The sequence below is a fragment of the Podarcis tiliguerta genome, assembly GCF_965153285.1.
Source record: "Podarcis tiliguerta genome assembly, chromosome: 2".
Taxonomy (NCBI): Eukaryota; Metazoa; Chordata; class Lepidosauria; order Squamata; family Lacertidae; genus Podarcis; species Podarcis tiliguerta.
The window spans coordinates 73,725,808-74,693,074 of NC_139535.1; the positions used below are offsets into that span (position 1 = coordinate 73,725,808).

The window sequence follows — 967,267 nt, forward strand, 5'->3', positions numbered from 1 at the left end:
ATCTCCTACACTACAGTATCCTTATCATAGCGAGGCAACCAGAACTGTACACAGTATTCCAACTGTGGTCGTTGCACAATAGATTTGTTATAATGGCCTTATATCAGCAGCTTTGCTTTCAGTTCCTTTCCTAATGGTCTCTAGCATGGAATTTACCTCGTTCACAGCTGCTGCACAATGAATCAGCATATTCATCTGGCTATCTACCACAACCACAAGATCTCATTCCTAGCCAGCTACTGTCAGCTCAGATCCCATGTATGTATATGTGAAATTAAGATTATTTTGCCTCTACATGCATTACTCGACACAGGTGAACCTGTCCCTTGGACCTACCATTTCAAGCTGCAGTCAGGGACTCACATGACTGAATGTTCTTTTATATATACTCACACAAAAAACTGAACATGTGAGGGAGAAGAGTAGACTAGAACCCTTTCCCCTAACATCTAGTTTTGCAGGTGTACAGATTTTTTTTATTTTTTGTATGGAGGATTGAATCCTGTGCACTCTCACTGACCGGATGGAATGGTACAGGCCAGAGACAAGTCTACTGCACCAATCTGCAGACATAGCTGAATAGCTGCAAAAGACTGCTATGAATGTGGACTGGAAACAAGCTTTTGAGGAATGGTTCCTCTGATTCTGATTAATTCAGTGTCAAGGGATAATGCCTGCTATCTTTAATCCTAGACTGTTTTAATTAAAATTGAATTTAGGGATTAAGTTGGCACACAAAAGTTCATTAAATAATGTTTCCCGGAGCAGCCTCTTAAAATATATTTGGACAAATATAAAGAGAGATTTCAGTAATATTTCACACATACTTTAGGGAGCCAAACTTGCTTTATAAGTATTCAGTGGTACCATGAATTAAAATGCTTTTGGCATTTGTAGTTACAAATTGGGCACCACCAGTGTGGGTGAGCTGAAGATACAAGCATCTTTCTTAATTAAACCAAATTTCTGCATCCATACTATTGAGACTGAGATTTTAAATTAATGGCTTTTCTAATTCTGTAATTGGCAATAACAGTCTTCCTCCCAGAGCATTTAGAAATACTTGGTTGTTTTTATACAACATGATTTTTAATGCAATTCTCAAATTACATTTATGTAGTGCAGGGATTTTGTTTTCATATCATTTTGTCATATTAATTACAGCACCAAAACCTGTCATAACCAAAGGCTCTGTAGCCTCAAGTGATTCTGCAAAATTAGCTGTTTACAGAAAGGGAGCTCTGAGTTCTTTTTCAGAGATGAAAAAAAATCAGTTCATGTTGCATCATGTTGAACACACAGTTTCAGTCAATCATCATTTGGACAGGTGACTCTGTGACTCCATATAACAAATGCAGTTCTTGTGTGGAGGATCATTCATCCGTCAAAGCTTTTAAAAGAAAGAAGAAAGCTTATTCTGATGGATGCTGCATAGAACAAAACTGAGTAAATCTGCCAGGATATCAATGAATGAAGAGATGTGTTTTCAGGAGTCTACAATTTTTGACTGGCCTTGTTGGCCAAGCCAAAGGCTACAGTCACCAGCTACCACCCCCACCCACTGGTAATGAGTGCCTTAAAACAACGGTGTCCTACCCTCTCATCCCTACCTTTCCTACTCAGGAGTAGGAAAGGCAAGTGAAGAATGCTGCCAGTTTGGCCAAGGCTCTCCAGGCACCTTGGTCACACAGATGCCAAACAACCTCCAGCCCTCCTCCCAACTATGGAGCAGGGGACGAAAAAGGGGTGGCTGCATAACTGCCTGGGCGATCTCTTCCTACCTCGGCACCTTCAGAATGGGAGGAAGGTTAGTTGCTCATCACACTTGAGTGTGTTAAGCAGAATTGTTGAAACCTATGTGTCTTGCCTTTCTCAGCTCCTCCACAGAGTGTCAACTGTCTTCACTAAAACCCTCATCCTGCTGAATTATGCACCCTTGCCTATCTTTCAGCATGCCTTTTCCCATTGAAGTTGTACCCTAAGAGACTTAACTCCCCACCTTCCTTCTCATATTTTGTCTCCTTTTAACGGATTCTAAATCCTTGATTTGCCACCATTTTGATGTGTGACATACCTGATGGATGGCCCTACCAGCAGAGGCTCAATATAGGAGAAGCATGTGGCGGCTATTTTGAAGATTCAGGACAGATAAAAGACAATTGCTTCTTCACACAGTGCTTGCTTAAACTATGAAACTCACTCTCACGGGAGGCAGAGATGGCCACCAATATGGATGGCTTTAAAAGAGGACTGGACAAATTCATGGAGAATAAGCCCATCAAAGGCTACTGGCAATCATGGCGATGCTCTCCCTTCACGACTGGAGGGAGTGATGCTTCTGCAGGTGCTAGAAACTGCAGGAGGGGAAGATTCTCTCATGCCCAGGTCCTGGTTGTGGGTTTCTCACAGGCATCTGGTTGGCCACTGTGAGAACAGGAGGCTGGACTAGATGGGCCACTGGCCTGTTCCAACAGGCTCTTATGTTCTTCTAGTACTGTAGATCTGGTGTAATTATCTGGCCAGCATTGGTGACGTCATTCCTATTTTGATTTAACACACAATGAACTTCATGCTGCAGTTGCGGATATTTCTCAAATCAAGCAGATTCAGGTATAACATTGCATTAAGATCGGCATGTGGGAGCAAGAAAGCTGGAGTCAAGTATCTGGCATGGCATTAGTAGGCAAGCTTGCCTAAGGTATTTTGGCATTGTTTTTAAACTCCCACATGATTTCTCAGAAACACTTCCCAGGGGTATCATCACTCAAGCTCATTATAATTGTTAGGCAAGGTTGGTTTTGTTATCACTTGTGTAACTGCATCGGCTGGCCAAACATGCCAATTGGTTTATACTACTGGCCCTTTTGGGACGTGGGTGGCACTGTGGGTTAAACCACAGAGCCTAGGACTTGCTGATCAGAAGGTTGGCGGTTCGAATCCCTGCGACGGGGTGAGCTCCCGTTGCTTGGTCCCTGCTCCTGCCAACCTAGCAGTTCGAAAGCACCTCAAAGTGCAAGTATATAAATAGGTGGGAAGGTAAATGGTGTTTCCGTGCGCTGCGCTGGTTCGCCAGAAGCGGCTTAGTCATGCTGGCCACATGACCCGGAAGCTGTATGCCAGCTCCCTCGGCCAATAAAGCGAGATGAGCGCCGCAACCCCAGAGTCGGCCACGACTGGACCTAATGGTCAGGAGTCCCTTTACCTTTACTGGCCCTTTTATTTTATGCTCTTCTCCTTCCACCTCCACACAAAAAATGGTAAGTAAAATCTTTCTAGCCGAAAAAGGCCTTTTCAAACTGAGCAGCCATCAGCTGGGCCTTTTCAGATGCTGATGTGTTCTTGTTGCTGCTGCTGCTGCTGCCATTTGGGGCACCATGGGATGGCAGAACTGGTTCTGTTTCTGAGGAGGCACTGTTGTTTCTAATTCACCTACATATGTTGATGGCTCATAATAAGACGTAATATAGCAAAATATTTTAATTGCATCATTTTAAAGTTTGCAAACTGAAGATAGTACTGAGTTTGAGACATCCATGTTTTGTACAAATAAAATTTAATCAGCTCAGAGTCTTTTGGATACATAATGAAATGCGTAAGAGAAAGTGTCTGTCATGGAGGCCACAGGGAGGAAGAGCACCTTAATGGGCAGCAAGTTACCAGCCTGGGCTGCAAAGAAGGGCCTTCAACCACTTGTGACTCAAGAAAACATATGATGATTAAGAACAAATGCACATGGTTCTGTTAAAATAGGAATCTGGTCGGCCACTGTGAGACAGGATGCTGGACAATATGGGCCTTCGGCCTGATCCAGAAGGCTCTTCTTGCATTCTTGAACTATTTCTTGTTCAGTTCTTCTGACCTGCTCATTACTGAAACAGAGCATTACAAAGTACCTTAAGTAGCTCACAAATACTCCTAAGACATGGCCTTTACTTGGTTTCAGGTAGTGGCAGTGTGGTGTAGTGGTTAAAAGCGGTAGTCACGTAATCTGGGTAACTGGGTTCGCGTCTCCGCTCCTCCACATGCAGCTGCTGGGTGACCTTGGGCCAGTCACAATCTCTCAGCCCCACTCACCTCACAGAGTGTTTGTTGTGGGGGAGGAAGGGAAAGGAGAATGTTAGCCGCTTTGAGACTCCTTAAAGGGAGTGAAAGGCGGGATATCAAATCCAAACTCTTCTTCTTCTTCTTCTTCTTCTTCTTTCAGATTCTGTTAGCAGATATTCTCTTTCCTCTTCAGTTAACAGTTAGCAATATGTATGTCAGCTGGAGATAATGAAGCAACAGTATGCTTCCGTGTTCTTCTTTTTTCAAGTGCTAGGCAGTTTGGGGATAGACTTCACATGGTTAAGGCTACAGTCCTAGCTGGAAGTAAGTCCCATGAAGTTTAGTGGGATGTTTCAGCAGGTATACTTTGGATTGGGCTCTTTGGGGAGGAGAGTAAATGGGGAAATTGTGGTGCCTATGTAATAGTCTTTTTTACAAGCATACAGGCTGAGAAGGCACCAAAGGAATGCAGCAGCAAGCATATAGGTTGGCTGGCTGTGCAAGTCCCACAGCATTCTTAGCAAGCAAGCGTGCACACGCACACACACACCGGGGCACAAACAGCTTCCATAACAAGAGAGTGGGGCTCACCACAGCAGGCTTCCTCAAACTCGGCCCTCCAGCTGTTTTGTGTCTACAATTCCCACCATCCCTGACCACTGCTCCTGCTAGCTAGGGACTGTGGGAGTTGTAGGCCAAAAACATCTGGAGGGCCGAGTTTGAGGAAGCTTGCACCACAGTATGCTAAGCCAGGTACTGCATAGTTATGTATTTGGGCTTCAACAGTAACTTGTACTTACATTTGAGCACATATGCAAATTGGGGAGGGGGGGTTCTCTTGTTGTGAGCAGCAGACAGGAGTGCAGCCGGGATATGTGAACAACCGAAATAACAAAAAGACAAAGCACCAAATGACACCCCCCCAAAAAAGCAAAGCTTTTTAAATGCCAAACTGTGCTATGTAATCTCAGTGAAAATTTAATAATTTCTTATTTGAAAAGTTAGGAAAATATCCTTAAATCTGCACTAGGCGTAAGTTTTAATCTTTTTTGTCAGTATACATTTAATCTTTTAAATTAAGAGGATTAGTCCATTTCAACTAATTTGGAAGTCTGAATTCATCAGTGGTATTGTTGTCATTTCCCCCTCTCCTGTGCCTGCCCCCGGATTAGTGTCAGTGACTCAGTTGTGTCATCTGATTCTGCTGAGTGGGAGGCAACCATTAAGCGCATGAATTCAGAGAAGGCTACTGAATCTGTTAGCTGGATAGTGGTGAAGATATTTATAGTATTAGCCTAAAATGAATGTAATTAAGACAAACACATTTTTTTAATTGATCTAAGTAAGTGATGCACAGTAGTGCTTTATTCTTTCAAGCTGAATGCAACTATTAATGCAGTTAAGGGACAAATGCTACACATGCACCATTTTATGGTGGAAGGAAGCCACCTGAATGGAAGCCACAGGGTGCTATCTGAATATTCATTTGCCAAAGCCAGAATCGTGCTTGCGCAACTACATATTCCAGAAGCTCCAGGCCTTGCTCGGAGTTTAGCATTGTTAAGGTTTATCCTCATCTTTCAGGGTTGCGGGCCGTTTGCTTTCTTCCCATCACGATTATAAAATTATCACTTGTCTCTTCAACTCTAAAAATGTCAGTGATCTGGGCCTCAGGGGAAATGCTATAAGGTTAGTTGCTCAAACAAGTGTTTAATTGCCATTGGCATCAGACAGAGGTCAGTCACTCTCAGGCTGGATGAGCGACCCTCAAACCTGGCCCTCCAGATGTTTTTGGCCTACAACTCCCATGATCCCTAGCTAGCAGGACCAGTGGTCAGGGCTGATAAGAACTGTAGTCTCAAAACATCTGGAGGGCAGAGTTTGAGGAAGCCTGACCTGGAGGTCTGGCAAACAGTGGTCCCTGCCTTCTTATCTTACTTTTCCCTATTCCAACCTTCCTCTTTCCTCAGTAAATATTTCAGTTCCGTTTTAAAATGGCAATGTGAGTCCTGGATGATAAAGCGATGTGAGATAAGCTTCATTTGAGTTATGAAAGATCTGTGGCCAACAGCAGATAGTTCAAACACTGACGGCCATTTATTTTCTTCCTATGACCCTGTTCTGTGTAGAGAGATGTATGGAGAAATTTCAGTGTCAGCCAGGCTGGGTTGCTCCAGTGAAGTGCTTGAGCCAATACTTCCAAGGGGGAGTGGATGATGAAGTGCATAGTTCATGGCTGAACCTTCCCACACCCTGCATTTTATTTGCAATTTTATGACTGCTTGCAAATTTCACAGTTGCTAAAGTGGCACTGGAAGGTAAAGAAAGTTGCCTGATTATCTCAGTGGGGTGTGACCAAACAGCACATGTCTTCCAGCCTAATCAAGCAATTCTTAAAACTTGTCCCGTGAGCTGCTGAAAAGATAGTAAGAGTCACCCAGGCAACTGGCACTATATACTACTGCTGTGCTGCCAGGAAGCAGGGTGAATAAAAATAAATGATTCTTTAAAAATATTTTTTTTTAAATGGATCTTTTTTATTTAAATCAGATTTTTTTTATTTAAATCAGATTTTTTAAATTTAAATTGGATTTTTAAAATAAAATGCTTTTGGGAGAAAAATCTTTCTAAAGGTAGTTTTCTGTTTAAGTTACATTATAGTCCAAAGGCTATTCATCAGGAAATAAGGATTTGTTTACAGTTTTTCATGTGTGCTAAAACTCAGTCTAAGGTTGTTGTTTTTTAATTTAAAAAATTAAAAATAAATAAAGTACAAAAATAAATAAAGTTCCAATAAAGTACAGCAGAAAAGTTGTCCAAATATAAACAATAATTTCATATTTATCTGTCTACGTATTTCTGATTGTATAACCAAATCAGCAATTTTTGATGTAAGTGTAAAAACTACTCTGAAAATTTATTATTCCAAAAATGAAACCTTCCTCTGGTTGTAAATATTAAGAGAATGCCAGCAAGGTTAAACCTTTCTGTAAAAATGATGTAAATCAAGTCTTACTTACTAGTGATTCGATTTGATTTAAATCAAATCCACCCTGCCAGGAAGACAGGGATAATTTGTCTGTTTGCCCAGAAATGTGGGAACACTTCCCAGTATTCTGATGCTGTGCTGTAAGAGAAGAGGAAGAAAGGCATGGGATTGCCACATGCTACCCAGGCAACTCGTGCTCCACTGTGTTTTGACTCAATTTCGGTGGCATTCCCTCAATAGATGGCTGCTGTACACCATATTCGTTTGCAGCCCCAGTGTGTAGCTAGTTCACTCCAAGGTTTTCCTGCATGTGATTTGCATATAGGTGAGGAAAATAATCAGCTCACCTGAGTGAACTAGTCCTTATTCGCATCTTATGTACCTCATGCCATTATTCATCGCCATCCTGAAACAACCAAGTCTGCAGAGGTTGCCACTTTGCATCTCCTGTCTTTCCTCTCAATAATCCCTGTGGAATCATGATCCACACTTCGGGGCACATCCTCACCTTTGGCTGTTTATAGCTGTTAATTTAAGACGGACTCCTCCCATGTTTGAGAAACACTGCACTAAGCACTTGAGACTACAGCACTGAGACTGCACTGTGCTGCCTAGTCAAGTAGATCTTAACATTTGTTCAAAGCATGACCACATAAATCTGCAAAGCATTTCAATCGGCCCCATACAACTCATGATACAACAAGCCAGACAAGTAACAATGAAATATTATGGGCTGCCAGATGGCTGATTCCGCCCCGACCTCACCCCCCTGCCCCCCCCCCCCGTTCCAGGCAGGCAGAAACAGCTTCCCCAAACCTTTAGTGAGCCTCGGTCAATGCTCAAATATGCGCCACAAATTGTGCAAGCCTGCTGCAAATGATCCCAAATTATAAGCACGTGTATGTGTACACAGCGATAACAGAGTCGGCCTATATGGGCTCAAGTCCCATTTCCGCCCCCTGGTTCTGCCAGCCTCAGAAGCGCATATATGGAATGGGTACAACAGTGACTGGCTAAAAGAAGTACGGTAAATTGAATTTGGATATACAACTGAAATTATTTGATTATGCATGCTGAGCTCTTAAGTTTTAATACTGTATAGGTCACATGGCAAGCAACGCAGGCCGTTCGGCATAAAGTTAAACGGGACTGCTCTGCGAGAGAGCTCGCAACGCCTGCCAAGTCGCAAGGTTGTTAGGTCACTTACTCCCGAGTAAGCCCGCTTAAGGTGAGCTAAAAGCACATGTCTCTCTTAATAAGGCCTCGCCGGGGGCAGGGGGGGCTGAAGGCACCCAAAGAGATTCGCTTTTACTTTTTATCCAAAGTTGATAGCACTTCCGCGCCTCCCGTCCCCACCGCCGCCTCAAAAGACCACCGAGGCCGCTGCCGCCCCCGCGTCTTTTTGCTTCCCGCCCGGACAGGGAGAGAACCTCCCTGCTCAGGTCTCTCAGCAGGCGGGCCGAGGCGGGCGTCACAAGAGGCCTGACCGGAGCCTTGGGCCGCTCTCTGCAAGGTCGCTGAGCTGGCGGCCGAGAGGGGCGGCGACCTCGCAGGGCGCGGGCGGGACCTCCCTCCCTCTCTCCTCCTCCTCCTTCCCCGGGCCGCTCGCTGGCAGGAACTCCGAGCAAGTCCCGCCGCCGCTTCTTGGAAGCGAGGAGGCCGCCGCGAGCTGAGCTGAGGCTCCCGCGTGGAGAGGAGCGCAGAGAGAGGAAAGGCGGCTGGAGGGGGCGGAAGAAGAGCGCTCTTGAAGCGTGTGCGTTTCTCCTCGGAGGGTATCTCGGTTGGGAAGGGGCGGTCTCGGGGCAGCAGGAGACAACTCGGGGGTCGTGTCTTCTTGCTTGAAAGGATCTTCTTGCGCATCCACAGCCCACCCTCTCCGCGGGCTGAGTTTGGTGAGGGTCTTCTGAGCACTTTTGGGAGGCTTTGGAGTAAGATAGCCTGCTGCCTCGTCTTCTTTGCTTCGCTTCATATTCGTCTAAAAACTCGGGAGTGCTCCAGTCGTAACAAAGCATCTTTCTATTCAGCTGCTGCTGTTTAAACCGAATTTATGCAGTTAAAACACTTAGCACCCTTGGCCTTCATTATTGTCGTTGTGTTTTTGGCGGTTCTCCTCCCTCAGTAGAGAGAGTTTGAGTGGCTAACGTTTAATAGTATTTATTTATTTTATTTAAGAAATTTATATACTGCTTATTGTGTGTGTGTGTATACTGTGTATGTATGTGTATATATATATATATATATATATATATATATATATATATATTTAAAAGGCTAAAAGGGAACCTGATTGTGAAGGAAAAGGTTTTGAAATATCTGTTTGGGTCTATCATCCATTCAGAACTGGAATAACACACCCACTTCACTGGAATGTTTGCCCTGTATAATCTCTCACACCCTCCAAAAGTAAGCTCAGGTAAATCAATAGTGCTTCTTTCCCCACCCTCTCTAATATATAGTGTTCAAAGTGGGATTCAGAGTCACACATCTCACCTGTAGCGGGGCAAGAATGATCACAGATTTCCCAATCTGGATGTCAAGGTAGGAAGTGGGGCAAAAAGCATCAGCCACAGAAGTTGCTGCTTTTCCCATTTCCTTGTAAATGTTTGAAACAAGTCATGAAATTGCAATACATGCACAATTCAGTAATGGGAGAGAAAGATAAAGGTTTCAAGTAGATTCTCAAGGCAGACAAGAAGGAACATTTCAGAAATTGGATTGAGATTGATGTGACCTTTGTGCAGGGGGAAAGAACGGCTGTGGAAGGTACAGTACTGATAATTTTCAAGATCTGTTTGAATATAAAATAGTTGAGCATCTTTTAAACAGGAGTGACAAGTTTGGAATCTAATCCTATAATACATGGGACTCTGAAGGAAAGTTTGGATAACATCACCCCAGAGGATGCATACTTTTTTAAATAATAAAAGTGTGGTTTTAGTTATCATATGACGTGTAGTGGAAGCCAAGGGCCTGGTCTGGCGAAAAAAGAATGGACCTGTTGTAACTTACTGCTACCTTCTGGAATGTGTGATTTACCTGTGAACATTTGCTTCTGATCACAGTGTTAGTCTTCTTTCTCTTCTTGTGGAGAGAGTGATTCACAGAGTCTTTGGAAGAAGATGTTAAGCTTCAGTTATAAACATGGGTATTTGGATATGTGTGATCACCCATTATTATATCCAGGTGTTTTTACATCCAACATTTTAGGGTTGATTCATAAAGTCAGTTTTCTCCATACAAAAGCAGTCACTGTCCAGCCTTGGAATGCAGCTTGTGTGGATAAATATTTGTACATGGATCGGACTGCAGCAATTTCCATAAGCATCGTGGTTGCAACAAATACTGTGGTCACAGAAAAAGAACTGCAGCTCACTGCATTCTGTGTATAGCCCTATTCATGCTAACTTTTTCCATGCATAATTTCAGGCACATGATGCCCAAGGCAGACTATGAATGCTTGTATTAAGGGAAATTGACTTAGTAAGCCAAGCCTTTGTTATCAAATCTGAAATACATATTTTGGAAGCTTTGCTATTTATTTCTGAAGGTCCTAAGAACTGAGGAAGGTCTCTGTATAGGTAGGTAAGAATAAAAGGTAGATCCTGCCTGCAGGGTTGCAGTCTAAAAGAGGAAGGGAAGAACAATAACATTTACCCTGAAAAAGCCAAGGTACATGTGGGTCTTTTAGTGAGGAAGTGTTGTAGGAATAATAAAATAAAAGAGATCAAACTAATGTCAGAAAAAGAGGATTTCCAGTGTTAGCAGAAGATCAAAAGTAAAGGGATGCAGTCAAGCACAGAGGTTTAGTTAATAGGAGGTATGGAACCCTAGTGTTAAATCTATAGGAATCTTTGTCTTATTTCTATGGGCTTGTGTTGCTGTTTGATTTAACACCTGGTGTCACTGGTGATATGGTCATAATCGTAAACATTAATCTGGCAGTCAGGTACAAATGTAGATTCATTCACTCATGAACTTGTTGAATGGTCATAGGCAAGCCATGAATTCTGGGGTCCAAACTACATGTTATGAGGACACTAAAGGCTATCACATTTCTCCATGGTAGTTTACAGTAAAAGAATAAATGTGTGACATGACATTGTGTTAGCTTTTATACAGTAACTATCAGTAGCCTCCTCCTGCAGAAAGCAGGGCTTGAACTGTAGTGACCAGCTGATTGACATTGACTTCAAGCGTCACATTAATCTTTCTTTGCAGTGTGGCTTGAATTCAAGCAATAGAAAAATGGGATTTCTGACATCATTGCCCTGTCCACCTGTCATAGTAGTCCAGTTTGGGGCAGCAGAGCCAGGGTCCAGTTCAGTAGCTGGAAGAGATTCCCCACCCTGATACAGAGCTATCCCTCAAAATGAGCTGGAAATGGTTCAGAAAAGGTAACCAAAATGATTAAGGGCCTGGAGCAATTCCCCTATAAAGAAAGGTTACAACATTTAGGGCTTTTCATATGGATACAAGGCCAGTTGTTGGGGGATATGATACAGGTGTTTAAAATTACATATAGCATTGAGAAATTAGTTAGAGATAAGTTTTTATCCCTGTCTCGTAATGTTAGAATAAAGCTGAATGTTGAAAGATTCAGGGCAGGCAAAAGAAAGTGCTTATTCACTAAGTGCATAGTTTAAACTATGGGGATAACTCCCATGAGATGTAGTGATGATGGCCATCAACTTGGATAACTTTAAAAGATTGGACAAAGTCATGGAAGATAAGGCTGTCAATGAGGTCTGTGAGTAAAGATGCCTGTGTACTGCCTCCGGTATTAAATTCAATATGCTTCTGAATACCAATTCTTGGGGAATAAAAAATGGGGAGCGGGCTGTTGCTTTCATGTCCTGCTTGCAGGTTTCCCGTGGGCATCTAGTTGGCCACTGTGAGAACAGGATGCTGAACTAAATGGGTATTTAATCTGATACAACAGGGTTGCTCTCATGCTTTTTGATTGCTCCCCTGTACTTTCTATTCATCTCATGCAGCAGCATTTTTTAATCAGCCAAAAGTAGGTAACACCTAGAATTACCGTATTTTTCGCTCTGTAAGACGCACCAGACCACAAGACGCACCTAGTTTTTGGAGGAGGAAAACAAGGAAAAAAATATTCTGAATCTCAGAAGCCAGAACAGCAAGAGGGATCGCTGTGCAGTGAAAGCAGCAATCCCTCTTGCTGTTCTGGCTTCTGTGAAAGCTGTGAAGACTGCATTCGCTCCATAAGACGCACACACATTTCCCCTTACTTTTTAGGAGGAAAAAAGTGAGTCTTATAGACCAAAAAATACGGTACATAAACTTGCACAAATATCCTTGGAGCAGTGCTCATGTGTGAAGCAGGAAGTTGCACATTTCCACTATGCTTGTGATTCAGATGTGGGATGTCCCACATATCTTTGTCAGGTAGTACGCAACACTGAGGCTGTCTCTGCAATATAACTGTCACAGATGAGAGAAGCCCTAGCTAGGCTGTTTGTGAAGGTCATATGCTTTCCTTCAACTAGGCCTTGATCTGAACATGAAAATTGGTCCAGGTAGCTGCTTATGTGAACTTGGCCCTCTGCTTTGAATAGTTACCAGGTCAGTGGATCCGTTAGACCAGGGGTGTCAAACTCAAATTCATCGGGGGCCGCATCAGCAGTTTGGTCACCCTCAAAGGGCCAGTTGTATCTGTAGGACTATGTGTCCGCCGCCGCTCCTCGGCTTCCTCCGGCTAAGCTTCCCCTGGTGCACGGGTTTTGCTTTCGTGCTCTCTTTATTTATTTTTTTGCAGCAGCGACCCGTCGCGCGTGGGTTTCTTGGAGGGGGGCGCGCACAGAGCGACCCGCGCGGCTTTCCGAGCCAACCCTCCTCCAGCCCACCTTAACAAGGGCCTAGGCTTGCTAACTTTGCGGCTAGACCTCGGTGTTTGTACACACAGCAGAAAATGTGCAGCACTTTAAAGGTGCAGCGACCCTCCCGCATCCAGCCTGCCTTTCTGGGAGGAGAGGAGGAGGAGGAGGCGGCGGCGGGGGCGGGGGCGGGCGAGTCACCCATGCAGGAGGGAAGAGCGAGCAATGGCCCGGGATCAGGCCTCTCCGATCAGGGCCAAAGGTGAACTGAGGGAGGGAGAGAGAGAAGGATCCCTAGCCTCGTGTGCAGCGGCGGTTCTTACGCGCGCGGACCCCGTGATGGCGCAGCCGGTGTCGTGTGCTTTGCTCCGTCCAAGCGGGCAAAGCGAGGGCGGAGAGCCGGGAAGCAGTCCACATTTCCCAGAAGCAAGCGCCGCAATGGGTACTGCGAGCCAGACAGGCCTTGACAGCGGAGGGCGGTCTCGATTCGGGGCTCGGCGAGGAGAGGGAGAAATCCGAAAGGGCACCGCGCGGCTGAGTTGGGTTGCAAATCAAGTGCGTGAAAGAGTTGCCTTTTGCAGAGCTGGACAGGCTTGGAAGGAGCGTTCCTGCCTTTGTCATTGATAAAAGGGCTTGCGGGGGAAGGGGGGCGGCCCTTACGGACACCAGGAATTGCTGGCTACACGGGCCACATGACGAGGTCTGGCGGGCCGGATTTGGCCCGCGGGCCTTGTGTTTGACACCCGTGCGTTAGACCTTTTAGTGTTATTTTGACCCAGACTCAAGGAGCTGGAGGAGGAGGAGAGGACAGAGGGTGAAGAAAGAGCTATGAGTGGAGGGTGCCCCTATCCCCATCCTTTGGACTCTCTGGGAAGCGCAGCAAACCTGCTGCACCTGGAACTGGCCGGGTATGGAGAATGCAGTTAAATGAGACACAGCTGTAGGCAGCCTGAGGAATTACCATCCACCTTGGGCTTGCCCATAAAAACAAGTCTAGAGTGAGAGACTAGGGTGATTCCCCCTGTTTCCAGGAACTCTTCTCATTGTGAGACTTTTGTGGCTGAGCTGAGAGTTTGTTGGACCCTGGGTGAGAACCCAGAGACTAAGAGGGAAGATGTGTTAGAAGGAAAATGAATTTCTATTTATTTATATACATTTGTAACCTTGTATCAATTAGCATTTTTGTATGTAATCATGTGTGTGTTTTGTAATATTTTTGTTTAAGTTGTCTTTTGCTGCTTCAGTTTTCAGTACACTGCTTAGAGATATTTTCAAATATATCAAGCGGTGTAGAAATTAAATAATCAGATTATGCTTCAGATGAGTAATCTTGAACTGACTGTGTTCATTCAGTCCTCTTACAAGTGCAGGTGAACTGGGACAATAGTACACATTGAAACAGGAGGTTTGTGATTGTGCTCCAATAGAAAAAGACATTGTATAAACCGAAAGAAACAGAAATAGCCTTTAAAAAGAAATGGAACATAGATATGCAGCATATTTAGCTACTAACTAAAGAGCAAATTGTATTAGAGTGGATTTCCGGTGGCATTGGGCAAATGGAAATCTCACAAAACTGAGGAAAGAGGTGATGGTAGATGCTCACATTGTAAGAGAGAGAAAGGAAAATTTATACATTTGTGGTGGGAATGTGAAAAAAAATGGAACTTTTTGGTCTAGGGTCACTAAAGCCCTTAAACAAATCTACAGAAATGAAATAACATTACTTTTTTTTTCTTGTTGCCTTATGCTTTTTAAAAAAGTATTCTGTATTCCAGATACCTAAATTGATGAAAATGAAAAATAAACAATGGCCATTTTAAGAATGAGTAGTGGTTTTTCAAAAAGCTTTCTCGCATTTAGGCAAAATGATGCCCTTTCTTGGGAAAAAGCACTTCCAGGTGAGGTTCTTGACTCATCACATGGACATCTTAGTCCTGGTGTTTTCCTGCTAACATTGCTCAGGCTACTCAGGGCAAATTTTAAGGGTGAAAATTTTAGCTAAACTTAACATATCTTTAGGAATTAAAAGTTACCGACAAAAGCTGTAAGATAGTTTGTATACCGTAGAGAAAGTACAGTTATAAACTATAACTGCTTGTGCAAAAAAAATACTTTCTCCTCTACAAAATGAAAGTGTACTGGTACATACTGAAGTGTAATATGAGCAAGCCAACTTCATTGCCAGGCAGCTTTCTCACAAGCCTTTCCGCCCCCCCCCCCTTAGGACAGAAGTCTGTTACTGCAGTCTAGACACTCTTCAACATTTGTTGGATGAATATACAGCTGTTTTGCTGTATGTGCATTCAAGGACACTAAGCTAGAATAAAGGCTCTTTAATACAGGCACTCTGGTTGGAATTAATCATAGCTTCCAGGCTGTCTGAGAAGCCACACTGACGATTACTTCATATTTAAAGAGGTCTTCGAATATGAATGCCCATGTTAGTGAGCTTCCTAAATGTAACATATATGATTTACTGCTAAACATATTGTGGAGATGTGGAGTCAGATCCAGAGGTTTGAATCAATAATGCTAGAGATCACTTTTGGAAGCACCACTGTGCATTCAGAGTGTACCACATTACCTCTGGATTGGGAGAGCTGAAGTGTTTAGAGTGCTGAACTATGACCAAGGGAGACTTGGGTTCAAATCCCCACTCTTCTGTGAAGTTCATTGGGCCAGTAACTAAATTCTCAGCCTACCTCACAGGGTTGTTGTAAGGGGGAAATGGGAGGGGGGAGAAGTTGTACACCATCTTGAATGCCTTTCAGTAAAGGTGGAATATAAATGTAACTGATAACGGTCATACAGTGGACTATATGCTCCTTATTCTTAAGGAAACTTTAGAAGCAGCCTTTGACAAAACGCAAGGATCTGCTGCAGGGAAAGGAAAGTGGGAAGACACTCATTTACCTGTATCTGATTTGGCCAGTACTATACATTTTCAGTTTACTTTGACTCTCTTCCATCCTGGACATGAGGGCTTTTTAAAGCCTTTGGGTGACTCACATATCACAATATAAGAGCATTGGTAAGACATGACTTAGTGCAAATATTGCAAAGAACGTCTGCAAATAGTTCCAAAGTTCAGTCTTCCTTTTACTCTCACTCTGCTACTATTCCTTTAATATTCTTTCTTAAAATGGTGTTTTCTTGAGGTCTTTTGTCATGTCATTTGGTCTTGCTGAGCAGGGCAGTGAGCAAAAGTGGTTATGAAGGATGCTTGAGAAGCTGGCCACTAACTTCATCTTCTTGACCCAGTGAGAACTGAGTCAAGGCTCATACCTTTCAGCCCCCTGATATTTGTCTCAGTGACTTGTTCTTTCTTACTCCCCCTCCACAGCCCCTGAAATATAGGGCTTTATACTGAAGCTACCCTATTCCCTTTGGTGTGTGAAGTGGCTCAAATGTCCTTTGAGCTGAGCTGTAGCCTATACTATAGCTTTTCTTTTCTAACAGAGAGGTGTATGGGTAAGGAAAGAGAAGGACAGGGAACAAGCTAGGTAGGAAAAAATGACCATGGAGACAGGGCAGGTATGTTCGACACTGGTTTTGGGATTGTGAACTCTTTTACAAAGCTGGATTTAAGGTGTCAGTCATAACCTTTAAAGCCAATACAAATCTTGTTTTAAAGTCGTTTAATTTCAGCTGCATAAATTGATTGGGGGGTTTTCTTCTTCCTACCAGTGTTGCATAGTGTTCGTTTTGGAAACCCAAAACTTGGCTCTGTTTCTGAATGGCTTTGGAACAATCAGTGGCTCTTGGCCTAACCTACCTCATTTGAGGATCAAAATGAGAGTATTCTATGTATGCTAGCCTGAACTCCATAGAAGCAAGAGACAAAACTGACAAGGTGGGATATAAATGCAATAAATAAGCTATTCTGCTTACCTGCTTAAGAAAGCTGGAAGGGCCAGCTAGATAGAGATGTCAGTCACCAATCTGGGATGCAGAGATCTCCATGTGGTTGCAATTGGACCTGCACCAGTTGCAAAATGTGCCTGGCACCTGGGGAATTTCTAACACTAGATGTCTCTATTGCTGCCTTCGCCCACTGTACCCATGTACCTGGCCCCAGCACTGAAGTCAGTGGCAAAGTCTGCTTCCATAGGAGACTCTCATGTCTCCTGTGTATCAATGGAACTGTTTAGGCTTAGAGCTGCTGCTTCTGCTTCTGACGCAGGCTAGGGTGTTGTTGCTTTTCTTTGGTAAGTTGTTAGTTTTTTCAGATAACTTGTTGTGTTTGCTTTAATAAGTTTGAAATCTGTATGCCGGTTCAAAAAATAATTCTGTCTTCTTTTCCTTCTGTTTCCCCACCATTCTAGTGAGCCCTGAAGATGGCAGCAGAAGCCAATCATGTCCACTCAGGGTTTGAGATGGCAGAAGTAAATGATGGCCCACCAAACAGCCGTCGCACGATCTGCCTAGAACGTATAGAAAAGAGCACAGACATCAAGGCACACGTGCTGAAGAAAGTGAAGAAAAAATGCACCTGCACCCCAGCTACTGCCAAAGACCTGCTCTTCAGCTTCCTCCCAGTGCTGAAATGGCTCCCCAAGTACAACCTGAAAGAGAACATCTTGGGAGATTTAATGTCTGGCTTGGTCGTGGGGATCTTGCTGGTTCCGCAGTCCATTGCCTATTCTCTGCTGGCTGGCCAAGAACCTATCTATGGCCTTTATACGTCGTTCTTTGCAAGCCTCATTTATTTCCTGTTTGGAACTTCCCGTCACATCTCTGTTGGCATTTTCGGTGTACTGTGCCTGATGATAGGAGAAGTAGTGGACCGTGAAGTACAGAGAGCTGGGTATGATTTGGCACCAAATGTTCCTAGTAGTTATAACTCAGACATGCATCTTTCCGTAAATAACAGCACACTGGGGCCTTTGACTGTGAATGAGACATCACATTTGTTATGTGACAGAAGTTGCTATGCAATTAGCGTTGGAGCCACAGTGACTTTCATTGCTGGCATTTACCAGGTAAGAGGTGACAATCCAAAGGGCACCTGTTTTATAGGCTTCTTGTAGTTTTCCTCTCATTGCCTTCCAAGACGAGATTGGTGACAGACTGGTAACAAAGTTTCAATGCAGCCTTGTAATTAAGCATATACATGGTGATTTGGAATTTTGTTTTTGCAAGAAAATGGTTAGATTCCAATCCCCATTTAGCCCATTACCTTGATGAGTTGGTTCAGATGTAATGCTGAACTGTAGTTGATGGGAAATGAAAAGTTGCTACTTTGGGGCTTAAATACTGCCCCCACCTGTGACTGAGAAGAGGAGCTTGAAAGATTTTCTTCCATTTTTAGTTTAGCTGGAGGTTACTGTGTTGTATGAACTAAACAAACTGACAAATTTTAATTATGGTTTGTTGAAACACAGTGTGGTGTAGTGGTTAAGAGCGGTAGTCTCGTAATCTGGGGAACCGGGTTCACATCTCCGCTCCTCCACATGCAGCTGCTGGGTGACCTTGGGCTAGTCACACTTCTTTGAAGTCTCTCAGCCCCACTCACCTCACAGAGTGTTTGTTGTGGGGGAGGAAGGGAAAGGAGAATGTTAGCCGCTTTGAGACTCCTGAAGGGGAGTGAAAGGCGGGATATAAAATCCAAACTCTTCTTCTTCTTCTATAGTTAAGAAGCTGACGTGTTTCAACAAACCAAATTTAAGATTAACCACAGTTTAGGATTTGGCTGTAATGTTTAGCAGTGGTTATCCTAAAAAGGAAGCATATACCCCCAACCAACCCACTTACCCAGACTATTTCATTACATTGGTTAACCACCACAAATCCCCAGGTCTAACACAGGCTTAATCCAGCCAACTCATCACAAGAGTCAAAACTTTGTTGTGGCATCAGACAACTCAGATAAATATTTAATAACACTGTAAAGACACACATAGCTAAATAATATAAAATGCATTCCTTATAAGAAAATCATCAGCCCCAATTTAATATGTACATGTGTATACCTATATGTGCACACTTGCCCCATATACATGGTGCTGTTTTGAAATTTTTAAATAAAATATTGGAGAGAGGAAAACCTTCAAATCCAAAAAGGTTAATAAACAAAAGCCAAAAAAAAAAGAAAGAAATTCTGTAAAGAACTTGAAACAAACACAAACTGATTTTAACTGGTCCCCCACCATGACTGATAGTTATGAACTGATACTTTCAACTGAAATAATGTTTGCATTGTCTAGTCATACTCTTCCATCCTGTGTTGCAAAATTGTCTTCTGATCTTTTGTCCATTTCTTTTCAGGTTGCCATGGGCTTCTTCCAAGTGGGCTTTGTCTCTGTGTACCTCTCTGATTCCTTGCTCAGCGGATTTGTTACAGGTGCTTCCTTCACCATTCTTACCTCACAAGCCAAATATCTCTTGGGCTTAGACATTCCTCGTAGCAACGGCATTGGTTCCTTGATAACCACTTGGATGAACATATTCAGAAACATCCACAAGACCAACTTCTGCGATCTCATCACCAGCTGCTTGTGCCTTCTTGTTCTTATCCCAACTAAAGAGCTGAATGAGCGATACAAATCCAAACTTAAGGCGCCCATGCCCACTGAGTTGGTGGTGTTGGTGGTAGCCACACTGGCATCTCATTTTGGGAAGCTAAAAGAGAAATATGGCTCCAGTGTTTCTGGGCATATTCCTACTGGGTTTTTGCCACCGCAATCGCCAGACTGGAGTCTGATTCCCAGTGTGGCTCTGGATGCAGTGGCCATAGCCATTATTGGCTTTGCCATCACAGTTTCTCTCTCTGAGATGTTTGCCAAGAAGCATGGCTACACAGTTAAACCCAACCAGGAAATGTATGCCATTGGTTTCTGCAACATCATCCCTTCTTTCTTCCATTGTTTCACTACTAGCGCAGCCCTTGCCAAGACACTTGTCAAAGAGTCGACAGGCTGCAGGACTCAGATCTCCGGTGTGGTGACTGCCTTGGTCATCTTGTTAGTCCTCCTTGTGATTGCTCCCCTGTTCTATTCCCTCCAGAAATGTGTGCTAGGGGTCATTACCATTGTCAATCTCAGAGGAGCCTTGCGGAAATTCAGTGACCTGCCCAAAATGTGGCGGTTAAGCAAAGTGGACACATTGATCTGGTTCGTCACCATGTTATCTTCCGCACTGATAAGTACTGAACTTGGCCTTCTGATTGGGGTCTGCTTTTCAATGCTGTGTGTCATTGTGAGGACGCAGAGACCAGAAGGGCACTTACTGGGCTGGGTGCCAGAATCTGAAGTCTATGAACCCCTTCCTGAATATAGGAACCTTCAGATGAAACCAGGGATCAGGGTTTTCCGTTTTGAAGCGCCCATCTACTACGCTAACAAAGAAAGCTTCAAGTCCATGCTGTACAAGCAGACTGGAGTCAACCCTCTGTGGGAGTTGGCAGCAAAGAGAAAAGCGGAAAAGCGAAAGCTTAGTGAGAAAATGGTCAATGCCAATGGAAACCAGGCAGAGGTCTCAGTACAGCTTGTTGCTCACCCACTGGAGTTTCACACTATAGTGATTGACTGCTGTGCGGTGCAGTTCTTAGATACAGCAGGGATCCACACGCTCAAGGAGGTTCACAAGGATTATGGGGAAATTGGCATCCAAGTGCTGCTGGCTCAGTGCAGTCCCTCTGTGAGGGAATCCCTAGACCGAGGGGAGTACCTTAAAAAGGGGGAGGAACAATTCCTCTTCCATAGTGTGCACCAAGCTGTGGAATACGCATTGTGTGCTCACGGGAAGCATGGGCTCTGTGCCTCCGAAACCTAATTTCACTAAAGAGTGAATGGTGAATATTAGCCAAATTCAGGTAATGGCAGACTTGTGTGTGAGAGAGATAATGCTGGGCATACACTCGCACAGAAGTAAAGGGCTAATTATTTTATTCATATGGTGTGGGATCATACAAGTTTTGATGCTTTAATTTTGCTATGTTGGACACAACATTAAGAAGGTGAGAGGCAAGGTGGATTATTATGTCTACAAGCTCTCGTGACAGACAACAGAACAAAAACTCTTTAACACCAGATGTGCCTCATAGTCACACCCCCTTCTCCTTTTAGTGTTTTCATGTCCCCAATTTTTCACCTCGCCTTAAAGCCCACTTTGGTGTATGAAAATAGTGCCGCCTTTCTGGGTGGTCTCCCCCCCCCCCCCCCGCCTTGAAATAATAAATATGGTTTGGATCCTAAATGACAGGAAGTTAATGGAAGGAAGGTTTTCTGTCCTGTTTTGCTTATTGGGTCCCTTAAAAAAAAGAATCTACAGAGGGTCAGGAGCCCCTTATGAACAAAGTGGATGAGGTACTGAGGGCTGCTGGGGAAGGAGAGAATATTTTAAGATTGAGTGGATATCTGCCCAATATGAGGTGATTCTCCCCTCCCTCAGCAGGCTCTCACATTATTCAGGAGGATCCCCAGATACTGTGAAGAGGCTTTTTAGGGGGCCCAGGCAGTAGCAAGGCGGAAGATGGAATAGGGAACTTTCGTTCCATTCACTTACCTTAAGACCTAAGCTTGTGCCATTTGATCAAATTTGTAGTTTCAACTAATCATTCTGCACAATTCAGGGGAGAGGAGTTGCTTGCTGACTTACCCCTTGATCTGTCTGATAAGTTACTGGAAAAAAAATATGTGTCCTGTTCTAACCTGTTGATAAGAAAATGGTCAAAACTTTCTGCTGTTTAAAGCCAATCATAAGTTCCTTTACTAGGACTGTAAACAATGGAAAGAACATGTTGTTAGCTGTTTCATAACTGAGGGTTCTGGTTGTGTCATTCATAGTGTATGAAACAACCTGGATACTTAATCAACTTCTCAGACATTCCTTTGGTAAATAAAGCAGTGGCCCTTCTGTTAAGAAAACCAATGGATGATGGCTGCAGGGTAATCAGAGCAGGTTACAGGACATTTTGTAAGTAGTCTTTTTTCTTTGTCAGTTAACTGCTATTACATAATGCATAAAGTAAACAATTCTACAAGGATAGAGTTTCTTTGCACTTTTTATTGTTCATGACCCAAATGTCTTTGCAGAAATAAAATCAGTTGGTTGTTTCCAAGTTCTTGTAGGTTAGGTATGTAAAGTATAAGCAAATGAGAATGAGATAAAAAAAACTTTCCCCACCACTTTTAAATTAAATATTTATTTCCATCACTTGTTAGTGGTGGTGGAGCTGTTTAAATACTGGATTGGGAATATGCATGTTCAATTGCAATGAGGGCTTTTGTTTTGTTTTGGAGGAAATAATCTTGCATAATTAATAAAAAAGGGGGGATTCGTGAGACTGAGGAAAGGGAAAGCTGAACATAGTCAGCTATTCTGATTTCTACTAGTATAGAGAAATACCAGGTACAATCCCATGGACAGAACATATTGGAGGAGAAGAAAATTTTAGAAGAGAGATATTGAAGGTACAATTAGGCGGCATTCCAGTGAGCAAGAAAATAGGTAGGGAGACGTGTTCCCCTTCTTCAAAAGGGGTAAAAATAGTTCTAGGTTGCACTATTCTGCTTTGCCCAGACATTACCTGGAATACGGTGTCTCGTTCTGGGCACCGCAATTTAGGGATATTGACAAATGAACATGTCCAGAGAAGGGTGGCAAAGATGGTGAAGGGCCTGGAGACCAAGTCCTATGCAGAGAGATTGATAGAGTTTGGTGTCTTTGTCTGGAAAAGAGAGGTTTAAGCGGTTATATGATAGCCACTTTCAGATACATGAAGGGCTGCCGTGTAGATAATGGAGCAGACTTCTTCCTCCAGAGGGTAGGACCTGAAGCAAGAAGTTCAAATTTCAAGAAAAAGGATGTAGATGAAACATTAGGAAGAACTTCTTGATGGTATGAGCTCTTCAGTAGGGGAATAGACTGTATTGATGGATTCTCATGAGAGCTTTTTAAGCAGAAGCTGGGTAGCCAACTGGCTTAATTCCCCTGAGATAAAAAGGGCTAAAGTGGCAAGCCATCTGTGGATGCTGACAGTTCCTTCTTGTGACACCATTTCCTTTTCTTCATAGGAATATAATTTCCGTTAACTTGGTGAGGGAAACAGCAGTTATTCGATCTCTGTGTCATAGGGGCTCCCCCTTCAGGAGGTTTTGTAATAAAAAGAAGTAACACATACACAACATATAACCCTTGCTGTAGTTTCCCACCATGTTTACCAAATTCATACAGAAGTTTGATGTTTAAGGTAGGATAGTGACCTTTTCCCAACAGTGGAGTTGTGCTTTTATGGCTGCACTGCAGACAGGAATTCCAAAGTTTCCCTCCAAGGGATGTGAGCGTATTTTGCCAGTCACTTTGTGGAAACAGGCATACATATGTACGGCTCTTTCCCATGCTTTGTATTGAAGTATGAGAATCGTATGCAGGAGTGCACCAGTAACTTCTGAAACTTAAGATGAGAAGTAGTTTCAAGGCAGTAGTGCATCTGTCTTCCATAAATCAGGACTGGACTTTGGTAATATGGCACCCTGAGTGAGGGCAAAATGTAGCACCCCACTAAATTGCTCCCCCCCCCTCACAACTCAGTCGCCCGTCTGACCAGGGTCTAACTTTGTGTAGATATCTGTAAAATTGAGTTGGTGTTGTTGTTGCTCTCCCCTTGGCTTGGTGTCCTATGCAGGGGAACTGCCTGCCCCACCCTAAATCCAGCACTGCATAAAGGTGCTCTGCAGGTTTACATACTGCATTCAGGAGTAAAGAAGTCCAGCAGAACAGTTGATGGATTTCATTTAACGCTCACCATTAATTCCATTAAAATTTGTGGAATTTCTTTCTTTCTTTCTTTCTTTCTTTCTTTCTTTCTTTCAATGTAATTTTTTTAAATGCCAGGTAAATACATCAATACCAAACCATGCATAAAGAATAATATAAAGAAAGAAAAAATAGAGAAGAAAAAGAAAAAGAAATGCAAAGAAAAGTAGTCAGTAAAAGAATAAAGAAAAGTATAATATTTCAATACAATAAACACTATTTTACAAAATAATATTAATAATAGACTTCCATCACTCTCACAACACTTCCTTTCACATTTTATATTTTATCTGTATTTCAGTATTATTTCCATCTTAATATGTAGATATTTGTATTTCCCCTTTTCCATTCATGAGGTCATTCTAGACACAGCCAATTTTTTACATTAGAACCTTGTCTTTCATTCAAGTACTTCCTTTCCTTCTTGACTGTATTACTTTTATTATGATGATCCACATGTCCCAGTTAAGTGTGCTGCATGTCCTGGTTTGATTTGGGTTAAAAAAAAAAATCTAGGAGACCACCATATATTGGAATTAACACAGCTACAAAAATGAACGGCTTGACAGGCTCTTCACTTCCCCTCAAATCTGCAGTGTTGCTGAACTCAATTTGTTTTGCTATCAATCTGCATGTAGCATCATGGTTTAGTCTCAAAGAGTTGGCGTAGAGGTAACCTTTCCCATCCCAAGATAGAGAGGGCTGCTTTTCCTATTTCAAAGTTTAGCTCCTGCTTCTGGGCCAAACTAATGTGGCTTTGTTGACGTAAATCGGAGCTGTTGATCCTGACTTCATGGCCTTGTTTCGCATGTGAGTTCTACTTGATGCGGCAATACCCTTTACAGAGCCAGATTTTGTGTATGAGATTGTACAATCTGCTCAACAATATGCAAGTTTTCATCAAGCAGAAGAACTTTTAATTGAACAATACAGATTTCTCCCGCTGAGATTTCAGCCTTTTTAATGCCAAAAGGTCCTATTATGGTCTTTGCCAGCTGGAGTGACAAGAAGTATTACATTTTTAGCACTTTTCTGTATTTTAACAGCAGGGCATTATGGAAATTAATATCCACAGAGCTTCACTTATAAACTTAAAATATCTCTTAATTTAGCTTTTCTCATATTACAGCTGTTGTTTATAGCAGTTTCTGTTGCTCTTAATGTATCTAATGTACCATAAGTGCTGGCATTTAATAACTTAACAGATTTTACTTCTTGAACTATGTGTGCAATTTCAGTAAGTTACTGTGGTGTTAATTTTAATCGGGCATTTACAAGACTCTAAGCATAAATACTTAGAAGCGTGCATGCAACTGTTCCTGATCGAAAAACTTCCTCTTTTTAATCACATAAACAGAATTTTTAGTTACATTGTGTGTCTTATGCCATTTTATGTTTGCTTTATTGGCAAAAACAACAGCAGGTAGCATATTACCAAAAAAGGCATGATATGTGACAGTAAATGGAGCCGTTATGTCTTTCTATGTTTAATATATCTTTTTATTTGGGGACAGTTCAAAGCACTTTTAAAGGGGCATGCTCTGTGACTTAATTCATGCTATACAAATCGATGATGCTATATTATATTACTTTGTATTCTGCTACATACAACGTATTGCACAAAGCGGTGTGTGCTTCCTGCCCCAAGTGATGGCTGCTTAAGAACCACCTTGACCTGAGAGGAAGGGAGAGAAGGCAGAACAGCTTAGCAAGCTGCTCATTTCAGGTGGTTCCAGTTGACAGCATTCCCCTCCCCTGGTGGTTCTTCTTCACCTTGCTCGCTGGGCTCTGGGGATGCTCTCTCTGAGATGCTATTGCGGGGTCATCTGAATTCCCATGGGATTTTGTGAGAGCCTCCCAGAGCCCCATAAGCAAGACTGAGAGTTGAAAACCTCTTTCTGTTCCGAGAAAAGCTTGCGCAAGAAGGAGCTCTCTGTCTTCCTTGCATATCATTTGTGTGATTTCAACCGCGTAAAGTTGAAGTTGCACATTTTAAAACGTGCATAAGTTGCGATCATAGTATATATTTTTCTGGAACTAAAAGATTAGGAGCGGCTACCTTTCTGTGCTTCTTTATCCCTTCTGTCCCATAACACAATTGGCCTCTTTCATGTGCCACAATGAGCCAGGGTTTAACATTGACTAGTAATCATGGCTTAAGTGGGAGATTAACAAACAGCGATCTTTGGTTTGGACATACCAGGTTTTCCTGCTTTTTCTCTTACTTCTGCCAAGTGGCAACAACTGGGCAGCATGTGCCAACACACTGCTCATTCACAATAAACCAGATGTTACCAACGCAGCACCTGTCAGTCCAAATGTGCCCACAGAGGCTTTCCATGGCACCCACAGGGCCTCCTCCCCCTGCTGATATTTGGCTTGGAAGAAGCATTCTGTTGCATCCAGTGGAATAAGTTGCAGCGCATGCTTGGTTGTGGTGTGAGAGTGGTGTCTGGGACAGTTTCTCCAGTTTGTAAATGTGCCCACAGGCCTTAAAAGCTTGCCAAACCCTGCAAGAAACCATGATAAGTAATAAAAAAAAAAGGGGGGGGGGGGTTCCCACTCATTGTAACATGTAAATGTGGCCAATGTGTGATGTGAGTTTCCTTACGCAGAGAGATGATGTGATGTCACATTGTGTTAAACTACACATTCTCAGGAAGAGGAAACATTAGGAAGCAGCAGCTCTGTTTCCCTTGTGAGTTCCAGGATTGGCCCTTAGGGATGCTTTAGAATTTTCTCATTTTGAGTGCTTAGTGTTTTACAGTGTGGAAGATTGCCAGTGGCGTGCTTTGCTTTTGCTTTACAATACATTGTTGTTAAGGGCCCGGAATGCCCTATTACTATGAAGCGCTAAGCCTCTTAAGTAGTGTGAAATTAAATCTCACTTCAAAATAATAGATGATCATTTTAAGCCTTAGGACCTGGATGTTTCTGTGCTTTTGAGAATAGTAATCAAGCTTATGCACCAAAGTAACCCAAACGGCACCATTAAATACTAAATTTTGTAACCTGTATAAATCTTGCAGCCATGCAAATATATTAAAAATTGCTTTATTTTTCATGTTTTATGTGCTAGTCACACAAAGGGGAAAAGGCTAAGTAGGGCCCTAAACAGTGAAGAAACTTGATCAGGGCTTTCTTTGGGTTCTGAGATTTCATCAGACTTTGCCTGAATTGCAGCCATAGATAGATCTCTCTTTTGAACAAAAATAAAAATTTGATTTTATGGGGTGCCAGTTCTACAGAATATCCACAGCACTGCCAAGTTCTTCTTCACAAATATAATGATCCTCCTGGGCAATAGTTACTGAAAATCCTCAGTGGTCTTCCATAACAATTGTACAAAGTGTTCTATAAGATTCTAGCAGTTGCTCAGTTGTTTGCATTGATAATCGAAATGAAATCAAAAGAGATACTATGCAGTACTCAAGTTCTCAGTCCTCAGTTCAAACATAGCAAGGACAATGGTTTGCTACTGCTAGTCTCTCTCCTTTAACACTTGGCTCAATTTGTTATTTCCTAGTTTGTGGCAAATCATAGTTTGTTGTTACATGTTATCAGGCAAACTACGGTATATTGCCCGTGAGCTTGAGTTTTGGTCGTGTAATACAAAACTCTGGTTTAGTGTTACATGTGAACCAATCCAAAGTCTATTTGCTATGTTGACATAAGACCAACATAACGCTTCCCCATGGACTTGTGACATTTACTGGCTACTTCCCGGTAGGCCTCAGAGATCTAAGTTATCAGTATGCAACAGACTGTTTAACCACCATGTGTTCAGCAAACTAGTGTCCTTTCTGAAATATAGTAGATGTGTTGATTGGACCCCCTCAGAAATTTTCTTATGGAATATCTCTGCTCACTGAAACAGGGAAGTATTCATCCCAATCCACCATTAGAAGATAATTAGCCAATCATAATTCAAATGTTACTCTAAGGTGAAAACCGACAAATTACTGGCTTAGTATCCATAATGTGAAATGTTATAATGATCTGTATTAAGCAGTCACAGCTTTCTGAAATGAATGTCCCAAGACTTTCCTTTAAAAGAAACACCACAATGAAAATGAATATAGAATTGATCAGCCTTCCAACACTTACGGGCCTATTCACTTACATGCCATAGGATACCTTGAGTTAAAAGGTCTAGCAGAAAAAAATCTTTTGTTTTCTCAGGGTACATGGCAGAGATTTGTGTGTGCATGTGTCATTTTAGAAGAACAGTTGTGAGCTATGCAAATATTTGCTCTGAAATTTCCAGCGGCTTAGTATTGTGTGTGTGACATTATCTTCATGCTATCAAAGATAAAGGGATTTTGATATTTTCCCCTCTAAACTGAAGAGTTGTATGTGAAATATTTATGAAACGAAAATATTAAGGATATTTTTATGGAGAGGCATTATTGCACAATATAGATTTCTTTCTCAATATCTGATTTGATTGTGAATGTGTTTTTGAAAAAGGAAAGAGACTGGTGAGAGAGTTTCTTTTTCTTGTTCCTGACATGCGTGCAGCTTAGCTTAGCAAACACTTTTCCTGTTTGCTCTTCATCAGCCATTATTTATTATGACACTCCAAGAAAAATGGCTGGTGGTTCTTCTGGCATTGCTCCAGTAGATCAAATGGAGCCAGCCTGTGTTGTCGTCGTCCCCCCCCCCCCGCTGCCGCCGCCCTAGGAGTATATGAACAAGTTGTCTCAGGAAGAGATCTTCAAATTAGAGGGAGCTCTTGGTGAAATCCACAAGCCCCACCCCAACTCCATCCATTGTTCGCCAAGTCACTTAATTACAAAAGGAGACACCTGCCTCAAATTTCAAGCACTGATTCCAAACCAAAGAAAAAACATAATAAGGCCAATCTCAAAAAGCATGATGGGAACTGGATCTTTCTACTTTACAAAATTGTTATGAAATGCAATCTTCTATGAACCAAATGTTTACTACTTTTATTACATAGTTACAGTCTTATCACTTTGCTACTCTAACAAATAACTGGGACACACACAGACACTATATGACCTACATATCAAGTATAGAGGAATGATCCCCCATGAGTTTGAAAGAGATCTCCTTTACTTGAATGTTATATTTTCCTTGAGCATCGTTCGAGAAATCGTCATTGTTTTGAGGCCTTGAGCGTTTGTTTCTATACATACAAAAATCACTTAAGTGCACCTCTATTACATCCTTCTCTTTTGACTACCGGTAGCTCCTGGCTATAAATACAGGCGGAAGTATTTTCCCCTCTTCACTGATGTCTTTAATTAGTTAGGTAGAACTATGCATATGGTTGCTTATACCATGAGAAGGAGCTGGGCTTGCCGGCATCTGAAAATGCCCCTCTTTCTTTACTTCTGCTACACAAATGAGCCACCAGAAAGTAACAGGCATTTGTGAGCACAAATAGCAAATAGGAAGACAATGGGAGAGATATTAACTTGGTCTCCTGCATTCTTGTCCATCTGGACAAACCCTAAGTCACATTCACCACACTATCACAGAGCTGCAAGGATTACGGTGGGAGGGCTGTCAGAGTACACCCCCCCCCATACCCACCATGTGAATTAAATGCAATATCAAAGTGTTATTATTCTTGGTTACATCTCTTCGCTATGTTATCCAGAAAATACTAAGTTGGAACGTCTTGTGGAATTTAAAGAACCAAATTTGCTATTGATGTAGCATTGTGACCAAATACGGCTTTGTGAAATGGCTGCTTTTTATTGGTAGCTCTTTATGGTTTTTTTATATGAGAAAGACTTATCAAAGTACAAAAATGCAAAACAAAGCAATAATCACAAAGTGTGTACAAGCATGTTTCCTATAATGTTAAGCTCCAGCTGCTAAGATACAGTACTAGCGTCTTTTGTTAAAAGTCTCGAGCAGGACAATGAATTTTGTATCTATTTTCATAAGATCGCTTTGTAAATATTTTTGCTATTAAAATATATTTTATAACTCTGTTAATGTGTTTTTGTACTTCTCAATTGGCTGTCTGTTCTATTGAGTATATCAAGAACTCAGTAACTGCATAACCTCCATAGTGACATGACCAATTTTGATATGCAGCTCAAATACAGAACAGAATAAGGGTGTGCACATTTAGGCTGCTTCAGACAAGCCTGAATTGTTTGCAGAGAGATTAGATGGCAAACACCCAGTCTTTGGAGGAGGGAGCCAGTTTGTTTCACAAGAGCTCCAAATCATCACCATCATCATCATCGTTGTTGTTGTTACTACTACTACTACTATTATTATTTGCCTGCCCTTCACTATCGGGTTCCCAGGTGAGGTTGCAACATCAAAAACAATTGAAAACCAATCCTCAACCATAAAAATAATGGTGCAGCCTGAATTTGCTAGGATGTGATGGAATCCCACCCCCAAATAGTGGCAATCTGGAAGCACCCTTCGTCTATAATATTCTTAGACACAGAATTTATGCACAGTTAATTAGTAACATTATTCCCTAGTGGGCATTAGAACTAATTCATATATACTGACTCCCCAAATTTCTTCAAATTAATCTCTGTGACATCACAAATCCCATATTAGGTGTTTAATAATATGGACAATATTGCTTTTGCACACACACAGGCTTTCTAGATGCTTTGTACACTTAAATATATATAGGTAGGTAAAACTAAGGGTAAAGGACCCCTGGACAGTTAAGTCCAGTCAAAGGCAGCTATGGGTGCAGTGTTCATCTCACTTTTCAGACTGAGGGAGCTGGCATTTCTCCACAGAGAGCTTTCCAGGTCATGTGACCAGCCAGAGCGCACAGAAACACCATTTACCTTCCCGCTGCAGCAGTACCTGCTTATCTACTTGCACTGGTATGCTTGCGAATTGCTAGGTTGGCAGAAGCTGATAGAGCAACGGGAGCTCACCATGTTGCACAGAATTGAACTGCCAACCTTACAATCAGCAATCCCAAGAGGCTCGGTTGTTTAGACCACAGCGGCATCCGTGTCCCTTAAATATATGTAAAATCCTCTAGGAAAGGCCCTTTCCCTTTCCTTTGCATACCTGGATAATTTTCCACATAAAAACCCCACTTTGGGCAAATACAAAGTATTATTTTTCTTTATTATTAAATTTCTATACCTCACTTCTGTTGGAAGAATGCCCTGGGGGTGCCTTCAAGCACCCTCTGAGCGTCCTCCGGTACGTGCAGCTCTGGAAGAGGCATCTCCCTCCTCTTCCAGTGTGCTTGCTAGCAACATATACCAGCTGGTATATGTACACTAGTCTTCTGGCATAACACAGCAAGAAGAGTGAGACATCATAGAGCTAATCTACTATTTATTTACACTGTACAGACAAAAGCATAATGGCGTCTGTTCTCTCCAGCTCCAAGAGAACAAACAGAAATAAAAAAGCGAAAGTACAGTGTAATAGTACCCGCAGCGGAAGAGATAATACTGTCTTCCTTTCCCAGACTCATTGCAGACAGGCATGTGATTTACAACAATCTCATCTGTAGCATCGGAGGAGTGAAATTGCTAACACCTTCATCAGGTTTACAATATAAAAACACAAAAATACATACCATAGAACAAAGAAAGACAATAACACTCTCTGGTTTAAAAGGCCAGAGATTGCTCAATTAGCCAACAAAAGCATGAGAGAAGAGGAATGTTTTTGCCTGGCGCCTAAAGATATGTAATGAAGGTGCCAGGTGAGCCTGCCTGGGGAGAGCATTCCACAAACGAGGAGCCACCACAGAAAAGGCCTATTCTCATGGTGACACCCTTCGGACCTCTTGTGGATGAGGCACATAAAGAAGGGCCTCTGATGATGATTCATAGGGGAAGATGTGGTCCCTGAGGTATTGCACTCCTGAGCTATATGGTTTTCTAGAGATGATGTTTTCTACAGACAGGCTTTAGGATAAGCTTCCGTTTCAGTCTCTCACCATTCCAGCTTCCTTGTTTTTTTAGACTGTGAATCCCTTGAACAGTTGGCCAGTCACATGACAAACACTCTGTCTGGATGAAGGCTCCTGCTGCAGAATTATACACTTTGTAAAAAGCTGAGGGGAGGGGGACAATGCAAAGGATTAATGTACACTTTTTGTTTATTAATTTCCAAAACCATTACTTACATGTGCTTGGACCATGTTTATTTATGAGGTAGATATCACTCCATGGAGCAATGGTGGTTTTAGTTATCTGTTTGTATAAGTCAGTGGTTCTCAATTAGGGATCCAGGAACCCCTGGAGTTCTGGGGAACACACCCAGGAGGTCTGTGGCATCATCACCTGCCAGGGGACTCACTTATCTTGTTGATTAAATTTTTTTCTCTCCCCCCCCCCCCAAAAAAAAAACCTTTGTCATTTTTTCATGGTAATATAAATTTTATGTTCTGTTTTTTAGTATACCTAAAATCCTTTGCTTATTAGGGTCTACCCCACATTTTATTCAAAAAATTGCTTTGCACAGACAACTCCCATAGAGTTATCAACATTTTCAAAAGTAGGGGATCCCTGGCTTGGCTTTTGAAAAATAGGGGGTCCTCAGTAATTAGCTAATTGGGAACCACTGGTGTAAGTCCTTGTAGTCAGGTGGGCAAGATGGGTGGTTGCCCAGGGAGTGCGGGAAGCGCCAAGCAGAGCTCAATGGCCGTGATTTTTTTTAATCTATTGTCCACATTGAGCCAGGGTGGCAAACAGGAAGTGTCTGTACTGAGCTGAGCTGCCCCAGGCCTTCACAAAGTAAGAATCTTGTGCGTACCAATAACCACCCAAGGTGAATGAAAGCCACCTAAGATTTCTGGAGAATAATTTCCCATGGCAGTTGCCACAGGCAAAGGTGTAGGAGTAATGTGAAGCCAGGTCTTAAGGGAAGAATCATTACTGAGTGAGTAGTGGAGAAGGCCAGCAGCAGGCCACAAGCAGAAGAAGAGGAAAGACAAAGAAGTTCTGCCAGAAGGGGGTTGGAATCTGGAGGAGGTGCACAGGAGAGATATAACCCGGTCCCTATTTCCTTATCTCCATGTAAGAAAAAAAATGAAGCACATCATATATTGGCTTCAAGGCCCCCAGCTTGATATACACACACACATGCATGGCTCCTTGTAGAGGGCAGCAGCAGGGTCCTCAACATCACAGCAGTGCCAGGCCCCATAAACCCTCTAGTTGGCTTTGCAAAGCTGACCACAGGGCCCCTCCTAGGCTTTTATTTATCCTGGGGCCAGCCCTGTTTGTAGTAGTATGGATCAACATAGTACTATTTTTACTATAAGCAGCCTATATGAGCTTTACCCCTTAATTACAAAACAGACTATATTGAGACAGCTTTGTTGATGCCACCCTTACCTTAAGATGCCTTTTAACTTGAGTTACCTTCACTCTCGATTACCTTTACTCTAAGTTTGACATCTGGCATCCCCAATGGGTTTTTGTGGCTATAAAGGTAAAGGTAAATGGACCCCTGACCATTAGGTGCAGTCATGACCAACTCTGGGGTTGCGGCGCTCATCTCGCTTTATTGGCCGAGGGAGCCGGCGTACAGGTTCCGGGTCATGTGGCCAGCATGACTAAGCCACTTCTGGCAAAACAGAGCAGCACACTGAAACGCCATTTACCTTCCCGCCGGAGTGGTACCTATTTATCTACTTGCACTTTGATGTGCTTTCGAACTACTAGGTTGGCATGAGCAGGGACAGAGCAACAGGAGCTCACCCCGTTATGGGGATTCGAACCGCCAACCTTCTGATCGGCAAGTCCTAGGCTCTGTGGTTTAACTTACAGCGCCACCCGCGTCCCTTTTTGTGGCTATACGGGAACTTGTGCTAAATGGGGAACTTCAGCTTTGTGTCCCATTTTCTGTACAATGGTGTGGGCTGGAGAAAAAAGGGCTAGTCCCAGGTTCAAATTATATGTCTAGATAAAATGGATATAAGGACCAAGGGGAGAACTTCATTGCTTTTAATTGGGGAGAGATACCAAAGATACAGAGATATTTTGCCCATGAGGCCATTTACCTAATCATGACCACCTACCCCATACTTGACATAATATGTGACATCAGGTGTGGGGCAGGTGGAGAAATGGCTGGATCGACAATGATGTTGGCATATAGGGTCGGAGACAGATAACTAGCTAGCTTGCCAGGCCAAAAAAGTTCACCATGATATGCATGTTTCATGATGGTAAAAGTGGTGGTTTTAAATTAAGTTCCAGAAATAACTTGTCAGTCTTCAACAGGGGAAGTATGTTAGATGTGCACCTGCCCTGTCTCCTGTTATCTAAGTATGTTGGTGTTCCTTTGTGGACAGGGATAGCTTAACTACTGTTATCTATGCGCTGGTAACTTCAAGGTTAGATTACTGCAATGCGTTATACATAGGGCTGCCTCTGAAGATGGTTCAGAGACTTCAGCTAGTGCAGAATTCAGCGGTCAGATAGCTCACTGGAGGAAGACGGTTTGAGCATATTACACCAATCCTGGTCCGACTGTACTGGCTACCAATTAGTTTCTGGACCCAATTAAAAGTGCTGGTTTTGACCTATAAAGCCTTTAACAGCTCAGGACTGCAATACCTCAAGGACCGCCTCTTTCCATATGAACCTACCCAGACCTTAAGATTACCTTCTTAGGCCCTTCTTCATGTGCCTCCTCCTCGAGAGGTCTGGAGGGTAGCAACACGAGAACAGACCTTCTCTGCAGTGGCTCCCCATCTGTGGAATGCTGTCCCCAAGGAAGTTCACATAGTACAGTGGTACCTCGCAAGACGAATGCCTCAGAAGACGAAAAACTCGCAAGACGAAAGAGTTTTTCATTTTCTGAGTTGCTTCGCAAGACGGATTTCCCTATGGGCTTGCTTCACAAAAAAAAACTTCTTGAGCCTTTTTTTTTAAACCGCCAATGCATTCCTATGGGAAACCGTCAATACACAGTGGTGCTTCGCAAGATGAAAAAATTCACAAGACGAAAAAACTCGCAGAACGAATTAATTTCGTCTTGCGAGGCACCACTGTACCTTCATTATACACCTTTAGGCACCAGGCAAAACGTTCCTTTTTAATCAGGTCTTTGGTTGATTTGATTGACATCCTATGCCCTTTTAAAATGTGGGGTTTTTTGGCGGCGGCGAGAATTATTGGGTTATTGTTTTTATTTTGATTATATCTTTCGTGGTTGTATATTTTGGTTTTGTTCTGTGAACTGCTCTGCGACCTCCGGGTATAGGACATTATATAAATTCAATAAATAATAATAATAATAAATTTGTCCTCATCACTACCCAACCCAGGGAGCAAAAGCATTAATGGGCTGAGTCACCTGCTTGTTCTAAATATATTTCCAAACATACCACTGAAGAAGACACTTTGTCAAGTGAGTCCTATCTTTCACCTTGTCATGCTCAAGTTGGTACCAGTTTCTTTGCTGCACAAACTTGTTTCAGAACGGAAACCTACATCGTTTAGCAAGTTTATACTGGTTACACCGAAGCAGTATTTTAAAAGACTGCCCTGAAAACAAACATTTCCCTGATGACAGATAACTCTGGTGACCTTTGACTAGCTTTTGTAAAGTTAAATCTATTGCACTGGTCTTCAACTGGTAGATCAGGAACCGCAAGTAGGTCCTGGCCTGATCCAAGGTGGGCCACCACAGGAGCACTACCATCATGCAAATCTATTGTAAAAGATTAAGAAATGGGTCCTCAAAAGCATGGTTGAGTTAAAAGAGGGTCCTGGGTCTGAAAAAAGGCTGAAGACACCTGATCAATTGGATCAGGTATGTGTGAAAACCCTGTGTGGGAACCCTGTTATATTAAAAAAAACATATTTATTATTGTACATTTTATGGAGTTATCTGTGACATGTGGCTTCTGTTGGCCAATAGTTCTGATGTGCCAGACATTCTTGAGCCTAACCTTAGGAAACTGAAATAAATAAATAAATTTTAAAAAATGTCCAGCAGCACCTTAGAGACCAACTAAGTTTATTCTGGGTATAAGCTTTTGTGTGCATGCACACTTCGAAGTATCTGAAGAAGTGTGCATGCACAGGAAAGCTTATACCAAGAACAAACGTAGTTGGTCTCTAAGGTGCTACTGCACAATTTTTTAATTCGTTTATTTGTTTCGACTGCATCAAACCAACACGGCTACCTACCTGAACTTAGGAAACTGAGACCATCTTGCTTTGTGCAAATGATGTGAGTAGGCATGTCAGAGGTCAGCAACTGGGGGTGGGGCTGGTTGAAAGTTGTCTCTGTTTGAGTGTTTGCCAGCTTGCCCCTCCTCTGAGATGGATTTAGGGGAACACGACCGGTTCAGTTGCACTAGGCGTGGAGCCTTGGCATCGCACCTACACACTTGCACATCCCTCTATGGATGAAGTCATGGAAAATTCAGAGCCCCACGTACAATCCTGGTTCTACAAAGAACCACTTCTAAAACCTTAGTTTGCCCTATGTGATTCATTTATTTGCCATCAGTGTGTGTGGAGCTACCCCATGAAACTTACAACTAATATTTTGACATGGGGGAAACAAGGGAGGAAAAGGGAGGTAGTATGTTGCTATTTCATGCTTTAAGCTTGGCTACAGGTCAAGTTACAGTATGACATGGGTGGGGAGCCTGAGGGGCCCCCCCCATATTATTGGGCTACAGCTTCTTTCGCCGTGGACTATTGGCCATGTTGGCCGAGGCTGATGGGAATTGAAGTCCCAGCAGTATCTGAAGGACCACAAGTTCCCTGTTCCTGCAGCTGAGTCGTCTAAAGGGCCGTGAATCCACACCCTTGCACATTTGCACTAAACCATGGTTTGGCTTAGCACTGATTGCAGATTGAGTCCGTGTGTGCTGGCTAGTGGATCAGCTTATCAATATCCCTTACCTAGTCCCTTGGTGAAGAGATACAATAAGGTGCATGGGAAGTGACGCCTGAGCACAAGCAATTCCCTTTTGTTTAGCCAACAAGCTCAGGAGAGCATGGCAGTCCTATCATCCACCACTGTTTAAACTTTTGAAATCATAAATGATAGGTATAGTTCAGGTTCCCATAAAAAAATATTCTATTTAAGTGGTGTTTGTTTTCAAAATATACCTCTGGAGTGGCTGGGCAGGAGTTGCAATAAAAGGGCGAATGAAGGGGATCCAATTCTACTTGTCTTCTTGTGCTGGAATTGGGGATCAGTCCGAGAGGAGGAGGAAGCAAACACTGCAGGTTTGGAGATTGTATAGGTTTGAGTGCTTCATTTCCCCCACCAGGACAAGATAGCTTGTGGGCTTGAAGGTTAGAGGTGATTTGAGAAGAAAGGTATAACCGACTACTTACCAGAGGCACTGCCTGATTTCTGGTACCTGTCCTGGTAAAACACTGTCCTCAATTTTGTCCCTATTTTTGTCTTTGGGGAAGGTGGTTTGTGTGTGTGTAGATGTTTTACCTGCTGTTTTGAGAGAGGGGTTCTGAGCACTGCCAGCTTTTCTTCTGTGAAATGTGTATTTTGTTGAGCCAAAGAGATTCTTACATTTCCAGATGTGTCTCCCGACTCAGCAGGGTTGGGAATCTGTGAATTATACCAATAATACTTACCATGTGTATAGTACTTTCCAATCCACCCACTCTTTAAAAGTCTCTCCTCCCCCAGTATATACTGTATACACTGCTGTCCACTATAATGGTGGCTCCAAGTGAGTGACAAAAGAGATATTTTTTTATTGCAGCAGACAGTAGAAGTTTAAACATTTTATTTTTAGAAAGTGTGTCTTAGTGATTCTGTTTTATTAGAAAGACCTTAAGATCAGGGATGAGTAGTATTATATGCTTTGATGAAGTAAGCATCCAAAGTGATATTTCTTGAACTTAAAAAAAAAAAAGGTTTGCAAGTTTTCTATATAGCTATGCAAGAAAAACTGTGCACAAGTGCCAACTTCTTTAACCATAAATTATGATTTTTGCATATTTATTATTCACAAGTAATCCAAGATCTAACAATTACAAAAAGGTCCACCAAGACTATGAATATTTACAGAAGACAGATTATTAGCAACTATTTACTTATCATTGTTTGCAAATCTCATCATTCCAAGAGACAAAAAATAATAATAATCTGATAAAAATGGGCCAAATGGTTTTACTGAAACTTTTCAACATACAATGTAATAAAAACTAATAAAAATAAAAATAAAAAAGAAGAAAGAAAAGAAAAGGAGAAAAAGGGAATAAAATAAAATATAAAGCTGTCTCCCAGAGCTAGATATTAACGCTTGTCTCATGTAGAAAAGGGTGGACCCTCCCAGCTCTCACTGGGAGCTTCCCTTTCTTATCCCAGTCTCCCACCCTGGGAGATCTTCCCTTCCCTCCCTCTCCCACAGGGTCTTTCACCTGCCAACCATCACCTTCCTGTGGGTACCTTCATTAACCCAGAATAGAGGACATCAAAAAACAAAATGTAAGCAAAAGCATAGCAAAGGAAAAAGAGAAAAGACAGGAAGAGAAAGATCATAAAAAAGAAAAAGAGAGAAGCGAGAAATAAATAAATAGGATTTCTGATTCTCTATCAACAATGTAAAGATTATTCAATATACCGTATTTTTTGCTCTATAAGACTCACTTTTCCCCTCCTAAAAAGTAAGGGGAAATGTGTGTGTGTCTTATGGAGCGAATGCAGGCTGCGCAGCTATCCCAGAAGCCAGAACAGCAAGAGGGATTGCTGCTTTCATTGCGCAGCAAATCCTCTTGCTGTTCTGGCTTCTGAGATTCAGAATATTTTTTTTCTTGTTTTCCTCCTCCAAAAACTAGGTGCATCTTGTGGTCTGGTGCATCTTATAGAGTGAAAAATACGGTAATTATTCAATATAAAGATTATTCAAAATATTCAGTGTGTTCACTCCAGGATGGTATCCAGCAGTATTCCAAGGTAATATCCAGCTGTTCCTCATTCTGCTAGGCAACATTTTCCCAGTCTTCAACCCCAGACATCCCAAGTTAATTCATTCCCCTTTCCACACAAAAGTTCCAAAAGGGGCTTTCCAGTTGTTATTATCACTAAATGTCAAGAATAGTCTTCCTTCAGTCTGGCATGTCAGTTCACATTCCAGGTGTTTCTGACTGATAAAGCAAAATGAGAGTTTTAGATTATTTAAAAGCCTGTTTCATATTATCCTCCAACCACTTGTGTAGCACAAGATGAGCTGGTGTCGTACATAGTCATTGTGAATATATCTGGCCAGTATTTTTGTATAATGGCATAATGTTTGCAGTTGCAGAGGCCCTTCACTTATAATTAATGGCTCAACAATTAATGGCTTTTATGATTGGACTACTATGCACCAAAGGTTTATCAGTGCTGGTTCCTTTTATGGTCGTGCCTGAGCTGTGATTGTAATCTTGCTCAGTATGAAACAGTGCATCATTAGCTGGATAAGAATTCATTTGCAATCATGCATGAGTGGAGTACCTTCAGTTAATAGTGCACATGCTGCCCTCTTTCAGCTGCCTTGGAGCCATGGAGAATGGCACTGCTACCCAGATGCCTAAGCAGAGCATTGATATGCCAAGCATGCCACCACCAGAGTCATCTTCTCATTATGTGCCTGTCAAGCTTGAAGAACATGAACCTCCGGGTCTCAGTGTCAAGAAGCTCATCAAGAAAGCCAGGGAGAATTCTGGGTGCAACCGACGAAGTGTCCTTGGTGTCTTCGTTAAGCTGTTTCCTGTTGTAGAGTGGCTTCCCCGCTACAGTATCAAGGAACAACTGCTTGGGGACATCATCTCCGGCCTCCTGGTTGGAATAGTTGGCATCCCTCAGTCCATCTCCTACTCCCTCCTTGCAAGTCAGGATCCCATTTACGGACTCTACACAAACTTCTTCTCTGTCATTATCTACTTTGCCATGGCTACCTCACGCCACAATTGCATTGGGACTTTCGGAGTCCTTTGCCTGATGATTGGGGAATCAGTAAACCGGCAACTGACGTTAGCAGGATACCAGTTAGAGACTGAGTTACCGGTGAATGCCACGTTGAGTGGGACAGTTGTCTGTGACAAAAGTTGCTATGCTATCACTGTGGCAACTGCTTTAACCTTTTTGGTTGGGCTTTACCAGGTAAGATAACTTCCTTACAACACAAGTGCTCTCTTAATGTTTAGGGTGCTTAAACGCTATATTCAGACTAACACAGTTATTGCTGCAGCTGCAAAAGGAGCAAGCGAAAAAGAGAAGCTGTGCTACTGTCATGGCTAATGGTGAGCCTGACCCCTGAGAAACTGTTGGAGAATTCCTTCATCTCTTGAAGAAGTTTGGTGAAATGATCCTATCACTCCCCCCTCCCTCCGATTTCTGTGGCTGAGAGAGGCCACTTGCATGCAACTCTAGTTTGAATTAGATATGAAGTTACAAAGAGAATGGCTTCCTTGAGAGCCAATGTGGTGTAGTGGTTAAGAGCGGTAGTCTCGTAATCTGGGGAACCGGGTTCGCGTCTCCGCTCCTCCACATGCAGCTGCTGGGTGACCTTGGGCTAGTCACTTCTTTGAAGTCTCTCAGTCCCACTCACCTCACAGAGTGTTTGTTGTGGGGGAGGAAGGGAAAGGAAAATGTTAGCCGCTTTGAGACTCCTTCGGGTAGTGATAAAGCGGGATATCATATCCAAACTCTTCCTCCTCCTCCTCCTCTTCCTTTATTAAAGTTTCTGAGTGATCACAGATGTGGATCTAGTTCACACATGGCAATGGCATCAGGTGATAACTTTCCTGTAAGAGAGATCAAACACCACAGGCCGAGTGGGCACATCAGCTCGCATTACTCTAAGTTCAAGTGCTTTACAATGGGGTCACTTCACACATTAAGCTGGGGCAGGTGTTAAGCATGCAAGTGTTTTACATGTATATGCATGAACCAGAATACAAGAACAGGAGATTTTTCCTCACAACAAGCAGAGAGTAGCAGAGAACAAATGCAAGTGCTGATATTTGCTTCTTGCACCTTCACCCAGTCAGATTAATCAATACAACTTGCTTTCCCTTTCAGATCCTTCTAGGGGTCTTCCAGCTGGGCTTCATATCCGTATATCTTTCGGAACCTCTCCTGAGTGGCTTTGTGACTGGATCCTCCCTTACCATCCTCACTTCCCAAATGAGTCTTCTGCTGGGACTGAAAATCCCTCGCCATGATGGAGTGGGCTCTCTTATCTTCACGTGGGTTGACATATTCAGATATATTGGCAACACCAACATCTGTGACCTAGTCACCAGCCTGATTGCTCTGGTCCTCATTGTGCCAGTGAAGGAGATCAACAACTACTTTAGAGACAAAATGAAGGCTCCTTTCCCCATGGAGCTTCTGGTGGTCATTGCGGCGACCCTGCTTTCGTATTTCTTCAACTTCAACAAGAGATACAAATCTAAAATATGTGGCTCCATTCCCACTGGTTTCAAGCAACCTGCTGTACCGGATCTGAGCCTTCTTTCAAACCTGGCAGTTGATGCTCTGCCCATTGCCATCATCGGCTTTGCCATGACTATCTCGCTGGCAGAAATATTTGGCAAGAAGCATGGCTACCCAGTTCGGGCCAACCAAGAAATGATTGCCATTGGCATGGCGAACCTCATACCATCTTTCTTCTGCTGCTTTGTCTCTAGCGCAGCCTTGACAAAGACCCTGCTGAAGGAATCCACCGGGTGCTGTACCCAGATCTCAAGCCTGGTATCTGCCTTTGTGCTGCTCCTGGTGTTGTTGTGGATTGCCCCTCTCTTCTACTCACTGCAAACCTGCATCCTGGGGGTGATCACCATCGTCAACCTCAGGGGGGCCTTGCGGAAATTTGCCGACACCCCGAAGATGTGGCGGATCAGCAAGATAGACACCGTGATCTGGTGGGTCACCATGCTGTCCTCATTACTCATCACTACAGAGCTGGGCCTCCTCATAGGCGTCTGCTTCTCTCTCCTCTGCATCATATTCCGCACCCAGAGGCCCCGAGCCACACTCCTCGGCAAGGTGAACGACTCTGAAATCTACGAGGACCAATTCACTTACAAAGAGATCAGCAGCATTGCAAATATCAAGATCTTCCGTTTCGACACCTCCCTTTACTACGCAAACAAGGACTACTTCAAAAGTTCACTTTTCCAGAAAACAGGAGTGAATCCTTCGCTGGTTGCTGCCCTGCGGCGAAAGGCTGAAGCGAAAGCAAACTTGGGCAAGAACGAAAGCTGCTTTTCTACGAAGTTTAACTGCCTGAAAGGCACCAAGAGAGACGCTGCCAAGGTTTCGGTTTCAGATGCTCCTGGCCCAGCCATAGACATGCACACGTTAATCCTTGACTGTGGCGCCATGCAGTTTGTAGACAGCGTGGGCCTCAGTGTGCTGAAGGAGACTCGCCAGGACTACCAGAAGATTGGCATCCAGGTCCTGCTGGCCAACTGCAACCCATCCGTGCGGCATCTACTCCAGGCAGGTGGTTGGCTTACTGGGATGGAGGATACGGAGCTGCTGTCCTTCCACAGTATACATGCCGCTGTGCAGTTTGCAGAGAAACAGCACCAAACTCAGCAGATGGGCAGCAAAGTGACAGGGGATGCTTTCCTTAGTCCTGAAGAAGGCAATGATACCTCAATAACACCCAGTCTGGAGGGGCAACTGTAGGCCTGGATGGAGCAGAATGTGCAAAGACTGGGAAATGGTTTCATACTTATTATTATTGGTGCACATGCCCAATAGCTGTGAATGACCTAAAAAGGACATTGACATTCAGTTTCTTGCAGCAGGCCAAGAGGCTTTCAAGAGGACTGTTAAAACTCAGGATGGTAGGAACATTATAATGCTGTAGTTTTCTCAAAGGTTTCAGTCCCTCTTTATTTACTATTACTCATTTCAACAATTTATATACCACTTAACTTTGCATGGCGATGGCATAAGGGTTTCCACTAGCATAATCAGGGACAACAATTTTACTCCCTTTGGATGCTATGTGGATCTGGTGGATCTAAAGAGTGAAAGAAGGAAACATGTTTGAAATGATTTTCTGTTTCATATGTAGAGTTTTGTTTTAGGTTGTTTGGGCCCTTTTCATCTCTCCCATTTTTGTTAGGTCTCAGTGTCTGGGCTTGCCTCACACAGGCTTTGCAAATAAACAGTTTGGCTTTGCAAATAAACAGAGTTCAAGATGGAAGGCCTACTACCCAACAGTGGATGCATTGCAGGAAGCAGGGTCAGTTTATATGCCTTTCTTTAGTGGAATCGGCTACCCTACAGATTGTCAAGTCTGCCATGCAGATCATGCAGGCTATCCTGGGAATTGGTAGCAGTTGCTTGTTGCCTAACAAAAGCATCAGTGCAGGAAAAGAGCATCAGAGATTGGCTGGGGGTAGATACTAAAAGAAAAAGGAGCAAGGTATGGAGACATGCAAGAGAGCACTAATGGAGTGACATTGGTGTGTGTGGAAGGGCAAAGGGTGATGATTTTCCAGGGAGAGTGATCAGTCTTAAATTAAGAGCACATGGTGAATCTTGGCATTACAAAGCCACACCAGAAGGCTTTAGCAATCTGATGTGTCTATCTGAATCCTGGAGGAATTCCTTTACTTTCTAAAAAAGACATTCCAATTTATCTTTTGACATCTATTTCCCTGGCAGTACTTCACTTCCTTTTCTCATGCACTAATGAAATCAAAAACAAGACCAAAAAAAAACCTTGTCTGTATATTTCATGTTATTTATTTATTGCATTTATATGTTACCCTTCTGTTCAAAGAATTGCATTGGCCACCAATTACCTACCAGGGTAAGTTCAAGGTGCAGGTTTTCATGTGTAAAACCCTCTACAGTTTGGGATCAGCATGACGGAAAGATTGCCTCAGGCTTCATATAGCTAGTTGATCACTGTGCTCTGCATGTGAGGGCCTCCTACAGATATCATGTTATCAGGAGTTCCATTCCACACAAAATAGAAACCGGGTGTTTAGTGTTGTGGCACCTACGCATCGGAATTCCCTCCCCTTAAATATTGGACAGGTGCCACCTCTGTTGTCTTTTTGGTGCCTACAGAATACTTTCCTCTTCCAACAGGCCTTCGAAGCTGAGATCTTTCGCAGTCTGCACCTCTACAGTGGTACCTCAGGTTACATACACTTCAGGTTACACACTCTGCTAACCCAGAAATAGTGCTTCAGATTAAGAACTTTGCTTCAGGATAAGAACAGAAATTGTGCTCTGGTGCTGCTGCAGCAGCATAAGGCCCCATTAGCTAAAGTGGTGCTTCAGGTTAAGAACAGTTTCAGGTTAAGAACAGACCTCCAGAACGAATTAAGTACTTAACCCGAGGTACCAGTGTATTGGAATTGTTTTAAAGATCTTTTAAACACCTTTTTAAAATTGTTATATCACTTGTTCTTTACACCCCTGGGCTTCTTTTGGAAGGAATGGTGGGATGGAAATTTAACAAATAATAGGAATTAATAATAATATATATGCCACCTTTCCTCCAAGTAGTGCAGGCACTTCTTCATTTATTCTTTCAACAACCTTGTGTTGGCTAAGAGTGACTGGCTTTTACCCAAAGAGCTTCTTTGCTGAGGGAGGATTTGATTTTCTGGTGGATGTGAGGGGGAGAAGAGATATATGCCACCCAAATACCCTGGAGGACGGGCAGAATATGGATATTTTCGAAGTAATACATAACTATCTGATGCATCAATAATATTACCTTACACTGACCACCAGAGGGCAAGAGTATGTCACAAAAACGCAATCTATAGCACTAATAGAGCGACTGTTGAAGGAAGTGATCTTTTTTGGGATAAAATCTAGAGCAAGTGACAGTGAGGACTTTGTTCCAAGCAGCAATCTTAGGGCATATTAAACTTCATAAAAACAGTTATTGTTTAGCCTTCATTGAGATTTATTTCTTTGCAAACACACAGAGATAGGACCTTTGCTGTATATTTCTGCCACAATCTGAACATGATTTATTTCCCAAGGGAGAATAGCACAAGTGATAAAGTACGTTCACCTCAAAGTGCTAATTTCCATCAGTTAAAAAGGGAATTATACTGAGACTGAATATATGAATATTAATATAGACGACAACACCTTAGCATTGTCACAGAAGAACATGATTGCAAGCTGTTCACTATTTTTGATTCACTGAGATTATGCCTGCTCAAGTGACATCTTCACAGTGGCACTTGTGTCACACAAGGAATGTAAAACATGACATTTTCCCACCCCCAATAGACCCCCATTTTGTTGTTCCCAAGATGTGTAGGTTTGCACTAAAGCCAAGCTAATGGTGGCGATTGTATGTTACTAAAACAATAACTGCTGGACTGGTGGGATGAGAAGGGGGTATTTTAACTTTTTTCTCTTTCCCTGCCATTGATCCCCCCAAACAAAAATATATCTATGAAGCTGTTAGCATTTGTGGGGATGCTCCAGCCCACAGGCCAAATTCAGCCCACCAAGGGGGCCAGTTTTGCCTGTGAGGCCATTTCCCCCAAACCACACCTGCCTATCCATTAACTGACTCACAGGAATAGAGGCTTCCTTTGAAATGTATATAACAGCTTCAGAGAGGTGGCCTTTTGTACCTATGATACTGAGAGGAAGAGTTCGATGAACTCATCCCTTTCTAGAGTCCTGAAGCTGCTCAGCCATCTTCCCAGTGGCTGCTCTCTCTCTCTCTCTCTCCATATATATATATATATATATGAGAATTAATTGCACCCACACAAATGTCATGCCCAGTTGGGCCTAGGTTCTGCTTCCTTTGTTACTTTCACAATGCAAGCCTATGCTGTTACACAGATCAGTGCACAAAACAGTTTACCAGTTAAATCTACCGTAATTTTGGCCTCAAGATCAGCACAGTACTGTATCTTATCCTTCCATGCTTCCATATCAGAAAATAGTCACCCTCCTGATGTAGTTAGAAGCATACAACATAGGCTGCATATTCACCATTTGTTTAAAGTACCATCGCCAACAAATCCTAGGAACTGTTGTTTATCCCACACAATTCCTACATAGCAACCTCAAACTACAGTTCACAGTATTCTTCAGCTTGAGGGATGTGCTATAGGCCTATCAACGACTAATCCGCTCCACTTCCCAGTGGGGAGGAGTTGTGGTGGACTGTGTGGCCACCCACTCCCCACCCTGGGGAGGGGGACTTTGTCCCCCGTTGCCTGGGGGATCCCGGCCACATCAGAGCCCGGCCAGCCAATCCGCTGGCCGGGGGGGGGGGGGGGCATGGCCGGGTCTGTTTAAATCGGAGGAGTGAGCCGGAGGGCTTCCTCTTTGGCTCGCTTCCTCAATCACCTGCCCTCCCTCCCTATTTTGTAGATTTTAGGCACTGGCCTTGCTATGGACCGTGGTTGGTCGCTGTTGAGGGGCCTGGTAGGAATTTTTCCACTTGGCAAATTGCCACTGGCCATTTGGTTTTCACCTGCCTCGTAGCAATCGTCACAACTTTGTTAGGGTTACGGTTAGGCATTGTTTGACCTTGTGTGGGGAAGGGGAGGTTTGACCATCACCTGCCCCTCCAAGCTTAAGGGTATTCCATTAAAGGAATCCGGGGGTGTTGATCTTGTCTGAAGCCCAGGTCGGGGGCTAGGGCCGTGACACGACCCCGACGGAAACACCAGGGGGAGCTCAAGTTGGTCTGCATTGACAGGGCTCCCCCTTCCAGTGGTTTACCCTCACCGGACTTCCTGCGCAGTGGGCAGGAGTCAGATATAGTCAGGTCCAATCAATGCCTAAGCCAATACCGCTCACATTCTGTAATTTTATTAAAGTTGTGGCCAAATTTGACCAATAACATAAACCTAATATCCGTGTCCTTGTGTGTGTTATTTCCCAACGAAGGGGTGGCTGCGGGGTCTCGACACGCAAGTAGCTCTACCTCCACAGAGGCCTGAATGCTTCTGAATACCGGTTGCTGGACGTCACAGGAGGTGAGAGGGCTCTTTGCATGGGTCCTGCTTGCAGGTTTTCCGCAGGCATCTGGCTGACCACTGTGAGAACAGGATGAGGGGCAGATGGGGCTTTCTCATGTTCTTATTAAAGGCACAAATTGCCTGCCTGGAGGGAAGGAGCTGAAGAATTGTCATTCTTAGGAAACTGGAGTTGGTAATAGCTCTGCAACAGAAATTGGATCGACAGCATTTGTTGCCTTGTCTTCTTTGAGTTTTCCCAAGACCCATGTTCTACTGCTGCTCACTTTTCCCCTATTCTTCCCCCTCCCTTGGCTGCCATAGAAGCTTCCTTCTCTCCTTACTGTAAAACCCTAAATCCTCCATCATTCACTGAGATTTATAGGCTGGCTTATTGCAAGAGTGCAGTACCTTAGAGAAGATCATGAGCTCTACAAGTGGCGGCAGATTGTACAGCAGCTGTTACTTCTGTTTAGGAAGCAGCTGGGTAGATTTAAATCCTTGGAAACTTTAAAAAGTTTTGTCTCTCCCCCCCCCCCACTTTCCCAGCTGTCAGATAGAGGGTTTCAGGGGCAATATTGAGTGTGAATGTTTTAAACAACTTTAAAAATGGGATTCCTTTTTTTAAAAAAAAGACAACCCTGGATAAAATATTGCTAAAAACATGCTGATTTTGGGCTGTATGAATTGTGTAAGGAAGTAGAGAAAATGAAATATTATCCTTTGCTTGGATTGTGATGCACACAGCCCTAGAGAGCTGGTGGCACAGGGACAGCATTATCCTTTCCAGTGTACCATGTACCACACAATTGCCTTTGGTCTTTATAATCCTTAGGGAAAGGAAACCAATAAATAGGTCTGCCTCAAAACATTTGCAGGCGCAAACAGCATTCAAAGCAGCATTGCATCTAACTTGTGATACCACCATTAGCACAAATCATCAGGACATCACCATATAAAGGACGTCTGGAGGGGCTCTGTGTGATGGGTCAACCTGCTCATATCTTGCCAGATATATGATGGCTACCTCCGCTCCTGTGTCTTTAACAGCACCAGCCCTTTAAATAAGCAGGTGCAGCTTCTTCTTAGCCTTCATCTTCATCTTAGGAAAGGTTCAGATAACAAGGTGTTAACCCTACCCAGGTAGACTGAGGCTCCTATAATTGTTGAATAAAAAAAGGGAAATTTGTTGTGTTATCCTGTGTGGTTGTTTTGACTATGTTGGTTGCAGTAGAGCAAATAATACTTGTTTCTTGGGAAGGAATTATCACCTTGTTCTTAAATGTGCTCAAGGATTCATGTGTGTGTGTGTCCCTACATAATATTACCCATTAGAAGAAATGTTAAGGTTGTGCTGCCTTTTCTCTTCTTGCATTCTATCCACCAACTTGTAAATATATTATTTTGCCACTGTGTTTCCTGACCACCATTTTGCAGTGTGACACTTGAGGACGGGGGGGAGGAATTCAGTTTGATTTACATTTTAAAGCAAGCCTACCCAATTCTTACTCCAAGAAACAAAATACAGGTATCTTTTCAAATTTGCACTTACCTGGATTTGGTGATGCAGTTCTCCAACCAACCAATGTGTACAAAAATGCATATATTTGGAGAAAGTATGAAAAAAATGCATATATTTGAAAAAAAAATGAACATGCAAAATCGCTTATAGAAATGTGTCCATTATAAAATGCTGATGATTTTTCATGATGACTTTTTAAATTTTTTAAAAATAACAAAATTATGTGGAAATGTGACAAACTGTACTTAAGGTTGTAAAAATGAGAAATGGAGAGAAAGCAAAATGGACAGATCCATCCATCCATCCATCCCCATTGAAAGGTAAGCTGGAAAAGGATATGGTCATGGTACTTTTCCATCCTATGACGTATCCACTTGATTTTTAATCTCTGCTACCAGCCTTTCCTTCCTCAGGAAGCGCTTCTGTATCTTGAAAGGGCGAATTACAGCTGCTGCATCATATTGCCCAGGCAATGATTGCAACGTCGTGCTCATGTTAGTCACACTAGTGTCTGTGATTAACCTTAAACACAAGACAAAGTGTTCCACAAAGGAGCCTTGCTCAGCATTCGATCTTCAGTTTTGTTCAGCTGGCAGCATCACAATGTGCTTCCTGCCTCAGTGTTAGCTATATCGAGTTGTGTGGACAGATGAGCTCAAGGGTGTTTGGATATGGTAATACAATGTTATCTGTAATGCGATGCATTCAAGGCTGCCTTTGATAAGTCTCTGGGAATATAATTTGGTTCAGAATGCAACATTATAGGAGAAAGGAAACACGTTTATACCTTGGTGGGTATAATGGAACAAAAGCAATCACACAATCTTAGAAGTTCTTATGTGTTAAGTTGTATTAAGTGAAGGATGCACTTTTTTTAAAAAAAATCATTTATCACATTGATTGAATATAAATTGATGTTCTTTGCTGTTTTTCTTTTTCTTGAGGCAACTGCCACACAATCTAATAGCTGAATGCTTCATGATTAAGTTAGCTGTTTGTTCAAGGGAGATATTGACTAGATTGCAACCTCACTCAACACTGGGCAAAAGATGGGTTGCTATCACAGGAGCAAAATCATAATTATTTTTTTTCTGAAGTGAATTGTGTGTGAGCATGTCAGAGATCTGTGATGGGCTGTATTTCAAAGCCTAAAAGCAGCAAGAAGGAGTACAGTTTAGTTCACAGGGAGACGGTAGGCAACTTTGGAGGAAAGGCCATTTCAATTTCAGGAATGGTATGGGGAAGAATGAAATGCCATTCCCCAAACATCACTGACAACCCCCCCCCCCAACAATTTGGCATTCCCCTTGCACCTATTTTTTGGCTTTAAAAAGGTTTAGCCTTAGTTTGATGCTATTAGCAGCAAACCAATTAATGGGAACTACGAAGGCAAAAATGTCCTGTTCTAGACGTTGGGGAAATGTCAGGATTTTTCCCCTTTTAAACCAAGCATCACATTGCAAATGTTGCTTTACTGAAAGCATACATGTGATGTACAGCTTTTGTTGAGGAGGGTAAAAGGCAAGGCTCTTTTTACAAGCCCCTTGTAAATCCCTTTACAAGTTTGTAAGATGTAGCAGGATTGCCAATGGGATTTACACCCAAGGTTCCCAGAGATCTTCATTTCATTTTCAGCTCAGTGCGGTGTGCATTTAGTCAAAGTTAAGCCCTGCAAAGTTCAACGGAGCTTACTCCTATGTAAGTGTAAACAGCTAGGGAAGCTCATGCCAGATGGCATCCTTATCTAAGCCTCCACTTCTTGGAATTTTGTTATGGGGAGGTCATATCAATGAGCTTCTGATTCCTGCACATTTTTTCTTACAAGGCTGATGCTTGAAACAAAAGCTGAAGGGAGCTGTTGTATTACAATTTTATTATTATTATTATTCCTAACTGGGACTCAAGGTGGCTTATGGATAAATATAGGAACAGCTAAAAGCATAGAAAAAATAATTAAAAACAATTAAACACTGATAGAATTAAAACTATTAAAAACATAGAGATAGTGCCAATAAAAAATACCACAGCACCAGTTCCTTTAATTAAAAGCAATCACCTACCAGAAAACAGTTTATTGTGTTTTCCTGACCTTTCCCAAACTGTTAATTTCTGCATTATTTTTGAGCTTCCACACAATAGGAAAGTCCACTTCCAGAAATAGTGGAATATAGTGCAAGGCCACATTTTCAAAACAAGGTGCGACAAGACAAGAGGGAATAGTTTCTCCTCATCCTAGAAATATGTTTCTTTCTTTTCTTTTCTTTTTTGCTGTATATACAGCTGGAGAGCATTGGAAGAAATTCAGGCAAGGTAAGCGAAGCAGAGAGACTGTCAAGACAGATTCTTATAGGGCATTTGTCAAGGAAGGAGTTGCAGTTGTTTTCCCCTGACTAATAGCACAATTCTGCACATGTCTACTCTGTGTTTCAGCACTTTCTCAAGCTGCCACACCCGTGGGAATTGCTGCCATGCGGTTTTGCTTCTGTCAGTGAATAGAACAGACGACAGGCTAGATTCTGTGTCTAATTTAACACCGCAGATTGCCAGGGTGCAGCATGTGGAAGAAATGTGTGAGCTACCTGTCACTTGAGTGGACTACCACAAGATGGCATCATGACTTCACAATGATATTAACTGGAAAGGCCCAGCTGTCATAGACAAGGAGCATTTTCCGAAAAGCCAAGACTTCTAAGTCTCTGTGTAGTTAGCTATGGAGTTTTTGCATCATGGGAGGAAAAAAACTTCTCAACTTGTTAGTTCATGGTTGGCAGTTTATTGTTCTGTCATGCCTGCCTGGCTATCAAAGTGACTCTACAGAAAGTGTCAGGGACTGATCTCAGTGGTTATTTATTCACAAGAGAAACTGCATACTTTGAACCGTGATGATCACAATCCTTAATTTAAGAATTCCATAAACTCACTACTTTACTTTATAAGCTTGATGTGATATTATGTAAATATCACACATTCACCCAGATGCCTGACTAATATGTGCATTGTTACTCTTTCTTTTTTCATGGGAAGAAAGCTACAAAACAAACAAACAAACAAACAAACCTCCACAAAAACATACTTTACTAGGTTAAATAATTTCCTTCCTGGAGTATTTTCCTATACTTTTTCCTTATACCTGAGAAGAATTTCTAGTCTCTTGTGAACTGAAATCAAGGAGGGAATTGGTTGATACCGAGGGTTGCCACACTTTTTTTTCTGGCAGAGCTCCTATGTTTCCTTACAAGTGTGAAATGGGCATTACATGGCACCTGTAACATTGCCAGTTCCACAGACGGAGGCAGTTTTTTCAGCCAGAACTCACTGGAACTCAGTTCTGGCACCTCTCAGGTGGGCACCATTGCCATTATAAGAGAACAAGGGAGGCATTTATGGTGAGTTCGGGCACCTCTTTTTCTAGAAAAACAGCATTGGTTAAGGTGATCCTGCCGGTAGACTAATCCCAAGTCATTAAGGGCTTTATATGTTAATAGTAGCACCTTGAATTTGGCCCAGTACGTAGAAATCAATGGAAAACCCTAGAAGCATGTGGTGTCTGCACAAAGGGGGGCCAGAGCAAGCTGTGATTTGAAATGGCCACCATGTGACATATCTGAGAGTTGTGTGAACCAAGTTCCCTGCAGCCAGTAATACCAAAAAGACAAACAACATACATAATAATCTTGTGACACATGGCATTGGAGAGCTTTTTTTTGTTTAGTTTAGTTTTTTAAGAATTAAATGTTGTATAGGCACAGAGAAGGCAGCGTTTTTGTGAGCTCTACCACCTGGTTTATCATTAGACTCACAGACGCGGAAGTCCATTTCTTGCATTCGATGGTGGAGGGCCGGCAACACAAAAGGTCTTGTCTTCACAGCCCAATTAGTCTCTCTGGGTACCATTCCACTATTTTGCTTCCTAGGGAGGATGTAATACTTTTTGAGAGACAGATTGAGCAGTCGAGAGAGAGTCTGAACAATGCTGGTTATTTTCCAGGAAGAAGCTTGCAGGAGGTCATGCATACTGCCAGAAGATAAAGCTTCCAGTTTGTCTCCTATTCAAACAATGCTCAGTTCTCCTAGTCTGAATAAGTGATCTGCATGCCAGGTTTTTTCAATAATGCCTAAGTAACTGGAATGTTCTAAACTTAGATAGATAGATTCAGAATCTCTTTCAGTGACTTTTCACCCAACTGAATTACATGTTTGCTGGGAAAGGTCCCAATAGGCTAGGAATAATTTTCTTAGTCAGCAATGGAGTTGATTGAAGTTGTAAACCTTAACCCCTTGCTCCCGGAAGCATGTAAGTAGGAAGCTGACGGTGTTAGTCTTTTTGCAAGTGAGTTCCTTCTTTCTTTAGTGTCTTTCTCTGAACATCAAACTGAAAAAGGTATTTGAGAGCTGAGCTACAAGTTCCCCTGGCTAACCCTGAGCTTCAGGTAGTGAGTGATGTGTCATGTAATACATGATGAACACATTCACTTTCCGGTCCAGAGGAAATTATTTTTGGATGTCAAGTAGACGATATTATGGAAATACACTAGAGCAGGCATAGGCAACTTTCGGCCCTCCAGATGTTTTGGCCTACAATTCCCATCATCCCTGACCACTGGTCCTGTTAGCTGGGGATGGTGGGAGTTGTAGGCCAAAACATCTGGAGGGCTGAAGGTTTCCTATGCCTGCACTAGAGATAGAAAGCAGGGCTATTCCACCATCTCTACTGAAATATTAGTTCCATTGAGCTTGCCTTGTCTTCAGTGGTCAGCAGGCATGCCATCGGATTGCCACAGAGGGAGTGTTAGGAAGCAGGGCTACTCTGTCCACTCTGCTGAGGGTCTAGCTAACTTTGTCTCTTCCTGAATGGTTTGTTACAGCTTGATACAGTTTTTAGATGTAACATTTAAGAGCAAGTGCCTGAGATTGTATGCTTACTTCTTCTCTCCTCATCTCTTTTTATGTCCTGTCTCTTCAATTATAAGCCTGTAGGCAGGAACTGTCTTATTGATCTTATATAAGTTGTTCCAGGGTCTGTAGCAGTTGAATCTCTGAATGAATGGATATACCTTGTCCTGCAAATTTATATGCATGAGCACTAAGGTAGCAAGCAGTGTGCCTGTCATTTCACATGCTGCAGTTGCCAAGGTCTGTTTTAAACCAGAGGTAGTCAATGTCATGCCCTCCAGATCCCAACTCCCATCATTCCTGACCACTGAGCTTGATGGGAGTTGTAGCTCACAACAACTGAATGGTAGCATATTGGCTACCCCTTCCAATGCAAGAAGCAACTTTATACTAAATTAGGCCAATCGTCCAGCAATTATCCAGTAATGTTAGCTAGTCTCAGTTCTTCACAGAATGTTCAGGCTATTAAGTTAATACATGAAGAAGTGGGAGGTCTTTTCCAGCCCAAGAAGCTTCAAAATGCAAGCCAGATGGAAGCCAAGACCATAACATGCAAAATATACAGTAGGCCCTGCCACTAAGGCGAACCCTTGAAGAACCCAAGACTTTTGAAAGATTGGTGATGAAAATCAGGGAGGCAAAGCTGAGTTCGAGTCTCTATGATGGCTTGCAGGCCCATGAAAACTGAAAGGGTGATTTAAAGAAACATTTTCATATATCTTGCTTGACTGTGCAATAGGAGAACAGGAAGCAAGCCATGCTGGTGTTATTTGGTGCAGGCATCACCATTTCAATTCTTGGGCAAATGTGGGTATTGTGTTATAGATATCTGCCCAGGATGAAAAGGCTCCTGGAAATGGACGGTTGTTCACAAGCAGCTGCTGGGAATGCTGAGAAATCTGTGATGTGGAATTCAGATAGTAGAGCCCCATGACAAAGGAAAACAACAAATCTTTTGCTATAAGAAGTTAGTACTAGGTGAGGCAATCTCCAGCTTGGGCACTCAAAGTTTCCTGTTTATCCCCAGGCACACTCTTCTTTCCTCAGTGCCCCAATTAGTTTTCTGTGTCTTCTCTGATGCTTTTGTGTCAACTGATTTCACCAAGAGCACTTTGTGCTTGGGTGTGCATTAGGTCTTTATAGGGGCCAAATAATGGGGTAAATATGACTTGGGAAGACAGGCGAACTAATGTCAGTGTAGTGAAAGAAGCAAAGATCACCAGTGTTGAAGCAGTGATTCTTCAACATCAACTTTGTTGGACTGGTTGTATTTTTGAGATGCCTGATTATCATCTTCCAAGGCAACTACTCTATTCTGAACTTAAAAATTGAAAGCGTAATGCTGGTGGTCAACAAGAGAGGTTTAAAGACTCTCAAGGCAAATCTTTAAAAATGTAGTATGAACATCAACAATTGGGAAACATTGGCCTGCGAGCACTCCAATTGGAGAGCAGCCTTTACCAAAGGTGTCATGGACTTTGAAGACGTTTGAACTCAAGACGGAAGGGAGAAACGTGCTAAGAGGAAGGCACGCTTGGCAAACCCTCACCATGATCACCTCCCCCCCAGAAACCTATGTCCCCACTGTGGAAAGGTATGTGGATCCAGAACTGACCTCCACCATCACTTACGGACTCACTGTTAAGACCGTGTTCATGGAAGACAATCTTAGTCAGCTACAAGTGATCGCCAAAGAAGAAAAAGAAGAAATCAGGAAGATTTGAGGGTTCCCTCCCTTGAGTCAAAATATGATATACGGTAAATAAACATCCAAGCCAGATTAAGTCCCTGCACAAAGCCTTGTGTCACTGTTCTTTCTCTTTCTTTCTTTCTTTCTTTCTTTCTTTCTTTCTTTCTACACCAGATTCTGCTTCTTTTTCCTGCATCTCTCTCTGTTTGCAATAAGTGAGGCTGTCCAAAATGTGGCCTGCGGAGGACAGGAGAGGTCTGGATTTTATTTTATTAGTTAAAAGCTTGATTCAAGGGGTGTTTGTTTGTTTTCTTAATCCTGTATCATTCTGCTTTAAGGATGTCTAGTTGCATCCTTACTTTGTTACTTGGTGCTGTCAATGGATATTACATTAGTCACCAATACAGAGAGGAAACCACACTGGAAGCCTGGAATTCTTGGCATGGGCCTTTAAGTTCAAATTTCTGCAAATTCAGTATGCAGGAACAGCTTAGTCACCAGTCTTATGTATTTGTACTTGCATGTTAATAGTAGGGTTGCTCAGAGAGGAATCTTCTCAGTGCTGCTCTTGAAACAACAGGCTGTGTTTGATATTGTGCACACTGTGAACAGCCAATGGAAACAGGAAAACCGCTGGAATTGTTAAAACTCAATAGCCAACTAGATGAATGGGGCTGGGCAGCGAAGGGACATCTTGTAAACTGAAGGCAATTTGACCAGGTAACCAAATTTAGTTTAAATTTGCTAATCTGCAGGGCAGGTAATGCGCTACAGAAATACATATATTGCATCTGCCAATGTGCATTTTAAAATTGAATTGTGATAAAGGGTGGCTGCAACTTCTGAAAACAAATAGTGTGTCTGTGTGTGCCAAAACCCTGCACAAAGGAAAACCAAAGAGGGAGGTTTTAGGGAATTACTACAGCTCTGGCTTGTCATAACATGCTCCCAAGTGCCCTATTGGAAGGTAGATTGAGATCTCTGGATCTGGTACATCTGTTTCCCATGCTCCATCCCAGTGGTTTGAAATACTCCATCTGGAACTATAAGGAGCTCTGTTGGAGCAAAAATCAAGTGTCTTGTTTCTGCAGGGTTTGGATATTTTTACCCCTACCACAAAGGACAAGAAACATTTACCATATTTATTCCTGAAATAAGATACTAGTAGCTGAGATATTTTGGGCAGGATTGACCTAACAAGCCCCATCGGCAGAAGCCCTGCACAGGGACTTCTGCTTATACAATGGGGCTTCCCACCCCCTCCCTCCCTCCCTCTGTACACCCTCAACCCCCTGAAATTGGCATGGGGGTGGGGTTTGGAGAACCCACAGAACAGAGCAGGGGGCAGGCAAGGAAAGGAGGGATTGTTCTATTGGAACATTCCCTGATGGAATTCCCTGTTGGAACATGGAATGTTCGTCATAGCACGACATTGAATTCTGCACATTTGGCGGCGGCGGCGGGGGGGGATCTTATTCTGCTTCATTAGAGCAAGAAGTCAACACAGAAAAGGTGTTTTAAGTTACATCTCACTCCCAAGTTATGGTGCCCTGGGGTGATGGAACACAAGATTTCAGGCAAAGCTCACAGCACTTGTAATAAGTTTGACAGCACTTCTCTCCTTATTTTAGTGTTGCAAATTGTTCTTATGCTTTTTTGGGGTGGGGGCAGCAGTCCTTACTTAATGGTGAAAGGAGGCACTGGTATGCCTTAATCCCATTAGCACTGGGATTGCCCCTTTGGAGTTGATTGGCCAGTCACTGTAATAAAGGGGTCCTGCCACATTTACTCAATGTGCCACTTACAGTAACAGCATCACAGCAGCGAAACTGGAGAAACAGGAATGGGCTGGTTAACTTTTACTTACACTTAGGGAGAACAAATTGTGCCTTTAATCAGTTGCTGCTCAGAGCAGTCAGGAAAGGAAGAAAAACCAGAGAATAATCTGTAAACTGCCGTAATCGCGAAACTCCCATCGTATCAGTTATGAAATGCAAACAAAGACAGGCGCTTGCAAATATACTTATTGAATATACTTAAATGTACACATGCAAATATTTCTGCTTACATCAGCAGTCCTACACCTGTGCTTAGATTGAAATGTATTTCTAAGCATTGATGAGGCTGGATCTTTAAAAGCCTTAGTCCCGATGATGTATGAATGCACTGGAGGCGGGGAGAATAGAAGACTTTTAAGTTTCTTCTCTGTTACTGATTTAGTTGAAGTAAGTACATGGTTGTAATGTATACCATCCTGGAGTGTGAGCAATAGGGCAAAAGTCACCCAGTTAAACCTGGTTCCCAGATTTTCTGGATGGGGCTCTGGCAAATGAGATAAACTTTTTGCAATGTATGATCTTGCCTTAGGTGGCTCGAGAAGTCACTGTGAGCCATTATCTGTGGTTGTTCCATACCTAGGCCTACTGAACCTTGAAGTGCATAATTTTTCATAGCTACTATAAGAACTTTGTTGGGAGTGGTGGTGGGGGTTTTTACTGAGCAGGGATGGCTTTCCAGGTGTTGACTTCCACCAGGCAGGTCCATGATCAAGGCTGATGGCAGTTGTAGTCCAGCAACACCTGGAGCTTTAGAGCAGGGGTCAGCAAGGTTTATCTTGCCTGGGCCAGATCAGTCACACGGAGATCCCTCCATGGGCTGGATTGTGCACATGTGTGAGCACACCTGCGCACGATTTTCGGCGTCTGCGTAGATGCGATTTTCAGTGCCGCGGAAGTGAGTACCCACGCTGTGCTGTGCCAGTTTAGTGCAGCGTGTGAGTGGGCAGCTCGGTTGGGGGCGGCTTGTGGGCCAGTCAAATGACCTGCGTGGGCTGCTTCCGGCCCATGGGCCTTAGGTTGCTGACCCCTACTTTAGAGAGTAGTTTACCAAACTGTTCTCTGAATTGCTTCCTGCCCTCCTTTAAATGCTACTCCAGTAACAACTGATAGAGGGGGGGCAGATGTTTCAAGAACTGTGTGTCAAACCACTCTCTGAAGCACCTCCCAGCCTTCTACTCCTACTTCTACTCCAGCTATGTTTAGCAGGGAGATGGGGCCTCAGAAAGTGGTTTGGCAAACTGCTTTCTGCAGTGCCGACTCCCCTCCCTCGGACGTTGTTCTTTCCTCAGCATCTTGCCTGGGCTGCCCACAACCTGCCCACCTGCTGTTCTGTTGTTTCTCTGTAGTTGGTGTGTCACTTGCCTTCAGCCATGCAAGCTGCAGTGTGACCATTTTTCTTACCCAGACACACTATAGAAAGGGAAATGTCTTTAAAGAGAGTGTTTAAAGAGAGTGCTCACTTGATGTTACTCAGTAGGGTTTGGAAAATATCTTTGGTTTCAAGGTATTTTCTGTGAATATCATAATAATGGCTGGCTCCCCAGGGCCATTTTTTTTTTAAATGTCCACAACTCTGACATTCCTGTAATGGATTTCTTTTCCTTTTTTGGGTGGCAGTTGTAAAAATGTATTTAAAAATCATACTGTTAAGTTCACCAGACAAAGAGCAGAAGCAAAAGCTTATCTTACTCAATGCCACCAAGAGTGACACCAATAAAGATGCATATCACACATTGCGTGTGGACCTTCCAGGAGCTGAGATAATATTTAACATATCAGAACATTACTTGCCCATCTGGTGGCTTTTCAGATTTGCATGGTGCTATACATGCATCCACAATTATACATTATGAGTTCCGATCACTGCCTAAGCTTCCATGCCAATATTTTCATAATGTTTCTTGGCTACTGTTAGGGAAAGGGTCTGGCCTGGCAGTTTATGTGTGAATGTTATTTGAATAGTGGCGTACAAACTGATCGGTCTGATAGAGCTATGGAGATGTGAGCTTAAATTCCCTATTCCCAATTAAGTGGAAGCAATTTGAGCCACCGCAGTCTTGCATTCTTCAAAGTAGCAGTTTCTTAACTATGCTTATTTAGAAGCAAGTCCTATTTATTTTAGTAAGACACAGCCTCAATCTATAAATTTTGGCCTATTACTTTTTTTCTTTTCAAAGAAGATTTATTGAATATTTCAATATCAAAAAGCAAGATATATATGGCTACAAGCTGTAATGGTTCTAGGGGTTGCTCGTGCGTAAGCTTGTCCCAACCTCTGGCTGGGTTACCTTAGTGAACCTTTCCTGTCCGGGCAGCCACTCGCCTGTGACTGTCTCAATCGCTGGCAGAATCCGTCAGTGGGCGTTTCTAAAACTTCTTCCAGCAAAGAAGCTCTTTGACGCCAAGTCTTCGCCTACCCTCCCTGCGCGCAAGGAGGGCGTAGGCAGCGGAGGACCCTTCCTCTCCCCGCTGGTCCCCAGCAAGGAATCATGGGACCGCCTCGCCGATTCCCCCATCTGCCCCCCTTCTCCACTGGAGCTACGTTGATTCTCTTCCCCAGAAGATGGGCTGCCTCTACCACTCCCAGGACGCTCTCTGGGAACCCTTTGGAGCTTGCTCTCTCCCTCGGACACTGATGGCAGTTCCCTGACACAAGCTATAAACAGTGAGATGAACTGATTATAGCAAACTTTTGGAACCACTCTACAGTGTTAATTTGGGGAGAGTGCTGTGTGCAACAGTTACAACATAGCACAAAATTAGACAGTGCAGACATAGTAAAGCTTTCCCCATAATTGTATTTCCATACTAGAAAAGTTTTAACCTGTTGAATTGCCCACCCTCTGACACACTACTTGGATTCTTGGCTTGAGGAAACACAAAGGGTTTTTTAAAGAAATTAGTACACTGTCTCATCATCACTTCAAAGTATAAGATACACAAATGTGTGTCCACAAGCAGAAGTCTAAGGATACAGGGCTAGGCATGATCTAAGATGTTGTCCCAACATTTGGCACACCCCTCCCACACCAGTTTTTTTCAGGTGGCACCAAACCCCATAAGTCACCTACTCCCTCTCCTGGGTCAGCCTCTTGGCCCCCTGCTTCTGCCACACACTTGCCAGAGCACTGCCAATCCCTGACACTTTTTGGGGTTCCTTGATGGACAAGTTGATGTGTATCCTGAAGGCAGAAAGCTTAGCACTTTAATACAGCAGAACTGCACCTAAGTAACCTTCTTTAACAAAGATGTTTTCTTATTATTTTCCTAGCAGGCAGGTCTAGTTTCTATGCAAAAATGTGCAACACTTAAGCAAACCCCATCAATCTTCTTCCAGTATTCTATTACCACCTTTACCTCAGACCAGGAAACCACAGACAGTTGCTCTGTTTAATATGTTTATATTCAGACTGTGGCTTTTTAAAAAACAAGAAAACAGCTGAGGTAGATAAGCAAGAGGATGCAAGGTCAACTTTTCTGGCAGTCAGCTGTGCATATTTTCTTTTAATATCTCTCTCTCTCTCAATTCCAAGAAATAGCCCAGTATTTCTCTTCTTGAAAGCGAGCAAGCTTTTGAATAGCACCAAATTGTTCCATTCCTGCTTCCTTGTATAAGAGCTGAAATAGATGTGCGTACAGAGGGCAGACTTTGCTAGAGTTTCCTATAGAAATGACATGGCACACAAAACATCCCTCAATTTTGATCGCAGAGCTCTTCAGGCTAAAATCAAAAAGCATTCTGAGCAGATGGATCCAATTGTGACTGCCCAGCCCTGATTCATAGCCAGCCTTGGAGGGAGCACTGTCAGCTCAAAAATGAAAAGACCACCCCTCCACCCCCACCACCCCTTCACTGATCCTGTCCCACGAAGTGCTTCTTACAAGAGATTTTTCTTTTACATGTAGCATCGCTTCAGTTTAAACACATTTCTTGTGCCATCTTATGAGTGGGAAGAGGAAGGCAGAACAGTTTGTCCTCAGCAGATCTTGTTTTCCCAACTGCATTATACATGTGTTAAGAAATGTGCAAGATTCCTTCCCGTTCCATCATCTACCTGCCTAGCAAACACCCTCTAGCTTATTTTAAATTCTTACTTTGTTTAGCTGGTCAGTGATGAGAACACTTTTGTTGTTCTAGTATTCCTGCATGTTTGCCTCTCATCAGCTGCATTAGGCTAGTGTTTTATCTTTAGACTTTACCAGCAATTGACTGCTGGAACCACAAGTTAAATTCAGTTGACAAAGTAACATGATACTTGAGTTACACCAGATGAGAGCCAATTGAAGTTGGTGGAGACCCCACTATGCCAGGAGAAAGTGAGATACATTGCCATCAATATGAAATATACACTGGCAGGACACCCCAGGGTTTCCCACACACTTTCTCCCACTCCCAAATGAAACACTATTCATTTATCCAAGCTGATTCAGTTAAATGAGAGGGCTGTTTCCATTTTCTGATTTTTTATTTTTTAAATTTTCATTCTTCTTTGACTCTCCAAGAATTGCCTCCTCCTTCTCCTTGACAGCTCCGTTGTTAGAGCATGAGGCTCTCAGTTTCATAGATTTGAGCCCCATGTTGGGTAAAAGATTCCTGCACTGCAGGGGGTTGGACTAGATGAACCTTGGGGTCCCTTCAAACTCTACAATTCTGTGATTCTTCTTCTTCTTTTTCATTTCTACTACAAGGTCATTCCTAGTTCTCCTATCTCTCTTAGTCACTACACAATATTCTCTCCTTTAGATGCTGCTTCCTTATGATCCCCCACAATCCAGATCAACTAAGTTTCCTCTAGCACAGGGATGGAGGACTTTTAATCAGAAGTTGCTCAACTACAACTCCCACCATGCCTGACCATTAACTATTCTCACTTGGACTGATGGGAGTTGTAGTCCACCAACATCTGGAGGGCCAAAGCAGACTTACATTAGGCAGGCACTTTCTCTGTTCTGTTTTCAGCACCTGCTAAAAAAAAATATCTCTGTTTAGGCAAGGCTACCCAGATAGGTAAAGCTGACCTATATTTTAACACGTGGTTTTCTTTTATAATGTCTATTTTTAACAGCAGTTTTCATTTATTTATATTTTGCATATTTTAGGGTTATGGTTTACATAAGAACAGAAGAAGAGCCTGTTGGATGAGGCCAATGGCTCATCTTAGTCCAATATCCTGTTCTCACAGTAGCCAACCAGCAAGCAGGATTTGAACACAAGAGCCCCCTCACCTCCTGCCATTTCCAGCAACTGAATGAGCTTTATATTTAAGAGAATACAAATTCTGCTAAAGAAAATAATAATAATAATAATAATAATAATAATAATAATAATAATGGCAGCACAAAAGAGTCAAATTGTTGAGAACATTCCTGAAAGAGAAGGAAATTTCCTTTGACACACATAGGAGATGCAAGTTTCTCATAATCATAATCTCTATTCACGATGAGAGGGGGCTGATGGACATGATGGCAGCAGCAGGAAGGGAAGATGACTAGGCAAGACTTTGCATGCCAGGTCCCACTCATCTGGTCCCAAATCCCACGCTTTACGCAAACAAGCAATTTCTGAAATGAAGCCCTTGGTGCTGCAGGAGGACAAAGACAAAACAAATTCTGCCGAAGTCTTTCATGACTAATCAAAGCTATTATCAAACCTTCCCGGCCAAAGTGGAGGACCAAGCAGACATCCAAAGAGACCCCTTTCATTTTACTGCATGACTCAGAAAATCCAGCAAACAGGCTGGTTAACAAGCTAGCAGCTGAAAGGGTATAATGAGTGTGGGCTGTCAATTTCTCCCTTTTTCCTTTTTCTTTAGTGCATATAGCATATTTTCTTTTTGTTGCTGTTGCTCCATGTGGTGGTGCTCAAGAAGGGCTGGTGATGGTTTGGCAAAGCATCGGGTATCTTGTGTCTGTGCACTTCAACTTCCTTCCTTTGCCCCTTCTGTCAGCTATGACTGGTAAAAGCAAAAACTCATGAGCTGACTCTTCAAAACTATGCATGCACACACACACCTGGTGTCAGCTCTCGGCATCACTGGGCAAATGCCTGGACTCTGAGGACCCAGCAAGGCCTACCAATGCTAGTGCCAAGTGTATTATTCCAGCCTCCTTATTGTTACTATTCCTTTACCTGGGGTTTGTAGGTAGATATGTAAGGACACAGGCTGCCCTTCAAGTGCCCTAAGCTGTAATGTGCTTGAGCAGAGAAAGGAGATGAATTGGTCTGGAAATAGATTGAGATCCAGTGCCATTGGCATAGCCCGGCATAAAATGACTATAACACCCAGTTCCAGTTACCCTAAGGGAGGGGTGAGAAGAGTTCCCTCCTTCTGGCTACTCCATAATCTAACTTTGCATTTGTCTTGAAAAGGGCAGGCAGGCCACGTTCTGTCATATTTTCCCAGGCAATGCAATGCAAGAAGGGAATTGTGCACATTGACAGTGATTGGTGTTACTTAAGCAACTCCAAGTTCTTAATAAAACTCTTGGGACATTTTGACTTGCGCAGCCATATAGCACTGCATGTTTGCGCTCTTGCTCTCATTTGCTTGATTTCTCTGCTCCCTTGGGCATAGAATAAATGAACACCACCAACAAAGCTATTTTTAGTCTTACTCAAGTTTAAGGTGCCTTCTTAGGATTAATGGTGGCTACCGTACAAGGAAAAAGTGATGTTAAGTATTTGCCAGCCAAATAATAGATAAAAGCATATGAATTCTGCGTTCTTTCATTGTCTGAACTTACTGAAATGTGTGTCATGCAAATCTTATTTAACTGCATGCATTGGTAGCTCAATAAGTACAACATTTTTGTAGTAATGGACCAACAGATTAGAGCAAATGTACATTTGCACATAGGCACATAGTTAGAACTGCTCTGTGTTCTGTTTTATACAGAGTAATGTTTGTGCAGCAAAGTGTCTCTTCCATGCTGCCAGACCTGTATTGATGTAACATACATTGTTATTTTTAATAATCTTTCTTTCACTTGTATTTCTCAGATACCACAAAACTCCCTCATTTTGCAACAAATGGATATCTAGAGCTTTCTCATTCTAATGGTGATCATCTGCTTCCTTTAAAAAAATGGGGGTGGAAAAGAAGAGAAGGGAGATGAAAAGCTTGTGCAAATGGCTTGTCACATCAAAATAAAATTCTTGGGGCATTCCCAACAGTTGCTGCGCCAAATGAATTTCAGCAGGAAGCACCTCACGGAATATGTTTCTACTATCCTTGTCTTGGCACAGTGATAACTTTGCAGCTACAATAATCATTCTTTTGTACTGGCAGAGCTTGACACGGGAAGCAGCATCCTTACCTGCAGATTGAAAATGATCAGAGGTGCTGATAATCCCTGACAGACTAGATGCCTCTGGGAAGCCCACAAGCAGGGCTTTAAGACAGCAGGCCTTTTCCACTATTTTCCCCCAGTAGCTGGCATTCAGAGGATGCTTCTGCAGGTAGCAAATAACCATCATGGCTAGTAGCCATGGATAGCCTTACCCTTCTACATATTTGTCTAAAATCCTTAGACTAGGGATGTCTAAAATCCTTAGACATAGGAAACCTATGCCTTTCCAGGTGTGTCGGACTACATTATCCCTCATCATTGGCCATGTTGGTTGGGGCTGATGGGAGTTGGAGTCCACCAACATTGGGGGAGCGGCACAGATTTCCTATCCCTAAGATTCTTTACATTGCTCAATCTTATCATAGAATTGTAGAGTAGGAAGGGACCTCTGGGGACCATTGAGTTCAACCCCCTTTAATGCAGGAATCTCAATGAAAGCATCCATGGCAGATAGCCATCCAACTTCTGCTTAAAAACCTCCAATGAAGGAGAGTCCACAACATCCCAAGGGAGTCCATTCCACACTCAAACAGCTCTTACTGTCACAATGCCGTTCCCAGTGTTTAGTCAGAATTTCCTTTCTTGTAACTTGAATCCTTTGGTTCGGGTCCTAGTCTCTAGAGCAGGAGAAAACAACTTTGCTCCATCTTCCATGTGACAGCCCTTTAGATATTTGATGGTGGCTATCATATATCCTCTTAGTCTCCTCTTATCAAGGCTAAATACACCCAACTCCCTGAACCGTTCCTCATAAGGCTTGGTTTCCAGATACTTTATCATTTTAGGCATGCTTGCTTGCTTACTTGAAAATAAGTACCATTGAATTTAAAGGGGCTTATTCTGAATAAGTGATTGTGGGACTGCAGCCTCAGATAAGGTTAAGTCAAGATCTCTTAAGTAAGAATAATGTAAAATCAGTGTAAACATAATGGAGATGAAACAGTGGTACATATGGATTTTGCTCATGGTTGGGTAATGCCAAGAATATATTACTGTATTTTCTGTGCACTGATGTAAGTGGCACACCAGCTTCCAGAGCCATTGTAGAGAGCCAGTCAATATATTGTTGTAGTGGGGTCCCTTCTAATTCCTGGATCCCGAAAGGATTAAAATGTAACGAAGGATTCCATTGCTGGAATAGCCAGTCCAGCTTCATGGTAATAGCCTCCTAACTATGAGTCCTTAAGATAACAAAGGAAGTGGCTCTGTGCCAGAGCACAAATGGGTGGGTCCCCCACCCTCAACTGTCTGTTAGTGGGAAGGACAAAGCCAAGAGTCAAGGTGTACGTGTGTGTGTGTATGAGACAGAGCTAGTAGCTAGAAGCAGGCTAGGCAGCTGAATGACAGAACCAAGCCTGATTTCTGCTGGGATCCAAGGCTGTGGCTATGGGAGAAGCAGGACCTTCTTGGGGTGTTAATGATGTGAGCACCTCCATCGTAGGCTCAGGTTGTATATATGTGGAAATAAACCATCATAAAGACACCACAGTCTCCGCTGTCCCTCATTTTGAGAAAACCAGACTCTGGGTAAGCGCCTGGGACCCCTGGAATCTTCCACTGCTCAGAGATTGGGGTGGCATGAAACCATATATATTTTTCCTGAATAGGGCAGGGGTAAGATAGAGAAATGGAGAATGCTCTGGTGCGATTTCCCTCTCCTTGCACTTTAGTGGTATGTGTGGGAAAGTGCACAATGAGAACTAGCTCTGCTTGCAATCGGCTATATATCATGTGAGTGTTGGACCTTCTGCTGATCATTCTTCCTGGTTCCGCATTTTGGCTCATCTCATTTCCTGTTCAGAAAACACCTTCCAAATTATATGTACTACAGTAATTAATAATTAACAACCAATTAACGGTGCTGCTGCTTTTAAGAGGTAGCTATAAAAGATTAATGAGTGACTTAATAGAGATTTCATATTTTTGTAAGTCTGCCACTGCAGCTTCCTGGGAAGTCCTTTAACGATAATTCACTGGTGTATGTATCACCTTTGACAAAACCATCTGTAATGTATTTTACTACAACATACTGTGATTAATAGCTGTGTATAACTGGGAAGGCTCTATAAATAAACATAATCTTGTATTATGTCTCTGTATCAGTACATTTGCCTGACTTCATTCAAGGATCTATAAAGTGCTTTAGAGAAATTATGAACGTGGATGTGGATCGTATTTTATTTTGCTGTTTTCCCTGAGTAACAGTTTATATAATCAGGAGAATCAAATGTTATGCATTGACTAGACTATTATTTTAGTGTGCAGCTTGTATGCAAATATGTTGAAGCACTAGAGTCTAGGCCCTATAGCATAAAGTGTGGCACTCCAGGAAAACTTTGTCACATGGTTCTGATGATATTTAAAGTGACCTAAGAGGAAAGGAAGGGAGTGGCCTTTGCTATTTCTTCCAAGGTTCTGATTCTAATTTGAGCTCCCTTTCTCTTAGAGCCTTGTCCCAGCTCCAGCTATGAGCCAAAACAAGGAAGGGTTAAAAAGTTTCCCCTTTCTCACCCTTTCAGTGTCTTAGACAGAAGAGCGAATAATAAAGTCAATAATAAATTAAGAGCACTTTCTTCAGTTGGTTAGAGTGTGTTGTTGACAATGCCAAGGTTGCAGGTTCAATCCCTGTATGGGGCAGCATTGCAGGGGGTTGGACTAGATGATCCTCAGGGTCCCTTCCAACTCTATGATTCTGTGATTCTCCTGTCATCAATTCTGTACCTACTATTAAGGCATCTGATAGAACATTGATGTCTTTTTCTTCTGGCCTTTTATGCTCATCCCATGTAAAAGACACTGGAGGGTTATGCATGTTTGTTACCCATCTGGCAGATAGTGAAATTCAGCTAATTAAAACCTGTCAGAGTCTCAGAAGTCAACTGGAGCAGCCTTCACTGTTGGCCTTTCAACTTCCATTTCAAATGAATTCGGACAGTTGAACTGACTGTTTTGCTAGCACAACCAGAGACTCTTGCCCTGATCTCTTTGGGATTTTCTGGCTGACAGCTGGTGGCTTGAGACATATACAAAAACTCGGCTTTGAGATTCCCTACCTCTAAATGGCCTAGATACAGCACAGTGCTGCCAGATGGCTGACATGTTGATTGAAGACTGGCCGTTTTGAGTCAAGAGCCAATGTTGTGGCTCCAGTACAAGGGCTGCCCGCTTGTCGGTCATGGGCAGCATGTGCCCCCAATGAGGTTTATTTCTGGCAGACTATCTTATCTTTTATTTTTACTTATGTTCCCATGATTGCAAAAACAATTTTCATTGGCAGCAGTCAAAAAGTATCAGTGCCAAACCAGTTGCTCAGCTTGCTCATCGGGTCAGAATATTCAGTTCCACACTTTTTAGGGCATATCCGTGTTCCTACTGAATTTAAAACCTGAAAGTTCTGGACTGCCTGATTCCTTATGTTTCTGCCCAATCATGGAGAGATTCAAGGGAGTCACTGCTAGTGGTCCCCCATTGCTTGAATGCACAACTCATATCAACCAGGAGTCATGCATTCAGTATCGTGGGCCCAATTTTATAGAACTCCCTTCCAGCTGAGGTCAGAAAGATCTTGTCCATGTTGAACTTCCAACACCTACTGAACTTAAAAAACACCAGCAGGCATTTAAACTGAATACTGATATTATGGTTTCAACTGCTTTGTTGTTTATTGCATTGTTTTTTCACTTGTACACTGTTTAGAAATGATTGTAATTAAATAGTATATACATACATTGCTGAAATAAAAAGTATATGTTAATCACTTTGGAAATGAATATATGTAAACACTAAGGTCTGATGCTTCCAAAGCAAATATTGCACGCGCACACACACACATATCACTACACTACATATCAATATAGGATGATGATGATGATGAATTAAATTTCCATACCTCCCTTCAACTGAAGATCACAGGGCAGTATACAATATAAAAACACCAAAATACATACCACAATAACAAACAAAAGCAATACCCCCAGCCATTTTAAAAGGCTATAGATTGTTTAATTAGCCAAAGGCTTGGGAGAAGAGGAATGCTTTTGCTTGGCACCTAAAGATATGTAATGAAGGCACCAGGTGAGCCTCCCTGGGGAGAGGAGTCCACAAGCAAGGAGCCACCACAGAAAAGGCCTGTTCTTGTGTTGCCGCCCTCCAGACCTCTCTCAGAGGAGGCATATGAAGAAGGGCCTCATGATGATGATCGCAGGGTCAAGATTGGTTTATATGGGGAGAGGCAGTCCTTGAGGTATTGCAGTCTAATATGGGGATGGTATAAAGATCTCCATTTACAAGGCCTGTTGCAAGAGAAATATCTTTAGCAGGAACCAAAAGGACAATAGAGACTATTACAGTAGTTTTATATAGATACAATGCTTTGTACTCAAAGCATGCACCAACTCTGTAATCTGTAGGCAAAGTATCTGTAGGCAAATATTGTGTATGACTGAAGTGGGATTTGATTCAAGGACATCCTGGTTCCCGTTCCCATCCTCTTAAGTGCAACATTAGCTCTTGCCTGACACAAATCAGGCAGCTCAGATTAATATCCCATTCAGAATATTCCCTCTAGACAACATTTTGCAGCCAAAATGCCAGTGGAGATGCTTTCCCTTCCTCATTCCTATACTTTCCCAAACCACATGTGCTCAATTGGGTCAGCTTTAACAGGCATCAATTGCTTTTTAGTTGCCTGAAATAGTAGCCTGATTAAACAAGTTGATTTTATCAACTTTTATGTTTCTGCGCCCATAACCTTAAAAAACAGATTGCATAGTACATCTTTGTAAAAAACCTATCAGTAAGAACAAATGAAGTATCTAGCTGGGTCAGACCAAAGATCCAGCACCCTGCTTCCCATGAGGGCCAACAAGATGTCTCTGGGAAGCCCACAATAGTTGGATCAGGTGAAATAGGAAGTCTGTATCACAAAAGTGGCAAGCACACACCGATACAAATGTATTCACTCAAATAAACAGTGAAAGGAAGCCACAAGCATCTCTTATGCATTGAGTGCCCAGAAATGGCATTCTCTTTGATCAACCACTGCAACTACAACCAACAAGCAACTTAGGGTGCAATTTGGTATCTGCAGGCTGAGTGGCTGTACGATCTGGGAGAAGCTCTGCTATATGGGCAAAACTTATGATATGCTGTCAACATCAGCAGAACTCCCCCAATAGACCAGCAGAGCAGCCAAAATGGGGTGCAGAGTTGGGTGGGGTAGGTGGCATGGAGGAGTACACTTATGCCAAATCCTGTGCACCTTCAATCCTTTGCCACCCACCATTGATGGCAGAACTTTACACCCATCCTCAACCTGGTGCAAGGAATTCCTCTCCCACTGATTTCAATGGAAGAGGCGGGGAAATTAAGTAGTCTCAGATCACATCCTACCCCGTCCCCCTTGGCAGTGCTTAAGATAGGACAGAACTCAACACACAATCACAGCACAGCACCACCAGTATATCAGGAAGCGAGATGACAGGGTGTGAGGCACAGGGGCAATATCAGATGGAGTAGAGATGCTATGGTGTTGTCTTGCATGCTCTCTCTCCCCCCCCTCTGTGTGTGTGTGTGTGTGTGCAGTGCTGCTACGTGTGTGCTGGGGACATTTTCCCATTGCAGTGAGGTCACTGGCTACGTCTTTTTTGGGTGTTTGTGATGACATGTAGAAACTATGTATAACAATGCAAGTTCATGCACAACAGCTACACCAGTGTCCTGGCCTATAAGGTTCCTCTTAACAGACATTCTGCTACCCATTTAGTTCCCATGTCATTCAGATAAGGCTGCATTCTGATTGCTAACCTGACTGTATCCTAGAATGATTATTTACATGTCACCAAAGAAAGATGGCAAAAGGTAGCACAGATGTGAATAAAACCTTTGTGCTAATTTATATTGTTACATGCCACCTGCAAGCTCTGCTGAGCGGTAGCAAGATTCCAGGGGGTTCCAGGCACTCACCAGGGTTGTGTTTTGGTTGGGGAAATCAAGGCACAGTGGAGAATAGTTACTTTAAGAAATATGGTTTATTTTACATATACTTACGCCTAAGGCCTTCAGTGGAAGGGGTACAGAACATTATACCCCAAAGCTGAAAATTGAAGTGTACTTATCAGAAAATAAGTCTTATTTAAATGGATTGTCTTCCAGGTAAATTTGGCTAGGATCATGATGTAGGAAAGACTCCTAGCAGAATATTGGCTTGCGGTGAGCCACAAATACTGAGAACACACCAGAGTTTCTAATCCACCAGATAATTTGCCTCAGTTCTGGAGATCATGTAGAGCAGGGACAGGGAACCAGTGGGTCTACATATGACTACAGCTATCATCCTTGACTACAGCTATCATCTTTGACCATTTGCCTTGTTGGCTGGGGCAGATGGGAGCTGAGTCCAGCAATAGCTGGAAGGCTACAAGTTTCTGTTCCTGATGTAGAGGCAGAAGCTTGTGACCAAAGAGTCTCCCAGGGTGCTACCATTATAAAATTGGGTAGGTGCATCAACAAGCAGAAACAAGGAGCCTGCAAGCGTGGGTGCATGTGGTCCAAAAGGACAAGAGAGTCAACACCCTTAGAAGAAGGAACTGAGTAATGCAAAATTATAGTGATGTGCTCAGTGAATTGAGATATAAAGGCAGAGTTCCAAGCTGTACATATTTATACCTTGGCAGGGAGCCACTGCTCTATACAGCAGGTGTCAAAGCACGTGTCTCTCTTCGAACATGTGTCTTGGAGGTGCTTCTTCTTGCTTAAGGAGATAACTGTGCATCTTCTTAGGAGCAGAGTGTGCCCTGCCAAGATGCCCATGTTACACCAAACCATGCAAATCATGGCTGTTAACCGGAGAGCTTTATCTCAGAAAACAGACATGAAAAAGCCATTATAATCTGAACTCTCCTTTTGTTTAATTGTTGGTTGGGACACAGTTTGCTATAGCCCTTGGCTTTCAGTTAAGGAAAAAAACTTTCCATGACAACACCATTACCATATATAATTCCTATGGCAAAATAATATTAATCCCAGCAGGTACGTATGTGAGCTGCCAAATCCTGACCTCCCATGCTATTCTTTTGTCTCCTTTAGGCCCGATGGCGATTCTGAACCCCTCCAGATATTGTTGGGCTCCAACTTCCATCAGCACCAGCCAGCATGGCCAAAAGGAACATGGGGAGCTGCATCAGACTGAGACAGACCATTGCTCGATTTAGCTCGGTATTGTCTACACTGATGGATAGATGCTCTCTGACCTTTCAGGAAGTGGCCTGTCGCCAGGAGACACTTGAGGTTGGACATGGGACCTGTTTTGCATGTGCAGCAGGTGCTCTTCCATTGAGCTACAGGCCAGGAACGTCTGGAAGACCGCAGATCCCCCAACCTATTTTAGGCTGTAGCCTAAAGAGCCCCTTGTTGCTGGCATCTGTCTGTCTCAAAAGCAGTACTGTAGCTATGGGGGCGGCTAGCTGGCTTTTTTGCCCCGGATGAAGCCTCCAGAGGGGTGCCATAGAGGCTCCTGGGTGAAATAAAACCTAGTTTTGCCCTTCTCAAAAGACAATGGAGTGCACCTCTGGGGTGAAATCAAACCGCTGTGTTAGCAGCAGCAAAGTCAGCTTCCTGGGGCACAAGCCTGGGCAGTGTGTATGGAGGTCCTGGGCTGCCCAGGGACAAGACTTCCCTCTTGGGCTCACTGATGTGGTCCAAAGGAAAGCAGAGCAATACGCTTGGCACCAGCTTGGCTACTGGAGTTGACAAGAGGCATACAAGGTGCCATCCAACCACTTTAGGGACTCCACTCCGGATTGTGTTGGGTTTACTCCCTAGTCCTTCCTTGTCCTGAAGATTACTTTGCGGGCACACCTGCAGGGCAGGAAAAAGTTCGGCTTTCTCTGGGCTCGCAGTACCGCGCTGCTGAGAGAAGCAGCCCCTCCTGCTGCCTGTCCTCCGGCTCTGCAGCCAATTAAAGCGCCCCAGCCTGGGACCGAGAAGCAACTCCCGGCTGGAGGGACTCGGCGGCCAGGTGTCTGCGGTTGACCGGAAAGCGCGCGCATTCCCACGCCGGCCGCCGCTTGGGAAGCCCTAGGCGAGATCAGCAGCACCTGTTGCCGCGGACGGTTTGACTCGCGGCGTGCGGAGGAGGCAGAGGCGCTTCCACGAGACTTGCCTGCGCGATCGCCCGCGTGCTTCCACGAGGGCGAAGGGAAACGCAGAAAACTCCGCGGAGTCCTTTCTTGCGCCGCAGGTGGGGCAGCTACCTCGCTCCCCCGCCTCCGCATCGTGATATAAAGAGAAGAGAGGCTTCCGAACAGGCGCCTTTTCCTTCCCTCCAGAGAGAGAGCGCTCGCTCGCGCGCGCGCAACACTGCAAGGTACCGTAGCGCAAGCCGGGGAAGCGCCTGGTTTCCCTCGCGGCCGAATTGCTCTGCGGCTCCCCACGGATTATTCTTCCTTCCCCCTCTGGAGCGGAGGAAGGCGCCCGGCGGGGAGCGCGCTCTGATTGGCTGCCACTGACTGGCCCGGCGCAAAGCAGGCAGCGCGCTTCCTACCTAAGAAAGGCAGCTGGAGGGAAAGCGGGAGAAGCCGGCTGCCTCAGAGAGAGGAGAGGAGGCAGCCCGTCCGTGAAGGAGCTTGAAGGTCTGCTCTGCGCGGGCTTTCCCTTCGCTTCATCCCAGGACAGCAACTTCCCTGAAGCGGCGGAGGGGCGCGCAAAGTGTTAGCAGGCAGCAGCCGCGGCGGCTGAGCGGCTTTGACTTGCCTCCGCGGCGCCGGATAGTGAGTGAAAGAAGCGGGACGGAGCGAATGGTCGAGGGGGCGCGCTCCTTCCCCGCCGTGCGAGACGCCCGCCGCGCCTCTACCCGGAGGAGACGACGGCGCGAAGAGCCGCCGCGGAGCAGATGCAGCCGACCACGTGAGCAGCGGGGCAGCTGGACCATGGTGGGGGCGTCCGGGCTGCTCTCCCTGCAATGGTGAGACATCGCTCCTGCTGGGCTGCCCTTGCGCGCGCGCGCCGGCTTGCACGCGTCCCAGTCTCCCCAGTTGCTTTATTTCCGATCGCTGCTTTCTTTTATCTCTGGACCTCTTTTCCAACAAGGAAAGTAAGCCAGAGTTGCCTCTCCACCCCCCTCATGCGGACAGGCTCTGCCAGGCTGCCTAGGGATGATGAGGTCTTCTGCATATGTTCAGAGGCACTCTTGCGTCTACTAATACCGGTTTGCAGGGCTAAAAGCAATCCCCCATTGGCATGCACGCTGCTGATAGGTTTCCCGGAAGTTGCTACGGAGAATCTAGCTTTCGAAGGCATGTTCGTACACGCACTATCGTGTGGTTCTGGGTCGCCTGCCTCCAGATAGTGCCTCGAAGTAATTTGCTAGAGTAGAGGACTCTTAAAAAGAAGGCAGCCTTCCTGCTGGAAAATATAACAATACCTGGGAAGCAGCCCAACCTAAATAATCCGGATCAGAAGAAATATAACCTTGGTCTGAAAGAGGGTGTCAAAAACAAAAGTTTCCTGCCTCTCCAAATGCGTCCACCGAATTAATAGCTAGGTGATGCTAGAGAGTTTATACATTGTGCTAGAGGTAGGTAAAGGAACGTGGCAGAACTTTGAACTTTGCTTTATTATTGCTTTGTTTTGCTCCATAATTTCTTACCTGGTCAGAGAGGGAAGTTCTGTATTGGCAACCCGCCCCCCCCCCCCCCCGTGATGTAATAGATATCTTCTGAAGTAACGGTACATTAGCAAGGTTTTTTTTTTTTCCCTTCGGAAGGAATAATAAAAGGCATGGCTATCAAAAGCAAAAGTTTCCTGCCAGTGGAAATGCATACTGACCAAGTTACTAGGTGATGTTGTAGTATCTACGGTGTGTGTTAGTTATGTAAAGAGGAACGTGAAAAAGAGGAACCCGAGGAAACGTTGAACTGTGTTTGATTAGTGCTTTGGTTTGCTCTGTAATTACTTATAAGGAAGTTGTGTATTGGCAAGGGGCTGCCCCAGGTAATAATAGATAGCCTCTGATGTAAGTTAGAAACCTTTACTTCACTACTACTGAATACTGGGCATGGTGCAAACAGATGGAGGGTAGGCAACAAAGCACAAGTATCCTTTAAGAGGTAGAAAGTGAGGGGAGGAGGTGGGCAGGAACGAAGCTGGGGTTGGGGTTGGGATGGTGAGTGTCCTGTATGCTTTTATGGTAGTGAGGTTCACAGCATTGTGGAAGATGTTTCTTTTACTTAACAGAACAGTGGATGGAAGAAAGAGCAGTGTATGTTAATGGAGAAGGTCTGCAGTTTCTTGGAGCTACCTAGGATTAAACTGCAGCAAAGTAAATAACTCATTGCAGTCAGTTTTGCCTTGCTATTAAGCACAGAAAAGTGTGTGTGTGTGTGAACATAATATATAGGGAGGGGGAGCCAGTTCATGAATGCGAGAAAAGACACACAAATGAACTGAACTTAAAAATTCAACATAGAATACATTGGATTCAATAATATGCTGTACCACACAGCGACGCAAGAAGTAGTCTTAGGTTTCCATTTATTAAGGGAGCAACTTTACCACCACAGGATTTGAGAGCCATAGCTGTCATACTTTTCATGTTACAAGTATAGGATCATATCGCAAATGCAAATATGAATTTATGTAATTGAAATTGCTTTGCTATTTCAAATCATTTTCAGTAAAAAAGATTATTTGCATTTTTTAAACATGTAGTTTTCTATCTGTGAATATTGATATAGTCACATAAGTGAAGGGATTATTTATTTTAAGGCCAGGTGCACACATCACATTCAAATGGCTTGTTTTTCCACCGTGCCATTATTGCAGGTGTCCAGCTACACACATACACATTCAGTTACAAAATTTTTCAAGAACAATTTTTGTGTTTATTTGCACTCACTTTTTAAACTCCTTTTATTGATGCTTTCCTATAGTAATGACTCTGCTAACAATACAGCATGATCCTGTGCATGTCTGCTCTGCAATAAGATCCACCGAATTCAATGGTCCTTTCTCATTAGTAAGTATAGGTTTGTCACTTAAGTGACATTTTGATGATGCTTGGACAAGCGAAACAGCTTTTTTTCTCTACTGAACTGCCAATCAGCAGTAGAGAAAAGTGGAACTGGAAGAACATTTCTGGATATGTGCCAGCAAGGAATTTTCTGCTGAGCTCTGTTTGAACTGGTATATTTCTGTGGATTGGTAGATGCTTGAAGGCTTAAGCATTTCGTATGTATAACAATTTCATTTTCTTTGGCTGCTGCTAATGATGAGTAGATCTCTCCAGAATTTCCAGACTTGCATATCTAAGAGCAAGGTGTCAGAGCCTTTCCTCAAACTACTTGCAGCTTAATGCTCAAATCAGCACATAGTTAGACCATAGGACTTTAGCTGCTGTTTTATCTGACTTGTCTGCTCCTTTAAGTAGCTGCTGAATTAATATAAAACACTGTTCCTTCACTGCATAGGATTTTCCTATGACAAGGGGTATACTCAGTTGTTCTTTTAGCTTGCTGGCAAGAAAACTTGCTTCCCTCCCTGCATATCTGAAGAATTTCTTGAAAACTTCAAAAGTTGCAGTTTCCCCCCCACACCATAACTAAGCAATAGGATGCAAATATGATAAATAAATAAATCTCTGTAGTTACGTCATTATTGATTCCATTTTATAGACTGGGTTCACTGAAGCCCAGAGTAATTTAACTGAGGCTATCTTCTGAACTTGTGGCTGAATGGAGAGGTTTGAACTCGGAACCCATGGTTCCCAAGTCAGTGCACCAATGACCAATGTACACTTATGCAAAGAGTCAGATGAAAAAATAGGCTGACTTTTTGTGATAGCATGGGATGTCCAATCGGTGGGAGAAAAGACAAGGGATGACACAAAGAGATGAACCTAGTACAAAGATAAGCACCATGGTGGCATACAAGGAATATCTGTCTTCACAATTTTGTGAGGACACTTACACTTCTTCAGGTTGGGGCAGTTATCGCAGTGATGCCTCTGCTTGTTTGATGTTTTTTCAGTGAAAACTAACCACAGAGAAAGTCAGCTTAAAAGTGACACCAGTTTACTATGCTATTAGCTCATATTCAGTGTGGACAATACTAAGCTAGAAAAACCAGTGGCCTGACTTAAAATAAGGCACCTTCCTGTGGCACTTCCTAGGCACATGAGTAGTTAACGGAGAACACTCTGTGAATGCTGCCTGTCTGTAGACTGAGCAGTGAAAGTGTATTCTGCTAATGGATCTTTCATTAGAGTTTGAATTATTGGAGCACTGGGGGGGGGGGGGATCTGGAAAGTCTTATTAGTATCTTTCTTCGGAGGCATCTTAAATAACCCTCCTGCAATGCAACGAAATAGAACTCGGAGTCACTGAAAAAAAGCGAATGCCTGGGTATTGCAGCTGCTGTTCTGTAGCCATCATTAGATAAACCCCTCCTCATTTCTTTAGACCTTGGTACCCAAACTAGGTCCACTGGAAAGGTAGAAGAAACCGGCTTGAAGCATATGATGCCACTTGCTTTAGAAACAAAGTTATTTAAAACGCTCTACGTCCTCTGGTTTGTGAGTGAGCCGGAGAGAGCTGTATCCCATCTTCTGTGTACTGTTACTGTTATTTTTAACCCTCCTTTTACTCTAAGGTTACAAATGTAAAACACAAAATTTAAAAGAATTTAAAGTAGCTAACAGCAGCACAGGTGCTTAGTATTTCATATGTGGAATCGCCAATTAAACTGTGTGTGTTTGTGTGTTTGTTCAGAAGTAGCAGCTTCACCTTCTGTTTACCTGCTGGAAATTTCTGCAGGTTATCCATAAGGCAAAGGTGCGGCTCACCATTTGGCAATGGCTGGGATAACAGTGACTCTTGCTCCTTGGGAAACATGGAGGCCATTTTCCTTGGTAAGGTTCCTGGGGCAGATGGAAAGGCTCCAAAGCTCCTTCATGGAATTGGCTATAGTTGCATCTCTGATGGGAAAGCTTGTTGGAGTTAGTCTCTAATATAAAAAGCTTTGCATTCTGCAGGAAGCTGTGAAATACCAAGGGACAAGAAGGGAGTACAAATTGTAAAACATCTTAGTGATGGAACTAGGCAGCTGTTGGCTAATATTATACACACCATTTTTCAAGGTGAAAATACCAGGTAGAGATATCATCTCTCTCACACACCCTTGGTGTTCTCTCCTGAAAGGAAAATCATGCTGTTTGTTCTCTCTCTCTCTCTCTCTCTCGCAGGATAGTCTTATAGCGAGATTGTTGCCATGACGTTTGGTCGAAAAAGGGAAGCAATTTTTCAATGTTTTACCGGGTGTTGGAATAAATACTTGTTTACATTGCAATTTCTTTATGGAGTTTTCAGTGTGTGAATGTTTGTGTGCATACACAATATAAATCCTGGTTTTCATAACTTTATGAAATAACTATACTACTGGGAATAGGAATTTCCCCTTTCCTTTCAATTGTAAATGGACTTATTATTTCTGAGCTTTTCATACATTTTTTTACAGGTGGTTGTTGTTGGTGGAAATAGGGCTTTTTCTGTGGGATTTTTTTTTTGGGGGGGGGGAATGGAAATGCTTCCTTGCAAGACTTCCACTATGCCACCTGAACTTCCCTACAGTGTTCCCCCTCCTCCCCTACTTGCAATCATCCATCCCCACAATTTACCTTCCAATAGCAGTTGCAGAAGCTATACATACCCATGTGTATGAGGCTGCTCCACTGCCCTTCAGTAGACCCCAATGTTTTACCCACAGAAAGTACCCAGTGCAAAGAATCATAGGGTCTTTGTTTGTTTGTTGGAATTGTGGTTTACCAGGGCTTCCAGGTCCTTAGTAAGGATTGAGGATTTGTGCACCACTTCATAAGTATTGGAGGAAGGGGAAGGCAGTGGGCCAGCTTGGAATGGGCCAAAGTTATTTCGGAGCTGAGCTGAAATTGAATGAGGTTTCGGCTCGGATACTAAGGAACTTGAATCTCAAACTTTGGAAGTTTCCATTTTAGAATCTGAGTTGGAAGAGACTTCTAGGTGATCTAGTCTAGCCCTCTTGCTGCTGTTGCTGTAGGAAACCCTCCAGTTCTGCAACTCAGCGACATTATGCTGCTTCTAATGGTGCCATGAGCTGTAGCTATGGTTTGTAACAACATTCTTACTTCCCACTCCAATCACTCTAATCTCATTGTTTTCAATATTCATCAAATATTCTGATCCTTTCTTTTCTCAGAATCTGTTTTGGTAACTGGTCTGAAATATAGTTCCAACCTACTACATGAATAATGGTTGCTTGCTTGCTCATTTATGGATTTGCAAGCTGTGGCTGAAATCCCTTACCTTGACCATGATTTTATTGAACGGCCTTGGGCAAGTCACTACTGGTAGCCAAACCTACCTCACATACTTACTATGGAGCTAAAATGCTCCCCGTTTTTTAGGAAAAGCAGGAGGGGGATAAAAATTTAAGAAAACAAAACCACACTCTTGCTTTCCCTCTTTATTTTTGTCCATTCTAGAAGACACTTTGTAACCTGGGATAGACCCAGGATTTATGTTTGTGTGTAGGGGAGCGGGGACAGAGCCTCAGTTTGTTAAGTCTTTTTAATTATTTACTTAGGGGGGCAGCTGCCCCCCTTGGCTACACCCATGGAAAGACCACTTGGGGAAGGAAGAGGGGAAAACTGGATTAGATTGCTTTCCCCCCAAAGCAGCTGGTTCTGATTTGTTCACGTTATGCAATTCTATTAGCCTTATTGTTATACCAAATAATTTCATTTTAAAGGAGAAAATATCCCTAAATGAATAAAAGTGGTTGCAGACACACGAGTAACAATGGGAGACGCATCCACTAATGTACACCGAAAAGCAAATTAATTTGAAAGAAGACAAATTAGGCTAAGCCAGTTTTATATAATTAGGTGAACAATTATTGAAAATAATGGAAAATGTAATCAGCACTCAGCTTGCACTGTGATTAGGTGTTGAGGTAAGGAGGGGGGTGCCTATTAAACAGTTCAGCACTGCAGAATCTTAATGTGTGCCACAATGTTTCTGGTGCATATTTGAAGCATGCAACAAAATTCATCGCATTACTAGGAGACAAGTTGGGCTTACTCCTGGGACAGTTGGTTTAAGATTTATAGTCTTAAAACATGGAGGGGGGGTAGGGAAATTAAACTCCTAGGTACTAACCCAGGGTTGTTGTTTTTAAGTGCTGGCCCTCAATAGATATATTTCAGATTCCAGGTGTGGGGCTTATTTCACCCATGCTGAAACTCTAAACTTAAACCACACATGGGTCAAGAGATTGATCAAAAAGTTAGCTTACATCTCTTCTTTGCTAGTTAAAACCTTGAGGTGCAAACTGACCTGGACCCTGCACTTTTTATCGGAGGCGCTTTTGTATGTTTTCCCCGCTCCCAGCAAGGTTCAGAGGGTGGCAACAAAAGAACGGGCCTCTTCTGTGGTGGCTCCTCGATTGCAGAATACTGCCCCCAGAAAGCCTCGCCTGGCACCATTATTATGTGTCTTTAGATGCCAGGCAAAAAAATCCTCTTTATCCAGGCCTATGGCTATTAAATATTTTATGGACTGTAAAAGTGTGGACAGTTATTATGATTACAGTGGTACCTCAGGTTAAGAACTTAATTCGTTCTGGAGGTCCTTTCGTAACCTGAAACTGTTCTTAACCTGAGATACCATTTGGGGCCTCCTGCTGCCGCTGCGCCGCCACTGCATGATTTCTGTTTTCATCCTGAAGCAAAATTCTTAACCCAAGGTACTATTTCTGGGTTAGTGGAGTCTGTAACCTGAAATGTCTGTAACCTGAAGCGTCTGTAACCCGAGGTACCACTGTATTTTACTATTGGGCTGTCTGCCAGTAAGCTTTTGGCTTTGTTTTTATCATTGGACTTTTGCAGTAGTTGGGAGTGGGCAATAGCAGAATTTGCCATGATAATGCCATGGCACCAGGAGAGTGTTGATACTTGGCCCCTAAAGAGCTTTAGCCTGCTTTCAGGTGTGTGGTGTTAACTCTTGCTCTCAACACCCCCTCTCCCTCGGTCAAGGGCCCCAGTAACCTAGCAGAGACTGCATGGTGCCTGTATGTGGGCCCCTCTTTGATATGCCCCCTTGAAGCAGCATAAATATAATGTTTCAGCTGGTAGGAACAAAGCTGTGGCTCTTGTATAACTATCAGTCGTGCTATAGCAGTGGTGGGGAACCTCTGGCTTTATACTACAACCACCACCATTCCTGAATGGTGGTCTTGTTGGTGGGTGCTTTTGGGGAGTACAGTGGTACCTCAGGTTAGAAACACCTCGGGTTACAAACACTTCAGGTTACAGACTCCGCCAACCCAGAAGTAGTACCTCAGGTTAAGAACTTTGCCCCAGGATGAGAACAGAAATTCTGTGGTGGTGGCGGGAGGCCCCATTAGCTAAAGTGGTACCTCAGGTTAAGAACGGTTTTAGGTTAAGAATGGAGAATTAAGTTCGTAACCAGAGGTACCACTTATCTGGAGGGCCTCAGGTTTCCCATCATTCTGCTGTAGCAACAGCTACAGAAAGAGCTAGAATTTATACCCGCTTCTGCAAATCAACAGGATGAATAATTCATGCTTGGGGGTTTTTTTGGATGGGTTTTTTTTTTATGGCCACCAGCCCTGATGGCTGTTCTGCCTCTCCACTGTTGGAGGTGGAATGCCTCTGAATGCCAGCTGCTGGGAAACACAAGTGAGGAGGTTGCAGCTGTGCCTGGGTCCTGCCCACAGGCTCCCCGTGGGCATCTGGCTTGACCACTATGAGAACAGTGTTGGTCTGGGCTGATCCAGCAGGGCTTTTCTTTTGTTTTATGCAAGTCCACCCTGAGCAAGGAGTAAGAAAGTGTATTTTTTCACGCTAGCTGCTGCGGCAGTGTCCACTCATTTGCACTGCAGAGTTCACTCCCATTAGCTTTCATGTTTTATGATGGTTGGCCCCATTAAATTCTGAATGGAAATAGGTTTGATGTACTTAAATTTGTGTGTGTGTGTGTGTGTGTGTGTGTGTAAGAGAAGCCCTTCTGTTTCTATTCAGAGCTGCCTTTCTGCCTCGACGTAATTTGGTCCTTGGAGTGCAGGATGGAGATGAACCTGATGTACTGCATTATTACTGGAGGTGAAGAATCCTAACTCCTGCCATTGAAGTCCCTGCTCCAACACTGGCAGGTTCTTACTGGCCATGTACATAAAATCCTGAGTTGTTACTAGGAATGAGGGACAGATTTGATTCAAGAGAGGGTCAGTGACTGGAAAGAAGTCAGGAAAGAGAGATGGAGGAGAAGGATGGAAAGAAGAGAAAGTGAAGGATGGAGAGGGAAGAACGAAGATTGAAAGGATAAAAAGGAAGGGTGAGATGGAGGCAACAAGGAAGTGAATGGAGCTAAGGGGCTAAGGAAGAGACATGGGAAGTAAACCTGACAAGGCATGGATGGATGAAAACAAAGAGGAAGAATAGAGGGAAATGGAGGAGGAGTATGTTGTGCTTTGGCAACCCCAGAAATCCTTCTCACGTGGCCTGGCCTACTGCTGCTGCAGGGTCTGTGCAGGTAAACCATAATGATCAGTATTACCATTACCACCATCAATATAGCCTCAGTGAATATAAATAAAGCTTTAATATTCACTGTGGGATAAACTCCCTCCCTACTTTTTAGGTCCCTTCCCCTACTTTTAGGCTGGTGATGGGCCTGATATAGGTTGCAGTCCTAACCCCAGTTACCTTGGAGTAAGCCTGTTGAATTCAGTGGAATTTACTTTTGAGTAGACGTGATTAGGATTATATCCTTAATTATTTATACAGGATATAGGTCACATATGTTCTTTTGCAGATATGGAACTGAAGCTGGATATGCGACTTGCACAGTATTGCAGTTAGATCTATAATAGGATTCCTCAACCTCAGCCCTCCAGATGTTTTTGGCCTACAACTCCCATGATCCCTAGCTAGCAGGACCAGTGGTCAGGGATGATGGGAATTGTAGTCTCAAAACATCTGGAGGGCCAAGGTTGAGGAAGCCTGATCTATAAGCAAGCAACAACGTTAAACTCATGTTTTCAAGTCAAAGCCCAGGATTGTTCCTATGTCTCTAAGTAAAAACCCCAAAATAAAACCACTAATGTTGTACGAAAAGGAGACTGAAGCTGCAAGGGCTACATGCCTGGAAATGTTTGCATGTTCAGCTTTTTTCTTGGACAGCAAATTGCATTGACATTTGTGGAGAAGGTTTATTGAGCGGGCATTATAATGATCAGTCCTTGGGTTGCTTCATGCAGTAGCATGAAACAGCCCAGTTAGATTTCATATGGATTCGATAAATGTTAAATGTTAGAGTAAATGCTTATTGAAGTGTCCTGAATCAAAAGCTGTTTTTACTGCCACGGTGGTTCTTGTCATAAAAACCTTAAGGGGGTTCTGACGCATGTGGTTTCATGATACCGCAGGAATGGGGTTTTCTGGTAGTTGCTTGTGTCTTGTTAGTGCCATTATTTTCGGTTTCTTGCTTTTGGCTTTGCACAAATTGGAATCTATGATACAACATCTGTAACAAAAAGATATTCTGTAGAGCTTGCTAAAACTAGTTTAAATTGTCCTAACTTCTTTGGTTTAAGGGAGCAGGGTGGGCATGTGAGGCCAGGTGGATTTTGAATCTTATGCTTGGTGAGCATTTCAAGTATAACCAAGACTAATCACATAATTAAATATTTAACTTTCCCCTCAAAGACAGAATCTCTTTGAGCACTGAAAGTTCATGTACATGTGTGAAAGAATGGTAATTCCTGCGCTTTGTGTTTTGTTCAGTTATAAAATGGTTGCTTTTGGGTCCACAGATGTTATACTCCAGCTTCCCATCCTCTCTGCTAATTGGCTCTGCTGGCTGGGGGTTGATGATGGTTTTAGTCTAGCATCATCTGGATGGCCACAAATCCCCCCCCCCATACCTGTTTTAGAAGCTCTCCTGAAGAAGAGGGACTGGAAGAGTTCATAAAAGCTTAAAGGTGCAAAGTTCTGCATGGAAGGGTGAAAAGTCTTTCCAGGAATGTTTGGCTTGCATACAACATGGACAGAGGTTCATTCTAGGTACCTTGCAGCTAAGGGGAGACAACAATTTAACATGTACCCACCCATTCTAATTGGCTAAACACTTCAGAGGGGAACTGAAAATTATAGGGCCCCTGGCATGACTCTGTGTTAAGAATGAGTCACCTGGATTGCATTATTCCATTATAATGAGAAACTGAGGTTTCAACAGACAGACTTGAAACTTGGCAGTGTAGGAGAGGTGAACTTGAGCATGCTCCATGCTGTATTTGGGATGTAAAAAAGAAAAGAAAAGACTTGCTTTGGAAGAGTTAAAGGTGTAGTGAGCAACTTCAGGAAGCTGACAGATGTTGTGAGCTTTTATTCAACGACTTTGGGGTGTTTCAGAGAGAAATGTTTTGTTTTTGTTGGTTTATGGGGAGTAATCCAGTATGTGCCATTACGTGAGTTCTGTAACATGCTTGTAGTGTTTTTTTAAAATAAAAACGACAATCAGGGTTAGTATTGAGTTTAAAGCTGCAGTCTCAGCAGTATTTTTCTCCTGAAACAGGTTTGTTTTGTTGTTTTTTTAATGGGATTTATGCAATATATCATTCTTAGCATTTACAATATAGTAGAGGAAAACCACTCATATCCCATGAGGATAATCTTTCACATTCTGCATACGCATGCAGTCCATACTCTGGGGCCAACACTATAACTATAAATGCTACTGTTAACCATAAAGTATTAGGTTCTTAACACTGATGCATTTTCATTATTGCTGCTAGCCAGTGGCATGTGATCATTGGACTAGGGAGACTAGTTTAGTCCCCTAAATGTTCCCCTGGCACCTCCATCTCAAAGCCTGGGAAGCTTCTGCCTGGCTTAGCGAGAGATATGTGATTCTCACACATGTGACACCAGGATGTCACAACCCTGCCCCCCAATTGCTCTCACAAGCTAGCGCCTCTGGCCCTAACTGTTCCCCTATGAAAAATTTCACTGAACATTGCTGCTGCTAGGGGTATATCAGGGATATCAAAGGATGAGAAGTGTATCAATGAAATCACCCAAAACCATAGTCCTTTAATCCTGCAGAAGTCACAGCTTCTGTCTGAGCAGCAGCTGTATTTTCTGTGGAGAAATGTACAGAAGTCATCTGAATCTGTGGAAAGTTCTTCATTCCTAAAACCTTTGTTTCACTAATGTGAAGCATTTGTCAGGCACCATCCCACTCATGTGAAATTCTTTGACATTTTATTATCTCAGGGGATTAAAAATGAACAGCAAATGACCTGTAATTGACGTAAGTGTAGTGCCATGAAGATTGAGATGTGATAATGAGCCAGGATATGCTCCAAGATGCTGCTCCTGGAAGCCAAATCTAGAAGACTGTTGTCTGCCCAGAAGAGAGAACTTTAAGAGTGGTGGCTGGATATTTGCAATGTGACATTAATCAGGCTTATCAAGGGAGATGGAATAGTCAGAAAACATTCATTTGTTTCCCATATTTTCCATGATCTTTGTGTTTGCTGTCTAGACCTGCATTATATATAGAAGGGAAAGCAAAGTAGGGAGATGACTTTCTGATACTGAATGAGTCACGTAAATTTTATGCCCTTCTACTTAAATGAGGTAGTTCCTCTGACTTGGTGGGTAACAGACATGGTGGTAAAACAGATAAAAGGCCAGCAACATGTGCTAAGTCCTAGAGTCTGTCAGTGGCATAGCGTGGGTTGTCAGCACCCGGGGCAAGGCAAGTAATTTGCGCCCCCTAACCCGTGGATTTTAGCATGCCCCCCCCAGCGTGCCCCCCCAGATGTTGCGCCTGGTGTGGCTGGCCCCCCCTGCACCCCCCACGCTACGCCACTGGAGTCTGTTGACTGTTTATGGCAACATTTGTGCTACATTTAGAACCATATTCATTTGCTCAGGTTTTAAGAAATGTTTGAAATCAGCATTGACGGAAAACTATGTGTGTCTTCTTCAGCTTTTGAAAAAGCAATAGCTTGGCAATTCTTTTTGTTAAAGATCTTTGAACCAAGTGGAACCTGGAAGAATATGGTTTTAAGCATGATTGGACAGAAGCTGCACTAGAGCACAGTTCCCATGTGGCCTAGGTGCTAATGCACCATAACATCTCTACTGTACCTATCTTAGAACTATATGCTCAGCCTTGAAATTAATGAATGCATGCAAGGATGCCTGAACATTCAAGTACAGCTTGAGCATCCTTTGTTTACTTTGACTCTCAGAGGCTTTGTTTTCTGTGTGGATGCCCCTAATGGCTGGGCGCTGCTTGCTCAATCCCTCCTCCCATTTCTTTGCTTGACATTTTATAAGGTCTCAATAGATAGAGAATCGCAGATTGCTCAGGTTTTGCAGCTGATTGGAGGCAAATAACCAATTAAATCCTAGGTAAGAATAGCTTCGCAGCACAGCTGCTTGATTCTGTTCTGGTGCCCTCTGGCTACATGCTGTGCACACAGTTAGACAAAGGGAACATTGAGAAGAGCAATAAACTAATTTCAAGTTGGTGCCAGTATTTAACTGCTTGTGCACTATAGTGAGAGAGAAGAAAGCCAGCTGACAGAAAGCACATTGCTGCAGCAAATACCAGCTTTGGTCCTTTATTCATCAGCCTTCAGTGACTGTACTAAACTCCTTACACCCTCCTGCTGAAGTTCATGCATAAGCAGCACTTTGCTAGATGATACCCCTAAGCAAGGTAGGTAATTTGCATCGCGTTCGTACAGGCTTAGGACGTTCAACTCTATCTTGCTTTCCTCTGGGACACACTAAGCAAATTCAGTTTATTTTTACTAGTGCTGTAGGAAATATACTTGCATATTCTAAAAAGAGGGGTTTTTGTGTGTTTTTAGTGTCACTGAGAATTTCATCTTAATAGGATAAAAAATCTAATTTGACATCTTGATGCTTTCTGTTTAGTCTCTCCAGTCAGTTAAATTTTCATGACATGACTGTGTTTTTCCATTAGACAATTTTCAATCACTTAAATGTTAAGATACATTATTTTGAGAATTTTCACATGAATTCCAGTTTTGAAACAGTATTTTGGGATATATCAAAAACACAGGTGCTAAATGGGTGAACTAATGTTCATCTTGCCCTTGGATCTAATCCTGGGGTAGCACTTGCATTGAAATTTGGTTAGTTGTTGGCATTCCCATGTGGTCACCAATGTTGATGCTTGGAGTGCTGGTGACACAGTGTATTTTGGTATATTTTGGTGCAGGGTTGGGGTACCTTGGGACTCTGCCCAGGCCATAACCCTCACTGGTCCTCCTGGAGTGTTTATGCCTGACTGTAACACATCACTGAACTGTGATAATACCTTTTGCTTGCCTGGATGGAGAAATATGCATAATACAGAGACTTGGTTCCTTTAGTGGGATTTCCTACTGTGTGCACATGTCATCTGTGCTGAAGGAACTGCACAGGCTGTTGGCTAGCTACTGAACCAAGTTTAATGTGGTAGTTCTGGTCTATGAAGCCATAAGCAGATTGGAACCAGGATATCAGAGGGGCTGCGTTCTCCTGTATAGACTGCTTAGGTTGCTGTGGCCTGTGGATAAGGCCTTCTTGACTGTACCACAACCTACAGCTCATTGGATGAGGGTCCAGAAGAGGGCCTTCTCCATTGTGGAGTGCTTTCCTTGTTGATACCAGGTGGGCACTGACCATGGGTTTCTGTCATAAATTGAAGGCATACCTGTTACCTTGGAGTTTCCATGACTGTTGGTACTAGTCCCTAGTGTCATTAATTACCGTAATGTTTTTGCTGATGACTCTTGATATTTAAAATTATTATTATCATTCAGCATTGCTATGTGAGATGTGCACTGCTTTAGTGTTTCCTTTATAGATGAAAAGTGGTATGGAGATATTTTAAATATAGTGGTATGTGATGAAACCTTTTGTTTCCTGTGCGGTTGTTGCTCCACTCCCTTTTGTTTCCTGAGCAAAACTAAAACTGGCATGTGGGCCCTGGCTGTCAACTCAGAAATGTGTGTCTGCACCTGAGAAAGGCTTGTCACCCTTGGTCCAGTGGGACACAGCTGTTGAATAATAACCAGGGCAGACTGAGAAATCCAGATTTAGGACAATGCTAGTCCTAAAGGAAGTAAACATTTATAGCGCCTCTAACTTAAGTTTGAGATGAAAACTGCTATGCCAGAGCAAAATCATTGGTTACCAAGGTAATCTTCTAGTCTATTGTCAGGCCTCACAGTATGGGGCAAGCTTGCTTCACTGTGTGTTTGTGTGTGTGTGTGTTTTGGGAGGTGGAGTAGAAACCACAATCTTTCATTACAGCAGCAGCTACAAAGCATGGTGGTAGATATAGTTAATGCATGTGAAGCGCTTTGAACAATTGAAAGTGCTATACAAATCATTATCTTGTTGTAATCCTTACAACCCTGTATGGTGAGAAAATATTATCGCCCATATTACAGCTGGGGAGGGCTGAGAGGGGGAAAGTGGTTTGCCCAAGTCCCCCTAGTGAATTCATGGTTGAGGTGAGTTTAAAACCAGGGCCTTCCTGACATGTCTCTTAGTCTCCTCAGCTGAGAAACTGACATATTTTGAACAAATTGGCATTTTGAACAAATATGAAATTATTTCTGTTCAAATTCAAACTCAGCAAGGAATTACTGGGTGAGATAGCTAAAAAATATCTACATCAATACACCATGTTGGAATGTTTATCTGGTTTTGGACTTAGTTGCTTGTTATATTTATGTGTGTTATGAGTTTATTACTTGAAAAAATGCTTTGAAAACTTCTGCTGAAAAACAAATCAATCTTTTTTAAAGGTGTGCTCATTTTTCTTCAGATCACTTTTGTTAGTTGTTAAACTATAAGTGCAAAGTTGCTGAACTATTTCCCTGGTACTGTGAAACTGAGAAGGACATGGGAGTTCAATTTAATGTAATGTAACCTCCAGCAGATACCTGTTCTCAGTACAAGATGTGTGGTTTTCTTAAAGAAGGTATACTGCATGCTATTGACATTAATAACAAAACAAAACTTGCTTTCCAATCCCATATGTAGCTCAAAATACCCCAGGGTTGTTGTCAAATTGGATTTACTAGCATGTAATATATAAACAGTCTTAAAAGGACAATGCCATCTTCTTAAGAATGCAATTGCTTCATAGATTCATAAGGTATCAGGTGCCTTCAGGAAAACACAGTATCCATTTGTACTTCTGTTCTGATTGTTGATGGTTCATTCACTTATCATTGAGATAATATGTGCTAGAGGAAGAAAAAAATGGAAATGGGAAAGTGGAGAAGTCACCCTTGCTGTTGTGATGGACAAATCATCAAAACTGTTTTGTTGGGGAAAGTACTATATTAGAACTGAAGATCTGGAAGGAGTATGTGCTTTGAAAAAGCCTGTATTTTGGATAAAGTCGTCATAGCACACAGGATAGCTAAGATGTGAGGGAGAAAACTAGACTGGCTTTTGAATTAAGGGGTTGCTGTCCTATCCAGAGAATTCAGTGTAATGAAATTACTGGTTGAGCAGAGGAGCATTGCCTGGATAGCCTGTATGTGTTGTCAGCTCCCACAGGTTCAGCACAGGTTGTGGAGAAGATTAATGCATTTTTAAATCGGGAATGGCATTTGGGTTGTGATTGAAGTGTGCTGAACAGTAGATGAATGGAGTACCTGGAAGAGTGTAGGTTGCTCAGTTTGGCTGGCAGGCGCAGACATCTTCATGCTCTCAGATGCAACTATTGCTGTTGTATAAGATGAACATCAGAACCTGGGACAGGGCACGGCTGCTAAAGCTAACTAGCAGGGTCCAGGTCAAAGCATAGTAATGAAATGTTGGTACAGCATTAATCAGAATCCAACAACATTGTTCTGAAGTATTGCCTACCATGGAAGAGAGCACCTTTCTGTGACAATGTTCTTGAATCTGAGAGATCCACTTCTGTAGCTTCTGGGTCTATTCTGACAGTGAATGAGCTAAAGTTGACTCTGTGGCGGAATCCTCTGTATCTGAGGATTTGGGGAATTGGGGAATGGGAAATTCTCAGGAGCATGGGATGGAGGAAGCATATTCCTTTCAGCATTTTTATATGCAGAGCTCTCTGAAGGGGTTTGTTTTGGTGGTTGTTTTCCTAGATGTTCCAGGAAATGAAGGTCTTTCCCTTTAATGTTTTAGTTCACCAGTTTCTGAGGATTATTAATTCCTAGTACTTGGGCAGGTATAGTATTGGCAGCATAGGCACCAACAGCATGGAACACCCCACGCTGCTGCATTTAAATTGTAGGATAGGTGAGAATTGGGGGGACATGAAGGATGAAGAAATATTGTCTATGATGCATCACAATTAAGGGACACAATGATAAGATACAATCCTGGTTTAAGACAGTTATTGCACGTTTCAATTCTCTTTGAGGTTTTTCCTTCACCGGAATAATTTTGCATAGCCCATGTTGAAATTACAGGCCTAACCATGAAACTCTGGGAATTGTAGTTCTGTGGTGGGACAACTCTCAGCACTCTTAACAAACCTTACTTCCCAGGATTCTTTGGGAGAAAGCAATGGCTATTTAAAGTGGTATGGCACTGCTTTAAATGCGTAGTGCAGAAGGGCTTCAGTTTCCCTGGGAACAAAGTATGTGTAACAGCAAGAGAGATCAATTGTTCTGAAAAAGCAAGAGGGGAAAATGACCAGTAACCATCTTTTAGTACTGTCTTTCTCAGTTCGCAAATGTTCATAGAGGTTTCATAAGATTTTTGTTACACTTTTGATGTCCTGAATATACTGTTCATGTATCCAATAAGCCCTGAGGCACAAAGCATTCTTGTTGTGTTTGTGACCAAAAAATGTGAACTGTTGTGTGTAGAAAGGCTATGACCCCTACAGCACAGATCTGCTACATTTTCTCATGGTATCATTTCTCCTCTACCTTCATCTCTGTTATGGCTTATGTTAAAAATTACCTTTCAGTGTCAACAGTCCTGTTTACATGTAATGAAATAAAACATCAGCAATTACTAGGGCCATAATTAAAACAAGAGACAAGGAAACAGACAGGAATCTGGAGTCTGTCTCTTTCCTTGAGCAAGCCCGTTTGCTTAATTTTGGGTTTTTACCTACACAGCATGCAAACATATGCAAGTATAATGATGTCATATTATTAAGGCCGGGGGGAGTTAGCCAATAGATGAGTATATGGATATTGATGAAGTCAGTAAAGATGAGTGCAAAATAAATGTTACCAAGCTTACTATTTATATCACTGTTTTAACTCTTAAGCCGTTTAGAAAGAGGATCAAGGAAGGAATACTAATGGACACCTCAAGCAATTCCTAGTATCCTCACATGGCACTTGCACAGTGATATATTGTAATGTAAATGTAATAGCGGTTGTGACAAAAAGAGGTTAACCTTGTTCCTCCCCTGAGATTTACGTGGTAATGTTGATGGTTCATACTGGGCAGTCTCTGAAGGGAAATTGGCTTGGGGGGGCGTATAGAGATTATGTGAATGCATTAATATTTTTATGGTATGAGTTCTAGATTCATGATATTATTATTTTATTTTATTTTATTATTATTATTATTAATGTATGGGGGTTCAGGGATGAGTAGTACCTCTGGTGGGGACACATCGTGCTCCTTCTGGGGTCCCCACCCTGCACTCAGCTCTCAGCTGTGGCTCCTAGAAGCTGTCAGCATGCGACAGCGGCCACACCCCAGGAATGGCTTCAACTGGCTGTCTAAACCAGGTGTAGGTAGCCGATGGCTTTCAAACCCTCAGTGAGTTAGGGACTTCACTCTGCATGTGAAAACACACTCTGGTGGATTGAGCAGACGAGACCAATAGTGAGTCCAAAGGCCAAGAAGGCAGTTTCTGCATGTGCTGTGGAGGGAATTGAGAAGCAGATGAGGCTCATCAAACTGGAAGGTAGCCCATTTGGGAGAAGGAAAACTCTGATCCTAAACCTCTGCTGCCTTGCAGTGATATTCATTTGTGAGAGAGGCTTTTAAAAACTTTTTAAAAACAGGTCAACAAGCTTGTCATCAGATTGCTGATGTGAGAATGATCACTGGTCATTAGATTTAAGCAGTGCTGAAAGGCATGTGCAAAACAATGATTAGAATTACATATCAATTCACGGTATTTGTATTTATGGATTTAAAATCAGGTTGTTCACAGTTAAAATAATTGCTTGTGTGTGACATTGCAGTGTTCATTGTTTGCAAAACCATACATTAAAAAAGATGAATGAAATAATAAAAATGTAATGATCTCAGACAGGCAAGCAACCCTCGATAAGAATTAATGACTCTCCGGCAGTTTATGGTACTTTTATTTACAAAAACACATTGAGAGTGTGGCTTCTAGCCTGCTCCCATCGAAGGAGTTGTTCAGTCTGAATCTCCACCCCTCTCACAACAGGAAGGACACCAGATTCCTGCCCTCCCCCTCTTGCCCTTCCATTGCACTCTGACCTTGTCCAGTCTCCGAGAACAGGGGCTGAGAGGTTGGACTTCCCCCTCCCCACTTCCACTAGACAGACTTCATCCTCTGCCTCTCTGCTGGTTGCCTAGTAACCCTCTGACTGCCTCCTAACTCTCCCCCTGCTTGAGAGCTATCTGTGTCTGTGACTTCTTCGTGAAGGGGAGCTTGACCCCCCCTTCCCATCTCTGTCAGTTTTCATCTGCAGAGCCAGCCTCTGTCTCACTTGGTTCAATTTCTGAGTCTGACTCTTCCCCTGCACTCAGTTGAAAAAGAAAAGAGCAGAAAATAACAAATAAAAAGTAAGTGTATTTTTAAATTTGAATACGCTAATTTAATTTTGTCCCAGAAGTTTATTGCATGACAATATTGAGTGGGTGTTATGAACCTCCCACTTCCTAGGTTTCCCACTTCCTAGGTTTGAATGTGTCCTTAATATCCAGTTAGACTAGTCTCCTCATAGTAGTAGTAAACCAACCAGCCTAATTAATGTAAAATTGAAGGAAGAATTGACACCCCCACCCCCAATGCTAATGACTGGAGGGAGAGTTCCTGAAAGTTCCTGCACAGCTTTATAGCTGAAACTAGATAAATAAAGATAACCACAATGGCCTTGTGTTACAAGCAGGTGGTAAACTGGAATTCAGAATTTGAACTAGTAAGCAGTACAGATGGCTGTTTGGTTGACCTTCTATTTATTTGTCATAATATCTAAAGAATTAAAGTTAAACCTTCGAAACTGTCAAAATAAGCAACATTATTCCATAGACCATTGTATTAAACCTTTCCATCTTCAGGGCATAACATTAGTTGTGTGACATTAGCACAGTCTGGTTCTACACGTTTGCTTTTATTTTATTTGAATCCTATTCAGCATTGCCAAAGTGGTTCCAGGGCAGATCACAACAATAAAAGTATGCAGTAACATCAGTTTGAAACTTTTAAAGCCAGCATGGCAATGCATAATTCACTTCAACACTTACTGTATCTTTTTCGTGTATAACACGCCCACATGTATAAGACAAGCGCTATTTTTTGGGACTGCAACAAAAAATATTCTGAGGGAAATTGATCAAAGTTGTACAACTTTTTTGGGAGGGAGGTTGCCCAGAGTTGCCAGTCGCTCTACAGACTGCAAAGGCAAATCGCCTGCCCCCCTGCTATCCATGTATAGGATGACCTGCAATTTTGGCTAATTCTTTCTTAAGAAAATATATCATCTTATACATGGAAAAATACTGTATTTCCCAAGATGATACAAGTGGCTCTGGGTGGCTACATGCATCCCTCCCTATATGGATATAAACTGGGTGTAATCGTATTAGGGACGCGGGTGGCGCTGTGGGTTAAAGCCTCAGTGCCTAGGGCTTGCCAATCGAAAGGTCGGCGGTTCGAATCCCCGCGGCGGGGTGCGCTCCCGCTGTTCGGTCCCAGCGCCTGCCAACCTAGCAGTTCGAAAGCACTCCCAGGTGCAAGTAGATAAATAGGGACCGCTTACTAGCGGGAAGGTAAATGGCGTTTCCGTGTGCGGCTCTGGCTCGCCAGAGCAGCGATGTCATGCTGGCCACGTGACCCGGAAGTGTCTTCGGACAGCGCTGGCCCTTGGCCTCTTTGAGTGAGATGGGCGCACAACCCTAGAGTCTGTCAAGACTGGCCTTTTAATCGTATTCCTTTGCATCCCCTTTTCACCATTATGTGCAGAAGTTGTATAGACACTTCTGACTGGTATTTTAAGCAATGAGTGACTTCAAACAATTAATGCTTAAATAAGAAGTCTTATATCTCTGTTGTGAAGCCAAGTTACAATGGCAAGGTATTATCCTAAAGACTTATAAAATGGCTGGACAAAAAAATCTGTGGGTCAAGGGATAACTGCTGTAAAATGCACCAGGAAATTAATAATGCATTGTGTTTTAAAATGTATGGATTTAAACCTGAGGCATCCTACAAGCATTGGAAGTTGTACAAATTCTGCACTTGGGTTTTAATTCACATGCATAAATAGCTTTTCTTCCTTTTTGGCAAGAGGCCAGAAATGTACACACACAGAGATTATAGCTACACAAACACACAGCCCTCTGCTGAATTTATCATCCAACTCAGGGATGGGTAATATGTGGCTTTCTAAACAGAGGCTGCAGCTCAGGACTGAGTTGAGTTTGGTGATTTCTTACTGTTGTGTTTTTTCCATGCAGTTGTTTTTCCTGCTAAAGAGCACTAAGAGGCTTCTGTATAGGAGTAACATTATGACTCTTAATGATTTTTTTCTCCCATGTAGATTTCAGTGCTACTAATTTCAGCAGTTGCAAAAGCTGCCTCCATCTCTTCTGCAGAATATGAAATTCAAAGTTAGTTTCTCTCTAGTTTAAACCTGTGTTCTCTTTTAGCAACTAAAAACAACATAAATTGCCTTTTAGAGTATTTTGTCTGAAAATCGTGGGCTTTTTAATGAAAGTGATTAAAAACAAACAAACCACAACCATTCCAGCTCTCAAAGAGTAGTATTAAAGCAGCAAGTATACATAGTTAATTAATTATACTTAAGTCCAGGTAACTTATTAGATTGTTTATATAATTTGTTCAGTGATGTACTTCTGCAATTGCTGACATCCATTTCAGCAAACATGTAGACTTAGCTTGAGTGTTCTGTAAATGTCCTTGTGTATTACCTCAGTGATTTGAGTTCTTCTGATCTTTATTTAGTATTCTAACTGACTCAAATATTTTTGTTCCAGAATTATCAAAACAACTAGCCAACAGAAACACATGTTCAATGTCATTGCTATGGAATATGTCCAGGTTTTTTTTTTTTTTAATTAAGCTGTGATGATATCATTGCTTTACATTGGATAAAATCATTAACACTGCATCAACATTTTTCTTCTCAGAAGTAATAGAATTAACCCTAAACATTTCCTTTGAACTGGAAGTTGTGTAAAAGTGCTTTGAGAAGCTGAGGTTTGTCTTAAAGTTTTGTACAGCAAAAGGCCATGACCCACTTCTGGATCCAGATCCACTAGTTGAAGACCAGTGATATAGATAATATAACTATTGAAAGATGGCAATGTTTTGTGTATTTCTGTATATATAGGCACTGGGTGACATATCCAAAACCAGTTTGAAGTTCACATCGTGATAATTGTTTCATAAAATTTGAGCCAGCAATATATTGAGAATCACAATGTGTGTAAGGGTAAGGCAATATCTGGTTTTCAACATTGCAATAACTCACCAGCTAAACATTGCAATGTTATCACCAGTTAAAGCTAGCAAAATCATCAGCTAAACACAGCAATCTGCCACAATGTCTGAAATATGGATTTAACTATACAGAGGTGAGCAGGACAATGTCCTGGCAACTGCTACTACTTAGGGGTCTAAAACAGATAAATAACAATATTATCAATCAACACACACTCAGTTTTATCAGCAGGCAAGCCAAAATGCATCCCAACAGGACTTTTGGGTTTGGGCTTGGCTACCAAATGGTGGTATTCAGGACAATCCAAAGTATGGTGATAAGTCATAGTGAATACAATTAATGTGTGACTGCCGGACTGCAAGCAGGCCTGCTAGGAGGCAGAAGCAGCAGTGGCAGAAAAAGTTTGCCACGAACCGTGGTATGTGTCGGCAGTAGCAGTGACAACCTGCAAGGCCTGGTGGTGGTGGCGGCACAATCAGCGGTGGCTTGCGAGTCCTCGTAGCAGCGACGGGAAGGGGCAGAAGTAGCAGCGGCAGCCTGCAAGGTCTCATGGGAGCAGAAAAAGCAGTGGTGGCCTGCGAGGTAGTGATGGGAGCTGAGCTGAACTACAAGTACATACAATATACAAATCCAGCATATATCTACTTCTGGTAATCTTATTTGAACTACAGAATGAGCTTTTTTAAAAGGTACAGTTCACCTTTCAACACTCCTGCCTGATATAACAGTTCCTTGACTACTATGCTTTGACTAGGGACAAGTGTTTGAGACAGTCTTCTGTAGAGTTCTTAAAATAACTTGGCAAATATCTAATAATAGGCTCCTTAAGTGTTACATTTTAAAGCCAGCGTGTCTCAGTAGTTGTCTGCGTACAGGAAGAAGCACTTGTAATTTGTTTAAGGGTACTTGGTTTTGTTACCCCTCCCCTGTTCACTTAAGTTTTAGCTATCTTTTAAAGTCATCTAACTAGTCATCTCTTTAGCAAGCTGCAAAGCATTTCATAATCCCTAGGACATTCTATCTCTTGTTTATTATTATTATTCATTAGAAATCAGGCAGAGGAGCCTAAAATAAGAAAACCCAAGGGAGACGCCAATGGCTTGACTCAGAAGAACATGTTTAGGTAAAGTCACACCAAGCAAAAACACACCAAGCAACTAAGGGTCCTCCCAGACGAAAAATGACAAACACCAGGCACATTGATTATCATTCTTCATGGAAGTTGAAAGATGAAGCAAAAAATAGTATCATGTACAGGATGCTCTGCAATATTGTTGGTACTGAATCAAATGGAAGAACATTTCTGAGACATATTCCGGGCAGTAGCTAGTGAGTCAGAGGCATTGTGCCAGAAGCATCTGGTTCCAGTGACAGTGATAGAGGGATGATATGACACCCAGCAAGATCAGTCTCCCCCCCTCTGTCCTTCGCTGCTGGATAGAGGAGGACTGTTCCTATGCAGCAGGCTCCTTGTATTGTGTATCTAGCTGTGTAGGAAATAGACCTTTTACAACTCGGCGTTCAGCTGCATCTCTCCAACCAAGGTTCCCAAATCTAATCCAGTGTGGCGTAATGGTTAGAGTGTTGGACCTAGGACCTGGGAGAACAGGGTTCAAATCCCCACTCAGCCATGAAGCTGAGAAACATTGCCTTTCCCCCCCTATGAAAATGTCAATCCCCCCCCCTTCTTACCATGCATACAACTGGTCAACAGTTAATCCAAGCAAAGTATATATATATATATTGTCCATTAAGTTTAGCCATAACTTTTGAATAGTTTGCATTGAACATGCGATCTTTGCCATAAAATCTTATCTGCGTCTTCAGCAAAAAGCATATTTGGTAGCAGCACTAGGAAAGATAATGACTAGGAGAACCAATTAGTCAATTAGTGTAGGAAGTACGCAGTTACTTGAAACTCATGCTGGTCACCTGAATTGTTAGTTTTTGGGTAAAGGGACTCTTTCTCACACCTTACTTACACAGGGGAGAAACCATTTAAATATATGGAGTGTGGGAAATGCTTCAGTCATAGGGGAATGCTAAGAATACACCAACAAACTCTTGCAGGGAAGAAGCTATGTTGAGATTCCTACATTGCAGGGCGTTGAACTGAATGACAGATGGTGGTCCCTCCCAACTCTCCAGTTCTATGATTCTAACGCAAAACCTTGCAAGTTCCATTGATACATTTTACAAATGTGTCCATCTGTCTCTTTCCTCAACAACATGATATAAAGCTTTTGCCAAGCTGTATGTCTCCCCCGGCTCCACAACCTAGTAAGCTTACTGAAGTATAAGAAAATTGCTTCCATGTGAGTTGTAAGGAGTCCGGTTGTTTCTACAGCATAAATTCCTTATAGCAAAGTTAACTGATGACATACTTACTGACACTAGTGTATAATACATGCCACTTGATAGTGGCATATTTTCTACACTTGTGAACGTAGGATGTCATAGTTCCTTTTTAGATCCCTTGCCATTGAGCAATTTGATTGCACATTCTCTAGAACAGGTGTGAGGAACCTTTGGTCCTCCAGGTGTTGCTGAACTACAGTTCCTGTCAGCCCCAGAAGCATGTGGAGGACCAAAGCTTCCCTACACCTGTTCTAGAAGGACTGTTTTAATTCAAAAGAAAAATGGCTGCACATTAGTTGGACTGTTTCATGTACTTTACCACTAGCTCTGGTCCATGGGGTCACGAAGAGTCGGACACGACTAAACGACAGCAACGACATAATGCAATTGCAGCCAAATTGTGGTTTCCCAAACTCTCCAGCTGTTTTTGGACTACACCTACCATCATCCCTAGCTAGCAGAACCAGTGGTCAGGGATGATGGGAACTGTAGTCCAAAAACACCTGGAGACCCAAGTTTGGGAAACTTTGAGCCAAATTAATGAAATACTAACACAGAACGCAGCATTCTTTGTCATTGTTCTTTCACAACTCCAGTCTACCTTTGAACAACCTTTCAAACTGCAGTACTAGGAAATACTTGTTTAGATAATCTTTTATAGCACTAAGAATGGTTTTTGAGATAGTGTTTTCTTTTTTTAGTTCCTCGAAAATGGGCATATGGTGATCACATAACAGCTTTCACTATCAGTGATACACCTTTGCCAACCAGTAAGGAATGTTTTAATAAGGAAGGTTGCACGATTTCTTAGGTGTTCTCTTGAGTGGGCAGATCAGCAGGGTGTTCAGTCATGAGAAGTAAAAAAATAAAAAAGTGACCATTGCCAAACAGCTGCAGTGGTGTTTATTAACTTATTTTTTTTAATGGGCCATTGTCGTACCTTCTGTATAGGCCATATGCTCCTCAACAATTTATTTTATGGTGACAGAAGATTTATAGGGCCCTTGAATTACTGTAACTTCTAGAAGTGAAGAATGGACCTTTGTTATTTTAAAGGCAACTAAGTTGTAAAATGAATTAGAAAGGTGTGTTGTTTATCTGACCCGCTTGATAACATATTCAAGCTGCTGAATATGTGAAGCACGAGGACAATGCAGTGGGCCCCGCCACTCACACGAGGGTTTGGTTCTGGGGGTCTGTGTGCAAAGCCGAAATTGTGCAAAGTCAGGAGCCATCAGAACCATATGCAAGGCAGAAGGCTGCTTATCAGGCTCTGGGAGGGTTGTGGGAGGGTCCTGGAATGCCCTCTCACGCCTCCTTGCCTCCTTCCCAGAGCCCTGGTAAAGGTAAAGGTAAAGGTAAAGGTACCCCTGCCTGTACGGGCCAGTCTTGCCAGACTCTAGGCTTGTGCGCTCATCTCACTCTAATGGCCAGGAGCCAGCGCTGTCTGAAGACACTTCCGGGTCACGTGGCCAGCGTGACAAGCTGCATCTGGCGAGCCAGCGCAGCACACGGAACGCCGTTTACCTTCCCGCTGGTAAGCGGTCCCTATTTATCTACTTGCACCCGTGGGTGTTTTTGAACTGCTAGGTTGGCAGGCGCTGGGACCGAACGACGGGAGCGCACCCCGCCGCAGGGATTCGAACCGCCGACCTTTCAATAGGCAAGTCCTAGGTGCTGAGGCTTTAACCCACAGCGCCACCCACGTCCCTAGAGCCCTGATAAGCAAGGAAAAAATGGGTGGGGAAAAATAAATAAATGGGAAGGTGGGATTGGGGTTTTACCTTCTTTCTTTCTTTCTTTCTTTCTTTCTTTCTTTCTTTCTTTCTTTCTTTCTTTCTTTCTTGCACCACCACCAGCATAAGGTTGTGAGTAGATACATAAAGTGAGTGCAAGTTGTAATTGCTTAAGTGATGAGCAATGCCTGCCAAGAAATATTGTATACCTGTTCCATATACTCATTTGCACAAATAATACCTAAATGTTTGAAAAGGACAAAACATTGTGGGAGGGGAGAATTGATAAACATAAAAGGTTTGTTAACTTTTTTGAATAACCCAGACATTTTGCTAGCTAAGATGTTGCTCACATATAGAATGTCATGATGACATCTGAGATGGGAGCAGGGTTAATGGTGAATCTGGAAAAGTGAGGTAATAGGTTGTCATCTGCAGGGAGTAAATAAAACACAACTGTTTCTCCTGCTTCCCTGATAACCATATTTGTAAGTCAGTTTGTTACATTGACAGTGATGGTTTGTTGATGATACTGAAAATGCTCAGTTTGGCCTATGTTCCTAACAAGCTGTCCCAAAGAAGCCTGAGAATGGGATTGGGGGAGGGGTGGAGGAAGAGGTGTGAATACTTAATTTGTCTCTTTATTATGGCTGGCTGTTTGGGGTTTTGGAGTTGGAGTTAGGCCCATTGTAACTGGATTACGTTAATCCAACACATATTTAAGAACACCAAGTTAAATATTTTAGGAATCAAATGTGATTTGGATCATTCCCAAGTTAAATTTAGCTTCACAAATTAATTACTGGAAAACTTCACAGATTTTCCTGTTAAATAAAATGTTCCTGCACGTTTATCCACTGAGAGGCAAGCAAACAGTGTTCTCTGTTTGAGGATTTAGGATCTGGTGTGGACATGACATTTGCTGCAAGGACCTGGCATGTCATCTCCTTCCATGGCAGTCACCAGCATAAAGAAACCTGCTATGAGAGAACCCTAAATCTCATAACAGGTCATATTCCTGGGGCATGCGTGGAATTCATTGTATGGAGCCAGTATTGTCTGTCTGAACTACCTCACTTTCACTGAGGAGGGAGCATTAAAATTTTCTCATTAAGATAAAAGATAATTCCATCTTGATGGAGACTTCTAACCATTTTACATTGACCATAAGAATGTCAAGTTTTCAGATCTGAATTGAGCTTTGCCCGTTCCTCTGTCCTGAGATCTGTGCAGCTCAAAACCTAGCCACCTTTGACTTTTTAGCTAAAACACTTGGTACTTTACCTTTTGAGTTCTCACGAGGAAAGTGAAGATGCAGCGAGTATTGTTTTGTTCTTTCTAATGGATTTTTAAGCAGAAGGACTGGATTTTTATTTTTATTTTACTAGATTTGTCAATTGGATTCATTTGAATTATGAAGTAAACAAATAATGAATCGGGATGCTAGACTGAAAGCCCATAATGCACTTATAATATTGCAGTTAATATTGCAGGCAATACACCATCTAATCCTTTTTGTTGATCAAAAGACCAATAATTACATTGTCCTTTGCAATGCCTGTGGTTTTTTTGTGGGTTTTTTTTTGTGGGGGGAGGCGGAGATTTGGTTTCTCAACCCTTCCAGCACACTTTGATCTCTAGGTTTAGTTCCACCGTCCTCTGACCCATCTCAACTGCTCCCTGGTCCTTATTGTTGTTGTCACCATTTTTGAATTGCTTATGCTCTACATATAATGCGTACACACGATGCATTAATGTAGCTGTTTTAAAGAAAATAAATATGGTAGCAGCTATGTCTGAAAATTGCAATGGCAAATGCAAAGGAAAAGGAAATGTGGAGGCAGCGGAGTATAAGTTTGGCAATTTGAATGAATAACTCAAACTGGCCTGCATGTGGTCCTGCTCTGTGCACTTTGGAGTAAATTCCACTGCAGTCAATGAACTTGTTCCCTAACAAGTGTACATAGCTTTGAAGTTTAGTTGTTATGCTATTTACATGGTATGCGCTGAATCTAAAAATTGAGTGAAGATGCAATTTTTGCTACTTTAGAGAGGTGTGTGAGAGAGGTTTATAGGAATCGAAAAACAAAATGAGAATATGAAAAAGCAAAATGTAAAAGACTAATGCAAGAGAGCAATTAAATGCAGATGGCCTAAAATTCTATACATCTGAGCATAATGGAAGAAAAGCTGCTGAACCCTTCTAGAAAAAATGGATTCTGTTGGGGGGGGGTTGCTTCTGGCAGTTGCCTCCTGCCTTAAAATACAATTCAGATGAGTTCCATGCATGTAAGGCAAGTGCTTGTTCTGAATCATATAATTACAAAACTTGGCAGCATTACCCAGTCATCACTAGAGCAGACTGGGTATCTGTTGCAGAATTAGCTATGCGTTTCCTGAAACATCCAAGTGCCATTACTTCAGTTTTTAGCAGCAACTGTCCAGGTGAAGGTGCTAGATCAGGAGTAAAGGTAAAGGTATAGGACCCCGACAGATAAGTCCAGTTGCGAATGACTCTGGGGTTGCGGCGCTCATCTTGCTTTACTGGCCGAGGGAGCCGACATTTGTCCACAGACAGTTTTTCTGGGTCATGTGGCCAGCCTGACTAAGCCGCTTCTGGTGAAACCAGAGCAGCACATGGAAACGCCATTTGCCTTCCTGCTGGAATGGTACCTATTTATCTACTTGCACTTTGATGTGCTTTCGAACTGCTAGGTTGGCAGGAGCTGGGACTAAACAACGGGAGCTCACCCCGTCACGGGGGTTCGAACCTCCAACCTTCCTATCCGCAATTCCAAGGCTCAGTGGTTTATACCACAGCCCCACCCATGCCCCCAGACCAGGAGTAGGGGACTTGTAATCTTCTAGACTTTCATTGGACTCCCACTTCTATCAACAACAGCCAACATGACCAATGATCAGGATTAATGGGAAGTAATCCTGAAACATCAGGTAGGGCATATATTCCTCACCCCTGCTCAAGATTTTAATGGTTGTCAGACAGGGGCATGGGGGGCAAAACACAAGCAGCTGTGTTTGTTCATGGGTTTATTTTGTTTCTGGGTACCCTTTCACAACCAGTATTTTTCTTTGTGGATACATTGTCCTTAAAGAAAAAGCTGTGTAAGTTGCCCTCCGTGAATGCCTTGACATTCGTGTTTTACTTTACAATCCATATATACTGTTTTCCTTATAGGTACACTATCTCTGTGAAGGGAAACATACTGTGTGAAGCAGCTTTTGGTCTCTGCTGAATGCTTGTAGGGGAATACAAGCACAGGATTTTCATGTCCATTACTTCTTCACCTTGTGTTCAAGCCCCACTTTTTGGAACCATTATAGAATATCTGCAATGGCATGCTCCCTTTGCTTCTCGGGGAAAGGACACTGGAGAAGTTTGTGGAACAGCTGAGTGACTCCTGATGTCTGCCTCATGAGACCAGACTTTACGGACTTGTCTGAAAGACGTGTGCTACCACGTGTGCACTTAACTCTGTACCGAGTTGACAACACAGACTTATGAAGAAAAACAGAATACAGCTTTCAGCAATGTAAGCAACTCAGTTGAACTAAGTGCAGTTGCCAAAATGAAATTTGCTGCAGCTATTTTTCTTCCAGAACATCAAGAATAAAATTATCATGGGGCTTATTAGAAATTCCCTATAAAATCATATTGCGTCCGAGATCACATACTAAAAACTTTATTAAATCAAGCTAGCTTAGTGCTTAAAATCTAAAAGCATTTTAATAGATCTTCACTCTGGCCTCTTTGTTATATGCAGTGAAATAAATTCTAAAGTGTTTTAAGGCATCTGAATTTGAGAACAGTTTTGTACAGGAAGACTCGAAAATAAGTGAAGAGTGAGTCAACAAATTACTTGCCCTCCATTAACTAGTTTTCTGTTGTCTTATCTCAAGTTTTCTCTCTCTTATGATGATTATGTTGTGACAAAAGTAGGTTCTTCCCTCTTCCTCTTTACTCCTACATTGTAAAACAAACCAGTTCTGATCCAGGGTACCATCAGCTTTGGTGGAATCCAACCTTTCCTTGGGTTTTAGAAATTTGCAACTGCTCTACTAGATGGCATGTCAGAATACCATTGTCCTATGAAGAGCTTATAAAGGCCTGTCTAAACAATCAAAGTGCTTTGTAGTTGGTTATTTCTAAATGGGAATTGGATGATCTTCAGGGCCTTTCTAAAACATTTTGATGTCTGAGTCAAAGGACAAGGTGGCAACCCCTGTCCCCACAATGTACAGAACCCCAGCTAGATTTGCAATTGAATTTTACTTCAACAGTGGCAATGGGAAAACATCGTTCACCATATCTTGGGGAGTGGCTGGGGAAACCCAGCCAGATGGGCGGGGTATGTAGAAATAAATAAATACATACATACATACATACATACATACATACATATTATTTATTAATAATTTGTTATCTTAGGGCAGTAAGTTAGCTTAGGGTGATGCACAGAGTAGGCCACATGGCTTTCACAGCTCTGACTTCCCCCAATCCCTTGTCCCCATCCCTTGGCTGTCCCAGGCTCAGCCATCTTACCTTGCATAATGGTGGGCTAGGCCTGGGAATATTCATATGGAATGTGTGTGGCACTCATGCTTGGTGCCAAGATGTTTTCCAAACACCTTTCGGTCCCTTGTCTTCATATCTTATCACTGGTCCTGGTTCACCTATATATATATATATATATATATATATATATATATATATATTCAGAACTATTTTGTTAAACCTGTTTTGTTTTCATGCTCTGCAGTGAGCATACATTGTGCCATGGCAACAAAGGCAAGCTGCGGTAATTGTTGCCTAGTGCATATGGCCTTTACAACATGAAATCACCCAGGGAAGAAAGGAATTTTATGAGTAGGAAATAATTCATTAAGATAATGCATCACTAGGCTTATAATGCCTGCTTGGAAATGGAGTGTGAGAGGCGGCAATATTGTTCTGTTAACTTCTGTGGGAACTTTCTAACTGATTTGTGTGTAGAGATGAATGAAATTTGTTTTGGTCCACATTTTAAAATGATCCCAGACTTGTCTTCAGGTTGTACTGATAAGCAGGTACTATTATGTGTATTGTATGGAAGATTCCATATAAAATGCATGCAATTTAACTGTAAATACTTTGAGGGGTTTTTTAAAAAAAAACCCAAAGAAATGGGAATGGATTTGTGAGTGTGTGCATGCAAAGCTCTCATGGAATGGAAGGACACTGATTTGTCAATCCATACTTACTTGGGACATGAATTGTTTGTAGCTAAATAATTTTCATTTAAACATTTAAGGCACATTTGGGGGACTGGGCATAAAACCAAGTTTCCATTTGAAACAACACAGACTTGATTTTTTTCCATACATCCAGTTTATTGAATAAAAACTTATATTCTTGCCCCCTCTTGGGATAAATGGGAGAGTCTTTTGTGTAATAGCTATGAAGATCTAGGACACTTCTAGACATTACCTATTTTGCAATGGGATTCAGGCTGCATCTACATAGCTATAAGAAAAAACACTCTGAAAATACAGTACTCTGAAAAAAAGTTTCAAAGCTCACAATGAAAAATTTAATAGCCTTCCAATTTCAGCTCTACAGCACCATCTGGTGTCACAATGTTATAATGCATTTTTATTTCTAAATAATATTTTTACCAATGTAGCTGAGTCCCCAGTCACATATTGGCAAATCCGGGCTCAGCAATTATAGTAGCTTGGTGGCACAACAAACCCACTTCCCCAAAAGACTGGACTTTTTATGATATGGAAGGTGTTGGGAAAATGCAATGGAGGATGTGGGATAACACTTGCTTTGTCATCTAACATCCTTGCAAACAAATTGGAATAAATGCTCATTAAATAGCAGTTATCTATGTCCCTGCAAACAAATCAGGACAAATAGCCAATAAGCAGGTTGGCTGAAAGCACCCCTCATTTTCTTTGTGGTGTGCTCTATACAGTATTTATTGATTTCTAGAACTTTATATCCTACCCATCAGTGTTATTGGAAATCTTTGAGTAGCTTACAGGAAAGACTGAAAATACCACAATAAACACAGTAACATAGCACAGCAGAAAACTATTTCAGAATAGTTTAAGCATTAAAAACTTCATAGATTAAACTAGGCATATGAATGTCCTCATACTATATACATGTACTGCCTCTTTTTAAAATGCTGAAGACCCTCTACTGCTTACCATCATACTATTTGCAAGGAAAAATACGAATCAATATCTCATTTTCAGTGAGTATGTAATAAGTTATGTGAGCATAACTCCAGTTATGGCATCCCATTTATACAAGACACAAAGGGTTTGTTTTCCATTTTTTTTATGAAACATAACGAAGCAATGATTTTGTGTATTGTATTTGGTAGCTGGATTTGTTTGATGCTGCTTATCAGTGGGAAGCAAGTTACTGTGAGTGTAAAATTCTGAATCCAACCCCTGGTTTTAATGAAAGATCCCTACAGCTCCAAAGCTTTGGTGCATGGCCAATTACAAACTGTAAATATTGCAGGGAGAGAAGCGGATGCTATTTTACTCTTATTGAAAGAACAACAGTAGGGTTAGACAAACAGTAATTAGCAAGAGGTCACACTGTAATTAGACTTGATTTGCAGCTGGCTATTTTTTGCCAATGTACTGCCAGTGTGAAATCCTCAAATATGGTGAGGATGTTTGCATAAGAAACAAAACCTAAGATCAGGCTGAGGAAAACTGAAAGATGCTTCTCCCCTTGTCTTTATTCAGGCAACAACATTATAACAAGATTTTGAAGTGGTACTTGATTGATTCTTTCTTGTATGTATGAAACATTGAACAAAAGCTCCAAAGTGCTTTCTCAAAAGAATAAAGCACATTTTCAAAAGTGTTTCAGGATTTTTTTTTTAGTTTCAACAAAGAGATAGTCTTCCCTTTCTTTCTTTCTTAAATCAGTTACAGGAGGAAGGGGGAAAGCCATCACTATTATTCATCCATACTGGTGTGTAATTTGCATACTTCTTTAGATTTATTATTTGATAAACTGCTTTTTCACAATTTTGTTCTGAAAGCCAAGGATTATTGTTTCTTAAAAGGGTAAGGGCAAGCTATTGCAACAGCAACAAGGATGTGGCAGATAATTTTTTGGGGGGTGGGGTGTCATTCATAAATGTGTACTGCTTATTCCTAACTCCAGCTCACCTATGGAAACCTTTTAAATAGTGCTTGTTCAATATAGATCCCACTGCTTGCTTCCCCACTTCCATTGCGTAAAAAAATTAAAAATAACACCTTTAAACCGATGGTAAAGGTAAAGGGACCCCTGACCGTTAGGTCCAGTTACGGACGACTCTAGGGTTGCTGCATTCATCTCACTTTATTGGCCGAGGGAGCTGGCGTACAGCTTTCGGGTCATGTGGCCAGCATGACTAAGCCGCTTCTGGCGAACCAGAGCAGCACATGGAAACACCCTTTACCTTCCCACCAGAACGGTACCTATTTATCTACTTATACTTGGTGTGCTTTCAAATTGCTAGGTTGGCAGGAGCAGGGACCGAGCAATGGGAGCTCACCCCATCGCGAGGATTTGAACCGCCGACCCTCGGATCGGCAAGCCCTAGGCTCTCTGGTTTAGACCACAGAACCACCCGCATAGGAATGATCACTTACTAGTCCAAAAAGTGTAGTTTTGGTGCTTGGAAAAAGAAGAGCAGTTGTGAAGGCAGTTTGTTGAAAGCTTAGTAGGATGAAACAGACTGAATAGCCCTTGGCCTTGTATGTGCTGCCATTCCTCCTATATATTGTTTCTTGGTTCAGACACTTATCTTACAGTGGGTGGAGTTGTGGCGCCTCTGTTGCTTTGCCTCACCACTATGCTGCTGTGTGGAAAGCCAACAGGAGTGTTATTTCTGCCTTTCTATTTTGCAGTATAATTGCATGTCACTCACAAGCACCTTGTATTTTTCAAATGTTTTCGATGTGTCCATTGTAATTCAAATGTTTTGCGTTTTGTTGCTAGACCTTTTTTTGTTTGTTCCTGTTGACTTTTGTAGTTCATTATTTTCACTTTGTGTAGCAATTCCCTGCAGAGCTAAAATAGGCAGCTTCATTGACAGGCACCTGATTCACTAGTAACAGGAAAAAGATGCCCCTCTCATACTTTCTGAATGCTGTCACCTTGGTAGCACTTAAGGCTTGAAGGACATATCAGTCTAGACAAGAACTTTTACTGTCTTAAGCAAGGCAAAAAGGTAATAGGAAATCCCTAACTCCACCCAAATATAACAAAGACCAGTGTACCTTGTGACTCCAAATCCATTGTGTTTCCACTTCTGTTGCTTGAGGCACATGATGTTAGCAATAATCCATATAGCCCGTAGTTTCTTGAGAAATACTGCTGTTTGATGCATTTCCACTCGGACCAGCTTCTATCTGATTTAAAAACGTAAGCTGCAGTTCAGCCGAGGTGTATACATTTAAGACAGCCACTGCGCATGCACAGAAGACAGCTTCATTTAACAAGAGTTTTGTGCAGGGAAATAAATTGACTTTCATTTTCTTACTGGGAATGTTATGTAGAATGACTGGCTAGAACACTGAAGTAGATTTGTAAAGGAATCAACAAAACCACTTCAGTTGCTGTAAATGCAGGATCTTGCAAAGAAATATATATTTTGAATAATACTACTTTCAGAATATATCACTTGCACTTGCTAGGCAATAATCATTTTAATCCATGTAAGATAGTTAACTCAATCCCACTGAAACAGCTGTTGAGCTTAGTTCAATTTACTGGTATATCACTGAAATCTGTGGGAGTAAGGTCAACAGAGGTATCCAACTGAGAGATTTCCATGAGTGCAATGGAACTTCCCCTCCCTCTCCGGAGAGTTGAGGAACACCCAGAGCAGCTTTGTAGGGGGAGAAGGATGGGGTGTTTTGTTCAACTTGTGGAAGTTATTATGTGCATGCAATGATTTAGTTGGATGCAACCCGTATCGCATCTTATTGCACTTGATCTTATTATGTAGGCCAGTATCTCTGGTGCTGTGCGCTGCTTCTTGGCCCATTCAGCATTTAGTGCCTTGGAGAGATTTTCATTAAGAACTTCCACTCAGGTCATCACTACTTGTCTCTAATCTATGTTTACATCCCTTGTTGTTTTCACTTATATGTGTTCTCAGCAATCATGTCAAAGACTTGGCATAGTCAATTTGCTGAATCAGGGAAATGGCATTTAAGAATGACTTGTAAACAATGATGGGTTGATGGGATATAAGCACCATTAGCTGTATATTTAATGCTGCCTTTTAAGACATGCCTTGGATAAGTGTGGCTGTTCTGCCAAGAGTATATTTAGCATTGTTTATGCCTCAGTATTAGTATTGTTGGAATCTATATTCATATTTATAAAAGTATAAATTTATTTATATTTATTTTTAAATAATGAAATATTCAGCAAAGTCTAGCATGGAAATGTAGGCTGCTAGACCTTTAAAATATGTCCTTGTGAGTGCCAAAACTTCTCTCTTCCCTTAGCATAGAAAATGACCATGTTTTGTAAATCAGAAATGGTTTACTTACAAACTCTCCAAAGATCAAATTCATTCACTTTTCCATGTAGCATTCAGAAAAAAAGTTTCATGGGCAATGAAACTTAGAGTCTTGAAAGTTCCTTAATTATTGGTATAGGAACACAAGAATGGCTTGTAACAGTCATGCAGTCTGTTCTGTAGCAGCCAGCTCAAAACCTCTACACATGTTGAGCTTCTCTGATTAACTGAGGTACAGCAATCGGCTTGGTTACCTTCCTTCCAAGGTGAGGGGGAGTGACCTAGCTATGCCTGGCAAGACATGCCTTACCCCATGACATTAGCCCCTTCATGCATTAATTAGACTTAAGCATGTTGGCTATATGAGGCTGGTTAGCCCACAATATCATAGCTTCATTTCATGTAACAATTTCAACTCCATTTCAGGCTTTTGCATGTTCAAAAGTTCTATTAATTTACAGGCACCCTGTAGATTATACCCCCCCCCCCACCAAGAATCTCAAAAAAATAAAACTATCAATGAGTTTTATTGACTGTTCAGCTCCTGTTCTTAACAAAATGAACAAGCAGAACAGGTTTGTTAAAACAGGCTTACCTGATTTCCTCTTGATATGGGAATGCCACATTCTTTAGCACATAAATCCATGCAAAGCAGCTAAGTTGGTTTGTTTCATCATGTTTAATGTAAGACAGAGGGAGTATGCATATCTTTTAAAACAAGAAAACCTGTAGGGCAATGGTTTTCCACTGGTGTGACGTGGCACCCTGGGGTGCCTTGAATGATGGTCAAGAGTGCCTTGGGCAATACTGACCTCTGTCCCTCTTTCCATCTTTCTTTCCTTCTTTCTTTCTTTCTTTCTTTCTTTCTTTCTTTCTTTCTTTCCCTCCCTCCTCTGATGCCCTCTTGCATTTCTGCCTCCTAAGGCTTGCACAGCTGTTTGTTTCAGCAGCCCTTGCTACAAGCTTCTCAGGTGAATGGTGACTCTGGAGCTGGCTTGGGGGGGTGATTCCCAGGCCCATGTGGGGCAGTGTGAGGAGGCACCTCTTTTGGGGGTAGGGGGCAACTCAGAGACCAAGGGCAGCAGCTATGGCTGCCCAGAGGACTCCCAAGGAGGGGGGGAGAGGAGAGGAGGCTGAGGGAATATTCCACAAGGGAGGGTGTTCAAAAACGGGTGAGGGGCTGCCAGCTCTGCAGGCAAAGGGTGAGGCAACTGGACTCCTGAGCCCCACAGAGGTAGTTTGTCTGCCCTTTGCTGTAGGGCAATTTTGCCAGTCATGTGGGAGAGCGCACAATACGAAGAATGTTCTTGCTCTTTCAAGCAAATCAAGCTTTGCAAATTGCTTACCAATGATTTTTTTCCCCCTGCAATGACTGAAGCCTCAGGCACTTTGTTTGACATGTCTTTTTTCCATTGAACTACAGCCCTCATAATTATAACTTAAAATATTGTTATTAAATGTGTGGTTGCTGCCAATTTATGATGTTGAAACAAAAGAAAATGTGAGGCCACGTTTCATTCATCATTCCAGTTTACTTACAGCTGACAAAAAATACAGGTGCTCCATTCTCCTGTAGCCTTCAAGTACTGAGTTTATCTAAAAGTCATTTTCAGTTAAGAAACTTTGCCCAGCTCCTACAATAATGCATTTTGTGATGATTTTAGGCTTCAGGCCTATGCTTGCACAGTTGGAAGTAAGTTCTAATAAAATAACTGTGGCATAGTTCACAGTAAACATGCATAGAATTTGTCTATCAAAAACACATTTGAATTGGTGATCGGGTGGGTACCTGTGGCTCTCCAGATGTCGTCACACTCCAACTCTCATCAGTTCCAGCGAGCATGATCAATGGTAAGGAATGGCAGGAGCTGCAGACCAGCCACAAGGAGGACAAGGCTATGTTTGCCCTCCATTACTGGATGCATCAATGCCTCTGAATGCCACTTGTTGGGAATCACAATTGGGGAGGGTGCTGTTGCACTCGGGTTCTGCTTCTGGGCTTCTCAAAAGCATCTGGTAACAGGATGCTGGACTAGATGGGCCTTTGGCCTGATTCAGCAGGGCTCTTAAACCATCTGGAGGGCCACAAATTATCCATTCCTGCTTTAAGTTAAATCTTTTTACTTTGTCCTCTTCAGTTTCCCTGGAACTAGGTTAATTATACAGTGGTACCTCGGGTTACAGACGCTTCAGGTTACAGATGCTTCAGGTTACAGACTCCACTAACCCAGAAATAGTACCTTGGGTTAAGAACTTTGCTTCAGGATGAGAACAGAAATTGTGCGGTGGCAGTGGGAGGCCCCATTAGCTAAAGTGGTACCTCAAGGTTAAGAACAGTCTCAGGTTAAGAACGGCAGAATGAATTAAGTTCTTAACCCAAGGTACCACTTTACCAAAGAGTGGTGCAGTAGCATTGCATTAAAATTGGGTTCAAAGTGGCAATTAGTCATGAAATTTACAGGGTGTCTTGGACTAGGCACATTCTCCCAACTTCAAAGCATGGTTGTTTGTGTGGCAGGGAGGGAGGTCCATGTATGCCTGCCCTTGAAGGATCAGAAAGATAATAAATTAAGACTATTTACAAATCTCAGCTCAAACAGTAATATTGCAGTTGTTTCATCTGCTAACAAATTTTGCAGTTCTAGTAGCTTCTGGCTCTTGCATCTTGAAATGGGCTTTTTCAGACAGGTCTAATTTGGACTACAGCAACACACTGTATGTTGTACAGCTTTTGAAGAGTGTTTGGAAACTACAGCTGGTCCAGAATGCTTCAGCCAGACTACTTGCCAGGGCCAGTTACAGGAAGCATGTAACTCCCATGATAAAACAGCTTTGCTCCCTATCAGTTTATTTGAAGGCACAATTCAAAGTGTTGCTGATAACCTTTGCAGCCCTAAACAGATTAGTACCAGGTTACTTCAGAACAAGCTGCCTGAGTTTCAGTATTTTTGAATGAGACATTTCTCTCTGTCTTTCCAGTGTTGTCTTTAAGATTTCCAAGGCCCTTGCAATAATGGTAAAAAACATAAGTGCACTGAGGGTTGTAATGAAGCAAAGTTGCATATTTTGAAGGAGGCTTCATTGTCCTGTTCAACGGTGCCAGTGAAGATAGCCGTCACACCTGCTTTCGCCATTGGCATGAAGTACAAATCTTTCCTGAGTGCTCAAGGTGCAAACTAACTGTAAGCTTCCCACAAGGCACTGCAGAGCCTCTGTCCCTATATCAATAATGAACAGGCTGGGGATTCCTTCAGGGTAAGCAAACAATTGTGACTCATTATTCTTCCTGAGAACAATCTACCCTTGCTACAGTACCTCCATTAATTTCAATGGAGTGCACATGTGACAGTTTTATAAAGAAGATGCTGGTAGCCAACTTCAGCAAAAACGAAAAGGAGGCAAAAAGGCTTTCATAGTATAAGTTTCATCTACTGCTGGATTCTTTACAATTATTCTCCCCCACCGCCTGTTGTAAACCAATACATTGAGACAAAGAAAGCTGTTGAACACTACAGTGGGATTTGTGTGACCCTTTATGCATTTCCAAAGCAGAAGAGATGCTTGTATTTGCAAAGCAGTAGATCAAACTATCGCTATCCCATAAAATCGCCATCTGTCTTTTTCCACCCTGTCCTGAGCATGGTTAGTCATTTTACTAGTTTGCTCTAAATTTTAAAGCCCTCGCCATTTCAGTCTTGTGTTTAGAAATGTTCTGTTTGTGTACAACTGCAGAAAGGATAGTATTCTCCCACCTCACTTTTCTGCTTGCACTAACAAAGATAGTTTGCCTTTCCATTTTAACATAAAATGCCCAGGTTGCTAGCAGAGAGAAATAACATTATTGCTCATGCTTAGGTTTTGGTTTTCCATTCCTAAAGAGGCCAACTCCACATCCTCTTTGATCACCATCTGCCTTTTTTTGTATGAAACTTAACTGATTTTATTATGTCTTTCATATAAGGTGGTTAATAACTGTGGCCACATGACCCGGAAACTGTACGCCGGCTCCCTCGGCCAGTAAAGCGACATGAGCGCCGCAACCCCAGAGTCGGCCACGACTGGACCTAATGGTCAGGGGTCCCTTTACCTTTTTAACTGAAGCATAAAAAAAAAGTTAAGAAGCAAACTAAGAAATCAAAACAAAATACTGTACTGAACTCTTGATGGTTGGAGTATTCAAATATTTAAAATATAAGCCAGTGTTTACTGTTAGGTACAGAAAGGTGGGAGATCGCAACACAATTAACATTGCAAATAAAGTAAGAGTACCTTCCAAAATGAGAAGCACATAGTCAAATTCTTACAAAGTTGAAAGCCTGCCTGAACTGCTGTTTCTGTGCATAGGTGCTCAAAATCAAAAGAATAAAAATGATTTCATTTTCATAAAAGGCTTTGTTTCTATGCACTCTCCAATTCTTTCTTTCTTCTTTTCCCAAACTCTTATTTGGTTGTGGGTATTTCCTCCTTTAGCCAAAAGTATCTCACGTTGGCACTAAGTAAGAGATTTACAAATAGCTATCTTGGCTTAATTATAAAATGTCTCCACAATTTTATCTGTCTGGCTCTCTTGTTATTCAGAGGAAAGAGGTTGGCATGGCCAGAGTTATTTTTTAGGTCAGCATTTTATTTTATTTTTGAGTGTGTGGGCCACAAAGTTGATGAGGAACCAAGGAAGTAGTAATACTAAGATGTCCCTTTATGATGTATCCTTATAAACATTGGGAAAGGATGACTCATTTACAGCCTGCACAATAAAATCTTTTGTGAATATTTTTTTTACTGCTAAAGGTGCAGTAGTATTCTGTGGGTAGATTCAGCATATGGCGTGGCTAATTCAACTGCATTTAAAACCACTTTGTCCATGTGAGCTGGTTATGTTTTTAAGCGGCCCTATAGAAAGTTCATGAATGGCTACCACATTAAGATGATATTCAGGGCAAATATTTTTTCCTTCATAAAATTTTTATTTCCAATAAAATATCCAAATATGTGTACAAGTGATAGCATCCAGTATTTTCAGCACAGAGCCATAATGAGACTAAGGTAAGGTTACATATTATCCAAATGAGAAATGTATCCACAGGCTTGTAAATAGTTTTGGTATTGGTCTCTTGTCATTGTAAAAACAAAGTTCCACCATTTGTGCAAATGTTTCTTTTCCTTTTCCTTTGGCATTACACAATTTTGACAAAGTTTTTATAAAGGGCAATTCTCCAAATTTATACCATCTTGCCACAGTAGTATCACAGTCATTCCAAATTCTGTCTACAAGTGGTCAGTAAATATCCAGCCAATGTTGTTGGCAACAGGATTAATAAATATCATCTACTTTTCTTTACCAAGGGCATGGTGACCTGTGGCTCCATTTGTTCAGTAAGAAGGGATCAAATAAACCACACATTAACCACTATCATTAAGAGTTGAGCAGTACTATATTTCTATAGCATAAATTTTAAATAAATATTAATCCAAGTATTATTTTTTACAGTTATATACATCGTTACATGTATCTGCATATATGCTAGCTATATTAGGAAATCTGAAGTGTAAATATATGTATAATATGCAATAAATTTTTCTTTAGACGAACCACACACACACACTTGTTGATCAAGTAGTAAAATAAGAATAAGGAAAAAATTCAATGCCTTCTTTAACTGAAATGTCAGGGGATGAACTCACCTAGAAAGCTTTTCCTTGACATATTAGCTATCCATAAATAGAGAGAAAGCCTCCAATCATGTGATCCCACTTGTATTATGTAGTAATACACTCTGAGAAAGGTGTACCAGGGTCTTTTCCTGAATAATTTGCATTGGCTTCTTTTCATTATAGAAATGGTGAATAGCTCCATTGTAATTATCAGTGTTGCACAATAAGACTGCTGGCTGAAACTGATGGGAGCTGGAGGATTGCAGATTCTCCATCCCTGAAGTACTCCCCCCACCCCCACTTTATATAGCAGAGCAAAAAATATACAGGACAGAGCTGATGTGTAATAACAGAATTTGTAGCTATATATAAACCCCACTGCTGACGAGGTTAGTGATTTTTCACTCTACTGTTTTTTTCCCCCTTGCAATTTCAGCTCTTCATTTTTAGGCACCATTTTTAGTGAACCTTTTCCCTTTGCTCTTTGGACTCTTTCCTTGTTCTGTGTCACACAGTCCACATGTGCACAAAGGCCAACCACCCTTTCCGCATTTTCGCTCTCTTAATTTATGTCTGCCATTATTTTTCCAACTCGACCTGAGTACCATTGCCTCTTCAAGCCTAGCCTGGGCATGGGGCTAGGTCTGCAAGAAGTATGTGAGAGTTCTGCTGGACAACTAGTGGTTACAATTCCAAAGCCCGTTTGGCAGAAGGCCATTGTGTGGAAGGCATGACATGGGTAGGAAAAGAAAATGAAGTGTGTGAGTGGCCATGTGAAAAGGGGATGGGCTAGGAAATAGATGTGTATGACTATGATGGTGCCTGAGTGGTTAAAGGGCTAGACTGCCTCCAGGATATCCACCTATACTGGGCCAGCTATAAGAACAGTGCACATATTTTGTATGGTTTATGACTCCTTAAACATCTTTCAAAAGCCATTAGTGTATATAAAACAAGTCTGTGCTGCTGTGTAGAAGAAACTAATTAACCATGTTCTTTTGCAGATGAGATTAAAATCTGTATTGCATGGGAAATAGGGGTTCTTTTCAGTATTCTGTTAAAACATTTCAAGTCAATATTTTATTTGAATTAAATATAAAACTATAAAACCATGAGCTCAATTGCTTTCCCGTTTGAGATATAACAGCAGTGTATGTGGAAGACATTAGAGTAATTTCTAGAATTCAGATTGAAAACGTTGATCTATGCATGAGAAGCTTTTGTTTTGTGTCTGCCTTTGAGAGCACGGCAGTGCATCCATTGTTAATTCTGGACTTGTATTAGCCTTGAAGACTTTAATTTTTTTTTGAAGATGTCTAGGATTTCATGTCCCCTTCCTTTGCTGACCTGTATCAGAAAACTGACATTAGTTCTGAAACTACTGAGACATTAAATGGTTACACAAATAATGCTAGGCAATTTATTTTTTAAAGGGCATAACAATTTAGTGGCAAAAACACAGGGAACTAACATTTACTGACAAACATATGCCAGACTTTTTTGTGCATGCTTTTTTAAAAAGTGAAAACGAAATGCTTTCACTCACTTTGTATATAAACAAGGTAACAATATGTTGTGACTTTCATTTTCTGACTGTTTCCTAGTTTCTGATCTTCAGATAGTGTTGCATAATCTAGGTTCACGGGGAAGGGCTGAGTTGCAGTTGGCCAGCCTTAAGCATTGCTACTGAGAATCAATTAGCCAGCTCAGGCTCCATAAATCTCATAAGCAGCAGCATGGCTGAATAGCTCAGACAGGAAGTTTGGATTTTTGGTGCAAAAGAGTAAAGTTCTAATCAAAGTTATGCAGCATTTAGCTGAACTGTTGTTGTATAACTGTTGTCTAATGTGACTGTAGAGCCTTCCAGATGTTGTGCAGTTTTCTGGGGAGGGCAGGGGACTCCAGCAGGAATGGGGAGGGTGCATAATCCTATTGTATCAAAGGAACTCCGTTCATTAAACTGTAATTATTAGCATTGGAATCTAAGCCTTTATCTAAGGTACTTTAATGTGTAATTTCCCTCCCCTGAACTAAATTAAGTACATTGGCTTTTTAGATCTTTCCACTTACCATAAGTGAAGTGCTGACTCTTTGTTCCTTTCTGCTGAAATGTTTCAAATTCGGCTTGCTTGTGAATTCCCACTCCTTCCAATTATTGCACTACATATTTGCAGCTATGCCCCCTTTTTATAAGGAACTATGTTTTATAAGGATACTTCCTTTTATAAGGAAGTATGTTTTATTTTAGTCTCCTATAATATGCTAAGGGACGTGGGTGGCACTGTGGGTTAAACCACAGAGCCTAGGACTTGCCGATCAGAAGGTTGGCGGTTCGAATCCCTGCGACGGGGTGAGCTCCCGTTACTTGGTCCCCGCTCCTGCCAACCTAGCAGTTCTAAAGCAGGTCAAAGTGCAAGTAGCTAAATAGGTACTGCTCCGGCGGGAAGGGAAATGGCATTTCCGTGCACTGCTCTGGTTCGCCAGAAGTGGCTTAGTCATGCTGGCCACATGACTCGGAAGCTGTATGCCAGCTCCCTCGGCCAATAAAGTGAGATGAGCGCCGCAACCCCAGAGTTGGTCACAACTGGACCTAATGGTCAGGGATCCCTTTACCTTTAATATGCTAGCCTTCCTGATCATATTTCTTTACTCTTTCAAAAAGTAATCCTTGTTTCTATGTACTCTGTTCATGCTGTATTATAATTAAATGGAAATCAATGTGTCTTTAATTTTTGTTTCAAATGGTGGTGATTCACATTCTTTGATGTACATAAATCCTAGCAAAACTAACTGTAAAGATGACATGTGCCTGTATGCATTTGGTTCCCAGTGATATAAAGAAAAAAAGAAAAAAAGTTGGAATGATGTGGGAATTGGCTTGATCTGGAATTGAAGTAATAACTCTGAAAACATGCTGTGGGATTGTTGTTGTTTAGTTGTTTAGTAGTGTCCGACTCTTCGTGACTCCATGGACCAGAGCACACCAGGCACTCCTGTCTTCCACTGCCTCCCGCAGCTTGGTCAAACTCATGCTGGTAGCTTCGAGAACAGTGTCCAACCATCTCGTCCTCTGTCGTTCCCTTCTCCTTGTGCCCTCAATCTTTCCCAACATCAGGGTCTTTTCCAGTGAGTCTTCTCTTCTCATGAGGTAGCCAAAGTATTGGAGCCTCAGCTTCAGGATCTGTCCTTCCAGTGAGCACTCAGGGCTGATTTCCTTAAGAATGGGTAGCTTGGATCTTCTTGCAGTCCATGGGACTCCTCCAGCACCATAATTCAAAAGCATCAATTCTTCAGCGATCAGCCTTCTTTATGGTCCAGCTCTCACTTCCATACTTTATGGTCCATTCTTTTATGGTCCAGTTCTCACTACTGGGAAAACCATAGCTTTAACTATACGGACCTTTGTTGGCAAGGTGATGTCTCTGCTTTTTAAGATGCTGTCTAGGTTTGTCATTGCTTTTCTCCCAAGAAGCAGGCGTATTTTAATTTCATGATGGCTGTCACCATCTGCAGTGATCATGGAACCCAAGAAAGTAAAATCTCTCACTGCCTCCATTTCTTCCCCTTCTATTTGCCGGGAGGTGATGGAACCAGTGGCCATGATCTTAGTTTTTTAGATGTTGAGCTTCAGACCATATTTTGCGCTCTCCTCTTTCACCCTCATTAAAAGGTGCTTTAATTCCTCCTCACTTTCTGCCATCAAGGTTGTGTCATCTGCATATCTGAGGTTGCTGATATTTCTTCCAGCAATCTTAATTCCTGCTTAGGTTTCATCCAGCTCAGCCTTTCACATGATGAATTCTGCATATAAGTTAAATAAGCAGGGAAACAATATACAGCCTTGTCGTACTCCTTTTCCAATTTTGAACCAATCAGTTGTTCCATATCCAGTTCTAACTGTAGCTTCTTGTCCCACATAGAGATTTCTCAGGAGACAGGCACTCCCATCTCTTTAAGAACTTGCCATAGTTTGCTGTGGTTGACACAGTCAAAGGTTTTTGCATAGTCAATGAAGCAGAAGTAGATGTTTTTCTGGAACTCTCTAGCTTTCTCCATAATCCAGCTCATGTTTGCAATTTGGTCTCTGGTTCTCCTGCCTTTTCGAAATCCAGCTTGCACTTCTGGGAGTTCTCGGCCCACATACTGCTTAAGCCTGCCGTGTAGAATTTTAAGCATAACCTTGCTAGCGTGTGAAATGAGTGCAATTGTGCGGTAGTTGGAGAATTCTTTGGCACTGCCCTTCTTTGGGATTGGGATGTAGACTGATCTTCTCCAGGCCTCTGGCCAGTGCTGAGTTTTCCAAACTTGCTGGCATATTAACAGCATAATCTTTTAAAATATTAACTTGCTGGCACCTTAACAGCATAATCTTTTAAAATTTTAAATAGTTCAGCTGGAATATCATCACTTCCACTGGCCTTGTTATTAGCACTGCTTTCTAGGGCCCATTTGATTCACTCTCCAGGATGTCTGGCTCAAGATCAGCAGCCACACTACCTGGGATGTACGAGACCTCCACATCTTTCTGGTATAATTCCTCTGTGTTTTCTTGCCACCTCTTCTTAGTGTCTTCTGCTTCTCTTAGGTCTTTATCACTTTTGTCCTTTATTATGGTAATCTTTGTACAAAATGTTCCTTTCATATCTCCAATTTTCTTGAACAGATCTCTGGTTTTTCCCAATCTGTTGTTTTCCTCTATTTCTTTGCATTGCTCATTTAAGAAGGTCCTCTTGTCTCTCTTTTTTGGAAATTTGCATTCCATTTCCTGTATCTTTCACTATCTCCCTCGCATTTTGCTTGCCTTCTCTCCCCCGCTATTTCCAAGACCTCATTGGACAGCCACTTTGCTTTCTTGCATTTCCTTTTCATTGGGATGGTTTTCATTGCTGCCTCCTGTATAATGTTAGTGTATAGTTCTTCAGGCACTCTGTCCACCAAATCTAAATCCTTAAACCCATTCCTCACTTCCACTGTGTATTCATAAGGGATTTGATTTAGATTGTGTCTTTTACTGGCCCAGTGTTTTTTCCTACTTTCTTCAGTTTAAGCTGGAATTTTGCTATAAGAAGCTGATGATCTGAGCCACAGTCAGCTCCAGGTCTTGTTTTTTCTGACTGTATAGAGCTTCTCCATCTTTGGCTGTGGGATAGGATTCTGTATTTCGAGCAGCTTTATTTAAAGAGCAAGAGAGAGTCGTGACCAAGTAAAATGTACCTACTTTACAAGTGATAAAGCTGTGTCTGAAAGATTAGGGCCTTTCCATTAGCTAAACCCTGGACATCATTTGTTTGTAATGCTCCTCTCACATTAATCATGGTCCCAGTAGCACTGCTACAATACATTGCCTCCACATAATGGACAGAGTATGATATTTTTTTCTGTGGGTAGCTGTACTATTATTTTTCCTTTCAAAAAATTATAGTAGAAGTGTCAAAGTGTAAATAATGCTCAGCCTTCAAATGAAGAGTGGTGGGGGAAAACACCTTCTACAATATGTTCATAAAATAGCATGTAAAATTGCTGTGTGAAGAAGTAACTTTGCTGGGTTTTACCAGTTTCAAGGGCTTGAATGGAAGAGTACAGGAGCACTTTGCCTCTGATGAAAAAGAAGAACTGTATCTCTACTGACGTTGAATGCTCCCCAAATTAAAATTAAATCTCCTAGCACACACAAAACTAGCATTTTAGGCATACATGGTCAATACTATCAAATTTGAGAAGGGTGGCTGCAGAGGTTTTCCTGCAAGAACCAACCTTTACAGTTTTGGGGTTTTTAAGAAGCTAATTCCTACCTGCACCTCTCTGCATGATGAAATCAGCAGTTGGGTCTATATTGCAGGGTCAAATAGTTCCTTTTAAATATACAAGGTCTCCTGGTACAGTTGTTAATTTCTATGGGCAGTACCCAACTCACATTGTTATTACCAGTACAAGGATTTGCCTACACAACAGAACTTTCCCCGTCTCTTCTCCCCAGCTCTACTCTGGAGCTTTGAAGGAAACCCCAGAACAGATTGGAGAGGGGGGAGCAGGGAAGTGCCATTGTGCAAGCATAAATCCTTCTATGTGTGGAACCAGTGTGGTGTAGTGGTTAAGAGGGGTGGACTCGTAATCTGGTGAACCAGGTTCGCGTCCCCACTCCTCCACATGCAGCTGCTGGGCTAGTCACACTTCTCTGAAGTCTCTCAGCCTCACTCACATCACAGAGTGTTTGTTGTGGGGAAGGAAGGAAAAGGAGATTGTTAGTCGCTTTAAGACTCCTTAAAGGTACCCCTGCCCGTACGGGCCAGTCTTGACAGACTCTAGGGTTGTGCGCCCATCTCACTTAAAGAGGCCGGGGGCCAGCGCTGTCCGAAGACACTTCCGGGTCACGTGGCCAACGTGACATCGCTGCTCTGGCGAGCCAGAGCCGCACACGGAAACGCCGTTTACCTTCCCGCTAGTAAGCGGTCCCTATTTATCTACTTGCACCCGAGAGTGCTTTCGAACTGCTAGGTTGGCCGGCGCTGGGACCGAACAATGGGAGCGCACCCCGCCGCGGGGATTCGAACCGCCGACCTTTCGATCGGCAAGCCCTAGGCGCTGAGGCTTTAACCCACAGTGCCACCCGCGTCCCATAAGACTCCTTAAGGTAGTGATAAAGCAGGATATTAAATCCAAACTCCTCCTCCTCCTCTTTTTCTTCTCCTCCTCCTTCTCCTATTTGGGGCGTGCAGCATTCCATCTCTAAGGTATGTGTGAAATAAGCACTACTTGACCTGAGCAGGCCAATAACATCTCTGCCTCCCCTACCCTAGTAATATCTGAGTTTGATTATTTGTGAGAAAAGTAACTAAAATGACTTCTTTTTAAGTAAGATACTTGTTTGGTCAACACATGTCAAATGATCAAGGTAAAGAATCTAGGAAGCCAGAAACCAAGGTATAGGTTTTCAGTAATTTGATGCAGGGCTTCTGCTGTCAGCATCTATCTTAGCAGGAACAGAAAACAGACCTTGATAAGCTTTGTGTGGGCGGGGAGAAAATAGGATGCTCCGTATAGCAATGTGTCACTCAGTCAGTGGCTCCTTTGAGAAATGTGCAGAACCATTTACTGGACTATGACTCTCTTCTTGAGTGGGAGAGATTCCTCTCACATACAGATCTGTATTTCAAAGTTGCAGTTGTACACAGGAGCTAAAGTCCACCAAATCAAGCTACTTGATCAGACAGGTCAGGTAAGAGATTCTCAGTTATCAACATCTTTCACCCTCTGGGTGTCGTAACGTTTAACAGTCAGAAGAAAAAGACATAGGATTGCATTAAGGTGCAAGAAGATCAAACACATCCATTCTTAAGGAAATCAGCCCTGAGTGCTCACTGGAAGGACAGATCATGAAGCTGAGGCTCCAATACTTTGGCCACCTCATAAGAAGAGAAGACTCCCTGGAAAAGACCCTGATGTTGGGAAAGGTTGAGGGCACAAGGAGAAGGGGACGACAGAGGACAAGATGGTTGGAAAGTGTTCTCGAAGCTACAAACATGAGTCTGACCAAACTGCGGGAGGCAGTGGAAAACAGGAGTGCCTGGCGTGCTCTGGTCCATGGGGTCACGAAGAGTCGGACACGACTAAATGTCTAAACAACAAAAGGTGCTTTATCTTTTGCATGCTCTGAAAACAGAGGTGCTTCTGTATTTAGTTAACTGGATTGACATATTCCTTCCCCCCCAGATGGTTCAGCCATTAAGGAAGCAAGGATTTGAGGAAGAATATTTGTCACCATCAGTGGCGTAGCGTGGGGGGTGCAGGGGGGCCCGGCCGCACCGGGCGCAACATCTGGGGGTTAGGGTTAGGGGGCGCAAATCCACGGGTTAGGGGGTGCAAATTACTTGCCTTGCCCCGGGTGCTGACAACCCACGCTACGCCACTGGTCACCATCATTTCCTTGGTGGAAAGGCTATAAAGGAAAGCTTAAACAGCACAAGCAAAGTACAATTTGAGGGTGCTGTGAAATATTGAATAGGTGGAACTTGTTTACTATGGAGATTGCTGTGTATTATCTGATTTACTTGACACTTGTGGCTCTTTTTTGCCTCCCATTTCAGCCCCAATATATTCCTAATGATAAAATATTTCTTTTCCTTCAAAAGGAGCTATTTTTTAAAGACTGAATCACAGCAAAGAACAACGATCTGCCAATAGACATGAGAATGAATTTCTTTCCATTTACTTGTAAACCTTTTTTATATTCAACATACAGATTTATTTCTTTTTAGGGGGGACTGATAAAAAAGAGCCCCTCATGAAGTATGTCTAAAACAGTAGGCATCTCAGTCAGAATCTGGAGCTGATGTTATGACACTGAAGTCCTACTTTATCACTTAAATATGTTGAGGCTGCAAGGAAGTTTGGCAGAACCACACAAAACAGCAACTTTGTATTTTGTCCCAAAGAGGGCTCTCTGAGGAACCATCAGCTGTTCTATTCATAGCATGCAGGGACAGAATGCAAAGCCACAGAAATAACTCTCTGTGGGATCCCAGGGTCACAGAATTCAATGCTATGCATCATATTCCCTCTCCTCCCCAATACCGCTCATGTTTAAAAGAGCAATATTAAGCAGAACATTTTTTTAAATAATTATTTAAGATTAATTCAACTCTATATATGTATGAGAGAAACATAGAATAATAGAAGTGTAGAGTTGGATGGGACCATAAGAGTCATCTAGTCTAACCCCCTGCAGTGCAGGAACCTTTTGTCCAATGTGGGGCTCAAACACCATCATGTAAAATGAACTTCAATATAAGACCCAATTTTAGAAAGACTGTTAGGTTAGAGTAGTCCTTTAGTTTAAAGACAAAGAACCTTAAGAATGGAAGGTCCCTGAGCTGGCTTACAGCTCACCTAATCGGTCTTACCCACTCTAATACTTTTCTATTTAAATTACGGTAACTATTTTCAAATGTGCATTTTCTCTTTCTTTGTTGTAAATTGCAAGTCCTTCCAGTTGCAGCAGTAATGGGACCCATAAGAAAGTACTGTACTTAAAAACCTCTTTGCCGACCACATTCAAGAGATTCAAACTGGGATCCTAATCAATGCAGTCCATACCCATTAAGATATTGACCCATTTTCACTCTTGCAAACAATAGTGATGAAATAATATTTTGTTTTTAAAATCTGGTGAATTTTGGTGAATTTATAGGATCAATGGCATCTCAGGAGAGATTGGCCTGGTTTTCTGGAGCCATAAATGAATCTTTGGCTATTTTTATTAAGGCAAAACAAATGAATTAGAAGAAGAATGTGTGCATCAAGAACATCATTTTATGGGTCAAATAAATCCCTGAGGAACAGTATGCTTTAATTGAGATTCCTGCATTGCAGGGAGCTGGACTTGATGAACTCTTGGGATCCCTTTTAACTCTACGATTTGATGCTTCTGTGATAATACAGTTATGTGAGACTGATAGAAACACTGTTCATCTAAATCTTGAAAGATCCCTTAATTTATTGAGGCAGAAACATTTTAAGTTAGCCCATTTTTCAATCTTTTAAGTTAGAAAAGGAAAGGAAATGGATCCCTTTTTCAAAAGTAAAGGTAAACGGACCCCTGACCGTTAGGTCCAGTCGCGGACAACTCTGGGGTTGTAGCGCTCATCTCGCTTTATTGGCCGAGGGAGCCGGCATACAGCTTCTGGGTCATGTGGCCAGCATGACTAAGCCACTTCTGGTGAACCAGAGCAGCACACGGAAATGCCATTTACCTTCCCGCTGGAGCGGTACCTATTTTTCTACTTGCACTTTGACGTGCTTTCGAACTGCTAGGTTGGCAGGAGCAGGGACCGAGCAACGGGAGCTCACCCCATCGCAGGGATTCGAACCGCCGACCTTCTGATCGGCAAGCCCTAGGCTCTGTGGTTTAACCCACAGCGTCACCTGCGTCCCTTTTCAAAAGTAGTAATCAGTGAAATCATCAGGTGGGAAATGCCCATTAGTTCATGCTCTTTCATAAAAATCCATATGCAGATTATACACCTGGCACATTTAGTAAATGAATTTGATTATCATTTGAATATTTGGAAGCATAGTATAATGTCTCTTATCCCCCTGACTAAACAAAATGTTTCCTGCTGACACATTTTGATGTTGCAAATGCTCAACAGACCATGATAATTTTATTAATTTCTAATGGAAGTCTAATTATCACCAGTCTCTGGTATTGAATATTGTGCTTCAAATTATGGTAGTTAATAGGTTGGATCTGTTTGTTTTGTTTAATCATATTGAAGATAATTGTCAACTATTAGATTGCTCATTCCAAAACCTTTTCTTTAGCTATTATGCCTCTCCAGCACTGGGAATTGACAACTGTATTTAAAGTCAAAGAAAGATGGTTTAAAAAGTACTTCAGAATGCATATCACATCTTTTTGCCTATTTTGGCAATCCTGCCATATTTGAAGGTAGACCAGTTGAAAGCAGTGGACACAGTTTCAATCTATTGATTTCCTTGGAGCTGTTCAGAGGATGGCTAATATTGGATTATCACCAAATACCTTAAACAGTGTTGATGGTGGAAAAGTAGTCAATATTCGTCTCTTACTGGCATGTGAATTATACCTGTATAAATATAGAGAGGAATATATTGCAATTTTATTTATTTTTTAAAGTAAGTTTTCTCTTTTATATAAGAATTACTTGGAAGCACTAATTACAACTGAGGAAGTGGGATTTGTAATTAGAAAGTATGCATAGCAATCTTTCTCTGAAACAGTTGGCTTAACACCAGAGTAATCTATAAAACATTTATTGACAATTTAGCAAAGCATTAACCAACATTAGTAATGAATCGTCATGATTAGGGAAAGTGGATTCATTACAGACCCATATCTTAAATCAGAACTGTAAAATATTGACTCAGTAACTGTAGCCTGATTGAATGATTCAATATCAACATAAATGAATTCAAATCAAGTGGGATTTATTCCGAAAAGAAAGTATTTACCCCCTGCCACATGCTTATCTATGTAAAAAGGAAAAGTCAACAAATCCTCTTTACCCTTTTCAACATCAATAATCATATGACAGTCAGTATTTGTGATGCTTCTACAACAGTAATCTTTAATCTTTGCAGTCCAGGAACCACTCCCCCCCCCACCTGCTATGCAATGCCCCCCTTTGTTCCACTTTCTCTCTTCCCCTTCCTCCATCACCTTGAGCAATAAGAAAAATCTTGCTGGAGCCAGTGGTGTAGCTTTGGTTGCTGGTGCTCAGGGCAAGTGTGAACCCAGCCCTTGCCACCAACGCCGCTGGAGTGATGACCCCACCAGAGTAAAGCAGGGCTATTCTGAGCCATCTGGGCACGCAATGGGGACCCTGGTTGGCTGGCACAGTCCTTGGTGGGTAGAGAGGAGCACTGGGCTGGGCAGTGCTGGGGGCTCCTGGTTCACGCCCCCTCAAAAATTGTGTACCTGGGGCCACAGCCACCCTGGCACCCCACACACTATGCCCTTGGCTGGAGCAAACCAAAAGCCCATCTAGTTCAGCATCCAGCAATAGTGTGCCCTCTCTCTGTTGCTTCTCAACAATTTGTGTACAGTGGCACACAGCCTCTGAATATGAAATGGTCCTTGCAGTCAAGTACGCCCCACCCTAGGTTCGATTGTGACCAGTGCTTTTATATATATTTATAAAAAGTTGCTGGTGCTCACCATGAAGTTGGTATAGTGTCACATGTTTAACTTTTTTTGGGGGGGGGGAGGTACCAGTGCTGCGTACCCTTGAGTACCCCCAGAAAACCCCCCACTTTGTGACCTAGTTTTGGGTCCTTACCCACCAAGCGAAGACCAATGATCTAGAATAGTAAGCGGCAGAGGGGAAATGCCTTTGTGGTAAACTACTGCTATATAAAACAAATGTATTTAATCTTATATCAATACTTATAGCCTCATTTCATGCTTAGAGAAATACTTACACCCTCCCACATTCCCAAACCTGACGTCTTACATTTCGGACCTTCTGTTTTCCAGGATGTAATAGATTTTGGGAGCATCTAAATTTAGGGAAGTTATTATTAGTTTTGCTGCATTTTTTCTTTCTTTCCCCAACACACTGAAGTCTGTGCCCTTGACACTTGGGAATCCAGAAACTGAGAAAGCTTTCATGTTAAGTTGGAAATATTGATAGTTTTGGGAGATGCCCCTGTGGTTATGAAACCATAACAAATGTGTTTTTCTTGGAGAGGAGGTGGGTGACATTGGGAGCTGCTTCTGTAATTTTGTCTTTCAAGTTCCTTTTCTTCAGAACATATAGTCATACCAAAGATCAGGTACTGCATTTTCTTGTATGGCTATGGCGGCTTCTCCCAACAGCACACTTAACTTTCTAAAGTAGACTGGGACATGGCCAGTGCCGGATTTCCGTATAAGCTAAACAAGCTATAGCTTAGAGCCATACTCTCTTGGGGGCCCCCAAAAAAATTAAAGGAAAAAAACAACTGGAGGTACATTTCCGCAATATAAGATAAAAAAACAAATAAAATAAAACCTACATACAGCAACAGTGTTTTGTGTTGTGTAGGCTCTTATGATGTAAGTAATGGGCTGCACCTGCTAGCCTGCTCCCTAAAATATCACTGGTTTACTCATTTCTATATATAGGGTGCCTACATTCTGCATGGACTGGTTGCATGGCAACATGTGCAATTGGCTTTAGATACCTATTAGGTCCATAAATTACCATATAGCATATATTCAACACAAAAAACAGCAACAATTTGTTGTTGACAAAGAGCAGCTGGACATATAAAGGGCCTCATCAAACCTAAATCCAGCCCTGGACATGGTCCCGAGTAACATTCTGAAGTTGAGGCCTTCTACTCCTAGAGGGTGTTGGAGCAGATGGAAATGTAAAATTGAAAATGCTTTAATTGAATTTGGAACAAGCAGGTGCAATTAGCCATCATCTTCTGTGCATTGCTTCCTCTCTGAAGTATACATTCACTGGCAACAGTGCTAAATGTTAATGTTTGCATTAGGCTCATGTGTTCTTAATGCCAAGGTTTATCATAAGAAAGCCAGCACATACACATTTTTGGCTTGAATAGTTTGATCCCCACACACAACCTGTTCAGTAAAAAATAAAATAAAACCATGCAACTTTTAGGTGTGTGTATTCAGCTTAAATTCTATAAAGTTCCATCTTAAATTGGCAGATGCTTTATCCTCTGTTCTTTAGGGTAATATAAATGTGGTATGCTGATTGCCATGCTAGTCTTAGTTGAGATCTGTGTTTCTCAAGATGGAAGCTCTAACTATTGGATGAAATGAAACATTATTGGCTAGTATGATGTATAGCTGTAAGGCGCTAATACTTATTACAGTACTTGACTTTTTATATAGTTCTTAGTATCTAGGTACTGAAGGAGGGTTAGGGTTAAACTAATAATATTTATGGCTGATATGGATTTTGCGTAACCATGCTGTTCCTACTCCTTTCATTAGCGTATGCATCTGAGATTTTTGCACCTGGCTTTGGTAGTTTCCACCAGTATGTATTTTGGAAAAAGGTCTCAATTATCCCTCTTGGCACTGTACACCTGCCAGTGCTTCATTAACTGCAAAGAGGAAACAGCTCAAAGAAGATACCTCAGGTTACAGACGCTTCAGGTTACAGACTCCGCTAACCCAGAAATAGTACCTTGGGTTAAGAACTTTGCTTCAGGATGAGAACAGAAATCACGCGGCAGCAGCGGGAGGCCCCATTAGCTAAAGTGGTACCTCAGGTTAAGAACAGTTTCAGGTTAAGAACGGACCTCCGGAACGAATTAAGTTCTTAACCCAAGGTACCACTGTATTGGCAATCAAATCATTTAGTTGCCTGTTGCTCTTCCAACCAATTAATTGTGTTTGCATAACAGCCTCAGCAGCAATTGGAATCTGTGCAGGAGGTTGGACTAGATGACCCTCATGGTCCCTTCCAACTCTATGATTCTATGACTGCATTTGAATGGAAATCTCTCTGGAAGGATGTTCACCTTGTGACACAAGGGGGCACTAGCTATATTTTACTACACTTAACAGCATTAGTGTATTCTCATATTTTACTTCAATGGGACATGAACATGCCTAGCTCTTTGCTGAATTTACTGTTTTGTGTCTTTATCTTGTATTTTTATGCTGTAAACCGCCCTGAGATACATGAATGAAAGGTGGTATATAGATTTAATAAAAATAATTATAAATAAAATAGTGCAGCTACTCAAGTTCTCAAGTCATGAAATAGGTACATTGGTGTAGAATATGTCTAATTCCAATCCTGGCAACATTAGCAATACTTTACTGGTGCTCCTTGTTGGAATGTCAATGTTTGTTTTCAGGCATACTGGAACACTTACTTAAAAAACAAATCTCTTACCTAATCTCCAACTACTACGCTGGGGTGCAATCTCAAAATAACTAATAATGATTGTATTCATATACATAAATCGATAGAAGAAGAACTTGTGTAACTATTAGTTACAGTTTTCTGGAAAATATACTGGTACTTTAAAAAATGACAGCAAGAGTGGTGATTCTTTCTATAGCTGTTTATTGAATAATTCTTGACAACACAGTGAACTCTAAAATTCAGGAGAAATACCTATTATGTTTACTTATTAGGCATGAGAAAGAATTCAAATTGCCAGGGGCTGCCAAGTAGATATGCATGTGTATTATGCAAATAATAAGAGAAACAGGTTCTAATGAATTTCATTGTGCACTTGGAAATGCTAGCCCATTTCTTGAGTCTACATAGGCAGAATTATTACCAGGCAAGTAATATTATCTCAAGTACATCATAAAACAGCAGACATAATTGTTACCATAAATAAGCAGTGTAATGTTTTTATTCCTGTAGCAATACCACTGTCGCTTATAGTTCTTCCGAACTTTACAAGGGTATTCATGTCAGTTTAAACTGTTGGCACAGCCAGAGTTTTCAGAGCCCTGCCATGAGAAAACCCGCTATCCAGAATTTGGGGAAGGGCACAAACAACTGTTTAGTTCCTTCACTAGCAGCTGGTGTGAAAGGGGGCCATTGTGTAAAACTAAATTTGGGACCCAAAAAGTGGAGTGTCTCCCACATTACCATCCTGTCTGTATCCTAAGATCACCAGAGGATGATGTCCTCTACTGGAAGAGCTATTGTGTTGTGATGAGAGATGTTGCTTCCAAGTGGAACTGGTGCGCCTCATGCATCCAAGTTTTTTGCATTGTCCATGCAACATTATTAGCATCAAAATGCAAGCTAATGTTCCCCCCATCACCATTTAATATGGGTTTACCATTTCCAGGAGAAATCCAACATGTAACATGTACCTGATTCCAGTGACGTGCTTGGAGTGTCTGAATGACCAGTTTTCAGTACTGAGCACCTTACTGGAAGTATAGAGAGTCTTCTCTACAGTGATGCCCCATCTATGGACTGTCCTCCCCTTAGAAATATGCATGGCAACAACACTTTTGGCATTCTGGTACCAATGACCATTTAGTAACGCAAACATGTTTAAGGGTGTAGAGTTGAATAGTGATGTCCTGTTTCACAATTACAGAGGTGGCTTTAGATGCTCCTATTGTTTTTACGGAGTTTATATTTTATTGTGATGCTATGATAGCATTTAAGGTAGTTGCACCCCAGCCTGGGATCTTTGGGATGAAGGATTGGTTGTAAGCAGTCAAAACAAATATTTAAGTTCTCAGTGAAGGAAGGAAATAAACTGGCACAAAACCATATCACTTTAAAAGCCAAGAGCTGATATTTTCCCTTCTGGGCTTTCTTCCTAAAACCTCTGTGTTAAATGCAAATTAGGTGTTTTACTCTTGGCTAGCTATCTCTGTTTCTCGCAGATTATTAGGGAAATAGATCACAAACTTGGAGGTAGAAGATACAAGAATTAAGGTGATACGAAAGTCTTTTGAAACTGTAAATGATGTTTGTGGGGGGACAGGAGATTGGGTAAGGGAAATAGTTGGCTCAGTCTTTTGCAGACTCCCTTAATATACTGATAACCTGCAACAGTAAAAGATTAATGTTTAAAGTGCCACCTCTCACTGTGCTAGTGAATTGGAGAGGGAGTGGGGAGGGAGCTAATAGATTTGTTATTTTCAGTTGGGCTACTGGGATGAGGTAAATTGTGGAAGAGAGAGGTAACATGGAATAGTCCCTCTCTCTCTCTCTCTCTCTCTCTCTCTCTCTCTCTCTGTGTGTGTGTGTGTGTGTGTGTGTTATAAGTAATTTATTTGCTTTGTAGTCTGAGGCTTGCATCACCTGCTTTTATCACCGCCAACCATCTGCTTGCATGTACTTGTAGTTTTTATATTTTATGCTTGTGGCACATTTTAAAGTCCAGATTGTGTTGGTCCTACTACAGTGGTACCTTGGGTTAAGAACTTAATTTGTTCTGGAGGTTGGTTCTTAACCTGAAACTGTTCTTAACCTGAAGCATCACTTAAGCTAATGGGGCCTCCTGCTACCGCTGCGCCGCTGCTCCACGATTTCTGTTCTCATCCTGAAGCAAAGTTCTTAACCCAAGGTAATATTTCTGGGTTAGCAGAGTCTGTAACCTGAAGCGTATGTAACCTGAAGCGTATGTAACCCGAGGTACCACTGTATTTCTGTCAGGTCACACTTACTTCTAGCCAGTGCTTTTTTTCCTTAAAAAATGTTTAGGGGTACTCCCATTTTGACATAAGAAAACCACCATTTTATAGTTCAAATCAGGAAAAATAAATACAGTAAATGGACAAAAGTACAAAGTTTCACAAAATGTTAAGGGGTATGCATACCCCTGCGTACCCCCAGAAAAAAGCTCTGTTTCTAGCTCCATCCACTTATGCCTAGGAGTGACCCTGTTTCATCAAGGAAAGCTGCAAAAGTATCTCAAAGCCGAAATTACTTAGTAATTACTTAGGTAAGTAGCTCAGTGTTTAAGTATGCTTTGCATGCCGAAGGTGTGAAGAACCACTCACTGGCGGAGGAAGAGGAGTGGGGGGGGAGCGCCCCGCCCCTGGCAGCGCAATCCCGGCGGGGTGCCATCACAGCTGGGTGCCACGCCCTCAGGATGTATGCCAGCCCCACCCCCGCCTGCTCTCCACCCCCCGATGCAGGAGCATGAAGCTCCGCCACTGGAGCCACTGTGAGTCAGCCTAGCCCTAGACAACACTGAGCTAGAGGTCCAGTGCTGTGACTTGGTAAAGGTCAGATTCCTAGGTGGTGGGAGTGTCTCATTCAGACAGATGGTTTTGTATCAAGCTGATTCATCAGCTGTCAGCTGCAGGAAACTATGCACTGCCCACCTGAAGTGCATGCACAAAAAGGAGCATTATTCACAAATTTGGGGAAAAGTCTGGTGGGGGTGCGCGGGCTCATGACATGAATGTGTTCAAATACTGAAGATTAATTCCCAAAGCAAATCTGAGCGCCGTAGAACAGGAAACCGACGCAGTCATTCTTCCTCCTAACAAGACACCACAGGCCCTCTTCATTATTTTTTTTCTATTTAATTTTATCTTGTACAAATGAGATTGCAGAGACCAATGTGCTCAGACAACACCATTAAGCAGTAATGGGATTTGTGTAACTAAGTGTTGTTGTTTTCTGGCACCACAAACATGAATAAAAGTTAAGGGCCTGAATTTCACCTAAGAGACAAATTGAAAATCTTAGATTCTGAACTACTATTTTCCATTTCAGCCAGGTGGTAGTGATTGTTCTCAGAACCTAGTTTTGCTCTTACCAAGCGATGCGAATCATGTTATTTTCCTGCATAGTTGAATAAATGTCCTTGATAACACAGCAGTTATACTCTCCTGAAGGTATTCACAGAGCAGCCTCCAGAAATACTTTACTGTTTGGTGGTTTTGGAACATGTATTAAGGTGCCTATGGTCTTAAGTATACTTCTGTGCCACAGTGCATGATCTCCGCAGCATACAAGACACATGGAACCTCTCGTTCTGCCTTTACACAGGCACATACATAGCGACTGTCCATTGTGAGAGTTGGGCTGCTTCAAGAGCTGGGCTTGAAGGAACAAGGAATGAAGGGGTGTAGCCAACTACAGGGGGGCAGTGGAACAGCACAAACTAGAAGGGTAACTTTGATGGAGGCCTTTTGCATCAACACAGTAAAACATTTGTTGTTGGCTTACAACAGTTCCTAGCTTTGCTCCATAATACAAGGAATAATATATTTTTCTCCATAGCTCTGCAATGTGGCAGTTGGGTTTTGTTCACCCCTTATTCCCAGTTGGTTGAAAAGAATGATATTCAAAGCCTCCGCCACCACAAAGATATTGGAAGGAAATTGGGCAATTTGCCAAATATCAATACAAGGATGAACACAGTATTATAGCCCACATTTTTATGGTAACAACTAACGCTGGAGTTTTTCTCTTTGAGAGAAATATATGACAAAAAGGCCCACTCCCTGGGAAAGACTTATCACAGACGGTTGGAACCAATCTTTTATAGATAATGGCATGGCATTTTTAGTTAAAGACCACATGCCATTCACTGGACCTGGTGTCTCAAAAATGGACAAGAGGGAGCTATGCCAGGGTCAGTGTGCACTGAGAGACTATTGCACTCATTTAATTACTTCATTTTAAATCATTAGTACTTCTGCAATACTGAAGGATTGTTGCCCTGTTACTATGACTATCCAAAGAGCAAATATTTCTGTTTGTTTTTCATAAACTGTTGCTGAATTAAATAAATATGATTATTGGTGTGATCCAACATATGAGTAAATCTAATAAAAGCAGGTGTTTGTGGGGAAATGAGCATGGGAAACAGAAATCAATTAGCCTCATTTGCCTTTACACAGAGGGAAATCAGACTGATGCATAAACTAAAAGCTCATGATTTTATGCAGCTTCTGGGCATGATTAGTTGAAAAGGAAGTAGAATAATACTGCCGCTGATTAGGTCTTTCCATATCGCTTTCATATGATACTCCTGCTGTTATTTCTATCTGTTTTGTAGACTCTGGGTCCTAACCTATAAATTCACTGAGGATAGAACTATGCGAAATTTGCAATCCTGTATTTACCAGTTGCTGGGTTGGGTCAATGAAAATTGTCAGCTTTAAGTGGCAGAATGTTAAATTGTTTGAAAGTTAACAATGAACATTGAACTATATGGTGGCAAAAATGTTGACTAATTTTATCTTAAGGAATAGGTATTAATGAAGCAGTGTCTCATACTATGTATACTTATCCTCTCATCAGATTGTCTATGTGCCATATACCATTTTTTGTGTGTATAACATGCCCCCATGTATGAGGCAATCCCCCTATAGGGGGGGGGATGCCCAGAGTTGTTGAGCTTTTTTGGAGGGGATTGGCTAGCACCAATTGCCCGTCGTCCCCCCCTCTGCACGATCCATGTAGACGATCCCCAATTTTCAACATTTTTTAATAATAAAAAAACCTCGTCTTATACACGGAAAAATATGGTAGCTTTGCATGAGGAAAATGATAGATGTATCCCTTAGTTCTGATGTTAGAATTATGGCTGCTATTCCCAGCACTCTAGACTACATGCACGAGCTTCCTGCAGTACATTTCTCCAAAGAAGATGAAGCTCACTGCACACACATATTTATTTGCCATTTATTTTATAAAATGTCTGGATTGGTGCTCATCACATTGTGACCCCCAAAGCAGTTTTCAGCACGATAAAACCAGCACAACAATCAAAACAGAATGCAATCAAAATCCACAGGCAGCATAACACAAATGATCCTCACTTCCAAATTCAACTTAGCCAGATCTTCCAAAAGTCTGGGAGAACAAATGAGCTTTACCAAGGAGAATGAATCTCATCAAAGATGAAGCCATCTCTGTGTGTGGCTTCATCTCGCAGTTGGGGTGCAATTAGTGAGAAGGCCCTGTCCCTCATCCTGATACTGTGAGCAGGACTCGCTGGTGGCACACGAATAAGAGCCCTCTCTGCCAATCAAAGGGCCTGGGTTGCCTGATATGGCGAAAGGCACTCCTTTATATGGCCTGGAGAGAAAACTGCAAGGAATAGCTTAAATTCTGAATTTTCAATTTGTATGAGTGGCTTTTAAATGAACCAGTACCTGAGAATACTGGGTGATTAAGCCTAAAACAGCTGAGAGATGAGAAGTGGGCCATCTGTGCTCTGTGTGATAGAAGGAATTGTATTATTTTCAAGCATTTGCTAAAAACTGCTCCCCCCCCCCTTTTCAAGCAGATTGTCTCTACAAGAATTTTAGAGAAAAACACATTGAATGAATTATATGAAATGCCAAGTGCCTTAATAATCATTGTCCCTTTTAACTGTTTTCAATTCAGGACCACTTATGGATGCTGAACTCCCAGTTTTCCATGCCTGTTGCCTGTGATGGATGTGAGGTAGGAAATATTTATGCAGTAACTTTGATGCTTTTTGAGCCCTAGGAGGCCAATACTAATTTATGTTTGCGAAGTCTGTGTGGTTTCTCCCCGATACCTCTGTTTGTCTGTAATATGAACTAAGGGGACATTCATAGCAAAGCACAAAGAGGGAGCTGCTTTCCAGACATCCCCACAGTGTTATGAGAGAGGGCAAGGTAAGAAGTCCTAAGTATGACCATTGCGGAGGAGCCAAGCAATTGAGTACCTCCCTGCAAATGTGGAAGCCCTGCAAAAGGCAGAGGCAATGGACAGCCTTGTAAATAAGCCCACAGTGATTCCTTGCCTTGCTCTCCTGGCTTCCCAACAGTGCAGGTTGCTGCTGCTTATGGCAAGGGTGGTGTCTGGCAGCATTGGATTGGCTTCACCACCCCACCTTGCAGTCATCTCCCTGTTTGTCTCCCTCTCAGTAAGCAGCAGTAGCCATCTATGGAATTGGGAAGCCAGGAGAACGACAGAACTTCACCCATGCTATTCTACTGGTTGCTTCTGCTAAGGTAGTGGGTGGTGGATAGAAATGTGAGATGGCAGCATGCTCAAGTCACCTCATTTGATATGTTGTATAATATGATGTTCCATACACTGATAGTAAACTCATTATTGTATTGTGGATCAACACTCCTCATGCACAGAGAAAATGTATTGGTAAACTTGGGAAACAAAGTATTTTGATTCCCCTCCTGGGGAAGGTCAATGAAGACTGAGCATGCTCAATAGGCACTGAATGCTGATTGGCTCTTGGTGGGGAGGAGAAGTAGAAAATGGTAGAGTAATGGAATGGAGTTCCCTAGACAAGGCCATAGCTGCTTCTCTGGAACCCTGAATAGAAGTACTCCACACAGCAACATTAGTGTGTGTGTGTGTGCGCGTGTGCGTAAGTGTACACCCCCACCCCTGTATTGGTAATGGGTTCTCTTGAATTATTTTTCAATTATAATGCTCTAAAACTGAATGAGCCTTAATTGCTTTAACTGCTTACTTAACAACCATAAGGACACACTCTTGAAATGCATTGGTTACACTGTGGCAGCAGAACAGGTGTTTGTGAAAAACAAATCAGGACTGATACTTAGGTTTTGTATTAATGGCATCTACGCAGATTTGATGCTAAAATAAAATACACAGGAAAGCTGAGCTGAAAAGCAGAGAGAGCAGGCTAGTTTTGATTTAGTTTTGATTTATATACCATTATGAACTTTTGTAAAAGCTATATAAAGATAGCTAGGAACTGGAGCAAAATATATTGATGCTAACTGGCTGAAAACATCCAGCCATTCAGCTTTTAGCATTTCTCTTGAGAACTGCCCTCAATAGTTGCAAAAGCAACCCAGACCAGCAAAAATGCCTCATCTATTTGGCCTGGCTGAAGGTTCAGTTAGTGCCTCCAGAGGTTGGGGGCGGGTATGGGTGTCGTAGAACCTTAAGCCTGTGGACAGCCCATGGTCCTTTTTGGCCCCAAACTCTCTAGATATACAAATTATAAAGATGAGACTGAAACTCCTTTAAATGAAATAAAATGGTTCAAGTAAGAACATGTGTTTCGTCATGAGCTCTGAATCACACTATTATTTATATGTAAAAACAAATATCTACTTGAAAAGTGAGAAGCAAGCCAGTTTTAGATCTAACTTTTAAAAATGGATATCATAATGATATCACAAATGATTTTGGATACCGAATATGTAAAACATGGGTTACTAATCAGAGCTATGCCAGGACTACAATTAATTATAAACTGCAATGTTTCCAGTCTAGACACTGTACTGGAAACACTACAAGTCTGGGTAATATTGGCAATTTTCTCTGTGTCTAGGAGACAAATTGAGGCCCTGTTAGTACAGATGGGTGTGTTAGCAGGGATGAGCAAATCTGTCCATTTGGATTTCTCTCGCTCATTTTTTCAGTCTTAAATTCAGTTCTCCACAATTTTACAAGTTTGTGATTTATTTAAAAAAAAAACACCCTCAAGAAAATTCATGAGCCTTTAGTGCAGATTTTCCCCTATATTCACATTTTTCTTTGCAATTTTGCCTAATGTACACATTTTTCCAAAGCATTTTTCCTAATACAGTGCATTTTGTATGTTATTTTCAATAATATATGCATTTTAATGCACATTTTTCCTGGATATAATTCATTTTTGTACACATGATTTGCCTGGTAAACTGCAGTGCCACATTCAAAGAAGTGTGAATTCTGAAGTATGAATGTGTTCTGGTTTACATATTGTTTCAGAAAGTGTGAAAACTGTAAATCCAAATGGAACTGAATTTCTTTTCTGATACCTATGTGGAAGTCATCATATATTTTTTTAATCTAAAAAAATAAATTTCAGCTTCACAAAGGTTTCATTTAATGACTCACGCGAGGGAAACTTAAATATGCAAGTTTGCAATCTGGAGATAACACAAGCAGAGATTTCATAGTTTAATCACAGGAAAGTTTTTTCTCCAGCTGTGTCATACAACAGATTTTCATGAACTGGGTGAACCCAGTCCTGCTTCCTCTTATATTCTTTCCAGTAAATGTAGTTCCAATGAACAAATGAATAGCATTGGTATTCTGTTTATTTAGACTGAAATGCATCAGATTAGATTTGCTTTAAGGAAACAACTGTTTGAAGATCTTCCTGATATGGTGCTGTTTTTCTGCAATTACTCTGAGTGACAATTATTCATTAAAAAAAGACATGACTGCTGAATCTTTCTAAATAATGAGTACAAATTTTACCAACAGGTAAGTGCTCTCAAATCTTAAAAGAAATTCAGATCTTATAAAAAAGGGAGAAAATAATAACCTCTTACCTCTCTATAGTGCAGTTCTTAGTCCAAGGTGTTTGCTACACATAGGGCAAAAGCCAGCATCACTCTAACAGATAATAGAAGTTCCCATCTTTTCTCCCTCCCCATGATTTCACAAAATCTGATCTGGAGGATATCCTGCCCTCAATAGCAGATTTGGGGGGGGGGGTGCGTGCTGCAAGAAGAGGAGAGTAAGGGGAAGCCCCATTTGCACAAGTGGAAGACCATTGTAGAAACAGGATACCACAATTGGGCACTACCCATAGTGATTTGATGTCTGTATAAAGTAAAATATAGGACACTAAAATTCTACTCCCACTGTTTTGTTAGCTTCAACATCATCTTGACAATAGGGTTTATTTCTTCTCTGTCCTTTGCAAATGTGTTCAAAAATCTGTTTTGAACATATAAGTAATTTGTAACTGAAAAAGTAATATGTCCAGCTGTACATAATTAATTTAGAGTTTGCTGTGCCAGGAATATTAGACAATCCTGTTAGATTACTGTGAGATCTCTGCGGGAGTAGTTTGTTTATTGGACTGGCACAGGTAGACAGCTCCCTTTTCATATCTTGTTCCTTTTCTGTTCTATAGAACAGGAGGGAAAAGCGGTCTCCAGTTTTAATGACTATGGGGGTCGTGAAGAATATTTCTATTAACATGATTTCCCTCTCCTTATCTATCTTACTGGGTTTCTGGAAATTAAAAAATAATAATTGCAGTTAATATATGTAAATACTCTTTTGTGTCAGGCTAGATCTATTTAGTCTGCTAACAAGATTAATTTTTTGTTACATTTTTTGGTAGCATTGCTGTATTAGTGATTACAAAAGCATGGTATACTTGGTTAATTGAAACAAGCCATGATCAAACTGTGGCTTATCCTGACTTATTTCAATAAACCATATTTTAAACCACCCAGAGTTCTCAGTTCAGATGAAACAACAAACTATGATTGGTTGAAAACAGAATGCAGATACTCCAAAGGCCTGTCTTGGACATGATGCTAAATTATAATTTAGTATTACATGGCCAAGCTTTGGGTTTATATTCTGGCTGCCTACTATGTGCCTCTTACCTTATTAAAAACATTCACCAGAGTTGCTCAGTTGTCAAGAATGATGGTAAGACAGAAATATAATGTTCCTAGTGTTTGAGTGGTGTTAAACTTGCATAGATGTAGTCTGTATACATTTGCCTTTCTCTAACTTAAAACAAGATACTTGTAAAATCTATAGGGCAGATTAAAACATTTGTGAAAACAGCTTTTCCATATCTTAAACATCTTCACAAAACAGAATTTTAAACGAGAGAGTTAAACATAAAGGAGCCCAAAATAGCATTAATAGCTTACAAGTACAAATAAATGGAGATTAATATGACATTAAGAGGGACAAAAGAAGAAAATTTATGAACCAACTTGATGATTTTTAGACAATTTAATATGCCTTTGTGTTTACCACATCTGTGTGCATTTGTGACATTTTAGAATCCAGTGTGGATCTGTCTGCATGTAAATTGGGCAGCTGGTTTACAGAATGAGCAATTAGACTGAAGCACCCTTATTGTGCACGTGCAGAAATGAGCGACAGCTCTGATGATAGGATCCAGTGCACTTAGGCAAAAGCATCCCAACACCACACTGGGTTTTAACTAATCATTAGAAAATGAAATGCGCAGCATTGCCAGATATGGCGAGAAAGCATTTTTGTTCACATGCCCTGTTTCCATAGGCTTTCAGGTGTTTCACTTTGCTGAATCCCAGACATTACTCTAGTAATCTTAACAGAGCTGTGGAAAAGCATTACGAACAGTGGAAAGTTTATATAGTCAGGTGACATCCAAACAAAGAGCTCCTGAAAAGATTAAGATGCTGGACATCCTATATTGCTAATGGAGAATGTTCCCCAACTACTTTGAGTGTTTTCCTAGTAACTCAGAGCTACCATTTTACCTGAAGGTGATGTATCACAGGACTGGTCACAAAGGGCAAATGTACAAGCTGTCCATTGATATGAGCAGTGCTTTTTTTCTGGGGGGATGCAGGGCTACGCATACCCCTAAACATTTTGTGAACCTAAGTTTGGCCTCATTGAGGGGCAGTATTTCAATATGAGTAGGAAAATGAGAATACCCCTAGACATTTTTATTTTAGAAAAAAAGCACTGGATATGAGAGACCGTCCTCTAATGGGATAGTGAAGAACCTCCACTGTTCACTCCACTTGTTCAGGCAACTGTCTGTCATTTGTATCATTTGAAACACCCTCAAAGGACCATCCCACAAGATCTTCAGTTCTCAAGTCCATAATGGCCTGGACATCCCAGATCCTCTCTTGATGCTCCTGAGTTGTATTCCTTCTCCCTGCCAGTCCCATTTCACTTGGATGCACCAGTCCAGGATTGTGATGCTACTTCAAATACCAGGTATACCTTCCTTCAGCACAGTACCTGCCACCTCTGTCTTTTTTGAGATGGCACCTGTTCACTTTGGGAACCCGTGACTTATTCTCTCCTCAAAATCCACAGGAGACAGAAAACATGATTGATGGACAGGCAAAATTAAGACCCTCGGTGAGAAAAGCGTAAGGGAGATTTGTCTCTTTCTGCACTTTTATCTCTGACGTGGTAGACCAAATATCCCCACCCCCCCTTTATACATCTTTCAGTCACTTCAGTATGTTTCAAGTTATGCTGTGACATCTTTTGGGGGTGGAGGGAGGTTTCTTGGAGCATTATTTTTTTAAAGTCTAGTCTTCATTGCCCTTCAGTGCACTTTTCACCACTTCATTCAGTAATGTCAGTAAGTAAAATGTCCCATTACTCATCCCACATATTCTTTGTCCCGTAAGGAACAGCTCCTTAGGAACGCAGAAGTGGTGAAATTATTGCTATTATCATTACAGACCGATAACAGCAAGCAACTAGTGAAAACACCAGCAGAAAAAAGTGCTAAATTGAACTGCATTAATATGTCTTTAATGGGATCCTAGGAAAACCAGATAATTTAGAAGGAATGAAGCAGGGGCTTTGATCAGAGACTCTTTCAAGGAGGTCAGAAAATAGTAATGAACTATAGACTGCTATGTGTCAAGTAATGTAGAGTTTAGTATAAATCATTAAATGGCAAGAGGTTTTGTAATTACATAAAACGTAAGTACCACCTACAGTGATAAATGAGAGTGCCATATTAGCACAAGAAATAGACCAGTGACACTGACATCACTGAAATTAGTATTTCAGTTTTGGAGGGGGCTGGTGAATTAAATAGAAGACTGTGTCAATGGTGAAGGAAGATGTAAATCTTGCAGATCACTTGAGGCATCTGTGAATATTAAAGTAGTTTGAACATGTGCATCCCTAATTTAGCGGAGCTGTTTGGTGTACAAGCTGGGTTCAATTTAGGGCTAATTGTGGCAAGAGCCCCCAGTCTAAATTGTTTTTCAGTTGTTTCATTTGTCTAGTACACATTCAGTTTACAGAGTAGTGCAGTACAGATATTGTAGATATGATTTTTATACACTTAGAATAGAGAAGCTTCATGTGAAGAGTACCCGCATAGGTTAAATAACCCTGTCTTAACCCTGAAAATCCACGTGGTACCACTTCTCTTGCTTCCTTCAAATATGTCCTCCAAACCTACTGTATCCATTAAGCCTTTGTAATAATTCCTTAATACCCACCATTACCTACTGTAACCAAATGCAAATTTAGAACTGAAACAAGCTCACTCTTTTCTCTCTCTCCCCTTTGTTGAGTTGCAGATAACTGGTCTTGTACTCTTGAAAGACCATGCCCACTGATAACACGGTATAAAAAAGTGTTTAGCCCACTAGAGGTGTTTTGGGGCATTGTGTAGGAAGGGTGTGTTCATTGGGTTCACTGATCTTCAGATCCCATCTAGATTTACAATTCTCATAGCTTCAGCAGTCCTTCATTTAGCCTCAAAATGGACTACTTGTTGCTTAGCAACTCAGCATAATAGCAGTGCACGCTACAAGGCTTTGTTCTTTTTTACATGTATTGATGTACTTTATAATAAAGAATGTGAGGTATGAAAGGGAGAGGAAATATTATGTCTGATGTGGAATTGGAGGATCCCTACAGAACAAAAGAACATTTGCTACTTGAAGTAGTATATCAGAAAAGAATGCCCTTTTGTCTATTGTGACACAAGTAAAAAAAAAAAAAAGCCCAGTAATACAGTTTTTTATTACAATAAATACTCTTTATAGCATTCCACTTCATCAATGAGGTGCTCTAATGTTTACTACAACCAACTCCTGAGTACCTGGGTTGCTGGGTTCTTCTGTGGAACAATGCTAAGACTTGCAGGCAAGATATCATGCATGTTCAATGAGCTTTATTCATAAGTAGGTCCATTTTAGATTTTCAGCCCAAGATATTAACTTCAAACTGGGTAGATGTTATTAAATGGCTTTTTTCCAGATAAGATTTAGTAAAACCTATTGCTATATCATTTCCAGCCAGAATAAAATGGAGTTTCCACTGGAACTATATAAAGGTAGTATCAAAATGCCAGGGACAAATACTAAGGATGAACTTTAAAAATTAGATTATCTCAAAATTCCAATGATGCTTTAATAAAAAGCAACAGTTGTAATTATGCTTATTTGTACTGTATTTGATTTTACAAGCTATCCATCTCACCCAGTTCAATAATTTCTGTAAACCTGAGCCTGTGGTTGAGGGCTTTTTTGGTTAAGATTTGTTTCCATGTGTATGTTTTGGTAGATATACATTGTTGCATAGACCAGTGTTTGCCAAACCACTTGTGAGTTGCAACTGGTTAATTTAGGTTAAGCTTTTGCCCTGTGTTGCCTGCATATTCCTATACCATGTGTTGCAGGAATTGGAGCAAAAGCCAACATGCCTTTCAGAATGTAAGTCTTTAAATAGGAGTGATTAAGAGGAGTGATTATATGCTTTTAAAAATAATGTGTGGGATGTGCTAATAACAATATCTTTGCTTGCTTGGTACAGGAGCTTCAACTTAGCATCCGCCTTATGCTCACCTGGCAATTTTCCCCAGTTTATTATCTGCAAGGGGGGGAAGTATTAATGTTTGGTGTGGGCCTTGGAAACAGAATTTTATTTCACATTATTGTTAATTTGCAACTCAGACAGTTAAGTTGCAGCAAGCTTGGGTCTCCTAAGCTAGGCAGTATTTCCACTTGCAAAAACTGAAATATGTTCCTGTTGATTGGCGCTAACCAAGGTGACATTCAGATCTGAGCCTGGAAACAAATCTGGAATGCCCCACAGTGCATTTTAGTATATTTATGTAGCAAGCATAATTCAAATGATTAACCCACTTCTAATTGAATTTTATCCTAATGATTAGATTGTTTATACACATCAGTATGACGGAAAAGGACATGTCCAATAATAAAGTTTTGGATCAATTTGAGGAGGGATCTGAATGACTTGAAAACAGTAATAATAATTTTATTATTTATACCCTGCCCACCTGGTTGGTGGCTTCCAACACTCTCTAGTTCAGGCATGGCCAAACTTGACCCTCCGGATGTTTTGGGACTACAATCGCATCATCCCTGACCACTGGTCCCGTTAGCTAGGAGTGATGGGAGTTGTAGTCCCAAAACATCTGGAGGGCCAAGTTTGGCCATGCCTACTCTAGTTTATGCTACACAGTGTTCTACTGTGCGTTGACGTGCAAGGCCTTGCAGTATGCCAGGGTTCTGAATTTTTATCAAGTGCTCCTGCAATGTTGTGAAAATTTTATAGTGCAGGGGACTGTACAAAGCCTTGTGATCTGGTGCTCAAGAGAAGGGTGGGCAAAGTCTTCTCTTCATGGCTAGCTACAACTGTTGCTAGAACACTGCCATTGGTAAGTGGGATGACAGAATGGCAGGAAAAGGAGGGAAGGCATTTAGGGTATTGGATGATGGGAGCTGAGATTTTTCTTCTCCTCAGATTAAAATCCAAGTTTGAGAAGAATTAAGGAGCAGTAATACATGCCTCATAGCACTTTAGAGAGTGTATGTCTGGGCCAGTGTGTATGGAATTGGCAATGTTTTTTGATATAACAGACATTTTTAACTCGGGCAGGGAATCAGTAGTCCTCCAGATGTTGCTGGGACTACAACGTGCACCATCCTTGACCATTGGGCATTGTGTGTTGGAAGTGACACGCTGGACTGGGCAAACCTCTGGGTCTATTGCAGGAGACAGTTATGTGCAAATCACTGAAATTTTCTGCCTAACTGTGCTGTTTTTGTCTTAAATGTCAATGTATGTTGTAGTGAAATATAATGATACCTTTGGCATGTGATTTCTATAAAGATTGAGAGCATTTTAGGATGGTGTTCTTAGGTGTGCATTGGGAAATTCAAATCACAAGGAACTGAGTTTCCAGATTACAGATCAGTCTTTAAAAACCTGTTCTTAGAATTGTAGCACAGCAGGCTGCACACTGCCAAATTCTAAAATATTGCAGCAAGGTATTCAAGAACAACTCTGAACTAATGAATCCACACCATGTCTCTTAACTGCAGAGCAAAACACAATCAGTGGTATTATTTCTTCATAACTTTATTCTCCTCACAAGCATCCCCCACATACAGTTTGGGTGGGGGGTGGGGGAAAGAAGTTAACATCTATTAATCATTATTTCCTAGTGTGATAACAATGGCTAATGGGCACACTACAGTTAAACAAGTTCTGGTGTGGAGGTGTCGTTATTATCTTCCCTCCTTCATTACAAAAGTGAAAATTCTGCCAACCCACACATTCCAGATTGTATCAGATCACAGCAGAACTCCCCACTGTTGCTTTAGAAAGTGTATCAGCTATGCCCAAATCAGACAAATTCTTCACAGGGGATGTTGAACAAATAAGCAAGCAGTCTTATATGTTTGTTGATTTGGCTAGCAAGAGATCTGTTATGTGTACTTTTCTCATTAACAGTTTTGGTGTGGGACAAACACAGATAGCTGTATCCAACTTTTAATGTTTCCTGGATGAATTCCCAGACTTGAGTTATGGGGAACAAAACTGGTTCTCACTTCCACTGTTGCTAATGGAAGACTTGGCAAGAGCATGGCAACCTGCTGATTTTGGGAGTATCTCTGTGAGGCATACAACTGGGTACTTGTTCACTTGGAAGTTGGTTTAGAAACCAACTATTTTGTATTGTCCAACTGTATTGTTCATCAGAATATAGTACAGGTTGAACACAGTTCTGTCTGCCTCTCCATGGTGATATACTAACACAGAGCCGTGTGTCACTACCTGATATCCAGGATTATTGCGACAATTGCGAAAAGGCTACAATTGCTTCGCCCCTAAGGCTTACTTAATTTGCATCTTATTTAGGAAGCATGACATCTGTTCCTGTTCAGAAGTCACTGTAGAAGAGGTTTGGGGGTTGGTGTAGGGCATTTTCCTTCCGACCTGGTAACCTCCCAATGGGCTATAACTATAGCAGCTTCAGGCTTCCCCACCTTCGCTCCCTTGATAATGTGGTTGTGCACCCCACTCAAAGGTGAGCGGGTAGGGCCTATTCTTTGACCTTGCTGTGGATATATTTGGTCACTGTATTCAGGGCTAGGGGGGAATTTGCCTTCAAATTAATTGGTCCTGTCTATGGGTTTTGCCTACCTTATAGAAATTGTCACAGCTGGTTGGTGGATAAGACATTGTATTGCATCCTTAGTCTAGGCATAAGGGGTAGGCCGAAGCCCCTACTTCATTTCCTGCTTCAAAGAACTAGGGTATCATGTTAAAGGGATCCAGTGGAGGTGCCTCTGTCCAAATATCTAAATAGGGGTGGACAGTGGACAGTCCCCAAACCCTTCACCAGCAGTGTCCTGAAGGGACCGCCTCTATTTGATGTGTGTCATGGGACAGTCCTTAGCCTGGAATCAATCCTGTAGGAACAATCAACCAGCAGACTGGGTTGGTTGATTCAGGAGACACACCCAGTGCCTAAGCCAAGACCATACTATGTCTGTAATAAATGAAGTTGTGGCCTACCAAACTCCAAATTGGCTTGTTTAAATTGGCCTTTATTACTTCCTTCCATCTTTCCCTCCAGCCATGACATTTGCAGGCTTACTGCACCTCTGCTAAGTACCAGGGAAAAGCACATAGTAAGAGAAAGATTGTTGCATTTGCCTCATGAAGCAGAGTGTTGGGGTGATGATTTTGACTGGTCTCTGTTGGGATCATAATATTTACAGTTGGCCTCTTCTTCAATACAGCTCATTTTAGTCCATTATTCTTTGAAGGATCATCATCCTAAAGCCTCTTGTTTCTCTCTGAAATAGGTTGTTACCCAAATATGGCTTTCACTTTAGTTAACATAGACTGCATACACATCATACATATAAAACACACACACACACACACCAAAAATTCTGGGATTTGTAGTTTGCTGTGAGAGGTCCACCACAGTTCCCAGGATTCTCTGGATGAGAAATGTGCTTTAAATGTATAGTGTTTATATAGCCATGGAGGTTGATTATGATGAGCAAGCTTAGGGTTTAATAGAAAAATAACATGGATTGTTCCAAAGTAGTAATCCCTTTTCAAGATTAAGATAAATTGATCCATATTATGATTTAGGCTCCTCACTGCTCCATATCATGAAATGTACATAGAGACACACATTAAAATTAACATGCAGTATCTGCCCCATTCAAAGTCTTTTTTCAATTTTTCTGCAATAATTTAGGCTCCCATCTGAAAAAAAAAATGTTTTCAATAGATATGTATTTTTATAATTGGAATGTTCAGTGGTTTATCGCCCATATAATTAAAAATGAGGGTTTTTGTGACACGAAAAGGTAGAATTGGTAGAAATGGATCACTGAAATTTTGCCTCCATCTGATAAAATCTCACTGTTTGTGCACAAGCTTGTTATTGGGTTTTACAATTCTTTTAATTAAGTGTTCGTGGAGTTGTTTGGAAAGATGCTGTCTGTGATGAATATATTGCTATAAAGTGCTTCCTTAGAAACAGAGCAGAGAGTTCAACAATACACAGAGTAACTAGGCTGATAACATTGTCATTGTCACTTAGTACCACTGAGTTTCTGAAATACATTCTTTGCTGACAGAATTGTATACATACATACATACATACATACATTTTAGGCCTCTGTACATAGGTTCAAGAGGGACGCAGGTGGTGCTGTGGGTTAAACCACAGAGCCTAGGACTTGCCGATCAGAAGGTCGGCGGTTCGAATCCCCGCAACAGGGTGAGCTCCCGTTGCTCGGTCCCTGCTCCTGCCAACCTAGCAGTTTGAAAGCACATAAAAGTATAAGTAGATAAATAGGTACCACTCTGGCGGGAAAGTAAATGGCGTTTCCGTGCGCTGCTCTGGTTCGCCAGAAGTGGTTTAGTCATGCTGACCACATGAACCGGAAGCTGTACGCCAGATCCCTCGGCCAATAAAGTGAGATGAGCGCCGCAACCCCAGAGTCGGTCACGACTGGACCTAATGGTCAGGGGTCCCTTTACTTCCCTTTACCTTACATAGGTTCAATACAGCAGTTCCATATTTGTATTTGTTCACAGGTGGTATTTATGCCTTTCCCTTCCTCTGAGGATCTCAGGGTGATATACTTGGTTCTGCACCACCCTTCCTCATAGTCATCATGTGACATAGGGTAGGCTGACAGACAATGACTGGCCCAAGGTTCCCTGGGGAACTTCATGGCAAAGTGTGGATTTGGACCTGGTTCTGACCAACTCAATTTAACTCTCTCACCACTGCACGGGGGGGTTGCCAATCTTTTGGAGCGAGTGGACACATCTGGAAATTTGAGAGTATGTCATAGACAACAGTCATAAAATGCTTTCTCTGGGGTGTGGTATACCACAAAACGGCTGCCACAGTGATGTTGCATAACTGATTCCACATCTAAAAGGGCAGAAAAACAGACAAGACCATGAAATGCTGTGAGTCTTTCCCCCATCAGCCACCGCATGGGGTGTGCGGCACCTAAATCAGTCATTGCTATGGTTTCCCACATAGAGAAGCATTTTGCACCTCTCCTCTATTCAGAACTGATGGGAGAGTGGGCATCCAGTTAAATGCAGGCAGGTTTAATACGGCATGCTCAATGTAGGAGAGGCAGCCCAAGCAGGAACAGAAAACAGTTTCTTGGGAATTGTAGATTTTTGAGAGAATGTTTACTGAGACATCTTATGGGCACCATAGGTGGTACTTGCAGGCACACTAGCAGGCTCCATCACCATCCTGACTCTGGATCTCCAGTGTTGGTTCTCCTCAAAGGCATGGTCTGGTGCTTTGATTAAGTTATCTTACTTATTTGCTAGGTTTGTTATTGAGGCTTCTTTGTGCAGTGTCCTTTTTCTCAGAAAGAACAGGAAAGAATGAAAGGCAGGCAGCCTGGTTTTATAAGGTGGGCAAGGAAATGCCAGGCAGCTTCAGTTCACAAGAAAGCTTTGACAAGTGCGCCACTTGGCATGGACCAAGGGGCTCATCCAAGCTGGAGTTTAATGTGGATTTGAAGTTGCTTGTGTGTGTCTCCTTTTGCTGTTTCCATATGACATCTTCCTCATCCCAGGTGGCAGTCCAGTCTTTCTCTCAGCTATATTTAGTTTTTCCCAATCTGCAGATAATCTGATAAGGGAAGCAAATCCATTATAAAACTGCATGTTATCCAAATGATGGTACACTGAAGGGTGTTGTGTGAGTTTCGAGCTGTGTGGTGGGTGGCATTTTGCCACATACCCTACTTCCACTTTGTTTCCATCAGCCCAAAGGAAAGGATGCAGCCTGCCCTTTTCCACAGGTTGTTGCTGAAGGCACATTTACAGTATCTTTAAAACAGCTCTTCGGTAAAGAACTGCTCTTGCCCAAAGAGCTCAAAGAGCTGTATTAAAAATAGAATGTGCCCTTGCAGGGGTAGGAGGCAGGACAAAAGGTGGGAAAGGAAGCGGCAGCATTTTCATGAGACTGCAAATTGTCTAGCTTGGAGCGATGCACACACTTTTTGACTGCTCTTTGGTGCATATCTGGGATATTGTAAAAATAAAAAATAAAAATAAAGGTGTGTGCACAGCTAAATAAATATCTGTGCATGTCCCCACCATAGACCTTAAGGTTTCTGGAACCTACATTGGGTAGGGAGGTACTAATTGAGGGGAGCACTGCATAAAGCACTGCATAGTACAGTACTGCGGAGTAAAGTCACTGAGAGATTTCAGAAGCACAAAATTGAAAGCCCTTATATGTATACATGGAAACAGTGACCCTCATCCACATGAATGCCCACATGTGAGCACAGCTCAGAGGTTAAGTTGGGTTAGGACAGATCTCTGTGAATAGCAGCAGAGTGATTATGGGACATGATGGGATATGATGGTTAAATCTTATTGAGATGCATAGAAAATAAGGAATGGGCCAATAGTGCAAAACAGTTGGCTATGGCAAATGCATATTTGTGAGAGTAAAGAAAGCAATTCGGTAAGACAATGAGTGGGAAGGAGATGCTAAACTAAGAGTTCCGAGAGCTGAAGCAGTTTGGGGAGGATTTTCCCCAAGTTGTCGAAGTGTGACAAAGTTGACCAAGTTTTCTTGGTCAAAGTGAGATTTTCTTTCTCTCTCTCTCTTGGTGGGTGGAGTGAGAGAGTATACCGTACGCATTAATGAAGAGAAGCTGTATATCATCTCAGTATCAAATGGAGATAGAACTACAAATTGTAAAATAAAAGACTATCTCGTTCTGTTAGCAGCCTGTACTGCAGTTTTCCCCAAGCTGGAGCCCTCCAGATGTCTGGAACTACAAAGCCCATCATCCCTGACTTATTGGCCATGCTAGCTGGGACAGATGGGATTTGGAGACCAAAACATCTGGAGGACACCAGGTTGGCGACAGCAGCTCTACTGCATTATGACATTTTGTTTGTTTAATGTATTCTGCTTAGGTTCTTTGTAAGGATTTTGATGTCTGGTGTTCCTTGCACCTTCCCAAGAAATTGTTTATTAGGGATTACCATGTAATTCCCATGACTGTTTATGCATGCATGACTGTCTGGTCTGTATTTTGCTCCCTACCTGTCCCATGAATTCATGACTCAGCTGCTCCCTTCTTCCATCTTCACCTTGGGAAACTTGTCTTCACAGTTACTGCAGTAGTGACAATGTCTGCCTCACCAGCTGCAACTGGAAGCAAATAGTGCAGATGAACTTATGAACTGCTTGCAAAATGCAGACAACCTTTCCTGTCTGTGCTAGTAAAAGAGGGCAGGCCCTGAATTCTAGGCATTACTCAAGGGATGAGTCCTTTCTGGTTGGAATTGGTTTGCCTAAGGATATTTTGAAAGTTTGTGCTGCTAACAATCAGTCTCTCCTTTCTTCTCAATTTCATTACCCAGCTGGTGTGTTCAGTTCCACCTTTACACAGCTATTTTCTCGTAACAGTATGTAAATAGCCATGTGTGAACAATATGAGAACACCATGCTTATATCACTAGAATGATGCACATATACTGATTGCTTCAAGCATAACAGCTATCATCCAACTAGGATTGCAGATTTCCAGGAGTGAGGCAGCTGTTTGCTTGACATTAATGCATATAACTTCTATTAGTTCACCTAATTCACCTAATTCACATTGTAGTTTATTTATTGTTGCTATTGTTGCTGTTGTGACCATCATGGTCATATCAACCACAGAACACACTCACACCCACACACACCCCTAATTTGCATTGGAGGCATCCAACTATACTTTATTTTAGGTGGGAGAAAACAGGAAATAGGGGACTTACACTATGACACTTTTTGCCCTCCTTTGTTATGAGTGGTGGAACTGAATAAGAATCTTTGTTCAAATGTATCCTGTTTAAGTATAAATGTTAGCACTATTTGCCTGGTATTTCAAAATAAAAATGCAATTATTCATTGTTATCTACTTATTGTAAACCTATCTTCAGATCGCCTAGTGAAATATGATATATGTATATATATTCATGTGCCCTGTGCAAATGGGTATGATTCTGCCCTTATCTCCCAGAGTCCCAATTTGTGCAGTATTTGTATAAATTTAGCTATGTTAGTTGTTTATGCAGTGTAGAAACAAAGCATGGAGGAGCAAGATTGAGCCCACTAGCCTTGTTCCCAACATTTAAGCCTTGTGAACAGGCTTGAGCAATGCATGGAAGGTGCAAGCGTGATTTCGCTCCCTCTCTGTGCATTAATTTCTAGATGACAATATATCCACATAATTTTAAGCTTTTGAATCCTCTTTCTATCTGGTGGCATGATTTGTCCTTTTTCACAAGTTTAGATTAATAGCAGCACCATAGTCTGTTCTCCTTTGATGAAATGCCTTGAGGTCAACCAGAAGCACAATATTTTCTTGACAGTTTCTTCTACCACCATCTGCCAGTTCAATCCTTCTAATTTTATTTTAATCATCCTTTGCACTAACAGTTCTTGTGGTGCCTCAGTGATTTATTCTCCAGAAGGAATGCAGCTAAAGACAGATAGTAACACCCTCTGTCTTATTTCTGTTTGATATGGTAAACCTGTATATAAGTTGCACTGTTGCAGGCTAGGGCTCATATGAATGTATGGTTTTCCATACAAAAGAAAATATTTTCACATTCTATTGGATAGGAAACCTAGCTGTGGTCCACCTTCCTGACACCTCATTTTCTGTATGGAAGGTTTTATATATGTGTGTGTGGAGGAGCATTCAACTATGTGAGCCCCCTAGCCTGACATGGCACAGCTGAGACCAAGGTTTACCATCTCAGGCCTCAGAATCTAAACTAGATGTGATCTCCAACTAAGAGGGTAGACCCGCTGAAATAATGGACTTAGATGAGAAGGAAAGCGAGATCATTCTACCTGGCAAGCTGAAAAGTTTGCTCTGACAGAACAGTTGCCATAACTCAACATTGAATACCTTGCATAAGTGTTTATAAATGAGTCTGAAAATGATAATATTTATGTAGCAAGAATCAGCAGGCTGACATCCAGATCACATAATGAAACCATTTCTCCTTGCTTTCAATCAAACACAAAACTGGTCAAACTGACTCCTGTTTAGATACCTTCACCTAACTTCTTGGCATTGAAATAAGATTAATGACTATGTCATATCCCTTAACAGTACTTGAATTTCTCACAGTGTTCTAAGCAAGCAATTAACTGATAAAACACTGTTTTTGGGTTAAGAAAAATAACTTAATGTTACCCTGTAATTCAGACATTGCAGGAAGTGGATTTTAAATGAATGGGAACGGCCCTTGCAATCCAGGCAGTACTCTCCTTTATTTGTTTAGTAAGTGGAATTCGTTTTGCACAAGTGAGTATAAACAATGCTGTGCTTAATAAAACAACAACCCCAAACCCTACAATTTATATTATTGTTTTATTTTAGTATTTCCTTCTCTCTTTGGCTGTTGCTATTATACCTGTGATTCTTCCTCTTACTGCGGATGTTTCCCTTCTCTTTTGAAATAGTTCCTTGATGCCTTGCCATCCTTCTAAATAGTTTATTGATGCCTTGTAGATCTTTAAAATTTTGTTCTCCATTGTCAACAGTGTAAATCTTTTATTGATCTCCTTTCCTCTGTCGCTACGGGGGTGGGGATGGTCAGGATTTCATGCAGAACTCACTTTTTGTTTTCTCAAACTTTAAAATGGATGGCACAAGAGGATATAACTATGTTAACTTGATTTCCACTTAGACTGAGTTTTCTGTACTTGTCAGTGCGGTTGATCCTGTCTAGAAAAATAGATATCAGCTGGGAAAAGATATTGAATGCTTTACAATGTGCTAGATAACAAAAATGTCCACCATTGGGTAGTATACTGATCAAACTCAGACAGGGAAATTAAATTATGTGATGCTATGCTTGTGACTCCATGCAGTCTGAGAGCCTGTGGTGGTTTGAGGCCGTTCTTGGCAATTATCAAAATATCAGTTATTCATAAAGCATTGATGCTCTCTACTGACTAGTTCAAGTCAGGCCTCCCTTTAAGGGTTTTGGAAAATATTTTGAATCAACCTTATTTCAGCAAGTTACCTTTGAAACGTAAAGGTAAAGGTACCCCAGACCGTTAGGTCCAGTCGTGACTGACTCTGGGGTTGCGGCGCTCATCTCGCTATATTGGCCAAGGGAGCTGGCGTACAGCTTCCGGGTCATGTGGCCAGCATGACTAAGCCACTTCTGGCGAACCAGAGCAGCACACGAAACGCCGTTTACCTTCCCACCAGAGTGGTACCTATTTATCTACATGCTTTCGAACTGCTAGGTTGGCAGGAGCAGGGACCAAGCAACGGGAGCTCACCCCGTCGCAGGGATTCGAACCGCTGACCTTCTGATCAGCAAGCCCAAGAGGCTCTGTGGTTTAGACCACAGCACCACCCGCGTTGAACATAATTGAATCCAATTCCCTTTCTCCTGTTTTAACGATCTGGCAAACTCACTCCTATAGTTTATCCTCTGATGCTCCTTGTAAGAACACAAGAGTCCTGCTGGGTCAGACCAATGGCTTATCCGTCCAGCATTCTGTTTTCCCCAGCATCCAACCAGATGCCTCCAAGAAGCCCACAAACAGAATATGAGGGCAATAGACCCTCCTGCTGTTGTTCCCCAGTGAGTGGTATTCCAAGATGTCCTGCTTCACAGTGATGATCAACATGAAGCATGAAATTTTGTTTCACAAATGAATATTGCTAGTGTGCTCCATTTTCTCAAATTGGAACATCAGATCACTGCAGTCTTTGATTCTGGCTGCTTTTAAATCTCTTACGGAGAACAAACCTGTAGTCACAAGACCAGTTTTTAAAAGGACCACCCCCTCCTTTTTATCATTTTAGCAAAACTGGCACCATCACACTTCCACCCCCCTCAACTTGTGTGTTTGGCAAGTACCTAACCTTCCCCAGCTGTGCAGCAGCCATCTGCAGAGCTATCACGAACAATAAGTGGAAGAATTCTTTGAATTTCCAAAAAGGAAAATTGCCGTACCTTGTGCCCTTTAGCTCTGAGTAATTCACATCTGATGCGATCTAAATCGACATTGTTTTCTTCTTCCTTTTCAGTGAGCTGTTGTAATGCAGATTAAGTTATCATGATACCAGTTCCTCCGCTACTGAGTACAGATGACATCAGTGTTATGATAACTAGAAATATACACTACAAAATCAAAACTAGAAACTCCAGAAAATTGGGCTGAGGATGTAATTGGTTTCAATACCTTCCTTTTTCTCCAGGCTAGACACTGAGTAATATTTCACTATTATTGGGTCTTTGTTTTACAATAAGATCACAAGGATTGCCCTGCTAGTTAAAACCAGTATTTTTTTTTTGCCAGTGTTTAGATATTTGAGACTGTGGGGGGGGACCCCGTTCAGATGAAATGCTAAGCTAAACCATGACTTTTGGGGAGCACCCATGTATGTGCTAAGAGGATCATGACCACATTTTTATTTTATTTTATTTATTAGAATTTATATACTGCCCTATACCCAGAGGTCTCAGAGAGGTGCTGCTCCTCTGGTCCTGCTGCCACCATATTATAGTAGTTAATCCTGCAGCATAGTTGAGAGGCATAAGGATGGTGATAGAACATAATTCTGGTTTATTTTCCTACTTTGTTAGCTGACATATAATACAAAACAGGATCTTCACACTGAAGTTGGTGTGTAATGGGAGAGGAGTGAGGAGTGAGGAGTACCTGGCCCTGCCTGATTCTCATTGCCAGCTTCATAAACCATGCATTATGAAGCCAGGAATGATTTATGAACCTGCCCATTATGTTCCTCTCCCCAAGTGCTGAAAACCTCTCCCCAAGCTTCCTTCCAGTTTCTAAGAAATTGAATAGATATACTTCCCGTATACTTTGCAATTATTTTCTGAATTAATATGAAAAAAATGAATGCCTTCTTTGCCTAAGTAAAAAAAAGGTAAAGTAAAAGTGTGGATCACAGCTTTTTTCATTTGGTGTGGTTTGTGCAGAGACATAAGAAATCTAGTAACAGGTTGAAGCTTTGAAGGAGTGATTCTGAGTTTGTAGTTACAGTCAAACCTTGGTTCCTGAACGGCTCCGTTTTGGAACGTTTCAGCTCCCGAACGCCAAAAACCCGGAAGTAATGTTCCGGTTTTCTAACGTTTTTCAGAATTTGAATGTCCGATGCGGCTACCGCTTGAGTGCAGGAAGCTCCTTCAACCAATCGGAAACCGCGCCTCGGTTGTCGAACATTTCAGAAGCCGAACGGGCTTCCGGAACGGATTACGTTCGACAACTGAGGTTTGACTGTATTGTAAAATGTGTCCAGTTTAGTTATAAACAGGACTGGAATGACTAGCTGTTCTGGTCATGTTTCTAAGATAACACTGGAGGAAAAAATGGTTGAGGTAAATGTAGCCACTGAATTATGCCCAAGTCAAGTTAATGTATTTGCCAAAAACAGACCCACTTGTTTCATTAGCTGACCAAGAGGCAGTGACCCGAAGCTAAGCTTTTCAGCGAGTGTCAAAAAGTTGGACTTGGAACCACTAATGCTTGTCAGCAGCTCTGACTGAAACAGACAACTTGCCACAAGGTTGCAGCCTGATCAGCCACTAGTGTATTACTTGCTGAAGCTGTAATTACTCTCGCTGAAGTTGTACCATGGTCAGTAGACAGATCTGCCTAATTAAGTACACTTTTTTTCCCCCAGAAGGGAACCCTTCCTCATTATTTTCATTGCTGAAGTTTTGACACTGGCTTACCTGTAGGATGTTTGAAGCTGGAGCCTCTAATAGAGAAAATGTTTGTGCTGTTTTCTTTGCAATAATAATGGATGTTGAAATGCACAAAGAGATTTTGTGGTGGTGGTGCAGGCTGGCGGAGTTACAAAGAGGGAGAACCTCAGCTCTGAGGCTGGAGCGGAATGAAAACGGCCTTTGGACACTTTCCATCCTATTTGTAGGTGGTTATATGGGGAAGCATTTTCCAAAGGTACCATTTGGCATGTATGTGAAATTATCCAACAGGTTCTTGGGAGCACAGGAGCGGCATTATAGCCGTGGTGAAGAATATTCAGACAATATTTGGCTAAATTGCTCTTTTGTGGTGATGGGGGAACGTTCTTAAATTCTGAATTTTTTGGCTTGGCTCTAGATGAGTTGGCTAGAACATGAGAGGGGGCGTAGACAAACAAGCCTTGGTATGGGTGGCTGGCCTAGTAAAGGGAGAAGGAGTGGGTATGAGAAAAAAATATTTCAGTACAATTTTTTCTTTAGTGCCTGAACAAATATAATAAAAGTGTAACATGAGGGCTTGGCCCAACAATAGTGGAATCTTGGTTAATATAATCAAGGGGGGAAATGTGTTGGCAACTTTTATTGGGAGTTCCACATTATAAAATCTGTACCAAGGATTTATTTATTTTTAAATCATAATTTAACCTTGTTAACTTTTCTTTAGCAAGAGCCTTGTACTATAAGAATTAATTAATGGGCAGAAAATTCATCTGCTAACCCATCATGTAGATATAGGGATGTATAAAGTGGCAACTGTTCGTCTTCTGTTACCTGTTAAAGCAGTGGCTTTTGGGGCTCTCAAATTTCTGCAGTGCCCTGTGCAACGTTAAAATTCGGCACCCACCCCCTGCCTCTCTTGCTCAGTTCTACAGAATTGTGGTGGCGCCCCCTGCAGCTAAGTGCCTAATGCAGCCAAACTGGTCATGCTACCCTAAAACCAGCCATTGTGTTAAAGACTCAATGAGATCCTGATAGAAAAATTCCCTGATTTGCCCATTCTTTGTGGACTGTTTCACTTAGGCCCTGCTGAACACTTATGCCAGGGAACATGATCCTGCTACCTTTGAGCAGAAGTAAGCCTGGTCTGCCAGCCTTCTTATACAATTTGATAGCAGTGTTGGCAAAAATCTGTGATGGCACATCTTCTGCCTTTTGCATGTTACCATTGCAAGCAGGTCAGAACACTCAGTGAATCCTTCCTGGTTTAGGAGCACCCTGGCCTGCTTGCAGTGGCAGTGTGCAAGAGGAGGGAGAGATTAGTAGGCATCTTGGGGGTACACTCCTCTCCATCATAGCACTGGGTGGAGAGGAATCCCACTCAGTGCTGAGCTGCAGTGTGTGTGAAATAGATGTCTGTGCTCCCTCTGATTGGCAGAAGAAAAGTGTGGGGGTGCATTCATCTCTCTCTCTCTCTCTGTGTGTGTGTCTGTGTGACTGACTGACTGCAGGGTCCATCTTTGTTTTGGCCAATCCCTCTGCTGATGGATATCAGCCATTAAATGCAAATGTATGTTAGGCAGCATAGATACAAGACGTATTGTGTATTAGTTACCAAATTAACTAAACTGTTATCCAATTATTAGAGAATTAATAAAATTACACTTCTGAATTACTACTTTGAGGGGTTAGTAGCTACAATTACTTGGTTGTTCACTGTAAATTCACCTTTATATTCTGTGAACTGGAAAAGTTGTGCATTTTCCATCATCCTTGTATAAAATAAATCCTTGTGTGCAGATCAGAATAATTTGAATACTCCAATATAGATTGAAAACATACACATTTTCAGTTCCCATGAGGTCCTAACAGGGATGGTTATTGAATTTGGCTCTCTGGGGTCCAAAGTCTGTATTGTCAGGCACACTACACTAGCCTTTTGCAGTGTGGTAGGCTTTTGTTCTGCATTTAAACTCCCAGGATATTACCGTATTTTTCGCCCTATAGGACGCACTTTTTCCCCTCCAAAAATGAAGGGGAAATGTGTGTGCGTCCTATGGGGCGAATGCAGGCTTTCGCGGAAGCCTGGAGAGTGAGAGGCGTCGGTGCGCACCGACACCTCTTGCTCTCCAGGCTCCAGGAAGCTATCCGCAAGCCTTGCGCACCTGGGGGGAGTTCCCCTGGGCGCGCAAGGCTTGCGGGCGGCAGCCTGCAGCGCGGGACACGGGGCGCCCTTCGGAGGACTCCCCGTGCTTCCCGCAAGTGTCGGCAAGCCTCGCGCACCGGGGGAGAACTCCCCCCCGGCGCGCAAGGCTTGCGGGCGGCAGCCTGCAGCGCGGAACACGGGGCGCCCTTCGGAGGACTCCCCGTGCTTCGCGCAAGTGTCGGCAAGCCTCGCGCACCGGGGGAGAACTCCCCCCCGGCGCGCGAGGCTTGCGGGCGGCAGCCTGCAGCGCGGAACACGGGGCGCCCTTCGGAGGACTCCCCGTGCTTCGCGCAAGTGCCGGCAAGCCTCGCGCACCGGGGGAGAACTCCCCCCCGGCGCGCGAGGCTTGCGGGCGGCAGCCTGCAGCGCGGAACACGGGGCGCCCTTCGGAGGACTCCCCGTGCTTCGTGCAAGTGCCGGCAAGCCTCGCGCACCGGGGGAGAACTCCCCCCCGGCGCGCGAGGCTTGCGGGCGGCAGCCTGCAGCGCGGAACACGGGGCGCCCTTCGGAGGACGCCCCGTGCTTCGCGCAAGTGTCCGCAAGCCTTCCGCACCGGGGGAGAACTCCCCCCCGGCGCGCGAGGCTTGCGGGCGGCAGCCTGCAGCGCGGAACACGGGGCGCCCTTCGGAGGACGCCCCGTGCTTCGCGCAAGTGCCGGCAAGCCTCGCGCACCGGGGGAGAACTCCCCCCCCCGGCGCGCGAGGCTTGCGGGCGGCAGCCTGCAGCGCGGAACACGGGGCGCCCTTTGGAGGACGCCCCGTGCTTCGCGCAAGTGTCAGCAAGCCTTGCGCACCGGGGGAGAACTCCCCCCGGCGCGCAAGGCTTGCGGGCGGCAGCCTGCCGCCCGGCGCATGGGGCGCCCTGCAGCAGAGCGCCCTGGCACCAGGCAGACATCGGCCAGCCCCACAAGGTCGGGGGACAGCGGGGAGGCGCAGCGCCGCCATCCCACTGTTCCCCGACCTGGTTTTGGGGGGGAAATAAAGGGAAAAAAATTTTTCCTTTATTTCCCCCCCAAAAAAGTAGGTGCGTCCTATGGGACGGAGCGTCCTATGGGACGAAAAATACGGTAATCTAAGCTATCGTATGGACCTTAACTGCCTTTCTGTCTGGAAAATTATCCTGTTACACTGCAGTGTTGCATAGGTTGCTTGCCAGTATGAGTCAGGCTGCCTGTTGAAGAGACCCCCAAAAATAAATAACCTGTTACGTAATTATGTCCTATAGATGAAGTGATAGAAATATTGGAGTATGTTGTAAAGTTATTTTTTCTTCAGTCCACTTTAAATGAAATGGACTTTACATTAATGGAGCATTGTGAGCAAATATAATAGGTTATATCCAATGAAGTTATCCTGTAAGTTCAAGGACTTCAGGAGTTTCTCTCCGTCTCCTCTCCCCATGCCCTCCAAATCTGCTCCAGAGGGTTGGGACAACTCCTAGTACAGATTGGAGTGGGCATGCAAAGAGTGGGAGAACTCCTTGCACTGATGGGATGATTTCGTTGTATACAACCCATTGATTCTCAGAATGTTAGCTAGCGCTGCTGTTGTGAAAGCCTGCTCATAATCTGCTTATGAACGGCTCACTGAGCAATTTGGCATCTATGAACATTTTGAGAAGAAGGAGGAAGCGGAGAAGCAAGAGTCATTAAAAACATCTCAAGGATTATTTTTTATTAGCCTTATGGAATCTAATTCAGATATATCATTTATCAGCCATATTTATAGCTGGCCCTTCATCCACAATAAATCCTAGAGCGCAGATGCACATATGCATTTTCTTCAACGTATAAAGCAAAAGTCATCATTTTCTAACTGTTCCAAACCTTTCCTATTAAATTCAGTGTTGATTAATAATTTAGCAACACCTACCCTGCCTTTATGGATTAATATCTCCCAGTTTCCTCCTAGTGAAGGAGATCTGGTATTTGATATAATTCTGGTGCAAGGTAGCAGACCTTGAATAGGGTTTCCATCTCCTTTCACAGGATCAGGTGGCATTCTGTGTTGCATTTCTCCCTCTTCTTCCTTGTCAAGGTGACTTTATTCCTGCAGCATGCGCCGTCTCTTGCTCTCTTCCTCTCCTGCTTACCCAAGCAAGCAATATTAGATCGCCTAGAAGTAGCGAGCACAGTTTGAATTAAGTTTCTCCTTGACTGTGAGAGACCAGAAGGCTATCAACTCCAGCCCCTTGCCTCAAGAATTTCTGCTCACTAACTCTCTGGACAGAATGTTTTGGAGTATCTCAGGCTCCAATGTGCCACAAAGCAGAAAGCAGCTGAACTGCAAAGAATGTGCCTGCAGGGCAAGTTGTCTAGACAATCCAATTTAAGAGTACTTTCCCACGTAAGACGTAAAGTGGTGCTTGCTTCAGATGGATTGTGATATAAATGTGAAATGTATATTGACCAGGCTACCTGCGTGAATTCTAAATTCCTCTCTTCTGCTTTCTTTTCTGCATTCATGTTAGCAACGGATGCATATTAGCAGAGGGTGGGGGGAGCTTGAAGACTGTAGTTAGTCAGGAATGGTAGGGCTCTTAAGTATACAACATCACAGAGAAAGTAAAATTGTATGAGATGAAGTTCCTTCCTGGCTTTCAGGTATGACAAGCAAACTCTGAGCAAATTCTACCCATTAAATCTTATTTTTTGAAACCATTTTTGCACTGCAACTGCTGCCATCTTAGCTATGTTGTCTCCAACTTAGTCTCAAATTATTTATCATGTTTGAATCCCTGACTTTCTGCCTTTCTCTAGAGAGCTCAGGTTGACTCCTCTGCGTTTAGCTCATTTTATCCCTGTAACAAAAGTGTGAGGCTGCCCATGGCCATTTAAGTGAACTTTGTGTGTCAGAGACCTGAACCACGGCTCCAAGTCCAGCATTCTGCCTGCAGCAGTACATTGGCTCAGTATGTATATTGGTTTCTGATGCTGCCGAAGAGAGGAGAAAAAGCTAGGAGCATAAATAAAGGGGAAATGACTATTTTCATTTCTTGGGCCTTGTACATGACCCCCACAATCCATATTGTAACTGTCTGTCTAATCCCCAGGCTTCAACTTTTTTCCTTTGCCAAGCCAAAGTGGTTGCTGTGTGTGTATACTACAGAAATAAATTGTGGTGGCATATGAGTCTTCTAAAAGTAGCTTCCAACTTATATGTCTAGTTCCTTTCCCAAAAGTTGTAGCTTTGGGACAACAAAAATTGTATCAATTAAAAGCAAGCTGGATTGAGAAAGATTCAGAATTTGATAGATCCATTTTATATGCTATATGGTTTAATATCTAAATACAGTGGTACCTCTGTTTACGAACTTAATCCATTCCGGAAGTCTGTTTTTAAACTGAAACCGTTCTTAAATCAAGGCACGCTTTCCCTAATGAGGTCTCCTGCCGCCGGTGCCCTTTTACCATTCGGATTCTGTTCTTAGACTGAGGTAAAGTTTGCAAACACTACTTCCGGTATTGCAGAGTTCATAAACTGAATAGTTCATAAACAGGGCTGTTCTTAAACTGAGGTACCACTGTATATCAATGCTCCCCAATGTTTTCCACCCACAGTCCATAGTACTTCTATTGCACCCACCCTAAAATGGTAAAATCTGTCCTTGCAGGACATGGCAGTTGCCATTCGGAAATTTGGCTGTGCCTGCAAGTTGCCACTGAGTCTGGCAGAAAATTGGAGCCTTAAAAAAAATAAAAATCAAATTTAACCTTCCATGGAAATTCCTGGATGTATTTGCCTACAATTCGGCAGACTTAATCCACTGTGGAGGAGCTGCTATGCCTGCAAATTTCACCCACTTCTGCAAAAATGGGGTATTAGATGAGATTGATCAGTTTTTAGATTCCCCATTATAGTGAATGGGAAGAATACAGAGCTTTGTTTTTCAACAGATATAATTTAACACTAAATAGTGGGTCAAATTGGAAAGACACAGGGTGGCTCTGGAACAGATCAGGCTGCTTCCCAAAGTTACAGCTGCAAGTCTAATATTGTGGCCAGTGTACACCCTGTCACATACATAGATTGGTCCTGAGCTGTTGAGTTATAATCTACAGTATTCCCATTGTTGAAGGGAAGGGTCAGTAAATGAGTTAAGGCTGCTGTGGGCTGGAAAATGGAATTTGACATATGGATTCAAAATAACCAAGTTAGTCTCAAGCAGCCAGTCTTCTATTTTCGAGAAGTACACCATATTTTTTTCTTTATAGCTCAACTGAGGGATTTGGCGTGGCAGAGAAGATTGCACTGCTCACCTTTATTTCTGCTGTTATTCTTATGGCTATCCTGGGAAATCTTCTGGTGATGGTGGCTGTATGCAGAGACAGGCAACTCAGGTGAGTCCATCCATATGTTACTATCAATCTCTTTGGCAGAATGAGCTTTTCAAGGGTGGAATATTTGAATCTCCAGGGCAAAGAGACAAATGTGAAAATAGCTGTGAACATAAACAATGTGGTAAAAGAACATTCTCACTGCTTTTCCCCCAGACAAGCTTATTAGTGTAATGTCAAACTTTTGATTGCCTGTAGTGTCAAAGTTAGAATTTATATTGCAGCTGATTAATCATTTTATTATCTAGTGCCTGCATTTCTAGAATTTGCATCATCAAAACACATAAATCACCAAATAATTCCAAAGTGACTAACACTGCACTTTGAGGGCAGAAGCTACATGTAACAAGAGACAAGGAAACACTGCCAAAAATAGCAATTTCTTGCCAGGTTTTCTTTCTCCTTGATGTGCACTAAAAAACTACATCATGTCCTGATTGTAATGACATTGTGGATTTCCCAGCTCCAGTGAGCAGAGCAGATGATGGAGAACAGACATGGGTAACAGACTGTGCAATTATGCCAGGAATGAATATTAGACATGGAATGGATTCAGGACTTCTGCCCTGAAAGGACAGTGCTTTGGGTTTATTTGACAAAGAAAAGTATGATTAATTGGAAAAAGATTAAATGCTACATTTAAGCAGTGTATCCACTCACATTTCACAATCAATTTCCACATCTCTAAATGTATAGTTTGCCAGATATGTCACATTTTTTATTTTAGGCTTATTTGGCCATATATCAGGAAGTTGTAGATATTAATGTCAATCTGACTGTGTAAATTGTTGAGGAGGCACAACCTGTTATTTAAAGGCCTTTTATGACATTAATGAATCAGTATGATACGAGCATAATTGGTCATACATGCTTATGTGACCTTTGTTTTCTGCCTCTACGTGTGAGCATCATTTTGCCTACAGTGTTGATTTATATCTTAATGTTAACATGTATTATGGTCAGTATACTGTAGGTTTTTTAAATATATACATATATTACTGCAGAAGCTATAATGAAGTAAGGGCTTCTTTAAAGTAGCGGCTTTTATCTTATGCTGGCCTATGACTGTAATAAAGATTTGGATTGGATTGGAAGGAGCTGCAGAATTTTTAAGTCCACATCCTTAAACCTAAATGAAAGATGTGTTGTGCATGCATGGGGGGGGGGAACTACATTCCCAGCAAGAGCTTTGTTTGTTGTTTTTCTATGCAGTAGTTCCTACTGCGTCAAAAAGACAAGGCACTTTTCTAACTGAGCAGCTGCTTGTCTCTTCAGTGGAAACAGCTCGAAAGAAAACATCAAATCAACTTCTGGCAGCATCCCTGCTAAGGTCCCTCACCACTGAAGCATCACATGTCCAATATGTATGCATGTTAATGGCTTTGAAAGAGAGTTGCTCACCATGAGTGATAGCGAACCAACAAATGCAGGTGGGAATTTTAATTGCTAATGAAAGGCTACTACTGGTACTTTGTGAATTTGAGATCTATATGTGGATAAAGAGGCTGGTGCACACATTCGACTATCTCCTGGACTATCTTCTGTCTGAAGAATTTACATAATCAACATGGGCACTTGATTTACAGAGTGATAAAATAACAAGGGATGGATGTTTTAAAATGCAGAAGGCAACACTGTCCTACAAATTGTCATCTTGGTGATGTCTTTCTGAATCAATACATTTGTGTTCCTTGCAGGAAAATCAAGACCAATTATTTCATAGTCTCACTTGCCTTTGCTGACTTGCTGGTGTCAGTTCTGGTGATGCCATTTGGAGCCATTGAGCTGGTTCAAGATAACTGGATTTATGGAAGAACGTTCTGTTTAGTCCGCACTTCTCTTGATGTCCTCCTCACAACAGCATCAATTTTCCACCTCTGCTGTATCTCATTAGACAGGTAGGATAAAAAAGGTACATAAAATAAAATGCTGCTGTTTTCAAGTTTATCTGGTTAAATTCCATGTGTTCCTTCAGGAAAACCATTGAATTAAAGGCATGTGAATATATCCTATATACAAGGATTCATGTGTGCCAGGGCTTATCTCAAATATCTATTTTCAAGTATCTAGAACAAAGCTGGGGAATCTTTCTTTGGCTAATTACTGGACATCTCCAGTGGAAAGATGTTAAAGGTTGGATTTTAGATCAGTGTATGAGCAGGACACACCTATTCAATGCCTTTAATTTCAAAAATGCACTTGGATCCCAAAAATTGTATGCACAAAGTTTCAAAATTTATAGATACTCTTTGCATTATTTGCAAGGAACACATGTTTATGTCAGTCAATCCATCTTCATTACTACGATCACAGATCAGCCACTAAGTTACAGGTTTATGTCTCTGCTAAAACATACCCCACCCCACTTTGATTTTATTGCAGAGGAAGGCATCATTTCCTCTTTGGCTGCTCTCTGCTGAACAGCTGGTGGATGGGAGGAAACCCAGAAAAGCAGATGGAATCTGGCTGTGGGCCATATCTGGCCTGCAGACTGGGGATTCCCCTCTTGAATATATTATGTAAGAATGGATGTGTATATTTCCTTCACCAAAGAGTGACTATCTTAGCACTAAATTGTGATTTATCAATACATACTAAGAGGACTACCTAGGCAGTTATCTTTCTACAAGGGCCAGCATTGATGCCAAAATCCAGTGTTGCCTGAGCTCTGTGAGTGTGGCTTTCTTCCGATTGAAGTGCAGAGTGTTTGAGGACCAGGACATTCGCAGGGAAACCAAAATCCTTGTTTACAAAGCTATTATACTATCAACCTTACTATATGCTTGTGAAACATGGTCCACTTATAAACGCCATCTCCAACTCCTCAAAAGATTCCATCACACTAATATCAGTGTACTGGCAGAAGCAAAGATCACAAGTGTCGAAGCAATGATTCTTCAACATCAACTTCATTGGACTGGTCATGTTGTGCGGATGCCTGATGATCGTCTTCCAAAGCAATTACTCTATTCCAAACTTAAAAATGGAAAGCATAATGCTGGTGGTCAACAAAAGAGGTTTAAAGACTGTCTCAAGGCAAATCTAAAAAAATGTAGTATAAACACTGACAACTGGGAATCACTGGCCTGCGAGCGCTCCAGTTGGAGAACAGCCTTTACCAAAGATGTCATGGGCTTTGAGGACACTTGAACTCAGGACGCAAGGGAGAAACGTGCTAGGAGGAAGGCACACTTGGCAAATCCACACTATGATCAACTCCCGCCCGGAAACCAATGTCCCCACTGTGGAAGGACGTGTGGGTCCAGAATTGACCTCCACAGTCACTTTCAGACTCATTGTTAAAACCATGTTTATGGAAGACAATCTTACTTGGCTACAAGTGATCACCAAAGAAGACGACGACTAAGAGGACCAATCTGAGCAAAGCATCAGCCTTTAATGCTCCCCTCTTCCCCTTTCTTCTTATGCAGCTGAAAGGATTTGACCGGAGTTTACTTTCACATTTGAAGAATCCTGAATTGTCATTGCATTTGAAGCAGCGATTCTTTAATTTCTTAACAAGTTAACTTGAAACATATGCTGATACAAAGCTGGCTTATTAAAATAACCATTGTTTACTTTAAACCAGAATTGATACTTTGAACAGCATGACAAGCCGGGATTCTTTAATAGTAAAACTAAATTATTATTCATCACATTGCGCGTAGTTAAAATACGGAACTCACTCCCACAGGAAGCAATGATGATCACCAACTTAGATGGCTTTAAAAAGAGAACTAGATCAATTCACAGCGGAGAGGGCTGTCAGTGGCCTTTAGCCATGATGGCTATGCTCTGCCTCCACAGCTTCTGAAAACCAGTTGCAGGAAACTGCAGGAAGGATGAGGACTCTTGCTTGCAGGTTTGCCACAAGCAACTGGTTGGTCACTTTGAGAACAGGATGCTGGACTAGATGGGCCATTGGCCTGATCCAGCAGGGTCTTCCTATGTTCTTAAATTTACTTCCTCCCCCCCACCCCCACTCACTTTAAGAAATGTTGCTTGTGATCTAACGTGGCTGGATTGTAAAAGTTTTCTTTTATAATTATCAGTAACGTCAGTTACAGATGATAAGCAATTTAAACTGGTAATCGAGCTCATCTTAGCCACTGAGCTATGTAATTGAAATTCATGGTTCTTATTTGTTAAGGGTACCAAGACAACTCTGGTGGTGTCCTTCCTACTTGTACCCTGGAACGTGTGATCATTTCTGCTTATTCATTCTTCAAATAAAAGTGTGTATTATGGGGGGTGTCTTTCTGTTTTGGTCTTCATGTTTCTTGTACCAGTCTGGTTTTTTGGTTTTTTAATATAGACTTCAATCATATTTAATGGCTTTGAGTAAAACTATTTGCTCGGCTCACCACCTTCCAAAGTGCTTCCTCTCTCCCAGTGAAGTTATCTTTGTTCCTAACATTAACTCTTTAGTAATGAAACTGTTCTTTTAAAAATATTTTTTATTGAAGTAAGTCAAATCAATAGAATAAAAAGAAGTACAAATAAAAAAGTGCAGTATAATAAAAAAGTTCTAAAATAAATAAATCGTAAAATAGATCTAAAATCCACAGCATAAGATAATAAGAGGCTGCACCAAGTTTCTTTTGTGGCTCTGTTGCTAAAGCAGTACTGGAATTAGTATGTTGTTTCCTATAGTCACATATACATTTATTCTGTTGTCCTTAGATCTAGCAGCAAGGGGCAGAGGAATCCCTCTGTAATTTTTTTCAGTAAAGATACACACACACACACCCTTCATTTCTGTACAAGGTGGAACAAATGAGACACGATGCCTGAGGTCCTTGATAGAATCACTCAAAACTCTATGGATGGTGCTAGAATCCACAAAGTATATGCTCTGTGGAACGTCACGCAGCAAAGACAGAATAGTTACATGGATAAAACCTGAAAATAACTACAACAGATCAAAGGTAACACTGCCAATGGAGCATTGCAGGCAGTAATACAAAAGCAGCTGTCAGTACAAGTCATGTTACATGACTGTTCTTCCTAGGTACCTGTGAAATATTTTTCCCCCCTTTGAATGTTTTGTAACCGTTATAATCTGATAGGATCCTTTGGTAATTCAATAAATGCCCCATACTCTGGACAATCTAGATGGTAACTTCTGTTTAGCACTGTAAACATAAGCATATTAAACATTCTGAGTCCATTTGTCCCCCATATAGGGAATATTGGATTCATGATAATCAGGGCAGAAGTCATTACTCCATTAGACTGTGTGATTAACTGATTAATGGCTTACCTCTTAAATTATAGAGAGCTTCATTTCATTAGTGCTGGCCATCTGGGCTCTCACACATCCACTGACAGGAGCTGACCTGATGGCTTCTATTACTGGCAGAATCTCCCATCATTTTCTGCTGATGGAAGAGACTTAATGGATGGTGAGGACCTAAGATACATACTAGGCCAGTAAATGGGGTAGGAATTAAAGGAAAGTGTCTCTGCCAAAAGTTTGTCCTTTTACTTTCTGCTCCTGTTTACTTGTCCTAGCCCTTTTAATTTACATGCTGGGTTAGGGAGGTCCCAAGCAGAAGAAACCCTGGACCTCAGAGTAAGGTGGCTTCTCCCTACATGTTTGAAAGTTCTTAGCATTGAAATGTCAGAAGAGCAGAGTTTCCCAGACTTCATGAAAGATGATGGAAGAAATAATTGTTGGGACACCTTGGGATTTTCTTTTGCCATCAAAGAGCTTAGAGCACTAATTAGTGTTGCTTGAAATAATTCTGTTATATTTATTTAATGCTAACTCTGACAATGGCTGGATTATTTGTGCTTGTGACTGGACCATTGGTATTTTGCATTATTTTTTTAAAACAGTCAATTCTGAAAGCTTTAGACAATATTGCCCTAACATCTGTGTTCTGTTCACACTACTTAGTCAGATGCAGATATTTGTGGCAAATTTTGAACTACTAGGTCCTAGAATTTCTGCCAGTCTCCCTAGCTTTGATTAGGAAGAGTCATAATCAAGCATCTCCTTTAAAAAATAAACAAAAAAAGTCATCATATGGTGCAGTGTGGACTGAAAGAGCCTGTTCAATTTAATGTCCAGTCCTGCATAAGTTTTGCAGCAGTGAGGACCTTATCAAGATGAGACGTAATGCTTGCTGCTCTCTGTGTAGATTGGTTCAACTGCCACCATTCTGCAAAAAGGAAACTATTAAAAACCAAGACAGTTTGCTTGCGTTAAAATTAAAATACAACAGTTTACTTTTTGTATGCATCCCTGCATCCTGAAATACCATGTGTGTTGCCACACCTCAAAAAGGATATAGTAGAGATGGAAAAGGTTTTTTGGCTATGGCACATTCCGGGGTGGAGTAGATGATGCATAGAAGATCAGCAGTGTGAAAAAAATGTGGTGTTGGTTTTGTAGGTTTCCTGGTCTATTCTAAACAAGACACTGTTTTTTGCTTCTTGTCCTTCTTATAAGACTAATTCGTATTTCAGCTGCTGCCTCACCTGAGCAGCCTGCTTCATTCCTCCACTAGCTGCAGCCTGGAGGGCTTTTGCAAAGGCAGGAATGAGCACAGATAAAATATATTATCATAAATCAACACCTCCTGCCTATATCTAAAGACACAAACAGAACCCCCCCTCCTTTTCCCAAAGAGAATGCTAACATTTAGACATTGTGAGTTCTGCAGAAAGATATGCGTTCCTGTAAAATAATTTGAAAAGACAGGATCTCAGATGAGAACTCTTGATGGCAGAAGCCTGCAAGGGAACAAGTGTTAGCATGGCAGAAAGGGTAAAGTGTAGAAGCTCTTCTGTCGAGAGGATCCCCAGGAGACAACAGGTTCCATGTGACACCTGGTCGCAGCTTCTGCTCATGCAGAACTTTGCTGTCAGGTCTAGTGCAGTGCCAGTGATATCTGTGTCTTAGATGCCTGGGTGAATCATACTTGGTTGTGCAGGGGAAAAAACTTCCCTTGTGTTGTGCTACTCTCACCACCCCTGCATGCCCGATGAAGCCACAGTTGTTAAGTTGTGGGTGAACATATCAGACGACACAGCAATTCTTCAAACAGCTCTTGTTTATTCACAGGCCAGAACAGAACTAAACTGAAGGGTTCAGCCAGCCTGCTAATATAGAGCTCCACTAGAAAGCAACAGTAACCATTTTCTGTAACTATCCAATCACTGAACGTCACTTTCGATCTCTTATTTGCATATGTGGACCTGAACTATCTACAGTATCCCCCTGCTGGCCCAGGGTGAGAACTTCAGTACATAACAGCAGTCATGTCTGAAAAGGGGTTATGATTGCCAGGTTGGGTAGACTGAAGGAGATGGTGAAGTAAGTGTAGAAGAAGGAGCTCAAATTAATGAACTTTGGAAACACTGTCCTAAGTGTGGCAGGGCAAACCGCTCACTTGCCTAACTGGGTCACCCACTCATTCAGACCCCAGGCTTCCATTACCCTGTTGTGTGTGCAAACAAACAGGCGGGAGATGGAGGCAATGGCAACATGGGAAGTCCTGCCTGGGCCACCTGCCTGCCCATTTGCTTTCTTGCTCTTGTGCCACTAGCCTGGTCTGCCTGCTTTCCTCACTGTACCTGCTGCTGTCATGTTACAGTTTGCGTGGCCATGTTGTTGGCTGCCACATGAACTGCAATGTGACAGCTTATTTTTCTTACAAAAACGTAACATAGGAACATTATTACTGCCATCTATGAATGCTTATGCATCACTTTTACAAGAAGAGTTGGAGATCCTTAGGCCTCTGGTTAGTCCGGGGGGGGGGGGGGTAACAAGATACTGGACTAGATAGGCCTTTGGTCTGATCCAGCAGAGATGTTCTTACGTTCATATGGCTGATTGTGAGGTTTGTGAGGATTGTGAACCAACTACTTTGGTTGTGAGGTTCAAAAGCATTCTGCATAAACTCAGTACTGTCTTTTCTAAGTCATACACACACCATGCAGTTAAAGCACTTTTATACCACTTTAATAGTGATGACTTCCTCCCAAGAATCCTGGAAACTGTAGTAAGTTGAGGGTGCTGACCTCACAGAACTACAATTTCCAGCACTCTTCAGCTATTGCTGTTCCCAGAGTTCTCCATGACTGTTAAGGTGGCATATGTGTGCTTTAAGTATATGGTGTGGGTATGACCCTAATTTATCAGGTGAGGAAATACCTTCATTAGTTTTGTAGGGTGCTATTGCCTTTTATATCTCAGATGCAGAGCTGGGGTATAATGATCTAGAGTACTTAGAACTGCAATCCGAGCTAGGTTTCACCTAGTTGTGAAGGGAGATGTTATTACGTATTCATTTAACTCAGTTCCACAGATGTCCACTTGCATCTTTTGCCTTCCCCTTGTCACATTAGGTGCTGGGATCCTTTTATCTCTACTGTCTCTTGAATTAACCCTAAGATTGCCTGTCAAATTTGTACATAATCAAACTTTTCATTTTCTACTTTCATATTTATCCCTATTTTTGCAACAATAAACTCTGACATTCTTAGGTTCTATCTTTTGGTGTGTTATTGGTATTGTTGTTAGATATATGGAAACATTGCATCAGGGCATTCCAGGCAATAGGGAGTCTGTGTGTGTTTTACATATTCCCATTTAGAGCAGACTTCCCTTCAACACACAGTGGGGATTACTCAAGATGCAGAGTTTGGAAAATGGGAGGTACTTGACTACCTCCAAGTCTACAGACTGCCTTGATGCCACTGCTCATGTGCTTACTGATGCTGTGAAAACAGCAGAGAGAAAACTGCTCTGTCTTTGAGAGAATCCCCCACTGACTTCTATGAGTGCATAAATGGAAATATGGGAAGCACACAGAGACTCCCTGTTGCCTGGATTGCCCCGATGCAATGTGTCCACACAAAGAGGAGGGTCTGATGAGACATCTGAAGAGCTATTTGCACATGAGTCTTATGTCTTGAATAGGGAATGATCAGGCCCAAAATATTCAGAAGTGACTCTAATGTTTGAGATAGTGAACTTAGAAAGACAGTGCATGTATTTCTTAGTAGTAGGCAACTTTCAAACTACCAATGAATGTAATTGCAAAACAGAGATTTCTTAACACTGTACAGTATAGCCTTTGCAACACCACAAGAATCATTCTTTTTTAAGGATTGGCTTTGCAACTGTGTTAATCAGTCCCTGCTTGCTGCTCCTCCTTCGATTCTGGGCAATCCTGCTAAAGCTCTGTGCAAATGAAAAAGAACCAAGAAGGCTTTTCAGAGGCTGGAATTAAAACAGATAAAATGTGACGAAGCGTCCTGTTAATGCTCAGTTCTCTACGCAGCCGCAAATAAACTCAATTCCCCTTAAAACATGCCTGTTCAGAGGTAATGAAGGAGAACTGTTGAAGAAAAGGAAGCAAGAGCTTTTGAGGAAAGAAGTGGGATTGAGACCAAAGTGGCTAAATGTAACCTGTTCATGCAGATAATAAATGCAGTATGATGCTTTAGAAGCCTTCCTCTGTAGTGCTCAAGACTACAATGCAAAATATCTTGGATTTATAGAAAGTAGACCTAATGCGTTGATTGCTGAGCTTGTGAACTGGAAAATAAAACCACACAAGAATAAACAACAGAACAGATGGCTGAGGCATAATCTGAGGCATGCAAGGCACGTTATGCATCTTTATTTCTTTTTTTAAGTATTTGAAATGTGTGTTCTTTCCCTTTTCTATTTGCTACTATTGCCGCCACCTTCTCCAAAGTCTTCGCGGAACTCTTACTTTGTTTGTTTTCACTTGGCAGTATATTTATTTGTATTCCTCGTTAGACTAATTTAGCTCTGTTGAGCAGTTTCATCTGAAATAGATCTTGTTAGAAGAATGGGTGTGGGGCACTGTCTTTAGTTAATTAGGAGTATTAGTAGTTGCTTTTATTTGGGACATTGTTAAGAACATAATTGAGCAACCTGCTTCCCAGATGCCTCCAGGGAGCCAACAAGCAGAGTTTGAGGGCAGTAGAACTCTTTTCCATTGTTGTGCCCCAGTAACTGGTATTCAGAGAGATGCTTTCTCTGATCCTGAAGATGGCGTGTAGCTATCCAGCATGACTTGTAACTGTCAATAGCCTTTTCCTCCAAGAATTTGTCCAATCTCCTTTCTTGCTAGTATATGGGGAGACAGGAAACGTGGGTTTATGGCAGGGATAGCCATTGTGGTGTCCTCCAGATATTTTTAGACTACAGCTCCCATTATCCCTGACCATTGGCCATGCTGTGTGTTTAATAGGATAGCTGTTGGGGTTTGTGGAAGCTCCCAGGCTAAAGGCAGGGCAGGTGAGGGTGTGGATGCTGTGAGATTTTGACCAGCTTCGGCCCATCTGAAGCTGATACAGGCTCGTCTTATCTTGAGCCCAAGCAGAGCGTCGTCACACAGCAGAAGGATAAGCAGGTAATGTGCCACATGCTGACTTTATTTACAAGCTATGCTGAGAGCATACAAACATGCATCCTGCCTCTGTAAGAGCAGAGAAGCAACTGTCTCTCTAACAAAGAAACCGAGAGAACACTGAAAAACAGGAAACCAGTGTAAGTCACATCCAGTCTCCCATTCCCGTGGGAACCCAACAGTAACATGGACTGTGGAATGCAAAACAATGTCTTGTGACATGCATTCGCTGCTCAGTGAGGAAGCAGAAACCAACATGTGTGTTCATGCATGCAGGCTTAAGGCTGAGACAGACCTGAAGGTACCATCTATCTCTGGTGATCTGATGGGGATGTAGTAAACCTGCTGCCTGGTAGGAGTGCATCCTACTTGCCTCTACTTGTATATTTGTAAATAAAGCAAGCGTTTTAAAGTGCCATAAATATTCAGTGCACTCCCCTACAGAGGAAGCTAAAATCTGGAATGTGCTGCCATTGGAATTTCTTGCTTCTTGTAAATGGGCAGCATGTGATAATATAGAAGCATGTTTGATCCTTTGGGGTAAAATATATTTCTTGGAATCTTTCACTTTATTTATATTATTTATATATCTCCCTTTCCATATGGCATAAGGCAGTTTTACAAAATCAAATAAGGATATATAAAATTCATAAAATGGTGTAATTCTTAAAACAACAGCTTATCAACTTTCTTTTAAAAAATCAATAGAGAGCAATTAGTAATAGCAGCAGTATGGTTCAATAACTTGTCTGAACATGATTTTTTAATGTGGACATTAATTTTTAACTTTTCCCAGGTATTTGCAGGAAATTTATTAAACCATTCCAGATAGAAATATAGGGAGCTCCTTGGTGCTCCAATTAGCTTGTGTAAACCTAGTGCAGCCTGGGGCTATATTCAGTGCTGCAAGAGTTGACTTCTGCTTGTGCATTGACACTTTCCTCTTATCTCCTAACCCTCTGGAGTAGATTTAAAGAGTGTATGATAGGGATGGAGAAATCCTATTGCAGTCCTTTCCATCCTGGTTCTGAATGTGGATGTCTTAAAGTATGTACAGTTATGCAGCAAATGACACACATAGATGCTGCCCCAAGCAGATTTGCAGTGTTAAAATTAGAAGAAGAAAAATAGAGTAAGCCTTCAGATCATCTCATAAGTACCATGGTCTAACCAGCTGTCAGAAAGGTTTAGTTCACAGATCTGTGGTCCATTCTATGGACTGGTTCAGTGGAACAGATTGGGGCCTCTGTGTGTGGGGGGGGTGGCATTTATTACCATAAATGCAATGAAATCTTCTGACATTCCTAGTGTGCATGGCAGGGAGTGTTGCAAGGCAGGGGTGAGGAGGAGACCAGATTCTGTGGCTGGAAGTCTGTTCTTGATGTGTGCGAGTGTGCATGTTGTAGGTTTGTGAATAAGGATAGAATTGTGAATGAATGGAGACATACAAATATTGAAATTTAATCAGCAAGAAAGTTCAAATCTCAAGATGTCCCTTTCATAGAATTAACTATTGCTTAATAGTTTGTTTAACCAAAAGTGATACTGTCAGCTGCAAATGATAGAAATTGATAAACCTGTGCAGCAGAACTGCCTGGCTGAACTGTCTCCTTCATTGTGGTTAATTGAATATCATCTGGAAATATTCCCATATCATTTTGCTACTTCTGATTCAATGCGTTAATTGCCAGGGGAATTTGCAGTCCTTTCATTTCTCTTTCTATATCTAATCATGTTCCTTTCCTCTCTTGATGCAGAGAGAAAACACACTATATTCTGCATAAATATTCTCTGCAAAATGCCCATTTCCTGCTAGCACAGCAGCCAGCCTTATCCAGCACTCTCCAGTAGGGGTCTCTTCAGACGTGGGGAAAAATTAACTATTGGAAAAAATTAACTATTCTTATAAAGGGGAGATTCACCAATGAGGATTGGAAGAATGATTGAGAAACAGTTTTGGCAATAAGCAAAAATAAATGTTCCATAAAAATGTTCAACATTCTGTTAGAATATGTATGTGCGTTTGAACAAGTTAAAATAATCTATAATTTATAGATATTAGAAAAAGCTATTTTAAGATATTTCAAGATGGCATAGTATTCCTTGTGTTTTAAATGAAATAGCATAGAAATTAATTATTGTAAAAATTGGTAAAAAGGTAAAAAAGAGAAGCGTTACTTTCTTCCCACTTAAAAGTTAGTTTGATACATTAAGGTTTTTGCTGGCTCCCTGCTAAAAAGGCTACTCAGCTTTATCTGCTTTTCCTATCGATCCATAAATGCTAAGAAGCTGTGCTTATTGTTGGATATAGTCTACTAGTACGTGACCACCTGTGCAGACCTTTCAGCCCATTAGCATAAATATCAGCAGGAGGGGAAATCTGTGTCAGATGCAAGGGTCATTAGAATCTTCCTCAGAATCTTGCTTTCCTGTTCTTCAGATAACGACAGCTGTTTTTCAGTTTACCAAATATTAACAGTTTTAATGCTAAGCAATCTTCTCTACATAGGTTGGCTATATGTGAGCTTTAGCTTTTACATCACTTTTATTGCACAGTGCAGTGTACACTGATGATACTGTATTCATAATAATACGAATAGCCAGGATTGTACAATTTCACATATTTCTGCACAGATGAGAGAAGCATTAGACTTGCTCCCCTATGCTTCTCAGCAAATTGCTGGAAGCCAATGCTTAAATTTCACAGATTTGAAAAGATGGGACTGGTTGAAGAATGTTTGGTTCCTTGTTTCCATTAATTCTTTTTTCTTTCGTCTTTCAGGTACTATGCTATCTGCTGCCAGCCGCTGGTTTATAGGAATAAGATGACACCACTGCGCATTGCTGTAATGCTGGGTGGCTGCTGGGTAATCCCAATGTTTATTTCTTTTCTCCCTATAATGCAAGGATGGAATAGCATTGGCATCATGGACTTGGTGAGTAGACCCTAGTTGTCTGGTGTGAAGTTAAATTTTGTATGAGCAGGTCTTGTATTGACCAAAATCCCTCATCTCTTTAAATAGCGTGCAGTTTCACCCAAGAAGATTGAAAGAGAAGTTCAAAATTGCTTCCAGACCATTTATATTACCAAACTTAGGGTCAGAAAGGCAATTTCACTTCTGTCATAGTGTTGGCTGCTGTGCCTAGGAATTTATCACCTTCCCTTGGAAATCTGAACCCCACCTGCCACTTTATTTTACTGAAATGACTCTGACCTTTGTGCACACTCTAGAACTCATCACTATTCTTTTCCATTTGTAATCTGAATATTTTATCATTCACTCGATTCACTTGTTCCACTCGTTGCTAAAGTTGACAGAGTTGGTTCTAGATAGCCTCCAAAAATATCCTGTGATTCTATGAAATATCATTACTGTGAATTTAAAGAGAATGAAGTCTTGCTCATGGAATCCTAGAAATGGAAGTTCCTGTAAAGTTGCAGTTCATCCAGAGTCCCTTGCACCGAGTCATTACAAAGTGATTGACGATCTGTAGTTCATTCACAACTTTTTAGGGCTGAAATAAATATTGCATGAATCTAGCATAGCAAAACCCTGATGGACCACTTTTGTTTGTTAGTTAGAAGTAGTTTTGAGAGCAAGCAATTGGAAGCAGCTAAGTGCTATAGGGAGGGAATGCGTAACCCTTCTTCTGATCATCACTTTTCTATAGTGCAGCGGTTCTCAACCTGTGAGTCCCCAGATGTTGTTGGACTACAACTCCCATCATCCCTGAGCTCTGGCCTTGCTAGCTAGGGGTGATGGCAGTTGTAGTTCAGCAATATCTGGGGACCCACAGGTTGAGAAAAGCTGCTATAGTGGCTCCCTCTGAATCACTTCTACATACATATGGTGCTATGTGGAATTCCAGGTGTGTGCTTGCAAAGGTAAACACCTGTCTCGAATTCATGAGGAAGAAGCATATCTGCAGGACAGTTACTTCAGAAAAGCAGTAGAAAGGCTAGTCAGCACTTTCTCCTCCCCTTTATCTTCCAAATTTCTGCTTTTCAAAGTGGCATTTTAGTAAGAAAAGCAGCCACCCAGATCTTTATTTACACCCACATTTTGTTTAGTATTACCCTGATTTTCAAAAGATAGATTTAAGTCTACCCTAACAGATATATCTCCCTTATCTGGAAGCATAATCTGGAATCCTCTCATAACCTTGGATTATCTCAGCCCAGTGGGTCAGGTCCACAAAGGCAACTGGGAGAATTGGTCATGTTGCCAAAGTACATAATGTCTGGATTTAGAAGCTTTTTATTGGGCTGTGGGACATAAAGTTGGACATTCTGAACCATTAGGAAGAAGGTAAAGCAAATATTTAAATGTGTAGTGAGAGCAGCAATTTGCATGCTATGATTTAGGCCAAACAGTGGAAGGGACCCTGACTAGATGATCCCTGGGGTCCCTCCCAACTCTACAATTCCATGAAAGTCCTTGAAGGAGACATTAATGATTACACGCTCACTCTGAATATCTGCTGTGGTCTGACAGGGATACTGAGTGACTGACAGATCACAGTGACATCCATGATACCTTCAGAACTCATTGGCTAACATGTTGTGAAAGAACCTTTTCTACTTCTATCTATTTCCCCCTCCCTTCCATTGACTTCCTTCCAGTGAATGTTGTTTTCACTTCTGTGCATTGACAACATGCCACCTTTCACAATAACAGTTCTTTAAATTGATCCTCCTTACCATCTAGTAAGCTTGCTGTCAGCCTAGCATGAGGGACAGTTGGCAACTCTTTCCATGAGACTCAGACCTGATACTTTCTGAAAACTGCTTTCAGTTCATGCTCCATTTAATTTACAACCATGAACTACTACAACTGTCAAGAAAGAGATGGGGTTTTTCATCACCCTGCCTTTCACAATCAGTACTAGCAGGTAATGATGGGCAGGCAGAGGAATGTTCTATGCAGTCAAGCAGTCACAACCATTGCAATAGGCTTGGTGCCACATTTCTGTAAGATTCCACTGATGGAATTATTTTCTTTAGCAGCCTATGAGTAATTAACATTCCTTCGTTCCTCTACTATGCTTCTATACACACATGTGCAATATAGTATCTGCAGTATGGGCATTGATTCAGCAATAACAAGAAGATTTGGGCATTGTGTAATCGTCCATCCCAAAAAAGGTTCCATTACATTTTGAATTGCAACTCATCCTGATATTTAAATGTCAGAGAATAAACATTTTCTTCACTGCATGATAAACATAAAACATTCAAGGAAGATAATAGAAATGGAGAGAAAAATATTCAATAGGTCAATTCATAACTATATTTATTAATTTTATTTCCCAATATTTATTTACCATTTGATTTATAGAAGTGGTTTACAAACAGAATAAAGAAATAAAATGACCAGTAAAAAAAATTAAAAACAAGTACTTTAAACATTCAAAAATATTTAAAATCAATTATTAAAACACACACCTACATTTTACATGTCTGGATAGGCTTGCCTAAACAAAAATGTTTTTAGCAGGTACTGAAATGAGTACAGTTAGGGTGCCTGCCTGGTGTCAATAGGCAGGGAGTTCCGAAATGTGGGTTCTGCCGGTTACGCAAAAGACACGGAATAACTGGGAAATGGTACAAGGGTTGGTGGGGAAAGTTCCAGATTCTCAGCTGTGTTGTTTTTCATTCCACACATGGGCAAATGAAGCAAAGAGAAGACAATTAATGATCAGAGAAGCTATAATATGTCCTTGTCTTTCTTTGCTTTTTTTGTTCATCTCCCTCAGGTAGAGAAAAAGCAATTCAACAGTATGTCCAACTCAACTTACTGCATATTTATGGTCAACAAGCCCTATGCTATCACCTGCTCTGTGGTTGCCTTCTACATTCCGTTTCTGCTAATGGTGCTAGCCTACTACCGGATATACATTACAGCCAGGGAGCATGCTCATCAGATACAGAGTCTTCAGCGTGCAGGGGCCCCAACAGATGGGAGGCCACACCACCCTGACCAGCACAGCACTCACCGTATGAAGACTGAAACTAAAGCAGCCAAGACCCTCTGTATAATCATGGGGTGTTTCTGCTTATGCTGGGCACCATTCTTCATCACAAATGTAATAGACCCTTTCATAGATTACGCAGTTCCTGCAAAGATATGGACTGCTTTTTTGTGGCTGGGATACATCAATTCAGGATTGAATCCCTTCCTTTATGCATTCTTGAACAAGTCTTTCAGACGTGCCTTCCTCATCATCCTGTGTTGTGGTGATGAACGATACCGAAGGCCTTCCATCTTAGGGCAAACAGTCCCTTGTTCCACTACTACTATAAATGGATCTACACATGTGCTAAGGTGAGTGGTTGTTCAAAACTGGGTTGAGAAAAAAGCAAGGATAATTCTGTTTTCATCCACTATATGGGAAAACGGGGATGGATTTTTTTGTACTGAAGTAGCCAGGGCTATGGCTTGATTTAGAAGAGCTGGCATGTGCACAGTTCAGTGGGTTAGCCATGGGCCTCCCCTCACTCAAATCTTCCTTGCTGCTCTCAGTATGGCAACAGGTATGAAAGAGGTATCCTGCGAAGGGGATCTATAAATGGAGCTTCATGGTGGAGCACAAGAGGAAAGGGGGAACATATGAGTGCAGAGGAGTATTGTGAAAAGAGAAGGTGTCAAGGGAAAGGAATGTCTCCACAGATACCAGAGATATCTCATCTAGTAGCATGGTTCACCTGGATGTACTTGACAAATGTGCATTTTGTTAATACTAAAGTTGATTGTCCTGCCAAGATTAAATTCCTTGCAAATTCCTTTGGCACCTATCAGAGACATGGTGCAGTGCCACTGTCTAGTCTCAGCACGGGCTAATATGTATGTCACACTGGGATTCCAAAGGAATCAATCAAAATGTTTTGATCCTAAGGAATTATTTTACAGATATCAATTTAAATCATTTACTTTGTAAGCACCAAGTCAGTATTTTTTCTGGCTGAAGTGTTACTATAGGATGCATAACAATGTTTTTGTGGAGACAATGAGTAAGACGTGGTCTATTATTAACAGGCCTTTTGTTTAAAGCTCACATCAAGTTGAACAGGTATTGAACAATACTGAAAGTTTTACTAGTTATTGTTTATTTGTTACTGGTATCTGTCTATCTCGAGAGACAATGGAGTGCACCATCAGGGGTGAAGTCAAACTGCTGGAGAATCACAGCACGTGCTGTGGCTGCAGGGACTGGTAATAGCTGCTGCCTCCCACATTGTTTTTGCTGTGTTAGCAACAGCGAAGGAGCCTCTCCAGGACACAAGCCTGGGCAATGTAAATTCAGGTCCTGTACTGCCCAGATGACAAGATCCCCCTCTTGGTCTTGCTGATGTGGTCCAAAGGAAAGCAGAACAATACGTTTGGCAGCAGGAGTTGCTAGAAGGAGACATACAAGATGCCATCCAACCGTCTTACAAAATCCACTCTGGATTTCTGTAGGGTTTACTCCTTAGCCTTTGATTCTCTCAAATATATTCTGCAAGGCAGTGGAGGTTTAGGGTCAGAGTTTTCCTTTTTCCAGATGGGCTACCTTCCCAGGTTGATGAGCCCCACCTGCCCCTCACTTCCCTCTACAGCCACGCAGAAACCACCTTCAGCTGTTGGACCCATTATTGCTCTCATCCACTTAATCCACCAGAGCCTGTCTTTGCATGCAAGGAAAGTCCATAACTCATTGAGAGTTTGAGACCCATTGGCTACCGTCACATGTATAGCCCACCTTTTCTACATCCATTGTTAAACATGACTCAGTGACCATAAGAAGCAACACATCACCTAAAAGTCCAGTACAGTTTCCCAGAAGAAACAGTAAAGAACAGATCAATCAGATGCTCAGAAGAACCAAACAGTTTTTACCATGTATAAAATATATGTTAGTAGGCATCAGTCTTATGTCCAGGATATGGGATCCAGAAACATCCAAACAGAAAACCAGTTCAAGTAAAAATCAAAGAAAAATGACTCAGTTCCATGACTCAGTGCTCTAAGTCTAGTCTTTTCTAAATTAGTTAATTTGTATAAGTTAATTTGTTTTTAAGGGGAGAGGGACAGGGCTGCCCTGGGAGTGGGCCCTAGCCAACGGAATGGCTGGGGCAGCTTCTATGGGGGGGATTCATTGGGACACCTGATCTCAGTGATCATGGGCATGGGGATTTCTTATTGTTGCTGAGATAACAAAAGGATTTTTCCTGGTTTGTAGGGTTACCTACAGATTGTCAACCTTCCGGCAAATACAGTGGTACCTCGGGTTAAGAACTTAATTCATTCTGGAGGTCTGTTCTTAACCTGAAACTGTTCTTAACCTGAAGCACCACTTTAGCTAATGGGGCCTCCTGCTGCTGCCGTGCCGCTGGAGCACGATTTCTGTTCTCATCCTGAAGCAAAGTTTTTAACCTGAGGTACTATTTCTGGGTCAGCGGAGTCTGTAACCTGAAGCATATGTAACCCGAGGTATCATTGTATTTGAGCTCATGACCTTAAATATTTTACTTAGCATTAGTTGCTATGATGACTGAGGCATAAAACTTTCAAAGGAACAGAGGAGATTGTGTTTCTTCGGCCTGTTTATATAAAATTGGGAAATGCTGAGGCACTAAGATTAAACTCCACTGAACAGCGGAAAAGCTTGCTTCATCATGCAGGCTTCCATCCATCCTCCTCCCAGCTGGAGATTCTTTAACGATCGAACATAGCCTCTCAGGAATGCCTGCTGTGCACACTGCTTCATCAGAGAGCAATTATGTTTTGGTTTTCTCAGCTTCCTGAACTGATGAAGAAGGTGTTTGTTAGGTCCCTATGTGGTTGTAAATTTTACTTGGGGTTTGATAATAGAGACTGGTCTAATGGTGATCTGTGGTCCACTCTGCTTACCTAAAACTGTGGGGGCGGGGTTAGAGCTGGGGCAAGTGGGGGCGGGGAGTTAAATTGCAGAATACATTTATATTTTTATTTTTAAAAAGGTGTCAGTGGAATAAGACAAGAAGCAAGTCTTGGAGCAAAAGCATGGATCCCCCCTTTCCTCGAGGGCTCATCATAATGTGTCCAAACTGTGTGTTGAAGTTTAAAATTGCATGTGTTATGACTTCCAGTGCTTGTGGCCACCTGGAAGTCATGCTGATGAGTCACAAGTGGGGGAGAGACATCATTAAGGAATTGGCAAAAATGTAAAGGTCTCTCCAGCTATGCTGATCTCTGTGTCAAAAAAACAACAGGGTATTGTTTGGAGACACTTTCATGCTCTCAGGGCTCATGAAAGACTTTCCAAAGAAGCAAAACCAAGTCTTTTTATCCAGGGGTCAAATGTAGTCAGTGACTGCCTATGCCTTTTTGTGTCTGACGAAAAAACTCGGCCACCAATCAGCTATATAAGATGAGTTTGTTGGATCGGGCCAATGACCTGTCCAGGCCAATGTCTTGTTCTCACAGTGGCCAATCAGATACCTGTGGGGGCACCTGCAAGCGGGATCCAAGCACAGGAGCACTCTCCCCTGCTGCAGTTTCCAGCAACTGGTATTCGGAAGCATTAATGCCTCCGACCGTGAAATATAGATTTATTCCAGTAAGCAGTAATTTATTCTTTGATATCTGCTGTTTTCAAAACAAATTTCATCCACAGCTACAGAAGAGGATTTGCAGTGAGAAGAATGATACATCTGTGCAAACTGGGAAATCTGTGCAGCCATTTTAAATTTATTATATATAAATATTTGGACATTTAAATCATAAGCAGCACTATGCTGAAGGGCATGATTGAATGCATTCCATACAGTACAGAATTTAAGTATTCATCTTAGTTTAGATTGATTCCTGTATTTTACAATTACTAATGATAGGTTTAGGTTTCAGTTCCTTCCAGCTCTAAGCAGCAGGTTTGTGAAGCAATGAGTGTAATGAAACATGAGTTTTCATCGCACTCAAGTCAAGATGCATCAATTTAAACACACCATTTCTTTTATCTGAACAACAAGAAAGCTTTTGATACAGACTTTACTAAATTTTGCAGGATTTCTTTCTCTAGGAACAACAACAAGAAACCAAGCTGAAATAGTTAAATATAAGAATTATAATGCTATCTAGTATATGTATACTTGCACGGCAAATGACTCTACAGGTGCTGGCAAACGTCTTTAGCTTCAGTCTCAGATGTCATTAAAACTTGATTCAAAGGGAGGAATGCAAGCTCCTGAATTCTTCTGCTTAGATTCAATTCCAGTCTGGAGAATTGCAAGCATCCACTCACCCCTAAACCCACAAAAGAGAAACTGCCAGTTGTCAAGAGTAACTTCTTCTAGCTGTGCAAAATCATCAAAAGCAAGATTCCTACAATCCGATGAGACAGGGAGATCTTTGCTGCTCCTTCCTTGTGAGTAGAGCACATAATGCCAGTGAATTTTTCCTACAGACTGGAAGGACAATGGAATTCCATATGTAGCTGGACCTATTCTGTAGTGTGAAAATGGATTAATAATGCATGGAACACCTTGTCTGAAGGTTCAATTACGCCAGGTATGGGGAACCTAGAAAACTTCAGGTGTTACTGGATTACAGCTCTCATTGTACTTGACCATTAGTCCTTGATGAGTGGGACTGATGGGAGTTGTAGTCCAACAATACATGGAGGGCCACAGGTTCCTCACAGTCCAATAGTGCCTGATTATTTGCGAATGTTGGCAAATTTCTCCAGTGCTGAGAGGCTTATTGCCTCTGAACCTGGAGATTTAATCAAGCCAACATGTCTTACATTTGTTAAGACCTACCCATTGTATCTCTCTTAAAAGCCACCTTTTCAATGTTTCAATGCTAGTTACTTTATTCCACATGCAATTGGCACACAAAACAACTTTCAAATCTGCACTACGTTAGAATATTATCAGGAATATGCTGGGTTTGTGTGTGTTGAGGGCAAGAGTGTCAGTCTCTTATGGCCCCTGGCAGGTGATGCTAAGTCCAGGGTCTCCACAGAGGAAAAAGATGCTACAGGGATTGGACTCAGGGGTTGACTGATAGCAAACATGCCAACCCAGAGAAGCAATAGAAAGTACCTAGTAACCATATCCATTTACTATGACACGGAATTCTTTAAATCTTGTGTTTATATGAAGATGTGCTTTCTTTTCTCTCTCCTGCTGGCTGATTTAATGTGATCAGAGCTAAGAAAGCCCTTGCTAAGTTTTATTGCAGGGTACCTTAACCCACTCAGTGCAAGACTCAGCCTGAAGCAAAGCATTAAATGTAGCAACGTAAAGCAGCATCACAAAACAAACTAGGGGAATAGACAAGCGTTGCTGTGAGGGGTGTGTGACAAAACAAGACCACTTGGTGTCAATCTGGTGCCCCACTGTTTTTAAAGTGACCTTTAAAAAGCTCTATGTGAGTCAGAGCCATAATTTTCTTGACTGCTATGATTTTAGGTTCCTTTGTATTAGCTTTGCCTCCTACGTAAATGGCAGAAAGTAGCTTGGCCTTCAAAATACATTTTATGATAGCATCCTATAATGAAACAGATTTCAGACCAATATTCTTTCCTGCTGCCTGTCTCTGACTTTGGGTAATTCTGCTAAAATCCTGTTTTCCTCCATATTTCCTTCTTTGAAGGCAATGCCAAGGTTTAAACATTCACGACAAAGCAGGGTTTACCTGCACAAAAATATTGGGGTAATTAAGAGAAAAAACATGGGATGTGGGTGGCGCTGTGGGTAAAACCTCAGTGCCTAGGACTTGCCGATCGTAAGGTCGGCAGTTCAAATCCCTGCGGTGGGGTGAGCTCCCGTCGTTCGGTCCCAGCTCCTGCCTACCTAGCAGTTCGAAAGCACCCCTAAGTGCAAGTACCGCTTTATAGCGGGAAGGTAAACGGTGTTTCCGTGTGCTGCGCTGGTGCTGGCTCGCCAGCTGTAGCTTCGTCACGCTGGCCACGTGACCCGGATGTGTCTTCGGACAGCGCTGGCTCCCGGCCTCTTAAGCGAGATGTGTGTGCAACCCTAGAGTCGGACACGACTGGCCCGTACGGGCAGGGGTACCTTTACCTTTACCTTTTTAAGAGAAAAAACAGTGTGCAACAGACAAGCATTTCTTGTTTTCACTTTGTAAATTCTCACCAATACAGTTTTCACCATCAAATCAGACAAAGTAAAAACGTGAGGCTGAGATGTATATTGATATCCTTATAATTTTTTTGTTGCGATTTTATACATCTATTACTGATGTCATTTGATGACATGGGGCAATCAGCTCTAAAATATGTCCTCCTGTTGCTCTCTGATGTAATTGACTAGCTTCTTTCAAGGACTACAGTTCACCAGAAATACCTTGTTCTCTTCATATGACTTTCCTTTAATCTTCTCTCCAGTTTTTACATTTCTCCCCCCACCCCCCACATTAAGCAGAGCCCTGGAGAAGAAAGTCTCCAGAGACAGAATAAAATCATTCATTATATTTTCAGGAAAAAATTTCCTAACCATCAAAAAATAATTGAGCACTGTACAGGAGGAAGGGAGCTTATCAGTTCAGCTAAGGATACCTTGCACTCACCCTAAATTGTCTTTTCTAGTACTGGACAGTATTTCAAAGGCAGCTCTTTCATTTCCCATTTCCTTGGATTTCCAATTTGCTGACCCTCAAAGCTGCCACACTAGTCATTTATCACAAACTTTCAATGTGTTTGTAGCTATTAAGGAAGGTAGATATATTTCTCAAATGATGTTACTCTGTTGTTCGCAGCCTGCATCTTGCTTAACTTATGTGTCTCCCAGAATGCCAGTGATAGTGGAAGTGTGTTCTTGGTTTACATAGCTAGAAAGGGCAGCTGATGGGTGGATTGTCGAGGTGAACAAACTAAACCTGCTTGTTCAGGGAAGTTTTTAATGTGTGACATCTTAGTGTATTTTGGTCTTTGTGGAAGCGGCTCAGAGTGGCTGGGGAAACCCAGCCGGATGGGCAGGGTACAAATAATATATTATTATTATTATTATTATTATTATTATTATTATTATTATTATTAAACCTGGACAGAGCCCAGTGGATAACCATGGGACATACAGCCACTTCCTTTCTGAGTAAAGAGACTGTGTACAATGGACTTGGGACCTGCACTTGTTGTGTAAGCCTTTCTGTTGTTCTTCTGTTGTTCTGTTGTTCTGGGAGTAAGCAATTAATTATATAGCAGATAAAACAGCTGAAAACAGTTTCTGTAACAATGCTACACTGTTTATGCCAAAAAGCCAATGCCAACATTTTTAATGAAGCATTTTTAATGAGGGAAGTTCTTCCTCTCATGCAGAGCTATTTAGTGCACAATGTTGAGGTATCTCAGAAATAAAAGTGAAGGCTAGTTGAAACATCACACCATGCACACGGGTACACAGATTCTGTGCAGTGATATACTAAGCAAATCACCACCACCACCTCCCATATGAACTTGCCTTCGCCTCTAAAATGTGCGTTTGGAAGCACTCCTTTAGATGCTATTCTCCGTGGTGGTTGAAGACCACAGATAATACTTTTTCAGTGATGGTTCCACATTTCTGGAATTTCCTCCCCAGTTGGTTTGCAAGGAACCAACATTCAGGCTTGATATTAATAATTTTTCATTTTGTTTTCACTTATGACTGGAGCGATCTGTAATTTAGCTGCTACTTTTTGTGATCTATTTGTTCTTAACTACTTTGGGATTGTTCCAGTTGCAGATGTCTATGGATTTATTAATGCACTTTTGATAGTTCATAATAGAAAAGCTGGATATAAATATTTTAAATATGTAAAAAAACAACAAAAAGCATAACATTTGAATCCTGCTTTCCACAGGGCTGTAGTGACTTATTAGTGTTGCCAGAGTGGGTGTGGTGGTCTACATACATGCATCCCAGCATAGAGAAAGGAGTTATCTCTAGCTTCCAATGCCTTAAGTTACAAGCTTCAGTTTTCATCAAACTATAATGCATACAGTTTAGGAGTGACAGGAAAATGATGCAACTGGCTTCCATCTTTGCGAGGAATCAAAGGTCATGGGTATGTTTCCTTTCGTATATCCTAATGGTGAACATCTCTGTATAATAGAAAACAGCTTGCCTAATTTCCTCAGTTTGGACATAGAAGAGTTTCTTTAGAGGATTGAAAACATTAGAAGTTTCAAGTTCTTAATTAAATTTATGTATTTTGCTTAGATGTAACATTCATATATTTGTCAAAGCAGTGGCATTTGCATTCATTTGCTACATTTATTGTAGAACCTTTTTTCTCAACTCTTCTTCATATCCTTGCCTGCAAATATCATTATGCGTTGCTTTTTTGTGTATGCTTTTTATTACTCTCCCTCTCTCTGAAGAGCTTTTAAATTGATACTTTGATGGGGAAGACTTCATTACATTTAACAGAATGTCGTTCTTAAAAGAATCCTGAGTAGCCTGTAGCTATATTAGTCCTGTTGGATTTTGCTCTCCACCTAAGTAAAAAAACAAACTCTAGGCTGGTAGCTCTCAAACCTCTTTTTTTGTAGACCATTTGGTGGACCAGTTAATAAAGGTTTGTTTGTTTACATATCAAAGCACATACATAACTCATATTTTTAATTCTTAATTAGTATCATCACCCAAACAGTACCACATTATGAAAATTGTGGGCTTTAAATCACATCCTTTAAGTGGTAAAGTCAGTGCGTTTTTTCCTAGAAGTACCCAACGGTACCACCACCTTTTTGCGAGGAAGGGGGGCGCTCTTGGACCCTGTTAGAGCATCACACCTTTCCCCCCAAGCTCGGGAAGTATTTGCCCAGCTTAGGGAAGGAGGAGCACTGCTGACAGGATCTTGGAGCCCTGCTGCCTTCTTCCCAAAGCTGGGCACAGGAGGCCTCTTCACCTGGCCGGCAAAGCCACAGTAGGTGGGTAAGTGAGGGAGCATCGAGCAGCCAACTGGCCCTCCCCATCCAGCCCTGGCATTAGGCCACTCCCCTCTCCCCATATAGCAACTAATAAAAAAGCTAAGCACATATACACACTCTGCACGTCCCCATGTTATATTCAGTTCATTATGTGTAAAATAGATATGATGTTGGTTGTTAAGCCAACTCAGCCAGATGTGGAACCGGCTAGGGTCCTTGGGTAGTAGGCTATGGTGGAGATGGTGGGGGTCTCAGGTGTACTGCCAGGGGTATGGTGGATGTTGACTCCAAATAACCTGCCCAGGGGCCATTGATGAGGAACTTACACACATCACTCTTGATAATCAGGAGGTCCATTCCCACTCAATAAAGTCCAATGCGAGCCTGTCCCCCTGGAGTGGCAAGTCGTGTCCAGTTTGTTCACCTTCATGGGTTAGGCCTTGCTTCCTGGGGGAGAGGTCACTGCAAGTGGGTCCACAATGACTCTGCCTTACATATAATAGTCATTTGGTTTATAGATAGTACTAGAGGAGGAAAGCCTTTGGTATTTTCATATTTCTGAGTTCTCCGCCCAGGACTGTGGAAAACATGTTCTTTCACTGTTGACAGAAGTGGGTCCTGGTCTTTAGTGATGTCAGTGTCTTAAATTTACTGCAGAATAAGGGGAAAAAATGTAAAACTGGCATTGAAAGAAACCCTCTTTTGTTCAGCTACAGATAACTGGAATTAATTGCTAGCAGGGGGGAATGCTCACAGTTTGACCCTGATTTGTACCTTAACAGGAGAAGGAGCTAGACATAAAAACATTAATCTTTGTGCCACAGATATGTTGTGTGTGGATTTAAGCTAAAACTCCAGTACACAACAAACATATACATACAATGCATGCCATCCTAATATTTTTTACACAACCAAAAACTCACAAGCAATAGCTAGAATATGTATTAAGTAAATCAATACATGAAACAGTATGTGTTGTCCTTTTCCAGTCCATATTTTCATTGCAACTATTTGGTAACAAAGTACCTGACTTATGTTTCCAAAATACTTCTCTAATTTTTAGCTGTTTATACAATTCTTCCCCTGAGGTTTGTACTCATTCTATACAGCAAAATTGTGGGGATTCCTTGTCATGCTTACATGCAAGAAAGGAATTTTACTAATACAGCCTGTGATTTATTTGTTCTTATGTGACGCTCATGTTCACAAATATGTGTTTTAATTTTTCTTGTAGTCAATACCGACATAAAATATTGGGCAATGGCAGCACACTGAACACAGGAAATACACATGAAGGAATAATCTTTCCCCTGGGGAGAGATGCATGGCAATCTGAACCCAACATTTGGTTAGCAGCATGCAACAAACTATTTTCATCAAGGCAAATGCTGCCATGGGCAGACAAACTTGCATGCTGAGTGCTGATTGTCCCATTCAAGGCAGAAGAAATGCCTTTGCTTCAACCAAAATTCAGCTTCCATGTTGACTTTCCACTGTGGCAACTGAAAGTAATTTCATGGCCCTTTTGCTGAAAAAGCAAGAACTTCAAAAGAGAGGCTGAGGTGGAGGCAGGTGATGAAAGAGGCTAAAAGCGGTATGGGTAGTATCTACAGATTAATGGAAACATATTGTACAGATATTTCTCAGCAAATGCTGTTATGATAAAGGGAAGGAAGAATTCACTTTTCGCAGCACCACAAGCTACCTGCTTTCTTAATTATCCATCTTAATTTCAAAATGAATCGGTATAAAGGCCCACTTACTTAGAATTTAACCTTCATTAACTTCTACTTTGAAAATGCATTTTAAAATCCCAGAACTGAACTTCAGAGATAATTAAACAAGACATCATAAGAAATGAAAAGAAAGCTGGAATTTCTATAATGAGCTGTCTTGCACTTTTGCTTTTGTTTTGACAAGGTGTTTTGCCAGTATTGGTTGGCATCTCCAGGATACTGGGCATCTTGCTGTATTTTGTGCCTTGGCTTCACAGCTGTCAGCAACTCCAACCAGTCATAGACGATACCTAGGGCCAGGAGAAATCCTCCATTTCTGAGCCAAAATGAAGTTATCTTTTTGAAATTTACATTCCAAATTTTATGATGCAATTCCCCAACCAAAACATGTGTATATTAGGGGAAAGTATGTGTGTAAATGCATATGTTAGTGAAAATAACATACAGAAATGCATAGTATTGTGAAAACTGCAAAAATGTATATATTGGAGAAAATATGTACTAAATCCTGGTGAAATTTTAAAGGACTTTTTTTAAAAATTGCAAAGTTGATTGATGATTTTTTTAAAAAAAAAATAGAAACTCAAAATACTGTGATACACTAAGCTTTTGTGGAACCATGCCTGGATGCATAAAGTGTCCTTATTTGTAAGATATGTACATTGGTACATGAGGGGGAAAGATGGCAACCTGTAGTTTATGGTGAAGGAAACATGGTTTGGGTTTGTGGCCACTCCAGACTCCTGGTTAGGGTTCACATGATTGGATTTTCTTCCATTAAAAATAAACACCCATGCATGTATAAAGTGTGCTGGAAATATCAGGCTAGAACTCCTGTCCTTGCAAGGTAGTCAGCTATGTGCTGGTCTAGAAGAATGTTCAGTGGTGTGAGCAACCAACTGCTGTCTGAAGTTGAGAAACAGCTATACCATTTCTGGTATTTAAGACCTAGTCCAGAATATCTTTGGAATGGAACATTGACAGAAAAACATTACTCAATGAGCTTGAACTGACCATTTATTTGTTTCGGTGCGGCAATCCATTTACAATAGTTCACTATTGCTTTGCCTTTGACAGATGAACAGTTAGAATACAGAGACGCCTTAAGAGCGTTGTCAACACTCCTACAAAGAGTGTTTGTGCATTTTCAAAAGCTGTAAAGCTTAAAGTCCAGGCAGCTCTAAAGGTATAAACATCTAATATGTCACCCTTCTCTTGCTGAAATATATGTGAACTGCCTGCTGTAGAGGTGATTTTATCATCATTGCTCCTACCCACCATCCTGAGGTTTCTCAAGCAGCAGGTGTCCTTGTCAGGGAAGTGAACCCTGAGTGGTTCCCCCCCCCCAACCACTAGGAGGGGGAAAATGTAAATAGAGGCAGATGAGAAAGCACACAGCAGGACATAAAAGGCTAGTGGAGAACCTGTCTGACTGCCTTAGCAATGATCTCTGTCTCTTTCCCTTTCATGTTTGCTGTTGTTTTTAATATCTGGCCCTCTTTCTTAGTATTTTCAGAAATGCCCTCACTGTCAAGCATTGTGTTAGTCTTCCAAACCCTTCTGCTTTACATTTAAAGATCAGGCATCTTGGATATCTAATCCAGCATGAATGTTACAGATACAACAGTCAAGCATGCTATTGTGGCTGCTGGATCGATAGGAGACATGAAGCCTGAATTCTCATTATATAAGCACCATCAAGCCGCATCGCATTGATGACAGATCATTAACCCAAATGGTATGTGCTGCTGTTTTAAGTCCTGCCATTACAGGGCAAAGGCCAGTAGCGTCTACAGGAATCAGTGTCTAGGTGCAGAATCAAAGCAGGAAAAATTGACTGAGTTGTTTAATTGCACTAAAGCTGAATACCTTCAATGTCTAAAATACATCCAGTTTCTCTTTAATTATTTGTTGAGTATAAAAGACTGTTGCAGTTACTGAGGCAAAAAATAATCACAAGAGTACAAGTACTTTGGCTCTGTCTGGAAGTTTAGCGAATTTAATTGTGGTATCCCCTGCCCCATTATCCATGGCTATGGCATCTTGCTGTCCTTATGATAATTGTGTTAAAGTTGTTTTTAGAAATGGTTTAACAATGAAGTATTATGTGTAGGGTTTTAATCTTAACACCTTTGATCCTTCCAGTATTTGGAATGTCTATTAACATATTAATGATCCTTACTAAATCTTCTTATATGAAGCTACTGTGATAATTGCATTTGCTGAGTAGGTGTGATATACTCACCAATCTCTCTGTTAGCTTTTCCCATGTAACTTTTGAGTATGTGGGGAATGTTCTGGAATGATTTCCTTAGAGGCGCAATCATGAAATTGCTCTTGTGTACAGGGCTGATTCCAGGTTTGACGATGCCCTTTATGGGCCCATCCAATTGCAAATGAATTTGGGGGAAAATCAAATGTTTTGAAATGCACTGGAGCGGCACTGTGTTGGGCGCTCTGAGATATTGCAGGGATTTTGACATGGTAGCTCTTAACTGACAGGACAGGAATAAGTGCTGGGGAGCCTTGTGGCAGGTGCTGATGCTGACCCTGCTTCATGTGAATATTACAGGAAGAACAAGTGACCAGCAGGAAGTAGGACCTGACAATATCTTAAGATTTCCACATAGGCCAGTGGTCCAGCATCCTGTTCTCACAGTGGCCAACCAGATATATTCTAGCTGTGTACAGTGGTACCTCGGGTTAAGTACTTAATTCATTCTGGAGGTCCATTCTTAACCTGAAACTGTTCTTAACCTGAAGCAACACTTTAGCTAATGGGGCCTCCTGCTGCTGCTGCGCCGCCGCTGCATGATTTCTGTTCTCATCCTGAAGCAAAGTTCTTAACCCGAGGTACTATTTCTGGGTTAGAGGAGTCTGTAACCTGAGGCGTATGTAACCTGAAGTGTATGTAACCCGAAGTACCACTGTATTAGTACATGTTGTAGCTGCAATCATAATATGCTCTGGCATGATGAATGAATCCACACTTCTTAACAAAGCTTCTTTCTGTTGCATTTAGCAGTCTATGTTCCTTTTAGTGCCTGGAGTAATATCCGCAATGTGTACCATTTACAAAATAGACCCATCTGTATCTGACAGTTCCTATGTATTTGGATGCTCTGACAGTGTGGATAATCAGGCTCCTGTGAGCATCCCAACCTATGGCTGCAGGGCACTAACGTTCAGTGTTGCACAGTGTTCTGAATAGGGCTGCAGTTACCCAGCTTTGAAAGTTTCAGTAGCAAGAGTTATAAATCCTGCAAAGGAGAGAACCTCTTATAGTTGTACTGAATAAAATCAAGATGTTTATCTTCTACAATGGGAGAATGTAGAAGGATGGGTAGCAAATGGGAGTTAGAGCTTCAAAATACCAACAGTAAGTAAAATGTATTCTAATAGGAGTCTACACTGGAAGAGAGAGATAACATTGAATGCTGAAACCTTTTGTTATAAGATTTGAGATAAAGCCATCCTTGTGTGTGGTGTTGACTCTGGAGATGAATATATTTACACCCAGGACACCTTGAGCCTGGAAGCCACTGGCATGCTGATGCATTCAACTTTATTTTAAATTGTTATTGCCATGCTGGGATATAAGCAGCATGAAAGAGCTGTCGGTGTCTGAGCCAGGTATAGCCTGGAAGCCTAAGAAAGAGAGTGCTGGAATGGTCTGTGGGGCAAACCACAACAAACCAGAAGCCAAGGCTTAGCACAGATCCGTAACATAATTATTCGCACACTCAAAGAATCCTGGAACTTAGTTTGCTAAGAGTGCTGGGTATTATAGCTCTGTTATGAGGAAACTACAGCTGCCATGATTCTTTGGGAGAAGTCATGTAACTTGAAATGTGTGCTGTGGATCTTCCCTTGGTAGATTTAGCAAGCAGTAGTGCAGGTATGAGCTGAACTTAAGAGTCAAGTCAGTATCAGAGACTGTGAACCAATCTGCATTTTAGGAACTGCCTTTGGCATGACAATTTCTCCCAGGTGTATTGTGGGCTCTTTTATATAGAGCTGACCAAACTGGAGGCGGAGTTTGCTTGGAAACAGAAAAGATACATATCTTTAGAGTAAGGCTGTTCTTGTGGTTCTCCAGCTGGAGGCTGAAGTGCTGAAATTCAGATGCCAACAATTCAAGACCCTCACCCCACCATAGCTTGACAATTTAATGTTTGGTGCTTAATATTTTGTTTTCATATTTGTCATGGGTCGCTTATTAGTAATATATTGTTTTTAAAAACTGAGAGAAGAAAAAAAGTGTGCAACTCAATTAATAACCTGCCTCTACAATTTTGACAGATGCCACTGTTGTTTTAGTTGGGAAAATAGCATGTATAAATTGGATTGCCAAGGCACAGCTGCAAGCTCTGCCCTGTACCTTTGAAATCCACTACCACCATCCTGGTCATATTTCCCCTGTGCCACCCTACCTTCTTCTTCTTTGGCGATCACTCGTAGCCGAGTAAGATTGTCTTCCATAGACACGGTTTTAATAATGAGTCCATAAGTGACTGTGGAGGCCAATTCTGGACCCACACGTCCTTCCACAGTGGGGACATTGGTTTCCGGGTGGGAGTTGATCATGGTGTGGATTTGCCAAGCGTGCCTTCCTCTTAGCACATTTCCCCCTTGCGTCCTGAGTTTGAGTGTCTTCAAAGCCCATGACACCTTTGGTAAAGGCTATTCTCCAACTGGAGCACTTGCAGGCCACTGTTTCCCAGTTGCCACCCTACCTACAGTAACAGGACTCTGGGTATGCCACACCAAGGGCCAGTGTGAGGAGTAAAGGTGGATCTATGTCTTCCTTCTCTCGCAATGTATCACAGCCATAGCATATCTCTTTAGGTCTTCCAAAACAGAGTCATTGTTTTGAAGGATAATGAAAAACAATGACCTTGCTGCTTAAGGTTGCACCGGATGTCCACAATTTGGTTTCAGTGTAATTGTCAGTCCTATGACATTGTATTTCTGACTTGAGTATGCATGCTAAGTAACTTAAATTAAATATTGTTTCAGCAAATTAAATATCTGTGCTGTTTCATATGCATGACTGTTTCCTATTTCAATATGCTTTGCCCAACCAGCTTGCATAATGAATTAATTTTTGCATTGTGCAGTTTGGGAGCATTGGCATATAATAGGAATATAATGTCCTTATGGGTCACTGAAGCCCATTGGCAACAATTTCCCAGGTGTTCCATTAATGCTTCTCTCACAGATGAGATGCAGGCAGCTATGCTTGCTCCCAGTGGCTTGCCTGCATCCATATTTGACAGTTACTAGTCATCTCTATTTTGCTTTCCCAGTTCACAAAATCCTTCAGGGTGGGTTGTGATTCTTCTGTCATTTTCTTTTCCCTTTCCTAAGGAAGCCCTGCTGCCTCAGGCCAAAGGCCTATCTAGTCCATCATCATCTCACTGTGGCCAACTGGATAACTCTGGAAATCCCACAAGCAGGTTATAGGAGCAAAAGCCCTCTCTCACTGGTGTACCTGGCTCTGATTCTGGATGTATTATGTAGCTATCATGACTAATAGCTTTTTATAGTCTTGGTGTTCATGAATTTTCTTTAAGAGCGTAACAGAATGTTCTTCCAATCACTGAAGTGTAAGAATAGCTATGATGGTATGAGATGAAGCATGAAGCACTTCTGTCAGCAGAAACATTGCCTCCTTATCAGGTATCACATTTGCATTCTCCTGGACTGGCAATAATGGTAATAACCCTTATTCAATGTCTGCTACCTTGAATCGAATTTTTTAATTAGCAAGAAGTCTTTGCTGATAAATTAAAACTTTATCTGTGTTTTCAGGATTTCTAATCTGATTGCATCTGAATGCTTTTTAGCCACCAGCATAGCCACTGCTTGGTATAAAATCCATCCTTGCTTTTCCCCACATGGCCTTTCATTTGAGTAACAGTTATATTTGTTTTCCATTATTCATGGCATTCACGTCTTCGTATCTCAGAGGTCTTAGCACAAAATTTGTACAATGTTAGTTTAGTACCATGAGAATCTGGAGAACGAGAATGAAAGACAGATTGATCACTGTTAGGTGAAGAGCTTCATACAGTGTTTCAGACAAAGTGGGGACCTTGCTCTTAGGTGCTCAGAGCTTCTTTCTACTGCTTGTCCAATTTGGTTGGCTTCGGACATCAAAGGGATAACCTTTCTGTCTAACATGCAAGATCAATATTTGTTCATGTTGAATGTTAGAAACCTGTTCAGACTTTCCCTCTGTTCCTACTGTTCTCCTGTGTAATGAAGAGATGCACCAACCAACCTCACCTTATGTTCAAGCCGCTTAATTAGATAAAGGAAAGTATTATTTGTGTAGTAGTTACATCAGATGTCATGCCACCTGGAAAATCCGTTGGGGTTGCAAATATTGAACCATTATCATAGCATGATAGGTAATGTTTGACTTTTCAAATACCCTTGGATTTTCCATGGCAGTCGCTCTTGACTGAGGAAGGCAGGTCAAGCGTATAATAGCTGCTCTTCCCAGCATTATCAGGTGCCACCATGATTAAATTTGAGAACCTTGTGAGTTGGACTGGAGTTCTGGGCGCAACCCAGGGCCTGATAGTCAGAGGAGGAACTAAAGGTAATTCCAACTGAGATATGCATGCCACAGCCCTTAATACTCCTGGTCTAGGAAGTCATACAACAGTAGAGGGCCAACCCAGGGTCGCTGACTGATTCACAGCTCCCAAATCTGCTGCCTTTCTTAAATCTGGCCATTCTGTCACAAATGGAGGCCACCAAGTTTCCTCTGCACCAGCAGCCTGTCTGATTTCTACCTGTCAGCTGATCAAGAAACTGTCTCCTCTCTGGCCTGAACCCCCCTGATAAGACCCTCCTCCCCACAAAAAGTGATAGCCAAAAGGCCATGGAATAATGGCGTGGATTTCTATGCAGAGGAAGATTTGCATAGTACTAACCTGGCCATTTCATAGTAGCAGTCACTGGTGATGCTATTTTTTAAAATGTCATCATTCAATTGAATGAGTATCTCAGCTTGTAGTAGATGGTTAAGGCATAAACCCTACACAAATCCAGAGTGGAGTCAAGAAGACGGTTGGACTGCATCTTGTGCTGCATCTTCCAGCAAGTCCTGCAGCTAAGCTGGTGCCAAATGTCATTTGCTCCTGAAACTGATTCTCTGTGTCTGCTTTCCCTTGGACCACAGTAGCAAGCGAGGCCGAGACGGCGGGGGACAGGTCTTGTTATCTAGGCAGCCAAGGGCCGTCATATGCACTGCCCAGGTGTGAGCCCCAGGGAGGTCACTTTGGTGGGAGGCATCAGTTATGAGTTTCCGGTCTCCACAGCCACAGCAAGCACTGTGATTCTCCAGCAGCTTGACTTCAGCCCTGGAGGTGCACACCATTGTCTCTCGAGACAGGTGACAACAACAAAAAATAGATGGCAGCAGAAGACAAAAGAGGCATACAGTTTTTATTAGTCCTAGTGCCACAGGCAACCAGCTATATTGTGAATGTAGTTTAGTTATTTATTGAGGAACACACAATAGAAATCTGTATCCAGCAACCTCAGGATAAATCCAAGCTTGGGCAATGGGAAGCAATTACTCAATCCAGAACGGGAAGGTATATTCTCCAGCCTAGATTCTTTCAGGTCAGCAGTTTACCTTGAGAAGTGCAGCAAGCCAAAGGTTGATCAAGTGAAGAGTTTCCTTATTTGCTATTTATATCGAGTCTGATTAGTACAGTGTATTCATTTTGCCTACCAATCCCTGACAGGAGCAGTCCATGGTAGCTCTTGACATTCTTGGTGCAAGCCTCTAAGTCTCCATCACAGAATAGAAACCGTGGGCAGGGAGGGAGGGAGAAAGACTAGAATGAGAGAGATAGTTTTAGTGTTGCTGTATGATTTAGTGCAGGCGGGGTGTCAGAGAGAACAACACTTTGAGAACTTTTGTTTTCTCGCTGGGATTGTTAACATCAATAAGGAACAGTAATCAGAAAGCAACAAAGACTCTGTGTTCAGTAAGGCTTTGCTACAAGATAATTTTCTGATGAGGGAACACAAAATGACTCATTAGTTATTCCACAGCTGCAGAAAAAATTGGAGCGAAGTGGTGTTAAATGTTTCCTTTTCAGGATCCCAAAGGTCAGAAATGGCATCCTAGTTGCAAAGCTGTGGCTGGCCTGTAGAACAAATTCTGTCACTGCCCAGTGCATGTTGTTGGGGGAGCATCTTGGTGGTTCGTCTTCCTGATTTAATGTGGTAGTTCATCCTGTTAAACAAATTGGGAGCTGAAGGGATTGGTGATGTCTGGAAAGTCAGTTCAAGAAGATTCACACTGATTCTCTGTTTTCTTCCTTAATGACCTTTGTCTCTCTGAATATTTAAAGGTCCCCCCCCCCCCGAAAGAAACTTACTATTCAATACTATGGAGCACTATCACAATGCAGCATCTCATAGGACTAGGTTACCTGAAGAAACTATTTTCAGGAACTTGCTTTTCCCGTCCTACAGAACACAAACTGTTTTGCTTCATTCAAAGTCTATTTTTAAATATCTGGTGGACTATGCCTGTATTCAGTCTACGACCTTTTCTACTTCTGAGCCTTTTCTGACATAGCAGAGCTCTTGACAATGTACATATCCCCCCCCCCCAATCAAAAAGCTGGCAAATGCTTTCAGCAATTGCTTTCAGCAGCTGCTTTTACAATGAGATGGTTGCGTAATTTCACATAAAGGGCTCATCCATTTTCATTCTCATCTCTCAAGCTGTTACGAAAGCTGCTTACAAACACAGTGTTACCAAGTGTCTTTTGGTTCCTTCCCCAGAGTTTTCTGAAAAGAAATTTGGGCAGATTCTTGATGAAGTGCTATTTTTAATATATGTATTTGTGGTCTGTTTTTAAATAAATATAACAGCAATATAAAATAACAACAAGAAAAAATACCAACCCACTCCCAAATAGCAACCCCCACTAATACTAGTTACTTCATTAAATTATGAACATTGATTTTATAAATTTCCCAATCTATGGGGTTTGCCTTGCACTTTATTGCACCACTATGTGATGAAAAGGCTCAATTTTCCAGCAAAGTGATTGTAAAACTTTCTACCCTCTTTTGCTAATATCATTTTTAAATGACCATCTTCCCCAACCACGATATATTTACTTGTGCCCAATGATTTAAGTTCATTTCTAACTTTATGTAATCATTTCCTGTGATTATATTTTGATAAGTTACTCAGATTTTGCATTATCCATATGCCCAGATATTTGACTGCAGAACATTTCTGGGGGGAATTATATTTCTTTCTTCTTCTATTTATGTCTCTTGGGTGAAACAGGCAACTTATTGAATTGCATACCTCTGTTGATAATTTTAGGAAGCTTCATAGTCTTGGGTTGGCATAGTTAAAGCAGTTAGTTTCTGTAGAGTGAACCATGCAGGTGTAAAATCTGTCCATCTTTATTCCAATAGGTCAGTTTGGATCTGCCATTAGACAAAATGTGAGTTGCCTTAAACACTCCTCCAAGTACATGAAAACAGAGGTGCATTTTTTCCAGTGTTGTGAAACCGCTGTCCTATGCAACACTTTATTACAACTAAATACCACTACATTTAAGTGACTTCTTATATAGGGGAGTGTCACCCAGAGAAGGAATTAAGAGAGAAAACAGAAGTGAAAAGGGGACATCCTGGTAGTTCTTGCTACATCTTTCCCTCATTTAAAAGGCTCAACTTCTACAGAAGCAATTATGGGATTTATCTTGTATTTTTTAAACAAGAAAGCAGCCCACACATTGTGTGAGCAATATACCCATATCTGCTTTGTAGCTCCTCACATATCTCCCTTGCCTGAAATATCTTTTATGGTCTTCTGTTGCAGACAGGACTCTGTACAAGATGAGTAAGTTTCTGACCTCATCCTCTGTTTCTCTTTTATCCTCCTACATTAGTACAGTTGCCTCTAACTTCAAATGAGGGACGGAGTCTAATCTCTATGCCATCAGACTCCATAATTGTGGGAGATAGAATGCCATTTATGGGGGAATTTCTCTTCTCTGTGCTGCATATTAGGCAGTTTATTGTAACTTGCCATCATGTGGTGTCTGCTGTCAAAATGAGTTCAAGGCTTTTCTTGTCTGCTGCAGTTTGCACACCACAGAATAATGTGTATCTCTGCTCTGTTGCTTCAGAAATCACCCGCTGGCTTTCCTTAATCTGAAAACATTATCAAAAATATCACAGATTAGTATTTATATTTAGAGCTTATTTGTTTGACACTGGGGTTTGCTGAAGCAGCTCAGTCGGTCAGTTTTCCTCACCTCCGCATGCTGACCTCATAAAATTTAAAACCAAAAATAATATTAAAACAGCTTAAAAAATGAAACACCATTAACAGCAGAAATGCCAGACATGATGAGAATTCAAAAGAATTTCCTTTTGGCTTTACCAGTGTATTTTTGACTGAGTCCTTATCATGTCTTAAATTGGAAGTGATTTTTGATTTCGTATTTATTTACTTAGAGCTAGCGTAACTTGATCAAGTGAAAGGAAAGGACTGGGTGGGGATATGAAGGGCACACACCGTGTCCCTCTCCTATTCTTTGTAATGAGCTAGCATGGAATGCATGTGCAATCACTAAAATAAGGAGGGGGGGAGGAAGCAAACAGTTTTGGTTCACCCCCATGAAAGTCTCTGTACATGTGAACACTTTCCCTGTACGCAAAAGAATTGAGGCTGTAGCTCAGTGGTGGAGCACATGTTTGTATGCAAAAGGTCCCAGGTTCAATTGCTGGAATTTCGAAGTAAGGATGGAAAAGTCTTTCTTCTGAAACCCTGAAGGGGGTACGGCAATTTGTATAGATTTTGGGGGATGAATGTGTGGCCTTCAAAATCTTCTTGGATTCCAGTTTCCATCAGCCCCAGGCAGCACAGTCAGGGATGCAGGCAGTTAGAGGCCAGCATCTGGAGAACTACACTACTGGTGTAGACCATACTGAGCTAGATCGACTAAACACCATGAATCCTATTTGAAAAATATCCATCAATTATCTTAAAGGTGGGTTCCAGGTATCCAGAAGCAACTGCGTGGTGTGGATTTCATTCATTGTTGTACTTAGGTAATGTGAACAATTACACTGGAGCATTCTTATATCTCTTAAATGACCTTACCATATCACCCAAAAGCAAATCCAAATTAGGGATCAGATATGGAGTTTGGTGATGATAGTCAGACATGAGCTCCTACAGAAGACAAAATACACAAGCATTATTTGAATGACGTAAGGTGTTAACAGTAATGAACCAGATGGCACATTGTATTAAATAACATTATTAATGTTTCTGTTCTAAGGTAGATGCATTGGCATAGTGCTGGCAGTACTTACATCTTTCACATTGCTTAGGCATGTTTAATTAGGAATTTAATTGATGGGTAACGGTGATAATTTGTGTTTTTCTTCCCTTTCTTCCCTTGTCCCACTGTGTCTGTCCTTCCCTCCCTCCTGCACTAAAAGTGGCTGTTCCACTATCTCCAAGTTCCTCCTGCTGTTCTGCAATAGACCAGTTCCTGTCTAACCCTGAACATATTCTGTAAGTCTTTTATTTTATTACATGTTTCTGTGTTCATGTGTGTCCGTGTGTGTATGTGTGTATTCATTCATTTTAATGGACGTCCTAGAACTTCCCCTTGTTCAACGGCTTGTTCAGTAGTTACAGGACTGAGAAGCCCTAAACAAGGGGCACTACAGTGACCACTCCAAGCCCCCCGGTTGGTCCCCAGCAATTTTATTAGGGGGGCAAGGGATTGGGAGATGGGGCTTCAGTGGCAGGCATGGGCCTGGGTCCTGAGGCATTCTGGAGAAATGCTAGAATGGGTAAATAAAGGTGGTGGTGGCTGCCTCACCTGGCACTTTTCTTAAGAATGCTGGTCCCTAAACAGTGGGGGTGTTAAGAAAGTTAATAGAAAGGGAGGCTCAGTGCAAGGAATTTGCAGTTGATTATGAAGTGTGCCATTTTCTTGTAGCCCAAAGGACAGGTGGCACATTTTATACTGAGTGTTCTGAGCTGGCTATTATTGTTGCCAAGTACAGTGATAGGGATCAAATATTATTGTGCATGGTGGTCTATAGATGTGCAAAAGAAGATTTTAAAAGAATTTTATCACAAAGCAGAACAAATGGTTAGGACACCACAGAATGTCATCCTTCTCTTAATATCTTGCTTGTCAACCCATGTCTTAGGGAATGGATCTGGTAGTTAAGACTCACAAAATATTATTTAAATGTTGCTGCCAGAAGTAGTACCTGCCTTATATTTAGAAAAAAATACAGTACTGTAGTCTTCATTCTGAAATCTAAAATGCAGAGTATGGAATACATGCCCCCCCCCCAAATGCTTGCCTGCTTATATTATGAACACCCCCTTTTTTGTTAAGAATCCTAAAACTCAGTATTTCAAGAAGGGTACTGAAAAAAATATTTTGGAAGGAATTAAATCATGGGACCACTCTGATATTGTCCTCAGTTTTGCATATTCCTCCTAGACAAGGCTTCAAGGAGTTCCCTGAACCCATTTGCACTTACCTCCTGATGAGTTCCCACCCACTTTCTTAGTCTTGACTTTACAAACAAGGACTGAAGCATAACAAAAGGCTACAAGAAGGTCCAGGAATTCTGAGCTCAAGATAATGCAAGTGAGCACAGAATCTAAGTCTGGTAAAATGACTAAGGGTCATGTACATGGGTAAAAATGTTCATTGGCAAACATCAACCCAGCTCCTTGTAGAAGAAAGCTATTTTTATTTGATCCTGATGTTTAAGAAAATCTTAACAGCCCATGCTGTGTGACAAAGAGCACTTAAATAAAAAGTTTACTGGAAAAAGACAAACTCATTAAGGAGGAAGATGGAAAGCACTTAACAGACATTCTCAATACAAGATTTCCTATTATGGGGTCAGCTTTGTCCACATAATACCTTGGGTGTTTTTAAAGCAACATTTTCTCAGGCTGGAGTAAACTGTCCAAAATGACTCAAGAGGGAAAGATATCTCTAAGCAAGCAGGGAAATGCACTATTGTTTCTTTTCATCCCAAGCTGCCACTATACTGTATCTGCATGTCTCATTTTGTAGTTTAAATGTTACTGTTTTCAGAGGCTTTAAAGATAAGCTACAAAAATTTATGCTACCTGACACCCATTGAGCAGTGCATGTTAAAATAAATTACGGAAAAATGCAAAATTCATGCATTTTTTGTGTGAAAGATCCATGCAGAGCTAAGTGGGCAGTGAGCAAGTGTCTTCTTTATGGTTTCTTCCTGAAACCAAAAACAATAGTTTTTGAAGCTATCTGATGATGGTTTGAACTCATGATTTGAACGCCAGTTAAAAGCAGCAAAATCCCAGAGGTACCCAACGTGATCTTTGACCACTGGCCATCCTGGCTAGGGCTGTTGGGGAGAAGGGCATGGCATTGGCTGCCTATGATATGAGTGAATATTTCTTTAGCAGGTAGCCACCAATGAGTTATTATGCTACAAAGCTGTAAGATAAGGTGTGTGAAATTCCATTTTAGGTATGCCAACAACAAGGAATTTAAGCCCAGGGCTTTGCATTGACATAGCATTAACAGATGGTGAACAGCAGTCAAAAGATGTTCCGTTTATAACAACTAAAACTATCTCCAATTTCAGAAGGCATTTCTTTCTTTCACTTGAAACTCTGTGACCTTGTAGCTGCCATAACCCTGCCAGACGTGTTGTGCTCATCTACTTGTTATTTTCCTGTTGAAACATCTTAGTGGGAAGCTAAGAGTTCAACCAAGAACATAGTCTGCAATTTGCCAATGACAAGGACAGACCATATTTGTCAAGTCTTCAGTCGCAGCTTTGATTAGACTCCAACGTAAAAATACGTTCATGTTGCTAAGGCAATATTAGAAATGAGTGATTCATCTTAGAAGGGAATTAACTGTACTGAGGTACCAATTGTGATGAAATGATTAACTCTGACAGGCTGGAAAGCGGGAAGTTGTGGTCTGCAAAATGTTAGGTTATTTTGCAGGTACAGGTTGCAAAAATGACTATGAGGACTAGCTTGACTATGATTCTGCTGAGCAATTCATTAAAGTTCATCAAGCCCACTCACTGCAGATAAGATAAATCAAAGTCTGCAAGGAACTAATGTTATTTATTTATAAACAAAACACATCATTTAGTTTGATCTTCTTGGATATTTATTATTATTATTTTGCGTATGTTCAAAATCTCCATCAAACTGGTCTGAAGGGAAAATAAAATATGAGGGGACTTGAGGTTCATTTTATAAGGCCATATGAAAATAATATTGCAGCATGTACTTTAGTGCAAACAGGTGGCAGGGGGTGCACAGGAAACAATTTTTAATGTTATCTCAGTAACTTTCCTAGGTTATTGGGAGGGCTTCCAAGATGAGGATCATGTGGCTCTACCCCAGAATTTCCTGTAGCAAATGAATTGACTATTCCGCTATTTACAGAGCAATCCAAGATCCCCTTATGCCACACTTTGGGTGGTGGAGGGGTCAAGGTGCTGGATTGAGTGGTGTCCCTTCCTCTGCAAGCATCACTCTAGTACTGATCACAATCTTCCGCCTCCAAAAGGGGCAGGCAGGAGACATGCTGCCAGGCTCTTCACTAGCAGAGGAAGAGGAGGGGGCGGTGCTGAGCTGGTCTGGGATCCACTGAACTCTGAGTCGGTCTCACTTGGAGCTGGCTACCCTCTCCATTCCCCACCCTGAGCAGATGGACCGTGGGTTTTTATTTATTTATTGCATTTATGTCCCACCTTTCCCCTCATCCCAGTTATGTGCCATTAGGACAGCCTCACATTGGCTCCTCAGTGGTATTTGGAGGCATTTACTTATTTTTAATTATCTCCCTTGGCTCAAATCAAGCCCAGATCCAAGGGGGGAAATGTGTCACTGATGAATGGCCTGAAACAAGCTGAAATTCTGCACATTTATTTCAGTAATGGTTGTGGGCATCTATAATGTGTCAAAAGAAGAGCATTTTTCTGTTCTCTCCTCTTTCGTGCATTTTCTGGTGTGTCCATTAAGGCCAAGGCTGTGTATATTCCATGAATCATTCTGCTTTAGCATTGAAAAGTGCAAAATTAGGTAAGTGAGCACAGAACTCAGCATCCTGAGGCCACAGCTTTTTAAAAAAGGGGGGCATAAGAGGTAACTTACTGCGTAATATGGCTGGACTGCTGAAAGTGTCTGATTTAAATCTCAGAAGAATCAGGGAGGGAGACTTAATAGAATTTCCATTCCTAATAGAATTAATTAATAGAATTTCCATTCCTAAGAGCCAGGCTTTGGTGTGCCATGCATTGCTCTCTGTTCTTCTTCATGGAACAAATAAATTGTTCTAAATAAAATGCATGCAAAGTATGTATCACTTTTGCAGCATATATATGCTATGCAGAATCCAACTTTGCTTACTTCAGGATTTAAATGGCATTTTTTCAGCTTGAAGCACACATAGCTAGCCCAACTCAACCACTGTGACTATTTTAGGAAAGAAAGTTTTCTTGTTGCTAGCCTCTTCTTATATACGGATGCATTTCATCTGGAATTCACATAGCCAAGGAAAGAAGCCCTTGTTCTGGGAGATTTGGCGGTACACCAGTACAAAGAATAACTAGGATGTTGTTACCACCAGTGACATTGGTTCTACATGGCAATGCTTGTGGATTCAAGGCCCAACAATGCCTCCCTGCCTGTTAACAAGCAGCCACATGGCACAGCATACAATGTAACACAAAGAATGAAAGCAAATGATTATTTCTTTGTTTGTTTTACTACCATCCTTCACCCTAAAGTGCCAGGGTGGGGTACAACAATTAAAACACAATGTTAAAAAAATTTACAATCTCAAAGACAAAATGGGTGCTAAAAATATACATCTCAGGTGTCAAAAGCCAGAGCAAAGAGGGGCATCTTGAGGAGATACTGAAGTGGAGAAGCACAGGAATGCTTTTGTGAATCATTGTCCAATGTGTATGCTGGCCAAACATTGTCATGAAAATTGAGTGTTTTACACTGCACTGCAGCAGAGAAGACTGCAAACAGGACATCATACAAGCAAATATTCTTTTCCTCTTCTGTTGTGATGCATCTGAAAAGAGAAGAAGAACTTGTTCCACCTCTGAGAAGCTTCTTACTGGCTAAATGGTGGCAAAAGGTGGTGTATGAGAAATTATTGACTACTGGGATATCCCATGTGACCAACAAAATAGAATTTTCTCCAGCTGCTAATAATACAAATTTGGAAAATGAACTTTCTCACAGAGTTGGAAGCTAGAAGGTTTTCTGTCCAATCCATGTTGTGCTTGTTTTGTTTTCAGTCCAGTTCCCGGGGTGATAGCTACAAACTTAGCATGCTAGATCGGCAGACCAAACGACTGTCCACCTGTTGAACTCTGCCTTCCTGGTGAATCATGGTGCAGATGGCAGCGCCATTTTCAGAGCTATAAACAGTATAATTGTCATAGCTCTTTGAATGGTACTGCCATATGTACCAGAAAAGCAGCATTTAGATGTGTAAGGGCTTTGGGTCAACTGAACTGCCTTTGTAAATTACTGTATATGGAATTCTAAAGTGAGCTTGAATGCTATGTTAAGCTTTAGAGGATATGCTCCAAGAATGTTCTCACCTGCAATAAATCCAAGTATATGTCAACAAACTGATCATGCAGACAAGACATTGAGCAGCAGCTCAATGACAAAATGACTAAAATCAAAACAAATAACCAGCAGGTTGTTTGCTTGAATGAATGGTGTATTTCTACAGTGATGTATGTTTAGCATGCACATGTGCAGGTGTTTAATGGATCTCTTTCCAATAAAGCTACAGAGCAAATCTGCTTTTCGGTATGACTTTAAATATTTCCTTCAATATCTGCATGCACTGGTGGACAGAATAGTACCCATAATTTGTGCTGTAAATGCAGAAAAATAACACGATGAAAGACTGTAGTAATGAAAAAGGGAATGATACAGAGAACATGGTGAAACAAAGACCACTTTCCCCTAAGACTCCTCTAACTTGGTGTGGAGGGCCTGTTGCTTAGTGCTAATGTGCCTGTTTTACATGAAGATGGTTCCAGGTTCAATTCCTGGCATCTCCAGTTTTATGACAATCTGGTTTTAATGGTAGATGCAAAAGACCTGTGCTTTTGACTCTTAAGATCCATTGTTTGTAATAGGCAAATTGAGTTGGAATAAGTTTTCTTCCTTTCCTCCAACCTGTGACTCCTTGCATTCTGTGCTGTTGGTTGTGACTGGCATGGTTGGCTGTTTGACCTATCATATTGTACATCCGAGAGTATGCAGAGCAAACTTTTTTCTGCTCCTCTCCAGGTCACTCTCTCTTATTCAGCATCAGGCATAATTCTCTGTTCATCTATCATGTCGCCCTCTTTAGTCACTTGTATACGCATTACATTTCCTGATCAAATGGGGGAAAAAGATGTTTAAGTAACATACATATAAAACAGACATTTTCTTTATTTATTTGTATACAGTGGTACCTCTGGTCACGTACTCCGGCTGCGCTGCCGGAGCACGATTCCTGTTCTCATCCTGAATCAAAGTTCTTAACCTGAGGTACTATTTCTGGGTTAGCAGAGTCTGTAACCTGAAGTGTATGTAACCTAAAGCGTATGTAACCGGAGGTACCACTGTATAAGAGTTTCACATCTCCAGGGGATAAAATGCAGTAGGTGATTTCAAACCTCCTTTAGTTCTTTATGGCAATTTTGACTCGCCCTTTTCAATTGAGAGCCAATTCTGTTTTTGTGTTTGGCCAGTCTCTTGGGCCTTTTCCTACTACTTGTTTTCTTACCTTTTCCATTCTTTTAGTGTGTGATCAAAAATCTTTAGCCCTCTCAAAAATACAAGAGTACAGCAATCTGTGCCAAAGCAGCCATTGTAGTGCTGACCCTGTTTACGTCAATAATTACCTGAGCATTGCCTCAAGGCATTAATCAAGTGGTGCAGTTTCCAGCTTAATGTCATCCTGCAGCATCTGTAACAGCTGCAGGCAGATATATGTCAGTTGGCTCTTCTTGCATTTGTTCTGTAATTGACAGTCTGCTCCTGCCAGGCCTAATTATGATCAAGCCTGTTTTACTGTGAGTTCTCTACAAGAAAAGGCTTCACCTAGACTAATTTTAACTATTAAGATGGATACATTGGTGAGGATGTTGTACCTAAAATGTAGCGATTATCATCTAATGCTGTGGTAGTCCGTTGTTGGTAGTGTGCACTTAACATTCGCCAAAGTGTCAGAGATAGCAGTGAGGTGGTCTAATGTCAATGAAGTTACACCATATTTTCACCAGTACAAATTGATCTAGAATGTGTTTCCTCTGACACAGATAGAAGCTCTTGCACAGAATGTGTGTTTTATCTTACCCCTGCAATGAGGGAGTATTTATTATTAGATTATTAGCTTGACTCGCCATGCTTGTTCTGTATACACACATCTCAAATTTGTGCTCTTTGAGAATAGCCTGTTTGGGTAAATCTGGCTTATGTGCATTGGGTTTTGTTTCTGTTTTACTCTCAAGTCATTAGCTTCAATAAAATTAGTGAACATGGTCATTTTTACAGAATAAGAAGAGTAATAAATTGGTCGTTCTTGTAGGATTCAATAGTGATGGTTTCATGAATGTGTGAGGATGAAGTCCTTACAACATGGATGCAATTTGTATGTATGTCTTATGTTAGTGGGTGGAATCCACTGAGATGAAAGTTCCATCAGTGCAAGGATTTCTGCTAGCACAATGGAATATTCTCTCCCCCCCCCCCTTTCCTTGTGAACCCCTAGATCTGCTCTAGATTTTCCCTCAACCATCTGCAGCAGGTTTGAGAGTGGATGGTATGGAGGGCATGGGAGGGAAGTCTTGTTGTACAAACAGAATTTATTGTGCTGATGGGAATCATTAGAGAATACATACCTGGACCCGCATGTCATTGGCTGTGTTCACGCAGCACTTCATTCCATTTCTCTGATGTTACCCTAACTGTGATTTCAACATTATATTTACAGTTTCACATACAGTGGTATCTCAGGTTAAGAACTTAATTCATTCTGGAGGTCCATTCTTAAACTGAAACTGTTCTTAACCTGAGGCACCACTTTAGCTAATGGGGCCTTTTGCTGCTGCTGCATGATTTCTGTTCTCATCCTGAAGCAAAGTTCTTGACCTGAGGTACTATTTCTGGGTTAGCAGAGTCTGTAACCTGAAGCATCTGTAACCTGAAGCGTCTGTGACCAGAAGCGTCTATAACCTGAGGTACCACTGTAATGCAAAAGCCACTTTAATAAAACCGATGGAATGTGGTGCATTTTAAGTGTTCATTTCCATGTTATTTGATTCCAGGGGAGGGGGGATGCTGCCACCTTAACTCAGAAAACCAAGTGGGGTTTTCTGTTGTTTTTATACAGGAATCAAAGGGGAAACAGAAGCAGCCTGCATAGCTCAGTTGGTTATAGTGTGGTGCTGATAACGCCAAGGTTGCAGGTTTAATCTCCATATGGGACAGCTGCATATTGCTACACTGCAAGGGGTGGGACTAGATAATCTAACCTGAGGGTCTCTTCCAACTCTACAGTTCTATGATTCTATGTGTGGAAAGGGTAGGAGAGCGATGATGTTGTCCAGTATTGATTGTTGTGTCACAGCATTCCCACTGATGTGAATGAAATTTAGTGTGACATGTCAGTATACCTGTCAAAAATCCACAATTCCATAACACAAGCGCTGCAATGTGAAGGGAACACTGGAAAATGAGGCAGAAGTGCCAGTGTCACAGTGAGAAAACTAAAGCCATATTCCCCACATCTTAATGCATCTGTATCTGTATAAATATTTTTTGTATGAAGGACAATTAATTATTATTAATTACTTGAAACTGACAGGAGGGCAGAGGTTCCTATCATGTCCTTCTGTATACCCTGCAGGCCAATTAACCCCTTTAGCTACTGGATTAAAATACTGTGAAAAGTGCTGATCCTAAGGATAGCACAATGTGTTACTACAATTAAATGAAGAAAATGACTGAGATCAAGAAACTGCCTGAAGCACTTAATTGGAACTAATTAGGCGAAGTGATTTACAACAGAGGATGGAAGTGAGCAGTGCAGATGGCTCTCATTGGCTCAAAGATACAGCTGTGACAAACTGATTCATAAAGATGCATATCTGGAACAGTCTGTTCAGTAACACACACATTCTCTCCCTCAAGTTCTCTGAATAAATTTTCATGAAAATATCCAAATTAGAGGCTGTTAACTTTCTCAGCATGAAAGTTGCCAATGAAATGATGGATTGGGCGGGGGAGGGGCTGGTCTGAAATTAAGAGGAATTCACAGTTGTACTTCAATACCATGTTGGTTAAAAGCACAATAAAATATGGAGCGAGGGAAGCATAAGGTATATTTATATAAGGCAGGGGAAAGTGTAGCCACTTTGGTGATTACCACTGGCCATGCTGGTTGGAACTGATGGCAGTAGGAGTCCTACACCTGCAGAGCCACAGGTTTCCCAGCCCTGATGTGAGACATGTGCATACTCAGCATGGTTTAAACCAGGTTTCCTGAACTTGGTGCCTTCCAGATGTTTTGGACTACAAGTCCCATCAGACCCAACCAACATGGTCAGGGATGATGGGAGCTGTAGTACAGCAACCACTGAAAAATATATCTCATGGCCATAATTTTCCTTTTAACTGCCAAAGGCCATGCAAAATGAATTTTGCAACCTCTTTCACATTCCTTTGTGGTACTTGTTTCTGAGTTCACTTGGGAGCCATTCCCAAATGTTTGAGAATTATTTTGCTCATCACAAAGAGGGAGTATGGAGCAGGCCTTGATCTGATGACAATAGTCAGTGTATGCTACGGTAGTATTGTAAGGAGCTAGCAGATAGTTAATGAAGCTTTATATCACTTGTGAAGTCATTGGCGTGTTATATTGTGGCAGACCATATTATATCTGGGCTCAAAGGAAGTTCGCTGATTGGAGGAACTTTCAGAGTCACACAGGGCGCTACTGAAATTTGAGATCCCAAGGTCCGCCACTCATCAGGTCTGCCTAATTGTTTGTTGGTCTCCCTAATTGTTATCTTACATGCAGTTCTAGAGAAAAATACAACATGACTCAAGTATCCCAGAGCAGACATCGAAGGAGAGAGAGAAAGAGAGAGAAAACCTCACTTCATTTCTGCATTAGAATTCTAGAGGCTTCAGAGACATAGCTTTGTTATATATATATTTTATCTCTCTAGAGGGTCTTCTGCAGTTCAGTGAAAGTACTCGTTAGTTGCTGTCTGATGCACTTTTGCCTGCATGGAAGCTAATTTTGTCTAGGAAATTGTTCTCATGTACATGCCAGCTCTTTGCTGCTGTGTTTAATCATCAACTACACCGAGAAAGCTTTGGTGACAGTAAATGTTGTGTGAAGTACCTAAGGGGTATTTATTCTAAAAGCATTGACTACTGAACCTTGGAAAACTTCTACCTCATACAAAAAAAGATGCAGTGAACTGAAGGCAGCCTGGTGTGCAGCAATGTCACACCATCAGAGACGCTGTCACACTGTCAGAGAGCACACCTGTTAAATGCAGTGTGCACGGTGCACAACATATCAGGCTTCACCATACAAGCCCCTCTGAGCATGCTGTTTTGCCAGGCAAATACTCTGCCTGCTTTTGAAGAAATTGTATTGTACTGATGTTTACTATAGGTTTCATGTAAAGAACATCATGGGAATTTAGCAACACTTTGGTTTATTCTATCTTTCTGCTCTTTTCACATTTAATGCACAGGCACAGTTTCCTTTCAAAGGCAAGAAGTATTGGATGTAGCTTGCCCTTCTGCTATGAGAAGATGGCATTTAGACAAGGTCATGCTGATATTGACCTTGGAGATATTGTACATCCCCAAGGGACAAAATGGGCCAGATTCAACTAACTTGTCCCACTAGCAGAAGCCCATGTAAGGACTTGCACTGGGGCTTTCCGCCTCCCCAAAATCCACTCTGAAGTGTCAGGAGAACCCCCAGAACTGCACATGAGAAGAGCAGAGGGGAGATTGTACCAGCAAGCAATCAGAAATGCTTTTGTTGGTGGAATGTTTGCAGCATCACAACATTCAGTTCTTCCCAGTATTTCAATGTATTCTGGAGTACAGGTGAGTAGAAGTTAAATTGGGTTCTGCTGGCAGGTTGCTGTATGATTTGTAGAAGAGCGACTGTGCTCTCTGAGCCACTGTTTTGCACTTGGCTCTTCCCACTTCCCTGGCCCCAAGATACATATGCAGTCGTACCTTGGAAGTTGAACGGAATCCATTCTGGAAATCCATTCGACTTCCAAAACGTTTGGAAGCCAAAGCACGGCTTCTGATTGGCTGCAGGAAGCTCCTGCAGCCAATCAGAAGCCGCAGAAGCTCCATCAGATGTTTGTGTTCCAAAGAACATTCACAAACAGGAACCCTCACTTCTGGGTTTGCGGCGTTTGGAAGCCAAAACGTCCGAGTACCAAGGCTTTTGGGATCCAAGGTATGACACCTCTGTATACTTAGGCAGTGATTGCTCTTGATAATTAGATACCTAATGTGGATGAATATATGTGCAATGATTGTACTGAGAGTGAATATCTAGGCAAGGAAATTGAAACACTGCTCCTGACCACTGGGATTCCTGCTCTTCCTTCTTTTCCAGTCATGTTTTTGTCCCACTTTCAATCCAAGGAACTTAAAATGGGCTACCTGTATTGATCCTGTTCTGTCTTAGTGATGACCCTGTTTGGTAGTTTAGGCTAAGAGATGTACTGCTTGCTGTCATGTAGTGCTAAGGACTTAGTCCTTATGAGCAAACATTCAGTCTCCTGGAAAGATCACAGGTACTTTGCTCCTCCCCTGCTGTTTTGCTGCTGAGCTAGAATAAGCCATGGCTTGGCTTAGCATGTCGTCCAACTCTGTTTTAAAAGAAAATAAGTTAAACTGAGGCAGCTGACTTACTGATTATTTTTTTCTTTATATAAGTATTATGATTATTCATAAGCACAACAGTAAAAAAAACAAATAGAGGAGGGCCTGCCATCGAGGAGCTTATAGCCTAAAATAAAAGGATGAAAAATATTGCATTAATACAGATAGTGGTCAGACTGACTTTAAGAGCCCCAGTTACACAGTAGCTTATGCCATATTTCCAGCTGATCCACAGGTTACTACTTCATGGTTTCTTATTGGAATTAAATGAGAATTTGCTTAAAACTGCAGCAATTAATCATGGTATGGTCTTGAATAATGTTTTTAAATGCTTTTAAATTTTGAGAAATTTCTCTCTTCTTTTTTTGTCTGGCTGGGTTGATACTTTAAGTATGCACATCTGATGGCTTAAATAAATGATCAAACATAATAAAAGCCTTTGATTTTGACATTTGAACTGCCCCTTGATAGTAAAAATATTCAGGAGTATATGATTAAATTGGCTCAAGCCATTGGAAACTCTTGTTTATCATTATGGCAGACTGTTCTATTGATGGCTATGAAGATTTTATGATTACATACAGTTATTATCTCACAAAGCTAAGTGCTATGGCATGGAAAAGACCCTCCAGAGATATCTACAGAACAAGGGATTAATGTGCAATTCTAAACCATTTGAAGATGGAACAGTAAGGCAGCCACAGAGATAATAAAGTTTAAATTGCTCATGTAAATCTTTGAATGTTGGAATTTAATCACATCAAAGATCAAATGAATTGGCTAATAGCTCCCCTGATAGGAACAGAAGGCCCAAATGATTTACTGTTTTTCAAGATGGCTGATCACAATAATAATTCATTGGTTCTTTTTTCTTAGCTGTTAACAAAAGATGACTTTGCATTTGAAACAATAGTTTATTACAGGCATAGGCAAACTTCGGCCCTCCAGATGTTTGGGACTACAATTCCCATCATCCCTGACCACTGGTCCTGTTAGCTAGGGATGATGGGAATTGTAGTCCCAAACATCTGGAGGGCCGGAGTTTGCCTATGCCTGGTTTATTAGGTAGGTAGCATTAAGAAATAAACAGGTCCACTGTGGGGCATTTGTCAAATGTCACAAGAGGTTAACACCCAACTGTGTGATGCTAGTAGTGCTTGAGAACGAAATGAACTCTGCTGTTCTGAGGGCCCCTAAATGTGGGGAAGCAGAGCTACACATATAAATAAATAAGTGTGCATCACCTGTCCTTTCCTTTAGACTTTTCTTTGCCCATGAAAATCAAATTCAAGTAATAGCTGCAGTATCTCACAGTGCTTTATTAATGGCTTTTCCTTCCTATTATGCAACAAAATGGTGAGATCTCTATGTCACACATGGATCCCTAACACAGGAGATTCATTTAGGAGATTCTTTATTCCTTCCATTTCCAAACTGAGCTTTTCAACTGCCAATTGAGGGACTTGCAATCTGAGTTTGATTCTCATGCCTGGTGGAAAATGCTTTATAACTAAAGGAAAAGGTGAAAAATATCAAAACTAGGATTGCTGCCATGATGGGAAGAAACCCAAATATTAGTTTAAAGGTCACATATATTCCAGCACATGCTGAGTCCTGACATATTCCAATAAATCTTATGTTGAGACTTTGAAAAGATCAGCAAAGATTAGTTTTAGTGAAGTATTTAGATGAATGTACAATGCAGTGAAGCAACAAGGGGGTGTCAGGGATGGAATTATTCATTATCTGGGAGGATGGAAAAATCACCACACGAAGAAACTGGCATGTCCAAAAAGGCTTCATTTCAGCATAGGCCACGTTCCCATTTATTTCTTATTTTCAAAAGGTTATAAACACGACATAAGATTTAGACTGAGCATCCCATTCTCCACATCCCCACCCTGAAAATATGTTTTGCTGTTCAGAAGAACTGTATGTTATAATCACACTTCAAGTGGTACAAATTGTACCTCCTACATGATCTTTCTCTGCATATTTATTTATTTATTCCATTCCATTATATTATATTTGTTAGTCGCTTATCTCTCCCAAAGCAACTTACATCAAAAGCAATTAAAAACAGCCAAGTAAGAAACCCAAAAACAAAGCTGTACAAGTAAAAGACAGGGCTAATATAAACATGGCCCAGTAAAAGAGGACTCATTGCTGCCCTTCAAAAATTAAGAGAAAAGTCTTTGCTTCTATAGCTGGGTGGCTCTATCTAGTTTTCTCAACAAGCACAATGAACGTGTTCCTTTAAATTACTTAGAATTCCAGTCTCTCAAACAAAAGAGCCCCACAACAAATTAAGTGACATGTCTTCTACAGGCACTTTCTGAAACGTTTCAAGGCTTTCCCTGTGTGAATGCTCCTAAAAGCAGTTGGAATGTGTTTGTCCCACAATAGCTTACCGTGCTGTAAAAATGAAACCAATTGAATCTAAGATTCTGTATTTCATCTTCAAAGTTCTTAGATTTGGGGCAGTGGAGAAGATTTGAAAACTTGTCTATGATCCTTGAAGAGGCAGAAAGTTGAAAGGAATCTCTGAAATGGTAAACTTATGAGTGCAAGGTGTTTTTATTATTATTAAAGGAAACTGTTGAGGCTGGATTCAGCTAACTAGTTCCACTAGCAGATGTGCATGTAAGGAATTCCAGTAGCGTAGTGGGACTCCCCCCCCATCCTCACCCTCATGCATGCCTGCCCCCCTCAGATTGGCTTGGGGGACCAGGAGAACCTCCAGAACACCTTGTGGAGGGAGGAGAGATGATTCAGCCATGCATGCAGAAATCCTTGCACTCACAGAACAATCACCTTAGCACTACATTGGATTTGTTCCTCTGTGATTTCAGGAAATGTACGGTAGTTTCCTGTTTATTACCTGAGAGCTTCTCTCAAAAATTAAAGCTAGCAGCTATTTTGACACAATGTTATTCTTGTAGTTTGGGGTATGCTTTTTTACACATACATCTTTGAAAACTTGAAATGGTTGTATGGTTCATTTTAAATTTCCTGGTTTTTAAATGGAAGTCTGTGTTATCAACTCCTAAAATTACACATTAGAGTTTATGGGGGCTATTATGGGGGCTACATCAGCTGTGACTTACGATTTCATCAGACCCGGCTGTTGTTATCTTCCCAAGTGAAGTTCTTATTACTAAAAAGAAAAAAAGGAGAAAATCAAGGCTACAGGAATCCATGCCCTGGGAACATCTCACTAGACTACTGCAATGTATTTGGTGTGGAACGAACTTTGAAAATTATCCAGAAACTACAACTGGTGCAAAATGCAACTGGCTGAAGCATCACAGACCATAGTTTGCCAGATCTTCAAGAACCCATGCTGGATGCCAGTTTGTTTTGGGGCACAATTCAGAATGTTGTTTGGGACTAGAGTGCCTGAATAATAGCTGTCTCCCATTTGAAATCTACTGATGGTTAAAACCACAGTAGTGTCCGCCCTGTTGAATGCCCTCCCACCAGATGTCAAAGAAATAAACAACTATCTGACTTTTAGAAGACATCTGAAGGCAGCCCTGTTTAGGGAAGCTTTTCATATTTGACAAATTATTGTGTTTTAATATTTTACTGGAAGCCGCCCAGAGTGGCTGAGGAAACCCAGACAGATGGGTTGGGTAGAAATAATAATAATAATTATTAGTTATTATCTTCAGAGCCATGCTCAAAATGCCGTCACTATGTGAAATAAAGCAAGTGGCAGCGTGGATCAAAGTGCCTCATCCCCTAAAAAAAACTCCTCCCTCTGCTCATTTGCTAGATCCTATCCCTTCTATCTTATAGAAAGCTTAAAGTTACTAAAAGTTACAACATAACTTGACCACAAACTGAGTTGTGTGACTTAAAGAAATTGTCTAAGCTATTGTGTAGCAGTTTTCCATCAAACAAACTTTTTGTTTCATAGGTTGTTGTAATTGCAGCTCAGCAAATTGCAGAATGGTCCATAATGGAAGTCCCAAGTCTGTATTGGGATTCCTCATTCTCAGGAAACCCTTCAGATGCTACCAGATTTGCAAAGTATATGATTCATTTGGTAGCTATCCAAGTGTAGCTTGGAATAAATGCTTAATACATCTTCTGCGTGAAAGGATGCTATACAAACCTATCCTCTAGTACTTTTTTAAAAATCCACCTAGCATTATATCAGTCTCAGGCACTTTTGGAATGTGTGAGCATCTTGATTGTGAATGCAACCATGGCAACTGGGTTTTAAAAAGATTAGCTGGGTATCTGGCTGCTCCTTATTGTGTTCATTGGAGGGGAGACTTATTTTCGTTTAAAATGCTTATATGTATTAACAATATAGCCCTTAGGTTAAAGTCTAAGTTGCTCAAAGCCATTGCCCAAAAGCTTAGTAAATAATAATAATAATAATAATAATAATAATACCACTGGCTGTCTTGGAATGGGTCACTGAGTTTTTATTTGCACCACTGGGCTAATAATCATAATTTGTATTGATGTAATAAACACAGTCTCATCTGCTTCAATTACAGGAGGCTGTTGAAGTAGCATTTCTTAATTAAAGGGTTCAGCTCACCTTCAGCTTCTGTTTGTTTTGACAACCGTAGTACTGAACAACTCGATGCACCCATGAGCTTGAGGAACACTGTAGCTTAGATCTAGGTTTGCTATGTTATTACCATCTGCTTGTTGGACTCTGAGGGCACTTAAGGGTCAGACACCTGTAATTTCTGGCTATGTGCTGATTTGGATGTCTACCAGGAAACTGTGTGTTGAAAATAACAACAGCCCTACAAATATTTCAATAGGTGCATGGAAAAGAATAATAATTTGCCATCACACTTGCTCGCAACCCTACGCTAACTCAGCTACTCTCACCCAAGCAACATACATCAATATTGGCATGAACCATGTCAGAGATGTTGCAAGTTAGACCTATAAGAAAATGTTGACATGCGGCCTGCTTCTGGTTAGGTTTTCAGCTGCTCCTAACCTCCATGGTCAGACACAGGATATTGCCATCGAGCCTTGCTTGCTTATATAATTGCCCAGTTTTTAAGGCAGAGTGCTGTAGCAGTGATCTGGTATAGCAAAAACCCTTGTTCTTTGTGATTACCAGTAGCAGAAAGATCCAGGAAACACTTTACAAAACAAGTTTTAATTTTCAGGAAATGAAAAGCTTAGTTATGACAGTTTTATAATACTTTTTATTGTTGAGGTTGTTTATTTACCCTGGTTGCATTCTTTGATAACATGTAGTATTTACAGAATTAAACCAGCTTGCTTTAGCTTAACTAAACATATTGTGAGATTATTCCACATTACATATGTGGGTAGCGGTAAATTCCTCCTCCTGGGAAAGGGTGTAATTTCTAAGGCAGTAGAAGGCTGCACAAAACCTATTATTACTCTCCTAATTAGGCTTGTTATGAATCTGTATTTTATTTCACTTCTGGCAGCGAGGCCTGTGACAATGGTTGGCGGTGTGATATTACGGAATGACTGTGAACAATCAGTATGTGATGAACAAAGTTGTCAGCAACAAAACACAACGCAGCTTCTGAGAGAAGGGGTAGGTGTTGGTTTGGCATTAAAACCTCATGCAGATACAAAACGATAAGGGCAGGAAAGCTGTCTAGGGTTAGGAACTAGGGCTGTATTTAAAATGATCAGGGAACAAAGTTTTGAACTGAGTTTCTTTGCGGGGGAAGGAGGTTGCTTCAGTACTCCTGAACTTTCTGCACTGTTAAAAAAAGTAACAATAACAGAACTTATTACAATGGATTCTCTTTATAGACAAACTGTTGGAGACAGAATCCTTAACATTGTGCCATTTAAAAAATCATAATTTCATAGCCTTGGATGAAATGCTTTCCACTCAAGGCTTTCACTCCACAACAGCCATGCTTGGTCCACTCACATTTTGCAGGACATCCACAATGTGCACCCAGTTGTGGACCATCTGTGTTTTCTCTGTGGCTCTTCCATCTTTTCGCAGACCAGAGTGTCCAACTTTTAAAAAAGAGTCAGGGTAGCACTCTTTCCGCAGGTGTATGTGTTCAGTTGCCTCCTAACCTGAGAATGTTGATTTCCACAGGGAAGGGGCATTGAAGTCAGACAGCTGCCATAGACATTGTATCTTGGTAGGTGCCATTAAAAGGATTGCAGAGGGGGAGAATCAGGGTAACAGTTTTCCACACTGCACTGGAAAGAATAGGAGCTGTGCACAAACAGCATACGCTGCAGCTCAGTAGCCTTCTTGAAGATGCAGAAGGCAGTGCTGGAGTGCCAGAACCACTCCACAAAAATGTAGCTTTAAGGAAGTGCAAAAGACAGAGTGGAAGATCCCTGCTTCATCTCTATGTGAGAGAGCAGGTGGGGGTCCAGAGAAATCTCTTTTCCCTTCATGCTTAAACTGCCCGGCTCAAATAATGATTACTGTGATGGATGCAGTGAGAGCAGCAAGTTCCTGACCTCTACTAAGCAACTTAAATGAGCTTCCAGAGCCATGTCCCTCAGCAGACACACAAGTACTAGGGTCTGTGGTTTTTATGCTTAGACATGAGCAGCATCCAAACTAGACAAGTGGGATTCATATTCCATTCAGGGCAGTTGCCTCCCAAGGAGGAAAAACCCATTACTAGCCTAAAAGGAGAGTTGGCCATGAATTTCTCTTTCTCTTCTCTCCTGTATTTCCCCCTGTCTCCAAAGATTTTTCTGACTTAACTCAATTCTCCGGTTGATCTTACTAGACTATATTTTTGGTCCATTCTTTGGATCCTAGAAGATTATTCAGGGGGTGACGAGTTTGGCGGGGTGGGAGGATATCTCTGAAATGTCTGAGAGGGAGCTGTCAGCTATCTTGCTTAGCCTTATAATATGGCAAAGTGATTTCCTTCACCTCCACCATGCTTTTTTTTGGTCTTAATTTAAAAAGGTTCCACTCTGTGTACAGGGCTCTCTTTCTGCTGGCCACACTTCCTGGCAGGCCACAATATGTTAAGGGGCAACTAGGCCCAGAAAAATTCAGAGAAATTTCTCTCCTACCCCCCCCCCCCAAGAAAGAAACAGAATATCTCTCATTGTCCTTATTTTGAGGAAGCTGGTGTGTGGAGGAGGGGTTGTCAAGTCCTGCTAGATACACGTGTTCGAAAAATTACTTGTCAGTGTTATCTTTAATGTTCCTTTTCTTAGAATAAATTAGGAAATAAAATAATAATATATAAAACTGGGAAATAATCTAGAAAGACTCTGTAAATTTATGGAAGATCAGGAGGCTGAGTGCTGTTGGCCAAGATGGAAAGTTAGATTGACCACAATGAGCAAGTTCAAATCTAATGCTGGAATCACCAACATTGATAAAAACCTACAAATGAAATGTGAGCTACTGAGACAGATTTTCTCTTGAGGGTATTTTCCTGAGGAACAAAGACTGTGGCACTTTTAAATCCCATCAGGTGATGGTATACTTTCACTCAGCAAGCAAAACAATCAAAATGGCTATTTCCCCCAGGAATATAAACGTGTGTTCTTTCCCACCCACCCACTTTTTGAGTGGGTAAGCCACTACGAAAGCAGTTTTTCTTTTCTTCCCGCTTGTCAGCAAATATGCAAAGAGCTGGTTTTTAACACATTCTGAAAGAGCTGGCTATCCGCCCTCTCTTCATAGCCTCCTGAAGCATCTGGGCGCTTTCACTGTGCCCTTTTCAGCAGACACCTTGTGTCATTGGAAATGCCTAGTTCCAGCCTAAGACTGCAAATGTTAGGGTGGGCTTGATTATTTGGTTCACATAAGCATATGAGTTTTGAACATTTCTTTTTCTGAGCAAGTCAGTATCTTCACTTTGTACTTATGGCCTCATCCTCCCACACCCAAAGAGGTGAGATCCAACCTGTTTGTCTGTTGGAGTAAAAAGAGTTATGAATGTATTCTTGAAAAACACAGCTGTTCCTCACAGGAACTTAACTAGGACGGTGCCAGTTGGGTGCTTGTGAATGACTCTGAATCTAATCTCTGGGGACAGGACTGGCCCAATACATTTTGACACCTGAGGCAAACCACAAAATGGCATCCCCCTCTGCCAGGGAAGAAGTGGTGGGTGAAAACCTACATCAGGAAGAAGGGTGGGAAGAAACCAGCAGCACCTCCTATTCACCAAGAGGCCACTGTAGAGCCGCCAGGGGTGGGGGGCAACGAGGAAGTGGCAGATTCAGCCGCCAAGGAGTGTGCTACAGCTGTTGTGGCAGCAACAGAAGCAGGCAATGCATTCCTTGGAGCCTACATCTGCTGCCTCCCATGGATCCTGCCACCTGAGGCAGTTGCCTCACATTACCTCATGGCAGGGCCAGCCCTTTCTGGGAAAGACACTGGTATCAATTGAAGCACATCGTCAAGAGGTTCTAAAGAATTAGATCAGGGATAGCCAGCATAGTGCTCTTCCAGTTGTTGTTGGGCTCCATTTCCCATCTGCTCCACCCAGCTTGGCCCATGATCAGGGAGAATGAGAGTTATAGCTGAACAATAACTGGAGGGCACTATGTTGACTACTTTTGGACTAGTTCCTGTTCACAGCCTGCTGCTATATAACAGCCGGGAGTTGCCTTGAGCACAAGGGGAAATGTGCTGTTGGGTGACTCAGCACCAGAACCACAAACTAGTAATTACTGGTGATCAGTGGAAACTTCCCCCCCACTGAACTCTGTAGAGACGTGGGTGGGTTGTGCACCATTAAGGGACTGCAGACTCACAGAATGTCCTCCATCTTATTGCTTTGATGGAGTTAAGTGAGCACAAGAAATAACAGAAACCAGAAGTGGTAGTCGTCAGAGCTTGATCGTGTTGCTATTTCCCAAAGAGAGCTTTCTGTGATGATTCATGCTCAACAGGAGGTTGTGAGCTCTGAGAAATTCTCATAAAAACTTCTGTATTTGAAATCAGCTTCATGCTATAACTAATACTGCATCAAACTATCTGTGATGACACAAAGTATGTGGAATTGACAGAAGTGTATTCTAATGCTTATGGGGTTTTGTTATGCTGCAGCAATTTAGAGCTATGGGAAGATTGTCTCATTTTTAAAATAAAGCAACTCCGGAAAGAACTATTTCTATTGTCGATTGCTGAAATGTCTCAAGACTGTAGAGTAACAGCCGTAATTCCATAGCTATTTCCGTTTCTGGGATAAAGTAAGGCAAGATAAACTACCAAGTAATCTCTGACCCTCGGAAAAGCAGATTTAATGACTGCATTAGGTAATGGGGAAAAAGTAGATGAATAAAAGACCACGCAAAATAGCCCTTTGAACCATCACAGTTTTGACTGTGTCCTGTATGTGATGCTAAAGTTACTGCTTCCTAAAATTCTATCTTGGTACTACTTCTTAGAATTGTGAGCAAGACTTTAAAAAAAGCTGAATTTAGCTAACTTTCCCTGTAATTATTGGCTCCTGGCTTTATTTTTAAATCTAAAAAAATAGATTGTACTTTGTTTTTAAAAAATTACCTGACTCTATGTCCCATGGATCTGAGTACTCCTCCCTTCTAGTCTTCTCCCTCAACATCCTATTATCAATAATGCATCATTATGTCTGAATCCTGGATTTCAATCTCAAGTCTGAGGTCAACTGTGGTCATGCATACAGAGATTTGCTTCCCTGTGCATACACACAGCTTTTTAATTTTTGGGGTGGAGAGGCCTTATGCCTAAGACTGAGCTAGAGAAGAAACTGTGAGAGGAAGCTGTTGCAGAATGATTCTTCACGCTTCTCTTTTGTCCAGTTTTTAAAGCCCATGTGGCTAAATTATTTCTGACAATTTTTGAAAGTTGTTCTTAGTCTCCTATGAGTCACATACTTCAGCAGGTCCACACATTCCACAGTACACTGTGCAAAAAACACTAGTCTCAGGCTGCTCTGGTTCAAAAGGAGGAGGGGGGAGAGAGAGATTTATTAAAAGCAGTACATTTTTATTTCCTCTACTCTGTCACAACAAAGTAAGACTTAATATTAATTATGTCTGTTCTTCTGCTTCCTTTTTTTCTGCCAAAGGTTTACTGAAAGGTTCAGTAAACTTTCAGCAGCGGAAGAAGATGAGGATATTTAATAAAGGTTTGCTTTCTTATAACAGAGCAGAGGAAGTCAAAGCGTACATTTTCTTTTCATAATAAATGTGTCTTTCTCTTCTCCAAAACCTCGTACATCATAGAACTTGGGACTACAGGTAAAAAGAGAGCTCTCAGATAACTTGGCAGCGGAGGGTTGAGATTAGGTTAAAACATCCTGGAATTCAGTTTTTAAAAGATTAAAGCATGATTGAACCTGAGATCTTCTGCACACAAAGCACATGGGTAGTTCCCTTTTATGCTTCTTCCTGCTTGGATGGCTGTCTCCAGAGGGTACTTGGGGTTGTTCGGCTCCATGCTGCTTTCAATGTGGGGTTGCCACAGGGCTCAGTGCTGTTCAACATTTACATGAAGCCACTATAGGGCTTTGTTGTGCATTTTTTTACCCTTCTAATTGTATTGCTGTGTTTTTAGGCTTCTATTGTTTTTAATTTTGTTTTAATGTGAGTCACTTCAAGTTATTTGGTAAGAAAAGCACCATCAGCATCAGCATAAAAATAATTGTTAGCAGTATGTTAAGGATATGTGGCTCTGTTTCTCCTTTACACCTGCAGTTGTGGCACTGGATATGCTAGGCCATGCATAGGCAAACTCAGCCCTCTGGATGTTTTGAGACTACAATTCCCATCATCCCTTACCACTGGTTCTGTTAGCTAGGGATGGTGGGAGTTGTAGTCCCAAAACATCTGGAGGACTGAGTTTGCCTATGCCTGTGCTAGGCCAATGTTTGGCATCGGTAATGAACTGGATGAGAGCCAATAAACTGAATCCTTATCCGGATAAGACTGAGGTGCTGTTAGTGGGTGATTCCCTTGGATGGGGTTAGACTCCCTCTGAAGGAGCAGATGAGCCATGTTCCTGGATGTACTGTACAAGTCTTAAAGTGCCTGATGTTCACTAACTAATGATTGTGTCAAATCAGCTGCTTCCAGCAACTACTTCTACATATAAACCTTCCAGTGTGATCTACTGACTGGTCATAAAAAACAGAGGCTATTCTCAACAGGGCTTGCTTCCCACCTGTGCCCTAAAATGATAGAGAAACAGATGCTTCACAGCATGCAATAACAAACATAGTCATCCTAATCTCTCTGCTTTGTGTTCTTATGATGCAATTGTGAATTATGTTGTTTGCATTTGTAATTATAGAGCTGAACAGATGGTGGAAGGCTTATTTCAAGGCAACACATCTACTAAAATAGCCTAGTCTGGGCTCCTAAGCAATTGCTAACTGTAAGCCTGAATCATTAGAATTGGGGATTATTTACTTTCTCTTTTTCATATAACCAAGGGAAAGAGGGTTTAGCGAGATGGGAAGTGTGAAAAACAGTGGATGTTATTTAAAATTGCAGCAGCCAGGTGGAACTGATTTCTACAGTTGTATATTTGTACCTTAAGAAAATGTGAGCCAAGAAGATTATCGAGCCATAATACTTGACACCAACTTTTTTCTAGATTTCTTTTTTAAATTATACCTTGCACCTTCTGTCCCATAAGTTTCCCCAGGGCCCCAGTTCGAATTCAGAAGTGGGGTAGGAGACTATCTAGTTAAAACTTGAAGTATCCTTAGTTAAGTTTTTACCTACAGGTTAGCAGAAAGTACCCATATGCCTTTAAGCCATTCCCTTCCTCTCTTGTTTAACTCATAAGTGATGTAGCTGTGTGACCTGTCCTGTTTGGATGCTTTTCTCTACAACCACCCAAAAATAGAGGATCAACACTGCACTGCTTCCATCTTGGTTTGTGTACTGATAGCAGAAAGAGGTGTCTAAATTAAGCCTGATGGCTACCTCCTTCCCAATAGAAAATCAGCATGTGATGATGTGTTGGGGCAGTTGTAGGACTCTGGGCTTAATTTGAGCCTCTTTGCACAACAAATGGCCATCATATTTCAGTACTGCCCCAGCCAGACTGGGCAGTGCACCAGAGAGCTTGTATCAGCCTCCCAAAATGTGGCATACCAAGCAGTATGGCCTGTAAAAGGTGCTGCTACTAGATTTTGGAACTGACCAGGTTGCAAGGACAATATTATTAAGGTGGGTTCCCTTATGCAACCTGGTCAGTTCCAAAATCTAGTAGCAGCACCTTTTACAGGCCAACTCGGTTCCAAGTTGTCTATATAGGAGAGAGTGGAAATTTGTGTTTGTACTAAATAGGATAAAGATTTTTGCTAATCTGTACAGCTAACTGCGTCTGATAATTGTGTATCCAAATGATGCAGGAAATAGAAATAGTTGGCTTTCCTTTTAGTCACTACATTTCAAATTAAAGCATTCTCCACAGCCAAGTAGTTTAGTGCACATGTTCTTAGGTCACATCCACATGATACATTTAAAGCACTCTTATATCCTTTTAACCAGTCATGGCTCCCCCCCCCAAAAAAGTAACTTATTAAGAGACACCCTGCTTAGGCATTTCAGAAAGGCTCTCCCCGCCCCTGGCATTCCTTGCACTTGTTCTAATGTGGTCTTTCCCTCCCTCCCTCCTTTTCTGTAGGTATACAGTCTTGTACAATGGGCAGCCCCAGGAACATGACAAGCTTCCGATCCATAATGACCCAGAATCCCAAGAGTCCTGCTTCTGACTAAGGTCCCAGAATGTGATCTGCCATGCAGGACAGTTGCAAGATGATGGTGCACCAGGAACCTATTGCCAGATCAATGTTGTCTGCATTGCCATAGTGCTCTCCTGTACTGATTTGACATCAGCAGCAACAGCAAGGATGTGCTCACCAACCGGAAGGATTAGGCAGTCTGCAGAGAGGAGGAAGGAGGTCCTTTTTTTGTTGCTGCAGAGTGATGCCTGGAAAAGTCATAGTGCTTTGCATGTGATGCGCAAACAGTAAGCAACATGCTTGATGGTTCTTGCATTTGCTTCAACAGATGTGTCCGTACACATCTCTCCGTCTCTGTCTCTCTTTTGTATTGCTATGTGGCAACAATATGAATCTTCTCCCAGAATTTGACTTGAAGTGCTAATATCAAACCACACTTTTGCTTAACCAAAAAGAAACAAGGAATTGATACTATTTTTCTCAGCTGTTTTTAATTGTGAGCTTTTACTCAAGAAATGTACTCCCCCAGCTGTGCAAGAAGAAAAGTGGCAGTCACGCTATGCATGTTCCCCCACCCTGGTATGTCTCCTGGCCAAAATATGTTGAGGAGCACGATTAGCCCAAAGAGAACTACGTTGTGGCCTAGGGATATGGAACTGATTGTGGTATGAAGTCCTGCAGCTCCCACCAAACTGATCTACGATGAACAGTCACAGATTCTATCACTAAGATGTCTCCATCTTCCCCCTCGCACGTTGTCAATGAGATCTTCATCTGGACAAACTTTGGGCAGTGCTGCTACAAAGAAAGAATGGGCCAGGAGGCAGAACCCTTAAGAAAGGAATAACTCACCTGTAATAGTTCACTAAGTGCCATCTTGACGTGCGTGTACATTCGACCACCCTTTATAGCTGAAGAATGTGTTTGGAAAACTGATTGTCTCATTTACTTGCCCCATTTTGCCAAAAGCTGGCTCTGTGGCTCAGGGACTGTGTGTGATGGACCAGTAGCTACTTGTGTGTCTTAGGGTTTATCAGTATTTGCTGATGACCCCAGGCAGTAACAGGAGCAGAGCCCTCAATTAGGGAATAGGCAGGCACCCAGGTGCATGATGTAAGACAGGGAAGAAGGCACTAGAGGCAGTTGCAGTGCCAACAGCTCCTGCTTATGTGAGAAGGGTGGAACAAGTAAATATGCCTTCTGGAATGGCCATCTTGGTAGGAGACAGGTTGTTCAGAATGATGAGGAAGTCCCAGGACTAAGGCTCTATTGAGCTAGGCAAAGATTCATTGGCTCCCTAGGCTGGGACAGCTGCCTGAGTGCTGTGTCAGCTGGTGGGACCTGTAATGCTGTTTATGTGGTACCCACAACTCCTTCAGTAGAGATGCTGCCTTGGTAGCAAGATGTTGGAGCCTGCTGGAGGTCCTGGTTTGAGACCCCTAGCACCTTTGCAGGGTTTTTTTCTTTTCTAATGCTTTATTGGAACTTCAGATATTTTCCCTGTCCCTCAAAAGGATGTCAGCCATGCTTATGTCAGCAGTTTCCTGCATGCAGATGTTACTGCCTTCCTTATTAGTGGTAGCTCCGCTTTTCTTTGCATGTTATGTTTATCAGCTTTGCTGTAGACCGAAGGACTCTGGGAGTTTGATTTTCACATCATGAGAAATGTGCAGATCCAAGCATGGATCTGTATTCTCCTTCACTGAAGATCTAACCTAAAGATGACAACCTTGCTCTGGACAACAGGTATTTTGTTACATTGTGTAATTATGTACAGATTTTTTTTTTAAAGTGTATAGGAGAAAAACATTATTTATTATTATTTTAAGGGGATTTTTATTTTCCCATGGACGTCTTCTGAGTTTAGGAGCTAAAACATTTTCATTAGTCTTTTGTTTTTGTTTTTTTATTTAAAAAACAGTTTTATTTTTCTGTTGCCATGTGACAGCTATTCACTGTTTTAAAAGAAGAAGGAAAAGACAGATTTTATAACAAAACAAATGCAATTCAAAGGACATTTCATTAGTCTACTCTTGTTGAGAGGATGAGTCTATGGCTTTTTACCCTGGTGTTGCTCTGCAGACTCTTGTTGCTTGTGCAGCTGGCCCCAAACTATGGGGATTTAGAGTGCTATTTTAGTGTGCCCAGTCTCTGCTGTACACATGTGCAAAGCTTACTTCATTCTGCTGGGTAGGCTCTAACTAGCCTGTGCAACTAGCTTTACAGATTAGCGTAACCCAGCTGGGGGTGGGGAGAAATCCTTTGGATATTTTGCATGCTCGCTGTTGTGCGCTGCCATACCCAAAGGGAAGTGAGCAGGGGCATGAGCTTTATGAACCCTGGAGAAAACTAGACTGCATGATCTCACCAGTGTTGTAAAGCCAGAGGAGCTAAAATGGGCCACCCGTGTGGCCCTGTGTTGAGACTGAGTGATTCACTTCTTTCATACTTGTCCTGCTCCGCAGAAACTAGAGAACCTGGAACAGTGACATATCAGCTGCCAAATTTACATTTTAACCTTCCTCTCCACACCCCACACCCCACAAGGCCAGCCCATGCTGTTTTGTTTTTGAGGGGAAGCTGCCACTACCACCACATTACACATCATCCTTTGCCTGCCCCTCCACCTCTATGGGCAATTCTGGAAGTTGTCCTTTATTCTGCAGCCCTGCACCCTGTCTGTGTCAGATGACAGCCAGCAGATTGCTTTCATCAGGAAATCCAGTCATCCTCACCTTTCATTGAAATATTCTTCCTCCTCCCAACCACATGGGAGCCACTTATTCACAAGAAGCTCCTATGTGACTGGGGTAATGTTGAAATGACCAAACCATGTGAAGAGGCGATACTCGCTTGCATCTTTCTCATGGAATGAGCACCATTCCAGGAGCAGGTATAGATTCCAGGAGAAAGACCTACCCAAGCAGCCCTGCTTGGGGATAATGCAGCTCTTACATGGCTGCATGCAGTGCTTTTTTCTGGGGGTACACAGACCCCTAAACATTTTGTGAATCTAAGTTTGGCCTCATTGAGGGGCAGTATTTCAATATGAGTAGGAAAATGAGAGTCCCCTAAACATTTTTTTAAGGAAAAAGGCAATGGCTGGATGAATGTCTAAAAACTACCTATATGGTTTTTTTTAAATGTATACCATGTCCAATAATCTGAAAACCAGATTTCATTAAAAATTGGGTGGGTCTGGGATTTGTGCCACTGAGAGCTCATATGTAAGCTTGGCTGAATTATATTATTGTGAACAAGTGCAGACTCCTTTATCTGACATATTTGGAGGACATGATTTCCTGTTGAATAAAACAGTGTTTTATTGACAAGTGTTGGTCATTCTTCAAAACTCTTCCCAGCTATAGCAACTGTTCAGGGTGACCTGTTTCTTCTCATGGTCCATTCTCTGTAGGGCATAAACTGAAAAACAATGAATCCCAATGAAAAAGCAAATATGTTGGATGCTGTGGTGATAAACTGAAGTGCCAGCACTGATTTTTGCAGGAGTTTGTAACAATGCCTCCTAGATTTTATGTTCCTACGTGTGATCTGTGACAAACACCCTAGCTCTTCATTTCATGGAAATAACAGGTACCTGTTAAGATACTGTACAGAAGCACTGACTGCACCATTCTCAGTAAGCTCTGTTCATTTCTAAATCATGGTAAAAGGAAATCTAATAAATGCATTTCACAGACAGAAGACTGATGCATATAAAGCAGAAGATCTGAACAGGAGTGCAGAGGAGAGGTCAGACACTTCAATTAGAAGTTGATCAGCCCTGTCTAGAAGATGCAAAGCAATAAATGGATATGTGCTTCTCAAATGCCAGGGGTACAAGCTGATAGAGATTGCCTGGCTTATGTGAGAGTTTCAGCTAAGTGACTGCCACAGTTTTTGTGCACCAGGCGGTCAGTCTAATGGTGTGCCATAAAGCAGAATCTTTTTTTGAACTAGTATTTAGGAAGGAAAAGATGAGTAATATAATTCAGTGTTGAAATGCATGCTTTCAAAGCTATTCCTTTTGAAGGGGAATCATATACTTAAAACCTGGCACACTGTACAATTGTCAGAAGTCATATAGAACACAGTTCCAGCAATGTTAACCATATGAAGTCCCAATGTGTGTTGATGTTGATTTTAAAGGTTCTCTGCAAATGTTTGCACTCACTCCACAATTGGAGGTGTTGCTGCCTAACCAACCCCCTGCTGTTTGTGCCTTAGATCGTGGTGGTGATGGTTAGCTTGTCTTTGGGATCTGGTATCCATCCTTATACTTTGTTGAAATAGAGGGGTTCCATTTCTCTCTCAATATTAATGGTTGATCATTTAGCATGAACTTGTGTGGGTTGGGATTTTTTGTACACTATCAAAGCTAGAGCCATCCTGTGGTAATACATTGCATGAGTTAATTAAGCAATGTACTAAGAGCTTTCTTTTATCAACCTGGAGCTCATTGCCAATTAATTTCATTGAGAGAGCTAAAACGTGTAGCCTTAAGAGAAAGCCCATTCAGTCTATCCACTTCCCATCACTATTGATGATTGTTTTCTTCCTTTTAGTTGTCTTTTTCTAAACTGAAAGTACCAACCTCTTTGGCTCTTCTTCATAAGGGTGGTGTCCTCACCGGTGGTAAGTCTAGTCATGGTTTTTTGCATTTCTCTAGTTACAGTTTGTATGCTAGAAGATCATACAAATACATGATCCAGCAAAGGAGACAGATACAGACACAAAACCAATATGTAAGTTTCTCTAGAGCTAGGACAAAATGTCACTTAAGTTTGGAATACTGTTAACCCTGAGAAACAGGATTGCCAGAGAGGTTCTTGTAGTTAATTTAGAATGAAACGTTACGTCTGGTGCTTATTATTATTTATTTCTTTGAATTACCTCTTGCTTACTGCAGAGTAGACTCTAGTTATAATGCATGAATGAGCCCAAGGCTATTGATAAAATGTCTGATCAGGCAAAGGCTTTTGATGTGTCCTCCCTCACCCCAAATGGAACTGCTTAACTGTAAGGTGTTGGCTGAAGTGATCAAGGGATAGCACTATGTTTTTTTATGTACTAGGCACAATAAGCATATTTTTTAATGCTGCAAGCACAATCCATAAAACAGAACTGTGACAGCAATCAGGTGTTGGAAAAATTTAGCAGATGCATGGCATTTGTTGAACATGATTACAATAGAGATAGCAGAAAGCCAAAGATGGCTACAGAATCTTCTAGTGCTTGTAAATAGTCATTCTGTAGGAATCTGTGAAAGTGTTTTGACCTGTCAACTTCGCTTAATATTTAGATGAGTCTTTAGCTCATTGACTGTTCCCTTCCTCAACTGATAATTTCCAGGCAGAGTTTAGGGAAGATCACACATTTGTCTTCTTAATCCTGAAAAGGACTATTTTTAGTTTCTCCACTGCAAACCAGAAGAATTACAGGAAGACTGACCAGCCTGAAGGCGGAATACTGGTCATGTTAGCCCCATTAGGGGCATAGATCTGAGTCTCGCACATGTAGCTCAGGGCTCAGACAACTGCCAGACAGGTGGCAGCTGTGAAGAACACACGGCCGCAAGCTGTGGCATGCTAGGAAGTGCCAAATATGCACCCAACCACACTTTTTATTTAATGGTCAAAACTTACTGTGAGTATGATGAGACTGGCAGTATGTACATCCACTTTGGCTTCACAATCCCAAAGGTAGTACTTAGGGGGACTGTGGAGCATATAGCAGGTAGACCTCTTGCTATCTGAGTGTCTTCATTCGTCCCACATCCCTAAAGTTGCCATTTTAGTAGCTGCGCTCACTTCTACTCTCATTTTCAGAAAATATTTAAAATGGCAATGGGCTTCTGCATACTTGCTGCTGGCAGGCACCTTCCCTTGCTGTTCACCTGCTCCAGCTAGCAGACCAGCTACCCACTACACACAGTAGTGATGGGAGTGGTGATATGGCAGGGGTGGCACTGGCATTTGGGTGAAGATCAACCCCACAACCCTCCTCAAAAGGTAAGAAAGGAAAAAGAAATGGGATGATGATGGCCATTAGAAGATGAGAGGTAACAACCAGAAAAAGAACAGCTGTAGCAGCATCCACTAAAAGTAAAAGTTATTGGGGGGGGGTCGTACCAGAAGTGCCAAGGTGGTAGTGCCCCCCCCCCCCAGGTATTTAATCAGGGGCCTCCTAAAATCTGGCACTGCCTCTGAGACCAAATAATGCAACTTTCATTTTTGTTCCGTTTGCTTTCCAGGCACATAGTAAGCAAGTTTCATGTCTGGCCTCTGTGGCCCAGGAAGTTGTGGCTGCAGTCTTGCTACAGAATGAAAGAAGGGAAGGCACCCGCACAGAACAAAGACCTCAAAAGGTACAGTGCTAACAATGGAAAGGCCCAACATGTCCACAGGGCAACTGAGCGTGTTAGAACAATTCTGTGGACACTGGGTTAAGAGTCTTCTCAGATCACCTTTGAAGTCTGCTGTATTTCAAATCTTCATGTTCTTAGTTTGTTATCCCTTACTTCCAGCAGCATGAGCCTAACAATATTATGTGTACAGTCAGGAGCCTAGGAAGCTGCATTGCACCAGATATTTGTTTTTCTAGCCCAGTACAGTAATACCTCCGCAAACGTCCACCTCGTCTAGCGTCCAATCTGGCGAACGTCCACGGCAAACCCAGAAGTACTGGAACAGGTTACTTCCGGGTTTGCTGCTCGTGCATGCGCAGAAGCGCAAACTGCTCCCCGCACATGTGCAGACATGGCGCTTTGCCCTGCGTCCTTTTCGGCTAGCGGCCAGGGCTCCAGAAAAGATCCCTGCCACAAAACAAGGTACGACTGTACTGTCTGCTCTTAACTGGTAGCAGTTTTCTGGGGGCTTAGACAGGGGTCATTCCCATCACTTGCTATCTGATTTTTTAATTTGTATAGTGAGGGCCTGTCTAAATAAGGCAGTTTTCAGAAGATGTCTAAAGGAAGTCAGGGAGTATTCCTGCTGAACCTCTACTGGTAGGTATTTCCATAGAACAGGGCCTGCCATACCAAAGGCTCAGCCCCCAGTGAAGTCCAGCCATATGACAGGTGACCACCAGAAGTTTCCCATCAGCAGATATCAGGGCTTGTTCACACTTCTGCTTATCCCATGTATAGAAAGCATTGGTCCGAGAGGTTTTTCATTTGCCCCGTGCTTTCTAGACATGGTTGAGCTCTAAGTGATAAAGGTGAAGCATAAGGAGTCAGGTGGAACTTTAAGGAGCCTTGGCGCTGAGACTCTTAATACTGGTCACCTGCCCTGCAACTTCTAACAGCCCCATGCTTCTCTTTGAACCACAAGAGCCAGCTTGGGGACATTCAAAGAGCAGTATAGGGCTGTTTGCAAAAGGGCTTTTAAACAGCCCAGCGCTTTGAAGTCCAAGGGGTTTCAAAGCACAGCAGATCTGTCAGATTTGGTCCTCCAGGGCTGGGGAGATAAGGATCTAGAAAAAGTTTCCCACTACCATCAGATGTACTGTGATGGGTAGTAGATTTTGGGTGGCATTGAATGGAGACAAGATGTCAATTACTGAATGTACTGAAAATCTTTTGCAGTGTGGGAGGAGGACATTGCAAATGAAAGGGTTTGTTTGCTCCTTCTACCCACCCTCTTTGGTTCCAGGAAGCTGGGGCCACCCCTTTGAACACTGGGCCTGCCATGTGAAGAGCTGCCATGTGAAGTTGGAAGGAAACTGAGCTGGGAGCATATGAATGGGAGGGATGCCTAATGGCACACAATCTCCTCCCAGGCCAATTCCCTCTCCCTCTGTAATGCCATAATCTGCTGTGCGTGTTGCTGCTACAGCTAAATGGACCACTGGAAGGCAAACAGACTGGAAAGATGGACCTCTGAGGCCAGTTCATAAATCCTTGCTGTCTGCCTTTCAGTCACTCCGCATTTGAGAGTTTAGAGTTAGAGGTTTCACAATCAATCAGTGGTGGAAAAGACTGGCTGATAACACCACAGCTCTGCCAGCCTTGCTGTGATTTTCCTAATAACGGTTTCTGGAGAGATGGGGAATTTTAGGCTGTACTTTTCCCCAAATGCAGGATTTATCTTACCTGCCCACTCAGCTCTCTGATGACACATCTCCTACCAGTGACGTGGTTCTGCTGCGCTTACCCATGAACATTATTTGGTAGATAACAGATTTGATGCAATAGCTACAGCACACTGTCCAGGAAGTATAATACAAGACACCAAAGCATGTTTACTAACCAAGCTTTCAGCTGCAAAGCATGAAACTGAAAATATAATCTCTCTCCACCTAAGCTCTGAGAGTCATGAGTGTGACAGAGAACCAAAGCAAAATCAAATTTAATACTTCAGCACGGGCTTCCTTGCCTACTTATTTTCACTCCGTGAATGCTTGGCAGTTAGGGTTTTTATATGAATTCACAGGAGTTACTCCCATTAATGGACCCAGCAAATAAATAGTGTATAGGTTCCAACAATCATCTTTCAGGCACGCACACACACACACACACACACACAAATGCCCCAAACCTACTAGTAAGCATTTGAAAGAACCTAGACATATATGTATGTACACGCTACATTCTTACTAAAGGTATTAGTCCTAACCCTATTTACCTAGCAATAAGGTCCACTGAATTCAATAGGACTTACTTCTGAGCAAATTGGTCAGGATTACAGCATTACAGGCAAGCATCTTTGACAAAATAAAAATAAAGTGTTTTTCTGGTACGGCTCCAGGAAAAAAATGTGATCCTGTAGCTAACTTTAGTATTCTGTGATTTTTGTTCAGTTTTATATATTTTAAAACCGAAAAGCCAATGCAGGTAAGTGATTTAAGTTTTGTAATGCAGCTACATCTAGGGGTGGAACAGGGCAATGCAGTGACAGCTGGATTTTTTTATAATTTATTTTGTCTGGATACCAAGATGAGTTTCTGGCTACTTTTGAGACTTCTTATGCAACTGGACAAAAATATGAAACCCTTTATGTTTATTCTTGGAGATCCATTAGTTTTAATAAAGTTATGTACCAGGGAGAGATCTGTAATGATAAAACTTTCAATCACGTCAGGAATGTTTTGCAGATATCCCTGTTGTAGTTGGAATGCAGGATTCTGCTCTCTCGCAACATATTTATGAAGAGTTTTAAACAAACAGAAGATTAAAGGGTAAATCAAGCAGACTGCATTCTTAGTTTACTGAGGCTTGAATTCCATTCACAATTTGAAAGGGAATAGATTATGCAGACAGATAACTCTCAGAAATGTTCAAGTTCGTTACCTCTAATGCTCATATATGATCTTCTTCAGCTATTGGGGGTTATATTTAGAAGCTATACTCCCAAAATAGGGATGGACATCATCAAAGCCTGATATCAAACTTATTTGCAGATGTTTTCTAATTTATATCTCAGAAATGCAGGTTTTTGTGTGTGTTTTTGCCAGTTCCACTAAAAATACAATCTTCACATATTGTATGTATTATTATAGGTGTACTATTATTATAGGTGTACTATTATAGGTGTACTATTACATGTAGTTCACATGTAGGTGAACTACATGTGCGCAGTTCAGGCTTCTAAAAGTAACCAGCGCATAAAAAGATAGTGTTATATGCATTGTGTTATACATAAAAATACTTACACATTAATACTGTTGCATGCCACCCCCACTCTCCCGAGTGGTGCAAAATTGCTGGGGTCCCAGCACTTTCCCAGGGTTTGTGTTTCCTTTGGAATGAGGCACACCAGAGAATGTGGTATCTTTGTAGACAGCTCAGTTGGCAAAGCACACAACTCTTAATGTCAGGGTCACGATTCCTGCATTGCAGGGGTTTGGACTAGAAATAGGTGACCCTCAAGGTCCTTCCAACTATGCAATTCTATTATTCTATTTACACATATATACCATCTGAGCCTACAAGTGAGGGCATCACAGCAACAACACCCCAATAGGGTCTCCCATAGCTGCAGCCTTGAATTCAAACAGAAACCAAGCATCACTTTGTCTCTCTGCCGTCTCAGCCAGCTGCTTCCAGCTTCTAGCTCACGTCACTCAACTCTCAACTCTGGCCTTTGTCTTTCTAACTACCAGTGAGCTGAGGAACCTGAGCATCAACATGGCTTCTTAAAATGTAAGTTCTCTCTCACTAACCTTTTTGAGTTCTTAAGTGTGTCAATAGGTATGTCAATAGGCATAATGTGGTAGACCTGGGAAGCATTGTATTTGAAGATATAAAAAGGCTCTTTCCGGGTAGAAGGACAGTACCTAATAAATCTGTATCTATTTATTGCTGTGCAGATAAACATGAAATTCCTGTGAAGATTGGAGAGACATCAGTCTAAACATAACTGTAAATGTGTACCAAGTGTTCAGGTAAGCATCTTTTTAGTCTCTCTCAGTTTGGTCAGTGTGTCCATCCACTGCAATCAGTGGTTAAGAGTGTAGATTTCTAGCCCTTAATTTTTGTCAGCTTGTTGTCAGTTCAGCCTATCAAAGCCGGATGTGAGAGCTACCACATCCCCGGAATCTTCCCTCTTTGGCAGAAATGTTAAGACTCTGAATTCTAAGTTAATTTTAGCCTTCAACCCAGAATTGAGAAACCATCAAGCAGTTGCACACCATATGTACCAAATGATTATCTGAATAGACCCATCCTCACCATGTCCTTTGCATGTTGTCTCATCAACACCCAGTGGGTCTGGAAAACTAATTGCTGTTGTATAGCCTCACAGTGTCTGGAACATATTTTGGCTTTAAGAGTTGATTTCCACTGAACTTGTAAATATAGGTTGATCTAGTTCTTTATTCCTCAACACAGTGTCAGCCCAACAGGCCTGTACAGTACAGGAAATCTGCTGGCTTTAGGAGTGACTCAACAAATTCCATCAGAAATGTGCAAAGTTGTTTCATATGTGCAGGTGCACAAATCTTGCAAACCGAGTGATTTAATCTGCCAGTAGATTTGTAGCAGAATATATGCAGCTTAAAGATCCTCAACAGTTAGGAACTAACAGAATTGATTCACTCTAATTGATTCACTCTCTCGTCTCATTCGAATTGATGGAACTCTTGATTCAAAGCTCCCGCACTAGTTGCGCCGGGGGAGGGGGGGGGGGAGTCCTCAGGTAAGTAGAGACCAAAAGTCAGTAGCTATTAAAGTTCTAAATCTTTAGAACTTGATGATTACTTTCAAAGCCTTAAACAGAACTGTCTTCACCTATATGTTCAGCTCTGTACTAGAGGACCCAATGAGATGCCCAGCAGGAAAATCTATTTGGGTGCTTGGTCCATGAAAGGGGGTCATCTTTGTGATGGCTCCTTTCTGATAGAATTCCATCCTGGGGAAAAGTTAGGCCGACACTCTCGATGATCTTCTTTAAATAAGCTTTGAAAATATCCTTTCATAATGGTTCCTGGAGTTCAAATTGGTATTGCAGGCAATGGGAGCTATTCTCCAAGGCCAATTTTATTGTTTAAATGTAATGAGGTTAATATTGTTGCATTAACTCTTTTAATTATTTAATTTTATGGACTGCATCCCACTTTGTCCCTCTATCCAGCTCTACTATTTCCCATTGGATGCAAACCCTCTTTCTATCTGCTGGTGTGATCTCCGCTGCTAGGAGCCAGTGCAAAGCCTTAAACTGGATGTCCTGAGGGAGTTGGGGCAATATGACTGCTGCCCGATTGTCCTGCCCCACACCTTCTGCTGTAGTTGCCATAAGAAGCAGGGCTGAAGGTGTGGCTCTGCAAGCCCTGTTAGGAAGTTGTAATTTGAGAATGAATGCTTCTCATTCTCAAAATTGCAGTGGGGTGAAGGTCTTCTAAATATGAATGCATGCACCAAGAAAATAAAATCCATGGAAGTGAGAGATTTTCAGGGTGCTGAATTCTGTGCTTCCAAATAACACACAACCTTGTACGGCCTTTCCTCTTGCATTTCATATCCATTCACTCAGAGACATTAATTAATGCACAAAACACAGCTTTCAGCAAAATGCAGGGAGATAAGCTCTCTAGAGATGCACGAAACAGAAGAAATAAGATTAGATTCCAGCCATTTGCTGAACAGGAAATGTGTTCATATCCAATTACTACTAAACGGCTGGATCTTTTACTTCAACCTTGATTATATAACCTTCCTGTGTCAATAAATAACTCCACATAACTGCCAATCTTATTTATGCAAATACCCAGAATGCTCGCATAATCTGGTATCTCAAGGCTACTGAGACAAAAGATGATGCACTGCTCTGTAATTTCCATCTTCAGGGTTTACGATATTCGGAGTTTTTTATTCACAGAATAGCATATCAACAATGGGATTGGAAGGTGAGTGCCCTCTCTTTTCTTGCCATTCTATACAATAAAAACCTAGCCAATATTTTTTTATCAAGTGTATTTGCATCTTTTTAGAAAGGCAGTGTATCCTGGAGGAGGAAACTGCAACAGAAACCATTTTTTAATGCATTGCTTTATCTTGCACTCTGGCCCACAAACTTTCTGAAATAAGATAAAGTTCTCAGTTTGTGTGTCTGCGTTTAATCTGACTGTTTTCTTTAGGTCATGCCCTGCCCACTTCTGTCACTCTTTAACTGGCTTAGCGCCGCTGATTTAGTTCCCAGTGAAAAATGCATGCGACTCAAAGACTGTTCAACAGATTTACTCAGAATGGATTCTTAAGGATACTCAAGAGGAAAAAAAGGCACAGATTAAAAGAATCCTGTGACTCCCAAACGTAGCATATGGAAAGTTGCCCATGGCAAACAAAAAATACTGCTATGAATAAAATGAGCTAAAAAAAATTCAAACTTTTCTCCCTTGCCATAATTAGTTGCCTTCATTAAAATGGAACTTTAAATTACATTTCTTAATATAAACATATGAAATAAAGTCAACTTCAGCAAGATTTTTTTTTCTACGTAGAGTCCTCAGTGTACAATGCAACTTCTCATTATACATTTGCTACAAACTCTGTCCCAGTAGGCATTGGGGCAACTGTGAAGCACACAAGTTCCAAGACCTCTCAGTGCACTAAGGTAAGTGGAAGGAATCCACTTGCTTTCTTTGCCGGCGACATCAGTCCAAAGGAAGGAAGGGCTAGTAGGCTGCAGCCTGATCCCGTCAGATGTAATCATCCTCTACGGGCTCCCCATTGACATCACAGTAATGGATGAAAATGGCCACCACCCTCTGGAAGACACCTTTCTTCATTTGACGGTGCTCAGAGATCTCTTCGCCTATGGTTTCCATGCAGATGTCAGCTGATAGCTGTCCTTTCCTTCGGGGAGCATAAATAGTAGCTAAAAATAGAGAGAAAGAAAAAGAAAATAGAAGCAAAAGGAATTAACCATGGAATTTATACTCGCTTTTAAATAGCAAGGAGTATTTTCTCAGCCATAAGCATCAAACATTCAAACTGAAGTGTAAGCAATACAAAGAAATGGGGGGGGGGGGGGAATATGTAGCTATTCCATTCAGCCTAATAGTGCACAGAGGTCACCATCTTTTTGGAGAAAACTGGAAAAAGCATTGTGGACACCAGAGCCTCTTCTGCTGGGTACAACAGAGTGCTTCTTTCGAGCCAAGTTTCGGTGGGGAAGGGGAGAGAGGGAACCTTGCTGCCATGAACACCATGCTGGTGACCCTGGTCCACAACATCGACTTTAACATAAACTTTCCCCTCATTTGAAGCAACTGCTGTCAACAGGGCATTTGTGACTGTCCTCTCTTTTCACCCAAGCACACTCTGCGACACTTTTTAACCTGCTTTCTCGCATGGCTGAGTTTCATTGTTTTAGTGTTGTTTGCCACAGAATTGGAGAACAATAAGAACTAGAAAGGACCTCGAGGTCGTCTAACCTCGTCAGTCCTCCTTGCATGTTTTCTGCCTAGCTGGAATGTGTCCTTGAGCTCTAATTGACTCTTGCTTGCATGGATGGAGCACAGGGAACAGTATGTATAAAACAAGTCTACTGTACAATGATAAGATTTACATTAACTATTCTGTCCACTTTGGCCCCACCCACCACTGGTATGTGGCCCATGGAAGGTTGCCTAGAAATATGGCCCTCCATATGAAAAAGGTTCCCCACCCTTGCCGTATATAACCTTACCTCAGCAGTTAGGAAATATCCTTCTAAATAAAATTGTCTTCACCTGATGCTGACAACTTGCCTTCCATACCTTAGTGCATTCCAGAGCCTGCCGTGAGCCCTAGCAGAATGTAACTGCTGACTTGCTGGAATACAGAGCAAAGCTTCACTCCCGAATCTGAATGAATAAGGAACTCAAGGCCTTCTCTCAGAAAGCCACTAATTTCAATGAAGCTTTACTGCATGTCAAAGGTGGGCACTGCTTTGGGTATGTTTTGAGCAGATGGGCAGCACAAATGTTCTACATCAGTAAAGATATTTGCATTCACTTACTTTTTTCATCATCCTCAAAGTCATATCTGGCATAGCCATTAGGCTCAGCTGTTCTGAGTGACCTCAACCAGGGGAAATCCGTTATCATAGAGTACGGGGCGCCATCCACAACACCTATGGCAAAGGCAATTGGAAAGAAGGTAAGGACATTTTCATGCTGTTTCGTCAGCTGTAATCCCCTCTGTTCAACCTACAACTGCCTTTAAGGCCAGCCTAGGGAACAAGGTGTGTGCATGTATTTGATCAGTGGTAAGATGTGTGCATTGAGGTGGACAGACTGAGTGCACCCACTGGGCCTGCCACCTCTGTACACACCTGACCATCACACATGAGATGATGTAGAAATTGGGGGGTATAACCTGCTCAAAAGGAATAGATTAAACAGGAAGGGAGGAAGAGGAGCATTATATGTAAAGGATGTGTCCACTTGTGAAGAAATCCATTGGAGCACGGAAGGCAGATTGAGAGTATATGGGATAAACATGGTAGGAGAGAGAGCAGTCACCTTACTGCTACAGACACCCAAGGACTTGGATGGTGCCTTCCTAGAGCAGATTACCAAACATTCAAAAAGGAGAGATACAATAGCCAAAATGGAAAATAAGCAGTAGCAATTATAAGCTTTAAAACAATTGCCTATCTGGTGTATTTTTTACTTCTTCATGCAACAAATACAATGCTATCCTAGTTTATGGGGTTTTCATGCCAAAGAGTGCACAGAATTTTTGCTGTTCTGCCAATTTAGGTACTTGATTCACAGCACTGACTGAGCTGATTGTGCATCCTACTTGAGTGTAATGCAGGTTTGGATAAAGTTACTCAATCCATCTTATGTAAAAGTCTGAGTGACAGGTGCATTGTTACATATCTTTAGGTACCAGGCAAAAGCATTCTTCTTCTTCAAGGCCTTTGGCTAATTTAACCTTTTAGGTACCAGGCAAAAGCATTCTTCTTCTTCAAGGCCTTTGGCTAATTTAACCTATGGCCTTTTAAGCTGCATCGGGGGATGTCATAGTTTTTGTTCATTATGATGTAATGCATTTTGTGTTTTTATATTGCAAACTGCCCTGTGATTCTTGCATGAAGGGTGGAATAGAAATTTAAAAATAATAAATAAATATAGTCATGGCATGGGAGACTTCAACTACCCTGATATCTGTTGGAACTCAAAGAAGTATTTTCTTGAGAAACAGAATATAAATGTCTCTATAATGCTCACCTTCTAGCGTGTACATGTCTCTCCCCCAGGGGTACTTTGTATATTTTTTCAGGTCATCTTCTGTTCGTGTGGCTTCAGGAAAGAACTCATATTTAATAAGTTCTCTAGAGGGGGAAAACAAGAACAGCAAATATGAGTAAGCATGAAATTCTATATGAGAAATATGGAATATCTGAAACATGGAATTCTGTCTGAGAAAGAGACGTTATAATTCAGTTTTGTTTTTAACCACTTGGCTGGTCACCATAGATGACCAGGAATTTCAGTCGGGGGAGGGTACCAAAAAAGAGATTAACTCCGCCTCTGGCAGCCCACTGCATTTCTATGCTGTGTGTGGAGGAGGGTACTTTGCATCCTCCCCACCTGTAAATCTGGGATCTATTAGGCCCAAGGAACCACTGAATTCTGAGAGCCCCACAGCAGTAAAAATCAAGCAAGACAGATGACAGCAGTGGAAAAGTCTAGGCTCAGTGTAACTTGTTTGGAAGTCTAACTGGCTGTTGACATCAAAGAGACTTATTTTGTTGATGCAGAGAGTGACTCCCCAATTGTTATTTGTTGGTAACAGGGACACTTTGGTAAGAGGCGGAAAAACGTCTGTGACATGGCGAATAACGAATTCTTTACAACCTTGGAGATGGTGGAATGTGCTTACAAAGGCATAAGAAGATGAAGAGACATTGGTGACACTTTACAGCAGAAGAACTGTGGGGCACCCATAAAAGACTGAATAATCTACAAATCCACTTGCTGACTCCGTACCCAAAATTACATAAATGATGAAGAAAGTTGACCCAATCTCTATTCAGACTGACTTCCAGAATGCCTTACATTTCACCCCATTTCATTTATTTGTTTTTATTTCCTAGCTTTATTCCCTGCTTCCTGTCTTGCCTCCTTTTTGCTGTTCCAGTTCACAAAAAGGATATTTTATTCACCCTCTCCTCCCCTGTACCCACAGCACTGCATTGTTGGTTATGGACTTTACTCTGCAACACGGAGTTTTTCAATGCTCAGGAAACTTAGAAGGGTTTTGAAAAAACAAATACATCAATCTGAGCTGCAAGGAGTTATAGGCTTAGGATGCCTTTCAAATTGCTCTGATTGCTTTGTCAATGCCGTTATTATGCTGGTTCATATTAAGTTCCTATCTCTGATTCTCATACTGCCTGAATTCATGTTTTGTTATTTCTGTACTGCAGACCTGCAATGTTAATTCTCTACTGTTCCCGTGTTGAACATTTTGGATCAATAAACCATTTAATTTGCTTCTGCTACAATCTTGAGCCTCTGGTCCTTCTCGCTAGTTACACTTTACTCACTGGGGTGCAAGCGGGAACACAGATTAATACTGCCCTGTGGAGAAACCAAGCAGGATGCTGGTGGAAGCACTTCATCTCCCTCCGGCCCCAGAAAGTGACGCTCCCTCCTGAATATCCCAGCACAGAAAGCAAGAGAGCTGGTAGCAGAGGACAGAGCGTGCCTTCCTTCTGCTGCCAGTATTCTGTATTTCTTTGCTAGACACTCAGCAGACAAACCTCCTGCACACCTAGAAAAAAAATATAGTAAGCCAGTGGCAAACGCAAAAGCCATTCTCTAACTCCTCTGCTTGGTTCCTACACTAGATGAGCAGGACACCCCCACCACATGTCCAGCATAGAAACACAGGGAGACGGCGGAGAAGGGACAAAGCAGTATGTGCTTTGCCTTTAGCATGCTTGGTTTTTATGTGTTGGGTATGCAGTAGGTGAAGCTCTTTTCTGTGTGATGGAGATAGAACCCAAATAGGCTTGTGGAGGAGGGAGGAATCACTCATTTCTAGCCTTCATAGCCTTCAGAATGTTTCCCATGCCTGCTTTTCACCCACAAGAGAGGCAGACAAAGGAGCGATAGAATGTTCTGTACATCCAAATGCAGCCCCTCCTAAGAGTAAAAAACAGGCTAGTACCTGGGGTGTGGGGGGTGTGGAGTAGCTTACAAGGCTGTGATAATATAATGAGGACAACAGTTATTGGACTTGAACCTACTCTCATTCCACTGGCTCATAAGGAAGACCCCTTATAGCTATGAGGATTAGACAGAATAAAACTTAAGATGAATCACTGCATTCACACAAGAAAAATACAATGAATACGCCGATGTTTCAAACTACCACCAGCTTTTAAACGATTCCCAAAAAGGAATGATGTCTACATCACACTAAGCTGGGGAGGGGAACCTGCAGTTCTTGCTTGAATAAAACTCCCATAAATCTCTGGCTGTTGGTTATGTTGGCTGTGGCTGATGGAAGCTGGAATCCAACAACATCCTTGGGGTGGTGGTGGGAGAGAAGCATAGGACCTTTCTGACTCACAGATATATATTTATCCATTACAGTTCTATTCAGAGAGAGACTTACTGATTAATGTTTGCTATTGTGTCCATCCAGCTTCGAATGCGCACTTTGTTACGAACATTTGGAGGGTTACTAAATTCATGAATTACACAGATGTGGTATGGGTAGGGACCACTAAATATCTTCTGTTCTAGAGTCAGTGTGTCAACCTGTGGGAAAAAAGGTACAACATGGAATATAACCAAAATAAAAGAACAAAGTACAGTGACATAATCTACAAGCTGTGTCCTATCATCACCCCTAGTTTCCTGATAAAATATGCCATACTTCTCTTTTGAGAAAGCTGCAAGGAACAAAAAAGCATGCATATGATGAAGAGATTCTGTACATGTTTTCCAACGAAGCTCTGCCAACACTTACAAAAAGCACACTTACCAGGGCACCTGATTTTCATTTATCCCCAAAACTTCTGCACCTTATCCCATTCGGTTCTGAAGTTCTCAGGAGCAGCTTTATTTGGGTGCCATTGGAAGCTTATCAGAGTAGTGAGGATTAAGAAAAACCTGATGCAGAATTGTTTTCTGATAATGCAGCACCACTGCATACAACCCACTTAGACATGCAAATTTCTCATTTAAAAAAAGGGGGGGGGGGATGGACAAGACTCAGATGTTGAGGAATACAAACAGTTTTGAGTAAATGAAATCCATCTGACTACCTGCTGCATTGGACGAAGGTAAATGATCCGGTTTCTCTCTGGTGGTATCCGCAGTATCTGATCCAGTACCTGATCCATATTTAATTTCTTGCACTGAGCATAGTCAAATCGATTGACAATCGGTGCGTTCTCTACCTTCAAGTGCTTAAGTACACGGCATCTGGTGGCTACATATTCCAGGACAAGAAAATTGTGAAGACCATAAGATAATGTATGTAGGTATTTAGGTTTAGGGTATGGCCTATGGCCACAGACAACCTACCACCTTACAAATGTTGGAAAGGCTGTGTTGTCTTATTGCCAATTTGTATGCATTTAGGAACAATAAAATCTTAATTTGCATTTATTTGCTCTCCTAGGGTAAAATTAGGAAATGAAAACTAAAAGCATAAAAAGTGAGAAGTATGACTATGTCTATGCCTTATGTCTTCACTGCTGTCTTATCTTTTTCACCTCCCTGTTCTATCATTATGCAGAAAAATTCTGATAGCCCAGAAAAAAGGAAAAGAAAGAACACCCTTTAGCCCATTAAGTTGGGAAATGAAGCTGCCAGGAATCTAGAAGCACTGACAACTCCTCCTATCCCAAAATTATAACCCTATCTGGAATGTGAAAGCTTAACAGCAGTCATTACTTAAGCATTTATTTTCTTTTTTAAAAATTACATTCATTAAAAATATCAGAGACGATTACAACAATCATACACAAAACCATACACTAAAAACCCTATCAAAAAGTAAAAATCAGAAATCAGCTCACTATTGTGGAAAGATGTATTCTTAATTGCCTGCATAAGCCTGGTGGAATAGAAAGGTTTTCAGCAGGCATTTATAAGTTGGCACAGAAGGCACCTGCTGAATCTCTGCTGGCAGAGGATGCCACAATACCAGGCCAATGACACTACAGGCAGAGTTTCTTCTTGTTGTCAAATGAGCGTCACCAAATGGGGGAATGATCAACAAGGCTCCTGCTGATGATTTCAGTGACTGAGCTAAGATATAATGGTTCAGGTGATCCATGAGGTAGCTTTGACCAGAGTTGCCCCGGGCTTTGTAAATTAATACAAGGACCTTAAGCCTGGCTCTGTAGCAGATGGGCAGCAGGTGCAACTGTTTTAACAATGATGTCATATATTGTTGGCCAGATGCTCCCTTGCTGCATTCAGCACCAGTTGGAGCTTCCAAACCTGGTCCGAGAGCAACCCCACATCGCAAGTGTTACAGTAACCCGACTTCATGATTACCAACACGTGGGTTACAGCATGGAGTATAGCTGGTGAAATGGATAGGGTTGTATCCAACTATCTCCTCTTGGTTTGTGAAAGGCTCTTTGCTCCAGGGGAGGGATGTGGTTGTTGCACTTTCCCCTTTCTCCCACTGCATTACCACCCATGCTATTTGAGAGTTCCCCAACCCACTGGATCAGACTTTTCCCCTCAAGGGAGAGCAGAAGGAAGGAAACAAACAATGAAAATATCTCTTCCATTCATAGAAGCCTCTGCTAGATTGAAGAGCCTTCTGTGAGCAGAGGGACACAATGGCTAGGATCCATTATGTTCAGAAAATTAAACAAGGAAACCCTGTGGTGCATCTGGAGATGTCCCAAGTCTGATGAAAATGCATACAAGTTTCCCAGGCATCAACAATTACAATTAAAGTATACATACCGTGAATAAACATCATTTTAGGGCAGTCTTTCAGCACCAGATCTGTTATGCCACAATTTGTCAAAGTGATCCCAACAAGGTTTTTGGATTTCAGTGTAAGAACCTGGAGAAATTAATTTTCAAAATTAAAGACCACTACATGAACCACACACACACAGACAAACAAAACATTTACCAATGGTGGTGAAATCGGGGCAACTAGCATCTTCTGCAGAGTGTGAGCAACATCATAACATAACGATGTGGAAATATTTGACGGGACTCAAGCAGGATGGTTAAAGGGATCGACTGACATACCATTCTACTAGAGGAACTTCTTTCTCCTTGCCTAGCACCAAAGATACTCAGACTACAAGCCAGATATGCACTGCACACAAAGAACTTACAGTAAATTCTGTTGAAACCGAAGAATTTGCTTGCTATCCCCTTAAGACAGAATGTGATTTTTCAGTTTGACAGTGCCCTTTTTAAAAAATACAGTCAATTGCGGAGTAGACCTTGAACCAAAACATTTTCTGCAGCATTTAGGGGCATTCATCCATCTAGGCTGTCAGCAAGATGGCACAGGTTTCCAGCTTGGGGCTCAAAAAGGCCTTACCTGGATATGGTCATCCTCAATCACAGGATCGCTGGTGCTTGTGGACTTGTCGGCCGTCCGTTTTCGCTTCACTGAATGCCTGGGCTTTGGTTTGGTCGCTTCTGGGAACAAAAACAAATGAATAAAAGATTGGACATTTCTTATTTGTGAGCAGCTGTAACAAGAATTGCAGAGTCATTGTGAATGGTTTCTTAGATTAATGAGGGTCTTGGAAGTAGCTGGCCTGCAGTGTTTAGTAACTGTTGTTATTTTCAGTTTATACTGAATACATTTTGCTACACTTATATATTATAGTGTGTGTGTGTGTGTGTATACACATACACACACACACAAACAAAATCCAAATAAGCATATGTTCAACTATCTAAGTTTGATAAAGAGGTCCTGGAGCACCCAAAAACTTGCACAGTACTTCATGTCATTTGGGCTGAACTAATGAACGCCTTGCCCTCATGTAGATTTTGGAATTGCTCTAGGACTGTAACCTGAAGCATATTTACCAGAAAAAAGCCTTACTGGGCTCAGTGGAACTTACACCAAAGTGAAACATGGTGAGGTTCAGGTGGTGGTAGGACTTACAACAGCGCAAAGAAATAGTGTTAAACCCTTAAGGTTGGGTTGAGATCTGCCCCTCTGGGAACAAAGGCTCATTTTAAAGGATCCCCCAAGTATCCAGAACAGTTTCTGGGGGGCAAGGAATAAGAGCCCTCAGAACAAAGATGCCTCCCACCCTACTGCCAGTGGAAGCATCTTGCTAAATGAATTCCACTTATCTAAACTCTAGCTCCAGCCTCTAGCTTTGAATCATCTACCTATATAAGTCTGAAACTACTTCTACCACTGCAGGAAAATACAAAGCCTTAGTAGTCCAGCGGATTACAAAAATAAAATATTTGTCTAAATAGTGGTTTAGAAGAAGACATGAAAAGACTTAGTTCCTCGTGGTATTTTTTTCAGATATTGTTGAAAGGTTATAAAAAACCATTAAAACAAAATATAAACAACCAATGTGGTTGGATGGTGTGAAAGGTGCACAGCTGAGAAGGGAAAGTTCGGTATTGGGACCTATGCGCTCTTTCTGTTTAGATTCGCGTCCAATGCATATTTACCCTGGGTCTGCACACCTGCAGGGAAGTGACATTTACAAGAGCTCTGCTCACTGAAGCAGACAAGAGAAGGGGACATGCGGAATAAATATCATCTCCCTGCCTGCATACAGCAAGGAAGAAGAAAAAGGGTTTGAGAACTGCAGTGCTTGGAGAAGTCATTGTACTTTTAGCACCCCAGGAGGGGGGGGGGGGGGAGATGGACTACGCTACTTAAAAATAACAACCACAGAAACACAGTCCATTGAAGAAATAATTAATTTAGGATTCCTAATTTCCTTAGAATTACAATACATCCTTCCTTTGGGTAATAAGGAAGCACATAGGAAATATACTTGGGCACTAATTTTGCTGAGTAACTTTTGATAAGTGTGTCTTCAATAGGAAAACTTGGGCATGGGACACAGCTGATGATATGTTGTGCATCATGTCTCCCTTTTTCCTCTTTTATTGTACAACAGGATATTTTAATGCCACCACCGTCACAGATGTGTCTGTGGAGGGGATATATTGATTGAAAATGTATTGTAACTTTTGAATAAATGTTTATTTATTTTAAAAAGTCTATTTCTCAGTTCGCCTTTGGCTCAGCCTTGTTGAAGTCTGCAGGGCCCCTGCAGAACAAGGTCAGTAGGCACCACACTCAGATGGCCGCCAGAAAATGTCAGTAAAAAAAGCACAGTGGTTACAGATACACACCATTCAAAAACAAGTCTTATAATTGGGATATTACATGAAACAAGTTCAATAGGTGAAAAAGAAAAAGAGTTGCTTAGAGGAATACAGCCACTTTTATCTAGATTTTATACAGCTTTGAATGATAAGGGTTGTTTTACTTAATATGTGATGGAGAAGAAAAAAACAACATTTTGATGGATTCTGTCCAAAGAGATCTCAAAAAGGCAACTAGATTGTTTTAGCGAATATTTAATTCACTAAAATACAGCCATCAGCAACCTCAGTTTTTACAGTCTTCATTTGCTAAATATTTCTTTTTTCTCTCTCCAAATAATCTTTATTAGTTTTCCAGTTACATACTCCACATACACATAATGTGTTGCATTTTACATTTATACTTACTCCTAAGCACTGACTTCCTTCCTTCCTTCTGGTTTTTTTTATATCACATATAATTTTATCACATTATTTTCATCCATTTTGTACATTGTTATTCATTTTCCATATTTGTCCATAGTATATCCATAAACAAATAAATTCTCCTGTTTATACAATTCTTGTTGTCTGTCTGTATTCATTTACAACTACTGTTAGTTGTATTAATCTCCTTATACATTTTGCTTATTATTTTCATTATCCATCACTTTTCTTAATCTTTCCCGTTATGAGGTTTATTTCCAATTCTACTGGTTTCACTATTTCATCTTATCTTTCCTATATACGGCATAATTTTTTCCCATTCTTTTTGAAATGTTTCCTTTCCCTGTTGTCTAATTTTCCCTGTTATATGCAGGGAATAAGCAGAAATAGCCATTTGCTAAATATTTCAATAAATGTTAAATTAAAAGAAGTGCAGAATAATATCAAAGCATGAATTTCCTTTGCATTTCTTTTTTTTTAAAAAAAAAACAACCCACCTAAATACAGCACCCTCCAGATGTTGGGGGACTCTCACCTCCCCCCATCAACCACAATCATCAAAGCTAATGGGAGCTGGGGCCCAACAACATTTGGAGGGAACAATGTTGGCTCTCTCAGAATTACAGACAAGATGTAAGAAGTTATTTTGATTTGCGAAACCTCTAGCTTAGGTTGCAATAAAATTAATAGACCTTAACCATTAAATAACAAACAATCACTAAATAGTCACTAAACCAAGTGAGGTTTAGTGACTATTGTTTTTCAGTTTTAATAACCAATATTTTTCTTCAGGTTACCATCACCCTTTTCCTCCCACCATATAAAACAGCAGTGATCCTTTCAACACTCCGAGAAAAGGAGCAAATCTCAATATTTCAGGTATCGATGCTGAACAAAATTAATTATTTTAACTACTATAATTCAAAGTACTTAAAGCAAAGAATACGAAACTGATAATTTCTGAAATATGTGTGTGTGTGTGTGTGTGTGTGTGTGTGTTCTTGGTATAAGCTTTCGTGTGCAAATTCTTCCCACTCCCCCAAAGTAATTTTACTCTTGGAAAACAAACCAAAGACCTGCGAAAGCAAGACGTGCCTCACCAAATAAGCACTTGAATTTTGGAGGGTAAAATGAAGGGAAGCCTTAGACTATGGAGGCAGAATGAACATGAGTACACATGTGCTTACGCTGTTACTTTCAAACAAAACATGCAGTAGGATTGCCATATTACATGTTGTCAACAACAACGGGAAACTCCACCCATCAATCATTCAAAGTGGGTAGACAAAATGCATTACAGGATAATTAATTCACATTAGGAAACGTGCACTATCGCTTAAAGGTACACATATGTAGTTGCATGTTGGTATGGCAGAATGTGCCCCAAAGGTCAACAGAATGTTAACTTGGGATGAATGTAGGCCCTATTGCTGCAGTGAGCAGAAGCAGAAATGCAACATGATCTTCCTAACTGCTTTGCACACACATGAACATCAATATGACCAGGGCCAACAAGTTACAATTTGAGGCCACTTGGACACCCTAAGGGGCAGCATCTTGCTCCCAAACGTAAGCTGCATCTCTGAAAAGTAGCATGAGATCTGGCACAAACCAAAGCTGGTGATGGGTAGTGGAAGTGTGTTAGCTTTCCCTGCCTTTTTGCCTGCTGGGTCATGACAACGTACCTTCCCCCATTCCTCTTCTACTCAGAGCTGTATGGAGCAACAAAAGCTTGTCTCGGCCTCTACCAGGTAGCTGGAACCTCAGGGCAGCTCTAAGGGACAAGCTTTCCCTATGCCCTTCCAGCTCAGTCTCTGCCTGCTGGGTGGCTGAAGCTCCACCTCCTCAACAGGCGCAGAGAAAAAGCAACCATGCCTATGTCACAGCGGGAGCCATCCTCTGAGCCAATCTGATTGATAGCATCACTCGACTGGTGTCTTGCGAAAGAGTCTTTCTGGGTGAAAGACTCTGACTTTAGTTGATGATCTCCCAAACCAGAAAGAATCACCTTGAATTGGAAGTCATTATCTGGTCTTGCTATGTTTAAGGGAAACTGCTCTGAGAACAAGTATGCAGCAAGAAAAATGTCTCTTCTGATAGGAACGACTGAAAATGAATGATTTCCTGGAATCTAACGGGTTTTTGACAAGCACACATTTAGGAGCGAGTCTGAATCAGTCCTGCCTTTAATCAGGTTAAGGAATGGAGATCCTTTTGATTTAATTTTGCTTGGAGTTATATTACCTTGTGATTATAGGATAAATGGAATAGAGAGAGAAGTAATTTTTTTTTTATAAAACTGTTCTAGAATATATGACTTTTGCACTGCTCTCATTAAATATGTTCCTAAATTTCTTGCAATTATTTTAACCATGTTTTATGTAAATATATATTTTTGTAATGGGAGCTGGGTAACAAGTCTGCTGAACCTACCATTTATGTGCCAAACAAAGCCTCAGCAGAAGGTTGCTCCCTCTCATGGGTGAAATACCAGTTAAGCCCCGATTCCTGGAAATAACTCCTAACTGGGAGGTATTCATAAAAACTTCCTGAAAGCAGCTATAAATGTAGCATCTGCACCGATCTAATGCAGTTCCAAGCCAGAAGTTTCTTTTTGCTCTCTGCTTACACTCAGCAACGCTCCCAGTCTCCAGCTCAAGAACTGGAAGGAAGACTTGGACTTGTTCTGCATCCCAGAGCCTGGCTGGGCCATCACCTAAGATGGCTGCACCCAGCAGAGAACTGCTCTACGCTTTGAAAAAACATATACCAGAAACAATATGATTTAGGTGCGGTGAGAAGTTTCAAAGGCTTATGTGATCACAGAATCCAGTCAATATTCACCAAGTAGCTATCAGTAAGCTTATGTTTTCATTTTGAAAGCAGGCTTCAAATCAGTTTATAAGTATTTGTATTTCAAGGAATCTCCCCCCACAAAAAAAAAAAAAACTCTCTCAAAGAGCCAGTGCTCAATTATCAACACCCAAAACAAACCAACACAAGAACAACAGAGAGAAAATGGCATTTCTGCTCTGACATTACGACAATGTGGCTAGTCCTCGCCCTTCTTTGACAATAATGCACTGCTTTGATGCAAAACTTGGATAAATGAAACCATACCTGACTGAGACACCAGAGGCACATGGGAAAGTCTGCTTCTGGCTCTCGTGAGAGGCCTGCGAGGGTAATCTTCATTATATTCCATTTCGTATCTCCCTTGCTGTGAAGGAGGGCTCCGTTCCTCATTAGCAGTCCCACAGACTCTCTCATTAGTCCTCCCATTGCTGGCCTCTCCTGAAGAGCCACAGTTTGGTAATGTTCTTAGGGAGAATTCCGCCCCTCTCACATTTGGCCCATTCATACCACAAGCTCCACTGGTAGATGGGCATTCGCCACCCGAGTCGCCATTAGTCCTCCTTTGCTGGTTCTGGGGCATATAGCAGGAACACCTGGAGCACAATGGCTTCTCCTCACTGTCCCTCTCGCTGGAGCTTTCACTCTTGCAGAGACACTTCCCAGAGTCCTCTGTTGCTGCGGAGGGAGCGTCGCTGCCGCCATCAGCCGTTTTCATACCATCTGGGCTTGGAGACGCTGCAGTGTCCGAGGCCCCCGGAGGCCCAGTGCCGCCGCCACAACTAGGGTAACAATCCTTGCTTTTGTTCCTTTCCGCTGTCACGTCACTGGCCGCTTTCATATCTGCTTTAATTTGCTCACTGGTAACCTGACAGCCTTTCTCGCAGCTGCTCTCCTCAGAAAGAAACAGTTTCACCCGGCTGGCATTGCACCTCTTCCGCAGCGGAGCTTTGCCTTTACCGCTCACTGCAACAACAACAGGGACAAAAGGGAAGAGAGCTACGATGTGATAGAAAGTCATGCAAACGCACCCTGTTAGTTATCAACACACCCCAGACAACCTGGTGAGACACCTGCTGCGACTGTTGCAACGTTATTCCAAGCAGGAAAAGATATTGTGCAGATATGTTGAGTTACTTCACTTACTAGAGGTTCAAGCCTTGAATCAGTATGTTTAAACATACTGGGAGGAATTCAACGTAGCACTAAGCAGACTGCTCTGTCAGCACAAGCATTTCTACTTGTCTGATGGAGTGATCTGCCCTCTTCTCCCCCTGCCTATGGTTCTGGGGGTTCCTTCCCTGCCCAGGGCTAACTGGAGGCAGGGTGGGAGGAATGCGGAAGTCTTTTGTGCTAGCGGAAGTCCTTGTGCACACTTCCACCGGTGGCACTAGTTAGTTGAATCTGACCCACTGTACTGCACACAGTCAAGCTGCTCAACAGGCTCAAATTAGTTGTTGCACCTAATTTCTTCTTACGGTAGCTACCTAGTTAACAAGGAACATTTACAGCCCTGCCATTTATTCATGAGAATCTTAGTTTTCAAATAATTTCCTTTCTTCCTGGACTAAGTTGTTCAAAAGATATGTTGATAGCGCCCCCACCCACCCCTGATGCACTTACCCCTCAAGTTTACATTGGCATACTTTTTGACCAGAAGGTACAGCTTGTGGAACAGTAAAATGTCTACAGTATCCTGGCCTCCTGCCTCATATTTTGCTGATGTGCTTTGTCCCCACTTTAGGTTGCAGGGAGGCTGTGCAAGAAAGACACAAGCCGTGAAGAAATAAAGGTAACTGGGATCAAATCCCTCAGGAATCTGCTAGAGAAATAGATTACAGATGCTTAGCCTGTCGAATCTTAGCAAAGCATGTGGAAGTTTTCATCCAAAGCCTTTGAAGTCATTCAGTCAATTCTGAATGAGCCTACATGCAAAAAGGATTGCAATTCACTTTAGAATTCAATTCCTCATTATATATGAACTTGGGGGACTGCGGTATAGTCCAACCACAGAACACAAACCAGAATCAAACTGTTGCACAATTTGGAAGTACAAACTGAACCGCAATCCAGTTGATGGAAACCACCCAATAACTGTGATCAAAGGGACTATGAATACCAAGTAGCCTATTTCAGTTACAGCAGAGCTACCTCACACAAGTGGTTTTGGTGGCAACTACACCACCACTGTCATGTAAGAAGGCATCACTCTTGCAGCTGATCTGCAGAAATATGGAAAGAACAACAGAAATGGACATGAGGGAAATCTATCTATCTTTCTAAAGCTGGACCACAACCACTGCGAACCACATTCCACAGAAAACTTATTTCTGCATTTTGTGCTTTGTAACACAATAAGGAATATTTTTACGACATGTATGAAGAAGCAAAAATTCTCACCTGAGGGCTCCCGGATTTCCACTGAATCTCTGACTCTCTCCTCTCCATCTGAGTAATTTTGTGCAATGCTATTTGTAATACAGGATCTTGAGGTGGCTGTATTCTCATCCTCATCTTCACTGTCTGAGTCGTGGACAGTAATAGGTGCTAGCTTTACATTTGGCTGAAGGCCACTGGGCCCTGGAAAAGAAAAGAAAGTTCAGCAACCAACTAGCATGCTTTCCAGAGATCAGGGTGCTTTAATTCACCTGACTGAGCAACTTACTCCTTCGAAACATGCATACAAAGTAGTTGGTTTTTACATGGCTAGTTGGCATACCTAAGGACCTTCTGCACTCATACACCTGGCTAGGTCTCGCTTCACAGTTGCCCTCAAACACCAACAACGCACAACACAGTAGAAAAGAACGAACAAAACACAACACGTACTGCATTGTGTTTGGATCTGGAGTTATTCTTAGTGTTACGCTGTGATCTTCTCCTCTTACTTTATTAACTCCTTCCCCACCAATTTGATCAGCCCACCTCACAATCCACCAATCTGCACTGCAATTAGAAAGCACAATGTGCTTTATAAATTGCAGGCACTGTACTGATATTAGGGATGAAATCCAACAGTACATCTGCCAGCCAAATTGACACAATTGACAAAAAAATTCCCTGCCCCCTGCAATCCTTCTACACTCCCCCTCTAAATCTGCTCTAGAATGTTAGAAGACCCTCAGGAGCAGATGAATATTTGTATGTGTGGGTGGCAGAAGGGCCATTCAATGTTGGCTATTGCCCTACGTGCTTATTGTTTCTTGCACAAACATGGAAAAAGCAAAGAAAAATTAAAGCCACAAGGTATCTCACAGCAGCAAAGATGTTTACAATTAGAGGTGGGCTTCAAGACTTCTCTAAGGGTGAAAAACAACCACCTCTCCTTGGTTAAGGAGCCACATGTGTACAGGCATCTCTGTACAGCATAGGGCCCTCAAGAAGCCGGGGGGGAGAGAATTATGTAGATCAAAGGTAAAAACTGAGGAGAAATTATATGTAACAAAATGAAGCAAAGGAGAAGGATCTGGACACAGCCTGAATCAAAACTGAAGCAATTTGAAGCACGCACACAACTGTGTGCTCAGACGCTGAATTTTATCTAGCTGTACAAACATCAGGATGATGGCAAGAACTCAGTTTTAGAATTTCTTATTCCCTAAACTGGAAATAGATCTGGGAAATATTGACAGTGTGGTGATGTATGAAGAGGTAGCTCTGAAGCTGGTGATACTAATTTCCGCACTGTTGATATTGGGCAGCAAAATGGAACCATCTCCAACTTCTTGAGAAAAAGCAGGTTAGCGAATTAAAGTAAGGATGAATTTGTAGGAGAACGGCAAACAAATGAGGTACCCAATCTCATTTATATCCCCTTAGCATTTACCGAACAGAGAAGCACTGGGTGGAAGTAAGCCCATGGCCTACTGTGGGATCAAACTGACATTCTCCTACCTAGCAAATATAGCTGCTTATGATTAGAACGCACACTGCAAATGGAACTTTTTAAGAACAAGAAATTAACCACACATCTTAGAGACTTTCAGGGCCAAACCAGAAGCAGCATGGAAGCATACAAACTGTTTCACAACTATTCTTGGTTTGACTTTAATGCATCTGTGAAGAGCTCCAAATCAGACTGGAGCACAGGAAGCACTGCTTAACACTTTATTCACAGGATATTACCGTGATCAAAACCCTGCCCCCTTCTCGCTACTCTTCCCCCTGCAGGGGAAACCATACTAGGTCATCATCAGTTTGGCCCTGAAGGAAAAACAGCTACTGACACGGTGGAGGTGCAATTCTGATTCAGTAAACACCCTAGATGGAAGAGAATGAGCCGCTCCCCCGCCCTAATTAAATGCATGAGTTGAAAACAGAAACTGTTTGGCGACATGCCGCAAGTCTCCCACATCAAGTCAACTTTGATCCTGTGTACAAAGATATCTAATGTGCTGTAAAACAAGTGACTGAGAACAAGCTGCTTGGGTGATTAGTAAAATTTGCTAATACCAATTCAGCTTCTCCTACTGGGGGCTCCCCTCTCTATGATGCTATTAAAAGGTTGCAAAGAGAGGAACACTGGCCATGAGACCACGTGCAATCAAGGCAACTCAAGACACAGCATATGATCATCTTAAACACCTCACAAGTTATTAATTACACAAAAGTATAACTGTCAGGTAATACATGCAAGAACCCCAGTCACCTGCACTGAAAACTTAACAATCAACAAAGGATGTCTTGGCAGTCAGAGTAGAGCTAGTTGGAGCTTGCAAAACCATAGTTCAAATCTTGCCTTGATTATTTGGCCTTAGGTAAATCAGTATTGGCCCCTATATCTGCAATATGGAGGTAATAATAGTGGCTTACCTAGCGGAAGTGTGCTCATGATTTCTGAGATGATGTGTACGAAACACTTTTTGCATCCGATAAATGACTATAAATGCTAAATACCGTGGTTAATTTTAGGCTATAGAATTATTCAAGTTCACTGACTTCACAGTTCTTAAATAGTTTGCATTATTAATTCTAAAATAAATGCTATTGATATCTCTAAGCAACAAGCAAACAAACTTTTTTTTGTAGTAAGTCAATGAAGCCTGCAAATGGGTGGGAGAGATCCTGACAAGTTACCTGCTTGTTCTTCATCAACTTCCATGGGAAGAAGTGCCTGATTAGTTGCAGAGGCTTCACTGCGGCTCTCTGCCATAGCCACTCCATCTTCCTGTGCTACCTCCTCCATTTCATTCAGTGCTGCAGAGAGAGATAAGAATGACTGAGATAAGGAGGATGAAGACACCACTCTTTATTAAGGAGGCAGAAGCTAGTCACACATAATTGCATGACAATCTTAGGAAGTTTCCAAAGCACTGCGACTATGCAGGAGCATCTGTCTTTGCCCGGGAAACTTAACAAGGCAGCTCTTCACTAATCTGAAAGGCATTTAGATCCATTTCTATATTGTAGCTTTCAATGAGGACTCTGCCCTTTACAGAAATCATTCTCAGACAGAAAATGGGGGGCTTCATGCCAAAAGAAGAAAGTGAATTTAAACTGATGAATGAAAACTGAAACTACTAATTTAACTGTATAATATTTATGGTGGTTGTTATGGCAGGAGCATTAAGTCACTTTAGAGCTGTTAAATAGGAAGAAAATACCATTAACTGTTTTTAAGTCCTCCTGTTGTGGCAACATTATATACCGATGAGAAATGAGAAAAGTGTTATTAATGCCAAATCAAAATGAACAGCTTTATAGCATTTTATGTAAGTGTTAGGCATTGCTCAGACGCTTAGGAAATACAATTGTGAACATTAATAGCTTGAATATCAATTGGAGATGTTAATGTGTACTTTATTGGTCAATAAACCAATAATAGTCTGCAGCGCCTGGAGACAATCAGGTCAGGTATCCACAGCAGTGACCAAAGGGGAAATGACTGCTGGGAGCAGTGCAGAAAGAAGAAATGCCATGGTAGACTTGCATCAGCACAAGCAGATGCCTTCATCTGAAAGAAAACATGACTCCCATATTGGTCTCTGCAGCCACAGCAGGCACTGTAACTCTCCAGTGGTTTGACTTCACCCCCAAAGGCGCCCTCCCAAGACAGATGGACACCGACCAATTTACTGGTCCAGTACTAAAAACAAACAAATAAAACTGTTTCCTGAATTACCTTCTGCTGCAATCTGCTGTTCTTCCACCTGCTCCTCCTGTCGCAGCTCGTCCTCCTCGTTCTGGTCATTTGGTTGCTGGTGGTTGTTATGGTGTATATTGGCATTATTGTTCTGGTGATTATTATTGTTGTCGTTTTCATTGTTGGAGTTCTGATTGCTGACCAAAGCAGAGGACACACCAATCCCAGTGCCTGCACTAAGACCTACACGAGCACAACCCTGAAATGCAGTAAAAATTGTTGACAGCAACTGGCAAGAGGCTTCAAAACAAAACACAGTTTGAAATCAGCGACATCTTCCATGATACATAGACCACAGTGTACTGTTTCTTAAACAAAGAGATTTGAAGCAAGCAATTCCACGTTGCCAACTGCTCCTAACCTCCGCATGGCCATTTCAAACCTCCTGCCCTGAGACAAGTGAACACTTCCCATGAGCCAAACCAACAAGGTTGTGATGTACAAGTCAATCATGATACTGTGAGCTATACAATGCTACCTTTCTGGTTACCAGTTGGTTCAATACGAAGAGACAGAACACTACAAGTAACATTAGGAAGGTGTTGTGAGTCATCACACTATTAAGACAAGGAAGCACAACATGCTTTTGCAGAAATCTATTGCGTAAATTTATTCTATTTATGGAGGAGAATACATAATTGTGGGAAAATGTAAGACGGGATATGAAGTTGGTTTGTAGCTAAGGATGCAACCCTACTTACTGAACAGTAAGCAACATTAATGTAGTGGGACTTACTTCTGAGTAAACATGCACATGACTGCACAGCAAGTGAATAAAATTTCTTGAGTGGTGGCTATAACTTTCCTCTGTGGTTGGCTTTGCCTTGCCTTCTGCTTCCTCTCCTTCTCTGTCCTTTGGGGCCTTCATCTCTCACTCTACTTCCCCAAATCCCTTGCTGTTGCTCATTTATATTTCTTCATTTACGTTTCAAGACAAAAGCCACACTCGCCACTGCTCACATTTATTTTATTTTATTTTTGCTTTTTTTAAATGTATTTTTATTAAAGATTTCTTGGTTTACAAAAGTATGTGCAATGTCTCTTTTTTCAAGTTACATTTTCTATAGATCAGTTTCGTTTGCTGAGACATTAGTGTTACATTAGGAAGAAAGGGGGGAAAGAGGTAGAGGTAGAGGGGGAGTGGTGAGTGGGGGTGGGATCGGGTGGCAATGTTTCTATTTTACTTCATGTATGTGTGGGGTTTTGTGTCAGCGTCGCTTGTGCAGGTTCTCACATTTATTTTTAACCCTTGATTTCTCACCATGTCAAGCAGAGAAGTATCTGCATCTTTCCCTAGTCTGGTGCAAATTGGTTGCTAAGCAAGCAAGCCTGAGATAAGGGTAGGAACTGGAATAGCAGCTTCTGATGATACAGAGGTACAGCTGTCTTTCTAAAGTAGAAGACAGCAGTGCTGTACCATATGCAGTCCCTGGGGAGGAAGGGACAGGTGTGTGTGTGGGGGGGTGCTTTTTCCTGGGTGAGAGGATGTAGGCTTCCCAAACATATGCTATTATTTCAGCCTGTCTCAGCTTTTACATAATTCCTCTCCATCAAGGCAGACAGATTCACAGAAGTGTGATACATTGCTACAGAATATATGTAGTGAAATATGCAAACTAGTCATGGCTCTCTGGTTTTGATAGTCTTCCTGTATTGTTCAATCTTGGGCAAAGTAAGAGATTCCATGACATAACAAATGTAATTTTCTTAAGCATGAAATGAAACCAAATGAAAAGAAAGGGGGAATGCAAAATATAAAGATCAGCAAGAATTCCAGCAAAATGAGATTGTTGCAGCAATGTAGACGTAATTCAGACATTCTTGTAACAAGCTTCTTGCTTATTATAATTTGCAGTATTTATACTAATTACAGTGTAAATAGTAATTACAGTAGTAATTATACTACTATAATTTGCAGTACTGAACTTGTTTCATTTTCATGTTACTGCTTTCCTAATATGGTCACTGAACCATGGTTTGACTGTTTAAAAACAGTTACCTGAAGTACTTTTTAATTAGAAGTTTAAAAAATACATACCAAAAGTCTAGTATATTTCACATATCCTAAAGACATTTGAAGCACACAGCAAAGTACACTTTACAAAACCCAAACACCTTACCTTGGGAGGTTCCCGGAACATCTGGTCCAGAGAGATAAACTCCAGGCTTGGCAGTAATTCAATAAACTGACTAAATGAGTCTAGTTTTATTGCATGGCATCTCACCAAGGTGAGATCAAACAGCCGAGTCCATCTTGAATGATCTATTGCAGGGTGGGGAGAGTGAGCGAAATAAATGAACTTAATTAACAGATTTCTTACCTAAAATCTGCTTAACTATTCCCCACTTAAAGTTCTAAGTTTCAATTTAGAATCGTCACCATTCTAAAAAAGGTATACTTCCTGGTTATTCTGATGCAGCCACTCTTAACTGAGATCCTTTGCCTACTCAGAATGGCAAAAAACAAGTGACTAATAAATCTAGCCTTTTGCAGTTGGTTGCTAAGACTGTCACTATGGCCCAAAAGAATTTAGCTTCCTAATTGAAAATGTATTCTCTTAATTTTGGAAAAACAAGAACTGAACTCCATTTCTTAGAGACTGGAGTTGTGTAGCACACAGTCAATTAGCTCTTAGAAGGGAAATAAAATAGGGAAAGGAAATAATTTTGTTGACTGTCCAAGATTTCATTTAATCAGTAGGTTTTAATGAGATGAATCATTCTGGTAGGAGCTTCTGTTGATGAATGGTCCCCTTTATGAGCCCAACTTTCACTCTATGAACAAAATAAACTTTAATGGATCCCGCCCATTAAAATCTGCTGGCTAAACTTGAAATTTTAGTCAATAGCAAAGTGGCATTCCCCCTTCTATTGATTACTTCTAGGGATCTCAAAAGTTTCAGGGTACACAATTCCTGGTGGCTTGTAGGTGGAGTAGATGGAGAACCCCCATAGCATGTGAACGTATTAGAATAGCCAGGAAGTACGGATTTCTTTATAATGGTGGCACTCTGCCTTTTTACCTCAACAAACCCAAATACAATTTATCAAATCATCATCATCATCACCAAAACAAGATCAAGGCACCTAGTATGCAGCCAATTAAAAGCGGAAGAATGGGATATGTTCAAGAGATATCTACAAAAAAAATAACAGTGATATACTATCTATGGCACCGTTTGAATGACTCTTGTGAATATAAAACATTGAGAAATAAGGGGAAAGGGTACGATATGTTGTAAGCAAGTATTAGAAAATATATTAAGAGTAAGGTAATAATCATAAGTACATTCACTATTATAAATGTTAATTATATCGTGAAATGATGGGAAGTTTACTTTATTTTATGTTATGTTATTCTATGTTATCGTATTCTATTTTAGTTTAGTTAGAATTTATGAGGAAAGAGAACGTTTAAGTCTAAATTAATCTTTCACGTTAAATTTATTTAAGATTATTTTTCTTTCTTTGTACTTGTACGTGTGAATTTAACATTGTGTATGATACCAAGGAACTTCAAAAAAGTTTTTTTTAAAAAAAAAAGCGGCAGCAAATCTCTGAAAGAATATTCAAATTTGCTTACCAAAAGCTCAAAAAAATAAATAAAACCACTCTGAATTTTCATCAAAAGCCAAGAGAGATGGTGTCAAACAAAACATCTCAGGAAAGGGTGTACACAGTTAGGGTAACACAGTTAAGGCCCCATCTCTGGTTGCCACCTGCTTAAACTCTGAAGTCATACTGGAACTTACAGGTGTCTATCCGAGAAGTATAATAATCACTAACAGTGGTCAATTTAATTAAGTGGGGCTGCATATCGTTTGCTAAAGTGCTTTAAGCCCTTAACCAGATATGTTCTTGTGCACACAGTACCTGTGATCCAACTGCTTGGATTGTGCAGATGAGGACAGTTGTATATAACAAGGTATTTAATGGAAGAGAACACTTCATTCACCGCTTTCATTCCAATGTCTGTGATGATGCCTGGATTTTCAACCACGTCAGCCAAGCCATATTTCACGAGGTCCGCATTAATCATTTTACCTGGGGTCAGGGGGAAGAGAACAGAAAAAAATAGCAACTTGCTCTTTCCATAAAACTCTACAGCAATTCAGTCTGGGCACTGAATGAGCGCTTGAGTTTATCTGCTGGACCCAAACAATGGGAACAGTAAAGCAGGTAAAGTGAAGCCTTTAAAAATCAAAGTGCTTCAAAAGGTTGCAATTTCAACCATCATTGGTCTATAAAAGATACAGTCTTTATATTGCCTTTCACTTGTTTTAAACTAAAAACCTTATCCATCAGAACTGCCAATGCAATCTCCCTGCCCCTTGCTTTATAAGGAATCAGTATGTCTAGTTGTGTCCCCCCCCCCATAAGGGTACAAATTGCAGGGCTGGGTACGCAAGGGAGCAGGTATGAAGTAATAATGACATTCCAACCGACCTCCCATCACATCTATCAATATAAAACATCTCCAGAGACTTAGGATATTTACATTTGCTGCTTGCCTGGGATGAATGTCAAGTGAGCAGGCAAGTGGCAAATACACGTCCCTTCCTGCTCCTGAAGTCTTGCTTGTGCCAGTCCCTAGACTAGCACTGGTCAAAATGTTTGTCCCTGTCTCCTGGCAAATCAGAAAGAGCAGCAGCCCTGAGGCAGGAGCCACAATCCTCCCCTGTATTTCTATGGCTGGGGAAATGCCAACACATGCTGTGATTATTTCCTCTGCACTTGCACACTTATTTGCTTCTCTTCTGGAAAGAGGGACAGTTCATATGCAATAGGCAGAAAGAAAAGGAGGGATAGCAAAAAGAGCTGCCTTCCAATTTGGACTCAAAATAGTGCCCGTCACTATCGTAGCGTTTTCATGCACTACTGACTCCACACCACATGGGAATTCTGAAGAATGTGGATTTTTCCATACCACCAACAGATGACACCACAAAATCCAATGCCCACATGTCCATATTTGCACAAGCTATTTTAGTCTGTGTAAGACATCTGCAGGTGTTATCATGGAAAAGCATCAACAGGGAACTAGAGGCTGCTCATGCCTTACACAAGGATGCATCATACAGCAGCTGGCCTCTCTAAGATTAGAAGCATATAGACCAGGGATGGGAACCTATGGCCCTCCAGATTTATTGGCCTCCCATCAGCGTGGCCAATAATCAGATATGATGCTGTTGGACTACAACTCACATCTGGAAGTTGAAAGGTTAGCTCATCCCCGATCTAGGCAGATAACATCCAGATCTACCCTAACATCTGACAGATAACCCAAAGGAAAATTGAAGGATTTCATACACTGCAGCAAAAACTCATCAACGTATCCAAGATGTAGTGTTTCAAATTGTGGAAACTCCAATTCTGCCATTTTTAGTGCAGAGAATACTCCATCTTTGGTTAGGGAAGGCTGGATTCGTACTTCGTGCAACCTGAAAAGAGATGAAACAAAATGAGAAAAGCGTAGACTAACAAATATTTCCTGACACAGAATATGCACATTCACATAGGAGACAATACTTCTATTGTTTGTAACTTGCAAGAAGAATATGCCTATCACTGTGAGAGCAATCTCAGGCTGTATACCATAAAATAGGCTTAAAACCGCAATCGTCAATAATTTTTTAAAAAGCAAGGAGCAGATAAAATAGCAGCAAAAGCAACACCAATACCACATCCCTGACAAAAATTAATATCTTAATAAAATCCTGATCAAATCAATGGGTCCATAGCTAGCACTGAAAACTCATAATGGCCAGTTGTCAGTCACAGGCCTAAGAGGAGGGCGTTCCATACTTAAGGCATCATGGCAGAGAAGGCCCTTCCCTTCGTGGTTGTTGCACAACAGATTTCCATTAGCTGCAGAGCAACCAAAACAGCCTCCTTAGCTGATCCAAGCCCACAGGCGAGTTGATATGGAAGGAGACACACCTTCAAATATTTAGATCCCAAATTGCTTACGGCTTTATAAGTCATTATTAGCACCTTGAATTTGGCTCATCAACAAATGGGCAGCCAGTGCAATATTGTGAGGATTTTTAAAAATACGCTATGATGAAAAATAAGGCATTGCAGAATTAAAAGCAGTGCACAGAATTCACTAGCATCAGTATGCAAAGGTCTATTAATATGACTTTTGTGTATAAACATAATGGTGACTCACTGGCAAATAAAATTAAAAGGAGAAAGACTGCTGAAATGATTCAAGTACCTTCGTGCAGCAGTTATGATGAGGTAGCCAAGGTCCACTTCCAGAGCATTCTTGCAGGCTCCCAGAACTATAGTGTGCAAATTTCTAAAGCCCCCTGTTGATAGATAAGAGGGATTCACTATATTTGAGTATCAATACTAAGCCTCCCTGGAATAATTATGCACACAGTGTCTTGGAGAAACAACAGCAAAACTCTACAGTTTCATCTCAATATAGGCTCCACCAATCCTTGTCTATAAAGGATAGTCTGACTAAAGAAACAAACTTACATTTGCTTCAGCACATTACTATTTATTGAGCATACATCAATCTCAATGCTTGTACCCAATTACAACACACTCACAATAGACCAGCTGAAATAGCTGGACCTGAATAACTTAAATCTATTGATTTCAGTAGGGTTACACTGAGTATGACTTAGCTAGATACAAGTCAGTATAAAAAAAAAACCCTGTGTGCTCTGCAATATCTGAATGGAATGATGTGCCTCTTTTTATCATGGATGCACAGATTGGGAAGCAGCTGTTAGTATATTTCTGAGCTGTATACATGGAATAAAAAAGGACACCAATTCTCAAATGTTGGCAAGTATATAATTTTTATCCCAACAGCAATTAATTAAATGGCAGCAAATGTGTTGTCTGCAACCTCCACAGGCCATTCACTGGTGTGAAGAAAGACTTCCCCACTGCATTTTCTAGCATGCTTAATATCTCAACAATAAAGCCCTGTTACAGCACTTTCAAATACAGCAGACATTTGACACCCACAATGCTTCTTTTCACAATGGATAGATTGCATGAGAAGAATCTAGCTGAATATCAATGGAGGCTCTGGTTCACAGAAAATGGTGTGTTTGTGAACAAGCTAAGGCTAGTATCACCTACAGCATGGTGAATGTACATGCTGGGACCATGAGTGAACAAGTTCTTAGACTCCCATGTAGTCTAGGCAAAGTATTCAGCATCGTGAAATCCAATTATTGGTTTAAACTTTAAAGAGAAATATCTAAATTTACCTATTACCTTCACTTGCTTTCACACAAAACCACCACAAAGTCTTAGAAAAGTAAATACTGTCAGTAGTTGGTTTCAAAGAACAAATTTTGTATTGTAAGTAAGAGACTGCATACCAGATCTCCAGCTGTCTTCTACAACATGCTGAATAAGGCCCCCGAGGAAGGGAACTCGAACTAATTCTAGATGTTCCAGATTTCGGGCAGAAGCCAATCCTGTGACCAAGGGGACATACTTCAACGAGTTTGTGGGTCCTACAAAAGACAGAAATATTCCAGTAGTCAGCATTCACTGGTGAATGGCTCGGTAAACATTTTTATGTACAGCAGCAACATCATTATAATGCTCATAGATGACTTTTCAAACATTGTACTCAAGTGGGGAAATGGTTTGCTTACTAGTACTGAAAAGAAAATGCAGAAAATGCCCATATGAACAGATTTACAGAGCTATAGCTCTTTATTGCTACAGAAGCACTATAGGAAGTTCCATGTTGAAAGCAACAACACACCTGGAAAACATATTAGATAAAATTGCCAGCAAAGACGTAGTTCAATTCTCACAATGTTAAACTGACTAAATAGTCATTTGCTTGTTAAGCAAGTTATTTGCTATTTCCTTATTCAAACTTACTTTGAAAACAGATCCACATTCACTGTTAGTAAATGAGAAGCATACCCTCCCCTCCCAATATAAATTCGAGAAAGGGACCTTATGCTCTTTTACCTGCACAATTTCTCATGACAAAAGTGCGTAAACTGATGCAAAGGAAATCTTTAAAAGGCTGTGGTTTGGTGAGCCTCACCCACTTCAGGTACAGGTGCCTCAGCATTGGGATGCAAGGAATGTCAGGTACATTAACTCCTAAAATACAAGAAACAAAGCAGTACGTCAGGTCCAAAAAGCAGACACTTCAAGGACAAACACTTCAAGGCTTAATTTTTGTAGGGGTGTGTGCAAGCAATACTTGCAGACTAGTACTTTAGTCTGCAAATGAAACAGTGTTCAAGTTGAGAATTCAGCACAAGTGAAATAAGTGCGCTTTCTGATTTCACAGCTTTTCAGTCATGATGTATCCACTGGAAGTATTTCACTACAATGCTTACCTACTAAGTGCAAAGTCTGAATTTTAGCTCCTATTGGTATTTTTAGTTTATTTTCAGCTGGAATCGGGAAGGCACCATTGCGATTTCGAAACTTTCCAAGGATGTGAACTTGTGGCATGTATGTCCAAATGGCTTCTACCAGTTCCAAGTGGGAAGTTTCAACTCCCTAAAGCAAAAAAACAAAAAACCCAGTATAGAATGATGGGAAATCTCAAACATTAGCATAAGCGCTCTCACACACACACTCTCTCAAGTAACAATTAGTAGTAAGAATAATCTTCAACATTTGAGCTCTTTCAATTCATGTAAGCAGCAGTAAAAAACTCAATTGACTCAACTGAACTCAACTGACACAGGCATTTCTTAGTTATGATGTTGTAATAACTCATGCCTAGCTTACACTGCAATAGATCTAAAATTCTAAAGTTTACTTTTACTTGCTAGTGATTGATACACCTACCTTTCCATAATCCCAGGCAACTAACAATAAAAACATGCAACTAAAATATCTTATCAATTAAGTTTACAAATTCAGTGCTATAAAAACAGAAAGAAATTAATCCAATTAGATTAAGTATTTCGAAACTTCAAAAAAGGTTCGAAGGAATACTTCAACTTTTTTTAAGCCTAAGTATTGAAGTTCAGATAAATCCCTCAAAGAAAAGACTTCAAAAGTTTTATATAGGTGGAATTACACAATGGAAAACAGACCTTGATTTCCAATGTCAAAATCAGTAGCTACTGCAGAAGGCAAGAGAATCTGATTTTTTTTAATGTAGTAGAATATGCATAGGTCTCATAGATGAAAGGTAAACCTTTTTAATTAATTTTATAATGAATGATTTTAGAGTGTTGTTTGTGCTGTACTTTTGCACTGGTTTATTGTTGTTAGCCGCCCTGAGCCCGGCTTCGGCTGGGGAGGGCAGGATATAAATAAAATTTATTATTATTATTATTATTAACATGACAGTTCTGAAGCTACCAATTTGCTCTGTCACCTGTAATCAGTTTTTGGACCTTCCCGGACCACCCTTCGTTCTGCATATAATCCCCATATCTTGCAAACAAAAATAAGTGACTAAATGGTGTAGATTCACAGACATATGAATAGCTATTCGTACACTATTTTCCAGTCACATAATTTCTGGCCCATCTGTTTGCAACAGTTGGATTTTAAGGAGAGAATTCAAGATTTAATTAAAAGCACAGCTGAGTAATAGCTGAATCTAAAATTCAGTTGCTGTAGCTAATAATATGATAAATAGCTATAAGTGAATGGAACTGAACAAAATCCATGATACAGCACCATCTGCTGTTTTGTACAACCATATCCATCCCCTCACGCCCCACAAGTATGATCAAGGATCGCAACTGCCATATGAATATGTATGTTTATATTTTGAATATACAACACCTACTAGTAGATTTGGGCAAGCTTGCAGGGCTTCTAGAACTCCTGGAATGCTGAAAGCTTCATAACCACGAACTCTGCGCCTGTCCAGGTGCCTGGGGTGAAGCCCATATAGCTGCTCAATATCTGGCATTTTCTTCAGCAATGTCAGGAAGCTGGAATCTGTGAATCCTGAGAAGATGACATATATTTTATCTCTGAGGAAGAAGAGAAGTATAGATATGCAAGGAAGACGGATGGTGCAGTTTACAATCCACACATAATGGAGCAAGGATTTGTGTTGCTTTCTTTGTTTTATTTTACCCCACATGCATCACCACCCATGCTTTGGACAAAGGCAAAAAAGAGGAACCATATACTTAATTTTGTTATTCTAGAACTCAAATTCTAGAGCTCAAAGGCAAGGCCAGAGAACTAAAAAAGTACTTCACTGCTTAGACAACAACATGGTTGATTAGTCAAGTTTTGACAGAAATAAGAGTACTCAAAAAGGTGGAATCTAATTTGGACATGATCCAGCTAAAGTTATGCATTTCCCCCACTGTGGATATAAGCTGAAGATGCTTTATTTGCAGAATAAGAGGGGACTAAAATGCTTTGACTAAGTTATGTCAACTTTTTTTTTTTTTACAATCCTTATGGCACAAATATATGTTGGCTTCCCCACCTCCCCATTTTGTAATTGATCACATTATATTACTGCTCATGTACTCATAATACACTGTTTGACTCATTTTTCCTGCTAACAAACCAAGGCTACCTGTCCCTTCATTCTTTCAGCCATTCTCATTTCCCCTTTTAAAGTTGGGTACCATATTTTCTTGCTTTGGACTATTATAACTGTCCCCAGCCTTCCTGGCTCAAGATGATCTTCCTGTGCATCCAGAAAACAGCAACTAAATTTTTATTAGGCATTTTAAATACTGATTGTACTTTACAATCATTTGGGGTGGGGGGGTGTGTAAGCTATTTCACCATCAGCAGGTTTAGAACAGGAAATGAAGGGTCGTCTATTAATTATATAAATCATGTAAGGAATGGCTTTTGAGAGATATCATAGCAACTACACAGTATTTTGACACGCAGAAAACATGTCTTCTTTTGTATTTTCCATTGTCTAAGTCAGTGGTTTCAAATTTTCTGTTTTCAAGAAACTCTTCACTGATTTGTCCAACAGAAAGCACTGTCTTAAAGAGGACTCAGTGCATATTTTAGGCTATACACAAAGTTCACATGGGACATGGCCGAGCCTCCTGTGCCTCACTGTTGCCCTTCTTGAACCAAGTGCTCAACTAAAAACACACCAAAACACACAGGTACATAAGGCAGAAGATTGGTAATAATAGACAAGATATTTAAGAGAAGCTTATCTGCCATTACTGACCTCCTCAGTGGAGAATACAATGTGACATATATTGCTCTAAACCTACACCTCCCCCCCCCCCCGCTTGATACTGTGTTTTTATATTTTTGGCATGTTTTATTGGTGGCTCCTTATTTTGTACTGCTATTATGATTTCCTTTAAAATGAAACCTATACAAAGGAAAGAGGAAGGCCTCCATTTTTAATCTCTCAGTTCTAGAAATCTTGGTACACAAACATTTGGGGGGAAAATTGTTCTAGATCAGCCATAGGCAAACTCCAGCCCTCCAGATGTTTGGGATGACAATTCCCATAATCCCTAGCTAACAGGACCAGTGGTCAGGGATGATGTGAATTGTAGTCCCAAACATCTGGAGGGCCGGAGTTTGCCTATGCCTGTTCTAGATAGGCACTAAGTAATACCATGGGGCGGGGGAATAAGAACAGCCACAGAGGCAAACTTCGGTCCATGCACATGTAGGGTTTTCAGAAGTTTTTAATTCCATAACTTTATCTAACAATCTTTGGCAGAGGGATCATTCAGTCCAGCAAATTCAAAGGATAGTCTTGGGCAAGTCACTCACTCTTGGCCCCAGTTCCCCAGCTGCAAAATGGGAGGTATAGCATCATCTTGCATAAGGTTGTAGTGAGAACAAGGAAGGGTCACATCTGATATTGCCATATTGTCCATCAGAGTGCACCTGCAAGTCACAAAAGGGAATGACAAAAAAAGGCATCAGAGGGACTTCTGCCATGTCTCCTTGTGAACTGAAGATGGGTAAAAGTCCTTCTGCTGCTCCAATTCTTATCAAAGGAGTGGCTTGAGGATGCACTCCTATGAATAGAAACAGTTGCTAGCACTGGAAGGGGTCCTGAGAAAATACTCCATAAAGCCATGGTGCATGCAAAAAGTGCTATAGAAATTTAGAATCCATGAAATGGTTCTTAAAAACAATGGCTTGTAACAGCTATAATTTAAAAGCATAAGATATACTGCAATGCATCACTACCCTGATTAAGAGCAACACTCACCAGTGGGCATATATTCCCACCAGCGGCCTGCGCAGAGATCCACAACCTTCACCACTCTCAAATATAGGGTGACTGCTTCCTTTAACTTTCGAGAGAGGCATTCCATGCACATGATATCCTGCAGGGGAAGATACCTTCAGAAGGAGAGTGGGAGAAGAAAAGATAGGATTAATTCTCAAATGGTTTGCTTCTTTCTTTCCTCTGCTGTTAAAACAAATGACAGTCTGGATGCTGCTATACACATCCACACACACTCATAGCACATAATAAATTCAGCAATGGATGCAAGTACTATTGTATTAAAACAGTATTAAAACTGTATCAAAACTGTACTATTGTATTAAAGCAGAAATGATGTATGGCTATCAAACAGGCAAGGCACTCAGTTCAACATAGTTTGAGTGGAAATAATACAACTGCGGCTAATACCATTCACTTCATCAGAAAATTAAATTGGATGATTTATTAGACTAAAAATATCGAAGTTTGTCAAAATAAATCTCATAGAATTACAGAGCTGGAAAGGACATTGAGGATCATCTAGTCCAACCCCCTGCAAAGCAGGAATGTGCAGCTGTCCCATACGGGGATCGAACCTCCAACCTTAGCATTATCAGCACCACGCTCTAACCAGCTGAGCTATAAGCATTTCTCTATGCTTACAGCAAGGCAAATAGCAAGCATCTCTCATTCACAATACTTTAAATCTGTGATTGCTACATCCAACTTTCATGATTTAGGGGGCTAGCTGTTTTGATTCTGAACATTAGGACTTGAAATTCTACCTTGGTCAGTCTAACTGAGACCCACCTGACAAATTTAAAAAGTAGTAGTAGTAATAGTAGCTGGCCCATCTGACTGGGTTGCCCCAGCCACTCTGGACAGTTTCCAACATATATAAAAACAGAATAAAACATTAAACTTAAAAAAAACAAACTTCCCTATACTGGGCTGCCTTCAGATGTCTTCTAAAAGTTGTATAGTTACTTATCTCCTTGACAACTGTTGGAAAGGTGTTCTACAGGGCAGGCACCACCATCAAGAAAGCCCTCCATGATGGAGGCAGCCTTCATTGTCACTAGGTAGCCTCAATGATGAGCCCTCACCCTTGTTCAATTGCATTTGACCAGAGTTTTCCTCCACTCGCATTCAAGCCATCTCCCAGCTTGTTTTCTTGCCCTAAGCTCTGGAGTATATGAGGGAGTCAAAGAGGCTCCACAAAGCAGGAGAGGGCTGACAGGATCAAAAATCACCCACAGCCATCCAGAAACCCATTGGCTCTATCAGTTTCTGAGAGTGGACCATCCTAATAGGTCCCTCGCCACTCAAAATAGCCTCTAGGTGGAGAAAAGCTTCCCTCAATTGTCACGTAGCACCAGCCATTCCACTAGGATGCTCATTAGAATAACTTTAACTTTAACAACTAGAGACAGAGATTGCGTTTTCCCTTCCCAAGTGCATCTGAAAAGGCTCCCAGTCACTTACTGTTCCATTAAAAAACAAGACTGTCCTTGCCCTGAAGTGTAATAATCTAAAAGGCACAACACCAAAGGGAAAAAGGGATGAGGAGGGCAGGGACTGTCATCTTTTTTAACGGATTTGTAACTGACTTTGGGAGCCCTTTCAGCTGAACAGCAGGTACAATATAAAGGCAAAGACCAATTTCATCTGGCAACAAAACATAAAGCAGCTCCTTAATGCTAAATCAATGTAAAAAGATATATGGTCTACATCAACCAATCAGAGGTACAACATAACATATCTTGCAAATTATTTCTAATTGCTCATGTGCATAAGCATTTCCAAAAAAATACCAGCAATAAGTCTGAAGAAACTGGTCCGCTTTATACAGGGATAAGGTTAATCTGATAAGGCTAAATTTAAGGCGTATTTCACTTTCAGGATTGAACGGATAATCTGATCTTTGTCCTCAGGTACGACAGTGAATTACATGAAACATCAAAAACAGAACATTATCTTCCAACCCACCTGAAAATATGACAAAGCACTTCATGTGAAAGTTGGTTCATATAGTCCTTCAGATCAGCAGTTTTAACACATATGGGTCCTCCCCTGCTTGTGGAACATACTTTTACATTTTTCCGCCTAGGCCCCATTATGGTGATGTTTGCTGATTAAAGGGATCAGGGCTGGTAGGCAGATACAGTGAAACTGCAGGAGAAAATGGTGACACAGGAGAATGTAAGTATTTAACATACAGAAATTCAAGGCAAGACCTGTCGTAAACATGAAATTTAGTAAAGAACAAATAAAAATAGTAAATATAAATTTATTTCAGGAAAAAAAATATATAGATTATTATCTCTTTCATATATAAAATCTCTCAGTGAGAAATAAGGACTAAAGAAACCCCAGTTAGCAGAAGCCAATTAGTAAATTGAGGCTTTCTACAAGCAAGCAGGGTATAACTTCCATAAAATAAATAAACAGACTCCAGCTGGGACTTCCTATATAACCCCTCCCTCCAAAAAATATTTTGCTAATTGCCATTTCTTCAGCAGTAAACTTCTGAAAAACAAGTTTAAAAGAACAATATTCTGTGGTACTATAAAACTAACATATTTATTGTGATGTACATTTCATTAAGCCAGTGTTTTATATGGTTAACCATTCCCTTTTCAGTCCTGGCCCAATGAATTCACTGGCTAGTTTTCACTTCTATTATTCAAAAGGAAACTGAAAATCCAGGCCACCATTCCTATTAATAGCAGAGATTCTGTGTGACAGGGATAATGAATGTGATGACCGCCTGGTGAACAACTCCCATCAGCCCCAGCAAGTCCAGCAACATCAGTCCCCTGCTCCAAGAAACGTTAAAAAGGAGTGGAGCTTGGGGAGAGTCAGCGAGAGCAATGCACTAGCTCTCGCCAGGTAAGAAACGAAAGAGATGAAACAGGATCCCCTAAGAGCAAGACGGTGAAGGTTGGGGAAAGAGAGAGACAAAGCGAATACCTTCTGTTTTTTCGGCAAAAGCAGCCGATTTCTTCTCGAGTAAAAGGGCCAGCCTCCCACATAAAAACAATGGCATTTCTTCCCGAGTAAACATGGTGGGAAGGAAGCTAGAGACGGGCCGCAGAGCCGCAGGCCGAGGAGAGGAAGGCCAGCCTGGGCCGCGCATTTAAAGGTGCCCCAAACACGCGCACACTCACGGACACGCGCGCACATCCCTCCTCGGATTCAGTTGCGAAGGGGGGAGAAGGGGGTCGGGGGAAGGGGGTCGCCGTCAGCTCCAATACAGTCCCCGCGGGACTCGGAGGCGGCTGTGTCAGCGGCGGCCGCTGCCCGCCCGGCTCTCCGCGCTCGCCTCAGCTCAGGGACTTAGGGACCCGCCAGACACAACCCACCACAGCAGCCTCTCACCTGCCCGGCCACCCCCCGTTATTGGGGTTCTGATCCGAGGAGCCGCTCCAGCTGGAGACACTTCCTCCCAGCGCTACGCGGCGCTTCCGCTTCCTGTTCAGCCGTCGTGCATTTCCGGAGGCTCGTGCGCAAAGGGAGGTGAATGAAAACAAGAGAGCTCAGCAACCGTCACTCCCGGCTCCGATTAAAACGCTCCATGGGGGCAAGCAGGGGAGGAAGGAGATTCCGACTAAACATCAGGAAGAACTTTCTGGCGCTAAGACGGTGGGACCGACTGTCTCGCGAGGTGGTGGACTTCCCTTCCTTGGAGCAGAGGCTAGATGGTCATCTGTAGTGTCAAGTATACTTTAGCTGAGATTGCGGGGGGTGACAGGATGACCCTGGAGGGGATTCTAGGGACGCTTTCAAAGCCGTGCAAGGAAAGGGAGCCTCTGACCCTGCCCTCCCTCTCCCCATCTTTCTTTTTCTCTCTAAACCCTCCTCCGAAATCCATTCACACGCGCGTTTCCACCACCCTTTCCACTCCAATGGCGGGTTTCCGCCGCGCGGGGACCGGAAATCCTCCTGAAGGACCACATTGACTGCGGCTCCTCGTGCCCTTACCTTTTGCCCTGCCAGCATGGCCGCCGCCTGCGCCCTCCGCCGCCTCCGCCTGCCTCTCCTGCTCTCGGCAGCTGCCGCGCGGCGGCCTCCCCGTCGCTTCCTGGCGGCGGCGGCGCCTCAGTTCCAGTACATCGTGGTGGAGAAGCGTGGCTCGGCGCAGAGCGTGGCGGTGATCCGCCTGAACCGCCCGCAGGCCCTGAACGCGCTGTGCGACGGGCTGATGACCGAGGTGAGCGAGGCGCTGGACGCCCTGGAGCGGGACCCTGGCGTGGGCGCCGTGGTCATCACGGGCAGCGAGAAGGCCTTCGCGGCCGGCGCGGACATCAAGGAGATGCAGGACCGCACCTTCCAGGAGTGCTACGCGGGGAACTTCCTGGCGCACTGGAACCGGGTCTCCACGGTCAGGAAGCCCGTCATCGCCGCGGTCAACGGCTACGCGCTCGGCGGAGGCTGCGAGCTGGCCATGATGTGCGACATCATCTACGCCGGCGAGAAGGCGCAGTTCGGGCAGCCCGAGATCCTGCTGGGCACCATCCCCGGCGCCGGCGGCACCCAGAGGCTGACCCGGGCCGTGGGCAAGTCCCTGGCCATGGAGATGGTCCTCACCGGCGAGCGCATCTCGGCGCAAGAGGCCAAGGCGGCCGGCCTGGTCAGCAGGGTCTGCCCCGTGGACAAGCTGCTGGACGAAGCCGTCAGCTGCGGCGAGAAGATCGCCAGGAACTCCAAGCTGGTGGCGGCCATGGCCAAGGAGGCGGTGAACGCAGCCTTTGAGATGACTCTGGCCGAGGGCAATAAGGCAGAGAAGAGGCTGTTCCACGCCACCTTCGCCACGGACGACAGGAAAGAAGGGATGAGCGCCTTCGTGGAGAAGAGGCAGGCGAACTTTAAGGACCACTGAGTCGCCCCACAGAAGCCGCTGACGCACAGTGCGCTGGAGACTGGCCGGCTGGTTGAAGAGATCGCAGCCGTGTTTATCCAGTCTGCCCAGATGGCCTCTTCCAAGTGGCACCTCTCTGTGACCTTTAATTGCACCTTTAATTGCAAATTATGTGCCTTTCACTTGCCAGGAAGATGGGGGGGGTAGTTTGGGGATATGCAATTCCCGGTGATCAGTTTCTTTTGTAAGGAAATCATTATTGTCTACAGGTCTCCTTAAATCAACTGTTGGAGAATGCCCCTGTCTGAAGACACCTTGGATCACATAGTTCCCCAATTTGTTTAATTGTAGTAAATGGCCCTGAGACAGCAATGCCAGATGTAGGAGATGTTACACATGCACATACATGCATGCACAAAACCTTAAGCTCGGTGATTCTTTCCCAGCTCAGATTGTAGGTTCTCCCTCCACATTAGGGTGAGTAGAGACAGGTGCTTCAATGCTATCTTCATCCTGGGCTGCTGACTCCTATGTGTGCTTTGGGAAAGGTTTGCCCAGGGTAGCGGTTCTTTTGGTTTGATCTGTTCTGTTCAGAGTACTGCTCTGGTGGTGAGTCTGAGCTGTAGGTGATGGCCACTGCAACATGGTGGTGGGTAAAGGCTTGATGGTGTGCTGGGGCTGGGCTTTGCAACTCTGCATAAAGCAACAAATGGTAGTCTAGTCTGCATTAACTGAATAATTGTGACAATACATGTCTTTAATAAAATTACATCATTTCAAAAAGACTTTCTTCCTACTCTCCTTGACTATGCAGTCCTATTCATATCTACTCAGAGGTAAGCCGCATTGTTTTCAATGGACCATTCTCCCAGGTAAAAATATGCATAGTATTGTAGCCAAAATCACCATTTGGTGTGCGACAGATCTCCAGTATTCATTCCGCTGTCTTTTTCATAGAGTTAGAAGACTGTAGGAATCCTACACCTTTGCAATCCTTATTAATACTGCTGGTCTAAAAGTGAACTGTTTTTCCGATTTCTTACACAAAGGCAGTAAGAGGTTCAAGGGGGTAGAGTGACAGCACTCTGTGTCAATAGATTATAGTGGCTAATGGTGAATTTCAGGTTTCTACAGTTATTTTGACTGTGTCCCTTTGCCTTTTCTATATCTCTGATACCTCTGGTTTGTTTGGCCTCTGCTGTGTCATGCTTGTTTCTCAAGGAATGGATGGGTCATGGTTCAAACACGTAGTTCAAAGCAACAGGAAAAGATTACATCTCCCCCAACCCCACCGCTTGGGGAAAGATGTACAACTAGGAAGTTTCTGGAACTAGTTTACCTTTCTTTCTATGACCTTGTCTTTATCTATTAATTGGATCCTTCCTGGATAGTATCTCATTGCTTCAGGCAGTTACATTGGACAGTGGGTAAAAACTGTCCTCTCTTCCTTGTACTGAAAGGCTGACCCTTGCTTTGGGCCTCTGCAAACTGACAAATGATAGATAACAATCCAACTATAGCTGATTTTTGCATGGTGGGGAGAGGGGATTGTGTGTGCATAAGGTGATGTGTAAAAGCAATTCGCATATGGAGTTGTATCTAGCTAATGTCTGCTCAAGAGTAGAACATTGAAATTAAAGGGTCTCTATTACTTTCTCTGGGTCTACTCTCAGTATGGCTAGCATTGGATACAACCCATTTAATGTATCCTCTGGAAACATTGGAAAGAGCAAAGGGGGGTGTCAATCAAGCTTACATGTGTTTGGACCTATTGTGGAGCACACACATCTAAACATACTTGGTGAAGGGTGATGCATTGCATTGGCCCATTGCACCACTGGCTACAGAAGGTATTTGGCCTGCTGAGAGTTTGAACTGGCACAGAGGTGTGTAAGTATGGGTGTGCTGGTAAAAGAGGAAAGGCTTCTGCTTTTATTTTATTGTGTTTAATAAAGGCCTTTGGACAAGCGGAATTGAGCCAAGTGGTATTGTAATAACGAACTTGTTTTTTGAATACTGTCCATTCTTATTAACACCTGCTCTTCTACAGATTAACCTAGAAGAAAAGAAAATAGTAAATCAACTAGCTCTTAATTTGGATTATGGAACAACAGAAAATGTCAAGAAGACGAACAACTTTGCATGTTTACACTTTCAGCCACTTTTCTAACTGCATGCAAATAACGGTAGACTTAGCTGCCAAAATATGCATTTTGGGGTGTAGAGGCAACTCTCATTGGACTAATTGGGACTTATTTCTGCATAAGCATGCCTAGGATTGTATTGTTTGTTATAATATAGCAAATTTTCTGACTTCTACAAATATGACTTCCCAAATCAATAATAACAACTTAGGAGCTCATTATGTACTAGGCAAATGGTTAGGTGTGGTGCCAATGCAGGAGCTGTTGTTTTGCAGTCATAATCTTTCAGTGAGAATTTCTGCTATACTGAGTTAACTTCAGCTTAAAAATATCAACATTAAGAATTGGACATACCTTGTGATCTGCATTCTCCTCTGTGCCGTATGCCAATTTGAACTCCAGTTGCCCTGTAATAGCAGAGGAATGATTTATATAAATGACTACCAAAAGTCTGGGGCTCTAATATCCTGATGGGGATAATGTACTTAGAGTTGCTGTGTATCACTAAAGTGTCATAAAGAAGGTAGTTCTTGAACAAACAAAAACACACACATATATATTTCTCCCCCAGCCTTTGATCCTATTATTTCCAAGGCATTTTACTATTTAAAACTACAGTATATTGGCAAGACCATCATCAACATAAACAATAACCCAAGGTTGAAAAAGCCTGCTGTAGAGTGTGCGCATGGTATTTCATAGTTGTCTTAGAAGTAGTTTCTACCATGTTGGACTTAACAGATTTGTAAATTTACAAAAACAAACAGAGGGAGTATTAGAGGTGTAAAGATGTTGAAGGAACTTTTTACCATATGTGGTGGGATTGTAAAAGCGTTAAAATATATTGGGAAATGATACATAATGAATTGAAAAAGGTGTTCAGAATAACATTTGTTAAGCAGCCAGAAGCCTTCCTGTTGGGTATCTTAGGGCAAGATCTGCCAAAAGAGAAAATGACATTATTCATGTATGCTATGACGGCGGCGAAAATACTGATAGCACAGAATTGGAAGACTGGAGAAATTCCAACAAAAGAGCAATGGCAAGAAAAACCGATGAACTATGCGGAGTTGGCAAAGCTGACAGACAGACTTCAGGAAAAGGACAATAGTGATTTTGAAAAAGTGGGGGAACCCTTTATATTATATTTGCAGACACAAAGAAAGAATATTGACTTGATTTAAAGAAACATTCACAATTTTATGCACAGGGGAAAATATTGTAACAAAGGGAAAATGTGATATCTTGTAAAAAAATGGCAGAGTACAATGGGGAGGATAATAAATCAGAAATGGAAGTTGAGGGAAGTCCAAAGGGAGGGAGGGGATATTATGCAAATTGTATGTTATGGATATAAGTATATTTGTGATGGGGGGGGAGGACTTACCAGATTCGTGCACACAAGATGCATACATGGGCGTAGGTCACACCATCAGTGCCACACACAGGCCTGTATTCTTGTGGGCAATCACCAAGTGGTGGCTGCGGATACCTGCTGCAGTCAACCTATAAATAAATATATAATCCAGAGAGTGGAAACAAATGCAGCTTGACAATACTAACTTTCAGCAAGTTCAGCCTTTGTTGGCCAGGTGAAACGAGGCGGGAGGGACAGATAAGGTGTCCTTGTAGAAGGCGAGAAATCATAAGCCACCTAACTCTCAGCAGCCAGGAACACCATTACTAGACACTGGAGGGACCTGTCAGGAGTGAACATGGACCAGTGGTATCAAGCCATATGGGAAACAGCCCTTCTAGAGAAGCTAACCAGATAATGAGAATCTACCTTCATTAGAAAACCCTTGGCATTTTTGGACGAATCAAGCACAACAGCATGCATGGTTATCTGCACCCTGGGTGGCCAGATGACAGTATAGGGGGTATAATGGAAAGTCCAAAATGCTGTTTCCTTTAGAAATGCAAAAAGAATGCTGCTGTACAGCTCTTAAGCAGTATTCTGTACACAGTAAGCAGAGACCTCTGTGGGCAGGACCAGAGCCTATTGTGGGGGAAGTGTGCAGCATTGCAGTGTTCTGCCTCCTTCTGTCACCCAATCTTTGTGGGTTTGCATGAAATTTAGCCGAGGGCCAGAGGTTTCCCCACCCAAAGCTACAGTCACACAAGTATAGAAACTCCTTCCTCTTTCTACAGATTCTATAACTTGTGCCCCAGCTGTCTATATCAAAAAATAGTCTGGGTTCAATACACAGCAGGAAAGCATAAGGAATCATTTAAAGACGGTATTCAATTTAAAAATCCACTAAGAGTCAGAACTAAAAACATGCCCCTAAAATTAAAAAGGCCTTGTCCCCCATACTAATCCCATTTTACATCTGCTTGGGGGGGGGGCATTTATTACAGCTTTTATAAATAGGGAAATATAAAAATGCATTCCTGGACAGTTTATTTCTAATGTGCAGAATGTAAACACAATTTGGTTGCTAAACAAAGGCTTTTTAAAAACAAAATATGCACTGACCTGCCCTCCTGAAGCTTCAATGCCTGAAAAACAAGTCAAAAAAGCATTTCAAAACACTACCAATGAGAGATCTTGGGGAGATCTTGGGTTGGATCCAGACTTAGCTATGCTTAGAGTAGACCCACTGAAATCTCTGGGACAAACATTACGGATGACTAACTTACCGTAAGTGAGTTCAAACCCATGCAAGCTGGTGGTTACTAGACCATAGGCTCCTCCCAACCTCCTCCCCCTTTTGACATTTATTTTCCTATGCTTAAATCAAGATCAAGGTAGCTTACAAAAGGAAATGTTGATCACAACAGGATGGAAACGAAACCTAAAAATGAAACAGCAGTAAAATGTCATTTCTCCCACTACCCCTTATAAAGTGATCATTGGTTATGGAGTCTTTAACATAGTGCTACAATGTGAAGGTGTCTTACCAAAAAAGAAGCAGCAGTTTGCTAGAGAAAGTATCAGAAGAAAGGTGGTGATCTTCATGGTTAATGAAGTCTGTATTATCTTCTCTCAAGATTCAGCCACTGCTCTCTGCTTTACCTAAGAACGTACGCAATCATAGACATATATACATATGCACCATATCTATAGAAGCAATCACATTCTTTATCTGGACCGGGTCATTAATTATCACAAGGCTCCATCATCTTGTTATTTTACCTGCAGGAAGCGAAAGACGAATGGTAATGAGATATGGAGGGAAAGTTGACAAGTACATTCTTGTATGTGTATAGGAGAACAGTAGCAGAGCTTGATAGTTCATGGGATGATCTCACTCTTCGGCATCCCAAATGACCTCCAAATGACTCTTAACTTGTTGTCTAATTAATACATTCTGTTCATTCTCCCAACCATTCACGAAAGTTAATGTTCCACTCTTCAGGTAACAAGGGTCCCAGAGAATTAAATGGGAGCGGCATATCCAGAGTCCTGTTTGGTTGTAGTAAATGGCCCTGAGACAGCAATGCCAGACATACTGTAGCTCAAATTGCACGTTTTGCCTCCTCATTGGAGTGAGTAGAGAAATGTGTGTTAATCCTAGGCTGCTGGCCCTTGTATTCTTTGGCATAGATTTGTTGAGGCTGGAAGTTCTTTTGATTTGATCTGTTCTGGAGTCATGTGTCTGTTGCTGCTCTGGCAGTGAGTCCGAACTGTAGCTGTTGTGCACTGCACACAAGCAAGAGAGGCACATTTTTTAAAAAAAAGTTCTACATCTGGTGCTGGAAAAAGAACAAGCACTGAGTGAAGTAAACTTGAGGGTGCAGTGGGAAGATCTCCAGTCATCATCCACTTTCTGTTTGATGGCTGGACTCATAAAAGGACTTAGAGGAAGATGTTAACACCTGTTAAAGTTCATGCAGAAGGGGGTGGCCCATTCTATACCCAGGATTTTTGTTTCCTTAAATTCATATCCTACTTTTCTTCCTTCACAAAACCCAGGGTGGCATGCATGTGGTTTCTATGTGTTAACTCATCACGTCCAAGCATTGACCAGACCCAGATCTATTTAACTTCAGCAACTTGGGAGCTTCCTGTGTGCCTTCAGGTTGGTTGCTGTGTGTTTATCACCCTGAATTTGAAGGATACACACAGTCTGACTCCAGAGGCATGGTCCAAAATGCTTTTATTTATAGCTGTATCAGGAAGAAAATAACACATCACTTAAAGGTACAAAGAAGGAACTGAATTGCTTTTGAGGACTTATGCATAGCTAATGGACAAGGTTGAGAGGCGCTGCCATCCAACAAGATCTGGAGCAAACCAGGTTGAGGACGACTTCCCTTCTTATCTCTCTGGGCAGATTTCACTTGCTCTCATTGCTGCATTTTGACCCTATGGGACTTTCCTTTTGCAATGCCGGGAATTGCAACATTAAATGTTGCTACAGGGAAGGGTTTCTCCCCTTCTTTCATTTAAATAGCCACACAAGGAAGCTTGCAACAGGTGGGGTCAGAATAGGTGAAATAAATGGGTAATAACTATTGGCAAGGATTGTGCAATAATAGGAGAAAGACATGTGTGCGCTGAGAGCCCCCAGCTATGTGTAGGAAACCCAAGGGTTTTTATTTGTTTTGCTTGTTGATAGATGGTCATAAGAAATTGCTACACTCAGCAGAGGAAGGTTTGGGAAGGATCCTGGGTAAGCCTTTGTCTTCCACCATTTATCCACTCAAACCTGCTATTCACCAGCTACTTTCCTTTCCAGAGGTTAGAAGAGGTGAGAACTCAGAAGACCAAGTCTGAGTGGGAAAATAGCAGGAAGGGAAAGGGGTAAACAGCTTCTCCACCAGCCATTCTTCTGTCCCTGATCATAGTTCCATTTTCTTTACAACAAACAAAATAAATAAATGGCAAGTGCACACCCGCCATGTGTTTCATGTGTCATCCAATTTGGTTGTGGGCAGGTTGCTCAGCTTGGAAGATGCTTATGACTTGTACTGTGAGCAGGGCCAGAACAACATATTGCACAACCCGGGGTCTTGAAGTTTAGCTTTAAAAATTGTTTTGATGCCATCTCAGCGGTAGCAGTGCAGCTGATGGTCTCATGGAGCACCTTTGCCATGTCTGCTTTTTGCCAGTGAACTGGGAAGATATGGAAATAGGCAGCCATGTTGCCAGTAGACAAGGGAACGCATGTTTTGCTACCACCCAAATCTGTCACCTGAGCCACACTGCTCAGCAGAGCTCATGATAGGCCAGCCCCGACTAAGGGTGAGGTCAGAGACCTTTGAAAGGAGCAGCTCTACAGTCTGGACTATGACCCTCTCCGCAGTGTACATTGACAAACAGCACTATATTGATCAGATTGAGCCGGTCCACCCCACAGGTGGCACTAAGTATTTATTTTTTTCGAAAAGGGGGGTGGTAGTTTGAGAATCTCTAGCTTAGAGTCTAAGCCTTGAGCCAATCTCATGAAGACAGAACTATCGGAGCCAAAGAGCAGGACTTCCACAGGCAAAATAAATTTGGCGCCAACTGATGGCAGTTTCCAAGCCTAGTTGCATTCAGTGTGAGCAATTTTGATGAGCAGGCACTTCTTCCCTCCCTGCTCCCTCCACTGTCCCCACTCTGAAAATGCCTCTCTGAAAAGACTTGGAAAAAAGTATTACACTGATTCTAATGGGGGACTAGTTTTTAAGACGAATTGATATACAGGGGAAAGGGCAGGGAGGCGAGGCTGTGGGCCCAGGGGCGTAGGAAGGGGGTAAGGGGTGCAGCGTGCCCCGGGTGTCGCCCTGAGGAGGGTTGGCAAAATGGCGAGCAGTACTGTTCACCCGCTGCCTCCCCCCAGCTGTAGGGTGGCTGAGGCCCCGCAGCTTTCCCCATCCTGTCCCTATGGGTGCTACACACCCTGTCCCCTCCCTATGGGTGCTGCGTGCCTCATGCCATCCCTATGGGCAGTTCACCCCGCCCTTGAACGCGCCACGCCAGGTGCCCGAGCCACTTCCTCTGCTGTTGTGTGCGCCACATTTGGCCTCTCTCCATCCTTGCTTTAAATCAAACCCTTATTCAAAGTGAACGGCAAGTATGTCAACTGTGTCTTATGTGTTTTGACCAACTCTTCGGGTAGCAAGCAGTACTCGTTCTAACACACAACCTGAGATGATAATTTGTTAAATATGTATTTTATTCTGGGCACAACAGATCCTGGAATAATACAGGAGATTAAATAAACTTTATATTTTTGAACAAGGCTGCCACCAGCCTTTCAAACCATGAATCTTTGAGAAAAACCTTTAAATGGCGAGTGAATGGGTTTTACATTTCTCATTGCAAAATGTTTGTCTGTCATACAGCCATATCTCGGGTTACAGACGCTTCAGGTTGCGTGTTATCGGGTTGCGCACTGCGCCAAACCCAGAAGTACTGGAACGGGTTACTTCTGGGTTTTGGCGCTCGCGCATGAGCAGAAGCACTAAATCACGCTTTGCGCATGCACAGAAGCGCCGAATTGCGACCCGCGCGTGCGAAGATGCCTCCCTCACGGATCACGTTCGCAACCCGAGCGCCCACTGCATATGCTTCATTCTATCAGTCAATCAATAAAAACTATTCTTTTCAGTACATGGTACAGATACAGTATCTTTGCAAAGAGTAATCAAAAGAATGTCTTCCGTTGAAGAATAATGTTTCTTCTATCGTTATTCATCTTTCTGTGAAAATGAAAACAGAAAAATAAAGGTATAGTTTGTTATAGTAAGGAGTGCTGCAAGAAAACCTACATTTAAAAAATAGGAATGACGGGGAAAACAACTTATAAGCAATGTAGCCAAATTTCATAAAAGCGAACCATTCTCTCTCCTGCTAACATCCATATCCCTCTCCCACTTGCTGTGTGGCATACCTGGTGCCTGGATCAAGTCCAAAAGGCTAGGAGCTGCTCACCAAGGGTGCAAGCCTGCTGCCTGAAGGATTCTGTTCTGCCATTGAGTCTCTCGCAGGGAATATGCTGGTGAAGTAGCACTTTGAATTCTCCTGCTCTCTCCTTGTGACCATATAGTGTTTGGCATTTAATTGTTTGATTTGGATCTGGATCCTACTTGGGTGTTCCCTAGATTGGCCCAGGTTGGGTCAGGGTGCATGTGAAGTGTGTGCACAGCCCTCAAAACTAGTTAAAAATACAGAGAAGTTGTGAAGTCTTATAAAACCCACTGACCACAACCCCTTCCTTCTGATTCGTGCAGGTACATATGATACTGCCAGACACAGCCTTCAACGTATGGCAAGGGTCTATGAGACTCTGGGCAGGAAGGGCCTTGGGGCACAGGTGGTTTTTTCACCACTCTTTCCTGTTTGAGGTTGTGGTCCACGGAAAGAGGAAAATAGATCTTGAGAGGGAAGGAGACAATATTACAGACGACACAAGAACACCTGATACTGGGGATAATAGCTTCATGGATGCACAGGAAACTGAAGTGGTACCACAGGTACCTGTTACAAAGCAGGAAACTACAAGCTGCTGGGGAGGGCTAACTTGTGGTTTCAGTTGTCTCTGTGCATTAGTATAGAGTATGGAAAACAAGCAAGATGAATTTGAGTTCTTAATACAGGGTGGCATATATGACCTAATAGGCATTACTGAAATCTGGTGGATGAGAGTCGGGACTGGAATGTAGAAATTGAAAGGTATAACCTGTTCAAAAGGTATAGACTAACAAGAAGGGAGGAGGAGGATCATTATATGTTAAGGATGTGTAGATTGGTGACGAGCTCTATGACCTGGAACATGGAAGGCAAATTGAGAGTATATGGGCAAAAATTGTAGGAGAGAGAAGCACCAGTTACTTTACTGTAGGTGTCTGCTGTATGCCTCCAAGCCAGACTGAAGACTTGGGTGATGCCTTCCTACAGCAGACTACCAAACATTCAAAAAGGAGAGATGTAGTAGTAATGGAAGGCTTCAATTACCCTGATATCTGTTGGAACTCAAACTTTGCCAAGAATGTAGGGGCATGTACAAGAAATGGAGGAAAGGGGAAATCATGAAGAGTGTACATGAGTAGCCAGCAGTTGTAGGGAGAAGGTCAGGCAGGCCAAAGACCTGAGACTGAGCTCAGGTTTGCAATAAAGGTTAAAAATAATAATGAAAGGTTTATTTGGCTGTGTTCAAAGCAAGAGGAAGAACAAGCAAATAGTAGGTTCTCTGCATGGAGAAGACAGAGAAATGCTATTGGGTGACAGAGAGAAGGTAGAACTGCTCAAGAACTGGGAGCCAGTGTGGTGTAGTGGTTAAGAGCAGTAGACTCTTAATCTGGTGAACCGGGTTCGTGTCTCCGCTCCTCCACATGCAGCTGCTGGGTGACCTTGGGCTAGTCACACTTCTCTGAAGTCTCTCAGCCTCACTCACCTCACAGAGTGTTTGTTGTGAGGGGGGGAAGGGAAAGAAGAATGTTAGCCGCTTTGAGACTCCTTAGGGTAGTGATGAAGTGGGATATCAAATCCAAACTCCTCCTCCTCCTCCTCTTCTTCTTCTTCTTCTTCTTCTTCTTCTTCTAAACCTACTCTTCACCCAAAAGGAAAGCAGTGCCCAGAATAAATGATGCAAGGAGGGAACTACAGCCCAAAATAGGAATAGAGGTGGTAAGGGAACACCTAGCTACTTTAAATGAATTCAGATATCCTAGACCTGATGAGCTGCAGCTCAAGAGTACGAAGTTACAATTTTGGTGGATCAGCGGAATGCTGTGGATATAGTGTGTTTTGATTTCAGAAAGATTTGACAAAGTCCCCCATGATATTCTTGTGGAGAAGCTGGTAAAATGTGCGCGAGTCAAGGTAACTGTTAAGTGGATTTGTAGTTGGTTGACTGATCAAACCCCAAAAATACTTACTAATGGCTCCTCATCATCCTGGAAAAAAGTGACAAGTGAGGTGCCATGCTACAGGGTCCTGTCTGCGGCTCATTGTTGTCCAACATCTTTATAAATGACTTGAATGAAGGAACTGAGGGGATGCTCATCAATTTTGCAGATGACACCAAACTGGGGGGGGGGGGGTAGCCAGTAAGACAGAATTGGGATTCAAGATGACCTTACTAAATTTGAGAACTGGACCAAAACTAACAAAATGCATTTGAATAGGGACAAATGTAAGGTTCTGCACTTAGGCAGGAAGAATCAGTTGCACAAATATAAGATGGGGGACACCTGGCTTGCCAGTCGTACATGGATCTAGGAGTTTTAGTAGATCACAAGCTTAACATGAGTCAACAGTGTGATGCTATTCTAGGCTGCATCAACAGAAGTATAGTGTCTTGATCAAGAGAAGTAATAGTATCGCTCTATTCTGCCTTGGTCAGATCACACCTGAAGTACTGTGTCCAGTTCAGGCACCACAATTTAAGAAGGATCTTGACAAGCTGGAATGTGTGCACAGGAGAGCGACCAAGATGATCAAGGGTCTGGAAACCAAGCCTTATGAGGAACAGTTGAGGAAACTGGGTATGTTTAGCATAAAAAGAGGAGACTGGGAAGTTATATGACAGCCATCTTCACATATCTCATGTGGAAGAGGGAATAAGCTTGTTTTCTTCTCCTCTGGAGGGTAGGACTCAAACCAATGGCCAAGTAATTATTTGAAAAGGGAAGCAAGTTCTGAACATAAAATGAATAGGTACCATTTCCTTGCATTTGCCTTCATGCGCCATACTAATTTCCTTCTTGTGCCTTGAATGTAGAAAAAAAACATAGAGTCACAATAATTATTCAGATTAACACATTCCACAAACTCCCAAAATAATCTGGGCAGGGGTGGCTAATCTGTGGTCCTCTGGTTGTTGTTGGAGCACAACTCCCCTCATTTCTAACTACTGGCCATGCTGAGAGAAAACTGATGTCCAACAATCTTTGGAAGACCACAGGTTCCCCATACTTATTACAGATACAGTCTACAGTAATCCTATTCTCGGGTCTAGTTACAATGACATAAATGAAAAGGCAACCACAAGGTCAGCAAAAACTGCCTAGGACTGCACCATTCTGCAGCACAATATTGCACTGATGTTGGAGTGATGTGGTTCTAGACATCATCTTCTCCATCTACAGTGGTACCTCGGGTTAAGTACTTAATTCGTTCCGGAGGTCCATTCTTAACCTGAAGCACTACTTTAGCTAATGGGGCCTCCTGCTGCCGCCGTAGCACGATTTCTGTTCTTATCCTGAAGCAAAGTTCTTAACCTGAAGCACTATTTCTGGGTTAGCAGAGTCTGTAACCTGAAGCAAAGTTCTTAACCTGAAGCACTATTTCTGGGTTAGCAGAGTCTGTAACCTGAAGCGTATGTAACCTGAAGCGTCTGTAACCCGAGGTACCACTGTATTTCTATCTGCCTTAAAAGCCCTGTGCAGTCTTTCTCCCTGTTGCTGGGGTAGCAATACTAACGACAGCCACGTTGCTGGCAGATGTGGGTTCTCCCTTTGCTCCAGCAAGCTGGAGAGTAGCAGTATGTGCTACATGCTCTGTTGTGCTGGTGCTGTTGTTTTATAGCCGGGCATGGAGTCAGTGGAAATATGACACAATATGTCGCCACAGCCCCAGAACCCAAGTGCTCTGTGTGGTGTTTTGTGTTCGTGCGAGGGCTTCTTGGTCTTTCAAACCCCTGAAAAGCCCCTTGAAACTGAGGAAACCACTGAGGTTTTCTCTCATACCACACCTTTAAAATGCAACCAACGCACACATTTAAAGCACATGTCACCCCTGAAAAAATCTAAGGAACTGTAATTTCCCCCCTAACAAACCTACAATTCCCAGTACCCACAGTTCCCAGGATTTTTTTTTGGGGGGGGGGATAGTAATGTGCTTTAAATGTGTGGTGTGGATCTACCCTGAGAAACAGCAGCTTGCAGAGTGTGAGGAGCTGCTGCTTGAAGGAAAGAACCACGTGCAGCCTTAGGTGTACAGAATATTCCTCTCTGGAACCCAGACATATATATTTCAATCCTGCTTCACTGTGCAGGATTGTGCAGAATTCCATTAGCATTATTTCAACTGAGCTTTTTGCTGGCAGCAAATCCTACAGTTCGGTTGACTTACTGTTTTGCAAAACACAGCATGCATAAACTGCTGTACGTTTTGTTCTCCGTGCTACAGACGGGTTTCGTTTCACTTGGGCAGGTCAGTTCGGATTCCCAATACATTCTGCATTCATCCTGCTATAATATAAATTTTCCATGCTGAATGCCTGAACAATTGAAATGAACGATGATTTTGCAATGAATGAAATGAACAATGAATTTGCTTGTTGGGGGGGGGGGGCGGATTAGATGGCAAAAGTGGTGCACCACTAGGCTACAGGCCACGATGGCTGTGCTCTGCCCCTGAATGCCAGTTTCTGGAAACAACAGGAATAGCAGATTGCTCTGGTTCTCGAGTCCTCCTTATGGGTTTCCCACAGGCATCACATTGGCCACAGAATGCTGCCCCATTTGAAAACTAGCTTATTTTTGATTTTGGTATATACAGTAATAAAAAATAGTATGATTCTGCAGTGAGAGCAAATGAGGAACATAATATCTTTGTATTCATTTTGATTATAAATTGTACACCTACATCTTCCTCCTTCTTCTCTTCTTCTTTTTCCTGTTCCTTCACCTCCTCTTCCTCCTTCTCTTCCTCTTCCTCCTCCTTCCCTTCCTCCTCCTTTTCCCCCTCCTCCCCCTCCTCTTCCTCCTCCCCCTCCTCTTCCTCCTTCTTGTCCCCCTCCCCCTCCTCTTCCTCCTTCTTGTCCCCCTCCCCCTCCTCTTCCTTTTCCTCCTTCTTGTCCTCCTCCCCCTCCTCTTCCTCCTTCTTGTCCCCCTCCCCCTCCCCCTCCTCTTCCTCCTTCTTGTCCCCCTCCCCCTCCTCTTTCTCTTCCTCCTTCTTGTCCCCCTCCCCCTCCTCTTCCTCCTTCTTGTCCCCCTCCCCCTCCTCTTCTTCCTTCTTGTCCCCCTCCCCCTCCTCTTCTTCCTTCTTGTCCCCCTCCCCCTCCTCTTCCTTTTCCTCCTTCTTGTCCTCCTCCCCCTCCTCTTCCTCCTTCTTGTCCCCCTCCCCCTCCTCTTCCTTTTCCTCCTTCTTGTCCTCCTCCCCCTCCTCTTCCTCCTTCTTGTCCCCCTCCTCTTCCTCCTCCTTGTCTTCCTCCCCCTCCTCTTCCTCCTCCTTGTCTTCCTCCCCCTCCTCTTCCTCCTCCTTGTCCCCCTCCCCCTCCTCTTCCTCCTCCTTGTCCCCCTCCCCCTTCTCTTCCTCCTCCTTGTCCCCCTCCCCCTTCTCTTCCTCCTCCTTGTCCCCCTCCACCTCATCTTCCTCCTCCTTGTCCTCCTCCCCCTCCTCTTCCTCCTTCTTGTCCCCCTCCCCCTTCTCTTCCTCCTTCTTGTCCCCCTCCCCCTTCTCTTCCTCCTCCTTGTCCCCCTCCCCCTCCTCTTCCTCCTTCTTGTCCCCCTCCCCCTCCTCTTCCTCCTTCTTGTCCCCCTCCCCCTTCTCTTCCTCCTTCTTGTCCTCCTCCCCCTCCTCTTCCTCCTTCTTGTCCCCCTCCCCCTTCTCTTCCTCCTCCTTGTCCCCCTCCCCCTCCTCCTTCTTGTCACCCTCCCCCTCCTCTTCCTCCTCCTTATCCCCTTCCCCTTCCTCTTCCTCTTCCTCCTCCTTATCCCCCTCCCCCTCCTCTTCCTTGTCCCCCTCCCCCTCCTCTTCCTCCTTGTCCCCCTCCCCCTCCTCTTCCTCCTCCTTGTCCCCCTCCCCCTCCTCTTCCTTGTCCCCCTCCCCCTCCTCTTCCTCCTCCTTGTCCCCCTCCCCCTCCTCTTCCTCCTCCTTGTCCCCCTCCCCCTCCTCTTCCTCCTCCTTGTCCCCCTCCCCCTTCTCTTCCTCCTTCTTGTCCCCCTCCCCCTCCTCTTCCTCTTTCTCCTCCTTGTCCCCCTCCCCCTCCTCTTCCTCCTTCTTGTCCCCCTCCCCCTCCTCTTTCTCCTCCTTGTCCCCCTCCCCCTTCTCTTCCTCCTTCTTGTCCTCCTCCCCCTCCTCTTCCTCCTTCTTGTCCCCCTCCCCCTTCTCTTCCTCCTCCTTGTCCCCCTCCCCCTCCTCCTTCTTGTCACCCTCCCCCTCCTCTTCCTCCTCCTTATCCCCCTCCCCTTCCTCTTCCTCTTCCTCCTCCTTATCCCCCTCCCCCTCCTCTTCCTTGTCCCCCTCCCCCTCCTCTTCCTCCTTGTCCCCCTCCCCCTCCTCTTCCTCCTCCTTGTCCCCCTCCTCTTCCTCTTCCTTGTCCCCCTCCCCCTCCTCTTCCTCCTCCTTGTCCCCCTCCCCCTCCTCTTCCTTGTCCCCCTCCCCCTCCTCTTCCTCCTCCTTGTCCCCCTCCCCCTCCTCTTCCTCCTTCTTGTCCCCCTCCCCCTCCTCTTCCTCTTTCTCCTCCTTGTCCCCCTCCCCCTCCTCTTCCTCCTTCTTGTCCCCCTCCCCCTCCTCTTCCTCTTTCTCCTCCTTGTCCCCTTCCTCTTCCTCCACCTTATCCCCCTCCTCTTCCTCTTCCTCCTCCTTGTCCCCCTCCCCCTCCTCTTCCTCGTCCCCCTCCCCCTCCTCTTCCTCCTCCTTGTCCCCCTCCCCCTCCTCTTCCTCTTTCTCCTCCTTGTCCCCCTCCCCCTCCTCTTCCTCCTTCTTGTCCCCCTCCCCCTCCTCTTTCTCCTCCTTGTCCCCTTCCTCTTCCTCCTCCTTATCCCCCTCCTCTTCCTCTTCCTTGTCCCCCTCACCCTCCTCTTCCTCCTTCTTGTCCCCCTCACCCTCCTCTTCCTCCTTCTTGTCCCCCTCCCCCTCCTCTTTCTCCTCCTTGTCCCCTTCCTCTTCCTCCTCCTTATCCCCCTCCTCTTCCTCTTCCTTGTCCCCCTCACCCTCCTCTTCCTCCTTCTTGTCCCCCTCACCCTCCTCTTCCTCCTCCTTGTCCCCCTCACCCTCCTCTTCCTCCTCCTTGTCCCCCTCCCCCTCCTCTTCCTCCTCCTTGTCCCCCTCCCCCTCCTCTTCCTCCTCCTTGTCCCCCTCACCCTCCTCTTCCTCCTCCTTGTCCCCCTCCCCCTCCTCTTCCTTGTCCTCCTCCCACTCCTCTTCCTCTTCCTCCTCCTTGTCCCCCTCTTCCTCCTCTTCCTCTTCCTCCTCCTTGTCCCCCTCCCCCTCATCTTCCTCCCCCTCCTCTTCCTCCTCCTTGTCCCCCTCCTCTTCCTCTTCCTCCTTCTTGTCCTCCTCTCCCTCCTCTTCCTCTTCCTCCTTCTTGTCCTCCTCCTCCTCTTCCTTCTTCTCCTCCCCCTCCTCTTCCTCTTCCTCCTCCTCCCCCTCCTCTTCCTCTTCCTCCTCCTCCTCCTCTTCCTCTTCCTCTTCTTCTTCTTCATCCTTCTTCTCCTCCTTTTCCTCTTCTACCTCCTAGATAAATTGGAAAAGAAAATCTGTGTTAAAAATTGGGATTAAGGATATACATAATAAAACTTGCATTTGCTTTTCTCATATCAGTCCTTGAACCTGTATTGTAATGTATGCTAAACCAAATCTCCTCCAAAGGGTTATCAACATCATAATTTTTTTATCTCCCAATTAATACAGTAGTCAGGAATGATGGAAATTGTAGTCCCAAAACAACTGGAGGGCCAAGTTTGGCCATACCTGACATGAAGGATAGACTACTGTAGGCTCAAGCGCCAAATCTAGCCTCCAAAGGCTTTCCAGCTGCCACGTCCGGCACAACCTCAGCCCCCCCCCCCCTTCCCACAATATTATTCATCTCAGATTTTTATTTCTTCCAAGCTAACACATAGAGAAAATAGTTTTTGCAGTATGAACAGCAAGAGGTGTTTGGGCAGAGTTGTCTCCTTGAAGTTTCTCAGCCAGGAGACAAGTGGAGAGAAATGCTACTGAACATCTGAGGTACCTGAAGGTACCAAAGTTTCTTTAGCTGCTCACACCAGGGAAGAGGAGATTTAAAGAGCCCTTTGCCTCCATTTCAACTTTTGTGGGAGTGAGTTGGTATGCGAATGTACAAACACGTGCACCCAGTGCCTTTAGCCTGATGTGCCTCTACAGAAATAGACATGACTCTGCAATGAAAGCAGTGGAAAGGCTTTTGTGGGGGACAACCACCAATATATTGTGTTTTTTATATATTGTAAACCACCCTGGGACTTCGCGGTGAAGGATAGATAAGAAATATAATAAATAATAAATTATCACAATGCAATAATGAGGTTTACCTTTGGCTCACATTTACCCTCATGAACAATAGTTAGAACACCTCCAATTGCCCTAGAAAAAGAACAATAATAAGGCTGTGTTTCGAGAGACTAAGGGTCTACTTCTCAATAGACATCCATTGTAAAGAACACAGACACATCAGGCAATACAGACAAGAAACATATCCAGTTTAACCCATGGGCTTACTTTTCAGTAGGCATGCATAGAATTGCATTGTAGAGAAAATGCACACCCTCCAACATTTCTCTGATGAAAATAGGGACATCCCATTCCATACTGATAATTTTAATATTTATACCCTACACATCTTACAGGGTTGCCCCAGCCACTGTGGGCAGCTTCCAACATATATAAAAAGATAATAAAACATTAAACATTTTTTTTAAAAAAAACCTTCCCTATACAGGATTGACTTCAGATGGCTCAGGAGTCGGATAACTCCTAAAGAAAAGTGGGACATTCCAGGATCAAATCAGAAACCGGGACGGCTTCTCTAAATTCAAGGACGTCCCTGGAAAAAAGGACACTTGGAGGGTTGGGAAATGGATGCAGGAACCAGGCAATACAGAGTGGGCCCAAGCATCCCCATTGGCTGGTTGGGCCTGCTAAGGGAGTGCCTGCCCATTGGCCAATGGCTGGCAGCTGGGTGATCCAGCCTGCTATTTGTTAAATCACTTGTGGGTCTGGGGCCTGGCCACAGCACCACCCACCAATGAGGGTGAATGGACTTGTAGCATCAGACACTCAAGATTATGTACATTATCCTCTGTTTCCTCCCCCCACCCCCATCTTGTCTTTGTAACTGTGATGCAGGCTAGGCTAAGTTACTATATCTAAAAAGCAGCAGCTCATCAATAGATTACAGGGGGGGGGGTGCAAGGACCCCATTCCTCACCCAGTGTACTGAGCCCAGAAAATCTTGTTGCTACCTCTGCCTATATATTTCAGAAAGCTCTACTGGATATCTCATTTTCTACCTTCCCATACATTGGTTAATACAAATGTAGGTAAAGGCAAATGCCATGGAGGGATGTGGGTGGCACTGTGGTCTAAACCACTGAGCCTCTTGGGCTTGCTGATCAGAAGGTTGGCGGTTCCAATCCCTACGCTTGGGTGAGCTCCTGTTGCTCTGCCCCAGTTTCTGCCAACCTAGCAGTCCAAAAGCACACCAGTGCAAGTAGATAAATAGGTACCCCTGTGGCGGGAAGGTAAACAGCAATACAAATGTACTCACCTTTTGGCCTTACAGAATAGACATAAATTGATATATGTTACACCGTTACTGCCACAGACAGGGTTTTCTATCATTGTGCAAACATCGTATGGAAAGTCACTGCACACATCCTATGAAACAAAGTATAGAATATTTCCAAATACGACCCCTTCGTTTCCATGGAGAAATCAGTGATGAAATACATACATTTGCAAGTACTAGAGGCAGCTGCCCTGGCTTGCTTCTCTTGCCATCCCCACACCTGACCAATCCCTCCCCCTTTTATACTTCACCAACCTCCTTCCTTTACACCTCACCCCAAGACTTAACCTTTTAAAGGTGGTGGTGGGGAGGTGCACCAAAGAGCAGTTTTCTGAAGCACCTGTTCCCCCTCCATTAAACTCCACTGCAGCTGTATTTAACAGAAGAGGGCAGGCACTTCGCAGAGCAATTTGCAAACCCCTCTGTAAAGCACACACACACACACACCGCCCCTTCACTAAACAGCTTGCTTGTGCTGCCCACTACCCGGGCTGCCTGGTTGCCTGCCTGCAGCAGTCAAATCTCCTTCACTGGATGTTTTTATTATTTTTTAAGAGGGTGGGTGGTGCATCTGTCAGGGATTGCAGGGGGCTGGACTTAGGGTGTATTCCAATTCTACAATTCTCTGATTCTAACTGCAGCTTGGAGACAACCTTATATTCTGAAATATGTCCCTAGTACTGTGCCAACATTTGACTTTCCCCATGGTATTTAAGAGCATGATACATGAGGCCAAGGCCATCTTAAGCATATCTGGTGCCATGGTGCAATCATCCCTCAGGAAGGCTGCACGCCACCTTTTGCGGAGGAGGACAACGACCGGGAGCAGGGCCATCTTTAGCAGATGCAGAGGCTTGGGATCTGTGGGCATCTCTCTCCTCCTGCGGAGGCTTGGGAAGGAAGCTGCACGCACGCCAGCCATATAATTGGCGGGACACAGCTGGTGGGCGTGCAGGGAAAGGGGAAGCTGTCGGCTTTTCCCCTTTGCTTTTAAAGATGTTTCTTACTGAGTGTTAATATACTTTACCAACATAAAAAGACAAACTATAAAAAAATACCAGCTATCCAGAGAATTAACCTGTGGTAACAAGGGCAGTTGTCACAGAAGTTTTAATATAAGCATAATAGGAGAAGATTTGACGTCATAACAAGATTTACCTTTGGTTTACATTTACCCTCATGAACAATAGTTATGCCACCTCCACTTTTCCTGTAAAAAGAAATGCAATCAAGTTGCAATGTAATAAAGAGGAAGTGTTTTCCTCAATAGGCATGCAAAAGGCAGCATTGTAAAGAACATGGGCACACAAATAAGACAATACAGACAGAAGATGTATTAAGGAACCATCTTGATTCCATTGGTTTAAACTGTGTATATGAGCGGCCTATATCCATGCCCTACCCCTACCACACTTACGATATGGCAGAAAATGAACAAATATTCTTCTGCTTGTTTGTTTGTTGAACTTCTTACCTGCCCTTCAAAATCAGATACCTGGGCTGAATAGAACAGTATTTTTAAAAAGTGGTATAAACAACTTAGAATCAGAAAAGTAGGATGACTCCTTTAAAAAATACCTCAGGAATAAGAAGCTAGAATCAAGAGGCGTGCCTTCAAAATCCAGCAAAAACTGTGCATCTGGCACCTCTGTGGGGAAGGAGTTTCACAGCTGAGTGAAGGACCCCACAGCATTTAGGTGTAGAGCCGTGGTTCCCAATGTGGGGCACATGCCCCACGGGGGCAATTTGATTTTTAAGGAGAGCAATTTTGAAGCTTGTTTAGACCAAGTTAGTGGTCTTTTAGGCTTCCTCCACATGAATAGGAGTTCACTTTTTGAATAATAAGAATTTCATGTCACGGGGAGGGGGGCATCAGGATTTTATAGATGCTTAGGTGGGGCATGGCCAAAGAAATTTGGGGAACCACTGGTGTAGAGTCAGCTTGAACTAGATGGATGATATAGCCTCACATCAGGTACTTCCCCATTCTTGTGGCTGTTGCATTAAACTAAACCCACTAACCTCCATGCTACACAGAAGAGGCATTTGTTAGTATATGTCACTCCTGAGCTGGAGCAGACAGGACTGTCCTCGTCATCACACTTCACTGTTTCTGGGTATTTACTGCAGACATGTGGCTAAAAGAAAACCATTGGAAAAAATATTAACCTAACTATTATTTGAAATAGAATGTAAATGTGCTTTATAAGTGCCTTTTTATTAGTACAGTGGTACCTCCGGTTACAAACTTAATTCGTTCCAGAAGTCTGCTCTTAACCTGAAATCGTTCTTAACTTGAGGCACGCTTTCACTAATGGAGCCTCCCACTGCTGCCACACTGCCACCATGCGACTTCCGCTCGCATCCCAGGGCAAAGTTCGCTACCAGGAACACCTGCTTCTGGGTTAGCGGAGCTCATTACCCAAAGGATTCATAAGGAGGATGGTACATAACCCGAGGTTCCACTGTATATTAAGCAAGTGTATTTTTTTCATTGATAAATAAAATTACAACAGGGTATCTGCTCCTTCTCCTCCTTTTATTTCATGAGTTGCCCCTTGTTAAATCCTTTAGGTTGATTGGAATGATATAAAGCACCATTCTGATACTGGGCAGGATTTCTGTAGAATAGTGACCAGCTCCATCTTTTCTTAAGCTCTGACTTGTTTCCTTCCTCTGTTGTTAGCAACCTGTTTCCAGGTATGGGACAATGCCCAGTGTTAGCAGGCTGTCTCTCGCAAGGGAGGGATGAGGGATACCTATACAAGTGGGTGGTAAGATGAAGTTGACCAACTTGGGATCCATCTAGTTTTAATCACAGCATCTGTATATCACTCCAGAAAATCAGAAAAATGGTATCGTCTTCACTCCACTGAATAGGGAGAGGGTGAGTCAATGGACCAATGAGCTAGATAGACTCCCAAATATTGTTTACTTGGTTCTGAAAAATTGCTTATAAAATGGGGATTACCATGGCCTTCTTTTCTTTCTCTTTATTTCTTATAAACTTTGTGAAAATTCTGGAATATCACGATTTTTATATATGTATACATACAAATATGAAAATAACCTTTTTTAAAAAACAAATAGAATCAGAACAAATATTCCATGTAATCAAAATTGCCTTGCCTGTATTTGGCATTTTCCAGGATATTTTATCTCCAGAGGACATCCGCATTTCCTATAAACAAATCAAAACATGCTAATAAATAATACTGTGCCATGCCTTCTCAGAATAAAACAACATCTTCATAAAAAGGAAAAACCCATGGTGTCCCATGCAGGAGGATCTACCATTTTGGTATCTTGAGATAAAAAATAAATGAAAAATGTCTAAAGTCACTGACTTCCTGGCATCACAGAATATATATGTTTTCGTGTTCTGTTTATTTCTCAAGCAGCACCTAAGGCAGTACTCAACTTTGTGCTCCAGAACTGCACTCCCAGGTACCCCGGGAATCACTTTTATTTACACAAGGACTTTATGCTATCAACTCACTTTTTGGCAATACAAAAAGCGCACTTGTTTGGGTACGTCACACCATCACTGCCACAGACAGATCCATGATCTGCTGTGCACTTGGGAGGGTAGCCCTTCATTGGTTCTAGAAAATCGCTGCATTCATCCTGTGAAACCAAGCAGAGAATGTTTCCCAATACAACTGTTCATTAGCAGGACATTTTGCTGCAATTATTCATATAAGTTGTATGTATATAAAGAGAAACATATCATATTGCCCCATGAGAAAGAGCAGATCAATAATAAAATAATAATAATAATAATAATAATAATAATAATAATAATAATTTATTATTTCTACCGCCACCCATCTGGCTGGGTTTACCCAGCCACTCTGGTCGGCTCCCAGAAGAATATGAATAATAATAATAACAAAACAATATAACATCAAACATTAAAAACCTTCCTAAACAGGGCTGCCTTCAGAGGTCTTCTAAAAGTCAAGTCACTTGCAAAGAGATAGCAGAAATCAAACAATTGATCAACCCATTAATTAAACTGTGGATCAAATCTGCATTATCAGAGCTACACACATGTATACATCTGAGGTGCAATGTAGTTGCACCCTGCATTCAGCTGTTATTTGAATGAATTGTCACATGCAAGAGTACGACTAGAAATATTAGGTTCACTTTCAAAGAAATGATTTGGTTTCAAGTGAATGAACAATGATATTTACACATTTTCCTTCATATGCCAGATCTACAAGCTTTCCACACCTAGAAAGAGAGAGCCTGGAATTAGTAAATATTTTTAACATGGAGATGAAACGTTCAAAGGCAGATACTTAAGATCATACCTCCCCCTCCCCCCCCTCCATTGATTCATTGGTTCTCCTTCATTGATGGGGTAACATAAAGATGATGAATGGAGGTACGTAATCTCACATTTTGGAAGTCTGCCACTGCAACATTACTAGCACATGCTAACATTATTGTGACATAATGTTGGATTGCAATCACTATTTTAGACTGAAGTGGAAGAGCAGCATCCTGAAAACTAGCCAGAAGCATTGATGACATCATGGAGTAATGGGGCAGGCAGAGTCTATTCCCCCGCCTCCGAAAAGAAATTCACCTGTTACTATTACAAATCACTCTCCCAGCTTATGTGGGGGACAGATTATGTGGATATTCACCTGATAATGGCACACAGCATACATTCGCTGCCGTAAGTAAGACCATCAGTTCCACAAACTGGTGCATACTTCGTATCACAGCTTATCTGGGCTCGTTTACCTTTTAGGTATTTTCTGCAGTCGAGCTGAAAAACAAAGGTAAAATGAGTTTGCAAAGGAAAACGGACAGGAAGCTTTTCTCCAGCTGTGTCTTCTCTAACTGGGCATACTATTGTGAGAGGTGGTAGAGGATTTGGGTTATTACTCACTTTTAGACTCAGAGAGTATTTTTATTCAGAAAAGTCTGCATAGCCTTCAACTCTGCCCTCTCCACATGGCTGAATGGGTATTCCGTTCAGACCCATTCTTGCCCCAGTTCCGTTTGTTGCACAAAATATGTATATATGCAATTTTAATCAGCTGCTAAGTCACCTAATGTGTCAAAATCTATAATGTTGAATGCACAAGCAGGTAATGAATGGGTGCAATGCTAACTATTCATTCCAGCCGCACAGGTAGTTAAAAGGAGGCAGAACTTTACTGTATTCTAAAGAACAGCTATATTGTGCAATCTGTTTCCATTATTCGTTTCTGAGACACATTTCTTTTATGATATGCAGAATGAGAGTCCACGTGATTCCAAAACAAAAACAAATATGGTATTCACAAACATGTTAACTGACCTTATCTGCAGTTCCGGTACCTGTAAAATGATTTGAGAATGTATTAAGAACAACCAATCCTGTAAAATGATTTGAGAATGTATTAAGGACAACCAATCATCACCTATGTACCGGCAATCATCTCCTGTATTTTATTACATTCTTGAGTTTTCAACAAGAAAGGCTAATTTCCAGAAGTTGAAAATTAGCTTTGGCATTTCACATTTCTGACCCTTTTAAAAAATGCTGAATACTCTGTGGTCTTATATGGTCAGTTGCTCTAAAAGATTGACTTGTATTTTTTAAAAAAACCAGAATCCCTTTATCTGGCTGCATCAGAGGCTGCATACACACTATACATTTAAAGCAACAACTCCAAATCCTGGGAACTGTAATTTACCCCCTCACAGAGCTACAGTTCCCAGCACCTTACCAAACTACAGTTCCCAGGATTCCTTGGTGGGGCACTTTAAATGTATGGTATCTACATGGCCTGAGGATAAAGTGAGACACCAAAGGCCCCTGAAACCAGTTGTTCTTAGGCTGCTGCCAACCCAACTGCCTCCATCAGCGTCATCTCAGAGGTGAGCTGGTGAGACCTTCCTCTCATCCCAGAATGTTCCCTGTTTTGGCCATTATGTAACTTTCTTACATAATGCTATAAAAGAGACAGCACTTGAATTTCTTCCCCCTGCTCTCCCATGCATTGCCTTTTACAGAAACACAATATCCAAATGTGGTAAATGCATGATTAAATTTTATTTCACAGAATTTAAAAATGATATCTCTGGCAAAGAAAATGTTCTGCTGATAAATTTGAAGTGAAAGTTTAGACTATAAGCTCCTTGTGACAAGGAATTCCTCTTTTATTTTTTTGCTATGTCACTTTGTAAATTGGCATGTGATTTGATGCTGTGGGGTGTAATATTGCTGCTGCTGCTGCTGCTGCTGCTGCTGCTGTTACTACTACTACAGCTACAAATACACATTTGTAAAAAAAAAAAAAAAGGCCCGATAATATTTGTATGATATTGGATTCAGACTTCATTGATAAGGATCTTGGAGCAATTAACTGCAATCTGAACTTGTATTTGCTCCAGCGAATTCCCACAATGGGGATTACATCACAGTACAATACATAGTGGGAACTGCAATACAAGACTACAATGCAATTTTGTATGGTGACGCATGCATGCAATGGGTTTCTCCCATTATCTAATACAGCATTTTGAAATAAATACATCAATTGTTCCTTGGGGCCAGTTTATATATTACTTTTTCCTTTACCCACCTCCCCCAAATATGAAGACATATTTCTCCACCCCCATTTTCCTAATCATGGATCCAGGCACCAGGAAGAGAGAATGTATCAGCTACCAAATCCATCCCCAACCTGTTGCTGCCCAGACTCTTTGGACTACAACTCCCATCAGCCCCAGCCAGCACAGCTATGATGGGTGTGGTTGAGCAAAGTCGAAGTCCAAAACATCTGGAGAACTCCAGGTTGTTGATGACTTTGCCCAAAGTGGCAAAAACATATATTTTAAAATCCATTGTAAAACACCCATTTTCCTGTTTTCTTTGCCTCATCTAGATAAAAAGAAATGTTTAAAGTGGTCCTTGATTACAGAGAGCTGGAGAGTATACTTACCTAAAAGGAAGCAACAGTTTGCTAGGGAAAGAATCACAGATATTTTTATCTTCATGCTTAATGAAGACAGTCCTTTTCTCTCAAGATTCAGCTAGCAGTTTGCTCAGCCCAAGAACTTATTGACAGCAATCATGGGCATACTTATAGTGCTTGATATCTATAGAAGCAATCACATTCCTTTACCTAAATCAAAACATGGTTTATCTCAATGCTCTCTAACAATGAACATTCTTACGTTATTTCACCTGTGGCAGACGTAAGGCAGCAAGAAGACTACCGCTTTTCAAAGACAATGGCTTTATATAATGGGATTTTGAACATTCCCCCCTCCCCACACAGACACTTCAAAGCTCTGGTGTCTTGTCAACAGTCATGGTTTATCAGTTTTGAGATAACCCTTGTTAATGCCACAAAAGATTACTATGTTGATAAATAACAACTGGAACTTATAATAAAGAATTTGCAGTAATTCTCATTGCAACAATGAGAAACGAAAGGACCACTTTGTGTAGTGAGGGTACATATGCCTCTTTCCAGCACACAATAAGGTATTCATCCCAAGTGTAGGCTGTACACAAATTGGACTGTTTTGTGATTCTTCTCCCACCCCCCAAACCCTCACCCCCTGCAGGAGTGTCACAGGGGGTGTCACAACTATGATGTAGGATGGAAGGTGAGAGGTGGGGGTAACCAAATTTTGGCTTCACACAGAGCACCTCTGAAATTTGAGACCCCAAGGTCTGTCACTGGTGTAGAAAAGGCAGGGAGGTTGCATGAATCACACCTATGTAAGTATGGACCTAAGAATACTTAGTCAGGTAAGTTGGTCCCAATTCACTGAATGGTAAGATAGTGCACTTGATTGATTAGTGACTTATGGATGGTGCTGGAAGGCAAGAAATTATGCGAGGAGAGCTGCCTTGGAATATTAACCTTCAGAGTTGCCAGCATTCTCTCTTGGAAAATGGTACCCCCTCTTGTCTCGTTACCCACTCAATAAAGCTGGAAGTGATTTACTATGGGTTTTTTCTCCCTCTTGCACTTTTGCAGTACAGAATTTGTGACAAAAAGTTCAAATTTCAAAGAAGGATGTCTCTCCCCCCCCCCCCGTTTTTGTTTAAATAAACAGCTACAAGGGAATTTGTAGGGCTGCATTGTTAACCTCTTAACAGAACTGTTTCATATCATGAAATCATGAAAATTCTCTGGGTCAATTAAAATAACAAAAAAGAAAAAGTAGGAAAGGGGAAACGTTTCACCATCAGGCAGAAGTGGCAGAAGGAGGAGCATAACAACAGGAACACGAGGCCCCTAGAGAGGCCTTTTTAATCCTAATGGATCTGTTAGTAGAGTGCATGTGACTTATCAAAGAGCTGTAAGGACCAGCAGCCCCAAGTCCTTCCCTTTGGACTTTGGTTTTTTTTCCAGTGAAGGGTTATTTCACCCAAATGTATCAGGGATGGGAGATTACTGCTGGCAGATAGTATGCTTGGAAACTGGATGAAGGCCAACCCTTTATTGTTGTTTGACCCTTCCTGCCAATCAGAGTGGGATTCACAGAGGATGCATCCATTTTGAAATTCCTCCCTTTTTTTAGTTGTGACCTCATGGTGAGAGCATGGTGACATGGTAGGTACAATTCTATGAGTTCTTTTGCCCTCCCCTTCCAAGAGTTAAGTGGCTGTATTATTTTACGTGAGTGAGTAGCAATTCTTTGTCGCTCTCGGCTGAAGGAGTCTCAACTTGTTCTAGCTACTGTTGCCATTAATTGTTTGTTCAGCTGTAACTTGTATTTTGGTAATTGATGGTACTCTAGTGCTGCTCTGAACAGGATAATATTGATATTGTTAGATATACAGTATATTGTTAAGTTAAATGAGACTTTAAAATCATTTTGAAGGAGTCGTGTCTCTTGGTTGACTCTCATTCTAAGAGACATATCATGCTGTTCCCATTCTAACAGACATTTTGAAGGGGTAATCTTGTATGTATATGATTCTGATTTCAAGTCAACGGATAATGCTAATGGAAGACAGGTGCTGCTGTTTTGCTATATTTTATGTATATATTTTTTAAAAAGTTAGAACCAATAATTTTTGAACAAAACCTGTAAATGGTGAATGCGTAAAAATGACAACTTCATGGAATGATTCATTCTCAGGGTAGTGTTGATAACAAAACAAAGGCAGAGAATTTAGTTGCTTTGAGTTTATTCTATTAGCAGATCAGGAAAAACTTTTCTTTAAACTAGAAAATAAAGATATTTGCAGAGAGTATCTTTCTTCAGTTTAAAAGTAATTCTTGCTGCTTTCCACTTTCCACTTCTTTCATTCGTCCTGGGAAAATAAAATAAAATGTTAGCATTGTTATATCAGAGAGGTCAGGCCAGACATAAACCCATCCAATCCTCCAGTTCCAAGTTAAGAGATTTCAGATACATAGCAGTTTGGAAAACGGGGATTGAGCCTTCAGCTCTTTTATTTCCTCTTTCTTTCACCCTGCCTTTCTTCTCTCACACTCTGAAGGCTCCTTCACACTTCTTTTTTGGTCTGAGATTTCCTCAGTTTTTCCTGTGACTTCTAGACATGGGACTGAGCAGGGTGATATTTGTTCCAATTCAGTGTTAAACCACAGGTTTCCCCAGAGAAAACAGCAGAACCAGAATAACAACAACCCCTGCTCAGACCTGTACCTAGAAGTCATGGGACAAACAGAGGAAATCGAAGACCAAAATAAGTGTAGATGTGTCCTAGTTTTTCAGCTGTAGTTAGCTGTTTTATAATGAACAATAATATTAGTTTGAAGGGTTTGTGGGACCATGCAATGACTAGGCTTGCTCCTCAAAAAAGAAAAAAGGGGAAAAGCATGCTTCATGGCCACAGTCCTCATCGCCTGGGTATTTAACCACCATGAGGCAAGATTCTATATGCAATTGCCTACCAAGGTTCATGTGTTATGTTGGCACAAAAACTGGAGAAACTGGAGGATTTCTCCAAGGGAGAAATCTACAAATGTGTAAGTGTTTTGTAAGTGTTTTTTGTAAGTGGCAACACCTGTATGAGCTTTTGGCATATGCAAAGAGTGGTGTTTTCATTTCAGTCCTAAGGATTCAGATAACAACTCAAAGCCAAATGACTTGAAGGCATGTAAGGCTGAATAATGGTTGAATACCTTTTTTTTTTTTAAGGATTAGAATGTGCCATAGTCCTTGAGGCTTATTATTCATAATAAGTGAATATGTATTTTGTCGTGTTTTGAGACCCTCTTTGGAGGGGAAGTTTTTATTTCTTGAATGCCTAGGAGATTACATTTGGAAGGGGTACTGAGGAGCATTATCCCACATCAGGAAATTATGTTAGCAAGTGGATTCACCTTTTGCCCCTGTTCCTCACAGCGCCCTTCATGCTTTATTGTTAGTTTGCCACCACTTTTCCTGAAAAAGAAAATGAATTTTTTTTTGGCATGGAGACTACACAGTCCAGTTAGCAATATTGACAAGAGATGTTTGCAGTGTATTGTTCCCAGATGTACCAAGGACTTATCTTCCAACCGTTTCCCTTTTGATCCTTCTCTAGGAAATGTCTAAAAATTTAAGAGGAAAAATAGGCCCCATTTACTCAAATACTGTTTCCCCCCCCTTTCCCAAGGGCCTTTACACTACATGCTTATTTTTACTAGCGCATCCTTAGATGAACCAAGGACTTCCCCCTTAAGTAAATTCCAGTGATTTAGCTTGCATTAATCTAAGTCTTCCTTTTTTCTCCAGGAAAAACAGCATATTCATGTACTGAATTCATAGCTAGGCATTTTGAAATGTATAAATTGTATGCTTTCTTTCCAACAACAGCTTTATAACTCTCTTGTTGTTGTTTTTATTATTGTTGTTTATTAGATAGGGTTTTTTACCAAGTAGCTCAAAGTGACTTACATTAAAATGTTTTCATACACTGGTTAACAGAAATATACCCACCTTTTGGCAATACAAAATGTACACCTGTTTGGATATGTCACACCATCACTGCCACAGACTTCTGCTAATTCAAATGTGCATATAGCAGGCTTGCCCTTGGGTGGGACTGGGAAGTTACTGCACTCGTCCTATGAAACCAAATATAGAATGTTTCCTCAAACATCCCTTATTACCATGAAAAGGTTCATGATGTGCAACACAAGATTTGTGAATTCCACATTTTAATATAAACCCCTGATTTTCTGTGAGGAAGCAAGTAGATTCCATGAGGAAGCAAAAAGACTTGTCTTTTCAAAGCCATGACAGAGCATTCTAAAGACATCCATCCCTTCACAACAAAACGTTTCCATATCATAAACCTGATACCCTGAATTGCATTGGCCAAAGATGATGATTTACAAAGAAGGTGATTTACTCATCTAGATGGCCAGCATCATATGTGGAAATGGATAGGAAATTCTTTTGCTAAAATGGGAATGGATTAAGGAGATACTTACTTACTTTATCTCCAGAGCCACACTTGCAAAATCATGCACATCTGTGTGATCTCTCCAGACTCTCACTACTATTTTCCTTTTGGAAAAGGTTGTATTTCCATTGAATTCTCCTGTACTAATTCAGCCTCTTGCATAAAGTGTTTAGTAAGAAAAGCATAAGCTGCCACAGAGAATTATAAAGCCAGTTGATTTACCTTTTCCTTACATGGACCCTTGTGGCTTATTGTGATAGTGTTTCCACTTTGTCTGAAAAAGATGAGATAAATTTGTGGAACTTCAACATGCAATACATGATCTGGTCAGTTGGGTTGACAGTAGATGTTTTTATTGCATCCTTCTCAGATGCATCCAGGGGTTAACTCTCTCCTCCTTCTGAGAGTTCTAATGCAAAATTGAATTTCTTACATGTTTTGTACATATTTTGTATGTATGTCATACATATTTCGTACATAGTTTGAACCAGAAAAGTGATTCCACTAACCCGCAGGCCACTTTTTGTTACACAAGGACCTTTATTTGATCTACTCACCTTCTCGCATGGCAAAATGCACACAAGTTGCCATATGTCTGACCGTCGCTGCCACAAACAGGTTTCCATTCCAATGTACATTTAGGAGCCTGGCCCTTAGGTGGCTCTGGGAATTTACTGCACACATCCTGTGAAATAATGCATACTGTTGGAGGTGGCCTTTGCTCATGTTCCCAGTATAAAATCTGTCTAAATACCTGTATGGCACTTGAGTAATTAATAATAGCACAATTAAGAGTATTTAAAACCTTTGGGCGGCATTCAGCGCTGCACTATTGTGAACGTTCTGTCTGTGTAAGTCTGCCAAATGGAATCACTCCCCTTGTTCCCCCCACATGCTATTCTTGGGGTTCTCCCAACCCTCTGTGCAGCCAGTTTAAGGGGGCGCAAGGGGAGGGGGAAGGGAATACGGTTGCACAAGCTGACAAGGTTCATTAAGTGAATCCTGCCCAATGATCTGTAAATCCAGAATTCACCTTTACCTTACATTCTCCTTCATGCTTTATGTCAAGAGGAACTTCACTGTCCCTAAAACAAACAAACAAACAAACAAACAAATAAACAAATGCTTAGAGCCACCAGCCCATAACAAAAACCCTCGTAATGTTCATGCATGGAAGTGGCTTGCAGCACTGTATGGCCAGCACACAATGAGAGATCTGCCATTAGAGCTCCATTGATTGAAACATTTACTGGCCTCATTGCTGCCCAGAAAACCTACTTGTTTGGATAGGTAACTCCACAGATAGGATGGCAAGTATCTCATGTGCTCAGAATATTTGTGCATGGAATGAGCCTGTGGCATTATGCCTACAATACATGCTCCACATTGGAGGATCTGTCATTTCAGCACATGTCAAAAAGTTGGGAAAGTCACTGACCTCTTTGCTGCACAGAAGAGACATAAGTTTGCATATGTGACGCCATTGGTACCACAGACGGGACGGTATTCCTTGGTACACACAGTTGGTTTGCCCCTCTCTTGTTGGGGGAACTTACTGCAGACATCCGGCTAAGGAAATAGTAGCAAAGCACTTAGTGATTGAACGCAATCTTTACAAACAACACATCTTTATTCCTCAGCCAAAGGCCATTGTCAATCACCCAGTAGTACAATAACAAAGCAGCATGCCATTCAAAATAGTATTAACAAACCCAAATATTAATTCAGTATACTAATATCAGCAATACATGTAAAGAAAGAAAATTGTACATGCACTACTGATATTAGTATATTGCTTTGAAGGAAGAACAACATACCCACTGACTGCTATTATGGAAAGTGCCAGATACTGAGGGTTTTGAGCTCTAAGGCCAACTCTAAGGCTTCCGGGTTTGCCACAGTTTGACTCCGGATGCGCGTTTCTTGGGCTCCACAAGTAACACACTTACCGAAGGGGTGAAAATGGGGGTTGTAAGGCTTCATAACCCCTCAGAAGGAGCAGGAGGGCTTCCAGAACCTAGAAGAATTTGCTGTGGCATGGAAAAGGTATCCCAAAAGTGGACCAAGAGGTTTGGGAAGGAGACCACAGGCGTGGGTAACAGCGTTCCCTCCCCCCAGTGAGAAAGCCTGATATTTGGGTTGACCTGGCAGCAGAACTTCCACAGAACATTGACGTGTTTAGATATCTGGTTAGTGTGACTAAACTTTGAAAAACGGTATTAATGACTTTTTATATTAATTAAATTAACGCAAGCTCTGCAGCTGTGTAAAAACTAACTGGAAGAACTTTGTTTAGTCAAACAGTGAGGTAGCTGACCCAAGTGAAAGAGGAGGTCAATCCAGAGGTATATAGAAAACAGTGTCAGAAGAAAGCCAAGGTCAGGAAAAGAATTTTATTTAAAGGAGGTTGGAAGTGTCAGCATAGATTAAAACAATACCGAATAAGAAATAAAAGAAATTGGAGAATGGAATATTCCCCCCCCCCCCAATAGCAGAAGCTTACCGTATGGCACTTGAGTAGGTAATAATAGCACAATTAAGAGTATTTAAAACCTTTGGGCGGCATTCAGCGCTGCACTATTATGAACGTTCTGTCTGTGCAAGTCTGCCAAATGGAATCATCCCCCCATGCTATTCTTGGGGATCTCCCAAACCTCTGTGCAGCCAGTTTAAGGGGGCGCAAGGGGAGGGGGAAGGGAATACTGTTGCACAAGCTGACAAGGTTCATTAAGTGAATCCTGCCCAATGATCTGTAAATCCAGAATTCACCTTTACCTTACATTCTCCTTCATGCTTTATGTCAAGAGGAACTTCACTGTCCCTAAAACAAACAAACAAACAAACAAACAAATGCTTAGAGCCACCAGCCCATAACAAAAAAAACCTCATAATGTTCATGCATGGAAGTGGCTTGCAGCACCGTATGGCCAGCACACAATGAGAGATCTGCCATTAGAGTTCCATCGATTGAAAAATTTACTGGCCTCATTGCTGCCCAGAAAACCCACTTGTTTGGATAGGTAACTCCACAGATAGGATGGTAAGTAGCTCATGTGCTCAGAATATTTGTGCATGGAATGAGCCTGTGGCATTATGCCTACAATACATGCTCCACATTGGATGATCTGTCATTTCAGCACCTGTCAAAAAGTTGGGAAAGTCACTGACCTCTTTGCTGCACAGAAGAGACATAAGTTTGCATAAGTGACGCCATTGGTACCACAGACGGGACGGTATTCCTTGGTACACAAAGTTGGTTTGCCCTTCTCTTGTTGGGGGAACTTACTGCAGACATCCGGCTAAGGAAATAGTAGCAAAGCACTTAGTGATTGAACACAATCTTTACAAATAACACATCTTTATTCCTCAGCCAAAGGCCATTGTCAATCACCCAGTAGTACAATAACAAAGCAGCATGCCATTCAAAATACTATTAACAAACCCAAATATTAATTCAGTTTACTAATATCAACAATACATGTAAAGAAAGAAAATTGTACATGCACTACTGATATTAGTATATTGCTTTGAAGGAAGAACAACGTATCCACTGACTGCTATTATGGAAAGTGCCGGATACTTTCTTCATCCTTTTCTTGATCTCATATTTAGTTGGTTGGAACTCAAAAAACCCTTGGATTAGTACTACTATTTAAATGAAGCTCATGATAGCATTCCATAAGAAAGAGCAAACAGAAAATATTCTGAAAATGTCCATTCATTGCCAGAAGTTTGTACTGTGGTGCTTTATACAAGTTATATCAATACAAGAGGACATGCCTATTCCATCTGTTTTTTGAAGCAAAGCAGCACATGGAATTAAGTCATCGAATCCTGGAATCATAGATCTGAAAGGGAGCTCTAAGCTAGTCCAAGCTTCTGTTGATGCAAGAAATCTACTGTGAAAGCGTCCCTGGTAGGCAGCAACAGAAAACCTATACTGTACTTCTAGTACAGGAGTACAGAAGACCTGAAGAATGCCCAATCTTTTACAGGGGTGGGGTGCACCCACATGCAACTCCAGTTGTCCCCTTCATCCAAATCAGATTTATCCACCCACAGTTACCTCCAATTGAACTGGAATAAGCCTCAACTTCTTTTCCTTTCTCCATCCCAAAACAGCCTGCTGACACCTGCTCAGGATTTCAGCAGACTCGCTGGGACTCAGTGGAGGAAATGAGATAGTGTTGTTGTGTGTCGGCATGTAGACTAGAAGGGCTGTCTTAGACTGTCTTGGCATCAAAAATAAGGGTAGCTATCTTGGCTCATAAGAACACCGCCAAAGCTCATGTTAAGGCAGCACCACCAAAATGCCACAAAAATGTGCAAGCTTTCAAGTTGTCCAGAACTTTTCGCCAGGCTGGATGGTAAACAGAGCCAGAGAAGGGTGGGGGGTGGGGAGCTGGCTACTGGAGAAGCTATGCAATCTGCATCTGGTTATAGTCCCAAGATGGCAAGGAAGCAGCCCACCCCAACCCCAAGCTTCCAAGAACATTTCCCAAGGTTCTGTCATTCGAAAGCAGGCTGTGTTTCAGGTCCCTTTAACAAACACTTCTTGGTGCATAAATGGCCATTTTCTATGCTGTGTTCATCCTCCCTACTTCTGAATTTGCAAGATGTGACGGAAACCGGAACAACAATCTGCTACTTTTCCTTATCACAAACAAATATCTGGAACTAACAGTACAGACTATGATGAAGCTCGGTCCTTGCCAAAGTAATTTACGTAACCATCAAAGGAATTAAACACAATACGTAGTCCTCTTTCAGTTATTCAGTCGCTTAACTTGGAACATTTAATTTGTTGCTGCAGAATGAATGCAGCGAGTTTCCCAAGCCCATTAAATTCTGCACAGTTCAGCAGGGTCCTGTCTTTGGAATCAAAGGTGTGACGTATGGCATATCTCTTTCTCAAACATATGGCTGAAATGATGCACATACATGGAACACAATGCAGATGCAGCCATGATTTGGAAGCTGCAAAAGGGAGGAATACCAGGAACAGGAGAGAAAGGGGCTCAGAAAGAAAAGGCACCCAATGGCTGTAATACAGAGCAGAGGGGACCATTTGCCTAAAATTGCTGGCCATGTGGGAACAGATAAAATGTGATGGCATTTATTTATTTATTTTTAAAAAGCACATCCCTGAGATAATATGGGATTCCAGTTCTCCACAGATTGCAGTTTTGCACAGTCCTGTATTCTTTATTGCAACAGTATCACTGCTGTTAAAAAGTAACCTATTAGTAGTGATTACCTTTCCTTTACATTCTCCATCATGTTTTATATGAACGTGAACTCCCGCTGCCCTAAAAATAAATTGACACTGTTATATAAAAATAAAATTAAATAAATGAATCAAATGACATGTTTCATCAAGGAAATGGTAGAAACAGCTGTGTGAAGATTTACTCACTGGGCTGCGCAGAGTGCGCATCTGTTAGGGTAAGTCACACCATGAGTGCCACAGACAGGTTTATAATCATCTGTGCAGAAAATCTGGCCGCCTTTCTCTGGTTTGGGAAACTCGATGCATTCATCCTGCCGAAGGCATTATAAGTATTATTTCACATTGATAAATATGTTTATTATATTTCAGTATGTCTATTCCTCTGCTGTGAAACCTTCCTGCAAACCAGCACAGCCTGTTGTTGTACACATCTTCATCTTCCCCTTAAAATATTGTGCAACCTCTCCTTTTCGAGCATGGAAAGATGGTTCATTGCTGCCAAAAGAGTGAGCATAAAAGAGCAAGCCAATGGTGAGAGTGCAAATGAGCAAGGCCCCTGGAGTGTTTCAGAAGTGGTCTAAAGTTGCAGACCCCAATTTAATTAGGGTAAATCTACTGAGCCAGGAAAGGGACGTGGGTGGCGCTGTGGGTTAAACCACAGAGCCTAGGACTTGCTGATCGGAAGGTCGGCAGTTCAAATCCCCGCGACGGGGTGAGCTCCCGTTGCTTGGTCCCTGCTTCTGCCAGCCTAGCAGTTCGAAAGCACGTCAAAGTGCAAGTAGATAAATAGGTACCGCTCCGGCAGGAAGGTAAACGGTGTTTCTGCGTGCTGCTCTGGTTCGCCAGAAGCGGCTTAGTCATGCTGGCCACATGACCCGGAAGCTGTACGCCGACTCCCTTGGCCAATAAAGCAAGATGAGCGCCGCAACCCCAGAGTCATCCGTGACTGGACCTTACTGTCAGGGGTCCCTTTACCTTTACCTTTACAAAGAGGTTCAAGAAACAGTCACAGAATGGTAAGCAGGTGTCTAGCCTATCAGTAACCTCTTCTGCTCCCTGAGGAAAAGAAAGTAGTGGAGCACAAAATGCCCAGGTGAGCTGTCTTCCAGGACATTGTGGGCAGCAGAAGTATTACTGCCAGTAACTCAGACCAAATCATTGGCCTAAGCATTAACAGGGGGTTGAGGGGGGTGCGGGAATGAATCTAGCTTCCCTGTTCCTTTCTTTTGCTTTTCCAAAATAATCTTTAATTATTGGTGTCATCACCAACAGTCTGATTAGGACTAGAATATGCAAAGCAGCCCATTGTTAGATGGGATCAGGATCTGTGTGCATATGAAGAGGAAGGGTCAGTAGTCTCCAAGGGCTTCCTAAATGAGCTTTGAACAAATATGAACCTTAATTCAAAAAATGGTTGGCACTAACCTTCTGTCCATGATCACCAGAAATCCCTAGAATGGAAATACAGTTCATGTAACATATTTCTATATAAAATGGAGTTATAGGCATTAACTCAAAAAACTAGATTCATAGATCCATAGATCCATAGATTCAAAGGTACATTTGCTGCAGTACATAAGGGATGTGTGAAATTCATTTTTGTTCTCTCTCTCTCTGCTTATTTTATAGCCCCTGCTGTCAATATTTCAATAATTGATTAACTTTGGTAGATCAAACATGTTATATAAGGGAATCTCGTGCACTTCATTCAGTGATTGACAATGGGGAAGTGCAAGCTGAGCTTGTGCTCATTGCTGATTGCTACTAGTCCCATCGTGTATGGTGGGAAATGATACACAGAATGTAAGTTCAAACTGCAGAGAGGCTGTGTAGGACCCATCCTTGTCCCATTTTCCTACCATTCATCTGGGGTTACCCCTACAGCTTCCCTATAGTTTGGAAATAACAAATTGTGACTCATTTCCCACTAGACATCATGGGATTTGTAGTCCCCCAAAGGAGAACTGGAATAAACCACTTGTTATCGCCTTTCTCAATGAGAGGCTTTTCCTTCTTCTTGAGGAATCTAGCAAGGAAGACAGCCCTGTATGTGAAGGGCTGCCATAGCCTTGTGTTAGAAACAGTCTTTTCGTCAAAGTGCTGTCTGGTTCAGGACTGAACTGATGATAAAGAAGAGAGAGTAAAGGCCTTTGTGTTGCCCATCAATGCTTAGCAGCTGGGGAGGAAACTGAGCAGGCACACCTATCACCTGGTCACAGCCTTCCCTGAAATGATACAATGCATTGTCTTCCCACTGAAATAGGCACATTAAGTTCTTATTGCTAAATGTGCATCTATACATATAAACCAGCAAATGCAAATCAACATCCTATTCCTGCCCGTTTTCTGAAGGTTGTTGCATTCCATTCCCTGTTGGGGATTGGGGGGAAGGGCAGGTGAATGATAGAAATTGATGGGCTCAGAGAAGGTGGAAGGGAAGTGAGCTTTTTCAAACAGAACCTGCAAAATGTCTAAATAACTTTTCTTGAACACCAGCCCACATGTCACAGTACCTGAGCTCAGAGGAACTCCTTTAATTGCCCCTCTCCTCCCACAGATTGTTCAAAGTGTCAGGAGCACCCAGCCATTGACAGCAGGAGGAGACCTTTCTGCAAACCACATTTGTAGCTGCAGGTGCTCCCGGCCTCTCCAGGACCATGTCCCCAAACCTGCTACTTGTGCTTAGAGTTCTAAAAGCCTTGAGGGTCTGGTGGGTCACCTCTTGGTCTAAAGCTGCACAGAAATGTATCTAATGGAATCCATGGCCCTGAGCGAATAAAAAGAGGCCAGAAGGTACTGCAACCATCAGGGAATAGAATTAAAGGCTACTCACCTGAGAAGAAGAAGCAAAATGCAAGGAAGCTGAAGAGGGTGAAGGCGTGTGTCGTCTTCATGGTGGTATGTACACTGTCGGTTAGTACTAAACCCAGACAATGAACACATGAAACTCTGCAAAGTTCTGGCATATATATATTCTTCTGGGCACATCCTTCATCATGATAAGAGTATGATTTCCAAAGACCACATTTCATGTGACGTATTAAGAATGGATAAGGGAAAATCCCTCCCAGTGAGAGCGGAAATGCTAATTACATTTTTTGAATAACATATAGTCGTTTTTAAAAAAAACAACCCACAAGCTTTTTCACATCAATCACACTGGCAGCTGGATAATCACTTCTGACTCTCAGCACTTTGATAGGTTTCTGACAATGATCATTTTATCCCTCATGGATTAATAATAGCAATCTGTAATGCTTCTATTCTCAGGAGCTGGGCACTCACAGATTTTCTCACATCAGGGCTGAGATCTGGCTGTAAAGGTTTATAGAAATCCACTATATTTTTCAGATTGGGACACTTGTTTTCACCTAATCTATTCAAAACTGACTTTTTTGTGTGAGGAATCTCCTTTATGATACATGCATTCCCCCCCCCCCGCCCTACAAATGTAACTAAGGCTTAAATCCTATGAGACACACTGAAGTCAACCAGTATCAACTTCTGAATAGCCATGAATAGGGTTGTACTGTAACTTCCGAAAAAACTTGGAAGGATTTTTGTTTTGCTTGCAAGTTAGCATCTTAGCGCTCTTAAAGTTATTTGGCATGATCCAACCAATAAACTTTTAATCCCTGTTGATTTCAGAGGACAGATTGAGCATGTACAGTTGAAAAATTAAGCAAGCTGAGTGGAAGGTTGAGGAAGCCTTTGCTAGAGGCAGATTTAGGGGAGTGCAACCGATTTGCACCAGCCTCAGGGGTTCTGGTGTGAGTATGTGACAACTATGACGGAGAATGGAAGGCAAGAGGTAGGGGGCACCAAATCTTGGCATCGCACAGGGTGCCACTAAAATTTGAGACCTGAAGGTCCATCACTGTCATTGCTAGAGAGTTATGCAATAAAAAAATATAATAAAACCAGGCATGTCTTCCTGCTTGCAGAAGAGGTTGTGACTCATGAAGTGCAATATCTTTTATAGCTCTGTGCAAACTTTTGTGCAAATGAGCTTGCAGAACAGGAGTAGTGGCTATTTCCCTTCATCTCACAGCCCTTTGGATTCAACAGCAGGAGTATGTAGTTATCATCAACATGAGTTGTCTTTTGGTAACAGTAAATTAACAATTTAACTACAGGTTTGAAATTGCCCCATTTGATTGATATTGCATCCAATTTAGTACTGTTGTGCCTAAATCTGGCTCTAAACTCAGCTATCTTCTCAGCTATCTAAACTCAACTATCTTTTTGACTATCTTCTCAACTTATGCCAAAGAGCTGTCAGAGGGCAGCTGTCTCTTTGAATGATCAAGAACAGGGGTCAGCAAACTTTTTCAGCAGGAGGCCGGTCCACTGTCCCTCAGACCTATATTTTTTTTTTGGGGGGGAGGGAATGAATGAATTCCTATGCCCCAACAATAACCCAGAGATGCATTTTTAATAAAAGCATACATTCTACTCATGTAAAAACACGCTGATTCCTGGACCGTCCGTGGGCCGGATTTATAAGGTGATTGTGTCGGATCTGGGCCCCCGGGCCTGAGTTTGCATACCGATGATCAAGAAGCTGGAGCAAGTTCCCCATGAGGAAAGATTACAACATTTGGGGGTTTTAGTTTTGAGAAAGCTGACAGAGAAAGTTTTCCTTTCTTACAAAACTGAATATTGGAAGATACAGTACAGACAAAAGGCACTATGACTTCACACCTTGCATAGTTAAGCTAAATTCACTCCCCCAAGAGGTAGTGGTGGCCAACAATATGGGTGACTTTAAGAGGATGAAACAAATTCATGGAGGATAAGGTTATCAATGGTTATTAGCTATGATGCTTAAGTTCTACCTCCACTATAAAGAGGCAGTGTGCTCCTGAAAATGGGTTGCTAAAAACCACAGGTGGGGAGAATTCTGTTGCATGTAGGTCCTGCTTGCATAGGCTTCTGGCTGGCCACTTTGGGAACAGGCTAGATGGGCACATAGCCTGATCCAGTAGAATCTTCTGGTGTTCTTCTGTTGGCTTCCTTTCATCCTCCACAAAGTGACTGGTGGTTCACCTCCTCTGATAGTCCCCTAATGCAGCTTCTCCCCCTGTCCCCCAAACCTCAAGACATATTATTCATAGTATATTTGGTATATCTCTAATGCTGCTTGTTTTGTACTGGAATGTTGAATTAGAATGTGCCTGGTATCTTTCTTTCCACCACCCCATCCCCACCAAAAAGCTGCGCTTTCAGCAAGCGCCATGGATCCAGTGCACGTAACAATACAAAGGTCAGATTCTCAGCATTTTGAAATCACCTTCCCATGCTTCACTGACATTATAAACCAGAAATGGTATGCTAGGGTTTACTTCTTTCCCAACCAGGTTACAAGGTTACTCCTTTCCCAACCAGCTCCACTAAAAAACAGGGGAAGTTGGCGTCATAGGCCATATTTTGTACGTTATAGGGATTTACAACAGTTGCCGCCTAGTCTTGGCAATGTAGTGTTCTTTTTATTGTGCTGGCCCAGAAGAGATGGAATGATTGAAGAATTGTTATCAAGATCAATGATGATCAACTGATGGCCTTCAGGCTTATTCTAAGAATAAAGTCCCAGAAAATACAGAAATTAACCTGATCTGAATATTAGCAGCTTATCAGCTCATTTCAGAAGAGATTTCCATTGAAATATGCAGCAGTATATAAATTAATTAATTAACTAGCTAGCATTGTTAATACATTGGGGCTGGGGGGGGGCGCTATGCTGACTAGCCCAGACATCTCTGCATTGGTGTGAACATCTGCAAAGGTGAAGTGTTGGTGTGTATAGCCACTGGCGGAGGAAGAGGAGTGCGGGGGGAGCCCACCGCCCCCGGCAGCACGATCCTGGTGCCAGGATCCCCACCAGCATCGTGCTGCCATTGCGGCTGTCCCCCCGCCCTCGCTGGGTGCCACGCCCCCACAGGCAGCGCACCTGCCCCCAGGATGCATGCCCCGCCCCTGCGGGCAGTGCGCCCCACCCCCAGGATGCGCCCCAGCCCTGCCTGCTTTCTGACCCCCCGGTGCCAGAGCATGAAGCTCCCCTACTGTGTATAGCTGCACAAATTGGGGAGCTTTTCTAGTGGAAAGGTTAGACAGTAACTTTTATAAGTAAACATACCATTAAGAAAATAATGTGCTCAGAGGCTTCTGTTTGATTGGGAACTTTGACAGCTAGCAGTTCCTGATGGCATGGAAGACTTTGTGCATATATAGAAGCAACAATTTCCTCTTTGCAGATGTCTGTGAGGGGCTGGGCAAATGGGGCACATACCCCACTGCAGGGCTAGCTGGTGCACATACCTATTCATTCACCTTCCCATTCACCCATTCACTCAACTCACGAGTCCCAACTAGTGAAAAGGATCAGTACCTTCCTTCACAATTGCTAAGGCTGAGCTGAATTTCAAATGTACCCAAACCAGCATTATAACAGCCTATGTATCTCCCCCACAAATTACACTGTCACATCTTGCAGAGAACACATCTGGCACCTACCCAGGGAAAGCACTAACCATTATGTATCAGGCCTTAGAGAAATCCAGGAGGTGCAGTGTTAGTATACGGTAAATGTTTGAAGCATGTTTTCTGAGCTAGAGCCCAGGATTGAATCCTTGCTAGAGACAGAGACAGTGACAGTGACTTGAATGATGGCAGCTGAATAGAAGAGGCAATACAGCTTTGATCAAATCTTCAAATGTTGCTTATACTGAAAATCAGAGGACCCTTCCTTCTAATTCAAAACCCTATTTCCTTTTATGTATTGCTCTGCTCTACAAACTGGATTTTCTGGATCATCCGGTTCCTTCAACATTTCTCCTCAGTTTACATTCATAGAGATGGTCAGGTTATTTTCTTTATTAGGCTATGAAGCAATAACCAGCTTTATGAGAGATTCTTCATTTGAGCCCTGCGGTCATGATCTTCTTCTTTGGCAATCACTCGTAGCCAAGTAAGATTGTCTTCCACAAACACAGTCTTAATGGTGTATCTGTATGTGAATGTGGAGGCCAATTCTGAATCCACACGTCCTTCCACAGTGGGATCATAGGTTTCTGGGTGGAAGTTGATCATGGTGAGGGTTTACTAAACTTGTCTTCCTCTTAGCTCATTTCTCCTTTTTGCCTTGAGTTTGTGCTTCTTCAGAGTCCCTGGCACCTTTCGAGCCCTGCTGTCTAGTCATGATAGGATGGTACCAATACCATGGATTGTATTAACCTTCTTCATGCAGGATAAAAAGAAATTTTCAACATTTTTTCTCCCAGGGTTTTTCTCTGTATGTTCTCAGTTTGAGATCCTATGCAGTACATTGGGACAAAACTGAATGACTTACTTCTTTTAAACCCTTGCTGCTCTCTGTGTCAGTTTGGTTTTGTGAGAGACATTACACTGTATATTTAACCAAACATTTGTCCATCCATTGCCTGTACAAATCTAAGTCAGCAATCACCTGCATTTGTTCTAACTTCATTTCTTCTAACATCTCCAAATGTTGCTGAACTATATCATCTCTGACTATTGGCCATCTCTGTCCATTGGCTAAGGTTGATGGGAGTTAGAGTCCAACATCTGGAGGGACACAACTTCTCCATCCCTATTCTGTTTGTCGTATATTTTGGTTCTGACCTGTTCATAACAATTTGAGTGAGGTTCATTCTTTCCCCTAAAAACAAAGGTAGCTCCATACATAATATGAATGATCCAGAATTGTGCAGGGACAGCTAGCTGAGATAATCCCTCTCTTCAGGCCTACATCCTTCTGTCCAGGAGTTGATCTTCAGAAACTCTTGCCCTTGTTACTGTGGTAGCAGTGGCTCAGTGACTTGACCCTTGTGGAGAACTTTTGGAGAACACAGAGGGCAACAAAAAATCCTCAATCATGGCCTAACTATTTAAGACAGAGTTGGTGAATCTGCTGCCCCAATCTATCACTGACTATTGGCCATGCTGGTTTGAGCTGATGGACTTTGTAGTCTAACAACATCTGGTGTGGGACACAGGTTCTGTTGTTTCAATAGAACAATATTTGCCATTTTTCAGGCCATTTTTCTTTCCATTAGTAGCCAGATGGCCTGTGAGGTAGACCTCTTAAGTTTTGCACCTTCTATCTAGTTGTGTTCCCTTTCCATCTGTTAATGCCCCTCTCCCATTGTTACACACAGGTGGTATCAGCTAATAGTAAGGAGCTCATAGTTAGCTGTCATATTCCTTACTCCTACCTTGGGCTTAGAGTGAGGAGGGTGGGTTTCCCTTCCACATCTTGATTTGCTACCTCCTTCCTGACAATGCCCTACAAACCTTCTTTGTCCAAATCTAATTTTAGGTTCTTATTCAGTCTCCTTCTCCTATCTTTTTCTGAAATGTCACTTTGCTAAACAAAACTTCTGTTTTCCAGGATTTTGTAGGACCTACAAATGTTCTGTGCTTGTTCTAACTCAAGGGCTCTTAAACCTTCTGCCTCCCACCCAGGGCCCACTTGGGGAGACAAAAAAATGGAGCTCTCTAGTCACAAAATGGCAGTGCACGTGGATGAAGGCAGAATTTAACATAATTGGCGGGCAATTACTGACAATTTTCAGTTTTCTCTCTTTGGAAATTGCTGAATTCTTTGCCACAGTTATTTCTTTGCAGCAAGGAATCCCAAAGTTCAGCTTTCTTCAAGCTAAGTAGAGACATTGGCTTTGGGGGTAATGTGACAACCTCTTGTTTTAGGGAAACAACTGCTGATCTGGAAGGCAATTCAGTGTATACTTTCCCTACCCTTACACCTCTCAATCCACTTTTACTCATCTCCTTCAATTTCTTCCACGCTTCTCCTTTCACATTTATTTATACTTTATCCCATCCCCAATGGCCAGTGGTAAGTAATACATTGGTTTGAATTAAATTGGAAAATGAGATGTTTATAACTCAGATAACTAATTTGTTGTTGTTTCTATTTGCATCTTTAAAAGAAGGTAGAATTTTTAAAGTGGATTTTAAAAAAGATTTAAAAGTTTCATCAGCTTAAACATGCCCCATTACTTCTTTTTCTTCAAGTATTTCTATACCACTTAATATTTAGAATTTCTAAGCTACAGTTGAAAGACAAGAGGGCTCTGTCAGCCACCAGTCACCAGTTTATAGCTCCTCCTATCCTGTCACATCTTTTGTTGCTGCTACAACCACAAAGTTTGACTACTTGGACCATGCCTAATATGAATCTGTTAATATTAGTCAGGGATTCATCACCACAAAAAGGAGGCATATTACTCCATGCTAAGGGTGACTTTTTGCCAGAGACTTTTTGCTAGAGATTCAATCACCATATAAATACTGAGCTTCATTATAAATGGCAGTTGCTTATCACACCCATTTATCCAAGTCTTGTTAATCAGATACACAGTGCAAAGATCAAGAATGAAATTCATGTTTGTCCTGCTTTCACAGAAGCATTCTTGAGTCTGCTTTTGAAGAACTTTCTGGGTGTTCCCTGAAACTACCACCCTATCACAAAGATTTCACAATACTATGTGCCGTTTCAGCATGTAGGGACTCTACTGCAAATAAGGTATATATGGGCAAAACCTGCCCACCCACTCTTTTGTCTTTCCTTATATAGCTGTATATACACATTAGTTAGCTAGTCTTAGGGATTTATTAAGAGAAACACACTAATGTGTGATAGACTCTTCAAGACTATGAAATTTGCATCTGCCTTTGTGCTTCTTGCTCTGATCCTGTGCTGCTTCTCAGGTGCGTAACCTACTTACTACCCAGTGGATCCCTGTTCTTTCTGTACGCTCATATGTCCAAGGGTACCATTTTCTCTCACGTTTACTCAAACTTGCAGATGCTCTTGCATGCAAGTATCAAAACCATGGAAATAGAGGGTCTTGGGTCTTGGAACCTGTGCATGTTTGGGTCTCTGTATGAAGGACAGAAATGAGGTCTGCAAGTGAGAGCCTGATCAGTCCCTTGGCATATGTCCATGTGAACACCTGAACAAGGACTGAAGTAAAATCTGAATGCTGCGGCAAGTAACGGCTCACCAGAGAATAACTTCCTAAATCCTTTTGCAGGAAAATGTATTACTGAAATATTAATGTACAACTGGCCTACATATTTATTTGTACATATGTTTGGTTATTTCCCTAAAATCTGCACAGATGTGATTTGTAGACACCACATTCTTTTCCTGTTTTTCTGATATGCAATGAGAATCAATAGCTCTTGGGTAGTACAATCCAGACACAGTTATGATTGTCAATTAAACAGGTCAATTGGAGGCACACAGTGAGTTATTTTTATTTTTGTTTTTTATTTTTTTAAACTTATGTACAGATCAGTTGTGAGGGGGAAAGCCTCAGAGTGGTTTGCAAAAAGAATAAAGCAGTGAAATTATCTGTAAAAACAGGTAAAAATAATTAATTAAAACATTTAAAAAATAATTAAAATCGACAATAAGTTAAAACCTCGCTTAAAGCACATGGCAGCATTTGACATGTCTGCACTGGCTTGCCTAAACAAAAATGTTTTTAACAGGTGCCAAAAAGAGTGAAGTGAAGTCAGTACTGCCTAATATCAATAGGCAGGGAGTTTCAAACTGTGGGTGCCACCACACTGAAAGATCAATTTCTTACATATGTGGAACAAGTATTATGTGGCACCTGTAAAAGTGCCAGTTCCACTGATCAAAGCAATCTAGGGGTCATATATGGGGTAGGGTGACCTTGTAGGTAAACTAGTCCCAAGCCATTAAAGACTTTATACAGTGGTACCTCAGGTTACAAACACTTCAGGTTACAAACTCTGCTAACCTGGAAGTAGCACCTCGGGTTAAGAACTTTACCTCAGGATTAGAACAGAAATCACGTGCTGGCGGTGTGGCGGCAGCAGGAGGCCCCATTAGCTAAAGTGGTACCTCAGGTTAAGAATGGTTTCAGGTTAAGAACGGACCTCCGGAACAAATTAAGTTCGTAACCAGAGGTACCACTGTATACTAATCGTAGCACCTTGAACTTAGCCCAGTAGCAAGTTGGCAACCAGTGGTTGTCTCACTCCCATCAGCAATCATGCTGCAGAATTCTGCACTAACCACAGCTTCTGGATCAAGATCAAAGGAAGCTTCACAGCAGCACATACGGCAAGGATTAGAGCCTTGACGTACTGCCCACAATTTCATTGTGTGAATAAATATGAAAGCCCACAATATTAACAGCTTCAAAAAATGGGATATTGTGTCCAAAAATGTCACATCAGTAAATTATAGATTGGGGATTTGATTTCACAAGTGTAGTTTTTCTAAAGCAAAATGAAACATTAATTTAATGTATCTCTTATATTTTATCTTCTTTTCATTTGAGGATTATTATTATTTTCTAATTCTAGGTTCCACTGCTAAAGAGACAAAGGTGAGTTCATTTTATTTACTCTTTCTCTTATTTGAGGAGAAACTGTTGAAATCCCATTTAGTTAGCAGCAAATTGCCTAATCTCTCCTCCTCCAAACTTTACTGGACCAACATTGCATTCTTCACTTGCTAATTTTCACATGGACTTTTAAAGAACAATCCTAAGTGTGTTTACGCAGCAGCAAATATCACTGAGTTCAACGGAATTTACCTCCTAGTAATTCTGTCCAGGATCGAAGCATTAAAATGTGCCCCCTCTCCCCAAAATACACACAACAAATTGCATTTTTTGTCAGTTCTTGCATATGATCCACATTTTTATGAGTAAAATATTGCAATCCAAAATGTATTTCAAACATTTGGTTTGATTGTTCATCAGTTTAACGTACAAGGTGAATATTTCTTATGACAGCACCCCATCATGTGGCAAGAGATGGTACTTATGATACCAGCTGTTGAAGTACCGTATTTTTTGCTCTATAAGACTCACTTTTCCCCTCCTAAATAGTAAGGGGAAATATGTGTGCGTCTTATGGAGTGAATGCAGGCTGCGTAGCTATCCCAGAAGCCAGAATAGCAAAAGGGATTGCTGCTTTCACTGTGTAGCGATCCCTCTTGCTGTTCTGACTTCTGAGATTCAGATTTTTTTCCCTCTTGTTTTCCTCCTCCAAAAACTAGGTGCGTCTTGTGGTCTGGTGCATCTTATAGAGCGAAAAATACGGTACTTTGTGGTTTTTCCTCTCTTCCTGGTGTGGTAAATACCAGAAATCACCAGCTGAGGGCATATTTATTTTTAATTTTTTAAAAAATCTATATTTATTTATTTTAAAATCTATATTCCCACCTGCTGAGAGATTTTTCATTTATTTGTAATATTTGTGTCATCCTCTTTTCAGGAGTTCAGAGTGCCACTATAGCTGTGTTGGTACAATGAGGTGAAGTAAGTTAGGCTAAGAAAGGAGCAGATAACCCTTTCAGCCCAAAGGCCTTGGGAACCTTCCAAGGACTACGTACATGCCTGTGGTGCTTGGAGCAATAATACAGATTTTACAGTAGGCTAGTTTCTACACACACTGAGACATAGCTCTCTATCCTCCATCCAGGGAAGCAAGTGGCATTATAAGCATTCAGTGACACATTCTGGCTGGGGGGGGCGGGCACTTGAGGAGGGTGCAAAGCAAGGTGTGGATGCAGATAGGGAGCGGCCTACAGACAGTGCCATGGACCACATAGGCCTGGAGAACCACTTTTGGCCCATGGGCTTGAGGTTCCCAAGCCCTAGTTTAAGCAATAAGCTCTCTTTAGGCATTCTGAATTTGTATCTGTGGAAGCATGAGATTAACTCAGCCAGCTCCTCCTCCGAACCTACCCATGTTGATTCTTCAGTGTTCCCAGTTGTAGGGAACCTGATCACTCCATGTAAGAAGGTTGGGAGTCCTATGTGACAGGGCTGGCTTGCATGGGTCATGTCCCCGCTCCAAAGAGGCAAAGTCAGGATGCCAGTAACAAGTTGTTCAAGGCTGGCTATTTAGCTCCATCAGACCTGGCATTAGACAGCAGCAGGCATGGTGTGGTGGCAAATGCTGGGGCCTAAGGGTGAGTGGTACAGTTGTCCAGGGTTGCAAGGGATCAAAGACCTTTTGCTATTTCTGCAGCCCTGTCTCCAGTGTCCTAAAGCTGCACAATCAAGGCGTGGTTTTTAGGTGCTGTGAATGAACGAATAAAACTTCATTTGTGTCAGCCAATGGCCATAGCAACAAAAGAACATTGCAGTATACACAGAACAACATAAAATGTTGATTATATAAAACACAATTTAGAGTCCTGAATCAGCTGTCAAATAGTGGACCTTATTCCAATTGCCCCAGCTAAAAACCTTGCGACCTTTGCTGTCATCTGCTCCTCTGGATCTGCCAAGAGAAAAGACACTGTGGCAGTGGTTGGGTGACCCAGAATGGACAATAAAAGAGGGGGGATATTTTCGTTCCTCAGGTCTTTGTAAAGAGTGCATGCCATCTTCACAGGGACATAAGCGTTTTAGGTGCTGTTATGTTCCAAAGCTAAATATTTTTATCAACACTGAAAACACAAGGCACTTCTGTTTCAAGAGAATGGTGTGCAAGTTTTGTTATGTACAATAGAACATGGCAGAAAACACAGCTGATGTCACTCTGAAAGAAGATATTGGAGCACTCCAAATCATTTTCCCATGGACCTGCGCAGAAAATGGTTGATCTAGCTGAAAGGAAACACACAGAGATCTGCATCAAGCATTGCCATGAATCCCTAATTATTATTATTGTGTGATTGTAATGTTCTTGTATAATCTTAGTAGGTTGCATAATCTTAGAAGTTGTGTGGCTCTGAGGGGGCATGGCTGTGACAAGTGCTTTTTTCCAGCTGGAACTCAGCATTCCAGCACCTCTCAGCTGGGCCCTGGAAATGGTGGCAGAGTCCTGACCAGCCCCTCTGTGCCTCCGGCTCATGAGGAGACCCTCCCCAGAGCCCAAAGGGGACATCCTCTAGGTGCTCCAGAGAGGATCTCCTCATGAGCCGAAGGCACAGAGGGGCTTTGCTGAATCTCTTCAACCTCCCAGCTATCACACCTCAGCGGAGCAACCATGAGCCGAAGCAGAACAGGGGAGGGAGCTTGGTAAGCTGCTCACCTGAGATGTGGAAGCCTCTCTGTGCCTCACCTGAGCAAGCCCCCCACTCCACTGATCTGGCTCAAGTGAGCTGGAGAGGCGCAGTGGGGGCTCATTAAACTGCTCAGCTGAGGCTCCCCTCCCCTCCCCTCACCTGAGCAGCCTCAACAAGCCTCAGATTTTCTTTGGGCTCTGGGGTGCATGACTATCGTGAAGAGATCTTGAACTTCTGAATTTGTCACTATATTAGTGCTAAGGGCCTTAGGGGAGCTTTTGCTGCTGACACTAGCATCCTTTAAAAAAATAACTTTTGTAATGGCCTGGTGCTCTGAGGAAAAGTGTAGGTTGAGGTGTGGGCAGTCACTATCACCATAATTTTCCCAGGGTGCTCCTGGGCCTGGACACAGAGGCCAGAAGATTTCTGAAGGAATTCAGATGATGTCTATTTCTGCAGGTGCTTTATAGGTTTACGCCCTGGGCTGTCTGTCAGGACCCATCTTCACAGTTTCCCTCCTTGACAGTGTCATTCCCTAGTAAGCTCATAGAGGTGGGGCAAGGGGGCATCAGTGATTGAGACAGAGACATTAGCATCAGCCATAAGATGCTACACCTAATTAATACTGTCTTTTTTAATTTTCAGAGGACCTGCATCATAAATCCAAAGGAAGATTATTTTGCGTGCCCACCAGTTGAGTCATTTGTTTGTGGCTCAGATGGCAAAACATACAAGAATACATGTTTTCTTGGCAAAGCTATGAGGTGAGGTTGCAGTTAATCAGCAAGCAGTAATGTTTTTTAACACTACCTGGCCATGTCTCTGAAAGTTAACACCTGATAATTTCAGCCCTTCCAAGTGTCCCTATTTTCAAGGGACATCCCTGATTTAGAGAAGCCTCCCCAGTCCCATTTTTCCTTAGAATGTCCCTATTTTCATTGGCGAAATACTGAGCCGTCTGAAAGCAATCCTGTAAAGTTTTTTATGTTTAATGTTTTGTTATGTTTTTATATATGTTGGAAGCTGCCCAAAGTGACTGGAGCAGCCCAGTAAGATGTGTGGGGTATAAATAGTAAAATTATCATTATGGAATGGGATGTCCCTATTTTCATTGGAGAAATGTTGGAGGGTATGTAATTTATATTCTGGAGCATTTTGGCTTATCATGTAACAAGCTTTAAACGAGCTAGGTTCTAGGTTTGGAAACAATACCACAAAGTCACAGATTCCAGTGGTCAGTTTCCAGACTAGCTGAGATTTCATTCCATAAAAAGAAAGAAAATAGATGGGTCTAAAGAGGAACTGAAGGAATTTTATTTTACTGCACTCTCAAAAGAAGAGCTGTTCAGTTGTTTCTTTTCATAGAAACCAAATTGTCATAGTATGTTGACACTGTTAAAATACCGTGATAACAGTTGCTGAAGTTCACATATGCCATTTTTTTCTGATAAGAGGATGTTTTTTGTTTTTCAAGTTGATAACAAAATGGCCGCTGATTAAAATTTGTGGTACTGATGGTTATATTTGGTGCTTGCAGTGTATATGATGCAGCATGTTTTGTAAAGATGTTACAAATACTTATGCCAGAGCCAGCTTTATGCAAGTTTATTTTTATTATGTGGGAATGGGATGTTGATGAAAGAATGCACTGTGTTCTTTACAGTTCAGGATTTGTGAGTCTGCAGATGTGCATAGTGCTCATGTACTGTAAACACAAAGGATCCAGTCTCTTTCATGTTAATCATTATCCAGCAAAACAGCTGCAACTGAACACAGAATTAGGCACTGTTTGAGCCCAGTGTTCGATTGTGGTCAATAATGGTTTGTTCTTCCAGAACTTCTCAGTGATGCTTTTCTGTTTAACTCTGATTTCTTTTCTAGAGCTTCTTGTGGGAAAGTGAGATACAGTCACCCTGGCCCATGTATTGACAGAAAAAGTACTGCATGAAAATATCGCTTTTGGTTGTGCTGACTAATTCTACCTGATCTTGCATGCCGGATAATGAGAATGCTGCAGTTCCACAACCTATTTGTTCATTAAACAAAAGTCAACACATCTGTAGTTGCTTCCTGCTTTTGCTTTTCCCATCCCAGTGACAGAGCCTCATGGTAACTGGTAGGCAGCCCATTTATTGCAGGAATGGAATTAGAGATATACTCAGCTGGAATGGCTTCAGTGCAATAGGAACTACAATGCAGGGTATTCTGCTCTGCTCCTTCAGAGTAAACTTTTTGTTTTGGATTGCTTCTGAAGGGAAATCATGAATATCAACTCTAAGAATAATAATAATAATCGAATGTACTCTATTATTCAATTATTTTCCAATTTGATATGTCATTACAAAGGACTCATCATTTCTATTCAGACGGTCCTTAAATATCGGGGTTTTTTTAAAAAAAACAATGTTTTTGAAAAGTTCTAAAAGCATGCATAAATACACATCTAAATTCATAATTACATAATAAATATGAACAGATATAGGAAAAATATTCTGAAAATATTGAGATGGAAATCTATTTTTTTGAGTTTATGTCCATACCAACGGTTGTTGTTGGCATCCATCTGTCTCGAGAGACAATGGAGTGTGCCTCCAGGGGTGACAACAAACCGTTGCGCTAGCAGCACCAAAGTCACTGGGCAGTGTGTATGGAAGTCCTGGGCACCAGCTTGGCTGCAGGAGTTTATTAATTATCTTGCATTTGCAATCAATGATAATTCATATCTGACTCAAACTAATTTAAATAAGAAAATAGTTGTTAAGATACAGGCCCTGTCTTCTGGGTTATACTCTGAAACAGGCATGGAGAATATTTGGCCCTCCAGATGTTGATGAACAGTGACTCCCATTATCCCTGGTTATTGGCCCTAAGGTGGATGGGAATTGTAATTCAGCAACATTTGGAGAGCCAAACATTCCCAATCCTTGAGATAGATAGATAGATGATACATAGATAGATAGATAGATAGATAGATGATAGATAGATAGACAGATACCATAGACACAAGCAGTATGGTGGTGGTGGTGGTAGAATCATGGCCTCTAGCCCTCCATTTTGCAGGGCATAATCTCATAAGGAGCTCCATTCCCCCTTCCATGTGATGATTTGTACATGCAGAGACCATCCGGTGACCATCATCATCATTTCATTAAAAAATAGCTTGTCATTCATTCAGTTTCTTATTATTGTTCCTGGTTACATGTTTAAAAAATCAAAATGGCTGGTACAGAATAATTGAAGGCACAAATGCTTAGCACATTTTCAAAAGCATAGTGGATTCCAATGAAACTCACTCTCAGTATTTCTGTAGCTGGGAAAGTATCCTTTGCATCCATTATGATGTTCAGGAAAGGTGCTCAATCCAGGAGGAATGTGTTGCAGTCTAAACTCTGCTCTTCCTGAGAGCCAGAAGAACTGATAAATGCACCATTCAATTTCAAAAGTTGTTTTGAATACGAATATAAAACTTGACCTAACAACCCCTCCCCCTCACACACGTAAGCAAAACTCTCTGCAGTCAACTGAAGGCAACCAGCCATGCCCTGTCCCCACCCCATATCACTCACCACCAATGAAAACTGATAAATGAATAGAAAGAGAACCTACCCACATGATGCTGACACAAAAACCTCACACATACACTATATAAAATAATGAAAGTTTACTACCCCCCTTCTCTCCCTGCCCCACATTCACTCTGCCAACCTGTCTATAACATCAGTGTCTCACATTGAATAGAACTGATCTGTAGGAAGCAGAGATGCTGTATGTACTTTTGTAACCCAAGAAAATATTTAATAAAAATAATGTAAAAAAGATAAATAATAATAATAATTTTATTGATAATAAATTAATAACAATAAATTATATTAATAATATTAATTGGTTTCCACAGCCAATAAAAAATAGTACTTCATTAAACACATTTCTTCTGTCAATTTCTGCTTCAGTTCTTCTTACACTCGCATTGCCTATTTTTAATTCCATCTTCATTATTGCGTATGTCCTGCTTGCCAGATTGCTTTCTGAAAAGTAAAATGAAACATTGAAGACAAATACCATTGTTAAAGCAGCATTCCTGCTACATGCAGATTTGATCATTCTGTGTTTTCTCTGCTCATATTATGTTCTTTCTCTTCCCTGGCTTTTAATCTGATACCTCGCAGAGGTCGTGAGAATGTTATGGCGGAACTTTCTTAACTGTGCAATAATATATACATTTGCTTATAAGCAGTGTAAGTCATGGGGAGCATGAATACCCTCCCTACTATAAAAAGAGAAAGCACATCCAGCTTGGATAGAGGGTTTTTCAAGATGGTATGACATGTTCATTTCTTTCAGAGGCACCCCAATAACTTGCAGGACCAGTTTGACCAACAGATACATTAGTGGGGATGAGTACAGACAGTCATTGTGCAACGATGGCTGAATTATACCACCTTCAATTTTCAGAGCAGAAGTGGAGGTGGAGAGAAACTGAAAGTTGAACCATATCCAAAACTCAGAGAAGCTGCGTTGGGGTAAGGCTCTCCCAGTACAGTACTTCCTTTCCAGAAACAGAGAGATAGCTGCCACCTCCAACTCTGCCTTTCCCTAATTTGAAGGGAGAAAACCACAACAAAGGTGGGGTATTGTCTGCCAATGCTCCAAAAAAGGAAAAACTTCAGGTTCAGGGGCTGAATGAAGTCTTCCAGTTCTCTCTATCTTGCTCTTCTCTGTAACTTAACAGAAGTGCTTTTGCCTAATTGGAATGTGTCCTTGAATTGTGAAAATGGCTATTGCTTCCTGCCTGAAGGATGGAGGCATATGTGTGTATAGAAACCTCTGGCTTGTGTGTGACGCAGCCTACTCTCCAAAGGTAGGAATTACATCCATTGCTTGTCCCACTTTTCCTTATGGCCAAGCCCACCACTTGCATGTGGCCCCAGGAAGGGTCTGTAAAAGTTCTTTACTTCTGGTCTAGGATAGTAGGGCACTGGAAACTTTAGCCATTTGGAAGTCTTTGAAACAGGAGGGCATGGGATAATGATAATGCAGGTGTGGATGCCTAAACCAACATCCTTCTTACACAAACACCCATACATATCAAAATAGCAAGCCCAAACATGGCCTCAGTGTGGCTCTGTATGTGTTCCCATCATAAATCAGGAGGAATTATCTGCCTTGTTGAAAGAGGCAACATTAAGAGAATAAGTGTGGGGAGGGAGGCTTCCATGGAGCAGACAAGGTTTTGTTACAAGGTTAACTGGACTAAACTTTTGTACACATCTGAGCTTCTCCAGGCCTCATATAAGTTCAGATTTCCTTATCAATGTAAAGTATATACCACAAGCTTTGAATTAAATGCAGATAAGAGCCCCAAAGATACATCCTTATAACTACCAACAACTTCAGTCACTGAAATCAATTGTGTATTCAACCAGATACCTGCAAGGCTCAGACCAGTCGCTCCAAGCTGAGTTTCTGTTATAGTGATCCCTGGAACGGATATAAATTGTTCCACGATGGAACAATCTGTTGTGGCAGCTTAAGGAGTTTCCATCTTGAAGCTGCATAAAATTGTCAACCTCACAAATCTGAGAACAAAAGCACAGCCCACTTTAGTGCACTAGAAAGGATCCCCAAAGGAGAAGGCAAACATGTGTGCCTATAGTTTGCAGGCAGGAACTGAACATGGATAGTCAGTGATACAATGTGCCACCAGATTCCTATCCTCCTCCACGCAAACATATACAGTGGTACCTCAGGTTACATATGCTTCAGGTTACAGACTTCGCTAACCCAGAAATAGTGCTTCAGGTTAAGAACTTTGCTTCAGGATGAGAACAGAAATCATGCAGTGGCAGTGCAGCAGCAGCAGGAGGCCCCATTAGCTAAAGTGGTGCTTCAGGTTAAGAACAGTTTCAGGTTAAGAACGGACCTCCGGAACGAATTAAGTACTTAACCCGAGGTACCACTGTATTTAGTCTACCTGTGGCCTTCCAGATGTTGATGGACTACAACTTCCATCATCTGTGAACATTGACCATGCTGATATGACTGATGGAAGGACCACAGACTTTCCACCCTCGCTATAAACTGAGAATGTGGATAGGTGGTGAGGTTCAAGCAGCATAGCATCCCCAATTGCTACCAGGGGAGGGCTGACAATTGCTGGGGGTGCACGCCCATGTGGGGGGAATGTGTGGGGTGTGCCAGGAGAGCACACACTGGGAGGGCCCTCACCCACTGGAGCCCGCCGCTTCCATATTGCAGCGGGCTCGCAGTGTTGGACCACTATTGCTAGATCCCATTGTTGGAGAAATCAGCAATAAGGGAGGGTGAAATATCTTTAGACTGTGTGCTGTGCTGTGATGCAATGTTCCTCTGAATATACAGCTGTGGATAAACAAAAAAGGAGGAACAGCAACTTCCTTGTTTGTGAGCATCCTAATTGCATCTGGATGAACAGTGCTGGAAGGCAAATAAAAAGTAAGACTGAATGGATCTGGGTGCCTAATACAGCAAGAATGTATAAGACCACCAAGTTCATTTATATCCTCATTCTCTCAGTTCCTCAGTTTATAGCTTCAGTTGTTTCGTTCCATGATAGAATGTGGGTTGAACATTAAAGTTTGATGGGGAGTGGGGTTATTGGGTTGTTGTTTTTATTTCAATTATGTATTTTGTGGTTTTATATTTTGATTTTGTTCTGTGAACCGCCCTAAGAGCTCCAGCTATAGGGCGGTATATAAATTTCAAAAATAATAACAATAAAAGGAAAAACACCAATTACCCAGTCTCTCCGTGGATGCTGAACCATCTTGATTTGGTATGTCAGCCTGTAGTAAGTAGCTGGAGTGCTCCAGGTTTTGGGTGGTGTCCAAGTCAATAGGCTGTTCTCCATTTGGCACTCAACAGCATCAGGCTTTACTGAAAGAGGTAATGAGATCAGCATAATTTTTAACTGTATAATACTGCTAAAATGATGGCTTTATGCCTCCACCAGTATCCTTATCATTTATTATTTGGATGAGTTCTGAGGCTCCAGATATGTTAAGGCTGGAGTGTGTGTGCGTGTGCACATACGTGTACTGTGTATTTGTTATCTGTTTGCTACCTTGGCCACCAAAGAAGCAGAAACTAAGAAACTCCCAAAATCTGTAAGTGCAATTATAACCTCTAACAATGCTGTGAAATGGGCAAATGAAATGAGGTCTTGCCTGTTAAAGCCTAGGAATGTATTGCTTAGCAGAAGGGCCTGCTATCCAGGGAAAGCTCTCTGACTACATCTTGTCCCTTCATTTAAGGTAGCAGTATCATTGGTTGACCACCAAAAGCTTCCATTGCTTTTAAGGGTTGCAGGACAAGTGAGGAAATCTATTTATTTATTTGTTACATTGATATTGTAATAGATCATTGTAATAGACTATGCTGTGAGATCTGGACTCCTTCCATGCAGACTGAACATGCAAATACAGTATGTGAATAAATCATATTTCTTAAAGCTACGAAGGTCTCTGCCACGTCTTCAGTTCTCCAAAGGAGTTCATCCAAAGGATGAGTGCCTGGAAGCCCCTGGAATCTTGCTACCACTTGGAGAGTGGGGGCGACACCCAACTTTTTCTGTCTCAGGTGACCACTGCTGGCTAATGGCAGTGGCTAATGGCAGTCTAATAGCCTTCCTCATATGGATATTAAATTTGATTTTGACAGTACTGTGAAGTCAAGTGAAAACACATGGGGAATGTGCTCATCTGTATCCGTCAATGTTCATTCAAGTTCCAGACTTTTCCCAGCTCTGGAATAGGACTATGCAGTAGTGACTGTTTTTAGTGGTTATAGGTGGAAGACAAGGCTTTTGAGCATTGCCTGAGTGCTCCCTCATGAGCTGAGGTCTAGATTTAGTGCATAAATACAAATGTTTCAAAAGGGAATCATAGGAATCAGAAAAACACACCACTATTTTGTTTTTCTAACCGCAGCAATAAAAGACTGTAGCTGGAGAAATGGCCCCTAACTGCTTTAATGAGGAAGATTAACTTACTGTTTTTTCTTCTCCTTTCTTATGCTAGGCACTATCATAGGAACAGAAGTATAGAATTGGAAATAGGGGGCCATTATGAGATCACATTCTCACTGATAAACTAGTCTAGAGAATGGACCTAGATTTAGTCCAATACTCTATCACTACTCAATAATCTCTACTGAAATTGTTTCAGGATACTTTGGTCAAGATTTTTAAAGTCAAAATTTAAAGTACTTAATTTTACTTAACGGTGGCTTCTGAGTCTTTTATATGTTTTATGTGTTTAATATGTCTGGATTACCAATGTTTTATGGATGTTTTCTTTTCCTGTTAAAAAATGATTTTTATTGTCTAAATTATGCCAATAAACACTTAATGAATGAATGCTGGATGCAAACTATATGCATATACTTGAGGAATTCTCTAACCACACTGTGCACCACTAACCGTCTTACAATTAACTTACAACAATGTAACCATTAGAACAGTATACTAATTAGCAGTAATAATACGGAAGCTATGAATAGCCTACATAATTACGGTTGGCAAACCTTTCTTTAGTGATTCATCTATTCCAGATTAAAAACTACTAATAGGTTACTGAGGTCAAGAATTATTTGTTTTTGCATTTCCTTGTTTCTTTATTGGATTTGGGTGTGCCTTAATCCCTGGCATCTAACAGAGGTGGGGTTTGGCTTCTCAATAATCATTAGAAAAGATCAGAATCACCACACCAAATGACTCAAGTACGTTGTAGAGCAAGTGATGTGCCTGACATATTACTATATGAGCAAAAGTGATGGTGAAAGTTTTATAAGGAATCAACTAATGGATTCAGTATGTGAATAAAGGTACCATATTTTTCGCTCTATAACACGCACCCGACCATAACACACACATAGTTTTTAGAGGAGGAAAACAAGAAAAAAAGTATTCTAAATGAAACAGTGGATGTATGATTTTTGTGGTTCATGCTGTGGCCACAGACATGTGATCTGACGGTGAGTTTGGGGTAGCCCAATGCAAAAATCCTGAGGATCCATGTGGATCCATGCTTTGTAACCATGTTTTTGCACCACTGCAGCCCCAGGCAACAATGGGTGCGTGATTTTTTTGGTGCAAGCTGTAGCCATGGACATGCTATGTGATCTGATGGTGAATTTGGGGTGACCCAGTGCAAAAATCCTGAGGATCCATGTGGATCCGTGCTTTGTAACCACGTTTTAAGTTGGGAGGGAAGGAAAAGCACTCAAGGGACAAGGAACACACATGGGGTGGGTGGAGAAGGATGCTGTTAATAATGCAGAAGAGGGGTATAAGAGGAGAAGGCTCCTCTCCTCTCCCACTTTGCTATTTTAAAGGCTCTGCTTCTCTCTCTCCTCCCCAGCTCGCTGAAAAAAACAGCTCCTCCCCGGCTCGCTGAAAAACTTTGCTACTATTTAGCCAGCTGAGTGGGGAGGAGAGAGGGACAGAGAGCCTGCTTGCAAAAAACTTTGCTGCTATTTAGCGAGCTGTTCTCTACTTCCTCCCCTGCTCTCTGAAAAAAACAGCTCCGGACTCGTGTAAGCGGCTCCTCTCCTCTCCCGCTTTGCTCCTTTAAAGCAAGCAGGCTCTCTGTCTCTCTCTCCTCCTCACTCAGCGGCTCTTCTCCCGCTTTGCTGTTTCAAAGCAAGCCACGGAGGAGGGAAGGAAGGGGAACCGTGGATCCTCTGCTCACGACTACAGCAGATCCCCCGCCATCCGTAGGCATTTCCTCCATAACACGCACAGACATTTCCCCTTACTTTCTAGGAGGAAAAAAGTGAGTGTTATGGTGCGAAAAATATGGTATGTTAGTAAGCCCTTCCAGATGTAGAAACGATTGCTCAAATTAGGTTGTTTAGCACTTTATGTGGAATCACTAAATTTGGATATCTATTTATTTATTCCCATGTCATTATTCATGGTGGATTGTTCTTATTTCAAAATACTACTAAACCCCCACCCTGATTTTTAAATTGATTTGGAGATGAGAGTCCTTTTATCAGGATGCAATTCAATGATGGTTCATGGAAAAACCCAGCCCAATTTCTTTGACGGTGATTTATTCACCACCACCACTACCCCCATTCCAAACCTTTTTGCATAACTTACAAATATCTTTGATGAAGAAGTTGTGAGTATGTTCTTCATATTCAAATCCATGGAAAACCTCTAGAGCAATCCCAGTTTCTTCGTACTCCTCAGTGGATGGGCAGGGAATTCCTTTTCTGCAGGAAGCTGTGTACATTCCTGCCTCTGGTCCGACGGGATCATCACAGACTGCATTTCCTGATGTGACTCTGAATTCAAAACAGAGATGGAATTGAATGGGTAGTTCCTCCCAAATTTAGAAAAATGACTTTGTAACTCTATTTCCCAACCTCAGCAGCAATAACACATTAATGCAGGGCAGGTATTCAGAAAATATTTCCTCAGCGGGATAGCCAATTTAATATATGGCAAGAAAGAGTATTCTAGCACTTCAAAAACTAATAGGTCAGATTTATTGCGTCATCAGTTTTCATGGACTAGGGCCTATTTGTATAAAGTATGTCATAATTTAGAAGGAACTACACTGTGCCAGAAACCAAGATGCTGACTGTCCTCATATCCTTTCAAGGAACACAACTGACAACATCAGCCATACCACTATTAGCTCATTCACCTTCTCATCCTCTAAGAGGAGATATACTGGCAATAGGAAGTTCTTTGTGGGTGGTCGCATCATCTACCATCTGCCAACAATTTCCAACTTCAATTCAGTGTCTCTACACCACAAATGGGAAGCCTTTGGCCCTCTAAACATTGCTAAACTCTCATTGGTTCTGACAAGCATAGCTCTGACAAGCATGAACAGTCTGGGGATGATGCGAGTTGCAGCTCAGTGACATCTGGAGGACCAAAGGCACCCCATCCCTGCTCTATGCCCTAAAGCAACATCTGGAGAGCTAGAAGTTTCCCATTCCTGCTGTAAAGAATACATAACTGCATATCTGACATTAGAAATGGCAACGTTCAGAAGATGGCAAGAAAACCTTTCAATTGCCCAGAACATTCTGAGAGTTTCACTGCTATTCAGCAACAGAAGAACAATGGCCTAGAAATTCATAGTATCTGGTTTGCCATGTCAATTTCTTTGACTCACAATGTACTAATAATCTATTTTAGGGTGAGCTCCCTTGCTGGTGAAAATGGTCTTCCGCTTGCAGTTTAAATCAAAGTTATTATGAGCTCATTTTGCACCTGTGTCCTCTGCATTCCTTAGACTATTTGCTCATAAAGGCAGCTGCTGTGTTGGTGGCTATAACATGAATGAATTGGGAGAACACCCTCACCTACATCAGAACAGTAATGGGCACACTATATAAATGGCACCTGTATAAAAGTAAATCATGCTTAGTGTATTTGGTGGAATTTTAGTGTCTTGGAATTGCTTGCTCACATTTTCAGCAGGTTTGATTCTATTACCGTATTTTTCGTCCCATAGGACGCTCCGTCCCATAGGACGCACCTACTTTTTTGGGGGGGAAATAAAGGAAAAAATTTTTTCCCTTTATTTCCACCCCAAAACCAGGTCGGGGAACAGTGGGATGGCGGCGCTGCGCCTCCCCGCTGTCCCCCGACCTTGTGGGGCTGGCCGATGTCTGCCTGGCGCCAGGGCGCTCTGCTGCAGGGCGCCCCATGCGCCGGGCGGCAGGCTGCCGCCCGCAAGCCTTGCGCGCCGGGGGGAGTTCTCCCCTGGTGCGCAAGGCTTGCTGACACTTGCGCGAAGCACGGGGCGTCCTCCGAAGGGCGCCCCGTGTTCCGCGCTGCAGGCTGCCGTCCGCAAGCCTTGCGCGCCAGGGGGGGAGTTCTCCCCCGGTGCGGAAGGCTTGCGGACACTTGCGCGAAGCACGGGGCGTCCTCCAAAGGGCGCCCCGTGTTCCGCGCTGCAGGCTGCCGCCCGCAAGCCTCGCGCGCCGGGGGGGGAGTTCTCCCCCGGTGCGCGAGGCTTGCCGGCACTTGCGCGAAGCACGGGGCGTCCTCCGAAGGGCGCCCCGTGTTCCGCGCTGCAGGCTGCCGCCCGCAAGCCTCGCGCGCCGGGGGGGAGTTCTCCCCCGGTGCGCGAGGCTTGCCGGCACTTGCGCGAAGCACGGGGCGTCCTCCGAAGGGCGCCCCGTGTTCCGCGCTGCAGGCTGCCGCCCGCAAGCCTCGCGCGCCGGGGGGGAGTTCTCCCCCGGTGCGCGAGGCTTGCCGGCACTTGCGCGAAGCACGGGGAGTCCTCCGAAGGGCGCCCCGTGTTCCGCGCTGCAGGCTGCCGCCCGCAAGCCTCGCGCGCCGGGGGGGAGTTCTCCCCCGGTGCGCGAGGCTTGCCGGCACTTGCGCGAAGCACGGGGCGTCCTCCGAAGGGCGCCCCGTGTTCCGCGCTGCAGGCTGCCGCCCGCAAGCCTCGTGCACCGGGGGGGAGTTCTCCCCCGGTGCGCGAGGCTTGCCGGCACTTGCGCGAAGCACGGGGCGTCCTCCGAAGGGCGCCCCGTGTTCCGCGCTGCAGGCTGCCGCCCGCAAGCCTCGCGCGCCGGGGGGGAGTTCTCCCCCGGTGCGCGAGGCTTGCCGGCACTTGCGCGAAGCACGGGGCGTCCTCCGAAGGGCGCCCCGTGTTCCGCGCTGCAGGCTGCCGCCCGCAAGCCTCGCGCGCCGGGGGGGAGTTCTCCCCCGGTGCGCGAGGCTTGCCGGCACTTGCGCGAAGCACGGGGCGTCCTCCGAAGGGCGCCCCGTGTTCCGCGCTGCAGGCTGCCGCCCGCAAGCCTTGCGCGCCCAGGGGAACTCCCCCCAGGTGCGCAAGGCTTGCGGATAGCTTCCTGGAGCCTGGAGAGCAAGAGGTGTCGGTGCGCACCGACGCCTCTCACTCTCCAGGCTTCCGCGAAAGCCTGCATTCGCCCCATAGGACGCACACACATTTCCCCTTCATTTTTGGAGGGGAAAAAGTGCGTCCTATAGGGCGAAAAATACGGTAAGTTGGGACTTAATTGGAACCAGAGATTTATCTCTGATTACAGTTGTTAACACAACAAAGTTAGGAAGATACTCGGTTCTGAATAGCCACTGTACATACTTGAGCTTTGAATTGATATCCCATAGAGATGGTTTACCTTGTGTTTTGTAGTCTTTTGGTCCCACTAGTCACAATTCTCTATAGTATACTGAGGCTAAGACTTTGTGTATATGATAGCAGCCTCTAACTCACAAATGTAAATGCTTATTACACAATAAACTTTAAGGTTAGTCTTTAAGGTGCCACAAGGCTCACTGTTTCAGAAAATCATTGCTATTGCAAAATGTTTTTAGCTTATTATCTTCCAATCAAATTAAGTGCCCCCCCAAAAAAATACTTCCTCTAAAGCAATTAGCCACTTGCGATCATTTACCAGATTTCTCACTCTCATTGAAATATCTAGAAGAAGAGATTTGGAAATAAAAGGAAGCCCTGTGAGGTTCTAAGCACAACTTCCTAACTCAGAAGTTATTGTAAAATAATATCCCAAGAAGCACCAAGACACTGAAAATGGTATTTTCTCTATCCTATAGATCTATTTAATTAATAGGTGAGTTGGCACTCTCTGCCACAAAAGCTTCATCCTAACCCTCAATAGTACAATAATTTCTTGGGCCTATTCTCTACGAAATGTTGCTTGAAACAATATTGGGGGGGGGGGGAGAACAGTATCTTACTTAATTGTAAAGTTCAAATTTGAATTCTGCTCGAGTGGTTTCCAAAAGCACTTGAAGTCCCCAGAGTAATTGTTTGCTGTACATTTGAAGTAGGGTCTGTTGCTTTCTTCTAGAATGAAACAAAGAATTAACACATCTAAGAGCAGCAAAACAGACAACACATTTTAGAGCATGCCGTACGTACACAAAGTTTCAAAAGCAGCATTCATTTAAGTGAGATGGGGATGGGAGATGATGGAAAACAGGTCCTGGTAGCTACTCATGGCTACTATATTCATAACCAGTTTTTACTGATAAACTGACAGGACCAAAATAAATTTTAAAAGGTACTTTACACAAAAAACCTGAGCCTATCTATCTGTAACTTAGCAAGTTTCTTATCTAAAGGTATTTCTTTCATATGTGCTATTTTCATACAAATTGGCCATGTGACAAAGAGGAAGATTAAATGATTTTTTTAAAAAACTGCCTCAAAACTGTAGAAAACTGCTGATTATCCACCTGAATTTTGGCAGGCTTCATTCCCTAAAAAGGGATTACCACAGCTGTCAATTTAATTCAATTCTGCCCCCAATTTTTTAAGTTATATAAATTTCCTTAAAATTAAATGTATATATCAAAAACCAAAGGTGCCCACCACACACACACACCCTCAATCTATTTGCGTGTAATCTAGGATTGCCATATTTCAGAAAGTAAAAAAAACTATACTTCCAACAAGGGCATCCCAAGTGCTCTGAATCAAAGCATGTTGCCTTTTGAAGCACCAAATCAGGATCCAAACGGGATCTTGTGGTTGGAGGGCATACCTAGTATCATGCTGCTGAGCTGCCTGTTTAATGATATACAATAGTCAACAATGGCAGAATCATTTTTCTTATTCTTTTTGCACCTTGCTTCTTAAATAGCAGTACTGATGGGCGTTCTGTATATAATTAAAATAGATTGCGCACAGGCTTACCTTTGAAAGGACTGAGAATTGACTCAGCTACTTCACCGTTGTCATTTTTCTTCTTAATATACACGGTACTGTAACTTAAAATAGCATCTGTGGTGTTGCTCCTACAAACGTATTTGCCAGCATCTGGGTATCCCCGGATAGTTTTTTCCAAACTCTTGCCATTTCCTTCTAGTTTCATATTTTTCACCCAATAAACCAATGCACTTGGCTCCTTAGATGTATTGCAGGTGAGCGTTATTTTCTCAGGTAGTGCTGTGGCTTCAACAAAGTGCACTGAATATTGTAAAAAGGAAAAGTGGAAAGGAAAGAACGGTGAGCCCAACAGAAAGGTACCATCCTCCTGGAAAATACTAATAAATCAACTTCATTTTTAGATTTACTATACCCCTTTGTGGCATACAATTCAAATTTCATGGTTTGTTTGCACATATTGTCTTTACAAAACACAAGTACTGTAAATTACTTTCACAGATATTTAGCTGTAGAATCTTCCACTGCAATGGTGTTCATTCCGTGTGAGGAAACTACTGCTGTATGTCTGGAGAATAAAACAGGATGAGTTTCCACTCTTCCTTGCCACTATACACCTTGGCTCCTGGGAAAAGGCAGCCAGGGTACCTTGATGCTGTGTACATTCCCAAGTCGCAACCCAGAAATCCCCTCTTGCATATTTAAATTTGCAGTCTCCCAGTCATGAGAGGAGACAGCCACTACTTTTCTTCATTTATTTCATCAATCCTCCTCATCTACCTGCTGTAACAAGCAAGGAGTCAAGGCAGTGGCGTAGCGTGGGGGGTGCCAGGGGTGCGAGTCGCACCGGGCGCAACATTTGGGGGGGGCGCGAGTCCAGAGGGAAGGGACAAGCAATCGAGGCTTGGTTGGGGTGGGGGGTCGTCGTCTCCGTTTGGCCGGCCCCCCTCGAGGAAGCGGGAACCTCTCCAAGGCGCAGCGCGCCGTCGGTGGAGGGAAAAGAGCCGCGCAGCAGCAGCAGCAAAGCCAGGAGGAGGAGGAGGTGGAGCAGCAAAGCCGGGAGGAGGAGGAGGTGGAGGCGCCGCCTGCCTGCCGCAGGATCCAATCCGAGCCTGATAATCGCTTGCTGGGAATTAAGCGGCTCAAAGAGGCAAAGGAAGAGGTGGAGGCGGAGCCGCTGGCCCGGCAGGGATAAGCTGGAGAGAGCAGCGCAGCCCGCCTCCTGGGCTCAGTGCCTCCATGACCCCTCCAGCAGCGATGGGAGAGATCAGGGGTCTGCAGCAGCCCTGGCTGGCCTGCTCCTGCTTCTCTCCCGTTGCCGGCGCCTTGATCTCATCCACATCAGGGACGAAACACGCCCATCCTTTGCTACTCCTTGTCGGGTCACTGCTTCATTTCTCCAGGGAGAGAGAGAGGAGAGGAGAGGTGCCGGGGATTGCCAAGCGCGTGTGACGCAAAGGGCCTGCCCACACGCAGGCTGAGCGTCGCGTGGCGGGGGCGGAGGGAGGCGCTCTGCACATGCTTAGGAGGCGCTCGCTCTTTCCGAAGAAGGACCCGGATACTGGATCAAGGCCACAAGGGCCCATCTAGAGTGGCCAAGCAGACGCGTCAATGAGAAGCACTCAAAGCAGGACCGGGGCTAAGAGCGCTCTCCCTTCCTGCTGTTTCCAGGGGGTGGAAGCGTCGCTGCCTCGAGGGGCTTCCGAGATACCCTGGGGTGAAATCCCGCTTCACCTTCTTGGGAGTCCCTCTCTTATGCTTTGGGGGGGGGGTAGCAAGGGGGAAGAATAATGATTTCCTCCACCACCAGCCCCAAATTCTATAGTAAGAGAAATTGGGGGCCAAGCCAACTGGGGAAATGGTGAGTCTCTAACTATAGAGCTCAGGTATTTAGGAGCAAGCTGGCTCTGCCCATAGGGAGGAAAAGCACTCTGTGCAAGCTCAGAAAACCCACGCTATGCCACTGCGAGCTTGCACTCGCAGCTCTCTGCCCCTACCTGGCTCACTCACTCTCTCTCACTGCAGTGCTGGCTGTGCGAATCCGATCCGAGCCGCCGGGTCGCCGCCTACTGTGGAGGGGAGGGTGCCAGGCGTGCGGTGCGGTGCGGAGAGAGAGCAAGGGACTATCTGGGGGAGGGACAGTGCAGCGGGGGGGGGGCGCAAATTACTTGCCTTGCCCCGGGTGCTGACAACCCACGCTATGCCACTGAGTCAAGGTGCACTTCACAGACAGACCACGTGTTTTTTTTCCATCCATTCTGCTACACCGTATTGCTATGGATTGCAAGCTGATGTGTGGTAAAAATCGTCTTACTACTTGGTGCGGATCAGAACTACATGTTACCTGAGCAAATATGGGTTCCCAACACTGATTTTGCCTAATTATGGGAATTCATATTACCTTAGAAGATTAGTATCTGGAAATATAGATATTACAGTGAATGGCATTTTAGGTTTCATTTCTCTGGGAAACAATATGGATTCAAACATGCTGCATTGCAATGACCTAGACTTTTAATGACTATGATAAACACTTAAAATTATTCTGCTCTTTACTTCACTGGCAGACTTTTTAAAAGCTTTTCGAAACTAGCCTTTCATTTGTATACTGCCCTGAGATCTACAGGTATGGGGCAGTATACAAATTTAATAAATGATAAAATAATGAATAATACTTCTAGAAACCAATTTGTATATTTTGCAGGATGAATAAACATGAACAAATGTTTATTATACCCTTGATATCTTGTTCAGGTTTCCCCCTCCTTTCATTTTGTGTCTGAACTTGCTACTCAGACTCTCAGTGGTTTGCTGCTTGTATAGAGTCCACTATGAGCCTTTCTGTTCTCTGATTGAAATGGACTGACACTTTTGGTTTCACAGAGAACTGTGAATAGAGAATTGAGTAGTTTTGATGTCAGCTCTTACATGATACTTGCAGAAACTTCCAGGGCTGTCTGGTTTTGTAGAAGATCAGCAACTGTACTCCTAGTATTTAGGTAAGGTAAACGGCATTTCCGTGCACTGCTCTGGTTCGCCAGAAGCGGCTTAGTCATGCTGGCCAAATGACCCAGAAGCTGTATGCCGGCTCCCTCAACCAGTAAAGCAAGATGAGTACTGCAACCGTCACGACTGGACCTAATGGTCAGGGGTCCCTTTACCTTTACTTATGGTTAGGGTTAGTATATGTATGGAGAGAAGAGTCAGTCTATTTCATTTCCATGTTATGGACCAGTTTTGCTCCATTTTTGTGTGGACTAAAAAATGCATGTAAATTGTATGCATTCTGTACAAATTTTACATACATTTCCTCCCTAAAACATTTCCCGCTTTGCTTTTCAGTGTAGTTCTCCATGAAATACACTTTCTGAACACATTTCCCCCATAATTTTTTTCACATATTTTTGAACTGAAACTGCACAATAAAACCTGGAGAAGTGAGTAATCAGATGGATAGCTGTGTTGTGGTCTGGGGCTGATGAATCAGCTTGTTTTACACTTCCCAAGGGCAATCTCTGAAGCCTCTTTCCAGAGGTCTTCCAATCTTTAATCACTGTCTGCCGCAGCTGATAAGCCACAATGCAAATCCAGAACACGCCACGGTGCCTTGGATTCTGGTTATACAGTTCAAAAATGCTAGTTCAGCTTGCTGATACAGATTACTCACTATTGTTTATTTCTTCTGTTTTTCCTTCTGAATGAATAATCAGGCCCAGGACAGAAATTAGAATGAGCAAAAGGCATGCCATCTGTGAATGAAAGGAACATAAAAAGTTATATAAGGAAAGGAGTAATGAATGACTGGTTATCGCACTTGTAAAGGACGCGACGTAAGTGGCCCAGATATTTGTAAACTATGACTTGTGAAAATTCATGGCTTTATTTATTTGAGGCATTCCCTCAACTTCATTGGCTGGCTCAACTGAGCAGAATACCGTTTTTTAATGTAATGCTGAAGGACTGAAGTGCCTACTTATATTGAAACACAAGTGTAAATGAATTTACGCACAAAAATGCACTAGACACAGGCTAAAATTCAGTCTAAAACAAGATGTCTGGGTGATCTGCATAGTGTAAATGAATTTATGCACAAAAATGCACTAGATGTAGGCTTAGGATAAAATTTGGTCTAAAACGGGATGATCTGCATAAAATACACTGATGTGCTAAATAGTATTTTATCCAATTTATCATAAAAATTACTTCTTGTTCAGTTCTGCAAACAGTACTTTGAATAAGTGCTTTAAAATAAAGCTTTTAAAAAGTTGCATTATAAGCAGCATCTGAAAATAAAAATAGAAAAATTTATTGATTAATGAAGATGTGTTTTAAAAGACTATTTAGGAAATTTCCAAGACAATGGATAAACCAATTCCATTTAGGATGCTGCTGGATTAGGGTGCCCATCAGCTTACATTCAAGTGTTTATAGACTGCACATAGAGACTTCTATATTAGCCAAACACATAGCATGGAATTCACAATCACACTAATATAATCATTTCATCAGTGTAAGCATTTTTACTTACTAACAGATGGAACAATCTCCTCTCTCCTCTCCCTCCACACAGTGCTCTTTCTATGTAACAAGGTTTAATAATATATATAACTAACCATTATGTTTTTTACTAGTTACTTACTTAGCTGGAAGAGCGTATGTAGCATAAGTGAAAGCATCTCTAACAAAATAATATTAAGCTTTTATCTGTTTTGCTAGCCACTTATTTACATAGATAAAAAGCCTGTCAGATTACCTGAGTGTGCCTTCTTGAAGTTACAAAATGTTAAGGAACGTGAGCCACAAACAGCTTCTCAAATGTGCTTCACTGTAACAGTGCAGCATTCTGGATCACTTCTATACTTCCCTGATGTATTTAAATCATAAGGGTATCACTGACAGTTTTAATAGATACACAGAGAAAAATGTATTAGTTTTAAACAATTAAAATATCTCCTGGACCAATATCCTTCGGGTTGTCCTATTACTTTTGCAATATTTTACACTACCAGCATCACCTTGGATGTACCTGTTAATACAGAGTCATAAAGTGCAAGAAAAACAAGATGCATCCTTACCTTTTCAACTGTAACCAGCTGTCATGAAGTGGTGTGTGGCTACTGTGAATCCAAATCTATGAATGAAGCCAAGAGTTGCTTGCCTTTTATATGTTTAAATCCCGAAACCAGATACCTTGCTTAACCACAGTGCCACATAAAAACAAACACGTGGACTCACTTCCTGTTTTAGAAGCAATACAATTTAATTGCTGAAGAAACCACAGAGTAAAAGTTGGGACTCACAAGTAATCACTGAAGAGGAAATTGGATTATTTGATGGACATTTATGCTGTGCACAGGAAATTCCTTTCCTACTTCATTCTCTTGCAGACTTCAAAAACACAATCAGAAGAAACAGTGGCGTGACCTCATTGGAAATCCAGAATATATTATGAATAAGAGAAATGGAAAACAGTGAATATACTACTATGCAATAGATAAGGAATTTTCTGGCCCTGGATAAAAGCAAGAGGAAATAAAACTCAAATATAGGATACATTATGTCATTTGCAAATCTTTTTCCCCCTTTTGCAATCAGAAATTATCTATTGTATCTAGGATAATGTGAAAACATTTAAAGTATGTAACATGTTAATTTCTGAAGAACAATGTGAATGACTAAATGTTGATGTGGCACTATGTTTAGCACTGGTAATTTGAATACAACTTGTATAAGCACAGAAGGCAAAGCATAGCTTGAACTTTCCTGGCCATATCTGGTTCTCTGTGCTGACTTATAGGAATAGGAGTCTTTCCCAGCCTTACCTGCAAATGCCAGGAATTGATAACGCCACCCACCTCCCTACATCTTGGCATTGCTCTTGAGGTAAGTGGGCACATGATTCATCAGACCAACCCTTCCATTAGGTAGAGTGACGTATGTGCCTCAGGTAGCAGGTCCTGGGTGTGGGAACAGAAGCAAGCAGCTGGAGAGAGCTCTCTGTGTGTGCCATGTAGTCTGCCCTACATCCTTCAAGTTTTCCTGCTACCTCCTGTCTCATTACCAGTGAACTATAATTCCGCTAGCAGTCCAGTTGACTTCTGTACATGGAATTGGGGGAACAGGGGAGTGCTTTCACTTTCAGCAGCAACATATTTTGTCCCAGCCCTGGCTGGACTACTGGTGAATCACTGTCTTGTGGCTACACATAATGAGGAAAATAATGGTTTGCTTCAGCCATAAATAGCTGATAATATGCAACAATATGACCTGAGAGGAACTGGGAAGTAAAGATTTAATCATGAAATAAGATTATTATTTTTAAAAAGTTACATCGTGGGTCATAGCACAGCAATATATATTTGGTAAGAATGACATGAAGCCGATTTGGAATTGAAATGGCCACAACCAGTGCTTTTTTCTGGGGGGGGGGTGCAGGGGTAGACATTTTGTGAATCTAAGTTTGGCCTCATTGAAGGGCAGTATTTCAATATGAGTAGGAAAATGAGAGTACCCCCAAACATATTTTTTTTAGAAAAAAAGCACTGGCCACAACTTTATTAACTACAGGTGTAGATTGGATTTTGCATAGGCACTGGGCATGTGTCCAGTCAACCTGGTTGCTGGCTGATATCTCCATCAGGGTCAATCCTGGTGAGAGTATGCCCCCATTGATGCAGATCTGATGGGGAAATCCCACCAGGACACCATTCAGGGTTGTTCCGTGGCCTGGCAGCCCCCGTCTTTGTGTGGAAGGGAAAATGAATGGATTTGAGACGTTTGGTCTGAAGATAGGGAAAATATTGCTTAGTGGAAGTAGGAACAGTTGGATGTCATCCTGGAATGAATACTTTGAATATATTTTTTGTATGCAGCTGACTGAGAATTGGAAGGCCGTTTATTTCTCTTGCTTCTTTTTCTCTTTTCTTCTCTCATCCATTCATTATTTTTATCCTTCTCTTTCTTCTTCTTCTTCTTCTTTCTTTTCTTTTTGTCATTTTTAGTGTCCTCTACCATTGGTATTATACACCTCACTATTGGTATTATACACATATGAAGGTAATGGTTGGTTGGTGAAGGATCCTGAGTGAGAGGCTGGGAAGAGCAGATCTCCCAGGGTGGTAGGATGGGAGAATAAAGGAGAACTCCCAGGTGAGAGCTGGGAGGGCCCCCACTTTCTGTGTGAGACAAGAGTTAAGAGCTACTTTTGAGAGAGGACTTGGCATTTTCCTTTTCCTTTTTCTCTTTCTGTTTCTGTTTAGATTGGTTTGCTTTTTATTGTAATGTATTATGAAAAGGCTCCAATAAAAAAATAAGACTGAGGGGAAGCTTACGCAATTTGTGGATTATGACCTCATATATACATATATAGGCTTTGTTCTGGTTGTTGTTACAGCACATAACAATGTATTTCCTACTTGTAGATGAATTCAGAGTCAGCCTCACATATCCTTCGGCTTCTTTGTGAGAGTGGAACTTCCTGGATTCTTAGAAAGTTTGTTGTGATCCATAGGATGGATTTTCCACCCATATATGAAAGCATAGGTCTTATTAAGATCTCCATGTGAGAGGCTAGTTTTCCACTGTGACATCACAAATTTTTACAGGGAAATTTGGAGGACAGCAGACAAAACCTCAATTTTATCCTGCTTCCTTATGACATTGTCTAACCTAGTCAAAGCATAACTGGCTTCGCATTTCAATAGCATTAGGAACTGTTTTACAAACCATGCAAGCTTTGTTACATCAGCCTCCCACAATTAGGAAAATTTGTCAGCTGTCCCCTTTTCGACTAAAAATAATGACGCTCATTGGGAAATTATATTAGCTCTCCTGGAGTTCTGAACTGTGTTAATAATACTAATACTGGATAAAGAGATAGAAAGAGAAGTTTCTGGCTGAAGGAGGAAATGGAACTATTTCATAGTTAAACTAAATTAATAATAATAATAATCCGACAGCTAATTATTAGCTGTGACAACTACTGTATAAGGAACAAGAGAAGCATACTTATGTTTTTACATTGTAATTTTATCTTGTGAACTGCCCTGAGACCTGTGGGTATAGGGCACTATATAAATTCTAATAATAAGAATAAGAGTTTCTGTTTGGCAGTTTTACAAGGATGCTATTATATACATGGTGAAAGCACCTTCACAGCATGGATCAAGACCTAAGTGTGAGGCAGGAAGTATATTTTTTTGGGGGGGTGATTCAGAAACTTGCCAGATTCACAGGAGTACATGAAACTGAGGAAACTGTTTACAGTGGTACCTCTAGTTACGAACTTAATTCGGTCCGGAGGTCCGTTCTTAACCTGAAACTGTTCTTAATTAGAGGCATGCTCTTGCTAATGGGGCCTCTTGCTGCCGCTGCGCCGCCGGCACATGATTTCCGTTCTCATCCTGGGGCAAAGTTCTCAACTCGAGGTAACTCTTCCATGTTAGCGGAGTTTGTAACCTGAAGCATTTGTAACCTGAGGCGTTTGTAATTCAAGGTACCACTGTATATGATATCTTGCCCACTCTTTACCACAAGGTCCCTGAATGGGTTACCACAATATCATATAAAATAAGATAAAACCACTAAAAAAAAAGCAAAACTGGTCCAAACGGAACAGGACAGTGTCTCACTTTTAGAAAACATCTGAAGGCAGCACTGTATAGGGAAGTTTTTAATGTTTGATGTTTTACTGTGGTTTTCTAAATTGTTGGCAGCCGCCCCGAGTGGCTGGAGCAACCTATTCAGATGGGTGGCATATAAAGAATAAATTATGATGATGCAAGTTATTGAGTGTCCATGACAACAACTGGATATCTGATTTTAACCGATGTCTGATTTTAACTAATATCTGATTTTAACTACGGTGGGGAAAAGAAGTGCGGCTTGTATGTATGTATGTATGTATGTATGTATGTATGCAATAAATTCTGCTGCTAACGGGAAATATTTTTTAGTAATCCACCATACAATCAAGTTTCTCCAGAAAAAGATTTGACTGTAACTTGGGATTCTCTGTCTACGCAACCTGAATTCTACTACACTGGTGGCATCTTTGAAAACAGCTGGAGGAGTGATGGTAAAGGGACCCTCTCATCTTTGGGGGGGGGGGGACGTTCTTGTCCCTCACCAGGTGATTTTCCTCTCAGGGAACAGGGTAGCAAATGGTGGAGGATGGAAGTGTGATTAGAATTAAATCAAGCACAGCTTCACATAGTAGGCTTGCTTTCCACCTTGCTGAGAAGGGGCATTTGCTTGGCTCAGATTCTGGTGACACCTCTAGTTTCTTGCCCTGGAGAGGGGATTGGTGTGTGGCAGGCTTCCACTCCCTCATCAAAAGCAAGCCTCCAGCTTATCCTTCCCATTCTTGACCCTAAATCTGTACAGCAAGAGTGAGGAAAGTGGTTGTGGTGGTTTTGCATGTTCTTCTGTCCTAGGGATGTCTCAACCATCTGCTGTTGTTCAGCCACAGATTCAACATGCAGAAGTATTCACGTTAAAGACCTTAGGCCATGGGTAGGCAAACTAAGGCCTGGGGGCCGGATCCAGCCCAATCGCCTTCTAAATCCAGCCCGCAGATGCTCAGGGAATCAGCGTGTTTTTACATGAGTAGAATGTGTACTTTTATTTAAAATGCATCTCTGGGTTATTTGTGGGACATAGGAATTCATTCATATTTTTTTCCAAAATACAGTCTGGCCCCTGCCTTAGGCATTCCAAACCTTCCATTCCATCCCCTTCCCCTCCATAAATGGGGCTTAATGGAGCAGCAGTGCCTCCAGGTCATTGTGCTAGTAAGTCCACTTTGCCGTCACACGATGGCAGTGAGATTGGTTTGGGATCCAACAGATCCTGGACTGGCTCACTCCTTCTGTACCTACATATTGCCCCATTTCAGGGCCTTCTGCTGGCTACCACTGGCAGACATCCCACCAGAAGCATTCCTGCACTTCCTAAATCATTGGGTTTGGTATCTCATGCTCTTACTTTGTCTCTCACCTCTGATCTAAAGAAGGCCAAGGTATTGTCATAAAGAGTATCTTACCAGCTGTTTTGTTTTACCGGGAATTAGATATATTACTAAAGATACTCAGGGTTTCTTATTGTCCCAGAATTTTCATAGGAACTGAAAATGGTACGTTCTGCAAGAATATTCATAGTTGCCTCTCTCCATTACATATGATTTCTTAGTAATGGCTTAGTGTTCTTCTTAGATGAACAATTTGGAGCTTTTGGGAGAGTGAAAAAGATGGCTTCATGGAACAGCTCTGGCAGAAGACAGTGAGTCCCCTTTCAGATATTTGCCTGTGGGTTTGGCCCCTCTTTTGCCACCTAGTAACTTTTAAGGTCTGAGCTCTACAAAGAACTTACTCTGATCCTTTCCTGTTTGGAAAAATTTTTCTCAAATCCAAGTTGAGATCTGGATTATTTAGTGTTCTAATGAAGGTTGTCCTCACATTTTCTCTTATCTACTCTTTGTTATTTAGTTCACCACGCTAACTAAATAGTTCAAAAGTAGCTTTATGATTGTTAAATTAGTTTTCTTGAAATGCTGATTCATTTCAAAAAAGGGTAGAGATGCTTATGAAATCTTCCTTTGCCTACTGTTTTTCTCTCTTCTGATTTTTCATTTCTCCAAAAATGTATTACCATTCCTAACAATGTTGAAATCTTTGATACATTCACATCTGTATTTCTGAATGCATGTTTGGTTTAAAGATTAAAACAAATAAATAACATTTGTTCATTTCATTGGTGCCAAAGTTCAGACTTCCAAAGTCACCCAAATGGGACACATTTTCTTGCCCTCAAACTACAGGCCCTTATGCAATTTAGCATACAGTGGTACCTCTGGTTACGTACTTAATTCGTTCCAGAGGTCGGTTCTTAACCTGAAACTGTTCTTAACCTGAAGCACTACTTTAGCTAATGGGGCCTCCCGCTGCCGCCGCGCTGCCGCCATGGGATTTCTGTTCTCATCCTGAAGCAAAGTTCTTAACCTGAGGTACTATTTCTGGGTTAGCGAAGTCTGTAACCTGAAGCGTATGTAACCCGAGGTACTACTGTATTTGCAAATAAAAACTTAAAAAGCACCAAGAGCATCATGAACTTATGCAGGGCTTTTTTTTTCTTTAAAAAAAATGTTTAGGGGTACTCTCATTTTGACTCAAGAAAATCACTGGGGAAAGAAATGAAGCTGCCATTGGAGGTGGTAACAACAAAACTGACCAATCACCATGCTAGATTCCAACTCCTACTTCACACATTAAACGCTCGCTTCCGTCTGAGACACAAGAAACACCATGACAGGAAATGAGGCCGCCATCGGGGCTAGCAACAGAACTGACAATTCACCGTGCTAGAGAAGAAACATTAAAAAAAAAATTGTTTCCTCTCCTGTTAGATTCCCCACCAGAAAAAAAAGCACCGAGCTTATGTATTTATTTCATTAAATTTATATACCACTTGATTGTGTGACACTTCAAAGTGTTTTGCAAAAAGATAAAACAAGAAAAATTTACAACCATACTTTAAACCATACAAAAGTTAAAGTGCTAAAACATTTTAGCATGTTTTCTAAGCACCTGAGTAGGGTTTTCTAAACCAGGATGTTTTTATCAGGCACCAAAAAGTGTACAGTGAATGAGCCTGCTTGATCTCAATAGATGGCAGCAGTGGGGTGCAAAGATCCACCCTCCCAGGTTGCCCAGTCCCAGGTGCACTGAAGGGCGGAGCCAGCTGGCCATCTCAGCGTCTTGCTGGCTCGGTCACCCCCGAACTCGCGGCGCAGAGCTGCCTGCAGCAGAAAATATGGTTGGTGACAATATGGTTGGTGACTATGGATGTAGTATCGTTATAGGTGTGTGCAAGAAACCAGCCCATGACATATCAGTCCTCTTATCTACCACCACCACCATGCTGCGGTTGCTGCCACCATTTGCCACCACTGTTGTGGGCTGGCCAAGTGGGAGTTTAGGTGCAAATGCAGTAATAAATCTGAGCGGGACAGGCTCCTTGCCAACATACTTGCCACCTGACATCCCTGCATGCAGGCCACAGCTGTATTTCATAGAACCATAGAATCATAGAGTTGGAAGAGACCACAAGGGCCATCGAGTCCAACCCCCTGCCAAGCAGGAAACACCATCAGAGCACTCCTGACATATGGTTGTCAAGCCTCTGCTTAAAGACCTCCAAAGAAGGAGACTCCACCACACTCCTTGGCAGCAAATTCCACTGTCGAACAGCTCTTACTGTCAGGAAGTTCTTCCTAATGTTTAGGTGGAATCTTCTTTCTTGTAGTTTGGATCCATTGCTCCATGTCTGCTTCTCTGGAGCAGCGGAAAACAACCTTTCTCCCTCCTCTATGTGACATCCTTTTATATATTTGAGCATGGCTATCATATCACCCCTTAACCTCCTCTTCTCCAGGCTAAACATGCCCAGCTCCCTTAGCCGTTGCTCATAAGGCATCGTTTCCAGGCCTTTGACCACATTTTTGGTTGCCCTCCTCTGGACACGTTCCAGTTTGTCAGTGTCCTTCTTGAACTGTGGTGCCCAGAACTGGACACAGTACTCCAGGTGAGGTCTGACCAGAGCAGAATACAGTGGCACTATTACTTCCCTTGATCTAGATGCTATACTCCTATTGATGCAGCCCAGAATTGCATTGGCTTTTTTAGCTGCCGCGTCACACTGTTGGCTCATGTCAAGTTTGCGGTCAACCAAGACTCCTAGATCCTTTTCACATGTACTGCTCTCAAGCCAGGTGTCACCCATCTTGTATTTGTGCCTCTCATATTTTTTTTTGCCCAAGTGCAATACTTTACATTTCTCCCTGTTAAAATTCATCTTGGTTGTTTTTGCCCAGTTCTCTAATCTGTCAAGGTCGTTTTGAAGCGTGATCCTGTCCTCTGGGGTGTTAGCCACCCCTCCCAGTTTGGTGTCATCTGCAAATTTGATCAGGATGCCCTTGAGTCCATCATCCAAGTCGTTGATAAAGATGTTGAATAAGACCGGGCCCAAGACAAAACCCTGTGGCACCCCACTAGTCACTCTTCTCCAGGATGAAGAGGGACCATTGATGAGCACCCTTTGGGTTCGGTCAGTCAGCCAGTTACAAATCCACTGAGTGGTAGCATAGTCAAGACCACATTTTACCAGCTTCTTTACAAGAATATCATGGGGCACCTTGTCAAATGCCTTGCTGAAATCAAGGTAGGCTACATCCACTGCGTTCCCTTCATCTACCAGGCTTGTAATTCTGTCAAAAAACGAGATCAGGTTAGTCTGACATGACTTATTTTTCAGAAATCCATGCTGACTATTGGTGATCACAGCATTCCTTTCTAGGTGCTCACAGACTGTTTGCTTAAATGATCTGCTCCAGAATCTTCCCTGGTATTGATGTCAGACTGACTGGGCGGTAATTATTTGGGTCCTCTCTTTTCCCCTTTTTGAAAATAGGGACAACATTTGCCCTCCTCCAGTCTGCCGGGACTTCGCCTGTTCTCCAGGAATTCTCAAAGATGACTGCCAGTGGTTCTGAGATCACATCTGCCAGTTCTTTTAATACTCTTGGATGCAGTTCATCTGGCCCAGGAGACTTGAATACATCTAAACTAGCCAAGTATTCTTGTACTATCTCCTTAGTTATTCTGGGCTGTGTTTCCTCTGCTGAATCATTTGCTCCAAATTCTTCAGGTCGGGCATTGTTTTCTTTATCGGAGAAGACTGAGGCAAAGAAGGCATTGAGGAGTTCAGCCCTTTCTGTGTCCCCTGTTTGCATTTCACCATCTTCTCCTCTGAGTGACCCCACTGTTTCTTTGTTCTTCCTTTTGCTACGAACATACCCATAAAAGCCTTTTTGGTTGCTTTTAACCTCTCTAGCAAGCCTGAGTTCATTCTGTGCTTTAGCTTTTCTGACTTTGTGTCTACACATGCTGGCTATTTGTTTGAATTCCTCTTTGGTGGTTTCCCCCCTTTTCCATTTTTTGTACACATCCTTTTTTAATCTTAACTCAGTTAAAAGTTCTTTAGATAGCCACCCTGGCTTCTTTAGGCACCTTCCATGTTTCCGTCTCATTGGTATTGCCTGAAGTTGTGCTTTTACTATCTCCCTCTTAACCTCCTCCTCTTGATGTTAGTCCATTCTCACAACTAACCTTTACAATTTCCTTACAACAGCACCTCTGTTGCTTTACTGTTTCCCCTGTTTACATTTCACCATCTTCTCCTCTGAGTGTATTTATATGGGAGGAGGTCCGTACTTTTAAGTTCTAATCCAGTATGGTCCCTGAAGGCCAGGTTTCTACTTGCAGGGAGGTGTTTTTTGTTTTGTTTTGTTTTGTTTTGTTTTGTTTTGTGTTTTGTTTTGTTTTGTTGTTTTGTTTGCTTGCTTTACATATGGGAGCTTTCAAAAGGTGACCCGGAAACTACAGCTAATCCAGAGTGCAGCAGCTAGACTGGTGACTGGGTGTGGTCCCCGAGACCATATAACACCAGTTCCAAAAGACCTACATTGGCTCCCAGTACATTTCCAAGCACAATCCAAAGTGTTGGTGCTGACCTTTAAAGCCCTAAATGGCCTCTGCCCAGTATACTTGAAGGAGCATCTCCACCCTCTTCATTCAGCCCGGACACTGAGGTCCAGCTCCGAGGGCCTTCTGGCTGTTCCCTCACTGCAAGAAGTGAGGTTACAGGAAACCAGGCAGAGGGCCTTCTTGGTAGTGGTGCCTGCCCTGTGGAACGCCCCCCCCCCATCAGACATCAAGCAAAGAAGCAACTATCTGACTTTTAGATGACACCTGAAGGCAACCCTGTTTAGGGAAGTTTTTAATGTTTGATGTTTTATTGTATTTTTAATCTTTTGTTGGAAGCTGCCAGATGGGTGGGGTATAAATAAATAAATAAATTATTATTATTATTATTATTATTATTATTATTAGATTTCCACCTCTGGCATGCTGAGGCTAGGGTGCTGTTGTCTCAAGAATAGCTTTAAGATCCTTGATATGGTCAATGGGAGACACGGTTGAGGGCAAAATTGTTGTTCCACATTGTTAGGCTACAATCCTAACCCCACTGAACAGAGAATAAGCCCTGTTTGATTCAGTAGGACTTAGCTCTGAGCAAAGAAACAAAGGAAACTGCCTTGCACTGAGTCAGACCAAACAACAGTCAGAGCAACACTGCAAGTCTGTGTGTTTGTGGTGCAGTTCACTTCTCCTTTTCATTTCATGCAGACATTTACTTCTGTCCCTCCTTGAAAGTGAACTTTACCTCTCATCTGAAACATAACACAGATTTGATATTTAGGGAGCCCTGTTGTTATTTGCGGATCATGTAAAGACCATAGGCTGAGAGTCCCGACTGCAAGTTCCCCATTCTTCCTTATGACTCAGCCTGCCCTGAAGTCGAGAGAGCACAAATGGATGACAGAGACATTAAGTCTCATTACCCTTTTGGGCCTTGACTTATACTGAGACTACCCAGTAACAAGAGTGTGGGCTGTGGTCCCTTGTTTCCCATTGGATGCTCAGCTTAGAAGTGTTAGGTGGCTGGTTCATTTCTCGCTCAGTTTTTTCCATGAAGTTTACAACCTGGTTTTTAAAAACTTTTTGAAGGACCTGGTATTCTTCTAAGGTTTGTCACTTTCTCGATACCAGGGCCGGGGAATTTGTGGCCCTCCAGATGTTGCTGAAATACAACTCCCAGCATTTGAGTATTGAGGATGATGGGAGTTCAACCACATTTGAAGGCCTGTAGGTTCCCCACCCCTGGCATGATTCCAGTTTTAGGTGTGCTGCTTTGGCCCAGAGAGCACCAGTGTACCACTGGTTTTATTTGCATCTTCTGAAATGCCAAGGGCCATCAAGGTTTAGTACCTTGAGAACAGTGTTGGGCAAGGGTCAGCAAACTTTTTCAACAGGGGGCCGGTCCACTGTTCCTCAGACCTTGTGGGGGGCTGGACTATATTTTGAGGGGGGGGGAGAACAAATTCGTATGCCCCACAAATACCCCAGAGATGCATTTTAAATAAAAGGACACATTCTACACATATAAAAACACGCTGATTCCCAGACCATCCGCGGGCTGGATTTAGAAGGCGATTGGGCTGGATCAAGCCCCTGGGCCTTAGTTTGCCTACCCATGGTGTTGGGAAACCTCTGGCCCTTCAGATGTTCTTGGATTTCACCTCTTGCCCCCATCAGCATTACCAGTCGGCAGAAGTGATAGTTCAAGAACATCTGGAGGGCAGTCGGTTCCCAATCCCTGCTCTAGTTGTTTTTTTGGGGGGAGGGGACTTAGTTCAATTTTGCCTGTTGTGAAACATGGGAAGGAATTCAGTGTAGTTCTATAGTAAGTGTTCTGTCAGTGCAAGTTTTTCAGCTTGTCAGATGTTATGATTCCCCCCTCCTTTCTACCTGTGCACTGTTCTGGGGAGTTCTCCCAACCCCCAAGAGCCAATTTCAGGGAGAAAGCCCCATTGCACTGGCAGAAGTCTTTGCATGGGCTTATGCTAGTGGGACTAGTTAGTGGAATCCCATGCATGATAATAAATATTGGGAAAGTTGCCCAGACGAACAAACCCCCCCAATGATGTGGGTGGCATGAAGAAGAGTAGCAACAAATATCCATGACTGGAAAAAACAGGAAGGTGTGAGAGATACAGAGCCAAAAACTCACAGGGGGAAAAGTCAGATCTTTATTATCTGTTTGCCTCATAAGGTCCCCATCTACAGCCACCCTCCATAACAGTCATATTTTCGTATGCTCTTTTGCCTTACTTATCGTTTTAGTTTCTTCTCTCATCCTTCATTCTGATTTAAAAGAGCTATTACTAGTCAGCAAAACTTTTCAATTAGCGCAGACAATAAATAATGAAAACAAAAAGTTACATATGTTATAATCTGAATGGCTTCTTCAAAGATTCCTCAGATAAACCCTGTCTGCATATTTCAATGAAATTTCAAAAAGATGATAGCCATCACTTATCAAGTTAAGATCAGTGAGTTGTATACAGCGATTCCAGACCCCCCAAGTATTCCTATTTTCCTTTATATATATATAATTTTTATTAAATTTTACTTCAGATTAAACATCTTTTATTATATGAAGCATTCATTGACTTCCCTCCCTCCCCTTCCAAGGTTCGTTTGACTTGCAGCATATTTTAATATATCCATCAAATTCAATTTACCTTTCTTACATCACTTCAAAATATGTTATACTGTTAAATTACTTTAATACCACCAGCGTTTTTAACTGTGCACAATTATTTTCAATATATTCAATTAAAAATTTCCACTCCTCTTTAAATGCCTGTTCTTCTTGTTCTATTATTCTACTTGTTAGACCTGCTAACTCTGCATATTCTGTCATCTTAAATTGCCAATCCTCCTTACTAGGGACCTCGCTCACTTTCCATTTTTGAGCTAACAAAATCCGAGCTGCTGTTGTTACATACATAAATATTTTTTTCTGTCTGAACAATTCCTAACAGAAATGCCTCTGGTTTGGGGGGGAAAGTTATTTCAAACAGTTTTTCATCTCATTATATATCATTTCTCAATATTCTTTAACTGCTTTGCATGTCCACCACATGTGAAAAAAGGTTCCTTCTACTTCTTTATACTTCCAACACAAGTCCAATTCCACATTATACATCTTAGCCAATCTACTCAGAGTTCAATACCATCTATGAATCATTTTCATATAGTTCTGCTTCAGTGTGTAGCATGCAGTGAATTTCAAACCATTCTTCCAAAGTTTCTCCCAGAGGTTTAATTCTATATTGTATCCCACATCCATTGCCCAGTGAGTCATTGATGCTTTAACCATCTCATTTTTTGTTTCCGATTCCAATAATAATTTGTACATTTTGGACAATCATTTTTCCTTATTCAGCAATAGCTCTTTTTCAAACTGTGAGCTTTGGTCCAAAAAACCATTTTTCTTTTCTAGTTTGAACATATCATATAGTTGATGGTACTGTAAGCAATCAGTAACTTGATTCCTTACTTCTGCGATTGGTTTCAATCTGGTTCGCTCCCTGTAAAGCCCAACAAATCCCTATAGGTCACCAAACCTCTATCTGCCCTGAGACCCCCAGGTATAGGGCAGTATATAAATTTTAATAATAATAATAATAATAATAATAATAATAATAATATCCATATTTATTCTCTTAATTGTAATTGCTTTGATTGGCGATAACCATAGAGGTGTTTTTCTTTTCAACAATTTTTAATGTTTCTCCCAGACTCTATACAATTTTTTCCTAATGACATGGTTCACGAAATTTTTATATATTTTAGCTTTCCCATACCAAAGACATGCATGCCAGACAAACTTCATACTGTGGTCTTCCAGATGGAAAATGTGTGCATCCTCCAATACAATTCATTCCCTTAACCAACACAAACAATTGTACAATTGTAGGTTTCGCAGGGGAAAACCACCTCTTTCTTTTGTATCAGTCAAAATTTTATTTTTAATTTGTGGCAGCTTTCTCCCCTGCCAGACAAATTTAGATATATCCCTATTGTCCAGGGGCACCCCTGATTCTGATTCTATCCCGGAATGTCCCGCTTTTCCTTAAGACACCCCTATTTTCATCAGAGGAATGTTGGAGGTATGGTAGGATGTCCCTATTTTCATTGGAGAAATGTTGGGGGGTCTGGAGTTATCTGACCCTGGAGCCATCTGAAGGCAATCCTGTAAATGTTGAAAGTTGCCCAAAGTTGCTGGGGCAACCCAGTAAGATGTGTAGGGTATAAATACTAAAATTATCATTATGGAATGGGATGTCCATATTTTCATTGGGGAAATGTTGGAGGTTATGCAATTTAAGGTAGACCTAAAATGAATGGACATGACTAACTTAGAACCATTCATTTCAATAGGTCTCCCCTGAGCATAACTTAGTTCAGAAATCCCCAAACTCAGCCCTCCAGCTGTTTTTGGCCTACAACTCCCATCATCCCTAGCTAACAGGACCAGTGGTCATGGATGATGGGAATTGTAGTCTCAAAACATCTGGAGGGCTGAGTTTGGGGGTGCCTGAGTTAGATACAACCCAGTGTTATAGATGATAGGCATAGAACCCCTAGCACAACTTGGTTTTGTGCAACACTGAGCAGGCAAGTTTGTGCTTTGTGATTCTGTGGTCAGAGTATTGAAACTTGTAAATGCCTCCAGAGGAAGTATTACAATGTGTCTTGTTCTATGGTGTTCCTGTTTTGTTCTGTATAAGGAGAGCTTCCTTTTTTGCTACTTGCATTTCCCCCCACTAATTATGCAAATTTAACAATGGAGATGTTTTTGATGGAAGGAACCACTCTAGATAACCAGATGTCTCGTCTCAGGCAGTGAAACTTGGCCTTGACTGGAAGTTCCACAATATTACTTTTTCTACAATCATTTTAAGGCAGTTATGGACAGAAAGAAGCCAAAAACCCAATTAGGACTCCTCATCTATATGTGACAATAGTTGCTTGTCAACCAGCTTTAAGAATATTACCTCAGATTAATTCATCCATATCATGACAGTCACTTTAAAACTGGATGTACAAACCTGAAACATATATTCTTGCATAAAATACATATTTCTGCCACACTCTGCAGGGCCAATGAATTAAATCAGCAAGTACCTATTTAATTGGGACGTGGGTGGCGCTGTGGGTTAAACCACAGAGCCTAGGACTTGCCAATCAGAAGGTCAGCGGTTTGAATCCCTGCGACAGGGTGAGTTCCCGTTGCTCAGTCCCTGCTCCTGCCAACCTAGCAGTTAGAAAGCACGTCAAAGTGCAAGTAGATGAATAGGTACCGCTCCGGCGGGAAGGTAAACGGTGTTTCCGTGCGCTGCTCTGGTTCGCCAGAAGCGGCTTAGTCATGCCAGCCACATGACCCCGAAGCTGTACGCCGGCTCCCTCGGTCAGGAAAGCAAGATGAGCGCCGCCACCCCAGAGTCGGTCCCTACTGGACCTAGTGGTCAGGGCCCCCTTTACCTTACTTATTTAATAAAATAAAAGCTATGTCAGCTTCTTTATTAAAGAAATCAGCCCAGCCGTACAATGGACTTCTGCCCATGAAATGGGAATTCCCTTTCTTCTCCCCCGGCTTGCAGTCAACTGCACACCCCACCAAATTTATTCTAGAGGGTTGGGGGTCTCAAGTAAGGAAATATAAATCTGATAATTTATGGGATTGTCATCATTCTACCATCACAAGCTCCCACCGGCTCTTTCTTATTGGGCTGTGGAAGGTGGGGTTCACAGGAGAAAACAACCAAGATGGTATGTGGGATGGTACAGTGGCTAAAGAAACTCAGGGTCAAATCTCTGTTCAGACATGAAATTCACTTTCACCTTAACCTTTCCTCACAGGCATGCTATAACCTGTAGTGACTGCATTGAGCACCCTGGAAAACACATCAATAAAAAAATATATAATACGCTTTAATTTAACTTTACTTCATTTTACTTTACTTTAACATTTAGCAGTCAGTTGCAAGGGATACTTAATTAGTAAAGTAAGGCAGAACATTTCTGTTACCTTCCAAAGATTTTATGCCCTTAACACTTTTGCCATGCAAAGGCAATTTCCGCTCCCTTGCAACTGCTCCTTCTCACATGCTCCAAGCAGGGATGTCATAGCCTCCAACATCTTATGGAATAGTTGAACATTCCGGGATCAAATCAGAAACTGGGATGGCTTCTCCAAATCAGGGACATCCCTGGAAAATAGGGACACTTGGAGGGTCTTGGATGTTCAACTGGACACGTGTGACAAGGATGGTGGTAGTAGGCCCAAACCTTCAACCTATATGCATTCATTCTAAAAGTGGGTAGATAAATGCAATTCTTCAGCTGTTATAGATGTTATAATGCACATTTATTTAATCATCTCTAAGGGGGCTCCTGCTGCTTGCACATGTGGTCCAGCCATATGTAGGGTTAACAGGTAAGGAGCATCCCAGACCACAAGATTTCAGGGCCCAAACCTGAGACCTAGGGACAGCCTTTGGTGATGTCATGGGGGCAGGTCTCAGTGATGTCATTAAGCACAGCACATTAAACATTAACCACAGTCAAATACAAAGCACAAAGTCTAAAAAATGAATGAATATATATCACTGGTTGGAAATTAAAATAGAAGCCTTAGCTAAAGTGGGTGTCCTCAAGTCTAGCTGAAGTGGGGGGATCATTCCTTCTCAACTGCTTAGGGACTTTTGGGAGGGAAGGTGCTCTTGTCTACCTGGAGAGTTAAACCCTCTTTGTGCCTTGTGGGGGAGAGACAAACCTGGAGACTTTAGGTTGGCCCAGGGGGTCTGGCATACCTAGCCATCAGGGCTGGCCTGCCCATGAGACAGATTGAAGCAGCGGCCTTAGCAGCTGCCTTAGGTGGCAATCTCACTAACAGAGTTGTGTGGCAGCAGCTTCCAACAATATTTAGTGGAACTTAATTTCTGAAATCCTTTTCTTATGTAAGAGTTTCTATAGTTTTGGAAGTTTGCTGCTTTATCTTCCTTACCTTAGAAATCCATATTATTTGGGAAGTTGCCCTCCTTTCCTCATTGCATTGGAAAAATGTGCATGGACCAGTTAATTTGAGTTAGATGCGCATCTTCCTTTCTAAACCAGAGGGGGGAATACATGCCTGAGTTTGATGTTATGTGTTGGTATGTCAAGAGCTTTTTACTAGCTATACTCATGTTTGAGGACATATCATGTGTTGTCATTGCTGTTGTAAGGATCTCGTTTTTCTAATGTGAAGGAAACCATGAAGCTGAAAAACTCCATTCTGACCTCATCAGGCCAATACACTATAAGAATTTGGATTTAGTATGACATGGAAATATATGAGAGTTTTCAGAAGCTAAATAAGAAGTCTGTCTTTTACAGTTCCCTGAACTAGCAAACTAAACACTTTCAGATTCCATTTTCTGCCACTAAAATGTCAGCACAGGGTTACCAAATTTTCTTTTTTTACCAGACTGTGCAACAGTGTGATTTACAGATGTTCATGGATGTCTGTGCTATGAAAAGCCTCACTTGATGATTTCTGCTTATCAAACTGTTTTCCATGGCAGCAGTTAATTTAGTTACACAGAATCCTATTGCTTTAGTAGTCATCCAAAAATTTGAATTAGGCTTCAGAGGCAGCAACTTTTAAATGCCAGGTGATTAAGGGTGTGAAAAATGAAATGAAATTCAGTAACAGAAAGTGATATTTTAATTTGTAATTAAGTTGAAAGTTTTGAAATGCTGTAAATGCAGTGAAATAAACAATGAAGTAAGTAATCATGATGATTGCAGCCAGGGAATATAGCCTTTAGCTCTGCCATGAGGTATGCAAAATTCATACTAATATATCAAACGAATGAAAAATGTTCACCCCAGTACTAAACACATTATATGGATTCATGCCATTGATTTGAATGTGGCAAGCCATCTGAACTCTGACCATATTTAGAATTGAGTTCTGGTGATTTCAAGGACTTTCAAAAATGGTTAAAGAGCAGCCTGTATGTGTTGATCTAACACATACTGTTCTCTAAAGTGGTGTTAAGACTTGCAGATACAAGAGAAACATCATGCCTATTTCAAGGCACAGCCCTTTTTCTAAACATAGCATAGGGTGGCTTCTTCCAAGATTGTGCAACTTTTGTCAGAAGAAAACTGTGAGGTAAGGCTTTCTCTCTGGCTTGCCTCACTACACCTGTGCTAAGGGGGTTGGCATGGCAACCAGAGCAGCTGCACTCTATGCAGCTTGAGGCCTCTTCACAGTCCCACTCAAGGTTAATGCTAGGCTGCTACTGAACTTAATTCACATCTTCTCCTGCTTGTTTCCTTGGGACTGCTTCACTGAACTGGATTTACCTTATGGCCCTGAATAGACAATTTGGACTGGTTTAGGGAATTTGACCTCTGGCATGTCACCACCACAGTCATAATCGGTTATGGGACTCATTCCTGAAGAGTGTAGGATCCAGCTTTGTTCCTGACAATATGTGGTGGTGCAGTAAGGACTGGAAGGAACTCTGAATGTGAAGAAGGCATGTTGCTTCCAGCTGGGCAGTTAAATCTAATACATTATGAGTAATCCTAAATATCATCCCTGAAAATATTTAAAAATAGGAGTGCCATGCTGGCAGTTGTGAGGCCCATTTCACAGATGAGTCCTTCCTATAAGTTGCTAGTTTCTCCATACCTCAAAGAACACCACTGCATGCAAAAATACAGCAGAGGTGTGGCTGAGCTGCAATTTTACACTTCAGAGGAAGCTTGACAGAATTGGCCTGCGGTGACAAGGTTACAACAGGTAAGGGAGATTTGATTGTTATCACCAGCAGTTTAGGGTACCATTTTTGGCACAGGGAGAAAGGGGTACCAAGAGATTCCAGAAACATAGAGTGAGGAGCTGACAGACACTGCAGGTTCAAAATAAATTTAAAAAACCAGAATATTTTGGGAACATTTACTGTGGTTAGCTTTTAGTACCTCATGATAACTAGGGATGCAGGTCCTGCCAAGGAATAAACACGTATGGTCTAAACAGACAGGCAATGATACGTTCTCTCCTCTCCTACATAGTGTTCCTAGAGGCAGGGCTGCTCATGACATCTTACTGAGGTACAGGACAAGATGGGGCCTCCTCACATTCTGTGTAGTAAAGCTTACTGGACTAGCAGTTGAATCTTACTTCAACTTCAATCTAACATGTAGTGTTTTTAAAACTGTTTCATGATATGTTTGTAAATTGCCTTGAGAAGTACGTAAAATGTGAGTGAATGATTAATTAATTGATTGATAATACCTCTCTGCCCTCTAACAGAGGGTGATGGTGGGGGGCTCTTGAGCAATATCTGGGGGGCTGCCACTGCTAACGGAGGTAGGGCAGGCCTGTGCTTTGGTCAGAATGAGATCTGTGTATAGCAGCAGGCAAAGTAAGTCATTTCATCAAAAGGCTAAAGGTCAATCTTTTGAACCCATGTCAACATTCAGGGGCTGATTTTTGCCAGCTTTGTCAAAGGATTGTGTGAAATGGATCTTGATGTGGCTGGTAGGTGTGTGCTGATTGGTTTTTTGGAACTGATTACAGCTGCTCCTATGAGCTGCAATCACCCTTGCTTGCAAATAATAGACCCTCTTGGCTAAGCTCCGGTTGTGCGTGCCTTCCAGCAGTGGTAGTCACACTGCTTTATCTCTGTCTGCTGTAACATAATTCACTGCATTCATTCACTCTGCAACTGTTTTCTCTGAAGCAGTAGCCACATTTGGATGCTCTGCTTGTGCGTGAAACCTACAGATGGTCCACAAGAGGTCTGGAGGGTGGCAACGTGAGAACGGGCCTTTTCTGTGTTGGTTTCCCATTTGTGAAATGCTGGTGCCACCATTTTACACCGTTAGCCACCAGGCAAAAACGTTCCTCTTCAACCGGGTCTGTGGCTGATTATAATCTAATAGCCTTTTAAATGTGTTATGGGGGGATTATTGGTTTGTTTTTGCTCTTGTTTTTAATATGTATTTTGTGTTTTTATTTTGAATTTTTATTCTGAGAATCACCCTGAGCTCCTTGGATGAAGGGTGGTATACAAATTTAATAAATAAAATAAAATAATTGAACATACAGGTTGTGGAGCAGCTGGAGGCACATCTGGATTGTCTGCAGTAGTAGAGTTCTGACCTCAAAAATGTCCACTTGGTGCCACTTTTGTGAACTCAATCCTGCCCTGTTCACTTGCAGTTTTTAATGGCACATCCTACTCTTTTGTTTTTGTTTTACTGGATTTGATGTTTGATTATTATTTTTTTAGCAATACTGTGTTTTACTGTTCTACTTTAGCTGTGCTGTTGCCTATGGCTTTATTTTATTAAGTGATTTTTTAGGTTAAATTAATCTGTAAATAGCCTTAAGGGCTCCTCAAGTGCAAACATGTAAATAAATATATTGGTTCTTAGCTGAGCTCATTTCAGTTGAGCTTCTGACTTCGCTATGGAATTCAGATGTCTCTAACAAGGAATGAAGAGCCTTTGTAGCTCTCTAGATGTTATTGAACTCCAACTCACATTAGTCCCAGACAGCATGGTCATAGGTCAGGAATGATGGAGCAACATCTGGAGGACCACAGGTTCTCCATTCCCACTGTAGTAGCTTTATAATGCAATCCTGTACATGTCTACTCAGCAGTAAGTCCCACTAAGCTCAGTGAGGCTTATACTTGGGTATGTAGGCATAAGATTTCAGCTTTAGTTCCTTGCCCCTAGGTGGGCCTTTGTTCTAGCAACTCAGATCACATGTCCTCCTGAAAATAAGGAATTATATTTGTTGAGGGTAGAATCCAGATTTTCCTCTTGCTCTCCACCAATAAAGTCTTAAAGCTGCCCTCTGTAGGTTTTATTCTAGTTCTATCTTGCACATTCGCAAATATACCAGGGGTTCTCACTGGGAGATCGAAGTGAATCCTTCCCCTCTTTTCTTTATCCAGAACGTGAGAAAAAATAGCTATTCCTAATCTATTCTATTACATAAAATGGGCTTAGACAGACCTGGGCATTGTTGTCAACACAGCATAAGCAAAAAGACGTGTCATTGAAGGAAGTTTAATAAAGATCAATGGAATTAAACGTCATTCAAGGAGATTGCATGTACTTCCAGTAGTGCAAAAATGTTCCTGCAGTGGAGATGACAGTTTCCATTTCCTGTGGCAGGAAAGTGGAAACATTTGAACACATAACTTGGGGTTGGCCAAGAAAACTCCCCATTGGTTCATTACAACATCCAGCATATTGCAATAAGTGAAATCACATTCTCCATATAAATCTATTATGTCATGCAGAGAGAAGAGGGCCCAAGGCTTTCCCACATGACCCATTACAATAATTACTCATTTGTTTGATTGGATTGGAGTCAGTTGTCTTCCTGCAAGGAAGCACTTTTATTTCAGGGAAATTTAATCCACTGTGCCGAATTCACAATATATATAGTTGTGCAGAAATGTCCCTCCAAAACCTGATGACATTCTTCGCAGGATGTGAAACTGAGGTGGTGGACTGAAGCTCATCAGTGGTGGCGATGTTCCTGGGGCAATTGTTTTCCTTTTCTTTAAGTGCAAGGTGCCAGCATGGAGGCAGGAAGTATTTCTTATTCCTTTTTTAAAAATTTAATTGGCTTTGTGGTGTCAATCATTAAGCTGAATCAGAGTGAGGGCAATACTTCCTGTCATCACTCTGGCATCTTGTGGGTGAAAGAAAAATGTACCTAGCAGCAGTAGGGAGTGTAATCTCTCCAGTGTCAGGTAAATGAAGAGGATGGGGAAGTGAAAGATGTGAAGAAGGTTAGCGAGTTCATGAAACCACTATCCCCAATTTCTCCTTTGAGCTAAATAAATAAATAAAATAGGAGGCATTCCTTCAGATATCGTCGTGGTCCCTGGTCAGTTAGGTCAAGATCACCACCACTCTGAACTGGCTTGTGAAGCAAACTGGAAGGTGAAATTTGCAAAATACAGGTGCTATATGTTCCTTGCAGTTCCACTTAAAACTCTCAACATGGCGTTTTGTACAATCTGAAGCTCCTGAATGCTTCTTAAAGCAGCCCCATACAGCAATCTAACCTGGATGTTCTAAAAGCATGGATGACAGTGATCAGATCAGCTCTTGTAAAAAAAAGAAAAGAAAGAAAGAAAGGATACAAGTGGTTAACCCCCTAAGCTGATAAAGGGCACTCTTGACCACCTCTGTGACCTGAGCCTCCAGAAGTAGTCCAAAACTGTGAGCCTGTGCTTTTGGGGGAAATGCAACCTCTTTAAAGGCAAGTTAAACCCCTAAGCCTGGATCAATTCCATCACCAGCCAGCAGTACTTGTCTGGGGTGTGTGTTTGTGTTTTACGTGAATAGATGTGGCACCCAGCTATAGAAAATGCTTTCTCTTGGCAAGAGGCAACACTAATATTGACTCAAACCTTCACCTTCCAGGCCTTTGGGGATAGAGGGTGAAATATGTAGCATCTGAGGCTACCTTGCTTGTCTTGGGAAGGGACAGATGAAGTGAATTGTATATTGTCATACTGGTTTTAAGGTTGACCTGCCCAGGGATTGCTTGCCAATAAAGGTTGGGATAGCCACTTTAGAAAGAAAAATAAATAAATAAATGGCTGTATTGTATTCAGTTATACCATTGGTGTAGTGGTTAGGGTATTGAACTAGGACATGGGAAACCTGGGTTCAAACCCCCACTCAGAGGAAAAACTTGGGTGAGTCATTGTCTTTCAGCCTAATCCTACCTCACCAGAATGTTGTGAAGATACAGTGGGGAGGAGGAGAACCTTGTAAATCACTTTGAGCTCCTTGGAGGAAAGGTGGGCTAGGAATGCAGTACCAAATCAAATCTGGGCTAGTTTTGTTCACTCAGAGTGACAGTAGTTTTCCATTATTTCAGAGGAGGTGCCAGCATTTGAACCTGAGACCTTCTGCAAGCAGGTTGTGATGCAGTGAGCTATGCTTGCACTCCCCAAAAAAACTTGGGGTTATTAAGCACAAAGGAGAGGGCCTCTTCAGCAGTGGCCCAGCATTTATGGAACTCCAAATAAATAAAAGCTTCAAACGATAGTCCACATCCTGTCTTCCTCTGTTCACAGCCATTGGTTTCGGACTACTTCTGCCACCAGGAGTGCCCACTTGGCCCCATGCCCGTGGGTTCCCGGGGCCATGGGTGCCATGCAGTGTACATGGCTCTGGTACAGAAATTTGTGGGTGGCCAGCCTCTTCGTGGGCAATTTTCTGGGTGTTTGGGCACCCAGGGCCTCACTATCTACCACCCAGGAATTACCTATCCAAGAGCAGAAGATTTGAGGCTGGTTGATGGTTACTCAGGTTTCTGAGGTCCAAGGATAAGTTATTCAATAGTAAATCTGAAATAATAACACTATCAAGTCTGTAGGGAATCAACCCTCTCTAAGGGAGACAACTCTTGTCAAACATTGTCCAGTTCCCCACAACCTTACCTAATGAAGTCAAGATGTGCATGGATCCAAGGAGCAAGTCTGAGCGCCCCCCCCCCAAATATTTTGTCCTTATCATCAGGCTGAACAAACTTAAAAGTATCCATTTAAACCTGATGAGCAGACGTAAGTGATGTTGTACACTCTTTACTCTCTGCACACACAGCAACACACACGGATTTTTTTCAATTATGTAAAACAACAGAGGTGCTGTTGTAAGGAAATTGTAAAGGTTAGTTGTGAGAATGGACTAACATCAAGAGAAGGATGAAGAAGAGATTAAATAAGAATGAAGTGGCTACATCAGGAAGTAATGGACATATGTTAGTAACAGGAGCAGGAAATTTGATTTTGTTAAAGAAATTGTATTAAATTTAAATAATTTGGACTGATTCGTAATAATTTGGGAAAACAATTGTGTGTGTGTGTGTGTGTGTGTGTGTGTGTGTGTAGAGAAGAAGTCTATTAATAGCAAATATATACAGACATTCACCATTGCCGTGGACAAGGCATGCTTAGAGTCCAACAAGAGTCCAAGACTCACTTTCTGCTTCTCTCACCTCAAGACGAAAGCAAGAGTCTCACAAGTTACACAGAACCATTGTTATTACCACTTCCTGTCACACTGCACATGTCCAAAGTTCCCACATAAAACGTCCTTGCATAGACAAAACAATCTCAGCCTTCTGCTGCTTCTTGAAACTTCTCTGTTTCTGGAACAAATGATTCTCTCACACACAAGAGAGAATATCCAACATTCATCTCATTTCTACTTCAGTTTGCAATGTGGGGCTGCCCTTGCAGCTGGTCCAGAAACTCCAGCTGGTGCAGAGTGCCAACAGCATGCAATACCTCTGCTAAAATACATGCACTGGTTGCCCATATGCTACTGGACCAAATTCAGGGTTCTGCTGTTGAGTCATTATATCCCAGCTCAGTCTCTGAGATCTTGTGAAGGAGTGCTGTTAGTTGTCCCCCATGTCAACCAGAAGTTAGGCACTTAGTGTCATTGGTCTCATGCTGTAGAATACTCTTCCACCGGAGTCAGAAGTCACCCTCACTTTTTTTTCTTACACTAGCCTAAAATAGTATTCTTTTCTCACTGTTCAAGCCTTGATTTGTAGCAAGGAGAGGAGGTTTTATAACCACAGTAGAGTTCTCTCAACCCCAATTCCCGCATCAAGCTGTTAGAGCCAGAGCAAGCAACTTCTGTAGGATTTATAGAGGTAGTACGTCACAACTCCAATTCCTTCAACTTCCTTTAGTCCTCCCTGAGCGCTACTTGTGTCTGGTCTGGGAAAGTGAGTGTCCTGCATGAGCAGCAACCCCAAGAGAAGGGGAAGAGGACGGAGTAATGACTGGAGCTGCACCAGCTATGACCACAATAATGCCTCATCCATAGGTAGGTTTCAGGGTGCCCCTTCAGCTCAGCGCCCAGTGTGGAGAACCTGCCAACACCACCCTAAATCCATCACTGCCATACTGGAATCGAGAGCTGTCTATAGAAAACAATGGAGAAATATTGGACTTCAGCATAGCTGTGCCCTCCCCCAAACAAATGATAGTAGAGAAGCCAGGTGTTTGCCTTTGGAGTTCAATGGGAAGTTGGGAATTCAGTCACCAGACACTGAGCTCATCCTCATTCTCCTGTCTCATGCAAATATACAGTTTCCTTGTTCGGACTTGGACCTGTACTCAACACATCTGAATATTGGATGTTGAAGAACAGCTTTAATCAGTTCCTGCGTGTCCTCATTGACCTCATTTTGTCATTGAGAATCATCTCATGTTCCTACCTCCTTATTTTTCAACACTCCTCCCACCTCCCTGATACTGTCTAGGCATGCACATAAGTGCTGAGTTGGGAGACAATGGTTTCTACTTGCTATGTTGCACTAGAAGGAAGTTTATCTAAGGGAAGGTTCCCTTTATCTAAGGGAAGTTTATTAGGGAAGTGCTGGGTGAGATCCCATGGACAGTAATACTAAAAGGAAAGGGAGTTCATGATGGCTGGGAGTTTGTTAAGAGGGAGATAGTAAAAGCACAACTTCAGGCAATACCAATGAGACGGAAACATGGAAGGTGCCTAAAGAAGCCAGGGTGGCTATCTAAAGAACTTTTAACTGAGTTAAGATTAAAAAAGGTGTGTACAAAAAATGGAAAAGGGGGGAAACCACCAAAGAGGAATTCAAACAAATAGCCAGCACGTGTAGACACAAAGTCAGAAAAGCTAAAGCACAGAATGAACTCAGGCTTGCTAGAGAGGTTAAAAGCAACCAAAAAGGCTTTTATGGGTATGTTCGTAGCAAAAGGAAGAACAAAGAAACAGTGGGGTCACTCAGAGGAGAAGATGGTGAAATGCAAACAGGGGACACAGAAAGGGCTGAACTCCTCAATGCCTTCTTTGCCTCAGTCTTCTCCGATAAAGAAAACAATGCCCGACCTGAAGAATTTGGAGGAAATGATTCAGCAGAGGAAACACAGCCCAGAATAACTAAGGAGATAGTACTTTAATTCCTCCTCACTTTCTGCCATCAAGGTTGTGTCATCTGCATATCTGAGGTTGTTGATATTTCTTCCCGCGATCTTAATTCCGGCTTGGGATTCATCCAGCCCAGCCTTTCATGTGTGTAATCCTTCATTAATGTACTCAAACCTGGTTTGTTGCGGGAGTTAATTGCCTCCTCCTTTGTTCGGTTCTCTTCAGTGTTTGCAAAGTCACATTCCATTGCTTTGAGATCATTCCTTCTGCTGTTCACCATCTTGTGGCTATAGCTATAAAAAACTCCAGACAAGATGTCCAATCTCTGGGGTTCTTCCTCAGCACTCAGTTACAAAAAACAAAGCCTTTTCACAAATGCAAGCTCTTGCCAGCTTTAATTAGCAGACATTCTTCTTCTTACTTTGAATTGCTCCCTCACATTCCTGGTCCAGTCCAAATATAATTTTAATAAAGTCCATTCAACCTCGGTCAAAGGGGAGGGCATAATAAAATATTGTTAAATCCTTTGTTGAGGATAAATCAAATGCCTCCCCCTCTCTTTTCCTCAGTGCCAAACAGAATAACATAGCTACAACTACACATGCCTCATTCATTTTGTGGGGGGGGGGGGGGTCCAAGAAAGAAAAAGACTATTTGGAAACCATAAGCAGACAGTGTCTTGTCCTCCCGCTTCCTTCCTGGCTGTTGTAAGGGGTTTCAAGCTTCTTAAAAATCATTCAAATACCTTCAAAGACCAAAGCCAGTCCTTTCGGCAACTGATTGATTGCACCCCGTTATCATGCGCCGTTTCAGGAGCACCTCATAATTAACGCCAATATTCTGAATGAGTGAGGAACCGACCACAAATCATGCCAGAGACAGAGATTTGTCCATGGCAGGGACACATTTTCTGCACCCATTCTGCCTTTCAAATTGGTAGATACGAGCTTAAGCGACACCGCAGGATGCAGTGAACTCCCCTAAACCCACTGAGGAGTATTGCCAGGAAATTTACCTAATAAATCCTGGTTTTCCCCTGCCTGAATAACTCCACTGCCCCAGAGGACAGTAGAGCTCAACCACCATAAATCATGACGTCAGCCGGAAACCTGCTACCAACATGCCTGTCAAGTAAGCCTCTACACTTGACTGAATCTTTATGGCGTCCATGAGTATTTATTCCTACTGTGTGTACCTCAACCCCAAGGAAGGAGCTGCGTTGAGATGTAACTCTGCTGACTACGGATACTAGCACACACATGAAGCGAAAGTGATGACGGACCCAATCCTTCTAAATCACCCATCAGAGGTTGATGGATTGATCCAACAGTGAAATAAACTTAAGACTGGAAAAATGATAAAGTAGGGGAAACTGAAGTTGACAGATTAGTCCACCCATAGTTGTGGAGAGGAGGGGCAGGCACCTGAAGTTATTTGGCAGAGCGAGACTTCTGCTATCCATTATTGTAGGCACAGAAGGCTTAATGGAAAAAGCAAGTTACTTTAGTAAACCCAGAGATAACAATGGGAAAACAAGGAATGCTGAAGTTCAGTAGCTTTTATTCACCTTTTCCTCCCACCGTTCTCTCAACTCTGGCCTCTTTAAAGTACTTTGTGTAGCAATTCTGGAAGCCAGCTGTTCTGTGCAGAGTCAAACTTCAGAAAGCGTTTTCCATCATTGTGGGATGGCTTCATAGAGCAGAGTCAAGGGAAGCAGGTTTGGACTACTTCCTTTTGGCATGCTCTGCAGCACCATTTTTCTTTCCCCTCCTGGCTGGAGTTGTGAAACACTGTTTATTGTCATTTGTCTCCCAGCCCTTATCTGGGAGGATGATTTAAACTTGGTGGACCCTTGCTCATAGTGCCCCTGCCCCTGGTGATCCTCATTCTAGCTGCTTGATTGCAGCAGCTGTTGGCAAGGGGGTATGTGTGTTAGCATTTTTTGTTGGTGCAGGAAGGAAAACACTTGGATTTTCCACAGCTCATCGTATGTGTCAAGCTTTTGATCTGTTTTTGAGTTGGAGTTTCAGGTGGCACTTAAATCAAGGTCTTAATCTAATGAATTAAGTGGAAGGAGTAGAATCAAGACAAATATGTCTTCCTTCCTTTAATACCTTTGTTGAGCCACAAACAAAATTATATCTGCCAGTGGAGAACACCGCTGCAGCAAGCATGCCACATGAGAAAAGGACTCCTGAAAAACCAGTGAAAAACCGTTTCTTCAGTCTTTAGAAAGAACCTGAACCAAGTCCACAAGATTAACATTGGCCCTTCTCCCATTCGTAAAATGCACTTACTTTAAAGATCCCTTGCAACAGAGAACTCGTCACAACTTATAATTGACACTACCGCTTAAATTAAGATTTAACCATGGATACGTGAGAATGAAAGCTTCAGCTTTAATTTAATCTCCCAGCTTAAAGTTACCCACAACTGCACCACAAACCACATACCTGAGAGCGCAACAATTCCAGTGGCGTTGGCGGAGGACGAGAAAAGGGGACTGAAGTTATGGCGCTGGTGAAAAATGTGGAACGTGTACTGTGGCTGAGCAATTTCTCCCTCTTTTGTTTCTGAAATGCCTTCCGGAGGAAGGGGTTGGGTCTGCTTTTGGCTGGCATTCAGGAAGTGTTGCTCCAGCCATTAATGATGGCTGGATGTGTCGAGAATTTTCTTTATGAGTGTACTGGTAAAGAATTTGTTGAGCAATTATGTACTGATCATGTATAAGTTTTGTCATTTGTATTGATGTAAATCTCTGGAATGTATTTTGTATAGCTAACTATTTAGTTCTATCCCCAGTATATTTTATCTTACTGCTATGACTAGTGGCTAATGCAAATGTAGTTTCCACCTGTCTATGTACTGATTAGATTTACTCTTGGATGCAAGAAAGACAGTCCAAAATATTCTCAATTAGGACACTATCCCCATATTGCAGATAGTACCCCCAAGGCCTCTTGGCTCATATATGGCAATGCAAAATTTGGAGAAGTGCAACTTTCAAAGCATGGGCTTTGTTTCAGTTCATGTATTGTTTTGGAAGGTGCAGATTGGGTTATAAATGCAAACCGAATCAGAATACTTACCTATCCCAACTGATAATAGCAAGCTATGCTGACATAAATGGAAGGCACACAGAAGTGATGCTTGAAAGTTGTTCTCTCTAGTTTTGGGTAACACTGGATCAAGGAGGCTGCCCTTCCAAATGAATATTGTCATCAGGAGGCTGGTAGTAAGGAATATATTCTGTGAGAAAATCTACCAGGACAGAGCTTCGGAGATTTTTTTAGCAGCAATGCCTAAAGTAGCCACACTGTGGTGCCCAAAGCAAAGGAAATCCTGGGATCTTCGTAAATCCAGAAGTGAAAACCTGGAACTCTCTAAGACTTGGGTACAGAATAGAGCTGCGTCCTGGCCAGTTTAAAACTGTATTGCCATTTCCCCTGCTAGGTGGCCTTTTGGGTAGGTGCTCAGTTCCAGTGCTAAGAAGTGGGCTGTGTTGAATGTACATGTGCACATTACAAATGTCTGATGTGTGTCCCCCACCGCACCCCTGGACTAGATGACCCTTAGGGTCCCTTCCAGCTCTAAAATTCTATGATTTGTTAAGACAAAGCATGGTATCCTTCTAAGCTGCCTTGCAGGGATCAGGATGGTGGGTACTATACATAAGTGGACTCGGTTGTGTTTCATGGGCAGGTTCCAGAAGATACTGCAAGAGGATTGTTGTGCTTCTCTATACAGTCATACCTCGGGTTACAGATGCTTTGGGTTGTGCACCGCGCCAAACCTGGAAGTACTGGAACGGGTTACTTCCGGGTTTCGGCGCTTGCGCATGCGCAGAAGTGCCAAATCGCAACCCGCGCATGTGCAGACATGGCGCTGCGGGTTGCAGACGTGCTTCCCGCACTGATCACGTTCACAACCCGAGCGTCCACTGTACTCTGTAGTTTATGATGTGTGGTGCCACAGGGTCTCAACCCACACTTTTTAACATCAATCTGAAATCTCTAGGTGAATTTGATTGGATTTGGAATGAAATTTTGTCTCTCACTTTCATCAGATACCAGGAGCTCTGTAAAGGTTCTGTGTGAAAGGGAGGGAGAGTGGGGGTGAGTGTGCTAAGCTTCACTTCCGCCATAATTCCTGGTGCCCTTCAACTCATGAATGATGAAGGCATGAAGTGCAGAGCTTCCTGTATGCATGGAGGCTCACTGTTGATTTGTAAACTTGATTATGCAGGGTGTGAGTAGAGGAAAATCCTTGTTTCGCATCTTCATTCCCCATGATTTGTTGGTTTTTGTGTGGTGGAGCTGTGTGTGCTAATCCCTCCTTCCCCTATTTGCATGTAGGTTTTATTATTGGAATGCTGGCATAGAGCTAGTAAGGCAGAAGACACCTTGAACTGTTATCATAAATGACGAGGGACAGAATGCAGGCAAGGAAGACAACAACTAATTCAGCTAAGAGTGAAGTAATGAGTTTTTGGGAGGGATAACAAAGGATTAAGCATACAGCCTGGATTGGGTAGGCTGAACTCCCTCTTTAGATACAGGGTATGCAATTTTGGGTGCTTCATCTGTCATTACCTACAGTCGCTTAGGTGGCAGCTATGGCTAAAGCTATGTCCACACTCCCATTTACTGTGCACTCATTGAATTTCCAGTGATGGGTTTATAATCCATGTTTATATGAGGTAATCCAAAATGCATAGGAATCCCATATTTTTCTCTAAAATTGTACTGTTCGATGCATTGTTTCTTAAAATAGCTTCACATCAACCAGAGTCCTTAAGTCATTTCAAATTCACACCTCCCTTGCCCCCCATAGCTGTTCACATCAGCAGGTGTTCACTAGTGTCAGATTTGTTTCGGTTTGTGTACACACCAAGGGGGCACTGATGGGGTGGGGATGTCTTTACCATATGCAAAGGCGTTCTCACGTTGGATAGAGATAAATTACAAATATCTGGTGTCCTTTCATCTCATAAAGGTAAAGGTACCCCTGCCCGTACGGGCCAGTCTTGCCAGACTCTAGGGTTGTGCGCTCATCTCACTCTATAGGCCGAGAGCCAGCGCTGTCCGCAGACACTTCCGGGTCACGTGGCCAGCGTGACATCGCTGCTCTGGCGAGCCAGAGTAGCACACGGAACGCAGTTTACCTTCCCGCTGGTAAGCGGTCCCTATTTATCTACTTGCACCCGGGGGGGCTTTCGAACTGCTAGGTTGGCAGGCGTTGGGACTGAGCGACGGGAGCACACCCCGCCGCGGGGATTCGAACTGCCGACCTTTCGATTGGCAAGCCCTAGGTGCTGAGGCTTTTACCCACAGCGCCACCCGCGTCCCTTTTTCATCTCATAGGCAATGAAGATGAGCCCACTTCTAATAGAAGAAGATCAGAATACTACAGATCATTTTCTCTGTTGTATGTGGAAGACCCTTGCTTTTATACAGCCGCCGGAAAAGTGATGCTTTGGGAGTCAAGATACTGAAAGGTATTACTCAGGATAACAAAAGAAGCTGGGTGCTTCAGTAACAGCAATGCCACAAAAGGTGGAATGAAATTTCTAAGGGATGTAGTGAGCACTTAGGTGCCTGAAGAGAATAATAAGGCAGCAATTCAAAAGTGAGGAAGGGACCGAGCAGCAGGTACCCCACCAAATCTGTAGCCCCATCAGCTGCTCTTGGCCTGGGCAGAAGGTTTGCAGGCAGTTAATTCTTATTATTTGCTGCACCAGCTCTCAACTAGGATAGCAGAGGGGTCTGGAATGGGCCCCTCACCAGGAAATGAAGTGGCATTAGATCTGGCAGATCCATTGCTGAGCCTGCTCCAGCCTTGTGCTTGCTGGCTACTACTGGTGGGAAAGCTGCCATGGTAGTGTGTACCCTGTTGCACTTTCAGTAGGTGTAATGGAAGGCTCCATGGAGCTGGATTCTCCCTTCTCCTCACGACCAGCAGTTAAGATTCCTCTGCCTGGAAGCAATCATGAGCACATTTAACCATGAAATAATTCCTGCTGAACACTTTAACACTTGCTTTGGAGCAAACATGCATAGAGTTGAGCCAGAAGACGACTACCCATGTCTAGATTTCTAGCAGTGCTACTCCTCTCTTATGGAATCATGTAGTCAAGACACCAGCCTACTTGGCCTTACCGGCTTTCCACTGCATTAAATTCTGTGGGTCATTCTTTCTTAACCCTGCAGTGTCATCCTTGCCCAGTGAGCATCTGAGTAGTCCCAGTTTCCCAGAAGAGATTGCTGTGGTCTTGCCCCCATTTTTCAAGCGAAGTCAGGCTTGATTAGCCACAAAAATAGACATGTGCATCACCTTATGTACATATTATATTTTTTATTATTAAAACCAAAATCTTTGAAAATGTTCAACAAAATATTATACAAATTGCTGTTTGATCATAATATTTGTGAAAGTGAAGCTATGCATTGCTGCTTCAACAGAATGGCTTTACTTACCATGAAATTTTGTTAATTTTCTGATGTGCTTAAAAGCTATGGAAGGAAAAAGCTGTAACACCACTGCACTCTTATGAATCACATTTCTTATGTCAACAAGTTAGAGATGGTTTTTGTTTGTTTGTTTGTTTGTAGCATGACAAACTTTCAGGGATGCCATTAATCTGTCATTCCAACTGAACATTTAGTAAATCACCTGTGAAATCTTACAATCAGCATTATTCATGGGATTGCAATGAGTAACAGGAAAACTTAACATCAACAGTAGCAGATACATTGATTTATTTTTATTTTTTGCATCATCATCATTGTCCTTTCTGGTTTTTTAATGAACTGCTGCCTTAAATGCATATAAACAACATTTGGAAAAAGGTACTTCTGACACAATTGTAATGACTCTTAGCTATTGGTCAGACAAACATTTTGGACATTGCTGAAACAACTACAGTTATGAGCAGATTTGTACAGTGGAGAACATTGACATTTTAAAACTTAGAAACCTAGCCCAAGAACTACATTCTACATAATGCTGGTAAAATTCAGAATGATGCAAAACCAATTTATCACAGTATTTTCTCTTATTATCAAGTCATTGCCATGAATATTGCAATTATGAAAAATGATCAGGCTATTGAGCTCCAGAATGTTTGCAAAGACTGGGATGATCCAGACCAAGTTAAGCTTTTTTAAAGCACTTTTGAACATGGAGTTCAGTAATAGTTTTAAGCCGATGCCTGGCTTTTTCTCCTCTGGTGTACTGCATACCTTTGGCTGATTTGCACTCATTCCCATGAGCCCATTTCCTGATAATAAATGGCATTACCACGAATGATACTTTTTTCTGTTTTCTTTACTTAATAGTCAGGCTGCATGTTCTATTCACAGGTTCAGTCTATGGATGAGACCTTCTTCAACACAATAAAAGGGTTCAGATGAAAAACAAGCCAACAAACAAGACTGGATTATTAAGGACCCTGGCATCGTCACAGTTAAGTGATAGTAACAAGGGAGAGAATGGCTTCAGTCTCTTTTTACAGTATACCTTAAAATAAAATAAAAAGTAAAAATGCAACATGGTAAGTTCCTGCTACCATGGCCACTAGTAACCTTAATTGCAGATGGGAGACATTTACTCCATTTGAACCATCAATTTTGTCCCACAAAAGTCTACTGGAGTCACTGAGTTTTTATCACTGATGTCAAGAGGAGCAGGAGCAGAACCACTGTGCTATTGGGTGGCCATGCCACATGTAACCTCTATCCATGGCAGCTCCCTTTGACTTGCAAGAGCTTCTTTGTGGCATAACACATTGAACAAGCTAACAAAATTGAGCAAATTAACTTAATTGGCAAAATACTGCATTTGGCGTTGGGTTGGGTTAGTTTTAAGCCAGGAGAAACACTGTGGTAGTGCTAATAGACTGATCACTGCAGGGAAGGGAAAGGAAAGGACACCACAGCCTCATTCCTAGTGCTTGTGTCAAAGTTCAACATTGTCCTCATTTTTGCTGGATACACACATTAACTTGCATTTTATAGCATTAGTTCCAGTGCATGAAAAAGCATATGCACTAACGACTGCAATCCTGTGCGTACTCACCCCGGAGAATGTCCCACTGAACACAATGGGACTTAATTCTGAGCAGGGCCTGCTTACCCATAGGTGCTAGGGGTGAGGGGCACTTGGGCGCCGGGCTCTCAGGGGCGCCAGGCCTAGAGTCCGTGGCTGAGATTGGGAGTCCGGGATTGAAAAGCCAGGCCAGCCAACAGCCGCTGCTGAGCGGTGCAGAGCCCGTCAGAGTGCCACAGGCTTTTCTGCTGTGGGCACTGAGGCAGCTGGCCGGCTCTGCCCTCCTGGGTGCCTGGGATTGGTGGGCCGTCGAGAGGCCCACCCAGTGTATGTATGCTGCTCACACAAGGTGCGCAGCTTCCCTCCCAAGCGTCTGTGGGGATTGCTTTCCTCCCGCAGCAGCATGGGAGAGTTGCGTGCCACCCAAAAAGCTCAACAACTCTGAGCTGCCCCCCTACAAAAAGCTCAACAACTTTGGCCTGCCCCCTCCCAGGTTTTTGCATCCCGGCGCCACATTTGCCCTGATTCTGAGGAAACATGCATAGCATTGTGCTCCAAGTAGCCTAATAATGTCATGCGCTCTCACAAACCTTAGTCTACTTTATCAAATGTTTAAAGTGGACTCAGAAGGTGGTAAGCACAATTAACACAAGTTTTAATTTACATTGTGTGTGTGTGGTGGGTGTAGACTTAGCTGAACTACTATTGTTTACAGATCTAGACTTATTTTATCATTCAATCAGTATAATTTTCAAATTTGGGGGATTGCAGTACCACTAATTTGGGTGGTAGGTGACGATCCATGGAGGGAGGTGCTGTAGTAGGTAGAGTCAGTCTCCCAGAAGCAGTTTTAAGAGGAAAACTTAAGATGTCCTCTTAGTTCTTTTAAAAATGTCACAGTTGAATTAGTGCCTCAATCCTTTTACATACAAAGAGAGAGAGAGCTGTGCAAGCTGGTGCTGTGCATTTATCGGCTTGTGAAATGGCTGCAAACTAGCTGGGGTACTTCATAGGTACAGTAAATTTAGAAGTAGGTCTTGGGGCAAAAGTAGATTTGACATCTACCATGGTCCTAAGGAAAGCCCTTTTTCTGAAGCTGAAATTGGCTTTGCGAGAAAATCCCCCATTCAAAACATTTGAGGAAAACCTGCTATAAAAAGATGTTATATGATATTTTGGTAATTCATACACCCCATTTTAGAATAGGGAACTAGGGAACTGGACTAGAGAAGGGATGGAAACATGTGGTTCTCCAGATACTGTTGGATTCCAACTTCTATCAGTCCTGGCCAGGATGGCTAACGGTCAGGAATTATGGGAGCTGCAGTCCAACAACATCTGGGATGACCACATGGTCTCCATCCTGGGAGAAGAGGCTCAGGAGATTTACTTTATCCTGCAACAACAATAAATAATAATAATTAAAGCAGAAGTTGAGTTTTCCCCATATTCCAAACCTACAGTCTCTTCCACATCATAAAATGGAAAACACTATGAGTCACTCCCAACTAGTGGAGAGTAGGCAAATCAGTCAGTGTTTCATGCATAGTTCTTTTTTAAAAATGAAAAAAAAAAAGTTTAGTTGACAAGGAAGATAAAGCAAGGGGACTGGTTGCCAGGATTTTAGCTTGTAAAAAAGGCCCTGTCCTTTTTGAGGGGAACCAGCACCACATTGCACACAAAGCTCCCCATTGAACTAAGGATGCTACAGGCCTCTGTACATACTGCACATTTACAGGGATCAGGGTTTGGAATACAAACCACTGGATCTTTTAAGGAATGGGGAGCAAGGACTGAAAAGCAACCGAGGCTTAAGAAGGAACAATCAGGTAATGGAGAGTCAGTGGAGGCTGGGTATTCCAAACCAGTTTTTCAAGGTTTAAAGGACAATATCCTATTGTGAACAAACCTGTCACATCACAAATCCAGTTACACTAGGTATATTGATTTCTATATAAGTTTAGGCGTTACAGTTAATGTGATTTATAAAATATAAAACTATGGGTGTCATATTTAAAATATATTTGATTGCCAACAACATGTAATCTGTTTGTAAAAAATATCTGTAACACTTTCCTGGAAATCTGATGGTCAGTGTGTGTGCAGTGTAACCCAATACATTCCTGCCCTTCCTTATTTCTTCTGTCCACAGCCAGTAATTTGTCTAGGCTACAAACTTTCCTAGGCCTTGCGGCAAATCAGGACACATGGAACTTGCAGGCAGCCAAACAAGGTCCTGGCACTAATCTCTAAATTTACTAATTTAGTAATTATTTAAAACATGCATCTTCTTTTTCTAGCATGGGGACTTAAATGAAGAACTAGCTCTTGTATAACGACAGAGATTAATTTTCTGTTATTTCTTTCAGTACTGACTACCCAGCTAGGGTTATACATGATAGCAAACAGTTGGATCCTATCCCAAGCAAAATATCCTCATGTTCTAGAGTGTATTCCTGTTGTACTAAATGTACTGGCAGGAGCTCTTTGGACTTGTAGAAGGCACAGGCAGTGACTGCAACTTCCTACCAAACCAAATGGTTACAGTTGTGTGGAGAAACTGTTCTCACCCCAGTCCAGGTAAAGTTAGCCATGACTAAGTGATACTGAAGGCAAATGGGGCTTAAATCTTAACCAGGTTTACTTGGAAGTAAGGTCCAATGGTCTCAACAGAATTTACTTCCAAGCAAGTTGTTCAGGATTGTCACCTTAGGCTGCAATCCTAAACACGTTATATCAGACTAAACTCCACTGGAACTCAATGGGCTTACTCCCAAGAAAATATACATATGATTGTGCCTTACACCACACAGATAACTTTAGCTGGATTTGGGACATGCAATATGAATGGTGTGTATAATTGGAAATACTGTAAAATCTTGAAATAGTCACCATAAAATTTTACTTTACAACTATTGTCATTTGTCATTTTCTTCCAATAAAAGTTTCAGATTACCCCCCCCAAAAAAAACTCCCCACCCCCACTAAAAGTAGATGCTTTGAACAAAACCATTAAATTGGTTTAAAATACTTCAAAATCCCCCTGCTCTTTATCTTGCTCTTAAACAACCTCATTGTTTTGCAAGCTAGTGCTCCCAGCCTCAGTGAAATCAGTGTGTGCTTCATATTAGCTCAGGACTCCAGCTACTTTAAATGGTCAAATGGTGCATGTTATGATTCACACAGAGCATCATGCTTGCTTTTGTGCTTGAAAACTCTAGGCACAATACACAGGGAAACTGTGCATGATCTCAGTTCATTTCAGTGGGGCCGAGTGGGGCCTGAGTGGTGGGTAGGGACTACTTGGTGGGCTGTTAGCATTCCCTGTTAAATCGGTACGGTGCAAAACAATGTCCAGCACTGTCTGCTGATCCCACATTTCACTGCAGTGTGCACTAGGGAGAATGAATGTGAAAAAACTTATGACTTTTAATATTCCAGCCCTTTAAACGCTATGGAAGCTTTGGCCTTGGACTGTGCACCTTTCAAACCGATGAAAGCAATGGGGGAAACTTATCAAAGCTCAGTATATTTTGTAGAATATGCTTCAGATTTTGCCTGCAAAAGTAAACTCTGCTTTTATCTGATTCTCTCGACTCAGATGAACAATGAGGAATTTGATTCACTTGTATGCACAATGAGAAACTTCACTGGAGTCAGTCAAAGTGACGGCAGGGGACACAAGTATGAGTTTTTGAGAACAGAAGGGAAGTAAGTTATGAGTTGGGCATGTCAAGACAATCAGCTGCAAGCACGCCTCAACTGCATTCTTGGCATTGTGAAATAATCCTTCAGATCTCAGTCCAGAGGCAGTAGAGCACAAAACAATCCATATATAGGATTGTAATACAATGGGAGTGGGCAGTTATAGAAGTGGCATTGCTGGTACTATTCCCATGCTGGATAATTTGTGTCCTATTGCGTGGGGAGGCGGAGGGCTCACATAACAACTGGCAGTTCCAAGGCAAATACGTGTCCGTGTACACGCCTTTGAATTTCACCATCTTCCCACATCACCAAGTTAATCTGAAACAGCTTTCCCTAACCCAGTGCCCACCAGATATTTTGGACGACAACACTCATCAGCCTCCACCAGCATAGCTGATTTGGAGTCCTACCTTGTGGCAAAGTGGGAAGACTTCTTATGGAGGTGTTGGTGGTAATACTTGACAAGAGGCTTCCCCAAGCTTTGTCTTAGGAAGAGTCAGTTCCAGCTCTCAGCGAGTCCCCTCTTTGCAGGCAGAGCATTGGTGTTAGAGTTGCTATATCAAATGGCTATGTGGTGAGGATGGAATTGCATCACTTTTTATTATTGATAGCATGGACACTAGGAAACAGCCAACTGCTGAAAGCCCTCCAGCTTACAACAGCTTTGCCAGTGGGGGAAATAAATCATTTCCCTAGCAGCAGTCTGTTGCCTTTTTAAGTTCTGGGTAAATGCAGTATCTGTCTCTGAACAGGAAGCATTTCCTTTGCTTTTGTTGACTACAAACTGATCATCTAGACAGGACCTAAATTAATCTTGCTGGCCATTTACCATGTTAGATTTGTGTCCATTTGCAAAACTAGCATGAGTTTTTCTAGCACATATCTCACTGTCAAAGCAAAATATAAGCACAACTGTTTGTCCCGTGATGATATAAAAAGAGTTTCTGCTTACAACAGATGTATAGCAAGCTATTGATGCTGTGGTACCATATGCAATCCAGCTTGCTAGAGCAAAAGCAGCAGAACTTTTGTGATTAGCTAACAGAAACTTGAATATTGTTTTAATCATTTAAACTTCAATAATTCATTAAACTTTAAGCAGCAGGTCTCTCTGGTCAGGTTTTATTAGCATGCTTCCAAATGAAATAAATTCTAATCAGTGTCTCTTGAGGGAGGCGAGATGGAGTTTGTTGCGTTCAGAGACACAGCTCAGTTTGCGATGGCATATAAAATCCTTGCACGCTGAGTATGTCCAAGTAGTAAAAAGCTTTCATCAAAAAAGGTGGCAGGGAGAAAAATCTTGACTCATTTTCTTCAGGGTCTCATTACATATAAAGTCTCAGATTCCTATGCTGTTCTTCAGCTGCTGTTACATGACATTTTCAAAAAGCTGTAAGGATCTCATGATATTGTCATCCTGAAAGCAATGAGAAAATAAACCATGCATATTTATATTGCATACACAAACAGCTCTGCCAGGCCTGGAGGACCGGTAGAGATGGCTTTCCCCCCGAAGATCCATAAATAAACCTTAAGTTGACTATGGACGAGTCCATGTTGTGGCCTGCAAGCAGCAATGGAACAAGGCAGTAAGCCTTGAGGTTGCACAACTATCCCAAATTTGCATAGAATCTAAATTGTCAACTGGATCCTAGTCATTTAAATCATCATTTGCAATTAATCAAGTTCATTTCATCAAACTATAAGCTAAATGCCATTTCCCATTTCATATACTTACTGTAAATATATATGAATCAGTTTGTTGAACTAAAAACTATGTATAGACCTGCGCCATTGCTTGACTTGAAGTTGCTGCCTTTACGTTTAAATATATATTATATACCAGGGTGAGGAACTTCAAGTTGGGGGGGGGAGCAAATATGGCCCCCCAGCCCTCCCTGTATGATTTTCAGGATTCTATCCAGCCAACACCTCCCCTTAGGCCACACAACTGTTTACACACCACTGCAGTTCTTTGGCTTGGATGGAATGTTCCTTTGAACTGTAATAAAGCCCCTTGCTTGCCTGGGTGGAGAGAGATGGGACTGTGGAATACCATTCTGGTGACCTGGGAATGCCTCCCCACCCCAATCATTCAACTGAAGTTTAGGTCAGAGAGAGAGAGGTAACAAAAATGGAAATGGCCTTTCTGTACTGTAAATGCATAGTTACCGTATTTTTTGTCCCATAGGACGCTCCGTCCCATAGGACGCACCTAGGTTTTTTTTTGGGGGGGGGGAATAAAGGACATCTTTTTTTCCTTTATTCCCCCCCCCAAACCAGGTCGAGGAACAGCGGTATGACGGCGCTGCACCTCCCCGCTGTCCCCCGAGCTTGTGGGGCTGGCCGATTTCTGCCCGGCGCACGGGGCGCTCTGCTTCAGAGCACCCCTCGCACTGGGCGGCAGGCTGCTATCCCCAGCGTGGGGAGCCCTGCGGGAACTCCCGCAGGGCTCCAGACGCTGCGGATGTCTGCCCGGCGTGCTGGGCGGTCGGCTTCAGGGCGCCCCACGCGCTGGGCGACAGGCTGCTATCCGCAGCCTAGGGAGCCCTGCGGGAACTCCTGCGGGCTCCCCAGGCTTGCTGATAGCTTTCTGAAGCCTGGAGAGCAAGAGGGGTCGGTGCGCACCGACCCCTCTCGCTCTTCAAGCTTCAGCGAAAGCCTGTATTCGCCCCATAGGACGCACACAGATTTCCCCTTCATTTTTGGAGGGGAAAAAGTGCGTCCTATAGGGCGAAAAATACGGTAAGTCCCTGGAAAATAATAGAAACATGTTTAAATGAGTGCAAATGTACCAGTGTCTATGGCCAAAACCAATTTCCATATGAAATAGCTCTGAATGCTATGATTTTTTTCCTATTTTATACATGTTTTTTATGCAAACTTGCATATCTCCCAGTGCTATATACTGCCAGCCCTCTGTTGTTGTGTTTTTTTTTGCATTCAAGGCCCTGCTTCTGGACTGTGATACACTATAAACAACTTGGGCTGCAATGCAGACGCAAATGCCAGCATGAGAACTTTGCTTTGACCTGTGAGAGTCTTCATTAGTACATTAGGAGTCAATTAGGATTGACTGCTCTCATTCCCTTTCCAAGATGAGGTACCTTCTCTCCTACTGAAGACTTCTTAATTTATAAGCATATTATTATGGCGTATTATTCCAAATGACATTAACCTACTGTGACCATGGTGATCCAAATATGCATATCCAATTAATATAGTAATATAAAATAGAATCTACAAGCAAACTAAGTGCAGAGTATGGAGCGGGTCGCAGTGGCTCTCTAGAGTTTTAGGCAGTGGACATATCTCTGGTCTACCTGGAAATGCCGGGGATTGAACTAGGGGCCTTTTGCATGCAAAGCAGATGCTGTACCACTGAGATATGGCCCTCCTATAGTTTACCTTCCCTGTGGCACTTCCCATTACATCTATGTGTAATGTTGAATTAAAGAACAGGGGAGCAGGGGAGCAATCAATATTCCACTAAAGTCAATTAGTTTCAGTGGAGCTGGATGGTATTCCAGATGTCTAATTTTAATCCTCTTTCTAAAAGCCATGTGTTCATTTATTTCACGTTTATCTTGAGCTTACAAAAATACTTATATTTTCAAAATTTCAGAGACATAAGAACCACATAAGCTACTTTTTCTAGTTCACCCCCCAGTTTGCACAAATACAATCTTCAGTACAGAAGATATCTAGGCAGCTGCCACTAGTTCCAACTTATGCCTATTTTAAAACCATTTTGGGGTCAAACACTGGGGTTCCGATTGATTTGCTGTACTTTGCATGAGTAGCTTCCGTACAGAACTGTTCAAAATCCATAGCAACCTCTTTACTAGCACTAATCAAAATGTCACAGTGTGTGTGAACAAGCCTTCAGGTTCTGCATAATTCTTCACTGAGCAAAGAATTCAGTGAAGTGCAGGTTGGGTAAAGCCTGGTGTCAAAAGCCATAAATACTTGAGATAGATTGTTAAAAGGAAACAGTTACAGACTCAGTTAGATTAGGATCTCATGAGTGCTGTGCAGGTTTCCGGTTGCACTTAGGGCTTTCTAGGCATGGGACAAGCTAATTGTGGATGAGCCCTTAGGAATGCTGAGGCAATTGCACTCACACCATTTCCATTTTTGAGAGTATAAGGTATCATGCCTTGTTTTACATTGGAACCTTCCACCAACTTTTAGTTTTGCCATGGTTGCAGTCTTTTCTTCATATAGAAACTAAAATGCAGCAGCTACTGCTTTCAGGAATCATCTGGAAATTGTGATTTCAGATGAGCAGAGAGATGGAAATTTGGGGAGTTGTTTCTCACTTCTAGGTTAGTAAATATATAGCTATAGCTATAGCTATCTCAATCTCTACCTGTATATCATCCTAACACATGGAGAATGTGTGCAATAAGTGAAGGTCTACAGAATGGCTAAGAGAGCCTTGCTACTCTTAGTGTGAAATAATAAATACACCCACAAGGGGATAAATCCCACTAGACCTTTTTCTAAGTATGCATAAGATTGTACTCTCAGTTGCACAGACAGTTGAGAACATGACTTGGACATATCCGGATAATACAGATATATGGCGTTCTCTGTGCACATGTACGCAATCCCTTTATCTCCAAACTGCAACTGTATGTGCAGCCCCATTGTATGCAATATGTGCGCTGTGTCTTCCCTGTTCTTTCTACCAGTGGTGAAGTGCAGCAAAGAATCCTGAACTTCATAAGGAAGTTCAGCCATAATGGCCCAATCAAAACCTGATGTCCTGGAGCTCTCAGCTTTTGGTTGAAGTGAAATCTGAGCTTTCTGGCATGAGACAATCTCTTGGTTAGCTTTACTATGAAAGTAAGTCTTACCTCCTGACATGACTCAATAAACTCATCCAGAGTAACGACACCATCCTTATTTTTATCCATTTTCTGCAATACAGAAAAATACAAACTCTTTGAGTTCATAGCACTACTGCATTTACAAAGTGCAGTATAATATAGCACTGATAGGATTCATATACATCTATGTGGTTTTGCAGATTTAAACAGATTCCACTGCCCAGAAACAAAATGACTGAAAATATAGTAGGTATGAGTTCAAACATAAGGGAGATATATGTGCACTAACAAATGGAAATTTACCTGGAAAAAAACTTCTACGTGCTGCCTTGGAGCGTCATCTTTCAGCACTGGGTAGGTGTATTTGCCCATCATATCATAAATTGCCTTTACTATATCCATCATTTCCTGGAATTGTGACAATCAAAGCACAAGGGAGACATCAAACAGGGCTCTGGCAATGAGTTGACTCACTAACATTTCTAGTATTAACCTTCAACAAAGAGAATGCAGCTAGTTTGTGGGCATCACCCTTATTCTGTGTTTTTTTTTGAAAGCCCACACACAAAGGAATAGTGTTGCTGTGCTTTAGATCTAAATACCTATGAATATAACATATTCTGAAATCTAAAATACACAGAGTTTTCCACTCCTTAACCTCCCTCAAGGAAAAAATTATGCTTGGTAGCTATGCATTCTATGGATTTTTATTATTATTATTAACCTGGGAGCAAATTTGCTCTGCAAATGCCATCTGGTAGACCTGGTGAATATATCTGAGAGTTTCAATAGCTTTAAAAAAGTAGTTTCCATTTGTGGACCTCTGTATAAAGTGAAATTAGGCTAATGAACACCCCTCTCCCTGACTGCTTATCTATCTATCTATCTATCTATCTATCTATCTATCTATCTATCATCTATCTATCTATCTATCTATCTATCTATCTATCTCTGCAGTTTCTTGTATACACACATTACTTTTTAATGACTGTAAAGTGTGCTTTTCCACCAGTCTTTTCTAATGTAATACTAAAGGCAAGCTGGCTTAATTTACCAAATTATCTTCATGCATTTTACTGTGGTGGCCATGACTGTGCACCTCCTTGAATCCGATTGTAATTGAAATAAAAATAAAAATGGTCCAGGAGACCTTATAAACTTAGTTGGTCTATAAGGTGTTACTGGACCATTTGTTCTTTTTTAATTTTGACTGCGTCAGACCAACATGACTACCTACCTAAATCTGATTGTAATTGTTTGTTTCTATTGTTTAAATAGAGATGGCTAGATAATCTCTTGAATAGTTCAATTTGAATGCAGTATATTACATACATTAAGCAAGAATCTACACTAGCATTTGAGTAGAGGGGTCTGGCTTTGACTGATTTTGTAAAGGAATCACAATTTTCTAGGCTGTTCTTGCAGATTGCTGATGTCTCATTCACCACCATGATCAAATTCGACTAAGGTATCTGGCTTCTTTGATGTATGTAGCAAGCCTTATGAACCTTAGACTGTTCCATTTCAAAGAAACACAAACACTTCCTGGCACAGCTTGTGGTTCAAAAGAGATAATTAGTTCATGTAATTTGTTGAACATATTGAGGGAGGTTGTTGTCATGAAATCGGCGAAGTTGTTAAGGACTAAAATGGCCAAGTTGGCATATGGTGTACCATGTGCTGTTAATTTATCTGTGAGACTCATTATTACTGTGGCCACAAATGTGTTGTGAACTTGTTCCCTGCTTTCATCTTCTTCCAAGGAAACTGGTTGGCGAGATCTAAGTCAGACATTTTGTTCTCTCAAAGTCTTGTCTCTGGCACGGTATGTCCAACAATTGCATTACTTCCTGTTTTCTTATTCCTCCTGTTAGTTTGCTAATGTCATATAGATGTGTTCTCTTTGAGATTCAACCAAAATTAAAGTGCTTCAGTTTTACCTAGAGAGTTATATATTATAATTGAATTTGTTGTAACTCCTGGGGTCTAGGGTGAGGGTCCAGGTAGATTTTTTTAAAAATAATAAGATAATAGAAAATACCTATTATTTAACATGTATCAAAAGCCAACTCATAATTATTTTTTCCTTTAAATAAGATGTATGAGTGTGAGTTGGCTCTGGCTCAGAGCCAGCAATAGTTGAATAGGCAGCACATGCTGACCTGGGCTGGGGTGTTTTCAGTCTGTCATGCCAAGGTTGAATTACTGTATTTTTTGCTCTATAAGGCTCACTTTTTCTCTCCTAAAAAGTAAGGGGAAATGTGTGTGCGTCTTATGGAGCGAATGCAGGCTGCGCAGCTATCCCAGAAGCCAGAACAGCAAGAGGAATTGCTGCTTTCACTGCGCAGCGATCCCTCTTGCTGTTCTGGCTTCTGAGATTCAGAATATTATTTTTTTCTTGTTTTCCTCCTCCAAAAACAGTCTTGTGGTCTGGTGCGTCTTATAGGGCGAAAAATACGTATGTTTTAAGATGAGCAGCTGAACAGCATTTTCCAACCCTCCATTTTCATTTCCTTTAAAACGCTCTGACTCACCTCCTTGTTTATATAGCCATCTTTATTTATGTCATACAGATTAAATGTCCATCGTAGCTTTTCGTGAACTGTTCCTCTCAAAAGAATGGATAGTGCCATCACAAAATCCTTTTGACAGAAGAATACAAATATATTTTAATTGGGGCAGAAAGTTTTCTCCAAGTCTCTGTATAGAAGTGTGTGTCTTATAATATGTTGCCTTATTATAACATTCCCTTCTCTGCAATAACATTTATTTACACCATTAACCATCCCTTCATTAATCCTAAGGATACAGCGATGTGACTTGATGATTCTGCCTACCAGCCAAGTCTCAGTGCCTAGTTCCATACCTCCCCCACATACATTTTTATCATTTTTCTTATCTTCATTCCAGGGAAGAGTTTTGTTCCAAAGTGGACTCTTCTCAGCTCCTGTCCACTTTCCCTCAACAATAAGTTTAAAAGTTGTCCTGCTACCTTTTTATTTTAAGCACCAACAGTCTGGTTTCACTCTGGTTCAAGTGGAGTCTGTCCTTTTTGCATAGGCCCAGCTTATCCCAGATTTCCCCCAGTGCCTAACAAATCCAAAACCTGCTACCTGACACTGTCTCATCAACACATTGAAACTACAAATTTGCGATAGAGAAAGCTACCTTCTAGCGTCTGGCTTTCAACATGCTACCTAGCAACCTAAATTTTGCTTCCAGGATCTTTCAACCATATTACCCCATATCTTTGGTGCCAACCTTTTCACTTCCATGGGGCTTGCATGGGGATGGGCTGTATCAAGAATGAGAAGACAACATGTACTGGATCAATTTCTGTTGGTTACATTTAGTACAAGCTGCCAGGCCTACAACACTTTTCTTCAGAGACAAGGAAAAGAAAAGGTTTGGAAACTATGATGTCCAGTAAGATGATAGACAATAATAATCAGAACAAACTATTATTCCGTTACCTCAAATTTCACAGATCCATTCTGTGCTGTATCAAATGCATTAAAGAGATAATGGGCATACATACTAGCATCTGAAATAAAACACAGTAAGAGGATGTATTGTTAAAGAAATTTAAATAAGCATATGTACAGCTGAGCTTAATGTTCTCCTGGTTAATTTTTCAACTTGAAAGTAGTGATTTGAGAGGGGACACACCCAACCTCTTAAATCCTAGCTTTCTCATACCTGCTCACTACTGTTCACAGCCTCTTCTCCCTTTGCTGCTGCTTCTGCTATCTTTCCCCCATACACTATTTCATTATTTCCCACATAATGCCAGCCAGTTAGAGATCAGATATCTAGCCAGATTTGGCTCTTTGTTTATGTTTCAGTCACTAAACAGAATATGAAGCCAATTTGAGAGAGAGAACAATGTTTCCAATGCATATGGCTGACCATAGCCAATCAAGGCTCACAAAACTATTCACAAACCCTTTACAACTATCCTCTCCAAAATCACTGAGATAGACACTTCTGATTCTAATTAAATTATTTTTATAAGCATATGTAAACTACAGTCCTACATGCAAGTATTCTGACATTATCCAAAATGATATTCAAAATTATACAACAACCATATCATGAGCATTTTAAAATCACATGCAGAGTCAGTTTTGGTTCAATACTTTAATGTACTGGAGGTGCCTGTCAGCCCTGCATTCCAACGCCTCTATAGGGAGATCAGTTTTCTTAAGCTGATGTGCATCATTTTTGTGTGACTCATCATTTCTGAAATTTGAGCTACACTTCATAGATGGAATGCTCTCCACTCACCCCCATGTGGGAAAAACTGTGCATAGATCTGTTTGAACGTCTCTTCATTAACAGCTCCACTAGGACATTCCTGTTGGAGAAAAAAAATGAGTAAAAAACAGTTAAGATTTCATTTGCAATTCTGCCTGTTCCCAGACACAGCATTCATATCCTTATACTGTACCTCTGTGCACGTTCTGTACAGGATGTATGCTAGCACCCAAGCAATCTCTTGTGGTACTTTCAATCACTCCTGTCCCCTGCCTTCTATCAATAAGCAATGACTTTTGTGGTTACCAGACACTAAAAAATTAAGTGGAAGGGGGTTCGTTACATAATTCACTCTACTGCACATATCTGGAGCAGATGAAAATATCTGGAGATTTTCATCTGGAGAAGATGAAAAAAATTAATTTGTCCATGAAACACAAGATTGTAGAGACTGCTGTGAGTTTGACCCCCCCCCCACCTCAGGCAACAAACTTCAATTTGATTTCCATCAAATGAAAACTACAAGAATCAAGGGAAGTTGGGCTGTCTGACTATACCAGGGGTAGCCAATGCAGTTCTCTCCAGATATTGTCAGGCAACTCTGAGAACAGGACTCTGGACTAGATTAATTTTTTTACATTCTTATGTTAACTCCCATCAACTCCTTTCAGCATGGCAAATGGTCAAGGATGATGGGAGTGGCTGTCCAACAACATCTGGAGTGCATTACATTGGCTACTCCTGGAATGTACATTTTGATGTTTCCCAAATTACCTCCATGCCTCTGTTAACAGGATTCTGAGTGCAGTCAACAAGTGGTTACTGTTACCTTTATGCTCTTCTACTGGCTGCTAGAACAAAAATGCTGAACTTGGTCTGATTTAGCAAAGTGACTTGCTTTTTCTTCTCTTATTGGTGTGCCAATATTAATTATGACCCAGTTTATTCAGTTCTCTAGATGGAATGCTAGGGAGAATGCTGTATGGCTGGGCTTTCAGTGCCATAATGCAATCAGTCTCACTGACTCAGGATAAAGTACCACATATACGTCCCAGAATTGACCACTGATTCAATGCTATTGTTAGGTTACGATACTTTAGATGTGGATTTAATGGTCTTACAAGGATCCACCTCATTAGATGGTAATGCATAGTACTGCACTTTAAACTGAGGTAAGCCAGCCCTGCTTACACTTCTGCTTATTCTGCTGAGTGGGCCTGGGCTTCTGCCCCAAGGTCCTGCGCTAACCAACAGTACCACCAATGAAACTTGAATATTTTCGTTTATCATTTCTCTTTGCATTTCTTTTATGCTATCCTTTTTTTAAAAAATTATTTTTATTGAGTTTCTCTTAAGAAAGAAAAAAAAGAAAAAGATCAAAAAGAAAAGGAAAAAACAAATCAACAGATTAATAAGCAATATCCGTACATAACGCAGGAATGACATTCATTACCGTTTTTGTCCTTTTCCTTAAAACATTATATTTTTAAATATTTAAACCTTTTCCCTACACCTCCCTTGACCTCCTACCCTCCCGTTTTCGGGTTTCTTAATAAGAAGTTCTTTCTTTTTTCTGCAGCTATTAATTTTAATTTTAATTTTATGCTATCCTTATTCCATTGCTACTACATCCAGGTGGATGAGCTCTAATGCAGTCAAAGAAAACTTTTATTATTATTATAAGCCTGAATATCTAGGGAGCAGCATTCAAAAGCAGCATTTTATCGTTCAGATATTTAAATATCTTTAGGGCAAAAGATGCTTAAATAGAAGGGAATGAAAAGAATGAATGAGAATTAAAGTTAATCCCTCACTTGGAGGCACCACAAGTGCTGACAATAACAATAGTAAAAATTGAAGCGCTGAGGAGTGAAAGAGAGGCTTTTGAACAAGCAGACAATGAGCCCAATCCCACTGAAGCTAAGCACCCATGAAGCTAAGCTAAGTCCCATTGGTTTTCCTGGGAGACTTAAGGGCACACTTAGCCAGAATAAATCAACAAATACTTTTCAGAACAGAAACAGGAGAGAATATTTATTTTGTGACATCACTGGTTCATCATATATGAACCAACATATAAAAATAAAGGAACTTAGCCATTCAGAATCTGGGGTGAAATTAAACCCCAATATTAGTCATATAGATCTACCCACATATGCAGAGTTGGAGGGAGAGGTTTAACATACAGACAACATAGGGGCTGATCCTGATCTAGCATGATGGATATGGAGACAATCATTTGCCTCAATTGCAGGCCTGGTCAGAATCGGGTCACTTACACCTCCCCCATCCACAAGGATAGAGGCTTCCACACTGGCCACCCCCCCCCAAAGCTTTCAGTTAATTATGGAACTCTGTCCCATGTGTTTGTCCCTCAGATACAGGAAAAAAGAATGTCAGTATTGATAGCAAAATCAGAAGTAATTCAATCGGACTCAGCCCTAGATAAGTGAGTATAGGGCTGCAGCCTAAGTGACCCAGTCATCTTTCCTTTGTATTGATAGCCCAGAAACCGTGTGTGTGCATGTGCCATTATGGAACAAAGATAGATGCTGATCTGTTATCTTGTCACAGTCTGCAGCTTGAAGTTGTTCTACCATGTTCTAATTAATATTCTCACTTGTTACGATAATATTAATTAGATCTGGTTAATTGATTAATTAAATTAATGAGATCTGGCTCCTCCCAGATTTTGCTGGTTCAGCAGACTTTATAGGAATATTTGCCACTAGAGGCCCTACCGCAGCGGTAGCCAATGTGGCACCCTCCACACGTTTTGGACTTGTACTTCGATCAGCCCCAGGCCACCTGGACAAAGACCAGGGATGTTGGAAATGTAGGACAGGTTTCAACTAACTAGCCCCACTAGCAGAAGCCCATGAAAGAATTTCTGCTAGTGCAACAGGGCTTTCTTCTATCTGCTCCCAGCAGCAGCAGCAGCCGAAATTGACTGGGGTTGGTAGTGTCAGGAGATTCCCCAGAAAGAGGAGAGGTGGTATTGTTCCATATCCCAAGCTAAAAATTGCCATAGCACTATGTTGAATTTATCCCATAGTCCACAACATTCCTGATATGATAGTATCACTGTCATGCATGCACAACTAAAATGTTTGATGTTCTCCCTACATCATTTTTAAAATCATTTTTTATAGTTCACTATGATCTCTGGCAATATTTTGAACAAAACCTTCTGGAACAGTATAAAAAGGCAATCTGGCCATTGATCATCTAGTTTCAGCTTTCTGTGACTGGGCTGCTTTCAGATGCATCTGCTAATTCCAATTCATTTGTACCTAAAATGATCACAATTTTGTCTCATAAGACCCAATAATGCTCACGAGACTTCATTAGTAGGGGAGAATAACTTAATATGGCTGACTTGCCAGGCTTATTTCTTGTGAAACAAAGCAGGTATGCCCCTTAGTTTGATTTATACTGGAGGCTGCATAGCTATTTAAGACTTGCTTATGAAGACTTTGATGAATCTTCTGTCTGGTTAACACACAATGCATTAACATAACTTTTTTAAAAAGTGTATACACAAAAAATAATTGGGGTATTCCAGTACTCTTCCATCATTCCATAGTTTAAGCATTCACAGAATTGGGATATCAAAGCTTATGATGAAAACACGTCCCTTTATTTTGGCTTTTATTGTGAAATAACTAATGGCTACTGGATACCTCCCATTTATTTCAATGGACTCAACAACTTGAAGCCAGTTCCTCTTACCAATTCACTCTTACCTATGCCTGCTTCAAACGCAGTAGTATTTACTTGGAAATTGCCATTCTTTGTTGTTCATGCACTTTGTACAAGGGATCGACATGAGAAGTGTGGAGGAAGAAGTGGCCTGGTTGGCACACAATGCAAAATCATGGTTTATTAAACTAAGGTTTATTAACTTTAGTTTAGCACTATGTGTGAGCCCTGCCTAGAATGTAATTATGCTTTATTTGCTACCAACCATGACCAAAAGCTATGGTTTGTTATTTGCTCACAAGTCTTAGTTTTTTAAAAACTATGTATTGGCATTTTTTGAAAACCCAGACCAAGGGTTTGTTTTGTCTTAGTCATTATTGGTTTGACACCCTGTCCCAGATGCTGATAAGCCTGTGTGTAACCCTTTATCAAGAAATTGTATTGCAAGAGAATAAAAAAATGAAAGACTTGCATACTCTCCTCTTAATGTGCTTATTCTCTCTTTCACCAGTTTCGATTTTTGGTGTGGAGCCTGTTCTCTGGCCTCAGCAATCAGTGTTTTCCTTGAATGAACTGTTTTTGACTATGTGGCCCTTGGCTGGTCCCACACAGACCATGAATTTTAAAACAAAACAAAACACAATTACACTGCATGGCTTTCTTGGCTTGTCTGCAGATCTCCATTAAAGTGCACACCAATTTTTTTTAGCAGCGTTCTGCTACATGATAAAAAGTCAAACTAGGTATATATCTACCCCTTCACTTATTACAATTTTCTCTCCCTTTCCTTTCCTGCCAAAACTAAGACCGTGAGCTGCTTGAAGCACCACCTACACATGTCTTGATTTGCTTATTTTACTTTTCCACATATATATCCCACCTTATTTCCCAGGAGCTCAGGGGCATACATGATGCCTCATCACCTTCTCGTTTTTTATTCACAACAGTAGTTTGTGAGACAAGAGGTCAGTCACTAAGCTTTATGGTTAGGAGGCTATTGAGTGTTGAATAAATGGCAGATACTGTGAAGTTTTTCTGATCTTTCTTTTTAATTAAAGGAAGTATAGGGTTTTAGGTTTTCCTTTGCTTCTATGCTTTGTGTCCCTCCAGCCCATGTCAGATGACTGATTTAGTTTATCCAAAGTTAGAGGCATTGCACAGTGCATGTATCATTTAAGTCCCATGGCCTTGAATTCAATTCAGCAATTCAATAGTGGAAAGGCACACGATAGAGCATTTTAAAGGGACTTCCATCTCTCAAAGAGATATCTATTAATGTACTCTGATCTTTTCATATATGAATGCTGTTGACCTATTAAAGATAACAGGCCCAGTAATAATTCCTGCAGTACATGACCCTTTCAATCAGATTGTTAACTTTGCAGCAAGACGCAAAGAGAAGAGGCACTGTATGCGACATAAAAACTAGAGAGAAATGTGTTCTCAAAAAATATCAATTTTATCAGTGCCCATTTTTGCCCCAGCAGTCAAATCATTTTGGTAACAAATTTGAGGTTTATATCATTTGAATTACTACTTTGGTGGGAGTGGGCATGTTATTGGTTTACCATGTATTAAGATCTGGATCTACCTTGCCACTGGAAAGCTTTGGAAAATGAAGCATGGCAAAACAAATCCTTACTGTAAGAAAAATCAGGATCTGGATGTGTTAATCAGTCACATGATGACCACAACTCAATCTACTTCTCATCAAATAAAAGTGGTATATAAAAGAGCTGGTCTTTTGTTTTCAGTTTCTGGTTATATTAATTCATTTCCGACAGTTCAGTTCTCAAGAGTTCTGTGCTAAGGCAGATATGTGATTAGATGGCAATGTCCGAGACTGGCAGGGCTCTGATGAGTGTGTGTTGGAGGCAAGGGGGCTGGAGAGGGGGACAGGGATTTATGGGGTCCAGTGCCACCCATGAAGCAGGAGCCAGGGCAGGGGGAAGAAGAAGGGGTAGAGCTTTCAGGGATGAACAGGGGGGCTGCAGGTGGAGAAAGAGGCTGATCAGGTGAGGGGGACAGGTGAATCCCTGCCATCCCCTGTCCCACTGTCTCCTAGAACCTGGAGGAACTTGATGAGGGAAGAGCAGCAACGACTTCCATGCAGGAGAAGTCCTAGATTGCATACATGCAATCCGTCACATACAAGCAATCCTCTGTTTGCACAGGGGTTGCATTTCAGGCTTCCGTGCATGTCTGTGTGGGCCCACAGAAAGTGTTCTGTCCTGTACCTGTTCTGCCCTTTTAGTGACATAAAAAAAAAAAAGCACCTTCCAGATTTGGTGCTGTGCATGCATGCAAGATTTTATGTAAATCAGTCATTTGCTGTATAAGCTCATGGTCCCACTGTTGCTGCAATTGCTCTGTAGGGCCCAGACCTGTGGACAGCTGCCTAGAAGCTAGAAGCATGTGTGTAACCGGAACACTGTGAGAGCTACTGTAAGTGCTTATTTTGTTGATAAAGAGTTAACTATTAGGCGTGTGCCTTCCTTCGAGGGGCAAGCCAGGACAAGTCATACTCAGAATAGATCCAGTGAAAATAATGGGCTTAATTACCTTAAGTCCATTTTTTAATTTATTTCCTCTGAGAATGTCTTAGGGTTCATTCACACTTCACTTGTTTGTCCCCTGCCTAGAAAGCATGGGTCCAAGAAGCTGCAGTATTGCGGGATAGAGGTTTAATCCTTTCCTTCTCTGGTCCCAGTGAAAATTGCCTCTGCCTCCAAACTCCTATTACTCCTGCACCCAATACAAATAGCAGCTTGGAAGAGGTGTTTTTCTGGCTGGCGGCTGCAAACCCACAAGCCGTATAGCAAAACTCTTAGCACTTTTAAAGGTTGGGCATAGACCTAAACAATCTGTATAGAATATGCAGTTCCTACTTCTTAAATCACCGGGGGGGGGGGGGAGGAACATTACCTAGATGTCCAATCCAATATATTTAATATTGACAAAGATTCTAATTAGTCACAATTAACTGTGAGAACATTAATAAATAAAAGAAGTTTGGAACTATAAATAGTTCTGAGCCATTAGGAAAGTGAAGCCACAGACAAAATTTGCTAAGTAATTTGTGAGTAATTATGTATTTTGTGATTTTATACTGTAAACTGTGCTGTGATTCTTGGATAAAGGGTGGTATAATAAATAAATAATAATAATAATAATAATAATAATATATTATTTATACCTTGCCCATCTGGCTGGGTTTCCCCAGCCACTTTGGGTGGCTTCCAACAGAATATTAAAATACAATAGTCTATTAAACATTAAAAGCTTCCCTAAACATAATAATAATAATACAGTGGTACTTCGGGTTACATACGCTTCAGGTTACATACGCTTCAGGTTACAGACTCTGCTATCCCAGAAATATTACCTCAGGTTAAAAACTTTGCTTCAGGATGAGAACAGAAATCGTGCAGCGGCGGCCCAGCGGCAGCAGGAGGCCCCCTTAGCTAAAGTAGTGCTTCAGGTTAAAAACAGTTTCAGGTTAAGAACAGACCTCCAGAACGAATTAAGTTCTTAACCCGAGGTACCACTATAATAATAATGTCATGAAAAACATTAGAAAAGTAGTCCTCCTGCTCTAAAGCACATTAATATGTATGCAGTATTCATGTAACCAAGACAAAAAATATATACCATATTTTTCGCCCTATAAGACGCACCAGACCATAAGACACACCTAGTTTTTGGAGGAGGAAACCAAGAAAAAAAAATATTCTGAATCCCAGAAGCTAGAACAGCAAGAGGGATCGCTGCGCAGTGAAAGCAGCAATCTGTCTTGCTGTTCTGGCTACTGGGATAGCTGTGCAGCCTGCATTCGCTCCATAAGACACACACACATTTCCCCTTACTTTTTAGGAGGGAAAAAGTGAGTCTTATAGAGCAAAAAATACGGTATATTCTCAAGTGCTGATCATTTCACTATCAGTGCTTTTGCATTCTTACGTTTTTGAATCCTCTGTAAAGCACTTGAAGTTCCTTCTTTGTGAAATTGGTTTGTGCCTCAAGTTGTTCTAGTCCTTCTGGCCGGTAACATACTGTGGTCATTTCCAATTCATCTTCAACTTTATCTAAAACAAAGACAGAAAGCTTTATTTCAGGCACAACTCTTGGATTTCAATAAGTGATGGAAGGAGTTAAATGTAATACTAATTAATCTTGAAAATAATATGAAACACTAATAATAAAATACAGCACTGTATTCATCCAGTTTCATCAGAAATGAAATCAAAACTGACAGAAGCCATACCTCACATTTCTCTTTAAGTTCACCTGTATTTTTACAACTTATTACTGTACTCAAAAGTTGAAAACCTTAAGTAGTTACAATCCAACACATTAAAGATATTTTATAATACCTTAAGATGCTTCCAGTTTGTCGAAAAATAGTTTCCCTCAATAATACACAGAGTTGAAAATATTCCACAGCATGCAGTAATATTTTAGAACAATCGTGATATCACAGAGTGCAATAGGTGTAACATGAAACCAGACATGCTTAAACATAGTAGACAAAAGCTGTGATCCCAAGCATACCTTCATGGCAGTATATACCACTGAAACTGATGCAACTTGCTTCTAAGTAATATGTTTAGGATCAGGGTGAACAATGCCTACACCGAGCAGGAATGGAAATTACTCTTTTTCTTTTGTTGTGCAACAAAAGAATTTAAAGGGTTGAAGACACAGCCAACATGATGTCATCGGAAGATCAGTGGAGATTCACCCGAGTTCCTGTCTAAAGTACATACATGTTTTTCAGCTTACAGAAGCAGCAAGGAAGTAATGGAGTGGGGTAGTGTACGCTGTGCAAAATATATTTTCACTGATATGAACGGTACATGAAACACAAGAACACTGCTATACCGAAAAGTCTGCCTTCCAAGCACTATTTGCCTACTTTTTATTATTATAATGACCAGGGGTCATTGTACTTGTGTCTATTACTAAATATTTGTCTGTGTGTAGTTTTGAATGGTGATTCTGACCTTGCACCCTCTGCCGGCTCAGTGAGTTTGTTTCCATCAACTCCAGCCAGTTAATAACCTGGCTTGGGTTGATAATCAATAATCATGGATGATGTAATCCAGCAACATCTGAGGGGGGCACAGGTTCTTGACCCTTGCTTTGAACATGCACGTTTAATTCTCCAAGCCTATTTTCATTGTAAAACCCCAGATCTCCCTCTCTCCACCATGCGTGCACACACAGAATTACTTCACCCTGCTTGTCTTGCCAGCCACAGCAGTTCTTCTTGCTGCCAAGGTAAATTGGTGTATAGGTATTCCTCAGAGCTAGAACAGTTGTTTTTAATCATCCCATTTGCTCTCCTAACATTTTCATATTTAATAGTGTCCCACTAGAAATATTGGCTATGAAGAAGAGGGAGGAAAGGAATAAGACAGGGGAAAATTGCATGTGCGCCCCTGGGGTTTTTGACATAGCCTGCTGTGCCATTAGAAGAAAGTGAGCCAAACAAATTTAGAGGATTCCTTTCTGTTCTTGGTGAAAATGGAGAGAAACAAATGCAACAGGCAAAGAGCAAGCCATTCTTTAAAACTGACAAATCATTGCTGAAAAATGACCATTTGTCTCAAGTCCCCAATAAGCCCCTATCAAATTCCCTGCCCATTTTCCTTTGTCCTGTCCTGAAACAAAATCATATCATGTTGGCTGGGGGGAAAGAGATTCCCTCCCTACGATTCTTTAGCGACAAAGAAACAACACATATCAAAACCCCATTGCCTTTATTTAGCTGTGTCTGGATGCAGAAAATTCCAAAAGGGGAGAGACACAGATGCGGGGTTTACAGGTAGTCAATCCAGCCTTAGGGAGTGGTTCAACATTTAGCAAAAATGTTCGACGGGTGAAATGTCCCTCGTGGCTCCAACTCAAAGTCAGGAACATCATCACCTCTTGTCTAGCAGTATGGCTGTTCAGTTGTCAAGGGCGCAGGAACCTGCCTAGAAAAATAGGTTACGACCCCAAAGAGGAACAGCAACAAACATCCTGGTTACTGCTACCAGTCATGAGGTTGGATTTACCCCATGTGGATAATTAACCTGCAGAGATTGAGGCAGATGGACCTCATAAAGAATAATGAACAATAGTCACCAGTGGGAACACATTTTCCCTGAACCTATATACACAATAACTGGTTGTGAGAGGGAGGAAAGGAAGCTAGAGTAGGGCTACTAGAGTGCTGTGCTAGTGCTTATTCCTTGGTTCCTGCCCTCCGTCGCCCAAGTAGAATGTAGCAGAATGTTCCCCTTTGAGTCTGTAACAAAACACAGTGGGTGCAGTGGCTGTTTGTTCTGCTCCATATATTGGAGCTCTGCTCATGAGTGTTTTACCACTGGCAATGGTCAGAATGCATAAATGTGTTTGGGAGACACTGCTCCTGCAGTTGGGGTGGGTGTGTTACAGTAACATAATTCTGACAAGTTACAGCAAAACATTCCCTCCCTCTCTTCCCCTTGTAACCCCCCGCCCCAATCCGTTCTATGTTCTGGGGTGTTATCCAAACCCTTCGGAGCAGATTTGGGGGTAGTGTAAATAGTGCATTGGCAGATGAGATGACAGGGAAGTTGTGCTGCTGGTGCGGAAGTTGTTCCATCCATAAATGTGGATAAGCCCTTAGTCGGAGTCCACCCACAAGTTACCTGACTGTTTGCCGGCTACCAAATGTTAACAAGCTTACTTTTCCAGTAGAGAAAGTAGCAAAACCAATGAAATAAAACAAACAAAAAGGTTTGATGGCTTTGTTCTCCCTGCTGATTTCATTGAAATTAGATTTTGGCTGAAATTCTGTAGAAGGGAACTTTGCATAGGTCAGTCTGATTTCCTAGATGAAGCATGGAGCCAGAAGTCCAAGAGAAGTGAAAAAGAGGGTGCAATGTTCAGTCTGCTACCATATTCAGAACACATTTTCCAATATATGCAGCCCTATAATTCACAGGAGTCACACAAGTAGTGCACAAGAGGCAATGCTGGTGACTTAGGCTACAGGATAGATAATGCCATGTAGGTGGCATAACACACAGCAGCAGTTGTTGGTACCTAACCGTAATGTTCTTCCAGTTCATTCTAGGTGTGGCTGTATAGATGCGGCATGGCCCATAAGTTCATAGTCCTTCATCAGCATAGGCATTGCAGCTTTAGGCCTGAGCACAATGCATCGGGCATTTGAGTCACTGTCATTCATTATAGACTGCATTCTCAGTGACTTGCCTGTAGAGACAGTGCTGCTTTCTCTAGAGAGGGTTTGCCGAGCCAGGGCCTGCACCCTTGGCCCTGCACCCTTGGCGGAGGCCAACCCTACCACTCCCTAGTTGCCCCCCTGCTTGCACAGAGACATGTGAGACATTATATGGTTATCTTATTTTTGGTGACAATAATGCACCCCTACTTTTATGTTTAGGCTGGGATTACATTATGGCAGGGGCTATTACTGAAAATACATTAGGAGATATCCACCCTGAACATCGGCTGTATTTGCTGATTTATTCACACTTATAACATGTTCACACCTTCTGTATCTCATCAGCAAAACCATCAAAGCTTTGACTCCTTCTAATTGCACTTAGATCTTTTACAAGTATGTAGTTCAGATATTTCACACTCTCAAGTGTCTCTCATTTAATACTTGCTTGTCCACTCCTGAGACAGCCATTAAAGCCTTTCTTGTTCCCTTTAGTGGCTTTCATTAACACTAGCTTCCCTGCCCTTTAATCCCTCCTGCACCCAATCAAGTCTTAATTGACTCTACATAATTTTATCTGGTTACTTCCAGCTATTCTAATTTGCAATAAAGCATCTTCTGTGGGCATCCAGGCCTTCTCTTGAAGCAGTTATCATATGAAACCATAGCCATTCAGTCGGTGCCTCTTTCCTTTTAAATTACACAACAGAGTAAGAAAACGTTATGGCTTGCATCCAAAGAAGCACCAGCAAAAGGGGAGGGGGGGAAGGTGACTTTCCCATACTCTCTCCTCCCCTGGGTAACCCTCCAAACCCTCTCCTGAGTGTTGGGGGATCCTGATGAGTGAGGTGGGTAATTGCCAAAAATTCCCTCAGCCCCCTGTGTCCACCTCATTTCGATGGATTCTGCAAACCTTGGAAGAGTCTTGTGGGGGGAGGTGAAAAGTTGCTGGAGAAGGTTTTGTGGGAAAGCCACCTACTGGCAACCTCCTTCTTCCAGCAGTTCTCCAGATCCAAGCCACAATCAATAGCCTTCATATTACAGGGTAGTGGGGTGGAGGGAAGCAGGTAAACAGAATGTTGAAACTTGTCATTCAGGACTGCAACAAACCAAATGCATTTCTTCATTCAGGTATCAGTACAGTGGTACCTCTAGTAACAAACTTAATTCATTCCGGTGGTCCGTTCTTAAGCTGCGACCGTTCTTATCCTGAGGTGCGCTTTTGCTAATGGGGCCTCTGGCGCGTGATTTCTGCTCACATCCCGGGGCAAAGTCCGCAACCAGGAGAAGCTACTTCCAGGTTAGTGGTGCTCTTAACCTGAAGCGTGCATAACCAGAAGTGTTCCTAACCAGAGTTACCACTGTATCTGCATCATTATAATTCTTTAAATGGAATATGGTGATTTTGACATAACAATAATGTGCCTTAATTAGAAATACCAATGAAAGGGAAAAGTATCAGCCTTTTTCTAACTACTCGAACTACAAATCTTTGCTGCTGTAAAGAAGTTACTTACCACTTCCAGATCAGTCTTCAAAACTAGTTCCTAATAAAAGAAATTCATTTCACTGATGTGGTCCGGCACAGGCATATTGGAATACAGACAAGAGAGGAGAGCAAAGGTCATCTAGTTCTCCTGTGTTCAGCCAACCTGTAGTTTGGATATTGCCAGCTTCAACTGCTGTGATGATGGCTGAAACAGCGGTTTCTCATTCCTACCCTACGCTCATTCTCAGCTGTTCCTCTACTGAGAGCTGCAGTTTTGCTTAGGGATGCAATGCAAGGTGATCTTGGCTTTGGAGAGAAGGAGCTAGTAATGGTTGAAAGTTATGTGTTATCTCATAATAGGAATTGTGGAAAGTTGGCTTCTCTTTGAAGGAGGTCCTCTTTGTAACCTTAGTAGATTTGGCAGTAGTTGCATCTGAGGTGGTGGGAAGACAGAGAGAGACCTATGTTGATTAAGGGGATTAATTAGCTACTGGTCCAGCAAGGAGAACAGGGTGAAAGCAATTAAAGATCTCCTGACCCAGGCCCTCTCTAGTCAAAGTAATGTGGGGTGTGTTTCATCAACTACCTATCATCTCTTAAAAGTGTTACTGCTTAATGCTTATTTTTTGTTTTTATTGATTCAATATTTAATCTTGGATTAAAACGCAAACAATCACTCTATAATGGTTTATGGTAACCTGGTTCAATGTTGTAATGTTGCATGTTACTCTCTTTCAATTAGGAAGATCTAGCCGGATGAGGTTGATTGGATGTGACCCAGTTATGTCTGACCAGTTTCCTGGCACAGCATTAGTGGGAAAACTGATGGGCAACAGGGTGAATGAAGTCACTTGGCTACACAGGTTTCCCATACACCAAATCACATTGTTTGCTGGACTCTAGGTTAGGGGATTTTGCTTTCATAGTGCCCTCCTTGTTTCCTGGTAGAATCTCACTGGCCTGTAGGTGGTCTCTGATCCAGTATTGAGATTATCCAAAACACTGGTCTCAGATAACTTCAAAATCCATACTGAGGCCACTCTTGCCAATGATGCTCAGGTTTTCGGGACTGCCCAACTCCCAGCACATAGCTGAACTGTCATGTGCTGCGCACTCTCATCTGCAAATTTATTTGAATTTTGATATAATTTGCTTGGGAGCAGAGGAGATTAATGCAACTGCCTTGTCATGAATTGATGATGACTTGGTTTACCAACAATGGCATCATTGGTAATAATTCCTGTAAAAATCTTGTAAATGAGGATATAAATGTAATTTCAGCAGCTTCCAGTCCACAGTAGGAGTATTTGAAGTGTTTGTCCCCAGACTGCTGCTGGGATTTTTGTTCATGTTGTTGAAGTCTAAGTTTATATTTGGAACAGGGTGGTAGCTTGACTGGGTGATATAACTCTGAGATGTCCTCTCCAACTGAAAATAGACGGCACTGCTCCATGGTATAAAAGGTAGCTCCAGGCAATAAACCAGCAAAAGTAAAATAGTCATAACATAAGTAGTGGCAAATTTTGGACAAATCCAAATAAGCATCAGTCTGTGTTTATTTTAGAGACTGATGCATGGCGGCTATAGTGGCAAAGCATTCCTTCTTACTTCTGTGGTCATTTAGAGCAGAATACTCAATGGCCCATTGTAACATGTTTGCAGAACACTTTGTGAATAAAATCACTCTCATTTCCATTGACTTACACCCAGGTTGTCTTCAGGGCTGTGCTATGAGACCTTGTACTGCAGTTGCTTGGTTGCTTTTCACTTACTGTAGCCTGAAGATGTGGGCAAGGTTCTTGAACCTATCTGCATCATGGCCTTGTCCAAACTGACAGGATTTTAAAAGATACCCAGTCACTCTAAAACTTTCCTTGTGGCTTCCCAAAAGCACCTCAAAGTAGCATGGGCTTTGGCTGAAGACATGGGTGAATTCTAAATGAAGTCAACACAGTTTAAAGGAATCAAGACAAAAAACATTTACTGAAAGACAAAATAAAGATTCTTAGCATATAAGAATAACAAGGAGAGGTTGCTAGCATGTAAGCAGCTTCTGATTGGAGCAAATGTATAATGGAAATCCTCTATAACTTCTGGGGTAAAACCTTCCCTGATTACCTATGGCTATTCTCTGCACAATCCCAGTATGGCTTTCTTGCCACCTCTCTCCCTACTGTACAAACTCTTGTTTGCCCCTGAGATCATGCCATGATCTGATCTCTGAACACCAGCTACACTCAGAAAACAGCTTCTGGATACATGACCTCCAAAATATACCAACACCCTCCCCCCCCCCCCAAAGAAGATAGAGGCTTTCTATCCTCAATGAAATCTACCATCACCCATTTTGTTTTCTGGTGCAGTGATTAACAAATTAACCCCATTAATCCCCAAACCAACAGATAATATTTGTATTTCCATATAATATAAAAGCAGAGTCCATACAATCAGTCTACAGTTCATTTTCTTCGCAGTTCTGTTTCCAAATTATCAATCTGCTTCAGTAAATCTTTCCTATTCTGTTCCTGTACTTCACACACACACACACACACACACACACACACACACCCGCCTCTAATGAATGTTTTACTATTATCTCAATCAGTACCTGTAGAAATATCTTCTGATTGATGAGTTCTTTCTGGCACATCTAATTATTACAGCAGATAGGTAAATAATATTATCCTTACCTATATTTATCACTAACATTTATAATATGCATGGGTACTTGTCCTACTGTTGTTTTACATATCTTTGTAATTACTAGTCATTGGAATCATATCTCCGCTTGAATAAGTTGTGTGGGAAATAGAATAAAAAGTATAATCTCTTGGATACTTAAGTATTGATATAGTATCTCCCTGAATCAGTTAGCACAAAAGCCCTCATGTTTGCTTATACATTAGCTGGTAATTTACTAGCCTGTTTCATATTCCTTGAAATATTTGCCTTTTTTGTGTCTCTCTGTGTGTAATCTATCAATCTTAGGAACTTGAATGAAACAGTTTGGCTCCTCAGTAATAGTTAATAGCAACAATATTACCTGTCTTATTTAGGGACTTAGCCTCTCTTAAGAATCTTGTTACTTAGCACTATTTAGTTGCACAGCTGTGGCTTCTATAAAACATTTTCCTTTTCTTTCTCTTCACTACCCCCGCCCAATTTTCTTCTATTCCCTCTTTTTGTATAAACTAATGAACTGGTATAATTGTAAACTAATGATAGAAACAATAATATTGGTTGGAATCCTTCTATATAAATTTGCTGTTCTTGGGATATCTGATCAAAACAATATTGATTATTTAAGAGCTATAAGAACTAAGAAATATTGTTTTATCTTTTCTTTAAAGAAATTATTGCTGATTATAGTAATGAAAATATTTGAATGGACTTTTAAAATGAATTAAAATAGTTGTTGATTAGATTAAGAATTACCTTAAGATAGGATGATATAGAATGAGCTAAAGAAGTGGAAAGAATGGGATGGGAAGAAGGAAATCAAAAGGGAAATCTGTGATTTTTTTATGATAGGGAAGGAAAACAAGAAAGTCAGAGAGAGGAAAAGACAAAATCATGTAGGTAACAGCAGAATAAAAGGGAATTTTCCAATGAATTATACAAATATGAAGAAAGAGCAGGAAAGGACTTACTTATGAGTTCAGAAACTAGAACAATATAGGAAAACTAGAGCAGGAAAAGGATAACTTAAAGCAATTGCTTCAAGAGAGAGATCAAAAATTTATGGGACAGATTAATGAGTTGTCAGGAATGGTTTTTATGATAAAAAAATTCAAGATATGCATAGCCAAGTGCGAATGCAAGAGCAAATGGTTAAGAAAATAAAGGAAGTAATTGTGTTGTAGAAAGAAGAGAAATTACTACTGAACACAGTTTATACAAACATGAGGTCAATAAGTTCCAATAAAGGGTGAACAATTAGTTTCAGAATTGAGACAATTAAAGCTGAGAGGTCTTCCAGAATAAATTGAATGTGACAATCTGGTTGGCTATTATTTAAAGATATCTTAGAATTAGACCAAATGTGTAAAATGATCATTGAGTAGGCATACAAAATTATTTCATGTTATGCATAATGGAATAAACTTGATTGTGACACTTTTGTAAAATATATTAGCTTCTGAGTTAAATATGCTATTTTTAAGAAACCGAGGCCAAGAAAAGAATTAAAAATTGAAAAACTTAATATTGAGGTTTTGACAGATGTGAGTTTGTACATATTGTAAAAGAGAAGAGATTTAAAATGATTGACCATATATTTGAGAGAAAGAGACATCCAATATGGTACCCTTTTAGTCTTAATGTTCAAATGGACAAATAATGGGTGGTTGTCTGGAATGTGGAAGAGGCGACTCCGGTAATAGAAATGATAGAAGAAACAAATCCCAAGAAAGGAATCTCATGATAATTTATAAAATATAGGAAACTCAGTTGAATGCAATAAGGCTTCCAAGTTGGGTTGCCAGTAAACTTTGTTTTTGTTACTATTTACTGGACTTTTTTCTCATTGTAAATAAAATAAACATTTTTCCTATTAATGTTTGGGGGATCGATGATGTTATAAAATGGAAAAAAAGTCTTTTCAAAATTAAAAAAGACAAAACTGATGTTGTTTGTTTCCAAGAAACACATATATAGAAAGGTTATGAAAGCTTACTTAAAAACAGATTCCTTGGGATAGTATATGCTGCATGTGGAGAGAGAGAAAAACAAAAGGAGAAGTAATATATATAAAGAATCAGGATTGGCAGTTAAAAAAATCAGTATTCCGACCCAGATGATAGGCTCAATTTACTGAATTTAAGTGGACCACTGGGTAAGTATATGTACCTAATGTGGATTTTTAAATATATATATATTTTTTCAAATATTAGCTGACTTTGCTGAAAACAAAATTATATTAGTAGGAGACATGAATGGCTGATTTGATAATGTCTATAGCTAATGTTTCCTAAAGGAGGGCATGGTGAGATCTGTTATAAAAATAAGCCCTTATTGGTCCATGTTTTCCAGGAATTCTAGGCTCGTTTTGAATATTTCACTTACAGACAAGGCAATTGGGTAGATTATGGTAGATCGGCTACAAGTTCTTAATGGACTGCCCCTCAACTTTTAATAATGCATAGATTCATTATATTACTTGTATGCTGCCTTTCCACAGTTCAAACCAGGTTCAAGGCAGTTTACAATATGAAAAAATTACATAGCTACAACATAACAAAAGTAGTCATAAAAATAAATAAAACATTTAAAAGGACACAAACACACTGAACAATTTTGACATAAATAACAAGATCCTGAGATCTTTGGATGAAGGGCAATATATAAATTTAAAAAATAAAATAAAATAAAATAAAATAAAATAAAAAACAATTCCCACCCTAGCCCAAGAGTCTGATCAGCACCCTCAGCTTTTTGTAGCTGGGTCAGTCAGGGCCCTACCCTCCCAGCCCAGGTGGAAAAGGCCTTCAAGGCAGGATGTTGGTCTTCCAGGACTGACAGCCAAGATGGTCTCTGGCGGGCCCCGCCCTCCCATGCCAAGAGGGCAGGGGAGCAGGTCTTCCAGGACTCACAGCAATGATGTGCCATGTAAATAGTCTTCATGATTATGCAACACCATCTCAGATAATGCTGGCTCCTGCCAGTAGCATCAGTATACTCTGTTTCTCCTTTGACGCAAGCATTACTTACATGCCATTATTGGGAACCTCATCTGTGCCCATTTAATTAAGACTTGGTGAACTAAGCCCTCTCTAGATTTACCACATTCATTAGAAGCCATTTTCCTCAAACTATTTAGGGGAAATTCTGGTCTATCAAAAACAAATATTTTTTTTCATGGGGCGCATTTAGATTCCTTGCTCAATTGCATTACCTATAAATTTTTCAGCTCATCCCTAGATTGTACAGGAATGCAGGGTGCTTACCAATTGTGAGGATAAATGAATTTTACATTGCCTGTATGATAAATTTCTTTTCATCATGTAAAAGCAATTATGTAAAAGAATGTTCTTGAAATGACCACCATTAGTTGTAAAACTGCCATGAACTGCATGGACGGCAGATTTATCACTAGAGGAGAAAGGTCTAATATAACAGGTAAAATTCATTAGAAAGCGGTTTTCATATTAGCTAAAGGTTCCTTCCCACTTGCCTGCAACTTATATTCAGAGTTTTTTAAAGCCAAAGAACCTAAGGCCAACATAACCAGTGGTTTCCTTAAAGTTCTCTAGTTTAAAATACATCTTGCCTTTCAACAGTGAGTGGCTGTGGTAGGAGTCTCAAATAAACCGCCAGTGCTATCTGTATTTCTCCAAAGCATGTTATAGCTTTGCTGAATTGTGCTGTCTTTGTGACAAAGTCTCTAATTTATTCTAGTATTTAATCAACTGCAACCACAGAAATGGCTCTCCCTGGCTTGCTTCAGATTTATTTATTTTTTACAAAGTCACGTATCTCATCCATGACAGTATGGATGAATTAGTACTGAGAACCAGCCCCAGACATAATGATCTCAACAGGATCTGTTTGTCTTGGATTGTAAAATCTTGATTTTCCAGAGTTCCTCATCACAGAGGGAGCCTACACAAGTTGAAGCAGGGTCCCCTCTTCATAAGGTCACCTTTCAATTCACAGAGGGTTATGGGATGAAGGGCTCAGCGTCAATACATTAGTATTGCAGACAGCTGCTGGAACATCTGAAGAGGGCAATAATCTCTTTTGGATGGTCGCGTACAGATACCAAGGACATATTTGAGAAATAAGGTCACATATTGAATATTTACTACACAGCTTGTTTAGTGGTTGCAAATGTTCTCTTAAGTTGTGCTTCCTAATGATATGCTAAGAAATCTCACAAACTGTGACTAAGCTTTAATAATGGGGTAGAGGAAAATGGTGGGAGACCTGAATTGATTTACCCCATATTTCTAGCTGCTTGTCTTTGTTCCAGCATTTTGAAACAGTTTACCACAGGTAGAATCACACAATATATTCTGTGGCAACTAACACATCAAAAGAGTTCACTCTGTATTAAATGCTGAGCATGGTAGGATGCCAGAGGTCAGCAGCTGTCACCTCAAAGTACTGGCCTACTTTTCCCAGGTTTAAACAAAACCTTAGAGGTAGGAAAGCAGCAATAACGATTTATATCATTGTTAAATTCATAATGGGGGAAACTTCTTCTTTTGAAAGTTAGTCAAATTGATTTAAATTTTACCTCTCTGAGACAGGTAATACCACCGGGCGAAGTCTAGGAAAAAGTAAGAAAACAATTTAACAAAAAAAGACTACATACACTTTTTTCTTTTCGTTTCAATGTAAAGCTGGATGGGATCTATTCTTGATGTGAAGAGGACCCTATTTTCTATATGATATGTCTGATTCTTGTTCATTGGATGTGTGACATTTCTCATTGCATGGCCCTGCCGTCTTCCCCAGATGGTAGTATCAAATGCAAGGCGTCCCTCTCCCTCATATGAAACCATATGACGATGAATGACAGTACATAAACAGGAAGGCAGCATGCTTTTAGTCATGCAACCATGCAATCAGCAGGAAAGCTCACAAAGAAAGAGGACAGAGCAGAAGAGTTTTGAGGAACGGTGATCCCAGACACTGTGCTAATAAAAATCTTTCGGAGACATAAGATACGTGTTGTGCAATTTGAAACATCTGTTAAAGAAACTGGAAAAGTTCCCCTTTTCAAGAAGAGAAAGCTTTAATCTTCTGTTTTCTGGTCAGCACTTTTAAGCAGCTATAGGAAGGAAGAGTGATTTATGCAAAGGAAGCAACCCCAGGTAGATTTCAGCTTTACTAACCAAAGTCATCAGAATAATTACATTTTTATAGCAATAGCTCAGTGCAATGAAGATTTTTTTTTGGGGGGGGAGGAATAGAATTATTAGTAATTAAGTAGAAAAGATAAGACTATCCCCCCCCCATTGGAGTTAATTCACACCCAACATTCCATGTCTCAGTTCAAAATCCTGTAAATTAGATTGCAGTCAACTCCCATAGGAAAAATACAATGAATTAGCAGCAACTTTCACAATATACGAAGAGCCAACCCCTTTTCATTCTTGCATTCATGGAGCAGAGGTCCACTTCTGTGGAGATCCAACTTCATTGCCATTGCTTTGCCCCCTTTCACTTTATGTTAGGTGAGACCCTTAACATATGAAGTACCTTCTCAGTTTCCACTTTCATCACATTCTCCAGACCACAACAACCAGTTTTTCCCCATCCCTTGAAAGCCACTAAATAAGTCTCCTGTGGATTGCTTATATACATCATTTGTCCGAGTGCAACCTGTGGTGTCGCATGAATGTGTTGCAATTTACAGCCCCCTTGGAATTGGACAAAAATTCTATTAACACTCTCAGTAGGGGCATACACAATTTAATCAACCACAAAGAACAAATTCTTTCTTAACCCAGGGTGGAAGAAACTCCAAGTGTAGTCAAAAGTTAGGGGATGTGTGAAGAAAACTTGTATTCTTAACTGTCTGCCGTGCTATTTGCAAGTTCACTTTGCACCAGCACCGTTAACTGCAGTTTGCAAAATCCTACATATATTGCTCGTGTGAATTCCATTTTAAGAATGTAAGAAGCATGAATTGGGTGATAGTACTGCAGTATTATTTCTGTTTCCTCCAGCACACACTCACAAACACACACATGTAACAAAGAGAAAATCAGATTAATTCTAGCTTAATTGAGCTATAACTACATTCATGCTGCAGCTCCTTTCTTATGCTTTTTGACAAATAGGTAAATAAAAATGTGATCTGCTGTATTAACACACTGTATAAAACAGATTACATTCTGAATTCCTGCTGATAATGCACACAGTGAGTGACATTCTACTTAACATGTGCATTTCCTGGTTTGTTGTTGTTTTTGCAGCTGCTGTTTTTGCAGATTATAAGGACAAAGATTAAAACAAAAAGAGAGAGAAATACTACAGTAAGTTTAAGGTAAAAAGCCCACATGACATTTGGTGTTTTGGGAAACAAAACAGATACACAGAATTCTGATGTTGTCAGTCAAGTTACTTTGCCTTTAATAGGAAAAGTTAGCTAGGAGTATGAATAAAAAACACTGCAATGAAGGTTCCAAAGGGGAAATACAGAAATCCTATTAGTGTGGGTTTTTACAGAAATAGGTTTGTGACTATTATAAACTTCTTCACAAATCTCTGCCTCCCTCATCTCATTTCGGTACCAATACCAAGTAGGGATTTTTCTCTAGCTCCCTCTAGGCTAGAAACAGTCAGGAAATATTTTGAAAAACAATTCACAGTGAGAGGTACAATATATTGGAAATGGTTAGGGATATGCTTTTAAAAATGTTTGTTTCTTTGTTTTCAGGTCATTCGTAAGAATAGGTACTGATTGTTAGAGGGAATTCAGAACCCCCTAGCATGGTTCAATGTTCAGCTCAGAGATTAATTTGAGTTAGGTCTTATTGCTAGAGTTCATGTAAAACATTAGAACTAAGATCTGCTAAGGAATCCCTGCTGGAAACTAGATACTTTATCATGGTCTCAATTATCTCTGTGGAAGCTACAATGTGTGGATTGGCCTACTGTAATGTGTTCTGCTTGAATATAATTCAGAAACTTAGACTGGTGAAGAATGCATCTGCCCAATGTGTGAGAATTAACCTAGTCATTTTACACCTGTGGTATAAAGTTGCATAGGTCACCAGTTTTCCTTAACCCAAGGTGGCTTGAACCTATAAAACTCAACATGGATTATTTCCGGGAAAGACTCCATGAATATGGATTTCCCCAAAGCTTAAGATCAGACAATGAAGCCCTACTTCAGGTTTCAGCAAGACTGAAAATTGGCATTTTTACACCACTCTTCATCAAAACTGACACCAAGAGGTTTCAGAAGGTTAAAAAATGCCTTACAAATTATGAAACCCACATGTACTAATGCATAAAACCTAAATTGTGATCCCTCATTGACGATTCATTCAGTGAAGGGGAAAGAATCCCCAATGGAAGAAGTGTAATAATAAATCTCTTCTTCAGCGCTCAAGAAGTTCCAAATCCAAGAAGCAAAACAATATATATGGCGGTATGAAAATGAGGGTCAAAGGTTAATCTGGATGGGATGACAGACCTCTTCCTTTCTCAGAAAGGGGTGCTGGAAGAAGAGGCTTTTGCTTTTGGAGTACTGGTCCAATTGGTCCTTGATGGCTTCATGTGACAGGCCTGTTCAAACATGATTCCCTAAATCAGAAATGGTAATATTTTCACCTTGTGAAGATTTACATAATAAAAAAACCAAAATATTAATAAACAAGATTTACATAATAATTTAACAGTAAGTACTTAGGATTCTTCAATTCAATTTCACACGCACTATCTACCGTACCTTTCTCTCTATAACACGCAGATTTTTTCTCCTAAAAAGTAAGGGGAAATGTCTGTGCATGTTATTGAGCGAATGTATGGTCCCTGGAGCCGACTGGCCCGAGCGCAGGGGCAAAAATCAGGCAAAAATTCAATTGCGCGCATCAGGGAGGAGGGGGCTCTGTGAGAGAGGAAGCTGTTGCTTTCCTGCATTCTGCCTCAGGGTCTTACTGCCCACCCTCTTCTGTTTCGGTTGCTGTTTGCTCAAACAGAACAAAGAGCAGGCAAATCCCCTCCCCTCCAGGCAAGCAGAGGGGAAAGGAAAGGATCGCGTCCTTCCTTCTAATTCCTCTCCGTGCTCAGGTGCTGCTGCGTCCAGGGAAGCATTTTAGGGACTCGCAGGCAGCTGGAAAACATGCAGGTGGGAGAGAGAGAGAGGGTTGCCTCAGGTGTGTGTGTGGGGGGGGGGACTTTTGCCTTCCTTTCCCCCCTCCCATTATTCTTAGCCAGCTGCTTCTCTGCACACCCCTCTCATGCTCCTTGTCCCTTCTGTGTTTTTCCTTCCTTCCCCACTTAAAACGTGGTTACAAAGCATGGATCCACATGGATCCTCAGGATCTTTGCATTGGGTCACCCCAAATTCACCATCAGATCACATAGCATGTCCATGGTTACAGCCTGCACCAAAAAAATCACGCACCCACTGTTGCCTGGGGTCACAATGGTGCAAAAACGTGGTTACAAAGCACAGATCCACAGGGATTCTCAGGATTTTGCATTGGGCTACCCCAAACTCACCATCAGATCACATGTCTGTGGCCACAGCATGAGGCACAAAAATGATACATCCACTGTTTCATTCAGAATTCCCCCCCCCCTTGTTTTCCTCCTCTAAAAACGATGTGTGTGTTATGGTCAGGTGCGTGTTATAGAGCGAAAAATACGGTATATCTATATATCTATAAATACTTGGCAAAGGTAGCAACTAGTGGAAGTCCACAGTTCCTACAATGGAAGACCTATTGGTTCATTGAGCTCAAACAGTGGCAACAAACAGAAATTCAGCTCACTGCTTCTCCTACTTCCCAGCCTTGACCTTGGGCTTGCCCACACTTCTGCCCATCCTCTGCCTAGAAAGCACAGGTCTGAGTGCTTTTGTGTTTGCCCCATAGGTTTCCCCTGGGAAACTCACTCTTTACCACTGAAACAGAACAAATAACAATGGTCTGATTCAGCAATAAACTATGGGTTTTCCTGGAGGAAAGAAGGGAGGCAAACGGATGTGTGGATGAGCCCATTAATCACCCATGCACTGATAGTACATAGGCATTCCAATTTGCATTAGACATTGTTTGTGTGTGTCTATATGTGGACTAGAAGTGTCTTGACCTCATTTGCATTTGCCCTAATTGTCAGGTATCTACCATAGTTGCTCTGGTTATTTTACATGAACCTTCCTTTGAAGGAAGCAAATAGAGAAATTGGTTTGCTGGTAATTTAGTATTCTGACACACTCCCTTGTATTTTATAAGAGATATTTTTCTCTTCTATTCTTCATGGCCACTTTTTGTAAGATGCACATTTTCATTCTGCCAGAGAGTTTCTGCCAGAGAGTTTCTGCCATCCAATCCCGCAAAATGAGCATCTGTGGCCTCTGCTCTCTTGCAGGAGAAAGGTGGCTGTGCATAAAAGAGCTGTTTCCGATCCTTCTGTTCTATATCTTTTTGGTCTATCTTGAATGAATTAAAATCTCAATTACTCTGCTTTCCCCCTCCATTTAAATATGCTTGAATTTTCCTAGTGGAGTCACAACAGTATAATTTGTGGCACTAATAAATCCTCATTTTTAGGGGCTGCCAGTGATAATATGAACAATATGTTCACTTGGCTATGCCTCTGAATCTAAGGAAGTAACTCTTTATATTTCACATACTGAAAGAAAATGACAAAGTGGTAAGTTGGGGGTGTACCAATCACTAAAGCAAAAATGAAACAAAAAGCCTATTTAGTTAACAAATGTTTCCGCAGTTGAACATGTTTTGCATGTATTATTGGCCTCCAGAACCACACTCCTCTCTCTTCTCCTTCAGCTCTACAGGAAGTCCCCTCTTTAAGTACTTCCCCTTCACGCAGGAACTATGCACATAGGAGGGGAAACGATTAAGCAGTCCTGTGCTGTAACTGGCATCCTCCTGTGACTGCGTTTCAATTTAATAATATTTTATACTAACTTTCAAACATATTGTCAAAGTAGCTTAAAACAAAATATCAGGGGATTGGACATGTGCCTCATACAGTTTGGTTCCCATATTGCAAGTCAAAAGCTTGGAATTTAGGAGAAACTACCCTATCAATTCTGTATCTTTTATATTCTATTGAACAGATGTACACTGTTTATGTTGCTGTGAATGAAATCAGAAATTATAATTCAGTATACAATGCTAAACTAACTTTGGCCCTTAAAAGTGTACCCATAGATTGAACTCTCAGAGGTTAACAACACTCTCTTATTACTCAGACAGCCCAACAAAGAGCCTGAATAAATCCAGTAATTCAGCGGCCCTGTTAGCTAATACATTTCTTTTATGGCCTGGGTGGGTGATATGATCCTTTTTAAAAGTCAGGATTGCAATGCAGTACACACAGTGACTAAAGCAAATATAAATGAAGAGATATAAGTCGTGCATGAGGGATTTCCTGTTCTATTGAAATTGCTTTTTCCACTTAACCCCAGAAATATGAGAATTATCCACCTGTATAAAAGCAAGGGATTGTTATAATGTCTCATGCTTGCCTCTCTCACTGAATGTAACTTCTCTAATTTTGCACTGCCTGAAGAATAACTCCCTACCACCTCTGACCAGTTTGGTAATGCAGAGCAATTTGTTGGCGCAGCTTATCTGGAGTTAACCCCATAGTGCAATCCTGGAGGAACTACCAAGAATACAAAATGCATTAGCAAGCATTTACTCCCTGTGCTACTCCCTGAACGGTAGCTGCACAATATGATTAGAATACTCTTCTCTTTCCAAAATAGATTTGTTAATGACTCCACAGGAAAAAAACACAAGCAAACCAGTTTCTCCCAGTCACAGAATCCCCACATTTTTCAAGCTCTCAGTATCAAGCTCTCAATATATCAAGCAGAGGATAATTTCAAAACATTATTATTATTATTATTATTATTATTATTATTATTATTATTACTATTACATTCTTATTTGGTTTTCCTGCTTGGCAGGGGGTTGGACTCGATGACCCTTGTGGTCTCTTCCAACTCTATGATTCTATGATTCTACTATCGCAGACACATGGTAGAAGGGCAGTTTAAAAATACTTATAACAAGCAAACATGCAAACATAGACAAACCATGGAGGAATTATCATATTCATCTTCTGTGTACTACATCCCTGCTCTTCACTTTGCCAATACATTTTGGTTTGGCCTTTGATCTGTGGATTTACTTTTAATACACTTCATTTCCAATAAAGGGAACTTCAATTTCATTATTTGATTGCTGCAAATGACCTATTGAAATATACGAGTATGAATATTTTTCAAATTACTCCCTATTGGCTCAAGAAAACCATTTAGCTAATTAAGTGAATAATAAATTATCATCAAAATAAGACGATAGCAAGTGACCCTGCTGCTCTTTCTCATATTTACTCAGCAGGACTCATTGATCTCTGCACTTCATTAGTAAAGAATAAAGTATATTTGATCACAAAAAATGTGAAATTTCATCACTATAGAATAAACAAATGCAGAGTGTAATAAAATTTGATAGCGTCATGGTTTCTTCCTCTCACAGTAGCAGCCTTGGAAGGCCAAGAAAAGTCATCCTGCACAACTGTCCCATTTTAAGTGGGACATCCCAGATTGACAGAAGCTGCCCTGACTTCCGATCCCAATCCCTGACGTGCCATTTTGGCTTCATGCTCTGGCCAATGCCAGAGCACAGAACCAAAAGGGTGGGTGGTTTTGTGTCCCGCCCTATGGCATGAGTCAGTTGGCTCACACCATAATGTGGGATCACAAAACAGAAGGAAAACGTACAGTACCCCAAAGGTCACCACTGTTTGGCACCGGCTGCAGAGGAGGATGACGAAGGTCTGGGGGGGCACATAATGGAGATTTATTTATTCATAGTTTGTTGGGATTCAAATTATTCCAACATGCCCGGTGGGTGATCGCTCTTGACATTCCTTTGAATCTAAGACAGGCTCTCAGTAGTCTCTCAGCAGTAGCATTGCTGCTGCATACCAGAAGAGGGAGGGGTGCAGTGGTAGCCAGTCAGGACTTTACAGAAACACCAAGAAGAACACCAAATTGGCTGGGAGGCATTTGCTGCCACTCTCCACTCTATTTTACTTGGTGAGCCACTCACATCTCAATTATAGGAGTCCCACCACCCAACATTTTGTGCCCACAATTTCTTACATAGCCCAGGGGCATTCAGAGTGTGCCTTTAAGTCTTCAAAACATTTCACATGCACAATCTCAGTAACTTTTCTAACAAAAAATATTTTATTTATTATTTGCATTTTCCAGTCACCTTATAAAATGAGTTTCTAGGCAGCATACACAATTAGAGGGAGTGTGTGGTGCCGGGGTCAAAACCACTGAGCCTCATTGGGCTTGCTGATTGGAAGGTCAGCAGTTTGAATCTATGCAATGGGGTGAGCTCCCATTGCTCTGCCCTACCTTCTACCAACCTAGCTGTTTGAAAGCACACCAGTGCAAGTAGATAAATAGGCAGTGCTGTGGTGGGAAGGTAAACAGCGTTTTCGTGTGCTCTGGCTTCCGTCACAGTGTTCTGCTGCACCAGAAATGATTTAGTCATGCCGGCCACCTGACCCGGAAAGTTGTCTGTGGACAAATGCCAGCTCCCTCGGCCTGAAAAGGGAGATGAGCACCACACCCCATAGTTGCCCTTGACTGAACTTAACTGTCCAGGAATCCTTTACCTTTACCTTATCTTACACAATTAGGTTTAAACAGAATTGTGGGGGAAGAAGTACTATGGAAAAGGATCTTTCAGTTGTAGCCACCCTCCATCCTTCAGATTCAGGGGCACTCAGAGGTTGGCTATTATTGTCTAGGGTTGGAATGCCTGCTTGGCCCCGCAACTGTGGGTGCCCGGGGCCATGGGTGCAATACAGCATGCATGGGCAAATTTGTGGGTGCCCAGTCCCTTCATGGGGAATTTTGTGGGTGCTCGGGCACCCAAGGTCCCAGGGAGTGGGCACCTATGGTCAAGAACAACCTTCAGGTCCCTTTGGACACTGTTGGCTATAGATTCCTTAAGTATTAATGATGCTGTTAATTCAGCTTACCAAAGCACAGACACTTGCATTTCTTATTGAAACAATGTGATATTTACACCTACCCATTTGTCACACTGTTTGTGTAAAAGCTGATATTAGGCCTATTAAACTATCCTAGATATTCTCTACATGCAGATGACTCACATGGATACCCCTTGGAACATTAGTTCAGCTTTACGTGCCATCTGTGGAGCGTAACCCTTCTGTAAGGTGTGAGTTCAGCAGCATTGGTGAAACAAGAAGACACTATCGTAACTCAAAATTATCTCGAAGCACAGAGTGAAATATTAAAACGCTTGGAGGGGGACTTTTATTGTTCATTGTCCAGGGGTGTATTGCTGATGGTACATAATCTCTGAATGGAATTTCTTATGGAAATCAGGTCTAGCAATGTGAGAAGTCTGTCTTCTGAATCTACCATAAGAGAGCCTGAATTCAGAAGTGGGCTGTTCTTTAACAGCCACTGAGCGCCCCACAGATGACTCATTTGCTAACACTGGAATTGCTTTCCATAGGAGTGCTATCCCAAGGTAATGATTATAGGGATACAAGGGTTATACAGAGCTCCTCTGAGATGTTTAGAAATTGCTGAGCTCATTTTTCAAATCTGCTGTGGGATCACACAGTCACTGAAGCACACTTCAGCAATTCATGAGCCACTAACAAAAGGCACTGCACACCTAATAAATAATATAATGTAATAAAGGCCAAAGGCTTTTTAAAGGGACAATTTAGAGCTGCCACACAGTATGCAATCAGAATTTGTGCGCAAAGTGTGCACCATTACTGCACACCTGTGCATTTTCCTTGTGTTCATGCTTCCTTGCTTAGATTCACATATTAAAGAAGCTTATATAGATTGGGAGAAAATCCTCAGAAATCCAAGGCAGACCTTTTAACATCACAGTAATCCAAGTTTATGCACCAACTACTGGTGCTGAAGAAACTGAAATAATTTGTTGTTGTTGTTTTGGATATATTCCTAGTATTATCCTACCAGATTAGCTGATATGATCTGAGTATAGAATCATAAAATTGTAGAGATGGAAAGGACCCTGAGGGTCACCTAATCCAAAACCCTAATTAATCTTCATGTTTGTATTGATATACATGAATGATAAAATACATTTATTGAAGTAATTTCTGCTTAGCGGCTTGCTCATTTCACCATTTGAAGAAGCACTGGAAGGAAGAGATGAGGAACAGCTAATAGAGATACTAAACTCTGCCCCTGAGCAGAAAGATCTTCAGAGACAGAGAACCAGCTAATGAAAATGTACCGACTACTGAAGAGAATAAAGCTGCTGGGCCCTTAAGATCCATTATGTAGTTCTGACAGGTTTTTGAAGACATTATTTTTGTTAGATATTGCACTTTAACACTGAAGCTAGGCTGTGTACAAGTAACAGCAAGTAATTGATTCAAAACAATTACTAACGAAAGGTTATACTATCAAAAATTTGCTACCACCTAAATGTACAGACTTGGGTTGAGGGTTATACTCATTCTGTACTGAGATATATACATTCTGTATATTTAAAAATATAGATATTGCCTAGATCAGACCAGAGATCCATCTAGCTCAGCCTTTGGTAACCTGGTGCCCTCCCAAAGCTGTCTGGCTCCAATTCCCATAATCTCTTACCATGTTTCTTGCTGGTTAGGGATGATGGGACCTGTAGTTTAAAACATCAGCTTGGGGAAGGCTAGTCTAGCATGACTCCAGCTGTAGTCAGACAGATATCTTTTGGAAGCCCACAGCCAAGATGTAATGTTGTCTCTAGGATACTGTCCCTAAACATGGAGATTTTATTCTTAGTATTTATGTTTAACAGCTATTGATTGAAAAAGTAATTCAATAAATTCTAAGGCCATGTCCATGTGGATATTCAGTTTCCTCCCACGTAATTGAACAATGTGGAACCTGGATGCTGGAAATAGTAACCCACCAACACCTCTATTTATTTGCTTGATTTTATGGTGGGGAACATATAACCTGCCAGGGGATGTTACACTCCATAGTTAGTACTCCCATCTGTCCCAGCCATCATGGCCAATGGTCCAGACAGATGGGAACTGCCCAACATCATCTGAAGGGCCACAACTTTCCCATCTGTAGTTTAGATTAGGATTAGGTCCCATCTCCTCCTAGAACAGATACAATAATTTTGGGGGATCCAGATTACATTGTTGTAGTCCTGTATGAATGGAGTTGGGAACTAGCCATCAGGTGCTACACAGTTTCTGTTTTAGTAGAGACCTCAGGGCACCTCTTCTTACTTCAGGCTGTGCTAGAGCTGTGGGAGTAGAATCTGAAAAGCACTTGGAAGCCTGAAAAGAGTATGCAATAGCATCAGCCAAGGGCTGGTCACAGGTCTCAAACTGTGATCCATTTTTATAAGTAGATCTGAGAGACTCTCCACAATGTCCTTAATAAATGAAGCCCTCACCCAAGCACTCTGAATTATGAATGAAGTAATTCAGCTTTAATTGTTTTTCACTTTCTTGGAAAGGTTAGGGTGAACTACCTATGAAGAGCCCAGATAATGCATTGCAAACGAATGCCTTATTCCCTGCAGAACTCTTGTAGTTAATAAGGGTTCGACCTCATTGAAAAGCACCTTAGACATGTAGAGTTTCTTGATTTATTAATGCCTTGGATTTCGTTGTGTCAGCATGTTTTAAGCATCTGAGCAGAAAAATGAAGGAAGCAAATGGCAAATGGATTGAACTGAGGCATCAGAAGTGATTGCCTAACCGAAGGGCAGGCAATCTTTGTGATATCAGAGTTCTTGTGAATGAAGCAATTTTGGGGACAGGGATGGGATGATGAACACCTTTCTACTTGCATTTCAAAGATGAAGTCAATTTCTGACCCAGGATCAGGCGTCTGTATTTTATCTCACTGTGCAACAGACAGAACAAAGATGGATGTAATGACAACTTGCCTGCTATGGATGAAGCTCCCAGTGGTGCATTTCAATTCAGCACATGTGGATTAAGCTCTAACTCACTCAAATGAGGGTATTTTGTTCTCCAGCACCAGCTCTGCATTTTCTCCACACTGATGTAAATTAACTGCAGAACATTCAAGACAATGCAACAATGATAAAAGAGAAGAAAACTAAGAATTGGAAATTGGGCTTTTCAGTCAGGAGGGTCTCCTACATACATAGGGAAAAAAGGAGAAGCATGAGAGTGAATGCAGCAGCATGGGACCTACTTAGATATGGTCTGATCCTAGGCCCTAGGGGGTGTCTACATCTATACTGGAACTGGTTATGATGTTTCCATTGTTTTAGCACTTGTTATTTGTTGCCCTGGATTCCTTTGGGAGGCAGGGCAGGATATAAATTTAATAAATAAAATACTACTGCATCTACTCTGGTCTTTCCAACCTAACTGGCACTGTGTGTTTCCTTATCATTAAAGAATTCATAATCAAAAATTGAATTAGCTAAGTTTACTTAATTTAACATATGAACATAAAGCATGGGTGGAAGTAAGTGTCACACTATTATAAATGTTCAGCCTATGCAAGCATTTCAGCTTGACAGATGGAACAATTCTCCAGTGGGGGCGGCAAACGGGGAGGAGAGAGGGGAAAGCCCTGTTGCACAAGTGGAAACTTGTGCGCTGATGAGGTTTGTTGGGTGAATACTGCCTAATAATAAGTCATCTTTGGAAGAACAGAATGAAAAAAGAAGGTGCAACATGGAAACTGGTCTCCAGCAGATATACCTTTTGTAAATCTCTATTTACTCTTATTTGTGTCTGTGCAAAAATGTCAGCTAGCTCAATTTAGGGGAGATGAGATCTGTGCTTTGGAAGTGCATTTAAGAAATGAAGATTATTTTGTCAGCAGTATAAAAAAGATTGGAGAATACAGAAACTAAATGTGATGTAGAAAAGTTACTGAGTTTGATGACTTGATATGCCAGTTTCCTGGTTACTTGTTACCGAAAGATGGTGTAGCACAGAATAATGGCTAAAAGTGGGAGCTGTGAGCTGGGAAGACCCTGACTCATTTCAGCCACAAATGTATTACAGCAGCCTAAACAACCCACTGGGGGTTTTCAGCCTTAAGCACCCTCCTCCCAATTCAGATATGGTATCAGTAGCCAGCTCAGTAGGAAAGAGTAGCAAGATAATGTATGTGAAATCCTTTGAACACTTTTAGCCTACATGAGTAGCATCATAATCATTATTATCCTTGGAATATGATCATAAAGAAAAGATAGCCTTTGCTGGTGAAAGACAAAGTAAGCTTAAACAGCAGTTTGGTAGCACTCAGGAAAATATGTGGCAGGTGGGGTGAGGAGCTGCAGCTGCAAGGAAGGAAATAAGTTCATTCCAATAAAATACAGGAAGAATTAACAGAAGGACTCAGGAACTAAAGCATGTGGGAGAGAGACTGGATGACAAAAAGGGTTTATCTGTAGCATAAAAAGCAGATGGGAAGGGACCCAACATTTGCATCAAGAACAAGTGATTGCAGGCATTACCCAGGAACTTCTCAGAGGGAATGTTATCTGCTCACTGATATGACCAACTGACTGTACACCAATCCTGTCACAGCAATGCCTCTCTAAAACATCCAACTTCTCTAGCCCTCCATCTTGTCAGAGTGGGGAGACTATGTTTCCCCTCAACCAAGTCTGACACACAAACTGAGCAAACCTTGCTGTCTCTCAGAGAAACTGAAGAACTCAAGTAGTAGTTAGCACTGTGACAGCTTAACAAGAGCTGTTAAGCTAATTTCCTTAGGTAGGTGCAACTCTTGTGATTGGCTGTGCCCAAGGACCTGGAAACAGAACTCCATAAATATCAATATTTATGGGTCCCTGTATCCCAGAGGTGCATAAACTTTTCCCATTCAAAGGCCACATTCCCTGAGGGCAACTTCTAAGGGCTGTATGCCAGTGGCAAACAAGAGCCAAAGGCAAAAGTGAGTGAGGCCAGAAGTAAAAGTGGGCAGGGCAACCAATGCGAATCTTACCTTTCTACAGTTAGCTACATTCCAGACCTGTATCAAAGGTTTCTACATATGCATACACAGCACAAAGAAAGTGAGGAAAGTTGGCTTGCTTCCTGGAGAGGAAAGGGCGTGAGCTGGCTGTTACTTCATCTCTGTAACTAAAATAACTCCTAGTCTTGGGGGAGGGGGGGACACACCTACTCCGAGGTGTGAGGGATGAACAGGATAGGGGCAGTAGTAGCTAGTGATCAGATCCAGGAAAGGATACTTCTTTGTCATCCGTGAAAGGGATTTTGTTTCTATTGGTCAGGCAAAATAACTGATGAAAGGCATGGTACTAGGTAGCAAAGCAGGTGCCAGAGATGTCAGCAGCAGAAAGTCAAAAGAGAGAGACCCAATGGCTCTAGTGAGAGACTAAGGACTCATCCACACTTCCACTTGCCCCCTGCCTAGAACACATGGGTCCAAGAGGTTTTGCCCTTGCCCCACTGCTTTTCCCTGAAGAAAACCCATTTACCGTTTGTTCCAATACAGCACTAAATATCAGGTTTCCCTGGGGAAAAGAGGCATAGCAAACAAAGGATCCCTAACAACAATATATGGGCTTGTGGTTAATTGAACTAATAGAGAGTATTGGTCCAGGATGTTAATGTAGAACGGAGGTGGAATTTCTTTAATAGCACAACTTTGGAATTTCCTCACAGGTAAGCGGGCACAGAGGGAAAGTGGGATGGTAGAACCAAAGTGACCATGAAAAATAATGTTTGGGTGGAAATTCAGCCAAAGTTAACCACTTTTAAGTCTGACTGAGTTCAGGGGGGAGTTAAGCTTGTGCTTGAATCTCCCCAGCAAAAATCAATGTAAAAGTGCTTGACTTTGGCTGGATTGTGCCCATTGACATTTGTAGCATTTCTCTTTGTTTCTTCTACATTGGTCTCAATTTACAATGAAAGGAAGAAAGATTAGTCAGATTAAACAAGCCTTTAAGCTAACAGGGACCCTTGCTGTCAGTTCAGGGCTCAAATGTTTAGTTTTAAAGCCCTTGCAAGGTAATGATGTTTGAGACAATCATGTTTGATTTAAATTGACCATATAATTGTTCTGAGCCCCCCTAGTCAAATTTCCTCAACAAAACTGGATTTATCTGTTTGCCATGCAGTTTCTGCAGCCAGAGGGCAAGACTGTTGATGGAATTGAAGCAATTAATGGATACATTTATTTGGTACTAAACTGCACAGGAGTAGGGCTAAGCCAAAAGTAGACCTTTGGTCACACACATCTCTGCAGTACCTAGAACACAAACAGCTTGGCCTGAGCATTTATAATGAGAGTATAAAACACAACTATGGGATTGCACAATTTACCTATTAACAGCACTGAAAGTCGTGGAAATTACTCACTGGTAGGAGAGGAAGGAGGAAAAAAGGTCTGCAAGCTATGTTAGTCCAAGTTGACCAAATGCTGCACTATGTCTCTTGTGGCACTTTGAAAACTGACACATTTATTATGGTACAGGATTTTACGGACTGGAGTATATTTCATCAGATGCATGAAGTTGTATACTCAGTTGGCAGGTGGCATGTATACTCTCTGGGAATGTAAGCAGTGAGGTCAAAGGGAAATGAAAATTTGAAAGTGCAGTTAGATATTGGAGGATGGTGTTGGAAATAATTAATGGAATATTTCAACTTAAAATAGAACCACTGGCATGCCTCTTAAATTTATGTAGTTCAAGACTGTGCATCATTAGAAAAGGAAATGGCAGCCTTAAACATACTGGGTTGTAACCAACTAAAACCACTGCAATCAGTGGAACCTAACTTAGTCATCTCTAGTAATTTCAATGGGGCTGTTTTGAGGATGACTAACACTGGATACAGCCCACTTACAATAGCAGGAATAGTGCTTGCAAAAGCATAAAAAAGTAAACAATGCCTCAGCAAGATGGAATTATTGTGAAATATAGGCCATTAAATTGAGATAATTTTATCAGCTTTTAAAATAAACTTTATGAATTACAGAGGTCCATTTCTCCAGCCTCCATGACTACCTACCTAGTCATAACAAGGCAGTAACAGCAAATTCCTGACTCAAAAGAAGGTTGCGCAGGTAAGTTTAATTTGGGGATAAATCACACAAATCATAAACATACCACCCAAACCAACAACTCTTAGAAGGCTCAAAGGTCAGCTGAGTTCAGAAAGCTTAATTCCTAATAATTTGTCTAGGGTCGTAGTTTCACAATATGGCACAGTGACACTTGGTGCTTTCCGTTCCCTCCAGTCCTCCAATCCCTTAAGCACCCTGTAATCTTGGCAGTGCCAACCCTCTGTTCCAACATTCAATGCTATATCAACACAAAGACAGAAGATTGTAATCATACATTTTTGCAGTGGTTGTTTCAATCCTTTGGAGGCCTCTCAGAATACATCCCTACCTTGATGAGGAACTGCAGGCACAAATAGGTGCCGTGCCTCAGTATCCTCTCCTGCTCCACACATATACCCCACTCCCGCCCTGATAATGATGCTAATTTGGGCTGTGCTCATTGCTCCCCTGACCCAAGCAGCTCTTTGACACTATTGCAGACTATCTGGTGGGGGGGGGGTATAACAATTGCAACTCTGGCTACTGCATGCTGAATTGGTGTGTGTGTGTGTTCATGAATGCAAAAGTATCTACTGATTGTTCCGATTATGCATTACACTGGAAAAATAAAAGCAGCTTGTATAAATTTGCCTTTTACAACCGCTTCCGAGAGGCCTCCTGAACATTACTTCCATTTAAATTAAACCTGCATACCCATTGCTGGTTTGGGAAGCAGTGTGTAGACATTAGTCACACTCCATATGTATCCTGTATCTATCCGGTTGTTTCTGATGAAATACTGTGTTTTAATGGACTTCCCCCCAAACCATATTCAACGTGAATTGAGAAATTGACCTTGCTTTGTTTAAGTAGTGTGTTAAAGATACTATAGTAATTTGGCAGCTTTGATTCCCAAGCCAGAAATCATAGTTCCACTGATATGGCCTATTCTCCCCCCAAACCATGTTCTGTTCAATCCAATTTAGTTTAGTTTCCTTTGTAGGGGGAAGAAGGAAGGGGATTGGATGCACAAACCTTTGTGCAAGGTATCTGGCTGTTAAAAATGGGGATTCACATCTATATTATTGAATGCAAAAGGCAACATCTAATTTGAATGCTTATCCAATTTATGTGTGCAGTTCCTAAAAGCAAGTTTATCCAATACATTCCACAGAATTCCTACAGATATCCAAGACTGTATGGCAGAAAAACAGAAAACTCCAGAGAAATAAAGGAACACATTTCATGCATCCCTAGCTGTTAGCAAGATGTTTGTTGTGTCATTATGGTGCATCTAGAGTACATCCCACAACCCCCATAGTATTATATCTCCATCTTTCATATAAGTTAGTCTTAGCAAAAATGTTTATTGCACTGAAATTCATAAAGAAGAAGAGAAAAACCAGTTTAGCATTTTGCAATTACCGCATAACTCAAAATTCATCAGGCCAGAATTTAAGCTGTTTGGTCTCAAATATCTTACAGACTGCAGACTGCACATAACTAAGTCTTCCAATGTATCTGAGAAGAGCCTGTTAGTCTTCATTTGCATTTAGAATTTATTTTGTTCATGCCTTTCATTTTTCATCTGTATAAATTTTGATTAAATGTATCAGTCAAGTGGAGCTGCACAGGATATTCAGTATCCTGGGGGAACAAAAAGGTAAAAGCCAGAGAGGGGAAATGCGCTGTTTTGCCTTAATGCCAGAAAATTACATGAGCTACAAAACTATTTGAAAAATATCCTGGTTTATTTGAGGGTATTTATTTTTTAATCATTTTAATCATGTGTGCATTTGGTTTTACCCTTGGGATGCATAATTCTTGCTTCTTTCTCATTCTACTCAAACCCTCAAGACTTCTGATGCAAACCAGGGCTGAAACAGATGTACAGGTGTCTCCCCACTTGTGTGCAATCAACACGTGCATCATTTTTGGTGCTGAAATAGGGTGGGGGCAGAACTGGGCAGGGGTGGAACAGGGGAATCCCCACTTGCACGTGTCCTGGTACAGAATCCCCATGAAAGTAGGGATTCCCCTGTAATCAATAGCCCAAGCAGCTTAGTTTACTTACAGTTCTATAGTATACTTGCTTGAAATAGTGGTTTTAATGCAAAGAGGACATGATCAGAAAGTTTAAACAAATCATTCAGTCGTACCTTATAACTGACTTTGTAGCACTCTTGAATTTGAAACACAGTAGCCTCTGTTTATAGTTTTTGGCAAAATCTATGCAGTACTGTACAATAAAGTGCATTATAAAGTCTCCTCTAGTATTATGGTTTGATCAATGACTTGTTAAGTGTTTGCTCCAAACCAGCTGTGCTTTTGGGCACTTATCATCCTGGTTCATCAAGTTCCAGACACGTCCCCTTGTTCTATTTACAAACCATAAGTTTAAAATGTGCTGTTCCTCCCGTTGGCAAAGACTGAAAAGGATGGTGCCATGGGTAGTCATTAAATCAGTTAGCAAAGCTGATCAGTGCTCAGAGTGGCTCTCCTGACATGACTGTTCCTAAGACAAAAAGACACTGCCAGTTGGATTGTTAATTGTAACTGCATAAAAGTCCATACTTTTCTCCTGAATTAAGTTATATATACTCCTTCGCTGGAGTAATATAACTCTAAATGGATAAAGGCTTGGGGGAGGACTACAGTTGTACAGAATAAGCTAGCATTTCATAAAACTTGAGGTTTATTGATTAAGCTAGTAAAAAATACAGACTACTTAATTGTCTTACAACCTCCTGGCCTAACCGTACATATCAAAGTAATCCCCGAGAAAGCAGTAAACTGCACTCTCACTCTTTGACACTAACTTGCCAAAGCGTTCGAAAAGTGGTTGATGGTTTCACCATCTCAGTCAGTACTTCAGCTCTTTGTTAAATACACTCAAAGTAAATGCCTTCATATTCCTGCCCAACACCTATGAAAACCTATATACTGTAGCATGCCACCTCAATCTCTGATTCCAGGGGCTCCAGGCACTTACTCAGGGTTCATGTTTCCTTTTGGAATAAGGCACAGCAGAGTCTGTGGTGTCTTTAAGACATATGGCTTATTTACACATATGTACAACCTGAGCCTATGATGGAGGGGTTTACAGCATTAACACCCAAAAAAGGCATTGTTTCTCTCATAGCAGCAGCCTTGGATTCAAAAAGACATCTAACGTTGCTCTCTGCCCCTCTGTCCAGCTTGCTGCTTCCTTAGTTCTAGGTCACATCATTACAAACTCTCAACTCAGGCTTTGTCGTTCTCACTACCCTTGAGTTGACGGAGGGTCCTCACCCATCTGTCATTTTGCACAGAACACATTTTCCTTTCCTTGTTCTCTTAATGGCTCATCACCCAGGCTCATCACTAATCCTTAACAGAGGAAGCTAGCTTGGCTTATATCTTAACCCTTGCTTGATCCAGAAGTGAGAAAGATCTCAAATACTCCCCCCCCCCAACTCATAACAATATTGTTTAAAGTGGAATTCATAGAGTTTTGTACAAGCATGATTAGAGGTCTCATGATACTAATATTTCTTTTTAAAAAAAATTCCAATTGAAGATTTTTTTTCATGGGTACTTAGAATCTGTGCAAACTATTCACATATGACCAACTTCGGCTTCAGTCAAGAAATAATTGTGGAGTTTCATGTCCCATGGTATTTTTTGCTGAGGGTGGTGGGAGGAAGGGCTTGAGGAAATGCAGAACTATTGGTCGTGGCCTTGAGTTTGGAAGGAAAATCCTTCAATCACAAGAATGATTGCAGTGTCTTCCTCACCCCAAGGAATTTATTGCTAAAGAGAACTCAATGTTTCAGCCCAATAAATATCCCTGTAGAGACATCGGTGCCAAATTGCTGGGTTCCCCCCACCGCACAGGAGCTTCTTCACAAACATTCAGGCATTCATGATGCATTTAAATAACATCTGCACAGAGTTTTATTCAGTTAAAGGATGTTTATTCCTTAAAAACTACATACAGCTGGAATTGACTTAGAAAGGTTATCAAGGCTTTGATATTCACAAACTACAAAGTGACTGCAGGATGTGCTGTGCCTATTTTTCATACTACATTTCCTCTGGTGCTAAGGGACCAACTAGGGTGCAAATGAACCCACCACTCAAGGCCTTAAAAGGGTTCCTGTAAGGTCAACATATGCATGACAAATGAAGGGATTTGTGAGGGAGGGTCAAATTACATGTCACACACAATGCATAGCATGCATCTTATATTAATTACACCTGTGAAGAGATTGCTTTCAGGATTGCCGGGGGGGGGGGGGGAGGTTTATCCTACCCTCCACAACCAGGTTTCTTTTTTGTGTGGGGGTCATAGCATGGGGAGATAGCCTTTCCCTTCCCACATGTTGCACAGCTGTAATTAATTTAAGAAAAACATGAGGTGTATCTGCATATGAAGCATTAAGCATAAAATGTAGCTAGACCCTCAGTTACTGATTCTCTTACAACGTTGCCACAGGGGTAGAGAAAGTTGCACCCATTCTATATCTTCCACTCAAACTCCTCTTAAGAAATACAGTGGTACCTCTGGTTGTGAACAGGATCTGTTCTGGAGGCCCGTTCGCAACGTGAAAAGCCCACAACCTGAAGCACCGTATCTACACAGGTGCACGTGATTTGGCACCTGTGTGCATGCGCAAAGCGTGATTTAGCGCTACTGCGCATGAGTGAGCGGCAAAACCCGGAAATAACCCTTTCCGGTACTTCCGGGTCACCGTGGGACACAACCTGAAAAAACATAACATGAAGCAAACGTAACATGAGGTATGGCTGTACATAAGAGCTCGTTAGATCAGGATTTGGTAATCATTAATACATTAACAAATGTATTGCCTAAATTGCCTTCACGCTGTTCTACACTAAAGTAATGGTCTGTCAATGAGTACAAAGATAGTCCACACTACATACTTCTGCATATTCTATTTTTGTTTGATGTTGCCATTCAGTTGAGGATTGCCTATGTACGAAGCAGCCCTGAGTATGCAAGGCATGATTAATCACTACTCCAAACATGATCATTGCAGACCATACCAGTCTGGCTAGGATGCTATAGCTTCATGGGTACCTGTTACATGGTTGATCAAGAGAACTGGGAAGATCAGATCAAAGTACTGTGGAAGTTCATTGATGTCCTATTAGACAGCAAGAGGTTGCTGTATGTGGAAATGATTGGATACTGCAATACTATTGGGTTAAGTTCCATTAAACACAGCAGGGCTTATTTCTGAGTAGATATGTGCAAGATCACACTGTCAACATAGGGGAACAACTGTCAGTGTGATTTAGCTTAGAGAGGAATTGCTTGTCTATGATACGAGACTTTCATCTCACTATCTGTCACATTCACACTGCCAGACAGAGAAGACAGCTTTAAAGTTTATGGGAATGTCGAGGCAAAGGCAGAAAAGCAAGTGACCTGACCTCTTCTCCAGACTCTCAACCCAGTGGGTCTTGTTCAGCTAATATTTTCCTGCTCTTGAGACTAGCTGGGCTGCAGCATTTAGAAAACCCCACTGCAATATTGATAGCGAGATTGGGATTCATTCCCCATTGTTCAAGAGGTCCTGAATAGAGTGATGCGCAGGGAGCAGTAATTGGCACGCTGTGGCCAGGGGTTTGTGAAATTTCTTTGCCTGCAGGTGGTAACAGTAATAGTTCCAATACATATAAACAAGATACTGGCTTTTAGGTTCCACAAGCTAAATTTTGATATCAGTTGAAGAATAAAGGATACACTTGTGTGCTCTCACATCATCCAACAGGGCAACAGAATGACTGGCTGACCTCCCTATTGCCCCTCTTTCTCAGTCCCTGGGGCAATTACGCAATTACACAAACACACACACACACACCATCAGCCTGAAACAAGTGCTCAAAAGTATAAGCACATAGCTGTCAACTCTTCCCTTTTCTTGCGAGGAATCCTATTCGGAATAAGGGAATTTCCCTTTTTAAAAAAAGGAAACGTTGACAGCTATGTATAAGCACCACCAAAATATTAGCAGCTGAGGAAAGGATTCCTAACTACAACACCTTCACTAGATGCCACTTGATGAAACCTGGCCTTGCATGTCACTTACAATTTTGCCTGTGGCACAATCAGCCCCCTGATACACTTCTCCTGCGGAGGATTGTAGTTCAGTGGTGGAGCACCTGCTTTGCATGCAGAAGGTCCTGTATAGGACTTGGGTCTGAAACCTTGGAGAGCTGCTGAGCTAGATGGTCTGACTTGGTACATATCAGCTCTTGTGTTACTGTGATGTACATGAAAATTTAGAGGACATGGGATTTTAAAGCAGCAGCAGTGCTTGACCTCATCAATGAGCGAGCATGAGCAACACTGACTTTTTACTTCGGTAGTAGGGTTGGTGATCGCTATGAAGTGGTATCAGAGTTCCTCCTTGGCTGCTGTCTTTCCATATGAAATCTTTCATAAGAACTGAAGAAAAGCCTTGCTGGATCACAGGACCATCCAGTCCAGCATTCTGTTCTCACAGTGGCCAAACAGATGCCTATGGGAATCCCAGGAGGACAACAGCAAGCTCCTCACTTGCGAATTCCAGCAACTGGTATTCAAAGGCATATCACATCCAACAGCGGAGGTATTAGGTAGCCATTGTTACTTGTTGCCATTGATAAGTCTTATCCTCCACAAATTTATCCAATTCTCTTTTAAAGCCATGCAAATTGGTGGCTATCACATCACCTTGTCGTAGAAAAATTCCGTCATTATCTACGTTTCATTTATCTTTTTCATTTATCTTTTAGCCCACATGCACTGAGGACAAAGTGGCACTAATAATGAAAAGTTATAGGGTGGCAACAGAAAGCAAACTAAAAATGCTTTTGCAGTTCATCAAAACTATCCAGCAATATCAAGTTATAGGAAAACTGGTGTTACTAACAGTAATCCTTCTAGCTGGTTAATTGGTTTGGCAACTTCCATGCACATGACATGTGATGCTAATTATTTTCCCTAAGAGTTAAATGATAACTAATCAGAGGCAGCTACAGCAGAGCTATGAGATTCAGGTGAGGGTCAGATGCCTTGTCAATCTCAGCAGGTATATAAGAGGACGACCCGGCCTGCCCAGGCTCACTTTGATTTGAGGGTAGAGCCTAGAAGCAGTATCTGTTGCCTACAGTGGTGAGTTGCAGGAAATCCTCTAGCTTTGCCAGTTCCTGCCCTGGAGGGTAATACGGACTGCATTCACATGACAGTTTATTCTGTTTTCCTGACATTTCTCTAACTTCTGATTTTTGCATTATATCTGAACTTTCATACAATGTGAAGGCCATTTCCAGAAATACAGCAGAATATAGTGCAAGTTTAATGCTCATTTCTGTGTTATTTGCTTCCAGGGGGGAAAAAAACACCTGTGTAAATGCACTCACAGTGTCAGCTATTGGTTGTACATCAGCCAGGTGTGAGAGGTGACAAGCTCTGGTTGTGTGGTTTGTCCCTCATGTAGGTACATCAGTTCAAAGTAGGTTTCTAGTGTTGCCAATTATCAATCTCTACAGCCATATATGCAACGTACACAGACATACACACAAGCACACAAAATCCTTGGCAGGAGAATATATCCACAGCTGGGGATTATAAAGTGAATGCAAAACCAGCCACCAGGCAGGGGCACTTGATCTGCAAAGCAATGTGTATATTTTTAAAGTTTAATACAGACAGGAAATTATTATAGTTATACCATGCAGCAATGAAGTAATTCTAACTACTAATACTTTGAGTGTAATGGTAAGAAAGTGCTTATCCCTCAGAGATTAAGAGATCAAGAATATGGCCTTCATATATGTGCCGTGGAAATCAATAGGCTATTAAAGCCTGCGGCTATTGAAATGTGAAATAAAGCCAGCCCTAGAAGTTAAAACAGCATGAGATATCAGATTACTGTCTCCGTATACTAGTTTGCACAGTTCTGGCCAAAGGGAAGAATCTGGTGTAGTGGAGTCACAATCCTCCAACTGTTCATCCCAAACTAACCTCTCACTGACCTCAGTGGGAGGTCTTTGAAGCAAATGACTTGAGGACTGTAGCAACAGTGGGAAAATCAGAACAGCAATGGAAGATATAATACAAAGGAGAACGTGTTTATTTACTTTGAAGATTCCATTTTGCAGCCCCAGTAAACCCTCAAAGCAGCTTACAAGAGTGTCTCCAAACAAAGCCACACTCAAAACTAGTATAGGAATCAACTGCATTCATATTGAACCAGGATTATCCATACAGCATTCCCTCACCCTTATTGTCTGCTGGCCCAGGAGCAGCTCCCAGGGGAAATACCGTATTTTTCGCCCTATAAGACGCACTTTTTCCCCTCCAAAAATGAAGGGGAAATGTGTGTGCGTCCTATGGGGCGAATGCAGGTTTTCGCGGAAGCCTGGAGAGTGAGAGGCGTCGGTGCGCACCGACACCTCTTGCTCTCCAGGCTCCAGGAAGCTATCCGCAAGCCTTGCGCACCTGGGGGGAGTTCCCCTGGGCGCGCAAGGCTTGCGGGCGGCAGCCTGCAGCGCGGAGCACGGGGCGCCCTTCGGAGGACGCCCCGTGCTCCGCGCAAGCGTCAGCAAGCCTTGCGCACCGGGGGAGAACTCCCCCCCCCGCGCGCAAGGCTTGCGGGCGGTAGCCTGCAGCGCGGAACACGGGGCGCCCTTCGGAGGACGCCCCGTGCTCCGCGCAAGCGTCAGCAAGCCTTGCGCGCCGGGGGAGAACTCCCCCCCGCGCGCAAGGCTTGCGGGCGGCAGCCTGCAGCGCGGAACACGGGGCGCCCTTCGGAGGACGCCCCGTGCTCCGCGCAAGCGTCAGCAAGCCTTGCGCGCCGGGGGAGAACTCCCCCCGGCGCGCAAGGCTTGCCGGCGGCAGCCTGCAGCGCGGAACACGGGGCGCCCTTCGGAGGACGCCCCGTGCTCCGCGCAAGCGTCAGCAAGCCTTGCGCGCCGGGGGAGAACTCCCCCCGGCGCGCAAGGCTTGCGGGCGGCAGCCTGCAGCGCGGAACACGGGGCGCCCTTCGGAGGACGCCCCGTGCTCCGCGCAAGCGTCAGCAAGCCTTGCGCGCCGGGGGAGAACTCCCCCCCGCGCGCAAGGCTTGCGGGCGGCAGCCTGCAGCGCGGAACACGGGGCGCCCTTCGGAGGACGCCCCGTGCTCCGCGCAAGCGTCAGCAAGCCTTGCGCGCCGGGGGAGAACTCCCCCCGGCGCGCAAGGCTTGCGGGCGGCAGCCTGCAGCGCGGAACACGGGGCGCCCTTCGGAGGACGCCCCGTGCTCCGCGCAAGCGTCAGCAAGCCTTGCGCGCCGGTGGAGAACTCCCCCCCGCGCGCAAGGCTTGCGGGCGGCAGCCTGCAGCGCGGAACACGGGGCGCCCTTCGGAGGACGCCCCGTGCTCCGCGCAAGCGTCAGCAAGCCTTGCGCGCCGGGGGAGAACTCCCCCCCGCGCGCAAGGCTTGCGGGCGGCAGCCTGCAGCGCGGAACACGGGGCGCCCTTCGGAGGACGCCCCGTGCTCCGCGCAAGCGTCAGCAAGCCTTGCGCGCCGGGGGAGAACTCCCCCCCGCGCGCAAGGCTTGCGGGCGGCAGCCTGCAGCGCGGAACACGGGGCGCCCTTCGGAGGACGCCCCGTGCTCCGCGCAAGCGTCAGCAAGCCTTGCGCGCCGGGGGAGAACTCCCCCCGGCGCGCAAGGCTTGCCGGCGGCAGCCTGCAGCGCGGAACACGGGGCGCCCTTCGGAGGACGCCCCGTGCTCCGCGCAAGCGTCAGCAAGCCTTGCGCGCCGGGGGAGAACTCCCCCCGGCGCGCAAGGCTTGCGGGCGGCAGCCTGCAGCGCGGAACACGGGGCGCCCTTCGGAGGACGCCCCGTGCTCCGCGCAAGCGTCAGCAAGCCTTGCGCGCCGGGGGAGAACTCCCCCCCGCGCGCAAGGCTTGCGGGCGGCAGCCTGCAGCGCGGAACACGGGGCGCCCTTCGGAGGACGCCCCGTGCTCCGCGCAAGCGTCAGCAAGCCTTGCGCGCCGGGGGAGAACTCCCCCCCGCGCGCAAGGCTTGCGGGCGGCAGCCTGCAGCGCGGAACACGGGGCGCCCTTCGGAGGACGCCCCGTGCTCCGCGCAAGCGTCAGCAAGCCTTGCGCGCCGGGGGAGAACTCCCCCCCGCGCGCAAGGCTTGCGGGCGGCAGCCTGCAGCGCGGAACACGGGGCGCCCTTCGGAGGACGCCCCGTGCTCCGCGCAAGCGTCAGCAAGCCTTGCGCGCCGGGGGAGAACTCCCCCCCGCGCGCAAGGCTTGCGGGCGGCAGCCTGCAGCGCGGAACACGGGGCGCCCTTCGGAGGACGCCCCGTGCTCCGCGCAAGCGTCAGCAAGCCTTGCGCGCCGGGGGAGAACTCCCCCCCGCGCGCAAGGCTTGCGGGCGGCAGCCTGCAGCGCGGAACACGGGGCGCCCTTCGGAGGACGCCCCGTGCTCCGCGCAAGCGTCAGCAAGCCTTGCGCGCCGGGGGGGAACTCCCCCCCGCGCGCAAGGCTTGCGGGCGGCAGCCTGCAGCGCGGAACACGGGGCGCCCTTCGGAGGACGCCCCGTGCTCCGCGCAAGCGTCAGCAAGCCTTGCGCGCCGGGGGAGAACTCCCCCCCGCGCGCAAGGCTTGCGGGCGGCAGCCTGCAGCGCGGAACACGGGGCGCCCTTCGGAGGACGCCCCGTGCTCCGCGCAAGCGTCAGCAAGCCTTGCGCGCCGGGGGAGAACTCCCCCCGGCGCGCAAGGCTTGCGGGCGGCAGCCTGCCTCCCGGCGCATGGGGCGCCCTGAAGCAGAGCGCCCTCGCGCCGGGCAGACATCGGCCAGCCCCACAAGCTCGGGGGACAGCGGGGAGGCGCAGCGCCGCCATCCCACTGTTCCCCAACCTGGTTTTGGGGGGGAAATAAAGGGAAAATTTTTTTTCCTTTATTTCCCCCCCAAAAAAGTAGGTGCGTCCTATGGGACGGAGCGTCCTATGGGACGAAAAATACGGTAATCTGCCAGGGATGGGAGCCCATGGCCCACCAAATGTTGATGAGCTCCCATCAGCTTGGCCTGAAGCTGACCATAGGTCAGCAGGATCTCCATCCCTGCTCTAAAGCAAGAGAGTGACACTGAGCACTTAGGTAAGAGGAACCTGCGGCCCTTCAGACATTGTAGGACTCCAACTTCTATCAGCCTCAGTTAACAGGCCAACAGGCAGGGACAATAGGAGTTGCAGTCCAATAATTCTTGGGGGGGGGGGTAGGTTCTCATTGCTTAATGAAAGCAGTCTTCACATGTTGGCAGCTGTCAGGCATCAGCTCTGACTGAGATTCTTGAGGGAAGATGGCTTCCATCATAGGCCAAGTGAATTCCAACTGCTCAGTCCCATTCCTATTCAAAATGAAGCCAGGAGATTATTACAGGAAGTGAAGTTTTTCCTAGTAGAAGTTCAGATTTGACAGAGAGAAGAAATAGGTAAAGAGCCAGAGTGGTGTGGTGTGTGTGTGTGTGTGCGTGCAATCTATAGAGACTCATATTCCATTCCAGGAGGCCCAAAGCTAATCAATGAGAGCTCTAGCCCACGTAGCTGGATAGCCCCTTATGATGACAGGCATTCATTGTTAAGAGAGCTATGGGATCATGATATCCTTGGAGGACAGGAAAGAGCATAAAAGCAGCTTTGGATTTACAAGTCTGAATAAATTATTAGCAGAAGGAGCTCTTTTTTATTTAATGAGAAACCAATTAGACTACTTCAACTAATTGGCTTGCGGGAAGTGGATTAAAGAACTTGTAATGAAATATTGTGTCAAAAATTGTTTGACATATCACAAAAAAACGAGAAAAGAAAAAGATGGGTGGGAAAAAGAATCTTAGGCCAGAAACACTGGAATGAGATGAAAAGTTTTTAGAAGCATAAGGGGAGAAATGATTTCCCAGCATGAGTTGGCCTACATGATTTTTTATTCACTTAGCTCTCTCCAGCTCAGGTACGTGTTGGGACCAGTCAGGAGTTTGAAAGCAGTTCCAGGGAAGAGGTTTATTAAAACCCCTAGGGAGATTGTAACACTTGTGGGGGCTTTGTTTAGCTTGCTTGGTCACTTCCCTAACCACTGCCTTCCATCCCAGATGGTTGAGAGTTAGGGTACACCACAGGTTCCCCATCCATGGCCTAGGCCCAGGCATGCTTCAGTGAATTGGGCACAAGGAAGTAGCCTTGGTGTTGGACCTGGCTGTTAGCAATGCTGCTCTAGTGTGTCGTTCAAGCCCTTCCATAGCAGACTAGGAACATGCAAACTGGCTTAGATTACCCTGTTGAGCAGCACATGTCATGTAATGCCATAGTGTCCTGGAAGGAGGTTCTGAGGGAGCTGCAATGGTAAATGGCTTCATGAGGATGTGTGGCTCTACTACAAGAAGGATGCCACTGGAAATGCAGCAGTGCCACATGTGCTAGGCTCCCTTAATCTCAGCTTCATTTGTGTAGATTCTGCACAAATTGGCGCTGACAGAGAAGCCCATTGCTACATTAGGGGGACTCCAGCTTGGTGGGACTCGCTGTCTGCATCAATTAGCGGATTGGTACTGACAGCAAGACCCACTTATAAAGGAACAATTGGGACCTCAATTTAAGCTCCCAGATGTTCCTTTGTAGCTGTGTCCTTAGTTGACCCACACCTGATGTCACATGTGTCAGGTGTGCACAGGTGGCTGTGGTTTAGGGGAAATGGCCTTACACAACTATTTGGGATCTGTACTGGGCTGAATTATAGGCATATCACTGGAGGTTCTCCTTCCCTGGTGCAGATCACTCTAGGACCTCATGGGTAAGAAATGTAATAAATCATCATCATTATCATGCTACCACACCAAAACCAAAACTGAAAGAAAACAGGGACCATATCACCTCAGTGTTCTCTAATATGCCAGGACTATATAAAGATAGAAGTGGATGATAGAGGTGATGCAATAATATTTTTCCCTCTCCCTTAAGAAAATGCTAGTTACTTAATTGACCATGACTGTCTCAAATATATATTGAAACAGACAACACAGCAAGGTAAGTAACTGGTAGAAACTGCAGGGGTATAGCTTTTGCATTTTGTCTGCCGTTAACATAGCATTTCTTAATAGCCACTTTAACAGCAGTGTGCTTTGGAACCACATAAAAGCATAACACAAAGCTAACATTTTCTGTGCAGCATGTTCATAACTAGACGTTAATGACTCCAAAGCCAGCTGTTAAGACTTTCAATAAACTGAACACCAGAGGACTGCATTTCAGAAGTGGACATAAACAGACCAAGAAAATACCAATATGCAATATGTGAATAATACCAATGTGCAATAAGTGCCCTCTAAAAGGCTGCTTTAAATTAACTGAAAAATAAATACTAGAAATGACCAAATCACATCCCACGCTTGGGATTCTGCAACTAATCCACACCATCATCCTGTAGCTCACCTTATTATAGCTAATGCAGAAAGGAAAGCCTGTCTTTGCCATCAGGAGCTGCCAGCAGCTAATCTGAATTGATGGTTTGAGCACCAGGGGAAGTGAATAGGCTAGGAAAATCAAGAAGAGCATGCAAAATACAAAACTACTGAATGGGAAGTAGCAAATGCCCAAGTGTGTGCAGAAGCCTGCCAATTTTTCACAGGCACTTACTGAACACTGTCTGTTCACATTTATTTACTAGACTTATTCCCTGCTTTTCCCACAAGGAGCTCAGAGCAGCTTTTACAGGCAGTTGCTCATATAATCAGTTTACATGGCCAAATATGCTTGGTTAAATCAGTAGAAATGTGCCATGGGCCTTTAGACTATTCTCTGTTAATCTGTAAGATATCATCAGTAAGAAAAACCTCTGGATAATTAGAAAATGAGAGGATGGTTGAAAACAAACATATTGCAAGGCTGGCCCTACCATGAGGCAGAGTGAGGCAGCTGCCTCAGGCAGAAATGGCAGCAAAATGGTACTTATTTAATTTGTTGTTGTTGTTGTATATAGATGCTTATAGGATTTTCTGCCTCAGAGGTCAAAATTAATCGGCCAACCTTGGACAACATGCACCTTGCCTTTTTTGCGGGGTGGGGAGGGAAGTGGAGATGGCATTTGCTGTTGTGCCTCGGGCAGCAAAATGTCTTGAGCCAGCCCTGTTTCTAGGCAAAGAAGTGTCTTGGCAATGAACAAAAGCAGGGTATTCTGGCTGCTGATCAATAACCATCTCCACAAATGAATCAGCAAACTTGACTCATGGAAGGGGGGAAAATTCAGTGATCTACTGTTCAATAGCCCAGAGTTTAAACTAAGTTACAACTTACTTGCACTACATTATAACTAAAGTTTAAGTTCCATTAATATTGGAGAAATATCTAGTTTAATTAAAAATGTTTTCATTGAAAATGAAATCCTAAAAAAATATATCTGAAAATTTAACGTGGACAAACTATAACATCTTTTGTAAACTGTCAGTACATTTGTGAGATTCATTCCTTATGTAAAGACAATAAAATTGTTGTTTGCTTCTATCCTTAATGTCTAAATGAGCTGTGTTGAGATTTACAATTAAACTAAAGCCCCATCCAGAATCCCTTTCTCATAAACCCAGCTGTGTGTGGACAACTTGTGGTGACTTGACACCAATACATATTAAATTTTCTCTACATATAGTTCTATGCTATATGTAGTATATATTCATTTGAACATAGTAACTTGAATCTAAAGGTTCCTGTGCAAAAGCCTTAGTGGTGTGTGTGCCTGTGTCAGTGATTTCCCCTGGAAACACACCTATCACATTCTTCTCTGGAGAGTCACTCCAAACGTCCAGGAGCAAGTTGGCAGGGAGGGTTCAATAGAGTTGCAGAAGGAACTGGAACCTGAAAAGCTCTGGTGCGCCCACCGATGGACTCTCTGTTTGCACACAGGGATCTTTGGATCATAGACAGTGTGTAGTTTCAAACTAATGTGTCCCATCAGTGCAAGGATTTCCACTTGTACAGTGGGACTAGCCAGTCAAATGAGCTTGGACTCAAATTAACTAGGGGAGGTCTACAACTCAGTGGTAGAGCATATGACTTGTATGCAAGAGATTCCAGGTCCAATCCGTGGCATCTTCAGATAGAGCTGGAAAAGAACCCTTTGTCTGAAAGGACAGAGAGCTGCTGCCAGTATATGGAGACAACACTGAACTAGGTGCACCAATGGTTTGAGTCAGTGAAATGCTGACTCCCATGTAGACATGGATGGGTCAGCCTATTTCCATTCCATGTCATTTCTGCATGCATTTAATCATGTCAGTTCCATTTCCTGTTTTTTTATTATTATTTTAAAGTCTCTAATATGTACACTGTCCCCTAAAACAGCCATTTCCCCTTCAAAAATACACGTTTAGGAGACTTTTCTATGCATTTCCCCTAAAATATGCCTTTCATCGTGGAATACACATTTCTGTACACTTTTGTACACATTAACCAAGACTGTATCACACAAACAAAACAACAGAAAAATGCAATCATGGTGTTCCATGAACTGTGGATTAGGCTGATTCGCTTTAAAAAGCCAACTGAATAAAATTCTCCTCTATTCCCATTCCTATGTACCTAAGCCTCAGAAGCTGTTTCTTCCTTTCTTTCTGAACATGGAAAATCCAGACCTCCTAAAAAAATAATCTGGTGATCTCTGTATTATTATTTCTTCTGGAGAACACGTCCTTTACCTCACGTCCTTTCTTCTGGAGAACACACTTGGAGATAAAAATGAATGTTTGAATTTCTTCCTTTTCGAAAAGTAAAACTTGAGGACACCTATATAAGAATAGGAGACCTTCGTGGTTGTGGCATTATTTAATCAATGCTGACAACTATCCAAGAATGCACATCATATTTGAACCAGATCACTCTATATTTAGGAGAAATGAAATGCATCAGCACTGTAAAGCTATCCCAGTGATTGATGGGGGCTCCAGGAAGAAAGCAGAACAAGAGCCAAGCTCATAAAGCAGATCTAGCAGACCCCAGACATATCCTCGATAGATGAAAGGGGCTCATGCTCCTTTCTCCAGGTACAGAGCTCTGAATGATTCACTCATTTTCTAGATGCCTGTTAAAGAAGAGAGAGACCCAGTAAGAGGATCTTTGCTCTCACTAAGGCTGAAATCCTAAAGTGGGGAGAAGAACCAAAGGCAATTCATCAACTGCCAGAGCCAAAGTCCTGCTGAGCTTGAGTAATGGCTCCTGTGTTGCTCCGTCTGCTTTTGTAGTTTGGGGGGGGGGGGGTTGTTAAAAAAAAAAGTTTTCAATGAAAGGAAGCAATTTGGACATGCTGAGAAGCATGTTGAGAAGTGTAAATTCCTCCTCCTCAGCTTGGGGATTTGTCAAGGTACCAGGATGGCTCTGGATCCTTCAGTTCCAAGCTGTTTTCTGGTTCATGAACTGCACCTGACACACATCTTTTTTGGCCTTACTGATGTTGGACCAGGGCGTCGGAGCCCTTGATGGTGGCAGGGTAGGAACATCTGACATTGAATCTCCCTCTCCAACATCTGAACTGTGTCTGATATTCGAAACAGATATCGAATCTGTCCTGTGACTTCTGGAATGCCTTCTCGGGAGCTAAAAAGTTGCACACTAAGAGGATCATTAACCTCCTTCATTCATTTTGACTGAAATGGGGAGGGGGGTTGTAGGATGTGTACAGAAATGTAAGAAGATGGTGTCTTTGATGGAAAAACCATGATGCTAGAGAAGTGCAAATACATACTCAGGTGGATAAAACATCATTTTGGAATTTAATCCTCATTTTCTGCAGAAATCTCATGGCTTAAAAGTGCGGTCTATTTTATCTTGTCTGCTGACAAAAATATTTTATGGCTTCATATGAACCAACAAGAGAAAAATTATATCCTGCTTATGAAAAAGGGGAAGATTATGGAAGAAGAGATGTAATAGATTATAAGAGATTTGAATGCCCACCTTTTTTCAATCCTTTCTTTTCATGTTCCTTGATCTAATCTTGGTTTGGTACTATTTTTTCCTTACAATTGTTAGGTCTTCTTTTCCTGGGAATAGTCACATAAATAATCCCATCCAATAAGAGATCCTACAGTGAAGACAATTATGTCTTTATGCTATTTAGCCAATCAAATTTGGCTTCCTTTGGTGTTCACCGAATACTTCTACCATGCTATTATCACCTTTGGTCAAACAAACTTTAAATGTGTTTGAGTTCCTGGGTTATCTTCTACCACAAATGGTTTCAAAGGGCAGATTTTCAGAAGGGGGAGTCTCTGTTCATGTATCTTAGATCTTCAAATCCGGGAAGTTCATAGACTTCTTCAATGGGGACTGGGTAGAATGATAGACTGGGATAGAATGAAAAAGTAAATTATTCTTGATTCTATAAGCCTTCACCATTACATTAATGGTCACCGCTATTCCATTTTAGCTCAATAGGATGGTATATAGAATGCTATAAAGTGTTATATTTGATTAGAGATCATTTATACTTCTTTAGAATTGCAGGCTTTTCAATCTCAACAGGAGGGCCTTCATCAGGCAGAGCTGTTCAGAGGAACAATAAAATAAAATGGATTGTCTAATTATGCATTTTTTGGTCTGAATGTCTCTGACTGTCAGTTTGCTATTTTAAATCACTAGCAACCCAATCTACAATTCAGTAAAACTGAATTTCTTGTGTCAGCAGGACAGAGGCACAATTCTCATATTGATTTTGAAGCCTCCACAAGGTGACTTCTCCTTACCTTTTCATTTTGCATAATCAACATTTCTTCTGAACACACTCCCACATGCACTTACCACACCCAGAAAGTCCTTTGAAATATCACATCAAAAGGGAACATGTTCAGAAAAAAGTTCATTAGATCAATCATTAATTAAGTTTGGGGAAGGGAAGCTCTCCGTGTGATGCCTTTTAACAGAATAAGCACACTTGTTTTGTTCAGGGATCCAGTCATCTTTACTCAACTCAAGCTAGAACTTGTATTGCTGAGATATTTCAGCTTCTCAGCAAAGTGCAGTATTCTTCTCCTCAGTAATATGTATGTTGTGATTGTGAGTACTGTATGATTGCAAATGTGAGTGTTATGGATCTTATTGCACAGGGTATGTGACCACACAGGCAGAGTATAAAGGTGAAGATCATTCCTTGTTTATCTTAAGCATTTTGCAAATCTCTTGTATTCCGCCTTTGAAAGATGAAAGTTCATTTAGTTATCATTCTCTGTAAAAGCAAACTCTGGTTGTTTAGTGTCTAGCAATCTGGAGTGAAATGGTACCATACCAAAAATAAGCTAGTTGTTTCTGTATACTCAGGAGATGCCCTAGACATGCAAAATATGTAAGTTGGAAAATTAAAAGACACGTGGGAGCATAGGAGCCTGCTTTATACACCAAGTCAAACCATTGGTCCATCTAACTCAGTATTGCCTACACTGATTGGCTGTGGTTGTCCAGGGTTTTAGACAATGGGTCTCTCGTATCCCTACCTTGAGATGCCAGGCATTGAAGCTGGAGCCTTCTGCAAGCAAGGCAGATTCTGTACCACTGAGCTACGGCTGTTCAGAAAACCTACATAAAAACTGAAAAGCTACCTCACAGGAAACAGTGAGTTTACAGAATGTTGATGGCAGTTGAAATTCCAGTGAGCCAGGGGAGCAAAGAATCTTGAAGTCAGGTGGACTGTGTGTTTCTGTCAATCAAGTCTATGACTGAGAGCAATTGGATACACTGTATGTTTGGAATCTACCTGTGCCAACTAAAACGAAACCGAAAAAAGTAAAAGAAAAGAAAAATGGAGGGTGGAGGACGAGGGGGATTTAAGTTGCTTCTAGTAAGTATCTTGGTGGGGGTGGGGAAAATTAGGGTTGGGGTGTCCTTTCCATTCCAGAAAATCACCTTGCAAGAGGCCTGAACAGCACTATAAAGCTCCTGTTTCAGGTTTCCTGAAGATAGAAACACTTACTCTAGTGGGTGAAGATACACAGCAGCACTTCATTGCAGATCCTGCTTGTCATTATTAACAACCATTGCAATTTGCATGATATTATTATTATTAATCACCTTCTCCACAATTGCCTCAAGGTGATGTACATTATAAGCAGCAAAATACAGCAAAAAACACAAAAACCAGCAGATTCATTTAAAACAAAACAAAAATTTAAAACACAAAGTCAACTAAGCCAATATGTAAAAGAATGAAAGTTTACTACCCCCTTCTATTTTCCTTGCTCTCTCTCACCACCTCTTTTCTCCCCCAAACTTATACTGTCTATAACATTAGTGTCTCACATCAAACGTAACTGATCTGTAGAAAGGATCCAAGAATTGAAAGCAGAAATGCTGTGTGTACTTTTGTAACCCACAAAAATCTTTAACAAACACAATTTAAAAAACTAAGTCAATTTGCCTAAGGAATTTCTTAAAAGGTTGGCAAGACAGTGTAGAAGCTATGCTTATCCTTTCTCAGGTTGGTTTTTCTATAGCAGGGGTGGAGAACCTAGTGTCTTCCAGATGTTGTTGAATTAAAACTCCCTTTATCCACATAACGTATACCTAAAATTGCTTTACAGTGCTAACCTTTGTAATACAAGGTTGCTTTTAGCATTATAAGTCTTAGTTGTACAAACCATCTGGTGAATCTAGCACACTTGATGTGTACTTTCTATTTTTCTGTTAGTCTCATCTTACTGCTACATTACAAGGAACATTATGCATGCTATTGGATTAGTTGGATTTTGTAGGGCCACACTTACTCTACAGGGAGCTGGCTTCAGGCACCAGACCCATTGACAGAACAACTTTGCGTTACAATGATTTCTTCAAATGTGACATGAAGGCTGGCAACATCAACCCCGCCATATGGGAATCTCTTGCAGATGACTACAGTGCCTGGAGACAGTCAGGTCGTGCTTCCATAGCAGTGACCAGAGGAGAACTGCTGGGAGAAGCGCAGAGAGTAGAAACATCAAAGTGCATCAGCAGTAGCACCACTGGACTCCTTCATCTGCCCCAGCTGCAATAAAAGACGTATCTCCCATGTTGGTCTCTACAGCTACAGCAGGCGCTGTAACCTTCCAAAAGTTTGACTTTAACCCCAAAGGTGCCCTCCTCCATTGTATCCTGAGACAGACAGATGCCAACAACTATCCAACACCACTAAGTTGTGCAAAAGTCACACAAACAGGAATTGCATGAGTGATTTTTAAAGTGTAAGTAGTATCTACAGCCCACCTCCCCAATCTAGATTGAGGTTGTGGGTTGGTGGGAGAGGGGCTTGAATGCTTTGTTGTTCCAATCTAAATTGGGGAGCCTGCACCAGCTATTTGTACTGGAATTAAAGCTTCCAAGTTTAACTTACAACTTTCCTTATCAGTGAAAATAACAGAGGTGTGGGTTCTATCCTGGAGCAGTAAAGCAGTAAAGCCCCTCTGTCCTCCAACAAGGTGCCAATTGGATCGCTCATTGGGTCGCTCATTGACACTAGATTTACTGCTGTTTACACTTGCAAAATATTTTATGCCACTGCTGATTTTATGTATGGTGTTGCATTTAACTTGGCCCTTCAGAATTAGTCATATCCACAAGGGAAACATATGAGAGTGCCATTCATCTTTATGATTAAGCCCACAGTAACCACACTCAACCAACTTTATTTTTTGTACAGTTTGCCACCTGTTCCCCATCAGAATCACTACCCCCCAGGAGGTCAAAGAAAGAGCTGGTGGTCATATCCAGAAGACTCTCAAAGCCTAGAGGATTAATTTCCTTTCTCATGTGACATCATAGCAAGCAAGGTTATTTCAGGAGATGGTAAGTGCCGTTTTGAGTAATTGACATGGATCTGAGTTCCTTCAGTTGGGGGTTTTGATGGGCCCAAGGGAAAATAAATTCAGAACCTTTAAGCTATTTAGCAGCATTTTACACAACAAGCTGCCGTGTCCTAGGAGGATAGTTTTACAGCCCAAAAGGCACTAGCAATTAACAACCAAAGCTGCAGAAGAGATGCAGTCCATTAGCACAGAGAGAAGCTGGATTAGCGTGCACTGCTTACTGCAAAGATTTAATACAGATAACATTGCAGTACTTGAATGAAGTTGAACGGTGCCGCTGCATGATAGGTTAGCTAAAACAAAACAAAAACTTGTGCCAAATGTTCATCTCATCCAGGATTTTATAATGACAGCAGCCCAGTAAATGGTTTTAAAACACTATTATAGTCTTGAGTATACTTTATAAAGGTCTGATATTGTACGATGCTAGAGCTTCCACCACAAATTGATTATAGCAATTCGATTTTTCTAGGACCGTGTTGCTCATACAAAACAAGTGATTTATCTTCTTGAAAACAGCAGAAGTTCACAGTCGGAATTACAGCGAAGAGCAAGCAGAAAAGAATTCTTGCACTCACATGGATGGCACAGCAAATGCAAGCTGCTGCAGAATTTCATACTGCTTCCCTTTCCTCCATAGTACACTGAGGTGAGTCCCTTTCTTGATACCATCTACCTTGATGGTTACTTGATGGTGCTGGGGTGCTTTTTTGGGGAAGACATCTCATTGGATTTCATTTCATATCAGGGTAAATTGACCTATAATCATGCTTAAAATGGGAAGACTCAGATAATATGTAATCAGCAATATAGCTATGTAATAACTGTAAAAAATCTATAGAACATTGGCTGACATTTTAATTTCTTGTCACCAATGGCAACTTTTTACCTGCAAGGAGCCCAATATCAGAATAGATTTAATTTAGGTGCTGCTGTCAGTGTTCTTCTAGAGCAACAAAAGGGACAAAACTTGAAACAGTGCAGAGTCCCAGTCAGTTTACTGGGGTTACTCCCAAGTAAGCATGTGTGGGATTGCAGCCTCAGCCTATATGTTTGTATATATCTCAAACATTCATTTCCTATTTGATTCTTGCTTTATACATTATTAGTAAACCTCACAGTGATGAAAGCACTGCCTTTTTGCAGACTTCATTTCGAACAGGTTCTGGCTAAGGTAAAATGACCATATTTATTCATCAGTATGTCAAAAGGACTTTGTAAACTCTGGGAGGGATAGCTTACTCACCTTACTTTTACATTTTACATGTCAAACAATTGATTCAAGAAATTATCAGCTTTGTAATGAATTTTATGACAACATCCTGAAATACAAAGTCTTGGCTGCTAAACTTCCTTTAAATATGTAGAATAGAACTGTTTTCCTATTGCCAGATAATATCAAACCAAACTCTAATCTTTTTCAAACAAAAGGAAAGAAATCTTAGTTTATGGAGTATAGTTTCTATTTTTCCATTTATCACTTGCTTTTTAAAGCTTCTAAAATTAAGTTTGTATCTAAATACACTAATAAGGATTTCACTTGTGCACTTTAATAAGACACTATTGCACTGACTGGGGCTTACTTACGAGTAAATGTGGTTAGGCTCAAGCAGTTATGCAGCAACTACTTCCGTCCAGCAAGCATTGAGTAAACCCAACAGTTTTAAGAATGAGACTATTTCCAGTTATCCCAAGAGAGGCATATTCCACCAAACAGGAACTACATTTATGGCAAAACAGTATTTACAGGAGGAGACTAGCTTTGTAATTCAAGAACAAAATGTAAAAATACCCCTCAACTGGAATTCCGGAAGCTAGCAGCAAAACAAAGCAAAATTTCCACACTGCTGAATCAAGCAGGAGAGAAAAAGCAGTACGTAGTTATAAAGGAGAAAGGTGCTTTAAATTATGATTTCTTTCAGATTGCTACTATAGTTCTTTTTAAAAAAAAATACATAAAAGTATACAAGCTGGTAGAACTTTGCAGGGTCTCTTACCATCTGACAAGTCAATTAGTCCAAGGTAGTGCAAAAGTTTCAGAGAGGAGCAAATCACCACCACAATTCCTAAAGTCTGGAGCCCTTCAGACTCGCCTTTGCTCCACATCCTTTAAGATAACACACAGATAGTAGCCTCCGGCGTGCTAGCAAAACAGCAGGCAGGGATTGAAAGCAGGGGGATATTCAGCTGTTTGAAGCTTTTCTTCCTGCTGCTGGGTAAGTGCATGGCTCATTTTCTCTCTTTCGTTCTCTCCGTCTCTCCTTGTGCGTGAGTGTGATTCTCACTCTTTTCCTTTTCCTGTGTTTCCTGTTCCTCCGCCTTTCCCCACCCCACTCTTGCAGTCCTGCTCTTTTCTACATTTTAACAGTAATGTATGATTTAGTTTCTCCACCTCCCCCCCCCATCCTTCTCTCTCTTGAGGGCAATTGTCTCTACAGTGTATCCCTCTCATTTACAACTTAACACCATGTTGCTAACCTCAGCAGCAGCAGCATCTGTGGGTCACTTATCTTGCACTTGGGATTGTTTGATCAACTCTAGCCAAATGATGCTTCTTCCAATTGCTTTTGTTGGTTTGTACAATAAGGGGGGGGGGATACTGAAGGAAATGATAAAGGATCTTAATTTCGCTCTTTCCCCACATTATGATCTTTGTTTTCTAATCATCAAGGCTTCCTCCAAGAATTGCTCAGCATGTCCAATCTGTAAGTGGGACTACAGGTCCTCTATCCTAATGTATTCAAAAGGAAACACACTATTTACTTTTTGTGGAGACCTGAGAATGGGCTAGCAGCCCTACAGTAAAAGACTGGTTTAGATTATACATATCCATGAAATTTCAAGGCCAGGAAGAGCCAAAGTTTCATATACAGTGGTACCTTGGGTTACAAACGCTTCAAGTTACAAACTCCACTAACCCGGAAGTAGTTGCTCTGAACTTTGCCCCAGGATGAGAACGGAAATCGCGCAGCGGCAGCGGGAGGCCCCATTAGCAAAAGTGCGCCTCAGGTTAAGAACGGTTTCGGGTTAAGAATGGACCTCCGGAACGAATTAAGTTCGTAACCCGAGGTACCACTGTAGCCACCATTGCATACAGTGATAGCATCTTGTACTTAAGATGTGAGACCCAGATTCAGATGTTCAGTCACGAAACCTAGGTTCAAACTAGATGCAACACACACTCCTGTTTCTCTTTCTCCTGACTTCTTAGAAGTGGCCTTAAGGGGCTAACAGTTTGAGAGGAAGAAAGTTTGGTTTTCACTAGCTATTTTTCTGCTCAAAACTGCAGCCAGGCTGCATTTCTCCTGATACAGTGGAAATCTGGTTATCACTTTCTCGCCCTGCCCCCCACCCCAGCATGCTTAGATATAAAAGTAGCTAGAGGTGCATAAGCGGGTGGAGGGAAATGGGTTAAGCAGGTGATCTTCCATCTCACTGCTTTACTTAAACTTGCAGTGTCCTCTAGGGATACTTCAGGTTTTTGTTTCTTTAATGCAACCATTTGTCAGATGTACTTTGGTCCTTAGGTCTGTTTCATATTTTACCAGGCAGTCTTTTTTTCACTTTTAATTTTTAAAAGATGCTACCTGAATATCATATGGAAGAGACTAGTAATTTCTGAAGGGAATATGTACAGTGGTACCTCGAGTTACAAATGCCTCAGTTTACAAACGCTTCAGGTTACAAACTCTGGAAGAGCTACCTCGAGTTGAGAGCTTTGCCCCAGGATGAGAACAAAAATCGTGTGCCAGCAGCGCAGCAGCAGCAGCAAGAGGCCCCATTAGCAAAAGCACGCCTCAGGTTAAGAACAGTTTCAGGTTAAGAAGAGACCTCCAGAACGAATTAAGTTCTTATCTAGAGGTACCACTGTACTTCTGTAAACATACAGGACACACTACAGAGCCACAACTGGCGGTGACATTCTGCCCCCACCCCACTTTTAGGGGCATGCTCACTTTAACCAACCTTGTACCCTCCAGAAGTCTTGGACTAGAACTACCATCAACCCTGGCCAGCATGACCAATAGTCAGGGATTGTGGAAGTTGCAGTCCAAAACTTCTGGAAGGCATGAGGTTGGAGAAGGTTGCTTTACTCAAACTATGTCCATGTGCAGAAAACTAGTAACTACTTCACGGTGTTACTGCAGTGATAAATGACGTATGAATTACAAAGCACCTTGTACACTGAAAAAAACTTTTGGTGGTGAATAATAAAGAGTACTGTGAAGAGAAAAATATTTCTAAGATGATATAGAGACACTATTTCACACAACTAAGCTCTCATGTAATGTGGCTTTCCCTAATTCCCATCATTCCTGAACTCTGGCAATGCTGTCTAGGGCTGATGGGCATTAGAATGAAAAATAGCTGGAGGGTATCAGGTCTCTTTACACATGTAAGAGATGGCCATGTGAAATTCTGAAATCACATGTGTCAGATATATATATATATATATATATATATATATGCATAAGCTCTTTATTGAATATATACACAACTTTCCCCTGTTGTATTATTATTTTTATTATTTATTAAATTTGGCAGTTCACAGCACTTGGCACATTTGTTGGATTCCAACTCCCAAAATATCAGCCATCACAGACAATGATAGGAGGCACAGTCCAACATCACCTGGAGGACACAGGTTTCCTTCCTGAGTAACCTTTCTCCTGCTTTCACAGTATTGCTGTTGTCTGTTGAATCCCTAAATTTCACATGGGGGGGGGGGGTGTTCAGTGCTTCTTCTTTTTGGGGGGAGGGGGACTTGATACTGGCACTCTTCTCCCCCCCCCCCCCGGTGTGGCACTTACTGTAACAACTTCATGGTGAGTACTGGCACTTTTTTTCTATAAAAAAAAGCACTGGGAGGATTCATATTCTATGAATACAAATATAGAAGATAGCTGTGTAACAAAATTCATATTGCATAGCAGGGTGGGGGTTTCACTGCCACTGAGTATCATTCTGAAACAACCTTTTGGGCTTCCTTAAAAAAAATGGTGGCACTTCTCCCAGACGGAGGCAACAAGATTGCTAGAACACCAAGTGCCACCTAATGCAGTAACATACTCAAGCCACATGAACCTGCTTGCTCAAGAGCAGTCCTAAAGCAGATCCACTGATTTCAATAAGATTCTTGAGTATGTTGGCTTCCAACATCAGCCACTCAGATGCCTCACATAAGAAATAATAGGCACAGTCATTTTCATTGCATTGGCATAAAAATATATCTGGCACTGTGTAGCATACAGATTTTTAAAAGCGTAGTTCCTTCCAGATAGAGGAAGGGAGTAAGAAATGAATCAGATCTGTCAGCTGTGTGGTAGATTTTGCATTCTGTTTTCTACCATTATTACTCCCATCTAGTAACTTGTATACAGTTGTAAAGACAGGCCCTTTCCCCAGCATATGTCTGGAGACAGACATGGGTTTTTTAGAACCTGGAAGGTGGCATGGTATTGCTTGTAATAGCCTACTAGAATTAGAAGGATCTGTCAATCTCGCTTCTTTCAGGTTTTTGGTTTTCCAATCTTAAATTCAGTTCTTCACATTTCTGCAGCAATTTGTGTATTTATTTTAAAAAGGTTATTACAAAAATTCATCAGTATTTTAGTGAGAATTTATTCTAATGAACACATTTTTATCTGCAGTTTTGAATGCACACATTATTGTAAGCAATTCTTCTATTTCTGTATGTTATTTTCCCCAATATTTTCACTTTTATACAGAGTTTCCCTTAACATATACATTCTTGTAAACAGTTTGGCTGGAGAACTGCACTGCAATATTCAGATAAAGTGTGGATTTCAAAGGATGGCTGTGTTCCGGTTGTATTGTTTCAGAAAGTGTGAATTTGGTACATTAGGCTTTAAATGTGAACTGACTTGAATTTCTTTCCCATCCCTAACAGCCACTCAGTTTTTCTTAACCACTTCTCAAGGGAAGGTATTGTGCCTTCTAGACATTGTTTGACTCCCAGTATCCCTGCTGGTGGGGGCTGATGGGAGCTGGAGTCCAATAACCCACAGGGGCACACATTTATTTCCTCTGCACTGGTTAAAAAGGTTTCCGCAACGTTTCAAAAACCTGACCAGCGACTGTCATGGGACAAAAGAAATTAGCAGGTTCACCATGGAAGCAACGCAGACCACCTTCCAATTTCTTAAAATGTGTCTGCCCGCAGTTTATATTTTCTATGGGGGATCAAGCTCTATTTTTTGAAAAAGGAATAATATGCCTCTGCTGGTTTTCTAATAGGATTATTTAGGTTCCCTCTGAGGAGTTACAGAAATGAGTAATTTATTTGATACTCCAACTTCAGTAATCAAATCCTCTGTGGCTGCTGCCCGTGTTTCCTCCAGCAGTGTTGGTTCACGTTTCCAAGAGTCACTCTAGTTATCCAGTGCTCTGATTTGATCGCTCTTGGTAGGAGCAAACAATATGGATGGACTTCCTGAACTGGTTGATGTTCTTAAGCTTTTAACTACCATAAAATATATTTCTTTATCTATACTCATCTATACTCAAAGCTACATATTATTAAATTTTATTTCTGTTTTGACATCAGTTAATAACCTGTCTAAACAAATAAAGAAACAAACAAATGGTGGTAATTTGCATGTTAGTGCAGATTCTAGTGTGCATTGTTTCACATTCACTTGAAAACACAGAGATATGCTAATTTTATATAACCCATCTGTTCCCCTATATAAATGAAAATAAATATTTGCAAATCTACTTAAAACACACACACTATATTAATATCTGATCGTTTTTGAATGGGAAGGAAAAAGCATCTTAACTAAGATTGTTGGGCTGGCTTTCTAGTTTCCACTGGCTTCCTCAGTCAAAGCTCTCTTCAACTTAAGTCATATATTCACTACACTGCTCAGAAAGACATATTGTGCTGTTGAACAGGAAACAAAACGCCCAGTATTGATGTTAATCTACAATATATATTTTTTTAAGGACATGCTTAACTTTTCATACCTGCCCCAGTCTATTTGCAGAGACCTAGCACTGGGAGCCTGGTTTGAAAGAATAAAGAGTTAAATTCTCACCTTTAGGAATAAGTGTGGAGAAGTGTGGAGTCCCAGCAGTTATCTTCAAAAATGAGACAAGAGAACTACTTAATGTTCAGAAGGAGAAAAATATGTTTGGCAGTTCTACACATATCCACCTCATAGATAAAGTTTTGAAGTCTTCAGGTGAATGGGGAAAAATGTACACTAGGATCTTTATGACTATTTGAATGAAAAAGTTGAGACCTTCCATTAACTAAAGGGAAGTGTTGTTCCCAGTGACATTCTGTCCCAGGAACATGGAAAGAGCAGCTGAGTCCAATGAAGCTTTTATTGTTGCTGTTCAAAAAAGAAAAAGAGGCAATGCCACCCCCCCATTAATCCAGTCATTGGGGGCATTTGCACCCCACACCAAGAAATTAACAAAATTCCTTATAATTTTACAAATACGTCAGGCAAGCACTAATTGTTTCATCAGACTTTAGTTTATTTCTTGGTTATATGTTCAGATATGATGCTTAGCCAGTGCTTTTTTTCCTAGAATGAAGTTGTTACAGCAAGTGCCACACTTTTTAACTACAAAAAAAGCGGTGCCGGTACTGCATACCTTTGAGTGCCACCTTTAAAAAAAAGCACTGTGCTTAACTATGATTAAGACAAACAAAGCAGTCATGTGCATGTCTACTCAGAAGTAAGCTCAACTGCCTTCAACAGGACTTACTCTCGGGTAAGTGTGTATGGGATTGTACCCCATGCTAGAATGTTGTGTTCAGCCAGTATGGCATGTGCTGCACCTTAAGCACCCTGAAGTCTCATCATACTCCCTTAACTTTCTCTTGTTGGATTCAGTGCTTATTGAAATGGAATACAGTGGACGCTTGGGTTGTGAACGTGATCCGTGTGGGATGCACGTTCACAACCCGCAGCGTTCGCAACCCACAGTGGGTTGTGATTTAGCGCTTCTGAGCATGCGCTGAAACCCGGAAGTAACCTGTTCCGGTACTTCCGGGTTTCAGCAGTGTGTAAGCCAAAAAAATGCAACCTGAAGCGTCTGTAATCCGAGGTATGACTGTACCATTGTCTGGATCAGGCCCAATATTTTCACATCCTCAGTGATTCAGAATGAAATGCAGCCGTATGAGCTGCCAGCCAAGAATTATTCATAAATACTATGCAGTGACTATTTTTGAATAACTACCAACCTCTTCATAGGGAAAAGCAGAGTTTCATTGCATAAATTATTCATTCTGAATAACACTGTTTTCTATTCAGCTTCCCGGTCTTGAGGCCATCATCTCTTGTTCTCCTAGACAGGAATTTTATGTATGTATCTGTTCAGAAAAGTTACCAAAAATGGGATGTGGGGAAATTTGATGGGATCCCACAACCGTTTTCTCTGAAGAGTTCTTTACTTCACAGGCATCTCCAATAGATTGGTCTGATAATAAAAGGTAAAAGGCATCCCCTGTTGTTGTGTCATCCTTTCCCCCCTTCGTCTTAGGATGTCCAGGTCCCCGCCATCCCTGACCATTGGTTATGCTGCCTTGGACTGATGGGAGTGAGGACTCCAGCAACATTTGAAGGCTACAAGTTTCTCATTTCTGCCTTAATCCTTAGATTTTACATATACTCTCTTGCTTACTCAGTTTTCCCATCCCAGCAAAATATTAACCTGTGTCAGAACAGACCCCATTCGTTGCCTGAGAGATATGCAGTTGTCATTATCTGATAATTTGAACACAATACTGGAGTATATATAGCTCTAACCCAAGAATGTCCTGATGTGCACAAACATTACCTTCTGCCATATAAGTAAGTGGTTTCTAATATGGACAAGTAGACACCCAACCATGTGTTTTATTGTCTCCTGTCCCTATTAGCTTATTAAATCTAACAAAGGATGTTTGACTGGTGGGTCCAGAATGTGGTTAATATTCCACTGTGTGTGGCAGTGCTGCGGCCACTCCTAAAGAAACTGGCTCTTGGCCCCATGGCCAGAAATAACTACTGACCAGTCGCAAATACATCCTTTGGGCTGAAGGTGGTGGAAAGAGCAGTGATGTGACAGCTCAGGCACTATTGGATAGCACATATTATTTATATCTAGCACAATCTGGGTTCAGGCCTGGCCATGGGATTGAGTTGGCCTGGGCCACCCTGATATATGACCTTTACAAGGAGTGAGACCTTGCTCCTGCTTCTTGATCTGTCTGCAGCTTTCAATACCATTGAGGATGGAATACCAGCTCTATGGAATTGTGCTACAGTGGTTTCAGTCCCAACTATAGAACCAAATGCAGAGAGTAGCTTTGTGAGAGTGCTTTTTTGCCAGTTACACTATGTGGTACTACAGGGCACTGTTTTATTCCCAATATATTTAATACCTACATGAAGCCACTGGAGTGGTTATTGTTGTTGTTTGGTCCCAGCTCCTGCCAACCTAGCAGTTTGAAAGCACGCCAGAGTGCAAGTAGATAAATAGGTACCACTCCGCGGGAAGGTAAACGCCATTTCCGTGCACTGCTCTGGTTCGCCAGAAGCGGCTTAGTCATGCTGGCCACATGACCCGGAAGCTGTACGCCAGTTCCCTCGGCCAATAAAGCGAGATGAGCGCTGCAACCCCAGAGTTGGTCATGACTGGACCTAATGGTTAGGGGTCCCTTTACCTGGTAAAACAGCTTTGACTGTTCCTGGACCAGGAGACAGTAGTTGGGGGGCCCAGTCCTCACTTCCAGGGGGTTGCTATAGAAGGGGGAGCTTCTAAGCAATACACATATCCACAACAGCTATCCAGGGGTATTGGCAACATACAGGTCTCCCATCCACAGACATTGTCATAATGATGGGCATTTCACAATAGTAACATTTTTCAACCAAAATCACTTTATGCACCATCTTCAGGTGAGACATTATTCTCAAAAAGGCTTTGAGGCTCTTACTGATATTCCTTCCCCTCCATATCCCTTCTCCCTGCTGATCTAAATTGAAGCTATACAAAACTTTCAAAGTTTTAATGGTTAAACCCTGCTGTTTGAAGAACACTCAACTGCAAGAAATGAAGTAAATCCAAACATTTCTTGCAAAGTTTGAGGAGACTGAAAAATGAGTAACTCCACTTTAATTGGTTTTAACACCAGCAAAAGAGGGGGAAGGGGAGCTTCTAAGCAATACTCCAGTGCAGGTACTTCTAATTATATACTAAAGTTTTAAGCTCCCAGATGAATTGACAGAATGTACTTCTGCCAGTAGTGGGGGGAAGCATACTAGAAGTTTTAACATGTTTTTAAAAATGCCAGCTCTTCAGTTCATTATGGTAGTTGGTACACACTCAAAGAAGGCAGTAATTTAGACTAGCATGTATACCTATGAAAGCGTCTTACAGGCAATACTGGCAAGATAGAGAAATAGTCTGACCTGGTGTCACACAGTATGTTAGGAATCCCAGAAAAATTCTGTGAATAAAGGGTGTAAACTTCATTTACATATAGGCTCAACAGATGAATAGTTTTGCTTGCACTCAGTGAGGGCTACCATTTCCTCAAGAATGCACTTTAGAATGCCATTGTATCACGATATAGCATCTTCCTAAGGCACTCTAGGGAATTTAAAATGGTGACTTGCTCATCCCTGAAAATGACTGGCACCAAGGGTGCCAGCCTGAATAAAATATCGCTGACGGAGGGGGACGGCTCAGATAAGCCCCACCCCACTTAATCAATCACATGATGCAATCTCATGATGCAATGCATGCACTCTATTTGAATGACAATGTTCATCAACCTTTGGGTGGCTAGCCCCCTCGCATATTTTTATTTGGGGGGGGGGGCAAAGCGCCCTTGTCTCCTATGACTGGCACTCTATAAACAGGGCTGTTGCTGCTGCTTTTCTAAGGTGGAGCATTTGCACTCAGCCCAACATTTCAATGTAGACTTTTTTTCTGCGACTGCTAACATTAGACACAGAGAAAGTTGCCTTATACCACGTCAGACTAATTGTGAACTAGCCCAGTATTATTCACTCTGTCTGGCATCTGCTAAGGTCTTGGGCAGATGCTGTTGAAATCATTCATTATCTGTTCTGGACATGCCAGGGTTTGCACCTGGGGCCTTCTGTATACAAATAATGCACTCTTCCATTGAGCTATGGTTCCCTTCCCCATGAATGCCAACATTCATCAAATTTTGGACATCCATTGTAACCAGGGTTGGACAAATCTGTCAATTTTAGTTTCTTCCTAGTTTCTCCTTTTTTTAGTCTTAAATTCTCCAAAATTCTGCATCTGTTTGTGATTTAAAATAAAATGTTCTCAAGAAAATTAATCAGCACTTGGATGCAATTTTGTTGGAATTCACACAGTCCCCTAATAGAATGCATTTTTGTATGTTCTTTTCATTAATATATACACTTTTAAGTATACATTCCTCTAATTTCCGCCGTTTTTGAGACACTGGTTATTTGGAGAACAGCATTGTAAAATATGGAAAGGTAAGCATTTTGAATTATAGCTGTGTTTCAGTTTGCATCTGTTTCAGAAATTGCACAACTAGAGAGCTTTGCATTAAATTGTGAACTGAACTGAATTCCCGCCCCCCCCCATCCCTAAGTATAACAAAGCATCGCCCTATTTACTTGTTTCACTGGTAGATGGGTCTTATGTGAAAGACACCTATATACAAACTACAACTACTATTTCTGAGCAGCAACGGTTAAATTATTAGCAATAGTTGAGAGCTAACTCAGAAGCAGAGTTCTTTATTCATGTAACGTTTGCACAAAGCCTCAAGTGAGAATTCTGTTTGCAGCTATTCTGCTTCCTTGTGGTCTCATGCTCCCTTGCACTGAATATGGAAGATGCTGTCTTTGAAAAAGTTGCTGTACCCAACTGCATATGCCTTAAAAGATCAGAAGTAGTTAGTTTACTCCACAGCCATCCGTACTGCTTCTTTCAAACAGCATTAAACCGTGACTGGATTTTCCAGAAATGATTTAAGACCTGACTATGACTTCTTGCCTTTTCATCAGTGGCTCCAGCAGTAGACTGCTGTTTATCATGCATTCCAAATGCCACCAGTACAAAAGGAACAGCTTTGGCGTCTTTCTCTGTTGCTTTATGTATATGCTGATAGAGTTGTAAAATATAACTAGTATAACGCATAATAGCCTTTATAAGCAATAAGTGATATTCAAAGGGGAAAATACTCAAAACTGGTACTAATAGTGAGAACTCTTTCTTGCTGGACTAATATAACCACTTTCACGATCATCTTCTTCATCAACCACAACGAAAGCAGTTTTGAATTATAGTGCTGTTTTTGGAGACATGTACAAAACCTGACTTTCAAGCTCAATGAAAGACAAGCAGCAGTGAGGACAGACAAGCATCACTTAAAAGCATATGCCACAATTCATGTGCTACAATTGAAAAGGGATTCATCTGGTGCTAGAAGTGACATGCTGCAAGCCTCGGGTTTTGATCTGAGTGTATGGCCATTCATATACCCAGGCCATTTAGGACAATGGTAGACATTTCTCCCCCATGTTGAGGGCTAATTTCCCTCAGGGGTAAACTTCCAGGAACTGCATGCCAGCAATGGGCAGAGCCAGGCCTGAAAATGAAGGGAACCAGAGACAAATGTCTTCTAGGTCAACTAACTTGGAATAAAGACTGCCCTGCCTCACTTTCACTATGGCTACCTCAGATTTGAACTCCTAGTACAGTGGTACCTTGGGTTAAATTTAATTCGTTCTGGAGGTCCGTTCTTAACCTGAAACTGTTTTTAACCTGAGGTACCACTTTAGCTAATGAGGCCTCCCGCTGCTGCCGCACCGCTGCCGCGCGATTTCTGTTCTCATCCTAAAGCAAAGTTCTTAATCCGAGAGGAGTCTGTAATCTGAAGTGTCTGTAACCCGAGGTACCACTGTACAGATACTTACATATATTTATCACAACAAATCAATATAACTACTACTCAGGAAAGCAAGAGGAAGCAATTCCTTTTTTACTTTAGTGTGATACACAGCCGAACAAAACCAATAAAAATAAGGAGGGAATGAACAGGAAGGAAGGAATTATGATAGGAGGTAAGAATCAGGTGGCTTTAGGGGGGGGCACATAAAATAAGATTGCAGTTTCTGCAGCTGTGGATTAGGGCTTTCAATGCTTACCATCAGCACTTTGAAACCAGTCAAGAAATGAATTAGTTAATTTTTTTATACCACTTAGTATAATAATAAAAAAATCTCCAAGCAACTAATGACAGTGTAACAGCATGGGGATTATATCTTCCCCATGCAGCATACCAGTTATCACCACATTTTGAATCGTTTCCAGACCCTTTTTGAAAGCAGCCCCATGTAGAGTGCATTACAATAATCTAATCTGGATTCTACAGAAACATGTCTGACCACAGGCCAGTTTTCTCCAGGAAAGCAGTCAGCTGGTACAGCAGCTGAACTTGATGAAAATTGCTCCTGGCTACTGATACCATCTGGGCGCTCAAGAAGTGACAGATCCAGGAGCACTACTGTGAATTGCACTTGCAAGGAGAAATGCAGCCCCCATGCAAAATAGGCTGTGTACTTAACAAAAGAAATCCAAGCCAATAGTCTTGTCTTGTCTTGATTAAGCTCCACTTTGTTCAACCACATCATGTCCATCACTGAATTCACGCACTGATTCATTATTCAGTACTACTGAATATATCATTTTTATAGAATTATCTTTCCCTTTTACATTAGTGTTTCCTAAAGTTTGTGGATTTGGAATATTCTGTAAGCACAGATTTTCCACTGAGTTTTCCATGGCAATACCAACAGCATTTTGTTGATTCGCAACATAGCAACGTGCAGGAATCATTTAAATGATCCCATACAAAACACTTCATCTTCTATTTGTCAGCACTTGAATTTCATTAGCCATCAAGCTGCCAATTTATCAAATGTTGCTAGCTCCCTTTGGATCTTCTTCATTCAATGCAGCCTTGGCATTCTGAAAGAAAATTATGCCATATGCACAGTTTGTGAATAAAATGCATCTCATGGGCAGCAAGTGTATCACTGTAAAATATAATATAAATATGCTTGTACAAATTGTACAAGAGCTCATTTTGCTAGAATATTTATTTCAGGTAACCTCTCCCAACATGGTGCACCCAGATGTTTTAGAACAACAATTTCCATTATCACTGGCCATTGACCGTGCTGACCAGGACTGGTGGGAAGGATGATAGCTGGAAAATATCCAATATTTGTGACAAAATGTCAGCTCTGCTAATGCAGTAAAGATATACATTATAGAAATCAACAACTTAAAGGTTAGTCTGAAGCATTAAAAGGTAGCATGAATCACTATGTGTGCTTCCAAGTTTGCAGCAGCCTTTGCCCGCATCAGACTGGGGAAGGCAGTTCTACAGAACAGGGCTCTAGCCCAACAAAAACCTCTCTTATACTATGTTAATTCCAAAATTATCTGCACCTTAGACAACACAATATAAGTCTTGAGGGTACATGGATGTAGGCCTCATGAATGCAATCCAGAATAATCTTCATTGAGCTTCACAAAAGGAAGAAAGGAGAACATGCAATTTGGGGAAGAAATAACTTCTAACAAAGAAATTCTGGTGCAAATGAACAGCAGACAAAACCTGTGCACAAAACTTTGGATCCCAGCTGAAATCTTCTCCCTGAGTGATTTTGAAAGACCAGGCTTGTATCCAATGCTAGTCCTACTGAGAGTAGTCCTGTTGGGTATGATTCAACTAAATACTACTCAGAGCAGATATACTGAAATTAATGAACCTATGTAAGTTATGACCATTAACGTCAATGGGTCTCATCTCAGTAGGATTAGCACTGAATACAACCCACTGAAGCTAACACACATGGCCAACTTAGGAACATTATTTTCAATGGCTTTACTGTAAGTAGAACTTAATTGAATACAAGCCACTGCATTCACACTCACTCTTTCCCCACATTAAATGAACATGGGGCAGGAGAATTGGTATCACAGCGCCTGACAAACACACCGCACCAAGGAGGGCATTCCACAAATGGCTACCCTGTACAGTAGGTTACATTTCAGCCATGAAAAACAACAACCAAGAGTTTTCTTTTCACACAAACATCTCTGTGTTCCCTCCAAGCAAGCAAGAGGCATTATCACAGTTCAAGAACACATTCCAGTCTGGCAAAAACACTCAAGGAAAGCATGGAGCAGGGTTGCCAAGAGGTGTTGCCTCAGAAAGGGAGAATATCAAGGGCCAGACAGAGCCCCAGAGCCTGAGGTTCCCCACTCCAACTACAATGTGTGGCATTTACATATGATGCACATGCCTGTCAATCCACAACAGGGGTACACATGCACACAAGTGTATTTCAGAAACAGAAATCTTTACATAAGAACACTGCAGTCAAGAAAGTAGGGAGCGCAATAAAGTATGAAGGTGGCAAGCTGAATTTGCCAGCAAAAATAAGTAATTTCATTGACTGTTCAGTGAAAAGGGAAAAATAATTTGTCTACATAATCCTGTTTACTGTAGTAGTAAATATTTCAGTAGGCAACTCTTCCCCATTGGCCATGAAATGACAAACGCATCATGTGTAGTTAAGATAATGATTTAAACTGGCAGACAGTCCTCATCCTTGATCAGAATGTGCTGCATAGCTACATATGTAAAGGGAGTTTCAATATTACGATCTGCAAAACCAATAACGAAGAAGAGATTTGTGAAATCCCCTGGCGCAATTCCTTATTGGCATCCAAACATCAGTACTGCTGATTGCTACCTCTAATCCATCTTTGCGCTGTGTTTTAGATTTTCTAACTTGAAATGCTATATTTCTCATATTTACAATGCCTCAGATGCTTTTGCACATTCTCATTGCATCATTGCATGGCATCATGAATCATAGAATCATAGAGTTGGAAGAGACCACAAGGGCCATCGAGTCCAACCCCCTGCCAAGCAGGAAACACCATCAGAGCACTCCTGACATATGAGTTCCTTACTGTTACTAAATAACATGTGTATGCTACTTTAACAGTACAAAACACATGATGCAGTATGATGATAGATTACATAAGGCGCATGAGAACTATTCTGTTGAGACAGTAGTAACGGTTTGCCTGGTAACTGTGGAATCTGACAGTAGGCCTATAGACTGCAATTTGCAAAAGCAATGAGTAAAGAAACAGGGTGTGTGGGGAAGTAGTAGAATTTGCTGGTTCAGAAAAGGGATTCTAATTTAGCATTAGAATGAAAGCATTAAACATTTGAATAATTTCAAAACTATCAATTGCTGAGATATTCACCTCCCCCCCCAACACAAAAAAACCCCTCATACACAATGTGAAAAGTACTTTCAATATCCGATTATCATTGCAGTTTGAATGCCAGAGTACCTGGGAAATCATATTTCAAAGTCATTAACTTATCTTTATTCTGTAATAGGAAAAAGGAGAGGAAAAAGAAAATCACCAATGCTTTCTAGCCAACAAGAGTACACACAGTCTCTCAAACACTTTGAAATATTTCCCTCTCAGAGCTAAAATGAGGGGAAAAGATTTCTTAACGGTCCTCACACATATACACACATTCAAAAGATGAAAACAACCTCCAAAGGTGACAGTCTTTTTCATTTCTACTCTGGTTACTTTACTTCTAGAAATCTGATAAGGGTAACATCCCACCCAACCATCATGTTGTCCTACGCCATTCATATACTCATGTGGTGAAGCAGGAGCAGAACTGTGCTGGTGGTCCCACTCCTGATGCTAGCCCTGTTGGGCTAGCCCTGCCCCCAACATTCACACACTGAGCACAAACATCTGCAAAGAAACACCTATGGGTAGGGGCTCCATGCACTCAGGACACAGAGTTGCCCAGTCTTGGAGTGCTTATGCATAAGCAGCAGCTCACAGGTAGAGTTCCTTTGCAGGTGTTCGCAAATTGGGACTAGCCAGGTTAGAGCCCTATGCATCAATAATGTGTGAACAGGACTCTAGAAGACACATTATATGACCACCAAAATTATTATGACCACCAAAATTAGCCACCAACAAAAAAGCAAAATGAGGCACACCTGCAGGCCACTTTGGATGCCACTTGTTCCTATGCAGTTTTTGGAGTCCCATGTGTCACACTTCTGTCTGGCAAGACTTTACAAAGAAAACACTCCTAAGCATGTTCTCTCAGAATTAAATATGTTTAATTCTGCACCCAAAAAGGTGTTGGGTTTGGAATTCTTTATTTTCCTCTTCTAGCAATTTTCAAACACGTGAGTAAAATAATCTCTGAAAACTACTTTAGATAAAGGCCCAAAAAGTTTACATATGCCCTAAGTGACTATTCATATTCAACACATTATGGATTGATCTATCTTTAAATCTACGGGAGTTATTTTTTCATGTAATATGTTTAAACTGAGTCAAATAATATGTGATTCTTTCGTTACATGTAAGCCCATGCTCACTGTGTTGTATCCAACTAAGGTTTACTCCAAGCAGAAATTAAAAATTAATATACTCAAGTTACTCATGCCATTTTATTTAATGGATCTACTCTGAGTAGGACTAACATTTGATATAGCCCACTATGACAATTTAACATTTCTTAAGTCAAACACTGGTGAGCATATAACATTTATTTTTCCTATCTGTTGTCAATGATTCAGTCGATTTCTTGTAACACCAGGTGATTTAAGCAATGACTAAAATTATATTTAAAGCTGCCAGGAGGTCTAGGGAAATGTCATCTATTTAAAGAAAGAGCCATGTTAAGAAATATTTTGCTTTTACTTGGTTGATCAAAGAGCAGCCATTAATTGAAATGGTACATTCTTTCTAGAAAGGAAGGCAATGTTATTATCACCCAAATAAAAGTTTCACTGCTAGGAAGACATCACAGAGCTGGCCTTAGGGAGTATGTTTTGATGCACAAGAAGGATAGTTGAGTGGGTGATGTTGGTATAATTGTGAGTGCTACAAGGCAAAGACAAAGAAAAATAAAATATAGAAATCCCAGTTCTGGTGCTGCCAACACAAGCCCAGAGGTATCAGAAATGTTTATTTATTTCATATAAAATATTCAACAGACCTACTGAAAAGTTCTTCCTGAGGACAACCCTTATCCTTTAGAATCTCACATTCACATTGAGGAGCTTATTTAGTAGTCATTAATAAATGCTACATTTGACACAATCCACTGCTCTACATCTCCCTGCACCAGTCAGGATTGCTCTCTCACTGGAGTCAACAGGGTTTTGCTAGAAAAAGTCATTTCACAATTGTAGACTTTGTGCTACACACCTGGTGCCTTTTTTGATCTTGAACTGGCAAAAATGTGTTCCCAATTTAAGGCTTCATATTTTGAAAAGAAAAGAAAAAAACAGGAGGAGCAGCAACATAGAACTATCAGAATGTTTCGGTCTAGTTTTTTATGGTTTATCAATATCTTACTGGATATTTTGCTCTAGTAGCAAGTCGAGTCTTTTAATAAGTACCTTATATTCACTGAACCTATCTGCAGTAAAACCCCAGGTTTCAATTATTGTGAGAAAGCACCAGAATCCCAACCAGTCTTTTAACCCCCAAAAATAGTTTACTAAAGAGCATTCTGGAAAAGAATGTTGGAAAAGTATGTGGGTTACAGTCCTATTTAGCTGCAAATACTTATTTCAAGTAAAAAGGAGCACATAGGAAAATCTATCCTTTTTTGCACTTGAACAAACTGAGAAAGGGTCTACAAAGAGCTGATCTAAAGTAAAAGAGAATTATATAATACTTTGTATGAAATTCACTACAAAAAAATAAGGTGACAACCACTTTTGTTTTTGTTCTTTAATTGACATCCAGGGCTCTCCAAACAGCTATCTGGGAGATTACATCAGTAAAATCACAAAGGTCTAACTCACTTTGTGGACCCACTCATAGTGACTACCACATCAGGGAGTGAAAGCCTAGACAAGGAAAGGTGTAAAAACTGGACAATAAAACATTCTGGGATTAAACATTGGCCAAAACGTTATCAATTACAGATGTAGGTAGGCTTTGGCTCAGGCACTGGGTATATACCCATTCTCAGCCTCCAGATGGAGGGCTGATGCTAGAGCAGGGTCTGTGTGGCTTTATGGGGCCTCCTCAAGGTGAAGTGTCCCCCCCCCCCCAGGATGCAGCTGGAAGCTCTATGGCCATCTGCCCCATGCTTGGCTTCTGGACAGAGATGTCCATCTAGACCCCATCTAGACTGAGGTTACCAGACGTCCCTGTTTCCCCGTGACAGTCCCTGGATTTACAAATCAGTCCCCTGACAAAATCTATCTATTTAGTAGGAAATTGGTATTGGACTTACAGAGATCGACTTAGTTGGGACTAAACCCTTGAATACCACAAATCAAATCCAAAAAATTATGTTAACTTTTTTCTCTACTAGACTGCCCTCACTGATTCATAAGCTGAAATTCAGATTGTCAAGCAGAGTTTTTCCAACCCGGCTATTTCACCCCTATGCAAGATGAGGACTGGTGCTACAGAGGGGCCCACAAAACCAAAGCCTGGATCCCCAATGGAAGTAATGACGTCGCAAAAAAACTTGACAGGTGGGGAGGAAACAGACATGCCTGAGATGAATTTGCAGAATCATGCCCAACATCAAAATAACCAGGTGAGCTAAAAGGAACAGCCGATTCCTCTAGACAATCATCTTCAGGAATCTGAGCACTCTGTAAATCCTTTGGAAGAGGATTTTCTCAGCTCTTTTAGGAATCTCCCTCAGGAAGAGCAACTGTCAGGAAGAGGCTTGATCTTATGAGCCAGACATTGAAAGAGATTAAAGAATCAGAGGTAGAGACTGGCAATAGACCCAATGGCCACAATGAACACCACCTCTAACCACGCTGGGAACTTATAATTAAGCATAACCTTTTGTTATGCAATGAGCACGGTCAAGAGGATCAAGAGGGTTATTTTACTTTTATCTCCCCCAGAGGATTTACTAGCACCATAGATTACATCCTAATATCCTAATATCCAATAATGTGCCAATTAACCGAGACACCTTTAGGATAATTCCCAGAGCTGAAAGTGACCACTTTCCACTTGAGTTATCTCTGACATCATTCGTTTCTCCTGCTTTTTCCTAAAATATTGGATTTTAAGTTTTTTGTATTAATCCAGCATATTTCCTTTTAACTGTTGAATGATTCTGTGTACATTGCGGCAGCCTTTGGCGATGTGCAATAAAACTGACTGACTGACAGTGACAGTATCCCAAAATGCAACTGCAGCTAGTGTGCACAACTTAACTCAGCATGGATTGGCTTTTAGGATGCTGTTGCAACTGGTCCTAATTGAGCAATTACAGCAGTGTGCTAAAAGTCAATCTCAGCTCTGTTACTATTGCTAGCTTGAAGATCTGAAGGCTGGAGAAACTGGAAGGTGCTTCTTCCTGCTACTGCCACCCCAGCTTTTCAGGCAAAGTTCCGCTGCAGCTCTGAGGTAGTCTGCTACTGAATGTACCACTGACACCTGAAGAGGCAAACTCCCACACACTTCTTTCTGGGCTAAGCACCAAAGAAAAGATGAATGGCCTGCCATCTCGCCATTCAGTTGGCAGTACACGGTTTCCTACTTTCAACACAAAGTGGTGTCTGGGGGGGACTAAGTGGCTTTGTGCCAACAGGTGCTACATGGTAAGCTGGTCACAATAGTAAGACATTGCTTATCTCAAATCCTATCTTAATTTCAAGTAATACTTTGACTTTGGCTAATACAGTGGTAACTCGGGTTACATACGCTTCAGGTTACAGACTCCGCTAACCCAGAAATAGTACCTCGGGTTAAGAACTTTGCTTCAGGATGAGAACAGAAATTGTGATCCGGCGGCGCGGCGCCATTAGCTAAAGTGGTGCTTCAGGTTAAGAACAGTTTCAGGTTAAGAACAGACCTCCGGAATAAATTAAGTACTTAACCTGAGGTACCACTGTACTACAAACTAAGCCTGGCTGGAGGTCTAGCCATAGAGAATGAGTTTGGAGTAGGAAGGAACAAAACATCCAGCGGGCTCCATTCCACCTGTCATCCAAATTTGATTGGCATTTCTCTAGTATATTCACACATGGCAGTATCCAATGCTGCTGTTATGCAAGGAGAACAGACCTCCATTTGCACAACAGGACTTTTCCTACCTCTCCTCCCTGCTTGCAGGCCTCCACCCCCCCTAAGTATGCTCCAGAGGCTTGAGGTACACCCCCAGAGCAGATTTTGCCAATGCAACGGGGTATGAAGGGGGGAGGCAACAAAGTGTTATTAATGATAGGCATTTGAAGAGTACACATCAGCCATGTTCCTAGGATAGTTTACATGAAAAAATACAACAAAGCAATTAAAATATAAATACAAACAAGCAGAATAAACTAAAGAGGCTGAAAAATAAACTTAAGACTATTCCACAGCAGCCAAGTATTTGCCATATTATTGTCGAACACAAAACTGCTTCTTTCAATCCCGATACAACATGATAGACTTTCCCACTGCAGAGCTTCTTGAACAATCTAAAATTAAATCTATAATTTGCTTGCAGTTATTGTGTTAGTGGAAACCTTTCACAATCAGTCCTCCTATCCCCTATGCTTTAGCTGGAAAGAAAGAAGCCCCCGCCCCCATTTTAAGTCTAATTCTTGATCTGAAATTTAGATGAGCCCAGGTTTTGTGTCTGCTGTCTGAACGCATTAAGAATAATCATTTAATTCTCCATGTATTATTGGTCCTAAGCTTCAGGATATGGTAAACAGCAGATAAATCATTTGCAGTCCTTGCCATTTTTCCCTGTGCATATTTGCAAACTAAACCTTTGCCTGATATAAATTGCTAAGTATGTGTGAAATATGCTAATTCAGTAACTTCTCTCTTTTCCAGTTTCTACACTGACTAAGAAACATGGCCTTCTACATACTGTAAATTATGGAAATCAATCTACAACTGCTGCAATGCAACACTAGTCTGACATCCAGGCAGCACTTTGCGAGCCTCTGGGCTGTATGTTTATGGCTTGAAGAGGGTGGCATGCAGGCATGATAATGCCTACAGAAGTAATCAAGGAGAACCTTGAAAATACATAGGAAGTGATGGAATAATCTATGACTATAACACCAGCATTTATACGAGGTTCTCTTCAGTAGCATCAATCAGCTGCCCTAGCAGAAAATCCTTACTATTATCACCATCAGCTGCTTGGTTTTCCAAGTGACAACAACAAAATCAGCCTAGACTTCTTTGTCTTAAACAACAACTACTGAATCAGCAGGTGGAACTCTGCGAGGTAAACATTAGCTCTATTCATGTGATACCGGATGGCAGGGAGAATGGGATCACGCCTGCTTCCCACCCCACCCCAAAGTTCATGTATCATCAGAAGCTTCGAACAGAACCAACATGTGTGCAAGTAGTACAAGTCTGGAGGACCTGCATTTTGTCCCCCAGCCTTCCATATCTTCAACAGAACAGGTTTCTGTTAAAGCCATAGGAGCAGTGACTGATAAATGACATGGCAATCCTGTGGGCTGTCTTTCATTGAATGTCTTTGAGAAAGCACAGGTGGTTAAGCTAACACATCGGAGGCATGTTTGCTACACTGCATAAACCCACCTGCTCTGATCTGAGATCCTGAAATTAACGAATGGCATTTTATGAGGGTCTGAAGTGGTACCTATCCAATATGTCCCATCTAACCTCATGCTCGTGCTTTTGAATGCAGTTTTCCTCCCTTTCTAGTTCTTTAATTTAACACTTTTTGCTTTATGCCTGCTTGTAAATTAATCACTTAGACATCCAGATTAGCCTCTGCTTATTAAGCAATGCAAACATTCAATAGAGGCATTCAAAACAGACACTACAATTATGATTTTGCCCAAGTCAAAAGATTATTTTTTAAGAAGTTATGCTAACACAAAGCTCTTCATTCCATAGCTCTATTGAACTGAAAAATAAAATACAAAGAATGCTGGCTTTTTCTTATGCTAAATCAGGGGCACACCTCCTTTCTGCAATACAATAGAATATAGTTTATATCCTAACTAGATTTCTGAGGGTGGGATTGTACTTTAAGCAGAGTTCCTGCCAGTGGAAGTGAGATGACTGATGTACACTTTCTGCCTCTTCCCACAAGGCAGCCTTGTGCCTCCCTGAAAAAAAAATATGCACTGGTAGGGCCCTCTAGAGGAACATGAAAGGCAGCACTCAGCATTGCAGTGGGAAGGGGGGTATCTGTGAATATTGTTCCCCTCTATTGCTTGGGATCCTCCACTGGATCTTGGTTCATCTTTCAATGGAAGAAGCCTTTCAGTTCATAGATACCTAGTTAGGATTCAAGCCTATGTTTTCAGCAAAACAGTATGATGGAAAATAGCAAAAAGTCAAGAAAAGGATAAGTCAAATAATGAACTAATAGAAAAGACAAGTGGAACCCCTATAATAAATTGCAGATGATCTGATATATTACAAGTACACACTTCCATACACAGAACTGAACATAATGTCCCCACGTAGCGTTATCTTTCACCTTCAGTGTATTGTACAGTCTTCAGTGGACTGCAACAGGCTGTTAAAGATAAATAGACTTTCATATGAATCATCTGTATGAATGAATGGCTTTACTGAGAAGCTAACATGGCCATTGTGATAAACAGAAGCACGCATGGGCTTTGCACTTATACCCTTTGTTAATTAAAACTGCACAATAAAAAAGGAATCAAACAAGGTGATCCTATGTACAATCAATAAAATTTGGGTTTACATTGCTTCCTCTTTGCAGCTTAGAAACAGGTCTTGTAATACATTTTTGTTTGTCTTTTAGAAAAATGCTAATCAAAATGCCAATAGGTTTATCAATAGTCAGCTGAATTTTTGTTAACAAAGCTTCACCATGAACTTCATATAATTCACAAACAGTAAACAATGGAGCAAAAGTATTCCACTTCTTCTGATTTACAAATAGATCAAAAAATTCCATAGCTAATGTTATTTAGCTAATATAAAACACCAAAATAGTTGTGGACTATAAAAGCATATTTCAGCCTATGATCACAGAGCAATACAAAATAATAAGGCCTTTGCCGCCTCCACTCATGGAGTTTTGCAAGTGTGAAGTTGTTTACTATGTCGCTATCCTCTTATCAAGCAGTAGTTAATGAGGTGGTTTTCAAAAATGGTTATCAGACTCAGCTCCACATTTGTTCAAGGCTGCTAATAAGCTGGACTCCCTCATGTAACTGTTATCAAGATGCTAGTTAAGCTTGTATAAAGCATTTTATTTAGCAAAACAATGGTCTAAATGGCTTTGAAGCTATTCCATAGCATTCAAATCACATAAAGGAAGCATATCTAGAAAACAGCAAGAGGATCTGAGGAGGAGGTGGGGAGATGAGCATTTGAGGTATTTCAAAGTTTTGTGTATTTGCCAGGTTAAACCTGAACTCTTACACTAAATCTGAAATGAGTGGACCTTACTTCTAAGTGGACATACATAGGAACCACTGCATGTTTGACTTTAGGACTGTTACTCTAATGTGAGGGGGCACATCTGTATACCATATTGATGTGGATTGTTAGTTTAGATTGCCTGTGCATTCTACAGCAACTTTCCTCACCCTGGTGTTGAGGACTGCAACATCTATCAACTCCAGCAGGGCCCTGTTCCAGGCTATTTAAGGGTGACTGAAACATGCATATCTACAGTGCACATTTTTAAAAGATGCATATAGGTTTCATGCATTGTGGAATATATACAGTACACAGATGTATATTCTCAAATTTCCACAACTTTTGAAGTACATTTTAGAATTCAGCCAAGACCTCAGGCACAACTGTCCCTGTTGCCATTGTCTGTGTCTAGAAAATGAGGGTATATTTGCAAGACCAATAGTTTCACCATGCAAACAATGTAGGAAGAATTACTGTGTAAGAGTAAAGACAAATAAAACATTTTAACATGACAAAGGTAGACTGATAGTGCCTTCACTTTTCTGTAAATAAATAATCATATTTCACCCTCACTGGGATGAGCTCTTCTTCTTTTTTGCAAGTTTGAGAGTGGATCACCAGAGTGTGCAAAACCCGCCTTGGACTTTTAAGATGAAAGGCAGATACTAATGCTGACTATGGAGTACACCTATTAGCTACTTCCTGTGATTTCACAGAACTCCTACCTCTAATCTACATATCAGTTTTGCAACTGTCTTTTATAAATTCGTCAATTTTAGTTTTTAAAAGATGAATAATACAGTGGTACCTCGGTTCTCGAACGTAATCTGTTCTGGAAGACGGTTCGACTTCCGAAGCGTTCGAAAACTGAGGCGCAAAGGGCTGGCTGCAAGTTCAATTGGAAAAATTGGGGGGGAAACAGCGGAAGCCGTTCAACTTCTGAGGTAGGTTTGAAAACAGAGCCAATTACTTTGGGGTTTTCGGCATTCAAAAAACAAAATGTTCGTCTTCCAAGACGCTCAAAAACCAAGTTATCACTATACAAATAAAGATACAATGTGTCACTTAAAAGACAGGTAGCTCATCTGATGCACAATAAGAGAAGCAGCTCAGAAGCTAGTCTAGCATTCATTTTACTGGTTTGCCATCTGTCACGCAAATTGCGATGCTGGGCTGACATGATGGCTCTTTGTGACTGTACTAGGTCTGTCTTTAGCCAACTCATCCTAAGGCAGCCTTAGAGACATCCCTCAAAACTACAGAACCTTCTTTAGATCCCACTCCTTTGCATTTTCTCATCAAGTGTCCAGGGCCATGACGAAAACCAGATGGGGAACCATTGCCCCCAGTTTTTAGCAGTTGCATGCTCAGCATGTTGTCTGTCCACAAAACCTTCAGCCAGCACCAAGGAGTTGATGGTAACACTCTAATCTGATTTCTCAATCTCAGTTTGTGTGAGTTTTGATTCACTCATCCTCAAATAAATGAGACAGATCTTAAATTAACTGTGGCTTTACTAGTACCTTTCTTCTTATTTGAACAGGACCTTGCAAACCCTAAGGATAGCTCCATTCCCACAGTTTATTTTAATGAACGCATATTTTCCTTCGGCCAGGAAAAAACATAGTTGTATTTAAATTTCACTGAAAAAGGCCCAATACTATCTAAAATTGGCTGCTTAACCCCTCTTCAGACAGCTGCTCAAATATTAAAGCATTATCTAAAGCAGTTTTACAAAGCTCTTATCTACATAGAACCACATTCTGATCTCATTTGCCCTGGTTTAAATCCAGAGTAACTGCATTAAGCTGGTAGTGCTAATTCTGCTTACATAATGACCATTTATACTGATATTGAAATCAGATTCTCACTCTAGTGGCATAAAACTAACCCTCCATGTATCCATGTCAATCCCATTTCCAGTTCTTAAGAGTAAAGACCCTCTGTTGGGTTTGGACTCTACTTTAACCACATATTAGTACAGGAGTTGGTTGAAACTTATGGACTGATACAGACAAATAGTGCAAACAATGTAAAAAAAATAAAAATCTGACACTGAAAATTACTCAGGAATAATGTTGTTGTTGTTTAGTCGTTCAGTCGTGTCCGACTCTTCGTGACCCCATGGACCAGAGCACGCCAGGCACTTCTGTCTTCCACTGCCACCCGCAGTTTGGTCAGATTCATGTTTGTAGCTTCGAGAACACTGTCTAGCCATCTCGTCCTCTGTCGTCCCCTTCTCCTTGTGCCCTCCATCTTTCCCAACATCAGGGTCTTTTCCAGGGAGTCTTCTCTTCTCATGAGGTGGCCAAAGTATTGGAGCCTCAGCTTCACGATCTGTCCTTCCAGTGAGCACTCAGGGCTGATTTCCTTAAGAATGGATGCGTTTGACCTTCTTGCAGTCCATGGGACTCTCAAGAGTCTCCTCCAGCACCATAATTCAAAAGCGTCAATTCTTCGGCGATCAGCCTTCTTTATGGTCCAGCTCTCACTTCCATACATCACTACTGGGAAAACCATAGCTTTTACTATACGGACCTTTGTTGGCAAGGTGATGTCTCTACTTTTTAGAATGCTATCTAGGTTTGCCATTGCTTTCCTCCCTAGAAGCAGGCGTCTCTTAATTTCGTGGCTGCTGTCACCATCTGCAGTGATCATGGAACCCAAGAAAGTAAAATCTCTCACTGCTTCCATTTCCTCCCCTTCTATTTGCCAGGTGGTGATGGGACCAGTGGCCATGATCTTCGTTTTTTGATGTTGAGCTTCAGACCATATTTTGTGCTCTCCTCTTTCACCCTCAATAAAAGGTTTTTTAATTCCTCCTCACTTTCTGCCATCAAGGTTGTGTCATCTGCATATCTGAGGTTGTTGATATTTCTTCCAGCAATCTTAATTCCGGCTAGGGATTCATCCAGCCCAGCCTTTCGCATGATGAATTCTGCATATAAGTTAAATAAGCAGGGAGACAAAATACAGCCTTGTCGTACTCCTTTCCCAATTTTGAACCAATCAGTTGTTCCATATCCAGTTCTAACTGTAGCTTCTTGTCCCACATAGAGATTTCTCAGGAGACAGATGAGGTGATCAGGCACTCCCATTTCTTTAAGAACTTGCCATAGTTTGCTGTGATCGACACAGTCAAAGGCTTTTGCATAGTCAATGAAGCAGAAGTAGATGTCTTTCTGGAACTCTCTAGCTTTCTCCATAATCCAGCGCATGTTTGCAATTTGGTCTCTGGTTCCCCTGCCTCTTCTAAATCCAGCTTGCACTTCTGGGAGTTCTCGGTCCACATACTGCTTGAGCCTTCCTTGAAGAATATTAAGCATAACCTTGCTAGCGTGTGAAATGAGTGCAATTGTGCGGTAGTTGGAGCATTCTTTAGCACTGCCCTTCTTTGGGATTGGGATGTAGACTGACCTTCTCCAATCTTCTGGCCACTGCTGAGTTTTCCAAACTTGCTGGCATATTGAGTGTAGCACCTTAACAGCATCATCTTTTAAAATTTTAAATAGTTCAGCTGGAATACCATCACTTCCACTGGCCTTGTTATTTGCAATGCTTTCTAAGGCCCATTTGACTTCACTCTCCAGGATGTCTGGCTCAAGGTCAGCAACCACACTACCTGGGGTGTACGAGACATCCATATCTTTCTGGTATAATTCCTCTGTGTATTCTTGCCACCTCTTCTTGATGTCTTCTGCTTCTGTTAGGTCCTTACCACTTTTGTCCTTTATTATGGTAATCTTTGAACGAAATGTTCCTTTCATATCTCCAATTTTCTTGAACAGATCTCTGGTTCTTCCCATTCTGTTGTTTTCCTCTATTTCTTTGCATTGCTCATTTAAGAAGGCCTTCTTGTCTCTCCTTGCTATTTTTTGGAATTCTGCATTCAATTTCCTGTATCTTTCTCTATCTCCCTCGCATTTTGCTTGCCTTCTCTCCTCCGCTATTTGTAAGGCCTCATTGGACAGCCACTTTGCTTTCTTGCATTTCCTTTTCATTGGGATGGTTTTTCTTGCTGCCTCCTGTATAATGTTTCGAGCCTCCATCCATAGTTCTTCAGGCACTCTGTCCAGCAATTCTAAATCCTTAAACCTGTTCCTCACTTCCACTGTGTATTCATAAGGGATTTGGTTTAGATTGTATCTTACCGGCCCAGTGGTTTTTCCTACTTTCTTCAGTTTAAGCTTGAATTTTGCTATAAGAAGCTGATGATCTGAGCCACAGTCAGCTCCAGGTCTTGTTTTTGCTGACTGTATAGAGCTTCTCCATCTTTGGCTGCAGAGAATATAATCAATCTGATTTCGATGCTGCCCATCTGGTGATGTCCATGTGTAGAGTCGTCTCTTGTGTTGTTGGAACAGAGTGTTTGTGATGACCAGCTTGTTCTCTTGACAGAACTCTATTAGCCTTTGCCCTGCTTCGTTTTGAATTCCAAGACCAAATTTGCCAGTTGTTCCTTTTATCTCTTGATTCCCTACTTTAGCATTCCAATCCCCTATAATGAGAAGAACATCCTTCTTTGGTGTCACTTCTATAAGCTGTTGTAAGTCTTCATAGAATTGGTCAATTTCAGTTTCTTCAGCACCAGTAGTTGGTGCGTAAACTTGGATTACTGTGATGTTAAATGGTCTGCCTTGGATTCGTATCGAGATCATTCTATCATTTTTGAGATTGCATCCCAGTACAGCTTTTGCCACTCTTTTGTTGACTATGAGGGCCACTCCATTTCTTTTATGGGTTTCTTGCCCACAGTAGTAGATATGATAGTCATCCGAACTGAATTCGCCCATTCCCGTCCATTTTAGTTCACTGTTGCCCAAGATGTCAATGTTTATTCTTGCCATCTCATTTTTGACCACATCCAACTTACCCAGGTTCATGGTTCTTACATTCCAGGTTCCTATGCAATATTTTTCTTTACAGCATTGGACTTTCCTTTCGCTTCCATGCATATCCGCAACTGAGCGTCCTTTCGGCTTTGGCCCAGCCGCTTCATCAGCTCTGGATCTACTTGTACTTGTCCTCCGCTCTTCCCCAGTAGCATGTTGGACGCCTTCCGACCTGAGGGGCTCATCTTCCAGCGTCATAACTTTTATATACCTGTTGTCTTTGTCCATGGAGTTTTCTTGGCAGGGATACTGGAGTGGCTTGCCGATTCCTACTCCAGGTGGATCACGTTTGGTCAAAACTCTCCACTATGACCTGTTCATCTTGGGTGCCCTGCTCGGCATAGTTCATAGCTTCTCTGAGTTCTTCAAGCCCCTTCGCCACGGCAAGGCAGTGATCCATGAAGGGGTCAGGAATAATAGCATAAAGTAATAGCAAAGAGAGGTCCTTCCTTCAGTTTTAAGACTCAAATGCTCACTTTGTTTAGCTAATAAACATTGTACAAATATCCCTTAAAACAATGAAAGGCAGTTGAACTGTGTTTGCAAGCAGCCAGCAAAGCACCCCCGTTTTTCTGAAAGGTTCTCCCATACTTTCTTTTTAATAGTGGGAAAATTGAGATAACCAACAAAATTTGTGTGCAGGTGTAAAGGCAATTCAGTGCCAAATGAATATTGGAAAGAATGTGCCATCTGGAAAGCCAATAAATTTCACATTAGGGCTCACATCTGTTTCAAAATTTCTCCCCATCCTATAGGATCCAGAAGGCGTGGGTCATCAGCAAACTCTCTAGAGAAGTACTGTATTTTTGGATCAAATTCTACTACATGGTTGTAGGGAAATGAGGTACTAAAGGGTACTACATTTTAAACAGTCTTTTTTATATAGAGAGAAAACCCCACTCACATAATAGCCAATATTTATATTTATAACTTGAGTTGTTTGGCCCAAGCCGTGGTGTGAATTAGCCTACCTCTGCTCCACTAATTTTTTGCCCTGAAAGGACCAGGTCAATGTGTTTAAGAAACTTCTTAACTGCATGTTCTTCATTCTTCTTGAACAAAGCAAGATCCCCTTTTTCTGATTTCAAATTAAAACTGCTGCCCCTTCCTTGGCCTGGCCATCTCCTTTCTCGGTCGAAAGCTGTAGCCTCTTCCCTCAGATGTTCCCACAAGATAAAATCATTGGAAGAACAAAACAGAAAGTAAAGGGCTTGCTCATTGAGAGTTATTTTGAGTTGGATAATATTTTGCTGCTGAAGTATATGGAGAGACCTGGTACATTAATATGTAAGATTGTGCCTTCAGTGCATTTAAACTGCAATGTTTCTTCCCCTGAATTTTTGATATAGATTCTGCAATGACAGCCAAGTTGTTTGCTGGTGTTTGCGCTGCTTGTTTTCTGAAAAATGAATAAAAATACTTTATTCAAATAAGAAGAAAAATATTTTGCTACAGGCATGTCCTGCCACATAGAGTATCTCCCTCCTTACCCCCAGTGTGTCCTCGTGTGGGAAAACAGGCCATCAGCACAGTATTGGACGTGAGGCAGCAACACTCAGCTAACCTCCTGTCAGTTGTGTTACTGGTGCTTACTTGGAAGTAGAGGGGAGAATGTGGGCACAGTGCAAATGGGCCAGTGGGACTGGCTCCACTGATATCTTTGCCACATCAGTCTTCCCTGTCTATTACCTGGTAAGCAGTCGCAATGTGATTGACTTGAGGTCAGGCGAATGCTGCTGCCCCATTAAACTTCCTGCAGGAGCAGCTCTGCTTGGGGCTGTAGCAGCACCACCCATTGCTACTTTGGCGGCGTTTTTGGTACAGTCAATGACCATTTCACAAGGGGGTTCCATTTCTGGCACCTGTACGCATCACTGGAGCGCATATAAACGCACCCTGCCCCGTTATGCCCTTTTAGTGATGTGTTCTGTGACGTTTTCAGCCACTTCTGGGTTCGGCACTATGTGCAATTGCGTATCTTTCAGATGTGTGTTAATCGGTCATTGCCTATACTGCCGGAAGCTGGCATAAATACTGGTTACAGCACTGCAACCTTGCAAGCCAGCAGGCCCCTGCTTCAAATCTCACCACAGCCACAAACCAAGTGGCCACGTCAGGCAAGCCACTCTTCTTCCCAGCCTCGGTTCCACATCTACAAAATGGAAATCCAAATTATCAGGCTATTGCAGAGATAATCAAATCATATGTGTAAAGTACTTTAAAAATGATCTGTGTGAAGGCCAACTACACATTACAACATTATAACTAAAATGTCCAGTGTCTTGATTTCTTTTTCTTTACCTGTATTAGGGCTGTGGTGCGGATGAAGGGTTTTGTTTTTTGTTTGCTTGCTTTTTAATTCTTTCCCACAGTGCCAATCCACCGCCTACCCTGTCCTGAAGCTGATGTTATCCATGGAGGGGGAAACAAAAAGCTGCAATACAAGAACCTCTTTATTTTCACTTCTGCAGCTTGGTAATTTGTCTCAGGAAATTATGCAGCCCTGCTGTCCCTTTATATTCACTATACACTGACATAATCTGTGCATTGTTCTTTTAAAAATACACATTTTACAAATGCAACACTTTTTCTTACTCTTCAAAATATCAGCCTTTTACACATTGCCTCATAAACTTGCCCTTTATCTTCCTTTTTAAAAATAAGTGTAAAATATACTGTGCTTGCCATTGAGTTTTTATAATATTCTCTCGACTTTGGATTTAGGTAGTAAATAGATAATCGTAAAGTGAAATATATGCATCTCTGAAAAAAATGTGGTAGTGAAGTTTATAGAATCTAAAAACTCCTCTATAAAAACAGATTAACAAAATCTATAGATAATATAGATAAGCAAATCTATCCAGAAGTGGATATCTTGGCAGCATTGAGTCAGCTAAAAGCTGTTCTTTTCATTTACATCATTCCAGATTTTCTTGTGCCCAGGCTGATTGATGCAATCTGGAACTGAACCACTGCCTTCCCTCTGAAACTGTATGCTTTAACAGCAAAATCACAACGTATTCAAAAAATAGTAAGAAATGGTATTCAGTACACAGATACTCAGCCAAAGCTCCTTCATTCCCCCCTCACAAAATGTGAACACAAAACTCCTTTTTCCTAATACTCTCTGCCCCAGGAATCCCTAACCATTATGCCAGAAATGCTGCCAACACAATCTGTCTTCTAATACTGCAATCCTCTTTATATAACTTCTGTGTTGAATTCAGTCTGCATTACTCCACCATTAACTACTTTCCAGGAAACCTCTGTTCAGAAGAGTACACTAGGATGCTTCTTTCATTCCATTTTAGATTCCAATGTCATATTGTGGTACATTCCAATTGTTGTGTAACTGTTTGTTGTCCATAGCATCTAAAAGGTATATGCATCTATGAAACAGAGAACTGACCCCCAGTCTTTTTGTAGTGCTTCCATGCCACTGGAAGGAAAAGCAAGGCGAATCTTCTCAGGCTCAAATCATGACATATTATGGATGAAGCCATTTCTATAATCAAACCTGCAATTTATTTACTGTTATCAGTTTTGTACATTTTAGTACACCTTCTTTTTCTCCATCGTGGAACTCAAAATGACAAATGTAGGACTCCCAGGCAGACTCACATTCAGGGCCTGGCTGCACATTACATTCACTATGTTGAAAATAGTCATGTGTGAGACTCTGGCTATTCAGAAACTCTTTCAGAAGCCCACAGAAAACAGGCTTCACTACCTGCCGCTTCCTCCTTCTAATGTTTATCTCCGATTATTAGAAGCTAAGCTTAACTGAGAGACGGAGGAGCAGGGGCAATGAGCCACTGCAGGGGAGAAAAGGCTGTTATTAAAAACAAACCCAAAGCCTTCATTAAATCATTCATTCAGGGATTTTGAAATCGCCTAAGGGACCTATTTGCCATGTATTAATCTGAAAATTAAGCATAAGAGTTAATTTATAGTTGGCTGAAATCTATTAGTCACACTCATTATTTGAGCTCTGATCATAAATACCTGCATTTGTGTTTCTGCCCATAATGTCTCTGCAGAGGCTAGTGCAACTGAAACACCCCTGTATGTTACTGAAAATGTCTCAGGGTGGGCAATAATCTGACTGAGTCAGATCATTGGTCTGCCTAGCTCAGAACTGCCTAACTAGCAGTGACTCCAGGGTTTCAGACAGTGTTCTCTCATAGCCCTACCTGAAGATGCTGAAGATTTATTATTATTATTATTATTATTATTATTATTATTATTATTATTATTATTATGAGTTTCACAAGCTGCTGTCCAGGGGCAACCATTGGATACAACCAATAAAAGTAATTGAATAGTATTTATTGGATTATTTTTTGACACTGAACTCTCTGTACAACAGGTTTGGTTTTAAGCAGTGGATTCAGAAGTAAAGTTCACCTTGGGAAATAGAAGGGAAACATCCACATATAATCCTTATCCTTTAGTAATAATAATATGCAAACTGCATGTGAGCCTCGGGAAAATAAACATACATTTCCAGGTTTTGTTTCTAAGATGGCTTGTAGCAAATGAACAGAAGGAAGCACAACTGAGTAGATAAAGGACTGACTCACAGACAAGCATCTGTGGCTTTTGTCTCTCAGTAAGTGCGACTATCTCAAAGCACAAACTATGACATGTGAGAATGTTTCTCAGTCAAAATGTCCTGTAGAATTGGCTTGCAAAATAAAGCAAATAGTTACTGATCAATATATTTCCTTTTAGACATAGAAACCTTGTTCTTTGTTTTCTGGGTGTTGCTGTTTTCGTCGAAGTGAAACCAACCAACCACATGCAGCATGGTGCAAAGAGGGCTTGGATTGCTCTCCTGGTCAATTCACAGTTGAGGAGAGATTTGAAGAGGCTATTAGAATGGGGTTTGTGCTGTTCTTCTTCCTAATTTTGAACTTCATTTTATCCTTTCTCTCTCTCTCTCTCTGGCCCCTTTTAAAGCAATTGATGGCAAGGATAAACATGGTTCTGAACACTGAGTATAACAAACCCAACGGTCCTGCTTTTCGCAATTGGAATTTCTTTGATAACACTGACAAATGAGATTAATAGCAACATAATTTTGCTTACATATGGAAAAATCTCTGTACTGGTATGAAAAATAATATCATGCCCTATCCATTATTGAAGCCTCTTGCATGTTTATGTATGTATATGTTTCTTTATTTCATAAAATTTGTATACTACTTGGTTGCAAAACACCTCAATGTGATTTACAAACAAGTTATATGCTAGGCTTTCCATGCTGCGAAAAGTGAAAATCCAGACAGAAAAGCTGTTGAGTTTTTTTTGCTCTGAGTTGTTGGGCTTCTTTTGCAAAAAAATTGCAAAGAAATTGGACATTTTGCAGCTATTTCTGAGGGAAATCAGCAAAAACGACACTGCTGCCATGGGCTGCCATACGTCCAGATTTTCCCAGACATTTCGCCAATTTTCAGCCCAGACACTGCTTGCAGCTACAGCATTCCAGCTATGTCCTGGAAATTCCGGACGTATGGTGACCCTATTTGAGCAGATCAGAGGAGCCACATGTTCTGCCATCACTCTCTAGCATGGGTGTACCAATACTGTGCTGCTTTCCCTCATAAAAAGTAATCAATCCATTTCTGACAAAAGACGTCTCTCTTTCAGACAAAAGACCTCTCAGACTGTTGCCTAAAAATACATTCCTTTTGACTTAGATCATACTTTAAAGTAGTAATTAGATAACTATTAGGAATTAATAGATAGACAAGCAAACATGCTGAACACCAAAATACCAGTTTTCCATCCTTTAAAATAATGGCACTGTTTTCCCTCTCTCCCTGTTCACAGGGCAGGCAAATTAGTTCTTCTGAGAATACTGCCAGAAAGGGGAATAATAAGTGACAAAAGCATACAATGAGAAATGTGCAACATGTCTGCTTTTTGTTAATTAGAAACTAGAGATCTCTTATAACTAATAACGCTTGAGGTTTCTGTTCTTTGAAGAGGCAATTTTCTAATCAGCTGTAATTACTGAGGGAAAAAAGGGTTCTATCCATTAAGAGTCTTCAAAAAAAATATTTCCTCATGTCTTAGCCCATAGACAGTAAAAAAAGACAAGAAAAAAGTGGCAAGATGCCAATGATTACCTGAATAGGAGACATTTAATAGTTTTATAATGTGCTTGAGTGGAAGTTATTTAATTTGCTATATTGGTCTTTCCAACTCATTGCTATTTCAGGGGGGGAAATAAAAACCCAATTCCAAATTGTTTGACTGGGAAATAATTCCTTGACAAATACTTTGCTAATTAATTGTGAATTTATCACAATGCTGGACATCAATTAAAAAACAATCTTATGGAACTTTTGCCCCTGTTCTATGAATCAGGAAATGAGAGTCAGGCTAAGCATGATGTTAGGATGAAAAAGTTGCTGAGCTATTTTTGAAAAATCACATAGAAATTAAACCTTTTTGAGCTATTACTGAGGAAAATAGGCAGTAACGACACTGCCAACATGGGCTGCCCTATGTTAAGTGCTTTTCTGCATTTGATGTGCACATTTTTTTTAAAAAAAAAGTCATTTGGCAGCTGTTGAGTGTGGCAGCTGCTAACTACCATTATCAGAGCAGATGGAGGAGGGCAAACCTTTCATCCCTTACTGCCATCCTAACCAAAAAGCATTCCTCTGAAACTGCTAATTGGATTAGGAGGAAATCCCCCATTAGCACCTGCTGCCATCCCAATAATTATCAGCCCACACCCCAGTGACTGCTACTGTATTTGCATTTTTAACAATGTGCATGTTAAATGAAAAGATGCATTGAATGTTGCATCTGGTTTAGCCCCCAGTTTAAGTTTCAGGTGTACTGCTAAACTGTGGTTAATTTAAAATGGAAGTTTTCAGTCTCCTCACTGGAGGAAGGGGAGAGAGGCAGACCTGAGACTCACTGCCAGCTTGTAAAATTAAACCAAAGTTTATCATTCTGTGTGAGTTATTTCTATCTGCCAGTACTTCGGCTTTTGACATTCCAAGACCTCACCATTCTTCAACAGTTAAAGGCTAATGTTAATTCCAGGCATACCTAATAACGTGCATACAATCCAGCTTCATGACCCATGGTTTTATGTGCCTTCAGAACATCCATTTCATATATTTCACCTAATTAACTGTAGTGGAGGGGGGGGACTCAAAATGCATATTAATACAGCAATATTCATTTTCATGCATTGCTTTTTCCATGTTACATAAGCTGAAATATTAAAGGTTTAAATAAAGTATTGTTCCAACAGTTCTATAATAAAATATTTACTTATAAGTTACTTGCTATGGGGATTCAAGTGCATCTTTAATGCAAACACGCCCTGTTTCTATCCTGCTAAAGAACAGCAAAAGTTACAAACAATGATTAAGCTGTCAAACATAAGAACAGCTATGAAAAGAAATTACAATAGACTTCCGATAAAAAGTTTTGTTATTGGAACATGTTGCAGGGAAAAATAAAGGGTTTTGTTGACCAACTACAGTTATGCATAGGAGCAACTGACTTTTCTGTGATGCTGGTTCAAGATCTATTTAATGATTTGCCCCAAGGAATGTTTTTGCATCTGCTAAATAAGCATGATTTTCATTTTTCATTTAGGCAACTCAGTATGTCTGCCCAACATGTGATATTTGCGGGGTGGGGGACACAAGCTTGAGAACTATGGTGTTCTGCCTGGTTTGCTTTATTTTATTCACATATCAAAATATGATCAAATACAATGCCGGGTAACAAAGATGAATCTACCAACCCTAGACTACTGCATCCTAGCATCTTCAGGAACAGTGAATTTGGAAAACAGTTGGTAATTTGATGAAATATCTGAACAGGAAAATTTTCTCCAAGGGGACACTTACTCTAATTATTATGAGCAAACCACCTTACACAAACCCATTTCCCAGTGTGGAGAGACAAGTGATCCTATTGCAGAACATCAGCCCAATAAGTTAACTATACAGTGAATTGTTTAGCTTCTGCACAGCACGAGGCGTGCCTAAGTCTCTTAAGCAAGGTTTTCACATTTTGCATTTGCCATGGGGGTGTGGTTCTTTAAAATCTACCTTCACTTACTGTGTAGGACTATTTGCAGAAAATAACTTCTAGGGAGTACCGGTATCTGATCTCAGATGAATCCGCCACAGAAAAAGATAAATCCTTGTTGCTAGGGGGAAAAGGAAGGGCACATTATGGTTCCAAGGACTAAATTATAAGGCAGAAGTAGGAAACATGTACTAAAAGGGGGGAAAGCAACTGTTCAGGACTCCAGGTTTCCTATTGCCTAGTGTCCAAACAACTGTCTCATCAGTCACAGCTCTGACTTCCATTGGCTAAAAACATTAAAAGCAGGCGCAGCCAGTCTGGCTCACCTCACAAAAATTGTTTAGAAGGGAACCTGTACATATTGCTTCATAGCTTTAATTCTAATAGGGCTACAGACTTCTTTTTTAAAAAATGGAAGTCCAGAGTTTGGGGGCCACCTCTGGGAGGCCCTGGAGTTGGAGGAATAACATTTGTCCCAAGAAATCTTTTCTACTCATGTAGACTTCAATGCTAATTTTCCAGATTCTCCAGATGCTGTTCTACATGAGTAGAACAGGCTTCTTGCATCAGATGTTGTCCCTCCAAATCATGATGGAGAAGGAGGACAGTGAGAAGGGGCAGAGCTGGCATACTAATACATATTTGCTCTCTCTGGTTGAATGAGGGATTTGGAATGTCTGAGCATGGCATGTGTCTGCCTTAATTCCCTGTTCCACAAACTCTCTCTGGAATTAAAGGTAAAGGTACCCCTTTACCCCTGACCGTAAGGTCCAGTCACGGACGACTCTGGGGTTGTGGCACTCATCTTGCTCTATAAGTCGAGGGAGCCGGCGTTTGTCCGCAGACAGTTTTTCCAGGTCATGTGGCCAGCATGACTAAACCGCGAACCAGAGCAGCACACAGAAACACTGTTTACCTTACCTATTTATCTACTTGCACTTGACATGCTTTCGAACTGATAGGTTGGCAGGAGCAGGGACCGAGCAACGGGAGCTCACCCCGTTGTGGGGATTTGAACCGCCAACCTTCTGATCATCAAGCCCTAGGCTCAGTGGCTTAGACCACAGCGCCACCCGCGTCCTTCATTATTCAAGCACAATTATAGCTTGCAGAATCTTGGCCACATGCTGCTATTACATTGGCTAACACCCATTAGTAAGCAAATATTTTATCTTTGTGGTGCTGGTTGGACATTAGGGTTTACAATTTTCTAGTTCATCAAAGCATTGTCTCAATGTGACATTTTTCTTTTGGGGACAACAAAAGGATTAAGCAGGTAATAAAGAGGATTAGACACTATTTCCTGTTGGTGGCAGGGATGAGCAGCATTATTATTATTTTTTACTGAGCTTGTTATTTCTTTCCCTCAATGTAGGCTGAACAAAATAGCCACTTAAGGGCATATTGACACATCAATTAACACTTCATAACCAATCTCTTCTGATTACGACAGCAGACTTAATGCTTACAAGATGGAGTTAGGAACTAACTGAGACATACAGAATCTTTCAGCAAACTCAGTTACTGCAGTTTATTAAATCATTCTGTTCAAATGGATAAACCACCAGAGAAGATAAGAGTCTGCTTGCCTTTAACAGCACTGATTGCTACTTTGATGCATTTTTCTCCATGTAAACATTTACAATAAATGTACCCAAACCATAAACCATTTTCTTTTAATGATGTTTCTCAGCATGTTCCATTTAATTACTTCATGACCAGTCAAAGGGTTTGGTTTTTTTTAAGTACCCTTGTTAAAATATAATTAAAAGTCAACATGACAACAATGCTCTGGGATTTGTACTCTTTAATAGGACTAATTTTTATTAGAACTGATGAGAAATCTAAAACTTAGCTTGACTGTACATGTCAGTGGCGAGTATGACCCACCCGGTACAAAGAAGCCACAGTGGAGAAGATCACAAATATATGGGGTTCACTTAGTTGGTCACAGAAAGTTCACATGCCAAGAGAGGAAAGAGCGACAGTGGGACCTATCACCATGCTATCTAATCCTGCTCTGTAAAGCCCGCAGCCTCTTCGCCTGACTGTCACAGATTCAGTCACATCCTGACAGTAAACAGGACAGGAAACGGCCATCACGGAATGAAGACAATGCCCTAGAGACAATGGGAGGGTGAATGACTCAGTAAGTCGCACACTCAGCCTTGCTGGTGTTGCTATGGTAACTCAATGCACCTGACACCATTATATCAGAACATCCAGACATGGTGTGTGCGGGTGTGTGTGTGTGTGTCTGCACGCGTGCACGCTACTCAAGACATGAGACCAAGCACTGTGCAATTTAACCCTCTGTTCACATTACACCAAGAGGGGACCCACCCATTTGCTGTCTGGCACAGAGCCAGTTCCTTTGATATCTTAACAGCTCATACTTAGAGGGCCATTACCAAGAAATGTGGCTGGCCATTCCAGCAATTTGAATCCTTTCAGGATCCAGGAAACCGAAAGGACTCAGGAATATGCCTGTATTGCAAGGGGTTGGACTAGATGATCCTCAGGTTCCCTTCCACCTCTACAACTCTATTATTTTATATAGCCTATCGCTACACACAACTCACAAGAAGACTGTGAATAAATGCTGTGGACATTCAGTCACTTTTTGGCGAAGTAGAAACATGGATGGAAATAACAGGTATGGTTTTTTGACCTCATTTGGATGGAAAATACCTTCCTTTTCTTTACATTGAATTATATGGTGCCTGCTACATGTGTATTTATTTATTAGTTTTGCAAGGTTTGTATTCCCTTTTCCAGCCCAGTGCTCTTCATCCTCCCCTTTGCTCTGATGTGCTTTTCATCTTGTTTTTCAGAAGGAGGAGGATACTTTTTCCAATTAAATCACCATTTCACTTAAAGAAACTTCAAGGATGATTCAACCCTTCATCACTCCTTCTTAGCCTTTCCAGCTCTTTCCTTTTTATTATTTATACTGCAGTTCTTTCAGTCCGTGAAGAAAGTGGTTTCCTTTAAAAGGCTGTTTCTCTATGCAGTGCCGATAAGGACAGGCAAAAGGAAAGGAAAACATGATATAAATTTGTTTTCTAAATTTATTTTAGATGCACTATCAGCGTGCCTCACCCCAAGAGTGGGTTTGATCAAAATGGTAACAGTTTGAAGGACAACATTCAGGAAAACCACTAAATAAATAGCCTGTCAACATGCTGAAATTTGAATCAGCCCTGATTAATTCTGCTCTAAAGACCAGTCATTAAAACTCTAAGAGATGTTTCGTATTTGTGGAGGCTTCCCATTTTAGAACCCTAGAAAGTCAAGGTTCTGAAAGATGTGAGAGCTTCCACTGATACAAAATGCTCTCCACTCACCTTCCACAAATCAAATAGTGGCAGAAACAGCAATGGAAGACCACCCAGTTCTCTCTCTCTCTCTCTCTCTCTCTCTCTCTCTCTCACACACACACACACACACACACACAGTGTGGTACCTTTCCTAAATTTCTGCCTGAAGAAGGTTTGTTGCTGAAATTTGTTTTTAAATGTAATTCACTTGGAGACTAGTCAAATACATCAGAAGCAGGGAACTGGACAGGGACAAGTTTGGACCATTATATTCCAAAGGAGTTTGACTCTGGAAATTTACATCTCCAAACTGGAACCTGAAATTCAGAGAAACTATTTTGCATTTAAGTGGTGAGTTTTGCACGAGCCAATGCATAATTCATCCAGGTGATTTTTCTGTGCTCTCTCTTGGTCTGAAATGTATCATGTCAACTGGTATTTTCTACATAAACTCCATTAACGGTACTCGGCCCAATCAGGGTCTGATTGCAGTGCCAATTCCCTAATCCTTCCCTCGCCTTCCAACCTGGGACTTTGCATATGGCAGATCTCCGCCATTCTGTTATACCCTGCCACTGCCTTGACAGGGTTTCAATTGCCCTGTTAATATTGTAGGGATTTTCAAAGAGGCATAATTGCTGTCCCTGCATTTTTGGTTTTGGGAAATGTTCACCAAACCTCTCCAGCAAATTTGCCCACTTAGTGTTCATTTGATTCTGATTTTAGCTCAACAAGGGTATGTTGCCAGATGCTGTTATTATTATTAATTATCTGCCTTGCAAGATTAAAACACAGTATTAAAAACAGTTTAAAACAACTTAGGCTGGATCTAGACACATCAAAGAAGCATTTCAGTTAAACACGTTTTAAACTTCATATGAGAAATTGGGTTAGCAAAAATGGAACTCCACAGCGCCATCTGGTGTCATACTGTTAGAATGCATAAACAACACATATAAAGTGTTTTTTCTTTGCCAATGTAGCTGAGTCCTTACAGTCACAGAATACGGTGAATCCAAAAAGGGTTCTGTTAGTAACAAGCCTGTACAATGCATACACTATTATGATACATGGGAATAGCAGGGGAGCTTGGTAAATTCCCTTCACCGCAATCCAGAGCTCAAAATTACTGAAGTGCCCAAGTCAGCAACATTTTCCATGCATCCCCAAGGGCTAAACAGTGAATATCACTGACCTATGTGATGAGTGAATAATAATTAAATGTCAGTTTCTCTTCTTAAATTGAATTGGGGATTAGTGGCTAATTTTTAGTCTAAGATAACATGTAGCCTGGAATACTCTACAACATTATTAGAAATAACTAAGCAGATGGCACTGGCAGTTTCTCAAAATGATTGTACAGCATTAAAAACAAATTCTGGATAATACTAGCAGTAGTAGATATAAACACTGTGGCTAATGCAAGGGTAACAAGCCCTAAGCACAGGAAAGTAGATCTGAGCGATGGCCAGACATTGCCCCATGGGCCACATCAACAGACAAAATGCAGGATATAGAGGAACTAAACATGAGAAAGAGAGCCTTTTTGTTTGCAGATGAATTTTAATCTATGGAATACTGCAAAACATAGCAAACACATTTTCAAGTCACTCTTTCTAGATTACCACTTTTGGGCTGCTCAAGTTTAGCATGTGTGTAGAATTATAAAAAGAAAAACCCATTAAAACTAGGCTTGGACTGATTTCCTCTCCTCACTAACATCCTGCTAATGTCTTTAAACCAGCGCAAAGAGCACGACTTGCTCTCTCCATTTCAAGCCATACGCAAGCAGTCCCTACCACCACCTTGGTGTTAACTGAATTGTTAAAACTGAACATTTCTTTTACAAGGCAAGGCATAATGAGACCGTCAAGTATGCCCAAATATTTTGAAAATAATGTTTGCCTAAACCAGTTAAGTTAATTGCAATGCAACTAGAGCTGACCTCGCTAGTATTTGAGCTAATTGGAGCAATTAAGGCCTGTCTAACAATGATTAAACCCAATAAAACGTTTGTAAGCAAAGTTGCACTTTGAAAACAACAGCTATCCTATACACAGAGTAGAGTAGCTGTTGTCTGAGGTATGCCTAACGAGTATATAGGCAGCATTTTATACTAATAACACAGATTCTTGTGCACTGGAGTCAGTTGTATGTCTGATGCCAGACTTTTTGTAAAAAGCTTCAGGGGCTTTTCTACAATCAAGCAGTATGAAATAAATAAAACTTATGTCTGTAGGACTGCCTCACTTTGGATCTAGTGATGCACTTAAGGCAGCACTTTGGGCCAGAAATCCAAGCCCTGCTTAGCAGAATGAGCAGTGCCCCCCCCAAACACAATGTAGCTGGCTCAACACATTTTAAAGTAGGTGAAACAATGAACATTATCATCTAAGGGGTGGGGGGACGAGACCATTTGAGATAGTGAAATAATACATATTACCACCTAAAGGGGGAGCTCCAAGATCATTTAAGCACAGAATTTAAATGCTTCTAAGTACACCATTGTGGGACACAGGTGGCGCTGTGGGTTAAACCACAGAGCCTAGGACTTGCCGATCAGAAGGTCGGCGGTTCGAATCCCCACGACGGGGTGAGCTCCCGTTGCTCGGGCCCTGCTCCTGCTAACCTAGCAGTTCGAAAGCACGTCAAAGTGCAAGTAGGTAAATAGGTACCGCTCCGGCGGGAAGGTAAATGGTGTTTCCGTGTGCTGCGCTGGTTCGCCAGAAGCGGCTTAGTCATGCTGGCCACATGACCCGGAAGCTGTATGCCGGCTCCCTCAGCCAATAAAGCGAGATGAGCGCCGCAACCCCAGAGTCGGTCACGACTGGACCTAATGGTCAGGGGTCCCTTTACCTTTACCTTTACCTTTAAGTACACCATTACTTGGAAAGCAGGCTAAGAATGTAAGATGAGCCTGCTGGATCAAGCCAATGGCCCACCTAGCCCAGCATCCTGTTCTCACACTGGCCAACCAGATACCCATGGGAAGCCTGAAAACAGGGTCTGAATACAACACTACTCTCTCCTCCTGCAATTCCCTGTAACTGTTATCCAGAGGCATACTGCCTTTGACACTGGAGGTAGCATTGGAGACTAGGAGCTACTGATAGCTTCATCCTCCGTGAATCTGTCTAATCCTCTTATCAAGTCACCCATGTTGGTGGCCATCACTGCCTCCTTTAACAATGCACTGTTTAACAGGTACTTCCTTTTGTCTGTCTTGAATCTTCCAGCATTCAGTCCCTGAGTTCTAGTGTTATGGGAGAAGGAAGGGGGAAAATTCTCTGTCCGTTTATTATGCCATCCTCTTACTCACACCACACCTCATGTGGGTAATTAGAGGGCTGCCCACAGGAAGCAGTGGAGAAGCCCAGGGAGTTCAACATCATGTGGTTACAAACATTCAGGAAGTAAACGCATTTCTGTTTGCTTGATGGAACAATCTCCCCTCTCCTCCCTCCCCAATGTACTGTTCTAGGGATTCTCCTGACACCCCCTCCCTGCCATCAATTTTGTGGGGAAACGGGGGGGGGGGGGAGCTCCATTGTACTAGCAAAAGTCCTTGTGTAGGCTTCTGCTAATGGGACGAGTTACTCGGAACTGGACATTAGCACAGTTGTGACTGGGCAGCAGCATACACATCAAAAGGTGAAAGCTGATTTCTCATTTGAAAGTGCAAAATGAAACTTCCAAGTCAACTCAGTTAGGATCTGATTGCTTGACATTGCTTAGTGGCTGTTTGCTGAATATAACTTGTCAAAGGCAACAGAAAACGAGGGAATTTTGTTTATTATTACCGCACTGTTAGCACTAATGAAAATTACCCTGTGCACAAAAAGTACAATCACTTCACTTAATCAAGCTCTCAAGTCCCAGATAAATCTTAAGCTTCTCTCTTTCTCTATGCCACATTCTCCCCCCAGTAAAGTTGTAAATTATGTTGTTGACCTTAGATAATAGCTGGGAGAGAAACAGTTCCAGGGGAGAAGCATTTTGTCTTGGAAAGGGATTATTTATCAAAAGCTTCCAAGTGCTCAAGTACTGTACTTCACTATCTGGAAGATGCTTTCAAAATTCAACTGGCTACATTTCTTACAGTCAATTGTAGCCCAAGAGTCCAGGTCAGGAGTTCATAGCCTGCATATAACTTACGAGGCAGCATACTTCTGAAAATTGCATGTTGAAGACAAACAAGAGAAGAAGATCTGTTGTCCTCATGCCCTCTTTTTAAGCATTAAAAAAATAATGCTGAACTTGCCCCAAAGCACAAAACTGAGTGCAAAGCAAGCATTGCGTGAACCCCAAAACCAAACCACTCTTTTGATCCAAACTTTGATTATGTTGACAAGTAACTTGGCCACACAAGAACAAAACCACTCCTTTGATCCCACATTTTGCTGCTGAACAATGACAGCCAATTTGCAGAAGACAAAGTAATGAAAGACAAAAATGAAAGCCAAAAAAGCTTAGTACATAAACTAAGTTCATGTAAAAGGTAGAGTGCAGGCTCCAAATACAAAACACCCAATAATTTCCCTTTCAGTTAAATTATCCTCAAACTTCCCAGACTCCACCCCCCATTGCCACCTAGATCCCTCTCAAAATCAATTAGCCCTCAAATAAATGCATCCCAATCACCTTGCCGACAAAGGTGTGTATAGTTAAAGCTATGGTTCTCCAAGTAGTGATGTATGGAAGTGAGAGCTGGACCCTAAAGAAGGCTGATTGCCGAAGAATTGATGCCTTTGAATTATGGTGCTGGAGGAGGCTCTTGAGAGTCCCATGGACTGCAAGAAGATCAAACCTATCCATTCTGAAGGAAATCAGCCCTGAGTGCTCACTGGAGGGACAGATCCTGAAGCTGAGGCTCCAATACTTTGGCCACCTCATAAGAAGAGAAGACTCCCTGGAAAAGAACCTGATGTTGGGAAAGATTGAGGGCACAAGGAGAAGGGGACAACAGAGGACGAGATGGCTGGACAGTGTTTGACCAAACTGCAGGAGGCAGTGGAAGACAGGAGTGGCTGGCATGCTCTGGTCCATGGGGTCACGAAGAGTCAGACACGACTAAACAACAACAACAACAGATTAGAATTCCACTCAGACTGCCTTTGATTCTCCTTCCTACATTCATTCTTGATTCCTCCCCTCTACCCTTTCAAATGAAGATCCCACATGATTTGATCACAGCCAAGTAGCCCAGGATCTGGATTTTCCCTCTTGTGTCTGGGGTATCAGTGTTTTCAATTCAAGAGCCACGGTGAGGGTTGGCTACCCTACCAAGGGCCACACAGCTGTCGTGAGTGTGACCAATGCACAAGCATGTACACACACACACTCCCTACACATGTGGCACAAGCACACAGACACATACACACTCAGCAGACGGAGAGGGTGGTGACAGCCTGGCAGAGAGACAAGTGGAAAAGACAGGTGTCTGTTCCAGGTTTGTTTCATTTTTAAAAATTAAAACACACGAAATGCAAACTTTGTGAACACCTTGACTCTGGAGGAATTTGTCTCTTCCCCTATCCTATTAATTTATCACTAAATGCAGCATTACACTATCTTGGTGTCGAGCCTTGATTTATTTGGGAATCAGATTCTCTTCCCTGAGGAGCACCACACATTTCAGGGTGAGCACTTACATTAATGCTGAAATAGCATTTCTTAGATATGGCCACTGGCAGGTTTTTGTGCTGTCACAGCAGACCCTTGGCAGCCCATGTTAAGCATTATTAAGCTTTTCTTTTTTGTAATATAAAGCATGATAATGATCTGGCAGCTGTCATCTTATACAGGTTGCAAAATATAAAGCTTCTTACTTTGCAATCAATGCATAACCCATTGACATCTTAAAACATCTTCAGTGAGGCTGACTTTAATATGTCTTACCTATTGTCAGAGGAGTAAATCGCTCTGGTTCACCACCTGCTGTTGCTTTTATCGTTTGCACTTAAACGAAGCTTCAGACATCCACCTCCCTAGCAAATCAAACATCTTCAGTTTTCAATATGCATGGCGCTGTACACCACATATTAAAAGTCTCTATCTAAATCACCAGATTTTGGTAATGGGCTTAAATGTAACTGTTGTTTCCCCTGTGTTGAATGTTGCACTGTAAGCTCCTCAGGACAATGACCTGTCTTCTTCCACTCTGGAAAACATCATGCACACACACATACATATATAAAAACAATATAAGTATGTTCTCAGAAATTGGAAGACATCAACAACATGAATGTGAGCTTGTTATCAGAGGGGGGAGAGCCATTCGTAAGTAAAAATGTGGTCTTGTTATACATGTGCCCAAAGTCATGCTTAGATGCCTTAGTAGCCAGGGGGCACAGAATAGCAGGGTAATTAATTTTTTGCAGCCAAACACATCAGAACCATATGCAAAATAGGATCATACACTTCAGAATCATATACTAAAAAAACCTGTATAAGATGATAGAACACAGAGAGATAGGCCAACTTTTAAATGTCTGGACACATTTCTCAGTGCTACCCAAATTACATCCTCCACTGCCAGTTTTAGGAAGGAACCTGACTGCTCCACATCTTGCTGAGTCCTTTCCTCACTAAATGGATTAATGGATGATACTCTGAGTCAAAAGATGAATTCCAAGACTGAGAAAATTGAGATGCAGCATGTGGCTGAGAGGAAAAAACCCCTTAAAGTGTACCTAGGTCACTGCCTTTCCCAATGGTTTCCTGACTAAATTCAGAAAATGGGATGGATAGAACTACAGAAACTATAACCAGAGAGATTCATTCCTGAACACAGAAGTACACTGTGAGATCATTAAGTTAATACCCATTAGTGAGGGTGTACATTCATTACAATGTGAATGAAAAATTGAACACAATCAAGTCAATTTGGTTCAATTTTCACTTGGTCCTATACTAATGTGTAATATCTAACAGTTTTATTATGTTCATTTCTTGAGAGACGCCATTTGTTACCAACCAAATCACAGTAGTAAATATGATAAAATCCAGGACAGCAGTCTTTAGACACAGTCTGCTCATGCAATGACTTACTTGGATTCCAGCCATGCTTTCCTGGTTATGGATATGTCATGTCCTGAAAAATTCAAAGTACTTTTGGCTCAACAGGTGTTACTCTTAAAATTCTAGCACCAGGCAAGCGCCTTTGCTGTACTCTTTTCAGTGCCGGCTTAAAACATGTTTGCTTAGGCTGGCCTATCCAGACACATATATATGTTGACAAGTTTTAATCTTTTATTGCTACTTTTAATTATCTCCTGAATGTTTTTATTACTTGTTTTTAAATGTTTTTAATAGTAAGTTTATTACAATCCATAAGTATAAAAGTTTTGTTAAATAAATAAAATAAAACTCAAAGCAAAGTATCAGAATCAGCTATGTGAGAAACACAAAAGAAAAACAAGTGAAAATGAGAGCTGTGAAGACAGCACGTAAATCAGCTACTCCGACAGCACATCCAGATGTATGCAAGCCTTTCCCCAGTTCTCTTGGCAATTAATTATAAAATGTAATTAGAGACATTGGGTTGAAATGGATTCTTAAAAAAAAAAATCAATTCAATAGTTTTTGAGTTGTAATGAAGTGACTGCAAATAAATAAAAAGTCACGAAGAATCTGGTTTTCTGATTGGCAGCTCATTCTTAAACATATTATGTGGAAATCTGTTCCATTGATCCCATTTGTAAAAGCTCTAGGGTGGGAAACAGGCATGGAATAATTGAATAGGTCCACAATATTTCTCACTTGATCAAATTAAAATATTCTCATACTCAACCGATAACGACAATGGGGTCGTCTCAGACAAACATTTTTAGAGGAATAAAAATGCAGTCACAATTCATTTCTAACAGACACTTGACACTTGCTGCTTCAAGGCAATGTTTCTCATGTGGGCATCACACATTCTCCTCAGGGTCAGACCAGAATATTTTGCAAGTTAATTTTCCTCCCTCCATCTGTCGACAATGTGGCGGCTGCATGAAATATAGTTATAAAAGTACCATGCATGGCATTTATCTGCATGAAATATAGTTATAAAAGTACCATGCATGGCATTTATCTAAGATTTACTCAGAGTAGACGCACTGAAATAAACGTGAAGTTAGGTCTATTAATTTCAACGGGTCGACTTTGATACAAATTAGTTGAATACTATCGCATTATTACCTCCTGGACAATACCTATGGTATCAAAAGTGATGAGTATAATAACTTCCCCACTAGTTAATTTTGTAATTTTATCCCCCGCCCCCCAATTTATACTTTGGAAGCAGAGTACTTTACTGCTGTACTAATAAAGCAGAGCAGCACATATACATCCCCTTTTATTTTAGCTGCAGACAACACCAACACTTTCGCTGAAGTAGTGTTTCAGTCTCAGCATGGCCAACGGGCAGGGACCATGGGAGCTGTAGCACAGGAACATCTGGAGGGGCACAGGTTCCTCATCCCTGAATTATGGTCTGTGATAGGACTTCTTAAATTATGAGCCCCTACATGTTCCTGGTGGGTTTCACTATGAGATCTTCTCACCCTCCCTCCAGGGTTCTCCACTTTTCTGTCACTGGGCTGACAGCATACAATTCATGTTTGTGGTTTCCCTCTTCTCTTCCCTCTGTGCCAGGGATAAAGAATCGTGACCATCCAGATGTTGATGGACTGTAACTCTCATCATTCCCTAACTATTGGTACTGTTGGCTGAGGCTAATGGGAGTTGGAGTCCAACAACAGATTCCCCATTGTTACGGTATATCATTTTAAAATTCTACTTAGATATATACTGCCTAGAAGCACTTACATTAGCATTAAAAATGAAATATAAAATATAAACTGGTTCTGCATTAAGTACTGAAGTGGTATTTAAGAATTCTCAGTTGCAGAGGCAGAAAGTACAGCTTGGAAGATTTACAAGTAGGTCCTGCTTGACTGAGGAAGCTTATAGGTGGGTTGCACTTTGGAACAATTGAGAAGTGCTATTTTATACTAAAGATCTAAAACATAATGAAGGAAGCGAAGGATTGGGTTTTCGGTTCTTTTCACTCTGTCACTTAGTGTAAACATGCATTTTTTTTAAAAAAAAAATATCATCAAACCTTTTCAGAAAAAAGCAGCTGGAGTGGCAAAACAACCCAAGGAAAACACATTTTAAAATATTGGCCATTCATCATTTCTCACGGAGTGTAATTTATATACAGTAAATGCGATGCAAGTGCCTTGTGTACTTCTTATATACCAAAATGCTAGAGCAACTGGTTCCTTTTAGATGCTTTCAACTTTCATTTGATTTCACAAAATGGAGATTTAGATCGCACCAATCATCAAAAAGGAGTTTGAAAGGGCACATGAAGCAGAGCGAGGTGTGTTAAAAGGGAGACCTGCTATCATCCCAGAGGCAGCTGACAAGAATATAAAAGAGGGCTGTAAATGTGAAGCCAGGAGCTGCAACTTCAAACACATAGCCAAGGTTTGGGTGACTCACACTTTTCATTTATTCTACTTATTTCATGTGTAGTCGGTCTTTCCTTCCAATAGTTCAGCGTATATTGTCCCTACCCCATTTTATCCTCATAACAACTCTACAAGGTAGATTAGGCTGAAACGCAGTGACGGGCCCAAGGTCACCCTGTGGCTGAGTGGGGGCTGGATCACGGCAGTCCTAGTCTGACACTTCACAATTACACCACACTGGCTTATAATGCACTCGTATCTAAATTAAGATGGAGGAATAAGATGGTGGAAATGTCTTAAGCAGCAGCATTTGCCACAGATAAAATTACTCATAACTCTTAATTCCTCCCCTGTTCTCACTTGCACACCTTCACTTGCTTTCTGGTGAAACATGAAGCATTAAAGTGCTAGAAACTGTGCTAGGAGTGACAGCAATTGCATTTTCTAAGGTGTCCTGGCCAAATCATTTGCTGTACTGTGAATTCTCAGAAAAGGCATTTACAAATTGTTATTATTCAGTCTGGTTCCAATAAACAGCACATGTGCTTTCCGAATTACAAACACTCACACTGTATTGCCTAAACTATTTTCCTCTTTGGATGCTGCACTCATATTAATGTGTAATGAGAGTTTTAGTTTTTCAGAAGTAACAAAAGAAATAAAGGTCATTTACACGGAGTAGCTTGTGTTTCTGTGGCTTCTCACTCTAATACCTATGTTAGCAGTCGAAAACACGAAGCTTGCCCTCTTCCTTAATTTGGCTCTTTCTCAGAAGTGAAGAACACATACTGGAAATCAATCAGATCTTGTTGTTTTTCAAAGATACCCTGGCTTTGCCTGCTTTGTCAATATTTTCAAAAGTGTTGCAAATAGCACTTAGCCTTTCTCATGGCTAAGTTGGATGCAAGTCCCACTGTGTTCAGTGAGGTTTACTACCCAGTATATTTAAGAGTGCAGCCTCAGTGTCTTTGAAAATGTCCATGACCTGATAAATACTAGCCTCATATACACTGTAATCTTTTCACACAGCCAGAGCAAGGAATAGAGCTGAAATTCATAATACCTGAAACAACATGTGACCCAAAACCCAGTGTGAACTTTGCACTTTTCCAACCCACCTTCCTCCCCAAAATAAATTTAAAAGATGCATATATTAGAGAAGTGTATAGAAAAATGCATTTGTCAGTGAAAATAGCAATGAAAACACATTATATTACAAGAAATGTCTTGCAAAACTTGGGATATTATAAAAATGTGCATGAAAATTTCATGTTGACCTTAAAACAGAAATTACAAACTGTTGCAGAAGCAGAGCAAGCCAACTTAAGCCTGGAAAAATAAGTAACTCAAAGAACCCAAAATTGACATATTTGTGTGTCCCTAGTTCGAAAGAATGGAGGGGAAGCTGGATTGTGCCTATTGTCCTGGTCCCTAACCAGCAAGCATTCCAATATACAGTGGTACCTCAGGTTACATACGCTTCAGGTTACATACGCTTCCGGTTACAGACACCGCTAACCCAGAAATAGTGCTTCAGGTTAAGAACTTTGCTTCAGGATGAGAACAGAAATCAGGGCTCTGGCGGCGCGGCCACTAAAGTGGTGCTTCAGGTTAAGAACAGTTTCAGGTTAAGTACGGATCTCCGGAATGAATTAAGTACTTAACCTGAGGTACCACTGTAGTCAGTTTCCAACAGTGTGAAATGAGCTACTGGTCTTTCTATTTCTAAGCTGTAATACAGACAGGATCACGGACATGGATAAGAAGACGAAGCCAAAGAATCCAAGTTCCGGAAAGTATACCCACCTGTAGTCCTTACAGAATTTCAGCCTATACAATCTACCTCACAGTGTGAAATAAACAAAAACGTATCTCACAGAACCTGTGACTCCAAGTGGCTCAGGATATGAGTCAACCTGCATGGCATTTGGAGGTGGGGTGGCAGCAAACACACAACCAAGGGTCATTAGTCAATAAAATCTGAGGAAGTATCTCCCTCCCCCCCAAAAAAAGATCTCCAGCCAGACCTTGCCCATGAGCAAAACCTACTTATGCCATGTTCACAAGTAACATTATTTTGGTATGCAAAGCTATAAGGTTTGACATCCATAAATATATGGATTTGTTTCAGAAGCAAGATCATGTTAAAGTAGTATAGTACACATTACTAACATCCAGTCCCACCCACTGATATACAAAATAGAAGACCTGATTCACACATGCAAATCGTAGGATGGCTGAATCTGTCATTTGCTGTGCCATCTCAAAAACTGCTTTCTTCTTGCAGCACTATTAAACTCATCTGAATAGTTTGCTGCAGAGAGTAACCTCCATCCATTCATATGATAGTCACCACCATGTTACACTTTGCATGTGTAAATTAAAGTGAAACAAAAGCATCAATTCCAAGGAATTAGTCAAGAGACCAGATCTCAGAAAACCACACCACTGATAAGAGCTGGGGGAGAAAGGCTGGGAATCATTATAGTCATCAACTCTCTTTTAGAGAGTCTGCATCTCTTTGAAGTCAGTGGAAATTTCCTGTGAAATGTAATTCATCTATACAGTGTCCTCAACATAGTTTCACATGTCAAAAAATGGATCAGAGTCAGCACAACACTGAGTTATTTTCAGTGCTAAACCAATCATAACTGCTATTATCAGTGCTTTTTTGGTAAAAATAAATGAGGTGTTAGTACTCATGAAGTGGGTAAAGTGGGTGCCAGCACATAATGACTGCCACTGGCAGAAAAGAAAAGGGGTCCCAGCACTCTGTACTGTGATACTGTGAATACCCAATTTTCAAGCAATTTTGTAAGGTGCAACAGCAGTCTTCTAAATCTTTGCAAGTAGTTCTCTGCGGCTGGTGGACAAATCTTTAGAGTTTTGGAGTACCACAAGCAGTTTAGTAGGCACAAGCTGGCAAAAGGATTGCATCCTAAGATAGATGGATCCTCCTTCCTTATACCAGCTAACACCCTCTTAAAGAGAACCATCTCTGGTTCACACTGGATTTGTCTGCCTGACATGGAAAAAAAAGAGCTGTAGCTTTATTCTAGCTTGTCCTCCATGAATTTGTCTAATCTTCTGTCAAAGCCATACAGGTTGGTGGCAATCACTTTATCTGGTAGGATTGAATTCCATAGTTCAACTGTGTATGAATGAAGTATTTTCTTTTCCCCATCCAGAATCTTCCAGCCTTCAAAACACCCACTAGCCATGTAAGAACATGAGCAAGGAAGCAAGGTATCAAGCTATACAGAAGCCAAGAGAGATTGTGATATCTTTATTTGACACAACAAAAAAGCATCTCTGTAACACTGCTCAAGCTATTCCTTCTTTTATTTTCCAGCCACCAAATTAGAGGGTTGTCTGTAGTCTGGTCTGCTTGCTTTCATACAAACTGTACACAACTAACATTCGTGCACTTTTCTAAGTCTTTGCCCCACAACAGAAACATAAGCAGTGAAAATCTCAGACCAAAAGAGACCAAAATTAGCAATAGCAGGCTACATCACGTTAACCTTTTAAAATGTTGGCTTTTAATGAGCTGGCTATATGCACTCACTTGTAAGATGGGGGGAGAGGGGGAAATGCCAGCCAATCAAATGAAATAACATTAAAAAGGTCAAAGCTGCTAAAGCTTGTAAAAAAGCTGGAGAGACAATGGGGAATGGCACCGGCTAGGACTATTTTGCTGATACAAAATGGAGCAAAATGATCAGATGATTAGAACATAAACTCTGAACTGTAAATAGGGATCGCCAGGTTCCTTTTCCCTTGCTTCACCCTGCTACTGAGAAAAGGGGTTTGGGGTATGGCCACCAGGCTATTTTGAGGTGCACAGACCAAAATCAACCAATATATTATTTCAACATTGGACATTCCATCTGGACCCTCACAGCATATGGGGCTCAGAGCACATTACCCCTCATATGAGTATATGCCTGCGTATATCCACATGTAAACAGTAAAACTGGGAATCATTTCAGGTAGTGATAAGGCTCAGATCCACTCACTTGTTTGTCCCCATTTCAGAAGACTATAGAAATGTGGTCAAAGAGATGCACAGCCCTCCTCAGTGTACACAAGGCTCTCCCCACTGTCCCTGACTTTGCATTCCTTACCGGAAGAACAACCACAGAAAGAATCTCAGGTATTCTTGGAATACTGTTTGGTACAGAAAGACCTGGAACATTGCAATATAAATGGGCAGTCAGGGAGTTTGTGGGGTCAGGGAATCTATTAACTTCTTCCCATGATGCCCAACCAGCCAAGATCGAAGGCCTGCCTGTCTCCAGTGCTCTTCCCAGCAGGACATTATTGGGACTGCGATAGGGCATAAAGCCTCACCAATGCTGAATCAGTTTTAATAATATACACCCAGTGGTTGGCCTCCAAGTTAATCCATTTTAATGGATTAATTTCAAATAGGCCATCATTAGTTTCACAACAAACTCAACTAATTAACATTGGGAGGGAAATCAACTTATCTACATTCTCTAGCACCCTCTGAACTAGAGTAAGGGGCAGGTAGAGTGAGTTTTAGTCAGCATGCTTTGACTTCTGCAGATGCTTCATGGAGTGCATACCAGCAAACATATGACCGTGCTTTCTGGTACACAAACTTTCGACATTGAGGTGTATTTTTTTATACAAACATCATGCGCTGCATGATCTTGAGTCCCTTCCTTTCTCATAGAACTCACATTTCTGGCTGTGACTGCTTTGTCTGCGTTGCTTGTCTGCTCTCTAAATGGAATTTTGATATTTGTCCTGTTTCATAATGTAAAGTGAGGAGCCAAGGTGTCCTAAAACGCCTTGTGAGTGAATCTAAACTCAGATATGTCATTATAGCATTTTTGATCACATGCTATCACATTATCCATTCACTCTTTAGAATCAGTACTTTCCTTTTAAAAAAAAAACCTTTTGGATACAAGGAATTGCATCCTAACTTCTAGATTTAGACGTCTTGAGCTGCTTGTCGGCATGATCAGAAATACCTCAAAAGAAAAGTGCAGTAGGGGAGCTAAAAGTTCAAAAGCTGAAATGGTAACATGGAAAGGAATTGGGTTACCCATAAGTTTTAGAAAACTTATGCATGCATGTGCACACTTAACTCTAGCATATGCATTTCTGTACATATAACTTGGCTGGTGAAATGCACTGCAAAATTCAGAGAAGTGCAAATTTCAAACAATGGCTGCATTTGGGTTTGTGGCTTGCTTTGGAAAGTGTGGCTTTTCAAAACTTTAAGTGCAAACTTAATCAAATTTCTCCCCCATCTTTAAATCAAACACACACACTGTTTCTACTCACTGGAGGCCACAAACAGACATAACTAAGCACTCCCAGTGCTGACCAAGCAGTGCCTTTGGGTCTATCACATGCATTTCAGCAGAACACAGAAGCAGCCTGAAACATATTATGATGTGTTATGGATGAAAGCATAATGTGGATCTTTATCTCCCTCTGGTGATTGATATACAAACTTCTTTAAACCTGCTAATGATTGCACAATATACTCCTTTAGGGCACACCACCATTAGTATTTAATTGAATCCAGGGAATTTAGCATGCTTAGTAAGCATGTTAGTAGTTTTTTAGGTATAGAAAGGAGCACAAACCCTAATAGCAGATCACTACACATGAGAGGAAGGGAGGTACAATTAGAGGAGCAGACTCACAAGCTGATAGCAATTAGAAAAATAACATGAATGTGTACCATATCACATCTCGATAGCTGCCAAGTGAAATCAGTCTTAATGTAAAGAAATAGCTTGCTATGAAATACTACTGAAGGATCTATAATGTCCAGGGTTTTTCAACTTTTTTGTCTGTACTTCACTTCCAATATATTTAGTGGCTTAGTATACATATGAGTAAGCAGCAAGCCCTTTGTATAATTTCCCAAGAATTCAGTTTTATGGATACTTGCATGAGAAAACGGATATGGGATTTAGTTGCAAGATAATAAAATTAGTAGCAATGGTAAACTACAGAAGCACTATTTTTTTTCCCATTGCCTTTCCAGTTGCAAAGTCCAGAGGTTGTGTTACACCTGTGGCTACTGGCTGTGCATATGAACAATTCCCTTACCACTGGTGGTATATGAGAACCTTTGGTAAGGAAAACATTCTCCCATTCATTACAGAAATCATCAACTCTAATAAAGACTGCTCTCCTGATTGTGTGGGCACAATGGTGCTGCATTTTGATATAGCTGTTAGAGTTAATATTTTTCAGGATGCCGAGCTACAGCTGTTATTTTTTCCTGTCTCAGCAGTGCTTGGCACAACCTGAACATGACGTAGACCACCATAATATTTTATTTTGAGTTGGCAGTTTATAAATACTCTATTAAATATATAAAATAAAAAATCTATTTTGCACCTAGCAAGCTAATCTAATTCAGTGTGCCTTACATCTCCTTTATATATGGCTTCTACAAGCAGCAAACTTTGGGGTTCTAACATTAGGCAATTTCCCTGGTGATGCTTAACATCCATCTTGAAAAAGAGCTCTGGAAACTCACTACTGTCTGACATTTTGCTTGGTTCAAATAAAATTCTTACTATACTGTACCTTTCTGGATTTTTTCTAGTGGATCAGTAACAAATATAAAACAAACATTAAATGAACAGAAAAATAACAAAGTGAATGAATGAACTTAAGCCTCAAGATGAGAAATATCATGTAACATTGTATCAACTTGGAAGTTCATGTGAACAGCCAAATATTAATCACCATGTATTTTATTATATTCAAGCATCAAGCACATCAGATGCCATAATAATAACAGAAGAAGAATAATAAGCAACTAGCTGGGAGTTATGCCATTTCTCTCTACAACAATAAAGGTAAAGGTAAAGGGACCCCTGAACAGTAGGTCCAGTCGTGACCGACTCTGGGGTTGCGGCGCTCATCTCGCTTTATTGGCAGAGGGAGCCGGCGTACAGCTTCTGGGTCATGTGGCCAGCATGACTAAGCTGCTTCTGGCGAACCAGAGCAGCGCACGGAAATGCCGTTTACCTTCCCGCCAGAGCGGTACCTATTTATCTACTTGCACTTTGACATGCTTTCGAACTGCTAGGTTGGCAGGAGCAGGACCCGAGCAACGGGAGCTCACTCTATCGCGGGGATTCGAACTGCTGACCTTCTGATCGGCAAGTTCTAGGCTCTGTGGTTTAACCCACAGCGCCACCCATGCTTTTAGGGGATAAGAAGGAACTGACATGCAGGAGCCAAATGCCACATGTGGTGGTCCGGATCTCAACCAGAGACTAAAAAGTAATATAAGACCCCAGTAAGACATGGGATGCAAAACCCATAGTTGCATAAAAGAAAGCCAAGATGAGAGCACACAGATGAACTGTACGCAGTATCCCAAATATGGTCACACCATACACTTGTACAATTGGCAATATCAAACTGCCAGTTTTATTTTCAATGAACCCTAACATGGCGTTCACCTGTTTCACAGCTGCTACACACACTGTGTTGGACATCTTCATTGAGCTATCTACTATGATCCCAAGGTATTGTTCCTGGTCAGTCACTCCCAGAGCTCAGGTATGGTGCTCAGTGTGATGTGAGAATCAAATCAGAGACATATTTGTAAGCTCACCACTGACTATTGCTCAAGATGCTGCTTATATCTCCTTTCATTTCATTTTTTAAAGCCAAAACAAGGGTGCCATTGATATAATGTTATAACAATGAACAGTACAACGAACAGAACAAAACCCACAGAAATCACTAACCTTATCCCAGGGGAATGGCAAGGACCACATTTCTGAAGCTGGACGTTAGAAAGATTTCTATGAGCATAACTTTCCTTTGTATGAAGTGTAGTGATACTATGCTTATAGAAATGTTTCTAATTTGACAGTGGGTGCCTCAACTAAGTTGCAAAAAAGAGAGGAGTGTCTGTGTGTCTCTGTGTGTGTGTTTATTGATTTTTGAGACAATAGCTGTAAAAAGTCAATAAGATGTACAATTAATTCAAAAGAAAATAGAAAACCTTAACTGTAACTTTAACTGTGACTGACTTTTTTAAACTATACTCTGAAATAGGGATGTATAGGGAGCTGATGGCTTTCCAGGTATTGTTGCACTACAGTTCCCATCTTCCCTGACCATTGGTCATGCTAGCTGATGGGAGTTGAAGTCTCACAACATCTGCAGGCCAGAGGTTCCCCAGCCCTGCTAAATAAAAGAAAATAAAAATACTTTGAGTTCAACACACTACCTTTTGTCCTTCAGTATCAGACCTTGAAGTGAACTTCCTTTTATTCTGATAAATTCTCAAAGAATTTCATCTTCATAAGGCTTACCAGAAAGTTACATTAATTAATTAATGGAATCAATTATAATGACGGAAAGGTTGTAAACACTGAAATCATTTGTCTCACTAATCATTATGTTGTCTGCAATTCGATGTCAAACAATTCAGATTGATAACTGGATAGTTTGAAACTGAATAATTGTTTTTAGACTGGCAAGATGCTCCGTTCTAAGAAACACCACTAAACTTCTCTTTTCGTTCTTCTACTTATTTAAAAAACAGAAGGGAAAAGGCATGAGAGAAATCTCTCTCTCTCTCTCTCTCTCTCTCTCTCACACACACACACACACACACGTGCTCAGTCACACAGAGAAGCATACACATATAGGCTCGACTCAGATTTGGTAAAAAAATGTGATCAGGCCTGCTACTGTGATGCTACTCCCTCATTCCTGCACACAGTTTCTCCAAATGATAAAATGAGTAAGGAGGCAAAATGTAAATTATTGAATGAGTTCCATGTTGTGGACTGTGATGAAAGGTGAATCTGAATTTTGAAAAGATTAATGTTAAGACTATAAGAAGCGCCTGTGACCCATATAGCCCAGTACCCTACCCACCCAGAGCACAAGAGTACTCTCCTCTCCTGCATTTTCCATCGGCTGACATTAGGAAGAATTAGTGCCTCCAACTGTGCAGGCAGCCCACAGCCATTATAGCTAGTAGCCATTGATAGCCTTATCCTCTATGAATATGCCCAACCCTCTTTTATAGCCTCTTTAAAGTCTAGTGAGTTGGACGCGGGTGGCGCTGTGGTCTAAACCACAAAGCCTAGGACTTGCCGATCAGAAGGTCGTTGGTTCGAATCCCTGCGACAGGGTGAGTTCCCGTTGCTTGGTCCCAGCTCCTGCCAACCTAGCAGTTCGAAAGCACCCCCAAAGTGCAAGTAGATAAATAGGTACCGCTCTGGCAGGAAGGTAAACGGCGTTCCCATGCACTGCTCTGGTTTGCCAGAAGTGGCTTAGTCATGCTGGCCACATGACCTGGAAAAACTGCGGACAAACATTGGCTCCCTCGGCCAGTAAAGCGAGATTAGCGCAGCAACCCCAGAGTTGTCCGCGACTGAACCTAATGGGCAGGGGTCCCTTTACCCTTTCATTGATCAATTAAACCAAGTTAGGGCCCATCCAGATTTCCTTTTGTGCTGCATTTCTAGACATAGGTTTGTACTTTAAAGCAACATGTCGTCTTCTTTTTGCCCTGGCACTTTCACCACGAAAACCTGCTCTTTAGCGCTGAATTGGAGCAAAGGATAATTCTCAGAATTGCCTTTCCCCCCAATTCAGTGTTAAAAAGGAGATTTTCATGTGGAAAGCATCGGGGGGGGGGGGAGTGTGCTCTGACATGGTGCTTCTAAGTGGACCTGTGCTTAGAAAGCATGGGGCAAAAGGTGATTATGAGCCCTCTATTGATACTCATAAGAAAAGCTCTCAAAAGACAAAAATCTGTAGCAGGTTTTGAGCATGGGTTTTACGCCATGCAAAAGGATTTCTCTTCCATAAATATTCAGTAATCATTCATAAGCTTTATTGGTGCCTTTGGGCAACCTAGTATCTGGTGAGTGAAATGACTGATTGGCTGTAACAAGACCTCGAGCTTGAAAATAGTGTGTTCTTCTGTGATTAGAAAAGAACAAGGTAATTACAGTTTGATATAGTTGGGAAAACAAATTATCCCTAGGGCAGAAGGCCTATTTTCATGATGCAATGTAAACAAAACGACAACAGCATAAGAATGATGGCAGAAAACCACAAAGATCTAAATCATAGGAGGTGCTGCTCTTGCTTATATGAGCTTTTTCAGGCACAAGATTAAAAAACCAAGCCCTGTCAACTGATACATATCTCTCATACTCTTTCCCCAGCAGACCTTGGAAGTAATAATAATAATAATAATAATAATAATTTTTAGTCTGCTCTTTATCAAATTAATGATGATGAATATAAGGAGGTTGTGTTACACTATAAGCATAGAAGCAATAAGGTCATACAGCACATTAAAGAAAAAAACTGAATCCGCAGTTTAAAAAACACAGTTTAGTGACAAAGCAGGTAAACAATGGGTGGTATTCAGCTACATTTTACTCAGAGTAGACCTATTGAAATTAATGGCCCATAGTCATGTTCATTATTTTCAATAGGTCTACTCTGAATAATACTTAGGTTGCATGTACACCATGCATTGAAGCACTTTTTTTCCTCCAAAGATCCCTGGAAACTGTAGTTTCTCTCTCACAGAGCTACAACCCCCTGCATCCTAACAAGCTACCATCCCCAGGATTCTGTGGGGGCAATAAGGTGCTTTCAAATTGCTTTAAATGTATCGTGCATATGCAGCCTTAGTTGAACCTGCCCAGTGAACCTATTTGTGGCTGGTCTTGCTTACATCTATCTGCCAAAAAGACTTGAGTAAAGTAGTGTGTCTTCAACTAGCCCAAACTTCCAAAAAGGCTGACTCTTTGAGTACTGCAGGGGTTCCCCCACCACCACCACCAAGGGGTTAGAGCCTAGGAGGGGTGGACTTAAGGCAAATGCTCAAAAGGCCTCAAGTCCATCTCTAGCCTTCATTGGAGCAAGCTGGTCACTCAGCAGTCTTTGTCTTGCTCTGTCCGGACAAGGACGCATCCATCATTAGTTTTGATAGATATATTCTTATTAGTATAGTATCACCAATGGACTTTATTTTAAGTCCATATACAGTCAATATTTAACATACACAGTGTATTTTATGTTAGTATTACAGCAAAATGGCAAATATAATTGAATTATGACTCATTTCTCTCTTCCATGCATTTTCATCGTCCCCATTTATTGAGTTAGTCAGTTATCAGATCTGTTCACTTTCTGCCAAGACCGCCTTGCAGTGTGTGCACACGGAGAGTGTGTGTATCTGGGTAGTACCACACTGTGAAGTTCAAAGAAAATGTTGTGCTTTCAAAGAGGGTAGGTTTGGCATATAAATTGTCCTACCTCTGATATGCAAAGGGACTGTGTTGTTGACTGAACCCTATTCCTTTTAAAGCTTCAACTATTTTTGGAGTGGTGTATAATTTAATACATTGATGGATCTCATGTCAGGCATTCTTGTACCACCTTCTTTATCTTTCACTGAAACATTTTATTTTCCTCAGTAATCGGCTTTGTTGCATCTGTGTTTACTTTTGTGATATGCACTAAACACAACATTTTGCAGTTTGGACTGCCAGGCAATACTGTATGGTCAGCTCCTCTGCGCACAAGGCCTGGTTTTGTCATCATGAACTTTAAAGAACTGGGCTACATTTATGCATTGAAATGAAAACAGCAACTGCAGTTTGATGGTCTTGAATACATGGACAGTTTTCAAACGCTCCAGTGAATGTCATTTAACCCATAGCCAAAGGTAGCAACATATTGTTTGAAACACAGCCTGGTTTATAAGGATCATGACTAAGAAAAGCAAGTATTATGTAAATCTCTATTGAATGTGGGCCTACATGAAGATGACCGAGGAAAAGAGAGCAGGCATATCAGGACAAATGAAGGAAGTAGATCAACTCTGCCTTCCCACAAGACTGCCAGAGCCATGAAGGTCAACATGTACCACTTTTGCCTCTTGGGACTGGAAATGAAAGGGTGGGGAGTTTGCATCCATCAAAGGGCCAGATTTAGGCCTGGGGCCCCCAATTGCTGATTTCTACTCCTAGAAATATTCCAAAGAATCCTGTGGAACTGCAGGTTTAAAAACAACAGCAACAACAACAAAAACCCTGAAATTGAAAAGGGGGCCCTAGGTGGGAATTAAATAAAATAGGATTATGTGGAGGCAGATGTGGAGGAACCAAAAGTATGATGGATTCCTGTTTCATTCTAAGAATGCTACTAATGTGTCCCTCTTTTATATTTGTTTTATTTGTATTATAGTTTGATTCTGTGCTTTTTTCTAGGGGTTACTCAAGGGTAAGCAGTACTAGCACCCTTTTTGTTGCTGTTAAAAAGTGTGGCACTTCCTGTAACAACTTCATGGTGAGTACCTTCACCTATTTTTCTAGAAAAAAGCACTGATTTGATTACTTTTAAACTATTATCTATTAGCTTTCTAGCTTTTTGTATTTTATCTGTATTGTTTTAGCTTGTGTAAGCCTCCTCGAGTCCAGTCTAGGAGAAGGGTGGGATATAAATAAAGATAGTAGTAGTAGTAGCAGCAGCAGCAGCAGCAGCTGTAGAACTTAACTCCCTCCTGAGTTCATTTCTTTACAATGTTAGGAATTTTTATTTTATTTTTTGCTTTCTTTTGTACATAAACATTGGACAGTTGGTGGTTCTTGTTCAGCAGGCGTTTTCAGCCTTTTAATTGTGTGTTTTAAAGGCCCAGTTGGGAGTTCTAAACAGTGGATCCCCAAAGGAAGCTTTTTTAAAACATTAAAATAAAAAGTACAAGAGCAAGCAGCTGTATGCAGCCCCTTCTGAAACGGCAGGAGGAAATATATAAAATAAATCGTTTCAGCTGAAGCTGTTCTCTTCCCACACTATTTTCTCAGGGAAGACTGCAAGCCTGCCATCAGCAGTGCCTTTTCTAATCCAAAGTTCAGGCCACCAAAGAAACTACTTCAGTTCAACTACTTTAGAAGCTGTATTTTCTTTCCCCACTGTTGCCCCTTTTCCTGCTGCGTATTCTTCTAATCATGTCAAGGCAAGGGGCCGTGAAGCCACAATCACCTCCTTTGTACTGAGAGCTTGAAAAGAGCATGGCCATCATTAAACAGCCTCTGTGCTCCTGTCAGAAAATTAGAGCATCATACCCCCACCCCCTTTTAAAAGCTCCTATACACAAAGGTGACTGGCAAGCAAACTCTACTTTTCTGTGCCAGCTTTCACAAAAAGTAGCCACATTCTTCCAGATCCTCTAGCTCGGGGGCGGGGGGGGGGGGGCTCCTTCATCCCAAGGGATGCATTCGGTTTTGGGCAACCTGTGGTGGGGAGGGCACATGCCAGTGGTGGGTGGGGCAAGAGGCAAAAGTGGGCTAAGCAATGAGAGTGATTCTTTACCTTTGCACAGTATGCTAGTTTCTGCACAAACTCTCAAGGCATTATCAAAGGTCAAGGTACACATTCCAACCAGGCACAAAACACTCAAGGGTGCTACGAATGAAAGTTGGTGAGGTGTTGGGCAGGACTCAGGTGCGTGGCCTGGGGAAGAACCCAAGGGCCAGACAGTCATGCTTGGAGGGCCACATTTGGTAAGGCTGTAAGTGTAGATATAGCCCCTTGGATTACATCACAACCTTCAATCTGTGACAGCAGAAGAAAGAGCCCCAATTGTGTGCTGTCATTTCTAGATAGGGCTTCCATCTCCTGGTGCCTGTGAAGTTGCAAAGGAAGGCAAAATTAGGAGGTTCTGAACCACAGTGTCTTCTGGGTGACCATTCTCATAAACAAACACCATCTCATATCAGTTTTATAAGTTTATGGGGGTAGTGTATAGGAGTAATATGACTGCTAATCCTAAGAGTAGGTGCAAAGTTACCAATTTTTGTTTTGAAATGTCTGGCACCTCAGGCTGAGCTTGTGCAGAGCCTCTTTATTCCAAAGAGAACCAACTTTAAATGGAACAAAGGAAAAACATCACCATTGATTATGCACAGATTACCTTTCCTTAGCAAAGACAACAATGGCTCATCTGTAGAGACTCTCTGGACATGCAGTGGAATCTGGCCTTCCAAGCCTGCTTAGGTTGGCTATTGCTGGCTGAGAGGTACACTGGGATGAAAAGAGCAAATAAGCATTTCTCTGAGGGTGAGAGTATTAGGCTGTCCAGTACTCTGAGCAGTCTACGTTCACAGTAGTGGCTGCCAGGGACAATATATGCACTTTGGGCCTGTCACTGCCTCTCTGTCTTATTTACCTCATATGGTTCTTGTGAAGATAAAATGGAGGGTAGGAACCTATTTACTATGCCTGGAGCTCCTGGGAGGCAAGGTGTGATATAAATGTAAGAAATAAACCAACACATGCCAGCTTATTTCATGAACCTTGCAAAATGTTGCCAGCTATTCCAATACACCTCTAATGGCTGTTAAGCCATTAGAGGTGTATTGGAGGTGTATTAAGGTGTATTAACTCATATACATGTGCAGGCATTTGCCTAGCATATAGAAAGAGTACACTATACTCCTGTGCGATGCTTGTGTATTATAGAAGATCGCATGCATTTGCGCTAAATTAAAAAATTTAAAAGCCTGGCTGAATTTTTTCCTTCTTGCCAGTTGGATCCTCAAATCCTGGCAGCTAGCCAGAAGGGTAAAATTCTAACTAGGCCCTTAAAATGCTGTTTCAGGTTGACATGTTTATGTTGGTGAGAAAGTAGCCCCAGTAGGTCGTGTGTGAATCAACACCTCTCCACAGGGCTGGCTTTGCTATCCATAGTGGGGGAAACAATGTATTATCATGAAAAGGAGTACAGTGGTACCTTGGTTTTTGAACATACTCTGTTCTGGAAGACTGTTCAACTACCAAAACATTTAAACACCGAGGCAAAAAGGGCAGTCTGCAAATTCAATAGAGAAAATTGGGGGGGGGGGATTCAGTAGAAATACACTAGATGCCACTAAATTCAGCAATGGTCTGGTTTGGAATCTGAATTTTTTGTACTTGTAAGGTGAGCCAGTGTTCTGAGCTGGACCATTCCCAGAAGAACTGAGAGAGGATGGATGAGAAGTAGAGGAAGGGGGGGGGGGAGAGAAACAGAATGGAAAGAATCCTCCCTCCCTCCTTCTGAGCCGCTGATGCCACCACAGCAGCCAAGCAAGAGTGATGGAGGCTTACTGGGGAGAGAAAGGCAGACCCAATCTGCTTCCGAGGCTGACATCAGAAATTAATAGAGATCTGAACTGGGCTCAGAAAGTAATAGCTAATTTCATTTTAAAAAGAGAATTGCTTTATTTTCCAAGCCCAGTTCAAATTGAAACTTTGGGGTGTAAACATCACCAGCTTAAAACACAGCTAGGTGATTCTTTATCTCAATTCATATTGAAGCTAGTTTGGAGGAAAATGCACCAACATACAATATTTCACAATAAATTACAGAGAAGGTACAGGATAGATATGGATTGTGGCTAATGCCATGTGTACAGCACTTCCCAAACCAGCAATGGGAGACCTCTAGGTGGAAGTGTATACACAGCCTCTGTATGCGTGTGAGTGCGCCATCTTCTGCTCTGGATCTGAATTTATTGATCTCCATGATACCATCTATGTTTCTTCTACATATGCCACACAGATAAGCAGCATCAAACAGTGTACAGCCAAGTATTGAACTGATGCCTTTTGGCTTCCATCTATATCTCTTCATTATATAGGCAATCACTTTTGTTCCACAAGGTCACTTTGCCCAGTGGCCATCTCCACAGAGGTTACCTCTGTGATGAAGCACATGCCTTTGCAGAATGGATGAATAAATAAAAAGCTACAGCGGATTCATCTTTTAAAGACATCAGGCTTTCCAATTGTGCCCCCCTTTTTTTGAATAACTTCACATAGAATTAGAATTAAATAGCTGAAAAAGATATACTGTTCCATATGTATAATAACCCACTTATGAAGATCCTATTTAAGGATAGTCATAGATTTGATACATTCTAAATTCTTTCTGCAGTTCTTATTTTAAAAGCTACCTTGATGAAAAGGCAGTGACGTGTCCAATCACAGCTTGATTACAGAGGGAAAGATATGGAGGCCTTGTATGAAATCTAAAAACCCCACCCCCTCAACTTTTTCCTATGTTAGTCAAATCATGGTCCTCTTCCTAAAAGCTGCTTTTGATTCCTGTAAGTTGATTTTAATTGTCGTGGTACACAGGCATTAGAACAAGGGTCAGCAAACTTTTTCAGCAGGGGGCCGGTCCACTGTCCCTCAGACCTTGTGGGGGGCTGGACTATATTTTGGAGGAGAAGAAAAAAAGAACAAATTCCTATGCCACACAAATAACCCAGAGATGCATTTTAAATAAAAGGACACGTTCTACTCATATAAAAACATGCTGATTCCCAGACCGTCCGCGGGCTGGATTTAGAAGGCGATTGGGCCAGATCCAGCCTCCGGGCCTTAGTTTGCCTACCCATGCATTAGAACAAAGCATAATGACATCAGGGCCCTGAAAATTCAAATAGTATTGTCAAGGCTAAACATATTAACAGTCAACCTCACATCTACTACAGTATTCTGACTCTAGCCCTTGATCCACTGCTGTTTCCTTACATGTGTTTTAATATGCACTGAGGGAGGAAAAGGTTAGAAAAATGACACGTCTTTGTAATTTGGGGGAAGTCACATACAAATCAGACATAAGTATCTCGGGCAAGCAGGTACTGCAAAGTCTTGCTTCAGACTTGCGGCTATCTACAATAATTCAAGTTTAACTTTAAACCTATTTCCCAGGAGTACAGAGATTTGGTAATAGTATGTAAATGAGCAGTATAATGCATTCACTATCATTACAGATAGGCACAAATCCATGAGTTGACTGGTGAAGATGCCTGTGCAGCAGCCTGCAGGAAATTAGTAGCAGCAATTGTGGTTGCCTCCGCCTGCCCCTCCTCATTAAGGGTATCCCATTAAAGGGATCCAGGGGTGTGGATCCTGTCCAAAGCCTGGGCGTGGCCTAGGGCCATGCCACGACCCCACTGGTGCTCTTAACTGATGTATATCATAGGGCTCCCCCAATCGGTGGTTGACCCTTGCAGTGGTGTCCAAACTTTTTTCAAAGAGGGCCAGATTTGATGAAGTAAAGGGCCATGAGGGCCATCCAAAGTTGTTAACCTGTTTTTAGGATTGAAGTTGTTGAGCTTTTCTTTATCATTTTACCCCAAAGTTGTTGAACTTTTTTAGAGTTGAAGTCGTCGAGGTTTTTTTAGGATTTTACCCCAGGAAATAAACTGCCACTGGAGCCGGATTAAACCGACCAGGGGGCCAGATTAGGTACCCAAAACAGACTTTGGACATGCCTGCAGAGACTTCCTGCAGTGGGCAGGAGTCAGGATATCGTCGGCTTCACCCAAATGCCTAACCCAAACCGCTCACATCTGTAGCCAATAAAGTTGTGGCCTAATCTATCCCATTAACCCAACATATTTGTGTCTGTGTGTTTATTTCTGAGGGGAACTGCGGGGCCCGGAGCATAGCCACACAATATCAATTGTGTTGGTGCTACATCAAGAACAACTACTTTTTAAAGTCTTTGTTAGTGCCAGTTATATGCTAAACACTGCAGTGAATGTCAAAGTGATTCAGTCCTGCCCTGAGGGCTGCCAATGAGTTTTCGACTGGGGGAAAAAGGGAATGACAAACGTTTAACAAAGACTCAGGAAAAGTCAGGTAGACATAGGAGGTTGAACTGAACATTCTCAGTTTTCTCAACTTTCGCTCCAAAGGGTGGTGGTGTATTTTAGGACTCTGAAAAAGAAGTGTTGATTGATTTCAGGATGGGAGGGGAAAAAACTGCAAAGTATCCTCAACCACACAAGTAAAATAGACTGAACTGTAACAAATCTCTCTCTCAGATACATCCTGCGTTTCAGTCTAATAATTTAGTATGTTATTTATAGTCTTAAGTGTTCTGAGTGTTAGGAAATGCATGTGATTTTATAAAATTTCCATTCACTATCCAATGATTGTTTCATAACAGGTTATGAACCTGCTACTTACTACTACCAACTTTCATTTCTTCAAAAAGGCACATTTCCAAAAAGTATTGTATTTAGAAGTCCTAAGTGAATCAGTTTCCAAAATATTCTATACTGTTTGAAAAGAGGGGTCCAAATTCAACACCATCCTTGCTAGGGATGGGGAACTGGCTCATTTCGCATTTTAATGTGAACCTACTTAACTTGCAATTTCAGAAACAATATGCAGACTGAAACACAGTTCCATTCTTCAAAATACAAATTTCTTGGTATTTCATTATACAATTTAACCAAAAAAGGTGTACAAAAATGTATTAGGAGATTGTGCATAGCAATGCATTTACCAGTGAAAATAGCATGCAAAATGCAACCTATTGGGGCAAAAATGTATATATAAGGCAAATTTGCTGCAAAAATATGTGTATTAGAAGAAATGCACATTAAAATGCTGATCAGTTTTCATGAGGACTTTTATAAATGCCCACAAACTGATGCAGAAATGCTAAGAACTTAAGATTGGAAAATGTAAAGAAACAGAATCAACAGGCTTTTCCATCTCCACCCAAGCCTTCAGCCTTACTTTTCTTCTTTCCCTTTTCCATCTCTCTCTCTCTCTCTCTCTCTCTCTCTCTCTCTCTCTCCAATGATTTGTGGCTTTAGCACTCAGTCATACCAATGAACAGCATAAAACCAGAGTAAAAGTTATACAAAAATACACTTCAGGTGCAAAATTATTCTTTCTCCATATTGGGAGATGTGTGAGTTCTTATTCACATTGCAAAGCTAGAAAGCGAGTCACAGTTCCTCTGTAATGTGTGAAAGTGCACTCTCACTGCCTCTCAGACATCACATGCAGAAAGACCCATACCTCTCACTTTACTATTTAGGAAACATTACATGTTCCTAATTCTGTCCTCATTTCAATATGTTTTGGAACTGGGAGGTTTGATTTTAATACTGGTAAAATAAAACAGCCAGTTTCAAGGTAAACGAAACAGTTGAATCATTGCTAATTTGGTAAAACCCTCTAGTGCCAGCCTTAGAGATTTTCATACCAGAAGTATGACTTTTATTATATCTTTACTTTTGTTTTATGTTATTTTGTTAGTACGGCTGAACCCTAAAGCAGCAATACACTGAATAGAATGCCTGAAATAAAACAGGAGAGGGCCCCATTTTCCGCATTTGCTCTCTCACAGAGTGGGGCAGGAGGCAGGAACATGTTTCTTCATGTGACAAAGGCAACCTTGTGGACATGCTCTGGTTGAGTCAGTGAGCTAGATGGGGTCAGGTCCCTCAATGGACCCCACTGCAGACTTATTCCCACATACAAGACTGCCAACTTTGAAGGGAATCAGAAAGCAAGGTCAAACCAAGCCCAGGTATTAGAGATGGAATCTGAGCCCAAACATAATGCAAGGGCATACTCAGTAAAGGAAGGTCTGGGGTTTGCAGCTGAAGGGGTCAAGAAAAAAGCATGGCAGAGGAGTGCCAACTTGGCCCCATGACTGTGGGTACATGCATGGCCCTGGCACCAAAATTTGTGGGTGCCCGGTCCCTTCATGGGAAATTTTGTAGGAGCTTAGGTACCCAGGGCCCCAGGGAGTTGGCACCTATGGTACAGCACCAGGTTCAGCATAAGGAACTGAATGACATGCATTGTTTTCAGCAACTAGCAGAGTCCCAAGTGAAGCATGATATAGCCTGACCCCAACATTAGCTGTCAGTGTGTGAGTCTACTCAAAGACCTTGAGGAATGGCCTCACTCACAAGGAACCCTTTGCTCAGGAGACAAGTGACACTGGCTTCTCTGTCATGTAGTCCATCCATGACCAGCTGCTGGGGCTTGGACCTTCTGGTGCTGACACTGTCAAGAGCTAGGGGATGACTGTGACAAGGCCAAGGATTCCTCTGCAAGAGGTGAGTTAGGAACCCAACCCAAGCATCCTTCAAAGGCATCCCTGGAGGTAGGCCTTGGGAGGTCCCACCTGGTATACCAGGGAATTCAGTGCTGGGGTCAGGGGGCTAGGTCTGCTCACCTAAGCTGTCAATCATCAGGAGCTTTAGGTTCTCATCATCTGAGGTTACCAGGGCCTGGCATAATACCTACTCATTTTTTATGTGAGAAAGGCAGCGCGTTGAACATTCCCAATGTGATCATTGCTGCCCATGTGAAAACCAAGAGACTAGCTTAGTGGGTGAATATTTTGTCAAAGCTCTCAGAGTTCAGCATTCAAGAGAGATAAAAACAAACACTATCTTCATCACAATCCCATATCCGTTGTTTTTTTTGGCAATGTTTTCGTCAACAGTTATATTACAAAAATGATTGTTTGTGTGCCACAGCATTTGCCTGTCAGATACCACAGCTGAAATTGTTTTGGTTTAACTGTCTGGTTGTCTTTTCAAAATAGCACTGGGATTTCTCTGACTATTTTACATAGTACATTTTCTCCTGCCAGCCAAATATGCTTCTTACCTACAGATCTGCCCAGCGAGATCCCAAAGCACTTCAGCCCTATTTATATTGTACTGCTTTTGTGTGCCAGGAACTGTCACTCTCTGCATGGAAAGTGTCCAGCCTCTGCATGTGAAGCCAGGCCTTTATCTCCAGCATGAAAGGCAAGGAATCAATCATGTTCCTATCAGTTTATCTGATTCTCCTGCTCTCCTTTCTAATGTCCTAGACCTACAGAGTTTATGCTTATATTGGCTGTTATTTTTGTTTAATAGGCCGCCTGCGAGAAGGACAAGTGCCCTTCTGCTTCATCTGAAGAAAGAATAAAATGATCCTGCACAGCCTGGAAGCCAAATCAATTCTATTCAGACCTTGAAAAATGGGAATATTGAAAACAGCATCAGAGAAGAGGAGGGATCTGAATACAGATGCCTTTATCGTTTCTTTCATGTACTTGGATTTATGTCACACTGAGTGACTAGAGCGATGGTCTAAAATAAGAACAAAAACAACTTCCTTGTCTGCACCAGCATCTGCAAAAGCTGTCACCCCAGAAATACTAACAAAGTACATCAATAGGCATCATTTCACTACACAAGGTCAGACTACTATAGGAGGCCCAAATGAACAATCCCTGGCTCTCAAGTGTACATGTGCTGGTCCCGTGAGTCAACCGAGAGGCAAGGTCCAAGTCCAGTCCGAGGTCAAAGGTGCAATATGGAGGCAGTCCATAAAAGCTGGAGCTGGGTGCAGGGCAGGGAGTCAGGTGAGGTCAGGAACGTAGGACAGGGTTCAGGTAGGAACTGGCAACCTACAAAGTTGCTCCCGCAACCTGGGACTGGAGCTGACTGGCTTTTATCTGCCCCGAGGCATAGGGCGGCCCCAATCCTCAGGTGACCCGCCTCTCCTGGCCTGGAGGCGAGCACTCCTCCTGCGGGAACTTAGTTCCCTCCGCCTCTCTGCCCTGAGCCTCTGCAGCCCAGGAGAGGCTGGAGGGTTACTGGACCCAGAGGCAACCTGTGCTTCCTCTGACAGGGCTAAGAGTGGAGCACCTGCAGGCAATGGGTCTTCCCTCACCTCAGGAGCCAGAGCAGACTCAAGTTGGAGCCTGCACCTGAGGATCCAGCACAGGTGAGGACCCTTCAGTCTCATGCCCCAGCCCCGGCTCAGCCAGTTCTGGAGGCAGGGAATCCTGTGCAGGCTGGGATTCCTCAGGTTCTGCATCCGAGTCCGAATCCCAGGCCATCACAGTACAGCACTTGAAGTCCTGGAAAATGGTGCAAGACAAATTCCAGGTCACATGAAGAAAAATATTACTGCATATGTTATTTAGTCTGGTTTTTAATAGGTTATGTATTCTACCCATTCTACCCAGAGCTGAATGAATGAATGAATGAATCTGCAGAGTGAGACGATTCTTAAAATAGAAAAGACAGAAGTCGCTGAATGATTTCCTAAACCAAAGCAGTGTTAAGTGAAAACATTCTAGTTATTCAATGCACAACTGGCCTCCTTATTTTGGATCCTCAAGATAATCTTAGGTGGTCTGGTGAGAGGAAACGTTCAGAAAGTCACCTTCTCTCTACCCAATTCTGACAGTGCTTTTCTGGATCCAAGCCATCACATTTAAATAAATGGCTTGAAAATGGCTGCTCTAACGATCTACAATGACCATTATATCCAAGGGTAGACTAAGGAGACCCAGGTTCAAATCCCTCATCAGCCGTCCATTTCACTGGATGAATAATATCTCAGACTAACCTACTTGATTTCATTGTTAGAAATGAACACAAAATGGAGGAAAACCAGAGCTCTTTGGAGAAAGGTCTGCTTATAAATCAAACAAACATATATACTATGATTTCATTAGACATTATAGACCTTCCTTTCCTCCTCTGCACAAGCCACAGTATGCTTCACCTGTGATGGCTTGATAATGTTCAGAGTAACTTTTGGAGGGCCCACCCTTTAGCCACTCTTGCCAAATATGCTTCTGCTGCATGTTTTGAGAAGTGCTGGCAGTGTGGTGTTTAAAGTCTCAGAACTTCTGTTACTATGGGACAATACATTCCAGTTCCTCTTAAACGGACTCCCAGGGAGGTCAATGCTACATGACGGGTAAAATGTGGCCCTCCCCACAACCAAAAGGAAAACCAGTTAAGGGAATACTGAAAGCCAAGGAAAAAATGCCTTGAAGGTGTTGGGAGCCACACAGAGAAAGGAGAGGGGGGAACCCCAATAAGCTATTGGGAGTCTTTGCACCGGCTTCTACTGGCAGAACAGGGTAGTTGAATTAGGTCCCATGACTTCTCTGAAGACCACGCAGTGCTGAATAATCATTTTTATTGTTTGCTGTGCATAATTTCTGAAAGTGCAGTAATGAGAATTAGCAAGCTGTAAGAAGTGCTTAAATCAAATATATATTAAATTATATAAACATAAAATAAAGTTATATAATAAGGAAGTCTCATTCCTGAAATCACAAATAAAACCAAGTACAAATTAAATTTCATGTATTTAAGTTTTTCCAGTAAGAACAATTATATTTTATAATCTGTTTGAAACTCGGGAGGGGAAGGAATCTATAGAGAGAGAGAGATGGACATTAAGGAATTCTGCGCTTCTTTTTTTGAAATGCTTCTTCATCAAAATATTTTAATTTCTTATTTAAAATAGAGCAGGATGCTGTATTTTGTATGTTCTGATTATTCAGAAATATGTGCACAGGATGAGAGGTATCCCATCTCTGCAGGATAACTTTGACTTGAAGGCCAAAGTAACAGAGCTGGCAAGTTGAGGGAACACTCATTAATGGTTCTGCTCTCTTGACTAAACCTGTAAATCGTTGCACTAATGGAATGAGGTCATTGGATACTCTCTCGTGTCTGTTGGATTCACCTATGCAGATATTCATGCTTAATGTGTGAACTTCAGTGGGTAGGGTTGAGGATCTGGGTGATCTTGCAGTTAGGGCTGGCCATAGAGACCTACCATTGCCTCTTTGGACACAAGAGGTAACTTCACATTATTAACACATGAAATGGGCCCTAGTGTGCTGACCATTTGTTATGCCAAGGTCCTTAAAACCTCAGTATCTGAGCTTAGAACCTAACACTAGTATATTTTAACTATTAATTTATTTACCCAGACAGATACAATCTGCATTTTTTAAAAAAAACCTACGGTCTCAAAATTAATTTTAATATAGCCCAAAGTAAAATGTGTGCTCAATCTCTTATATTAAAGAAATAAGAGTGAGGGATAAAAGCGTTTCACATATCTACATATACTCACAAAGGATACATAACAATATATGGTGATAGAACATATCCCCCCTGAAATCCTCATCTTGTTCTCATTCCTTCAGTTACTTGAAGGGATGCTAAAATACCTTTGTAATTTTATTCACAAAGCATCCATTTTTGTCAAAACAAGAGCAAAAAAGTTTTTGGGTTTTTTTAGCAAAACAATTTATCCCTGACGGGAGCTGCAACTGGAATTTGCTGTTCTCACAGTACATTTACAACCTCCTGTGATAAGTATGTGTGTGCTAACATTCTTTTGGAAACTGATCGAAGTCAAATTAAAGTATTTCTCTTATTACAGTTAAAGCTTGTTTTCAGACTTGTTTTCATTTGATCTGAATTGTAATCTGAACACAGATAAACAGTGTTTACAAATTCTAACAAGAGCAAATAAAGCAGCATTATAATGTATGTTTCAATGTGGCTTCAAAACCCCTTCTTCTTTTCCTTTTTTAAGCTTTCAAATCATCTAATAGGGTAAGATTAAGTCAAAAGCAAGATACATATCTTTACTCATTAATATAGTAATTAAAGTATGCCAAAACTCTGTCAAACTTTGTAAAAGTTATGTTTTTTCTAAAGTATTTGAAACTGGATTTACACTGTTAAATTAATTCAGCTGCTAACAACTACATCTCTTGTAATTTATGGAATGTACCATGAAGCAAAAAGAAAGTTGTTTTGATGTGTGTACAGTCTAGCTGGGAACCTACATTCCCCTTAACAACTGTTAAAATGATCACACGTCATTTCCCTTCTATGTTTGGTCATATTCTACATAGACTTGGCCTCACCAGCTTTCTATTATACATTCACTTTTATGTGATATATTTCTCTTTCCCTGTCTGTGCAAATCATACAAACCTCTTGCAAATACAGCAAAGGCAACAACAGCCTGAGTTTCTTTATCAGCAAAACCTTACATATATTCCAACACCAGATATTTATGTTTTAGCCAGTACAATAATGTGCTAACAAATGAAAGGTTAGGAAAGGCTGTTGATTATAGATGTAGCAAATAAAAAAAGCGAAGATGTAGAAAAGCAAACAATTTGAGGGACAAAATCCATTTATATAACCTAAATATCATTGGAGCAGGAAAATGCATGAATTTTGTAACGAATGCTTCCAGCAATTATATTTGAAATTGGTTGTTGTAATAAAGTTGTGAGACTGGATCAAGATATAGTGTTCACAGTTCATGCACAAAATGCAGTTCTGCAATGAAGTTATTGAAAAACATCTAATTATACTAAAGGCTCTCTGTAAATTCTGTCTTAAAAAGCCAACCCACATTTTGCAGAAAGAAAGAAACTATACATATTTCAAGATTTATGTCTGTTTCAGGAGGATTTTTTCATCATGACTTCTGCAGTTCAGTTCTGTGTCACCCCCCCCCCCTTCACTGCATGTACAAATACTGAAAGTGAACATTCTTAGCAACAAAACCTTTCCCCAAAACCAAAGTGCTTAAAGATCCTACCTTCGTCAGTGTCTTCTAGCAGTCCCATATGCTCAAGAGCTTTCACAAATGCCACAATTATCACCAGAACAACAATCATTTCAAGTCCCTCCAAGTTCATCTTGAAAAAGAAATTATTTGTGTGACAGCATCTTTTCGGAGGAGAGCATCCTGACTAAGGAGTTAGACCTTTTTAATTAAGCTCTCCCAGACCATGATATGCTACTCAACCAGATACAATACAATGCAAAAGAAGTTCAGCATATTGCCACCATAAAACATTACTATTGACAGCAAGATGAAGAGAGGAACGCAAGGAAGTCATATCTTACCATGTCTGCATCACTTGCCTGCACGGATACAGATGTTTCTCAGTCTCTAAGGCAACAGAATATACAGGAGCTACTTTGTTTAGCGTTCCCTACAGTAGCTGTTTCAGCCAAAGTTTACAAAATATTGGCTTAGCTGAATCTGATGGCATTTCCCAACATTAAATTGAAAACAAAGCTTCACTTCTGCATTCTTTGATTTCAGTCTAAACTAAGTGTCTTTAAAGCAACTGTATAAAGTTATTCATTTGTGTGTGTGTGATATGCAAACACACACATGCATGCATGCAGATGTACACACACACACACACACACACACACACACTGCATTTCTGCTACTTTACAACGTAAGTGGCTGCAGGATTAAGTAAGAGATTATGGAAGGGGATGCTTAATTTCCCCTTTGCTGTTCTGAAGATACTTGTAAAACATTAACCCTGGAAATCAATGACTAGTATAATATTTGAGTTGTGCAAGTGACACAAGTGCTGCATGATGGAGACTGGGTGGGCACATAGTAAGATAAAAGCTTTTGGAACTACCTCTTATGTTGTACCCATTTCATAATGGGCAAGGGAGGAGTAGCTTTGGTGGCTCGCCCCATTTCAGGGGCTTGGTCTGGCTGATTGGTGACTTGGGAGGATCTGTTTGTTTTATTTGGAACAAAATGCTACAGTTGAGACATAAAACATTTTCAAGGGCAGCTTTCAATTACAAATGAAAGAAATGTTCACCTTCACTATGGCATTTGACAAATTGTTCACATATGATACAGTCTACGACAAGCCTCCCACACCATGAAAAGTTTTGATGTGGAAAAGGGGATGAATAAAGTAAACTGAAGAAAGTGGAGGAAATGGAGCAAAACAAACAAGAAGCTAGTTAGAATCTTAAAATTGTAGAGTTGGAAGGCACCCTAAGGGTCATCTAGTCCAACCCCCTGCAATTCAGGAATCTCAACTAGATGGCCATCCAACCTCTGCTTAAAAATTTGCTTCTAACATTTGATTTTGTGAGACTTCATTTTTTCCCATATCTGTGTAGCTCTTTATTAAAATAATTTATTTTTTTATCCCAGTTTTTAATTCCTCTCCATTTAGTTTCATCTGTGAATGTCATAAGTTTACTGCATTCTGCCAACCCAGGTATACTGAACATACTGGGCAGCAACAGGCATGGCACAGATCCTTTCAGGACACCTGGATACCTCCACTAAACTGCCTGTCACCTGTTTTGGTTTCTCCTGTAATGGGATTACATGAATCTAGGTTTTTGCTTCTTACATGGGGTGAGAAACTTTTTTCAGCCTGAGGGCAACCTTCTGAAGGCTCCAGGGGTGCATAGGGGCGGAGTCAAAAGTGGGTGGAGCCATTAATGCAAATTTTTATGTGTACTTTAATTTTTATGAACTGCCTTGTGTCCCAGTTCTGTCGAGAAGCCAGGATATAAATAAATAAATTTAACAATAATAAATAAATAAATGTTACCTATCTACAAGCACACACTCACACCAGTCTCCATCCTTCATCCAGGAAAGCAAGAGGCATTATCTGTGCTATTAGCAAGAGGCATTATCTGTGCTAAAGGATGTAGTCCAGTGAGGCAAGCACACACAAGGAGGGTTATTAGCAGGGCCAGCAGGTGGTGTGGCAGGGATGTGGCCTGGGGAAACTCCCAAGGGCCAGACAGACAAGTTTGGAGGGCCACATTTGGCCCCCAGGCTTGAGGTCCCCTACCTGTAATATAAACTGCAAGTGTTGGCTTGTCATACATTTGCTCTAAAAAGCTTTTTATAAATGAATGAATGAATGCCTGAACTAGCTCTTAGTGGCTGCTCCATGTGCGTCAACATTCACTGTACCATCACGTCCCTATTCATGGCAAGCCATTGAAAAGAGATGGGCTATGGAAAAATCGATAGACGGAAAAACAAAGCAAAAAAACCCTCTCATCTGCATTTAGCTAAGTATTGTATTGTCCTCCTGTGATGATTGGAATTGGAATCGTTATGTTGAGGCTTTAATTGAAAACCAACAGACTCTCAGTTTGCAGCTGTCACGGATGTTTAATGTCAATAACAACTCCCAGGATGCCACCATTACCATTATCACAGGCCAAGGGCTTTCAAGGGAGCCTGAGAGTTTAGGGAAGATCTTCTTGTGGATGTAAATAAGGGATGAATTATGATAAGGGACGCTCAAGGTTCCCGCCACTGAAGGCAATCCATATTTTGCCATTGACAGAAGGGAGTGCCATAACCAAGGCCAAGGCCCTCAGTGGCTGCTCTTCATCTGATTTAGCTTGCGAGGTATGCATGCCGGGAGGGAGACATCAGCTCTTTGGCCATTCACTTTTTAATGGACTGTTCATACAGTTACCCTGGTATACTAAATCATGAGTTATATTTTGAAAGCACTGCTGTGCTCATCAAAGAAGCTGCTATCATCCTTCTGCATCAGGTAACCTTCCCTATTAATGTTCACACTCATCATTTAAGCACTAAGTTCCAGCTGAGCCCCCCAGAGCCTCTCTAAGACTGATATGTAATTATACCTTTCAATAGGGAAGGACCATATATCAGTGGCAGAGCACAAGATTTGCATGCAGAGAACATTATTCAGGGAGGCACCAATGGGAAGATGCTTCAGGTCTTTGTATAAGACACATCTCTTTCCCAGGGCATTCTCCGACCACTCACTCTGGTGGTATTTTTCCTTTATATATGATATGATTTTTAATGTGTCTCTTTATGTTGTGAATCAGTTCAGTGGAATGGAATTATTTCCACAGAAAGACATAAACAGACTAAAAACCCTTGCATCTCCAGTAAATAGACCTTATGCAGGAAGGCTGGAGTGGGTGGGGACTGAGGTTCCCTGGAAAGGTATTCTGTCTCTTTAGACAGAAGAGGGCTAGATGGAATCAGTCTGAGACTCAGTGTATGGCAACTATATATATTGTGTCTGCATGGGATTCTATACCATACTTTGAAAAGTGACTAGCAGAACTGTATAGCCAGTTTGCCATATTGCTTTGCAGGTAAGGGTGGCCAAAACCCACAAGGGGGCCAGAGCTTGGTGGGAGAGCAAAAGTATCTAGGCTGAATCTGGTATCTCCAGGTAGCGCTATTGCCAAAGGGCTGCTGCCGTTCAGTATAGATGGAGGGATCTGCCTTTCTCAGTTATCTTAGTTTCTCATTTTTCCAATCTTAAATCCCATTATCTGTAGCAATATGTGGCGTGTGTGTGTTTTTAAATACTCATGAAAATTCAACATTTTAGTGTGAATTTCTCCTTATCAACACATTTTTGTGTGCTGTTTTGGCTAACATACATATTTTTGCAAGGAATTTCCCCTAATTCATGCATTAGGGGAGAACTGAATTGCAAAACGTAGCTATGTGTGAATTCTGAAGGCTAGCTGTGTTTTGGTTTGTGTATTGTTTCGGGAAGTGTAAATCTGGTAGGTTCCCTTTTAAATACAAACTGAACTGAATTTCTTCCCCATCCCTTTTGGTTAGTGCTGACAGTATTATGCTAGATGGATTAATCACCCAGCTTAGTATGAGGCAGCCTCCTATGTTCCTCATTTTATGAATTTGGAAATTTCAGTAGAATTTCCAGAAGCCTATCCAATTCTCCTCAAGCCAGAGTGTTCCACAACACTTGGAAGCCTCCTTAGACCTTTGCGGGAGAACTCTAAACATAGCATGCACAGAAATAGAAAAGCTTCTTCAAAGACCTCAGTCTGCTTGGTCCAGAATAGGTCCTGTGGTGTACCCCCATTATACTCTTGCATTGCTTTGTCTCTTATATCACATCCACACCATGCATTTAACTGTCATTGCTTCCTGCAAAGAATCTCAGAAATAGCTTGTAACAGAGCTACAATCCTAGCACCTTTAACAAACTACAGTTCCCAATACTATTTGTGAGACGCCACAGCTGTTAAAGTGATACAAAGTGTTTTAAATGTACAGTGTGGATGTGACCTTAGTGTACCATATTTGTTCCAATTTGTTTCTGAGCCATTTATTTATTTATTTATTTGGGGGACAGGGGACGGGACACAAGCAGAAACATAAGCAAAAGAATAAATAGGAATGTGTATTCTTTTGGTGATGCATACTCTTAAATGAAGTGTTCCAGCCTGCTTCTTTGCATGTTCACTGGAAGACTTGAGGAGTTCTGACCTTCCAAATTATATCCTATTTCTTCCTTGAGAGTTCCACTCATCCCCTACCTACACGACTCCTCCCAAAAGATGTGCTCCCTATCTTATTACAATATCCACACTTCATTCTGCATTAACTGCATTTTGTCTTCTCCTCATTTGTGCATATTAAAAAGCAAGCAAATAAATAGAACATGACATTGTTGAAGTTACTTAGGAAAAAATGTGCCAATTTCAGAGTTTCAACATTTCCTCTAATGCCATTCATATTTACTGAGATGCTAATAAGTATTACATTCAAGGGCAATTTCTCTGGTGCACAAAATCGACACCCAATGATTATCTCCTGCTTATGCCTTACAGTGGCACATTCTGATGCACTGAGAATGTAATGCAAATGCAAATTAAGCCTTAGAAAACATGAATTGCTGCCTTTTCCAATTGTTATGCAGTGCCAAACGAAGGTTCAGAAGAATAATGGCTAAGAGTCCAGGACCATTATTAGTTTTCTATGCTTTATAATAAATAGGAGGAAACAGCATTACATTTCACTGTAGATTTCAAATCCCCATTTATTTATTATTACACATCAATGGAGATCAGATCAGCAGTGACTGATGTTCTTTTTCAAAGTTTTCTAACTCAAGAACAAAGGAGTAAATAAACAGGCTGTGTACAAATATGGGATGTAACTGTGCAGCAGCACCTGTCACATTAAAGGGAGCTTATTTTTATCTTCACTTCTGTTTATGTAACTCAAGCAGTTTATTATTACGAGGGAAAATACCAGTACTTTCATATTATGGAACTTGAGAAACACTGGGTTGAATCTTCAAATTACATTTTGAAAGCATTTGCTCATATTCTGTATCTAGGAATCTAAAATGCCTCTGGGATTTTATTTATTGTTCATGACGGACCACTGAATTCCATTCAAATCAGTGGGTTTTTAGTAGTTGCCTTTGGAAAGCTATGGACTGCAGTCTTAAATACTTTCTGAAGCAAACTAACAAACTAAAATATTCTGGTTTTTGTTTTAATTTTTAAGGTTTTGTTTCCACCCTTACCTTTCCACCTTTACTTTTTAAAGAAGGGCTTCTGGTTGAGTCTCAAAAATGTTTGGTATCACATAATCACAATAGGTAACCTGTGAGACTGGTCAATAAATCTATATAGTTTTTTTAAAAACACTAAAAGGGGACAATGGGGGGGGGGCTTGGGGGCACAAAAACAATTAACACCACAGTGGGATGCCTATGGCAGTAGTCAGTTAAAAAAAAAGCAAAATGAATTTTAAATTGTTGGAGGGCAGCAAAATAATTTTAAACATTTTTTAAATAGAAAAATGGGAAGGGGTGGATTTGAGAAACAAATTTATATTCTGTAGGGTGACGGCCATGAGAAGAATTTCCCCAGATGATCTAAGTCACTGGTCCTAAGACCCACTAGTGGATTGCTGCCTGACCCAAGGTTACAACAGGAGCACTACCACCATTGGTTCCTAAATGCATGCTTGGGTTAAAAGTGCGACCTGGATCTGAAAAGGTAGAATTTACCTGATTTAAGTGATCGTACAGGTCTACACAATAGCAAGTGGTATTTCAGTTGCAGCCCAATAAATTTTGGGGGTCACAGATGCCTCATCTCTGCATTAAGTATATATCACTGCAATCCTATATATGTCTACTTAGAAGGTAGTTACATTGACTTCAGCATGACTTTGCTCTCAGATAAGTGTGTAGAGGATTGCATTTACTTCTATTTCAAAGTTTGGAGCATTTTGTTTTTAAAGTGTGTCAACAATTCTCTAGTAGCTAGCAGCAAGTCTTATGATCCTTCAGAGTTATCAGAAATTCGGGAGGTTTGTTTATAACGGAAAGCTCAGCCATGGTAGAAAGCAGGTATTAACTTCATTTCTGTTCTCATCTAATGATGCAGTGTGGAGCTCTCTAGCTTGAAAGAGGCACCTCTCAAAAGAAAATGTGACCAAGTATATGGAGAGTCATGTTCCTTTTAACCAAGCTCAAAAAAAGGCATAGTGCTGAACAAATAAATGAAGATGCAGCAGGGCTGACAAGCCAAAGATGACAGGAGGTTAATAGTCTGTCTGGTGGGCCTAAAAGCTCATTTTTCTAGTAGCAGTCTACACCGAACCTAACCAAAGGCATACCTTTTCAAGGTTATGAAGTGGGAATTTTCTTTTTTGGGTGTGTGTGTAGAGGGATGTTGCTTCGGAAAACTAAAGCAAGCAGCAAATCCAAGCCCCAGATGTCATATGTATGCCCCTCTCTGTCAAACCATGTGACAATCCAAGCTCATAACCTGCTGAACTAAACCACCAACACTGCACAGACAACTCAAACTATTAAAGGACAGAAGTCAGCTGAGCTGCTGTCTGACTTGGTACCTGCAGTCACAACATAATCATGCCTGGAAGGTTGAGAGAAATGATTGACAAAAAGAAATTAAAAAGTTGTGCATATTTATAAGATCAGTGAATAGGAAGATGTGATAGCCATCTACCCACTTCTGAAGTGGGGATGATCGCGATAGTAAAGGAAACATGGAGTGTAGCTTAGAGTTATGGGATTAAACCACAGCCAAAAGAGCCACCCGGGCCACTCCTTTGGCTTGCCAAAAGCAAGCTCCTTCAAAGTCATTGCCTGTCACTTGAGGAAAGCTTCTTCAACATTCGCATAAGGCTGTGCATGCTGAGCCAATCTCTATCCAGCAATTTAGGAACAAGTATCCAAAAGCCTTGAAGTTGCTCAAAAACAATACACGGCTTGTATAAGCTGTTAACTGATGAACCAAAGTTAGTTCACAACTGCAGAAAATTTTGCAGGTTTTCAATATACACTATATTGATGCTTCTATAATTCTTGAAACTTAAAAGCTAAATGTGGTGCATGCTTGCCAAATGAAATCCATTTTAAATGTTTTCAAAAGAAACTGAACTTTTTTTTAAAAAAAAGCACCCTGTTCTTGACTGAGATCAACCTGTTAGAAATCTTGCTTTTTCCTCAATGATAAAAGTAGGTAGTACATATTTTGACAGAACTTTCAAAGTATTATTCTGTATTAATACTTAGTATTAATCTTAGCACAGTAGTTCCTAACTGATGGTTGAGGAACACTGCCATGTGAAAGACAAGGAAATGGTAACCAATCCTTCAGTAAGGATAATGGATGCAAATACTATGAGGAACAAAGCAAAGAACCGAGAAATATACCTCTTATGCTGAGATCAGATGAACGCAAGATCCAGACACTGGTTTCCCCCTTCTCCAAATAGGCGCAGGGGACTTGCTGGGACATTTTGTTCCATAGAGGCAAAGGAAGACATCTTTGTTTGAGACTGTTGGGACACTACATCATGCACTCCCTCTCGAGGTTTTAACCTGGCATTTTGAGCTACATGCATATTAGCTCCCTCCATGCCCCCCACCATTCCAGCATGACTGGAATGGAAAGGAACCTGGATCGCTCTCAGAAATGGTGGCAAGGTAGAGGGTCCTTGGCACTCCCTGCAGAACCAGAACCCTTGTTACAGGTTCCCCTTGCCCTATCAGAAGACCTCTTTTTTTTTAATAGAAAAAATGGCCAGATGCCAGATGAACAATTCAGCAGCATAAAGTCCCCTCTCTCAAGAAGCAACCAGTTGGTGATCCTAGCAGCTTAACTGGCATGCATAAATGTACATTTCTTCTCAACATTGTCTGTCTCACACAAGCAGCACTGTAACTGAAATATAGATGAGATGAGTGAGATCGCAACCCAATTTCCCAATGCCACTGATAAATATCTGCTGTTATGTGAGGTTTTTAGCCATTATGTTGGCACAGAAGCGATATGTACACAAAAACAACTTGTCACTCCACACTAAATATTTTTCCCCTTCCCATGTCACTGATAATTCCATCCAATTTTCAGGATGAAAAGATGAATGCATCAGCCACAGTTCTGAAATGAATTCATAACCCTGTATTAAGATAAACAGAACTGGCATTATTTAAAGCTCAAAATGCTTCCTTGACAGCTGTATTAGATATCAGAGAATTTTATCTAGTGCTAGAATGACCCTTCGTACTGTTGCTTTCTACCAAAATGGAATAAAAATTGCTATTTGCAGGCTTAGTACAGGATTTTTTTTAAATGGCATTTTATTGAACAACAAATGCAGATTGTTGTGAAGTGAGATGGAATATTTCACACACACCTTAAGACTCTCCTTCTGACTGGCCCAGCCAGCTCTACAATCATTCAGTAGGAGGGGAGAGGGTTGCTTGTCACCAATCTTCCTTCCCCTAATTCCGGGCTTCCACTGGCTCTGAGACTACCTTCCCAGAATCCTTCCTTCAAAGCACCTCTCATCTCTTATAGGTGGCTCTTCAAACTGCACCCATTTCTTAGTCCCCCAACTTCATTTCCTGCAAATTTAACTCTTGTTCACAAACAGATCATGGTCTTGACTCCTAACTGGGTGAGTATTTTGGACCATAGTGTGGGAGCCATGAAGCCATGGCGGAGGCTTGTAGTGCCGCGTGTTGCCTCGCTGACCTCGGTGAAGCGGCATGTCCGTGCTTTGCAGTGTATTAAGTGTATTGACCTTATATGGAGTTATGTTCCCGCTCTGTAGTAATACCATATATGGTGATGAGTGTTGTATAGCCCTGATCGGCCGATGTGACGTGGGACATTGGCAGATGGCCACGTAGGCTGTTAGAGAAAGATAAGGATAATAAAAAGGGACGGGAGAGGGGGAACGGCAAGTGAGCTGCTCTCCACCCTGAAGATACTTGCTGTCTCTGTGTTTTTTCTATGTTGCGCACCACCCGTTGACGGCTGGTTTCCGTCACCATAGCACTCCTTTCTCAACATACACATCCTTTTCTATCCCCCATCCATGTGAGTAAGAGGTATGATCAGAATTCATGGGGTCTGAGCTGGCAGTGACTGACAAGGAACAAGGCCTTGGTATGGTAGAGGCAGGTTGATGAAGATGCTGACTCAGTTTGGCAACAGCTGTAAAAAAGGGGGGGTGAATTCCATGCTAGAGATAATTAGGAATTAGTCCGAAAATAAAACTCCAATATCACAATTACAACATAAAAATCTATGGTGCAGCCACACTTTGAAGACTGGGTGTAGTTTTGGACACCTCACCTCAAAAAAGATGTAGACACAGAAAGGGTTTCGAAAAATCCAGCCAAAATGATAAAGGGGATGGAGGAACCCCCCTATAAGGAATATTTGGGGCTTTTTAGCTTAGAGAAAAGGTGAGGGATTTGGGGGGGCATGATAGAGGTCTATAAAAGTATGTATGGTGTGGAGAAAGCAAACAGAGAAAAGTCTTTCTTCTTCTACCATAACACTACGACTCAGGGACATTCAATGAAACTGAATGTTGGAAGGTTCAGGACAGACAGAAGAAAGTTGTTCTCCAATAAGAAGCCAGTATGGTCACCAACTTGGATGGCTTTAAAAGAGGGTTAGACAAAGTTATGGAAGATAAGGCTATTAAAAGCTGCCAACCTTGATAACTGTTTGTTCTCCCTCCACCATTAGAGGCAGTATGCCTTTGGATACCAGTAGCTAGGAATTCCAGCTGGGCAGAGTGCTGTTGCACTCAGGTTTCCCGTTTGATTGGCCACTGTAAGAACAGAGTGCTGGATGAGATGGGCCTTTAGCTCGATCTAGCAGGCTCTTCTTATGTTCTAGATCCAGCCAGTAGCTGAAACCTGCCTTATTTCCAAAAAGATCTCAGTTACTCTCTAGAGTTACCATGCTCTAAAAAAATTCCACAGATCCCGTGAATGGTCTGGGAAGATATGATGCATCAGTTTCTTGAATGTGAAACTGCAGAGAGGCCCATGTAAAGGAAGCATAAATACAATAAATCATTTTCATAACATAAAGAAGATCCCAGAAAGCCTTTTGCCAGGGTAATGCCTTGCAACTAGCTGTAGACAATCCTTATTTTTCATTCTTATCTGGGTATCTAGAAAGCTTACAAACATTTCAATAAATGTGCATAAACCAGAGATGTTATTTTAACAAAGAGGTTTAAAATATTATAAAGGAATCACCCAAATAGTTAGCACAGCTAATTGGAGATGATTACATTTAACATGACTGGTGACAAACTGCACAATTCCAGCATGAAATGTCTATTGTTTCTTCTGATGCTCAGCTGTATGCCCTTTCCCTTCTCCTCTTTAATTACTCAGAGGTACAGCACATTCACCCAGCTATCTCTCCGAGTTAGACACTGCTACATGGCAAGTTTTGCTTCAGTGCTGCCTATTCCCTCCAGTATATGTCAGACACATTATTCTTCATCTTGGGTGACAATAAACTCTATCGAACACTCTCCAGGGAAAGGCAGATTTTCTGCCTTTGTATGGAGATGACTTCACAATCAGGAGTCAGTGATCATGATGTTCTACACTTCAAGATGAAGATGTTGTTCATATAAAAAGTCTGAATGACCACTGAACCTCTCTTATGCTATTTTTAAAAAAGTTTGAGGAAGAAAAATATGAAGGGAAGCATTTGTGACCTGGATGAGTATTCAAGCTAAGGATCACTTTAAGCTTCAAGCGTGAAAACAAATTTGACTGGTCCAGGGGTCCTTTACTTTTTACCTTTACCTACATTGTTTATGGGCTGTGTGTTACTGATCCAAAACCTCACCTCCACCCCAAATCCCACCTTGTTATCATCAGATGGACTATTTTAGTGCCCAACCAACTATGCATGTAAGGATTTAACTGATAAATCTGCAGATTATTAGTAAGTCAAGATATAAGTGGAGCACCCAGCTGATTTAACAGGGACAGTAGCAGAACCAAGAGCCAAATCCTATGTAGCAGAAGGATCTCAGAAGATGTGCACATCATTTGCTCCTAGCAGCATTGAGGAGAAAGAAGGGATACGCTGAATGGAATAAAAGTTAAGAGACGTTCAGGATCTGGATGCTTGTGGCTGTTTTATAAGATCTTAGAAAAAGAAGAGTGTTAAAGAGATCATACTGAGAGAAGGAGGATGGGGCTGAGACTAGGAGCTGTTATGCCAAAGGCTTAGAAATCATACTGAATTCCTAATAAAGACTCTAAGGCTACTGGCCATAAGCCCAAAGAAACTAAGCCAGGTTCTTCATTGATGCATTCCCCCAAGCCCAGTTCACCCGAAAAATCAACTTTCTCCTACTCTGCTGCATCTTCCCAAAGAAGAGAGACCACAGAACAGAAGAAAAGCAGGCCAGGAGGTTGGCTATTTACAGCCACACTGCTCAGGGGTGTCTGGGTGTGTGTGTGGAGGGGGCAGCAGATCTTAGGAGGGACAGACTAGATGGAAATATTTAAAGTCTCCGTCTACCTATAGCCTTTGTCAGAGTGAATTTTGCACCTGGAGCTTTCCACTGTCCTGCAGCCACTGGCCTGCTTTGCTGGTGGTTCAGCAGACCTGAGGGGAAATAAATGCCAGTAAGTAGCATAGTTCAACTTGGAGCTCGAGTTTTTCAAGCAGAGCTCTTTAGAATTCTTCAGCCTTAGGAAAACCTGAGATCTACATTGTGCTTTCATAACATCTTCCTTGCCCCAGGAATAACATGCGGGGCTCATAAATTGATGCCTGAGACTAATGATTGCAGTGCTAAAGAAAGGGAACTACTTGCAAAGACACCAATGTGTCATCTTTTATTGCCAATATAAAGTTATATGAATTCTTATTTTATTTTATTTGTTGTAGCTGAGGCTTTTTATCTGACACCAGAGAAGCCTTGTTGGGAGAAGCAGAAAAATAAAATATGGATGTGGTTTAAAACTTGCAAGCTTGGTTTTTTTCTCCCCTTATTGGGTACTTGAATAAAAATAGCTCAGTTAAAAGTAAAGCAGATGCTTTCCAGATGAAATGTTACTACAGTGGTACCTCTGGTTATGTACTTAATTCGTTCCGAAGGTCTGTTCTTAACCTGAAACTGTTCTTAACCTGAGGTACCACTTCAGTTAATGGGGTTCTCGCTGCCACCGCACGATTTCTGTTCTCATCCTGAAGCAATGTTCTTAACCTGAGGTACTATTTCTGGGTTAGCGGAGCCTGTAACCTGAAGCGTATGTAACCTGAAGCGTATGTAACCCGAGGTATGACTGTATTGTTTCTATAAACCTGAGGGTGGCCTGACCTTTTTGCTAAACCAATAGATGTTTTGGATATGGGTTTCCAGAAAGTTACTAGAAGCTGGTGAGCCAAATATTGATATAGAATTCTATTCCTACTGATCCCATGGTCTCAAATAGGTTTAGGATAGATAGGTTTCCCATGGTTGTGCCCACAATGAACTATCTAAGAAGAGTCTGCTGGATCAGACCAATGACCTATCTAGTGTTCTTTCTGGGGCCAACCAGATGCCTGTGGAAAAACCAGCAAGCAGAACCAAGAACGGGAGCACTCTCTCCTCCTATGGTTTCCAGCAGTTGGTATTCAGCAGCAGTAATAATATGGAAGGAGGGAGAGAGGGCCACAGCTCAGTGGTAGAGCACCTGCTCTGCATGCAAAAGGTCCCACATTCAATCCCTGGTATATCCAAGGCAGGGTGGGGGGGGGGATCTCTGCCTGAAATTCCTGGACAGCTGCTGCCAGTCAGTGTTAAGAACACTGAGCTAGATGGAACCAATGGTCTGACTAAGCACAAGGCAGCTTCCTATGCTTCATGCTGAATTATCAGTAAGAAAGGAGAAGGAATTAATCAGAAACAACCAGATGTCAAGGATAATGGCAGCTGAGCATCAAACAAAATGCAACTCGAGGATCTGAGGTGGGGATGGGAATAATATCTGCACTGATAGATCATAAAAATGCAAACAGGAAGAGAACTAAACAAGAGAGACTAGAAACAATGCATTTCCACTGTTTGCCACAAAGATTTTGAATGCAAAGCTTTTATTTATTTATTTTCATCCATCCATCCATTCATTCAATAAATATACCGCCCTTCATCCAAAGATCACAGGATGGCTTACAGTATAAAAAGCTACACTGTAGACTGCACAATACAGCAATGCTGTTTTCTATAACATTTTAATTAGTTTCTTGGATAAGTTGGATGTACTGTAGATTCCTTCCCCCCCTCGCCCACTGGTACTACCATCACATCCTGAGTACAAAATAATTCCAGCTAAAACCTTATATTCATTTTTCATATGGTCTAGTGCTCATCTGAAGACTGCAAAAACAAAAACAAGCCATGCTTCGCCTGTCTATCCCCTTAATATTCTTCTGTGGGCCCCTTCTCCAGTTTTCAGAGAATGACTGGAAGTGGGGAGGCAGAAAAAGGTCCTCCTTTCCTTCCGCTCTGCAGACAAGCTCTAGATTTTCTCTACACCCCTTTTCCAGCAAATCTGGGCCACATCCACAGCATACAGATCTGCAGCAGCAGATCTGGGCCACATCCACAGCAGACATTTAAAGCACTATTATGCCACTTTAAGCAGTCAAGGCTTCCCATCCCAGCATACTTAACAAACTACAGCTCCCAGAACTCTTTGATCCTGGGCGCAGTAATTTAAGTGTGGTGAGAGCTAATAAGAGTCTTATAACTCTTCTAATAATTATTCTCTCACAGAGTGACAATTTCCTCAAGAATTTCCTCTTCTCAGGGAATTGAAGCTGTGTGAGGGGGTTCCTAACAATTCTCAGCACCCATAAAAAATTACTGTTCCCAGAAGCCATGCCTGCTTAAAGTGGAATCATGGCTCTTTAAAATATATTGTGTTGATGTGGTCTTGCTTTGGGGTTTGATTTTCTTTTGGGATTTTCCCAGGATTGGGAAATTGAGCGATTGAGATTGTTCAAAAAGGGGAGGAGGTTCGGATGAGTTCTAGTTGAGGGTAATGTCATATGAACGATGCCCAGAAATCTTGGATTCAGCTTCAGACTCACAGTCAAGCCCAGTATGGACCAGCTTTCTGTTCTACACATACCAAGTGCCATACCCGAGAAAGCCCTTTAAAATGAGTTCCACTGACGTGGTAAGTTTTCATTTTTCCTAGATAAGTGCCATTTAACCACAAATGGTTCCCTATTTTTGAGCTAGCGCAGTCCCCAGATAAGGACGATTCCACAAAAATGGATCACATCACAATATTCTTCTTGCCCTTTGTGGGCTCCCCTGAGGAACAACTCTATGGACAAATACTGGAAGCAGCAGCAAAATGCAAAACCACATTTTTCTATAAAGGTGGAAGCAGAAGGATGTGGGGATTCTTGAGGACAAGGCATCAGATGAAAGATATTGATGGTGTGACTGAGCATTCAGCCAAAATGGAAAGTTTGAATATCTCTCTCATACACACACCCCCAATCATTTTTTTTGGTGATTTTTCAGGGGGAATAGAAATTGAACAAATGTGTTCATCTATTGATGCAAGGCAGGCACCCAAGAGAAGAGAGAGCAAGTCTATATTGTCATGATAAAAGGGATATATTCCTCCTCACTCCAGCCAGAGGAAGGGGAATGAAAGTTGTTTGTGCTCACTGGCATCAGCACAGAGCCAATCAAGTTTTGAAACATCACACTGTCACCAAGGTCAACGATATTGTTACGCTGACTTTGAAGAGGGGAGATATGAGACTGTTTAGTGAACCAGGCAAACACTCTGTTTTGCGCTGCTGTCTATCAGACCACCTGCCGACAGAAGACAAACAGACAGGGGTGTCAGTCCAGTTGTCTTTGCAATGGAGAAATGTTCCATCCCCAGTGCTGGACCAAGACATTTTGCTGGCTGAAGGAGATACCAAACAGACTTCTCTCTGCCCACATGGTGCCACCCTATGGCAAATACTTTAAGAAGCCTTTCTGCATGATTCAGAAACCAAATTCTTGTCTTCATCAATCACTTCCCATTGTGCTACCTGAAGCAAGTCACTTGGCTCATGATGGGGTCACATTGGGAAGAGAACCTTTTATAAATGCATCCAAGGAGGGAGGGAAAACACAGCGCCTCTGAACAACCACAAATAAACATGAAAGAAACCCTTTTTTCGTCCTGAAAAAGTTCACTTGCAAAATCTGGCACAGTTTGAGGACTACCATAGTAAGGGCAACAAGTCTAATTAAAACTATCATAATGCAAGTCAATGACAGACTTTCCTCCTTCCTTATCATATTTGCAAGGATATGCATTTTTTTAAAAAATAATGATACAGTAATTAATAATGATAATAATCATGCACTTACCAGTCTTGAGCAGAGTAGGGCTGTCTTCCTGGAGGCAGATGAGCAATAGTAGGAGCAGAAGTGGCTTCCTTCTGTCTGGGTCTAACCAGTGTTCACACACTAGAGAATGCTTTTCTTCAAAACTTCCAACTATCTATTATTATTATTATTATTATTCAGTGGTAAGGATTGATCTGTTTTACCTGTGAGGCTTATCACATGACTGTGCTGATCCAAGAGCATACTGAATGAAACAGGGAGATGGTGGCAGATGAACTATGCCTATACAGGAGACTGGGCACATTTAAGTCAAGTCAAGTGTGTTTATTTTGAGCACTGTGGAGTTCAAACCAGCAGCACCCATTAGGCAAGGACCTCTGTCTCTATCAGGACTTTTGGCTGGAAGAGAGAACTGCATACAGTTGAAGCTACACGCACACAACAGCACAGAATCCTTATGGCTCAGGAAATCGGGTGACACCACAGGGCTCATCACACCCCATTGTCCCATATAAAGTTCCCAAAGACCTTTAGTCTGGATTCACTTGTCTGCCATTGAGCATTGGTGGCAATGAACTTGTAAAGAGTCTCAAAGTATCTATTGTGGAAGTCAAGGAATAACAAGTGTTTTTAAAATCTGAAACTTCTTTACTTTGGACTTTTGCTGCTTTTTTGGTAACCATCAAGTCTAAATGGACTCCCAGGGACTTAAGTGTAGTGACATTTACAGAGGGTTGCAATTTAGAAATCTACAGTGAGGCTATGTTGGATAGCTGAAATGGTGGGATTCCTATGGCGTGTGGCTTTTTTCATCCCATTGTGCTGAATGCTAAGAACCCTGGGATAGTTAGACTTAGGATGTTTCTCAGAGATACAGCTATTAGAAATTGTCCTCATATCTTTAAACAGGAGAATGGGCCTGGCTTGCCTGCATTATTATTATATTTGTGGGGTACATTTTTTCATTAATCTGCATGTGACCACACCAAACCAGGGATTTCACACAGTATACACTGAAAAAGGACGTGCAAAGTAGTCATATTCAATTTGCAATACACAAGATAAATTTCTACAACTGGAAATCTCAGGATGCAATACTTTGTGTGCATAATGGGCATTAGGACCCACTGAAATCAGTGGGGTTTGATCCCAAATACGCATGCATAGGATTGTGCTGCCATTGTTTTAAAAAGCACATCAAACCTGGAATAAAGAAAATCTCCCTTGTGCAATTTGCAAGCAACCCATTCAATATGACCTTGATGTATAAAAGCAATCCACACCCAGATGCAGGGGAGAACAAGCCAGACCAAACCATGTCAAGACCATCTCCCCTTTAGGGAGAAATGTTCCCTTAAACTGGACAAAAGTGCTAACTGATTTCTGGATACAAAAGAGAACTGTACAGAAATGTTTTGTGGTTAAGTAGAAACAAGGAACAGTCACATTTTGAGAGCGGGGGAACCAGAGGAGATGCTTCCTGTAGGAACCCTGGGCAGTTCCTGCTGCCCCCTGCAGAAGAGATCCAGTTTTCTATACAGTGTTAAATGTGAATTCTTTCCACCATCCCTGACCACGCTAGAGAGAAAGGAGCAAAAAGGAGACGAACCCTGAAACAAAAGAAGTTTAAAATCCATGGTGGTAGAAAGGTATGACAGCTGGCTCAATGAACTGATTTCGATGTCAAGATGAATGACAAGCTGCTCATTGCTAGCAGGCGTTCAGAGCAGCGAGGGTCATGTAGGAAGCAAGGCATGCCTATTCCACAGCAGTCATATATAATGGTTGACAGGAGCAACAATGTTCTTGGCCTGATGGTTAGTGGAAGGCAACCACTTCTTTAACCGGTTCACAAAGTAAGCTTTTCAGCGTATGACCTGTTAACTTGCCACTCACTAAAGCAAAGGGCCATAAGGAACTCTTAGAAAGAACTGATCTTAGAGGGATGGGTCTTATGGGAAAGCCGGAAGCAGAGCCACCAGCATTATATAGACATATAATGTATAGATGTGCAGTACAGCTGCACACTAGAAAAGTAACTTGGAATTAGGGTCTCTGTGCCATATGGCATGTGATCCCGACTTTCCAGATAAACTCCTAAAGAATATGGAAAACAAGCACTATTCAAATGAATAATAGAAAAGCCGCCACTGAACTCAGCGGGGCTTAGATTGTGTTGATACAGTCTTTGCTGTGAATTTGATGATAGCATCATCGGCATTTCAGTGCTTACGGAGCCTGGGGCAGTGCAAACTTTGAAGATGACAGTCTAACCTTGTTAACAGGCTGCGACAGCTTGAAGAAGGCTTACTTTGGTTCCTTATATCCCCAAACTGCACATTTCACCAAATAGACCAATCCTGACTTACCTGCAAAAAGAAAAAAGAGAAAAAGAGAACACCAAGTTGTTTGATTGGATTATTGCTCACATGCTTCAGCAGAAATGTGTGTTGGCAAGGACTAAAAAATAAATAATGATTCTTGAGAAAAACAAAATCACAGCAGCGTGAGCTAAGACAATTTCAATGTGTCTGATGATTTATTTATTTAGAGGGTTCCCCCCTCCCTCCCTCTCCATTTGAATAACTGCAATAGCCTTTTCATCCTGGTAATTTCATTTTAAAAGGATGTGCTGTTAAATGGTAATCTATAATGCGTGTCTACTTTGCCACTCCAGATTTTCTCTCTGCCAATATGCTCTGGTGGTCTGTTTTGAAACAGTCCATTTAATTTCTTTCTCTACTGAGTCAATGTGGTTTGAAAATGTTCATTGAAAAATGACTCTGTAGGGATAAACATCTCTAACAGCGTGTGGCTGTCCCCTTTGTTCAATTTTAATTTCTTTTTTGGAGGGGCAGACAAGACAATCTGTCTGCCACCATGAAGCTGATATCCTTAAACAGGAAATGAATTCTTGATCATGCTCCACAAACATAACAAGAGGAGTAAGTTTGGCTTTAATATTACATCTCTATAAAATCAATCTCAAAAGTGTTGACATTCGACTATAAAAGTGGAGTGGAGGGACAGAGAGAGAGGGAGAGAATATTAAAGAGATGCATCTCTTGTGCTCTAACCAAATTGAAGTATATTCATTACAAGCAATTTAATAAAACAAGCACTGGGTGTTATCACAGCATGTATGAACCCAAAAATCATGGTCCTCCATGTTTCCATGTTGCCACTTGTAACTAAACACACTGGACGAGACAATGCAGAGTGTCTGTTTTGCCTGCAAAAGGTGCCAGCTTGAATCCCAAATGATATCTCCAGGTAGGGCTGGGAGAGACTACAAGCAACTCCCCATTTACGTGGACGTTATGTTCCAAGGCACTGCACTTATCAGTGAAATCACGTATATATGAAACACCACTAGAAAAGCTGAGCCCCACCCCATCCCACCCCTTTCTGTGACGTTTCTGTGATGGCACAGTCACACACATTTGAATACGTGCAAATGGGGGAGTGGGTTGCCTTAACGGCCAAAATCCTGGAGAGACACTGTCAGTCACTGTTGCCAGTATTGAGCTAGATGGACCAATAGCCTGACTCCATATAAGGCAGCATCCTACTGTCCCAACAGATTGCATTTTCAAAATCATTCTGGGGAATCAACTACCAGTATGTACAGCAGAAAAGGGAAAAGGGGGACAACTTACCGTATTTTTCGCCCTATAAGACGCACTTTTTCCCCTCCAAAAATGAAGGGGAAATCTGGGTGCGTCCTATGGGGCGAATGCAGGCTTCGCGGACCTCTCCGCCAGCAGCGGGAGCGCTCCCGCTGCTGGCGGAGGGGTGCCTGCATGCTGGAGCCTGCGCGCGCTGAGCTCAGCGCGTCCAGGCTTCGCGGACCTCTCCGCCAGGAGCGGGAGCGCTCCCGCTGCTGGCGGAGGGGTGCCTGCATGCTGGAGCCTGCGCACGCTGAGCTCAGCGCGTCCAGGCTTCGCGGACCTCTCCGCCAGGAGCGGGAGCGCTCCCGCTGCTGGCGGAGGGGTGCCTGCATGCTGGAGCCTGCGCGCGCTGAGCTCAGCGCGTCCAGGCTTCGCGGACCTCTCCGCCAGCAGCGGGAGCGCTCCCGCTGCTGGCGGAGGGGTGCCTGCATGCTGGAGCCTGCGCGCGCTGAGCTCAGCGCGTCCAGGCTTCGCGGACCTCTCCGCCAGCAGCGGGAGCGCTCCCGCTGCTGGCGGAGGGGTGCCTGCATGCTGAAGCCTGCGCGCGCTGAGCTCAGCGCGTCCAGGCTTCGCGGACCTCTCCGCCAGCAGCGGGAGCACTCCCGCTGCTGGCGGAGGGGTGCCTGCATGCTGAAGCCTGCGAGCGCTGAGCTCAGCGCGTCCAGGCTTCGCGGACCTCTCCGCCAGCAGCGGGAGCGCTCCCGCTGCTGGCGGAGGGGTGCCTGCATGCTGGAGCCTGCGCGCGCTGAGCTCAGCGCGTCCAGGCTTCGCGGACCTCTCCGCCAGCAGCGGGAGCGCTCCCGCTGCTGGCGGAGGGGTGCCTGCATGCTGAAGCCTGCGCGCGCTGAGCTCAGCGCGTCCAGGCTTCGCGGACCTCTCCGCCAGCAGCGGGAGCGCTCCCGCTGCTGGCGGAGGGGTGCCTGCATGCTGAAGCCTGCGCGCGCTGAGCTCAGCGCGTCCAGGCTTCGCGGACCTCTCCGCTAGCAGCGGGAGCCAGCACTGGGCTCCCACGGCTTGCAGAGAGCTGCCTGTTTGGGGGCTGGGGTCGGGGGAAGCTCGGGCTTCCCCAACCCCGCGCCTGGGGGGGAAATAATTTTTTTCCTTTATTTCCCCCCCAAAAAACTAGGTGCGCCTTATGGGACGGTGCGTCCTATAGGGCGAAAAATACGGTAAATTAGAAAAGTGCAGCTTTTTAAAGAAAGCGGCAATCATTTCAGATATGGGTAAATGAAAGATGATCAACCCTTATTTGCAAATATTGCAACCAAATTTTAAGCAACAATGCAGACTCAACACTGATCATTAGCGAAAACTCAGATTACCCTTTTTAAAAAAGCCTGGTGACAAACAGACAGATTTTACGAGGACTATCCACCAACTGGCAATCCTAGTGCTCCAAGGATATCACTGAGAAAGCAACGCCTCTGGCAATGGTAAGTGTGGGACAGAATAATGATCCACCACTGCTTCTCTTTAGAGGCTTGTGGTTTGTTTATTCTGCTTTAGAACAACTGAGAATCACAGCTGAAGAAAAGAGGAGAAGATGCTAGACATTATTACTTGTTTTGATTGCTATCTGTTGGCACTAAGTGCCAAATTTCCTTTGGTCACTTTGAAAAGCTCAGTCACAGCTAGGAGTTAAGCATTCACACACTCACACAACCATTGAGCTGCCCCAAATATACACCATCTGAACACACCTTTTCTATGAAACCTTTGGCAATTCCTAGTATAAGTAGGTTTGACTGAAAGGTGTCAGAGCACATTTTCCACATATACAGAAAAAGCAAGATACAGTTGTTATGTATTGGATCAATTTTTAAAATAGTAAATGAAACTGATATCTATAACAGGAAAATCTTAGACCTGGGTGGTTCTAGCTGTCCATTTAAGAATGTGCATCACATTCCTCCAGAGGTTCATCTCCTGCAATGGATGATCTTCCTCCTTCCTTAGGGGTGCATGCTCGCCCTATGTTGCTGTTCCAGGACAGTCCATTCTGCCCTAGCAAGAAATTCCTCATCCAACAGTTCATAGTGTGGATAGGTGGGCCTCGAGTTGCTATACCTTCTCTTCCAGCAAGGCAACCAGCTTGCAATTGCTGCAGATATAGTTTTGCACATTCTCAGGCAGGAAGATAATCATGGCACAAGTGTTGCAGGTACCCTTGTCATCCAAGTCTCTTGGTCCTATGAACATTGTGAGACAGCATGTCGGGCCTCCCCTTCAAACTCCCCCACTAAATGCCATCACAAACACTCCTGTTTACAAGTCCTGATCATGACCTCACAGAAGCTGCAGTCAGCTAAGTATGACTGCTGCTGGCTGCTAATTTCTCCCTCAACTCACTTCCTCGCTTAGCCTAGCTGCCTCTCAGCAGCAGCCCCTCCGCTTAACATCCATGCATAGAACCTCAGTGGTCATATAGGTGACCATGTGTTGGTGCCAACTGCCGCACATGACTTCCAGAGTGAGACAAGTGGCACAGTCCCACTCACCTTTATTCAATTAAACCCTTATAAAACACAAAATGTTTAGAGGGATGCCCTCGCCTCACCACCACCTAAGTTTCCATGGATAACTGACTCTTACTCTCTTCTCTCTTCTCTCATCTTTCCTCTTTCATCTCAGAACTGTTCAGAATTTCCTTGTACAGTGGTACCTCTGGTTAAGTATTTAATTCGTTCCGGAGGTCTGTACTTAACCTGAAACTGTACTTAACCTGAAGCACCACTTTAGCTAATGGGGCCTCCCGCTACCGCCGCGCTGCTGGAGCTCAATTTCTGTTCTCAACCTGAAGCAATGTTCTTAACCTGAAGCACTATTTCTGGGTTAGCAGAGTCTGTAACCTGAAGCGTATGTAACCCGAGGTACCACTGTACTTGCATTGGTGCTGATGCCCTGTTATACTGATTATAGTGGTGTTTCACTATAATAAAAGAAAATGATTTAATGAGAAGCCAGTAATTAAAGCCCACTCCATGGGGAACAGGAACTAACTAATTAAGGCTCATTTAAAGGACAATTCATCACCAATGACCCCTGCTGAAATGGAAGCAATTAAAAGCAGAACCTACAAGGAGGGAGCTTCTAATTAAAGTTGTAAAAGGCTCTTTGCTGAATGTGACTTGCTTCTGAATCACTTAAAGAAGGATATAGGCTAGGTAGTGCTACACAATGTACCACATGGAACTATAGTTTTATATCTCTTTCAACTGACTATCCAAAAGCAATGCTAGAGGCTCATGATGTAAAAGCCATCTTAGGCTCAGTGTGACAGTCACTGGAATGTATTTTCAATGTGACAGCCACTTGAAAATACAACTGTCTGACAAAGACAGGTCTAAACGGCATCCTGTCTGAGTAAGCAGGTCTCCAAATGGTTTTGTCGAGGTTCGGCATGCTAACACAAACCAGAATGAAAAAAAATGCTGCATTCTAGTTTTGAAAACCGTAAGAGATGTTGTGGGTGAGACACTCCAAGCAAATCACTTGCCATACATTTCCAAGTGGCTACCATGTCCCAGCACACACGTGTGCGAATGGCGCTAGTCCCCCTCTTTGAAATATTCAACATGCATTCCCGGAGTAATAAGATTTTACTACTCCAGAATAATAAAATTCTGCAGCAGAAACTTATTACAGCATGAATATTTTATTAACAGTCAAACTTATTTATAAGCTTCACTAATTTAATAGCTCAAACAGGTGCAGGAGATATAAACCACATTCACTCCAGTTCATTTGACATGAGATGGTAAGCGTAATGCTGCCCTCTGCTGTCTATTCTGGTTCAATAAATGATCAAAGATTTTAACATTCCTCTATAAACTTTCCTGCTGCATATATCACATATATAAGCTTGGATAGAATTGCTAATCCTGTCTCATTGGTAGTTTATTTTATACTGTTGTTTTTATGACATTATAATTTTTAATGGTATAGGCTGCCCTGAGTGGTGCATATAAATGCTTTAATAAATACCAAAAATATTCCTGACTTGCGATATGACCCTGCACCATTCCTTTAATGCTTTACGTGGGCTAGCATTGATTCAGCACAAGTAATGCAACACTCTGCCCCCTTCTAACTGAAGGTTCACAGCCTTCCTCTGGGTAGGACCATCTTGTTCTTAGCTTGTGTGAGAAAGGAGAAAGGAGGCAGCCAGACTCCTGGTTGTTGTTGCAGCCTCAGGATGGCTGGGGCAACCCAGTCAGATGGTTGGCATATATATAAACAAACAAACAATAATAAGACACATTGGACATCCCCATTTGGCCTGCGAGGCTATTTCAGCCAAGAAATGTCTACCTGGTGTCAGATGTGGGGCAGGTTAAGATGTAGATGGACCCAAAGGGAGGGTGTTTGAGGCACTGCTGATCAGCTGATTGGCAGCCTGTTGAAAGTGCCAACAATTAGTTGATCAGTGGTGCATTTGAAGTGCAGGACTCTGCCCACCTGTCAAACTTGACCCATGGGAGGTGGGTGGGTGGGTGGGTGAGAAGGATCCAGCCTGCTGCTAATTCCAGTCCCCTACCCTGCCTAACTCAAATAATTTTACCTTCAGGCCTCTCTCCTGCCCCACAGTTGTGATTAATGTCTAGCATAGTCTTCCCTCCAGCCTTTCCCACAGAATGTGCAGTGTCCTTATACCCCAACAACTTTATGTACGGTATGTTTAAAACTTGTGATGGACTCAACACTTCTTTATGGCATATCCACAACAATATATAACGATTCATATGAAACGTCCAAAGGCTGCCTAATGGCACCTGAGAAAGAGCTTCTCTAAGCTGGTACTAGCAGCGCTGTGAAAGCTCTTATATCAATCTTGTTCCAAAGGGTCCCTCCAAACCCTTAGGCTTTTTCTGGGGGGTAGTGGCTGCAGAGGGGGAGGAGGGAAAGAATAAGATCCATTGCAATGAGTTACCTTTTGCTCATATAACGATTAAGTGCAACCTATGAAAATGTTTTCTTACCATTTAAAAGCATTTTCTTTTTCTTTATAAGTGTATCCTCAGAAGACCTGCTCACTTGAGCATATGTCCTGATTTGTTTGCACAAAACTCATGCGGAGCTTAGACTATGTCCAGTCTTTGCAGAGCATTCATTTTGATTTCTTTTTGCAATTGTTCATACATCATCCGGTCAACCTTTTGTTTGCCTCACACTTTTCAGCACATTTCCCCATCACTTCCCTAACTACAAAAGTTCATTCTTTAAAGAGGATTTGTTGTGATAGGTCAACATAACACTTTAATTACACCAACCTGAATTTCTGGTGTGTACTTGAATCCCTTCACCCAAAAAGTGACTGTCTGGAGGCACCCAAGTGAAATTGCAGGCAAGCATGTTACAATGCCATTAAAACTGGATAGGACCACTAGGGTGACACATAAAGCTCTTCTACTGGAGGTCACATAAAATCCACCTAGTTGCCTTCATTTTACAGGCTGCTAGGTTGTCAGTCTTGCAATAAAGGATGCACTTTCTAGATGCTTAATGACTGTCATTGTCTGGAATTTTCACAACTGTTTCCTAATTAAGGAAATCATCAGCAGCTTCCTTGCTGTGCCCAGAGCCCTCATGTTTACCCTGACAGTTATGCCAATTACATCCCACTTTCTTAAGGCCTAATGTAAACAGATGCACTTACTGGCATCTGTTGTCTCATCAACCAAACCTCCACATTCCCTCTATTTTAATTTTAACCATGATTGGTGTTTAGATTTTGTCATTGCAGTTTTCTTTTCATTTGTGAAATGGCAAACTGTCACTGAAGATGCACACACAAATTTTCTCTATCTACGGCTTCTAACCTGACAAACGTGTCTGAATCATGTCTGAACACTAGGTGGCAACCAAAACTTACAAACTTCCTTTAAACATCTCCTGGCAAAATAGCTGGTGAAGCTACTTTGATATTGCTTTTATGGGTTAAATCTAGAAATAAAATATCTCCTGGATAAACACACGATAAATGATCTCACAACAGCCAGAATACATTGGTCAACAGAAATAAGGAAATATGGTCACGGTAGCTATTAATGACAGAACCCCCTGGAATCCAAAATCTGCTAGGTTTGAAATAAAGCAGGGTGAGTGAAACTGTTGCCTCAAATCTAGGGACACATTGTAAGCACTGCCCAAGTTATATACAGCCGCTGGGAGCGGGGAGTTGCAGGCGGCCAACTAGGCAACTGGGAGTGGGAAATTTAATAGCACCTCTAATTCTGCTGAAATGACAAGTTGCTCAGCTAAGGAGTCAGAGGCAGAGTTAACAGCTTTATTTAACCAGGTAGAACTCTATTGGACTCTTGGGTCACATGATCCATGCAGAATTGGTAATGCAGTATTCTGCAGTGGTAGCTCTGCAGTGCAGTAAAGAGCAGGCGAAGAGCTCTTCCTTATTCCGCTATGCTGTCATGGTGTCCCAAAGAGTAAAAGCACCTGAATGTACAGCTAGATTCTCCAGTTTTATTTATTTTACTATTTATTTGCCAGATTTGTATGGATGGCTCTCACCATATGTTCTCTGGGAAGCTTACAGAACAAATAATGCAGTGTAAAGGTGCAATGCAATGATTAGACAGCTGGAGTAACAACGGCCTTAGGATTTTCTAGCAGCGGGGGTGGGGGTGGGACGCTAATCAGCATCTAAGATTATAAACCAAAACATAACTTGGAACATGAAAACGTTCTTTAAAGAACACAGTATGTTCAAAAGGCCAAGGTGAATGTTAGCAAAGGTCTTCACTTGGCCCTGAAATGGCCATAAAGATGACATCAGAAAAAGTTGCACTGCCAGACTATTGCATAGCCAGAGTGCCAACACCTAGAAGGTCCTCATCATAGTCACCACCTGCTTCTCTTCACTTGGTGGAATTGGGACCTCTGAAAAGGAGCTTAAAGACTAAGTAATATGCATGGAAGAAGGAAGTCTTCCAGTTAGTGAGAGAGTGGACATTCAATTCAGTCTGCATTTAAATACTAACCTACCTAATCTGCACTTTCCAAAACAGTATGCAAAATGAAACACAGCCATCCTTCAAAATTTGCACTTTTCTGAATTTTCCAGTACAGTTCTCTAATCACGTAATGAGTACAAAAATGCATATATTAATGAAACTAATGTGCAAAAATGCATTAAATTGGGGAAAATTGGTTTGCATAATATTTGGCAAAATTGCACACAAAAATGTGTCCATAGAATAAATTCACTTTAAAATGTTGATAAATTTTCATGAGGAGTTTATATGTAAATGTGGAGAAGTGAACATAGGGAGGAAACAAGAAATGGAGAAAAACCAAAATTGACAGATTTGTCCATATCTACTTCCAGATAGGCCAGTAGCAAGCCAGTTTCAAATCAGTTCATTTGAGATCTCTTTTCTCCCTCTCTCAAAATTCTAGGAATTTGGGCCATCCCTTGAAACTGAATGTTTGGAATATTCAGGACAGATTGAAATATACTTATCCATACACCACATAGTTAAACTGTGGAATTTGTTCCCACAGGGTATAGGGGCTTAGACAGCTTTAAAAGAGGACTAGACAAATTCATGGAGAATATGGCTATCGATTGCAACTGGTCACAGTGGCAAAGTTCTACTTCCACTGTCAAAGCCAGGATCCCCCTGAATACCAACTTGCTAGGAATCACAAGTGGAGTGAATGCTGCCTTTTGCTGTGGGCTTCCCCCAAGGTTGGCTATTGTGAGAACAGGATGCTGGACCAGATGGGCCTGTTTCTTGATCCAGCAGGGCTCCTGTTGCGTTCTTATGTACCTTACAAAGCAGAGTTAGGTGGAAGTGTATAGCAGTATCTCTTTACTCAAGAGCTCAGTCCGTATTCCGAATAAAGTATTTGTATAGATCTGCTGAACTGTGTATAGAAAAGCTTGTGCAAGTCCAATATATGAGAGGATAAAAGGACATAAGCTGAAGTGAACAGGAAAGAAAATTCTAAAGGTGGGTTTTTGCTCCAAAATTGCACATTTAACTCCTTATTTACTACACTGCTTATTAAATTTTACTACTGCAATAGTAATAAACAGCAGGTAGTACAGAAAATTGTGTAACTCAGCACTGTCCAGGCCATATTCTAGGCCCCAAAAAGTGAAATACAGAGTATGCCTAATATGTGCTGTTCAGACCACTATAATTTATGCATATGTAACTAAGTACTAGAATATAGTTACAGACTGCAATCCAGCTAGACACTGGACTATTCATGCAGAGGGACTTTGTTTTTTCTTCTTTTCCTTAACAGCTGCCCTCTTGTCACATTGTGAGCAGCTCTTGAACTTTCCCTCCTCACCTTCACCAGAGTAGTCTGAAATGCTGTGCCTGTGCAGTGTGGGCGGGCTCTGCATTTCTGAAAAAGCTCTACTTTGTGCCTTCAAAACTGTGCCCATAAATAAATAAAAATGAAGAACAGCTCATGAGTCCCATTGTTCCCACTTTGGAGACTAGCAAACCCCCATAAATATATATTGCTTTCCTTGCTTGCTCTACAATTCATGCTCTGTTCAAACGACACTCCCCAGGCTCTTAATGTGTATGTAATACATGTCTATAACTACAGTAAAAAAAAGTAACATCTATTAAATTCCAGAGAGTACAGAACAGCAGTGACAGAAAGATAAATGTCTCCTGTGACACTTAGTAATGAAGGGGAGGAAGAATCATGGTACTTCTAAACCTCCCTCTTTACATCACCATGGGCTGAGTCTTCCCTCTATATAGCAGTAATTTAAATGGAATGCTGTGAATTACAAGCAGGGCCTAAACTATGCTGCAGGGCTCAATGTGGATAATACTTTCCCCTTTTATATGTAATTTAAAAACAAACCGGACAACCGGGCTAACAGATGACAACTTCCCATGTCTTCAGCTTCTAGCCAATAGTGTGGCTTAATTACAATCCTTAATTGCAAACATAAAATAACCACATGGTTTTCATCGTGAGGAGGGAACAGACATGTTCAACAGCAAACCATGATAATAAATGTGCATGGACCATGGTAATCACTTATTACATATGCACCAGATTTCCATGAGCATCTTCAGATTCAGTTGCAACCTCAAAGTTCTCCAGCTACAGACGGGAGAAATCAACTCTTGCACATTGCTAAGGCAAGTCTAGTGGGAAAGCTCAATGTACTTCTGGCATAGCTAAAACAATGAAGCAGAGTGCTTGGCACAAAGCATATTGGTAGTTCTTGTTGGAGAATCTCAGGGTTGCTGTAAACAGACTCGGGGGGTAGGGGTGGGGGTGGGGAGATCTGGACAATTCCAGTGGGAAAATGAAAATGACATCTGATATCACTGATCATGGGGTGGTATGTTTTATCAACAGGGATGAGCCATAATGGTTTAAATGGAATCTCCATTTTTATATATACAGTACCAAAAATACAAGTGCTGGGGACAATCAACAAGGAAAGTCTTTTGCCTTCATGCCCTCCTTATCAGAAGCACCTTGAAAAGGATACCGCTGGAAACTCCTACCCATTACAGACCTGAGGAAGCACTAGGCACAATCCATACAACCCATTTATTGCAGTGGAAAGAAGAGTCACCAAATTTACGTATTTTCTTTACTTGCACAGGATGCCATGATGAATATAGATTTTGTTTTATATATCTGGAGAGCCTTTTGATTTTAAACTTCAGCATCAGTAGTCTGGCCTTATACATCCTGCAACTGACTTCTTAGTGCATAATTTCCCAAGTGTATATGCTAGTGAACTACCAGCTGCTTTCCATAAAAAAGAACATTTTAACAACCGCATCTGCCAGTCTACCTGCAGAGAGTAAGCATACTGACTACTTCTAAACTTTGCTACAGCCCCGTGGAATTTTATTTATTATGCTGTAATTCGAGAATTCTTTGTGTTATATTCTTTTAATCTGAATGCATTTCTCCCTTATGTCTGACTTCATGCTGTCAGAGATCTGGAGTTTGGTATATAAACTTTCCCGTCTGGAACTTGTAAGCTTTTTCTCAACAGTGACTGATATTTTATAGAAAATAGTATAGAATGTCTTTTCTGCTGGCTTCCAAACTCCATCCAAATATAATTGCAACACTCAAGTATTGCTATTGCTATTGTTCAGTTAGTTGGTACATCTTCTTTTTCTTATTCAGGAGCATATATCTCCTGCAGCGGGAAAGGGGAAAGAGAGGCATGCTGTTTCCTTGCACAGTTATTGTATTTTTAGAGTCTTAGAAGATCTCTACCAAATTAGACAAAAATGAAGGTTCCATCCGAGTTTGAATTTAGAAACCCAAAAGATGGAAACAATGGCAGGCAGCCAGGCTGCCCCTTGTTCCTCCACTCTTGTATCAAGAGTAGCCTGGTGAAAAAGAGGACTGGGTTCCCAGAGCTTTCACATGGGAAGTCTAGGTTCTAAGAACAATGAAGCAGCAATTGCTCACACAGTTCTTGGCACACACATGAGATGCAAGTGTGGACCACCTGGGTGATGCTCATGAACCACTGGTGATCTGAGGACCACACTTTGAAAATCCCTGTTCCAGATTGTCAGGATGTCGATCATCATCAAGCATCACTTTCATTTCCTAAAAGTCTTCTCTATGCACACCTTTCCAAATAAATACTAGCTCTCAGCAACTTGGATCCAGCCTGATATGGGATAACATGAAGAAATGTACCATGAACCAGCAGGATGTCAGCACACTTTGAAGCCATTTCAACATTACAATGGCTTCCTACAATCCTGGAAATGGCTTCACAGAGTAACTGTACACCAATTCAACTGAAATTCCCCAGCATGACTCCAGGCATTTTCATGCCCAAGAACAACCACAAAAATGACTGTTTGAAGTAACCATTTACAAGATTTCACAATATATTATGTGTTTGGTATATTTGCACTGCCCCCAGTAACTCTTCAGCTCCTAATGCTCCAGAATACACAATCCATTATGTGAGCCAATGTGTTATTCAGACCATGAGTTTTGTGCCCCAGTGGATTCTCTCAGTGCGGTGAAATTATTGACATTTTTCTACTGGACAGGAAATCATAATTCTGTTAATAGCTAAGTGGCCTGCAGTTCCTGAATTATAGTCCCTGCTCTCTCTTTAATAAGAGAACTATTGATTCTCACTCTTTGCGTGGAAAAGCATGCCAATAAACACAGCCCAAGTCTCTTTGCTTGCTATATAGCATATCAATTACACATATATGGAACACAGAGTGTTTGTATTCATGATACATTCTACAAAATTACTAAATGTGGTCAAAATGTGTTTCTTAATTATATATGTGTGTGTGTAGACACATACAACACACCGTTGTAAAAGAGTTATTTTTTAAAAGGACACATTGCTCAACAAAAAGCTCAACAAATTTTGTGTCCAGATTTTTACTTCTTGAAATATGACAACCCTATATATATATCCCATCCTTCATCCTTGAATCCCAGGGCAGGCTACAAGTCAAACAGTCAACAAAACTGTCTCTTAAAAAAGAATCCATGTAGTCTATACCAAACTTACTCTATGGCCCTACTCTATATTCCTTCTAACACATCTATAGTCCTACAATCCTAAACCCTAAATAGAGATCAGTGCAGGGATGTTCCGTATTTTTCCATCTATAAGATGCCCCCCGTGTATAAGACGCCCCCTAATTTTTGACATAATTTATTAGGAAAAAACCTAGTCTTATACACGGGAAAATACGGTATATAGGACTGTCCTACCTAATGGGAAGTAAATGCCTTGGAATTCAAACTGCATTTAATCCTTGGCAAACTTTCTTTAAATTGCACTGTTAATCACCTTTCCCTACACCTCAGTTTTTTATGCATGCAACATTAGAGCCACCACCTTCCAATGATGCAGTTCAAGTAGTCTGACATGATTAGGATTACTGTCATTTTAGTACTTTAGATTACAATATATCAACTGGCAGTAAGATTATCTGGAGATGTCTGCACCAGAAGAACACACCTCAGCCACCTTTCCCCCGACTTGGTTGATAAAAGGACATTAATCTTTATTAAAAGAGAGGCTCTTAAAAACTGTAGGCTATGCTACCTTTGCATATACACACCTTTGATATAAAAAGAAAAGAAGCTTTGCTCTTAATAAAAAGAAAGCAGCTCCTACACGTAAAGTGTCCCCCCACCCCCCCGTCCTACTTGTTAATTCCTTATGCTGTAGTCAGGGCACTCATCAAGTAATTTCTCAGATCACAAATCATTTTGGGAAAACACACTGCTCAGCTACCAGGTTTTCATAAACCACCCCACACAACCCTTAACACATAAAATTTACAGAACAATTTTAAGCAAATGTCACATTGGAGAGATGATTGTCCTTCCAAACAGCAGCTACATCAATACAAGATTATAATGGCAAGAGGTCTGATCTGCTGGTCGATGTAAGACCTGAGCGGTATGCTAAAACTCTGACCGATATTGGCTATGTCTGATAAGTGATGAGTGTCTGGGGATGTTATGGTTCTGACTACTGATGCTGTGCCCTGACAAAGGTATTTGCGAGTTGGTTCAAGGTCCTCAAGTGGCAGATAGATTGGCACTATCAGACTTGCCAATAACAGATTATTCAAAAGAAAAACACATGAGTTCAGATTTGTGACCTTTTCTTCTACATAAACCAGAAGCCTCCAGGATCTGGCCTATGCCCCCAACCAAGTTAATTTGTTTCCCAGGAATTCACGAAATGTGTGAGTAGTATGAGACTGGTAATTATCCTGCATTTACCTTGACTCCATTTAGAAACAGATTGCCGTACACAAGGACAAAGAAAGACCCAAACTAACAAAACGGGGAGCTAAAATGGCATTTCTACAGATTTATATGCCAAATGATGTTGGAGTGTGACTGATTTTTCAATCAGAAATGACTGAGTAGTTCACATGATGACCCTGAGCTACTCCTCAGAACGCAAGGCTTTCCAAAATGCAAAAGGCAATACAAAATTGTCCAAAGCAAAGGGTACAATGCAAAGAACAGAAATGTTAACAAATGTGTTTCAGTCTTAGGTATCTACTGTGAAAACCACAGCCTTGTACTTAACTCTCTCCTCCTACTCTGCCATGTCTAGCAGTGCTTATCCACATCATAAATGCACAGCGCATTTCCCAAGCAATACCCCACAATATTGGCTGATGACAATGGAGGCTGCTGTGTCATCAGAACACAAGAAAGAACAGAGTAGGAATGGTGAGCTAGATTTACTGTTATTGGCAGTAAATCCATCTCATTTGGGCCTCAGTAAAGTTGAAATTAAAAATATAAAAATTGCTTAGTTGGATCAGATCCTTTCCTCCTAAAATGCCCTGATCATTTTAGTTTCATTTCTGTACTCTTTAAAGTTCTTTGGTATCCTTTTCAGGGGCGTAGGAAGGGGGGTACGGGGAGTGCAGTCCGCCCTGGGTGTCATCCTTGAGGGGGGATGACAAAATAGCACACCACAGGGGGATTATCGTGGGGCCTGGCCTGCAGCGCGACCAAGCCACACGTCTCTCCTGGGAGTGACGTGGTGGCTTGGGCCCCATGCCGCCAGAAACGGCAGCGTGTGGCTTGCGTCCACCAGGCGGACTCCGTGAGTGGATTGCCACACCAACCCCATGGGCAGATCACCGTGACGTCCCCATGGGCAGATCGCCCTGCCCCCGGCCGCTCCAGGTGCCGGAGCAGCTAGCTACGCCCCTGATCCTGTTGCGTTTTGAGACTGAATGCCTAGAACTGTACACTGCATTCAAAATGTGTCTTTACCATGGATTAATCTAATGACATTCTATGTTATTTGCTATTAGGAAAGAGAAAAAGCAGGAATATCTGAAATGAGCTGCAATTGCATTTTCTGTTCCTTGCTGTGCAAACCAACATGGAACAAATATTGGGTGGTGGCATACAGTGCCTTGCTCTCTCTTGGTGGGCAAATATACTCAACTGATTTCTGTGGATGTGGTAGATTAGTATATAAAAATTATTAGAACATTAAAAAAGTTATTGTCTCAAATTTAATAGTTATCATTTTAGTCATCTGATGTAATCATATTAAACCCCTAAAAGTTTGTCATTAATCTACATGAGATGGATCCAATTCATTTAATTAATTAAGTGCCTGAACTAGTTAGTGATCCATCTTTTTAAAAAAGAAGAAGTTAGCATATGAAAGAATAAAAAAGGATGAATACCAATAGGAACAAAGGCATATTTTAAAATGTGATAAGGGGCAAGTTCCATCGACTCCCACTAAAGCATGCTAATCTCCCAGTTAAACTCTGACAACCAAGGCTAGGTCAGATTAGTCACAACTGCCACTGTATAGACTCTGAACATATTGTCAGACTCAGGAACGACGACAGCATGGCACAGAAGCTACAGCACGCTCAACAACCAGGATGTCAGCCTGCCATGTGCCACACGATCCTGGTTAGTCAGTTGCATTTTAGGGCACAGCCAAAAAACACACACTTCTGTTCTGTTGTTGGAAAGGTAGTAGAGACAGAGTCTGTTTTCTAAAAGTCCCACCAGCTCCAGCCAACACAACTAATGGTCATGCATGATGGGTGTTATAGACCAACAGCATTTGGAGAGGCTGAGGAGATGCATTTTTCTCTGCCTTCCAGTGGTTCTTGTGTAAAACTCCCAAACTGCTTTCTGAAAAGCAGTTTTAGACGTCTGTGAATCAGAAACTGAGAGGAAATACTTTTAAATCAAATCTGTATATGTACACAAGAGTGAATTTGGAGGGTTTGCGGCAGAGGGGTGGGGGGGTGGGGAGTCAGAGGAAATCTGACGGAAGCAAAATGCATTTCTATAAGGCTAGCAAAATCTTTTAGAGGAGTTCTGCACTTCCAGTGCACACCCATCTAGATTACATCCACTAGTTATTATCTTTTAAATCACTTTTACTACAGGCAGTATCTTCTATGTGGGTTTTTTCTAGGTCAATCTCATTCAAACTGAGGTACAAAGCACATATATTTAAATAAAAAAAAAAGCACTGAGGAAGTAGATCAGCCCCAATTCCATAGAAATATTCCCCAAAGCTCCACTGATGTCACATTTGCTGTATTCTAATCTTCTCCGCTGAACTCCAAAGGAATAAACTGCCAAGCAAAACTTGATACCCTGGGAACACTCACTTGCCTATGTTGCAAAAAGAAGCATACATAAAATCTGGCCATTTCAGGCCTTGAATAATTTACAGAGTAATCCTACCTTCCTGGGTGGGCAGAGCCAATTGCTGCATCTGCTGCTGCTGCTGCTAGGCAATGTGGAAGGTGAGTGAAGACTTTTCCTGGGGTTTTTCCATCCTTTCCTTTCTTTTTCTTTTCAAGAGTCTATCTCATTGATCGCAATGGGAAGGAATTAACCCCACCATCTCCAGGGCCTCTAGGGGGGCAGGAAATGAGGGCGCTTTGGAGCTTACAGATCCACAACCTTCCTCCACATACTCCCAGCATGCCCCTGGAATGCCCTGTTTCTGGCTCTGCGACACATGAGGAAGTGCTAGCATGTCAGCGGGAGTTACGGCTCCATTCTGCTGCCACACTGGGGAGGCTGCTCTCTTCAAAGAGGGAGATCTACAGTATGCTTTGAGTGTAGGCTTGTTCCCTTAACCACAGGTATGACTCTGGAGTCTATTTAGCTAAGTACTTTCTACCTTCTGTTATCAATCGGTTCTCCGATGTGTGGAGAAGGAGTGTTTAGCAGACCACTGGAGAGCAACTCTCTAGGGTTCATCACTCTGATGTTTTTCCTCTATACTAGACATTCCCCAAAGCCCAAATCATCAAATTTTAGGGTTTACAGTTGCTGACTTGGAGCTACAAGCATGAATACTTTAAAATAAGAGATTAAGTGGCTGGATGTTTAGTTCTTTATAACCACTGAATGTATAATTCTTTGTATAAGGCAAACCTTTACTATTAGTTTTATAAAAGAAATGGATACCACCCAGGAGCTGGTGTGAGGGACCCTGCTACAAAAGCCATTGAACAGCTGTCATGTAATCACATTCCATCAGTCTCTACTTCGTTTTGCCAGATTTAACTCACAGTGTACCAAACTCCTAGAAATTATCTTTCCAAACAGTAAACAGATTGGTACTGTGTTTGGTTACTGCAGAGCAACAGTCTGCTCAAAAACCTCTCTTCTAGCTCAAATCAAAACAGTAGGAGTTTGGAACAGAACACTGCAATGATTTGAAAGGCCACAGCATGTGAATGTTTGAAAGCCCATTTTGTGTGGCTCCTCTGTTGTGATATTAACAAGTCAATGCTGCAACTCGTGTTCATGGTGGGTGGTATACTAGGGAATATCGATTGTACATGCTATTCAAGGTAACACAAGGAATTCACGCTTTTCTCCTGTCGAATTATACAATGTGTGAAACACAATATGTGTAGTAGCACCAATAAATAAATGAATACACTTTTAAAATCCTATCTGCATCAGCTTATCCTGTGCTGGCTGCCAAGAAAGTACACATTTGGAGATCAGAAATGTGTAAATTAAGTACTCCTGCTGTGCAGAATTGATTCTGCTTTCCAGAAGGTGGACTATAACTCAGGTCCCAAGTTCAACCACCAGTAGCTTCAATTTAAAGGTTGTAGGTAATAAGGGGAAGACCTCTCTTGAAGACACCAGAGAGCCACTGCCAGTCAGAATTAACAATGCTGGACTAGATAATTTTCAGTTTGTCACAACATCAAGTGCTACTGCATCCAACACTACAATAAATACAAATCGCCATTAGTTTCTGGTACATTGCTGCAGGGAGAAGAAGTTTTAAATTGTGCTAGCTTCTTTGAGCTGAGCAAGATTTCAGAGACCAAAGATGTGCAACTCAATAAGTTGCGCACACACCCTGCATTCCAGTTTCCCCCCTGAAGATTGCCTCTACAACCCAGCTTCTGACCACTGAGTCACTTCTTCCTAGGAAGGAGAGGGGGAGTGGCCAGGTGATGGGGAAGTTAGCATAGTACAATGGCGTCAGCAGGAGTGCCAGATTAGCTGGATCACTACTTTTGCACCAACCCACCTCCCTGCTGCCTCGCCATTCCTCTCCTTCCCAGCATACAACTATAACTCAGCTGTCAGGGGGTCATTTGAGTGTCATTTCAACCATGCCACCCACTACTGCAAATCACAAGCAAAACACTAAATTTAAAATAAACTAAGGAGTTAATGAAAAACTCACAACACAGAATAGAAGACCACAGCCATTTCAGGTTTCTGTGGATAAAGTCACCACAGCTTTCAATGATCTGAGTTTGTAGTTTATTTAATCCAAAGCCACCATGCCCATGAGCTCCAGGGCAGGTAACTATTTCTAGGGGAAAGGGTTCATATTTACCTATCTAATTTTTTATTCCAATGGTAAGTGAGTAAAGATTATAACTGAGAGCAGGTGTGGTTTTTTCCTGAAGATGTGAAAGAAAAATAGAAGCAATGTGCAGAGTGGTGCTACAGAAATGACAGAAAGTCTTCTGTCTGCCCTTGAAATTCTCTGAAGGTGCTCAAGCGGCTGTAAGCAAAAACAGAGGAAGAACTGGCCCCCCAAAAGAAAATCCTTAGGCTGGGAAATAAGGATAGTTATTATACCAATGTATTAGTCACCCTCTGTTTTTAATTTTCTAAACGGGACCCAGGGGCAGCTCTGCTCTTCCCCTCTGGAGAGAGTTATCTGCTGTAAATTTGCATATTTAACCATTGTTACATATGAATAATCTATAAAACAAGGCAATGTTGCAAAATGCAAAAGGCCTGCTAGGGAGGAAAATAAGTCATATTAGTATTCATTACAGACCCCATAATCACCATTTGGAGATGAATTAATCGCTAATAGCTCCATAGGCATATTTGAGGCTGTTGATAGCAAAGAAAAGTTTAAGAAGAAAGGGCTGCTGCCAGGGAGGGAATCCGTTTATGGGATCCAACTGATCAGCATTCTATGCAAGGAAGAGGAAAACATAAAAGACTGCAGTTGGGTGTTCTAGCGGAGGAGTGATTAGTACATCAACCCCAACATTGGGTGGCTGGTCTCTGAAGACAGTGCCTTTATGGGAGATATTGTGCCTCTAATTTAAGATTACCAGATTTTTTTTCTATGAATCTGGGGACACTTTAATTAATTACTACACATTTGGGGCGTTGATGCTGCAGCGATGGTGGTGGCAGAGGGGCCGCTGCCGCCTTGACCTCAACCGCCACTTCCGTTTCCACTTCCTCCAAGGTTTCTATCTCCTTTCTCCATGAGCCTGGACAGCCCCTGAGTTGTTGGTTCTTCGGTGGTGGGGAAGCGCTATGTGATGGGTCAGACATGGAAAGTGGAGGAGGAGGGCCGAGAGTGGCGGCGGTGAGGCTCGGGCAGCGCGATGTCTCCCTTTCTCATCGGAGCAGCCCCAATCCCACTCCTACTTGCGTGCAAGCAGAAGGGGGTGGGGATCCCTCAGCTGGGAAGGGAGGCTTCCCGTTGCCTGAGAGATCCCTGCCCCCTCCTGCTTGAATGCAAGCTCTGATAGGCAGCATGAAGCCTCCCTTCACAGCTTAGTTGCTGGGGTCAGGGAAGGTGGAGGCAGCCCAGAAGCTGCATCTTAGAACCCCTGCACCACCATCATATGGGGACTTCCGAGCAGCTCCTGAAGCCAGCCAGAGCCAACTGCTCCGGGCTGCTGAGACTGCCACTGCTGCGTTTCCTGGGGACATTAGATGAAATCCTGGGACATTCCAAGGAATGGAATTTGTCCGGGGGACATTAGATGAAATCCTGGGACATTCCAAGGAATGGAATTTGTGGTTGAAGCTAGAGAAACAAAAGAACATGATGAGGCATTAAGTAAAGCAAAGAAGAAGTGGAGTCTAAGATGACAGGAACTGAGTTCCTTCCCACCACTTGGGAAGTGGGGGGAAAAGAAGGGAAGGACAGTCAGAGCAGAGGGCAGGACCATGGCAATCTGGCAAGACTCCCGGATGAGTAACAGTGAGAGGGGCGGCAAACTCAGTGACTGCTCCGGGTGGCAAAAGCCCTAGCTATGCCACTGCCTGCTGCACAAAATTCACAGACACACAAACACACAGCGACATACACAGGCTTCCAGCAGTGTACAAGTTATCCTTATTCACCCCAAGCCCACTTGTCATAATGACTGGCATTTCATAAGTATAATTATACATTGTGCGACAGCTTAGCCTTCAACACTTCTTCAGTGGCTATAATATTTCACATTTTTATCGACTGTCACAGCAAGTGTCAGAATTCCAGAAATCTGCAAATCATTTTCAAGGTTTTCTCAAAGGCTTTGGCAGGGTTTTACTTGCTAGAGCACTGGCAGGACACAAATATGTCCAAGATGCGCACATGGGTGTTTTTGCATTTGTTCCTAGCTACACTGTGTTGCCAAGGCCACCTCACATAATAATATTGTATTTGCACCGGCTAGCCTGTGGTCTGAATGTATTTTGATTAATTTAGCATCTACCCATGAATCCTCTGGTATCTTTCAAATGGAAGCCGGATGAGTAAGAGATCCCATACAGAAAACAACGCTACAGTCTCACAAGGAATAGCGGTAATGAGGCTCTTCATAAATAGATTTTATACAACTGCCCTCAAAATTGTCAGAATTAAATGGAAAACTGTTTCGCTCCCTAATTCAAATCCCTAATTTTCCCCATCCAGCTGAATACAAAACTATGTCATGCTGTTGAACTGAGAAGTTTGCCTTAAAAATCTCATAGAAAGGTTATTGCTGCCTCTTAAATTCTATAGGATTTAAAGGTTAAGATTTGAATATCTAAGCTCTCCGACTCTCACTCAGCAGCCTCAATCTTCACTGTGCAGTTTGAAGCAGCATTAATCAGCCTGAAATAACAAGACTCTTGCAGGCAAAATGATTTCTTTATTTCACTTTAATTATAACATACAAGCTTAATGCTGAGAATCTGACAAATGGGCAAGCAGGAGGAATTGTTGCTTTAAGGGCAATTATGGCCAGATAGAGCGATATATTATACCTCAATGAAACACAAGCCCGTCTTGATCAGCTATAACAGAAGATGTGTGCTGTCATTAAACCAGATTTCATGTTGTTTGAAAAGAAATATGCAGGTGTTCGAATGAACCATGCACTGACCATATTCTGAAAGCGGCGTTTGCTTTGTAGCACCACTGTTGACAAGTACCACAATACATACATAGCACAGCCTTCTTTCATCACCTTTACCATTAGTATTCCAGGTGAAATAAAAATGCCTGTCTTTTCAAGATGCTATTCATAGGGCAGAACTACACACTGTGCAGAAAATAAGGCTACTGCCCCAAATGGACCCCTGGGTTGAGGTTTTCACCTCTGCCTCTAACATCACAAAGCCTGTGTCTATATATTACTGTGGCAAGGGCTGCTGCTCAGTAGTAGAGCTACTGCTTTGCAGGCAAAAGGTATCTGGTTCAACCCCTGACATCTCCAGGCAGGGCTGGAGAAGACTTCTGCCTCAAACCCTTTAGAGCCACTGCCCATCAGTATAGACACATCCAAGTTAGGTGGACCAATAGGAAGCTTCCTATGTTCATAATGTGCGTTTCCCTGAACATGGCAGGGATATCAAGCAGCATGCGATGGCGGGCAGACACACCACAAGGTAAATTCTAATGGCAGTAATGCCCCCTTAGCTGTGGAATTATCTTCACCTCAAGGGCATGGGAAACTCCAACATCTGTTCTCCTATGAATTTGATAAATAAAGTCTAGGCTATTCAAGGTCTGAGATGAGTTGGACCACTGCTGTTATCTGTGGTGGTTGTAATATTCACTAGAATTCCTTGTTGTTTTATGGTTGTTTCTTTGTATAATAGATTGTTAGATATTATGTAGGAAATCACTCTATGGTTCTTTTGTAATGAAAATTGGTCTAAAAGTGGTCAGTCAATCAATGAATAAAGCTGCAGCTATGGGGGAAAACTCAACACCACCCTCGTGTTCCACATAATGTGTAGCTCTATCCTTAGGGCTAAGCTAGATGCACCATTTATAATGTTGGTGTCTCTTGTGGGTTTTTCTTTTAAATAACAGATCGGGACTACAGTGTGGAGAGAACAATGGTGGCTGATCCCTTAGAGAAAGTGAGGCACTACCCCACCAACCTCATTGTCTCCAGCCAGCCAGCCTGCCTCCTTACAAGTCTGGAATGTGACACTGCTTGTCAGCATCCTCCTCCTCAGTCTCAGTGTTGCCTAGGTGCAACTCAGTGGGGAGGAGAGTAGGGACAAAACTCAGATTAGTGGGCTCTACCTGTCATTGGTTCTGGCTCCACTACCTGTTGCCCTCCCTGCATTCCACCCTATCAGTTCAAATGGGCCTCAGCCACTGCTGGGAGGTAGTTTTTTAACCCCTTCCAAAGCTGTTGCTTGCCCACAAATGCATCACTGCAAGAACAAAGGATGTGGTTTTTGGTAGGGAAAGTGCAAGGCAGGAGGATAGGGTTATACAAACACACACACCACTGTCTTTTTTCCCGAGCACAATTTGAAGTGCTGGTGTTGACCTTTAAAGCCCTAAACGGCCCCGGCCCAGTATACCTGAAGGAGCGTCTCCACCCCCATCGTTCTGCCCGGATGCTGAGGTCCAGCGCCGAGGGCCTTCTGGCAGTTCCCTCAGTGCGAGAAGCAAAGCTACAGGGAACCAGGCAGAGGGCCTTCTCGGTAGTGGCGCCCGCCCTGTGGAACGCCCTCCCATCAGATGTCAAAGCGATAATTAACTACCTGACATTCAGAAGACATCTTAAGGCAGCCCTGTTCAGGGAAGTTTTTAATGTGTGATATTTTAGTGTATTTTGGTTTCTATGGAAGCCGCCCAGAGTGGCTGGGGAAACCCAGCCAGATGGGTGGGGTACAAATAAATTATTATTATTATTATTATTATTATTATTATTATTATTATTATTATTATTATTATCTTACTGCTTCTGATAAGTTTTCTAGGCACCAAACTAAGGATTTATAGGCTTATCAAGGTTACATTTATGTGAGAACAGAATTTCTGCAGCATAGCTCAGCTTTATGTAATTGAGGCTCCTCCATTTTTCATTCATTCATTTTCTTCCAATTGCAGCCACTTCTCTTGAAAGCCACCAAAGCAAACCAGCATCCCCTAAGGGGCTTATGTGCTCTTCAGACATAATTATCTACACACTAGTAAAGAGCTTTTAAGAGAAGTAAAGAGCTTTTAAGACAAGATACTAAACATGCTCTTCGGTGACCTTGACTGGTGCTCACTGTGCATGCAACTTCAGGACAATAAAACAGTGCAATTGCAGAGATCAGTGACTTCAGGCAATGGAGCAAAACAAAAATGTCATCCGAAAAACTTCAGAGCCTGATCAACTGCTATTTATCTTCTTACCTTACACCTCTGTGGCTGCTGAACTTAATTACCCCTGGAAAATATATTCCTCTTTTTTTTTTAAGTATGTAACGTCAGGTGAGCGGAGATGAGGTGAAACTGAACAGTCTGATTTCCCTATATAACTTATGTTGGCAGAAATATCAGTTGTATACCTAGGAATTATCATAAGAACATAAGCCCTGATGGATCAGATGAAATGTCCATCTAGTCTAATATCTCATTTCCCACATGACCAATCGGATTCCTCTAGAAATCTCCTTTCCACTTCGTTTCCTCCTCATCAATGGATATTCAGTCCTTTACTGCCTCTGAACATGAATATCATATAGATATCATGGCCAATAGCCATTGACAGGCTTGATCTCTATGAATTCATCTAATATCTCTTTAAAGCCATGTAAACTACTGGCCATGACTACATCCTGTGGCAATGAATTATAGAAATTAATTATGCATTGTGTGGAGAAGTAATTCATTTTGAATGTGATGAATCTACTGCCACCCCTTTTATTGATTGAAATAAATATATAATATTACGAGAGTGAGAAAAACACTTCACATACTCTGTGCCAGTGTTGTGTAGAGGTTTAAGTGCTGGAATAGGATTTGGAAGACCAGGGTCTAAATCCCCACTCAACCGTGAAGCTTGCTGGATGACCCTAAGCCAATCTAGGAATGCTGGAGGAATCTGCTGAAAATGGAATATCAAATAGATTTCCTTCTGTCCAGTCAATTCAACACCCATTGAGGAATGAGCCCTTATTACAAATGCTTCTTGCCTTAGTTTTCTGCAATGAAAGTAGATGGCTAAGATATGCTTCTCTATTGTGTGTTCCATTAAAACACATATATTTCTACATCAGTGGTCAACATAAGGGAAGACAAGCTTGTGCAAAATAAGCTAATAGCTGTGGAATGGAAAATACTAGAGGAAAGTGAGAGTGAATGCTGGAATTCACGAATGTTCATACATCCCTAGAACACTCACTGTCTCTCAGCCTAAACCAACTCACAGGGTTGTTATGATGATAAAATGGGTAGGGGACAACCATGTGAGGGACTTTGTCAAAAACTTTTTGGAAGTTCAATTATATAACATCTACCAGATCTCCCTATTTGCTTGGATACTGACACCTCTGAATAACTGCAAAAGATTAGTGAGGTAAGACTTCCGTTTACAGCAGCCCCGTTGATTCTTTCCCCAAAATACCGGTACATTTTATCTTTAAAAATGTGTCATCAAGTAAATAGGAACAGACATTAACTGGCCTGTAATGACTGATGTGTAAGTTTTCAAAACCATGGTGCTTACTCATTCCTAGCTTTGCACAAGCAATCCATTATTTTTGAAACAGCAGATAGCTCCAGTCAATCTATGTATATGAGAGGTTACTTTTTATGTTATGACTGAAACAGATGCGATGCAAAAGATATATGATTCAATATTTGGGGGCTCCAAATTTGATCAGAGCATTGGCTAGGAGTTTAACCCTCTCTCCCTTGCCATTTTACTGATATTAATCCACTCCAAACCTGCTGTTAGTCCCTGGGGGAAAAACAAGCATGAAGTAAGTCCACCCACCCACCTGGGCTAGCAACAGATGTGGAGGGAAAAATAGATTAGGGAAACAGCTGACAGATAAACTATCCCCATCACTGCTACTCTGATAAAAATTGGAGCTTCCTGTATCTAAGTTTTTAAAAAATTGTTTTTTAAAATGTTAAGAGGCCCAGTCACAGATGTCTCACATATGGGACTAAATTCTGCCACTGAGAGTGGAATAAAAACATAGTACCTATGGAGCATATTTCAGAATTTGAAGTGAAGGAGACAGTAAACACCATGAGGGTACATCTGATAACTGGATTCTAAAATGCTTCTTGCTAAGGCATTTACATGAGTAAATGTGGCAGTGTGTGTGTGCATTGTGTGTGTGCATTGATTGGAATGAATATGCATTAACCATTCATTGTTGCTGAAATACTGTCCTCCCATAGGAACACCAGGGTAATTGTTAAGCAACACCCCCCAAGTGGTTATGGCCTTTCATGCAACCTGTAAATGATGGGAACAGAGCTCATATAAGAAGACATCACTGGTAAATGTTTGAAAGCAGGAAGCACATCATTCCTTCCATTGTGCTCATGGTGGTGATTGATGTTTCTATTGTTTCTCCAATAAGTCAAATTGGCTTGTTACTGCCTGGCAAGGACATTTATTTAAAAGATGCTTAACGCAAAACGTTCTACCTCAAATAATTATTATCTTCAGGAGATAAACGAGAAGGGTTTTTTTCCCCCTCCTGTAAAAGAAATTAAACTGGCTTCTTCTGGCCTATAATCTATGCAGTTCCTTGTATTTTTGTCTGTATAGCAAGCATTTGTTATATATTGAAAATTAAATGGTCTTAATTATGAGTTCAGTAAGAGGGTAGGTGCCACTGCATTCCGTGAGCCGCCATGCTGTCTAGAAGACTTCCTCTCTTTCCTTGTCCACTTTTGCTGTACTAGCTACACAAAGGGCACCAGAGTATATTAACAAAATCCCAAATGATCTGATGTTTTAGAAGTCAGTACAAATATGTTGGCCACTGAATGCAAGTTACCTCAAAATTCATTTGGTTAGACTGCAATGATGTCGAACAGAAGATGCTCATTGAATGGAGCCACAATGACTAATTTCTGTAATTTATCTTTAAACCTTTTATGCTGTTATTGACTGAATAGGTACTTGAAGCCAAGCTCCCTGGATATGCATCCAACTCCTTATATAACTATTTCCATTGCATATAAATGAATTAGACATACAGAATATGACTTGTCTTAAAGATTCACATTTGTTATTCTCACCTCCCCCTTTTTGTACAGTATTTGTGTACAGTGAAATCCTGTACATGAGGGATCTTCAATCTCTTTAGGCCCAAGAGCACATCTGGAAATCTAAGGAACCACAAAGTACCCATGTCACAAAACAAAAGGCAAAAACCTACTCACACACCCAAAATAAAGCATAAACAAAAAAACCCCAGTCCTTCCTAAATAAAAAGGCCCCCAATAACCAAAAATGTTAACAACCACCACCATTTCACTTAACTATTTAAAAAATGGGAGTGACAGGGGGCCTTAGTAGGTGACAAGGGGGGAGTCTGAGGGTGATGCTGTGCCATTGGGCAGCATGTTGGGAACCTCAGCTGTGCATGTTTATTCAGAAATAAGTCACATCACGAGACTTATTTCCCGGTGATCTCCCATCCAGGCACCAGACAGAGTCAGTCAAGCTCAGCTTAGCTTTGCAAAGGTTTGCATCACCATGTGACTTCCAAGACAATGCCAGGAACCATGCCATAATTGGGAATAAAGATATCAAATTAAAACCTTCCAACAGGAATTTAATGTATGGAGCATATCATTCTCTTCTTTAACAATTCATCAAAGTTACAACTTGTGAGGCAATTTCTCCCCTAATCAGATTCAAAGGTGGTTTCTGCTCACTTGGCTATGTACTGTATCATTGGCAGAGATAAATAAAGGACAAGCAATTCCTTTCAGTATCAGAAGGAAGAAAAAAAGTTGATCTATTTACTCCATGGCAGCCTGGGCAATACATCACTTTGATCTAAATCAAATTCATATTGATGTTTTACTCAAACCGTATTAAAATGAATCCCAGTTGCTAGAGATACATGAAATATTTAGAGGGCACAAAGGATATTTCCTTCCCAGTAAATATGCTTCTCTCTGCAGAACAGTGAGGTTAAGAAATAGAAATTGGCTCTTTAAAAAAGGGTAAAAGGAAAGCTGGTTTGAATATGCTTTTAATTCCATGTTTGGACCACTCTGAGTTGGTGGATTCTACCATATGAGACAGGCGTGCCTGGCATGCTCTGGTCCATGGGGTCACGAAGAGTCGGGCAGGACTAAATGACTAAACAACCATATGAGTGTTTACACCAACAAGCCGGGTTAACGTTAATCAAGCTGCACACACAAGTACAGAGAAGGCTGCCAGGTTGTATGCAGCTGTTTCACACACTGTGAGTTGTCAGTGTGGCATGCAAAAGTAGCCAATAACTGCCATTAATAGTAACCAATTACCACATTTGAAAACCTGAGTACAAAGCAGGGAGGAGTAAGAGACTTTGTGCTGGACACCAGGGGGTGGCTTTTTTCCACCTGCCTTGCCCCATCCTTCAACCCTAGGAGCCTCAGAAGGGAGATGCTACCAGAAGGACAGCTGTTGCTTAATAAATAGATATATGTTTAGTTAAATGTTTCTTTATGTCAAATGAATTGTTACGTTTTGATTTTTTGTGTGTGTTATGTTGCTGTGATATTACATGGCTTACTACATATTGCTATTGCATTTATTTATTATTCTGTGAAACTTTGAGCACAGATTCATCTGTGGAGAATGTAATTTATGAAGAAAATTACAATGGCAAAGTTCTTTTCTGCACCACACGTAAACTGAGCAGAACATTCTGCAAAGGCAGAGTGGTGGTGGCTTAGTGAAGGCATGGTGTTAAGACTTTTTCTTTTTTATGCTGGAGGAATAGATCATGAGGCACATGTACCGTACTTGCTGGGGAAGGGACTCTGGGCCACTCTTCAAATCCCCTTTTATGTTTTGCTTTGTTTTGTTTTGTTTTTCTCCATAATGGGGGCATTGTGGGGCTGTTTCTTATCTCTTTCCAAGGTGTCTGCCTCCTGCTTCTGGAGTTGGAGGCACTCTGTTGTGATAGCAAGTCAAGACTCCTCAGTGAAATATGCATAGTGCATAACTGGGGATGGGCCAATCCATCCATTTTGGTTTCACTTTCTTATTCTCACAATCTTAGTACTGTATAGTACTCTGTACTTCCAAAGCAGCGTTGCTGTTTTTAAAACTCTCATGAAAATCCATTGGAAAATCTTAGTTCTTAGTTAGTTCATAAGTTTATTGTTGTAGCCTAAGGCCATGACAAACACGTAGCAATACTGTTAAAAAAATAATACATTTTAGGGTGACTTTATCCTAATATACAAATTTTTTGTACACACTTTTGCCTAACATACACATTTTTCCAATGTTTTGTATTATAATTATGTTGTTTTCACTAATATATGCATTTTAATGCACACTTCACCCAAGTACATGATTTCTTGTGTACATTACTTGGCTGGAGAAGTGCACTGCAAACTCAGAGAAGTGTGAATTTCGAAGGGTTGCTGCATTTTGGTTCATGTATTGCTTTGGAAAGTTGATTTAGTTTTACCTTCAAATGTGAATTAAATTGAATCCCACTCACCCCCATTCCTACATACAGCTGCCATTAACACCACTGGAAAATGCACAGGCTCAGATCAAGAGACATCTTGTGCATACAGAAGGATCTTCTCCTTGTGCAATTTCCCTATCCCGTTCCAGCCATTCGTGCCCTATAAGGAGTGGCTTCTCAAGGTGCAAAAGTCTGTAATGAGGGAGGAGCTAGGAAAGCCCTGTTGCATGCACAGAGTTTTGCTCATCTGCCTATGGATCCTTCCCATGGATTTGGGAGAATAGGAATATGTATGTTGGATTAGTGTTGCTTCAGAAACACTAGGATTGACAGCTTGCTTCTCTTAAAAGGCTTACTCAAGTTCATGAATTTTCAGCTTGAATTTTATTTTTCAATAACTTTCCTGCATGCTTTTAGAAAGCTTCAGGTTCCCCACCTGCTGTTCCTCCTTTTAACAAGCCTTCAGGTAGTGCTATTTCATTACAAAATGACTTGGGACACATCACAGCATGGCTTGTCTTAGAAATTGTAACCTTAGCTGTCAGTGAAAAGTGTGATGAAACAAACTTTTTCTTCTTTGAAAAATGTTGAAGTAGAACTAAACCTGGCACTTCAGCGTTCTTATCCACTGTATTACTGCCTCTCTCAATTACATCCAATGTGATTTCCTAATTGTTTAAGCTTCAAAGGCCATAATAGCTTAAGAAAAACAAAATGCACCCATATCAGTTCACATTATTTGTCTGCTACTAGATATAAAAATATACAGCAATATGTGCTATTTGGCCAAGTTGCCCCTTTATAACATATAAGTGGGCAGCATCCAAAGCCACAAGCCAGAACTCCTTACACTGAAGCATTTCCTGAGAGTCCCCCCAATGCTTTGTCTTCCCCAACTTTACCAGAATGGAACATGCCATTGGGGAAATATCCTGAAAAGTGCAAATAAATAATAATAATAATAATAATAATAATAATGATGGTCTCAGTGTTTAGACACACATATCTGACCACCACCTCATGCAGCCCACTGCTTCAGTCTTCAGGCATGTAGCATAAAGCCCAATACTGCCTCAGGTATTATACCAGTAAGTCTGGAAAAGGAGTTGTTGTGGAAGGTTTCTCTGGAAACTCTTCCTCAATTCTGTAAGTTTGGGAAGGTAGGGCAGCTCTGGAGTAACCTGGTTAGTTGAAACATCATTTTTTATTTAATGGCTCTCCAATGGGAATCTGGATCTGATCTGAGATGAAAGCAGTCATAGACTTCAGAAATCAGATTCCAGCTCCATCCTTATTTTCAGATTCTGCTCCACCATTAAAAGTGTATCCAGGAACTACTTTGACTGTTGTGCAATCAAAAATCCCAATGCAAAAGCAGATTATTCATTAAATTAATCTATACCATTTCATCACTCTCATTTACGCTGTACTCTTTATCACTCTTAGGATGCAATACTCATTCAAAGCCACCTGTTCAAAGCCTTTAAACATTTAAAATTTCAAAGCACGTTGTCTATGCAGATTTCTCCAGTGAATGGTACCTGTACTGCAGCATATTTGGAAGGTCAAAACTCATGTTCAAAATCCTAACTAAAACTAATGTTCCATGTCCTCTAGCATAGTTTTAAGCATTTTGCTGGTTTGCAGGATAATCTTTCCTTCCTACGGGAGGGAGGGACTTTATTCATACAACATGGCAAGGGGAAACAGCATATGTCTGAAAGGATATTATGATCAAATGTGGAATGCCAAATTGCTGCTAGCACTGGAAATAAAAATCCAGCTTTTGAATATTAATTGGGTATGTTAATACCCTACGGGATAGAATCACAGAATTGTAGAGCTGTAGTCCAAACCCCTGCAATGCAGGAATCTTTTGTCCAATGTGGGGCTTGAATCCACAACCCTGAGATTAAAAGTTTCATGCTCTACTGACTGAGGATTTTCATTTCACTTCACTTTTAACTTGTATACCACCTTTCAATATTACTATACATAAGGCGGTTTACAAAGAACACCTTACAATAATCTGATCTAATACAAAAAATCATAATAAAACCTAACTTTAAAATGGAACAACTTGTATCAAATAAACTAATATTCAATAATCTATTAGAATAGTACACAATAAAACTAACTCAGAACCTCAGCAAATAATAATTAAACAGAAATTCACACTTAGCCATTACAATATATAATTACTAAACTATGATAAATAAAAATAACTGCATGTCACAATTTATAAAATACCACAATACATACAAAACTATGTCAGAGGACACAAACACACAACTCACAAAATTATTATTTAAATCCCAGAACTCCTCTTTTCCCTTCTCAGCTGCTTCTGCTGTTCTTAAATTCAGTGCTAGTTTTCTAGAAAAAGAGGGGCTGGAACTTACCATGAGCACCTCCCTTGTTTTGTTATAATGGCACCCACCTGATGGGTGCTGGAACTGAGGTCCGGTGAGTTCCAGCTGAAAAAGCCCTGCTTGAAATCATGGCCTGGGAGAGGCTAATTGCTCAGCTGGACTTGATTACGGGTGGGGGAGGGGAGACTCTTTCCCCTTCTTTGCACTTCCTCACTGGGCAAGCTGACTTCTGCTGAATTATTTTAGAGTCTTTACCCAGTTCTCTCCACATCAAACGGGACTGTGACATCCATTGAGTAGAAAGTTAACACTACTGATCCTCAAGAGTTGGATTACCATAGATAAATTAAGAAATCCATGATAATTTAGGTATTCTGGAAGTTCATAGAGAATAACACATTTAATAAGGATAGTATGTCGAGTTTTGCAGAAGCCACTCTGAAAGTTTAGGTGTTAAAGTAAAACCACACTGCGTAGGACAGTTGTGTTCCCATTAACAGGCCCTTTTGCACAAGGTCACATTCCAAGTAGTTTGATGTAAAATTGCCTGGAGAAATTGAAAAGACTGCCTGCTGGAACTATTTGCTCTCTTCAGAGACTGCCTGGCTCAATCTGCTGAGAAGAAAAGCATTTTGGAGTCTGTGCAACTAATTCTTCATGACTCAGGGAGCGAGCACCTAATTTGTGCAGGAAGCAAGCTAGATTATTGGATGCAGCAAGACCCAGCCACCCTGACCATTGGGAATGTATTTACTTCACATCTATTCTTTCAGCTGCTGCTTCCCCAGTAGTACTCATTATCCACACTGCAAATCACTGGTGTTCAAATACAAATATATAAAATTCAAAAACCATGATTGTTTTGTTTATGATCCCAATTTTATACGTTGTTGTTATCATACTAATAGGGCAATCCTCTATATGTCTTCTCAGAAATAAGCAGTGTTTTCAGCTGTTGGGAGTTGCTGGTAAGTGTTACGTAGCTGCTGCTGTTGCACCAGAGTCAGAAAACCAATATATTTAAGTTCTGCAGATGCACAGTGATCTTTGCTGCTATCCCACACCTCCCGCTTAAAAAATGGCAACGTGGCAAGCTCTGCATGTTGACCTGCAAGAGTTCACCAGGAATGTTATATGCTACAACCAGTTGCTGTGGGAGAACTAAAGCTCCTTCAATACAATCCTTTGCATATCTACTCAGAACTGGACTCATTTAAGTTCAGTGAGACTTATTCCTAGGTAAGTGACTACAGTGGTGCCCCGCAAGACGAATGCCTCGCAAGACGGAAAACCCGCTAGACGAAAGGACGAATTTGCTATGGGCTTGCTTCGCAAGACGAAAATGTCTTGCGATTCCTGGGGGTTTTATTCCGCTCCCCACCCCCTTTTTCTAAGGCACTAAGCTGCTAATAGCCTTTTAGCAGCTAATCCGCTAATCCCTTAAACCTTTAATAGCCGCTAATAGCCGCTAATAGCCACTAAACCGCTAATCGCGCTAATCCGCTAATGGGCTTGCTTCGCAAGACGAAAAACCCGCTAGACGAGACTCACGGAACGGATTCTTTTCATCTTGCGAGGCACCACTGTATAGGACTGCAGCCTCCTGTAGATTTGCCCTATTAAACCCAGTGTCCCTTATTTGTAATAACTTTTTTTGAGAAATCCCTTGCAGGGCCGTCTTAAGCATATCCGATGCTGTGGTGCAAATGTCTCTCTGGCATGCCCCCCCCCCCTGTTTCCCAGGGAAATATGAAGGGAAGGCGTGCCTCTGAGCATATACAGACCACCACCCCAGGCCTCAACACCCCATAGGGGTTTTTTCTGGGGGTGTAAAGAGAGTGCAAAAGTTGCCTTTGCTGCCTTCTGTCCACCCGTCTATTCTGCCTCACTGGTACGCCTCCCCCCTCCCCCCCAAAGCCAAACTTCAAAGGCCCTAAGGAGGCCTACCCTGCAGCGCTGCTGGGATAATCTTCTGTCTCTCAAAGGGTGATGGGGGCTCCCCCCACCATGAACCCCAAGAAAAAGGACGGAGCGCCTGCTTTGATGCTTGCATGGTGTGTAACTTCTTTTTAAAAGCCCCCTTTCACACTACACTGTGCCAGGATTGGGGCCTCTTGCCCCTCCTTCTCTCTTTTCTGGGGGTGGGGCTCCTTGCTGCCAGGCAGGCAAAAGGGGAGGGTTGCAAAGAAACTGAGAAAAATGCCTGGAGAGGCTTTTGCTGGAAGAAAATGAGGGGGAAAGATGGGGGGGGTGGCGTGAGAGAGAGAGAAGCTTCGTTTTGAAATGCACCAACTGTTTAATTAAGGGGCATTTTTAAAAAGTTGTTTAAATACTAAGAAATGGGATGATAAGCTCTGGGGTTTGCGCCTCTATATGGATTCTGTCTTGGGGGGGCACTGAATGTCACCCTCAGGGCGCCCCCCACTCCCAAGCCTACAGCGAATGGGGGGTGGTGGAGGGAGAGCCGCAGCAGCTGCTTTGCCATTTGCCACGGCTTGTCTGAGATTCAGCCAGAAAGGGGAGGGGGAGTGGGCTGCCAATTGGTGCAGCCGCGCCATCCACCCACCCACCAGGGGTGCTGATTGGCGTGGCCGGCCACCCATTGGGGGTGCTGATTGCAGGGGGACGGTGCTTGTCAATGCTTTGCCACTCAGCTTGCAAGTAGTTCGTGTGGAAGTCGCGGGGGGGGGGGGGCTGAGAGCAGCAGGCTGCCCCAGAGTGGGGAAGTGAGCGTGCTCCGACTCTCCTTTCAGGACACTCAGCCTGTGGCGCCCTCCAAAATCTGGTGCCCTGGTGCCCCGCACCACTAACATCTATGGGTAAGACGCCCCTGATCCCTTGATCTGTATGAGTGGAAATCATAAAGTTTGGATGTTTTTAAGCACTGGAAATCAGGGCCTGGAGCTATAAAGTAGAGTTAAAAACAGCCAAAAATTGAGGAGAAAATCAGGTGAAGCGTACGCCAATTACCAATTCACCTCAGGCCTTGAAATGACAGTCTATGTTTATTACCTGGGATCCACAGGAAGCCGCCTTATACCAAGTCACAGACAATTGGTCCATGTAGCTCAGTATGTCTGCATTAATGGCAGTGGCTTTGCAAGACTTCTGACAGGAGTCTTTCTCCAGCCTCCCTCGAGATGTCAGGGATTGAATCTGGGGCTCTGCATGCTAAGCATGGGCTCTACAGCTAAGCTACATTCCCTTGCAATGCACACACTGTGTATACAGTCTGAGCAGCAGGTGGGGGTTCAGTTGGCTGGTATTCATCCAGTCCATTAGTCTGTGAACCACAACAAATACTAAAAGCATCACTTTCCAGGAAAGCAACTGTGGCTCCTTCTGTAATGCAGCTTTTGAAGCTCACTTCAACTATATCCCTGATCCTTGCCGTTTCCCATAAGGATGGCTGTCACTATCTCCACAGGTCAGAAGCCATGAAAAAATAAAACAGAAACACTTTGCTGTGAGTACGTGCCTCAAATGTCTCTGGACTTGCCATCAGTTTTTTTAGACCAAGCTACCATAATGTTTGCTAGATGTCTGAATTTTGAATTAATTATATTTCCAACCCATCAATCGTCACAATGACAAAATAATCAAAACAATGCATGGTCAGAAGGCACATGAAGCCACCCCCTTGCTTAAGTAAAGCTGGTCTGGGTCTCAGTGCCTGGATGGATGACTGCCTTTAGTTTCATGACATAAATTACAATATTAAAATAAAGATATAAAAAACCAACAACAGCAACAACCTCCCCCCAACAACAACACTGGAGTCTGTTAAGCAGCCTCAGCTGGAGCCGGTCAAAACCCTGCCCTCCTTCCAGAGGGAGAGAGCAATATGAGCAGAGGCTCCTTGCTCCTGCATAGCTGGTTGGTTAGAGCGAACCAGTGAACAGGCAGTGATAGCAAGGAGGGGAGAAGGCAGGGTTGGGCTCCAGCAATGAGTCCCATATTGTGAGCCTTGGCAGGTACTCCAGGGTGCAACTCCTGATGTTTGCCCTGGCTGGCAGATGCACTGATGGCACTCCTCTATTGCTTGGATGGAAAAGGACATAATAGTATTATACTCCTTTGGCTTAAGAGGTGAGTCAAAGCAGTTTGCAGACAACAGGAGGGGTTTTTCCTTCCATGCCACAGCACAAGAATGTTCCTTGCTTTACCTTAAGCTGTTTGGTAAAGCAGGGGTAAAAGGAAAGGGAAGGGAAGTGGGGGATAGACTTGTTAGCTGTTCTTCTTTGTGGGAGGGAGGCTATCCTCATTTGAATGAGTTTTCTGGTATGAATTATCTGCCAAATACACCTAAATGCCCGAGATAGGGGTAGAAGACTGGTGTTAAGAAGGCAGAGTTTTGTTGTGTTTGTGGGTAAGGATAGGCAGATTTGTCATTTTCAGTTTCTCATTTCTTTCCTGAAGAGAAGGAGAGCCTCTGAAATGTCCAGGTCAAACCTTCAAATCCATCTGTGGTACTCCACCAGGCTGTGAGACTTGGCAGTCACCAGTTGCCTTGCAGCAGAGCACTTATTCCACTGCCTTGGAATCTAAAGCTAAACTTCCAAGGATCCCTCCAGATGGTGCAGGGACATCAGTTGTTACAAAGGACATAGAAAAAACAGCTTTTGGCAGCAGAATGAAAATCTTGCCCAAAGAAAGAATTAAGAGAAGGCAGGCAGCATCCAGACTAGCAATTCCACACAGCAAGGAGCTGTTTTAAGAAGCAGTTTTAAAGAACTTAACTCAGCAGGCAACAGGATGTGTTAGGCACAGATACCTTTTACAAAGCATGTATTAGTGTTTGAGAAGCTGTACTACAGGAGGTTCCCAAAAAGAATTCTGGTAAGTCTCTGCAGTCACCTGTTTGGCTCAACTTTCAAGGAAGGTCATAGGAGGCTTATTGCATCTATAGTCATACCTCTTGTTACATTCAGTTCAGGTTATGTCTTTTCAGGTTGCATCCCGCAGTGACCCGGAAGTACCGGAAAGGGTTACTTCTGGGTTTCGCTGCTCGCGCATGCGCATACGTTCAAAATGACAGCATGTGCAGAAGCGGTGGATCGCGACCCGTGCAGACGTGGGTTGCGTTCTGCTCATGTTGCGAACGGAGCTCCGGAACGGATCCCGTTCGCAACCAGAGGTACTACTGTACTGTTTAGTCATAAAGTATCAGCACTCCATAATATCCGCTCGCCCCCTCCCTTGGGTGGGCGGGGTTTGAGACACCATGTGGGTACCTGGAACAGGTGAGCCTTTGTTCCAGGGAGACCATCGCCCTGCCCCCATCTCGGCAGGCCTATGGGCAGCTGGATGGGGGTGGGGCGAGGGTCAGCATAAGGGGCCGATGCCCCTCAGCCCAGGCTCACTTGTTTGCCTTCCAGGTTCCTTTCCAGCTTCCAGGACCTTTGCTGGTGAGGTAAGTGTGCCCCCCCCCGGCCATGTGGGTTTTGGGCTGTTGTGCTGGCTCCACAATACTGCCCTGCTAGCCTTGTATGTGTGTGTGCGCCTAGCAACTGTTTCCTTTTACAGAGCAGTGCGCGCCTCTCAGCTGGACTGGAACTCCCAGGACCGCAGGAAGCACTTTGTTGTTGCGTGTGTGCTGGTTCCTGTGGGGGGAAAGAGACACTGCCCGTCTGTGGGTTCCTTTTCAACCCCCCCTTGTATTGTTCTCTGTGGCCGTTTTTTTCTCTGCTACCTTATCCTTTTACTGGCTAGTTTTAACCGGGTAGCTCTGGGTGTCTGCTTGTGTTGCGGCAGCAATTGGCGAGGTTAGAGAGGCTGGTTTCCTCCCTCGTAACCTTCTTAAAATTCTTCTCCGCTGGCCGATCATTTGCCTGATTGTGCTTGTGCACGTTGTGTGGTGGGTTTTGATTGTGTGTGTGTTTGTTGTGCTGGTGCTTGTTTGTTTGTTGTTGTGCTGTTGCTGGGTTTGAGAGGGAATCCCTGCCTGTATCCTCCTTTTGGGAAAGGAGCACGTGTTCGGTGGCGGCGTCCATCTTAAGTTTAACCACGTGGCTCCGTCGCCAGGGACATTGGCATCCGAGACAACTGCATCCTGTACTCGGATAGGGCAATTGCTGTTGCTGCTTTCAGTCTGAGCAGTCACTGCACATGTTGTGAGGGAATAATTTAGAGCAAGGGTCAGCAAACTTACCGCGCCTCGGGCCGGTGTCTCCAGCACTGATTGTGCGGCGGTTTGGAGGGTGGGGGAGCGCGTGCCCATACCTGTGCGCACATGCTATTTCCAGCACACTTCTGGGTTGGAGAAGCACCAGAAATAACTTGTGCGCATGTGCATGGGCCTCCTCCGACCCAGATGTGCACCAGAAAGAACACTTGTGCATGCGCAAATAACCCTTGCGCATGTGCACAAGCTATTTCCGGTGCTCCTCCAACCCAGAAGTGGACAGCCGCGCAGTGCAGTGCCGGTAAGAGCAGGCAGGGGCAGCTGGGGTCACTGCGGGCCAGATAAACGAGTTCCCCGGGCCTTATCCAGCCCGCGGGCCTTAGTTTGGGGACCCTTGATTTAGAGCATATTGATATAACATTTATAACAGTGTTTTTATATATCCAGATACTGAATATTACCTGTGACACTGTGAAGGCGTAGATATTATCGGTGCATTTTGTAAAAAAAAAATGCAACCCCGACCCCTTAGTTTGCAATCCCTCACCCCACTTCACGTTTGATTGCTGTTGATGGTTCCTGCCTGGTTCATTTACTGTTAATTTGCCTCCATTGTGTGTGTTATTTGTAATCATGGGCTGCCTGGAGGGCTTTTCGCAGTCTGAGGTGGTTAGTCTTTTGGTTCATTGTTTAAGACCTGCAGATACTCATAAGTATTGCTGTTGGTTTAAATTAATTCATTTGCTTTAGCTTTTCATTTTGGTTTATTTCATTAAAGTTGCGTCTGCAGGAATTTATTATAGATCTTGGCAATCATTAAATGATAAACAGTGGTAGTGGCCTTGTGGATTCATTTTAATTAAGTTTATACCCCTTGTTCCTCCCTGGCTGCTTTGTGCGCTTGGGGGTTTAAGCATCTGGGTTTTTTCTAGCATTTCATTCAGTTGTTCAATTGGTTTAATTTTATACAGTACCACTAGATAGCTCAGTTGGTTAGAGTTTAGTGCTGCTAATACCAAGTCATAGGTCCAGTCCTCACTTGGGTCAGTGACGTGTTCCTGCATTACAGGGGGTTGGACTAGATGATGCTCAAGGTCCCTTCGAACTCCATAATTGTGTGTGTTTCAAATATGGTTGCTGTTCCTCACTTTCCCATTTAATTTAATTATTACCAGTAGCTTGAAAGCAGTCAATTACTAGCAACCACCTATTTTCAGCCCTCCTCAGGGTGTGTTGTGCAGGTGCATCCTGGTTCAAGCGTGATGCACCTGGATGTAATCTAACTGTATTTAGCTTGCAAGTTTGCTTTTTGGCTTTGGGGGTGCAGTTCTTGCAGCTAATGTATTGCATGGGTTGCCTCATGGTGGCTTACAGTTTTGGCTACCAGCACACGGCTTGGGTGACACAGTTCTGATCTCAAGCATATGATTGTGGGAATCTAACATACTATTTTGCTTGCCCTTCAGTATTGCCTTTAGCGGTGCATGTGCAGTACGGTTGCTGGTGCTATCTGTTAGACCTTAGTTTAGCAATCCAACTGTTAGATTTCAGCTTGCTCCCACAGTGTTACATCATCAAGCAGCTGGTTATTCGTTGTTTTCACATGCTGGTTTTACCATCAGGTCTCCCACTATGGCAACTGAACGCAGTGATATCTCCCTAGTAGTGCTGTGCAGGCAGCTAATAAGATCAAGAAAAGGGTCCTGTCTACTGGTAGGAAGGTCGCCCCTATCCTGCGTGCCTCAGTCAAGGGCAAAGACACCTCCTTAGATGGCACACCCTCGGCGGGGGCTGGACCTAGCAAACGTGGCCGTCTAGACAAGAAGGTGGCCACTCGCCACCGCTGTTGTGATACTTCATCACCTTCCTACTCTCCTACCTCATGTGTCCCAGCTAGGGGCAAGGGGATGTACGCCCAGCTAGATGGCCCCTCCTCTTCAGGCCTGGGGCCTAGCAAGAAAAAACATCCAATTAAGAAGCCAGCCACTGGCCATCGGAATAGTTTGTCACCTGATGACTCCCCTGACTGCTGCAGCCTGGAGGGTGGCGCCTCTCAGTCAAGCGGGGAAGAAGTTCTCAACTTAAAGCATATGAATCGCCACTTACAGCAGCATTTGGCAAGGGCAGAGGCCCACTTAGATAAGTCCCCGCGACATCGCTCTTGCGTAGGTAGGCGTGTGCATAGATCACTGGTTATGAGTTCTTCCAGCCCCGACTCGCACAGAGTGCAGGAAGAAGAGAACATGCAAGTTGTGTTCTAATTTAAACCCATACATTGTTGTCATGTCTCATCTCTTGGGGGTGTGGTGGGCACTGGGGACAGGGTTTAGCGCCTGGGCTCGCAACCACAATATGTTTGGTTCCTTTATGTGAGTTTTTACATATGCATTTAGATATCTCGTTTACCACATTCAGTTTCACATTTTGCAAGTTAGGTGAGAAATTTTGCAGGTGGGGAATTAACAGTGAGTTTCCACACATCCACACACACAAAGATATCAAGATCAAGTAAGGATTTCAACCCCAGGCTCCAAGGTCCAGGACCAATGCTATCAACAGAATCTCCAGGGGGGAAATTCTATATATAATTACTCTGAAGTAAGGTCCACTGAGTTCAACAGAGTTTATTACCAAGTCAGTGGGTATAGAATTTCAGCCTTAGAAATTATTGTGCCATGGCCAGGTGAATATGTAGCCAGAAGGAGTGAGCCGCTTCCTGCTCAATGTCTGACTATCTACGGAGCCCAGATAAAATAACATGCAGATAGTTCTGCCACCAAAACTAAGTGTACTGTTCTACTACAGCTAGGGTCAAAATTTGGCAAACTTGACAAACCACCAACCTCAATGGCATTCCTGCATAGCGTTTCAAATATTCCTAAAGAAGATAGGAACAGGGAGTAGTAACCAGTGAGGTTCAGTTGCTGAGTCCTGGTCAAAGTAGACCAGGCTCACTATTGCACATTATCTATCATGCTGGAATCACCACCACACAACCATGACCCCCAACCTAAAAACATGAGGGGAATAGTGTATATTTAAACTATGTGTCCTTGAAATTGCTTTTTTCTTTTGGCTACTGTAGACCAGTCAAAAGTTTGATCCTGAGCAGGGCTTCTATTTCCTACACTATACTGTACGATGTTCTTTTAGCTGGTCTCCTCAGAAAATTTATTGAGACTGATGCTTGTCAAAAAAAATATGTCAGAGATGGGGAAGAGGGAGGACTACATTTAATTTCAAAATGGAAATGATGTTTTCCAAAAACAAGTTTGCAGAAATTCTCCCTGCAGTCATGAATTTTCTACAGAGCTTTCAGCGTTTCATTATGCATTACCAGTGTTATTTAGTAACAGCACTGGAATGTCCAAAATGTCAAAATCTTTTTTCTTTCTTTTTTTACTTACTTTTTTCAGTAAGTGCCACACAACATTAAATTTAGAGTTCCTTCTTAGAATCTCAATTTTTGCATCTTTGCCAGTTTTGTTCATGAGCTACTTGCCTAAGTTTCCCTCCCTTCTACTTGGATGGCTTTGGTTTATCACCACATCAGTCAAATGATATGCAGAAGCCACCAACATTCTCAAGGACTAGAATAGGAAATTGGTTTGTGTAAATAAATAACAGCAGATGGACATACATTTTGCTCTCCTTAGAGCAATTGTTCCCAAACATATTCTCACCACAGAATACTTGAAAATTTTTGAGGGTCTTTGTGGACCACTTCATGATTTTTCTGCCTATTGTACCAATAGTAATTTGCTGTGCTAGATGCTGTATGGTTGTTAAATCTATTTTTACATGCATGTTGTGGGTCATCTGAATGAAGCTCATTAACCACCAGTGCTCTGCACACCAGTTTGGGAACCCCTGGTGTAGAACACTCTCTTACCTAGTTATTCTTAGTATCAGGCTTGGATATGTTTACATATTTGTTGGCTTGCTTGCTGATACCCTACTTATCTCTTGCTAGTACTTCTGAAACTAATTCAAACTGCTGCTGATGGACATAGCATCATCATACAACTGCAGCTTATCTAAGTTACTGTAAATAAAATGGCATCTGTCACAAACTGATATATTCATTCACCAACATTAAAAACATAATCACCCATTTTCAATCACATATTCTCTTTTCAGAGTCAGCAGAGATCAAATTCACAAAGTATAGCATAACAATGTATTAAAAATATCATCTATCTAGAGAAAAATTAGTAGGACATTTATGCCTCCCATTTCTGAGTCTACATATACAAGCAACAGAAAACATTTCACCAATAAATCATCCTGCATAGCAGCTCTAATTTGCCCAGATACAGGTTGTTCCTTACAAGCAATCCCCATACTTTGTCAAAGGGGGCATTTCCACATAAGAAATGTATGTAGAAGAAATGTAACTAAGCATATGTGACATCAAAATGCTGAAGGGAAAAACTTTGACAGCAAAAAGTACATGCATCAGTTGAACATGTAAACTCACTGAATGATAATTCCAACTTCATGTTCACTGTGCAATAATTACTGGAAGCCAGCATGTTGACCAGATTAACAGTAATAAAAAAAAACAGAGGATCTATAAATATGAGTTACTGCTACGTCCCAGAAAATCATCTTTGTGGGTAGAAAAGCCAAATGCAAATGACCCAGTTGGAACAGGTGGCTGCGAAAACGATATAAACACATGCTTTGCATTTGTTTTTAGTAGCACTTTTTTAAATTCTCCAAGAAAACTCACAGTAAAATCCCCATGTGTGTGTGTATAGGGGTGTCTTACAGAAGATGTCCCATTGAAGTGGGGGGGGGGGGGCTTATGTCTAAGTAGATAGGACTGCACTGCACAACTATTCCAAAATTTAAAAGGCAGCAACATCTACTCACATTATACATTTGAATCCAAATACTAGTCTGGAATAAATCAGCATGTTTGCTAGATAGATTTGTGTATTAAAACACTTTAAAAATTAATGTACAATAGCTTACAAGCCAGCAACACTGACATATTTAATAAAGTGGAGATTACATAAATATTAAGGTAAAAGAATGAAAAGCTTTGTTTTGGAAGAGGGGTAAAATTATATTTCCTAGAATTAATGGATAATTATTTTCTACTTATATGCTGTCATGGATACATGGAGAAGAGTACCTGTAGTGACAAAGAAAGAGTTTCATTCATGTCAAAACAGCAGTTTAATGCTCACTGCAGCATGGAGTTACAGTATCTCTAACAGATTTTTAAGAATCCCACCCCTTTTGTGCTGAACAAAAATCTCTTTTATCTGTTTGGGAATGACATTCAAGTTATAACTGTATTATAGAAATCTGCAAGTTCACTTGATCCTGATGAAGAAACATTTGATTAGCCATGCAGTGCTTTACACACACTTAAGAACATTAGTCCATCTACACTGTATTGTCTACACTGCACATAGGGCTCACTGAGGCTAAATATCTGGCTGCTAGGAAGGGATGTGGTGAGATCATGGCAAAATCCTTCTCCCCTTCTCAACACATTCCAAAAATCAGAGCACCCTGAAAATCAGACATAATCAAGAATAGCCACCAACCAATGTTTCGTACACAATTATCTCACTAGTACTGCAACTCTGCATAATAAAGTACTGAAAAACAACATTGATCCATTTGCAAGTATTTAACCTAATTGGGACACAGGTGGCACTGGGGACGTGGGTGGTGCTGTGGTCTAAACCACGTAGCCTAGGGCCTGCCAATCAGAAGGTCAGTGGTGCGAATCCCCGCGACGGGGTGAGCTCCCATTGCTCGGTCCCAGCTCCTGCCAACTTAGCAGTTTGAAAGCACGTCAGAGTGCAAGTAGATAAATAGGTACCGCTCCAGCGGAAAGGTAAATGGTGTTTCTGTGTGCTGCTCTGGTTCGCCAGAAGCAGCTTAGTCATGCTGGCCACATGAGCCAGAAGCTGTCTGTGGACAAATGCTGGCTCCCTCAGCCAGTAAAGTGAGATGAGCGCCGCAACCCCCAAGTCGTCTGCGACTAGACTTAATGGTCAGGAGTCCCTTTACCTTTACCATAATTGTAAGACCACATGGCAATCTGGAGGTTTCCTCCCTTGGGACAGACAGTAGGGTTCATTGGGGCAAGGAGCATCTACCGGGAAAACTCGCTTCCTGCATCCTACTGTCATAGTCCAAATTCTCCCATGCTTTTGTTTATTAACATTTGCATTCAATATGCTTATTTGTGAGCCTTTATTTTTGTAATTGCTATTGGAAAACAGGGTACAATCATTAATAATAATAATAATAATAATAATAATAATAATTTTTTATTTATACCCCGCCCTCCCCAGCCAAGGCCGGGCTCAGAGTGGCTTACAAGCAATAATAAAAAACGAGTTGAATGATTACAACTTAAAAACAAAATTAAAATACAACATTAAAATATTGAAACATTAAAATATTAAAATGTAGCCTGATCGCAGGAGGAGAAGGAAAGGAAAAAAGAAAGAGAGGGAAGGAAGGAATCAAATTGGCTCCAAGCCAAAGGCCAGGCAGAACAACTCTTGTCTTACAGGCCCTGCGGAAAGAAATCAGATCCTGCAGGGCCCTGGTCTCATGAGGCAGAGCGTTCCACCAGGCCGGAGCCATAGTTGAAAAGGCCCTGGCTCTGGTTGAAGCCAATCTAATTTCCTTAGGGCCCGGGACCACTAGGGTGTTGCTATTTATGGACCTTGAGGCTCTCCGTGGGGCATACCGGGAGAGGCGGTCCCATAGGTACGAGGGTCCTAGGCCGTGAAAGGCTTTTAAGGTCAAAAGCAACACCTTAAATCTGACCCTGTACTCTACGGGGAGCCAGTGCAGTTTGAAAAGCACTGGGTGAATATGCTCCCATGGCAGAGACCCCATGAGGAGCCTCGCTGCAGCATTCTGCACCCTCTGGAGTTTCTGGGTCAGCTTCAAAGGCAGCCCTGCGTACAGCGGATTACAGTAGTCAAGCCTGGAGATGACCGTCGCATGGCCAGGTTGGGACGGGAAAGGTAAGGGACCAACTGCTTGATGCGGCGAAGGTGGAAAAATGTCGCCTTGGCTGTTGCTGTAACTTGCACCTCCATGGAAAGGGAGGCATCAAGGATTACACCCAAACTCTTAACAGAAGGCTATGGCACTAATTGGGCCCCCGCAAGAGAAGGGAGTTGGTCCGTCATCCCCATGCCATCCCGACCCAGCCATAGGACCTCTGTCTTCGAAGGATTTAGTTTCAATCGGCTCCCACGAAACCATCCAGCCACAGCTTCCAAGCATCTGGTCAGTGTGTTCGGGGCCGAGTCAGTGTGGCCATCCATCAGCAGATAGAGCTGAGTGTCATCAGCATATTGGTGACAGCCCAGCCCAAAGCTCCGGATAATCTGGGCAAGGGGGCGCATAAAGATGTTAAAAAGCATTGGGGAGAGAATTGCGCCCTGCGGCACTCCACACACCAAGGAATGGCGCGACGACATTTCCCTCCCTAGTGCCACCCTCTGTCCCCGACCAGAGATAAAAGAGCACAGCCAGTTACGGGCTATGTCCTGTATTCCCACGTCTGCGAGGCGGTGGTCCAGAAGATCATGATCGACCATGTCAAAGGCTGCTGACAAATCTAAAAGGATCAGCAGTCCTGACCCGCCTCAATCCAGTTGTCTACGGAGATCATCTGTTAGGGCAACCAGAGCCGTCTCGGTCCCAAAACCAGGACAGAAACCGGACTGAAATGGATCTAAAGCCGATGTTTGAATGGCTTATCTAGTTGAATTTAGATACTGTAGAATGCAGATAAAAATACTGTTTATTAGAAAACACTGTGTAAGCTGTGGTTTGTGTAAACAAAAAGGTCTATTAACTGTGACACAAATACATACCAACGAAAATACAGAGCCCAAATGTTGATATATGTATTGAAAACAAGGGCAAGTTAAAAAAGATAACCCAAATACGGTCTTGGGCATATTCATTTATTCATTCAGTGTGTTTGACAGGTGAGAGGCTCCCCAAAGATGATAAGAAGTACTATTACATAATGAAAAATTCACCAAAAGCACAATCCAACAAAAGGGTAGATAAAATGTCAGCACTGAAACAGATAAATGAATAAATATGAAAGGCTAAGGTAATCAAAGGGGTAATAAAAAGAGATCAGACAGAAGGAGTGTCTTCCTGAAGGGGGAATTCCATAGTCAGGGCTCCACAACCAAAGGGACCTGTCTGTAGGCAGTACTTGCCTCATCTATACAAGTGAGAGACCCCAGAGAATGGCATCAGAGGAGGATCTTAATTTGGGGAAACATTCATGTGGGAGAAGCTGGTCCTTCTAGATATCCAACCATTTGAGGCATTAGAGATTACACAAGCATGGGTTAGAAACCAGTGTAGCTCATTTGAAATTAGTGAGATATGTCCTCACTAAAAACAAGAAGGATATATTTTCAACGAGCTATTAATTACAACAGTCTGCAGAATGGGTGTTCTTCTTGTACAGAAAGCAGGGTTCCCCCCTCCAAGTCAACTTGAGATGAAATCCATGTAGAACCATATATTGTGCAAAGAGGTGATATGTATTCAGTTTGCAACAAAATAAGCTCATGAGCCAAACAAGCAGTGGAACCATCCCAAGAGTTCCAAGTCAATCTTCTGTGTCACGTTGCATTATGGTTCCAGCGAAGGAATACTGTTTTAGAGCTAATGTTGGAATTAGCTCACATTTCCTCCCTTATAGAAAGAAATATTGTGCTGCACACATAAGCAGAGTCCTTGGCCAAGAGAAAATGTGAAACTCAAGGAGCATAAACATACAGTACTTTATTGATTGATCCCCCCCCCCCCAGCTCTTAATACATATAAGCAAGTGCTGCCTCTCAAGAGGAGCTGAATTCTTTTTAATTACACTGAGAAAATACTCCAGCATTTCAGCCCAGATGCAGAAGTTCAGCTAGTGTGGTAATTAAATGGGCTCTATGCCAATTCAGCTAACACCTACACAGAGAATGCTGCAGGAGGGAATTGCTGAAGATCTAGCCAGGTTCTGTGCATCATACAAGATTTTTTTTAAAAAAAATTAAGCACATTAAAATAGGCATGTATAGATTATTTATCAATCTGATCACCAGTGACAACACCCTGGTTCTATCATGGGGGTCATCTGAACATTTGCTCTTACTTTAGCACTGGTTTAGAAGGAAGAACTGAAAGGAATTCCCTTCAGCTATCGTTTTAAGCAAATGGTATGTTTCTATGTAGCCAAAGATAGATATGGCAGCTGACTTCTGTGGTTTTTGCTCAGTGAATCACTACAGTGCCGGCACAAATGTGAAAAGTTTTGTGCAGCTTACCTGACTTCCCAACTGACCTGGATATCTAAATTCCATTTACAAATTTTGCTATGTCAAGTCTCTCAGGGAACAGAGTGTTTTATTTATTTCTGATTAACACAATGTTTTGTCACTTAAAAACCAACCAACCAACCAACGAAACACACAAACTGTGGATAATTTCTTCCAACTTGCAATGTCTAACATGCTTTCCATAGCTCAAGCACAATGGGTGGAATTTAATGTGGCACTAAGAACATTGTTCCATTGTCCGACAGGGTAATGTCCCCTCTCCTCCTCCACCCCAGTGTACTGTTCTGGCACTTCTCTGGACTCTCCTGACCAGATTTAGGGGAGACACAGGCCTGGGGAGTGGGAGTCTTTGTGCTGGCTTCCACGAGTGGAAAGGGGTAGCTGAATCTAACCCATGGTGTGAGATGTTTCTGGGTTGCTTCTTTCTTCCCAACTGATTAATGAATTGATTGGAGAGAAAACATTCTCTAGGCTGTGTATTATTATTCAAAGAGGCTTTGAACTGGTCAAGTTACTGCGGTATATTACAAAGTGTTAGATTTTGGCTGGTAAGAAATGGGTTCAAATTCCTGCTCAAGGATGAAGGTTAAGGAATCAAGTTTGCTGTAGTGACATAATAGGATAAGTCCTGAGTGCCAATTGAAAGAGGATGAGATGTACTTGTGCAAATAAATAAAGGCCAGTCATATTGCAACTTCAGCCTGCATTCTAATTCTAATATTTGTTACCATGAGGAGGGTAGCAATACTACTACTACTAATATATTAACATGACTAAGCACTGTACAAAAATGATTAACTAGGGGTGCCCCCCCTGCTCGCTCCACTCACCAACTCCATCTTCCCTGCATCAATTTCCTCCCCCAAAGCATTCCTCTCCACAACATCCCCACTCTGCATGTCTGTTTCCTTCCCAGAGACCACAATTTGTTTTTCTTCTTCAGCTTCCCTGAATGAGAATATTCAAGAAGGCTGGATGTAATAACCTTGTGATATGCAAATACTAATTGCTTTAGACATTCTATGGTCTTCTAATGCCCTTTAGAGTGTTCTTATTCAGCCAGTCTCTCCGAATGCATTGATTTTGTCTCCATGAAATAACAGGTACACCCTTTTGAATGAAATACATTCATACATACTTCTTCATCTTGTATTTAAACATTAGAAACATTAGAAAACTAGTTGCTTTTCTAAAAAGTAAGCAGTGTGCAATGATTGCAAATTTAATGTTTTGTGATTTTGTGAATGGACATTTGCAAGTGTAAATGAATTGTATATTCTGCATCAATCCAAAGTTAGATCAAATTTATGTTTATGAATATTCTAGTCATGTTTTGTTATTATGGTCACATTTCCCTACTGATAACTAAATCAGTGTATCTCATTTCATCATGAACAACTAAATGTCTGGGGATAGTTGGCAGCCGTGAGTAGTTCTAATTCGCTGGTCCAGTAATTAGATCCCAATGTTGTGTTCAGGAACCCATAGGCTTATTGATATGCCCTTAACTCAAGAGCTATTTTCTATGCTCTAAATGTCAGGAATTTTAATATTTAAATGACAGGAAGATTGGAACAAACTGTCCTCTAAATTACTCCAATAAATCCTTTCAGCTGCGCCTTACTTGCCTATTTCAGTAGAATGTTTCCCAAGGGACCTTCAACATGGACAATATGTTGAGCAATAAAATGCAGACTTGATATTGAATTTTCCCAGCACTTCAACTATAATGTGATTATCTAGGGTGTGTCATGTATCTCTCTCTCTCTCTCTCTCTCTCACACACACACACACACACACACACACACACCGTTGGTAGGTCATACACAAAGGATGAGGATATAGTTGAGGCTGCTTACTCAGGGTTGAGGAGTGAGGAGAACCAACAATATCTTATTTGGGGCCTTGCAGACAGAAGACACAGCTCTGTCACCATCCTCTCTGACTTAGAGGGCAAGTCCCCAAAGTACTTTGTCTCCCCAGTCTCACAGAAGTCAATGATTACAACATAATGCAAGAGTCCTTAAACAGCCAGCCAGCTAGCTCCTCCAAGGAGATAGAGCGTACCACACTCTTGTAGACCTATATAAAGCTTCAGATGGCACTAACTGTCCTAGCTATCCAAGGTCCTATCCCTCTCTCCTTTGGCTAGACACTGTTGGCCTCCCCTGTGGCCCTCAAGTTCCCATGGAACTGGATATAGTATGACTTGTACTGATAGGCCTCTGGAATACGAGTCTGCATGTGTCATGGACATCTGCTAAACATAGTTTCCTTACAATTTGCCAGTAATAAGTGGCACAATTCCCTTCCCATTTGCATGTCCTAAATATGATCATCAATACATATTCTTAAAGGAGTGGAGACTGATCAGTGACTAGTTACCACTTTGTCACCATATGAATATATTGCCATTTTAAGTACCTTTTCAATTAATAGCACTGGTTCCTAGTTTCTCATCTGAATTTCTCCCCCAGCCTCACAGAAGTCAAAGACTACAACATAATGCAAGGGTGCTTCAATCAGCTAGCCAGCACTGAATACTCCTGTCAAGTCATGAAAACCTCAAGAGATTTTTGCAGCATTTGCTAGGAATGCTCAAAAGCACTGGGCAAAACATTCCCCTTCCATATGTAGATTGAAAAAGCTTTACACTGAGAAGAGTTTAACAGGTTTCCTTACCTATGAGAAATGGTATTGCACAAACTCTCCTAAGCTGAAATGGCACCCAGAGCATGTGCCACCAAGGCCTCTCCTGAGTGGAAGTGAACCCCCCCTCCCAGCCTGTTCCTTGGATCCCTCTTCCCTTTTAGCATGCAAGGCTCTTTCCCCCATTTTTCTGCTTTAGAATCATGGATAGTTTGCATGATGAGATGGATACTTGCAGAGGTTGGTTGTGGATCTTATTTCCAGTCATATTCAGCTCAAAGTGGGGTGGGCTTAACATAAAATGGAGCCAGATATTTTGAGCAGTGGCACTTTGCATTTCCAAATCCTCCCTATTCTATTGGATGACTTTGTTTGCCACAGTTCCTTTGGGCTTTCCCCATCCTCCTTTTTCCACTGTGCAAATATCACCACCATATAGTGAACCGAAAACATAACCCATGAAAATGCTATCTATTTAGTTCATTCCATCAAACCTTCTTTGAGAGAAATGTCTATCCTGCAATTATTCACTCTGCAGCAAAGCACTTTCATCCCCATTTCCTTTGCATAACTGTTTAACCTTGCCTTTTGGATTAATAGATTTCATGCTTTTGCAGCATGCAACTTCTAAAATGCTCCTATGTGCTTTCCGATAAGCAATTTTTCCAAGTGGCTGAATACAACATCAGTGAACATCCAAAGCCAAGCATTATTTCAGTAATCTAGCTGATGTAGCTAGCTCATGGGCAAGATGGTCTATAGGAAACATTCCATATATACTTGTCCATAAATAGATTTCAGTTGAGATTGTTAACTACGCACACTAATCAGTGGTGTGTGGTCAGTGGACTAGGGGGACTAGGCTTTCTTCCCAAAGCCTGGGAAGCTTCTGCCTGGCTTAGGGAGGGAGGCGTGCTGCTCCAGTGAGTCCAAAAGCCTTCCCATCACCTTTCCAAAGCCTACCTGGCTTTGGGGAGGAGGCAGGAGGGCTCCAGCATCCTGTCAGGGCCCTGGTGCCTCCTTCTCAAAGCCTGGGAAGCCTCTGCCCAGCTTGGGGAAAGGTGCAATGTTTACACACACAAAATTGCCCTCACAAGCTGGCGCCCCTGGCCCTACAAAAAATTCACCCCATGCCACTGATATTGATGATTCCACTGAAAAACTGGAATGCTTGAGCTGTTGCATAAATGTGCTATTAATTCCAAGACTGATATATAGCTGTGTAGTATAGAATATTATAATGCATGCCCAGTCAAGGACCTTGTGAATGAAGCAGCAGTTGGATTCTATGTAGAATCAGATGTAGAATCTATGTAGAATCAGAAGCTTTTGAGCATGTCTTTTGCATGCAGAGTGACAGCTTACTAAAGAAGAGTTGGATGTGACTTTATTAAACCCCATGCAAAGCCCAAAATGCTTTGACCCTCAGAAATTTGAGAATACTACTGGAATCACTGGAAAGTGGTATAAATCACCGCTGAATGGAATGCAGATCATCTAAAAGGTGTGATTTGTTAGGCAGTAAGACTCCGATCAGTTAAGTATGCACTATAGCAGCTCCTTTGTGAAAGACTTTACAGTACCGTTCTATATTTTAGTAAATTTCCCAGGGCCAGTAACTGCAAGAAATAAAGATACTGGAGATACAATGTACCCTTGCTATCTTTGTGTTTCCAAATACACTGTTGGAAATTGCAATTCCTCCCAGACAGTGATTTTTTCAATTATGCCTCCTAGCAAATAACTGAGTCAATTTAGGGGGGGGGGGGGACAGATTGAAGACTCTGTCCTGCAGATGTGAGTAAAAAGTATTTCCCCCCATTTGTGTTCTATCTGTCCACCACTTTGCTGAATGCCTTAAAAGTCACCTTTATTGGGCAGGCTTTGCAAGGTGGCTGCTCAGCTTCCTCAGTCCCATCGTTATTATTCATAGGCTTATAAAATTCCATTAAGAGTCTGGCTGCAATTTGAATTTTATGTGCAAGCATCTTTAGAAATGCACCTAGTTGCATATGTAACCTCAAAATGAAGAGGATAAAAATGCTGGAGAAGTATCATGATGGGATTTCTAGAAATACATTCCCTGTCTCCTCATTTGAAAGTAGTGTCTTCTCTTTCAAACCTTGCCAATATTGATTGCCTCGTCAACATTAATGAAATGAGAAAGAAACATCAACAACTTCATGACTTAACAAGCAAGCTAGGTAAAAAGGTGAAACATGCCCAAGGAAGCAGGTTTGATAACCATCACCAAATCGTGATTACTAAGTTTATATAGTTTATTGAATCTACTAGAAAGATCGGAAGCTGGGAGACTAGTTTTATGGATGTCTTACATTAAGAAACAAAATAAGCTGAGGCTGCAATTCTAGACACACATAGGAGAAAGTCCCGTTGAGGCTTACTTCTGAGTAGACAGAAGTCTTAAATATAAACTTACTAGAAAATCTTCAAAACTATATCCCATTGATAAAAGTAAAGATAAACTATATCTCATTGATAAAGGCATAGAGAAAACTGGGCAGGATTTTGCCTCCCTGATTTCTCTGCTAGCTTCTTTCACATCTCATATATTATTTGATCTCAAATTAATGAAGGAGTATTGGAGTGTGGGTTGGATTACAATGAAATAGAAGTATGAATGAAATATGAAGAAATGTAGCAGCTAGACTGGTGACTGGGACCATAAAACACTGGTCGTAAAGGATCTAAACTGGCTCCCAGTACGTTTCCGAGCAAAATTCAAACTGTCGGTGCTGACCTTTAAAACCCTAAATGGCCTCAGCCATGTATACCTAAAGGAGCCTCTCCACCCTCATCATTCAGCCTAGACACTGAAGTCCAGGTCTGAGGGCCTTCTGGCAGTTCCCTCACTGCGAGAAGTGAAGTTACAGGGAACCAGGCAGACGACTTTCTTGGCAGTGGTCCTCTCCCTGTGAAACTTGTTCCCATCAGATGTCAAGGAGATAAATAACTATACAACTTTTAAAAGACATCTGAAGGAACCCCTGTTTTGGGAAGTTTTTAATGTTTGATGGTTTATTGTGTTTTTATATGTGTTGAAAGCTGCCCAGAGGGGCTGGGGCAATCCCACCAAATGGTTGGGAATAATAATAATAATAATAATAATAATAATAATAATAATAATAATAATAATAAAGATGGTATAATGTGGGCTGGACCAGGTAACTGTTAGGTGGATTTGTAGCTGGTTGACTGACTGAACCCAAAGAGTGCTCACTAACAGTTACTTGTGATCCTGGAAAAAAGTGACAAGTGGGATGTCACAGGGTTCTGTCCTGGGACTGTTGTTGTTCAACATGTTTAAAAAAACATTGGATGCAGGTACTGAGGGGACCCTAATCAACTCTGAAAATGATGCCAAACTGGGAGAGATAGCTAATGCTGCAAAGACAGAATCGAGATTCAAGATGACCTTAAAAACAGATTGGAGAACTGAGCCCAAACTAACAAAATGGATTTCAACAGGGACAAATGTCAGGTTTTACACTTAGGCAGGAAGAACTATATGATGGGAGACACCTGGCTTGTCAGTAGTACATGTGAAAAGGATCTAGGGGTCTAAGTAGACCACAAGCTTAACATAAGTCAATAGTGTGATGGCAGCAGCAAAAAAAGCTAATGCCTTGGGCAAGATACAGCAGCTAACTAATTAAATAAATAATAAATTCTTATTAAATAATAGTAATATTGTTTTAAGTATCACCATCCTGATATTTTACAGGAGTTGTGGTATATAAATACATATACGGTGGTACCTCTCGTTACAAACTTAATTCATTTTGAAGGTCGTTCTTAAACTGAAACCATTCTTATCCTGAAGCACGCTTTCACTGATGGGGCCTCCCGCTGCGCGTGCGCCTCTGGGGTGCGATTTCCAGTCGCATCCTGGGGCAAAGTTCGCAACCAGAAGCAGCTACTTCTGGGTTAGCGGAGCTCGTAACCTGAAGCGTTCGTAACCAGAAGCATTCGTAACCAGAGGTACCACTGTATAAACAAATTTCAATTATGGGGAAACGGACTACAAGCATTATTTACCTGAACATTTTATATGCTATGCAGAGTCTAGAGAGGAAGGATGGATAAATTCCTTGCTGGATTGGAGACCTTCAGTCATGGATCTACTTTGGCTGAAGGTATCTGATCCTGTGAGGTGAAGGCATTTGCTACGGTGAAGAGCCACTTGACAGTAAGGTCTCATTCTCTCAGCAATCTCAGATCATTTGAGAGGAGAGTATTTCATCTCCTGCCTCCCAACATCAGAGACTTTCAGTACCTGCAGTGAACTGCAGAAGCCATTCTGCCTTCCAAGGCCCACTCCAAAGCTATATCAGAGCAAAAAGATATTCTATACTGTAGCAAAACTTCACAGTGAAAATTAACTATTTTTACCCAACCCTAATTTTTACTTAACCCATGTGGTGCAATTAAACATTTTTACAGCTTATCAAAATCAACAGGACTTGACGGCATATTCATGCACTTGCATATTGTTAATGATTTTGATTTGCAGGATTAATCTTTTGAAGATATTGTACAGGTTTTCATTAGTGCAAGGATCAAGATGTCAAAGAGGGCAGTGAAGTTAAGGAGAAAATACAGGCACTTAAATGCTTCTAAGACACTGAACACAGCATGACTATGTCAAAATGCAGAATTGCTTAAAATTGCACTCTTTTCTGTTATAGTCTAATTCATACCTAAAAATCCTTAAGACAAAAGATCTGCAGGTGTGAAAGTATGATGTTAATTTTCCTTGCTTGCTGCTTACAGTAAACCAACTGCATTTATCTGGACCTTACAATTACCTCTCTATTATATGAGCCTGGTTTACACAGTAGGGATTCTGTGGGCCAGCCTGCATGAAGATAATGGCAATAATTTAGCGCTTCCTTCTGACATCAAGAACACAGATTTTGAAAGAGCATTCTCAGCCCACAAGCCATGGACTTTGTACTATCATGACACAGTTGTTCAGTGGGGCACATTAAGCTTGAACTAATCTTGGTTAAAAACATATATTCAGTTCAGAAGATGTACTTCCCTAAGTTAGCATTTCATAGACCTCTTTTGTTTATGCCACCAGGGATCTTTTCCCCCAACTACTGTACTAGAAACCAAAGATAAAAATGGAAAGAAAAATAATATAATGACACTAATGGATCAGACAAAAGGCCCATCTAGTCTAGCATCCTGTTTCTCACAATGGCCAGGCAGAAGCTTCTCACAACACATTCTTCGTTTGATTGTGAGTTTAATAGCTCATTAATGACCTATCTTTGAATTAATTAAGAAATCTGTGGAACAGGGTTAGATTACATACATTTGAATAGTCTTGCATAGTCTGCTTTTAGGTATTAAGATGTGCAGTACTTTGAAGCTCCCATGTAATAAACATACTATTTTTATAATGATTTAAAGGGGCTGCAGTGTTTGCTAGAGGGCTAAACCACACTAGTGGAGTAGGAGAGCTGAAAAAAGTTTCACATCTGGCAAGTAATGCACCCCTTTGATTTCAGATAGTACATGGGTAAAAGGTAAAGGTAAAGGGACTCCTGACCTTTAGGTCCAGTTGTGGATGACTCTGGGGTTGCGGCGCTCACCTTGCTTTACTGGCTGAGGGAGCCGGTGTACAGCTTCCAGGTCATGTGGCCAGCATGGCTAAACTGCTTCTGGAGAACCAGAGCAGTGCACAGAAAGGCCGTTTACCTTCCCGCCAGAGCGGTACCTATTTATCTACTTGCACTGTGTGCTTTCAAATTGCTACGTTGGCAGGAGCAGGGACCGAGCAACGCGAGCTCACCCCGTCGTGGGGATTCGAACCGCAGACCTTCCGATTGGCAAGCACTAGGCTCTATGGTTTAATCCACAGTGCCACCCATGTACATGGGTAGGCAAGTCTAAAAAGCCTGGGACACAACTCCTGCAGTGCTGAAAGGAGTGGTAGAAGAAGGTTAGAATGGAAGCCTGGGGAAAGTTTGTCTCACCCAGCCTCTCAAGAAGCTGCTTCTCGGACAGGTATTCGAAAGGATAACCTAAAGCCCATGTTAGGAGTCAGAAGGCTTGATCCACCTCCAGCACCTTACAGGGCAGGGCTTTGCTAGCCCCAAACCAAGATTAAGGCCCTTGGTCTTTTACAGTTGAAGATTAGTCCATACTCTTAAATTTAACTTTACCAAGTTTCCCGAGGATTCAAATTTTCCTCAGCAAAATATCAAGCTGTTACAAAGCTACTCTAAGGGTTGTCCTCCTGTCCTGGAATATTTACTTTGACTGTCTTGAGGCTACCCTGGAAGAATCACATCTCTCAGTCTCCTCTCTTCTAGGCTAAACATACCCAACTCCCTTAACTATTCCTCATAAGGCTTCGTTTCCAGACCTTTGATCATTTTGGTTGCCCTCTGCACACATTCAAGCTTGTCAATATCCTTCTTAGATTGTGGCACCCAGAACTAGACACAGTACTCCAGGCGAAGTCTTCTCAAGGGTGAAAAAAATGGTACTATTACTTCCCCTGATTAGAATTGGGACAAAATCTAGAGAGAGAGGGTGGGGGACTTAAAGTAGCTGAAAATTACATGGTCTGTTACTGAATTTGACAGGCATTACAGACTTTACTCCTGCAATCCCCTAAAAAAGAATCCCAAAGACCAGAGTGGGGAGCGCTCAGGGAATAAAACTGAAGACTGTTTTTAACACTATAGAGCCCATGCTGCATTATTATTAACATTATTAACATTATTATCATTATTATTCTTACTTATATCCTTCCTTATCCCCAGTTCAGGTCTCAAGGTGGCTTAAACAGATAAAATAGATCAAGCTAAACTATAGAAAAGACAATAATTAAAATGTCATTAAACACTAATAGAAATAAAATAATATAAATGCTCTATTAAAAACACAGAAAATAACAATGAAATCATCACAGCACCAACCCCTTTTCCCAAAAACAGTTGCCCATTGTCCAATATAGATGCCAACCACTCCTCTAGTGCCATCCAAGTTATTTTGGTTGTGTACATGTCAGTTTTCAGATTTCCCTTCAGATTTTGAACATACACTCATAATTCATGGACTCATATATACTTCAACCTGAGTGGAAAAACAACAGTATAAATCCATATTATTTAAATATATCCTCCCAAAGACTGGTTGTTAAGTAACAGCTTCCCAGGCTATATAAGACATCTCAGTGTTTACAGAAAAACATTTTGACAGGGCATGACCCAAACCCCAGAACTATATACTTTAGTTAAAGGTAAAGGTAAAGGTACCCCTGCCCATACGGGCCAGTCTTGCCAGACTCTAGGGTTGTGCACTCATCTCACTCTATAGGCCGGGAGCCAGCGCTGTCCGCAGACACTTCCGGGTCACGTGGCCAGCGTGACAAAGCTGCATCTGGCGAGCCAGCGGAGCACACGGAACGCCGTTTACCTTCCCGCTGGTAAGCGGTCCCTATTTATCTACTTGCACCCGGAGGTGCTTTCGAACTGCTAGGTTGGCAGGCGCTGGGACCGAACGACGGGAGCGCACCCCGCCGCGGGAATTCCAACCGCCAACCGTGCGATCGGCAAGTCCTAGGCGCTGAGGTTTTACCCACAGCGCCACCCGCATCCCTAATACTTTAGTTACCTAGTTGCAATTACAACCTTTTAACATTTTGCTGGCTGTAAAGGATTTACACATATCCCATATTAAAAAGTAAAATCAAAAAGCTTCCTATTACTTCTATCTCAAGATTCTTCCGTATATGTCATATTGCTGTTCTGAGGGTTGAAATTGAGTGTTAGCATTACATTTTCTCTTCCCAGATAATTTCCCAGATGAGTAGCTTTGAAGTGATATCTTTCCTTTTAAAAAGAAAAAGAAAAAATGCATGAAAGACAATAACAGTGAAGGCATCAAGAGCTTTAATTCATCTGGGCTTTATTTATGCTTTGATATGCTTTTCATTTTCAACAGATTCCCAACAGAGGATGAGGAAGACTACAGTGAGACATTTATTAAATGGAACTTTAGCTTGTCTGCTGTAAAGGGGGGAGGGTGCACTATGTCACTCTGTAGACTTTTTGGCAACAGAATGTATTTATTTTATTGGATTTCTTACCTGCACTTCATTTTTAGGTCTCAGGGCAGGTTACAACAGTATAAAATAATCAAACCAGTTAAAACAATTTAGGATTAGGTCTGCACTAGTTATTGTGCACATGAGCACAAAAATAAAACTGAACTCTCCATCAACCTGTGCTAGCCATCATTCAACTAGAAGGCTTGTCTACTAGAGGGTTTTCCACCATAATGCCAAACTATCAGTTCTAGCTCTCACCTCATTTCAGAACCACCAGAAAGGAATCAATAAAATCATCTCAATAGCAAGCTGGTGTTTGCTTCACACATGCAAATAAATGCCTGAGTAAATGAGGCAGTGTCTGCTACCGCTCTCTGCAGCATATATAAACAGAAAACTCCTGCAGTGCTGAAGTCTCTGCCTTCTGCTTGTTAAGCATCCTGTGTGACATTCCTGCTACAGCATTGCCAAACAATAACTAATTATGATAATCATAGCTCCAGGTGTAAGGACTCCAAATGAGTTTGTTTTCTGATTCATATTCCATTGTGCAAATAGTTTTTATGAGCTACATCAAGTCTTAACATATTCTTATAGTCTGTAATGAGAGGAAGGCAGGGGGAAATTGTAATTTATTGTATATCTTATGCAGTGGCCAGCAACTGGCAGGCCCTGTGCCAAATCTGACCCAGGGAATGTAAATTTTATGTAAGAAGAATATACTTACATGCTGATATGCTACCTAAGAAGGGTACAAAAGTATAAAAGAATGATAAGCCAGACATACACTCTAAGGGTGGTATTCAATCAGTGATAGAATTTGAGCTTTAAAATTTAAGCAGCACCCTGTGTGATGCCAAAATTTGTGCTCCCTTGCCTCTCACCTTCCATTGTTCGTCACTGTTCAGATGCCCACTGCAGCACCCTATGAATTCAGCACCCAGTGCAGGCAACTTGGTCGTGCTTCCCTAAATCCGCCTCTGATTCAATGCTGGTCCTCTCCAGAGTAGGTCTACTGAAGTTAATGGACACAACTAAGTTATTTTCAAGGGGTCTACTCTGGGTAGGACTAGCATTTAATATCATCCTTAACTAGCAGTCTCATACTAGACATTGCTCAGGAATTCTAAGAAACAAAAAATTCAGTGTAGTTTTGACTGGTTCAGTCTGCCATTCTGATTCAAAATTGCATCCAACTGTATCCAAGCAGAAATGAAAACCAGCTCATTGTTCTCAGGAACCCTTATACAAAATTTCACTACGATAGCATAAGAAGTATCCATAGCTCAGTTGGTAGAGACTCTTAATAACAGAGTCATGGGTTTGAGTCCCATGTTGGGCAAAAGATTCCTGCATTGCATGGGGTTGGACTAGATGACCCTCGTGGCCCCTTCCAACTCTACAATTCGATGATTTTATGAACTTTCCAAAATATATATTAGAGACACTCTGCTGCAACTTGCACAGGTCTTACCAGCAACATAACTTCACACCAAAGCATACTTCATACACTTTTCCTTGAAACGAAGTCTAATTCATTTCAATGTATAATTACTGATACACTGAAGCACTGGGGCTGAAGAACAAACTTTTGCTAATTTTAAATGTGGCAGCAAACTTCCCTCTGTGTTCTGTTTTCATTTGGCAACATGGCTCAACTTTGATCTGCTCATATTCTCATATATATTGAAAAAATACCTTTGGGAATTTTATTTTTAGAGTCACTGGATAGTGGTTGCCAAGCTCCTGTGCAGCAAAACTCAGCAATACTGCAGTCTATCTGACATGCAATAAAGACATCAAATGGTACTTTATAAATTTATGAACATTTTGCCTTTTTAAAATTCTACTTTATTCTATTTACTGTGGAATTATAAGGCAGATTATATCTCTGTCACACTGCATGAGGAGCTACCCTTGGTAGAATATATTATTATCATATATTTACTTATTTATACCCCCACATTAATAGAATTAAAACTATCTATTTGTCTGTCTGCCTATCTATGATCTATTAAAAACATACAGACAACACCCCTCCCCCTCCAAAAAGCGGCACAGCACCAGCCCCCTAAATAAAAGCAGTCAGTTCCCAAGAGCCTGTTGGAACAAGAAAGTCTTCACTTGCTGGCCAGAATAGCTCATGCTAGCTTTATAATTGGATCATTAAAAATGTGACTCTATCAATACAGGATCCCTGTGAGTTTGGGGAAGGAAGGAAGGTTAAAAGCATCTACTACAGAGTGATCCTAAACACGTAACTATATCCTGTTGACTAATTGTGTTTTATTTCCCAATACACAGTCTTAGAATTGTAGCCTTAGTATATTTTGTGAAGTCTTAATTAAAACTTCATAATTAACTATGAAGTCTGATCGAGTACTGAAATGCACAGGGGCTTCAACTGAAACAGTGTTTCTCACTGTACAGATAAGCACTAAACGAAGAGTGAGAATACATGTGAAATAATATGCTTCCTAATACCAAAACATTCTCCACTTAATGGCTATGGTGAACTAAGAACATAAGAAAGGCTTGCTGGATCAGGCCAAAAGGCCCATGTAGTCCAGCATCCTGTTCTCACAGAGGCTAATCAGATGCCCGGGCAAAGCTTGAAAGCAGGACCTGAGTACAACAGTAGAACCTTACTACATCTTGTAACCAGAAGCATTTTGTCAACTACACTTTGTTGTTTTCCCCTGACAGGACTCAAGACCGCTTACAGATAAAAACAAAAAGTGCTAAAAACAAAGAAATATGGACTAGGATGTCTGGCAGTAAACATTTTTCTCTAATTTCTCTATTATTAAGCTATTTCCTAGCAACAAGACCAAATATTGATGTAACTGCATCACAGCATTAAAAAAAGATAAATCCCATCTCTTTCTTATAAATAACTAAATAGAAACAGGCTGTGGTCATTCCTGCCCATTCACTGTCATGTAATACATTATGAAGGTTTTATAAAGTCATCCTTTAGCGTTTCCGTTATCCTACATTCTGCAAGCACTAATAAACTAATGTAGAAGCCCTGCTGTTCTATCTTCATAAACTACCTCAATATCTGAGATATTTATTCTGTCCAGATAACCTCACAGTATGACAGCTCAAACTCAGATAAAAGGGATATCAGCCTCTGATGATGCCACACAGCAACAGCTTTGTTACCTGCTTGGCTGTTCCAAGAAACCAAACTCTGCATGCAAACTCATGCTTCAAACGTAGTCTGGGGGATAGAGTAGGATGAGAAATGAACCCAAACTCTGCCAGTTTTATGACAGAGGTTTATCCCTACTGCTCAATGGCAGTCTGTTTTTCTTGTGATCTCCATAGGGTCATTCTTAGTTTACTCTCTGAAAGGAAAAAATCAGTTCCATTGGGAAATTAGCAAGCAACAAGCCACCTAAGGTGGAGTCTGCCAAGTAGGTACAGGGAGCTGTATTAGTGGGGAAACCATACATACAACTGCCTCTTCCAAACCCACTCTAAACTTTGTCTATACCAGGGCAAGCTAATGTTATGCCCTCCAGATGCTGTAGACTTCAACTCTTATCAGCCCCAACCAGCATTGCCAATAGTTGGGGATGATGGCAACCATAGTCCAGACCATTTGAAGGACACCATATTGGCTACCCCAGTCTACAGCTTTTCAATCCCCCGCATGACATATTTACCTACTCTAAATATAGATTGCAAGAGCTGGAAACTGCTGGAAAATATTTATAAATGTTTGTGAGCACAGGATAATAATAAAGTCGGGTTAGTCATTGTAGCAGTAAGGCTATTTGCTGGTGGGGTGATACTGGGATCCCAGTTAGTTCAGGGAAATTCTGTAAATTATAAATTAAGAAAAGACTCTCTTCTATTGATGTAGCCATTTTTATCCCACCCATTTACAATGTTTTTATTTACTGATTCGGGTATGGCTACATGATGTCTTGCACTTCTTTTTAGACTTTATTTTGAGCCAATAATTCAGGATGGAGAAACTTCTTTCCGATGCTTTCTCAACACGAATGGGTCCCCAACATGGTCAGCTCAATATTTTATCTAGCATATAATGGGAAACAAAAAAATATTCAGGGAACTAATATGGACTAAGATATCTGGCTGTAAATCTCTCTCCCTGTATTTTGTCTGGTCAAGAAAGTGCCCAGCAACTTGACAATATACTGATGCAGCAGAGCATTATAAAAAAAAAAAATCTATAAGGATGTGTTTCAAAGGGGAAGTATAAAAGGCATTGGGCTATCACCAATGTCAAGTCTCTTTTTCCTACAGGTCGACAACATGGAGTACAATTTATTTCATGTCATGACATTATCATCATCTGTATGTCCCTCTTCCCACTGCATAACGTTGGCTGATGCTGATGGAGATAGAGAGGTGTTTGCCAGAATGGTGTCAGAACAGCAGGTAAGTTGTAATATTTGCTATTAATTAATTTTTGTATGTTTTAATTAGTTGTGTTTACTTGTGTTTAATTAGTTGTTTGTTTACAATGAAGCAGTATATAACATTTATAAAATAAAGGAATAAATAATCACTTGTGGCTACGCATATTCCCCATTTCTCCAAACAACACAAAGATCTGGGGGAAATTATTTTCTTTTGGATTAGATTTGTGATGTGCTTATAATATCTGTTTATTTGTAAAATATAAAAGCAGAGCTAAGTGGAATCAAATAGATCTGAACGGGGGTGGAAACCCATCATTAATTCTCTTCCTGATTCTAAGCAGAACAGTGCCTGCAGCTCCCTGACAGATTTCTCAAAGCCTGGGTTGGTGAATTTGTGGTCCTTCAGATATTCTTGGACTCCAGTTCCCATCAGCTCCAGTCAACATAGCCAACTGTCAGAAAATTTGGCAGTTGTAGTCCAACAACATATGGAGAGCCACACCCTACCCCAGGTTCACTGATCTTGGGAGAAGGGTCATAGCTCTGCGCTAGAGCATCTGCTTTGCATGAAGAAAGTTATAGGTTCATTTCCCAGCATCTTCAGAGAGGCCTGGGAGACCCCTCTGCCTGAAACCCTGCAAAACCACTGCCAATCAGCATGAACAACACTAAGATAGATTGATCAATAGTCTGGGTCAGTATAAGGTACGTTCCTATGCTCCCATGTGTTTCTAAACTGCTTCTCTACCTTTCCCACGTGCCATTGTGCATCACTTTGGCAAGGCATGTTTGAGAGAGAGAAATCCAGCCATCAAGGAATATTGATGTTCTTTAGTTTTATTCCTGACAGGGCTGGCCCTTGGCATTTTCTTGCCAGAAACAGAGCAGGAAATGGCTTTCCCCACTCAAGGTGCATTAGGCAGTATATTGGACCCAGAGAAAGAAAATATCACATGCACCTCTCCCTAGTAGTATAAATACAATACATTAACTAATGATGTCCTTTCCTCCAATTACACCCAAAATAATCTGCACTGGGTAGCTGCCTTACTCCTTGTCAAACAAAGCCACAGCTCAATTCATTTTAATCATGAGATGTTATCCAAATTCATTACATTGTCTTTTTATGTAACAGACATGATTGTACTAAAGAGAAGAAACATTCCCTCCAAATGTTTAGTGACATTATATAGCTGTATCGGGCCAGTCAGATTCAAACTGTTTCCTGCTAACCAAAATCATGGGGGACTTGATTAAGGAATACAGTGGTACCTCGGGTTAAGAACTTAATTCGTTCTGGAGGTCTGCTCTCAACCTGAAACTGTTCTTAACCCAAGGTACTATTTCTGGGTTAGCAGAGTCTGTAACCTGAAGCGTCTGTAACCTGAGGTACCACTGTACATATTTCTGCAAGGCACTGTACACTTTTATAAGTGCATATAGTGATGCCCACTAGCTATCATGCATGCAGCCACATCTGACTTCCAAAGATCTAGCTATCAAATTATTCATAACTAAAACAGCAACTATCTAATATGACCTGAGTTGAAACTTTTGCAGGCAAAACAGTTCTTTCGTGAACCAGAATGAAATACTTTGTTAGATCGTAGAGGCAGCCACTGGAAATATTCATCAGATGCTTTCATTCCAAATTTGCCAGAGAATTTAAAAGTGAGGAAAAGTGAGGTTACTCAATAGGTGTTCCAATTCTACAGAAGAATCTAAGAGGGCACAGAATCCTGTATACTAAGCATATTATTGATCAACCTTCAGAGTTAGGAGCCCTTTGATTTAACTTCATGCCCTCAAAATGAGATATCTGAAAAAGCCTGTCATCTTAAACATCAGTTGAGATTTTGTCCTTAAAGGACAAAGCTGGAATGAAGACAAACAAGCTAAGAAGAGCTCTGACATTTGCCGTCAGCATACAAATAAATGGATTTCTCCCATCCAATCCAACTTTTGACTCAATGTATCTAGGCAACAGAAGCCTTTTAATTCAATAACAGATGTTCAGACCTTACCCTATCCACAGACGCTAACACAACATTCCGTCAGCCACAGCAAGCATTGTTGGCTTTATATTATTATTGGGGTGGGGTGTTGTTCTTTCGTACTATTACTAAAATGTTCATTGATTCATTTGGCATTCTGCTGAGCTTGGTATATTTAAGTTCATTTAGCATGAAAAATCTGTTCCATGTTTACAACTTTCCGCACAGCATATGATCTTGTATTGCAATAATAGACTGAGGCACTTGTCAAAATAACAGAGAATGATGATTATGCCTGTCCCGTAAGCTTCCTGGGAGGCAGATAGAGCAAGTTCAAGCTACACATAACAGCTATTGATTGCAACTGCCTGCAGCCCTTGGTGAAATTTTGTAACTTCAGAGGACTCCAAACAAATACTGGTTCACCCTTGCCAGCTGTAAAGCAAAAGCACATTGCCCTACCTTAGATAACAGAACCTGGCCTAGATTGCATGCAATATATTTGAGGAACTGACATTTCTGGTGAAAATAATATATGTCACACCCTAGTTTGCTTGGCTGCCATGGATGCATCCCTTCTTCAAGCTAGTTTATAATGTCCAACGGTACACATAGAAGCTACTTGTTGTGTCTTGTTAATTCATAACTATGTGCATAGCCTTAGTGTAGATTTAAAACAGAAATAAGCAACACTTATGAGAAAAGTATTTTCTGCCAGAAAACATGGTACCAATTTTTTAGGTGTGTTCACTAAGATAGATTAGACGTTGTATGGTTTTGTTATTAATGCTACAGACACATTGCTTGTTTTCAAAAAATGAATGAGCATTATATGCCGTGCCAAGGCTGTTCTTCAAGAGTGACGCTACTGTTGTTTTACAGTATCAAAGCATGTCTCCTCTTACCTTGTCATTGAGGAAGAAATTGAAACATCACTGGTGCAAATGTACTTTGATGAATTGATTACAGAGGCAGAATTGAAATTTTAGAATACAGGGAAGAAGCAACATAAGCAGAACCTGAGATAAAATTTAAAAAGCACTTTTGGGGCTAGAAAGCAATATTTTGTACAAACCAATATGAATTATTTCAGTTTTCCCATATACATCTTCTTTCAATTTTCTTTTTCCCCAGGATCGGCATACAAGAAAGCCTCCAGTCTGATGAAATGATATAATTAGTAACCTACAAGCAATGATGACTCCAACAACAACAAAATAATAGAAGCAGCAACTAGTTTTAGTACCAATTTCACTTCCTGAAACTTCCTTGATAATGTGTTACTTAGGGCAAATTCTAAAGGCAATGCTCATAAAAACTGCTGATGGTGATGCTGTGGCTGCTTCAAATGCTATGAATTTCCCACTAGGAAAGGAAATCCATGTAGAAAGAAACATGTAACCCACAAGCAGTGTGTTGCCTATGTGTCATTGTGTCTGCTGTGTAGGTATCATCAGCAAGAAGTGCCATGGCTTCTGAGCACATATACAGTGGTACCTCTGGTTACGTACTTAATTCGTTCTGGAGGTCCATTCTTAACCTGAAGCACCACTTTAGCTAATGGGGCCTCCTGCTGTCGCTGCCTTGCCACCGACGCGTGATTTCTGTTCTCATCCTGAAGCAAAGTTCTTAACCCGAGGTACTATTTCTGGGTTAGCAGAGTCTGTATCCTCCTGAAGCATATGTAACCTGAAGTACCACTGTATATACAGAAGTATGATCTTACACTAGAAGTCCAAAATGTTGTTGCTTAAGACAATCCAAATGAATCCAGATGAATATCCAAAACCTCAGCAACACATTGGTGAATACAGTGGTGCCTCGCAAGACGAAATTAATTCGTTCTGCGAGTTTTTTCGTCTTGTGAATTTTTCGTCTTGCGAAGCACGGTTTCCCATAGGAAATGCATTGACGGTTTCCCATAGGAATGCATTGACAGTTTTAAGAAAAAGGCGCAAGACGTTTTCGTCTTGCGAAGCAAGCCCATAGGGAAATTCGTCTTGCGAAGCAACTCAAAAAACAAAAAACTCTTTCGTCTTGCAAGTTTTTCGTCTTGCGAGGCATTCGTCTTGCGAGGTACCACTGTACTGCCAACCACCCAACTGTGATTGTGGATATACATCAGTGAATAGAGGCAAAGTCGGAAAATGCTTAACCCACCCTGACTTTTAGACAGTCCTGAACTTTATCTGGGATTCTCAGCATTCACATATGAATGTTGACTTTTGTCATTTTTTGTGTGCATTTACTATAGCAAATTTATTTTAACTATTTTTCCCTGCTGATGATTTATTGCCCTCTTCCAGGTATAATTCATAATTGAAGCTGTTTTCTTCACTATCACCAAGGCTAGATAATGGTGGTTAGGGCCCTGGTGCAATTCTAAAAATAATACACACACACACATAGTGGAATAATGAAGTAAGATACCACAAAATAAGTCATGAGGTTTCTTAAAAACTAAACATATTATTACAACATAATCTTTTATTGACTACAAAAATTGTCCAGTGCTTGTAGAGTTTCACAACTTGCAACAAAGCACAAACAAAAAACAATTTGCCAACCTTAACAAAAATGAAAATACTCCAAGTATGCGCGGTTTCACATTTAAACTGACTTTCACTTAACTAATCCTTGTTTTTATTCACTTTATTCACCCCCTTTGGGCCAGTCAACAACTCTCAGCCTAGCCTACTTCACACAGCTGTTGTGAAGGTATTTAAGGAAGGTATTCTAGTCTTCATACAGCTTTTATATGAATAATCCATACATTTATGGCTTTATAGAGGTCACTGAACAAAAATACTTCTTAGCCTAGATGGCCTTCAAGATGTTGTTAACTACAGGTCTCATCACCCTTCATCATTGGTCATACTGGCTTAGGTTGGTGGGAATAGGAGACCAGCAACATCTAGAAAGTGACAGGTTAGTCTGCTGTCTTAGGGACAGTATTTTAATAAAGGGGTGGGGGAGTAAACAATAATTTCCACCAAACTGAAACATTAAGAGAACTATTCCACTTTGAAAAGCCTTCCATTTTCCTCTGCTCCTTTTTTCTAGCTCCTGCCATAACTCAGCTTTCAGTAAAAGTAACATTCTTTTCTGCCTACTTCTAGCAACTATGCTGATTGACTGCACCGAAGCTCTGCAAAATGCTCAGCCACAATCAACTCAACAGGGAGCCTGCTTGCAGCATACATTTTAGTAAATTAGTGCTATAACTTATCAATTTTAGTATAAGTATAATTATAAGTGTCCAATCTACTTATGCAGGTGCCACTGGGAAAGAGGAGGAGGAAGAACTGAGTTCAGATCCCAGAGAAAGAGAGAGAAATGGTGCAGCATTTTGGAACTCTGTCCTACATTTGTATGTATTGTGGCCCACTGAGTGTATCTGTGAGAATGTGAGTGGGGTTACAAGTCTAAGACCTCTCTTGCCACCACTTGAGGAAGGCTAAATCCTTATTAAACACAAACTGGCATGTATTTTGGCAAGAAGATGCAATGTGTCACAGCATCTCTAGGTAGAAGACACACAGTCTCTACAGGTAATGCTACACTAGGGTAAGGATCTTCATAATTTGTACCGCACAAATGATTTGTTTTCAGAGTCCAGCTTGTAAGTTAAGAATAGCAAAGAGCTTTGGGAGCCAGTGATAAATAATGGACAGGTTTGAACAAGAACTACTTGTGCTATCCTATTTTACATTCTGCAAACAATTGACAGCAACTTATAGCCACTTCACAGAGCACAGGCACACCAAAAGTGACATGATGTACTAGCATCTTCACCTGGCAGATGTAGAGATGGATGGCATTCTCTCTCTTTGGGAGATGGAAAAGGATAGCAAAAAACTCTTTTAAAGTGTGCCTTTCTCAAACAAGTTTCAGACACTCAATCAGTGTACCTGTAATCCTCTTGGTTAAGCAAATCTGCTTCCATACCATTCAAAGCCTTCTTTTCATTCCACTTAAAAAAAAAAAAAAGCAGGCAGCATCACTGCTGATAAATGTTAAATGATTTTCTTGAGATGCCAACCATTGTCCAAACAGCAATTTATGACCCTGAGCACTAACTCATTTTAATAATCTTGATTTGATGATGAGTCTTCCAGATCTCTGTACGCCAAAAGAAGTATGTGTCATGCAATTTGCAAAGGCTGTGGGCTTTGATTAGGGAGAACTGGTGTTTGTTTAAGCTTCTTTTTCCAGAAACCCTTCACTGATGTGCATTTGTGAACTTCAGTGCCACCATCTGCTGCTGAATTCAGTCCCTTGGGCATGGACTTGAATTTTCCTCTCATTTTCACTACTAACAAGAAAGCCACTGGGCTTTTGTTAGCCTCAGATTTTGCCCAGCTCTGGAAAGTCATTTCCTTCCAGCAATTATATCATGCCTTTATACTTACAAAAATAATCAAGCCAGCTTACAGCCACTAAACAAATAACATAATAAACATTTAATAATCCAGAGACTGGTTTCAAATGAATTATAAATGTTATACAAGCAGCAGCTAGGCCTTATGAAAGTATCTGTAAAAAAGCAACTGGAAGAAATAAAATTATCTCTCATGATTTTTGAAAAGTATACAGAGGTGTAGCTAGATTTGTGCACCACATCTGGAAAGGCAGTCTCTGTCTGGTACCCACACAATATCCCTCCAGCCACAAGGGGATCTAGAGAAAGGACTTGGTAATGGATGAAATGCAGGCTGGAATTTGAGGATTAGTTTATATAGCCTCTTAACAGAAAGAATGAAGTTTTATACATGCATTCTTCTACTCCAAAATTATTCAAGGGCTTATGACACTAAAAGTGTAGATGCACCTCCTGGGGAAATTATAGCAAACTGAAAAGCCAATTCTATAAAGAGAAATTCCTGATACCGCATCAGATCCAATTTGCTTAATGAGTAATACTTTGAAATCACAGTTTATTCATCTGAAACATCATTGCCTTTTGCCTAAAGAAATCTCACTTGGAGTTGTATGTCATGTTGTTTATTCTTCCAGGAAGAAAATCCCTTGGCCTCACTTCACACAGTCTGGGTGATAAGTTTCTTTTAAAGTTTTTCTGCAGGTGTTATAGGCTACATATAGCATCCAAGGAGCTATGCCTCCTGCAACAGACTAACTTGGGTACTTTCCTAGAATTTATGCCTGGCAAAATTACTGAGGTGGTACACTAAGTGAAGGAATTCAGAACAGAAAAATCTTTGAGTTAATAGACCCCATTTCTTATTTAAACAAATAATAAAAAGAAGATAGGTATTAATGTGCATAAAGCTTTTTTGCTGCTACAATAAATAACATTCTGCCTTTATGGCATGGAAATTATTATGAATCTTTTCCTTCATAAAACAGACACACGGAGAAGATTGTTATTGGATAGAATTATTATCAATACTTTGTATAGGGGTGTATTTTCATATTTCCTCTACTTTAACCAGTTTGTAAGTTTATTTAAAAAAATTAAAACAAAAAACAAAATGCCCTTTCCTTCATGACCCTCTCATCTAATTCAAAAACTGTGTACATTTGGTTACTTTAGTTCACACAGGGATCCATCTAATGAGAATCCAAAATCCAAGGTACAAATAAGGCAATCATCACTATTACGCAATGCACCATTATAAGAATACATTTATATGTGCTTTATGTATAATGGTTATAGCTAGTATTGTAATATGGTACTGGTTACAATCTTGTTTTCTGTTCACAAATCTAATGCTTTGAATCAAAGAGTGCAAAAACCTGCAACAGTAAGAAAATGTCAATGGAGATAAAGCCTTTTCAAATGACTGTTAGGGATCCACAGCCAGTCTGACGTACTTTACTGCCTGAGGCAAAGGAGAAAATGCACAAAAGCTGACCAGCCTAGCAGTTGAATCTTACTTCAGCACTGGCAATTGAAAAATGTCTCCGCACCTTAGAACAACAGACTAGGTCAGGGGGTTGAGGGCAGACCATGTGGCACACACAATACTGCCCACTCCCCAGGACCACCTGAGATGGCTTCCTCATTCTGCCTCATGGCAGGGTTGGCTCTTTAGGGATCTACAGTTCAGCAGATAAGCTGTCATTGAGGCTTAAGAAAAGCTATTCCAAGAACGCACTTCTCACACAACTAACATGCTGAGACCATTTCATATAACTTTCTGCTAAAGTTAAGTCTAAGAACAAATACATTCAGCTTTATTGTTAGGTCAACACACTGAGAAAGAGTCAACAACATAAATAACTATGCACTTACTTAGAGCCACTCAGCACCCCTTCCTGCCCTTCAGTATAAAACTCAAAAAGTAAATGGCTGACATGAAGTTTAACTCAAGCATATGAACACTACAGCAATCTCTTCTACAGGAATTTTGGAAGTCCCAAGTCCTATCTGAGCTAGATAATAAGAGGACTGCCATTTTCATGATAATTTGGTTTTAAAATGTAGACATGAAATAAAGACTGCAACCAGCAAATGTTCTAAAGTTTGGGAAGGTCAAGAAGGTTTTGTCTAAAGGTACATCAGGCCATCACCTTTGCTGTTAAATGCAAACCGAATCACCGTTTTTCTGCATCCCTAAACTGCTCCCGGTATCTGCAGCATGAACAGCATAAATATGATTGAAGCCAGAAGCACAAGCCATATGCCACATGGAAAACACACATGTTCAGAAATCTAGTTTGAACCTGAAGTTCCTCCCCTCTTCTTTAAAAAAGTTGGGTTCATTTTAGCTTCTAAAAGTAGTAGACATGTAAGAGCATATTTATTAGAAAAACTATATCCCTATATAGTTGTACAGATGACCCTCTAAGAAATTGAATACTTCCCACAATAATCAAGAGATTAAAGAAAAAATCACTCCTACCAAAAACCTTCCAGTGGTCTAGTGGGAATGACTGGTGCATAATCCCAGATTGTGACTAATTTGCTATCTAACCTTGCATATCAAAAAATAAAATGCAATTAACAATGTGTCACCAACTCCACAAAAGCTAAAAATAAACAAACATGTAAGCTTGATTGCATATGTACGCTGCTGTAAAAACGGATAATGTAGCTTAAATTCTAAAACTCAGTGGATTTTGTATTATAACCTTTTGAGACATCTACCATATGACTTGTAGTTTTAAAAATGTGGCTTTCCATTTAAGAATTTCTCAAGCCTCATTACAATAGCACAGCAAATAATCTCTTGTTATTTGTTTTTAAATGTAAAGGCCAGCAAATATACCCAAGTAAGTCCATCCATCCATCCATCCATGCTGAGAGACCTATTCTCTTTACTGTAAAGAGAATAGGTCTCTCAGTGTGAAAATCAGTGATTCCCAGAAGATACATCCTCATTTATAGCAATAGTTTGTCCATGCTGCTTTGCACAAAAACCTCCATATTTGGAGAGGAAATGATTATTGTCACTGGCAAATGTATTATATAATGGGGTTTAGGGCACAACTACCCCCCCCCCAAATGGTGTACCCAATTCATAAAAATACAATAGTATCCAAAACCATCATATTTAAAAACACTTTACCACCCTCTTAAGATTGAACACTATCAATTTTATTATGGTAACTAATGAAAAGCGATTTGAAATTAAAATGCTTTAAGACTTTTCCTAAAGCTTAGCAAATAAGAATATATACTCCTTGAAGGAGTGAATTCCACAGCCATAGGCCCAAAGAGGCCCTGTTCCTAGTACCCATCAACCTAACACCTCTTATCAACAGGATAAAGAGCCAGCTTCAGTGGTTGATTGTAAAACTTTGGCATGCAATTGTAAGAGGTCCTGATCTCTGGTCCTATGGGGTTATCCATGACCATTGGCCCTGCTTACTGGGGCTGAGAGGAGTTGAAGTTCAACAGCTTCTGAAGGGCACCACATTGACTAGCCATGGTTTAGAGCTTTAAAGGCCAAAATCAGCACTTTAAATTGGGTCCAGAAACCCACTGTTGGCTAGTGGAAACAGCATAAAAGCAATGCAGTATGTTCCAAATGCCCTAGGGCTTTTGCATTCTGCACCAACTGGTTCTTGTGAACATTACAGTAATACAGCCTAGATGTAACCAGTGCATGTGTCCTCGAAGCAAGATGCCTATTGCAAAGAACAGCCGTCTTATTCGTGTTCTCTGCCATTCAGGAGTTCTGCAAAGAAATTGTACAATAACCTGCAGTTTGCTACTGAGTTTCTTTGGGAGGAAAAATATGTCAAATGTTATCAGAATCAACAACACTCCAAGGGATCATCATCATCCCCACCATGTGTTTCCTGGTTGCCCTAGTAAGAATTATGCTACCAGATATTACCATATCCATCTTTAATGAGCGGTGCTATGCACTATAATCAGAGCTAGAGTAATCATGTGCCATTCAAACAGGAGTAAGCAAACCCTTAACATCATTAGCACTAAGCATCAGCTCTGTGACATGATTGTGACTAGATTATCACATAACAAATGGAAATACACATGCACTTGATAGCCATAAAAGCAGTATGTTCTTACAGTTAAGTGTTGTCACCTCTAACAAATGGTTTTAAATGATACTGCACTTGAACGTCAATACGGTGTTCAGTTATAGCCATTTCACTTATTAGCCCAAGAGACACATCAACACATCAACAAGGTATTTAATAACCAACTATATTATGAATTATTGATGGATGATAGTTGAATGAGTTATTCCAGCCAGATCATCATATAATAGCTAGCAGAGCGTGAGGGAGCTACATGAATGTAAAAATATATGAATCTCTACAACAAGTACTTTGAATATTGTCATGTATTTATTTATAGCATTCATATGCCAGTTTTCCTTTATATTTCTATAAAGGTAGCCTGTGAATATAATGCAAATCAATCCCATCCGAAAAATATACAACTTAAAAATGATAGCATTATAAAATAAATGCCATAGCCACAATAGCCAACAAACATGTCTTCATATACACGTGGACAAACTGGATACATGTAAATATATTAATATATTAAGATTAACATGAACAGTAGGCAGATATTTTGCATAGTCAAGAGTGAAACGTGTAGACTAAAAAGTCTTGTTCCCTGACACAGTGAAAATTTTGAACACCAGCTTTAGCATGAACCCAGAAGGCATAATAATATTATTTAAGATGTGCTACAGTTACAATAGCATGTGCTGCAATGTTCAAACAGGCAGCACTGACCCCTCTCTCACCCCGGATTCTTCATTCAGACAATAAATACTATTACATAGGACAGGAGTGCCCAAATGGTGGTCCACAGACCACCAGTGATCTGTGAGCTTCATTCAGGTGGTTCACAATATGTCTGTGAGGAACACATCATTTGAATTCTATAGAATCTTTGGAATTCAAAATGGAATACAGTGGTACCTTGGGTTACATACGCTTCAGGTTACATGCGCTTCAGGTTACAGACGCCGCTAACCCACAAATATTACCTCGGGTTAAGAACTTTGCTTCAGGATGAGAACAGAAATAGTGCAGTGGTGGCACAGCGGCAGCAGGAGGCCCCATTAGCTAAAGTGGTGATTCAGGTTAAGAACAGTTTCAGGTTAAGAACAGACCTCCAGAATGAATTAAGTTCTTAACCCGAGGTACCACTGTACAATAAAATATGATGAAAGAAGTGATTAAATTACAGTAAGCGGGTACAGTAAACTTACACGGTGGTTACGTTCTGGAGATTGTGCCTTAAGCCAAAATCTCCTATACTCAAAACACATTGGATGCAATGGCAGGTGGGACTGCCACGGGGGGGGCGGACAGACATCTTGATGCCCACACCGTTTCCACCTCCTTTTTATTTTTCAAGTGCCAAGCGCATAAAGCTGAATGTGCACAAGTTAAATGTGCTTAAGTTGTGGGCTTACTGTATAATTAAAAATCATACAGCATCTAGCACAGGGTATTACAATTGCTACAACAGGCAGAAAAAAACCATGAAGAGGTCTGCCAAGACCCTCAGCAATTTTCAAATGGTCCGGGGGGGGGGGGGAGAACCAATGATAAAAAATCAAGGCAGCAGATATTGTATATGGAGACATATCCATTGGCTATCGTGGCGAAAACATCTATTTTAAAGCTGAATGTTTTGTTGCATGGAACAGGTTTGCCTTATAGTCAAAGGGCTCCTTAACTACTTTGTATTTATAGGTTATCGGTCAGGGAACACATGCACTTGTTTTTGTTATTGACTTTCATTTAGTGAAAGCTGATAGCAAAAGTCACATAGGCAGTATTAATTAATCAAAATGCTAATGCTAGCCTACTATAACTTCCTGCTACTAAGACAGCCATTTCTTCCGGTTTACCCCACCTCTATGTACCTCCATTTCTGCTGTTGTTTGGCCTGTGCCACATCTTAGATGGTAAGCCTCTCTGAGCAGGGACCTCTCTTCTTACAAGTAATGTTCTACGCAGACTAAAGGCACTAACTACAGGCACGAATAATTCATGAAGGAAATAGAATTATCAGAAAATTACAGCAGCAGCATAATGATGCTGCTACAACATCAATAGCATATAATCAATATGATGTTGTAGCATCATAGCAGCACGGGGAACAAGGCATAGCTCAGTGGTGCAGCATCTGCTTTACCTGCAGAAGGTCCCAGGTTCAATCCCTGGCATCTCCATGTAGGGTGTAAACAACACAGAGCTTGATGGATCAAGGGACTGGCTTAATTTAAAGCAGCTTCCGATGTTCCTACATCTGTGGCTGCTTACTGAGTTAACTGTCAGAGTGGCAGTATTTCTTCCTCTACCGAATTTCAAAATCATTTAAATATAATTTAGCATCATTAAGGTATAGATAAAATACAAAATCAAAGAGGGGGTGAGATCCCTTTAAAGCGTCTCCAACTAGTGCAGCTAACTAAGCCACATGCTTTCCTCAACCTCTGGCACTAAGCAACACAATTCCAAAACAAAATATACTAGATTCATACTTCAAAACGTTTATGCCATTATTTCTGCTCCTAAGAGTGCTGAACCTCTGGGAAAAACAACAACATCCCTCTGTACACTTCACTGGCCTCCTGCATTAAAGTCATTGAAAGCACTGTGTGAAATGAGCAGAAAGATTTTCTTGAGTCTTGAGAGCTTGACCTTTTCCTGCGTTAACTGGCTTGCTGGTCAAAGAAGGAACGATGCAGTTGCCGCCTGTAAACTTTTTCTCTGAATATTATTCATCATTATTTTTTGTTTTGGTAACAGCTACCATGTGTTCCCCACCACTGCACACACATACCCTGGAACAATGCTAGGTCTATGGCAGGCGGGCAACAATATTCCTGTTGTATTCCTGTTAACCATGGCTTCTGCAGCATAAGGAAAGGCAACAGCAGAGTTGGGATGGGCAAATTTGTCAATTTTGGTTTCTCTCAATTTCTTATTTTTCCAAATTTAACTTTTCAACATAATTTTGTCATTAAAAAAAGGTCCTCATGAAAATTCTGCAGCATTTTAATGAGAATTTCTCCTAACATGTTTGTATGCAACTTTACCAACTGTATACATGTTTGCAAAAAACAAACGCTAAAATAATGCATCTTTGTATGTTGGTCTCACTAATCGTTGCATTTTATGGACACTGAGACATATACATTTTGCGCCTGAATAGTTGCACTGAACAATTTAAGTGCATATTTCAATTTTGAATTAGGTAGCTTTGCCTTTAATACAAGCTGAACTGAATTCCTCCCCCATTCCTACTCCTGAGAGATCCCCTATTGCTGGGCCAGAGCTGTGGGCAAATGTCTTGTTCTCACATAGAGGAGACTGTTCCAGTCTGCTTCCATGGTAACCCAAGCCAGGAATTCTTATGCCAACACACCTCCTATTTAACACTCCAGAAGCTTTCTATCTCCCCTAAGGGCAAGTTCAAAACTATAACTATGCACTTCCTTCATGGAATCTGTTTTTGGCTAACCCAAGCCTGAAAGGCAAAGAGGAAAGTCATTCTATTTTATGTTAAAACGATCGTTATGCAGAGTTAAATGTTGCTCCTATCCTGATCGGATGTGAGACAACACAAATGAAACATTGCTGTCTCTGTTGCGTGCACACAAAGCAAGTATTTCCAAAACAGATAAAAATACAGAACAACTTCCAGAAATACACTCCTTCCTAAGCATTCCTATTGAGAAGAGTGAGGAGGATGCATACATTCCTTGACATATTTACTAGGCTAGTGTGAAGGCAGAAGGCGGGTGGTGACGGAAAACTTGATTGATTTCTTAGTTTTATACAGTAATTATTAAGCAACAAGCTCTTATGTACACAAAGTACAATGATGGCACTCTAATAAGCTGTAACAATTTTTTTCATAAGCTCTTCAGCCCAAACCACCCACATGTATGGCACAACTGTCTGCCAAAATCTGCTACGCATTTTATTCTGCCTGAGGAATGACTCTTACTAACCTCTCCCAGCAACATTTTTCAAACTGAATAGCTCCGATCAACACTGGGGAGTATGTGCTTTCTGGATGAGGACTCCAACCTGATTTTTGAAGTGGCCCTAATCAAGCCAAGTGCTCTATTTATTGCAGAGCAAATGGTTTTGAACCAAGTGTCCTCTGCAGTGCTACAGCATGAGAGGAGCCATGCAGCCCATGCACAGCTACCTCCCATAAAAGCAAAAATGATCAAATTAAACTTTTTTTTCAAATTATTCCCCCCTCCCCCAGCTCTTTCCTAAACCTGCCATCTGACACTGGATATGTCACTCTGTGCCTAAATGTCCCTTCTCAGCCTTTGCCTATTACATCTTCTAGGCAAAGCCCTGCCATTCATCACCAGCAAAACAACGACTGACTGACATGGCTGACAACTGAAGTAATAAATCTCTGCAGTGTCTGAACCTCCTCTTCCCTTCTGCAACCTCTTTGAGAACTTAATTCTGAAATCAATTATCTTTTTTCCCCCCAAGTGGCATTTACTTTTCTTCATCCCAAGGCAGCTCTCAGGGACTCAGACTGATATAATGCTTTCATCCACAGTATACTTTCAGCATAATTCCCACAGAAAGAAGGTGGGGGAAGAGGTGGGAAATATTGTGTCAGAAGTGACAATCTGTGTTATTTCCTCTTTCTTGAAATATATTTAAATCTCACTAGCTGCTCCCCAAGTAACTTTTCTAATACATTTGTATTAGAATGCCACCCCCCACTCTCTGCAAGATTCTAGGGGGTTCCAGGCACTCACTCTGGGTTCATGTTTCTGTTGAGAATCTAGACAGAGCAGAGGCTGTTGTAGCTTTAAGAAATACGATCTATTCAGAAATTTACACCTGAAGTTAAATGGAGAGATCTTACAGTGTGGTCATCTCGAGATATGTTTGTTCCCCACAGCAGTGCAACACTGGAGTCCAAGGCATCTCTTCCAGCCTGCCTTCAACCAGCCTGCTAAAAATGGTTCTTAGTTCTCCTCCTTCTTCCCAGCATACCTCTGCCCCAGGTAACTCCTCCCCAACCATCTCCTATCCCAAGTCTAGCTTTTTAGAGGAAGTTTTCCCCCACTGTGAATACAGCCTGCTCCCTATCACCTTGGCAACCTCTGTCTTTCACAGACCTGAGACCCTTTCTTTGATGTGCTAATGACCTGCGATCAGCACCTTTATCTGTTAATGGTTTTGCTCTTAACTAGCCAGCCAGGCTGGTTTGCATAAGCTAGCCCAGGGATTTCTTTTCTGGTACAGTTTTGAAGCTTGCATTTTTCATTCATATTCCAAATATTAGCTAGATTCTGGCATTCATAATTTTATTGAGTTTGAGGGGTTCCTCCCAACCTATAACATGATATTTTTCCACAAAGAAATGTCCAAATAGCTAAGAATGCTACCCACCAATAAAATGCATTTACCTTTTTCAGAATTAACAGTTTTCACAGAACCTCTAGTTTCTATCTTCTCCCCTTTGTGCTGCTGTCTCTTCCTATCTTTATCATACAACACCCTGGATATGCTCATACTCACCTATTGCACTCATCATAATTGTTCTGCACCATGGATTTTGTGGTGCACTTTCAGCAGCAGATCTCACAATGCAGAATGATAGTACATGTATGAGAACATCAAGGTCCCGACTCCCAATAATATGTTTGGGGCAGGATGGTAATGCAAAAAGAAAGAGTATCCAAGTATGTTGATGTCCCTCTACCAGTTTTGGCTTATACTTCTGGTTTACTGTGAGTTGTGTTTTTGATAGAATGTAGTTGCAATCCTATTTTTCAGTTCTGATGAAATACCCAGTACTTCCCAATGAATTTCTCAACAAAACCATTCCACAAACAGTTCATAGAGGAAAACATTTGTATAAGCCAGATGAGTTGATAGAAACCTTATTCCTCCACTTTATGGGGAAAAGCTGTGTGTATGTGTTTACCTAATGTCATATTTTCTTACGAAATATAATTGGGAAGAACATCAATTATCCATGACAACATCAGAGTTCCAGTATAAACGATGCATCCTAAGAAACACTCTTTACAATTAGGTTACCCTGGTCTTTGGGTTTTCGTTATCTCAATCAATTATTTACAGCACACATCTTCTGCAAAAGAAGTCTAATTGAAACAGCAGCAATAAGCTTTTTTAAAACGTTGCCCTCAGTCAAAAAAAAATCTCTACATCAAAGAAGAGAGCACCACAGAGCAGGAAGATTCTTCCATGTCCTCTGTGTGGATTTCCTTTGCTCTAAACGAGCTGCTGCCCATTTCAATCCTATTGCAAAAATGAAGTGTGCTGTGTGTCTGATCAGCTGCAGCTAAACTTCTCTTACCAAGACAATTAAACATGGGAGACTAAAGTACTGTGGGGGTTCCTAATTACTGTAAGTTGTTGTTGTTTTGCAATGACTCAGGCCTTTAAGTTACTTTGGCTAGGTGGGATTCCATATGTTGGAATTTAGTAAGTTACAATCAAATGATGGTGCTAGAACAGAGGACTATGTTAAGCCTTTCCTACTTGAAATACGGGATGCGGGCGGCGCTGTGGTCTAAACGACTCAGCCTCTTGGGCTTGCTGATCAGAAGGTTGGCGGTTTGAATCCCCGCGACAGAGTGAGCTCCCGTTGCTCAGTCCCAGCTCCTGCCAATCTAGCAGTTCGAAAGCACCCCAAAAAGTGCAAGTAGATAAATAGGTACCACTCCAGCAGGAAGGTAAATAGAGTTTCTGTGCGCTGCTCTGGTTTCGCCAGAAGCGGCTTAGTCATGCTGGCCACATGATCCGGAAAAACTGTCTGCGGAGTGGACAAACGCCGGTTCCCTCGGCCTGTAAAGCGAGATGACTGGACTTAACTGTCAGGGGTCCTTTACCTTTTTTTTTTACTTGAAATAAGGCCGAGGCACAATAGACTTTTAGAGGCCTACCACAACTCTGGAGTCCTTCCCCAGACCATGCAAATCTGCTCCAAGACCTCCAAAGCAATGAGTAAGTGGCAGCATTCCTATCCTCAGTAAACTGCTATAACAGGGGGACCTGAGAGCATCTTGGGCTGACACTTCTGTTCCCAACATACTCATGAAACAGGCACTTAATAGTCCAGAAAACAATAACAAATCCTCAGTTCTGTTTGCTTGAATCTTTAGATGGCTTGGGACTTTTAAAAATAAAAATAAAAACCATAGTACTATTGGTTGCCAAATCCTCATTTCTCCACTTTGCCCCTCAAATACTGTTAAATAACTGAGCACAGCAGGGATTATAACGGCCTCTCTTCAATCAAATTAATATTAAAGATAAAGCTAATTCTGTGGCAGGCTGTGAGCATAGGAGGCTCCTTCCTTATCTAATTTGCTGTTGCAGAAGTAATCTCTGCTATTAATATTACTGAGCAGAACATGCCAAAAAAAATGTAAATTCATAGCTTCACAGTGGACATTCAAAAAAGGCATACTTGAGGGAATTAGTCTATCTCTTATTTTCAAGTGTCTCTACTGAAAACAGAAGCCTTGACTGAAGCACAGTAGACAGGATTGGGTAGCAGACCCTCCCAAAGTGGAATGACACACATACACTCGGTGTGGTATGTCTGCTGCCAACATTGTATACCTTTCAATATCACTAAAAGGCCTACCTCTTTGCCCAGGTCTATGGTGGGTGTTGAATTATTGTGTTAGTGTCACTGACTTTATCATCAGCTGTGTGTCTATTGTTATATGCAGCACTCGATGAAAGCTGGGCAATACTTGTCAGCCAATGACTTTATTTATAATTCGGGGTGGGAGGAAGCTTCAACACATGTGATTTTCACCAAACCACTTGATATAATTGCATGTTTGATACAATGGTCCTGCTTACATGTAACTATGACTTAGCATTAAAAGCAAACATGCAGGTTCCTGGAGAAGATATTGTGGCTGCTTTGCTCCTGGCTCCTGTCAATCTGATGATGAATGGCACTGAGCTAAGCTATGGTTAGGACAAACTTTGGTTACAGCTCATGGATTCTCTGGAGACAACCAAACCATTGGCCTAGGTTAGGATAACACATTAAACCAAACCATGGCTTGATTCAGCTTAGTGCAGCAGCAGAATGACCAGAGAAAGAGCAAGTGTCTGTAACCTCTTCTCTAGGAGCTTCCCCATTTGCTTGCTCATGTTAAGCCATGGTCTGGCCTAACATTACATGCAAACCAAATTATTGTAAGCCAGAGAACAAAACCTTTAAACAAATATTCATAATAAGAATTCTATGAAAGATGTCCAAATTATGGTATACCATTTAGGGAAACTTTGTTTTGTTATATGACAAACAGAAAGGGGTGTTATAATATTCTATTAAGACAAAGAGACTTCTCAAATAGACTAAACCTTAAGGTGACCAGGTTTTAGGGCAAATGCGGCACTAAAAAATATAGTTCTGATATTTTTGAATTATGCTATCCACCAGAATTTATGATGCTTTGCAAGGCTCATTTGACACAATTAACTTTACATGCATGAGGAACTGAATTCATTTCAAAATGCTATGAATATGTAGATGTCATGAATTCTGGGTTGTGAAAAGCTGATGAAGACACTATTCAAATTATTTATTGCTTCTGACAAATCTCTCAGAAAAAAATAAGGTCATATTTACTGAACTGTCTGTGAAAGAAACTGTATAAATATTGGAGCTTCATACTCTATGCACCTAAAGCATAGAGAGCCAAGTGTCTTCATTTCAAATTAATTCCTCCCCACCCTGCACTTTATCTAATAAGTGTACAATAGGAGCCTCCAGGGTAATCCTGATGGTGATCTTTTATTCCACAACAGATCAAATGTCATGCCATGCACAATGGCATGACAGGATATTGCCATGAGTTAAATGAAACTTGGGTGGGGAAAAGCATTTCAAAGGCAAAGAATATGACTGTTTCTGAACTATCTCTCAAGTGCGAATGCAGATAAAAGCCAATTGAAGAGAGTATCTCTCAGACATCCCAAAGCGCAAACAGAAATGTTTCAACAGATACCTTTTCCAAAGGTGCTTCCAGAGGACCTGCTTACTGAGCATTCACCCTGATTTGTTTGCAGGAAGATCAGATGATATGAGACAATTTGATGAACATTCACTCTGATTTGTTTGCAAGGAGCCTAGAGAATGCAGTGTCAAAGCAAGCGTTATCCCATACTTTCCACTGCATTGTCCTTTTGCTTTCCTCATCTAAAATATGTCCAGACTTTTGGGGAAGTAGGTTTACTGCCCAAGCCCTCCCATTCATCTAACCTGAACTTGCTGCAATGTGGTTGAATCCCACCTGAAGATAGCGACAGTCTGGATATACTCTTAAGTATAAATGTATACCAATTTAGGGTACGTTCCTTATCCCATATATTGTCCCAATGTGGTATTAATTGTTAGTAAGGGGGTGGCAATAGTGTGAGAGAAAAACATTAAGATGGCATTGTTCATTCATTTATGAGCTTCAGTGGCAGACAGGGTGAACACAATCTTCACTCCAGTCCCTGCTGCTGCATTTAAGCCAGCTGCAATTTGAGCCAGGCCACAGTAGGCAATAAATTGTCCCACCTACCTACCCTCCCTCCCTGTAAATTCGGCTCTGCATGTGTATGACCCAGCTGTAGAGTTCAGCCAGTTGCCGTATTCGGGACCAAACAGGAAACTGCCTGTAGACATATTAGGCCCATTTGGGGAGGTTTGCCTCCCTCATAGCAACTGTCACAACTATGGCAGAAAAAAAGGCACTAGGTTGGATCCTTAGCCTAACCCAACCAGTGAGAGAGCCTCTCCCCTTGGGCATGTAAAAATCTCAGGGTACCCTAGTAAAGGGGTCTGGATTGAATATTCTGTCTGAAGATCCAGGTGGGGCTGACAGGCCATAGAGGCCAGTAGAGGGTCACTTTAGTTGAGCTGCATCTTGACCCTTAACCCAGGACCAACTCTTCTGAATAGTCATCCAGCAGTTGGGTTGGATTATTCAGGATACATACCCAATGCCTATGCCAAAGCCTACTGTCATCTGTAATCAATAAAGTTGTGGTCAGTTTAATTCCAGGAGTTTGCCGTGTTGTTTTGTTGCTCCTAAATTACTACTTCTTCTTGGCTCCCAGGGCACACTGCACATGGGCCCACAAAGATTATTTAAAACTGAGGAGACAAAGGGGAAGAGCTGTAGTGGAATGAAGTTTGCTGGGATTTAGTTACTCTATAAAAGGAAGGAGTGGTTTTTCTTGTAGAAATGAGGCAAACTTAATAGGAAGGGCTGAAAGGCATTGCTTTAGTTTCCAGAAGCATGACATATTATGCTCTGTCATGCACGTTGTTCTAGTTTTATAATTGCACATCAATACTGTATACAGCCATAGAGTCAGTCAGCTTTGTATTGTTTGTAACCAATAACCGTTACAATAAAAAGGAAAGGGAAAGGTACCCCTGCCCGTACGGGCCAGTCGTGTCCGACTCTAGGGTTGTGCGCCCGTCTCACTTAAGAGGCCGGGGGCCAGCGCTGTCCGCAGACACTTCCGGGTCATGTGGCCAGCGTGACAAGCTGCATCTGGCGAGCCAGCGCAGCACACGGAAATGCCGTTTACTTTCCCGCTAATAAGCGGTCCCTATTTATCTACTTGTACCCGGGGGTGCTTTCGAACTGCTAGGTTGGCAGGCGCTGGGACTGAGCAATGGGAGCGCACCCCGCCGCGGGGATTCGAACCACCGACCTGACGATCGGCAAGTCCTAGGCGCTGAGGTTTTACCCACAGCGCCACCCACGTCCCTAACCATTACAATATAAATCCCTAAATCCCAAACATAGACAGCCATTTAAACAACACTGTATGTTTGCTACTATGGCATCCAACCATCAGTTCTTCATCCAATAAGGCAATCCCATTTTTCAAACTCACACCAAAATCCTACCCTGGCATGCGCTAGATTATATGGGACAGTGTACAATGTACGGTATTTCCCACCAGCTATGACACTGATTAATTTCTACAATTGAATTCATCTATTGTAATAAATTATGCCTTCCCTAAAGGCCCAGAGTTTCTCTCACACATACACTGATCAATGGCTTTGTTTTGTTTTTTGTTGGTTTTCTTCTTCTTCTAACAATTAACTTACTGTGAAGAAAAGCAACTAATATTTCAAATCTCCTCTGCTCAATATCTAGGCAAACAATTAGAATTCTTGAAATGATCTTCATTCATCCAGAACAAAGCCTATGCAGATAATGCAACTCTGGTTGCTAAAACAACTTGTCTAAAAAAAGGACAGCTGCACTCAGTCAGTCAATGCTGAGTTATCTGGTTAAAGCCTCCTTCATATTAAATGATTGCCAAACAGCTTTTAAATTTGCTAAACCTTTACTTATGTGAATCTAGAGTGCTGGCTCACATATCACCACAGCATAGCAAAGAGAAAGGTAAACGACCCCTGGACGGTTAAGGCCAGTCAAACTTGACTACGGGGTGCAGCGCTCATTTCGCTTAAGGCCAAGGGAGGCCAGCAGGACTCAGAGGCATAGCAAGGGGGAGGGCAGGGGGCACTGCTGCATGCCTGAGCCACACTTCTCTCCTGGGAGTGACACAGTGGCTCAGGCGCCTGCAAGCTCTGCACGGCTTGAAATGGCAGCATGGGACTTGCATCTGCCCGCCACCTCCCCATCAGCTGTAGAGAGGCTGAAAGGGAGGCAGTGGGCCACGGGAAGACTGCATGCAAGCTTTTTTGAGCAGCACAGGGCTGGCGTCCGTCCACCGCCTCCCCCTCAGCTGTAGACTGGCAGGGCTCTGTGGCGTGGAAGAGGTAGTGAGGGCAGAGCCTGGACTAGGGGAAGGAGGTAGCATTTTATGGGGTGTTGTGCCTCCTGCAAGGCAGGACCCAGAGCTGGAGAATGGGGTGGGGTCTGAGCAGTTGGAGATGGGAAAGGGAGGACAGGATGAGCTAGGAGCGGAGGGAGAGACAGTGCCTGAAGGGAGGGGGTGGCAGAATTCCCTCCATCCCCTTCCCCACTACTCCACAGGGCTAGGAAGCTTGCAGCATAAGCCTGGAGAGGGGCACCAGAATCTCATGTGTGTGTGTTTAGTGCATCTCCAAAGCTGCTGTAATTTTGTGCTTTGTCAATAAGGAATTAAACTACCAGCCCTTTGTCCTCCTTGGGCTGGGTGTGATCAGGACAGTAACATCTACTTCATGCTGAAAGTTCAACACATGGTGTGGGAGGACATGTGAGAATAAGGCTCACTTCTGCACCTACCATGTGTGAATTCTATACTCTGATGTATCTGTGAAAAGTGTCAGTTTTCTCCCAACACCATTTTCCATCTGTTATTCTAAGTTAAAGGACAAATGATTAAATAAACCCCTCACCACCACCACTTAATTTTTTAAAAGTGAATGATAGAACCCATGGGGATTTATTCAAGAGGATGCGCACACAGTACCCACAAATGCTTAGGTTTTTTCTGAGACACTCCCTGACAAGAGTTGCCCTCAAATAGCCAACTCCTCCAGTTCTTTTTCTAACAATTTTTTTGTAGCTATGGTATGAAAGTCCTTTTCTGTTTTATTTAGCACATTTATATCTTATTTCTTGTTCCATCAGAAAACTCAGTCTCACAATTTTCTATTCAAGAGCATTGAGGTCAAGTTTCCAGAGGAGCATAAGAACCCATTCATGGTCACGAGGCATGATCTCTTCTTCCACACTTATAGGAAAGCATTATGGAATTTTCAGAAAAAGAGGCCAAGTCAAAATTTGTGATTAGGCTCTTGCTAATGATAAACTTCTGACCAGAAGCTTACCATTATGTTACATGCTTCCAACATCATGATTGTTACATTTTGTTTATTTAAGTGGTGTTGTTTTCAACTGTTATTTTATGAAATATTTATTAATTATCCAGTTTCTGATTATGGATGGCAGTAAGCTAAGTCACACTGAAACCAGACACATTGAAATTAATGGAAAGTTTTAAATGCCATTTATTTCAGTGTGTCTATGCTGACTATGATTAATGCTGGGTATCATACTTTTTAAGGGAAAGTTAGAAATAAAAGCTAGAAATAAGTAAGTAAAGTGTTATCTAAAATATGAGAATGTAGTACATTGGGCAACTACCGTACCTTAATTAATTAGAAATGTCTGGCTATACCTAAAATAGCTAAACTGCTTTGGGGATCTCCTTCCTATATTGGTGAATAGAATAGGATAGCAATCTAAGAAGTAGGCCGTCCCTAAAGTAGCCCTCAGCACACAGAATCACTTAAAGACTTGTATGGATTTTTAATCATATACCAGTCACCCAATTTTAGCCAGGTTCATGTTTTTTTGGTGGGGCGTGGGAGAGAGATGCTTGGAGGTTCTCACAGTTTTCTCATAACTGAATAGCATAATGCTGATGCCACTATCTGCTTAACCTAACAGTTTCCTGTCTGTCTACCCATGGAATGCTCTTTACCCCAGCAGAGGTTCCCATGAATGGAAAGGGAGGGGGGGAAAGGTGATTTTAGCATATTCCCCCTTTTTCTTGCAGCCTCATGCTGTTTCCATAGGTTTTTTTGGGTGGAGGGGTTCAGAGAGCACCTGAAGAGACAGGGAATTAAAATACATCCCCACTTCCATTCAGTATCCTGGAATGAAGAGCCTTCCTTGAGCAGGAGGATGCAGTTGGATACAATCTTTTGTGTATATTGTTTATGGGGTTGCATATATACTTTCTGCAAATTCTGTTACCTTCCAAACACAAAATCCATATAATGCACTAATTTGACAACCTCCTATTTGTTATTTATTTAAAAGCTATCTGAAAATGAATATTGCCAAATCTGACTCCATTGTGTAAGGAAGCTGTTTAAAAACTTTTAACATGATAATTATGTCTTCTTTTCCACACTGATTGCAGGTTAGGAAATAGCAGCTTGTGTCTAGTTACTTTTTTCAAATGTGATTAACTTCTGAAAACACTAGGTTTATCAAGGAGTAAAAAGAGAAAACAACTGTTCCTAGTAGAAGGTTACTGTGCAACTCTTCCAAATTTCTCTCAAATATTTGCATATTAAATAACTGATGTCATTTAATGACTCCAATACATTTGAGATCTGTTATGGTAATTGCATAATACATTTTTGGAGCAGCAGTTGTAATGAAGAATGAAAGGTCCTAATATTAACACTGATGTCTTTAGGAAACCAAAATGTTCTAAATTATTTGTTTGTTTATGTATTTTGCTTATGACAGATTTAATACAAGACACATATAGAAAAAAATTGCCATATTCTCAAAAGATAGAACTTTGGAGAGATTACAATAATGTGTCTGATTTTTGCAAAAATTATTGATGAGATGATTTCAGGTTCCTATTCAGTACTACTCACATTTGGTTCAGTACCTGATAAGGGCTTATTTAATAAAACCACAGACGGTTTTCCTTCCACCTATTGCACCGTATGTATTAACTGTTGAGTTAAAGGAATTTGTTAATTCTGTAGTAGATAAAAGAAGTATTACATGGCTTTAAAAGCCATCCATTGAAATGGCTTTTTAAAAAGGACTAGGTAAATTCATGGAGAAGGCTTTCAATGGCTGCTAGCATAATGGTTGTCCTCTACCTCTACAGTTGGAGGCAGTAATGGAAACTGCAAGGAAGGGAGAGTGCTCAGGTGCTGCTTGTGAGTTTCCCACCGGGATCTGGTTGGCCACTGAGAGAACAGGATGCTAGTCTAGATGGGGCATTAGCCAGAGCTCTTTTTATATTCTTAAATATGCGAAGGGGTGTTTCAACTGGAATACAAAGGTGTAATTTGTGCTGCACTGTAGAAATCTCATTAATATTGGGATCACTAGAGGTGCTTCCAGGCAACAGTTTATTGTTTCTTAATTTTTATCCTCTCTCTCTCTTTTAAGCTTTCAGACAATGTAATAGACAGTCCCAGAATTTGAGTGCAAATTTTACTACCATTTACTACCATTTCTGGGGATGTATTTTCAGCTTCAGGAAGTGCAACTTTTGTGTGAGTTTTCTGATGAAGTAAGCCAAGGTGTCAAACATCCCTCCGTTCTCCCATCTCTTAAAACATGCACTTTCTTGTATATAAAAGTGGGTCCAGAGAGTTTTCTGAGCGGATGAGAAAGGCTACAGCTCAAATCTTGCACATGTTCTGGCTCTCACAGACAGTTTGAACAAAAATAAGTGGAAATCGGTCAGGCAGTGTAGAAGGATAATTAAAAACCCGATAGCAATAAAAGCAGCAAAATCTGAGCACTAAGCCTCTCATCTAGAAGCACCCTAGAAGAAAAGTAAAAATGAGAACCTGTGAACATAAAGACAGGTGGTACAGTAAGACTGCAAGTACGGCTGTGGGAAGCAGAGTGTCTATTTCAGCTGAAACATTTCTGTGAATTCATCACATCTCATTCCATTTCATTTAGAGAATTCCTTCCTGTTTTGCTAGTTCTACTGGGGGGCGGGGGAGAGAGACTGCCTGAAGAGTGCTTCCCTGAGGGGATTAGCTAATAAGCAAAAGAGCCATATGAGAGTTAGCACCTTGCTTTGTCTGACAACATAGGATGAGTTTGCTTTCTTTGATCTACATTCACTACCACTGCTTCAGTCTGCAAACTACACTAGAGCAAAAGTGCTGAAAATGTCTGTATCAGCAAGACTATCCAGACACTTTTTTTATTATAATTTGTTCCTAAATTTGCTTCAGGTGTTTTAATGCTTTTAGGGTTTCTTAACAGTTTTAAAATATTTTAAAATATTTTTTATTTTTGAATGTATTTTTATTACTGAAGTATTTGCCACCCTTGGCTTCCTTAGGAAGAAAGTTAGGATATCAATTTATGTAAGCCACCCAGAGTGGCAGGGGAAACCCAGTCAGATGAGTGGGTATAAATAATAAAATTGTTGTTGTTGCTAATTAATTAATTAATTGTCGGCTAAGTTTGTCCACACCTGGAGGCTAAAAAGCACAAGTGACTTCTGGTAGATGTTATAGTAATTTTAATTAATGGTTATCGAAAACTGTCAGCATATATAGCACAGTTATTTATAATGGAGATTTGGAGTAATCATTTTGCCTTCCTCTTCTAAAGTTTTATATCTATGAGTCAAAGCATATTGATCAGTATTAGTATGTTGCCTTTTCAATATATGATTTATTTTTTATTCTAGAAGTGCTGACCTTAAAATATTTATATTCTTTATAGCTTTCACTATGCCTATGTTATATTGAGCTGCTGATGAAGACCTTTGTGTCAAAACTTGTTCACCTAACGTTGAAATATACAATACAGTGGAACCTTGACTTACATCCACCTCTTCTTGCGGACGTTCTAAGTTGCGACCACGGCAAACCTGGAAGTAAACACCGGGTTTGCCATGATTTGCGCATGCATGGAAGCGGCTTCTGCCATCTGCCCATGCGCACAAGCGGCGGTCGACTCTACACATGTGCAGAAGCATGCTGCAGCCGAATGCACACACGCACAATGACACCTCCACTAGCGTCTGGTTTCGCCCAGTGGACAGGCCTCCAGAATGGATTATTATCGCAAGTAGAGGTTGTACTGTACAGGATTTGGCTTACTAAGAATTTATTACTGTGGTGTTTGCATATATAATAATTATACCGGATTTTAAATATATATTTTTCTTTAACATTTTTTTAATGGGCACATGTGTTAAGGATCATTTGAATAGTAAGAATGGCAATTACTGGTTAAGAAATTAAGAGGTGGGAATCTCTTCATTCCATTTCCATGTGGGCATGCAATATGCCTGGTTTTGGCTGAAGTAATCAACAGGAGACATGTAACAACAAAGTAATAATTTTATTCTATAACCTTTATCTTAAAAAATATTACTGTGTCTGATATTTAGAAATGAAACAAAACAGTAAGTAGCATGCTGTTTACCCCCCTCCTGCTTGATATGATTTGAGAATGCATTATCTCGGCCTGCAAGGATTGTCTTGACATTTACTTTTGTATTCAATTCAGAACTGAAGTTCTGAAGTCTTATTTCTTGTTGAAATAACATTCTCAACTAATCTAAGTCAGAGTGTTCTATCTGAGGATTAATTAATACTTGTGGCTGCACTGGTTACTTTTGGGGAAATAATCATAGCCCCAGAGCTTGGGCAGGCCATTGGAGACTGACATTTTTAGCTTGGCAAGTTAAAACAGTGTGCTGGCCAGGTGACTCCATTTCTCAAAAAACGCTGGCTTTTATTGTATGGAGTAGAGGTGCAAGTGCCCTGCCATATCTGCCACCAAATGCAGTAATTCCAGCACCACTGGTCTTGCATGTTCAAGTCAAAACAGAATGTTGAAATATGACCTACTTACGTTGGGATCCAGTGCTTCCGTGCCAAATTACACAATCAATCCTCTTTCCTTTGGGCTGCTCTCAGCTGCAGGAACACTGTCTGTGGTCCTGAATCTATTGCTGCTGAATTCCGGCCCAGCACCCTTGTCCCTGTTCAGGGTCCTTACTGCACTGAAGCACAAAAGCAACTGAGGCACTCCTGGACCTGCCTCCCAGCATCTCACTCAGACTGCTGCTTTTTCTTAGTGATTGAGGTAACTATGGATCAGGACAGTAAGCTACTTTACTAATCTTCTGCTTCCTGACATATATGCTCAGATGCAAAAGTGTGGGAAGATTCCCCTTTCCACTGGGGAAGACAGTATGGAATTTCCATTGGCCACATACATAACATGGCTAGCTTCCACCTGGCACACAGTAACCTGTGTTTAGCATGGATGTGCTAAGGCATGATACATTGGTGTGTTTGCTTCTTTTCAATATTTCAAACCCACCCTTCACCAGTTGGTCCCAAAGCAGGAGCACAACAATGAAACAACAGAAAATAACCAGATATATGTAACTAAAATATTAGAAAATAAATCCATGTCGATAAAACTCAACATTGAGATTTTCAGAATATTCCCTCCATAGCTGTGCTGAACGACTTAGATACTGCTCACAACCCTTTAACGATACCCTAGAGAAAGCTGAGAAACAGCTCTCTCACTGAGGTCCATTCATGGTTTAACAAATAAAGAACAATTGTTTGAGATTTCTAAAGCCAACAGGAGAAATGGATGCCTAATTCATTTAAGATTAAGAGCAGCCAGATTTTCAAGATTTCATTGAGGTAGATGAATATCTCTATTTCAGTGCCCAATAATCACTTTGTTAATATTCTTTCACGGCTGTCAAATATCAAATTCAGTTGCCTGCCACTTTGCACTGCAGTCTCTCTGGAAGGCTGACATGCCTTTTCAAATGGGATGATTGCATTCTGCTTTGTAATGAACCTTCCTTCACACAGTGCCTTGGAATGAATATGGAGGTATCGTCATTGCCTCAATAGAAATGGATTGCATGGTTTCTTCAATCAAAATGGGAGGTTATTCCAAAATATCTGATACGAACGATTCACCAGGTGCTGGTAATTAGACTATTAGTGAATTTTACACAATAGAATGATTTCTGGCTTCAATACCCCGAAACGACTTTCAGACACAATGTGAAGTTTTCTATTGTGGCATATCTAATGATCTGGTGCAATAAATGTGCCCGTGTTAAATTCATTCCTTCAGTGAAGTCTAATTCTGAACATTTTTCATGCATCCTACTTGTTGCTATGAAGATATTAATCGCATTTGGGAATCCAGTTTTCTTGCCAAGGAAGTAAGTAATAAAATCTGATGGTTTCACTTGCATCTATTATGGAGTAGTAGCTCAATACATTTATTCACATTATTAACTGGCAGAGAGCTGTCTTCATGATGAGCTAACTGAAACCTCATAAGACAATCAATTTTCCTAGGGTAAAAGTCTGCTTCAAGTTATAAGAATAACCTTTTGACTCACCAAGTTACTGCCAGGTTGGGAAACAGGTTCTTGAGAACAAATAAGGCTGGCTGGAGTGAGGCAAGAGCAAGGCAGGGGGAAAGCAAGGCAGATCAAGGATAATGGATGCAGCTACTTCCAGTTCATTGCTGTGAACATGAACCATTTTGCATGAACATGTTGGTGTCTTGCAGCCACTTGAGCCCGCTCTTGAATCAAATGGCATTTAAAGATGACCTGGCCTGAATTTACCAAAATCAGAATCTAAGCAATCTTGAAACACAGTCCATTGTTTGTAGAGTAATCAGAAGATACAGAACAGTTTGAAATTATGGCAAGGCTTTGAATTCTGCTTTGTAGAAGTAAGAGGCAAAGCCTATTTGAACAAGGCTGAAGGCTCCACAAGGGATAGGAAGAGGGTGGGGAAAAAACAACCACCTCAAGCAACAAGAGCTGCAACAGAAACTGGATCCGTTTTCTGGGAGGGGATGGGCGATGGGGTTATTATTTTGTTTTTGTTTTTATTATGTATTTTGTGTTTTTGCTTGTCTTTTTATGGTGCGAACTGCCCTGAGATCTATTTGTATGGTCTTGTGCTTTATTTTTAATATTCCTAATGTACACAAACCAGAGATCTTTGTTTATGGGACAGCATGGAAATATCACAAGGGAAACAGTATGACAGAGGTTGTGACAAGGCCACCCATGCATTTGGCAGGACGAAGTTCACCTTAGGTGATAGACTGTGAAGTACTGGGAAATGGAAAACAATTGTCAATTTATTCATTTATTAATTTTACCACTTTGAGTTTTCCATCTCTGACATCAGACAGCCTTGGAGCTTCATTGGAATGAAATATTAGTGAGGCAGGTTGTTGACAAATTGTTGCTCAGACATTAGATCACAGAGATAACATGACACTGATATTTTTATAGTGGTGGAGCTCAAGCCTTATAGTGTCATTTGCTACAAGTTCCTGTTAGCAATTTCACTCCTCCGATGCTGCAGATGAGATTGTTGTAAATCACATGCCTGTCTGAGAAGAGTGTGGGAAACGGAAGACAGTCTTATTTCTTTTGCTGTAATGTACTTTCACTTTTGCTTGTGCCTGTTTGTTCTCTCAGAGCTGGAGAGAACGGACACCATTATGCTGTTGTCTGTACATAGTGTGTAAATAAATAGTAGATTAGATCTACGATGTCTCACTCTTCTTGCTGTGTTAAGCCAGAAGATTAGTGTGCATATATCATTATGATATATGTCACTAGGAAGCGCACTGGAAGAGAAGGGAGATGCCTTTTCCAGAGCTGCGCATACCGGATGACGCTCGGAGTCTGGGGGCTTGCAGGCACCCCCAGGGCGTTTTTCCATTGGCCAGAGCTTCATAGTGCTGAATTCCCACATAACATCCTACAAACAGATTTCACAAACAGATCCTACAAATATCTACAAACAGATTTTTGGAGTGTCTGCTCCAACTGTTCATGGCTTTTCCAAATAAAATGCAAGAGACTTGTGATTTCTGTGTTTCAATTTTTAATGCAACTTTATTTTGTCAAATGTCCTTGAATTAGTATTTAAATGAATCAGCTATGCACATTTGCATTTATCTAAAAAACATATAACATATTCAGAAGTTCAGTTAAATTTATGCTCTCCGCAGAGAGTGATGTTATTTTCAAAGATTTTTAACAGCATGTGATTATGGAAGATTTGCAATGAATTGGAATAACATATCATTATGGCATGAATAAAGGGGGTTGTATCATTTTGAATATGGTGGAACAACTGCACATAAGAGAAGGGAATCTAGGCTGCAGAAAGAATTATGTCTAAAATTATACAAAGGACATTTAAGAAATAACTTTTCCTCCCCCCTCCTTAAATTTCTAATTGTGAACCATAACAATGGAAATCAGATTTGTTTTTTTAATTGCAGTGGATGTGTGTGGATTGCTGGCATTTGTGCCCACTCTATTCCTGTGTCATATGAGCCTCATCAGCACTTGCACATTGGCACAATTATTGATAGCTCAGTTTTTAGGTCATTTTGTGTGCTGAGTTTTGCCATCTTCTTTATGATACGCCCCTAAATATGTACACAGCTTGCAAAATCTCTCGTGAATATTATGTTTATCCACTGTTTGCATAATTTCATTATACAGTCATCTATCTGACTGCCCCCGGCCACAAGATGTTCAGTGTGCAATGCCTATTAGAGGACATTAAGACATTAAGAACAGGGACTTGTGGCCTTCATAACCCAGCCATTATAATACTACTTTTTAAATGTATTGTTTTGCTACTTCATTGTTTGCCACCCTGAGCTCCTTTGTAGCCCAACAGACATTTTGAAGAAAGAGATGATTTTTTAAACAGAGATTGATAACCCCCCACCACCACATTTGTTACATTTATTTTCTCCTACCATGTTTGCCCATTGCAACCCTGTCAAAAATCAGTGGAAAATATTTAACTGTTTTGGCTCTGTGTTAAAAAGAGGAAGACTAATCTATAATCAGATTTGTTTGGATGTCAAACACCTATGTGTGCTTAGCACCCCTTTATCATTTTATGGTAATTTACTGAAAGAATAAAAATATAAAGTAACCCATTTTCCCTTGTTGACATAACAATCTAATTGCATAAACTCTTTAATAGACCATGAGCTCATTCTCACTGCAGCTTGCTAACAAGAAAAAGAAAGATACCATTAAGGAAGATGCTGCTTAATTGCAAACCAAGGTAGAGTTGAACATTATTATTACCAACTATTGTAGATAAGAGATAAAATGAGATCAAGCAAGGAAATGACCAAAACATCATATCTAACAGGACAACAGATTTTCACCAAATTTCCCTATTACTACATTTTGAATGTCAAATCTACCTAAGAATTCAAAATATTGGTACTTTAAACAATTTCTATTTTATGGAATCTGTTAGTCTGTCATATGACAGATGCAAAATGCTATTCCACATCAGCTATCAAATCCTGCAAAATGGTAAATATTGCTACATGTCATCAAATATTCTGAAATATCAACAGTTGCATGTCAAACGCTAAAACAAAACATCACTGGATGAAAAATATTGGTATAAAATATTTGAAGAACATTTGACAGAACATTAGCTATAAAAATGCAGTGGAGATTTATGAGGAAAATGACTAGGAGAAAGATAGGAACAGAGGGACGTGTCATATGCTGACTGAGACCATTGATCCATCTAGCTCAGTAATGTCTACACAGACTGGAAGTTGCTCTCCTTGATTTCAAATAGGGCTCTCTCTCATAACATGGATAATACAGGGTGAGTCTTTTAAAAGAGGCCCCATGGAACATGTGTACTATGTATCCATGGGGCCTCTTTTAAAGGACTCACCCTGTAGATGCAAACCCACTCCTCACTTGCATGTTCACTCACCACCATAAGGTCCCAAAGCAGGTTGCAAAACAAAAACATTAGTTTAGAACAAAATAAATCAACCAGCCATACACAATAATCATCACCCACCATGCAGTCATTTTTAAAGTGGCCATCATAGTTAAGTGACCATGTGGTTCCAAACATGAAGAATGGATGAAAGCAATTATTCAATCTCTACGGGACTTGAGCAGAAATCATGAATCTACTCTATGTATTGGAAACTTTGTAATACACGTGTAATACACGTCCCATTCTACCTCTACTTTAAACACAGGCTGAGTTATCTGCACGTATTAGAGGTACTGAGGGTGTTTAATTACTTGAGATTGCTGTAAAGCTGTAATGGCTGTTAAGCTGATTTTACCCAATATAGCTGGAATGCACTGATTGCTTTTAGAAGTGATATGAAATTTTCCTTAGAGCCAGGAAAAGCCCTGATGTTAAAGTAGATCACATACTGTATTATTAAGATCAGGAAAATTAGTCTTATTTAAATAATATGATTGGCTGTTCTATTGGAATATCTTGTTAGCTTATTTCAGATATGATGTACCAGTATACTTTGTCCACCTTAATATGGCAGACAATCTTTGAACAGCAAAGTGAAGTACTGAAAAGGAATGGTTGACTAAGGATTGACTTGTGATACTGAGGGAGGGAACACAGAGAAAATGTAAAAAAAAATAAAAAATTGAAGCTATTTGAAAGATTGCCTCTTTTTGCATATGCCTTTTCATAATGAAATTGGGTATGTATGCTTCCTTTGGCAAGGAGTACATACTGTCCACATTTCAAAGAAATTATGTAAATGCCAATGTATACAGGATTAAACTGCCCTATGTGGTGAACATCATAACTGTAGCCTCTCGGGGAAGAAACTTCCTGGCCATTAGTTCCTCCTGGGCACAAAGGGGTAAAAAGGACTTCATTTTCTAGCTGAAAGTTACTCAGGCAACAAAGTGTACCTAAGCTCCAGTGTGTCTGGCTCTGTTTCCAGTTTCTGACACTCACCAGATACCCATTTTAAAGCCCGCTCTTCATGAAAGTCCCAGCAATGGTTCTAAGCGAATAAATGTAAAAGGCAGCATGCTCCGATCCTTTTGTAAAAATTTATGTGGGAAAAAGAAATTTAGTAGGGATTTTTTTCTTAGAAGATTACATCTTCATGCAGAAGCAGAATAAGAAAGAATGGGGTAGCAGGGGTGGGGTGAACTCATCAGGAAGGAAAACAGAGTGGTACCACAGTGATTCTCCAGTCTAAATGCCAGTATAATACAATTCTGTGATTGCCTATTCTAGCACTGCAGAGCAAGGGTTTTGTTTTGTTTTAAATAAGACACTTAAGGGTTGCAACAAGTGATTGGAGAACTTTGCGATACTTAATATGGTTTTCAATTATCAGAGTGAAGGAAGGTTTTATGTGCACAGTCAGGTTTCCAGCAGTAGAGGGGCACAAAGGGCAAAAATAAATAAATTGGCACGTGGGCCTTGAACAAAGTCAAACTTCCCTTGGCAATCTACCCAAATAATTCATTTTCAAGTTACTTTGTGATTATGGTGAGTTACACTTGTCTTCTGCCTAATTGCCGTTCACACATCACAGCAGATTTTTAAATCAAACTCAAGTCTTGGACCGAGTTGAATAGTTACTTGAAGGTAGAGCTATATACAGTCAATACTCTTAATTCCCTGAGCGTTGTGTGGGAGGTGATGTCCTCTGCATGCCCCCTGTTAGGTCTCACACATCCATAACTTATGTTCACCAGCAGCAGTACATGAAATTAGGCTGTATTATTTATTTTGCCACAGGACATAGTAAAATGTTTTTTTTAAAAAAAATATATATGCATAACTTGTTCCTTGGCATTCATAGTTCCTTGATCCTGTACTAATTTTCTTCCCAAGCTTAAGGATTTATTTATTTAAGCTTCTGCTTGAGTTAGTAGAAGCTGTTTATGCAATCTACGATGGAGTGTGAGGCTTGGAGGCAGCAAGATGTGAATTTTGAACCTCTCTGTTCTTGTGCATTCATGGCGGATGGACTGGGCAGGCAAAATCATGAATGCATGAAGAGGTGAAGAAAGTAGGATTGCGCCGACTATTCACGCTCCTGACCTGCACACATTCAGTTTCATGTCTGTTGCTAGGACTCTATCCATGTGACTGGGAACTCTGGCAAATAGCTCTACAAATATACAGTTGCATCTACTTCACCTCTATGCATACATAGAACTTATTGCATGAAGACCAATATGTATGCTCCTAGTCATGCATATCTTGGTCTCTTATATCTACCCTCATATGAAGGTCCCTTATTGGTGATCGTGCCCTGGAGTGCCTATGCTGCTGCCTGGCAATAGCTCAGACAACACTACCTGGAAATGCCGGGGTTTGAACCTGAGTCCTTCCTGCATGTAAAATATGTGTTCTACTACTAAGCTACGACCATACCCCACTTCCACTGACCGAAAACTCTGAAGACACCTTCAGATATCCAAAGTCTGCTGGAAGACATTTCTATTGTATCCTTATAGTTGTAGTCCCTCCCCACTTTGTTTTTCAGATGTTCGTCCTTAAAAGAGGCCCTCTGTAGAGTGGTAAAACAAAAATAAATTAGTTTTTTTAAAAAAAACTACACATCACTTTCCCCCTCCATAGAGAGTTGCTCAAAGTGGCTTACAAAAAGCAGATATAAAACTAGTTTATCCAACTACTAAAATGCAAATGAACAGATTAATAGTAGCAGCAAAAGCATAAAGGGGGGATTCCAAATGTAGACCTCAAAGCAGAAGGAAAGGAATCTCTTAAACTGTACAATTTCACTATTATTAAATAAATATTATACAAAAGTGATCCAGTGTGGTAAGTTTACACTAAAGCATGACAAAAGGAAGGCTCAAAAAAACCCCAACCACTTTCAACCAAAGAGCAGAAACTAAAATGTTGTCTGCCACCTTCAAACTCAGAACCTACCTTGAAACTCTTAATTGCCATTTCTGAACGTGGGACATCTGTATTTGCTTCTTCCTGGAGTGACATGTCATTTTCATACAATAATTTTTGGGAAAGGTGGAAATTGGAAAGTGTGAAGTTCTCCTCCTGCCAGCTAAATCCTCCAACTAATTCAAAAGCCTCAGTGCTGCTAGCTGACAGCATTCAAACACCGGGAGTCTGACCTCCCAAAATTGAGATTGGTTTCCAGTTGTTGCACTGTGAATCCAGGATTTCTTTTTTTCTTTTCTTTTTTAAGGCAGCACCTACTCAGAGCTGCTTTCCTTGTGGCATATATACCCTTGAAAACCCTGAGGACACTGCAGCCGCTGCTCAAATCTCCCAATTAGCACTGGGACCCAAAGGCGCAGTTATAATTCAGCCACTCAGAGCCGGGAGAGAGCACAGAGAACATGAAAGCCACTAGAATAACAGGTGCAGCAATCACGTCTCTAGGAGCTGTTGGGGCTTCCTGAAGATATGCTGAGTTGTGGAAACCAAATGGTGTTCCCGCCTTTTTCAGAAAAGGGCGGGAAATGCAGGCTCCTGGCCCTGTTGCCTGTGGGCTCCTCCTGTGCCTGCCTAGCCATCAGGTCAGATTTCAGCTGCCCCCTACACTCTTCCCTTCCTACACTCTTCACTTCCCCAGACAACAGGGGAGAGAAGATGAAGAGAATGAAGGAGAAATGAAGAAGGGGGGAGCAGTCAACAGGAGAACCCAGTGAAAAAACTCACTCAGAAAGATAATCTAGCAAACAGGATGAAGGAGAGGACTAGACAAAGGGAAAACCCACAGAAAACAAGCACTCAAGCAAGCATTTCTCTCACACACAGAGAGAGACACAAAGACCAAACCTTCCCCTGCTGGAGGCAGAGTATGTTGCAAGTTGAAGAGCCTGCCTGTCTCTAGTAGGGGGAGTCATCCCTATCAGGAATGCCATCCCCCTCCATCTGGTAAAACTGGGCAAAGCAATGGTTGTACCAAGCTAGAAGCATTGTCATGGTTCAAAGACACATTCCATCCAGGTAAAATACTTGGGATGTGAAGAAGGGTTTGTGAGACATATGGTGTGGGGAGAATTCCAAGGGTCAGACAGAAATAGCTCAGGGGCCACATTTGTCCCATAGGCTTGAGGTTTCCCACTCCTCATTTAAGTGGCCTTTAAGAAAGCAGTGTGCAAAACACATTTGGGGAGCCCACCTGACAATTTTGGTTACAATTCACTGAAATTGTTCCCTTCTGTGAATCTGTTACTGTCAAACCTTTCAAACTTCTGATTCAAAACAAAATGTATTCACAGTAGGCTACAGGAAAAGAAATATCAATTTCACAATTGTGCTAATAAAACTAATCTGAGGGGAAATTCCAGCATTGAAGTCTACTGCAATAAAATTATAGAAGATGTAGCATAAATCCTTTTCTTTCTTTCTTTTAGTTTAGAGAGATTATACTGCAAAAGTTATATTGAATGAGTGAATGAATTCAACTGATTTCAAAGGTGGAGGCTTACTAGTCATGGCCCAGTAGTGTGATTATAGTAAGAATGAATTTTATTTTGAGAAGTTGAAATGTCTGAAATTTATATGGGAATCCCTCAGCTGAAACAGCTAGCTGCTCACCTCAGTTACCCTGTAATGTACAAGATAAAATATTTTGACTGTGCTTGAAGGATGAACAGAGTGAGTTATTTTTTAACAAGAATTCAGAAGAAAAGAAAAGCATTATAAGCACAGAAGCAAAGCATATATTTGTACACAAATGATCGTACATGCAAGCAAATGGATCCCTTTGAGCTCAGAAATTTCAGACAGCCAGTACTTATACACCTGGCTTCCTCCTTCTCCCTTCCTCCCCATCCCTGAGACACACACCTAGCAGTCTTAACTAGCAAATTCTAAAAACAGAGTCTGTCTTCTTCTGACATCCCATTCCACTCTGCTGGCATCATCATCAGTCATAGCTGTCATCCCCTTACAGACTCATTATAAATCAAGGAACTGGGAACATACCAACTGCATTCATTTTCTCTCAATGATGCTATACACTTAATATCACAATCCTATACAGGTTTTAAGAATCGGCAGGGTCCGTATACATAGGACTGCAACCTTAGCTCAACATGTTGTTGTGGACTAACTTGGCACAGACTAACATCTTTCACACCGATGTGTGCAAAAGGAAGAAAGAGATTGGTCAATATTCCTTTGTACTGAATATCACCTCTTTATTTTGCAAATTCAAGACAGCAATTGCACAAGGCCACATTAGCCAAATAGTCCAAATGATGCTTGCTAGTGGTATTTCTTAATGAAATGAAAAGCAGAATGCAAATTATTTTAAAAAATAATTTAATAAAAATAAGTATTACTCTGTGCAGGAGTATACTGCCCACTGAGATGCTCTTCAACACATTAGTTTGCCACGTTGTGGTTCCTTGGAAACTTATCACACTATGATTATCATTACTGCTGTTAATATACTGCTTTTTGGCGCAAATGCCCCTTAAGCGGTGAACAGCACAATGAAACCCTCAAATCAGGAGTGCCATCTCACCCTCAGGATTGTGGGTGCCTGCCACCATAAGACAGATGTTTGACATCACACACACATGCCTTCATATAGTGCATGTGACATCACACACACTATGTGCAGGCATGTGCTTGTGACAGTGCATAACTGCAATGTGGTGGCTGGTGGCAGCAGAGGTTCCTCTTCCCCCCCTCTCTACAGCCAGCGAGGCACCCTTTTCTGTGGGAAGGGACTCAGACTCGGAGGCAGAGAGACTCTGCCTCCATGTCCAAGCCCCTCCCCCGGAAATGGATGTCACACTCGTTGGTGCAGAGGGTGGAGCTGAACAGCTTCTCTCTCAGGGGCAGCACCACACAGACTGGCGGGCTGCCTCTCTCTCGGAGGCAGCACTGCTGCCGCCTGCTGGCTTTGCTCATTGACTTTGTGGGTGCCTGGCCCTCACAATTATATTATTGCGGGTGCCCAAGCACCCATGGCACCCTGGAGTTGGTTCCTATGCCTCAAATATATAGTAGAGCACAATAAAATGCCATAAATCAATCAAAGCAATATGAAACAGCAAAATCAGAACAAAGGAGGACCAGAAGAAAGACTTTGCAAGCTAGAGGACTGAATTAATACTCTTTGGTAAGAATCATAGACAATGTGATATCGAAAGGGTTCCCTAAAGGCAAAACTTCCACTAAATCACAGAGATCCAACACTGTATATATACAAACAAAGACCCTGGATAGCATGGACTTACACATTCACTTCATTTGTGATAGCAGCAGCTTTGAACTCACACTATGTCTTCATACGCACAATTCCAACTCTTGCTGCAAACAGGGAAACTCTAGAGAAGATGTGGATTCTGAATATGCATTAGAGCTCCAGTGGAGCCAAAGAAGCTCTGAATTAGGGCGTGTGAATTTTCAACAGCCAACCATTCTGGAAACATTAGTGATCATTCAGTATATCACAATAACAGTATACTCTGTTCCCTACTGTTTGTTCCCAATTTCTTATAGTCCATGGTTTTGGTAAGTATATTAAAATGCACCTTAACAAATTAGTAGTCATAATTATTTCAACTGGTAAAAAATAGTCTTACATTTTCAATCCAGTTATAATAGTTTTCATCAAATCCAAATGCTGCCCCTAGCCCGGAAAGTTGTACATTTTCAGTCCCCCTTTAACAAAATTATACCTAACTTAAATTTACAGTGATATTGCTTCTGGTTCCACAGTTTGGTAATATAATGTTGAGCCAGTAAAAGTTAGCTAATTTAGCAGTCATTGTCAAAGGTAATGAATCAAGGCTGAACATTTATATTAGGGGTTCCTTGAATTAACCAGTGCCAGCTTCATCTTGTTTTATGACTTCAGAATGATTTTACATTGTGATTACTAATTAAATATATATAATTTAAGCGGCAATACAATTTTATTGATATCTCAGCACTCATCATCTTTGCAACTGCTAACACTGTACATAATGTCTGTGAATCCAGGAAAAGTAAGGCCTGCTAAAGGGCATTCAGTTCAATGGGATCTGAGTCTTCTTTCAATAATGTTGATTTGGGTGCATCAGTACCATTACCTGTAACCATGGCTCATCTAAGGATCAGATTCTTACATTAGGAAAGAGATTTATCTCACTTTCCCATGAGCCGCCATGCAGAAAACCTGGAAACTGATTTTGACTAGGTGGCTCAAACACCAGCATACCAGCAACTGGACATTTACTTCAACACAAAACACAAAAGAAAGGAGCATTAGAATAATAAGGGCAAAACTCCTTTCACCCCAGGGGCTGACAGGTTTCCCACAAGTGAGGAACAGCAACAATCCAGGTGGTAACTCAGCATCTTCTTACCTTCCAAGAAATATAACAGGAAGTGTGGAACATGCTTGAGTGAAGCCCAGCTTCCAGACTGGGACTTTAAAACCACTGCAGGCTCAGGATTTCAGTGGGGTTTCTTTTGCCATTTGGCAAAGAGACAGTTCTACTTTAGTCTCATCTCCCCCACCCCACCCCCTGGTAGTTTGTCCAACCCAACACATGTTTACTTGGAAAACTGACTGAATGCAATGCTTAGGAACACTATCTAAAAATGGATGCTCAGTGACTCCAAATTATAATAGGTTGCCTCTGCACTAGTATATTACCCATTCATTTTGCTAGCAAATGAGAACCCAAAGTTGCACAACCAGATGAAATTTTGATTTTCCATTTCTGCAAAGTAAGAAATCAAAACAACTGGATGTAAACCAAGCCTATTGGTCTTAGAGAAAAGGGCTTAAAAGCATATCCATCTTTTGGGGAGGAAGGGAAAAATATGTAACTCCTACTGACTTCTTCCCTAAAATATAAAAGCCTCAGAGACAGAGTATGTGGTTTGCATGCAAAATGTCCTCAGTCAATCCTTGGCATTTCCAGATAGGAGGTGATGAGGAAGATTTCTGCCTGAAACCAGTGGTGGAGGAAAGGGGGGAGTGGGGGTGATGGGCTGCCCTGGGCTGCTGGCTGAAGGAAGAAGGAAAGCGGGGAGGAGCTGAGATGGTGAGCCACTCACAGGTGGTGCCACGAGGACGCTCCGGTTATAGTTCTATTGTTTGGTTAAAGGGCCAGAGGCGGGGAAGGGGGGTGTCATGTTGGCTGGCAGGAAAGGAGGCAGGGAGGGAGAGTGAGGAGGTGGAAAGGCTCTCCCGAAGGAACTCGTGCATGAGCAGCCAGTGACCTTTTGTGCTTCAGGGTCTGCTACTCAGTTCATTACTTATCTAGACTCAGGGAAGTTTAAGATGGCAGCCCTTATCTGACCACACCATCCATAGGCACCAACTCCCTATGGCTGAGGGAACATCAGGTCCCCCTACCAAAATGAGATGAGGCTGACCCCCCCCCCCATTAGGGGCCAGGCCTCACTGCAAGTGAGAGAGGGGGAAAGAAGGGAAGGATAGTCGAAGGGGAGAAGAGGACCATGGCAAGCCAGTGGGGCTCCTGGATAATAATAATAATAATAATAATAATAATAATAATATAATAATTTATTATTTATACCCGCCCATCTGGCTGGATGAGGAACAGTGAGAGGGGCGGCAAACTCAGTAACCACCCAGGTGGCAAAAACCCTAGTTATGCTACTGCCCGAAACCCTGGAAAACCATCACTAGTCAGATGGGGAAACTAGTCTAGATGGAAAAAGAGTCTGACAAGGAATAAAGCAGCTTCCTTTTCTCTCTTCCTAATAATGAGCCTCTATACTAAATTTCATTGAAAGTTTACCCATCTCACCAATGGAATCCAATGTGTTTGCAGTATTTTGTGTGTGAAAATAATAAAGTTCAATAAGAATAAAATGCTCTTTGAAAATTTACAATGAAGCTGGGGTATATGGTAGAAGAGATGTTAACCAGAGTAGATTTTCATTGATTAAAACAGACAGTGATATATCACTCTCTGCCACAAGACAATTTCATGGCCATGTTCTAAATCAAAAAAATGTTATTTATTTAAGCAACTGAACTTTACAAATAAGGGCAAGAAATTCACAACTGAAAGGATCTGGGCAGCAACAGAAACAGTTTTCAGACTGATTTTTTTTAAAAAAATAGTAACAAAATAGATTCAGACGAAAGAAAATTATCAAGTTAATATTTCAAATAAAAGAAAGCAACCAATCATTCCAAATAACTCATTGAACAATTGAAGATACTGTTGCCTCGTGCTGTCCAGTCTATAAGGCAAGATCAAACCACGGTAAAGCATGCTAACATTCCTACAAAGGATCAAATCTATCATTTTTTGCACTTCCTAGGAACAGTTCCATACTATAACAATTAGCATGGGTTATTTTATTGATTTAGAACATCTAAACTGAGTACAAGGGCACACTGTTCAAGATTATTTTTCAAGTTCTAAAGGACCTGAACAAAATCAGTCATAGGCCAACTGGAAGTGTGATAGGATTTTCCTTTCCATGCAGTTTTATCTTCACTCTGTTTTTCCTATCACTTCTAGTATCCACCAGCAAATCAGATATTACTCTGTAAGTATGTTCAACCTATCCTCCATTGCATGGAGAGCCATTAGTTGCCATCTGACCTTTTTGCCTGCCCAGTGTACCTGTACTGCCCCCACTGCCTTTACTGGGATGGAACATCAAGTATATTCTGTGAACATAAAAGCTAATGCACATGGCCAAAAGTGTGCAGTCCATTATCAGATTTGTTTTCCTGGGGGGTTGATCATGTGATTATTTTTGCTTACATACACCCTGGAGTTTACATAAAAAGGCCACACATAGTGCATAAATAAACTATGGAATCTATGGATTAGATAAATTGATGGAACTAAAGGCTATCACCCCCAGATTCGGCCCTCCAGATGTTTTGGGGCTACAACTCCCATCATCCCCAGTGGTCAGGGATGATGGGAATTTTAGTCCCAAAACATCTGGAGGGTCATAGAATCATAGAATCATAGAGTTGGAAGAGACCACAAGGGCCATCGAGTCCAACCCCCTGCCAAGCAGGAAACACCATCAGAGCACTCCTGACATATGGTTGTCAAGCCTCTGCTTAAAGACCTCCAAAGAAGGAGACTCCACCACACTCCTTGGCAGCAAATTCCACTGTCGAACAGCTCTTACTGTCAGGAAGTTCTTCCTAATGTTTAGGTGGAATCTTCTTTCTTGTAGTTTGGATCCATTGCTCCGTGTCCGCTTCTCTGGAGCAGCAGAAAACAACCTTTCTCCCTCCTCCATGTGACATCCCTTCACCGAGTTTGTGGATGCCTGACTTAGAGGAAATGTAAGTAGTGACCTTCAGAGAAAATTTAAGACTTTTTGGGACTACATCACAATGCTATTTTGCATTATCTGTTAGTCTCCCTGTGCCTCACTTTGCCATTAAGAGAATGATCTCCAAGTAAGCAATTGAATATCTTCAGCACTACTATGGTATTCTTTCAGATTGCAACTGATTTCCAGTGCTTTATTCTGCAGAAAAGGGGAACAAGGGCTATGTCACCTGCTGGGTTGCTATTCTAGTTGGCAAATCACATAGTGTGCTGTGCCTTGGATTTTCCAGTTGTAAAATATATGTAAGCACTGTTTCAGCAGAATTACATGTAGATATAAACATGGTGATGCTCTTTAGAACAGCCATTGAAAATAATGAATGAATGTTAAACACATACCACAATGGTGTTCTATGGCTCTCTCTATTTTCACTTTTAACAAAGGTGGCTGTAGATATATCCAAAATGGTGTTGCTTATACCCAATTTAATATCTGAATTTGGTACTCTAAAATGAAGCAATGCATGGTGGTTGAACTCAACTTGGTAAACAAATAACAAAAAAAATCTTAACCACTGAATTTCCATCTTGCCCTACAATTGTTGAATTATGAGATATGGGGGAGGGGGGAGGGGGAGAGAAAACAAAAATATATCTTGCATTCTTTGTCCTCCAGTCAGTGGCCATTTCAGTAGTGAGAGAATATTTCCAGATTCAAAATGCCTACTAGTTTCCAGGGAAGGCAAAGAAAAGATGTTTATTATGATCTTCACTTTTAATTGTACTTATTTCTCAGAGTTATATTATAATGAATCTTTCTTTCTTTTTAATTCCAATGCTCATTAGTTTTCCACTTTTCATCGCTCTAGAAGAAATTATAATTACAATGGAATACCCAAGGCTATAAAATAACCAAATTAGCATGAGTACTGTTTGGTAGCAGTTACAGTGATACAAACTCCCATGTTCCCTTCAGTAGTACACTCCAGAGTGGAAAATACAGCATTTTGTAATGTGAGGTCCATTTGTACAACATACATTTCCCAAGTCAAGCTCATTTGATAAAATTACATAATGATGATTTTACTAAGTCCAAAAGAAACAGATTGAACAAAATTTTAGAATTTTCTGTCTTCTGACAAGAAAGAAAGATCCATGGCAAGACCACCCCATCCCAAGATTCAGATTACTACTAGAACAGTGTAACTCTGAAAATGAATTACAGTCATACCTGTAGTCTGGAAATGTTGCTAACAGGGTTTTTTATTTGTTTTTTTTAAAAAAAGCAGTAAAGACTGAATGCAAATCTGATACTTATGTGATTTGTTTTGCCTGTTGTTCAATTATAGCTGAGTTCCTATTAATGTTACCCTTCCACTTCATTTGAAATGCTTTTTGCATTGTAATGAGATGCTAAAATATCCCAAGGCTGAATGGAAGGTGGAAGATTGTTATCACCCTCATTGTACTGCTCCCAATGTTGACAATTCAAATGCTGTTCATGGAACAACCAGATCTCCCATTTGCACTCTGGCAGGTGGAGAAAATTTAAATAAGTTTAAATTACAATAACGAATCTGAATTATAGCAGGGGTGAGCAATATTAATTGAGGCAATGCACTGACAAACAGTACCTATCTCAAAAATCAGAGGAAACAAAAGAGCTTGAAAACTGTAAACAAAATCAGTGCTGTCAAAATAAAACATATAAATAAGCATATCTTTTTTAGTAAAATAGTACTATTGTGAGCATCCTGTCCTCAAAGAAACTTTCAAAAGTAAAAATGTCAAGAAAGCTGTAAGAGGAAAGGAAGCCTATCTGCTGATAGAATTCTCTGATAAAAAGAATTGGTCAGGTTTAAAATGCACCTGAAAACTTGGGGAGGGGAGTAGGAGTAGTAGTAGTATTCAATTTATTAGTCACCATATTGGAGTTACCAAGTGACTCAACAAAATTTTAAGATGCTAAAGATGGTAAAGTGTAGCACAAAATCAGAAAAAAGCAATGCATTACAATAAAAGTCACACCAACAATAGATATACAGTGGTACCTCGACTTAAGAACTTAATTTGTTCTGGAGGTCTGTTCTGAACCTGAAACTGTTTTGAACCTGAAGCACCACTTTAGCTAATGGGGCCTCCCACTGCTGCTGCACGATTTCTGTTCTCATCCTGAAGCAAAGTTCTTAACCCGAGGTACTATTTCTGGGTTAGTGGAGTCTGTAACCTGAAGCGTCTGTAACCTGAAGCATCTGTAACACGAGGTACCACTGTACCAACATCATAAATGCCTGGTCACTTTAAGTTTTTACCTGGCACTGAAAGAATGCTAATTATGGCACCAGGCAGACATCACTGGGCAGAATGGGGTGGCACAACTGAAAAGGCCTTCTCCCTTGGTACCACCCTCCCTCAATGGGGGCACCTGCAAGAAAACCTCAGATGAAGATCTAAGGTTCCAAGTAGTTTCCTATCAGGAAAGGCGCTTTGAAAGACACTGAGATCCTTAGCCAAATAGGCTTTTAATTAAAGACATTTATATTGATCTTCCTCCTCATCTTATGCAGTTGAGGTGAGCACGTTTTCTCCTCCTGTAAAAATAGGATTTTGCTATCTAAAGTAGAAAAACATATTAACTCTTTTTGTCAGGTTAGGTGTGGCGGAGCCTGGTCATTCTTAAACCTGATTAGAGGGGAACAAGCTGAAGCTGGAACAGCTCGTCCTCTCTGGATGATCAGCCATCTGGAAAACGTAGCATTTCCCTGTGAGCCATATATTTCTTGAGTGTATGTTTGTGTGGGGTTGGGGAGTACTAATGGCGATGTTAAGTGCTAGGTTTTCCTAATTAAGAGAGGAGAGGAGAGAGATCCAGCTTTGTGTTTCCTGAGCTAAGAGCCAGTTGGAAAGAACTTTGCCCTGAGACTATTACCAAGTAAAATAGAACAATTAGTCTGTATCCATCTCAGTCCTTAAAACATCAAAAGTGGCTTGCTGGTGGCGATGGCAAGAATTTTCCCATTTCAATTTGTAAGATTTTATGATACAAAGATCAATTGGTCATTAATTCACAAGGACATAACACATCTTTGGATCATGATTTCTTCCAGTTTATCTGCCCTTCCATTTTATGATTTTGCATGAACAAAGCTTCCACTTGCGAAGCATACAAGTCTATTTAAACCCTATTCCAGTGTTCAGTTTTCTCCTGTGAACCCCCCCCCCCAAATCTTAGGAATACAGTAAGCTGCCGTATATGAAGTCAGACCAATGGTCCATCTAGCTTGGTATTGTCTACAATGGCTGGCAGCAGATCTCCAGGGTTTCGGATGAGGGGTCTCCCAGCTCTCCTGGAGATACTAGGGATTGAACTGGCAGACCTCTGCATGCAAAGCTGATACTCTGCCACTGTGCTACAGCCTTTCCTCTGTTCTATTATGTGCAAACAAGCTCTCTTGTGCACACAAACAAGTGAGAAGAAGCAGGGTTGCACTGCCAAGCCCTTCCCTTCCAGTGTATCATTGTGCACAGTTTAGGACCCCCAGTCTCAAAACCATGATTGTGTATTAATACACTTATAATTAATTAATTAATTAATTAATTAACTTATTTATTAATTAATACACTTCCAGCTTGCAAACGGACAGCATCAGAACCTGTCCTTGCTCTATCTGAGGTGAGTGAAACCAAGGCTGTGGCCAAGTTGGTCTACTGCAATTGTTCCCAACTGGTGGTCCAGAGGGTCTGTGCAACCCACTCAGGGTGTCTGTGGCACCATTCACATAACAAAAACTACCATAGAGATATAAAAACTTTCAATAGTAGGGAGTCCATGGCTTGGCTTTTGAAAAACAGGGGGTCTGTAGTACTTAGCTAACTGGGAACCACTGGTCGATCACATGGTGCAGTTGCTGGAGCGCGAGAGTCTCCATGTTGCATGAAAAAGGGGCAAGGATTCTTGAGACAACAGCTAACTATGGCTTGTTAATAGGCTACTTTTTCTGAAGTTTTCTCCTCTGGGCAGAGTTTGGTGTTTTGACTATAGGCTGAATCCACAAGTCCAAAGAGTGACAAGATTCTTCTACCTTTAACAGTCACTTCAAAGGAAATGTTTTAGAAGAAAACCTTCAAATTCTACATAGCTATTGGATACACAACCCCTGTTTGAATCCAAGCTTGAGGCATAAGTCCTTAAAAGGTAAATCGGTATTTTATCAAAGGTTTCTGAGGAGGAAGAGACCATGTTATTTTAAGACAAAAGGCCTATCCAATCCAGCATTCTTTTTCCCATGGTGGCCAACCAAATGCCTCTTGGAAGCCCAGAAGCAAGACATGAATGCAATTGCCCTCTCTTGATTGTTGTTCCTCAGCACTTGATCTTCAGAGGCACACTGCCTCTGATTCTGAAAGCCATCACAACAGGCGGTCATTTGTTTTAGGTCTTTTCTTTACAGAACAAGTAACAAACTATTGCTCCAAGTTGATTTCATCTGAATGCCACATTAATTAACCACCTTCCAAGATCTGATAAACACTGAAAACATCACAACAAAAGAATTCCCATTTTTATTAATTAAAATTTTTATTTATAAAAAGAAGAGGAAGATGAAAAGAGGATTCTGTGAGGAAAAACTCAGTTTTCAATGTAGTCCTATTTTCATATGTTTAACTGTAGGCACATGTAGTTTATTATCTCCTAAGCAGAATGAAAAGTTAAAGAAATGTCCACTTATAGTTAAGGGGTGAGAATGTGAAATATTCAGATATGATATCGGTTTTTACAGTTGCAGACTCATCTATATAAATAAAGAAATTTTCATTTTTCCATTACCACAATGGTACTACAGGAACACTGCTGGAAACTGGTTACATTGGCAGTTGCTGGGTTAACCTGAGGATGCTTTCAGCAGCATTCTTTCAAGAAGCAATTGCAGCAGTGTCATGTCAAGATGACATGGCAGAGCTCTTTAGCAGACAATCTGCTATTCTCTAGGAGGCCAGAGGATTCTGATCCATTCACAGACAACTATAGTTGGAAGCATAAAAGCCTTAAGTGTGCACAGAGGTATTTGCCTGAACATGGGACTCTGTATTTGTAATGGCAGCCTCTCATGCTATGCTAGAAATGGTCTTTTCCCAGGTTTTAAAAGCAGCATGTCTCTGAGATTGCTGGGTGGGAGTAATGACCCTAAAGCTTAATGCATGTGCCGAGTTTCCTGTGCACAGTTTTATGGTGCTAGATTGGTATAGTGTAATCTTCCCCTCTCTGGTGCCCTCCAAACACTTCAGGTTACAGTCATAATAATAATAATAATAATTTATTATTTGTACCCCGCCCCTCTGGCTGGGTTTCCCCAGCCACTCTGGGCGGCTTCCACAGAAACCAAAAATACACTAAAATATCACACATTAAAAAATTCCCTGAACAGGGCTGCCTTAAGATGTTTTCTGAATGTCACGTAGTTGTTTATCGCTTTGACATCTGATGGGAGGGTGTTCCACAGGGCGGGCGCCACTACCAAGAAGGCCCTCTGCCTGGTTCCCTGTAGCTTTGCTTCTCGCAATGAGGGAACCGCTAGAAGGCCCTTGGTGCTGGACCTCAGCGTCCGGGCAAAACGATGGGGGTGGAGACGCTCCTTCAAGCCTAGTTAGCATGGTCAATATTTGGGGATAATGGAAGTTGTAGTCCAAACATTTGGAGGGCAACACATTGAACAAGGCCACTGTACAGTGGCTAAAGTCTTGGGATTGCTTTGACCCTTGTTTAGAGCCTTAATTATCCATGAGACTCATTGACTGACCATGAGTGTCTCTCACTTGCAGGCGTCCTGGGTTCCACCCAACACTGGGGTGGGGGGCAATGCTTGCATGTGATAAGGCCTGATAGGGCCCAGTGCGCCCTTCAAAAGGCCTGAGGTGCCCCACTGCTGCTGCGGGAGGGCCCTACAGAGCCCGTCACAGCTGTGGGAAAGCCCAACAAGCCCCATCCATCTGCATAATATTGGGGGGTCTCAGCCGCTCGGCCTCCCCCATAGATGGCATGTCGGCTCATTTGTGGCCAAATCTAATGCATAATGTTGCTGGTAATAAACAATCATGTTGTTGGAGTATGACCTGGATAAAATTTTTCCTTGCAAAGATTCAGAAAGAAAGAAAGAAAGAAATGTTATTTTACAGCTGTATCATTTCTTTTAAGCTGTTTTGAGTTCAGGTTTACAGAATAAGTTTTTCTGAAGTCCAAGAAATTTGCCAGCATTTTCAGCTCCTAACGGAGGAGTTTTGACCCTGAAATGCTTGGGTATCTGAATTTTAGTTGCTATAAACTTTAAAACTTTTTAAAAACACGTGCACTTTCTGAAATAATATACATAGTCTTGTACAGTGCAGTATTGCCACCCTAAGATAATTTTGAATATTCTACATCACCGGCCTTGTAACAGAAAATTTGAATTCTTTGCATAGTTTAGGGTTGGCACTGGAGGAGAACAAGGTTCTTGGCCTTTTAACAGCTGTGTGGCATGCAGAGATCCAATAGGTTAAGCCTTTTCTACTAAGGAAACATGCTTTTGGAGAAGCTTCAGATGTCTTATCATTTGTGTGTAGCCCCAGATTTGTTTCTAGACTACAAAAGAGGACACATATTTGCAAACGACACAACATATATGCAAATGTTATGAAAGGTTGTGACCTATTTTGTGAATGAGGTGAATGGCCCAATGTACATAAAGTGTACTGGGCCCAGAATATCCTGTTGGCACTTCTGTCCTGGAGAATCAAGATCCCATGTTAATGCCCTCCAAAAGGGCACAAAATTATTTAAAGAGCAACACTATGTATGCTTACTCAGAAGTAAATTCAGCTGTGTTCAATGGCTCTTGCTCTCTTGAGTATGTGTGCACAGGACTGCAGCTACAAATTACCGTAGTATTAAAAAAGAAAATTCTGAGATATTACATGTTCCCCAAATACACTTGCAGCTTTTAACATAGAATGTACTTTGGCCCTTAGATTTCCTTCCTTTCATCACTCTTGGCCAGGATTTAAATTCTGAAAGAGATCATCTGCTTAGGTGTTCTTAAAAAGTAACTGGTTGTTTCATCTATTTTCTGACAATTTGTCATATCATGCCCTCTAGCATACAACATTGAAATTCCAAAGATTAAATCATGAATGTAATTATAAAAGATTTGGAAGAGCTGAATGAATCATAAGGGTCGGCCTATGTTCTCCACCACTTAACAAGCTTGGGCTACATTGATTTTTGCTGAGTAACTTATTAATATGATGCTTGGGAAAGAACATAGCATTTTTATCCAAATCAAATAACTGCATCTAATGCTCTAACAATAGGCATTATGAAGTATAATTTTCAACTCTATTATATAACAAATGTGTATCACTCCTATTTGACTGTGAATACATACATTAGAATTACCTAGAGAGTTCCCAGTGCTGTTTTATTCATTGGTTGCTCGCTCATATCTTTGAATCCCTACACCAGAGCTTTCCAAACTTTTCTTGTGGTGACACACTTTTTAGACATGCACCATTTCATGACACAGTAATTCAGTTTTACTAGCAAACTGGAGGTTAAACTAACCCCTTTCTAGCCCCAGGAGGAGTGTGGGGAGCATTCACATTTGGAAAGCTCTGCCCTACACTCTTATATGTGCAATCTGAGGGAATTGAAAAATATACTGAAAAGGACACCTGAGATCCCTGCTGCTGGGAACAGAGAGCAAGTCTGGTTTAGCAACTTGGGCTTTATGCGCAATGTCAACCAAGCCTGCTGAGCAGCCTGCTGGGTGCCAAGTAAAGCCTGATCTACACATGCAAGAGAATGAAGCAACAGAATGAACACAATCACTTCATATTGTAGGTGGAGAAGACATGTTTTAATGCTCCAGGCAAGCAGAAAAGAAACAATTAGGAGAAGCATTTTGTACATTCCATTTGTTGCTAATCTAGTTTTCTAGGTAGCATTAAAATAGCCTTTCCTATGCCGTCAGAACAAGTACAGTCTGTTTTACAAACCCATTCTAGTTTGACTGAAGACCAGACTTAAGTGGTTGGGGTAGGGGACACCTGTGAGAGCCAAGAGTCATCCTATCTATGATTTATAACAAGTAACCAAAGTCAAAGCTACTAATGAAAGCTTTCAGCTTTCACTTCCCCTGTCATTTGCAGGTAGAGAATGGGACTTCATAAACTTTCTCCCAACTATCTTTTACAGAACTTTATTTTACAAAAATAATAAAAATAATAATCAATTAACAGTTTGGCATACATGTTGGCATTTTTCTTTTTTGAAATCATAACATTTGGGTGGGGGTATATGCCTTGGCACGGGTCCTGTCATACAGAGAAGGATAAGCTTCATCCTCTTATTATTAAGGTCTACAAAATCAGCTTGTTGATTCTTGTACGTACCAGCATTGCAAATCCTCCAAACTTGGAATCCAGTTGAAATATAATCTGACTTAAGTGGGGCAGGAAAACAGAGCACTCTTCTCTGTGCATGTGATTTTGCCTATCCAGGTAACTCTTTTGGGGGTTCTTCCTTTCTCCAGGCCTCATTTCTAATTTTCTAATTGGCTATTATTCAGTAATGATACTAGTTTTCACCAAACCGAATCAACCTTTTTACTAGCATTCCAAGACATCAGGCTGATTTTTTTACCACTCTTTGCTAATTTGGAGTCTTTTGTATACACTACCTGGATTTTCAATAAATAGCTTTTCTAAAAAAAAGCATACACAGATTATTTAGATTATTTTGATGCAGGTGTAAAGCGCTTAACAGGCCTTGGAACTGAGCATCTAGTAATTTCTCAGTGAAGATAAAGAACCTCAGTAATAGCCTATGGCAGTCAAAATGGGAATATAAATTGAATTACGAATAAATAATGAAGGATTGACTCTGACCTGCTATTATCACTGCTGCTCTATCAGATGCACTCTATCAATGTGCCAAAGAAACATGATGAGAACATTTTTGTGTGTGGAATCAATATAACTATCGTTATTCAGAAAATGAACGCTCCAGTTCCCTATTTGCAACCTGTTGTTCAGAGCTATGTTTTATAGCCAACGCCCAACTAACTCTTATTTCCATTTACTTTTTACATCTGTGAGACAATGGTTCAAATCCCTCTGCAGCAGTGAAGGTCACTGGGTAACTCTGAACTAGTCACTATCTCTCAGCCTAGCCCCCCCTCACAGGGATGTTGTGAGGATAAAATGAGTAAATGGAAAACCACCTATGCCACTTTGAGTTCCTTGGAGGAAAGATGAACTATAAACGTAATAATAAATAATTTCAATATTTATATTTTCACTTTTTCTATATTATTTGTATGTTTTTTTATTGAGATTTTTCAAGGAAACAAAAATTACATAATAATATGTTGAGAAGGGACACCTTGGAACCGCCCTGAGATTTACAGGTATAGAGCAGATGATAGATAGATAGATGATAGATAGATAGATAGATAGATAGATAGATAGATAATAAACCTTGCATGCTTAGCAGTAGCACAGAATAAGTGTTCAGTGTGTGGTAACTGATGTTTGAGGTTATTATTGGAAGAACCCAGTACTTGATTTGTAACTATGCTTTGCAGCAATCTCCTATGCTAGCAGGGAGAGACCTATCCTGATAACCACTCCTTTTGTTTGGAGGAAAGCCTTTTGAAGTGTCACCTCAGTAGTCCCATGCAGACATTCTAAATTTTAAGGATAGGTGGGTACAGAGAACACACTCAACCCGTTGTGCCTTCTACTTTAGAATTCCTCTCATTAGCTCCTACATTCAAGTTGTCCATGCCAGAAAACTTCCATGGGAATTCAAAATTTTTACCTCTCCTAGGAGAGGTAGGCTTATCTGTCACTCTTGACCCACCAGATCTGAGAACATATATAACATGGGGAATATTTCCCCCTGTTCCCACTTCCTTTGACCCAAGGATGATGTACGCTGACTCTACATTGGTAGCCTCTAAATGTGCATGATGTGGATAATCTTCCAAGTGTCTTAGTGTAGGATAGGGAGATTTTTAATATTTTGTTTTCTTAAAAGTCTCTGTCTGCTTTCCCTTTGACCCTTATTGCTTAGTAAATATTCCCCACCTCCATAAAAAACAACAGCAACTAAGCTACTTGGAGTTATACTCCTTATTTTTCCCTAAAAGAAAATAAGAACACAGGCTGCCCTTGCTCCCAGTGATGGGAGGGTTCTAGATTTTTGCTACCACTTCCAAGTAGATAATGGGCTCAGAGCTCTGGACTGCCTGAAAGTGGTAGAAGGAAAAAATTAAAAGAAGTATGTACAGCTGGTCTACCTCACAAGGCAGCTGTAAGCATAGCTTCTCCACATTGGGCTAAAACTATGCATAACAAAACTAAATATGGAAGCATCTGTATGCATGTTTATTTGTTTTCAAAATGAAGAAATGTATTTTGTTTTGTACAACAACCTTATATAGGCATTGGGAGGAATCAGCTGCACAAAAGATATTGGACAGAGGGATCTGATAATTCCTTTGTAAATCATCAAAATACAAAAGTCCTGTCCTCCACATGTGCAAAATGTGTCTCACATGTTTCTCAAGGAGAAATCTAGACAGGATGATTTTGTGCACTTCAATTACAATGTGATGCCCCAAATTCAAAGTGTGAAACTGCCATCTCATCTTCTTTTCTTTTAGGAAACCAACTGTGTCCTTTGATGAAGAGCAGGCATAACTTTGTAAAAGAAAAAAGTTTTAATAAGAACACAGAGCATAGGTGTTACATTCCTTGCTTCCAAAGAGAAAAGGCTCCTGCAGGTGAGAACCAATAAAAGAAAATATGGTGATAGAAGAGGGCTTCAGATATCAGGTGTATATTTTTATTATTTTAATAATGTTTCAATGTTTCACTTTATTTGCATTTAACCTTTCAGAATGTATTAGGCTTGATTTTTGTGTGTTCTGCATTTGTGAGTCTCCCCCTCTTATGCTGCATTCCATCTCTCCTTATCTACCTCTGAAAGTGGTACAAATGGCAGGATGTTTTAGCACCAGAGTGTAAATAAGCTATCCTTGAAGCTATCTGAGACCCAGGAAAAGAATTTTATGATGCTCTTCCCTCAATGAAGGCTCGGTTGCCAGGGTAACACCAGCATCTGAGACCTAAAATGGCTAAATGGTCAGGGCACATCGGGGCCACTCCAAGGTGATTGCGGGGGTGAAGATACCAGTATGGAGCCATGCATGTTTTACTTCTCATGACCTGTAACCTTTCCTGACGTATGTGAAGATGTTTTAGGATTATTTGTTTGCTGTGTTTGAACTACTACTTAAGCTTTTGTTCTGAAGCACCTTGGGGCAGACCTTCTCAACGGGCATGTTGAGTTGAGTGAGCTCTGTCCTACTGCAATAGCTGTAATATACATTGGGTCCCTAAATCTGGATGCTGGACTTGAGAATAGTTTCATTGGTTCTGTGGTTTATTCAAAAGGTTGTTGTTCCTCACCTGGGTAATGAACAAGGAGGTGTAGAGGTGAATTCTTACCACAGCCACTCATCAACATTTGTGAAAAGAAGCATGACGTGGTTTGTGACAAACTGCTTAAGAGTTCCATTTAGAGTGCCTTGGCAAGCACCTTAAGAAAGTAAACTGCAACTGCTTCTTTGTGATTCTATTTGCTTCACTTTGTCTCTAACCTCCTAACTCTGCCCTGAATCCTTGCCTCACCTAGCTACGTCTTTCCTGTCTGACTGCCTTTAGCTTTCCTGGGCCTGCAGATACCTAAATCTTCCACCCCAGAATGCTTCCTACCATAACACCTTCATTTTTGTTTACCACACTGGAAGGCTGCAGGGAAGACAGCAGGGTACAAATAACTAAGAAACCAACCAATCAACCTGGCTTGACCCCCTATGGGCAGCTGAGGAAGTAGTCCTAGTATTGTTTTATCAAACCAAAGTTGAGCAGGTGAACTCTGATGATCACTTTCCTATCAGATTTAAGCAGAAGGGGGAAAGGCGGGGTATAAATAAATAAAATAATAATTGATGATACTGTAAAAGTAGGTAACAATAAGCAATTGATGGTGGCTGGTGGGCGTGACACAGAGGAATCAGCTGAGTAGAGGGATCAGCTGAAAGGACATACCTGTGCAAAAATTGTAATAAGAACTGCTGAAAGCAATTGTTCTAAATCAAATATTCAAAGCAAACACCAAGTCATCAAATATGCTGTCTTCAAATGTTTGGATTTAAATAATATTTGAAAGTGCACATCTGCTAATTCTATACTCAGCAGTTTATTTGTTCTTTTCAATATTCATGCAGCTCATTTCTTATAGCTCTCTTTGAAATTCTGGAAGTTGGCAGCACACGCCATGTGATCAGTGTAAAGGAGACAATTATTCTGTTGAAGGAAAGGGCACTAGAAAAGTTAACTGAAGATGCAGCTGATATGGTGAGGCAGAAGTGCCCTCCTAGTAGTCTAGCTTATTTAGGTGGGAGAAAGGTCAGGCAGGGTGGTGACAAGGTCAGGGCTGTGCAGAAGCACTGACAGGAGTAGCAGATTGGTTGGACTGAAGCATCTGCACAGTCCCAACCTTGTCAGTGCCCTGGTAAGCTGTAGTGACACCATTGTCCATGGCTCCACCTCACCACACTGGCCACTACTCCAACATTGTTTATGGTTCTCTGCTTCTGAAGAATACAGACACAACACATAGACCTGTTGTGAATGCCTCAAATTACGAAGGAAGTTTTACTGGATCATCATCCTTTCCCTTGTAAAAAGTTGGCCTGCAAGTATGACAATTATCAATAATAATAATAAACACATAGAATGTGCAACAATTATTCATATCTGCAATACACTGGAAAGAGGGGAGGGGGGAGGGAAAACTGTGATTTTGAATGGACAGCATAGAATCATAGAACTGTAGAATTGGAAGGGACCACTTAGGTCATCTTTAGCCCAGTGTAGGGCTCAGACCCACAGCCCTGAGAATAATAGTCTCATGCTCTATCAACTGAGCATGGTGTGCAATTAGGGAAATTATGGGTAATAATAGTCATGGAATGCAAAACAATTACATGGCTGTGTGTTTTGAATACCGTCTTTGCTTTTGAAGGTAAGTATTCTAAATTTCTGAAGGCAAAATATTCAGGGAATCGCTATACTTCAGAGCTGGAAGAGATGATGGAAATTATCAAATCCATACCTCCTGCTCCAGTGCAGGAATCTGCAGCTACCACAACCCTGAGAGATGGCCCATCTATTCTCTGCTTAAAGAGAAAAAGCTTTCTACCTCGCCGCCCCCAGGCAGCCTGTTACATAGCCAAACAGCTCTTCCTATTAGGAAGCTTCTCTTAATGGTTATCCAAAATCTGCTTCCTTGCCATTTCCACCCATTAGTGGAACAACAAAAAGCAAATCTTCTTCATCTTCCTACATGACAGTCATTCAGATATTTGGTGGCCACTATCATGTCTCCCATTCAGCTTTTCTCTTGGCTAAATAAAGGAACAGGTTTTGCATAATTCTAAGGAAAAATAAAACCACAAAAGCAAACAAAAACAAACAAAAGTACTCTGAAATAATGAAGAAGCCAAACTGCGGAGGAACAAATTTTCCTGGGAGCAAATATGAGAAGTAATGAATTCAGCTCAACGTTTACATGAACTGAAATACAGGTTATTCACTGAAGCAGAGAAAATACCCAATTTCATTTCATGAATATCAAGAGGCAAATTCATTTTGGCTGCAGTGAAAGTACAAAGCAAAAGACATAGGATGGTAGAAAAAAATCAGGAAGATGGCTAAAGTTAAAACCAATTAATATACTGAGCCATCTGAAGGGGATTTGGGATTTTGTCACAGGACAGCATTCTGGTGCAGAAAATCCTTTCGAAGCATCCGGTTAGAGATACATTAAAAAAGTAGCTGGAGCTGACTCCCAAGGGCCCTGCCCCTGACTAATCATTAATGCTTTGACATGCCTCAAGTGGATTAGCCTGTTATACTAAACTGTCTCACCTATCCTTTGTGAATTGGAGCCCTGGGCATTTGTTAACAGGAAAAGGTCAACTTGTTTAAAGCAGTCACTTCAGTCCCACAGCAACACCCCCGCTATTCCTATCTTGGTGGAGCTCCTCCAGGCAGTGGCATGACTCTTCCCCCACCCCCACATGGGGAGAAAAAAACTATCACCCCAGGATATTTTAGAGTCATAAAAGAAGCATGTTGGCTTTTAATTATTCAAACATTTGCCAAGTTTGAGAAATAATGGGGAGGCTTTGCTGGGCTGGTGTAGGAGAAAGGGAGCAGAGGTGCAGCAAGGGAGCCTTTGCTGCCAGCCACGCAGATACGGCACAAGGCAACTGGCCAGTTTTCACAAAAATGACAAGACAGGAGCATAAGCCACAAGAAGGTTGTGAGGTCAAGCTGATCAATGGATAATCAGAGCAATAAGGATTGGCAAATACTGCTCTTTCCAGCTATAACTCTGTGCTGGGTCCTGCAGGAGGATGCTGAAAGGATGTGATTGACCCTGCTATGAACATAGATGAAATGCTACTTTTACATGGGGATGGGGTAGTTGAAATGCAAGTGAGAAGAAAATACGTTGTCTTACAACAGAGTCTACCTGCATTCCTCACAGAGCAATCTCTGCAAAAGGAAACATAATTACAATTAAAGAATCTTATTAAATAATCTAACACCTGGAATACTGTATCCAATTCTGGACACTACAATTTAAGAAGCATGTTGACAAGCTGGAATGTGTGCAGAGGAGGGCAACCAAGATGATTAAGGGTTTGGAAACTAAGCCTTACAAGGAGTGCTTGAAGGAGCTGCATGTTTAGCCCCGAAAAGGAGAGACTGAGAGGAAATATGATAGTCATCTTCAAATATTTTAAGGGCTGTCACGTGAAAGAGGGAGCCTGCTTGTTTTCACTTGCTCTAGAGGAAAGGACTCGAACCAATGGCTTCAAGCTACAAGAAAGGGAATTCTGACTAAACATTCAGGAAAAAATTCTGACAGTAAGAGCTGTTCAGCAGCAGAACAGAGGTGGTGGGCTCTCCTTCCTTGGAGGTTTTTAAGCAGAGGTTGGGTGGCCATCTGTCATGGATGCTCTAGCCAAGATTCCTGCACAGCAGGGGGCTGGACTAGATGACCCTTGCATTCCTTCCAACTCTAGCATTCTGTGGTTTTGCGTCAAGCTCAACCAAAAGCAATCTCCAAACTTCTCAGCCCTATCAAAAAGCTGTGAAGAAAAACTGCTGCTGGTTTCTGGGTTCCTCATCACTTCCCCAGCACCCAGGCAGGCTGATTGGTTGGGACACACACACACCACTCTTTCTACCTCCACCTCTGTGCGGAGCCATGCAGGAGCACACTGATAGGACTGTGCTATGAACACAGATTTTACACAGGGAGGATAAAAGAGGCTGGTTGAAAGGATACCATGCAGTGGGCTGAGCTTGGGCCCGGTCTTATTCAACATCTTTATCAACGACTTGGATGATGGACTCAAGGGCATCCTGATCAAATTTGCAGATGACACCAAACTGGGAGGGGTGGCTAACACCCCAGAGGACAGGATCATACTTCAAAAAGACCTTGACAGATTAGAGAACTGGGCCAAAACAAACAAGATGAATTTTAACAGGGAGAAATGTAAAGTATTGCACTTGGGCAAAAAAAATGAGAGGCACAAATACAAGATGGGTGACACCTGGCTTGAGAGCAGTACATGTGAAAAGGATCTAGGAGTCTTGGTTGACCACAAACTTGACATGAGCCAACAGTGTGACGCGGCAGCTAAAAAAGCCAATGCAATTCTGGGCTGCATCAATAGGAGTATAGCATCTAGATCAAGGGAAGTTATAGTGCCACTGTATTCTGCTCTGGTCAGACCTCACCTGGAGTACTGTGTCCAGTTCTGGGCACCACAGTTCAAGAAGGACACTGACAAACTGGAACGTGTCCAGAGGAGGGCAACCAAAATGGTCAAAGGCCTGGAAACGATGCCTTATGAGGAACGGCTAAGGGAGCTGGGCATGTTTAGCCTGGAGAAGAGGAGGCTAAGGGGGGATATGATAGCCATGTTCAAATATATAAAAGGATGTCACATAGAGGAGGGAGAAAGATTGTTTTCTGCTGCTCCAGAGAAGCGGACACGGAGCAATGGATCCAAACTACAAGAAAGAAGATTCCACCTAAACATTAGGAAGAACTTCCTGACAGTAAGAGCTGTTCGACAGTGGAATTTGCTGCCAAGGAGTGTGGTGGAGTCTCCTTCTTTGGAGGTCTTTAAGCAGAGGCTTGACAACCATATGTCAGGAGTGCTCTGATGGTGTTTCCTGCTTGGCAGGGGGTTGGACTCGATGGCCCTTGTGGTCTCTTCCAACTCTATGATTCTATGATTCTATGCAGTTGAGAAACAGATGAGAAAGAGAAAAGACTCTATTTCTATCTTGTAGCAGGTTCTACCTGTAATCCACATCAAGTATCAAGGTAACACTCAGGCTAGGAATTCTCCAAACATTCACTTGAGATTCACTCTGGTCATAAGGAGACATCAAAATAGTATTCCTTTGGTTCTTCTTGGAGACTTTGGTCCTTTGTTAAAGGGTTAAACACAAGGTGGGGGGATATCTGGGATCTGTCACACAGGTCCCAAATCATTTATGGAAGGTGTGGAAAACCTTTATGGAAACCTCATTTATGGAAGGTGTGGAAGCCTAATTTTATATGACCCTCACCCTAATTATAGCAGAATTGTAAGGAGTGAAACAAAGCAGAGAGAGAGATAGGGAGAACAAGGTGGCCTGCTCACTTTTTACTCTGGCACCACCCACCTTTGATTATGGCCCTGCCTACCATTTGCTTCTGACCCACCCACCATTGCCATGCGGTCCCCAACAGATTACCCCTCAACAGGTTCTCCACCTGGGTTCAGAGTTTTATATAAAAGCAGCACCTTGAACTGTACCTTGGAAATGAACCAGTTAGCTAGTGAAGCTGTTGCAACATAGAGCTCACAGGTTTCCTACAATTGGTCCCAGTCAGCAGTCTGGCTGCAAGCGTTCTGAACCAACAGCAGTTTCTGAACCCTATTCAGAGGCACCCCCATGTTTTGCATGTTAAATATCTCAACTGATGTCACTAAGGCTTGTGTCACCAGGACAAGACTTGACATCTCCAGGAATGAGCAGATTTAGGGCACCAGTTTTCAGCTGTGCAAAGGTGTTCCTGGTCACTTGCTAAAACCTGAGCTTCAGACTCATACCCACATCCAGGAAAACACTGAGTTTTCAAGGGAAATGAAACCCCACCCAAGAAACCTTATTCCTTATCTGCCATTTTACTCAGGAGGAGCACCATTGTCCTGTTTACTTTAAGCTTCAGTTTGTTTATCCTTACTCTGCCTAATATCAGTGTCAGAAATCCCACATCCTTTCCAAAAAACCTCATTGCCCTTTTTTTTACACATTTGTGTCAAATCTGCACAGATGTTACAGACCATCTGCTCAAAACAATATCAAATGATCACATGTTTCCGCTATACATATGCCCAGTATTTAATTCCATTTCCAAGCCTTCACCAGTTTAACATATATATTGTAATGTATCCAGGAATAAACACTTGTACAATTCTGAAATCAAATCTACTGCTTTGTGTGGGCGTTTAATAGAATCTCCGCACTTGAGTAATTCCCAAGGCCTTCGAGACTCTTGGTTGATGAATTCTCTTTGCTTACCCTGGTCAGTAATCTTGAACTTCACTCACATTTTAGCACAATATGCAATATGCTGCTATATGTAGACCCTACCAAAGAGTTTCTTGCTTCATCCCTCAAAGATAATAAAGTCCCATTAGTCTTGTTTATACATTGTCATTAAAACAAATTAGCACCACATGATATCTTGCCTCCCCCCCCCCAAGGCATGGAATTTTACAATATAAACAACCAGGCCCACCATTAGGCAGAGTGAGGCAACCCCCTCAGGAAACTGGTTTTGGGTGTTGTGAAAGGGCAGCTAATGTGTTAGTTATTTAATTTATTATTACTGCATTTTAGACCCAAGGAGAGATGCCTGTGGGCATTTCTGCCTCAAGTGCCAAAAAACATAGCCGGCCTTGGGTGCAATCAGGCGCAGCACCAGACGTCAGTGAGGCTGTACACTAGATGAGGGCCCAGAGGCTTAAAAGGGTCCCTCACTGGCCTAACCCAGCTGCATCACCATTTCAAGCTCTACCCTCCAGCCTCCCAAATGCTTTTCAGTGGCAGTGCCACTCTCAAATAGGAGTCAAGCTTAGCTCCTATCCACAGAGGCCACCCACCATTTTAAGTTACCGAAAATGCAATGCTTCCACCCAAAGATGCATTTCATAAATCTATAATCTAGGAAAGACTTCCCAGCATCTTTGGATCCATAAACCCGCCTTGACACACACACGCCTGACACATCCAGGCCAATGGATACGGCCTTGCCTGACTCATCTGGCTCAGGGCACATCCATTTGAGGCAGCTCTCACCACCCCTATGCAATGAGAACCAATGGCTGCAGAATAAGGCAATGGCCCTTTAAACAACAGAACCTTCCTGTTGGTCCCACTCCCTCTAGGGTGTTATCAGACTGGCCAGCCAGCGGTTTGGTGGTCATTCACACTACCCTGTTCTCACCTTACCTGGTCCCAGGTCTTCAATACATAATATCTCTGCTGACATTCTGGGTGCCCTGGACTCTTAGTTGTCCCCCTCCCACAGTGGGGACCCCAACTAGAGGGGAACAGAGGAAGAGCATAATGACTGGACAGCGCTACCCTTGTCTTGAATACATTACATGAATGCAGAAGGCTTTGAGTTTGAATTTCAGATCTTCAGGGGGGTTCCAATATAGCTCCCTATTCTCCTTTCATCAATCTTACCCTTCAGTACTTTTATCAAATTCATCCTTCAGCTCTAGAACACTCCTCCAGGAATTGCTTTTAATTCATTTTTAATCTGTGGGTAGAAGATTACTCCACCCACAAGCACACTCAAATGTAGGACCGCATTCAAAGGTCACTTCCTGAGCAATATCATTCTATCACTCAGGATTTAACAGCATATGAGCTCTAAAAGTTTTAACTGACCTAAGTGCTCTACGACCATGCAGGTAAACCTGTGTTCTTCACCTGCATAGCAACTCAAAAGTAGCACAAGGCTTCCTATATGAATTTAACATCTGCCCTTATAAGTAATGAGGAAAAGTGCCATTGAAGAATATACCAACTGGCAGCTTCTAGGCTGGATCCAATCTCTATAGAAATGTCATCTGGCCCCTGGCAGGTAATGGTGATTAAAAAAGTATGCACTCACAAGAAAAAGAAAAACCAAGAGACAGAATTACTCTATACTTCAGTGTTCTTTCTTATTAGATAGCATATCTCATACCCAAGCTTGTTATTGCATATTTGCCCTTTAATTAAAAATGTACCAGCTTTATAAACCCCAATCCCCTCATGAAGAGTTTGATGTCTCAAGAAAAGACACTGCTATCTGAGATGACAAATAGTGGCACTCCACAGTATAGAGGGTTATTTTCTGCCATGAACATGAAACTTAAGAAATGAAAGGTAAGGTAGCTATGGCTGCATAATCATTTTAAAGCCTTCTAGAAAGGTGACATGAGCTTTATAAAGTTTAAATAAATTTTTGATACCAAACACTTCAGTTCAGTTCTAGGCATTACAATTTAAGAAGGCTATTGACAATCTGGAATGTGTGCAGAGGAGAACAACCAAGATGATCAAGGATCTGGAAACCAAACCTCATGAGGAACAGTTGAGAGAGCTGGATATGCGTAGCCTGTAAAATAAGAGACTGAAAGGAGATATGACAGCCACTTTCAAATATCTAAAGGGCTGCTGCATGGAAGATAGAGCAAGCTTGTTTTCCCCTGCTCCGAAGGGTAGGACTTAAACCAATGGCTTCAAGTAAAAGAAAGGAAATTCTGACTAAACACCAGGAAGAACTTTCTGACAGTAAGAGATGCTTGAGGTTGCTGGTTGGACAGCAGTTCGAATCTGTGTGACGAGGTGAGCTCCTGTTGCTTTGTCCCAGCTGCCGCCAACTTTGCAGTTCGAAAGCATACCAGAGCGAGTAGAGAAATAGGTACCACTGTGGTGGAGAGATAAACAGTGTTTCCATGTGCTCTGGCTTCCATCACAGTGGTCTGTTGTGCCAGAAGTGGTTTAGTCATGCTGGCCACATGACTCGAAAAGCTGTCTGTGGACAAATGCCAGCTCGCTCAGCCTGAAGCGAGATGAGCGCTGCACCCCATAGTCAAATTCGACTGGACCTAACTGCCCAGGGGTTGTTTACCTTTACTTTTATTAAGGTAACAAAGAGTGGCTCTGTGCCAGACGACAAATGGGTGGGCCTCCCTGCCTCAACTCCCTGGCAGTTTGAGGTGCATGAGCTTAAAGCTAGAAGTTGGCAGACTGGGCAGGTGAGAGACAGAACAATGCTTGATTTCTGTTGTACTCCAAGGCTGTGGCTATGGGAGAAACAAGAACCTTTTGGGGTGTTGATGCTGTGAGCCCTTCCTTCATAGGTTCAGGTTGTATGAATGAGTAAATAAACCATATATCTTAAAGACACCATAGTCTCTGCTGCATCTCATTCCAAAGGAAATACGAACCCTGGGTAAGCACCTGGAACCCCTGGAATTTTGCATCACTCAGAGAATGGGGTGGCATGAAACAATATGGAGATCATAAATTAAAAGTAAAAAAAATATGGAGGGAAAGAACAAATGGCCCATCAAGGTCCTGTACTCCACTGCCCCCCTTTTCTGCAATTATTCATGAGTGTTAGATCTGTTGGGTTCTCAAACACAACTTTCCATCCCAGATTTTCTGGTTTGGGATCAAGACAATTATGACTGAGAGATTATAAAACCTAGACACGCTGACCTTCACTGCTGCTGATTATGACTGAAAAAGGAATTGCAATACTAATAACAGAACAAGGCTAGAAAACAAAGCAGTCAACCATTCATACGAGTTTTAACCATGTAGGTACTGCTGGTTTGTTGCATTCAACATCATCAGAAGATAACAAGACTCGAAGAGACAGGATTGGCTAAAGAAAAGATGCAAATGAAGCAACGCCAAGTATTGTTGCCTCAGGAATCGCCTGGATACTGTTCCTTTCAGAAAAATGCCCTATACTTGCCAGCATTTTAGCTTGGAGGGCTAGGGTAAGCCATATGCATGCACTGATCCATGTTGAAGGTGATTAGAAATGATAGCACAGCCGCTCAGATATAATTTCTGCAGTCATCTCACAGAGAAAGCTCAAAACTATTTAACCCTTCTTGAGAAACAGCTTCTCAAATGCTATAGTAGTATCCTTTGAAGAAATGGACATCCGTTGAAAGAAATAGTGTTTCTGTTTAAGCTCATGTTGAACTAATGACATTGCTAAGCAGAGGGACTGATTTCTCCCCAAGGCACACTTTGTTTTTTCAAACATGGCACACATAGAGTCGTTCACCAACAATATATTAGTTGATACGTATCTGGTCAGCAAATTCCATTTGCATGCACATATATCTTCCTGCACACTCTGACCAGACATGATTTTACATGTCAGACACTTCAATAATAGTGGCCATAGCTGCAAACTGGAAAGGTTGCTCTGCAATATACACCATGCATCAATTAAATTTGAAACTCTTTTAAAATCAACCAAGCAACCAAACACACACAAAAGTGTAGGACCTCATTTTGATGGACTCAAGTCACTTTTACAGTTTTCTGTGTAGCCAGTGACTCCCACATAGATTTACACTTATGGCATTCATGAACATAGAAGAGTGTTGATTGAAAAGCTTCAACTTCTAGTGGTACCAAATAACAATTACTATTGTTATTGTTTTATTGTTATTGTTATTGTTATTACCCTGCCCATCTGGCTAGGTTTCCCCAGCCACTCTGAGCGAACATATTTAGGATGCATACTTTAATTTGCGAAGTGGTAGTTGTAGATCTACTGTTGTGGAAGTGAGATTCCACCAATAGAGACACAATTCTTAAATCATAATTTCAACACTATTTTTCATCATTATTTTAAAGCTCAAATGAATGTATGAAATGGCCCTCAAGTTAGGGCCAACACTGGATAACCTGCTTCCCTAAGGCTACTGATATAAGCTGGTATTATCCAATGGTCAGATGGCTGATAAGGAAAAGACTACATAAAAAGCAAAGGTAGAGGTGTTCCGCCATATGTAAAAGCTCAAAATCCACAGTTGGGTAGTGTGGTTTGCGCATAACTCGCTTGTGCCTTGAAGCCTTGAAGAAGCACAAGCACTATAGCAACATAATTTTCTAACATCTAAAGATGGGCCTTGCATTTTGAGAGTTACATCCTCTCCAAGCCACTAGGTAATACTCACTATTTGTTTTCAATTGATTCTTCTACCTAAATTAATGTTTTGCTAATATACAGACTATCATGTTTTTCTTTGCATCTGCTTTCTGCCTAGCCAGGAATCTGTATGTTTTACCTAAGGAATGGGACAGACCTGTATAACCACCAGTCTTTTGTGCTTTCAAAAATGGGAAACAACAATTGCTTCTCTATTCCAGAATTCTAGGTGCACAACTTTATATCTGTAACCCCTAGTGGAGACTTATCAACTACAATCTCCATCTTTGAACTGAGTCTATAAGCTGACCTAATAGCTACAACATTCAACCTAATTTTTGTATGTTTTTGTTTATTTTTCCACCTCCACCTGCACTGTGTAACATCTAGACTGTGACACAATGGGTAAGTGTGTCTGGCTGTTAACCAGAAGCTTGGTGGTTTGAGCCCACCCAGGGACAGCTGTGGAGAGAAATCCAGCACTGCAGGGGGTTGGACCAGGTGAACCTTGGGGTCCATTGCCTCTCTACGATTCTATGATCTTGCCTAATAAAGACTTCTGAAAAACTCAAAAGCCTGATAGGACTTTGTGACATAAAATGAAACGGTATTCACTGGAATTTCCTCTTAGCTTCATGTAAATATAGACATGCTTGGTTCCATCCCAGAATTTGGGTATTTTTACATCTTAGTTTATGCTGCCAGTCTAAAGACTTCTACAGTCATACATGTATTTTTAAATTGGCAACCTACATTTTTTTGAAGCTGAATATATGAGCGCACAGACATTTGGAGACAGCAACTGTGGGGAAAGGCCTGAAACTAAAATGTATCATGGTTTAAAAATGAAAAATGCCGCAAAATTTACCTACCACAATTACAAACTTACCTGTCAGATTTCAAGCATCCTCCTTGCACATAGGCTGGAAACTCACCACACCCCTAGTCTTTCAAGAGAAGATAAGAACTAGGAAACATTGTCTATCTTTTACTTCCACCTTCCTAGGTTGTTGAAAGGTGCCAAGGACCTATGTCTCTTTGTGTACATCCCAATTCTCCCCTCCATGTATGCTCAAGCTTTCATGGTCATACTCATGGAGGATGTAATGCCCTGTCAACCCCTCTCCTGATTTCACAAAGTTAAAAATAGCAGTTATTTCCTGTGAAAATTTGTCATCTGTTGGAAAACATGGGTGATCACCACTCCTCACAACTATATTTGAGATTCTTCTTTAGCCTAGGTCACTGAGAGAGTAAATAGTTCTGTTTCTTTTCTATTTTTTAATGCTACTTGTTTTTCCCTAATATCTCCACCCCTAATCCCAATAGGGGTTTTTTTGTTTTGTTTGTTTGGTTTTTTAAAAATTGGAACCTAGGATCTGACAGTATGAATTGAAATATCTTTCTCCGGAATGCTGGTCTGTACTGTTATGCCATCATGCTTAGACCTAGAGGAGGATTAAAGGGAAAACAGATGGAACTCACCCAGCTAACTGGAGAGATTGCAGGCTGTTGACCCCTCACAGATTGAATATTGAGCCATAACTCTTGTGAATTCCTCTTGCTCAACAGTTAGGTTGAACTGAGAGGTGGTGGCAGCAGGATGGTCTTGGCTTCAAGGCAGCTTAGACAGTCTCCACAGCACCCACCCATGAAGGTGCATATAGAAGACAAAGGACTACTGTTTCAAACAAAAATGAGAAGTCCTGCCAAGCATACATGGACACTTTGGTGAAGTTTAAAAAAGGAATGTGGTCATAGAAATTAAAAGAGCATTATTAACTTTCAGTCTTTTCAGTCTTTTCCTACTCATTCCACACGTCTGCCTGCACATTTACCCAGATGAGTGATAACATCAGACATCTTGGATGTACAGTTGACACACCACAACATTCATTTATACACTAACATCAACTACAGCAACATAAAGGGAACTGGCATATACACAAGAAGCCTGGTTACTCTGACAGTTCATTACATTAGGCAGCATGTGATGAACTTACAAAGACATAATTGATGCTTTTTAAAAAATAATAATTTTTTTTTCAATTCTTTTTAGCACCCCACTTAACACAATGGTTCTAATCAACATGTGCAAAACTATAAAATCAGTATTTTCTTGATCAGTCCATTGTAGAAAAATGAATCATTTAACAAAAATATTATGTAAATCTAAGCCTGTGCCATCTGTTGAGGTTGGGGGAAGAGGTTTATCCATTTTTCACCAGTATTTGTTCATGTGGAGATTAACACAGTAGGACCTGCCTCACCATTATGAGGTTGTCATTATCTACCACAGAAGGTAGAATGACTTCCTTTCTAGAAAGCAGAGCGGTGAACTGTCATTCCAGAAGCTTTGGGGGAGAGGAAAATAGCAATACTGGTGGCAGTTTTATACAGTTAAAAGCAAGAATAATAAAGCTGCTTTTTTAATACAGTAAAAGGGGGGGGGGACAAGAGGGAACTGCACATAACAAGCATCTCTTCTTTACTACTACTACTACTACTACTACTACTATTACTACTCTCAGAGTATTACTACTCCACCATGAATATGAGTGACAAACGGAGGCCATTTCAGTCTAGCACCAGTTTGTATAGAGTTCTCAAATTGCCCCCCTCCCACAGCTGGCTGTAGAGACTCCTTGATCCCCGTTCCACTTCATGCATTCAGAATACATGCAAAAGGGAGGTGTGGAAGGGAATACAGTGGCTACACTACAAACTGGAGAAATCCTGCCCAGAGCGCAAGAAGTGTATCATCAACCTATCAGGACATACAAGCATGAGAACACATGACATTAATATATCTTGCCCAATAATTCATGAGATCCACAAGCGGAACTGATTTAGAACTGACGTGTAAACTATTCAAACATGGTTGACAATAATAGCTCATAATAAAGTATCAGTTCTGAAGACTACATTTTAACAGCAAACATATCTGCCAACAGACACCCAAATTGTATTAGATTATGTGAATGCTCAAAGTTTTATTTATGAGATTCATAAATGCTGATGGTCAGAGAGGTTTCAGAACGTACAACATTTCTTGCACTTTTCAGGCATTGTAAGTGTTAAGTTACCATCCAAAAGTGGTCAGTGGAGATAAGTGCACTAGCACTCCCTTCTCACACCACCCTCCACCAACTCATGAAGGGTAAACTTCTCAGGAACAAAGCCTACTGGACTTGCAGAGGCTCACCACCTGTTTTGGAACCCTAGAAAGTCAGGGTTCTAAAATGCAGGGGGAGCTTCCAAAACTACAGAAGACTTTGTGCTTCATGTGTTGGAAGGTAATGAGAACTGTGATGGGGATAGGCATAACTAGTGCACTCATCCCTGCACCACCCCCCATCATGTGGTAATAACACTAGGTGAAATGTTGGACAGTTTTGGGAAGCATTTTGAAGGTGCTTCCTTGAAGAAGATCTCCTGTAGGATTATGAATAAACAGTGTATCATATTAGTGCAAAGGGATGCGGGTGGCTCTGTGGTCTAAACCACTGAGCCTCTTGCAGTTGCTGATTGGAAAGTTGGCAATTCGAATCCATGCAATGGGGTGAGCTCCCATTGCCCTGTGCCAGCTTCTGCAAGCCTAGCAGTTCAAAAGCATACCAGAGCAAGTAGAGAAATAGGTACCACTGTGGCAGGAAGGAAAACGGTGTTTCCATGTGCTCTGGCTTCCATCATGGTGTCCCATTGCACCAGAAGCAGTTTAGTTATGCTGGCCACAAGACCTGGAATGCTGTCTGTGGACAAACACCAGCTCCCTTGGCCTGAAGTGAAATGAGCGCTGCACCCCATAGTCGCCTTTGACTGGACTTAACCATCCAGGGGTCCTTTACCTTTACCTACCTTACCATATTAGTTCAAATCAAACACATGTGCAAAAGTGGTAAAGGGGTTGTGCTGGAAAGATTGTGAGGAGAGAGGTTAGTTTGAGCATACATGATGATTTTATCAGGAAAGAGATGTTCATAGCTCAATGAAACTGTTGAGAGAATGTATGGCACCTGTGAAATAGGTAAATTCCACACTAAAGATCATTACGGAAGGAACTGAATATTTTAAAAAATCTATATGGTAACGTCTATATACAAATCTATAGTTCAACCACACTTCAAATATTGTGTATCAAAAAAGCTATTGAAGAGCTCAAAAGGGTACAACAAAACTCCAGACTTATCCAGAAGAGTGGTGCAACTTCTCTGTGGTAAAAGTTTACAGAGCTTGCAGTTATTTAGTTTAAGGGGTGGTGGACATGGTATATAAAATTATGGATGGAATGAAGAAAGTAGATAGAGAGAATATTTTCCTCCTCTCTTTTAGTATCAGCATCCAGAGTTATCCAAATGAAGCTGAGTAGGGGAACATTAAGGACAGACAAGAGTAGCTCTTCACACAGCAACCCATAGAATTTGCTCCCTCAACTTAAGGTAAAGGTAAAGGTACCCCTGCCCGTACGGGCCAGTCTTGCCAGACTCTAGGGTTGTGCGCTCATCTCACTCTAGAGGCCGGGAGCCAGCGCTGTCCGCAGACACTTCCGGGTCACATGGCCAGCGTGACAAGCTGCATCTGGCGAGCCAGCGCAGCACACGGAATGCCATTTACCTTCCCACTGGTAAGCGGTCCCTATTTATCTACTTGGACCTGAGGGTGCTTTCGAACTGCTAGGTTGGCAGGCGCTGGGACCGAGCGACGGGAGTGCACCCCGCTGCGGGGATTCGAACCGCCGACCTTTCGATCGGCAAGTCCTAGGCGCTGAGGCTTGTACCCACAGCGCCACCCGGGTCCCGGGTCCCTCAACTTAGCCGGCCACAAACTTTAAAGGAGATTTACCTAAAACCTTTAGAAAGGGAATTACACAAATTCATGGAGTCATAACTAACCACAATGGCTATATACTACCTGCAGCATAAGAGTCAGCATACCTCTGGATATCAGTTGCTGGAGAACACAAGTAGGATGAGTGTGCTGTGCTCATTTCCTACTTGTGGCCTTCCCATAGGCATCCATTAACCAGTGTGGGAAATAGAATGCCAGCAAGGCTCTTCTTATGTTTTGGAACCTTGAGAGAACATAATATTCTACGTAATCCCTGATGGATCTTGTTAAATGGAGAATGGGATAATGTGGTTTATTAGCTGCAAAGAGATAATTAATCTGTGAATGGCAAAACTGTGTGTTGTTGAATCCTGGAGAGATAGTTAGACACCTTCTATTTCTCAGTGGAGGTAAAAATGAAGGGGCAATACTGTGATACAGAAAACTGATTTAGTACACATTGCATGTGGATTTTATCAGAAGGGTGACAAAATTATTGGAAAACTAGAATCCTTTCTCTGTTTATGGGCTGTGTACACACTGTGTGCACACAGATTCAATGCATCCCATGTGCGCATGGGGTTTTTTTTGCATCATCCACATGACATTGTTCCCATCCAAGTGACAGTCTGCATTTAATTCAAATCTTCCCAGTCCATGGATAAAATCATAGGGAGGGAGTGGAATCCAACAGAAAATTGCATGTTACCTGTGGACACACTGAAGTGTATTATGGGTGGAATATTTTTATCTGTGTGGTGAGGTTTTGCTGTGTCATCCATCACCATACACCCTGATTCCACTGGGAAGGTACTCCTTGGTGAACTACTGGAGGAACTGGGTAGGACACACATTTTTTACATTATTTTTAACCCACCATTTTGTGAAAATCTGGCATATCAGAAAACTTGTATCTCAAAAGAAACGTGGCAATGACAAATATCTGCATGCATGCCCACCATGACCTCAGTTTTCTGAAATTCAAGGGTGTGTGTGAGAGGAAGTACTAACTGAGGAGAGGGGACAACAACACAGAGTGGAAAGGGTGACAACTCAGTGGAAGAGCATCTGCTTTGCATACAAGAGGTCCCATATATAATCCCTTGCATTTCCAGGTAGGAGACACACCAGCCAGAAACATTGGAGAGCTGCTGCCAGTCAGTGTAGATCATACTGAACTAGATGGATCAATGGTCTGACTTGGTGTAAGGCAGCTTCCCATGTTCAAATACATCCCATCAAACACTACCAACTACTGTGGACTTGAAACAGTGCTCATGTGTAGACAAAAATGCAGACAGAAAAAATGGATCTGTGTAACCCCTTCCCTGGTGTGTACACAGACACTGATAGCCATAAATTAGAGTGGATTAGATTGACACATAAATACAGTCAATTCATAACATTAGTTGCAAGTTACAGGGTTTGTCATGCTTGGGAGTAGGGATGTTTGTTGAAATTTGTATCCATGTAGCTTTTTGTAAATAGTGACAAATCCAAATAAACTGAATTACAAAAAAAAAAAAGCTACGTAAGTAATCAAAGAATATGTTTTTCAGTTGGCCAGAAGCATAGTAATCTGTATTCATAAATGGTTCAACACAGTGTGTGCTGCCCAGAACTTGGCTATTTTTATAGTTATAAGGATTGCCAAGAAAACAAAAAATAGAGGGGAAAGCGTTGAAAGAGGATAAGCATTTAAACTTTAATGAGCAATAATAATAATTTTGGTCTTTAAAATGAAAGCAAAGACTCGAAGTGAAAGAGAGAATCAACATATTCAAGAAGTACCTAGGTAATCTTCAGTTAATGTTGGATGGAGATACCTAAATCCACTCTAGAATTAGTATGGGCTGAACCAACTGATTCCACCCCACCGCTACAAAGTCCATTAGCGCTTTCTGTTCCAGCGCTCTTGCTCTTCAGCACTTATAAACTCCTTTCATGTATACATTCCAGGAATGAGCACACATGTCTGCAAAAAGGCATCTTGGCTGCAGGCTCTGCCCCCAGTCTATACATGTTTATTAGAATTTCTAAAGAGTCCCCATTCAAGCAGCTGTACACATGACAGACTCTCTCCAGATGTTCTAATCAATATGCATGGTTCAGGTGTGGAATCTGCTGTGCTTCTCCCTCACATGAATTTAATTCATTAGCATCAGAATCAGCTCCTAAAAAGAGTGTGACTTTCCAGTCTTTGAGGCAGGCGTGGGGAACCTGTGGTCCTCCAGAGGGTGCTGGACTACAGTTCCCATCATCCCTGGCCAGCTATGCTGGCTGGGGTTGACGGCCATTCAAGTCCCACAACATCTGTAATGCCATGGGTTTCCCATCCCTGATCTGTTCTAGACCATTATTTGATCACAATGTGCTATCAAAGAATAGGAAGTTTAGAGTTGTATTTTTCCTTGTGCAGTGGAACAATCTCCCCCTCTCCTTCCCCCATGTGCCAGCTGATTCTGCTCTGGAAGTTCCCCCAACCCCCTAAGTCTTGCACTAGCACAGAAGTGCCATTGAATACCACCCACAGGATTATAGAATAGTGGAAAAGAGCAATGCTTAGTCATTTCAACCAGACTCTTGCCTTGAGGTGATGCTAAGTTCAAGAGTAGTACTGTCTACTATGTAGCATGATGGAGCTGCTATTGAGAAAAAGCAAAGGCCAAATCTCCCTTGAGCATTCTGTTCTTTGGGGCCAGGCCTTGGTGTATGACTTTCTCCACAAATATACTTGCAATGGTTGTGCATCAAATAAATGTATTGTGTTATTTGGCCACAAATCTAAACTGATACTCCTGCATAGACCAGTTGGCATGATCTGAATCAGCAGCAGCCACACAGATAAGTGTGACTGATAATGGTTCACCGTCATCATCACCATCATCTTATTTGTATCCCGCCTTTCCACTAAAACCATGCTCAAGGCAGCTTACAACATGAAAATTACAATTTACAATGACAAATTGTAGTCATAAACAAGATATACAACACATCAAAAAGTACACAACCAAACTAAACAATTTCCATATGAATCAAAATTTCTAAAAATAAAGATACAAAAAATTAACATCAACAACAGCAAGGAAAAACCCCATACAACACCCCAACCCAAGACCGTTCAGCAGGTTCACCTTTCATAGCTGGAGTCAGTCAGTCAGTCAGTGCCTCGCCCTCCCAGGCCAAGTGGAAAAAGGGCCAGCAAGGCAAGGAACATGTCTTCCAGGACTCACAGACAATAAGGTGTCTGGCCTTTTCAGCAGCCTCCTCTTTTGTATCTGGAGTCAGTTAGGGTGCTGCCCTCCCAGGCCAGGTAGAAAGAGGCTAGCAAGGCAGGGAGCAGGTCTTCTAGGACTCACAGCCAAAATGGTTATTACTATTACTAATTAAACAAGTGATTACTATATTGGTTATGTCATTTTTATGATAGAATGATATTAGTGGTTTGCCAAGTAGTTTATGTTAGAAGCATCCATCATTCACACTTAACCAGAGTGTGTGTGGCTACAGTTTGTAGGCAATAAGGATGAGACTACTTACTTGGACAGCTTATGGAAACTGGTTTCATTTATTGGGTTATAAATTCTACTAATTGACATTATCAAAAGATAATGTGTTCCTCTATTCACAGGGGGGGTCTAACCAATTCTTTCCAGTCCTAGCTGTAAAAAAAAATCAGAGAAGCTCAAATATGCTTCCAACCTGCTTTAGAATCAATTGTGTCATGATCAGTAGAAAAAAGTGACCACCTCCATTAGCACTGTTCAAGCACTGCTCTTGGAAAACTATTTGCAGTTGAAAGATCACCACCCACAGATATCCACAGGACACTTAACTACCACAAGTCACTTAAAAATAATAATTAGTGACCATAAGCAATGTCAAATTGCTTCACGTACAGCAAAATGATGGAGCAAGCTAAGTTACAAACTAAGGGGGAATAAATTGTAAATAATAGCTAGAGCCTGGAACTTGAAATCAATCTGAATATTACAAAGGATGATTTTAGAGCAAATCAGAACTGCATTCTGTGCATAGAATATAAATGGCTAGCAGGTTTTTAACTAGGCTTTTTGGAAAGCCTCATAATCATACAACAAGCACAATTACTTCAATAAGCCTTCAGAGTGCTCCCCTATGCAATGGACTGCTTCTACTTACTCCGAAGACTGAATATGTGGTTTGGTGTGTCTAACCCATAACTATAGCCCTCAAATAAATAACTTTCATGGAGGCGAGATAGTCATTCTGCACACAGATAAGCCACTGAAACCCCATTGACATCTACAGGATTTAGGTAACCTGAGAACAATATTGCAGGTACAATCTACAAAAAGACTTTTGTGGGGAGATGTTTGGGCTGGATACAGCCATTGCATTTGACTGATCAAATGTATATCCAAGTATCATATAAGTATATATATACATAAATTGCCTTATAAATCATCCAATTGTTTGCATTTAGGATCTGATTTCTCCTTTATTGCTATTTGAAAGGCAGAATGAGTTGGATTGCAGAGAAGACAAGGGAAAAAGTTATTAAAAAAAAATCTGCCAAAAACTATTGGAGGGAGATGCTGTTCAAAGGCTATGATCCAGCACATGTAGTTTTTACATTGTAAATGCTGGTTCTGGTTCCAGAAAGGAAGAGAACCCTCAAGTTTTAACACACAGAGGCACACACCCAAACACACACACCCGACTCATCCTCTCCAACTCCACGTACAAGCCGCTGTACTTCAGCCCCACCCCCCTGGTGTGCCTCCAACTTTCGGCTTTCCTTCCTGTGATGCTGAGTTAACCCTACTGAGAAAACAGAGCAAACAAACCACCCACTTTCGACGCTGGAGACTTCCTGGAATATTAGCATGCTAGATGGCAAGTCTTGCCGACTTAAGGATTGAAGACGAAGATGAAAGATCTTTGAAATGCTGCTTGCTATCTCCCCTCTCTTCTCTCACTTCCGCTCTTTAGGGAAATATATCCCCCCTCTTCTTCCTTTCCAAATGATGAGCATTAGACATGCACTGGCAGCATGGCTTACACACGATTAAAGGAATTAACGTACGTACGTCTCTCTTTCAGCAACCCCAAAAGGCTGCTGGAAAATGTTTTGCCACCTTGCTAGCCCCCCCCCTCCCCCCGCAAATGAATGAATTAATAACACAGCATGGGACCGGGAGTAAACAGGTTTTCCTCCGCGAGTGTGCTGCACACAGCAGGTTGCCGAGTTCTCCTCCTCACACACGTCTGCGTGAAAGGTTTACAACATTTCAAAAAGCAGCTTCCAACACAACCCCTGAAGCCACCCACTTTCCCCTCTTCTACAACCGCTAACACAAAACGACGAGCTCACACACATGCACACCCTTCGCTGTCATTTCCCCCCTTAGCGCGAATTTGCCTCTAACCATCAGTGTGTAGCTCTGTTAGTTGCAAGTGGCACATGCTTCGCTTTGCTCTTTTTAAAATGCCCAGTGCAAAAATCCAGTCTTTGCAAACACACATGAGAAAGGGAAAAAAGGGGAAAGATTATCCTTACCTCTCGAGGGTCTTCTTTGTTTGGTTTGCAGAGAAGAGAACGTGCCCATTACAGCACCCATTGTAACTGCTACTTGGGTGAGGGGCTACACAAAATATGCTTCCCCTCCCTCCTCCCAGTGAAACACCACCACCCAAAAAAAATCTGTTTGGAATATCTACTCGGAGAAAAAGGAGGAGGGAAAAGCAAAGCACTGCAGCTGAGCGTTCAGCAAGCGTTAAGCTTTCAGATTTTTTTCTCCCCCTTTCAGTCAACACACACATGCACTGACTCACAGCCGGCTGCACTCTTATTATTCAAAACAGCTCCCCATCAAAATTTAAATGCTAGGTAGATTCCCTCAGACCAGAGCTGGCAGCAGATGCATCAAAATATTTACTGGAGCACAGCCACACAAACACACAGGCTAATTTTTTCTCTCGTTTCCTTATGGCTCCAACCAGAAGCCTGTAGGTCTACAGGGAAAACATCAATGCATCTCTTCCATTGTATACTAAACTACCATTCTGTAGGCATGGCGAAGGTCTCAAGGGATGCCAAGGGACTCAGGCTGAGTACCAATCATGAATGAATGAATGAGAACTTGCTGAATGGAAAATAATAGTGAACCAGCTGTCAAAGTTGTGGTTCTGCAGAAAGCTAATTCCTGCTGATTAATGGTCTTGCTAAAAAGGCAGGAAAGAGCAGTCACTTAAAACTCTTCCCAGCCAGAGGACTGGGGAAAGCAATTGCTTTCCTCACAAAAAATAATAACCAACAGCTAGTAAACTACACCATGTCCATTGTCCCTATTCGTCTCTTGCATGCAATGTACAGACATGGCATGTGTATTTTAAAAATGTGAATCACAGTTATTTTAACTTGTGCAAAATATAGAAGGGACACTGGCTGATAGCAGTGCACCACTCTCTTTCCCCTAGAAAATATATGTGATAGGCATCATCATTATCTGAATCCCAATCAATTCGCTTTACTATTCACATTCACATTCCTGCTCCAACCATATAATACTACCTAAATATCACACTTCAACTGAGGCCTTTGTACTTCTAAGGTTTCAGGGAAATCCAGGTTACACTATGTGTTGGTATTGACCATTTTGGTCAGAATATGATGTAGATTGTCCATTTCACACTAAGAATGAAAAATGGACAAAGGGTAGAGGGAAGTCAAGCCTAATTAAGCAACCAAGTCAGAGCACAGGAGTCAGCTTGCTGATCACACATCCTTTCAAGAGAGCAGCATTTGTGATAATATTTCATGGTATTGTGGAAATATCCTGTTCTACAGCAGAAAAATGTATTCTATCTTAGTGGTTCTATAAGTCATTTCTATATTATTATTATTATTATTATTATTATTATTATTATTATTATTACTATTACTATAACAAACATTAACCAAATTTGATACACCAATCAACTTTGATGTACATTAAAAATTATAGATTTCAGATCATTAATAGGGTGAAAATGATTCCCAAATAAAGTTTAGAGTGGTTGTTTTTTTCTGGAATAAGGAACACTTTGCACATATTGTTAGAAATATATATATCATTTTACTGCCTCAACACCTCCCTGCCAAAGGATGTAAGGCTAAGTTGTGCCCCCAAATATATTTGGGTTTTGTATGGTTGAACCTGATGCTTTGTACTGTGGAGGTTTCTTCTTCTTCTTATGGAGTATCACACCCACCCTTGCTTTTCATATAGAAATTACGGCACGGAACTTAAAATAATGCCAATCCATGCAATGTACACCTCACATAGCCTTATTGAATATGCCCTCTTACATATCAAAATAGCAAAGTCACAGTAATACCTTTAAGAGACCCAACCCCAAAATCACAAACAATGCAATATTGAGCAGGGTATGAATGACAGAAGCTACCCTACCAGCTTGATTACAGCTAGAGATGGTTGAAATCTCCCTAAGAAATAACATCTATCGTCTTCCCTTGAAATTCCTGCACATGTTTCTCCTGGTGTTTCACCTGAACTTCTATGACAATTAAAGATGTGGCCAACATTCTTAAACATCTGAACCCAGTATTGGAACAACGTTGCTTTATCATCTCTCAAAAATCCTAAAGTGGCTTTGCCTAAGCAAAACCTTCCAAATTCCCTTCAACTATTTATTTATTCAAAACTCAGTGGGTACTGACAATGCTAATCATGATACAAAGGATGAAATTCACAACCTCTGTGCTGCACAGAGCACCTAATTCGGCCTCCTTTCAGTCTCACTGCCATTCAATGACAGATCCTTTGTGTGACATTGCATCCTGTTACTCACATTTTGCATGCATCTTTCAAGCGAAACTTGTATTTTTGTGTGCACTTTTTGCATACACACAAAAACATCCAGAAGTACAGAGAAATCCCACACACGATCCCACACAACTTTCCACATCATGACTCATGCATTTTGGGTGACAGCACCACAACTCTAAAACATGAACATGTAAAATGAATTGCCCTACGTAGTTAATTACACAGAAGAGATGCAACAGGGAAAAACAAGTGGAAATTAACTCCTTTCATAATGCTTTTTGGCATTTGTTGGACTGCACCCAAAAATAAAAGCATTTGATTGGCATAGGCCAATTCAGCCGACCACCTACATAGAGAATGGTGGGGAATACACTGCCAGCTTTTGTGAGAAAATCATGAAGGATACTAGCAGAGCAGAGTTGAACCCGTTACCAAGATGTATGTAATTCTTGTAACTTCAGTGCTAGTGTCTGAGTATGGCAGCTGCTGTTCTCACACAGCACCATGTTCTTCTGGTGGATGAGAGCCTTAACAGTTGTTTTTAATTTTTCTTGTAATTTACGGTATATTCTTCATTACAATCTGGCTTTAGCATAATTTTAGCATAGAAAGGTAGTTTTGTATTGTCCAAACAAAAAAGAAACATAAACTGGGAGTACATCTTCCACTGGCAGCCTGACCCCACTTGCATCCCCAGTGTCTGCTCACCAATGTACATGGCAGGCTCATTCACAACCTACCAACTCTTATCTCCATGTTCCACCCAAACCTTTCCTCCTCTGCCTCTCAAGCAGACCCATGCAAAGCTTGTATGAGCCCAGGGCAGGAGTCTTGTTATAACAAAGTTACTAACTCAAACAAAAAAGCAGCTGGTCCCTAGTGGGGCCACACAGCAGGCTCAGCCCTCCAAGGCCAGGGACAGAGGCAGATTTAGGGGAGTGCAATTGGTTCAGTTGCACTGGGTGCAGAGCCTCGGGGAAGCAGCAACTATGTTGTAGACGGGAAGGTGAGAGGCAAGGGGGCGCTGAATTTGGGGACCTCAAGGTCCACCACTGCCCAGGCCAAGTATACCCAGCTACCTCCCCCTCTGAACGGGGCCTGCTCTCAAGCTTGGTGCAATCTGCTCTGACCCAATCTATTGCTCTTGAGCTTGCTTGTGGATCAGAACACAACACTTGGTTGGATTGCACATTGGATTATGGGTTGCAGTCCATTTTATATTAAAAGATATGTACAAAATGTGTATTTTATGGGTGAATGCACTGAAAAACATTCAAAAATGTGGCTGCTTTGTTTAAAAAATGGTTATCCTACATTGAAAATATAAACAAAAAGCCTACAATTCAAATGTAGATTTACTGTGTGTCATTTCAAGAAATCCACAAAAATGGGATGGAACGGACCGGTGATGGAGTGTTGGGACAACTGAAACATGATGAAACTAGTTGCTCATCCCTAACCTCAGTTCTCTGCTTGGGTCAAAGAAGAGAGTTATTTTTATTTTTTTAAGTTTCTCAATGTGAAATGCAGGGGGGGGGGGACCCATTAGGGATGAAAACTAAGATCATCATCACCCATTCTGATGATACACATGCTTGAGATCATGTAGAGTAAAAAAATGAAGGACGAAGGAGTGACCTCACATATACCCACAGCAAGGCAGGGTTGTCACTGCATTGCCATATATATGGCTGTGGTGGCAACAGCATTTTAAAAAGCAAAGGAATGAAGCCCCAAAGCCAACCCACCCATGTGGCTAGCTGCGGCAACCACCTCAGGTGGCATGATCCACAGGGGCAGTAGATCCAGTGTCCAAGGAATGCATCACCCATTGCTGCTGCTGCAACAGCTGCAGTGTGTTTCTTGGAGGTCAGATCTATCGCCTCCTCAACAGCCCCCCCCCACACCTGTATAGTGGATTCTTGGTGAATATGAGGCTCCAATCCATGTCCCTGATATAGCTCTTCACTCACCCCTTCTTCCCTTTCAGGGGCAACATATTGTGATTTACCTGAGGCTCCAAAAGGACTTGGGCTGGCCCTGCCCAAAGCCTTACAGGGCCAGAGCATGACACAGGAATGAGGGAGGTAGAATGGAGGCTGATGAGTGAGGAGACATCATGCAACATACACACAAAGTGGAGGTGCAGGGCACAAATACACACAAAAACAGTAGTGGGACAGTGAATTTATGACTCAAAGCAAAGGGGGAGAGTGTCAGCAGTGGCAGCCACAGAGAGTGCAATTGACAGGTGGTCCACCAGAGTTTTTTTTCAAAAGAGTGTGTTGGCAGTCTAGCCTCCTGGTAAGCATGTGAGCAGATACTTTATCAACAAGGGAATGACCTGGTGGTTTCTTTAGGTTGGGGCTAAATGTAGATCTCAACACTAAAGTGTTAAGAATTGCTAGCAGCCAGTTCCTGCACAGGTCTACTTGATTCATGTTTCTGTGTTCTGAAGTGAAATTCTGTGAATTTCCTCTCTGAACTTTCACTTAACAATTTCATGTAGTGTTTAACTTGAATGACTCCTTTCATACTTCCAGATTTACCTCCCAACACAACACTCGCTCTGCCCTCCACCACCATAATAAGATGAGCACAATAATGAGCAGAAAAAACACACCCTCGGTGATCATTGTCACCAACCTTATTCTGCACCCAAAGAATGGGGTAACACCAACCCACCCCTGCAGTGGGGATATGCTGCTATGTGTTTTTTGCTGGTCCCTCTTGTCTCTCTACAACTACGTTTAATTTCAAGTCCCAACCCTACTGGGATCAGTAACAGAAAAATTAATTCTTGAATTGCACCAGGGATGTGTGCTGTGCTCAGGTCCTGTCTGTGGGTTTCCCATAGGCATGCAGTTTGCCACTGTGTGAATAGAATCCTGGACAGATAGGGCTCTTCTTATGCTCATATGGGTGCAAAAATGGTTCTGAGATGTATAGGAGCTACCAGGGGATGAGGAAATAATACAGGTGTATTACTGAGCATGTGAAGAAAGCACATAGGATTTAGTAGCTAATCATATATCATGAGATTCCTAGGATATGGGTATTTGGAAGACTTTTGGAGTTTAGACTTCAAAAAAATGTAAACAGTTCTAAGCATTTGAATAAATACAGGATTTAAATAGAGTCTTGGGGAAAGTAATATATAAACAGCAGTTTTGGAAACTGATACAAATTTTTCATTGGAAACAGCATAGGCAGCCATTTTGTCATTCTTTTCCTCTAAGTACCCTTCATTGAGAGGCATAATAAATTATTTTTTCAGAATTTTCTCAGAGCAAAATTTCCTACTTCCTTTCTACAAGCATTTTAAATTGCTGTTGAAACCTCCCCACCTTACTTACATCTCCTAGCTAGCTGCATAGCAAAAATGATCATATTAAGCAAGAGACAAATAACAGTAACAGCAAACTTCTGCCTGGAGCAGAGCCCGTCCATCATTGGAACATCAGGGCATAGCACAAGTTTATCTGGCAGCACAAAATGTACTGACAGGATACAGCTGGCAAATCTGTGCACTGCAAGGATGCAAGTTATTGCTGGACACACGTCAACAGTTAGATAATTAGATTAGTTTACTAGGCATAACTAGGTGGTTTCCTGTTCTCACTATTTATTTATTTTTGCAAATGACAGCTTTCATTTGCCCCAACTCCTGGCTGACAAATAATGTCCACTAAGCAATGTGCATTGCACTATCCACTACAGACACTTGGTGATATACCCACATAGTTCTTCAATCTGTCATTTCAGAATCTTCAGGCAACCTTCTCTCACTTAGGGACGCAGCAAAACAATGCCTGCTGTAGCAACAGATCTGTGGTTTTTTTATATCATCACATAAAGATTCTTAACACCATGGACCACATTATATGGATTATCAAGGAGTATTTTATAGAGGTATTACATTGCATGGTTGGCCCATAATGATCCCCACAAACATGAAAGCCATGTATGCATCTCATGGTGTAGCTGTCCTCCCCCCGGTAATCACCTATGAAACTGAACTAATTGTTTAAACAAAACAAGTGGAGTGAAGAATATGAAGCTTCATCATTTAGTTGTAGACTAAATGATGCACTTCTTCAATGCACTTCTTTGCCCTGAGCTTTGATTTTGTATATGTATATGTATGTATGTATGTATGTATGTATGTATATCTATAACTTACCCTTTAAATAAAGTAGTTGCTGTTGTTGTTTTATTTGTGCCCCAGTTACAAACTTATTCTAAACATGTCCTGGGACATTATGGTGAAGGATGGGGTAAGAAAAGTAATAAATAACAACAGCATCAAAGAATGGGTGCTTTGCTTTGTCTTCCCCTCTCAATCTCAATTAGCTATTGCAACACATATATATGTGTGTGTGAGGGGTGGGGCTGGAGTGTTAAATTAAATACTATATTAAAAAGGGACCAAAAATATATACTTCATAGATATTATACAATGGACTAAAAGCATTATAAGTTATCTATCCAAGGCATGGCTTCTGTGCACAATTTCTCCCTCCCTCTCTCTCTCATCTCTCCATTCATTAGGTCTCTGCTGCTTCCTCCACCACCAAGACATAGAACCACCATGCAATTATCAGTGGAGTCCTTAAAAATGGTATGCACCTCTTGCTCTTCTTTATCAACTAACCCTAACTACAACAGTAATTTTCCTGATGATCCTGGAGGGGCTCTCCTCTTCTGGGGTTCTTGCTGTATCTCTCAGGCAAGTCTGAAGAAACATTTTTAAAAGGGTTCTGAAGCTGTCATTTTTTTCACAATTCTAGTTCACCAATTTATTGCTGCAGCCAAAGGCCATGACAAACCTGCAGCAATAGTACCAATAAAATAGTGCAGAACATGCATCCATAATATAAGCCAATGTATGTGATATAAGGGAGAGAAAATACCAGAGACACCAACAAGCTTAATTCTAGATTGATTTCAGATTAAACATCCAAATCACAACAATTTATAGCAATGTTATCTAATTTCTTTGTCCTGATGTTAAGTTACCGAATAGGTGTCATTCAGATTCAGGCATGGAGTTACTCATTCATATGGTTGTCCTCTCACAAGTGCAAAACTATGAGACAAAAGGAGGGTTGGCTTCAAGTAATTATGTACCTATGTTTACTGAAACTCAACAGGTTTATTTTTTTCTGCTTAGCTCCTTATAAGTTAAAGGGGGGGGGGGGGGTAAAGGACTCCTGGATGGTTAAGTCCAGTCAAAGGCGACTATGGGGTGTGGTGTTCATCTTGCTTCAGTGCCATACACTCTGTCAACAGTTTCACTGAGCTATGAAGGTCTCTTTCCTGATTAGTCAATATACTGACATAAGATCATCATCTATGCTTAAACCAACCTCTCTCCTCACCTTTCCAGCACAACCCCTTTACCTCTTTTGCACATGTGTTTGATTTGCACTAATATGGTAAGGTAGGTAAATGTAAAGGACCCCTGGACACCGGTTAAATTCAGTCAAAGGTGACTTTGGGGTGCGGCACTCATATCCGCTTTCAGGCCACAGGACCCAGCATTTGACCACAGACAGCTTTCCAGGTCATGTGGCCAGCATGACTAAACTGCTTCTGGCATAACAGGACACCGTGATGGAAGCCAGAGCGCTTGGAAACGCTGTTTACCTTCCTGCTGCAGCAGTACCTATTTATCTACTTGCACTGGTGTGAAAGTAGCTCCTTATATTGCACCTATGAGCTGGCAGATGGATGTTAGGCAAAAAGGTGCAATGAATAACTAGTGCTTTAAAGGGATAATCTAAGGGCAGGATTAATTTAACCAGTCATGTCAACAAAAGCCCTACGCAAAGACTTCCACGTGTACAATGGGGCTTTCCCCCTCTCCACTCCCTGAAATTGGCTCTGAAGAGGTTGAAAGAACCTTCAGAACAGCACAGAAAGGAGAGAATAGAGGGGGATTGTTCCCTCTGGTTTGCACAGACAGAATGACTGGAAGAGTGTGACACTGAATTTCACCCAATCTGTTCATATAAACTTCAAACTAACTGCAGAGATGATATCATCCAGAATGGTTTTTTCTCCACAAAAACAATTATGACAATAAAATTGAATTAATTTTTTTTAAAAAAGTAGAAAAATAAAAATTGATTATTTAGAGGTCAGATCCTGCCACACTTTCTCACGTAGAGCAGCAGTATCATAGAAAATAATAGGCAAGACAGTTTTGGAAATCTATTGAAAAGGTAATAAAACAATTTATTAGTATAGCTGTACAGGCCCAAAGCAACAACTCTCTCTGGATCTTGAAAGCTGCCCCAAATAATCTTCAACTAAAATAAAAATGTCACATTTCGTTCATGATTTTGAAAGTGGAAATAAAAATGCTGAAGTGTGCATGAAAAAATGAGTCCAGTGGCAATGGGATCATCTGAAGCTAAAAATAAAAGATGGGTAATATGACCAGGAATGTGGAAGCTCCTTTGCTTTGTCTATACATAATAAATATTCTGGGAACTAACATAAAACCACACCATTTACATTTAATAGCTGAACAGGACTGAGCATTTTGAGTGTTCAGCAAAAGGAAGAATAATGCATCATATGCAAATAAGAATTGATGAGGTTTTTTCCCTTGGCAAAAAAAATGACAAACAACTCTTAAGTCCAGGCATTTCAGTATCACTAGCCAGCTCTCAAGTCTGGCATGTGTACCCAGTAATGAGTGTAGTGATGCAGTGCTGTGGGATAGGTTTACATCATCAGTTCACATATGATAACTGCAATAAGCTTACAAGCAGGAGAGTCCTCTTCAGTGATGAAAGAATGCAGGGATGTCCAAATACATTTTGCAGCCTGAAGTGAAATACAAGATGGCACCACTCTCATTCCATATACAGAAGCTGACCCAGACTTGTATTTTGGCACCGGTGTTGGCCCAACAATTCCCCCCCCACACACACACTCAAGGGCAGTAAGTTAACACAAGTGAGTACATGGATAAGGGCTCAAGGCAGGCCACACTTCACCCACAGCTCTATCATCCAATATCTGGTCCTTATACCTTGCCCCACACTCCAGCATCTGCCATCTGAAATGGTGTTTCATTCTACCTAATGAGATCTATATAGGGTTGAACAGACAGATCTCTCCCATAATCCAGTTTCATATGACCCTCTTTACATTGTAAATGAAAGCAAGCAAACAAACAAAAATCACCAAGGGAAGAAGATAGCCATGCCTTTTAAAACTTTCTTTTGAGTTATAATGGCTAGCAGGCACTAAAATAAGACATCAGACTGAGTCTAAAGGCCCAGTGTTTGCTCATTCATAGGCATGCAGCAAACCACAAGCCCAGTGTTTGCTCATTCAGAAGCATGCAGCAAGCCACAAGAGCAGTGGCATAGTCACTTGTTCATTTCTGAATATATTCTCATTTCGTGGTCCGTAGTGGAGTATTTCCATTTTGCAAAAGAAATACCGAAAGAGCAGATATTACATTACTTGTTCAAGGTGGAATGACATTTGTAACACAATAAAGTATGGGATATGTTAAATTAATTCAGAATCCTCTGTTTGCACACATGCACCCTGACTCCCACAAAATAGTCTTCAGCTCAACACTGTTTGAACTTTCATATAAATCTGTAAATAACTGACAGGTGAAAATCCTTCGGGTTTTTGTTCTCAGCAGTCAGCCAAAGAGACTAAGTACTGAGAAGTTCTTAAGAGGAAAGTGCTACATCAAAACTGCATACAGAATATTTGAGGAGGGGGGAAACCATCCACAAATGTCAGTCAAATGTTACTTCCTGCTTCAGTTCAAGGCCAAAAGGCCAAGCCGGAATGGTACGAAAAAAAATTCTGCTATCAGGGATGACAAGACAGGGATAAAAGAAGAAATAAAAAAAGAACAATCTTTTAAAAAGATTATTTGGCTGCATCTCCTAGCATCTATTTGTGCTTTAAAAGCACTCAGATGAGAAGTGCCAAATCACCAACTGGTAATTCAGGTCACTGAGCAGATCTGCACCGATTTGTTGACACAGTGGTCATCCGGCAGACTATTTTTGCTTCCCAGCAGTATTCTACCTTTTGCCACAGAATTGTGGTCAGGAGCATAATGGCTGTTACAAAGCCTAAGGTATGTACCTTCTCCTCCTGTCAGGTTAAATTACATCAGGCAAAGAAAGAAAGCAGAACAAAAAATGATTTTGTTTATGCAAAGCTTAGCTTGTTTTCTTTTTTTATATCAAAATGGATCTGAAAAAATAATACCTGCACTGGTTACCAGTAGTGGTTTATAAAGCAGATATGCCCCATTGTGTGTAATGCTTATTTAACTTGGCTTTAAATTATAGCAAATGCATTAAGTAGCAGTACCATACTATAAGAGAGTTGAAACTAGGAGGGGTGTGCACAGATACAGATACACACACAAACAAGAGTGACAAGGATCTGTCTCCTTTGAAAGCTCAGTCTGGTACAGAATGCACAAAGGAGAGATGGTTGAAGAGGATGCTTTCTTCAGGGCTGAATTGCAGCTTAATGTTTTGCCACTGTTACAAATCTGGCCAACATATTAGGCACTTGTACTCATCTTAGATTTTAAAAAAACAAAGAAAGAAAAGCAGCACATGTTGATGGCACTACAAAAACAGCAGCTTGAAGCAAACATTCAAGATTTCGTACTCCCAGCGTTCTAAACTCTGGCAGAAATCCCACACACAGGCAGGCTGCTTTAAAATCTCATAGATTTCAATACAATTTTACTCTGTGCAAGATTGCAGTCTAAATCTCTAACAAGGGCATCCACCCGAACAGCTTTAAGCTCTGATGGCAATATCGGCTCAGTATGTGTCACTGTCTATCCCTCCCCTGGGTGCAGAGTATATATTGGGGGTGCACTTCACTGATTACATAAAGCAAAAGAACCAGGAAGTTTCTTCTATCCATGCCTGTCTGTCTAGCTGAGCACGTGCCTCACACTCTGAATAGAAATGTGTCATGCTTTAATCAGGCTCCATTTCCAAAGATGTGGAAAATGCCAGTGGGTTAGAAAGGGTCATTAAGCAGTTGGACTGGTCTGATGAGGCTGCAATCCTTCCTTTCAAGAGGATGAGTGGACTGCAAAGAAAGACAGGGTTCCTTTACCTTTTAAGAGCTGTGTGGAAGAGGGCAGTTTCAGGTGTGTTTTTCTTGCCCCAACATAACAAGCCATAACTGCTTCTACATGACTATTCAAGGAACAGGAGCTTTGCCTTCATTTAAATCTTGGCATCCTACACAATGAACTCATCACGTGAATCAGTCCTCACAGGGATAGGAAATGCTCCTCTGATGTTGTGGGCCTCTGAATACATGATTATCCACCAATTATCAAGGCTAATTGCTAGTGTATCAGTGCTGCTTGCTCTCAAGGGCACATTCCACCTGACCCTAATTGATCTTCAATTATGTTATTCAATATTATATTTTTGCACCCATTGTTTTGCTTTCTTCCCCTCCACCCGCACCCTGTCCTTGATCATCTTAAATTTGCTAAGCCTTCACTTGTAATTTGCATTTATTCTGAAGATTGCATCAAGCAAGCATGCTCTCCACCCACACTCCCCATACCCTGCTTCTGATCAGCTACTTGGATTTGTCTGCCGGCTATAGGAATTATTTTTAGCAATAATTCAAATGGATTATTTTTAATTTCACTGGAGTGAACACTGGTTTGTTTTATACTCTTAAGTAATCTTAACAGCTCTCCGAGAACAGGAAAGAGACATAGTTGCCAGCGCCAGCTGAGTAACAAAAACAATGAGCCCAATTTGCATAAATAGATGAATCCAAATTAGAGAGATGCTGAAAGCCCTGCATTGCAGATCTCCCTTATTGGTGAAGATACACAACTGCTGGGGTACATCCCTTGCTGCTACCCATTTCCGTGGAGACCTAAGAACTCAAAAGAGAGAATGAAAGGAAAATTCTACACCATTGTTATGAGTGCTAACTGCTTATTCATATTTATGCAAACACACTGCTGCTGCTTCTCCCAATGAGAAGGAGGAACTCTTTAATGCAGCCCTCATTTCTGAGCCCTATTTATTACTATAAACATAACTTTCTCTATGTGGAATTCTGGTAATTCTAAGAGGTTATCCAGATGGTTTCTTTTGGAGACAGAGAAAAATATAATTGAAACCATAACCCCCTTCAGGCATTTGTTCTTCACAGTCAAGAAATGCATGGAGTACAGCCACACATGCTGACCTCACCCCCAGCATTGCTGTCGCTCCTCACTGCCTCTGCCTTCCGAACCTCTACATACTGGGGAGGAGTTCTGAAGTGCTGTGCATATTCAGCTAACAAACATAGGTTCCTCCAAGCCCATGTGATCAAGGCTCCTGATCATATGGAGGAGCCTACATTGTGGAGCTGAGAGTGTCGGCTACCCATTCAGGCCTTATCTCTAATGTGCTGAGGTCAGTATGGCAGACACAAGAGGGTCAGCAATGATGGAGGCAGAGCTGGTACATGCAGCCCTGATTCTTCTCTAGGCATCATTGGGTAGCATATATTTCAGGGGGCTAACATTAAAACAGAAGCCAAGAGAAGCAAAAGACAAAAAGAGAAGTGTGTCATCACTTGCACCAAAAGCTAACCAAAGGACCAGAAATACTGCAAAGAGATTTTGCAGCAAGCAAGCAAGTAACAAATAAGCAAGTCAGGCCTAAATCCATGTAATGTGAGAAAGCTGTAATCAAATATTCTGATTAAAAAACAAAACCTTTAAAGCAGTGTGCACACGCACACTTCAGCCTTCAAGTGATTTGGGATCTCTGCAGGGGTGTGCAGTAATTTGCTGTTTTACAAAACCATGTGGGGTTTTTTGCCACTCTGTGAATATGGTTGTGGGGTGTGTGGGAGTAAGGTATAAATCTGCTTGAATAAATGAAACAAACCATTTTCCTCCTTGCCTGTAGGCTGCCCTAGTATGGTGGAGTTCTCTCCATCCAGTACATTTCTGACACACCCAGTTTAATTATCATAAACTGTGGTATGCATTAGGGAAAATAAGATGAGCACTGAGAGAACAAGTCAAAGGCTACACACACTGCCCCCTTAGTCATGAGGTAGTGAGGGTGGCTGCATAATACATACAGCTGAAGAAGGAAGTTGGAAAAGTGATACTCTCACTCTTTATCACTTCTTCTTTCTGCACCAGATTAAGTTTGCTTGATGCGACTTTACTCAGAAACCATGTGGGCACATGCTCTCTCATTTTCCTGTCTCTTGGCAAGGGGCCAATCTAGGATTGAGCAGTGATCAGAGGAGTAGTGCCCATAGCACTTGACTAAAAATACAAATGCCCACATAGGTCTAGAAAAGGTTGACAACCCATGCATACAGACAAAGCAATACATACGGCAGAATTTTGCTGAATTAGTTATGCAGCTCTCCTAGAGCCATTTATCTGCTATCCTGCAATACCAGCCCAAATAGGAACTTCGTAACTAGGATAGACTCTAGTGTGCCACATACAATTTTCAATGCAGTGTGAAGTTCTGCACAGATCAAACCAACTTCAGTCCAGCATTCTTCTCAAATTAATAATCAGCTAGGCCAGACTATTTTAAATTGCTTTTCCTATGCTTTGGTCCCGATGATGCCCTGTTAAGTGTTTCTGATTATTCGTATATTATTTTAAGAGAGTTTTTCAGTGAAGTATTAAGCCATAATGTAAATTGCCTGCCTTACTATGACATCCTTTTGGGGGGTCCTATTCAGTTAGCTACACCACCCTAATACCATATCAACATACATGAGTGAGATCTCCTGCCCTTCATTCTTAAGCACACTGTACAGTACTGATATGGAACATTGGTGGTACAACTGATTCTTTCTTTTTTAAATCTTAGTGTTGCTGTAAAACAGTGCCTTCTGTTTTGGGGGACATCAAGCAAGTTGCCACACACACACACACACACACACACACATATGCAAAACTCATTAATGTAAGCCGGATATGTCCTGGCTTCATTTTGTCATCACAAGGTTAAAAAAATAAGTGAGGTTAAATCAGATTTGGCTGCACAGATTTAAAAAACAAATGACAAAGGAGCCAGTAATATTGGAAAGACTACAAAACGTTCTATGATATAAATTTTCATTGGGCCAAAGTCCATTTCATCAGATGTCATCTCCGAGATCACAAAGAAGTAATGTCTCTGTCAGAACAGATTAACACGATTATGTTTCTGGAATTATTTTATTCAGGATACTTTTAAACAATCCTGGAATATCAAGCCATTTTAACATGAATATTGCCGGACACTGTTGCTTTCTCTGTTTGAAATGGCATATATATTGTGGCTTTGGCCTTAAAGTGATCATTTTTCACTATTCTACGGTGATTTAGCAGCATAGGTTGGGTGGAGATAGCATACTGAGCAACATTCCCAATGCTTCCTTTTTCAAAAAATTGCTAGTAAATCTGAAAAGCCTCCCTGCTGGAAATGTGAAATACACGCTGTCTTGAGAAGTGACATATTGCAAGAGTAAAATTCAGTTAGTGCTCATGTTCTGTTTGTTATGATGCTATTCAAAAGCAATTTTTTCCCATCTTGAGCATTGATCACGAACATTTGTCAGATTCATTTCCTGGGCGGGGGGGGGGGGAGAGGAAGAGGGAGGGAGGGAGGATGAGGAGCCCTCTCAATAAGCATTACAGCAATTCAAGAATCTGGCATATGATCCATGTTTACTTTCATGAGAATTAATAAGGCTTCTGTTTGCATAAGTAGTCATACATGCATAAACAGATCAGCATCATCCAACACATGCATCTGTAATCATCCTCACAGTTCAGTCTGTCCAACATAAGTGATGATGATTAGGAAATTGATTTGAGAAGCAGGAAGTGGTGAAGCCCACAAATTCAACACAGCTGACAGAAGACCGTAGCGCTGTGTGGGAAAACAACCATTTCATCTTGTTACTAGATGTTTATGCAATAATTCATATTGCATTTTAAATGTGTGGCGAGAAGATAGATTCCTTTAGCAACAACAAAGCTGGCATACAAAGATAAATGTGAATAGCTTCTTTTCATTCTAGGAAGCATCTCTGGCATTACACAATAATAAACACATTTGTAGATCCACTTTATAGAGAGAGCTTTGTTAGATTATTGGAGATCTAGAAATAGTTTTGAACTGTGCAGCTTGTATAACATTAGCTCCACATTTAACTACTCCCATATTTCCAAATTCGCTTTCCTATGGTGGCAAAGAAGAAGTCCACAGAAGCCACGATGTGTTTCAAACAAACTTCTTCCACAAGTTTAGCCAAATATGGTGCAGCCCCGACCAAGAGTAACTGGGCATTTAGTGTGGTATCCAAATAGGGGCACCTGCACAGATACAGATACATGTGCACAGACTTTCCATGCAGGACATCAATTGGGTAGCATGAAGCTGGATGTACAGTTGCACACACAATAGTCTACCCATTCAAATGTCACTGAACATGCAGATGTCATAGGAGGGGTCTAGGAGCTGCACGGACAGTGAGGGCAGCTAAGCCTGGGGTTACTGCTCCCTCTAAGCAATTAATGTTAGAAGTCTGTGACAAGAAGGTTTATTTGAACACTCCTACTGCTATGCAAGACAGGATGAATTACAGGGTTTTTCGGGTGACTGGGAATTCTGCTTTTTCAGATAAACATCCCTTGCAACGATTAATAAGAATCAGTGTGACACAAATCACTGAGTTATGCTTTATATGCAGACCTTGGCTGCAGCGACAGCAACATGCAGCATATGTTTGGGATTATCCAAGTTTCTGGCTAAAGCATTATTCATGAATATAGCTTGGTTTGAATAAGAAGGCTGTTCTGTGTTATGGAATCATAACATTGTAGAATTGGAAGAAGCCCTGTGGATCATCTAGTCCAACCCCTTGCAATGCAGGAATATCAACTAGACCATACATGACAGAAGGCCATCCAAGCGCTGCTTAAAAACTTCCATATTATGTTAGCACTAGAGAATAAAATGTGAAATATATGATGAGGAATGAGTACAGACAGTTAAGGCGTGTGAAATTCATGCACTTTCTTTTTTAAAAAAACTTTTTAAATTCAAAATTAAAACAAAACATATTATCCAGAAACATATCATCCCTATTTTTTTCCCCATTTTTGTAAAAAGTATGGAAGAAGCATAAATGGAAATGATAATTTTTAAAAATCACAATGGAAAACTATGGCAAATACAACAGGAAATGGGAATGGAAGATAAGATTAACAGGCACACTGTAGGTATGGGGCTAAATTTGCACCTGTTTTAGTGACTGAATTTTTGCAAAGGGGGGGTTAGTGTTTGCAAGCTTGCAAAATAACTGAATGGAAACCATTGAAAAGTGAACTGGTCATATGTGCCTGGCTTCATCCCATCGTTTGCAGATCTGTGGTTCCTTATTGAGGTATGATATAAAAGAACACTATGGAACTCTGGGAAGTAGTTTTTATTTTGACTGCACAGCAGGTGGTCTATTGATAGGTACTATAATACCCTACACCCTGTCCTATCCAAATTAAGCCTTTCTTAAGAATAATTAACTTTAGTTAATTCCCCAAAGTCTCCAAGAGTCAATGCATGCAGTAACCAAATTCAACTGTATGCCAAATGGTGATAATCCAAAGTCTCTCCTAATGAAAAACTGAAAACAAACTCATAATGGCCAATTAGCATGGCTAAAAGCTACCACCAACATGCCTCTGAATACCAGTAACTGTGAAACAACAGTAGAAGACTATTGCCCTCATCATTTCCTGATTGTTGGCTTCCCATGGATCTGTGATGCTGAAAACAGACTTCTGGTCTGGATAGGCCTTTGCTCTGATCTAGGAGGGCTGTTATGATCTTGCTCTTGTGGAGCAACAGTTTGCTTAGGGAATTGCAATGGTAAAGAATTTTTGTGTTCTCACAACTGTTTGGAGGTAACAGATTCTTATTACAGACAGCATATGTGGAATTCCTACAAAACAAAAACAGGGCAGATACTGGAAAAGACAATGTACTGTTGTTGTTGTTGTTTAGTCGTTTAGTCGTGTTCGACTCTTCGTGACTCCATAGACCAGAGCACACCAGGCACTTCTGTCTTCCACTGCCTCCCGCAGTTTGGTCAGACTCGTGTTTGTGGCTTCAAGAACACTGTCCAACCATCTCGTCCTCTGTCGTCCCCTTCTCCTTGTGCCCTCCATCTTTCCCAACATCAGGGTCTTTTCCAGGGAGTCTTCTCTTCTCATGAGGTGGCCAAAGTATTGAAGCCTCAGCTTTAGGATCTGTCCTTCCAGTGAGCACTCCGGGCTGATTTCCTTAAGAATAGATAGGTTTGATCTTCTTGCAGTCCATGGGACTCTCAAGAGTCTCCTCCAGCACCATAATTCAAAAGCATCAATTCTTCAGCGATCAGCCTTCTTTATGCCTTCTCACTTCCATACATCACTACTGGGAAAACCATAGCTTTAACTATACAGACCTTTGTTGGCAAGGTGATGTCTCTGCTTTTTAAGATGCTGTCTAGGTTTGTCATTGGACAATGTACTAGTGATAGGTTAATTGCCACCCCTCTTCTCATTGAGAATGCAATGAAGTTTGTTGGTGTTATCATATTCCTGAGCTAAAGCAGCTGTCAAAGCAACAAGACATGAGATGCATGTTAGCAAGTAGATGTCAGACATTTCCTGATTAAGGCAACAGAACAAGAGAAGGCAAATAGCAATGTGTAAATGAAACTGCTTAAAACTTGTGGACAAAATGCTGAGAGTCAGGGAGAAAGATGACAAGAGTAGGTATGCGAAGATTCAGTGGGAACAGGAAGGGAAAATCTAACTGAAATTACATCAAGCAAGTAAAGGAAGCTCAGGCATAGCAGTACTACAGAGGACAAGGTGTTGAACAAGGAGTGAACAAATTCATGTTTGCTGGAGGAATTAGAAATAAATTCAAATAATGAAATTAATTCAGCATAAAATCCTTGGCTATCAAGGGCTGGGTGAAAGATCCATAAAATCCATGACTTTAGAATGGTGAAGAAAACTTGCTGTTAATAGAGAAGAAACAATGAAATATCTAGTGGTAATGGACTAAAATTTGCAAGGACCTGGGTTCATGAAGGATACAAGAAGATGCTATTAAATATCTAGAAACACTGATAAATATCCTTCTGAAGACTGGGCCAAAAACAAAGAACTGAAAACTGGCAGGGTTCCATGGGCAAAATTTCGCTGATGGATCTTTACCAAGCCTCATTTGAAAATGTTCCAGACAAAGGGATGTCAAATTTCTTTCAGCAGCTTGCCCAGATTTTAGGTCAGGTCTCAAATGGATGGGGCCATTACATTCACACCAATAAGAAAGACTTTTTTTTGAAATAGCTCATCAGATGCAATTACTTCTCACTATAAACTGCCTTACATTTAATATGTAGCCTGCTGCATTAGGCCCTGGTCCAGACTGCAGCCCATAGAGGGGTGCAATTAAATACTTCCCATCCCAGTGTCGCCTCCTCCCACCTGCTATGGCATGCAACAACCAGGACCAACTAAATTCCTTCCAATAGGATTCAGTCCAGGAGGGTAGAAGCAGCAGTAATTGATGTCATCCTGTGGGTCAAGCATTGATTTCCTATTTCCTATGCCACTGGGATTGCTGACTGAAGGACAGAAAAAGTTGGGATTCCAACACCACAAACCAGAATCCCCCTGGTGTCAGGAATCGGGGGGTCATTGGTACCTAATACTGTGCCAGTGCTAGCAATAAAGTTGTACTGCACTACCTGAGTCTGGGCACTTTGTCACTGAGAGAGGACACTTGACTACAGTATTTTTAGGCTATTGTCTACATTGGGCTGCTTGCTCTGTTCCAGCTTTTTGACAGTTATCCAGTGATGATAACTCACTTATTGGTTATTCAAGTTCCTGGTGGGAGAATTTAACCTTACTCTCACTCACTGGGTACCTTACAAGGAGGAACAACACAGATCCCCATAAGCACTATTACATTACACACTAAAATCATTTCATCCTGCTGGCCTTTCTGTTGTGCACACCACTTGTATCCATCATCATTCATTATAGTTTGCCCCATTAAGTGGAAGAATTAGGCTGTGACCATGAGCAGGTGGTTTATCATTATGCCCTGCTGCAGCAACTGCTGACACATATGCAGAATGCAACTGCTGTGAGGAGGTATTAGGTACCTTGTTAAGGAGCCATCCTTGACTTTAAACTCTATATTTATTCCTAGAGGACTTATTAGAAAATCAAAGAACCTGAAAACAAAAATACACAATTTAATTAAGGCACCAATGAAAAATGGCCACCCAACATGCAATAAATCACCCAAATATCAGAACAGAAATCACACTATGCATTGTAATTAGGACCCTCATAATCAAAGCAAATGTTCATCACATACATTAGCAAAACAAAATGACACAACTCAATTTACATTTATATGTGGGGTAATGAATTCATACTTCAAAATACAAAAAAGAGAGTCCATAACAGATGAGTTCATATATGAAGCAAGGAATAAATACGATGATAAGATGGATGCTATCCACTTCCCAGCATGACATCACACAATACACCCATATCCCTACATTGCTGGGATGAGTGTGGTGGAATGAAGCTGCTTGCAATATGATGGATGTCCTTCATGAGGCAAGAGCTACTAGATATTACAGTGGGATAGGAGAGGGATGTAAAGGACTCCCTACAGAGAAGTTTTGGGTTAAAATATTTTAAAGCAAGGTATTTTAATGCAGTTTATTACAATTTTGAGGCAAGAAGCGTACAATAAAATTCAGAGAAGTGTGAAATGAGAAGGGTCATTTTGTTCTGATACAGGCTAGGGGTCTAAATTTGACCAGTTCACTTTAAAATTTGGACTGAACAAAATTCTCATTTCTGTCTGAGAAAAGTCTAATAGGACAAACTTCATAGCTCAGAACGAGACTCTTAATCTCAGGGTTGTGGGTTTGTGCCCCACGTTGGGAGAAAGATTCTTCCATTGCAGGAGGTTGGACCAGATGATCCTCATGGTCCCTCTATGATCCTATGACTTCTGAATAGACGTAGATAAACATTTGAAAAGGCCTGCTGGAACAGGCCAAAAGACCATCTAGTCCAGCATCCTGTTCTCACAGTGGCCAACCAGATACCTACAGGATGCTTCACGCAGGGCCTGAGAGCAACAACCCTCACTCCATTTGCGATTCACAGTAATGGGCATTCTGCCTCTGACACTGGAAGGTATTACATAGCCATCATGGCATAAAAAGCTTATGCTGCAAAATGTAACATGCCTGGAGGAATGGAGGTATGGAGAAAGCATACCTTACAGGGACTCTCTATATTATAATATATTAGAAATAACCATTAAAGCAAATGTTCACCAGCTTGGAAAGTAGAGCTACATAAATACAAATAAATCCAGTTCATTTTATAGGCTATCTGCAGCTGTAGTACCAAAATATATCATTTCTATTGCAACCACAGGAAATCAATGAAGGAGAAAGGCTTATGAAATGTCATATTTGTGCACATCCCAGACCTAACACCTGTCAAGGCCAAGACATATTGAAGCTTCTTATATAATTGCAGACCTCTTAAAATATGTATTCTGTCTTAAGTAATGCTTGCAGATTGAAATATTTTTGAAACCCAATTAATATATTTTATTGGAGAGTTCTTGTCTACAAAAAAAGAAAAAGAAAAAAAGAAATGAGGCAGTATCTCACATTTCTGAAGAATTTCATTGGTGTTCTCCAAGATGCATTAGACAAACCTGTATGCTTTATAGGCATATGTCTTCCTTTCAGCACTTACGACAGCTTTCCTAACAATTCAACAAGGATTAATATTTCGGCTAAAATAGAGGTGGATCTGGTTTCAGAGACACTACTAACTACACATTAACATTTAATGCATTTTACATTGTTTGATAAAAAATGGAAGCAAAGGAAACAAACAAAAATTACACACTGGCCAAATCAGATTCACAAACAAAATCTGGAACAGGAAGACTAGGGAGCCATTAAGCATTTTCCCCTTCATCAACCACTTTATATATTTAGAGAAACAATCTAATACCCATCATAGCTTTTCATCCATAACACAGTTAATTACAGCCCCAGTATTCTGTCCATTCCAGTGATTGAAGAAATGCTACCACTTATCACATGTGATAGTTGAACAGCAATGCTCTCAGTCAAGCTAAAGAAAAGCAAGCTAGCAGTTTAGTCTATACATATTTCCACAGCAAGGGGGGGGGGACAGCTATACTATAAAAAGAGTTGCTTTTATAGTGACTTCTGCATCTGATCTCACGCTTCCAACACCATTAAGCAGACTAAGGACTTTTAACCTACTCCCTCCTGATGGACGCATCTCTTTTCTCACCATTTACTTAGCAGATGCAGTATCCTCATTCCATGAGCATAAGGATTTATGTTTATATAACATAACTTTTTATCATATCCTTCCCTCACTCATGCTCCATGCCCTCCCCAGATCTGCTCTTGAGGGTTGGGGAAAACCCCAGAACAGATTTAGGTAGTGTTGCCATATCTTGAAGAGGAAAAAAGAGGTCAGCCTGAGCCACTGCCAGCCTGAGCTGGGGAAAGAGGTGAGCGGGCACGCCAAAAAGCATGCGTACGTAAGTAAGTAAGTAAGTAAGTAAGTAAATACCTCCCAAACCCCAACATTTCCTTTAAAATGTAAAAATCTCCCCTAGATGCGCATGTTGGGCCCCCAAAAGAGGACATGTCTGGGATTTGCCAGACGTATAGCAACTCTAATTTAGGGGGTATTCAGAGAAAGGATAGGGGGAAGTTCCATTGCCAAAATGCAAATCCTTTCGTTAATGGAATGAGTTTCCTGGGTACAACTCTTCCAGTACAACTGAAACCATGTCTACTCAGAAGCAAGTTTCTTTGAATTCAATGGGGCTTAAGGTAAAGGGACCCCTGACCATTAGGTCCAGTCACAGACAAATCTGGGGTTGTGGCGCTCATTTCACTTTACTGGCTGAGGGAGCTGGCATACAGCTTCCAGGTCATGTGGCCAGCATGACTAAGCTGCTTCTGGCAAACCAGAGCAGCGCACTGAAACACTGTTTACCTTCCCACTGGAGCGGTACCTATTTACTTGCACTTTGATGTGCTTTCGAACTGCTAGGTTGGCAGAAGCAGGGACCAAGCAATGGGAGCTCGCCCCGTCATGGGGATTCGAACTGCCGACCTTCTGATCGGCAAGCCCTAGGCTCTAGATTGCAGCCTGAATCTTTCTGGGCGCAAGGTAGAAAGGGAGCTTGTTAATTCCCAGTATTATTAGCAACATACACTCCCCTCTCTCTTAAATCTCTCACAAAGATTAAATATGTTAATATAACTGAACTGTACAATCATAAACACATTAGTGTTAACCTGTGGCTCAACACCTGTTATTCTACATGCTGCTTAGAACAAATCTTTCACATAATGGGAAAACTGACGTAACTCTCATTGCATGCAGGTGTAGAAAAGCAGCCACTGTGAATTACAAAGCTCCAGGCATCACAATGTTACACCTACCTATTATGTCTAGGTCAGCCTTTTCATTTTTAAAAATATTGTAATTTTTGCAAACGCATTTATTTCATTGGAGAGCATTATCTGTGGATGAAAGATAAAGCTATCATCACAGAAAGATCTGCACATTCCTTCTTGCACTAGACAATTTAAGATGTGAACTGTCAGCTGTGTAGCCTACTTTTTAATATATTACTGACATATGTTTACTTAACATCTGACTAATGCTTTTTTGTGGCTCAAGAAAACAAGACTATTTAAAATGAAATATTAAATCACTTTTGACTGGACCAAGCTGACCTAATAATTACAAACTCCATTTCAATTAACACTCGGAAGTTTCCCTGACACATCCTGCCTTGGGGTTCTTAATAGAAAATGGAAAATTAGTATGTAAAAAGAAATCTTGGCTTTAAAGTGTTGCTGCTCTGGTGTAAAAATGATGCTATTAGCTGAGTTGTCATGCTGTGTAAGTCAGATGAATGTCAACCATCAGCTTGGGCTATGAAAGTTCGAAGGTTCACTAGAATGACCAACCAAGGTGACTACAGAAGTGTATCTTGACACAATTAGCAGTCCACCATGCATGCACTCCTAACAGTCTCCATGCAGTGCATCATGTTTGCAGAAATCACTACTAGGAAGATGCAGGAGTGTCCAAAATTGCAGGAAATGAACTGGTCAGGAGAGAAAGTTGTTTGAAGGAATGGGAGAAGGAGCTCTCTGCCAAACACTTCTTCCATTTTATTTAGATATTAGGTACACTCCACTCATCCCAGCTTTTATGTGAATGGGACAGGTGTGAATAGGGATCGGGGAGAAATTTGATTCTGCCCTATCTAATTCACACTTTCTGAAACAATGTGTGAACTGAAATTCCTCTATACTTCAAAACTTGCACTTCTACAAATTTTGTAGCGCAGTTCTCCGGCTAAATAACATATTAAAAAATACATATATTAGGGGAAAGTACCAAAATACACATGTTAATGAAAATAACATACAAAAATACATTATACAAAAATGATTATATGCGGTAGGTTGCTTGCAAAAATGTGTATATTAGGCAAGATGGTGTTCACAAAAATATATATTATGAAAACTGCACTAAAATGGTGATGAATATGATGACTTTAAAAAACATAAAATCACAGAAAGATGGAGGACTGAACTTATAATTGGGAGGGGAATAAGAAAGGCGGGAAATGATAAATAGAGAAACCAAAATTGTTTCATTCACCTCTGGTTATGAATAAGATACATGCCACTACTCTGTCACATCTAGTTTGGACCCAAAACTATTTCAATGGCTAATAAGCAAAACATTGATACCACGGGATGGTGTCCCCAACATGCTGGAGCAGTCTGTGGTTGCTATAGCCACTCTATTAATGCATGCAAGTAAATCCTTCAGGCAGAAACCAGCAATAATAATTGTACTCAGCTTAAGGAAAAATATTATTGTTGGCATCAAGGTGAGTGTGTAGGTGGGGTAAATAGAGAAAGTAAGAACTGCAGATTAATCCTAACCAACTAGCAAGTGCTAATATAGATACATCACCAATCTTTCAAATCTCTCACAAAGCTCATACACCCTTAGGGATTAGGTAAAGAACCCTGTTTGCAGAAGACATATGCAACAGCTTCTGCTTGTGCAACTGGGCTATCCCACTCTCCTCCCACTTGTGCCCCCCAAAATTGGTTCAGGTGGGGTGGGAGAGTCTGCAGAACAGTGGAGAGGAAGATAATATGCTTATGCAGACAGAGTATGCAACATAATGTGATGCTGAAGCTCACCTTTAGTCATTTCTAACTTTACGTAGAAATCTACATCCCTCCTTCCCATTCTTGGTTCTTGCTTCTATCTACCTTAGCTAAACAACGCTAATCTGTTGGTGAAGCTCCTATCAACTTGTTGTCTTTACTCTTGGCTTTCATTTTTTTTTTTTTACATCAACAGAAGAACTAACTGATGATTTGTAAAAGCTTTCCTTGTGAACAACTCAACAGGTGGCCAAGAATGGAAGTTGGGATCCTGCTGTACTCTGTTTACAGGAGCAACAAAGACTTCAAAAGGAACTACAACTTCTGAACAGACACAATTCTTATTCTGCATTGCAGCACAGCACATGTTCTGAAGGCTTGCTCCTCTTTAACATCATGCCTGTATTTGTTAGTGAAGCACTGGCATTTTATACTCTGTTGCAGAAGCTTTATTACAGAATAAGCTGGCTTTTGGATTTGTCAAAATCTACTGAAAAATATGTGATGTCTTCCTGTCTGGGGGTATCAAAGAAGCAACATTCCAGTATTTTCTAACAGCTGACCCACCAAGAGATACAGAAAAGGACTTCTGGTTGTCCACACCTCTCATGCTTGATACCTGAAAGACTAACCACCAATAGCTCAATTGTATTGTTGACCATAAAGCTAAGAACCTAGTGCTTCTGCTCTATTACACCCACTAGGAATTCTGCTGCTTGTTTTATTAGTAGCAGCATCAGCCTCTAAGTGGAGAGTTTGATGCATTGTCATTACAAGCTCTCTTGGAGCACAGTCAAATAAGAGATTGAAAGTTGTCTTGATAAGCTTTTGAGCTAGCAACTATGTGGTCTAGTGCTTACAGGTATAGATCAGGAATTACATATTGTTGGCTCACATTCATTCTTGTCACTGAGTTAGCCCTTATGGACTTTCCACACAGAGATTGTAATTAACTTAACAGACGGTTGGGAGAACAAGCCTCCAAAATCCTTTCCAGAACCATGAGATGTCTCAAATGAGTAATCCTTTTATTTTGTGGGTAGCATTCCCAAGTATCTAAGGAGGGCAACTGCCTGTCAGTAAACACAGCAGTCATTCTAATAATAATTGCTTCTATCTATTCTAGACAGTGAAACAGAAAATTGAAGCATAGGCTTCTGACATATTCAACTTTTCTTCTCCAATTACCAATGAAGAAAAATGAGAAAGAAGAAATTTAGTTTATTGGAGAAGTGGAGGTAAAAAGAAAAGGCAAAATAGATTTTTCTGTAAGGGTAACAAAATTTCAACTAGTGGACATGAATACTAAAAAGCATAGTGGCCAGAAAGTCTTCCTAGAATTCAGGATGGATACACTAATTGTTTGTAATTTCTATTATCTTAAGTTTGTTGCTGACATTATCTAGCGTATGAAATACAGAAGCATATAAGCATGAGCAAGAAAAGCTTGGGGATATGACCATTCCACTGCAAAAGGGCATGCAACAATTCAGGTCAGGGGCAAAGATCTGCCTGAAAATATGTAAGATTTCCCCCCACCTCCCATTTCTATCACTGCTGCAATAGACAAGGGGCATACTGGGGAGCATAATCTAGGAAAATACTGTTGGATTTCAGTCATCTGACCAAGCTACCAAGTGTTTCTTAGCCCTAGAACATAAACCAGACTGGATAGGGTCAAAAAAGTATCACCCAGGAACGTCTAATATTGGGATGTGTCACCTTCTCTTTCATCTTGCCCAGAATGGCAGATGGAATGCTGACCTGCATGAATGGAAGGATCATGTTCTCTGAATAAGTGACAGAGAGGGAAAGAGAGAGAGAGGAAATAGAAATACACAGAGAGAGGGGGAGAGAGAGAGCTGGATAGGCTCCACTTATTGTAAAGAGAACACATCACCTTCCTAGAATGATGCATTATAATTTCAATTAGTCGTGACCTCAGTTACTCTTTGCTAGCTTTCATCAGTGAGTTAAGACAGGGAATGAAAGTGCACACACCACTCTGTAAGCAACAATATCTTGATTAATTGCAGGATATATTGTAACAGGTAAGTTATTACTTTCTAAAAGCTTTGAAATGAACTTATATTTCAGTTACATATAACAAATATTTTTAAAAGCATTTAGAAAGTCTATTGCAGGTTTGCATTAGCTGAATAAATTGTTGGATATAGTAACCTAGAAATAGAGTTAGCACTTGAGGGAATCCGAAGATCATTGATGAACTAATGATTCATTATAATTCAAACTGACAGAGTTTTGTGCAGCCTTAGGTGGAATTTAAAGTTAACCTCAGGTAGTATCCACTGTGAAGGGCAAGCAATGGTATCGCTTGAAAGCATCTCCCTCTGGGGATTAAGTGCTCAAACTGCTGCAAAGGTGAGCAATTTTTATCTCTCTGTCAGAGTGTCTAAGGACTGACCTAGTGACCTTTTTATTCCTTGGTTTGCAGCTTTGCTGACTAATTTGACACAGATGGTGATATGCTGCAGCAACCACCTCCCAGGATAACTGGGCCACTTAAGGCTTAAGCAAAGAGAGAGCACAGCACCTGTAGAAGGCAAGAAGGTATTTATCAACGCTATTGCACTCTGGTCCCCTCTGGAAGCATCTACTGTTGCCTGAACTGAGGTCTCCATTTCTCCCCCTTCCAATGTAAGAGTAAATTGGATAGCAAATTGGTAAATTGGGATTAAATTGGGATGTAGAGCATGGGGAGAGTCCTGTTCAACTCATCTAGCCAACTAGTACTATTGTTCCCTTGACAATTTTGTATCTAGAGCCACAAGTCAATCTGAGCAGTGTATTATTAACTGACAGGCTGTCCTCATTACTGCAGATAAATCTGAGAGCAGAGCAACAGATATGAAAAACTTAAAGGTCATTCCATGTTCAGGGAACATACAGTTCAGTCTTCAAACATTTAAAAGAAATCCTTGACTACTACCCCCTCATAGTGGTTAAGTGAGAGATCACTGGCAAAGGAAAAACAAGAATGATTGAGGGTAATTATCGTTATAAGTTCACTCGCAGTTCATCCCGGTACCTGGCTCTCGCTCCAGCATAGAATGTGAGGGGGAGGAGGCGCTGAGTGCAAAAGCACTTCACCTGCTGAAAACCCCTCCACCATTAGGAAGCAGCGGTTCTCCTGTTAATTAGAGCTTAATTGGACTAAAGTACAGGCATGGAATAGAAGAGATGAGATCACAAACTGTAGAACAAACCAACTGCAAGGACTTTAAGGTATGAACTTGAGATAAGACTTCATTCGGTGCAAAAGATGGTGGGGAGGAGGGGAGCCTACTGTTTCTTTATTTAAAGTTTTCTTCTCTACATTCATGATTTGGCAACCCTCCTCCAAATGTTAGTTCAAATTATATTGGTACAAGTGAGAATGGAAGAAAATGGATAATAAATATGGAATAGAACATCAAATGGAATTGTGTGTGTGTAAAAAAAGAAAAGGGAAAAAGGGAGGGAAGCTCTATTTTGCAAAAGGTTTATGATGGAAACCTAGAACTGACTCTTCCTCGTCCTTTACTGAATAATGCTAAGAGGACTTGGAATTTAATGTAATGGGAAGTATAATTGCTCATATATCTTCAGTTGGAAGGAAGGACGAAAGAAGTCTATGAACTGCCAAGGAACAGATAAGGTTCTTTAATGAGTCATCTGCAGTTCAATAGACTTCTCTCCTTCCCAGGCTGAGAGGAAAAATGGTGACAACAGTTTATTTCCTGGGACAGAGTAACTTTTGCATCTGTTGTTAAAGTTGCAAAACAATGAAGTAGGGATGGAGCGATGGAGAAATGTCTGGAAAAAATAATAGGATATCAGCTCCACCCAAGGCATGACAGATAAGAGCAACAATCGGGGAAAGAAAAACATAACATCTTGCAAGGACAGGAAGAAACACTACGGACAGTATAATTGCCACTCACAGTAAGAACAAGTATATAGTTTGAATTCCTCACATGCAGTTTTATAAATCATTTAATGTGTCAACACAAATCGAATTTATTAATATTGCAGTTGTTGTATAAAAAAAGGTAAAGGGACCCCTGACCATTAGGTCCAGTTGTGGCCGACTCCGGGGTTGCGGTGCTCATCTTGCTTTATTGGCCGAGGGAGCCGGCATACAGCTTCCAGGTCATGTGGCCAGCATGACTAAGCAGCTTCTAGCAAACCAGAGCAGCACACAGAAACACCATTTACCTTCCCACCAGAGTGATACCTATTTATCTACTTGCACTTTGACGTGCTTTCGAACTGTTAGGTTGGCAGGAGCAGGGACCGAGCAACCGGAGCTCACCCCGTTGCGGGGATTCGAACCGCCGACCTTCTGATCTGCAAGTCCTAGGCTCTGTGGTTTAACCCACAGCGCCACCCGCGTCCCAGTAGTTGTTGTATAAGGGATTATTATTATGAATGGAACATAATTGAAACAATTACAATTTGGGAGTGTAGAAATAAAATCATCAAACCATCAAATCTAGCACGCTGGGGGCCACTTTATCTAAATTATATAATTTGGTATTTGAATAATTGGTATTGTTGTAATGAGGCTATTATTGGACTCTAATTGAAAACTAATATTTATAATAATAATAATAATAATAATAATAATAATAATAATAAAAAGTGAAAGGAGGACTGTCCCCAATCTATGGGAAAGTGTAACTTGGTTAATATACAATGAGCTTTTAATACAGGTGTGGGGATCCTTTGACCCTCAGGATGTTGCTGAACTACAGCTCTCATCATCCGTGGACACTGGTCATATGGTTGCAGCCCCAAAAGCAATGAATGAAATTTTATGTTGATGCAAAGTGTGCTACCCACACAGTTCTTGTTCTGGTCTCACTATGAGCAAGGAAGAGCCTCTGTAAGAAATGGACACAATTTACTCCCAAGTAGCTTTGATGTCTTGTGATTTGAGAAAACTAATACAAAATGGAGAAAGGATTTGAATGATTTGTTAATAGTAGGAGTCCCCATGTTCGTTTTCATTTCTTGAAAGCTTGAACCAGGCACTTTCTCTATTTTTTTCCAGGAGCCAGAACAATATCAGGCAGAGTCAATCCCCACCGCAAGTCTTTAGGAAACCATTTGGAGATGGATCATCTTAATAGATCCCCCACTCTTACAAGGAGTGTAGCTAGACTTTGAAATAATAGTTGGCAGGTCTCCAAAAATATCAGTGCACAGTATATAAGTGAGATCGAAAAGAAAGGAAAGGAAAAACAAAACTTGTTAAGTCTGAGAGTACTGAAAACATTAAATATGATTACATCAAGTACAGCTGACAATTTCTTCTTTTTGTTATTTCTTTTAAAGAAGAGCCTATTCCAACCATGCTGAAGGCAGGTCTAGACATGAAAAGCAGAGTGGTAGAAGAAAGTTGTCTATTTGAAAGTAAGCTTCTCCCTGAATTCAAGGAAATGTTACATCCAATAAGAAACAAACCTTGGTATGTTTGTTCCTTATGTTTTCCAACTCTCTTCGTTTTTTTCCTTTTGCCTATTTCATAATCGCCACCACCCACCCCTACATGTAACTTCAAACCAATCCTGAAACCTCATTTTCCTGTTGCTGTCATGCCATCTTAAAGCCTGTAGCTAAAAAAAGTTTCATATTTCTTCAAATGTTTACTAACATACATTCAGATACTGGCTCCAAATATTCACCTGCTTATACACTCCGTACACCAGTCCTATTTTCTGCAACATCAGATAGAATTTTTATTTCCATTCCCAGCTACCAAATATTTGTTTCTCCAGTTCCACAGAAATGCTTATACAAAAGAGGGGGATACACACACAAAAACACACTTTCTTAAAAAGAAAACAAAAAAGCTGCAAACATTCCTGAGAGATACCAACATAATTTTGATACATTATGATACATACATATTTTAAGATGTGACAAACTTCTGAATGAATGTATTTAGAAGATAAAAATCTATCTCATTATTTAAAGACACACAAACACACACACACCCCCACACACCCCTTGCCAGATCCTTCAAAGACAAACCTATACTGGTGACAACTTCCTGTTTGGCTCTTGACTATACATTATTTGAAACAGTAAACAAGACTCACCTATAGGCTATGAACTTGTTTCTCCCGTAAAAGATAATGAATGTATCCTCAAGTTGGATAATTCAGTGACTGAAGGCAATAACCAATGGAAAACTCCTGTGGCATGAATGGCAAGAGATTTTCTCTAAGAATGCATCTCTTCCCAAAGCTACACAGTACCCTAAGAGAATGGGAAAAGTCATAATGAAACACAAAATCATCTTCTCTGGAGGATAAAGAAATACACACATCTCTACTTCATAAAGATGAGTATCCAGAAACAGGGGCTCTAAGACACAAATATGCAGTTAATCACCAAGCTACAAAGCGCAGAGAGGATAAAAGAAACCCCTTAGTGCTGAACTCATCTCCAGATGGATGCTGCCCATTTAATGCAGTTCTCAGTGTACAATTCATCAAGACTGTGGCTGCATCTGACCTCAATTACTATGTTCCCTTCACAAGTTATTTTTGAAACAGACTATTCTACACTTCAGATGAAGCCATGCACAAAAGGCTAATAATAATGGCTAGGATTTATATAATCCAGAAAGTATCTAAAGTGACTTTTCAAAGTCTGGAAAAAAATTCCCAACTCTGAATGTACAAATTAAGATACTCTGAAGATTTGAATCCACTAATTTATTTGGCATAAATACCAGTTACAAGATTTACCTGTTTCCAAGATTTATCTGGAAATGCCACATACAAATTACTTGTGTGCATCAAATATGCAGAGTCCTCTGACATATTCTCAGTCATTTTCACATTATGAACAACGTCCCTCCCGGCATATGCAGTTTTTACATACTATCCAAGATTTGGAACTGATCTTCATATAACAACATAGTCATTGCTGTCTTTGAACTGCATGTAACTTTATAATCTTGATTATGAGAAAGGTCAACACCACTGAAAGCCCTAAATAACCATCTTGTTCTGACAAAGTTTGGAGTCCCTCTATTTAGTCTCTCATCCTAAGCTTCTCCTGAAAGGGCCAACCAACTAGCCTGGAAGTAAATACTTCTTTCTGTGGCAGTCCGCTCTTGCACTGTTGATTTAGTGCAGTGGAGGTACTTGGTTGTGCAGGTGGACTGGACTGGGGGGAGGCATTCATGAGGGTCCTGGCTTAGATTGTGCCAGCTCTTGAACATTAACCTCAGGTTCAATGTCAGGATCTTGGTCCCATTCCTCAACTAGTGGTACACAGAAGCCCTGGACTTGGAAAAGTCATCCTCCTCCTACTTTGAGCTTAAGGCTGAGACCATGGCAATTATCACTCCAACAAAAACTCATACCAATAACAAACTTAAAGGTAAAGGTAAAGGTACCCCTGCCCATACGGGCCAGTCTTGCCAGACTCTAGGGTTGTGCGCTCATCTCACTCTAGAGGCCGGGAGCCAGCGCTGTCCACAGACACTTCCGGGTCACGTGGCCAGCGTGACAAGCTGCATCTGGCAAGCCAGCGCAGCACACGGAACGCCGTTTACCTTCCCGCTGGTAAGCGGTCCCTATTTATCTACTTGCACCTGGAGGTGCTTTCGAACTGCTAGGTTGGCAGCCGCTGGGACCGAACGACGGGAGCGCACCCCGCTGCGGGCATTCGAACAGCCGACCATGTGATCAGCAAGTCCTGGACGCTGAGGTTTTACCCACAGCGCCACCCGCGTCCCTGCAAATAACAAACTTAGTTGGTCTCTAAGGTGCTACTGGAAGGATTTTTTTTTATTTTTTGTTTCAATTATCAATCCAGTTCATGAAACAGGTAGTGGATAATGCTTACAAGCTTTCAGATAGCTTCAGTATGGCAGAAGACTTGAATTACCCAGGAAAAAAATGGGGAACTCAGCCCTGGAGCTGGCAGTGAAATGTCCTTTCACTGCCAAATCAGTCTGATCCTGACTCTGAATATAAAGCCCTATTCTGATCAACTAAATGTTCAAACTTATTGGGATGTCAGCTTCTGGAGAAACCCACAATTAAATCCTTTATATTGATTACATACATCATTCTCAGCAGCATGACCTATATAACATTATTTCAATTTGAATGCGCACTTCAGCATCAAAAAAAGGAACCAAGAAGATTGTAGGAAGTGTCTTACCAGTATCCAGTACTTTTTATCTAGAATAGGTGCCAGTACTCGCCATGAAGTTGTTACAGTGTCACACTTTTTAACAACAACAAAAAGAGTAGCCAGTCCTGCATACCCTTAAGTACCCCCTGAAAAAAAGACTGCCAGTACCTAAGAACCCTCCCTCTGACAGGTCCATCTAGTTGAGCATCGCACAGTATCAAGTCAGATGCCTCTGGGAAACCCACACACAGGGCATGAAGGCAGTAGCCCTTTCCTACTGTTATATATTGTTATATAACTATGATATAGTTATATCCAGTCTTTCTATAAAACCTCTTAAAAATCTATAACAAGAGTAAAAATACACAAAGTATAGTAAAGCAACAAGAAACACAAACTTCAATGAAAATAGCCTAAAAATTAAAGTCTAAATCTCATAAAAACATATCCCAAGTATGCATGCAACACAGATTTTTAGAGAGACATTATAACATTTGGAGTTGTATTTCTTAATTTCTTTTTAATAACCCCCTAGCATAGAATTCCCCTTTTCTACAGCTGCTGTTAGGGATATGTGAATCTGTCAATTTCTGCTCTGTGTCACTTTCTCATGTTTTTACCCATAATTTCTTTCATTTTTCACAGTAAACTGTGATTATTATTTTTTAAAAAAGAAAGCTAAAGATACATATTTCACTATCTTTGGATCTGGATCCCTTCCAATCGGGATTCAGGCCTCACCATGGGACTGAAACTGCCTTGGTCGCGCTGGTTGATGATCTCCGGCGAGCTAGGGACAAAGGTGAGAGTTGTTTCCTGGTTCTGCTGGATCTCTCAGCGGCCTTTGATACAATCGACCATAACATCCTTCTGGGCCGTCTAGAGGGGCTGGGAGCTGGGGGCACTGTTATACAGTGGTTTCGCTCCTTCCTCCTGGGCCGTGTTCAGAAAGTGGTGGGGGGGATGAGTGTTCAGACCCCTGGGCCCTCACTTGTGGGGTGCCTCAGGGTTCTGTCCTCTCCCCCATGCTTTTTAACATCTATATGAAGCCGCTGGGAGAGATCATCAGGGGGTTTGGACTGGGTGTCCATCAATATGCAGATGATACCCAGCTCTACCTCTCTTTCAAATCAGAACCAGTGAAGGCGGTGAAGGTCCTGTGTGAGTGCTTGGAGGCGGTTGGAGGATGGATGGCGGCTAATGGATTAAAGTTGAATCCTGACAAGACAGAAGTACTGTTTTTGGGGGACAGGAGGCGGGCTGGTGTGGAGGACTCCCTGGTCCTGAATGGGGTAACTGTGCCCCTGAAGGACCAGGTGCACAGCCTGGGAGTCATTTTGGACTCACAGCTGTCCATGGAGGCACAGGTCAATTCTGTATCCAGGGCAGCTGTCTACCAACTCCACCTGGTACGCAGGCTGAGACCCTATCTGCCCGCGGACTGTCTCGCCAGAGTGGTGCATGCTCTGGTTATCTCCCGCTTGGACTACTGCAATGCGCTCTACGTGGGGCTACCTTTGAAGGTGACTCGGAAACTACAACTAATCCAGAATGCGGCAGCTAGACTGGTGACTGGGGGCGGCCGCCGAGACCACATAACACCGGTCTTGAAAGACCTACATTGGCTCCCAGTACGTTTCCGAGCACAATTCAAAGTGTTGGTGTTGACCTTTAAAGCCCTAAACGGCCTCGGCCCAGTATACCTGAAGGAGCGTCTCCACCCCCATCGTTCTGCCCGGACACTGAGGTCCAGCTCCGAGGGCCTCCTGGCGGTTCCCTCATTGCGAGAAGCAAAGCTACAGGGAACCAGGCAGAGGGCCTTCTCGGTAGTGGCGCCCGCCCTGTGGAACGCCCTCCCAGCAGATGTCAAAGCGATAAATAACTACCTGACATTCAGAAGACATCTTAAGGCAGCCCTGTTCAGGGAAGTTTTTAATCTGTGATATCTGTATTTTTTGTTTCTATGGAAGCCGCCCAGAGTGGCTGGGGAAACCCAGCCAGATGGGCGGGGTACAAATAATAAATTATTATTATTATTATTATTATTATTATTATTATTATATCTACTTAAATCTGTATTTTCTCTTAAAACATGTACTTAAATGAGTGTTTTGATCCTGCTGAAAACTGTATTGCATGTTTAGAGATGGAGTTACCCAGTGGATTGTAAAATTCTGGTCTGCACATGAGATCATGTCATTTCATATTGGAATTTGAAAAGACTGGAATCCTCAGGTATCCCAAACTGTTGTATGATGGTTCTACATCTTCAGTGACATATTCACCTCAACCCCAGGATTTATTTCTCGCTTAGAGAAAATGATGTCAACTCAAGTAGTTCCTCTAGTCACCATGGGCCCTAGCAACTGGCCATCCAGAATCTATGTGACTAATCCAGGGATAGCCAGCATGGTGTTACCCAAATATTACAAACTGCAAATCTCATTATCCCTAACAATTGTCAATGATGATACAACATCTGGATGACACCAGGTTGGCTACCTGTGGACTAATGAAATCAACCATCCTCTTCACTAGTTATACATTAGCAAAATGTCCTACCCTTGCAGGAAAACACAGAGATATAGGAGGAAATGAGTTGAATTGCAACTTTGGAAAAGAGGAATTCTGGTGCTTTCTCCTTCTCTGAAGCAACCTCAGTGGGAGGAGAAATTTACTCAGACACATGATTTCCTTTGGCAGGGCTGCTACTGAGTTCAAAACATTTTCCAACAACCATTTGTGGGGCAAGGAAGCAATTTCCCTCTGAAGCAATTGCAGGAGGGAAGGCAAAAAATGAGTCCTAGTGACAGTCCAGTCCTTGATTTACATCCCCTGCAATGGCTGTCTGCAGAGTGAAGGAAGGCTGAACCTTCTCTTCCCCTCCAGAGCATTCACAAGGGTAAGAGATTATCCCTCACAAATGCCATGGTGTAGATACACTTGTCCTGATAGAATACTCCCTCATGCTGAATTTGAAAGAGGAATGCACACCAATATATAAAATTAAGGCCAGACAGCAACTGAACTCATTCTGCAGCAACTGGAGTAAGCAGCAGGCATGGTGTTCTTGTTGCTAAGCATTATGCTCTTTTCTGGCATCCAGTATTCCTTGATTTACTTGGTTTCTTTTGCAACAAGGGCTTTATTTCAAGTACACTTCCTGCTCTCATAAATAAATTGCTAGCTGCCCAAATGTAATGAAGAGCTGGAAGAAAGCATTTTGTGCCATTAAAGAAGAAAAGAAGGCTGGTATTTTCATCCATCCAAAAGGACAGCCTAGCTCATTGGAACATCTGCCTGAACTATTTCCATTGAGACACAGTCTATCCTTTATCCAATAAAGTGCACTGTCAGCGGCCAGTACCATCACATCTAAATTTTGTGGTTTGCTCTCAGATTCTTCCTCACGCTGTTAGCTGACACCCTATTACCTTTATGCTTACCAGCATGGCAATTTACAAGAGTCTTCGGCAAGATCTTTCAGGCCTCCTCCACACCCTGGCCCCACTTTATACTAGTTATCCAAAGGACACCAACGCAGAGAAACTGAGAAGAGACTTTTTTTGCAGGAGTCCCCATGGCAATGCTATCGATTGAAGAAGTGCAATTTTTCTCCCCTCTATGAAATATAACAATGTCTCGACAGCACAGCTCAGAGAAATCACCCATTATAGGCAGCTGCACAAGAAAAAGCTGAGTAGGTCAGGTAATGAGGGATAATGATAGGTAGTAAGTTCAGCGTCTAGGCAAGCGAGTAGCCCAAGTAATGTTCTTAAAGATTTTTTTTTTTTAAAAAAAAGACATTCGCTACACACCAAGAAAATTGACCAGGCAGCAGAATTCACAAAAGAGGGGGAAATTTATTGTATTATTATTTTCACTCTGCATCCTAAAAAGTACTGTACGTTACAGAACCTTACAATGTACCAAGTACTCAAACAAGACTTACTAAATCATGTACAAATACAATGCATGACCATCCTGATAGATTGACATTTCCCCGGAACAGTTAAATGGGAGTGTTTTTATGTTCAGTTAGTTATTAGGGGCACTGAAAATGAACTTTCCCTCCCTCTCACACAGGATCATGCTCAACCCTCTTCCCTTTTGTGATGTTTCCCTCCCCACCCTCACACTTTTATTTTTTAAAGGTGTGCAGGGGTGATTTGAGTGAAAATTGGGGGAGTCATGATGATAAGAAATGGATATTGAAACTGTGGGTCTTTATATTGGGTGATATCCCAACATCAGCTGACATAAATCCAGCCCCCAAACAGTTCAGTGCTTAATTTGTATGATTTTAATTTGTTCGATTTGCATCATACTGCAGAATATGCTACGGCTTTTTAAATGAGTCAGATGTGTGACTACTCAAACAAAGCTTGTCTCAAAGATAGAAAAGATTCATGCTTTCACCTTTTCTCCTTAGAAATAATTTTTATGCAAGTATAATTTATAAATGAATTAAAAAAGAGATGTAAGCATGTAAAAGCTCCAGGAATGCTGAAACATGGAACAAGCATAAGCTAAGCTTGGTAAATAAACCATGTTCGGGGGGGGGGCTGTTATCAATGAGCAGCACAGTCGCTAGTTTACCTAAATTGTGTTTTTGCTTCGACACGCGAGTTATTTATTAGCAAATCCTCCTTTCTTCATGCTCTAGTCTGTTATTTAAAATGTAGATTTTATTTAAGAGCTGGGGAATCCTGTAAGTTCAGAATGACAGTGCATGTATAGAAGTTCATAGAAGTTCACTGGTGAGGATAAATTACATGACAATTTCAAGAAATCTTTCAGGCACTTGGGAATTGGCTGTTGCTGGCTATCATCCCATCACACTGGCTAACCAATGTAACAAAAAATGTGTCAGTGCTCTGAAATGAGAAAATTAATACCTTTTTCTAGCTTATGTTTTCAGTGAACTTTTCCATTTAGTCTCATTAAAGAGGCAGCACAATATATGTCATCCAGTTTTATACAACATGAGGCTGAACATGCAGCAGCTTCCTACCATACAGACAGTGTCCATTTTGTTCATGGCATGGAGCACACACAGGGGGAGTTCTGTTGTGTAAGCAGATGTTCTGTTCACACAGCTTAATACCACCCTCCTTCGCTAGTCTGCAGTCATAAGCATACTGATATGGCAGGAAGTCTCTGTGAAATTAGTGGGAGTTTCTTCAGTTCTCCGGAGCAAACATGGAAAGAAACAGCCTGTCACTGCAGTAAAATAGTGATAGCAACCTCAAGGGTCTTAATCAAAATAACAATTACATTGTCTGTATTCAGGGCTGTTAAAGAACGCATACTACTTAATACCGCCTACTGCAAGGACTGCTTTTCAGGTTCTCCTAATGTTTGAGCTCCACTCCTAGGCTCACTTCATAACATGTCGTGGAGGGAGTTAAAAGTCATTTTCACAGATACACTTCCTCACAACCTTCTGTGGATAACTTCCAATTTGAAAAAGAAAAAAAACCCTTTTCCTGGATACTGCAAGGCAAGAGGATATCAGCAAACCCAAGCTACAAGGCAAAAGGATATCAGCTTAGCTAAAAGATATCAGCAAACCTCTATTCCCTTTCAAGTTTGACATTATTCAGTGGAGCTAAGTAAGGCCCTAGCTGAGACAAATCTTTATGTGAAGGAGTCAGCCTTTCTAACATCAGGCAATCACATTTGGGGATTAAAATGCCCCCAGGGTTTCTCTATTTCCATCTAAGTCAGCAGTTGAGCAGAAATCTGTGCATTTTAGTCCCCTATATATAACCTATTACTACACATTCATTACATTAAGGATGTGCCAGGTGATGTACCAAACAAGAATATTCCATGGTGCCTCCCACAGGGCTTATAATCTACACACATTTAAAGGTCAAGAAGGCGATTTGAGTCTACAGAAGCCAATTCAGAAAACCAATAGCCTCTACTGCAGGCATAGGCTGAAGCAAGAACCATATAAAAACATCAGGTTTGATAAGGTTGCCATATGTCCAGGAATGGACATATAAGAAAAGTTTTTCTGCAAGATGTTCCCAAAAAAAACCTCAACAACTTTTCAATTTTGGGAATAAGGCAACCCTAGATCAAATTCACTGCAGATGCAGCACCAAGTTATATTATACTATAGTGTATAATAGAACCACATTTTCTTCCTCAACCACACACATATGAGCATATTTGCAGGTAGTGCACATGGTCATTAAAAGGAATGGGGGGGTGTCTGTAAAAACCTCTCACATCCTCCTCTAGTGCCACTCCACAGCTTAATCAAGGACTCATATTCCTTTACCAACTGGAAGAGGTGGACAGATCTCCCAGTCCCTTTAGTGGTCTTATGCACTATCTGCATGAATGTGTATGCATGTGGTGATCTGGATCAAACTCATTATATCAACTGAATTTAGCAATTAGATCAATGGTAGAGGAAAGATCTAGTGTAGGGTAGCCCATATGGTACCCTCCAGACTCTATTGGACTGCCACTCCCATCAGCCCCAGCCAGCATGGCCAACTTTCAGCGATGATGGGAATTTCAGTCCAAAAACATCTGAAGGGGGCTACATTGGTTTCCCTTGTCTTCTTACTTTCCTACCTTCCTTTTTTAAATTTGTTTTTTTTATTCATTTTCAATTACAGTCCAATAGCCTCATTATAACAATATCAATTTATAATACAATTATGAATGCCAATCATTCAAATGCTGAATTATATAATTTAGTTAAAGTGGGGGCTGCCTCCATTAAGGCAGAGCAGAACCGGAAGCCTACTTTCTTACATCCCCATAAAGTTTCTTTACTACAGTGGCTCCACAGTCATTTGACTACCAGATAGTCAAAATCATCTAAAATGCTTTAATTGCCCACAGATTTATAGTTAAGATTTTTAGTGCCAACACAGTGACAGGATTTAATATCATTATTTCCAGACTCAGCATTTCATAGGAGCTGGAGAACTGTGAATCATGAAGAAAAGCTGTTACATTTGTATTTTGCCTATTCACACTTTACCTCACCACAGATGTCTATTGCAAGCTGTGAAATGCCCTCTTCTCAAATAGCAGTCCACATAACACTTAAGGTCTCATGCTAGATGTGCAAGTGACCAGATCTAGAATTTTAGAAAAGTCAGAATTTTAGGGTCATGGGGAGTTCTAAGTGAGCAACGTGCTGTCATAGACAAATATGTCAGTCTCTCAAATGTCTACCGTTTGCAGTCAATGCTGTCATTCAAATATAAAGAAAAGATTTTCATTTCATTTCAGCATATGCATTCATCAACATAATTAGCTCTCTTCAGTTGTTTCTGACCCTCATGCAATAAGGGGAGGGCAGGAACAAATGTTCTAACTCTGATGTTCCTATTAGCCTTTACGAGTTGGAGGCATAGCTTCTGTAGCAGAGAGCATTTTATACTTATATAGGCTCCACACATGAACCCAGAACTTCCAAGGTTCTAAAACACACAACAAACCGACACATGTGGAACAGACTGTCCTACAGAATTCCAGCCTCCAGCACATGGAAGACTGCAGGAGCAGTAATAGTGACATAAGCAAAGGAAAGGGGCCAGTCAACTGATAATAACTGCAAGTGGGAGAATGCCTGAAGAGTGTCATTGTCTGAATATGCAGATGAGCTTCTGGAATTGTGGTTATTCATAAGATAGGTCCTGTATTGTTGGATAATGAACATGTTTAAAAGAAGCATATCCTCAGATACGCAGATGACACAACCTTGATGGCAGAAAGTGAGGAGGAATTAAAGAACCTTTTAATGAGGGTGAAAGAGGAGAGCGCAAAATATGGTCTGCAGCTCAACATCAAAAAAACGAAGATCATGACAACTGGTCCCATCACCTCCTGGCAAATAGAAGGGGAAGAAATGGAGGCAGTAAGAGATTTTGGGCTCCAGGATCACTGCAGATGGTAACAGCAGTCACGAAATTAAAAGACGCCTGTTTCTTGGGAGAAAAGCAATGACAAACCTAGGCAGCATCTTAAAAAGCAGAGACATCACCTTGCCAACAAAGGTCCGTATAGTTAAAGCTATGGTTTTCCCAGTAGTGATGTATGGAAGTGAGAGCTGGACCATAAAGAAGGCTGACCGCCGAAGAATTGATGCTTTTGAATTATGGTGCTGGAGGAGACTCTTGAGAGTCCCACGGACTGCAAGAAGATTAAACCTATCCATTCTGAAGGAAATTAGCCCTGAGTGCTCTCTGGAAGGACAGATCGTGAAGCTGAGGCTCCAATACTTTGGCCACCTCATGAGAAGAGATGACTCCCTGGAAAAGACCCTGATGTTGGGAAAGATGGAGGGCACAAGGAGAAGGGGACGACAGAGGTTGAGATGGTTGGACAGTGTTCTCGAAGCTACAAACATGAGCCTGACCAAACTGTGGGTGGCAGTGGAAGACAGGAGGGCCTGGCGTGCTCTGGTCCATGGGGTCACGAAGAGTCAGACACAACTAAATTACTAAACAACAACAATAAATCCTTTAGAAATTGAGGAAATTTGGCATTCCAAATGAATCAAAGCAAATACCTCAGTGCATATTGCATGATAACTAACATTCAGATTACCTTAAGCAATTCCTTCACAAACCTTGTTAGTAAGCTTTTACTGATAGCTTAGGCAGAATTAGCTTATATATTTTAAAAAATCTATATAATAGCTACGCAGTAATCAAGAAACTGACTTCCAGCACATGTTTAAAAACTCCAGATGTTAAATTAATGATGCAAACAGAATTTAACTAGCAATATTCCTTTTATTTATGTAGTCTAATTTGTTTTCTTGCCTTTCCTATTTCCTCCTCCATTTTCTGAAATATATAGCTCACTGACTCAGTCTAGAAGGTATCCAGCGAGGAAGCTATTCCCATAATGATGTACAAAGAATGAATCATCATTCTTTAGTCACTTCTTCCCTTTATTTGAAACCTCATTTGAATTCATGGTTATTTTTTATTTATTTAAATAATTATATTTGCGAGTTCATCACAAAGTCATGCAGTTAAATAACTGACAGTATAATGGCCCTTCTATCCCAATAGACAAAGCATACTAAAATTAAGAAAGGAAATTTTCTCCACAGTGTATTTTGCCCTTAGGCTTCCCAATGTTGTCTCCACAGGAAAAGTATGCATGGACCAAACTATGGATTTTTTTACTTTAGTTTAACTCTAGCTTGTTTTTACATCTTAGCCAAACCAGGCTTACAAACTATCTCTGGGGCCAACAAACCAACATCTGAAACCATGGGTATTATGTTCCTGATGTTATCCCACCAGAACATAAAATAGCCATTCCAAAAATGGGCTGCACCCAAGCAGTGCATCCAAGTCTCAGTGACATGAGAGAGACTGGCAGGGAGATGGGAGGTGACAAGCAGAAGGTAGAAGTCTGTGCTGTGGGAATTGACAAAGGAGCAAGGCAAACTTTGCTTTCTGGGGACTGGCAGAGGGGAAATTACAGAACTAGGAGTTGGATTGAATCACCCAGTGTGGTGTAGTGGTTAAGAGTGGTGGACTTGTAATCTGGTGAACCGGGTTCACGTCTCCGTTCCTCCACATGCAGCTGCTGGGTGACCTTGGGCTAGTCACACTTCTATGAAGTCTCTCAGCCCCACTCACCTCACATAGTGTTTGTTGTGGGGGAGGAAGGGAAAGGAGAATGTTAGCCGGTTTGAGACTCCATAGAGTAGTGATAAAGTGGGATATCAAATGCAAACTCTTCTTCTTCTTCTTCTTGAGCTGGTAAATGGACATACGGAAAGGGATTGAAAAGATGCTGAGTAGGAAAAGGAATTTTTCACACATGGCTGCAAGTTGTGGATCTCAGCTTCTATAAACTCTAGTTTGTTATTATGTCTTGGCTTAATTCTAAATTGTTGCATCACTCTATCCCTGCTCCCCCACCTGGCTACAAAAATGTATGGAAAGCCTATCCTCCCCCCTCCCCACAAAAGAAAACGACTCACAATGCTAGGGCTCTCCTGGTCATCTCTTGCCCCACTTACTCTGCCTGGCAACAGGCTCCTTTCATAGTCCACTGAGAAGTTATCCCTTTCCAGATCAGCTGTCTGGGAAAAATATTTTTAAAGGAACCTTGGTGCTTCTACCCATATCTAATAAGGGATGTATGTTCAACGTAAGCATTTGTACAATTTAACCTAATTGTCTCCCTCTCAAAAACCACTCACTTTCTACTAAAATATTTCTGCAATAATCCACTCTCCCCTTTTTTCCTTTATTAATTACAGTTTATTGAAAGTTAATCATAATTTAATACAAGAGAAACTTGCACAAAAATATAAAATTATGTATTAGCTCTTCAAACAATCTATACAAAAAGGAAAAAGAGGGTAAACCTACCTATTTACAATAATAGTGATATAATGTGAGATACACACACACACACACACACACACACACACACACACACACATGTCTTATTAACATTCACGTCTTAAATATATTCTGCTATAGTACCATATAATCAATCCCCCCACCAGTTATTCCTAACTCTTTTTACTGAATTGTACCACTGGTCCTCATTTATGTAGAGCTTATTTATATACTCCTTGCTTTCTTAACATTATAGTTAGCTTGATAACCTTCAGCTGTTACTACAATTTCCTAATTAATTCTATTTTACTCGGCATGCTATCCACCTTTCAACATTTGACATTCTTGCTAGGGCAAGTTTATAGAAAAAAAAGTTTTTGAGTTGCTGTCCAGTCAGATGTGCTGAAATGTGTATTCCACTGAACCTTGCTTTATTGAGGTGATGTTGCCAGCCATTAACAATCATTGTTATGTACTAGTACTAGCACTAGGTGTGGCAGGCAACACCGCTGAGTTTCAGAAACCTTTTAAAAACATTGTTTCTGTGAGAAGATGTCTTTTGGGGAAACTCTTTAAGCTCTGGCACAGACGTGACTTGCCTCAACTGAACTGGCCTTAGAGGCCTCAGAAATAGTACAGGTTTCCATCATCTCAGGAGGGGGTGTGGCAGTCAAAAGAAAAGCCAAAACACCTTCCTGATTCCACTGAGCTGCTTGCTCAGAATCAGTTTACACTACAATGACTTGGAAATTAACACTTGGCCTTCCATCTTCAGGCTCACCTAACTGAAACTCAGCCACTCTAGGCAGTGTTTTATTCCCCCTTACCTCACCTGCACCCTTCGGGGCATTCCCATGCACACTCACTTCTCCTCTCACTCTGGCTTTCAGTCTGTTCTATTAGCGCTCACCACCAATATGTATGTCCTTTGGACACCACCAGCAGCACCCTCCACCATCTCCTGTGGGGCCTCCTAGACCTGTCCATCTTCTCAGCTGTGCTTTCTGCAATTAGGACTCAGATGGAACAAGCAGCACCCCTCCCCCAAGTTTCTCTACCTCAGGATGAAGACTCCAGCTGCAGCAATCAGAACACATTTCCATCTGTCCCCTGCCCCCTCTTCACAGGAAGATAGCAAGATCCATTATCTAAGAAGCTATATCGCCCACTGCCAGGAGAATCAAAAACACTATAGCGCTATTATAAATCGCCATACCAGGCAGAGATCATACATACATAGCTAAATGTGAACTGCAACAGTGTAACAAGAATACAATCAAAAGACAAACGTGTTTCTTTGCCTCGTTCCTTAGTCCTTGCTGACACTCAGACCCACTCATACAAGTTTTTATATACAGTAGTACCTTGGTTTACGAACTTAATCTGTTCCAGAAGTCTGTTCTTAAACCAAAGCATTCTTAAACCAAGGCCTGCTTTCTCATAGCAGCGGGGGACTCAATTTACAAACAGAACACACTCAACAGGAAATGGAACATGTTCTGCTTCCAAGGCAAAGTTCACAAACCAAAACACCTACTTCCGGGTTTGCAGCGCTCTTGGTCCAAGTTGTTCATAAACTAAGCTGTTCTTAAACAAAGGTACCACTGTACACTGATATATGGGTTGATTTAGCCACATCCTCCTTTTTGCCTTTTGGCACCTACCCTCTTTATACCCTGTAGTACTGGAGAAAAAGTGTATCTTTACTCAAAGAGTGGCCAGAATGTGAAAGGAATTATGTTGAAGAGCTTTGAGAGGAAAGGGTTAACCCTTCATATGGAGTGTTTAGGAATAGGGGTAAGAAGGGAAGATTTAGGGAGGGGTAGGCTACCCAGTAGCCATCTCAATGTTGTAGTACTCAAGGTCTCTTCAGCCCCAGCTAGCATGGCCAGTGGTCAAGGATGTCAGATGTTGTAGACCAGCAATGTACGGAGGACCACAGGTTCCCCACTCCTTCCTTCAGACTTTTTGGTGTTGCTGCACGCTGAGAGTGGTTGAAGATTTGAGGAGGAATGTTCATGTTCCTCATCCCATTTTTGCACTTGGACAGTAGTAAGAGAATTGGTGGTGTGATGGTGTTTTGCCAGTGCTTGGGCACTGCAAAGGATTTTGGTATGGCAGTAAGTTATTCACCCAGGAGTTTGAGATAACAAACAACCACCATTAGATAAAAATAACTGTGATTTATTTGAACATCTGTGGGTCAGTTCCTGGCATGTTTAACAAACTATGGTGAAAACAAAACTTGGTATGGCCAAGTGAAGCCAAGTGCATTGATTTGCCTTTGCAATGCAAATTTAATATTTTTAGTAGAGAGGGGCCAAAAATAGAGGTAGAATGATAATGTAGAAAATGGAAATCTAGATAAGAAAGATGATCTTGTGAAAGTAAGTTTGCTTTTGGGGGCGGGGTGGAGAAACAGATGGTACTGAAAACAGTAATTAATATAATCAGAAAAAATGACATTCTGCAACCATTCAGTTTTTGTAGATGAACTCCATTATACTCATATTCCTATTACTTAATTTAAAAATGGAGTAGGCAAAGATTCCATCCTGGATAAAAATTGATCTTGCATTTTAATAAATGGCATAAACTGAAATGCTTCAGTGGTTTTGTTCCTTTGGCAGGCCTTCCTGACAGTTAGAAAAGACCCAAAGTCTCTTGCCAGCCATCTAACAAGTGTGGAGAGCCTGAAAAGACAAGATCTTGCCTCACTTGCACCGAGGCCTGGATAAAAGCAGAAGAATCCTGCTGTCTCTTTCTAATCTCCTGTTGTGCGAGGAGTAGACAGTCATAGGTCTCTACAGTTTCTCTTCAGGAGGCAAGAGGCGCTCACACCTAGCAAGCTAATGGCTGCCTGGAGATACCTTTCTTTGCATCAGATTTTTTTTTTTTGGGGGGGGGGAATTCCTGAAGTTGGGGGTACTTCCATTTCCAGTGTCTTCTATCAAATTTATTTACTTCTTTAAAATAATTCCACTCCATATAGTAACTTCAAGTGTTCAAGGAACATCACACACATTATTGCAGTAATCTTTACACAAACATTATAGCACAATTCTATCATATAGTCACCGCTCCACATCAAACCCCTATCGCTCAAAACTGAAGTGTCTCTATGGCAACACCTCCCATCAGAGAAGCTTTAAACTTTTCTGGTAGCTAGAAAGGGCAGCCTTTGCTCTCAGATGAAGGCTAAAGGTATTTGGAGATACCATGTGAATGCTTTAAATAAATGCCTGGATCATCCACTGGCTTATGGACTTCAGCCTTTCAGAATCTTCTGCAGCCATGCTCAAAAACAACATAGCTTATAGTATAGTGACATGATCAGTAACTCCTGGCCTAAGCAACAAGCAGCTCTGGGAAAACTGAATTGGCACAGATGACATAGGCAAAAGAAATAATAGAAAGGGTAAGGCTAGATAAAAATAAACTGTACAGTTGGAAGAAACACCAAGGATCATTTAGTCCAACCCCCTACGATGCAGAAATCACAACTATGGGGATCTCTTCAAAAAAATGAATCTGGAAATACCCCAGAATGAGTATATTTGAGCTATTTTTGAGTGAATGGAAGTGTATTGAATGAGTGGAATCCCTACTTTATCGATTTTTTTGTTTTATGTTGTGTATTATTGTGTATTATTGTGTATTATGTTTTATGTTGTGTATTATTTAACTTTGCTGTCAGATTTCCTTTGCAAACCACAGTGATATTTTATGGTGGGAAAAATAACATTAAAATAGTAAAGCTCCCTTGGCTGCTCCTGGTAATCCTTGCCAGTGGCCTCTCTATGCATGTCAGGAGTAGATTCTGCAACATGTTCTCCAATTCACTTGAGTATGGAAAGTGCTGAATGGATCCATTCCAGTTACTGTTCATCTTAATATCTGCCCGAGGCAACAGTACTATTCCCTATCTCTGTGGATATAGTGCTCTCAGTGTCAGTATACTCACAGAAAGACAACATGATTTCATGGCAGGTAGCCAATGGTCAATGTCTCCACTTAGGATGAATGGGTGATATTCAGCTAAGACATGCTTAGAATTGATTCAATGAAATCAAGCTACTTAAGTTATTTGAATAGAACTAATCTGAGTTAGACTAACTTTGGCTATCACCTAATACAGAGATAGGGAGCCTATGGCCCTCCAGATGGGACTCCAGTCCTCATCAGCCCAAGTCGCCAGGGCCAATGGCTGGCAATGATGGCAACAACATCTGGAGGACCACTGTTCTCAGCTCTTGCCCCAATATTAATGTTTACTGCCAGTTCTCACAATAAGTAAAACACAGTTATCTGACACTACATTCTTCATTCAGTACTCATTTGGCAAGCATAGTTTTCTGAACAGTGTTCTCCTGTTATTACTTCAATAAATCATTTACTGTGTGGCACATGGCATTTAACTAAAGGGTCAAGGTAAGATTATGAAAAAAAACTAATCACAGAAGAATCCCTGTGACCCAGAACTGTGTGATATTTGGTTGGGCTCATTAAAAAGTTGTGCAAAAAAAGCCCTTCAACAGCTGAAATGATTGCAAGAGGGTTCTGTAGTTCAAACTGCATTGGTTAATATTGTAAGGGAGATTTTAAAATAATAAAAGCCAGCTATGCTGCCAGTTCAAACCAACACACCATTTTCTTAGCAAAGGGTGGCTAGATCTGAATGCTTCTGGAAGTTTGCATTTTGAGGTACTTAATATATTTGCAGTCAATCATCTGAAAGAGACAAACTAATTTGTTTGCCAGCAGGAAAGCTCACATTACAGTTTATCAGAGAGTGATGGGGAATCAAAGAGAACAACAGGAATATGCCAGTGATAGATCACATCAGATGAAGCTCTTCCCAGGAATAAAGCACCCTAGTACAGAGGGGAAATATATGTATATTTCACACAGAGAGAGACAGAGAGAGCACCTGCCATGTGGCAACAATACATTTCTCCTTCTAGTGTTGTCATTTATGTCTCTGGGTCTGAAAAACAATTTAAACACACTTATTTGGCAGACATCATTTACATTGCAATTCAGAGCAGCTTCACACTTTATGTGGCATAGATGACTGCTATGTGTACACAGCAATATTTACACCAAGCAAATAAAATGAAGATGACATACACATATCTCAAAAAAACTGTAAATCCATCTGGATGCCCTAGGGCCTAGGCCAACCAGCTGGGGACAGCAGAATTTTTTGGGCAGCTATACCATAACTCAAAGTCATTTTCGTGTCAAGGTTTCTTTGAATTGGAGAAAATATAAAATAAAATATAAAAGTGCACTAAATTATTACTGCAGGGTGTAGTGACATCCACTAGTTGGCTTTTCGAAATCTTCAACAATTAAATCATATATAACCATAATATTTTATAATATATTTTATAATGTGGAACATTTGTAAAAGATATGGATTTTTTTAAAAAAACAAACCTGTGGCAAATAATAATAATTGCAACTAAATGGCGTTCTCCCCGCTGCCAAATGTATCAACTATGACAGAATGATTTAACTGAACTTGGCATTTGGGCGCAATATGTCATATATCTGAGATGTCTGAACAAGTAAGGTCTTAAAACTATGGGCAGGGGGGAAGGGCCCCCAACATTCTCAGGTGTGTAGGCTCCCTTTGTGTGACTGGTGCACAGATTTAAGGAGTGGAACACACTTACACATCTCTTCCCCAGTCGGAAACCTTGCTAATTCCTGGTTACACAGAGGTTTCTAAGTATATTCTTTATATAGGCACTAACCTATATAAAACATTTTCACTGCTGATATTTGGTGTTTTCTTTCTATCTCAGTCTTCCCCTGCTACCTTCCCGACATTTTGGACTACAACTTCCATCAGTCCCAGGCAGCATGGTCAATGGTCAGGGATGATGGAGCTGTAGTCCAAAACATCTGAAGGGCACCAGGATGACAAAGGCTGGTCTTTATGACCGTGTACGTGAAATCTGCCATACATTGCAAAATGTGGATAATAATAATGAGAGATGATAGATAGATGATAGATAGACAGACAGACTTAATTCTCCATGAATTTGTTTAACTTCTTCTTCTTCTTATATCAGCATGAGAGCTAAATGTAACCTCCATTTAGGAAAGCAAAAAGTAGAGGCCTGTGGCCCTGGCTGTGGGTTGCTCAAAAGCATCTGGCCTACTGCTACGGGACACATAATACTGGTTATGGTTTGAAGTGAGAAAATAGCAGAATACCTTAAGAAACATGTTAAAGAGGATGAAATTGGTTAAGAAGAAACCTTAAAATGCAATTATATATAATTTGGGTTATAAATATCAATGTTAAGGGCTGAGTGGGAACTTACTAGTTTTGTTGAATTGGAATATAATTGTTGAGTAACAAATGTAACTTTCAATATGGAAAAATAATAAAATATTATTATTTAAAACAAGAAAGAAAGAAACATGATACTGATTAGACCAGGGGTCAGCAAACTTTTTCAGCAAGGGGCTGGTCCATTGTCCCTCAGATCTTGTGGGGGCCCAGACTATATTTTGAAGAAAAAAATGAATGAATTCCTATGCCCCACAATTAACCCAGAGATGCATTTTAAATAAAAGCACACATTCTACTCATGTAAAAACACGCTGATTCCTGGACCATCTGCAGGCTGGATTTAGAAGGCGATTAGGCCGGATCCGGCCCCAGAGACTTAGTTTGCCTACCCATGGATTAGACAGGCCCTTATCAGATCTATCACGGTTGTTTTTATATTAATTCTTCATGAGATGCTGTTCTCAGTCAGAAAGTTGACTTTTCAGAAGTAGAGTATTGGTAGAAATGTGAAGGCCTGGGAAAAAATGGGGGTATAGAGTGAGGACCTATTTTTCCTGATTTATTTCCAAACCTTCACATCAGCAGCAGTGTTTAGGCTGCAAGGCCTAGAGCTCTTACCATTTCACCATTTTATGTCCACAAGATTGCAGCTTGGTTTCCGAAGATTAAGGTATGCAAGGCAGGAAATCAACACTGTCCCACCTGCCCCCATCTTGAAAGTGCCCGATACATTTTATGTCTGATACAATTTGAAGATGCATGAACAGTAACCAGAATACTTAATAGCATTATGAACTGTAAGGCAGAGTGGTGAATTGGGATCATCTGGAAACAAGAGTCCATGGCTTTAAATTGTAATGTAGCTATTATTATAGCCCTGAAACAGGATGGTGGCTCATGATATATTATTATAGGCACTAGCTTTATTATACCCAATTGATGTGCTGAACAGGCACTGGACAGAAATGTGCTATTCAAACACTTTTTCAAACTACTTAGCATTTCAAAGTTACAGCATGCCTGTCTGGTTATATTTTGCCCAAAATAGAAATGCTTTCTATTTTTCAAAATTCTGTGAATTTATCTGGAACTCCCTTTTAACAATTGCTCTCAGACATTATAGATAACTGTAAGAAAGAAAGAATAGGAATACCACAGTTTTAAAAAGTAGTGCTTACTATGGAAATCATCTTTAATAATAACGATGACGTTTTTAACAATGTTCATTTTAAAATCAGTAATGGTAACTACATTTTCACTTAGAATCTGCAACTTTCTTTAAAATTCTTCCAGGCTCATTTACCTGAATAAATTGACTCCTTGCTCCGTATTCTCAGAATGCTATCTACAGTAGCCACAAATATGTAAGTCATAACTAAATATTTTTAAATAATAGCAGTACAGTAATCACAACCACCATCCCAACTTTTTGCTTAGGAGTTGTAACACTGGGTGAAATGGCTTGAAGAAGCAGACATGCCTGGCAGTGCCGCACAAGGAAGAAGAAGAAGCAGCATGCACAAAACAGAATTTCCACCCACCCTAGGTGCAATCAGCATACTCTCCTCCTTGGACTGCAGCCCTATCCCACTCAGCAAAGCTGCTCTCATGCCTGGGCTTCAGAAGCAACAGCCAGGTAGAGCCTGGGCTGACAGCTAGAAGTGTGGGCAGAGTGAAATCTCTGTTAGGCTGCAGAGGGAGCAGTTGAAAGGGAACTGGACAGGAACTGAAAGTTGAAAGGGAACTGGACAGGAACAAATTCACCTCTGGGAGCATCAGGTTAGTACAATCCATATCTCTGTTTATACAAGAAGAAAAGGGTTGTGTGTGCTCTGTGTGGTTGAACAAGTCTCACTTGTGTGCATGAGAGAGAGAGAGAGAGAGAGAGAGAGAGAGAGAGAGAGAGAGAGAGAGAGTTCTTATCATCTCAAAGGCTTGGCTGTTACCTATCTGTAGAAAGGGTACACAATGCATAATGTTATACATCTCTATCACCACCACCCCCAACTAAACATTCCTAAAAGTTTCGATGCTTTCTTATAGTGGAGTCACTCCAACAACCTGATCATTCCTCTTCTGTGAAAGCGTTGGGTTGTAGCTGCTTATCTGAACAATGCATGTCATTTAAATTATTTCTAGTCTGCAATCACAAACCATTTTCTATGGAGCCCTGACTAATACAAGTTCAAACACTTGTTTTAAAAGAATACATATTTCATATGTTAACCCAGCTATAAGTAAAACTGTATTGCCACAAATAATGAAGTATATCCATTTCACGATCATTCAGCCAGCAAGCACAATTTCCTCTAACTGTGCATGTATTTAACATTTGATAGCATGACCATGCAGACTTCACATGCCAAAAAGACAACAAATTCTTCTAACACAGGCAAATATGTGAAGGAAAAGCCCTGAAGTATAAATTATAAAGAACAAACCAACTTATCAAACAGTCAATAACAACAACAACAACAACAACAACAATAATTTCTACCCCGCCCATCTGGGCAGCTTTCAACAGAACATTAAAAACAGAATAAAACTTCAAACATTAAAAACTTCCCTAACCAGGGCTGCCTTCAGATGTCTTCTGAAAGTTGGATAGTTGTTTATTTCCTTGACATCTGATGGGAGGGTGTTCCACAGGGCGGGCGCCACTACCTAAAAGGCCTTCTGCCTGGTTCCCTGTAACCTCACTTCTTGCATTGAGGGAACCGCCAGAAGGCCCTCAGACCTGGACCTTAGTGTCTGGGCTGAACGATGGGGGTGGAGACGCTCCTTCAGGTATATTGGGCCGAGGCCGTTTAGGGCTTTAAAGGTCAGCACCAACACTTTGAAATATGCTCAGAAACATACTGGGAGCAAATATAGGTCTTTCAGGACTGGTGTTATATGGTTTCGGTGCCCACTCTCAGTCACCAGTCTAGCTGCTGCATTCTGGATTAGTTGTAGTTTCCAGTTCACTTTCAAAGATAGCCCCACATAGAGCAAGTTGCAGTAGTCCAAGTGGGAGATAACCAGAGGATGCACCACTCTGGTGAGACAGTCCGCGGGCAGGTAGGGTCTCAGCCTGCGTACCAGATGGAGCTGTTAGACAGCTGCCCTGGACACAGAATTGACCTGAGCCTCCAAAATGACTCCCAGGCTGTGCACCTGCTCCTCCAGGGGCACAGTTGCCCCATTCAGGACCAGGGAGTCCCCCACACTCACCTGCCCCCTGTCTCCCCAAAACAGTACTTCTGTCTTGTTGGGATTCAGCCTCAATCTGTTAGCCACCATCCATCCTCCAACCGCCTCCAGGCATCATGTAAACAGAATATAAATATGGTACTGCAGAAATCTAAAGTACCAAGCGTGGTTAACTGGCTATATTTCCCAGAACAACAAATTAAAAATCTCTTTCAAAGAAAAGCAAGGCAGTTTTATGCAAACATCTATTGAGAGCAGACTGCCTATTAAAATGTGCTCAAAGCTGGTGCAGCAAGGTCATTCATTTCTGTGGGTTTCCACACTACCTCTACCTGCAGGCTCTTCTTGCTTTTCTTTTTATCTTTAAAGCTCATATCCATCCAGTGATTTGAAGTCCCCAAGGACATAGTTATAGAGATTGTTACATGTTCTAAGAAACCTGAAGTGAAGCTGTTAAATGAGCTTTGTGTAAGTTAGCATATCAAAAAAAAGGGGGGGGGATATGAAGTATTCATACATACACCATCTAAGAATTAAGACTGGAGCCACATCCTACTTAAGGTCAACAAATCACTTCTTTGGGGGAATAAGAATCATATAACTGACAATTTAATGCATTTTATCCTTAAAATGGGCAACAATTACTGGATAAAATGTGTTATGTAGGTGGAAAGGGTAATGAAAAATAATGAAGACTTGTGAGGAAGGACGACAGGGGCAAAATAGCATATGTGCTGATTACAAAACAAGCCTCATATTATGAGATGTTTATTCTACTTGATTGGTTACCTATGCATTTTGCTGTGCAGCTGTTAATTAGGCTTCTGAGAATGCTTACAAGTCAACCATATCTGCTGGTTTTCAGTAAAGCTTTCCTCTGTGAAGCCTCAAGTTAAAGGCATTAATTGAAGTGTGTCTGAAAAGACTTTTTTCTTCTTACCGTGGCTATTAAATAAGTAAGCAAACTGAGAAGCTGAAAAAGAGAAATATTAATTTAGAAGTGGAATGGAAGATATGATTCATGTATATGCATAGTATCTTCCTTGCAACCCCTTCATTAACATCAACAGAAGAAGAAATATGTGTGATGAAAAATGCCAACATATGAGGTGGCCACGCACAGCATTCAAAATGAAAGTACATCAGACCATCTCTTCCTACCCACAAACAACTGGGTGTGCTAAATGTGTGGAGGTGGGTGTGCACAGCAACCAACTCTCCTTCACAGTTCCTATGCATATACAAGTTGCACTTGCACAGACTTTGACCACTGAGCCATGAATCAGTTTTTTCCAGGATTCCTATGTACATGGATGGGCCAATGACTGCGCTGAGGTTAGGGTTGGAGCCCATCATCATGATCCTGCCTCCTTTCTCCTTCCATATTGACATAGATCGAGGGTTCCAGAGTGTTAGAAAATGGTAGAAATTAATAAAAACTAGTATTTAGAAAATATTTGGGATATGAGGGGGAAATACAAGCTGCAGAACTGTGCCAGACGAGAAATTCCAGTGTTGGCTTATGCAAACCAGCCAGGCAGGGTGAGCTAAGTGGAGAGCCATTAACAAACAATGGGGAATGAATTACTGAGCCATTAAGGGCCATTTGCAATGCAAAAGAACTGTCCTCCTCCCTGGCTCTGAAGATTGGCAGGTTGCCAAGGTGACAGGGGACATGATGCCACAGGAAAAGTTGTCCTTTTTGAACTCTAAAGGTGTTCTGGGAACAAGAAAGAGGAAGAAAGGAGAACCATCTTGGCGCTGGCTGGAGGAGGCTGCACCGAGAGATGGGGAGCCATGACTGACTGTTTTGGACCCAAGCTTGCTGAAGCTATGAGAGGGACAATGAGAGATACTCTTGGGATACAGTGGTACCTCAGGTTACAGGCGTTTCAGGTTACAGACTCCGCTAACCCAGAAATAGTACCTCACGTTAAGAACTTTGCTTCAGGGTGAGAACAGAAATCGTGTGGTGGTGGTGTGGTGGCAGAGGGAGGCTCCATTAGCTAAAATGGTACCTCAGGTTAAGAACAGTTTCAGGTTAAGAACGGACCTCCAGAACGAATTAAGTTCTTAACCTGAGGTACCACTGTATATTGTTCTATAGTCCCTCCATTGAAGACTCCAGGTGTAGACATGTGTACAATAAACCATATTTCTTAAAAGACAATAGCCTCCACTGTGCCTTGGTTTCCCCAACAAAAACACAATCCTGGGTGAACACCTGGAATCCACCTGGAATCTTGGTATCACACAAATGCCAGAAGTTGGGTATTTTGAGGATCAGCTGTCTCCCCCCCCCCCCCAATATTTTGGGCAAGTATCCAGGGCTCCTACCCTTTATTAGGGTCTTGGGGCCCTAGGTTGCCCTGCCCAACCTCTGAAATAGCAATCTCACCCATTCAAATGTGATCACCTAATAATAGACAGATTCTGATCTTGCACTGCTTATTCTTTTTTGAGTAGCCAATTTTCCTTTTCCTCATTCCTTTGGTCATCTTGGTTTGCTTATTCTTGGATTCATAAGAGCTGCCAACAATTTTTATCTAGTGGAAATGATCCATGTCTTTGGTATGCTTTCGCAGATCAAGAACCTCATTCACTGTACTTCTTCAAAAAGAAAAAGGGAAATACATTTAATTATGCAAAAATCAGTCCACTTCAAGAAAGCAATTCAGCATCTTTACTGGTCATTATTATGCCCTAACAGCAATCAATATAAAAAAACCACCAATATAAAATTTAAAATGATTCCTGGCTCTTGTTTAACTCTGTTAATGTTAAGGCTGGTTAAAATACATCCTCTGCTTACAGCAATGTTTAGCATGTTCTTTGAAGAGTTTTATTTGTACTGCAGGGAAAGGAAACCTAAATCCAGATTGTGTATTCAGAGGCATGTGGGGCTTCCTAACAGAAATAAATAAAAGGCAAACGTTAAAACTGCCAGAGACTGAGGAACATCCACAGTTTCAAAGCCAAATGGAACCTTAGTCACACAATAGACTTTTAAATAGGCATTAAACAGTAAAACCACAAGGAATCATTCAAGCGCAAAACTTCTATTAGCTATTTCCCCAGATCTTGCCTGTCCAACAAGTCTTATTTCCTATAAAAGATACTGGGTTTCCAGATCTCCTCTCATAAAAGCTATTGATATTTGCTTCAGGCCATATAAACTCATCTTCCTTTTGGTTTAAACAGAAATTAAATTAGTGGGGAACCGAATCATACGCAGGAGGAATTCAGAGGGAAAAAGTAAGTGAAAGAATGTCCTTGAATAGATGTTTTCAAATAATCACCATGTTCCTGGCTTCAACTAGACTGTTCCAATACATACTATTTCAGCTGACACTGCATACATGGTTTAAGAGCTAGGCTATTTCAATTATTCATTTAATATTGTTATAGGGTTGGCAGGGAGATCAGTCTGGTTGATACCTGTGGATCCCTTCTAAACCTGTGGTCCTGCATATGTGAGGTTAGAATCTATGAGGAAACTTGCTAAACATGTCAAATCAGCCCCTTTGTCAAGACAATTGCATAAACTAAGTTCCCATCATCTGCATCTTAAAGAGTGAGCTCTGTTGCCATAGGAACAAATGGATGCCACATCATCCTAGGATAGGGAAAAATAGAACAAGCAGAGGGCAAGGTAAGTTTGGCTGATGCTGGAAGCTGTCTTTTTCTGTGCTAGACCCTTGTAAACTGTAATGAAGAAGCTTTACTCTTTTTTTACACACATATATGCTATAAATTAATTTATTATATATTTGGAATGATTAACCTGCCCTATCTTAAGGGAACATTAAAATAAACTTTAAAAAATTATAGGCATCCAATATTAACAGCACGCCCTACCTGGTCCCAAAATCATTAACATTCCCCAACACCATTTTAATCCTGACCGTGAAAATCAAAGCACACACATTAAAGGAAAGAATAGCACTGCTAAAAACCTGTGTGCCTTGCTAATTACAAAGATATAACATGAAGGTCAAAATGTTAATCTATTGCTATAATTTATGCAACTTAATTCTACAAGAAAGAGGAGTGTGAACAAAGCTTTGCCTTATTATTATTTTTAATGGTTTTTATTTCTTATATGGTAAGCAACCATTCTTGGAGGTTCATTACTTTCTCCTAACCACTTGGTCACTTTTCCACTTTCTCTGGTCCAAGGATCCCGCTCCTTATGTTGGTCTGTAGTGGGAGGAGACAGTGTTGGAAAAGAGAAGTGGTGAAGAGCTGCTATGCATGGCAATGTAAGAAGCACTATGTGAAAATAAGGTGCTCCCTCAGAGTCATCTGTGTCATTATAGTAGATCGGAGTGTACACATTCACTTTCTGTGGGGAGAAGCACACCAGACACCTGCAAACTGTTTCCAACTCAGCCAACTGCCCCACACAAGGGAAACCCCAGCGTGATGACACAAAGTAGACTTTGGGATATATTTCCACTGTGCACACAATGTCCTCCAAGGAGCTGGATTGCATCCCTTGGAAGTCCAAGACATAACAAGCCTTCTAACTTGTGCAATTTCAACTACACTTTTTGAAAGTCTTTTCAATGGCTCTAATAGTGCTATTTTAAAGGTAAAGGTACCCCTGCCCAAACGGGCCAGTCTTGACAGACTCTAGGGTTGTGTGCCCATCTCACTCAAGAGGCCGGGGGCCAGCGCTGTCCGGAGACACTTCCGGGTCACGTGGCCAGCGTGACATCGCTGCTCTGGCGAGCCAGAGCCGCACACGGAAACGCTGTTTACCTTCCCACTAGTAAGCAGTCCCTATTTATCTACTTACACCCGGGAGTGCTTTTGAACTGCTAGGTTGGCAGGCGCTGGGACCGAACAACGGGAGCGCACCCCGCCGCGGGGATTCGAACCGCCGACCTTTCAATCGGCAAGCCCTAGGCGCTGAGGCTTTTACCCACAGCGCCACCCGCATCCCTATTTTTACTTTGAAGTAAATCTATAGGATTCCACTCTCCCTGTTCACTATCTGTTCTGTTTACAATAGGGTGGAATATTTGTTCCAGCCTTCACTTGATAGATTCAGTGCCATTTCACCAATCATATCAAAGGCCTTTCAGATTTCTAGTGTTTTTGTCTTCTGGGAAATCAAGCTGATATTCTGTCTTCTTCCTCTGAGTTGTTATCTCTAGCACAGCCTTTCCGTTTCAAGAAATCTTCTCTCCCCCTGAGCAATACTCTGTTCCCTCAGGCATGGGATCAGAAACAGCCAGCAAGTGGTTGCACAAAATACTGATGAGCCTTCGAAGGAATCTTGGCTTTATCCTTCAGGAAATCTACATTTCATGAAACCAACACTAATCATTAAGATTTTTCTCTGAGAAAGCCGTAAATGGGAGATGCATAAAGGTATGATCAGGAATATATATATCTATCAAAACAAAACACTATCAAATACAATAACATATAACATCAATACAATTGTGAGACAAGAAAGTTTGGGTGAGCGCACAAATGCCAATTTTTATTTTTATGACTAAAAAAATTGGACAAATTGGGCGCCAAATGGGACAGGCGACTCTGTGCCCCCAAAATGGGACTGTCATGTATTTTGAGGGATGGGTGGCAACCCTACATAGCCACAAAGAGGTTAGTGTATATAAATATAATATAAATCTCCCAGATTCAGAGTTAAGCTTTGAGCCCTTGCACAGGCCCAGAGCAGTCGGGTGCTACATGTTGGCCTGCTGGGGTATATTTGCTGTCATTATCTGGAGCATCTGACGACTGATTGGGGAAGTAGGCTCTCTTATGTTATCTTGCATGAAGACCCTTCAGTGATTTTCCATTTATATTTGGCTTGCTACTGAATAAAATCACTGAACTTCTCTCTACCAGTGTGGTTATCTGTCTATGAATCCAAAACAACCCTTGACTTTGGCAAGACAACAATATATAAAAATTAAAGAGCAAACATTAAAATCAAGAGCAGGCATAGGCAAACTGAGCCCTCCAGATGCTTTGGGATTACAACTCCCATCATCCCTAGCTAACAGGACCAGTGGTCAGGGATGATGGGAGTTGTAGCCCCAAAACATCCGGAAGGCCGAGTTTGCCTATGCCTGATCAAGAGGATACATTAAAATACTAAATGCCAACAAAATATTTCAATCAAATGAAAAGAACTACCCAACAATCTCTGCTGTGACCAAAACAATTCTCAGAACAGAAAAAGTGCTGATTCATCTTTCTTAAGACTTGACAGATAAAGCTATAAATCATTTCACTTTCCTATTTGTTTTACAATCTGAACAGGAGGTTGCTTTGGTGCATATCTAATATAAATGTTGTATTGCTTAGCCTGTTCAGGTGTATCTGCCAGGCTTTAGCTATTTAAAATGTCATTACCCATTTATTAATATTTACTGAAGAGTAACTCCAGATCCCTGCACACAGCTTTATCTTAAGTGCTGTTAGGCTGATGTTTTTTTACTATCTGTTTAACAGATACACAAGACTGATCTCTTCCCACTAGCTCACCCTAAGTATAAATTAATGCTCCCTTTCAACACTCACATTAAGACCTGCTTTTTATTAACTGAAAATTCCATATTGGCAAATGATTTTATTGATGTTGCTGCTGTTGTTGGCAGTATCCTGTTTCCCTCCCTTCATGTTCACACTTTCATGCACCCGGCGAAATCCTAAAATATTTATAGTTATACCCAACATAAACAATTTACATCATGTCCCCTTCTGACTATCTCTATTTCAACAGAGCACACAAACATGTGCACATATATTTCAGTTCTGAAATAATTACTAGAAAGCCAATACATTTCACCATAGCAGGGAAGACTGTGCAAAACAACCTTTAGCTTTCTCCATCTGCTTCAGGTGCTCAGTGTGGATGGGCAAACCCAATGACTCCACACTCTCTTCTTAAGGATCCCTACATTTAAACTGGACTTGGATCAGATAGCCAAGTAAATAGAGGACAACTTCAAACAGAAGGCAGCTTTTTACAGCTGTCTTCTGCAAAGTAGGACACAGTCTGTGACAATGTTCCCATCGTACTGCATTAAGGTCAGTAGAAGAACATTTAACTCAACTTGAGAAGCACTGAGAACAACTCAAAAATTGCTTTGGACAAATCATTTCCCACAAACCAGCTAGTTGCAAGGTCTGGTACTGAAAGGGAACCAAAGGGCCTTTTCAAATTCTAGTACCTAAAGTAACTAATTCTGAAGTCTCTTCACCACACCACACCACACCACATGCTTTTTAAAATGAAAAATCTTAGGAAAACCTTAGATTAACATACTGCAGGTACATTCAGGTGTTTCCACATACTTTCCAATGTCTTCACTTCAAAAGAAAATTAAAAACCATCTGACTAGAGATATCTCTGAGAAATGAAGTCATTAATATCAGGAAAAATTCAAAGGCCTAGTATTCCACTAAGTATATTCATGGAAAGCACTAAGCAGTTAAGGAGTAGAGGCACAGTCACATTTTATGTTAATTGTATCATTTTATTTTACAGCTACCCCAGCCAAAGGGCTAGACAGCTAAACTCACTAGCAAACTCAAGTAAAAGAAATATATTTCGCACCACCTCCCATTGTGATGGGCTGCCTTTCCTTCAAATTTTCATTCTGTACCATTTTGATACAAAACTTAAAACTCCAAGGATATGAAAATTCAAATTACTAGCATGCCATTTCATTTAGTTCAAAATTATTAATACAGTGGTACCTCGGGTTAAGAACTTAATTCATTCTGGAGGTTTGTTCTGAACCTGAAACTGTTCTTAACCTGAATCACCACTTTAGCTAATGGGGCCTCCTGCTGCCACTGCGCTGCTGCTGCACGGTTTCTGTTCTCATCCTGAAGCAAAGTTCTTAACCCAAGGTAATATTTCTGGGTTAGCAGAGTCTGTAACCTGAAGCGTATGTAACCTGAAGCGTACGTAACCTGAAGCGTATGTAACCCGAGGTACCACTGTATTCCATAAACCTTCAAATTCCCCCCCCCTCCACCCCGCCCAAGAAAACGGTCCAATGAAGGGAAAAGAATATCCACTGGAAACATTGGTCTATGTAGCTCAGTAATGGCTAAACTGATTGGTAACATTCAGAATTATTTTTCACTCCTACCTGGAGAAACCACGGATTGAACCTTCAGTCTTATGCATGTTTCCAAATACAATCCTTACAGGTAAATTTCACCTTATGTGAGGTTACGTTCCTGGCTATCATGTGTTTAAGCAAAATTGTGCAAAGGCAGAACAGGCCCTGGAATGGCCATCCCTACCTGTCTGAAGCTGACGCTGAGTAGGCCTTGCTCCCCCCACCAAGGCAGAGAGCTTTTTAAGCCACCTGCCTTATTTACCGGGCTTTGGGAAGGTCATGCAAGGCCTCTGCAAAACTCCCGTGACCTTCCCAGAGCATGGAAAGCAAGGCAGGGGCTTAAAATCTCTTTCTGATGATATTTTCCCACGGCAGAAAGAGCTTTTTAAGCCCCCACCTTGCTTTCCACATCCTAAGGTCACACACAAGGGCTCCTGCAAGATCTCAGACAGCCATTCTAGAGTTTATTCCTGCTCTCACACCTCTTTTCCACAATCACACATTGAAATCTACCTGAACTTCTTAAATGTTCAGTAGAAGTTGCTTACAGATCTTTACAGCCTTGAATACTAATTTTGCAACTGATTTAGTTCCATGGGATTGTGTATATGTGAGATTGTGTATCCATGACCAGGAGAGCTGTATACTAATTTTAAGACCTTCCTGGGAAGGAAAAAGTCAAGGGACAAATAACTTTGGTAATTTCATAGGTAAAACAGTTTCTAACACTTCGCTGTCACATGGGCATACACAGTTTTTATAGGAATGTCATTATATTTTATTTCCAAAAGAGTAAAAAGAAAGCAAATTAGTGTGAATGCTTTCCTATATCTGTGACAAATAACAACCTCCAGTAGTTAGAACAGACTTCTCCTGGATCCACAGCAGCCTCAACTGTAATGGAGAATAACTCTGTATGGTAGCTCCAGTCAGCTCAGCATTGTCTGTACCAACTGGTAGACTTTCTCCTAGGTTTCAAAAGTGGAGATAAATGTTTTAAATAAATAAAAATTCCCTGAGCTACAGGCCCCCTCCCACTAGTCACCCCCCTGCAAATCTGCAAATAGGGTGACAGATTTCTAAACTACAGGTCATAAATTCTAGTAATTTTCAGCCCTCCAGTTTCCATTTAAGAAATTAAGTACAGATGACTGGTGAAGCAGCATCTTCCGTCCCCTGAAGCAGTTAATTTGGCATTTTACTGCAGTGGTCTTTCAACACTGTGAAACAGACAAACAAACAAATGCTAGTTTTGAATTTTTAATAGTTTGGGCTATAATGCTGCATGCAAGTAAAATGCAGACCGAGAACATTAATATTTCTGACCCAAGTATCATTTATCTAAAAGCAATTGCAGCATTTTGCTTTTAGTACATTCTTTCCAGAAATTCTGCAGGTGATTTAACTACTGTGCTGCAAATTCTAGGAAAGGACCATGAAAGCATCATGTTCTACATATGGACTGTACTGCACTCTGCTGTATGCTGGTGGTATAGGTCAGCTCAGATATACAAAGCAATTTACCAGAAACTGTGAACAGTACTACATACTCCCAGTGGCATTTTGAGTAAGCACGCTCCTTTTATAGACTCGTCTTTTGTTTAGGGTTCTAAAAAAAAAAAGCTATGAGTAAAAGGTCTTTGAAGAAAAAGATACATAAAGGGCAAATATTCTAGGGAGCCTTGACATTAGAAGATGCTTCCCTGCAATTGACTGATCTATGCAGAACTTTCCGCAGTGCAGCTAGAAAATGAAACATCAATCAATGAAGTGGACCTGAAACCATCTCCCACTATACAGTGGTACCTTGGTTTTCAAACTTAATCCATTCCAGAAGTCTGTTCCAAAACCAAAGCCTTCCAAAACCAAGGTGTGCTTTCCCATAGAAAGTAATATAAAATGGACGAATCCATTCCAGACTTTTAAGAACAACCCCCAAAACACCAATTTAACATGAATTTTACTATCTAACAAGACCACTGATCCATAAAATGAAAGCAATAAACAATATACTGCAGTCACACAATCAATCAGTAGCTAAACTGGGTTCTACAAAGTCACAAAAACAAAAGAGCTGTAAAAACAAAACCACAAAATAAATAGCAAAAAAAGACAGACCTCAGTGTAACACTCAAAACAGAAGCGTGGCACTCAAAATGGAGCATGTTCGGCTCCCGAAAAAAAATTGCAAACCGGAACACTTACTTCTGGGTTTGCAGTGTTTGGGTTCCAAGTTGTTTGAGTACCAAGGCGTTTGAGAACCAAGGTATCACTGTATCAGGATTGGCTTTGCAAATGATGGTCATAAACTCTATTTTATGCTGGATTTTGGACAACAGTTATTTCTTTCGAAAACAAAATACAGAAATTAAGGTGGCCAAATGAGTCCTAATGCAAACAAGCTTCACCGGTCCAGCAGCTGTGCATAAATCCAAAAGGAATGTCCCCAGAGGCACTCAACTTGGCTAATGAAGCCATGTAGTCCCAAAACAGAGCTAAGGAACATGGCTGAACTGCAGTCCCAAAGCTAGAACAATTTGACTTGGTTCAGAACTGCCCCCCCCCCCGGCAAAAAAACTGGGCTTTCTGCCCCTTCTTCACCGAGTCTCCCTGCAGACAGCATAAGAATTTCCTTTGTCTGAACAAAAATTACCTCTAGACAAATGTTAAAGGGAAACAATATGCTTTTTTTGTGCCAAGGCCCAAAATAAACACACAAAAATAAAGAAGTACACTTCACTAACCAAGCAGAGCTGCTCCTCCTTCTGGTATGTTTCTTGATCTGTTGTGTGTGACTGTTGGACCTTCCAAAAGCAGTCAGGCATTCAACACTGAAAATCCCCTTAGGGTGGGGGTGGGGATACTGTAAAGCACAGCTCAAAGTGAGGAAAGGGATAGCAGCCAGTGAATCGCTAGGGGTTAGTGAAAAAAGTGTTTGTGTGCAGGGGTCCTGCACAAATGGATGAGCGCCTAATGAAAGCCCCAAACCCCACCCAGACTTTCCCCTGGTTCAGCCCACATCTTTTCAAAACAAGTGGTCAAAAAAGGTAATGCGGCCAGACCTTTCTGCTTCCTGTCATTTGAACACTGCCTCCTCTTCAAGTAATCAATATTATTGTAATATTGGTGTCTCAGCAAGTAAGACTGAAAGTGTAGTAAACTATAACTCAAAATCTATCCTCACATTAGTTTTTTCCTCAGCAAAAGAGGCTTTTATTTTACTGCCTCATTCTTGGGCACTTGAGAATTTATTCAGAATTGGTTGGTACAGTGTTTGGAGCTTACCTTATTATTGTGAGGTGGGTAAGGGTGCTGTATATGGTTTTCATCTGAGTAATCATTTCCTCTGATACGCCACAGCTTTCTAGGCTGCCTACACTTCCTGATCCAAGAAAGCTCAAATGAAAGAGTCACCTCCACATGTGTCCACCTGGGCTTCAATTGAAACATAGGCTGCAGTGTGTAGATTAGAGGTGAGATGATCTGCATACTGTTCAAAAAGTCACTCCCTTGGTCACCTTAAAAGCAAGATAAAGGTAAAGGTACCCCTGCCCGTACGGGCCAGTCTTGACAGACTCTAGGGTTGTGCGCCCATCTCACTCAAAGAGGCCGAGGGCCAGCGCTGTCCGAAGACACTTCTGGGTCACGTGGCCAGCGTGACATCGCTGCTCTGGCGAGCCAGAGCCGCACACGGAAACGCCGTTTACCTTCCCGCTAGTAAGCGGTCCCTATTTATCTACTTGCACCCGAGAGTGCTTTCGAACTGCTAGGTTGACAGGTGCTGGGACCGAACAGCGGGAGCGCACCCCGCCGCGGGGATTCGAACCGCCGACCTTTCGATCGGCAAGCCCTAGGTGCTGAGGCTTTAACCCACAGCGCTACCCGCATCCCTAAAAGCAAGATATGCACTTTCAAAACCATGAACTGTGAAGATTGCACAGTTGTTGCGTGTCAAGGTCCCCAATCCACCCCCCAAATAACTCACAACAGACACGTAATTTTTGTTTAAGATTTTTGGCATGATTTTGGCCACAACTTTATTCAAATACAAACCGTGAGTGGTTGTTTAGGCATTGGTTAAGACTATCTGTCCCCCCGCCTGGGGACAGAACTGACTTCCGGGCACCACCGAAAGACAGTGCGGGGGAAAGCAAGTCGGGGAGGAATTGGAGCTGAGACACAGACCCTCAACTCTCACCCGCCTGCTCCCCGAAGGCTTGCCGGCCCTAGTCCCATTCCAGGGATTGGACAAAAAGATGGCAAGCCCCAGGATTCCTTTAACGGAATTCCCTTTCCGCAGCAACCATGGAGGGGCAGGCACAGCCTATCCTGACCCCTCCTCCAACGGAATTCCCTTTCCGCAGCAACCATGGAGGGGCAGGCACAGCCTATCCTGACCCCTCCTCCACCAGATTTATAACCAATGCCTAACCACAACCTTACAAGTTGTGACGATTTGCTACGTAGTAGGCAAAAACCACCCAGCCAGCCAATTTGCCAGGTGGAAAAATTCCTACCAGGCCCCTGCTCAAAGGCAGACGACCCCATGACAGGCAATAGCAAGGTCAACGCAACAACCCCTTACTCTAGGGCGGGTGGGCGGGTGATCCGTTGCACGCAGCAAAAGAGAAAGTACAAGGCTGCGTGCAGAGTATTTAAACCTTTTTACCCCTCCCACCAAAACTGCAACATAACTTTTACCCCAGCAACCCAGTGAACCAATCACTGCCCCAGGCCATCTTTAGAGACCTTGCCTGGTAACAGAGGGGTGGCTCAGTAGACCCCACCGCAACACGTGCTCTCCCTGAAGGAGAACACGCTTTGTTTTCTATTCTCTTTTGGGAGGAAATGCAGCTTTTTTCTCATTACTTGACAGAAATTGGTTTTTTAAAAAATTCACACGCATGTAGGTGCCAGAACAAGTAAGCAAGAAATCCCAAAAATGGTAAAGCTAGACAGTCACATGATTGGGTTTATTTGTTTTTTATTTAAACATGGGAAAATCCATGCAAAACACTGCCTTGGTCATCCAAGACATGGGAGCCGGTGCAGGTCTGTATATACTCTGTGCCTTGGGAAGGTTGGGCAGAGAAAAGCCACATTCCTGTGGCTAAAATGGCAGGGCTTATAAAGGGTTTGGACCTATAGCTCTAAAAGGGTCCTCACCCGTGGGTATTAAGCATATATTTCTGATAGTATTTATATTTGTGTTTGTGTAGTTTACTGTGGAACTTATTTTTTGCACTGCATTCAGCTTCTAACTCAAACCAGACATTTATAGGAATAAACAGTCATAGAGCTTTTCCAGGAACGCAGAAAAAATTGTTTCCAAATTTACGTAATTACTTTTGCTGCAGTGAAATTTAGTCCTCAGTCCCTAAGATACACTGTACATACATTTTAAGAGCACATGCATCTAAGTTTCTCCCCCAAATGCACCCTATTTTCATAACTGAGCAAATTAAAGTTTATTGCTATTCATGTTCAATGATTTCCTTTTAATTCTGCCCTTGGAATATTGCTTGCTCACTTCAGTGCAATATGTGGACAGCAGAGAGCAGTGTTATCTGGCTTATTTCAACATGGACTTTCAAAACTGCTGTTTGAGCTGTCCAAAAGAAGGAAGAAACGGTGTCTCAGATTCCCATTTATCACAGAATGGGATTTAAAACAAAGTACTTCCATTCCCTGCACTTAAGTCCTAACTAGTTCCTACCTGTGTTTCATATCCTGTCCAATTTAGAATGGCTATTAAAGTCAGAACAAAAAAAGTGCAATATGTAGAAAAATACACAAATTGCGAAGTTAGTGCTATTGAGTTCCACTCAGATCTTTATCATCTGTTAATAAAATGCATGTTTTGGTGCTTAGTGTAGTAGACGAGAGATAATGGAATTAATCTGTGAATTTAATAGAAAATAAATATTTTCTCTGAGTGGAGTGCATGCAAATTTATCTATTATCTGATACTGATAATTAAGTTTGGTGTTGCTGAGTTTAGGGAGGAGGAGACAGTAGAAAATTGGTTGCATATGAGGTCTACTGGTGGTTAAAAGAGTTGAGAAGCTACCTTTTCACATTTTCGTAGAATAATTGGTGGGAAACTGCCTATATCAGGTAAGATTAGTCTACTCCATTATTATCTATTCTACTCCATTATTATTATTTTTTAGAAGACATCTGAAGGCAGCCCTGTATCATGGAGTTTTTAATGTTTGATGTTTTATTATGTTTTTATATGTGTTGGAAGCTGCCCAGAGTGGCTGATGGGTGGGGTAATAATAATAATAATAATAATAATTTGATGATTATTATTACTTCAGCCCTTCAGCTGACTAAAACTAATAGCAACATCTGGAAGGCACCAGGTTGGGGAAAGTTAATTTGTTATGACAAGCTGCAGCTCTTCAAGATCTCTTTCCCCTTTCTTGCTACCTGACTCTTGGAAATGCCAGGCATTGAATCAGGCTCCTTCTGTATGCAAAACATATGACACACATCAGCATACGTACTGTATATTATTATTAATTAAATATGCCAGCCTTTGTTAGAAGGAAAGGTATATGCTACATTGGCAACATCAGGAAGATGATGGGTTTCTGTTGATTATCTCTAGGAAGCAGCTAAGTTTGCAGAATAATGTTTACGGTGGGGTCGTAATTTATTCAGAAGAATGCTGCATGAATTTGTTTAGGACTGAGCCATTAATAACTAGGCATCAAGTTCACTGCATCCCATAGGTTAGCTTATTGGCAAGTGACAATTGTGAAACACCCCCCCTTTTTTGCTTGCATCTGTTAGTTCAAGAGAAGCCAAAGTGGTGTCAGTGTGTCAAATGATCAGGGCTGATGGGTTTTATAGTCCAGCAATATCTAGAGGGCACCAGGTTGCCTTTATTACAGTAAATTGTAATTATGTGGGCAGGGGCTGTCAAGTTCTGTCTAGACCTTTTGGCTTGTGGTTGTCTTAAATCACCTGTGATTTTCTCTCAATTTTTAAACACTGTAAATTAGGTTAGCAGATAAAGAGAAGGAAGTTCTCATAACCATGCAGTACTTGCCCATTTAAAGTAAAAAAAGAATAGTTTTCTGAACTTGCACAAAATAGTATAGCATCAACAACTGAGTTCCGTATGAACAGCATGACCTCCCCCCTCCCCCCAAAAAATTTGTTAGCAGCTTTTCTGTAGCTTTTTCAGCACAATACTTTCTCCCACTACATTTTACTGAAAAGAAAATCCAGATTTATAAAGGAGTCTGCAAATGAGCTCTATGATGGGCTTCCCATAAGCCGCAGCATGAATGACAGTGCTTGGTGCTCTGGTCTTTTATAAAGGCTAATAACATCCTTCAAATATTGTTATTCCTTATTTCCTCTTAATATTCATTAATCTTTTATTTGGGAGCTTTTTAGGGAAAATGATAAAGCAAGACCAATGAAGATGAATATGCAGCTATGCCAACTGCTCAGCTTCCTAAAGTAAAATAAAAGAAACAAAAAAGACCACAATTTTCTGGGTCTCCTAGAAGAAATAAAACAGTGATTGCTGGAAAATGCACTGGAGGGAAGATATATTGGGAAGGATAGCAACAGGAATCAGCTACCAAAGCTTGGCTTTAGTGAATACTGAAAAATATACACAGAGATTAAACACAGGGATTAGATGGCAACGAAGCAAGCCAAGCCTACTCTTGAGTGTATGATTAAGTACATAAGTGCACAGAGATGACAGATCAAAAGCTTAGAAATTCTAAGTAGGGGTACACTAAGTAGAAGTACACTAGGGGGCATATTATTGCCATTTAGAGGCTATCTACAGGCTTATTAGAAGCCTAAAACTCTTTAACAAGGAAAATACTGCGTTAGGAGGGAACAACTGAGCAGAGAAGCAGTAGGAAGAAGGTGCTTAAGCTCTTTCCCACCCATCATTTCCCCACTTTAATTTTCCCCCAGCAGCTTTTCTCTCCCTTTTCAATCACCCTCTCTTGAATCTTCTTTATATTGGAAAATAAGCACCAGGACATTAATAAGTTCATTTGCCTCTTAGGTGTAATTAGCCCTTTATTGCAATCATAATTGGGAGAGAGGTTGCTTCATTTTTACATTGCAAGTGTCCTGAAGCACAAACATTCCTCCATTGGTTATTATTACTCTTCATGCTCATATCCTGTCTTCTTTGCTACAGTGCCAAGAAGCAACAGCAATACAACTAAACACAATGGCAATGTTCTTCCTCCATGGTCAGAGGCAGTAATTCTGAAACCACAGGAGGGGCTGCTGCTGTCATTCTCAGGTCCTGCTTGCCAGTTTCCCACAAGCATCTGGTTGGCCACTGTCAGAGCAGGATGTGGGACTACATGTGCCCTTGGTCTGATCCAGCAGAGTTATTAATAATGCAAAATTGTGCAACAGAAATTTACCCAGTCCCATAGCACCCTTAACTTCCCCAATATGACATTACATTTACCAGCTCTCTCCTAATGCCATCTCTCTCTGGATGGAATTAGACATCAACATTTTGTTGGGAAACTAACCAAGTGCCCATTTGCCCAGTCTTACCTGCACTTCCTCTCATTTTCCCTTGAATCAAGTGCTTATTGACTGACAAGTAAGGTAAAATAAGAATGGGAAAGGAAAAAATTCAGTGCAACTCACTCCTGGAAACTGCTTAGTGACTAACAATCCCAGCACAGAGAAAAATACTCCTGTCCAATTATGATAGTTCTGTTATCTTGTGTAAGCAGCTTTATATAAATACTTGGGGGACAGGATCATAAGATGGTGCAGCATTTCTAGAATAAAAGGCAAGTTTCAAAAATACTATTAGACAGCCTGCTTACAATTAACAGGCTGGTGCTACAATCAGCATACCAAATTATTACTCTACTTTATGACAATGCTGAACTGATTGCAGTTTGAAAGGTGAGGTGTATCTAGTTCATGGATAGTTATTGCCACAATATCTCCTGGGATGGAATAAACCCACAACAGTAGGTTTTTTTTTTCCAAATGAGAATAACAATAGTAATTATTTATAGTATTTAGACAGCATTTCCCACTATGTTCAAAATTAAGGAGTGCTTAGAATGGTCTCAAAAGAAAATGGAACCTTCTAAATGACAAAGCCTTTCCTCCTTCCGGAGGGGAGGGATTGTGATGGGGAAACGATTCCCGCGCTTCGCAGGGGGCATTCCGGCCCCTGCTTGCCATCATCGCTGACACGCCACGCCACGCCCCCAGATTAGCTTCCAATCAGGGGGAAGCTCAGGGGCGTGGTTTAGCCGCTCAAATGCGACCGCGGCAGCTCTCCCTTCCATTGGGCTGCTGGATTTCTTCACTGCAGTGCACGTCAGCCTACCAGTAAAGTATTTTGTGATGTGTTCACTACCAAGCTCTTTTCAGGTGGGGGATTAAGGTACCCATTGCCTAAAAATAATCCCTACGTATAAAATGATGTCATCAGAGGAAAAGCTAGGTCAGAACCCTCTCTTGGCATGGAGTGTGAGTGTGTGTGTGTGTGTGTGTACATGTACATATGGGAATGCAATAATTTACACAGGAAACATTCTCTCAGAAAGTGGTGTACCCTCATTGATTGGAGTATTTTAGAGTGGGGTTTCTGGTTGTTGTTAAAATCTATATACTGTCCTTCATCTGAAGATCCCAGAAAAATACAACAGTAAAATACAAAATGATAATACATAATAAAACAAAACAAAAACAAACCAATAATGCCCCCCCAACAAACACATTTAAAAAGGCATAGAATATTAATCAACCAAATGTCTTTTTGAAGAGAAACGTTTCCACCTGCTGCCTAAAGATATATAATGAAGGCCCAGATGAGTGTCTCTGGAGCGAACATTCCACAAACAGGGAACCACCACAGAAAACAACCACCTCTGAGACCCATTCCATCAGCTCAGGCAGGGAGACTGCTGGGTAGCGAGGCTGGTGATAAACCAGCAACATCCTTAAGCTGTCTCAGTTGTACAGTGTCAGGAACACACACTTGAGATCCCCTGCTCAACTGGACAGAGAGCCTAGAAAAGAGGTGGAATCCATATAGAATACAGCAACGCCCCCCTCCCCAACCCTCATGTCTGTCCTGATGCTGCACTGCATACCCAGGTGGGCACAGCTGGGTGAGGCCAAACCCACCCATGTCTCAATGTTGCAGACCAGATTGGCCTCCTCATCCATAATCAAATCTTACTCAGAATCAACCTGGCATTCAGCAACAGCAGCTGCAGACCTGAGGGATGGCTGATAGGACCACTGCAATCCTGCAGATTGGAGAAAGGGCAGCTGTCTGTGCTGTGTGCCCCTACCCAACCTGCCCCAGCTCCCATACCATATCTCCCTCTACCCTGAACCACTGTGATTGCTCCCCCCCCCCCCGCTCTCCCTGGGGTCCTCTCTTCCCAGGCAACTTCCACATCTTTAAATTAAAAACAACAACTATACTATACACAATGTGCAACAGTCTGTTCAAATGTCTTCATTTAGAAAAACAACAACCCAGAATCAACCAAATCAGCTGAACCCTGGAATGCCTATGAGTTTCCGCATCCCACACATCTGGAGCTCTTTAAAGACATTGGTTTTGGTGGAACAGCAGTTGTCTCTCTTTAAAATACAGCAGGGAAACACAGGAAGAAATGTTTTGTCTTGGTGGCCTCAAATGCCATAAATTCTTTATTATCTGTGCCACGTTTACATAAGCAGCTGTTCCATTTTCAAAGCATCAAGCGGGCAACATAAAACATTTAGCTAAATGGCTGCATACCACACAGACTCTGCGTTAATCAGCCTCATTTGAATCAAGACTAGCAGATGAGAAGGCAGAACCTTTCTAACCATTAAAGCACATTGGGAGGATTATAAAAACCAAAAGTATTTTCCCTGTGCTGAATGTGTACAGCATGGGCCAACATGTGGTATTTATTGGTCTGTGCACAGGCAAAGAAATGTTTCAAACCACAGAGTAAAAGCAGGTAGCCTCACAACAGATTACAATTCCATCCAGTCAATGAAATGGCTAAAGGAAGAGTGATGTACTCTTTGCAAGAATGCAACTATTACTCTCCAGCTGCCAATCAATGTAGGATTAATGTGCATGTTTGCATGTGCACTAGATGGTATTAGACAGATAGGAAAAGCAGCAATTACAGAGGCAAATGGTGCAATAAAGCACTTCTGTTTAGCTGTTGTTAATATTTTGTAAATAATTAACCATCACTTTTGAACAGCTTTCTTTATTGTTGAGCAGACAGATTGTAACACCAACAGTGTACCCTTATAAAATGTTGCCCTGCATGCACCTATTGAAAATCCATTACTTTATTTCTTTGGAGTTTTCCAGTGTACTGCCCCATGCTCTTGGACATCAATAGAAAGGCTTTGGGATGTGTCAGACATTTTTATTTTACTTTTCAAATGATACATGTGCATGTGGGATTCTTTGATCCCGGAAAAAGCTGATGCTCAAACTCACAGACATCATAGAATCATAGAACTGTACAGTTAGAAGGGACTCTGAGGATTATTCAATTCTAACCCTCTGCAATGCAGAAATATGCATCTGTCCCATACAAGGATCAAACTTGCAACCTTGGCATTATCATTACCATGTTCTAACCGGCTGAGCTATGCCCCAACAAAGAGTGGTGGACTTCTGCATTTGTATTGACATTTGACACAGGCAAATGCATGAGAAATACTGCTCATAGCACCATAATTCCAACACCATTTTACTGCCTTGCAAAACATTTCTAATTTGTGATGGGGAGGAGAGCCTAGATGGATGTGCAGGAACATGAAATGTAAATCATTCTAACTACAAAAAATGTTTTGCTTATGTAGCACCCTGACCAAGGTTTCACTGCACTTGTTGAGGATGAGTATGTGAAGAGACTGAAATAATTAAATTGTTTAGTTAAGTTGTTTTGCAGATAAACTGCTAGATGTAAAGAAAATAGGCCATATTTCACATGGTTGAAATGGAGTGAGCAAACTATGTTATCATGGCACCCCTAACTCTTGAACACAAGGCAGATTAGTAGGCAATCCTATCCACATTTACTAGGGAGTAAGTCCCATTAAGTAAGTCCCATTAAGTAAGTCCATTGAGTAAGTCCCATTAAGGGACGCGGGTGGCGCTGTGGGTAAAAGCCTCAGCGCCTAGGGCTTGCCGATCGAAAGGTCGGCGGTTCGAATCCCCGCGGCGGGGTGCGCTCCCGTTGTTCGGTCCCAGCGCCTGCCAACCTAGCAGTTCGAAAGCACTCCCGGGTGCAAGTAGATAAATAGGGACCGCTTACTAGTGGGAAGGTAAACGGTGTTTCCGTGTGCGGCTCTGGCTCGCCAGAGCAGCGATGTCACGCTGGCCACGTGACCTGGAAGTGTCTCCGGACAGCGCTGGCCCCCGGCCTCTTGAGTGAGATGGGCGCACAACCCTAGAGTCTGTCAAGACTGGCCCGTACGGGCAGGAGTACCTTTACCTTTACCTTTAAGTCCCACTGAATTCACTGGAATTTACTTCAGAATCAGCCAAGTTACTTAAAGCATCATCTGTGTTCATATGAACCAGCCAGAGCATTGTTCCCACCATGAAGGGAGGTTAGATTGGTGGGCACAATATATGGGAACTTTTCAGTGGTAGCCTGTTGAACTCCCTCCTTCAGGAATTTGATTGTCCCCCTCCTTTCCTCCTTTTAGGTGGGTCCATAAAAAGCCCCCCCCCTTCATATTGCTATTAATGGAGGTAGTATGCCATCCAGTCATGAATTGCCAGATTCCCACTTTCTTACAAGTTTGCATGTGAAACAGTCTTCGGGCTGCCTAACGTCTTTCAAAAGTACTTTCACTAGAGCATGAGACTCCTCCCACCGCTCATGATGAAATCAAAGTAGCAGGTTCCGCTTGTAGTGATGGGTCTTATGGACATGCTGCCACTCTCAGGGAACATTCTATGTATTTTGTGCACATTGTATGTTCAGGGGGAATCGAACATAACATGTGTAAAATATAGCTAAAATTCCTAAACTAAGAAAAATGTGCAAAACTTTCTATTAGAGTGATGACACATTATCAAGACCCATTGCTCCCAGCAGGACATGCTTAATACAACACCTTTCAGCCATGGAAGCAATAGTTGTGACAACATTGCAGCTAATCCAGTAACAAAAGAAGAGAAATTTGGCTTCTTCTTGCTCATTTGGCAATATCTTAGTTAATTAAAACAGAAAGCAGAGACAGTGCAGGAAGAGCCTATTTACTTTTATTGTAGTCCTCCTCTTTACAAGTCTCTGGTGTTTTCCCCATTTTTTAATCCAAGAGTAAGCTCATGCTGACTTAAGCACTTTTAAAAACTACCATTCCAAAACTCACAGTCACGGGCAAGGCTCAATACTGCTAAAAATTGACTCAGCTCAGTTGAAATCACTAGGGTTATGCTAATCTATATCAGATGATGATCATGTTGAGACAGCCAAACTTTTAGGAGGCTGACAATGCAGAACATTATTTGGAGGTCAGCAAAAGGCAGCTATACAGGACAAGTTTTGAAAACTCTAATTGCCTAAATTTATCCCCTCTCAGCTCTTATAACCTTTAGTTTTAATTTAGGAAAATATGTGAACACAGTCTGGAGACCTCATCCGGCCGGTAACTAAGCATGCATTGGGAATTTGATTTTATAGGAAATGCTGAATAACCAATATCCCCTGGATAATAAGGTGTCTAAACACAATTATGAACTTAAGTGTCTTGATCTATTGGTATGGTTTTGCCAAAAGTGTTGAATGATTTTGAATAAGATCAGGTATTTAAAACCATGGATATAACGTTCACTGATAAGGTGCAATCTTGTGGGGCTCAGAGAGCAGTCAGATTTACATATAAAAGAGAATAAAATTGTATTTTAATTGTACTCTGGTTCTTTTTATTTCTTAATTTTACAATACATTTTAATACTGACTGTTTAGTTTTGTCCATATGCAGTTAACAAAAAATAGAAATAAAAGGAAACCATGGTTCCCACTATGAGAATGAGATGCAGTAAGTCTCGGGCTTGTGCCTTCTCCCTTCTCCTCTTGCATACCAGAAGAGGCTATCTTTAAGGCACTTGAACTTGGAGAACTATGGTTTGGTTAAACTGTGGTTTGCAAACCAGTCAGAATTTGAACCAAGATTTGATCTTGGCTTGTTCTTAAAAACTATACTTTAAACACCTCACACTTGCCTGAGTTACTAACCACCAGCCTGGTCAAAATAAAGAATCCTAACATTAGCATATGATTAATTTTAGATCATCATAATGCTTAGGATTTTAGCAGCACCATCCTCCACCTTATCAGAAGTAAGCCTTATGATTTCAACAGAGCTTATACTCTGTGAGTTTACCCAGGAGAAAGGACTGCAAGTGTGTTTGCTAAGAAGTGAGTCCAATTAGGGATGTAAGAAGGCCATAATCTCAATTCCAACCTGTTTCTGTCACAATCAGTGCTGTTTCCAGTCTGCTGCAGGTCATTTTCTACCAAATGCTATGTTATCTTGCTCTCTGCTATTTAACATAATTCTTTATGTAATTTACATTATTATTAATTTAACATAATTAATGGCACAATTATTTCCACACCATACATTTCAAAGTAAAGGAAATGTCAGAACAGTGCAAAAAGTTAGTTAGATGTGGGCTTTAAAAAACTGGTGATCGTATTCAACCAATCATAAAGGCTGGATTGATTTCTTTTCCAGGCCTGGGATGGAAATGCAAACAGTGGCAATTTCCATTTCCAGTGGAGTTCTCTGACATCCCTACTCCCAGGTAAGTGTGCATAAGGTTGCCGTTTTATGCACTTACCAATTCCTAAGTTCTCTACAAAGGGCAGGGATCAGAGACACAGTTTCCTCCATAAGCTTCAATCATAAAACAATGGACACAAGAAAGGGAATGGAGCACAGTTTGAATTATAGCAGAGTGAACCAGATAATTAACCAATACTTCAATGCACAGCGAAGAGAAACCTAAGAGCAAATGGGTTCCCACTCAGTAAATGAAAGCTGCAGTGTTAAGATGCAATGTTGGGTTTAAGCAGAACACCAAAGCACGAGATTGAAGAGGAAATGGGGAGAGAAAACAGAAAGATGTGTGCATCATGAAGTCAGTAACAATTTAAAGAGAATACAAGAGAAGAGAAACAAGTGTAAAGAATGAAAAAGCGTATTACAGTCATAACAAGTGGGATAGATTACAATCACAATTCATCCTCAAAGCAGCCTTTTGTGAACTGCTTCACAGCTCATTATTGCTACATTTTAAGGCTGAGAACACTGAAGCTGTGATAACAGAATCACCAGCCAGTGAATCCCTGAGTGTGTCGGGATATGAGATTAGGGGATTTGATAATGATGAAATGGGTAACATCCAGGAGTAAGAAGCCCAGAGGTGAGCATGCATTTTCATAAGCAAGCCAACCTTTGATGGCTCCTCTGCTGTCGCTGTTATTTGTTTTCCCCAGAGCCTTAAAGTGTGCACAAAATTAAGCCATCATCATCTTATTCCCCCTCCCATCCGCTTCTTTTTTTGTGCTTTGTGCATATAGGCTGTATATAATGCAAGCACAGCTGAAAGAACTCCAGCCCTGGCCCCTGGGAGCATGCAATTTGTTTCCAAGATAAAAGTTAGCAAGCTATTAGCTGTCAATGATGCTGTCGCTGACTTAATGAGAGTGCCGTCTTATCTTTATGTCCTCGTTTGCAACAGCAGTCTAGATGCTGTGCAATAAAACACTGCAGCTCAAATGCTATCTTGCAGTACATTTCAGGAAAGGGAGGGAATGGAAATATTTGTTTTGTGATAAAAACTCTTCCATTATCTCCATAGTATTCTGGATGAAACATACTTCCATGCATCCAAATGCTGTTTTTAATCATCTTACTACTTACATCCTGCCCACCTAGCAGTTTGAAAGAACATCAAAGTGCAAGTAGATAAATAGGTACCGCTCCAGCAGGAAGGTAAACAGTGTTTCTGTGCACTGGTCTGGTTGGCCAGAAGCAGCTTAGTCATGCTGGCCGCATGACCCGGAAGCTGTCTGCGGACAAACACGGGCTCCCTTGGCCTATAGAGCAAGATGAGCACACAACCCCAGAGTCGTCCGCGACTGGACCTAACGGTCAGGGGTACCTTCACCTTCCCTACTGGCAGAGCTTCTTGGACCATAGTATAACCTGACCTGGGAAAGAGGAAATGAGGCCTGACAATGCCAGCAGTCACAGACTGAAGACATCCTCATGAATACAGAGATCCTTCAAGAAGCCTTCAAGTGGTGTGAGCTTCCCACAAAGTGAGAGTGAGGGCCCTGCTCCAGGCAGAGCAGCCAATTTAATTCACCTGCTTGATTATTTATACCTAGAGGGTATTTTACACAAGAATGAAAAAGGATCATAGTAAAACTGCAAATAATTATACCAAAGCCAAATCAGTGAACAGTATGACTCTTATATTATGAACAAAAAAGGGGAAACAGAACAAGAGTGTTTTTTTTCAAATGTGTTCCTTAAGATCTAGCATCATTCAAGGGCTGTGTGTGTGTGTGTGTGTGAGAGAGAGAGAGAGAGAGAGAGAATAGTACCACTTACAAGTTACTATGTGATATTATTCCAAGGGGTGGGAACTGTACGGGGGAAAGGGGCCAGTACTGAGTTGCCAATTGCACACTTGTACCTGTTGGGAAAACTATGTGTAAGAAAGGGGGAAAGCAGCCATCACTTTTCCAGCTATGTGCCATCCTCAAATGAATACACTTCTTCCTCTTGAAAATTATGGGATTTTTTTTCTCACCCTTTCAGCCACTCTCAGCTAAGGATGAGGGAATGAGATTCAATTCAGTTCACATTTAATGGCAAAGTTAGCTAATCTGCACTTTCCAAAACAATTTTTTGTTGTTGTTTAGTCGTTTAGTCGTGTCTGACTCTTCGTGACCCCATGGACCAGAGCACGCCAGGCACTTCTGTCTTCCACTGCCACCTGCATGAACCAAAACATAGGCATCCTTTGAAATCTGCACTTCTCTGAATTTTGCAATGTAGTTCTCCAGGCAGTGTGTACAAAAACACACAGGTTAGGGTAAATGTGTTATATTACTGAATGCATTATATTAGGAGATTTGCTTTGCAAACAATGTTTACAATAGCAGAATTGCATTCAAAAATCTGCATATTACAAAAAAAATCACATTAAAATGCTGGTGAACTTTCATGAATATTTTTTATATTAAAAATTGCAAACTGATGTGTAAATATGGAGAATCAAACATAAGAATGGAAAAATGATAAATTGAGAGAAACACAAAATGCCTATTCCTACTCTCAACCCAATTTTCTTTGCTGAGAAAGCCACCCTAAAGAACTTTAAACTCTAGGCTATCCAGAGCCTGAATTTTTCAACTATTTGAGAAAAATAGCAGCAGTCCCAGACAACAAATCCACAACTGCATTGCCTGTGTAGAAGATGCAATGCAGACAAAATTTGTGCTGCCTCAGCACTTTCCCCCTTGTTTTCCAGAGCCAATATTTAAACTCCCTTATGAAATCTACAGTGAGTATAACAGCAAGTGCAGTTCATAAAAATTATTTCCTTTCCCCCGATGTATTATTCGCATTATTGTAGTATTTGGAAATGCCAACAAGAAGAAAGAAGCATCAAAGCTGCTCCAGAGTTTAAAATCCATTTATCCTAACAGTTGGATCTTATTGGCTTAAGGGAGCATGATGATGTGGTATTCTTTAGAACACAAAATGCTCCCCCTTCTCTTTTTCCATGACTGCTTTGAGTTTCGTTAAAGTCCATCCTGAGACATTCTTTCAAGCCTTCTCAAATCCCTATGGAGGCCATTTTCATCCTTTACAAAGTTAGCTCTTAATGAAAACATACCACTTAGTTACTAGCTGATGGGGAAGACTCCTGGGGTTTGTAGAGTAGCTACTGTAAGCACTGAAAGGAATGATTTCCACAGTCTTGCTCCACATGTGTTCTTTAAATGGCTGAAGGACTTTCCCCCATTCTTCAAAAAGTGCACCGGGAAGTCCTCTCTCAGCTTCATAGGCAATCAACACCAAAGCCCAAAGGCCCATATCTACTGTTATGGAATGGCTATGCTATTAACACTGTTATTTGGGCTTCTACAATTTACTTCTAAATTAGTACATTCAACCTGTGCAGCTAGACAAAAAACACCCCCCAGTGCCCATCACACCAAATATTCATGTTGTTTTGAGCCCATATGCTTCTCAGCATCAGTTTTCTCCTCTGCCCCCTTTTTCTTCACAACTTCCACCCTCCAATTTAGGAAATATTTGTATATCCAAACTCCACAAAGGTGTGATAAGCTGGTGAGGGTGGTGGTTGCTGCTGCTGCTCCTCTCCCTCTTGCTGCCTTGAGTGGCTCAATCACAGCATACAAAACACTGAAATTTGAGAAATATGATTGCTTAAATGTATTAGCTGGGGGCAAGCTTAGCCAAGGCCTTGTTATCATTGAAAAGCTCCATTGTGATTAGCTTATCAGTCACTATGGAAGGGGATTAATTAAGGATTTTGAGTCCTAATGCCCTTCCTGAGTTTATAAAGAAAACAGCCCAACCCCCCATTGAGCGACAAGATGGGCATGGGGCAGGCACATCATCATGCTTTGACAGAAGAATATGGAAGTTGGGTGTGCAGCTCTTAACTGTCTGTAGAATGGTAGCGCGAAGAAGTGACTATAAGTGTTGTGTGTAGGATGGGACAGAGTTTGGGTTCTGCCATTCTCTCCTAACCTCCCTTGAATAGTAGTCACATTAAAAACTCAGCTTGAGAATGAGGCTAGGATAGAAACCCACGCAGATGTGTGATTCACTAAAACCCCAAGAAACCACACCATTACATTTTTGCCTCCTTATTCTCAGCCTTTAACTATTACTGTGTTTACCTCCAAAGAATATTTCCTACAGACATAAAAATACACTGGAATGGGTCAATCACATGGATTCCCCCACCCCCAAAAAAGTTTTACTATCAGAAGGGATTGCAATAGCCTGATCATAAATACCTCCTGAAAATTCAATGTAAATGACCTTTAAAAAAACCTGTGTAATATAATAATCATTCCCAAAGCCCCAAGTCCCACATAGGCAATCATTCACTGGGAACTAGCAAACAGAAACACAGTTTTCTTCTTCCATGCCTAATATGAAGCCTTCTGGGATGAAAACAAAAAAAATCTTGTTGTGAACAAGTGGAATCAATTACATTATGTTTGAATAAACGAATTAGCTATTCAGTACACAGGAGCGAATTCTAGCAGCTAGTGTCATCTATGGCAAAGTAAGCCACATCCTCCAAAGGGCATGTTGCCCGACACATGATCAGGTCTAAATGCTACTTGCAATCCAAATACCAACCAACACAGAATGTAATATCGGGAACATTTAAAAGGGAAAATCGTTCATTTCTAGTCTTTCAGTCCAAGTCTACTTAGCCAAATACCTGGAGAGGGGTGCCAAGCAGGCAGGCAATGGGTTGCTCTGCAGCTGTGGAATTGTTTCCCATGAACTGTTTCCCCCTTCAGTATACCCTTATACTGTTTCAAAATAAGCAAACAATATCCAAAAGAATTTTGTTTATATACACACATGCAGTTTACTAAGGATTATAACAGTGAACTATGCAAAAGAGCAGAGTTCATATTCCTATAAAAGAGCATCACAAGAATAAGCATGGCACAATTTCAAAGACTTGAGAGTTGCATTTCTCAATGCCTTAATTTCAAGAAGTTAAGTAAGGCTTTTCTGGATGGAGGCACTAGTAGGAGGTGGGACCCATGGGAAATCAATTTCTCTGGTGTCCTGAAGATTACTGTAACTCGATAAAAGATGAGGGGAAGCAAGAACATGACTATTACCGAGGAGGGTTGCAACAAACATGCAACTTTGTTAAATGATACTCAGTCCTTCCACATATTGATCCTGCCTTGACAGAGTCTACACTCGTTTAATAACCTGTGGTGTCAATTCACACTACCTACCTGCCCGGCCCCTGACCTGCTCCAAGCATTTGACTTGGTAGATATATAACTTTGATCATAGATTTAATCCTGCTTATTTCAGTTCAATTTACTAAGCTCAATAAATCTTTGATAGTAAAATCCACTGCTGTTAATGATTTGGGAAAGTTTGATATATGCATACACAGATCAACAAACATTTGTTAAAGGGGAAGTTAGCAATCATATGGCATGATTCCAATTTTAAAAATAATTACTGAGGAACTTATTTGTAAGTAAGTCATGCTTTGCATGCTTAAGAAGTGTGCAACACTTAATTGAATTTGGGTTTAGCGCATACATACTAATGAATCCATACTAAAGAGAAATCTGTTTTATATAATTCCTAAAGGACATAACAATGCCCCTTTTTCTTGCATAGCCGGACAAAGTAAGCAGTGGGTAGCAGAAGTAGGAGATGCTATGGAGAAAGGTATGGAAAACCCATGACAACTTCTAAGGAAGAGCATTAGTGCATGAAATTAAGTGAGAAAACTACATTTAGAGTTGGTTCCACTTGAAGTATTTTGCATATGAACTATTTCTTTTCCTATCAGTGTAACAAATTTGAATGCCCTAAGGTTACAAAGATATTGGTCATGGACAAACAGCCTCAAATTATTTTATCAGTTTCTTGTGTCAATTTACACAAAACCTCATTGAATTCTTGTATCCATGAATAGCTCTTAATTCTGATGTGCTGAGATATGGCAATAGCAATATAAGTTAAAAGCCTACCTATGTACTGTGATGGAAATTATGGGATCAGGTTGTACAAGTCAGCCGGAATATATCTTTGCTAATCAAAACAAAATTAAAAAATTCCTCCCAGTAGCACCTTAGAGACTAATTTAGTTTGTTATTGGTATGAGCTTTCATGTGCATGCACACTTCTTCAGCTAATCAAGTGAAGGTAGTTTATACCACAAGGGGGAGATGTAACTTCTTTGCATTAAGGTGTAGAATGCTTTAACAAAAAAGCAATGCCTTCAAATAAAACATTCGCAGACAGAAAAGGTTTACATCATTGTTTACAATGTCAGTATGCAGATCATTAGCACCTGATGTATGTTGCCTGCACTGAAAATGTCTGCAAATTGCAGTGTTGTACCTTGTCCAAGAGTAACAGATTCCCCAGTTTAAGAACAAAAAAAATCCACAAAATCAGCTGTGCAGCCATTACCTGTGAAATAAAGCTAAAATTACAACTTGCCCTGTTTCATGTGTTTTTCTTTCTTTGTCTTTTGCAATGCCACTCTTCTGGTACTGTGAGAATCAAGAGCTTCAGATGTAGGCTAATGCCTATCTCTGCCCATTATTTCCACACTGGCAGTACAAATGTGTGCTTTTGTTTGGTCGTTAATTAGCCTTCACAAGAAGAAAAGCACCTTTTCCAGTAAGTACCATCCCTGCAGGTAAACTACGGTATATTGAAAGCTGTTTACATTTCTTAAGGTAAGGGTCTCCCCTACAGAACTCTCTTTACACCCTCGACTATTTCACTCAGTTCCCAAGGCCCACGAACCCTCTAGATGTAAGAATCTTATTGAATTTTGCACACAACACTTGTGTTTGCTCCATAAGGAAACCACCCCTGGTTGCTCTGTGGTGGAAACGTTGTCAGTAAACTACCTCCAGTCAATTAATGTTATCAGCCTTTTGTCTACTCTGTAGCATGCTTGAAATGTTGGCTTTGGGGAACGTTTGTTACTGTGTTATGCCACAGACAAAAGTTTTCTAAAAATTGTATAGGTAAATGAATACTTGCTCACACAATGGACCTCAGGTCTCCAGAACTTCCAGAAGATGGGCAAGTACTAACTGATGGACATGAACAATGACAGTGGTGGTTGGTGCTCACTGGGACTGGAAGGGTGCAAGGCAGGGAGGTCAACAGTAGGTGGCGACAAAGCTAATGGCAGGCAGAGCCAACTAATTCTAGTTTTGTTCTCCTCTTCCCTGCTGAGTTCCACAAGGGATCACTAAAACTGAGGAGGAAGCTGACAGGCAGTGTCACCCCCTGGACACAGGAAATCAGGAACATGAGGGCTGGGTGAGGTTGGTGGCCCAGTCTCCACTAGACAACACTACACAGTGTAAATACATCCCATCAAGCACTATGCACTACTGTGTATGGGTTACAGTAAGAGAGATTTAGATTGAAAGTGCTCATGCGTAGATAAAAGTGCACAAAAACACTTACACAGCCTATGGGCTTGAAATAACATGCTTCCATGGCAACATGTGTGCCATGTGATCAGGCATACATGTAGACTTCATAATAGATATATTTTTGTGAAGTGAACCAACAGTTCTTGTTCATGATCTAAAAATAATGAGTGTATGTTCCCCAAAAAGCACACTGTAGAAAGAGATAAATACTGTTGCTCCCCCCTATATATAACCTTCCACATGGACCATTTATTCATTCTATTTAATAGTATCAAAAGTGTTGCAGCCATAATCAACATGGATATTTCAGCTATAACTGGATATTTATTTCCTGGATTTAGCACTTTTCAGCCCACAAAACCGACTGATACATACAGCTTGCCTCTTTTAATTACTACTTCTGCTTCAACATATTTCACAATAGGAGGGGCAGACTAACTCTCATAATTCACAAAAATTGAAGTGCCCATTTATTTCCTCCTAATCTGCCTCCTGTGGCTCAAGCTTATTTGAGTGCAAAATCACCTTGCCTTGGCTCGCTGGGAAGATAAAAACATAGCAAATGGCTCTTCAAGTAATCTGAAGTGGAAAGTGAAGATGTCAACTCCTCAGAATGGAACATGTCATCTCTCTGTTTGGGGAGAGAAATTCAATTTCTACAGGACAAATATCTTTTCTGTGTATGTGTGGTGGGGACACAAGGCTGCAAGCACTATGAAAATTATATGCATTCTGTACTATATTGTTGCATGCCACCCCAATCTCTGAGTGCTGTGAGACTCCAGGGGTTCCAGGCACTTACCCAAGGTTCATGTTTCCTTTGGAATGAGGTACAGCAGACACTGTAAACAAATAAATTGTATGTCTTTATGACATATGTCTTATTTACACATACATGCAACCTGAGCCTATGATGGAGGGGTTCACAGCACTAGCACACCAAGAGGGTCTTGCTTCTCCCGTAGCCAGAAATCCATCAGATTCCATCAGAAATCAAGCATGGTTCTGTCTGCCAGGTTACAGCTTCCAGTTTGCACACACAACTTCCAATTCTTTGTCTTTCTAACTAACAGACAGTTGACAGGACCCACACGTTTGTTCTCTGGCACAGAGCCACTTCCTTTGTTACTTGAATGACCCCTCCTGGCTATTCCAGGAATTGAATTCATGCTGGATCCAGGAATTAGAAGGGAGCTCTGGCATAAAGCCTACCCCCCCATTCATAACAGTATAATAATAAAAATTTTGTTATTTATAAACCATCCATCTGGCTAGGTTGCCCCAGCCACTCTGGGCGGCTTTTTCCAGGATGAAGCTATGCAAGCTAGCCTTCCTTGTTACCCTTCTTTCCCAGAAAATACCAGTCACTTTCACACATTACTCACATTAAGGAGCAAAGGGGCTGCACCTTTGACCCCACTCATGACAACACTCAGCTCTCTACCCCTGCTTTTCACATGTTAGCATGGATGTCTGAAGTGGAGAAGGCTTGAGGCACTTAGACATCAACATGCTTTTTCACATGAGTAACACATGAAGGGAGTTTCTGTTGCCAATCTTTGCGGATTCAGGGTTTGTATCTGCAAAAAGCAGTAGCAGAATCCTCAAAGTGATGCATAGACCTGCTACCTGAATAAGCGCCATGGTCTTTCTCAGGGCATATTCTATTTTAAGTGGCAGAGGGGAGGGGACTTTGTTGAAACGGAGCTCTCTGCCAGAAGATTTTCTAATTCTTTGTGAGAGCCAAATATTCAAACATTGCACAGAACATTACAGGGAAAGGTTGTTGGGTTTTTGTGGGGGGGGGGATAGGGAATCTGGTGTTTTTATTGCTTTCTTTCTTTCTTTCTTTCTTTCTTCAGAAAACAAAAAACAGCCACAACTGATGAACTGATCTGATAACAACCAATGCAACCAAAGATCTGATGGAACCAGCTGCTCTCAACAGACATCCCAGGAAACAAGTTGAAGTAATTGTTCCAGTAGTTATAAACACCAGGGGGTTGGGAATGTGTGATGCTCCAGATGCTGTTGGACTCCAACTCCCATCAGCCCCAGCCAACATAAATTCATAGAATCACAGAGTAGGAAGGTATCCTGAGGATAATCTAGTACAGTGTTTCCCAAACTTGGGTCTCCAGCTGTTTTTAGACTACAAGCTAGATAGCAGGACCAGTGGTCAGGAATGATGGAGACTCAAGTTTGGTAAATACTAATCTAGTCCAACCGGATTATGCAGTTGTCCCATACAGAGATCCCACCTGCAACCTTGCCATTATTAGCACCACACTCTAACCAACCGAGCTATCCAGGCTGAGCATGGTCAAGGGGTGATGGAAGCTATAGTCCAACAACATCTGGAGGGCCATAGGTTCCTATTTCTAGTTTACATAGACAAGGAAGTACAGTTTCTCCACAGATGTACCCTCACCCCCATTTACTCATTGCTAAAGGGAGAACTCTAGACGGGCCAAAAGATAGTCCTCTTATTTTACCTATAGAAAGTGAAGAGATATTATAACCAGTAATGGGTGGAGAAATAGGAGCACGCAAATGAAAATAAGATGAAGTCTGTTGGGACCTGCACTAAATTAATGTCTACAAATTTTAAAAGAAAAAGAGAAGCTGGATGACGAATTACCAGCCACAACCTGAAAAATGATAGTTTGTTCTTCTCAAGTACTTCGACAGTACAAGCATATCTAATTAAAGAGAAGCAGAAACACTGTCATATAAACAAAAAGAACATTAGCTTGCTTGTATACTGCTCTACATTTCTAAAAGCTGCTGAACAAGAATTATACCAAACTGTAAATTCTGACAGATTTACATTCCTTTAAACCCTTTACTGACTTGGATCATAGCCCTGAAGCCAAAGCATGCATGTAAAATTGATGAAGAGAAGAAAGATGAAAAGCATTACACAGCAGGTTGAATCCCAGAAAACAGGCTGGGAAAACCACCAAAAAAGCATTTTAAATGTATATATACCACAATAGTCTTGACACAGAACAGGGATTTCCCAATAGTAGTTTAATAATAATAATAGGTAAACAGACTTTGGCACATAAATGAATGGGGTTTACTTCCAAATAAATAGGTTTAGGAGCGGGCTGGAAGAAGACTAACATGCACTATGGAAGAACTGGGAAATAATATTGGAGAAGTGTGCACAAGAGAGATATTGTCCCTCGGACATTTTATTTTTACCATTAAGAACAAATTAATGGGACTTGCAACTAGGGATGTGAGAAGGCATTGACTTCCATTTTGACCCACATTCATTGCACGTACTGCAGTTTTCACTGAGTTGCAGTTCAGATTGCAACAAAAACTACATTGTCTCGCTTTCTGCTGTGGTGGAATTTTATGCAATTACTTATGTAATTCATTACATCATTACATCATTCTACACCATTAATTTCAATGCAAATAAAATGCAGTGCAAACTGAGGAGAGGGCTCATCAATTATGCATCACCTATGGACTGAAAACAATAGTCAATATTGAACACATTCGCTAGATTGATTTCCTTTCCAGATATGGGACAAATAAACATTGGCAATTTACACTCTTGTTTCTATCAGAATTCTTTGGCATCCCTACTCACCATAAAATGTTGCACAAGATCAGTGAGCCTGAGTGCCAGTCAGGAATATTTCCCAGCCCTTTCTTCAGGACAGGAGAAAAACAGAAAAAATATCCTGGGTATGATTCTTGCATGGCAGTAGCCATACTTTGCCTTCAAAGCAATCTGCACAGAGGTACTTGAGTTCAGCATTGGAGGGAAAGATGAAACACACCTCCTCTGAGAAGAGAAGAAGGGGGTTTACCCTCTGCATAAGCTTATCTAAATATTACAAAACTCAGTGGCTGAGTGTTTGGAATTTGCAGAGTCCCTTGTATAAACAGAAGCCCCTTTAGCTCAAGCAATGGTCCTCTAATATCCGTCAATTATCCCCATTTTCGTTTCACCCTCAAATGTACCACTTCCCATGCTATTCTACAGCACTGGACTTCAACTGGTGGGTCACAACAAGAGTACTACCACCATGCACATACTGTACATGGTAAAAGATTAAGACATGGGTCCCCACAGGCATGTTTGAGTTAAGAGTGGTCTTAAAAAGGTTGGGGATCCCTGTTGCAGATGATTCCACTGACGTTCAACATCTACTTTTAAAGAGATATAGGGGCTCCTGTAGGAGGCAAAATGGGAATCCCTCATTACACTACTGGAATTCCACATGCTAATTCCATTAGCTAATTAGTCAGTCCCTACAAAGTTAACAGAGAGACTACTGGGCTTGCACCTCAGTGCAAAATTCCTAAAGGAAGAGGACAACAATTTAAGTGTAATACAATACAGTTGCATCAATTGGTTTCCAACACAAAGAATGCTAATGCTTGCCAGCAGCCTCTCTGTATGTGTGATTCTCCACAGCTTTTGTAAAATACACAATCCTATGGATTTGAAAACATCTGCATCACAAGGAGATAGCAAATTTCCAGGGTCTGCAAGCAAGCGATTTTCTGTATTTTAAAAAAGGAAGAGAGATTGGACTAGAGATCATCAATAAGATGTGCTTTATTATTAGAAGAAGGTTGATAACAACAACCCACTCCTCCCAGTTCGGAAAACAAGAACTCATTACAATTGGAGACCAAACCCTCCCAGAGCCCTCCCTACACAGAGGGGTACTCTAGAGGACACTATCAGCTGCATGAGCAGGGCCAGCCCAATAGATTTTGCTGTCTAAGACAAAGATGAATCCCCTCCATTCTATGTATTGAAGCCAACGGGACCGACAGTTGAAACTTACTTCAACACTGGTGATGGGATACTGGCATTCCTTGCTCCCAATTGCAGCAGGCCAGCTTAGGAGGTTCAGGACAAACCACATGGCACACACAGCTCTATTCTCCAAAACCTTGCTGCCACTCCCACCTGTCACTTCCTCACTGCCCACTCAAATAAATGCTCCAAAGTGGTAGTGGGTTTGCCAGCATGCATTTTGTGAGAAGAGCAATGCATTTACATGTGTGGTGTCTCCATGTTCTGGACTGGCTAACTCTCTGCCTGCTCTGTAGGTCAGAGGCCGTTTTCCAGTAGTACTATGTGTGATGCAGCAGGAGAAGGTGATTAGGCAACAAAAATAGTCAACCATGACTATTAACAGGGAAGGGTCACTGCTACCAGGGTGCCAAGATCAGGTGGATGTGAATGACAAGGAAACAGCTACCTTACTCTGCCCAATGGTAGGGCTGGCCCTGCCAGATCTGGTTTTCTTGCCATGTTCAGAACAGTACAGTCCACTTCAGTCAGGATGAGGATGGCATGTTTTTTTCCAGCCAACCATTAGTTACCACCTAAAACCCATTCTTTACTAAGTTCTTTGGGGGCAGTATTTTGTAGGTATGTGCACTATCAATACATCCACCCATGTTCTGAAGGAAACCACCTGCAAGAAATCCATCAAGTTTTAAGACCTACCTCTTCTGTCAGGTTTTTAGAGGTGCAATTTCTTGAGGTCAATTTGCATTGTACAAATTGCTAGCTTTGTTTTGTTGTTAGTTCATGCTATGTCTCTTTTGTATTGGTATTTTAATTGGTTTAAATTCTTCAAAAGGCACATGCTAATGTCAACAGTCCAGCAATGTAGTCAGCTTATAGTTACAAAGTAAGCTGGGATAATATAAACTCATTCTATGCTCTGTTACCAGAACTTTCTAGGATGATGCTTAAGGGTGAGCTATGTGAAAAGTGTATGACATAATAGTTGGGGGACCACTGTCCACATCATTGTAGACTGTGCTGATTTTATTTAAGAAGTATAGCAAAGTTTTCTAGAGAACTTGCACAAGGCAGTGCTCAATAAGATACTATATATCATCATAAAACAATGCAAAAGCATTGAGCAGCAAATTATAAAAAGGACACCAGTTCTTACTCCAAAAATCTGCCGAAAGAGCTTGCCTTGCTTCCTAAATACAGAGATCCACAGGAAAACAATTTCCATGAAGATGTCATAACAGTGAGGGTTCTACCCCTTTGGCAGAAATTGTCCCCCCATTTTTTACACCAAACAAAGAATGGGATGTCACTGCACCAGTGCTAAACCCAAGCTGACGGATAGTTTTCATAGTACAAACTAGGGATGCAGCAGATTCAAATGAATCCCAAATCTTGAACCAAAGTGGGGTGATTCAGAGGGATTCTGGGCCTGCCGGAGGCATCCCAAAGTGAAGCAGGGAGTCCCAAAGCATTTTGTGGCACACCAGCAATTCAGACCTCAAAAAATGGCTCAAACAAGTGTCTGCTAAAAGCAAAACCGATGCTTCTGAGCTTACTTGATAAGGGAAATGCCAGGGTTTGAAGAGGGACGAAGAAGGGCTCCATTGTGACTACTAGTTCAAAGAGGGCTCTTTTTGCTGAAGAAGTAGTAGCAGGCAGAAGTTTGTCCTTCCAGTCCTCTGACTGAAGCTGTAGGGGATGTTAGTTTGCTAAAAGTGAAGATTGCAGAAGAGTTGCTAAGATCTCAGAGGTCAGGTAGTATTGGCCAGAAAGGCACAGCCCCCCCCCCCCAAGAAATGGAATTATCAGCTCAGGGCAAGCAACAATGGAGGACACAGGGTGGGAAAGTACAGAACTGGGAGGCGGAAACTTACAACAATCACACCACCCTACTTCCACCCTACTATGGCAGTTCTCCTGAAATTTGGCAGGATTCATTCCCTCAAAGGGGGCAAGCATGTCTGAAAATTCAATCTAATTCTGTAAAATAAATAAATAACTGTTAAATAAATAAATAAATATTAATTAAAGGTTTCTAGTCTTAAAACTCCTAGACCAGGGGTCAGCAACCTTTTTCAGCCGTGGGCTGGTCCACCATCCTTCAGACCATGTGGTGGGCCGGACTGTATTTTGAAGGGAAAAAATGAATGAATTCCTATGCCCCACAAATAACCCAGAGATGCATTTTAAATAAAAGCACACATTCTGCTCATGTAAAAACACCAGGCAGGCCCCACAAATAAATCCAGAGATGCATTTTAAATAAAAGGACACATTCTACTCATGTAAAAGCATGCTGATTCCCAGACCATCTGCGGGCTGGATTGAGAAGGCTCACAGGCCTTAGGTTGCCTACCCCTGTCCTAGACCTATCTGCCTGTAATTTAGCAGGTTTTATCCACTATGGAGGGTCAAGTCCACCTGTAAATTTCATCCAATTCTGTTTAAAAAGAGAAAGAGAAAGTTATAGGAGTTAAAAAAAAACAACGTAATAGTGAAGCAGGGAAGCAAGGCACTTTGTTTCTCTGAAATTGATTTGGCCTCAGACCCTTAGCCAAATTGGAAGATTCTAAAGCACTTTAGATCAAAGCAAACCCTTTTTTTAAAGTCCCAAATTGAGATCCAAGCCAAATCTTGAATTCAGTGCATACCTCAAATATAAACCACTAGGCAAATTAATGGAGTGACTTTACACTATTAGACTACTAACTGGTTTCTGTAGTCAACACAGAGACCAATAGCATATTAGGATATTCCAACAGATGAGCTAATACAGTACATCTCCTTAGAATGATAGCATTTGATTCAGCACATCACATTCCAAAATCAATAGAGACATCCTTTTTGCATTGGGCTGTGGTTTGCTGTTTTTGGTTAAAAGAACACAATGTTGCTCTTGGCCCTACAGCAATACAAATCCAAAGTTGGATATAAAATACTCTTTAATTGTCTATTGATTGTTCTTAAGATTTTTGTCTCCAAAACCTAGTTCAATGTATTCACAGAGAACTTAGGCCTTAGTAAAATCTTTGCAAGAATATTGATCTAGAGACAGGACACTAAAATCATGATGTCTCAAGTAAATATGTGCTACAATTATAAAGACTCCGTCTGCTCTGTGTTGTGCTCTCAAAATGGCACTTGATTTTGATACTGTTTGCCAGCTTTCCCCAACATGGGGCTCTCCAGATTTTTTGGACTACAACTCCCATCAGCCCCAGCTAGCTTGGCCAATGGAAAAGGATGATAGGAGCTGTAGTCCAAAACATCATAGGGCAGCAGTTTGGAGTCCATTGCCTTGATTCACCATCCTCTAGGCAGCAGCACAAAGGCTGTTGCACTAGGGCAATAATAATGGTTGAGTAATATGAAATCTAGCACAACTGTTGTGCCTCAGAAGATGGCTTTGCAACAGGAAGTATCAGGGTTACAGCAATCTGTTGCACAACCAACCAAGAGAACCATGCTAGCTTCCTGCACAAGCCATTCTGCTAGCACAAGTAGCTAAGGGACTTCAACTTAGCACTACATTTAATTCATCCCCATGAAGTCCAATACAGTGGTACCTCGGGTTACAAATGTTTCGGGTTACAAACGCTTCAGGTTACTGACTCTGCTAACTCAGAAGTAGTACCTCGGCTTAAGAACTTTACCTCAGGATGAGAACAGAAATCGAGCAGCGGCAGCACAGTGGCAGCAGGAGGCCCCATTAGCTAAAGTGGTACCTCAGGTTAAGAACAGTTTCATGTTAAGAACGGACCTCTGGAATGAATTAAGTTCATAACCAGAGGTACCACTGTACCCTGTTTCCTACAGTGGCCAACCAGAAGCTTCCAGGAAATCTATAAGTAGGGCTTGAAGACAATGTCCTTTCCACTGTTGCTTCTCAGTGGTATCAGTAGCATTCCACATAGCTGTCATGCCTAATGAGGATCAAGAGAGCACATGGCTCGATGAATCTCTGCAAGCACCCTGTCCAATTCATTAGGCTGCATCAGCTAAAACTGAGCTCATAACACAAGGTTAAATGTGGCATTGGACCCCTAAACAGAGGCCAATGACTGGCAGCAAGGTTCTCCCAGATGTGAGTAACTTTGTTCTCAAAGTAAAGTTTGGTCATAGAGCAAAGCAAAATGGACATAGAGGAGCTCAATGGGCACTAGAGGTCCATCTACCACAGCAGGTGTGGTTATCTCTGGACCACTTGGAAACGTTCTGGTAGGAAATTCCCCAGAACATTGAGGAATCCCTTGGATTTAAAAAGAGGTGGTCTGACCATGAGAAAGGATTACTGTGGACTGCGCCTGCTTTCAGACAGCCCCTCTCATCACTTGGAGTGAAACTATTGGGTGTGCTTTGCTCTTTGTGTTAGGCCAGCTATCTCTGGTGACAGCCATATCATAGCCATGGAGGCTAGGAAATCCTGAGCTGAACTGACTGCAGTTTCAGCTGAACAGAGATCACCCTGAGCAATTGTCTTGTTGATCCCCCAACACCCAATGGCAATCTTCTCTTGACCTTCTGGCCCAGCTCAGTTCCAATTCTAGTACACGGGGGGGGGGGAGAGGGAGGTGAATCAGGTGCAAACCACCCAGTTTGCCCATCCAAGTCTCTTAGTAATGTGTGACAAGTCAGCTCCCTGATTCATGATTAAATCATGAAAGAGTGTTTTATTATTACAGTTGGCTTTTAATTTAGCACATAGCATTTAACACATCATGACCCAAACAAATAAGTGATTCTCCAGGGCAGCATTGTTTTGTAGCTCTATGGGACAGAGATAGCAAATTGGTCACAAGTGTCCAGGTGCTGCTCATTAAACTAACCCTCATTAAAGTAACAAAAAAATCATATATTCTTAATACTGCACTATGTTAGTTCCTAGCTCCCTTCAGAGAGGGATGCCAGAGAGACTGACTGTGGGAAGGGCATGTATGTTCCCAGCTCCCTACAGCCCTTATGTCCTTGTATATTCAGGCTGAATACTTGAAAACGGCTCCTTTATCCATTGGCCACTTCAGCATTCACTTGCCTGACTTTAATACTGGCACTGAGCCTACCCTCCAGATCATTAGGTACCAGCCAACACGGTTAGAAAAATTAACACACAATAAAATAAATGGAGATAAAATGTGTAATGGCTAACACAGCATGTCCTCAGCTCAAGCACATCAGTCAATGATGCATTTTGCAATTAAAGCCTTGCAGGAAAGAATTAAAGAGATATTAATTATTTATTGCTGTTTGGTTTTTGCAATTACTCTCCACTGAATTTCCCCTTCATTGCATCACAAATAAACTTCATTTGTAAGGCACTTCAACCTCTGTTTCTCCAGCAAAATCTTGCTGTTTGGTCTCAGAATACATTTAAGTATTATTGATAAAGAAAAGCTGTAATTCAGCAATAAAAAGTATGTGTATATATAATACCTGTGATGTTGTACATCTTCCAACATGTTTATGAACTTGCAAAACCAGATGCAAATCATTATAGTGCTGGGACACAATTATTATCAACCAATTCCCTTCAGAAGAAAGAAGGAACATTGCTGGTATAAAACGTCTTGAAAAGGGGGGACCAGCTGTAAATGGAAGTGATCCTAAAGAAAACAGTTAACTGGGAGGCCATTCAAGCAGCCCAGGTTTGAAAAGTATCCGGTTTCTCACAAATACATGTTGATTGCCCTCCAGTATGAGAAGCTAGGACTTCAGCTCCTGAGTGAGACCGGACCAAAAGAATAGCATCCTTACCTCGACCAGCCTTACATGCCATCAAGCTGATGGACCAGAGGAGGTAGCACAAGTAGCAAAAGATAGCAGAGAAGCAGCAGGATACCAGACACAGGCACAGGGCTGCCCATTTAAGGATCTTCATAATCAAGCAAGAGAGTGGGGGCCTGGAAGGGGTAGCCAGGGTCCAGGATATATAAACATTCAGTTAGCATGCAGCACTCATTGAAATATGTCATTCCTTCCTTTGGGCCCGTCTAGGTTTCTGAGGCAGCCTGTCTCTGACCATTCTTGATTTCGCCTTCTACTACATAATTTTCAAGATGATATTAACTTATCATCACCCTGCACTGGTTAGCTGGTCCAGGGCACTGTGTGACTGGCTTCCTCCCAACTCCTGTTGAAGTTTCCCTAGCCTGGACACCCATAGAAGAAATGGAAAAATTGAACAGTCTGCTCAATATAATTAAATTAAGGCATAACTGAGTAAATATACAGGTGGCATTGGCCATCAATTGATTACACCAGAAGAATGAAACCAGTTAATGAGATACTTTTTTTCCATTGAAAACAGTAAAGGCGCATTACAACAGGAGGAAAAGGTGCACTCTTTTTTCTTGAATTTTGCAAATCAACATTTCACCGTAAGGTGTGTGTTTAAAGATAACTGAACTGTCTCCTACTGTGCTTTCATAAATTAACATGTCAGCATTCACATCTGTGAAATCAGTTTATTAATTTGGCATCTCTGTACACCAATAAAGATCAAAGACTACATAGGACAGGACAAGACAAAATGTAAACTGCTATAAGAAATGGATCAAGTGATCATCATAAATCCAGGGCGCATGTAAGCTGTGGGTTGATACTGTTGCAGCAATGCCATCTCTCTCTGAGACACACATGCTCATAAACCCCAGACTGAAATGGGCTTATGTCACAGCTATGTAGATGTAAATAATGACCCACATCTGACGGTATTCCACAGTTTTTCAGTAGAGGCAATCTAATGTACTTTCAAATGCGAAAGGCTTGTGTGTAGGAAGATATGCATGTGAATTATAAATGCAAAGGGGAAAGCAGTCTCAACTTTTAGGTGTGCCATTGTAAACAATGGCTGAGTCTTAGTCAGCCTATGAATTTCACTACTCCACAGAATTAATATTGTGCAGTCTGTTTTGTTCCTGGTGAAGTTCATAGCCAGCTGGAAGTCCAGCCCAACAGGGGTTCTAGCATGGAATCTAGTTCAAGACAATCTAGTTCAGGTTGTGCTTTGTACCCTGGAGAGTCACATGAACAGAATCAAATATAGCTTTGGCAGTAGACAACCACATATTGGCTCTTACATAGGGCTGTAGCTCATTCTATGTGGTTTGTTCAACGTCTAATGGGAGAAGCCTCTTGTAACTAATGAGCCTTGCCTTTGAGCAACTATCGGCTCTTAATAAGTGTTTGGGGGTGTGGGGACTATGGCTCCACCAAGGTTTCCAGCTGGAATCCTTAGAATACAATATGATAGCACAACACCAGCTAGGATGTCAGCCAAGGCTTTTAAGGAAGCAGGGCCACATGGGGTTGCTGCTACCTTCTTGCTTACCTCCTCTATTTCATCACTTCCTTAAGAGTCCACTGTCCAATCCCTCACACACAGGGATTCTGACCTTAGCACTATGGCATAGAAGGGTTGCACAAAGAACATGACCCATTTAATTTCATATTGTCAGAGGGAAGGGACAGAGAGACTGAAATCCTAAGCATAGTTCACTGAGACATCAAATGCAATCCTATTACATTTATTAAGAAGTAAATTCCACTGGGTTCAGTTTACTCCCTAGTAAAGCCGCTCTGAGCCCGGTCTTGGCTGGGGAGGGCGGGGTATAAATACAAATTATTATTATTAGTAGTAGTAGTAGTAGTAGTAGTAAGCAGACTTCAGATTGCAATATTACTTTCCAGTAGCTCAGTGGGGCTTATGCCTAATACACATATATAACATTGGACCATATATTTCAAACCAGGCATAGACTACAACTCCCATCAAAACATCTGGAGGGCCGAGTTTGCCTGTTTCAAATTGATAGTTGCATATTGACATTTGTATTCAAAACCAAGAAAGATAATGGAGAAAAAGTAACAGTTTGGAGCTACAATTCCTAGTTCATTGAAACTGGCAGAAATTTTACATTAATGCCATGAACTTCTCATTGCAAAGGGAGTGCAAAAGGGACTATCATGTCTTTCCATATGGTTAACTGTAGGAGGGAGGCAGTCTCTCATTTGTTCACTGTGCACTTGATACTGGCATGCTGTTCAAGAATTGTGTGTCTGCAGTTTTTGCACAACTGGCAAAATGTTGAGCTAGGAAGATGATTTCTTTTTTAAAAGGGGAGGGCATATACTCTTGCAGAACTAGACAAGATATATGTAGTGTGAATTCTAATTTTCCCATTATACAGTAGTTTTTGTTACAGTTAGCAAAATCCAGCATGCTATGGCAGTCAAAGGGCTAATGAGACTCAGTTCAAATTCACACTCTGCCATGAAGTTCACTATGCAGCACTGGGGCAATAGCAATCTCACAGCCTAACATACCTTATAGGGTTGTGGTGAAGATAACAAACCTCACCTATAGTACAATGAGGGCTATGAACTTTGGGGTAAGGTGGAAACAGGAGCTAGGAAAAAGAGATCCAGAGGATTCTGAGAAAAATGACAGTTCAGCCTCCACTCACCCTTTGGCAGAAATTGGGATGTGCAGAGGAGAAGTGGGATTGCACTTAAGTTCCTGGCAGGATCTTGAGCTTTGCTTCTTGTTTGCTTACTGCAAGCCTGCACTGCTGAGAAACTGCATGTAAAAGCCATGGTAAAGCTTATACATCTTGGAGCTGTTTCCTTCATACTTCCCAGGTTTATTTAAATCTCTTTCTCTCCCCTTAGTCAGCTAACAAAAACAAACACTGAAGAGGAAGGTTTGAGCTTTCTATTTTAAAAAAGAGAGTACAGGAGTTTATTCATCATTTCCTTTGAAACTGCCTGGTTAAGTACAAACAGTTCCAGTAATAAAGAGATGGTTCTAATTCAGCTACAAGGGAAATCTGTCTCCCTCTCAAGCACCCCTGTGGCTAAAGAATTAATTAGGAAATGCTTTTCAATTAGATTAATTGTTTCACTGCTTACTCCTCAGGTCAAAAGAGTGCATAAAAATTACAGACTGAAGCAGTCATGTTAGGTGCAGCTAGGGATGGACAAAATCAGTGTATTTCATATCCACGCCACTTTCAGATGTATTTCCCCTCATAAGTATGTCCTGTCCCATTGAAAACTTTAAGCTGCATTTTCTCACTGCAAGGAATTAGCAAATATGTATTTCTAAACATTTTCTCTTTTTTAAAAATGCCCATGCTTAAAAATGTATTTTGATAGGTTTGAGCTGAGGACTGCACTAGAACATTCAGAAAATGAGAAAACTAGTAGATAACTGAGTTCTAATTTGCATGTTGGAAGGTGCCAATCAGGTAAGTGTTCCCTGAAATTTGCAGAAACTGAATTCTAGAAGCATCACTAGATGCTATTCTCAACAGTTGGCATGTCTCCATATGAGGCACACAGCATGACTGCCCTCCCAGTCTATTCCACTGAAGTGTGTGGACCAGCACAATTTGTACAGTTAACTGAGAAAAAGAGAAATTCTTACAGGCTCTCCAGGGTAGCAGCACAGGGTATGCTATTTTTCACTCCCCAGGGTATCTGGAGGGCAGCAGCAGTTAATAGAGACAAAGGTCACCAAGCAATGAAAAAGAGCACAGTGGATGCAGTAGTGCCTGTGGGGAACAGAGAACACAGCTGTATCTCTAGCTGCACATATAAACCTTTAATGAACTGCCAGCTTTAAGCGCTTCAGTTTCATTCTGTGCCATCCTCATGTATCATCATCATCATCATGCTTCTATAAAAAGGGGGGAGTAATAAGCAGGTAGATGTGGAAGAAGCACCTCAGCTTAGCTTGAACAACCAACAGATGCAAAGGAGATTCGCCCAAAGGAAAGAGTCATATTAAGTTACTTAAGGCCTGCCAAAACAGTCAATTTATCTATGCTCCTGGTGGGTTCTGGAATACAAAGCTTAGCGACACGGAGGACATCACCACATAGTTCCTTGTTTGAAGAATATAGGAGAAACCCACACTATGGAATCTTCCCAAGCTCCAGTTCCCACATTCCTAAAGGAAGGGACTTCAAACTATGGGGATAAGCCTTGGAAAGTCTGAGGAATTTTGTCCTAGATCATACCTGATGCAAATCAAGGAAACCATTCCACTATAAGTCCTATCTGAAATTTGGGGCTCAGATAGCCTACACAAATGCAATTATCTAGATTCATTTGTGTTGCATCCAGCATGTCAGGACTGATATGAGTGCTGAACAAAATACCCGTATTTTTTGCTCTATAACACGCTCCCAACCATAACACGCACATAGTTTTTAGAGGAGGAAAACAAGAAAAAAAAAATTCTAAATGAAACAGTGGATGTATGATTTTTGTGGTTCATGCTGTGGCCACAGACATGTGATCTGACGGCGAGTTTGGGGTGACCCAGTGCAAAAATACTGAGGATCCGTGTGGATCCGTGCTTTGTAACCATGTTTTAAGTGGGGAGGGAAGGAAAAGCACTCAAGGAACAAGGAACACACATGGGGTGGGTGGAGAAGGATGCTGTTAATAATGCAGAAGAGGGGTATAAGAGGAGAAGGCTCTTATAAGAGGAGTGGGGAGGAGAGAGAGGCAGAGAGCCTGCTTGCGAAAAACTTTGCTGTTATTCAGCGAGTGGGGAGGAGAGAGGGACAGAGAGCCTGCTTGCTTTAAAGGAGCCAACCGGACAGGAGCCACTTACACTCATGTAAGCGGCTCCTCTCCTCTCCTCTCCCGCTTTGCTCCTTTAAAGCAAGCAGGCTCTCTGTCTCTCTCTCCTCCTCACTCAGTGGCTCTTCTCCCGCTTTGCTGTTTCAAAGCAAGCCACGGAGGAGGGAAGGAAGGAGAACCATAGATCCTCTGCTCACGACTGCAGCAGATCCCCCCGCCATCCGTAGGCATTCGCTCCATAACACGCACAGACATTTCCCCTTACTTTCTAGGAGGAAAAAAGTGAGTGTTATGGTGCGAAAAATACGGTAAACAAAATCAGTGTATAATCTTGACCTAAAATATGATCCAAATTGCTAAACAGAAAAACAGAAAGCAACACAGATTTCCTTTAATATATCTAGTCAGCACAATATGTTTTGCACAACGATTCACTATGGGCATACCAAGACCAGATCTCATAATGAGGGCATAAGATTAAAGGGTTGTATTCAACATAGTGCTAAATAGTTTCATCATTGCAAGGATATCTGCTTGTGCAATGGAATTTCCTCTGCCTCTTCTCCCACCCATGCCCTGCCAAACAAATCTTTTCTAAGTGTTTCCCCCAGACATGCCAACTATAGGGGGCAGAGGTGTCGTCAGCCACCTCAATATTTCTTGGCAAATGGCTCAAACACCCTGAATATTGAGGGGTCAGAAGAGGCCAAACTTCTGAGCTGAACGTGGTGCAGCATCAAAGGCAGACTCCTCCTGAGTGTGCGAGAGGAGGAGCTGCTGCGGTCATTGAAGCTGCATGGTGATGGGCAAGGCCTCCTCCCAATGACGCAGCTTCTCCCAATGATGCATGTGCATCACGTGTCATGCATTACATGTCAGCATGTGATGTCACACATGCCCATCAGCTATGTAATGCGTCGCTGCCCCTCCTCAATCTTTGGCCCAAGGTGACACTTTTGGTTTCTCCAATCCTCCAGAACAGGAAATTTAGGTCCAGTTTGGAATACACTTGGGATTATTACACTCAAGCTAGAAATCTCAGGAATCCAAGACCCCTAGATCCAAAGAAAAAAAATCAGCCTGAGGTTTCAGACTGAGGTGAATACCAGGCCTTACAGAACCCAAGACATTTTATCTTGGTCATCCTTTTGCCCATACACTACAACACTAAATAAATTTCAGATTTCAAAAATTCTAATACCTGGGTGAGGCCAGGAGCAACTATAGCACAGCACCACATAAAGAAGGTGTAAGAGTAATTCCCACAAGTGGCACATTGTTCTGCCTCCACCCACAGCATACTCTTTATGCACAGAGTGGCTATGAAGGAATCACACAAGAGCACAAATGCATATCCTGAAGTGCATATCACAAGCTATAGTACTGGATCTCAGCTAAACAATCTTAGACCTTAATAGGCATGCATTAGCTACATTGTTTAAATATGTACATTAAGCTAAACCTAATGAAAGCTAGATGAAAATTATGCTGTTGATTTTTAGAAAGAATGCTAGCTTTTTTAAAAAACCAAATCAACAGTCACCCTTGCAATTAGCTTGAAGATTTTTAAAAAGACAAGCTAGACTGTTCCCCATTCACCACTGGCAACACTTCTCTAAACTATGTTGTTACAGTGTGTCAGTGGTAGAAATACTAAGTTTGAAATTACTTGAGAGTTTGGTAAACAGGAGGAGGGAAGGGGAGTATAATTTGCCATGGATATAGGTAAAAGTAGCTGAACTAAAGAGAAACAAGATACAGATGTGCAGTCTGGTTCTCAAGCAGCTAGAGCTTAACTTGTTGGAAGCCAATGTGATGCTCTCCAGATGTTTTGGAGTGGACTACAACATCCATCATGCCTGACCATTGGCCATGCTGGTCAGGGCTGAAGAGAGTTGTAACCTACAACATCTAGCGGGCACCATATTGGCTATCCCAGATTTAACTGAGGTATTTTTCGTCCTCCATGACACTCCATTTACTGTGCCCTTTCCCAAACTGAAATGCCTTCACTACATTGCAGTCAAGCAGAGCCACTGCCAACATTTCAGAATGAGATTTCAGCAATGCTTCTTTTCCTAAAAAAATTGTTTAGGGGTACTCTCATTTTCCTACTCATATTGAAATACTGTCCCTCAATGAGGCCAAACTTAGATTCACAAACTGCTTAGGGGTATTTGCCCCCCTGTGTCCCCCTAGAAAAAAAGCACTGGATTTCAGTAATAGCAGAGCACAGTGTGATCTCATGACTCTTTCTGTGGCAAAAATAAAACAAAAATGCAGCTGACCATACCCACGGCAGTTATTTAAACTGTCCAATTTCTTAAGGGTAGCAAAAATGTTATGCATGTAATCAGCATCTTGTTCATAGGCTCTACCATCTTGTTAAGTCTTCGTTAATAGGGCTCTGGCCCCTTAGCTGTTTCTATTACCAAAAATATAAAGGTAATCAGTCATCTATAAGCTGAGCAAAGAGTGAAAATGATTATTACAAGGAGGTATGAGCTGTATGATGCTGGGAAAGATGGAGGGCACAAGAAGAATGGGACGACAGAGGACTAGATGGTTAGACAGTGTTCTCGAAGCTACAAACATGAGTCTGACCAAACTGCGGGTGGCAGTGGAAGACAGGAGTGCCTGGTGTGCTCTGGTCCATGGGGTCACGAAGAGTCGGACACGACTGAACGACTAAACAACAACAACATGAGCTATTAATGACCCTTGAGACTTTGTCTGGAGTTCTAGATGCAATCAGGCATCAGCACAAAACCTCAAGTGCCTGGAAATTCAGCAATGGAAAAGAGATTCATCCAGAAATATATGCCTAACATGCTATCCATTAAACTTTGATCTCTATCGATAAAAAGCAACATACATCCACATCTGATCTAACTCTAGCTTCACTCACAGCAATAGCAAAGGACAACAAAGGCATCAAACACCTGGCACATCCCTCTGCCATCTGCTTAAATTGTCCTAATGCAATTCTTACATGGTTATTGCAGATGTCACTCAGACTGCTTACTGCAGTCATTTAACCCTATGGCAAAGTCACAGCATAGCAGTGCTATTGGTTTCCCACCAATATCACTAATTTCTTTGTAATTGTTTGGTAAATAGTTGATGAGTTCTTAAAAATAGTCCTAACACAGTAGTTTCCTGAAAGGGGAACATTAATTTAGAAGTGTGTTTAGTGAGGAGGGAATAGGTTGTTGGTTTTAGCAACTACTCTTCCACAGTTAAACATAAATGGCTTGAAGACCATACTAGTAACTCTTTGAATCCTCATTAGCTGATGCTACCCAAACAACAATTGTTCTTCCTGATCCATTGCTTTCAGGGCTACCCATGTTCTACCAACACCCATGTTCTAATTCTCATCACCTGCTTCCCCTTCTGGCACATATGTCCTACAATTTATTTATTTTAATGAATTTTCAATTGTTTCAGTTTGGATTCTGATATTAGAATTTTTATCTAAGATCCTAACACCTTAATTTAAGGGGCTGAAACTTGACATCAACGTTTAAAATCCAGGCATTTTGATTGTATGAATTTTCTTCCTTTTCATTAAAGTTGACTGAGTTCTACTGAAAAAAGTCATATCAGATCCTGCTAAATATTGATAACTGGGGGGAAAGTTGGGATGTTACATGCTGGTGCTGAGTATCAGATATTTCTAGGTTTTAAGTTTCACAAAGCAGAATTGTGAAGGGATGTTGGGTTTTTGTGAATGTTCATTTCAATGCTGTATCAAACTAGCATAACTGAGACCATGTTGAGAAAAATAGACAGAAAGGTTGGCTTTGAAAGAAGCCTAATGCTTGTGTTAGCTTGAGATATCTCAATAAATAATTCAGATATGAACTGTCCTAGGGGTACCCACATTTCAGGATCATTTTTTAAAGAAAATGAAACAGCAGCTCTTCATCTGATGAGCAAATGTTACAACAAAATAAGCTCTTTGCTTTAATAGCATACTGGAAATACTTTGTTTTGCTTAATTTTGTGTTATGTACCAAATATCCACTTGAATGTCCTCTTGGTCTAGCCAAGCAGCATCTAGCTTAATTATAGCTCTGATGCATGAGATTTACAAATAGTTTAAAGATACCAAATTTATAGCAGATTCTAGTTTTCTGTCCCTTGTACTTTATTACAGGAGTGTAAGCAGTGCAATAAAAAAAAGAAAGGAAAGCCCCTCTTTGCTGCAATGCAGGTGTGCACACACAGTTTATGCTGTACAAAATGGACTGCAGCAAAGTTTCCTGGAAATGTAATTTAACACTCCAGAGTCAATTCCCTTTCTCTCTGATATAATGTTTAATGCCATATCTTTCAAGTTTCTGAACCAGACCAACTACATTAATCATCTTACTGCTGCTGTTGTTTTTCTTTTCTTACTTTTTTTGGAGGGGGTGGGGGAGAAAGGCTACTCAAACCGTATTTGTAATTGTGTCTGTTTCATTTGGAATACTTTAGCAACCCAGCTCAAGATCAGTTCAGTTCAGTATCAAAAAAGAAAGCACAGACATGATATATGTACTTATAAAAAATGGGACATCTTCTAAAAAAGGAGGTGTGGGGACACTTTCTCAAGTTCATTCTGAAATTCACATTTCTTTTAACTTTTTATTGACCTCCCACTTTATATATTTGCAAAGCTCTGATATTCAGTATTTTTTTAAGGAAACATATGCATTGACAAATGCACTCACCCCCTCAGCCTGTATTATATAGTTTGCCATGACATTAGTTATACTGGCCTGTTTTTTATTAACTGAATTCAGGGACCCCTTTGGGGGCTGACCAGGGCATGTTAAATTATATAAATACTTTCAGATAACAAAAATCCACTTGCTGCAACTTTCCTTATGGGGTTGTCTGAGACACCTTTTGGTTAACACGTTTCATTTGAACTACCACCATCAGATTTGCTCTCCTAAACCTGAACATGTGGGTGTCCAGATTTACAGTATCTTAAAGGGGAAAAACCATGCTAGGTCTACTCTCCTACAGTAAGCAAGTACTGTTTTGGGCAGGACAGGCAGATAAGACGGTGATCAAATAACCAACTCCAGATTTTTTCAATCACCTTAAATTATATAAATACTTTCAGATAACAAAAATCCACTTGCTGCAACTTTCCTTATGGGGTTGTCTGAGACACCTTTTGGTTAACACGTTTCATTTGAACTACCACCATCAGATTTGCTCTCCTAAACCTGAACATGTGGGTGTCCAGATTTACAGTATCTTAAAGGGGAAAAACCATGCTAGGTCTACTCTCCTACAGTAAGCAAGTACTGTTTTGGGCAGGACAGGCAGATAAGACGGTGATCAAATAACCAACTCCAGATTTTTTCAATCACCTCCAGGTTTCTACTTCAAGAGAATGCATTAAAGGAATCAAGATAAAGGAGCGAGAGATACCAGAAACTTCATAAAAAGAAAATAAATGTTTTATTTTCCCTCCATTCATTCAGTGACTAGCATGAAGTACCAGCATCCTCATGCAATGAGATTCCTAGGACCCATAGAGACTGCATGAGCCAGCTGAAGTCCTTTGAGCAGTGGCCACAAGCACTTGCTCAAGCTATCTACTCTGTGCTTCAGAGTGCTTAATGCAGAAGGACTATGATTTGGTGAGGAGAAAACCAGTATCAAATCAAACAGGACCTGGGTCTTACCAGTTCCAGCATGTAGCTGGATGACAATATTTAGCATCCTCCTTAGTTTATGCTTTAGAATGTGTAAATTGGGAAGTCTATTCCTTTGATTCTTGTCAGACTGGTTAAACACAGAGTAAAAACATCCTTGGCTGTATTGAAGCAAAGCAAAGTGCCTATGTCCTTGTTTGCTCTCATGAAAGGAAAGCTTTTAGTAGATAAAGTATTCTTTAAAAGACAGAAGGTTAGAGCTTTGGGTTTTTGTCACATCAGGGCTTGTGTAGCAGTTAACAACTATTCTCTTCAGAAAAGGCTTACTATTGTCTGAAGATTTCTCTCCCCTTGGCCAGACCTACTTTAAATTATTGCTAATATGCTAAGGACAGTAAAAACACTCATCTAGAATAATTATGAAGACTTGTCCATTTTTTATTTCTAAGTTACAAATCAGTACATTTTCGGGAAGCTATGGATACAACCCACAAGACTGCAGATGAAAATAAAACATATGACGTAATAAGTGATCAACATGGATGAATGAGTCTAAGGATGAATAGGAAATGTACCATCCCTAAGTGTCTGCAAGAGATTGCACATGTCAATCCAAGTGCTTCCACTTGATCATTGGCAATACGTATGATTCCTAGACATGGAACTGGTCCCAAAGTTCTAATCTCATCTAATCAAGCTCCTACCCCACTCAAGGTCAATGCCATTTTCTGAACCATAATTCCAGCTTTTTCTTTTTAGGTACACAGTTACTGTGCATGCACATATACCCCAAAATATGCTAAGTATATAATTAAAATACCTGATGATGAAGCAAAATTGGTGCTGCCCTTAAAGAATGGAAGGGCAGCACCTATTTTGCTTCATTTCTATTTTTTACAATTACATAAATCATCATCATATATTTTAATATTTTATTATGATAACTTATGTAAGTTTTGCAATGCATTCAAAATCTGAGACCAACAGAATGTCCTTTTGAAGATGAGGAAATAAATCAATACTCCAGAAAGTGGTCAGTTGGATACAAATGTACAATTGGATTTCCAATCATAGAAAATCCTTGACTGGGCAGAATCTTGATTATTTTCCTTAGTAAGGACTGTAATATTATCCATTTTATAGCACTCTTTTTTATATATACAATCTTTGCCTCACATTGCATTTACTATTCTTGCTGTACACAGTGATCATGTAACTTTGTCCGCATGTTCTTTTTAATGGTTTGGATCACTTTACAAGACCCTCTCAAATGGGACCTACATGAAACATTAGATCTAAGTTCTTATCAGAATAGACGATTGCAATTAATCATCCTAAATTAGTTTTGTGCATTAACTTCAATGCATTTACTCTGAGTCGGACTACAACTCACAATTGGCTGCAACTCACAGACTCTAAATTCACCCCCAAAAATATATATATAACTGATTAAATAAAGAGTCTACACAGGCTCAAGATAGAACTCAGGAATTTAGAAACAGTGACTACCAGAAGCAGGAAGACACCCTGCATGGACATTTGCCACAGGGGTTGGTTTTGCTCTCTGCATTTTTCTTGAAGCTGTGGGAAAATAATATCCACTGTCCCCCTAGAAGGTAAAAAACCATTTTGGGATTCAGGAAGGGTATCCGGATATAGTTAGATCAACCCCTGTATATGGCATTTATTGACCTAAGGCCTTCAACATTGTAAACCATGCTGTCCTGTGAACTGTCCTTCTGAAAACTGGCTACCCGGAAAAAATTATGAACATTCGGCTCCTCCACAATAATATGACGGCAACAATTGCAGATAACAATGGCTCTCAAAGTGAACGATTCACAGTGGGATCAGGCGTTAAACAGGGATGTGTTATCGCCCCAACTCTATTTATTATTTTTATCACCATGATCCTACACACTGTCAAAGGGAAACTTCCCACCAGGGTAGAAATCATATACTGAATAGATGGAAAGCTCTTCAATTTGAGTAGGCTGAAAGCAAAGAATAAGGTTACCATAACTTCCGTCATAGAGCTTCAATATGCTGATGATAATGTAGTGTGTGCACACTCAGAGGATGACCTCCAAACTATCCTAAATATCTTTGTAGTAGCTTACGGAAAGCTTGGCCTATTGCTCAATATCCAAAAAAACCAAAGTGATGCACCAACAAGCACAAAACAGCCCCTCCGTAATGCCACAAATCCAACTTAACATTGGAAAATGTTGATCATTTTTCCTACTTAGGCAGTTACAGTATCTTTCCACAAGGGCCAACACTGATTCTGAAATCCAGCATCACCTGAGCTGTGCTAGTGCAGCTTTCTCCCAATTGAAGCATAGAGTGTTTGAGGATCAGGACATTCACAGAGAAACCAAAATGCTTATTTGCAAAGCTATTGTACTACCAACTTTACTGTACCACCGAAACATGGACCACTTATAAACGCCATCTCCAACTCCTCTAAAGATTCCATCAATGGTGTCTCTGAAATTTTTTACATATCACTTGGAAAAATATGCAAACTAATGTTAGTGTACTGGAAAAAAGCAAAGATCACTTGTGTCAAAGCAATGATTCCTCATCATCAACTTTGTTGGACTGGTCATGTTGTCCAGATGCCTGATTATCATCTTCCAAAGCAACTACTCTATTCCCAATTTAAGAATGGTAAGTGTAATGCCAGTGGACAACAAAAGAGGTTTAAAGTCGCTCTCAAGGCAAATCTTTAAAAATGTAGTATAAACACTGACAACTGGGAAACACTGAGCTACTAGTGCTGCAATTGGAGAACAGCCTTCACCAAAGGTGTCATGGACTTTGAAGATGCCAAATGGAGAAACGAGCTAAGAGGAAGGCACATTTGGCAAACGTTCACCATGATCAACTCCCACCCAAAAACCTATGTCTCCACTGTGGAAGGATGTGCGGATCCAGAATTGGCCTTCATAGTCACTTAAAGACACACTGTTAGGACCACATTCATGGAAGACAATCTTACTCGGCTATGAGTGTTCACCAAAGAAGAAGAAGACATTTGACACAATTCCTGGCAGATGTAACTTTGCAGAGTAAACTTTGTGTTGAAATCAAGTATTCTGAAGAGCACTTTTAACAGGAAACACATGACATCTTTATTAATGAGACAAAACCAATGTGGGTAGCAATGGTGCCAGATCCAACGAACATAGATCACAGCCCTGACCTTTGAAAACCACAGTCTGGTTTTCAGTTAGTTCAGGTGCAGCATTATCCTGTTTCCAAAACAAGTTTTATAAGGATCATAATGATGTCTTTTGCAGGACTGCTGAGACATCCTGCTTAGAAAGTGCAGGCAGCCAGTTCCCTGCTTTCAAACACAGACAATAGCTTACATTACATATTTCAGCTACATTCCCAAGCGAACAATATAAAACATTATTCAGACCGTTACACATACCCCTTAGTCTTATTTCTGAAATGCACGATAAAATGCACCTTGTCCTCTTTGCCGAACCACACACAACACCCCACCCCAATTCTCTATAGGCCTTTTGGTGCTAAGCAGCTAGAAAAAAACTGCTTTACTTTCATAATTCTGCTCTTAAAATGCTAATGATAAAGAACCATAAATACCACAAATTTACTGCAAACCCTGGAAAAGTCTACCTGACAGATGAACTGAAGCTTTGATATCTTTCTGTTTATTTGGTGATATGATTTACATCACTGATAAGGCAATTAAATTTATTTTACACATTAGCAGATGGTGAAGTAGAAACTTCCTTTTGTTCCCTGTGTAAAGTTATTTGTATTTACTACCTGTATCAGCCTGCCCAGGTCCTTAGATCAGAATGGACATCCAGCCTCTTGCCGTTTCACCACCACATGAAGTTAACTAGGTGGTAATAAGGGATAGGATTTTCTTTGTGGTAGTGCCCCCAATTATGGAATGGCCTGGAAGAGCCACTGGCACTAACACCTGTCTGTTTGCCCAGGCAATCATGGGATGCAAGTCTGCTGCTGCAATTGATATGCTGGATTTTTTATTCTATATTTAGTTTTCATTATGACCTGGTATTCTTTTGTGTGGATTGTTGTAACCCACCCTGGAATCAACTGATGAAGAGCAGGTAATAAATAAACACAATAAACACAATTATGTTTGTATCATAATTGTATTGGTTTGTGACCATACAGATTAATTCATTCATCCAAATGGGTATAAAATCTGATTTCAGAAGATAGCTCAGTTGGTTGGAGCGTGGTGCTGATAATGCCAAGGTTGCAGGTTTGATTTCTGTATGGGCAGCTGCATATTCCTGCATTGCAAGGGAGTTGGAGTAGATGATCCTCAGGGTCCCTTCCAACTCTACAGTTATATGATTCTATAGTCCACACTATGAATCATTAACACACTTAAGAGTAGAGGCTATACATTACAGCCATCAATTCCCATGGATAATTTTCACTCCCAGCCCCAACTGTTGTTGGCACTAAAACACAGTGAATTCCCCAGTCCATTCTGATTGCCATGAATGATACGGAATGAGGGTCATGGGTACATGCACTATGCAAATGCCCCCAATGTACATAATGATTGGTGAAGTTATTGTCAAGAAGTTAATAAATGGAAAATTCATTATTCTATCCTCACTTGGGTGATTGCCATAAAAAGCAGTCTGAATTGGTAGAAAGTTAACAATGAATATACTACCTCGCCTTACAGGATTCCTGTGATTTGGCTATATTTATCAGACCCAAATACTGTTCATTTGGCTATCATTGCATTTGCAAATGAACAGTCATCACATTTATTTCTGACACACAAACACAGTGTTTCCAGCAAAAGTGCTACAAGCGACACATAAGGGGATGTGTCAGCATAATGCCAGCTATATCTGACAATCTGTTCAAGCAGCTGGAGCCTTGTTTTCAATACTGTGGCATAACCAAATCCTGATGCCATTCCACATTATCCCAGCTCTGCACGTTGCTGACTAAAGTGCAGAGATGACACTGCAAACCTTATAACGTGACAGAAAATAACAATTATACAAACACACACTTTTGTGTGCTGTGAAAAGTGCATTTATTCACATCCAAACTACCGTAACTCTCTCTTTCCAATAATAATTCCAGTAATATTATCATCTGTCCAGCAGGAAGGATGCCCTGAACCACTTACACGCTTAATAAACATTTATCACCGTACATCAATGTCCATAAGGACTACCATTCTGGCATTTGGAAAACAACTGCAAGACAAAACCATTTTCAGCATCAATCTCTGTAGTGAAGAGACTGACATAAAATATTGAAAGGATTTTGATAAGCTAATTTCTATTTTATGACCAATATTCACATAGTTAATTTCAGGTGCTTACTTTAGAAATCTGGAGCAAAATGATGCTTGGGGAATTGCCCAGCCACAATTTGTATACATTTTTTTCACATCTGATCTAATGAGGTAGGCATGCAGGAAGACACCTTTGTGATGTGTCATCTAATTCCCGATTCTGTGTGGGACACCAAGCCCAAAGGAGGTGGTGGCCATCTCCCTGTTCTGGCCTGGTGTGGCAGGATTCCTGGGAGCCTCTGTGGTAACACAAGACTTCCAGGGAAGGTAGGGCTTTTTGGATATAAAAGGGAGCCCCAAACATGAGATGAGGCTTGTTCACATCAAGGCTTTTCCACTCACCACCCTTCCTTCAGCCTCTCCCTAGTAGCATTGCTGGTCACTAGTTGACAGGGCCAGAAAGTTATTTTGCTCATACATGACTGGCCATGAGAAGGGCTGAACAAGTGGTTATGACTTTGGAAAGTATACATGCATTACTGGGGTGGTTTGTCCATCTTTGGTCCCTCCACAAAACTCAGCTCTCACCTGTGGCTCCTAGAAGATGTCAACATGTGACTGGCTGGCTAAATTAGGTGAAGGTAGCCAATGGGACAAGGGACGCGGGTTGCGCTGTGGGTTAAACCACAGAGCCTAGGACTTGCCGATCAGAAGGTCGGCGGTTCGAATCCCCATGGCGGTGTGAGCTCCCGTTGCTCAGTCCCTGCTCCTGCCAACCTAGCAGTTCGAAAGCACCTCAAAGTGCAAGTAGATAAATAGGTACCGCTCCAGCGGGAAGGTAAACGGCGTTTCCGTGTGCTGCTCTGGTTTGCCAGAAGCGGCTTAGTCATGCTGGCCACATGACCCAGAAGCTGTCTGCGGACAAACGCCAGCTCCCTCGGCCTATAGAGCAAGATGAGCGCGCAACCCCAGAGTCGGTCACGACTGGACCTAATGGTCAGGGATCCCTTTACCTTTAGCCAATGGGACTCAAACCCTCAATGGGATAGCCGATGGAACTTAAACCCTGCAGGTTCTAGCGGATTGAGCAAACCAGACCAATAGTGGGTCCTATGGTCAAGAAAGCAGTTTCTGCACATGCTATAGAAGGAAGTAAGGGGCAGGTGGCAGGTAGCTCATCTAGGGGAAGGAAAACTCTGGTGCTAAACCTCTGCTGCCTTGTGAGATATCTCCGAGAGAAGAAAAGGCAAAGGAGGTAGACCTAAACAAATCTGGAGTGCAGTCCCTAAGACAGTTGGATAGCAACTTGTATGCCTTCTTCTGGCAACTCCTGCAGCGAAGCTGGTGCCCAATGTATTGCTCTGCTTTTCTTTGGACCACATCAGCAAGGCCAAGAGTGGGGTCTTGTCATCTAGGCAGCCCTGGACCTGCATAAACACTACCCAGGCTTGCACCGCAGGGAGGTCACTGTGGTGTTGCTAACACAGTTGTTTAACTTCACCCCCAGAAGTGCACTCCATTGAGTCTCGAGACAGATAGATGCCAACAACAACCTGTGTTCCGTCAAGGGGCTCTTTACTTTAGGTTGCAGCCTAAAACACGGTTGGGGGATCTGTCAACAGCAGCTGAAAATAACATACAGAAATGCATCTTAATCAGGAAAATGCTTTGCAAAAAAAAAGTATTTTAGGCAAAATAGCATTTAAATTTGTAAATTAGGATAAATCCATACTAAAATGGTGATGAATTTTCAAGAGGATTACACACACTCACACCAATATGTAAATGTGGAGAACTGCACTTAAAAGTGAAAAAAATGAGAAACAGAGAGAAACAGAAATTAAAAAAGATTCACCCATCCCTTGCAACATAACAAGAGCATGGTTAACATTCCTGGCAATGTTATCATTGTAGTGGATTAAAATTCCCTGCGGTAAAGGCTGGGCTTGCAATAATCCTGTTAACTATGTGAGGCGTGTGCAATGAAGCAAATAAAACGTCTATATAATGGGGTCTTGTATCGAAGGCAAATTTATAGCTCCAGTGAAAGCAATATCAATCTTATTATATAAGGATGACAATCATAAATGTTCATTAGCTTGGGTGACAAAAGAAATGTTAGTTGGGGGGGGGATTTCCTTTTAATTTCTTACTCCAGGGAGAGACACACTGATAGATAAAGGATCAAAATGTTCTGATTTTCAAGTGGGAGAAGAAGGCATCCTTCATTTGCTTCTGCAAGGTTATTGGACCAGATTTCATAAAATGCTGGCATTGAAATAAACAAGAAAGCCATTGATCACACATTACTTGTGGGGAACTGGTTGTTTTCTCTTTTGTGAAAGAGATAAGGACACAACTATTAACTCTGAAAACAAATGAAACATGTTGGTACACAATCAAGATTTCAGTTGGAGAAACACAGAAGGTTTTAATCAGAGTCCCCTTGGGACCAAGTTAAAACAATCCCTTTTCTCAGACATCACCTTTTTTCTCTCTTGTTGACATTATTTCTGGTGCTTGTCTGCACTAACCACTTTTTGTAGGGAACAGCATGAAGAATAGTCTTCTTCAACTGTTCATATCCCATATAAAGTAAAAAGGCAAGGGAGGACCCAGCTGCGATGAGTGCGCAAGCTCTGCCATCTGCCACCATTCCACTTGCCCTTCACAAGCTGGAGGGCAACTGTCTAAAGAAGAGCTAACTATATTCATGAAGGCTCCCCACACATTTTAGAACCTTGTAAAATCAGGTGAAACTGGCCACACAGTTGGCTGTGCAAAGAGAAGCAGTTTTGGAACCAGCAGAATGCCCCCACCTTATGAAATCTCATCCGATGCCTGCATTGACTATCATAAAGAAACAGCATCCAGCCTACCCCTTATATTGGCAAAAATGTCAAAGCAACCTAGGTAGCTATCACCTCTTTGGGTAATGGTAAATCAGCCCCATAAGGTAGTTATTCTCCAGGTGGAGAATGAGTGGAGGAGAGAGAGGGCAATGTCTGCAGGCCCCACCTTCAAAAGCCTAATGCTTACAGATCTCCATGTGTTGGGTGGTGGGTCTCAAGAGAAAGGGTGAGGCTAGCATGTATGACCCTGTTCTCCATGCCATGCCACACATTCTTGGAACACATGGAGAATACCTTCTGCATACAGCTAAAGTCTGAATACAAATGACATGAAGGAACAGCTTTCCTCCTTCACTGGCTCACTCTTTCCTCCAGTGTGGATTCCAGTCTCCAAAATTTAGAGGCCTAGTTTGTTACATCCAAATAAGGGATAGTGAGCATTTTATAGCATGTTGGGGGAAGTCCTGCTCCCTAAAGAAAAGGTTATACTCTTCAAGAGGTTACTAAAGTAGGCATTGTTAATACAAACACAATTTTGTTAACTGACCCTTTCAGGAACTCACCACTGCTGTTATTATAGAGAAGTACATATTATATTAGACTGCAGTCAATGTTATGCTGAATTCCCAAAGAAGTAACATTCATTACGGGGTGATTGCTCACTAATGCACAGTAAAATTTTATAACTGAAACAATCATGATCCAACACCTTGAATCTATATCTGCTCCTCTGTGAAAAGAGTGTCATACACGTTTTAATGTTCTGCCCTGCATTCTATCCGCTAGGGAGTATGCTAAAGGCATTTTTATCCTTGCCAGGCAATTATGTGCAGAAAGTCTGAATTCTCTTTGGTCAGCTTCCATAGATATTTCCCTTTACCAGCATTAAAATGACAATTTAGTTTGCTATTAATATACTTCAATTAGAAGCAGAGAGGCTAATAACCTCGTTGGGTTTTACCAAGATCAGAAATATTCTCATTTCACAGCCCACTGGTTCTTTAGAGGCAACTGAGGATTCCCCACAAGTGAAGCTAAAACACTTATTGAGCTAGCTTTGCATACTAGATGCCACATTCTCCTGCACTTGAATACAACAGCTATGCTGCTTACACCTAATTTATGGATCAGCCAATACACAGAGGCTCAAACTGCACATGACATTAATCAAGTGGTGTTTCCCTCCTGACAGCTTTCTAAAAAAAAAAAAGTATTCATATACCTTGGGCCATTGACAATTAAGGTATTTAGTTTTGTGGGACCCACCTCTTACTTAATTTATATCATTTTATTCTGTTTGGAATAGCTTTTTGACATCCTGGGACCTTATGGTGAAGACAGGGTAAGAAATATTATAAATAAATAGTGAAACAGCTACCTAGGCTGTTATCTGTAACTGGAGACTGGCATGGAAGAGAGCAGGAGAGTATTTCCTCCTTCCTCTTTTCCCTCCCCAGTCCTGCCCCTCCTTGCAGCTGTTTTTAGCAACTTGAAAGAAAACATGGATGAACAGCTATTCATTTTCCCACATAGAACTAAAAACAGCTCAGTTATGCCAACCTTTCCTTCCCCAGGTCAGCCATTGGAGATTTAGATTTTTTTGAGGGAGGGCTGTTGTCAGGGAGCAACATTCCACCAGTTTATTTGTTTTTTATTATTATTCCTTAGCACCCTGGTTCCAAAATGTAGCAGTTTATCTAGAAAGGTAAGTTCAGCTTAGAACTGGCTGTGCAGGATGAATTAAGTCGCAGTTTCCCCAATTCTCCTTTAATATAGAGAAGCCAGTGACTTCCACCTACTGTTGCTATTCATAGGGTGGCCAGTTATGCATTGCCAAAAAGAGGTCAAAATAGGAACCCTAATTTGCATGAAATTTGCATATGGCAATTTGGATGTATAGTTGCAAATTTAGAAATGACTTCTGCAATTTAGATGGATGTAGAATACATCTCACCATAGTGGGGAAGACACCAGTTGACTGGTTACCAACTGCTGCTAACTGTTGATGGGCAAGTTCAAGGCTTCTGTTTCCCCCTTTTGCTCCATTTACCCCTGCCACTGCTTCTCTGCTCTTTCCCCCCATGCAATATTTTATATTGCAAGATTTAAGTGTCATGCATACAGCTAGTGCAACATAAATACGAACAATTCAAGACAAACATATTTTCCCCAGCAGAGGCTACTGAATAATTATTTGCAGCTATTACCGATTCAGAAGCCAGGCAAGGAGGTAGCCATGTCCCCACTTGACAACCACAAAAGAATTGTGAACATTCTGTGACCTGAACCCCTCTGCGGAGCTCAGCAGCACCTCTTAGAAGTCTCTGTGGCCAACAAAATTGCGGCAGGATTGCACCAATGCTCATCTATGCAACCACATTTGCACTACTATTGGGATTTCAACAAGCAACGCACGTCTTATAGCAAACAGCTAGGAACATATGGAGTACTCAGCATAGCTTTAAACAATAAACAACAGTGGTTTTAAAAACCAACAATGATGGTCACCAGTGGCCCCACCATGAAAGCAGCACACACTTTACAGTAGCACACATGGCTCTAGGAGGGATGTTTTCTTTTTTTTTAAATGGGATTCTTGTTTGAAAGATTCCCACTGATTATTTTTTTTAGTATCCAAAATCTTATTTCCACCACTAACTTAAACTCCAAGGTATAGCAATAAACAATGACCAATCAAGTCCCTTTGCATCAACATTTGCACCCACTGACACACACAAACGGCTCTTTGAGACTCCCTTTAAATACCCAGCCTTGAAATGACAAAGCATAGGGACTTAGTAACCTAAATCCCCACAATAGTTTTAGCCCTGTTCCTTTCTTCCTTCTCTATCTATCTTTGAAAAGCTAACGTTTTAAAGGTATGAAGCCAATTACTTTTAAGGTGCGAGTGTCTCCCAATAGTTGAAGAGATTTTGCAATAACCAGACATTTCCCATAACTGGAAAATAGTATAGCAATCAGGATATAAGAGCTAATACTGAATTTGGGCAAACCTTTGATCCAGCCTTGAAGGAACATCTGAATCTAAATCTCTTTCTGAAGTCCCTCTTTTTGCCATTTGCTTAATTTTTACTGTCTCCCGCTGTTCAGGGTGTGCTCTCAGGAGCAGAAAGTAATTCCGGAGACAGCAATGAAAGCAAAACTTTCTCTAGATCTATATTCTGATCTTTATTCAATCTTTATTACTCAGATTTATAAAGGTAAAGGTAAAGGTACCCCTGCCCGTACGGGCCAGTCTTGACAGACTCTAGGGTTGTGCGCCCATCTCACTCAAGAGGCCGGGGGCCAGCGCTGTCCGGAGACACTTCCGGGTCACGTGGCCAGTGTGACATCGCTGCTCTGGCGAGCCAGAGCCGCACACGGAAACACCGTTTACCTTCCCGCTAGTAAGCGGTCCCTATTTATCTACTTGCACCCAGGAGTGCTTTCGAACTGCTAGGTTGGCAGGCGCTGGGACCGAACAATGGGAGCGCACCCTGCCACGGGGATTCGAACCGCCGACCTTTCGATCGGCAAGCCCTAGGCGCTGAGGCTTTTACCCACAGCGCCACCTGGGTCCCACTAGCAATGCATAATTAAACACAATTCTCATTACAATGATGCAAAATTATAACCTGGTTATGATTCTGCAGGAATATCTATTTTATACAAACACCACACAAGATCTAGCTTAAAATTCATGTCTGAAAATATATTTTCATTTAATGGAGGAAACCAATATACAATAATTTGACACGGGTACCCCCAAACAGGCATCTTTTGGAGATCTACTGCATTTAGTACAAATGAAAATAGGGCCCTAGGTTGGAGTTGTTCATAACATTGTGGGTCAGCTTAGAGTCTGCAGCAATTAATCTTTAAAAGACTGCACACTTCCATACCTTACCATTTATGGTAACAGAAATCTCATAATAAGTGAGCTAAGCTAAAAGTCCAGTCCCAGCAATCAGAGCAAGGAAGTTTCGTGTAATGTAGTTTTTTCAGCTGTGGATTTGCTGCTGCTTGATTGCTAATATGGAACAGACTCGGGATATGTCAAAAACATTATGAACACAAGACCTTCTGGGCAAAGACGTTACCAATTCCCAGCAATTGTAAGTAATATTTCAGAGACGTTTGTTTACCTCTTTGCACTCCTTTGCAGTAGTTTTGGTGTGTGGGTGTTTTAACAGAACAATTCTAAATTTCCTGAAGCATCCCCCACCCCATCTAGATGGCAAACACATTTCAGAAATATTGCAAACAGCAATGGACAAAAAAAATCAATTTTTGAGTAATGGACAAAAATGTCACAGGAAAAAATGTTTCATTGAATCCTTTGCTTATATAAATCATATAGGGTCTGGAAAAAATAAAGTGAATAATATATGCTAAGATCTTGTGAACTGCACAGTGTGAAGGCATCATTGTGAGGGTCAATGCTCTAGCTTCGTCTAAATGAATAGCCTTTGCTTCAGCAACAAATTTTTCTCAAGAGTTCAGTGAATTTGATATGTCCATTCCTAGTTTATTTTTTCTGTGGATTTGTAGTCATTAATTTTTGGTTAAGAATACTAAATGGAAAAAGCCCTTTCATGGCTGGGAATAAACCAAGAGCCACTTTAGAAGTTTGTTTGCGTTGTTTTGCTTTTCATTAAAAGACACATTTTTATTACATGTATCTTAGAGCTTTTGTGATAGTATGGGTTAAGAGATTAAACAAAGAAACCCAAAAAGTCACATGTGAATAATCCTGATAACATTTATTGCAGGAAATCATATCAAACTATAAAACAAAACAAAATAAAGCACTCAGTGGGAAAAGTATGCAATACCAACCCAAAACAAGACGAACACAAAGAAAAGCCAAACCAGGAGGCAAAGAATAAAAGAAACAAAGTTTAAAAAAGCAGAACTGAAGTTTGCTGTCCTTCAAAGTGTCTGAAAGTTACAAACACACCTTCATGGCACCATGTTATTTTGTCTACAAAAGTAGTTGTTGTGTCTGTTTACAGAGGCCCTGTGTTATTCTTCCCATCTTGTGTCACTTAAGATTTATTTCTAGGACAGTATCACCAGACAGCATCTACAAGGTAACAATTCACATAACAAATTTATGGAGGAGAACTCAAGGGAGCATGTACTGAGCTTTGATTACAGAAATAAATTCTTCTTTATCCCTTTATCTCCTTTATCATGTTATGACTGTATGTCATGCATAACTTTGCTGACTTGGAGATCGACATGGCTTGTGATGTCCCCACACCCACAACAATCCACAGCCCTATGAGGCTGACTTGCAGAAATGCAAGCAGTTCTTGCCTTACAACCAGAGACGTCACTGAAAGGAACTACCACAAGAAATGGGACCTGTGGGTATAAGGGCTGTATCCAAACTCAAGAAGTAATAATAATAATAATAATAATAATAATAATAATAATAATAATAATAATAATAAATGTAGCAGCTTAAGTGTTATTCCCTCCTACGCTAGTATTTCCAACTATGTGGACATCCTGATATGGTGATCCCAAAGTCAGGCTTACGGCATCCTCCCAGTGTTCAGACTCATCACTGTTCTTCCTGCACTGCTTTAATTTTCTGTCTCTGAGTTATAAACTTTTAAAAACTGATTTTAAACTTTGCATATTTTGTTGTTGTAAGCCACTTGGTAATATAGATGGTGAAAGGCCCTGTATACATTTAAATAAATAAATCAGAAGACAGAGTTGGATATATATCCATAAAAGTGGGATTAGGTCTACATGGGTGGTTTAAGGTAAGATGACCATATTGCAGAACTGGAAAGGACTTTAAGGTCCATAACCAGGGATGCTGGGGTGGTGTGGCTGTGCCTTCCAGGATCTGGTGAGATCACACAGAAGCATTCCTTGGATTCTGCCAACTGAGGTAGCTGCCTCAATCTGCTTCCTGGACAGGGTGGCCCTGTCTATAACTATGCATAACTAACACCACATGACCCCATACACCTTCTAAACCTGTTTGGGGGGTCCCCAAACTTCCTGAGTAGATTGAGGGGGTGCCAGGGGGCACAGGAAGAAGAAATGAATACAGAATCTATGATTTTCTCTTCTTATTTCATCTCCTCTTTATTCCCTTCCTTTCAGGCCCAACAGAGAACATCTGCCTTACAATGTCATTCTAAAGGACTTGCATCTACATGGTTATAGGAATGTCCATCACTGCTCTAAACCTTAGTAATCAGGTATGGCGGCTCAAGTTTTTTCAAGATGATGACTGGTTCTTGAAAATACCGAGGGACTGTGTCTGAATCGCAATGAATTCCTTCCCTTCAAACTTGCTCTTCTGCTAGGTCAACTTTGCAAAACTCAACACTTCACAGTTAATGAAGCTGCTGAATGCTGCGATTAAAAATATTTTGCTTCTAGATAAAACTAACCCAGTCCCTAGAAAGATGGAAAGTTTTGCTACCCTGGGAACAGTCAACATTATCTCAACATTTCTAGCTTTTTCTGCTAACCTAGAAGTACAATGCACCAGAAAAAGAAAGTGTTAGTACTTATCTCTTCAAGTAGCAAAACTCATATGAGCTTTAGAGAGACACGATCTTGTTAAGGCATTGTATACTAATTTCTAAACAATCTTGAAATGATGGAATAATACCACATGAGACAACAATATATCACTGAACCATTTCAAAGATCAATGATATTTTAACCAAAATGCATGGGATCTTCCTAGGACTGCTTTCATAACTCTCTCTCTCTCTCTCTCTCTCTCTCTCTCTCTCTCCCTCTCTCTCTCTCCCACACACACACACACACACACACACAAATCTAAAACTTGAGAACAATAAAAAAGCATATTCTGGCAGATACAGCATTGGTAGCAATAAAGAAATACCCAATTTTAACAACTAAAAGCCTAGTAAAGCATTTTAAAGGCCTTGGCCTGGCACCAGCAGTGTTGTGTCATTTACCCTCACATGCGTGCCGAACGGGGGTGGGGGTTGGAGGTGTGAACAGAATCCACTGAGCCTGCGCAGTGCTCACGGCTGATGCCGCCAGGTGGGCGCACACAGGGTGCAGAGGATTCACACAGCCTGTGCACCAGCCCAGCCCTCACCACTCGAGCCATGCAGGACCATGTTGTACCTCCTGCCTGCTCATGCAGGGAGGAGCCTGGTCTGCTCATGCAGCTCTTGGCAGGCAAATCTGCGAGGGGGTTGGGGATATGGCAACGAGACCAGGCTGGGCTCCGGAGCCCAGAGATCCTTGGCAGCAGGCAGGGCGAGATGGGGATCCCTGTGTGGGGGCACCTGGTTCATGCCCCCTAAAAACGGTGCACCCAGGGCCACAGTCCCACACACACCCATGCTACACCCCTGCCTGGCACCAAAAAGATATCAGTGTTCATGTGAGGTGAGCCTCACTGGGAAAAGAAATCCATAAACACGTCACCAGCACTGAGTAAGCCTTCTGATGACAATAATCTCTGTACATGAGCAGGTTTCCTTTGCAGGTAGCTGCGCAATTTCTGTTCTTATCCTGAAGCAAAGTTCTTAACCCAAGGTACTATTTCTAGGTTAGCGGAGTCTGTAACCTGAAGAGTCTGTAACCTGAAGCATCTGTAACCCGAGGTGCCACTGTAAGCTAGAGCTTTAAGAAGGTAGCACCAGCAGCACTTTGAGATAAGTTCAGAAATAGTCTAGTCACCAATGTGGTGGTGGTGGTTAATAATGTATAATTAGTTATCCCTTAATCCAGGCATAAGGGACGCGGGTGGTGCTGTGGGTAAAACCTCAGTGCCTAGGACTTGCCGATCACATGGTCGGCGGTTCGAATCCCCGCGGCGGGGTGCGCTCCCGGCGTTCGGTCCCAGCGCCTGCCAACCTAGCAGTTCGAAAGCACCTCCGGGTGCAAGTAGATAAATAGGGACCGCTTACCAGCGGGAAGGTAAACGGCATTCCGTGTGCTTCACTGGCTCGCCAGATGCAGCTTGTCACACTGGCCACATGACCCGGAAGTGTCTACAGACAGCGCTGGCTCCCGGCCTACAGAGTGAGATGAGTGCACAACCCTAGAGTCTGGCAAGACTGGCCCGTACGGGCAGGGGCACCTTTACTTTAATCCAGGCATAGGCAAACTCCAGCCCTCCAGATGTCTGGGACTACAATTCCCATCATCGTTGACCACTAGTCCTGTTAGTTAGGGATGATGGGAACTGTAGTCCCAAACAGCTGGAGGGCCGGAGTTTGCCTATGCCTGCCTTAATCCCTGTCAAAAAAAAAAACATTGAAGCTGCATTTTGAACTAGCTGAAGTTTTCGAAAGAATGTTCAAAGGCAACCCAATTTGCAGAAAAACACTAAAAGCTGCTCCATGCAGCAACAGGCTGGAGTTGAAAGCTTTTCCCCATTTCATCAAAGGAACTCATTTGACAGAGAAAGCAGCTGCACCAAGACACAAGTGGCTGTACTCCCTCATAAAACAATAGGGGAGAGAGGTCACATCTCTCTCTCCTTATCCCCTTACTGCTTTAGAGGAAATACCATAACTTTCCTTTTATGCCACCACCTTCCTTTGCCAAAGTGGAGGAGGCAACGACAGAGACACCGGGAATCATTTCTGGTAGAAGTATTAATGCAGAACTTACTTACCCCACATCCAAATCCAAAAGTAGAGCACTCAGTTACTGTGCCTGGAACTGGCACAAGCAAGATATAACCCAAGAGAGGTGCCAGTATGTAGTATTACTGTGGCTGCAATGGAAATTATACAACTGCTTCTGTTGGCTGGATGTATTTTGTCTAACTCTGTTCACAGCAGGTTTAAATGACACGGTAGTTAATGCATTAGAGGCTGCTGGCAGATTCTCTGCACAAGTATACCCATCATAGCTATAAATAGCTTTAGTGCTTAGATGACACTGAGACACTGAAAAGGCTTAGTTCAAGTGAAAAAAATCAAGCCTTAGGTGAATCACAATGAACCATGTTACCCCAATCAACACCACATGCATCAAGTGAATGCCCATTAAGAATATATATCCCTTTGTTCATAGGGACAGCCTAGAAAACAAATTTGTGAATGCAGTTAACATACCTGGGGTTTTTTTTTTTGGGGGGGGGTCATGTTAGGAGAAGCTTGAGGAGCTGCAGGACAATGGGAGTGGAAAGCAAAGAAGTTGACTCTTTCACTCCAAGTCCCAACAAAAATCACAGAAACTGCAACTTGCCTTTCAAGGGAGAGTTGTTTAGATATATTTATTGGCACTGATGGGAACTTCCCTTGAAATGCTTTAAAAACATGTCAAGCAATTAATATCACATCCATTTTGGCCCACAGGTGCAGGTGAACACTGAAAATGAGTCATATTCACCTGCACTTTCTAATTCTAGCAGTGTTGAATCAAGCACGCTAAAGTAACAGTATACAAGCCCCATGAAGCAGCCAATGAATGAGATGTGAACCACTGACCACTACAACAAATAAAAAGACAACATGCGTCTGTCCCTGATATGCCTGCTGCATCCACAAATGAAGCATACCAGACCAGCTTTGTATGTGCAGTAAAACTCTAAAATTAACCAAACAGTATGTGACAGGCAATTAAGTCACACACAAACATAGATATATATTAGTCTGAGTATCTGAAATTTGGATTTTAATATTATCCCTGAATATGCAAAATCCATTCAGTGAATTGCTTTCCACATGCTACTGGGTTTATTTTGGAGTTTTGCTTCTCAGAAAATAAGTAAGCGTAGATTTTTTAAAAAAAAACACAAATTATCCAAGCTTTGCAAGATGAGGATGAGTTCTTGAGTATGTTGAACCACCACAATGGTAAAACTGATTGCTTCTGTTATTTATTTTATTTTTACACAGAGATAAAGGCCACAGAATCCATCACCATAAATCATGTTGGGGAAAAAGCCGGTGACAGCACAGAAACGAGGGGAGACCAGAGCACTCTGCCTGGGCTTGGGAATGGTAGCATGCTCAGTGATAATGTATTTCTTTATCGGAATCACCATTGTACCCTTATACAATAAAAGGTAACTGGACTTGTTGAGCAGGCACGTATGTGGTTTCCTCCTTCAGCATTCGGGACTATCCCAACATGTGGAATGCATTCTGGGTCTCAGTGTCACAGCCTGGTCCAGTCCATTTGGAATATTAAATTTTGTGATCTAGGCCTGATTTCAACATTGACAGTAATAAAATTTGCAATCTTGAAGATTGAGCCAGCGCTTCTCTCCACGTGAAACAATGTATGTTGTGTGTGGAACATGGCACACAAAGATGAGCACTCTGCAATTTCCATTATTCTTTCCTTTCAAATTGAGGAAGAGAAACCACACAAACATGTTTCCAAATGTCCATATCACACACTTCTTATTGCGGAAGTGAACAATGTGTTCCCCACAACTGCATGGCTGGCTGAATTAAGTACATCAGCCTAACCATAGATAATTCTGGACATTAATGTGTTCTAAGAACTGAAATTCTATTTCACTTAGGAAGCACTTAAGGCAGGATGTTCATTAACTATCCATTCATAACAGACCTTCATTGCTAAATATGCCTAATCAAATTTCTGTCTACAGAGAAGTTAACTTGGAATTGCTTAAATGGCAGGCGCTTTAGCTTCTGGAGCAAGGAAATATGCTTATCCTTGCTGTCATGGCTCAGATCAGAACCGTCATGGTGTTCCCCATTATGACAGTGATAACGTTTCAAGCTGGCCCAGTTAACTAACAAATATTGGGCACAGCCAGTGAAGTGAACTGCATATTTTGAGAAAGGAATTAGCTTATCTTAAATTTACCCTGGCACTGTCATTTCATATACCATGCACACCCACCCTCTTTTTTCAAACAGTAAAGCTATTTGTGCAAATTCCACCAGCACTTAGGAAATTCCACCAGAACTTAGAGTAGCATCTGTTTTTTGGGAAGTAAGGGAATACTGCTATAATAAAAACTTTATTTAACAACAGCCAGATTTTAGGAGGGGAGGGCAGAGGAGACTAATACTAGAAACCAAACAATCAGGGATGAATGTATGTATATTAGATTTTTCCAACTCTGCCAGTAACATATGGTTATAAAAAGGCAAGTTGGGATGCAAGTGATGTTGTGGTCTACACCACTGAGCCTCTTGGGCTTGCCGATCAGAAGGTTGGCAGTTCGAATCCACATGATGGAGTGAGCTCCTGTTGTTCTGTCCTAGCTTCTACCAACCTAGCAGTTCAAAAGCACACCAGTGCAAGTAGATAAATAGGTACCGCTGCAACAGGAAGGTATATGGTGTTTCTGTGCGCTCTGGCAATCATCACAGTGTCCAGAAGCAGTTTAGTTATGCTAGCCACATGACCTGGAAAGCTGTCTGTGAACAAACTCCGGCTCCCTCAGCCTGCAAAGTGATATGAGCGCTGCACCCCATAGTCACCTTTCATTGGACTTAACTGTCTGGGGGTCCTTTACCTTTACCTTTGTTTTAGAAAAAGGCAGCAAAGAAATGTGCAGCAACCACATTTATTAAGGGATATTTCCTCCCCAAGCCCTTTTCTCAATGCCTACCCACAAGCCTCAAGATAAGCCCTTGCATTTGCACCTTGACAAACCTTTGCATCCTCTATGTATGTGAGGTGTATGTACGTGAGGTGTGGCTAGTAGCATCTTCATTGTTCAGCTTCTGCCATATGCTAGAGACACACCTCTTTACCTTGGGCTCTTGACAGTTAAGGTGTTTCATTTTCTGGGACCCATCTTTTTGACTGAATTTATATTCTGTTCCACCTGGAACAGTTTTATGTATATTCCCATTGGAATGGTTTTATTTGTTTTCTAATCGTATATTCTATTGCTGCAACCTGCCCTGGAGCCTTATAGTGAAGGCCAGACAAGAAACCTTATTTATTTAAATAAATAAATAAATGGATGAATGAATGAATGAATGAATGAATGTAAGATATAGACTGCTCCCAGTTTGTTATCAGTTGACAACAGTCATATATAGAATTGAGGATGCAAAGGTTCATTAACAGGCACCTGAATATCATACACCACAATTTACACACTGCTGTAACACAGTTGTAAATTGAACCTCGTCTCAAAAGTAGTTGTACTGAATGAAGATAATTTCTATAATTTCAAAATATAATTTATTAGATAAATCAGTGGTTCACAAAGGGTGTGGTGCGCTATACTGGTGTGGCAGGAGAGGATGGCAAGTGAGGCGGGAAGATTCAAGGACAATATATAAAAAAAGAAATATTATAGTAGCAAAATAATATTTTTTTATATACAGCCATGCCTCTCTTCAAGAGCATTGGCTATTCTTCTACAGTCCTCCATGACATATTATTGTGAACGGGGATTTTCAACTCTGAAAAATGTGAAAGAACAGAAAAGAAGAAAGACTTCTTTGTGTTTATGAGGATATGAATTTGTCTCAAATTAGACCTAATATAAATAAGATTGCCGGCAAAAGCAAGCTCAAATATCTCATTGAGTTTGTATACATGCTTAAGGTACATATTTAAAATGCTTGTTTATAATTATATTTTGGTAATGATCCATGTTCTTATGCAGCTGCATTGTTTTATATTTTCTGGATGTCCCATGATCATATTATAAAGTTGCTGTGTTCTATGTTATAAATCAAGCACTACTAGAAGTTGTTTATTTTTTCCCCAATGTATGTTTTATCAATTAAAAATTCGGTGCGGCATGAGCAAATTTTTATTCTGAAACTGTAGCCCAGGGGGGAAAAAAGCTTGAGAACCATTGAGAAAAATGTCTGAATTACATACTTTGCCATAGAATTCATCAACATAATTCATTAAACTTCAGTTTCTTAACAATACTGCTTGCTGCATAATTTGCAAAAAGAGACATTTTAAAATATTTGCCCGACTTCAGCCTGAAATGCTATGGAAATGAATGAAGTAGTTGAATATTTAAGTCATACTGGGCTGAAGTACATGTCTATAACTCTGAAAGCAGTGATATGTGGTACTGCATTTAAAAGCAGGAGGGGGGTCTTATTTGTTTTTGCAGTGTCTGGACCAATGAAGGTATATGCGAACTGAAAAATGCCAGCATCAAGGAACAGCAGCACTGTTCATTCAATGATGGCTCCAGTGATGAAAATAAGTTTCAATATCCTTGTCTGGACATCATGGTCAATTTGACACCTGTCGGGCAGGTGGTAAAGCTTTATCACCAGGAGGAGACCGTGTTCAGAAACCCCAAGGTTTGAGTTATATTCATAAGAAATCTTGATATTAAATCTGCATACCAATGTCAAAATCCAGATATTCTCCAATGCACATATAGATAGCATAGGCGTAATGCCATTGCTCCTGGTCACACAGAAGTAAAAGATTTCCCCAAGGAAATCTGACTCTGATACAGGTTCCTAACCCTGGGCCAGGTGACGCTAGATGTGAGATGTAAACAGATTCAAGCAAAAATTTATCTATCCCTGCTTCCACAGGCAAAAAGTAGCATTTTGGCCAAGAGCCTCTATTCTACCACATTACACAATCCTTTAATTATGCAGAATTTATAAACTATGGTCAGGGATGGCAAAATCTGCCATATCCCAGGGCTACACTAGACAATCCGCATGCATTACTTGCTCACTCAGTATGTATATATATAGCCTAAATGACAATTGTGCTGATTCTGAAGATATGTGTCCAGTACGTTTTTCCTAAATAAATAAATAAAAACGTTTAGAGGTACTCTCATTTTGACTCAAGAAAATCACCAATTTATAGTTCAAATCAGGAAAAATAAATACAGTAAATGGACAAAAGTACAAAGATCCACAAAATGTTTAGGGGGAAGCATACCCCTGCGTCTCCCCCATAAAAAAGCACTGTATGTGGCCAATACATGGGCCCAGAGGCTTTTAAACATTACACTGGTTGCATGGATTGCCTACATGCTTCTGGCCATAGCCACTATTATATGGATAAGAGATAAATTCTCTGCAGTTCACATTTAAAGGTGAACCTACCTAATTTGCACTTTCAGAAATAAAAGATAATCTGAAAAACAGCTATCTTTAATAATTTGTACTTTTCCAAGATTCACAGTGTATTTCTCCGGCCAAGTAATGTACACAAAAAACTGGGGTATAGTGACTGTTAAATGCATATATTACTGAAAGCAACTTACAAAAAATGCATTATATTAGGGGAAATTGCATACAATTTTTAAAATTACTTTGAGATATCTCATAGCACACAATTCATAAAATAGCAGTGCAAACATGTATAACTTAACAAAAATTCTCATTAGAGGACTGCTAAACTGTCATAAGGACTTAAATTGCAAACTGATGCTGAAAAACAGAGAAATGATCTTAAGACTGCAAAGATGAGAAACAGATAAATGGAAATTGATAGATTTGCCCATTCGGACCCCTGGGTCAGATTTGTCTTCAGCTTTGGAAGTTTCATATTCCTGAATACTTTCACTTGAAATGGAAATCAAATATCAGAATCAATCTGCAGTTCTTGCAGAGGTATTGGTCTAAAATTCAACAAGACATTCAAAAAATACTAAAATAACAACAACAACCATTTAAAAACATTTTGGCTTTTTGTAATTGTGCAGTGAATGTTTAAATAATTCATACACATATGAATTATGGGTCAGATATGTGTTTTTAATTATCCATATCAGAAAAAACCTGATATAACTCCTAAATCATAGGACCTAAGAAGCGGAGTGAGGGGGTATTTTTTGCTTTTAAAAACAAAGCATTACTGACATTCTAAAACTCACAATTCCTGTTGGAATCAAATGGAGCCCATCTGAAAGGTTCTCACAGTGTCAGAATAGCAAAGCAAAACTGAAGAAAATTGATCATTTCTACAATATATCCAAACAACTTCAGTTTGAGTCATGTAAGAGAAGCCATAAAACATTTTCCAAATAGGGAATTACTATTTTAAACAGAATTATTTTGCACATTCACTTGTTTGTTTTTAGCTGCATTTGTTATTAGTTTCAGTGTCTTACGGTAATTCATAGTCTAGCAGGAAATAATCCTATTTACATTGCATATCTAAAATTCCCTAGACAAATTAACAATATGGGAAATTTCCCTAATGGAAAGCTCAACTTGTGCTTCAAGGCCATCAATAGTTGCTCACGTATTTTGTCTCAGGCACACAAGGACATTTAGAAAGAAATATGATTGCACAGAAATACTTGCTCATATTAGAATTACATCTTTGAAGTAAGTGATTTATAGTTCTTCATTACATTGTTGGTGCTGTTGGTTCTACTTTTCAGTTTAACATACAGGAGAGCTTTTTTTTTTAACATACATAAAATAAAATGCTACAGTGAGCAGTTCATTGATCTTAAATTGTGCGGCAAAACTAGAAGTGCTATATATTTCTCCATTTCTAATATATAATCAAGTAAAATTAGATAAATTGTAAATTTCTTATTATAATAACATTTCTGATTGTCTTACACAAGGAAACAGGTTTGCTCCAACTGTCAAAAGTTTCATAATTCTGGACATCCTTTCTCCCCTTCTATGTGACTGAGCTGTGTTAGTAGGGGTGGGAAACATGGAAGGGCAGTGCCACAGAGCTACTGTCCCAACAACAGGGCAATGGTGAGGTTAGGTCTATGGGAGCACTGAGTTAGCTCTGCTGGTCCACCTGGACAACACCAAGCTCTCCTTCCCTCTGCCCTATACTGCACTATCCAGGTAAGCAGCAGTGATGCCACTCTCAGAAGGGTGGCCTATGCCAACACCCACCCATACTGGTTACTCTTGTCTCATAGTCATTTATTTTGTATTTCCCCCCAAGTCCTCAAAACATTTCACAAACATTTAATAATTTTTACAATAACGCTGAAATGTAGGCCATTGTTATAATTCCCAGCAGATCATTCTGTTCTCAGATACTCTGTATTAGACATCAATAAAGGGGTAAATTCTATGTGTATTTAACTATGGTGAAATACTGAAAGTGCAATCCAGAGAGTCCTTGATACACTTTTGCACTACAAAATGTGGTGGTTATGCTTCTCAGTGACACCTTCTTTCACACACCTATCCTAAAGGCATCACTGGCTGCCTTTGCTGTCAAGCAGAGTTAAGTTTTTGTTGCTACCTTATAAGGCACTGAACAGTTTAGGACCAGGTTGTCCAAGAGATCAGCTCCTTCCATAGAATCCAGACCATTGCCTGAGATCAGGGAACACCAACCCTACTGTACTGTGCCCGGTAGTGATTTGTCTGGTGGTGACTTAGGGGAAGGTCTTCTCCAACTAGCACCTTCCTATAGTAGGTGCTCTGCTGGCTGGGTAAAACATACCTATTGGCAAATTCCATCCCCACAGCTATTCCTGCCCACCCAATTGCCATAGGAACCAATAATCCATTTGGGAGTGACTCCTGAAATTAGTCCTCAGATTGCTTGAGTTCTTCCACTTCGTTTCCAAAGAGCTTAGGTAAAATTCTGAGGGAAGCTTTTGGAAGTTCACCTCTCTCTATACAAAAGTAATGATAATATGTATATTAATGATCTAGTTCACAGCTGGCCCTTATTGTCAAAAAGCAATATTGGTAAGCATACTGCTTTTCCTGTTACTGAGTAATTATGATTAACTGGTTTCCTGGGGTTTGTTTTGTTTCTGCAGTGCTCCTACATCCCCCCGACTCTGAAGAATTATACTGCAGTGCAAGAGAATGTAGAAAAAGTAAGACAAAATTTCACAGAAGCCAAGGTGTTTTATTGTTATTATGACCCATCAGGACAAGAAGCCACTGTCCTTTTATACAGACAATATCTTCCAAAGTTCCTTTTGTTCACTTTTGTCTGGCCAAGTCTGATGTTGATTGGTGGAGTCCTGATTATTGTCCTGGTGAAAATAAGTCAGTATTTTTCTATACTCTTAGCTCCACAGTACAGAACAGGTATATAAAATGTCCCAATGTTTGCCTGTATCTTACATTCACATCTATATCCAAGACAAGCTGTGAACAATTTCTGAAGTTTATTCACTGTGAAGTAACAAGGTAGGAAGCTTAAAGGAGACACGGATAAGATTCAGAGCTGGAGGCCATCCAAATGAGACACATTACTGTACCGCTTTTGATCAGATAAGACTTGCAGAGTCAGCTTTTGTTCATATTTCAAGTTCTGAATTGTTCCATGGTCAGAAAGCTGGGCAAGGAAATTGGCTATATTCTCACATACACTACTGTTGAAACTGTGGGTACTCAGAACATTTTACAGATTAAAAACACCAGTTATTTTGGGCCAACTTAGCACAGACTTCCATGTAAGCATAGGCACGAGTCCTTCATTGTACACTATGAGGGCTAGATTTTAAAACTAATTAATATGACAAAAAGAAAGAAAGAAAGAAGCTATTTAACATAATGTGGAAAATGGAAGAACATTCATGTCCTGCCATCTGCTCCTCCTCCCCAAAGAAACCCAAATGAATGTTATATTGTCAGGATGCGACATTTGCAACCAAAATTATTCAACACCCATTGCAAATCAGGTTTATTGTCAAAATTTACAGATTTTTACCCCCAAAAAATTCAGCAATGAAGATTTTTGCAATGATCAAATCAAACAAAAGTCATTGAAATAGCGCAGCACAATGGATGCTTCGAGTGATTTCCCCAAATTCAGCTGAAATTGCAACTTCACCAGCTTTGAAAGCAAGCACTACAAGCAACTCAATGTACTGGTAAATTACCACAATGCACTGTTGCAGCTGTTGTCATTACCTGTGCATTAAGCTAATGTTTAAAGCTTCATTGCTCACTGAAGACCAGTTGTGTGTTCATGTGTTACCTAAATTCATAATAAGCATATACATGGAGCCCTCTTAATAGCAGAGTCTGAGTACTAGGCCAAATGCAACCTTGGCAAAGAAATAATTGAGAGCAAGGCTATTAGTGGGGGACTCGTTCAGCATTACTGGGAAACCCTTATTTTTCCAGGGTTTCAGATCATACAGTCATGGTTGGTTGGTTGGTTGACAGGCATCCATCTGTCTCAGAAGACAGTGGAAGAGTACACCTTTGGAGGTGAAGTCAAACTTTTGGAGACTTACAGCGCCTGCTATGACTGTACTGACTGAAATGGAAGATACCCATTTTGTGCAGTTGGGGAAGATGAAGGCCTCTGGTTTGCTGCTGCAGATGCACCATGGTGTTTCTTCTTTCTGTGTTCCTCCCAGCAGTCATTCCTTCTCTGGTCACTGCTGTGGATACATGACCTGACTGACTGTCTCCTGGCACTGCAGCCGTATGCAAGGGATTCCCACACAGGAGGGTTAATGTTACCAGTCTTCATGTCACATTTCAGACAACTTTGTAACACAGAGCTGGTCTGCTAAAGGTCCAGGGCCTGAAAACAGCTCCCCATAGTGCATGCCCTTGAAGATCTTCCATTCTGTGAACATTACCAAGCCAGCACAAATGTTGCTGATACAGGAATGCAAACATGCTGGGAATGTGGGCTTGGGAGAGCACATCTTTGTTTGAGATTCTTTCCTGCCATGTAATGCCCCAAATATTCCTGACACAGTGCTTATGGGAGGCATTGAGGTGTTACTCCTGGTGGGTGTAAGTTATCCACGTCTCAGTTCCGTAAAGCATTGTGCTCAACACACAGGTCTTTTAGCCCTTTATCTTGGTATTGGTTCTTAGCATTGCATTCTCCCATAAGCTTTTGGAGAGGCTGATTCATATACACAAATATTCAACACAGCCAGAGAGCCATTTAATTCAATGTTCATAGATTGGGGACAGGACCTGCAACCACACTGGAGTGGAGTGAATTTTTTAAAATGGTGAAATAATGTGAAAATGTGGAGAGCTGGACTTAATATAGGAAGAATGAAAAATCAAGAGAAACAAAAATTGACATATTTACCCATCCTTCATCATACCTCAGTGATAGAGCACATGAGGTGGTTGGTGGTTAGAGTAATTCAGATCTAATTTTTAATTCTATAAGAAGGGTTTTTTTAAAGCAGCAAATACAGCACAACACAAAACCCACACATGGATTCCCCCTTATTACAAAAGACTTTCAAGTTTTCTAGCTTCAACCTATTATGATTAAGTGAATAAAATTAAAGAACAAAATTACAATCCACAAGGTGTGTCAAATACTTCTAGATTCACAGTTGCTGAATTAACTGGCTGTTCTTTAAGCAGTTGTGGGGGCTCTTAATAACCCTGGGCTCAGCTACAGCTCAGGTATTTGATCTTCTTTTTGCTTGGCCCCACGCAGTGCCAAGAAAATTGCCTGTCATAGCACTGGCCTCTGCAGATGGAATTCTCTCTGTGTTTATTACTGCCTGTTGAGCAATGCAAATCAAAACAGCACACCATTCATGTTTAGTTACACAGGTTAGCACTCATAATGCTTATGCAATTAGCATTTGGAAAGAAAGCTATAGCCTCAAAGGAGTTGCTGCTTTCCCCAAATATGATCAGAGCAACACCATCACCTCCCTGTTTCTCTAAGCAACTTACACTTATGTGGTTTTATTTTGGTGTTTCACAGTTGAGTGCAAAATGTGTCAAGAAGTTAAAGAACATTATTTCACAGCTCCCATATGTGTGTGGGGGGGGGGGATCTGTACTTTTAATGGTTAAAACCAAACAAGGGGTCTACTTCAAATAGTGACAAATTTTACACCATTTCCTGCATGCAAGAGCTTCTCATGTAGAGAAAATACATGCATAGATTTATTGTATGCGACCACCATATACTATTTTAGTAATGTACACAGTCAACCAAATAAAGCCGTGTGATCATTACATACAGCAATACACACACAGGTTCCACACCAATTCCTACATTTGTATGTACAGTGGTAGGTCGGGTTAAGTACTTAATTCGTTCCAGAGGTCCGTTCTTAACCTAAAACTGTTCTTAACCTGAAGCACCACTTTAGCTAATGGGGCCTTCTGCTGCTGCCGCACTGCCGGAGCACGATTTCTGTTGTCATCCTGAAGCAAAGTTCTTAACCTGAAGCACTATTTCTGGGTTAGCAGAGTCTGTAACCTGAAACATATGTAACCTAAAGCGTATGTGACCTGAGGTACCACTGTATTTATTTATTTTTAATGTCACCACTCATCCAAATAGATTCGGATGGAAATTCAGTCAGGTATTAAGACAGAAGTCTAAAATTGTTCCCCTATCTCTTCACTCCAATCTCCTCTGGGTGGTCAGTGTAAGCAAAGGATGAAGTGCCAAGATGGCATATGATTTTTTGAAAAATTATGAATTAAATTGATACCTTAAAAACAACCATGAAAACAGATTGAACATCAATAGATTCATTGCAAATCACTAAATATATCTGCCTAATATAGAACTAGCATACTTCCCACCATTTATTAGATGGAAATTGGGACATACTCACAGTGTCATACCAAGGTTTACAGCCCAAGCTGCCGTTCTACAATTACATATTGGTCAAGACTAAGCTCTGTCTGCTGTATTCATCAATCCCACAAGAACTTGCTCTGTACTCTTTTTAAAACCAGCGTGTTTTTCTCTTTTAATTAAAGATAACCATTTTTAAAATATAGCTGTCCTATAATCTGCTTTAAACAGTTGGAAATGAGATTCATCAGCATGCGAAGTAGTAGTAGTAATAATAATAATAATAATAATAATAATAATAATAATAATTTATTATTTATACCCCGCCCATCTGGCTGGGCTTCCCCAGCCACTCTGGGAGGCTTCCAAAAAAATATTAAAATACTGTACAACATCAAACATTAAAAGCTTCCCTAAACAGGGCTGCCTTCAGATGTCTTCTAAAAGTCTGGTAGTTGTTGTTCTCTTTGACATCTGGTGGGAAGGAATTCCGCAGGGAGGGCACCACTACCGAGAAGGCCCTCTGCCTGGTTCCCTGTAACTTGGCTTCTCGCAGTAAGGGAACCGCCAGAAGGCCCTCAGTGTCCGGGTAGAACAATGGGGGTGGAGATGCTCCTTCAGATATACTGGACCGAGGCTGTTTAGGGCTTTAAAGGTCAGCACCAACACTTTGAATTGTGCTCAGAAACATATTGGGAGCCAATGTAGGTCTTTCAAGACCAGTGTTATATGGTATTGGCGGCCGCTCCCAGTCACCAGTCTAGCTGCCGCATTCTGGATTAGTTGTAGTTTCCGGGTCACCTTCAAAGGTAGCCCCACGTAGAGCGCATTGCAGTAGTCCAAGCGGGAGATAACCAGAGCATGCACCACTCTGGCGAGGCAGTCCGCAGGCAGATAGGGTCTCAGCCTACGTACCAGATGGAGCTGGTAAACAGCTGCCCTGGACACAGATTTGACCTGTGCCTTCATGGACAGCTGTGAGTCCAAAATGACTCCCAGGCTGCGCACCTGGTCCTTCAGGGGCACAGTTACCCCATTCAGGACCAGGGAATCCTCCACACCTGCCCGCCTCCTGTCCCCCAAAAACAGTACTTCTGTCTTGTCAGGATTCAACCTCAATCTGTTAGCCGCCATCCATCCAGTGAAATAGGTATATGGGCAGGCTGTTTGGACCAGTGAAACCGACCACCTGTCTCCTTGATCCCTGCCCATCCTGGCTCCTAAAAGCGAGCTGGGAAGAGTTGGGCGATGAGCTCCGCAGAGTGGTGAATGCCTCCCTCTGTGAGGGAGTCTTCCTAGACCAGCTTAAAGAAGTGGTTATTAAACTGCTTCTTTAAAAAAAAAGTATTTGGACTCGGCCACAGTGTATTCACCCCCATCATTCAGTCCAGACACTGAGGTCCTCCTCAGAGGGACTTCTGCTGGTTCTCTCATTGAGGAAGTGAGGTTACAGGGATTCAGGCACAGGGCCTTCTCGGTAGTGGCGCCCTCCCTGTAGAACACCTTCTCTTCAGGTGTCAAGGATGGCACCTGAGACCAAGTACCAAGTTTTCTCTGCTAATGGGGCCTCCTGCTGCCGCTGCGCCACCGGAGCACGATTTCTGTTCTCATCCTGAAGCAAAGTTCTTAACCCGAGGTACTATTTCTGGGTTAGCGGAGTCTGTAACCTGAAGCTTATGCAACCCAAAGTACCACTATACTATATGTTGCTCTAGCCTCCTCATAAAGGAAAGGCAGCATATAAAATGCAACTAATAGATATAACAAAACTAGCTTCAAAATCCACCCTTCACCATGATGATCTTAGGCAAGTCACTCACTTTCAGCCCAATAATCATGTATAAAATAGCCATAAGAAGCAAGGCCTTTAGTACCACAGACAGTATCTAAAGTTTAACATCCATCGGATAGGCCTAGAGCTGGGAAATGTTTACCCATAGTCTGAAAAGAGAAGAAACCATAAACAAATGAAAAAATATCCTTACTCCTATTGCCATGAAGCAGATTATTTTCAAATTAAATTAAATTGCAAACAAAATGCATGTCTTTGGCTGTATTCAAAGTACAAAAAGTACAAAAAGTAATAAAGTAATAGAGGCCCCAAACCAAAAATGTTCAAAGGCATGAAAGAAAAAGTCAATTAAAAATATTAGATAGAACCTCCAGGAAGCAGATGAGAAGAAAATGACTTTCTATAATGCTGCTTTCCTCTCCTTCCCACTCCCTCAATCCTACAAAAGGTGGGAGGGCTATTTACACACATTTCTGAGTTGTGTTGTTCAGTGTGCAAGGTGTCATTTATTTACTGCTTTCTGTGCTACCCTCTCTTCAGGGAGCTCAGAATAATGTACATGGTTCATCTCTCTTCCTTGGCTGCCTGTTTTATTTTTACACCCATTTAATTATGTTATTCTTTCAATTAGGGTGGGGATAGGGAATCTGTGGACTTCAGCTGCCATCAGCTCCAGCCAATATTGACAGTCATCAAGGGATGATGGGAACTGGAGTCTGACAACATCTGGAGGTCAATGAATTCTCCTTCTTGAAACAGAATTAGGCCGAAATATAGTTCTTTGTCATTTGAGGCCAGCCTTAACACATACTATATCCCAGTGCAAAGTCATCCAGTTGCTGGACCTCTATTTCTGATTTGCAACAAAACCTGTGGAGATGAACTACCTACTCCAAATTAAGTGGGAATGGAGAAGATGCACATGTTTAGCTTGGCTTTCAATTCTGCTGCTTGCCCCAAGTGCCCCCATCCTACCAGTTCAGCATGACACAACTGCGTAAGTCGGAATGCTTTACTGCCAGACACTGTCAGATCTTCTAGAAGCCCCTGAAGATCCCATGATAAATTGACAGCTGGCAAGATGCAGGACAGTGCTGCTGTCTCAGGTGTTCTTTTGTGGATCTTCACAGCCACATTGCATGAAAGTATGCAATTGGAAATGCCTCTTCCATCTTTTTTACTGCTTGTCTTAAATCAATGGATAAAAGCTGAAGGGAATTTTAGAGGGAAATGAAGGTCTTCATTAAGTAATTAAGGCCATAAACGAAATGATTCAAGTGGATGCATGGCCACTTTGAATTTATGTGCTACTGATTATCACTTTAAATGCATTACTTCTAAATCCTCACAAGCAACAGACTATGGAAGGCGGCCATATTTTGCAGTCATTGTTCAAAGCAACTCTAGTAAGTTAAACAGAAGAGCTGTTTGCAACACAGACTGTTTAGTTAATAAAAGTGCTTCTAGGAATATTCCAGAGGTGACTACAGGCCTTTAAGGTCAGTCAAACATACAGCTATTTCTACATAATTTGTCAAGAGAAGCTAACCCAACGAAGTTATAGAAGCTTTGAACAAGGCCTCTGCATGTTTCCTGTGTAACTTTACCTTTGATGTGTTAGTACTGTGCCATCAGTCAAACCTAGAACAATGTTAGCGTGACCATGTCTCCTACAGTACAGGGGGGAGTCCTTCAGGAACAACCCACCCATGAGGCAAGGTGAAGCGACTACTCACAGAGGCAGCAGATCTAGCCTCAGAGGAATGCATCTCCCAATGCTGCTGCCACTGCCACAGTTGCGGCCTGTTCTTTGAAGGCCGGATATGCCTCCTCCTTGGCGGCCCCTCCCCCAATGCCACCTCTGCAGTGGCCTCTTGGTGAATAGGAGGTGCTGCTGGTCTCCTCCCAGCTTTGATCCCAGTGTAGATCTTTATTCTCCCCACCTTGTTCCTAGTAGTGGGGGGTTCACTCACCCCTTCTTCCCTGGTAGTTCACCTCAGGTGTCAAATGGTCTTGTGCAAACCCTGCAATCCTCAGGTGAAGGGCTGTTTAGCCCAAATCTAGTTTAAAGAACTATAAGAAGAAAGAGGAGGAGGCTTGAAATTTGTTGTTGTTGTTACTATAATTATTATTTTCAACAATTCATATACTACTTGATTACACTCATGATTAAGTGGTGCAAAGGAGACTCAGTATAATGAACTAACAGTAAGTTAAAACTATCAATCAGAATTTAATTAGAACCCTGCAGGAATAAAAAAAAGAAGTAGGTACCAGAGGTTTGACAGGGAGGGGTTTCTCTGATCTCAGCTGGAAGGGAGTTCCATAAAATTGGGCCCACAATACTGAACAACAGCTCCAATGGATAAGAGCAAGCTTTTGAGCACTAGAGCTGTGTCCTGGCATACCATATGTAACTGGTAAAAGGCACTCATAGCCAAAGAGGCTAGCTGAGCCTCCAATTACAAAGGTGCACCCAGTAGCATCACCAAAGTCCAAATCTATTCTTTAATATGGAGTGCAATCACTTCTAGAACAGGCAACTGGCCAATCTTATGGACCATGGGAACAACCAACCCACAGTACTTCTGTCTTCCTGGGGATCAAGCTCAACTTCATCCACTTCACCACTGAGACCAGATAATGGTCCAGATCATGCACAGCCTCTCCTGACTCAGAAGTTATGAAGAAGTAGAGCTGCATGTCACATCAGTGTACTGATGACACTTTGCCTCCAAACTCTGAATGGCCCTACCCAGCATAGCTGCTAAACAACATTGGAGACAAGATTGTACCCTATGATACACCATAGTACAAAGCTACTGGACCCAAAACACATTCTCCCTATGCTGCACCATGGACACAATCCTGTAGGTAGGAACAGAACCACTTTAGAACAGTGCCTCCAATACCCATTCCACAGAACTGGTTAATGAGGTTACCATACATATAAAAGACTAAGCAGGACACAGGTCACTCACTCCACTATGGTTAAAACCTTTCTCAGCGGACCAAGTCAGGGAACATGTAAGTTTTTATGTAGTGCTGAAAAAGATGTCAGTGAAGGTGCCAGATTGACCTCATGTGGGAAAGCATTCCACTAATGGGGGGGGGGGGGCAGAACTTAAAAGACCCTTGTCACAATCCTCTGAGCCTCTCTCAAAGAAGGGACCCAGAGGAAGCCTCAGATTCAGATCCAAGGGGCTGGATAAATTCATATCAAAGTTAGCCATCTGTCTGTAGTGGCAAGGTTTGGCATGAGGGTGCTTTCAAACAAAAGATCACATTCATGAGAAAACTATATCACCTTTTGAATTGTTTCCCCCCTGTATTATTTCTAAAGTCAGCTGTCTTCAAAAGACTTCAGCAATATCTTTGTATCCTAAACTATAAGGAATTTATTATTGTTTTTCTTTTCAGCAGCCATTCTAAATATTCCAGTGTTGTCTGTATTGCTGCATTACTGCACATTCCATTAGCAAGTTTCCATACCTAGTACCTATTTTATCATATCATTTCTAAAATACAGATTTCTACTCACATTTGGAACTTGTCATTTCAGTCTCAAAAGCACAATGCAGCAAAAAGGAGAAAAGATTGAATCTGCTGCTCATTACTGAATAGAACTGAAAGGCTTTGAAATATGCTTTCCAGACACAAATGGGAGAGATGTCTTTCTTTACATTCCAGTAGGCAATTAGCTTTAGATTAGCTGAAATGGGCTACCTTCCCCTCTCAATGAGCTTTTGAAATGCTAAACATAATCTTACTAACATCCCAATTTGCAGCTATAATCTCTGAACAGGAACATTTAAGAAACTTATTGGCTAGAGAGGTAAAAATGACAGAAACCTTACAAAGTTTGTTTGCATAGAAAAGGATCAATCACAAAATAACAATTTTGTGCTTTATATGCCATTTAACAGCTGATATAAGGCCATGGACATAGCTTAGAAGTGGAACATACAAAGGAGCATATCACATTGTTCAGAGACAATTCTACGATCTTTTTTCTCCGCACCACAGATCCCATCCCCAAGATGGCTTGTACACCATTGGCAAGTATGGGAAAGCTGAGGAGAAAAATTGTGGCTTTGCAATGTCATGTAGCTTTTGCAGAGTACCCTGTAGGAAACAGGAATCAGATAACTAGTTAAAAGTTGCTGATCCACTTTCCTTGGCTGTTCTCAGCTTGTTGGCATCTACCCAACCTACCCAGTTGTGGAGTTGCTGATGACTAACAAAAACCAGAATAGGGTCCTCCACACACAACCCGCCCCCCTCAAAGTGGCCAGGAGAATGAGTGTTTCTTTTCAGCTATTCTACACTGCATTGTTGGGGGCAGGGGAGCTGTACTGGGTTATGCTTTAATTTGGTTACATGTAGAGATGGATGGATAAGCCAATATATCAGGTTTGTGCCATGTTTACATGCCGCTTTTGCAAGTCTTTTCCATCATATTTCCAGAATACACAGTTGTTGTTTTTTAATTCATGTAGAAAATGCAGATTTTTGAATGTTGTTTCCCTATTAATACACAACTGTAAACATATTTTATCTCAAAGACACATTACTAGTGTTTTGCCCTCCAACAACTGTGTGGCACAATTGCAATTCAACAAGGGGCCATTGTAGTCACTGTGGGCTTCCCTTCTACTGCAAATAGCACCTGCAGAAGGTTCCACTCTAGATCTGGAATGCAGGGGACAAATAGGTAAGAGCCCATCACCCATACAATCCTGACTTGAGAGGTCCTGCAACAGTTTGTTTTTTAAAAAAATAATAATTTTAAAACATTCATGCAATACCAGTTCTATGAATGTCATGTTTTTGTCCTTAAATGAACTCTTACTACAACAGTACAAACATATATAGGAGCAAAATTGTATATACATTCTACGCCGAGTTAAACTCATCTTAAATAAATTTTCTTAGTAAAATTCCCAGGCTTATCTATATGAATCCTACATTAAAATCATGTCTGCTTTTAAGAAGGGGACACACTACAATATTTAAGTACAAGCAGTCTTTAAATAGTCATGATATATATGCAGAGCTCAGAAGTCGGCACAAGGCATCAGAGTGATGTTTTCAGATACCGTTGCAATAATGAGTGATTAAGTTAAAAAACAACAACCATCCACATTCCTACCAATAGAACAAATGTTCAAAATGGACCTTCTGTTTTAAGCAAAGTCAAAACTTACACTTCTCTGTTTCACTCACATTTGTGATGAGGTGACAGATGAGGACTTGTTCCAGTGGTCTATTTATGCAGACAGGCAAGCATTCCATTAATCTGATATGCTATGCTTCAGGTTCAACAGAAACCACCTGGTGATTTTTTTTATCACCACCAAGTATTGCTGTAGCAACTACCTTATGGAGTTCCCTCTCTTTCTGTCAGGGACAGTCAAGAGTCTGAAGGGTGGGCAGAGGGGGCAGGGGGGCAGAAGCTTGATCCAGGGAAAGGGGCCAGTGATTTGTGGGGTTCTGTGCCACCTGTGAGCCAGAGGGAAGACGAAGAGGCTGGGCAGTCATAGACAGAAGTGGCAGAGGCGAAGGAAGTGTTGCAGGAAGACACAGAAGTGGAAGAGAGAGTTGGGTTGTTAGAATCTCCTCTGTCCCCTATTTCCAAGGATGAGGAGGGAGTTAAAGTTACTGGAGAAGCTGGAGCTCCTATGCAGGAGAAGTCACTGTTGCTTGCACACACCACATCAGAAGAGGGAGTTTAAACCTGCTGTTGGAGGCATGTTCATGCTGCTGCTCCAACTATCCAGGTCGAAGCACAGGTCTGAAGAAGAAGATGCCTAGCTGGGTATTTAACAGCAGTGGTGTATTTGATTCTTGCACCTTAGGAGCTGCTGTAATTGAAGGCTTTGCCAATAAGTAACCAAACTTCCAATTGTGTGTCTTCATTGGGGGGCTGGGTGTTGTTGGGACACTTTTAGTATTGCAGGCACCTACTGAAGACCACCATCCTCTGTCAACAAATCTTTGTGATCTTTCCCAGTCTGTGTCAGTATGGAAATTGTTTTTTAAGATGTCTTAAACATTTTTATTTTATTTTATTACTTAAAGTTTGCCACCCTAGGCTGCATTGGGAGGAAGGGTGGGATTTACATTAAATTTTATACAAAAAAGCCACTACAGATGGTGTTCTTTGTTAGCAAACTGCAGGATAATAGCGAAGATCAAAAAAGTCTGAGACATTTCAAAATCACACATGACTGGTGCACATAAAAAAAAGAAAAGCTGCCTGATGCTGAATTCATCCTGATCCAGCCATGATTGCAGTGCTACGGCAATATAACAGACTGCTAGCACACAACCTCCTCTGCGAAATTGTTCCTCATGTCTTGCAATTCCTTCCTGGTGATTCTACCTTAACTTTGCTTTTATAGTGAATTGCCATCTGTTTAAACTGCTTCAGCTGGAACTTCCAACTCAGCCTTCTCTCTGCTTAAAATTGATTAGGATAAATTTTTAGGCCGCTTCATGCATGAAAACAAATGCTGGCTGATCAAAGAACAGCTGGAAACCATAGCAAAAAAGATGCACCTTATCATCTCATACCACACCTAGAACCCCCAAAGAGAATCAAATTAGTTTTCTCGCAAAATATGGAAAGAAAATAAGCATAGAAAATCAGTTAATAAAACTAATGCATATCCCGTTTGCCAATAACGAAAGGAAGCTATGGAGCTAATTGGCTCCACATTATATACAACAGAATGAAGAGCTTTCTGCTTCTCTTATGTGAGAAGAAAAGTAAATTTAGAATAACTAGGCTTTTTAGATCAAGAATTAGTAACCTGAGGCCCTACACATGTTGTTGGGCTACAGCTTCCATTCTCCTGACCATTGAAAGGCCACAGGTTCTCCCTGCCTGCATTAGACAAATGGTGTCCCGATAAAAGGAAAACTCTGATCCTAAGCCTCTGCTGCCTTGTGGGATATCTTTGGGAGAGGAAAAGGCTAAGGAGTAAACCCTACACAAATCCTGAGTGCTTGCATGCCTCCTTCTGGCAATTCCTGCAGCCAAGCCAGTGCCAAAAGTATTGCTTTGCTATCCTTTGGCCTATATCAGCGAGGCTGAGAGGGGAGTCTTATCTGGGCAGCCCAGGACCTCCATGCACACTGCCTGGGCTTAAACCCTGGGGAGGTCACTTCAGAGCTGCTAATGCAGTGGTTTGACTTCACCCCTGAAGGCGCACTCCATTATCTCCCAATTGAAAGTCTAAGGAACATCTACATCTCTGAGCCCGGCCTTGGCTGGGGAGGGCGGGGTATAAATAAAAAAATATTATTATTATTATTACATAGAATTGTAGATGTGTAGGGCTCTTTGCATGAAACCAGAAACACTCTTTTTCAGGCTTCCTAGTTGACTGAAGAGAACCCTACATTCAAGGGCTCTTTTCTTTGAGAAACATCTCCATATAACATTTTTCAGGAGCTTCTGAGCTCCTTTGTAAAGTCAGGGTTTCAAATTACAGAATTACAATGGGCTTTGGCTCCACCCTGAGGTAATATTCTGAAAACACCTAAGGCCTGTAGGGGGAAGATGGAGCTGAGGGTGCAGAGGAAGAGGAAAGAAAAACATGGGGGCAATAATAGAGAAGAAGATGGAAGAGAAGAAGATCTTAAAAGAAAAGTTGAGCATTTGGTAGAACCTAAGAAAAAGGCTGCATTCTCAGGCTAAAAGAGGAAATGAAACTGGGATCTACCTAGAAGAGGTAGAGGAGGAGTTAAAAGACCTAAAATTGTATTTACTGCTTCCTGTCTTCTCAGGTGGCATAAGCCATTCTCTCTCCTGGATGCTTTTTCACCCCAAATGAGAACAGCAGGTGCATAAACAGATTCTCACTACAATTTTTCTGTTTTACTATGTCATTCACCAACATAAAGGTAAAGGTAAAGGGACCCCTGACCATTAGGTCCAGTCGTGGCCGACTCTGGGGTTGCGGCACTCATCTTGCTTTATTGGCCGAGGGAGCCGGCGTACGGCTTCCGGGTCATGTGGCCAGCATGACTAAGCCACTTCTGGAGAACCAGAGCAGTGCACGGAAATGCCATTTACCTTCCCGCCGCAGCGGTACCTATTTATCTACTTGTATTTTGACGGGCTTTCGAACTGCTAGGTTGGCAGGGGCAGGGACTGAGCAATGGGAGCTTACCCCATCGCGGGCATTCGAACCACCGACTTTCTGATCAGCAAGTCCTAGGCTCTGTGGTTTAACCCACAGCGCCACCGACCTGATTAAATACAAAGATCAGAATGTAGCAAATAATCCTTCCAGGTGACATTTCAGCTCTCCATTCTATGTCCCCATCCTGTCACAGCAAGATCAAGATGGGGGAAAGTTCAGAAAGCAGATTGAACTCAAACTCTTAAGATGGATACTAACCTCAACTTCATTTAATTACAAGTTCATTTTGCACCACTATGCTTATGAAAGTAAAGTAGATTCCCCAGACAACATACATTGGAAACTTCTGGATTTGTAGAAGTTTAGACTTTTACCCCACGCACTATACAAACTTTTACAAACACATTGAGAAGATACCTTGCACTTTATGTTAAGGGCTTTTAGGGTGTGCAGCTCCAACTTTTTATTTTGGCCACCTGTCCTCCAATTTAATATTTACTGTGTAAAGAGTTTAGTTATGAAATAAGGATCTCATTGAAATAGTTAACCTTTCTTCCACTGCCAGCCAACAAAATGTGATCACAACCAGCAGTCAAACCAGTTCTCTTATACACATGCAGCCTGTTATTACATACATTTCAATGACATTTTATGTACATTTCAAATGCAACACATTTTTAGCAAAATATAAGAAACATTACACTTGCTTACTCTCATACAGTTTTTTCCTCTGGAATTCCATGCTATCAATCCCATCAATCCCACCTAGGGGTTGGATCTGTACACTAATTGATAAGCAGGATGGATTGAACTTTGCTTTGAGGAAAATACGAAAGGGGTATAAATAGCCTCTAGCCAAGTTTCTTTCTCCAGCACAGAATGTCAATTCTTAGCTTTGTACCAAGGTAATGAGGGATGCTCAAGTCCTCCAGATCTTCCTTGCCCACACAAGAGCACTGCCAAAAATATCATTAGTTTAAATTGGCAGGAAATAAAAGTATTTATCCAGCAAATGCCAGCATAAGGATACCTGGCAGTTCTTAAACAGTTAGGCACTATTCAGTCTTCTTCACTGAAGCATGCTCCCAAACAGAATGCTATCCATCAAACATCTTAATCCAGGGGACGGCAAGGTTTACCTCGCCTGGGCCGGTTCACTCCAGCGGAGATCCCTCAGTGGCCTGGATTGTGCATGCACATGAGTGCATGCGCCCGCGATTTCTGGCATCTACGCCTGCACAAACACGTTTTTTGGTGTCTGTGCATGCACAGACATGATTTCAGGTGCTGCGGAAGCAAGTCCCCACGCCACGCTGTGCTGGTTTAGCGCAGTGTGCGGGGACTCGCCGAACAGGCGGCTCAGTTCAGGGGAGGCTTGTGGGCTGGTTAAACGACCCCCGTGGGTGGCTTGTGGCCCATGGGCCTTAGGTTGCCTACCCCTGATCTAATCTGCTTGAAAGCTAAACAGCAATACTCTCCAAAAAATAACATATGAAAAGGTTGTTCATTTATAATTTTAGTATCTCTATTGTCACACAAAGGATCACTTCCTGAGATGACCTGCTCTAAGTGAACATTCCAGATTGCTCAAAACGTTTAGCTGACTGCTGTATGTGGCAGGTATTTATTTTGCAGCAGCCTACCCTACTACAGTACATGGATTTTAAAAGCAAAAGTAGCATTTTTTTCTTCCAATTGAAAGCATTCTTGAAAAATTGTCCTATAATGTGTTACCAATGTTCAAAATGAAACCCATTAATTCTAAGGTGCAAAATCGCTGGTTGGGCACTGGAGGCTGCATACACACATTTAAAGCATATTATTTTCCCAAAGAAACCTGGGAACTGTAGTTTGTTAAGGGTGCTGGGAATTATAGCTCTGTAAGGATTCCTTGGATTCTTTGCCTTAAATGTATGGTGTGTACAAAACATTGTTCATGCACATGCATAGGCACGCATGCACATTCAGAAAATTACATATCACTCAGAGATTTAACTTAGATCATCTTGGTAGCTGGTTCAAAGCTGGAAAATGGGATCTCTAACAACCCCCCCAAAAAAACCCCAACAATATAAAACAATTCCACAAATCCTCCCCCCACCCCGCCATGCAAGATAAGGATGAAATAGGAGAAGCTTTCAAACAAGAACCATCTCTGGTTTGCATAACCAGATTATGCAAAACAGTTGCAAGTCAGGCTCCATTTCTCCCATGCTAGCGTTTGTCACAGTCTTTAAGGTCATTTCTTGGGGAGGAGATGGGAGAAGAGATAAAATCACAGCCAGCTATCCCCAGTTGTATCCCATAAGGTTCTCCACATCAGAAGCACCTACTACATTTTATTAGATGCCTCATCTAGGTCAAACTAAGCTGCTCATTAAAATAGCAACTGGTGAGAAGAAGTATTCACAGTTTAAAAACTGAATTCACAGCAATGCTGCAGATACATCTTGCAACTGGTATTAATGTATAACACCCTTTCTTCCGGCTTTTCTCCACTGGATATTTTTTTAGAAGCACTCATACCCTCAATATAAAAAAAAAAAGAAACACACCACACTCACACCATTTTCAGCAATGGCTGTTCTACATATTTTGATTTCTGTAGGGAATATCTGTGTTCACTGATGCTTCAGCAGCAAACACATGAATGTGGTCATACATTTATATATTACACCCATATTTTATCTTTGCTGTGGGAAAGACTAGTGCTTCCCTGAAATAAAGCTGGTCAAATCTTGGGAATGTGCTGAGGTGTTGCTGGTTTGACTGCTATGTGAAATACCCACCCCGCTTCTCCTACAGTGCCCTGTGAGCATGATTTTTAATCAGAATGTTATAGGCTAGTATTAGCAGTGTTGCTTAGGCAGCCATGGGATGGGAGCAGGTAAGTACTTCTGCGCCAACATCAGCAAGTCATCACTCCTGAAAGTACCAATGGTGAGAAAACAGGATTCCATCTAAAAGGTCATCAATGCCTTCGGTGCAGCTTTTGTCAATCTGGTTGGGGCTGATGGGAGTTGTTCTCTCTCTCTCTCTCTCTCTCTCTCACACACACACACACACACACACACACACGGCACCAGGTTGGCAAAGGTTGAGGGCTATTATATACTTGTAGTCTTCTAGTTGACCACTTGCCTCTGTAGAGGCTCTTGCTTTGTTCAGGACTCCTACTGAAGCTCTTCCTCCACACTCCAACAAGCCTCTGCTGCCTTTTAGCTTCCAAGTTCCCTTGACGACTGTCTCCTGGGAATTCTACTCTTCCCCACAGCTCTTTTTCTGCTCTAGCCAGTGATTCCAGCTCTTTGATTTTTCTTCACTCTCCAAGCCGCTTTAAGCCACATTGCATGGCTCTAGCTTCTAGCTCTTCCTTCCAGCAAATTTTCCCTCTCCCTCTCCCAACCTTCAGGCACACATGAATTCTCCTACTCTGATCTCTCTCCAACCAATCCTTTTAAATCCAAGTAGAATTCCCTGTCCCTCATCAGGCCACAACCCTGGTCCAACTGGATGAAGCAAAACACCCACTTAGTTAATCAATCAAAAACAACCACATTTAAATTCTCTTTGTTTTTGACATGTATACAATATGTGCATGGTTAGAACACGGAGGTTACCCATGAGATCAGATGAAGCCATGAGGCCCTTTCTGCATAATGGACCTCCAGCACATAGTTGATATAAATTGGCAGTTTCCACTTTTCAGAATGCATTGAATGTAATGTAACTGAAACACATCAAATGAATTTAATTGAAAGCTAGCATTTTGAGCAACATGATGTTTACTTTCACATTCTAAACTTATTTAGGGTGGAGAGGAAAGCTTTACACTTTTTGGGTGCCCAGAATAATCTATTGAATGGAGTTGTCTAACATACTATTTTAAGCTGTCTTCCAACATATCCATACTGGGGAAAGCTACTTGATTCTGCAACCTTCCCAAAATGAACAGATACACAAAGCTCTGACATTCTTGAGTAGCTAAGCTGTATCATTTTGGGTCATCTTTGAAATCAATAACAAAAAGTCTAGCACTCATAGCATATGTGGTTATGATATTCCAACGGTCTTTGTAAGCCCTAAATTGAGTTATGGATTCAATAGAAGGTGATAAACAAAGCAATTCTATTATTGTGAAATAAGAACTTGCAACATATTTCATTATATGTGTGTGTGGGGGCAACAAATCCTTTATTTTTATTTCATCAGTCAGAAAAGGTAAAGATAAGAAGAAGGTAAGAAGTGCTCGGCTTAAATGCTCTGACATAGCTATTAAAAAAAAAGATTGACTACAAAACTTGAAACGTTGCTTCTTTTCTGTCAAATACAGTGGTACCACAGGTTAAGAACTTAATTCGTTCTGGAGGTCCGTTCTTAACCTGAAACTATTCTTAACCTGAGGTACCACTTTAGCTAATGGGGCCTCCCGCTGCTGCTGCGCCGCCGGAGCACAATTTCTGTTCTCATCCTGAAGAAAAGTTCTTAACCTGAGATACTATTTCTGGGTTAGCGGAGTCTGTAACCTGAAGCGTCTGTAACCCAAGGTACCACTGTACCTATCTTGAACCTTCACATGACCAGGTCTAAATTGACATTAATACATACAAACAAAGCAGCAATTGAAATAAATATCACACCCACACACACATTGCAACAAAGTCCCCACTGAGGTGATATCCTGCATCTATACCATAGGAACACACACACACACATATAGGAACCAAGCCAGGCTCTAACTCCAACTAGCTCAGTATTGTCCTTACCAACCAACAGTGACTTTCCTGGATTTCAGACAGGCATCTTTCCCAGCCTTATCTGCAGATGACAGGGATTGAACCAGGGACTTTCTACATGCAAAGCAAACATTCCGCTGCTGACCCAAGACCTTATCACTCCAGAATAGGGATCAAATAATTGAATGGCCCTCCATATTACATAATCACTGTATCCTGAGCTTCTAAAAAGAATCCACACTGGGAGCAAAATAAACAAAATGTTTTCTGCAGACTGACAAGCTCAATCAGCAGGTGAATGAGGAGAGAAAAAGTAAAGAATGGGGTATGGAAAAGAGTGGGGAGGAAGAGAAAAACAAAACTAAAACCTCTAAGCTAACTGGAGAAGATCATGGAAAATAGAAGTGTATCAAGATATTTCTTTAATGGGAGAAATGGGAAGTTGGCCAACCAAGTCCGTGATAACTAGTTTTCTACATGCATGATTTATTTTTATGTCGAGGAACAATCAGTGATGCAAGTTGTACCTGTATCTGAAGCAATATTGCCCAGAAACAGGCATAAGAGAATTAAGCCATAGTCAGGCATCTTAAAAGACAATCACTTTCTAGATCATTGATCAGGAACCTGTTGCCTTTCAGAGGTTGTTGGAGTCCAAATTCCATCAGCCCCAGCCAGCATTCCCAATAGTCAGGGATGATGAGTACTGTAATCCAGAAACATATTGATTGCCACAGGTTCCCTATCCTGCTTTTAGACCAAAAATGTGGTGTCACTTTTCACACAGAACTAGAAAAAAGCTAAATATAATCATTGTGTTTTTAACATATACCACTAAGAGGTCATAAAAAAACACCTTAGTCTTAAAATAAGAAGCAGCCTTATTTACCCTTCACATGCCCTCCCATATGGAGTCAAAGTCATTACATCCATGACCAGAACTTAAGAGTACTGGGGCATGCAACTGCTCGATTTTCAGTCTGAAATTGGCTCTGACACACTTCTGATTATGTTGTACAGACTTGGTTCCTTAGGCAATTTTCGAAACCATTTATTTTTATTTATTCAGCTGCACTATGCAATACAATAGACTAGAAAATCAAGGAAAATGTAGGGCAGGATGATGGAGCTGGAGAGTGGAATTGCTGAGAATTTTCTAAAGATCTTCCCCCTCCATAAAGGCAGACAAGTTGGCAAGCATGTTTGTCAAAAGGCAAGAACCAATAATTTCTTTGACATTTTCTGGCAGAACACAGATTGGTTAGAAATTTCTTCAAAGCCTTAATTCCACTTTACTGATCAGTACTGTGCCTGTGCATAGATGTGTGAATATATATATTAAAGTTAAATTAAGAGATAATCTTGCTGTTATTTTCACTGCTGACAATGTGGCAAATGTCTTAGCCTAGCCCAAATCATTACATAGTGTGAACCAGGCCCATCAGGTGATGAATTTCCCCACTGCATTGGGAAGTTCCAATGTACCATTCCCAATTTATGCAGTGAGTTCTCCCATTTAACAGTGTTGGGGATAGTGCATAGTTTTTATGTATATTCTATTCCAAAGGTCTGATGAGTGCATGAACTGTGGGCAGAGTATACCCAAACCTTTATATTCATCTATTGTGCACACCATGAGCTTCTGGAAAAATCATGATGAGAGGGAAATCAACAAAGACTTTGGTGGCAACTTGAACAAATCTATAGCATTAGCTTTCTTTGGCTAGTCCCATGGCAAAGGCATGACTGACCTAGGAGCACAGTCATATAATAAGATCCTAGGTATATTTACTCAGTGCAATGGGACTTACTCATTGAAAAGTGAGTTCAGGGCTGCAGCTTTCTCTTCTGGTCACTGACATAAATGAAATATGAATCAAACAAGTGTTCAAAATACAGATGTCAGCTATGCTATTTTAAACCAATCTTGGAAAACCAGGGAATTTTCAAAGAATTATCTCAAAGCCTAGCCCTGAAATTCCTTTCATGATGTGATCTGAACTGTTGGCTTCCTAATCTTACATTTCCCCCCTACTGAATATAATGGAGCCATATTTCATTATGCTTATATCTAGTTTTGCCAGGAGCAAAAACCAAGTATTTGAAAGGGAGGTGGATTTCCTGCAGGTCTTCCATGAGCAGGGGGGAGGATGCCATTACTCATTCTCAGAGGCGTCTTTCCCATTGGGGTTACTGGCGCGTTGCACCAGGGCGCTAGCCTCTCAGGGGCACCCCAGCGAGTGGGGGAGCTGCACAGCTTTGCCGGTGGCCTCCCCTTTCTCTGCATACCAGCTAGCTGCGCCTTGTCAACCATATGGCTGGTGGGCATGCAGCTTCCTTCCCAAGCCTCAGCGGGAGGAGAGCGATCCCTGCAGATAATCAGATTATCCCTGATGTAAGAGAGAGAAGTTACCAGAGCCATCAACAATCCCAATTCATCTTGATTACAGATTAAACCTCTGAATCACTACAGCATTTTATAGTGATTTTATCTAACTCCTTTACCCTGATTTTTTTGTATCACTTCCGAAACCCTTTCCTGAAACTGTGATCTTACAACAAGATGCTCAGAAAATGAGTAAAGCAAGGTGAGAACAAAATTTTAAAAAGATAAAAACTGATGAATTTGGGAAGGAAACATGAAAATAGGTTGATAGAAGATAGCAGTGCAAGATTAGGAAGTGGGAAAATGCATTTCAACCCCAAGGATGTAAGAATAATTGCAAAGTTAAGTTACTGTAATTCGTTTCTTAAGATAGGTGTGTGAAAACCTGGCTAGACTGAGACACTAACTTTGCATAAAAATAGAGCTAGGATGGAGAAATAAATTGAAGGACCATCTTCTGTTAAATCAGTTTTGTCCCTATTTAAAACACAGACTGGATCATTAAAAGTTGTTGACCCCCCCCCCCATCCCCTGAAATTAAATTCCCTGTTCAGCAATGACAGCACCCTAAGGAGCTCTGTCACAATAACAATAAAATAACACATAAATATAGGTATATATTTAAGTTTCAAATGCTGTATGAACCAATGCATTCTCAGGGTACTAATTCAATAGTGATCAATTACAGACAATTGTATCCATGTATATCTACCTCCCAGAGCTAATACAAAAAGTGGTGGCAGTGAGGAGGCATTCCCTTTGGGGTTTCATGTTTCAGAAAGTCTTTTGATTACTTCTGTTAGAAAATGCCAGTTTAAATTCCAGTTTTTTGTTTGTTTTTCAAAAACGGAAATGGAAAGAAATTCATGGTTTCTGGGCATCCAAGTTGAAATGGAAATAAATTCAGGGTTTCTGGGCATCCAGGCTGAAATAAATGCTTGCTTCAACATCTACAGTGCTGGAAAATTGCTTCATGCTTTAAAATAATTGGGAAAGTTAAACATGAACAAAGGTGCACAGCAGCCGTCCATGGCAACAGAAGGAGGAGCAATGAAGCCTCTTAATTTTTAGAGTCAATGTAGCACCATTCAAGACCAGGAACTGGTAACTTTCACACTAAGAGTTAATCTGACCATGGAAGGCAGGCTTTACAAGCATCTAAAATAATCCACATGAATTATTTAGTTTTACTGGCTGAAATGTCATGTTCTGAAGTCAGACAAAATCACAGCACATGCCCTTTTGGCAACAGATTTCATTTCTACCCCACGGTCCCTGCCAGAGATATAGTCCTCTGGCTTGACACATCTGAATGAGAGATCTTGAAAGATCTCAGACCTACACAAGTTGACATCAAACCACCATAAGCTCACACAGTTCTTTTGGTTCCTGAGCCTAGAGCACCTGGGCTTCTTTTATTTTGTAGTTAAGGATGAACACTTACAAGGCTATACATGATGCTACACTAGACACTAGGGTACTTCAGTTCCATGATGAGGCAGCCTATTTTTTATCATGACGTCTTCCTGCAACATGCAAACAAAATCATGAGCTTAAAAACAAAAGACTACTTGGCTAGTTGTTTCGGTACATTAACTCTAGCATTATCTCCTGATCTCCTGAGCACTTGCTACCAAGCTTTTAGTGTTTATTTTTATTGACTTGCTTCTTGCTCCTGCTGATGTTGTAAGTGGGTGTTTAATATATTGAACTTCAGATTTTTTAATGTCTTTTTGTTCGGATACTCTTGCCTTACGTTGCTCTGATTTTAATTTTATAAGCAACACACACACTTATAAATTACATCAGCCCTGTTCTATTACTTGTGTGTATCTCATGTGGGCAGCTACTTTCAAAAGCAGCAGGATGGGAAGAACATGCTACATCAAACTGTTCATCATCACCTGTAGGTCCTGCAATATGATTTATATAATCAAATGCAAAAGGGGAGATGCAATATCCAGCACACACGTAAAACAACAACCAACCTATGTGTACATTTTAGAAACCGCAAATTTTGACCAAAAAATGTGTGAAGCAACCTGCCATTAAACACTTTAACTCCAAGAACCATAGCCTGTCTGACTAACCAATAATTGCTAAAGAAATGCCGACAGACTCAGCACTGTTAGCAAAAAGAGAAAACTTAGGGATGTACATGCTGGTCACATTAACACTACATGGCTGCAACCTAGAGGACAGTGCCAGCATCACTTAGCTTCAGCAAATGAAGGTCTTCTGAGAGTTCCATCCTCAAAGCATCATTTTGATCAGAACAACTGATGAATGCAGGAGTTGAAATGTTTTGCTACAGGAATCTAACATTGATGTTTTGTTTGTCAATGTAATAAATATTACATTAGCTACATCACACCAGGATCTAAAACAAACTTGTGTTGTTTGATGCTTGTACAGGGGTACCTCGGTTTAAGAACAGTCCTGTTTACGAACGATTTGATTTACAAACTCCGCAAAACCAGAAGTAGTGTCCCGGTTTGAGAACTTTACGTCCGTCTAAGAACAGAATCCGAACAGTGGAAGGGCACCGGCGGTGGGAGGCCTCATTAGGGAAAACGTGCCTCGGTTTAAGAATGGTTTTGGTTTAAGAACAGACTTTCGGGAAGGATTGAGTTTGTAAACCGAGGTACCACTGTATTACAGCGGAACCTTGACTTACGTACGGCTCTACTTACGTACGATTCCAGTTACGACCTTCAGTAGGTGCTTTGACTTATGAACTTTCCTCTCGATACGAACAGAGGCCTTGCCAGCAGCCCAGAGCCCACCCGGCTGGCTGCAGGGCAGCGCTAGGGCCTCCACCGCTGGGGAGAGGGTTTGCCGGAGCTCACCCTGCTGGCTGCAGAGCACATGTTTTTGTGACTGTGTGGCACCCAGTTCAACTACTGGTTGATTGTGTGACTGCATAAATGGATAAAAGCCCCCCCCCCATCCAAACAATGACTACTGTATCATCAGTGCACGTAAGAAAATACTGTAAATGTTTTTTTTTTCCATTTACAATACTGTCTTATTTATTTTATAGTACAGTACATTGATTATTGCCTTCATTTTATGGATCTATGGTCTCATTAGACAGTAAACTCTGTATTAAATTACTGTTTTAGGGGGTGTTTTTCATGGTCTAGAATGGATCAATTTACTTTTCCATTACTTTCTATGGAAAAGTGTGCCTCTACTTATGTATGTTTCTAGTTATGACCGGACTTCCGGAACGGATTATGGTTGTAAGTAGAGGTTCCACTGTACTATCTGTCCTTAATTAAGGGTGGTATATTAATTCTTTAAATAAATAATAATAATTTAGTACCTTTATGTAACTTGCTCTTTATGTTGCTCACAACATTTGTTCCCAAGTAAAGAAAGATATTATTTTTATCTTTTTTAATGGAAAGACAAATCTCATTTGTGCAAACTCCAGCAGAATACAGTCACAACGTATCAGCATAATACTGCATAAGCAATTCATTTAATGTGTGTTTTAAAAACAAAACTGAATTATTTCAGATTACCATTGTCTTAGCTGGGGCTTAGATGCAAAATAAACAGAACACCTCTCAGCAGTAAAAATGCTAAGATGAAGCAGCAGAACTAAATCCAGGACTAGGAGCAGGCAGGCACACAAGGATGGAGTAGAGTGCATGATGATCAATGGAACTCAGTGCTGCCAATAGTTCAAACAAATTCAGGCTGGCACAAATGTGAGGCCAATTAAGGAAGCCAGAAAAGTGTTTGCATCATTGAAAAGAAGCAAGGCTCTTTTCAAGAGGAGAAAAAAAATCAAGAACAACATGAAAAGAAGTGTTGGACCTCACAGCTCCATTTCAAAGTGGTCAGTCATCTGAAATAAGGCCTGTGGGGGAACAGGAGAAATTAAAGCTGAGTATATGCCAATATAGTTCAAATTGCCTGCATCAAATTGTCTTCTGCAGTTGCCATTTCTTCAGTCATCCAGTCAAAAACAAGGGGAAAAGCAGCCTAAAAAGCTATGTTTTAACAGTGATACTTTTCATCCCTGTAATACAAATGTAACAACAGCAAAGACCAACAGTGGGAAAAGCCCAATCTTCTTCCAATTTTTCTGCTAACAACATGGCAGCCTTCCTATAAGGATCCTAGTGTTTGTCATATGTGTTTATCACTTTTCGTAATAAGGACACCAGACAGTATAAGAGTGCACACCATAAATTTCAGTGCCTTGCAATTTAGCTACCCCCAGTTCAAGCAGAAACTATAATTTGTGATCTGAGCAGTCAAGAACAGCAGAACATAACTCCTTAACCAGGACAAGATAAAGAACTGCCCTCCTAAACTGCAACCACAATCACCTAGTTTTATTTTCCAGCATGCAGCAAACATCTGAGAATGGTGGGAGCTGATCACATCAAAAACCAGCACAATGTAGTGGCTCAGGTTTCAGGAGACTTGAGTTTCAATCCCTACCTGTCAGAGTTGTTGTGGTTATAAAGAGGAGATATAACCCTGAGCTTCTTACAGTGTGAATGTAATGTTGTGCAACTTAGTCCAGAGGAAACATCTTACACAGAATAATAATTATTCAGAGGCAACATCTTATTCAGAATAATCCAAGTGCAAAGCTACGTTAATGATAAACGCTGACTATAAAGTATCAACTTTTGAAATGCAATTTTATAACACATCACTCTTTGCAGGATTTCAGCTATTTTGGGCAATATGTATTAGCACCTCGGCAATGCTTAGCTGCATCGGTCTTTTCACCACTCTTCTAAAAAGCTACTGTACCGTGCCTCCCATTTAGAGAGTTACCATTAATCATCCTTACTTTAAATCTCGTAACTACTTAAGTTATCAGCAGTTGATGTAGTCCATCCTCTTTCCTTGGAAAGGAAAATATTAGAAAACTGGCAACGCAACAAAATTAGAAGCTCAATGAAAAATGAGAGTAAGGGTAGATTTGTAATTCTGTGTGAATTTAAACTTCCCAAGTGGAAATACTCCATGAATATTCATTTCAAGGAGAACATGGACTTACAATCCTGATGTGTTTTCTGCCTGTATCCATTTTAAAAAATCTGGAACTGTGCTAACAGCTGTAGACCAACATTTAATGTGACGGTATCAACCACACCTGGCTCTTCCACAGTAAAATATCTAATATAAACCAGTCCATTCAGGAAACAGCCCATACCATACTACCATTGCCATTCTCCATGACATGAGAGACAGGTGAAAAGAGATAAACACAAGATGAATATCGATAGGGTAAGAGAAGAAGCCAGCAGCCAAGGATGGAGCTGTATCACATTCTTTACAACGGGGATAAGAAACCAACAGGCCTCCAGATGCTCTAGGCCAGGCACGTCCAACTCTCTAGAGGCTGTGATCTACTCCCAGTATAAAACAACTGGTAGTTTGTAGATTGTACAATGGGTACAATCTACCCATTGTAATGGGGGCGGGAGGCCAAGATTGTGAGCTCTTTTTAGGGGAGGTTAAAGTTGCTGAGCTTTTTTTAGAGGAGGATTCAAAGCTGCTGAGCTTGGGGGGGACAAGTTGTTTAGCTTTTTTGGGAGGGGAGGCTTCAGTTGTGGAGCTTTTTTTTACAGGAGGCAAAAGTTCCAGAACTGCTTTTTTTTTGGGGGGGGGGGCAATAAACACTCAATAGCAACGGCACTATTAACTATTAATAGCACTATTAACAAACGTACTCAGCAAAATACACGAAAGCTTAGTAGCGCCAACGACCACCAAATTCATGTAACAGATGTAACAGACGGACAGAGCGGGGGCGGCAGGGGGAGGAGACTTTCAAAACAATACTTTCTGCTACCGGAGATTGGAAGTAAGCCGCAATTGACCACGATCACTCATGATTGATCTGTTGGACCTACAATTTCCACCATTCCTGTCCATTGGTCCTGCCAGCTGGGTAGTTACGAGTCCACCCAGAGGGTTATTCTCTTTCCGTGGACAAATATATTCTTTATTTAAAAGGTTATATTCACCTCCACTTCAAGGAAATCGGGTGGCAAGCTTATAAAAGAATTTTGCCCAAGAGACCGACTATCATCAGAATTAACACTGCATAAGGCAGCTCATAAACCATGCTGAAAGCCATTTAGTCTGAGGGAAGAACTGCATGGCAGGATCTTTTTTGTCCTCATGGCATGGGCATTGCACTTGGATGTTGGATGTTGACTAGGGGATTGAAGTGAGGGAGAGAAAAGAGTGTTTCCAGAGATGAACTGCTGTTTATATCAACTGTAACTTGAATACCATATGCTTGAACTTGCTTTCTCCTCATGTGTCATAATTTAATTTTGACCACCTTCTTGCTGATTTTTGGAAGCTGCTCTGAGAGTCTTTTTGGCTATGGGGGGGGGAATATTAATCCAATAAATAAATAAATAAATAAATAAACAAACACACACACACACACACACACACTTTATTACAATTGCAATACAGGAATGCTAAAAGCTCCCTGAATGCAGTTGATCATACCTACCTCTTTGTCAAACAGTATTGCCTTTCATAGAAGGAGGAGTTTCAGATTATGCCAATAAAGTGCCAAATTCTACATTGGATCACTGTCCTGACTGAGATAAAGCAAAAATATGCTTCCACTATCACTGATTCCTGCTGATGTTCTCATCACATCTGCAGTTACTTCCTTTGGCTGACTAGGAAAACACAGCAGCAGTTACATACTTGCATAGACTGGATATTTTACAGGATATTTTATAGGAATACATTGGCCATACAAGAAGAAGAAGAGTTTGGATTTGTTATCCCGCCTTTCACTCCCCTTCAGGAGTCTCAAAGCGGCTAACATTCTCCTTTCCCTTCCTCCCCCACAACAAACACTCTGTGAGGTGAGTGGGGCTGAGAGACTGCAGAGAAGTGTGACTGGCCCAAGGTCACCCAGCAGCTGCATGTGGAGGAGTGGAGATGCGAACCCGGTTCCCCAGATTAGGAGACTACCGTTCTTAACCATTACACCACACTGGCTCCAGATTACATATTACAGATTACACACTACAGATTACATATCACAGTTCCTCTGTTATACTTAGTAGAGATCAATCGTATTTGTTACACAAGTACAAAGAACATCCCTTATCACCACAAGCATGAAGGCAGCAAACATTATAAAATTAATCCAAACATTATATGCTGTTAATTATAGTATTACATTTGTAAATATTACACAGCTCATCTGTTCGCTGGGTGGGAGGGGGAGGGGGAGAGCAGATGAAAAGACTGGGAGGGCTTTATTTCACCGGAGCAGATAATTAGGCAATTAAAATGAAAAGTAGGCAAAAATTACCAGCTGCCAGAAACTTAGAATGCATAATAGAAACTAAACATACACACAAAAAATCCCATGCATTGATCCTGAAGTGGTAGCTTTAACAAGGACTTTCAGGAGCAAAGAAAGAGTGCAGGTTACTTAAGCTACAGAAATTTCTCCAACTTTGAGAAAGATCCCAGATGAGTCATCAACTAAATAGCTCTCTGCTCTTATTACATTATACAAATGATCTCTTTTGAATTATTAACCTTGGGTACTTTTATGGACCTTTTCGAACAATACTAAATAATGGCCAGAATATCCTAAACCTTGGCCCAGGTACTGGTACATATTTCAATTACTGGTTATGCATTTATGGGGAGTGGGCTCTACACACATCTGCTGTGGACTTCCAAGAGGTGGTGGCTCATGCACAGGCCTGTTGCATCTGCATATAGGGCACTGATGAGTTACAAATTCCAGAAACCATTCCAAGTGCAAAGAATGCATATTTCTCCCCCACTTTTATAAGCTGCAATGCAAGAGTCAGAAACAGGACTACCTATTTTCCGTAGTGGTATTGGTTCAAGGAAGAGTTCCTTGGAAGGATTATTCACTTCTAGACTGATGGGTGTCCTCCACTTGCAACCAAAGCCCTGAGCAGACCTACCCCCTCCTTATCACTGCTGTTAATGCTGCTGCTTGTTCACTGTTCCTGAAGCAAGTTTGCCCTCGCTCTCCTCACTTGATTATGGCAGTGAACAGACAGCTGGGAGGAGAGGCAGCAGCCAAGTAGCTTTTGGCCCAGCACATACCTGAAAATACTGATCCCTGACGGTAGATGACATTTCCCTTCCAGCTGCAGTGCTTTACACCACATCAAATGCCACTTCCCAGAGAGTCTGCAGAAGGAATTGGGGCTCCAACAAGCATTGGTGTACAGCATGCACACAACACATGCAGTCACGGGCTGCAAGTAATCTGTGCAAGAACAGCAGTCCATTTACTTGGGCCCTAGGATTTGCAGCTCTTAACCTCAACTTTTACAAGCCATAGCATTAAAACCAGCAATGGGTCTCATAGAATGTTGACTGAAAGTATGGCATATCATTCTGTGGTTTGAGTGATTTTTACTAATTTTGTACAATTTGTGCTTGAAAGAGGCAATGTGGAAAAACATGTGTGTACCACTAGGGTGAAGGGGGTGGGTGGGTGGGGATGGTACAGATCTCTTTGGATCTGCATTATATCCAGGAGCAATCAGTTTAGTAAATAAACAGAATATCCTAAGTGTCTGAAGAAGAAACATTTTCTGGAACATACAGTTCTCATCCCATCAGGTAATCACAGTTAGTTAATTGTAATGCCATCATTTACCCAGACTGCTTTTCTCTTCAAGAAGTGTTTATTTGACTTTTTAGTTTCCTAACTTATTATATGAGAATGTTCAATTTTATTTACATCAGATACTTGAGAGATATTTTAAAATCAACTTGTTCCTACTGTTTATGCCTTCCTAAGTCTGCATCTTCCAGTCTGAAAGTCATGCTGCAAAATAAAAGACATGATTAAAGTTTCAAAAGTTTGATTCCTTGGAGACCACAAACATCTAATGTTTGCAGCTTTGAAGTTGGATGTTGCCAGAAAACAGAAATGACTAAGTCGGAGCACACATCATCATTTCAAACAAGAGATGAGCAATGGGACCATGATTCCAGTGTTGTAAAGCAACACACATTTTCTAGTCATTTGTACTGGTTAGAGGGTCTCACACTCATGCATGACCAATGTGAAGCATAATCTATAAATTCATTACAAGAACTCATGTGCAGAAGCCCAGCAGGTTTGGAGATTCAACAGGGGTGTTTAATTCAGAAGCAAGACCATTGTTATACCCTTTATTTGTGCTGGTCTAATAGGCATTTCCTCTTACCAGATCAGATATCTGTGGGAACTGTGGTTCTCTGTGTCAGTGGGTGTACAGGCATCCATCTCTCTCCCTCTCTCTGTATACACACTTAATCATATCTCTCCCACACACAACTGACATCTGAGGCGATTGACAAAATGATACTCTCGCTCCCCATGAGGAAGAAGGGGTGAGTGAAGATCTATTATCAGAAACAAGGAGGGAATAAAGGGCTACATTGGGATTCGCTGCTCCTATGGATTCTGCCACCTAAGGAAGTTGCTTTACCTTGCCTCATTTGGGGGTGGGAGGTGGGGCTGCACGCACACACACGTGCGCGCACACACACACACACACACACACAACTATTACCAATATTGTTTTCAGGGGAACCATAATCATTAGATGGCACAAACCCCATTGTAGTCTCAATACACCAATATCCCAAAATCAATCTGAAGTAGTTCTGCATCCTCCACATCCCTTTATATGCTTCTAAGATATTAGCATTGTAGTTATCAGTACATTTACTAGGCAGCACACATCATTTAACTCATGGGAACTTCTCAGTAAACATCTTAGGCTCGGGCTACACACACACACATGAACTCTGTCAGCTTGAGTTTATTGCATAATCCATATACATAATCACATACTGTATAATAAATTGACCTTTGCACTCCATTGCCAACTATGCTTCTCCTTCACCCTTTTTCCTCAGGGATACTAAATTTATCCTAATTTTGTTAGTGATGAATGACAAATTTCCTCATTTTTTTGAAGATATCAAAAGTGAGCATGGAGGTTGCTGGTCTAATGAGTGATCAATCTGCTAAAATTGTATTAAATCAATTGTTTGGAACCATAATGCAGCGAGGATTCTTGGGTCTTCTTGCCCAAGGCATCATCTGGCACTTTGAAAGACCCATATCTCTGCAAGGAGTCCGCTGGGAATTACTGAACCTTGTGGTTATACCTACCCTCTCTAAGCACCCCAACAGTGATATCTGTGAGAAGATGAAGCAGCATCCTGCCTGTGCCTTCTGTTCTCCCTCAGGGCAGTTGTGCTTAGACGGGAGGGCTATCATGCAGTTTGCAGTGGTAAGGAAAAGAGGGGCCACTGAGAGTGTCTTGTCCAAGTGTCTCCCGAAACCTTTCCCCTAGGTGGCTGGCACACCTGACATTCAGAAAGAGGCCAGCTTCACTGAAGGACAAAAGGGGGTGGCGGGGAGAAATCATCAAGTTCAAAGTTGTAAGAAAACACACAACTTCTTTCCACCATAGAAGTAGGAATTAGTACACTGGTGTGCTGGAAGCCTGAATCCATGGGGGAAGAATGCCACCACTTCTTTTCTCAGCACTGACATGCAATTGTCCAGCATGGTATTTGTCCTGCAAAGTTTTTTTCAGTGCTTCTGTATGAAAAGGCACCTTGGTGATGATAAAGAACTGCCACCACCTGATAGTTATAACAAGTTTTAAATTGTTTGATTTTCATTTCTCTCAGCTGGTCTTACGCTCAACAGTCTTCATACAAAGGAAGAAAGGAAACAGCAAGAGAATAACTAGAGAAATATGGAAATTGTAATGTTTTGTAAACTGACTTGGAAATCACGAGAGGAACCAGCCATTATTGGATTTTTGAATCTGTTCATTACAAATACAAAGGAATCAAATGAATTAATTCCCCAGTCTGTACTAGAAGAGGATGTGCTAATACATTATATCTTGGTATTTGTCACCAGCTGTTAACATACATCCCCAGGTACACATTAAGTTATTTCTGTGGGAAAATAATATCCAAAACAAACACACATTTCCCCCACAACGACTAACACCAAAATAGTACATATGAGGTTTCAAACTTCTCAAGAAACATTCCTTCATTTTTCTGATAATGTACCTAATGTGTTTTTAAAGCTTTATGTTCTTTTATTGAAATAAACTCATCAGGTAACCATAATGAGACTCAACAGCTGCATTAAACACACATGTGATCCTGTTTTTAAAATGGGCTCAAGCCAATAAACTTTAGAGAAGTCTCAACTAGATATCTGAAGCAGTTGAGGTCTGAATGCACAGGACACTTAAGAAAATTAAAGCACTTTCCCTGTTCCTAAAGTTCAGACAAACAACAGCCAATGAAAATTTCACTCTTTAAAATGATTTTTGAAAAAAGGCATTGATTTCAATACATTCAGGGACCACCCCATTTCTGTAACTGGGGAAAGGAGAAAGTGGAGCTAAACAGGAAAGAGAAGGCTTTGACCCATCTAAAAATAAACAGATTCAGTGAACTGATTCACACTTCACTCTAGATACTGCAAGCGTGCAAGAATAATAGCTTTTGAAGCAATGCCTGCAATAACTAATGTCCCAGATTTAGAACTAAAGGTTTTTAGAGACACACACTACCACTTGCAACAAGATGAATTCTCAATCAAGTACACTATTAAGATACTAATCTGACACCAGAGCAGAACACTTTGCCAAACCTTTTTATTTTGTGTACACTAGCAAGCAGTGACTTCCTACAACTGCACAAAAACCTGCTTGTAGAACCAACACCTCCCCCCAAAAAAACATGAATGAAAACACTGCAGCTTGAATGTCTCAGAGCCCACAACTACCTCTCCAAAGTTACAAACAGTTATGTAAGGCTAACCAGCATCACTTCCATCCTTCACTGCACATGACTTCACTCTAGGAAACAACGTCCCCAAAGGGACCTGGCTAATTTCAGCCGTAATAAAAACCCCAATTGGCAACAGCGGTTCCCCATTCCCCACAGTTTACAGAAGACAGAATTCCTTGCATTACCTTTGTTGAGTGTTCCTGTGATGAGTTTAAAGATGGTTTGGGCAAATTTAACAATTCCATATTTACATCTCTTCGAACAGTCACTCATGGTTGACCGAAGAGGAGGGAAGCTCTTCTCTCTCTCTCTCTCTCTCTCTCTCTCTCTCTCTCTCCTTCAGTCCAGAGACAGGAAAGTCCCTTTCCAACTTAGATGGTACAGAAGTCTGATCTGAGATTCCAGTGGCAGCAGCAGCAGCAGCAGCAGTAGCAGCAGCACCTCTGTGCTGAAATGGATTTTTCTCTAAAGCTTTCAGAGAAAGGTTGCAGTAGAGGCTTGTTTGTATAGTCTGTGTTAAAGGTACAGCTCACCCCAGCAAGATTTTAACCATGCAGCCTACATTTATGCCGTAAAATGCCCTGTGGCTTTACCAATCCGGATGGTACTTGGTGCACAGAGAGCCTCTGTAGAAAGCAGCAGGGAGGAGGAGTTTGCTCATATACCAAGCTTTGCTGACTTACAGGACAGTGGTAATGCAGCAATTAATACCAAAGTCAGAAGGGGGATGGCTACTGCACTGAAATGCTGCTGTTTAAAGTGCATCTTTCTGCTTTACATCACATTTCTTCCCTGTAACTCTCATTCATGATTTCTGACTTAGTTCTCAGAGACGGGGGAAGTGATTTATCATGAATGAAAAGGGGTATTTTTTAGTTTTAAAAAAACAACAACATGCAGAAGAATTTGTGCCCAGCACAGTGTGGCATGCAGTAAAAGCAAGTGAATTTTCTCTCGCTGAGATTACCGTGTATACAAACAATAGCTTGACTTCGGAAGCCCACTGCAGGGTTGGCTGCCTATGGCAGCAGGAGTTAACTAACTACCCAATGCCTAAGAACACAGACTGCTTCTCAGAAAAATCTTGCCTACTTTTGAGCATAGGTGTCAACGTTTCCCTTTTCTTGTGAGGAATCCTATTTGGAATAAGGGAATTTCCCTTTAAAAAAGGGGAAAGTTGACAGCTATGCTTTTGAGTTCCATTTCCACACCAAACATACAAGTTGCCACTTACCGTCCTTCTCAGTAGCCCAACTCAATTGTGGCACATGTATTCCATTGTGTGCCCAGCCATAGAGTCTCTGTCCACTGGGGAGTCTGACTAACTAGGGTATATGAATAAATGGACATCACAACTGTCTGGGATTAAAAAGGCCACAAATTTATAGATTTCAGAGGTAGGCAAATCTTTGGCATAGGCACTGGGCATGTATCCCTCTCAGCCCCGTAGTGCAGGGTCTGAGGTACAACAGGATCTGCCTGGGGAAGAGCAGGGGCCATTGCAAAATGCAGGTTTACATGGATGGCCTGATCCTAAGTACTGAGGAAGCTCCATGGCCCAGTCCCCACCCGCTTCAGGCTCTATGGTCTTCCTTCAAGACCCCTCTAATGGGGTGCCCTGTAAACACCGCTGCTGGAAGGGGGGTGAGTCACCACTTCACCCCCCCCCCCCCAAGGTTAGGAGATAGCCTAAGGATTCTGCCCAAGGCCTAAACCACCAAAGTTGTGAGTAGTGCTATGGGGAAGGCAAAACCTGCAGTGCAGGGGAAATTCCTTCCCAGCTCCAAATACGGCAACCGTCCAAAGATCATAGCAAAGCCCGCTAAGCTGGAAAGAAAAGGGGCTTAAAAGAAACAACATAAATGTCTAAAGGGAGGATTGCACAGGTGATGCTCCTGGATGGCTGCGCTGCAGCCTGCCTTGGCTTGCTTTTACGCCTGGGAAATATACCTGAGGGAAGACTGTGTCCCTCAGGTCCACTCCCCAAACCCTCCAGGCTGCCATGGATAGGCCAATTTGAATAGTGGGCTTGGTGGATTGCCATGTGGGTCTGCGGCAGCCAGGGAGCTGCAGCAACGGCCACTGAAAAACGGTGAGGTTCCACGGGGAGACGAGGCACTGAGGCCGCCACCGCCACCATGGAGAGAGGTAAGTGGCCATTTCTATCCTACGTTTCCTCTGGAAGAACCTCATAAATTAAGCAGGTTAAGTTGCTCTTATCATTTCAAGAAAAGCTTCACCTGCTTTTTCTGATTACTGTCAAAGACACAGCGGCAGGAAAAAGAAACTTTACAATCTTGTCAGGTTTGGGCAAAATGCATTACAAAGTAGTTTTGGCTTGGCATGTACAGAAGAAGGCTTCTCACATCCCAACAACTATAATATTTCCCCAGTTGTTTTGTTAGATACATAACATGTCCCCACACCCCGAAAATCATACAGGTTTCATGGAAAAACTGTCTCCAGCTCAATAATAGCTCTAACTTTTTGGATTCAATGAAAGGTTGCAACTTGAATGGCTATTTAGAAGTTTGGTGCTTTTAACAAATGCATGCCAGATATTTCAGAAGTGAATATTCTCATGCATCTGCTGTAGAAACCACAACTGTTGGATTTCTACTTGCCATTTAGTTATTAAACAAGGTAATAACTATCTTTATGTATTAGGAAAAAGTAGCTTTATGAGATCCTGAATACAATAAGACCATAATCTACCAAAGGTCCCTACTCCTACCAATTTTTGTTTTGTCATTTTTTACTTTGAGATGGATGTTTGGTGAGGAGAAATAGGCTGCTTTTAGGAATATGTTGCCTTTTCTTGTCTGTGTCTGTGTTTGCGGGGAGTATTTTGCCTATTTGGCAGGGTAGGGGTGAGGTTCTGAGCATTGCCAAGGTTTCCCTTCTGTGAAATGGGCATTTTGTGGTGCCCATGATAGTTTTTTGTGTTTTTTTTTTAAAAAAACCTCTGGCATCAGAGTAACTCAAATGCTGTGCTAAGAAAATATGAATTCTGGAAGCAACATAAACATGAATGTTGGAACATTGCATATTTATATATTCTGCATAATTTGGGCTCTGTCCCTTGACCATGGAAAATCTTACTCAAACTTTTTTTCTTTAAAAAAAGAAGAAGAAATCAAATATGCTCTAGATGTTCAGTGCTGTGTGCTCTGTAACATTATGACCTTTTTACATTGTGTAAAAAAATATGGAACATGGTGAACATGGGTGGGTAGGCATATAGTTTATATTCAGTAAAGTAGAATGGAGCAGATGACTTTCTTACAAAGCTTTTCTTCTCTTTGTTACTTTGAATATTTTTTTATAAATGAATAGTTACTTTTAAATTGGGGGTAGGGAACTTTCTCCTGTTGAGGCCACATTCCTGCAGGAAGAGTCTGTCAGGGAGTGCATACCACCAATGGGCAGGGCTGAAGCCAGTGAAAAGAGGTCAGAGCAAAGTGAGCAGGGCACCTTCCTCCTCACCTCCTCTCTCCTTGCAACCCACATTAATTTGGGCTGAGAGGGCATGGAAATAGAATGTAGGCCACCCACTCTCTGCTTTAAAGTCGGCATAACACAAACCATTTGGCAGGTACATATATAAGGTTATTAGTGCAGTAACAGCTTTACTTCCAGGTTTCAACAGAAGGTTAACACTTCCCCCTATTTCAAATCTTAAGTCCTCTTGTGTAGAACAATTCTTTAAAACTTAGCTGCTCTCATCTAGCAGCTCCCTGCAGCACACTCTAAGCTGTTGCATTAGATTACCCCCTACAGAAAGCAAAGACTATCTGCTTTATTATGTACATGCACAAAAGCTGCTTGCTTTTGGTTTTTAGTTTGCTGTCATGGAATCTGAGGGCATAAAGTGACTCTGGATAGTGCTAGAGAGATTTTTGTTTTAATTGCCTTGTAAGGTTGCAAATGCTTTCCAGCTTTTGAAAGGAAATATAAAGTGTTATTGTGTTTATTTTGGTCACCAGTGTGTTCTTAAAAGAGCACTTGTTTGGGTAATGTGTGTGTGTTGTGCAGCCTGATACTAAGGTGTTTACTCAGAAGTCACAGGACTGGGCTCCAAATAAAGATGCAGCCTCACCATCTCTCACCTTTGCTAGGTAGCTTCTCTTCTATATCCAGCATTTGTCCAAAGGAGCCTATCTGCTTTGACTTAATAATAGTTAATAATCCAGTTATTTAAATGAACGTTTCATATGACACGAAGATACTCTAATGTGAATTTACAGATATACTTACCACTTATATTACCAGCTGACCTGGTAAAATGGTCTGGCCTACCCCTGTACCTGGAATATAGGCCTGATGTACAGAAATAAGCAGGTGAAACTTTCACTGGTATGAAACTAAATATTGCCACCTTCTAATTGAAGGCAAACTATTTTTAAAGAGGCAGCTATGGGGGCTAGTTCAAAGCTGACAAACTTTACTGTTGCTTCATACAATGTTTACTAGTTTGATAAAATTGCTGATGAGTAGAGAGAAAAAGTCATAGAAACAGGACATGAATGTGGACAGTAGGGCTGGTTTTCATAACACAGATGGGCACATTAACCCTTTCCTCCCACAAAGTGGTTGCAATGCCAATCACCCCTTTGGGGCTAGGGAAAGGGGAGTGGCTCACTTGGCTAGAGGTTGTTAGAAGTCTGGAAGCAGAGGATATTCCCAGCTGAAAGCAGAACTGTGATTTGGTGGTGCTATATCTGGGTGGTGGGGTGTATGTGTGAGACAGTGAGTGGGTGAACCTCTGTCTTGCATGCCTAATTAAAGCCCAGTTATCTTGTGAGGCCATTTACCCCTATCTATAGCTGCCTCACACCCGACATAAGATGTAGGACAAGTAGAGATAGGCACAACACACAACTGGGACTCTTAAAGTGTGCTGTCAATTGTGGCACGAGTGGCTTGCTGTCAGTGGCTTGCTGTCACTGATAATCAGTTGACTGACAATAAGAGGTACCACACAGCTGATCTCTACCCAAAACAAGGCCTGGGGAACTCCAGCAGGCTTGAAGGCACTACCTACTAGCTAATAGATGGTGACTACAATCCCGCTAGACCAGCTGCACAACTAAGTTCACCAGAGGGGTACTTGGTTGCTCAGCTGACTTGAAAACAGGCTTGAGGTCACTGCATATCAGCTGATAGGTGTTTTCAAGCCTCAGCTGATCAGTGCCCTTTCAGAGCACTTCACAGAGTTTTTTTGCAATCCCTGCATGGTGCCTTGAAGTCCCAATGATCATCACCAGATGTCATTATGTCAGGTTAATTGACAGGTGGATTGCTACACCCACCTGTCATATTTGATGGGGAGGGGAGTACACTTTAAGAATTATAGAGTGAATAAGGCTGCAATCATATGCAACTCAGTGGGGCTTGCTTCTGGATAACTTTTTATAGCGCTGCACTAGGAGGAAACTTTCAGCTGTATCTGTAAAATGGTAGTTACTTTTGACTTTTTCTTTGAGGGTGCCTCCAGATTGTCACTGTTTTGCAGAGGGTAATTAAAGCGCAAGCTGGAAATGTACATTTGTGCAATTGAAGTGGATTAAAGCGTTTAAGCTTTGTGTAAGCAAATCAAGAAGAATGCTGAATAGACAGGTTGTTTGAAGGAAACCGCAAATCTCTGCGAGAAGAACTTTGGGAACATGCAAAAAGCAAATACAGTAGTCTTTATCACGGGATACCCCTGAAGCTGTATACGTGCTCTTTGCTTGGCAGACTTTGAGTGCTCATTTAACCTACAACATTCCAAAACTTCCCTACAGAAAGGTTAATGGGTTCCACATGGCCACAGGATTCCTACACATTCCCCCCTGTATGGATCTGTAGATTACTGGATTCTTCAAGAGTTTTACAGCTGAAAGTCAAAAGGTTTCTGGGCAATTGAGGCCATTCTTTCTCTTGAAGGTAGTTTCAATAGAAAGGAGTATAGGGTGGCCATGGGCTATACTGCTTTCAATTTAAGAAAAATGCATAGCTCAACACTTTTTAAAATTTTTGATAGTATAAGGTGATGGTGTGAGCTCATGAGCTCATTATGATTATACAAAAGTGACACTAACAAAATACTGTTTGTTTGAATTTCTGCAGTGAAAGAAACAATTTAAGAGAACAGTCTATGTGTCACCTTCTGTAAGAATTCAGATGAGGCTTTTAAGTTGCTGTAATAATCATGGTTATATTCTTGCGGGGCCCTGTTATCAATGACTTGCATATTTGTTTTTATTGTCTGGTTTTATAATTATGTATTGCAATGTGGCCTTCCTTGATGATTTTTAATATTTTGATTTGTTAGCCACCCAAAGGAACCTTCAGTGCTCATTGAATGAATAAATGAGCATACCCCAAAACAGGATTTAAATGCTGCTGCACATATTTAAAGGCTTGACATATTTTCTCTACTTTTAGAGTTTCCAGACTGTTTTCAAGTGGCATTTGATGACATACCAGCAGATGCTGGCTGTGCAATTACAATTGGTCAGGAGGTCCTGCACACCAAAGTTCAATTTTTTTGCTATAAGGAAAGTGACAGGGAAAACAAACTGGATAACATTTATTATTTACTTGTTTATATACTGAATTTCTATCCCACTTTTCATTCAAGGAGCTCAAGGTTCTCCTCTACCCCATTTTATCCTCAGAAACAACCCTGTGTGGTAGGTTGGGCTGAGAGGCAGTGACTTAACCAAGGTCACCCAGTGAGCTTCATGGCTGAGTGGACTTTGAACCCAGATCTCCCAGGTTGTAGTCATAGTCCAACACCATAACCACTACTTGCATGACTATTTAACCAATTGTTAAATAGTTCAGCTGGTTGGCATGATCCTCTTAATCTCAGGGTCATGGGTTTGAGCCCCATGTTAGGCAAAAGATGCCTGCATAGCAGGAGGTTGGATTAATTAACCTCACGGTCCCTTCCAACTCTACAATGTTATAATTCTGTGACACAACATCGTCTAACCTGCCTGCAAAACAAATTCAGATGAATGCTCAATGGACAGGTCACCTGGAAGCATCCATAATCAGAATATGCTTCCAAATTTCCTGAAGTTTGGGACCAGAATACTAGTCAGTGGAAAGAGGTGAGACTTGATATGCTTTTAAAAGTGGAGGACTCAAATACTCTGGCCCATGCACATAGAACCCTTTAATTGTGCTGTTTTAAATGTGCATTTTATAGTTGACTTCCTTTAGTAGCATTTTCTTCTAAAATGTTTAAGATAGTGTTTGTTTTGTTAACTTTGCTTCCTTAAATGTGCATTCTGTATTTGACCTCCTTTGCAATGTTTTATTCTGAAATCTTTAAGGCACTATTTTAGTTTCCTGTTGATTATGTTGCTTTAAATATATACTTTATATGTGACTTTCTTCAGTAATGTTTTATTCCGGATTGTTTTATTTGATGTTTCAAGGTAAGCTGTAAATCATTTGAGATTTTTTTTCTTAAAAATAAAAATCAGTACAGTATAGAAATGAAGTGAGTAATAATAACGCCTGGCCCAACATTGCAGTCCAGTAGACACCTACCTGCAAGAAAGCCCTACTTAGCTCAGTGGAACTTGCTTCCAAGTAATCATGAGAAGGATTGAGTGGCACAATGTATACAACAGAAAGTTTTTGTGAAATAAATCTTGTAATAGTTGCATTTTCAAGTTGGGCTTAACCATAGGTACTGATGAACCTTCTGACATTTTAGAATCTTCATTATTTTTATGGCACCTGGATAGCCTTTGTGAAACTCGTCGTCTAGCCTGCTTCAGAATTCTCTGCTAAAGCAACCCTGATTTACTTCATGCTTGGGATTTCTGCCAGGGGAGTGCTTAAGTATTGAGCTGTTTGGGTATTAAGTAGCATGCAGGTGAATAAATGTCTTGTTGGCAATTGAGGACTCCATGTACTGCACTGCCAAGTAGCCTAACATTCCTGCCATTACACTTAATCAACAGAATTGACACCTGCAAAATCATTTCTCTCTTATATAACATTTCTTTCCAGAATAAGTACCTTGAAAAGGAAGGCTTAACATAAACTAATGGTGGTTGAGAGATAGACTACTAACTCCCTGAAGGTAATAACAATGTTGACACTTAAACAGAGATGAGTAATCCCAAAGGGCTTTGCATACTTTGAAAGCTCTTACCCTGAAGCATGCTGGTTAGGATTATTTTATCCTTTGGCATGTGTAGGATTGTTTGCTTGGGGGTATATTGGCTGTATTCCAGCCTCAATCATTAGTTTCATCATTTTCAAGTTTTACTGAAGGTTCAGTTAGAGATTTTTCTCTTCCCCCGCCCCTCCAATTTCCCTCCCGGGCTGGCTGCGGTTGTTCTGTTCTGTCTGTGTGCATGAGAAAGAGGATATGCGCATAGTATCTCTACCATTAGCAAAAGGTAATCATAGACAGGCAAAAATTCTATTCTTGGAGGAAAAATGAATAAAAGTGCTACAGAAATTTATCAGAAGCAAAATCTGAGTCATATTGTGGATCTGGAAATATATATTGTAGATGGATAGTTCAGTTGGTTAGAGCATTGTGCTGATAAAACCAAGGTTGTGGGTTCAGTCCCCGTAAGGGAGAGATGCATATTCCTGCATTTCTGGGGGTTAGACTAGATGATCCACAGGGTCCCTTCCAATGATTCTATTATTCAAAAGTTCTGGGTATCTAGCTAGACTCTCTCTTGCTTCCTTTAGATCTATGGCACATTCATCAATAAATCAATAGATCAATAGTTCTCAATTGTTTCTACGCTTTCAATGATCATTAGCGATCTGCAACAAAACACTGCATTCCTGTTCAAGAGCATTCCTGTTCAAGGTTTTAGCTAGCCATGCTCTCCTTCAATATGCTAAGGGCCAAACTCAGCTAACTAATTGCGCTAGTGGGAGCCAGTGCAATAAGTCCTACTAGCACAATGGGGCTTTACCCCTCTCCTTTCCTTGCCACAGCACCCCACCCAAAATCAGCTTTACAGGCTTGGGATAGAGAAGGTTCTTCCATCAGGGGAGCAGAAATGCTTGTACTGACAGAGCACTCTCTTTAGCACTACTTTGAATTTCACCCCATAAGTCTTATCAATGTCCAGAATCATTGGACAAATCACTTTCATTTGTGTTGTTTTCCTGAGTCATCTTCTCATTTAACTGCAATTCTTTAGTAAATCATTAGTTCTAAAGTGGGATAGGGTTGACAGAACACAGGAGTGTTTTAACTTTTTCATTATTACTGCCAGAAACCGTTTTTGCTCAAAGTTTTGTAGTGGATTTTGGCCTATAGCAATAAGTAAAGGACAATGCAGCCCAGACCTTTAGAAACCACAGATAATATCTGACCCATTACTAATTATGATTAAAGTCACAGTACTGGTGATCTTCAATGTAATACTCCCATCTACTCCCTGAAGTGAGAAATAAGTTCCCTCCTTTCTATCCCTTCTCAAGAAGTAGAGTGCATGGAAAGTGTGCTGATTCTCTGAAAATTTGTTCTGGGTTCTTTCAAAATTCGTCAGACATTTCACTCGGAGAGCCCCAGGCTCACTCTGAATTTCAATTTCAATGAAATCCAGTGGCAAACACATCAAGCAAACAAATAAATTAACTCCTGGTGTTTTACTTTCAAAACACAAGCCCCCCCCCCCCCCCAACACACACTTAGCAATGGGGACTTGAATTATATTAAGAATGATCCACCTGTCTTTCCCAGATATTGTCTTCCTCAAACTTCAAAATAGTTTCAGGAAGGCAACTGTATTTTGTGCACAACAACAGAGAAAGAAAAATACTTATAAATAATAATTGCACAACCACTGCCACCCAAAGTACATGAAATTAAATAGCAAAAGGAAAATGAAGGAATCAGCATATTAATTATTAGAAATGTTTATTAGTTTTAAATTAATAAAAATATCCAAATGATCAATGGCTATTAGGATCCTCTGAGCATATAGCCTACAGTCTGGGCATACAAATAATTCAGCTGGCTTTAATAGCTTGAAATGAAGTATTCTACAACTACATCATACTGTTAAAACAAGCATGCTTGAATAAGTTCATCATTGAGGATTGCTCTACAAAATGCCTCAATTTGTACTTCTCAGACCAAAGTGGGGGTTGGAATTCAGCTGTCAACTAGACTTCATACTTCTCTGAATGTTGCAGCTGTATTTGTATTTTAAAAATAAATAAATGCATGTTTAAGTGTGTGTGTGTGTGTATAGAAAGAGAGAGAGGTTTTTTTAAAGCAGTTTAATGCAAAAATGGAGTGGAACTATGAATAAAACTGCGTAAAAGTGATTATAAACAGATGCATGATGTCATCATCTCTAGTCTGAGGCCGGAGTGTATTAGGTGTTAGGGGATGGGTAGTTAGGGGTGGGGGACATGTCATGCTCCTTCAGGGGTGGTTTGTCCCCCTGGTTCCCACCCTGCACTCATCTCTCACTTGTGGTTCCTAGAAGCTGTCAGCATGTGACAGTGGCCACACCCCAAGAATGGCTTAGACTGGCCAGCTAAACCTGGTGAAAGTAACTAATGGGTCTCAAAGCCTCAGTGAGTCATGGATGCATGTGAAGACAGGCTCCAGTGGATTGTGCAGACAAGACCAATGGTGGGTCCAATGGTCATGAAGGCGGTTTCTGCACATGCTGTAGAGGGTAGTGAGGAGCAGATGGGGTTTGTTAATCTTGGGATGGTAGCCCATCTAGAAGAAGGAAAACTCTGATCCTAAGCCTCCACTGCCTTGTGGGGTATCTTTAGGAGAAGAAAAGGCCAAGGAGTAAATCCTACACAAATCCAGAGTGGAGTCCCTAAAGAGGTTGGGTGGTGCCTTGCATTCCTCCTTTCAGCAACTCCTGCAGCCACGCTGGTGCTAAATGAATATAAGCTTTCCTTTGGACCACATCAGTGAGTCTGAGAGGGGTGTCTTGTTGACTGGACAGCCCAGGACCTCCATACACACTGCCCAGGCTTGCGCACCAGGGAGGTCACTTCAGTGCTGCTAACACAGTGCACCCCCAAAGGCGCACACCATTGTTTCTCAAAACAGACAGATGCTGAGGCTGCACATACACTATACATTTAAAGCACATTTCTCGAAGAATTCTAGGAACTATAGTTTACCCCTTATGGAATAACAATTCCATGCAACCCTTAACAAACTACAGCTCATTGTCAAAGAGCTACTTCACATATGCATGTTCCCTGCATCTTCATTAAGGGGTTGCTTGTGTGTATAAATGAATCATAACAAATCAAATAGGAAAGAATCTATTCAAACCACATGAAATGCAATGCTTTTCACCATGAAGCCAGTTCACACGTTAAGGTAAAAAGCATCAAGAGGTGAGCAAACTAGTGGTGATAATCAAGTGATATAAATACATCTGTGAGCCAGCATTAAGATAGCCCTTTGAATCTCTTTATGGAAGTGCTTCTCCATTAACTGCATATCCTGAGATTGTAAACATTTGTTAAATAACTCAGGTCAATTGTTTAAGGGGGTTCGGATCTGGAGTACAATTTCTACCTTTTGGTTAGGAAGACAGTACTGTATACTCTTCTGTAATAACTCAGATATAAGAAGCAGACGTTTTCAGGGCAGGATTTTCCCCCGCCCATGCATAGAGTGCTTCCATGCAAAGGAGGAATCTTGAGTGGCCCAGGATCCTGATTCACATATGGTAGTTGTTAGAGCTGCTCTTTATGCAGAGGACTTATTCTTGTGGCCAAATGTGTGACCAGTAGGGGGCATGGCCAGCAAAAGAGAGAGAGACAGGCAGACAAACAGACAGACAGACAGACAGACAGCCAACAACTCTCCATTTACGCAAGAATACCCATAAGGATCTCTTAATGAAGTTGGACTTCACACAATATTTTATGTGCTTAACTCAATAGTCATGGAATATATCCTTACTAGTATCAATAGCTGAATAATTCAAATTTGAAATAGAGAAACTTTCACAGGCAAAGATAGTTATTTGATTATGCTGCATTTATTTGTTTGTTTGTTTGTTTGTTTGTTTAGAACCATAACTTTGTCTATCTGTATTGTATTTCTTTGAATTTTTATCCCTGTAAGTTGCTATAAGATTCTCTTTTGTAAAAATAGCAAATAACTAATACAGCAAGTGTTTTATTTTTTTCAATAGCATTGATGCAATAGCCTGCATTGCAACAGAGAAAATAAATCCTTAACCACTTTTGCATTGATTTTTTTTAAAAAATGAGGTTAGTACTAATGCAGGAGAATAGACACGCTTCACAGTTTGTCTGGGTTTAGCACACCATCATTGCTACAGTGTACTTTTCTGGAAATAAAATCCAGGAGCCAGGTCCCCTGTATGTTCTGTCAATAAACAAGGCATGAAACACCCACCCCCCAAAAGCTATTTAAGAATCTTCTTTTCATTATTCCTCAATATTCCATAATTAACAGAACCCTGTGGATCCTGCCTTCTCCCTGTAAAAATATCAGAAAGGACTCCAGTAACAGCTGATAAGAGATGCATTCACCACCACCCCTTTTTAATCCTGCAATTCTTCATTGATATGTATCAATGTGTATCTCTTGTGTGTCAAATAGATTACTTTTACCAGTATCTCTTCTAGATGGTACATGGCGTTGTACTTTATATTATTCTCCAGTTCCCAACACTCAAGATTATCAGTCAGAACTGTCTACATACTGGGAAGAAACCTATTGCTGAAAGAATATCCGGCGATGACAATGAAATTACATTTGCTTTACTCTCTGAGAGTTGTCGTTGGCACAGTGGAATGTGTAAATGGCTGGTTTTTGGCACTGTCTGCAAGCAGCACTGTGATGTTATTCTGTTCAACATGAACAGCATGAATCTTTATTCTGAGAGACCAACATAGTTTGTAACTGATGGTACAATGGGAAAATAAAGGACACATGCCAATAGGCTGATGAATGTAATCAAATCTGAGTATTCTTCTAGGGTAGGACTAGCCAAACTGGTGCCCTCCAGAAGTTGTGGACTACAAATTCCATTATATTTCAATACTAATTAGCCATCCTGTCTGGCGCTAATGGGAGTTGTACTCAAAGACCTCTGAAGGCACCAGGCTAGGTACCCCAGCTCTGGTGGTGGGGGGGATTGGGGCCAGATTCAATTAACTGCTCTTGCTGGCAAAAGCCAGCGCCAGGACTTCAGCTAATGCAATGTAGCTTCCCCACTCTTCTCCCTCTACACATGCCCTGCACCCCGACAAATTGGCTGGGTGGGGGTTTGGGAGAACTTGCAAAGAGTTCACAGGGGAAGGAGAGGGGAGCAATATCCTTAGCTCTGTGTTGAATTTTGCTCCGTATTTGTGTTATAAAAAAACCTTTGTTTTTAATTCCACCTCGCTAACAAGAAAACTCTCAAATTGGCTAGCTACCAATAAGAAACTGCATAAATATGTATTAATTCTATATTTTAGGTCAAGATGAGTCAGGGAAATCAATAAGGACATTCATAGCACATTAATATTTCTTAAGCGGATGAGGAATCAGAACCCGTCTTAATGCCAGCAGACCATGGCCCATTCCTAAGATACCATGCTTTCTACTATAAGTGCATGTTACTTCAATGTTCAGAGCTATCCCATGTTGAGCCATATCTTCCTTCACTGAAGTAATCAAGTAGCAAAGGCCCCCACTCATAATCCAGGCACAGAGCAATTATTGGATACTTGTGCCAAATTCAGCTAACTAAATGCAGCCTGTTTTCTTTGCAGGCTTCTCGCTTGCATGTCTTGGCTGCTGTTTATCTATAAAACACCCAGAAGGGGGGAAAGCCCACTCCCAGCTAACCCAAACTGTAGGCAACAATTTTGTAATTCAGTTCAGGAGGATATCATCACATTCATGCATACTTCTGACCTCAGAACATAATTATATATAATGTAGTTCTGAAGGAGATAGACTAGTCTGCTGCCCTTCATCCAGCCCCAAAAACGGGAAAATTCATGTCTCAAAGAATGAAAACCTACCCACAAACAGACACCAGCCTGAGTTTTACAGCTCTTGTCTGTAGGAGCCTGAGTAATGCCCGAGTGGTGTGCCTTGACTCCCATTATGTCGATCCTAATCACACACACATTTGTCAGTGGGAGATTAAAAGCAGCAGGAGAAGCTGAGCAGCATGTAAGCTCTCAAGAAAGAGTCAGGAGGGAAACAAAATATATTCAGAAGGTAGCAGAACTCTGCAATCTGCCCGTTAAATTCAGCCCTAACTAAAATGCTTGCGGTGATGAATCACTGCCAATATTTTAACAACATCTCAGAGTAGCTTTTCTCCTTAGCTCCCTGATAAACTGTGTATCCTCAGGCTGTGCATGCTTCTGATAGAATGGAGACTATCCCTTTTAATTTCCACACACCCTCTACTCGTACACTTCAGCCAAAGATATATTGTATTAATACCTCATCCACAAGTGCAGGGCTGAAGAGAGACAAAATTGGATTGCAAACAGCACAACTAATTCTGTCATGTTTCAGTCTCACTTGCGCTCAATCATAGGTCTGTTCCATCCAATATGTGCTGATTGGTTCAAAGAATATGCAAATGTCTACATTAAAATGTTACTTATTGTGTGTATGTTGTCATAAAATGGGACGCGGGTGGCATTGTGGGTAAAACCTCAGCGCCTAGGACTTGCCGATCGCATGGTCGGCGGTTCGAATCCCCGCGGCGGGGTGCGCTCCCGTCATTCGGTCCCAGCGCCTGCCAACCTAGCAGTTCGAAAGCACCCCCGGGTGCAAGTAGATAAATAGGGACCGCTTACCAGCGGGAAGGTAAACGGCGTTCCGTGTGCTGCGCTGGCTCGCCAGATGCAGCTTGTCACGCTGGCCACGTGACCCGGAAGTGTCTGCAGACAGCGCTGGCTCCCGGCCTCTAGAGTGAGATGAGCGCACAACCCTAGAGTCTGTCAAGTACGGGCAGGGGTACCTTTACCTTTTACCTTTCATAAAATACACAGGAATGCATCCAACAAAGTTGTCCTGTTAGCACAGGGATATCCACCTTTTCTGTCCCTCTCCCCTTCTTGCACTTCACAGACCCAACCAAGTCCTGGGATTTCCTCCCACTCTCCAAAGCTGGCGGGGGCAGGGCACAGAGTGCAGAGAAAAGAAAGGGAGAAGAAATCATGTTGTGCAGGTGGATGTCCTTGTGCTAATGGGATGACTTCACATTTTGCAATGATCTTCAATGCTCCCATCACCAATTCCTACTCACTAATTTTAATATTGCACTTTGCATTTTTTTTACCGGTTTGTAGGGTGTCACTCTGCTACAGAGAAAAACAGCATGTAAGATTAACTGCATAGTCATTTTAATGGAGCCTTATAACAAGCAATTCCAGCTATGTGAAAGTAAATTTTGATGAAGGCAAATAGCTAATATGAGTACCAAAAAGTGGAATTCATCTCCTTCAGAAATCTCTCTAGAGTGATTTTTGTGTATGTCATTGACTCTCATCTCTTAGCTATATCATGGGTTATTAACACCCTCTTCAAAGCTCACTTCAGTAATCAGGGTTCCTGATCAAGCAAATGATTCTAATTGCATTCAGCTGGACACAGAATCTCCCTGCAGACCTTTGTGCTCAATGCACAAAGTGTCAGGAGAAGGCAGGAACACTGCACATGGGGACACTGGGGGTGGTGCTCCCCTACAGGCATTATTCTGAATGCCTGAAGAGGACTTTGGTGCCTCTGGGTGGGAAGGGAATTCCTGAATTGAGGAACAGACACTTAGAATATCTTCCTCGCCTTCCTTGCTGTCCTGACTTCATTAGGCTGAAAAGAGGCAATTAGATAAACAGAGCGTGTAAAGGCCATTGCTGAACCTCTGCACCTCACACAGAGAAGGGAACTTTTTTGGATTAGCAAATATATCAGAAGTCCCAACAATACCCAAGCAAGATAAAGTGTCCTTTGGGTTAGCATCTTAGCAACAAGCAAGCAGAAGATGTGAATCGGAGAGGGAGCTGTTCTTGGTCCTGAATCCTGGTTTCTATGTATCCTCATAAAGTGTCCAATCCCACCTCCCAACAAATCAAGATAGTCACTTCTGTCAAGTATATCCTATTATTCTATTTCACTATAACTATTCTGAAGCTAGAAAGAGGCATCAGAGTCCATCACAGACTTAGGTTCTCTTAAAACCAATGATTTCAATTGTATAAGAGGGGAAGAAAATAATAGGAACAAATGCCTACAGTGTTGAAAAGTTCCTGAAATGTGATCTGAAATCTTAAGGAAGCAATAAGCAGAAATTATTGCAAATCACAATATTGAGACAGTGAAGTTACTTACTCCCCTTAATCTGCACAATAAAAGCTGGAGGTGCTAAAAGCTTCTACCACCTCCATGGGGCATTACTAGTGAGAGGGAACCCTTTCTGGGCTTCAGGCCAGGATTGGTGCATGTGACCTTTCAGCATTGTTGTCTTCTTAGATTAATAAGAGCCATTTCAAATATTTTAATAATACATGTAATGTGGAGCTTCTACCATTTTTGTTCCTTCTTATTGTACCATGTCCAGTGAAAAATTAACCTTGTGGACATTCAGAGATTTGGCTTCCTATGTTACATGAGGGTTTATCACCAGTCTTTTTGAAACATTTTTTACCTAAGCAGAATTTCTACATTGAGTTGGAAAGTTATAGACTTCAAATATTGCACATTGCAGATCCTGTTAAGGACATAGATAACCCTGTTTCATGTCTCCTATCTTATTGAGTCCAGCAACAAGCACTTCACTGAATTTCAGATAAACTAGATCTACTTCAGTCTTCCTTGTTCAGAAATTCAATTATTCCCCCCCCCCCCAAAAAAAGGATATCAGATTTGTCTGATATGAGTGAATCCATGCTAACTTTATATCCTGGTTGAAGTTTTATTTCTGCTTGATCCAGCTGATCAAACTAATCATATTCAAGATTATGCTCTTTACTTTTTAAAAAGAAGATTGGCAATATGTTATCTATCAGAGAAAGCCACACACAATGAGAGTGAGAGAGACTTAAAGAGCTATAAACAATTGTGCTTACTATTCCTAGTGCTTGTCTCAGCACTGCAAAAATACTGCATAGTGCTACTATTAGACAGTTACTCTCAAATCTACATAGTGGATTACTTTAATGGCTTTACAGATACAGTGATTAGATAAATGCAGGTAATAATGATAATTCTACTTAACAGCAATGGGAAGAAAACTTTAGACCAAAGTTACACCCCAGTTCACCCAAAGCAGCCATTAGTTAAGAGATAAAATGCACCTTCTTGTATCTCAAAATTCTGTTAATGGGCTCTTTGGTCTATCCATTCAATTATATATATAGAGAGAATCAATGCCTTTTTCTTTTGATTGATCCTTTCGGCTAAACATACTTGGCAGCCACAGTTGTTAACTACCCAACACTTCTCCTCCTTAGCCCACAGGTCTCTATCACGTGCAAAATGTGCTAGTCTTTCTGTACTTATACAAGCCAAAATTAATGATCAAGGGAAAGTATATTGAGGCAACTCATGAATGCATACACACACTCATCCAGAGAATGAGAGAAACACTATTACTGCTTTACTTGGTCCTGAGAAGAAAAATGGACCCTGGACACAATTTGGAGATTTCACCAATGTAAAGACTAGGGGCAGAATCCAGCCAAAGTTACATTCTTTTTAATCCCATTGTTTTCAACAAAAAAGATTAAGCACATTCCTATTTAATCAATGGAATTTAACGGTGCTTAATGTTTGCAGGATCATAATCCGAGAATTCCATGGCTGCTTAGTGCAATGCCCCTTTTATTCTCACCTAAAATCTTTATTTTCCTCACATGTCTCTGAAAATAACAAATAGTGATAACAGAAAAGATATAAAACTGGAAAATGCCTTGCAGAGAAATAGCTCTAAGAAGCCCCAGCACATGTACTTGGACTAAGCTCTACTGAACTCCACACTGGGATGCACTTCTGAGTAAGCATGCACAGAATGAAGCTGTATAGGACTCAAGCAAGCAAGATTATGCACTACAGTGGAAGATATTCCCACTTTAACCCAGAATAACGATTTTACTTTTCAGGAAATGTTTTCCCCATATGACAGTCAATCAGATAATATAGCCAACCCACTGAATCTTTTATGAAGAGGTGAAATGGGCATAGGGTTTTTCAGCATCTCATTGTGCTCATCACTGATGCCCCAGAAGGACAAAAAACACCAAATACTGCTTGGATAGATGTCCATTTTTGTTTTGGTTTTTTCTTAGATTAGAAACTCCTGTTGAAACCCTTCATTTTATAACAGCTGTGAAAGCATAATTTATTTCCTCCATTTGGCATTCTAATGATACCAAACAAGTACCAAATGAGTCTATTTTCGGTTCCAGTTTTTGCATTGTATTTAAAATCGTTTCTAAAGATGTATCCACAGCTGGCCCCAAGGACCTTTTTCCTCCCTGCTACTGCAAGTTACTCTTGGGATATTATCAAGTTTGCAGTCTCAGCACCGAGAACTAAAATTAACCAAAAATCTCTCTTCCAGCTGCTTCCTTTTTCATAGAATCAGAAAATCAGATGCCAGTTGGACATCCTCTGCTCTTGTTGTCTGTGTGCCAGAGCCTTCTGGTTCATCTGGTTTAAGGCAAAGCTTCACATCTCAGAGGCCAAGGATTATAATGGTCACTTGAAAACATACATTTACAAACGTAAAAACAAAAACGCCTTTGTGTGTATTCTGACAGCCTTTCAATACAATAATTTAATTGTGCAATGGAATTGAAGTTGTTGTTACTCTGTTGCGAGAGATCCAAATGTCTTTTCTCTAACTAGCTTGCCATTTTACTATAATGAAAAATCATTGTAAATTATTTCCCTACCTGCCTGTTTTAAGGGCTGTGTGCTCCCCAACATACCAGTCTGATGAGAGGACTTGTTCTAACTCTTAAAATAATTTTTCAAAAGCTGCTTGGAGTATTTGTCACACAGGAGGAATAAGAATAAAAGCAACATGAGATTAGCATATTTAACGAACATGAACAAAGCTAGCTAATGTCTGGTCTAAACCACTGGGCCTCTTGGGCTTGCTGATCAGAAAGTCAGCAGTTCGAATCCGTGCAACTGGGTAAGCTCCTATTGCTCTGTCTCAGCTTCCAACTTAGCAGTTTGAAAGCATACCAGTGCAAATAGATAAATAGGTACCACTGTGGTGGGAAGGTAAACGGAGTTTCCGTGTGCTGTGGCACTCATCATGGTCCTCCGTGTCCCAGTAGCAGTTTAGTCATGCTGGCCACATGACCCAGAAACCTGTCTGTGCACAAATGCCAGCTCCCTTGGCCTGAAAAGTGAGCCTACTGTCACACCCCCTAGTCGCCTTTGACTGGACTTAACTGTCCAGGGGTCCTTTACCTTTTACCTTAGTCCAAACTACCCTTTTGATTCTCTGTCATTTTTAACCATGTGTCTCTTTGTCTCTGCATCTTTGTGGTAGAACATGTTATTGTTGTTGTTGTTTAGTCGTTTAGTCGTGTCCAACCAGAGCATGCCAGGCACTCCTGTCTTCCACTGCCTCCTGCAGTTTGGTCAAACTCATGTTAGTAGCAGTAGGACATACATCTATTTAATAATAATTTAAAAAAAACATGGGAGAAATGAAAGAATATCTCCCTTCTTCCTTCATGCATTCAACAGAAACAGAATAATCTGTCCCAGTGTTGTGCTGCTTTAGCAGCAAGAATAAAAACTACTTTTTCATTCTTTCTGGAAAGGTGATTCTACAAGGTCTCCTTCCTGTAGGTTCATGCAAATTTCCTCTTTCCTCAGAAATAAAAGCGCATCAGTGCCAAGCAAAAAGCACAGAAAGGAGTCTCTAGAAAAAGAGCAATGATTTGCCTTGAAAGATTTCTAGTTCCTGCTGGCCGATGAAGAAACACATATTTTAATGTGCCCATAGAGGATATGTTTATCAGTATCTCCAAATGTCTTTGCTTGTTATCCAATCAAACAGTATGGAGAGCATAACTGAGTATCAGTTGTTTGGTGGTAAAATCAAATTTAGAATCTTTTGGATTTATAAAAAAAATCTCATTGCCTAATCTGATTACCAGACTCCCTGATGGGAGTCATACTCATACTCACAGCAGGAGGTGAAACAAGAACCCCCAATTATTTATGAGCAAAGAATATAGCAAATTACTCTTGATGGTAGAGAATAATCATTCATGAGAAGAGATTTGAACATCTTTAGTACCTTAGAAAGTATGTTTTTAAACAGGGTTTCTGCTTTTATTCCTGGCTTGGGTCCATCCTTTAACAGGATGGCCATCTGTCAAGTATGCTTTAGTTGAGATCTCTGCATTTTTATTAAAGTTTAATAAAACCAAAACAGCTACAAAAAGTACAAAAAATAAGAAAAATACAGAGTCCTCTCTTAAAGATAGTTCTTAACCCTTACTACCCACAGAAGGTAGTAGCCCCTATCAGTTCTCCCTTGGTATCTTTCCTTTCCCCTCCAATCCTTTAACCCTGGGTGGGAGACCAACATTTCCCTGCATCATACTCAGGGTCCTTCATCAACCATCTCCAACCCCTTGAGTATACAATTGCTGCCTGGGACTAGGCACTTGCTTTGCAACAGATGGTTGGCTGGGGATTAGCTGTGTTATGGTTGTGGCTGGTGGAAGTGCAGCATGATTTGAATGTTCAAGGTGTGTGTGTGTGTGTGTCTGTGTGTGTGTGTAATTTAAAGCAGCTTCACACACTTCACATTGCAAGGTATACTGGGTATGGCAGCTGCTGTCTCCCAATATCCTTCCTTCTGAATGTAAGTGGGTGATGACATTCAGTGCCCTTACTCTGTTCTTGTGTCTAATTGTGATGCCCAGATTCTATTATTTAAGGAGATATGCAATATAGTGGCCTGCACAGTCTTTGGGAGAGCTTTAAAATAATTAAGTTTTCTTCTGTAATATAATTTGACCTTTCTGCTCCCTTAATTTACTATTATCTTTGCTTTCTGAACATTTGTCAGATTTTGATTCATTTATAGAAGGCATCTGGTAGATAAAAGGTTGGTTCCACCAAAGACATGTTTCATGAGATCTTTTCATCCTGCTCTGGCTAATCTGCTTAGCTTGTGCTGTGATCAATAAAGACTTTTAAATTGTATCAGTAAAAATTATTACGCTGTAAATCAAAACTCTCTCTCTATCAGGGAAATAATTATTTTTCTGCCTAAGTGTCAGAAATATTTTTTTTCCTTATAGAGTTCTGAATGCAAAAAAATAAATAAAAGACACCAGATTAATTTCCCAGTGTTGAAAGGATAATAAGGTATTTGGGTGGTTTTGGTATCATAGGAAGAATATCAAAAGGATGTCCTTCCATAATATGAACCAATATAAACTATCTAAGTTGCAAGACATACTTGCTCTTCATTCCCTGAGTTTTAACATTCTTACTTTACTGGAGTGGCACACCCAATTCAAATCAACCCTTCTGAAATTTAGTCCTGCTGCCCAATACTCTCGTCGGGTTATCTGTTTTATGAGTAAAGAGGATTGGGCCTATTATTTTTACAAGATGGTCCAATTTGGTAATTGTAACACCTAGCCTTTTGTTTAATCTTGATATTTTATTAAGGATTTTCTTGTTTTACAGAAGTAAGTGTAATGCCTCGTTGTTGTTTTTCCATGTAACATTTTTACAAATCCATTTCATTTGTTGAGGCATTAGGGGGAGAAGAAAAGAAAAAAGAAAGGGGGGTGGAGAGAGGGAAGATGGAAGGAGGTGGGGTCGGTGGCGGTGTTTCTATTATGTTTAATGTATGTAGAGTTTGGGGTCAGCGTTGTTTGTGTTGTTCACTTGTGTTCCTTTGGTGGTGAGAGAGGTTGGGGTTGGCCTAGGGTGTGATTGTTTGCTTGTGATTGGCTGTGGTGATCTCTAGATGTACCCATTGTTTTGTCTCATCTTCTAGTATATATGGGATTATATGGCGTGTTTGGTTGGCATTGTAATATGCTTCTATGTTCGGGATTCCCCATCTTCCTTCTGAGGTGGGGAGGTGCAGGTATTTGGGGCTTATTCTTGGTTTTTTATGTGAGAAGATGAAAGAGTGTAGTTTTCTCTGCCAACTGCGAAGTTGGGTTGAGGGGATCCAGATTGGGAGGGCCTGGAATAGGTAGGTTAGTTTTGGGAGTGTGATCATTTTGATCATGGCTATTTTGTCTGGGAGAGTGAAATTCATGTTATTCCATCTCGTTAGGTCTTTGTTAATTTGTCGCCACAGGGGCTTGTAGTTGTGGAGGTACAATTTATTGAGGTTTCTGGTTATTTGTACCCCTAGGTATCTGAACTTGGTGTGGCAAAGTTTTATTTTGGTGACCTTCGTGAGTTCCTTTTAGGTGTGAGGGGGGGTGTTGAAGCACATAGCTTCTGATTTTGTAAAATTTACCTGTAGGCCCGACAGCATTGCAAATGTGTTGAGTTCTCTGATTAGGGAGGTTGCTGCGCTTATGGGGTCTGGTGTTGTGACCATTAGGTCATCTGCAAAGAGCCCTAATTTATAGGTTCTGCCTTTTATTTCCACTCCCTTGATGTCTGTGGCTGCTCGGATGCGGATTGCTAAGGGTTCCAGAGCCAGGATAAATAAGAAGGGAGACAGTGGGCATCCTTGTTTCGTGCCTCTTTGGATAGCTATAGTATTAGAATCCATATTGTTAGTTCTGCATTTTGCTGAGGCTTGGGAGTATATTTGTTTGAGGATTTGTAGGAAGTTGGGGCCAAATTTCATGTTAGTTAGTACTGCTAATATGTATTTCCACTCTAAGCAATCAAAGGCTTTGAGGATGTCTAGGGACATAATTATCAATGGGAGTTTGGTTGCCTTGCTGTGCTCGATCAGGTTCAGTAGTTTCCTGATGGGGTCTGTTATATTGCGGCCAGGGACAAAGCCAGTCTGGTCTGGGGCTATTAACTTGTGTAGGAAGATTTTTAGGCGGTTGGCCAAGATTGATGTGAATATCTTGTAGTCTTGGTTTATTAATGAGATTGGGCGGTATGATTCTACTTTGAGGCTGTCTTTTAGTGGTTTTGGGATGGAGACTATTTTGGAGTGGGTCCAGGTTTTGGGGATGGGGCCCCCTTTTATGATGTCATTGAATAGGCGGGTCATGTAGGGCATCAAGGGTTCTTTGAATTTCCTATAGAATTCTGCTGTGAAGCCGTATGGTCCTGGGGCTTTGTGTGGTTTCAGGTTTTTGAGGACCGCATCTATTTCCTCTGGGGTGATAGGGCTGTCCATGAATTCCTGTTCCTCATCAGTTAGGATAGGCATGGTCAGTCCTGCTAGAAATTTTCTGATTTCCTTCTCTGGTGGGTTATGGGAGGTGTATAGGTTGGAGTAGAATTCTGCAAATTCTGAGGTTATTTCTTTGGGGGAGAATGTTATGTTGCCGTCTTTTTTGGTGATGCAGTGTATTCTTGTTTTGAGTGCTTTTTTCCTACATACCTAGCCTTTTGTTTATTTAAGGAAACACTTACACATGTTTTCTGCGGGGCAAATGTATGGCAACATTTGGGCTTTCTTTTACAACCATAATTGCTGCATTCAATGGGGAGTTGCGATTGTTTGTCCCAGTATTCCATAAACCACTGTTTGTAGCTGGATTGCATACCAAGAAGGGACAATACCATACTGCCTGTTAATAAAATGTTACAGAATATCAGGCAGCTACTTGATTTATTCTGTACAGAGTATGAAACTGATAAAGCACACTGGAGTTTTAAAAGTAATTTCATTCCAAATATTGAAAACATCCATGAGGAAAATATGCTTGATTTGAATTGGATTTAGGCCCAGTTCTGAGTCTCAGCTAATGATTCTTTAATAATGATACAGCAAGCTCACTATATAAAATATATATCAATAAATATTATTATTATGGTTCAGAACTGTTTATATGCTTCTGAGAAATGCCAAGAAGCAACAGTGAGAATATTTTAGTATAAACGGCAGCCGCCTAAGTCAACATGTATACTTGTTAGAAAGGCAGTGTATTAAATATTTAATAACTTTCCTGATTATATGACCTAAGGACACAAAGCAAATTTTATAGCCATTACTAAGCATGTTTCTTAACTGAACAATACTGGGATCAGTCTGAGACCAGAGCTTTAGCTTAGATAAATTTCAAAATATTAAATTTTGCCAAGAAACCTACTATCCATAAAACACCCCAATACAAATGCTCAGCCTAGTGAAAGGTTCCCAACACATACTCCTAGGGGGAGATTTTGGCAAGGCTGAGGCCTCAGAAGAGAATGAGCACTAGCTGACATACATGCATTGCTAAGAGTAAAGTAAAAGAGGCTCTTAAAACTGTGGTCGTTTACCACTGGTTCTTCAAGTAGTCATCTCTGCAGACATGCATGGCTTCTGCCCTTGCACTGGGAATCATTTTGGAACTTTCTAGAGATACACAAGTGCTTTGGCAGGCAGCATGCTCCCACTCTTAGTACACACACCGAAGAGGCCAAAGCTCCCATGCAGTTCCTTTTGGTCAGCACCATGGCATTATCAGTAGGGAGTTTCACTCATCTTCTGAGCTCAAGCTACATTGTGTAAAAATGGGGTTCAATCCAATGGTGTCACTCAGCTGGTAGTAAGGCTTCCTTCGGTATAATGGGGAGGGAAGCAATTTTCAGCTATTCCAACCGTCTGAAGCAGAGTTCTAGATGTGGGGACTGCAGGAAGGATGAAGAATCACTTAAAATTGCAGTGCATTATGTACATGTCAAGCTTTCATCTGAAAAATGTATGGGCTCAAAAGCAGACATTACATATGTAATTAAAAAAACACCTACAGGGGTATATCACATTGCTCACGTGGACATGAAAGCAGAATCATGTCTGTCCAACCGTTGCATCTTGTGATATTTTTTGGAAATGTGGAGTAGAAATATTTAGGTAAATAATGAAGGTGGTACATAATAAATGGAAAACTTGGCCCCAATAATATGTCTTGGGTTCATGAAACTTGTGGCACCAGGAAGCCTGTGCGTATGTTCTGGGTGCTAAATGCATGTTCAGTGATGTTAAGGAACAAAAGGTGCACAAATCCTAACGGATGGATTTCATTTTGCATTGTGGGTTTTGCAATCATTCTTGTGCATGAATATTTCACCAACTCAAAAATGAACTGTGCCTATTCTGTGCCCACCAAAAATAAATTTCTGCCCAAGTCCATGCACACACACACACATCACAAACAATTATTTTGAAAGAGATGGTTGGTTGTATAAACCACGTAAGCATTTTAGCAATTCAACATTGTGTGTGTGTGTGTGTGTGTGTGTCAAAATCTGAATGTTGAATTATGGAAAATTGAATTTTCCAAGCATTTAATACAGGTGTTTCTCACTGCTGGACAATTTCATTATAATGACTTCCGAAAGATAAGCCAGCTACATTTAACGTTTATCATTTTATAATTTTATTATTTTATTTTGAGAGGAATGTGGGATTAGCAAAGTCATCAGCAGCTTTGTGGATACTACCTGCTGTGCCTAACTTGTTACTCTCTTGCTGGGATTGTAATTAGAGTTTAAGAAATTTGACCATAAAACTCATTAGTATTAGCACACTTGAATTTTGTGCGTGTTTAGCTAACTTCATTTTGCGGCCTGCAATTGCTTATTCTTCTCTATTTTCCTTCCCAAAAAGGATGCCAGAGGGGCTGGAGCAGATGCTACTGCCGCACAGATGATCACTTTTTCCTTCAACCTCCTGTTGTGAAGAATCCTTGGCATCAGTGCCCAAACCCTATCAATTTGTACAAAATATTGGACTGAATCCTCTGCTACACATCCAATCTATAAAAGCAGAGGCTTTAAATAGCTAGAAGCAATCAGTGACCATGCACACATAAATAAGCACAGTGTTCAATCCAATATAATTGTAATAATAATAATAGATAAAATAGTAAATAAATAAAGACAATGCAAAATATGACCGGGGAGCACGAACAATATAATGGCTTTAAAGGCTAATATACAATGATGTCTGAGAAGCAATCCCTCAATGAGGAATGTAATGTGACACGGTTGTTTGACTTTCCATAGTAGTATCACTCCTCTTTTGTGGGTTATTTATGCAGAAGGTCCCAGGTTAAATCCCTGGCATCTACAGGTGGGGCTGGGAATGTCCTTTCTGAAACCCTGGAGAACCCCTGTTAGTCAGTGTAGAAAACTGTGAGCTAGATTGACTGATGGTCTGGTGGTGTAAATCATTTTCTTATGTTCCTATTTCTCTGCAGCACAAACCACCATTCTCAATGCTTGCTGTGTGGAAAAATCAGAGGTGTGACCACCTGTCAAATAATTAAGACTGATGGGTGTTTCCCACCCATAAACGGCATCCCCTTGAGACACGTATGCCACTATAATGTCAAGGAGGAAAAGCATTATAGTGGAAGCTGCAAGAGATTTTTTGGTGGTGGTTTGAGAATTAATTGTGTTCCATCAGTTCTTACCCAGAAGAACTGTGACTGTAGTCTTAAAAATAAAATTGCTCAGGAAGAAAAAAATATTAAAGTAATTTTAGTGTCCTAACTCATTTCTGCTTTGAATTTCAGGTGAAGGATATCCAGTGCTAAAATGATGAGTGTTTCTTGTCCTGGTGTTATAGAGGGGATTGCTCAATGTTTGGCAACCATGTTTAGAGCAAGATCCCTGTACCACTAAGTGTGCTTTTGGGCACCAAACATGGCTATCTGGATACTGTATGGCCTTTTTGCAAGTCTAGATTTATGAGGAATCATTAACTTGGAGCCTCAGGTGAGTTAGCAGTTAGTTACAATATCAAAATAGAACCTGTTTGAAGCTAGGTTCTCTGGAGTGGAAAATTTTACATTTTACATTATGGAGATGGACGCAGCAGGGGGATAATTGAAGGGATGCCTTTGTGGCATGGATGGAAGCCTACTTGAATAACAAGGGACAGGTTAGCTTTTACAATTGCTGCAGTTGAGGGATTCTGTGAGTTTCCAATCTCCTTCCACAAGCCTCAAGTATAGTCCTGAGTATTGTATGATTAATGCTAAGGTGTGATTTTGGATATGCATATCTTTGTACATGGATATAAGGACTAGGAACCTCCTCCCCGTACAAACACATCACATCAAAAGTAGAAACTCAGTTAGAACCAGTGGTATTCAATGAAATTTTTCGTAGGGGAACAATTAGCGCCAGAGGTTAGTGCTTGCGAGGGCGATGGGGGGGGGGAGTAGTGTGCTTGACGTCCTTGATGTCGCACGCATTAGCATCGTGCCTCTCTCCCTAAGCCGGTCAGAAGCTTCCTGGGCTTTAGGAAGGACGCACCTGGCTTTAAAACTTACTGGGAACATTAAGGGAGTTAGCCTAGTTGCCCATGTCTACTGACCATGCACCACTGGTTGGAACAATTCATGGAATCATAGAATTGTAGAGTTGGAAGGAGACCCCAAGGATCATCTAGTTCAATCCCCTGCAATGCAGAAATAACAGCTAAAGAATCATTGACAGATGGCCATCCAACATCTATTGAAAAACGTTCACTGAAGGAGAGGCTAAAACCTTCAAATAAGGTAGTCTGTCAGAAATTTCTTCCCAACGTTTGGTCTGAATCTTCTTTCTTGTAATTTGAATCCATTGGTTCTGGTCCTACCCTATGGAGTAGCAAGAGCAACCTTGCTCCATCTTTCATGTGATAACCCTTTGGATACAGTATTTGAAGGTGGCTATCAAATCACCTCTGTCTTTTCTTCTCCAGGGTAAACATACATAGCACCCTCAACCATTACTTATAAGGCTTGGTTTCCAGACCCTTTATCATCTTGTTCACCCTCATTTGCACACATTCCAGCTTTTCAATATCCTTCTTAAATTATGGTGCCCAGGACACAGCACTCTAGATGGGGTCTGACAAAAGCAGAATAGAGTGGCACTATAACTTATTTTGGTGAAGTGAAACCAGCTCTCCCTGCTCAGTTTTCTAGACTTAGATGATCTTAGAATTTAAAGAAATAATTATAGGGTAATTCAGTCCATCCCCTGCATGAAGCATTGCCGCCTTTTTGTGCATGTATGTGTATAGGAGAAGGGTACAGTGGGGAAAAGAGAGGTATCATACTATAGAGTAAGATAATACAACGGAATGTAGTGTATGCCGAAGGGGAAGATGTTACTAAAGCTTATTTGAAACATATATGCTTATGCAATGTCCAACGCTTATGAATTATTGGACAAAATTATAAGTATGTATAAATATGACAACTCTTGCAACATATTAACAGATTGCTTTTAGATGCAGATTGTGTATGGATCTCTACTGTTCACAACAATAACAATGCTCTGAACCAGAGATCCATGTGCATTCCAGCATATTTGATGTTCACACTAATCTGCTTCGTTTGTTTAAATTAGCTGGAAAACCATTGCTGCTGAGGGAGCCTCTTATGTACACACTGGAATAATTGGCATCTGAAACAGATCACTGGAGTGGGGCAAATGAATAAGGAGTTCTACATTGATTGCTCAGCATAAATATTGTTTACAAACACCCATTAATAATTAATTAATGGCAGCCTAATTAAAACACCACATTTTTAAATTCTGTAATCACTTTAGTTAATTAAGAGTGGCTTTTGTCCCTCCCAATGTGAATATTGCCTGCTGTCATTTACCAAAATTCTCCTACTTAGCAGAGCCATCTTCCAAGAACTCAGAATAGAGTTATGCTTCTCACTGGAAAGCACCTTAGGAGCTGAGCTGAGAATGTATTATTTATGCCTTCTGAGGTTACGTCACAGAGTCAAACTGTGTTGCAAGCAGGAATGAGGCAAATGAAGAGCAGTAGAGAATCAGCAATGAAAACTGAAGCAGCACTTTCAAGTAATTTGTTTAATAACGTGTCCCGGGGAGAAAGACAAGGGCAGAGGAAAAGCATGAGTGGTATCAGAACTGCATGTTCAGGTCACAATAGTTGATTTATAGGAAGGCAGCTGTGATTCTGAGACAGAAAGAAGAACTCACTGATTCAGCATGAAAACTGTACAATTGGGTTCTCATTGCTTTCAGTGATCAGAGTGAACAAGAGAAGATTGCTGATAAGTGCCATGAGTAGCTGTGACGGTAATATGAATTAAGGGCTGCTCTGTCTGATGTCATATAATGGTTTTCTAATAGTAAGAAACTGAACAGAGAGATGCTTCAGGAAGGAATAAGAAAGTATTTCAACAATTAATTTTTTTAAATTTTGGGTTTTTAAAAATACTGGCCAAAACTTCTACTATAAGTGAAGAACTGTGATGAGTGGATACTACCTGCTGTGCCTAACTTGTTACTCTCTTGCTGAGATTGCAATTAACTGACTAAGAAACTGGCTAAGAAAAAATTATTCAAGGGGGCATTAGGAAACCTCAGTTGTCATTTTGATTTGGTAGCTTGACTTTTATGTCATGCAAGGAAAGTAAGTTCATTAGGAACATTATATGGAGGCAGGTAATTAGTCAATGTGGCTCAGTATTGTCATCAATACATTGATTGCTAGCAGCTCTCTTGAATTTCAGACTACACCCAGGCCAACAATGCCTAGTCCATATCTATACATCAGAAAGAATATCTGCACAGTTACTTCAAATAGAATTCTCATTATACCAGAAAAATGCAATGCATACAATAGCCCCAAGTATGTGCTGGGCTTAAGAACCCAGCCACAGCTTTTGCTTCAAATACTTTTTCCTTTCTTTCTATGACTCGACCACCAGCTGAAAAACAGTCTCCTAAAGGTTGGCAATTACATCCAGGAATTTTCCAAAATGTACTGATTTTAGAAGTCCTGAGCAGCAGTAACTTCCAGATACTTCAGAATGCAATGGCTTGTGAGAATTGTCCTGCAGCAATAACCTGGCTAACAGAACAGTCTTTGCATGTCTACTCAGATATATATAAACAAGAAATCTGTTTTCTTAAACTAAAAAAGTGCCGGCAGCCTGTGGGTGAAGAAAAAAACCCAGTGTGCTTCCTACAGTGCACATGGATCTCTAGTTTGGTGGTTTTATTTTTTGAACAGTAGATGATCTTTGTTTGCATTAAACAATCAAGCCACTGACACTTGATGGTAAGCAAATGTCAACAACAAATCTTTGAAATATTGGGTTTTTCTGAAATAGTATTGCTTTGGGGCATAACTTTATCTTCAAGGAGAGAACTGAAATGAATCACCCTGTCTGAGAAAATACTGCTTTGCTGCTTACTAAATTCAAGGGGCATCAAGACACCTCAATTATTGAACTACAGTTCTTTATAGCTTTAATATGCTTTACTGCTACCAGCAGCATATCTATAAGTTTATATAAACATAAATTTATATCACAATCCCATGCATGTTTACTTGGAAGTAAGTCCCATCGTGGCCAATGTAACTTTCTCCCTAGTAAGCTCAAGTGGGACTGCAGCCTTAATATAGCATATAACCAATGACAACATATATGTAAAACAACCAGTGCATGCATGAACCTATCCATACCAAACTACAGGGCAAAGCAAGGCTGGATATGTGACTGAAGCCTCTGTTGCTGCCTGTACCAGTTTCTGGAAGAAGCAACATTGCTGCCTTTTTTTGGAAATCAATAGAGACAATGGGAGGCTTGGTTATAAATCTTATTCATTAAGACAATGATGTGTGAACCAAACTAATGTCCCTCTCTTACCTAGTTAGCAAATCTAAATAGGCTTAACCTTTTCGTAAAAGGAAGCACATTATTATTGATGTTTCCAAAGTGGCCATGTTTTATAGTAGTAAGAATAGTATGCCAACTGCAGAGAAGAAACTTCTTCCCTTGAGAGTTTGCCATTAAGGTTTAATATTTGCACTATGCTTTCTTTGAAGTACCTATCATCTGCTCACATCACATAACATCGCCGCACAAAATCATTTGGGCTTTTTTCCCTCTTTAATGTCAAGGTCTTGCTAACATCACACTACCCTCCTCATTATCAGAACATAAAGTACATTAGACTGCTGCTCATAAACACTTGGCAATAGGAAACAGAAGTCAATTTGCTAACAGTTTGCTTTGTGGAAATGCTTTTCCATGAAGGTGAAAGTCATATGTAGACAGATGATGTCATTTAAACACCCTTGAACATAGTACTTCAAAAGCAGCTTGTAAATGCAATCAGATTTTTATTTTTTTTATCCAATGAGGGATGTTAACTGGAAATGGAAACTACACAACACAGTTAATGCATTTTTCTTTGGAAAACAAACCCCTCAATGCCATGAAGATTCCACAATTCAAAGTCTTGTAGCAATAACTTGGCTAACAGCATAGGCCTAGTCATGTCTACTCCAAAGTACATCTCACTGTTTTCAATGGAGCTTACTCCCAGGTAAGCATGCACAGAACTGCAGCCTAGGCATGCTTCCAATATATTGTTAAACATTCCTCCTTTCCCTGACACAATGAGAAATCCAAGGGCAACACTACTGCCTTTTATTTGCTTTGATGACTGAGGCTTAGGGAGTCTTTATAATATACATTTTACTTAAATATATACAGGTAGTTCTGCTAACTCTGCACCAAATTCCCAAAGAAGCCCCCTCCCAGCCCCTCTCCAGTTTCAGCTAAATCCAACCCAAAAACCCTCTGAGCTCCTAATTCAAAATACAAGTTGTTGTTTTTACATACTTCTGCAAAAATCTCAGACCCCAGCTTCTACAGGTAGAGTGGACTGCACCACAAAATTCTATACAGGTAGAAAACTAGAACAGAGGCAAGTGGCTCATGACAGATCCTCCCCTGAATAACAGACATTCTCACGTTTAAAAGAAGACCTGATATACTACTGCTTCAGTTACTAAAATATAAAGGCCACTGGCAGAAGACACAGCAGTTTCAGTCAGAAAGCAAAGCCATTACTGCCTAATGATGCGTTTAAGCCTTGAGTGAGGCCACTGCAATTATGATACAAACTGGATGCAAATAAAAACAAGCAGTCACTGGTCTGTTGGTCTCCCTCCCTCCGTCCCCCCCCCCTCTCTCTCTGTGGGGGGGGGGACTCAGCTATACAGCTGCAAATAATTTTTTTTGAATGTGTTGTAAAGTGCAATATACAATTGTGACACTAGATGGTAACTGTGAGCTGCAGCAAATTCTATGCCTTTTTCAAAACCATTTTTTAAAAAAGCATTTTCACAATGTTTTTATCGTGTGTATAGATTCCACTGGTGTGGGTGTGTGTCACATGTGAAAATAAAAAGCTAGAATTTTAATGCTTTAGTTGCTGGCATGAAAGCTGCTTGCAACTGCAGGTAGGTAACACTCCCACCAAAAAGCAGGCTGCCCCTTTAATATTTTTTAACACTGAAATGAAGTGATGCTTTCTGCATCTTAAAAATATAGGGAAGGCTGAATGTTGATGATGTTTTATTTAATACATTTATACATTGCTCAGTATTTAAGATAGCCTCTTCATAGCTGTCAACTTTTCTCTTTTCTTGCAAGGAATCCTATTCGGAATAAGGGAATTTCCCTTTAAAAAGGGGATACATTGACAGCTATGAGCCTCTTAGTGGCTTACAAAATAACTCGTGTATGTGTAAATAAAACAAACAATGAAACTGAGAAACTACAGTGTAATGCAATGCAATATTACGTAAAACTATAATACAATGCAATCAAACAACAACCACTCCCCAAATGATTGTACTGCAGATCTCTTTAATAAAGTGGCAGCTCTAAATCTACAGCACAATCACATCCTTTCCCCTCTCATGTTAAGCACTTTGCCAATGTAAGAGGGATGTGGGCCACCTCCTTTAAAGCACCATCCAGATGCCTTCAGACATTGCATTTCGTGTACCGACCATCTGAGCCATGTTAACACAAGCATCTTTTCAAGTGACATGGTCTTCCATGAATAATTCCATACAATTGGACGTTATAGTGGAGAGTAGGGGCTGTTTAAGTTTGACTTTTCTGCTCTATATAACTAAGAGAGTGGCAAACAAAATCAAACTTTAAAAATTTTTTCAAGGTAATTAATTATTCATTAAACTATCTGTAGACAACTAAAAGGTGCATTTATGTTAATGCTATTAAAAATGTATAGTTGGTAATGAATGGAGAGTGCCCAGACACCTTCTCTTGGAGTTTAGATGTTCGTTTGTTATCGGCACCAGCTAACGGATAATGCTAATGGGTAATAGAATTTCTTGTTCTTAAAGGGGAAATCCTTTGGTAACCAGGTATGAAAAATGTGAGGAACACAACCCTCCTGGCATTTTATCACTGAAGAATTCAATATGGGGGTGGTATGCTAGAATGCTTCCAAATGATTTTTATTTGGCTGTAAAAACATACAAACCACAGTACCCTGCATGTAAAAATAGCCTTCATGTCAGGAAGAATGCTAGGCTAGAACCAGACACATGATAGATTTCTAAGGGCAGGAAATGTGTTTACAACTGAGAATACTGAAACATGCAGTACTCCTGCCCCCTGCTCGATTGTGAAGTACCACAGTCTCATTGGATTGTACCACATGCTTTTTCTGAGCATGTAGTTCTGCACTAACACATTCTTTTTTTAAATGAACCCAACCCATTTTCTGTACTGCTGTTTTAATATTCCAATCATGCCTACATTTGTTAAATTAAAGGACAGTCAAAACAAATCAATTATATACTGTACATACCAGACATGTTCTTTAAGTTTGAGGCTTGTTAGCTCTACACACACACACACACACACACACACACACACACACACATTTGGGAAATAATACTTTCTTGCCAAGTGTACCCAGATTGTTATACTTTTATAAGACCTCTATCCAACTTCTCCATCAACCATAGCTTCTTCTTTTCTCTACTCAACTTCAGCTGAGCTTTAATGGGAGCTGCTTCTGCCATTTCTAATATTCATACGAACACATAAGGAGATGTGGTTTATGTGGCTTGGTGGGAAAGATGTGGGATGCAGAGCTGAGTTAAAATTCTCACTCAGACATTGACTTATTGTATTAAATTGGGGAAGTCACTGGCCCTCTTCAGGAATACTCTAAACGAGTTCAGCAAACAGGCTTGCAGAGGTTCTTCATGTGTTTTAGAACCATGGAAAGTCTAGGATTTAAAATGCGTGGGAGCTTCCACATGAACAGGAGTCCCAACTTCAGACAGTCTTACATGACTTCCAATATGACAGGGATTGAAAACACACTTGTCCCCATGGGCCCCCTGCCTCATGTGTTCACAGAGCTTGGTTAGAGAATATTTAAAGAGGGTTGCTGGTTCTCAGCTTCAGTTACCCCATTGTAAACTGAATTATAAAACTGAACCAAATCATTGTTCACGACAGTAAAGTCTGGCATCATATATTGTAATGTCGCAAAAAATATTCACAGAATGACACTAACCCTTTTAAAAAAATAAATCATGTTTTTATACACACACACACACACACACACACATAATTTTTAAAGACAGTGATACAAAAAAAGAAAAAAAAATCCCTCACAGCAGATGCTTTGAAAGTGCAGTATGAAGGAAGGAAATCCTTCTGGTCACTTGGTTCTTGTTGCTTCTATTAACTTTGTCAGAATATGAACTGAATTACACCTATTTAAACTTTACTGGAAGATTATTGGACCCTCTTGCTGTTTGCTTCTAATATCTTGAACTGCTATTTTCATATTCTAAAGGATCTGCCTCAGCAGAAAAGCAGTCATTTACTTAGTCTTTGGCAAAAGACAATATGCTAGGTCCTAAATTCAGCACAATAATGTGCAACCTAGGTCAGCCTCTCCTCTGTAGATCAAGATAGAAGATATCTGCAGTTCCTATTTTACTCTTCTGAGTCTGGCAGGTAAAAGTCCTAAGATGGTCAATTTGCAGTTGATTCATAATTTGTCATGTTAACCAGTTAAATGCAAATACACTTGAATACTTCAGTATAAAAACTCCAGTATAAATACTTTTCTGAGATGTTAAAAGACGTGTGAAAAGGCTTGCACAGGTTTTTTTAATCACTTTTGACCAGAAGAAATGTCCATATTTTATACCTTTCATTCAATGTTAATTGAAGTAGCACAACATAACTAAAATAGCTTTAAAAATAAGCAAGTGGGTCCATAGTTCCAGCCCCCTAATTAAACTTTACCCACACCATTAATCAATTAAAATGTCAATTTGATTAACATACTGTACCTATTAAAATGAAAAGTTTGCAACCCAAAAGAAATTCAGGTGTAACTACGAAGCTGTGCCTTGATGTGCTAAAGGCCAGTATCTTCCTTCATTTTGACTATCTGGCTGAAAGAGCATCCATCTTCCCAAAGTGCTCTTGCATGTATGTGTTTTCTGCTTCACTGAGCAAATCAAATACTTGCCGATGTTAGTTCAGTTGTAGAACCTCTCAGCATGCAACATCATCGCCCCATAATATTTATGGAGAAAAGGTGTCAGCCATGCATGACACTTTTCCAAAGTTATAGATATTTTTCTCAATCTCATTATGCCTTTGTATCACTCTGCAAGACTTTTAAATATTGAGAGAGATAAGCTTCAGTAAGGACATTAACCTTGTGTTCGAAGTTGCATTCTCAGAGTCAACCTGAAATAAGAGATTCCAAAGTGAGTTTTCATCTTTCATGGGCAGTACTGTAGAAATGCTGAGCAGAACTCACTCTTTTATAGAATTTAACACCAGAGAATGCCATTGATGCAGCTATACAGCACAGAATCTAATCCAGTGCACACTGTGCGCATACTGCATGTTTCGTAAGTCTTTAGGTTACTGCCTTGCCAGAAAATGGCTTGCATTGGCACAGATGCAGCAGCAGCATATGCTGAGTGAGGCAAGCATGGCAAGACCTCCAGCTATGCTGTGAGTCAAGTTCATTGCTAATGTAACAGCTTACCTCTCTGTGTCAGGCAGCTGGTAATAATACACTACTAAATAATTTTGTAGCCCACATTTCACCAATACAGAAAAATAAAGCAATCGTAAAACAATTAAAAATGATTCAAATTAAGTCAAGAACAAAAAGCAGAAAAATTAACACCACAAACCAACAGCGACAATGTAAGCTAGCAGCTGAAAATGGGTTGAAAGAAAAGTGCTACTTGCACGCACAGACACAGTAAGTCCCTTGCCAAGAAGCTGGTGGCAGAGGGATGCAGAAGTAGAATAATCATAGTACAATGTTCTTGGATCAAAACAGCCCATAACTTTTATTTATTACAAATGTAAGCAGGCTTTGGCTTAGGCAATGTGTATCCTGAATGATCCAGGATGATGGATGATGACCATTGGAGGTTGATTGTGAGATAAGGTTGCCCTATGACATACATCAAATAGAAGCAACCCATCAGGACTGCCACCTTGGGGAGTGCTATGGCCCTCAACCCCCATCTGGGTGTAGGGACAGAAGCACCTCCTCGAGGATACTTTTAACAAGATACCCCCATTTCCTTGGAGGGGGAAGGCAGACACTTAAATCACACTCCCTCCACTACTGATGAAGTATCCAACCCAATGCCTTATCTGCCCAAAGTTGTGACAAATGCTGAGATAGGGGGGAAAAAAAAAAAAACTCAGACAGGCCCAATTTGTCTGGAGGAGAAATTCCTTCCTGATCCCAAATCCAGTGACCTAAACTTTCATAGCAAGGACATAACCATGCTAACGAGGTGGGAGAGAGACTAACTGGCAACCAAACGTGGAGGTGGGCCTGAATATATCCCCAGGGAGCAACAGAGTCCCAGTCAGCGCCGCCTCTGGGCCTGCTTGTGGATTGATCAGTGGGTGAGAAATTCAAATCCCAGTTGCCGTTGGGAGAAGACATGACGTTCCCTGCCAGCTGTTGAGATAGCTGCTGGCAATGGTGGGGGGGTTGTGTGGAGCCACAACTGCTGCTTCATATTGCATGCTGAGCGGAACATGCCCACAGCACACTAGAACAGCAGGTGCTAAATTCACAGCCTATGGAAACACAAGTTCTGTGGCAGCGACTGAGAAGGGTTTGCTTCTTATGAAGTCAAATCTAATCACACACTCTAGGGAGGTTCACTTTGACGTGCTTTCGAACTGCTAGGTTGGCAGGAGATATGTAACAGTAGATGTCTTCAAATGTGGGTTATTCTGTCCTCAATCACAAGCAGGGACGGAGCTACCTGCCCCGGCACCCAGAGCAGCACGGGGGTGGGGCTAGCTGCCCGCAGGGACGGGGCTAGCCACCCACATGGCAAGCATCCCTAGTCACCTTCTGCCCGCATGGCGAGCATGGGGGGGCGCTGCTAGCCACCTGAGCAGCCCTAGTGGCCCGCTGCCCTTGCAGCAAGCTGACACCCGGTGCACACCGCACTCCCCGCACCTGCCTTCCTCCACCAGTGATCACAAGGAGTAAGGTGACTGTACTTGTATGCATTCTTACATAGAACTAAGCCCCAGTGTGTCTCCCTAGCACACGTTTTTCAGACTGCGATGTTTGAAAAGCTAAAGGGATGCATAGGTTAGGGATACTATCCTCATACTCTAAGTTCTGCTCACTCCGCACTTTGGTTCTAACACCTGGAATAAGGCCTTTTAAGATCAAACATATCTATCCTACTCCTAGTTCAAGTTATGAACAAATTCAGTATGTGAATGCAAATAATTGAACTTTGCTGCCTTCTTGTGGTAATACGGAGAATTTGCTGTCAATCCTTTCTTTATAGAACTGAATAAGCCTTACCTTCACCATTTTGGGGATAATGACATAGGCTGAGGCCTGGTCTAAAGACAAAGCAGAACAAGATGATAGAATCTTGATTTGGTAGAGTGGGCTGTACCATTTCAGTCTGTATGGATGCACCTCACATTTCTAATGTTCCCCCGTATTAATGTTCCCCCACATTAAAGCTCTCTACAGAAAATGAAAACAAAAAATATGACGGGGGGTGGGAGGGAGATTTGGCTTAGTGTTCTCTCTACTGTGCTAATTTCTCTTTGCTGCAACTATGTTTCTAAGTAGAGCATTCGAAAATATAATCCCTGCTTGTAATGTGGGGGGTATTACCACCTCTACCAGCTCAGAACTTTGCCATCACATTCTTTTTAATGTGTGTAGACCCAGACATCAGTGACCACTAGCTTTGCTTCACATTGGACAGGGGGAAAAGTTTCCTGGGTCATATCATTTCTTCCTTGTCACTGTAAACCCTTCTTTTGCAATGGTAGGATTGAGCCCCGTGGTTCCTTGTTTACGTATTTAGATTCAGAAAAAGGAAGTGGTGGAGTTGACTAACTAGCTGACGGGTTTTCTGAGAAAGAAAAGAAACCGTTTGGTTCACACCGGAAGCTGTTGCTCTGAGCAGTTTATTTGCAGCACAGTTTTGAAGAAAGAAAAAAACTTGGGAATTTACCAGTCTGGGTCACTGTGTGGGATGAGTCCTGTTCTTGGATCACTCGCAAGATAGGCATTAACAGGCTTGTAACTGGCTAGGCAAGAAGAAGAGAAATGGATTCACGAAACACTCCCTATCGCTCAGAAGTGGCCCGCTGGTCCCCAGATGAGTTAGCAAACTACTTCAAGAGGGTAAGTTTTGCTGCTCTAACTTTATGCTACAAAAAAATATTTTTGTTACATGTATGAGATGATCATTTTATATGAATCCTTGAGAAGTCATTTCTGATAGACTTTATGCCTCCTTCTGAATGTGATGGAACTTGTTAGAAACTTCCTAATTCACTTTTCTGAAAGGAAAGGATCCTGTCTCAACCCATCCCTATCCTTTCTCTTCACTGAACTGGGATTCTAACTTCTGTTCTGTGAATAAAAACTGAGTTCCATTTATAGAATGGGTCTTCCTCCTCACACCCCTTGCAACCCAAAAGTCCACTTCTGATGGTTGGAGAACCCTTCAAAACAGCATGACGTGGCACAAGAACAGGAGGGAAGGAATCACAGAAAGCCAGGAGCAACATGTAACCATACCGTCTGCACATGTAACCATACCTTCTGAGCCAGGCTATTGTCAGTCCCTAACTTGTCACGTCTTCTCTGCCATGTGTATCAAATATGGATTTGTAAGCTCCCTGACAAAGGACTGTGGCCCTTCAGAACTCTATATAGAACCTAGCATGTAGTTGGAGAGAAATGAATGTTGTTTAAACAATTAGGAACACTAGTGATTCATCGGGCACTCTGGTCCAATATATGAGCACATCAGTCACAGGTTGTCCACCCATTCCAGTGGCAAGATACTAGCAACGAAACAATGAAAGGCCTGTCCTCCATCATTTGTCAAAGAAGGTTTCACCCTGATTTTACTTTAAGTGAGAGAGAAGCTTCACATCAGGGCATGAGGAGCCCAGAGGACGAGTGAGCTGCCTCCATGATGTTTGCAGCCTACGGATGAGGCTAAAATGCTGGGGAACCTTTGCTGTGAAGGTGTATTTCCAAAGAACCTAGAAAATACATTTTTATTTCCACATATTTATTTATCTCATAAATCCTCATATTCATTTTCATACAACTTAGCTCCAAAGTTCAGAGAATTTCAAAAATCTGAATGTATTTGTAAATGGCTACAATCTCTGTTACTTTCACTCCAGTTGGCTATGAGGTTCTGTGTGTTTCCATAGGCAAATTGCATATCTCTCAGCCTAGCTTACATCACAGGGTGCTGCTGCAACAATCAATAAACTCAAATGCATGCCATGGGGGAATGGGATAAAATATTAAATTTACATAAGCAATCTAGGAACTTGTAACTTTCTTTGCAAAGTATAAGGTTTGTTTTCCTTTGAATACTTTCACAGTAGTTCACATTTTGGCAGTGTTCAAATTGCAGGGGAAGAAGTCTATGGCTTAGTTATTGCTTTAGAAAGTGGTAGAGAGGTTTTCTGATCTAGAGTTCTTCCTTGCTTTGCTTACTCAGGCTGCCAAATATCCAGCAGGGTCTATCTACCTATCTGCTTAGCACGATCCCCCCACCCCCAATACATTTGTTTTGATCAGACACTCCCTCCAGTCAATCCACCCCACTGCTACCTTCCAGGCCCCCAGCTGCCTTGAAGTCTATGTATACTGCCTGGAAGAAGTTTCCAGCACAGCCTTTTTAATTTTCCTTAAACTTAGGTCCTTTCCACAACAAGCACTGCTATTCTGCAATCAACTGAGAATGAAATTAAAACAGTGATTCTATATGGCACTTAACACTGTGCTATAATCACATTAGGACCCAGCAATACCCATTCCCAAGACTGAGGCTTACATGATCCAGGAGTTTTCCAAAAGGAATCTTGCAGAATCCACTCCATGTATTAGATATTTGGCTCACACTTCATTAACATTGATGCTGGGCAAAACTTAGCATTTGTCCCACAATAAATAGTTTCCTTTCTCCAAGTTTTAGCCATTCATGAGCAACACCCCCTATTCTGCCAAGTACGAAAAATGATCATCTGGCTGCAGAGACAAAATTCTATTTTGCCCTGAAATCTCCTCTGAGCTCCAGTTTTGATACAGGAGTTGCCAAAAAGGAGTTAGAGCAAGGATTCCTCTCCCAATACTGTTTACCTGCACTGGCCCTAGCATCACCTTCCTGCTTTGCATCTCTCCCTCTCCCTTTTTGCCTTTCACTGCTTCCTCTCCCTACTGGACTCCACAAAATAATAATAAAAAAATATTATTATTATTATTATTATTATTATTATTATTATTATTATTACCCCACCCTGGCTAAAATGGAAACAAGATTATTTATCTGATAATCCAGTAAAATATCCTGGAATACTATTGAATGGAAGGGAGTCAAACGAAAAAGAGCCATCAGGAATCTCTTAGTACCATGCCTGTGTGGGTGTATGAATTTTGTCTCTTTGGGCTGCTGCAGATTCTGCTGGCGAAGGGCAGAACATCTGCCATGAAAGAAATGCATGGTGTTTGCTGGCCCCTCTGCAATTTGACTACCCAGAATGGAGGGCCTGAAAACAAAGAACAAAGTCTTGAAAATCCCTTTCTGGAATTAACAAAGGGTCAGAAATACAGGTTCCAACCGTAGGGTACTCTTGTAAATTATCTTAACCACAGCGTGTTGAGAAGGCTATAGCAGTGTTTTTGCTGTTCGAAAGGGAATTGGGTTGATTAGTGAAGAAAGGAATCCACTGTTAATCGTTGCTGTCCTGTACCATTCAATCAGTATTCCATGCATATGCTTTGGGTTGGGGAGTATCTATTGGATGAAGCCAGAATTTCCTTTTTGAGATTAAATCTTACAAGCACAAATGAGAAGACAGTTACTTACTGCTGCCAGGGATTTTTATTTTGCAGTTACTGAAGTGGGGAATGATTTAAGACCAAATTCTATGTGAAAGTAATGATATGATTAACAATAATGTTTAAAAGAACAAGTACCAGGAATGAGGGGGGGTATCAGTATCAAAGCACATAGGGAGGGGCAGTTTTAAGCCTTCTCCTTACCAGCGGCAATCTCTGAATTTTATGGGGAGGAAAAACATTTCAATTGGCACCAGTGGATATATTGTTATACTTTCTCCCCTTCCTCCAACCTTTCTGCTCTTAATTGCCACTGCTGGGAGCCATTTTCTCAAATATGATGTCAGGCTGTCATTACTTTGGGTGCAAAATTTAAGTTGTGCTTAAGATTCTCTAGTATGTTCTTAGGCCCAAATTGCTAATTTACACAGGATTACAGTCTACATGAAATGTCCAGTAGTTTATGGACAGACTATGAACAGGGTAAACTAATTTATTTTTCTGAGTTAAAACAGATTCTGAAATCAAAGTTTAAGCTTCAAGAGTCACTAGTTCTTCAGCTAATAATAAAAGGGGAAGACCAGATAACCTTCCCAAACCATTCTCACAAGTGATCCTCTAAACTGATCGGCTTACACCAGTCTCTCAAATGCAACACTGCAGACTTTCTACACAAAATGGCTGCCTGCCTCTCTAACTGTTGAAATTATAGAAAATGAGAAAAGTCTAGAAAATTGTCGCTGCTGCCTCAGCTATAACTGTAAGTGACCTGTGACAAATTCTAAAACTACATTCATTTTGAGAAGGAACTGAGTAGATTCTTTGCTCTGTTGTATCTTTCGGACAAACCTATTGTCTTAGGAAGGAAATGCAATTCACTAGATTTCGTTTGTGAATTACTACCGCATGGCAACAGTGCATTTTATCCTCAAAGTAGAGAAAAGGTTTCTTCTTAAAACTACAAAAGTACTCCAGTTTGGAGTCAGCCATTTCATATACCACAGTTACTGTGAATTGTTTTACTTGAATCCTTAAAATGATAGGAAAAGCTCTCTTTAATTTAAATTACTCATTGCTGCTGAATATGTTAATAGAAGATAAGTAAACACTGCCATCTAAATTTTCAGGAAGATAGGATTAGATGGGAGGGATTTTTGTTGTTTTGTAATTTGTGAGGATTTTTACATCAGTGTACATGTCAACCTGCATTTTATTGAATTAACCTGTTACACAAAGGACAGAACTTAGGGAAATATTTTTGTTAATATACTTTTATCTTTGTGCCTTTTATGATCTCAACTCCTTTAGTAACATTATTCCTGTTGAAATTTAAGTTTTTTCCATTCTACTTTCAGCAAGCTGAAAAGCTCTGACAAATTGTGCCCCTATAAACCATATCCTATCTCTGCTAAAGTAAGTCCAGTTTAGTGATGAGTTTAGTGATGAAGTTGTCTAAGGATGTAATCCTATGTACACAGAGGAATTCCAGAAGTGTCTATGTTAATGAGACTTAATTCTGAGTAAGCATGCATAATAGTCAGCTATGGTTATTCAGAGACCTATTTGATATAAATGTATTCTTTATTAAAGTGATCAAGTTTTCCTGAATATGTGTCTTTTCATCAGCAGTTAAACTTCAAGGACTGTGAGAAAGTTGCAAGGAAATACAACATAACTGGACAAAGATTTCTGGTAAGTTTTTCTATAAAATTACACTTTCAAAAATGGTCATTCCTTTGGATTAAAAGGAGAGGATTACTAGCTAAGTGGAAATGGTGTGGTTGCATAGGAAGAGAGATATGGATGAATGATTAAGAAAAGTGGTGAAAAGGTGTGGAAGTGTTGGTCACTCTGCGGTGCATTGTATCTGTCACATTTAAGCAGATTGTCAAGTTTTAAATACCACTTCTATGTAACTACAGCACTTTTAGTTTTATTTTATAATAATCAAAACTACAGTGACTAAAACGTGTTGTACAGGCACCATTATAACATACTGCATGTGTTTCTGTTTCAGAATATGTCTGAAAATGATATTCAGAAGTTTCCAAAGCTAAGAATGCCGTAAGTAAATCAGATTCTAAGGTGGATGTGGAAAATGGATACAAAGTTACTGTATGGTATGGAGAAGACAGATAAAATCTCTTCACCTCGGCTTTCATCAAATGCATTTTCTTGGGGCCAATCCTGTTCATGCAACAGTGTGAAACAACTAAAGGGTAGTGGGGATAGATGAACTGAAGCGGGGCAGTAAGATATTTAAAAGTGTCCTCCCTAGTGTGAGTGCATCATTTTGACTGCTTCAGGCAGCAAAATGTATTGAACTAGTGCTGCCTTTTCTAAAATAAATATTAAAGACATTGGTCTGGATCCAGACTTAGTTGCAGTTAGCTCTCACTGAGACCAATGTTTGTGAGGTCTGTGCAAACGATGCCAGAAGTGCCACGTGGAAGCCGCAAACAAATTGCATTCAAGCCTGTCGGAGGGGATGTACATTTTGGGGTAGGGGAATTACATCCGTACGTGTGGTAGACCTCTACAAAGTTGAACATGTTTGGGTGTTCAGAGAAATCAAAGCAATAAAAGGGCAGAATGTTATTAAACAACCCAAGCTGGCATTATTCAACCTTTATTTAGGAGATAATATGGACCTGCATTATAAACACATTGGACAGTTATTGCTAGCAGCAAGACTAACAATAGCCAATTATTGAAAACTTTTGGAGGGTGCCATGCTGACTTCATGGTACAGTACAAGAAAACCTGGCAACTAGTGTTAACAGAGAAGCTAACCAATAAAATAAAAATACAAAAGGGAATAAAAACAAGAGATACCTTTTCAGGTAGCCATTTCATACATACACAGCTGCAGGAAAGAGGGCAGGACACACACACACACACACACACACACACACACCATAGAATTTTTGGGTTGATATGATTGTCTACTGTAACCAATGTTGCCACACAACTGGAAGCATGAGGCTGTGAGATTTGAGTCTCTAGGGGTGAGATCCCATTTTTCGTAACTTTTATATGGTTTGGTAATTGTAAAATTTAAAAAATTGTATGCATAAGGAGCACACATCCTACAATAAACAACCATCTGGAAGCACCCTTACATACTTTATGTAAGTAGTCTGCAGAATACATATTTGCTGTATTTCATGGAATTTGCTTTCAGGACAAAGAATGTGTCATCAAATCCCTTTCATCATTTAGAAGTATCTTGATACTTCAGTACATCAGACTTCCTTAAACACAGAAGTCCTAAATCTTACATCTATCTCTCCCACACACTGGCCTTATTAGTCCTTTATTACATATGTGCTGAATCTGTCCATCCTTTAAGATCAGCTGTTATGGCCCTCTTGTGTAAGCTATTCTGAGGCATGACTGGTGGTAACACCAAGATAACTTTCCTGGTGGAATTCCCTGACCCAAGAACTAAGTTATCTTCCTCTATTTCAGTTTCGACAGAAACTGAAAATGTTAATTTTTAAACATGCATTTGATTCAGTTGGTTAACGTGTTGGTTGTAAGAGATGCTCGTTGTGTTCTTGTATTTTGCTGCTGTTTTTAGGTTGATCATTTGTATTGTAATCATTTGATGACTGTTTTTTATATTTGTAAGCCGTGAGCAACTCCTTTGTGGAAGGGAAAAGCGAAATATAGAAGTTTTAAATGCATAATAAATGAAATAAATGTATTAGAACTACTATGTAAAATGAAGACATATCCTCCCCACCCAACCCAGCCTTTCATCCAGTGTGATTCTGTGTTGCTTCCTCATGCATAGATTTAGGGTTTGCATCTGTTTGTGTTTCCATTTAGTTTGCATAGTCTACATAACATTATCTCCAAGCCCCACCCCCCTGTAAATTTAGATTTTCCTGGTGCAGGGATAATCTGATAAATTGGGGGAAATCAGGCTATAAACCCCTCCACTCATGGTCACAGACCATTTGTTTTTGAGTTTTTGGGTGGGTGGGTGAATTGTCACTTGCTGCTTTATGTGCTCACTACTTCCTTGACATTTTCATTTATTTTCTGGTTGCCTGCCTTACTTTATGCTTTTGCCTATGGACTACCCTGGTCTTTTTCAAATGTGGAGAGAGGGGAGTAGATTAACAGTTAAATGATGCTAAAATGTGGACAAGCCCTTATTCTCAGGAAAGCTACCTGATCTGCTTCAGTTGAATTAGCTTGGAAGATTTTTCATGAGAAGATCCAATTGTAAGAAAGGCATCCCAAATCCTAAAATGTTTCCAGCCTGAAAGTTGTGTTGTAGCTGGTACCTTCTTCAGTGGAAGCTGTACTTCAGTGAAACTGAGAATACTCAGTTTGTTCTACAAATGTGGCCTGATGTCTGGCAAATGTTGCCAGTAGGAACTGGGAAACAAATACTTAAGAACATATGGAGAGCCTGCTGGATCAGGCTAATGACCCATCTAGTCCAGCATCCTGTTTTCACAGTGACCAACCAGAGAGGAGGAGAATTAGAAAGTGGTGGGAAGGACCTTCAGTCCTTGAAACTGTTTCATTTGAGCAAGACCTACTGGGCAGCAGTTGCTGGGACCACTAGGCCAGTGCTGCTTTGGTTTCTTTGAATAAAGACTTAACTGCATCGACACCATGTTTTTTTATTGCTGACCTATGCTTGACTCTGGCTACTGCCAAATGGAAATCACACATTTGTCATTATAAAGCATATCAGGTTTTTAAATAAAGTTAATAGCAGCTGCTTAATTTTATATGATTGTATAAATTTGATAAGGGGACTGGCTTGTTGGCATTGCCAAACACAATCCAGTCCAACCAGCATTCCCCACAGCTTTAAGACAGCCATCACAGAAGCAGCTCAAGAGACAGTAGGCTTCTTGGTTCACTTGGAGGTATCTGAGCAGAGGCTGGGTGGCCCTTTTGTCAGGGTTGCTGTAGTTGCATCCTGTAGATTATGCACTGAGCAGAAATTGATTTTCAAGATCCCTTTCAAATCTGTAATTCTGTTACCCAGACTCTCGCTTCCCAGTGAGCTCTGCCCTTTTAATATCACTGAAGCCCAGAGAGTGACTTCTGGCTGGGAGCTAATGGGCAAAGGAGCTTGAGTTTTCATTTGTCAAGGGATGTTGGTAGCATTTTTGGTGTAAATGCCAAATTACATTGGTTAATTTTTTTATTCATACTGGCCAGTGCTTGTTTGGTATATGGTTGATAGCTGGCTTTCTGTCAAGCAAGACCTGAGACTGGCCAGATTTCCACCCTTGTGGAAGCAGGATGGAGTGGGTGCTTTGATTTTCCCCCTTTTCTATTTGTGGTTTCTGGGGTTTTGTTGGTAGTGGTGTTAGCAACTTAGCCTTTAAAGTTCATCCATCCTGTGCTTCTTCTTTCTCATGCTAGTAGGTGTCTGTTTTGTTTGCAATGGATCTATTGTGCCATGGAGGGGGAAAATAACACGTGATGTCTAGGACTTTTTCCATTGTCACCTTCAGTGTAACGAACATCCATCTCTACTAGCTCTCAGAAAGCATTGCAAAGCCCACTTTTCTCGGGCACCGTTGCTGTCGATGTTACCATTTATATTTGAGGTTGTTCTCTTTTTTCATTTTAGTTTTTAGTTTTAGATAGCAATTAAATCTGCATTATTTGCCAACTGTCCTAAATAATTGGTAGGCAGGCAGACAAGCAGGGAGCCAGAACTGTGCACCACAAGAAGAGACTGGGAGGGACTCTGATGCCCCAAGACCAGAAGTCTCTACAGAAATCGATTCAATAAGATCTCACATAGTGAATAATTTGGCATGTTCCACATAAAAGTAGAGAGCCTTATTGTTCTTAATGTCCATAACTTCAAGACAGAACTGCCAGCAAAGCCTTATGATGCCCTGCCCTGATTTCACTTTCCACATCCCAAATAAAGGTTTTTATATATAATAATAATAATACAGTGGTACCTCGGGTTAAGAACTTAATTCGTTCTGAAGGTCTGTTCTTAACCTGAAACTGTTCTTAACCTGAGGTACCACTTTAGCTAATGGGGCCTCCCACGGCCGCTGCACCACCGGAGCATGATTTCTGTTCTCATCCTGAAGCAAAGTTCTTAACCCGAGGTACTATTTCTAGGTTAGCGGAGTCTGTAACCTGAAGCATATGTAACCTGAAGCGTATGTAACCCGAGGTACCACTGTAATCCAGTACCAGCAAGGCTTCAGCATCCCACCTTCATACACTAATACTAATGCCTGATCATTACCCATGCTGGCTGGAGCTGATGTGATATGTTCACTTATGCATCCCATGTCTGGAACAGAAATCAATCCAGTGAACATGACTGGTGTTTGCTGCTGCTGCTGCTGTTTTCAGTCCTTAAACAATACACAGCTGATGTTTTGTTCCATTTGCATTGTGTTTCCTTTGCATTAAAATGAATGGTCTTTTTGCTGAGGTGAATGGTGTGGAACAACGTAGTCATAATGCAGTTAGTTACATAATTAATTAAATAACATTCCACCACAGTGGGCAGTGTGATGAATAACACAATTTGTTAGAAGCCAAACTACAGTTTAATGTGAACAGCACTGCCTGAAACAAACATAGCTTGGAATGGAAGCCAATGCCCTCTTGCATCCCTATGCCAGACAGATTTGACCCTATTGATTTCCCCTTTCAACTTCCTTTTATCTACTCATTCTTGAGAAGTTTCCTCTTTTGAAATCAAGTAACAGAGAATGACTTAGAGGGTCATTACATGAAATTTCAAATTGCGCAACAAATGCAGGAAAAGGGAATTGGATCTTGCTGGCCAGCCAGATCACTACCTTCCCCACATCTTGTGGGCCAACTTTGACAGGTGTCAGTCACCCAAAGTTACGATGGTGTCACAATGATATAAAGTGACCCATTTCCCTTTGCCTACATGGTTAAAAATAAAGCCACACAGGTAAAGGTACAGAGCTTTGCAAGCACCATTGATTGGCAACACTTACAAAACCACAACTGTGTCTCTGTAAGCACTGCTGATTGGGTGAGTGTTGGTGCTTGGAAAGCTTGTTTCAAAGCTATGTTGGTGCTTACAAAAGCACTGACACAAGGACGTGGCTTAGGCAAAACACCCTGATAGGCCTAATGGGGAGGCCTGACAGGTCTAATTACCGTATTTTTCGCTCTATAACACGCACCCGACCATAACACGCACATAGTTTTTAGAGGAGGAAAATCCGTAGGCATGCCACCTGTAGGCATTTCCTCCATAACACGCACAGACATTTCCCCTTACTTTCTAGGAGGAAAAAAGTGAGTGTTATGGTGCAAAAAATATGGTAAGTTGGCAGACCAGAGGTTTCCCACTGCTGCTCGAGATACAAGCTTTGTTTTGTCTTCAACCTTTAGAGAAATTAAGCTAGCCACCTCCTACTATTTGGAATTATGAATGAGAGGAAAATTAAAATGTTCCAAAAACTTTGACCTGTCCATGTGGGAGGGAGACAGGAGACTAGAGACAGGAGTATGAGTAATATTTTCTGCAAGCCTGCTGCCTGCTCTTATCCTTAATCAAATGCAACCCCCACTCCCTTATAACTAAGCAGTGTGGTTTTTATACTTCCTTCCTTAGCTGCAGATTCACAGGCCTCGTGCTTGAAATAGTCAAGAAAGAAATGATGCAGAGGTACTGCCATTCCTTGTAACATTTCATAAAAGAATGCATTAAAACTCTTTACTTTGAGCTACAGATGCACATTGGATAGTTTGTGCACATGTAGCACTGATCAAATAATTGCTGCAGCATTACCAGATGTTTAGGGATAGGGGAGGAAGGGGCACAATTCAACACAGGACCTGTAAAAGCTTGGTGTGTGGTGTGTTCACAGCAGCCCTTTACATGTAGCAAGGACATGTTCTTTGCATGCAAAAGGCCCTAGTTTCAGTCACAGGCCTCTCCAGATAGAACTGAGTGGGGGTGCTGTCTGAAAACCCAGAGATGTATAACCAGGCACCATAGACAATATTGAGCTAGACAGACTCTGTAGAAGGCAGCTGCCTATGTTAAAATTTCATTCAGAAAACAACTTTTGTTCAGCCATGAAAAATAATGATAAATAGAAGCTATCTGTTGTACAGGCTGCAAATGGTTAAAAGTATTGTTTTAATAACATAAGAAGGGTCCTGATGGATCAGGCACAAGGGCCATCTGGTCCAGCAACCTGTTCTCGTAGTTGCCAACCAGGTGCCTTGTGGGACCCAAGCACAATAATGCTCTCTCCACTTGTGATTCCCAGCAGCTGGTAATCTGCTGGTAATCTGCCTCCAACACTGGAAGTAGAACAAATATATCAAAATATGTCATGATTAGTAGCCATTCAGGGAAGTTTTTAATGTGTGACATTTTAGTGTATTTTTAATCTTTGTTGGAAGCCGCCAAGAGTGGCTGGAGAAACCCAGCCAGAAGGGCAGAGTACAAATATTATTATTATTATTATTATTATTATTATTAGGTTAATCCTCTTTTAAAGCCATCCAAGTTGGTGGCTACTAGATCTTGTGGGAGCAAATTCCATAGTTTACCTATGCACTCGGTCAAAAAAAGTGCCTCTTTTGCTAACATTGAATTGTTTTTGCCATTTTATTGCACATTTGCCCAGCTTGGAGCTCCTAACAATCTGGTTGTGTTTTAACTACTTTGAACAATTTGGTATCAGCAAACTCAGCTACATTACTGCTCACCTCTAACTCTAGATTATTAATGCACAAGCTAAAAGCGCAGATTCCAATATCAATCTTTGGTGGGCTTCACTTTCTAGTGCGCATCCTGGTGATAACAGAATAAATGACGTAAGGAGGGAGCTATAGCCCAAGATAGGAAAAGAGGTGTTAAGGGAACACCTGGCTGCTTCAAATGAATTCAGATCTGCAAGGCCTGATAAGCTGCACCCAAGGGTACTAAAGGAGCTTGCAGATGTAGTCTCAGAGCCTCTTATCTATAATCTTTGAGAATTCTTACAGAACAGACTTGAGGCGGGAAAATGTTGTCTTCATCTTCAAAGGGGGGGTGGAGAGGGAAGAAGACCTAGATAACTACTGACTTGTCAGCTTGATGTCAATACCAGGAAAGGTCCTCCAACAGATAATGAAACAGTTGGTCTATGAGCAACTAGAAAACGATGCTGTGTTTACTAAGACCCAGCATGGGTTTCTCAAAAACAAATCATGCCAGACAAATCTCATTTCTTTTTCTGATAGTTACAAGCTTGGTAGATCAGGGGAATGCTGTGGACATAGTGTATCTTGATTTCAGAAAGGCTTTTGACATAGTCCCCCATGATATTCTTGTAGAGGAGGGTAACCAAGATGATCAAGCGTCTGGAAACCAAGCCTTACGATGAATGGTGGAGGGAGTTGGGTACATTTTGCCTGGATAAGAGGCGACAGAGAGGTGATATGATAGATATCTTCAAATATCTAAAGGGCTGTTACATGGAAGATGGACCAATCTTGTTTTCTCCAGCTCTGGAGTGTAGGAGTGTAGTTACAAGAAAGGAGATTACAGCTAAACATCAGGAAGAACTTGCCGCCTGCAAGAGCATCCAGCAGTGGAATGGACTTCCTCAGAAGGTGGTGGATTCTCCCTTGGAGGTTTTTAACCAGAGGTTAGATGGCCATCTTTCATAGATGCTTTAGTTGAGATTCCTGCACTGCAGGGGGTTGGACTAGATGACCCTCAGAATTATTTCCAACTCTACAATCTATTATTCTGTATATCAATAATAATCACATTCAGATTGTGCCCAAATGTGAACCGGTATCTATCGAATGTGTTTTTAACAGTGTTAACATATTTGCTGTAACCGTCTGGTTACAGTATTCTGAATCAGCTGAAGTTTACCAATACTCTTCAAATGAAAGCCCACAGAAAACATGTTACAGTAATCTGAACAAGGTGTTACCATGGCTAGATTTGACATCTCTAAGAACAAACATCACTGGCATACCAGACCCAGGTACCAAAGGTATTTTTGGTTACCACTGAGATATTGGTGTCTAGGATCAAGGATTAATCCAAGAGAACACCCAACTGTACATCTGAGTCTTCAATGGGAGTGCAAACCAATCTGAGATAGGTTAACTTTTGTTCCTTGATCAGTTGAGGTAGGTTAGGGTGACACATACATAAAAAAGGAAGAATTACTGCACGCAGCACAATAAACAAAGGAATTTGCTTCCACAAGATATAGTGACCAACACCAACTTAGAAGGTTTTAAAAGGGGAACAGACAAATTAATGACAATAAGGTTATTAGCATCTTCTAATTACAATAGCTTTATTTTACCTGCAGTATCAGAGACAGTAAGTCTCTGAGTACCAGTTGCTGGAGTACAGAAGAAAGAGAGTCAATAGTACATCTTCCCTACTTATTGGCCTCATATGCACATTCAGGTGCCCGTTGCGAGAAACAGGATGCTAGACTAGATAGGCCTTTGGTGTTATGAAGGAGTCAGGCTCTTCTTATGTTTTATTATTGTTACTATAACATGATCTTTATTTTTCATAATTCTAGTACTTAAATAACAAAAAAAAACACGTTTTAAAATCCTGATGTTTATAATAGTGTTTATATATATACTGATGTAATTGCAAGTTCAAAACAATTAAAATAACATTTAACATTTTAATTACTTGTTTATTTAATAATCAGTAAAAAGATTTGATAGTAATCAGTAAAAATATTCTAGTTCACTTCAAAACTACTTCATCCTGTCTTTTCTCCTTGCTTCTTATGCAATGAGTTAATAGCCATATAGGCCAACACCCACATTTTGTCCAGCCACTCTTTTAATGAAGATAAATTTGAGGCTTCCAACATGAATTAGCCTTGTATTTTTATGACTTACTAATTCTTTACTTGTCTAGTCTCATCCCAAAAAATATTTTAGCTGGTGTGCATTCCTTGCATGAATGATAATATTCATAGAAGGGTAAATGTAATAAATTAAATAAATTAAAATATTTTATGTTGGGTTTCAGGTAATATCATAATTGCATAACACTATTAAAATGATGTTATTGCATTCATGAGCTTGCAGAAGTTATTCTAACATGGAAACAAAGCCATCAACGGTTTCAGTAAAAGGAGGTAGCATGTTTTGACACTACTTCAATATCAGGATTATTAAACGCTTCAAGCATTCAAGGGATTTTCCTCAGACTGGCTGTTTACTGCAGCAAGTGTATGTCTACATCACTTCTCATGACTCACTTCATAGAAGCTCTGTTAAAAGCCTCATTCCCAGTTATGAAGAAACACAAAGATCAGGAATTAATGGGGTTTTACGCAAACAGCTCTCAGTTGTCTTTCTATGATTTCTAGCTGTTTCTTGGAGTAGAAATTGGTGAGTGAGAACATGTGCACAAATCCTGCTGTAGGGGTTGACAGGACAAGGAGGCAAATTAAAATGGTTAGGATAAGGAATGCTATGAAATGTTCCTACAAGAGAACATGAGGGACATCACTGTAAGGCTAGTAGCATCTGATGTATGAATTACTTAGTTCTAAGAAGGGGGGAAAGTGCAGGATAAACTGTGGACAGCCTATGATGAGGAATTAACGGGGTGGGGGGAGAAATAACCAAATATTAACTGAAGGCAACAACTTTCCATTTGGCACAAGCTGCCTGCACATGATTACTGGCAATTCCCACTGCGGATCCCACACCCCAGGCCTTTATGGGGGTCCTCAAACCCTCACAGGAGACTTTGAGGGAAGCCATAGGGATCTGCAGTGGGGAAGAAGGATGTGAAAAATCCCTTGCACAGTACTGAGTACAACTGTGTGTGTGTTTGTCCAGCATGACTAAACCCACTTGTGGTGAATGGAACACTGTGACGAGGGCCAGAGCGCATGGAAACACCATTTACCTTCCTGCCACAGCATTTATCTATTTATCTACTTGCGCTAATATGCTTTCGAACTGCTAGCTTGGCAGGAGCTGGGACAAAGCAACAGGAGCTCACCCTGTCACACGGATTCGAACTGCCAACCTTATGATCAGCAATCCCAAGAAGCTCAGTGGTTTATACCCTAACCCTAACCCATTTGCACATCACACAAAACCATGGTTTAGTGTGTTTTGCAAAGGCAGGAATGAGCTGCAACAAGCCTGCAACCTGCACATTACACCCTCCCCTCTCCTTCCACATGGCTGAAGAGAGAACTTCAGAAACTTCTACATTTAGTTAACCCGTTTCACCCTTATACACAATTGTGGTTAATACCTAGCTTCTTAATACCTTAAGAAACCAGTTTGAAGCTGGGTGTTTGAAATAAACTAGAGATCTAATCTTAGTTTTTTATGCCAAATTACACAACAAACCATGGTTAAAGGAAAGCAAATGATTCTAGCTGTGCAAGAGGAAGAGATGGGATGAAATCATGACTGAGACTCTCTGTGGCTCATTCCTGCTCATACATGTTACACTAATCCATGGTTTAGCATAACTTGAGAAAGAAGACAATGCGTTGTTCGTCTATGACAGGCATGGCCAAACTTGGCCCTCCAGCTGTTTTGGGACTTCAACTCCCATCATCCCTAGCTAACAGAACCAGTGATCAGGGATGATGGGAATTGTAGTCCCAAAATACCTGTAGGGCCAAGTTTGGCCATGCCTGGTCTATGAAAACAACATGTATTTAATGCATGGGGTTTCTACCTTGTTATTTGTTTTCTTTCCTCTTTTAGTAGCAATGTGCCAAAGCTGCCATGCTCTGCACTGAGTTTACTAATTGCTTCGTTTGGGTGTTAAAATTATTCTAATGTCATAGCTCCACCTAACAGCAGGTTTATCTGTTCACATGAAGTTGAGAAAAACATATATTTTGTTGTCTCTGTCTTTCATTCCTCTGCTATAAAAGAAATCATTCTTATATTAAACAGTTTAAATTTACCACATTAAAACAAATTTAAAAAAACTAGGACAAAATGCACCTTTTATTCTCATTATTTTTAACCATAGACCTGAGCATGTGCTTAACTTTTTCCCATTGAGGTTAATAAAAATGCTTAACTTTGGCTGAATTGTACAATACAACTGAGATTCTCCTTCCAACATATTGACTTGCTCTAATAACACTTTTTTTTTACCTTAGAATTCTAAGCAAGTTAAGTCAGGAAATAAACCGACATGAAGAAAGAAAAAGTTTTTTCCCAAAAAGGTAGGGAAATTGTTCAGTATTTTTTTTCTTGTTACAACAGTAAATGAGTTCTTTCTTGAATTTCTTGGAGTAGAAATTGGTGACTGAGAACATAATCAAATTTAGCCGTGGGGTAGAGGAAAACCCGGGTGGCGCTGTGGGTAAAAGCTTCAGCGCCTAGGACTTGCTGATCGAAAGGTTGGCGGTTCGAATCCCCGCGGCGGGGTGCACTTCCGTCGCTCGGTCCCAGCGCCTGCCAAACTAGCAGTTCAAAAGCATCCCCGGGTGCAAGTAGATAAATAGGGACCGCTTACTAGCGGGAAGGTAAACGGCGTTCCGTGTGCTGTGCTGGTGCAGGCTCGCCAGAGCAGCGATGTCACACTGGCCACGTGACCCGGAAGTGTCTGCGGATGGCCCCGGCTCCCGGCCTCTAGAGTGAGATGAGCGCACAACCCTAGAGTCTGTCAAGACTGGCCCGTACGGGCAGGGGTACCTTTACCTTTAGAGGGAAAAAGGCCACTATATTTAAATGAGATGTGGAGGAGGAGCAAACAGGTGACCATGTACACCTTTGAAAACTAATTGTATAACTTAATTTGAATATATTAAATATGGTTTCCATACTCCATGAATGAATAGAAAAACAAGTCCAAAATTTCAGAAGACCTGATCTAACCTGAACATGAACCCAGATATTTATTCTAGAATCCCAAATGAGTGTGATTGAGATGCTTTCTGTTTAAATGGTTTGTAGATCATTAGTGTATAGAATGCCTTTTACCTGCTGTGGCTGGTACATCATCTGCCATTCTTGGACAGGGATAGTCTGGCCATGATGGGCCATGCACCGGAAACCGCAGGACTTGATTATTGGAATGAACTCTACATGGGGCTACCCTTGGGCCTGATCCAGAGGCTCCAGCTGATGCAAAAAGCTGCATCTAGACTGCTGCCAGACTGTTGCCAGCACATAAATCAGATGCTCAGAAATTTACATTAGCTGCCCATACACGACCAAGCCAGGTTCAAGGTCCTTGTATTAAATTACAAGGGCCGTAACAATTTGGGTCAAAAACTGCCTAATCCTTTATATCCCTGCTTGATCACTGACAACTTTAGGGGAGTCACTGTTCTTATGCACCAGGAGCTGTGTGTTTAGCATTGTAGACTGAATTTTCTGAAACTCCCTTCTAGTTGACCCTTCATACTGAACTTCCATTGTCTATGGAAGACTTCTTCTTCTTCTTCTTCTTCTTCTTCTTCTTCTTCCTCTTCTTTCTCTTCTTCCTCTTCTTCCTCTTCCAGGCTTTTAAACTGAAGCAGGCTTTTTAACTGATTTTGTTGTGTTTTTTATATATATATATATATATATATATATGCTTTCGTAGATTTTCACGGGTACAGGAATGCAGGTTTTGGTGTCCTCGGGTGTCTTCCCGTGTAAAAGTTGGGGTGTCTAGGCGACGTTTCGACGAGGTCTCACTCGTCATCTTCAGGCTGGTGCTTTCGGCTTCTTGTTACTGGAACAGAGCAGGATCTTAGTGTTTGAGTTCCTATAAATACTGTTGAGGAGGTGTGGTGTATAGCCTCCAATGTTCTGGGCAGAGAGGAGGTTCCCAGGCTAGTGTGCCTTTTCTTCTTTTGTTCCTTAATTACTTGAGGGATATCTTGAGTGATTTCTTGAGTGATTTCCTGAATCCCACTTAGGTGGGTCATTAGGTGTGGATTAGTTGCTAAAGCCTTCGTGTCTTGAACTCTTGAACTTTGTGAAGAGTTTTTCTGAGAAGATGGCTGTACTGCACTTGGTTGTGCTCTGGCTTGGCTTCGTGTATAGGGGCGAGCTGTGGTTTTGTGGCCTGTGCCAGCCAGATCTGTGTAGGGATTGCAGGGGGGTGCAGCATCCGGAGGTGCCACCCTGGTTTGGCTACTGGATGGTGTCTGTAATTTATCTGTGGAGAGGGTCTGGGTTTGGGTCTGGTGTGGTTGATTGGTGATGGCGTTCTGTGTGCCTCTGGATCTGGTGTCAGATTTTGTGGGGAGGGCTAATTTCCAGATGTCTGGCAAGCGGGATGTGTCGTCACGCTTGTTCATGTTGTGAGGGTGTTTCTCTATCTCGATGGCTTCCATGATTATTCTCTTGTGGTGATGTTCCATGTTAAAGAGCAATTTGGAATCTGCAAAATTAATTTCGTGTCCTGTTTCTTTCATGTGTTGGAAAAGAGAGGAAAGTCTGCCCAGCCACGTACATTGGACAAACAAACAGACGAATAAATGCACGTATCGCAGAACACAAGAATGCCGTCAAAAAAGAAGAAAAAACTTCCTCTCTTTTCCAACACATGAAAGAAACAGGACACGAAATTAATTTTGCAGATTCCAAATTGCTCTTTAACATGGAACATCACCACAAGAGAATAATCATGGAAGCCATCGAGATAGAGAAACACCCTCACAACATGAACAAGCGTGACGACACATCCCGCTTGCCAGACATCTGGAAATTAGCCCTCCCCACAAAATCTGACACCAGATCCAGAGGCACACAGAACGCCATCACCAATCAACCACACCAGACCCAAACCCAGACCCTCTCCACAGATAAATTACAGACACCATCCAGTAGCCAAACCAGGGTGGCACCTCCGGATGCTGCACCCCCCTGCAATCCCTACACAGATCTGGCTGGCACAGGCCACAAAACCACAGCTCGCCCCTATACACGAAGCCAAGCCAGAGCACAACCAAGTGCAGTACAGCCATCTTCTCAGAAAAACTCTTCACAAAGTTCAAGAGTTCAAGACACGAAGGCTTTAGCAACTAATCCACACCTAATGACCCACCTAAGTGGGATTCAGGAAATCACTCAAGAAATCACTCAAGATATCCCTCAAGTAATTAAGGAACAAAAGAAGAAAAGGCACACTAGCCTGGGAACCTCCTCTCTGCCCAGAACATTGGAGGCTATACACCACACCTCCTCAACAGTATTTATAGGAACTCAAACACTAAGATCCTGCTCTGTTCCAGTAACAAGAAGCCGAAAGCACCAGCCTGAAGATGACGAGTGAGACCTCGTCGAAACGTCGCCTAGACACCCCAACTTTTACACGGGAAGACACCCGAGGACACCAAAACCTGCATATATATATATATATATATATATTCTGTATTGTATTGTATCCTTGTATTGTATTGTATCCTTGTAAACCACTTCAGAGGTTATTGTGGTTTGTATATATCCCAGAGGAGCACACTGGGCTACTTAAGCTGAGAACGGTTTGCTGGGGCAGTCAGTTGCTCCTGCTTTAAAATGCTACTTCTGAGGTTTTAGCTTTTTAAAAAGAGAAACTTATTTCCCCCTCAATGTTCATGGAAAGAGCACTGGCCTCAACCAGCTTGTGGTTCAAAACTGCAAAACAAGATACTCATTTGTGAATTTACTGTATTTGCTCAAAGGAAGTATCTGAGGCAGCAACAAGAAGCTGTAGGATACCTCTGATTGTTGCTAAAAACACCAGTACTCTATTTATTCCTTGCTTTCCTCCCTGGCAACAAAGTAATACCAAACACATCATGTCAGTGTGCTGCAAAGTTTTTTGCCTCAGAAAACTACAGGCAGCAAAGAGAGGCAGAGTTGGGGAATCTCGCAGGAGAGTGGCAAAATGGCATCTGTTTAACCACACAACCTTATTCTTCCAAGTGTTTTGCACTTTGCCAGGATTTTACTTTTTATCATTTTAAAGTAAAGGTAAAGGTACCCCTGCCCGTACGGGCCAGTCTTGACAGACTCTAGGGTTGTGCGCCCATCTCACTCAAAGAGGCCAAGGGCCAGCGCTGTCCGAAGACACTTCTGGGTCACATGGCCAGCGTGACATCGCTGCTCTGGCGAGCCAGAGCCGCACACGGAAACGCTGTTTACCTTCCCGCTAGTAAGCGGTCCCTATTTATCTACTTGCACCCAGGGGTGCTTTCGAACTGCTAGGTTGGCAGGCGCTGGGACTGAACAGCGGGAGTGCACCCCGCCGCGGGGATTCGAACCGCCAACCTTTCGATTGGCAAGGCCTAGGCACTGAGGCTTTAACCCACAGCGCCACCCGCGTCCCTTTATCATTTTAGGCACTGTATTTTGGCACATTTTGCCTAAATGATGTTGGTTAAAATGCACATTTATTTGGATACATGATGGCTAGGTATTATAATGATCACCTCAAATATATTCAATTTATAATTGAAATGTGAAATATTAACTTTCTCATTTTCCTCCCAAAATTGCTGCAGGTCACAAACACAGAAGGTACCTGAAAATCCAGGTAAATACATTGCCAATTTATATCTGTGTCCACGTTCCAGATATTTAGAAGCCACCCTCTTTAAATTCAGTTTTGTTCTGTAGTGTTCTCTGTCTATGGATTTGATCCAGACTAACAGAGCAATCCAAACTATAGGAAGACATTGTAATTTACACCATGGTAGACTGTGCTGGTGCAGACTTTTTAAAGGAGCAGTCCAAGACTAGCGGAGGAGAAACTAAATCTTAAAAATTGAGTTTGACTTGCACCACCCTTTTTGCTACTCAGTTTCCACTGGGTTGCTAGGTTACATGACCTGAATGGAGTTTGGAATAAGAGTTTGGATACACACTGTGTTGGTTTTCCATTCAGCAGAAGAAGCTGAGCCAGAATGGAAGACTCACACAGTGTATGTACAGTTGAGCCAGGACGGCAGACTTTAGCCAACATAGCCCCAGCTGAGCCCAGGCTCAGCCAGAAATTCATCTTTTCCAAACCCCTCTCATCCCAACAAATCATTGGTTTTGATTGCTCCCTAAGTTAATCGCATTTAGTTCCTATTAAAATCAATGGCACTTAAGTTATGTCTAACTTTTCACATTTATTTCAGTGGAGCCTAAATGCAAGTTTTAACTGGATCAAACCTTTTCTTATTCAGTGACTTTTTAAACAATGGAAGCTAAAGTGGGGAAATATATAACATGGCAGTGTTTATAAACAAAATGTAGCACAAGAAATACCGATCCATAGTAATGTAGCTTTACAGAATTTCTAATTCTGATATATTTTCAAAGAAGCAATTGTACACTCATGCAGTTGTAAAGCTGCTCAAGAAGCCTAGTTTGGAGTTACATTTTCCACTTAATAAGGCAATATCTGCAAGAGCCCCTTTTGCCTCTATACTCCATTCTCATGCTGGCTTTTCCCTCTTCTCTCAAAAGAGGAAGTCTTCTGTTGTTTCCTGTTTTGTGGTATGGTTACCAGAACCAAGAAACCAGAAACTTGACACTGGTTTAAGATCCTAACTTGTTTTTATCCTGGTGACTATAGAGAAAGGAAAGGGCAGTATGAGGATAGAGATCATGCATACCACAGCTTATTAAGCCAAGGTATGTACCTCAGATCTGGGCCTGGGCCATACAGTGAAAGTGCTTCTTTTGAAATCTCATATAGCCAAAACAATCCTTTTACAGAGCATATGGTCAGATTTTAATGTGATTTTTATGACACTAGAATTTACTGTTAAGGTTTTATCTTAACATATATGCCAATTGATGATTGGTGCCAGAGCTGCAGAATTGAATACTTTCTTCCCTAGTGGAAATTGGATCATGTGCACACAATAGTAATTTTTGACCTAATAAATCATGTATTATTAGATAGAGATCATTATATATTAATCACAAATGTGTTGGTTATCTAAAATTTGCTGAGTTGTGCATCTGGAACTTTCCTTATTTTCCTATTCATATGGCAATATGTGAGAAATGAACATCATCAAACAATACCCAGAGAGCTTTTATATCACTTTATACAATGTTTCTCAATTGAGGCCATACATCAGATACCTATTGACTGGTGACTGACCAGGTAATATGTATGCATGTGTGAATCAGCCTTGGCTGTTTCATTAATGTCTGCCACAACTATTCTTGTAGTTATTTAATTGTTAATTGTGAAACTATCATGAACTTGGAGATTTATAGCTGCTGTGTGATTTTTGTTGCCTTTCCATAGAATATAGACAAGATGAAGGTGATGGTTGGTCTTCCTTTGTAAGTATTTTTTATCGACACTACAAACGTATTCAGCTTAAAAGAATGACATGGCAAGTATCACTGCACTCATATGTTCCTCTTTAGAGACATCCAGTGTAGGTTGTTTCGGGCTGAAGCTGCTATTGAAACTTGACAAAATAAAAAATAAGATTTCTTCAACATTTTAAGATATATGGAGTAAACATCCCTGATTATCTCATTCTCTGGGACTGTTCAGAAAGGCCAGCTGCTTGCCTATTCTACAGGTTCAAGGAAATAGAGGCATGTTTGGAGGGGGCACATATGTAAATAATATATTTCCAATTGACTGGTTGCCAATGTTTCACTGGAGGGCCAGTCTGAGAAATCTTATTCGATTGGCACAATTAAATGCTTGAAGCAAATATAACTGAATCCTACAGCTCATAAGACAAGTGCCATAGGAGTTCACCTATGAGGGTTTTGTTCTCTTCTCTTCTTCTCTGATACCCTGATGTTGCATCTGAGTATATGAAGGCACAAGAGGGCATGTTCACTCTGTGTTCATACACAAGCCCCACCCACCACCCCAGTGTCCCTGTGTGTATTGCTCTGTGTGCTCAGTCCACGACAGGGAAGGTCTGCAGGGGCATTTACTCATATTTCCTTGAATGTGAATGGAGTCTCTAAAAATATAATCAGAGGGGTCAAAGTCAAGAAGAGTTTGTGTTTCAAGGCAGCATCCATTAAAAAAGTAGGAGCTAGGCAAAGGGTATTATTCAATAAAGTGTTGCACAGAGTAGACCCATTGAGATTAATGAACATAATATATTAATTATAATAGGTCTCTTCACAGTAAGACGTAGTTGAATACAGCCCAAAGTTTTCATACCAGAAACAAGTTGCTCAGGTTGATCAAACTTTTGGGCCTTAACTTTATACGGCCTGGTCTTCTGAGATTGGATACTCAGACTGACTGGATGTGCAGGCTGACTGGATGCTCAGGCAGGCTAGCATTGTAGCCTAAATAGCACTATAAATCCCAAAGCTGAGTATACCAGATTCACATAGGAACAAGAGCATCAGTGCGGCTGAGGGAGCTCTGGGTTGAGGCCCATTCCCTAGCTCTCTGCAGACACTTGTACTATAACTCAAACTTCTTCTAATATACAGGCTAAAGTGGTACCCAATAAACAATCTGCTGGTGGCTGGTGTATAGAGCTCCCAGATAGCTACAGTCCTGCAGTATCAGATACAGTATTGTTGCTGATGGAAGTGATTAGGTTTTCCTTCTGCAAAAGCAGCTGGTCTTCAGCCTGTCTGCTGTGTATCCAAGTGATGTGCCCACCCTCCAGCTTAAGCCTTCTTGCCAGCCTCATAGGCAGTGTATCACGTTTCTTGATTCAGTAGATTGCTAGTATACTAAATTGAACAAAATGTATTTTTCCCTCCTCCACAACACTAACACTGTTCTAATGTAATGTTGGCACCACTATGTTGGTGTAGCCAACATAGTGCCATCTAGATGTTTTGGAGTGAAATTCCCATCAGCACCAGCCAGTGTGGCCAGTGGTCAGGGATGATGGGAGTTGTAGTCCACATCTGAAGGGCTGTAGGTTGGCTATCCCTACTGTACACAAAGGATGTCTCCAAGAAGACGCTAGTCTTCTCTGCTGTAGCACCATCATAACACAATCACTAGTAAACAATTCCCATTTATTCAACCCTGTGAGTTTTTAATGTATCATTCTTCCCCAATTTAAATGAATAAGGCTTTGTTACAATTTCTCATGAACTCTAGAATTCACTTTCATTCAGCAATGGGATGTAACAATACAACCTTGCTACAATAAGATATTTTTGACAGTCTGATACTTCTGTTTTGACAGGATGAAAGTGATGATGATTATGAAAGCCCAGATGACCCAGAGCATGAAGATGGTGTGGACTATGAAACACCCAATGATCAAGATGGTGCTGAAGATGAAGCAGATTATGAACCTCCTCCATCAAATGATGATGACACACACCGAAACACCTTATTTCCTCCCACTTTAATACCAGCTGCCTCAGAATACATTGGTAACCATGTTAAATGTTCTTTCACACTTTTCATTTATGAAATGCATTAGAGAGTATTGCCTAGTTTTGGGAAAGAGACACAGAAAACATTTTTTTGTTTTCTAAATACCAACTCTTATTGGAAATTTTAAAATAATTCATTTTAAAACTTCATTTTACTTGAGCTTTCATAACATTTTTGTGCCCCCTTCTGGGTAAACCAACTACAAGCTTGAAAATGTGCTTTATTTCCTGAATGGATTGATTTAGTTCTCTCAAATGACATCTCAAAGTATATAAAGATGTGTCTTTTTAACATTATTCCTTTCTTCAGATCGACATCCGGCAGAAAGGTCTAAAATATCTACTCAGCCTCCCATTCCACCAAAAAGGCCTGAATCTTCCCCTGTACCACCAAGTGGAGGCAGAAGCCCTGGGGTAGGTTCCATTGGTGCAGAAAGAATGTACTGTTTCATTTTGTATTTCTTTTTTCCCTGCGGATTAAGTGCATAGCAAACCACAGTCAATCAGTGAGGAACTCATACACAACTGTCTATCAGCTTTCGAAAAGCCTTTTTAATACCTTGCCAGAATAATTCACCAGCCCTATTTCTGAAAATGTCACCAGTTGTTAGCATTATTTTGTTGTAGTTGGCCAGTATCTAGTATGGCCAGATTACACTGCACATGTCAATCAGCACTGGACTAGCAAAACAAAAACAAAAAATTCAGCATGTTTCAAAATTGCGTAGATTCACAACCCTAGTTTAACTGGAAATAGATCCAAACATGGGGGGTGGGGGTGGAGGAAGTAAAACAGGAAAGCAACAGGTCTGTGATACCGATCTGTGATACCTGGTTATTTTGAACACTGGTTGGCAGCTATGAAATACCTTCAAATAATATCAGTAGATTAAAATCAAGTCTATAATTACCATTTTGCTAGACACAGTATTTACTAAATCTATTATTTTAGCAGCCATATTTCCTTTCTCCTTCAAGCAATAATGAGAGTATCAGAGAAAAAAGCATCAAACCCTTTACACGTAAGTGCTTTTATTTAACCTTTTAAAAACTGCATCCTTTAGTATATTTACATTGCTTTAAACATAAAGCATTATTTTTACATCTGTCCTTCCAGCTTTTCCCACAACCTGCAACTAATAGTTGAACAATTTTTTATTTTAACTCTAAAAAGGAATATTACTTTATAAGAATTACTCAAATACAGTACTGCGCTGAAATTCATATCCAGACAGCTGTCAGGAATTCACTTCACTTAGAAGTGAAGCAAGCCCCAACATTTTTATGTTTTCAGTGTTGAAAGCTTTAATTTTTTTCCAAATTGTCCCAAATTAGTCAACTTTATTTCTGCCATTCTTAAGTCTTCTTTTTTTAAGCTTTTAATACTATTTTATGATCTGTGTTATGTTTTGTACCAGATAACTGTAAACTGCTTGAGTATTCTCTGAATGTAGAGGGGTTTTAAAAGTCTAAAATAAAGTATTAGCACCAAGTTTAACAAAATATTTTTTGTTTCTCGCTATCACCAGCTCCCATAGATCGAAGCAAAAAGCCCTCACTGGAAAAATCTGGGCCTCCATTTGACAGAGACAACCTACGATCAGGTAGGCATTGGTTCACAGCTATAAACTGCCAGACATTATACAAAGCACTAAAATAAGCTGGGGAAGCACAATAAAAAAAATCCTTCCAGAAGCCACCAGACCCTTATATATAGTAAGAGGGTGGGGAGGGGTTTTACTCAGACTGGTGGTGTGAATGGGTGTTGTTACCACACCTATCAGCCAATCACCCATTCCCACCACCTTTCTGAGTAAAACCCCTCCCCACCCTCTCACTATACATAAGGGTCTGGTGGCTTCTGTTTCAGTGTATCTGAAGAAGTGTGCATGCACATGGAAGCTCATACCAATAACAAACTTAGTTGGTCTCTAAGGTGCTACTGGAAGGAATTTTTTTATTCTGTTTCAACTACAGCAGACCAACACAGCTACCTACCTGTAACATAAATGGGGAGGCTATGAACAAACATGTGCCACAAGCTACTACAAAACTTACAACTATGACCTGAAAAGTCAAACTGTGGGCTACTGTGGGCAAAACATAGCAAGATGTCCTTCTGAAAAACTTGATATGGTTTGATGGTGATTAGAAAGGAAAAGTTAATTCACTGTAGTAGCATTTTAAGTTAAACTTCATCATTATACATTACTGCCTGATTCTGAGAGATAATCAGAAAAAGGCAATCTAAAATATCAGTTAAAGTAACAGAAGTAGCAACTGTTAATAAGGTGTAGTGGTGAATAGACTTGAACAATAAGACAGGCTCTCAAGAGTCACAGTCTTTTAGCATTTCAAATACTGCAAACTTTCCTTAGTAAGTTGCATGCTTATAAATTAATTCAGTTTAGCTTCAGTAATACAAGTATGAAATGTTTTACCTTATTGCTTCTCTAGAGGTTATCACAACATTTAAAAGCTGGTAAAAGGAAATAGATAGGGTTGACGCACTGTATATTCCTATCCTCAGACATGCCAAAGTAAAGAGAGATTTACAACTCAGGTGTCAGTGACATACTTGCTTTGTGAAAAGGAAATAATCACGTGAACACATTCATTTTCAGAGATACCATATAGGTTGTCTTAGATTTATGAGAGAGAGAAGAGAATATACCACCTATTTTTGTATTCTATGCAGTAGGTTAACAAACATACTCTCAGAGTCAAATTGTGACAGTCCTAAAGTCACACAATTAAACTTGATCATGACAGTGGTCACCGATCATAGCTAGCTACTTTAACTAACTTTTTTTTCTTTTTATTTCATCTTTTCAGGCAAAATGGTAAGAAATGTCTTCACTTCTACTGTATTACATTTTAATCCGTTTTAAATATATGTATTACCCTTTCATTTAATTTGGCCTTCCTTTATTCCTTCCTTATAGCCTTTGACCCCTCAGCTGAGGTAAATATTTTATTTTCTGTGACACAAGTTATCACAATTAACTGCTTAGCATGACAGACCAAAAGTAATCAACCCCATTCTTTGCTGTTTTTCTCTTTTATTTTAGAAAAGAGTTAGAAAAGATAAAGAAGCCTCCAGTACCATCAGCTGATAGCTATGACAGAAACAATGCTGCCTCTAGAAGGATGCCACCACCTATAAAGTAAACCTACATTTACATTTAAAAAAAAACAAACCACTTAGTGTAAGCATACAAAATATGTAATATAGTGATTTGTTATTTCCTGACCTTCCTACTAATATATTGGTTGCATAGCTCTAATATCTAGCATGCCTTTGGTCCACTTGTCAGAAGATGAATACTCAGGCTTTTTTCTGCCATATAATAACATATTTTGCAATGGTAGGTGGGTGGGTTCATTTTGTAATTGGAATGAAATACATTTGTAACTGAATGTTCAAGCAAAGAGTAATGATTTAGCAGAGAGTCATCTTTAAAAAAGTTAAACTGAAGGAAAATGTGCAAGATTAATGTGTTACATAGGATAAGACGACAGCCCTCTTATGGACCAGGAATTGGTTAAGAAACAAGAAAAGAGTAGGAATTAATAGGTAGTTCTCCCAATAGAAAGATGTAGAAGTGGGTGTCCTCCAAAGTTCCGTATTGGGTCCTGTGCTTTTTAACTTGTTCATTAATAGTTTAGAGTTAGGGGGTAAGCAGTAAGGTAGTCAAATTGGTCAGAATGGTTAAAATAAAAAGGGATTATGAGGAGCTCCAAAAGGAACTTTCCAGACCAAGTGTATGGGCATTAAAATGAGAAGCACAATTTAATGTAAGCAAGTGTAAACTGATACACATTTGGGCATAAAACTGTAATGTCATATATACACTAGTAGGGGTGGAACCAGCAGCAAATGATCTAGAACAAGACCTTGGGTTGTAGTGGATAGCTTGAAGAAGATGTCAATACAGGGTGCCATAGCTTTGAAAAAGGCAAATTCTATACTAGGGATTATTAGGCAAGGAATGGTAAATAAAAATGCCAAGATCATAATGTCATTATACCAATCTGTGGTGCATCCCCACTTGGAATATTGTGTATAGTTCTGATCATCTCAGCTCATGAAGGGCATTGTCCAGCTGGAAAAGCTTTAGAAAAGATTAAGGAGCTATAACAACTCCCCTATGAAGAAAGGTTGCAATATGTGGGAGTTTTCGGTTTAGGGGGAGAAGGCAAGTAACAGGAGACATGATAAAGGTGTACATTATACATGGTACAGACAAAGTGGATAGAGGGTTTTTTCCCCTTTCTCGTAATACTAGAATTTAAGGCCATCCAATGAGGCTAAATGTTGGAAAATTCAGGGCTGATGAAAATACTTCTTCACTCAGCACACAGCTACACTCTGGAATTCTCTCCCACAGGATATAGTGATGGCCACCAGTTTGGATGACTTTAAAAGGATCAGATAAATGAATGGAGGGCTAAGCTATTACTGCTGGGGGCAGTATGCCTCTGAATACCAGCTGCTGGAATTACAAGTGGAGAGTTGCACTTGAGTCCTGTTTGCAAGTTTCCCATAGGCACCTGGCCACTGTGAGAACAGGATGATAGCTTAGATGGGACTTCTGATCCAGCAAGGCTCTTTTATGCTCAGTTCCCAAGATGGGTGTTCCTTGCTTATAACAAACGCATTTTCACCTAGAAACTAAAATTTTAAATTCTGGCCTCCTTGATGGAGGTTGATTAGCAAAATAACTAGGCAGTAAATTGCAAGCAATGTTTTTTCTTAAATATTGAGTGTACCAGCTATTCTCATGATACATACAATTATTTTTATCTTTCTTTCCTATAGGAACAATCAGCTAGCAGAAAGGAAGACAGAAGTAAGTATGCATTTTTGAGAAAGTGTAGAAACTGTATTTAATTTGCTACAATTGAATCTTATTTTGGGGGGAGCCAAGTGTTTAAATCTCACTGTTCCTTGATCTGAAAACATTTCCTGCTCCAGGAACAGATTAGGCTCACATCTGCCTAACTTTAAGAACTACATCACATACCTTCTAATAAAACAAGCTGTTTTCCTGAATGAAGGCTAGAGAAAATAAAACTAGAGAAAATAACTATTCTAAGATGATACCTGCTGTGCATGTGATACATGTGCATTATCTAAAAGAAGAAATAATGCTTTTTTGCCTTTAAAGCTATTTAGTTCATATGACATATGCTTATTAGAGCCATATTCAACTAAATTGTTGCACTAGCAGAAGCCAACACAATGATTCCCGCTAGCAAAACAGGACTTCCCCCTCATTCTCCCCCACCCTCTCCACATTTGCTGGGGGGGGGGTCAGGAGAACCCCCAGAACAGCACACAAGGGGAGGAGAGGGAAGATTTTTCCATCAGGCAAGAAGAATGCTTGCACTGATAGAACACTCTCCTTAGTACTGCTTTGAATACAGCCCATGATAATCAGCTAATATATCTTTAATTAAGTGACAACCCTAATGCTAACTCTTCTTCTTCTTTCAGATGGAAGATGGCAGTATGTAATGTATTTCTTAATTATTCCTATTACTATCATTATTGTTTATATTTATTTGAGCATGCAGTTCAGCTTGCTTAGGCCTTCTTCCAGTTAGAGATGACCACTAAGGAGCTAAGTAAAAGGCTTCCTAGAAAGTTGGCAAATTTCTAAGGAAATCTGAAGGAAGAAAAAGGTGATACTAAATTCCACTTTATTTCACTGGAACTCAAATTAAACTGCTTTCAGGATTGCCACATTGGAATACTACTGGACCCATCTCCATGCGTGGAATCCTAAAATGTAATGGTAGCCAAGATTATTTTCTTTCAGCAACTGTGCTCCAGAAAAATTATGTAAAACTAATCCTTAATTTATCAGATTCAGCCTTCACTGTTATATTTGTCTTTATCTTCAAGAGTAGCCTACATAAGTTTGCCTTTAAAAGCTGCTTGGAAATTTCAGTTAATAGAATATATAGTTGTCTGCCTCCTAGTGGTTTTTTCTTCCCATGTACTTATTTTGAGAGCTGGACCATAAAGATGGCTGATCGCTGAAGAATTGATGCTTTTGAATTATGGTACTGGAGGAGACTCTTGGGAGTCTCATGGACTGTAAGAAGATCAAATCTATCCATTCTTAAGGAAATCAGCCCTGAGTGCTCACTGGAAGGACAGATACTGAAGCTGAGGCTCCAATACTTTGGCCACATCATGAGAAGAGAAGACTCCCTGGAAAAGACCCTGATGCTGGGAAAGATTGAGGGCACAAGGAGAAGGGGACGACAGAGGATGAGATGGTTGGACAGTGTTCTCGAAGCTACCAACATGAGTTTGACCAAACTGCAGGAGGCAGTGGAAGATAGGAGTGCCTGGCATGCTCTGGTCCAAGGGGTCACGAAGAGTCGGACACGACTAAACAACAACAACTTATTTTGATCTATAAAGCCCTGAATGCTGAATACCTTGCGCACAGTTACGCCTATCAGTATTGACCACAAGCATCTGCTTCAGTCTGCTAAAATATTGAACAAGGAACATGGGGAGCTTCTCTCTTAGAACCGTGAAATCACCGTCAAGACTGGGTGAACCAAGCAAGGCGATCTCAGGAATTTCGGGCATTTTTAAGTGGCTACCAGCCACTAGCATTTCAGTGTATGTTAGTGATACCAAATTTCACCAAATAAGTAATTTGACAGCAAATCTGCAGTTTTACCAGTGTTAGTAATACACCAGGATGGATATGGAACCTAACAAAAATGGGCAGATTTTATCATAAATTCAGAAATCTTCCTGGAAGCTGTGGTTCTCACTGTATAGTCACAGAGGTCAGGGGCGTAGGAAGGGGGGGCATCGGGGGCAGGCCACCCTGGGTGCCACTTTGGAAGGGGTGACAGGATGGCCCCTGCCTCCCCCCAGCTCTAGAGCGGCCGAGGGCGCACGGAGTCTGTATGGGTGCCGTTCGCACACCGTCCATATGGGATGCCGCTCGCATGGCAGCCTGTACGGACGCCGTGCAAGTGACAGACCATATGGCCGCCGTGTGCAAGTGGCATCCCGTACAGACTGTGCATGTGCAGCATCCCGTACGGTCGCCGCACATGCGCAGTCCGTATGGGCTGCCGCTTGCACGGTGTCCATACGGGATGCCGCTCGCGAGCGGCAGCCCATATAGACTGCACATGTGCAGCATTCCATACAGAGTGCGCACATGCAGGATGCCACACATGCACAGTCCATACAGGCTGCGCCATCCTGGCTGCCGGAGGGGGTTCCTCTGCCACTGACAGAGGTTTCTTGTGCAGAAACTTACTATACTAAATTTGTGCAAGCGCTTTAATGTAGCATTAATTCTATCAGGATTTAATAGTTTTGAATGATTAATTTTTAGCAGTTCTTATTTTTATCTGTAAGCTGCCTTGAGTCCCTGTCAGGGAAAAAGGTGGGCTATTAAAAACTAAAACTATAATAATAATAGTAATAATAAATGCAATGTGTTATTTTGTTCATGCAAGGTGAAGCCTACTCTGTCAGTGAAACTGCTGGAACCTCAAGTCTCATAGTTTCTATGCTGGAACTACAGCATTTTGAATCTGAAATGAATTCCAGAATATGAGTCAGAAATGCCTAAGCTTTTCCAAAACAAACTGAGTAGTTCCACAAATCTCTTGTTCACTGTCCCAATCTGAGTCAGTTAACTGTGTTTTTGTTTTTGGTGTGTGTGTTTTGCAGATATTCACCACAGGTCAGTTCCCCAGCCATTTTTGCAATGTAACACATTTCCAATCAGATCTCCTAAGCCGCATTCTAAACAGAGCCTTTTACCACCCAAGACAATACCTGGTGCAGAAAGGTTTGTTGAATTGAACTGACCATTAGTTGTGTGCTATTATACATTATGTGGAACTTGTTCATTGCTATTCTTAATTCTATAAGAGAATTAAATTCTATGAGAATCAAATGCAGTAAGGGCAATTCATCCTGCTCACATGATTGAGACTAACTCCAGTACAGTGGTACCTCGGGTTACGTACGCTTCAGGTTACATATGCTTCATGTTACAGACTCCGCTAACCCAGAAATATTGCTTCAGGTTAAGAACTTTGCTTCAGGATGAGAACAGAAATTGTGCTCCGGCGGCGCGGCAGCAGCAGGAGGCCCCATTAGCTAAAATGGTGCTTCAGGTTAAGAACAGTTTCAGGTTAAGTATGGACCTCCGGAACGAATTAAGTACTTAACCCAAGGTACCACTGTAACTGTTTTCCACTCCCTCCCCACCCAGCTATACCAGTTTAAAACTGGCTTCTGTGGGCATAGTTCTGTAATGACTATGTTCCCATACTATAGATAAGAGTACACACACACACACACATAAACATACACACATTGTCCCGGATAGTTCCTTTATTCATCCTGTGGATTCCCACAAACAATTTGAAACAAGAGAAGAGTTGCAACCTGCAACCAATTCTGCTATACCAGCAAGTATTTTCTGGCCTCATTTCTAAGATATAAAACTAGTCACTTACAAAGTATCAGATCTCATTTGTACTTTGTTTATTTTTACAGCACTCTTTCATCAAGTGGATCACTACCACCACATTTTCAGCCAAGTATGTACTGTATAAATACCTCATAAATATTCAGGCTTAGATTTTCAAAACATATGATTGCTGCCAGTACAAACTAACAGCTTTTCCATTAAATATTTTGTGACAATGCAAATTTATGAAGCATTGGTTGTCTGAACACAAGTTGTTTTGTTTTACAAGGTCTTGAATTACAAGGTTTTAGAGCAGTATAGTAATGAAATAACCTAAATCAGAAATGGGGAATCTGGCGCACCAGTTATTTTTAGATTCAAATTCCCATGATCCCCATCCAGCATGAACAATGGCCAGGGATAATGGACATTATAGTCCATCAGCAAATAGATGGAACCAGGTTCTCTAACCTTGATATAAATCAAATAAATGCATTTAGGAATGTCTGTCATAATGCTTCTCATGTTTGACGCTTTGCATTTCTGTGAGATTTTGTGAGTTATGCGGCCTATTTTTCTATCAGACTTGTCTACTCTTTCCCTTCAGTTTGCCAGTTACTGCTTAAAGCATTTAAGTTGTAATGAAACATATTCTCATCGGAAGTCAATTTCATTTTTACTTTGTCAAGACTCTGTCAAGCTTGTGTGGTTCGTTAGAATCATGTTCCAATGTCCATTAAGTCGTCTGGATTTAATTTTTTAATATGTTCATTTTTTCTGAAGGTAATATTGGCAGAACTGCTTCAAGAGGCCCTGCTGATGGAAGACCACCATTACCAATTCCTAACAGACCGTTCACACATTCTCTCAATGCTGAAAATGAAGCGATGGATCAGTACCACAAGGTGCAATAATAGCATCAAAAATGTTTAATATATTGTGAATTCCAAGTGAACAATTTATGTGATAGAATGCCAGACTCAGTTCCTTCCAAGGCATACATATGAGGCTGTATTCTTGTCCCACATCTATTTAATCTATTTTTGAATGATATGAAACAACATCTACTCATTGTGAATGGCCACCCTACTAGGTTAGGACCTATGCAGTTCCCATACTTTTATTTGCAGATGACACTCTCCTCCTCTCCTGAACCAGAATTGGGCTCCAAAGGTATCTAAAAGCATTCTTTCATTACGGCCAAGGAAATCACCTAGCGATTAATTATTCAAAATCCAAGATCTTAGTATTTTCAAAATGGCACCCATCTAAATAGCGTATTGGTGATCAAGAAATGGAACAAGTTAAATCGAACAAGTTAAAAGTTAGGGTTCACCTTTTATTACAATCTAAAATGGGTGACCCATTGTAACAGGACAACCAACTTAGCTAAATGCACTGCAGCATGAATTAAAGGATTCTAATTTTTTTTTATGGTAACCAGAATGTGCCTACAGCAGTTAGGGTCTGTAGTGCAAAAGTGTTTTTCAAGTCCTTTATGGGATTCCCTTATGGATAACTGACTTTAACAACAAAGTCGAGGATGTACAAGCATCCTTCCGACAAATTCTAGGAACTCCAAAATGCATCTCCTACAGTGGTACCTCTGGTTATGAACTGAATCCGTTCCAGAGGTCCATTCGTAACCGGAAACCATTCTTAACCTGAAGCGTGCTTTCGCTAATGGCGCCTCCTGTGTGCAATTTCCGTCCGCATCCTGGGGCAAAGTTCACAACCAGGAGCGCCTACTTCTGGGTTAGCGGAGCTCGTAACCCGCAGCGTGCATAACCAGGAGCGTTCATAACCAGAGGTACCACTGTATTTAGCTATGTGTGCAGAGTTAAGCCGGCATCTCTTAGAATCTAAGGGCTGGATTATGAATTTCAAATTCTGGTTAAAAATTCACATTAATACAGACCCGGAAAGTTTCCTAACTTCTTTATTGAGACAGGTAGGTGGCCGTGTTGGTCTGCCGTAATCGAAACAAAATAAAAAAAATCCTTCCAGTAGCACCTTAGAGACCAACTAAGTTTGTTATTGGGATGAGCTTTCATGTGCATGCACACTTCTTCAGATACACTGAAACAGAAGTCACCAGACCCTTATATATATAGTGAGAGGGTGGGGAGGGGTATTACTCAGAAGGGTCATGGGAACGGGTGATTAGCTGATAGGTGTGGTAACTTCCTTATAGCTTAAAATATTGATTTACAAAAAGTCTGTAGTCCAATATTTGTTGAGGGATGATACTCCCAAAACTACCAAGATTGTTTCAGGGTATTTAGCTGAGATTTTTAAAGCTAAATTGAAAGTTGCCTGATTTACTCAATGGTGACTATCTAGTCTTTTATATATTGTATGTGTTTGGATTACTAATGTATTTGGATGGCTTTGTATGATTTTATGATTTTATTTTTTAAACATATGCTAATAAGAACCAATAACAGAATACATATGAGCAAAGCATAGGAAAACTGGGTGAGACAAGGTGAAGAAAAACAGTCCATATGTAGCAAGGAGCAGCAGCTTGTACAACAGTTCTGCAAGGATTTATTTATTTATCCCTTGTAGGTACTGAAATTAAAGTCTTATACTGTATAAACATCTTGTGAAAATAGATTCTCTAAACTGGGTGCGCTGTTGAAATCAACATGCAGCAATCAGTGCACATAGATGTGTTTCTTTTGGCATTTGGAGCCATTAGAAATAAAATGGCTAGGTTGTGTTCAGGTGAGGAGCAAATGCAAGCATAAGGACTCATCCACACGTCTGCTTGTCCTGTGCAAAAATCATGGGTCTGAGTGGTTTCCCACTTGGCCCACTCCTTTCCGATGAAAAACTATCATTTTAGAGCAAGTATCAATCCAGAGAAAATTGTCATTTACTACAATTAAGTGCTAAAAAGCAGTTTTCCCCAGGAGAAAACAGCAGGACAAGAGGAAGTGTGGATAATAAGTGTGGTTATAGAGACTTCCCACCAAATCCATCACTACATTCATAACGAAATGCCTATTAACAACAACACATGTAGGAGTTTCCACGCATATATACTACAGATATACAACAGGTTATTTTTACTTATCTGTTTTTCATGATAAGGAGAAAGCTAAACTAAATGTCAGAAAATAATAATTAAAAATGGGCTGGCATTTTGCTATTGCTATTGATGTCATATTAACACAGGGGCTGGACTGGTGGGCAAGAGCTGCAGCAATTTCACATCAAACTTCCATAAGCAACCCCCCCCCCCAAAGAAACAATGGCTTCAGTTATAAACATAAAGAGGAGAAAAGAATGATTGGGTACCTTACCAGTAACATATTCAGTTAATAAATACCATACCTGCCTTTCAAAGCTCTGTACTCCTTTGCCCTACACTGGTAATACCATATTCTCATTAATAAACAGCTCTTTGTCTCTCTTTTCATGTGGCTCAAGTATAACCAGCTCCCGCTAAATCAGGAATGGTATGCCGCTAATATAACCCGGACAGATGCAGAAGCTGCTCTTAGGACCATAAACCAGGTGAAGAGTTAAATTATAACATCAATATAGTAATATGAGAAAAATATTGAAATTGAACACGCACTCCAAGACTAATCCTGAACACATTTGCTTCGAAATGCAATCAATTCTGTTGACAGTTGTGATTACATCTGTCTTAAAAATATTTTAATGTGTTACTTTTCTAGGATGGCACTTTCTTAGTAAGGGACAGCTCAACGAAGGCTGCTGATCAACCCTATGTCTTGATGGTGCTTTACAGTGCTAAAGTATACAATATTCCAATACGTTTCCAACTGGAAGATAAAGTGTATGTATTAGGAACTAGCTCAAAAGGGAATGAGGTATGATGTAATGTTACTTTATTTATTTATTATTTATTTATTTATTTATTTATTATTAAATATAATACTTTCTACATAATGACAACTCTTCTTACTACTTCTCCTTCAAGGTTTCTCAAATGAGAGTACAGTAACTGAGCAGAATCAAATCTAGGCTAACAGCAAAAACTAGAACCAAAGATAGTTTATTTACTGTCCCTAAAGAACAATTTGTATAAAACAAAGAGCCAAAATTACGTTGCTTTAACTTTCTCTATAGTCAGAATCATTTACTGACTGACATTCTGTAAATCACACAGGATTTTGCTTCGGTGCCTGATATAATTGATTACTTCAGAAGAATGCCTCTTCGACTGATAGACGGAAAGGATCGGTGTTCAAGAAAGCAGTGCTTGCTGACATACACGGCTGGATCTCTTTAAAAGATAACAGAAAATTTCCTGGAGGAGCACCTATTTATCTTTGAAAGAGAAAGCCAGAAGAGTAACTGATTTATATTTGGTGAACTTCTCTTATTTTCATGTTAAAATGCAAGTTCATTGCTTGCCTTAAGTTCTCAAACTGAAAACATCAGTGTATTACTTCTCACTCAGCATACGCTTCATGAGACAGTTTCATGTGTGTGATAGCCACTGTCTGAAATGCAACATTACACAAACTGAAAATAACTGTGTGGTCTTACAATTTGTGTACATATTTCTTTACATGGGAATGCTTTTTGTGGAGTAGTGTTGTATAAAATACAATAGGCATATTCACCTGAGAATAGCTTGGTGTTTTCAAGTTGTTTGATGCTCTCAAACACAGTATCCATGCTAATGTCTAATGTTTGTGGGAACGATATCTGTGTACTATATTTCACATATGATAACAGCAATTAGTTTAAGATGCTGCATTTTCAGATGCAGCTAGAATCAATAAAGTATCTATCTGTTTTTATATTCCTTTTTCCACTGCTAACCTTTATTACTACCCATTTCTCTCACACAAATAAACTTCCATTCTCTGTATGTATCTTTTCAAGTTAGCCACTGTACAAGATGGACTCCCATAATACAAATGACAACCCTTTAAGTATTGCTTTAGTCCTCATATAATTACTAGGAGCTGCTGCCCCCGTTCTTTCCGCTCACCAACTCCACCTACACGCCAACCTCTTTGCCAACTATTCAGCTGCACCTGGCCAACCCCTCCTCCCTTTATACCTCACCTTGCCTATCACCACAGCTCACCCCAAGCTCCACCACTTTTTAAAGGAAGAGGAGGTGCTTCAAAGAGTGGCTTCTGAAGTGCCTCCCCCTCTGTAAATCTTATTGCAGCCACATTTAATGGAGGGGGCAGGCATTGCACACAGTGGTTTGCAGTTCCCGCTTGCTCATCTGGAACTGGCATGGCCACCTGTTGGCAGCTACATAAACTGCAGCATGACAGCTGTACATTTTAATGTATATAGGAAATGCAATCATATACTCATAGATTCTATCCAGTACCAATAATTCCTATTATTTCAAATTCCTGCCTAGACTTCACAAACATAAAGAATGGCTTAGCACTAACTTTAAGCCACTGTCCGTCTGACTTATCAAGGACAAATTTGCAATTATGTTACCATCACATGGCAGGGGCAAGCCCAGTCTAAAGATGTTAAAGTCAGTTTGAGTTCAAAAAACAAAACCAATCACAGTACTTTGTAAATCTCACTGCATCGTTAAATTAGATTGGATTATTGGCCTTAATTCTGCAGCACTTTATTAAGAAATCCATCCTTATGTTCTGATAAGGTAAGATACTATACACATATTTTCTTTCTGTTATTTAAGAACATTAAATGTGCACAGTTTTGTGCCCATTAAAAGTAGAGCACAGTGGAGATGCAAGGGATGAAAAGAAGCTATTCTAGTAAAAGCTCACTGCGCCTTTGTTTTTTTGAAAATTGAGGATTTGGATGATATATTTTTGTACCCATTTATTCCTTAGCTTGCTGTACACACCTACTATGTGCAGTAAATAAAAGAATAGCACCAGCTAACTTAACAAACCAATGCCAACTACACAAAAACAGTAATTTAATTAGTAATCAAATATAGCGTGCAATTCAAAAATTCAACACTTGACATACTTTGTAAAGTGTCTCAAAGGAACAATATGGTCCAGGGGCATAAAAAGTTAGGAAAGATAAAATTTATCTTTCAACTTGCCCTTTTAAATGTAGCACCAACTACTGACAAAGGGTTAATGAACAGGGACAATAAAAGGAACTCACAGATTTGTGGACTCTTCACGTTTCTTTTCATCAGCTTCTGTTGAAACATCTGTTAGAGCTGGATGGCTGAAGTTCAGAATAAGATCACAAAGCAGCAGTTGGGTTTTTACTGTAGAACAACAACATTTCTGTATTTATTCATTTAGTCTGTCTGTTAAATTTATAACCATGTGAAAGGGAGCACCTAATTTCAACACACACACACCCCTTTCACTATTGGTAAATCTACTTCCTTCCTCCCCTCCAAACCCTCTATTTACTATTGGGAAATTAAAAAATGGCTACAATGTTTTCATTTGGGGAAGAATTGGAAGATATTTGCAGGCAAATGTAACGCTTCTGAAACATGCCAAATGTCAGAAGGATAGCTGCAACAGTTGTCCCACAAGGACAGCCATTACAGCAAAAGTAGGGAATGCTTTTGGCCCATTGGCCACATCTTTTTCTCTCACCATCTTAGCAGGGTTTTACAGGAGTTTGGGACCATCTACTGGTCAATCATCTGTTGTCATAATGATGCCTGTGACTGACAACTGTCAAGGTTTGGGCTTTGCACAGAGCTTCCCAAGCACCCAACAGTTAGCTGGTTGTCAGGCACTTGGAAAATATTCCAAGAGGGGCTCTGCAAGCCCCATGCTTGGGAACTGCTGAGCACAGGGCTTGCAATGCTTTGGTCAGCATTTCCAGTGTCCAACAATTAGCTGGCTTTTGATCCCTTGGGAAGCACTGTGCAGACTTTGCAGGCATTGCCAACTGGTAGGGCCCACAAAGCCCCTTTCAACCAAGTCTTGCTATTGCCTGATATCTGGTGTCATGTATAGGGCAGTTGTTTATCGCTTGGTCAAAACAGCCTGGTGGGCCAAATGGGGAGGCCTAGAATGCCAAATTTGGTCCACAAGCCAAATGTTCCCCACCCATGAATTATAGTTTGAGGCATACTCATCCCCTCCTGCATTCACTAAATTGGAGCAGGGGAAGGCTGTAGCTTTCCCCCCTTTTGAAAGAAGTAAATAAAATTTGCAGACACATAGCAGTGACATTTACCATTAACAGAAATAATGTGTTCCTGAATAATTGTGACTTCAACAGGAGATGCACAGGTTATAACCATCATGCATTAAGAGGAAGTGGAATAATACTTTATTTTCTTATGCAGTTAGGCGAGTTTGTATATATTGATTCATATACAATACATCATTTCCTATAACTCTTCAGGCAGTAATCATCACATAATAGGAAAATAAATCATTTATTTATTTTCATTCTGACAATAGTAGCATTAATAATTACCCATAAGTTTATTCAGTTCAGATGACATTTTATCCATATTTTTAATTGCATTGTCAATAGTAAACTGCTGATCATCTTCATTCTTTGACATCTAAAAAAGACCAAGAAATCAGAATGAGAATCAGTAACTTTCTTGAGGTTAATTATATGAGAGATGGCTTTATATGCTTAAATTTTACTTTCATGTGTTAAAACTTCCTTACAAGGATCACTTGTTCAAAGGGCTTAAAAACTGTATAATCTGAATTGGAAAATAGCTGTGATGAGAAAAGCAGCTCCTTCTCCAAACAGAGAGCAGACTCTTCTGGCACCACTAAAAAAAAGCCAGTGGCAAAATAATTTTAGTCTAAGTATATGTTCACACAATACAAGCGCACAGCTGTAACTATTTTGTAATGTACAAGTATAGTTGGCACCAGCTAGAGATTTAGACCTCACTGGAATAAGGAATTTTGCATCTGGCAAGCCACAAGCATGTTAGGTACTGGTAGAGACATCATTTTAAAAAGCTCCTCTGACTAGAGAAGAATCAGGTCTTCATTGTGCGTGGATGTAATCCTTCCGAACTAGGGAAAGTAAGTAATCCCAATGAGAAATCAGAAGTTTTATGACATCTCCAAGTCTGTGACTGTAGCTACTTATCTAAAGGGCATTGTATGGTTTTCCTAGAAAGCATATACCATGAAAATAAAAAGAAGTTCACCTGCTGAAGACAAAAATTCTTCCTTACTGTTTGTAAAGGGGGAAAAAATACTGAGAAGTTTATGTTCAAACCAGCTACAGCCATTTTTATAAAAATCCTTAACCACAAGAGGGTGCCATCATATTGCAGTAATAATATTGTCATTTTTGGAAGTTAATCATAGGTTCATTGTTGATATTTTATTACATTTCTCACTGCACACTTTAGGACTAATCAGGTATGCTCTATGGAATCAAATGTAAAGTCATTTCCCCCTTAAATCATTGGGAAAATGTAAAACATTTTTTTGTGGATTATAAATATAGTGACATTTCTTTCCAGACTTGTATAAAATATTACTTCCAGGAAAGCTCACATAATTTAGAACATTTTGTCCAAAGGTAAAATTGCTAGTTGAGCCCCATGGGTTGTTTGTTTGTTTGTTGTTGTTGTTGTTGTTTGTTTTAAAGAAATGGCTGGGTTGGTTTTTTTTAGTGTGTGCATATAGATATAGATATATGACAGAATTTCAATAAAGGGGATGAATGTTGAGGTAAATGAACGTAATGGAAACAAAGAGTTGAGCGGATTAAAATTCCTGAGTGGCTGAGGGAAACCAGAAATGAGAGTGCTGGAGAGATAAGCGAACACGGTTTATAATTATCAGATAATTTATTATTGGGAAATACTCTAAATGGCGGGGTCTAAGTGCCGTACTTCGAATCCCCACTACCACTCGAAGTCTGGGCAGAGAGAAGTTTCGACTCCTGTGTCGGCGCCTCCTCAGAGAGAGCGTTTCTCTTCGCCACAGATCTGACGCGACGCCGCAAGAGGCCGCTGACCGACAAGCCTCACAAAAGGAACCATTTTAAACTGGAAATCCGCGCGCCCGCGCGCTCGACGCCACTGCTACTCACGGCAGCACGAGGCAGAAAAAGGGAGCGTCTGAATTGTGGGGACGCGACCTGGGTCAAGATATTAGCACACAGCCATAAAATATCCCTCCTGCGGGCGGGGAATGGGGTAAAAATAGTTTCTCTCTCTATCCCAATGCTTCTGAGAACTACAGGCGCGCCCACATCTTTTCAACCCAAAACCTGACTAGGTTTTTTTGAGTGCTGAGTAAAGTGGAGTGAAAGAACCATCACATCCAAAATTTCAAGCCCCAGAAGAGCACGCATTCCTTAGCCGTTATCAGTTAAAAGAAATAAATGTATAGCTTTTCAGCGCTTTCCCCCGCTCCCATAAAGAGTTGCCGGAACTCATCACAAACAAACACCTCCCTCGTTAGAAGGGCAATAGCACGCACCTGAGGTGCCGGTACTGAGATCTCGTGAGTTCCCGCCATTCTTATGGCAATGGGAGAGGCCAGCGGGAAGGTGAACTGAGCTAAAAAGGCTGCCTGGATTTTGGGCTCTGAGGAAACTCGAGCCAGAGGTCCACGTAAGGAGCTGGAGCAGGAAGTGATTAACAGTGGGGAGAAAGGAGAAGTTTAAATAGCAACATAAAAACCTGAAGTTCGCATTCACACCATACATTTGAAAAGCGTGATTATGCCTTTTTTTTTACACGCATGGAGAATCCTGGGAACTGTAGTTTGTTAAAGAGTGCTGCTAACTTGGCCCTCCAGCTGTTTTGAGACTACAACTCTCATTATCCCTCGCTAACAGGACCACTGGTCAGGGATGATGGGAATTGTAGTCCCAAAACAGCTGGAGGGCCAAGTTTGACTATGCCTATGTGACAGGTATAGTTGCTAGCATAGTTCCCAGGACTCTCCATGGCTAACCGTGGCATAGTAGCTTGTGCTTTAAATGTTAATTCTAAGGAAAAAGAAAGCCAAAGCTGGCATGTGGACCCTTAAGGGTGGGGGCGGGGTAGAATATGTGAAGGAAAGCTGAGTTGTTTAGCTCTTAAAAACGGAGGACTTGCTAACTTCACTATCTGCAGCTGTATGAATATTATTTCTGCATATGTTGCTCTGAGAATTGCAAGTATATGGGTGAGCGGGGATGCAGGTGGCGCTGTGGTGTAAACCACTGAGCCTTTGGGCTTGCCAATTGGAAGGTTGGCGGTTCGAATCCCCGCAACAGGGTGAGCTCCTGTTGTTCGGTCCCAGCTCCTGCCCACCTAGCAGTTCAAAAGCATGTCAAAGTGCAAGTAGATAAATAGGTACCGCTCTGGCGGAAGGTAGTCATGCTGGCCATATGACCTGGAAAAACTGTCTGTGGACAAAGGTCGGCTCCCTCAGCCAGTAAAGCGAGATGAACGCCACAACCCCAGAGTTGTTCACAACTGGACTTAACTGTCAGGGGTCCTTTACCTTTACCTTTATATGGGTGAGTAATTATATCTATGGCACAGTACACTATGAAAGGAATCAGTTAACTGGTGCTTGCTTACTCAGATTCTGGTTTTTTTTTAATCCCATCCTCCTCACTCCCCGTTAATCTAATTCTTAAAACTAGAAGTGCATTGCTTTTCAGTACAATCTGCATAATCCGGGTTTGAACACTCTGAAAGAAAGAAAACAATTATTATACACCATTCTGTCAGAGGAAGAGAAAGCCATTACCTTGTGATCTGACATCTTGCTGAAGAATTTTGAAATACTAATTTCCACATGCTTCATTGTAATACTGAAATGGTGCCAACCAGAGAGAATGGGGTGATTTCTGCACACCTGGTGGAGGGGAACCAACAAGATCAAGGGCAGGTCATGCATGTTGTCATGAATTCCTGGCAACCTGAAAGCAGATCACTAAGGTGCAAACCTTCAGCCTTAGCTTCAGGTGGCTGCTTAGCTGAAGCTGAGGTAAAGGGAGATAGATAGATACATACATACATACATACATACATAATTTTATTTCTATGCCAACTTTCCACAGTACAACATGGGGAGGAAACATAGCTACAACGTAACAACAGTGGTCATAAACAATAAATAAAACATAATACACAGCCAAACGGAACAATTTCCACATAAATCTCAAGATCTAAAATAAAGATGCAAAAAACCAACAGCAACAACCGCCACCCAAAAAACTAAACAGCACCTTAGCCCAAGAGTCTGATGTCCTACCATGCACAGATCTTCTTACACTCCTTCCAGTTCAGGGTTTAAAAAAAACATTGCCAAAGACTCTGACTCCTTCACAGCTTAAAGACTCCTGGATATAGAGTCAGAGAGAAAACCACTTTATCCTGTCCCAATTAAATACACAAACAACTGGGAGAAACAAACCACATCCCAGGCTTAGTGTTATGTCCAGAATCGTGTTAGGAGACCCCTATTCCCCTTAAAGGAGCTGTTGTTTTCAGAGTGTTGTGACAGTCAATTCCCCTTCCTAGGAGGATTGTAGCTCACTGAAGGGAATACAGGTCTCCTAACAACTCTGACCACCCTTAACAAACTATAGTTCCCAGGATTCTTTGGAGAGAGGGAGCCATGACTGTTTAAAGTGTCATGATACTGCTTTAAATGTACAATGCATATGAGTGGGTGTATACACACACACATACTTTGTTATTGCTGCTGGCTTGCTGTGAGTGACGTACCTACTCCAGTTTTAAGTGATATATATACATTTGCTTTAGAACTCTGCTTATTGACATAAGGCAGGTGCCCTTAATGTATTATTTTAGATACCTGCTGAAATTTTTTTTTATAAGACCTAACCAGACATATAATTTAGTTACCCATATTCGTTTTTAAAGCATAACTGGCTTTATCTGTGTTTTACTGAGAATTATTTTATGTATATTCATTTAACAGTTTTGTGGATCTTAACTGTGTTTTATCTACATTTTATTTGTACTCCACTTCTAAATGATCAAAAAATATATTAAAAATATATTTAAAATAGTCAGGAGATACATCATTAAACATGATTAACAATCTCCATTCTTAAACGTGTTGAGTTGTTCAGTTTGTACAGTATAAATGCCATTTGGTTTAAATTCAATTTATGTCATGTAGTTTAATGGATAGAATAAATTTATTATATCTCAGTAAAGGTAAAGGGACCCCTGACCATTAGGTCCAGTCGTGACTGACTCTGGGGTTGCGCCGCTCATCTCGCTATATTGGCCAAGGGAGCTGGCGTACAGCTTCCGGGTCATGTGGCCAGCATGACTAAACCGCCTCTGGCAAACCAGAGAAGCACACGGAAACGCCGTTTACCTCCCCGCCAATGCGGTACCTATTTATCTACTTGTATCTCAGCACACACACTCCCCCCAAAAATCAACCTATTTATCTACTTATATCTCAGTTCCCCCCAAAAAAAAATCAACACTCCCAGCTGTTAACTCATATTCAAATGCTGATCTATACACAGACCAGAATATTTATCACAGCCACAAATCTCTAAGAAATGACTCCATCTACTTAATATTTCAAGCACAAATACACTAGCGCTATTTTAAAATTAAAACTAATTTTGTTTGTTCTGACAATATGGCAAAAAACATCACTTATACCAAGTGATGAATTATCCTGTAGGAGGCATAGTGAGATATTGTTGGAGGAATTCTACCTTTGCAATGACCTTATGGCACTTTCCTGTAATTACGTTTTAGGCTTGGATATTTCATATGCTGGGTGTATTAAATGAGGTATGAACAGAATTTTAAAACTTGATGTGATTACTCACTGCCATGCTGAAATAAATGTGTGTTGTGAACTCCTAGAAATGCATTCAAAATTAAAAGCTTTTATTTACACAATGGCATAAGAGGCGGATGTATGGATGGTATTTATTGTGTTAGGGTTGCTTTAAAATTTACTGAATTCAGCTTTCAAACTGAAACAGGTTTAAAATGCCACTGTGATTTCAATGGAGTGAAGGAAAGGAGATGAGCAATGCTCAGCCTATCAAAGGTTTCAGCAGCTGCTCTGACTGCAGCCATCCTCCCAACCAGTCATTAGAGCTGACAGAGGGATGCGGGTGGCACTGTGGTCTAAACCACTGAGCCTCTTTGGCTTGCAGATCATAAGGTCGGCAGTTTGAGTCCTCGCGATGGGGTGAGCTCCTGTTGCTCTGTCCCAGCTCCTGCCAACCTAGCAGCTTGAAAGCATACCAGCATAGATAAATAGATACCACTGTGGCGGAAAGGTAAACAGTGTTTCCATGTACTCTAGCACTCGTCATGGTGTCCCATTGCACCAGAAGCAGTTTAGTCATGCTGCTCATATGACTTAGAAAGCTGTCTGCAGACAAATGCTCCCTCAACCTGAAGCAAGATGAGTGCCACACCCTAGTCAGGGGTCCTTTACCTTTACCTTAGACCTGATAATCACCAAGTTCTCCCTGATCATCTGCCTATAGGCAATTCTCAGAAGTATTGGTCTCACCCCTCATAATGTAGTGGACATCTGAAAAAAGTGTATTTCATTCATCTGATAAAACTTCTGCTATGTATAGCCTTTCTACCCAACAAAGGCCATCGGGCCATCAAGGTGACTCATATTTACATTATAATATTAAATTAAAACTTTGTCATTTAAAAAAGAAGTAACTGTAAAACCAATCAGATAGTATATACTAAAATAAGGTCTAGCTAAACAGCATGGGCAAAACCTTTTATTTATCCAGAATATCTTGACCTGCCATTGAAAGGCTAAGGGGAGTTCAGCTGTCAAAACAGGCTAGGAAGGATGTTTCGAAAGAATACCACTATCAAAACGCTCCACTCCATTGTTGTAACTATTGGTCTATCCACAGAGACATAAAATATTCCGAGCAGGGAACACTCTGAAGATCTCAGCATGCAAAAAACCTCATACATAAAGAAGCAAACATTTATTTACATAAGCAGGACCCTTCAAGGCACCAAGTAACAACCAGGCAGCTATGGTCTAATTCAGCAGAAGTTTCTTAACAGTTTTCAAAGGCACCCCACATAAATCATATTACAGTAATCTAATTTGAAAGGTATGATAGTGTAAAGACGGTTATGATTGTGAACCCCATGCATCTTTCTATCAATTAACACTGACCTGAGCCAGCATTACTATGTCCTTGATAATAAATCTCCAATTCAGATAGAAGAACAATGAGGGCAAGTTAAACCAAATGAAATCAAACTTGCTAAATTTTCATGATTTATTCTGGGGTATAACTCTTTTACATAGAGGCACACTCTTTTGTTTTTTGTTTCATAAACAAGGAGATTCCTGATCCAAGCATATTTTACAAAAAAACACAAACACGTATTCATCTTGGGTTAATAAATGTTTCTCATTTTAAGATGAATGAGTTTACCTTCTGGTAGCACCTAATTCAACTTGATAGTATATGTGAGAAAAATATTTAAACATGGCATGACTTCAGAAGCATTAAGCCCTCTTCATATTCACTTATTACTTAGTCAGAGCATGACAGAAACAAATACAAAGCAGGATTATTTTTTATGTCTCATATTGTTTATTATCTCTTGACACTGCTGGAACATGCAAATCAATCTTCTCTTCCTCCTAAACTTAAATGAGATGCATTTTTAAACTAAAGCAAACAGCAGTAGTAAGAACATTTTAAAGTTAATTGCCAATTTGTGGTAATATAGCAGCTTTTTCATGCTGATAACTGTAAGAGCTAAATCTATATAAACAAAGTGACCTCTGAAATTCAAATGCACTTTACATGTGCAATGTTTGTGTTCCTAGTTTATCTTAAGTATTTTATTCAGATTTCTCTGCTTGTGGCGCTGCTTCAGAGGTGGATTACTGCTTTTCATTTCAGTTAGTTTTGCATGAAGATATTGAGTTTCTTTCTCTCTGGATTTATTCCTTTGTACTGTAAGAATGTATATAAAGATAAACTGCTTAAGGGATCAATATTACTTGTGTTTAGTCAATGCCTTCTTTATTCCTTTTTGCATTAGCTTATGAAGAAGATTAAACATATTTTTAACATATCTAATGACATTCTCAGTTTTGTTTTTTCAGTATCTGCCCTTGATCCTAACAATACAATTTTTATTACTCTTTAAAAAATTGGGAACAGCCTAGGTTGCTGGACTCAGTGCCCTTTTGACGTGGGTCACCTCCAGTATGCCATTATTTGTCCTTTCTATAGAGTTTATATCCAAAGATAACTGTGTCCCATTAGTTCTCACCACTCTACCAGGTTGTCATTATGTCTACTGTATCCATGCTGCCCTCTATGACAAGCCCTTCAGTTCGCCCATCTTGGCTCAGAGGCTTCTAGAATTAGTGTATAAACAACCCTGAGCAGGGATGTTAAAAGGCATCATTTTTTATTCTACTTTGTATTTGTTGCATTCAGAACTGTCTCCATTCTGCTACAGTTCATCTTCTGGCAAAACCAACATTATTCAACTCACTGACTGCAATAGTGAAATTATGTAATTAATTGCATAAATTATGTTATTACATTATTTCACTCCATTTCAAGGCAAAAGGATGGCAATTTTATGGATTATATAACATTTGCTGACTGAAAACATCAACCCTGGTGAATACCATTCTGGCTTGCTGCCTTGATTTCCATTCTGGACATGGGACAAATAAGTGAACAACCGCGATCTCCACTCCTGTTTTATTGGAACTGTCCAACATAATATTCATCCCTAACTCTGAGTAAGACCTAGTTGGATACAAACTAGTGTTTTGAGTTATATTTATTGTTGTACTTTGATACATTACATGAACAAACCTGGGAATAATTTTAGTGTTGAAAAGCAGGATAAATTAAATAAATAAATAAAGATTAATATAATTTCAGTCCAGATTTCCACACATTTTTTTACTATGCTAGAAGCATGCTTATGGGCATTGTTTATGACCATAGCATTTGACTGCCGAGCTCACCTTGCAGTGAATTAAGCAGCTATAGAATTGTCAAGGCTTCCAGTGAAATTTTCCTTTTTCTGCTTTATATTCATCATGAGCCTTGGCTCCTTCTCAAGTAAATACGCTGACATTTAGAAGTAAAATGATGGATGAAAGTTTTTTTAGTAAGCACAGGCCTTATTCTTGGGACTCATCACAATTTTACTGCACATTGATTCAGAGTAAAATCATTTTTAAATGATTGAGAGATAATATTCTTCCAAGTTTTTTTCTGAAGTGACACTGAATAATACAATTGAAAACTTCTCAATTCAATAAAAATATGTTTCAAAAGAGTTGTCCCTGACAACAGAGAGATTATCAAGTTACTCGCAAGAACATGGATCTATCAGTGGTGCTTCTGATAGGTTTGCTAACCCCAGCTGTTGTTTTAAACAAGAGATACTTTCTATTTGATGCATTTGAAGGAGGAAGCTTGGGATCAGGAATCAGATAAATGCATTTATCATAAGATAAGACAAATCACCACGCTTCCTCCTTCGAAGTGCCATTGACAACAATCGGGTTCTTAAGGGGAGCAATACAACAAAACTTGTTTTCCAACACATCATATGCTTGTTATTCAGCACACTAAAGGCAATTGTACAACTCCCCAGTGACTGTGATAAAGTTTCCAACCATCCTACACAAGTTATTACTTGGTAATGTTGCGGTATTAAGTTGTTTTTGCTGTATTGTCCTTGTAAAAAGAGAGTTTCTGGGGGCTGTCTGAAATGCTTCAGATACTATTCCTGCATTGCTTTTATCGCACATTGCAGGAGTGTTCGATCATTAACCTTTATCTGCTATGTGATATGGGGGTGGTTGGTTAGTTAGGGGAAAGTATGGGAAATATAAACTTTCTTGGGCATTACTGCAACTTCAATAAGTAGATCAGAGAGAGCCGTATTTTCTGTGGTTTTAAATTTGCCCTGAATAAGTGTAATGATTTATCAGCTATGACCCCAAACCAGAGATTTAAGTGCTGCAGAAGGTTAGCTTCCATAGCTGCATTTGAACGTAGCCTCTATTCCCCCACACTGAGTTTTTTGTACTTCTGCAAAGCTTGGAGTTCCCCCAGGCCTGCTAACTTCTCCATTTTAAGTATGGATACTGAGCTACACAGACCAATGGTCTGACTCAGTATAAGGCATTTTCCTGATTACCTTGGTTTCATAAAGGTTGGCACTCAGAGAAATGAGTTCAGTATCAATATATAATATGCTAAAAAGTTGAGATTGGGCTTATAGAATATGATGTATCTCAGCAACCTTTGATCATTACAACAGCACGTAATTATTTTATTTTTTCTGGTTGTTGAAAGTCATGCCATGTATTTATTATTGCTGTTTAATTATATATGCTGTATTTTAACTTTTTATGTAATCAGCTGTGTGATTCCTATCGCAATGAAGAACATGTAATAAATATTTCAGATAAATCAGCTCTGGCATGCACATGGAGAGTTTTAATACCCTGGAGCTTCTCAGTAAACATTTAAATGCAAAGATCACTTGGCATAAGCTAAATCTGACATCTTCATAGAAGTGAATGAGGAAGCCCTCTTGTGTTAGAACGGTAGTGTTGTGGATTCAGGGTGTTGTATTTTAATAAAAACACTGACCATTGTTAATTATGGAGCAAATGTGACAAAAATTAGGACAAACCACTTTAAAAACAGCATGAAGTCCTGTGGCACCTTAGAGACTAACAACTCTATTATAGCAAAAGCTTTTGTATCCTACAGTATACTTCATTGGAGGGATGAAATGTTATCCTGAGTTATAGGTTGGGTAAATTAACTTGCAACTCAGGATAACACTTTGTGCATCTGATGAAATGGACCATCGTTCACAAAAGCTAATACATCTGTTAATATTTATGGCGCTACAAGACTCTTCGTAGTCCTTACTGCAACAGACTAACATGGCTGCATCTTGGAAAATGCAGTAAAATAATGGACCAATGAAAGTTTCACCTTCACATCTCATAATGATTCATCTGTTATTCCTCTTTGGTTGGGGTGCAAAATTAACATCGCCCAATGTAAAGCCAGCAGGCACTCTTCTAGTCAATGACCTTTCTCCTCTGTACAGACCTGTTTGCAAGAGTACACAGACACAAGTGGGCACAAACACATTGAGCTTCAGCACCCAGCAAAGGCTTATTTTGCAAAGAAACACCAAGTGTTAGTTGTTGAAACTATTTTGTGCATTCCCACAAACAAATGACACTATTTAGAATATTTCCTTTCTGACCAGTAGATAAAGTCTTTCATGTTGACAATGCTAATATTATATGCAAAAATATATTTTGTCTTTATATTTCGCAGATTTTATTGCTTTATATAAATTGCCCAGCAGGGACTCATTTTGAGAAAGAAGACAATTTCTCAGGACTGCACTGGACAGGGTCAGGATATTAGATTGCTTAAGGAAGGAATATGAAAAGAAAATGATCTTCTGTGAGCCTCATGCATACATAAGTGAAGTAGGTACCAACGATTTTTAAAAGTTACTTCTTGAATTGCTTTGTCTTCCTAAATGAATATTATACAATGCTTTTACTGCTTGTACTTAAAAAAAAACTGCTTTAGCTTTCACAAGATACTATGGGATGACAATGAAGAACTTGTCAGCGTGGGGAACACACTGTTTTATAGCTAGAAACTATACATTTGTGACCACTTCTTTTTTATTAAACAACAATTGTGAATAAAATAAGGAGCAAAGAGTATGTGGAAAAAGTAATATTTTTGAGAGAAATTGCAGAGCAGGTTGTAAGGAATAATTTCTTCTTGAGTGTTACTGAGACTACACATTTACACAATTGGTCTCTGGAGGATGGGTGTCTAGCATTAGCCTGCCTGAACATGAATGAACATTATTAATTACTGCATTTAAGAGAATTCAGATAAGTAAAGCCTTTCTAGTAAATGTTTCATGAGGTTGATATTGTTATTGTAAATATCTCTTTCCACTTAATTGTTCAAACAGCAGTGTTAATTTTATTTCTTTCAGCTAATATAACCATGCTGTCTTCTACCTTGCTTGAAAAGAATTTTCTCCAAGAGGTATCCTTTAAAAAGAATAAACTACAAATAAAAACATTCAATTTAATATTATGATATAGTGCAAAAGCTTCATTTTGAGAGACAACTTGTGAATGCTTGTGAATGTTTATTTTGCTATCAAAGAATTTTTTGTGTTGGGAAAGGAAATTTCTTCATAGTTCGCATAGCAATCAGATATTATCTGAAGCACAGATATGTGTTCTTAATTTTAGGAATAAATTTCAGATCTAGATTCTGATACTATCAGAGCCCCGTCAAACTGGTTGGATGCACCTTTTCATTCAAATCAGAACACCCATCCAAAGGCAAAACTCACTGTGTGTGACTGCAGCTGAATCTACTACAGCAAAATGACAACAGGGTTGGGTGGGTGGGTGTGTAGTTTATGTAAGTCTAATTTTCATATGGCAGCAATCCAGCACTTTTATTGGGGTAGGATCAAATTGTCTAATATGTGTTTTTGAAGATAATGTGGCAACTTTATATCCAAACATCTTCATATTGTCTTGCATTAAAAAATCCCAAACCTTAATATATTAACAGCTATGGCTAAATTACTGCATCCCAGTATTTCTTCTATTAAGATAGATTAATGTATGTGCTCCTAATTATGGGTTGTAATAGGGAAAACATGCTTCTCTATTGTCTGTTGTCTCAATTTTATATATATTTAGAAATTAAATACGTGGTGTCCCAGAGCTGCATGTGTTGGGAAGACTGCTTAGGAGCCTATTGGGACACACACAAGGTCTTGTACAAAGTGATTAACCTGCTATGGCTCTACTCGCATTGCTCCTAGAAATATTTGTATGAGGTGCAGATGTTAGTAGTAGAATTCTCTGACAGTCAACTCTGACAGTCAACCTCTTTCCTCATCACTTCTAATTCCCTTTTGCACATTGCCTTTGGCGCTGTGGGTTAAAGCCTCAGTGCCTAGGGCTTGCCGATCGAAAGGTCGGCGGTTCGAATCCCCGCGGCGGGGTGCACTCCCGTTGTTCGGTCCCAGCACCTGCCAACCTAGCAGTTCGAAAGCACCCCTGGGTGCAAGTAGATAAATAGGGACCGCTTACTAGCGGGAAGGTAAACGGCGTTTCCGTGTGCGGCTCTGGCTCACCAGAGCAGCGATGTCACGCTGGCCACGTGACCCAGAAGTGTCTTCGGACAGCGCTGGCCCTTGGCCTCTTTGAGTGAGATGGGCGCACAACCCTAGAGTCTGTAAAGACTGGCCCATACGGGCAGGGGTACCTTTACCTTATACAAAAATAATATACTATCAGCCTTCCGTGTTCCTTTCTCCCACACCTATTTTAATGCCCTCCACCATATTCTTCCCATGACTAAAGCAATGTTGCCATTTCTATCAATCAACCAAGCCCTGTTGTCTCCTTTAAATCCCCTTTCAAAGCTCATTTGTTTACCATTATTTTCCAAATCTCAGTAGATTCCACCCCCCCAGTTCTGCGCACTCTCTGTTTCCAGTTAGCCCTCTTTTCCTATTCCATTTTTGCTACCCCTTTGTTCTGTTTTTTTCTTTTTCTTTTTACTATGCCAATGTTTTGTCCATGTTATCATATCAGAGTAATGGCTTGATGGAATTGTTGTGTCACTTACTATTGATATTTGTAAGGAGCATTGGATGGAAGGGACTGTTGAAAGAGCAGGAAGACAAATTTGCTTTAGTTAATCCTCCTATATATTTTGGGATGAGTATTTCTCAAAGGATTTGTGGCCATCTGCTCTTTTGATTTCCAGACCTTTGAGAAGAAGCTGTTACTTGAATCTAGGGCACTACATAAATCTTAAGATGTTTATTAGTACTTTGATTTTTTTGAAGCAAGCAAACTGCATAAAAGAACTGATTATTACAATGGACCAGAGTAACCAATGTGCTGTGGAGATATATATATATATATATATATATATACACACATTATGGAATAAATATATAGTTTTCAGGCAGGGAAGAAGTTGTGGTTAGCCAGGCTAATTTTTCAGCAATTAGTCTTATAAGTGTTTCCCTATATATTGCTCTATTTATATTCACTTTTTAAAAAAGGTTTTTAAAGTAGTCATGTATTCAAAATTAAATTAAAATTAAAATTAAAATATGAAGGTAATTTTTTAAAGACAATAAATGCTTGAATTGTTTAACTGGTACAGAATTCTGTTTGGAGAAGAAAATGACATTGTTTGCCGACTGGATTCTGTTTTCAATTATCAATTGAAGTCTGACCTATAGGAGTGTTGGTTATTCCACATCTTGATTTTGTAGAGTTATAGTAACTCTAGACCTTGGAATTCACACTGTTCACAATTTAGGACTGCAAGATCATTGAGCAAGGTCCTGACTACTTTTATTAATTTATTTACTTGATTATTTAACAAGATTTATAGGCTGCTCAATCAAAAATAAAAGAAAAAGACTCTAAGCTGTCTTGTGAGACACTTGTTAAAATGTTGTTTGCACTGATGAAGCTGTATAGGTTAATAATAAAAATAATAAAAGTGTGAGAACAGTCAACTCTGAAAATCGAAAGCCCCTTCTGGGCCTCATCTAATTCAAGCACTGACTCGTAATTTGGGCATGCATCCACTGTTGCTTTTGTCCTGATCAGTACAGTGAAAGCTTTAGCTGTTCATGAGGCTATCTGCTTACAGGTGAGTCTTCCTTTACCATGTCTATATTTACAGGACCTTTAAAAATATTATCTTCAGGATTCAGTGGTGTGAATCATCACTTGGTATTAATAAAGGAAAAGTTCACACACTTTTGACCATTAGATTGTATCTTATGTCCTATTTTGTCTTGAATGAAAAAGAAGATACTTTATATTAGAGCTTTCAGAGGCATTGGCCAGAAATGGAATGGCGAAATGGTTTATACACCATGAAAACACATTGGAATCACCTCATCCTATGCTATCTTGGAAATTCGTAATCAAATGTTTTCTTTGACATATTTTTAGCAACCAAATGTTTTTGCTGGATTGTGCAGTAAAAACACATTTTATATTTTGGAAACCCCCTTAGAGGTTTTCTTACAGTGAAGCAGTATATAGATTTTATGAACCAAAAATAAATAAAATAAACGTGCTTCTCATCATAAAAACCATCTAGTCAGCTATGAAAGCTGCACAAGTAAAATAAAATGGTTAAAATATGAACACTTCTGTAGAACCTAAATGAAAGGGAAAAAAGTCAAAGGCACAATCCAGCCAAACAGATGGTGTTTAAGTCCCAATTATTTCATTATCATCCATTTGTTTGTCTGCCTCTTTTACACAATATTGTTCCCAGTGGCTATTGGTAGTGGTCTATGATCATAATAAACTGATTGACTGACTGATTGATTGATATGGGTAGTGGTAGTAGTAGTACTTATTTGGTGCTTTTTTATCACAGTAAACTTCAAGTGCCTTATAATATTAAACAAAAAATAAAACCATTAAAAATCTAAAACAACATAACAATTGAAAACAATCAGATGCATAAAAAACTGCCTAACACAGAAAGATGCCACAATATCTAAAACTCTTCAAGTTGAAGGCCAAAAGCCTAGTTGAAAAGAAGAATTTTGCCTGACACTTAAAAGTAACTAGTGATTATGCCAGGCAAGCCTCCCTGGGACAGTGAACTCAATGAATTTAGACATACTCAACTGCAACTAGACTTCAGAAAGAATAAAAAGGGTACATTTTTGCTGGATCATGCCCCATTAATTGTTTTAATTTTCTGTTTTATATAGATGGGGGGGGGGGGGAGATAGGCTTACATTGAGATAACCGCTTATAGTACAATCCTATACATGTCTACTCAGACATAGGCCCCACCAAGTTCAATGGAACTTGCTGCCAGGCAAGTCTTAAGTGTCAAAAGACTATAAGGCTTGTCTAAAGCAATAACCTATTTGTCATGTCACTTTGATTGTTTATTTTTTATATATTTTTTATATATTTTATATTCCCTTTGAAAGTGTTTCCATGTAATGCTCTTAGAACAAGAAAATAGTACAGCATTCTTTTTTAGCCTAAGGATTAGACACGTCTGTTAAAATAATAGGAGAGTGGTACCTTGCAAGAGGTTGTGCCAAGTCTTTAACAAATCACAGTATTCTCTATGTTGTCCAGCCACAAACAGTGATAATTAGTCCTCAGGTCTGCTTAAGAGTTGAATTGCCAACATTTTTGACTAAGACAATTTTTGAATTTAATTTTGGGTGGGGTGCTCTCCTGAGGTGAAATATTTTGATGTCTCACCTCAGGAATTTTTGTGGAAATCCAAACATTTTGACAAAAGTAGCAAATTTCTCAGGGGCTCTTGGTAGGTTCCTAGGTTGTCCCCAGATTTTACCTGAAATGAAACTGAAGGAAATTTGGATGTAAAACTTCTGTGGAAAATTGTTTCCAGTGGCTAGAATACAAATAATTACTAAGTAGTTCAACACAAATGAGGCTCAAGACCTGTGTTTCTTGATCAGCTGCTCTTAATACCAGATGGCAATAGGGGAGGGGAAACCAACATGGAGGAGGTTTTGACATAGTACAGGAGTGTGCTGGGCATGTCCAGTCTCTTGGGGTTCTTCCAGACGGGTTTTTGTTGGGGGATAGGGGCTGCTCATGCACACAAGTCTTTCAATGGAAAATCCAATAAATTTCTTTAAAAGAAAAAAACCCCAGTTGCCAATTATCCTTTTGTGAGATCAAAGTGATCTGCTTGCAGTACTAAGCACCGCTGTTTGTAAGAACCCTTGGTTTTTGGATCCCAACTACAGCCTCTTAAGTTGGGGCCAGGGATTTTCCATTATCTGCATTTTCCGACACCCTTTTGTCCTTCAAACCAGAGAAGGCTTGTGCTTATTTACACAAAATACTGATGGCCTCATTTCATCGTTTCGGTATGTGCAACCAGTATAATGTACTACTCCATTTTCCAGTCCTAGCAGGAAATAAATCCACTACTGGTCACAAATACATGACTTGTGGGCTCAGTTCATTCTGAAAGCTTCAGCAAACATGTTGTCTCTAACAACACATCTGAGGTAATGTTTATAAAAGTCCGGACTGTTCTGTTTCCTAGTTATTGGTGATATGAGTGTTATCAAAACACGCCATTACAGCTTTTCGTGCCCTTGACTTTCAGGAGATCAGATGAAGGTGATGTTGGAAAGGAAAAGTTAACTCAGTGTTTGGATAATAAGTCAACACTTCTTTTATAAAGCTGAAAAGCTGTTTCTGGCTTTTATGGCTGATTGTATTAAAGTTTTGCACTGAAGAAAAAGGATGCTTTCACTGCCTTTCTGGTTTAGAACATAAAGAAGGAATCAGATACCAAAACCCATTAAAAACAGAGATGAACCTCAAAAGATGCTGTGAAACCTTTTATCAGAGAAGCATTCCAAAAAGTTTAGTATGCTTCAAGTGAATACTCTGTAGATCTTAAAAATGGTGTAATTTTTAAAACACATTTCCCTACAGAATCCGTATGTTAGTCTCATATCACACTGCGTTCCTATGCTTTTATTAAGGTGCCAATTGTTTGTGTCCAAGACAGAGGTTTTCAACCTTTTTGAGTCCATGGCTTCCTTGACCAACTACATTTTTTCTGAGGCTCCTCAGTGGGGAAGTGCACTCCAAGCCTCAGAAGCCCAATTATGTCCCCACTTCCCTGCAGAGCCGGCAACCCCTCAACCCTTGTGGAGTGTTTTCTTTCTCCTCTCCTTGGGAGTCCTCTGGACAGCAGCTGCCCCCCCCCCCTCTTCCTCCAAGAAAAGTGCCACAGGGGTCGGGGAAGAGGACTGGCAAAAGGGTGAATGTGAGGCCAGCACCTTACTCACCATGGAAGGCAGCAGTGGCAGCAGCAGTTGCCACCAGGCCTGCATACTAGGAAAGCTCCCCTTCAGCGCTGGGCACTCAGCTCCCAGGCAGGCACTGCACACAGCAAGCACAAGAAAGGTCAGTGCCTGCCCACCCAGTCTCCCAATTGTTGGTCCATTCCCAACAGCAAGGGCTGGTGGACTGGCTGGCTGGGCTCCCTCACCCACTTGCTTACTCCAAGGCTACCTCAGCTCCTGGCAACCAGCACCCCCTGGCCAACCCCAGAGGCACCATTCCCCTGCCAAGCTTGTAGCCAGGGCTGCTGCAACAAACAGCTGTGCAAGCCTTTGGAGAACAGAGACATGAAAGGGCATCAGAGGAGGAAAGAAAGGGAAGAGGGATAGACGCCAGTGTTGTCTGTGGCACCCCTGATCATCATTCAAGACTCTTCAGGGTGCCATGGCACACTGGTTGAAAACCTCTGGTCTAAGATTTTAAATGCTGTGCTATATTGAACAATTTCTGTCTATTAAAATGTTTTGTTTTTGAATTGTATCAGTCATATTTCCAATCATATAGAAAACATTTTCCAGAATGCTTCTTTTATAAATGTTTCCATAGCACCTTCAGAGATACTTCTAGATTTTCTGGTTTTTATGGGTGCATATTTGTACATAAAGATGAAATAAATTAATATGGAACAAACTTTTAACAATGAAAAATTCTATCATCAAAGTAGTATACTGGTAAAATGTAAAAACTATTATTGAAAACGCAATTTGAAGAAAAACACAGTTCTTTCATTCTTCCATGTTTATATATTATATACTCTTTCACCCTAACACATATAATCACATACTTATACTTAATGTCTCTCCCCCCCCCCCCCGTCACACACACACACAAGCACGGGCCATTTAAGGTGGAGCCTATCTCATTGAATATACACACACAAACCATTTGGCTTGAGGAAATGCTGATCTAGGCTGTCTATCCCAAATGAAAGTCCTCTATGTAAATAATGGATGTAGTCCTGTATAGTTGTTGTTGTTGTTGTTGTTGTTGTTGTTGTTGTTCAGTCGTTTAGTTGTGTCCCACTCTTCGTGACCCTGTGGACCAGAGCACGCCAGGCACTCCTGTCTTCCACTGCCTCCTGCAGTTTGATCAAACTCATGCTGGTAGCTTCAAGAACACTGTCCAACCATCTCATCCTCTGTCGTCCCCTTCTCCTTGTGCCCTCAATCTTTCCCAACATCAGGGTCTTTTCCAGGGAGTCTTCTCTTCTCATGAGGAGAGTTATAGTTATGTATGCTTAAACCCAGTAGCCTCAATAAGCCTAAATTCATCTAACTCAGGAGTAGCTGGGCCAAAATCTGGATTATGCACTCCAAGCCACTGAAAGTGACCCACCACCCCTTTATGTCTATCACATCACTGGGTTGAGGGTGGAGAGATGTTTCTCTTCTCGGTCCAGTACTGCAGTGGGAAGCAAAATCACTGCCTGCTGCTCAGAGAGCACTCTCTGAAGACCAGAAAAGCCATTTCCTTCTCCATCACAGCACTAGACCTGGTGCAGATGTTTACACTTCTCCACCAAGTACAGCACTACAATGGAGAAATCTCCCCATCACAGCACTGGAATGAGAGGAGAAGTTTTAAACTTCCACAGCAAGCCCAATGCTGCAATATGGTTCAGTATTGTTTCTGTGTGTAAGAGAGTAAATATGTTGTATATGCCTGCATTTGTGGAAAGTGCAGTGTGCACATGTGAAAATGAGTGCTCAGTGGCATTTTTGGTCATGACCACCACTGGCACGTGACTCTCTCAAAGTCAATTTAGCTAAACTGAAAAGCACCACAAGTTATAACCTTTCCTCATAGGGAAATTGCTCCATCCCCTTCATAATTTTACTGTATCCTTTTGATGTGCAACATTCAGAACAAGATACAGGATTCCAAGTGTGGTTGCATCCTAGATTTATATTATAGCATTATGATATCGGCCATTTTGTTTTCAGTCCCTTTCAATGATCCCTGGCATAGGCTTCATCTATTTTACACACTGAGGCATCTAATGTTTGGTTATGCACATAAATCTTTTAAAGGACCCATTTTTTAAAAAAATGAAGGCAAATGAGAAAGACAGCGTGAACAGATTTGGAGATGAAGAAAGAACTTTCATGTGCTGCTGTATGTTGTTCAATAAGGAAAGCAGTCATTGGCACATAGACTACATGCAAATTCAGTGTGCAGGAAAGTACAAGTAGGATCCAGTTTTATAAACAACCTTTTGTTTGGGAACAGCCTTGATTTTAAAGTCCACTAATATTTAATGTAAGTTAAGCTCTTCTTCTTTCTCTTCATGGTTGACGTGTCAGTCATGCATTTCCCTAAGATAAATACATTACTTTAATCATATAGATTTTTATAGCCAACTTTACAGCCACTTCAGGGCATACCAAACACACATAATTGTAAACTTTTACTTTTTTAATAACAATTGACATATTTGTAGCTAGACATTGCATTAATGCAAAAAGGGTTAGAAGTGTTTTTTTACAGCCCGTATTTACCCAATTAATTTGAGTTTAACAAAAACATATTATGGTTGCAAACCTAAATACACTTATTGAGTAGTAAGTCTTATTAAGGAGCAAGTCTCCAGATAGTGGGACTTGCTTTGAAGTAGAAATTAAGAGGCTTTTTTTTTTAATCCTGTGAGATTTATAATAAAAGGGCCTCTCTGGACTCTTCCCTACTCTGTCCTGCAGAGGTCAATCTTGTTCCTCTTTCTGTTTCTTCATGCTCATGATGCCACTGAGAAAATAGTTTGAAGAGAACCAAACTGTATCTCTCTTCTTATAAACTCAAGGGTGACATGGAAATTTACATGCAGCACTCTAGTCTCTAATTTAAGTAGATTTAAGTAGTGATGACTGGAAGGTCCTGTTGGGGCCCTTTGCTGCCTTCAGCCCTTAAGGTCATAGCCTTGGAGTGGTGGGTTCCAGCCTTGGAAGGGCTTGTCACTTCATCTACTCTGCATTGGTGGGTGTTTACAGGGACACACACACACACACTGAAGCTGGTGACCACCATTCATGCTTTATCACCTATGAGGCTAGACTAATGGAATGCTTGCTCAGTGAAGCTCCTCTAGAATATTCTTTGAAATCTTCAGCAGGTACCGAACCCAGCAGCTTGCCATCTACTGAGGGTGGCTGCTCATCCTCATTTTGCATTAGTAACATACATACATCTAAATCCTTATTGATCACTGCAGATGGTGACAGCAGTCACGAAATTAAAAGACGCCTGCTTCTTGGGAGAAAAGCAATGACAAACCTAGACAGCATCTTAAAAAGTAGAGACATCACCTTGCCAACAAAGGTCCAGATAGTAAAAGCTATGGTTTTTCCAGTAGTGATGTATGGAAGTAAGAGCTGGACCATAAAGAAGGCTGATCGCTGAAGAATTGATGCTTTTGAATTATGGTGCTGGAGGAGACTCTTGAGAGTCCCTTGGACTGCAAGAAGATCAAACCTATCCATTCTTAAGGAAATCAGCCCTGAGTGCTCACTGGAAGGACAGATCGTGAAGCTGAGGCTCCAATACTTTGGCCACCTCATGAGAAGAGAAGACTCCCTGGAAAAGACCCTGATGTTGGGAAAGGTTGAGGGCACAAGGAGAAGGGGACGACAGAGGATGAGATGGTTGGATGGTGTTCTTGAAGCTACCAGCATGAGTTTGATCAAACTGCGGGAGGCAGTGGAGGACAGAAGTGCCTGGCGTGCTCTGGTCCATGGGGTCATGAAGAGTCGGACACGACTAAACCACCACCAAATCCTTATTATTACTTACAAGGTCCAAAATGTCCAACATAATGGACTAGCTTTAGTGGGAACATAGAATTAAGTTGACGGGGGTGATAGGGTTGGTTTTTTTTTTTTTAAAGAAACTTTTTATTGTGGTCTGTTTTCTTCTTGGAAGATCAGAGGTATGGGGCAAGCTGTAAATCTGATTAAAACAGTAAATATCCCCAACATTACTTCACAGGACTTTGTCCTTCTTCAGAGAAACACAGACCCTATTTACACAGACCCATGGGGACGATGTCAAAGCATCAAACCTAATGAGCCTGCCCCACTCTCCCACTCCATGAACATGCGGACGAGAGGCAGTAGGACAATTCTGCTCCCCCATACATACATTGATATTGCCCCACACATGGCCTGAAAGGGGCCATGTGTGGGGCTGAATGGGGCTGCAGCATTTTCTACATTTGTTCTTAAAAAGATGTGAACAGGACAGAAGTAAAGCAAAAAGCTGGGCCAGAGGTGATTTTAGGGTAGTGCGACTGGTTCACCCACACTGGGTGCTGTGCTGCAGGGGGTGCCACTATAATGCTGTATTACAGAGTGAGAGAGGTGGGTAAGTGGCTTTGCACAGAGCGCTGCTGAAATCTGAGAGCCCAAAGTCCACCAGTGTTTGGGCACAGTCATACTGCAGCACATAAGATTCAAGTAGCATTTCTTGGTTTGGAAGGCATGCTCCTACCAGAGATGACAATGAACAGCCCAACAATGGCTTTCAACATTTGTGTTGCTTTCGATTCAAATTCAGTTGCCAACTTCACAATTTTGAGGAAGTATTTTCCTTTTAATCAACTGCAAAGGAGCTGTGAAGCACATGTCATATTTCCTTCGAGTCATGGTTGATGATTGATAATTTTCAGGGACAAACGCCATATCAAATCAGAGAAATGGATAGAACAAAAACACATCAACAGGCACCTGTTTTGACTCAGATATGCCTGCCTTGCTTCAGAACTTGGTTGAAGAGATTGTCCAGCCCTAATGAGAACCTCTAACTGCACTTTGTGCATGTCACGCCTTTGGGGAGCTGGCTTTTGAATGTCTTTTTCTCAGTGTAGCATTTCAAAAATCAGATACTTTAAAAAAATGCACAACACTATGGACTTTATTTATTTATGAGATTTATAAATCCCCTTTACCCTCAAAGGAGCAAAGGGTAATATACAACAAGCATGTAAACATCATAATACAAACCTTATTGTTACTAAATGTAATTCTTCAGTGGCCTCATAAAACATGTGAATATGATCCCTCCAGTGACATTCCTAGTCCTTTCCCAGCAATGCATTTACAGTAGAAGAATCCAACTGAAGGGCTTTGAAACCTTCCCTTGTTTAACATAAGCATCTTAAATAACCCGCCCTCCTTTGCATTCATTGCCTTCCCAGGCTTGCAGTCAAACCTCTATTTCATCCCACTTTGGTCATCATTCAGCCAAAGTAGACATATTTAATCCACATAGCACGTCTCCATAATTCCTCTGAGGCAGAATTCCTGGAATAAATATATACTGCCATAATGAGCCAATGGGCACCCTCACTCCATATCTTACAATTGGTCATATCTTACAATTCGTCATTATGGGGCTGGATACTTACTTATTGTGCTGTCAGGCCCATCACATGTTGTTACAGAATTTGTTCACCAACCTCTAGAGGTCAGTGTAGCATTTTAGGAATAGGATACTTAAAAACAAAAAAAAATACAGACATCTGCATTGATCCATTACGGTAAGAAAATTTCAAAAACAGGAACATACTCCTTTGATTAAGAGCAACTAAAAACTATGAAGTAGCAGGCTGGATTTGATGGATGGGACAGGGAAGTGTCTTTTACTTGGGATCAATTAAAGATTCTCAGCAAGATGCAAATTTGAGTTTGCTAACAATGAATCTGGATGTTTGAGCTAGCTGTTCTTCAGATGAAATTTCTTCAGATGAAATTTTAACTAGGAGTGGGGATAGGTATCAACTCTTCCCTTGTTACAAGAAACGGGAAAATCTATATATAAGTTTACAAGCAAAGGCAAAGTTCTCCAACTCTCTCTTCAAGTTCTAGTGTTTCCTCTTCACTATCTTTTTTTTTTAATTCAGAGCAGCTGCTTGCAGCACCCAGTAAGTATTTTATTTCACAATTATATATTGAACCTAGTGAACTTACCAAGACCAATGACAATGCTTTCACTGACTTCAGGACTGGGAGCCACTTTACTAAATTACTTGACAGGAATAATTGCAAAAAGGTAAAATTATTTGCATTATACTAAGAGAAAAACTCATACCTGATATTTTCTGTTGATCCTGCCCCCACCCCCACCCCCACCCCGTGGACAATTGTTGCCAAACCATAGCGCACAGATTACCTAATTCTGCTGCATTTGAATTGTACAGAATTCTATTAGATTCAAATTTGTTTGTGAGGATGTTATACATCTTAATAGTGTGTTCTTCTCACACTTTCCTGCTCATTTCCCCATTGTCTTCCTAACTGCAAAAAGTCATGTGTGTGTGCGTTTTAATTGATTTGTTGCACCAGAATGGCAGAGCCTTTTAATCCACTTTAATGGTGCAAATCAAAATTTTCACAATATGCTTGAATCCCTCCTGCAAAAGCTGCCCATCTGGAGTTAACCACAGTTACGTTTTCATACTAACCCTGACAAGTGAAACTGAGCTGTCCAGTTGTGTGCTCCAGCCAAGGAAATTACACACTTTCCATCCAGCCCCCTACCTTCAGAAAACTTGTGCACAAGACTTCATATAAGAAACCTCTGAGTTATTCAGAACCAGTGTTAGATAGGTTATTCTGAATAGTTTCAGCTACCCCAAAAGCTCACATATGCCCATACCAACAGAGATAAATTCAATAAGAAAGTTAGTATATTCACACTTATTTTCTATGATTCTTGCCTGCAGCATATTAATTTTATCAGTACAGTACCTGTGTTCTATTTTATAGTGCTGCTCAGGTAGCACAGTTGTTTGTGTTCCTGGGAAAGTGATGCGTTCTTTATGGCTCTTGAAAGGCACAAATAATGTGTTTTGTGAAAGTTTGTTTCCGAAACACAAAGCGGTCTCCAGTATGTCTCTGAATCCTCACACTATTCTCCTCGATAAAAACTATTATATACTGTAAAAACAGCAATATCTTGCATGAGTAATTTGGAGGGACAGTTCGTTGAGGGACCACACTTGGAACATTCACGTCTTAAAAAACTAATTATAAGCAATAGAAACAGTGCTACAGAACAAGTGAAAACCCTCCCACACACATTGCCAAGGTGCTACCAAAAGAAATTATTCCCTGTGCTAAATCTGGCAATTAACCTAAGCATTTGGAAGGCAACAGGAATCATCCTGCTCAACCTTAATCTCTAATCCTAATGTCACAGAGTTCACAGTGGAAGAACAATAGACCTGATTCAACCATTTAGAAGAAGAATTATGTTGGTATTTAAATGGCTCCTCCAGGCATCAAATACAAACACACAGTCTTGGGTCTTGTACTTTTTCAGAACAAAGTTTTCCGTTTCTCCACCTGGACTCTTCATACTCAGTTGTTGAAAAACAAATCCATATAAAAATCTATCTCTACCTTGCCATTGATGGCAATAGGGAATGTGCTGCTGGTCCTTCAGATAACAGAAACATCTCTGTTTATGGAGGGGTTATTTTTTAATAGACCCCTCTGTCACTACTAATTGCCAACCTTTTCACTATTTCTCAACTGTATATCAGGTAATAGAGAGCCAGCTTGGTCCAATGCATTGGTCTTCAACTGGTGGGTCAGAACCCAGTACTGAGTCACAGCCTGGTTCAAGGTGGGTCACAACAGGAGCACTACCACCATGCAATTAAATGTTAGAAGGTTAAGAAATGGGTTTGCAAAGGCATGAGCGGGTTAAAAGTGAGGGCTGGGTCTGAAAAGGTTGAAGATATCTGGTCCAGTGGATGGATTCAAATTCCTATTCAACTCCATCATGTTGATTGTTCCTTCAGCATTAAGTCATATCCGTAAACATCTGCTCAGCATCTGTTCTTCATATGCAGTATGGGAATCATACTGACCTACCTCACTGGGTTGCTATGGGAAGAAATAAGGGACAAAAATGGGACAGAGGAATTGCATAGAAGCTAAACAAATTCTTTTTATCACTCTTAACTGCAGAAAAGAATTGGAAGTACATCTTGGAGGGATACCATGAGATATCAACTGGCAATAGTTTGAAGAAAGGCAGGATCAGTTATTCTTCTAACAATGCATCATTAACTAATATAATTCATGACTACATGGTGCAATAGTGACTCTTTAAAAAGTCTAGACAATATATGAACAATAGATTTATCAATCAAATAGCATTAATAGCTGAAAAGCAAGCTTCCCTGCAGATAGCTATCACAACTGTGCTCTACATGTGAGTTGCCTAGGAATATGGATCTGGTGGCTACTGTTGAAGATGGAGCCTGTGACTAGCTGGACCTTGTCTGATCAAGCAAAATACTTCTTAACTTTCATGTTGTGAAGAAGTACTTTGTTTTTTGTTTTTTTAAACAACGTTTAAATGCACTCTTACAAATGTTACATCTTATTGCCAGCACTGCAGCTTGCAGGGTGGAATTTTCCCCCTCTCCCCACCCCTTTATGGTGTTATGGGTCCGCTCCCATAACACTCCCCAGTCACATTTCAAGGAGCACATGGCAGGGCAAAGAGGGGGAGACCCCTTTGTGCAAACAGAAATCCTACTGCAGGACTTTTGCTTATGGAGAACATTAGGTGAATCCTGTCCTTTATTTCCACATATATCATACTCACAGTGGCTTCCAGACACTCTTCCATCTGAGTACTGTATTTAGCATGAAGAAAATATCAAGATGGATTGTACGCCCACAGACACTCTCTTGGGCTAGGCTGTGTTTTGATTATACTAAGCTTTCCGCTGTTCTACTGAGCCACACATACAAACAATCATTTTTGCAATCACCTTTGGTAACAGTTGTTCTGCTTACTTGTGAAGCAGTCATGTATCCATTCAGTGCTGTGCTGTGCTGTGTTCTGTTTGTGTGTGTCTGTATAAGCTGCAGCAAAACTCCAGCAGAACTGAATAGTGAAAGAATAATGATAAGAAATCATATGCTTGCCTCTAAAAACCATGCCTATTTCACATTTCACATTTTGTTAGCCTCAGCCAAGAGGTTCAACACAGCTTTATCTGAGTGGTATGAACCCAGCATAACATCCGGTTGGAAATGATAGAACATGGACTTAGAAAGGGGGCAGCAAAGGGGGCAGATGCTCACTGTTTCAACTCACCTGGGAGTTGGACTTCACAGTTCTTGGAGTTGAGAATATTTCAGCAGTGATGGAAGTGATGGAATTGGGAGATTAGCAAAACCAATTGGTACTTTAACTGTAATAAGTTCCAAAAGAAGGGTCACAAAGCGTAATGACAGAGAGACTGCAATGAGGTCGAAGTGCCTTTACTCATGGAATGTAAAGATTTCTATCATTTTTCAAGTTAATAATTGAATGAACTCTTGTAAGAGTAAGATAACAAGTACTGTGTGGCTCAGCTGCCCATTTGAGTGTTGATGCCAATATCTCAGAGACAGTGTGTGTCCACTGTCATATATCTCCAGAAGTTGTTGGATGTTTCATAGACTTTTACCTGTTAGTCGGAAGCACTAACTGAACAAAACAAAGGAATTTAGAAGACAATGTCTTCAGCGATCTGAAGGCACAGAATTAGACACTTGTCTAAGGAGCTGCCTAAGCTACGTTACGTAACTCAATTTATGAACCAGAACATTCCTGTTTCCAAGAACTGACACTTGGGCCTAGGTCTGTAGTATTTTTGTAAACAGGTTATAGGGGTGGAGTGGCCATGAAACAGAGATATTGAATGCATTAAGAAAATCATTTTTGTGTTTGGAAGTAAAATATATGTGAAGTGTTAAGGCTGGCTATTTTTGATATGAAGGGAAGGGGCTATAGCTCAGTGGTAGAGCACATGTTTTGCATGTAGAAGGCCCCTGATTCAACCTCTGCCACCTCCAGGTTGGACTTGGAAAAACTCCTGCCTGAAGCCCTCAGGAGCCATTGCCAATTAGAAAGACAGGCCAGAACAAAGGGCAGGGAGCAGGTGGGCCAAATGACAGTGGGCCTATGATTTTGAGGGGGCCTACTTTGAGTTCCCCTGGGGGGGGCCTTTGGTAAAGATGATTTAAATGAGGCCTACATTTCCCATCAGGCCTAGGCCTATTTCCAGCTTTGCCTGTAGATGAACCAATGGTTTCACTTAAAGGTAAAGGTAAAGGGACCCCTGACCGTTAGGTCTAGTTGCAGACGACTCTGGGGTTGCAGCACTCATCTTGCTTTACTGGCCAAGGGAGCCGGCGTACAGCTTCCGGGTCATGTGGCCAGCATGACTAAGCCGCTTCTGGTGAACCAGAACCAGAGCAGGTGAACCAGGGCTAGATTAATCACCAGGCCAAGTAAACTATAGAGTATGGCCACACCCAGTAGTGATGCTTGTGGTGAGGTGGAACTACTGGATGGGACTGGGGCAGTGTGAAGGCAGGACTGAGGTCAGAGCTGTATGGAAGTAGCCAATCTGCCATTCCTCCAATGTACCCATGCAGCCTCAGACTTGCCATCACCCAGTGTGGCCCACAACCAAATAGTGGCCTTTAAAAGAAGTATTTTTCTGAGAAATGTGATTAACTTGCTTAATACTTCTGACTACTTTAAAATTGCTTGCTGTTCAAATATCATCACATATCAAGGGTGATGGTGGTAGTAGTCATCGTACAGTGGTACCTCAGGCTACATATGCTTCAGGTTACATACGCTTCAGGGTCCAGACTCCGCTAACCCAGAAATAGTGCTTCAGGTTAAGAACTTTGCTTCAGGATGAGAACAGAAATCGTGCTCCGGCGGCGCAGCAGGAGGCCCCATTAGCTAAAGTGGTGCTTCAGGTTAAGAATAGTTTCAGGTTAAGTACGGACCTCCAGAACGAATTAAGTACTTAACCTGAGGTACCACTGTAATCGCAGATATGGCAGATTTTTAAAACTCTGGTTGCTCTAGAAGAATGATTGCTATGTGCCATAAGTTGCTTAGAGAACTTTGAGTAAAAAGCGACTGACAAGTCAAATAAATACTAATACTTACATGCCCAGTATGAGGAGAGGATTGTCTCTCTGAATCTCTACATACATGTAAATGGAACATAGGAGCAGATAAAGCTGCCTGATACTGAATCAGACCATTGGCCTATTTAACTTAGTACTGACTACTCTGACTGGCAGCATCTTCCCAGGGTTATCTAAAAGGGCTCTCTGCTAGCCCTAGCTGGAGATTCCAAGGACTTCTGATAACTTCTGCATTCAGAGTTGATACTCTGCTGGAAGAAAAGATAACCTGCTTTTTCAGATGTGTCAAGAATATGATTCAACAAAACAGTGTAAGGTACCATGCAAATTAAATTGACTCTGATGAAGTAATATTTGATGATCCATGCACTAGTTTATGCCCAAATACTTGTATTATAATATTAAGCTGAGGATCTTGCAATGTACTTGTTCCATCTTTGTTTTTAAAATGTAATAAAATAATGTCTCCCAAATTGCCATGGGGATATGGCATTCTATTTCATATCACAGCCCAAAGCTTCCTTCCTGACAAAATTATTTGATATGTGCAATCACTTTGAGAATGTGCATGGAGTACAGTTCTTTTGAGTGCATGTGAACACATATATACATAGGTTTTTTCGGTCCACATAGGTGTGTTGCTTTATTTTCAAACATTGGAATTATATTTCCTCTTGCTTTTGTTTCTTTTTTGTTTCATATTTCCAAAAACACATGAAAGGGGGAATATAGATACAGGGTGTGTGTGTGTGTAATATAGCTTCATCATACAGAAATCATTATATATATTTCTAAAGCATTTTGTCAAAATAGAATGTCCTGAATTTCATGGGGAAAGTATTGGTTTAGAATAGTTAAAAATCAAGGCATCCATCTTATAGCGTTTTTTATAGCCTGTAAAAAAAAAAAAAAAACAGATGTTGATAATGGCTCTAATTTGGTTTAAATGAAATAAGAAAAGAAAAGAAGTAGTACATTTAACCTATACCTTTAAACTGAAATGCTCTAAAGAAGATTTACTTTCAGGTTAGGCTCTTGCAGCTGGAAATCAGGGAAATGGTCCAACCAATACATTGTTCCAAATATACCTGGCATCTTGTCTACTTTGATGACTTAAATGCTGTTTACCCTATAACCCTCATGCAGGTAGATTGCAGTATAGCTCTCCAGAGGAAGGGAGCTGTGGAATTTTTGCATTCTGCACAATGTTATGGGTTGGCAGCCGCTCCTTTGTGCTACACAGATAGACTCCATCCCTTGTGTTTATCCTATAAACAAGAAAGTGCTCCACACTGTTATCCTGAAAAAAATACTGAAACCTGAAGCAGACCAGTCCTGTTCAAACCATCCCAAGACATGCTGCCTACCACGCGTGTTTGTTTTTCATCGTAATTGTTAGTACAAGCTGGCAGCAGATGCTATATCTTCATGGATATCATTCAGCATGAAAGAAAAAGAAGACATTCCATTAATTCACACCCGGATGTTCTTCTTTTTGCTGTTTCCCCATCATATATAACTCTCAAACCAATGAATTTCAAAAAGTAATAAAATAATGGAAACACTTCTTGCAGCATTAAAAATGTAAGTGGAGCTCTAGGTGCTTGTGCAATATGGAGATTTGTAATTGAGTTTAAACTATCTCACGAAATCCTTAGGGGCTCCTTATATCCTAAGAAATTGAGGTATGGAATATTTTGCCATATTGAAGAAGGATTTGTCATTTCTCCTCTATTTAAACAGGAGAATGTCAAGCAATTGGTTGGTTTTTAATTGATTAAATTTAAATATGTTTCCATATCTCCCAAACCTCTTTTTGAGGTCTTGAAGGGAATGTAACAGAAATTATACAAAACTAATTTAATAAGGAAAGGCTACAATGTATTGTTAGATTGAAAGACCATGGGGGAAGGGAAGTAATCTATTTCATTTTCTAATAGAGTAAACAGCAGAACCTGACCTCAGGGAAAACAACAACCACCGAGGGCCTTCTCGGTAGAGGCGCCTGCAATGTGGAACGCCCTCCCATCAGATGTCAAGGAAATAAGCAGCTATCCTATTTTTAAAAGACATCTGAAGGCAGCCCTGTTTAGGGAAGTTTTTAATGTTTAATGCTGTATTGTGTTTTTAATATTTGATTGGGAGCCACCCAGAGTGACTGGGGAAACCCAGCCAGATGGGCGGGGTATAAATAAGTTGTTGTGGTTGTTGTTATGATTATTATTATTATGATTATTATTCGGTTCCACCACCAAAAAAGCAGCATTAACAGCAGAGTAAATATGATCCTCAGCTATGGAATGCAGCTAGGTTTATCTACATTCAGTGACTTAAAGCCATATTTTGGATCAGGGCAGCCCACCACTGATTCAGAGCTATCAGAAGAAGAAGATGGCCCAAGTGCGGTGTCCAAGCACACCAGACTTGTGATAGATGGAGCTGCTAAATGAAAAGACTGAGCAACTAAAGCAGCTGCCCTAAGAACTAGCAACAGAATGCCCCATGGCAATCATACCATTGCAGAAAAAAATCTCCAATGTAACCATGAACTTGACAGATCTCACTGAAACAGCCAACAGAATTCTGGACCTCATTATTAAGCAGAACAAGAAACGGCAAACCCTCTATAAAACTTCACTGGAGAAGCAACCTGAACAGAAGTACCTAGAAAACCGATCCAACTTAGCCAATTCTTGAATTTTAGGGCATTGTGGAGTAGGTAAAAAGACACAACATGGTCACATTTTTTGCTCAGTACTTTGCAAAAAGCTTACCTGATTTATCAGCTACATAATTTTGACAGTGTGCTCAAGACCCTGTCACCTCGAGTGCTGCCATACCTCATATTGAAGGTGTGTTTTTCCCCCAGTCTCCAGCAAAAAAGGCCACCTGGAAAGAACTATGATAGTTTCCCTCCGTTTCATGTGAAGGGGAGTCTGTCATGATTCTTCCAGACCTGCATCCAGAGATGATGCAATTAAGGTATAACATACAGAGATATTATTATGCTTTCCAGCTAAGGCAGCTGCTCTCCTTGATGCAAAATGAATAACATAAGTTTTCAAAGAGTTTTAACAGAGCGTCTGTATGAGAAAATGTCATTTACCCCAGCTGCTCTGAGCTATCTTCAGTTAATATTTCCTTCCTCTGAGTCAGTCCAGAATGCTGCCTCCAAAACCTTTTGTTTCTATACTTGAAATTAGTAGAATAAAGAATTTTAAGTGTGATTGTTGCATGCTTTTTTCTCTTTTTCCCCCCATGAGCTGAAATGTGTTTGAGCTGCTCCCTACTTTAAATCAACCATGATAATTTTTCAAGCTTCTTACTCTAATGGTGTTTCTATTGGATCAGGGCTGGGCTGATATTGGAAAGTGTGAAGGGCCCACCTGCTTCTTTGCCTCTCATGCTCCCCTCTCTCTGTTGCTTATTGACTTCAATTGCACAAAACAGGTTTTCTCCAGCAAGCAAGGATTTGGCTTTGGCTGGTGTTAACACGACATTGCATGCATTATAATATATTATGTGTGATCGTCAGTTTGTCTTTTTGCTTCCTGTAACTGTGTATGCTTATTGTGTACTGAGTAAAAAAGTTATTAACAGCTGCACCTGTTAGAACATTGGCATCTTTCCATGCAGTTCGCTCTTTCTCCACAATCGTTTTGTAGGCCCCAAACAAATTATCCATGGTTCACGTTCCAGCAGTGGAGGTGATGAAATATAAGGCTTTCAAAATTAATTTCTTTCATAATCTTTTGGACCTAAGAAAATTGTATTTTGTAAAGCAACCATTTGCCAAGTGTGAAATTATCCTAGCTTCATTTTTCACTTATATCAAATTGTTTTTCGCTTAGTAGCCTGACCCTTGTAAAGACATTTCTTTGTAGCACAAAATGCTGCTCACTGCTATGCTATTTGTTACAAATGAAACAGCTTCAAGTTGAGTATCTACAATATCTTACCACCCTGATAACCCTGGATACATGAAAACACTGAAGTCTAGGATCTTTTTGAAAGTTTGGTGTGGTTGCTTAGAGCATTTTTTACCTCTGGGGATTAACCTTCTGCCAGTATCTTATCTTTTCTTGTGCTTTCCAAAAGCACTACCAAGGTGTGGCAACACTGATGAACCTGGCCTGGCTGTGCATGTACACCATTGTCACTCTAAGCATTTCTGTGCTGTTGCAGCAGGCCTTTCCATGACACCATAAATGGACCAAAGTTGTCTGCTTGTATTGCTGCTATTAAATAATCAAATCAGGCATATAATTTTTCAGATTTGCAGACACTAAAGCACTGAACACAAACCCTCCTGGAACATTCCTATGCAAGCTCCAGTGAGGCAAATGGCAGGTGAGTGTGTGCACCTTCATCTATTGCAAAGCTTTTCTCTATGAGTCTTAACATGGGAGAAATTTCCAACAGGCTATGCTCCTTGACTTTGTGCATGATGACAATCTTCCAGACAACACCTGTAGCATAGTGGCCACAAGAAAGAGGTGGCAAACCACTTCAGAATTCAGTTGCAGGCTTGCTCCAATGATTCAATTTTCCTCTTATAAATATTTCTTTACCATAGAAGACCAGTCCTATCCCTGGCATCCAGTTTATGTGCAGATTTTTATTGTTCTGGTTGTTTTTTGCAAAAGGGAGCAAGTGGGCAAGTTACTAGTCTCAATTGGTAGAGCCCAGACACAGGTTTACCATCTCATTGAGAACAGATTGAGAACTGTAATGTATAGGAAGTCCCCAGATCATGCATTTGCCATGAACTAGTAACTTTCTTGATCACAGTTTAGGCAAAACTCAGCCTCTCAGCCTCAGTGCTATTCCTATAACACCCCTGTCTGCAATATGAGAATTATATGGAACTAGTTACAGAATTTCTGTAGAGAGTAACATAAATGAAGTTCTTTGAACACCATAAATCACTATATAAATACTCAGGAATGTTATTTATTAAATATCCAGATGAGGTGTATGAGTTTTTGTGGTGTTTAAAGCATAATATAATTATTAGTTATGCTAGGATGCCATACATTCAATAACAATATTTCCTTATTATATAAAGCTTTATTAAATGAGCCTGAAGGATTATAATGTCTATGAATATGAACCCCAGAATCATTGTGCAATATTTCCTATGAGTTTCTAATTATTCGTTTAAAAGACAGGCTATTCTTTTAAATAAACTGTGTGGCAAGACACAAATCTAGACATGCTTTCCTAACAGAATATCATCTTCTTCACTAAACTCTAGTTCTGAGGAACTATTTATTATTCAATTATCTGAAATGAGGTTGCAATGGGAAGTTGTATTTACATAGGTTTAGGGACAAAGGTAACTGTCTCATACTTTTCTTTTTTCTTTTTATTGGGTTTTATAAATAAGAATAATGTTGTCTCATACTGAGTGAGTCTATGGCTCTATCTAGCTCAGTATTGTCTACAGTCACTCTCTGGGATTTCAAAAAAGAGAAATTTCCAGCCTTACTGGTCTCTTCAATGTGGAATGCTTTTACCTGTTTTATCCTTGTTAACATGTTTATAATTGTATATTTTCTTGCTGTAACCCACCATAGGACAATGTGGTGAAGGCCATGTAAGATATCTTATAAATAAATAAAAGCATGGAGATATTGATTATTGAACCTGGAGCCTTAAAAATGCAAATCATGTTGTCTATCACTGAGTTATAGCCCCTCTCCACTGAGATGATATATGGTGTCAATTCTGAGAGGCTCACGTACCCTTTTGAGCTCGTGGTAGAAGAGATCTGAAAAATGTAGACTAATAGGAAAACCACTGGCAACCTGTAAATGTACGAGAACAGCTCCACCTTTTCAATAATCTCTGAAGTGTTCCTGTTTCAACAAAGAACAGAACCTATTGTACTTAAATGCCAAAACCATACATTATATTGAAAGGCATCTGTCATGGAAGTGCAGCAACAAATGGCTTACTCTTCAACTAATGCAATCTTGAGGAGACATGCAATGAGGTTTTGGTCTGTCATTTAGTGTTAACTGCAGATAAGAAACAACCTCTATATTTTAAAGAAACCTTTGTGCACTCAATATTTAGAGTTTCACCTGAAATTCTTACTTAAGTTTCATAGTCTCATGAAAGTGAATCATTTTTATGGATCACTAACTAGTTAAATGACAGATCGTGAAGCTGAGGCTCCAATACTTTGGCCACCTCATGAGAAGAGAAGACTCACTGGAAAAGACCCTGATGTTGGGAAAGATGGAGGGCACAAGGAGAAGAGGACGACAGAGGACGAGATGGTTAGACAGTGTTCTCGAAGCTACAAACATGAATCTGACCAAACTGCGGGTGGCAGTGGAAGACAGAAGTGGCTGGCATGCTCTGGTCCATGGGGTCACGAAGAGTCGGACACGACTGAACGACTAAACAACAACAACTAGTTAAATAACAGGAAGCAGAAGGAATAAATAAATTGGGAGTTTCAGAATGGAGGGACATAAGAAATAGGATCCCCACAAGGGTCTACACTGGGACTAGTGCTTCTTAACTTGTTCATAAATTATCTGGAGTTAAGGTTGATCAGTGAAATGATCAAGTTTGCTGATGCTACCAAATTATTCAAGTGGTAAAAACAAAAAAAAATCATGAAAAGCTCCAAAAGGATCTCTCAAAAAATGAATGAATGAATGGGCTATGAAATGGCAAACAGCTGAATATAGGTAATGTGATATTCTTTGGGACAAAGAGAGAGAAAGAGTTAACTTCACATATACACTGATGGCCTGGTATCTAGGGTCATTCAATGAAAATGTCAAATCAGTGTGCGATAGCTGTGTAAAATGTGACTACCATTCTAGTGGTCATCTGGAAAGGAAATAAGAGGTCAAGCAACAGGATTGAGAGAAGCTCAAAATTTCAAATTTGTATACCCGAGGGCCCCTTTAAATGTTGCTCTATGTGTGTAATGCTTAAATAACCCATCTATAAGATCTAGAATAACCCTTACTTGGCCTACAACACAGTAAGGGCCTATGAATCAGCAACCCTGACCGTGTGGGGCTTATGCAACACATAGTCACTCAACATTCATCATTCTTGAATTAGGATGGGTCACAGCTCAATGGAAGAGCACAAGTTTTGCATGCAGCTGGCCCCAGGTTCAATTCCCAGCATCTCCAGCTGAAAGGATCCGGTAACCAGGCCATAGGAAATGACTTTGCCTGAAACAGACAACGCTGTTGCCAGCCAGAGTATACAATAATGAGCTAGGAGGACTTGTTATTTGTTGCCCCAGAAAGTGGGATGAGATCAGGTGTGGGGAACCTTTGGCTCTCCAGATGTTGCTGAACTACAACTCCCATCAGCCCTGGCAAGCATGGATGATGGCTAGGGATGATGGGATTCAGCAACATCTGCAGGGCCACACCAGGACTAGATATAATTTGCTAAAGTTGCAGGAAGGTAGATTTCAGTGGAGCTTCTTAGTGGTAAGAACAAAATCTGAGCAACGGAATCAGTTACCCTGGTATATTTTCCCTCATTTGAGGTCTTCAAGCACAGACTGAAGAGCCATCTTCTGGAGCTCCGGATTTCCTTCTGGAGGTCCGGAAGGGGTTTGGACTACATGGTCTACAAGGCCCCTCCAACTCTTTGATTTTGTGACTTTGTAGATGAACCTTCACCTAAATGTTCCTCTGCTAAGCGCATGCAACTATTGCATATTTGTGTACTTATGGCTTTAAAGTGCTGAGTCAATCAATCTGCCTTTTATAATAAAATGAACAACCTGTAAAACACCTTGACAGTTTTTTACTGTATAGTGACATGGCTAAACAAACAGCAGACAAAGATCTTACAATTTCATTAAAATAATTTACATCTCACTCGACCAGAATGCTAAGGTGTGAATTGTCCTTTGCGGGTTATTCATTCACAGTCCTGTCATTAATCATAAAGGATGCAGATCTCATGACTACCTCTATTATGTAAGGCTCTATCTCTTATCAATCACCCCCCCCCCCCCAAATTCCAGTTACTTTGCTCCACCTGTCTTTCCCTTTGTGTCTTTCTGATGCTAAACTTTTTTTGGCAATAGAAGCTGAAGCTGTGTTTGAGGAAGGAAGGAGGAGCTGAGGCTGCATCTAGTTTAATCCAGAGTTTCCATTTTCTTAAAAGAATAAAACCCCCCATGCTGCACAAGCAGTGGCATTGTTTAAAATGGGAGTGGAGAACCTCTGGCTCCCCAACCCCCATCAGCCCCAATCAGCATGGTCAGTGGCCAGAGATGTCGGCAGCTGTAGTCCAGCAATACCTGGATTTCCATAGGCTCTCCAACCTGGTTTAAAGACTGTTAAGGAATTTATTTTGAAATGTAGAGTCAGATTCTTTTATACTTGTTGAACATAAAAGCATTTTAAGTCACAGCTATGAAACCTGGGCAACCATTTAAAAAATTTGCAGGAAATGATTCAACATCATCGTTATATTTGAACTAGGTTTTCGCTATTGTCATCCAGATAATAAGATATCAGCTCACTATATGACGTTCCAAGCTCAGCTACTGCTGAGCCAGAATGGAACGGCCTCTTTCATGAAATCTTTGCTTCTATGGAAAAGGGCCCAACATTATTTTGATTAGTCACATGAACAGAGCAAAAATGTTCTTCACAGTGATCAATTGACTGATGCACAATGTGAGTCCTACTCTCTTCTTCAGAAAAGAAGAGGAGGAATTCCATTGGTAGTCATATGGCATATGCACCACTTTTTAAAAATGAGGTGATCCATGACATGCTCTTTGGTGAAATCTCAGTGCAGCACAGGGAAGAGAGATCTCAATGCAGACCATGCTGTGGATCTTCTTCAACATAGCAGTTACCACATTGAAGGAGGTGATGCTCCTCACACTGCAGAGAAGGGCTGAATTCACACCCTTGATCATGCTCTAGATTGTGCTCTGCACTGCCTCCTTAAAAATCGCATGGCTCAATCACTTTAAAGGAGATGATCTGCAGGACCGCACACACTGTGGCATTGAAGGTACCTGAAGTATGAAAGAGCACATTCCATCTAAGCTTCCCCTTTAAAGGTAAAGGGACCCCTGACCGTTAGGTCTAGTCGTGACCAACTCTGGGGTTGTGGCGCTCATCTCACTTTATTGGCCAAGGGATCCGGCGTACAGCATGACTAAGCCGCTTCTGGCGAACCAGAGCAGCGCACGGAAACGCTGTTTACCTTCCCGCCGAAGCGGTACCTATTTATCTACTTGCACTTTGGCGTGCTTTCGAACTGCTAGGTTGGCAGGAGCAGGGACTGAGCAACGGGAGCTCACCCCATCGCAGGGATTTGAACCGCCGACCTTCTGATCGGCAAGTCCTAACCCACATCGCCACCCGCGTCCTCAAGCTTCCCCTTTAAGAGTCATTTTATAATTTGCATGATACAATGGGCATCATATGAAAAGGGAAACATCATTTAGCCTAGAATTGTGCCCAAAACAAGAGGCAAGTGCCATCACCTCTGTGCGTTTGCTGAATAACAACATGAAAGGGGGTTATTCTGGGGAGTCTTTCATGTTACGGAGCCAGATTGTGCCATTAACCAAGCAACAAAACCACACTAAGGCTGCGAATGGCAGTATGTCTCTGAATACCAGCTCATGTCTTATTTGTAGGCTTCCCATATTCATCTGGTCAGTTACTGTGGAACAGAATGCTGGATTAATGTGACTTTAGTCTGGGCCAACAGGGCTCTTATGATATTGTGCTGCTGCAAGTGGCAGAAGCAACAAAATGGCCTTTTTCCTGGGGGCTGGCAGACTGATATGAAAAATATCAGAAATTTTCTCAGAAAAATGTCATCTGAGAAATTTCAGCTCAGTGTTAGTTTAGACCACATACAATGGCAATTTATTATGGTCTGGAGGTTCTTTAAATGCTTTTCTTTCAGATAGACAAGAAAAATGCGAGCCCAAGAGCAAAATGAATCACTTTTGCTGTTCTCCTAATAACCATGTAGGTTAAAGAAATCTTTGACATAAAGAAACTATGCATTAAGTGCTTGTCTTCAAAAACAGAAGCTGTAATGCATGTGATCCCCCCCTCAAAATGGGGGGGGAGATTTCTAATATGCCAAAGCCTAGAGCGAACTGAATCATCTCCCCAGTGCTTTATGGCAATTCAATCTTTATGAAACACTCATCATCCAATTTCATGGCTTCTTCATTCCCAACAAAACGTCTCCTCTGAAACCAAAGGCTCAGCAGCCACCAAGTGCCGGGAAATCTGTGATGAGCTCACTAAACTGACTGTAACATTCACTCTATCTAATTAGGTTCTGCTGGCAATGCCCAATGTTCTTTTCTTTAAAAAGAGACATGGAAATAGATGAAGACAAGACTATGAAAAAACTTGCATTTGGTGGAACACCCCAGGACTCCCACAGTGGCAATTATTAATGGGAAAAGATTCGCCTTTGAAGAGAAGATTTGCTGAATGGCTGTGAAAAGCACTATCATTAAGGACAGACAAAAGGCCTTTAAATGACAGTCCCTGTCTACCACAATCAACCTTCCCTAATGACAACAGCATGTGAAATGGAGGACCGTTCCCAAGTCAGGCTACCCTGTTTCCCCATTTCCTGTCCTATCATTATAGTGCTGCTGTTTTGTTGTTCGGCTTGTGATTAAGTATTGGAGCAGGGAGGCAGGGAGAAAGAACATTTTGCTGTGAACGTAGCATTTTTACCAAAGCTCAAAAGATGATTTTAAATAGGTGGCTTAAAAAAACACCCACAAGTTTTAACATATAGAAGCTTTTTGTCTAGAACATCAATGTGCTAGTGTGACTTCAATGGACTGTGCTGCTGAATAGTGTAGTGGAAGGGGAGGGCAATACTGGAATTTCTCAGAGCAGGAGCAAGATCACCTTCAAGAGCAGGAGGGAAAATTGATGGACCTTGCTTCCTCTGCCAAGTGAGGGCGATGATAATGAGACTTTCAGGCTTGTTTGCAACAGATTAGCATGGAGGAAGGGTAGGAAATCTCAGGTCTGGCGGAGGGGGGAATGAAGTGTAGCCCTCCAGTACTCTCTTTCCAGTTATCAGGACTCTCTCTCCAAGCAGCCCCCTCACCAGTCCTGCTCTGCATTTTCCTCATGTTTATACCTGATGAGTGTGTCCTTCAACTACAGTAATGGCTTTTGCTTGCTTTGATGGGAGATAGAGGGGTGTGCATGTAGAACCCTATGATTGGATGCAGCCCACTGTACATTTATTGCTGCACCCACTTTTGCCTCTGACCCCACCCATCACTGACATGTGAGTCCCCTCCTTCCAAAGAAGGTTTCTCATGGGGAGTGTGGACCTCAGACCTTGGCACAGAGGAAGAGAAACAATGAGGAAAGCCGTGCCTGGATGCTTCTTTCACTTTCTGTAATGGGTTCCTACTTTGTGTTAGCAGCTTAACTTATAACAGTTCATTGCAATATTGTTTGCATCCCTATTTAAAAGTTAAGGTTGCATTCCAGCTGGCTGGAGGTCTTTTGTAAAATCACACCATGGTTTACAAATTGAAACTTTGCAGTCAGAAGAAAGGACCACTACAGTCAGTGGACTTTACTCCCAAGTAATGCTGACCGTAATAAATTAGATGTGCCATACACTGCTGGTCTTTGTGTGCTATGTGTATGTGTATTATTACTATTTATTATTTATTTGATTTATATCCCCCCCTCCTGAAAATCAATAATGGGGGAGACAGACACACCTCACTACAGAGGGCATTCCACAAATGGGCAACTGCCACTGAAAAGGCCCTGCCATGGGTCACTGCCAACAGGGCAGCCCACAGTGTCAGCACTGTCAACAAGGCCTCACCTGCCAATCATAGGGCCAAAGATGGTTGATAGAGGAAGGCATTGTTTTAGGTACTTGAATCCCAAGTTATTTAGGGCTTTATATGCTACTACTAACACTTTGAACCCAGTAGCTCACCCTTAAGATGTTACATTAGGCAAGGATAAAAATTACCTAGGAATTGTCACTTAGGAATCGACAAAGCTGTCAGTTTTGGTTTCTCGTTTTTTTAAATCTTAAATTCAGTTCGCCACACTTTCACCTGTTTGTAATTATTTTTATGCATATATGCATTGTTATGCACACTTTATCTAGAATACCCATTTTATACACATTTTTTCTTTTTGGTTGGAGAACTGTGCCACAAAATTTGGATAGGTGTAGCTCTCAACAGATAGGTGGGAAAATAGGTCTTTTCCCACCCAGAAGTGTGAATTAAGTAGGCTCACAATAAAATGTGAACCAAGCCAAATTCCTCCTCAGCCCTATTATTACTCTGTTCTTGGCTTATAAGTGTCTTGGTAGCCTTTCAGATGCCACAGAATTCCTTGCTGCAGAACACTGTAGCTTGTCAGTGGGCCCAGTAGCTGCTGGCATCAAGATCAGTCTTTGATATGCAACTCCTAGCAAGAATTTGCCTTTAGAATCTTCTGAAGATCAAAGCCTATGCATGAGGAGGGGCTTATGCCAGTGTTTTGATAGACTACATTATTATCAGTGCATTTGTTCATTAGCATCCTAATCACTGGGCTGAGCAAGTTTAGCATAGTAATCACTGGAGCATGCATCTTCTCTCTGGTTGTCTGCCCTGCACCAGCTGTTGTTGATTTCAAATCTGCCTTGAAGATTACCTGGGTGCATAGTGAAGTCGCTCAAGCATGCAATCACACATGATCTGGCCCCTCCCTATGTAAATACCACATTATGCGTAAATCGGATGTCAGCTAATTCCGTTACAAATTCTATCCAAGGGCATAATGGCATCCATTTTGTGAGTAACTTAACTTTAAATCTCCATAATGCCTTAGGCAATATCATTACCCCCCCACACACACCCAACCTTTGAAGAAAACATGTTAAGACTTGATATTAGAAATTTAAATTAAGGAGCTGTCATGATCATACAATATCGCATCCAGTCAGTCATTAAACATAGATCTTCCTTTTCTTTTTCTTTTTAGCCAAGTACTTGAACTTGCTAAGTTTTATTCATTTCACTAATAGTGAGCCTAAGGGGAATTCTGATGAAATTTCAGAATGACAAAGACATTACGTATAAAGCACTATGCCTGATATTTGCTGTACATGCAGTTAAGAAGAATTCATACACATGGCATGTAATTGTATAAAAGATTTAGGGTTGATTTAGTTGTAATGCAAAACTATGGTTTGGTTTTATGTGAATGAGCTCTCTGCTCAAATGCTCCATCTTCCACTCTCCCTCAATCCTGACCTTGCATGTTTCAATTTCCTTCCTCACTTCCAGTTTAGCAGGGAACCCTAATTTAACCACAGTCCAGGACTGCAGACTATGGCTGATTTGCTGCCACTGCACTACTTCCTCTGACTTCTGGGAAGAACTGGGGATGCATGTAGTGGGAAGATCCAGAGTGTCAGAAAAAGGATTGGGGAAGGAAAGAGTTTAAAGCAAAGAGGAAGCTAAGCGCAGGATCTTAGAGGTTACAGGGGAGAGAAGAGCAGAAAATAGGTATAAAGAAGGTATAATAAAGCCACCTTCTCTGTTTCCATTCTGGCCACAGGGAGCTGGCAGGGCATGGGAGGTGGTGTTTGCTCTGCCCTAGATTCTCCCCACCCCTTGCCTCCAGTAAGATGGGTCTGTTAACTACAGACTTGAACCAAAAACTCCATATAATTCAACCACAGGAGAATCCCATTTGATCATTCCTCTACTGATAACCAAACACAATACAGCCACCAGCATGCTACACACAGAGAACTGTTGCTCTGCAGAAAGGTACCTGCAGAACTAGATGAGTAACAGGACTAATGATTTAAGCACCAAGCTCTCCCCCCACCCAGATAATGACCTTAAACATGTTCCCACAATAAATGCCAATCTTTTCTTCAGCTAATAAACCCTCTTACATTTTCATGGGTAAAACAGGGGTCATTTCTCCATCTACAGTTAGCTCATGGGTGTAACTCTCATCGTGCGTGTTTTGAACTAATTAAATGAAAACTGCTGATTCAGAAGGTGAGGAAGCCCAAGTTCAGGAAATTTGTTTCACATTGTTTTGATCACATTAGAGGGTAAAATTTGTTGTCAGGAAAGAGGTGCAACTATATTGTTGTTGCCATCCATCTGCCTCAAGAGATAATGGAGTGTGCCTCTGGGGATGAACTCAAACCACGGCATTAGCAGCACTCCTGGGCTGCCCAGATGACAAGAACCTCCCTCTTGGCCTCACTGATGTGATCGAAAGAAAAGCAGAGCAATAAGTTTGGCACCAGCTTGGCTACAGGAGTTGCTGGAAGGAGGTGTACAAGATGCCATCCCACCATTTTAGGGACTCCATTCTGGATTTCTGTAGGGTTTACTCCTTAGCCTTTTCTTCTACCGAAGATATTCCATAAAGCAGTGGAGGTTTAGGATCAGAGTTTTCCTTCTCCTAGATGGGCTAACCTTCCCAGGTTGATAAGTCTCATCTGCCCCTCACTTCCCTTTACAGCATGTGCAGAAACTACCTTCTTGACTGTTGGACCCACTATTGGTCTCATCTGCTGTCTGAGGGTTTGAGACCTATTAGTTATCTTCACCTGGTTTAGGTGGCCAGTTGAAGCCATTCCCGATGTGTGGCTGCTGTCACATGCTGACAGCTTCTAGGAGCCACAGGTGAGAGCTGAGTGCAGGGTGGGGAACAAAGGTGGATAAACTACCCCAGAAGGAGCATGGTGTGTCCCCCACCAGAGATACTACCCTCCCTTAACACCCTATACATTCCATACTATGTAAACATTCTTAAATGCAGTGGCTTTATAAAAAAAAGGGAATAAATTCCCAACTTATCTCGTAGATGCAATAAAAGATTTAGAATGTGCCAAGATTTTCATCTGTAATTTTAGCAATAGGGTATTGAATAATGGAAGAGGCAACCAGGCACCAATGCCTAATCTAGGATATTCAGACTTATGGTAGAAGTCTTAAAAGTGTCCATTCAAAAGTGGTCACTGCTCTTTAAGAGAATCATGCTGGAGGAAACCTCCTGCCAGGAACAAATTAACATGGAAAGTTTGTCTCCTAGCCTATATGTCAGGCAAGCTGTTTTGCCTGCCAAAAGATATACACAATGGGATTTATTCGGGAGGGGTGGGATAAGAACTTGAAATCCAGCCCAAGCGTAAGCCCATGAAAAGAATTGTTTGTAGTCATTTATGTTTGACCGTTAAACTGGTTATACCTGTACTGCTGATACCATTCCTAAACTGGCACCGAAGCTTGTGGGTTTGGAAATGCTGCATTTCTAGCTAAAGCTATCTTTTGGTGTGTGTGCTTTTCTTTTCTTTTAATGATGCTGAGTTATTGCCATATTTAATTTATTGTCCTGTGTTATGTCTCTTCACAAAGACTTGTAAAAGACTTACGGTAATTCTTAAGAACAGGATGTTGCAATCCATGCCTTACAGGGAACTGCATACCCCCGCAGGAAAATAAGCAGGGTACATTGCCACAATCTTCCAAGGTCCCATTCAGATGGATTTGACATGCACAGCAAGGTCAAATTGTGGCATTCCTGATCTAGGGCTCTAGATCCTAGATGGAAAATGGATGCAGTATTTTTTTAATAGACAATACTACTATTTAAAATACTAGAAGCAAAATATGGGATAAACCTGGTTTTCAAACTAATGACTCTGAAAATATCAGAATTTCAGGGCTCACCTTTTAAAATATTGAGAGCATAAGAGCATATTCTTTTGTCCCGATCACTTATTAGATTTTTTATCCCAATCTTCTTCAGAGTCAACATGCTTAGGATGATCCTCACAAAATTCTGTGAGAGACAGTAACTGGATGTCATTCATCTGACAATGTGGGCTCCGGCACATAAAAGCTAATGTCACAAGAAACATTTTAGCCTTCAGCTTGAACCGTGACACCAGACTCTCTGCTATTTTTGTCACAACAGAGTTATATGGATACCCCCTGAGTGCTGTGATGCTCACGTCCTGTTTGTGGGTTTCCCATAGGCATCTGGTTGGCAACTGCGGGAGCAGCATGCTGGACTAGGTGGGCCATTGGCCTGTTCCAGCAGGTTCTTATGTTCTTATTCTAGAATATACCGTATTTATTAACCATTTCCCTTACTTCATCACCATCAGGCAAGACTGTGGACTATGATCCTGGTCACTTTGTGAGCCACCCTAGCAGGCTATAAAGTAGAAGCCATTAAATAATTTCTACCATTCTTCCTTTGTTTCATGTGCTCCAACTTTTGTTAAGATGTAGCCAAGGACAGTTATGGATGTGCAAGCAACGACCACACTTTACCAACTGTCAATTAAAACCACCAAATATAACCCTCCAACTTTTACCAACTTCCTCCCTCATTTGCAGGTTTTTGCATGTGTGTTTTTGGCCATTGTTTCATCAGATTCCTGAGACTAAAGATTCCTAACCCAGTGGTGTTAATTCATTATGTCATAAACCCAGAAGTGGATAAATGGGAGAGATTAAGAATAGCCTGCCGATTTAACAGTATGAAGGTTGGCTGTGCTGTAAAATGAAAGTTCCCTCAGCTTCCAATGCAAGATGTTATGTTATCACCTCCGTAACACCGTAGGAAAGTCTAGGCACTAATTACCGTATTTTTTGCTCTATAAGACTCACCTTTTCCCTCCTAAAAAGTAAGGGGAGATGTTTATGCAGGCTGCGCAGCTATCCCAGAAGCCAGAACAGTGATCCCTCTTGCTGTTCTGGCTTCTGAGATTCAGAATTTTTTTTTTCTTGTTTTCCTCCTCCAAAAACTAGGTGCGTCTTATGGTCTGGTGCGTCTTATAGAGCGAAAAATACGGTGCAATGTTACACCTTCTCAACATGCTGAAGTCAGGAGAAGCCAAGAGAGTTTTACTGCCCTAAAGTGCTACAGAAAAAGGAGATTGTATGACCACAATACGCGCTAAGGACACCACACCTTCCACTTGCTGATCTCCCAATCCCAGACTGACAGAAAAAGCCAGACACCCATAGTCTTTGCATGAGTTCTGGGTGAAAGTCAGATCCAGTGGAATGAAAATGTATTTCCCTGAATTTATGTGATTTTACACAGGATTAAAAAAAACCCCAAAAACATTGTCAAATTAAAACATACACTTGTAGGCTGTATAGTAGAAGTTCCAGATCCAGTGCTTGCCAGCTTTACAAAAAAAATTGCATACATTTGGTGCCTAGTACATTTCTTTTGCAATTATTTTAAAGTTTGAACTTAATCTTATTGGACTATGAGGTCTCCTCTGACTGAGGGATTTAATAAAAACTGGTCGTTGCTTCCTCCCAGGCCTCTGAGCCCCACGCTTCAGAGACATACACTCTTTGGCAGATGAATCAAATAACTTAGTAGAGGGCACAAAGTGCCACTTCTGTAGCAAAAGGGAAGAAGCTGTGACTGTCTACCATGACTATTTTGCTTGCTGCATGGGAGGGGATGGAAGAACAGTAGATGCAGGAGCCAGGCACACTGCCAGTGTTTGCAGTAAACACTGGACAGAAGGTGGTCCTGCCTCAGGGAGTGGACTACAAGCAGCAACAGCAGCAGGAGAGGCAACAGGTGCTGCTTGCAAACAGAGCAGTAGGCGAGCCAGGGTCAAATGAGGAAGCAGGCAAGATACAGAGTTTCCTAGAGTATACCGCACCCACCAAGCTGCAATGAGTGGTAGCTGGTTGAACATGCACTCAACCCAGCGGTCTCACATTGCAATAACTAGACACCTGATCTTTCAAGAACTAAAGGCTGCAGTCCTAATCTTATACCATACACACTTAGGAGCACAGGGAGCTCCCTTGTGCCTTATAGTAAGTCAAGACATAATTAAGTGGTAGGTAAATACCTTGAAAAAAACAATAGAATAAAATATCCAGCACTGACTGTCAGTCACTTTCTGGGGTTTTAGGCAGGGGATATTTCCAGTCCTACCTGGGGATCCACGAATTGAAGCTTCACCTTTTACGAGTGGAAAATTTATTCTCCACCACTGAGCCATAACCCTTCTCTGCTGGGTGAACATAGGATGTGTTTCTTTTTTCAGGTGTGTAAAATAAAATCAGACTGTTGTTCCGCATATGATACCATGTAAATTAATTTGATCCTGTTGAAGGGGTACTTGGTGACCCAGGCACTGGTTTACATATGCTTAGGAACATAGGTAGCTGCCTCAGGCCTTTGATCCATCTAGTCAAGCACCACCTGCACTGTGCTCCAGGCTTTCAGACATGGAACCTTCCCAGCCAGGTATTGAGATGCCGGAGTTTGAACCTGCTATTTCCAGCACACAAAACAAATAAATGCTCTGGTCCTGAGCTACAGTATGTTCCTAACCTATTGAATATAATGACCTACTTCAGTGTAGAAATGTATAGCATTACACAGTAAATACAAGGTGGGGGTTTTTAAGGGCTAGATGGAATAAATAAGAAAGGGTCAGGGATAGAGTTGTGTGTGCAAGAAGAAAAAGTTAAGAGCAACTTAAAGCCATTTTTGTGAGTCCACAGCTATACCTCTCTAGGACCCCAAAACAATCAGCTTCATTTCTGACATCAAGGTAATCCCACTGTGTTATACTTAATTGTTTGATGAACAACAAAAATGTATTCTCATACCTTTATTAGGCTAAGACAACATAGTGAACCTTTATGGTCAGAGACAATCAATCTACATCTAAATCCAAAATGTTAGGAAAGAGATTCATGCCCTGCTTGTGAGCTTCCCATCTGGATGGCCCAATCTAGAAACAGCATGGAAGTTACATGGACTCTCATTTGGATGCAAAATGGTTTTTCTTATATTCTTACCATAGAACCATATAATTCTAGAGTTGGAAGGGACCCTGGGGATTATCTAGTCCAACCCCCTGCATGTAAGTGCGTTCCTTGTTACATGGTCATGTCAGAGATTCCAAATCCTTCCCTTTAAAAGACCTGGTACAAAATCTCACCTAGGGGTTAAGAAGGAGAAATAAGACTCATATGCTGATCTTGAGAACTTCATGTTCACCAATCACATTGTGCCTGAATAATGTTGCAGAGATCAAGATATTCAGAGCTCCGTTTAGTTCAGTAACACATTTATGTACTTGTCCTTCTGAACAATGGTGCAATCATCCTTTAACACTGGAGATGGCAAGAAATGATTGCTTGTTTTATGGTCATTTTATTCTGTGGCATTTCCCCTACATTTTCCTTACTGAGTACATTACCAAATCTCTTGGAAGATGTATGCAACTGTGGAATTTGCCCTATCAGAATCTTAAAAGAGTTAAATCAAAGTGAGGCTGAAATAGCTACTTTAACCTACTGCCCTATAGCTTGCACCCCAGATGACCTTTGAAATTGAGTGGGATTTAAAACACAGTTTGTTATGAAATGCAGGGGGCAACTCTAAAATCATCAGCTGATGTCCCTTCATTGGCATCAGTAGGACGAAAACAAGTTCTGTGTGGGGTCATTGTATTCTGATCCACATCAGGTCCTGTCCCTACCTTCTTAACCTGCTATTGAAAAATGCAGTGATATTTTAAGTAGCATGTGTAGTTTGGCCCAGGGTCTCACTTTCAATTAATCCTATGCAAGTAAGACATGTGACCCCTGATGTTTGACACCCGAAAGCCATAAGCTCTCTAGTAAATGCCTTGGTGCTCTGAATTTGAGTATAACAGTCAGAATAGGCTGGTAGTGTACATATATTTTACTTGCAGAAAATGCTCAGGAATGAGTCAGTTTGTCCAGGGGGAATTTAATTAAAGGTGAACTCTCAAGAAACTGCTGCCTGTCCTTAAGCAATAATTGCTTTGTCAGATGATGACAGGAGTGAGACCTTAAGGTCAGTTTTCACTCTCCCAAAGTAGTCATTACATATGTTAACAGCTGCTGTTATGTTAAAGGCATCGTGGCCACACTGCACAAGGTGGTTATTAATGGTCTAATAAAGGCAGTGCTTAGTTGCAGAATGAATCTGTGTTCTAATGGGAGGAAAGCAGGTTTTTCTGATACAGTAGCCATTATATCCGTCTGCCTATTCTGCAGTGCTTATAGCTCAGACACACTGTGGCATTATTTTAACCTGTGCAAGCAAGGGGCACATTATGCCATCTATTGGGGCTGAAATAACAATTGAAAAAACCATCCAGTGCTATTGGACAAATGTGGTTGTTTACTTATAAACTATCAAGCCCTTTGTCACAGACTCTAGGGAGGTGTTCAAACAACCCACACGTGCACACTTTTATTTAATGTACGAGAGGGGAATGGCATGCCAGTACTTGCGCCAGCCATGCCCTTTACCAGCATGTCTTTGACAGTAGCGTGAAGGGCTCTAAATCTGTACAGATGCACTTTGGCCTCCTCCATCTGCATGGGAGCCCTGATTGTCTCTTCTCATGAGGAGAAGCCCTACATGGATACACCTGTACACATGAAAGACACCCCCCCACACACACTTCTGCTGCATTCCTGGCAGGAGGCATGGTTGGTAGGCATTTGCAGGCATGGTGAATGAGCAAAATCCCAATCTCCCAGTGTGATCCTGGGGAGTATCTTGCAGTTTCTCCATTGGTACCTCGGGTTAAGAACTTAATTCATTCTGGAGGTCTGTTCTTAACCTGAAACTGTTCTTAACCTGAAGCACCACTTTAGTTAATGGGGCCTCCTGCTGCCGCTGTGTGCTGCTGCACGATTTCTGTTCTCATTCTAAAGCAAAGTTCTTAACCTGAGGTAATATTTCTGGGTTAGCGGAGTCTGTAACTTGAAGCGTATGTAACCCGAGGTACCACTGTACTGACATCTCATTGCAGTGATTATGCAGTTGACAAAGGCATGGCTCTAAACCTGAAAATAAATGCAGTATGATAGTTTGCAAAGTTTGGCTGTTGTTGTTGTTTAGTCGTTTAGTCGTGTCCGACTCTTCGTGACCCCATGGACCAGAGCACGCCAGGCACTCCTGTCTTCCACTGCCTCCCGCAGTTTGGTCAGACTCATGTTTGTAGCTTCGAAGACACTGTCCAACCATCTCGTCCTCTGTCGTCCCCTTCTCCTTGTGGCCTCCATCTTTCCCAACATCAGGGTCTTTTCCAGTGAGTCTTCTCTTCTCATGAGGTGGCCAAAGTATTGGAGCCTCAGCTTCACAATCTGTCCTTCCAGTGAGCACTCAGGGCTGATTTCCTTAAGAATGGATACGTTTGATCTTCTTGCAGTCCATGGGACTCTCAAGGGTCTCCTCCAGCACCATAATTCAAAAGCGTCAATTCTTCGGCGATCAGCCTTCTTTATGGTCCAGCTCTCACTTCCATACATCACTACTGGGAAAACCATAGCTTTAACTATACGGACCTTTGTTGGCAAGGTGATGTCTCTACTTTTTAAGATGCTGTCTAGGTTTGTCATTGCTTTCCTCCCAAGAAGCAGGCGTCTCTTAATTTCATGGCTGCTGCCACCATCTGCAGTGATCATGGAGCCCAAGAAAGTAAAATCTCTCACTGTCTCCATTTCTTCCCCTTCTATTTGCCAGGAGGTGATGGGACCAGTGGCCATGATCTTCGTTTTTTTTTGATGTTGAGCTTCAGACCATATTTTGCGCTCTCCTCTTTCACCCTCAATAAAAGGTTCTTTAATTCCTCCTCATTTTCTGCCATCAAGGTTGTGTCATCTGCATATCTGAGGTTGTTGATATTTCTTCCAGCAATCTTAATTCCGGCTTGGGATTCATCCAGCCCAAAGATTAAATATGCGATGAATCAATACTTTATCACACTTAACCCTGGGTGTTGAAAATTGTTACATTTGTTCTGAGAGTACAGACATGGGGATGGGGTAATATATGAGGAGAGTATTTGCAGATTAATTCTATCATCAGGTATGGGCTTCAGATGGTGGTGAGATCATACATTACGTGTGTATGTAGGGGTGTGTGTGTATGAGATCCACCTCTACAAATACCCCAATCGTCATAACTTGTGAAGGACAGTCTGAAAGTCTGCTTTAAATCTTGCTGTATTAATTTTGTAACTACTAATTGAGTAAATACATGACCATAGTAGAAAATATTTTTTCATCTCAACATTTAAACAAAAGTCATAACTCTTAAGATGGGCAAGAACAGATGAATTGGATTCCTAAGCTCTGATATCCCTTAGATGACTGAATCTGCTGGACAAACTCAATCTGTATATCTGATTCAAGATATATAAAAAAGTATTTGGCACAGGTACGACACTTACACTCCACAACCTTTAAATTCTCATGCCCGCCTGAAGGGAAATGCCTTGGATGTATGCCCACTTTTAATTGCTAGTGAAAATGAATTGTTAAGCAATCACGAAATGATCAGCAGTTATCCAGCTGCAGTCTAAGGACATGTACACGTGATGACTTCCAGTAGTGGCTCTGAAAGATTTCAGAGAGCTGGTCACAAGGCTTTGGGGAAGTAAATTTATCAGTGTAGAAATCTGGAGTGAACCAGACCCAGCCAGGACAAGCCATATTGTGTGAAATTCCAGCTCTCCACTTTTATAGTAGCTCTAGCTGCCAGATGTTGTTGTTCTTACTGTAGTACTGTAAAGATGACCACTAATATTCCCAGCTAAAAATGGAAGGGGCAGTTTATTTTCTAGCCCCCTCAGTTAGTGGCTGACTGAAAGAGCGACAAGGCCTTAATTTTATTTTATCCTATTTATTGTAGATTATTAGCTCTATAAAATAAGATTATCTTGTCTTTGTGGGCAGACAGGCATCCTATATATTAGTCATTCAATTTTATACTAGACCAAAGTTATTTATAATTCTCATGCCTTACACCAGGCCAG

General features: G+C 41.4%; 11 protein-coding genes and 4 long non-coding RNA genes across 44 annotated transcripts; 10 read left to right on the top strand and 5 right to left on the bottom strand.

The window, feature by feature from the left end:
- The first annotated feature begins 8,668 nt into the window (after positions 1-8,668).
- Positions 8,669-29,604, top strand: SLC26A2 (solute carrier family 26 member 2). Of its 4 annotated transcripts, none has more exons than XM_083430793.1 (4): positions 8,672-8,925; positions 16,561-16,726; positions 17,199-17,855; positions 19,141-29,604. In XM_083430793.1, exons 3-4 carry the CDS (start codon positions 17,211-17,213, stop codon positions 20,644-20,646), a joined length of 2,151 nt encoding a protein of 716 aa, XP_083286919.1. In that variant the 5' UTR covers positions 8,672-8,925; positions 16,561-16,726; positions 17,199-17,210; the 3' UTR covers positions 20,647-29,604. The 4 variants fall into 4 exon arrangements, with proteins under 4 accessions (XP_083286920.1, XP_083286919.1, XP_083286918.1 ...); XM_083430792.1 differs by having other exon boundaries at positions 8,700-8,786; XM_083430794.1 differs by lacking the exon at positions 16,561-16,726 and having other exon boundaries at positions 8,669-8,784.
- Positions 21,658-43,698, top strand: LOC310672981 (sulfate transporter-like). 2 transcript variants are annotated; one of them, XM_083430776.1, is made up of 3 exons: positions 21,658-21,789; positions 39,093-39,705; positions 40,627-43,698. In XM_083430776.1, the coding sequence occupies exons 2-3, from the start codon at positions 39,106-39,108 to the stop codon at positions 42,241-42,243; spliced, it is 2,217 nt and encodes a 738-aa protein (XP_083286902.1). In that variant the 5' UTR covers positions 21,658-21,789; positions 39,093-39,105; the 3' UTR covers positions 42,244-43,698. The 2 variants fall into 2 exon arrangements, with proteins under 2 accessions (XP_083286902.1, XP_083286901.1); XM_083430775.1 differs by lacking the exon at positions 21,658-21,789 and having other exon boundaries at positions 38,532-39,705.
- Positions 43,699-72,080: 28,382 nt separating this feature from the next.
- On the top strand, positions 72,081-236,628 carry HTR4 (5-hydroxytryptamine receptor 4). 9 transcript variants are annotated; one of them, XM_083430893.1, is made up of 8 exons: positions 72,081-72,784; positions 134,233-134,292; positions 161,274-161,399; positions 163,094-163,294; positions 174,579-174,732; positions 177,554-178,122; positions 199,939-200,014; positions 224,055-227,444. In XM_083430893.1, exons 2-7 carry the CDS (start codon positions 134,282-134,284, stop codon positions 199,997-199,999), a joined length of 1,122 nt encoding a protein of 373 aa, XP_083287019.1. In that variant the 5' UTR covers positions 72,081-72,784; positions 134,233-134,281; the 3' UTR covers positions 200,000-200,014; positions 224,055-227,444. The 9 variants fall into 9 exon arrangements, 7 of the variants coding, with proteins under 7 accessions (XP_083287019.1, XP_083287015.1, XP_083287020.1 ...); XM_083430894.1 differs by lacking the exon at positions 72,081-72,784 and adding an exon at positions 72,820-73,396; XR_014508774.1 differs by lacking the exons at positions 72,081-72,784; positions 134,233-134,292; positions 199,939-200,014; positions 224,055-227,444 and adding exons at positions 136,927-137,067; positions 228,678-230,479; positions 234,421-234,495; positions 236,427-236,628.
- Positions 236,629-236,769: 141 nt separating this feature from the next.
- Positions 236,770-271,948, bottom strand: FBXO38 (F-box protein 38). Of its 5 annotated transcripts, none has more exons than XR_014508756.1 (23): positions 271,815-271,900; positions 270,423-270,605; positions 268,434-268,567; positions 267,986-268,102; positions 266,046-266,209; positions 264,628-264,793; positions 264,248-264,385; positions 263,638-263,775; positions 262,506-262,599; positions 261,596-261,726; positions 260,159-260,329; positions 258,406-258,548; positions 256,265-256,484; positions 255,220-255,339; positions 252,544-252,723; positions 250,411-251,109; positions 245,087-245,187; positions 244,489-244,591; positions 242,823-242,989; positions 242,168-242,313; positions 239,530-239,873; positions 238,551-239,473; positions 236,770-237,425 (listed from the first exon to the last, which is right to left on the bottom strand). XR_014508756.1 is itself a non-coding variant. In XM_083430717.1 (23 exons), exons 4-23 carry the CDS (start codon positions 268,029-268,031, stop codon positions 237,247-237,249), a joined length of 3,324 nt encoding a protein of 1,107 aa, XP_083286843.1. In that variant the 5' UTR covers positions 268,032-268,102; positions 268,434-268,567; positions 270,423-270,605; positions 271,815-271,906; the 3' UTR covers positions 236,770-237,246. The 5 variants fall into 5 exon arrangements, 4 of the variants coding, with proteins under 4 accessions (XP_083286843.1, XP_083286844.1, XP_083286841.1 ...); XM_083430717.1 differs by having other exon boundaries at positions 238,551-238,664; positions 239,770-239,873; positions 271,815-271,906; XM_083430718.1 differs by having other exon boundaries at positions 238,551-238,664; positions 239,770-239,873; positions 271,407-271,840.
- Positions 271,949-272,429: 481 nt separating this feature from the next.
- On the top strand, positions 272,430-274,077 carry ECHS1 (enoyl-CoA hydratase, short chain 1). Its single transcript, XM_083430970.1, has one exon. It carries the CDS (start codon positions 272,434-272,436, stop codon positions 273,313-273,315), a length of 882 nt encoding a protein of 293 aa, XP_083287096.1. The 5' UTR covers positions 272,430-272,433; the 3' UTR covers positions 273,316-274,077.
- Positions 274,078-281,889: 7,812 nt separating this feature from the next.
- LOC310673074 lies at positions 281,890-287,060 on the bottom strand. Its single transcript, XR_014508811.1, has 4 exons — positions 286,963-287,060; positions 286,447-286,562; positions 285,035-285,083; positions 281,890-282,071 (listed from the first exon to the last, which is right to left on the bottom strand). It is a non-coding gene; the product is annotated as an uncharacterized lncRNA (long non-coding RNA).
- An 8,288-nt stretch (positions 287,061-295,348) lies between these two features.
- On the bottom strand, positions 295,349-311,504 carry LOC310671259 (ovoinhibitor-like; the record flags this gene model as incomplete). Its single annotated transcript, XM_083427004.1, has 13 exons — positions 295,349-295,480; positions 296,053-296,092; positions 296,512-296,636; positions 302,176-302,236; positions 302,774-302,901; positions 303,465-303,516; positions 303,800-303,927; positions 304,282-304,327; positions 304,681-304,811; positions 308,500-308,551; positions 308,659-308,783; positions 309,898-309,923; positions 311,306-311,504. 13 exons carry the CDS (start codon positions 311,502-311,504, stop codon positions 295,349-295,351), a joined length of 1,245 nt encoding a protein of 414 aa, XP_083283130.1.
- A 6,597-nt stretch (positions 311,505-318,101) lies between these two features.
- LOC310673149 (serine protease inhibitor Kazal-type 6-like) lies at positions 318,102-324,542 on the top strand. The gene is made up of 4 exons (XM_083431081.1): positions 318,102-318,222; positions 319,858-319,880; positions 323,165-323,283; positions 324,401-324,542. Exons 1-4 carry the CDS (start codon positions 318,144-318,146, stop codon positions 324,465-324,467), a joined length of 288 nt encoding a protein of 95 aa, XP_083287207.1. The 5' UTR covers positions 318,102-318,143; the 3' UTR covers positions 324,468-324,542.
- A 1,891-nt stretch (positions 324,543-326,433) lies between these two features.
- On the bottom strand, positions 326,434-360,780 carry LOC310673023 (interleukin-12 subunit beta-like). The gene is made up of 8 exons (XM_083430947.1): positions 360,693-360,780; positions 340,856-340,937; positions 337,219-337,491; positions 336,258-336,366; positions 332,661-332,848; positions 329,295-329,431; positions 327,947-328,095; positions 326,434-326,544 (listed from the first exon to the last, which is right to left on the bottom strand). Exons 2-8 carry the CDS (start codon positions 340,935-340,937, stop codon positions 326,466-326,468), a joined length of 1,017 nt encoding a protein of 338 aa, XP_083287073.1. The 5' UTR covers positions 360,693-360,780; the 3' UTR covers positions 326,434-326,465.
- Positions 360,781-380,536: 19,756 nt separating this feature from the next.
- On the bottom strand, positions 380,537-917,528 carry KCNIP1 (potassium voltage-gated channel interacting protein 1). Of its 12 annotated transcripts, none has more exons than XM_083431001.1 (10): positions 917,348-917,528; positions 915,949-916,039; positions 914,659-914,767; positions 396,185-396,309; positions 388,553-388,622; positions 387,739-387,809; positions 386,800-386,907; positions 384,569-384,673; positions 384,293-384,355; positions 380,537-380,847 (listed from the first exon to the last, which is right to left on the bottom strand). In XM_083431001.1, exons 3-10 carry the CDS (start codon positions 914,705-914,707, stop codon positions 380,800-380,802), a joined length of 639 nt encoding a protein of 212 aa, XP_083287127.1. In that variant the 5' UTR covers positions 914,708-914,767; positions 915,949-916,039; positions 917,348-917,528; the 3' UTR covers positions 380,537-380,799. The 12 variants fall into 12 exon arrangements, with proteins under 12 accessions (XP_083287127.1, XP_083287118.1, XP_083287128.1 ...); XM_083430992.1 differs by lacking the exons at positions 914,659-914,767; positions 915,949-916,039; positions 917,348-917,528 and adding exons at positions 405,605-405,634; positions 408,167-408,199; positions 675,935-676,327; XM_083431002.1 differs by lacking the exon at positions 917,348-917,528 and having other exon boundaries at positions 914,659-914,724; positions 915,949-916,045.
- Positions 408,216-470,566, top strand: LOC310673081. The gene is made up of 4 exons (XR_014508823.1): positions 408,216-409,924; positions 444,398-444,543; positions 445,036-445,212; positions 466,500-470,566. It is a non-coding gene; the product is annotated as an uncharacterized lncRNA (long non-coding RNA).
- Positions 760,830-780,426, top strand: LOC310673086. Its single transcript, XR_014508828.1, has 4 exons — positions 760,830-760,931; positions 762,549-762,669; positions 772,910-773,001; positions 779,725-780,426. It is a non-coding gene; the product is annotated as an uncharacterized lncRNA (long non-coding RNA).
- On the top strand, positions 792,077-808,740 carry KCNMB1 (potassium calcium-activated channel subfamily M regulatory beta subunit 1). Of its 3 annotated transcripts, none has more exons than XM_083431013.1 (7): positions 792,077-792,254; positions 794,269-794,366; positions 798,012-798,181; positions 801,191-801,386; positions 804,812-804,871; positions 806,372-808,009; positions 808,250-808,740. In XM_083431013.1, the coding sequence occupies exons 3-6, from the start codon at positions 798,045-798,047 to the stop codon at positions 806,528-806,530; spliced, it is 552 nt and encodes a 183-aa protein (XP_083287139.1). In that variant the 5' UTR covers positions 792,077-792,254; positions 794,269-794,366; positions 798,012-798,044; the 3' UTR covers positions 806,531-808,009; positions 808,250-808,740. The 3 variants fall into 3 exon arrangements, with proteins under 3 accessions (XP_083287139.1, XP_083287138.1, XP_083287137.1); XM_083431011.1 differs by having other exon boundaries at positions 792,080-792,254; positions 804,812-807,766; positions 807,812-808,009; XM_083431012.1 differs by having other exon boundaries at positions 806,372-808,740.
- On the top strand, positions 875,805-913,336 carry LCP2 (lymphocyte cytosolic protein 2). Its single transcript, XM_083430523.1, has 19 exons — positions 875,805-876,094; positions 880,409-880,471; positions 880,797-880,843; positions 891,919-891,984; positions 896,242-896,273; positions 897,990-898,027; positions 899,878-900,070; positions 900,384-900,487; positions 901,026-901,095; positions 901,603-901,677; positions 903,019-903,038; positions 903,145-903,175; positions 905,782-905,868; positions 907,797-907,917; positions 908,634-908,677; positions 909,331-909,452; positions 911,986-912,072; positions 912,240-912,395; positions 912,695-913,336. The coding sequence occupies exons 1-19, from the start codon at positions 876,017-876,019 to the stop codon at positions 912,815-912,817; spliced, it is 1,557 nt and encodes a 518-aa protein (XP_083286649.1). The 5' UTR covers positions 875,805-876,016; the 3' UTR covers positions 912,818-913,336.
- A 448-nt stretch (positions 917,529-917,976) lies between the features above and the next one.
- On the top strand, positions 917,977-927,609 carry LOC310673079. The gene is made up of 3 exons (XR_014508821.1): positions 917,977-918,103; positions 926,818-926,975; positions 927,506-927,609. It is a non-coding gene; the product is annotated as an uncharacterized lncRNA (long non-coding RNA).
- Positions 927,610-967,267: the final 39,658 nt, after the last annotated feature.

Excerpts from the sequence above, each read along its gene's own strand:
- SLC26A2 (XM_083430794.1), top strand. The coding sequence starts at position 17,211 with ATGGCAGCAGAAGCCAATCATGTCCACTCAGGGTTTGAGATGGCAGAA. Across the intron at positions 17,856-19,140 it reads TCATTGCTGGCATTTACCAG|GTTGCCATGGGCTTCTTCCA; the intron begins GTAAGAGGTGAC and ends ATTTCTTTTCAG.
- LOC310672981 (XM_083430775.1), top strand. The coding sequence starts at position 39,076 with ATGCTGCCCTCTTTCAGCTGCCTTGGAGCCATGGAGAATGGCACTGCT. Across the intron at positions 39,706-40,626 it reads TTTTGGTTGGGCTTTACCAG|ATCCTTCTAGGGGTCTTCCA; the intron begins GTAAGATAACTT and ends TTTCCCTTTCAG.
- HTR4 (XM_083430888.1), top strand. The coding sequence starts at position 137,045 with ATGAGTACAAATTTTACCAACAG. Across the intron at positions 137,068-161,273 it reads AGTACAAATTTTACCAACAG|CTCAACTGAGGGATTTGGCG; the intron begins GTAAGTGCTCTC and ends TTTTCTTTATAG. Across the intron at positions 178,123-224,054 it reads GGATCTACACATGTGCTAAG|GTATACAGTCTTGTACAATG; the intron begins GTGAGTGGTTGT and ends CCTTTTCTGTAG.
- FBXO38 (XM_083430715.1), bottom strand. The coding sequence starts at position 270,550 with ATGGGGCCTAGGCGGAAAAATGTAAAAGTATGTTCCACAAGCAGGGGA. Across the intron at positions 266,210-268,433 it reads GTGGGAATATATGCCCACTG|GATTCACAGATTCCAGCTTC; the intron begins GTGAGTGTTGCT and ends TCATCTTCTCAG. Across the intron at positions 238,665-239,769 it reads AGACATGTACACGCTAGAAG|GTGTTGTGGATGGCGCCCCG; the intron begins GTGAGCATTATA and ends CCTTTGCCATAG.
- ECHS1 (XM_083430970.1), top strand. The coding sequence starts at position 272,434 with ATGGCCGCCGCCTGCGCCCTCCGCCGCCTCCGCCTGCCTCTCCTGCTC.
- LOC310673149 (XM_083431081.1), top strand. The coding sequence starts at position 318,144 with ATGTGTGATAGACTCTTCAAGACTATGAAATTTGCATCTGCCTTTGTG. Across the intron at positions 319,881-323,164 it reads CCACTGCTAAAGAGACAAAG|AGGACCTGCATCATAAATCC; the intron begins GTGAGTTCATTT and ends TTTAATTTTCAG. Across the intron at positions 323,284-324,400 it reads TTTCTTGGCAAAGCTATGAG|AGCTTCTTGTGGGAAAGTGA; the intron begins GTGAGGTTGCAG and ends TTTCTTTTCTAG.
- LOC310673023 (XM_083430947.1), bottom strand. The coding sequence starts at position 340,937 with ATGGCATGCCTTTTGCTCATTCTAATTTCTGTCCTGGGCCTGATTATT. Across the intron at positions 332,849-336,257 it reads AATTTGAACTTTACAATTAA|AGTCACATCAGGAAATGCAG; the intron begins GTAAGATACTGT and ends TTTTGAATTCAG. Across the intron at positions 329,432-332,660 it reads CTTCTTCATCAAAGATATTT|TAAAGCCTGATGCTGTTGAG; the intron begins GTAAGTTATGCA and ends TACCTCTTTCAG.
- KCNIP1 (XM_083430992.1), bottom strand. The coding sequence starts at position 675,995 with ATGGGTGCTGTAATGGGCACGTTCTCTTCTCTGCAAACCAAACAAAGA. Across the intron at positions 396,310-405,604 it reads CCCAAGGAATCTGTTTTTAA|ATAAAGTTGAAGATGAATTG; the intron begins GTAAGCTTTCAT and ends TCTTTGTTTTAG. Across the intron at positions 387,810-388,552 it reads ACAGTTTTTCCCACATGGGG|ATGCTAGTATGTATGCCCAT; the intron begins GTGAGTGGAGAG and ends GTTTTATTTCAG.
- KCNMB1 (XM_083431011.1), top strand. The coding sequence starts at position 798,045 with ATGTTGGGGAAAAAGCCGGTGACAGCACAGAAACGAGGGGAGACCAGA. Across the intron at positions 798,182-801,190 it reads GTACCCTTATACAATAAAAG|TGTCTGGACCAATGAAGGTA; the intron begins GTAACTGGACTT and ends TTGTTTTTGCAG. Across the intron at positions 801,387-804,811 it reads CCGTGTTCAGAAACCCCAAG|TGCTCCTACATCCCCCCGAC; the intron begins GTTTGAGTTATA and ends TTGTTTCTGCAG.
- LCP2 (XM_083430523.1), top strand. The coding sequence starts at position 876,017 with ATGGATTCACGAAACACTCCCTATCGCTCAGAAGTGGCCCGCTGGTCC. Across the intron at positions 876,095-880,408 it reads TAGCAAACTACTTCAAGAGG|TTAAACTTCAAGGACTGTGA; the intron begins GTAAGTTTTGCT and ends TTTCATCAGCAG. Across the intron at positions 880,844-891,918 it reads TTTCCAAAGCTAAGAATGCC|AATTCTAAGCAAGTTAAGTC; the intron begins GTAAGTAAATCA and ends TTTTTACCTTAG.